The 1,153,433-nt window shown below is 47.3% G+C and overlaps 10 protein-coding genes, 4 long non-coding RNA genes and 1 pseudogene across 129 annotated transcripts in view; 9 read left to right on the plus strand and 6 right to left on the minus strand.

Moving 5' to 3' along the window:
* Positions 1-4,635: 4,635 nt before the first annotated feature.
* Positions 4,636-32,109, minus strand: C1H10orf71 (chromosome 1 C10orf71 homolog). Of its 12 annotated transcripts, XM_023648142.2 has the most exons (6): positions 31,960-32,096; positions 31,628-31,701; positions 29,706-29,810; positions 13,619-13,721; positions 10,031-10,148; positions 4,636-9,794 (listed from the first exon to the last, which is right to left on the minus strand). In XM_023648142.2, exon 6 carries the CDS (start codon positions 9,645-9,647, stop codon positions 5,364-5,366), a length of 4,284 nt encoding a protein of 1,427 aa, XP_023503910.2. In that variant the 5' UTR covers positions 9,648-9,794; positions 10,031-10,148; positions 13,619-13,721; positions 29,706-29,810; positions 31,628-31,701; positions 31,960-32,096; the 3' UTR covers positions 4,636-5,363. The 12 variants fall into 12 exon arrangements, with proteins under 12 accessions (XP_023503910.2, XP_070120980.1, XP_023503892.2 ...); XM_070264879.1 differs by lacking the exon at positions 29,706-29,810 and having other exon boundaries at positions 31,960-32,109; XM_023648124.2 differs by lacking the exon at positions 10,031-10,148.
* On the plus strand, positions 30,064-34,811 carry LOC138923813 (uncharacterized). The gene is made up of 2 exons (XR_011437948.1): positions 30,064-30,484; positions 31,976-34,811. It is a non-coding gene; the product is annotated as an uncharacterized lncRNA (long non-coding RNA).
* A 445-nt stretch (positions 34,812-35,256) lies between these two features.
* LOC111774823 (uncharacterized) lies at positions 35,257-38,033 on the plus strand. The gene is made up of 3 exons (XR_002810102.2): positions 35,257-35,582; positions 36,088-36,270; positions 37,680-38,033. It is a non-coding gene; the product is annotated as an uncharacterized lncRNA (long non-coding RNA).
* Positions 38,034-84,900: 46,867 nt separating this feature from the next.
* TMEM273 (transmembrane protein 273) lies at positions 84,901-160,089 on the plus strand. 8 transcript variants are annotated; one of them, XM_070264890.1, is made up of 7 exons: positions 84,901-85,239; positions 124,100-124,292; positions 147,459-147,512; positions 148,410-148,550; positions 149,791-149,821; positions 153,458-153,481; positions 158,891-160,089. In XM_070264890.1, exons 2-7 carry the CDS (start codon positions 124,172-124,174, stop codon positions 158,913-158,915), a joined length of 396 nt encoding a protein of 131 aa, XP_070120991.1. In that variant the 5' UTR covers positions 84,901-85,239; positions 124,100-124,171; the 3' UTR covers positions 158,916-160,089. The 8 variants fall into 8 exon arrangements, with proteins under 8 accessions (XP_070120991.1, XP_070120996.1, XP_070120998.1 ...); XM_070264895.1 differs by lacking the exon at positions 153,458-153,481 and having other exon boundaries at positions 84,911-85,239; XM_070264897.1 differs by lacking the exon at positions 149,791-149,821 and having other exon boundaries at positions 84,944-85,239.
* A 13,803-nt stretch (positions 160,090-173,892) lies between these two features.
* On the plus strand, positions 173,893-181,760 carry FAM170B (family with sequence similarity 170 member B). The gene is made up of 2 exons (XM_003363571.5): positions 173,893-179,229; positions 180,562-181,760. Exons 1-2 carry the CDS (start codon positions 178,887-178,889, stop codon positions 181,314-181,316), a joined length of 1,098 nt encoding a protein of 365 aa, XP_003363619.2. The 5' UTR covers positions 173,893-178,886; the 3' UTR covers positions 181,317-181,760.
* A 14,679-nt stretch (positions 181,761-196,439) lies between these two features.
* VSTM4 (V-set and transmembrane domain containing 4) lies at positions 196,440-293,151 on the plus strand. Of its 2 annotated transcripts, none has more exons than XM_023648231.2 (8): positions 196,440-196,574; positions 204,013-204,411; positions 228,061-228,129; positions 236,477-236,584; positions 247,809-247,842; positions 262,650-262,756; positions 264,234-264,295; positions 291,530-293,151. In XM_023648231.2, exons 1-8 carry the CDS (start codon positions 196,520-196,522, stop codon positions 291,653-291,655), a joined length of 960 nt encoding a protein of 319 aa, XP_023503999.1. In that variant the 5' UTR covers positions 196,440-196,519; the 3' UTR covers positions 291,656-293,151. The 2 variants fall into 2 exon arrangements, with proteins under 2 accessions (XP_023503999.1, XP_023504006.1); XM_023648238.2 differs by lacking the exon at positions 291,530-293,151 and adding an exon at positions 276,924-278,150 and having other exon boundaries at positions 196,441-196,574.
* Positions 293,152-317,077: 23,926 nt separating this feature from the next.
* On the minus strand, positions 317,078-617,000 carry WDFY4 (WDFY family member 4). Of its 6 annotated transcripts, none has more exons than XM_023648250.2 (62): positions 616,852-617,000; positions 587,571-587,821; positions 577,856-577,970; positions 576,836-576,942; positions 574,639-574,773; positions 572,280-572,469; positions 569,479-569,668; positions 567,797-567,954; positions 565,834-566,286; positions 563,358-563,462; positions 561,739-561,929; positions 554,507-555,087; positions 533,549-533,642; positions 518,400-518,614; positions 517,132-517,226; positions 516,543-516,780; positions 516,057-516,133; positions 514,897-515,118; positions 513,813-513,991; positions 508,353-508,584; positions 507,109-507,254; positions 505,961-506,072; positions 505,061-505,251; positions 498,816-498,968; positions 493,537-493,610; positions 491,108-491,269; positions 490,425-490,516; positions 488,515-488,614; positions 486,321-486,526; positions 485,425-485,594; positions 483,174-483,299; positions 478,064-478,228; positions 475,070-475,273; positions 474,237-474,351; positions 472,821-472,978; positions 469,773-470,011; positions 467,811-467,932; positions 466,097-466,282; positions 464,744-464,880; positions 430,659-430,736; positions 424,716-424,922; positions 423,271-423,322; positions 420,520-420,686; positions 407,817-407,965; positions 401,937-402,057; positions 398,983-399,068; positions 397,413-397,475; positions 359,082-359,124; positions 357,798-357,917; positions 355,751-355,868; positions 353,925-354,034; positions 346,237-346,390; positions 343,548-343,639; positions 335,729-335,941; positions 332,806-332,953; positions 331,598-331,761; positions 330,530-330,688; positions 326,531-326,710; positions 324,422-324,604; positions 322,298-322,382; positions 318,582-318,693; positions 317,078-317,558 (listed from the first exon to the last, which is right to left on the minus strand). In XM_023648250.2, exons 2-62 carry the CDS (start codon positions 587,802-587,804, stop codon positions 317,492-317,494), a joined length of 9,540 nt encoding a protein of 3,179 aa, XP_023504018.2. In that variant the 5' UTR covers positions 587,805-587,821; positions 616,852-617,000; the 3' UTR covers positions 317,078-317,491. The 6 variants fall into 6 exon arrangements, with proteins under 6 accessions (XP_023504018.2, XP_023504014.2, XP_014589201.3 ...); XM_023648246.2 differs by having other exon boundaries at positions 331,598-331,782; positions 616,852-616,991; XM_014733715.3 differs by having other exon boundaries at positions 331,598-331,782; positions 616,698-616,856.
* On the plus strand, positions 361,034-390,982 carry LRRC18 (leucine rich repeat containing 18). 8 transcript variants are annotated; one of them, XM_023648269.2, is made up of 5 exons: positions 361,047-361,198; positions 364,595-365,112; positions 367,680-367,794; positions 385,812-386,672; positions 389,795-390,072. In XM_023648269.2, exons 4-5 carry the CDS (start codon positions 385,909-385,911, stop codon positions 389,814-389,816), a joined length of 786 nt encoding a protein of 261 aa, XP_023504037.1. In that variant the 5' UTR covers positions 361,047-361,198; positions 364,595-365,112; positions 367,680-367,794; positions 385,812-385,908; the 3' UTR covers positions 389,817-390,072. The 8 variants fall into 8 exon arrangements, with proteins under 8 accessions (XP_070121132.1, XP_023504040.1, XP_023504037.1 ...); XM_023648264.2 differs by having other exon boundaries at positions 361,058-361,198; positions 365,015-365,112; XM_070265008.1 differs by lacking the exon at positions 367,680-367,794 and having other exon boundaries at positions 361,058-361,198; positions 389,795-390,982.
* Positions 617,001-637,136: 20,136 nt separating the features above from the next.
* On the plus strand, positions 637,137-825,303 carry ARHGAP22 (Rho GTPase activating protein 22). Of its 12 annotated transcripts, none has more exons than XM_023648277.2 (11): positions 637,137-637,421; positions 640,125-640,289; positions 699,784-699,983; positions 729,686-729,773; positions 795,603-795,779; positions 810,942-811,149; positions 816,573-816,705; positions 817,665-817,738; positions 818,270-818,391; positions 820,224-821,109; positions 824,766-825,303. In XM_023648277.2, the coding sequence occupies exons 2-11, from the start codon at positions 640,238-640,240 to the stop codon at positions 824,992-824,994; spliced, it is 2,169 nt and encodes a 722-aa protein (XP_023504045.2). In that variant the 5' UTR covers positions 637,137-637,421; positions 640,125-640,237; the 3' UTR covers positions 824,995-825,303. The 12 variants fall into 12 exon arrangements, with proteins under 12 accessions (XP_023504045.2, XP_023504048.2, XP_070121187.1 ...); XM_023648280.2 differs by having other exon boundaries at positions 795,603-795,731; XM_070265059.1 differs by lacking the exons at positions 637,137-637,421; positions 640,125-640,289 and adding an exon at positions 677,547-677,954 and having other exon boundaries at positions 795,603-795,731.
* Positions 749,663-755,673, minus strand: LOC111774878 (uncharacterized). Its single transcript, XR_011438000.1, has 4 exons — positions 755,263-755,673; positions 753,246-753,351; positions 752,678-752,873; positions 749,663-751,587 (listed from the first exon to the last, which is right to left on the minus strand). It is a non-coding gene; the product is annotated as an uncharacterized lncRNA (long non-coding RNA).
* On the minus strand, positions 801,287-804,409 carry LOC111774879 (uncharacterized). Its single transcript, XR_002810175.2, has 2 exons — positions 804,273-804,409; positions 801,287-802,189 (listed from the first exon to the last, which is right to left on the minus strand). It is a non-coding gene; the product is annotated as an uncharacterized lncRNA (long non-coding RNA).
* Positions 825,304-836,121: 10,818 nt separating the features above from the next.
* On the minus strand, positions 836,122-935,961 carry MAPK8 (mitogen-activated protein kinase 8). 38 transcript variants are annotated; one of them, XM_070265112.1, is made up of 16 exons: positions 935,821-935,961; positions 918,384-918,456; positions 913,523-913,614; positions 897,579-897,656; positions 875,309-875,467; positions 873,721-873,891; positions 869,788-869,917; positions 865,469-865,527; positions 865,244-865,382; positions 853,303-853,468; positions 849,694-849,765; positions 848,187-848,369; positions 847,767-847,891; positions 847,137-847,200; positions 844,152-844,229; positions 836,122-840,658 (listed from the first exon to the last, which is right to left on the minus strand). In XM_070265112.1, exons 6-16 carry the CDS (start codon positions 873,840-873,842, stop codon positions 840,513-840,515), a joined length of 1,284 nt encoding a protein of 427 aa, XP_070121213.1. In that variant the 5' UTR covers positions 873,843-873,891; positions 875,309-875,467; positions 897,579-897,656; positions 913,523-913,614; positions 918,384-918,456; positions 935,821-935,961; the 3' UTR covers positions 836,122-840,512. The 38 variants fall into 38 exon arrangements, with proteins under 38 accessions (XP_070121213.1, XP_070121281.1, XP_023504073.1 ...); XM_070265180.1 differs by having other exon boundaries at positions 836,122-840,663; XM_023648305.2 differs by lacking the exon at positions 897,579-897,656.
* A 6,808-nt stretch (positions 935,962-942,769) lies between these two features.
* LOC100051860 (small ribosomal subunit protein eS6-like) lies at positions 942,770-943,509 on the minus strand (annotated as a pseudogene).
* A 14,401-nt stretch (positions 943,510-957,910) lies between these two features.
* On the plus strand, positions 957,911-1,080,173 carry FRMPD2 (FERM and PDZ domain containing 2). Its single transcript, XM_070265282.1, has 30 exons — positions 957,911-958,204; positions 997,348-997,473; positions 999,076-999,233; positions 1,003,079-1,003,144; positions 1,005,216-1,005,407; positions 1,006,924-1,007,056; positions 1,008,020-1,008,107; positions 1,009,825-1,009,960; positions 1,011,753-1,011,824; positions 1,013,908-1,014,082; positions 1,017,040-1,017,190; positions 1,017,845-1,017,983; positions 1,026,296-1,026,451; positions 1,030,589-1,030,774; positions 1,036,058-1,036,205; positions 1,043,011-1,043,221; positions 1,048,139-1,048,239; positions 1,049,973-1,050,065; positions 1,050,758-1,050,865; positions 1,050,958-1,051,074; positions 1,053,988-1,054,193; positions 1,057,803-1,057,907; positions 1,058,968-1,059,061; positions 1,059,882-1,059,967; positions 1,061,791-1,061,938; positions 1,063,858-1,064,072; positions 1,064,992-1,065,090; positions 1,069,928-1,070,274; positions 1,076,656-1,077,854; positions 1,080,121-1,080,173. Exons 1-29 carry the CDS (start codon positions 958,180-958,182, stop codon positions 1,076,960-1,076,962), a joined length of 4,188 nt encoding a protein of 1,395 aa, XP_070121383.1. The 5' UTR covers positions 957,911-958,179; the 3' UTR covers positions 1,076,963-1,077,854; positions 1,080,121-1,080,173.
* Positions 1,080,174-1,092,658: 12,485 nt separating this feature from the next.
* Positions 1,092,659-1,153,433, plus strand: part of PTPN20 (protein tyrosine phosphatase non-receptor type 20) — a 112,931-nt gene continuing 52,156 nt past the window's right edge. For 3 of the 37 annotated variants that reach the window (XM_070265318.1, XM_070265351.1, XM_070265449.1), the window contains exons 1-7: positions 1,092,734-1,092,821; positions 1,093,140-1,093,220; positions 1,093,368-1,093,395; positions 1,113,044-1,113,197; positions 1,137,415-1,137,521; positions 1,143,202-1,143,299; positions 1,145,859-1,145,968. In XM_070265318.1, the coding sequence (XP_070121419.1) occupies positions 1,113,164-1,113,197; positions 1,137,415-1,137,521; positions 1,143,202-1,143,299; positions 1,145,859-1,145,968 (349 nt within the window). In that variant the 5' untranslated portion in view covers positions 1,092,734-1,092,821; positions 1,093,140-1,093,220; positions 1,093,368-1,093,395; positions 1,113,044-1,113,163. Of the gene's footprint in view, positions 1,092,872-1,093,139; positions 1,093,221-1,093,367; positions 1,093,396-1,111,608; positions 1,111,718-1,113,043; positions 1,113,198-1,137,414; positions 1,137,522-1,143,201; positions 1,143,300-1,145,858; positions 1,145,969-1,153,433 lie in introns of those variants that run through there. The other 34 variants (XM_070265315.1, XM_070265346.1, XM_005602729.4 and 31 more) reach the window with 29 other exon arrangements.

Here is a 1,153,433-nt window from a genome sequence, read left to right on the forward strand (position 1 = left end):
TTTTGTTTGTCTGGTCATCTGTGGATGGGTACTTGGGTTGCCTCCACCTTTTTGTGGCTATTGCGGATAATGCTGCTATGAACATGGGTGTGCAAATACCCGTTTGAGTTCCAGCTTTCAATTCTTTTGTGTATACACCTAGGAGTGGAATTTCTGGGTTACATAATAATTCTGTATTTAACTTTTGAGGAACCACCACACTGTTTTCCACAGCAGCTGTCCCATTTTCCATTCCCACCAACAGTGCACAAGCGTTCCAAATTCTCCACATTTTCCCCAACACATATTTTCTGTTTTTTTGATAGTAGCTGTCCTAATGAGTATGAGATGATATCTGCTTGTGGTTTTGATTTGCATTTCCCTAATGATCAGTGATGCTGAGCGCTGGTTGAAAGGTTTCCACCAGAACGTAGCTGCCTTTGGGGAAATCAGCAAACTGGGCAGCAGAGAAAGTGCGTGTGGGAAGGACAGACAGGGAGGCCCATGGAAACCACGCTGCCCCATGCACTGGATCGCCTGGCCAGAGGCAGGGCCCTTGGAGGGACTCCTAACACAGGGATGGGATAGGCGACTGGTGCAGGGAACCCCAGAGACGGGAGCTCTGCTTACGGCACCACTGGCTGGGAGTGTCGGCTAGAAGCAGACCATTTCAGTACTTCTTAACTTGGACTGCTGACACCTTCAGCCTTGATCAGTAGGGAAGAATGGGCTGATGTAAGTACAGAAATACCGAGTGAGATTGACCCTCTAGTCTGGAGTTTATAAACATAAAAGAAGAGTGCGGCAGCCAAAAAATTTCCAAATTCAAGGGAAAATAGAGGACTGACTATAGAAAACAGGAGGGCCGGCGCCGCTAATGTCACTCCAGAGATATCATTGGGGGCGGGGGTGGGAGGGCTCCAAAGAGAGCTAGGAGCACCTATGAGCTCGGAAAGATGGTAACAGGAGACGGGAGTCTGGGTTGGGATGCAGGAGAGGACTGATGACATGGAAGGACCTGGAAAAGTGGCGTCACTGTGGCAGTGCCCAGAATGAGGCTCGAGAAAAATGCTGGAACAGCAAAAAGACTTGAAAACTAAATGACGTTTGGATGAATGATGAACACAGAACGGTCGGCTCTGCTTGGGGGTGATGGTGGGCATAGCTCCTTAACCCTCCATTATCCAGTTGTCCTCTGCTCTGGAGTGGCGTTTGTGACTCTGGGTGTCTTGGAGTCTCCTGGGACTTTCCCTCCCCCTGGAGAGTCTGAGGAGGTGGACCGGAAGTGGGGCCTGAACTGTTCTGTTAACAAGTGCCCAGGTGACGGGAAAGCCCAGGCGGGCTTGGGCATCCTGTCTGGGAGCTGGCAGGTGAGGGCGAGAACCACCACCAACTTTGGCTCCAGTCCTGGATCCACCCAGAGTCCTGGTGCAAAGGAGGAGCCCTCTGCTCAGCTGGCTCCGTTGGGGTGAGACTGAGGACGTGTAAGCAGGACTCGGGGTGGTGACAGGCTCTGGTGACATGGCCCAGGGCTCTCTCTTCTTCCCTTAGACTTTATATCTGAATGATGGAAGGACCGTATGAGACAACTGTGTCCAAACTCATGGTGTTATCTAGGCCAGGATGCTTTTCACATGCGCAGACTTTGGGTTTTGACTAGAGTTCCTTTTCATATGCAAATGCTTCTCTCATGTGGCCACCCTCTGTTTAGACTTTGGATCTATGACATGGGCATACGGGAGCCTCACGCATAGCCTAGGGTCTCAAAAGATGTGGTTAGGGCCTCTTTTGATGTCGGAATCCACCACTCTCTTAGGAAGGGGGAGCTGGCTTCTCTTGCATGCTCCCAGTGGTGGGGAGCTCAGTTCTCCTCACGTGACTCTCGCCACGTGGAGGCAGCTCTGGTCCCTCGAGATGCCTTCCTTACAGCGAGTGTGAATCAGCCTCCCAGCTGCCCTCCCACCCAGGCGTGTTATTCACTCTTCCCTCACCGTGGAGATGCTGTGGGGACATGGAGACATCCACGCATCTCCCCTACATCTTCTCTTTTCCAGGCCAAACAGAGGCCAGGAGCACTTGTCAAAGTTTAATGTGCAAACGAGTCCCTGGGGAATCTTGTGAAAATGCAGACCGAGGTCTGGATTTCTAGCGAGCTCCCTGGTGATGCGGAAGCTGCTGGCCCGGGGACCACACTTGCAGAAGCCGAAGCTTGGGTTGGGGGTTGAAGCATGTCCACCTACAAGTGAGAGAGGCCCGACTTCCTGGCTCACTTAGTGGCTGTGTGACCGTGGGAAGTTGCTCCATGTCTCAGTGCCTTTGCTTCCTTCACAGTAACACGAGGCTAATGAGGGAAGCTCTCATAGGTTCATTATGAGGACAGAGGCCAGGCTGAAAGCTCCCCGCTCAGGGGCTGGCACGGGGCATGCGATCGACAACGTGAGCTCTTGGTCATTTTCAGCTGAACAGCCCCAGGGCCTTTGATCATCCCCTACAGGTGCTCTAGATTTATGTCCCCTCCCCAGGAGACACTCAGAGGGGCCATAACTTGCAGTAAAGAGCCAGTGCGCTAAACAGAAGGTGCAGGCGTGGCCTTTACCTACAATTTCCACAAACGACGCTTTCACAATTCTCACTACTATCCTTTCAAACACAATGCAGAAATAACTGTTTCTCTGGGCAACTCAGATGAGTTAAATATCAATTCAGAAGCCGAAGGACATATCAACAAAGGTCTATCCTATGAGGCTACCCGGGTTCCACTCTTCTACTGATTAGAAATGCTAATGATAATTAGCTAACTCATTACACTTTGATATGGCAGGACAAATCTATTAGTGTTTAATGACTGTCACTTTTGTTTATAGAGGGATGAAAGCTGAGGAAACTGTTTCTTCATAAGCTGATGCACCACTCTGTGTTTCTTGACTCAGCTCAGGTGCCATCTCCTTCAGAAGCCCCTTTTCCCTCCCCATGGGGCTGTAATCGTTTTCCTTCTCTGTTAGATTTTAATTCCTTAGGTGCAGGTCCTATGATCATGGTATCTTTAGTGTGCAGAGAAGTGCCTGGCACAGAGCAGGAACCCTGAAAATGTTTGTAAAAGGGAGACAGGGCAGGAGGAAGAAAACAAGGAAGAGAAGGAAGGCAAGAAGGAAGGAGGGGGAAAAAGGGGGGGAAAGAAGGAAGGAAGGAAGGAAGGGAGGGAGAGAGAGAGGAAAAGAGGGAGGGAAGAAGGAAGGAGGGGACAATGACCCCCCCTCCCTGCCCAGGGACAAACAGAGAGAGGAGAGCATCATTTGCAAATGAGTCGGTCCTCGCTGACTTTCGTCCCTGGAGGCGTGGTTGGCTTCTTAGGGACTTGGGCACTTGGCTGTAAGTGGCGAGGCCTTCCCTGCAGCTGACTTGCTGGGGAGCCTGGTGCCTGAGGAATGCCTGCTCTCTGACGGGAGTGGCTGCTGCCTTCTGCCAGATGCCGCTTCCTCGTTTGCATCCATGGAGCAAAGAGGCCGGGGGCCTTGACCTTGCTCTCCAGCTACCTTCCTTCCTGTTTTAGCTCCATCAGTAGCTCTGCTCACACTGGTTCTAAGATGGAAGGCGACTGCTGCCCCAAACAGAAGCTCCCCTTATGTAAAGGGCATTTTTCCTTGTGGGGACGTGGTTATTACAACTAGTTATTTTCTAACTGAGGGACTTTGTTAGCCATTCTTTGCCTGGGCCCCGAGGATTTTAAGAAGAGACATCACTTTTCCTATTTGAGTAGGACAACAGCAAGGTGAGAGGACGCTTGGCCATTTGGTGGCGGAGCCAGGATCCCAACTTTGTCCTCTTCGCTTGCACCCCACTGAGTGACTTGTGGGAACCGAATTTCTCCACCCATGGCCTGCCTGCATTCCTGGCTCCTCATCTGGTTGACTCACTCCGTGTAGACAAATTTAATGGCACTGGGCTGGGAGATTTGAGTAGTATTTTCACAATGAAATTAAGGTTGGGAAAGCAAATAGGTGTAAAATCCCAAATCCTGCATTTATGCGTGTCTGGGACTTGGTGAGCAGGCACCGCCCCATCCTCCCAGCCTAGAAACGGCATCTTTGCCAAAAGAACAGGGACGATGCATTTTGTGTGGTCCCCTGGGGCGTGGGCCGCCCAGACCCGACAGCTGCCTGGACAGCTGCCCTTTCTAAACAAGGAGGGAGGCGCTGGTTGCCCCTGTCTTTCCCACAGCACAGGAATTAAGAGGCTTAGCGGAAGCCCCGGGTGGCAGCCCCTGAGGACCGGCCCGGCGCGGTTGCCCTCAGCGGGCATCTGCTCACAGACCCTCAGTGCTTTCAGAGGTGCAGAGGCGGCTACTGCACTCCGATCCCCTGAGTGCGTTCAGATACTGCCCTCCAACTCCCCAAAGGGACTTGGGGAAAATACAGTCTCCTTTTGAGCACAGGGCGCAGGTACCGGTCACTAAATTGGGACAGTTGGGGTCTGATTCTGGTCCTGGGCCATCCTTGAGGGTGGGCTTGGGTCCTCTTTATCTTTCCCTGCCAAGGCTGTCCTGTTGGGATGTGCAGACCCCGCGTGGCTGCCGGTGATGGACGGCCTGGGGGCTCGCGGTCCTTCTCTATCCAGCTGACACCCGCCACTGCCCACAGAAGAAAGACAGGAGTCCAGTGACAGAACCACATCTGCAAACTTGTTTCACTTTTTCCAAGGTAGCCTTCTCTTTATCAGAAAATAGCCTTCGGAGGAAAATTTCCTCAGTGAAGAGAACCCATTCTATTCAAATAAACATTTCTGCGAGATTGCCTCGAGTCGGTCCTCAGCCCTCTCCGCCCGAGGTGAGCTGGAAGGCAGCTGTGTCTGAGTGAGGGTGAGGGTGGAGTCGCCACCCTCTGTGCCAGGCCCGACCTCGAGGGGCTGCGCTGGGCAGCCGCTTGCGGGGCAGGCCTCAGCAGGTGCAGCGTTTCTGGGGGCTCAGGGTCTGCTCACTGCCCGGTCCTGCCCTTGAGAAGGGGTGGGTGGGGGTGCTGGAGCAGAACAGCCCTTAGGAACAGGGTGGATGCACCCCAGCGGCAGGGCCAAAGGAGGACAGGGAGGCAGGGTGGGGAGGAGAAAAGAAGTGGAGCAGATCTGACATCTGGGATGGGCTTAGAAGGGACCGGGTCATGCAAGCAGCACCTTCCTGAAGTGGGAGCACTGGGGAGCCCTTCGGGGGGGTTGCTCAGGATCCCCACTTCCTTTGAGACTTTAGGGATCTCAAATGGCTAAGTATGTGTTGGGGCGTGTGTATGTGTGTGTGTGGGGCACGAGTGTGTGTGTGTAAGTGATTGATGTTCTTGGGGAGGGGGAGGGAAGCTCTTCTGGGTTTCTTTGGGGCGGGGGTGAGTGAGCTGTAGTTCTCAGGAAATGCCTTCTGTGGCAAAGTCCTCTAGGTCGTTGGTGGAGATGATGCCCAGGCTTGGAGCATTTCCTCCCTCCTCCCCTGGGCTCTGGGGAGGCCCGCTGGGGCGCTGGCCTGCAGAGTGCTGGGTGGGGTCGCCTGGAGGCCCAGGGGTCTGCTGCAGGCCAGCCTCGTGGGCGCTCTGGGGCCTGGCACTGGCTGGCTCCGTGGCGCGAGGGCCCTGCCTGAGGAAGGTGGGGGTGGAGAGCTGGGAGGAGCAGCGCAGTGGCATCAAGGCTGTCACGGGCAGGGGCTGGAAGCCGGGGTAGAGCACGTAGGGAGCAGCAGGCGTGTCCGGCAGGGGCTGCTCAGGGGAACCCCTCTCTGAGGTGGGGATGGAGACCCTGACGTATTTGCCTGTCTCTGGGTCATAGAAGGTCTTGATTTTCACCTGGAGTGGCAGATCGAAGACAAAATACTCTCCAGATTGAGGGTCTTGGAGAACCTTCTGGGTGGCAGGGTAAGGGGGCAGGGGCGTGAGGGACTGGGGCCCCCCTGGCCGCCTCCTGACTGGTTCTGAGAAGGCAGACACTGAGTGGCGGTGCATGGGGGGTGGCAGGGCTCGGACCGCTGGGAACCTGGCTCGGGGCCTCTCTCCGGGTGACGGCGGCCTGCGCTCCGCATCCTCTGGGAAGGGCTTCTCCTCCCGGGCTTCACCATGTTTTTCCTGAAGCTGGTCGGTCTTTCTCCTCTTGCTTGCCAGCTTCTTTGCCCGCCGCAGGGCCTTCTCTGTTTTGGGCGGGACGGCAGGTGGCTTGCCGGCCGCCCTCTCCAGCTGAGCAGGAGGCTCCGGTTTCTCTGGAAGGCCCGCCGAGCCGGGGGCCACGTCCAGCAGCGAGCCTCGTGGAGACAGTGTCCTGAGGTCTTCGGCGGACGGCTCAAGTTGGGGGTCGGAGCCGGCCTCCCACGTGAGGGCATGTGTCAGGTCCTCCCTCCGGGTGACCCTGGCATGGCCGGGGCTGGCCCAGGGGATGGCTCGGGGAGGGTCCCCTGGCAGCAGGCCTAGGTCGCTGGGGGCCTGGGGAGCATCGTCCCAAATGCTGTTGTTGGCAGGGGAGCACACACTGCTCTCCTCCAGGGAACTGGTATTGGGGGAAGTAGCCATCTCACCGGGGACCATTCTTCTCCCCAGGGGCCCTGCTCTGGGTGTAGACAAAAAGTGACTTTTGAAATCTTGCGCCTGCTCTTCCCAACAGGTCTCGAGCTGCTGAGGAGGTGGCTGGTCTTCTAAGTCGCCTTCAGGCAAAGCAATTGTGGGGATACACCTTGGAGCATCCAGCTTCCTCTGCTCTGGGGAACTGCTCTTGCCATCACTCGCCATGACCTTCCATGCGGCATCTGCGGGTGGCTTCAGCCCTTCACTCTCTCCCATGAGTGGAGGAGATGAGACATGTTCCTTTGGGGCTGGCTGGGAGGTCTCCATCCTGGCCGTGCTGGGCGCCCACCCGTGGTCCTCCACACCCTCATGGGCCATGTGCTTCAAGTATGTGCCCCGTGTGCTAGCGGGTGTCGGGGTGCTGGGTGTGTCCTGGCTCTCAGAGGCACACGCACCAGCATCCTCGCCCCAGCCTGGCCTTGGCAATTCCTCCCCTCTGTGGCCACTGCCCAGCGGGTCCTCTGAGGACAGGGCCCTCAGGAGAGGCAGCATGATGGGTTTTATCACGGGGGTGGCCCTGAGGGTGTTGTCCTTAATTGCAAACAGTATGTGCTTGTTTGAAGTGGAAGATGGTGAGGGGGTAAGGTCTTTGGCTTGTGAAAAGGCTGTGTCCCTACTTCCTCCTATCCGAGTGCCTCTGAAATTTGCTCCCTCTCTCGACGCCTTCCGGGGTCTACCTCCAGACAAACGGTCCCCTTCTCCTTGCAACGATTCCCCCCTCCCGTGCTCCTCTGCGCACGCAGGCCCATTGCTTAAGGCGCAGTACTGTAGCTCATCTTTCCCCATCACTTTCTCCTTCTCGTCCTTCTGACCGGCACCTGCACTCGCCTCATTCCTCCTGTCTTCCCACTGGCCCTCGCTGAACCACGTCTTCTGCGGATCCTCAAAGGAGGCAAAGGACTGATCTGAAGAGCTGGTGCTGACTTTGGCCTTGCTTTTGAGGGCTGGCATGAAATCTGACTGGCTGTCACTGTAAAACACATCTTCCTCCTCAGGAGAGAGGGGCCCCGGGGAGAATTTCGGGTTGAAGCTTGGGTTCGGAAGTCCTGCCTCTCTCTCAGGTTCTGTCTCTTGGGAGATGGATCTCAAGAACCCATTCTCCAGGCTGGGGGTCCTCGGTTTCTCCTCTGCCCTCCCCACCTCAGGCTCTCTGCTGCAAAGCTTCAGTGACAGGTGCTTCCTGGGGCACCTGGACACCACTTCCCTGGAGTCTGGACACCAGCTGGACCTGGCTGCACCCGCCTCCAATTCCCCGTCGGTGTCATGCTTCTCATAGCTGTTCCTGTCGGCAGCCTCCCCATTGACACAGAAGGGGGCGTTGGCGGTAGCTGGAGGTGAACTAGGAGTCAGATAGCTGTCTGCAGCGGCTGTGCTGGGGTCGGCTGTAGGGTCCTTCTGGGTACCGCTGTGCGATCCAGAAGGGGCATCGGTTGGTCTCTCCCTGGAAAGCTCATTTGGAGGACTGTCCTCAAGCCCATTGGGAAGGATGACACCATTGCTCACGGCTTCTTGCTTGCCTCTGGTCTTCTCATCCATGCCTTTCAAGAGAGGGGAGGGACTGTAGGTGCTCTTAACGTGCCTCCGCACATCTTTGAGGTTGAACAGGAGGCTGGGGGCTCTGGACTTGTAGCTGTCCCGAGACTGACTGTCACTGGGCTCCTTCTCCTGGTAGCCATTTAGCTGGCCTGGGGGTGAGGAGGTTGTCTCCCCCGGCTGGCCGTCAGATGAATCCAGGACATTCTTGGTGGGGATGACGGGGGTCAGAAGCTTACTGATGTTAAAAGGAGGATTGTAATGCTCATTGGGGTCCACGGGCATGTCAAGAGCATTGTTTTCTGGAAATTGCCCCTGGGGATTGTGCTTCGTATACAAGGCTGGGCCTCGTCGGCTGGCCTGCTTCTTCTCTTCTGAAGCATCCTGCAGACTTTCTTTCCCTCCTCTGCCAGTCTTTGGTTTCCTCCAGGGGGGCTGTGTTGGCTTCAGCTGAGGGTCAGGCTGGGAGCTGGGAGCTTTTCCCTCTACAGCGAATACCTGGGCTCCTGGATCCCTAGATCCCCAGGATGCAGATGTGGAGACGGCCCCTGCTCCCAGCCTGTTCTCTTCCTGACCACAGCTGGCCCGGACCGGGCAGGGAGAGACTTTGCGCTCAGGGGCCTGGGGCTCTCTTACCAAGGGCGTGTCCTCGTAACGCTGGGGAGCTTTGCTTTCCGGGACGGCGTTGGTGGCATCCTTTCTCTCGGGCAGCCTCGGTTGGTGGGCATTCCACGACTCAAAAGCACTGTTTTCACTGTGCAGAAAGGTCCCCTTGCGAGGCCACTCCTTGCCTATTCCAGGCTCACCCTTGGCTGACTTGTGGGGCGCAGAGGGGAACTTCGACTCGAAGGAGCTGGCTGCATTTTCGGGCGTGGGGAGGAAGCTGCTGGAGCCATGACAAGCCATCTCGGGATTCTCCGGGGTCTCCTGCTCTCCGGGCTTCCTGCTGGGCTGGTGGCTCCCCTGATGGCTGCTGGAGACCTCGGCCGGCACCCTCCTGACGGTCAGAAAGGCAGAATCGAAGCAGAAGTTGACACCACTTTCCGGAAGAGGGGCAAACTTGGGGGCATTTTTGAGAGCCGGAGGTGGCCTGCTGTCACAGCGCTGGCTCTCGGTCCTGTCGAAGGATTTAATTAGCGATGACACTTTAGAAATAGGCTTGTTGCTGCTCCTCAGGCCCGACACCGGCACCTCCAGTCTCCTCTGGGCTGGCGTCAGTGGGGGGCTGCCTTTGGGGTACCTTTCCTCCCCTTGGACATACTTGGGCTGCTGGTGGAACGTGGCCGCCCAGCCTGTGTGCTCGGTGCCTTGTGACGGTAACTGGCTCCAGAGGCCGCTCTTCCTGTGTGTGTGGTGAAAATTCCCAAACACCTGCCGGGTGGTATCCGGGGAGAGGCCCAGGTCGGCGTCGTTGAAGGACGTGTCCTCTGAGATGCACAGGCTCCGGAACGCCCGGTCTGTGAGGCTGCTCACCTCCCTGTCTGCATCGTCCAGCACACTGCCGATGCTCGAGGAGTCGCTGAACCCGTCCGTGCACTTCTTATTCCCCTGCATCGTCTCTGGGCTAGGAAGACTGTCTCCAGTGAGCCAGTGGGCGCCTCTGGGTGATGATTCTCAAAGGGTTAGGTGCTGCGCTCTTCCCACAAAATGAGAGCTTCCCGTTGATCAGGTGCAACTGCAAAGTAGGATTTCCTTTTTTCTCTGCAAAAGAAAGAAGTGCAGAGTGTGAACGGGACATCCAGCCTAGCGTCTCCATACAAGAACTACGTGCTCGTCCAGATGGGTAATGGAGCCCGGGATGGTTACTTTTATGTGTCAGCTTGGCTGGGCCCTGGTGCCCAGTTTTTGGTTAAATGCTGGTCTAGACGTTGCTATGAAGGTATTTTTTTGGATGTAATTGACGTTTAAATTAATAGACTTTGAGGAAAGCAGATTACCCTCCATAGTGTGGGTGGGCCGAATCCAAAAGACAGATCCCCAGGGGAAGAGGGGAATTGCCTCCGGTCTTCGGACTGGAGCTGCAACATCCACTCTTCCCCGGTCCTCCAGCCTGCCCTGCAGAGAAAGTTCAGCTGTGTCATTTTTGCAGAGACCTGCCCTGACCTTCCATGGGGTGTCCCCTCCTCTCTCTCTCTCACAGGGCCCGGTTTATTTTCTTTGTGGTACTGAGCACCATTTAAATGAAATTTACGTCTTTGTTGCCTATCCCCTCATTAGACTGTAAGGGCCAGGAGCTCAGGAGACACTAGGCTGTCTGTTTGCTGGTTGTCCTTGTCCTAGAGCCACCCCAAGAGGGCACAGTCCCCAAGACCCTGCATGGCCTGCAGTCCTTCACTCTCTGACTCGCCCGTGGGTGTGGCCAATGGGAGGTGCTGGTAGGAGCCTGGAGGGAGGGGCCGCCAGCATCCCTGGCCTTCCTCCCGCATCCCTGCTCCTGGTGGTGGATCCGGATCTGGCAATGCTGCAGTCCTCCTGCAGTACGGCCCCTCCCCTGGGCCCTGACTCGCTGAGCCCAGCAACACTGCTCCCCTGGGCCTGGGGCTGTGGGGAGGATGCCTCACACACTTCCTGATTAACTCCACATCCTGGGGTCTCCCTGATTCTGCCTACAGCTCTCTTATAGCTCCTTCATTATGTTCTCTTTTTCTTCTTTCTTTTTGAAAATCGTGATGAAATATACATGACATAAAATTAACCAACTTAACCATTTAAATGTGCAGTCCAGCAGTGTTAAGTACATTCATATTGTGGTGCAACCATCAACACCATCCATCTCCAGAACTTTTTCGTCATCCCAAACTGAATCTCTGTACCCATTAAACACTAACCCTCCATTTCCTCCCCTCCCACCAGCCCTTGGCAACCACCATTCTACTTTCTGTCCCTATGAATTTGCCTACTTTAGGTACCGCATATGAGTGGAATCATACAGTATTTGTCTTTTTATGACTGGCTTATTCACTTAGCATGATGTCCTCAAGGGTCATCCATTTTGTAACATGTGTCACAATTTCCTCCTTTTTTAAGGCTGAATAATATTCCATTGTATGTATGTACACCATTTTATTTATTCATTCATCTCTTGATAGACACTTGGCTTGCTTCCATGGCTTGGCTACTGTGCATAATGCTGCTACGAACACGGGTGTACAAATATCTGTTCAAGATCCTGCGTTCAATTCTTTTGGGCACACACCCAGAGGTGGAATTGCTGGATCATACAGCAGTTGTATTTTTAAGTTTTTGAGGAACTGCCATCCTGTTTTCCACCGTGGCTGCACCATTTTACACTCCCATCAACCGTGCACAAGTGTTCCGCTTTCTCCACATCCTTGCCAGCACTTGTGATTTCCTGGTTTTTGTTGGTTGGTTTGTTTTTGATGGGAGCCATCCTAATGGGTATGAGGTCATACATCGCATTCCTTTCTGGATCCCGTCTGAGGATGCTGCTTCCTGCTGGGACCCTGACCACCACCACTGGGATACACATGTCCAATGTCTAGAACAAGCCTGGCCTGGAGCAGTGGGTAAATAAATAAGTATGTTAAGAGTTAGATAAAATAGCAAGTATAGACCCTAAACCGGGCCCAAGAGGAGGGACTCCAGGAGGACGCTGGGAGTCCTCAGCTGACAGATGAAACCTGGCCCCGTTCACATCAGCAGCAGGAGCTGGCGAGGCTGCAATCTTCCCTTCCTGCCTGGCTGGCCACAGGAAGAACACTGTCAGGACTTTTAGGGGATGGAAGATGGAGGTGCTCCTGTCAGGGAGGTAGGGCCGCGCGTCAGGAGTTCCCGGTCCTACCTGGGCATCCCGTGCGGGACGGCGCATGCGCGAGGCCTCCCACGCCGGCCCGATGGTGCCGCACTAGCGGTGGTGGTGTTTGTCTTCCTGTCCTGGAGGCCAGACTCCTTGAGGTTTTTGTTTCCCCTCTCTTGACCACAGCACTCCGGTGAATTTCCAGTGCTGATTCATTGGCAGTCTAACTTGCTTTTATGAATGAAAGACCTGAGCTGGGTCTGCTGGAGGCGGGAAACGACCCTGAGTTGCAGCAAATGACTGACAGACTTGCTCTGAGGTTTACATCCTCGGTTTCCGTGTCTTCAGCCCTGCCTTGAAAAGCAGGTTGCTTGCTCCCCAGAAAGCACAGAACGTGCCTTTTAGATGGCCGCGGGAAAGGGGAGCGGCAGCCTCAGACCCTGCTGGCTGGCCAGCCTCGCTCCTTGACCCACTTCCTCTCTACAGGCTGTGGAAGCAAAATGCTCATGTTCTTGGACTCCCATGCAACTCGCGGGGCCACGCGACACGGTTCTGGTCACACAGATAGAAGCATTCGGGTGTCTGGGAAAAGTTCTCCCCTTTCTGCTGTCTCCACTCCGTTGGTTCCCTTTCTTCCTGTTTTGAATGCAGATGCAATGCCTGAAATGGAGTGTATTTGTTTGCTGGGGCTTCCGTGACAAAGTGACCACAAACTGATGGCTTCAGTAAGAGAAATTTACTATCTCGCAGTTCTGGAGGCTGGAAGTCCCAAATCGAGGTGTCAGCAGGAGGGCTGTGAGGGCGGCATCTGCTCCAGGCCTCTCTCCTTGGCTTGTCGATGGCTGTCTTCTCTCTGTGCCTTTTGCCTCTGCGTGTGTCTCTGTGTCCAGATTTCCCCTTCTGAGAAGGACACCAGCCCTATCAGATTAGAGCCCACCCTAATGACCTCATATTAAGTAATTACACCTACGAGGCCCTATTTCCAAATAAGATCTGAGGTCCTGGGGGGTTAGGACTTCAGCATGTGAATTTTGGGGGCATACAATGCAACTCGTGACACGGAGGCGTTCACCTTGCAACCCTGAGGGACAGGCAATGATGACTAAAGGCCAATTTGCTGAGGGTGGCATCCCCCTCTAAGTAAAAACACTTGAGACTTTTGGGGAATTTCCTCTCCCATGGTGTTCAGTCTTGGCGAGGCTGTAAGTCAAGGTGCCTGCCGAGACCTCCCTGGGCGCAGACATGAGACCCAGGCCAGCCCCGCTGGACCATTTCTCCTGGAGCGACGCAAGGATGGAAATGTGTTCAGACATCTTTGCAGAGGCGGAGCTCCCTGTGCGTCCTTTCCCAGCCTAGAACTTCAGCCTCATCTTGAGTCTACAGGGCTCCAATTTCTTGTTAATACTTATCCATTTCTGCTTCGTTTGTCCAATTTCTGTTTCCGTCATGTGTGGCCACAGAACCCTAAGTGATCTTGGGTGTCTGTCCTAATTCCTAACAGTGATGATATTTACTGATATTTAGAGTATTCAGAAAAGAACCACATTCCTTCTCCCTCAGGAAAAAGAGAGACTTCCCTTTTGCTAGCTTCGTTCAGGTAACTTCTTCAGCTCTGCTTTGATTTTCCTCGGTTCAGAGGGGACTGTCATAAATCTGGCCTCATCTTCCCACTCCTATCCCTGGTCCCGCCCTGCCCAGTGGAACCCTCAGCATCGTAGCTGACAGCCTGAGGTGTTTCCAGACGCCAGCTCTTGAGCTGGTTCCATACCTGTTACAGCAGTGGGGGCTGCGGGTGCCTGTCTTGCTGGGCTTTAGAATCTGTAGTTTTAAAACTTCTTCTCATGCTTATGTTTGTGGTCATCACTACCCATCTAGAAAGAAGAAGAAAAATAATTTCAGTGGAACCCAAAAGGCCAAGCATGTGTTCAGTGCAAAAGATGTCTTGAAACGTCAGTGAAACAACTGGCTTTCAAACTGTTTTTAGTCCACACTTAACAAAATTCCAAACATAGGCCTTTTTGGTGAAAACCAATATAGAGTCAATTTTTATCCCTTCCAACATTCGTTAATTTGTCTCTGGTCCAAGAAATCCTTAGGAACCTGTTTTAAGCCTTTGGGGTTTCGAATAGGATTGGCCCAGTTGCGAATTATTTTTTGCTATTAAATCTGACCATAGGTCCTTTTCCCGTATGAATTAATATCTCGGGTTTTGCAGTAAAGAGAACTGCAAAGAGAACGGGAGTGGCCGAACTTGAATCTCCTCAGCAAGCAGTAGCTCACCGTTCGATTTATTGTTGGCAGGAGGCTGGAGTATGTATTTTGACAGCTAAAAGAGCAAAAAAGCTGCCCAGGAGAATTTTAAGAGTGCTTCAGAATGAAGTGTAAACTAATTAAAATAAATCCACTCTGCAAATTTTAAATGCAGACCCTTGGGGCTTCCACGAGACCTTCCTCATCTCACAGCTCCTGGATTAATTTAGTTCATGGTAGTTTATTAATAATATTAATAATCCTAATAACTCAGATTTGTGGAGCACATTTCTTTGGAGACGCATGGAGTTGTTTTGTGTCTACTGCCATATGGTTGGCCCCGTCCTGTCCCTGATTCCCAGGCTCTCCTTCGAGTCCCCACGGCACGCTGGGTTTCCCTTTTCTTTAGATTATATATCATAATTATATATCATATGTTTTAGGCGCTGCTGATTGCTTCTTTCTCTCCTCAACTAGAAAGAAAATGCCTTGAACCCAGGAAGACAGCCTTATTTGCTTTTGTGTACTGTGCACACCAACCTGGAAGCCGAATGAACGTTTGTGGCAATGCTCTGAATTGGGTATCTTTATCCCGAATTTTTCTGGAGGGCAAACCGAGGCACAGAAAAGAAGGAGTAAGAAAGAAGGAGAAATGCTATTGAGGAGGACGCCTGCCCTGGGTCTTGAGGCCATCTGAAAAATTCACATGGACCATTTGTGCCTGCAGCTCCACCGATGTTCATCTTAGGGATGAGGATGAAATCAACCCGTGTGGCACGTGGAGGAGCCACAGGTGCAGAAGCACATGGCGGCCTTGATTTGGGAACATTTAGGGGACCTCTCCCTCCATGCTTGGGTGCATGGCTCAGTGGCACGGGCGCTGAATTGCACTGTTCCGAGGCCAGCCCAACACTGGCTTGCTCGCTGCTTTGGACCCGTTGAAGGAGGCAGCCTGCATCGGTGAGCAGTCTGGCTCACGGAGCACGTCTCAGGTAAAAGGGCGTGATTTATCCTCAGGTGGCGTGAGTGAGGAGAGACTGCATTTTGCTGAGCCATGTTGTAAATAAGGTCTTGGCATCTGCTCGAATGAATTAGTTGTTAGTGCTGTCCTGTCGATCGCAACTCCCAGCAGCTCCGTGTCCCGCAGAGCGGAACCCTGCCCCGTCTTTCTGCGCCATCCTCTCCCCTTCTGGTGCTGTATCAGACAGTGCCCTGCTGCTCTTCAGAGAGTTTCCATGGCCACTTTGTGCGGAGGTGGGTGGCCAGGTCCTTCTTCCTAGTCTGTCCTAGTCTGGGAGCTCCGCTGAAATACACCATGGGTGACACTGGTGTATTTGAAATACCGGTGGCATAGCTTTCAGCATCACAGCAACATGCAACCGCCACCGTATGACAACCGAGAGATCTGAACCCATGAACCCTGGGCTGTTGAAGCAGAGCACACAAACTTAACCACTGTGCCACCAGGCCAGCCCCTTCTCAGGGCTGTTTTAAGTTCTCCGTTACATGCTTCCATAGCCTGCCATGCACATCTCCTCTGCAGTGCTTACCATAATTGTAATTAAGTATTTAATGGGGTGGTTTTATTTAATGTTTGTCTATCCTCTAGCCTGGGTGCTTTGCTGTCGGGGCCGTGTCTGCCTGGCTCTCCAGGCCGTCCTCCTCATGGAGTATAGAGCACAGCTCCAGAAATATCTGTCAAACAGATGAGTGAATTCCTCCACCTCTGTCGTGGTATTATTCACACTATTGACCAGCCTGGCAGGACTTATTTTATTGAAAGTCAGTTATCACAAATTTCAATGAGTGAATTTGCATCCAAGTGGATTTAATTTACTTTTTGATTCCAAGCCCGAAAATATATGAGATCTGCGTGTGGTAAGAGGTGGAAGCAGGTGGAGGAGATTATCGTTAGGGACGGCTAACAGGCTGGCGTGGTGAAGGCGTTCGTCTGCACTGCGGCATCTACCGGTCACGTCAGGCTTGATTTTTTAGGTGGATATCGGCTCACGTTTTCATCAGGGAGACATGAGAAGTGCCTTCGTGACTTTGCCATTTCACCGTTTGTCTCTCTAATTGCACTCAGAGCTCCAAGTTGGGATATGGCTTTGAATCCCTCTGGAGGGCCAGTGTCCAGCAGATATTTCTTGAGTACGTTAACCGGAGTGTTGTTCACAGCCGCGTTTCCAATGGTCATTAACTGATACGTTATCTAAGTTCTGGGTGTCAGAGATGAAATATTGGCCTCTCCCTGTGTTGCACGGGCAACGCTTGAGAACTCAACAGCACCCCGTTATCTGGTCTTCCCACACTCCATCACCAGGCGCTGGGTGCTGGTCAAGCTTGTATCAGGTCAAGCAGCTTCTGCAAAGCCCCAGACTGTACGAGGGCGAGCAGGGTCCCTGGGCTTGAATTACTGGACTGAACTTCCCAGTTCAGCCATCGGGGAGGGCGTGAAGGGTCTGCCTGTGGGCTGGATGCTGGGAGAATTACCCTGAAGGATGCCTTATTGCCGGGGTCATCTTTTTGAATCAGAGTGTATCAAACACACCAAATCTAAGCGTGCATCCATGAATCAACTTTTTCTTGCAACGAACAGTGAAACATCCTTTGCCCAGTCGTCACCAAACCCCAGCTCCACAATGTTTTCTCACGTGAGGCTTTTCCCCATGTTGCGCTGCGCCATGCTGTCAAACCATCGTGGACTGGAATATGCTGCTTTGTGCAGATACAGTTCTCTCTCTCTCTCCTGGTCCCTTACAGATGTCTCGGCGGGACCCTCAAGGTGCTCTTGGTGGGAAAGCTGGAGCTCTCCCCAGCTCCCCCATCCCTCCAGGCTTGTGGTGCGCGAGGTGAAGGAGCTGCAGGTCCAGGGGTGTCCCCGCTTGGCTCCTTGGAGTGGTGGCTCCTCTGTTTGGAATGTCTCTCTCTGTCCCCTGGCCACCAACTGCTGACCACTTCCTCCTGTTCTCCTGTTCCTTGTAGAAGTTTTAAAAGATCACTTGCACTGCTTTATTCCACTTTATCTGCTGTGAATCTGTGTTTCCAGCAAACTCCTGGGAGCCAGGTCCCTGGCCTGCTTCGTCTTTGACTGACAGGATGCCTGGTGCCTGGTGGTCGCTCGTCGATGTCTTCAGCTGCTGTTGCTGAGTGCACGTCTTGGGCCACAAGGAGGTGATGACAGAGGTGGGCTGCGTGCGCAGCGTGCAAATGGAGAGCTGAAAGCCCTGTCTCCCCACGTTCTCCTTGTCTCCCAGGGCCTCCTGGCTGCCGGCCAGTCCAGGCCTGAGAGGCCACACAGCTCAGCCTCTGCTGGCCTGCCCCAGGCTCTGCGGACGGGAAGTGGCCGGGTCCGTGTCACCCTCTACAGGCCCGGCTCCAGATCTCCACACACAGCCACTCATCTGGGCCCCAAAGCTGAGGAAGTGTGACGGGCTCACAGGCCCAGAGCCTTGACTGGGGACCCCGGGGGATCCCCAGCTCCTGCACCGAATCGTCCATGTGACTGTGCACAATCATGGGCTTGGGACTCAGGCCTGTGTGGTCCTGGGGTTAGGATATAGAAAGGGAAGGAGCAGTGGGTCGTCTGGCATGGCTAGGTTGCCAGATTGAGCAAAGTAAAAATAGAGGACGCAGTGAAATTTGGATTTCAAATAACAGTGAACACTTTTTTTTTTTTTTTTTTTTGCTGATGAAGATTTGCCCTGAGCTAACATCCGTGCCAGTCTTTCTCTATTTTTTAGTATGTGGCTGCCAGCACAGCATGGCCACCAGCAGAGCAGTGTAGGTCTGAGCCCGGAAACTGAACCTGCGATGCTGAAGCAGAGTTCACCGAACTTAACCACTAGGCAGCCAGGGCGGGCCCTAACACATTTTTAGTATAGGTATGTCCCCAGAAATATTTGGGATATACTTTGTACTAGTCAGAGTTCTCTATAAAATTAATCATCACGTACTTATACTAAAAATAGGTATTCATTGTTTGTCTGAAATTTGGATTTCACTGGGCATCCTGTATTTTTTCTGACAACCTGAGGTCCTCACCAACTTTTAGGATCCAAAGTGGATCACAAGGAGAGGAAGCCAATCCAGTGAGTCAATCCTGGGATGACTCATGTCTGCCTGTCACCCTGCCATTCAAGACGCATTTTGGCACCCATTATCTTGTTTGATTCTCATGATCCCAGTGAGGTGGGGTGAACGGGCCTTATTATTACCATTTTCCAGGTGGAGAAATAAAGGCACAGAGAGGTGCAGAATATTGCTCAGTGTAACACAGCATGTAAAGAAGAGAATGGGGGCTGGGATTCAGCTTGAGTTCACCACTTGACCATGCTGTGCTTTCTCTGGGATGGAACCCTGACCCTCTGCTCTGTGGACTCAGGGGCAAATGGGTGTGTCCTTGGCTTGTGGCCTGGAGTTCAAGGGAGAATGGAAGACAGGTGGAGAAAAGAAGGGTTTTCATTTCTGTTCACGTCTCAAGAATCTTCTTGGCTTAGTTTTTTGAGACAACTGCAGAGTGGAACTGATGGTTCAGCCATGAGTACGGGGTCCCTCCTTTTTGGGGAGGTGGACTACGGGGCATGGGGTTCAGGTGGCTGGTCCTTGCACAGCTGGGAGGGACGCTCTGCAGGCCCAGGGCACCCTCCCGAGCTGCAGAGGCCACCGTTTCATTCTCCTCTCGTTCCGGCCGTCTTTGCACAGGAAGCCGTTGGGGTTTGCTCTGCTGCTGGCTTGACCACTTGCCTGTAGTGTGGTTTGGAGCCCCGGCTCTCTGGGTCTATTTAATTACCTTAATTGAATGGGGTTTTCACTTCTCAGTTCTGGGGAAGCAGGACGCTGGAGGAGATGACAGGGTTGGGTTTATCACACCCAGAAGGCCCTAACAGATTGGAATTGATTCCTCTCGCTCCTCTTTCTGGGTGGTTTTTGAGACGTTGATGCTGGCATGCCTTGAGGAGGAGTCTGGTGCAGTGAACCAGGACAGCCCCCTGTCTGTGCACTGATGGCCCGTTCCAGCCTGTGAACGCACAGACGTTGCACACACAGCCTCCACCATGCCGCCCTGCAGCTGACCAGTGCCTTGCTCTGGACCTTGCTGGTTAGTCTTGGGCCAAGCTCTTGACCTCTCTGTGCAATTGCCAATAGCCCTCCTGCTTGGCTGTTTCAGAGAGAATGTCCTTGTCTGTGTCCTGTATTTTACAAGGTGAAGAATGAAATGGCAAAATGGACTTCCTCGGTTGGGGTCCTTAGGGAGAGGGGAGCAGACGCGTGTCGAGTGTCCACGGAGTGGCTGGCCTCAGGCCTGCTGCCGCATGAACCTGCGCTCACTTGTTCTGCGCTGAAACTCCACAGGGTGGGCCCCTCTGCCCACCTTGCAGATGAGGAAACTGAGGCCACCTGGGTTACCTGCTTGTCCCTTGCAGAGTGCTGGAGCTGGGATCACACCTGCCTTTGGCCCCGGGGCCCTGCTTTCTGTCCCCATGAAGATTCCCCTCAGCTGTCCCCAGTGTGGCAATGGCTCTGCCCTTTGTAGCCCGTTTTGCCTTTTGGAAATCAGAAATTTCAAGTTTGTTTATATTTTCCTGGAAGAAAACATGGGCACTCCCAGCCCCACTTGAAGCTCTTTCACGCATTCATTCACCCAACAGCTGTTCCTCAGGCGTGACCGTGCGCCACCCCTGTTGCAGTGCTGGAGGTACAGCCGATCGGGGCTGACCCGGGCCCTTGCCTTGTGGAACGGGGATAACTGTGGGAGGATGCTGGGCCATGTTTCCCTCGATGGCTTTGGATGATTGGCTCCCATTGGGCAGTGCCTCTTATGCATGTAAAACGCAGCTTTGCTTTGCACACAGGTCGTCACACATCGGCTTTGGCCATTTTGGCTCCGCTGGTCTGGTACTCGGCACCCTAGGGCAGGACGGGGGGTCAGCCTGCATCCTGGCCTGGTCTGGCTTGAATGGTCCCAACTGAGGAGCCAGACTGGGAAAGCTGAGGGCGCTCAGACTGACCCTGAGGCTCCTGGGAGAGGACGAGGGTGGCTCCACCCAGCCTTGGGAACACCGTGTGGCTGGTACTGGGGGCCCCAATGGCAGCGCTGGCCTGGCACGGGTCTGAATCCTCCTTGAATCAGGTCATGTGTCGGGGGCCTCAAAGCCCAGGACGTCCCAGGGAATGTGGCTGCAGAAACGAGCTTGCCCGGGCTTGCTGGGCTGGCGGAGCGGCTGTGAGTGGGTGGTCACAGCTGCTGTGGGTGTTCTGCTGTCCTCAGGAGAGAGCCCGGGCGGGGAGAAGCTTTTTCCCCAGCGCTCGACCCAGCCTGACTCCCACTTCCGGCCTGGGTAGCCGATCTGCTGTGTCTGGACGGGACGTTTCCTCAGGAGCCACTGAGCAGTGCCCAGACCTGGGGCCGTGTCTGCAGGTGGAGGCCAGGGAGCCTGGCACTAGGAAGGCTGGGCCGGGTCCATCCAGAGCTCCCCAGGATGAGAGGGTGCGGGCACCTGGCATCATACATCTGGGGGGACCCAGTTGCAGGGGAAAAGAGGAGAAGCAAGGCAGGAAGGCACGGAGAGGGAGGAGAGAGACAGAGAGACCGGCTGGGCTCCAGGAGTCTCCCGGCAACCTGGCCTTCCTGGCCCCTGTTCCCGTTCCTTGGTTGTGTGGCCAGGGGGGCTGAGCCGTGGTGAACAGAGGGCTCTCTGGGGCAGAATTCCTGCTTTGCAGCGCTGGCCGATTTCCATGATGGAATTCCCACTGCTGACCTGGCATCATGGCAGAGCTGGGACGAGGCGCACGCGGTGGGCCCTCACGCGGTGCGGGGCCTCTGAATCCCGCAGGCTCCCACCGCCCTCGCAGCTGCTTCCATCAGGAGACCTGGGCAGGGGTCTCACTCCACAAAGGCCATCAGCAGCACTGTTTCTCGCCATTTCTGGTGGCCGGAATCACTCTGTGGAGCTCCTGGTGGCCAGATGGGCTGGACTGGGCCAGGGCTGTCCCTGGACGCTCCCCCCGACCAGGAGGAACCCTGGCCTGGCGATGCCCAGCTTCTCAATGCTGCTCCACTGGGACCTCTGTGCAGATGTGAGGGTCTCAGACTCAGTGGCCAGGTGGGGGCCCTCAGTCCTCCTTGTGGGCTCAGAGGGGCCCCGATTACCTTCATAGGAGCAATGACGCTGGCATCAAAGGTGAAAGTAGGAGAGAAAAGAGCTGAGCCCAAACAACCCCGCCCTGGCCTCCCTCGTGCCGCCCAGGAAGGGTCGCAGGGGAACTGCCTGAGAGGCGAGATGCTGGAAACCAGCGGGGGACAGACTGGCAGAAATGGTTCCACTGCTCAGCCCTTTGAACCTTTGACCTCCCTGATAGTCCCAACCCAAACTCCCGGGGCCATACCCACTGCCAGGCCAGGCCAGGGCCGGTAGCCACCGGAAGGGGGACATGCAGCTCTTTCAGAAACACGGGGCCACCAAAACGGTGGGTCCCACTGGGACCTGGGCCTTGCCCCATTGATACTCTGTATTCGCTAGGCACACCCCTGGCTGAGTTACAGCATCTCTGAGCCTCAGGCTTCGCATCTGTATAATGGAGCTAATGACACACACCTGTGTATCAATGACAGCATCTCTCACCCTTGACCCTGTGGACTTCGCCAAAGGCCCTGGGGGCAGAATCGCCCCTGGTTGAGGACGCTGTTATAGAATCGAGGAAAGAGCATAGCCAAGACTCTGGAACATTGTTTGTCCATTCATTCATTCATTCATTCCTTCATTCCTTCATTCCACATTTCCCAGGAACCTCTCGCCCTGGGTTCTGGATTCTGCAGGAGCTGACGTGAGACAGGAGTTAAACAGGCAGCTCTGGGCAGTGGGAAGCGCTGGAGACCCGGGCGGAGTCCTGGTTCCCAGCAGGGTCATCCTGGTCAAGTCACTTGACCTCTACCTACGTCTGCAAAACTGGGACAATGAGACTCAACCTGGCTCTGCACCCCTCCCCCTCCCCTGGGGCTGCTCCCCACGCTGGAGAGGGCCGAGGAGAGGCATTGTCATGAAATCGGTCCTCAGGTCTCCAGATGTTCACTCACCAGGTCCTGGGGCCGCCTCAGCCAGGGGACACCTCCACAGGACGAGGCCCAGTGAGCCCTGGCCACCGCAGCCCCATGCTTTCCCTGCAGGCTGCTGGGCAGCACAGGAACTACATGCACACCCTCTCTCTGCATGTCTCCCAGGAGAGGTGCCACACTTGTTTGTTCTCCCCTCAACACACAGTAAGAAATGCCTTTACATCGTGGTGCAGAACATGCTCAGAGACATATATATATGTCCCGCAGGCCGGGACCCCTCTGCTCGGAGGCCCCTCCCCTGGCTGCCCCCAGCCGCCACACTCCTGGTTCTCACCCTCAGGTCTCCTTGGAGCTCATCGTAAGACCCGCAGCCACAGGACGTCCTTCTACTCTCTGCACCCCATCCCACCCAGGGGTCTGCATCAGGGGCAAAAAGGCCTCGAACGCCTGCCCTGCCCCTTCCTGACAGGCACACGGCTCTCCAGGCAAGAACTGAGGACTCAGACAGACTTTGGACAAGTCACTCAATTTCTCTGAGCCTCAGGCTTGTTGTTGTAACCTGGGGCTGACAAGAAGGCAAACCCGGCAGCCTGGTCCTTGAGTCCCTGTGCAACCATCCTCTGTCCAGCCCCTGGGCGGGGAGCAGGGCAACATGGGGAGGGGCACCCCTTGGAAGCAGCCTTGGGGTGTCCCAGGCTTGGCAGAGAGAGGAGGTTCTAGGCAGGGCTCCCAGAACCATGGGAGGCAGGGGTGCTGCAGAGTTCACCTCACCATCTGTGGACCCAATTTCCCCACCTGTACACCAGTGCTGCAGGCCTGGGTGGCAAGAGCAGAGAAGCAGGAGAGCCCGCACTGAGCGTGGCGCCCTGCTGGGAGGTTCCAGGTGGCCATCCTATTTATCCAGCTCCTCCTACCTGCCATGTGCTTTATATCCATGATCTCACTCAGTGGTCACAGCCACTGGGCAAGTTAGGTAAAGCTGATGCCAAAGGAATCTGAGGTGGAGAAATTAAGGATCAGAGAGTTTAAGGAACTCACTCAAGGTCACACAGCCCGGGAGCAGATGACCCAGGATTCAGGCATGGGTCTCTGCTTTACATGGCTCTGCCCTCCCTGGGCAGCCAAGGCAAAGAGAGGCATCGCATGGGACGAGGGGAGGTGGGGCGTGGGTGTGTGGGTCTCTGTCTGCCATGTGTCCCTGCTGGGTAAGGAGGAGTGGCAGCCTCTCTCAGCACCTTCTCTTCTGTCTCTCACGGTCTTTCTCTTCCCACCAGGGAGCATTTGCTTTAGTCAAGCTGGAGGAGCCCCTTGGACATGCTGCCTAGGAGGGGCATCCCAGAGGGCGCCAATCATCCCTGTCCCTGGATGGCCAGGAAGCCTTTGTATCTGGGGTGTGAGGGAGCCACTGGGAATTCCTAAACCTCCCACATGTTGGAGCCTGGCTGTCCCCGGCCGTCCTTCTGGAGGCTGGGAAGTAGATGGCAGATGGCTGGATGGTAGATGACAACTGTCCTTTGTCCAACCAGCATGGCGGCGGTGAGCCGGGCTCTGCCAGGGAAGAAAGTGGGAGAAGCTTTCCCGGCGCGGGGGACACCGTCACGGTGCTGACAGCGTCCCGCCTTGGTCATGGACTTCCTCAGGGGACACTTACAGAGGTAAGAAGAAGGATTCAGACGTGGCCCCCAGGTTACCTTTCAAAGTTTGAAATGGAAGATGCTCCTGCAACAGGCAGGGCTATTGAAACTATGGCTTCAGTCGATGTGAAAAGATCAGCTCGTTGGAGCATCTCCTCCTGTTTGAGAACACCAGGGAAGCTTGCCCCCCTTCCTTCCACAGGGCGTGGTCCTCACTTCTCAGAAGGCCCTGGAGGGCTTGTTAGACAGAGTGCCGGCCCCCCAGAGATGCTCACCCGGGAGGTGGGGTGGGGCAGAGCACGGGGGATGCTGGTGCTGCCCGGCCTGGGGCCACACACAGAGCGCCTCTGCCCTGGGCCTTGAGCGATTGGAGGCTGTACCCCTTTCCAGAAGGTTCTATTGACAAGTCATAGGTTCTTGGGCCATTTGGGTCTCCTGGTTGTCAACGACTGTGGTTTGGGCCGTGTCTGCCTTGCTTTGGGCCTGCTGCAGGGCAGGCTATGCCTGGGTGGGGCACAGAGATGAATCAGAAATGCCCCCTCTCCAAGGGACAGTCACCTATGAGGAGAGGACATGGAGGGGACAGTGCAGGCTGCAGGGTCCAGGCGGTGGAAGCAGAGAGGGCTCCCCAGGCAGAGCTTTCTTGAAGGCAGCTGCCAATGCGCTCTGGCTGCTGGTCTATACACCAGCGCCCGGCCGGGTCCAGCCCGGGCACAGAGCAGAGGGAGGTGCGAAGAGCGCAAGGGTTAGTCGGATCAGTGCTCCCGTTTCCTCGCGCTGTGCCACCTCAGCAGGTTACCTCGCCTTCCGAGCCTCCATCCATTCATCAGCAGCAATACCCACCTCGCTGGGTGGCTGGGAAGGGCAGAGGCAGAAAGTGTCAGAAGCCCAGAAGAGACTTGCACAGAGCAAGGACTTGATAAATGGAAGCTTCCACGGCTAGAGACCTTGGGTATTTGAAGCAGACCATGCAGGGAAGGGCCACCAATCCACCACTGCAGTAATAACACCCGCCAGGACTGTGGTGTGTTCAATGAACTCACGTACGTCAAGCACACAGTAGGTGCTCAGTAAATGCTGGCTCGCATGATTTCTAGTCCCCAGACGGGGGCACCGTAACATGGCGGGAAGTGCATGGCCTGAAGCCAGGCCCCTGTGGGCATGAGTCCCAGCTGTGCTAGCCGTGAGTGGCCCTCGGCAAATTACGACACCTCTTTGTGCCTTGGTTTCCTCATCTGTAAGGCGAGACTAATAGTAGGACCTGCCTCATGGGGTCGTTGTGAGAACCTGATGAATTTGTGTCTGTGAGGGGGCTGACACCTTGTAGCTGTCAATAAATGACACTATCATCCCCACCGTGCAACCTGCTTAATCCAGGGCCTGGGGGCTTGAGGGTGTCTAGGATGACTCTGCCTTTCCTCAAGATGCGAGGGAGAGAGAAGCGAGGGGTCCACTGCCCAGAGCGCTCCCTTGTCCCCTTTACCCTCTGTCTGGTTTCTCTGCTTTGCCTACCACTCAGCTCCCTTGCTGGTAGAACAGAGTGGCTGTCCTCTTGCAGCATCCGTGCTTGTACAGCGCTCCCCCCAGACAACATGCCTGCATCTCCTAGGCAGTCACCGAACTAATCTGGGGGAGCCTCGCACGCTCAGTCACAATTTAGCCTCCTGCCCTTGCCCTGGAGATCTAAGATTAAAGTTAGGTAAGTGTGTCCCCTCAGTTTTAGCCTCCCTCTCTTCCTAGGGAGGGGCTGGCGGGGCAGAGCGGGCGTCCTGGCTGATGTGCTCGGGTGCTCTGTGGCGCCCAGATGCTGCCCAGGTGGCCGTAGTGGGGACATCACTTCCCCTTGCGGGCTGGGTCCTCCACCCCAAGCGCTAAAGGTGCACAGATCCATGACCCTCCTTGGTGCAAGAGGGGCGGTAGTAACGATGTGTGAGCGCCCAGCGGTCACTGTGAGGATGGGGTCGGTCCTCCGTGGCGCCAGCTTCTCTCCAGCGAGCAAAGAGCACGGATCGGCTGAACCGTGAAGCCCTGGCATTTCTCTCTAACAACCTCTGGAAGTCAAGACTCAAGCCGGAGTTTAAGCAGGAGAGAACAAACGACAGAGGAGAGCGTGGAGGGGAGGAAGCCATTCTCGTGTTTCCGTCACATGCCCAGTGCCTTTCACCTGTTGCTCACTTAGTGCTTGCTTGTAGGGCCCTCTGAGAGGGGATCCGCTGGTGTTCCCGTCAACCCAGGCCGGGTTCCATCAACCAACTGAGGCCGGGGGCCGGCGAGAAGGGCAGAGCTGACCTTGAATCCAGACCCCTCCCCTGCCGAGCGCCTCCAGCAGGCCTGAGCAGTGCCCAGACCCCGAAACTCTGGACCGGCCTGCCTAGGCACGCACAGCTTTTCTAAGGAACATTTCAACTCTTTGGTGAGTGGACCGACCTCCTGGGTGGACACTCTTTTGGATGCTGACGTGAGCTCTGGGTATGGGGGGAGTGAAGAAAAGATGCGGGCTTTGGATGCAGGTCTACGTTTACATTTCAGCCCCTCATTGGTTGTGCACGCTGGGACCAGTTACTTAACCTCTCTGAGCCATAGCGCCTGCCTCTGGGAAGGGAATCATAAGACCTACCGTGCTGGATGACTGGGAGAATAAACCAGACCACCTACGTAAGTGCTTTGCACATGGGAACGACACCGCTGGTGACTGCGGTGATGAAAATGGTGGGTGAACTGTGGGCGAGAAATAGCTCTGAGCTGGTGGGGTTGGCCCGGTGGGTCTGAGTTCCGACCCCTTCACCTCTGCGGCCTTTGGGCCTGACCTGCCTCAGAGAGGGAGAGCCAGGGCCAGGGGAGGGGATGAGCTGGTGGTGCTGCATATGGCCAGGCTGCCCCATGGCAAGGACAGCCGGGGGCGGCTCCATCGCAAGTGAGGTTGAGAGGCGCGAGGCCAGAAAACAGCCTCCAGACTTGGCAGGGAGTGGGGAAGCCCTGGGTCACGCGGGCGAATCTCAGAGTGTCCTCTCCCCCAGGCCCTCCTTAAGCTTCAGGGGAAGGCCTTAAGAAGGGAGGTGGCTGAGACCAAGTCCCTCCCTTAGCCTAGCCTTGCAGCCCCCTAGTAGCTCAAGTCCACCCTGGAAGGGGTCCCTCAGGGACAGAAAGGACCAACAGAAGCCAGGGAACAGCATCCAGCATGCAGAGGCGCCTAGGAGCCCCTGGGGTCCTGCTGAAGCCACATGAGGGCATCTCCATGGGTTTCAGAAGCCCTTCCGTGGTGCCCGGCCACCTGCGCTGTGCTCGCGTCCCCTCTGGGCTGGAGCCTTGAGGGTGGGCCAAGCAGAGATAGGAGGCCGTGAGGAGGCCCCTTCCCCACTGTCACGTGTGGTCCAGAAGGGTCCCTTTCCTCTTCCTACTAAGGAAAGGGGGTCTGTCAGGTCCGGGGAGGAAGCTGTTTGTGGTTGGTTGACTCCTCGGCCCCTGCAGCTGTCAGATTCCCAGATACCTGGACTCTGCTGCTCTCCAGCTCGCCCAAAGGAAATGCACTTTGCACCAAGCCGTCTTCTGTCGTCCACCTGAGAACCGAGCTCAGCCGAGTACCTGCCCTGCCTCCATCCTGACATAGGAGGCCCCGTATTACTCACGCACACAGCCCCCTCCAGGAAATGTTCCAGAATGATGACTTATCATCTCAGCAGTGCACCATATGCTCATTTTTGGGTCTTGATCCATGTGCCTCGACCTATCCTTTGTCCTCCCACGTCTGTCCGCCCCCGCCAGCTTGTGTCTTGCAACCCCTGGTTTGGAGCAGAAACTGAAAGGCGTTTTGGGTTTTCCCAACTAACAAAACGAAACCTAAGATTGAGTTATAGGGCTACGGATCGGCCGGATTTGGTGAAATGTGGTTTAAACCCTCAAATGGAAGTAAAACCAAGACCCCCGCAGCCTGTTGGGAAGTGTCAGCACTGAGTATCTTCATGAGGGCCACCTTCTCTTAGAGCTCTCTGCATCTCTCCAGTGACGCTGGGCCGATGGAGCGAAATCCTGAGACGCAGTGAGGAAGACAGCCCAGCCCTGGCTCTGCGGCCGGCAGGTTTCAGTTCCTGAGATTTCTGGCGTGGCCTGGAGGGGTGGGGCTATTTCCAGGGGTGGGGCTAGTTCCGGACCTGGGGCTTCCCCTTTTCTGTAAGGGCCTCTAGGGCTTCCGTAGGGTCGGGAGCAAATCAGAAAAGTTCAGACACTTCCTCGCATCCTGGTGAGAAACGTCAGAGTGCATGTTTCCTATGAGGACTCATGGCCCTCTGCGCCCGTCCCCGTCTCCTGCGCCCACCTCTGTCTCCCGGGTTTCCAGGGGATCCAAGCCGCTCTGTTTCCAGGACCCAGCAGGCCGCCAGCCCCCCTTCCTCCCGGCAGGCACAGTTGCTCCCATCCCAGCGAGCCTCTGGACACCAGAGAGCAGGCGCAATTGTTCTCCTTCCAAAGACCCAGGGGCAGACGCACGCTGGACTTGGTCACCCGGAGATGTCTATTTATAAACCATCCTGATAAGCACAATCGGCCCCACTCAGCCCAGCCCACACTCCACAGCAAAGCTAACCTCCCAGTGGCAAACTGAACATTTCCTGGACCAGCCAGACTGGAAAAACCGGCCTGGGGGAGGCACTGGGGGCTCCAGAGCCAGCCCCTGGTCCTGAAGGGTCCCACTCACAGCCTGTTTTCACAGCTAGAACTTCCAGTACTTTTTTTTGTGTGTGTGTGTATCAAATTGAGCCATCTCAAGGAATGTTCTCATATGGCAGAGGTTGGCAAAGTTTTTCTGCAAAGGTCATACAGTAAATGTTTTTGTTTTTGCCAGCCACATGGCCTTAGGCATCCTAGCCATAGACAATATGTAAATGAATGAGGGTGGCTGTGTGCCAATAAAACTTTATTTACAAAACCAGGCCGTAGCTTACTAACCACTATTAGTAAAGGGAAGTCAAGTGCTGGAAAATTGGACCTCATTTAGCACAAACATTTGTTTAATCTACTCTCCAGGATCCCTATACTTATAGGTTTTTAAAAACATTACTTCAAATAGAGTGTTTTATAATTGGGTTAGATGTGTTGACAGAAAGGGTCCGTAATTTAATTTTTTAAAAAATAGCCTTTATTTCCTAGAGCAGTTTTAGGTTCACAGCAAAACTGAACAATCCAGTGAAAGATACAGCGATTTCCCAGATAGTCCCTGCCCTACCATGTGCATGGCGTCCTCCATCACCAACATCCATGGGGGTGTTTTAAAGTCCTAAATAATAATTTTTTAAGGCTATCTAGCTTTCCACACATATTCATATTGCTCTTCTCGATGATCAATTCTTCTCCAGGAGAAAAAAAAGATACGATTTTAAGATTTGACCAAGCCCCCTCTGCGGAGTCTGGTTCGAGACCCCCAGGGGGTGGGAAAACATGCAGGCTGTGGGAGTCTCCATGTGGAGGACACCCATGCTCTCAGAGTCCAGGGGCCAGAATGTCCAAATGACCAATTGTCCTCTTTGTTACAGTTGGTAGGATCCTACCTGGCCCAGCACTGGGGGACACGAGATAGTCAGTCTCCTGCCACAGAACCTGTGATAGTGGGGTCGTCCCCATTTGGCAATGCAGAGCCCTGGGCACATCCACAGGCTTCTGCCTGCTCCACCATGTGGGAGCAGAGCGCCTGACAGATGCACGGAAGGACAAAGTCACGCATGTCTATACTGTATACTCGGTATGGCGGATCCCCACGGCCTATGCAGCAATCCAGCACCCACAGCACACCCAGCACACTGAGGACCTCAGCCCCCGACGCCAGCCTGCACAGTGCCCTGGCACACAACTGCATCCCCAGCAGCGCGGCCCGGAGCCACCTTCCCTGCCCATGCTGAGACACCAGACAAGGATCTGCACCCTACCTCCCGCTCTCCGTGTTCCGGCTGCTTGCTCTCCGGGCCTCCCCAGGAACGGGAGGGAGCTCCGACTCTGCCTGGCAGTCAAAACGTCTTCCCTCGTTAGCTGGGCTGCCCAAAGATGAGAGGGAAATGGATTCAAGACCCGGGCGTCTTATTTGTCACAAACCAGCCCACCTGAGGAAAAGCAGCGACCAGAAGCTGGGTAGACACTGGAAGTCCGTGAAACGCACCTAAATAGAGACCCAGCTGGGGGAAACCAAATGGTGTTCTTGGTGGGGAAGAGGCAAACAGTCCGCTGCAACACCCGCGTGGTGTCAAGTAACAGTCAGATTAAACAAACAGCCTCAGCAGCTATTTTTACATCCAGATCGGCCCCGGGTAATAGATAACTTGGGCAGTGAGAAATTGCTTGCCGCTTAGCTGACCCTAACCATGATTCCAACTTCCATCCAGAACGATTTCTAAAGCCAGCCCAGCACCTAGATTCACATAAAAATAGCCCAAGGTGCGAAGGAAAACACTTGTTTAGGGAAATCTTAAAAACACCAGCGTGTGTGCTCCGGAGCGGCGCCCGGAGGCCTGCTCATGTCCCCGGGGGGCAGAAATAGCCCGTTTCATCATCGGCTCGGAGGACCGCAGCCTGCATTCCTCGAGTAAGGAGTCGTACTCCGCTGTGCTTTTGGAGCGGAATAACATGCCCAGCTTCGGGCTGGGGGAAGGCCAGGCTGGGGTTTCAGGGTGAGAGTTGCAGAAGGATATGGAATGGTCAGGAAAGAGACCAGGTAAATGCTCCTTGCTGAGCTGGCCATGGCAGGCCCAGCTCTCTGCAAGGTCCCAGGGCCAGTCGACAGGTCTTGTTCTGCCAGGCGAGAGCTCCCCTCTCCGTCTCTGGAGGGGCTGGCCGAATGGCCGCTTTCTGTCTTGGTCTGGCGTCACCTTTTGCCCAAACTGCCTGCAGACCCCCAGACATCTTCCAACCCTCATGCCTTTGCTCACGCTGTGCCAGCTCCTGAGCGCCCTTCTTACCCTCCAAGGTTGGCCCTGGGAGAGTCCGTTCACTGCCAGGATTTAAAGAGAGTTTTCTTCTTTCTTTCCAAGAGCCCTTTCTCACACTCCTCTGCCCCGTGGCCGGGAAAAGCAGAGGTGCCGGGTCCCTACCTCATGCCCCGCTCTGTGTGGGGCTCAAAGTCTCCGGGCGTGTGCATTGCACCGTATCTCTGTGTCCATTTGCAAACTGTCCCCCTCACCCCTTTGGGCTCCTCAGGGCCAGCAACCTCTGTCCCAGGGGCCTGGCACCACCTGCAGCCTGGAACTCGCTGGTGGCCAGGGTCACAGGGACCTGGGTCTCTGCACTTCAGTCTGAACCAAGTCAGAAAGAACAGCTTCTCTTTGCCCCACAGAGGGGAGGGTCAGACCCCAACCAGCAGGAGTGTCCGGCCCCTCCTCCCAGAGCCTCAATGCTTGCCTTTTGCCCTGAGAACTTCAGACCCGGCTGTGGGGACACCTGCTCCCTGATGGGCACTCAGAGATGGTTGGAGGGAGGCCCAAAGGGACCTCCTGATTTTACCCTCCAGCCTCCTCTACTTGTCGAAACCAGCACTCGCCCACCAGGCAGAGGAAAAGAATCAACTTGAGATGTGAGCCAGCATTAAAAAAAACAAAACAAAACAAAACAGGATTTGGAGCCCTGGCCCCTTGCATTTCCTGGCCATTTGACCCTAGCCAAATCACTTAACCTCTCTCTGCCTCAGTTTACTCATCTCTAAGATGGACAGATTGCCTCTGCTCTGTGGGTTGAAGATCGAATGAGTTCGTGTACACGGATATACTTGCATATTTCAGAGCTTCTCAAATGTTAGTCATTTGTTATTTTTTTCCCATCATTTTTGCCACATCTTCAACCCTCAGTACCATCATTTACTTACCATTTTTCTGTAAAGAGAATTTAAATCGACTTTTTCTTTTTTCAGAAACAGAGCTCTATGGTCCACAACAATACCTGTGAAATCGTGGATTTGATATTCTAGTTAGTTTTTTTCCTGTTGCCCCTTGAAACAAATTTATAGCCAGTTCGTATGTTATCTGTGTTTGACCCCATAATTTTGTTCCCGGTTTTAGGAAAGGTGGCATCGCTAAATCTCATCTTACGGAGGCGTTTGCTCCAGGGCACAAGTAACATGAGCTGAAATGATTTAGCAGGCCCCGTCTCCCTAACTCTCTTTCCTCCCGCTCCTCAGTCCGGGTCTTCCCAGCTTACTTTTAATTCTTCACAGGTGGAGAACATGACCTCATGTCTGGTTTAGGATCCTAGAAGCAGTGTGGTTTGCTGGGTGGCAGGAGCTGATGGTGTTTGCTTGAAGTGGCTGACTGAGAAACGGAACCCACGAGGACGACCCAGGGAACATTCAGGGGGCGGGGCAGCGGCTGGCAGTTTTGTCAATGACGTCAGCAGGAGGGGTCAGGAGAGAACAATAAAACGCAGTTGACCCGGGCTGCCACAGCCCGTCCTGGGAGCGGGAGCCCGGAACCCCATCCAGCTAGCCTGAGCACAGCTGACCGCTGCAGAATCTGATGTCTCCCAGAATGTGGCTCCACCTGCCCTGTGCCAGGGACCCCCGTCTGGTTCAGTCGTGCTGGGTGCATCGGCATGGACCACCCCAGCACAGAGCACTGCCAGAGATCTCAGCCCAAGCTCAGAGCAGGAGCTCAGGGTTCGCATGAGTCAGAGCTGGCAACCCTCCGGAGGACGGGCCCAGGCAGAGTGACCACTCTCTCCCAGTCCAGGAACTGTGAGCTGCGTGGAAAGAATGTGAATGAAGACACAATTCTAAATGTAGAATCACGAACGCTATGTGAGCCGGCTCCCTAGTCGTCCAGAAAAACAAGGCCCGCTTGTGCATTCTGCAGGAGCATAAATAAAGCTGTCCTCAGCCGGCGTGCAATGGTGTCCCATCCTTGCAGTGACTTCACCAGCCCCAGCTCCCAGCGGAACCCCTGGCATGTTGTGGGAGCTGCCCATTTGCCTAATTGTGAGGGGAAAATGCTTTGTTCTTGTAGCTTAATTTTGCAGCAAATTTACTCTGTTCTGCATCTGTATTAATTAGAAACGTCCAAGAGCTGGTCATGCGGGCAATGTGGAATGGCTCCTTCAGGCCGTTTTCTGGTGCTGGGTGTTCAAAGCTCACATCCTTGCAAAGAACATAAGGCAACTCCCCCCACTCTTCTACCCTGGGACACGGCTGTGTCAGACTGCTGGGCAGGAGGCCACAGAGATGTTCTTCTCTAGGGCTCAGCCTTCTTAGGGAGTTGCTTGCAGAAACTTCTTCAGGAGGCTGGTGCATTTCCCAGGCTTAATAGTAATAATAACAATATAACAATGCTGACGCATATAAAACGCTTACTCTGTGCCCTGCACGGTTCTGAGTCCTTCCATAAGTTAAACTATGTGCTGTACACTCTTTATCTTCGTGCCTGCACCATTTTGTTCTATCCCCACCAATCGCTCCCCGTCAGGGAGCTGGGAGAAGATAAGCTAGGGGACCCATATTGCCTGAGCACCATTACATGCCGCACACTGTCTGTGCTTTCTCGCACCGAATGCCTGTGTGATGGCTTTTCATGCCCTCTCTTTACAGGTGGGGAAACTGAGGCTTGCGGAGGCCCTCAATGTCATGCAGCTAACGGTGGCACTGAGGATGCAAATGAAGGTTTGTCCACCTGCCTGTCCAGCTTAAACATCTCTGTTTCACGCCACCCCCTCCCCCGCCTCCCACCGCCAGTGAGCCAGTCTCCCAGCCCAAGTCCAGGGGACATGAACTCCCTGGTGAGGGAGCAGAGTCTGGCCTGGGCACCTCCTTAGCTGCTCATTTGTTATCAGAACGAGGGGATTCTGTACCTCAGTGTTGGCACAGTGAAAGTGTGTCCTCAGGGCTGATGGAGGATGGGGCGCCACTGGAGCAGGCGTTTCTGGAGCTCAGGCCCCACTGGGCCACGCCCCCGCGGAGGGGCCTGAGCAGTCGGACCCTCCTTCAGGTGGATTCCTTACCAGGAACTCTGGGTTGGTGTCCTTGTGAAGGCATGTCGCGTGATAATGCGCATCCTGGGCCTAGCTCAGGGGGACTGGATTTGGGGGGGGAGGGGGGCTGTGTGAAAACAGTCCCCCGACCCAGGTCACCGAGGCCCCTTCCCTCCACTGCTGCTCTCCCAGTCTGACCAGCCTGGTGCCAAGATGGCGGATGTCACAGTCAACTGAGGGTCACCTGGGCCTGGGGACTCTCCTTAAGGCCTTTCCCTCAAGATTCTTGGCTTAGAACTTTAGAAGGCAAGATTTAAATGAAAGAAATGGTACCTGTGCTGTTAAATGGAGTAAATCCAGTTTATTAAAATGCTACTAAATGCCCACAAAATCATGGCGACCAGCTGGGAGGTGGGCCCCCAGCGTGTCTGGAGTTGCATAACTCATTTCTCCACGCAGAGAGAGCTGGAAATCCAGAGTCAGGAGGAGCCGGGGAAGGTGTTCTACTCTCTAGAGCAGGGGTGGACAAATTTTTCTGTAAAAGGCTAGAGAGTCAATGTTTCCAGCTGTGCAGGGCAGATGGTCTTTGTCACAGCTGCTCAGCTCGGCCGTGGAAAACGGGCAGAGATGATCTGTTGACAAATGGGCGTGGCCGCCTTCCAACAGAGCTTGATTTATGGGCACATGTTTGTGTTTCATATAATTTTGACGTGTCACAAGATATTCTTGCTTTGATGTTCCCCCTAACTATTGAAATATGTCAAAACCATTCTTGGCTCACGAGACTGTACAAAAATGGGACAGGATGGACTGACTCATGGGCCGCACCATGCCGACCCTGAGTTGCTCTGTCCACTTCATCACCACCAACCAAATGTGGCTAATGAGCGCTCAAAACCTGGCTAGTCTGAGTCGAGATGTGCTGGGAGCGTCAAGTGTACCCTGGATTTCAAAGACTTAGTGTGAACAAAAAAAAAACCCCATAAAATAAAATATCTCCTTAGTAATGTTCTGTATTGAATATTGTATTGAAGTGATATTTGTGTTGAAGTGATAATTGGATATTTTGGCTTTAATAAAATATGTTATTGAGATTGTTTGCACATGTTTCTTTTTACTTTTTTAATGTGGCTACTGGAAAATTTAAATGACCCACGTGGCGCACGCTGTGTTTCTGTTAGATGGCACTGGGCCAGCTCTGCTCCTGGTCTCAGATCCAACTTCCCCATCATTAATTGCTCTGAGTTCAGATGTTAAGCAGGAACTCTGTTCCTAGGTCACTAGTATTGTTTCTATTGGCTTCTGCAGTTATCTGTAAAATATTGGACCTTAAGAAGTTAAACTTTGTGCTAATGAAATAAAAATGGGGCGAGTTCCCCTTTTCTAGGCACCTTACTGGGCGCCGGGTTAGCTGTCTTACAGACGGTGTGTATTTTGATCCTCACAACCATCCTGGGAGGGAGCTGTTCCTGTCTCTATTTCCAGATGCAGAACAAGGTCAAAGAGGTGAATTCCCTTGCCCACGATTATGTAATGGGCAGCAGAGCCGCTCTCAAAGTCAGGGCTCCCTGTCTCTCCAGGCTGCGTTTTTTTCCTGGCGCACATAATCACTAAAATGCCAGGAAGCAGAGGCTTCCTGGAAGAACTGCTGAAAGAACCGTGCAAGAGGAGGTGGGATCACGGGGACCTGGAGGAAGGGCTGGAGTGCAGAGCCCAGGGTCCCTCTTTGCTGCTCTGCGTGCCCAGGCATTGCCTGCTCTCTTCCCCAGAGCAGCTGCCACAGAGGAAGGCCGTTGTTGAACTGCACCAAGCCCACTTCTGACATAGGGATAGCAGGATTGTTTTGACCTCAGAGATGGACCAAGGTAAGAATCATGACTCTCGCACTGGCTCCAGCCGCCCTGGCCTCCTTGCTCCTCTTCATGTATCAGCTCTATCCTGCCTCAGGGCCTTTGCACCTGCTGACATTCTGTCCCTGATCTTTCCATGGCTGCTTTTTTCTCCCCATTCAAACATCAGCTCAAGTGTTACTTCCTCAGAAAGACCATTCCTGACCATCCAGCTAAAAAGCCTCACCCCTGGCCCTAGGGGGCCTCTTTCATGCCACCTTGTTTATAGCCCTCATGGCATTGATCACTCATAGAGCTATCACTTCTTTGGTCATGGGTCTGTCTATATCCGCCCCAGAATGCGAGCTCCAGGAAGAGTTTACTCTGTCTGCCTCATCCTGCCCTGCACTAACATGTGCTGGGGAATGAATGGGGGGCTCTGGAGGTAGGGAGCTCCGTACTGCCCTGCTTTTCTCAGAGCAGTGGTTCTCGGATCACCTGGAGGGCTGGTGAAAACACAGATTCCCGGGCCCTCCCTCAGGGTGCGCACTTCTGACGAATGCTTGGGCACTCCTTACGCTGCTGGTCCAAGGGCCACACTTGGAGAAGAAAGAGATGCTACGGGACAAGCTGGGCCAGCTCCGCCCTTCGCCTGTCGCTACAGATTATTATGCGCATGCTGCCTTTCCAGAGCGGTGGCCACGCAACTGGATTCGACAGACAGGTACGCAGTGCTCATCAGGTCTCAGGCAACACCAGGCGCCTTCTCATTGGCCTCCCTCCGTCCTCCCTGCATCTCTGAGGGGGATTTACAGGTGAGAGCTGAGGCATAAGGAGCTAAATAGATGGCCCAGGGTCACAGAACTAGGAGAAGGTGCGTGTGGGGCTTGCGTTCAGGGATCCTGGTGCTCACCCTAAGTAGGCTTCCACCTGCCCTGTCGATAGTCAGACGGATAAAGCAAATTCGTATGTTAATGTTGTTGGAAAGCGGGTTTTTTTTTTTTTTTAGTGTTAGAGAAAAGAGATGCAAATATAAAATCAAAATGGTAAGTAAAACCCAGTACTTGTATATTCGAATATCAACATCAAGAGATTATGTAAAATCAAATACTAAGAAATCAAAGATAAAATGAATGTAAAGCATATCAAGATATACTTTCTTTTTAAAAAAGAAAAGCATTTCCAACTGAAAAGGCCAAGAAACAATGACCAACACAGTAGCCACGAATCTGCTTTGTACCTCGATTTTTGTCCCTAAATACGGTTTCTCATTAAAAAGAACAGGCATTCCCTCATCTGGAGCAGAAAATGTGTGAGAAGAGTCTAGAACTCCTTGTCGCGTCAAAAGGCAGGCAGGCAGGCTAAGAAAACCTCCTGGGCTTGGGGCCGGCCTGGTGGCGCAGCTGTTAAGTGCACACGTTCCGCTTCGGTGGCCTGGGGTTTGCTGGTTCGGATGCCGGGTGTGGACAAGGCACTGCTTGGCAAGCCATGCTGTGGTAGGCGTCCCACGTATAAAGTGGAGGAGGATGGGCACGGATGTTAGCTCAGGGCCAGGGCCAGTCTTCCTCAGCAAAAGGAGGAGGATTGGCAACAGTTAGCTCAGGGCTAATCTTCCTCAAAAAAAAAAAAAAAAAGAAAGAAAACCTCTTGGGCTGCTGTCAAAGGAACTAAGGAACCTACTTGAGGAGGTCCCCACCAGCAAAAGATGGAGCAGTGTTTACATCAGTAACAATGAAAACCTTGAGGGTTTGTAAAACACTGCATACATTTAAACCCGTGAATTCCTAATGATGCTGAAAGAAATAAAAACTCCAGCTACCCACCATGGTCGCCTGGGAGGGTGTAGGGAGCAGCTTCATTCTTCGGAAAAGTGAGTGAGGGTCCAGTCCCGGCCTGCTTTTCCTGTACTGAACAGTATAGGGAACCACATGACAGACGAGGGGGACTTTCTCCAACAAGGAAGGAAGGGTGGAACTAGAATATTATCATTTTTCAAAACCCGGACAAAACAATGGATCAGGATGACAATTGCCAACAGGCCTCCTGTGAAAACACACATTGCCTGTGAAGTATTCTAGCCAAAAAATCAAACCGAAATCAGAACGAGCCTCTCACCCTGGATTTTGCTGCCAGCTTACAGGAACCAGAGGCCCAGAGGAAACTGTTAAATGACACCATGAGGAAGCACTTAGAAAAATCTGGGGTGTGGAAAACTCTACAGGACAAGCGACCAATTTCTTCAACAAATAAGCCATCGAACGCAAGACAGATGGGACCTATGGATTAGAAGACACTAAAGAACACATGGATCGAATGCCATGTATGGACCCTCTTTGGATCCTGATTCCAACCAACCATCCACAGCAAACATTTATAAGACAAGTTGGGGAATTTGAACGCTGCCTGGCATTTGATGCTATTTGGGAATCATTGCTGGTGTTTTAAGTGTGATAATAGTAGGTTAAAAAAAAGAAGTTTTGTCGGTTAGTAAGACCTACACTAATATTTATGGATGACATGAGATGAAATCTGGGCCTTGTGAATGCTGCAGGGGAGGCGGAAAAGGGTTGAGCACATGAAACAAGATTTTGGAAGTTGGGCGTTTGCTATACTATCTTCTGATCTTTTGTACTCATTTGAAAAGTTCCGTAATTAAAAAAAAAAAGCAAATTCTCTGGGTCAAAGAGGAGAGAAAGAGAGGGTCAGAGCCAGCTGAAGGGACGGTGGGAGCTTAAGGGAAGAAGAGAGACACAGGGAATCAGAGAACATGGGTGGTTGGGCAGGCTCTGCAGGAGCCAGGGCGAGATCTGAGACTGTCCCTCAGGCCACATGGCAGAGGCCGTGGCACCTGGGCCTGCCTGGCCCGTCCCGTAGACTCCAGTCTGTCTGGTAACCTCACTTAGGGTTATTTGATACAAAGCGGCTTCAAGGAGGCCAACATCTCTACAAATATTGGCAGGTACACAAAACATCAGAAAAAGGCGTCCGATTTTAGAATTTGGTAGACTAAGTCTATGCTTAAAAATTAAAAAATTAAAATAGAAGAAAGCATTTATGGTAGATTGTTAAGCCACCAAGTAAAAACGGACTTAATATATCAATATAAAAAGGCAGATATTTATGGACAGAAAGAAACCTGTAAAAATGTAGTTACGTAAAAAATGTCTTAAATAATACAGCAGCAAATACCTAAAATTTAGGCAAAAATACCTAAAACTCCCAGATATTGTTTTGTAAGCAGGATATGTGTGTGTTGATTTCTTTATTATGATTATTTTTAATGAGAACGCATTTTGCATCAGGACTATTTGCAAGCAAGGTGAAGAAAACCTGTTCCTACTTTTGACGAGAGATTAGTGTTGGACCAGCTCACAGGGAAACTTGAGTCCAGAGTTTAAGTGAGTTACTTTCCGTTCCCCACCCCACACACCCTGCCGGAGCCAGGCAGAGGTGAGTGGCTAATTTCACCGGTGATGTTAACACCCCTGGAATGGATGTATGGGGCGATGGGGCTAAAAATACCCCAGTGCAGGGCGAGCTTCTCTAGAAAGCCCAGAGCTGTCTACTTTCTCCCAAGGGCTGGGGAGCTCACTCCCCAATGGTCAGGGCTGTGACGTGGGGCCGTGTCCTGGCCAAAAGCTGCTTCTTGGACGCTTGCACGTCCCAAGGTCCCTTTAAAGGCATTGTCTTTGCTACAGAAGGTCACCTTGGGACCCAGACGGGAGTCGGGCGGTGCTCATAACCACGGATGGGCCACCCCACTCGAGTTACTTTAATCCCATCGAAGTTCTGGGCTTCCTGTTGGGAAATGGGGGATGTCAAGACCCCCTTCCCACAGCTCAGCTCACCAGAAGAGGCTCATTCACATCTTCCTGTCCAGTTTTAGAGTGCAGAGCAAGAAACAGATACCCACAGTGGGACCGGGACTGGCTGGGACGTCTTGCAAGGCTGGGACAGAGCCAGACGGCACACTCTCAGATGAGTGGCTTTGCAGGTCACCATCTCCCCTCCAGGTTTGCTGTCTGACATTCAGATCCCAACTCCCCAAGACTGGCCCTGCTTCCAGAAGCTTCCAGAGGATTCCAGAGGCTAGAATTCAGGGAGCTGTGAGGTTTTCACATGCACACGACTTCCTGGGCATCCACTAGTCACTGCTTTGTTGGCATGAACGGTGCCGTCTGGCCTGCAGAGGGCTTCTCGTCACTTTGTGGGGCACTGGTTCTCAGTGCTGCCCTTTGAGGAAAGCTCAGCAGCCTGTCGCCCTCCAGTTTCCGGCAGAGGGAGCAGGATCTTGGGGACTTATGGAAGTCACATGGCGAGTCCAGCAGATAACAGCTGTGCCAGACCCTGAGTGCAGAAGTCCCAGGCCATGGGCTCTTCCTGCTCTTTCCTGGCCTGTGTGGAGGGACCAGCACACACCTTTGCTTGTTATATTTCTGGCTTTCAGCTCCAGATGCTGAATTTGCCAGCGCAGCCCATGATCAGATGTGGCCCAAAGTCTGCATGAGGTTTTTGCTCTCCGATCATCTGGATTGACTAGCAGTGTTTAAAAAATCAGGAGGTTTTTGTGGAGAAGTGGCATTCTGACTCTTTTTAATGAAAGGTTGGGCACCACTGGGTGGCGTTCCTGCATGGGGCACGGGAGCTGGGGCCGAGTGGGGCTGCCCCTTTGAGCAGGGCATGCACCCTCCTGCTGGCCACCCGCTAACTTCACTCATTTCATTTACATAACCTGCCAGGACCGAAGACTTCGGTGTCTGAGAGCCCACTCTAAGCAGGGCATGGCTTAGGCTGTGTTGGAGAGGGATAGCTGATTGCAACAAAGCTAACTTGTCTCAATGACTCCCCTAAAGCCGGTTGGGGGGCCGGACCCCGAACACCAGCCCTGCCCCCTTCCTCGCCACCGGACACCCTTGAATACTTGGAGAAGCGGGTGCCACGTTGCGTCGAATTAAGCCTTAAAGAGGACATGAAACAGGAAGGCAGGAAATGTTCCGCCAGCTTTAATACTAAATAAGGCTTATCTTCAGAAACACTTACCTGCTGTGAGCAGATATGTCTTCATGAAATATGAAATCCACCCAAATTTATTAAAACCGCCTGCATAGTGTTGGGAACTCACACTGCGCAGCCCTCCGTTAGAGCCTCATTATTATTATGGCATTATTTATTTATATCCTAGCCTAAGACAGACATGATGTAATCCAGTAATTAAGATTGTTATGATCGAATATTTATTAAGCACCTCCAATAAGCCAGTCACTGATTCACATAAAATGAGCCTTTACCCTCTAGAGTTCCCATCTTGCGGCCATGGGGGAGCAAGTGGCTCTCATCGGGGAGCAGGGGGGAGTTTAATGGGTTTTGTCTTCCCTGAGCAAGTCTGAGAAATGATGCTGATCAGAAATTGGACCCAGTTTAGTCTTGCTGTTCAATCTGAGTGAAATGAAAATAATCCATCGCTGGTTTAGAAAAGGGATGGGTGTGCAGAGGGGCTGTCCCTCCAAAATGCTCCAGTGGGGGCCTCCCAGAACCCAGCAGTGGGCAGAGCCCTGGCCTCCTCTGGCTCTGCCAACCCCCTGGGCAGGGGAAGAGGCCTGGGCAGCTCGCTCTGCTTTTTAAACTCAACCCCGGGCCTGGATTGGGTTGCTCTTCTGTATTTCTTGCAAAATTCGCCCTGCTCTGACATATCACCAACCAATGTTTGCTGGATCCCTACTGTGGCAGGGGCTGGAGCTGCGGTGGGGAGCTATACACAGCCTCAGGCCTCCCAGAAACCAGTTCCCAATGCAAGGCCCCACGCGGAGCTCGCTCCATCTGCCCCCTCTCCAACTCTTCCGAAGCAGCTTGAAGGCTCTGCGACTTCTCCTTGCTCTGGTCCCCCTTTCTGTCTTCTTCCTTCTTCCCCCACCCTGGGCCACCTCTCCCTGGAAGGACATGCTGGGTGGTGAGCTTACAGGGTCGGGCCCTGACACTGGCTCCCTCTGCTTCTCCTTGCCCCAGGGCCTGGCACCTGTTTGTACAGTGAAAGAGTAAACAAATGAGTAACAGCTCGCAGGGGTCAATGGATGAAACACAATCGTAAACGTGTACCTGGCATCGATACATGGATTTCTGCGACCAGGTTTCTTCACTTACAGTTTTTCCCTAGCAGATTATTTCTGTGTTTGGGAAGAGACCGGAATGTCCCCTGGGCTCTCCTGTGCTGGGTAGGAGATGTTTTGAAAACTGACACGTGCACGTCACGCTTCCCTGAGCACTAGCCCTGACGCCTACATTTGGTTCAGAAAAAAATCCGCTTTATCATAGAGGAGACCCTCATCATTTCCACAAAATGTTAGGTTTTTTTTTTTTAACGTTGTGACTTTTATAAATTGTGGTGAAATAGATATGACATAAAATTTACCACCTTAACCGTTTAGAAGTGTACAATTCTGTGGTGTTAAGTACGTTCATGTGGTTGGGCAACCATCACCGCTGTCCATCTCCAGAATTTTCCATCTTCCCAAATTGAAACTGTACCTATTAAACATCAACTCCCCCTCCACTTCCCCCCAGCCCCTGGCAACCACCATTCTACTTTCTGTCTCTAAGAATTTGACTACGCTGGATGCCGCATATGAGTGGAATCCTACCGTATTTGTCTTTTTGTGATTGGCTTATTTCACTCAGCACAATGTCCTCAAGGTTCATCCAGGTTGAAGCAGGTGTCAGAATTTCTTTCCCTTTTTAAGGCTGAATAATATTCCATTGTATGTACGTACCACATTTTGTTCATCCAGTCTTCCGTTGATGAACGCTTGGGTTGCTCCCACATTTTGGCTGCTGTGAATAATGCTGCTGTGAACATGGGTGTACATATATCTGTTCAAGATCCTGCTTTCAATTCTTTTGGGTATATACCCAGAAATGGAATTGCTGGATCATATGGTAGTTCTCTTTTTAATTTTTTGAGGAGTCTGCATACTGTTTTCCATAGTGGCTGCACCATTTTACATTCCCACCAACAGTGCTTAAGGGTTCCAATTTCCCTACATCCTCACTGACACTTGTTCTTTTCTTTCTTTTTATTTATTTATTATTTTAATTTAATTTTATTTTTGAGGAAGATTAGCCCTGAGCTAACTTCTGCTGCCAATCCTCCCTCTTTTTGCTGAAGAAGACTGGCCCCGAACTAACGTCTGTGCCCATTTTCCTCCACTTTATATGTGGGACGCCTGCCACAGCATGGCTTGCCAAGTGGTGTGTAGGTCCGTGCCTGGGATCCGAACCAGTGAACCCCGCGCTGCCGAAGTGGAGCATGTGAACTTAACTGCTATGCCACTGGGCCTGCCCCTTCTTTCTTTCTTTTTTCAGTAGTAGCCATCCGAATGGGTGTGAGGTGTTCTCTCATTGTGGTTTTGATGTACCTTTCCCTAATAATTAGTTATGTTGAGCATCTTCTCAAAAATGTCGGTTTTGAAAGAAGCATCCAAACATGACTTAGTGAGGTACCATTTTAAACGAGTTGACATGCCGTGTGGTTTGTAACTAAGTCTTTGGATGGGCATGCAGGTGACCAAGGGCGAGATCCTGGGAAGGTGTGCAAGGCACAGGGGTGCCACCTGTGCCACCTCTTCCATTTAGTTCAGGGCCAGCTGCATGCTATGGTCCCTGTGGAGCATTAGACACTGGGATGCTGCGTCCCAGCCCTTACGCATCTCTGGTTTAATCGGTCTAGGGTGATGCTCAGTCATACATAGGGGAGGGTTACAAAGCTGCCACATAAATCTGATGGGCAGCCGGACTGGAACCCCTGCTGCAAGTTGTGCTGGGGCCAGAGTTGGGACCTGGCTGCCTGTGTGAAGCGGATGAGCGCCTTGCTTCGGCAGCTTTCTCCTGGTGCTGGTGATGAGGGCCACGCTGAAGTGCACTTCAGGTCTTCTTTGACTCTTGCCCCGATGCCATCAGAAACCCCGATATCTGGCTTCTAGGCCTTGTGAGGTATTCAGTACTAGGCTGGGGAACACCTCTTCCTTGCAGAAAAGATGCTGACCCTTATTATCCGTGTCCCCACTTGGAGGGGACATGGACCATTTGCTTTCACATAAAGTTTTTGCCATCTGGAACTAGCAGCGGAGCTGCAGTGTTTTCCAACCATCTCTGATGCTAAGACTGGCCTGGAGGCTCCGACGCGGGTTACCAGCCCTCTCCCTTGGAACTTCTGATTTGGTAAGTCTAGGCTGGGGCCAAAGAATCTGTTTTGTTTTGCTTTGAAACAAGCACCCCAGATGATACTTATCTGAAGTTGGGAAACTGTGTCCTGAAGGGTGTGGGATGGTGGTGAGGGGAGCAGCTTCCCTTGGCTGTAGACTCCTGCCCTGCCTTACAGTAACACCACTCCCTGAATGCCACTCACTCTTAACTAGACATTCCCTGTGTGGTCCTTGGACCAGCAGCATCAGCATCTTGGATCTTGTTAGAAATGCAGGTTCTCAAGCTCCACTGAATCAGAGACTAGGGGATGGGCTCAGAAGGCTCTGTTTTTACAAGCCCTTCAGGAGATTCTCCCGGAAACTCTTGTCTTAACAAAGCCGTTCACACATTACCTGGTTCAGCTCCATGTTTCACAGATGGGAAACCAAGGCCAGAGGGACAGATGACTTGTCCAAAGTCAGACAGTGAAAGCGGGGCAGAGCTGGAACTCAAGCCCGGGGTTCCAGACACAGACCCAGGAACCCCAAGATCCCCTTCCCCAGAGAGCACAGGGGTCTGTAAAGACAGAGCCTGGAGCCGTGGGCGTTCAGTAGGTTCGTATGCTTGATTCTACTTTGACTGTGAGGGGTGAGGAGAGCTGAGAATGGAAGGAATGAAATATATGCCTTACAGATACGCCTTTCATATAAATTAGAATATATTTGACCAATAAACACATAAACAGTCCCCCATCTAAATACAACCCTCTTCCCCAAACAAAAGCCCCACCAATTACAGTCTAGGGTTTAAATTACACTAAAGAGGAAGAACTCTTTAAAACCAAGGATTACACAACCAGACCAGTCAGACATGAATATGACATCCCCACCCAGGGCACAAGTGAGAACTCTAACCCAGAAGGCGGGACTGCCACTGACCGTAGTTTTAATTTGGAGCAAGATCAAGCCTCCAGACCCAGGCCACACCCTTCAGGCACTATTTTAAGAGTTTGCTGTTGAAATGCCTGGTCAACCCAGAGGGGAGACGAGACCTCCAAAGCGTCTCAAGGCAGAGCTGTCACTCAGGGCACATTTGCACCTCCTCTGAGGAACATTGGCTGCCCCTCCACAGCCCTCCCAACCCTTCCGGATCGAGAGGCGGTCAGAGAAGAGAAAAGAGCTTTGAGGTCCAACTCGGCCTCTTCCTAGCTATGTGGGTGTGGGCCTGCTACTGATGCCCCCTTGCCTCACTGGTCTTATCTATAAAGTGGGCATAATAAATACTCCACTTGGCAGTTTTTGTCTAGATTTGGTGAAACCATGTATATTCAGTCCTTAGTTCCATACTTAATCCGAGGTTGGCACTCAATGAGAAACAGCTCCGATTAAGAGAGTAATGTGTCCTTGGTGGTTCTTGAAAGGGGCCTCCTTGTGTAGACTGTGCCACTTTTGGTCGAGGCCACCAGTTAAGGCAAAGAGAGCAGCTCCAGGAGTCCTCTTTGCCTTTAGTAAGTGCCCTGGGCAAAAAGTCAGCCGTGTCACCCTTCGATGCTTCCCTCCCCAGAAAGACGAGAATAGCCCAGTCTTTGATCTATTTTCAGTCCCAAAGGAGAGCTCGTAGCCTCCGTTTCCCGGTGTCATTTCATCCTACTTCACACCCAAGTTTCACCTTTTCCTTTTTCAGTTCTTTTGGGGGGTCCTGTTCCTAGAAATTTTCCAGGTGCATTTACAATAGAGTCATTTGGGGGCTAGTGGTGATGATGGGAACTGTGTGTGCGTGTGTGTGAGTGTGCAAGGGTATGTGTGCATGTGTGAGAACATGTGTGTGGCTGTGTGTGTGTGTGTGTGGCGCAGAGAAAGGCTTGGGGGTCAGATCTTATCTATCTTGCCAAAAAGATAAGCTGATTTCTGTTTTGGGAGCTAATTTTCTAAGGATCTTACCCTGAATTCTTTGTAGACGACACTATGTACAACAACAAAAATAAAATGTATCTCCTAAAATGTCCCATATTTTGAGAGTGCTTCCATATTGAGAGTTTATCAGATATTCAAGTGATCCTTGACAGGGTCATAGACCAGCATCATGAACCTGGTCAGGGTTATTGGTGTGTGCACGGCAAACCCTGGTCCTGGCCTCTTTCCCCAGCAGCACAGTTGGGTGGAACTGGCGCTTAGAGTGCTCTCTCAGAGACCGAAGCAGGGTAGATATTGACCCGTCCTCCTGTGGGGAGATGTAATGCATGTAAACGCCACCATCACAGCCCTGAAAAACTCATTTTCCAATTTAAAGCCGCCAAGAGTGCCAAGCATAGACTCACGGACTCATCCACTATTTATTAAACGTGCCTGTGCACCCCTGGTGCTGAGTCCTGGGGACCCTGAGATGCCCACGTGGGCCTGGACCCCACGCAGGCTCAGCACTCTGCCCCCTGCTGGCGGGAGGCTGACATTGCAGGTCATGTTGTTCCCCGCGCCCCCAACCATGGAGGCCAAGTGCACCTGTGTGTGCCTGTGTGTGTGTGTGAGAGAGAGAGAGAGAGAGAGAGAGAGAGAGAGAGAGACGGGCTCAGCATCAAAAGGAAAACTTGCCTAAGGTGCAGGGAGTGGGAAGGTAAGCTCAGAGGCTCCCCTTGGTGGCCTGCTGGAATTTTGTGTTCTGGGAAGGGTTGCGGGGTGGAGAAAGCATTAATTCCCTGGCAGAAAGTATGTGGACCAGGGAAATGAGATCACAAACTTAAAACAGTGAGGAATTCCAACAGCTGGTGAAATAAAAAGGTGTGTGGAGAAGAGAAAGGGCCAAGAACCTGTCTGCGTCCTCCCTTTGTGATGAGGGGTTATCCTCTCTCCCTCCTTAATAAAGTGTATTTTTCTCCTTATAGACAATTTGGTAATGTTTTGGGGAAAAAAGAAGGTAGGAAAAAAAAGGCACCCCACCCAGGGATGCTGAAAAGAGGCAGACTATGTTTGCGTGGGGCGGGGGACACATGGGCTGTCTCTGTACCTTCTACTCAGTTTTGCTGTGAACCTAAAACCGCTCTAAAAGATAAAGGCTATTAACTAAAAAAACTACAAAAACCTCCACCCATACGTCCCATGTGCCATTCTTTCATTCACTCATTTTTTTTTTTTTACATAGTTGTGATCACACTGTTCAGACAATTTCATAACCTTCTTTTGTCATTAAACGTTCTAACAAAAGCATTTGCGTGTTATCATGAATTCTTCTGAAACATTATTTTGAATGGCTTACTATTCCCTACTGTGGGGTTTGACGTATTTGGCTCCTTAGAAAATGCCACAGTGAAGACGTTTATAGGTAAGACTTTTTCTTATTCGGACTTAGCGCCTTAAGATATATTTGCGGATGTGTGATTACTGGATGGAAGAGACGCGCGTTCTTAAGCTCAGTTTGAGTACCTCTTGCCAAATAGCTTCCCACGGCCCCCAGCACTGAGTCAGCCCGCCTGTTCAACCACATCTTTGGCTCCAGCGGGTGCTTCCTTTTTAAGGTTCCTTGTTACAGGAGCTGTAGGAGATGTCCTTGGTTAGGACCGAGAGCAGATGTGGCATGCTGCGCGGGGTGCTGCAAGTACAGGACCAGCAGAGGCAGCAGGAGTCTTTTTCAGCCACACTCAGGGCGGGGCACCCCTCCTGTTATCAACAGTGGGACAGAGGGAACATGCCCTGGTGAACGCAGGTCCAAGCTTCTCTCTCTCTCTCTTTTTATTTTTTTGGTAAGGAACATTGGCCCTGAGCTAGCATCTGTGCCAATCTTCCTCTATTTTGTATGTGGGATGCCTCCACAGCGTGGCTGATGAGTGGCAGCATATGTGATGCAGGGCGCCATTTAGGGCAGAGCCCCGGGTTTGATCCCTTCTCTGCAAAGCTCCTGGCTGGGCTGTGTGCTTTTGGGCAAGGGGGTCGTGTCCTGAGTCTCTGTTCCTTTAACACACAGTGAGGCTAGAATGCCCCCAGGCATAGCTGTTCTGGGAAAGAAAGGGATGACAGCCTTTGGGAGGAGGAATTCAAAGTCAGGCTTTGAATTCCTTTTTCCTTTTGCTTCATTCCCAAATCCCCCGGGGAGCCAGGTCACAGCCCACAGTTCGCTCACTGGTGGCTGATGCCAGTCAGATGCAGGGCCCCTGTCAGGGCTGGAAAGGGCACAGCTGACCCCCCGCCCCCCAGTGCACCCTGCTTGCTGCCTAGCGGCTCTGGCCGCCTCTGCCCAAGGCGTGCCCGGCACATGGGGGCACGGCCAGACCACTCAGCGTGTTTTCGGCTGAGCATCTGGAGATCAGCCTTCCATCACTCTTCTTTCTGTCTTTGGGATGAGATCATGAGATGCCAGCTGATAAGTGCTCAGGAAAATACGGTATCTTTTTAATCAGGTGCTAAGAGCGTTTTCCGCAGCCTCCAGAGGTGCTACTGACGGCCCGCATCTCCAGCCCATTTTGCGACCCTTCCAAGAGCAGAGGTAAGATCGCTTCTGGGAAGTTAGCACCCCCAACCCCGATTGTCTTGCACCATTTAACACAGGTCAGAAACAGAGATGGGAAAGACTGACGTGTCAGCAACACAAATACGGCTGAGACCCGGTTGAGAGCCTAGGCTGATCACCTTCTCTGAGTGCTGTGCTCAGTTCTTCATCTGAGGAATGGGGACAGATGGACGGAAGGGGAGAGAGAGAGAGGCACAGAGTTTATTGTGCCTTGAACTTTTCTCATTATCTTTCATTCGATCTCTTCAAATCTCCATGAGGCGGGGAGCATCATTATCTGGGATTTGGATCTGCCCGCCACGCAGCCCAGGTCCCCTTCCCAGTGCCCGTGCACGGCACAGAGACTCCCTTCTCCTGTGTGAGCACCCAGGGACATGGAAGTGAAACCTGGCCTTGTGACCCAGGGCCAACACGCTTCTTCACTCCCTTGTGCAGAAATTCCTCCTCCTGCAAATGGAACTGATGGGTTTCAGCCTCGACCTCCAGGCTGACGGCACTTGGCAAATGACAAACGCCCCCTAACCCTGGGAAGATGCGTTCAGAAAGCGGATACTTTCCCGAGCTGTTCGTCAAGGCTGCACAGCTGGCACGGGGTGGGGTTCCCTCTGCCACCTGCCTCCCTGTTCCCAACCTTGTGGTTCTGTTCCCGATAACATCTCAGGTCAAGTATGTGGCTAAATATAGCTGCTCCCCTAGCTGGGCTGTCATCGGGGCTGTCAGCAGTGCTGTCCCAGGTCTCCGGACTTCGTGTCAGGCTGCAAGTTGGCAGCCAGGCTCAGATATGGGGTAAGGATTCTGTTTTCAGGAGTACCACTCTCCTTTCTACTCCGGTTTTAGGCGCAGGAACAGACCCCACAGAGCTGAGCGGGAGGCAGGTGGGGAGTAGGGGCTGGAGAGAGCCTGGCCCTGCAGACCTGAGCAAGCCGCCCCTCAAGATCAAAGTCTCTGACGCCTATGCCTTATGGTCTTGGGAACATTGTGGCCTCACAGGAGCTGTAGGGCCCATCCGTAGGGCCGGGGTAAGTCACCATCTCACCACTAGCAGGCAGGGAACTTGAGCAGCCACTGAACCTCTTTAAGCCACTGTGGCCTCATGCGCAAGAAGGAGTAATGGTAATTTCACGCTCACTGTTACGACAGATAAAGGAAAGCAAGGATGTGCCCACGACTCTGTTAAGCAGAGCTCCAACCGCTGGTGGAACCGGTGTGTGTGGAATCTACCACCTCTCCATCAGCCCTGCCCTGCAGTGTCCCGTCCAGCCCAGCCAACATGTTCTGAGTGTCTCTGTGTGCTGGGAGCTGGAGGCTCAGAAAAATGGTGAGCGCAGGGGCAGGCAGACAGTAAGCAGCAGATACAGGACAGACAGCTGTGCCTGATGGTGCTGAAATTGCCACGGCCCTCGCCTGACCCGCCATGCTCCCTCCTTCCCAAGTGATGATCATTTCTACTGTTCTCTGGTTTGTTGGTCTGAGAATTCTGAAGGAGGAAATTGGAGGGCAGAGGGGCACAGCTGGGTCTGGGCAGAGCTAAGGGAGGGGCCTCACTCCTGATGGGGAGGTTGGGGTGTCTAGGACCGCTGCCCCACCCTGTCTGAAACTCTAGGAGCCCCGTCCTATATCAGTGGCACCCCTGGACTGCGCAGCCCACAGCCTGCACAGCTGAATGCAGTGGTCCCTCTAGGGCCATCTCCCTGAAAGGCCACCTTGGCCCCTTGGAGATACAGGCTGGGCGTGCACAAACCCTTTTCTCATCCGTCTGAGCCCCACAGGCTGCCAGGTTGGGAGGAAGGACTGGTATTAGCTTAGCTGAAGTGATTTATTTTTAATGGTGTCTGTTTCCCTGTCTGATGCTGTGACGGAGTACACAGTCACGTGCCTCATAACGACTTTTCGGTCAGTGACAGACCGGTCGCATGTATGATGTCAGTCCCATAAGATGAGTACCATATGGCCTAGGTGTGCAGCAGGCTGTACCATCTAGGTTTGTGTAAGTGCACTCTGTGATGTTCACACCACGACGAAACAGCTAATAATGCATTTCTCAGGACGCGTCCCTGACTTTAAGTGATGTGTGATGGTAGTTAGTTTGCGTCCATTTGAATTCTTCATTAGTCCTAGAAGCATTTGTTTTGTAACCACCGTAGGGCAGGCAGTGGGGTCACAGCAGTGAATGAACCAGAGGGGCTCTCCGCTTTCACGGAACTTACATTTGGGGCGTGCAGCGGGGGGTTCAAGGTGAGAGCAGAGAGTAGGCAGGGCCAGGCCTGGCGGAACCTTGAAGGCTGGGGGAATAGGATTTGCATTTTATTTGGTGTTATAGGAAGCCAGTGGTGGGTTTAATCAGGGGGCCAGGAGGATCTGATGAACATCTTAAAAAGACCTCTCGCTGCTGAATGAGAAACAGAATGTTGTAGGACGTGACGGGCAGGTGGCCAGTCAGAAGGACATTGTAGGGGTCCTGGTGAGAGGGATGGTGGCCCAGGGGCTCAGGGAGGGGAGGAAGGAGGTCGTCTGGGGTAGAATTTGGCTCTGAAGGTTTGGATGTGAGGGACGAGGAAGAGGAGGTCCCAGCAGGACTCCTAGCGTCCAACACTCGCTCACCGTGTGCACGTACGGTCTGCTTCAGTTTGGAGAAGCCCCTAGGCAATAGGCTCGTATCCACTGCTACACAGAGTGACCCTTTCCGTGTGACAGAGTGATGGCCACGGATCGACGCAGTTTAATAATCACGGCAATCCTCAAGAGAGGAGCTATCATTATCTAAATAATTTGCTCAAGTCACTCAACTAGTTGCCCAGGGATCCTGGCTCCTCCAGAAGACGAGTCTCCGCAGTGGCTGTGGCCCTTTCCTCCGGCCCCCAGCTCAGAAGGAGCTTTGCTCGTGCCCAGAGCTAAGGGATCAGGTCCACAGTGGAGAGTGTGACATGTGCCCTCCGCTCCAATATGGGTTTGCAATTCCTTTATGAGCTTGCTGAAAGCTAAAGGAACCACTCCAACTGCCTGTCTCTTAAGCAGGAGAGGAGACTTACCCCGCAGAGGGCTCAGGGTGGCAGGGCTGCCTGGGACCTCCCAGGGGTTGGGGCTCCCCTGCTGAAGGGCCCACTAAACGATCTGGATTCCCTGACCCTGGAGACCCCAGCAGTCTCTTTGAGTCTGGAAGTTTCTGCAGAACAGGAGGGTTCTCCTTCAAGTGGCCCCGTCCAGATGCACAGGTGCAGAGGCTGCTCCAATTTCTTTGCTACCCAGCAGGGAGGGCTCGCTGACGGGGTCAGCTCACAGTCACACACTGCCACACTGGTAGTGTCACACACAGGCAGCAGAGGAGAGAGGGGCACCAGGTGATGAACGCTGGCCTCCAAGCCCCCAGGCCCCCTCCTTTATCTTACATTGAAGCTTCGCCCCAGAATGTCTTTGCATGGATCATTGGGCCAGGTACCCGGTCACAAAGGCCTGCTCTTCAAAGTACAGAGGGACGTGCCCGCTCAGAGCCTCAGGATGAACTTCGCACGTGTGCGTGTGCCCACACACGCTAAGCATTGGTGCATGTGTGGAAGCACCCACGGCTCCCCTGGGGACGGTGAGAGTGGGAATAAAGAGGCTGGCATCTGGGGCATTCTTGGCAGAGAATCAGATGGTGGTGATGCTGAGATCCAGGTCAGGGAGCAAAAGGGTGTTTTCTCAGGGCGGAACGGGGCACCATGCACCTATGAGTTAGGTGCCATCATCTCCGCCTTCCAGAGGAAGAAACTGAGGCTCCGGCTGCCAGCAGCACCCACAGCAGGGCTAGCCGTGCACCCCGCTCCCCTGGCTTGCCTCTTGCCGTCACCCCTTGCCTCCCATGCAGCCATCCATTGTGTTAATTGAGTGTTTCAACAACGTTTGAAGGCTGGGTTTTGTGCTTGAATATATTGCCACATTAATAACTTCAGAACATTTCAGGCAGTGTCGATATAGTAAATTAGGACACGACGGGCCGTATATTCAGGGCAGAGAGCTGAAGTGCCATTTTATTACTTGTGCCACGGAATTAAAGGCTTAATTTTCTTTTAAAAGATGGCAATGCATCATTTCCTGCAGCCAGGTAAAAACAGTTAGCAGAAATGATTTATCCTTTGTTCCATTCAAAAATAGGGAACCGGAAACCCAGGATCTCGCTCTCTGTTATTTATCTCTGCCTGGAGGGCACTTGAAGTTGTAATCCGCCATTCTGGCTTGAAGGACACGGCCAAGCCCTGGGTGTGGTCAGGAAAGGGAGGTAGGATGGAGTGGTGGGTGGCTGTCTCTGTGGGTTGGGAGAGCGGGGCTTCAGAGAGAGGTTCAGGAGGCAGGCAGGTGCGTTCCTCCCAGGCTTGGCCACAGGCTGGCTGTGTGGTGGGGCAACCGCCTCTTGGAGCCTGGTTTTCTCATCTACAAAGTGGAATAATGGCAGTTGGGGCCGGCCCGGTGGCCTAGTGGTTAAGTTCACTCTCTCCTTGGGCAGACTGTTGTTCGCCGGACTGGATCCCGGGCGCCGACCGACACAACACTCATCAAGCCATGCTATGGCAGGCGTCTCACATACAAAGTGGAGGAAGATGGGCACAGATGTTAGCTCAGGGCCAATCTTCCTCAAAAAAAAAAAAAGGAATAACAACAGAGTTCCTCGTGGGGCTGTTGTCAGGATCTCATGAGATCACAGGAGGAAAGAAAGTGGGCCTCCAATGACTCTTGCACAATTATGTGACATTTGCAGGCAGAAATGTTTAGAACAGCTCTTTTACTCCCTGATCATAAAAGTAATACTCGCTGAGAAGAATTTGGAAAATACAGAAAATAACAAAGAAGAAAATAGAGAACCTATTATCTTATGGCCTGGAGATGGTCAATGTTATTCTTTCCTTTTTTTGCATACTTTTAAAAACAAAATGAGATTCATATACATTTACAATTTAATATTCTGGTACTCGGATTTCCGGCTCTATATTATAATGTGAACATCTCCCTCATCATTAACGATTGCCCACAAACTCCTTTTCCTGGCTGCATGCTATTCCTTTGGATAAATGCTCAGGACCTACCCTGATCCCATCTTGCTGAATCTTTACATTCTTTCCTTTATGAATGCTTCTTTTTTTAGTCTTCTGTAACTTATAACTGTCAAAGGTAGATATTATTAGCCTGTTTCATAGGCCACTGAACGGGTTTCCTGTGGCTGCTGGAACAAATTGCTTCTAAGTAAGGGGTTTAAACTGACAGAAGTTTTTTCTCTCACGTTCTGGAGGCCAGAAGTCCAAGTTCAAGGTGTCGACAGAGGTGAGCTGCCTTCAAAGGCTCTATTGGGGGAAGCTCTTTGCCTCTTCCAGCTTCTGGGGGCTCTAGGTGTTTCTTGAGTTGTGGCCAGATCACTCTACTCTCTGCTTCCATCTTCACGGCCTTCTCTTCTCTGCAGGCCTTCTCCTCGGAGTGCCCCTTGTAGGGACACTTTGTCAGCAGATTTAGGGCCCACCTGGATAATTAGGAGGAGCTCCTCGTCTCTAGATCCTTGACTTACTTATGTCTGCAGACACTCTCCAAATAAGGTCCCATTTACAAGTTCTGGGGGTGAGGATAGAAACGTATCTTCTTGGGGGCCACCATTCAGCCCACGGCAGCCAGGAAACCAAAGGGCTTAAAGAAGTCCAGCCCCTTGTGTAGGGTCACAAGGCCTTGGGTAGTGGAGCTGGCATTCTAACCCAGGCCTTTGGCCTAAGCCCCTTTACTTTGTCGGAACATCTTCTTATATACCTGAGAGTCATCTTTTACAATTTTCGCTTTAATGAACTCTCGTCGCCTGACACTTGGTCTCTCCTGTCTGTCCTTCCCAGGCCTGGTCACCCTTGAAGGCAGGCGCTGGAGACCTCAGCCTCAGATCTGTCCCCATCCCTGGGCGGGGCCTGCCTGGACACCTGGACACCCAGCTGCTGTCTCCCCACCCTCCTGTGGGTGCCTGGATTTTCGCATCGGTTCTATTGGGAGCCAACACTCATAGTATGGCTGGCATGAGCCTTCCTCGCCCCTCCCCACCCCCCGGGTGGGATTCCTGCTGTCCCCACCCACCATCCACCCCATCAGATGCCTCAGGTATTGGCAGCACCACCTGGATCCAGACCATGTTCCCCAGCCTTGTCCTGACTACTTGTGGGCTTCTCTCCCGTCCCAAGGAGACCCGTGAGAGGTCCACGCTGCCTTCTTGCTCAGGTCTATGGGGCACCGCCCCCGATAGCGCCCTCCCCAGGCACTTTGACCTCCCCACGTGGCCAGAGTTTCCTGAGTGGCGTTGCCCTTCCACTGCTTTGCAAACCTGACTAATACACGAGAAAAGTTTGTGGGGTTGCCTGGGGATGGATGTGGAATCAGGGGAGGTGCCTCTGAGAGGGCATGGCCAGCTGGCTCGTCCCCTTTCTCCTGTGGGCCTGAGGGTCCAGCTTCGTAATCCTCCAGGGCGTTCCCAGATCACGTTGCTTTATGGCTGTCCATGCCTGTGACCAGCTCTGGGTTCGAATCCCGCCTCTACCCTTCCTGACGGGGCCTGTGCTGTGGTCAGTAACAAGGGGTAGGTCACAAGGAAGACGGCTGGATCCCAGGAGCTGGCTGCCTGGGTTTCTGCTCCCCGGTGGTGGCCTGCGGGGGCCTAGCGCCCACAGAAGGTGGCCCAGCACACAGATGAGTGGTGCAGGGGAAGCTCTCAACCCTGAGCAGCATCAGAGTCGTGGGGATGGGGCTTCTTTCAATCCGATCTGGGGGGGGCCTGAGAAAGTGCCCCTCCAGCAAGGTGCCAGGTGCTGCCAGTCTGACGCCATGGGAACTGCTGGAGGGCATCAGGGCTGCTCAGAGTGGGTGCTCCAGAAGTGCATTCTCTTCCTTTCTTGAGTCCCTGGGGCTGGTGGGGTTCTGGAGCCTCCGTGGACATCAGGGGTGACCTGGTGCATATTCCCAGCCCAGGTTGACAAGCTCCTTCAGCATCCAGGGCCTGGGGGCTGGCTGGAGGATGGGCCAGGGTCTCTGGGCCAGAGGCTAGCTGCAGCATGCAGTATGCACCTTGCCTGGCTCGCTGCAGCCCCCGCCGCGCCCTCACAGTCAGGCCGGGCCTCCCGCAAGCTGTCATCCCACCTCTGCTCTGCCCGGCAGCCTGGCAGGGCCATGCCTGCGAAGGGCCTGGGAAGAGCATTTCCAAAGACCCCCCCCTGGGAGAGCGGATGCAGATGAAGCTGACAGACACCCACACGTGCGTGGGGAGCCCCGCGTCCAGCTGTTCGTGAAGGTGGAGGTTTGCAGATCCAGCTGGACACCTAGGGGCACAGCCCCGCCCTCCGCCTTCCTCTCGACCTGCTCTGGAGATGTACATGCATGCGTGTGTGTGCACGTGAGTGTGTGTGTGTGTGTCGGGGGGGTCCTGCTGTCGGCTCAGTGTTGGTGCAGGGCGGGTGAGGGGCCGGCTCCTGGGGCTTCGAGAGAGTGGGTGCTGGGATGGGCACCCAAGGGGGCGATGGAGCTCTTCTCTGGGGTGCTTGAACATGAGGACATGGCGTCTGTTTCTCCAGTCTCGAGGTTGTAAGAAAAATCCAGGCTCCAAATCTACCCATTTTTGGAGCCCCCTGCGCCCCCCGCAGGCTGAGGGCAGTGTCCACACACGCACAACTGCCCTGCCATGAGGTCACCAGCAGAAACTCTCCAGGCTGCCTGGCAAGGAGACTGAGTGCCCGCCCCATGGTAGCCTGGGAGGGGCAGGAGCCGGAGGGACCTCTAGGAGGCAGTGAAACAGCCTGGCAGGTGCACCGAGGGCCTGACCCAAAGCAGCGGCGGCGGGATGCGGGGGTCTTAGAGGGAAGCAGCCAGAGGTCCAGGAGTAGGTCCTGACAGCCAAGTGGACGTCGGGGTGGGAGATGACTGGCTGACCTCCCACCTGGGTGCTCTGGAGAGTCAGGGACATGGTGGGGACGGTGTATGTGGTGGGGGGTCAGGAGGAGGATTGAGTTTAGTTCTGCCTTGGTGGGATGGTGCTCCCTGGGCGGAGGAGTGATGGCATCTCCTCAGGCCCTGGAGAGACCGTGTCGGTATTCGCTGCCCTCTCTCCTCTCCCTTCTGGGAACATCAGCTTCCTCAGGTCTCCTGGGTCTTGGGTCCACCCTGAGCCACATCCCTGAACTCACGCAAGGTGGGGGCTCAGGGCAAGTGCAGAAGGGGGCCTCCTGCTAACCCAGCACCTACTATATGACGGGGGCCCGGACAGAGGATTAATGATCGATGCCCTGTCACTCTGAGTCTTAGAGATAATTACACCCATGTTAAAGATGAAGAAACCGAAAGGGGAAAACGACTTGTCCAAGGGCACATAAGCAGTGTGGTTCGTCATGGACATGCTGGGTCCTCTCCCACAGACAACGCCTGATAGATGCTATCCTGCGTCTACGTCTACGTGAGCTTGACCCTGAGAAGGTCACAGCCGGACCTCTGCAGAAAAGAGGGCCTGACGAGGGAGGGAGAAAGACACAGGTCTGGTTTCAGGCTTGGAGTCCAGGCCCCCGGCCACGACCAGCTGGGCCAGAGCCCAGAGTCAGGAGGAGAGGGTGGAGGGGCGTCTGTGGGCTGCAGGTGCCCCGGCCCTGGAAGTCCCACGTGGCTGCATGAGTGTCCCCATGAGCGTCCCCAGAAGACAGAGGCCAGCCCTGAGTGCCCAGCGCTGCGCTGAGCGTCCCACATCACCGGGCGCACAGCTGGGGTGGACTGGGCCCCAGCAGCTCCAGCAGACTTTCTCGAGGATAAGTTTCAACAGAAAAGAAGGTATCTGAAGAGCTGGAAAGGGAGCCCAGGTTCTGTGGATGGGGATTGGTGCTTCCGTCACACCTGCTGTCCCATCTAACCTCCTCAGCTGCTTGGTGAAGTGGGACTTATTATTTCCATTTTACAGAGGAGGAAATGAGGCTCAGAGAGGTTGAGTGACACACCCAGGGTCACACAGCAAGAAGGGGATGGAGCTGGGAATTGAGGCTTATTGAAATTCATGCCTTCTGAACCCAAGCAGGTGAAAGGGTGCCCCCATTCTTCTTCCTGCTACAGCTGCTCAGTCAGAAATTTACTCCTACAGGGATATGTGTGTAAAGAAGCACAAGGCTGGGGGCTGGCTTCATGGCTGAGTGGTTAAGTTCACATGCTCTGCTTTGGCAGCCCAGGGGTCGCTGGTTTGGATCCTTGGTACGGAACTACACACCACTCATCAAGCCATGCTGTGGTGGCGTCCCAGATAGAAGAACTAGAAAGACTTACAATTAGGATATACAACTATGTGCTAGGGCTTTGGGGAGAAGAAAAAAAAGAGGAAGGTTGGCAACAGATGTCAGCTAAGGGCCAATCTTCCTCACCAAAAAGCAAAAAAAAAAAAAAAAAAACCCCAAAAAACAAGTACAAGACTCAGTGATGTGGTCACACATGTGAATGAGGTAGACCTCCTAGGTGGGTCAGAGGCTTCCCCTGCAGGGGAGGAAACCCTGCTGCTAGCTCCTAGCACCCCTGGTGCGGGAGAGCAGGGCGCACCCAGACGCAGGCCTGTGGGAGGGGCTGGGTAAGGCAGCCTGTGTGCTGTGACTTCCTGTGGACAGCTGTGTGCAGCATCAGATGGGCTGAGAGTGGACCCTGTCCAGCTCAGCCACTCATCAGCAGAGTCTCTGTCCACCCACAGCCCTGGCACTGCTGCACAGCTTCCTGCCGTCCGTGGGACAGCCCAGGGCCGAGACACCTCCCAGTGCATCCCTCCAATGTGGCCCTGCCCAGAGAGTGGCCTTTACAGTGAGAAACACAGGGGAGCACAGAGGCCCACTCACCATGACAGTGTCCCCTTCGAGGTGGCTGCAGCATGGTGGGCACAGTGGCCACAGACAGGACGTGGGGTGCCCGCCCTGGGCCCTCACACTCCCTCTCTGGGAGCGGCAAGCAGGCAGTGGGAGACAATCCACTCCCACCCAGCCGGGCCTGCCCTTCACCCCAGACACCAGATATGACTTGGAAGCCAGCTGGACATTCCTGCCTTAGGCTGTTCAGGCCTGCACCACGGCCCCCTGCTCAGAGAGGCCCTGGGTGCCCCTTCTTCCTGGTGGAGCACAGCGCTCTTCTCCCAGATGCCCCCTGTCTCGACCTTGGCCAAGCCCTCGGCGGACCCTGCCCCCGTCCTCCGGCTCTGTTCATTTATAAATAGGCCCATTTCTCATCCTGCTCTGGCCCCACACCCCAGAGGCAGACGCAACCTCGGGATGCCCTGTCCAGCCAAGGGCAGAGCTGGAGCGCTGGACGCGTGGGCCTGAGCGATGAGGTCACACGTTCTCCTGTAAACTGCTGCTCGCTGTGGACAGTCAGAAACTCACGTCGGCTTGTGTGCTACTTTCTGCGGCCGCCCTGACAGAGGACACACGCTGGGCCGCTTAAAACGACAGAAGTTACCCTTCTCCCGGTCCGAACTCAAGGTGTTGGCAGGGCCCTCTCCTTCTGAAGGCTCTGGGGGAGAATCCTTCCTGCCTCTTCCAGCTTCTAGTGTCCCCATCCGTCCCCTGACTTGTGGACACGTCACTCCAATCTCTGCCTCTGTGGTCACATTGCCTCCTCTCTGTCTGTCTCAAATGTCCCTCCACCTTTCTCTTAGAAAAGGACACTTGTCATGGGATTTAGGGCCCCCCAGGATTCTCCAGGGTGATCTGCTCATCCCAAGTCCTTAATTCTATCTGTTGAGACCTTTTTGTCTAAATAAGGTCAATTCACAGGTTCCAGGGGCTAGAACGTGGACGTATCATTCGGCCCAGCTTGTGGCAGAGGAAATTTACAGAGATGGCCATTGACAGGTGGGGCAAAGGAGGAAGCCTGAGAAAAGGGGTTAGCAACAGAGCGATGCTAACACGCAGGGGGGCCTGCGGGGCCACCTAAATCCTGCTGATTCCGAAGGCGGCTCGGGACTAACACCGGCTAAGCCGAGGGCTCCGGAGCAGGCTGGGTGTTGTCTCGGGCTGGGCGGCGACGAGTTTGTGGGTCAGCCACCCCACGATCGGCTGGCTTAGGGCATCGTCAATAGATCCGGTGGCGTGGAGACAGCTGGAGCAAGCAGACCACACAGACGCTTGTTATTTTGGCTTTCGCGGTGACGTGATTTGTAGCTTGGCCCTCGGCCACGGCCAACTCGCGAAGCCCGGTCAGCTGTCGCCGTGTCACGCTCTTTGCTGAGGCAAATGACCTGAGTGTAATTTCACGGTGCATGGAAAGGATGGGACGCTGCAGTCACACAGACCCCCTGGGTCCGTCCCTCGCTTCACGCTGCCTGTGGGAACATCTCGAGCCTCCATGGTTTTCTCCTGGGTATAATGGGGAGGGGCAAACCCACTCTGAGGCATTGTAGTCACGAGGCCGGATTCTAACCGGAGGGCCTCATCCAGTGCCTGGCACGTAGTAGGCGCTCACTGAATGGTTGTTTTGATTTCAGGGTGGGGGCTCCACCATCCACAGAAGCCTGACCTGTCCACTCCCTTCTCCCTCTCTCCAAGTCCTGTCTTGACCTCTCCCTTGGGTCTCCTGGTTTGGGCCGTGTCTCCACTCCCCTGGGGCCCTGCAGCAGCTTCCTGATCGCTCTCTGCCTCAGGCTCCCGCTCTGGGTCCCCTTCACGCAGCGGTCGAGGCTGGTCACAGCTCTGGTTTGGTCATGTTCCCTGCCTAAGGGTGTTGATGATTTCTCACCCCTGCTGGATCTGAGTCCCTCAGAATCAGCCCTGCCCACGTGGCAGCCTCCGGTGTCACTGCTCCTCTTTCACACCACACATCCCAGAGAGGCTGTCTCCTCCCCACCGCTTCTCTCTCTCCCATCCCTCTTTTCTCTCTCCTCTCTCTTCTCTTTTTTTCTCCCTCCCCTCCTCTCTTCTTTAGTCCCCTATCTCCCCTTCCCCTTCTCCCCTCCCCTCTGCTCCCCTGCCCATTGTCCCCATTGCCGTGGGCACCTTGCATTTCCTATACCCACACTGTGCTGAGCCTCTTGACCGACTGAGTGCTGTGCTAGGTTCTGGGACTTTGCTGTGAACACAGCACTGCCAGCCTGCTCTCCTACGAGATGCTGAGGGTCCTGGTCCAGAGTGTCTGGGATTGAACTGCTGTGTGACCTTGGACAAATCACTTCACTTCTCTGGGCCTTGCTTGCTTTAGCTGTGAGTTTCTGCATCTTGGGGTTGCCGAGAGATGGTCCACACAGAGCGCCGAGGACAGTTGTGTGTGTGAGCCCGTGTAAGTGTGAGCTCTTTCCATTGTGGAGTTTACAGCTTGGGGGACATCGGACAAGTCGAGCAATCACGATGCTGTTTGATAAGGGGAGCGTGGGCACAATGAGAGGATGAGGAGGGGCGCCTCACTAGCCAGGGACACTGCGTGTGGCAACTGCCTTCCTGGAGGGGCCACACACTGCTCAAGGAAGAGGACTATGTCTCGGTCATTGATACCTTTCACGGCCTGGCGCCCCCTGCTTCTGTGCTGTTGGTCGCGTTTTGAGCACCATGCCTATCTGTCCGTCCACACCTTTGACTGTAGCCGTGGCTGCCTCGACCTGTGACAAACAAGCCCCAGGGGGGATGACCCGTCCCCTCCTGGACCCCACACCACTGCCTCTCACTTCCTGTCTCAGGCCCTTCCTGAGGCCAGGGCGTGTGGGGGCAGCTGTGGGAGCCCACTGAGCTTTCACACAGGTGCGGTCCCAAAGCACAGGGGTGTGTGTACCTGGGTCGCCATTGACCTATGGCAAGAGGACAGCCAAGAGACGAGCTGTTCCCCACCCACACCCCAGGAGGACGATTCTGAAGGCATTTCAAAAAGCTCTCAGGGAGGTTCCAGTCAGGTGGAGTAGCAGTCGTCCTCAGCAGCGGGTGACCCGTAACGCTTCCTTGAATTGCATCTCATGTTTTATCTGCCTACCCCGTGGTCCTACACGCCACATCCCTAGGGTCCTCCCCAAATACACTACCCGCATCAACCCTTTGACTTGCCCTCTGCTGGGACCACCCAAGACAAGATTCCCAACAAGGATTTAAAAAGGGCTGACTGGCTGCCACAGCCAGAGAAGGTGGCCACCTCCCCCAGTGCCTCTTAGTAAGTGGGTCTGAACATGCCATTGGTGCCAAAGTGAAGAAGTAAGGAGGGAGCAGTTCAGGCAAGGAGAGAGACACTGGGCACTGGGTCCAGCCACGGCGGATCTGGCTGAGACCAGAATCCAGGTCAACGACTGGAGACATCCAGTTTAGACACGGTGAAGTGTGAGAGACCACCTCCAAGGGGCCAGTCCAAGGCCAGAGCCAGCACGTGGGTGACAGGTAAGGGCTGGTATCGGACAGATCCCAGCATCTGGCATCCAGGAGCTCTCATGACCCGGGTAAGAAGTGAGGTCTTAAGAAAGCAGGTGGGATTTTCATCTTGCCGAAGGACCTGGCTTTGAAAGAAGGAGTGCCTTCTGGGAGGTGACCAGCTGGCCTCATAGATAAGGCTGTGAAGTGGCCTGAGTGTTCTGAGTTACCAGGGTCACTGTCACTGCAGGGTCAGTGGACCCCTCACGAGGTCAGGGCTGTGGGAGGGACAGCCCTCCTGATCCCAAGGGCTGGAAACTGACGTTGGATGAGGAAGGCGAGGAATTCTGAGGAAATGTGGACACAGACAAATACAAAGGGAAGACCATGTGAAAACAGAGGGAGAGGGCAGCCATCTACAAGCCAAGGAGAGAGGCCTCAGGGGAAACCAAACCTGGAGACACCTTTCTCTCAGACTTCCAGCCTCCAGAACTGTGAGATGATAAATTTCTGCTGTTTAAGCCACTCACTCTGCGGTATCTTGAATGGCAGCCTGAGCAAGTTAATACAGGTATATCTGTGTGGGGCCACTTCTGGGTTGTCCATTCTGTTCCACTGTTTTATGTGTCTGTTCCTCCACAAATGCCACTCTGACTGCATTACTGTAGCTCTGCAGTAAGCCTTCATATCAAGTAGAGTGATTGCTTTCATTTTATTCTTGCTTTTCTTTATTGTTTATTTGTGGGTTTGTGTCTTTCAACATAAATTTTAGAACAACCTTGTCTATGTCTACAAAAAAACGTTGCTGGAATTTTGATAGGCATTCCATTAAACCTGTAAATTAACTTGGGAAGGATTGACATCTTCAATATGTTGAGTCCTCCGATCCATGAGCATGGTATACCTCCCTTCCGTAGGTCTTTGATTTCTCGCCTCGGCATACACGTCCCACGCATGCGTCGTCAAGTCTAGAGCCAGTGTTTCATTTTCTTTGGAGCAATTGTCAATGGTGTTGTGTTTTAAATTTTGGTTTCAAAATCTTTATTTGTGAATGTAAAAATGCAACTTATTTTTGTGTGTTGGTCTTGTATTCGGCAGCCTTGCCAAACTCACTTATTAGTTCTAGAAGTTTCTTGTGTGTAAGTAACCATATCGTCTGCAAATGGGGACAGTTTTATTTCTTTGTTTCCGGTCTGTATGCTTTTTGTTTCTTTTTCTTGCCTTGTTGCAATGGCTGGAACTTCTGGTACTATTGAAGAGGAGTGCTGAGAATAGATATCCTTGCCTTTTTCTCAGCCTTAGGGGTAGGGAAATATTCGACTTTTGCTATTAAGTATGGTAATAACTGTTGAACTTTTGTAAATGCTCTTTGTCATGTTGAGGTGGTTCCCCTCTATTCCTAACTTATTGGGAGCTTTTTTCATTGTTGTTATTAATACTACCATCATGATAGAAGGGTGTTGGCATTTGACAAATGTTTTTCCTGTGTGAATTGATATGATCGTATGATTTTTCTTCTTTAGCCTGTTGATATGGTGGATTACATTGACTGACTTTTAAATGTTGAATAAGCCTTGCATACCTAGAATAAATCCTTCTTGGTCATGGTGTAATTCTTTTTATACATTATTGAAATAGATTTGCTAATGCTTTATTGAGGGTGTTTGCCTCTATGTACATGAAAAGTATTGGTCTGTAGTTCTCTTTTCTTGTGATATCTTTGCCGGTTTTGGTATCAAGGTAATACTGGTCTCACAAAATAAGTTGGGGATTGTTCTCTCTTTTACTTTTTTGCCAAGATTGCATAAAATTGAAGTAATTCTTTAAATATTTGGCAAAATTCTCTGCTGAAGCCATTGGGCCTGGAGATTTGTTTTTTTTTTGAATTTTTAATTGCAAATTTGACTTCTTTAATGGTTGTAGGACTATTCAGGTAATCTATCTTATCTTGGTTGACTTCTATAGTTGTGTTTTTTGAGAACTTGGTCCATTTCTTCCAAGTTGTTGAGTTCGTGAGTGTGAAGTTGTTCGTAGCCTTCCCTTATTATCTTTTTAGTGGCTGCAGAATCTGTAGTGGAATCTCCTGTTTCCTTCCTGCGTTGGTGATTTGTGTCTTGTCTCTTTTTATCTTTATTGGTCTACCAGAGGCTTATCAATTTTATTGATTTTTTTAAGAGGTAGATTTTTGGTTTCATTGACTTTCTTTATTGTTGTCCTGTTTCAGTTTCATTGATTTCTGCTCTTGTTTCTTTCTTTCTTTTTTTTTTTTTTGGTGAGGAAGATTGTCACTGAGCTAACGTCTGTGCCAGTCTTCCTCTATCTTGTATGTGGGACACTGCCACATCATGGCTTGATGAGCAGTGTGTAGGTCTGCACCCAGGATCCAAACCCATAAACCCTGGGCTGCTGAAGTGGAGCATGTGAACTTAACCACTACACCACTGGGCTGGCCCCTCTGCTCTTGGTTTTATCATTTCCTTCCTTCTACTAGCTTTGGGTTTATTTTGTTTTTCTTTTTCTAGCTTCTTGAGGTAAGACTTAGATTATTGATTTGAGACTTTTCCTCCTTTCCGATGTAATCCTTTAGTGCTATAAGTTTTTCTGTGGAATAGTTTCATTGGGTATAGGATTTTCTTTCTGCACCTGAAAAATGCTGTGCCACTTCCTCCTGGGCTCCATATTTTCACACGAGAACTCTGCTGTCATTCAAGTTGGTGTTTCCCTATAATAAAAGCATCATTCCTCTCTGGTTTTGTTACAGTTTTTCTATTTTTAATTTTCTGAAATTTACTTATAGTGTATCTTGGTGTGGATTTCTTTTGGTTTGTCCTATTTGGGATTTGCTCAGTTTTTGAGTCTGTCAGTTTATGTTTTTCACTAAGTCTGGGAAGTTTTCAGCCACTATTTCTTTGAAAACTTTTCAGCCCCACACTCTTTCTCTTCTTCTTCTGAGACTCCAATGATGCAAATGTGGGATCTTTTGTTATTGTCCAGCAGGTGCCTGAGATACATTGCTTGATTCCTTTGTTTGGCTGGAGTGCATTCTCAGGCAATACATAAAATAGAGTGTGAGGCAAGCACAATTTCTAAATCGTGGCATCCATAAAAAATGTCTTTATTCTTCTCTCATATTTCACTGTTCGTATGAGTAAGGAATTTCAGGTTGAAAATAAATTTTTCTATCAGGATTTTTAAGGCATTGCTTCATAATCTTTTAGCACCCAGTGTGGCTGATGTGTGGTCAAAAGCATGGATGGTTTTCCTTCCTTTGTCGGCGACTCAATTTTACTTCTCCTTTCTGAAAAGTTTAAGGTACCCTTGTTTATTGTTATGACCAAACCACACAGCATTGATTACTATAGCTTCATAGTAAGTCTTGAAATCTGATAGTGTAAGCCCTTAAACTCTGTTCTTTTTTTTTTTTCCAAGATTAACCAACTACTCTAGGTCTTTGCATTTCTATGTAAATTTAGAATCATTTGTCAATTCCCACAAAAATAAAACCTCCTGAGATTTTACTTGGGATCAAAGTAAATGTACGACTCAATTTGGAGAGAATTGATATGTTACAAAGATTGAGACTTTCCCTCCAGTAACAAGGCATATGCCTTTATTTCTCAGGTTGTCTTTTATTTCCTTCACTAATATTTAAGAGTTTTTAAAAAATATAGGTCTCATACATTTCACTTTGTTAATTGATAAATATCTTATAGTTGTGGTTTTGTGTGGAGCTCTTGACCTTTTTGCATTTTCTGACTGATTATTGAGATCTTGCCAGGGCCCTGGGAACTCTGGGCCCTTCTGAAGTCCTGGGCAGTGAAATAGACGTGTCTCATGAGGACCTCTCGACCCGGGCTCCCCTTCATCAGGGCAACTTGACTTGGCACTATGACTTTCAAGATGCTGCAAGCAGGAAAGGGGCATGGCCCAATCTAAGTTGAAGGAAGAGTCTTCTGACTAAAGTGTGTGTGTTCAGGGCTGTAGGGGAAGGGACCATGCCAGAGGCAAGGACATTAGTCTGGAGACCATTGTCAGAGCAGTGGCCCTGCCTAGATTACCTTGTAGTGGGAGGAGGGGCCTTTCCCTAAGGAGGTCAGTTCAGCGATCCTGACTATGGCTGCTCCCCGAGCTGTGGACCCTTTCTAAGTGCTGGAAGAACGGGCAGAGCTCCTTCCCCACTAGAAAACTCCATTCCCCACTGGGATGGTTTGCTCTCCATCCCCAGTGTGAACCTCCATGACTCTCTCCTTTCCTTGCCCCCTCTGTGTGGCACGTTTGCCTCCCTTGTCACATCGGACCCAGTCACATCGGCTGTATCTCTGAGCTTGGCCCTTCACCACCAGCTCGGCACTGCTGCCCCACATGGCATGGCTGGTGGCCGCTGATGCTGGCGGTGCCGAGCTTGAGGTCATCACCTGTCCTTGGACTCTGAGCTTGGGAGAGGCCCACTGGGGAACTTAACTCAGCGTCTGTCAGTCGTCACCCAGCAGTTCCACTCAAATCCAAGTCTCGGCCTGGAAGAACAATGTACCTAAGATACAGCAGATTCTCATATAAACCCAGATCACTTTCCATTGAAGCTGGGCTGGAGACTTTCCAGAAGCAGGCACGATGCAGTTTCATCGCATGACAGTTTTCTGTTGCTTCCCTTTTCCATTGGAGAAGCAGAGAAAATACAGAGCTGGTGGAATCCACTAGCAAGTGCCTAATTGGTCTGCCATGCAACCAAAGCTGCTCTCAACCCACCATACCCAAACAGGTAGCAATGTTTAATCATTTTTCATAGCCTCTAATGAAAATAGCGCTCCGTCTGGCCAGGCAGTGCAAAGTGCCCGACAAATGAATTTTGAGTCCCAGGCGAGAACCCTAGATCTGGAAGGTCTTGGATCAACTAATGACACACCTTGTGCAAATTTTAAACCTCCCAGTAATGTCCGTGCATGCGGCCTAATGGTACTATCGAGATTTTAGGATTGGTACATATATTAGTCACTGTAATTAAAATCCTGGAGTTATATTATATGTTATTTGTATGGCAGTTTGTGATGTGTTTAATGCTCCCAGTTTCGAAATTATTAAAGCTACTGTCCCTGGGCTGGCCAAAGTGATAAGCAAAGTAACAATGTGATCTTATTCCCTCTCGGTGGGGTGGGTGGGGAGGAGGACGCGTGTGGGATATTCTTATAAAGGGACCAAATGCCAAATAAAAGAATTCCAGCTGTGCAACAGGAAAGTTGAAATGGTTTGTTAGGATCATTAATATTGCAATGAAAACTAATTAAACCTGGAGCTAGAAGGAGTTCATTAGTGGTTTGGAGGCGAGGATTCTGCTTCTGCAGCGTGGGTTGCAGCACTGGGGAACTGGGGAGGCTGTCAGCTGGGCTGAGGGTCGCTCTCTCCTTTCTCTGGCCTCTGGAATTGGCGTGGCTCTAACCGTAGGCACCTGGCAGATGTGAGCCCAGAGATTTCCCTGAAGTACCCCAAGTACCCTCAGCTCCTGTCCCTGGAGGGGACCTGGGCAATGCCACACCTGTGTCTGGGTGGGCTGCCCCTTGCAGGCTACTAAAAATGGGCTTTTGAAGATTGGGGAAGGGTGGAATCGGCAGGTTTTCTTTGCAAGCAATGAGAGACGTTTTCACGTTGCATTGACTCCCTTTGAACCACCAGAAATAAAAGTAACCCAAAGCTTTGGCAGTAGATCTGTGCGACCAAAGTACTTACATACACGTCTCGGTGGCTCTTCTCGATGGTCCTCATAACATTGCTTTATCATTTTCCCCCTGAGGTGGTTGTCTGAGAGACAGAGGACTGTGTTGTTGTGGGTCGGGGTCCCCAGGCAGCAGATTCTGAGATGGGGCTTGGCGGGCAGGAGGTCTATGAAGGGGGGCCCTTGGGACCTACCCCTGTAGAAAGGAGTGTCCAGAAGCAGGTGTGAGTGGAGGGAGAAGTCAAGCTGTGATTCCACCCAACCTTGGGAAGCTTCAGAGCTGGAGTGGCCCTTCATTGGACCTCCGAGTTGGGTTGAGATGGCAGGTTTTACATACTTGAGTTTTGATGGGTCTGTAGATAGGGTTCGCCCTGGGAAAATGGGACCATGGACCAGGTGGCTCTGGGCTGATGTGACCCATGAAGGTGCCGACAGCTAGAGGCCCCCGCCCACAGCATCCCCAGCAGCTGGGGCAGCAAGTCCTTCCTTGAAGGGGGTTCTAGGCAGCACATGGCAACATCCTTTGCAGTTTTGTTCATCATGATCTCCCTTGACCCGAGCATAGTACCTGGCACATAGTAGGTTTTTACCAGATATTTGTTAATGTAGATAGAATATTTGCATTTCACACAGAGAAAACCAAGTCTTAGGAAAGCGAAGAAAAAGGGGGAACGAGAGTTAGAAGGAAGGTCCCTGACTCCAGAATCCCAGCCCCGGCCACTGTCTCTTACCCCTCTCATGAGTGATGAAGTACAGGAAGGGGGTGATGGTCATCTGGCCTCTGGTGAGAACAAAATCAAGTTCACCTTTCAATGCCCAAAGAAGATAGCTAGGTTTTCTCTCTTTCAAGGCTGTTCCCTGAGTCTCCAGCCTAGGCCAGCCTTTGTAGGTCTCAAGAGGAAGGACAGGGGCTTGTCCATCGGGTTGAACAAACTCGGCCTTGAGTTCGAGGACCCCCAGAATGAAGGGCAGGCCCTGCTGTCCACACTATGGCTCGGCAGCTTTGGCCAACCCAAGGGGCCGCCTGGGGCCAGGGTCTGGGAAAAGGGGCCAGAGCCTGTGGACACAAGGCCCAGGGTTGCAGGGAAGTTGCCCTGAGATGCCTGTGGATAGTCTGTCACCAGGTCTCAGCCCCCGTGCTTGCATTTTAGGAAAAACCAAAACAAGCAAGTCAATCTGATAACCAGACAAATAAGGCAAAAATGTTTACATTTCTTGATTTTGTGGTCGTTGAATTCGGCACCTCTCAGCGTGCCATGAGTGGGTTACAGAGGTGCCAATATGTTGTTCCCCTTGGCCCTGGGAACAGCAGGCAGGCACAGAGAGGGGCGGCTGGTCACCTCCAACCACTGGCAGCCTCTTCTGTCTATTCCCATGTGGTTCACGTGCCATAATCTAGAAAGGTTGGGATGACCCAAGTGAATCCCTTTGCTGGAGGGAGCGTATTTTGAACATTGGAAGCAAAAAGTGCTGGGCATCTCTGAGAAGGAGATAAAACCACTTTCACATTGTGGTAAAAATCTTTCTCAGTTTTCCAAGTCAAATCTCACGTCCCAAAGGAGATGGCCTTCTTCTCCCAGGGTCATGCTTCAGCTGCCAGATCCACAAGATCCAAAGGCTCCTGGGAGCATCTGGCTCAAGCCCGTCATCTTACAGATGAGGACGCCGAGGTCCAGGAAGACAAACCTCTGGGCAATGGTCATAGACGAGGGAGAATTAACTTGACATCATTATTAACCCTGCTCATTATCCTGGAGTGATCCCATAAGAGCTCATGAAAAATGGTAATTATTTCATTGCACACTTTACCTACACGGTATATTTTCCGCACTGTATAATTATGCCACCATAATTAATGGTGGTTAATTCTTCCGTAGCTGAAAGCGGTCTGCTGAAGGGGGTGTTTAAATATCTTTTCTTTTCCACTTCAGGGTTAAGCCTAGGCATCCTTTTGCTTTTAGTTTAACCACAGGAAGCAGAGAGAGGGCACAAAGAACACGTTTTCGGGACATCACTCGCAGACCCCAATTCTTGATGGTCAGCCATCATTTCCCGCCTTCGGGGGAGGAACACATCTCTGGGACACTTCAGGATGCTCCACAGCTCCTGGAGACTCAACCTGACTTCACTGTAGGCCCCCAAATGCCACCATGTCAGAGGAGCGGAGAATTCGACAATCAGTTCTGAAGCTTCCTTGTCCACCTTTCAGGATTATTGACATAATTTATAATGTTTTGGATTAAGTTCAATGGCAATAGAATAGAGAAATCTAAAATCTCAGTAGCTTACAGCGGCCCAGCAGCAGAAATGCAGTTCCACGATGTCATGCTGGTGCGGGCTCCCCTCTTTCTTCTTTGCACCCTGGTGTGTAGCTTTCATCCTCAGGGTCACCTCATGGTCCAAGTTGGTTGAAAAGTTCCAGCCATCATGTCAGCATTCCAGGCTGGCAGCAGGAAGGAAGGTGGGGGCCAGAGGGAGACTGAAGGTTGCTCTTCCCGGTTGAATAGATTTTCCAGCTTTCCCACGGAACAATTCGTTTCCATTTCATTGGCCAGAATCAGTCACAGACGACCTTTAACTGCAAGAGAGGGAGGTAGACAACGATTTAGCAGGTGTATTTTCCTCCAGGATTCTATAACTATGGAAGAAAGGAGGTTAATGGTTGGTGTAGATGATTACCGCCTCCCTCACGAGGTAACACATGTCAAGCCTTTAGCACAGTGCCCAGCATGAGTTTAGGTCCTTGTTTATTTAGCCGTTATTAACGGAGCGCCTCCACCTGGGAGGGCAGAGCCGCAGAGAGAAGGCCGTCCCTGTTCTCGGGGAATTCTTATCTAGCGCTCAGCCAGCACATGGAGGCACGGACATTCTCTAAGTGGACAAAGCCTCTGATGGATCTGCTTCCCGTCGATGGCACCTTTGTGATTTCCAAAGCAGGAGGCTGCAGAGCCAGTCAGCCAGTGTTTTGAGGGTCCCTGTGGTCTGCCAGGTCCTTTTGCCATAAGAAAGTTTTGGGAGCTGCTGACAGAGGCTGCTCGTGTCGGGCGGCATAGTTTGGTGGGAATGGTACAGGTTGCGAGCCAGAGAGTCCTTGTTCAAATCCTACAATGATGCTGATGCTGGCCCTCAGTGTGGCCAACCTCAGGTTCCTGGTCTGCCACATGGGGATAATGACCCTTACCTGGCAGGACCATCACGCAAATAGTGCCCAGCCCAGTTCTTCTTGTTAAGATTTTGCTGCTGTTATACCTGGCAGGGCCACTCTGAGAACCCCTGATTTAGGGAAAGTGCTTACCTTTATAACAGATTTCCTCTTCTGTCAAAGGGGAACACAATTCCTACATTTGAGGCTGTTTGCAGATCGAATGAGAAGATGTGTGAAGAGCACCCTCATACAACAGATGATCCATACATGGCCCCCTATTCGAAGCTCCTGCCTGATGCAAGGATGCTTTCTTTGACATTCCAAAGCGAGGGCTTGCATCCTCTGTTTAAAACCTTCTTAGGTCAGGGAATCCAGGGGCAGCCCCTGAGATGAGGTTTTGTTATGGAAGTGCTCCCAGGCGGAACTGGTAAGGGAGTTGGGAGAGGGCAGGGTAAGGGAGGAGGCCAGCCAGGGAGTGACTTCAGGCCAAGTCCTGCCAAGTCAGGTGGGGGTAATCTCAGCCTGATTCCAAGGGGCTCTGGAGGGTTCCATCTCAGAGTTGTTCCAGCCTAAGGCCAAGGGGCTGGGCTTCCAGTCTCTTGTACCCCATAGCTCCTGCTAAGGGGCACTTTGGGTGCTCCCTGTGCTGGCACAGGAGCTCCAGCAGCCTGAGGTCAGTCTTCCTTCAAAGGCGCAACTGAGTTGGGAGGTGGAGCAGAGATCCGAGGGGCTCTGGGCGGGGCACCGACCTGTCCACGGTGGGAAGTTAAACATGCTTTTCTGTCTGGGTCTCACCCAAAACCACAAAACCAAAAACAAAGGTGTGAAGTGCACACATATTCTACCGCGAGGGTCTAGACCTGTCCATACAGACTTGCCATGACCACTCACAATGGGTCCCGGTCCCTTTACCAAATCTCCAACCTCTAGTGCATGTTCAGGCTGGGAATGGCTCAGAGTAAGGATTCTTTGAATTCGGAGGTTGTGGGGTTGGCCCTCCCAGAGTAGGGTACTTTCCTGGCTCAAGACAACTGAAGGGTACTCGGGCATACTCCCTCATGTGGGGAGTGTGTGCAAGAAGGGAAATTAGGGGCCAGCCCGTGATGTAATGGTTAAATTTGGCATGCTCCTCTTTGGCGGCCTGGGTTCCAGGGTTTGGATCCTGGGCAGGGACCTACACCACTTGTCAACCATGCTGTGGTGGCATCCCAGATACAACATAGAGGAAGATTGGCACAGATGTTAGCTTAGGGCCAATCTTGCTCAGCAAAAAAAAAAAAAAAAAATTGACATCTCCCCTCTCCCACCTATCTGGGTGCTTCCTAAGCTTAGAAACTCCTAGGCCCCCTCCCTGCTATAGGAACAGACCAAAGGTGGGGAGAGAGAAGAGGTTTTAGGAGAGCTTGTCCTGAGCATCCTTGAGGGCCTGGGGATAAGGCACACAGAGAACAGCAAGAGGAGAGGGAGGGCGAGAGAGGGGAATAGGGAGGGAAAGGGAAGAGAGAGAGACAGAGACAGAGAGAGACAGAGAGTCCATGCATGCCCACAGCACAGCTGACAGGAGGGGAGGGCATCAAGAGACCGCATGGAACCCCACAGCAGTGGGAACGCTGTTCCTTCTTCCTACCCCCAGCCCTGGAGGATGCAGAAGAAGCAGAGCCTGAGCAAGAAAAGATGCACCAGGCCCCTCCTCCCACTGAGCAAAAGGGAGAAGATTTTAAACGGATGAGAGATGGAGTTTGATTTCCACTGGACAAAACTTTTTAATACCCAAAACACAGATGATGGAATGCCTGAAAGTGATTGAAATGCTAAGGGACGTGCTCACTGTTGTTTGGGGCAAGCAAGGGAAACCTGACCTTCCCTTCCTGAAGGCAGTGGTTGAAGGGAAAAAATCATTTTCTGTCTGTACCTTTGAGTCTAGCTCATTGAGTGTGCCAATTACATATGATTTTTAATGACATTGAAACGTTCAGTTAGCTAAAATTTATTTAATTATTTCCCTATTGTTGGACATTTGAATTGTAAGGTGTTTTAATTTTTTTTCCTTTTAGGAATAATACTGCAAAACCTGTACGTAAATGTTCATAGCAGCTAAAAACTGGAAACAACCCAAATGACCTTCAGCGGGTGAACAGTTAAACAAAATGGTGGTCCATCATACCGTGGAATCCTACTCAGCAATAAGAAGGAACGAAATACTAACACTTGCGGCAACTTGGATTATCTCAAGGGAATTATGGTGAGTGAAAAAAGCCAGTCCCAGAGGGTTACATACTGTCTGATTCCATTTACATAATGTTCTTGCAATGACAAAATGATAGAGATGGAGGACAGAGCCGTGAATGCCAGGGGTCAGGGCCGTGAGGGGAGGGAAGTGAACATGGTTCTAAAAACACAAGGGATCCTTGTGGTGATAGAACGGTGCACAACTTTTCACTGCTGGTGCCACTGGTCTATGTGTGATGACGTTGCATAGCCTTATACATCCATGCAAATAAGCAAGTAAAGCGGGGGAAATGCGGATAACAGTGGTGTTTCAGTGTCAATTTCCTGGTTGTGACATTGTACTACAGTTACACAAGATGTTGCTATTGCGGGAAACGAGGTGAAAGCAACACTGAATCTCTCTATTGTATCTTCTTATAACCGCATGTGAAGCTCCATTACCTCAAAATAGAAAGTTAAAAAAATAAAATCTTCTAACTGAAAAATGTAAATCGATGTAAAGAATGTATTAAGTAATTAAAAGTAAAAGTATTTGGAAAAAGGAAAACACTGTATTGATGGTTCCTGTACTTGTATCTTTTGGTGTTTCTCGGCTTGTTTTTTCTTAGGATAGATTTGTAGAAATGGAATTATCGAATCAAATGGTATAATTTCTTTAAAGCTCCTAAAATATATTATCAAATTCGTTTCCAGAAAATTTGCAGTTTATGGACCCACCAGAGTTTGTGCCCACAGCAGTGTTAATCATCTCTCTCAACATTAAAAACACGAACAAAAATAACTCCCTTCCTTGTTGCCAATTCCATATTCACTAGGAAGCATCTCATTGTTTTAATTCTCATCCCATTGATTATTAGTGAGGCTGTACCTTTTTTTCATCTTTTTATGGTTTATTGGCCATTTGCCTTCAGACTTAGCTCATATTTCTATTGGGATCTTGATAAGTTTTTACTTTCCGATTTGTAAGAGTTCTTTAAATTATGAGACTATTAACTCCTTTATCATATTCGTTGACAATATTCTCTTTTAGTTTGTCTTGGCCTTTTAATTTTTAAATGTGGCATTTTTGATATAACCTATATAGGATATTCATACATAGACTTTGCAGTTTAATCTACCAATATTTTCCTTTGTGGTATTTTTAAGAGCTCATCTCAGAAATGCCTCCACCATCCCCGTCTCAGTAATTATCGGCATGTATTTACTTCTTTTTTTCTAAAGTTTCATTATAAATAAAAATCCCATTTGTTGACTAATCCATTCTTTTCCCCTTGGGTGTGATGTTCCCTTTGTCTTCTCAATTCTATATATTTTTGAGATTTCTTTCTGTTCTTACTTCATCTGTTCCATTGATCCGTTTGAAATTCTTCTGCCAATAAAACACTTAATTGTTGGAACTTTCAAATACACTTTAAAATTTGGCACAACAGTTCCCCTTGCTTTTTAAAAACTCTTCCAACCTTTCTCACTTGTTTATTTTTTAGATAATGTTTAGAATTATTTTATAAATATTTCTTTCATTAAGAAATTCCTCTGGCATATCGATAGCAATTGTATTAACTATTTAATCGGAAAGCAGTTAACATTTATTTATTTATTTTTGGGCCTATTTATGGGACCCAACGGCAACTTTGCAATATCATTGCATTTTTTCCTCCATTTGTTAAATTATTACTTTACACATTTCAGTAAACTATCATGTTGACTACGCATGGATTATAATAGTTATTTGTGGTTATTTTACGCTTTAAAAATATCTTATGAAGAACTCATTTTCTTATTATTCCTTTTTAGTAGTCGTCACTGGTATTTAGCAATTTTCTTGATTTATGTCTATTTATCTTGCGCCTGACAATCTTATTGATTTAAACTATTTTTTTTTTTGGTCCATCCTCTTGAGTCTTCTTAGTTTATAATCATATTGTCTGTAAATAACATAAGACTGCACGTTTCTTTCCTGGAGTCCTTCCGCCTTTCATTCTTCATGCTTCTGGCACAGCCAGAATTTCCCAGCCTGAGTTCGCCAGTCCTGGTGGTCGCCAGCTTCGTTCCAAAGGTAATGAAGCTGCTTATTAGCGAATTAAGTATTATTTTGGCTTAAGGTTGGTTTTTACCGTTCAAGAACGGATCATTCCATTTTTAAAATCCTAAGAGTCATCTTTATGCTCAGTTTCATCAAATGTCTTTTCAGTATCTGTTGATACTGAAAATTCAGCATGAATATTGTCCCCCCAAGGTTTCCTAATTTTCTAAAGCCAATTTTAATCATTTGGTTTTTCTCCAGAAAATTGGTTAACTTTATCTGGATGGATCTTTGTACTTTTTGGAGTAAATTTCAATGTAAGATTTCATAATCATTTATAAGTGATTATGAAATTTCCTTGCTTTTGCTATATCTCATTTCACGTAACTAATTATATTTATTTGTCGCTCTCTTTCCTTGAGTAGATTTACCAGAAATTTCTCTATTTCACTGTGATTTTCACCCACCCCCACCCCTACACACAAAGAGCCCCCTTGAAGAGGATTTATTAATTAGTTCCTCTTAGGATGGGAGCCTTTTCTGCTTTTTTGTCTTATTTGCTGTATTGATTTCTGCTTTTATCTCTATTGTTTCCATCTACCTGTTCTCCTTGGGCTTTTGTTTTCTGCTAACTTCTCACTCTCTTGACTAATCTTCATTTTTACATATACATAATGAAAGAACTTAACATTATAAACTTGTTTCTGCTTCCACTTTGGGCTACATTCCATATCCTTTGAAATTCAGTGTCTCTGTTTTTGCTGTTTTTTTCCCCAAGATTCTGCAATTGCAAATGTTACCTCTATGATCCGAATTAATTAAGAGCCTCCTTCTCTTTCTTAAATTTTCACATTTTAAAAAACATTTCCATGGGCTAAATTTCGTTGGTTTGTTTAAACTTTGTTATCAGCTTCCAGGTTTGCTGTACTCTGTTTTTAAAGCAGACTTTTGCCTGCATAATTTCTGCTTTTTATGTTTTTTTGTCTTCATTTATAAATGTCCTAGGATGCTTGAAAAGTAGCAGTATTCACTGTAGGGCACAAAATCTAAACTCTACCTGTTAATCCAATCTTATTAAATACAATCCTTATTTCCATGTCCCTGATTTTTAACTGCTTGGTTTGTTGACGGTTAAAAGATGTTTGTTAAAATCCATTGCAATCATTTTCCCTTCCAGTCCCTATTTCCGTGTTCCTTCCAGCGCTTTATCTCCGCTGTGCTATGTTATCCTGCTGATGAAATTTCATGGGAGTTACGTATTTACCCGGAACAGTTTCTTTCGTCGGCTCCAGCGTTTTCTTCCAAAGCGGCTTTTTCTAAGCTGGCACTCTGTTTTCTTTAGAACGCTCTCCGCCATTCATGATCCATCCCTCACTGAGTTCCTCATTGGCCATCTCCCCCTTGATTCCTCACGGGTCCTGAGAGCAGAGCCTGCCTGCCGTTCACTTTCTCCCTGTGCCCACTTGGCCCTCGGCACGTTTGGTACCCCCGATAAACATATAGTTGAGCAATGGACAACAAATGACAGTCTTTGACACGTGAAATTGTTTTATGTTTTAACCTCACATTTAATCTTATCTGGAAATAACCTGATCACCCCTGCTCGTTCTTTCCTTTCCCTCCCGTGGTTCCCAGCAGGAGAGGGGGGTTCATCGGGCTGCCCCTTGCTTGGGGTACTGCAGCTGTCCCCTGTGAGGAGCCCCACTTTCTCCTCCCGTTTTCCTCCCCGCATGTCTGCCTGCCATCGCCTCTCTGTTCCCTGCAGGCAGAAGGCAGAACGGAAGGAGCACTGGCTTGCAGTAGGTGACCAGGTCACAAACCTGGCTGGGCCTGCTGAGTGACCTTGAGGACACTATTTAACCCCTCTGGACCTCAGGCCTCATTTGTGTGAGGATAAGCAAGATGCTGTGTGGAAGGCACGACGCTGCTCAAAGCGGACCCTCCGTGGTCCTTCCAATCCCACCCTTTAGGGGAAAATGGTAAACACCACCTGCCGGGAGGCTGCTTGCTGACCTGTGGGAGGGCCTGACATCTTGGGACTGTTGGCTGTTAGATGTGCCAGGTGCCACTCCTGGGCCTGGGAAGACAGACATAAGTGCTGTCACAGCATCAAGGAGTGACCCAATCCTGGAGTAACATGAGCCATGAGCCCATTAGCTTGTCGGGCATCTGCCTTCCACACGGTGGCAAAGTGACAGCGATGGTTATCCCCAGTTTATCGTTGGGAATGGGGTTAAGAGGTTCGTCCTGCATCACACAATGAGGTGGGGGGGAGCTGCCATTATTAACATTTTCAATTAACTCAGGGCCCTGCTTCGGAGAAGCTGAGTCCTCTCATCTGGGCTAAGGTTTCTTACTTGCATCTGCAGCATTGCGAATGCTGAAGGGACCTTGGGTCACGTCTGACACTCACGCTTCTTGGGAAGACGGTCTGTGGACAGGACTTTTGCCGCCCCTGCTCATGGTGAAGAAACCCAGGCAGGGGCCTTGACCTCTCTGGGCTCTCCGAGGAGCAGTGTCAGAACTGACGTCAAGAGACCCAGAGTCTCAGTGCCTGGGGTCCCCCAGTCAGGCCCCCTCCATTAGGAGTGTTCTAATGCCCAGCCTCTCCGGGCTGACCACCCCTGTCCTGGACACCCCGACCTCCGGCAGCTGCACCTGAGCCCCATGCAGCAGCCTCTCTGAAGGGTGGGTTCGTGCCCTGACACCTGGAAAGTTAGGCCTCTCCTGTTTCGCCAAGCTCTGCCTTCCTGGCCAAGGTCATGTTACCAGCCCTGTCTCAGGAGGGCCCCTGAGACAAGGTCCCGTGGACTCAGGAGCATCCATGAGGTGCGGGAGTCCCTGGGCCTACGTGGAGGTGGCTGAATTCAGTGTCCTCTCCCTCCAGCCACCCTGCACGGTACCTCGCTCCTTGGCCTCTCCCCCGTCAAGGCTCTGGAAGTGTCCACCGTACTCAAAGGCCACGTGCCTTGAGGACAAGAGGTCATTGTGTGTTTTCCACTGCCAGCTGTGTCTGTTCATTTTCCCATGCTTCTCACTCTTTGGAGCCATGGCCTTCAGCTCCAGAGCTGGACAGACAAACGCCTGGCCAGGGCCGTGGGCACAGGCTCACTCTCAGCCCCCAGCAGCTGGGCCAAGCCCGGCCCCCCGTGGAGGGCCACGGCCATCCCAACTTGGCTCCGCGAGGACTCCTGGCTGAGCATCCCCAGCAAATGTTGGCTCTCGATTCCTCTAAAGGAAGAGGAGTACTTTCTCGCTTCCCCGGGGTGCCCTGAGGATGAATTATTTACTATTTGCAAAGCACTCTGTAGGGTTCAGTGTCATTACACAGGGACCACAAGGCTCCGAGGCGGTCCTGGAAGCGTGACAGGGAGGTTGTTACTATTAAGCATTTATATAGCACTTTGCATTTGCAAGCGCTGCCCACTCATTTATTAGTTAATTCTCCCAGCACTCCGGGGCTGTCAGCGGCCGTCGGTCGCCATCTTCTTCCGCCTGGAAATGGGGTTGCTGAGGTCAAGAGAGGCCAGTGGCCTTGCCCAGGGTTACCCGACACGGGTGGCTCGGAGCTCAGGCCACACCCTGTGGGGGCTGGACTCGCTGGCTCTGCCTTTGAGCGCTGCGAGCTAGCCGCAGCTTTCATTTCTGACAATCTTGTCATCAACCCACCCCCATCCACCAGTCGGGAGCCCTGCAGGGGATTGCTGTAATTTGTGACCTCGGCGACACTCCCCGGAATGCTCTCAATTTACGACCTACTGTATCGTGAAGGAATGAGCACTGGCTTTGGAGTCAAAAATCTGGCTGTGCAACTTACAAGACGTGTGAGGGTGAGCACGTTTCTTAATGCTTCTGAAGCTCAGGGCCCTTGATTATCAGTGAGGGATAGAAAAGCCGGTGAGCCATTTCTGAGGATCTGAAGCATTAGTGGACTCGGCATGAGATGAAGCCTTAGTGCTTGTGAGCTCTAAGCCTCTGATCACTGTCACGGCACACACAGAATTCAGCCTCAAAGACGACTCAAGCAAGCCCGTGGGAAATAACATAGAGGAGAGCTTTGGGTCAAAGAGACTCACTGGAACTCTACGCGGTTCCTGCCTTTCGCTTGGGAGACTGGGTGGAGAAAGGAAAAAGCTGGAACTACTGCTATTCCTGTTACACCTTATCTACTGCTCTTCAATAAGTTTTTTCATTAATTAACAAATGTTTACTAAGCACCTACTATGAGCCAGGCATGATTTTAGGAGAGAAGGATTGGCAATGAACAAGAGAGACAAAGAAAGAAGGAACACCTATCAGGCAATGAGTAGGGGGGAGTGTGTATTAGAGGGATGGAATGGTATGTGCAAATGCCCTGGGGAAGAGCAGACTTCAGAATGCCTGAGGAACTGAGAGAAGACGACTGTGGCTGGAGTCCGGGAGAAAATGGTGAGGAGATGAGCTGGGTGAGGACAACAGGAGCAGCTCACACAGAGCCCTGAATCCCAGGTGAGAGGTTGGGATTTTATTCCCCATGTAACACCTCTGAGGGGCCGTGAGCAAGGGAGTGACGCGATCCTTCAGGTTGCCATGTGCATCATCACACCTTCAGCAGACAAGAATCTCAGGAACCAGCTCTGTTAGATCGTTAATTTCTCAGCTCCGAGAAGTCCAAAGTGTGTTTTCTTAGTGATATAGCCCAAATGTTTGTGCCCCCCCAAATTCACATCTGAAGCCTAATGCTCAATGTGATGGTATGGGGAGTGAGGCCGCTGGGAGGTGATGAGGTCACGAGGGTGGAGCTCTCGTGATGAGATCAGTGCCCTTAAGAAGGAGACCCCCGAGAGTTCCCTTGGCCCTCTGCCGTCTGTGGACAAAGCAAGAACACAACTGTCTATGAAGGAGGGAGTGGACCTGCCCAGATGCTGAGTCTGCTGGTGCCTTGATCTTGGACTTCGCAGCTCCAGAGTGTGAGAAATAAACATTGGTTGTTTATAAGCCGGGCCATGTGTGGTAGTTCGAACGCACTAGGCCCCTCGGAATGCGTCTGAAACACTGAGTCCAGGTTGGAAAGCCCTGCATCGGGCTGCTCCTCACCCAAGCCTTCGGCCACCGAGCTAAATCACCACTTTGGGGATGTCCCCTGCAAAGCCCTCATGTCCATGATCCCTGTGAATTCTCACAAATACCCAGCAGGCTCAGGGGAAGGAAGCAACTTCCGTGGGCCCCGCAGTTCCCGAGCGCTGGGCCAGGGCTGACCCTGCGTCCAAGACCTGTGGGCTCCACCTCGCCGCACGCGCCAGTCCCCTCCTGCCTCCCTCTGGGGGATTTGCCCACGGGCTGGTTGTGGAGGCCTAGTCCAGCTTCCTTCTCTTCCTGGGGTCTGGGGAAACCGTGCTACCTGCCAAGGTCCCCGCTCATCTCAGAGCTCAGACCAATGCCTGTGTGTCCCAGATCCCCTCCCTGGGGCGCTGGCAGACACCCTGCACATAGGGCAATCTGTGTGGGAGCCACAGAACTTTCTAAGAAGGGGATCCTGGCCAGCTAACATCTTGCGGTCTGGTTGGAGAAACAAGACTTCAATGCTTCAGAAATCGTATTTATGAAGCTGTAAAATACTGTGGCTGGAGAGAATCTTAACGTCTTCAGATTGCTCAAGATAACGATTGTAATCACCAGGTCATACTTAATTAATTACTGGATGCCTCATCCTGACCACTGGTGGCTGAGAATGGGTGCCCAGCCTGTGGGTGAGTTTCCTTGAAACCTCGGTAATAGGGGAAACCATTGTTGAGATGCTTTTGAGAAAAATAGGGCTGAGGCCTAAGCTCATGAGTGAACCCATGAGGCCCTTATACACATATATATATTTTTTTCCTTAAATACAATGAAACAAAGGCAGCATACTAAATAAAGACAAGATCGCTGGCCTCTTGCGCATCATAAATTTGTAATAGCAGGAAGTTTATAATTAATTTCCATTTACCATCCCTCCACTCCAGAAACTTTTGAAATCTCTTCCTCACAGTTTCAGCAAGATGCTTATAAGTTCACTTGGCTTGCGTTCAGAGAACACGTGTAAGGGGATAATATTTTTGAGATATTATCATATCCCGTGGCCCTTCATGCACTGGGCTCCCCACCTGTGTTGGACAGAGTTCTTACCGGCAGACAACAAAATCCATACTAGTCAGTTTCATCAGACGGGGAATTAAAAAATCCTATTAGTTTGCTTACAGGATCTCCCAGGAAACCAGGGAACGAACTCAACTGCCACACAGCCGGGAAAATTGCCCGGGCACACACAGGACGGTTCTCGCAAAATACCACCGCTGCCACCACCCACTGCTTGCCACCTATGACACCAGGCACTCAAAATCCCATTTCAGCAGTTGAGAAGAGCCAGCTGCTCTGCAATCAACCTTTCTGGAAGATACTATGTCCTGTTGTGTGGCCAGAGCTTTCAGTTGTTTGCTTCATTTCCCAAGTCTTGAGTGGGCGTGGCGGCTTGGCGGACGCTGGGTCGTACGTGGAGCTCTAGCTGGAAATGTGGTGTCTAGCCCTAGGTGTCTACGGAACGGGAAGTCCAGGGGGAAGGGAGCTGGCAGAGCGGCCAACTTACAGGATCCCCATTGCAGCAATAAGTTTCAATGCTTGAGGCAGGAGGCAGATAGTAGTTAGAACACCACGCCATCGCTCAGCTCTAACTTTTCAAATTAAATGCTTTTCTGAGCCTCTAACGGGACACTAGTCTTCAAGGCCAGGATTTCTACAGAGAGAAAGCTTCGTATAAATTCTGGAAGCTCCCATTGACGTGTTAGCAGCCAGGTCCAGCCAACAGGAAATGAACATGAAATCAAGGTGACAGTAACATATGGGGTAGAGAAACTCATGATGTAAGCTAGTCCTAGACCCTGCTACACAGGATGAGGAAGAAAGCTTGCCTCTCCCAATCCAGTGGGCTACAGAAGGAGAAGGGAGAAAAAGGATAGGACAAATCCATCAAAGGCAGGGTCTTCATCTTCCCTCTCTTGGGCCTGCAACTTGGCAGGGGTATCGGAGCTTCAAAACATTTCCCAACCTCCAAAATATTGGGAGTTCCCAGCTCACTTTCCTGCAGTGATCCTAGGAGGCTACGGGACTTGGGAGAAGATAGGTGTCAATTCATCACCATAGTTAACCTGCGGAGGGAGCAATCGTGTGCCACTGGCAGAAGAGGTAGCTGGGTGGGTGCGCCAGAGGCAGGACACCCTGCCAAAGGGTGCCACGCAGCCCTTCAGGGACCAAACTCTTTCCTCTAGTGGCTCTGGTGCCCACTCAGCTCTGAGTTCTCTGCTGTATCCTCTCTACCTGCAAGGAAAAAGAGGAAGGAAAGCCCCTGGAGGATGGCACAAGAGATTTCAAGGGTCTGGCCGGCCAGTGCTATGCACCACTTCCACCTGCATCTGGACCAGAACTTAATCACATGACTCCCCTAATTGCTGGGGAGGCTGGACCATGTCGTTTGGCTGTGTATCTTGGAGGAGAAGAATGCATAGCAGGGTCTCTGTCCCATGCTAGGGAGGCAGAAGTGTTGTGTGCCTTGGTGAGAAGACATAAGTTCTGAAGGTCCAGCAGGCAGCACAAGGTTGGAGGGGCTCTAAAAGATGTCATATGCAGGGCCTGCATGGCCAAGTGAAAACGGTGGAATCTGGAGCTCAGCACTGAGTGCCATAGGATGCCCCAGGGCCAAGTGGGGTGCGTGGCTGCCGTGTGGACCACAGGCCCAGGTACAGACCTGACCAGCCAGGCTGCAGCAGAGGTCAGTGAGGATTCAGCTGGGGTCCGACATCCCCTCTCCCCTGCTGCTGTGAGGTCACGTGAGCCCATCACAGGTCCAGATTCCATGTTGGTGTGAGGGCACGGTCTGCCATCTCTCACCTCTCTTTTTGCACCCCCTGTTGGGTCTGCTTCCTTTAGGATTGGAGCAAGGAGGATGGCTGAGGAAAATGGCAAAGCCTTTTAACCTAAGCGACAGGCAGTGTCTTTTCTGTTGGGCGTTGCTCTTGCTTCTCTGGTGGGTGTTGAATTGCTGTTGATGGATTTGGCATGATTGGTGTCCACACTCTGGTGAGTGTGAGCTCTTCGGGGACCTCTCTGCAGGACCTTTTCTGAGGTGGGACACCAGCCCTGGCACAACCTCCTTCACCTCTCTCCCCCAGTTCCCGCAACTTTGGTTTCCTCCACGGATCCCAACAGCCTCTTGCTGCTGGCATCCCATCTTGGGGTGGGCCAAGCTCTTGGGTGGAGCATCAGCAAGACAGCTCAAGCCTAGCCATCTTTTGGGGCATTGCTTGACCCACAGAAACTTATGCACTCTTGCTACTCAGACGACAGGGCTGCGGTCTGCTTGGCTGTCACCCTCTTCTTGGCCATCATATCTTCTTTCCATGCCATTTTCTCTAGGTAGGGTAGGTGTAGGGAAGATGAACAACCCCAAGCAGGATCCAACCGGAGGATGAAGGGCCAATATCTTTTTGTGGTCCCCCCTCACTTACTTGGCTTGTGGGGTGGAGGATGGAACCTTTCCCCAGGATGGGTTGGGGGTGGGGAGATTCTTCCTGAGGCCAAGGGCACATGTCTTCCTCCTCTCTAGTCCTGATCTTCTGCTTATATGGACTTTAATGGGGTTAAGGTAGGTTAGAATGAGGGTTAGTGTATTAGTCAGGGTTCTCCAGAGAAACAGAAGCAACAGAATGTGTGCGTGCATATATACATCAATATATATACACACTCATTTATTACAAGAGATTGGCTCATATGATTATGGAGGTTGGGAAGTCCAAAGTCTGCAAGGGAGAGCCTCCAGGCTAGACACCCAGGGAAGAGCTGAGGCTGCAGTTCAAGGCTGAAGGTTGTTTGTTGGAAGATGTCCCTCTTGCGGGTAGGAAGTCAGTCTTCTGTTCTATTCTGGCCTTCCACTGATTGGAGGAGGCCCACCCACATTATGGAGGGCAATCTTCTTTACTCACAGTCTGCTGATTTAAACATCCATCTTGCTGAGAAACATCCTCACAGGAGCATCCAGAATAGTGTTTGACCAAATATCTGGGCACTGTCCCGCAGCCAAGTTGACACACAAAATTAATCATCACAGTTTGGATAATGGAGTGATTTTTCTCACTTAATAACCTCTGAAGGAGCAGTCTGCTCCCAATTGCTGGCCGCTCCCTTGCAAGTCCTTGGTGATTCTTCAGAATGTTGGACCCTTAACACCTCTCATCCTTAGCTTTTGTCCACAGATACAAATTTGGGGGCAACGGAACAAGTTACAGTAAAAATGAAACACCCTCCCTGTATAATTTCCAGAGATGACAATTACAGATGACTTACAGACTTTTAAACTTGTAAATAACACATATTCCCTCTCTCTCTCCCTCTCGATTGCATCTATATGAGCATCAATCTCTATCTACTTTTCATTTAAACAGCTTTATTGGACATATTTCACATACAATAGCAATTGACCTATTTAAAGTGTATTTTCATGGATACGTGTAGCCGTCACCACAGTCAGTTTTAGAACGTTTTCTTCATCCAACAGAACCCCATACTCTTTAGCTCTCACTCCACTATCCCCCATCTCTATTCTCCACTCTAAGCAACCACTAATCTACCTTCTATCTTGATAAATTCCCCCATTCTGGACTTTATATGAATGGGATCATGTAATATGTGGTCTTTTGTGACTGGCTTCTTTCAGTCAACATAATGGTTCCGAGGTTCCTCCATGTTGTAACATATGGAAGTATTTCATTCATTTTTATGGCATATGGGTACATCATATTTACTATTCATTCATCGCTTCATGGATATTTAGGTTGTTTCTACTTCTTGGCTATTATGAGTAATGCTGCTATGAACATTCATGTACACGATTTTGTGTGGACAGACGTTTTCAGTTCTCTTGGGTGTGTAACAAGGAGGGGAGTTGTTGAGCCATGCGGCAACTCTATGTTTAACATTTGAGAAACAGCTTTGTCTGCATGGTGATGTGGCTGCATCATTTTACATTCCCACCAGCAGTGCATGAGGGTTCCAATTTCTCCACATCCTCAACAATTGCTATCATCCAACCTTTTGTTTCTGGCCATCCTGGTGGAAATGAAGTGGTCTCTCATTGTGGTTTTGATTTGCATTTCCACGATGACTAATGATGTCAAGCACAGTTTCATGTTTGTTGCTGCTAAAATCTGGGTTAGACTATTTGGCTGCAGCCAAATTCTCCTTAGCTTTGCTAGAAAAGTCCAGAGTACAGGTAACGCCTGGGGTTGAAGGGCAGGCTTAACTGTCAGATCAAACATTTCTCTCATTGTCCTTCCCATAGAGATAATTTTTCTAGAACCTCAACTCACCTGGCTGGGTAGAGCTGGAACCCCCTGAATTTGCAGTGGGCCTGTAGTCCAGCTCTCTGCTCTGGTCCTCTCCTCCACCTGCTTTAGACGTTTTCTTCTCCTGCACCGCAGCCTGGCCTCCCCAGACGTCCTTCTGTTATACCTCAGGACAGCCAGAGCCTGTTGGCTAATGCCAGAGGGCTGATCGAGTTCAGGGATCCGGTTCTGTTGCATTGGACCACGCAGGTTATTCCGGTAAGGGCTGAGCATGCCTGTGAACAGATTGCACGTGATAATGTGTTTTCCTTTGCTTATATGTTCCTTCTTGCCGCCTCCTGAGAAGCATGGGGGTGCTAATTGGAAGGTCTTTTGTGTGCTGTGTGTAAACAGTGATTGTGCTCTGTGTAATGGCTTCCATAGGCTTGAATACGATAATGATTTGGGTGTGTAGTTTACAGGCAGAAACCAGAAAATGGTAAATTGCTCTCCTTAATGAGAAAGGAGTGGCAAGTTGAGTGGTGCCGGGGACCATCTAGGAGCAGGAGGGAGTCATAGAGGAGATTTAGAGCAGAAGTTGGTACCCTTTCTCCTAAGGGCCAGACAGTAAATATTTTAGGTTTTGTGGCTCCTCTGGTCTGTCCTGGCTACTCAGTTCTGCCATTGTAGCGCAACAGTCCCAGATGAGATGCACTGGTTGTATTCCAATAAAGCAGATGGCTGTAGGTCACTGACCGCTGGGAGGATGGAAGGGATAGGATGGAGAGAGACAGAGACAGAGACAGAGGCGCAGGAGCTGCACCCGGGGCAGCCAACATACGGACTTCTAGCAAAGTGGTGCCCAGCCCAGCTCTTGGGGCCCAGGAAACTCTGACCGTACGTTCATCTGACTGTGACCGGATCAGCACTGTGATCCAGATGGCAGAAGTTGCCCTCCGTGTCTGGAAGGCCCTGTTGTTGGCAGACAAGCTTGACTTGTGAAGCCTGCCTCATCTGCCCATCTCAGAACTCCAGTGGAGACACCCGTTCAGATGAAAGCTTTGCTTCCCCATCAACACTAACTTTGTCGCACGTTGGTACACGGTTGCCTAGTAAGATTGGAGAGATGAGAAATGGAAGAAGAGGCAAGACTGAGGCAGGTGGGCCCTGGAGCAGGAGATCTTGGTTATCAGGGGAGGGAGGGCCACCCTGGTTGGTAGTGTGGCCCAAGCATACATCATCTACTTGACGAACATGGGCTGCTTACGGGACCTTATGGGTGTCAGACCCTGGTGCTCTTTCCTATCATACTTTCAGGTTGATTTATTTAGAAATCTGTTGCTAGAGAAATAGATCTATATTTTTTTTCCTGTAGAAATAGAAGACGTGTCACCTTTTTTCTATGGATAGCTTTATTTGGCTACCATGATGTCCTACTTTTACTAGTCATGGGACTGTTGACGTGGTTGTTAAGAAAACAGTACAAAGAGCACATCAGCCATTTTTAAAGCTAGTTATTTTGATCATGAAGACATAGCCAGGACCTTTGGTCTGTTTTGTCGTTTTTGGCAAATTATCTCAAGAGAAAGTGCTTTCATAATATTTTATGTTCTAGATAAATATAACTATTTTGTTTTCTAAACAAATGATTGCCTCACCAGGATATGGAGCTCTTCTCGGAGAGAATGTGAGAGGTGGCAGGCGTAATGGCTGTCGAGTTACTAAGACATAGTTACACATTCTCCCTCCATTTAAAGTGAGTTTTTCAGGAAAAACATTTGAAGCATACATGATATGAAAGCTAATATCTTTATTACTCAAAGGGTTCATGCAGTTTTTGAAGAACGTTAAGATCCCAACAGAGGCATCGAGACAGAATAACTCACAAAAGAGGAAGCAAGAAGATGTGAGTAACACAACGCCAGCACCAGTGAAGAAATTAATGCTAACTCTCAATCTCATATGGTGTAAATTGGTGCTACTTTTTGGAAAGGAATTTGGGAAAATGCTTCAAGATTCATAAACGTGATCATGTCTGTGATCCAGAAATCCCATTTCTGGAAATCTTTCCTAAGAAAAGATTCCAAATAGGGAAAAAGCACTATTTAGTTGAGTGCACTGTATTAGCAAGCTACAAGCTCAGCAATAGAGGAATGACCTAGTAAATTATCTGGCTAATGAATTAACACATAGCCATCAAAGAGCCAATGATGAAGACTTCAGTAACATGAAAACCAAAATGGGCAGGATTTAAACTGTGTGTACAACAAACTATATGCATCGCTCCAAGGACTAGAAAGGAATACACAAAAATAGTATTTTCAATAATTTTAAATTTCAAACATCCATGGAGGCAGAGAAGGTAATAAACTCTCATAAAGGCACCACCTAGATTTCACAATTACCAACTTTTTGCAATATTTGCTTCATATATACTTAAAAATCTCTAACAGACGATAAGTTTTTGAAAGCAGCATAACCAAACGCCATCATCACAACCAGCAAAGTAAATAATTTCTTTCATGGATGTGTCTTTTGAAAAATTTTGATGTAATTTTACACTTAGAGAAAAGTTGCAAGAATAATACAAGGAATTTCTGTATACCCTTGAGCTAGTGTCTTCAGATGTTAACGTTATGCCTCATTTGCTCTCTTCATCCTCCCTGCTATATACACACACATTATTTTTTTCTAAATCATTCTTTTGAGTCTGTCTAGGTTGCTGTGACAAAAAGACCATAGACTGAGTGGCTTAAACAATAATTATTTGTCACAGTTCTGGAAGCGGGGAAGTCCAAGATCAAGGCGCTGACACACTCAGCGTCTGGTGAGAGCCTGCTTCCTGGTTTATAGATGGTCGTGATCTTGCTGTGTCCTCATGGCAGAAGGGGAGAGGGAGCTTGCTGGGGTCTCTTTTGTAAGGACACTAATCCAATTCATGAGTACTCCACCCTCATAACCTAATCACTTCCCAAAGACCCCACTTCCAAACACGATCACATTGGGGGTTAGGTTCCAACATATGACTTTGGGGCACAAACATTCAGTCTATAGCATCCTTTGAGAATAAGGTGCAGACATGATGCCCCTTTATCCCTAAGTACAACAGTCTGTATTTCTAAAAACAAAGACATTCTCTTGCATAACTGTAGTCTAATGGTTACAACCAGAAAATTGACTTACAATCCTCTGCAATGATTGCCAATGATGACTTTTCTAATTTCAAAGTTCCTTCTACATTTATTAGTTGGCTTTCTACTAAGGAAGAGCTTTTTCTTCCTATTGATTCATTGATTGACATCAGCATAAACTCGCAGATTCTTAATTTATTCAATGGGTTATTTTCCATTATGCCATTAGTTTTTTTGATGTTCTAATTGTCCCAGATTTGGCCACTGAGAGCCCTTCATGCTGAATCCTGTGTCCTTTTGACATGTCCCTATAATATTTTGAGCCTTTCTAACTTTCTAACACAACAAGATGTCCCACTTTTATCTTGTACGCTCCACACTCCAGCCCTGGAATTAGCCATTAACCAAGGAAAATTGGCTCCTTTTATTAGAGATGGTGTTTAGACACCAAGATCTGGGTGCTAGGTGTGCTCATTGTTTTTGGGGTATCATTGCTTCCGGGGTCTCCCTGTGGGCCATGCTAGGAAATATATGTATGTACACACTCCCACATCTGCACATACACCCACATGCATGCATGTCTTTATATCTACCTAGCTATTATACACATGTACACATGCAAGTATGCATAAATTTACATAAGTTTATACCCATGCCTCTAATTCCAATCCAACACCACAGATTTCATTTATCTTCACTTTCCATATTTGCAATTCCTCTCTCTGATTATAATAATAATAGATTTAGCTCCTGTTAGCTACAATATATCTGTTTATTTGTTCAATCAAGTAATTTGAAGTTTGGACATTTTCTGTCTTTTAATTAAGTGGAGAAGTACCGGTTTTATGTAGTTTTATTTTCCCTCCCTCCCTCCCTCTCTCCTTTTCTTCCTTCCTTCCTTTTGGAGGTTACGCTGGGAGATTTCAATGTAGTCATTATTATCATCTTGGCCATTGACAATAATTTCTTAACATTTTCTAATATGCTGTCTGTGTTCAATTTTCCCTGATTTTCTGTAAAGCATCTTTTTACTGTTGACTTGTTCTAATCAGGACCCAAACAAATTTCATAATTTTTGTTTGGCGATAAGTCTCTTAAGGCTATTTCAATCATCCATAATTTATTATGGAAAGCACCCCTTGTTCATGCCATTTATTTGTGGAAGAACTGATCAGCTGTCCTGTGAATCTTCCACATTCTGGATTTGGCAGATTTTATCCTAAAGGTGTCATTTAACCTGTTTCTCAAACCCCCAGATTCCCTTGGATTAGCAGTTAGACCTAGATACTTGCTCATGTTCAGGTTCAGTTTTGTTTTGTTTTGGAAGGAACCGTTGCTAGATGGTGCTGTGTTTTTCCTATTGCGTCACGCCATAAGGAGCATGGTGTCTGGTGGAACCACTGTGAGTGATGACTGATCAGTCCTCGCTGACAAGTGATGTCAGCTTCTACACTTACGAAGTTCTCCAACAATCTTTCACCCAATGGACTCGCTGCCATTGATGAGTTATTGCCTAGATTCATGGTCTTGAAATGACAAAACGGTGACTTCTAAGTCTAATATGAATGGCACTTAATCTCCTCCCACACTTTATGTAATGTTATACTATACTTGTAATTAAAAATATAAATATCTAAGAATGAAAGTTTATATCAATATCAGTAGTAAGCCGAGGCCAAATGGCATTATCCACTTGAAAGATTTTTAATCTAGTTTCTCAGATCGTCTCTCCACTATTCCTCTTGAGCACGCACTGGAGTCTCCAAGGGCTGAGGGGTTTATTTTGGGAACGTATGTGGCCAGTTAAATCCCTTCACAGAAAAGAAGGAATTAAAATGCATGTACCCTATCACTCAGCAGTTTCTCTTTGGTATCAGCTCCAGTGAAATAATGATCTTCTCACGGTAACGGCTTCCAAAGCCTTGAAGACAGGAGTGATTTGGTGGGTCAGGTTAGAGGCAGGGACCAGGAGAGATGCACAAGGGTGTTCACTGATCGATGTTTGCAATGAAAGAGAACTGCAACAACCTGAAGGTCGTGTGACGGGGGAAGGACAAGTTAAACGTAACCACGCAAACATAAGAACACCATACAGCAGCCGAAAGGTGCAGATTTAAGCTCCCGGAATCAACGTGGGCAAATCTCAAAAAGCTAAAGTTGAGTGAAAAAACCCAAGGTACAGAAAAATCCATTTGCATGCCGAGTATGAAAATAGAAACGTGCCAAACAATATTATTTATTTTTTATGGATATATATGTAACAGTCTATGTAAAACTATAACACTGAGTTGAAGGCAACGGGAAACTCACGATAGAGGCAGCCACTGGGTTGAGGTGAGGGTAAAGAGTTTTCATTTTAGCTGATGTGTTCTAACACTGGCTAAAAAAAAGAGTTAATATAGTACTTGTGCAACTATCTAAAAAGTATTTAAGCACAGAAAAAGATGGAGAGGAAAAGACCTGTGCCGCAGTCTCTGGAGGGATGGTGGAGCGTGAAGGCTCTGTCTGGACCGGCAGCTCTCGCTGCGGGGGACACGGTGGGCACCAACCCTGGGAAGGTGGCGTCTCCGCGGGGGGCGGGGGGGGGGGCGCTCACAGGCACCTGCAGTCTGAGGCCATCTCGAGGCCACAGCCGGCTCCTCATACAAACCTGTCTGCCATTCTCCCTGGGGCAAAACCCCAGACGCTCTGGCCTCTTTCTTTCCTCCTCCCTCCCTCCCCACAGGCAGTTGCTCCCGGGTATAAAGATTCTCCATAGTCACTTATGGGGGGGGCGTGGGGGGGGGGGTTCAGCCTAACATCTTGGTCGTCTCTCTTGAATCAGAGCCTAGGCCCTCTTTCCCTCCTCATCCCTGTCCTTCCTTTTCTCGCACAGCCCCTGCTCCTCCCTCCGCCCCCCAACTCCATTCTCCTGAAAAAAACTTCTTGCCAGAGCCAAATAGTCCACACAGTGTTTCTCAAACCTAGGGCACACTGCCGGTCTCTTGGTCTTTGTTTGTGGCAATCCCTGGCCTGGAATGCCCTCCCCACCCTCTTGGCTCTCATCAGCTCCTCTGTGAGCCCCCTCTGGCTCTCAGTAATCTATCTCCTCTCTGAGTTCCTGCACCATGTATTACCCACGGCCTATGCATTTCTTCCATGCCCACTATAAAATAATAATAAAGTGATAGCTGCTGCTTACTGAGTCCCTTGATGTCAGGTGCACACGGAGTTATTAACCAAAGCCATTAGTTTGATGGAGGGCCAGAGAGATGAGAAGCCAGGAAAGGGTTGGCAGGGTCCCAGCCATTGGGTCATGGCTGGAGACGGGCTTCCTTGCCTGGAGAATTCTTTGGGCCCAAGAGAGCCAAACAGAAGAGGGTCTATTTGAGACCGTTTGGGGAGCCAAGGTGGGGAGCAGGAGAAGAGGTCATTTGCAGATGTTGGGGAGGAGATGTGCCCAGTGGCTGTAAAAATGGTCCTTTGAAAACCAGGATAGCAAAAAGGAGAAGGGAGCAGATGCCAGCCTCATGCCTGACTCTCTCCCTCTGGCCCCACTTCCCTGCTTGTGGGCGGCAGGCTCTGAAAAGCAACGAGCCCTGGAACCTGGCTGCTTTGCTCTGGCCCCCTCCTGCATCCAGCTTGGGTTCTGCCTGGCCCTGTAGCTTCCTAGCCTGTTGCTCCAAGCTTGTGTGGGTGAAGCCCCCATCAGCCCAGGTTCCACTGTTCTCCTTCTAAACAGTCTACAGAGACATCCTCTGTTTCCACCATCACGAGGGGATCTTGAGTCCTTTTCTCAAAATCTTCACTATGTTAGTTGTCTCCGGGCCCCAGATACTCAGCAGCTTGGTAGGGCAGGCGGGAGCTCAGGCCCTGGGCTAGAGGCCTGAACAAGCTCTTTTCTTTCGGGCTCTGCCTATCTGTCCAGGTGGCCCTCAAGGCTGGGCTCTGAGTTCTAATCACCAAACATCCTCACAGAATAAAGCAAGAACAGAATTCCCAGATAAAGCCAGAGGACATGCTCCCGGCTAGACCAGAGAGCCAAAGACGGACACCCAAGGAGGCTGCAGGAGCATCTCTAGGAGAGCAGAGGGCCACCTGGAGATCAGGCTCCTGGCCTCAGTGTGGATGTGGCTGTTTACAAGTGCCCAGCCTCCTGCCAGCAGCCGGTGGCATCAGCCACGCACCAGGAGCCTTGGGAGAGGCAGTGCAGTGGAGGGAGCATTCAGAATGCCGTCACCTTCTGGAATGGATGAGGTGGAGTTTGCACACGGGTGGTTTTATTTTTACTCCACGTTTCTGGAGAAAGCTTAATGGCTTCGAGTGCTCCTCTCTGTTCATGAAATTTAAAAGGGGGAAAAGGAACACGCGTAATTATAATCCCACAGCAGGGCAATTGGCGTGCCTCCGACTATTAGGTCCCATTAAAGATGTAATATTGTGATGTCTCAGGAGAAATTCCTACTTATTTATGCTCAGTATTAGGGCAAATATTAGTTAGCATCAGACCAGGAGGCAGTAACGTCTGATCTGATGTCACCAGCAGAGCTTGCCCTTATAAACAAAATAAGTGGCAATTACTTTTGAGCTGAACCAATAATTTTTTCAAGTGATTCCATTTCGTGTTGATCAGCAATGTCCAGCGAAGGTGCCTGCTTTTTAACCACACTTTCTTTAAATGTACAAAGGAAGGCCGGGGGGCTGGATTCTCCTCCTCCTTCTTGCTAGGTTTTCCTGTGGGACAGTAATTAGGAAATACAAGCCAATATAGGAAATGAGTATGGTTGCTTTTATGGGGATTTTAAACCACATGGCTTTGCTCCTGTGCCTGAGGAGCTGCTCCCTCAGGAGCCCAGCAGACCACTCCGTGCTACCTGGAAAATGGCTCCTCGGCCTCCTGGAGAGGTCCTTCCTGAGAGAGAAGAGGGGAGGCCCGCAGGGCGACTAGGGACGGGTCCCAGAGCTCAGCCCCCCTGCAGAGGACCTGGCTGGCTCTCCAGGTGGCAGTTTGCGGGCAAATGCCTTCCCTTCCTTTCCGCAGTGCGGTCTTCCCTGGCAGCTAGTGTCTTCACACACTCCTGCTTTACCTCAGACTTTAACAGCTGGGCTTCTAGAACATTCTCCCAAGGCAGAAGCTCCTTAGCCCAGGCTTGTTTGCCAAGAACTTTCTCAGATTGCTAAAGCTGCCCACACCCAGGACTCTCCCTGTGCCTTGTTGATATGCTCTTGTAGTCTGAGCACCCCAAGATGCCCACGTGAGAGCGTGTGGGGCTCCAGGAGGACTGCACCCTGTCCCTCGACCAGAGCTCTAGTCGTTCTGGACAGACAGCGCCATGTCCTTCTGGGAGGGGCAGCTGCTCTGACTCTGTGGTCCCACCCATGGGCTTTTTCTCTCCAACGGAGGCATGGCCCCAACCTCTGTGCTGGCAGGCACTTGGGGGCCACATGAAGAGCTGAGCATCCGAGTGCAAGCCGGGCTTTGCAGCATCTCCCGTGGGACCCTGGTTCCACGTCCTCGCCTCTGCCCAGCACAGGCCAGGGCTGGCCCAGGCCGTGAGAATGTCTATGAGAACTTCAGATTAATTTCCCCTCCCAGGTCCCATCCTCTCTCTGTGTTCTCCGTTCCATCGCACAAACACTGGGCATTCTCCATGGATCAGGCCTGGCAAGGCCCGGCGGCAGGTTCAGAGAAGAACGAGGCCCAAGTTCTGCCCACACAGAACCTGCAATTCTAGTTGAAAAAGCTGGTACAAGGGAATTCCCTGAGACCGCCAGGCTGAGTAAGGTGAGCACCGCATTGTAGGTAGAAGGCGGTCTGAGGAAGGCACCCAACGTGGGAGAAATCACATTGTCTCGGGAAGATCAGGAAAAGCTCCAGGAAGGAGGCAGAATCTGAGGCCTCGAAGGGTAGATCCAATCTCGCCATGGGGAGCTGGCTTCCAGGGCTGACATTCCAACCAGAGGGAGCTGTGGGCGGCAAGGGGAGAAGGTGGGAAGCGAGGGGTGCTTGGACAATGCTGGGTTTCGGCTAAATTAGTTAAGTTTCTTTCATTCAAGTAATAGAAGCTCGGTGGAGGCTGGTGACACAGATTAGCATGCCAGCTATCATGGGCCAAGTGTCGGGGTACAGCAATACAGATGTTGGGGTGAGGCGGACGCCAGACCCTCCGGGGCACTGCTGCGAGTGCCTCTGAGCTGTCAGGGGAACAGCCATGAGCACATTAGCATGTCCAGTCTCTCCCCTGCCAAAACCCACTATGGCTCCCTACTGCAAACAGGAAAAGCCCAAATGCCTTTGCTTAGCATGCCCCGAAAGTCCCTCCCTGAGCTACCTTCTTGCCTTCCACCTGCTGTTTCCCTTTAGAGATTATTTCCTCTGACTATTGCAGACGTTCTTGTGGGTGACCAAGCTCACTGCAATCCCCTTGCTCTAGGAACACAGGGCTGACACCCTGGGGCCGCCCTGCCTCCCTCACCTGACCAAGTGCACCTGATCACGTTCTTCCTAGGAAGTCAGAGAAGGGCAGAGCTGGCGCTGGTCCACAGCTGGGCTCTGGAGGGGGGGCCAGTGAGGTCCTGCCGGGGTCGCGGATGTGGTTACTGCCGAGTTTCCTGTCTTCTGAGTCGTGGCTGTTCATGTCTTTCTCAGATTCCGAGAGATATCAGTATGTGTATTTCCCCTGCTCTATGACTTGAAAATAAGTACTTAATTGCTAATCTCTTCACTCTAGACACTGCAAGGTTTCTTCTAGGAATAAGAGTCTGGGACGTTCTCACGTAGGAAAAGGATTGGGATTGGCCTGGAGGCCGGGTCTCAGGAGCTGGCCCACTGCTGCCCTGAGCCAGTCGCTGAGCCCCTGCTTAGCTACAGTAGAGGGGGCTCTGTGTATCTCCCCGACCCACAGAGCATCACGAGCTCTATTGTTAATCTAACCCATCCACAGGAGCAGGTCACACTGGGCCTGCTGGCTGCCACGTCCAACTTTCTTCTGCAGCCCAGGGGTGACAGGCAGAGAGCCACTAAGAGGGCAATGTCCAGTACTAACAGAGAACCAGCATGGCCTTGCGAGGTTAAGGAATATGCCCAGAAAAAAACCTTGTAAGACGTTCTGTATACGGTCACGCGTGTTTGGAAACATTTTGCGTGCCAGGTTGGGTTGGAAGAAATAGAATGTAACGAAACAGCAGAAATCCGTGGATTTCCGAAAACACGCAGTCAGCAGGAAGAACGTGTCTGGGTCAGCAACACAGCAGGAGATGCAGGGCTGATAAAGAGGGAGGGCCTCCACAGAGCCGATGCTCTCCCAACCCGGAGAGAGGTGGGCCTGGACGGGGTGGGTGAGAAGCTGTGTAGGAGAGGGAGACGGACTCTCCTGGGGTAGAAGGGGGCTCAGGCGGGCCCTGAGGTGACCCTGAGCCCCCCAGCTGGAGCTGGCCCTGAGTGGGGTACTGGCTGCATCTTGGCCACTGCGTGTGTCAGTCAACAAACACCATGAGCACACACTGCATTCGCTGCATAGAAGGAGCACTGGGCGGGAGCTGGCGGCACTGCTTTCCTTGGGGCTCCTGCAACCACAAGGCCATCTGCTGTCTTGCCTCCCCTCCCAGTGCTGATCCTTTCCCAAGGAGCCACCCAGGGTCCCATCCCGTCCCCCTCTTTACCCTTTGCTTTGACACGTTCGAGAGTCACAGCATCAACTTGACAGCTATTTTAAGAGCCAAGTGGTGTTATCAGAAAGCAACCATAACAAAGTGGGCTGCCTGGAATTCTTCCCCGCTGTCTGTCTGGGAGCTGACCTAGGGGGCATTCCAGCGAGCTGCCTCCCTGGGACGTCGTCGGTTGCAGCCCCTAGGCAGGAAGGATGACAAATAAGCAGGCAACGGCTTTTAGGTTTGAAGCTCAAAGCTCTTTGAGTAGAAGAATAGAAGTATTATGTTTTCAAGGTAATATTTCGTTGGTCACTTAGTCTTAAGAGGAAGGGCCTTCTTTTAGAAATCACCTAATGGCAATGGGGCTCAGAGAGGGAGACTGGCCCGCCTGGAGCCACTCAGCAGGCAGTGAGGATTCTGATCCGAGTCCCGGGTCCTGTGGCTCCAGTCCACTGCTCACCTAGCAGTTCACGTGTCTGGTGTTATTCCTTCTGTCCAAGAGGGAAGCGACACTGCTTTAGGAGCGGACATTTTGTCAGATGTGGCTGGAAGATCTGGAGAGGAGAGCTGGCCACCAGCCTCATTTTACAAACCAGGAAGCAGTTTCCAGGAGGGGCATACAGCATGTCAGGGAGTCATGGTATTGAGGCTGTGAGCAGAGGACATTCTTCTTGTGACAAATAGCACCCTGGGGGTGGGGCAGGTACCAAGGCTGGGGAGATGATGAAAGCCTGCCTGTCTGCACCGGGCTGGGCTGTCCTGAGTTGTCCCCTCTCATCTCCTCCACCTCTCCAAGTCTGCACTCCCCTGGGCCTCTGCTTGACCTTGACCATGCTGGGCTGACCCTCATGCTCCGCCCTCACTGTCCCCTCTGAGGCTCACACTCAGCCCCCCGGGCGTGGGTATCCTGTGAGAGAGCAGACAGACGTGCTGTCGAAAGGGCATGGAGCGCTGGATCCAAAAGAGATTTTGTATCATGATGCGGGCGTCATCAAAGGAAGTCACCTGCACCAAGTGACAGGAGGCTCCGCGCCAGCTCCACGAAGGCAGGCAGAGGTGAGAACAGATGACCGTCTACCTCGGGGGAGGGCTGAGAACGATGACCTAACGCTTCACCCCAGACAAGATGCTTCGGAAGACTCCCAGAGTCTAGAAGCCATGGGATGGGAAACCCTGATCCACCGGGGTTCCAGTCCTGCCTTCCCGCCTGGGTCTCCCTGTAGCCGCTCTCACGAGGGTGGGTGAGCCCGTGCGAGATGCACCCCATCATTGGGCTAGCTGCACCCCCTGTCATACTGGCCAGAGTCTGTCCCGGGCACCAGTCCCTCTGCCTGCCTGACACCCTCTCTTACTCCCAGGGAGCAAAGCTCGCTGCTTTTCAGGTCTCAGAGCTGTGTGTTAGGGGGCAGGACAGTGGCATGACTCTGAGTGTGTGTGATAGTGTCACACGGACCTGGGTTCAAATCCTGGCCTGACTGCGTACCGCTGTTTGACTCGGGCAGTCAATAAAAGCCCTAATCCGTGCTTCCCCTGAGTGCGCATGGTGATAATTACAGTCCATACCACATGGCGCTGTCACGGGGACTAAGTGGGATGATGAATGTGCAGCTCGTGGCACTGTGCCCGCTACAGAATACAGAGCTCCGTGGCTGCAGCGACTTCCGCTATCGGCTGCAGACGCTCATGGGCAGTCGTGCAGAGGAGGGCAAAGAAGCTTTGGAGTCCAGAAGATCTGAGGACATGTCCCAGCTCTGCCAACACGCAGTAGCTGTGTGTCCCTGGGCAAGCCACCTTCCCCCTCAGCCTCAGTTTCCCAACATATAGGTCAGCTGATGTAGTTGACCTATAAATACCTTGTCTACTTCAGGCATCCTGCTACTTAGGAGAAATTTTGAGGATTGATGTGAATACATAGTTTAAAACAATTTTTGTGAAACAATGCCGATGTTAATATTAGGTAAGGTTTGGCTGATTAAAATCAAATGCTAAATTAACCACATTTGCCACATGTATTTGGAAATATTCATTCAAGCTCATCCATGAAGCTTTTAAAATTCGAATTCATTATGAGTATGTTGAGATTTATTTATTTGTCTATTTTTGGTTCCTAAGTATGGAATAAAATAGGCACTTCAGGTTTGACTGTCATGGAAAAAGAAGGATCATAAAGATGATCTGGCACAGAGTTGTGGGAATCATTTCCCAACATACACAAATCATCATGTTGTGTGCCTTAAACTTAGATAATGTCGTATGTCAATTATATCTCAATAAAGCGGGGGAAAAATTGAGCTTGAACTTTATGCTGAGTGGACACTGTTAAAGGGTTTTATGTGGGAAGTAACATGAGATGTTTTGTGTTTTTGATGTGTTTATGCATCACTGTGGTTGCTGGGTAGAGAGGAGCAGGAGCCAGGAGACCAATTTAGGGTGTTGAAAGAGTCCCAGCAAGAGGTGGGGGTGACTTGGACCAGGTTGGTCGCAAGAGAGGAGAGCAGCGATGGCTCTGGGATTTGCTGTGGTGTGTCACGGTGTGTCAAAGGGAGGGAATCAACACATGCACAGCAGACAACAAGCTTGAGCAGGAGAGCTAACTGGGAGAGCAGGAAAGCAAGGATGGTGTGGTACACAGGAGAGAGGCACGTGTGGTGTGGAGGAGGTGTGGCCCACGGTGGTGGTGTTGCGAGATCAATAAGAACAGGAGGGAGACACGATCTTGGGATTCGACTCTGGACCGGTCTTTGGTAACCTTGACAAGAGTAATTTCAATAAAGCAATGAAGATGGATGCTCCCTCCTTGGCGTGAATCAAAGAGTCCAGGGCAGATGAGACAGAGTAGAGAGCCAGTGTAGAAGACCTTGATGAGAGGGTTTGCTAACAAGCGGAGTGGAGAAATAGGGCAGTAGCTGGAGAGTAAGAGGAAAGTCAGGGGAATTTGGGTTGGTTTTAAGGTGAGATACTAAAGCATCTGTGAGCTGTTGGATGGTCCACTAGAGAGGCAGAGGCTGATGCTCTAGGAGAGAAAAAGGATGGCAGAAGAAAGAAAACCTTCAGGGGGTGGGAGGGGATGAGACTGAGAACATAAGAGGAGGGACTGACTGTCCACCTGAGCCAGGACTCTTCTTCACTTGTGAGGAACCCATCATGAGATGCTCACCATCTTTTTCTTCTGCTCTGTAACTGTGAGACATGGGGCTGCCCTGAGCCCCAGTGGGGCTTGTCAAGTTGATGCCATAGGTCGTTGCTCTAGCTTGGACTGTAGGTTGGAAGTCTAGCTCTGAGTGTAAGCTAGAAAACCTTTGCAGGGAGATGTAATCCAGCCTCCTGCTCTCCCGGTTCCCTCCCCAAGACTATTCAAACACCCTCCGAACTGAGATGAAGAAGAGAGTTTGGAGTGGAAGGAAGCAGAGCATGCTGGGGATGCTCCACACTCTGCATCCCCCTGAGAAAGTTTGGGACCCGGGAGTAGCCATACTTGCTGCAGTGTAGCCCAGGAGCGAGCTGGTGAAATCACTTGTGATGTTCTGGGGCAACAGAGGAGAAGTGTGGGTATAACATATCTAGGTATGAGAGGGTCAAGCATAGTCCCCTTTTCCCAATATATCCCCCAGTTTCTCAAGGCTCGGTATAGCATCTCAACTTTTCAGTGGGTTCCTGGTGGAACGTGGGCGTTAAGCAGAGACCTAGACAGACTATGGTGGATCCATACAGAGTCCAGCAGCTGAGATGAGGGGATGCACCTGGGTCAATGTAGCTGGGACAATCTCTACTGTGTAGCAGCCTGCCATCTCCAGGGAGCTGCAAGGGCGTTGGGTCCATGCCCCCAGACCAGACGAGCCATGAGTGAGGGGAGCGCCATCCGCTGGCTGTGCCACGGACCCAGTGGGATGAGTCCTGTTGAAAGTAGCAGGCCACCTCGGACCTAATAGAGATCGACACCAAGAAGAGGGGAGCTTCCTCCTTTTTCTCCTTTGCCTTGTAAGTCACCAAGTTCAGCATCAACTTGTGAAGCAATGGGAAACTGTGAAAAAGGGGGGAAATCCTGGAGAGGGAAAGATCCTGATTTGAATGAATTTTAACCCTCAATGGATAAGAAATTACACATGTTCTGTGTTTATAGGAAAATACGATAGGTTAACTGACTGTAAAAGATAGAACAGGGGTAGGGAGTCAAAAATTAAGTTGAATTGTAGAAAGTAAAGTTTCATTTTTGCACATCTGTGCTGGATGTCTTTCTCTTGCCCCTACTCCCAGCTACCCTGCCCCCGCCCGTCTCCATCCAGCTTTCCACCCAGGGAGGCCACTCTGTAGGGACCGTATCAATGGCTTTCAGTTGCGCTTGGCCACTGGGGACCCTGGAAGGAGACTGAGGGGTCAGAGGGAAGAGAGTGAGGATGGGTGTTTATCGTTCTAGAACCTCCCTGTGCTTTGTGTCTGGCTGAAGGTCACAGCTCCTCTCTCAAGGTGACCTCTCCACATGACTCTCTCCTGGATTCTTGTAGCCACTCCCTTGTCTCCTCCCTTTAAGCCTGGGGTTGGTAACAGCCTTGAAATACTGGATGCTATACTCTATATGAGCCAACTGGGTCATATTTTTTATCCATCATTCAATCTTTCTTGTTGTTTACTGACTTTATTATCTGCTTTTGTCAGTTGCTCAGGGAGATGTATTAAAATCTCCCACTATGATTGTGGATTTGCCTATTTACATTTTAATTCTGTCCATTCTTCTCGTATATACTTAGAAGCTACGTTGTTAGACATAAAGTTTCAGGATTATCATATCTGCCTGGTGAAACTTTTCTTATTATAAAGTGTTCCTCTTTATTTCTAATAATACTTCTTGCCTCAAAATCTGATATTAATATAGCCAGTTCAGCTTTCTCTTGGTTAGTGTTTGCATGACACATCATTTTCCATTCTTTTACTTTTAACTGTTCTCTACCATATGAAGTGTGTATTTTATATGTAGTATAGTCTTTTTCTCCAGTCTGATGTTCTATGTCTTTTAATTGAAATATTTCTTATATTTATACTTACGGCATTCCCAAATGTATTTAGGTTTATAACTATCTTTTTTCCACTCGTTTCTTCTTGTTCTGCCTGTTCCATGTTCGTTTTTCCTCTCCTCGCTCACCTTCTTTTGAATTAAGTATTTTGTCATTATTCCGTTCTTTCTCTTTCATTAGAAAGTTTATTGCATAAAATGTTACTGATTTTGCTTGTTACCCTAGAGATTGCAACATGCACCGCTGACTTCTTAACGTCTGCTATGGATGAACACCTTCACCACTTCCCATACGATGTAAGGATATTATTCTTTAATTCCATATACTCTTCCCACCTTATGTGTCTGCATTTCAGTTCTATACCTCTTTAAATCCCACAAGGCATTATTATTATTGCTTTATGCAGTCAAGAGTCATTTATACTTATTCACGTATTTTCTCTTTCTGTTGCTCATCATTCTTTTTTGCACCTCTCTGCTTCTATCTGGATTCATTTTCCTCTGTCAAAAGAAAACCTTTCAGTATTTCCTTTAGTGGTCAGTCTCCTGGTGATAAATTCTCTGTCTTTGTTTGCCTGAAAACATCTTTACTTTGCTTCTATTTTTGAAGGATATTTTTGCTAGATATAGAATTCTAGGTTGGCAGCTGATTTTCCTTCAGAACTGGGAAGATATAATTCCGTTTTCCTCTGGCTTCCATCATTTCTCTGGAGAAGTCAATGTTTGGTCTTATTGTTGTACCCCTGAAGGTAACGTGTCTTTTTCTCCCCCTTCTGGTTTCTTTAAATATTTTCTATTTGTCTTTGATTTATTAGGTTTACTTTGATGTGTGTAGGTGTGGGTTTCTTGGTATTTATCTTGTTTGAATTAACTCCCCTTTTGAGTCCATCCTTATTGTTCCACTTTAGAGATTGGGAAATTGAGCCAAGACAAAGATGAAGGATGGCTGATGGTAACCTAGACCTCTGGATCCTTCAGATCAGTATTTACCAACCCCTACCTGGCAGCATCCGTCCCTTCTCCACGCCCCTTGATGAACCTCAACCTCACATGCCTCCACTATCTTCTCTGCTACTCCAAGGGTTTTTAGTAGAGAACGTAAACAGTTTATCAGATTGGCAATAATTTGGGCTGAGAAATATTCTTCTAGAACATCACTGTGCCCAGGCTGGCGCAATGGTACCAGCCATGTATTGATAGCCTTTCTAGAGAGAGTCTAGAATAGCAATTAAGATCCAGCTTCTAGATCAGACCGCCTGGTTTACAACCCAGCTCAGCCACTCTTTCCCCCACTAGCTGTGTGACCTTAGGAAAGTGACCTTTCTATCCCTCAGTTTCTCTTCTGTAAGAGAGAAGGCACTAATAGTGCCAGCTCACAAAGGTGCTACTTCAGAGTGGGTTTTTTTTTGCCCTTGAAGAAGCAAATTAGTTAATACCAAGAATGTACCAGAACAGTGTCTGGAACAAATGCTCTCACAGTTGTTACTTATTGTGTTTATTACGTGCAAGAATTTGTCCCTGCCATCAGGGTACACACTGCCATCGAGGCTGGTGAACACTTAGAGTGGCAGACAATGCCACAATCCAGGGACCCCAAAGTGACAAAGGGTCAAATGGGAATCTCCCTAGGGTCTCTGTGCCCTGAGTCCAGCAGAGCGGTCTGCACCCTCCAGACCACATCTGTGTGTAGCATGTGTGGAAAGCCAGGCCCGTAGGTCAGCTTGTCAGGCATGTTGGTGACACACTTCCAACAAGAGAGACTTCTGTTTTGTGCAAACAAGATCATGGGACCAGAAGTGTGAGCCACTCACCGTCTCAGCACTAATGGAGCCACAACAGCCATTTGGCTTCATTTCTGCATTCACCACATACTACGACTCTCATTTTCCCCTCGGCCAATTAATGGAGGAGACATCTAGAGCTATTTCAGGGAACGTCAAGAGCCACTCGAAGTGGCCAAATTGTTAGCAGCTGTGTTTGGAAAGACGACATAGAACTAATGCTTCATTCCAGGGCAGCCGCCCTTCCTGAGCCCTTAGGAAACAGATGCTATCCTCAGGCTAACCCTGGGACAGACTTTGTTGGTAATAGTTTTCCTTGGGAGCATCACAGTGTTGTGAAAGGCACAGGTTTTGGAGACAGACATGCCCAGATTTGGATTCCGGTTCCCCCTTGGGTTAGCTGGGACGCATCCCCCAGTCCTCCCCTGCCCACCCCCAACGTCTTCAGTTTGTGCCACCCAGGATGTTAGAAGGACCTCGGCTGGGCCGTGTGGGGAAGAGGGGCTCATTGCCCCCCAGGCTCTGAGCAGGGTGGCTCAGCCCCCAATCCCACCTGCCCAGAAAGCTTTACGCAGTTCCAGATGCCAGCTTCCCAGGGCCTTGCATTTTCTTGACCACTTTGCCTGGAGTCACTGACCTCCTTGGTGTGGGCATCTCTCCGTGCATAACACGGACGCGGGGTGAGACTCATGCTTGCACTGAGCTCCAGACAACCCACTGGCACAAACTCTGTGGAGACGGGTCAGGGAGGACCCACACAGAACACCATAGTGCAAACAGCGGACATCACTGATGGATTCCTCTTGGTCAGAATTTCCTTCTAGTCACTTCCCATCTCTCGGCCTGTCTCCCCATGGCCCCCACTGGCTCCTCACTCCTTTTGTGCTTCTATACCTTTCTCCTCCCTTTTGGCATAGATAACACAGGAACTCCAAACCCTCCTCCCTAGATTCATATCCAAGCCATTTTGGGGGCTCAACAGGCAAAATGGCCTTTCATTAAACAGCATTCACCTCCTGAGAAGGCAGCTAAGAATATAAATGGCAAAGTTCATTCTGTTGTTTGAGTTGCTTTGGTTTGTGTTTGCTCCAAGCGGAGCCTGAGACAAATCCTCCGGGCGTAAAGAACCCTCTTGAGAGGTGAGGCCAGGAAGCAGAGTGAGCGAGACAGGAGGGGGCCCAGTGAGTATGCAGTGGCAAGTGCTTTCTACAGACAGCGGAGACTGAGCTCTGCGGAGCCTCTGAGAAGCGTCGCCCAGAACTGTCTGTTTAAGACTCAGGAAGTTGCACTACGTTTGCTCTCGTCTCCCATTATTTGAGTTATCCAGAAAGTAGCGATTCCCCCATATTTCCAGGCTGCCTACAAGCTGCCTACAAGCTGAGTGGGATGCATATCTTCAAACAAAGCTCAGAAGCAGAGAAGCGAAGAGACCCGCGGCTCAGGCTGGAGTCGGGATGCGCGCTTGGAACTGTCCACTTGCTGTGGCTGAACGTGGTGGTGGCCAAGTCGATGTGGAGCAAGACACTTACGGCGTCTGTCACATCGTGGAGCATGTGAAGGTGCTAGCACAGTGCCTGGCGCTCGGCGAGAGCTCCACAGACCTTCCTCTCCTCTCTCCCTCGCATCCTCTGACCCTTCCTGCTGCTGGCTCGCCATGAGAGGGTGACGGGGCCAGGACTCCAGCCGGGGCTGTCTGACTTAATTTTAGCTCCCTCTTTCCATGACCTCAGCTCCTATTTGATCTATTTAAGAGCTGATGCAAAGTTCAGTTTCAGTTTTCAAATTGTTGGTTAGTGTCTCTGGGAATTAGATATTCGCCAACTTTGGTGCAAGGAGACAAGAGATCCCGGATCCGGCAAGCTCGTGTCTGTCTGTCTGTACGACAATACCAAATCAAATCTCTCCCTCTCTTTAAGCTTGTAGTGTTTCAGGAGAGAAAACAAACAGAAGCTAGGGGCAGGACTATGCATGCAAAGAGAGAAAGAAGAGAGAGCCCCTTACAATAAGGAGGATCCTGAGGGACAGGCAGGATGGTGAGGGGCGAAGCTGGGGACCATTTTGTGCTGATCGTTTCAGACACGTCAAAGCTTCTGAGCGTGGCCTCCATGGAATGAGGCGGAGGGGGGGACGGGCTGGTCATAAGGAGGTCATGGGAAAGATTCATTTAACCTCGTGGCCTTTTGCCAGTGACTGCTCATCTAGTATTCTAGACCTGACCCTGGCTGAACCTTAGCTCTCTTCCCAAATCAAATTCAGTTTTGGAATTTACCTCCTTTGAAGACAAGCGGGGGAAGTCACCTAGACATGGGCTAAGAGAAGGGAGACCTGAGCCAGGCCACCTGCCACCAGTGTGACGTGAGCAGGTCCTTTCGTGTGTCCAGGCCTTGCGTCTCCAGGCAGGTGGACTTGGGTATTCTCTACGGTTGCATCCCGCCTAATCAGTCTGTGCGTCCTCACCTGGGAGGGTTTTTATGAACATCAGTCGCCTGGGGGTTAGACGGCCCATGGGCGATATGACACAAAGAACGCAGTCAGTTAATGCGAGGTGACATGGTGGACACCAAATCATAGCGGGAAATGCTTTCACGGATGGAACACATTTGAACAATCAGAGCTTTCGCTTGCCCCACCCAGTCATGGAATCTTGTTGCCTCCACCAGAAAGGAGTGGGACCCCTCCATCGTCTTTTTTTTTCTTTTGTATAATTTTGTATATTCTGAAAAATAATACAATCAAATAAAATCATTCTAAGGAGAGTCCTGTATTAAGTCTGCCCTGGAACTGATATCAATTTCCTTCCTAATGGACCACTTGATTCTCAGGAAGGGCGTGAGCCTGCGCTCAACAGCTGCTCTCCGTGCAGAGAACTGAGCCTAGGTCTCTGGTTTTCTTGCTCAGACAACCCTCTACCTAGTCTGACACGACTGACTCCCACCCTCCCAGGCTGTCTCCTGCATTGAACTGGAAAGTGGTTTCTGCAGACCTGACTCAAAGGCCACTGGGTAAAGGGATAGCTCAGACAATGATAGGGCTAAATTAAGCTAGCAACCGCTCCCTCCCCAGTAGCAAATCAGGCTCATGGCCATTGCTTCTGTGCCACCCCCTCTTCCAGGAAGAAAGGCAAGGCAAAGTCCACACTGAAATGCCTGCCAAGACTCACGCTGCATGTGAATGGCTTCAGGCCCTGAGGGGCGCTTAAGTGATCAGAGGAAGTGCTGTAGGCATTATGGCCCCCAGGATGGCCCCCTCCAGGTGATTTCCATTGTTGAGGGCCTGCCATTGTGCTCAGGCCTTGAGGACCAGAAGAGACTTTTCTTCCATGAGAACTGTGTAGGGGACACGTGGATGTGCTCCCACGATGCTTCCTGTCACCAAAACAGCACCAGTTGGTGACAGTGGCCAGACAATGTCTTTTCTAGACTCCGCAGGTATTTCTAATGTCTCATTGCCCCATCAGGGGGCATTTACATCAAAGCTGCCTAGGAGAAAACAACCCCACAATGGCCAGTGGGTGACGTTTGCAATCTAGAACACCGGAAAGGACTATCGTTCCTAGGTTTTCTGCTGTGGAAGCAGGAAGGAGGGCAGGACTAGGGAAATCCAGGGTCTTCTCTGGGCAGAGGAGAGACCCCATTCATGGCTGTGGTTGCAAAGTTGGGAAGGGAACCACTTTGCTCTTCAGTTGTTCAGCTTAGGGGCGAGGCTGGCCATCCCTGCCTCAGCCAGGCAGAGTCTGAGGGCCACTCCTGGCCCAACAGCAGCCCCCAGATGCCATGCTTATTCCACGCTGGGCTGAAAGGCTCTTATGGTCCCTGGATCCAACATCATGACTGAGCTCCAAGCTTCCCGTGAGCAGCATGGGGAGTTTTCTAGCAAGAAGAGCATGGGCTTGGGAGTTAGCAGACCAAATTCCAGTCTTGTTGACCCTGAGTGAGCTGCTCAGCTCTCTGAGAGTCAGTTTCCTTATCTGGAAAAGGGGTAGCCACGCCAAGGTCTTTGCTGAATACGTTTATAACAGCTGCTATTGCAAATGGTAGTTTTGAGGAGCAGCAAAGACAACGGGAGTGTGGGGTCCCAGAGGGAAGGGCTCCTGCCACCCAGGCCCAGAGGGATGGAGAATTCTTTCTGTGCCTGTGAAAGCCTCGGGGAGAAGGCAGAGGCCCAAGAGGCAAAATTTTCTAGAGTGTTCGCTTCTGCCATGGTTGTTCTCACAGGAAGGGCCATGGCTTCGTTGTGGCTCCTTTTTGAAAGCAGGGTCTGCCATCATCCTGGAATTCCACCTCCCTAGCGGGCTCAGAGCCTGCATGTGCAGAACTTGGTGGAGTGTCCAAATGTGTGCCGGCTTCCCGCTGTGTGTCCTGTGCTGACACCAGGAGCAAAGGCAACAAGACCAGGGCCCTGCCTTTGGCTCTCCTGAGGGAGGTGGGAAGGGCCAGGAGGAAGTCTGCTCCTGTGCAGCCTGGGGGTGGGAGGTGGCCATGAAGAGCCAACGGTAAGCCTTGCGTGCTGCTGTGACTGCAGGCCCAGGGGGAGGCGAATTGAGGGAGGATGTGGAGGAGCCGGGACCCAGGGTGTCTTTGTCACCAGCATTTGGCTGTCTGGTTCTGGAGAGAAGGCTGTTGGTGTCGAGGCTGAGCCAGGCCTGGTGCAGGGTGTCCATAAACCTCCTGTTTCTGGCCATCGAGGGGTGTAGGGGGGTGGAGGTGAGGGCTAGGTCAGGCAGCTGCAGGTGGGCCCCATGGAGCTCGAACTGCTCAGCTTGGGAAGGTGGGAGTGCAAGAGTGGGCCAAACCGGGCACAGCTGGATTTGGGTCCAGAAAGGACCAGGGGACAGAAGCACAGAAGTGCTCTGCTTCTGAGATGGGAGGGGAGTCGGTGAAGACTGAGGTCCTGGAGCATCAGTGGGACGTGTTCATACCACGTGCCAGACACCGTCCTGGCTTAATGAGTGACCATCTGGCTGTGGCAGGAGTGGTCCTGATGGCCTTCGTGTGTCAGCTCACTCAACGCCAGGCAGGTCTTATGGTGATCATCACCTTGATCTTACAGATGAAGAAACTAAGGCGCAGGGAGATTATATGACTTGCCTTAGGTGACACTGTGTCTAAGTGGGGACGCAGAGACTGGGACTCAGGCAGCTTGGTTCCAGGCCAGAGCTCCTAGCCATGCACGGCCCTGCCTCCCTTCTTGAGCTGGCACTGTCTCACGACCACCCTGTGGGCTGACCATGATGTCTCCTTCTGCTTCTCTGTGAGCTCCGTTCCTAGGTACAGCTGGTAAGGACAGAACCAGAACTCAGAGCCAGCACTTTCTGGCTCCAAAGCCTGGGACCCTACTTTGGGCCTTAAGAATGGCCTGGACCCCTAAGGTCTCAGTAGCTCAGCTTCCTCTATTTTTTTTCAGAGAGCCGTTTCTCTAACCCAGCACCGCTCACTTCTTCCTGCCTGTCTATTTCTGATCATGGGCTCTACATCCTCCCCTAGTAGCTTCCCAACCCCCAATTTTAATTAGTGCTCATAAGCCATTCGCGATCTCGTTGCTTGCATCTGCTCCCCTGGCGCTGACAGCGCTTGTCTCTTGTCTCCTCACAGAGAGGGTGGCCGGAGGAGCGGGCCCATGGCTTCAAGCTCAGGTAATCGCTGAGATGAACCTCCAAGGAGAGCAAGGGATAAGCCTGCTCCCGGAACCACAAAAGGCACACTAGAAGATGATGTGTGATGCTGGAGAAAGCTCTCCCCAACTGCTCAGAAGCAGGCAAAGCTCAGAAGAGGATGTGATGAGAACACTAAATTCCAGTGGAAATGACAGAAGGATGCAGATCGGCAGTACATAATGGTCCCGACTGGGACCCAAGGCAGAAGTTTGACACGAATGGAGCCTTGGTGACTTGCATAGAATAAAATGGAACAAAATCTTGAAAACAAGCGGAAGATACACAAAGCTTTGTTCCGCTCCGTCGCTTAGAGTGGCTGTCTATTTTCAACAAGGTTGGAATTAGGTTTTTGTGAGCAGAAGTCATGGCGATGCTGAACACAGGAGACAGTTCTCCCGTGAAAACCCCACCAGAAAATCTCCCGGGAAGGTCTCACCACAAAGCCCGCTTGCTAGTCGGGTGACAGGGCCTGCAGGTTGGCTGGTGTTTGGTGGCAACTGAGATGAATGGGGTTAAAGACTCTTTTAGAAGTGGGACCACTGCTGTGGCATTAATAAAAGTTTGGAAAATGCAGAAAATCTGGGAGAAGCAGACATTGATTCTCCCACGGGCTTCTAGCCCAAACCCAGCTATTCTTGTCATTTTCTTGTTCCATTATAGTCTTTTTTTTAAATGTATTTTTGTGATCATGCTGTGTAAACAAATTTTCTATACTGTTGTCTCTTCAAATGGGCTTCCCTATGTTACTACTTTGTAAAAATCCTTCTTATTAATTGCACTATATCCCTTCAAGTGGGCGTGTCCTGATTTGGTGTGTTTCTCTGAATATTTGGGTTATTTCCAACTTTTTATGATTATACGCATATTTGTGCATAAGGCTATTTTCCATCTTTGAGGTTATTCTCTTAGAAGAGCAATACAGTTTACATGTCAAAGAGCATACCGATTTTGAAAGCTTTTGTTGAAAATTACCAACCTACCTTCTCAAGGAGGGAGCCCATTACAGCGTTACCATCCACCTGCGAATGCTGAGCCTCCATCAGATCCCAACTTAAGGCAGACGTTTGGGCTTCTCTTTGCTGTCTTCTGATCCTGTTCATTTGTTCATTCATTCATTCATTCATTCAACAGTCTTTGAACCTCTGCCGTATACCAGGAATTGTTCTGTGTGTAGTGGAAACAAAGATGAATCTTACACATCCTGCTGCTCCGAGAACTCAGTCTAGGAGAGGAGGCGGATGATAGACCAGCATGTTTGTGAGGGGTGAGGTGGAGCCTGGAGCCATGTTTTCCGGTGTCTGCCGCAGAACAGGGCAGCCCTTGTGGAGATTTCTGCAGCTCTGCTCCCACCAGGCCCAGGATCCCATTTCCTGATCCCAGTGTCCCCGGGCGCTCCTTCACACTTCTCCTTTCCCCAGAGTCCCTTTCTTCTCGCCTTCTTCGCAGTCTCCCTTGGACTTTTGTATCCGTGCCATGGAACTCTCAGCTCTCCTGAGTCCATAACTGTGTCTTTAGCTTCCTACCCAAGTCACCCATCTTCTTCAGATTGACCGTGTAGTCAGATTGTCTCATCCTTTTTATCTCCTAGTGCTTCTGCATTCCTCTCTCTGTATCCTGGGGACACCATCCAGAGCCTCTGGGTTATTTTCTCTATACTTCTCAATCCGCCCTGAGTTTCTCAGCCCCCAGCCTGAGATGAGAAAAGGATATTTGGGAAGAGGCAGTAGGAGCGTGACAGAACTGTCTGGAAGCCCCTTAGAGCATTTCTGCCATCCACCGTGCTTCTTGCATGGCCTTTGGGAAAAGACGCGGGTGATGGCCCTTCAGAGAATTAACAAACGTGGCTCTTTTGGGCAACAGCAGAGTGTCTCCTTGCAGCTTCGTTAGGTGCAAGCTGTTGGCCTGAAGTTTTAACGTTCTTTTCATTTTTGTCTGTGTCATCACCCGTTTTGAGGGACAAACTGTTCATTCAGTTGGATTCCTTTTTTCTTGGCCAACTCTTGCACAGAGGCAAAGTTGCTAAGAAGGAAGTAGTTTCTCCCCAGTCCCGGAGGACTACAACAGTAACACTTTAGCTTGCCTCTAATTACAGCCACCATGACAGTTCATATGTTGTAGCAATAAAAATAACCATAAACCTTACATAATCATTAAAGTTAAGCAAACAGCCCCTCACTGCATCATAATGTACAGGTAGTTGCTAATAATCCAGGAACAGCATTGGGGCATTGAAGGAACATCTTTCCTATCTCCACAGTTTCTTAAACAACTTTAGAGACATATTTTTATTAAGTATATGCAAGGCAGATGATCTTAAACCTCAAGAAGAGTGTGCATAATAATTGTGTACTCTTCTAATGCTCTCCAAAGACCTATTCAGAGTCCGTTCTGAAAGACAATAATATATCAAGAAGTTCTGCAAACTTCCTCCTAATGAAGACATGCCAATTGGAGACCAAGAATGTGGCCTCGAAGGACAAAATAACCACCACTCTCAGTCTCTTGGTGTTTTGCTACTTTATTTCAGAGTGATTCAAAATCTAATTAAATTTCTAAACTCTAATGAAATTACAGAAGAAAAATCATTTAGGATTATATTATGTACAATTACTCACAGCTGAAAATTACAGTTAGCCTCTTTCACCACGATGGAGTCTCCCGGGAAAACCCCTGTTATTTATCCACCATATAAATCTGACACTTCTCCCAAGATTTACACGTTGGAGGTAAAGCTGAATTAATTAAATGTATATATCCTGAGCTCCAGCAGATAGATGGGGAGGGAGTCAGGGACAGGGAGAAAGCGTGCGGGCTGAGAGTCCCTCATGCGAGAAGTCTGGGTTTGGATGAGTAAAGGCTGACGGTAGACTCCTTCTAACTGGGAAGATGCTCAGAGTCTGAGCTCTTCTGGGAGCAGAAGCATTGCACCTGGAAGAGGAGGGCAGAGCCTCAGATGGCGAGCTTAGGGTGTGAGATGCTCATTCCAAGCTCTGTTTGGCTTTGAGAATCTTAGCTTATTTTTCTGTAGGTAAGAGAAGACCTTGCCGCCGGAAGTTTGCTTAGGGATAGTGGCTTGAATTTCTATTTTAAGAGAATTGAATAACTTGATCAATCCATGCTAACAAAAATAATCAGGCTCTTTTGAGTCTTCAGCAGCTGGTTAGCAGTTTCATGAAATCCATCTGCTGGAAGTCTTTAATTTCTGTGAATAGAGAGCTTTGAAGGTGTCTCCATACTCACAACACAACACTTTTTGTTGTGGGAGCCTTGGACTTCCAGGAATATGGACTAAGTAATGTGGATCTTTCCTCTCATTGAGAATGAATAGAAAAGCTCAACAAAATATTTTAAACGTCTGTTTAAAGTTATCAGAGAGCTAACGAGACATTGAAGAAACATAAGAACAAGATCTGGGAGAAGAAACTCTGAATGAGCCTGGAATTTGAAAAGTTTTTCACCCAGAGTCATCTTTCAATCTCAAGAGAGGTGGCTGAGATGCTAAGAAGTGTGGATAGCTGACAATAGCTTTGAGAGGATAGAACTCAGAACCTGCTAAGGAAGAGAAACCCTGCTAACCCTCCCAACTTTGTGTCCAGTCTCTAGGAGAAATGATGAACCAGAAACAAAGCGGCCCTCCAAAGGACTGAAGTCCAGCTTTAGTTCATCTTAATCTCTGCATTGTATTTAAGCGATACAGTTTTTGCTAGTGAAACCTGGGTATCAAAAGCAATATAAATCCATTTGGAGGAAGATAATATCATTCTTGGCTTAAAATTATTTTATTTCTTTAAGTTTTCATATGTAATATCAAAGATTCAATGAAAAACAGGAATGTGAAAAGATGATAAAACACACTGGAAAGAAAAAAGCAAGAGGAGCGATAGACAATAGAAACAGACTCATAGTGTCCAGGAGATTGAACTATCGGAATATAGACTTTGAAAGAACTATACTTATTCTGTTCAAAGAGATAAAAGATAAGATTGTGAATTTTGGCAGAGAAGTGGAAAGTATAAACAAGATTCAAATGAAAAGTTTAGAACTGAGAATTACAATAACCAAAATTAACTCAACAGACGGTTAAAAATCAGATTACATGCAGCTGAAGAATTAGTGAACTGGAAGATAGGTTATAAGAAAACTATACTGAAGCATGGCATAGCAAAAGGATAAAGACACTAAAGATGTTATACCAGACACAGGGGGTACAGTGACGCAGTCTAACACATGTGTAATTGGTGTACCAGAAGGAGAGGATAGAGAGAATAAAACAGAAATATTTGAAGAGATGATGGCTGAGAATTTTCTAAAACTAATGAAAAACATCAAGCCACATATTTAAGAAGTCCTAACAACTCTAAGCAGGATAAATCAAAAGAAAACCACACTTAGACACATCAGAGTAAAACTGGTAGAAATGAAAGACAAAAGAAAAGCTATAAGCAGCAAGAAAAATTATCTCAAAAAAGCAACAGTAAGATAGACTGCCAGAGATGGAGTTCTGTGACACCAATGAAGCTTAAACTTCGGGGTTTCTTGCTTGAATGGAACTCTTGTGAGGCATCTGTTTACATGGTCATAGGTTTTTATAAACATGCTAGTAAGATATTTTAACGAATTAAGTAAGATTGCTCTTTATTTTTTTTTTTCACTTCAATTTCCTTCGACACACTAGCCACGATGATGGATCATGTTTGAGTAGTTCCAGGATTTGAGGGGATCAGACCAAAGGGAAGTTGAGTTAGAAACTCATCTAGCTTAGTTTAATAGGATATAATTATGTGGCTCTTGGTCACTTTCACATATATCGTTACGGTATAGGCACAGTTTTCAGCAACACCTTTTTACTCCCTATTATAATAACTTGCCATGCCGCAAAGGTGTAGGGTTAAAGGTTGCATCTTAGTGTGGGCATGCTTATGGCGACTGCCCTGGGAATATGTGGGGAGTAGAGAAAAGCAAGCAAGCAAAGAAACAAAACATTTGAAACATACAGAATCCAGAAGCCTGTCTATAAGAAATTCTTCCAAATCTTACAGCTCACATATGAAGGAAACTTGATATGGATTTTCCCAATTTTGACAACAAACAAACACTTTTTTTTTTTTTACTGAATTACTAATAAAGAATGATGCTAAAAACTTTTATAAACAATCAGTAACAAAAAATAAATTTCAAACGTGCTAGAGGAAACTCTCTCATTTTCTTTTTTTTTTTTTTGTGATTGGCCCTGAGCTAACATCTGTTGCCAATCTTCTCCTTCTTCTTTTTTTTCTTTTTCTTCTTCTCCCCAAAGCGCCCCCAGCACATAGTTGCATATTCTAGCTGTAGGTCCCTCCGGTTATGCTATGTGGGATGCCACCTCAGCATGGCCTGATGCGCAGTGCCATGTCCGTGCCCAGGATACAAATGGGCAAAACCCTGGGATGCCGAAGTGGGAGCACGTGAACTTAACCATTCAGCCATGGGGGAAACTTTCTCTTCTCTTAAAAAAAATAGTTGTCATATGAAAAGCCATGAAAGAATACATAGCAAAAAAAAACAGAGAAAAAAGTATTATGGAATTTTGTCAGGCAATTAATAAAAATATTATTCTGTTTTTCTAGATTTTTGATGTTTGTGGTATTTCTAGCTTTTTATAAATTTATAATTTTCTGTGATTTCTTCTCATTCTAAATAAATATCCACTATTGAAACTAATTTTGTATTCTCTTTTTAAATAAGCACTTCTGAATTTTGTAAGCTTCAGACTACACAGAATCTGGATATTCTGTTGCTTATAGTGGAATTTTAAACAAAAATAATAAAAGTCAATGAAATGATATTTTTTAAATGGTAAAAGAAAGTTATTACTTATCTTCAAATCCAGCAATATCCAGCAAAAATATCCTATCAAAATGAAAATGAAGTAAAGGCTTTTTCAGAAAGAACTGAGAGCATTTGTCACTAGTGGATCCACATTGAAAAGTACACAGAGGGTATTCTTCAAGAAGAAGGAAAATGATCCCAGCTGGAAGCTAAGAGATGCAGGAAGGAATGAAGGGCAGTGAAAAGGAGGTTTGGTTGTATAAGGAAACCACCGTCATCAGCAGCATCACCTCCACCATCATCATCATCGTCTTCTCATTACTATCACTGTTACTTCATAAGTACACATTAACATCTGTTGGGGCAAGTTCCCTCCCCCAGCAGCTCTCTTCTCTGTCCTGCCCTCATGCTCTCCTTTCTCAAAATCTTCTAGCTGTTCTTGGTCTTCTATTTTACCAGATAAGTTCTAACATCAGCGTGTGATGCTTCTGAAAATTCATCTGGAGTTTTTGTGATTACGCTGAATCTATACATTAATTTACAGACAATTGTCATCTTTATAACGTTAACTTGTTCCATATATAGACACGATGTTCTCTGCATTTATTCAGTCTAATGTCCTTTACCAGAAATTTATGTCTCCAAAAATGATTCGTGCGTTCTTCATTAAGTAGATTTCTAGCTAATCTATAATTTATGTTGCCATTGTGAAGAGTAGTTTAACATTTGAATATATTTTTGAATTTATTTTTGCTGCTGTAGAAGAAAGCTATTGTTTATACAGTTGCTTTGTATTCAAATATGTGGCTTAGCTGCTTTATTAATGTGCACAATTGTATATTCTGTGGAAGTTTCTATTCAGATAATCATTTCATTTGGAAGAAATAATAATTTCGTTTCTTCCTTTTTAACACCAACCGCTTTTTTAAAAAGCATACCAGATGTTGGACTTTATTAAATGCATTTTCTTTATCTATTCAGATGACTATGTAATTTTTCTCCTTTGATCCACAAATATAGTGAATTATATCGATAGAGTCTTCTGATTTTAAACCATTCTTGAATCCCCCTAAATAAACCCTATTTGGTCATAGTTTATCAGTTTTTTTTTTAAGTAAGCAGTTAAATTTGATCTGTTAATATTTTATGTAGGAATTTTATATGTATATTCACATGTGAATGTCTTTTTGCACTACCCTTATCCAGTTTGGGCTTCCAGGTAATATAAGCTTTCATTAAAGTCAGAAGGCCAGATTTTAGTTTATTTTTTTCTGTAAAAAATATATAAGAATTATTTATTCCTGTAAAATTTGGTAGAACTGACTTATTAGGCAATGTAAACATGGACTTTCAAAAGGAAGAATGTTTTTGATCACCTTTTTAATTTTTTTGATGGCTATTGGTGTCTTTAACGTGTCTATTTCTTCTTGTGCTAATTTCGGCTTTTTATACAGAAAAAATTGACTAAAATCTGTCCTTCTCATTTTATTTTATTTTACTTTTTTTTTTTTTTTTAAAGATTGGCACCTGAGAGGAGAGGAAATGATGTGTCACAAAATCTGTATTCTCTCTTTGTTGAGTATAAATATACTGGTATGAGCTTATTTATGATGTTATTCAAACTGTCTACTTCTTGCTTATTTTTGTCTACTTGATATCTCCGTTTCCAAAATAGATGTATGACATTCTCCAACTATAATGAACTATTGTTTTATTTCTCCCTGTAATTCTTTTAGTTGTTGCATTATGTATTTTGAAATTATATTTTTAGGTACCTACGTACATATGATCATTATATTTTTTCTTTCTTTTTTTTTGCCAGTATAATAATATCTACCTTTTCTCCCCACGGTATTTTGCACCCTTAAATTCTGTTTTATTCGATATTAAAATTGCTACCATTTTTGGTATTTGCTATATTTTTTCTTTCTTATTTTAAACTTTTATGAATTTCTTTTTAAAATATGTCTTGGACAACATATGGACAACATATGCAGAATTTTAAAAAGCCCAATACTAGTGTTTCTGTGTTATAATGAGTGAGTTATCCCTATTTACATATTTAAATTTTTTTTGCAGTTCAATATACATACAGAAAATTTGTATATCCAAATATAGAGCTAAAGGAATTTTCACTAAAAGAAAGAGCCTGGGTGAAGCCCCCAGTGCATTCCCAGCACCCTTGAAGTCCCCTGTGCCCCCTCTCTGTCACTACCCACCAGGGGAGGCCACCATCCTGACTTTTAAGAGTGTACATGAATTTGACCGATTTTTGTACTTTACATAAATGCATCTGACATCTTTTGCTACATCATGTTTGCGAGATCAGTCTATATTGTTGTGTGAAGATGTTGACTGTTCATGTTTATCACTGTATAGAATTCTGTTGTGGAAATATACAATTTATTTATCTACTTAGTTGTTGGCATTTTGGTGACTTCCTGATTTTTGCTATCACTAGTTGGGCTGCAAGGAACATTCTGGGGCAGTTCTCCCGGTGCACACACGCGTACGCACGTGTACATTTCTCCCGGGTCTATACCTAGAAGTGGAATTGCTGGTCATAGTGTATGCATGTTCAACCTTAGTAGAGACCGCCGGGCTTTTTACACCTGTACCAACGTACACTCCCACGAGCGCCAGAGGAGCCAGCCGGTGGCTCCACGTTTTCTCCAACTCGGCATTTTCCGTTTTGATCATTTTACCTACTCTATTCTGGTGGGTAGGTAGTGGAATCATGTTGAAATTTTAATTTGTATTTCTCTAACAAATGTAACTGCGCACCTTTCATATGTTCCTTGCCATTCGTATGTCCTTTTTGCAGGGAAGTACCTCCTCAAGTCTTTTGCCCATTCTTCTAGTGAATATTTGTCTTTTTTATTGATTTATGGAAACATGAAAGCCTAGAAATGGGGCCTGGGTCAAATACACGTATTATCAACATCTTCTCCCATTCCATGAGTTGCATTTTCATTCTGTTAATGACTTCTTTTGATGCATAGAAATTCTTAATTTTAAGGAAATACAACTTACCAATTTTTTCTGTTTCATGATTTGAGAAATCTTTGTTTACTCCAAAGTTAGAAAAATATTTTTCCATTTCCATTTATTTTACTTATTTTGTAATTACTTTTTATTTCAATTTTTTTCTGTCGTGTTCTTTTACCTTTTACCTTAGTCTACTTTTTGTTGTTCTTTTTCTCCTTTCTTACATTCCATTGGACTAGCTGATTTTTCTTCTGTTCTTTTCAAATTTAAAGTCTATTTTTAGTATTCTGATATTTATCCCTAACCTCTCATGATCCATCCCTATGGTTTTCTCCCCATCGATTTCTTGAGCTTATCAGTACCTATGTCTTCCTTGCAATAAGGCATTTGCTTTAGCATTTGCTTTCCTCCATCTGCTCTCCTCCCAGTCTTTATCTTCATCCCTCCCACCCCACCACTTATTAGTATCACCTAGAATTTTAATTCTGAAAGTATGTCTGTGTGTGTGAGTGTATCCATAATTATTTCAAAAATCAAAAGAAAGGGAAAATGAAGAATGGAGAAAAGAAGGATTTAAATGTAGAAATACGTTTCTCTCTATTCTTTTGACAATTCCATATTTAAGTAGCAGACTTTTATATTTTTCTTTTTTAATCTTAACTTTCAGTATCTTTCATTGGCTTCTTAATTTTTTTTCTTGCTGCAATATTTCTTGTGAGAGTTTTGAAAGAGATTCTGAAATTTTGCATGACTGAGAATATCTTTATTTCAACTTTGCATTTAAATGAGAGCTTAGCTGGATGTATAATGCTTGTTTTAAAGTCTTTTTCCTTCAACACTCCACCTTGTGGTTGCATCCATTGTTTCTGTTGAGATATTGAATATTATGATGCTTTTTCCTTTGCCATTTTCCTTTGATGTTCATTTTCTCTCTTGAAGCTCTTAGCATTTTTCCTTTTTTTGCGATGCTATTAAATGTCAATAAAATACACTTAGGCCTTTTTTCCCTCTCACATATCCTTTTCAACATTCCTTGAGTCATTTCAGTCTCATATCTTTAATCTTTGTTTCCGAGAAATTTAATTTGTTGTTTCTCCAAACAGTCCTTCTCTCATTTTTTCCTCTGCTGCCAATACTCCAATTATATTGATGTTGACACTTTCCCCTCTACCTTCTGAGTTTCTTAACCTTTATCTTATTAATCTGTTTCTCATTTCTGACGTTGTCAGAGAGAATTTCTAAACCTGAGCTTTCAAAGCCCACTAATTAATTTTTCTGCTGTATTTTCCTTCCATTCATCTCCTCTGTAGCGTTTCTTATTTACGTGCTTTCATACGCAGTGACTCCATTTTCAGTCTTTTTTCATAACCGCTTGTTCCTGCTTAATGTTTCCAACATTCTCTCTTACTTCTTTGGGTACATTTTTTTATGTTTATGTTAAACGATTGTGTCTTTTTCCGCTCCATTAACCGTAATTCCTCTGTCACCGTGTGTTTAGCTTTTCTCCTTTTCTTACTCAGCACGTGTGCTCCTCAGATATCTCATTATGTTCGCCTGTGAACTCCTGACTGTAGGACGATCAGCTGCCCTGGTTGGCGGTAAGGATGAGGAGGAGGAATATCCAGGATCTGTGTGTGCCTCACTGAGAGGCTGGGCCGCGACGGTGGCTGTTCCTCTGGCTTTGTGATCTGGGTTCAAGAACCTCTGTCTGCACGACTTCCTCTGCTCCAAAGCCATAAAGCTCAGCAGCCCTCGTAGGCTGCTTGATAATTTGGTCCTCCTCTTGGTTCTAAGTATCAAGTGTCCTCTGAGCTCTAGGGTGCGTGTACTGAGGGTGGGGAAGGGTGGAGGTAGCGAGCATTAGCATGTGCTCAGGGGCAGGCCAGTCCATACCCACCTGTCGTCATTGGTTCCCTCTCTTCTGGCGCTGCCCTGCTGATAATGCACCACCTGCAGCGGGCGCCGGACTGGCTCTGCTGTTCTTTTGCTTCATCCAGGCCATCTGGGTGAGGGTGAGTCAAGCAGAGAGCTCCCCGTGAGCCTAAACCTGGTCTGCGATGCTTGGGCCTTTCAGCTCCAGGCTGCCATTTCTACATGACCCCACCGCCTTCTCTCTCCACAGCGGTTTCTCGTAATTTTCAATTTAGATCCTAGGAGCTCTCTAGTCTTCTCACTCCTCTGCCAGAAGCCCTATGCTGGCCTACAAGGGACCTTGTGCTAGGCTGTGAGTGACCATGTGATGTCTCCATTTATTTAAGTCACCATTATATCTCCCAGTATAGATTTGTAGTATTCATTTTAAAAGACACTCACAAGTGGGCTCACTTTTTGTCAATCAGCATCACAAAAATTATATCAACCACTTACACTTACATTGACAGTGCACCAATCATTGGTTTAGTAGGCTCACGTGTATTAATTCACTTACTCCTCATAACAACCCTATGAGGACGTTTTAATTTCTCTTTCACAAATGAAGAAACTAAGACACAGAAAGGTTAAGTTTAGGGTCAAGACTCTGATCTCTGAGTCTATGCTCTTAATCATTGACTGTAAATAGACTCTAAATTTCTTTTTAAAAAGCCCGACTCAATCCTAACACTGTTTCTCTCTCCAGAAGTTTTGCTTTCTTCCCCATCCCGTCTCATTACTTTAGTAAGCGTTATCCCGGTGGGAATATTACCCGAGTAGGTAGGTCTGTGGGTTCGTGTAGGTAAGAAGAGATTTTTCACGGAGATCCACCTTCAGAATCTTTATTCATATGATGAGATTTGTTAATGCAAAGGAAATTGGTGTATGGACTAAACTCCTGTGATTCCAGGGCAGAAACCCATTTGCAAATTGAGAATTTGTAGATGCTCACTTCCCAGGTAGAGAAGCCAGGAAAGATTTTAATTCCTCCTGAGAAAATGAGGCAGAGTGTGAGGCCCCCAACATTTGCTAGTGTTCTCTAAGAAGCTTCCTGCATCCCCTGAGATGCCCCGACAGCAGACAATCCTTCCTCAAGGTTGAAGTCAAGAAACAAGTCATCTGGCTGGCTTGCGTTTTTGCACATTTTCGAATTTGATGCATGCTAACTTTGGCAACCTTCTAAAAGGTATGGCCTGAGAATGAAGTTCCCCTTTTCAGTAGTGAGGGAAATACTGCATACACCAGATTTCCTAGTTCTCACACAGCCTGCAGATGGCCAAGTATGGATGAAACTGGATGCCCAGCCTGAGAAACACGCCCTGTTCCCTGAGCTGCCTTTGCACTGGGCTCTTAGCAGACCAAGCCCAGGTTTCTTTGGCCAGGAGCCCCTGAGCCAAAGGGGTTTTGTGCTGCTGGACATGGCTTTGGTCCATGGCTTCCCCAAAGTCACATCAGTGGATGCCCAGTTCCTTAGCTCCTAGGGGGCACTGGAAAAACACTTGAGAGTGAAAATTGCTTTTGGGTTTTGGCGATTCATTATTTCAAGATTGATTACTTTAATAATGACATTTGCATCAGTACCTTAGATGGACTTTATACTTTTTATCATGACCTGGCTGTATTTGAGAAAATTGAGAATCACAATACTATTCTTGGGTCAGTAACAGAACTGTGTACAGCCATGCAGAGACAGGGAAAGAAATTAAGCCGTGTGTATGTAACAGCATAAATATAAGTTTTGTAATCAGGAAAAAATATTAAAACAACAACACATGTATACGTATTTCTGGTAAGGTTAGATCACATTTATAGATATGCTGTCCTGTGGCCCCCCCAAATGCACACATACACTTTCACGTTATTGCTTCTACATAGTCCAAGGTTGCACTTTCTTTAAACTTTAGTTGCAAAAGGTTTTGGACCAGTGGGCTGCACCACTGACCACATTGGCCTACAAACTGTATCTTTCTTCTTTCTCTGGAAAGGTATCTACAGTAATTTGCTTACTGAAATACAGGCGAGGCAACGAGGGTAAAATACGCACTTACTGGTGTACACTCTCCTGTCTGCTTGCTATTTCATTATAGACGTGTGCCAATTTAGATTGGTTCCTGTCTTTTACGTGTCGTTCTGATTTTTAATTTTCATTCATTGTCTGTCGAGCATCCTTATACATTTGTTCAATTATTTCCTTAAACTATGTTCCTTAAAGAGGAACTAATGGGTCAAAGCTTGTGTAAAGTTTTAAAGCTGTTGGTACTTATGACTAGAATGGTTGAAACAATTTAAATTGCTATCAACACAACTGTGCTGGTATTCATATTTGTTTTAATTACATGTTAATTCTGCAATCTTTAATCAATATCAAATTCACGGTAACGTATGTGGATCGTGAATAAGGAGACTATATAATTATCATCCGAACCTTTAGGCCTTCGACAAACCTGTGGGAGTGAAAGGGGATGCTATTATAATTGCACTGAGATAACGGACACAAACCAGGACTTACCTGGGGAAAACTCTGCATACGCTCTTCCTATTAATAAAGCATAGTAATAACACAAACACCCATGCACCCACCTTGCAATTAAAGAACTAGAACATGACCTCTGCATCCTACCTGCATATTCCTTTCCTTTCCCCTCCCTGTCCTCAATTTTGTGTTTTTCATTCTAATGATTTAAAAACATATTATTCAATGAAAAATATATACGTATTCCCCAGACTCTTTCTTGTTTACTTTCCCTTGTTTCTGCGTTTCCTGAAAATGGTATCATTCTGTTTGTAATCTTTTGCCATTTGATTTTTCACACAATATCCCAGCTCGAAGATTTATCCAAGTTGTCTGTGTTGCTGTAGTTTATTCATTTTTATAGCTATATAATATTCCATTGTAAAAATTTATCATCCATTATTTATCCTTTCTCTTGTTGATGAGTTTTGTTGTTCTTTCAAGGTCTTTTTTGCTCTTACAAATCATGCTCTAGAAATATCCTTTTCTGCATCTCTGAATGCACAGGCCTCAGAGTGCGCTGGTTATGTCTGCAGTGTAGAATTGCGGACCACACGGTAAACAAATCTTCAACTGTACCAGAGAATGGACGATTATTTTCAAAGATGTTACATCATATTTTCCCACATTTTTGACTTAACTTTAGCATTACCCAAGATTTTCCCCCCCATCCTTCTTGAGGTATAATTGACATAAAAATTTTATACATTTAAGATGTACAACTTGATGTTTTGATATGCGTATACATTGTGAAATAATTGCCACAATCAAGCTTATGAACGTATCCATCACCTCACATAGTTACATTTCTTTTCTTTTTTTTTTTATGATGAGAACCTTAAGATTTACCCTCTTAGCAAATTTTAAGTATACAATGCAGCATTGTTAACCACAGTCACACCGCCTTACGTTAAAACTTACTCATCTTGCATGACTGAAACTGTTTCTGAAAGCTCGGTCTCTGATCTTGATGTCAATCCAAATAATGAGAACAGAGTCTTGGGAGGAAAAGGAAAGGCTTTACTTAGCCAGGCAGAGGGAGCAAAGCAAGGGCTGGTGCCCCCTAAATTGCTAGCTCCCTGTTAAGAAATGGCTAGGGGTTTTTACTTGGGGTTTTAGGTAGGGGAGGGGGACCGCAGCCTTCTTGGTCAGCATTTTCCCATCGGCTTGTGTCTGGGGCTGCTTCCAGTGGAGGAGACAAAGGATTTCTCAGATGAGCGTCCTTGGCTGTGTATCTCCATGGTGGAAGGTAGACTCTGACGTCAGGAAGCCAAGGAGTGGGGCCTGGGAAGCTTCAGTTTCTTGATATTCTCTGGACATTAGTTTCTCTGTGAAAGAACTTCAAGGTCCCGTGATTAGCCACAGCTTTAGTGGGAGCCCAGCATGAGGCCATCCGGCTTTAATAATTTGTAACTTCTACTTGGCTCCATAGATCAGGGAGTCAGAGGTTAAAGAAATAAGCATTTACCTATGAGTGGAACCAAAGACCCAGGGAACTAGGAATGCAGGTTTTTACTTTTAACCCCATACATGCCAGGTTCACTGTGGGGGAACCAATATCAGGGCGGATGGTAACCAAGAGCTGGTAACAAAACTTTGTACCCCTTGACCATCCTCTCCGCATTTCCCCCTCTCTCCAGCCCGGGACAACCACCATTCCACTCTCTGCTTCTGTGAGTTCGACTGTTTTAGATTTTACGTTTAAGCGAGATTCCGTGGTATCTGTCTTTTTGTATCTGGCTTATTTCACTTAGCAGAGTGTCTTCCAGTTTCCTCCACATTGTCACAAACATATTACCCAAGATTTTTATTGTTACCAGTCCTTCCTTCATAATTAATTACACGTGGACGTTTACCCCTAATTATTACTTTACTCGTATTTCATAAAATCTGATATGAAACAGTTTCATTATCATTCAGTTCTAGCTATTTTTAATTTTCCCTGTAATTTTTTCTTTGACCTACGAGTTACTTAGAAGTGTTCTAAATATCCAACATATGGAAATGTCATCTATTTTTGTTGCTGTCTGACTCAGCTGCGCTGCGGTAAGAAATATGGTCTCTATGTCACCCATTCTTTGAAATTTTTGAGAGTTACTTCACGGCCCAGAGGTGGTCTTTTTTTTGGTAAATATCACGTTTGCTTGACAAGAATAGCTATTTTCTTGATTTTTTAATTCAAGAATAATTGACCTACAATATTACAGTGGTTTCAGGTGTACAACATCATGACTGGACATTTGTATACATTGCACAGTGATCGCCACAATGTTTAGCTACCCTCTGTCGCCACACAAAGTTATTACCGTATTATTGACTATGGTCGTAACCCCATGGCTTATTTATTTTATCACTAGAAGTTTGCGTCTCTGGGTCCTCTTCACCCATTTCGCTGGCTCCTCAACCCCCTCCCTTCTGGCAACCCCCAATCTGTTCTCTGAGTCTATGAATCTGGTCTTGTTTTGTTTTGTTTGTTCGTTCGTTTTGTTTTTTAGATTCCACACATAAGAGAAATCATATGGCGTTTGTCTTTCTCTGTCTGGCTTATTTCACTTAGCAGAATACCCTCAAGAACGGCTATTTTTTAATTGTTGGGTGCAGAGTTCTAGTTAAGTCTGATAAATCAAAGTGTGTTTCAGATCTTCCCTAGCTCTAATTTTTTAAAAAATCTCCTGTAATGGTGGTGGGTTTGATGGTTTCTCCTGACTTGGACTCCAGACACCTAAGACGTGAATCTGTGTGCTCTGTGGCTGGTGCTGAGGTGCTGGGAGAATCAGAAGCTTCTTCAGCATGACCTGCGTGACCAGCATGACTGCAATGGCTCTGGAGGAGGGACAGCACCCTGCAGAATATCAGAGCTACAGGGCTCATTGTCTTCCGCCTAGCAGAGCAGGTCATCTCCCAACCACAGGTAAGGTCCACAGCCTTCTCGCTCCCAGGCTAGGTGTAAGCTAAGTCAGTCAGTTGATTGCTTATTCAACAAACACTACTGAGAGCGTGTGCTGTGTCAGGAGCTGGACTAGATGGTCCAGTCCCTCCCTCGCAGGCTCCTGGTCTGGTGGGAGTCATCCCAATGCCTGTCACAGGAAGAGCCTCAGGTTAAGACCTGGGCATTCATTATAGGAGCATGGGGTGGGGCACCCTTTCTTGCTGGGTGTCTTCACACCACAGTGAGAGGACCGTTCGCACCCAGGTGCACTGGCTGGATGCCAGGTCATCCTTTCAGATTTTAGCTTCTGGGACAATTTTGAGCCTCCGTATTTCCCCCTTCTCCATTCAAGTCTGTAGCAGACGCATTCTTTTCCGGTCTCAGGAGGTTGTGGCAGGCTGAAAAGCAGAAGTTGCTGCATAAACTTCCCTTCCTGGGTTTACATACGAAAGGTCAAGGCCTGGAAGCGGTTTTGAGGGGTCTTCTAGAGCAGAAGTTACACACTGGTGTTTGGTTGGACCCACCGCATGTGAAGACATTTTAAAATCAGTTGCCAACATTTGAAGACGGTTGATTTCATGTAAACGCAGGACCTCTTTGCTCACCTTGGAGCACCCGGATGGCTTGCTCTGCCCTGGTGCACTTCCCCGCGGTCCCCAACCGCTGTCTACGGATTATCGCGTGTTTCCGGGCGTTTTCTCAGTTTGTTTGGGGAAAGTGAAATATTTCTCCTACAAACGTTGCTATTAAGTGGTATAAAAATTTTAGAAGTCCACATGTTTCAGGGGAAGCAAGAGAGAGTGTGTTTCCTGGTGCAGGCAAAGACTGACTCAAAGTGTTTAATACCAAATAAAGTGTATCTGGGTGGAAGAATGGAACCCTAAGGCACCAAAAGGAAGAAAACTGCTTTTCTCGTGAACACCCTGCTCAATGCATGTCCATCGTTTACATGAGACTCAGAAGGAGAAAAGTGGCCAGGCTGAAGGGGCCCAGTAAGTGTCGGTGGCCACCAGGCCAACCTCACCACCTCTGTCCGGACGGCTGGACCTCAGCAGTGGGTGGCGCCCACACATGGAGGTCACAGCACAGTGTGAGGGGCATGGGTGGCCAGCTGATGGCCTGGGTTCAAAGCCCAGCTGAGGGGATTTGGGGGTGCCACAAGTGACTTGGTTTCTTCCTCTGTCATGGGAAGGCCCGTGCTAATACCTAACTCATAGGGTTGTGATGGGGGTCAAATACATGCCATATTCTAAGAGAGTGCCGGGCCCAGGGGAAGTGCTCAGTGAGCTAGTGTCTTTGGGATTTGGCCAAAGGAGCCCAAGAATGAAGTTGCATTTCTGCCAACTCAGTTCAGTGGGGCTCAACAGTTGTCAGTAAGTTGATTACATTTTAAAAAGTGACATTTCTTGCACACTTGAGGTGGTGGCTTGATGGTCAAGCAGATGTCAAGGAGAAGTAAAGAAACCTGGCCCCATATCTGCTGGTCGACCCGGTGTTGACAACCAAGAGTCCTCCAGTGTAGGGTACTTGACCTGGGGTCTGTGAATGTGGCTGGGAAAAAATCACATCTCTGTCCTGTGATCTGTAATAGAAGCCTAGCATTTCCTTCTACCGCGAGTACGGCCGACAAACCACAGTGGTGTCACCACACAGGTGACTTTATTCCTAGTAGGAACTGACGATGTTTTCATCCACATTCCAGTTGTTACAGATCACACTCAATATCCTTCACATTTATCACCACGTCAAGACTGTGGCAGTCATGTCACCTGCCATTAGATCTTGCTCTTTACTGTGTGGATAAAGAAGCACATATATTCTATGTCATGTCTGTTTTCTAAATATTTTGATAACTGTATTTCAATATAACTGATTTACTTTATAATCCATATGTACTTTATTTTGGGTCTTTAGAAGCATAATTCTGGGGGCTGGCTCCATGGCCAAGTGGTTAAAATTCTGTGTGTTCTACTGTGGTGGCCTGGGTTCATGAGTTTGGATCCCAGCTGCAGACCTGCTCCCCTCGTCAGCCTTGCAGTGGAGGCATCCCACATACGGAATAGAGCAAGATTGGCATGGATGTTAGCTCAGGGCCAATTTTCCTCAAGCAAAAAAAAGAGGAGGATTGGCAATGGGTGTTAGCTCAGGGCAAATCTTCCTCACAAAGACCAAACAAAAAACCCCTCCCCCAAAATCATGTAATTCTGAAAAGAGAGTCATAAGCCTCCCACTCTTGAAGGATCCGGGGCTGAAAAGAGTGACTGAGCTGCTCTGTGGGCTGGGGAGGGGGCTTCCTGTCCCTGGTTAAAGGCCATGGGTGCTACAGCAGGAGCCGGATGGCCAGGCCAACCACGTTCCCCCCTGAGACTTATGAGCCTGGGTTTTTGGGCAAGAATTTGTCCCGTGCTGTGTGGGGAGGATTACAGGAGATATTGCTGGGTTGTAACTAGGACCGCAGCACACCACAGTGAGCCCTCATTGGGGGCCAGCTCCCTTCCACCGCCCGGCAGAGGCCAGGACCACAGAGACTTCCCTCAGCCCTGCCCTCTGACGGGGCTGAGAGGAAGGGAGTAGCCTCCTGGCCGTGACAGTGACTTCCTTCCCCGTCACGTGGAGCTTGGCTCCTGTCCCCTGAACCTTGGGTCGCACAGCCGTCCGTGCCTGCTCTGCAAGGAGCCAGGAGTGGAGAGCCAGCATGAGCTTGGGGGCCAGGATGCTGAGAGCCTTCCTCCTTCTCCTGGGTAAGTCAGGGATGCAGAAATGGGGCAGACGCTGCTGTTCCGTGGCAGGGGCGTCGCAGTCGGGGGAAACTGGGGGAGTGTGAGCCCATCGGGGCTTGATCCCTAAAGTGCAGATATGTCCCTTTGGACAGACGGCTTTTCCCACTTTGGCCGAACAGTGAGCAATGCTCTTGTCTGTTTCGTTCTGGCTGCAACTGACAAATGCTTGTGGGCCTGGGGAAAACAGGAGGGATCGTGTGGCAGAGGTATCTTTGTTTTTTAAAGCCGTCTTTAATCCTGTGCATCAAAAGAAGGGAGAGACACAGAGGCAGAGACTAATAAAGTAGAGCCAGATAGAGAGGGAGAAACCTAAGTCTAGAGAAGCAGACAGAGAGGAAGAAATGAAGAAAGAGAGAGACGGAGGCCCAGAATGAGGGTTAGAAATATGCGTAGATAGAGACAGAGAAGGAAAGAGCCATGGAACTTCACAAAATCTCCTTTGACATCAATTGCTATTTCTTAAAAAGGCAATGGACGTCCCTCATCTACGCAAAGATACTTGTTCCCAGGACTTGCGCTGGGTCAAGACTCAAAGGCACTCATTGTGTTTAATCTTCTGTTTCCGGAGCAAAAGCTTGCATCCCATACATGGGTAAAGTGATTCCCACGGGCAAGACTCTGTCTGAAGCCTGCACCAAACCCAGGAGAGAACAAAGACCTTGGCCTCTGGGAGTTAGCATGTCAGACAGACGGACAGCCTGAACACCTATCAGTTTGCACGTGGAAATGGGTGCCTGACTGTGACAATGAGGGGATGGTAAGAACAGGATGTGCAGGACAGATAATGCAAAGCGTGCCCAGCAAAGTGGCAGAAGGTGGCCGAAGTTCTGACCCTTGTTTCTGCTCTTGACCTGTCTAGGTATACAAACCAGTCTGTCCTGGGGGATAAAGGAAGTTACATTTAAGAAATCCAATGAAAAGCGTGCAGATTATACAAACACACAATTCATTGAAGAATTACAAACAACGAGCCTAGAAAATGCTCAGGTTCACAAGTAAAAGAAATAATCACACCGAACATTTTTGAGTGCTTCTGCTGTGCCGCCTACTCTGCTGAACACATCGCATTTGCTCCTCCAGTCCCCACGATAATTCCACGGCGTAGGTTCCATTATTATCTGCATCTTATGGATGAGATCTTAATTACTTGGCCAAGGTGTCACAGCTAGTTAGCACTTTCAGGTTTTAGTAGTACAGATAGTAGTGGTAGGAGTGGGTGTCTGGCTCTAAACCCTCTGAATGCTAATCTTACTCTGCTATTTACCAGCCCCGAGAGCGTGGGCAGGTCATTCATTCTGGCTGCGCTCAGTTTTCTCATCTGTAACTTGGGGATCATGGTGGCACCTACTACACAGGGCTGTTGAGAGAATTCAGTCTGTTATCACATTTACAGCATGGAGCCAGCATCTGAGATGAGGCGAGACTCACTTTGGATATTCAGGTGCTAATTGATCTGATCTTCTCAAAAAGCCATTTGGCAATAGGTAGTAAAATGTAAGCTGTTTGCAACCTTCTACCCAGAAATCCCACCTTCAGGAACTTATCCTAATGCAATAATAAGGTAAAAGCCCCCCCCCACCAAATATTTAAGAGGAAGTTATTGACCAATGCTGACCACAGTGGAAACCAGAAACAAGTGATGATCAGGTGGAATCTGGCTAAATCAGTTATGTTCTGTTCCAATGACATCCAATATGTTTAAATGAAAGACAAAACTTTCTCAGAACTGACATGGACAGAAGAGAAGTGACAAAGTGACGGTTATAATGTTACCGTTGTATAGTTATAGTTACATTTTGCATGTGTTCACTGACCTATCCAAAAATCGATGGAAGGCAATACAGCAAATGATGAATAGTATCCATTTACTCTTTTCAGAAAATGGGATGGTGAGGCATCTTTTAGTTTCTGTATATGGAAATTTTTCGTGGTAATCATACATATTGTTAATTCCAATAAATAAATTTCTATGAATGAAAATAACATGACAGCCTGTTAAAAGCTGTAGGAAAAAATTGGGCTTTTCCTTTATGGGCTGGTAAAAGGGACTGGGGACATATCTAGTATAACTTACTAATGGATGGCTTATGAGGGTGGGTGACCAGGTTAGCAGTCACCCCAGGGTGTATACGAGAACTGTGTGCGAAAGGGCTCTCGGGAAGACGGTGGGAGCAGATTGCCACCTTGTCCCCCAGGTGATGTCCAGGCTCACATGGGACCCCGGAAAGCAAGGCCAGGTCCACTATTTCCCATATACAGAGTAGTTGGAAAGTTTTTGAAAAACAAGATTTTGAATATTTTAAGAATACTTTTAAAAACTGAGATTAATGTAACAAACATTCATGGACTCAACACCCTGAATTAACACTTGAAAAATTTGTGGGTGTTTTTAGATATATTATTTCAAAGTAGATGGATAAATCGACATATCCATCGAAGAAACAGAACATGAGAGATGGAGACAGAGCTCTTTGGCGCCCCTCCTCTGTCCTGTGTTCCTCCCCTCCTCTCCAGAAGAAACAGCACTCCTGCTTTCACTGGGCTTCCTTCCTGTGTTGCTTTCTAGGTGTTAAAAACTTGACGTGCATGCCACCACAACGTACTTAAAATGCTCCATTATCTACCCATTCTGATCATATGAATCAGACCAATTCATCCCAACTACCTCTACGATTCTGTTGAAACGCTGTATCAGGATTTAGTTATCCATTCCTGTACTGATGGAATTTAGGTTGTTGCTAACTTTTTGCATGACCACCGATGCTGCAATGACCCTTCTCAGTCCTGTCTCCCGGCACCCACATGCAACTGTTTTGGTGGAGACACACCTGGAAGAGTTGCTGTGTCACAGGCATGCATGATTCTCCTCTTATTGGATATTGCCAAACTGTTCGCCATCAGCGAGGCCTGGACTTATGTCCCCCTACAGGTTCACTAATGCTCAATATTGTTAGGCTTCTCATTTTTTGCCAATCAGGGATGCAGAATACCATCTCCAAGTTTTTAGGTTCTGTGTTCCTGGTTACTAGTGAGAATAACCATTTTCCCTCTGTTTATCAGACAACCAGCTTTCTTTTGCTGTAAATTTCCTGTTATTTACTTTTTGTCCAAATTTTATTAGGTTATTGGTCTTTTATATATTTTTTCGGGGTATTCCTTATTCGCCTGTGTCAAGCGTTGCAAATATCTTCTCTCAGTATGTTGCTTATCTTTTATCTTTGTGGCCTCCTTTGTTCTGCAGAAGTCTCTAAATGCGATACAATCATATTTATCAGTCTTTTCCTTTTTGTGTGTTTGGTTTTTCTGTTTTGTGTAAGAAACTTAAAAAAATTGTTTTTTACTTTAAAGTGGCTGCATTTTTCATGATTAGGTCTTTTATTTGCAATTTATTTTTGTGTATGACCTAAAGAAAGGATCTAACTTTAGTTTTGTCCATATGGAACATCAATTGTCCTGATATCATTTATTTAATAATCTTTCCTTTCTCCCCTGCTTTGCAATGCTTCATCTATTCTGTATCCACTGCATCTATGTTCGAACTGTTAATGGGTTTCCTATTCTGTGCCATTTTTTGGAATCACCTATATTTGAGTCATATTGTACTGTTCTATTTATTATAGTTCACGCCTCTTCATAACTTGTAGGTAAGATTCCTTTTCCTTCACCTTCTTCTTCGGTCTTAGTCTCATCTTGGCTCCTTGAAAGCATCATAAAAGCCCGCTTCCCAAGAGCTGATTCTGGGCATGGTGCCGCTCTTTGCTCTTCCACGCGGACCTCATTCATTTCTCACAAACAGCCCACGAGGTAGATGCTCTTATCATCATGCCCATTTCACAGATGAGCAAACTGAGGCACAGAGTGATAAAGTAGCTACCAGAGGCCACGTAGCAGGTAAATAGGAATGCTGGGATTCAGATGGAAGCATTTGGATGCCCCGAAGCTACATTTTTAGCCCTAACACCAAAATGCCTCTCGGTCGAGAATACAAAGTGCTGGCATCATGGAAAATCTGCTAAGACTTTTTAAATTGTCCTCTCAAAATAATTTCAAACTTAAAGAAAAGTTGCAAGAGTAAGAACAGCACAAAGAAAACCCATGTGGGTTAGCGAATTCTTAAACAAATCACCTCATTTGTTTTATCATAAGCCATCTGTTTATTTATCTATCTATCCAGAGAGAGGTCTTTTTTCTGAGCCACTTGAGAGTAAGTTGTAGACATCATGTTTTTTTTTAAACCCCTAGATATGTTAGTTTGTATTTCTTAGAAACAGAGATAATCTCTTACACGACCACAGCACAGTTATCAACTTCAGGAAGTTTGTCACTGACACAATGATTTCACGTAGTCTACTGATTGTAGTCTGGTATTTTCAGGTAACCTGCCATTGCCCTTTGCAGTCCAGCAAAGGAGCCAGTGGAGGGTCAGGTATTGTATTTGGTAACCGTGTCTCTTTAGCTTTCTTTAATCTGGAACATCCCACAACCTCTGTTTGTCTTTTATGGCGTTGATACTGTAGAAACCTCCATCCCCTTTTTTTCACAGAACATTCCTCATTTGGGGGCTTGCCTGATATCCTAAGATTAGATTCTGGTTATTCATTCCCCACCAGAAAACTACATAACTCATTTCGTGTCCTTCCCTGGGTTCCGCATTTGGAGGTGCAGGATATCCATCTGAGAAAGGCTGATGTACATTTTTTGTTTTTTGTTTTTTTGAGGAAGATTGGCCCTGAGCTAACATCCTTGCCCATCTTCCTCTATTTTATATGCGGGACGCCTGCCACAGCATGGCGTGATAAGCGGTGCTGTGTCTGCGCCTGGGATCCGAACCTGTGAACTCCAGGCCGCTGAAGAGGAGGGCGCGAACTTAACCACTATGCCACTGGGCCAGCCCCAAGGCTGATGTACTTTTGACATAATGATAAAAGACTTTCAACCAGGCTTTGGATTACGGTTGTCACAATTCTAAATGTATTATTCGCCTCTTAACTACCAACTGATCAATATTTTTAAATTTTGCTAAAATATTGCTCTAAGAATAGCTATTGAAAACATCTGGTGAAATTTCTAGGCATTTTATTAGAGGCTTGCACATTCCTTTTTAAAAAGCTGCCATATAAAATATTCCTATGGACTCTAATTCCAACCAAAATGTCAGCCATCTGTCTCCATTTTAATTCTCTTGGAAAGCACTGCTGAAATCTATGTATTATTATAATCATGATAATAAAAAAATACAATATCACTTTAATTACATTCCAGTGCCTAAACCATTCTTCATTGGAGGAGCCAGAGCTATCGAAGACAGCAGAGGCTTCTTTTCTCCTTAATTTATAATGAAAAGATGGCAGAGGCCGGGGTAAAGAGAATTAAATTCGTTTTTATCTTACAAGTCAAACTCATCACTTTATTCCTTGGCTCTTGGTCCCTGAGATCTTTGTAAAAATCTTCCCTGACAGCTTTTCCCCTGTTCCGGATTGCTGCCAACACAATGGTTCAGAGTCACGTGGTGTGTGGATTCCAGTGAGAAAGAATTCTTGATGTATCCGTTTTCTTTTGCTGTGTAATAAATTACCACAAATGTAGCAAAAGAAAACAAACACACCAGGGTCTCTCAGAAAGTAAACAGAGGGTACAGGAAGAGGGTAAGACCCCAGGAAGGCTAGGAGAAATTTCCTGAGACAGCAAGAATTTGCTTTGCGACTTTCACCACTTTTCTAACTGGATTGTTTGCTTTTTTAAATTTTACTATTGAATTTCAAGAGTCTTTAAGATATTCTGGATATGAGTCCTTTGTCAAATACGTGATCTGTAAATATTTCCTCCCAGTCTCCAGCTTGTCCTTTCATGTTATTCACAGTGTCTTTCGTGGAACAAAAGTATTTATTTTTAATTGTCTAATTTACTGGGTTTTTTTTTCATTTATGGAGACTTCTTTTGATATCATGTCTGGGAAGTTTCACCAAGCCCCGAGTCTCCAAGATTTTGTCTTATGTTTTCTCCTAAAAGTTGCCTCTTTTTATATTTTACGTTTAAATCTATGATCCATTTTGAGTTCATTTACGAATTTAGATCAAGGTCCTTTTTTTTTTGTGCCTATGGGTGTTCAATTTTTCCAGCACAATTGGTTGAAAAAATTACCCTTCTTCTATTGAATTGATTTTGCTCCCTTGCCAAAAATCAGTTAGTCATATAATTTCTGGGTTATCTTTTCTTTTCCATTGATGTCAGTGTCTGTCCCTCTGCCGATACCACACAGTCATGACTTCTGTAGGCATATAAGTTTCATGATGGTAGAGTGATCCCCCTTACTTTAAAAAAAAAAAGTTTTTAGCAATTCTAGTTCCTTTACATTTCCACGTAAAATTTAGAATAATCTTATCTATATCTACAAAAAATCTTGCTGGGATTCTGATAAGAATTACGTTAAGTATAGAGATCAATTTGGGAAAATTTGACATCTTTATTACGTTGAGTTTTCCATGAACTGGGTATGTGTTTCCATTTATTAAGATCCTTCTTGATTTCTCTTATCGGTGGTGTAGAGTTTTTAACAAATGAGACCTGTTCCTGTATGATTAGATGTACAACTAAGTATTTTTTTGAGTGATTGTAAATTGTATTGTATTTAAACTTTCTCTTTCTGTGTGTAATTGTTAGTATATAGAAGTACGATTGGTTTGTGTATGCTGATCTCGTATGCTGCCACCTTGCTGAACTCACCTATTAGTTCTCAGAGTTATTTTTAAGATCCCTTCAGATTTTCTACACAGACCATCATATCATCTGCATATAGGGACCGTTTTATTTCTTCCTTTATGAACAGTATACTTTTAAATTCCTTTTCTTGCCCTATTGGACTGGCAGGAACTTCCAGTCCTGTGTTGAGCACGCATAGTGATGGCAGATATCTTTGCCTTGCTCTCCATCTTAATGAGAAACTATCTCATTTCTCACCATTAAGTGTGATGTGTGTTGTAGGGTTTTTGGTAGATAGTCTTTATCAAGTTGAAGAAGTTTCCTTCCGTTCCTAGGTTACTGAGAGATGTTGTCGGGAATTGGTATAGAATTTTGTCAAATGCTTTTTCTTCATCGGTTGATATGATCACATGGATTTTTTCTTCTTTAGCCTGTCAATATGGTGGATTACATTGATTGATTTTTGGATATCAAACCAGGCTTGCATCCCTGAATGGGGTCCACAGGGTCAGGATGTATAATTATTCTTTTGTCTTGCTGGATTCTTCTTGATAACACTAGGTCAGGGTTTTTGAATCTGTATTCATGAGGGACACTGGTCTGGAGTTTTCTTTTTTTGCATTATCTTTGTCTTGCTTTAATGTCAGGGTAATGCTGGATTCAAAAAATGAGTTAAGAAGTGCTCCCCTTCTATTTTCTGGAAGAGATTGTGTAGAATTGGTGTTAGTTTTTCTTTAAACATTTGCCAAATTCACCTGTGAAACTATCTGGGTGTGCAAGATTTGTTCTTTGGCAGTTTGTAGATTATGAATTAAATTTACTTAGTAGTTATAGGGCTATTCAAAGTATCTTTTTAATATTGGGTGAGTTGTGATAGTTTGTACTTTTGAGGAATTGCACCATTTTATCCAACTCATCAGGCTTTTAGGTGTAGAGTTGTTCACAGTATCCCCTTACCATCCTTCTGATGTCTGTAGGGTCTGTAGTAATATCCCATTTCATTTCTAATGTTGGTAATTGGTGTCTTCTCTCTTTTTTCCTTTGTCAGTCTTGCTAGACATTCATCAATTTGATGGATCTTTCCAAAGAACCAGTTTTTTGTTTCACTGAATTTCTCTATTTTTCTGTTTTCAATCTCATTAATTTCTGCTCTTATCTTTATTATTTATTCCATTCTACCTGTTCTGGCTTTATTTTTCTGTTCTTCTTCTGGTTTCTTCAAGCAGGATATTAGATTATTGATTTAAGACTTTCCTGTTTTCTAAAGTAAGCATCTAATGCTATAAATTTCCCTTTCAGCACCACTTTAGCTATGTCTCACAAATTTTGATATGGGTTTTCATTTTCATGAGGTTAATAGAGGTTTGATTTTCCTTGGGACTTCTTCTTTGACCCATGGATGATTTAGAAGTGGTGTTAATTTCCCTGTTATTTTTCTATTATTAATTTCATATGTTGATTTCATTGTGATCAGAGAGCACATTTTTTTATTTCAGTTCTTCTAAATTTGCTGAGATTTGAACCAGAGTATAGCCTACCTTGTTACATGTTTTACGAATGCTTGAAGACAATGTATATTCTGCTGGCGTTGAATGGAATGTGCTATAAATGTTGATTAGGTCTTGTTGCTTGATAGTGTGGTTAAATTTTTCTCTATCAGTCCTGAATTTCTGTCTAGTTGTCCTATCAGTTGTTGAGAGAGGCTTGTTGAAGCCTTCGACTATGATTGTGCATTTGTCTGTTGTTCCTTTCAGTTTTATCAGTTTTTACTTCACATATTTTGCAGCTATGTTGTTTTAGATGGAGACATTTAGGATTACTGTGTCTATTGGGTGGATTAACTCTTTTATCATCGTGTAATATAATATAATGTAATATAATGTCTCCAACCTGACAGTTTTCTTTGCTTTGAAATTTATCTGATATTAATATAGCCACTCCTTCTTTGTTTTTATTAATGTTTGCATGGCACATCTTTCTTTTAATCCTTTTACTTTCAACCGACCTATACAGTAGTCCTCCCTTATCTGTAGGGGATACTTTCCAAGACCCCCAGCGGATGCCTGAAACTGCAAATAGTGCTGAACCCTATATATACTATATTTTTTCCTGAACATACATACCTATGATAAAGTTTAAGTTATAAAGTAGGCACAGTAAGAGATTAATGACAATCACTAATAATCAAATAGAACAATTGTAAGAATATTATATTGCAATAAAAGTTATGTGAATGTGGTCTTGCTCTCTCTCAAAATCTTATTGTACTGTATTCATCCTTTTTCTTCATGTGATGATGTGAGATGCTACAATGCATACGTGATGAGACGAAGTGAGGTGAATGATGTGACACAGGCATTGTGATGTAGCGTTAGGTTACTGTTGACCTTCTGACGACAGAAGGAGGATCTTCAAGCCATGACAGTGTTGAAGGTTGGATGTCAGGAGCAGATGATGTCCGTGGGTAACTGAAATCATGGAAAGCAAAACTGGATAAGGGGGGGACTGCTGTATCATTCTTGGAGCGAGTTGTAGGCAGCATATAGCTCAGTCACTTTTTAAGTCGACTTTGCAAATCTCTTTTTTAATTGGCAAATTTAGGCAATTTATATTTAATGTAGTTATTGACATGTTAGAGCTTTCACTCTGCCATTTTATATTTTGTTTTCTGTTTTTCATTTCTCTTTTTCCTATCTTTCTGTGGGTTATTGAAACATGTTTTTAAAATTCCATTTTAATTTATCTGTAGTGGTTTTGAGTCTATTGCTTTTCATAGTTTTTTTTTGTGGTTGCTCTGGTATCATGCTATGTATACATAACATATCACAGTCTACTGATGTCAACATTTTAACAGTTTAAGTGAAATGTGGAAATTGTGCCTCTATATCCTTTTACTCTCTTAAATTTCTTCTAAATATATTGAGAGCTACATCAGACATGTTACCATGTTTTAGCTTCAACTGTCAAACATAACTTAGAAACCTTAAGAGGAGAATGAAAGTCTATTTCATCGATTCCTATTTTTCTGAGCTGTGACAGACACTGACCACTCAGCCACACCCCAACCTCAGGCCAGACGCTGCTTCTACTGGTGTTGCCAAGTCCTCAGCCAGTTTGCCTTCCTCTCTCCACCTTTCAGGATCTTCTTACATTTGTTTTTCACATAGTGGCTGTGGTTTTTAGCGATACTTATTGAGAGGAATAGGAAAAAGTAAGTCTATTCCATTTTTCCAGATATGGAGTCTGAGATGAGTTTTTAAAGGTCCGAGGAATGGATGATTTGGAGAAATGCTCTGTGGGGAGGGGTCTGGGCTACCTAACATCTCAGACACACCCGCCTCATCCTAGAGGCTCCTAAAGGAGAGAAGAGGCCCCTTGAGGTGAAGGCAGAGAGCCTGCCGGGAGATCCCCGTGGTGCCAGGACCCTGGGTGTGAGCTGACCTGGCTGACACACAGATCAGCAGACTTCCGCTCGCTCTCAAATTAAACGACTCGTGTTTCCTCTTTAAAGTCACCATAAGCATCTCTGTCACACCCAGACCCTCATTTATCCACCAGAATTGCTTGAACTGCTCCTTTTATTAGATTTGATTCCATTAAATAACCAGCTAATGGTTCTCAGTAAGACGAACTGGCTTACTCTCTCCTGCTCATCTGAAGGGAACAGATGAGAAGCTGGAGCCTTTCCGCCTGGAACCTGCTGCACCCACCTCAGAGACTTGTGCAAACCTGCGCAAACCCTCGGGCCACATTGTCAAGTTGTCACTGTCCAGGTGAAGAGGCAAATGGCCCATAACTGGTTCCATAGGCCCAGGGGACTGGGACAAATGAGCATCTGGGCTTTCTCTTTCATTAAGTAAATTTTGATTTTCACCAGGCTCTGCTGGGACACAAAGATAAGTAGCTTAGGCCCCCACCTGAAGGAGGTGACGATCTATGCGGAGGGCAGTTGCAATATGGTGTGTTAAGTGCCAAAATGCAGGAAACATGGAGGGAAGCAGAGGAGTGGCTGATCTGAACCAGGGTGTCCAGGAGGGCTTCCTGGAGGAAGAGTCGTTCAGTGCACTTGTTTGTGAGTTGATGAGTGCACGAAATGGAACCTCTGCTTCCAGGAGCCAGTCTGTGGGAACCATGTGCAGGAATGAACCTGGCTGGGACGGGAGGTATGGGAGCGAGGGCAGCAGGACCTGAGGGGCGAGCCAGATGCGGCTGAGAGGCGAGCTCAGGCCAGCCGGGGAGGCCTTGGTGAGCCATGCCGAGGAAGGGGGGCTTCATCCCGCAGGGCATCTTCTGCAGCCTTGGAGGAATCAGTCCCCAGCTGCGGTACAGCAGGTGGGCTGTCGGCAGGGAGACCTCCCAGGAGAGATGGGACAGGCTGGATGGTCTAGGGCCACACCGGCAGGGTCTATTCTGGCTTCTGAGGCCACACTGCACCCCTCGCATCTGTGTCCCCACTGGAAGCAGCATGTGGCATGGGGTCAGGGGTGCAGCTGTGGTGCTGTGTCTCTCATAGCTTGTGGTGGGCTCATGCTCAGCTCCATGGAAGATAATGTTGAACAGAGCAGCTAAGCTGACCCAAGGAAAGCTCTGGAGACACTCAGAGGGGTCCCTGAGCTGACCTTGGGGTACCAAGTACAGAGACGTCCCAAGCTGCAGACAAGCCCTGGTCATTGAACCACACACGACACATTATGCAACTGGGGTCAACTGGGAGCTACTGTCTACCCTGTGTGCTGGTGTGAGACCCTCCCTTGCAGCCAGGCCAACCCAGCTTCAAACCCCAGAATTCTCCTGTTCAGTGTGTGACCCTGAGAGGACACAACACCTGCTGGAACTTCCTTGTGAAATGTGGACCACGGTCCCTGGGGGAGAGGCCCCTGCGCCCACACATGACACACACGGATGCATCCAAACGCAAAGATGCCGTTTCGTTTTGGTCTTGCCAGGAAGTCTTCTGAAACTTCAGGGACTGGGTCAGCCCACAGATATAAGGGAGAGGGACTTATGCATGCACCTGGCAGCTAAAAGTGATGGCGGTGTGGCCAGGAGGGGAAACCACAGCGCCATGGGGGCCTGGGAACTAGACAGTGAGGGGGAGACTGTTTTTATTTCAATGACCAACAGGCATTCCTAGGCAGACCCAATTCCCAGATGACCACGCTTCCTCCCTCCACTTGGAGGTCTAGCTGGGGAGCTGTCCCCTAGTTTGGCCCAGAAGTCCAGTGGGGAAAGCGAGGTGTTGGGTAGGAGGACCCACAGGAGCTGACTGGCCAGGCCCCATCTGAATCTTGGAGGGTCTGGGTGCTCCAGGAGGCCCAGGCCATGCCCGGCTTCCTCCTGCTCTGCCCAGAAGACCTTGCCAGCCCTCCAGCATGGACGTCGGCTGGGCTGAGCTTTCGCAGGGGGAGGTGACCCCGGGGAGTGGACTGCAGGGCCCTGGGGGGAAGTGGGCCAGCCCTGTGTGTGGCTTGATCTCTAACTTTTAAATATTTAGCCGTGTGGCATTCCCTGGGCTCTGCAAATGTTAGGAGCTGCCTTAAAAGGGACATCTACGGTGGAAATGCCTGGCACAGACCCTGGCACATGGTAGGGCTCAGTGAGCCTCTCTCCTGGTAGATGGTGGCAGATGGCTCAGGGTTGCCACGGGCCGCGGGCTCTGGGGTTGGCTGGGTGTTGCCCTTTCCTCTGCGGCGTCACATCATGGCCCCCTCCCCACAGGCCAGGCCAGCTGTCATCCCACAGCCCCCCCCAGGCACATGCTTCCCTCGGCCAAGCCCCAGAGGAGTCCAGAGCGAAGCTTCCTAGAGACTGAAGAGCATCGTATGAATATTGCATGAATAATAATAACCCTACCACTTAGCGGTTACGGAGCGCTTTCCTCTTCCACAATCCTTTACCATCATTAATTAGTTATTCTGCTTCCCGCCTCCCCTGCTCTTTCTGCAAAGCCTTGCTCTTGAGCACAGGCCTTCTCTGGGCTGAAGCCCCAGTGTTGAGTGGGTGGGCTGTCCGTCACCTGGAATCAGGCAGCCTCCTGGGGGCCTCGGCGGGGCTCAGCGACTTCTTGTCACAGCAGAGACCTGAGCCTGTGATGGGGAGCACAGTTTCCTTTCTGATCTGAGTGCCACCCTAGAGCCACCTCCTGGTGTGCTCTGCTCCCCACATCTCCTGTGACCCCCAGGAAAGCTGAGGACCCGTCTCAAGCGGGTGATGGAGTGCTGGTGGAGGTCGGGTCCCTCCGATACCTCCATCAGTGCCCACGGCCCTTGAGGATCCTTCCAGCCATGGCCAGTCCCATTGAAAAGAGGCCACTGAGCTGGGAGCCATGTCACATCTGGCCTGAGGCCACTCGATGAGCAGTGGTAGAATGAGGACTCAGATGTTCTGGTTCCAAGTCTCATTCCTTCCACCACGGGGTCGTGGAAAGGTTTCCTGCCCCCACAGAGATGCTCGAAGATGGAGCAATCCCCCCACCAGTGAGTGTAGGTTGTCTGGGTGTACCGTCTATGAGTTGCCCACCAGGACCTCCCTGGACACCAGCATCCACCTCTCTAGGGCAGCCTCAAGCCCTTCCTGGCTTCCAGCACCTCTAGCTCCCTCGAGGCTGCAGCAACATCTCTGCCGGGTGACACATCAGCTCCCCTGCCAGGTATAAAAGTACTTGCATGTCACCCCTCCTGGCCAGCATGGACCTGGGACACCCTGTGGGGCCCCGCCCCATTGGGAGCGCTCTCGTGCCTGGAGCTCCCTCAGCTCCACCTCGGGCCAAAGCCGGCTCCCAGCCTCCAGCTCCTCCATTAGCGTGGAGGGTATTGATCAGCTTGGCTTCTGCAGCTGAGTGTTTTAATCCCAGTGTGTGAATCTTTAAGAATTAATTAGCAAAGATTGCTCGGGAAAAACAAAGCGGGCACATATTTCGATACCGTCTGGTCACCCACCATTATTGTTTTCCTCTTAATTACGATGCTATTTCTGGAAGCTAGAGGCCTTTTCCCTTGTGTTTCATAGCCTCGGGCCGCCCTCTCCATCTTGCTGGTGGCCTTCCATGGCCTCCTGCTTCTAGATCCTGCCCAGGGTGGCCGTGTCCTGGCCGGCTGTCCAGTCTCCATAATCTGGAAAACCCCAAGAGCCTCAGTTTACCTGTGTCCCCGCGCTGCTCTGACCTGCCGAGCTGCCTTCTTTATTCCCAAGCCCTCATGCCCCCTCAGGCCGCCTGGCCTCTCCTGGCACCTCTTCCTCTGCCTGCCCCTTCCTACCCCTGCCCACCACTGTCCCCATTAGCTCCCACTTGTCCTTTTGGTTTTAATTTAAATAACACTCGCTCCCGGGAACTTTCTCTGACTTCCCCAGGCTGGATTAGGTCCCCTTGGTGCCCTGGATGGCTAATGGCTGTGTACTTCTGCGTGTTCACAGGGACCCCATGCACGGAATTCCTGACTCACTGCCCATCTACCCGGCCTTAGGGCCACTGCTGGCCAGGGGCTGGGAGGTCCCCAGCTAGGTTTTTGGGGCGTCTCTGACCATATTCTCTTGCTGTGGAAGGGGATCCATGGAAACCAAGGAGGTGTCCCAAGGCCCCCACGCCCCCTTGGAGCCGTCTCTGCTTTGCTCTCCTTCTCCTGTTTCCCTTTTGCTTGTCATCTCTGGAGCCTGCGTGGCTCTGGCAGGTTTGGGTTCTGCCCTCAGTCTCGGTGCTGTCACGGCCCCAACAGCCGTGGGAGAGGGGTGGCGACATCCTGTTTACTCAAAGTTTGGCAGCTGCTGTCTCTTCTGTGAGTCTGGAAGAGGGGATGGAGGAAGAGCAGCTTCAGCCGGTTTCTAGGCTTGTGAGGAAAGAGGCTGAGGTTTCAGCAAGTCGCAGCCGTGTCGGAGGAAGCCTCGGGATCTGAGCTCGGCTCAACCCAGGCCAACTCAGTGGTGCTCCCATGTGTTGCTCAGAGACGACAGAACCCGGAGTCTGCCTTTGGGCTCCACGCCCTTAGTTCCCAGCACCTGGTGTGAGGCCCCACGGGATGGCCCCCTTTCTCTCTGCACCACCAGCTCCCTTTGCCATCCTCTCCCAGGGGGACCCCAGCTCGGCTTTACTCGGCCCCGGGCCTCAGGCAGGAAGCCAGAGACATCACAGCAGCGGCAGCCACGTGTGTTGTATGTGTGTTCCACGCGTGTCCCGGTCTCAGAGCTACAGGAGCTGTGCTGTCACTCGCTTGTTTCTCTGTGGCTGAGCTTTACTTCCCTCTCCAGACCCGGTTATCACTCAGTACTAGAAACTCGATCTTATCACTCTAGGCCACTTCTGGTTCAACGCTCAGTAGTTTTGGGGTAACTTCCCAGTTGGTTCAGGATTCCCCCCTTCCACCTTCTTGCCTCTCCCACGGGGTGAAATTAAGTTCCAAGGAGTCTCACATACCCTCCTGGTCCTGGAGAGAAACAGCTCACCCTGGGCTAGCTGAAGTGTGTCCTTCATGCCACAGAACAACATGCGAGCAGTGCCAACAGGACAGGCAGAAGCATGACAAGCGGCAGAGGTGGTCCTGGACCAGCAAAGAGGCAAGGGACTTCCAGAGGAGGTGGCTTTGTGCGAAGCCTTGAAGGATAACTAAGGGCTTCCCATAAAGACAAGGAAGGCATTACATCAAAGAGAGAAGCACGTGCAAAGGCCCAGAGGTGCACAGGTTGCTTAGCTTGCAGAGCCTAGCAGGGTTTATTTTGAGGCTGTGCTGTGAGCTCATTTGCAGGCAGCATTCTCTGCTCCCATCCCCACCTCGCCAACCTGATTTCCAGTGATGCTGTATGGAGGACCTGCCACCTGAGTCATCAGGACTCTCCAGACTGCAGATGACAGTTACTTAGCTAAGATTAAGATAAAGAAGGTATTTCCTTATCAAGGCAACTGAAAAATTGAGAAGAGGTGCTTCAGGTACAGCTGGATTCAGGGGCTCCAAAGCTATCTTTAGGACTTGGTGTGAGCTTGACCCTCTTCTGTGGGGTCTTCAGTCTCATCAAGTTCCCTCCACCCAGTGGGCCTCCCCCAGTGCCACAGTTACCAATTCCAGAAGACACTCCTGTTTCTCAATATTTTCTCCAAAGTCTCAGAGTTGAGTCTTACCAGCCTCAGGCGGATCACCTGCCCCATCCCTCAACCAATCACTGCTGACAGGAAGAAGGAATATGCTAATTAATCAGGTATGGTTCACACATCCATCCTAGAGTCAGCCCGAGGGAACCCAGTGGTGGTGGCTCCCCAAAGGAAAACCGAAGTGTTGCCAACAGCCAAGGGGTCTGGGGAGGTGGACAGGACACACAGTAGATGTCCAGGCCACACCCCCCAGGTCAGACTTCCTCCAGCTCGTGGAGACTGAGCTTTGCAGGAAGGTGCTGGACATCACCCATGACACCCTGATCTTTTCTTCAGTATAAACCTTGTCTCCTGTCTTTCATTGCTCTTGGACGCTCCTGGGTACCAGGGCCGTGGGAGCACACTGCAGGTACTTCATTCCGATGTGTGGGCTCTGTTAGGAGATGACGGAAACCTGTTCTAGACATACAAAACCCCCTCCTCTAGCTGAGAATGGAGGAATTCAAGAGATCTAAAGTTAGGAGCCATTCTGCAATATTTAAGTTCCAAGATGGAAATGGCCGGGCATCAGTTGACAAACACTTAGGGCGGCCTCTCCCTATTTTTAGTTCCGATACTTATAGAAAGACATCTGAATGCATGCACGCCCACTGCCCCACAACTGGAACCACACAGCCTGAATCTGCCCAAATAAGGGTGCTGAAGCCTGCCAGCCCCCGTTGAGGGTGGGCCCAACAGGTGTCGTGGACGGCACGGGGGTCTGGGGGTCTGAATGTCAGGGACCGGCTCTGGGCTGGCCAGATTCCAACTGAGATGGGGCAAGGCCTTCAGCTCCCTGTCTTAGACAGCGGGCTGCTGCTGCCTTCCTCTGAAGGCTGCCCTCTCATGTCCTGGGGGAGGGGACCCAGGGAGCCTTGAGGCCTCAGAGCCATTTACTCTTGCAGGGGGCTCCTTCCTGTTGGGACGCCACTTGCAGAGAGCAGGCTGTGCTCTGCAGGACTGCGGTGGGAGGGGCTGCAGAGAGAGGGGCTGGCAGGGAGGGGTGGAGCATCTGGTCCTCTGGCAGCAGCGGGTCCAGATGGGGCCGGGGGAGGGAGCAGAGACTCTAGACTCAGAGCTCGTAAGTGCCTTTGCACACCTTAGAAAAAGGCACCGTCTTCCAGTCTCCTAGGTGTAGGCTCCCGTGTGTGGCTTGGTGACAGCTCCTGGTGCACGCCACACGGAGACTGTGCGGTTGGAAGCCACCCTGGAACCTCGGCAGGCCCGTCTGGAGGCAGTCCACCTGCTCTGGGTTCCAGGGCTGTGCTCTGAGATCTTTGCTCCTGCCCTGTGCCCCCGTCCCAGTTCGGACAGTCTGAGGAGTGCCAGCCTTCCAGTCCGATTTGGCCAACCTTGTGCCTACCACTGCCCCAAAGACCGGCCGTGGGACAGCCAGCCCTGCTTGGCCGCCTTGGCCTCTCCTCTGGGTCTGAGAGCCTGTCCTCTGGATGCTGAGCCCCCTCCTCCTGTTTGCCAGCGAACCCAGAGAATTCCAGCAGAAGAAGGGCAAAGCAGCTCCCTCCTGGGTCTCTCACAGACCTGAACGCAGGAGCTGTCTGGAGGCCTCTGTGCTCACAGACCGGCCCTGCCAGGGCCATCCCTCCTCCAGCTACTTTGCAGAGCCAGGGGAAATCAGGCTGGGGGCTTGCGGGGGCTCTATGGCCCAGGAGGGCCGCCCCCAGCTTGTGACCCTCGCGGGAGGCCAGGATGGGGTCAGAGTGTCTGGTGTGCTCATGACCAATCCTTGCCCAGGGCCTCCTTAGAGCCACTACCCTCCCTGAGGAGGCGAAAGGCTGCCGCCAAGTGGCCCTGGGGCTGGCTGGCAGGAATTAGCGGCACCGGATGTGGCCTGCTGGAGTGCACAGCATGCTCCACCGCCCAGGCTCGTCTGCCTGTAGCTGTAACAGCAGCGGCCCCACGGAGGTCATTCACCCAGTCCCTGACCTGGGACCTGAGGCAGGACAGCCTGAGGCCCAGAAAGCCTGTTGGAGGCCAGGGACCGGGGGCAGCCTCAGGGCTTGGGGCAGACACAGGATGGGGCTTGGAGAGTGGTGTCTAAGGGCCAGACACTGTGGGGAGGGGGAGGTAAGGAGTCGGGACTGAGCTGAGCCCCAGCTCTGGGCTCCCTGCTGGGGAGGTGCAGAAAGAGCTGAGCTCTCAGGATGGCGCCTTTGGTGTGCGAGGTTGATGAAGGATGTTGGGCAGACTGGTAAGCACTGGGGTCTGGTTCTGTGGGGAGCGCAGGGCCAGGCTGCTCTGACCCTAGACATGCGTGCTTTCTCCTCTCCTTTTCGGCCCTCCTGCCAACAGTCTGATTCTGTGGCCTAGCCCCCGGGGGTGTCCCTGTGTGCACGTCTCCTCGTGTTCCTGTGTGTGTCTCTCTGTATCTCTTTCCATCCTCCTCTTTCTCCATTCAACTCTCATCTAGGGCTCTTATAAAGTTTCTATGCCACAGGCTCCACATGGAGAGGGATGGTCAGCAGGGGAGGCCCCCCGAGGTGGAAGCCGGGAAGGATGTCAGTGTACGAAGGGGCAGGGGGGAAGCTGTCCCTCAGTGGGCCTGGCCCACTCACTGATGGCCTGCCCTGTCCCCTGCCTTCTGCTCAGTAAAGGCAGAGAGAGGCCAGACTGGTGTCAGGAAAGGACCCCGGGTGAGCACGCAGCACATACAGCTCACAGACACATCCACTCCATTTGGCGGACCTAACAGCCCAGCCCCACCAAATGCACAATACAAGGCTTTGTCCATCCCTGGATCGGTTTGCAACAAAGCCGGAGCAGCAGGAGGAATGCAGACAATTGATATAAAGAAGCAATGTTGCTCAGTGGGGGCCACACGTGGGCACACGCATGAGAGAAGTCACCCAGTGTCCAAGAGGACCTGTGATTAGCCCAAGCCTGTGTACTTTGCTTAAGAATCTCCTGGCTTTATCCGTCTACCAAGTGAAGGCTCCAGAAAATCTTCCACCATGCTACGACGATGCCTTACCCACCAAACGACGATGACGTCCCCTGCAGAGCATCAAACCAGCGTGTCCCCGGGTGGCCCTGAGCATGGCCAGCAGACATGGCTGCGTGGAGAACGTCTTTGCTGCTTTGACAGCGAGTGAGTCCCTCAGCCGCTATTCAGCCTCCAGGAGGTCCGGACTCCCAAGGTGGACTTCTCTTGGAACAAAGCTGGGGAAGATCTGGTCCCTCCCAACAAAGTCACCTGCTCCTTTTAAGGGTTGTGGCACTTCCTGCTTCTGCCTTTGCCTGAAAGCTTGAACTTGAGAGTCAGACTTGGGCCTCACCACCCACCCACCTCCTGCCCGAGCCCCTCCAGCCTGTAGCCTTAATGGTTTTGGCATCATTCTGCTAGTTAGCTCTCTGGGGTCCAAGTTCGCAGGACTTTGTGGGGCTCTCAGTGTAGACAGTGGGGCTAAGCCCCTGGCCCTGCCACTTGCCACTCCTCTTGGTTCCTGGGCACATTATCAGGTCCTCCCTGCCTCCAATTCCTCCTTCATCGAGTGGTCGTGATGGCAGCGCCTGTCTCACCAAGATGTTGGAGTGAGTATTAAGTGTATTAACACAGACGCTGCACCCAACATCTGCCTCGAAGTAAGTGGTCAATTAATGTGTGCCTTCCTTTCCAAGGCCCACGGCTCTGCCTTGGCTCTCGCAGGGCCTGTCTGCTGGGCCCACGGCCCCGGCTTGTGAGCTACATTTCCTGTCTTGAGGTTTCAAGTCCTAGCTAGAAGAGTGAGACACCCCTGAAGCGTCCTCTATCACCATCTTTCACTCATTCATTCATTCAGCAAACATCTATTAATGCCTCCTATGTGCCAGGTGCCAGGTCAAACGCTGGGGTTAGAACACTCCACAAGGAATGGAACAGCCCAGTGGGGAGACCGGCAAGAAGACACATTCAATGGGATAATAGCCGAGAGGCTCTTAGGGGAGCGCCTGGGCACACGGCAGCACTGTGTGCTGTTAAATAAACAGGAGAGGTCAGTTATGATGGGTGAGTCCAGCCGCTGTGGAGCACACGGGGTGAGGAGGGGGCAGCCAAGCCAGGAGTAGGGAGTCAGCAGGAAGTCACATGGAATCAAGACTAGGGGAAGGAGGAGAGGGTAGAAGATGGGCCAGGCAGAGGGAATGGCCCAGAGGCAGCAGAGCCCCGGCCTGTGTGGGGAACTGGGAGCAGTGCGGTCTGGCTGAAATTGAGGGTCTGTGGGAGAGATGGAGGAGGCTAGAGAAGCAGGCAGCGGTCAGAGCCTGAGTCTTGGAAGTCGGGTTAAAGAGCTGGGGTACCTGACTCGACAGAACCTGGCTCCTGGTCTGGATGCCAATGAGGCTCTGAGTCCCACCCAGAAAGGCTCCGAGTCACTCCGTGGCAACCAGGAGCCCACCTCTGTGCTCCTGAAGGTGGCGGCCAAGCAGGAGTGGAGCCTGCGCCAGGCTTTCTCAGATGCGTGGGAGCGGGTGGCTGGGGACAGGGCTTTGGCCCTGGACCCCTGGCCAGATGGCAGCCAGCAGTTCTGTTCTAACCACGCTCTGGGTCTTTCTCCGCAGATGCTGGAGGAGCTCAAGTGCTGGCCACGGGCAAGTCCGCTGGGGCCGAAACTGGTAGGTCACTAGGCAACTTTTTCTGTGTGTGGGATGGAGCGGGTGGGGAGGGGACACTCAAAAGACGTGGGCAGGTCGGGGCGTGCAGGCATTGGCCTCCCACCACTCATCTCAGAACAAGGCAGCGCTCACCTCCAGGCCTGCCTGAGTGGCTGACACAGCTTCATCCCAGGGCGGGGTGGGGGTCCTGCGCGATGTGAGCCATCAGGGCGGCCTCTGTCCGCTCTCTGCGAGATGAGCAGTTCCAGCATGTATGGTGCCCTGTTCTGCAGGCATGAGGGCTGGAGAGCAGGGTCTGCCGTGCTCCTGCGCCTTCGCTGGTGCCTTCCCTCTGCTGCGCGGTCCAGCTCCTCTGCACCTCAGGGGCTCGGCTCGTGGGCAGGGTGCAGTTTGCATGTCACCTCCTTGGGAAGGCTCCCGCCTCCCACGCCAGCCCAGCCCACCCCTGTGACCTGGCATTAGAGTGAGCTCTACTCTTCCACCCCAACTGCGGGCTCCCCAGCACGGAGTCAGGTCTCATTCCTCTGCCTTCAATGCTCACCAACGTGCAGGCAGTCGACACAGACACAGTAAATGAATTAATGAAGGGCTAAATGAGGAAGGAGGGCTACAGGAGGCCAGAGAATGAGCCATCAGCCACTTTGAAGCGATCTCCACAGCAGAAGGGACCAGGGATGGAGTTGCAGGAGGAGGGGATGGGATATGGGCGGAGGGGCAGGGAGCGACGTGCTCCCAGGAGAGCGGAGAACTGGCTGGCTTCAGCGGGTCGGAGTGTGGAACTTTAAGGTCCACATGTGTGACTTTAGACTTCATCTCACATGTAAAGAGAGCTGTGGAAGACCTTTGCAGGGTGGTGATGCAGTGAAGACCGCTGTTCAATTCCTCCCTACCCTTCAGATATCAAATACGCCCTCATCGGGACGGCTCTGGGCGTCGCCATATCGGCCGGCTTCCTGGTGCTGAAGATCTGCCTGATCAAGAAGCACTTGTGGGATAATGAATCCACAGACCAGAGGAGCACAAACCCAGACCCCAATGGTAAGGGAAGGGCGACCCTCACTCTCAGTTCTACTTCTGCTTGGGACAAGGATGTGGTCTGGGCGGCCCCCCCGGTGCAAGGCGCTGAGGGCCACTCTGTAACCCGGGATGGAGAAAGAATACAAATCTGTGGGCCGAAAAAGATGCAGTGAGCTCTGTGTGTGTGTCTGTCTGTCTCTCTCCCTCCCCCCTTCTCTCTCTGTCTCTCTCTGTCTCTTTCTCTCTCTCTCTGTTTTTCTGTCTTGATGTTCCTAAGAATCAGTTTCCTGGAGAAACGTGTGGAAGGGAGCTGAGCTAAGATCAGACAGAAGTGTCTATTCTCTTATCCAAATAATGGGATCAGCTAAGATGGATCCCAGGAGGTGTGGAGGCTGGGCTGGTGGTGGGAGGTGCTGCTGCCGGCACTGGTTGTGTGGGCCAAGCTGCATTTTTTTGGTAAATTGGGCAAGTCCTCTTTGGAGCAGCGCTGGGTGTGTCCTCATGATCCGAGCGGAGCTGGGCTTCCGCGAACCCCGGGAGTTCTCCGTGTCCTGCACGTCACGCACAGATGCCCAGCAGTCCATTTGTGAGTTTTGACAGCAAAATGCAACATGGATTGGCACCCCCTTTCTCTCAAGGCGGGACTCACAAAACTGCTCCCCGGTCATGTAAGAATGCTCAAGGGGATAATGCTGTTTTCCATGAGATTTTCCAGAGGACGAGGAGGAGGTAGCCTCACTATATCTCTGGAAAACGCAGTTATTCTCTGGGATGACATGCAGAAGGGGGTCTGGGCCAGGGAGAGGAGGGGCCTCAGCGCTGGGGGCTTCCTGAAGCCAGTGTGTCCAATTACGCGAGAGGCTGGATTCATCACAGGAGTTTGCTTACCATTGATTTTGGATCCCTATGAATAAGGGGGGAGAGTAAACAGCCTCTTCATCACACAGCGGGAGAAATGCTGGATCTCCTGAGGACCGAGGGCCCAGAGTCTGCAAGTGGAGGGGGGAGGGGAGGAGGGATGGGGGTGTCTAGGAAAGACAGTCTGGCCTGTGTGCTGGGCTAGGGGGCTCAGGGGTGGGACCTGGAGAGAGAAGCTCCCACAGCACCAAAGGGGAGGGGGGCAGAGCACTCAGCCCAAGACCACCCCCAGTGGCCCCAACCGAGGCAGGTGGGCTCTGACCCCTGCCCGCTCGCCTGGCACTGAGCAAGCTTCACACCCGTCACTGTGCCTCCTTCCTAACACCCTGCTTTCTCTGTTTAGACACCACCGTGCGAAAGAAGAGAGCCCCAAGGTATGGTCGCAGCCAAGAAGGGACGGGTGTCATCCTCCCTCCTGTTTTATCCATCCTGCTCCTTGACCTGTTATCCCAGTCCTTTTCTCCACTCCAAAATGCTTCCTAGGGGACTAGAATGCACCCCACCACCCCCTCTCCCACAGGGTGCAGTAGCCAAAGGGGGCTTGGGTTTGCTTCTGTGCTCCCTGGGTTAGATTTTGCCTTACCCCTCTATTCAGAATAAGGCCCCCAGTCCCTGCCATGACCCACTTGGGAGGCCACACGTGGCCTGCTCCAGGTACCTGGCTTCCCTGCTGGCACCCAGCCACACTGCTCTTCTTTATAGAGCTCATGTCCTCCAAGGACAATCCTGCCTCAGGATCTTTGCACTTGCTGTTTTCTCTGATATGGACTCTTTGCCCAGGTAGCTGCAAGCTTTGCCCTTCATTTCCTTCACACTTCTGCTTCAGTGCCACCATTTCATTTTGGATGGTCTGTTTAAAAGAGAACCCCCCCCGACCCCCTGCCAATCATTCTCTTCCCCTTAGCTGGACTTATTTCTCTTCATAGTACTTTCCACTCACTGATCTTATATGATATCTTGATTTGTTAATTTTTCTTGATGGTTTTCCCCTTAAAATGTAGGGTCCTTGAGGGTGGGGTGTTCCTTTTCATCTCTGTAGCCCCCACACTTAGCACGGAGCCTGGGACAGAGTGGGTACTCATATATGTGTTGAATGAATGAATGAATGAATGGGCATTAGGCATGGCTAGATGCTGAGGATTAAGACAAGTAAGACAAGCTCCTTTAGAGTCCCCAGGGCAGAGAGGCACATCACAGGGGCTCGTGCATGGTGCTGCGGTCGGGGGCTGCTGTGACAGGGCTAAGCGTGTGCCCCCTAGTGCCTTGTGGTGCAGAGGGGTGCAAATTCCAGCCGGGAGGCAGGGTGTCCAGGAGGGCAGGGAAGCCTGGGTCTGTGTATGGAAGGACAAGGAGGAGTTCACTGGGGGCGGAGAGAAGTGCACCCAGGCAGAGGTCACCCTGACACGTGCAGGCGCTCATGGGATAACCGTGCGAACATTCGGGGAGCACCGTCCAGTGTGGCAGGAGCCGCTGTTCATGTGACGCTGTGGAGAGAAGAGGCTAGAGAGAGAGGGGTTTCTACTTGTGGAGGGTTGGAGGGGCTGGTATGCTGTGTGAACAGTCTGCACCCCAGCCTGAAACTTCTGGTCATCACTGAAGGACTGAAGTAGGAGAAGGATGGAGTATCTTTATGTTACAGTAGCGTCGGGGCGGGGGGGTGCCCAGCTGGAGATGGGAGACCTGTTGGGGAGCAAGGATCTGGGCGACACTAAGGAGGCAGCCGGCCAGGGCCTGGGGGCTGAGCGGAGGTGCAGCCACGGAGGACTCCGGAACAGTGTAGCGTTGGTGGTGGGTCGGAGGATCCTGGCTGCGTGGTGCCCTTTGAGAAGCAGATGGTTGGACAGGGTTGGGCAGTGGGCTGTGGGGTGAGATGCTGACTACTTTTTGGACACAGTGAGTCTGATGCTTCTGGAGAGTTCCAAGTAGAGAAGATGCCCAGTCAGCTGGTAATCCAGGCAGAGGTCTGGGCTGAGTTGGGTGGTGGCTTTTGGACGGGGCCGGTGGCACAATGTCCCCCCTCCAGTTCTTCCCTGGGACCTGGGGCCCGGTAAGTGCTACGTAGTGCCTATGGAAGGAATGAGTGGATTCGAGAATGAAGGAGAGGCGATGTATGGCGCCCCGTCCTCAGGGTGATGCCCTGGGGGCCAGCTGGTCTGGTTTCCGGCAATGGGTTCTGATTGATTTAGGCCCTAAAGCATAGGTCATCAACCCCATCTCTAGGCATTGCCTGTCTCTGTTTCTGACTCACTGTTGCTCTGTCCTGGCCCCTGGCTGCCCCTCCATCTCCTTTGTGGCCAGCTTACAAGAAACACCATGCTTTTTGGGGGGAGACAGGTGTGATTAGGGTGACCATTTACATTTTCTTCTAAATCAGGATTTCTGGAGAGTGGAGATGAGGCACCACTAATAATTGTGTCAGGCCAGTTGGCGTAAAGCTGGACTGTCCCAGGATAAACAGCTCTCAAGGGCCACCAAGTCCCTGAGGCCACTCGTGCAGGAAAGGAGAATTGCAAGTCAAGGCTCTGAAGGCCCCTCCCTTCCCCCACCCTAAGGGGCCATGCCCCTGGGTCAGCGCTGTCTTCTCCCAGCCCTGGGGATTGGCACCATGCCGGGCTCCCTGAGTGTGCATCTGTGGCCCCGGCCGGGAGGGGCAGCACAATGGCTGGGCTGGGCTGGGCGCTGACTCAGGCCCTCCTGAGGCCCTGCAGAATTAGGGCAGACTGAGCTTCATCAGGAGTTCAAGGAGGGCTTTGGGCAGACAGGGGCGCGGGAGGCCATGCATTGGGCCTGGAAGCGTGAGAAGGCTTAGGTCTTGATGGTGGGGGTGAGGGGACCAGCAAATGAGTAGACAACCCCCAGGCCCAGAACCCACATCGCCTTTGGGGGTTCAGCGGGCTTCTGTGGTGGGGCGTGCAGGATGCGAGTGGGTTTTGGAGGGATGGGCTGTCTGCAATGGCGAAGACTCTGCCCACAGCATGGCCTCAGGGGCCCTCTGCTGGGTGGCTGAGGCACCCAGACTTGTGGCTGCAGCTCCTGCGGCCAGCTCTGGCCCTGTGTCAGGACGACGGAGTGGTCAGGCGGAGATTCTAGCATAGTCATCTTCTCACCACCTCGAAGTGAGGGATGCTACCCCGGCCATCCAAACCGCCCGGATGTGTGGAGGGGCGCTTTGAGTGAAGGCACTTTTCTTGGAAACTGCAGCGCCCCTGGACTTCTCCAGAGCTTGTTGCAGACTCTAGGATGTCAGGGACATCTTAGTTATGGAATTCACAAAGCCCAATTCTTAATCCCAGTGTGTGCGTGTGTGCGCATGCATGTGCACCTGCTGGGGGATGAGGGGATGTGAGAGGCTGTGACGATTCATGATGACTGACTGACATACGTATGTGTGTGTGAAGATGCTGCTGTAAATAATACAACACAAGCCAATTTAAAAGCATTGCTGAACGAACGGTCACTGTGTATGTTCGTTTCAGAGGAGTTGCTCAGTTTTGTGGGTGTTTGGAAGTCCTGGATTATTTTGATACATCGAGGCTATAGGAGGCAATTTCCATAATCCAGGCGAGGTGGCTGCAATCGTCATTCAGCAATGAGCACTATGAAAGTGAAGGACAGGAAAAGGAACGTGAGGGGTGCAGGAGGAAGACAGGAGGGTGGAGGAAGGGAAGGAGGAAAAGAAGGGTGGGGTAGAGATGGGTGACTGGGAGTCACTGGCTGAATGAGAGTCCCCCGCCACAGCAGGGGTGCATTCCCACACCATGTGCGTGGAATTGCTTGTGGCACACGTCATGCCAGAGCTCCTCTACAAATAGAGGGATTTTCCAAGAGAAGGGAGTTACAATTCAAGTTTCCAAAACTAACACTAGATGGAGTCAGGCTGGGTCAGGAAGAAGTTAGACCGGAAAGAAAAAGCTGAGGATGAGCAAGCCACTCTCCTGGAGCAAAAGTCTGCATGTGCTTTCTGATATCTAGGAATGATTTCGAGAACATCTGGTTCTCCTGTTTTGCAGGTCGAACCTCCATTTTTCTGAAAGGTGAGTTGGAAGAGTCATCACTCCTACTGAAAGGAGGAAGGGCTGGTGGTCTCCCACGTTGGCTGGCACCTCCTCTGCGTGCCCCACACAGGACCGCAGGGGGACTGCTAGCCGTGGGCCAGAAGTCCCTGTGCCAGGATGGCCGTGAGACCAGCAATCAGCATCTCTTTGGGACAGCTGCAGGAAGTCCTCATGTGGTAGTACTTTGGCAAGATTGAAAATGAAGCTGTGGGGCATTTGTCCAATTAGAGCTGAGAAAATTGGGTTTTAACAGCAAGATAGTTCATTTATTTTTTCATTTACCAAGACCTTCAGTTTGACAGAGGCCAATCAAATCATCAGCCAATTTAGCTCATTTGATGAAAAAAAACCCTTTTCTTTGTGTCATCAAGCTATCAGTTTGGTGGAAGTGTCTGCTTTTCCAGGCTGCTTTGGGGTCTCAGAGCGGACAAGGCCAGAGTGTGCAGGACGGGGACAGGACCTGGGCCACCCGGCTGAAGGAGCCCTGCTCCCAGGAAAGGAGGCGCCTCCCCCCCCACCCTGGTTTATCCGAATCGTTCTATCACACCTCACCTTCCCGAGGCCCGCTTTGCCCCACCTTAAGCACTGCCCACAGGCTCTTACCTTCCTTCTTTAGAAAAGTCTTCAAATCCATAGAGAAGTTGAAAGAACAGTGCAATAAAAACATATACACCTTTCACCCAGATTCACAAATCAACATTTTATCCCATTTGCTTTCTCTCTGTATACATATATGTTTTGTGATCCACTTAAAAATTACTGGAGACATCATATTTCATCCCTAAATACAGGACAATTTGTCTCCCACATAATCATAATACAATGACCACCCCTAAGAAGATTAATCATATTTCAATAATATTACACAGCACATATTCAAATTTCTGCTGTTGCTTCAAAGTCATCTTTTATAGCTCTATTTTTCCAAGCCTGGATCCATTGTCCTTGATTTTGTCTCTTTCTTGTCTTTTTCACAGTTGGACAACCCCTTTGCCTGTTCATCCACAGCGTTGTCAATCTTGAAATACCTAAGCCAGTTGTCTTGTATGATGTCTCATTTCTGGATTTGTCTGATTGCTTCCTCCTTAGCAGATTCAGATTAAGAATTTTGTCAACAAGACCACAGAGGTGACAGTGCCTATGTGTTATTGTGTCCTCGGGAGCCACATGGCGCCAGGCTCTCTCTCTGTTGGTGATGCTGCTCTTGAACCCTTGGTTAAGAGACCAACGTCTAGGTCTCTGCCCTGTAGAGATAAAATTTCCCCTTTGCAATTAGTAAATCATCTGATGGGTGGCACTTTGAGACCACATGAGCATCCTCACTCCCAACAATTCTTCACCTAGTGACTTGACGTTTATTCATGATCCATTTTTGAATCAGTGATTGCACTGGGGTTTACGAAATACTGAGTTTCTAATTCCAGCATTCCCTCTACATTTAATAGCTGACATTCTTCTAGAAAAAAGACTTTTTCCTTCCTCCCCCTTTTCTCTTTCTCTTACTTGTTGGACATTGTTCCTATGGCCTTCAGTGCATTCTAATCCATCACCATCATGGAGCTTTTTGGCGCTCAGATTGTCTCAAGTTTGTCCAGTACAAGTCACTTCTTGGTGGTTTTGGACAAAAGCCTGTTAATCATTGAATGTTTCCTAGATTTCCGACACCACACAGTATCCCAGGCTCACCTTTTTCTGTCCCTGTTCAGACCTGGAATCGCCCATTTTCCCTAGGATCCCTGTTTTTCTTCTTCTCCTCCTTTTTCTCCTCCTCCTCCTCCTCCTCCTCCTTCTTTGATGTGGAATAGTTTTCAGAAGCCAAGATCTGAGCACACTGTATGCTCATGACTATTGAGGCCTCATTGCTTCCAGCCCCTCTCAATGGTCAGTCAGCAAATGTATATTTGGATCAAAAACTCAATACCATAGGTTCTTCTTAAGCTGTCTTTATTCCGTATTTCTCTCTTCCTCATCCAAAGTGAAAACACTGTTTCTCAACCATCTGGATATTTTACCCGTTTGCTCTATTCTGTAATACAGACAAAATACTTCCAGAATTACGACACTATACAACTGCAAACTTGCTTAGCAACTTGAAGATTTCTTTGCAGTTTTTTTTTGTTCTTAAAATTTACGCTCTATGTGTGCAGACTATATGTTCAGATTGAATTAGTTATTTTCTCTGTGTGGTTATGCTATCAATTTGACATAGCGTTAGAAACATTTGTTTCAGTGTATATGCTGTGTTAATCCTTCCTTTCTTAATCCTTTTAGTTTAATTTTATTTTTTGAGTTTATAAAACATGTATGTGGTTCAAAGCTGAAGATACATAAGTAAGGAAACTCAGAGAAGTCTTGTTCCCTCATCTGTCTGCTCCGCCCTGCGCCCCTACACTGACTTGAGCTGACTTTTTTAACAGCTCCTGCTTTATCCTTCCTGTGTTCCTTTTACAAAAATATATTTAATTAAAACATTTTTATATATATACTTTTTTAATTAAATTAAAGAAATGTTTATACATGTACATAAATATAAATTTTTAAAGAAGTCTTGTATGGGTTTATTTTTTTATTTGGATCTCTGATCCATTTGGTTTTTATTGTGGTGTGTAGTATGAGACAGAGATCCAGTTTTATCTTTTTCCCAAATGACAGTCCAGTTATTTCAACATCCTTTTTAAAAACCACCCTATTTTCCCCAGTGTTTTATTTGCCATCTTTATGATGTTCTAAATTTCCATATGTACTCGGACTATTTCTAGATTTTATATTATTCTTCAATGGTATCTGTGACCTTTGTCATGTCCTAAATTTCCATGTGAAGTCAGACTGTTTCTACGCTTTCTATCATTCCCTAGTGATATCTGTGGTTGGTCGTGTGCTAGTCCATATTCTTTCTTGTGGAAGCTTCATGGTACGCACTCTCATCTGGCACGGCTGGTCCCTCTGCACTCCCCATCAGGCTTCCTTTGCAGGGGCACACTCTTGCTATTCTATTCTAGAAATTCTTGCATGTTTGTTTTTCCATACAAACTTTAGAACAACTTCAGAACCTATCTCTGGAGACAGACATCTTGGTATTTTTATTGGGGCTGTGTTACGTTCATGTATTAAATTGAAGACGATTGACTTCTCTATGATGTTAAGCAGTCCTTCATGATTTTTTGTTAAATTTATTCCTAAATAGTTTATGTTTTTGTTGCTTCTGTAAATGGAGTTTCCTATTATGTCTCTTACTTGGCCATTGATCGCTTAAAGATTTTTTTGGGGGAAGTTAACATTATGGCAGCTGCCTTATTGAATTTTACTGTATATTATTTTATTGTTATTATTTATTGTTTCTGTTTGTTTTCTTTTTGGCCTCCTTGAGTTGTCATCATATTGTGTCATCTACCAAATTGTAGATTGTCTTTCCCAGTTCTTAAGCCTCTAATTATTTTCTCCTCTCTGATTGCATTGGCTAAAACCACCAACGTTAAATAATAGTGGAAGCAGTGAGTACGCTAGTCTTGTGCCTGACCTTGGTGGGGAAACCACCAGTGGTTTTCAATAAGTGAGTTGCCAACTTTGGGGCTAAAGTACATACCGTACCATGTTAAGGAAGTATCCATTCATTCCTATTTTATTGAGTTTTTAAAATATGAAATCTGTGTTGGACTTGGTCAAAAGACTTTTCAGCATTAGTGGGCATTAACTCATCCTCCGCAGATATACGCTGGGATAGGCCTAGGCAAACCAGGACATATAGGTACCCTGGTGATTACTTTAGCTCAGGTTTGCTTTTCCCTTCTCTCCTTGTTGGTCTGTGTGGTTTGGGGAGGATGTGGTGGAAGATTTGGGTTTAGGCAGCCACTGTAATCCTTGGGTCTCCAAAAGTCTCTTTCTCTTTCTCTTGATACCCAGCCCAAGTGTGCAGCCTGATTCACTTACTAGTCTAGCCAGCAGATGCTATCTCAGTCTCTGCCCAGCTTATCTTTTCCTGAAGGTTGTGTCTGGCTTTCCAGGGGCTGATAACACACCCACCTACAGAGGAATCGCTGCCCTGTCAGAGAACAGCTTTGTCCTTGGGGAATCACAGGTGCCCCTTTGCAACTCAGGGACATCAGGGGTGAGAAGCAGCTGCTCTCCTGGTCTGCCTGTCTTCTCTGGGCATCAGTGTCTCAAGTGCAAATCCTGGCGAGGTCCAGCCATTTTAGATCCTCTCCTTAAGAAGACCTGAAGGGGGCCTTTTAACTCAAGACTTGTTAGAGATAACAGGACGGATGCACTTTCTGTTGAGCTCCTGGACTCCCAGACCAACCAGCTCAAACTCTATGTTCTGCTGGACCCACCATCCTTTAAAGGAGAAGCACAAACACCTGACAGCATTTGAGGCCCTCTCTTGGAATCCCTTCCTCCACTTCTCTCTCTCTCGGCATCCTTGCTTGTTTCCAGCTTACTTGTCTTCCATGTTGGCTCTGCTGCCATCAAGCTCTGTACCCCTGACCTTGACCCATGCCCTTGGTCCTCCACACATGGCATAGGTAGGTACATGCTTTCCCTTTTATGGTTGTTAACTTGGCTTATCCCATTGATGCTTCACTCTGTCCTGTCTTTCTGCTGCCCCTTCTCCCGAGTGGAGATGTTAGTTAGAGATCAAGATATTAGGACTGAACATGCACGATGGAATGACATAAACAAGTACGCAATGCAAGCATAAATATGTCGTTCTGTTATAACCACAGATAATGTTGATATGAAACTACGGTGAAGTGTTGGTGGAGGTGTTGATGAGGCCCTTAGCTGAGAATGACCACAGCAGCATCTCTGTCCTACCTTCAGCTCAAGCTCTACTGTACCGGGGTCTGGTTCAGTGATCTCGTCCTTCCTGCTGTGTTCCTAGTCTTTAATATATGTCTATACTGCCCCTCCCTCCCATCAAGACTGATACGCTAAGTGACCCTCCATAACAGTGTGTAGTTCAGACTTGAGGATGTCAGTTTCCAGTTCCATTCCCATAGCTCTGTCATTCCTCATAGCATCTGCCCAGATCTGTGCAAACTTCTCCAGTATGGGAGGTGGCACTTTCCCCTAGATGAGCCTATTAACTTTGGGGAATGACTTCTTTCCTTTTTGTCACCACAGTGGATAGGGTTTTGTGGCCTCGGTTTGGCAGGCAGAAAACAACCTCAAGGTTGACTTCTATCTGGAAAACTCTCCCCTTTACTTAGAAGCCACTGGTCTTCAGGTGCCTCTCTGTGTTTCATGAGGAAATGCCCCGCCTTGCTAAGATTTGCCGATGAACTCTTTCATACCTGTTTAATCGTGTGTGTCCTGCAAGCATATGACGTGATTAGTTAGATCGTAGTCATTCTGTCAATAAGTCTTCCAGATGGTTCTCTTCCTTTCCAGAGATGCACAAGTGATTGAGCTGTAAGTGAGCGGCTTCTTCAGGAGGGGTTGGCAGTCTGGACAACTGTCCACATTTGCGGCCTTGGGGACGTCTTGAATTTGAGTGTCCAAAGCTGGCGATAGACCTTCATACGGAACTCAGTGTCCAGGGCAAGTAACAGAATGAACAGAAGCTACGGTACCTCTGTCCTGAAGGAAACTATTGCTTCTCTCTTCAAGAAGCTGAGTGTAGAGAGGAAGGCATGCGGACTTGATCCAGCAGTAAGAAAGGATGGAAGCCAGTAAATCCTCACTGCCTATCCCGGTCCCCCATGTTGGAGCTGTTCATGCTTCCGCGATGGCATTGTGTCCATGTCAATGGAACCTACACACAGCCAATGGCTCATGGAATGAGAACCAACTCAAGACATAGCCTCTTTAGCACCACCATCTTAGCAACGGTAAGCAGCATTTTCTAGAGCTGTTGGCCTCGCTTTCTTAGCTGCCAGAAGAATCCCCCTGTGAACATTCAGGGCCCTGAAACATGACGCCGTGAGACAGTCTCCATTCCTATAAATGAAAGACTGACTTTCCAAAGGAAGGAATAGCAGGCTGGGCTGGAGTGAGAGGAAAGGTCTGACAGCCATGGAATGAGCCTACAGCTCTTCGATTGATGGAGCCCACAAAGGATTAAATGAGACAGCAGATGCCATGCCTTGTAGAGAGCTATACAAATGTAAGCGACTCTTGTTGTGATTAAAGAATGATTTTGTGGTTATTATTACAACGTGCATGCCTTATCATGGAGGACACTACTGGTGGAAGCTTAGGAAACCCACGTCTTTTTATTATTGCCATAAACCTAAGGTTCTGTGGCATCAGGCCCATTAACATCTCTCTCTCCTGTAATATTAACCCTGGATTTCTGGCGCTGCATCAGACTGCTCTGTGCATTTCCATTCAACGGAAATCTGGGTGGTTGTATGGACTGCTTCTCCTCAGATTAGGTTATTCTGCTTGTGTGTGATGAAAGATGAGCTATATTTCAAAATAAAGTGCTGTGTTATAATAATTTGCCTGGATTCCCAGGACGTCTTTTATCTGGCTTGATAACAACGTAGTTCATTAGCAGCCTTTGCTAACTGATAACCTAAAGCAGTAACACAATACTCATAAGCGATTTTCTGTGTGTAAGATAGAATAAACCATCTTGTAAGGTATCTGTTAATTGATTTGCTTCTTTTAGCAGCATTTTAATTAAGACATCTGGGTTGTGAATGGCAGAGACACTTGTGAACTGAAGGTGAATGCTTCTGGAATCTCAGTCATCGTTTTATTTCCTATAGACTCAACGGAACCATGGGTCCTCTCCCCCATCCCATGTCACGACACTTTCTCCCAGCTCCGCTCCTGGGCACTGGTTTCGTGTGAGCCCCACACAAGGTCTCCTATGTGAAGAACCCAGAGAAGTACTCTGAAGCCTTGTGCTCTCTGTGGGTTATAAAGACTGACATGCCCTGTGAGGCAGAACAGGCTGGGGGGGCGCTATGCTACAGATCTCCTTGGCTTACACCCCAAATCCAAGCCCAGTGACTTCTCTCTGTGGAAGTCCTACTGGAAGCTCTCTGATGCCCCTTTTGACAGCCTGTCCCCTGGGAGTAGCTCCAAGGGGCAGGCTCTCTAAGACATGTTTAGAGGCAGTGACAAGAAGTCATTGTGTCTGTGGGTGCAGTCTTGAGTGAAGGCCATTGCGACTGGCTTGCCCTGTGGTTTGGAGTATGTTAGCAGAGGCCAGGGCCTGGGACAAACCCTGCCCTCCCAGCCCAGTAGGCCCTGGGGTTACCGGAATACATGCAGATCCCAGACAGCCCACCTTGGCAGGCAGACAGGCTGCAGACAGCAGCAGCCAGCCAGGGTCTGACAGTGTAGCTGGGGCTTACTGCCTCCAGGATTCAGTACCTGGAGAAGGAGAAGGCAAGATGGGGAGAGGGCTATCTCGCAAGATCAAGAAATTAAAAAGTACATATCAATCTCTATATGTACAAATTAAAAATATATTTACATTGAATCTATAAATTACAATCAATACATACAATTAAATAAATATACTTGTGTGTACTCTTCTATGTGTGTTAAAAGTATACATCTCATAGAATTCTGATAGATTCTACATATTCTATCACAGACTATATGGGGATTTGAGCAAGTAAATAAATGACACCCCTTTCGTCACCCAAGTTTGGCAATAGCTGAGAGGCAGACAATAAGTTAAGCAGTTGGAGACTAAAATATCAGAGTTATTGTGATTTTCAAATGAGTCACGACATGTCAATAGCCCTTTGCAGCCCCTAGCGTCCTGCTCGGCATCCTGGCGCCAGTCCAAGCCAGAGGCAAGCTTGGGTTGGAGGGCTGGCAGCCAGGGTGCAGAGGATGCATGGGTTCGGGGCGGGGTTTAGCGGTGGAGATGCTAGGATTTGCTGACAGATGGCTTTGGGGATGAGGGAAGGGGCCACTCAGCATCATTGCCCCTGGGGTTTGTTGCCGTTGACTGGGGTGCTGAAGACCCGGGAGCACCAGCCTGGGGAAGGGTCTGCAGCCGGCCTTGCTCTCTCGATTGACTGCTAGGGAGGCAAAGGATGGGCTGCACTTGGAGAGAGAGTGAACCCCACGTTTCTGCGGGTGTTCAAGCTGGAACTGGGGTGAAAAACACACATGTCAAAGGTTGCTCCAGAATGCGGTCCGGGATCCTCGAGAGAAAGCAGCGAGAGTCAGCCTGGAGGATTTGTAAGGCTCCTTTCCCGGAAGATGGAACGCGCAGAGACTTACTTAGACAGAGGGAGGCAAGCGGAGGAGAGCCTGAGACTCAAGCAGAGCAAGTGGGGCTGTGACATGTGTCTAAAAGGGGCAGGTCCAGGCTGTGCTCAGGGCCCATCCCGCTGACTATTCTTTCCCTTCCGAGTCATTTGTCATCATCTCAGACTTGTCAGATGAATTAATCATCTTTCAAAGAATGTGATTTTTCACATGTACGTTATCATCAGATGACAAATGAGTGGCACGTCTCCCAGGCTGTGTATGCAGAGGACAGGGAAGTCACTCAGGCCTCAAACATCCCAGCTCACTTATCAGCACATTTTGGGTCCAAGTGTTCAAAGTCCTGGAATTTCAACTGACTTGCAATTTTCTCTTCATTTACAATGCCCTCTCTGTGCAGAATAGGGCGGTGATGGAGTATGTTGGCTCTACAGCCGAACACTGCTTTCTGAGCTGGACAAGTTACTCAACCTTGCTGTGCCTCAGTTTCCTCATTTGTAAAATGGGCTCATAATTGTCCATACCCTGGAGGATCTATGTCAGCCTTAAGTGACGTAACGCACGTCAAGCTCTTCAAACACTGGCTGTAGCCGGCACTCAGCAAACTGATCTGGTACTTTTCTTTAGTTTTGGCCAACTTTTACCCCATACCCAAATTCAGAGAAGGTGAGATTCAGGAAGTTTTCGTTCCTGTAATTAATTTCTCTGTTACTTTTTAAATAAAGCTTTTATTTCGGAAGTTTTAGATTTTCCTAAAAGTTGTGAGAGGCGTTCAGAGAGTTCCCATATGCCCCACACTAATGTAACATCTGACATTGTGTCGTTCATTTGTCACAATTAATGAGCCAATATGCTCACATTATTATCAACTGAAGTCCACACTTTATCTGGATTTCCCTAGTTTTTACCCAATGTCCCTTTCCTGTCCTAGGACCAGGACACCACATGGCATTTAGCTGTTGGGTCTCCCTAGGTTGCTCTGGCTGTGATGGCTTCTCAGACTTTCCTTGTTTTTCATGACCTTGATAGCTTTAAGGAGCACCAGTCAGGCATTTTGCGGACTGTCCCTCAACTGGGATTTGTCTGATGTTTTTCTCATGAAGATAAATTTCTCTTAAGCTAAGTTTAACAGAAAATTGATTATAACCACACGACAAGCCAAGTGGTCAATGACCTTTACCATTGTCCATCTAGAGAAAATGAGCCAGATAGTTGACAAATGTCACTTAAGTTTGAACCGGGAAGGCTCAGTCAAAAGGAGGTGTTCTTTTTTAAATAAACCAAAGCAGGTGTTTCTAATTAATGAGAGCCCCCCCCCCCGCCCCCACCTCAGGTAAGCATCGTGCAGCCACTGTGTGTGTTAGATCAGCAGCCCAGACCAAGAGAGCTCTCGGGCCCCTGTTCAGGGCAAGTGTAGATTTGACACCGCCGTCCTCCCCTACCCAATGTCAGATGAGTCCGCCTCTGTCACTGGACATGCACAAGTGCTTGGCAGTGTGGCCTGAGCTCTCCAGGTGGCTCAGAGCTGTGCACTATTTTTCTTAGCAGAAGATGACCCATAAGGAAGCCTTACAATGTGGTCCTGATTTTTCATCCTTTCCTGAGTTTAAATCAGGAGGCGGTTCTTACATGCGGGCAGCAAACTGTAAGTCAAGCACAACTGCTGATGGGCCAAAAAGGCATGAAAACCATGTCCGAGAATTACCCCAAATGTGTTCTGATGGGGCATTTGCAGACAGCAGCAGGGGCTCTGTCAGCAGGGAGAGACGTTTGTGGTCTCTGCCCACATCGTCCAGAAGGTCTACCTGCCACTGTTGTAGGTGATGCTCTTCTCACCTCCATCAGGTTGGGCTGATGCCTCCTCCTCCCCATCAGGCCTTGATCTGGGTTCATTCAGGTTGGGCATCAGTGGGACTGCCATCCATCAGGAAATGGCTGGTCTCAGAGGGAAAATGAGACTCAACAGAACAGGAGAAAACTCTCTTGGGCACTTGCCACCTTCCTCCAGACCCTGTGGACACTTCGATCGTTGGAACTGCGTGTGCGCCTTCAAGCCCAGCGTCCTTAGGCACGGGTGCACTGGCCATCATAGCTGATGTGCTCCTTCACTGATGGAATCCTTCAGCCGTGTGGTTCAGCGTATGGGCTCTAACCCGGATGGCCGACCTCAAATGCCGCCTGCCTGCCGCTCACTCTCTGTGTGCGAATCTGACAAGTCCCATAACTTTGTCTTAGTTTCCTTTTCCAGAAACTGCGGATGATGACCACAGAGGGTTGCTACAATTTTCCAATGAGTTACTGCGTGTAACACACTTTGAACAGTGTCCAAAACTTGTAAATTTTCTCTAAATGTTATCTGTTATAAGATGTGGCTCTAGACTCTGTGGGAAAAACACAAGGAGACAGAGATGTGGTCCTTAAGTAGAGGAAATTGCAGACAAGCAGGGGAGGCAAGTACTATCAGGGATGTGAACAGAGTGCTGTTGGAGCCCAGAAGAAAGGAAAATCACAGCTGTTAGTAGAGAGTGATGGCTCAGCCTGGACGAGTCCGAGAAGAGGGCAGGGCACTCTGGAACCTGATAGGCCAATACCCAGGAGAATAAAAGAACACGGTGAAGCTAAGGAATGGCAAGAGAATCTCTGTGCCCGGGGCTCAGGCTGCATGAGGGAGCACAAGGAGGAGGGTCGGGAATTCTGTGATGCAAGCAAGGTGTTAACAGGTTCAGCCACTTGGTTGAACCCATAAGATGAGTACCGTGTAGCCTAGGTGTGTAGCAGGCTGTATCACGTAGGTTTGTGTAAGTGCACTCTGTGATGTTTACACAATGATGATATTGCCTAATGATGCATTTCTCAGAACATGTCCCCGTTGAAGTGACTGTATATGAAAAAGAAGTTTAGAGACACAGAGGAAAGATCCAGAAGTTCTAATACTCATTTAATAAGTGTCCTAGAAGGAGAGAGCAGACAGAACAAATAAGACATATCAAGAGTGAGAACGGGGCCAGCCCAGTGGCACAGCGGTTAGGTTTGCACATTCCACTTCTCAGAGGCCCGGGGTTCACCGGTTCAGATCCTGGGTACGGACATGGCACTGCTTGGCATGCCATGCTGTGGTAGGTGTCTCACATATAAAGCAGAGGAAGATGGGCACGGATGTTAGCTCAGGGCCAGCCTTCCTCAGCAAAAAGAGGAGGATTTGTAGCAGTCAGCTCAGGGCTAATCTTCCTCAAAAAAAAAAAAAAAAAAAAAGGAGAAAGAGAAGGAGAAGAAGAAGGAGGAGGAACAAATAAGAAAGCATCATAAACAGATAAATTAGTGTGGCAAAAATAAGTATAAATACATAAAAAATAAATGTGAATTGGTTAAATTCATTTAATTCACCCATTTAAAACAAGTATTTATTTTGATTTAAAAAAATTCAGCTACATGCTATTTATAAGGGATACAGCGAAAATAAAACTTAAAGTAAGATGGAAAATCAAGGGATGAAAAAATTATGCCAGGCAAATGCCAACAAAAAAATATGACAGATGTAGAAAGAGTAATATCAGGAAAAAAAAAATGAATTCAAGTAAAAAGCTTGACGAGAGCCAGAGAAGGATATTTGATATTGATAATAGAAGCATCATGAAGCTTTATACACCTGACAACATAGCTGTGAAATCAAGTGAAGCTTGATATACTCACAAGAGAATTATTAGAAGGTTTTAAAGCAGCCCTCCAAACATCCACATAGTAAGTTTGGAATGTCTATCAGGCCACAAAGAAACAAAAATGATCTCAACAAATTGCAAAGGATTGAAATGATGTACTCGACCTTTACTGACCCAGTGAAATAAAAATCTGAAAAATTTAAAAATGTTAGTACTAAACTATTTCTTAGTTTGGACATCTTCAAATACTTAAAAAAAAAAAAACTCGAGGTTTTCTGAAGCTGGATGTGACAGAGTAATGTATCCTTTTCATCCTTCTCCCAGTAACAGTTATAAATTCAGTACAAAATACAATATAACAACTGTTTAAAGGCACTGAAGAGCCACCTAAAGCAGGCAAAGGCCAGAGGGAAATTGATCCTCGAAAGAAGAGAAGTGGGTGAGCTCCGTGTTTATCTGCCTCTGTGCCCGGGGACACATCCAGTTTACACCACACACAGGGCAGCAGAGTTTAAGTGGAAAGTGGCGTCTTACCGGGCCGAGAAAACCAAGGTTGGGACTTGAAGGTGTCATGGTGGCTAGAAATGTAGGGGGGCAATTCCAGACAGGAAGCAGCCGTGGATGGGGAGACCCAAAGGCTGCTTAGAAATTTCCCTTAAATGCTTGGCTGACTTCTAAAGCAGGCGTGCACAGCGTGAAACTGCCAAGGGGCTCAATGGAAAACAACAGCTGGAAGGCAAAGGAGAGCTGAGCAGAGACCTCAGCAGCTGCCCTGCAACTGAGAGACGCTTTGTGGGTCATATCCTGCTAGGTTAGAGACATGGGGTGTGACGGTTAATTTTATGTGTTAAGGTGGCTGGGCCACAGGGTCTGGATATGTGGGCAAACGTTATTCTGGATGTTTCTGGGAGGGCGTTTTTGGATGTGATTAACACTGAAGTCAGTGGACTTTGAATGAAGCCGATGTGGGTGGGCCTCGTCCAAGCAGTTGAAGGCCCGAATAGAACGAAAGACACGTCTCCTCTAAACAAGAGGGGATTTTGCCGGCACACAGCCTTGGGACTTCAGCTGTGACATTGGATCCTCCCTGGTCTCCAGCCTGCTGGCCTGCTCTGCTCATCTGGACTTGCCAAGCTCCATTCTGTACAGTAAATCTGTTTCTCTATAAATACACCTCCTACTGGTTCTGTTCTCTGGAGAAGCTTGACTAACATACTTGGTAAACACGCCCAGCTTCCCACAGAAAACAGAACTAGGGGTTTTGCCCTAGGACTAGAGGCCAAACTGAGGCCCTCTCCGTAAGCCCTAGGACCAGGATTCTGTAGAGTCAAGGCGACTGGCTAGCAATTTAACTTGACAGACTAATGATTTGTGCCCAGGTCTTAATTTATAAAGGTGACTAAGTGATGACGCAGAGAGATCGGTGCCATTTAAAATGAATTTATTATTTACATTTCTCAAGAGAAGGGGGAATGTAAACCCCACACCGCACAGAGCCACAGCGAGGAGCATCAGTTCGATCCGGAAACAGGAGAGAGTCAAAAGCACGGCCCAGAGCCTTATAGAGTTTCCCACAGGAGCGGCAGGGCAGCACAGGGCAAACAGCTTGGGATTGGCTGGTTTAAATAACGTTGGCGACTCCAGACCATAGGGGTGGTCTCCAGTTACCTCCTATCTGGGTCCGGGTGACTTAGTGTTAGGGAAACCTTGGCTTGGTGTGAGAGTTTGATCAAGGAAGCGCTGGGGCTATGGGATCAGGATAGGTTGGAGGGTTTATAATGTGATTTTCGCTTGCCCACAAAAGCTGGATGATGGGGAGGCATAACAACTTCAGCTGTTTGGCCCTGTGAATAATGGGTGCTAAATAGACAAATACAGAACCTAAGGAAACACAGTTAGAACAACTAAAAATCAATGCTCTTCAACCGAAGGTAACGGAATCCAGAGTCTCCACAATGTGGCATCCACAGTGTCCATTATTCAGTGGGACAACACCGGTACCCAAGAAGCAGGAATATGTGACTCTTAGGACCAAAGAGACAATAGAAGTGGACCCAAGATACCCTCTTATCTATAGTTTTCCCCCACGGGAATACCAGCTTCTTCTTTTTTTTTTTTTTAAGAAAAAAGATTGGTACCTGAGCTACCATCTGTTGCCAATGCTTCTTCTTTTTTTCTTCCTCTTCTCCCCAAAGACCCGCAGTACATAGTTGTATATTTTAGTTGTGGGTCCTTCTAGTTGTGGCATGTGGGATGCTGCCTCAGCATGGCCTGATGAGCAGTGCTATGTCCGCGCCCAGGATTCGAACCAGTGAAACCCTGGGCTGCTGAAGTGGAGCACGTGAACTTAACCACTCGGCCACGGGGCCGGCCCCAAGTGCCAGCTTCTTGAGGAAAAGGATTTTGTCTGTCTCGTCCACTGCTGTATCCCCAGGGCCTAGAACAATGCCAGGCAGAAGGTAAGAGTATAATAAACATTTATTGTTATTGGCCTACAGACATTGAAAATATTAAAAGAGTATATAGCAAAGAATACTTTTTAAGGGAAGTAAATTTGAACATCTAGATGAAAAGGGTAATTCTCCCAGAAAAATTTAAATGACTATGCTTGTTCAAGAAGAAAATGAAAAATTGAACAAGCTAATTTCATGGGGAGGGAGAATTGAAAATTAAAGTTGTAGTTACAGGTTACATCTTCAACGCGTCTCTACCAATTCACTCTCCAGTAACAGGATATGGGCAGTATCATTTCTCCACACGCTCACCAATGCTTTTCGTTTTTTTAAACATTTTCCTTTGTTTTAATTGATTGAAATCATTTCCAGTGTTCTACTCAACTTTTTAATGTGTGCCATTTCTAATTTTTTGTTACTATAAAACACACCTAATGAAAATTCTTGTGTCTGTTCTTTTGACACAGACATGAGAATTTCTCTAGAGAAGATAGGAGTTTTTCTCCTAAAACCACAGTGTGCATGTGGCACGGCCAGCGTGAGAATGGTCTGAGTAATAATATTGTGGGTATTAGTACTATCCCTTAGTATTATGGCGAGCCTGGTCTCCGAGGCCACTGGCCCCTGATATTGGAACGGAAGCCCATCCCTCTCTGGCTTCTTTATCCCAGTTTGCAGCTCAGATTTGGCTCCAATGCCAGGCTGCCCTCGGAGACAGTGAGAGAGGAAAGAGCTGCTTCTGGGGGTGGCCTCGGGTCGTCTTGGCCAAGAGAGTCCCCAGGTAGGGAAGTAGACAGAGTGAATTATGATACCACTATGGCAGAAAGGGCAGCAACATGGTAGAAACAAGATTAGGGGACAAGGACAGCCCAGTGCCTGGGTGAGGCAGAGGGTGGGGATGCTGTGAGGAGAGCTGTAGGCACAGGCTGAGTCAGGGGACACGAGGGTGTCAGGAGAGGCGGGATGAGCAGGAGGAGGAGGAGTACGCTCATTTCTCTTCTCTGGGAGTAGCGAGCTCACAGGTGGCTGTTATTCCCGTTAGTTGGTGAACTGGTATGAGACTGGCCTTAAATCAGAATAGGAAGCTCTAGGTGTGATGGCGGCACGGAATCCAGACACTTAGCTCGTCATGGTGGCCGTGCGTCTACTACCAGCTCAACCCCGACAGAAGGATGGAAGGCGCAGGGGACCACCTGGAGGCTTGTACTCACCTGAATTGCTGGGGTGCCTTGCCTCCCAAGATGGTCCAGGTGGAGAGGGCCGACTCCTCTTCTCTGGGGGCGGGGGTGGGGGCAGAAGAGCAAGATGGCAGGACAGGAATTAGCCCTCAAAGAGAGAGTTTTTTTCATGTGAGTGAAACATTTTAGAAAGGAAATAACATCTAAAGAGGATTTTTTGGAAGTTTAGCCACGTAAAACCCTTGACGTCCCTGGAAGGCTGCCAGCCAGGATGGGCATGACTTGGCCTCAGTCAGGCTAACTTCATCTCCTTTGATGGGCTTCCTAAATGAGGATGCTAATGACTCACCCAGATGAAGGAAGAGAAGGTGGGAAGGGGTAGGAGGAACTGGGCACATCCTAGGAGGTGAGGACACCTGCAACCTGCCTGTGGGGGTGGTCACTCTCTTAGGCGCCATCTGGGTCCTAGAGGGAACCCTCCCACTGCCTCCCCCATTCTGAGTGGGGAGCCTGTGTCTGGGCTCCAAAAGCAGTGAGGGGAAGCAACAGAAGGTCGTCCTTAGGCCAAGGCCAAGAAAAAAACTTAAGTGGTGGTGTAACTTTTAAGCTCCAGCTATTGCTCATGAAATCAGCGAGGCGTTTTGTCTCCCAAAGGGAAACGTCTCTTCAAGTTAATGAGAATTTACAGTACATGCTTAGCGTTTGCCTGGCACGATTTTAAATAAACATTGTAAAGCTGCCTTTACAGGATGGAAATGGTGCCAAGCCTGGGGCTCGCACCAGCTCTTCCAGGCGCTCGGTTGCTCAGAAGGAGTGGTGGACGGCTGTGGGTGGAGGAGCTGTGGGTCGGGGCAGGAAGGGACGTGGGGAGGGCACCGGGAGGACTCTGGTGGGCACTGACGACAGTCTCACTTGCTGAGATGAGGAAGCCTGTGCTCTGTCGATGGACAGGGGCCCTGGTTCGGACGCCTGCTGCACAGCACAGCAGCTACCTGACCTTGATGAAGTTAGACTAGAAAACTGGGTCGGGGGAGGACGGTCTCCTCTAGGACCATCTTAAGGATTAAATGATGTAATGGAATGCCCTACTCTGTGCCCGGCACATGGTTGGCACTAGATAAATGCTGATTCTTTTCTGTTCTAACCTTGGGGCTGAGAAGACAGAATCAGAGTGGGTCTTCTTCCCATCGGGATGACCGGAACAGCTAATTCAGGTCCCAAAGTGCCCGAAGCCCAATCATCCCCAACTTCCCAGGGCTGTGTTTGTGTTCTGGGCCACACTCCCCAGGGCAGCCCCCAGAGCTGGAGAGGCCGCCCTGCCTGCCCCCAGGCCCACCCCATCCCGCGCTGGGCGCCTCCCTCCCTGTGTCTCCCTTCCCAGCTGGCTTTGATCAGACCCTCATTGAGCCAGTTCTCCCTCTCCGTTTGTCCTTGTTTATGTTTCCCTGCAAGCAAATGTCATGTCTTTCCCATAGGGCTTCTCTCTAGTCAGTTTCTTTTAACCCCGTGTGGACAGGAGCAGGTTTCTGCTCTTCCCCCCAGCGCCGTTTTCTGTACCCACTGAGCCACATGCCATCCGCTGACCCAGAAGCTGACACCAGTCCTGACGCCCTGGGCTGAGGGACGTGCCCACTGGACCTGCTGTGGAGCATCCTAGGGGTGAGTGGGCAGGAGGCATGTGGCTTTGCAAAATCTTGCTTGTGGGCCTGTATTTTATTTTAGTTTCATTAGTATTCGAATAAAACCAGAAGTAAATTAGTGCTTATTTTCTTCCATGTTTATTGTAAGGTTGAGGGAACCCCTGTTCTGAAGATAAATGTTGTTCACGTTTTGGTATGTATCTTCCCAGACCTGACGTGTGTGAGTGTGTATATATACATACACTAGGTTTACATAATTGGAATCGTACATTTGGTATATGTTTTTACTTACTATATTGTGAACACGTTTTTCCGCGTTCTTCATGAACTGCATTATATTCCTTTGTTTTAGTTGTCCCATGATTTATTTAACCCAGGGCTTCTCAAAGTCTAGCAGGCATCCAATCTATCATCGGGAGGACGTATTTCAACACAGATTGCTGTCTGCACTGGGGTGGGACCCAAGAATTCGCATTTCTGACAAATTCCCAGGTGAGCCTGGTGCAACCAGGTCAATTTAGCTCAACCCCTTGCCTGGGACACAACTTGCTTCTGAGTTCAGGAGTATAGATAATGCTGTCTTGAAAATGGGCCAGCGAAATCTTGGCACACCCTGAATTTCTTTCAGGATAAATCTGTAGAAGTGGGACTGCAAGAAAGTGTCACCTGTTTAAAGTTGTTGTGACATATTGCCAGAAAGTTTGCTTCCATTTAATTTTCCCACCAGAGTAGACCAGTTGTGGATCTTGTGTTTATTTAATTCTTCTTCTTTTTTAAAATAAAACGTGCCCACCTGACCTAGCTAATTTTGTCCAGAAAGCTGGATTCCCATCCTACAGGCTGTGTGACCCCAGAACACCGCCCTCACTGCTGAGGCTCAGTGTCCTTGTCTTTTAAAGGGGAAAGAATATCCCTTTGGCCACAGTTCTAGATTGCTGTGAGGATCATAAGTTGATGGATGGGGTGGGGGTGCCCTTTCTAAATTGCGACCCTCATGCAGGTGGGAGGGTCCTGAGCACGTCTCTGATGGATTAAAATACAGCCTGCATTGTGGAAACTTCTGGGAAGTTGGAGTTACGGGGGGGAACTTGCCTAAAGGGATTGTCTTCACAGCCGGAACTGTGGGCTCTGGTAATCGCCCATAGGAACCTGCGGTGGTGTGATGGTAAATATTTAACAATGGATCTGGCGTGGGGGCCATGGTGGGGGGTGTAGGAAAGGCGTGACTTTAGACTTTGATCATCACCATGGTGTAAATACTCCCTCCATGCCCTCTTAGAAGTTGCCAATGTTGTCATAAAACGTAGGAAAATAATTGGGAATTGATGAGTTCTAAGTATTTATTACTTTTGTGTCTAATATAATTGATTTAATTGTAAGTGTACATGATTTTAATTTTGATAATGACTGTGTTTAACCACTGACTTGCAAAAAATTATTGAAAGATTTAACAACGGGCTCTCATAGCCAGTACTAGCTGGCCCCAGCACACCGCTGGACGCCCCTCTGGGCCATGAACTCATTGAAAATGCAAGTTACTTTTCTATCCACATTGACTTCATTTTTTTTTTTTTCCCGAGGCCGATTAGCCCCAAGCTGCCAGTCCTCCTCTTTTTGCTGGGGACGATTGACTCTGAGCTAACATCTATGCCCATCTTCCTCTACTTTACATGTGGGATGTCTCCCACAGCATGGCTTGATAAGCGGTGTGTAGGTCTGCGCCTTGGATCCCAACTGGCGAACCCTGGGCCACCAAAGCAGAGCGTGCGAACTTAACCGCTGCGCCACTGGGCTGGCGCCTGACTTAATTTTTCACATTTGGCTGAGGGCTGCACACCATCAATCCGAATTATTTTGGTTCCAAATGTTTGGCATTTGTATATTAAAATAATCCAGTACTAGGCTTCGCCAGAACTGAAATTTGGGGTCCTGCTAAGACGCCTGGCTCTCATGCGTGTGGCCAGGCTCCCCCTGTGCGTCTCGTGCAGAAAGAAACCCGGTGATCTGGGGGAAGTGGGCTTTGTTTCCAGAACCTCATCAGGGAGATCTTGAGAGATCAGTTTTCAGTGGCTGCTGTTCCTGCCTTTTAACTATCTTAGTGTGGTTTTATTGTGATCAGTTTAATTTGTTGTGGGTTGTGTGGTAAATCCTACAGTGTGACCGCTCCTTATAGCATTACTAATGTCTGTGGCCTGTAATTTCCCAATAAGCCGACTTGAATTTGTGTCTATCTTGCGGTTCAAATAAGAGCCTTCATACCTCTTTCACTAGGCAGGTAAATAATATAAGCATTATTTTTTGGCCTGTTCAGTGGTATTTCACTGTCATGTACCACAGTCTTTGAATTTGTGCTATGTAAATAAGCTATCCTGTGTTGTATTCCATAAAGTAATAATAAATTCCCTGGGTCGTTTTCAAGTTCCAACCCCTAATTCTTGGCCTTGGGTTCCTTTCTTGGGAACTTTCCTGTGGGAATTTTGCACAACCTGATCCAGCCTGCCCAGAAGTCCCGCACCTTACCCCTACTTCATTCTCGGAGGTTCTGGGATCAGCCACAAGGCTTTGGGAGGTGTGCTGGAGGACGGACAGTGGCTGGCCTTCCCAGGGCCACCTCTGCCATCCGTTGAGCTACAGCATCATCTCACAAAAGAGAGACTTTCTCTGAGGGACTTGGAGGGGAAGGAGCTAATCTTAAGACAAGGCCCTGTAATAGCTCTTCTAGTTGTGGGGATGGAAGCAGGTCATCTTGTTTCTGCTTGCTCTGGTTATCTGTGAGCGCATGCGCGGCTTTCCAGCGGTTGTTGCAAATGCCCTGGATGTGAGCTGAAAGCTGCATGGGAGTACGGCCAGCACACTTAGAAACCGTGGGAACTCACTGTTGATCTTTGGGGTTCTGAGATCTCAACCTCCAAATTGGAGCTATGCTTCCAGAAGGTTCCCTCAGGATGAGTTAGCAACTAGTGGCCTGAGAGCTGTGTCCGGGGTGGCCTGTGGCCAGCACATTTTGGACACAGAAAAAGGGAACACCCAGCCTTTTCCCCAGGACTGCGAGCCTGGGTCTCTAAGAACGTGAGAGGGGAGTGACCAGCTGCTAGGATCTTGGAGCTCCTGGGTCACATTGTGTGGCCTCCAGCTGAGATGTCCTTCCTCCCAAGTGAGATCACCCTTCGGAGGAAGCATACGTTGGAAAAAGATTCTTTTGCATCCTGCAAATCTGGTTGAACATTCGTGGTCCCATGGAGCCAGAGCTGGGCAGGAGGGAGGCAGGCGCTGGGCCAGGCTGGGGCTCTGAGGCCTGGGGCGCAGCCACCGACATGCCCGAGGGCCCAGGCGGTTCCCCGATGACAGAGAAGGCCTAGGCTATTTGTGTGGGCGTCCTGAGGTTGAGGTCAAAACCCCGAGACAGCTCCAAGCAAACCACGGAGAAGCAGCAGCCTGTTATTAGCCTGAAGGAAAACAAAAGCACAGCTCCCTTCTCCATTCGTCTGGGGAGCCTGAGGAAGCTCTCTTCGTCTTACATTTCTCTGTGGCTGAGTTTTTCCTTCCGTGGTCCACTGACTCACGTCTTTTTAAATAGTCACATGAAGCAACAGAAAACGAGCCCAAAAGACAATACTTCCCTACTCTGATCCTCAACTTGTCTGACATCTTCTGGCACTTTCCCTTCAGAGTTAGCATAGGGCTGAGGCCATCGATGATTCCTGGGGGCTGACCTGCACTGGGGGAGACTCTGTACCCTGGAGCCCACTGGACACCAGGCCAGCAGCATCTGAGCAGGTCCCCACTTCTTCCCCTCCCTCGGATGCCAAGTCTAATGATAGGGGTTCTTTGGAGGGCAGTGGCAGGGTGATTGGCAGCCCCTGGAGGGGCCCTATTTTCTATTGTGAAGAAAGGAGTATTGCCCACTTGAAACTCTTCACACAGTGGCCGAGCCACAGAAAAGCCGTGACCAATGCACCACCCCAGGTGGCGTCAGGCTCCCGGGCCCAGTGGACGGGCTATTTCTGGATGCTCATCAGATCTGGATGAATGATCTGATTGCCTAGATGGTGGCACAAGCCAGGCTGTGGCGTTTGAAGGGAAGGGAAGCGAGAGGTGGCGTCTCTGCTTCCTGCCTGGCCTTTGGCTGGTTTGCTTCCTGTCAACCCTTCCCGGCTGAGAAAAACAGGGGCTGGGAAGAGCAGAGTTTGGAGGAAAAATTAAGACTGGAAAAGACTCCAGGCCTTCTTGATGAGGTTTAGGGCTCACATGCAACGTGTGAAACGAGTTGGCCAGCAGTCAGAAATCCAGGAAAGTGCTGCTCTGGTCCTTTGGGGGTTTTGCACACCGACCCTGCTGGCTGCAGCGATGGAGCACAGAAGTTCTTGGCAAGGCTGGAGAACCAGCTGGAAAACTGCGGGGGCTGGGGCGCAGGGGCCTGGGCGGGCCTGGGCCCTATCCATCCTCCCCTCCCTTCCTCTGGGAGGGCAGCAACCGTGTCTGGGTGGCCTTAGCTAAGTATCTGAACAGAGCCAGAGGAGGGGCTGGGTCAGAGGGCCTTCCCGTGGACAGAAGCAGTCCAGAGGCCACGTGAGCGTGAAGGAGAATTGCACATCTTGGCTGGAGCTTTCCTCTAAGCCGCTCCCTGGGAAGCAGCCCATGAGGGCAGCCCTGGGGCAGCCTGGCACAGCACCCCTGACTCCAGGCCCTCATCCCTCCCACCCATGCCTCACCCAACCCCTGGGAGCCTCACCTCCCTGCATAAAGTAGGGTTAACTGTGCCTACCTGGCGGGCTTGTCGAGACGATTAGAAAGAACATATGTAGATTCTGGGAGAATAAAGGCGCTGACCCAAGTAACTTTTGGAAAATGGTGTTTTGACTAGAAACTGTAAGGCTAAGGGCCAAAACAAGTGTAGATAAACCTTGTAACATAGTTGGTAAACTAGTTTCCCCTGGGGGTGCAGGTTAACAATTCTGAAACAGCTCTACAGGAATACTGGGACTGAACAAATAAGTACCTGGATGGTGGGTGGTGGGAGCCATCCTCCCAACTTGTCCTGGGGGAACCACAGTGCTCAACTGGACCAGGAAGGAGCACTATGGTGCTGACACTGGTCAGTGAGCTGTCTCATGGAACATCTTTAAACAGTAAAGGGAAAAGCAAGTCTGTTGAACTACTATGGCTGTGTAACAAAGTGCCCCCAAACCTAGTAAAAGATGGATGTTTTACTTATGTAGTTTCTGGGGGTCAGGAATTCAGGCAGGGCAGATGGTTGAATTCAGAGGGGATGGCTAGTCTCTGCTCGAAGACCTCTGTGGCCCCAGCTCCAAGACTCAGAGGCCAGAAGGCAGATCATCTGAAGGCTTGTTCACTTGCACATTTGACAGTTGGCTGGGACCCTTGCTGGGGCTGTCAGCTGGAACACCTCCGTGTGGCCTCTCCATGTGGCTTGGGCTTCCTCACATCATGGCTGCCAAGTTCACAGGAGAGTGGAGAGAGGGAGGCAGGAGGAAATCATATTGTCTTTTATGGTCTAGCATCAGAAGCCTCGGAGCATCACTCCTCTGCATTCTGTGGGAGGAGGCACTTCCCAAATCTGCCGAGAGAAACCACGTCTCTTGACGGAGGAGTGTCAGCTTCACGTCGTAAGAAGAGTGTGTGGGGTGAGGGACATACTGGTGTGGCCATCTTTGGAAAATACCATCTCCCAGAGCCCCACCCAGTCCTCCTCCTCTTCCCCGAGATCACCAGGACTCCCAGTCGGGGATTGTTGTCTTCAGACCTCTTCTGTGCCTTTACGGACATAGACACACAGAACTTGTGGGGCTTTTGTTGGGGGCGGTCAGCATGTTTAATTTTTATATCAGTGGGATTCCCTTGCATCTTTTTTTGCTTAACACGAGTTCATTTATTAGTTATGTAGAACTCTTTCTCTGTGTTGCAGTACAGTATTCCACAGTTTGCTTATGCTGTGATTTATTTAACCATTTCTTTGTTTTCGTGGACCTTTGAAATGTTTCCTCTTCTTTTTTCTATTGTAAACAATACTGCAATAAATATTTCTCTCTGTGCTATTTTGTGCACACAGCCTAAAGTATGAATGTTTCCCAGGGAAGAAATGATAAGTAAACTGCTGAGTGGAAGACCATACACCCACTTGGAACTTTAGTGGTTTCCATCAAATTTCCTTTGAGGAATGCGAGTCACATTGTTGCCCGTAGAGGGTAATAGGGCTCATTTCCTTGTGTCCTCATCAGCACTTAGTTCTGTCAATCTTTCTAACTCTCACTTACCTTATGAGTGAGAATGATATACTGTATATCATGTATTTTTAATTTGTAGTTTCCTTATTCCATTAAGTTGAACATCTTATATGTTTATCAGCCATCTGCATTTATTCTCCCAGGAATCGCTTGTTCATTTCCTTTACTGAACAGTTCATTTCAGTTTCACTAAAGAGTAGAGACATGCAAATCGAAACAGTGAGATTTTTCTAAGCAATGGAGTAAAAGAAAAGATGACAAAGCTTCTCAATGCTTGCCAAGATTGATATTATTTAAGTTTAGAAAAGCCACTCTATATTTACAAATATTAACTTCTATTTTCTTTCTAAAGATTTTTTGTTAAAACACAACCCTGGACCACAGGAAAATATTCCTAGTTGTTTTATATGAGGGGAGACCAAAGTTGATTTTTTTAAAGTGAATAAAATTTTCCAGCATCATTTAATAACTGAGTCTTTTCCTCTCAGCCTTTTGTTATTTACTTTATCCCTTAAAAATATGAATATATAATGTGATCTTTTTCTGGGCTAGCTTTTATCTTCCATTTTTCTACTTACTTTTTGCTGGTACCCCCTTGTTTTTATAAGGCAAGTCTCTGGATTTATTTGGTAAGAAAGGACACATTTACAGTATTTCCTCTTTCCCCCAGGGAACGCTGCCTCTTCATTGATGCAAGTGTGACTTTTCATCACCCTGTACAGCTCTGTGGTGTTTTCTTTCACGTAGGGGCCTCTCCTTCTGGAGAGGAATATGTTCTCGGGTGCTGGCTGGGTGGGTGGTGGTGAGGTTACTGCTGGAATATTGGGATTATTTTCAATCCATCACCTTTTGGAACTGTCTAGAATTTAGGATCTGGAGGAGTTGGTGAGGCTGAGCAAGTGTTGGAGGGAAAAGGTGAGAAGTGTGTTGGAGGAAGTGTGTTCAAAAGCCAGGACACCCCGGAGCAGAGACAGACGCAGGTAGGAAGCCATGCCAGAGGAATCGCGTCTAGAGGGAGGTTTGTGCTGGGGGAGAAGTGGGTGGGGATTCAGAGTCGTGGGGTGAGAACCAGCCCGTGTCGGGGCCACAGAGGCCGAGCTGCAGAGAGAAGGCGGCTCCACTAGGAAGGCAAGGAAGGCGCGCCCTTGTCAGCAGCTCCAGGTCTTCATCGTTTATTTATTCCTTAATTTGTCAATTATTTCTCGAGTGCTTGTTAAAGAGTCAAACATCATCCTAGGTACTAGGGAAAATGAACAAACTCTCCTCACGGAGCTTACACTGAAGGAGGAGGTGAACATGGAGAAGCCCATTATGTACACACACCTTATAGGGTCTGAGCGTGATAAACTCTACACTGAAAATAAAGCAGGGCAAGGCGACGGAGAGATGGAGGGCTGGAGCATGCTGTTTCTGTTAGGGAGTCGGGGCAGCTGCCCTGACAAGGTGCTATTTCAGCAAAGACTGAAGCGAGAGTGATGAGTGAGCACATGGGATGAAGAAAGGCGCTCCCAGCAGAAGGAAGGGCAGGTGCAAAATCCCTGGGGTGGAGCATCCTGGGGTATGTGAGTCTGAGCTGAGGAAGGGGCAGCTAGCGGGACAAGAGGTGAGAGAGGGCCTGGGGCTCCAGGCCGTGGAGGGCTGGAGGCCTAAGTGAGGCAGGAGAGGGGAACTGTGGACCAGTGGGAAGGAGGCAAGATTTTCGGTCACCCGCTATTTCCCCGGTACGAAGTGGGCTCATTTGCTGTCTAGCCGTGAAAGTGTGAATGTGGTATGTGTGGTTAAGTGAATATGGTGTGAATTTGTGTGTTGTATGTGTGAGTGTATATTGTGTAAGTGTGTGTGCATATGTATGTTTGAGTGTACGGGTGTCTGAGTGATTAGGTATGTGTATGTCTGTGTGAGTATAGCTGTGTTTATACGTTTGTAAGTGTCTATGTGGGTGTGTTTAGGTGTTTGTGTCTTTGTGTGTCCGTGTTTTGTGTTTGTGTGTGTCCCTGACAGTACACAAGGCAGAAAAGGTCCTGAGAGGAGATGAGATCCCAGTGGAAAGCCTCTCCTGGAGTCCTGGCTGAGTCTCTGTCCTTGCCATGGGTCATAGAACAGACCATTGTCACTGATGAGGTCACAGAATGCCAAGCTCCTAGTGACCCCCGGGCAGCCAGCGGCCGCTCGGGCCAGGCCAGTGGAGGGCTTCAGCACAGCCCGAGCCAACTCTCACCAAAGAGCTGGAGCACCGAGGCCCCTGGGCGCTGGTGTCGAAACATGAAACGCCACTTCACAGACTACAGGGGAGAACAGTCAGCGACGGATGGGACCACCCTCAGCTTGACCAGCCCAGGGTCCACGGAGGAGAGCACGGAAGTGTGCTGGCCAGGTAGGTCAGGAGAAAGAGTGCGGCCAGGTGTGTTTCCTGGGAGGAAGGCACGGGAGGTGGGGGAGCATCGGGTCACCCCTTGGTGCTTTTACCAAAGTGTTGTGCTGGCCACAAAAATGGATGGTGGGTGTGACGAAGGCCCTTGTGAGTACATGAGGTGCTCTCGGGAGGCATGAGGATGAAAGTGTAAAATGTATATCATAATATATTTTAATATGCATTGGAAAAAACAGCATTGATATGTCAACCCTGTGATTTCAGAATGACATAAAAAATTCCTTTATAGTAAATTGATTAAAGTTCATCTAGAACGCCAATTTGAAGACCACTATGAAGTCACTGTGGGCAGCACCTATGGTGACGCTGGCTCTTGGGGCCGAGTGCCTGGCATCATCTCTGGATCCATCAGTCATTTAAATGCTCTGTGCCTCTGTTTCCTAATCTGTCAAATGGGAATCATAGCAATGCAATTTCTTAGGGTTTTATTTGTTTGAATATTCAAGGAGTTAAAGCACGTGGAGTGCTTGTAGGGTGATGCGGATACAATGAGTGGGGTAAGACAGAGGCACAAGACAAACGCTGAAGGGGAAGGTGGGGCTGGAGGGCCTGGCCACAGCACTCTCCTTGCGTTGCTTTTTAAATTGTCTCTCTTGAGCTGTGATTTACATACACAAATGTCACCAATTTTAAGTGTACAATTTGAAGAATTTTGACACATGTGCTTTGTGTCCACCACCGTCATCCTGATGCAAAACATTTTCATCCTCCAAAAGTTCCCTTGTGACCCTTTGAACCTTGCCCACTGCCCCAGCTCCTGGTAACCCCTGATCTGTCCTCCCGCCCTATAGTTTTGCCTTTTCTAGAACGTCATCTAAATGGAATTACATACGATGTGGCCTTTTGTCTCTGGTTGCTTTCATTGAGTAGAATGCATTAAGGATTCACTGATATTTTGTGTGGATCAGCAGTTCATTCCTTTTTATCAATGGATAGGGTGGCATTGTATGGATGTACCACAATCTGTTTATTCACTAGCTGATGGCCTTTTGGGTTTAGTCAAGTTTTCAGATAGTACATTCATAAGCTATTTGATCCTTGTTTTCATATCCATAACTCATAGATGCATCTGCCTATCTACACATTATTTGATCTTTGTCACTGCCGCATGAGGTAGCCGTTATTGTCATCCCCGTTTTATGGGGAAACAGATACAGGGAGGTGATGGCACCTGCCCAAGGGCCCCAGGAGCCTGCCCCCTTTCAGAGCCCTGAAGGTGAGTTGTGGCACTGTCCCCTTGTGGGGCACTGATGAAAATGTCTCTCCTCCTCTCAGGGACCGTAAAGAGGGAGGAGGCATCTCCGAGGCCCAGGTCACCCTGTCTCCATGAGGAGGACATCTGCTTCGTCTCCAGGGCACGGAGGATGCTGAGCTGGAGCAGCTCCCCGTCGTCTCAGTCCTCCTCCGAGTACCAGTCCTACTCTCAGTACCAGTCCTGCTGTTCCTGCGCGTACCAGGAGGATGCTGCCCAGCAGAGCGTGTGTGCCTTCTACACCCATGTGCAGACGGTGCAGGGCGTGGCTGTGGCCTGGGAGACCGACACCGGCTTCGAACCGGTCAGCAGGAAGCCCCGCATCCACGAAGCCGAGTTCACCAAGAGGCAGAGAAGGAAAGGCTCCTCCTTTGAGATGGCTTCCAACACCGACCTGCACTGGGACCTGGAAGCCAGCAAAAACGGCTGCTGCCCGGAGCCGGAGGAGGCAGAGCTGCTGGTGCCCCTGGAGTGCTGCGTGCAGGAGCTGCGGGACACTCCCGACTGGCTGGTCACCACCAACTACGGGCTGCGCTGTGTGGCCTGCTGCCGGGTGTTCCCCACGCTGGAGGCGCTGCTGCAGCATGCCCAGTACGGCATCCAAGAGGGTTTCAGCTGCCAGATCTTTTTTGAGGAGATGCTGGAGAGAAGGCGGGCCCGGGACCAAGCGCAGGAGCAACAGCTGGAGGAGGAGGAACAGAGCCCTTCGGACAGCAGTGAATATCCGAGGTACCACGTCGAGGTCGAGTCCCTTCCGTCGCAGCAGCAGAAGCAGTGAGCTGCAGGTGATGAGCCCAGCCCTGCCCTCACTTCTGTCATCTCCGTTTCTCCTTCCCCAGCCAGCAGGACCAAAGCCACCAGGGCAGGGAGCGAGGACGAGGGCCGGGGGAAGGAAGCAGAGGAACGTAGAGCTGGGAGGGCCGTGAGAAGTGAAGGGGAAGGAACCCTTCCAAAGGGCACAGCACTTCAACCAGAGTCCATTTCAAACCTGAATCCGAGGAGGAGATCTTCGAGCGTTTCTGGCAGCGGCCGCGAGATCGGAAGGCCCCAAGCGTGTGGCCACAGGGATTTCTATTTTTGCTGGTGGATCGAGCAGGTCATGACTGGCAGGAGAGCCAACTGCAAACGAAGCTTCAGCCCTATTTTTTTCATTGTCAGGAACCCATCCTATGCCCTACTTCTATGTCTTATTTTAGTGGGATTAAACTTGAAAAACTCAAAATTTAAGACAACGACTCATTGCGTGAACCATGCCGCGGGTCCACAGTTGGACACACAGGAAATTCCCATCTCTGCAGGTTGCATACTAGCACAGACACCTGGGGACCGGCAGAGGCAGAGATGGGTGCTGGGTGAGTCTTGCTGACTTATGAGTTCACACATCCACTAAACCTTTAAAAATGTCGCTACAAAATTCATCTTCACCCTTCTATCCATTCCCAGCTCAGGGGGCTGCATTCACGCAGGAAAATCCATGGATGGGTCACTGTGTATTAGGTACGCTGATGAAACATACCCTAACCTGCCAGGGAGAGGCAGTTAGAGCAGGCAATTGCAAAGCAAGGGGACGAATCACACGAAGGAAGTTTGGGGAGCCCAGAGGAGGGCCCCAAACTCATGCCGGTTGATGGGGAAGGAAAACTTTCCAAAAGAGGTGATGCTCACAGAAACTCGGAAGACAGGTGGCATTAACTCGGCCAGGTTTACTTGGGCACTGTTGACATTTTAGGCTGAATGGTTGTTTGTCTTGGGGGTTGTCCTGTCCACTGTAGGGTGTCTAGCAGCATCTCTGGCCTTCATCCACCAGATGCCCGGAGCATCCACTCGGCCACAATTGTGACCATCAAAAATGTCTCCAGACATTAGCAAATGTCCCCTGGGAGAAAATCGCCCTTCAGTTGAGAATCACTGAATCAGACAAAAATGAGGATCTTAGAAGGGTGAATGACACAGTATGTTTGGGAAATTGCCAGCCACTTGCCCTGGATGGAATGCTGGAGACGTTTATCCTTTCATATCATCCAGAGGATTTAAGTGCCTATGTGCCAGGCTCTGTACTGGGCACGGGGAATAAACCATGAACAAAACAGGCATGGATGCTGCTCTGTAGAGCTTATGGCCAGTGGGCCTATATATATGTATGTATGTAAAATTAGAAATAATTATGAGAGTACCCATTTCATAACCTACAGGGCCCTCTGTGGCCCAGCCTTTGCTAGCTTCTCCATCACCATTTCTTAGTATTCACTGCTTCAGTCACTATGCTCCTGTCCTGTTGGCCTTCCTTCTTTCCTTAAAGACTCCAAGCTTTCATACCTCAGAGCCCTTGCACTTGCTCTCCCCTGTAAGTGGAACACAACCCTTCTCTGTCGCTCTTGTGACTGACCCTTTGCTCATCTTTGAGGGTTTGGCTTTGTCACTTTTTCGAAGGGGCTTTCCCCCATCACACTACCTTAGCGTATGCCTCCTTCTAACTGCAGATGGTTTTAAGAAGAGAAGAGACGTGATCAGATTCAGGTTTTAAAAAGCTCACTCTGGTCGTGTGTGGAATATGGACTTGCACAGTGGCAAAAGAAGAAATGGAGATCACTTAAGAAGCTGTTGCAGGAGTCCAGGCAAGGGATACTGTGGCCTGGATAAGGCTGATCACAAGCCAAGAGAGTATTTCCTGGGTGAATTCAGGACAAACTTGGGGAACACCCTGGAGGGTTTGGGGATGAGTGAATGTGGGGTGGGGGAAAGGGGCTCAACAAGGTGGACCCTCAGGATCCTAGCAGGAGCCAATGGTGGGTAGTTGCACAGGAACCAATATGGGGAACTTTGGAGGAAGATCAGTCATGTGTGTGTGTGCACATGTGTTGTTTGTGTGTGTGAACATGCATGTGTGAGTGCGTGCGCGCACATGTATATGTGTGCATGGGTCTGTGTTTGGACGTACAGGCCTAAGGGCTGGGAGTGGGGGTGACAGAAGTCAGTCAGGACATGTCTGACTCTAAATGCCAATGGTGGACTCCCAGATAGAGATGTTGCATAAGAAGTGGTTTAGGATTTAGAACTCAGAGGACAAGTCTGGACTGGAGACGGAAATGAGGAAGCTAACAGCACATGGATGGTGCCCTATTCAAAACCACAATAGTGGGTGGACAAGCCTCACCAGGGCCCTGGAGTTGAGTTAGACGAAAGAGTGTGGCAGTGAAGGAAGGAGAAACTAGGTGGAACGCATTTCTTAGGAGTTTTCTTCAAAGTCAACAAAACTAAGAGTGTTTCGAGGAGGGGTGAGCAGTGTCAAATGTGGGAGAGAGCGGGAGGGAGTGAGGACGAAACGTTTTTCGTTTCATTTGAGGCATGGAGGTTGCTGATGGCTCTGGGGAGAGCAGTCTCAGGGGCTGAAGGAGCCGATGGGCATGGATCAGTAGTGGGCACAAGATCATGCACATAAGACAAGCAGAGACAACTCTGCTGGTGGGTTTGGTTAAAGAGCAGAGCAACCATGGTTGTAGCTAGACAAAAGGAAACTAAAAAAACCCACAAAGATGGGGGGGAGAGCAAGTTTTTGTGCTAATGGCAATGATCCCTTAGGGAGGGGGAGACGAAGAATGCAAGAGAAAGCAGGGAGGTCTGAGGAGGAGGTCAAGCAGGCGAGAGAGGGCTGGATCCTGAACAGCTGTGGTCAGTATGTTGTGTGTGTGTCTGTTGGAGATGTCTGTGTGGGGTTCTAGAAAAGAGGAGCAGCAGCCAGCAGGTGGGCACTGCCTGGGCATGGGGCCCTGAAGGAGGAGGAGAACAGGGTCCCCACCTCCTTCCCTCTCAGGCAGCGTGTTTAAATGTGAAACTCTGACAGTCTAAGGGCCAAGCATTGTTCTAAACACTTAATGAATATTAAGTGTTTAATATTAATATTAATGCATATTAATATTAATGAATATTAAGTCTGCACAGTCCAGGGAGGTGGCTCCCCCAGTTAGCCCTGTTTTGTAAGCGAGGAAGCTAAGATCTTGCTGACTGAGTGAGCCGAGGTCCTACAGCTGGTGTGCAGTGGAGTTGGCCCTCACACCCAGGCAGCCTGGCTCCAGAGCCTGCACCCTCACCATCACGCCGAGAGGCCAAATTTGAACATAAGGACAGATGCGAGGTATTCAGAAAAGCGACCATGTCAAGTCCGCAGGCTGTGTTTTCTTTAGATTAAGTACAAGCAGCTGGAGATCAGGGGAAAGATGCTGGGCATTCGGGACAGATGAAAGATGAGAAGGACCTTGGGTAAGCAAACTTAATGTAGTGGATAACTTTGGCCCATGTAGATGAGGGAAGGAGAGGATGAAATTGTTCTTAAGATAGTGACTTGTTCTTAAAACATAACTTACGCTACGCTCAGCTGAGTTAAGTATGCATTTGTGGGTTAAACACACCACTTCGCAGAGACCTGGGACCTCCACCAAATAACACAAGTATCAGAGTGAGTAAGGAGAACTCTTCCAGAAGGTTCAAGGGACCTCAAGTGTTTTAAATATTGAACCACTGTAGACCTTTTATTTTCCCAAATCTTAGAAAAAGATGGAACTCATTTCATGAAACGTACAGAAACCTAATAACAAAGCTTGACAAAGATAGCACTAAAAAAGTAAGCAATATATAAATCTCACATAAACACAAAGTAATAGCTAATAAAATTTATAGAGTATGAGAAGAGCAATTTACCATGACTGAATTTGGGTCATTTTAAGACTGTAAAGACAGTTAAAAAATTTTAAATCTAGCAGTACTTCATAAGGAAAGATCTTATGATTATCTCAGTAGATAGTACAAAGACACACAATATTCAGAAATAAACCCATACATTTATGGTCAATTGTTCTTTCAACAATAGGCCAAGGTAATTCAAGGGAAGAAAGAATAATCTTTTTAGCAAATGATGCTGTGACAACTGGATATCTGTATGCAAAAGAGTGAAATTGGATCCCTACCTCACGTCATACGTGAAAATTAACTCAAAATGAAAAAGAGCTAAATGTAAGAATTAAAATTCTAAAATTCTTAGAGGAAATCATGGGTGTAAATCTTCATGACCTTGGATTAGGCAATGGTTTCTTAGATATGACATGAAAAGCACAAGCAAACAGAGAAAATATATAAATTGGACTTCATCAAGATTATAACTTTTGTGTTCAGAGGACATTATCAAGAAAGCGAAAAACAATTCACCAATAGGAGAAAATACTTGTTCATCACATATCTAATGAGAGTCTAGTATCTAGACTATACAAAGAACTCTTGTAACTCAACAGTAAAGAGATAAATATAAGCCAATTAAAAAATGGGCAAAAGATTTGAATAGACATTTCTTCAAAGAAGATATACAAATGACCAATATGCACATGAAAAGATGCTCAACATCATTGGTCCTTAGAGAAATGCAATGAGATATCACCTCACACCCAGGAGGATGGCTATAATAAAAAATACATATATAATATAAAAAATATAATAAAAAAGACAGACAATAACAAGAGCTGATGAAGATGAGGATAAAGAGAAATTAGAACCTTCCATACATTTCTGATAGGAATGTAAAATGGTGCGCCACTTTAGAAAATATTCTGGCGGTTCCTCAGAAAGTTAGAGGTAGAGTTACAACATGACCCAGCAATTCTGATAATTGAAAACATACGTCCACACAAAAACTTGTACATGAATATTCATGGCAACATTCTTCATAGCACAAAAAAGTCAAAACAGTCTACATACCCATCAAATGATGAATGGATAAATAAAATGTGATCTATCAATAGTATGGAATACTATTCAGCCAGAAAAAGGAATGAAGTATTGACACATGCTACAACATGGATGAACCTTGAAAACGTTATGGTAAGTGAAAGAGGCCAGACACAAAAGGCCACATAATGTATTATTCTATGTATGTGAAATATCCAAATAGTTATATTTATGGAGACAGAAAGCAGATGAGTGTTGCCAGGGGTTCAGGGGAAGGGGATAATGGGAAATGACTACTAGTGGATATGGGGTTTCCTCTTGGGATGATGAAAACACTCTGGAATTAGAAAGTAGTGAAGGTTACACAACTTTATGAATATACTATAAACCATTGAATTGTCTGCTTTACAAAAGCTCAACTTTATTGTAGGTAAGTTATGTCTCAATTAAAAAAACATGTAATAAATACAACCATCATTCCTATTATAAATATTTCAGAAACTAAGAATAGAAAATGTATTCAGATGATATGGAGCATTTATTGCAAACCATATAAGCAAAAAATCTACACATGTTCCCACTGAAATCAGGTAAAATACGTCGTCTATTATAATTTTTATTTAACATTGTTCTGGAAGTTACAACCAATTCAATAAAACATGAAACAGAAATGTTACAAATATTGGACAGAAAATTGTGATTTTTCAGAAAAAAAACAATATACTTACCTTGAAAGCTCAAAGGAATTAACTAAAAATTATGGTAAAAAGAGGTCTTCACAGGATTGAGATATAAGATGGATATCAAAAGCTTTCTTGAGTATTATATGTGACTAATTAGGAAATAACATGGAAAATCTTCCACTCACTAGATAAACAGATATTCATGGAAATACTGTAAGTGCAATGAAATGTCAAAGTGAATATCTCTGGTTGAGAATTGTTGATAAATTTTGGATTTTCTGTAATGTGCAATATTTTTAAAGTTTTCTATGTTGAGGAAGTATGGCTTTTATAATAAAAAGGCAATAGAATGTTTCTTCAAACATTACCTCAGGTTGGAGGTGACTTTGGGGGCCTTCCCTGTCCACATTTGTGGTCTACAGACCACACTTTGAAAACCCCAGCTCTTGTCATCTTAATCCTTGGTCCTTTGGAATGAAATTAGCTTTAATTTTAAGAGTGCTTGTGATAGATGAGGACCCAACCAACTCAAGATAGTCAAATTACAAAGCTCTTTTTGTGGAGTGTCCTCATTTAAGAAAGGAGGGTTGAAAGCTGTGAATGACAGGGAGATCTTGAGAGAGGACCATGGTGGGAACTCAGTTGAGAGAAAGGGTAAAGACAGTGAAACTGGGAAAGAAAATAAGATCATGCAAACAGGACTTTGTAGGGAGAAGATGAGGAAGGTGTGGCAGGATGAAGAAGGAAAGATGAGCAAGTTGGAGAAGGGAGACAGAAGGGGAAAGAGAAAAATGGCAGGTATGAAGGATAACACATTGAGTGGGGAATGTGATGTCCCAAAGGGGTCCAGGTAGGAGGCTGGTGGGGAAAGATGAGCGTCCTGTCAAAGATGGCCAAATCCTGACTGACCTTTCCTTGGGAGTCAGCAGTCTCTGAGGTGCTCAGTAATGGACGCTGTTATGGGCTGAATTGTATCCTCTCAAAATTCATTTGTTGAAGTACTAAGCCATACTACTTTAGGCTGTGACTATATTTGGAGATAGGGCCTTTAAAGAGGTGACTAAGGTGGGGCTGGCTCCGTGGCGTAGGGGTTAAGTTCACACACTCTGCTGTGGAGGCCAGGGGTTCATGGGTTCGGATCTGGGCGTGGACTTACACACCGCTCATCAAGCCATGCTGCGGCAGCGTCCCACATACAAAATAGAGGAAGGTTGGCACAGATGTTACCTCAGGGACAATCTTCCTCAGCAAAAGCACAAACAAACAGGTAATTAAGGTAAAATGAGGTCCTTAGGATGGGCTCCAATCAACTATGACTGGTGTCCTTATAAGAAGAGGAAATTAGGACACAGACACACACAGAGGGAAGACCATGTGAGGACACAGGAAGAAGACAGCTGTCTATAAGCCAAGGACAGAGGCCTCAGAAGACACCAACCCTGCTGACACCTTGATTTTGGACTTCCAGCCTCCAGAACCGTGAGATGGAGAATGTCTGTGGTTTAAGCCCCTCATTCTGCAGTATCTTGTTATGGTAGCCGTAGCAAATGAATACAGATGCTGAAGGGCAGCAGGCGACAAGGCTCAGGGAGGTCCCTGTTTCCAGTGTGAACCTTCCTGGCCCCAGGGCCTGAGGAGAGCAAGCAGGCAGTGAGAGCTCCATCAGTGTCTGTTCATTGAATTGCCCGGGATGGCATAAATACATTTGGGGACAAGCTGCTGACTTGGGTGAAGAGTGGCCTGCTGGCCCCCAGCACTCGGAGTGCCTTGGGACCTGTCAGAGGGTTTTGTAGAAGGAATTTGATGTGTGAGCATGTGGTGGCGTGGGGCTTGGTTAAGAGACCACTGTAGGTTCTCTTCAATTCTCTTCTAAGTCTCTAATGCTTCCCCTTCCGGTGGACTGACCTGAAGGCCCCACTGGGAAATGAGCTGGGCACAGGGAGGATGGGGACCTGGATGTGCTGAGCTTTAGGGAAGATGGAACAAGAAGTTCACGAAAATGCCTTGTCCAGCTCTCAAAGCCTGGCACCAGGAGCCAAACACCGTGTGTATATGCGTGTGTGTGAATATGTGAGTGTGTATGTGTGTGTGTTTGCACGTGTGGAACCTGCTGCTCTGCATTGGGCTGTGCTTGCTGTACCTGGCTCCGGGCAGAGAGAAAGCAGGGACCTGGAAAGAAGGTCCATGAATGATGCTCGAACCCCTGAGGGCTTGTTGGCGCTCTGCAGCCGGACTTCCTGCAGCCCTCCCAGGGCACACCCAGGAGCTGCCGAGCCCAGCCGAGGTACCGTCAGTCCTAGGAGAAGAGGGTGAGAACTCCCCATAGCGATGTTTTGCAAACTTGAATAGCATCCTTTCAAAGGCCAAGAACATTCTTACAGGGCCCGTGTTGACTTAAGTTATTGCTGCTTAAACAACGACTTAACACAAACACAAACATTCAAGTTTATAGTTGCTTTATAACTATAAAACAAAAACAAATGTGTAAATTAAATACAAACACAATTACAAAAGCAATAAAACTCAGATTGAGAACATTAATTTTATGTGACTGTTGAGCTCGGTGCTTGCAAAACCAAGTTGCCTCCTAAGTGAATATGAGACTGAACGTGAGGCAGATTCTCCTGGGGCTGACAGGTCCTCACTGCCATGTGCCCACAGGATGCAGATTCCCAGCACTGACAGCATGGATATGTATTAAAGCCATCGCGTCACCATGATTGCCAACCTAAATGCAAAGAGGGCACAGGAGCCAGGTGCCACCAGGTGTTTATAAGGTGCTTTTCCAGATAATCTATGTGCTTTAAAATTTTTTCTAGATCTTCCTAAAGTTTTAAGAATTCCATTAGGGAGCATGAAGAGCCTTGGGGTTGTTCGTGGGACCCCTGTTTGAAAAATGCAGCCTGGGAGTACTCACGTGGAACATCCATCATTCATTCCACAGACACTCACCCACTGCTTCCCCCACACCCAGGGCCTGGGCTCAAGCGGAGGGACACAGATGACTGACGGCCAGTGTTAAGGATCAAAGATGCTGTAGGTAGGGGTTTGTATAGGAAACTGTGGGGCTCTGAAAAGGGTACCTAATGCAGCCTTTGGGGGCTTGGAACGCTTCCCGGAAGAGGAGATGCCTCTTCAAGCTGAGTCTTGAAAGGATAGCAACCTTGCAGCCCTATGGAGGGGCAGTTAGTACACACATACCATGCTGAGTTATGACTGGGTGCTGTATTTTTAGGATAAGGCTATGCTTATGAACAGGGAAAAGAGGGTTTATTTTGCCCCGTAGAGAGCTAACCCCTTGTCCCCAAAATCTTCTCCTTGGGCAGTTAATAGTTCAGCAATTTCACCATCAGAGTGCCATTCATTGACTTAAAATTTGCCCTGTCTATGTCAATAATAATGTTTTTGGAAAGCTCACATAATCGGACAATACCAGCCTTTTACATGTTAGCATGAATTAGTTCATCGGTTAGCTATAGGTTCAGAAAAAGTCCCTGAAGGGATGGAAGTGGAGTTTGGGTGGGACTATGGAAGAGAAGTTGGACCAGATCTTGGAGTTTACCTGAGGAGGGGTGGGTGCCAGGAAGACGGAAACACCCTGAAGAGGTCTCATCTCTCATCCATCCGTGTGTGGAATGGGGTGCACGCACACGTGCGGGGGGGGGCGGGCGGTGAAAGGGTAGGTAGGATGGGCAGCCTCAGCTTTCTCTGCCTCAGAAAGAGGTTACACTGGAGGCTACACAAAGGGCTAGCTCCCTGCATCCTGCTCTCACCCGTCCAGGAAGGCTGGGAGGAGCAACCTGGCCTGCCTGTGATGGAGGCCTGCGCTTGGCCCAGCAGCTGCCCGGGGTCCTGCAGGCCAGCCCTGGCTCCATTCAGGCCAGTGTTTGGGAGGAGCCTGAGCATCCTGACTCTGACTTTCCTGTCCAGGTAGCTGAGAGCAGTGCTCAGCTGGCCCCAGCTAGGTCCAGAGGGCAACAGCGCTCCCCTGCAGAAACAGAGTAGATGCGAGAGGAAAGTCAGGCTGGCAGCGGGAGACTCGGCTTGAAGGTGCCTAATCCGAGAGCAGCATACAAGGTGGGTGCCAGCAGCATGCTGACCCGGAGCTGAGGTAAGACAATCAACAGCCAGTTTGCACTTGGGCATGACTCTGAGTCTCGTAAACCCTCTTCTCACAAAACCCCAGAAGCCCTCGGGTGCCCCAGAGCACGGCATCAGTGACTGCCACTCACCCTGTCTCTGTTTCTCGGTGGCGGCGTGATTGGCATTTCGTGTGGATGTTACTCCCTGGGCAGACTGCCCACTGCATGGTAGGGCACTCACGTCACAGCCTCTGTCCCTGAGTGCCAGTTGTGCACCCACCTCCAATATCGTTACAGCAGTCAAAAATGTCCCACACATTTCCAAAGACCCCTAGGGGACACTGCTAGGGGGCCACTGGCTGTCTCTCCAAAGATGGGCTCTGCCCAGCTCCATCACTGGCCCTTCCTTATGCATATAACCTAAAGCACGAAGCACCCACACTGCACAGGAGGGTGGGGCCGGGAGACGAGGATAGGCTGAGGGGTGTGATGGGGGCTGAGGGCTGGGCGGGGGGCCTCTTGGCAGGTTCCGGCGTGAAAGCTGCTGTCAGCTCACATCTCCCGGCTCAATAAGGGCTGTTATTCAGGAACGTCTGAAAAGCACCAGAGGGGAGAGGTGTCTCTTCCCAGACTCCTCTTCGTTTCTCAACCCCACGTTAGCATGAGAGGATTAGCAATTTTCTCGCTTCTCTGGTTGCCTGTTGTTTTAGCATCAGTTGCCCCTTTCTTTGGTAGCTGACCTGGGTGACTGGGCCTCCAGGCACAGCACAGTCTCCCACCTCCCCTCTCCTATCTCTATCTGTCCCCCTCCTTCATCAGCTCCCTCTTCAGCTGCTCTCTCAAATAATAACCCATCTTCCTCTTCCCTCCTCTCCCTCTCTTCGTCCCTTCTGTTCTGGGCTGAATTGTGTCTTCTCCAAAATCCGTATGTTGAAGTCCTAAACCCCAGTACTTCAGAAAGTGGCTGCATTTGGAGACAGGGCCCTTAAGGAGGTAATTAAATTAAAATGTGGTCCTCAGGGTGGGCCCTAATCCATTATGACCGGTGTCCTTATAAGAAGAGGGGATTAGGCCACAGACATGCACAGAGGGAAGACTATGTGAAGACGCAGAGAGAAGACAGCCATCCACCAGGCAAGGAGAGGACCCAGTAGAAACCAAGCCTACCGACATCTTGATCTCAGATTTCCAGGCTGCAGAACTGGGAGACAACCCATTCCTCTTGTTTAAGCCCCCTGTTTGTGGTACTCTGTTATGGCAGCCCCAGCTTCCTTTCTTTCTCGCTTACTAATTCATGGATGTACCCCTGAAACACTTATCGATGGCCCACCACGTGCAGGGCACTGTGTAGGAGTGGATTTTCTAGGGCTCAGTTCTCAGCCCTTCTCTCGTCTCAGAGGATGGATCCTGGACAATGGCATTCATTTCCAAGGCATCTCACACCCGCTTGAGGATGTCAGTTGTCTTTCTCTGGCTCTCCCCTCACTGTGAGCTGTAGAGTCTAAAATTCAACATTTCTCTTAGATCTTCTGTCAACCGTATTGGACATATTAGATTCAATGTAGTCCCTTTCTCCAAGCCTGCTCTTCTCCTGGCGGTCCTCCCTCTGTGATAACTGGGGGACCCTTGTGACGTCTCCCCTCCTTCACTGATGGCACCCATCATCATTGGCACGGAGTACAAACTCCTGGGCTTGGCAGTTGGGAGCCTCCAGGGCTTTTCTCCTGCTGTCCCTCTTTCCACATCTCACTCCCTAGGTACAACTGGTCTGCTAGGCCCCCAGAAGCCACCTATAGGACTTGAGAGTCCTGCGTCCTTTAGCCTCTGCGCTTTAACACAGGCTGTTCCCTCGCCTGGAACAAGCCTCTCACCCTCTGTCTGCAGACTCTCCCAGCATCCTTTAAGCTTCAGTTCAAGGGCAACTTTCACTGTAAATGTTTCCAGCACAGTGACTAGGAAGAGGAAGTGGGCTTGGCTTCCATTTTGGTCAGTGAGGTAGATAATCTGCACCCTCATTGCAATCCCTTCTATCTGGAGCCTTCTGGAATCTGGGGGTCATTTCTTTCTGTATGCAGCCAGCCTGCAGGGGCCCTGAAACCCCCCTCCCATTTCCTGCTAAGGTTGTGGGATGACCCAATTCACCAGGGTCCCTGGTGACATTGGTTTGGAGAAGCTATTTGTATCTAAATACACTGTCAGGCTTACAGCTTCACACTTCCTTACTTTTAGGAAAAACCCAGTGCACCCTACACCCCTTCCCCTGTCATGCAGGCGAAAGATGCTGCAGCTTCATGAAAGTTCGGCCGTGGGTGGCTCATGGCTTTCCCTTCTGACTGGATGGACGCATCCTCTGTAAGCACGATCTCTTCTTCCATATCCTCCCCCATCAGTCAGAGCTGGAACCCCTTTAACCCAGACTCTACTCCTTGTCCACTCCCTTTTAGTGGTATTCAGGTGTGCAACTAACTGCTTCTAGCAGGAAAATGCTTGTGAGCAGTGTGGAGGAGGAAATCTTAAAAATTACTTGTCTAAATCCAGATCGAACAAGCAACACAGATGTGCTCAGCACCTTACAAGGTGGGCAGTTTACTTTGCCTTGGTGTTTTCAGTTAGGAACATATTTGCTACACACGACATCAAGCTGATTACAAAACCACGCCATCCTCTTTCATCTCAGACTCAGGTTTTAGCAAACGACTGAATAATGAAAGCGAAAAGAGATCTCCCCTCCCCAGCCTGCCATGGGACAGCAGAATGCATTTATTTGGAGGGAATTCGGATTTCTAAGATGCTTCCTCTGATGACTGGAGGAATCAGGATTAGTTGAGTAGGGGCTGCATGTTGCTTAGTGTCCACAGGGACCTGGACCGACTTCAGAACCATCAGAATGCTTGTCCAGAGCCCCTAGATGGGGACATTTTTAGAAGAGGTAATTTAAAAAAAATAATTGGATTGCATTATTCTTCTAATTCTGCCCTCAGTCACACCTGATAGAGCCAGGGGTTGGACAGATAAAGTCAGTGGGAGATTTTCAAATGGTCCGAAGCTTGTGAGTGAATGGGCAGGCACCAGGGCGAAGGGAAATATCTGGAACACCTCTGCTGCTGTAGTCCAGAACAACTGACATACTGAGGCTCATCTGGGTCACTGGCTGGGTCCCCCTGGGGTCTGGGTGAATTTCCCTGTTCCTGTGTCACGCAGCCTAGCCCAGAGGTCTTCCCAAGATGGTCTGGAAGATGATTCCGGAAGCTGAAAAGCACTGAGAGAGCACACAGCTGAAAAGAGAACAATGTTGTGTATCACAGAACTGCAAGAAAAGCACTTTCCAGCCCCCAGTCCGCAATGCAGCACCGGTTTTGGCAAAGAGAAAGCCAGGGAAAGAAAGGGTGGGCGTTTCGGTCTAATGCTGGTTGAATGTCTGCTCAGTTCTGCAAGCAGAGACTGATATTTAGAAATGACACAAGGACCCAAGGGGGAAATAGGCCCTCCAAGTGTGGTCAACATGCGGAAGGGGCCCCTTCTACTTTCCACCGACTCATAGAGTAAATTGCAAGTGCAAAGGTTGAAGTGGGAGGTCATGGAGGACACCAAACCCTCTGCTTCCTCAGCTCCCAGCCCTCGTGGGGTCATGCTGATGTGCCATTTGCATATGTCACTTTCATCTGCAAAATGAGGTTCAGAGACATTACATTGCCCAAGGGCCCACAACTGGTACCCACGATGGGACGCTTTCAGAACCAACGTTCCTCTTCCAGGATCCTTTCCCCTATCCCGCCAAGCACTGTCTTCCCCAGTCAGAATTCGAGTTCCAGTTCAGACACTGGTGCCCACAGAACCCTGGACAGGTTTCTGGTCCTCTTTGAGCCTCAGCTTACTAATCTGTAAAACGGAGCCTGGGACCTCACAGGCATGGGGTGTGAGGCCCAGTTGCTCACTTGTGCAAAGTGGTTTCCAAGCTCTGGTCTGTAAGTCTCCCAGGAACGTCTGCATTCCTGGGTTGTAGGATCCGCTTTGACATCAGTTCTGTCTTCAAGATCAGACCCAGGGACCTTGCAGCCAGTTCACCATGAGCTCCTCAGGTCCTTTCCCCAGCCTAGTGAGGGCTGGGGCCACTCCCTCCAGTCCAGCTGCCTTGGTGGTCAGCCTAGTCCCTGCAGGGCCCTACTCTATATGAGCCTCCCAGCTAGAAGGGCCCTCTGGGGACCCTGGGCCCCCAGGAAGTGACTGGGATTTGGAGAGATCAAAAGGCTTGTACCCACTGGCCTGGGCTGTGAGGGTGGACGGTCCCTCTGGGACACGCCCTGGGGTGCACCACTGGTGGGCACCACCTCCCTCTCCAGGTCTTCCGCACCCCTCCTCCCTGCCCTTAGGGGAAGGAGATGGATCCTGTTCTCTCCCTCCTCCAGGGACCCACCCCCAAGCAGGGCCCGCCTTTTCTGGAACCCCACAAAGACCTCCCCTGACAAACACACACGAAACAGCCCTCACACACACTGTTCTTGCTCTAGAGATCCTGGACTAACACATCGATCACGCTCACACCCCAAGTTTAGAACCTTGGCGAAGAGACCAGGCATCGGCTGGGAGTGACCTGGGCTGAGCGGCCTTGTCATCACTCCCTGGCTGGGTGACCCGGGTCAGCTCCTTTATCTCCCTGCCTCTGCTTCCTTGTCTATAATAATAATGGTAATGATGGCTGATATTCCCTGTCAGGGGCAGCGCTTTAACAGAAACTGTCTCACTCCGTCTTAAATACTCCCTGAGGGTCACGCCCATTTCCCCATTGAACAGATGCAGGAAACTGAGGCACACGGAGATTAAGGAGCAGTGCCAGGGTCTCACAGTGGCAGGACTTAGTGACATGGTACAAAGTCCCTAGGCCAGGCCTGTGGCTGAGGGCGCTCGAAGTGATCACTATTGTCTGTTGTGTCCACACGCTCTGGACTTATCTGTGCGGACCCTGTCAATTTTCCAAGGGTCCCCATCCGCTCCCCTCCCCCCGCCCCCAAAGCTCAGCTGCTCCTTGGCTCTCAAAGGTCCCTGTGGCGAGAGCGACCCCCGGAGGTCCCCTATTCACCAGGTGAGCCTAAGGTCAAGGGCAGCCGCTGCCTTTGGTAGTTCCCCGCCCGCCCCCACAAGCACCCCGAGGCTCCAAGGCGCCCTCCCCTCAGCAACAACTGTGTCAGCGATGCAGAGGGACCGCCAGTCCCACTGCAGCTCTGTGCGTCCTGCGTCTGAGAGATCAGCTCTCAGAGCCTCAGTTTTCTCATCCGCAAAGTGGGGCCGGTGAACGTGGGACCCCCGGGCTCGCCGAGGGAGCGCAGGCGCGGGGCCGCGTTGTTGCCGGGCGGCCCGAGGCACCCAGCGCGCCGGCCCAGCGGGGCGGGCCGCCGAGGGGCGGGCCGGGGCCGGGGCCGGGGCGGGCGCGGGGCGGGCTGGCGGACGGCGAGGCCGGGCGGCGGCGCGCGGCTCCGGGTCCCAGCGCCGGCGGCGGCGGAGGGGAGATGCGGCTCGTGGCGCTGGCGGCGGCCGTGCTGCTGGCGCGGGCTCCGGCCCCGGGTAAGCGCGCGGGCCGGGCGGCTCCGGGGCCCCGCGGGCGGGCGGGGCCGCGGCGCGGGGCCGCCGGGGCTCGGGCTCGGGGATCGGGGCTCGGCCTGGCCGGGAGGCCCGCCGCCTTGGGCCGCCCCTCCCCGGCCGCAGCGGGCGCGGGGCTCGCGTCCCCGGGCGGAGCTGAGCGCAGCGCAGCGGCGGCCCCAGGCTTCCCGAGGGCGCGGGCGCGCTTCCCCGCTGCCGGGCTCCCGGCTCCGCGGGGGCGCGCACACAGCCCGCGTTCTTCCAGGCCGGGCCGCGGGGGTGAAGGTTTCAGCGGGAGCGCGCCGGCCCCCGGGGTCGCTTGCTTTTCTTTTTCCTCCCCAGCTGTCAGGACCGACGACTGTTGGCAGGTCTGCCTGGGCAGCACCATCTCTAGAACTCTCTTCGGAGAGCCCCTCGGAAGGGACTGGCCTTGCCCCTTGCTTGTGGGCGTTTGGGATGCCCAGGCCTCGTGAGATGGGGGTACCCACGGCTGGGGGAGCCGGGCCCTGACAGAGCGCCCCGCCTCCGGGGCAGCCCCTGCTCACGCTGCCGGCTTACATTTGGGGTTTCTGCTCTCCCTTCTTAGTTGCTGAAGAAGTTTCTCTCTTTATTCCCCAGGGGGCTACCTGCCTGCCTCGGGGCTGGAAGGGGCCATGCTGGCTAGAATAATAGTAATAAGTATAGCAGTGGTTCTCCCGTTTCCTGGGTGCCCGCTGGGTGCCAGGTGCGGTGCTCGGTGTTATCTCATTTAATCACAACAACGCTTCAAAATCATAATGACAGGAGCAAATATTTATCTGTCCAGGTGCTTTGCAAACATTAATGCAAACTTGCCAGTAACCTCTGAGGGAGGTGATGTTATTACCCCCATTTTATAGATGAGGAAACTGAGGCACAGGCTGGTGAATTGACTTGCCTTGAGTCACAAGGCTTGTGAGTGGTGGAGTGGGGATTTGAACCCCAGGAAGCCTGGCTCTGGACTCTGTGCTCCAACTGGCTAAATTGTGTTGCCATTGTTTTGTCAGTAAGGGAGCTGCTGCTCCAAGTTAAGTAATTTTCTGAGGGTGACCCAGCGACCGAGTGGTGGAGCTGGCATTTGAGCCAGCAGAGGGCCGAGTGTGAGGAGGAGTGACTTGAATCACAGTGGGAAGAAATTCACCCATTGTTCCCCGGCTACCAGTGTGGTGGGGCTTCCAGGGACCCTGAAATCGGTGTGGGACATGTTCCTTTCTCAGTTGTCACCGGCTTGGCTGACAACGACTGGAGGTTTAACTGGGATGGTTGGGCCAGGCCAGCTCTGGTGGCCTTCGTGGAGTAGCCAGCAGCCATCAGGATGCCTGGGGCACAGGGGTCTTCCTCCCCCAGGCTCCAGGACCACCTTCCTAATCGCAGGTGCTGCCAGAGAGGGCACCCCCCCCCCCACAAGAGTGGCTTCTTGGGGTTCGAGGACATTCTTGTATTTGCAGGAGAACTTAGAAGCCTCGAGAGCTGGAGTTCGGGGTCCTTTATTGTCTGGCCTGGCTGTGCCCAAGGTCACTCCTTGGATAATGATGACAGCTTCTGCTTGTGCAGGACTCACCATGTGCCACCCACTCTTCTAAGCGTTTCGCCCACGATTCCTTGTCATGATTCCCCAGGGGAGGGCCTGGGAGAGGCGCTTTATCCATAAACCTGGATTCAACCCCTACACTTTTCTACCCCTTTATTTTGGAGCCGAGCACAACCTTAGCAGTCACATGGTTCCACCTCTCATTTTACAGAAAGGGAAACTGAGGGTCAAAATAGTTCATAAAAGACAAGCTGTGGTCCCGAGTGGTGGTCGATGGTTGACTTTGAAGCCAGGTCGCCTCTAGGTTCCGATTCCAGCCTATAGGTTCTGAATGAGCCGGAAGAAGTGGCTTAGGCTCTCTGTCTCACTTCTCTGGTCTGTAAAATGGGGATAAACATAGTGTGAAGATAAACTGAGAAAATACATCTCAAGTATCTTGAGCAGTGCATGGCACAGGGCTCACGCCCAGCAAATGTTAGCCTTTATCGTTGGCCGAGCCTGCGTGTTTGTCCTGGATGCGTGATGGGCTTAACAGGAATGCATCACCCTACGGGCTAGGTCTGGGTTCACCTCTGCTTGGTGCTCAGAAAATGCTGGCTCCTGTGCCATTGGTTTTTAAGTAAGACAATTGTGTTTCTTTCAGAGATTTATTTGTCATGAATTCGGACTCTCCTTTTAATGAAATGAGATTGTCGCTGCAAAATGGCACAGACAATTTACATTTCTTATAAATGTAGAGGCTTCTGGCTCCCTGAAGTGAGTGGGGGCAGTTTCCTCGGGACAGAGAGGGAGTCTGGGGCACAGAGCCACTAGCACATCACCGGCCAGGGCGGGACAGAGGGAGCCCGGCCATGCCCACCTCTGCATCTCAGGCAAGGCAGGTGTCTTGTGTCTCTTAGACGTTCTGTACTCTCCTGCACCTGGAAGTTTCATCCTCGCCCTCACGAAGGGTACTCGAAGGAGAGGTCATGGATTAGATGAGTAGGATGTGTACTATCCAGCTACACGGATTTTAGGCTGTTTTCAGAGCTGTGTTAGTCCCTTTCATGACATTATCCAGATGGGAACAAGAGGGTTAGACCCCATAAATCTTACCCACAGGAATATAATGTTCACTCACAGGCCGAACCAGCTATCTAATTTGTGGAACCCAGTGCAAAATGAAACGTGGGGCCCCTTATTCAAAAATGATTAAAATTTCAAGGGAGTGGCAGCAGAAGTGAAACCAAGTGGGGGGCCTCTCCGAGTGTAGGGCCATGTGACTGCAGATCAGGCCCCCAAGAAGCCGCCCCCTGCTCACAGGTGGCATGTGTGTCACTTTCTGCTGCCCCACCTGCCCGGCTCTCAGGCATGCACACCTTTTTATGAGTATTTTAAGGGTGTTTTCTCATTGGAGGCTTACACTCACCACACAAGTCATCATCTTCCCATTTTTCAGATGAGGAAACTGAGGCTCTGAGCGCCTCACACCTAACAGAAGCAGGTTTCCAACCCAGTTTTGTCAAAGGCCAACCCCTGGCTCTCCGCCCAGCCCCCCCAAGCCACTGGAAGGCAGGGCGTCCTGGTGCCCAGCCCACACGGGACAGCTGGGGCTACCAAGTACCAGAGCATGTGCTGGTGCAAGAAATAAGGTTCCCAGAGCAGGGGTCCCGCCCCTCTGTTGGGTCCATCTCTTCCCTGCCCATGTTGTCATATTCCTCCTTTAAAAATTGGTCTTCGAGGTCCTGACTGAGGTGGAAGGTCCCCTCCTATGCTCCATCTGCAGACCCGGGTGGGTGGCTGCCTGGGCCACGGTGCATTGTTCTATTTCCAGCCTCCACCAGGTGCCTCCTGCCTCAGGCTCTTTGCATAGGTGGGACCCTCTCCCAGGAGCATCATTCCTCGCTTCTGCCCTGAATTTTATTTCATTAACTCTAGCTCAGCCTTCAGCTCATGGTGTTTCTTTCCTCCCTGACCCCGCAGACTAGATCAGGATCCTGCCCTGATTTTCATACACCCTGCACCTTTTCTCTGTAGCATGTGGCACTGTTTGTAGTCCCTTACTCCTGTGTCTTTTTCCTGATGACTGGCTGCCTTGTGCACTGGACTCAGAGCTCCACGAGGTTAGGAGTGCCATCTTCACACTGTGCCAGCACATGGCTGTTGCTCAGAAATTATCTGTTGAGTGATTAAGTGATCAAAGCTAAGCTGGACACAGACTGGAGGAAGCAGGAACTCTGGGTGGCAAGGCAAGAAATTAACTTCTTCTCTGGGCCAGGGTGACTTCAACAAGTCTCCCTTGTAGGCCAGGAGAGGGGCGACTCTGCCCTTCCTGGGGCTGCTCCTGGTGTAGGAGGGTCTCCTGACGCCCACCCTCCCCTGTCTTGTGTCTGGCTTGGCCCCTGGGTGCCCAGCTTGCCCCGCTGCCCTGCAGGGTGTGTGCTGGGTCGTTCAGACTGACTGAGATGCAGAAGGGAAGGCCTGGACTCCCACAGACACTGCCCTCAGGGCACCTGCCTCCAAATGCTGGTGTAGTCCTGGCTTCCGCCGTCCTGACCCCATTGCTATTTTCTCTACTGAGCCGTAGGGGGCCTGATGACTGCAGTGGGCAGAAGCAGAGTGATGGTCTCTCCCAGTGTGTAATTAAACATCCAGCTCAGCTAACATTGGCCAGGCTCTGGGTCCTCTCCCTGTGTTTTCTCTGCTCCCTCTGGCGATGCCACTTCTCACGGCTGCACCCATATGAGTTGCGTTTGCTAGGTCTAAGGTAGCCATCTTCAGTGTCAGGGGCAGGCATTACCGGGAAACCTGGCTTCCTGAGAAAGCCTATCGCAAGCACGAGGGGGACCCCCACGACCTGAGAGCCTGTGTCTGCTAGCAGAGCTTTAAGATTCTGAGGGGCCCTTGAGCATCGCCATTTCAAACCCTCGTGTTGAAAGTGGGTGTCAACATCTGGGTCGGTGGCAGATGTAGGGCCGAAATGAGCCTTCCTGTGAACAAGGTTGAATCGCTTTGCTAGAGTTGTCGTAACGAAGTGCCACAGACTGGATGGCTTAAAGAACAGAAATTTATTTCTCACAGTCCTGGAGGCCGGAAGTCTGAGATCAAGGTGTCAACCGGGTTGGTTTCTTCTGGGTCCTCTCCTTGGTTTGTAGATGGCCGTCTCCTCCCTGTGTCCTCACATGGTCATCCCTCTGTGTGTCTGTGTCCTGATCTCTTCTTATAAGGACACCAGTCATATTGGCTTAGGATCCATCCTTATGGCCTCATTTTAACTTAGTCACCTCTTTGAAGGCACTATCTCTAAATACAGTCACATTCTGAGTCCCAGGGGTCTGGGCTTCAACATATGGATTTGGGGGTGACAGAATTAAGCCCATCACAAGAGCCTTTGCACTTCAGTGGAAGAAACCTGCTGGAGCCCTTGGTAAGAGAATGTGGGGCTGAAGGAAGGCGGAGAGGCGCCCTAGTAAAAAGACAGGAGAGCTCATGTTGGGAAGACGGTTCAGTCCGTCCCCTTTCATGGGAGCTGCTGACTCCTGGCCTGAGCTGCAGAAGTGGAAGGGTTACTCGTTTGCCGCTCGGATGGAATCTGGCCTCCCATGGGGACCAGAGCACTTGGCAGGGTCTCCTGGTTTCAGTCACTATAAATAATCCGTCCTTCAAGCGGCGTTAATAGGAGGAGACTGGAGTGTGGGGTCCCGGCGCTGCGCTCTCATCCCACCCATATTGTTTCAATTTCCTGCCTTCCCCAGCTCTCCTTGACTCCAATGGGGAGCCCTTGGGGGTGGGTGGAGCTGGACTTCAATTCTGGAAGCCAGCTGCTGCCTCTCTGCTGCTCTCCGCCTGCTGAACCCCTGGGCAGCTGTCGGAGTGGGGTCAGCCTGGTGTTCCGGGCTGTGTCGCTGCTCACCAGGGAGGTCCCGCCATGGGGGCCCATGTGGACCTTAGACAGGGCCTTAGGGAAATGCTCTCGACTGATTTAATGTGGCGCACGGGCAAGGTGTGGGTCAGGTGGGCAAGATGCACAGGAGATGGGGGGTAGTTCCTCTTCCTTTGTCCCTCGTGAGTGACTTGTGTGGACAGGGAGATTGTTAGCAGAGAGCACGTGCTTCCTCGGTTACCTGTTGGTCTGCATTCTCGAGTATCTTCCTGGGCTGGCTTTGTCTCTTGTCACCGTGGACAGAGAAGACCATTCTCATTCTCATTCTTGTTCAAAAGCTGCTTAGAGACCAGCCAAGCATCAACCTTTTTCTTCTGCATTTACTTCCATTTTTTTAAGATGAGGAAAGACCCCCATGGTTGGCTGAATAATGGCCCCCAAGGATGTCTGTGTTCTATGCCCTGGAGCCTGTGAATGTCACCTTATATGGCAAAAGGCATTTTATGGATATGATTAAGTTAAAGGTCTGGAGTATCCTGGAGTCTCCTGGGGGGCCTGGCTTCTAAGAGATGAGAAAGAAACAAAGAAAATTGGTCCTGAAGTCATCTCTCTCCAGGTGTTCAGTTTATTGATCTATAATGGAAACCATACAACGGGATGAACTTATTGCCTGGATTTTTATAATGAAGACTATTTTATATGTGCTCCCCTTTTCCCCCGCGCCAGGGCCTTACCTTGTTGACTCACAGTCTCTTTACCGTGGGAAGTTCAAATCTTTGACCTCTTTTTCATCATTCCTCATTGCTTACCTGAAGCATTGACCAGGGTTCAAAGCTTTTGGTGACTCTGACCTCAGGGCCCAAGTCCCTTCATGTGACCAGAAGGTGACATTTGGGGACATTTGTGGTTCAGGATGACCCTGGGGACACCTGTTTATGCAGTGGGGTGGGCAGGGAATGGTGCCTACTGGAGTTGTGCCCTGGGCAGCGTCGGGGTGAGGATGTGGGACCTGATGAGAAGGTGGCCCTGCTTGGGCAGAAGGAGGCTCTGAGCATCCTACCTACAAAGTGTCCTTTCTGGACTCCACCTGCCAGGGGGTGGCTCCACAAGTGAGCTCCAGGGCAGCACAGCCACTCTGCACAGTCCCTGCAGACACCAGGCAGCGCGTCCCCTGGTGAAGGTAAAGCGCTCAGCCTCTGTGAAATCTGCTGGCCTGGTTGGTCTGCATGGGCATTGGGGTGGCTCCTTCCAAGGTCGGCTTGGGGCGGAATGGCACTTGGGGAGGGGCAGCCCTTGGGGTGGATCTAACTAAGAAACCAAAGGACAGGAAGTAGCGGACCGGGCCTGGAACCCTGGAGCATCTTTTGGGCTGCTGGTGGGTTCTTTCACCCCTCCCTTCCTGGGCTCATTCATTCTTTACTCCTGCTCTTTAACTCTGAGACCGTGGATCGTGAGTCCAAAGAGACTTAGAGCAAGAAACTGAGAAATGCCTGTGGTTTCAGCTCCCTGGCACTAGTTTAACACCTGCCTGACCAGTACCGGGCATCTGCCTTGGTTGCGGTTGAAATGGCTCAGACAGGGCGAGGGGCTCAGACAGGCAGCCCCCAGACCCACAGCGCTGCCCACTCAGGCAGGTGATGGAACTAATAGAAGGAGACCTGGGGAGGCAGGTGGGAGGGATAGATATGTGCTGGAAATTTTTAATAATAATTAAAATCCAAATCTTTATGTGAAATCTCCTGAATTTTAAACGTCAGCAACTAATTACAAAATTCTAAACAATATATCTGGGCCAGATGGTCCATGGCAACCCACATGGACAGGATAATCTCATAGAGGAGGTCATGGAGCCCACAGAGGCTCCCCCAAGAAGGAGCCGTCCTTCTGGCCATCCAGAAGGCAGACAGTGAGCACGGAGGGGGTGGGGCCCCTGCCTCCTTGGGGAAAACACGTGTCCACCTGGGGAAATGCAGTGGCCTTCCTCATTTTCCTCCTTCCTTTTTTCTCCGCAGAGGTCTGCGGGGCCCTCAATGTCACTGTGTCCCCAGGGCCTGTGGTTGACTACCTGGAGGGGGAAAATGCCACCCTTCTCTGCCACGTCTCCCAGAAGAGGCGGAAGGACAGCTTGCTGGCGGTGCGCTGGTTCTTCGCGCGCCCCGACTCGCAGGAGGCCCTGATGGTGAAGATGACCAAGCTCCGGGTGGTGCAGTACTACGGCAATTACAGCCGCAGCGCCTACCGGCGGAGGCTGCGCCTCCTGGAGGAGAGGCGCGGGGCCCTCTACACGCTCTCCGTCCTGACCCTCGGGCCAGCGGATCAAGGGCATTACGTCTGCAAAGTCCAGGAAATCAGCAAGCACAGGAATAAATGGACGGCCTGGTCCAACGGCTCCTCAGCAACGGAAATGAGAGGTAAGACTGCTTCTGTTCTCTGGGAGACATGTAGGGGGACAGGTCAGTGGTCCTCTCTCCAGTCTGCCAGGCAGGGGCCCCCAGCGTAGCTCTGCTGGGCTGGAGCGCATCTTCTTGGCCCCTGTGGGCCACCATCGTATCAACCAGGCTGTAGGCATGGGGATAGATCGTTACGTGGACGCTGGAGCTGACTTGTAGAAGCAGAAGCAGAGAGAGAAAGGAGCAAGTGCTGACCCCACGCCACCCGGCCCGCCCTCTGGGCAAAACCTCTGAATTCACGTCTGAAAGATTGCACTGGCTGTGTGCATCACCTCCATCTCAGGCCTGCCCAGCCTTGCTTACTTTGGCCGTGGGGCGCTGGGCACCCATGGGAGGAGGCACACCCTGGGAGGTCCTGATGGCAGCTGCCACACTTCGTGGCAGGCCAGGCTGGTGGCTCTGATCCATTGCCCAGAGGAGCTGATCCCAGCCTCAGGCAGCAGCTCACTGAGAAATTCATCCGAAAGTGGGCAAAGGATCAGAGGTAACCTTCCCTGCCTTCCTGGAGACAGACACGAGGTGTGGGCTGCGTTGTGGAACATCTTGGCTACCACGTGTCCTATGTGAGGCTTATTTTTTATCACAAAAGTTCTATTCGAGAAGATGCCTCTCACAATTTTAATGAGACTTTCTATTGTGCGCTAAAATTGCCCCTTTTTGCTTTGGACTTGAATTTGGTTAGGTACAAGATCAAGAGGATCACAAAGTTAAGCTGATGGTCCCAAGTATGAAAAAGAATCTAATTTTATCATATACATGTAATACAATATTAAAGGCATTATTGATGTTGTTTTGATAAGCTTTTTAAAAAATTTTATTTATTGAGGTCATTAAAATAGTTTATAATGTGAAATTTCTCTTGTACATTATTTGTCTATAACTGTATGTATACGTCCCTTTACCCCTTTTGGCCACTCTGCCAACCCCCTTCTCCCTCTGGTGATCACTAAACTGTTCTGTTTGTCCATGTTTATCTTCTGCATATGAGTGAAATGATACTGTTTGAGTTAAGTATTTGTCTTTCTCTGTCTGGCTTGTCTTGCTTAACATAATACCCTCAAGTTCCATCCATGTTGTTGCAAATGGGAAGATTTTGTCTTTTTTATGGCTGAGTAGTATTCCCTTGTATATATATACGATATCTTCTTTATCCAATCATCAGTCGATGGTCACTTGGGTTGCTTCCACATCTTGGCTATTGTGAATAATGCTGCGATGAACATAGGGGTACATGAATCTCTTTGAATTGTTGATTTCAAGTTCTTTGGATAAATACCCAGTAGTGGGATAGCTGGATTGTATGGTATTTCTATTTTTAATTTTTTGAGAAATCTCCATACTGTTTTCCATAGTGGCTGCACCAGTTTGCATTCCCACCAGCAGTGTATGAGGGTTCCCTTTTCTCCACACCCTCTCCAACATTTGTTATTTTTTGTCTTGGTGTTTGTAGCCATTCTAACAGGTGCAAGGTGATATCTCAGTGTAGTTTTGATTTGCGTTTCTCTGATGATTAGTGATGTTGAACAGCTTTTCATGTGCCTGTTGGCCATCTGTATATCTTCTTTGGAAAAATGTCTGTTCATCTCCTCTGCCCATTTTATGATTGGATTGTTTTTTTGTTGTTGAGTTGTGTGAGTTCTTTATATATTTTGGAGATTAACCCCTTGTCGGATATATGATTTGCAAATATTTTCTCCCAGTTGGTGGGATGTCTTTTTGTTTTGTTCTTGGTTTCCTTTGCCTTGCAGAAGCTCTTTAGTCTGATGAAGTCCCATTTGATTATTTTTTCTTTTGTTTCCCTTGCCCGAGTAGACCTGGTATTCAAAAAGATCCTTCTAAGACTGAGGTCAAAGAGTGTACTGCCTGTATTTTCTTCCAGGAGTTTTATGGTTTCACGTCTAACCTCCAAGTCTTTAGTCCATTTTGAGTTAATTTTTGTATAGGGCAAGAGATACTTTCATTCATTTGCATGTGGCTGTCCAGTTTTCCCAACACCATTTGCTGAAGAGACTTTCCTTTGTCCATTCTTAGCTCCTTCGTCAAAGATTAGCTGTCCATAGATGTGTGGTTTTATTTCTGGGCTTTAATTCTGTTCCATTGATCTGTGTGCCTGTTTTTGTACCAGTACCATGCTGTTTTGATCGCTGTGGCTTTGTAGTACATTTTGGAATCAGGGATTGTGATGCCTCCAGCTTTGTTCTTGTTTCTCAGAATTGCTTTAGCTATTTGGGGTCTTTTGCTGCCCCATATAAATTTTGGGATTCTTTGTTCTATTTCCGTGAAGAATGTCATTGGGATTCTGATTGGGATTGCATTGAATCTGTAGATTGCTTTGGGTAGTATGGCCATTTTAACTATGTTTGATAAACTTTTTGAGGGGATAAAACTCAGTTGTGAAAAGGTATTTTTAAAATCCTCTATGCATGGGGACATGTTAAAGTGAATCATTTACGTGAGCAGTCTTTAAACAGCCCAACTTTGTCTTTGGAGTTTGTTTATTGTAACGTTCTAAACACAGAATGATGTATGATCTGCAATGTTGTGCACTTTTTCTCCTTAAGCAAATTAATTCAAGAAAACAAATGACTGTTAGTATAAATATGTGTTTTGGCATGGAAAACAGAAAACTACATCAGATGGCCCAAGGCTGGGGAGGTAATCCACTCTGAATATCAGTTGGCTCTGAAGCCTAAGATCTTATATACGTCCTTTTAATTTTTATGTCACGGGGTATTCTGGAGTCATACACTAAATCTCTTGGCAGTAATGACTCTCTGCCAATGAGATAAAAGCTTCCTGCATTCAAGTGAGTGTGGTCATCTAGTTCATTATTTAATGTGAATCTGCTTTCCTTGGGTGAGGCTGGGTTCCTTCTAGAACATTTGTATGGGTACTTGTTCCAAAAGCCTGAGGTGGTTTGTAAGACTTCCCTGGGAATAAAAATCTCTTCCCCGCTTTTTCTCCTCCCCTCTACCTCCTGTCTCCTCTTTCTCTTCCTCCTTTCCTCCTGTCCCTGTCTCTTTTCAGAAATCCCTCTCTCTTCTCCTCTTCCATCTCCTGTTCCTCCCCTTTGCTCTTCCCTTCCCTCTCCCCTTCCTTGCACTCACGGTCTCTGTCCTTCTTCCTCCTTCCTCTCTGTCTCTGTGGCTCTGTCTGTCTTGTGCTCACTCCCGCACACCCTCTCTGATCTGTCACCTGGAAGTGGTTCTGACCTCACGGCCAAGCTGAGCCTCCCTTGCTGTGCTGTTCTGCCTCAGAGCTTCCTGGTCCTCATGCTTCCTCGGCCTCTGAGCAGGGCCACGGTATTCTGACAGGAAGATTCAAAACCTTAGGAAGCGGTGACCGTACCTTCTAGAATGCTCCACTCCGGCTTCCAGGGGAATACGCTGAGGGGGTTAAGGTGAGGTAACCCCACGTACATGACTTGAAAGCAGACTGGCTTGTTTGGGTTGGAGCATGTCCGCCCCAGGCTGGGGGACGCATGTGGAGGCTTGGCTCACTGTCCTTCCTGGGCAAGACCAGGGCCAGGCCTGTGGCTCCAGCCTCCTGGGGTGCCGTTCTCCAGGCCCTCCACCTCGCGGTAAAAGTTGTTACGTGGCAAACAAGGACAAAAACAACACAATGAACAATTGTGTGGGCAGATATGTTTGGGTTGGAATATTAAGTAGAAACTCTCAGAGGTGTTTCTGGAGTGAGTGCCTTGTGCCCTCACTGGGCCCCACAGCCCCTCGTTTCTGATGTGCTCACTTTTCTCTCCTCGTCCTACATGCTTCTCAAGCCATCCAACTGAGAGGGGAGCTTTCCTGGGAATTCTTTCTAACACTACCCCCACCCCCTGCCCTTGACCATGGACTGCCGGGTTCTCCTTCTTGCAGTGTTCTTCATGTGAGATAAGATTGCTTGGCCTTCACTGTAAACTTCCAGAAAGTCTGGTGCATGGTCTCTTCTTGTCTTGCTCTTGCAAATGGAGGTTAACTTTTGCCGATACATTTTTAAGGGATGGTTCTTGGCTCAGAGCAAGCGTAAAAGCACTGTTGGCTCTTATTATTTACCCTGATTTCCATATGTTGCTTGTTTTCTATTGCAAAAATAATATAGTTCGATTAGAGAAAACATGGAAAAATATTGAGAGTTTAAAGAAGAGAATAAAAATGACTCCCAATATCTCCACCCAGGCATAATTTAACATTTCAATGCAAATCCTTCCAGTCATTTTTATGCAAATAAAAATTAGAAACCTAATTCCACTTATACTGTAAATAAGGTTTTGTGACTGGCTTTTCTCTTGTTACTAAACAGTATGCACATTTCCCCATGTTGTTAAATATGCTTCCATAACATAATTTTAATGGCAGGAGAGTAGTCCATGATGTGCATGTACCACCATTTAGCTTCCTAGTTACTGTCGTTGGACATTCAAGTTGTTCTAAATCCTTGTCAATAAAGCTCCATGAATGTCCCTCTCCTTCAAATAAAGTCCTGGAAATAAAATTGCCTGGTCCAGAAAGAAGAACGAAGCTAGAGATATCACACTGCCTGATTTCCAACTATATTACAAAGCTATGGTAGTTAAAACAGTATGGTATTGGCATAAAAACAAACACAGATCAATGAAACAGAATAGAGACCCCAGAAATAAACCCATATGTATAAGGTCAATTAATTTATAACAAAGGAGCCAAGAATCTACAATGAGGAAAGGACAGTCTCTTCAATAAATGGTGTTGGGCAAATTGGACAGCCGCATGCAAAAGAATAAAACTTGACCACTATCTTATACCATACAGAAAAATTTACTCAAAATGGATTAAAGACTTGAATGTAAGACTTGAGACTATAAAATTCCTAGAAGAAAACATAGGCCGTCAGCTCCTTGATATAAGTGTTGGCGATGATCTTTTGAATGTGGCACCAAAAGGAAAAGCAACAAAAGCAAAAATAAACAAGCGGGACTTCATCAAACTAAAAAGCTTCTGCACAGCAAAGGAAACCATCAACAAATGAAAAGACAGCCTACTGAATGCGAGAAAATATTTTCAAATCATATATCTGATAAGGGGCTAATATCCAAAATACATAAAGAACTTGTACAACTCAATAGCAAAAAAAAAATCTGATTAAAATGTGGGTAGAATATCTGAGTACGTATTTTTCCAAAGAAGACATCCAGATGGCCAACAGACACATGAAAAGATGCTCAACATCATTAGTCATCAGGGAAGTGCAAATCAAAACCACAGTAAGATATCACCTCACACCTGTTAGAATGGCTGTTGTCAAAATATTAGAAATAACAAGTGCTGCTGAGAATGTGGTGAAAAGGCAACCCTTGTGCACTGCTGGTGGGAATGTAAACTGGTGCAGCCACTATGGAAAACAGTATGGAGATTCCTCAAAAAATTAAAAATAGAACTACCATACGATCCAGTAATTCTACTTCTGGTATTTATCTGAAGAAAACCAAAACACTAACTTGAAAAAATATATGCACCCCCATGTTCATTGCAGTATTATTACAATAACCAAGATATGGAAATGGAAACAGCCTAAGTCCACTGATGAATGAATGGATAAAGAAGATGTGGTATATACAATGGGTGATTATTCCGCCGTAAAGAAAGAATGGAATCTTGCCATTTGCGACTACATGGATGGACCTCAAGGGCATTATGCTAAGTGAAATAAGTCAGACAGACAAAGACAAAGACCGTATGATGTCTCTTATATGTGGAATCTGAAAAAAAAAAGAAACCAAGCTCATAGATATAGAGAACAGATTGGTGGTTGCCGGAGGAGTCGGGATATGGGGGGTGGGAGAAATGGGTGAGCTGGTTTTTTTCTTTTTATTAGGTGAAAGAAAGAAAGAAAGAAAAAGATTGCTGAGTCCAAAGGTATATTCAATTTAAAGATCAATGCAATTTAGACTGATAGTATTTAAAGAGGTGAGTTGACCTCTAGAGTAGTTGACTTATCTTCCTACCAGCACTGAAAATGCCTTTTCCCCATGGATTGGTCTACATAATATATACTTTTTGAGGAGGATGATGATGGTGGTGGTGGTGATGGTGACGGTGAAGTCCTGGAACAATACTGGTGCTCAGTGGACCCTCGGCAAGTACTTGCTGAATGAATGAAATGCTTTTTGGCAGCACCCTTGCTGTGGATGACTTTGGGGTCGGCATGACTTGGTGGATAACGCCACCCTCTGGGACAACTCACCTCTCTCTTGTTTGGCCTATTCCAATTGTACATCTTTTTCGAGTTTCCTGGTTCATCCTTCCTCTTCCGCCAGGCCTTCTCTGTGCGTGCCAGCCCACGGAGAGCTCTCCCACCTGTGGCATCCTGCTTTTAGCACTGTTCACACAACACTGTGTATTCAATCCACTGTTTCTGTAAGTTGCTGTGGCACAGGGATGGAGTCAAAAAATATTATATATGAAAGAGTCAAACAATGTAAAAACTGCAATGTGAAAGTCTGTCTTTCCCCTGCTCACACCTTATTATCCCCATTTTCACTGTCACCCCCAGCAGTGATCTTTATTGATGACTTGGTTTCATCTTTCAAGTCTCTCTCCTATTGACATTCACGCACACTCACACACATGGATTTTGACAGCACTACACTTAATGCTAAATATTGTTGATGATGATATTGTATTTTTTTGTAATAGATATTACAGTGATGCAGTACCAAACAGCATCTCTTCATTCCCCCAGTGATGAACCCTTAGGAAACTTCCAGTCTTTTCCTAACACAACCAGTGCTTCAGTGAACATCCTTGTACATATTTCCAAGTGTTTCTGTTGGTTAGATCCCTGGAAAGAGAATTGCTGACCCCAAAGCTATGCATATTTAAATTGTTAATAGACAATGCCAAAATGCTCTCCAAAAAGACTTGACAAATTTATACTCTGACCATCATTGCATGACAGTGTCTATTTCCCTGAAGCCTCATTAACAATGGATATTATTAATCTTTTCCATTATTTATCATGATGATGGGAAAAATAATATTTCATTGCTGTTTTAATTTCGATTATTCAATGCAATACAATTTAATTTCAATTATTAGTGAAGTGGAACATCTCTTCGTATGTTTATTGACTGCTTAAAAAATTTCTTCTGTCAATTGGCTGTCCATAATCTTTACCTGGTTTTCAGTTGGTTGCCGTGTTTTTCATGTATACATATATATATACATTTTTTTGATCATTAGTTCTTTTTTTTTTCTTTCTACTTTTTCTCCCAAAATCCCCCCAGTACATAGTTGTAGGTTTTTTAGTTGTGGGTCCTTCTAGTTCTGGTATGTGGGATGCCGCCTCAACATGGCCTGATGAGTGGTGCCATGTCTGTGCCCAGGATCGGAACCTGCAAAACCCTAGGCCGCTGAAGTGGAGTGTGCGAACTTAACTACTTGGCCACGAGGCCAACCCCTGATCATTAATTCTTTAGCTGTTACACGTGGTGCAGAATTTTCTTCCTGTTTTTTACTTGTCTTTACACTTTGTTTATGTTTTCTTTTACTGTGTAGATATTTTACATTTTCAGGATATTTATGTAGTCAAATTTGCCATTTTTTCCTTGATGGTATTCCTTTCTCCAGTAGTATTGTTTTATTGAGATGTAATTTATATTCAATAAATTGTCCATGGTACTTTGGTTTTGTATTTTATCTAGAAGATATTTCCCACCCCAAGCTTATAAAGATGTTTTCCATATTTTTCTTTAGTATTTTTAAAGGATTAAAAGAAAGTTTTACTCCTTTATCTCTTTGGAATCCATTTTTGTATAAGGTGTGGAGTGGCTAATTTACTTTTTGTTTCCAAATGGCTTTCTTGTTGTCCCTACATTATCTACTGAACAGAGGAAATTACCGTCTTGAAATGGCACATTTTTCATAAGCTAAATTCTGGCATTTAAATGGAGACTCTGTGTGCCTCACCAATATAGCACTATTTTAATTATTGTCGAATAGGGCAAGTCTGCTATTATTCTTGAATGAGATGTCTTGTCTGTTCTTATACACTTAGTTTTTCCTTCAGTTGATCTTACCTAGTTTTATAAAAATCACGTTGGGTTTGATTTTATTGGGATTTAATTGACTTTATAAATTACTCTGAAGTGTGTGCGTGCATCTTAGATGTCTTTATGGTTTTAAATGTTCCTATCCAGGGACCCATTGTGTTCCTTCGTGCGTTCACAGTGTTGTGTTTTGTTTTTATTAATATATTTCAGTAAAGATTTCTTCACGTGAGTCTTGATCGTTTCTTATTGTGTTTATTTCCAAGAATTTTATAGTTGTAATTAGGATCGATCTCTTCTTCCCGTATATGTGTGCGCACACACACACACACACACCTCTTTTAAATTGGTTGTTGCTGGTATATAGAAAAGTTGTTGACTTGTATTTGGCAATTTAATGAGTTATGTTATTATTTCGGTTATAGTCTTTTTAAGTTGCTTCTCAGCGATATCTGCAAGTTTATGTCTCATTGCTGTTTCTGACCCCGTAGCGTTGGCCAGTACTTTAGAAGTGGGAGTCATCTGCCTGTTCTCCTTTGTTGACAGTACTAGGAATTTTAACTTTACCATCTGGGTTTTTATCTTGACCATAGTTTTCCATCTAGCCCGTAGGGCTACTCTTAGAGAATGTCCGTTGCCTACTGAAAAGCCAGCCTTGAGGTCTCCATGACTTTCTCATGACCCCACTAGTAAACCTATTGGAAAAGCAATTGGGATTGACCTGACAATGTCTCTTAGTAATTTTAGTTTCTTAAGACTCTTATTTAAAAATCTGTTCTAAAGAAGTGAGCTATCAACCCACGGAAAGACATGGAGGAACCTTAAGGGCATGTTACTAAGTGAAAGAAGCCAACCTGAAAAGGCTACAGACTGGATGATTCCAACTCTGTGACATTCTGGAAAAGGCAAAACTATGGAGACAGCAAAAGGATCAGTGGTTGCCAGGGGCCGAGGAGGAGGGAGAGATGACGAGGTGGAGCCCAGAGGATTTTTGCAGTAGTGAAAATACTCTGTATGGTACTACGATGGTGGGTACATGTCATGCATTTGCCCAAACTCATAGAATGTACGACTCCAAGAGTGAACCCTAATGGAAGCTATGGGCTGTGGGTGACTATGATGTATCAGTGTAGATTCATCAGTTGCAACAAATGGACCACTCTGGTGGGGGATGCTGATAGTGGGGGAGGATAAGCATGAGTAGGAGCAAGGAGTATATGGGAAATCTGTGTACCTTCCCTTCAATTTTACTCGAAACCTAAAACTCCTCTAAAAAAAATAAATTCTTAATAAAAAAAAATCCACTCTAGAAACCTGTCAGAGATAGATGAAAAGTCCATCAGTCTATAGTTTTAAAACCTACTTTCCTGCTATTTTTGCTTTTAAATCAAGACACTTTCATGCCTCTAGCCATTTGGCCCCTTTCCTATTTTCCAGGACATCTCACTTTTCCTTGGCTGGAGTTCTTCTGACCTGTGAATGATCACCCCTTAAGAAAGGTCAGACATTCTTCTCTGAGGAAGGACGGGATGGAAAGGTGGTCAGTGAGCCCACCAATTGCAAAGGTCATTACTGGGAAAGCTCACTTTCTAGGTTGTCGAATAAAATAAACTCATGGACATTACTGGGGTGCCAGAATTAAATCGTCATGAACACTGACTAAAGTCTAGCATCTATAAATTGTTTATATCCATTACAGTGGAGTCAAGTCCATTATCATAACACCAGTCCATATCATTTGTACTTTGATTTGCTTTTCTGAGTGGGAGGGAAAGAGAGAGAGTTACAAGGGGCGTCCACGAAATTGTGCATAACACGCGGCCTGTGGCATCCATGCTGTGTCCCTAAGGTGGTGGCTCCTGACAAAGTCAGCTCATTAGTCACGTGCTTGTAAAATGCTTTACCAATGACATGCAAAAAAAAAAAAAAAGAACAAAAAACTTAAGTGCAAACGAAGTAACCAACCCACCTCAATAATTGCAGCACTATATGCTTCACTTTGTTCTATGTATTTTTGAGTTTCCCAAAAATCAGGGTAAACGGTTGAGCGTGTGTGTGTGTAGTGACAAAAAAAAAAGTAGTAAGTTATTGGGAAAAAAATCTATACTAATAAAAGAATTTGTCATGGCTTTTTCCCTGGAGATACCCCGGAACGTGTTTGGCTAAGAACTGTAGGCTGTACTAATTTGGGGCAAAACATAAGTTGCTAGTTTATGTTTTAACTTAGCAAATTGTTACAATATGATGGAGAACTGGGGATTATGAAGAATGAGGAAGGATTAAATTGGGTTTTATCTGCAAACCATGTATGTGTGAGATTGTGGCGGGAAGGGCTCCGGGCTACAGGGTTGTTGGGGCCATGTGGCACCAGAGGATATGATAAACAGTGAAGAATGAAATGCGTGACCCTCTAGATGACAGTGGAGTCATGCTTGCCTTATTTTAGAGAATCTGTCCTGCCAGATGAACTTGTTGGTGTCATTTTTATTACACAGAGGTAGAAGAAAAAGGAAAACATTACAGTTTCTTCCATTGCTTTTGCCGGGTGACCCTTTCAGTGAGCGGGAAGCCCTGCCTGCAGAGAAAATGGATCACAAGGTCCTAAGTGGCATGTGGCATGGGAACCCTCTGGGGAGATTTCCAGTAGAAACCAGGAGGGTCCATGCCAGGTTTGATTTCATTTAATTGTTTTATCAATGACATTGAAAAAAGAGCACACGTCACCCTGATGAACTTTACGGGAAATACAAAATTGGGAAATGTTGTTAACGTCAGCGAGGAGTAGAGCATCATAAAAATGAATCCAGAGAGGTAAGAAATACAGGCAGGAAATAACAGAACGAGATTCCATTTGGAAAACGGCAGAGTAATACATTTGGGGCAAACGGATCTCAGGCACTGTTGGTCGTCAGCGCGAGGCGAAGGGGCTGTCTCTGCAAAGGGGCTTTGGTGATCGTGGCGGTGAGGTAGGTGTGCGTCTGCAGTGTGATAGGGCAGCACACACAGCCCCGTGGCGTTTCCATCTGTGTACAAATCGGCCTAATGTCCCTGAGAAGGAAGGCGATTTTGTCATGTGGCCTGTGCTGGCGAGACTTTAATGTGGACTACATAGTCCGTTTGGGGAGCCTCAGTTGCAGAAAGATAGATTCGGACTAGAGAAGAGTGGCAAAAATGAGAAGGAAATGGGTGGCGGCCTTATGGAGAATGATCAGTTCAGCCGAGGAAGCTTTGCTGGGCTCGGTGAAAAAGCTGCATGGAAATAATACTGAGGACACTGTTCAGCAGTGCTGGGTGGATTTATTGATCCCTTCACTCGGGGGCATCTTGTCGAGCACCTGCTCTGCACCAGGCCCTCACTATGCTGGAAACTTGGGGACACATGAGTGGATCTGTCCATAGGGATGGCAGATACACAAAAAGATACGATGTTACAGTGTAAGCGCAGTGATACAGGTGCATACGGGGCATTGTGTGAACACATAGGAGGGCCCCTGAGGGTGAGGGAGGAGGCAGGGCTGGAGCTGACACTGGATGTTTGTGCAGAGCAGAGAATGGGAGAGAGTGCTGTCTCAGTGTGTGCGGGGCCCTCCAACAGAGGGTCAGGACTGTGGGAGCCTGAGCTGGGGGCATGGAGGTGGCTTTGGGTGATTGGGGGAGGCAGACAGGGCTGATGGTGAAGGTGCTTGCACGGAATATTAAGGAATTTATACTTGATTTTGTCAGCCAGTGTTCTCAGCCTTGTCTGTGGATAGGAATCCTCGCAGCCATTGGAGCTATTGTTCACATGCAGATTCCCAACCAGGAGCTTCTGGTCCATTAGAGTCTGGGATGGAAGCTGGTATGTAATATGCAGTGTAGGTGATTTTATCCTCAGGTGTTTTAGAGTCTTTGCTTTAGGCCTTGGAAAACCTGTGACACATTTAAAGTCTTTTGATAAGATCCCTCTGTCGGCTGCTTAAGATAGCGACTTGGGAGGACTGGATCAGAGGGTGAGGAGGCAGAGAATTTGCCCAGACTTGAAATGATGGAGGATTAAATTTGATGGTAGGAATGGAGAGACATTAAGAGGTCAAATGAAAAGTCTTTGATAATTGATTGGATGCAGGCAAGGCAGAGAGATGTGGCATGACCCCAGGGGTCTAACTCAGTAGGATGTGCAGGGTGGTCCCCACAGCTGAAAAAGGGACCAGAAGAGATGGCACTGGTCCAGTGGGGACGTTTAGGATTGAGGTTGAGATGACTGGAGGCTGCCCTGCACTGACGTCCAGTAGGTCCAATGACATTTGGAGCTGACGCTCCTGCCTGAGCCAGCAAGTGAGACTGATTTCTGAGTCAGGCAGCTGAGACCATGGGGATGGGTGAGACCCCCGAAGAGCAGGGGCCAAGGGTGGAGCCCTGGGAAACACCAATATTTGGGGCCGTGGATGGAGCTAGCTTGGCTTGGTGTCTGGTACGGGCTCCTCCGGGCCAGCCCATTGGCTGCCTGGAAAAGGCAGAGTGTTCTCAGTGCAAGGGCAGCACTGGAGGGTGAAGGTGCAGGAGCTCTTCCCCAGGAGCCCAGACGGTCAGTTTATGGGAAATCCAGAGAAGCACCGTGATCCAGTGGGAATGGGGTGCATTGACCTTGATCCCGGCAGCCTGGTGAGCCCCGTGTCCTCCTTTCCAATGACAACCATCTGTAGGTAACAGCCGCTTGGTCATTCATCATGAGCAGGTGAGATGCAGGTGTGGGCTTCACTGCATGTGCGACATGAGGAGGCAAACCGCACGCTAATGCCCCATCCGACCCTGGGGACAGCAGGAGGTCTCGTCCTGAGTGCCCTGTTCCTGGCACTGCGGAGGCCCAGCAAGGCTGGGTGGGTGGACCAAGGGAATCAGGATAGAAGTAAAGGGAGCATGAGCCAAGCTTCGGGGTGCTTTCCAAAGGGAGATGAAGCTGCTTGGCGAGGTCTCTCTCTCTCTCTAAAGGGCTGACTGATTTATGCTGGCGCGTCCTTCAGGGTTTTCTGATTCGGAGGTGTCGCAGATAGACCAGCGCAGAGATTTCCGAACGTTCTTGGTTCTCGGTGGCCTTGGGCCAAAAGACATAGCTTACAGTTTTGTTTTTTAGGTAGTTGGGTCCAACAACTTAATATCAGTATTTCTGTCCTGAAAACTGAGAGCGGAATATGTCCCTAGGGACTGAGACAAGCTGTTCTCTGTAGGGTGAATTCCAAGACCCCTTTTGCAATGAGGTGAAGATTTGCTATTTTAGGGGCCCCAAATCTCTCCTAAAACTGCAAAATAATGTATGGCTGGTTGTGGTAGATTTTTTTTGTTGTTGCAAATATTGGTACTTTGTGAAGTTCACTTTATTCTGTCCCTGGGGATACAGAAGGATACAGAGGAGTGTCTGGCCCTATGTCTCTTGTCCACGCTCAGGATTTTGGGTCACTTGCTGTGCTTCAGGCATGCCCTTTATAAATTAAGCCCTCTGCCTCCCCTTCCTGGGACGTCAGGGTCCCCGTTGTTCCTCCGCACATACTTCCTCGCCTCTACTCTGCGTCCCCATGTCCAGGCATTTGCTGGCTGTGTTTTGTCCCTGTTCCCTTTAGTAACCCTTTAACCTCCCTTTACTGCCTCTGTCCTGCCTTAGCTTTGAGAGTCTTCCTGCTTTTGTGCCTTTTCCATTCTGCTTGATGTCCCTGTGACCCCCACACTTGTCTTCTTGGGACACCTGTCTGGCCTGATCCTTCTCAGGACTCGCAGACCCTCTGGAGTCCTAAGCATGAGGGTGGCCCTGGGCGGGAAGGGGAGGCTGGACCAGCCCTGAAGCCTGGTCTTTCTTCAGCTGCCGCAAGAGAGTTTCCAAGATGAAGCCTGAGGTCCGTGGGGCTCCTGGACAAGGGCAGGCTCCAGGGCAGTCCTGGGGCCACATGTCCTTGAGGGTCACTGAGCTTTGAGAGGGACCAATTTTGGGGCTCAGCATGAGGACCCCGCATGTGCCCTTCACCCCTGGGAGTGTGGCCCCAGTGTCCTCAAGAGCGCTAATGTCATCCATTTCAGGCTCTGCTCTTAGGGGTACAATAGTTTTGATTCCTCAGGTCTCATAAAAATTGCCCTCAGTGACTTTTCAGTCCAGTTCTGCCACCCACAGACTCAGAAGCCTTTGGTATTCTGAGCCGAAATGAATTTCCGTACTTTCAGACGGAGATGTCTTTGTCAACAGTGAAAATGCTAATAATAGAGGTACTTTGTAAACACTGCCTCCTACAATTTAATCAGTTTCTCAGTCTGACTCCAAATAATATATTTTACTGAGCCAAACTGCTATTTGACTTAAGGTTGTATAAGTAAGTTTAGATGTGGGGAGTGGTCAAAACAAGCAGCAGACTCTGTTACGCTGGAAGCATTTAATGAGGGCAAAGATGAAATTATAACATAATTTCTTATCTGACTATTCAACCCCCAAATTTTAGAGGGAATTTAATAATTGAATCTGAAAGTACTACCACAGGAAACCAATATTTCAAGTTTCAGTGGAAGGAATTAAATAATTCCTTTTTCTCCCGAGACATGGAACAGATAATTAGGAATGAGATTTACTAAACATTTAGTGGGCTGCTTAATTAAGCAAGCACACACCATGGTGTTTAAAATGTCAACAGGTCCAGACCCTCCAAGGGAACAAATGGGCAACCGGAGTGTAATTCAAACACCATTTCCAACAATTCTTCGTTGTACCTGCCCTCATGCCGACTCCTGTGGGCATGGAAGAATTTTAAGAGGTTGAGAACTTAAACTGAGCCGATGCGTATGAAGCCCCGTTTATGAGCTGTCATCACTGTGCCTTGCCCAAGGAGAGGTTTGATGCTTGCCCTCCTGGGGCCCCAGCCTCACAGTCTGGAGGAGGGGACATATGTAGATATGGGTATAGATCTGATAGACGTTATTGAGATAGCTAATGAAAAGAGAGTGTGAAAGGGTCCTACAGGAGGGTGATGCTGGCTTGGGCATAAGGGAGAGACAAGGGTATATTCTCAGGGGAATATGAGAAGGTCACCTAGAGGACGGGATTCCACTGGGATGTGAAGAGGGTTTGACATGGACCACACCAAGGCAGGAGAGAAAGCAACCTGAGCAAAGGTGTGGACAAGGCAGAAGAGGAATTTGCATATCACCGGATGGAGATAGATGCGTGTTTGTGGTTGGGGAGGGGTGGAGTGGGCAGTGATAAGAGGAAAGGTGGCACGGTGGACCCAGCCAGGGACCTTGACTCCAGGGATCCTGCCAGATCCTTCTCAAATGCACCCTCACACCTGACAGTGTGTGGTGCACAGAAGGGCTCAATAACGGGTTTTTTGGGTGAAAAGTTGAATGAGTGATCCAAACTCTTTGATCAAATGCCATTTTAATTAATGGCGACAAGGAGAAAAAAGTGATAGCAAGTGTGTATATAGCTCGCCCTGGAGTCGTATCTGGAGAGGGCCAGTGACCAAGCCCTATGGGTCACTATTTCCTAACTGCTATTTGGGGACATACACATGGCCTTTGCATCTGTAGCTGATTCTGTCTCGGAATGTGACTTCTTTTCCTACTGCTTGGGCACAATGGGAAGTCTATTCAATGTGGTTTTCTGTGTGCTCTTTTGCTTTGTTTTCTAGAATTGGCCTTAGAGTGAATGCAGAAGGAAAGAGGGGCTTGAAACACACCAAGCTGGAGCTTTGCTGTGTCTCCTCAGCTGCCCTCTTAGCCCGGGTCACTCAGAGGTCCTAGTCACATGCTGGCTTTGTCTGAGCCCCAGGAGAGATTTCCTGTGGCCGGAGTCTTGGAGGACAAGGGGGCAGGGAGGCAACAGGCGAACTTCTGAGAGCGGAAACAGAGACGGTCTCTGTGTCTCTCTGGGGTTGGGTTGCCTTCCCTGAGAACGCTGACCCAGTTATAAATACTGGGGACGCAGCTACATTTAGCTTTTTCCTTGGGAAACCATCCCTTCATTGAATAGGAAGGGCCCGTGAACCGGGTATGTTAATTTTTGAATTTGGAGCAAAGGTGTTGACTCATCTTTATTGTACTTAAGGATCTTTTCCTGTGCATACTTCATATCACCAACCTCTTCCAGGTCCCTTAGATTTTTCTCTCCCGTTGATCTGTGCAGGATGCTGGCTGAGGAAACTGAAGCAGAGTGGTGTTTGTTCTCCAGATTTCTACACCCCACTGGGTGCAAATTAGCAAGGTCTGCATGCCAGGGATCAGGGCCTTAAACTTCTGCCCCTCTCCTTTCAGCTTGAAGGAGTTTAAGAATCATCTTCTCTGCAGGTCTTGGGACTTCTGCCTCCATTCTGTAAGAAACTTAAGAAGTCAGAGGCCATAAAGTAAATCATGACAGACCCCAAGCATGTGACTGTGAGGCCAGATCATTGCAGAGAAGTCAGCCTCCACTGCCTGGTGTGCTGGTGCATTCCTATGGCTTCTCAGGCACAGCTTCCAGGGGAAGGAAGGTGTCTGGATAGCACGGGGTCCCCTGCCCAGCCTCCCAGAATGTAACCATGTTGTGGTCCCAGCGCTAAGTTCCCTCTGGGTGACTTTGACCCACTGATATGGTATCATGTTCATTCCATTCATTTGTTCATTCAAAGTGACTATGACTTGCTGTAGGCCGAGAAGGATTCTAGGAAGAGAAGACAGCAGATGCAATCTCGGCCCTCACAGAGCTTCCCTTCAGCTGGGGGTGGTGGATCACGCACAAGAGACATGTGTCAAGCATAGAGAAGGCTCCTAAGGCAGCACGTTCTATGGGGAGGGAGGGCATGCAATATTAGATAAACGTTGGAGGAAGGCCTCTCTGACTCAGATTGTCACCGGTTTCCAACTTTGAATCAGCCACTTGGGGAGACACGTCAGTCCTTGTAGACGGTCTGCTCTTTTGAAAACAACTTTCTTGAAAGCTGTGTTTTTCCCCTCGTATTCCTCTGTGCTGAGACATGCTATTTAAAGGGGCCTGCTGGAGTCTTGTAAACAATACTCATGTGATCAGCTGACCCCTTAGGTCTTGCCGTTGCTCTTGTTTTCCCTGGATTATACTGAAGAGGCATTGGTCAGTTTCCAGTCCTGGACCCTTGCCCTGGACTAGACGGGAGATTGAGGCCCGGGGTCTGGCTCCTTGTGACTCTAATCCCCTCTTGCTGTCTCCTTGGACTTGGAGCCACTTCTCGACTAGGAGTGTGTGAGGCAGGGCTTCTCCAAGTGGAGTCCTGGGACCTCGAGCCTCAGAACTTCCTCAACAGTGTGCTTCCTAATTATGCAGATTCCTGAGCCCTCCCCAGCTTTCTGGGACCAGAAGCTCAGGGGCAATGCCTGGGAATCTCCATTTTAACAAGGATCCCAACGAATTCTCCTACACGCTGAAGTTTGAGTAACCCTGGTCTTTGGGCATTTAAGGCAACGCCCTCTACGATCAAGATCCCTAGAATCTGGGAGAATACTTTCCCCCAGCCTGACCAGCAGTAGAAATAGAAAGGCAAAGGCGTGTCTCCCAACCTCGGGCCACGCTCTCCTGTGTCCTTGCTGCTGCTCCCTGCAGCCTCCTCACGCCTCCGTCTGTGCCAGGGTCCCGTCTGCGCACCTCTCCTCCAACACCTGCACGCGGAAGGCTTTCCGTGTCAGAAATATGCTCCTTACTTGGGCTGTAACTGATGGCTGCAATTTAAGCTCCTTCAATTGTAGGATTCTTTGTTTAAGGAATTGGGGACGCAGGTGAGCAGGTGGGAAAGAATTTGGGGAGAAAGGGAGCCTTCCCAGAGCCTCTAAAATTCTGCTCCATGGATATCAGGGTCAGTCCTTCAAGGCCAGTCCAGATCAAGGTGTCAGTATCATTGGTGAACAGGAGACTGGGAAAGGAGCGGGAGGCCCCTTGGCCCACGGGGCATTGTCACAGGGTCTTGGCGTGAGCTCAGGGCACACAGTCTGCCTCAGCCTGTGAAAGGAGCCCTCCCCAGGGGAGTAGGCGGGATGTTTTGTCCAAGTTAGAAATCAAGGCTCTCGGTTTTCACACCTCTGTGCGTGGCGGTTTCCCCACAGGTCCCATCAAAGGGGACTTGACTGGGGTTCTTTCTTTCTAATCTGCATCCTCCAGACTCAAGGCTGATATGATCAGTTTGTCTGGGTACCTCTGGGCTGCATTCTTCCAGACTTTTGATCCTGCAGCCACTTTCAACCAGTTCTTTCCGGAGGGGCCATGACATGGTGGATCTCACAAGTTGTCCCCTATTAGATTTCGTCTGATTCTGCTCTCTTAGGGAGGGGCCCCAGGAGAGCCCACTGGGTGCTGGGGTCCCAAGGAAATTACAGAGCAGTTAATAGGTCAGTTGATGACTTAGCTTTCGTGGGCTCTTTGCTCTTCTTCACTGTGAACCTGAACCTATTGATAAATGGGCATAGGAGTCAGACAGAAATCAAGATGCCCGCTCTGTTTCTGATAAAGCTGCATTGAGAAAGGTGGTGTGGTGCTGAGGCCAAAGTGGTCTTCCTTCTGCTTCCTTGATCAGTTGCACCCCCCAACCCCGCTCCCCCCCACATCCTGTCCCAAGCTCAGCACTGGGACTAGAGGCCCCATATCCTCTGGAAAGAGGTGGTCCTTGCACTGCCGTCCCTCGTGGGCCCTTGGACACAGGAAGGATGGAAGAGGAGAGTGCACATGAGTGGGTGCAGCCGGGGTTCCCTTGGAAGCACAGCTGACATCTCTCCCAGAAGCTGGAGTAACGAGACCTTCCCACTGGGGTATACACTGCCCACCCCCAGTGTTAGCTATTTGCTGAGAGGCCAGTCTCAGAGCACGTGGCAAGACAGTGGTCACCTTGAGTAGGGCCTTGACCATGGACCTCTCACTCAGACAGTGGGCAGAGTGTCAGAAGCTCGCCTGCATCAGGAGCTCCTCTTCCCCTCCCAGTGGGGGGCCTAGGGACAATGAGTGGAGATGGGGTGGAGGGAGAGTCAGGCAGTGTTACTCCAGTCAAGCTCCCTCCTGGGAAGGGATGGAAGTCCCATTCTTCCTCCTCACCTTGGAAACCCAAGCACAGAGAAGTAGGGCCCCCACCCACCATCATGACCCTTCAGGACAACCCAGGCTGGCTGAATGCATGTAAACCTCTAATCTTGGGGGCTGAGAGGTGTCCCCATCTTAAGCAGCTGTCAGGGGTAAAGACTTTCAGTTCCCTCTGAGCTGATACTTAGGAAGAACCAACACTTTGGGTGTGAAAGGCTGCTTGGTCTTGTTCTTCTTTCCAGTTGTTTGCGAGTCCATCTGGACCACAAGGTGAGGCCAACACAGTTGAAAGTGATATGTTTATTGAATCTTGTTTAAAAGGCCGCAGCCTTCTGAGGGCTAAACCCATTGGAAACCATTACAAATGCTCCTCCATCAAGAGATTTGCATTTTATTTCGGAAAGTCTTCACCAAAATTAGGAATCTGTAGTTAGAAAATTTGCCACTCTTTCCTTGCTCAAACAAAATGTTTCTTTGAGGCGTTTCATTCTCTTCCATCCATCCTGTCTACCCCGCAGTGGCCTCTTCATCTCCAGTTGACCATGATTCATCTCCAACTCAGCATCTCCAGGTTGACCAGGGTAAATTTATATCTGCTGTGTGCTGCTGTGCTGTGAGGAGTGAGGTGTGCTGATAAAGTCGAGAGGGCCACTGCTTGTCACTACAAAGCCCTGCCTCCCTGGTCGCATATCACTGCTGTGTTTCCTTATGATCTGCACAAGATGCATGCTTTGATGGTGTATCAAATTCTCTTTGAGACAGCATGGAATTAGCAGATGAAACAAGAGAGTTATGGTGCACCCTTGGGGAAACTTCTGAAGCTCTGGCCGAGTCCATATAAAGGTTTTCCTTTTTTATAGGAACAAAGAAGATTATGACCAGTATTGCTCATCATCATATGCCTAACAAAGTTGTTGAGCTTTCCCATAAAATACTGCCCTAGGGAGAAATGAGGAATATCCATTAATTCCTTGCTTAGAGCCTTGTTAGCTTAAAATCTCAGTTTGTTGCTTCTTTCAACACCCATCTCCATAAGCTGATTAAGGAGACCTTGTTATCTTGTATCCCAAATAAGCCAAAGGGAATTGTAATTGGATTAAATCAAGGACCTGTAATTTCTGAAAAGAAAAAGTAAAAGATGAATAAAAAGCGACCCGTAGGCACATGTCTTTGCTAGCGGTAGCAGCCCATGTAAGCTGCAGCCATTAGCCACCAGGACAGGCGACCTTTCTTGTGGACCATTGGAATGATTACAAATTTATACTCTGAGGCAAAGGGCTGACAGCAAAGGACCATGCTGGAATTAGACATGGGAATTAGACCCCTGAGTGAAATAGGCAAAGATCCCTGCTCTTAGGGAGCTAACATCCTTGTGGATAAAAATGACTCACTAGATCTCAGGCGCTGTTCTGAGCATCTCCCATGTATGCATCCATTTGACCCTCACTCTTATCCTGAGAGTGGGCATTTATTATCATCCCCATTTTGCAAATGGGGAAACTAAGGCACTGGGAAGTTGGGTGACTTGCCCAAGGTCACACAACTAAAGGGGCAACTTAGTATTTCAACCTGGTGTACATCAGCGTGTACCGTTCATCCAGGGAATCTTGGTTTAAAAGGAGATTCTGATCCAGTAGATCCAGGTTGGGGCCCCTGTGATTCTGTACTTCTGACAAGTCCCCACGTGACACTGATGCTGCTGGTCCGTGGACCACTCTTGGAGTGGGAATGATCTGGGCCGTGATGGGCATCCCTGATGTCCTGAAAACGGAGCTCCTTAGAGATACAGTTACTTCTCATTTTGGTATCATCTTCATCGGGACTCTCTGTGGTTATCCTAGCCTGGGCTCAATTGGTTGAAGCTATGAAAACCCATCAAGCTAATTCAGAAGGGGGACGGGGATAGTTTAAGAATACAGAGCTCACAGAACGCAAGGACCGGGAAAATGCAATACATTAGCCCTCTTGGGATCCAGAACGCCATCAAGATAAAGTTTCTCAGCCCCACAGGTCCTCTCACCTCTGCCTTCCTCTTGCAGGTTCTGCCCTCGGCTCCATTCTGCTTGCTTGTTTTCCAAACATGGCTGCCTGCCCGGAAGTCCACAGGGTCTTTCAGCCCAGGGCCCACAACAACCATATGTACTCTGATCCTTAGTTTAAATTTCTAAAGGGGGGATCTGATTGGTTGCTTTGGCAGTATGCAGATTACAGGGGCTGTGGGTGGGGCAAACTAAGCAGGAAAGATGGTGGGTAAATGGTGTGACACGTCTAATATCACCTGCAAGACCAAATTTCCACTGAGGTCATTCCTGCACGTCCTGATTGCTCACTCTGTGGGGCTGTCAGAAAGAAAGAGATCATTCATTTATTTACCAAGCACCTACCAGCTGCCAGGCAGTGTGCCAAATGCTGGGGATACAGAGGTAGAAGCTACAGCTTCTGGTTTTCAGGAATTTAAGTTCTAATGGGAGAGGAGTTCTTCTCCAGTAATGGCAGACTAGCTTATAGCAGACCAAAGCCCGCCTTCTGAGAACAATTAGAAAAGCTGAAAAAAAATCTGCATTTCAGCTTTTCTAATTGCATATTTATATCCCGTAAATACATTTGTATTACATAATTGCATAATTATATATGTGCATATATATTTCCACTATCCTAATTGTTCTCTGAAGGGCTACATAGATAGATAGATAGAGTGCAGAGAAGAGCAATGAGCAAGCCCAACTGTCAGCGACATTTAACTCTGTAAGAAATTCAACCATACTTAAGCAGCACTGGTTGAGAGAAGCCATGCAGAAAGTGGCACTCAGGATGTTTAGGAGGCAGGCAGAGCTTTTGGCAATTCTAACAGTGAGATGAAAATTAGAAGGGCTGTGGTAAATACCCCAGGCTTTCCATGGGAGATCCTTAAAGGACTACTGTACCCTAAGAGTAAGGGCAAACCAGAAATAGACTAGACCATATAAAAACTGAAAGCCAGCCTCAAACAGTTCAAACCCCGGTGGGATTCCGTGATCATCCTCTTACCCTACCTCTTACCTACCAGGAAGCTACAATTTCATCTAAAGCTCCCTTGATTTTCCGTATACAATGTGTGGCATTCAATTAAAAAAAATATCAGGTTTATCAAGGGATAGGATCAAAAGCAAAAACAGATAACAGAGACAAGCCTGTGGGTGATGCTGATATGAAAGTTATCCAGCATGTACATTAAAATAATATGAATGATATGGTTGAGAAATTAGATGACAAGCTGGAGAAATTCATTAGAGAGCTGGGATGTATAAAAAAGAATTCAATGGGTAATCTAGAACTGAAAAATACCGTGAATGCCATTAAAACTTAACAGATGGGTTTAACAGCAGTTTAGACACAGATGAAGAGAAGATTAGGGGTCTGTGAGATAGGCCAACAGGAAATATCCAGTGCAAGGCCCAGAGAAATGGAAAGATGGAAAATTCAGAATTGAAATCCATCGCAGTATTAATACAGAAGTTTGTGGGAAGGGCAGTAAATGGAATTGAAGTTCCAGACCATCTTTGCTGTAGTCCTTGCCTCTCACATTGATTCGGTCTCCATTCCAACTACCTTTGTCTTTTTGTTGAGGTCCTAGATTCCCTTCTCTAGAGGTCAGTATGTAGCCACTGACCACTTGTGGCTGTTTAAATTTAAACTGATTAAAATGAAATAAACTACAAATTGAGTTCTTTAGTCCCATGTAGACTAGCCACATTCCACATGCTCAGTATCCACGTGTGGCTGTGGCTGCTGTGTGTACAGTGCAAACAGAATGTTCCCATCATCTCAGAGGGTTCTCTTATGCAATAACCTCATTCCTTGACATTTTGCATTTTCTGTCAGGTTAACTTTTAGATTTTTGCCTGTGAATATGATGCCCCTATGTATGGAACCTCTCCATGCTTCTAGACTCCTTAGTGTGATATTCGAGCTTTTATACAGTGTAGTTCAATTCTATTTCCCTGACTGTCGAGAGCAGGCACAGTAAATTCAGTGATCAATCACTGACTGAAAGAAGATGAAATAGTTCAGAATCAGATGCCTGCTGCTCTGTGTGACTGTCTTGCATGGAGAATGGTGCTCAGAGCACTTAGCCTGAGTCATCAGATGACCTCAGGCTCCCCTAGGGACATCTAGGCAAGGACACTACATCTTAGAAAGATGTCCACTATGAGGGTAAAACAAATAACATTTTGGTTCTTGAAATTCCCATGGGAGAACTCTTTATTTTGCAAATATATGGGGCAAGAGGGACTTCTCCTGAACTGAGTCCCAGCTTTGCCATCTATTGGCTTTTAACCATAGACAACGTAACTGCCCTCTCTGGTGTCTCAGGTCTCCCAGTTGTTGTGTGTAAGTCATTGCACCTCTTCCTGACATGAGAGTTGTGATAATTAAATGTGGTTTTGCACATGTGAAAATAACTTTATAAATGTAAGTGATGTATGTATCATATGGCATTACTTTGTATTACAGTGTGGGCATGGTCACTCGACTTCATAAGCCCCTTGACTTCGTGCTAAGCTGTTTCTTTTTTGTCTTCCAGTGATTTCCCTCAAAGCTTCTGAAGATTCATCCTTTGAGAAAAAGAAAAAGACCTGGGCAGTTTTTGAAGGTAAAGCTGGCGTATTTCTTTATTACAAGATGCTGCCTCACTTTTCGATAATAGGAAAGGGATAGAGTAGGAAGAAAGGACCCTAGATGCTTAGTGTTACCATAACATCAAGTTGTTTCCTTGCCTTAAACTTACTCAAGAGCAGGATGGAATCCCTGGCTGATGGAGTCAGCCCACAAGGTTTGAAAGACTAAAGATAAAATTTCCAGTCTGCGTTGTTTGGGGTTGTTTTGTTTTGCTCCAGAATTCCTACTCCTAGGTGATATTAGGGAGGGATCTTCAAGAGATACAAAAATGAAAAGTACTTCTACTGTGACTAATTTTATCTCAGTTTTCTTAAGGAGTTTGGGGTTCTGGAAACAGTTTGAAAACCTTAAGCAAGTGATTTTCAATCCGTGTTAGAATCAGCTGGGGAGCTTTGAAAACACCGATGCCTGGACCACATCTCTAGAGATGCTGATGGAGTTGGAACTTGTTAAATCTTTCCAGATGATTCCAGCATGCAGCCATGCCTCGAGTGGTCATTCCCAAAGCTGGTCCTAGACCAGCGGCATCAGCATCAGTGTCGCTGGGAGCCTGTTACAAATGCAATTTGTTGGGTGCTGCCCTTGCTTATGGAATCAGAAACTCTCGCGTTGGTGCCCAATAATCTGGGTTTTAATAAGACCTTCGGGTAATTCTGATGCACACTCAGACTTGAGCCTTAGAGCAGTGATTTTCAACAGGAGATGATTTTGCCCCTCTGGGAACATTTGCCAACGTCTGGTACATTTTTGGTTGGCGCAGTTAGCATTTTGGTGCTACTGGCATCTATTGGGTAGAGGCCAAGGATGCTGCTGAACATTCTACAATGCACAGGTCAGCCCCCCACAACAAAGGATGATCCGGCCCCCAACGTCAAGAGTGCTGAGGGTGAGAAACCTTGCCTTGAAGTAAGGAAAGTCCACAGAAATTATTCTCACAAAGTGGTTGAGGATTGTGACCATAAGCAATGAAAGAATGTACTTTGTGGGTTCTCAGGCAGAGCCTGTGGTCAGTGAAAAACTGATGAACGTTAAGAGGTGATGGGGAAATTGTGAAAGATGACATCTTGGGAAGGCACGGCATTTACTGATGATGAATGACCTTGCCAAAAGGACCTAAGGAGGTGGGTGTGCCTTGGGGCTTCACTGTCACCTTTTGTTAATTCACAAGGTATAATGGTTGGAGAGCGTGCCCTAGGGTGAGCGCGCCTGGAATCAGACCCACCTTTTCCAATAGTGAATTGAAAGCAGTGGACTGAGGGACTTTCTGTCTTAGAAAAATGTCACTATAATTGTGAACATGGTCTGCAAACTATAAGGTGTCATTCATGTAGGCTGTTAGGATTTATTGTTTTGTTTTGAAGTCATAAAGCAACAACATGGATGGACCTTGAGGTATTATGCTAAGTGAAATAAGTCAGATGGAGAAAGACAATTACCATATGACATCACTCATGTGGAAGATAAACAAACAAACGCACACAGAGATAGGGAGCACAGATTGGTGGTTACCAGAGGGGAAGGAGGTGGGGGGGGGGATGAAGGGGTAAAGGGGCACATGTGTGCCATGATAGATAGAAACTAGACTTTTGGTGGTGAGCACCATGCAGTTTATACAGAAACTGAAATATAACAATGTAAACCTGAAATTTACACGTTATAAACCAGTGTGACCTCAATAAAAAAAAAAAAATTCTTTCCCAGATTGCATTTGACTCCAAGAATAATTCTTTGTATTCCCTGCCTTTTCTTCTGCACATTTTGTAGCTGCCTTTTTCTTTATTTGATGGCTCTCTCCTACCAAAATAATCCCCAGTTCCCTCCCTCAGCCTTTCATTCAGGGAATGCCTATTCATTAGCAAAAACATGAAAGTGACTTTACTCCTCATGTGGTGAAGCAGTAGAAAAAGCAACTGATTTATCCCCTGTTTCTGGGGCTGCCCAATGACCAAGGCCCCATGATGGGTGGGATGGAGACATCTGGGGCATCCCTAAGGTAGGTGGCTGGCAACTGTGACAGCAGGAGCCCTGTTTACCGTCAGATGCATAAGGATCTCCTAGGAGGTGTGTTAGTAATCCAGACTTTGGGCTCCCCTCCAACCCTGAGAATCTGATTATTGCATTTAGGAAGGGATCAAAGAATTTGCACTTCATCGGGCTGTGGTGTTTCTGATGCAAGTGGTCTGAGAACCATATTTTGAAAATACTGCAATCCAAAAAAGCAAGACTTGATATGTTTGGAAGAACTGTAGCATTTAGTCCTGACATGCTTTCCAGCATAATCAGCGTCTCTAAAACACTTTGTATAATTAATAATGTTTTATAATTCACGTGTAGCTGCAGAATGTCAGAGTTACTCTCCACCTAACTCTCTACACAAAATCCTTAGCCCAACGTGGGCTCTCTTCTCAGCACGGAGAATTAGGTCCCTTCAGAAAAGCAGAATTGGAATTCTCACTATGTGTAAGGCCACAGAGCAGCTGTTTCAACCCAGGATGCTTTCCCTCTGATTTCGGCAGTGGCAGTGACAGCATCAGCATCCGTGTGCTTTGCTTTTTTAATGCAGCCACAGGTCAGGGGTGCAGTTGAAATTCCCTGGTGCCTGATCCCAGGCCTTTGCCCTTTTGTTCCTGGAGGGGCGAGCTGCAGGAGAGCCTGCGGAAGGATATCCATCCTCTTGGGGCTTAGCTGGCCTGGCTGTGTGCCCGCAGCACAAAAAAGGCATTGTCAGGCCTCTTGGTGTGATGCTGGAGTGAGTTAAATCCTTCCCCATGATTGCTCAGGTATTTGGCCCCGAGCAAGACGGTATTACAGGCTGGGTAAAAAAAAAAAATAGTAGAACCACGTGGTTTTCTTGACAGAACCGCCATCTCCTAGGCATCTGCGTTTGCCCTGGAAATGTACAGGACTGGATTGGCTTTCTAGATCCAGTGGTCCAGGGAGAGTTGGGCTCCTTCCCTGTGCTGAGGAATGCTGGCGTCACCGGGTTCAAAGCTGCGCTGAATCCCCCAGCCGTCCTCGGGGTTGCCCAGCAACAGGTGCTGTCTGCCTTTCATCGGGTGGCTGGGCCTGGCCTGGCCTGTGTGGCTTGGCTTTATGGGAGGGCGGGAGCTGGCACACGGACACCGTGCACCCCTGTCTCGGCCTCCCTGCCGTGTGCACATCCCTCCAGCCTGCCTGCTCCACCATCTGCTTCAGGGAGGCCTGGGCGGGGGGGTGGGGAGACATTTTCTGCATGGAGGCTTACAAATTGAGTCTAAAAATGACACTGGTGCCTTTGGAAGCCCAGTGGCAAAAGACAAAGCTGCAAATGAATTCAGGGAAGATACCAAGATTTTTAGGATTGTTTTGAGTCTGTAGGTGTAGGGGGTATTTTAAAAGTTAAGCCCAGATTTGGTTAAAAGCAGATGTTTTGTTAAATTTGGATCTGAAGGCTTAGTTTCAGGCCTTGGACAAGGGTCGTTTGGCCTGCTCTGAGTTTTAAAACCTTTTATAGTTAGAGGTTTTTACGTGAAAGTTAAAGGAAAAGTCGGAAGATACCGTAGCGCTGGGCCAGCATGCCAGCTTGAGGACAGCTGCCTGGAGCTGAGCTGCCTCTGTCGGGCAGGCCACAGCTTTGCTCTGGCTCTCCCGACGACAAGCTGGCCCCAACTTCTTAGGAGCTTGTGACCTTGGCTTAAAGGGCTCTGGGTTTATCCTTTGTTTGCAGAGAAGAGCGGGGGAGGTGGTTTCAGTGTTTTGAGTAGCTACAGCAACGTGATTGTCTTTATGCAGCAAAAAGAATGCTTGGATGGGAGGAAAACATCAGAACTTGGGGGTACTGGTTGCTTGCCCAATCCAGGAAAAGCTCAGGTGTTTTTTTGGGGGGCTTTTCTGCTTCTGCAAGGTGACACTTTTTCTGGTTCCTGTAGCTTCAAGAACACAACAGAGCAGGCGCAGTCGCTCCTGCGCCTGTGGGGACCCAAACGCAAGCGGCTGTGCCTGCTGGCCAGTGTCCACTGCCCGGAGGGCCTGCGTGCTTGGCGGTGCAGCTGAGCCTTCCAGATGGGCCAGATATTTTGCGATTCTGTAGCCATGGCTGCCTGCGGAAAGCCCCTTGGTGCCACGTTGAGGAGGCTGTGATCTGAAACCATAACGTGGGCCTCTTGGAGCCCCTCTCCTCCTGCCAGGGCACTGTGGCCCACAGATGTCTGCAGTATGCTTCTGGGGACGCTTGTGGGAGATTCTCGCTGTGACCTTGTCCCTCTTTGGTTCCCGCAGTCCCCAAATCAAGGAAAGAATTCTGATGAAGAGGTGAGCTCGTGGCTCACGTTGCTGTGCTCTGGTGGCACAGAAGCTTCAGTAGGACAATTTTTTCTCTCCATTCCAAGGATGAGACTGAAGCCGAATTGCTCTTGACTTTTTGGTCCAGGGGCCCGGGTCTCCGGAATCCCTTTGACGGATGTTACACCCACCTGCCCCACGTTCTCTCTGCCTGGCAACGTGACCCCATTGTTTACCATCCTCTTGTGCCAGGATCGGCTCTGCAGTCCTGTTCCCAGAGTGGTTTGCTCAGCGGTGTGTAAATCCAGGACTGGCCGTATGTCCTCCAAGTTCTCGCCCATCCTGTATCTTGTCGTGAGTCCCCGTCTGTGACTTCTGCTCTGTCCTCAGAGTGTCCTGTTGTTTCAGTGCAGGCCCACGCCTCTCTCCTAATTCTTACCACTTGCGGAGTTCTCTGTGAATCCACACGGCCCACCCAAGTGAGACATGGGCCTGTATATAGAAAGGCAGTTTTGTTTTTAGTTATAGGACAGGGTTTTCTCTATCTCTGTCTGAAGCTTTTCACCCCCATTGAACTCCTCGACCCCTCTCATGTGGCTCTGCTCCCGTCATCCCACGCAGTTGGCTCTGCCCAGCACTTTTCCGGTAGCTTCTTAGTGGGAAAACCCAATGGGTGTTTTCCAGCAGGACTCGGAGTCTTTCTTACAATGCCCTACTCGCTTGGCTTCTAGAACGTTCACTCCAGTCCTCCTCCGCTTCTGTGACTGGCTCCAGGTCGGTCCCTTTGTAGGAGACTCTTGCTCATTCCCCGCCCCCGACCCTGCTCCTTTTACTATCAATGCAGGAGCTCCGTTCACCTGCGACCTTGTCCTGCTGCACTTTCTACTTATTTCAGTCCAGGCTCCTAAGTTGCCAGTCAAACTAGCTTAGCCAAAAGTGCTGACTGAGCCAAAGAACACAGGAGGAGCTCGTGGACTCTGGGCAGAGGCTGCCCTGGGCCTCCCTGCAGCACCGGCCGGGGTCAGAGAGGCGGAAGGAACACGTGATGTCTGTTTCCAGCCCACTCTCCTTCCTTCTCTCTCCTTGACATAGCCTTCCCTGCTTCTCCAGGCTCACCATGGAAGCCAGCGCCCTGCCACCCCTAGCCCGCTGGCTCTTTCAGTTTGAGCACTTAACTGATCACTTCTCCAGGTCCCAAGGGCTTTATGAAGGTGCGTTCCTGTTGACACAGCAGTTCCACTTCCAGGAACTTAAGAGCATAAGGGGAGCGATGCATTAAGCTCTGCGCTTATGAATCCTCATCCTGAAATGATTTCTTCTAGGGAACAGTTGGAAACACCTGAGCAGCCAATGACTTTAAAGTCACTTATATTGACATGATAAACTTTTATCGTATTTTTCAAAACAGTTCTGAATTATTTTTTGGAGAGAGGTTAATGAGAAAATGAGATTAAATAAAAAGCAAGATATGAATTGTGTGATCTTAATTTAAAAATATATACATATATATTATGAAGAACACTGGATGCTGGCAATAGCTATTTCAGGGTGATGAGAAGGCTGGGGACGTTTTTCTCTCTCTCTATTTTCCCTCTCTCTCTTGTTTTAATCCGTCTCTCTATTTTCACATTTTCTGTGTTATTTTAAATACGACTCAGCACTTTGGGAAGCTCCCCTTGACTGCTCCAGGCTGGGTTGGGTCCCTTCTGCGTGCGTTTCCAGTACTGGGCACACATTCCTATTTTTGCAGGTACCACTCAGCCCTCTGATTTCTTGATGAGAAGACCTTTGCATGTTCATCACTATATTTCTTGCATCTAGGAGCGTGAGGAACATGGCCGATAAATGTCTGTTGGCTGAAGAAATTCAAGTCAGAGCAAGTTTTTTAAGTCAGAGAAACATTTTTGCTGAGTCCAAACCTTTGCCAAGTTCAAACATCTGCAGCCTTTTGCTGCCTAGGAGGTTAAAATAACGCTTTTGGCTTCTCTTTCACTTTCTGAGAGGCTTTGGCATTTTATCAATCAGATTGATGATAAAGTTGATCACTGGAGTTTAAGAAGTGGATGTGTATTGTTCTGGGCTGAATGTTTGTGCCCCCCAAATTCTTGTGTTCAAATCCTCACCCCTAATGTCCTGGTATGAGGAGGTGGGGCCTTTGGGACGTGATTAGGTTGTGAGAGTGGAGCCCTCACGAATGGGAGTGGTGTGCTAAGGAGAAGAGAGCCCCTGAGAGCTTGTTTGCTCTCTCTCTGTTCTCCGCCATGTGAAGACGCCAAGAGATGTCGCCAAACCGGGAAGAGGGACCAGACACCAGGCCTGCCAGCACCTTGATCTTGGACTTCTCAGTCTCTACAACTGTGAAAAATAAATGTTTGTTGTTTAAGCTGCCCGCTCTATGGTGTTTTGTTATAGCCACCTGTAACTAAGTAGTAACTAAGACACATAGGAACATGCTTTAACTACGGGACTTTTAAAAAAATTTTACGAGATCATTTTAGATTGACATGTATTTCTAAGAAATAATACAGAGAGATTCCTTGTACCACCTGGTACCCTTTACCCAATTTCTCCCAATGTAACATCTTGCAAAATTACAGTACAATATCACAGCCACGATGTTGGCATTGATACAGCCAAGACACAGAACGTTCCCATCACCACAAGGGTCCCTTATAGCCAAACTCATTTTCCTCCCATCCCTCACTTCCTCCTTAACCTCTGGCAACCACTAATCTGTTCTTAATTTCTATAATTTTGTCATGTCAAGAATGTTATATAAATAAAACCATAAAGTATATAACCTTTTGGGATTGTTTTTTCACTTAGCATAGTTCTCTGGGGAGTCATCCAGGTCGTTGTGTGTGTCAATAGTTTAGTCCTTTTTCATTGCTGAGTAGTATTCCACAGTGTGTCTGGCCCACAGTTGGTTTAACCATTCACCCCCTGGAGGACATCTGAGCTGTTTTCAGTTTTGGGTTACTATGAATAAAGCTCCTGTAAATACACATGTAGAGGTTTTTCTGTGAACTTAAATTTTCATTTCTCCAGGATAAACGCCCTGGAGTGCAATTGCTGGGTTGAATAGTAGGTGTAGGTCTATCTTTTAAGAAACTGCCAAACTCTTTTCCAGAGTGGCTGTATTATCTTACATTCTCACTGGCAATGTCTGAGTGACTCAGTTTATCCGTCCCGTTGCCAGCATTTGGTATCGTCACTGTTTTTTATTTTAGCTATTTTGATAGGTGTGTGGCATGTCTCATTGTGGTTTAAATTTGAATTTCTCTAATGACTAATGAAGAACTTGTGAACATTTTCTCATGCGCTTATTTTCCATCTATATATTCTCTTTGGTGAAGTGTCTGTGTGTTTCTGCCCATTTTCTAATAGGATTGTTTGTATTTTACTGTTGAGTATTTTTTGTTGGTTTTTTTTTGAGGAAGATTAGCCCTAAGCCAACATCTGCCACCAATCCTCCTCTTTTTCGCTGAGGAAGACTGGCCCTGAGCTAACACCCATGCCCTTCTTCCTCTGCTTTATATGTGGGATCCCGCCACAGCATGGCTTGATAAGCGGTGCGCATATCTGTGCCCAGGGTCCTAACCGGGGAAACCTGGGCTGCAGAAGTGGAGTGCGTGAACTTAACTGCTACACCATGAGGTGACCCCTACTGTTGAGTTTTGAGTTCTGTATATTCTGGATACTAGTCCTTTGTTGGATATGTAATTTGCAAATATTTTCTTCCAGTCTGTAACTTGACTTGTCATCTTCTTCATATGGGTGTTTACAGCGCAAAAGTTTTTAATTTTGATCAAATCCAATTTACCCGATTTTCCTTATGCAGATGCTACTTTTGGTGTTATCTAAAAACTGTCTCCTTTGTCCTAGATCCCAAAGATTTTCTCCTATGTTTTTTTCCTAAAAGTTTTCTAGTTTATATTTTACGTTAGGTTTGTGATTCATTTTGAGTGGGCTTTTGTATAACTCGTACGGTTTGCTTCATTCGGTGCGTCTCCTGTGGCGTGGCCCGTCCCCAGCGTCACCCGCATGTCCCTGCCTTTCAGATCTCTACGTGTACGCGGTGCTCGTGTGCTGTGCGGGGATTCTCAGCGTTCTGCTCTTCACCCTGGCCATCATCTGGCAGTCTGTGTTTAACAAGAGGAAATCCAGAGGTAAGAGAACGGATAAGGTCACATCTGGGAGGGGAGTGCCACCAGACCACAGACAGGCGGAAGGCGCTGAGCAAAGTATCACCTTGGTTGAAAAATGCATCTTGAGTCAGAGATTATTCACCTCTGACTGGTGGGCAGAGCGAGTGAGGAGATGTGTCTCCCTTAGACTCTGCTAAAATCAACGGTGACCACTCTCGGCATCATTTAAATTCCCCCTCTTCTCTGGTCCCTTCCTTCCTCAGTCTCTGAGCTCCCTCACCCATCTCGTTCTCCCATGCAGTCAGATGATTGGGTTCTGGCTCTCCCACTTCAGGCTGAGTTTCTAGACTCGTTCCTAACCGCTCTGAACTTTGGGTTCCTCATCTATGAGATGAAATGGGATTGACGCCACCTTCCTTAGGTTGGATGTTGGTGTGAGTGTTTGTAATTTAATTACAGTCCCCAGTGCTGGGCCTGGCAGGCAGGCAGGAGTAGAAATCCCTCCTCCTCTTCCTGCTCCGTTGGTGTTTGCTTCCTGCCATCCCCGTTCTTGTGGGCGTCCTGTGCCTCTGGACTCCGTCCTCAGCCCCTCCTCGCTTGACTCTTTCTTTTCAGTGATTACAGTTCCCGTGACTCTCATCTCCCTGGGAAGGCGGCCTGCTCCCTCTCTCTAGTCCCGCCTTTCACCAAGCCTTGACTTCACGTCTCTACCAGCTCCTGTACGTTTCCTCTGAGATATTCTGCCTGCCCTCCCTTCAGAGTTTCCGAAACAGACAAGGATGCTGTAGCTCCCAGAGCCGACCAGCATACGAGCTGGACCCTGGAAGCAGACCGACTCTGGTTCAAATGGCCACTTTTCTCGTAGCAGCTGATGGCTTACCTGCTGTGCCTTGCCTTCCCCATCTAAACGATGGGAAAAACAGTAGTGTACCAGTCTTATAGGGCTGTTGTGAGGATGAAGTTTAAAAAATACAAGAAAAATCCCCTTAATGCATTCTGGCTCCTTGTAAGTGTCCTGTGTTTATGGTGAGGTGGTTATAGTTATACAGGATAATTATTACTATTAGCCCAAGGTCATAAAGCTGGGAAGTGTTAGATTTGGTGGTCACAGTTTAAGGGGACGCTCAAACAGGGAAACTGAGCCGCGTTTCGAGAGGGGACTCTCCTCAGAGGTGTGGGTGGGGCTAAGGGAACCGAGGAGGGAGCGGGGATGCTCTCAGGGACCAGCTCCCACTGGGATGCTGCTTCAACCCTAAACCCTAGGGAACAAGGGTGGGAGAGGTGCCTGGAAGTGCTGAGAGCTGCAGCTGTGGGAGCGTTACCCTACAGGGGCCTTAGCAGAGGGACTCACATGGCGTTAAACCAGCAGGGAGGGAGCAGGAGCCTGTGTTCCTCAGCCCCTCCGCTCCCCTGCTCCTCCAGATGTCCTGCGGCCACCTCCCTCTGGTCCTGCCAACCAGAAGCCAGAGGACAGTGCATAGAGGTCAGCCTGCAGGGCCCTGGGCAGGGTGGAGAAGGGTGGACGGGGGTGGGGAGGGGTGCGTGGATACACCCAGCACACTCAGCCCCCGGAGATGCAGCGAGGGCTGCAGCCCCATCTTTCTCCTCCACGGCCCGTGCCCTCCTCACCATGCTGTGGGTGCGTCTCTGTGCTGTGTTTTGGAAACCTTCCTCCAAGGGGTCCGCCCACCTCATCAACAGTGCCCGAACTTTTCTCCCATTCCAAACCCTGGACCACTTTTATGAACTTGTGGCACATGTGGCACATGTGCACATGCATTGGCCTGCCTTCAAGAGGACAGTGTATAAGGCAGGGACTAGGCCTCTGAGTCATCCTTCTTGGAATTTGGCTCATGACAGCTGCTCCACAAATGGTGGACACATGGGCTTGTTTCCCGGCTGCTTTGCTCCCAGCTGTTGGGGTTTGGAAGCCACATAGGCAATTTCCAAGCCCGTTTTGCTCTAAAGACACCTCCGCCTGCGCTCGGGGGCATGATGGAGAAGTCTGCCTGTTAGGCCTTAGGTGGGATCCAGGAAACCAAGCAAGGTGGTAGGACGAGGAGACATCCTTCTGCTCCAAAGCCAAGAAGAACAGACTGGGACACGCACTCCAGGCTTTACACAGAGCTGCCGAGGATGCGGATCCCAGCTGCCCTTGTGCCCCCTGGAGTGGGCTCCAGATGGCCTCGTGTGCACTGTTCACGGCATCTGAGAGCTCTACTGAGCTGTCGAGAGCTCTGAGCACCTGTGGTGGGCCAGACCCCTCGCTGGTGCAGCTGCCGTTGGCAGGCTGGCATCCTGTACTCCTCACAGAGTGGGTCCTGCCCCGTGTAGCCCTTCCTGGGCACCTCCCAGCCACACTGTGGGTCCAGGGACAGAGAACTGTGGGTGGCGGGCCCAGTGCTGCCCCTCCCCTGGGCCCAGGAGCCTTGGGGCAGCACCACCCAAACCTTCCCGAGCAGGCCGTTCACCAGGAACCTCCTCAGATGCTGGTAATAGTTTAGTCCGCCTGGCCAGGCCTGAGAGTGCGTTTCTCATGGGATCCTGGGTGATGCTACTGCTGCTGGTGTGAGGCACGCGTTAATGAACAAGGCCTTCGAGCCACTTCTTCTTAACTCTCTCCCATGGGGCACCCTCTCATACCACAAATATTTTGAAACGATCCCGTTACTGTCTTGAAATGAAACTCAGAGATAAGACATGCTACCAGTTCCCACAAAAATCAACTCGATGGTCTAACTATAATGCAAAGGAGAAATGAATGAAAAGTGATTCATAACACAATGAAACAAACCAGTGATGCACCTCTTCTTTTGAATTTCAGAGAAGACACTATTCCTTTATATTTGACAGGATTTGAAGTATAGGTGTGTCTGTTTACATTTGAAATAAAGGCTAAACAAGTGCCTATATGTTTATATGAAGACTCAATATGCAAGAGACAGGGACAAGGATAGACTGACGAAGATGTGCCTTAAAATCCAGGAGTGGCACCACGCGTAGTGATGAAATTTCTAAAATCCCAACTGTTGGTAAAGTTTCAAATAAAAGTGTACATTCTGCCTGATTGTCACACTCCTTAAGCATTCCTCATTTATTAAAACTGGGCAAAAATATACCTGTGTTTATATGTAAAATGGACTTGGGTCCCAGGCTCTGACGAGCAGGATTTTTCTCTACACAAATGTCAGGAGGGTCATTCAAAGTCATGTGGGACAAAAATCTTCATTTGTGGGCTGTCTTATGGATTTCTGGATGTCCAACCCGCCTGCCCTCTGCCTACCCATTGTCAGGTACTGTCCTCAATCAGTGTGATAATCAGAAACACCCCCAGAGAGTTCTAACTTGCCTCTGATACCCGTGAACTTTGAGCAGGCTGTTCCCAGGTCTGGTGTTGAGTTGGAGAAAGCACGGCCTCCAGGAGCCCATGGGGCCAGGCTCGGTGGCGGGAGACATGGAGCGAGCAGGACACCGTCTGTACGTGGGCCTGCTTCCATCCTCACACTCTCTCTGGGCTGTAGCTTGTTGTATGAGGTCCCTGATTCCCAGCTGAGAAAGTAGAGGCATGCGGAGCACAGGGGAAGAGCTCACATATTTTAAAGGACCCCAAACCCACCCCCTCCAGTTCTAAACTCTGTGCCTGCCTCTGCAGAACCTCAACAGATGCCATCCTCGGAGAGCCCTGTCACTGCTCCAGGCAGACTGGGGAGGGTTCAGTCCCCTTCACGGTTCCAGGAAGGCCGCCTCTGGCTTAGAACCCGGTAGATTTGCAGGCAGAGCCCCAACTTCCATTGAGGCCTGGATTGTAGGGCCTTTCCCAGCTTGTTTTCTCAATGAAATTTAATAACAAAAATGACCAAAGGGGATCTGATAAGCATGGCCTTGTTTTAGGTCGGTTAAAGACCTTTCCAGCTCTGAGGACGTAGCTAAGAGCAGTTGCCTTTCCTGTCATTGAGTGAGCTCTTACCCAGAGGACATGCCCTGGTCACCCTGAAATGTTTCATGTGGCTATTGCTGTGTAACACACCCCCTCAGTCATAGTAGCTTCAAACAACATTTATTTGCTCAAGATTCTGCAGGCTAGGCAGGGCTCAGCCGGGCAATTCTGCTGGCAGTGTCACCTGGAGTCTCCATGTGGCCTCGTTGTCTGGAGTTGACTGGGGCCTGAGATCTAGGAATGGCACCACTCTTAGCCCTGGGGCTCACCTCTGAGACAGAAGGGACAGAAGGACTGGCAACCATGCCCTTCCCCTCTAGTCTCACTGGCAAGGTAGCCAGACCCTCCTACTTGGTGACCCAGGGCTCTAGCGTGTGCCTAGACAGGATGTTGGCATGGTTGTCACTCTGTCACGTTCTGCTGGTAAAGGAAGTCGTGAGGGCAGCCCAGACTCAGGGTGGGGAGGACAGTCCACCTATTGATGGGAAGAATAGCAGAGAATTTGTGGTCATCTTTAAGTCGCCACACAAGGAAAACTGGATTGCTGTCTTTCCACTGCCAGAACCAATGGGAAGCAGCGGGGGCCCAGCTCAGGGGTGAGTATGGGATACACCCAGTCACTCACGGTGGCTGGGGCTTAATGGTGACCATTGTGGGCCCTGAGAACTGGAGGTGCCAGGGCGTTACCCGGACAACCAGCTAGTTCTGGAGGAGCACTGCATCCTTGATGCCCAAGCTGGGATGGGAAGGGGTTGGCGGGGGTGCGTGGCAGCAATTCCAAAGGGGCAGGTTCCAGCAGTTGCCAGAGTGAGAGCAGCGACGGGGCACCTCCCCTTATGTCAGGCTGTGCCCCAGGGCGCTGCTCCTTTATGGGTTAGCTGCAGTTGGTCATAGCTCTCATTGGGAGCAGTCAAACATTTGTGGGCCAAGACACATGTCCACATAAAAACCAGTGACACTCTTATAATTGAAATATAGCATATTCTTACGTTCAATGCTTTGTACTGTTAACAAGTTTGCATCATTTTGATTAAAATGATTACTATATATGAAGTGCTTAGAATGGTGCTTGGTGCAAGGAGGGCCCAAGCTTTACTAGGGACCCACGGCAATAAAGACTCCCTCGTGACATGGACGGTTTCTAGATTTTCTGTGCAAGAGCGGATGTTTGTTGAGCCTTCTGCATCCTGATCACGTGTAGGAAAGCCAGCCCCTCCTTGAGTGGGGACCACAGAGCATGCGGGTTTGCAGGCTGCTCACACACACGTGGGAAGCAGAGCTGAGCCCAGGACCTGCTCTTCTGCCCCTCAGCAAGATCTATCTCAAAAGAGGACATCAGAGTAGCTGGCCCCACTCCTGCTTCTGACATAAACAAAGCCCATCCTGGAAGCCAGAGGGTCAGCCCCCTTCTGCCCCAGGCTTCCCGCTGCTCTGCCCTCGCCCCAGGCCTTGCACTGCTTTCTTTCTCTGGGGCGCTCACTGTTTATGTGAGCTGGAGTTAATTGCACCCTTGTGTTGCTTGCCAAGCACAAACACGCTTTCCACTCTTTTCCCAGTGAGCGAGCTGTGACTGTCCGTCCCTGGTCTTCATTAGCACCAGGGTGCCTGGAACTGCATCCTGGGGTGTCTGCAGCTCTGAGTCACCCTGGAAAACAGCCATCTTGGTTCCCAGAGCGGAGCCGGAGTTATTCTAGTGGTTCCTTGAGCAACTGGTTTCCAAAGGTCTTTTCTTCTTTGGAAAATAGTCTACACTCGCTGCTTTGGGGTAGCCCCAACCATCCCCCACGCTTCCACGTCTGAGCTTTTGAAAGGACAGCTTTGAAGGCACACCAAAACCAGACAGGAAGGGGAGGGGCCTAACCTCTTTATCGCCACTCCTCTGTGTTCTTAGCTTCCCCTACCCAGAACCTGCTGGCGCCTACACCCCTTGCCACAAGCCTGCTGTCCACTGCTCCCCTGTGCCGATGGCATCAGAGGGCCTGTGATCTTTTCTCCCAGAGGGACAAGAACGAGGGTGCTGGGGGCTGCGTCCCACTCACCATCACACTCGGTGGGGAGAGGCCATGAAGCTCAGAATGGGCTAGCTGTGGACAGACGAGGAGGGATGGATCAGCGACCCTGGGGCCGTGGGGAGGATGAAGCCTCCCCCACCTGGCTTCAGAGACACTTGGACAACCCTGAGTGTGAGCTGTTCTCTCGAAACACTTCTGAGACACAGGCTTGGTCTTGAGAGTGCGTGGGAAGCCTCAGCTGGCGCTCATGGGGCCCCTGCTGCCGTCAGAAGAAATCCCATCTTTGCGGAGGTGGGTAAGCCTCTCCAGTAGCTTATTCATGAAAGAGCACTGGACGTCGAGCCTGCATTCAGGCTCCTTTGCTTACAGAACTGATCTTTTCAGGCCCCAAAGGTCTCCTTACTATAAAATGGGGATAGAGTTCCTCTAGCCTCTCAAGGCTGTTGGGGACACTTTTCCCGGAGCTGTGTGGCAGCCAGTCCTGGGCACGGGCAGCTCTGGGGGGCACCTTCTCCTGTGTGCGGTTCACCTTCCTAGCTTGCACCCCGCTGTTGTATCACTGTGACTACAGCATCAGCCACCCAGGCCACTGGGGCAGACGAAACCCCTCTGTACATTGTCCCCAGTAAAGATACAATTCGGGCCACGCATGTAATTGGACATTGTTTAGAAGTCACAATAAAGAGGTAAAAATAAACAGGTGAAATTCATTTGAATCTATTTGATTTAACCCTATATATGTGAAACATCATTTGGACAAGTGTCAATGCAAAGATTCTTGAATGAGATCTTTTACATTCCTTCTTTCACACTAAGTCTTTGAAATCCAGCACGATTTCATCCTCTCGGAGCATATCATTTTGGACTAGTCACATTTCAAGTGCTTGCCAGCCACCCAGGGCTTGTGACCACCTTACCAGACAGCGTGACTCTGGGTAGACAATGTGCTGGTGCTTTTCATGGAATGGATGTGGCCATAAAATGGCTCTTTGTACCAAGAGAACAGGAGGTGGAACACTTAGTTCTCCTTCTCAGCTTTCCACATCGTGACCGAGAGAGACCGCTTGACCTGTCCTTGTAACAGTGCCAGTCAGGCAGGAAGGGGGCGCACCCCTGGGTCCTGTCTCTCCCCCCGGGGAAATGCAGGCAGTGCTTTTCCAGGCTGCAGGGCTGGCTCCCTGCCAGTGCTGGGGCCCAGGGAGGTTGGAGAGCACTGTGCTTGTTCATTCTGCAAATGCATTGGACCTTGGCACCTCGCTCGCTGCGAGTGTGGAATGCTTGGACAACAGAGCAGAAATATCCGCGGGTCCCATCTCAGAGTCTCTGCAAGGCCTGTGGGTTTGAAGAGGGTGCAGGCAGGTTGGAGGGGACTGGGGGAAAGGTCTGCCATACCTCAGAGGCCCTGACACTGCTGTAGGGTCTGATAGGATTGGGGGCATGGCTGCCTCCCCCCAGATCACCCATTTGGGAGAAGTAGTTGTGTCAGGCACAGGCCCAGGTGGGGATGGTAAAGCCTTCAGGCTGAACATGTCATCTTGGAGGTTTAGCTGTGAGGTGGGGCCTGGGAGCAGTGTAACCTCAGCTGAGGAGGCGGAGAAAGGGTGGCTCAGGGCCTGGCCCTCACAGGCTGCTTCCTATCAGGAAGGTGAGAAAAAGTCCTTTCTTTTGGAGTCTTCAAAGTCCTGAAGATGGTAAGATCACCTTAAACTGTGAACTGTGTCCTGAGATTTCCTTTCTGTGCGGGATGGCTGCCTTGCGTGGAGCCGGGGGCCTGTGGGTGGGGTGTGCTGGGTGCCGGGGTGCTGGGTGTCCTAGGATCGCCTCCCACATCAACTCTGCACTTGAATCCTTGTCTTACAGGCTCGGCTTCAGGGGGAGCCCCAGCGAAGACAGGTTAACACATTTATGTAATATGCACTGACTGTGCTGTGCATACTGAAAGGTGATCCTGGGCAAAGTCTATCCTGCAGATGCCCGTAAGTCCCACCTTTGGTGTCCAGGATCACTTTTAGGATGTCACTTCTGGTCCCCTCTTCATTAAAGGGACTAGATTCACGGCGCTGAGACCTCATAGGTGTCGGTCAGCAAGTGCCGCTGGCAGAGGTGCGTCGTCTGTGTCTGGCACTGACCGTCCTCAGTGGCTCCTGGTCCTTCTGAGTCAGCCCCCTGCCCCCATGGCCAACTATTCCAGGAGCCCTGCCCCCCAGCTGCTTTCCTGCTCCCTGATCTCCAGGATGTTCACCTCGCTGTCCCCGGACTGGACCTCCTGTGGGATTCTCTAGGGCTCAGGCCCAGCTCTGCCCGGCTCCCCAGGTTCTCTGAGAATGGTGTGGAGTAGAACAGGAGGGTTCTGGAGTCGGGCTGCCCAGTTTTGCCCTTTCTTGGCTGTGTTAGTTTGTTCCGGTTGCCATAGCAAAGCTGGTAGGTGGCCGTCTTCTCCTTGTGTCTACACATGGGCTTTCCTCTGTGCGTGTCTGTTTCCTAATTTCTTCTCCGTATGAGGACGTCAACCATATTGGATCAGAGCCCACCCTAAGGACTTCATTTAACTTAATCACCTCTTTAAAAGGCCATTTCCAAATACAGTTAGATTCTGAGGTTGGGTTTTGGGGCTTCAACATTTCAATTTTCGAGGGGGCATAGCTCAGTTCCTAATGCTATCTGTGCGACCTTGGGCAAAGTCATTAACCTCTCTGGGCCTTAGTGTCCTCCGCTGTAAAATAGGTGTAATAAGCAGGTTATTGTGAAAGTCAAATTAGAGGACAAAGTTGTGGTCTTCAAATGCTTTTGCTTGCATAGCCCCGAAAATCATTTAAAAAACTACACACCCTTGAAAATTTTTTGTTGACGTGAATTTTTTTTATCGTAAATGTAAATTGTTGCAAAAGATGTAATTTCCAGAGCATCACAAATGTTGAGATCTTAAAATGAAATGGTTAAACCTCTTTTACATCTAAATGTCATAGATTTAATAACTACCTCTGTTGATTTAAAAAAACTCCATGAATAAGTTAGCTGTTAGAAGTTTTATATTGTTCCTTTTTCTCCTGGAACTTTTGTCTTCAATCCACTTCCTTCACAAAATTGTATCCTTCTTTAATACAGTTTTTGATCTGAAAGTCCTGTATTGATCACCGTATCATACTTCTCTGAAATGTTTCTAAAAATTCAGATTAAGAATGTTTTTATTTCCTTCTTCCATAAATTTCTAGGTGTTAAATCTTTTTTTCTGGATTGAGTTATTAATATTGCACAATTAGGAAGATTTGGACTATGAGTATAAAATTAATCAAAACCACATAAATATGTTATAAATTGATAAATAATAGTCATAAGTAAAATTTTATTGGAAGTGTATTTTTATTGAAATGGATTTTTACTTCATATACTCTTGTAGGAATTTGTTTAGTGATAGAATTCGGTATCAATTCTATTCCTATTTTTTTAACAGAGGTTAGCTCTGAAATACCTCATTTGATATAAAAAGAGGCAGGAATGGCTGAAGTTTTCTTACACTGCTCAATACTTTATACTGCTTCCAAGTTATATGTCGAAAGTCATATAATGATCTATCATCAAAAATGATTTTTAATACCAGGCTAGCTGACAACTGGCTTAGGTCATTAGTCAGTCCTTGTTGAAAGCAAAATGTTGGAACCCTCCCCGCCCAGGGAAGGGTTTAGTTGCCTGGTCATTACTCATTTGCCTTCTCAACACTGGCACCAATACTTCCAATCATTTCTTGTTTGATACCCACTGGGTTTCACCCCCAGGACAGGTCTCCATGGTGCGAGTCAGGATCGGTGAGAGGTGTGTCGTGATCCGAAGTAGAAAGGTGAATGAATTCTTAGGAAGCAATATTATGGGAGGTGAGGATCTAGAAACTGATTTCCTTAAAACCCTCCTTCCTAAGAGGGCTTAGGGGTGTGCGAACCTCAGACTAAACACCCCTGATCTATAGCATAAGCTTAGAATAGTGCCAGGAATGTCTGAAGTAGTCAATATATACTAGCTAAATGCAACTTATTGTTGCATCTGTGAATTATCCAGCACAGAGTAGGCGTGTGGTAAATGGAATGCGGGAAGAGTTTTAAGTACTAATAGAGGTTGGACCAGATAAACCTAAAAAGCCCCCTCTAATGCTGAGATTCTGTCATCCTGGTCTGGAACTTGCATTGGTCACCTGCGTGACAGGTCATTCTAAGAAGAAGCTTAACACAACAGCTGTTTTATTTGCTCACATTCTGCAGGTCGGCAATCTGGGCTGGGCTCAGCTGAGCAGCTCTTCTGGTCTCAGCTGGAGTCTTTCATGCAGCTGCAGTCTGCTGGGGGATCCGCCGGGGCCTGGCTGCTGTGGGGCCTCAGCTGGCATGACTTGTGTCTGCTCCGTGTGGCCTCCTCTTCCAGCAGACCAGCCAGGCTTCTTCACATGGTAGCAGAAGAATTCCTGCAACGAGAGAGAGAGCAAGGCTCAGAGCACGAGGCCCTTTTATTCTGCTTGTGACTCATTGGCTAGTGTTTCATTGGCCGAAGCAAGTCATGTGGCCAAGCCCGGAGCCATTGTGGGACAGGGTTCCACAAGGCTGTGGGTAGGTACAGGGAGGCGTGCTTCCTTGGGGCCATCGATGTAACAACCTGCCACACAACCCCAGGGCCCTGTGGCTGTTTCGGCTTTCACTCTCTTCCAGGTGAACTCAGCTGAGAGCCTTAGCCTGGACTCTTGTCAGGACGAGTGCCCTGGTATTCTTATTTTTCCTCCATAGTTAGAAGCATTTGGTTTTTCTCAAGGAGGCTTACTGTAGGGGCTATCTTGCTCCGGATTGTTTTCCCAAGGGCCTCCTCTTAGTCCTGGAAGAGCATTAATCAGAGGAGGAAAACCTGTTTTACAGAGAGGAGCTTCTAAGTGGAGACACGTTGGCCCAGCTTTGCCCAAGAAGGATTTCTCATGGCTAAGGCAGAGCCGAGAAGTGGGGTGGCTCTGTTACTCCAGGACCCTTCAGCTTAGAGCCCAACTCACCCTGGCTTGGCTGGAAATGAATGAATGGGGTTATGTAAGCTGGAAGTCAGTGGTGTGTGGCTTCATGCCTGGCTAGATCCAGGGATGGAGCAATGTGAAGTCCCTGTGGGTGTCCACGCTATGACTCTGCTGTCCTCACCGAAAGAGAAGTGTGCAAGCCCCGAGAGGTGGCTTGTGTCTGGGCAATACCTTAGTACCTGCATTTCCTGGTAATTCCTGGAGCTTATAGATCTAAAGTGGCATTTATTTACCATGTTCTTTTTCTTTTTTCTTTCACAGTGAGACATTATTTGGTGAAATGCCCTCAGAACAGGTAGGGATATTTTCTTCCTTTCTTCAAATAAAACTCCTTATTATTTTGCTTTCTTTTGATGTTACTAAGAAATTGGTTAAATTTGTATCTTTACGTAAAAGTCTGCGTATTAGACCACAGATTAGCCTAAAGAATGTGTGTTCTGCATGCATTTGCATGTTTCCAGATGCCATACCCCAGCTGTCACCCCCAGAGGGTCCGGAGAATGTGTGGCTCATGCTGGCCCACCATGCATGCTGCAGGAGGCTTGGCACCTGCTGCTGGAGGGCTGCTGCCCCCGATTAGGATGGGGCTGGCAGCTGGACAGAACTACTCTGATGCCTTCGAGCATAACATTCCTAATCCCCTTCCACCAATGTCTGCTTGTCCCATGCCCCGTTCTTACAAAATGCAGCCGTTAGTAATATATGTGCTAAGATGCTAGCCTTTTAGCTGGTGAGACAGTCCTCAGAGCTAACATAAAAGTAACAGGAGATGTTGCAAACTCGTAGTGTTTAAAAATTTGAGACTTCTGGTCCAGACAAGATGGCATAGGTTGATTTCTCCCTACTCTTCCCTGCTAAACACATTTATAAACCCTGGAAATAATGTAAGAGCCCGCCAAAGGAGGCTCTGAAAGGTGGTAAGTAGAAAATTATGAAAGATAAAGACGAAGAAAAAAATCTTAAAAGCTACCAGAGAGAAAGAACGCATTCCCCATAGGGGAACACAAATTTGAATGATGGTGCGTTTTTCATCTGCATCTGTGAAGGGTAGAAAGAAGTGGCACATTTTTCAAGTCCTGAAAGAAAAGAACTGTCAACCACAAATTCTATATCCAGCAAAAGCTATCCTTTAGGAGTGAAGGGGAAATGGAGACATTCTCAGAAGAAGGGAAACTAAAAGAATTTGTCACTATCAGGCCTACCTTAAAAGAATGGCTAAAAGAAATTCTTGAAATAGAAGAAAAAAATCTTGGTGTTTTAGGAAGGAAGGAGGAACAATAGAAAGAACAGAAATATGGGTACCTACCTAGACTGTTTTTTCCTCATGAATTTTAAAAATAATGTTTGATGATTGAAACAAAAACTATAAAACATTTGGATACTCAAGAACATTGTGATATTTAAAAGTGGGGAAGATAAAGTGACCTAAATAGAAGTGAGGTTTCCACATTTCACTCAAAGTGACAGAATGTTGGTGCTAGTAGACTGTGGTAAGTCATATATGGATGTTATAATGCCCAAAGCAACCATTAAACTAACTATGAAAAAAATACACTCAAAACACTATAGAAAAGTAAAGAAGGGATCCTAAAGTATGTTCAAGCAACATAAAGAAATAGAGGAATGAGAATCATTGAAAACAAATAATAAGCTGGCAGACCTAATTGCTAACATACTTTTTATCTTAAGTGTAAATGGTTTAAATATATCAGTCAAATGACAGAGATTGACAGAGCAGATTAAAAAAACATGACCCAACTATATACTCTTTACGAGAAACTCATTTCAAACATAGTGATATAGGTAGATTGAAATAAAAAGCTAGAAAAGGATACAACATGCAAACAATGAAAAAAAATCAGGAGTGGGTATACTAATATATGATAAAATAGACTTCAGAACAACGAAACTTAATAGAGACAAAGAGGGACATTAGAGAATGATAAAAGGATCAATCCATCAGGAAGACAACTATCCTAAATGTGTGTACACATCGAACAGCAGAACCACAAAATACGTAAAGCAGAAACTGAAAGAATAAACTGGTAAATCTACAATTATAGTTGGCAACTTCAACACCCCCCTCTCAGCAATGGATAGACCTCCTAGATAGAAAATTTGCAATGATTCTGAAGATCTAAACAACGCAATCAACCAACAGGACCAAATTGATAACAGAGCAAACACTCCAGCCACCAACAGTGGAACATACATTTTTCTAGCCTCCGTGCAACATTTGCCATAAGATATGGTCTATCTTAGACAGTATCCTAGGCTTTAAAACAAAGCTCAACAAATTTAAAACAATTGAAACCATATAAAATGTGTTCTCTGACCACAGTGGAATCAAACTAGAAATAAAAGACAAAACAATGGCAGGAAAATCTCTAAACATGTGGAAATTAACACACTTTTAAATCATCCATGGATCAAAGAGAAGGTCTCAAAGGAAATAAAAGATAAGCAGAATTGACTAAAAATTAGAATAAACATAAAATATGTGGGATGCAGCTAAAGCAGTGCCGACAGGGAAATCTATAGCTAAAGATCAAAGCAGAAACTGATGAAATTGAAAATAGCAGAACAATAGAGAAAAATCAATGAAACAAAAAGCTGGTTCTTAGGAAGCCATTGGGAGAAAATGAGCAAAATGTACACAGGCTCTCTCTGCTTTATTTTATGACTGTATGTAAATCTGCAATTATCTTGGTAAAAGTTTCAATTAAAATTGAATTTGGATGTCTCTGGGGGATCCCGTTTACAGTCCCAACAGTCCCCATCCCTGACTGCTTTGTGTTACTGCTGTTCAGTTTGGGATCCTTAGAAACTCTGTTACTAGTATCAAAATGCAAATTTATTTTATTGAGAGTTTACACCCTACCAAGTACTGTTGTGGGAGCGTGGGACACAGCAGTGATGGAAAGAGGCAGAAATCCCTACCTTTGTGGAGTTTACCGTCCGTGAGTCCAAGTGCCTATGTTTCCAGGAGAGATGTCTGACTATGGCCAAGTGAGGAGATGAGCAAGTCCTCTCCCCTGAAAAACAACTATGAAACCAAACAAAATTGACAAGAATAACTATTTTAGCACTCTGGAAAGACCAAAAGTATAAACTAAACTGAAAGGCTTTTGTACTTGAAAGACTGCTGACTGCTGGTGAGAACAGTGGGAGTCTGTGGCCATTTGGCCGCAGGCTGCTCCGAGATGCTCCCTTCCTGCTTGGTTGATGCTGAGGTCCTTGCAGGGCAGGGAGTGCCATGGGCCACCAGCTCCTCTATTGTGGTGGAAGGGGCTTGTCTGACTTGGAGCAGTGTGCAGTGCCCACATTCAGCAGCACTGTCAGTGGAAGTGGCAGCATTAGAAGTATTGATCAGGGAAGCCAAATGACTCTACTCGCCGTGGGTTTTGGTCCCTGTTGGGCAAGCGTATTTCTGGCTGAGGCAACATGCATGTGCGATGGAGAATGGAGAACGTGTAAAGGTTGGCAAAAGATGTACCATAAAAACAGTAACAATAAGAGAGGTGGTAGCTAAATTAATATCAGATAAGATATAACCTAAAACAAGAAATATTACTAGAGGCAAAGAAGGAAATTTCATAATTATGAAGGATCAACACATCGGGAAGATATAACAATTATAAATGTATATGGGCCTAACAACAGAGCCTCAACAGACGTGAAGCAAAAACAGAAAATTGAAAGAGGAAGTCGATGATTCTAGCATAATAGCTGGAGATTTCAATGCTCCATTCTAATAAATGATAGTATACCTGGACAGAAAATCAACACAGGCACAGAAACTAAGCAGTCTGATCTGACGCATGAGAATGCTTTACCCAAATGAATGCATGATACATTCTCTTCAAGTGTGCTTGGAACATTCTTCAGGATAGACCATATTCTAGACCATAAAACAATCTATATAAACTTAAGAATTTTATGTGTGTAAGAAATCATGTAAAGTCTGTTCTCTGATCACGAAAGAATTAAATAGAAATTAATGACAGAAAGAAATCTGGGAAATTCCCCAAAGTGAGACTAGTTGGATGTTTGAGTGTGGCTTGGCCTGTGGGCCTCTCTGCTGTTGGGCTAGCCCACAGATTGGCCCCTGGAAAGACTGCCTTGACTCCTCTGCACCCCAGGACTCTGCAGGGACACGCCTGACCCACGAATCTGGTAGAAAGCACCTTGCCGATTTGCCTTTATCTTCCTCCTGAAAACCTCGTGCTGATTTGACTTAGCGCAGCTCAGGTTTCTTGCTGTGGGGCCTGGTTGGTGCACTGGTCAATCCTTGCCTTTAAGCTCTGGCTTTGGGCCTAAATGGCGCTGTGCCTCTGCAGCCCAGGCCGTTCCTTCTGTCGTGCCAGAGGGCTTCCAGATCCCGCTCCGTCATCGGGGCTGTAGCACGGGCGGCTGGACCTCTGCAACCTCAATCTGTGATGGAGTCTCGTGTCCTTCTCTGTCTTCTGACCACTTCCTCCTAAGGGAGAACGGGCAGAGAGCACAGGGCCAAGGCAAGATGCCGGGAACGGAAACACTCCGGCAGGAGAGAGACTCTGGGGAGGAGGCCTCCCGCTGGCGCTGAAGCTGCGGTCGCCCCGAGGGGCCTACCCCAGGGACGGGGCCAGACTCTCGGGAGTTCATGACTCGCTGAGAGAAGTTCTAACAGAAGCAAAGCAAGTCTCATCTTGAATGTGTGTTATTCCTGAAGTCGGAAGTTGCCATCTCCTGGGAGGAGTGGCCCTGACCTTTGGAGTTGGGAGACTGTTCCTTTCTGGGGACAAAGCGTTCTCCCAGAGCAGAGAGCCGGGCCGAGCGAGCATCTGAGGCTTCTGCGAGATTTGAAATGTGCCCTCTCTGGGGAAAAGAGCCATGACAGCGGCTCCACTCGTAAGTATGAAACTGCTCCAAAAGGTCCCGGAAAATCAGGTTTAAAAAGAAATGCCACCAGCTGCATGGACTTGTGACACATTCCCGCCCTGTGACACCTCTTCAGTGGGTTCACATCTTTCCTTCCTGTAGGTCAAGTTCAGGAATGTTGTTGAGAGGATGTACGGGGCGTTGAAAAGGTGGTTCGCAGCCAGTGCGTTTCCTGATATTTCGCTTGACCTCTTCTTCCGGATTTGAGATAATAAAGGACTTGCGAATGGGGGAAACTGAAGTGGACACTGTGTTACCTGCGCCCATGGCCGTTACCCCTGAAGTCCTCCGAGCTTTCTTCACGTTTCCGGTGCGTGCACTTTCTCAAGGTTCCATAGGGGCACAAACTATTTTGTGTGTTGGATAAATTACAGGCACAGTTTTACTGTGGTTTGTGAGCTTAGTTTCAAGTGTTTTTCAATCTTTTTGAGTCATCAGGTGTATTTAAACATACCCCGACAATCAAAGGATGGGATCGAATTAATAATGACTCGTTCAGGATCTTACAGTGACATGTAACTGTTTGCTTCATTTTTATAGTATTGAATAGTAGCAGTGTTACAACATGTTTATGCCTTCTGTGAAAGGCAACCTGCTGTGACGGTTAAAGGCTCTGGGGTCAGGCTGTCTCCATTCGAATCCAGGTTCTGCCACACGTTGCTGTGTGCCCTTTGCTAGATTTTCAACGTCACTGATAAAATGGGGACAATAATAGACCTAGCACATAGTGGTGTTGGCAGGTTGAAGTGAGTCAGTCTGTATAAAGGGTTTCCAACAGTACCTCCTAAATGGTGAGCTCTATGCAAATAGATCTCTTGTTCTTCAGTCAATACTTATTGAGTGATTCTTCTGTATTGGACAGACCGCAAGGCCTGTACAGCAAGGGTGAAATGGCACAAGTCTAGTGGGAGATCTAGAGAAGTCAAATTGTGGCGGTGGCCATGGCCTGCCCACAGAGATGGCCTGGACACCCGGTGGAGGTGGTTTAACCCTGTCCCAGGGGCCTGGGTGGTAGGCAACGCTTCCTGGAGGTGAAATTTGGGCCAAGTCTTGAAGGATGAGTGAGAGTGTTCCAGGAGGAGGGCTGGGGGAGGGGGAGGCAGAGCAGATGAAAGGCCTGGGGCCTAGAGGAGCGTGTCCATAAGGGAGGAGCCCTGTAGATTCAGGGCAGAGCAGCAGAGGGGAGCCTGGAGAGGGCGGCAGGGCCCGATGCCAAGGGACGGCAGTTGTCATGGTAATAACAACAGCCAAGCCCCGTTTCATTAGATGCCACATTCTGAGCCTGGTAGGACACACACCATCTTCTTCACCTCCCACAACACCCCCATGAATGGGTACCATGTTATCCCCGTTCTGCAGATGAGAAACCAATCCAAGAAAAGTGTGGATGATGGTGAGGTCTCCTCGCCAGGGAGAGGGGGAGCAGCGAGGGATGCCAGCCAAGGCCACCTGGCTGCCGGGCTAGTGCCCCATCCCAGGCGAGCTGAGAAGCTTGGATTTGATTGTGCACGCTTCAGTGTTGGCATTCACACGAATGAACAAGGAAGAGGCACTACCGAAAAGTCAGGGCAGTGGAGGGAGAGGTGGGAAGGTATAGCTACAGATGCTGGGGACGGCTGCAGCTGCCCTGCATCCCCGTGACTTTGAAGAGTCCACTGGGGTCTGATCATAGGCATCGATCGGTGAGTGCCCCGACCGTGTTTGTTGGTGTTTGGTTGGCTTTGAGCGCAGTGTCTGCTGAATGGCTTCCCCTCTGCCCGCATTCGCCTGAGCAAGCAGGCTGGCGAGGGCAGGGACGGCAGATGTGGGTGTGTGTCTCCTGGCCTCCCTCTGGCATTCCCAACATCACTTCCTTGCTGTCTTGTCCCCACCTCACCCCAGTGCTCAGGCTCAGCATCCTTCTTCCTCAGCCCAGGCAGGTGCAGGCCTGGGGAGGACGGGCCTGTGAGACGGGGCCGGGGGTGGTTCCTGGCAGAGTCTAAAGAACCTTCCACCTGGATTCAGACAGCGTTGGTGTCAGTTTGAGCCGTGCCACCTGGCAGCTTGGTGACCTTGGGCCAGTCACTCAGCTTCTCTGGGAGTGTTTCACCCTCCACAAAATGGGCGCAAACTTGCCTTTGTCCCCATCACTCAGGGTGGTTGCGAGCACTTAGCGAGGTAACCGCGGCTGTGGACTGATTCCTTGCAATTACTTGCCGTGTGCCTGTGCTCTGCCGCGGCTCAACACTGTGGGGTTATTTCTAATCCTCATAAAAACCCTGTGAGGCACCAGTTAACCTCCCTAGACTAAGAACATGAATAAAACCACCGACTCTTAGATAGTGGCCCTTTGGACTATTTACAGACCTTTCAATTCCAGGCAACAGAAAAGCCAGCTCAGATGGTCTTACCCAGCAAGGGACTTTGCTGACTCGCCTAACTGGGGACGCTGCAGGGGACGGGCCTCTGGGTGACCTGATCCAGGGGACGCAGGGTCGTCAGGGCAGTGGCTTCCATTCCTAGCCCTTCTCTGGGCAGTGTTGCCTCCAGGGGTTAACGCGTCCTCAGACTGGGTCGGCTCCCCTTGGGAAGGGAAAGATGGCAGCAGGTGATTCACCTGGCCTCATGAAGGAGTCCTCTCTCTTCCGAACCAGTAAACACAGCTGCACCTCCCTGTTCGCGGACCAGCCTGACCCAACCACTATGGCCAGAGAGTAAACTTGTGCTAAGCAGGGGCTGGGGTCGGTCCCACCAAACACGTACCCTCAACCCTGGGAGGCGAGGGTGGAAGCTGGGCAGGTGACCCCGGTGACCTCTCCCTGCCGTTATGATTATGACCCACTGCTAGGACACCACACGGAGCCCCTAAATGTGAACGAAGCACCTCCCCATCTTACCGGTTAGCCTTCAGAGATTTTTGAACTCACAAACAAAGCCGCCAGCCTGGCAAAGCCTCTGTGCAGACTTCACGGAGTGGGCGGAGACTGCGAAGGAAGAGCTCTATCAACGGCGCCCAGCAGAATCTCTCGGTGATGTAAACCATTTATGATAAAAGGCCAGGGAAAGGGAAATACCCTGGCACTTCGTCATAAAGGAGCAGCTTTTATGCTGATGCTGTTCAGAATGTGTCCGCAAAAAGCCATAGGATGGAAGCAACAGAAGACAATGCATCATGACCCGCGAGGGTCTGTCGGTCCTTTCTAGGTGTACCAGCTCCAGCTCCATTTGCAGAGAACTCTGCCTGCGTCTGGCTCCCTATTCAAGGACCCTGAGAGCAGATTCTGTAACAATAATAATACTGGTAAGGTAATAATTGTGTTCACTATGTACCTGACACAGTTCTATGTGCTTGACAATATTGCTCATTTGTAAGAAAGAGTCATTTCAAGGGAGTCACCGTGAGTGGGAGGCACCATTCGCCCACCTTGAAAGTGAGGTTCTGCAACTTTTTAGCAGCTCCTGGCGTGTGGTCCCAACTGACCTTGTGTATTCCAGTGGCAAGTGAAGCCCACGGAGCATGTGCAAAAGCCTAACGTGTAATGTCGGGAGATTTGCCCTATTGGAACAAGTCCTTGGCTTTTATCCGTGGCAGTTGACCTGGGGTGGGGGGTGGGTACTTGTAACTGTTTTTTTTCCAGCTTTATTGAAGTATAATGGACTGTAATTGTTAACGACAGTGAGTTGCCACCATAGTTGTTGAGGCCATGTTCCTCCTTCAAGGTTCCACACTGATGTCACAAGGTTCAGGTTATGGGGTGATGAGTGCGCTGTGTGACATCCTGGAAGAGGGACCCTAGAGCTCCTTGGAAAGGAACCGATGAGTTCCTCTGGGGATCCATGTCAGGCATGCTCGTTGTCAGAAGTGAGATGTGCAGGCAGGAGGAAAGGAAGCATGTGGATGTTGCTGAAGGTGAAACGGATCAACAGAAGCAACGACTTTCAAATACTGTGTGGAGCAAGAAGGGCCTGGGAGGAGGCAGCTCCAGGAAGCAGGCCTCGAAGGATGCTGGCAGGACCACAACTGACACACCTTCCTTGGCTGCGCTCACCAAGGGCTTTCTGGGTCGGGTTCTTGTCTGACAAACCACACTTGGCATCTGTAGCCAACCCAGTTCTGACCACAACAAATCCCTTTGCTGCACGTGACTGCTGGCTTTGTGCCCAGGGACTAGGAGCATCTACTCATTCAGAACCTAGTCATTCAACAGGAAGCGAGATGAAACAGGCCTCAAGGAAGGGTTTTAATTCATAGGTTGCATGTTGAGGTGCAAAGATTGTCCAGGACCAGAGGAAACACTTGGTGTCTGGGGGATGAAGGTCAGGTGTATGAAAGCCCCTTGGCCCGAATGGTCAGCTATGTCTCTAGCACATCCCATCCCAGAGAGAGGCAGGTATGGCTGTTGGTGGAGGGGTGAGGCCTCATATGCACAGGTGCTGTGGTTCAATGTGAGGGTGCTTTGATCTTGCATTTAGTTATGAAAGCAAAGTGTGGCTGGGTCTCTGATTCTTAGTTACAATTATGTTTTTTGCTGGGATCAGCTCAGTTTATGCTGTTTTGGTATTTCTTTTTCTACTCCCAATGTGCTCAGCTCTAGAGTCAGGCACAGGATTTCCACATGGCCGGCTCATCCATGCCCACCTCCATTTTGGCCCCTGACATTGCTTATTTCAGACAATTTCCAGGAACAGACTTAGGCTCCCCTCCTCCGCTGCCCACTCTCAGGCCACCATGGCCCTTGGTCTTGGGCCCTAGCCCCAGCTCCTGCTCCCAAGACCCCGGTCCTGGGGTTGGCCCCTCCTCCTCCCACCAGGGCAGGGGTTTGAGCAGTTGTAACAGCAGGAAGCTCCCCACCCTGCATTGAATGCAAATTTAAAATGCAGTGGAATGCTGATATTGCTTTCTGGTTCCTTCTCCTTAGGGAGCTGGTTTTAGCCTGGAGCAGCCATTGTGGATCTGGCTGGATGACCCTCTTCCTGTGCTAGTTTCCTTGTTCTCTGCTGTCAGGGCTGGGCCCAGAGTCCTTGCTTCAGGGCCAAGGAGGCAGGCCAACTTGGATCAGATCCCATATCTCCTGCCCAACTGGCGATCCTTGGGAAGGGCCTGGACCTCTCTGAGGCTCTGTTTTCCCATCTGGGAAGATCCGAGATTACGGATATCAAGCAAATTTCACAGCGCCTTGCACGGGATGGAGACAAACAGAGCTGATATTAACTTTAGTTTCTGCAAAACATGGTTGCTCTCAGTTTGTTCAGTGCCTGACAAAATCCAGGTTGCCTGCTTCCCCTGGTACCCTGGGGCAGCCAGCCATTGCTCAGGGTGTAGCCTCTCCCTCCTCCTTACCTGCCTGGTCTGTCATGCCTTGATGCTTGTACAGCACATATGCTGTGTCTCTGGCGATGGGAGGGTACACTGTACTGTCTTGAGCAGAAAGATTCCCTGATCAAGGCTGAAGTTGAAACTTGCAGCCTTCCCCTCAGGACTAAGACATGGCATCATGAGATACCCAAATGACAACGTTGTTCTCCCTGGGTAGCACTGTGAAATGTCCTAGACCGCACCCACATGAGGGAGATTAGAGTCAGTGCTGTTTCGACATTTTGTGCCCCACCTAAGTTAGGCCACGCTGTCTCAATCTGACCATCACAATCACCCTGTGAGGTAGGTAGCAAGGGTATGCCTCCCCGTTTTACAGGTTGTGGGATGAGGCCTAAGGAGGTGAGGGACTTGTCCAGGGTCACCTCTTTAGTCAGAGTGGGACCAGCTTTAGTGCAGGGCCCTGCCCCTTGTCCAGCCCCCATTCACTGGATCTGGCCACCGTGTACCACAGAGCAGAGGTGCCTAACCTTTGTGGGACAGAGATGCCTATGAGTGGCAGCCAGGCCAGAACCTTGTTCGTGTCACAACAAGGGCCCCACATGTGTGCCTCCTGCCCTGCCCTTGCTGGAGCCAGAAAGACAGCCCTTTTGCCCACAAATAACATTTCTCTCCAGTCGCTCAGCTCTCTAATTTAGACAGAAGTTCCGGCCTGTTTCCTCTCTTTCTTGGTTTGACTGGCTCCAGCCACGCTTGCTCCCTGGGGTCAGAGACAAAATGCAGTCCTGTTCCAACCCAAGGTGTAGAATAACTTTCTTGTACTTGAATCCTAGAGTGGATTTTCTCAGTCCAAAGTTCCTGCCAGCCCTTCTGACTCAATGGGAGCCGGAAGATTAGGAGAGAAAAATTGTCTATCGTATTTCATTGTGGTGACTCATTGTATACGAATTCTCATTGTTGAAGTATGAATTAGAACTAAATTTAGTTTAGTGCAGTTTTACTGTTTTGAAGGAAAATGGTGATGACAAAGCATATCTTTTTCAGCTTACTCAAAGCCCTGGGCCTGATGGCATAAATTCATATAAATGATGTCCCCAAACTTCCATTTTATATTAAAGAGCTAAACAATTAAATTCAAGAGAAGAGAAGAGGAATTATTCTTTGATTTTGTAGGGTGTGACGTGTACCTGGGGAGGATAATCCAAGCTCAGAGGCAACAGACAAAAAGAAAATAGTGAATGATTTTAGCAAAAAGAAACAAATGACTGTGCCTTTAACAAAAATCCCAACTTCAAAGGGAGTGCAGTAAATGATTGCAGTAAACATTTCAGACTGATGTGAAGGTGCACGCAAATCTAGAAGAAAAACTCAAGATGCTAATAACAGCAGAAGATGTCCATACGTCATTCAAAAATGAGGAAACACAACTAGACAGACACAGGAAATGTTCGTCCTCACTAGAAATCAGAGAAATGCAAGGAAAGGGGATCCCATTTTTCTTCATTAAATGAGTAATTTCTTAAACTGATAAACTTGGCCTTAAAGACAGTGAAAACATAAACGCCCTCACCCGTTGACGAGTGGCTATAAAGTAGTACTAACCTGTCGGAAATCATTTTGACAATGGGTATTAAGGAGCCTATAAATCGATCCTCGTCTGTGAACATAGTTCCAGCTCTAAGAATGCAACCTAGAAACAAAAGTCTGAGAATGGAAAACCATGGTGCAGAAATATATTTATAGCAATGGTATTTATGTATCAAACTGGGGAACAAATTAGATGTTTCGACTTCAGGATTGGCTAAGTAAACCGTGCCATATCTTCTCACTGGAATAATATGAGGATGTAACCATATGGAAAATGTTGATTAAGTGAAAAGAAGGGTGCAAAATTGTAATACAGTATGATAAAAAAAATAAAAACCAAGGAAGAATTGAAAACTTGTCTCCACACAGAAACTTGCCTATGGAGTTGTATGGCAGCTTTATTCATAATTGCCGAAACTTGGAAGCAACCAAGATGTCCATCAGTAGGGGAATGGATAAATAAACACTGCTACCTCCAGACAATGGAATATTATTCAGTGCTATGAAGAAATGAGCTATTAACCATGAGAAGACATGGAAGAACCTTAAATGCATTTTGCTGAGTGAAAGAAGCCAATCTGAAAAGGCTGCCTACTGTATGATTCCAACTATGTGACACTCTGGAAAAGGCAAAGCTATGGAGACAGAAACAAGGTCAGTGGTTGGCAGGGGGAGGGGGATGGGAGACATGAATAGGTGGAACACAGAGAATTTTTAGGGCAGTGAAGCTATTCTGTATGATACCATAATGATGGTTACATTATACATTTGTCCAAACCCATAAAATATATAACACCTAAAATGAACCCTAGTGTAAATTGTGGACTGTGGGTGATAATGATGTGTCAGTGCAATGTCATCAATTATAGCAAATGCACCAGTCTGGTGGGGGCTATTGATAATGGGGGAGGCTGTGGGGGCAGGGGTATATGGGCAATGTCTGTACCTTTTGTTCAATTTTTCTGTGAACCTAAAACTGCTCTAAAAAATAAAGTCTATTAAAAAAATAAAACAAAGAAGAGGAAAAAGACTAGAAATATTTACGAAGGTTGTGTTTTGGTTATGATAAACTTTTTTTTTTCATCCCCATGTCTGTAATGACCATTTTAAAACGTGGCAGGCATTAATTTGTAACGGAAAGGGAAAAATAAACATTTCAAGCGTTTAGAAAGTTACGAAATGAAGTTGTCCAAGTGGTTGTGTAATTTAAGTAATTCTGAAAGTGTCTTAGCCCTTGTTTTTTCTCCTAGTGGTCAGAGTTTTGTAAACGCACATTCCTTTTGGCTATTTGTGAATTTACACAACTGACCCTGTGCTCTAAAGCTCTGGCCAGTTAGGATTTCTCTTCCCAAGAAAAATAAGCCATCTTTGGGGAATCTCAGTGCGAACTGTATTCTTGGAATTTTTCCCACGATGTTTGATTCAGTCTTCGTTTATTTTTAAAACTCTAAGACTATGTTAGAATAGCCTATTTTCTTTTATTAAATACATGTAGGTATTTATTTGTGTTTACTGTTTTTCAAAGATTATACAATCATGTGGTTTAATAATTAAAGTAAAAAGTTAATTAATTTAAATATATATACATACAATTATAATTCTCCCTGTCTAGTCCCCGATCTGTTTAGTCCCTCAGCACCTCCATCCTAAGGAACCACTGTTTTCAAATTCTTGTGAAGATTTCCAGAGTGTCTTTATGCATGTGTATGGAAATACTAATATATATTTTTATTTTTTCCTATTTTTGTACAAAAAGTGGTGCATCTTACACATGGCCCAACATCTAGCTTTTTCATTTAACAATGAAATAGCTTCAGAAATAGCTTCTTCATTCCCCTTTATAGCTGCAGAGGCCCCTGTGTGTGGTTTGTGGATTTCCCATAGTTTACTTTGCCCGTCCCCTGCTGATGGACAGTCGGATGGTTTCTAATTGATTACTGTTGCCAACGGCATTGTAGTGACTCATTTCATTCGGTGCAAGGACATCCACCGAATAGGTTCCCGGAAGCGGAAGTAAAGCCCTTGTCATTCCCATCGCCCGAGTTACCCTGATCGCCAGGGTGTTCTCCACCAGCAAGGGCGGGCGCCGGTCCCAGCCATACTGTGAGTGCCCGAGTCCTCACACACCTGCCAGAAGAGCGCTCTGCCTCCAATCTGATTGAGTCCGTTCTGATATGTGGAGAAAGGAATGGCAGTGAGCTTCAATTTGGATTCCCCTTTCAGGAAGGAGTTTTAGCATGTTTGCATAAACGGTTCACTGTCTTCATTCATTTTAATTATTAGACAGTCAATCCTATTCTTATGGATTTCCAGAAATCCTTTGCGTATCAGGGAGTTAGCCTCTTTTGGTAACTGTGCCTGCTTGGCTGGAACCTGTGCCCGAGGAGGAGAGTCTGAAAGGAGTTTCCCTCTGGGTTGCTGGAACCAACAGGATGCATTTGAAATAAAACTGATGGCCACTCAAGAAAGTGTGTGGACTGCATCCCACCTGTAGCATCAAGAACAGATTTCACAGGCCAGCCTGTGTCTGCCCATTTCATGTTAGCAGCTTGCTAACAGTGTCACTTAGGGTAGGTCATTTAGCATCTTTGAGTCTTGATTTGCTTACCTGTAATGTAAAGCTTATCAGCCCCATCACTTTGGGTTATCATGGGGAATACAGAAAGAATCTGATACTACAGTGATTACGCGGGGCCGGATAATTCTCACAGCGCTCCTCAGGGGGAACTCATTCAGCCTTCACTAAAGGTAAAAATACCTCAGGAGAAGAAAGCGTGAACCGTCCTGGGGGTCCCTAGACACTCCCAGGTGAGCAACCCAGCATTTTTTCTCATTTGCACAGAAGGTGCTCTGTTTTTAGATTGTGAACCAGAAAGACATGTGCAAGGGAACTTGGTTTTAGGAGAGCTCAAGCAGAGGTTTCTTGTGGTGTCTTAATACCCTACTGGTGTTGTAGCCAAGGCAGACTGTGTCACCAATGAAACCAGGTGGAAACCATCAATCTATACATCCAGAAACAATGCAGACAGCCTGGCCCAGGGTCTCTCCAGGGATTTTTGAACTTTGAACAGCGCACTATAAAGCACTAACTAGCTGGTCTCTTCGTTCTTATCTTAGCCAAGGGTCAGTGCCAGACCTCCAGACAGCCCTGGAGATAAGCACAGAGCAGTCAGCTCCTGTCCAGCTGTAAGATGCCCTTCCTTTACACTATTGCACAGGGCGCATTCGGAAACTATTGCTTCCTTTCCTTTTCCCTGGAACAAACTTGCCTTTGCCTTCACGAGGACCTTTTCCCTCTACAGCTCAGGGGAGACCGTCACCAGCGTGACCAGCTTGGCCCCACTGCAGCCCAAGAAGGGCAAGAGGCGGAGGGAGAAGGCTGACGTGCCTCCTGCAGTCCCCGCCAAAGGTAGGGCTAGCCTTCCGTTTCCCACGTGGCAACTACCGTGATGGATCCAGAAGTGGGTCTGGGATTTGCTGCGGGATCAGGACAGGGGGAGTGGGCAGATGGAGGACATGACATGCAAGGATTACGTGGTCTAGAGAACCCCACCCAGATTCTGGTCATGACTGAGCCCCGCCCCTGGGGTGGGACTTTGGGTGGTGCCATTGACCCAGCATGGCTTTAACGGGGAGGTGGGGGGGTCAACATCCACGGACCGATTCCAGTGTATTTCGCTTTGAACTATTAACACGCTCTGCACATAGCGAGATGGGGCAAGGAGGTGTCAGCATCTTCTTGGTTCATTCCAGGAAAAGAAGGCTCTCTGATTTTTCTAGAGATGTAAACTAGGTATATAGTTTATTTTGGATTTGTTCTGGGGATAAAAGCGGGGTTATTCTTTGATTCCACTTATGACTTAGAGCAACATAAGTGTGGAAGGTGGGTGTTTCTGGAGGAGAGGATTGAACACGGCTCAGGAGAACTAAACTGTCACTAGATAGTTCCTAAAACCACTGTGGCCAATTTAGGAGAAGTCCATACCTCAAAGAAGTTGAAAGATAGTTGGGAATGCAAGGATTGTCCAGGTGAACGATTTAATAACAAGACAAGGCACAGTTTATCCTTCAGTTGGAGCTTCGCAGGATGTCCCCTAGGGACCCCGTAGGACACCCTGTGGTAGAAGCCAGTGGTGCCAAGACTCAACTTACATCCAGTGGACGGAAGGGGTGGGAAGGCATGGGCGTTCTAGGAGGCATGGCCAGTGTAGATCTGGGAGGCAAGGGCCGAGAGAAGCCCTGCTGGATTGTCTCACTTCAATCGGAGTAGATAGATAGCACCCGACCTTAGGAAAGCTGAAATGAGGTTTGCAGAGCTAAGTGGTAGAGCCTGGCTTTGAAATGAGGTCTGCCTGACTTTGAAGGCCAAGGTCAAGTCCCATGTCATCTAAATACTGGTTGTATGACATTGGGGAAGAGCCTTGCTTTCCTCCCCTGTTGAATGGGGATGTTAAGACCCTCCTTGATGACCTCACAGGGCTGCTGTGAGGGTCAAAGGTCACTGCTGTCAACGTTAGTGTGCAGTTAGGATGGAGCCCCAGGGACGGTCCAGCCTTGTTGGCCTTTACCAAGCGTCCCTGGTTCTCACCTGCACACCTGACCTCTTTGTAGCTGGCAGTGTTTTATGCAGTTGTTTTGTTGACCCCATCAAAGAGACGGGATGACACGTTCAAAGACTGGGGGAGGATCACCCTCCACCGAGGGGCACTAGCTGCTGCCTGGATCAGAAACTAGAGTTCTTCCGTGGGGCCAGGAAGTCTTCCAGGAAGCCCAGGACTTCCAGGGGGTCCACGAGTCTCTACAGAGTGTGACTGTGATGCTGATGACAAGTGGGCTTTAAGGGTCCTGGGAGGAACTGAAACTAAACCCGTGACGTCCTTCCACAGCTCCCATAGCTGCCACATTCCATAAACCGAAGCTGCTGAAGCCGCAAAGGAAAGTCACCCTGGTGAGTAACCAGATTCTGGGCTGTTGTCCCCTCAAGCCTTAAACGCCCTTCCGAGTCGAGTTGGTACCTTTCTTAATTCAAAACATGCCCCAGGTTCTTGGTGCTTTTGTTCCCAAGTGAAAGCATTCTCTCTTCTTGGGGACAGCTTTTGACTCCCATACCTAGTTCCTGGAATGGCATGGAATTATTTTTCGTTCTAAATGCTACTTTTCCAAAAGAAGAAAAAAGCCACATAGGAATGTATAAAATAGAAATGAACCTGCTTGTATAAATTTGCCTGATAATCACTTTGAAGAGACTGTTGAAGAACCTTCCAGAAAATGTGTTAAAGATTTTATTTTGAAATAAATTTGGGTTTACAGAGAGTGGTAAAGATAATCCAGAGAAGTCCCTTCTACCCTTCTCCTGGCTTCTCCTAATGTTACTATCTTATGTAGCCTTGGGGTATTGGTCAAAACTAAGAAATTACCATCAGCACATTGCCATCCAGACTTCCACCAGATTTCAGCAGTTTTTCCACTAGTGTTCTCTGTCTGTTCCAGAATCCATTCCAGGATCTCATGTTGCATTTATTTGTTGTGTCTCTTTAGTCTCCTCCAATCTGTGACAGTTCCTCAGTCTTTGTTTTTCTTTCATGGCCTTGACGCTTGTGAAGAGTGGTAGCAGTAATTTTTTAGAATCTCCCTTGGCTTGGGTTTCTCTGAGGTTTTTCTGATGAGTAGAAGTGAGGCAATGGATTTGGAGGAAGGACAACACAGAGGTGATATTTACGTCTCACTGCATCACATCGGCGGCACGTAATGTCAACATGTCTTATCATAGGTGGTGGTGGGCCTCTGCTCACTTGGTGGAGGTCGTGTCTGCTAGGCTTCTTCAGTCTAAAGTTGCTATTTTTTTCCCCGTTTATATTTCTGTTTGTTACAAGCCAGTCACTATGTCCAGTTCACACTCAAGGGGAGGAGAGTTAAGCTCCACCCCCTGAAGGGAGGCATGTCAAAGAATTTGTGGACGTACGTTGAAACCACCACAGTATTAATAAATATTTTCAGGGAAATACTCAAGGCTGTACAAATGTCTTGTTTTTCCTTGAACTTTTGCCCACTAATTTTAGCATTCCTCGGCAGATTTTTCTTACAGCAGGAATTACTTTGGTGCCCTAATGGTGGTTTTCTGTTTTCCTCAATCCGTCTCCATTTACTAGGTGAAATTCTTCTGTAGGGAAGAGAGGGAGCCCTTCCCTCATTTGTGTAGTCACTAATTTCTTTGTATCAATGTGGATATTTAATTTTTTTTTAGTTTCTAACCATATTGTTATCTCTTTTGTTACTAATATTGTTCAGCAGTTGTGTATTTGTGTGTGAGAGAGAGAGAGGGAGAGAAACTGGCAAGCCTATTCTAAGATGTGTATGTACAGCAAAGGGCCAAGATAATCTTGAAGGAAAGGAGCGAAGTGGGGAATTTATAGACCAATTCTCAAGATTTACATGAAAGCCACAGTAATTAATACAATATGATGTTAGCACAAAGATAGACAAATAAACCAAAGGAACAGAATAAAGAGCCACAAACAGATCTACGTATGTATTGTCACCTGATTTATGAGAAAAGTGACATTGTAATGCAGCGAAGAAGGGATTATCTTTCAATATATGGTAATGGGTCTATGGGGTATCCACATGAAAAGCAATGATCCCTAACTCCTGCTTCACACCACACACACAAATTAATTAGAGAAGGATCATTGACTGAAGTATAAAAGGTAAAAATAAAACTTCTTAAAGATAGTGTATCTCCCTAACTTCAGGGTAGGCAAAGATTTCTTAAACAAGACACATAAAGTACCAGCCATAAAGGAAAAGATTAAAAAATTTGGATTACCCTAAAATTTAGAGTATCTATTCTGATTAAAGATACCAATACAAGAATGAAAAGACAAGCCACAGATTGGGAGAATTTATCTGACAGAGGATTCTTACACAGAATCTATGAACACCTCCAAATCAGTAAGGAATGACAACACTCCAAAAAAATGTGCAGAAGTCTTAAAACATACACTTCACAAAAGAAAATATGCAAATACCCAGTAAGCTCCTGAAAAGTACTTAACCTCATCAGCATTATGGAAATGGATGTTAAAGGCATAAAACCAGTTCACATCTCCCAGCATGGCTAAAGTGAAATACTAGTATAGTTTCTTTCCCCCCCCCCACCAAGGAAGATTAGCCCTGAGCTAACATCTATGAATCCTCCTCTTTTTGCTGAAGAAGACTGGCCCTGAGCTCACATTGGTGCCCATGTTCTTCTACTTTGTATGTGGGATGCTTACCACAGCATGGCTTGCCAAGTGGTGCCATGTCCGCACCTGGGATCCGAACCTGTGAACCCCGGGCCGCCAAAGTGGAACATGCGCACTTAACTGCTGCACCACTGGGCCGGCCCCTAGTGTAGTTTTCTGTTGTTGCCTGTTTTTCTCTGATCTATTTGGAATTTAGGAATGGATTCAGTTTTGTGTTTGTCAGATTCTTTTTTATTTTACTTTGTGTTTCATATTTCAGCAATCATTCCTCGCCAGTTTCATTAAACTTTATCACTACAGTCTAAAAAATTATTTAAACTTAACTTTTACTGGCTTTGTTATTGCTCTTTCTTGAACCCAGTATTTTCCTCTTAGATATCTTTATTTGCCTTTATATCTGAACAGTTTGTCTGTGAGTGGAATTCTGGTTTCGTAAGCTTTTCATACTATATTCTTGGAAATATGCTAAGCACTTTATGTGCTTTTCTTATTACTTCTCATATTGCTCAACATAAATGCCAAACTCCTTACTGTGACCCTATAATGCCCTATATCATGTAAGCCTCTAAGCCATGTATGTAATTTCAATTTTCTTTTCTTTTCTTTCTTTCTTTTTTTTTTTTTTGGTGAGGAAGATTGGCCCTGAGCTAACATCTGTGCCAATCTTCCTCTATTTTGTATGTGAGACGCCACCACAGCATGGCTTGATGAGTGGTATGTAGGTCCACGCCCCGTATCCAAACCCACAAACCCTTGCAGAGTGCGCAAACTTAACCACTACACCACCAGATTGGCCCCTGTAATTTAAAATTTCTAGTAGCTATATTAAAGAAGTAAAAAGAAACAGGTGAAGCCAATTTTAATAATGTTTTATTTAACCCAATATATCAAAAATGTTATCACTTAAACATATAATCATTATAAAAATTATTAATGAAATATTTTACATGCTTTCTGTTCTACTAAGTCTTCACAATCCAGCGTATGTTACACTTGCTACACATCTCATTTCAGAAGCACATTCAAGTGCTCAGGAGCCACCTTTGGTTAGTGGTTACCACAGTCGGCCACACAGCCCTATATGCTCCAGTCCCCATTAGCTCTTTGACATCGTTTTTACCACCATCCCCCGTCCTTGTTGCGCTCTGCCCTCACTAGCTTCCTTGCTAGTCCTTAAACCAAGAGTGTTCTGGCAGATCTTTGCACCAGTTCTCTGCTCTGCCTGGACTGTCCTCCCCAGGATATGCCTGTGGCTTGGGTAGACACCCCTAGGGTCTCTATTCAAACATCCCGTCAACAGAGAAGGCTTTCTGAAATGCCGTATCGAGCACCACCCGCCTCAGATGGCGCTCCCCATCAGAAGCTGCCTCACATCCCTTGTATCTGTCTATTAATCGCCTTTCTTCTCCCGGAGGACAAGGGCTCCGAAGGCGAGGAGCTTGTCTGCTTGGGTCACTGCTGTATTCTCCGTGCCCAGAGCAGTGTCTAAGAGGATGGAGATCTGTTGGAGATTCTGCACGCCAGCTTTGTAGCACAGGTTCTTCATTCCGTTTCTACAGACGGCACAGTGAGGAAGGTGACAGATGGGTGACTAACCCAAGGTCATGTCACTTGTGGGTGGCAGTCAGGACTTGAACCTGGGTCTTTCCGAATCCAAAACATAAGGTTTTAACTAGCACATTCTAAGCCTCGCCTTGGAGTGGAGCCTGGGTCTCTGTGGACGGTTCTGACGTCCCACGTGACTCCACCTCATCCTGGCTCTTCCTGCTCTGCGCCCAGGTTTTCTGTGGTTCCACTGGAGCGACTGGTTCACCGGTTTTCCAAAGAGAGCCTTCTTCTGCCTGCAGTGAATTGGGGTTCCAATGGGTTTTTCATACAGTATGATTCCATCTGGTTCATAGCATCAAAACTTCCTCGTTGGTTCTGCTCTATTGACAATGCTCGTCTTGTCCTCAAATGCAGCAGCAGAGTTTTTGCTGATGCTGGTAGGTCTCTGGTTGTTCAGTGGGCTTTTGCAAACTCAACTGAACACAAAGACAAACTGTCAGCTTCCCTTGGCCTTGCAGCATCCTGCATCCCACTCATGAGATTCGGTCCCCGAGACAGATGAGCTGAGCTCACTTTCCTCTCAACTATGCATATCACTGCACATTTTTCCAGGTCTTTTCTTCTTAATTCTGATATTTATCAACCACTTCAAGAGGGACTACGCTTTGTAAGTTTCCCCACCTTACATTCTCTCTAAGTTGTTCAGGACCTGTTGTTTCTAACGCTCTCTCTTACCTCTGCTAATAGCAGAAATAACTACTTACCGAAGTTCCATTGACATGCCAGGGATATATCCAAAAAAAGTGCTTTTTGCATGTCATCATGTTTAATTCTCACAATCAGTCCTTCCCCCACCGCCAGATTTGCATGTGAGGACACACTCTGTTGAAGAAAAGTGAGTTCCTACAACCCACAGCGGGTACTATTCCATTTCCCATGAAGCCCGAGCTGCTGCCCCGTGGATGGCCCCTTTGCAGCATCGTCAGTCTTGAGTGGACAACTTTCTTTAGTCCACAGCCGGTGGGCCCACCTTTCATTTACCCATTAAATAAAAATCAGTATTCCTATTGAGTGCAAAATGCCGCCTTAAGCAGTTTGGGGCCACTTGAAACAGATTGGATCCACCAGCATTTTCAAAGATACCTCTGGTCCCAATCCCCAGTCTTCCTTGTTGACTTTGTTGTTTGTGTGCTTCTTTGAGTTGGCATGCTCCTCTGGGTGGAGATTCAACAAAGGAAATTCTTAATTTTAACAGAAAGCAAGTCGGGGGCAGTCATATGCATTTCAAGAGGATTCTTGGTTTTATGGGATTATCCCCAATAACAGCTCTTAAATACCAAATTACCCTTTGATCATTTAAGATGTGAAAAGACTAAAAATTTTTCATAGCAAATTTTCCAGAAACGAGTCCATTTGGAAACCAATTTACACCTAAAACCATGCACAATAAAGAAAAGAGCTGACTTTGAACGGGCCTCTGTCTGACCATCAGTTGAAAGTCAAAAATACCAGGCCTAGCGTCTGCAGGTTTTGGTTGATATTAAGATTTATTTTCCCGGGAGGCCAGCGCTGACCTCAGTCTCAATTTGGTCGATATTTCTCTCTCGGATCAATGAGTCTTGATGGTAGCTGAAACTACAGTCAGTTGCTACTTGTTGACTCACACAGGCCTTGCTGGGTAATTGAGGAAATCAGTTGGAGACGTCTTTTCTTTGGGGACTGGTGCCAGTTTAGGTGTTTGATTCTGTAATTGTTCCATTTTTGCCACGATCTCCATAAAACAGTGCTTCCTGGAGGGTCATAGGCCACAGAGCCCCCGCCGTCTTTCCAGAGGGATGTTGACACATGGTCACCTCAAGAAGCCAGCCTGCCTGCCACCTCCGCTGACTCACTGACGAGAAGGGAGGACTTCCTGTTACTGAGCGCCTACTGTGTGCCAGCCCTCTGCTGCCCCCGTCCCCACTGCATCCATCTCCCTCCTCTCAACTGGACGTGCCAACTCCGGGTGGACGCTCCACACTCCACCAGGCAAAAATGACAAACGTATGTCCCTAGCTTTCACCCTCAGAGCATTAAAAGTGGGCATCTTTTCTTATGGTTCCAAGACCATGTGGCCTCTTGCAAGAAGTCTATATACCAGAGACTAACACTGGTTGGAAGGTTTAAAAAAATGATAGGATTCAAGAAGAAAAAGGAGATGAGAGAGGCATTTAGACATTTTTGTAATCAAGATATCGAAACTGACCCCCTTGGGTTTTTTTTTTTAACAAAATAACCAAACACAGCCTGCCTTCACAGTTGGCTTTCTGGTAACGAGGCCATGCATTGTCGTGAGGGTCTTTCTGACTAACAGCGTGATCAGTTTGTCTAATAACCTTAAACACTGACAGGGAGTCATTATTCCGATGTACCAGTGGTTCTTCATCTTTTTGGGGGTGAGGGAGCACTGTCAAAAAACTCAAAATGTGTAGTTTCCCTTTAAATTGGGTGTGGGGCGTGGGCACTGCTCACTGACCCCCTGAAGCCTTCTGGGGACCCTGTTTTCTCCCCCTAGTTAAGTGGCCCTACAGCAGAGCTCCCAGAAGCCTTTGGGTAAATCCGCACACTTCCAGAAAAAGCTGGCCTCGCTCCCTTGTCTCAGAAGAAGCAGGGAAAGCCAGAAGCACGTTTGATTTCTTTATATTGCCTTAGGTCAGGTGTTGATTTAGAGGCCGATGGGAGGAAGAGAAAATAGTTTCTGTGATGTGGAGGCCAGACCTCAGTGTTTCGAGGAGAATGGCAGCAGGAAGCATGAGTGTGAGGGGAGGGGGTCAGCATTCCAAAACCAACCAAAAGAGAAGAGGAGGCAGTCCTTTGGGCTCCCCAAACTTTGGTATGCTCCTCCTGCCTCCGAGTCAGCGCCTTCCTCACTGAGCATCGCTCTGTACCGCACCCCTGAGTCCTCCCCCTCTGTCATTAAGTCACTCCTTCATGGCACATGGTAGCTGGAAGGGTCAGGCCATCCCTGTCCTGTAAGGATAAAATGCTGTCTTGTGAGCAAAAGACTGAAGACACAGAAAACTCAGGATCACTGTGGGCTTCATTACCGCAAGTTTTCCAGCGGGTCTCTTGTATCCTGTCTATCCTGCTCCGAGCCATCCTCCGCATCGCTGCCTAGGGAGTTTTCTAAACACAACTTCAACCACGTCATTTCCCTGCTTAAAATACTCTCATGGCTCCCCCTTGCCTCCAGGATGAAGCACGGCTTCCTGTGGGTTGTATGTGTGGGAGGGCTGTCATCATCCATCTCCCACTCCATCCCGCTACCCTGCGTGGCCTTGGTCCTCTTACCGGTGGCCCTGTGGGCTCTGTCCTGCGCCTGCTGCCCTGCCTCATCCTCTAGCAGAGCCGCTTCCAAGATGTGGCTCACTCCCCACCTTCTTCAGGCCTCCTGCCCCCTCAGCCCCACTTCTCTGCAAATCTAGGTTCTCTGGGGCATCAGAGTTATGCCTCTGCATGTCAGTGACCTGCCATCGCCGACTCTCATGGCACCTTTCAATTAATCTGCTTTTTCTGACCCCTCAAGGCGCTGATGCCCTTGTTCCTGGAGATGAATGTGGGTCACCTGCCATCACCCCAGCTGGCTGCTCTCACTCCTGGCTGTTGCCCCTCCCAAGATGGTAGGCCAGCTTCCCCTCCTCCACCTCTCCAGTGTTGGCTGTCCCTGGGCTTCTCTTCTCTTTGAACACGTTGCCTGGGAGAGTCAACACTCTCACAGGTGCAGCAGCTGCCTGTGCAGCCCATCGCTTCCCTAACCTGGATCTTCAAGTCAGTTCCAGACAGGAGCTTCTCACTGTTTACGGGACACTCCCGTGGAGGCCCATGTGTCCCCCAGATTCACCACGGCACACATGGAACTAATTCCCCCCCTTTAGACCTACTCCACCTGAGATATCCTCGCCTCAGCGAATGGCTGTCCCATGTGGAATCTAGGTGCCTTCCTCTCCCTCACCCCCATGTCCACTGGTGATTGAAGCCTGTCTCTTCCTTCTCAGTGTGCCTGGGCTTGTCCCTTTCCTCCTACTCACTGCCACAGCTGGCTCACACCCGGCCGCCTCCCCATCCATCTGACTTCAGAGCCTCTCCTTGGGGCTCCCATAGCACCTGGCCTTACCTGTATTTTAGCACGTCCCACTCCACCAGGAAGTCACGTTCACCTGTCTGCCTTGACTTTCTCCTCCACTAGAACCACGTGGTTCGTTTGTACAGAGTGACCTCTGCTTTCCGTATACTACAAAAGCTACACAGGGTAGACACCTTAGGTAGTGCAGACCGTGGGAACATTTTTTTAAAATCGTGCTAGAATAGACATACAATTTACCGTCTTAACCATTTTTAAGTGTACAATTCCAGAGTGTTAAGTACATTCGCATAGTTGTGCAGACAATCTCCAGAACTCTTTTCATCTTGCAAAACTCGGTCCTCATTACGCACCAACTCTCCCCTCTCCCTCCCCCAGCCCCTGAAAACCACTCTCTTACTTTCTATCTTTATAAATAGGTAGCTCGCATAAGTGGAATTGTATGGTATTTATCTTTTGGTGACTGGCTTATTTCACTTAGCATAACATTGTCAAGGATCATCCTTGTTGCAATGTGCGTCAGAATTTCCTTCCTTTTTAAGGCTGAATAGTATTTCATCGTATGTATATCCCACATTTTGCTTATCCATTCATCTGTCAATGGACACTTGGGTTGCTTCCACCTGCTAGTTATTGTGAATAATGCCACTGTGAACATGGATGTACAAGCATCTCTGAGTCCCTGCCTTCGGTTCTTTTGGGTATATACCTAGAAGTGGAATTCCTGAATCATATGGTAATTCTATTTTTTTTTTTTTTTGAGGAACTGCCATACTGTTTTCCTCAGCAACTATAGTATTTTACATTCTCACCAAGAGTGCCCAAGGGTTCCAGCATCTCTACATCCTTGTCAATACTTGTTTTTTGTTTTTTGGTCATAGGCAATTTTTTTCTGTTTTTTGATAGTAGCCATCTTAATGAGTGTGAGCTGGTATCTCATTGTGGTTTTGCTTTGCGTTTCCCTAATTATTAGTGATGCTGAGCATCTTTTCACATTCTTTTTGGCCATTTGTATATCTTCTTTGGAGAAATGTCTATTCTTTTCCCCCATTTTTTTTGTGGGGTGGATTGGCCCTGAGCTAACATCTGTACCAGGCTTCTTCTATTTTGTACGTGGGATGCTGCCGCAGCGTGGCTTGATGAGCATTGTGTAGGTCCCCACCCGGGATCCGAACCTGTGAACCCCTACCTGCCAAAGTGGAGCATGTGAACCAAGCTGGCCCTTTTTCCTCGTTTTTTAATTAGGTTGTTTGTTTTTTTTTTTTGTTTTTGTTTTTTTGTTTTTTTATTGAGTTATTGATAGGTTACAATCTTGTGAAATTTCAGTTGTACATTAATGTTTGTCAGGCATGTTGTAGGTGCACCACTTCACCCTTTGTGCCCACCCCCCACCCCACCTTTCCCCTGGTATCCACTAAACTGTTCTTGGTCCATAGTTTTAAATTCCTCATATGAGTGGAGTCATACACAGATTATCTTTCTCTTGCTGGCTTATTTCACTTAACATAATTCTCTCAAGGTTCATCCATGTTATTGCAAATGGAATGATTTTGTTCTGTTTTGCAGCTGAGTAGTATTCCATTGTATATATGTACCACATCTTCTTTATCCATTCGTCTGTTGATGGGCACTTAGGTTGCTTCCATGTCTTGGCTATTGTAAACAGTGCTGCAATAAACATTGGGGTGCACAGGACTTTTGGGATTGCTGACTTCAGGCTCTTTGGATAAATACCCAGTAGTGGGATGGCTGGATCGTATGGTAGTTCTATTTTTAGTTTTTTGAGGAATCTCCATACTGTTTTCCATAGTGGCTGCACCAGTTTGCATTCCCACCAGCAGTGTATGAGGGTTCCTTTTTCTCCACAACCTCTCCAACATTTGTTGCTATTAGTTTTAGATATTTTTGTCATTCTAACGGGTGTAAGGTGATATCTTAGTGTAGTTTTGATTTGCATTTCCCTGATGATCAGCGATGATGAGCATCTTTTCATGTGCCTATTGGCCATCAGTATATCTTCTTTGGAGAAATGTCTGTTCATGTCTCCAGCCCATTTTTTGATTGGGTTGTTTGATGTTTTGTGATTGAGTTGTGAGAGTTCTTTATATATTAAGGATATTAAGCCTTTGTCAGATATATGACTTGCAAATATTTTTTCCCAGTTAGTGGGTTGTTTTTTTGTTTCAATCCTGTTTTCATTTGCCTTGAAGAAGCTCTTTAATCTGATGAAGTCCCATTTGTTTATTCTTTCTATTGTTTCCCTTCTCTGAGAAGGCATGGTGTCCGAAAAGATCCTTTTAATACTGATGTCAAAGAGTGTACTACCTACGTTTTCTTCCAGAAGCCTTATGGTTTCAGGTCTCACCTTTAGGTCTTTAATCCATTTTGAGTTTATTTTGGTGAATGGTGAAAAAGAATGGTCAATTTTCATTCTTTTACATGTGGCTTTCCAGTTTTCCCAGCACCATTTGTTGAAAAGACTTTCTTTTCTCCATTGTATGCACTCAGCTCCTTTGTCAAAGATAAGCTGTCCATAGATGTGTGGTTTTATTTCTGGGCTTTCAATTCTTTTCCATTGATCTGTGCACCTGTTTTTGTACCAATACCATGCTGTTTTGATTACTGTAGCTTTGTAGTATGTTTTGAAGTCAGGGATTGTGATGCCTCCCGTTTTGTTCTTTTTTCTCAGGATTGCTTTAGCAATTCGGGGTCTTTTGTTGCCCCATATGAATTTTAGGATTCTTTGTTCTAATTCTGTAAAGAATGTCATTGGGATGCTGATTGGGATGGCGTTGAATCTGTAGATTGCTTTAGGTAGAATAGACATTTTAACTATGTTTATTCTTCCAATCCATGTACATGGAATGTCTTTCTATCTCCTTATGTCGTCATCCAATTCTCTCAGAAAGGCCTTGTAATTTTCATTATATAAGTCCTTCACTTCCTTAGTTAAATTTACCCCAAGGTAGGTTGTTTGTTTTTTGTTGTTGAGTTGTAGGAGTTCTTTATGTATTCTAGATATTACCCTCTTATCTGATAAATAATTTGCAAATATTTTCGCCCATTCTGTAAGTTGCCTTTTCAGTCTGTTGATTGTGTCCTTTGATGCCCAGAAGTTTTCCATTTTCATTAGCACTAGTTTTAAAGTCATCAGGGACCAGTCCTCCTCATCACTGTGTCCCCAGTAGGGGACCTGGAACTTGCAGAGTGTGTGGGGAGTGAAGGAACCATGGAGGGCAGGGATCTGGGATTGGAGCTCTGAGTCCTCATTGCTCAAAGTGTGGTGCATGGACCTGCCGCCTGCGCATCGCCTGAGAGCTTGTTGGAAAAGTGGAAATTCAGGCCCCACCCTAGACCTAGCGAATTAGAATCTGCAACTCAGCAAGATCCCGGATGAATCTGATGAGCGTTAAAGTTTGAGAAGTGTGGCTCTGAATAACTTATCAAACTCAGTAGCCAGCTCCAGTTCAGTCACTGTGGACAGGACAGTCACTGCTGCCTTAGTGAGAGAGTTCAGCCACCCGGGGAGAATGATGGGTTTTCTTATTTATCAACAAAGAGAAAATTAGGAGAATCTACTCCTAGGGGCATTGTGACTCTCCCCCATTCCCGAAGAACTTCCCTGGGCGAGCTCATCCCCATCCCAGCTGGGGGTAGCCCTGTCCTGTGCCCTCCTAGGGCCCCTCCCAGGAAGAGAATTCTGACCCCTAGGGAATGTGTGACCAAGGCCTGCTTGCCAGGGATTCCCTCAAGTTTAAAGTCAACAGTAAACTTGTCTCCTCTCTTGGAATCTGAAAGATCAGAGCACTCAAAACGGACCTAACGGGATGTGGTTCATGCCATCAGACTTGAGAGGCAACCTGTCTTAGGAACCGGCCTTCCACGGAGTGGTCCACCCAGGACCGGGATGCTGTGACCCGCTCCATGTCGGCCTAACATCAGGAATGCAGCTCCTTCTCCCAGCCCACTTTCGCTCTCGAGAACATACTGCAAGGACCAAAAAGAGTTTTTCTCTGATCAGTAGCAGAAAAGGGCTTTGAGGCACATTAAACACCAGTGATAGAATTCTGAGAGGATTTTAATAATAACCCGAATCCCAGCAAAATTATTTCCAGAGGACGTGCACTTCAGGTTTCTTGAAGGATGTTTATAATAAGCCAGAGAATTTCTCTTGTTGTCGTTAATGTGCTAGAACTGGTTTCAGTTAAATTTTACATGAAAAGGATATATTAACCTGCATAAAATATGTTCCTAATCTCGATTTAAAATTAAAAAGAAGAAAAAAACCCACAACCACATGTACAATATATTGCCCCAAGTAAAAGCCTTGGGAAAAAAACAAAAACTTTGCTTGTACCACGCTCGTACCATTTTTACAGAGATAAAAATTCTATGCTCCCCTCGGTACACATGCACATCCCATTATTGTCACGGGGAGTTATGCATGTCGGCTGGAGGGAAGAATAGTTGTCGAGGCTTCAGAAAGGATGAGAGTGGGGAAAACAGAAGTCATTTGATTTCACGGGCTTCCTCCGGTCCACGGAGAACGGGAGGCTGGGGCCTTTGAGAAGTGGGAGGCGAGATCAGACCTTCCAAAACAGGAAGTGGGGGCATCCTTTATTAGGGACTGTTAGCCCTGACCTGGGGCTGTCCTTTCCCCACAGGCCACGAGGTTAGAGACGAGGCCCCTCCATTGCCTCACGCTGTCCGCAAACAGCTACCGGGTTACGTGCTCCTCAGCTGCTTCAGAGGCCGCTGGAGGTTGGTTGAGCCTCTGATTTTACGAACGATGGGCCAGGTGAAGCTGCTACTTTGGAGGAGTCCTTTAAGATGGGTAGCACCTGAAGCACTCCGAAGGAACCCCCTTCTGGGAGCCAACGGGAATCCTGCTGCAGAGGGTCTGTCTCACTCTGTTCTAGAAGGAGAATGTGGCTTGTGCTTTGAGGAGGAAGGTGACTTTGGAATTGATCGCCTCAGGACTGTGTTTCTTCTGTTGGCTGCATCACTGATTCAGTCGATCATTTTCCGCTCTTCCACTTACTCATTCCCCAGCATATATAGGGCGCCGACAGGCTGTGTGGGAGGTGCTGTGGGGACAGGAGCGTGAGCCTTGGAGCCTCCTGACAAAAGGGAACAGGTGGCAGAGAGTTGCTGGGCCTGAGGTTGGCCTAGGCTGGAGGCGGGCCCGGAGGTCCAGCAGGTCCAGCCCGAGTGGCCTCACCTGGTTGCACAGGCCCATCCTGCCCCCAGGCGTCCCCAGGGCCCCACTCCGGGGCAGGCTTGTCCCTGTATGTCTGCAGGAAATGTCCCCGCCGAGGGGGAGCTTGTTTTCCATCTCAGCTCTGCTGATTTGCCGTCTTTATTGGGCACTTCATTGCTGGCATCATTGCACTGCTGGGAAATTTTTTTTAAACTTTTTCACTCTATTTTATTTTTGTAATCTCATGGAACAATATTATTTGTACTCACATTTGATTTTTTTTAAAAGCCTATTTCATTTAAAACCTCAGTTTTGAATGCAGAGCACTTCAGAGTTGTTATTAAAAGACTTTTTCAATCTCGAATAGAGAATACTAGAAATGAAGTGCCATTTTGGAAAAAAAAAAAGAAAAAAAATCATCAATGTATCTGTAACATCCAGCTAGGCATAAAAAGTATCAGGAAGAAAATCTTTGTGTGAAATTCTGAATTCTTGATAAACTAAGGGTACATTTAAGGGGATTTTGTTTCCCTTGCCAGATTCAATTCCAATTTATTATTATAACTTCCTAAAGCCAAACTTATAAATTCCAGCAAGCACATGTGATGTCCAAAAGGCAATAAGACACAGCGTTGTGAATTTATGATTAGAGTGTGCATAGAAAGATGAAAAATACAAACTAAGAATTTAATGATATGTGCCCATTGCCCACATTACATATGAATACAACAAATGAGCTAGCATACCTACAGCTATCTTATATTTGGTCTTCAAGCTTGGTTTGGGCCCTGTATGTTGTGTCCACAGCAATGCTAGTGATGACGATGGTGATGAATGTAATGATCATGATGATATTGATGGTGATGATGAGAGTGATGATGGTGGTGATGATGGTGGTGATGATGATGGTGGTGATGATGGTGGTGATGATGATGGTGATGATGATGGTTATGATGGTGGTGATGATGGTAATGAGGGTGATGAGACCCACACTTCACTTGGATGATACTTCGTGTGGGCACTATCCCAGTGTATATCAGTATGAACACTGGGACAACCCTGACCTGAGCATTGGTCTTGTCTCCGTCTCACAGAGGAGGCAGGGGAGGCACAGGGAGGTAAGTACCAGCCCAAGCTCCCACAGTGGGAAGTGGCAGAGCTGGGTCTGGCCAGGCACTTGGCCCTGGGTCCCTGTTCTTCCCCACTGGGCTCTGGGCTCTGCTGCCTCTCATCGAAAGCACTCAGTAAAGTCCTAGTCCACCGGGTCTCAGGGTGTTTTCTGTCCTAACCTCACTGGATGGGTTTTTACGTGATGAAAGCTACAAAGGGGCTTCTAGGTGGGGTGCCTGAGTGGGGCTGGCAGTTCAGAATAATGGGAAGTGAACTTCCTTCCATAGACTCTTATTCCTCTGCAGTGGCATCTGTTAGGGCTTGGCTTATCTTCTTCTAAATATTTTTCTATGTATATACAAACTTATATCCATATCTATGTATATATTCCCAAAATGTATACACAACTGACTCGCAATCACTGTAGGTCATGGCTACAGATTATAACAAATACATTTCCGTGTGATGAGTTCCCTGAAACTGAGAATGATCCTAAACGAACTGTTCATACAATGAAGTGTATTCTCATTAGCAATGTATCAGGCTCATATTTCTACATCAGTACATATAGACCCACCTCATTCTTTTGATGACTGCAAAATGTTACAATATCATCATTTCTTTTATTTATCTATCTACTATCTATCTATCTATCATCATCATCATCATATGTCTGTATTTTAACCTATTAAGTTGAAATCCACATGCAGATTTTCTATGATTCCAAGTAGTAGAACCCAGGGGTCCTACTTCTCCATAGACTGTCCTCATGGAAATCCTAGATAGGCTGGAAGGGAAAGCATCCCATGGTTCTTCTCATGATCTCCAAGAGCATCCCCTCCCTCATTCCTGAGGCCGAGGACATCCACAGGAGAGTTTTTTATTGTTAGTGTCCGACTTGTTGTTCTTTTTTCATTTTGTCTTGAACTCATTCGATCATTTATTTAAAAATGCCCTTCGAGTGTCTGTCTCCCTTGTACCAAGTAGTACCTGAGTCAGGTACCTTCCTAGGAGCTAAGGTAGAGCCAGTGATCTGCTCTAGCCCGGTTCTATCCACCAGAGAGAGCAAATCCCTTTGACATCTTGAAATCAGCCATGTGGGAGGATTTACACATGTAAACCATCAAATGCTACAAGTCAGAGCTTTTTTCTGGGAGGGCCAGTTGCTTAACAACTCCACAATGTCCCAGCACATCTCTGGATGCAGCAGTAAGTTTGACGGTCACTGCTTTCGCGGAGGTGAGGGTTGGTTAGAGGCCGGGTCAGGAAGCAGCTCTGCTGCTTACTAGCTGCTGACCTCAAGCTTCTGTGCTTTCGTTTCTGCACGAGTCACATGAGGATGATGAGAAGGATGCTTTCTGCAGAGAGTCGTTGGTGCACTAAGCAAACCTAATGTGCTCTTAGTATATTCTATTGGGAGAGGACAGCAGATGACCAAATGGACAGTGCTTTCTAACACCAAGGGGCCACAGGTGCTCTGCAGAGGAACAGAGCAGGGCGAGGCAGCCAGGGAGGGACTGGGGTTCCTGGGGAGGGCGCCTCCTTGGAGCAAGGGCCTGATAAAAAGAGGGAGAAAGCCACACTGCTATGTGGGGCAAGAAGTTCCCAAACAGAAAGTACAGCGCAGGAAAAAGCGCTGAGGTAGGCTCTGAACAAGGAGTGCTGTTCAGGCGAGTCCAGGAAACACAGGGTGACCAGTATGGCTGGAGTGCTGCTCAGCAAGGGGACATATGGTGTGGGCTGTGGTCTGGGGTGTCCCAGGGTGAGATCGTGAAGGATCGGGATACTGAGAGGGTCTCTGGATTTGCCTCGAAGCGTGATGAGAAGCCACTGGAGAATTTTGTGCAGAGCAGTACGTGGCATGGTTTGACTTACCTCTTTGGAAGGGTTATCTTTCCCACTATTAAAAACATATGACTGAATTTGTTTGGCATTGGCCTGAGGCCCAAAGGCACCCGTCAGGATCCGGCACATGATGTTTTCCAAATGATCTCTGAGTGTCTTTTTCTTTCTGTCTCTAAATATTTCAAAGGGACCAATTCTTAAAACAACACCTGTTCGTACTCTATAATAAAAATTATAGTAATAATAAAAATAATTGAACTCTTGTGAGGCATTTGCTATTTACCTACCAGGTAATGTTCTAAGTATATTATTTGTATTAATGCCTTTAGTCCTCGAAATAACCCTGTGGGATAAGTACTATTATGAGTCTCACTTTATACATGAGGAAATGGAGGCACAGTGAGGCTTAGTAACTTGCCCCAAGTCACACAGCTAGTAAATGGCAGTCTTTCTGTCTCTGAGAGTCCACGCTCTTAAGTACCAGTAGGCAGACCCTTGCACAATCTGCCGAATCTAGAAGAGTGTTAAAGATTGCAATTGGTTAGAAGGTTGAGAGTGTTCAAGACTGAAGATTCTCAGAGTGGACTTCTGCAAAAAAGTAGACAGCCAAACGCTCTCTTTTTCTGAGCATCAACCCTCTCTTGGATAATACTGCCAGTAAAAGTACTTTGGGGAGGCAGCTGGGAAAACATCCATCTATGGCCCATGGGGAGGAGAAAATGAGTGACTGTATTAGATCATGAAGCTATCACTGTGCCGCTGTGAAAAGTTTCATGTGTCAGGACCCTCCCCAAGAGCATTATCTATAATCCCATTTTTGCTTCCGAAACGTGCGTTGGTGAAATCTGGGGCATCCGTCTGTTTTATGACGTGTACAGCCTTGGGCCTTTCTGTGCGTGGCTTTGGCAGACTCTATAGCTGGTCGCCTCTGTCATTCCTCGGGGCAATTAGCCGGGGGCCACGTGACTTTGCGTCGTGTTGAATTCCTTCTGGGAATGCACTTCGCTAAGCATCCTTTGACTTCTCCAGATTCTAGGGTGTGATGTGCGTTTGCTCTGCCCAAGTGACTTCCTCCAACTCAAGGTGCCACCAAACCTGGAGAGGACTTTGAAACCTTCATCTCCCCCAAGACTTCTCTGCTGAGTTCCAGATCCTTTCTGATCCTCTCAAAGTCCTAGAGAACACTGGGTTATTGGCCATTAGTCAGTGAGTAGCCATGTGGAAGCCAGGAGTGGGGTAGAAATCGGGGCAGATATAATCCCAAGGCCTATAGATGTCTGAAGCAATGGAGGAAGTGGGCGTATTGTGCCTCAGAGAGCATCTGTGTCCCCATGTGTGATGACCGAACGTCTGGTCTCTAGCCCCTGGCTCACACTTTCAAGATGTGCCTAAGTCAGCAGTGACAGCTGCCTGCTGGATTTCGGGAGTGCAACTGAATTCCAGCCGTCACCTCTGAATGAGGATTCTGGTATCTGTTATGCTGCTACAGCCAGAGGTCCCAGTGTGCCAATGACCTCAGCTCCAAGGAGATGGTGAGAGTAGGCCTGGTGTGTGGCTCCAGCAGTTACCTCGGAAATCTCCCCTGGACTTCGCCAGGTCTACCCCTCAACACTCAGCTTCAAAATTCCACCTGTCCAGGGGGCATCTCTAATCAAGAGTCTGTTGCCACCTCCCACACAGCCTGGCCGAAGCAGAACATGTGCCCTTGTCACCTCCATCCTATGCCGGTCAGAGGTGATCTACTCCTTTCTCAGAGGCTAGGAATCTTGGGGACTGCGGAGAGAGACGAGGGGTCACCTATTGGCGTTCCAACGTGATTCTCTTCTCCTTTGTTGTCCGCTCCACTCAGTGTCAGCTCTGTGTGTCTGCCCTTGGAGGGTCTTGGGTTCTGAACCCTCAAGTCCTCTGTCCCTCCACACCCAGCCAGGCCCCCAGGCCTCTGATGAGGACAGGGTCAGCTCTCTTCTCCCCACTTCCCCTTTAGCTGGAGCTCGCTTTACCCGCTGAGCGGTGAGGGCCTGTTCTGAAAACTCGCTCTCCCACTATTCGTGCCGGTGAAGATTCCCCATTGTCTTCGGAAGGTCACTGTCTTCCTCTTTGGGACTTCAGGGACTGCTGTCTGCCTGCTCACTCACCTGGGTGCAAGGCGTTCCCATCAGAGCCTTAGTCACTGCTTCTGACCGTGCTTGTGAGTGCCGGGCACTGCTGATGAGCAGAGCGTGGATCTGGTGCAGGACGCCTGGCTCTGAGTCCAGACTCCACCCAGCAACGGCTGCATGACCTTGAGCAAGTTCCCTGCCTTTTAAAGCCTGTTTGCTCATCTGTGAAGTGGGCCTGGCCATCGGACCCACCTCACGGGGCTGGTATGAGGATTGAATGGGGTGGGGAAGACTTGCTAACATTTGCTGAGTTCTGATCTCAGAAGGACTGCTTCTCAACCACTACACTCTGCCACCTCCCAAAGTGGCTATTGGGTGGCGTCCTTTGTTCCATCATTGGACGTCTCGGTCTTGGAAAGATGTCTCCTTGGTTCGTTTTGATTCTTTATTGTCGTCAAACATGCACCACAGGGCTCCACTTCTTCTTTCCTAATATGCCTAAACATAAGTAAGTATGCCAGTTGGTGGACCTGTGGAACTCAAAATTAAGTCAGGTTCATATTCAAGGCATGCTGATTCTAACAGGACCGATAGGGACCATGCCATAGGTCCTGAGATACCCATTGGGGGCCCTCCGTCGAAGAGAGGTTCTTTGAGTGCCCCGCCTCCACCTCCTCGGTGGCTACGGTTCTGTGTGTGTGGACACTGTGAGGGGAAAGTTGGTTTTACCAGGTACCGCTCTGTTGAATAAAAAATGAGCACTTATCTCGAAGGGAGAAGGGGAAGTCTGCCCTCGATAATATGTAATTCTCTCTTGGGTAAATAGATTCCTGACAGTGCACCTCGATGGAACTGTGATCACATTTTTTAACTCTAGGGTGACGTTAGCATAAACATCCATGTCCTGGTTATTGATCTGTTGCTGTGATAATGGTATTACCCAATTGAACTTCTGACATCGGCCAACTTGCAGTGGCTACAATTGCATTTCTCTTTTATTCCTGCCGCTTAATTCAACTTGCACATCCAATTGTGATTGCTATGAAAAAATATTGGTTTGCAGGCGTCTGCATAGAATGTTAAATCTCTCTCTCTCTCTCCTGGTAGGAATATTAACTTTTGGCTTGAGTCTTGGAAACACACCTACAAAGTGAAATACTCAGGAACTACCAATTTGGAGTTTGAAGCGTGGTGTGTTCCCAAGAGGTGCACATCTTCTGAGTTCCTCAGGGTTGAGTTTTCTAGTGTTAGTCAGATCAAGTAAATCCTTCCCCATGGGCATACTTTCCATAATATCACTCTGAGACTAGGGGAAAGAAGGGCCTAAATTAGAAATGGGAGGTCCAGCCTGGAGGCTGTCACCTGCTGTCGCAGCATCTCACCCCTGGCAGGGCAGAAGGATGGGGATGGACGACGTGGCATTTCCAACTCTGAAACTTGCCTACTGACTTTGTTGCACATAGAGTCCAGAGGATTCCCTCACTGCAGAGAAATCTGGTGTGTGTAGTCATCTTTTCCTAATTCTTCTGAGGGAACACCATGCTGTGTGGGAATTTAGTCTGGCTCACCGGCCATTGGTGAGCACTTGAATTCAAGTCTAGGATTGGCGAGGTCCTGAAGGACAGTGAAAAGGTAATTTATTACCAGACCACTAGCACTTACTAGAATGGCCAAAATAAAAAATACTGACAATCCCAAGTGCCGAAAAGTACACAGAACAACTAAAACTCTCAGGTACTGCTGGTAGGAGGGCAGAATGAGGCAGACACTCTGGATAAATAGTTTGGCAGTTTCTTATAAAGTTAAACATACACGCTTTGCATATACCCCAGCAAACCCATTCCGGGGTGTTGACCCTTCAGTAATGCAAATGTCACACATGAACCTGCACATGAAGATTTATAGGAACTCTCTTCATAACTGCCCAAAACTTGAAACAACCCAAATGTCCTGCAGTAGATGAGTGGGCAAGCAAACTGGCGGTACGTGGCACACCATGGAATAATCCTTAGGAGTCAAAAGGAACAAATTATTGACACACGTGACAATTTGGATGGATCTTGAAGGAATTCTGCTGAGGGAAAAAAGCCACTCCTAAAAGGTTACATGCTGTGTGATTCCTTCCATATGACATTCTCTAGAAGACAAAACCATGGCGACGGGAAACAGACCAGAGGTAGCCCGGGGGTAGGGCTGGAAGGAAGAGGTGACTACAGAGGGTAGCATGAGGGAGTGTGATGGAACCATTCTGTGTCCTGTCATGGCCGTGGTCACAGAAATCCAGCCATGTGTTAAAATGCATGCAACTGTCCACCTAAGAAATAGCTCTTACTGCATATCATTTAAGAAAATGAAAAAGTTTTAAAAAATCTTCTTTGTGTCACTGGAAGGCACAGCAGGAGGCTCCAGTAGAGCTGTAATCCTGGGATGAGGGTGCACACGCGTGTGTGCACGAGTGCATGAACATGGGAACATCCCTGCAGGGTGGGGGCGTTGCCCACATTCGAGAACATAGCTCAGGAGCATGCTTGGAAAGTTCTTAAATTTCATTTATATAAATAAATTAATTTATTATAAAATCCCTTCCTTCTTTGGCCAGTGGGCGGTTCTGTGATCATGATTATTGGAGAGAGAGAGACTGAGGGCATTCCCAGAAGACTTCCCACAGTTGGGCAGTGCTGCGGAGGAGGATGTGGTGGGGAGGAAGATGTGGTGCGGCTGGAGTTGGGGAGCCCTCACAGAGGCAGGGTTGGGTTTGAAGGAATAGGGGTCCACACTAGGCAAGGGGGAGAGGGAATTCCATGCCGAGGGAAACAGCATAAATAGACACCGGAAGGCCCCTCGCCTTCGGGGGAAGTTTGGGAGGGGGGCCTGGGAGGGACACTAAAAGCAGATCCTATGGGACAGCTTGGTCTATAGCATAACCCTTGGTTGGCACTTTCAACAGTGGCAGGATGTCCAAATAAATAAATGTCTTCCCTTGGGGCTTTGCAACCTGCAACATTTATTGCTAGAGCACTTCTTTGATATTCCAAACATCAGATCAGAAAGATCCACCAGGCAGGTCTCGGTGAGTGTCTTTGCTGCGAAGGAAAAAATTCTCTAGCCCTGCTTCCGGCTCGTTTGACCCCCTACCCTGAGCCCCATCGTGTCCTGCTCCCCAGTGGGCTGGGCCCTCTTTTTCAGCATGCAGGGCAGCAGGCTGTGGGCTGCCGTGATTGCTAAGGGCCCCCAGAGATTACGTGCCCCCAGCCCCACCATTTGGCTGCTTCCGTGTCACCCTGGGAGTGGGAATTCCCAAAGCGTTGGTTTATTTTATGTATTTCACTTTATCTTAAAACAGATTGGCATTTATTTGTCTTTTACAAGAAGGTATCTGGGCACAGGCCAGGGCCACTTCAGTACAGATGGCACCTTTGTGTAGATTACAAAAAGTGTCCCTTCTGAATAGACAAATTACAGAAGAGCGCCCAGCCTGTTGGAACAGCCCGCACCCTAGAGGACGTCTTGGGAGAGCTGAGCGTGGGGTGAACGTCAACCCTTGGTCATTCCAACCTGGAGACCACAGAGACTAAGCCATCCATCTTTTCTCTCTGCTGTCTTGAGCGTGCTGGCCCTGGTTTCCATGCTTGTGGCCTTGAGGTCTCAAGATCCACTTCAGTTATTTTTCCTTGGGAAGAAACAAGACACCTTCGCCCAAGAAGGCCTGAGCCTCGGTTGCTGCCTGCAGTAGCTTCCCTCTTATGCTGGAGCCGAGTGCCCTTCTTACTAGTCAGGATATAAATGCCTAAAAGCTGGTGGGGGTATAGTTGGGGCTGTCCTGGGCATGGGCTGCCAGCGATGCAGCTAGATTGTTGCAGCCCACGGTGAAGCCAAGATGTGGGGGGGCAGGGCTACTGGGCGTGGGAGGCGTGTGTGTGTGTGATGGTTGGTTACTATCTGAGGGAGTCCTGGAGCATCTCTCCTCCAGCCTTGCCCCTCACTGAGTACGGGGGTAAATGCATCAGACCTTATGCCTCTCCATCCCTTGGGAGAGAATGGCTCTCCTCTCCTATTGACATGTAATGCATTGATCTCTTGCTGCCTTGATCAGGTGGTTCACCTCCTATCCTCTGAAGGCAGACGATTCCCTCTTCTTCCCCTCTCTTCCAATGTATTAGTGTCCTTGGGCCGCCATAACAAAGTACCACGGACGGGGGCGCTTACTCAACAGAAATTTGTTGTCTCACTGTCTGGCGGCTAGAATTCTGAGAACACACGGTCGGCAGGGTTGGTTTCTTCTGAGGCCTCTACTTGGCTTGCAGGTGCCGTCTTCTCCCTGCGTCTACACGTGGTCGTCCCTCTGTGATGTGTGTGTCCTTTCTTATAAGAACACACATCCTATTGCATTAGGGCCCACCCTAATGACCTCATTTTATCTTGATCACCTCTTTAAAAGCCCTGTCTCCAGATGCACTCATATTCTGTGGTACTTGGGGGTAGGGCTTGCACATTTTATAGGGACACAGTTCAGTTCATAACAACTGATTTTGTAGAATCTGTTATCTGTCAAAAGATGTCTAGTGTTATTAAGTTCACATAATTCTTGGCAACTTATGAAGAATTCAGAATGTATACAAATGGACAATATTTTGGCTGACCCTCTAGAGAGAAAGTAATGACACCAAAATATTTATTTATTCAGCACACAAGTGTTTGGCAACTTCTAAGTAGGCACCGTGGAGTCAGAATCTTTACATACATCATCTCGTTTAAATCTTCATTTGCATCAGCAAGGTAGGTCTTTGAGTGCCAGTGATGGGGCTGGCCCAAGGTCACACAGCTGATGTTTGAACTGAGGTCCGGATTCCTCTCGCACCCGTGCTCTGCAGTCAGCCACACGATGATGGCCTCCGGGCCACACTCCTCTCCTCCTCTCCATGAGCACTTTCACCGAGCAGAGGGAATTTTCTTTTATTCCAGCCCTCCTTGGATATGTCAACATGTGTCTATACCTGAACTTCCATCCCCTCTTGCTCGTAAATCCTCCTCCAGACTAAGGAGTGGATCCTCCATGGCTGCGAGGAAATGCAGGAAAAGTGAGATTAAAGGCACAAAAAACAAAGGGGTTGAGAACAGACGAGACACCAAGCAGTTGGACACACAAATGCGAGGCCTTGATGGGAGGCATAGGGAGAGAAACTGAGCAGGCGTCTCTGCAGCCTTGGTGAACGGGGAGAGTCAAACACGACAGTCCTGAAAAAGAGGAAGTGATGCAGTTGCTTCTCACGGGTCTAGCAAATTCTAGAGCTTTTCCTAAAGGGCCCAGCAGCACTTCCCAGCGGCTGATCCACTTCTGCTGTCTGTTCCTCCCCTCTCCTGCTTTCCAGTGAATTCAGCAACAGCAGATAAGAGTGTAAAGTTCGTATCTGAGGTCTGGAGATCCTACTTTCATCAATTTCCTTTATGTTTCAGTGGAACCTAAAGGAGTGTTTGTGAACCACAAGCTCCCGATTATTTAAGTCTGTACTCTTGAGTGTGAGTGCCTGTACCTCCTGCACCCCCAGGAGGAGGCTGGGGCCTTGCAGAGGGTCATTAGATGGTCAGCGACTGGCAGGGAACTAACTGAAGTGTGTCCCGATTCATCTTCAGAGCCCCACCTGCTGTACTCTATCCTTGAGTTGCTGGAGATGCTAGGAGTGATTCCTAAGCTTAAACTCAGGGTGGGTTTGTAGTGTCAAGATTGCAGACATCACCTGAAATACAGGTGGGGCTCCTCACCGGGTCCCTCCTCCTGGCTCTGCCCTGTTGCAGTCACCTGCTTTAACCCTCACATTCTGCTCCTGGCGCCTGGTTTACTTCCAGTTCTGTAGTCTTACCTAGTCTTACTGAGAAGCCAATAATTTTCTCTAAGCTACTTCTCAGTGCGCCTAACTCTTCCACGAAAGCATCGGTGCAAAGAAGGGTAGCTTGGTGACACTGGTGAGGAGCCCACGTTTTCCCCCCTTTCACTGACCGACAGGAATTTATTTCCAGTTAAACAAGCCGGGAAATGTAATTAAGCACATGGTTGATAGTGATAGCCAAGCGTGCCTGCCAGAAAAACGATAGGTTCTTTAAAGGTGCCAAGGACTGGTATTATGCATCGTCTGTTGGAAACCATACGCTTCACAATTCGGAGCCTCTTGCGTGCAGCCTCCTATCTTCAATCAAATTATGATATTCCAGAAATATGCATAAGGGAAATGATTCTACACATTTTATGGTGGGCTGTTGCTTGTAGCAGTAATTGAAGTACCTTTCCACTTATGAAAGTACTAATTTTATTTGTTTTTATTGCTTTTCTAGATGCAATTATTTATTTAGTGTGCTTTGGCTTTATTAAATTATGTTTACTATAGGAACATCATAAAAATGTATGAAAGCAACACATCAGCCAAGCCAGCCTGGTGACCTGTGTTGAGAAAGCTAGTGTTATTTTTCATATCCAAACATAATGGAATAACTTAAAAATAAACAGATGACCTGCGCTAGAAAACAATGCGATTTCCAGGTAATGTAAGAAAACACCTGGACAATGTGATTTCATAAATCTTGGTTCTAAAATTTACATGAGTTGGGTTTTGCGTGTTTATTTGAGGACACATGGCATTTCTAAATGGAATCATTATAATGTGAAATGTAATTAAACTGAAAGGCAAGACGTAAACGGGATTTTTGTTGGCTGGTAAGATATGGACGACTGAGATGCGAGGTAAAAGATTTTTGGTGTTAAAAGACAAGCGGGAGGCTGTCTTTTTAAGAAACTTAGATTGGATGTAAGTGGTTTATTTGTCCTGAATTTTGGCGAGATAACCAAGGTGTAAGCCCAAAAAAGCAAAAAATCAAAACAAAATGAGAACACAACCACACCCAGAAACAAAAGCAGGGCTCCTTGGGTGAGAGTCATGTGTCTTTGATGACTAGAAATTAGTGACTGACTTTTATTTTTCTAATTCTGAATTAAAATTAATTAATGTGTTGTTTAAATGCATACGCCTACTACAAAATTCAAATGAATACAAGAGAGGGTCTGTCTCCCTCCAGCCAATTGGTTTACTTCCCCAGAGGAAACCATGGACACGGCTCTTGATTTTCCAAGTAGGTTCCAAGGGTTTTCTAAGCACATGAAACATATACACACGTATTTACTCACATACACACACGTGTACACAGTGATGGTATAGAACATCCAGTGCACATGTAGCTCCATCATGCCTTCTGAAGACTGTACCGTGTGCTCCACTGTATGGATGCACCAGGCTCCGACTGATGTCTATTTTAAGTGTTTTTTGCTCATACCAAGAAACACTTCTACCAACACTATACAAGAAAACCTGTTTCTTTTGGAACCTATTTTTTTTCGTATTTGTCAACTTGAAAGACAAAAACTGATGTCCGAGTGTGATTTTAAACCATGATTCCCATTATGAGAGAGGCTGAGTCTCATTTCATACACGTAAGAGCCTTTGTATCTCATTTCCTATGAACTCCCTGGTCCTGTCTCTTCTTTACTTCATTTTCTAATGGATCGTTGGCCAACGTCTTTGTAGAGTTGTAAGTCCCTTTGATATGAGTGGCAAATATTTTCCCCATTTTTTCAATCATCCTTTGACTTTTTTTTTTTTTAAAGATTTTATTTTTTTCCTTTTTCTCCCCAAAGCCTCCCGGTACATAGTTGTATATTCTTCGTTGTGGGTTCTTCTAGTTGTGGCATGCCAGACGCTGCCTCAGCGTGGTTTTAATGAGCAGTGCCATGTCTGCACCCAGGATTCGAAGCAACGAAACACCGGGCCTCCTGCAGCGGAGCGCGCGAACTTAACCACTTGGCCATGGGGCCAGCCCCTCTTTTTTTTTTTTTTTTGATGGTAATTAGTACATTCACATTTTCTGGAGTTCATTTTTATAGTTTATATTTTTCAGGAGCATTACTTATTTTATCCTGTAGTTAAAATTTTTTTACAGTAAGTCGAGCAAGGTATTTTTAAAAATAATTTTGAAAATGACATTCAGGGGCTGGCCCGGTGGCGTAGTGGTTAAGTCCGAGCACTGCACTTCAGTGGCCTGGGGTTCAAGAGTTCGGATCCCAGGCACAGAGCTACACACTGCTCATCAAGCAATGCTGTGGCAGCATCCCACATACAAAATAGAGGAAGACTGGCAAAGATGTTAGCTCAGGGCAAGTCTTCCTCACCAAAAAAAAAAAGAATTATATCCCCTTTCTCATTTCGTATTTTATTCAATTATGCTTTTTTCTTTTGATTAATTTGTTTTTCAGTTTCTTTTATTGGTGTTTTCCAAGCATAAACTTTTGGATATTTTTATTCTTCTGTTTTTCTCTTTTCTGATTCATACAGTCTGGTTTTAATTTTATTGTTTCTTCTTTCCACTTTTCTTCCATTTATGTTTTCTTTTTCTAAGTTCTTCAGCTGGATGCTTGATTCATTTAATTCACATTGTTTAATATAAACATTTAGGCTATGATTTCTCTCTGAGTACTGTGTTCTTTGTGTTCTGGCAAGTAATATTTTTTATCATTATTTTCAAGCTACTCTTAAATTTTAGTTTTATGCAGGTTAAATCATTTAAGAAAATTTCTAGATGGTAGCATTCTAGTTTTTTTTATTATTTCTAGAATTTTTTTCTTTCTGTTTTTACCTGTATTTTTTCCTTTTAATCAGAGACTGTTAGTTACATTATTTTACTTTTCAGAATTAAAGTTTACTTTGTGGCCTAATGTTTAATCATTTTTTTTTGTTAGTGTTCTATGTCAACTTGAAAATGAACCGCAATCTCTCTTTGCAGGGCATAGTGTTCTATGTAAGACAGTGAGATCTATCTTATTTAGGTTATTTAGGTTTTATATATCCTTTTAAATGTTTCCCCGTCTGTTCCCCTTTGAGTCCCCACAGGCTATGGAAATGCATGCCTGATGAATGAATGCATGATGTGGAGCTCCCTGTGGTCAGCTAGCATTGTGCTGTGTCTTGTCTTACAGCCCAAGATTGCCGAGGAGAACTTAACCTATGCCGAGCTGGAGCTCATCAAACCCCACCAGGCTGCCAAAGGCATCCCCACCAGCACCGTCTACGCCCAGATCCTCTTCGAAGAGAACAAGCTGTAACTCTGCGTCCTCTTCCGTGGTCCTATTTAATACCTGCCGCCCCAGTTATTTATGAAACCTTGGAAACAAAGTCCTTATTTTTGTATTTTCACTCGTACCTTCTGTGGCGGGGATCCCCTTTCCGGTGGCATTCCCGGTGCCTTCAGAGATACGAAGCTCCTCTCCACAAACCGTGGGGGCCACACCTTTGGACCAATCTCCCAGGACAAGATGTTTCTGAGTCTGAGCCCTGAGCGGTGAGGACTCTGATTCTGAGAGCACCAAGGAGATTTTTCTGCTGAGCCAAACCCCTTCACATTCTTCTTTCTCTGGGTTTTTATATTTTTTAAATCTTTTTTAAGTCTTCATTTTAATCTTCGACTCCTCCCGTATCCATGGTATCGAACTCATAGTATATAGCTAGAGGAAATGCCATTATAGGCCAAGGTGTGAATGGTAGGTATGTAGGAATAAGTTTTCAGAGGATCAGGTAACATTGCTCGGGCACCTGGAGCAGAGCAATCTGCTTATTGCAAGCCTTCATTTAAGATAGCGTCTCTTGTTTTAAGTAGATGCACCGACCCTGGCGATTTGAGGGCAGAGAGTCCAGGTTGTGGGGAAGTCTGAGGTCTAGGCTGACAGTGGACTGACTGTCTTTGAGTCCCCCAGTGCCTGTTTCCCCACTCCTGACCACCTGGGGGCGCAAGACAAGTAGAACACCGTTCTAACAGGCTTCCACCCCTTTAGCAAGAGGACCTATTCTGGTATAGAAACTTATATTCTCCAAGGAGTTCTTAGTACCTTTTTCCCAGGGAGCAGGGGAATTTGCCAACAATTGACGCACTGGAGGAAGCTGACCTCTTGGAAGTGTGCCAAGAATGTCCACTCATGTGACAGCAAAGTCTCTTGCCTGGTTCCCCCAGGGCAGGAGAGTAGGAAGAGCAAGCTGAGCTGGAAAAGGGTGTCCTGAACACCCCAGTGTTACAGAGTGCCTCCCCAACTCAACTTTGCGTGTGAATTCTAATAGATTTGGGTGGGCGTCATGGCAGGGATGCGTGGTGTATAAATCCATGAGGAAGTTGCTGTCTGGACCTGTGTGCCGTCCAGCTTCTCACTGAAGACCGATCCATTCTGGAAGAGAGCCATCCTGTCAACTGTGTGGTTAAGGACACTTCCTGATGTGTGAGCGTGCTCTGGGTGGTTATTTGCTGCACACTGCAGAGTTTGTTTGGCTTTGTAATGGACCGTGTATATATGGTAAATTATCTATTTTAAACACAACCTTGAGTGTGAGTTGTGCCCCTCTGTGTATCCATGTGAACTTGGTCAAGTTTCTCATCCCCTAACTGTCTCAGCTCCGTGTTTGTATGAAGATGACATAACCTCTCATAGAATTCTTCTGATGGGATAATGAATATTGCAAGATTCTGGGCACTATTGCTACACCCATATACAGTGTTAACATTCATGCTAAAGCCAGTTCACATTTTCAAAATAAAAATGTCTTTACTACTTAAGGCTGTCATTGCAGTGACTTTAAAAAGTACATATTTGTCCATGACCTTAGGTCTACCCTCGCAAAGACCCACAATAGCTTCTGAGTGCCTCTCTGGGTTTACTCGGAATGGCCCAAATTGGGAGCAGGTAATGATTCTTCCAGAAGCAGAAAGGGCCTGCCTCCACAAAGAGGAAGTCCTTCTCTCCGGCCTTCACCTGAATCTCATTCCCTCCCTTTCTGCCACGTTTCAAAGATAGTGAGTAAACCACACGGCTTTTGAGGAAGAAGACCATCTGGAAGAACTCCCTGGAACTTTGTGGAGCATCTCTTTAAGAGAGGAGGCTGCCTGGTTAGCACACCATTCACATCCTGATCATCACAGGCATCATATCGTATTTCAGGAAGGAGCCGTAAATTTGCATAAAGGCTGGTGAGGCCCTGGCATGGGAGTGGAGAGTGGGGCATGAGAAGAGGAGATGATGGGAGAGGGTAATGGGCTGAGAGGCTCCCAGGCCTCTGGAGAACAGACTTGAACTTTAAACCCTCCCAAACCCACCCCCTTAAATTCAGTGGGAGCTTAGGGCCATCACATAAGGAAATGAATGCATCTCAAGAAAAGGGCACCAGCTTCTAAGAGCTGGTGGCTAACAAGTCATTGTTATAGATTCAATTGAGACTCTTTCTCCAAAACTCTGGTCATAGCTGCACAAATCAATGCTAAGGTGTGCGAGTGGGGGACCCACTGACATGGAGTACAAAGGGTGAAAGACCATCCTCTCCTACGGAAAATGCTTCCCAAGGGAATCGTGGAAGCTCCTGGCAACATCTAGGCAGAGCTTGTCCCACTCTTTTCTCCAGAAGCAGACCATGCAAGCTTTGCTCAGAACTGGGAGCAATGGATGCTTTGGACCTGGTGCTTCTTTGGGGTGATAAGTCTTGACATTATTGTCATAGCAAACCTGAAAAATGTGTCTACTCATTCATTTTCGATCAATACACCACTAACCGTGCATTGACATTTCTGAAGATAAGGAAGGGGAAACCTATCATTCCAACAGAAATTAGGAAAAATTCTTCGAGTTGTTTTTACTATCAAGCGTCTAGGGGAACAACTCTATATAAGCAGTTTTCAATATGGACAATTGCGTGTACATCTAAATGAAGTTAAAGCAAAGACAGACCGCTTGCTGGGAAGGCAGCGGCTCCCGCAGGCAGAGAGCAGACGCTGTCAGATTTGGTGGTGAATTCTAGCCTGGGCCATGTGTGGCGTGGAGCCATCACAGGAAGCAAGGAGGTGAAAGGGGGTCCCCACCTGAATGAAGCTGTCTTGAAAAGTCAAAGCCCCCAGGTCCTGAACTAAAGCAGCTGTGGTGGGAGGAAAGGGTTGGGGTTTCTTTAGGATCCCCTCTTCATTGAAACATTGTGACTTTGTTAGCTCATGTAGTAAATAAGAAAAAGCCTGGCCTACCCCTCCTGATACTTGCTGGGGTGAAAATGACACGGACACTTCATATTTTTTAGTGTATAGTCATCTGGGTCATCCCACATCTCAGTAAGCCCCAAGACTTGCTTGGAATAGGAACACTAGATGAATGGGCGCCCTTAGCGACTCTTCATGGCTTTGTTCATCACTCAGCCCCTCACGTGCATGACTACAACCTCAGCGGGGCCAATAATGGGGCTCATGCCTCAGTCACAAAAAAATGGGCCAAAGCATGCATGGGGCCCGATCTGGGCTAATCCAAATTCTTGGCAGACAGAAACCATCTCTCCCTTGGGCAGCCAGGCTGGGATGCCACATACCAGATCTGTCTACAGTGATGTCTCGTGCCAAGCGGAGAAGCCTTGGAGAATGAAGGAGTCGCTGAGAGAGAAGCAGGGAGGAGAATGTTCTGGAAACACAGAATCCTGTCTCCCAGCTCCGAAATCCCCCAGCCTCTTCTCTTTCCTTCAGATCTTCTTTTGATTCAATACACTACCCATTTCCGCACCATCTAAATCCTGGTATGGCTCAAGCTAGTCCCGTTGCAATAGAGAGAATTCCAACTAATACAGTATGCATCAAAGTTGCTTCCCAGCACAGGAAGCAAAACAATTACACTGAGTGTCAGTCCCCAGGGAGCCCACTGACATCACCTCCAACAACATGCTTACAGCCGCAAGCTCCCGCTCTGCTCTGCAGCTTCCCACTGAGCGGGCCCTCTCAGGGCTCTGAAGATGTGCTTCTCCAGGGAGAGGGCCTGGCGGGCTTCAGGACTGATGCTCTCCTAAGGGAGGGACCCTCAGGTTTGGAGGTGGAGCACCAGCAGGCCTGGGGCAGTACTGAGCGGCACTGGTGGCAGCAGGAGAAGGTCACAGGGCGGAGATTCAAATGAGCCGTGTCACATGATGTTGGAGGGAGCCTTTCTAGGCTGGCCATAAAGTTGTGGCTGGGCTTCCTCATAGAATGTGTTGTCTTTCCAGTAACCCTGTCCCAGGAGACCAGGTCGGGAGAGAACCCAGCTCTGTGTCATTTGTAGCCCATTATAAGATAAGGCAGCCACATGGTGGGGATGTTGACTCCCCAGCCCACCCCTACTCCTTACACTGGACAGAAGTTGTTCACTGGGATGGAAAACAAGAAATTCATGGTTTGGAGGAAGGGTCTGCCTTCACCGTGGACATGCTGTGCTAGAGCTCAGTGGCGTGTCCAGAAGAATTAGACTAATGCTGCGTAAACTTAAATGCATGCACAGATAACTGAATCTCATTAAACTGTGGATCCAGATTCGGGAAGTCTGGGTGGGCCCTGGAAGTCTGTGTCTAAGGAGCTCCCAGGGAATGCCTGTGCTTCTGGTCCCCGGACCACACTTTGAGAGGCAAGGATGTAAACTGTTGGGAAATGTGGATCTGGAGCCCCTGGGGCTTGGTGGTGTCCTCTTAATATAGGTCACAGCTGAATCCTGACAATGGGCAAAATGCCCAGGGAGAGGGGGCCCTAGGAGGAGGGACGATGCCCAGACCTGAGCGCTCCCTCACTGGCAGGTCCAGAAGCAGGCAAGGAGCCTGAAAGAGACCAGAGAAGAGCAAGCGATCAAAAGAGTGAGAGGGGAGCTGGAGAAGCTGTGTCTAGAAGTTTCCGGAAGGAGGACGAGCTCAGCCGCGTGAGCTCTGCAGAGGTCAGGTAGAACAGAGGCGGAGACTTTGCTCGTTCTGAATTAGTTGTACCTTTCACATTTTTAAAAATGGGTGGTTTTGCGGGGGAAAACGATTCTCCAAGTGCACGAGGCTGACAGACTGGCGCTGAGCGGCGTGTGCTGCACTCAGCGGACTTCCCCCAAAGCAATCCGCGTCTTCCATCGGGTGGCGATTTGGAGAAGACTTAATGAACGTGCAGGGTGGGGGGAGGGTGGCCTCGCGGTTCTCTGCTCCTTCTGTTGTCGTTGTTAAAGGATGACTTGGTGCCTGCTTTCTAATAAACACAGCTCGATTAGCTTCACCCCAATTTAGTGTCTGATTGTTAAATGTTAATGTACTGCACCCTACAGTTTTAAATAGAATTAAGGATGTTTACAGCTTTGGTTAAATGCACCTTGTTCTTCCACATTAAACTTTATTGCAAGTGGCCTCCATCAGCAAACAGGAGAAAAAGTCATTAGTCGCTGGTCTGTGTGGGGGCCGCGGCTGCCAGAGAAAGAACCGGCGTCCTGTTTTCCTTATTACAGCTGGTGGAGCAGTGCGAGGGGATGGCTTCCTGTTTATGACTCTGATTAGAAGCTCAGACGCCTGCGTCTGCGGGTGGATCTTAGGGAGTCCACAGACGCCCAGGGATTTTTATGTAGAAGTTTGTGTTGCGTCCATGAGAGTCTGATGCTCTCTTCAGTTTTCTAAAGGGGTCCGTGAGCCACAAAAGATGGAACCGTTAGAGACTCTACGCCAGAGTCCTGACCGCAAGGTCCCCTAGGAGCATCATGAGGAAGGCTGTCACTTTACAGTGGGGAAAACCAAGGAGATGGGAAGGGACCGTGTAGGAGTGGCAGAGCCAGGCTGGAACCAGGCTCTAGACTCCCAGCCTGGTGGCCCTGCGTGCATCCCAACCCTAACCTCCCTCCTTCCCTTTGACTCTGGCTCCCGGAAACCTGCCTGTCCCCATGCTTCTCCTCCTGCCTGGGGGCACACTGGCCTCTTGCACGATTGGGCTTTGGGCTGGGTGAGGATTGGGGCTGCCCAGCCTTCCCCCTTGCAGGATGCCCCCTGGCTCTGTCCTTCCCCAGCCCCCTGTCTCAGTGCCCTGAGACTGCTCCCAGCCTGTCTCTTGGTCAACTTGATGTGCTCTAAAATGTCTCGTTCTCTCCTCGTTCTTCCACCTCTTCTGGACTCTGTGTCCTGCATCTCTGGAGGTCTCCTTCTCTAGGTATCCCTTCTCTTTTTTCCTATCTTCAGCTTTTCCCTCAGTCTCTGAAGTGACAAGCGTTTCTCCACCTGGGAGGACCAGCTCTCAAGCTGTCTTCTCCTGCTCTTTCCTCCACAGCCTGGAGTCTACGCTCCCTGCACGATCCTTCATGCATCTTACCCTCTTCTGGCTGCCTTCCTCCCAACTCCGAACTCAGCCCTCCTCAAGGCCTTTGGGAATCGTTGCTGAGCGTGTGTCCTACTGCCAAGAATGTCTTATTCTTCTCTCCTCTGTTTGACACAAGTGTCCTTTCCCTTTCTGAAACCGACCCCCTGCCTTTGTGACACCACTCACCTAGGTGTGCTTCTTGGGCCATGACATCATCGTCCCCTTTCCTCCACTCGGCCCTTCATTGCTGCTTTTCTATAAGGTTCCATCCTTAGCTCGTTCTCTTTGCCTCCACACCTGTGTCTCTGACCACTCCCCAGCTGCGGCCTGAGACTCCACATCCACAGCTCCAGTTGGACCCCTCTCTTCAGCTCCATTTCTGCCCCCTGGCCGTTTCCCCCGAGCACCCCCACACCTCTCAGAAGCCAGCCTCCAATACCGACCACATCGTGCACACCCCTCAAGACCCAGCCATGCTGGTTAAGGACACCACCACTTGGCTGATAACTAAGGCCGGAAACCTGGTGTCCCTGGAGATGTAGGCCAGCACCGGCAGCTGCAGAAATGCTCTTGACTTTTAATGAAAAATACCAGGTGCCTGGCACCGTGCTGTGCCATTTTCTGTAATCTCCCATGAAGCCAATGCTGTTCTATCCAGTTTGCAGATAAAGGAGCAGAGGTTCAGAGGTCTCACCTGGCTTGCCCAAGACAACAGAGCCGGAGTCCTTGTACCTTCCCCGTGTGGCCGGCTCCTACCCTTCCTCTCCATTCACACGGCTCCTGCTTTCCATACTCTCTGAGCATCTCTCTCAAGGACCACCACACTCACCCCTGACCTGTCTTCCTGCCACCTGATCTGTCCTCCAAAATGCCACCAGAGGGATCCTTCTAAAGGGCAGACTGGCCAAGGCACTGCTCTGCCTAAAATCCAGCTCCCGCTGCCCTAAGGAGGAAGCCCAGCCTCCTGGAGAAGTCGAGGCCCTGGTGACCCAGCCCTGCCTGCCTTTTGGGCTTCATCTCCTGCGCTCCCACCCTTTCCACCATTTGCTCAGCCTCAGCGGCTGTGGGGCCTCAGGGCTGCAGGAGGAGGCCGCTCTCTGCTGGGCGTGGGCCTCTACCAGCAGTGCTCAGGGCCGTGGGGAGTTGAGACCACATCTCTGGGCATTGCCCAAGCCTCCATGGGCAGCCTCACAGCTCTCACTCCTGCAGCATCCAGAGCAAGAGCCCCAGGACCGGGGAGCCCAGGCAGGGTCGCTGTGCTCCCCGAGTGTCACAGACACAGCCGCTGGCTTTGGTAGCAGCCCCCTGGCAACACAATGATGGCAAGTTCTGGAGCAACCTGTGTCTAAGGCAGTAGAATAGAGAGTGCTCTAGCCCTCAAGAGCTGAGCAGGGTGAGCATAGCCAGGACTGAGCCCAGAAGTCCCCACAGGTAAAGCCCTCTGAACATTCTGTGACCTGTCAATGGAGGTGCAGCCAAAGGAAAGACAGGGCATGTCCCAGGCTGAGGTGCCACTCCAGTCGCACCTCACTGGGAATACAGGACTCCCCGGTCACCGGAAGACGATGCCTCTGCATCTAGGAACATGACCTGTTTATAGAACGTTGTGACTGAGACCTTAGAGGTTGTCCACTTAAACCGCCCTTCCATCCCCCGTCGTTTTACAAGTAAGACCAGGATTTATAGGCCACAAAACCTCTTTAGTGGTCATTAGGGTCAAAATGCAAGTCTCTTCTTCTCCTTTCCATCCTTCCTCTGGCCCTTCCCCTTGTCCACTGCTCCCCGTGCCACCGGACGGCAGCAACGTCTCAGCCTTCTGGAGGAAAGGCTGGATGGCGAGCATCCATTGGAAGGTGGCAGTTGGCCTCCAGCTGAAATCAGCAGGGTCGGGCTCGCAGAGGGGCAGAATCATCAGATGCGATAAGCTTGGCTCCCCCCGTGAGACTCTCCTTGCGAGCAGAACCTGGGAGGAGGGGCTAGAACATGCCAGGAGGCAGAGCGCAGGGGCTTCCCTGATAACTGTCCCCCTGAGGGCAGACCTCCTAGTGGGGAGATGCCCATCCAGAGAGCAGGGCGTCAGTCCCTCACCTGCCTCACCTGGGGCCTCCGTGTAAAGGGACCAGGGGTTGCCTGGGAAGTGAGAGGGGCCACTGGCCTTTCAAGTGGGATTTCAAACAGTGAACAAGCAGGAGAAATGCCAGCTCTCCGTGCTCCCTCCCAACCAGCACCTGGGATGGCCGAATTTTATCCTGGGGAAACTGAAGCCATTCGAAAGTTAGGAGAAAAGCTACAGTGAAAAGGATCATTTGGTATGCCCAAGGCAGTTCTTTGCCCTAATGTCCCTCAATTCTAGAATTCTTCCCACCGTCGTGCCCCATGAAGGGAGCTTGGTGGCTCACTTCTTTGCGGCTTTGATTTGTCCTCTTGATTTTGACAGATTGGGAATTTATGCAAAGAACTGTCCACATGGCTTATAGAAATGTGAGTAAGGAGGAGACACTTGCCAATTTACAAACTCCCTCTGTTTATGGCCGGCTTAACCATGGAGAGCATATGACACGCAAGAAGGGATGGGAGTGAGGGACCATCGGGGGTTGGGACTTCCTGAGGTGACAGAGGCAGGTGTGGGGGTGGCACACTCTTTCATTGCCCCCCACCCAACCTTCCTGAGGCTGCTGCTTCCACCTCCGTCCCTCCTTGGCCAACTCTGGAAGGCAGCCCGGCTCCTTGGGGTTGACAGCACCACCTGGTGGCCATCGAGGAGAACTTGAGGCCCTCCTTCACCCCTACCCATCCTTCACAGGGACCTCCCCTCCCCTCTCCTTCGCAGCTGGGTTCCTTCGGGCTCTCCTCCACGTTCCCACACGTTCTCTTCCCAGTCTAACCTTAGCCCAAATCTCTCTCCGTCTCTCCCTATCGTATTCTCTCCCTTCCCCTCTCTCCGTGTCCCTTCGTTCCATTTACAAGTAAAGCAATTCTTTACGTCCCGTCTGTAAGCAGGCTACGGACCCGGCATATGCATGCAGCTGCTCTCTCTGGCTTGAGTGCGAGTCAGGATCAGAGTCTGCGACTGGAGTCCCATGTCTGGAGTTATTTCTCCTCACGCATAGTTCGTTTCCTCTGGCTGGCATCCTGGCTTTTCTCACTCAGCAGCATGAGCAAAGGAGTTAGATTCAGAAGATCTGGTCCAAACCCCGGGTCTGCCTTTTAATTGCTGTGTGTCTCTGAGAAGCTTTTTGAACTCTCTGATCTGTAGTGTCCTCATGTGAAAAATGGCCAGGGCCAACAGGATTTAAAGAGTTACCTTCCCATGTGGAATAAGTCTGCCCCTGGGAGAGAGGATGGGGCCGGGCTCATAATCACCAACCCTCGAGGTGGGCCTCAGAGACAGCAGGGGAGGGACAGGCACGTGGAGGGCTCCCAGAGGGGGCAGCCCCGAGGGAGGAGCCGCCCCACAGGCCCTGCTGGGAGGTCTAGCCCCTGGGGCTGGGTCTCCCATCACCTTGTTCTCGGCTTGGCTGGGGTACAAGCATCTGCTGATATTTATACGGCCCCTGTGAACTCCTGGAGCCGCAGGCCTGGGGCAGAGAGAGCTCCCCAGGACCTGCCCTGAGGCCCAGCATCCGTTTCCAGCTCCTGGTTATGCTTCCCTAGCATGTGTTGATCTCTGTCAGACTGCTCTCCTTCAGTCTGCTCTCTTTTGGGGAGCAGGACAGTTAGATGATGGCTCTCTTCTCCCCAGGGGACAGTGAGCTCCACGGAGGGCAGGCCCCTGTCTGCTCTGTCACCACACTGTCCCTGCAGCCCGTCATAGAGCCTAGTACCCACCAGCTTCTCCATCCTTTGAAAGGGAATGAACGATGGAGAAGGATGGGGGAGGTGCTTTGAAGACTAAAAAACATAACCCTCATGGAAGGGTTTTTTTTTTTTTTCCTACGGATTTTGTTCCTCTCTGAAGGCCTCCAAATCCTGTGCCCCAAACCACATTATCCAGAACTTCCACCACTCAGCAAAAGTCACTGCTATATTTATCCTGTTGGCAGCCCCCTCTGCCAGTTTCCATCAGAGACCAGCCTGAAATAACACCCTTGTCTGGGGGTGACAAGGCCGCAGGGGCTGGCAGCACCCTTTGGCTGTGGTCAGGCCCGGTGGGGGGTTGATGGGAATCCTGGGGTGTCTACAGTCTCGGGACCCCACAGACTTCCCTCTTCTGTGGGGCAAGAAGGAGCTGGTTTATTTTCCCAAAGAAGCACGGGACCATGACAGAGCAGGAGGTCTGCGTGGGGCTGGCCCCCGTCTCAGAACTCTCCAGCAGCAATTGGAACACTGCAGTCAGAAGAGCGTGGCTGAGGTCTTGGATCTGGAGGAAAAGTCCTTGACTTCCTAGGAAGATACCTGGCTCAGCATCTAGACAGTTTCAGGCTGATGTGCACAGGCTCAGACATTATTTCATTTCCCAGGATGAAATCCGAACTCTGGAACAAGATAGTGAGAGAAGCTTATGCTTGCAAGCTGCTTACACGTCACAAACGGTGTTCCTAGTGTGTTGTATTTCTCCCCCATATTCCACACACCTTTTCTAGTACTCTCTCTGAGGAAGGGCCGGGGTTGGTCTAATTCCTGACCATTCTAGCCCTTCCCAGCTATGTAACCAGAGCAGAGGTGTGTCCTGCTGCCTTGTCACAGCCCCAGCCCTTTTCCTGCCTCTCTTGGTCCTCATCCCTGTAAAGTTGCCACTCCAGCGATGCTACAGCACCATCGAGCTCGCTGCTCGTGACGTTCAGCTGGCTGAGTTCTCCTCTGAGTAACTCAGTGTCACTCTGCAGCCCGCACACTAACGTCTTCCAACAGAGAGGAGTAGAACTTTTAACCGCAGATGAGCCCAAGTAAGAGGAAGGTAAAATGGATTACTCTGCGCGCCATCGTTTGAGCTGCATGTGTCATCTACAGTGTTGATCCTCCTCATTAGGATGCGTGTATCTTTGTTTTTATTTTTTTGTTGTGGTAAAATGTATATAACATTAAACTGGCCATTTTAACCATTTTTAGGGACACAGTTCAGTGGTTAGTGCATCCCCAGAGCTGTGCAACCCTCACCACCATCCATCTCTAGAACTTTTTCGTCTTCCCAAACTCCAGCTCTCACCCATTAGACAATAATGCCCCACACCCCTTCTCCAGCCCCTGGCAGCCCCCCTTCTACTTTCTGTCTCTGTTTGATGACACTAGGGACCTCGCACAGGTGGAATCATTCGTTACAGCCAAGTGTCGCTTAACAATGGAGACATTCTGAGAAATGCGCCATTAGGCGATTTTGTCATTGTGCGAACATAACAAAGTGCACTTACTTACACAAACTTATGTGGTACAGCCTGCTACATACCTAGGCTAACAGGTACGAATCTCATGGAACTACCATTCGTCATGGACCGAAACATCGTTATGCAGCACATAACTATTTGTCTTTTGTGACTGTCTTATTTTGGTCAGCATAATGTCCTCAAATTTCATCCACATTGTGGCATGTGTCAGAATTTCTTTCCTTTTTAAGGCTGAATAATATTCCATTGTATGTATATATTACTTTTTGCTCATTTGTTCATCCATTGATGGACACTGGGTTGTTTCCACCTTTTGGCTGCTGTGAATAGTGCTGTTTTGAAAGTGGGTGTACGAGACCATGAGTTCAATGGATGCAGATTTTTTTTTTTTGAGGAAGATTAGCCCTGAGCTAACTACTGCCAATCCTCCTCTTTTTGCTGAGGAAGACTGGCCCTGAGCTAACATCTGTGCCCATCTTCCTCTACTTTATATGTTGGACACCTACCACAGCATGGCTTTTGCCAAGCGGTGCCATGTCTGCACCTGGGATCCAAACCCGCGAACCTCAGGCCACTGAGAAACAGAACGTGCGAACTTAACCGCCGCGCCACCGGGCTGGCCCTGGATTCAGGTTTTTTAAGGGGCTTTTTATCATTGCCCAGCGTGGGCCTCACACAGATGATGTGCCTTCTGACTTATTGCCGTCTGTCCCCTCCCTGGAGCAAGGGGTCCCACACTGCTGAGATGGAGATGCCTTTCGAAGTCAGGGTTCTCTTTGAAAGACATTTAGTGATTGTGATATATTAAATCAACAATAACTAAGGATGTAATTTAGTACAAAGTTAGGTATCTAATTTGTGGTTAAGAACATTCTGTTTATTTAACTCAACTATGGGGGGGAGGAAGCATCTTGAATGGAGAATAGGAGAAAAGCTACCATGTTTGGTGTTTACGGTGGAACATTCTAGTAGGCATGTTGGCAGAGTGGAGTTTGAGATCTCTAACTGATTTGGGTCCCCACAGGAACGCCATATGACTGATGAGGATGAACAGGGTCAGGGGCCTCGTGAGGGTGACCGGCATCCCGTCAGGCCCCTGGCGCGCTAGCGTCTGGCTCTCCTGTAAGCCAGCACCCTCGTCCAGGGTCTCCATCCCGGGAACCACTGGTCTAAATCTGTCCATACCAGCAGCCTGGCTGAGGCCACTCTTCCTCTGTTCTTTGAGAGGAACCCTGAAGGCACGGGGACCCACCGGCTGGGGGAGGGTCAGGACGTGGCAGAACGAGCCACGAGGGGTGGAGTGTGGAGGGCTTAGGCACTGCGTGACATTCTTAAAATTCTTGAGTCTTAGAGCATTGTCCAGCCACTTCCTTGCTGTTTCCAGTTTCTTAACTTTTCTGATGATCAGTTTTCTCTTCTACGAGATGGAGATATTGCCTCTTAGGATGGTTACAAGGCTTCAAACAGCCAGTACAGGAAAGGGTAGCTGACTCCCGGTGCATGCTAAGTAAAGGGTGGTCAGTGCTGGCCACCCTTCGCAGCCCATGGGCCACACCCCTGCTCCTTCTCCTCAGACGGCCTCCCCTCTTCCTCCTCAGTCTTCTGACAGCAATGGCATCTCCAAAGACTCTTGTGAAGGTGCGCAAAATTGCACAGAAAGCACCGGGGCAGGGACCGTATACAGTAGGTGCCGAGTCTACGGTGACGGCTGTCCCAAGGCCGGTGGCCATTCTGGGTGATAGAGGCTTTCCTTGTGCACCAGGCTTCTTCACAGCTCCCCTGGGCCTCTGGCGGGGGCTGTGGCCGGGAGTCCCCCAGCAGGCCTCTGCTCAAGCGACACTAATTGTGCCAGGGAGAACGGCTCACTAGAGTGGAAAATAGTCCTCATATATCTGGCTGAAGACGATAATGACCTTTTAAATAACAGAAGCAATTTTATTTCCGTACCTCAATTACTCTGAACTCTGAAATGTCAAAGTGCTCGGCACTTTCAAAACAGCTTAATATAGACATTTATAGCACTTAGACACAGCTAGTTTCTTATCTAACCTAATTATGTGTTGTACAGGAAACGGCGAAGCTCACCATCTGCGCTGTTTTTCACAAGGATCCCCACGCACGGCCCTTGCGGAGGCTGGAGTCTGGCAGCTGCATCTGTGCTGTTCTGGGAGAAGGCACGAGTGGGTCCCTGCCGGGGGCCTAGCCTCAGCCAGACGTGGGAAGCTGATTTGCCAGGGCCATTCCAGTTTGGTTAATGTCCACAGCACTGTGCCCAGACTCAAGGGACAAAGCCGGGAGGTACCGGGATGGGGGTGGTGTGAGGCCAGGACGACCCTGCCAGCCCTGGCCAGACTGGTACCTCCTGTTGCCATTCTTTGGAAGCTGCCCTCCCTTCTCCACGTCTGCAGCCCAGAGGCCCCTGGCCACCATGGTGACCGGCTCCCTAAGATCCTCTCTCATGTTTACTCTGACCCTGCCCCTACTGCTCCACCATCACTTTGCCCCAAATCACAGTCGCCTGCCTGCTGTTGCTCTTGGCAGCATGCTCCTGCTTCAGGGCCTTGCGCTTGTGCATCCCTGTGCTGGAATGTTCTCCCCCTGACACCTGCATGGCGCACTCCCTCGCTGCTGCAGCTGTCAGATGTCACCTCGCTGGGAGACCATCCTGGGGGCTCCTCCCCATACTTCCTTGCCTCTCCCCAACTTGCTGTCTCGTTTCTCCTTAGAGCGGGGACCTCGCTCACTAGGTATTGTCCTTATGTTTCTATCTCTGTCTCCCAAAGTCGAGTGCAAGCTGGTTGCAGGCTGCGGTTTTTGTTTGTTAGTCGCGGCTCCATCTCCAACGCCTCGAGCAGCACTGGACACCCAGTAATCGCTTGCTGAATTGTGTTCTGTGCATGATGAATGGGTCAGTGGACGGAAGGCCAGGGAACAGGGCCAGCTCCAGGTTGGAATGTCCATGGAGGGCACAGGCAGCCCTTAGCTCTAATCTGGTTGACAAGCATGCTCTGAAAGGCCAGCTTCGCCACTTCCCAGCTGTGCCAGGAACCCGGCTAAGGGAGTGCGTGCGTTGCACATTATGTGTTTTAAACCTCTGACAGCATTGGGCATGACGGTTGACATCTTACAGATTTGGAAACTGAGGCTCAGAGAGGTTATGCAAGGTTCCTCAAGTTCCTCAGCTGGGCGTGGGCAGAGCTGAGACATGAGCCACAATCTGTCCTACTGCAATGCCACATCTTAGCCAGGATTTGGTGTTCTTGGCTGCTGCGCCGAGGCTGCCAATCTTGGGAAGGTCTAGCTCTGGTCAGCTGATGACCAGCCCTCTTGTCCCCTGCTCAGGCACTGTCGCAAGAGGGGGCCCTATCCTGGTGGTTTGTTGGCAGCCCCTGCTCCCACTCCATTGCCCACTCTCTCTCTGTGTCTCTCTCATTTCCCTTTTTCCAACTGTTTTTCAGTCTCCATCCTGGACTTTTTGGCCCTAAGCTGTGCATTTGCTGGCCACAGGCGAGGCAGCCGTGGGATAACATAGCAGGTGGCACTCCTGCCCGAGCTCACCCCCTGCCCCCAGCCACAGTGGTGCTCTCCACAGTGACCATTTATTAGGCTCTTGGCAAAATATTGAGAAAACGCCTTTGTAGAACTTCGGAGGAGTCCTTTCAGTTCATCATTGCCTCATTCATTCATTCACTCATTCACGTATCACAACTTTATGGAGTACCCATGTGGGACCAACACACAAACAGGACATTATCTCTGATCTTGAGGCCTCACAGATGCTTAGGGGGCTGGCTAGGAAACGGGAAATTTCAGTCCAGACTGTTGGGCAGGGAGGAGTCTGGCCATGGGCTGGTTGGTGCTTTGGCACAGACTTTCCTCTTCCCAGAATCCTCTTCTGCACCTCATGTGTGGTGAAGAGCCTTCCTTGGGGTCCTTATGGGAAGAGGAGGGGCAAATTCATAGGCTCCCCCACCTTCTGGAAAATGCTGCGTCACCCAGACCCGGGACACTGCTGAGTGAGCCTGACCCGGGAGGGCCTGTCTGGGTCCGTCTCACAGAAGCTCCTCCCCTGCTGGAGGCCCTGGGCGTGGCACTGGTTCTCAGAGAGGAAGCAGTCAGGGTCCCCTATCTTGGCGATCTGACAGTCCAGACAGAGGCGGACAGCACAAAGAAAAGTGGCTCCCTCACAGTGCCACGTGCTACCCAGGTGGCCTGTGCAAGGGCAGTGGGAGCACAGGTCAGAGAGAGCCATGATTCATCCTAGAAAGAAGGGCAGGGGAGGGACAGGGTGGGCCACGTCTTAGAGGCACGGAAAGGAGCCTGGAGGAGAGCCGGCCCGGCTCAGCGCAGTCCCCTTAGCTCTCCCTTGTAATGTAGCGTTGGCCTGAGACTCAGCCGAATCCAGGCCGCTTCAGCTAGGACTCGGCATCAGCCTCTCCGAGCCTCAGTTTCCCTAACTGAGACAGGGGGATTACAGGAGATAACACATAGCTGGATCCTTTTGCCCTTCAGCTTCCAGTTGTCTGATGGATGTCCCTCGCTGCTGTACCTTGAGTGTCCCCTGATCGTCTGGTCTCATAGGACGCACCCCTCCCCACTTGTGTTCTTCTCCTTTTCTCCTTATCTGCCTCCATGACTAGACTGTAAACTCCCTGGGGCCTGGGAGCTTGTCTGTCTCTCTCACTCTCACTGCTGTGTCCTGGCACAGAGCAGAGCAGGTGCTGGAGAAGTGAGTATGAACAACTGTGGAATGAATTGGAAGATGCCTGGCAGAGGGCGTCACCCCAGCCAATTGTTTAGAAATTCTTGCAAACCCTGGACTGGCTCTAAGGGGCCTGGGCTCCACAGGATGCTGTGGGGGTGCTCTTATGCACCAGCATGCTCTGAAATTGGGGCTCCTGCACATTCCCCAAGCCCTGAGTCTACCCAGAGGTGCTGGCCCAGTGGTTGCAAGTTAAAACGGGTTCTGGGGCCAGTCTAATTCGAACGCCTGAAGCAGCCAGCAGAAACAAAGCAACAGGAAATGGCGGGGTCTGTTGCAAACTGGAAATGCTCCCCAAATGTCTCCAAGGCATTCAAACCCCAAATAAAGATTAGTGCTGCATGGCCCAAACAGAAGCCACCTGTGGGCTCTGCCTGGGCCCCAAACCACCAGTTTGTGATCTTCCTCTAGTCCCAAGGCCCCGAAGGTCACTGGTATGGAGACTGGGGGGATGGGCATCCCCACCCCTAGGCTGCTGGGGGTCATCGCTGTTCACTCCTCTGAGCACTAAGGGGCCAGGTGCACCACTGGCCCATCCCTTGGTCATTGCCGGCTTCCAAGGAGCCGAGGCCCCTAACACAGGTGAGATGACCATGCTCACTGCACCATGGGGCCCCAAAGTCCCCAACTTCTCCAGCCTGTGGTCCAAGTGAGGAGTGGGAACGCTCTGCCTTCTTGGCTGTGTTCCCCATGCGCAATGGCGGGTCATCCAGATGTGAGCCATTGGTTATTTAAGGAAGTCGTCTTGGGTGTCATGTGGCCTCAGGATCTGACTCCAAGGAGTCTCCTGCTCCAGCTTCCGTGTGGGTGTCACCTCCAGCCCCTAAGGGGCCCTCCTTCCCCACTGGCCCTGCTGCCTGAGCCCCCTGTGCTTGTGCCCCTCAGCCTTGCTGAACCCCAATCAGGCTGAGTTTATTGCAGCAATGGGGAGCAGACGCCTCTCCCTCCTGGAGCCGGCTTTGCCACCTCGGTCTTCCAGCCCCGCATCGGCCTGAAGCTCTCTGTGCTCCTCGTGGAAATGGCCCCAGGCCCTCACCCAAGAGCTGGTCGGCAAACCGAAGTCCTGTTTTGACACGGCCTGCAAACTAAGAATGGATTTTACATTTCTAAACGTATGAAAAACAACAAAAGAAGAAGAATATTCTGCAAGGTGAAAATTATATGGAATTCCAATTTCTAGGTCCATAAATGAACTCGTACTGGAACATAGCCACACTCATTCATTTCCCTCCAAAGGAAGACTTGATCTTTCTAGTAACTGCCAAACTGTTTTCCAAAGTGGTGGTACCATTTTGTATTCCGGCCTGCTGTCCATGAGTTCCAGTTCCTCCACCTGCTTGCCAGTACTTGGTATGGTTGGTCTTTAGTTTTAGCCGTTTTTATAGTCTTGTGGCCTATCACTGGGTTTTCATTTGCATTCGCCTGATGAGAATGATATTGAGCATCTCATCATGTGCTTATTTACCGTTCATTACATCTTTGGTGAAGTGTCTGTTTAAATCTTTTGCATATTTTTTACTGGGTTGTTTGTTTTCTTATTATTAAATTTTAGGAGTTTTAAAGTAACATCTAGATACAAGTCCTTAGTCAGACATGTGATTTGCAAATATTTTATGTCAATTTGTAGGTTGTATTTTATTTTGTTAATAGTATCTTTCAAAGAACAGAAGATCTTAAATTTGACAAAGTCCGATTTATCCACTTTTTCCTTAATGGATCATACTTTGGGTGTTGTATCTAAGAGATCTTTGAGTAACCCGAGGTCACTAAGAATTTTTATTGTTTTTCTAGAAGTTCTACAATTTTAGATTTCAAATTTAGATCTATGATTCATTTTAAATTAATTTTTCTTTATGGTGTGAAGTGTAGCTCATAGTCTCTTTTTCTTTGCACATGGATATCCAGTGTTCCAGTGCCATTTGATGAAAAGACTGTCCTTTCTCCACTGAATTGCCTTGACACCTTTGTTGAAAGTCGGTTGGGCATACGTGGGTCTGTTTCTGGCTTTTATTCTGTCTCCTGGATCCATCTGTGTATCTCAATGTCCACAGCACACTGTCTTCATTACCGTAGCTCTTTAATAAGTTTTGAAATCAAGTCAGTCCTCCAACTTTGTTCTTTGTGCAAAGTTTTTAGGTTACTCTAGGTCCTTTGCATTTCTATATGAATTTTAGAGTCAGTTTGTCAATTTCTACCGACAAAAAATCCTGCTGTAACTTTGACTGAGATTGTGTTGAATTTGTAGATCAATTTTGGGAGAACCAACGTTAATGATATTGAGTCTTTTGCTCCGTGGCTGCAGTATATCTCTCCATTTATTTAGGTCTTTTAATTTCCCTCAGCAATGTTTTTGGAGTTTTCAGTGGGGTTTTCAGATATTACACATCTTTCATCATATCTATTCCTAAGTATTTCACATTTTTGATGAGATTCTAAATGGTATTGATGCTTAAGTTTCAATCTCTGGTTGTTTGGTAGGACTGAGAAGATTTCCCGAGACACTGGATGTGGGGTGTGAGGGAGGAGCATACTCGAAGATGTCCCAAAGGGTTTTGGCCCAAACAACTAGTAGGATGATGTCCCATCCCTGATGGTGGCTGAGCAGAGACTGGATGGAGGTGATTGTATTACTGAGAACGTCCCATGTTGCTGGTACTGTTTCCCAACTCCCATACATACTCTTACATATTTTCACCAACCCGATGTGGCATCTGCTCCCTGGACAGTGCCTGCCCCAGGACCTTGGGTAAGGACAGTGTCTCCTGGAGTGCGACTCGGGGACCCTAGGGCTGTGAGGTTGTTATAGGGGGTATACGGACAAAAGTTTTTTCCCATTTATTTTTATGTAATTAGAAAAAATAGAGACTGTACATCAGACCCCTGATTTCACAAACACTAGTGCTTAGATGAGCTTAAAGTTCAAAAACTGAGGGCAGTTAAAGACAATATTAAGATGATTGTAAGTGATGCAGGTGGAGCAGAAAACCCACGAAGGTGGTACGAGAATGAGAAAAATCGGGGAAACACTGAATAAGGGGCTAAGGCCTCAGAGAGGAGAGAGAAGGAAAGTCGTTATTCTCTTATCAGGCCCTGTGTGAGAAACCACATTATTAATATCCTAATACTCAGCATTTCCTGAGCTCCCTCTGTGGGCTTTACACACATTATCTCATCTAATCTTCACAACAGCTTGTGAGGTCAGGAATTATTACTCTGATTTTAAAAAACAGCAAGAAGGAGAAAAGACGACTGAGGCTGAGGCCACGAAGCCCGAGAGGAGAGAGCAGGGCTGGCTTGTGAAGTGGGGTCTCACGGCCTCTGCTCTGAGGGGCTCCAGGGCCGGCTGCCAATGCAGGGCCTCTCGTGACTCGTTCTCGAAGGAGGGAGGGCGACCTGGCAGGCCCGGGAGAGTTGCCCCCCGGGTGGCAGCAAGCTCCTTGTTGGGGAGGTGTCTAAGCTCGTCTCCTCTGACACAAAGATGCTGGCCCATTATTTTTTGATTCTTCCAAAAGCACCTGCACCCATTCTTCTTCCCTTGTGTTTGTTGTGGGGTGCGGAGGGGTGGCTGTTCTTGGAGAGTGGGGTAGGGCACTGAGGCTCCAGGCCTTGGAGGCAGGCCGCATAGACTTCCATCCGCCCAGAGTCCCTCCAGCAACCTTAGGCCGAGTGGTACTGCAGAGGGGTGCTCTGTCCTGGACCCCTGACGGGGGCTGCCCCTGACCTGGTACTCAACCTTACACAAGTCTCTTCCCTTCTCTGGGCCCCAGTTTCCCCATCTGTAAAATAGCAGACTTAGAGGGTCTATGAGACCCCCAGTGGCCCTAGGCTCTTAGGGTGACATTTCAGGCATCCGTGTCCAGACTCAGCCTCTCTCCATCGGGCCCAGCCTGGTCTGAAACAGACCCTCAGTGGATCCTCGGGCAATGCTAGGAATGAAAGAATGAATGAATGAGCCAATAAACAATTGCATGGATGGAGAGTTACCATAAGCTGTCACTCTGATGTCAATGAGAACCCAGCGGTGCCTAGTGCCCGAGTGTAGACGGCAGGGCTGCAAGTGTGTGTTGCACAGCCCTGGGGGTGCAGACCACTTCCGGGTCACTGCAGAGTGGTATATTTATAACGACGCATTTGTGGCAAATGGGAGTAGAGGTCTAGGACCAGGAGCGTCTCTGTATCAACCTGTTTTGGGGCAGACAGAGCTCTCAACCCAGGGCGACACAGGGTTCTCCGAGCCTTCAGGTAGGGGGAGTCGGGGGAGGAAATTAAGCAGAGAATCCTCTTGTTTACTAGGAAGGCTGGGAAGGTGCCGCAGGCAGCAGCCATAAGAGTGAAATGGAAACAATGTGTCATGTGTGAGCACGCGCGCGCGCGCACACACACACACACACACACACACATCCCGGATCTGGGCACGTGACATGTACCCAGAATTTACGAAAGCAAAACTGATTTTGGCTTAGAGAGATCTGATTTTACGCTCAACACATTTCACCAGGATTTTCATAGGCAGAGTCTTTTCCTTCCTGAACGGGCCCTGCCAGGCTGCCTGTTAATGTGGTCTGGTCCAATCTGGACGTCTCACCATCCCCGTGACTGGGTTCTCAGGACTCGGCTCCTGGCCGCAGGCCGAGCTCAGGGGAGGCAGTTGCTGTCACAAGTGGATTCATGGGCCTGGGCTTTTCTCCCTGGAGCCCAGAACACAAAGAAATGAAAGCAGAGGGCCAGCACAGGGACACAGCACAGTGTCCCCCAGGAGCGAGGGCCGGAGGGCCCCAGAAACTTGGTCAGCAGCACCAAGAGCCCCATGTGGGGCCTCCAGGAGCTTCCACTCTTGAATTTCAGTCTGTTCACTATAAGCCATTCACCCGTCACTCACTGAGTCCCTGCGGGGCATGTTGGGCAGGCCTCTATGAGGTCCAGGGAGCTAGGCACCCGGACTTAGCAAATAAAAACAAGATGCCCAGGTAAACTTGAACTTCCAATAAACAGCAAAGACTGTTTTAGTGTAAGGGTGTCCCAGGTGAGCCCAGGCCTGTCCGGATGGAGAGGTGGGCACAGCTTGAGCCCCCCTGGCATCCACGGTGGATAACGCCGTCTCCTACAGGGTTGACTCGAGTGCACGGCCTGATCCTGTTCTTCCGCTGTAGGCACCGGACGGCCCTCCTTTCCTCTCTGCCGTTAGAGAGATGTCGTTGTGCTGGGTCCTCTGCCCTGGCCCCTTAGAGAACATGGAAAACCGAGGGGGCTGGGGAAGCATTGCCCTGATGAAGGGTGGGCAAGCAGCATTTATTCAGAATAGTGAACGGAACTGAGACTTTCCCAGAGTGGGAGAGGTGGCCATGGCAATCCTGGAGGAGGCAGGTGTGTGGGCACTTGGTCATTGCAGGGATGGGGGGTGTTGGGAGTGGGGGATGGTCTCACAGTTATGAAGAAGTTGCCATGGGGAGGAGCTCAGCCGGGAGGGAGCTGAGCGTGGCTGTGGTCTCAGGCTGAGACGGAGAAAGTGAGTGGAACAGGAGGGTCTCTGATCTCAGAGGCCAGAGAAGCCCCTCACAAGCCACCTGCCCTGAGACTGCAGGGTGAGTGGCAGAGGGCAAATGCCTGCATCCTGTCACAGTCTACTCCACAGTGTCTCCAGTGGGGACTCTCAAGCCAGCATCAGCATCACCCTGGAGATGGTTGAACGTGCGGACTGTGGCTTCTGCTCTAGCTGGAATCAGGAGCCTGAGAGCTGGACCTGCATGTCAGGGTGCTCCTGAAGCCGTGCCACCGTGTGAGCAGCCTGCTCCAGCCTGATCAAGCACCGGGTGTGAGAGTGTGCCTCCCGTCCTGTTTTCTCTGGGCCTCTCCCCAGCCCAGGCCGGGGGCTTCTCCGGGCACGGGCAGGATAGTTTTCTGCCCCTGGGGCCCCAGCACAGGGCTTGGCACAGCAAGAAAGGACACTGGCCAGTGGATGAATGAGCAATGTGTTGAAAGATTGCATCACGTCGGGGACAGTCAGTCTGTCGTTTGCTTCATCCCTCCGTAAAATCAACAGGTATGATTTTAACCTCACAACAAGCCATCAGGTAGACCCTGGGATCCAATTTGATAGATATAGAAACTGAGGCTGACATTGGCAAGATGTGAGGATGCTGGGAATGGGGCTCAGTCTGCCTGGTCCCAGGGTGCTGCTGTTATCGTGACCCTCACTGTGAGCACCTGTCCTCAGATTCTGGTCTCCGGGTACCAAGCTGTGACTGGACAGCTTGGCACTGCTCCTGCACTGGGTTCCCCTTGTGCCTGTTGGATTTGGGGTGCTGGCAGCCCTGCATCCGTGTGGCCCTCACACCTCGGCCCAGTCTGTCAGTGCCCCTGGCCTCCGCCCTGACTGTCCCTCTGTTGGGTGCCTTGGTGCCCAGCCTCCTGTCTTCCTCCCCACCGCTCAGGCCTCTGCCCAGCCTTCCCTCCATCACTGACAACCCTCAGGGACCCCAGCCCCAGCTGGATGACTTCTGAAACACTGAGGCCAGCAAGCGCCTCCTGCTCCCCGAGTTGCCGAGAGCCTTTGGACTCTGGACTCCTGCTGTGCCTGGGGCTTTTCTGCCGCCATTCCTGTCCTTCTCTGTTTGTTCCCCCAGCAGATTCTGCTCTGACCCCTCTGGAGTCTGGACCAGGCCTTCAGTGAGGGCCCAGGGTGTCCCCGTTCCCCTCTGGATCTGTGTGTGCACGGCAGCTTCTGTCCTCCAGACACCAGAGAGCTGGCCTTGAAGGAGCGTGCTGGAGGCCCTGGGGAAATGCAGGGCTCTCGCTTGAGCAACCCTAGGAAAGAGGCTACTACCGGGCGGTCCCCTGAATATTCACTGACACAGATGCTAGAGACCCCGGTGAGCCTTCCCCCACACTCCTCCTCAGGGCTCGCTCCACCCACAGCCCTCTCCTGCTCCCACAGGTGCCTGCAAGGCTCCCAGCATCATGGATGGGGTCAACCATTTCACCCAGGCTGCTGGCGTCGTTTCCAGCCACATCCCGGGCCCACAACCAGCCCTTCTCCTCAAATCTCTTCCTGTCTTCTTCTCTCCACCTTGCTTCGCCCAACCCAGGGAGGGGCTGCTGCCTGGACCTGCCATCACTCAGAGCTGTTTTCACTTCCGGTGCCACCAACTCTGAAATGTCCCCACCATGGCTCATTCACTCATCCCCGCATACTTAAAACAACACTTGTGGAGCATCTCCTGTGAGCTGGGTACAGGGAATACTGCTCCATGGGGTGGATGGTCCATCTCTGCCCTTCACTCCCACTCACCCTGCCAGTCACCAGCCTCCAGCCCCTGCAGCACCAGAGCGACAGCCTCTCCTCCTCCCGGCCTCTAGCTTGCCTTCCGTCTTTGCCCATTTGTTCTTCCCACCTCCAGCCCAACAGCCTTTGCCGAGTCTGCCCCCCTTTCCTATAAGAGCTTGCTCCCCATCTCCATGGGGCCAAGTCATTTCTGTGCTCCCCGGTCTCGTTCTAGGGCAAGTGTTATGGGCTGAATTGTGCCCCCCCAAATTTCACATGTTAAAATGAGGCTGTTAGGGTGGGCCCTAATGCAGTAGGTCTGGTGTCCTTATAAGAAGAGGAGATTCGGACCCAGATACAACAGGAAGACCATGCAAGGGCACAGGGAGCAGACGGCCGTCCACAAGCCAAGCACGGAGGCCTCAGAAGGAACCCACCCTGCCGACACCTTGATCTCGGACTCCTACCCTCCAGAACTGGGAGAACACTTTCTGATGTTTAAGTCCCCCATCCTGTGGTCCTGTTATGGTGACCTTAGCAAGGGGATACCGCCAGAATGTCACCTGTGCCTTCCCCTGGGCGTGAGATGTCTCTCTGTTTAGCCCTTCCACCGCTCCTCACATTTGTTTGCGCAGACATCTTAACCCCAAGACCCCAGCAACAAGCCCCAACTCCACCCCCTCATTTTCCCTGTGATGTGGGGGAGCAAAAGGCAGTGGTTGGGAAGTGGTGGCTAAATGAATGAGCCCCAGGCAGCCTTCGGGCCTGCAGACCTCTCAGTCCTGGGTAGATTTTGTGTGTCGTCTTTTGAAACATGACAGCAGGCCCAGCCTTGATATTTATGACCCCACTTCTTGGCCTTCCTGGGGAGTAGCGCTCTCTGCTCTTCAATTTATGGGCCTCCAGTGCAGCCCCAGACTGACTAGGGGATTGCAAATGGGCTGTCTGCTAACAGCGCACGCAGACAGTGCAGGGGGCGGGGTGGTCCTTGGGTGGGGGTCAGACACGTGCCCTCCGCAGCCAGCTCAGAGGGGGGCCCTGGACCTGAGAAGCACCTCCTCCTCCATCTTCCCCTCTGCAAAGACCTCGGAGTTTCCAGTTAGACCCTAAGCATCCCTCACCCACTATTGTTGACGCAGCTCACACGCACCACCTTCACTTCCTTCATAGTTATCTTTAAATGGAGTCACTGCCCCCTGGAGGCCAGATGACCCAGGCTGGAAGACACAGAGTCCATTTTCTTGCCATCTCCAGGCCTGAGCTAAATTGAGAGGCAACACCCATCAGGACCTCTGCAGGGCTTGGAAAAATATGGGAAAGATTGGTCTTCCCCAGAGGAGAAATCTCGAGGAGGAGAGTTAAAGCCAGGGAGCTCCGTCACCCCAGATCCCTGTGGCCCACCTGAGCTTGATCTCGTTTCCGAGGCCGGTGAACTTCTCTTCAAGGAGCTCTGAAAGGCTGGGGTGGGGGCAGGATGTCAGCATGAGGCTGATGTCTTCTGTGCCCAAGGACTGAACCAAGAGCAACCCAGGCACTGGAAGGTACTAGAATTCCTCTGAGGGGCTAACTCCCCACGTGCCGTGCATTTTCAGATGGAGAACGAGTCACACAGCAGCCCAGATGTTCCCAGGATGAGCTCCAGCTCCACATCGGTGTGTGGACTTGGCCTCTCGACCTCCTTGTAAGGACAGGTCCCGGAGAGGAGCCTGCCACACTCGAGCTTGCCCGGGACCCACCGCCCACTGTGGGTGCAGAGATGCAAGCATGCACACCAGGCAGGTGTGTACCCCCAGGCTGACTTCCCTACACCCGCAATGAGTGGCCACCGTGTCCGCATCCTGGGCCTCAGCCACGGAAGCTGGGCCTCCTGAGTGTCGCCCCTGCTCCCCATGAGCCCCTGCACAGCGGGCGAGATGAGCAGGATTCTGCAGAGGGAGACAGGAGGGGCTGAGAAACACTCCTCAGTGGGCTGCGCTGCCCCAGGCTCCCTGCCTTTCTAAGTATGGAGAGGCAAATACCTGAGTGGAAAAGGGTGGCGATTTTAAACTCAAGAGCCTTGCCTTTTGAAAATGGTCATTTGAATAAAATAAAGACAATACAATATTTCCCATCAGTTTCCAGTAAGACATCCACTTTTTTTTTCAGTGCAATAAGCCCTTTGAAAAGGTGAGTCACGTGCAGGTTGGCATCAGGGAGTCACAGTTTCCAGCATGCTGCTGGCAGGCCCCCGACGTGCGCTCTTATCCGTCTTATAGAAGTGCATCCTTGTGCAATCCAAGGCCAGAGTCCCAAGGGCCATGGAGAGGGCTCAGGGTGTGGCTCTGATGGCCAGCAGCTTCTTCCTCAGGGACCTTGTGGAGGGGAGGCCTGGGGTTTTCTTTGCGCCCCAGGCCCTGTATCAGCTCACATTCTGCCGGTGCTCCCGGCCCTCAGGGGAAACACTGCTGCACCAGACCCTCCGCTGTCTCTTTCTTCCTACCCCTCTGCAGACCAGCAGAATATTCTCCCCTTCTCATCGCCGACCAGGAGTTTGGTCTGGTTTCTTGGGAAGAGAAAGAAGAGACAAGCATGTCAGAGGCGAGCGTGTGAGTCCTGCATATCCCAGCCGGTACTCAGAAAACTGAAACGCTGCAACACAAGGTTCAGTCCAGGACCCCAAGGAGCCAGCACCTGGCCTCCACCTGAAGCAGGGTGCGGGAGCGGGTGAACGGGGGACTGTTCTGACCTGGGGGGAGCTTTTGAACAATGAGGGTTGTGGCGCCCAAAGCACTGAGGGGAAGCTCCAAGATGCTCGGGCTCCAGGGAGCAGGGCAGGGCCCTGACTTTTTCTCTCCAGCATCTCCAGGTGCTGCTGTCCCATGAGCGATACAGCCAGGCCCCGAGGGCAGAAGGAATGACAAGCTCTCCAGCAAGGAGTTAGGGCTCGGCATGGCACTTTCTGCTCCTTTCCCCTGGCCCCACCCTACCTCAGCCTGGCATCTAGAACCCCGTGTGGTTCTCACCACCACGGACCCCGAGTGGCCCACTCCAGAGCAAGGAGGGAGGAAAGAAAGCAGGTCTTGAAGGGCCACAGGCTCTGAGACGGCACTTGTCAGTGTGTGGAGTGGGTTAATGATCGTCAGTGCCACCACTGGGGAACGTGAAGAATAAAATAACCCTATAGAGTGTAGTATCTGACACTCGTCTCGTCTCTGTTGGCTTGGAGCCCTCGAGAGGCATCTTCTGTGATGTAGGATAATCATCACACCAAATGTCACCATCGGCAGTGGACTTCAGGAAAAAAGTCCCTCTTTAGGATAAAATTACGAAGCAATATACCTTTTTTTACCTTTGGATTTCTTTATGAATTCATGGATATTCGAGAGAGAGCAAGAACATGTGTGTGTTAAAAAAAAAAACATTTCCTAGGGCCGTGCATGGCCACCTCGCCTGCATCCTGTGCATGGGGGGCCCTCCTAGGTCCCTGAGGAGTGAGGCCGCCTCCCAGGGCAAGAGCCGTGAACCTTCCTAGGGGGTGGCCACAGCGCCCTCTGCTGGAAGCCCGGAGAAGACAGGCCATGTTTACCTGGACACGGCCAGAGCTGTCACCGCAGGGCTGGTTTTGCTGAGCTTCCCTGTCAAAGCAACGCTGACATCCAGCTCTCTGCACAGGGCAAGATTCTTCTCCCACCTGGGGCCTGTGGGGAGCATACGGGAGAATAGTTAGAAAACCCGAGTGGCTTCACACACATGCGCATGTACGTCCACACACAGGACCGCAAACGCACACGCACATATTTATATTTGTGGTCAGCAACTTGTTAAATTGAGGGGGGAAATATATTTAATCTTGGCCTGTGCTGTTGCAAAAAAAGGGCCGTCCCAATTTAATTTGCAGGCTGCGATAGTTACATGTGCTGACGTGCTGCGGTATCCATTGTGTACCAAATTGGATTTGTGTATTATTGCTTTCTAAATTGCATGCCTAGTTCAGCAAAATTGTTCATCAGTGTTTACTGGCTTTATGCTTAATAAGATGCCCCACAATACCTTGCTGCCAGGATGTAATGCAGCCCATAATTGCCTAGTAAAAATAAATTACATAAAGTCGGCATTATCAACTTATCTGAATCCTCTCACGCCACAACCAATAATTAAATGCCGAGAATGTTTTTTTCCAAAAATATAACTCAATGATTGTTACTTCACTCATTTTAATGACTGCATTTGGGGACAGACAGCAATTCCTTCAGTGAGGAGGGTGAGAGGGAGAGACATCAGCTGGGTCTGTCCTTGCGAAGTTACTCGGTTGGAATCAGGGCAGAAATGATGGAGCTGCCTCAGCTGTCCTGGGGTGGCCACTTATGTGTCAGACAGGCCTGTGCACCAGGAAATGCACGCGCATTTTGTGTTTGTGGAAAATTCCCAACAAGCAGCTCTTCCCAGGCGCTGTTTATATACCAGATTGAGTCCAAATCTAGGGGGCGATGCCTAAAATGAATTGTACTCAGCTGGGTCCCAATGACAAAGAAATGAATTCCGGGCAGAATCTGGATGACCTGTGCACACAAATACAGTATCCTTTAGATCTTCAAAGATCTCCTTTCCTGCACCTGAAGACATTTGAGGGATTGAGCAATATACACACCAAGGGGACCCAGGCAAATATCCGTGTGTTGGCCCAATACTGGTCCCTTTCCAATGAAACAGTTTCGAGCAATATTAGGAGAGCAAGGCCTCCGGTGCTTAGGTTTGTAAATGTGCACGTGGATTTGCTAACTCTGCACAGTGGCCCGGCCTGATTTTTATGAATATAAAATCCGTGCCCTCGGGCCCTCTCATCCTAATCCTCCCATAAATTGTAACCATAACCCTGGCAGCTGATACTACAGGACAGTGGTGACCTCAGGTCCGGACAAGCAGCCGGGGAAGGATGTGGACCCGGGGCTCCTGTCGTCCTGAAACCATCTTGTAAGTTCCCTAATGTCATCAGCCGGCGTGTTAGGGGAGAGTCTCCTAGAAGTCTGAGGAAATGATAATAACGAGCCGCATTTTGTTGAGTACCTTCTCGTCTCTATCTATTAATTTTGTATCGTCAGCTCCCTACAAATTAGGATGTGCAAGAGGCGCCTTCATTTGACAGAGGGGGAAACTGAGGGCCAGAGAAGTTGCTGGAGACACAGCTGGGTCTAGTTTTCTTGTTTCTGGCTTTTCACCTCACTTTTCATCTCACTAGACCCCATGACCAGTGAACACAACCATTGATCGTGAGTGGACACCCGTGAATCCACTAGCACTTCCAGAACCAATGGGATGGCCCTGAGGGGTCCTTTGTGGTCCTCTGTCCCTCTGTCCATCCACCTGCCCACCCAGCCAGCATTCTTGGTCAGACATCCACTTGTCCGGCAAGGACTGAGCTAATGCATTTAGCTTTTTGGACCTCAACAGCTTCAGAAGTGGGCAGTGTTGCCCAGGACTGAAATAGTGTGCTGGCACCCGAACCCTGCGTGGGAACCTTGCGCCAGCCCCTCCTCCAGGTGGGGGGTGGGGGGGAAGAGGAGGGGGCTTGGCCCCTGCTCTCTGGAGAAGCGCTCTCAGTTCCTCACAATGCACAGGCCTCACACATCTTTCTTTTGACGCTGAGATGGGCTGCTAGATCCCATGGACCCTAGAGACACTAGGACCTGTGAACTGAGTGTGGCTGTAGATCCTTGTGGGGCCACCCTTCTGGGTCAGCCCAAATTGTTGACGAGGCTCCTGGATGGTGGTATCTGAAAGGCAGGGATTCCCACGCGGAGCCTAGGACCTAGAAGGGGCTGAGCAGATGTCTGTGGGTGCTGTGTGAATAAAGAATCACAAATCGGTGACTACGCGAATCAAGGAGGTGCGGGAGTACATTTTAGAAATGAACTAACTGAAAAGGGCTACTTGTTTCAGAAGGCAGCCCTCAGCAATCTGGAAAATTCCCTCCCATGGATGATCATGGGTCCTGGCCTACAGAGCAAACCAGAAGGGCTCAGATGATGGGAGAATTCTTGCTTCACGGTAACATGTCTCCTTGAATCATGGGCACCAAGAAAGATGTCTCAGTTCTGGGCCAGACTCTTTCGTTACGACAGAGCTGAGAAAGGTTGGCTGCATTGGAGAAGGTGATGGTGGAGACACTAGGAGGTGAGAAGAGAAGGAGGTGATAGCTTTGATGGTGAGGTTTATGCTCATCGTGGAGGGTGTTGTCTGGTGGTGGTGGTGATTATGTGGCAGTATCTGTGGCTGAGGTCGTGTCTACTCTGGTGCTGGAAGTGAGAATGATCATAGGAATATGCTTGGGCAACTTTGGGCAAGTTACTCAACCTCTCTGTGACTCAGTTTCCTCATCTCTCACACGGGGTCAAAGTAACATCAACCTCATAGGGGTGCTGTGAGAAGTAAGAGAATGCATGGAAAGTGCAAACGGAAACTGCTCATGGTCAGCTCTCTCCCTCATGGCTCCGTGACGGTGGCCATGGTGGGGGTGCCACTGGCCAAGATGGTAGAAGGTAGAACAGATTTTCCTACTTCAGTCCCATCTGCCACAACCCAAAGAGGGTTCTGCTCCAGAAGAGTGGTTCTCTGACTTTGCTGCACACCGAGACCTAGTGGGGGACTTGTTAGACATGAAATTCTAACAGCCTCCAATCTTTTCCCAGGGGTTGGGGTGAGAACAGAACCCAGATTCACATTTTTAATAAGCCTCCTGGGGGATGCTGATGTCAATGACCCTCAGACGCACTCAGGAACTTGCCGTGGGGTGTTGAGCCAGAATCAACAGGGCGGGCTGGGGCCTGTGGAACCGCCTCCCCTCCCTGGGGATCCAGCAAGGCCCTTCACTGCTCCTGTCTGCAGCCTGGCTCTCCAGGCGAGGAGCCAGCAGACCCGGGCCCTGGGCTGGGGAGTTTGGCATCCCAGAGACATCCAGGCAACGAAGAGCAACAGACCCAGCTCTGCGAGGTGTATCCCAGCTCCTGAACCACCTGACAACCACTGCCACCACTGTTCACACATCCAAGGACCGCCCCAAGGAGTCGGCTGATCCCTGCAGGATGAGGCCAGAACTCAACAGTGTTTCTCTACATGGCTTCAAATTCCACCAGCAGCTCACGGTCAACTGTGCTCCTGTCCCCCCAGACCTGGGAGCATCTCCGTGGCTTCCCTGGGCTCTGCAGGCCTGGGTGGAGCTGCAGCCCTTGGGCGGAGGCGGGGAGAGCGGAGGGAGGGCTGAGCAAGGCGAGGGCACCCCACGCGCAGCCCCAGCAGGGCAGTTACCTCTCAGGCTTGGAGGCTGAGCTGAGGGCCCCTCTGGCGCTGCCTGTCCAGGCACAGACATCTTCACTTCCTCAGTCTTCCAAATCTGTCCAGAAAAGAGAAAACGCCATGGGCTGGGGAAGTGATCCCGTCTGCAGGCTCGGTGCCCATCCCACTCCTTCAAACCTGGGGGAGCCTGAGGGGAGAGTTGGGGGCATGGCCCCCCTCACTCCTGGTCTTAATGTATCCTCGGAAGAAGGGTACTCAGGCTTCGCCTTCCTTTCGCTGAGGTCTAGCCAAGAGTGCCAGTGCAGCCTGGATGTGTCACTCCCACCCCCGCGTCCTTTCCATCTCCTCAGCCCCTTCCCTTCAGGGACAAGATTCAGCAGCCAGTTTATTATCATTTTATTTAGCTAAGACCTCCTGTCCGCCAGCCACCCTCCCTGGAGGCCTCCCTCACGCCCAGAAGCTGGGCCTCCCTGTCCTCCGTGTCTGGTCTTTGGTCCCAGAGCCTGCGGTGAATGCCCTCAAGCTGACCACACTTGGCTCCTCACCTGCTGAGTCTGGATTTTCTGTCGCTGAAGGACGAGGACCAGCCTACACTTACATGCTCTTGTGAGCTCCATGGCAGGCCTAGCAGGGCGCTGGGCCGTCCCAGGAGCTCAGTCACCGTGCTGAACGAATGAGCGCTGAGTGTAGGAGAGACCCCCCTCCCAGTGCTGTGGGCAGGCCCACGAAGGACATGCACCTGCTGCTCAGCCAGCTCAGGCTCCTCTGAGGGACACGCAGCGTGGACCACGACCTACCAAGCCCCAGCTATCATGACCTTACTTCCTGGCCACCCCAGGACACCCTGCTCTCTGCAGAGACCCTGTGCCCTCACAGCCCAGAGCTGCAGCCCTGTAAGGGGACTTCTCGGGGCCCTCCTCAGCCTTGTCTCTCCTGTCTATGCACGCTGGCCCCCAGCCTGCATGGTCCTCTCCATGTGCTCTGACTTCTCCTCGTCCTCAGGACTCAGCTGAAATGATGCCTCCTCTGACGCCTCTCTGTTGAAAATGAATCCATTCTCCTCATGGACCCCACCATGCTATTCATTCTCATTCTGAGAGCATCGTCTCCATGATTCTTCTGAGACTTTGAGCATGGAGGCCCCTGGAGGGCAAGGCTAAGTTTTAGCCATGTGGGCACACGGCAAGCTTTCATAACTGTTTGTAGAATTCAGTGGACATTTTCCTGAATACCTTGTGGCATTCTATTGACATTTCCTTTCATAAACTGTGGACGTCAAGTGACAGTTTCTTGAGTAAGCCTCTTAAGTATGCCTTATCTTTACCCATTGCTTCACCTTTCCTGTCAGTCTCTGAAAACTCGCCTGTATTTGTTCTTCCCACGCTCTTCCACCTCAGGGCTTCCCTTCCTTCTCTTCTTGGTTTCTTGATGTTCTCCCTTGTCATGGCCCAACTCGGAGGAGCCATGGCACTCTCTGATTATCCCCATCACAGCATGAACCACATACATATATTTTCTGTCTTTTCTTCTAGAATATGAGCATATTAAGGACAAGGGGTCTGTCTATCATTAATCTCTGTGTGCCCTGTGGCGTATATGATGTGCTTGGCACAGAGCCAAAGTTCAACAGATGGATGGATGGATGGATAGTTAACGGAACAAATAGTCAGGTGGATGGATGGATGGGTAGATGGAAGGAGAGGTGGATAGAAGGATGGATGGATGGATGGAGAGGTGGATAGAAGGTTGGAAGGATGGATGGATGGATGGCAGAGAGATAAATAGTTGGAGGACAGAATGGATGAGTGGGTGGATGGATGAATGGATGGCCCAAATATCTCTCTTCATCAGTGGGCTATGTTCTTATGCATTTGGCCATTCAGTTTTCATATCGTGTGACAATAAGTGTTTATTTCATTTTATGAGTGTAGATGTGTATAAAATTATATATAATTTTATTTACTTATTTACTTTTTGTCTGGAAAGAGCCTTGCTCTTGCCCTCACTTGCTGTGGGGACCTGATCTGGAATGGTCTCAAATGCAGCCCATAGATTTGGACCATTGGAGGAAGTGAACAGAATGGAGATGAACACATTTCTTGTACCATGCCCTCATTCTGCCCAAGACACACCTACCCGGACCATGCCGTCTTGACTCCCAGTGATGATGACATGACTTGTGTCCCATGCTTGCCCCTCCACCACGCAGCAGCAGGTTATGGCTCCTTCTGGGCCCCACGCTGTGGTGATGCTGGCCAGGGATTGTCCATTGACGTTCCATAGGGACAAGTGGGCTCCCGCACAGGAGACAATGGTGCCCTACAGCAGTGAAAGCTGGCTTCACTCCAAGCTGTGGACTGCGCCTGCCCATCTGCCACTTGCTCAGCCACTCAGTTTGTACACCCAAGCATCCTCAACCTGCCATCTTCTAAAGACTAACTGAGGTACTCCAAGACCTCCAGACACCCACCTCTTCCCAGCTGACTCACAGGTCTGCTGTGTTTTCACATAACTATAAACTTCTAGTTCTTTCCATACTGCAATCATGTGTTTGGACATTGCTTTCGCCAGCACAGGCTGACTGGCTCACCCTTTGGACTCCTCCCACAGCCCCCTCCCTGGAAGTATACTGACTGGCATAGGAGATATAGCCTGGAGACCACCCCTGGCTCTGGACACAGGGCCTGCACCTGGCTGGCCAGCCCTGTCCCCATGAAGAAGCTTTGGACATCACCTAGAGGAGGGCAGGGTACCAAGGTTCAAATGACTGCATGTGGCTCATAAAATTGAACAACGTCCCTCCAGAGGGAATTTCTGAGGAGACATGTCCTCATTGCATGTCCTGAAATGTTTCTGTCCAGGGTGTTTGCTTCTCAAGTCCGTTTATTTTGTGTCCAAAGGAGCAGTGGCCACTGTCACCAAGGACCCACAGAACCACCTGCGGCCATGTCTTTGAATCTTACTCTAATGACAGAAGGGATATAGGGAGCTCCATGCCCCTCCACAGCTCCATGGGCTGGGCTCCATCATGTCCCTTCCTGAACTGTTTGCTAGAGGATGCCTGAGGCCAGGGACTATGTCTGATACATCTCTGCCCAGCATCCAGCACTGGGCCCAGCAAGCACTTAGGGAACCCAAATGGCTTCAGGACAAGATGAGTTCAACAAGTTGTTATCCTATATCACTCTTCTCTGAGGTCTGGGGACATAATTCCTTATGCGTTTTATATTCTCCTAGACAGGGCTGGATGCCTTCCCCTGTCTACCACCCATTCATCCATTCACCCACCATCCATCCGTCTATCCTCCTTCTACCCACTCACCTATCCACCCACTAATTCACCCAAATATCCATCCACTCACATACCTAACTATTCATCCATCCATCTCTCCACCCACCTGCCATCTATCCACCCATTCATCCCTCCAGCTGCCCACCTATCCATCCATCCCTCCATCCCTCCTTCCATCCATCCCGCCATCCCTCCCTACACCCCTCCCTCCATCCGTCCATCCATTCCCCCATCCATCCATCCACCTATCTATCCACTCATCCATCCATCCTCCACCTGCCCATCTAAAATTCACCCTGGATTCAAGCCTACCAGGAGCACAGCTTTCAGCCAAAGTTGGCACCAGGGGGCACCTCTATCATGTCCTCTTCCTCCTCCTATGAAGCTCCATGCTCTATGATGGGGAAGCTGGGAAAAGCTCCACACTAATATCTCTTGAACTCTATCTATCTCTTACACACACACACACACACACACACACACACACACACGTTCCTAACAGGCTTATCTTTAACAGCCAGCATGAAAGGACAAGCAGAGGAAGTCCCCTTCCTGCCTTGGAGACCAGAGACACCTGCTGAGTCAACACCGATTTGCAGTCAACTAGCTGAATTAGTCAGTCAAACCTAGCACATCCCTCATCAAAGCCAACTTCTTGCCCCAACCCCCTGAAGCCCGTGCCAGAACACACTCCCACCACCCCACCACCCAGAGGGAGAAAAACACAGAAGCAAACATAGAATCTAGACCCAGGTGCTGCGCATGTTGATGGCTCCACCCTCCTGTGTAGAGAATGCTCCACACATTTGGGGCCCTCTCAGCATTCTGGGATAGCCAGCATCTCTCCGCCCCTGCGTTTTCTCTGGGGCACTGTCCACCATGCTACCACGCATGCTACCACACAGGCTCACAGACATGTTGAGGACACACACATTGAGAAAGAGGGGCCTCACCGAGACGTCGCTGATGGCAACGGCGGATATGCCCTCCCGGTGGGCAGGCAGGCGGGCCACATGGTTGAGGTTGTCCAGGTCCCACAGGATGCACGTGCAGTCTTGGGAGCCACTCACCAGGAGGCTGAAGGTGACTGATGCAGCCAGGCATGTAACAGCCTGGGTGTGTCCATACAAGGCCTAGGGACAGGAGACAGACCCACAGGCTATGAGAAGGACGCTTAATCCAGCTACTTGGAGGGACACTCTGCCCTCCCTTTTTCTGCTGGGTCCCAGGTGAGGAAACAGGAGTTCAGAGTGACTCAGTGATCCGAAAGCCTGTGGGGAGTGTGTGTGTGTGAGTGCATGCGTCCATGGTTGGCCTCTCAGTTCCAGGGGTTTCCAGGGTTGAGGCCCAGCTGGGGAGAACCAGTAGTCCTTTTGTCAGAACTCAACAGACCCCAGTAGGGCCCTTATGCTCTGCAGTCCTCCACATTAGCTTTGCATCCTGAAGCAGCACACACCACTATTAATATGCAAGAGAGCTGCTTCGCAAGGTGTGGTGCCCCAACCAGCAGCATTGCATCAACTGGGAACTCATTAGAAATGCAAATTCTTAGGCCCCTTCCCAGACCCCCTGCCTCAGAAACTCTTGCGGTGAGGCCTCGCAACCTGGCTTTTCCCGAGCCCTCACGCATGCTCAACTTTGCGCACCACACTAAGGGAGCCTCAGAAACATGCCTGAAAGCTAAACTGGGAAGAAGGCGGTGAGGTCAGGTCATAATTGAAAAGATGTGACTTTTCATGTCCGAGGGATCTGGGTTCATGTCCAGTCTGGCCACGTGGCAGCAGGTCATTCAGGGCCTTGGTCTTGGCCCTTAGGTTGGCCTGTGCAGGGCCTGGCCTGGCTCATGGACGGCTATGTGTCCAGATCTGGCCAGAAGCCTTGCTCCCTGGGAACATGTTCCTGAGGGGCTGGGGCAGTCTGCCAGGCACACTGGCACCCTCAGGCCCACGGTCGCCGGTAACAGCATGGTTTCCATTACAACCGTCCCAAAGGCTGCTGGGTAAGCCTCATCTGAGAGCTGTTGTGCACACCCGTGCCTGCCGCCCTCTGGAGTCAGCCAGAGAAGTGCGGAGGTGGTGCTCTGAAACGCGATTGTGCTGACCCATCTAGGGGTAAACCTGCACCCTCAGGACACTCCACTGTCACTCACTCAGGTCAATGAGGCTGAGCATCATTTTTCAATGACTTTGCCTGGTCACAGCAATTAAAAGTTTTGCCATGGATTCCCATTTGTCCTCGATGGATCCTAACACAGCACCCGTTAGATGGTGCTGGCAAGGTTCCGGGCGTGACCCTAGGAAGAAGATTTGGTCGTCCCAGGAGAAGGGAAACTGTCTACATGAGGAGAGGAAAGTGGAGGATTTGACAGGAGTATTCTGATGACTAAGTTCTGACCACTGGGAACACGGCGACTGCAAAGAGTGCAGGCCAGAGGACCCAGGGCTGAGGGCTAGGGGTCCAGAGAGAGAAGCTCTGAGCCTGAGCGCCCAAGATGGAGCCATCTGCCGCGCTCTGCAGGGGAGGTGCTGGAGAGCCAGGGACCAGCCTGCGGGCACACACTGCCCACCTGCGTGAGGTTTGTTGCCTCCCACCAGCCTGGAAACTAAAAGCATCACTGGCAACAGCACCCCCACCCCTTCTGGAAAGACCAGGGAAATCAGTGAAGGGGGAGAGCAGTTTTAAATGTGTTCTCCACCAGCTCTTTTGTTTTCTCAGACTAATACCTCTCTACGTGGCCAAGCAAAACTTCACTGTATCATCTTATACCTAATGAAAGTAGCAAAAAATAAAAATTTCTAAATTAAAAAAAAATTAATTAAAAAATTTAATTAAAATTCAGAGAAATCCAAACCTCTGAAAATAATTCCCCATGCTGGATACTTTGTGGTGAGATAGGGACCACATTTATGGTTGGTGGCATTGCAAAGCTATAGAACCATTATGGAAAGCATTATGTCACTGCTTGGTTATTCTGCTTCTTGAAATTCACTTTAAGGAAACATTTAATCAGAAGCAAACAGCGATCTATAGAAGATGTTTTCTGCGGCACTGTTTAAAATAGTTAAAACTTGGAAGCAAGGTAATTGTCTAGGTTTAGAAGGAATGGTTTATTCAAATGTGGGGCATCGACAATGAAACAATCGAAATATAATGTTATCACAATGGAATAATATGGAACAATTGAAATGCAAATGATGGAGATGGTAAAAAAGTGGAAACAACTTAATAGGCTGGGTGAAAATAGAATAAACATATTTTATTTGTTTCAATAAATTTGAAATTGGAATAAATTTCAAATTTGTCCATTTGAAATTTGTCTTTAATGTTGTAATAGCTCTTAAAATAAAATACTTGTAAAGACTGTTTATGAAGCTATTTAATGATGACTTCTCTGTCTACAAGGCAGGCATGGATTCCCTTTGCTGAGCAGCTGGTGGTCTGGGGGATCCCCAAGGCCGTGTCAGCCTCTGTGGGTGAATGATAAAGAGCTTTATTTCACCGAGGAATTAAGAGCATGTGGGATTCCCCGTCCGTCGCTTTTCTCTTGATTTAGAAGAAGGAGAGGATGATAAATTACACTTTTATGCTGTCAATACCGGGGCCTTCACAGTGCAGCTTCCCCACTGAACAGCAGCTGGGAGCAGCCGTGGGAGGTTGCTTTCCCGGCTCCCCAAGGCGGGCTTTGGGGTTGGGCTGAATCTCCCGCCATCCCACAGTGATGCCTGGGAGATTCCTCCACACGGGGAAGGCACAGCCTCTTCACTCAGCACAGGGATAAAAGCCCAGCCCCCTGACACAGCAGCCGAGGGAAGGAGTCAGGGAACCTCCAGGATGAAGATCATGAAAGGCAGGGAGCCCCAAGGCGGGCTTCGGAGGGTTTCCTTTGAGAGCAGGGGGAAGGCAGCCTGCACTTGACCTGCACCGCAGGGCTGCCTCTCAGCAGCTGCCACCGCCTCTGTAGGATTAAGGGGCCCTGCTCCATCATTCCTGCAGCTCACGTTTCCTGAGTGCCCACCACGCACCACGTGCACAGGGGGTGGCTTGAAACACGCACAGAGAAACTCAGTGTCTGTGCCAGCGAGACACGTTCAGTCTAGGAAATGTGGCCGGCGGTGAGTTTCATTTTTTGTTACTTTGGGGCTCTACGGCTAACGACAAAACAGACGTGGAAACGATCTGCATTTCAGAGTTGGCCGAGTCCCCTCGAGATATCCTGGGGCAAGTTCAAGCGTACACAGGGAGAAGGCGTGAGTTTAGAGTGAGACAAACCCAGGTGAAGATGCAAACTCGACCCTTCTGAGCCTCAGTTTCCGCATTTGAGAGCGGCAGTAACAGCACGAGCGTTACGAGGTTACAGTTGAAGCACGGAGTCACAGGTAAGTGGTGAGGGCCGCTCTGCTCATTATTATTATTACGAGCAGCCGGGGCCTGAGGGGCAGGATCAGAACGAGTTCTCTGCCTCGCGCTCTGCTGACGCTCTGCTCCTGCCACGACCACACCTGTTCTGAAAGCCTTTTATTTTCTGGCCCTGTGATCTTGGAGAGTCACTTAACTTCCTTGCACCTGTTCTTTTCACCTGTCAAGCAGAGATGACCTGATAGGGCTGTTGAGAAGGTGAGTTGATGCTGTGCAAGTACAAGTGCCCGCGGCAAATGCTCAGAAATGTTCTCGAGTTCAGGGAAACCAGTGTCCCTGGCCCTGATGGGTGCCCAGCGTCTCTCCCTGGGGTCAGCGTCTCCATGGAGGCACCTGCCCTGTGTGCTTGTCAATGGGCATGAAACAGTGCCCCCAGATGACACAGAGCCGTGTGCCCCCCTCAGCGCCTCACCACATTCTCTGCTGCCGAGGAAACTGGGCCATCAGTGCTCAGGGGGCTGGAGCAGCCAGGGCACCGTACCTGCCTGAGTCACCGTGCCTGTCCCCAAGCACCGTCCCTGCCGTAGGCACCATACCTGCTTGAGGTGCAGGCCTCTCGGGCGGCCTTTGGCCATGCTGAGCTCCCACACACACACCACGGCGCTGGCCCCAGAGGTGATGATCATCGTAGGGGACGGGCACACGGCGCAAAGACAGTGGCCCCAGGCGGCCAGGTTCTCGAACGTCATCAGGATCTGTGGGAGGCAAGTGGGATGAGCCCTGGTGCGAGGGCTGGCACGAAGCTGCGAGCCTGGGACAGAGTGACAGAGAGAGGAGGGCAGGTCTGGATGCTACTGGGCTGCCTGTGTGCCTTGGGAACAGGGGACGTGTCACTTGTTTGGAAGCCAGGCCCTGGTGACACAATCCAGGCCGTCCAGGCCTGTCCCTGGGGGTTCATACTCTAGCAAGTGGGGAGAGACAAGCAGGCAGGAGGTTCTGGGGATGCAGCAAGAGCTCTCCATGAGCACAACGAGTACCAGGAGGCTGGGGCCTCAGCCTGGGGAGGTCAGAGATCGCTACCAGGAGCGGTGACATCTGGGACCAGGTCCGGTGACATCTGGGACCAGGTCCACTGGCTGCCTCGTGAGGACGGTGGGGGAAGGCTAGGGAGGGGGAAGAGAGAGTCTGGTGGGCAGGAGTTCATGCTGTGTGATGGGGGAGCGAGAGGGGAGCAAGGCCAGGAAAGGAGGCTGGGAGGTGGCAGGGCCACATAAGAAGGCGAGATGACTGGATGGCCTGAAGCAGGGGTAGAGGATACACGACCAGACGGCTTGCTTCTGGCCCCAGCTAGATGCTCACTCTGACTCAGACTGAGGGACAGTCTGGTGGGGCTCAATGTAGCCACGTAACCAGCCAGCGGCCAAGACCGCTGTGGAGGTAGCAGAGGGCATCTCTAACTTTCAGGCTCCACTCCCCGCAACGTGGGCTGGAGGCTTGGCCCACAGGGGCCCTTGGCACTGTCACTTGAACCCTCTTGCTCCTAGGCTGGGGGCACAGCCACATGGAGGAAGTGGGGCACAGGCGGCTGGGCCTCCTTTGGGCTCTGCCCCAACCAGAATGAGGCCAAGGCCCCCAGGCCGCCCTGCTGCCTGGCGCCCACGCACCTTGTCAGAGCCATAGTTCCCGAGGCAGCAGCTGAGGTCGTCGAAGCCCCAGCTGAAGGTCCTGTTCCAGAGAGGAGGCAGCAGCACCTTGTTCTTCTCCACGGCCAGGATGGTTTTCTCGGTGGGGACGATGTGGCCGATGGCTCCTTTGGGGGATTCTGAGCCTAGAGAGAAAAGATACATATCTGCCCCCCAGTCAGTATGGTGGAGCTCACAGGTCAAAGGACAGCACCCACTTCAGCCAGGCCGGGAGAGGAGCCAGGGGCAGGCAACCCGGACCTGACAAAGCACACGGCCGGCTGCAGCTGCTCACCGAGGTGCCTCGCTCCCAAGCCTCACTCCAGTGGCCGAGCTAGACTCTGGCCCTGAGCCGGGTCCCCGGCCCTCGGCTGCTCCCCTGACTTAGCGCTTACATTCAGTGTGCGGCCCTGCAGTGTTTCTTAGGGCATGATGCCAGGGGAAGAGGAGCCAAGGGTACCAGGCCAGATGGCACAAAGCCACAGGGACCTGGGGCTCTGCACTTCCTGCCCCTCCCGGGGACCATATCTAGCAGGGCTGGGTGTGCCAAGGACCTCGTTCTTGGACCTCAAAGAAAAAAGTCCCAGCAGACCCGACCTTACACTCCTCATACAACTCCAGAATGCTATTCCCTGGAGAGGGGCATTCAAAGGCAGGGCAGGCCCCAGGGTGGCACAGCTGGCAGACCTCACACACACATGGCTTCTCCAGGAGGCGAGGGGCAGGGACCCACGCCAGGGCCAGCTGCCCCAGGCACATGCTCTTGGCTCGTGGCTGCAGGCCCACCTGCGTGCTTAGGAGCAACAGAGACTGCAGAGACCAAGGAGTGGAGGCTGCGACCCTCCCTCAGGAACCTGGGACTTCCTCCCTCGGCGCTGGAGGTGAGGAGGGGTGTGTTTGCATGAAAGAGAGAGAAGTGTGCATGTGTGTGTGTGCATGAGAGAGACACAGGAGTGTGTGGCAGACAGACAGAAGGACAGGCGGGCCTTCAGAAGTCAGGGTCTCCCAGAAGTGGTCCTGGACACTGCCAGAGCAGAGGCCTCCCAGATTCCTGCTGTGCCTGGAGACACGGCCAGCATGGCAGACCCCAGACCTGCCCAGCTCTGTGCCCCCAAACCTCCCAAGGAACGCCAGTCACTGAAGGGACGACTCTGGGTCAGGGCACCGACAAAGCAGGGCCAGGCATTTACCTTTGACTGTGACCTGGGAGGGCCTCAGTGACTGCAGGCTGGAGAAGAAGGGCTGCGGGTGGCCAGGCAGGCTGGCGGGTGTGGAGACATCCTTTCCAGGGGAAGCCTTCCCGGCGGCACTCCTGGCCGGGTGCGGTTTCGTAAAGAGCTGGAGAGGAGAGGGGACAGACGCACCATGCACAGGTCAGTAGGGAAGATGGTCAGAGAAGGAGCTGTCCCCGTGCAAGTCACGGCTGCAGCTTCGCTCTGGGCCTGCCTGGGCTGGGCTTGCTCCTGAGCGAGGGGAGCATGACCAGAACCATCTGGTTCAACCCTCGGATGCTGCAGATGAGGGGCCTGGGGCTCAGAGAGGGGCAGCTACTTTCTCGAGGTCACAGTGCGGGGCTGGCTGAGACAGCCCTCCTGGCTGCCAAATCTGTCTGCTTCTCCAAGCTGTTTGGGGAAAGGATGACCTCACGGAGGAGCCCCTGGTCCTCAGGAGAGCTGCTTCTCAAATCACGGGGTCAGAATGGCCTTCTTCCCTCCCTGGATCACATCTCTCTTCATGTGCTTCAGCTAGTCCCCATATTTTTTTCCTTTCCCTTACAGACTCTCTGCAGGCACATCCATCTGGCCATCCACGCAGAATTCTTTAATAGCAACCATTCAAATATTCCAATGAGTACAGGCAAACTCCATTAGTGGCTTATTTTCAGTTTTCTTAGATCTCTATTGTTAAACTGTCCCTATGCCAAACTTTTTGCATAACCGTGCAAAGCATGAAGTACGTGGCCATGCTGTCTGGCAGAATCCTTGCTGTTGGACCAGAGAGTGCAGCCGAGGCCAGTGCCAGCTCTCCACCCTCCCCTGCCTGACTGGGCTCAGGCTGGGCTGCTTTCTCCAGCCATGGGGCACATTTCTCAGCTCCCAGATGGAAACATCCACTGGGTGCCATGATGGGAGGGGAGCTGGCCTCCACTGGGCACACGGGCAGAGGCGGGGCTCGGCGGGCAGCCGGGGGGTCTCAGAGCATCCTTGGCTCAGTTACAGCCTTCGATCAGATGCTGGACGATCTAGCAAAGCTGGGTGGGTGATCAATACAGACAGAAATCAGAACGATGATTTTTAAATGAGCGTTCAATAAAGAACCTTTTTCTTTGCAGAGTGGAATGGCGAAAGCTTCCACGGGCTGGGTCCCCATAACAGCCTCGGCAGGGACAGCCCCTCAAGGGAACAGTGCTCAGTTCTGAAGCATTTTAATCCCATCTTTAGGCTGGGACACTTGAAGAATTCTAAGACTGAAGATTATTTAGGATTATTTTGTAAAAGCGCTTATGATATGTCATTAAGCAAACGCAGAATCGAAAATTGGGTGTACTCCATCATCACACTCACGTGGAAATATTTTCGCTTGTGAACAAAGACTGTGAGTATATAACACAGGACACTGCATGCTGGTGGCTATGACCTGGAATTATTTAATTGCTTTCTCTGTATTATTATTATTTTTTGAGGAAGATTAACCCTGAGCTAACATCTGCTGCCAATCCTCCTCTTTTTGCTGAGGAAGACTGGCCCCGAGCTAACATCCGTGCCCATCTTCCTCCACTTTATACGTGGGACGCCTGCCACAGTATGGCTTGTCGAGCGGTGCCATGTCCGCACCCGGGATCCGAACCCGTGAACTCCGGGCCGCCTAAGCTGAACATGTGAACTTAACCACTGCGCCACTGGGCCGGCCCCTGTATTATTATATTTTTTTATATTAAAGAAACAAACCATTAAGCTACCCAAGCTTCTTTCCGGAAATTCTCTCCTTTCTACCAAGCCCCTCTTGGCCAAACCCACACTTGGATGTGCCACCCATTCTCCAAGTCACCCTCAGACCCTCCCACATTCCCCATACATACCTGGGAGCTGAGCAAACCCCAGCATGTCACGGAAGGCCAGGCAGAAAAGATGTATTAGCTTTGCACTAACTGTGCGATGAGCCCGTCCCAGCCTCATGGCTACGTGCGGGGAAAGCTGTTGTCCAGGACAGTCCTGGAATTGGCTGGGTTTATGCACTCATTTGGCTCCTGACTGCCCAGGCTGGGACCCCAGCCCTAGTAGGGCTATGCTTCTGAACCCGGATGGCTGTGTTTGGGAAGAGAACGTGTCTACATTGAACTGAAGTTTGGGGATCAGCAGGGCTGGGATCAGTTAAATAAGCGCCGAGCTCTCTTGCACACTGTCCATCAGAATGTCAACATGATTGCATAGCCTTACATTGCTGCGTGACTGTCCTGATGGGGGATGGAGCCAGCAGAGCAAAAGGCCCACGTGTGACCCCTGCAATTCCACCAGGGGCGCAGGGGGCAGAACTTCAATGCCCTCACGCTGGTGGAAATATGGATGCGGCTTTGGAGCCAGCCAGGTGGGGCTGGAGCTCGACCCTGTCACCTGCCAACGGCGCAATGGTAGGCAAGTTATTTATTTAGCCCCTTTGAGCCTTAGGCTTCTGATCTGTACCCAGGGCTTATGCAAGGATTCAATGAGGTAATTACACTAATAACTAACATTTGTTGAATGCTAGTCATATTTCAGGCACTTTCAAGCACTCGATGTCTTAACTCATTGGCTCTTCACAACAACCGTGTAGGGTAGATACATACATAAAGAATTAAATCCAGTGGATTTCGTGGAGTATCCATCACATATGTCACAGATGAAGGCAGCCTTCATCATTATCATTAGTGATGCCATCCCCTTCATCACCCTCACGTGGTAACTGAGGGTTAAGCCCTGACGTTGAAGCGGTAGGAAGATGACTGGAGGCCGTCTTGCCTCTCCAGTCCCTCTTGCTCCTGTCCCAGGAGAAAACGTCCTCCCTTCCTCTCCCTCCCAAGCTCACGGTGCACACACTCTTTTGAGAAAGCAAGACAAAGGGCACGGCGTGATGTACCTGTTTGGGCACCTGTCCAAAGTTGCTGATGAACCCCAGGATGGTGTTCCTGATCAGGGGGTCACTGATGCCGCTGAGGTCCATTCTGTCGCCGTAGAAGTAGGGGTGGAAGGTATTGACAGCCTCCACCGCGGCTGACCCCTGCTGCTTGTACCCAAATATGAGGTCTATCCAGTGGTGGAGGTTGGCACTGACAAAGTCGCTTTCCAAAGCCTGGAACCAAAAGCACAGAGCATGAGAAATGCAGCCCCTCCTGGACTGCTGCACTCTCTGCACAAATCAGGAGGGGGCACATGCATCGGGATGCTGGCTCTGTCTCCTGGGCTTGAAGAGCACAAAGTGGGCAGACGCGCAGGCTACCCAAGGACCACCCAATTCCTGCCTCCAATGAGTGGCAGAGCAGATCTGACTGTTCCCACCACGCTACCTCATGCACTCCGTACAATAACCATGAGGTTCAGAATGTCTAGGCCATGCAGGTCTGGGAGCGATATCTAAATGGAAGAGACCAAACTGAAAATAAAGTCCAGGGGTCCTGCTGAGATCTGACATAGGGAAAGGAAGCACCAATTCTGACCAGACATCAGGAGGCCGACAATAAGCAGTTAGGAGGACATGCTCTGGAGCAGACTGGACCCTAGGACTGCCACTTATGTTCCTTACCATCTCTGTTCCTCAGTTTCTTCATCTGTAAATTGGGGACAATAAGTGCACCTTCTTTGTGCGTTTATATGAAAGTTAGTTTGTGCCCATGCCTGGTGTGTGGAGAGCTCACGTAGTGTTACACTGAGCCTACTGGGTGCCAGGCACTGGCCTGGGGTTTTATGTGTGTTGTCTCTACCCATTGACACCACCTTTTGCTGGCAGGTATAATTACCCCATTTCTGGGGCAGGCTCCTATGTGTTTCTGTAAATCCATCATGCCAACCCCCAACTTTCAGGCCTCAGAACCCCACAGGGGGACATCTATCCCCACTGAGCAGACCTCACTTCACTCAAGTACCTAGAAATTATTGACACCTGGGTGTGGAGCCCTTTCTAAGTCATGCCTGGAAGGGAAAGGATGGAATCTGCCTTTGAGGCGCAGCTCGGTCCCCAGGATGTGAGCTTCCCTGATTGGGGCACCTCTGTCCAGCCTGGAAGGCAGGAGGCAAGAGCATTTCACCCAGGCCCTAGGAGACAAGCGTGTGATGGCCTTGAGGAACATTCTGTCCACGTGCAGGCTTGCTGTCCCTGGGTGGGAGGACAGGAGATGTTCCAGACTCAGCCACGGAGACTTGCTCTGAGTTGACAGCCTCCGAGGGGGACCTAAACCTCACCCTGCTTAGGAACACAGCTCCCGCTGGAAGCCAGCAACACCTGCCTGTAACGGAAGGTGACATCTAACAGGAAACAAAAAAAATTAGCATAGCTTGCTCGACCCTTCATGGAGACAGCCCAGATGGATGGTGCTGGCTCAGAATAGGGTGCCCAGATTGGCAATATTTCTCAACAGTTGCCACACACGAGCAAAGGGAAATGCAGGCCAGTGTTTGGACGTCCCGGTTCACCTGAGAGATGGCACCTGTTTCTGCTGAGCAGAGCCCAACTCCAAAGCTGGGTCCCCAGGACCCAAAGACATTCATCTGGAATATGCCTGGGTTCCCCTTATCAACTCTCTGGGAGGACATGCAGCCCTACGCCTGGGCCTGGGAAGGCAGGTCACCTGGGCCAGGTTAGTTTCCTGAGGCAGATGGCCACAGTGACTTTAAGAAGGCCACATGTGGGTAATGCCATGGGAGGTGTGATGAAAGGCGTGGCTCCCCAGCCTACCGTCTAGCCTGGAGCACACCTAAGAGCCTTCTGCAGACGTTCGTATTAAAGCACTTGCTGGTGACCACAACGGCAGAAAGGTCACACCCCCAAGCGAAGATCACAGGCCAGCACATCTGACCCTTCCTCTGGGCCTCTTTTCCTCCCGCTTCATAACCAACATGTTTCCCATATCTTCAGGCTCTCTCTGAGCATCCCTTCCACCTCCTTTCCTTAGTCGAGGCCCGGCTCTCCCCTGAGCCTCCAGTGTGGCCACGTGCCAGGTTACATCCCACGTGTCTTGGGGCCAGTAGGTGGGATTGGTGTCCTTTTAATCCTCATTGTCACCTCCAGACCACTATTCCTCTACCCTCCTGTTAAAAGACCAAAAATCTGCTCCTCTGTGCTTCATGAGATGTAATTTTCCACCCCCCCCATCCTCACTGCTGTCATCTACCAGCTTCTCTTCCATTCTCCTCATTCATCAAAGATGGCGACTCCCGGCCATGCCTTCCTTCCTTCCCCAAGATCTGCCATCATCCTCAGGGATTTCAACCTCTCACCTCAGTTCCTTAAGCTCCACTTCTCCAGTGACTTCTGCCTCCACTCCACCTAAAGTCACTCACTCTCACAGACACAACACCACCCATGTCAGTATCCATAACTCCTCTATCTCCAAAATCACTCATCAAACATCCCAGCTGATGAAGTCACATCTTCACTTTGCTTGTTGTTTAACCACTTCTTAAGACTATTCTTCCACCTTGTCAGAACTTCCAGGCCCCTTGCCCTTTTAATTCTTTGCAGTCTATCAACACTTTCCTGTCTTCAGCCACTTCTTCTTCTTCTTTTTTTTTTGGCGAGGAAGATTAGTCCTGAGCTAACATCTGTGCCAATCTTCCTCTATTTTGTATGTGGGACACTGCCACAGCATGGCTTGATGAGCAGTGTGTAGGTCTGCACCTGGGATCCAAACCCGTGAACCCCGGGCCACTGAAGTGGAGGGTACAAACCTAACCACTATGCCACCGTGCTGGCCCGTCTTCAGCCACATTTTGATCTAGTTTAGATTTAGTGGCCCATCATTTCAATAACACCCTGGTCAATGCCTCTTGTTATGTTACTGAATCATGTGTACCTCTGTCTTTTCACAACACTGAGCAAACTCAAATATTTTCTGTCTTCATGACTATAATAGAGTATCTGGAGAACATCACACAAGGGGGCACACTGATTATCCTACAATTTTTGGTCACCAATCTCAAATGGACATTGAGCATCGCCAGAAAACCCAGATATGTTTTTCTGGTCAACTCATGCTTCATCTCTCCACATGACTATTTCACATTTCCTGCGCTCTCCTCAACTCTGACCCTCTCCCACTGCCCAGTCTCAGCAGGTGACCACATCTCCTACTTTACAGAGAAAAATAGAAGCCACCAATTAGGAATCCCATATCTTCCTGACAATATATATAAACCTACCTTCATCTGCAACCCCCTGACCTCCTTGCCTCCTGTGTAGGTGAAGGAGCTGGCCCACCTCTGACATAAAGCTAACCTTCTAATTGTGGTTTGGATTCCAAATCTTCCTGCTTTCTCAGGAATTTCTTTTTCCTTCTCTTGTGTATTTAACTTCTCTTTCCCAATGCCTTTTAAACAGGCTTATTAAAATTTTTAAATAAAACTTTAACATTCTCTCAACCTTCCATCTCTTCCAGGCACTATTCTCTCCTTCACAACCAAAATATTTTTTTTTTAAAGATTTTATTTTTTTTCCCCCAAACCTCCCCGGTACATAGCTGTATATTCTTCGTTGTGGGTCCTTCTAGTTGTGGCATGTGGGACGCTGCCTCAGCATGGTTTGATGAGCAGTGCCATGTCCGCGCCCAGGATTCGAACCAACGAAACACTGGGCTGCCTGCAGCGGAGCTCATAAACTTAACCACTCGGCCACGGGGCCAGCCCCGACAACCAAAATTTTTTTTACCCGTCCTCATCATCTCCATTTCCTTATCATCCTTCACTTCCTTTGTTTCTTCACGTGGATTTGCGTTACTGTCTACTGTCCTTTTATTTCTGGATGAAGAACTCCTTTTAGTAATCCTTATAGGTCAGGTCTGCTAGTGATTAATTCTCTCAGTTTCAATTATCAGGGAATGTCTTAATTAATTTCATCTTCATTTTTGAGTAATATTTTTGCTGGATATAGAATCCTTGGTTGATAGTCTTTCAGCACATTGAATACGTCATACCACTGGCCTTCTGGCCTCCAAGTTTTCTGATGAAATATTAACTGTTCTTATTGAAGATAACTTGTAGGTGAGGAGTTGCTTCTCTCTCATTGCTTTCAAGATTCTTCCTTTATCTTTTTTCTTCTTTTGGTAGGGAAGATTGGCCCTGAGCTAACATCTGTGCCAATCTTCCTCCACTTTCTATGTGGGACACCACCACAGCATGGCTTAATAGGTGGTGTGTGGGTCTGTGCCCAGGATCCAAACCCGTGAACCCCAGGCCACTGAAGTGGAGCATGTGAACTTAACCACTATGCAACCAGGCCCACCCCTTAACTTTATTTTTTGACAGTTTGATTATGATTTATCTGGGTGTAGATATCTTTGAGTTTATCCTACTTAGAAATAATTGAACGTCTTGTATGTATAAATTAATGCTGTGCATCAAATCTGAAATGTTTTTGGACATTATTTCTTCAAATATTCTTTCTGTAGCTTTCTCTCCTCTTCTTCTGGTATTTCCATTATACACATGCTGGTAGGCTTGAGGGTGTTCTAAGGTCTCTGGGCTCTCTTCATTTTTCTTTATGCTCCTCAGACTGGATAATCTCAACTGACCTATCTTCCAAGTTTGCTGATTCTTTCTTCTCCCTGCTCAAATTTACTATTAATCCCTTCTAGTGAATTTTTCATGTCAGTTACTGTCCTTTTCAGTCCACAATTTCTATTTCATGCCTTAATACAATTTCTGTTTATTGACATTCTTATTGGTGAGATATTATTATAATACTCTTCCATAGCTCTTCAGACATAGTTTTATTTAGTTCTTTGAACATAGTTACAGTTGCTGATTTAAATAAAGTCTTTGTCCAGTAAGTCCAAAATTTGGGCTTCCATAGGCAGTATCTATTGAATGCCTTTTTTCGTTTGTTATGTGCTATACTTTCTTTTTCTTTGCATGACTCATAATTTTCATGGAAAACTGGACATTTTAAATAATATGATGTGGCAATCCTGGAAATCAGATTCTTCTCTCTCCCGAGGATTTGTTTCTGTCATTGCTGTTTGTTTAGTGACTTTTCTGAACTGGTTCTATAAAGTCTGTGTGTTTTCTCTTATGTGGCCACTGAAGTGTCTTCTCTGTTAGCTTAATGGTCAGCTAATGATTTGATGAAGATTTCTTTAAATGCCTGGAACCAGTAGGTCTCCCAGTCTTTGCCAAGGGGCTTTCTGTGCATGTTAGGGCATGGTTTCAATGTTCAGCCAGGCAGTTTAAAACTCTGCTTTTGCCTTCACATTCTGCTTGCACAGAGCCTCAGTGTAAGCCAGAAGTTGGGGGGTGGGGGGCTGAGGGCCTTTTAAACTATATATTGAGCACAAGCACAGCCTTGTGCATAGAAACAGCCCTACAGATGTGTTTGTCCTTCTAGGTTCCCAGGGATATTTTGAAGTTTTCCAAGGCCTCCTAGAAACATCTCATTCCCTAGTTTTTCCTTTTAATCTCTTTGGTTAGCCTATTGTTTGTCCAATTATTATCCACTGCCTCTGCAGCCACAGTATTGAACAATTGTCTCTGATTGTTTTTGACAAATGCCACCGAAGAGAAGGCTGTTTGCACTGGGCAGGCTCTGAGTCACATAAAATAAAGACAGTCTTGCTGGGGGTCTTCCAGGGAACCACCAGGCAGGTCAAATAATGACAATTCTCTGGGCAAGGGGCTTTGAAAGACCTCCAGCCCAAGTCTGCTCCCTCCATTGACTACCAGGCTGTTATTTTTCACTGTGATTCTGAGCTGCTGGTTTTCAAGGCTCCTATGGAGCTAGAGAGGAGGAATGGGGATAGTGCAAGTTAAATCTCTACAAAGCTTGCTCTTCTTACCAGGATTCAGCCATTTTTCTTGAAGGAACATTCTCCTGATTGTTCCAAGCCTTTGGTTAATTTCCAGATTCTGAAAGTTTCTTATGACAAATTTTGCCATTATTCCTATTGCCTTTATGAAGTAGAGGATTTTCAGAAGTTTCTACTCTGACGTTTTCACTGATGTCAATCCTCAACATCCTAATCCACTCCAACCTAATCTTCACTCCACTAAAAGGGCTCTCCCCACTCATGCCATCACCACCCAGCCTCCCAGGATCACATCTCTAACCTCTATCTCATGGCACTGCATGCCTCTCCTTTGTAGCACTTTTTGAAGCTACAGTTTCCCTATTATTTGTGTGGTTATTTGATCAATCCCCCCACACACACACACCCTACCACAGACCACTGGCAACAGCAGTCATGCCTGCAGAATGAGCCTGCTCACTCACCCTAGGCCAAGAACTTTTCTGAGAACATCTAAGGAAAGGGCTGCTGCCACCTGAAGGTCAAGTTCACCTCTGGCCCAAGTACTCAAGACCCGTGGCCCACAGGAGGGGAGACTGCTGTTTCTGAATTTCCAGAGGTAAGGATAAACCAGGGAAGAATTTTCTCCTTGCCAAGGGAGAAGTCCAGAGGAGAAGGCACAGCTTTGTTGTTACTAGTCAGGTCTGTCCTAGATTTTTTTTCCTTTTAGGTACAATTTACATATAATGAAGTTCGACCTTTTTAAATGTATAGTTCAATGTGTTCTGAGAAATGCATGCAGTCATGTAACCACCATCATAATCAAGATATAGGTCATTTACATTAACTCGAAACATTCTCTTGTACTTCTTTCCCATCATCTCCTACTCCTGACCTTAATAACCACTAACCTGCCTTCTGTCCCTATAGTTGTACTTTTTCCAGAATGTCACATAAATAGAGTCCCATGGTATGTAGCTTTGGGTTTTGGCTTCTTTTGCTTAGGAAAATGCTTTTCAGATTCATCCATGTTGCTCCTTGTATCAGTAATCTGTCCCCTTTTATTGCTGAGTAATATTCCATCGGATGTATCACTTGTTTTTCCATTACCAGTTGATGGACATTTGAGTTGTTTTCAGTTTTTGACTAGTTTGAATAAAACTGATGAATATTTATGCACACACTTTTCTGTGGACACTTTTCATTTCTCTTGGGTAAATACCTTTGAGTGGAATTGCTGGATGACATGGCAAATGTATCTTCAACTTTATAAGAAACTACCAAGCTTTTTTCCAAAGTGGCTATACCATTTTGCTTTTTCCACCAGCAATGTGTGATGAATTCTGGTTGCTCCACATCTTTGCTTACTCTTGGTATTATCAGAATTTTAAATTCTAGCCATTCTTGTGAGTGTGAAGTCGCATGTCATTGTGGTTTTAATTTATGGTTCCCTACGACTAATGATGTTGAACACATTTTCATGTGTTTATGCTAACTCAGGTATTCGATCTAGGATAAGTATCCTAAAATGGCCTCTGGCCTCTACCTGCATCAGCCTTTCTGGTAATAAGCCAAGTCCTTCCCAGTCCTGGTATATCCTTTGGCCAGTGGGAGCCCCTCTCTGAGCTATACTGGGCAGTACGGTCCAGGGAGTGGACCTGCCTGCAGCGTAGGCTAAGGACACTGACTTGCCCCCATTCAATGAGAACCTGAAGTTGCTTCCCCCAGTGACTCCTACAACACACTGGCACAAGCCTTCTGGGGCTCTTAAAAGAGCCTAGAACCCAAGTCATTTCCTGCCAAGCTGGGGCATAGCCCAGCCCCTTCTCTGGACTCTCCAGATCTAAGAGCCTCAGAAGTGCCTGTTGCTAGCCCTCCATTGGACAGAAAGCCCCCCTGGAGGCTGAGGTGATGCTGAGGTCCTCCTTCAGGATACCAGGGCCTCTGGTGTGACCTTGCTCGACTCACCTGTCTGTGTAGGCTGACGAATTTCCGAGGGTCCCCATCAGCCCAGGGAGGGAGCTGCACGTCCCCCAGCACTGTCCCGTCCTGCATGCAGCCTGAATGGGGTGAGAAACAGCAGAGCTTTGGGTAAATGGGAGCCAAAGTGGGCTAGGAACCAGAGGGTGGAAACATGATGAAAATGATGTCCAGGACTGTCGATCCCGTGCCGCTCAGGCTGTGAGCTGTGTCCTGCCTCCTCTGTCTGGAGTGACCCCCACCCACACCTGCCTGGAATATTCCTACTTGGGCTCTAAGCCTTTGACCCCTCCACAAGGCCCTCCTTGCTTCCCAGGCAGTGTGTGCTTGGTTCACAGGCGTGTAAAATGATCAGAGTGCCGGCATTGTTGATACGTCTTCTTCCCCACCACTCTATGCCTTTTCACCTGGGCATTTTCATCCAACACTAAAACAATAGGAGATCATAACAATAACCATAAAAGCTGTCATATTTTGAGCACCTACCGCTCCGCCAGGGCACTATGCTAGGTATTTAGCACACACTGTCCTACTGACTCTTCAATCGATGCTATAATTTATACATTCCCTCTCCAGTTTTAAAGTGAGGGCAGCAAGGTTTTAAGAGGGAGCTTCTGCAGACGTTAAGAAAAGGAGGCTGGACTCCAGCCGGAGTCTCCATCCTCCCCATAGCTGCACAGCCCTGAGCGCACTGCTGACCCTCTTAGGGCTTCCCTTTCCTCCCTATTCCTCCCAGGGCTGGTATTAAAAGAGAAGACACACACGGTGTGCTTAGAATAATCCCAGGCAGGTGGGGGCTGCTCAGTAAACATTAGCTATGGTCTTGCTCACTCGTGGTGCCAGTGGAATAGATCCGTCACCCTCTCTCTGGCACACAGGGCTGCACCTGGCATGGCCCTTCTCATCATTTGGTCTCAGGTCACTTTCTCAGGTAGGGCCTTACAGGGGAGCAGAACAGCACAGGGCCCTCTGGGTCACTCTTGAACCATTTCCTACCTGCTTTCCTCCTAGGGCTTCTCAGCGTCTGACACTGTTTCACTTATTTATTTTTCTCTATTTTCTATCTCCTCTCCTCATCCCTGCACAGAATACAATTACTTTCAGGGTCATCTGTCCCAGGAGACCCAACTAAACCCTCAGTGCTTAAAAAAGTGCCTGCACACAGGAGATACTCAATAACCCTTGTCCTGACTTCCCTGAGGACACCTGGTCCCTGGTATGTGCGGCATTTCTGCAGCTGAGCCCCTTGCCGTCTGCAGAGCCCCACCTTCAGGTCCAAGGCAGAGTTGGTGCTCTCCGTCCAGCCCTCCCCCCACCCCAGGCTGGCTGGCCGCCCCTCCTCTTGGCTTCTAGCCCCTGACTTCTCCTTTCATGGCCTCACCACGCCCTGTGGGAACTGCCTTTTGTATTTGTGGAATTATCCTCCCTGGTGCATGTGAGGCATCTGAGAACCTGAACACTGCTGAGGCCACCCAGTTCCATGGGGTCAGACTTGCTGGGTCTGGGCCTGGGCATTTTCTTTCTTTCTTTTTTTTTTTTTTGGTGAGGAAGACTGACCCTGAGCTAACATCTGTTGCCAATCTTCTTCTTTCTTTTGTGCTGAGCTAACATCTGTGCCAGTCTTTCTCTATTTTGTATGTGGGATGCTGCCACAGCATGGCTTGACAAGCAGTGTGTAGGAACGCGATCAGGATCTAAACCCACGAACCCCAGGCTGCTGAAGCAGAGGACGCAAACTCAACCACTATGCCACCTGGCCGGCCCTCTGGGCATGCTTTAAATGCTCTCCAGGTATTCTGGCTGTGAACCACCATACAAGAGGTGAGTGCCTGGGGCAGAGGCTGGATCTCCTCGTCAGTGTCCCCTGGGCCCTTCCTGGCCTAGCTCCAGGTGTGTGCCCCTATATGCTGTTTGGAGAAAGAAGGGCCCTGAGGGAGGGGACCTCTGGGGCACCAGGTGTGCCCTCCACAGGGCAGGAGAAACCCTTCCCCTGCCTCTGGGTGGAGAGATGCTCACGTGCCACCCCAGGCTCTGACCATGAAAGTTCCCCTGACGTTTGCAGTGGGGGCTCCCGCAGTACATACGCATCACCAGGGGACCTGCCCGCTGGGGCCTCCTGAAACTTCTGTTCCTCCTGTCGAGTAGGAGGTGAGAAGGGGCCTGAAGTGCAGGGACGAGGAACCATCAAGGGTGCCTGCAAAATTGCCCCTGGACGCCACCCAGCAATCTCTCCCTGGAGACACAGCACCTCTAGGTTCTGCTCATCGAGGCCAGGTTAACCCATTTGTGGGACATGAAGGAAAATGGGTCAGAGAAGGGCAAGGGTTTGTCCAAGGTACACAGCAGGGCAGTGCCAGACTTGGCTATTAGCAAGAGCTCCTGCTCCCTGGCTGCCGCCTCTCTGCACACTGAGGCCTGGGGACCCTCAGAGGAAGGGTCATGGGTGGGACCCCGGCTCACAGCAGCCCTGGCAGCCTGGGTCCCAGCATCCTTCCTCAGCTCTCACCTTTGCACTGGGTGCTGCTGCCCAGGGGAGGCCTCCCGCCAACCGCACTGGTCTGGTGTGGGGCCTATTTAGCTGCTCAGCCAAGATACTGATATAGTCACAGCTGGGGCCCTGCAGGACAGAGAGCCCCCACTGCCCGGGCTGGCCAGCCTTGCCCAGGCCCCCACTCACCAAATTCCACCGAATTACAGTTGGTTAGGAACTCGGGCAGGTAGAAGAACTCCGGGGTCAGCTCCCTGACGTCACTCATGTTCTCTCTGGAGGCCGACTCCCACGCGTTCTTCATGCTGTGGAACATTCTATCTGCCACATCGAAGCTTCCGCCCTGTGAGGAAAAGGGGCCGACACGCTCAGCTGTGTGCAGTGAGAACTCAGGCTGCACAGGGAGCGCTGGTGTGGGCCCCCACTCGTCCGTTCTGTCACTTAGGCATGGGTTCTGACATTAGAACTTTTCAATCACAGCCACACACACACACACGTCCATTCATCAACCCACATGTGTCAGACAGTTTCTTCATGCATCTGTTTGCTCAAGCATTCTCTGGAACCTTCCACAGAGGATGCATGATCCACTATAACTGAAGAGATCAATGTTTCCCAGGTTTGGAATTCTGGGTTCAGATCAGAGACAGGAAAACCATTCCTTCATCTCCCCCACATTTGCAGAGAGCCGGTTCTGAACCAGGCACAAAGACCCAACCAGAGGACAGAGAGTGGATGAGACATTATACAAGGAGGTCAGGGCAAGTTTCCTGGAGAAGTTGACTCCTGCTGAGTCAGCAAGCCTGGTGGCAGAGAAGACGCAGAATGTTCTTAGCTGAGGGCAAGCCCTCGGCCAGGAACAGAGGTGGAGGAAAGCAGGTTAGGTCAGGGCCCTGGTGACATCTAACAGCAGCCTTGACAAGAGAGAATGAGCCTGAGGATGGAGAGCTGGAGGCACACCAGCCTTCGAGGGATGGGAGGCTGGTTCATGAAGTGAAGAAAGGGAAAGGGACACCAAGAGAGCCAAGGTCGCTTTGCCCTTGGTTGAAATTAGCGGTTGACGTCCACCGTCAAATTCAAATTCAAATGGCAACAAAATGGAGGGGAGTGTTTCTAAATAAATCTGCATCTAACAAGTAGCTCACTGAAACATATTAAGAGCTTTGCGTATTCAGTCTGCAGCCAAGCCTTCCATCCACGGGAGATTGATGTCTCCTCCTCGGCCTGTTTTCCTTTTGCAGCTTTTATGAATGCTGATGGTAATCTCCCGAGAAACAATGTGATTTGGTAATAAAAAGATTACCTGTATTAAATAAAAATAATATATACATAGGAAATATTGTTAGTGCTACAAATCTGGTTAAAGATATTACCACAAAGAAAAATGTTATTTTTTTCACAGCTGTCTAATGCATTTTAGCAAAAGTAATATCTTTAAAACTTAAGCCTGTATTATTTATAAAGGAAGCAATAACTGATTTTCCTATTTCCTATATTTATAAATGTATTTGCATACATTTGTTTCAAAATTAATGGGTTTTCTCGCTGCTGTGATATGGAACGAATGCCATATCTCCAGGAAGAAAAAGTGCAGCTGTTTTCTTACTTGGACTGGAAGTCTGCAGGTTGATGCAACTCTGGTGGCTGCCAGCAGTGAGTCGGGACTTGATTCTCAGGAAAGGGAAAAAGGAGAGAAGGAAGAGAGGCTAGAAGGAAGAAAGAGAGAGAAGGAGCGAGGCAGAGAGGCACAATTATGGTTGACTGAGCAGCTCCATAAGGAAAGTCCAAAACAAGATACAATAAAACAACAACAAAATTAAGTCTAGAGATTGGATGGGAACAAAGTGATCAGAGAGAATTACTGAGGCAAGATCTGCTCCTAAATCTATTCTGCAGATACTCTCGAATATAAAGAACAATGAATCCTATGTGTATCCAAACAGACAAAATAATAATAATAATAATAATAATAGCAAGGTTAGTATGATCAAGAAAGGAACAACCTCTTATTAGCATAAGACTTTTCCCAGGGACAAAGGAGCCAAGGCTGGAGGTTTCTGAGGCAAAAGGTCATAGTCTGTGGATTTTATGCCCAGCGAAGACATGGGTCCATGTTGCTGTGATGATGAAAGCTATGCCACAGGTATTTCAAATACCAGCAGGGTCACCCATGGTGGTGGTGTCTCAGTGGAGCTTCCAGACTAAGACAGACGAGGAAGAAGGACTTAGCCACCCACTTCCGAAGAAACTGGCCATGAAAACTCTACGAGCAGCAGTGGAGCGTTGTCAGATGTAGCACAGGAAGGTGCGAGGATGACACAAAAAGATCGAGCAGGGCTCCACTCTGCTGTACACGGGGTCACTAGGAGTCAGAATCAACTCAACGGCACTAACAACAAAGACATGGCTCATATGTAAAGACCCTAGAAAGACGTTTTGCGTATTTAAGGGCTCAGAAGCAATATAACCCTAGGCGTCCTTCTTCAAATGAAATACTTTAAGAGGTGCTCAATTTTGCTAAGAGATAATCAAAATTAAACGTAAAATAATGGGGGACGAACTGGGGGACCAGGACTGCCGCTGGACACTAACATGAGTCAAATCAGACCAAAGTCCATAATTATGGTACATCGATTAAAAACGGAAACATCCATGAAAGGCATGTTCTGCACTAAAGGCACCACTCCTTTCGTTGAGGACAAAGAGTGTGTGTGCACCCGTGTCCCCAGATGAACATTTCAATGGCAACATGCTAAAAACCCTCTCCAACATGGGTAGGGAAGCTATGTTGAAAAAACCATTTAATCTTGACCCGCAGCAACTTGAGTTCATGTTCAAGGACACTTAAAACACAGATATTTTTACAATATGTGCCAGAAAGTCTATTCTTCCTTCCAGGTGGGACTGACCCAAATCAGCCCACCACTGCAGCCAGACAGGGGGCCGGATCTAGGGCAGCTGACCTGTGCTCCCAGCAGATGTGCCTCCAGTGACGTGAAGGTGTCCCCTGAAGACAACTCGCCAACAGGCCCAGTGGGGCCTCAGCTGGCCTGAGCTGTGCCCAAGGCAGGGCAGCGCAGTCACTGTGCATCCAGGCCCACGGCCAGGACTTCTGCACCCACCTGCTACGTGAGCTCAAGGGGGTCTCGGAATCTCTGTGACCTCCCAGGCCCTCTGCCAACCTCGGATCGCTGTTGTGGGTGAGGAAGCAAGAATGTGTATGCGAGTACGTGAGAATGTGTGCGTGTGTGTGTGTGTGTATGAGAGTGTGGGTGAGTGGGAGTGTGTGTGTGAGCATATGGGTAAGTATGAGAGTGTGGGTGAGTGGGAGTGTGTGTGTGAGCATATGGGTAAGTATGACAGTGTGGGTGAGTGGGGGTGAGTGTAGGGGATGAGTGTGAGAGTGGGGGTGAGTGTGCCTGTGTGGGAGTGAACATGAGAGTGTGTGAGGTACCAGGCACACAGGAGGAGGGACGGACAAGCCTGCTTCCATGTCCCTCTCCCTTCATAGACTAGGACCCGGGAGCCATGGGGCTTGAGCCCCAGTCTCAGTGCGCGTGGGGAAGGTGACCAGGGGCTTGGAACAAGAAGGAGGATCTGGAGGTTATGGGGGCGGAAGGTGGCGTATGGGGGTGGGCGGGCTTTGGTCCTGGGGTAGGGCACCGTCCGGGCAGTCTGGAGGCAGCAACACCATCAACAAGCGCTGGGGTGATGTGCGCAGGCCGGTAGGGGGTGTGGTGCCGCCCGCAGCCCTGCTGAGAAAACGCCCGGCGCCCCCTGCTTAGAAGCCCAGAGCTGTGCTCAGCACGGATGTGGGAAGCCAGGCGGGTTCCGCTGCCTCGTCAGTCCTGCTCTCAACAAAGGATGGGCCAAGCCCAGATCGGCCATCAGCCTTCCTTCCTGTAGGGTGTGGCCTTTTACTCAAATAAAACCCACAAAGGCACTTTGAAGAGCTCACTGCCTGCTCTTAGGGTGGAGGAGCAGACGCGTGTGGAGCACTCGGGCTGCACGTGTCTGACTGAACCACCACCTCCGAGTCAGGGCTCATTGTGAAGGAGGAGGTCTGAGGCTCAGTTATTCAACACTACCACTTAGAAAGTCCCAGAGCCAAGACTTTGTCCCAGGTCTGCCTGACTCTGTTACATGTGCCTTTTCTAATATTCCTCATTGGGTCGGCATAAGAAGAATTATACTTTTATTTTGGACACGACTCCACCGGAACCCCAGGGCTGGCGCCCGCGGAGCCCCCAGGTGAACAGCCTGGCAGGCCAAGTGCTGCCCACGGGTCTCTCTGCAGCCGGCATGTGTCCTCTGCAAACCACAGCCTTCTCGCCTCAGCTGGTTCAGAATAACCTTCTCAGCTGCTGGTGACAGCTGACTTCACATGGGCTGTGACTTCATTAACCTAGCACTTAATTTCAGCGCCTTATTAGACGCAGCAGCAACACTGCCACTGTGTCCTTGCTGGGCACTGGCAGCCTTGCCCTGTCTTGCCCAGTCTGGGTCTGACAGCAACTGAGAGCAACTGGTGCTCTTACTGGGGCAGAAACAGGGGCCTGGGCCGGGGCCCCAGCAGTGGCATGAGCTCCCGGTGAGTCAACTTACGAAGGCTCATGGCTCTCAGCTCCTCCAGGCAGGTGAGATTCTCGAGAATGACAGCATCCTGGGAGAAAGCCCCCAGCTCCGGCAGACAGTAAGTAGTCTCACCCCTCCACGGGAGCACACAGCCCTACAGATGTGTTTGTCCCGTCTGCATGTATCACCTGCTCAGGTCACACTGTCTATATACCATATCTTCTGGACCGTAAGAGTCTATCATTGTAATCACAGATTTGGGGCAAACAAACAAGCACACATAGCAACAATCGAGGTAGGCATCAATTCTAAGATCAGCTCAAACTTAAGATTTAAACGTGAAGGGAGGAAAGCACACCTCACACCCAAAAATTGGAAGATGCTGCACTGCAATTCTCAGGGTGCCGTGAGAGCCCCTGGCACTGGCCGCATCTCTCTGCATGGTACCTACCCGGCAGGTACCAGTGTCCAAAGGATGCCATACCTGCCTCTTAACAGTGCATCAGCCCACAGCGGGTGCACCACACAGGCACACAGCTCTCCATGCCAAAGGTGCTACATGGCCAAGCGTTCGAGTGAGCATGTCACTCGGGCCTATTCATGCTAATAGACAGAAGGCTGGCTGCTCAGTGCAGGGTGGACAAGCGTACCCTTCCTCATGCTGACTCTTGTATATATGCCCGGCTCTGGAAAGACCCGACATCCTCGCTTTCCTGCTCTCTGGATAAAGGGAGAAGGCCTCACTGCCCTGATTCTGCACTACCCTTCTTACCCTTCCCCACGCCACAGTCCACGCTGGGGATGGCAGTCTCAGGCTGTTAAGAATATAGTGAGGGTCCTCTCCTTGTCACCACCCAGGGGAGAAGCAGAGGTCTCTGGAAAAGAAATGAGTCTGCATCCTAGGAGGCAGGGCAGGATGGACGGGAGAGCCTGACTTCAGGAGGATGCTGGAACATTCTTAAGGACTGTGAGGGCCCCAGGATTCCCAAAGGGAGTCAAGCATGTTGCCTCCAGATGTAGCCTTTACTCATTCCTTCAGAGTTAAAATTCATCTTTTATTCTAAGGAAAAAGCAGAAGACTGTCGGTTCTTCCACTGGTTCCCAAGGCTTGGACCACTTCTGACCCACTAGAAGAGTCAGTTAAAAGCAGGAAGGTGAAACCAGTTCAGAAGCACACACGTGGGGAGCTTGAAGGATTTCCACTCAGATGGGCCAACACACCACAGATAGATTTGAACCCCGAAAAACTGGAGGCATGGCAGACTTCCCTATGGGAGTCAAAGGCTCAGGCTGATATGACTGCATTTGTGTCCCTGAAAGCAAATAAATTGGTTCTGACCATCTCACCCTGGTTTAGACCATGTCACACCAGTTTAGTCTGGTCACCAAAGGACCAAACTGGCTAAAATCAGCTCAAACTAGTAGTGACTAGCTTCAAAGTGGCCTTAACCCTGTGTCCTAGGGGGTTTGGGATGACTGATCACCTGTGTGGTCTCAAGCCCTGAGTGAGGGCTTTACCCACATTTCCTCGTTCCATCTCAACAGCCCACTGAGAGGTGCATAATGAACCCTCATTTCCAGAGGTAAGGTAACTGGCAGACGATTTTGCATCTATTACGTGGCAGAGCTGGGATGTAAATCTCATAGCTGGTGCTGTTTCTATTTCACTCTGCCCCTCTGTGAAAGGACCCTTAGTAATAGGCAGAGATGGGGCTTCAATGCATTAGACTGGAGGGGCAAGGGGAAACTTCAAGCATCCAGATGTCCCTGGGAGGAATGCCATAGAGGAATGCATCACCGTCATCAACGGCCATCATCATTTCTTGTGGATTAACGAGCAACATCTGGATGGGATTCCTGGCATGGGGTACAGCTCTGGGACTGTTCGCTCTCCAAACCAAACTTACTTAAAATGCTTGTTGCCTGAGAAAGGCTCAGGGGAAGCACACTTATTATTTTTGAGCGAATTTCCAGAGAGAGGGGGTTATACAATGTCTAGACGATCCACGCCGCCAAGGAGAGCGAAGACTGTGCCAAGAAACAGAAGACGGCGGGTTTTTGCTCCTTATTGTAGAAAGCGCCTTGACCTTGGCTACCCGTTCCTGCCGAGGGCCCAGGAGTTGGCTTTCGTGCTAACCCAGGGTGGCCTTTGGTCTTTCAGGGTCAAGGGCATCTGAGTGACCGTAAAGAGTGACCTTGCTGGTGAGGTCAGACCAAAAACCACCATTCCTGGCACACTCATGCTTTCCTGCTGGTGAGGCTTAGCTGTCAGAGCAACTCATGCACATCCAGTGGCCGTGACCCACTGTGGTCTTGCCTCCCTCTCCATAGGACCTTTGCAAGACCTGAGTCAGGTCAGGCCCTACACTCGGGCCCTGTGGAATATTTGCTTTGGAGCTGGCTGAGCCCACTGGCTACAGGCAGGCTGCCCGAGGCCTCTCCCACAGCTCCATCATAGGCTGTGCTCCTGGGATAACCTGGATGCAGGAGCTCAGTGATGGGGTCAGAGGGGAGAGAGAAAAAGAACTTCTCAGTTGCCTAGGAGGGACTCTGTCTCAGCAACCCCAAGGGCCCTGGGCACCAGCACCCACTCAGAGTCAGATTGCTGACTTCCTTGTATAGGGCGGCAGGTAAAATACAGGAGGCTCAGCTAAATTTGAATTCTAAGTAAACAATGAATAACTTTTTAGTGTAAATCATTGTTTATCTGAAATGCAAATTCACTGGGCCTTCTGTATTTTTATTTGTAAAATCTGGCAATCCTAAGCTGGCATGACTGTCTGTTAGTTTGTGGGTGGGCGAGTTGGTTAGTTTCTTTCTCTGGTCTAGCTGTTCATTTCAGTATTCAAATATTGTGTTTGTCCTTTCAAGCCTTTTGGCTTGTACTTGGCATAGCTTTATGCTTTCCCGTGTCACAAGTGATATTCTTTTATTCTTCTTCCTTTGTGTTTATTTTTCTAATCTTTGACCCCCTACCTTCAAGGAAGTCTTCAAGCTTCCTGCTTGTCCTTTTCCACTAAAACTTATTTATGTTAAGTATTTTTTTTGCATCTCTCTCACTCATCCCTGATTTTTCAGGGTCTTCTTGCAAGATTGTTGGGCAGACGTGCAGGCGTAACTGATGAAGAGCAGCACGCCTCGGCTGGACAGCCGGGAATCCTGGAGGCAGTGTCAGGTGGGAACCAATGGCCAAAGACTGGATTTCTAGCAGGAAGGCCCCCCCATCAAAGCCCAGCTCTTAGTCTGTGAGAACAGCTGTGTGTGTGTGAACGCACGTGTGTGTAGGGGACGAGGGAGCTCACCTGCAGAGAGTAGAACGCCTGGGTGAAGGGTGGCATCCGGACCAGGTAGGAGGCGACAATGATGGCCGAGGAGTAGTGAGTGCAGTAGTGGCACTGGACGGTCATGTCTCCTGCAAAGAGAGGACTCCCTGGGGTGGCTTTCCCATCTGTGCTGGCGACACGCAGTTTACGCTATGCTCGGGAACAGCAAGCACGAGCCCTGATGAGAGAGCGCCTGCAGGCTTGGGGCGGCTGGGCGTTCTGCTCACACATGGCACTGTAATTGGGCCGACAGCCACCAGGGGCGAAAGCACGTTCATGACCCTCCGCCACACCTCCCGAGTCCTCAGCGGTCTGCCCTTAACACGGTGGGCAGAGCCAGGTTCCGGGAAGGCCGTCCTGAGGACTCGTGCGGAGGTAGCGCTCTGGCTTCTGACCCGAGGAGCACATAGGAAACGCCAAGATGCCAACAATCCTACCAGCAGCACTGTCTCTTCTGTTGTCTTTAGAACAGAAGTACCTATGTGAGGAGGGGGCCTGTTAACTCAGGGACACCCCAGTGCGTGTGAAGACACAGGTTTCCTCATTCCCAGGGGCCTGGACAGCAGTGGGCAGAGGCATAAACGTCTCCATTCTGCTCCATCTGGGGTTTGGTGGGGCCGGAACCCTGAGGCAGAAGCAATGCCATGGCCAGACCACTCCAGCAGAGGGTAACAGCGACGCTGTCCGTTGTGGAGCACTGTGCATGCTGTGCACCAGCCATCGCTCTCTCCCTGAGTCCACACAGTGACCCTGTGAGTCGGTGGTGTTCATTATCCCCATTTTGTAAATGAAGAAGCCAGAGTGAATCAGAGACTTGCTTTCATCAGCAGTGAGTGGCGGAGCTGGCAGGCGGCATGGTCAGCAGCGGCCTGAGCCGGCTACCCCAAGTCTCTGCTCAGCCCCCTCACTGCCAGTCCCACACCCAGCCTGAGGCCCACCCTCGTGCCGTGCACGAGTTCTCTAAAGCAGAGTTGTTTGGGAGGTTCTTGCAGGTACTTGTGCAAGGGCCCAAACTCAGTGTTTGACTCCAACGCACACCCAGGTTAAGATGGGAGAGAATGGAGCCCATTGGGTCCTGCCTGGGACACAGCTGGTGAGAGCTGATGCTCCTCTGGCCTGCCTCAGTGACAAGCACCCAGCAATGCCTGATGGCAGCCAGAGGAGCAGCACCTGGGGTGGGGGACTTCAGGCTCAGGAGGAGATGAGTAGATCAAGGAGGGCCTGCCCACCTCCTCCCACCTCCCCTGAGCAAGTCTGAGTGCCAGCCCCTTGCAGAGCGCAGAGCAGAGGTCCTGGGCAGAGGCCAGACAGCCTCAGGGGGCTGTGTGGGCTGGGTGGGATGCAGCAAGAACATCCTTATCCTGCCTAGAACCTGCTCACCCAAGGCAGGGCCTCAGGGCCAAGCAAGCCTTCCCAAAATGTGCTGCCTCTGGTTCTCGAGGGAACGGTTCATGGTTCGCGGACGGATATCTCTTGTTTTCATAGTTATATGTTTATTTCAAAGTGTTTGAGCAAAGCAAACACTTTGGCGGCACGTGAGAATCTCCCGGGCTGGACCTGACTGCAGACTTATTTAAATCAGAATTTCTAGAGGTGGGGCCTGGACATCGGTATATTTTCTGAGCTCCCCAGGTGATTCTCTCATGCAGCCATGCAGCCAGGTGCGGACCACTGAATGGAGAGCACTCTATTCAAATGGAATTGTCTGTAGTTGAGATGATCTCTTAACTAGCCATCAATTAGCATTTCAAAGCATTCGGATGAACAGTATTGCAGAAAAAACAGTCAAGCTGGGATCTACCCACCTTCAGTCTTCTCAACTTCTTTAAACCTCTGGATAAATTTCAGCTTCCTTTCCTTGGTCTGGGCCCCCATGGGCTTCGAAAGATCTCGGAAAGTCTTGGGATTCGTCAAGTTCAGCGTCTAGAAGGCAGATGGGCTGCTGGAGTGAACTCCCCTCAGACCCTCGTGTGCCCCAGCGAGACCTCGGGAGCCACGCTCTTTAGTTTTATGGTTCTCTTTATTGGTTTATGGTCGTTTGGGCTGACCCCCCTCTGGTGATTAGCAGGCAAGCTGAGGTTTTATGGCCCCAGAGCCAGTGATCCACAAAGACTTACTAGGGGAGAGTTGGAAATGAAGAGGAGGGAAAGATTGAGTTCACAGTGAACCTGTTCCGCCTTGACCCAAATCAGAACCTCGCCACCAGTTCCCAAAGAGACACTTTCAAAAGAATTCCTGTTGTCTCTGAGCCACTTGGCTCCGGCCCTCGCGGAGCAGTTTGCGTCGTAGTTCACGGTCCTTGCTTAGAATCAAACTGATTCTCTAAGAAGTTAGAAGTCATCTATCTGTCTGGGGAGGAAAAGGGAGGGACGGCCTCATTTTTCTGGAGGCCACTCCCTTCTGGGCAGTGGAAGCATGTGATGTCGCCCCTTCCCTGCCCTTAGGAACAGAGGACAGTGGACACCTGAAGACTTTTCAGGGCCAGGTGTCCTCAGGGACTTTGAGCAGAGATGTTCCCTGGGGTTGGCATGTCTTTATAGAAGGAGCTGTTTCTTCCCCCCACCACTGCCCTTCACCAGCAGGGAACTACCACAGTTGCCCTGGGGAGGCAGGAGCTGTCACCACCTCACACCTGCAGAAGCCAGGTGGGGCGAGAGTGAGGCAGACACTCAGAGACCCCAGTGGAGACAGCACAGGTGGAGACCCGCGCTCAGCTCCAGCTGGTTGTGCCAGGGCAGAACGGGCTTCACATTTGCCGAACTCCTGATTCCCCAAAAGATATTGGGAATCCAGACTTTTAGGAGAAATCTCCTGATTTTTAAACACTGAGAAGTAACCAAAATTTTAAATACATCATACGGGCTAAACAAAAGGAGCTGGTCAGCCACCGCTTTGCAACATGTGAGTTCAAGTTGGGATTTTCAAGTTCGGTTTCTGAAGCACAGCCCCAGATGATCATGGGGGCAATAAGAAGCAACACATGGCTGGTGAGAGAAGGCCTGCTGTGGTAAGTGTCCTCAGTGGGGACAGGAGGTCATGGAAGACCCAAACTCCCTCTCCCAAACCTGAGGGTCAGCCACTGGAGCAGCCCGAGGCAGGACTGGCCAGAGCTGGTCTGAACCGGAACCCAGCCACCTTCCGCCCTTTATACACACAGCCAACACACCTCCTGATGGCCAGAGCCCAGGTGGTGGGGACACTGCTTCACACCCTGGACATTCCCCCATGACGTCACCTTGGTCCAGCTGTGGTCCTTCTCCCTCCCCTGCCTGCTGAGGTCCAGGGGCAGAAGCCGAAAAAATCGAATACCCTGGTCTTGCCATCAGCTTCCCCTATGGCTACATGTCTCAGTACAGATCCTGGCTGAAGGCCACATACCATCATCTCAGTTACTGAAGTCAGGTTACAGGGGAGTAGTTCATTTTCTCTAGGTCTCTGTGTCTCTGTGTCTCTCTCCTGTCTCTCCCTTTCTCTCTCCATATTGACTTTAGGAACAAATTCCGTGTCCCACTTCCTTTGATGGACCAGTGTTGGTCCATGGCAGTCTCCCAGCAGATGGGTATCACTTACCTTCATTGTAGCGAGTCAGCCAGTGGCCCTCGGGGGCTCGTGTTGGCTATTGTCTTGGTCGTGTAGATGATCTCACAGGTGGAGATTCCCACAGGGGAGCCTGAGACAGCAGCCCAGGCAGCTAGACTGCAAAGGCCTTCTCCAGGGTGAGGGGCCGAGCAGGGAGCAGCCTTGGGGCGTGGGTGGACTGGGCCTCGTAGCAGAGGCCCTGTGTGCTGACTTAGGGTGCTCTGGTGGCCAGGGTCCGAAAGCTTAGGGCACCTGCCTATGGGAACACCGTACCTGTGAGGTATAGTCGGCCAGGACCCAGGGAAACACCGGATACTGCATGTAGTCATTGTAGGTCCTCCCGGCGAGCGTGTTGAGGTGCATGAGGTACTCAAAATTGCTAATGTCTCTTTTCTACCAGAAGAGACAAAGAGAGGATAAACCAAATGCATTTGGCATCTTCCCCAGGGCCACGGGGTCTACCTCTCAGCCCTCCGCAGGAGACCCTCCCTGTGTAGGTGAGAGCAGACAGCACACACCATGTGCCTCGTGCCTGAGCCGGGCCACCTCGGGGAGGCCACACCAATGCCAGTACGAACTGGAGCAAATATAATCAGGAAGCCAGGCCGGCCAGAAAAAACATACAGCTCAGCAGCCCAAAGCCCAGGGGAAAGCCTTCTTTTCTGTTAACTGTTGGGTGTGATACTCTAAAGTTGACCAAAGTAATAGCACAAATGTTGGGGGGGGGGGAACTTATTGCCAAGCCTTTTATGACTGGAAAAATAAGCTGAGGGAACTTTGCAGTCACAGAGAAAAAGGCCCTTACCAACGGGCTCAGTGAGCTGTCTTCCTCTGGGACTTTAGGAACTTTCTTTGCTCTGTCCCTGCCCGTTGGGATAACATGCGCTCTTAGGGTGCTCTGCCTTAATATGCACAGTCACAGATGGAGACAGGGACTGTATTGGGGAAAAATTCACCAAGCCCAACTGGTGAATGAGAGCTGCCATAGAGCTGTCATCTCTGATACGGGACCTGTGTGCTGTGGTCTCTCCTTTCTGTGGCCTGCTCCTTGGGAAAGGATTTTGCAAGTGAGTGATCAAGAGTTACTTTCTTGCTGCCATGTCATCTCTAGGACTGGTCTTCTTGGGGTCCCTTCCTTTCACTGAGAACCCTAGGCCGAATGTCAGCTCACCCAGGCTGGCAACCGCGTGTGTCTTCTTAGCACAAGAAGCGAACACTTGTGCCCCTCCTGAGTTGTGTTCGTTTATCCATATGTGTAGACCTTCATGGATGGAGTATGTGCGTGTATATGGGGCATGTGTACATGCACACCTGTACACGCACACACACACATTCACACTCCCTCCCCAGCTCTGACTCCAGTGCTCGAGAATCGCCTTCAATCACGGAGATCTTTTCAGGGAAATATTTGGGACATTTTGGTAAATTAAAAAAACAAGATTCCTCCTGATTCATTCGCAGGCTTTCTCTCTCCATCACTGGGGCCTGAGCTTTTTCTGGTCTGCGGTTCCCAGAGGGTTTCCTCAGACCCAGAGTCCTCTGAGGGTGTCATGTTACCTGCCATCTCTGCAGCACAGTCCTTTCGGACCCGGGATATCTCCTGTGGGACAGAAAATGATGGTGGTGACTAAATATATGAGGGCACAAACACAGGGAAAGGGGGTACTTTCTGGGGCTTTGTGGGGCCAGGGCATCCAGGATTGCCACAGAAGTCCCCAGGCACACGGCAGCTCTCCTGGCCAGGGCGACAAGATTATGATCCAAGCTCTTCTTGCCCCACCCTGCCCTATGGAAGGTTAGGTCCTTGGAGGCCCCGCTGCTCTCATGTGATGCCAGAAGATGCTGCTGCCTTAAGCGTGGCCAGTGGAGAAGTCCCAGGGTCATGCAGAAGCAGGCTGGGGACCTCACAGCCCCACTCTGGACTCTCACAGCCACATCTTAGCCATCTTTGCCCATGTGAATATACCACACATGAATAGATTATATGTGACTATACTATATTGACATGTGAACATAATATATGTATGTGGTTAAAAAAATGCAAACAACATGGAAGGCCATGAAATATAAAATAGTCTCCAAGCCACACTCCCACTCAAGAAGTATCTGCAGTTAATGGTTTCTGGAAAGACTTTACCCCCACATGCCTGCCTATAGGCTGACATGGTTTTTTTAAAAGAAAATGGTCATCCACGGGATCGTCTCAGTTGCACAGTTCTCCGCCCTGCTTCACGGGTGAGAGCTCTCTGGAGACCGCTCCCATCGCTCTGTGGCATTCTCTTCTACAGCAGTGGGACGCCCTCGTAGGATGGAGCCAAACTGTTTGAGCCTGCCCCTGCGGTGGGCTTTGTCCTCACAAATGATGTTTCCGTGACCACCTTTGGACAAAAATGTCTGGAGACTTTGCGAGGGTATCTAGGAGAGAAATTTCTGGCAGCACTACTCCTGGGCTAAAACGTATGAGCATTTTCAAGCTCGCTACGTATTGCCAAATTGCCCTCTTAAAAGGCTTACCGGTTTATGATTCTACCAATAAAGAAATACAAATCGAACTAAAGAAATACCGTTTTTGACTCATATGGTAAGGAAGAGTTTAGAAGTGTAGGAAGCTGCAGTGTTGTGGAGGGTGCGGGCAAGGGAAACACCCCTTCTGCTCAGCAGATTATTTGTAGAGCCCAGTTCCTTGGTCCCTTTTCCAGCTCTGTTTCCTTTCCCCCTCTGTCTCCTTGGGAAGCCCCCACTCCCAAGACCTGGTCAAACTAAATCATATCTCCTCTTTCCAGAATGCCCTCCGTCTCAGGCCTGTGCAGGTGCCCACGGACACCACCCCCATGTGCATTCAGTGTTCCACCCATGCGGACTGCCTCAGGATCCTTCGGGCCTCCCTCTGTGCAAGGTCCAGATGCCCAAGTGTCCCAGAAGAGACAGTGCCTCCTCATCTCCCGTTCCAACCCTGCCATCATATCCTCTGTCCCAGACTCCCCATCCTGCCTCATTCAATTTTTCCCTTGGCAGATTTTCTATAGCGAAACCCAGGTTGGGATTCACTGCTTCCCCCAGTAGAGAAATCACCTTTTTGGTCCATTTCATCCAGGCAGATAACAACAACAACAACATCAACAAACAGAGGCAAAACATAGTCGGGTTACTGCTTTAGCTTGCAAAGTCTCCAGTGAAGATTCAGTTCTCCTGCTCTGTTTCTGAGCTGCCGCCCATCCCAGTTCCAGAAGGCAGGCTTCTCGGAGCGGCTGTACACCAAGGTGGAGCCCAGGCTGGAGACAGTGAGGGTCACACCCTGAAAAGGATGCACCCTGAGCCTTCCTGAGGGTGTGAAGCTGAGCTACACACGTGGAGCTGGTATGGCAAAGCCTGCTGATCTTGCTACTTTATTTTAGAAGTTCGACAGTGGCCTGGGAGTAGGGGAGCCAAATGGGCCTGATAGGGTCCAGGAAATGAGAGACAGCCTCTGTCATTTTCCCTTTCAGAAAGGGTTCTAGAATTTTACCTGTGGTCTTTTGTGACATTGCCACCAGGTGGAATGGTGGGCAGAAGATAAAGGCATTTCACCATCCTATTCCCCATTTAATCAGCTATGAGCTCCAAAGAAGATCCATCATTTCGTTACCATCACAAAAGGACGCCATTACCAACAGTGCCAAGACACCTAAGCAAAGGTGAGTTCTATTTACAAAGAAATTTTTTAAAATCCTATTAATCTGAAGGCAATTACAGAACTCTTGGAATGGGCTATGTGAATTTTGTAAATATCTGGTCATTAAAGTATTTCTTTAAGAGTTGGTAAACTGCATTGTTCCATCAGTACCGTGTAAATTTTAGATTAAACAAGGTGTCAGAGATGGTTCTTAGCTTTCTAAAGCCCTCCTAAGGCCTGGGGGAGGCAGCGTGGGAAAGAACACTGTCTTTGGAGTCAATAGAACCTGGGTCCCAATCCTGCCCTGCCCCGCCCACTTGACTGCTCTGAACTGCTGTTTCCTCATCCTTCAAACATGGCCAACCCCATGTGTCACACAAGAGAGCTACAGGAGCGGTATGATCATGGGTTTAGAAAAGGCCAGCACACATGTGGGCACAGGGCTTCCTCAATGGGCATAATTCTAGTGAATGTTGGATGGAATGCTGTTCCAGAGCTGGGCCAATTCTTTTCTACTCTGAGAGGAGGAAAAGCATGGTGTAAGAGTGAGGACTTGCTTCCGGTCAAGACCTGCTTGGTCTGCCAGTACCTGTCGGTATGATCTTAGAATGACTGTGCCACCTGTGAATCAGGTCACCTGATTCACAGCAAGTGTGAGGAGCTCCTCAGGGTTTGCCGTGGAGTCTACACACGGCAAGAGTCAAGACCCTCGGGCAACCTGGAAGGAGTTGAGAAGAATGGAGCAACTCAAAGTCCGTCGGGACGAGGGAGGTTACTCTGCCTAACCCGAGGGTGGCCTAGCACGGTGGACCCACAGAGGACATCTTATCAGCCCCACTGCCATCCCAAGACATGTGTAAACTCCTCTGGATGACTTCCAAAGATGGGGACACTATCTTCAATCAGGACTTTGTGAGTAGTCAACAGGTAGACTGGGTTCAAGTTCTTCCCTATTTTGAGGGGTGATTTTTATCCATGTTGCTTCATTTTTAATCAAATCTGTGTCCTTCAACCCCCACAAGTGCTTTAGAAGCGCCAGTGCTGCTGTCCTGTGGCCTTGGGGCCTTCTCTACTCCAGAACATCAGTGCCCGTGCTTTGCCTCCTCACGCTGCCTTTGACTTCCGCCTGACTTGAGGCAGCCCCACCTGATTAACACACCCCCTCTACCCTGAGCCTGGCTCCCAGAGTCAGCCAGAGTCACAGCTCAGGAGCTCACATCTTCCCTAGAGAGGCTGGCAGAGCAGCCTGAGGGGGCCTTCCGAGGCGGGGCTAGCCCAGGCCACGGTGTCTCTGCCAAGAGACTCCTCGTCTGGCTGGAGGCTGCACCCTTTCAGCCCAGGAAGGGATGGCATCTGGGGAGAGTCTCTGTCCAGCCTCCTCCTCACCTCTGGGACTAGGGGGCCAGGGCTAGTCTTTAGGCACCCGGAAAATAACCTGGCAGACTGCCAAGGAGGCCCCACTGGACAACCGGGGCTTCTGAGCTCAAGTGGACACATTGCACAATCCTGCGGCCTCTCAGAGTCTCTTGTGTGTTTCCCATTTGCAAAACAGTATGAGAGCACAGTGAAATGGGCTGATGAAGGACTGAGAGGTGTTAAGAAAGCACAAACCACACTGAGAAGAAAACTCACTCATCTTGCCCACTGGGAGTGTGTGTCTGCTAATGGGTTTGGGCTATGTCTCAGGCCAGGGCGAGTGTTGGCCGGCGTCCTGCCCAGACCCTCACCCCGGCAGGCTCCAGGACAGGGAGCACGTGTGCTGAATGGTGTTGGGGAGGCAGTATGAGGCATGAGCAGAGTGTTTCATGAGGAGCCAAGAAACTGGTAATAGAAACACACTCTCTCCCCTTCTTGTTCTCTGCAGAAGCAAATTTCAGTTAGCCTAGTTTTCAGATCTAGGTTGTAGGTCAATAGAAATCCATGAAGAGATGGATGTTCTTGCAAACCAGAGAGTCCCTCTGTATTAGCAAGATATTCACGCTTTCTGTTATAACTTCCTGACTTTCTACCTTTCTCTAACATGTAGAAATCTCGCACGCAGTTCTAGACCTAATAATAACAATAATGTCAAATGCATTGCAGATTGCAAAGACTTTTTGCCTATTGTCTGATTTTCACAAAGACCCAGTAAGGCAGCCTTTATCTCCATTTACAGATGAGGAAATGGAAGTGTGGGGTGAAGGGGTGGCATGCAGACTAGGGAAGGTCATGATGGCTTGCTGGAGCCACCCCAAGGTACCCATGAACGCCCCCCACACCGGGCTGCGCCAAATACCTGCGGGACCAAATCTTGACCCAGGGCCCTGACTCCAAAGACAAGCTCTTGCCTCTGAAGGGGAAAAGAAAACAAAAGCAAACAGAAAGAGACAACAATCTCAGTTCTGGCTGGATTAGAAGGCAGTTACCTGACAAACTAGTAATTTGTGTATGTTTGGAGTTAAGAAATGAGCATTACCAAAGTTACTAAAATCTTATTGCATCTCTATGCCATAAACAGGACGCTGTACCTGTATTAAAATTCTGGATGGTTACGCAACAAGAAGTTACCTCCAGATGCTGAAATTGAGCAGCTTCAATTTTTATAATGTTTCATGTATCTGCATTTTAAAATGTATTTATATGCTTGTGTATTTTCTTCTTTAAAATACTGATTTAATTTTTGCTTATCTGTGTTTTATGGTTTTCATGTTATTTTCTAATTTAAATTATGTGCTTTTATGAATATTCTAATTAGAAATCCACTAGGTAGTAGGATTTCAGGTAATTTTTAATTTTCTACTTATCTTCATTTGCTAGTTGTTTTAAATCCATTCATTGTCTAAATTAAATGATCGATTTTATTTTAGTTTTGGATTAAGTGATGGTGTTCATGTATTTAAAATTTTTATAGTTATCTATATTTTCAATTTAATGATTTATTATATCTTTATTTTTTAATTTAAACTATTGCACTTTGCTTTTTGTACTTTCCAAAATTTTTACTGCTTGGACTAATTTTGCAATTCAAATTATTTATTTGTTAATTGCTTTATTTATTTCCTCATTCTATGTGGGTAGTGCAGTTTAGAATATTTGTATATTTTTATTTCTATACATACATTCTCTAATTTTTCTATGTTATTATTTGCATAATTTTAATATTTAGCTTTTTTGGCCAATTTTCACAATTTCTGGAAATTTAATTTAAAGGAAAAAACTGAGCAAAAAGACTATAATAAATGCACAAATATATTCACTGCTGCCTTATTCACGATAGCATCAAATTAGAAACAACGGGGAAAGTAAAAAAGTCCGTGAGATTCAGTATGACTCATTCAAAATGTAGATTTTAGAAACTACAGCATTTAAGGAAAATATTAATTAGGAAAAATGATTACAGAACTGATTTTTATGACCATTATAACCTCTCTGATTTAAGAGTGTAAAACGAATACAAAGAGAAAACTGCAAGAAAAAATTCAATCCAAATAAACAAACAGATAAAAGACAGCCCTCTCAAGATCCCAAAGCACAAAGAAATGTTTGGACAAATTACAAAGAAGTTGAATGATGTTTCTTGGGACTCAATGTTATGGACGTAAGATATTTGGCCCTTGAAAGAGGCAAGCGTGGCTTTTCCCCTTCTGTTGTCAGTGTCTGCTTCGGCGGTTGCCATGGAGATCGGCTCAGGGCTGGTACACAAGCCTCTGGCTGCACTGCTAGGGGAGCCCGGAGAAAAGTGATTGCGAGCATCCCGGGGGGCCAGGCCGGGCCCCCTCCCCAGGGAAGCAGACCAGGCCTGCTGGAAGTCTGGGTGTCCTGGAGACCCTTGCAGCCACTGTGTACTTTCACCTTGCAGGCTGGCGTCAAGATTATGCTAATTAAGTCCCCGTCTCAGTGTCTTGTTGCCTGGTGACAAAGTTTCACAGCTGAGGAGGAGGAACTGAGACGACCAGGGTGAGTGTTTCTCTGGTGGCAGCACTGCATTTATGGATTTACTTTAACTTTCCCAAACAAGCACTTCAAACTCTGCTTTTCTCTCTCCTCCTTTGAGTGAGCAACTCTGGAAATGCCAGTTTTCCTTGCGTGCCTTGATTACAAACCCCAGACTCGCGCTAATTTGTTATTTAGGCAAGGAGGCAGCTGGCCCTGAGCCCCGGGCAGGAGAGGCAGCTGGCTGGGTCCCAGCCGGGTGTCAGTGGGGGGCCTGGGCCACGGGTGAGCTTGTGAAGGTTGGTGTTCGAGTCCGGGGGCTCTGGGGCACACTCTATCCTCTTTCCAAAGTCTGGGTCTCCTTGAGCGTTTTGCTGCTCCACAAGCAGGTGGAGACTGCTGTTGGAACTGCTTCTTCACCCAACCGGTTCCCCCTCTACAGAAACTGCAAAGGGCACGCTCACTCACTCAGGAGGCTGGAGCCTGCCCTGTTCAGGCAACTTCAGCAGACCTCGCTGACGGCTGCGAACCGTAGTGGGGTTTGGGGCTCAGTCCGTCTTTTCAGAAGTCTGGAGGCACACCCCTCCCAGGGGTTATCCGGAACACTGGAACCCACTAACAAGTGGGTAAGTCCGGGCTGGGCGGGGCCTTGCAAGGAGAGACTCTTCATGGAACATACTAGAACACACACCTCATGTCCCTATTTCCATGACAGGTATAAGGGGAAAAGGTCAGCCTCCCTATTTTGAGTCTTTGTGGCTTTGAACAAGCTACTTGGCTTCTCTGAGCCTCCGTTGCTGTATCTGTTCAGTGGGGATGAAAATCAGGTGGCTGTAAGAATTACTTATAATGTCTGTAAAACGCCTGGCCTAGAGTAGGTGGTCAGCATGATCCAGACACACAGTCTAAAGGCAGGAACCTAATTTAAATGTGTTAAAAACTACGTAGTGTCCTTGCTTTGTGAAGGGTCTAGGTTCCTGGTACATTTGCAAACCATACGGCTGATATGCAAACTGAGTACTGAGGACCAGCTTCCATGCAATGAAAGATCAGGAAATGTGTACAAAGTTGCACATCTAAGGAAGGACTGAGCTGTGACTGGGCTTCAAGCTGGGTACGCTGCACGTCTTCTGGACTTGACCCTCAGTGTGGAGGGGAGAAAGGAGCTGCAGAGACAGCCGCTGTCCACTCTGCAGAGTGCCTGAGCCCCCTGGTCTAGAGACCGACTTTTAGGGCCTAGGGTTTGGTGGCTCCAGCTTCCTCTTGGGGCTCCATGGGTCTCCCCCTGCTGCCTGACACTCCTTGGCTGGCAATGCTACCAAGAGCTGAGGGTGACTTCATGCTCTTTCCCTCCACCCATCATCTGGGTGATGGGAGAGTCAAAGCTAGGTGATGCGTTCTGGTCCCTGGTACCCCTAGGACACAAGCTATACAACTGGGCCACATCCCCCTCCAAATGGGCATGATGGCTACCCTCTTGCACAACCCATTGCCACTTTTCAACTGTCAATCTCTCTACCAGTGTCACGTAATAGAAGTTATGTCAACCCCCAGGGCTGGGTCTCATAACACACGTTTGCTTTCTTTTTGGTGAAGGATGAGCCTTAAGGATGGGGCTGGACTGGACTAGGATATAAGTTCCCAGAGAATCTAGCTCAGTTTAAGCCATGTCTAGAAAACATGATGAGCCAGGAGCCTGTCAGCCCAGAGAGCCAAATTTATCACAGGGCCTTGTCAAGCCAAACTTTCAGGGAAAAACCAAATGGCAGTGAAACCCACAGACAAGGGAGCTGAGCAGAGGCTGGCTCTGCTTGACTATCATATGACTCTGACAGGGACACGATCTGGAGGCTCGGTGCTTTATGGGTAAAGCGGATGGATGGATTATTTATGCACTTATCTCATTTAATGCCCTTGGACATAAAGGTAGCACTCAATACAAAGAGGAAAAGTATATAGAAAACGCCCAGAAATGTCAGCCTGCTCTTGCCTTTACTCTTTGACCCACACATGCAATTCAGAAGACCGTCCATTGATTTTGCTCCCACCACATATCCTGAATATGTACACACTTGGTGCAGGCTCCCATCCTCTCCTGCCTGCAGCTGGCCTGTCTTTATCTACTCTCGCCTCCCCATCTCTGCTGGCTTCCCAGCAGCCAGGGTACTCCTTCTAAACTTCCGCATGGCCCCCCTCATGCAGCCCCTGCCCTGTCCTCCTCATCTACCCTCTCCTTGCCATCTCCGCACTAGCCACCCCAGCAGCTCCCTTTTCTTAAACACCCTCAGCTCCCTGCCATTGTTAGGATTTTGCACCTAGGACGCCCACTATCTGGGGTGTTCTTCCTCAAATCCTCCTGTGTGGCCTCTGCTTAAAGGCTCTGCACAAGGGTCACCTCAGAGAGGACGTCCCCAACCCTCTCAGTCTAAATTAGCACCCTCCTCCCCACACAATATTCTCTCCTGAGCCTGGGCATTCCCCTGCACACCGTCAGGTTTTATTTTTTGCAGGGCATTTACACCAACTGAAATGATTTTCGGTCTTTCTGTTTGTTTTGTTTTTATTGTTTGATTTGCTTTTTCCTAAAATAGGAGTTTTTTGAAAAACACAACGATGTCTGTCTCATTCACCGCGTATCTCCCGACCTGATCCTGACTTACAGAATGCCTCAAGCACAAATTGTTGAATGAATGAATGATTAAGCAAGTGAGTCGCTTGGGCTGTAGCAAGCTCTAGAGGTTAAAAATGGACAAAGGTATAGTCAACTCTACAAGTGGCCATTCTCTTTCTTTTTATTATTATTAATAATTGGTGTTTAAAAGGTTGCAAAGACTTTGTGCTGGGGAATCAGCAAAGATTATTCCACAAGTCCTACATCTGGGATTAATGACCAGTGGGTAGTGTCCTGAGGCTACTAATCGGAGGGAGGCGATTGATGTGGTGCTGTCTGGTGCACCTGTCAGCCTTTTTTTCTCTTGTGAAGGCACTGACTGCAGGAGCCAGATGACCAGTCACTGAGTACCCACTGCACGCTAGTCATCGCCTCATTTACTCTTCATAACCACCTGCCATTTTCTAACCCATATTGCAGATTGGTAAACTGAGCTAATGATTAAGACCAGGTTGGCCGTGAAGGTGGGATGGAGCCCCGTTCGATTGGTCTCAAAGCCCCCTCACTCCCCACTGCCCACGTGCCTGCCTTCTATTGAAACTTGTATACGCAACAGGAAAGGAACAGAGAAAATGGCTGATAGCTGGGCACTGCCCCTCTTTGGAAGATGCTGAAGAGCTGCCCATACTAAACCAAGTGCTGGCTGCCTTGCTTGCCATCGTCTGCACCGTTCCTACCAAGTTATATCCATTTGCCCAAAGTCATCAGAAAATGTCTCCCTCTCATTGGTGACAGTGTTGAATGCTTCACTAATAGCTCCAGGTAAGCCTGATAAAGGCTGGAGGAGGAAAGGGGAATCTGAACAGAGGAATTATTTCTACTGAAAATATTTAAGATTAGAAGACACAGCGTTTTTGAAAGACAGGTGCCTTACATACAAGCAATGAACCCCAAATTGCCCTTTTGCACCCTCTATCTTGAAGCATCCCTTAAAAATAAGACCGTGGTCCTTCTAATGCCCTTCGCCTCTGGATGGAGAAAGTTCAGCCACTGTTTAAATAGATATCCTCCCCCACATTGCACCATATTGCGGCCACCCACACAGGAAGGGCGATGTGGTTTGTATATCACAGTCATCTGTGCTTGACTGAGGGTTTTCAGTGCCGTGGAGGGTTGTTGGCTCTGAGAGAACATCTCTGGAGGGAAACAAGGATGGCTTCCTGAGGCTGCCTACCTCCTCCCCTTCCAAGCCCCCTCTCAGCAAGACCAGGCTCACAGATGATGGGGGACAGCGTGAGGCTGCCTCAGACGACCCGACTGTCCACCGCCAGCCCAATCCATGTGGCTGCAGTTGGCGGGGACGCCTCTTGGGTGCTCTTCAACATCCTCTGCAGCTGCCGCCAGGCAAATGAGGACTCTCAATGAACAACCATCACCACCAGCGCCATTACTAAGCACCTCCCACACCCCAAGCTGTTTCTCCTCGCATTGCCCCCTTTACCTGAGGGAACTGAGGCTCAGAGAGGGACCAGGGCTGGTCCAAGGTCACACGTCAGGAAGAAGTGGGAAGCCAGGATGTGAGCCAGGCTTGTCCACCACACACCTCTCGCCCTCGACATACGTGGACGTATGTGGTCCCTTCTTGTCTTTGTCCAGGGAATGTTTTCCCAGATTTCCCTCTTTGACCCAATGATGCCCAACATTTAAAAATCTCTCTCTTACACACACCTTATTTTAAACAGGCTGGCATGAGTGACTTCAAAGAATTCACGCAATTGGAAAGGAAGTGGAACTCGGTGTGTGTATGTATGGATGTGTGTTCGTAACTTTCTTTCCTGATTGGAAGTAGATTTCATATCTATTGCAGACAATTTGGAAACTACATAGACATGTAAGAAAGAAGTAAAAATAATCGGATACCATAATATCAGAGAGCATTCCTACTAATATCTGGGTATTCTTTCCTTCCATCCTTTTTCTGCAGGTGTGAGTATGTGCATGCCCATGAGAGCACTGGGGTCATATGTACATAGAATTTTTTTGATAGCATTATATCTTAAAAATGTTCCCTTTCAGCATTTTTGGAAAACAATGTTTTTGTTTTGTTTTAGTTACTGTTTAATATTTATTTCCCTCTGTGACTACACAGTAATTGTTTAATCTATTGTCCATTGTTAGATATTTGGGTTGAGTCCATTTGTTTTTATTATTTTAAATGGCATTGCCATAAACATATTGATGCAGAACGTTTTGTTCTCATTTCCTGAAGAGAGATGCTTAGAAGTGGAATCTATGCTTCCCCGCTGGCCAGGGTCCCCATGTCTCCCCAGGTCCTCAGCTCCATCTCCTCAGCCCCCTTGCTTGAGCCCATCCCTTGACCCTTGCACTGCTCCATTTCTAAAGCTTTTCTTTCCCTTTGGCCAATTAAATCCAAGTTAATCCAATTAAAATGACCTCATTGTGATATCACTAACCCTCTTCCCAGCCTCTTAGCACACTCATTCTCACAGCCGAGCAATTCTTCGCACTGTTATATGCATCCACCTGGGAAGAGTCCATGTCATCATGTCGTTCCCCTCTCCTCTCCACCCAGACCTCTCCCTTAAAACATATTCCACATGTTCTGGAAATCCTTTCGAAGGAGGCAGAAAAACAAAGGGTCAAGTTGATTCCAGAGCAGCTGATTACAACCTGTGAAATCTGGGACAAAGCTTTTGTCCCAGACCTTTCCTAGGGCACAGGAAGTGGGACTGACCTTGTTAAGCACCTAAAATTCGTTCATTCAAGCAAGATCGACTGAGAGCCTACTGTGTGCCAGGCACTGGGACGCCTCAGTGGACAAGACAGATGAAGAGCTCTGAGCTCAGATGCTGGTCAGGGAGGAGAGTGAGGGACGATAAAAATACACATAACAAGTAAGTTAGAAATATGACATTATAAAATACATTTAGGTGCTAAGTGCGATGGAAGAAAGTACAGCCTACCTGGAGGATCTGCAGGTGCTGGGGGCCGGTTTGCATCGTTAGCTGGGGGCTCAGGGTAGGCTGAGAAGGTAAAAACTTACCCAAAACTTTGAAGGAGGTGAACAGATCAGTCCAATAGATATCTGAGAGAAGAACCTTCCAGAAGAATGAAACAGTTGGAGCAAAGGCCATAAGGAGGAGCTTGCCGGGCATGTTAGAGGAACAGCCAGTGAGTCCCAGTGGCTGATGTGGCGTGAGCGTTGGGGCGAGTGGTGGGGAACCCCTCAGAGAGACTGGGGCAAGCCATGGGGGCCACCAGTAAGACTCCGGCCCTTCCTTGGGTGACACGGGAGTCACTGGAGGGCTGTGAGCCACAATGGGACGTGCTGTGATAGAAATTCTCTAGCTGCTGTGTTGAGAACAGACTGCAGAGGGACAAAGACACACACAGGAGAACAAGGCAGGGGGCTACTGGGAGCATTCCCATGAGGAAAGGGAGCACCCAGCCCAGGGTGGCACCTGGGGAACGGGCGGATTCTGGATATATTCCGAGTGCAGAGTCAGCAGAATTTCCTGACAGATTGAACATTGAGAGTAAGAGGAAAGGTGGTGTCGAGTGGGATGCCACAGATTGGGGTCTGAACACCCGTGAGATGCCGCTGTTGTCAGCCCGGCTGGAGGCGGCTGCGGGTGGAGCTGGCTGACAGGGAGCTCAGTTTTGGATGCGCTGAGCGAGGTGTCTTCATAGCACAAGCAGAAATGTTGAGTAGGCAGTAAGATACGGAAGTCCAGAACTGGGGGAGACATGCAGGCAAGAAACAAAAGTTGGGGAGTCATTCGTGTCTAGATGCATTTAAAGAAATGAGACGAGGGGAGATCACCAAGCGATCAAGTGTAGACCAGCAAGACGAGTGTAGACAGAGAGGAGGAGCAAGTAGCTTGGCCATGGCCCCCTCGGAGCACGTGGCAGAGGCAGCTTCTAACCCAGCCTGGTCAACTCCTTGCCATGTCTGGGCTATTTCCACTGGCCCCAGTGCCCCACTCAGTGGACTGGATGTATGGGGTCTGGCACACGGTAGCTTCCTGGTGGACCCCGGACCCCATCTGGGAGCACACACTTCACGGCAAGGTGCCAGCCCAGTACAGGCCTATGGCTGATGCCAGCCTCAGGGCTGGGATTCCTTCTGTCTCAGGCAGACGTTAGAGAGGCAAGGGCATGGCCATGTCTGTGATCCCCTTGGGGGAAGTGTAGGGGCTGGCCTTCTCTCCTTGGTTTGACATGTGCTGGGGACTTTTCTCACAACAGTTAGAGTATTATTTGAAAAATAAGCCAGATCATGTCTGTCCTCTTTTTTTTTTTTTAATTGTTCCTCTGGCCTTCCTTCTTCCCTCCCTTCCTCCTCCCTCCTTTCCTCTATCTTCTCCCCTCCTCTCCCCTTCCTTCCTTCTTTCCTTCCTCCCTTCTCTCCCTCCCTCTTCCCTCCTCCCTTCCATGTTCCTCCTTCCTTCTCCCCCTCCTCTTCCGGTCCCTCCCCTCAGCCACCGGGCCTTTCCACCTGCTGTTTCCCTAACTGAAACACCCTCCCTGACTCCCTGAGTCCTCATTTCCTTCAACCTCTGCTCAGATGTCTTCTTCTCAAAGAGGCACCTCCCCACCCCCCAAAGAGTGCATCCCCAACACCACTCTGACCTCTTTTGTCCTGCCTCTTTCTCTTCCCGGCACTCACGGCCACCCTGCGGTATATGTTTGTTTGCTCTTGTGCATCTCCTCTTCTAGAACGGGAGCAGGGCCTTCATTTTGTTTGCTGCACAAAACAGCACCTCGTCCATAGTCCTTATCCAACACGTATTCTTGATGAATGAATGAATTCCAAAGGGCCGTGGAAGGTTCTGCTGTTCCCTTAAAGTTGATCCTCAGGCATCTCCTTAAGGTATCTCATATGTCACAACCTCACAGGTGGGCAGACTTACAGCAAAGCCCCTTGGAGCTGGGGGCTGTCCTACAGCAGATGGGGGTCCCACACAGGGGTAGCCACCAGCGTACGCCACCTGGGTACACTGGGTTCTGCACGTTGTATCCACCCCTCAGCAAGTTCTCACTGGGCCAGATGGGGTCATGGTGCAAAAAGAATGCACACACCGCAGGGCACTTGAGGAGAAATGCCCCCAACTCTGCGACCCTGGGGGGGGCTGTGCCTCAAAGGAGCCATGTCTCCCTGTCCTCCAGGATAAAGTCACCTAAAACCTAAAGGGGAGGCAGGGATGCGGCAGTAAGGAAGCATGCTAGGCCATGGAGTCTAATCGGGTTTCTGTGCACTTGGAATCTGGAGTCCTGGCTCCACTGTTGATGGGTTATGCTCCCTTCCGTGTCACACTCCCGCCCTGGCCTCCACTCGACGCACAAAGTCACCCTGCCCCCGCCCTTCAGAAGCAGCACTTTATTACCCTAGTTACAGAAGTGGGAGCTGAAGCTCAGTGGGGCTCAGGAGACTGTCCAGGGTCACCCGGATGGTCACTGGGGAGCTGGGAGGCAACCCATGTGGGTCTAAAGGCCCTGTAACTTCCCGCTGCCAAGCCACTTCTCTGAGCTCCAGTTCCCTTCTCTGCAAGCGTGGCCGTGGCCGTGGGAGACGATGCGGTAGTGTCTGTCTGACAACAGCAGCGCTTAAACCATGTTGGTTGAGACAGAATTAACGCTCAGCTCTTGGGGGTTAAAGGTGCCAGCACTGACCCTGGTTCTTCCGTTTTGCCACGTGTTGAAGTTGGTTTGTATGCTTTGAACGTGTTGGTTCATGAACAAGGCCGTTTCTAGTCTGTTAAACTAATAATCTTAATATTTTACTTTAATTGTAAGGCAGCTATTCCCTTTTGTTCGTTTAACAAATCCAATTAAAACGGAGTGCATTCAGGATTACAAAATAGATGCTATTAAACCAATAGGAAATCATCATCTTTTGTTATTGGGCCCTGTGACCCCCTGGGAACTTTTGCTCCAAATAAAAGTTGAATTCTTATTATCCTCCAGGGGGCAGGGGCCGGTGTGACCGATCACGGCTTCCCAGGCAGCACAAGAGGAGGGCCACACTGTGCTAAGAGTGGAGAAGTAAATAATAGTAGGGGGAGACAAAGCAATCCACGCCTAACTTCCCAGTAAGCTCCTCAGAGCTGCATTGACCAGATATCCAGATGACAGCCAAATGAAGCCAGCCTGCTCATTCCCGCATAGACACTCTGTGTGCCGCAGCTCTGGCGTCATGGGAAGAGCGCGCCACCCAGAAGCTCTGGAATAAGGGGAGCTGTGTGACCTTGGATATACCACTTTACACCCGCCCCACCCCCCAGCATCCTTATCTTTGGGTGGGAGGGTACTCCCACCTCAAGAAAGAGTTGTGAGCACTGAATGAAACGGCAAATGGGAGGTCGGCTTGTGAAGGAGAAGGTGTGGTGTGCCTCTAAGGGCTGATGTCAAGCATGTGTGTGGGGGCGGGTGGACAGCATCATAGAGCCGACACACGGAGCCGCCCTGCGGTTTGGGAATAGCGGAGGTGCATCTTACAGGCGTTAGATTTTAAAGTGAGCCCACGTGGTGAAAATCAAACTTCAGTGGCCTGCAGACAGCCCCTCAGGGCCACTGCACAGCCAGTAGCCCCCAGGGCAGAAGAGAGCCCCGTCTCTGGTGAGCACCTGGGAATGCCGTGGGCTAATGTGCTGGGGCCACGCTGGATGAAAAACTCGTGTCTTCACACTGTTGTCACATTCATTGTGGCAAGAAGCTCACACCATGGGGACCCATGGGGATTGCAGGGACTAAGGGACAACAGATTTCCTGTCTCCATCACTGCCACAACTGGCTGGTGGCATTACACGTACTCTTGAAATTGTTTCTCTCTCTCATTGCCAATCTCCAAGCAGTTAGATGACTCCATTAATGCTATTAACATATCTTTAAAATTCATATTATCCAGATATATTTAGATATATACATACATATATGTGTCTGTGATAATGAGCAGCTACACGCTGGCCCCTGGGCAGTGGAGTAGACGGGCAATGGGCCGAGCTGAAATGGTTGTTCAGGGATCCTGATGTGCATGTGGTCCCTCCAAAAGGCCAGTGGAACATCTGTATTCCTGACCCCTGCAGGACTGTGACCAAAGATTGCATCTCCTCCCCCTCACTCTCCAAGTGGAGCAGCTGTTTCAGCCGGCGTGCTCACCATTCCCCTTTGAGCTGCCGGCGGGAGAGCGCCATTGCTGGTCCCTGGCTAACCCGTGCCAGATTAGAATGGACCTGAGCTAGTGTTGGTCACTCAGAGTCTGAGGACTCGGTGACACTCTGGTTCCAACGTCAGAGAGCCTGTGGGTGACCAAAACCGGCAACACACCTTTCTGGGGACGTACCAGGCAGGCAGCTTTAATTTTCTGTGACAGAGGTGGCTTGCGCCGAGGGAGCGCTAGGATTCCAGAATGCCTGCCCCTCCTTGGAGTCAGTGGGGACAGCAATGTGCCCCCAGGAGGAGGCATCTCCTCCTGCGAGAGCAAAGGCTACAGAAGGAAGAGAGACAAGGATCGTGGAAAGATCCTAACCTTTGGTAGCAGACACATCTAGGTTTGATTTTGGCTGTGCTGGGATGTCTGTGTGAACTTGGGGAAGTCGCTTGACCTCTCTGAGCCTCAATTTTCTTATGTGAGAATTAGGATTTAGCCTTACATAGTTGCCGTGGAGGTGAGAGACACAGGAAGGGCTCGGCAGCATGCCTGCCACAGTTACTTTGGTACACATCATCTGAGTGAATGACGGTGAGTGGCTCTTGACATTAGGCAGCATTTCTGAAATGATGTCGGAAACCCCCATAACCGTGAGGTCCCTGGAAGACACCACCCCTGCTGTCTCGTCTCTCTCCTGCCCATCATCCTTGTCTGTCCATCAGCTCTGCCAAGTGTCTGCTGGAGCTATTCCTGTGAGCTCACAGAAATCTTTCTTCCTCTAGTCTGTCCCCTTCCTGGCAATCTGTCCTTCTGCCTACAGGAAAGACGGGTTGACATACCACAGCTGGTGGCATTTGCGGAAAAAATAAAAGCACTTCATGTTTATACCCCCAGGGAGTCTCTACTCCGAAAACCGGCTAACACTGTACAGCAAGTAGGAGAGCACAAGGTTCCTGGCCCAGAAGGGGTGCTGGACAAATGCTGATTGTTCCCCCAGCACAGACCAAGCCTGAGGCAGACATTAGTTCCTATTTCAGGGGCCTGGCCAGAGGTTCCATTCCCGCCCACTCCACAGACCGCCCCACAGTGACTACCCACATCCCCACCTGCCACGTGGCTTCCAGGGAAGGCCCAGCAGCTCGTTCTGGGAATGGGTGGAGGGCACGGGGAAGGAATTGAAGCCACATGGAAGTCACAGCAGAGGGGAGGCTGGCCTATTGTTACACGTCTAGTGAATGGGTCTCATGAGAGTTGGGAGAGAGAATAAATGCCATGACTTTTGAATGAGTGACTTGACTGAGGGAAGTTTGCCTTATTTCCCCTTAGGAGATGGCCCATAAGCAAAAGCTATTTCCCATCTCTATGGCATGAAGTCTGCTATGAAGTTAGTCCCAGGTACTGGCTGTGAAATGGCAGTGACTTTTGGGGTTTCAGTTCTGCCGTGTGTCCATCCTGTGTCTCAATGCATCAGTCAAAAGAGTGAAATAATTCCTGTGAGGTCAAATTAGCTAGATGTTTAAAGATATCGGATATATGCAAAGTCAGTCTTACTTAAAGATACAAAGATACATGAGTGTGAAGCACCAGATAAATTCTGTTATCACTGATCATGATGCTCTTACAATTGAAGACGCTTGCAAAGACTCTGATGGCATTAAAATATAGGTTGCCGTTACATTTTTAATTTAGATATCCACGGGGTGCCCCACCATGCTGTTTGATTCACAATGACTAGATGGAAAAATTAATTAGAAATTAAAGTCAAACCAACTGGTCCAGTTTTTCCAAAGTATAAAAACCAATTGTACAAAAGAGTATATTTCGAAACTTCTCGTATTTGGGCTTCTAAGCTGTTCATATGAAGTGAAACCTGTTATTTGTCTATCCTTCCACCCATCCATCCATCATTCTATCCACCCATCCATCTATCCAGCCATCCATCCATTCATCTGTCTATCCATCTATCTATCCATCTGTTGGTTTATCTATTCATATCTCTTTGTCTCTATCACTGCCAGCTTCCTTATGGGTGCCGGTCCCACCCTGACTTGTGAGGAGTCTGTGAATTGATAGTAACAGGCCATCTACCCAGTTTTAGTTGTATCAAAAGACCGTCTCTTTCACATTTCCTTTGTGAACACCTACGCTCCTACTCAATGGGCAGACCTGGGCAGGATGCTGACCATTCAGGTTTGAATGAGAGAAGGGATGTTCTTGTCTCTGGGGGCTCCTGGCACTCATCTGCTTCTAGTAGCACTCAGCAGCTTTGGGGGTCCAGATGGACCCAGAGTAGCCCAACATAGCCTGCCCTCCAGAAGCAAGAGCAAGGGTCCCAGCCAGGGAAGGCGGCCCTGAGAAGAGGCATGAGGAGGTGGCACCTGATCCTGCTTCATCTGGCCTGGGGCTGTCTGGGGACCCAGACAGACTGGGGAGGAGGTGAAGGGCAATATCCCAGCCAGCCCCTACTCTGACTTGTGAGTGATTAATAAGGAGGCTCAGAGCCAAGGGGTCTGTCAGAGGGAAGCTCCTTAACGGAGACAATCTGCAGACAGCTCCCGGCTGCTTCCTCCCCATCGTTCATCAGCGCTGGGAGGGCTTCCTCTCACGGTGTGGGTGGGCTGTAGGGGGCAGGCTCAGCTGAGTCCTGCCGACTGAGCTCCAGTCGACTGGAAGCACCCTTCCCATCCAGCGCCCCTCTAACCCGTGCTTAGCATGTTTGGCCTCCCTGAGCTGAACTTCATCTTAAATATAAGAAATACAAAAGACAGCCCAGGCTTTGGGGTGCTCCCGGGAATCCGGTGGCCAGCATCAGTCACAATCTAGATTTAGGTCTCTGAGTTTGGGGCCTGGCCCTGGGTATTGCTCACCTGCGTGACACAGGGGTTTGGTACATAGAAGGCTCTTGATACACTTGCTGAGGGAGTGAACAAATGAAAGAATGCAGGGATAAGCACATGGACTCAGCTTAAATTAGTCCCAACAGACTAATAGGGATCAGGGTCAAAGGAAACTTTACTATTTGTCCAGGCCCATGGGATAGAGCGACCAAATAAAATACAGAACTAGGCGATGTTTGAGACATATGCATACTAGAAGCTATCTGGTGTTTATCTGAAGCTCAAATTTAACTTGGAATCTTGTAATTTTATTTGCTAATCTAGTAACCCGACCGTGAGGAGTAGTCATTGATAAACACGATCAGAACACAGGCTCCCCCAATCTCTGTCCATCTTCTTTTTAATTAAGATTTTAACTCAAGCCAGTAGGACACTTTTTCTGGCACATCACCTTATGCATAGCTGTCCCCTGCAGAGTGAACATGCGCACATACATGGTTCCACTGCAGTGCTCACATGGTACACACGTGGATGCCCTTTATGGAGCAGAACAGGGCTGAGTGGGAGCATCAAAAGTCACAGACTTCAAAGCCAGGCTGAGCAAGCAGCCATAGTAAGAGTGACAGAAATAGAATATGGGGCCCCAAATATGTTTAAGGTTTTATGAAATTTTTTAATTTACCTACAGTAAAATTGTCTTTTTTTGTATACAGCTCTCGAAGCTCTAACATATAAACAGCTTCATGTAACTACGACCACAATCAGGATACAAGCAGTTCCAGTACCCCAGAAAACTCGCCGGGAGTCCCCACGCTCAAACTGCTCCCTTATAATCAAACCTTTCCCACCCCTAATTCCTGGTGACCATCCACCTGTTTTCTGTACCTATCATTGTGCCTTTTCCAGAATGTCATAGAAAGCAATCATTCACTATGTAGACTTTTGAGATTGGCTTCTGTTACTCAGCAAAATGCCTTTGAGATTCATCCAAGTTGTTATTCGCATCAGAAATTCATCCTCTTTATGCTTAATAGTATTCCATCATAAGGATATGCCACAATTTATTTATCCGCCCACCCACTGAAAGACATTTGTTTTTTTTTCTTCCTATTTTTGGCAATTATGAATAGAGAAACTATAAACGCATTGAACAAGTTTTTGCTTGTTCAATTGAATCTGAGTTTTTGTTTTTCTAGGGTAAATACCTACTTGGGGAAATGACAGGTCACATAATAAGTCTATGCTTAATTTTATAAGAAATTGTCAAACTATTTCTCAGAGTGATGGCAGCATTTTGAATTTCCATCAGCAATATATGAGTGCTCTAGCTGTTCCACATTATCACCGAATCTTCCTACTATTGGTTTTTATATTTTATTTTTTATTTTAGACATTCTAATAACTGTGTAGCGGTATCTGATTGTGATTTTAATTTGCATTTCCCTAGTGACTAATAATGTTGAGCAACTTTTTATGGGCTTATTTGCCAACCACATTACTTCCATGGGGAAATGTCTTAAATCTCTTGGGCATTTTTTTCATTGCATTGTTTACTTTCTTACTGTTGACCTTGAGTTCCTTATAGATTCTGGATACTCGTGCTTTGTTGGATATGCGATTTGCAAATATTTTCTTCCAGTCTGAAGATTGTTTTTTCATTCTTAACAGTTCTGGGTTTTGGTTTCGTTTTTACAGAGCAAAAATTTTATAATTTGTTGAAGTCTAATTTGTCAACATTTTCTTTTATGGATTGTACTTTTGCCTAACTCAAGGTCATGAAGATTTTCTCCTATGTTTTCTTTTAAAAGTTTAATGGTTTTACATTTTACACTCATATCTATGATCCATTTTGAGTTAATCTGAGTTAATTTCATTAGGTTGAGATTCAATTATTTTCATGATGTAACGAATTGTTCCAACATCATTTGTTGAAAAGTTTGTTTTTCCATCGAATTTCCTTTGAGCTTTTGTCAAAAACTGACTGATCCTACTGGCCAGATTTATGTGGATCTATTTCCGGGCTCTGTTTTCTATTTCACTGAGCTACATATCCTACCCTTCACCAATACCACAAGTTGTAATTACATGGGAAGTTTTAAAATAGAGAAGCATGAATCCTCCAATTTTCTTTTTCTTTTTCAAAATTCTTTCAGATTTCTAGTTTCTTTTCCTTTCAATATAAATTTTAGAATCAGCTCATTCATATGTACATATAATCCTGCCATAATTTTTATTGGAATCACATTGATCTTTAGATCAATTTGGGAAGAAGTGGCATCAAGATATCAAGTCTTCCCATTCATTAACATGGTATGTTTCTCTATTTAGTTAGATTTTCTTTGCTTTCTTTCATCAGTGTTTTGTAATTTTTATCAGGGAAATCCTGCAGATTCTTGTTACTTATGTGAAATACATAAGTATTTTATTTTTTGAAGCACCATTATTTTCAAATTTCAGTTTCCGCTTGTTCATTGCTACTATATAGAAATTCAGAGGGGTTTTGTATATTACCCTTGTATCCTGCTTTTGTTGCATACTGTAAGTTTTGATATGTTCTACTTTTATTTTTGTTCAGTTCAAAATATTTTCTAATTTCCATTGAGACTTCTCGGATTGACTCATGGATTATTTATAAATATGTTTAATTACTATTTGGAGATTCTCCAGTTATCATTCTGATATTGATTTCTAATTGAATTCCATTATTTTCAGAGAACATTGTTTGTGTGGTTTCTATTCATTTATATTTGTTAAGGATTGTTTCATGTCCAAAAATACAGTCTGTATTTGTGAATGTCGCACGTGCACTTGAAAAGAATGTGTATTCTCTTACCGGATACAGGGGTTTATACACATCAATTAGATCCAGTTGGCTGATGGTAATGTTCAGTTCTTCTACACCAGTAGGTCTCATCTGAGGGCAATTTTGCCCCCAGTGGACAGCTGGCAATGCTTAGAAACATTATTGGTTGTTACAACTAGTAGAGCGCTACTGGCATTTAGCGGGTAGAATCTTCTGGTCTTCTGGTGCTAAACATCCTGCAATGCACAGGACAGTCCTTCCCCCATCACTGCCCCACCCCTGCCAACAACCGAGGATTAACCAGCCCCAAATGTCAAGAGAGCCAAGGTTGAGAAACCCTGTTCTTTGTTGATCTCCTCTCTACTTGTTTTACTGATTTTTAACAGAGAAGTGTTGATGTCTCCAACTCTAATTATAGATTTGTCCATTTCTTTTTTCCATTTTATCAGTTTTTGCTTCATTTATATCAAAGCTCTGTTGTTAAGCACATCCCCATTTAGGATTTTTGTATCTTTTGGTACAGTGTCCCTTTTATCATTATGTAGTGTTCTTTCTAATCTCAGGTAAATTTTCATGCTCTGAAATATACTTTGCCTGATATCAATAAAGTCACTCCAGTTTCCCTTTAGTTTTTGCATAGTAGGTCTTTTTCCATTCTTTTAGTTTAACTTTTATTTAAAGTAGATTTCTTATAGATAGCATATAATTGGGTCTTTTTCTTTTATTTTCCATTCTGATAATTATGCTTTTAATTGGTTTGTTTAAGTCATTTTCATTTAATGTGAGTCAAATTGATATGATTGAATTTAGGTCTACTGTTTTAATAGTTTTTTGATTGTCTCATTTCCCTTTCCTTGCTTTCTTTTAGATCATCTGAATTATTTTTACTGTTTCATTTTAATTTATATATTTAGTTTTTTACTGTGTCTCTTTAAATATTGTTTTGGTGATTGCTCTGGAGATCAAAGTATACATAATTTTCCACACCTACTTAAAATTAACATTTTACCACTTCAAAAGCATTGCGAAACCTTACCTGTACCATATAGGTCCCATTAACATCCCCCATTATGTTGTAGTCGTCATATGTATTCCATGTACATACACTGAAAACCCCATCAGACAGTGTCATAATTTTTACTTTCAACCACCACACATATTTTAAAGGTCTTAAAAGGAGAAAAATAGTCTACTGTATTTACCACATATTCCCAAAGTCCACGTTTCTCTCTAGTACAGTAGTCCCCCGTTCTCCGTGACTTTTCTTTCTGAGGTTTCAGTTATCTGCAGTCAACTACGGTCCAAAAATATCAAATGGATAATTCTACAAATAAACAATTCCTAAGTTTTAAATTGCGCACCATTCTAGGTACTACGATGAAACCTCACGCGGTCCTGCTCAGTCCTGCCTGGGACCTGAATCACCCCTTTGTCTGGTGTATCTGCATGGTTTATGCTACCCGCCCGGTAGTACTTAGCAGCCATCTCAGTTGTCAGATCACTGTCATGGTGGCACAGTGCTTGTCTTCTAGTAACCCTCGTTTTACTTAACAACGACCCCAAAGCGATGCTTGCAATTGGGACACACCAAAGAGAAGCCGTAAGGCGCTTCCTTTAAGTGAAAAGGTGAAAGTTCTCGACATAATATGAAAAAAAATTGGATGCCGAGTTTGCTAAGATCTATGGCAACTTTTACTACAGTATATTGCTATAACTGTTCTATTTTGATATTAGTTATTGTTGTTAATCTCTCACTATGCCTAATTTTTTAAACTTTATCACAGGTATGTATGCATAGGAAAAAACATAGTATATATAGGATTCGGTACCTTCTGCCATTTCAGGCAGCCATTGGGGGTCTTAGAACATACCCCAGTGGCTAAGGGGGGACCACTGCATTGTTTTCCTTTCATCTGAAGAACTTCCTTTAGCATTTATTTCACAACGGCTCAGCTAGTGGCAAATCCTTTTATTTTTCATTCATCTGAGACTGTCTTTATTTTGCCTTTGTTCATAAAGGATGCCTTTATCCACTGTTTGGTTGATAATTCTTTTCTTTCAGCACTTTAAAAAAGATTTTTCCAGTACCTTACGCTTCCACGGTTTCTAACAAGAAACATGTGGTCTTTCGTATTGCTGTTCCCCTGTAGGTTATGTGTCATTTTTCTCTGCAGCTTTTAAATATTTTTCTTAATTTTGATCAGTTTGATTATGTGTCAAAGTGTGGATTTCTTTGAGTTTATCCTATTTGAAGTTCACTGAGCTTCCTGCAGCTGTAATTTTTATGTCTTTCACCAACTTTTGGAAGTTTTTTATCCATTTTCCCTCAAATTTTCTGCACCACAACTCTTTTTTCCCGTCCTTCTTCTAGGATATATCCATATGTCGATATCAACATGGATCTATATATGTTTTAGCAGGCAACCACAGGCTACAAGTTCTGGCAAACCTTCTGTAGATACTACAGACTGTGGTTATAATGTCCTTTCAGTTTTCAAAGAACTGCCAGTGCCTTTTGAATCAGTCCCTCATGTTACCCCTCAGGCACGAGTCTGGCACCTGCACAGTGGTCTCGCTCTTAGCTCAAGTCTCAAAGCCTGGGTTCAGGGTACTAAAGACTCTGTTCAGGGTTTCGTCCAGCTCAGGGCACATGCAGAAGTTCATATACAACTTTATTAAACTCTCACCTCTTTGCAATCTTTCCAATACTTTGTGCCTCCCCAGGAGATGCAACCCCGCCCCCCCCACCCCCAACCGTGGTCTGCTGACTAGAAATCCAGGATTTTGTTTCTAAATCTGCTGTATACTTTCTGCCACTGTTTCTGCCTCCAGGGCCAAGTAGCAGTAGGACAGAGAGAAAAAAAACAACCTCCATGTTCTTGGGACCACAGTTTGTCAGTGACAACTGTTTTCCTCCCTCAGTTTTCAGTGCCTGCCTGGCCTGGCTGACTCCAGCGATACAGGAGTGCCCGGGGCTGAGGCGGGAGAGAAGGGAAAAAACAAACCAAGAAAAACCAGATCTGCTTCACTCTCGCTGACCCGAAAAGGCCCCCTTGCCTGTTCCTTGGCCAGGGAGAAAAGCTTTTCTTGGAAATCATTCTATCATCCCCAGTGCAAAGCTGGTCTTACTTTTGAGTTCCATCTCCAGTCTGTCTGTTTCTCTTCAGAGAACTGAGAGAGCAGCTGGCGCACACTGTCTAGAGTCTTCAGTTGCATTCAATGAGCGAGATGGGACGGAGGGCACTTACTCCATCCCAACTGTGACTGGAACCCCAGCTGTCATTTTTAAGCTGCTTTATCCCATCTGGTTCCTCAGAGCTGCATCATATAGAAACTTCAGTTCTGGTGAACACAGGCCCGCCTTTGGTGACCAGCCAACTATGCATGAATGTGGTTGGTCCATTGTTTTAAAGAACAGGTTCAGCTTACAAGTCCTGCTCAAAAGAACGCAATGCTGCTGGGAGCTGAGAGCACTCTCAATGCCTCACCATAGAGACCTCCATCCATCCCAAGAGGGTCTGACGCAGCAGCACTTGCCAGAGTGCGACCCTGTGACCTTCACCTGGGAGTGGCAATACAGTCATGGATCGCTTAAGGGTGGGGACACATTCTGAGAAATGCGTTACGTGATTTCGTGGTTGTGTGAACATCACAGAGTGCATTTATACAAACCTACATGGTATAGCCTACTACACACCTAGGCTGTATGGTACTCATCTTACGGGACCCCCGTCATACATGCAGTCTGTCGTTGACTGAAACATCGTTATATGGCCCATGACTGTAGTGGGATTCATCGTAAGCAATTATAGTAAGCGGAAGGCAATTTTTACCCACGTCCCCTTGACACTGAGGATTATTGTATGAGGAGAACGTGATAATGGGCTCACACAGCTGAGTGCTGGCGCTTCATGTGTCGTATGAACTTCGTTCCTGATAAAGGGCCTGAATGATGAAGTACAGAAACGCCAGGGCACCCCTCCCGCCCACCCCTGGGGGGACATGGAGGCAACACAAGCATTTGCCTCCTGACAGCACACTTCTGTCTGCCGTGGGAGCTTGGTCCGAAATAGAAAATCAGCAAGCAAGAGACACAAAGATTTAGAAAAGAAAAGAGCCTCTAGGCCAGGACAGAACAGTCTGCATCGTCTTCGAGCGGCAGACCTGCCTCACTCCCCAGCCCCAGTCCTCCTCCCTTTACAATGGGGATAATTCTATGGCTCTTGCTGGGTTGTTGAGGATTCAAATCAATATACCCAAAGCTCCTGACAATCATATTTAACAGTTAACATTAATCAAGCTTATACTGTGTGCTAGGGCCTGTTGTAAGCACTTTATGGTTTAGATCATTTACAATGCCTAAGAGCCCTGTAAGGGGACTGTTTTCACAAATGAGGAGACTGAGGCACTGATAATTTGAGAGAGTAGTTAGTGGCAGAGCTGGATTTCTACACCAAGCATCCTGAGGCCAGAATCTACCCCTCACGCTGTACCTCCTGCTTCTCCGTACAGTGCAGTCATAACTATCACACGCCCATCCACGCGGAGGGGTCTACGGGTGAATTTCAGTGTGAAGGATGTAAGAGGAGGAAGGGAGGGGGGCGGGAGGTGGGAAAAGGCAGCATTCTCTTTTATGTTCTGCCAGGCTCAACCCTGGCCCCCTCCATGCTCATGGGCATGGTATAGGCACATCCTCTTACTCGTGGGCTGAGCAAAAGACTTTTCTGTGCTGCTCCTGTTACCCTGCAGGTATAGTAGCCAAGGCCTGACTGGTTCCTCTGCGCTCAGAAGGTCAAGAAAGATGTAATGCTTAAGTCCGTCTTAACTCCCACCTTACTCCCTTATACCTAGACTATGCTGCTTCTGAGAACTCAGCAGACCCACCCCGGGAATTGGTGGGATAACTCAAAGGAAACCCTAGATTTATGTGAGGGTCTGGCAAGTGGTAATTTCCAAGAACACACATGCACACGTGGCCCCGGGCAAGGGGAGGAAGGAATATGTGAAAGTCCAGGACCATGGGGAGATTCCTAAGTTAGGGAATGGCACAGCCGGAGGGGCATCGAGCATCCTTCAGGCCAGCCCTGAGCCTCCCATTTTACATCTCAGAACACTGAGATCTGAAGAGGGCGTTGAGTTTGCTGAAGGTCTTTGCCTAGGTTACTTCTGTTGATGCCCTAACTTCTCTCCACTCTCCTCTTTCTCTCCTTTTAAACTATTAAGGAGCAAAACACTGTGATTCGGGGGGAATCCAGTACACTTATAGCACCTCCTAACTAGATATTTTTTTCTTCCCATCAGAGTATATCTTCTAGCAGTTTCATGTGACTTTTTCCTCAAACTAATCACCTCCCGATCAGAACAACATACTTCAGACATACTCCCTCACTAAAACAACATGGCCAAGGGCGGGAAAGTCCCCAAGGGCAAGAAGATCACCCTCAAGGTGGCCAAGAATTGTATCAAAGTCACATTTGATGGGAGAAAACGCCTTGACTTGAGCAAGATGGGACTTACCAACTTTCCCAAGTGTATTCTGCGACTGAATGATGTGGACGAGCTCGACCTCAGCCGGAATTTGATTCGGAAGATCCCTGACTCCATCTCCAAGTTCCAGAATCTACGATGGCTGGACCTGCACAGCAACTACATTGACAAGCTCCCCGAGTCCATTGGCCAGATGACTACTCTGCTCTACCTCAATGTCAGCAACAACAGGCTGACCACCAACGGGCTGCCAGTGGAGCTCAACCAGCTCAAGAACATCCGCACTGTGAATTTCGGCTTGAACCACCTGGACAGCGTGCCCACCACGCTGGGCGCTCTGAAGGAGCTCCATGAGGTGGGCCTCCACGACAACCTGCTGAACAGCATTCCCCACAGCATCGTCAAGCTCCCGAAGCTGAAAAAGCTGAACACGAAGCGAAACCCCTTTCCCAAACCAGAAGAGTCGGATACGTTCGTAGATTCCATCAAAAGGCTGGACAACTTACATCTAGTGGATGAGAAGGATCTGTGTGGGCCTTGCCTGAGAAAATGCCAGCTGGCCCGGGACAAGCTGAACAAAATAAAGAACATGGCCACAGCGACACCCAGAAAGGCCATCTTTTCCAGTTTGATCGCGCCCAACTCCATGGCCAAGGAGTCCCAGGAGGAGTGGAGGTGACCTGGGACCCTGATCCTGGGGCAGGAAGGGAAAAGGGAGGGAAGGAAGATGGCAGTGGGTGGCCTCCCCAGGAAACTGAGGGACTCCCCCATGACTGCAATAGCTCCTCCAGCCTAGCCCATAAAACACCTCTGCCGACTTCCTTGCCTTGTGATTTTGTTGACTGACGGGCTTTTCGTTCTTTGCCATTCCGCACGTTTCTCTCTTCTCTGCATGTGCACACCCACACATACAGGCACGATGAGTCAGAAAAGGGCCATCCATCTCTCTTCTGCCCCAGAACTCTCCTGCTTACAGCTGGTGGCTCGGGCACCTGATACTGCCAGCACACTCTTAGTCTCATGAGCACATACATTTCAGAACCAACCATCAGCTCCCGAATGTGGGCTTGTCCTGTGGGAAGGCTTTGGGTCAGGGCTTCAAAGGTCAGGAATCTCAGAGCATGGGTTGGTAGGAGGGCAGACAGACACTCAGTTTGGGAAGGGGATAAACCTGGGCCACAGAGCTGGACAGATATTATCATTGAGTATTGGCAGGTGACATCTTGGGCTCAAAGCAGTACCATCTTTTTCTCATCTGCGCTTGCATCATTTGCTCTGGGGGCTTTCTAGACTAAACTTGGAGCCTATGACTGGCTGTAAATGAATGAGGTTGCACGTCCATCTTATTATGTCCAACGCTTTTTCGGACCCTTGTGGGAGTCCGAAAGAGGAAGAATGGGTGCAGGTATGGGTTGATGCAGTCAATAAATAAATACGGTATTAAGCATGGTGCTAGGAGCAGGGACTATGTCCAGTGAGGGGAAGCTTGGCTCGCCCTATGCAACCTTTAGGAAAGATCAGTTGAAAGAAGACAGGGCAGAACGTCACTGTCTGAGGAAGTTACGAGATCAGGGCTGGATGATGTGCAGGGCTGGCCTGGTATAAAGAAGAGCCAAAGATTCTGGAGTTGGAAGATCTAAGTCCAGGGAAGCTCTGCTTCTTGCTTGCCATCTCTTGGGTATCTCATTTCGCTTTGGTTCCCTCATCTGTAAAGGGGCAGTGACATTGGCTCCAATCCCAAAGGTCACTGTGTATCGAAAGCAGGTGGCACACAGAGTAGGTACTCCAGAGAAGTCAGTGCTCAGTACCACCTTGGGCAGTGTCCCTGGTCACACTAGATCTTTTGGCAGAAGTGACAAGGGCAGAGTCACTCCTCACAGTAGCTGAGAGCTTTCTCTGTACCACTCACTCGCACCTTCACATGGCCTAAAAGAAAGAAATCCTTAGGAAAGCTTTTTTTTTTTTTCGAAAAATCAAGACTTTCCCGTGTTGGTGGCAAGTTCCAGAGAGGTCAATGGAAAGCCCTAAGGGATGTCCCTTTGTTCAGTGGGACCAGCTTATTGTTCACATTTTAACCACAGCAGACAGCAGAGTTCCTTTCTTCCTTCCTCACTGCTTATCTTCCCTTGCAATGCTTAGCTGTGACAACTTTACCATATTTCCAAAATCTCTGAGGATCGAGATTCAAAATCCCTTTTTCAGCTTTCCCCTTTACTAAATGTTTTCCATCATAAAAGTAACAAAGCCACAACACAGTTTTAAATATAACAGCTTAAACTATCCACAGTTCCACCACGTAAGCCAGCTACAATACTGACAGGTTTCTTTACTGGTTATTTTTCTGTGTCTATTTTTATATGTAGTTAAAATTATAGCAGTCACGTCATTTTTATCCTGCTTTGAAACCCATGCTGTTACGCAGTCTTAATAACCATAATTTAAAATATCTGCGAAATAGTTAAACATGGATATACATAACTATAAGCCACTGTTAGGCATTTAAGTTGTTTCTGGTTTTTCACTAATAGAAATAGTTCTGTGATGAATGCTTGCATAATTAAGATTTTTAACATATTTCGCACTATTTCCTTGGTATAGCTTCATCATTGCAAATATTGTGTTAAAGGGTGTGGTTTTTAAAATAATTTTTGATGCATACTATCAAGTAGTTGTAAAAAGTTTACACATACTTATATATCTGCCATCAAATGAACCCGCTTCACTGCACCCTTGCCAGCACTGAGTATCATCTTTACATTTTTCTCTGCATTTAATGTCTGAAGTAATTTATTAGAAGCCCTTTGGAAGATGAACAGAGTGGTTGCATGTGTGAAGTGCCTGATGAGATGTTGTGTCTTAGGCTCAGGAGCCACCACTAGGCTGTTGGGCCTTGAACAATTCCCTAAGGCAGCCATCCTGCTACTTTAGCTGCTTCATCTCTGACCCAGGAAGGACAGAATCCACGCAGGGGCACATGATCCAAACTGGGAGGGGTGGCTTGTTATTTTGGGTCCCGCCCATTTCCATTCCTCCCCCTTGAGACACTTTTTCTTTAGAATGAGTGTTCCCTTCTTAGTCATAAAAAAAGATGAGCAAAGAACAGGAGTTAAGATAAAAGATCTCCCCGTGCCCCTTGGAAGGCCGTGGGTTTGCCCCTCTACTCCGTCTCCTGCTCCATCACAGCCCACTTCTCCCACTGCACTTGGTCCTCAAAGTCCTTCTCCAGCCACCTCTCCTGGATTCACTGCCGACTGAGTGGTGGGCATGCAAGGTAACACTGATGTACCATTCTCCACCCCGCTGTTTGTTACGCTTTCATGCTTCTGGCCATGTCTCAGGAAGGGGTCGTAAGGGCACTGAACTTCACCAGGATTGAGAACTAAACGGGCGGGGGCTTTGACTTGCTGCAGGAAATGTTCACGTTAGACGCCTTGTCAGCCAGGAAACCCTGGCAGGCGGATGAAGCAAAGCCTGGCGATAGAGATCATCGGGAGTCGCCTTCTACATTTTAATTCTTTTTCTGTCAGGGAAAAGGTTTGATGTTGACATTCCTTCATGCTCTAAAATACCAGTCACTTTTATTTCCTGGAAATTGTATTAGGTCTCAAAACACTTGATAGGAAGACCATGGGATTTCTCTTTCCTCATAGAATGAAAACCCTATTCACGCTAACCCAGTCACCACCTCCTCCGAAAGCCGGGCATGACCTAGGTGACCCCCGTCTGACCTCTGCCCTTGCTGTGTTTTGCCCCCATGACCTGGAGTAACTGCCTCAGCCTTGTGTCTCCATCCGCAGGGTATGCTCAGCATCTCCCTAGAGTAGCTTATGGCCGAAACCTGAAGACTAGTCAGCCAACAAGAACAAACAGCTCTGCGGGAGAAGAGAGAGCGCGGCAGGGGAACGTTCTGGAAGCCAGGCTCTCTGGTGCTGGCCAAGCCACTGACTCGTGTCTTACGTTCACTTTGTCTCTCTTTGCTTTAGGACATCTGCGTGTGAAAATGACTTTGGGAAATATTTGGTATGGTTTTCTTAAGGTATTGAAAGGAAATATTTAATAAAATGATAGATAAGAATTATAGGCCAAGATTTAGAAGAAGACTTTAAGACTTAAAGACTTAGGGTTTCTACATTTCACTTGAACTGTTAAAACCTCAACACCAGTCGCCTGTGATCAATTATATATAATGCAACACCTCCAGCAACTAAAACTTATACAAAAAATTCATATAAAGAAATATACTCAAAAATGCTATAGACAAATCTAAGTAGAATTTTAACAAGTCTTTCAGTAATGCACAGATAGGCAGGAAAAAGAAAAAAGAGAAATGAACGACAGGGAAAAGAATAGGAAACAAAAAATAATATGGCAGATTTATCTGTTATCATTTTAATAATTACATTAAATGTAAACAGTCTTCTTTATTTGTAAAAGGCTCAAACTAGGAACAGCCAAATTTCCTCAATAGACAAATGGTTAAAAAAACTCTGGCATAGCCATATCATGGAATACTACTCAGAGATGAAAAGGATGATACCAATGATACAGCCAACAACGTGGATGGATCTCAATGGGATTATTATGAGTAAAAAAGGCCAATCTCCAAAGATCACATACTCTATGATTCCATTTATAGGACAATCTCTAAATGAAAAAGTAGAGATGGAAAACGGATGAGTGGGTACCAGACTTTAAGCCTGATGGGGGTGGCAGAGTGCGGGCATGACCATAAACTGGTAGCACAACAGATGTCTTTGTAGTGATAAAAATCATCATGTATGTTGATAGTGGTGGTGGTTACATGAGTTTACACGTATGATAAAATGACTCAGAACTATGCACACATATTGTACCAATGTCGATTTCCTGGTTTTGAAATTTACTATAGTTACATAAGATGTAACCATTGTGGGAAATTACGTGTATTATTTTTGCAACTTCCTGTGAACCCATAGTTATTTTCAAATAAAAAAAATTAAAAACCATCTTGCAGCCTAGATGCAGCAATAAACAGATCCTTGTACATCTGCCAAGTGCTAATTGATGACAACCTTAACGTTCCTCAACCATCCCAGAGTTAAGGCATTTCACGAGAAAGAGGACCACAACCTCAGTTCAGTGGACCAATCTAAAGTTATCCGTTGACTTTGTCCTTGAAGATTCCTAAGAAAGATGCTGAAATAATGAAAAGACAATGCATGGATTCTCTATCCATGTTCCAGGGGCTCTGGTGATGGCTGGGCACAAATAGCAAGTAGGGTGGGGGACCTGGAACCAGCAAGTTGCTCTCTTCACAGTTCTGAGTTTTCACACCCCTGCCCCTACCCTCATGGAAGCAACACGACTGGGTGTTACTGGAAGGACACCAGGCTTGGTGCAGAGAGTGGGGCTTAAGTCAGGCTTCTGCCTAGAAATGGGTCTAAGGTCATGGCTAAGGATGGAGCCAAGAGGAGACATGAGCAAGAAGGACAAAGAGTAATATGGAAGGTCTGAGCACCACCTACTGAAGGTCACCGAGCTCTGTTGCCTGTGCCCATTGAGCCAAGAATGTGAAAAGCTTCTAAACGCTGGGACGCTCATTACCCCACCAGGTTGTTTAGTTCACCTCTGGTTCTAGCAATTCTGCTCTAAACTTGGGGGTCTGAGTCTCTCCAATTGCCCTCCCTTGTGCTTTACCGAGAAGCCCAAGGAGCAGGGTTCTCTCCCCAGTGGTGGAGCTGAAGTTCTCTTTATGAAAGTGATCATGTACATTACAGATTCTTAGCCTGCCAGCCGATCAACAGTGCTGACCTCTGATGGGCAGGGCTGAAGGAGCAGAAGTGGTGGGGAGGAGGGGTACTTGAATTTTAGCCCCCATGTGGCCATCAGTGCTGCCTCTGCGGGTGTGACTGATCATCCCGGAAGATCATCTTTGGGGAATTTATAGCTTCTTATGGTTGGTTTTCTAAGTTCTCTGTCCTTCATTATCATTCAAAGATAAACTATAAAGGAAACTCTGACACTCAACTTCTCACCAAGAAATGAGTTTCACCCTACACATTATATTTAAGGAAGCTGTACAATAGAACATTTAAGAAATTACAAACACCCAGATGCAAGCAGGCCCCAAACACAAGCACTGCCTTACGCTCAACAGCTTCGTCTGGCCCAGGGACACTCTTGCCTTGGTGACACGGCAAGTGAGCATCCCAGACCTGTGTGCAACAGAGACTTGAGCAAGCAAGAGCCAGACAGGCATCCTAGAATTGCACATCTCTGAGTTTTCTCAGCTCTGGGCTCAACATGAACTGAGACCACTGGGAAGCAAGCTAACTGAGCCAGGTCAGGCTAGCGTCCCAGAGAAATGTCTGTCCAGAAATAAGTCCAGATGTCAGGGCCCTACTTTTTCAGAGAATCAATACAGAAAATTATTACACTCTGTAGTGGTCTCTTTTCATCTTTTATAAAAAGAGAAATTGCCTTCCTTGGGACCCACTACTCTTTAGACAAGGACAAATTTGATATTCAGCACCAAGAGAAAGAATGTTCCAGAAAAATAAAAAAAGGTCACAGAAACCCTCTGTTTCTTCTTATCTGTCCCTGGAAAATGATGTAAGCCAGCACAACTGTTTTGTTTTTCTTAGTTTCAGGACAATTTGAGTAACTCAATCACTCTAGGCACCTGACCATATCTATTTTTTTTTCTCCTTTAAAGGAGTTTTAAGGTAACTTTTAAAGGATCATTGTATTGTATATTTAATTTTGAAGCTGTTTTCAACCCTTTGTGGAAGGGTACCGATAACTTAAGTCTAAGGATGTGTGTTTGTTCACATGGACATTCTCAACTGGCCGCCCACTCCTGACTTCGGATATAGCCTTTCTGTTTTTCCACCTGGTCCCCCTCACATCTCAGCAGAGCCTGCCTGTGTCTAACATGGTGGAGCCATCTAGACACTCACCCAAGGGCTCCGGCTGGCTTTATATCAGAAGCCCCTACAGCCCTGCAGAGCCTGGCTCCCCACGGATGTCTGACTATGCCCCATGCTGCCTTCAGAATGGTCTAGTCTTGTACCAGGGGGACACACAGATGGATTATGGGTTCCAAGTTCATCCAGGGCTTTGCAAGTATTCTCCAGTTGGGATTTGGGCCCACAGATCCTCCTCAGAATTCAGTTACAGAAGCAGCCATTGCCACTGGAATTGTAGGCAAAACTCTGGTACCCAAAAGCTCTGGTTTCCTGGATGGCCTCCAGAGGGGCCACATCAGTCACCAAGAGCTGGAGGTTGAAGTTATGAAAACCTGTAGCCCAAGTCAAGCATCTTGGGCCAGTTGAAAACCTTCAGGATGGACCACGCACCTCCCTCAGAGATGAGAAGCTCATGTGCGCCAGCATCCGAATAGCAGCTAGGCGTTTATCAAGACTCACTGTGGGAACCAGGCATTGCCCTTGGTAATCCAACTGGAAAATGACCAAGTTCATTCCAGGCATGTGGCAACGGCCAGCCAAGCCCTCCTAAGGCTGGGGGCCACTGTTGCCCTCCCTCCCTGAAGCCCCTGAAGGCACAATGTGGCTGGTGGGAGAAGGGCTGGCAAGGAGAGATGCAAAAGAGCTGAGAGCACAACCACCCACCTGTTTTCAATCAACCGTTCCAGAAACATGCCTAAAATACATACCAGGTGATTCTGAAACTAAGCAAAGGGATGATAACATTTATCGAGCACCCACTCTGAGCCCAAGTCAGTTTGGTCTCAAAGCCCACAGCTGGCTGCTGTAGCAGTCTTGCCATGTGCTCTGGTGGCTTACATGGTCTCAGAGCCTGGGACCAGCACTCTCACTGGGGCTTCCTCATTCCGTTGAAGCTCATCTTCCGTGAGCTTTTCTCTGCATTTCTCTGGAGCACTGTGCACTGTTCCCAATTGACACTGGCAGCTTTCCCATTTTATATTTCCCAAGGGTCTCTGTGCTTGGAGCTGCGCTGGGGCTGTGCCAGGCAGGCAGAGAATGGCCCTGGAAGAGCCTGCTCCAATGGGCTCACTGGCCACGATGGAGAAGATAAACACAATTCGAGTAAAATGAGCACAGTGACCAGCTGTCCCACAGGTGTGAGGTGGTGCGTAAGCTGGTGTCCAGGGTCATCCTTATGATTGAGTTAGGAGTAATTTCCACCCATTTGACTCATCCCCAGATCGAGAATTATCTTCCTGCCACTTGACGGTCATTTTTATACAGACCCCCAGCTTAGTGGCCATAGCTACGATTTAGCTCCTCTTCTGCGTTCTTCCTCTGCTGCTCCCTCCCTATCTGGGACAGAAATTTAGAAGCTTACCTGTGTGGCTAAAGGTATGCATCGCTGGGGCAAAACATCCCTACAGACAATCTGAGAACAGCAGAACAGGGATGGACAGAGTCCACTCACAACTGTAGGGACAGCCACGTGACCACTGAGTGATATTACATATATAATTATAAGACAGTGATCTGCAGAGACAAATGGAGTCAGCCAAGTGGCTCGTGTCAAAGTTGATGCAAGGAGAGAGAAGTTCCGGGGAGAAAGAGAATGGACGTATAGCTCCTGAGTGCCGTGGTCCTGGGGGAGCTCTCTGCTTGGAGCAGTGGATGGCCAACTGCTTTCATTGACCCTTCAGTATTCTCCCCTCTTGTGATGACAGAGCCTTGATTCTTCTGGGGAACCACCCCCCTCTCAGTTTGGTCTATGTTGTTGGGTGGGACTGACCCCACTCCCAGAAGGTGGGTGGACATGTGACCCTGATCTGGCCTATGAAAGCACTTGACTGGATCTGGGATGGACCAACCTAACTTGGGCAAATGAAAAGCACTTTGGGGATTTTTGGTAAAATCACTGGGACAGAGCATCCCTCACGTAGAGGGATTCCTCGGTACCGGACTGTCAGCCTGGAGCTGTGGGGACGTTGATGCTGCTATGCTGGGACAGTCTGCTGAGAACAGAGCCAACCCAGGGGAAATCGTCACTGCTAGATGGAGAGCCACAGCACCCTGTGGACCTACTGAGCCCGGAGAGCCAGCCACACCTGGAGCAGGACCTTTGTGGGTCTGTAGGTATGTGAGGTGACGAACCCTCTTTCTTGCTTCAGTTAGTTTGAAATGGCTTTATATCACTTGCCCTGAAATGTTGCAGAGAAATCCAAGTGTGGACATGAAGGTTTATATGAAACATAAACAATACGAGGTCACCAGGGCTGGTACTCCCCTGATATGCACAATTCGGGCTGTACCACTGTTGAACTATTGGTCTATGTCCATACCAGCTGGTAAACAGCTACCCCACCTCCAGTGGCCCACCGCTCCCTGGGCCTCCTGGATCATTCGCTGGCAAGCCCTGGACTTCCTCACAGTCTACCAGCTGAAGGGTTACTATTTGGCACAACAGAGAGCTTCTGCCGGCAGCCACTCTAATTGGTCCTTTGAAGGTCATCAATGACCCCCATGCTGCAAAATTCAATGGTCATTTCTCAAGTCTTATCCTACTCAGCCTGCCAACATGTGATCAGAAACACAGTTGACCAACCCTTCCTTGAAACACTTTATCTGGCTTCCAGGATATCGTCCACACCTGCAGTTCCTCCTATCTTTCCGGATACAACCTCTCAGTCTTTTTGGCTGGCTGCCCCCATGTCCTTAACTTCTGAAGGCTGGCGTGCCCCAGGGCACAATTCTTAAACCTCTTTTCCACTTGCACTCATTCTCTTGGTGAGCCTGTCCGGGCTCACGCTGTAAATACTGTTCCAAGTAGACCTCTCACCTGGACCGCACCCTGGAACTCCAAATTCACACATCCAATGGCCTACACGACATCGCCACCCAGATGTCTGACAGTCATTTCAGAATCAACGTGGCCAAAGCTGAGCTCCTGATATCCACCACACTCCAAGTAGTTCTTCTGTGGTCTTCTGCGCTTCATTTTCCAATAGCTCAAACCTAAATCCTTGGTCTTATCCCTAAGTTCTCTCATTCACACACACATACCCCACACTTGATTGGTCAACAAACAAACCCATCAGGTGTAGCTTCAAAACTCATCCATCCTCCAAGCACCTCCCACCATCTTTGCTGCCACCCTGCTGGTCCAGGCCACCATCATCTGTTAGGTCTCCCAGCTTCTGCCTTTGACCTCCTGTGGTCTATTCTCAACACAGCAGCCAGAGTGAGTCTTTTAAAATCCAACTTAGGTCATATCATCCCTCCAGTACTTGCCGTTTATTCAGAGTGAAGCCAGTACCATTACCATGAGCCCCCAGACTCACCTGAACTAGCCCGTTAACCCTCTCCCCTCTCCTCCCCCAGACTCCTGCATCCCAACCACTCTGGCCCCAACGGAGCCCGCCACGCTCCCCTCGGAGCTTTGCTCTGCTCTTCCCTTGGCCTGAAATGCTCATTCCCCAGTTGTCTGCATCACTTATTTCCCTGCTTTGTTCAAGTCTAAATTCAAACACAGCCTTCTTGGTGAGGGCTTCCCTTACCATCCCGTCTCAGATTTCAACTCCCACCTCCATCTACTTTACTTTTTATACTTATACTCATCTTTATCTAATATGCTTTGTAGTTCACTCATTTACATTGTTTTCTGTCTTACTCATGAGAATGTAAACTCAACAAGGATGCGAAATTTTGAGTATTTTGCTTGTTACTCTGTCAAGCTGGAAACACCACACATAAGCAATTGATAAATAATTCTGAATGACTTGGTGGTACCCACAGTCATTAAAAATATTTTGAATAGCACTCCTGTGGACACCCGTCCCACCCTGTCTCCACAGACGCCTGGAGAACGCCAGCAACCACCTTCTTCTTCTATTCCCATTCCTAAGTGAAACAAAAGCACGTGCTGATCTGGAATTCACCTTCCGGAGAACTGGGTACCTGGAAAGCGCACCTGGGGAAGGAGCTGGAAGCAGTCCATTCAATGGGAAAGACGTTCCACATCACTGAGTCATCAATCCACATCACTGAGTCATCAATTCACATCTGATTTGTGCACCTCCATCCATTAATTTAGCGTCTGAGCTTTCGGAGGGTCTCACACAGGAAGGACAGACCCAGGATGGCTCACACCCCGACCCGAGGGCCTGACGCCAAGGCTGGGCCTGGGTTGACACCTCTACAGGCAACCTGCCCCCAGCCACCGCAGGCGGAGGACCCACTTCCTGCCATTTGGGTTTGAAAAAGCCACAGAGCACGTGGAACTTCAAGTCTATTTGTAGAGGTTTAATCGGCAGAAGGAACTGCAGGAGCAGGACGAGGGTCGTGTGGGGATGGGAGAGAGAAAAATCTACAGGAAGGCAGATTGATGTGCTCTTTGCATGACTTCTGTATAGCAGCATCAGGCAAAGGAAGAAAATCAGAGCGAGGCCAGCACCACACGCAGAGAGCGGCTGGGCTCCACCCTACCCGTTACCTGAGAGTGAGGGGTTCCTCCGTGACGCCCTTCGCCTTCAAGCCGGGTTGGAAACAGCAGAAGCTAAACAAGAAGGGAAAAAGCATCCTTCTATCAGCAGAGTCAAGACTCCTCCACCAACAGGGAGATATTTTCAGAGCCAAGCAAGATTTGGGTCCATTCTTGCCCCTCCAGGCCTCATCCTGCCCCCTGATGGTGAACACCAGGCCTGGGTGTACCTCTGAGGCACCCCCTCCTCGGCACCCTCTGGCATCGCACACCCTAGCCTCAGTAATAATAATGATAACCAGAGGACAACAGTTATAACAAAAACTGCGTGTTTTAGACGCCTCCCCTGGGCCAGGCACTGGACATTCCCGTTGCGGATTTCAGCAACCGCTGCTGTACACCGGGGACACATGTCATCTTAATTTAAGCCTCCTTGAGCAGAGTGGCGTGAAGTCAGGCAGCGTTCACTGCCTGAGCTGCGGATGGATACGATTTCCAGATTAACTGTGCAAAACTTTAACACACAGAAGTGACAGGAGACGATGAAGGTGAGGTTCAGCATTGCACGTCTCCTTCTTCAGTTTGGTCTGAAACGGAGCGTGGACGCAACTTGAGGAGGCCGTGTAACAGCGGTCCTTGGAAGACCCGCAGAGGAAGGCTCAGGGTCAGCGGAGACGCGCGCAGAGCTGGCGCAGACGGCCCCTCTGTGGGAGTTGTTTTGCTCCACTCTGGCCCTGCCCTTTGGACCAAGCAGCTGGTCCCAGGGCCAGTGAGGGGCCAGGACCAACAGTAAGGCAAGGCTAGACCCTCTGAGCACAAAATGACCCTGGACATTCAGGCCAGGGATGTCCATTCTCATCTCAGAGTTTCCAGCCCAAAGTGGAGCCGAACATAACCACCCTCACTGTTAACCTAACTTCTATGTGGTCTGTTTATGGCCCATTTAGATTCCCTACAAATATCTTTTATCTATAATTTTAATAATAAAAAATAAATAACCACCAGTATTAAAAATTTAGACACTAGCTTCAGTTTCTTAGATTGATCAATCCGTTGGGAGAAGAGAATGAAAACAGCAGGCTTCTCTCTTTAAGAAAAAAGATGTTCCGTGCAGAAATGGGGAAACAGTTGTTTGGAATTCTTTCCAATGAAGTATGAAGTTAGAACAACTGAAATTGGCAACTGGGATCAAAAAGAAAGATTAAGCCAAAAAAAAAAATCCCTTGGAAAATTAGAAAATAAAGCCAGAAAATTCTGGAAGGCTCATTAAACAGCCGCTTTCTTAAATATGTTGTGTCTGCACAATTTTTTTCTCCCTTCAGTCACAACTATGGTAACCACTTCAGTCCGGAAAGTGGAGCCTGTTTCCCAGGATTCAGAGAAGGCACTTCTAGAGACTTCTCTCTACTTTGTTCCGTAATTCAACAGCTCTCTGAGTCCGTAAGTTCTGCCTTGTGTCTAACCTAATTCCTGCTTGCTGTGGGTTGAGAGCAATTCTCCTGAGAACACAGCTGAGCAGTCTCTCTTCCTCTGCTCTCGGTTCCTGATCAGTTTCCTCAGAGGAGGCTTTTCAAACCCTTACCTTTTGAAGGCTTTACTCCGATCATTGTTGTGGAAGACAAGAAACTTGGAATATCCATTTCGGAAAAAGATCTCCAGGGCGATGCCCTATAAAGAAAAACCTCTTTTACTGCTCCTGAAGTTTCCTTGAACGGAGACGCCCCCCAGGCAACAGAGCCACTGGCAGCAAGAATGAACTTGCTGTTTGGACTCTGGCTAGACTCCCCTATTTGCACTCCTTGCCCATAAATACAGCCCCCCCAAACCCTCAATGGACTGCCACAGCATGAGTTTCCCCAATTGTTCTTCCTCTGCTATTCCTGAATAAACTCAATTTCTGGTAATTCGAGCTTGCCTCAGTTTACCTCTTTATCTAGGTTGATGCAGGCAACCCTTCCTGGTTTGTCCTCCCAACCTCCCACCAGGCTGGGGTGGGGAGCGGCGGGGAGTATGAACCCCTGGGTCAAAGTGATGTGCAGAGTCTCCGCAGCATGGGTAGGGGGGCAGGAGACCTCAGAGTTCCTTTGCCTAAGGCAGGAAGCAAGAGCCCCGCCCCAGGACAAGCCAGGGGCTGACAAAGGCAGGAAAGTGCCCAGTGACATCTTCAGACACTTTCACTTCCGGGTCAAGGGTTTGGTTTCTTGAACCAAACGGTCATCTTACCAAAAACACCAGGGGAGCAGGTTGGGTGGGTGCAGCTCCCAAGCTTGGCAGCATCGGATGCTGACTACAGCCTCGGAGGCACAGGGCGCTTTGCTAAGCCCATTCTCTGAGCCACTTGGATGTGGCCACACTGACAGCAAAGTCTTTTCTAGGGTATTTGGTTAATGCCTAAATGGACTCCACATGGTTTCCTTTCCCTCCTCCCTTCCAATCCATGCTTTGTAAATAACAGACTTGAAATAGCCAGAGAATGAGTCCACAGATAGGATGAGGCTTAGGGATGAGATGGGATCAGGGAGAGAATTCTCAGGGCTGGAGGGAGGGCCGGGGAGGGGTGAGGCCTGGGCACGGCGGGGCAGACGGGGTGGGTAAGGGTCGGACTCAGAGATGGAGCTCAGCATCCAACAACTGAGTCGGGTCCTGGCTGAAATGAGTTCTCAAAGTCCAGTTCATCACGCTCCGGGGCAGAAGGAAAGTGTTTGTGAGGACCATGTGAACCCCCTCTCCCCTGCAGGGGCACCTAAGAACCTTGGATTTTTTTTCTACAAATTAAATACAACTAATGTGCAAATAGATGATGAATATAGAATCTGTGGAGACTACAGCTTGCTCTGACAACCTTGAGTGCCAGGCTCTGACTGTCTTCCAGGGGAATGCAGGGCTGGACAAATGGTGGCTTTGCTCACAAACTGCTCCCACCCCGCCCCCAGACTTGGCCATATTCACATGCCCTCCCACTTCTGGCTTCCACCACTCTCAGGCTAACCAACATCTGGAAACAATCACCGTTTACTAGGGGGAAAGAAACTCGCTTGCTGATAACCATTTGTTACTATATACAACCTCTATGGTTGACATATAATCATAAAAAATAATTTCTGATACTTACTATGCACCAAAAAATGTGTTAAGTACCGTATATGTAATGTTGGAGAAGACATGACTTTCTTGCCTGTGCGCTGGAGGGAAATGGAAGCCCAGAGAGGTACCCAATTGTGCCAAAGTGGCAGAGCCAAGGTCAGACACTGCCCGGAACAACTGGGGTTGGAGGGAGCATGCTCCACTCATCCCTTTCTAGATGACCCTCCTTGAAAGAAGTGCATTAAGGTCAGGCCAAATGAGAGCCCACGCTTTGGGTATAAAATCACTGGACAGGAAGGAAGAGGGCTTGTCAGATTCCAGCAGCCTGCTGGACCCTTGTCAGCAGGGCAGTCGATCCTTTCTAGAAGAGTCCCCCTGAAAGCCCTCTCTAAGCTGCAGTTTCAGAGAGTAATATCGAGGCCTCTGCAGGAGGATCACATGATGAATTACAGACCCAAAGCAATTTACAAATGAAAGCCACTCTTAGTCCCTTCGTTAGGGCCACACACTGCCCCCTATCAGCCCCTGCAGAACAGAGACCCCGCAGAGAGGGTGGGGGACAGGGTGGGGGAGGGATCCCGCGCCTCTCCTCCTCGAAGGGTGGTCCCTCATCGCTTCCACTGCCAGCTGCCTGGGAGGTCCTGGGCTCTGCAGATGCAGCCTTGCTGTTGGCGAGGTTGGGCTGGTGGAGGCGAGATGTGTTTGAGGCCAGTGAGGGCCCCGCAGTTCTGCCAGCTCCCTCTGCCCCTGAGGCCGTGCTTCTAAACCTAGGGATTCATGCCTGAGCTGAGAAGCCTTAGGGTGTGACTTGCTGAAGGCACAACTCTGCCTCTGAAAGTAACCAGCTCTGTTTAGCAGCTGGGTGAGCCCTGGGAGGTGCTGGGCCAGGCCTGGGGCACTGTTTGGAGGGGACCATCAGGAGATCTGTAACCCACTTGGCCCAAGAAAGGACCAGGAGCTTGGGGATAGGTGAGGCAGTGGGGAGGGGAGCCACACCCACACATCCTCCTGTGTGGGACAGTGTCCAGCGGAGGGGGTCTGCGAGGTCATAACAGGACAGACTGGCACTGGACTCTCCATCACCAGCTCTGCCATGAGGCATTGGAGCTGCTCCATTTCCTGAATCTCCAAAGGCAGCTCTGGGGCACGTCAAGGAGAAAATAAAGCAACGAGGCTGGATCCTAAATGACGCAGTCAGAGAGGGAAGGGCCCAGTAGCCACATGGCAGGGACTAGAGAGAGTGGAGCAGAAGTCAGAGCTCCAAGCCAGGGGACCAGGCCCAACATAAGGCAGGAGAATTCACGGGTGTGTCCCAAAGGGCACTGGGCTGTGCACAGGCAGGAAGGGGGTCACAGGGGTGTGTCCCTCACATTCAGATGGGGCCTCGATGGCACTGGGACCGCCTGTCCCATGAAGAGATGGCCCCCCCCTTGCTTCCTCCCCGGGGCATACCTGGAGGAGGAAGCGGGCCTGCCGGAGCTCCCTGAGGTCATCGTAGCTGTGGCGTTCGCACGAGTAATGGTCGGAGGACCTGTCTTTGCTGCACATGTTGAAAATGAATGGGTCGCTGATGCTGGAAGGAAGCAAGGCACACAGTGAGAGGGTGGCTGGCGGGCCTGTTCCCCTTCCTGTCCCGCGGCCCCACCTGAGTTTCTGGGGACACATCAGAGAAGTGCTGTGGTCACTGCCGACCAGGGTGCCTGCACCCTTTGACGTGATACACCCTTTCTGAGCCACGTCCGTGTCAGGCCCGCCCTGAGGAGTAGGGTGGGGCATCGGCCTCCCCAGGCGAGGGGACAGCCTCCAGGACAGAAAGCACGTGGTGCAGAGCAGGAGTGTGAGAAGGCTTTGTGGGTACAAGGGTCAAAAATGGGTTGAGGGCATGGAAGAAAGGTAAAAGAGATACGTCAGTTATGTTTGGAGAAATTTCAGGCTCCTGGAACATAGGGCAGAAAGATGACAAGCCCCGTAAAAAAAAATCCTGGGCTCAGCATGGCCTCGGGCAGCATACAGCCTGGGAGTGGACCCACTATGTCTGGGTGGTGTCAGGTGTGGCATGGGAGAATGCAGCTGAGAACCCTCAAAGCCCCCAAAGAGGTGTGCAGCAGGGCTGAGAGTGCTGATGGGCTGGAAGACAAGGACCCCAGAGCACTGGGCCCAGAGCCAGGGACGAGCAACATTGTGGTAGAGGCCACCAGGAGTGGAGGATGGTCTGGTCAGGCCAGGCACCCTCTCCCAGAGGTCAGAATGACTCCCGTTGGGAAGAAAGGGAGGGGAGGGAAAGGGAGGGTTGTTAACTTGACTGTTTATTCCAAAGAGAACCATTTCCGCACTGAAGTCGCTGAAATATCTTTAAGCAGCCAGAACATCCGTACAAATGGGGACTTGAGAAATCAACTTGATTTCAGTTACAGACAGTTGCATTTGTGAACTTCTGAGCTACATAGCAAATTTAAGTTGTGTATGTGATCACAAAAGCTCTGATGAAATGCCCTTTTAGGACTTGAGAAACGAAGAGCCTATCAAGCTCCTCAGCCCTCAAGAACTGTATATGCCAATCCAGGACCCAAAGAGCCAAGAGCTGAAAGAGCCCCTGTGCCAGCGCCAGGTGGCAGGAATGGGTGAGAAGAGTGTGTTTCACCTCCGCCCCATCCCAGGTCCAAGTGCGGCCCTCACCACTCAGCCTACAGGGCAGGCCACGCACGGAGTCTCCATGCCACCCTTCTGGGGGAAACCACGAGAGAGATGAGGCCATCACACAGGCCAGCAGAACTTCTCCAAGCAATGGTCAGTGGTGGGTACAGCATCCACAGTGCTGTGAGCTTGGACTCGTGCACGATGCGGAATGGTCACTGCTGGCGGAAGGGAAGGCTGCCCATGTAGGACACAGCCTGAGCCCGTTGCTTAGACCCCTGCCCAGCCAGACCTCAAGGAGGTGGACTCAGGCCCCTTGCTGCTCCTCATCCTCCTGCCCCTTCTTAAAGCAATCCCATCAGGCCTCCTGCTCTGAGCCACGTTGCTGTAGAATTGATCAAATACACATACAGCTTTGGGTCTGAATGCTCCCGCCCGGATGCCTTAATTCAAGCCCGCTGCTGACCGAGGCCCTTTGTCCATTATTAATGCCATCATCTGCGGCTTAGCTGAGCTTCCCTTAAATTCCTCCTACTCCCAATGGGGCCATGGTAGCAATTCTAGTTCCTACTCTTGGCTTGGGTCACACAGCACCCCAGGTCAAGGCTCTGGTGAGAACGACAATGATGACTCCTCTGTGCTCCTGCAGCCCCATGCCTGTGGGAGCCACCACAGCAAACATCCTCTCTTCCTTAGCTGCACGTTTGTCTGGTTTCTCTCCCCAGCAGACATGAGTGAGTTCACCAGGGCACAGAGCCGTGCCCAGGGCTTTCCATGCGCGGCGTCTTCCCTGAAGCTCTGGGCATGTCTGCTGCGTGGACTGACAACTGTCAAGATCTAGAACCTGCTAACCACATCCGTTTGCGTTTAATCTGATCTCAAAAGAAGCCCTTACTGAGCATCTGTTAATATTATTCCCGTATCAGAAATGAGGAAACGGCCCTCCAAAGGAAGAATTGAGTTCTCCAAGGTCATGTGGAACTAGATTCAAGCTGGATTCAAAGCCAGGCCCTCTGCCTTTGAGACCCACCAAGCTCATACAACAATACCTTTGCTCCCCTGAGAAAAGCAGAAGGGCTCACTGGCTTTTACAGAGCTCTCACCACTGGCTCCCTCCTTTCAGTTTACCCTGTGCTCACTGATTCTCAACCCAGAACTCTAAACGCTGATGACATGAGGAAGAATGTGCTGGAAAACGCTTTGAGGAAGCAGCTTTTAGGAGGAAAGACGTCGTCTTTCTCCTGCGCGTAGGATTGCATAACCACACAGGGCAGGAGCGCTCAGATCCAGATTCTCTGGAAGTCTTAATTGTCAACAGTATTGAGTGCACTGACGTGAGTCCTAATTGGAGTTCTGCCTCACGCAAGATTACTCACACAGCCATAACTGGGTCTCTTTGCCAACACCATATTCTACATGTTTTGTGCATTAAATGGAGTTCAGATCCCCAAAGTCAATGAGTAGAAAGGAATAACTGATCCACGTTCTTCTTTAGGTGAGCTGTGGCCTGGGACATAGGATGCTGTTCACAGCTCTTTTGCATGACAGCTATCATGATATTTGCAAATTGTCTAGGGTGGTCAGAGTATAACTTTTAATATTCTTAACTAGGGAAATCACAGTAAACTAAACGATAATCACGGTATTGGTTGATCTGGTCTTTGGTAACAGAAGTGGATTTCAGACTAAAATATACTTTGAGCCCTCATCCGAAGTTTTCCAATTACTGTCATAACTTAGACCTGGAACTTATATGCAGAATCATTTGCTAGGTCACGAACTCTTTACCAGACTTGGCCCTCTCACACCTTTTTGTATCTGTGGAGTCTACCACAGTGCCTGGGATAAGAGAGAGCTTCAATAAGTATTTGTTGAATTAATTAAACAGAGAAATGATGCCTTGAAATGGCTGACAAAGGTGGCAGAAATATCTGAGTCAAAGCGCCCCTTCACAAAGAACCAGCTGGATGGTTTGGATTCCCACCAAGTGAATCAAGTGCTTGTGAGCTCGGCTGCCGCTGTTATGGGTTGACTTGTGTCGCCCGAAAGAGATATGCTGAAGTCCTAACACCCACGACCAGTAACTTTATTTAGAAATAGATAAACAAGAGACATAATAAAGTTAAAATGAGGTCATTAAGATAGGCTCTCATCCAGTATGACTAGTCTCCTTACATAAAGGGGAAATTTGGATGCAGAGACAGACACACACACACAGAAGAGAATGTGAAGACACACAGAGAGAAGATGCTCACGTGACTTAGTGATGTGTCTACAAGCCAAGGAACACCGCGATTGCCAAGCAACATCAGAGGCTGTAAGAGGCAAGGAAGGACGCTCCCTGGAGCTGGAGCGGGAGTGTGGCCTTCCAGCCTCCGGAATGGTGAGACAACACATTTCTGTTTGTCTAAGGCACCCAGTTTTGGGTACTTTATTACAGCAGCCCCTGGAAACTAATATAGTCGCTCTATTCAGCCAAAAAGTGATCCCACTGATAGCAAAACACAAACTTCTAGAAAGGTTCTTAGTTTCTAAGGCAAGTTCCAAAGTATATAGGGTTATGACTGCTGGAGGGCTTGCAGTGTTCTTGAGCTTTATTTGGGATATTTTTATGGTGTAGCAGAGTCTCTTGCAAGGTCTAATGCTCACCTGGACTCAATTCGAGAGCAGTCTTTTCGAGAAACATTTCAAGGTTGACTTAGCTTTATTTTTAACTGGCTTATTTATGTATCTTCCTTAGTCTCCATGGTCAAAATAAGACTTAGTCCCATTGATCTGACAGGATCTAATAGCCCGTCTCTGAGAACTGCTTCTCCATGGGTGCCAGCAGTTTCTTAGGGCAGTAGACAAGACCTCAGAGAGAAAGCACTGTCTGGTTAACAAATGCTGCTTTGAGAGATGGTGACTAAAATTACCTCTGTAATTCCCAAATGACATTCCAGGGTAGTAATTTGTTCTCACTACACTCCTGCGTGCATTCTAGAAAAGTACATTTCCAGACATTGGAAGTCTCCTTTGTCATTGCAAATCAAGCGAGAACGTACAACCTGACGACTGGGCTTCTATTAAAACTGCAGATACAGTCAATTCAGCCATGATTAGATGCACCTCATAAACACAATTTACCTAATCAATAAGATCTTAGCTAACACTAACTCGATTGAAACCAGAGGTGGAGAGTGAAGCCATGGATTATGCAAGTCATTACACGGCACGCCATGCACACAGGTAGAGTAGAAAGCTTTCATCAGCTCTCAGAAAGGCTAGTCTGCAGACCCATCGTCCATATTGATCGGTATCAATAAAACATGAGCAATAAGATGGGATGAGCGTGCCAAGTATTAATTATGCTCCTCCTGCCTTGGAAAAGCACAGAAGACTCACAGCGATCGGTCACCGTTTGGTATGAATAAAAGATGGAAATGAGCAGGGAGAAAAATGCCAAGCAGGTTAAAGCATATCTAAATCAAGGGAGGCTGGGCTGACATCTACTCTTCCACACTCTTTAAACTCTTGCTTCCTGACATAGGCTGGAAATGATATGACAACTGAGAGTTAAAATTCTGAGTTATTGGCGGGTAAGACTCTGGGTCCTCTGTCAATAGTCTGAGACAGTTGTTCTCAGTGTGGTCCGTGTGGTCCGTGACCAGTGCCATCAGCATCAGTTGAAAACTTGTTAAAATCTCAGGCCTCTCCTCAGATCTATCAGATTAGAAACTGGGGTGAAAGTGGGTCCCAGAAGTCTGTTTAACAAGCCCTCCAGGTGATTTGATGTATGTTAGTTTCAGAGCCATTGGGGTAAGAGGTTATCTTGTCATCATCTGAACCTGGGCTAACCGAAAATTCAAGGCCTCTATCTGGATAAAAAAATCTTCACCCAAATGTCTTCAAAAGCAATAGTCAAGGAAAATATACAACTTAATAACCAAACTTGTAGCCAAAGTGCAAACACAGTCCATTTGATTTTTGAATAGTTGTACTTTCTAGAGACAAGAGAATTCATCAGTAAGAGCTGAGTGAACCCATAGTCCAAACACGCTTGATCCTAAAGAAGAACCTTGGAATTTCCTGCCAAAGACCTCCAATATTAGTTAGTGTAAAAATGATTCTTCAAATTTTTACCCTAATCTCATGCATCATCCAAGACCCAGGTCTTAGCCCACTTCCTCAAGTAGCCCTCTCGCCCCACACCATCCGCATATCATCTCCAAGTGTGACCCCGGAAAAGTCCCCCCATAACATATTTTGTTCTCCCATGATGATAGTGTATTGCAAACTCTTGCCAAAAGAAACTGTTTCTGCTGCTGAGTGCACTGTGGGGCTTGCTCAGCATGAAGGAGAGTGCCTGGTATCTCTCAGAGAATGAGCAATCCACAAGTTGTTGAGTGAGTAAGCTGGGGGGACCGAACTCAACGACCCAAATATCCTAAGGAGAGATCCCCTGTGTCCTGCGGTGCATTCTATATTGGGGGGGGCAACAAGGAGCTGCCGCGCTGTTAGCCATTCCAGATGTTGGGTTTGGGGAACCACAGTCATGTTGCCTCTGTCTTCAGGTTCTTCTGGGTTATCACATGGCTCAGTTTCAGGCCCACACCTAAGCCCACAGTAAGAACAAGGTAGGAGGGGTAGGAGTGGGGTTGGCTGAGAAGGAAGACGGAGGCTCAGGGAAGAATCTGCTGGGACATGTTGGGGACTCACTTGGATAAGCAGTGGCGGGTGCAGTAGACGTCGCCCACGGGAGAGAGCGTGAAGTTCTCGCAGACATAGAAGTGCTGGAGGCCAAAGAGCAGGACCCCTTCAGAGACCAGGTGGCCCTGCACGATCACCAGGGAGAACTTCTGTGTCACCTGGAGGGAGAGAGCGCCAGAGTCAGATCATGCGCATGTGACACGTGCCCATCATTCTCATGGAAGGCAGAAAGGTAGTGACCAGTCATGCACTGGGCACTTGGAGGTGAGAGCAGCGCCCTGCAAGAAGGACAGCACTGCCGCCGCGGAGCTGCACTGCTCTTCACAGCTGAAGTGGCGCTTCCGCACCCAACACCCTGTTTGGTTATTTAATCTATCCAGTGCCACCCGCTTCCCAACCAAGGCGTGTGGATGAGTGTTTATTACCATATGGAGCATGTCGATGTCCTTTCTTTCACTTCGAACCCCTCCCCCACCACGCAAAACATTCCACAGTTAACAGTAAGGAAAGTTTTCAAGGTACGAGGCATCCCTCAGCTACGGAGGGGAAAGAGCTTGTCCAGGGGTCAGCCACTGAGTGGCTGAGCCAGGCCTGGAACTGGGTCTGCCTAGAACCAAAAGCACAAGGCTGATACTGCCGTCTCTGCAAGGCCCAGGCTAGACTCAGGTGTGTGCGGAGGAGGCATGAGCTCCACTCAGATCCCTCTTCTCAGACTCAAGTCACATTCCCCCAGCGGCCGGAAATGTTGGCAGCCTTCTGGAATCACCTCAGCTGAAGAAAGCAACTGGCCCAAGGTCACATCCCCTTCTCAGTGGCAATCCGTACCCAACAACTGATCAATGCAGAGTAGAAAGGACCAGACCCTTTGCGTCGATTCTGGCCAGCTCTGAAGAACCGCCCCAGACCTCTAGCTCCCGTGGAACCAGCTGAGGTCTTTTGCATCAGAGTTCCACTTCTCCCTCTGTCCAGTTCTGGGACCCTCTCTCTCGAGAAACTTCCTGCATGCACATCTCTGGCTCCTAGCTGGCTCCCCGAAGAAGCTGACCTGGGACAATGTCTTGGTACAACCCAGCATCCTGCATGAAGTAAGGACTAACGGGGTCCTTACTTGGAATAAACCCCTGAAGGAGCAAGAGATGGAAGAAATAAATTTAGATGATGGAAGCCCAGATGGACCAAGAATAAGGCCAAGGCCAACATCTTCTCAGGGTAACTCTGTGCTAATTCCATACAAAACAGGAACCAATACTTTTTTTTGACTGTCTACTCTATGACCAGCGTCACCATTTTGCACATATTAACCAAAACAATCCTTACAATTGGACATGGGAGGTTTTACTACTCTAATTTAGAGATGAAAGAAAAGAGGTCCCAGACATAAAAATCACACCAAAGATCAGTCTCTGAGTAAGTGGCAGAGCCTGGCACTGAAGCTAAGCTCCCCGCTCACCTTTGGGAGCAATGATGGGGCCACAGTGGTGAAACCTGGAAGAGGAGCCCAAATACCAGCCCAACTCCTGCATCAGATGGGATGAGTCAACATGAGGCCCAAGGCCAGAAGGTGAAGATTCACCAAGGATTTTGTTTCAAGATAAGTGTTAACCTCTATGGTCCAGGACAAGGCATCACTGAACTATTTTTCCTAAGTGAGGACCAGCCAGGAGTCTTGGCTCCTGTAACCCAAGCCTGCTGCAGGCAGCTGGCTCTCCCAGCCTCTCCGGCATCTTCTTTATCAGAGGAGGTGGCCTTCAACCACCTTCAGAGCCACAGTTCAACATGGACTTATTTCTAACTTCACTCATTCATCCACGTGGTCATCTATTCATCAGTTATGGATTCAGCAGCTACTATTTGCCAGGCCCTGAGCCAGGCTTTGGGGAGAGAAGGAAGGACAAGAGAAACAAGAACCCTACCCTCATGGGGCTTAAAATCCAGTGGGAGAAGATGGATGGTAGACATGCACATCGACCAATAAGCTATTACAAATTGTGACACATGCTGAGAGAGAAAAAACAAAGTGAGAATAATAAGGCAGAGAGAAACTTGGAGGGGACACTATCTTAGAAAAACCCTGAGACTTGAAGGATGGACTTGGGGCAGCCATGGAAAAGGTTGGAGGAGAACATTGCAGGGAAAAGGATCATCCAATCCAGAGCCTTGAGGCGGGAAGAGCAGCTCTAGGGAGCAGGAAAGAGGTCAAGGTGACTGAGATGAAGTGGGAAAGTGGGAGAGCTCAGATCACGAGAGCCTTAGATGCCATGGTGAGGCCACTGGGTTTTATTCTGGTTGCAATTGAAAGCCAGGGAGGGGTGGGGATCCTTTCTAAAAGAAGACACTGTCTGCTGGGCAGAGAATAGATTGGAAAGAGCCAAGAGTGGAAGGACGGTGATCATCATGTGGCTATTTCAGTGGCCCTGTGCAGGGATGATGGCTTGGGATGGGGAGGCAGAGAGAAGTGGGAAGAAGGGGAGAAGCGGGTGAATCTAAATAAGAAGAGGTAGAATTGACAGGAACTGCTATGGATAAACTGTGGAGAACCAAAAAATAGGAAGGATTGGGAATAAATGATAAATGACTACTTTGGGACTTAGGCAATTGAGTGGAGTCCCCCAGCTTCCCTGGAAGCGTTCCCTAGAGACGACCACCCTCATCAATTTATTGTATTGAAGGGGAGCAGATACGCCGCCCCAAATACGCCACTTCAGCATAAGGATCATTTTGAGTTAAAGACACTGGAAAAACATTGGTACCAGCCGGGTGCCCTGGCCTCCCTTTTCTTCCTGAACGCAGGAGCTAGAACTCGCAGGTGAAAGATGCCCTCCCCATACCTGGAAAAAAGAACATTCTTATCACCAGAGACGGGGAGTCCAGACGGAGAGAAAGCTGTACCAACAGACCGTGTCAAACCCACGCTGACCTTCCTGTGCCCACTAGATATTTTAGCTCCTTTTTCACCATCGCTCCTCCTTGTTCAGCCTGAGCACTCAAGTCTCATGACATTTTTGGGTCTTCATCTTCCTGGGAAGGCTGCTATGTCCGGATAAAAATAACATTTGTGTGCTTTCCTTCTGCTCATCCGTCTTCAGTCCACTTAATTCTCAGGCCTGGTGCAGACTCTAAGAGGGCAGGGGAAAAGTTTCACGTCTCCTAAAGGATCTTCTTTCAAGGAAATTAAATGACTATGTAAGCATGGTTTATACATGTTCATTTTTATAACACAATAGCTTATTCACATACTTACTGTTCTGCGTCTAGTTTTTTTCCCTTAACAGCTCATCTTGGAGAGTCTTCCCCATCACTCCTTACAGAGTTGGCTCACTCTCATGAATAGGGACAGACCATTCCCTCTCAACTTCTATGACCAATGCCCTATTGATCTGGGGATTGTTTTCAAATGTTTTGACATTACGAGTGATGCCACAGTGACCATCCTTGCACATACGTCACTTTGGACACACAAGTAAATCTGAAGGGTAAATTCCTAGAAGGAGAATTGCATGTCAAGGGTATGGGCATTTGAAATTCTAGCAGCTATGGCCAGATGGCCTCCTGCAAGGTGGCACCGATTTACACTCCCACCAGCACTGTGAGGAGGGTGTGCCAGGCTATTTAACCTTTTTCTCGTATCCCTTTGTACAGAGGAGACTCCATGCTCAAATTTACACGGTCAGATATGGAGCGATGGCACCAGCACCGGCCCGCAATCCTCCCAAACCTCTCTCCTCCCCGTGATGCCCCACCCTCGCCCAACTTCTGTGGTGCCAACAGCAGGGGCGAGAGCACATTCTCGTGGTCTCCTGGTGCTTTCCTTTGGCAAGAATTAGGAAGCAACCAGAATAAACCAAACCACAGAAAAATGTCTGGTGAGAGCTGGGGTAATAGCTTAAAAACTGATTCTGTTAGAAAAGAACGGCATTTTAAAAACTGGAAAATGAACCCAAGTGAACTATTACCTGCTCTTCCATTTAAATTAGCCCTGGGGGGGGCGGGGGGGCTCCATCCCCAAGTTTCCTTGTGATTAAGAAATCCCTCACGCCACGATTCTATCGATCACTTTAAAAAGAGTGGAACTTCTGCTTCGTAAGGAGAATTTTTTTAAGATCGGCTGGAAGATGGATTACCTCTCCTGATAGGTGGATAACTGAGTATGTGGCCATACCTGGCCCCGTGTGTGAGGAGGAAGAGGTTGTTGGGAAATCCAAAAAGGTCAGAGCTGAAGTTAGAGGGGCAATAATCTTCTGGAACATTCCATGGACACCCAGGCCAGCATGTTCAACTACAGTCAGGCTTCAGTGGGCACTTCTGCCAAAGGGGAAGGTCAACCAGAGGCTCACAGAAGTTCTTTGCAGCATCATGAGTCTGCAATTTGTTGCAATGCCCTAATTTTATAGGTGGAAAACCTGAGGTGCAGAGGTGTCGTATGAGGTACCCAGCAACAGCGCACATTCTCTTATATTTGCATGCCAAATCTACTGCCAAGAAAGGCTTAGCCCTCCTTATCTGAATCACACCTCTCTTTTCATATGTCTTCTGCCTGCCTACATCTTGCTAATAATACATTCTGTCACACCGGCATATGGAGTGAGCATGTTCAGTTTCCAAAAAAGCACAGACTGCTGAGAAAAAGTGAAGTGTCAAAAAGGAGAGCAACTACATAAATTACATTTATGTTGGCTACCTAGGCACTCTGGCTTCTGCTTTTTTCTACATTCCTCATTTTTAGACAGAGCTCTCAAAGACACTAGCGATCAAAGAAATGTATATTAAAACAATAAGGAGATACTATTTTTTATATATCAATTTGGCAAATGTGGGAAGAAATATAATGCCTGCATCTCTTTCTGGCAGCTCATCTTTTCCGCTGGAGACAAGGAGCAGGGCCGCCCTCTGCAGGCCTGTATGTGTCATTTCCTCCAGCAAGCCGGCAAACAGCCAAGCTGCCCAGCCTAGGAGCCAGATGGAAAAGGATGGAAATTACAACAGTGTAACGTGAAACATATTATAAGTCCTGAAGACTGTGGAAAGCACAGTTCCCAACCTGAGCCGCCTGGACCAAGGATCTGTTCGTTGACGAGTGTTTGCCATTGAAGCGAGTTTCTGGCCGGGACAGCTCCGAACATTGTAAAATCTGGACTGGTGATCTCAGCATTCATTTGAAGAGTTAGTATGTATGAGAATCACCCGGATGCTTTTAAAGTTCATGTTCTGGGCTCCATTCTCGGATGTTCTGGTTCAGCAGATACAGAGTGGGCCCTGGAATCTGCATTTACCAAGCAGCCCTGATGATTGTGACGCAGGATCTGAAGGGCACATGGAGAAACGGACCCATGGACACCAGTGAGGCCATGAAAGATGAGGTTTTGTCTCACACACACATCTTGCTCACGACACACTCATTCATTCGTTCATGCATTCCTTCACAGCTATGCACTGAACGTTCAGTGTGTGCCCCACACAGGCACGAAGGGAGATGGAGCTTCCTTCCTGGTGCTCACGCTCTAACAGGAGAGGGAGAAGAAGAGCAACCGGGCACTCGGGGGCACAGAGCGGGGTGGGAGGGGGGCAGAGGTGACGTCAGAGAAGTGGTTCCCAAGGAGGTGACCCCAAGGCTGGAGTTAGGACTTAAGAAGATGAAAACAGAGGAGGAGTGGTCTAAGCACAAAGTCTTGAACCAACTGGACATGTCTGGAGATCATAAATAGTTCCGTGTAATTAGAGTAAAAAGTCAGGGGTGTGTGTGTGCGTGCACCCGCGTGTAAGGTGAGGGAGGTGAGTCCAGGGAAGCTGGAGGGCCTGCTCAGGAGCGCCCTTGTGCACAAAGTGTGCCAAAAAGAGTCTCGGAAAGTGTAAGCAGGGATGACACGTGCAGCTCTGCAGTTTAGAGGGTCAGTCGTGGCGGTTCTCCCAGCCAGGAGGTTACTGCGTGGAACAGCTAACACACGTCTTCCCTTTCCACAAATGACCTCGGCCAAAGTCCCTGAGAGGAGCCGGCTGCTCTCTGCCATCCAGAGCAATGATGTCTCCCTTCTAGCCGATTCCTCTCCACCGAGGCCAAACTAATATTTTACATTGAGTTTGCACGAAAAAAAAAAAAATGTTTAGTTTTTCACGTGCTGAAAGAGAACAGCAACAAAACAAGTCCCACTTGGGTTCTGACTCCGCACTGGGTCTAGAAGCCCATTTTGTCAAGCGGAGCCTCACTTCTGAGAGCAGCTGCATGGAGGGGGGACAGGGACCGTCCCCAACCACTCAGCGGCTGGCAGAGCTCACAATAACATGCACGAAATAAACCACTCCTCATGTCGCAGAGAACCGCTTGCAGAGAAATGCATTTGCGGCTCTGGGAATCATTAACCAATGATGCAGAGGTGGCACAGAATAATTACTGTCCCAGGTATCGCTGGCGGCGACCAGACCGCCAGTGTTCACACAGAGAAACGAGTTAGGTGGCTGCTATCCTGGAGCTCAGGTCAGCCCGCTTCCCCACAGGCCTCCGGCTGGGATGGGCCGCCAGAAGCCTGGAAGGAGGTTATGTCCTGGAGGCTCCCGGCCTAGTCCAGCAGAGGCCATAAAACAGCACTTCTGAGACGGCTGGAGTGGAGGAACCAGGTACTCCTTGTGGGGCCGGCCGCCCAGCTTATGTGACGGCCATGTAAGGCAGGTGCTCTGGGTTTTCTGAGCGTGGGTGCACCCCTGCCACGCACCCCTGTGGTGGGTGTGCTTTCACTTGGAAATGTAGGGAAAGCACAAGGCTCCAAAGATCCTATGGAGACATCTGAATCAGGGGAATCCCCAGCTTACAGTCACGCTTGCTGCCAACGGTCTCGACACAGCAGAAAGTGCCAGCTCGGGAAATGCAGACAATACCCCCCGACACACACACGCACAGGTGCACATGCACACGCACACACACAAACTTTCTGTATCTTCTCTTGAATGCATTCTTGGTTCAAGGGCCAGTGCAATAATCCTTTCTTCCTTGAATTCCAGTTCCTATCCTTGACAATAAACAGAGCGGACGAGGATGAAGGCCACAGTGGACCGGGGTGCAGACTGGTACAGGCGGGCAGGTTCACGCATGCTCAGCGTGTCGTGTCCCAGGCAGAGACACTGTGTGTGGTGCGCGTCAACCAGAAAGTTGCAAAGGAAGCCCAGTGGGAGCCAAGAGCCCTAAGGCCCAAAGTGGAAAGGTGGCTGAAAGGGACAGCTGATGTCACTTGCCCAGGACAGAGGGAGAGAGTAGAAAGAGTGAAAAACCGCGTGAACGTAGAGGAAGACAGAGCTGAGATGAAATACCTGCAATTCCAGTTCATAGCCCCACCAGGCCCCGCTTCTGCCATCTTTAAAATGGAAATGATAAAGGCTCCCTCACAGGGCCTCAGGGAGACTAGATGAGATGTTGGATAAAATGCACACAAAGCAAGGGCTCCAGACATGCAACTGTGGACATTTTTGCCCATAACAGCGATAAACAAACAGCAGAATGGGGCTCTGAGTCCAGGCTGAGCACTTGCCCTGGGCCAGGCTGCCCTCCTGGGCACAGATTGCTGCCATCTGCCTCCCTGGTGCTGGTGGTGGATTCGCCATGGCGGCCAGTCCCTGCTCAGCCGTGCCTTACCGGTTCCCAGAGAGGCTCCCTCCCTGAGCCAGGTCCACGCAGGGCACGCCACCCCTCTGGCCAGTTCCTGAGATGCTCAAGAGAAGACCCAGGTCACAGCTGCAGGCAGGCTGCCCACTCCCTGAGCCCCGACCGACACTGCCCCTCAGCACACCCGGCTGGCTCCCCGTGGACAGCCTCCTGACACAGCTGCGCCCTCTGGTTCAGCAGATCTTTCCAGAGCACAAATGCTACGTGTCAGAGGAGGGAGAGACAAGGATGAATTCAAGCCTGTCCCCGCCTGTAAAGAAATATGGAGCCACTCAGAAATCATTACAGAGCCGTGCGGTGAGGAGGATGCTGGCAGCGGAGTGAGCAGAGTGCCGTGGGGGCCTGGGGCTGTGAGTGCTCTGGGGATGGGCGCCCCGGGATGGGCTCACCCAGAAGGAGGCCTCCAGGTGCAGGGGAGCAGTGAGCGGGTGGGCAGGAGGCTGCGAGGCTCTGGCTGGTGGAGGTGTGGGGAGTGGAGGGGGGCCAGGTCACAGAGGCCCCCTCTGCCCCACTGGCCAGCCAGGGCCCGCTCTGCCAAGAGCTCTTTAGTCCAGGCCTGACTCTGCTCTTCCAGCCTGTGGATGTTCCTGAGCTCCCAGGGTCTGCTTCCTTGCTCCTCCCAGCCTCATACTTCAAATTCGGGGGCCTCTTGTTTCACCACACATCAGTCCAGGCCCCAAACCCTGCAACTTCCTTCTTTCCCACAAAATGTTGCATTTTGTAGTGGTCACAGAACTCCTAGAGGAGGCCCAGCCCAGCAGGTCAGGTCTCTCGTGGGGTCTACTCTGACCCTCTGTCTCATCATCCTTCATCACGGCAGGACAAGAGGCCCAGTCAGACCCTTGAGTCTCCTGTGTTGTCCAAGCTCTCAACAAGCACAGCCCCGGCCCAGGGCCTGCAGCTCCTCGCCTCAGGCTCACAAGGCATCCTGGAGGCTGGCTGGGGCCAGGATTGAAGAGGAGGGCTTCTTCGTCTGCTCTGACAGGCCCTTTCCTGCTCCTCAGGGCCATGGCTTATGTACCAGGGTTCCCACCCCACTTGTCCTTCCTTCTTGAAGTGAGAGAACAAGTCCTAAGTTCTATTAAGTGAAGAGCAATGGCCACAGAGATGTTGGCAGATACAGCCCGTGAGAGCTCCCTGCACGGGCACAGTTTTGGGCAGGGACACGCTGTAAGTGGGGGTGGCGGGAATGGGAACAGGTGCCTGTACCCTCCACCCACCCCATCCCCAGGGAGCCTGACCCCCACAGCCCTGGCTGCTCTGCTCCTACACCTGCTTCCCCAGGGAGCAGGTGTGTCTGGTGGTTTGGTTCCACTGACCCTGGAGGAACTGAGGCTGAACGGGAAACAACCTCTCCCACAATTTCCTGTGAAACCCGAGGCAGCAAATACAACCCAAGGAAACGAATCAAACAATTCGTGCAAAGAGCAATTGTCTGGATAATGTCGCGGATCACCTTGCCCTTGCAGCTGCTCATCTCCCATCCGGGGGAGCTGACACTCATTTGGGCCCCCTGCCAAGCTCCTGTTCTCGGTCCCTGCTGGGCTTCGCATGCTCCTGTCTGCACAGCCCGGACATCCTTGCTACCACAACAAGGCTCATGTGGCACTTCTGACAGCTTCCCGCTGTGCGACACGGAGGCCAAGGAAGGCTGAAGTTTAAGTACAAGACAGGGGGAGATGGGAGAGCAGCCTCCTGCTGGTCCTGCCCTGCCTCTCAGGGGCCAGGAAAGTCAGTCACCTTTGGGCCTCAGGTTCTCACTCGCCAAAAAGACCCCTGAGGAAATGTTGCTGGGTGGGACAATCAGCAAAAACAAGACTCACAGAGACCAGGACAAATACCAAGGGCGTTCACCTGCTGCATGGGCCGGGGCTGGGGCCAGCTCTGGGCTGTGCCTGTAAACTCCAGACCTTGCCTGCAGCCCAGCCCCGGCAGGCTGGAACAACCGGGCCGGCCTTGGGAAGCACGTGGGAGTCGCCATCCGCGGAGGCTCTCCTTTGAAGTGAGGACAGTGGGTAGGTGGGGTATGGACCGTGAGTGATACCAAATACGGCAGGTTAAGATGTCCACTGATGTCCCCCAAGAGCCTCATCCCTGGTCATCCCATCAAACCCTAATCTAGGTGCTGCTTGATGGGACTTTCCAGATGAAGCTAAGGTCACAAATCAGCAGACCTCAAAATAGGGAGATTCTCTTGGATTATCTGGTGGGTCCAATGCAATCCCATGAGCCCTGAGCAACAGAAGAAGAAGGCAGTAGAGTTGGTGGGAGGGATGCGATGGAAGAGAGGAGACAGGGGGAAGGGGGTCAGAGAGATCCAAAGGGTGAGAAGGACTTGACCGGCTGGAGCCGGCTTAGAAGTCGCAGGGAGGGGACCACAAGGCAAGGGATGGGGGCAGCCTCTAGAAGCTGGGAATGACCCCTGGCTGACAGCCAGCAAAGAAACAGGGGCCTGAGTCCCACAGAAGCGTGGAACTGAATTCTGCCAACACCTGAACAAGCTTGCAAGCAGATTCAAAATAATAATATTTCATAATAATATTAATATATCATATTAATATTAAATAATAAATAAATAAGATAAATGTGTGTTGTTTTAAGCCACTAAGTTTGTGGTAATTCGTCATGGCAGCAATAGAAAATTAATATACCAAATGAAACCAAAGCATTGCCATTGCTCTCTTCTTATCGAACGACGGAAAGAACCAGCATGGAGACAACATATAATCCGCTAATTCCTTACCCCGTGAGGAGAGCAGGAAGGGGTGCTAGGACTTGATATCTGCTTAATATGCACCTTCGTATCAGGGTTTGTCACCTTGGCACTATAGACATCTGGGGCTGAATAATTATTTTCTGCTGTCCTGAGAAGTGTAGGACATGTAGCAGCATCCATGGCCTCTGCCCACCAAGTCATGACAAGTAAAAATGCCTCCAGACATTGGCAAACGTCCCCTGGGGGGCAGAGTTGGCCCCCTGCCGAGAATCACTGCTTTACACAATCCTTTAAGGGCATAAGACAGAGGAAAGAGTTTATAGTAAGAAAGCGTTGATCTCTTAGCTGTGTTTTTCAATTGACTAGGCATTTACTGAGTATCCACTTACCCATATGAACATGTTGATATACGATATGTGCAAACGGTTATCAGCTGTTAGTCCTCAGCAGCTGGATATTACGGATACACACACACGTGTGTCTGTATATGTTACATATATATTTTAATATCCATTTTGTAAAATTTCAGAAGTAGACATACATTACTTCCATAATCAAAATAAAGCGAACGTGAATTCAAGGTCTTGGTTCCCCAGTGTTTCCTGAATGGCTCCCAGGCCAGCCTGCGGCTAGGCCCCTGGGGGTCTCCATCAAGGTCCATGCGTGCAGTGAAAGAGGCAGACAGGTGAAGGGTGGAGGTGAGCCTGTGTGCCAGGAGCAAGGGCAGGAGGGGATGCAGGGGGAGGTGGAGAGGGAGGGACGAGTTCTCCAGGTCTCAGAGTGGGGAGCGGGGAGGATCGGCTTCAGCGAGTGGCTGCTGGAGTCTAGCGGGCGGCGGCGGGACACCGCCGGTAAACGAACCAGCAGGCGGGAGGGTATGGCGGTGAGGCATGCTGGGGACTTGCAAATTGGCTCCCTGTCCGGAGGCTTTGGGTTAAGCAGGTGTAAGGACAGAGTTGTTACAGGATAGTGTTGCTTAAACTGTTACCCAAATCCGAAAGAAGCTAAGCAACTAGTCAAAAGCTCTGTAGCAGTCCACTTGGCCAAGGCATGTCCAACCCACTCTGTCCAACCCCTGGAAGGAGCAAATCTCAAATTAACCCCCTCCAGGAGTCTCTGTGAGGATTTGCCCCTGGAAAGGACACACTTCCATTTCAGCACCTTGCTCATGCTCATCACAGGCTCTCTGAGCTTGTCCCCTGCTCCTGGAAGTCTAGGCTGCTTACCCAGTGGCCCTTAGTTCAGACCCACTCTCGTCCACCTGCGGCTGGACTAGCCCTGGGCGCTCACACACTCATCTCTGTGGAGTCCCTGCATGGCTTGCCTGCCAGGCCCTGCCTGCTCCTCTGTTTTGCTGGGGCATCTCCTTCACTTCCATCCCAAACAGAAGAGTTGACCCATGAGACCCTGAGGTCCACCCAGCCCTAAACCACTCAACCTTTGGAAAGAGCAGAGAATTCGTTTTTAATGAGAGCCCCACACATGCCTGGTTCTGAGCTAGTCTCTTTGTTTCCATCATCCCTTTTAAGCCTTACAAGAATTCTGTGAAATGATTGCAATACCTTTCATATGAAAGACAAGAAAAACTGAGGCTCATGTAGGTTAGACAACACGCCATTTAGTATGTGGCCACGTTGGGATTCGAACTCAGGCTTGTTTTACCCTAAGACTGTGCTTCACCTTCCACACCTTCCTTAGACTTGGGTAAGAGGGGCCCTCCGCTGGGCCCATACTTTAGGGAGACCCCTCTGACCCTCCTTGAGTCACACCAAGAGGACATGCACACTGAGAACCTTGGATCCCCCATCCCGGCTCCAGGCATGCCAGAGCGTGGACTTCCCCCCTAACCGCCCCCGCCCGCCTCCTCGCCCGTGCGCACTTCACCCCCAGGTCCATCCTTTTGAGGGCTACAGGGCCACGGGTGTGCTTACCCCAGGCCTGAGAGGTGAAGGATGTGGGGACAGCTGAGACATATGTGTCAGGCATCCAACCACATCCACCAGGGCCCCTCAAGGTGTGAGATGGATCCCTCAGGTGGTCAGGCTACCGGCAGGGGGCCTGGGTGTTGAACTACAAAATCTGAAACTCGCTTCCCACGTTATTATCAAGGTCAACACAGGAAGTTAAAGCATATTTCATTTAGCAGCTTAGTAGCTTGATTTATGTCTTTGAAGTATTTCGATGCAGAGCACGTGAGCTTCCACTAACACCCTCGCTGTGGGCCCACGGACTTAGGAGCACGCCTGCTCGTTTTGCTCACTGATTTTTCTACGGTGAAGAAAGATATCACCTCTTTTCTCCTGGCTGATCGTCTTTAAAGAATAATCGTGATGGGCCAGCCGTATTACCTTTTCGTGATCAAGAAGCTCCTGTAAGATAACTTGTCTTTCCCGACACAGCTCCAAGAAGTCTTCGGAGTGCAGACTTTCGTGCAAGGCAGGGAAGAACGTCAGCTGAGTGCAGTCTCCCGCCACCTCGTCTGTCTGCCTCTCGGCTTCCTTTGGTGTCAGTTCATCTGCAGTGGCATAAAGGGGCACACGGTTTTGGCATGAGCCGCCTGCCATCAGCAGGTTGGGGCGCAGCCTGGGCCTTGGTCGCTGGGAGGAGCTGCGTGGTTCCAGGGCAGATGTGAATGGTGTGGATCCCAGCACGTCCCTCACTGATTCTAAAGTGGACACCAGCCCTCTGATCCAGTAGCGTGGTGAACACATCTTTGGCTCTAGTTGCTCTGGAAGGCATGCCCGGGCCTGGCTGCTCTGCATCTCTAGGGTGACCACAGAGCCACACTGCCAAATTCACCCTCATTAACCGGCAAAGCAGTGTCCTGGGGGGTCAGCCAGCATTTGCTTTTCCTGAGCTCCATTTTGTTTACCCTTTTAAGAGAGTGGGCTTCTTTCTTCCAATTGCAGAAACACTATCTTCTTGTTGTAAACATCTTGGAAAATCCACGAAATTGTGAGAAATAAAATAAACCTCACCCTTGACCCCAGAGATGGTGCTCTTAATAACAGTTCCCATTTAGTGAGCACTTTCTCTGTGCTGGGCGCTTCACACGACATTTTTTTATCTAGTCCTACTTAGGCTGTGGATTCTATTTCATCCTCACATTACAAATGGGAAAACGGAAAGAGGCGAAGCACTTTGCTCAGGGTCATATGGCTGCTAAGAACTAGAAGCGGGAGCTGAACCATGTCACTGAGTCCAGAGTCTGAGCTTTTAATCTCTAGGCTGTTCGTCCTCACTGTTCACAATTTGGTTTATTCACTTCTGGTATCTTTTCTGTACACACGTGTATATGCATGCACACACATGTAATTTTTGACATGATAGGAATTATAGTGCACTTGTAGTTTTTCTTTTCTCTTATTTTTTTCACTCAAGATTACATCATGAGCACTTTCTGATTCCGTTAAAAGTTCTAGAAAACAGCTGAAACGGCCGTGTAATAATCTATGATGTGTCTATTTCATAGTCACCTAACTCATCTCCTATTTTTTAGAATTACAGATGCTTTCTATCTCTGGACTCCCACGAATGCTCTGTGCCACCATCATCTGCGAGCACATCAAGACTTATTTTCTATGGACGCGTTCCTGCACATGGACATGTGGGTGCCAGCTAAGCACACACCTGGGTGGATTTTTAGATCCTGCTCCCCCACCCTGTCCTGGGTGTTCACCTGCCCGGAGCAGGCACTTTGCACAGGACTGTGAAGTCAAGGGGCTACTGGTCACTTCCTTTGTGCCAAGAAGTTCATCTCTTTGACCCCCTCCCCAGCTGGGAGTCTCACGTCTGGATGAATGAAAGTGTCTGCTGCTCTTGGTGACAGAGTCACAGGCTTTCCCCCACCAAGGGAAAACACTGTGTAGACACAGGCCCCCAGGAAGGCATGGTGGACAACAGGGGACCGCTTCTCCCCTCACTGAGCTCCCTACTGGGGAGGGGGCTCCATGCTGGAAACACCGAGGAGGCCTGGGTCCTAGGCCCCCAGGGGCTCTCCATATTGGGCACCAGGAGACTAAGCAGCCATGGCCATAGTCCACAAAGCAGCACATACCCTCCACCACTGCACTCTCCACAGCCACCCCCTCTGTGAGGGAGAGCAGGCCATTGCTCTGAGCTTAGAGTTAGTGGGCTTGGGGTGGAGAGAAGAGAAGCAAATGGGCATTACAACAGTATCCCACATACTGTGCCGCAGCGGAAGTCCACATCAACCCGGGCGGGATCAAAGCCCAAGGTCCTCGTGTCTGGGTTGTGTTAGGGCAGGCCAGCAAGATAACAAGCTCAACGCAAGTTCCAGTACTAAGGCACCAAGTGAGACACGTTTGATTAGAGCTAACGAGCTGTCATTGGGTTAAGGAGATGACATAGCTGCAGCCTAGGATGCAATGAAACTCACAGATAGGGAGTGTCTGAAGCACAAGGCAGACACTGGCAGAACACATAAAATCTGAAATACAGTGTGTGTGTCTGTGTGTGTCTATGTGGGTATTTGTGTGTGTGTATTTGGATGTGTTGAAGCCAAAATAACCTCTGAAAATAAACCCTGGGTTTTCAGCAAATCAACTCAACCAAATTCTTCCATGAGAATTACACAAATAAAGAGTAAGCATACACATAAAAAAAAAAGATTCAAACTACTTTTTCTTAATTTGGGGAATAATAATGACTATTGTAGTTGTCACTTTCATAGTCAGAGAGCTCAGTATAAAATTATTAAATATCTATTGCATCCATTTTTACTCTGAAACACTTTATTTTCCTCCTGTGTGTTTTGGGTCCCTTACTGAACATGTATCTGCATTGTTTGGGGACACTTCTAAGGTTTCCCCGATGTAGCAAATTTACAAGATAGTTCCCCTGAAAAAATTCTTGTTGCAACCTTCATAGAGAATTCTCCCCCTAACGGAGAGTCTAGGTCTGGAATTGATTCCTCCTTGTTCCAAAGAGCACAGTGATGGAAAGAGTCTTCGCTCCGCCTACTCTAGGCTCGCAGCATTTCCTTCCTCAAAAATATTAATTTTATATCTTTAAGAAGATGTCCCAAAAAAACCGAGAATTGGTATAAATATTAAATAAAAGATAGATAAACGGAATACCTTGATTTTCAGCATTTGTCTGAGAACTATCACCATTTCTGTCTTGGCTGTCCTGAAATAAAACCAGCGAAAAGAGAAATTAAATCCTGGATATATATCCCTCCCCCCATTCCACAAATTCACAAACACACACACACATGTGACCCCTTCAAATTACTCACACACTCAAGGCCCAGATGAAAGGGGAGAGAAACGCTAAATCCTAAAGGACCAAGTATTAATGTTCCTGAGTCAAAGGGGAAAAAAGCCACAATCTTCCATTAAGGAAGATTTACAGTAACTACCAAAGATGATGCCAGCGTGGGATTAGATAGTACCCTGGATATCTGTGGTCTGAGCCACCCTGGAGAGGGGACCAGCGACAGGATCTGGGGCTGGACAGTCCGAGAGACCAGAGACCAGGTTTCGTAGCCAAGCTTCGGCTGTGTCCCCAGCACAGTGGGCAGGCTACTTTTTCTGCCTCCATTTCCTAAGAAATGTATTGAGGGAAAAACACTATGTACCACAAAATGTTTATTGACAATACATTAAAAATTCAAGTGTCTACTGAATAAATGAAATACAATTTTTTCATCAGGTTTTATAAAGGATTTAACATGGATAAAGATTCTGAGATCACAGGCTGGAGAAGAAACCCAACATTGCAACTCGGGATGAATGTGAAAGGAACTATTTAGTGTTCCGGTGTTTGGAAGGCTGCCTTCTAGAATACCTTAAATCAGGCTTGTGCAATGAGGACACAGAAACTATCAGCAGATTTCTACATCCACTACCAAATGAATCTAACTGGTCCCCATCCTTACAAAGGCAAAAATGCGAGTTTGACGACGCAGAGTTAAGCCTCATTAGCCCAGGGACAGCCCAGATTCCATCGCCCGGGGATCCAACACGGCCTCAGTGTTGTTGGGTCACCAGCTCAAGCCTGCAGAAATAGCTGAGTTCAGGATATTTGCACTGTAAAACTTGTCACAGGATTTGCTTGTGCAATAATGCCCACAGCAGTGCTGGTTTTCACTGCTCCATGACAAATAACCCTTGCAAGCAGACAATGGCCATCACATGGCTCTTTCCAAACCCTGACGTCCAGATTATTCCACTGGACTTCTGTAGATGTCAGTGTGGTACTGGGTCGGTGGTATAGAAATGAACCACACACCTACTCATTCACTCGCTCATTTATTCATTCATTCAGGCTGTAGCATAACGTCCCTTCTATGTCCCTGGGAGGGTTAGTGAGTCTTTTCTTCTATTAATCAGCATCAAAAATAAATTAAAGCCCTCTTACATTTAACTGTATACATCGTCTCCCACCTGCCCACGCCAAAGCACACAGCACACAGGGCAGAATCCTGGTGAAAACAACGTGAGATGGACAAGCTAAGGCGACGCTGCCCTACGCATTTCCTGCCTGGCGGCATCATTGACTTGCTGTGTCTAACTCTTACCTTGAGCTTGTCTGCACTCAGGGCCTCCAGCGGAGACAAGCGTCTGATGCGTTTCCTCATGCGACTGGGTCCTTCTCTCCAGTCCAGTTCCCACCGGGAGCAAGGTGCGCCTTCTGCCCTCTGGCCCCACAGGCCCAGCTCCCCAAACAGCTGCTCCTGGATCCTGGCCCAGGCGTTGGCTGCCTTGATGTCGCCACATCTCTGCCTCTGGGAAGCAGAAGTCCAGTGTCATTTTTGGACACATTTCCCCAAAGGCCTGGACCCAAACCTCCTGAGGTGAACAGATCAATAATTGCTTGAGAACAATAACCCCCTATAGGAGCCCGGAGCATCCTGAGAGTATGTAGTGTATTCTCTGGAGCCGGGATGAGGCCAGGAGAAGAAAGCAGTTTCAAGGATTATAGAATGTTCACAGAAGCTAAAATTCTGATATTAATGAAAATAATCCCCCCAATAGCTATGAAATCCTCAGAATTTGCATATGTGGCCCTTGACTGTTATACGTTCTGCTAGAGCATAACTGAAACCCTCTGTAAAATACATCGACGCCCCTAAATGACTTTGACATGCCACGTCGGTTTCATACATCACCTGTCAAGGAAATATTTCAACTCAGTTCGGACAATAGAATCAGCTTTGTCTGCAGCGTGCACTTTTGCAATTATTTGAATATTTGATGGTATTTGCTCTAAATTTCAATTTTTTAGAAAGCAGACATGTAAAAGTGTAAAGAAGCATAGGTCTGATAAACTTAACATAAAGGGAAAGAAAGTCGTCATCCTGGGTTAAGCTGAGCCCCTCACCTGCTCTGTCTCATTTCCTCCAGCCAGTAGCACCGTGAGTAAGTAATTTCTATTATCTTCATGAAGAAACCAAGCTTGGGCAGGGAGAGGTGGGTTCTCCAGGGACCGCCAGGTGACCGAGCTGAGATGTGAATCCAGCCTGTCTGATTCCAAAGCTTTTGCTTAAGCCTGCGTGCTAGATGCCTCTCCCAGGGGGCTTGTATCATTTTATGAACTCCTGATTTCAAAAACTGGCGGGCTGAGATCTAGGTGCTGCAAATCTGGGCCATTAGGAATGGATAAGCTGTTCTCGGAACGTGAAAACTCCCATGAACTGTGACGGATGGTGTAGTGCTCAGCACACGGTCTTTGGCATCAGATGGACCCAGGTGGTCATCACTCTCCTGCTGTTCGCCAGCAGCTTCCTCCGAAGGAGGCTTGGCTTCCTCATCAGTCAGATTTGGCTAATAACATTACCATAATAATAAACCCGTGAGCTTATGTAAGGATCAAATGAGACAATATTTTCAAGAGTTTTATGTGGTCCTTTCCCCAGCTGGAGCAATTAGTATTATTATTGTGAATAGAGCAAATCTTATTTCAAAACAAGATGGTCTTGTTTCTCCACAGTTCTTAAATTCAGATCCAAAAGAGTTACCGCATTTTACACAGTACTATGATTGGTCAATAGGAACTCCAGAACAACGACTGTCCACAGCCATTCACAGAGATTTGGTTATTGAAATGAAGGCTTATTCCGGGGAAATATTTCAGCTCCCTGGAGATTGTCTCTGCATTTGTCGTAACATACTGAGCTTCATAGAGAATGAACGATCCTGAGCTATCGGGTTGTCCGCCCTGGGTTTCAAATTAGTCATTTAAGAGCACCCCCTCCACCCAAGCCTCCCCCTAGGCAACCTGGACGTCCACGGCTGCCTGTCTTCATCACAGGGCACGTGTGTCGTCTGCAATATCTGCAGCCAGACAGACGTGCGTCAGTAGGGAGACCCCTCAGAGAGGAAGGATGGTTCAGTCCATGATAGAAAGCTGCCTGTGGTCCAAGGACAGAGGACCTGAGATGATGAAATGACAACAGCCCCGAGTTCTCACCCCTGCAAGGTGCTCTGTAGTGGCCGTGTTTCCACACAAGGAAAGGTCCTCTCTCAGTTCAAAGCTTGAGTGGGCCAAATGCCATGATGGGGACATAGAGGCTGGGATTCTGGTGTGTCAGAGGGAGCTGTGATTTTTGGCTGAATGGAAACCCTTGGGTAGCATCACTGAGATTTTCCTCTGGGCAAACGCCCTTCCCCGCTACTTCAGTGGGGCCAATGCTGGCCCTAGCTTCAAGGTTGAATGTGGCCTAAGTCTGGCTAATCCACATGGTGACAAATGGTCATAGGATGGGCTGGTGAGCATCATTCTCCAGGACTGGGAATGGTGCTCTCTGGAGCCCATACAGAGGAGACAGCACAGATGGGTGGATGTGTACACATTCTGGGCTGCCCCCGATCCCCCAGCCCCAGGGCACCTTTATGTGCATCAGGAGAAATGGTCCCCCAGGTTCAGATACAGCCTACAGGCATGTAGCTCAGCATGAGACAGCACCTTTGTGCAAGTCAGAAAATGGTTCCCCATCCTTCACACGATGCCTGTCTAGTGCCAGGATGTACAGCTGGGGGAGCAGAGGATGGCTTCACTTCAGACTCACATGCTCCCTCATCCACGTGCCCGGTGCCTCAAATGTATTAGTAATCTCACACATTTGTGTGTGCATGTTTGTGTGAACATGTGTTGTGTGTGTGTGTGTGTGTGTGTGTTTGTGTGAAAGAGAGAAAGAAAGAGAAGAAAGAGAGAAGAGACAGATTCCTTAGAGCAGAGTTCAAATACCTGGAACCAGCTCTTCCTGAAGCCTGCTCTTCCCCTGGATTTTTCAATAACACAAAACATTTCATTTCTTGCCTAAGCCAGTTTGAGTTGAGTTTCGGATACTTGCATCTGAAAGAGCTATGACAAAAACTTAGTGGATATATAGAGACTGAGCAAGAAATGGAATGAGGCTGTTGGTCCTTGGGGAGCTGAGAAGAGAGTGTGACGGAACACTGCCCCTCACACGCTAAAAGGAAGGCCATTTCTGGGGTGGCAGGCATCTTGCAAAGAGCTTTCACTAGTAAAGACTGGCTTTTCAAAAATAGCATAGTCAGAATGAGACATTTCTGTAAATTATGATGAGGACTCGATACAAGAACAGGATGGTCTGGGTACAGAACAGGGCAGACCCAGAGCAGCTGCACGGCAGAGAGGAGCACGAATAGAACTCGGAAAAGGCAAGGGGAATGTGGGCAGGGTCAGAGCAGAGGCGAATGATTTCCCCAGTACTTTTGGAGTGACAAGTAATTCGAGAGACTGAACATGAGAACGGCCCAATTTGCTGGCGATAGAATGATGGAACGTGGTGATCCCTAGGTTAAATTCCAGGGCACCGGCTAATGTTATCTGGTCCTGCTGTGGTGCCGTCTCCAGCCGCCTCTCTGTTGTGGGTGAAATGCCACTAGAGAAGTCTTTCCTGGCTGGTTATTGGGAACCCTGTTGGCTGGGGCCCCTGAACCTCGTCATCACCCCCGCTGTGGGAGGAGTTCACTGAGTGCACGTGGGACAAGCTGTCCCTGAAGAACGTGGCAGATTTCACAAGGCTGATTCCTGTCCAGAATTTGGACTTGTCTTTTCTGCAAGAGAAGCAGGGCCTGCACTGGGAAAGCATACTGCCCCTTAAAAAAAGCAGGTGAATGTGCCAGACCCCATTATCTCTGCAGACGGTGATTACCTCTGCATTCCTTTAAACATCAAAACAACCTTTCTTAAATATTTAAATACTTGGAAGGTATCTTTATGGATTAGCTTAAAAATGCTGATTTTCTCAAAAATACCTCAATCACCAGTAAAACCCTGTACAACTTTCTCTGAGACCCAGTCAGGCCCCGCTGCTGAAAATAAGCCAGGCCAATGCTCTAGAAGGCTGGATCCTTTCCTGCTGGCTCAGCGCCTCTGCCAAGGCTCTGTCCTTCCCATGTGAACTTTCCACCTCACAAATTTCAGCAGAAACTCATGAAGTACCTCAGGGCACATCTCTCCTGGCCAGGACCAAATTGGCCAGGCTCTTCCACAAGAAGAGAAATGGTCACGCCCTTGACTGGACGCTGATTTGGAACTATAGATAAACATCTTCTGCCTTGAAATGGAGCAAGTGTGATGAAGATGTCCGTAAATAAAGGATGTAATCCTAAACAACTCATCGTATTTTTCCCCCATTGGCAACTGAACTTATTAGCCACATTGCTAGTCCTGAAAGAATTCGGTGACTACAAGGGGTGGGGCACCGATGTGTCAGAGCCTGTCCCAGGGGCATGGATACCACCCAAATAAGCCAGCAAGGCACCAGCCCAGCTGTGAAGGGCAGTCAGCAAAATTGGGGTGGGGTAGATGCTTCTGGTGAAGCCATTCACCAAACTGACAGTCTGTGAAAGACCAGCTTGAGCAGTTGGAGAAAAAAGGTGTGCCCACTGATTGCTTTGACAGTGGCATGGCCTGGACACCCCCAAACCTCCTGTCCCACCCCTGCCATGTCTGAAAAACTGCCCCCTCCTTGCTCATAGGATAGCCTGGGAGGGGATGTTGCTAGACTGTGTGTTTCTGGAGTGCAGGCTGCACAGCTCATGGATCCCTATTGTCAGGGGCATGTTGTGGGCTCCCAAACGAACTGATATGGAGGGACTTAGACCAGCTTACTCGACTTAAGTTGATCAGAGCCTATGTCATCCCCCCCATACTTGGGCACAACTGTTTCACCATTCCTTGACCCCTCACGCCACCCCAGGCACACCTACTCGTGCCTTACACCACCCCGCTCCTCTCCTCGTAGCACAACATCCTAGCATTGGCCTCATCACCCTGTTTGTGGCTATTTCTTTACTTTTGGTCCCTCTACTGAGTTTTAAGAAGCTTCAAGGCAGAGCAGGGCCATTATAATCTCCACCTTTCCTATAGCCAGCACAGGCTTTGGAACAGAGAAGTTGTAAGTAAATAACATAAATGGTAAGCTTTTAATACAACACGTCGTGTTCTATTATCAGCAGTCATTTTCAAAAATTTTTGTTAACAACAGTAACACCAACTAAAAATTCGCTTCGCAGCCATTCCATAGCCACAAACAGGATATCTATGCTCTGCCAGCCACTGGCTAGGTGCTTCACAGTTGCTCTTAATCTTCACAGTTAGGGGTTATTATCCCATCTCAAAGACGGAACCCTGAGGCTTAGGTCGTAGGCAGACCTGAGCTTCCTCTCACGAGCATGACAGCCAGTGCTGTTTACTTAGACAGTACAGAAATCAGGCCTAGAGAGGTTTTTTAAATATCCAAACCTGCCCTCATTAGTGGCAACCCGTTGTCTTTAGGATAAAACGCAAAAACCCTAAGGTGGCAGCAACTCTGCCTGCCCCAGCCCCAGCTCAACTCTTGCTCCTTCCCGGCTGCTACTTCCTCTTCTTCCGGTTAATTGATGACATCCAGCTCTTTCCTGACTCAGGAGCTTCACATATATGCCCTCCACTTAGCCAAAAACCCTTCCTCGAAATACTTTAGCCAGTATTCCTCCTCCTCCTTCACATCTCAACTTAAAGGTCACTTCGTTAGAGAGGGCCTCAGGTCTGCCCAAATTAAATTCTTTCCCCATTATAATCTCTCATTGTCACCTGTATTTGTCATGTCTATTGCTCATCAAAAGATATAATGATCTATTTCTTTGTTCAGTTATTTAATATATGTCTGTTTTTTATAGTGAAGCTATCTGAGAGGGAGGCCCATATCTGCTGTGTTTACAATTGTACCCCTAGCTCCTAACAAAGGGTCTGAGGCACCTGGGGCTCTCAATACCTCTTTACTAGTGGATGAATGAGGAGATGAGCAGATGGACAGACTGTCTGTCTCATCAGCTGCTGGAAGAATAGGTCCAGCGCACAGGTCATGAAAGAAGGACTGAATTGTTGATGACCAACTATTGACTTAGGCAGTCTAGCACTTAAACCAAAGGGCCTTCTGATTCTTTATTTTAGGTTCAAGATAGATTCCAGTCTACTAAGTAGAGAAAGAAACTGTTGTGTTTCTTACCTGTACATGATCTTTGTATAAAGAGGCATATAGCTCCTGTCCTCTTCTTCTGTAGTTCTCAATACATGACACAAAATCCTGGAGAGGAAAGAAAACCAGTCACAGTTTAAAGACAGTTGTTATTTTAGATAAGGACTTCTCTACTCTGACCAATTACCAGAGGAAATAACACCAACAGGATTTGTTGGCCAAGTCAATCACAACCTCATGAATAAAGACTTCGCTTATGCTGATCCACTCACATACACATTCATACACTTCCACTTCCAGGTATGATGAACTAGCTTGTAGCAGATAAGCTTTCCTCCCAAGAACAACTCTAAAAGCTATATTTGAATAATCTGCTTTAAGATAGCAGAGGGCAACCAAGAGAGCCAAGACTTAAGGAGCCAAGATCCTGGAGAGAAAGAAACCTCACTGAGATGTGCATAATGCCCAATATCTGTGCATTTTCATTTTCCCTTGAGAAATCTGCAAGTTTGCAAATAGCACAAGAGGCTGAGAAGCTGAGCAGAAAGAGGCGGCTAAGAAGCAGGGAACCTTAACAGAGCTTTTGGAACTCTCAGGTGGCTAGGGAGACAAAAATTGGAGTTCAGGCCCACCAAGGCAACCAGAACATAAGGAAACAAGAGCCCCAAAGTAGTATAGTAAAGAGAAATAAGCCCAGCTTTATGCATTGATGTTCCCCTTTAAGTAGCTGCTGATTCATAAGCAGTGTGGGGCTGAGAGGCTGAGAAGGTAAGTCAAGCTTCCAGCAGCCTCAGTTTGTAGAAACTAACAGAACTTGGGTTTTGACGTGGGAGCTCTGAAGGGCTGCACCACAGGGATAAAGGAAGGCTAGAAATAGACCAGCCCTTACAAAGCTGAAGCCCAACTTCCAATGAGCTTAACGTCTGAGGACATTATGGTGATCGGTCCCTACTCCAAATACAAGCAGATGACAAAGAAATTCCTCTCTGGAGAAGGATCACATTATCCAAAGCCTCTACTCAAGAATTTTCATACAAAATGTTCAGCAGTCAAGCAGAAATTACTAGATGTGCCCATAAACAGGACCAATAGAAAAATAGACAATAGAAACATACCCACATGTAAAGATATTAGAGTCATCAGACATGGACCTTAAAATAATGTAAGTAATGCAGTCTAAAAAATCAAATATGGAGAATTTTATAAGAGACATGGACTCTATGAGAAATAACCAAATAAAAATTCTAAATCTGTAAAATGAATTAATTGAAATTAGAAACGCCATAGGTGAGTTTAGCATCAGAGTGGACACAACTGAACAGAAGATGAGTGAACTTGAAGAAATATCCTTGCTAAAATATGATGAGATGAAAGTACGGAAATATAAAAACAATAGAGAGTTAGATACAGATGTAATATGCAGAAAGCATCTAGCATATGTGTGATTGGAATCTCAAAGGGGAAGAAAGAAAGAATGGGTCAGAAGCAATAAATGAAAATTTAATGAGAACTTCCCCAAATGGATGAAAGGCATCAAACCATAGACGAGAAATTCTACAAGTCTGAAACAAGAAAAATACAAAGAAAATCATATGTAAGCCAATCATAGTAAAACTGCAAAACAGAAGACCAAGAAGAAAACATTCAAAAAGAGAGAGAAAAAGTCACATTGTCTTTAAAGGAAGAACAGTGAGGATGTAGAGATCAGAAGACAATGAAACAACATCTTCAAGACCTGAAGAAAATAACTGCCAAACTCAACTTCTCTACCCAGTGAAAATATCCTTCAGAAATAAAGACAAATTAAAACGTTTTCAGATGAATAACACTGAGAGAATGCAACACCAGCAGAACTGCACTAAATGAAACACTAAATGAGGTTTTTAGGTAGAATGAAAATGATTGTGTACTGAAGCATGAAACTTTGGAATGAATGAAAAACTGTGAAAATGGTACATACGTTACTATATCTAAATGAATATTTGCTGTTGGAAAATAGTGATAATAAATTATGGGAGTTTTAAAACATGAAGAATTAAAATACATAAAAATTCTTTTAAAGAGATGGATAGGGTAAATGAAACAAAGCATTCTAAGTTTCTTTAATTACAAATTTGGGAAAAAGGGCTAATTTACATTAGACTCTAATAAAGCAAATGGGCATGTTGTAATTTCTAGAGTAATCACTAAAAGCATAATAAAAGATAATAGAAGGGAAGGAGAATAATTTAAAATAATTGATAATATATTGAAATAGAAAAGAAAGAACAAATAACAGACATTTCAAACAAAAAATAGACATTAAGATGGATTTAAACTAAAAACATCATCAATTACATTAAATGTAAATAGACTCAATGTTCCAAATAAAAGATAAACAGCCTGAGTTACGTCATCATAACAAAGTGAGCTCTTCCCTTAGACTCTCCCCCATAATATACAACAAAAAGGACATTCATAAACCAACAGAGGACAGTCACACAACACAACAGACGTCTGAGAGACCCACACAGCCATACGTCTGAAGGTGGAGGTGCTGGACTCCCCCAGAGGAAGTAGAAGGAAGTCAGGGGATCTCTTCTCTCTGCCCAGCAGAACTTAGGGTGCGAGACTGTGCGCGACCCTGAGAGGAGAGGCAGGAGGGTGGCTCTCTGTGGGAATGCCTTCACTCTCTGAATTGCCTCCCAGCCATGGGAAAGCTCCACACAAAGGAAATCAAGCTATTGTGGGGGTGTCTTCATCAATCCAGCACTCCAGGAGGGCAGAGAGTGAGGGCAGAGCAAGAATGACCCCAGGATTGTGGACACCAAAGAAAGAGCCCCTTCCCCCACCTGCCACTCCAGCTTGGACGGTTGGCCAGAGCAAGGGATCTGTGCCAGAGCACCTGTACATACATAGCAAAGCAGCAGCTGCGAGTGGGCAATCGCAGATAGGCCCTGTCAGCATAGATTCCAAAAGACAGGCATAGACACCAGAGATCACAGCAGGCACAGAATACACAGCTCCTGCCCTACAACAGTGGTGGCAGGTGGAATCTGAGACCAGACACTACCAACATGCAAAGACACAAATCCACCCCACCAAATAATATGAGGAGGTATATTGATACTTGAGACCAGAAGGAAAATGACAGGCACCCAGAAATCCATCCTGAAGGCACAGAAATTATCAGTCTACATGACAGAGAATTCAAAATAGCTATCACAAAAAAACTCAATGAGTTACAAGAAAATTCAGGGAGACTGCTCAATGAAATCAGGAATAAAATTAATGAACAAAGGAAATTCTTCACAAAAGAGATGGAAACTATAAAGCAAAACCAATCAGAAATGTTGCAGATGAAAAACACAATGAATGAGAAAAACAAAAATCTGGAGTCTTTGAATAATAGAGCTGATATCATGGAGGACAGAATTAGCAATTTGAAGGACAGAAGTATAGAAATGCTTCCCAGTGGGAGGCAATTCAGAGAGTGAAGGCATTCCCACAGAGAGCCACCCTCCTGCCTCTCCTCTCAGGGTCGCGAACAGTCTCGCACCCTAAGTTGCTGCTGGGACAAGAGAGAACTAAGACTAAAAAGAAATAAAGAAATTCTCTGAGAAATATCCAGCTCAATTAGGAAACGTAACATAAGGATTACAGGTATTCTAAAGGGAGAAGAGAGGGAGAAAGGAGCAAAGTCTGTTCAAAGAAACAACAGATGAGAACTTCCCAAAACCTGGGAAAGGAGCTGGAATTACAAGTAAAAGAAGCTAATAGAGCTCCTATTTACATCAATGTAAAAAGACCTTCTCCAAGGTATATAGTAGTAAAACTGGCAAAAGAGAATGACAAATAAAATAGACTAAGGGCAGCAAGGCAGAAGAAAATAACTTACAAAGGAACCCAATCAGGCTTTCAGCAGATTTTTCAGCAGAAACCTTACAGGCTAGGAGAGAGTGGAATGATATATTCAAAATTCTGAAAGACATAAACTTTCAACCAAGAATACTCTATCCAATGAAAATATCCTTCAGATATGATGGAGAAATAAAATCTTTCCCAAATAAACAAAAGCTGAGGGAGTTCATTGCCACAAGACCAAATCAGAAAATCACAGCTTTCTATGAGAACAGCTTAGCAAACACTTAATTATAACATCAAAGATAAAAGGAAGGAAAACATCAAAAATAACTATAATCTCGTCATTTTAACCACAAACTCATAACACAAAATAGAATAAGTTGTGACAACAATAAGTTAGAAGGGGAAGAGAAAAGGGATGGAACCTGCTTAGACTAAGAAAATAAGAGGCTGCCAGAAAATAGACTATCTCATCCATGAGATTTTTTTATACAAATATCATGGTAACTACGAAACAAAAAACCATAACAGAGACACAAATGACAAATCTGAGAAAACTATCATAGAGAACTACCAAACTGAATTAGCAGTCCAAGATTCATGGGATGAGAAACAAGGAAAATACGAGACAACCAGAAGACAAGTGATAAAATGGCAGTGTTAAGCCCTCATATATCAATAATCACTTTAAACATAAATGGGTTGAATTCTCCAATCAAAAGACACAAAGAGGCTGGATGGATTAAAAAACAAGACCTAACAATATGCTGCCTCCAGGAAATACAGCTCAGCTCTAAAGATAAACACAGGCTTAGAGTGAAGGGATGGAAGATGATACTCCAAGCTAATGCCAAACAAAAGAAAGCAGGTGTTGCTATAATATATTAGACAAAGTAGACTTCAAGATGAAAAAGGCAATGAGAGACAAAGAGGGGCAGTATCCAATGATAAAAGGGACACTCCACCAAGAGTACATAACACTTATATATGCACCCAACACAGGAGCAACAATGTACATAAAGCAACAATTAACAAACCTAAAAGGAGATATCACCAACAACGGAATAATAGTAGGGGACCTCAACACTTCACTAGCGTTAATGGATAGATCATCCAGACAGAAAGTCAAAAAGGAAATAGTGGAATTAAATGAAAAACCGGACCAGATGGACTTTAATAGATAAATATAGAACACTCCATGCCAAAATGGCAGAATATACATGCTTCTCAAGTGCATGCGGAACATTCTCAGAGATAGACCATGTGTTGGGAAACAAGGCAAGCCTCAAAAACTTTAAGAAGATTGAAACCATATCAAGCATCTTTTCTGACCATAATGCTATGAAACTAGAAATCACCTACAAGAAAAAAGCTGGGAAAGTCACAAATATGCAGAGACTAAACAACATGCTACTGAACAACCAATAGATTATTAAAGAAAGTAAAGGAGAAATCAAAAAATATCTGGAGACAAACAAAAATGAAAATACACCATACCAACTCACATGGGAAAGCAGTCCTAAGAGGGAAATTCATAACAATACAGGCCAACTTTATCAAACAAGAAAAATCTCAAATAAGCATCTTAAACTACACCTAACAGAATTAGGTAAAGAAGAAAAAACAAAGCCCAAAGTAAGCAGAAGGAGAGAAAGAATAAAAATTAGAGCAGAAATAAATGAAATAGAAACCAAAAAAAAAAAAAAAACAGTTGAAAGGATCAATGAAACTAATTGACAAAGTTTAGCCTGACTCACTTAGAGAAAAAGAAAATCTGAATTGTGCAATGTTTATTACAGAAACTAAATCCATAAATAAAGCTCCTCCCACAAAGAAAATTTCACACCTGAGTATAAATGGGAGTTAGAGCATGGGGGAGAAACTTTGAGAAAAAAAGGAAATTGACTTCAGCAATATGTAAAAGCATAGTTTGTCACCACAAAATTGGGTTAATTCCAAGAATACAAACTGGTATTAACATCAAAACCATTCAATATGATTCACCAATCTATGAATAAAGGGAGAAACATTACATGATCTTAAAAGATGTAGAAAAAGCATTTCATAAAATGCAACAAGCATTAAGAATAAAAACTCTTAGAGCCAGCCCTGGTGGCCTAGTGGTTAAGTTCAGCGTGCTCTGCTTCTGTGGCCTGGGTTTGGTTCCTGGGCACAGACCTACATCACTTGTCTATCAGTGGCCATGCTGTGGTGGTGGTTCACATACAAAATAGAGGAAGATTGGTAACAGACGTTAGCTCAGGGCGAAACTTTCTCAACAAGTGTAGAGGAACCACTAAGGAAAAACTCAAAAGTAATAGAGAAAAAAGCATAAAAGAAATTTGAATGCTATGTTATAATATATTCAATTAATGCAAAAGAAAGCAGTAAAGGAGGAATAGAGAAACAAAAAAGACATGAGACACATAGAAAACAAAAAGTAAAATGAGTGACATAAACCAAACTATATCAATAGTAACATGAAATGTGAAGGGACTGAACAATCCAATCAAAAGGCAGAGATTGTCACAGTGGGTAAAAAATAAACAAGATCCAATTCCATGTTGTGTACAGGAGACACACTTTAGATCTGAACATACAAACACCAGTGTATTCCCTATCAAAATCTCAGTGGCATTCTTTATAGAAGTAGAAAAAACTAATCCTAACATTCATATGGAACCACAAAGACCTTGAATTGTCAAAGTAATCCTGAGTAAGAAGAACAAAGCTGGAGGCATCACACTTCCTGATTTCAAAGCCACATTAATAAAACAGCATGGTACTGGCATAAAAACAGACACCCAGACCAGTAGAACAGAATAGAGAGCCCAGAAATAAATCCACACATCTGTCAACGGGATCTTTGACAAGGGTGCCTAGAATACACAGAGGGGTGTTGTGTGTCAATAAACAGTGTTAGTAAAACTGGAAATCCACATGTAGAAGAGTGAAATTGGACCCCTATCTCACACCATATATAAAAATCAACTCAAAATGGATTAAAGACTTAAACATACTAACTAAAACCTTAAAACTACTAGAAGAAAACATAGGGAAGAGCTTCTTGATGTTAGCATGGGAAATAATTTTTTGGTTATAATGCCAAAAGCACAGGCAACAAAAGCAAAAAGAAAGTAGGGTTGCATAAAACTAAAAAGCTTCTGCACAGAAAATGAATAATCAACAGCGAAAAGCCAGCCTACAGAATGGGAGAAAATATTTGCAAGCCATATATCTGATAAGACGTTATATCCAAAATATATAAGGAATTCACACAACTCAACAGCAAAAAAACAAATAACCTGATTAAATAACGGGCAAAAGACCTGAATAGGTACTTTACCAAAGAAGACATATGACTGGCCAACAGACACATGAGAAGGTGCCCAGCATCACTAATCATCAGTGAAGTGTAAATCAAAACCACAAGGAGACACCACCTCACACCTGTTAGAATGGCTATTACTAGAAAGATAAAACATAATAAGTATTGCCGAGGACGTGGAGAAAAGGGAACTTTGTACACTGTGGTTGGACTGTATAAATTGGTACAGTCATTATGGAAAACAGTATGGAGATTCCTCAAAAAATCTAAAATAGAACTACATTATGATGCAGCAATCCCACCTCTGGGTATATAAGCAAAGGAAATAAAATCAGTATCTTGAAGAGACACCTGAACTCTCAGGTTTATTGCAGGATTATTCACAAAAGCCAAGATATGGAAACAAAACCTAAGTATCCACTGACAGATGAATGGATAAAGAAAATGTAAGATATATATGAATATAATGAAATTATTCTGTTATATACCTATGAATGTAATGAAACATTCTATTTTATATAATGGTACAATATATAAAGATATATAAAGATTTATATATGTACACATATATACACATACATATACTAGAATGTTATCTGGCCTTTAAAACGAAGGAAATCCTGCCATTTGCAACAACATGGATGAACCTGGAGGACATTGTGCTAAGAGAAATAATCCAGACACAGAATGACAAGTACTGCCTGATCTCCTTATATATGGAATCTAAAATAGTCAAATTCATGGAAGTAGAGAGCAGATTGCAGTTGCCAAGAGCTAAAGAGAGGTGAAAATGGGGAGCTGTTGGTCAAGGAGTACAAAGCTTCAGTCATGCAAAATGAGTAAGTTCTGGAAACCTAGTGTACAGCAACGTGACTATAGTTAACAAAACTGTTTTATATACTTGACATTTGCTAAGAAGATAGATCTCAGGTGGTCTCATCACACAAAAAAAGATAACCATGTGGAGTGATGGATATGTTAATTACCTCAATTGTGGCAATGATTTCACAAAGTATATGTGCGTTAACACATCAACTTGTGCATATTAAATATATACAATTTTACCTCAATAAAGATAAGAAATTTTTTTTTAATTTAATTAAAAATTTATACATCATGTAATTTTAAAATGTTTTTGTCATAGAGTCTCTCATGAGAAAAACGAGTAAAATTTTAAAATCAATAATCTAAGCTCCCACTCAAGAGTTAGAAAACAGAGAAAAATAAACCCAAAGCAAGAAAAAGGAAGGAAACAAAGATAAGAGTGGAAATGAATAAAATTAAAAACACAAAAACATGGAGAAAATCATTGAAACAAAAACTGGTTGTTTGAAATGATCAATAAAATTTACAAACCTGTAGAAACACTAACAGAGATAAAAAGACACAAATTGCTAATACCAAGAATGAGATAGAGGCCATCACTACAGACCCTACAGACATCAAAAAGATAACAAGGGCATATTACAAACAACTATACACACATAAAGGTGACAACTTAGATGAAATGGACATATTCTTTGCAAAACACAAACTACCACATGTCACTCAAGATGAAATAAATCATTGGAATAGCCCCTGTAACTGTTAAGGAAATTGAGTTCACAATCTAAATACTCCCCCAAAATAAATTTCCAGATGTGGATGGTTTTGCTTGAGAATTTTACAAAACATTTAAGCAAGAATTGACACAAGTTTTACAAACTATCTTTCAGAGAATAGAAAAAGTGGGTACACTTTTCAATTTGTTTTGTGAAGTTAGCAAATACCCTTATACCTTTATACAAAACTAGAAAATTCTAGTTTTCACACAGTACAAAAAAATAAAACTATCCTTCAGCAATAGAGATTAAAAATCCTTAACAAAATATTAGCAAATAGAATTTAGTAACACATAAAAAGAATTATATATGATGACTGAGTGGGGTTTATTCCAGGAATGCAAGGCTGGTAAATACTTGAAAAGCAATCAACATAATCCATCATATTAGTAACTTAAAGAAGAAAATTACATGATCATATCAAGTGATGCAGAATAGCATTTGACAAAATTCAATATTCATTCATGATAAAACTCTCAGAAAACTAGGAATAGAGGGGAACTACCTTAACTTGAGTAAGAGCATCTACAAAAACCCTACAGCTAACATTATATTCAACATGAAACAATGAATGTGTTCTCTCTAAGACTGGGAACAAAGCAAAGATGTCTGCTTTAACTGCTGTCATTCAACAAAGTGCTGCAAGGTCTTAGATTTTACACCAAAAGCATGACCCATAAAAGGAAAAATCAATGAACTGGATCTTATCAACATCAAAAACTTTTGCTCTGCAAAAGCCCATGTGAAGAGGGTATAATTACAATCTACAATCTGGGGAAAAGATGTTTGCAAGCCACATATCCATCAAAGGACTAGTATCTTGAATAGAGGAGAACTCTTAAAACTCAACAGTAAACAAAGTCCCATTAGAATGTGTGCACAAGATATGAAGAGACATTTCACTAAAGAGAATATACGAATGGCAACCAAGCATGTGCAAATATGTCCTACGTCACTATCCATCGGGAAAATGAAAATTAAAACCACAATGAGATATCATTACACACCTCTCTGAACGGCTAAAATTAAAAAGGGACAACACCAAATGCAGGTGAGAATACAGAGAAACTGGACCACTTATACATTGCTGGTGGGACTATGAGGTACAGCTACTCTGGAAAACAGGTCAGTAGTTTTTTAAAAGAACTGTGCAACTCTGACAGGATCCAGCTGTTGTAGCCCTGGGGATTTATCCCAGTGAAATGAAAACTTACGTTCACACAAAAACCTGTACATGAATGTTTGTGGACACTTTATTTACAATAGACAAAAACTGGAAACAACCCAGATGTTCTTCAACAGGTGAACGGTTAAACAAACTATGATACATCCATACCTTGGAATACTTCTCACCAATAAAAAGGAATGAGTGGTTGATACTTGCAACAACCTGGATGGGTCTGCGCAGAGTTATGCTGAGTAAGAAAAGCCAATCCTGAAAGGTCACGTACTTAAATGTCATTTTTCAAATGATTAAATTATAGAAATGAAAAACAGATTAGTAGTTATGAGGGGTGAAGTTGTGTGGGTGGGAGGGAAGTAGGAATGACTATAAAAGGGCAACATGGGGGATTCTTGTAGCGATGGAAATGTTCCTGGTTGTGATATTGTGCTATAGCTTTGCCAAATAATACCACTGGGGGAAACTGGGTAAAGGGTACATGAGATCTCTCTGTATGATTCCTTACAACTGCACATGAATCCACAATTCTCAAAAATTGAATTTTTTGAAAAAAATAATTGAGGGTTCTATCTTTACCATTCAGAAAAAAGGTAGTCATATCCAGAATATACAAATTACTACTATAGATCAATAAGGAAAAAATCCCCAGAAAATTTCAATAGAAATTTTTTAAAAATTGAACAAGTACTTCATAAAAAAGGATATCCCAGGGGCCAATAGACATATGAGAAGCTAGTCAACTTCATTTTTCCTCTGAAGAACGTAAAATAAAATCACAATAAGAATATATAAAGTTCAAATAGGCTAATAATATGTTTTATGATATGGAGCAACTGGAACTCTCTCACACCGCTGAATTGGTACAACCATTTTGGAACATTGTTTAGTAGCATCTTAAAAAGTGAATATATGCACACCCAATGACTCAGCCATGTCATTCCTAGATATATACTCAACAGAAATTCATACATATGTGTTTCAAAAGATGTATGAAAGGATGTTCATAACAATGGTGTTTGAAATCACCCCAAACTGGGAACAACACAAATGTCCATCAGTAATAGACTGGATCAGTAAATTATGACAGATTTATAAATTGAATACTCTATAGTAATGGTTCTGAAAGTGTGGTCCATGAATCCCTAGGGGTTCCTGAGACCACTTCAGGGGATCTGTGAAGTCAAAACTATTTTCAAAATACTAGAGCATCTTTGCCCTTTTTTGTTGTACTGACATTTGCATTGATGGCCCAAAAACAATGGTGAGTAAACCTCGTAGCCCAAATCAAGGTGTTGGCAACAACTGAACAATAATTATATGTATTTCTCGCCACTAGCAACTCATAAGAAAAAAATCCTCAGTACAAATGAGTAATTTTATTGAATCTCAATCTTTGAATACATCTTGTTAAATTGTCTGTGTGATAAAATGGTAAGTATGTATAAAGCACTTCTGAATACCAAAAAACATAATGGTCATTTTTAAGAAAAAGCATCTGTGTAATTTTTAGCGTTGTGAGCTGAACTAGCTGCTTGTGTCATAGTACATCATTTTTATTTGAAAGAATGACTGACAGACAAAATTACAGTTACTAAGACTTGAGTATTTGGCAGATATTTTCTGGAAAATCAACTAAGTACATCTGCGATCCCAAAGAAAACAAGTGATAGTATTTGCTGCCAATGATAAAATTGAGCTTTCAGATAGTAGAATGCTGAAAAACTCACGTCTTCCTCTGTGAGCTTGACAGTTTCCCAATAGCTAAAGATTTTTCTGATAATATTGGTGGGGACCTGAACATGATTTTTCCATATTGCATAATAAAATGCGCCAACATTTGGAAGATCTATGTAAGCCAGGGAACCAATATTCCCAATGCACGTTCCCAAGTATGTTCCAAAGTCATGTATGGATTAACATATCCATTCAAAATGCAAGATAGATCAATATATTTTAATGTAACAGAGTACAAAAATTTTATTGATAGAGATTTCAGTAACCTTTAATAAACTAACACCTGTTGAGTTTTGGTGTAGTATCAAAGAAGAGTATCTATAATTTTCTGAAAAGGCTATTAAAATATTCTTTTTTTTCTAACTACATATCTATGGGAGGTCAGATTTTCTTCATATATTTCAACCAAAAAATATTACAATTGATTGAATAAACAAGCAGATTTGAGAATACAGCTGTCTTCTACTAAGCCAGAAAGATATTAAAGAGATTTGGAAAAACGTAAAACAACACTACTCTTTTCACAAATTTTTGTTTTGAAGAATATAGTTACTCATTAAAAAGGCTATTTATGTTTACACACATTGGGTTTATTACCATCATTTTAAAATAAAGGAATAAATGCATTATTTTAAAAATTTCTTTTAATTTCTAATAAGGTCAATATCAATAGATACAATCCACATAAACAAAAGCTCTTTGGGGTCTTCAATAATTTTTAAGATGGTAAAGGGGTCCTGAGACCAAAAAGTTTGAGATCGTTCCTCTACTACTGTGAAAACGAATGAACTATTGCTTCATGCCATGACATGGATAAATTTCACAAACATAGTTTAGAGTGAAATAAGCTAGACAGAAGAGTATATACTATGTTATTTCATTTATATAAAGGTAAAAATATAGATGCCAGAAGAGTGGCAGCTTATGTGGAGAGGGGGCTAGTGACTAGAATGGGCATGGAGTTGGGGGTGCTTCTGGGGTGCTATTAATGATGTATTTTTTTAATCTGGGTAGCAGTCACACGTTTACTCTGTTAAAATTCTTAAATCTGCATACTCGTGATTTGAACGCTGTTTTCTATGTATGTTATGCTTCAATAAAATAAAAAAGTGTTTATCAACAAAGCCTCAAGGATATGAAAACAATATAGCTTTTAAAACCCCAGTTACTGTTTTGGAGTAGTGGGAATAGAGTGATTTCTTTCTTTTCCTTTTCTTTCCTTTTTTCTTTGGTTTGCAAAATTTTCTTTACTATTGCTGTTACATGTTTATATACATACACATTTATGAGTATGGCGATCATTATGAGCATCGTAATTGACATAAAATGCTGAAAAATTTGACTAATTTTACATCTAAGGCAAAAGCCCAGACTTCTTGTTAATATGATGCTCTGGAGACACACAGCAGGAGGAGAGAACTCTGGGGGGCCCTTGGACACAAAGCAGCTCCCAGCAAATAGCAAATGTGCTGTCTTGCCTGGAAGGCCCCAGGGGTTTAAGTGGGACCAGCGGAGGGAGTTTCAGGCATGTGGACTTCAGCAAGAAAGATGAAAAGATATTCAGACTTCCCTGTTGTTCTGAGTGTTGCTACATGAGAGAGTGGGAGGCAAAAAGAGTAGAAGTTCAGATACCTTGGCTCTTGGCCCTTATGAGCCATGCTCCATGGCAAATTACTTAACATTCCTGAAATTTGATTTATCATCTCTGAAATGAGGTTAATAGCACCTCCTCTGTCTATTCTGAAGAGATGTTACGGAGATAGGATGAAAGAGTAGAAAGGAAATAATTCAGAAACTGAAAAATATCACTCAAAGAGACTATATGGGTGGAAGTCACAGATAAGATCAGTTAAAAAATTTACTTAGAGGGATCTCTCCAAAATTAACTGTTACAGAAAATGCTATATGAGTTCAGTTATAAATCATCTTTAATCTTCAAATAAATACCTTGTAGGGCTGGCCTGGTGGCATAGTGGTCAAGTTTGCATGCTCTGCTTTGGTGGCCCAGGGTTCCCGAGTTCACATCCCAGGCACGGACCTACACACCACTCAACAAGCCATGCTGTGGCAGCATCCCACATACAAAATAGAAGAAGACTGGCACAGATGTTAGCTCAGGGCCAATCTTCCTCACCAAAAAAATACAGAAAGAAATACCCTATTTACAACAGCTGCAGCCCAGGGTTGTTTAAACCTTTACTTAGATACTGCATTTCCAGCTTCAAATTTACTCTCTTTTGTTAAGTTCACCCAAATTTAGTGTCCACCTACTATTTTCCAGGCACTAGAGTACAAAGATGTACCCCATATCCGGTTTTGTGGAGCAGAATGGAAGAGACTGGTTATGGGTATGAGCTGACATGGCCAATGTTGAGACAGAGCCATGCACGGGACAAGATGACACAGGACACAGTGACACAGGACACAGGAAGCACACAGAAGAGAGGACTTTGGTATGATATGTTCAAGGAAGTCTGCCTGGTTGAGATATTGCTTTAGCTGAATCCTGAATGAGATGTTTTAAACAGAAGTCTGATGTGATCCCATTAGGATTTTCGATAACTCACTCTGGTAGCAATTTAATGAAGGCAAGACTGAAAGTAGGGAGCCCCTGAGGACGCTATCATGATAGCACAAGTGAGAGTTCACACGGTGCAATGAGTGAAGTGGAAGAGCTAAATTCAAGAACTATATGGGAGTCAGCCCTGATTGTCTAGTGGTTAAAGTTCAGCCTGCAAACTGGGTTCAGTTCCCGGTTGCAGAACCACACCACTCATCTGTCAGTAGCCATGCTGTGGTGGTGGCTCACATAGAAGAACTAGAAGGGCTCACAACTAGAATATACACAACTATGTTCTCGGCCTTTAGGGAGGGAAAAAAACAGAGGAAGATTGGCAACAGATGTTAGCTCAGGGCGAATCTTTCCTGGAGGTTGGGGGACTCATTAAAAAAAGGAACTACAGGAAAAGTAAAATTGGTAGGAATTAGTGACAGTATAAGAGGGTAAGAATTACTCCAAAATTTATGGTTTGCCTAACTGACTAATTAAATTGGGTAAACTAAGAAAAATTAAGAGAAATCACAAAAACAAGAGAAAGAGAGGGTGATACAAGGACATGTGGAATTGGAAGTGTCCAAGGTGGACATTCCTAGAATAAAGCTCAGATTCAAGGTCCAAGATCGATATAGATTTGTGAGTCACACGCAATCAGATGATAGATAAACCCTGAGAGAGGATAAGATCCCTCATGGAGAGCAAGAACAGAGAGGAGATTGGTGAGACGAGGTGAGAAACCTGGAGAACTAGAGAAGTTTAGGCCAGGAAAAGAAGGGTTAGAGAGGGTTAAGAAAGATCAGAAAGAGAAAGGTCCCGGAAACCAAGGGCTGTTTAACCACAGCGACTGCATCAGAGAAGTCCTGTAAGATGAGGCCTGGAGATGTCCACTGGGTTTGTTTGTAGAAACAGGTCGTTGGTAACTTCTGCAAGGGTTACTTCAGAGGAATGATCAGACAGCAATGAGTCAACTAGAGGTTTGGAGATGAGGAGATGGAGACAATGAGTATGGACAACTCATTCAAGAAACATGACCCTGAAGATAGGAAAAAAAGAGGTGGGAGCAGGGCCACAAGCTATAATAGGAAGGATGGGACTCAAGTTTATTACTAGGCTGAAGAGAGCTTGGCAGTAGACAGGAGAAGGTTGAAGCAAAGGAAAGAGAAAGGTCACTGATGATGCAGTTTCCACGGGATAAGAGAAGAAAGGATGGGATCAGCAGCCCACGTAGAGGCTGACCGAGCAATGGGGAAGAGACAGGCTCCTCATGCTCAGAGGCTGGAGGGAAGGACTTAGGGATGGGTGCAGACGTGCATGAGTTCGTAAGTGGAACCCTGGAAAGTGAGGTGGGTCACACCTGTGGGCTTCCTGATCCAGGGTGGAGTAGGAGGCAAGTTGGTTCTGCCTCTCCTACGAGCTAAGTAGGGGTCATGAACAGAATGGTGAAGGTTTGGACCAGTGGATTAAGAAGATGGAAGGGGGAACTCACCAAAGGCACACTGATGGGTTTTCTAAGGATACTGATAATCCAAATGTTTGTTATCCCTTGGTCTGTACTCTCAACATTACGCCCAATTAACTAATGTGCACATAGCACTTTACAACTGACAGAGGAGTTTCCATATGCATCATCACATTTAATACTTAGCCTCCTTATGATTATTCCCATTTTACAGAAGAGTAAAGTGAGCATAAGTGACTCCATCAATACAGGAAGTGGCAGTGCTGGAAGATGAGTCCTTGGACCCTGCTACGGTGTTCCCCTCCCCGCCGTGCATTTCCACCCTGTGCATCTCCACAGTGCCAAGCAAACATGACTAGACCTTTCACGTCCTGGAAAATTGTCACACTCAGGATGTGGAGACAGGAAGGGGGTGATTTGGGTCGGTTCAAGGGCAGAGGCCTATCTGCCTGGGCAGCCGTGAACGTGGCACATGGATCAGGGACAAATTCAGAGCAGAGCTCTGCATCGCTTGTGGGAGCTAAATAGCCTTTGCTTAGCAACTGCCTGTGCAGCAAAGAGTTTGAGAACCCGTGAAGGAGAACAAAGGGCCTCCGAAGGCCATCTGGAGGTTTGAGAGAGAAAGCAGATCTGGACTAAAGAGCCTGTGCCCGCTGTCCCAGGGCCTCATCAGGGAGGGGTTTGGCTACAGTATACAGATCAGATCTTGGAACGAGGAAGAGAGAGCATCCCTCTTGGAGGGTCACCTTTAAATGAGCTGACCTTAGCTTGGGGGTGCCTACCTTTGCCAGGGGCACCCCTGGGCTGGCCAGCTGCTGGTGACCCCCCTCCCCAGACTGTCCCACAGGAAGCGCCTGCTGTCCACTGATGACAGTCATTACACTTGTTTGTTTAAAGCATCATTAGCCTTGTAATCACAGTTGTGTGGCCTTGTGAAAACGAGAAAGGCCAACATCTAAGGCATCCCCACAGATCCTGCTCAGAAACTTGGTGCCAAGACTACAGTTATAGCTTCTGGCCTCCCCGGCCTAGCACTGTACCTGCCTGGTCTGGACTAGATTCAAGAGTGAGGAACCCCAAGTCTTCATCCGCACCGTCTCTACCTTGTGCTGACATGCTATATCTCTCTCTTTAACCCTTCAGCTCACTATTTCCACTGCTAGTAATTTATCCCAAGGAAATCATAAGACAGATGCACAAATATTCACTGGAAAACATTTTCCACCATCCTCTTTATAGTAGCACAAAGTGAAACAATTTAAATATGAACACATGGAAGGATGGTTCATTCCTATGATCGAGTATTATGCAGTCACCACAAATCATGCTCTCGCAAAGGGCCACCACTGGCCCTCGGCACCTCTGTGTCCCCTTTGGGCAGACACCATCCTGGACAAGAATGGATGACTTGAATAATGGGACAAAGGCTACATTTCAACTTCCTTTTGCCACTCTGGCCAGATGGCTTCATGTACAATCTACGCCACCATTCACTGTAACCCCGGTGTCAAAAAAGATTTAATGATCTAAGACAAGGTACTTGATGTATTGAGATTTTTAAGAGGAGGTTAGAGAACAGCCTGCTAACAATAACAACAATTAAATCTGTGGAGATCTGTATAGAAAAGAAAATAGAGTGTGCTAGCCATTAGCGCTGTTTGCCAAACGTCTCCAGTTCTCTCCTTCTGTAGGAACATTGTGTTATCGTCCTTCTTGATACCTTTGAGCTGAGAGGTGCCAGGGAGAATGTGCGAAAGCTTTACGAGCTCATGGGCAATTTGCTAAGCTCTTTCTGAACTGCCATGGCAATGCTCAATGCTCTCGATGGTGGCTGCCCCATGAGCCACTGTCGCTGAGTGAGGATATGACACAACAGACTCGTGGCCAACTCACAACGTACTTGTAGCACAAGTGACAAATAAGCCTTTCCTATTTTAGGCCAGCTAGATTTAGGGGTGTTTGCTGCTGCAACATAACCTAATTTTTCCTGAATAATACACACACCAAAAATGTTAGGAAGGGTTATAGTGGATTTGCATTAAAACATAAAATTCATATGGATTCATATTTGTGATCAGTGGAAACACAATCAAGAGAGCTACACAGTGAAAACAAGGGTGAGATCAATTAAATACTATGAGCTATAAGCTGGAGCAATCTGAGCAACAAAATAAATAACAGGCTTAATGGATTATAGTCCAAATTATAAAAGAAGTATGAATGAGTCCCTACTGATATAAATAAAAGATTGAATAAATAAATTAATGGGAGAGAGGAGACAAACCTTCCGTACAGAAGAATTTCGAATAATATATGTAGATACTTCCCCCGCCAGGAGGCAGACTTTAATTACTCACTCCCCATAAGGGAGAGCTTGACTTAATGACTTGCTTCGGAAGAATCGAGTATGGAAAGGGAAAAACTAACTTTACAGTGGAGAGATCTGGCAGACACCCCCATGACCCTATGACGAAGGCTGACGTCACCAGTGATGATGTCACATGGGCGTCATGTGCCCCTGATCTGACATGACGCAGCGAGAAGGGCACTCCTCCTCTGTGGTCTGCCTTCCCCAAAATCCATAACCCCAGGCTTATTATAAGAAAAGTATTAAACAAACTCAAATTGAGTCACATTCTACAGAGATATCTGAACAGTATACTTCGAAATTGCCAAGGTCACGAAAAACAAGGAAAGTCTGAGAAATTGTCACAGAGTGGAGGAGGCTAAAGAGACCTGACAACTAAACATGATGTGGTGCCCTGGACTGGATCCTGGATTAGTGGGAAAACTGAGGGAAGCAAAATAAAGTCTGGAGTTTAGTTCCCAGGAATGTAGCGATGTCAGTTTCTCAGCTTTGACAAACGCACTATGGTAACGTGAGACATTAACAACACGGGGAACTGGGTGAAGGGCATATGGCAGTATTAAATATGAATATGAAAAGCGTTCAAAATAGAAAGTTTATTTAAAAATACTGTACAATGTAATTCTCACAACCTTTCCACCAAAGCCCCATCGTGAACCTGGGATGGACGTTATGAGTCACTGCTCTCTCGGTTGGACACAGACTCATGTTTCTCTTGCATGTAAACAACCCATTGCATTGAGTGAAATTCTCATGTTTAAAGACAATTTTTTGTAAATCTTGTCCCCTCCAGATTGAACAAGCTAACCACTTCATTGGACACTTAACAAAGAACTAGCAATCTGTTCCCCAAATGGTGGAAAAGCTGCCTGGTGGATGTATAGAAGGATGGTACAGAATTCACAAAACCACAATGGTATCTTTCCCGATGAATAAGGGAATTTTAAGAGTATTGTTGACAACTTGATTTCCATTCTATGAATGGATTTCAAACCTAACTCTACATAACACAACTCCACCGTAGGCAGTCTTCTTTGCAATTTTTTAAAGTTTCTAAATATTCACTAATTATTCCATAAAGGAAAAGCAATAACCATGCTGTTTGATTTCAGTGTCGAATCTAGATTTCTTTAGCATCTGACTTTCTATGGCCAAGGAAACAAGTGACATGTTCAAGTTACACTCAGGCGGTCTCCAGTTCATGGAGGCAGGAGTGAAAATGTGAGTGTAGAGGTGATTTCCACCCCCACGGATCACATTTTCTCATTGGTCACTCTCTCTGGTCATTCGTTGGTCACCTCTCCTCCACTGGCGCAGGCTGAGAGGATGAGGGATCTGATGACACTGCCATGTAGTTGGGTGGCAGTGAGCAACAGAGGGGATCACATCAGTGTGAGCCCTTTGTAGTTATCATGCAACCAGTAACTACTATTAATCCTCTTCCCTTCCCCAGTGCACCTGCTCAGGGCTACAGAGGCACCACCCACATTACAGCATCTGGGTTCCCCGCCAGCCCCCCAGAATAAGTTCCTTGAGGACATTGCCCCTCTCTGTCCCCAGGGCCTGGCAAATGGAGGCAATGATAAAAGTTTGAGAGCTCATAGACCCCTATCACTCCTCTGGGCCAAATTCTCTGCAGCTGGTCATTCCCTGCACGGAGTGAAACACCCAGTGTGGGCAGAATTAATGAGACCCCACAGGGCCACCTGCCAACACGTCTGGGTCTGTGAAAGGCGAGGGTCAGGAGCTGGCGGTGCTGGCCCTCACTCCCCCTGCCACATTTAAACCTGTCTGAAATTCAGTATCTTCCTGGTTGCAAAACATTCAATAAACAGATTACCTACAGAGTCATTCTATTGTGCCTTCTGCTTAGAAGGCTGACATTCCTGCCTTTAAATACAAGTCCTGAGTGGAGACCTCATTTTAGTGAGATGCTAGAAGCAGCTGATGAGAAAATTAAATGCTTTCCCTGTTTGTGGATAAATCACGTATAATGTCTACACGTGTGCCCATAAAATGTTAGCATGCAACGTGCGCCAAGTGACGGAACAGCCCGGGCTCTGCAACAAGCTGTGGGCGTGGTCCGGGGGTCTTTGGGGGTATCCATTTGGATGACTCAGGCCAGGAAACACTCTTTTCTCCAAGTGCCTGATAATTGTACTTTTCTCTGCTATGGAGACACAGCCCCTGGATTCTTAATAAATGTCAAGCAATAGCAGAGTAATAATCATATTTCCAGCAATAATGACAAACAACTGGTGTGCAGAGTGGGTGAAGAGAGACCACACCACCACAGTGCGATTCACCTCTCGTTGAATTCACGCGCAGATTAATTCCTATGGTGAACGGTAGTTTCTGATTTGTCTTTTTTGAACTGTGATGTTTTTATTAAATTCAATCGTCTTGAGTACACGGAGAATGACTACTTAAAAAAAAAATACTCTGGTGGAGCAAAGAACAAGAGCTTTGGGACCACAGGTCCCGGGACCTCCTCAAGAAAGACACCCTCGCTCCTCTTTGCCTCCTTTTGGGCATCAGGGCCTCCGTGAGGCTCAGACAAACGGAAAGTGTCACTATGTCGACCTTACCTGAATTCAGCCCCGTCTCCCCATGTTTCTGTCAGCCTCGTCCTCAGAAGGAAGGCTCTTGGAGATGCGCACCTCCTCAGGCGGGAGCAGGTGAGGAATTATGGGATGGGGTCTGGATGAGACATGAATAGGAGGATCTCCCCTGGGGGTTGCAACCCATGAAAACATCCTCCCCTAAGCAGGTATTCAGACTTGACGTTGCTGTTATGGAGTGAACTGTGTTCCCCAAATTCATTTGTTGAAGCTCTGCCTCCCAGAACCTTCGAATGTGACCATCTTTGGAAATAGGGCCTTTCAAGAGGTGATTAAGTCAAATGAGGCCGTTAAAGTGGGCCCTGATCCAATCTGGTCAGGGTCCTCCTAAGAAGAAGAAGAGACACCAGGGATGTTCTCAGTGAGAAGACAGCCATCGACAAGCCAAGGAGAGAGGCCTCAGGAGAAACCAAACCTGCCGACATCTTGATCTCGGCTGTCCAGCCTCCGGAACTGCGAGACAATAAGTGTCTGTTGGTGAAGCCCCCCAATCCGTGGTGCTTCGTTACAGCAGCCCTGGCAAAAGATCCCAGCTTCGTCCATGCCAAATAATGCCTCGCCCTGAGGCAGCCTAGACACTACAACTGACATTTGAAAGAGAGATAACAAGTGGGGACTAGAGTCTGTGGAGAGGATTCCTTCTTTAGACTTTAGGGGGAGAGACAAGGCTGCCTTGGTCAGGACTGCCCGTCACTGCCCACCACCAGAGCAGAACCTTAGGCCCGAGCTCTCGGGACAGTGCTGGCTGCAGTATAGGCCCATGCCAGGAGTTTCAGAGGGCAACCCTGACCACATCCTTGTCTCCCAGGGGGCTGCACACCCCTGCTCTCCTCGGCTCTCTTGGGGCCGTGTCATGCCATGGGGCAGAGTAAGCTGCTGGGCAGGGACCATCTGCTTTGCTCTCCGTATGTCCCTGTCCTCAAGCACTTCTGCCTCTTGGCAGAAGCACAATTGATGGGTGAGGAATAAATGGATGAGCTATCTTGCCTCCCATTCTGCAATGGCAGCCAGAAAGCTTGGGCACAGTGTAGGCACTTGAGTGTAAATCTTTATAGACTGCTTATTTATGATCTTAATTCCCCAGGAACTCACTTTCTTCTTTTATTATTTTTCCTGATCTCATTTCTTTATTTTATCACATGCATCCTCATCTAAAGGTACCATAAATCCTCTAGGGAGTGAGTCAGAATATAAATAAACACATGAAAATTAAGATAAGATAAACTGGATATAATACTCCAGTGATACCAAGCTGGCAGCCGACCCACAAGGCAGGTGGTTACAACTGTCCCTTTTCGTCTGGAAGGACTCCTCCCTCAGCACGAGTCTTCCCTTGCATCCTTCCTCCTCCTGTTCCTCTTTGAGTCTCAGCTCAAACTCCTCCAAGAAGCCCCACTTAGGGTACCACTTGAGCCTTCCACCTCTAGTTACATTGTATGTATTTCACCGCCTGGAAGGTGGGACTCCCAGGTAGGGAACTGTGCCTTTTATTGTCAGTATCTCCTGGCCTGAACCCAAGGGCCTGGGATAGGGTAGGAAATCAATGAACGTGCATGGAACATTGAAGGAGGAAATGTTCAGAGCAGAAATAGGTGTTTCGTAGACGAGAGAGAGATGGAGATGGAGATATAGCTGCAGATGGAGTCATAAACAGATCTATTTTCTGATCCCCTAGAGAGTCTGGAACAAGCACTTGACAGTTGGCTCCTGCCACCCTCCCCGTGGACCACTCCCTTCTTTGATCTCTGTGCTCCATTTATATGAACCTCTCTCTGTTCTCAAATATACAATCTCAGCCCCGCCCTCCAGCCTTAGCCCTAGCTGGGTCCCTTCCGGGAGTTCTCATTCCTCATGTTGGACGGCTACTCTTTCCTCCCAGCTTCACGATCACCTCCAAGCTGCAGCTATCACCAGCCAGCCTCCAGCATATCATCCATTTCCTTCAGACTATGTCACACTATCTAATGTTTTCTCATCTGTTCCCTTTTGCTTACAGTCTGTTTCCCCAAACCAAGAGCGGCCGCCTCATCTGTGGCCCCAGCCATGCAGCAGGTCCTCTACGGAGGGGTCCACGATTCGGGAACCATTTGCAAGAATCAATCCCACACATGCTCGTTCAATTGCGCTTTTGTTTTACTCAAGGACCTCAGCTCCTCCCTTTATCACTCCTAATTATCCTAGTAGATAAACTAGCACCCACGGACCCCTAAGCCTTCCTCCTGGGCCACCCAGGACTGGACCACCACCTCCTTCTGGTGTCTCCTTTCTCTCCTCCACCGTCAGCCTCTCTTCCCCTCTTTGCAGGCCAAAGAGCCAAGTTTTCATCAAGCCCCAGCGACGACAGCAAAGAGAAGAAAATTTCAGAACTTCCTGTTCTGAGACTTTGAAAGACTTTTTTAATTAACCAAAATGGTTTCTTGTAATAGATGGGTCCCAGGCGAGAGCGCGCCTGTAACTCACATGGCAGGCGCTTCATGGTAGAGCTGGGAGTGGGGGGCCTAGTGGGTTGTGAGTGGCAGCAGCGCCTCAGGAGGGTCCCAGCCTGACTCTCCACTCCACCACCATCTGCCGTTTCATCATTTATATAGTTTGGAACACTTCTGTCTTGTGAACGCTAAAGCATTTTTGCGTTGATGAATACGTTTAAGTTTTAAATATTCGAATTTAGAGAATTAACAAAAAAAAATGTGTTTCCTGCATCCATAGTTTCTAATATTTAAAAATTGAAAGCATTTCCTGGGATGATGGCATCTTGCCCCAAGCACAACACCAGTTTGGGGAATGCAGGATTGCCTCACACTAAGACATCCGATAGAGAAAAATCTGAACCTCAAAATAGATTCCTGGGTATAATTAGCCTTTAAAATAAAGGACTGAATTCAGTTTACAAAAGGATTCAACCCAAGATTCCTTTAAATGGCCAGGTTTCTAAATTAATTTCAAATCTGCTTTAATTTACAAAATCTTGATATATATATGTATAAATGTGTGTGTATGTGTGTATATATATATATACACATACACACACCGTTTTTTCAGAAACCCATCTACTGTGATTCCTCTGTCACGAACTAGGGAGATAAATAACCAGACGACAAGGATTCCTTAAATACAGGGACCATGTGTTATTCATCACTATACTCCTCACAAGGAATGCTCGTCGTTTCAATGAATTTATGTTGAATTATGTTGTTGAATTGCACATGACGAAGTATTTATATACACTGAAATATTGCGGGTTGATCTGCAGACTTGGACCTTAATTTACTTTGAAATACTCCTCAGCAACAGCCATCATATACAGCATATAAACACAGCCTGATGTCGTAATAAGATAAAATCCTATAGATGAGACAGGAAAGAAAACCAGTAAATCACTGGCAGAAGGAGGTGAGAAGATCTAGTACACTTTTCAGCCTAGAGAAGTCTCCGGAGGAGGAACCGAGCATCCGTCCCCAAGGACTTTTCAAAACCACATGATGTAGATTCCATGTGCCTTTCAATGGGCAGTGGGCGTGACCTCACGCTGAGAAGCTTCCATTGATTCGTGGAATGTGCATAACCTCAGTGCCTGCTCTTTGGAGAGATTTCAAGCTATCATCTTGCCACCAAAAGCAAAACAACTTTAACTCCACTTCTTGGGAGGCTGAACGGCCAAAAGGTGCTCACAGAGGTGACTGTGGGAGAGCCCATGGCAGCATGGCACTTTGTGGAGCACAGTGATGGAGCCATCCTAGTGCCAGTTAGAGACGAGGCAGTGTGTTACTAGCAGGAGGCAGGACCACAAGCCACCATGGACTGAAGTGAGTTACTATCAGTATAGATGATTCCATTTATTGTGTGGACTTCGCATTCTTAGGAAGTCTTGATATAGTAGACTATGCTTTAAGATACGTTTGAAAAATAAACAGTCAAAAGGAAAATTCTGGTAGAGAAAATTCTATGTATTAGGTGAGGCAGGTGCTCACGGGACATTAGGAGAAGGGCACCATCACTCGATTTCAGCAGTGGGATCTCTTGGTGAGGCCAGGGTCTCTGCTAGCCTAGGTCCTGTCCTTCGCAGGAATTAGAAAAAGGAGACCCCTCTAGATGAAAAAATGAGAAGGGGACACCCTTCTTTGGAGGGATGTAGACCACACCACAGCTCACAGCTTGCTAGCAGAGCTGGGACAGAACTCAGGGCCCACTCCCCAAACTGCCCAGCTCTGTGTGGAGCCCTGGTCCTGCCTGGTCAGCTTCCTCGCTGCCAACAGTCACTGTGCAATGACATCTGTCCCCTGCCCACCCCAAGAGACCAGCCTCTCTCTGCTTAGACTATGGGGATGTCTGCACCCACAGTGATGAGCAGTTAATGCTTCAGCTGGTTCTACTCATGGCCAAGCCCTGACATGGATCCTTGCAAGAGGACAAGGGACAGTCTCTCTTGGGCCACTGTATTCTTTCTGCCTTTATCTGAGATCTTCTTCACACAAAACTGAGGGGCCTGGATCCAGCACCACCTAAACCCGCCCCTGGAAAGATCATCTGAGAAGTGATGGAGGAGGTTCGACATCACCAGTGGAGCCTTTTCCTCCTCACTGAACAGGTGACATCACCTCGATGCTCAAACTGCCCCGTGTCTTCATGCGAGAAGGTGGTGGAGGTGGGGACCATGTCCACGGAGCTCTCACAGTAAATTGTAAGCTTTAGTCAAAAACAGGCATTCCAGGATTCCATCAGAATTGTTTAAAGAATGAAAACTGTGGGGCTTTGAGCCTGGGGGCTTCTGTCTTGGGGGCTTTTCCAGCAGATTTCTGGGGACTTTGTGACGTTTCAGGAAGGGTCCTAATCGGATGAGGTGTATTTAGCACCACAACATGCTCATTCCAATTATAATATTTCACCAGAAGCCAAGGGGCTGCCCTGAAAAAGCAGAAAAATGGGAACTCGCAACCAAGGATGGCTGGACCACCAGCTTGATCTGCGCATCTTCTCTCATTCCTATGTATGCAGGGGCATGCGTGTCACCTGCCCTCAGCAAGTCACTGGTTATAGTCCCCAAACCTCACCTGACAAGGATGCATTGAAAGATTTGAGCTAAAATGCCTATAAAGGGCAAACTCAACTAGAGAATTTAAGTTACAGAAAGTTTTCAGAAAAAAATCAGCTGTGATATTTTTAAACGCAAAGGACAGAGACATAAATAAACCTATTAAATAAAATGATTGAATAAGGACAAAATCACAAGGCACAGGAGCAACTCAATCACCAGACCCTGTGTCGTATAGTACTATAACCACACAATGACCCAAACACTGAACAACAGAACGGCACCTTTAATACGTACTATTAATAGCAAAATGTCTGCCTTTATTGAAGAAAAGAACAAAAGCTATGTTGCTCTAAGCAGTTTTGAAATGAATATCCGATTCAAAACTTCCCCTGTGCATACAATCGCATGCTAATTTACATTTTAATTACTTCCTAAGAAATCAAAAGCGTTTGTTGACAGTAGAACATAATGTCAACTTCATGGTGCACTGTTGGTGGACGCTTAATGAACTTAATTAGATGATTAGTGATGTTAATTATCCTTCTATTATGAAGATAAAGATGTCTCACACAGGAAGCACTTGGTAAAGAAACACCATTAAAGGTATCAGTGTTTACTTTCTTCATTTACTTCTATTTTTCAAACTCCTGTAACAAGGACTTGTGATAGACTAGTGACATTTACGATTTCCTTAAAATGGAAAAGGAAGAGCCACTGTCTCCATCAGCCCATCTTTGTTCTTCCCCCTCATTCTGGATACTGACACTGTGTTGGCGATGCTCTGCTTTTTCAAATCCTCTGCTGTCAGGACCTATTGACCGTGATGTGATGGGTGGGTTCTAACATCAATTGTTTGCAGAATGGGATGTGTGAGTGTGTGTGTGTGTGTGTGTGCATGCATGCGTGTGTGTGAGTCAAGAGAAGAGAGGAAATGAGAGAGAGGGCCCTGTTGAGTGCCCGGACCACTGGAAGAACACCTAAAGGGCTAATTTAACCCCTCCCCATTGCCCAGGCCTGGCTGCATTTCCATAACCCTATAATGCTACGTCCCCAGCTCTGTCACCAGGACGCTGTGCTGCAGTGGGAAGGTCCATTCTGGGTGCAGTGTTGGAATGAAGGTGCCCACAAGACCAAGTCTACAACACCTGCCACAGAGTCTTCACTTTCAGTTGCAGTGAGAAAGGAATCCTCAGAGGTTTAAGAAATAAGACACTGGACTTCATCATTTTTCTCTTTCTTGCCCCTGAATACCAACCACCATAACCAGAGGGTAAGGAAGTCCTTTCTGGAAATAATCTTAGTCCAGACACACCCTGAAGAGCTCTAAGTCCAGGCTGGGGAAAGTGGCATTATTTTTAGGGTCAGTATCTCTGGAAAAGCATCAAGGGAAAATAAGTCATTGGCAGCCTTTCTCACCACAATTAAGAAAACCAAGACTCCATTTAGCAGAAGGTCTTAGTCACAGTGCTCACATCAGTGGGGCAATTTATACTTTTCAAAGTCTTTTTTAAAAAAATCATTCTCTCATTTGTTTCTGAGTGGTTTTATTCCTCTAACAATAGTTTCATTTAATTACTTGCTCACAAGACTTTTCCCACCACCGAACACAACTGGGTTTTCCAACAACACAGCATTGTAATTTTTCGTGAAGTCCATGATGTGAGGTTTTCTGAATTGCTCTTCTCTTTTCTATGGTTTTCAATGGTTTTGTCCCTCCAGCCCCCTCTTTTCCTGATGTGCTGACACAGGCTGTCTTTCTGTCCTTCTGCCACACCAATGAGAAAGCATCGTCAAAATCTCAGCTCTCTCTAGTTCCTCTTGCCCCTTCAATTTTAGAAGCCTTCATGTGTCTTAATCTTCCCCCAAATTTAGGCCACCTGCTTCCAAACATCTCTTTTACAGGCATATTCATCTCCTGGAAAAGTCCTTTCTCTCTTGCCCACAAACATCATGTTGAATTTACAAGTTTAAGCAAAAATAGTTCATGTAACAATCTTCTGAATTTCAGATTTTTTAAATTTCCTGCAACCTCTTAAAGATCTTTGACTTTAACTCTTTTACATAGAACATCTCTGGGAATTCTAACTTCTGTTGTCAGAGTTGCATTTTGACTTCCTCAGCTGTCACGTCGACACTACCACTTACTTCCCCTCATTTCAAAGTTCATTTCTTTCCATTTTCAAAAATCTCTTCTCAGCCCTGGGGCTCTCCTGACACGAGCCTTTTTCTCGGCTGAGTGAAAACTGAGGCTCCCATCTCAAGGGCCCTTTGCCCCCTGAGCACGGAAGTGCCAAAGGCCCAAATGTGAAAGCGTGTCCTCGTCAGACCACGCCCTCCTTCCTCAAACAGGCAGGAGGGTCTCTGAGGCTCCCCGTGCCTTCAACCTCAGCAAGACTGAAATCTCTCAACAAACGCGCCAGAAAGTAGGACCAAGAGCTGCTTGATCTTTCCCACCGTGAACACTGACGCCTTTCAATTCTGCACACTGGCCTCCTCTTCTGCAGTTTTTATTTGGGCTTCCTGACTTCTTTAAAGGGAAAATAAGTATACAGAAACATTTATGCATGAAATGATATGATGTCTGGGGTGTTGCTTTCAAATTATTCCATGCAGGGAAGAAAGTGGGTAGTAATAGAGATGAGATGAGATTGGCCATGAGTTGAAAACTGTGCAAATTAAGTGATGGATAGATACATGGGGATTCATTTCATTATCTTCTCTACTTCTGTAGATGTTTGAAATTTTCCACAATGATTTCTAAAAGAGAGAATGGGTGAAGTGCTCAGAGTGGACGATCAAAAATGTCATTTCCCTTGCTGGGGACCTGAGCCAGGGCTGCCTTTAATGCAGCTGTCACCACATTGCTGGTCTCAGCCAGCATCTCATCCTCTGCCAAGGGCAGGACTGCTCTGTGGCTGGGAGTGGAAGCAGTGGGCCTGGGCACACATTTGGGGAAATAGCCGATGGCAGGTCCATAGTTACCCTGGTCACGCAAGTATCCTGTCTCTGAGATCTCAAGGCCCCCAGCTGTGGGCACTGCTGGTCTTACAGGAGGCCCTGGTGCGTCTGGGTGGACAGGGGGCTTGCCCACAGGGCAGCCTTGACAAGACCCCAGGGGCCTTGGAACAAATGTCCAGTGCTTTCATGTCCTTGCCAGGGCAGACACAGACTCCCTGCAAAAAGCTTGTCTTTGGCGTTGTAGCAACTGCAGTGTGCCACCCTCTGGCTCTTGGTACCTTCTCATCCCCTTCTGTTAAATTTCACAGCGCCCTCTATTCCCTTCACGGGCCGCTTCAACTTTCTAATATATGGCTTTGAAAACAGCAACTGGAAGCTTGCTCAGCAATCTCCAAAAGCCACGGAAATGTGGTGGACACAGCCCAGCCCTGCCCCACAGGGCCTTACTCCTCTCTAAATCCCCTAAACAGCGATCAGGTGAGGCCCACCTGGCCCCAGCATGGGACCGCTGTCCACACGTGTACAGTGGATCTCAGGAGGAAAGTGGGGTGAAATCCAGCTCACACTTTGCCAAAGGAGACACAGCTCAGGTGGCTGTGCCCATCCAGAGGGCTCCACCCCTTGATAGCCTAGAAGTGGCCCCGCTGTGCTCATCTCAGTCTCAGTGAAACAGAACTCTCCGATGTGCTCTTTGCTTTCCACCGCTCCCAGCACTGCCACTGCAGCCCCCAGCATCTGTCACCTGAACGACGCTGCCGCTCCCAGCCCGGCCCCTCCCTTAGGGCCTGACCTCCAGTCCAACCTGTACAAACAGGTGAGCAGTACAAGCTCCCTGCTTAACCCCGACCTGGCCTCCGTGCCCGTTCTGCCACCTGCAACGCCCCCTGTTGTCCTCTGCTCACGGCCTCCCAGACTCTCATCCTCCCGCCCCTTCCCATCCGGCCCCCAGCTCCCGTGTCTCGGTCACCCATTTTCAGTTTGTTAATGCTTTTAAAAAAATAAATAAATAAAAAGAGGATAACACACTACGTACTTTGGAATAATTCTGGATTTGCGGAAAAGTTATAAAGGTAGCACAGAGTTCCCATCACCCTGTCACCTGGTTTACTGTGATGTTAACATCCTACATTGTCATGCTGTGTCTGTCAAAACTAAGACACCAACCTTGGTTGTCGATGTTTTTTTTTCAACTTCTTTTTAAACAAGAAAGCCTGAAATTGAGCAGGTGAGCAAAGCCGTGCCCACTGCCATAAAGCCGAGCGGCCAGCCAGAGGATGCTCTCCGGATTTCTCCAAGCTGAGGGTGGACATGATCCAGAGGCTTCCAGGACATCCTCACTGGCCTTTGGTGGCCTCAAGGGAGCCCAAGGTCCCAGCCTCTGATGACAGGCTGACACCCACAGCCTTCACCCCAGTGGAACCCATGACTTTACAATTTGGTTCCAGAAGGGATTTGATGGGGATCAGGGGGAGAAAAAGAAGAAATAACTTCTATCATATCAGCCCTGCCTCAAAGTTCGGCTCACCTGCCAAGAAGAAAACATTTCTACGGAAAATAAAAATGGGTAAGAGGAATTAGGGCTCGTACATCGTATGTCTCACTCTTAGGAACAATTTACCAGTGCTGCAGAGCTGTCAGCCGCTGACGTGATAAGGAATAACACCACATGAATAATGTTCCCTCCACAACCAACTCCTTTAATTACAAGCCTCTTCTTTCCAGAAGAGAGACAGAAGATGCGAAAACACCAATTTCATGCACTTGTGCCTGAATAATGTCTCTGCGCTGCTTTTTCCAGATGGCGACCTTCTCACTGGAGGAACTAATGATGTGGGCATATTTAGGGAAAAACCAATAACGGAGTCTTTAACCTTCAACAACAAAAAGCGTGTTGTACAAAATGTTCCTTGGGATGCATTAGAAAATATCAATTACATTGCTCGCTGAGGTGTAATCAGCCGTAATAATCAAAATTAATTTTTAAAAATAATTAAACAGACCCCAGGGCAAATAGCTGATGCTCTTCTCCTATGACATCACAGCATACATATGTACCTGAGAAGTTGTGCCTTCTGTTAGCAACAAAGGCATCTCGTGAGGATGAGTAATGGATGCGGGGTCTGAAGGCTGGTGGGTTTCATCCTGGCAAAAGGATGGGGTGCTCCATGCAATTCCCTACACGTTCTTTAAGAGCCTTCTATGCACTGGGCACTATGCCCAGCCCAGACTGAGTTCCTGGTATAGGATCTCTGAAGCAAAGACTCAGTTAATTTTTAAAATAAAAACATAGTCCACTTTGTTTCAAAGATTATTTGTCTTAAAAAATTCCACAAGATATTATGAGCTGTAGAAAGGAGAAATAAATCAGGTTGAAGGTAAAATGGGGCTCAACAGGAGAGAAGCAGCCAGAGAGGTGTGTGTGCACGTATGTGTGTATGCGTGTTTTGCAGAAATTTATCCCACCGGGTCTGTGCAGTTACAAGAATTGGGCCACACTTATCTCTCTGGGCTTCTGAGTGCAAGATCAAAGAGGAAAGCAAAACAGTGACAGTCCTCCTGTGCGTGAGTTGCTGTGGAAAAGCACAGTTCTTCCTGGGGCCAACAGCTGAGGGAGATGGCCCCTGGGTAGCCCCTGGGGCTACCCTCTCTCTACTCAGTCCAGCCACACTGGCCTCTGCTGCCCTAGAACACTCCAGAACACGCCTGCCTCAGTGCCTCTGCGTGACTGTCCTCTCTGCCCGATCACTCTTTCCTGGAGGGTCACAAGGCTCATGTCCTTCCTTATTTCTCTGCTCCCATGCCCCCTGACCCCCTCCATCTAACAGCCCAGCACCTCTCTTGCCACCTCTCCCACTCACCCTGCTCAATGTTTCCTCGTTGCCTTTAGTACCCCTAACATTTATGAATTTATTTATATCTATCTTCACCTCCTAGAATTCAGTTTCCTTTGAAGCGAGAATATGTCGGTTTTTCTCTCTTCTGTAAACTCAGTGCTTGGAGCAGGGTACAGAGTAAGCACTTAGTAAATATTTTTGGAGTAAATGAATGAATGAATAATTGATATAGAAGACAACATCTGCAGCAGCCTGCCTTCGTCAAAGACAGAGCAAGTTTCAAATGTTCTTTCTTCCACATCTCTCCATGTGAGCCAAGAGCAAACTCTTACAAGCCATTTGTAAATCTACATAGCCCTACACATCGCAGTCTATTCAAGCTTCTTTCAAATCAGCTGGTTCTCAACCAATCTCTCCAGGACTCGGGGGCAACTGAGCTGTGATGACAACAGTGACCTGGCAGGGGGTGGGCACTGGCAAGAGGAGGCATCAATAGCCTGCAAGAGTTTCCATAAAATGCGTGTCCCTATGCAGCACCCCAACCGTCCCTTCCTTAGCTCTCCAGCCAGACTGACCTAATCCCAGGGGACAATGCTAACCAGGTTAAGGAGTAGAGGGGCTGGACCCCTCCTCTATAAATGGCATCGTCAGGAGCAAGTGCTCAGGCACCAGACGGGAAGCTCCAGCTTCCAGGTCTCCATGCAGCTACACCACATGCAGGATGGTCCCCTTTTTGGCAGCAAGAGCTATGGGGTAAAATGCAATTTTGCAAACTGCCTCCTATGTTGAAAGCACTTGCATTTTCCCAGCGCTCCACATGTTCTGCTGTAAACCAAGCATGCTCCCAGTTGTAAATGCAGAACGCGAGGCTCTGAGAGGTTAAGGAATTGCCTAAGGTCCTGCTCAGCATTAGAGATGGGCGAGCCCAGCTTCCCTTTGCCACTTCCCGGCTGCAGAGCCCTTGACTTTTTCTTAGATTCGGTTTCCACATCTATAAAGGGGGGTTAATAATAGCTGTGTGATGCGGCTGTTAGGACATCTACGGTAGTTAATCACTCAGTAAGCCAGGGAGTCTGTCGACAGACTTACTGAGCAGCGTCTTCCACAGCCAACGCGCTGAGGACACAGCCTGCCCTCAGTTCTGAATGCCAGGTGGCCAGCCAGCCCAGTCGAGCTCATTTCCTGTCTTCCCTTCTATGTTTGGGCTCTTTCTCCCTATATCCTGAAGCCCATTGTTCCCGAAGCTTGGGAAGAAGGAGGTCTCCTTCCCCCAGCTGGCTGGCAGCTGCAGGCAGCCTTTCCTTCTCTTCTCCCCAGCATCTGGTGACTGTGCCCTTCCCCAGTGGACAACAGACCCATGGGGACAGCAGAGCCTAGATTCTGAGCTGGTGGAATTTGGGGTCCACCTCACTTTCCAAAGTCACGTGGGCAGAGAACGCAAGTTGTATAATGTGTCTATCAACCATCTACTCCACGTCCCTGGGGAGCCCCTTCCCACAGTTTCCCACAGTTATTTGCCCCGCTGAGGAGGAGAAGAGATAAAGACTCAGGGACGTTAAGTAAATTGCCCGAGTTCTCCTAACCTTAAGACCATGTCCATTCAACGACCAGAGTCTGCCTCTGAAGATGTCAGTGATCCCAGCATTAGAATATGTGACATACTGTTTTTCCCAGAAAGATCCTCCCATATTTCCAGCCCCACATGCTCTCACAGAACATTGCAACTTCCCCAGCAGGTGGTAGAGTCTATTTCTCTCCCCTTGAACCTGGGCAGAACTTTGTGCCTGTCTCACCCAAAGGAAGGCAGCAGATATGATGCTGAGTGGCTTCTGAAGCTAGGTCACGGGGGGCCACATGGTTTCCTCCCGGCTCTCTCTGTCTCTGTCTCTCTCCTTCCTCCTCCCTATGGAAATCAGCCCTCGAAACCCAGCCATCAGCTTGTAAAGAAGCCCAAGACACAGGGAGAAGCCGTGTTTCAGCCAATTGTCTCAGCTAAGGTCTCAGATTAAAACCAGCAGCCAGCGCCAGATGTGTGAGTAAATGAGCCTGGCCAAGGCCCCGGGCAGGGGAGAGGAGAGACACCCCCGCCCACCCCTGCTGTGCTCCAGACTCCTTATCACAGCGCCCACAGTCACAAAAAATCACTGTTGGTGCCACTGGGTTGTAGGATGGTGGGTTACGCAGCTTTAGAGAAATGGACTGGGAAACCCCAAGGCTCAGCCCCACATAGTCAAGAGGACCCATCACCATGTCTCCTGGCAACAGGACCAACGTTTCTGTGCCCACTCCTGCTGGGCTGCGGGCTGGTGCTCTCTGAGCACAGCTGACACTAGAGAGAAGGGGAACGAGGATAGGTTTGGTTTTTAATGCCATAAGGAACCCCTGCTCTTGGCACTTAAGGGAAGCCCATCTTCAGTTCGAGTTAAACCAGACCAAGGCCTCGCTCCCCTAGGTGTCGCCTCAGCTGGGAGGCCACACGCATACTGCTACCCACTCAGAAAGCGGAAGTAGATGGCGTCCAGCGACAGCAGAGAGAGAACATGACTCACGGGTTTGAAGCAAATGGCTGATGCTAAGGAAAAGGGGTCGGGCCTCACCTCTGTCTTGCACTCAGGGTCCTTGGTCTGCCGCCCGGGCATCAGCCTCATGGCTGAGGACAAGCTTCCACTCCACGAAGTGACTTTGCTGTGGTGTCCGACATTGGAGCGACTGGCCAGCGACTTCTTCTCAGATGCTGGAGACGGGGAGGCAAAGATTGTCAGAGGTGAAGTCGAAAGGAGGACACTATTCCTACAGCTGGCTTGGCTTTCAGTCGGCCCGCCAGGGGCATGAGCCCAGTGTGCCTGCCTCCAATAAGGGAAAGAGCCCAGGCTATAAGCTTATACAGCCATATTCTAGCTAAGAAATACAATGTGGGCTTGGGGGACTCCAAGCTCCACAGCTCACTGACTCAAAGTGAGATGTTGGACAAGTTAGCTAACATTCCTGAGCCTCAGTGTTCTCATCCTGTAGAATGGGGCTAATGCTATCTACCCTCACTGTGGCGTCACGAAGAGTAAATGAGACTATGTGTTTAACACACTGGCCCTGGAATACAGAAAGTTTTCAATATGGTTGTTGGCAAAAAGAGAGCCATTTGTAAACTTTAACATTCATGTCACCACTTTATGGGTGAGTATATATACTCATGGATACATATGTCCCATTTTACTGCACTTTTCCCTGAAATGGAATCTGACATTTTGACTTCAAATTATACGTGTTTGCACATAGGTACATATATATTTGCCAGGGCTAATTTGGAAAGCCAGTGAAATAAAGGTTCTACACCACTGGGCGGTCTGGGATGATACACATGGAAATAACTAACTCAAATCATTGTGAATTTTGTTGTGCTGAAAGACTTAAAACAAGCATATGAGCCATAATTTGAGAGCAAGGTCCTCTTTAAAAACAAAATTGAAACCTCATTCCTACAACTGCATTGACTAATATGAGGGTGAAATTTTGAGTCTGGTAGAATGCAAGGGACGTTAATATCTTTGGGATGAAGACTTTCACCTGGAACATGAAGAACCTGAGGCTCCAGGGCACTGCACGACTTGGTGCAAGATTTGAAAGCAGGCAGGAACATATCAGGGCAGAACCTAGAACCCTGAGCTCCAGAGCCCAAGCTAGAGCTCTGACATGGTGGCCCTTCCCTTTAAAAGATGACCAGAATCTGCTTGCTTGGTTGGCACTTCTGGCCTTCCTTTCACCCAAGATGCAAAGCACCATTCATTCTTTGTGAGCAAAGATGCATGAGATTTCAGTCTCGTAAACCCCACCCACCAAAGGGACAAGAGAGAAGGTCCGGGTAGAAAAGGCTCTGGGCCCTGAGTGGAACCTTGGAGAAGTCTGGATCTATGAGACCCAGAAATTCCACTCCCTGGGGCCAAGTAGACAGAGACCTAAGTAATGTTGCCAGGCCTTGAGCATTGTCTCCTCCCAGAGTGGGGTGACCTCTTCGATCTTCACTTTGTTCTCTCCAGGTTTCACAGAGAGATCAATCTTGAAGGTGTCCTCTAGTTCCTGCCGCCTCTGTGCCACGAGCTGCTGCCAGAGAGTCCGCACCGTCTTTTGGATGTTGTGCTGGACTAACAGAGAGAGCATATCACACAATCAGATGGCCTTAGTGTCTCTCTCAGAGATGACCAGGAGATGGCATATCATGGTTGATCTTAATCGCATCCTTCTTGAACAGCATTCCAGCTTAGCAAGCTCCAGCCAGATAGCAGTCATTACAGAGAGCCACAGGACCGATGTCAATGCTAACAACATCCACATGAGCTGGGCTTTCTCCTGCTTCCACCACTGAGTCCTGCCTGCCTCACATGTCCAGAGCTGGGGAATTTGATTGATGGGCTCAGAAAGTCTCTGTCTCCCACCCTCCAGTACTCTTAGATATCAAATAGAGATACCTGTGTGAGCTCTAGGGAAGCAAATAGCTGCCCCAAAACAGCTCCTATCAACCTTACATTTTACATTATCCCCTCAGGGGAATGGACACCAAACCCAAGACTGTGCCTGGGGGCCCAGGACCCAAGCTGGTCCCCTTTCCTGGCACTGAATCATGCTTCCCCCGACCCACCCACCTCAGTATCCTGGATTTGCCCAGATGTAGAAATATCTACCAAGCCAATTCTTCCTGCTATGCCACACAACTATAATCCCCTGAACAGTGCCTAAATTCCCTCTGATCTTGGACCACTGGGTGCCCCCTCTGGCACTAGCCCCTTCAGTCTGTTCTTCTCAGTGTAGGGGGATGGATGTTGCTCAGTCCACTCTCCTAGCCAAGTTCCAAAATGCAACGGTTCATGTTGAAAGAACACTGTGTCAGAGGAAACTTTAAACTTGTAAGATGTTTGAGAATTGGCTCTGGGCACCTATCTAATCAGAAAACAGAGGCCCTTAGGTCTACCATCTGGTATCACAAGATACCATACGGTAAGTGGCATAGTTAGTAACCAATGTGGTGGAAGAAAGTCTGCTGAAGCTTCCTGGATCAAAAGGGAGGAATCTCTCAAACACATGGATCTGGCTGCTATTTTTTTTTTTTTACGAATTGCCAATCCCTTTAACTTGATTTGATATTAGTAAATCCAAGAATAAACTCCGTTAAGCCAAAATCTCATAGAAGTAATGAATTTGTTTTCTGGGAAAGAAAACTGAGAGACAGCGAGGTAATGGCTTGAACCAGGTGAGATACATGCCAGTTTCCATCTCTAGTGGTCTAAGGGAAAATTCAAGTGACCACCTGAGAATTGAAATTAACTTACAGTGAGGTCCTCTGGGATTTTAGTAAGGACACTAAGTTCTTAGTCTAATCAAGTCAAGTCCCACAAAGCTTTCTCTTCATCTTTCCATCCATCCATCCATCCATCCATCCATCATTCCATTCCATTTCTAATACACAAAGCCCATTCCAATTTTCTTCTCTATCAGGTTACCTTGCTGTGCTACTACATTGTCTGAGATTTCCAAGGACCTCTTCTGGCCTTTAAGAATCTCCTTAGTAGTATTTGGTTCCTTATCTAGGGAAGAATAAACTGAAAAATGCAACCCTAGCAGTTACCACTATCCTTCTATGCCCCGCCCCCAAAAGAAACAACAAATAAAATGTACCATCACTCAGACTTGGGAAGTCGTCCCCTCTTTTTTCTCCTCCGTCTTCATTTGGAGAAAGAAAGACTTGATGATAAGGAGTCATTCTAGGCTTCGGTTCCAAACCAAATCCTTCTGGATAACTAAGAGACAAGAGATTTTTCACTATAAACTCAGTTTCTTTGGGATTATTCCATTGTTCTTTATTACAAAGAATCATCCTTCAAACTCAGTACATATTGATATGGAAAAACTTGTCTAATCAAGTTAAAGCAAACATGTTATGATAACTTCCATGACAGATACTGTACAACAGCATTCTGGAAAATAGGAAGAACACCTTCTTTTTATTCCCATCTTATTAAATTCAATTCAGAATCCCCACAGGCCCCCTGAACCCTCTCCTGATTTCCCCACCATCAAAACTGGTCATTGCTTTTTGCAGACTCCCAAAGCATTGAAATCTGCCTGTGTTTGGCACTGATCTCATTCTGCTTGGAATGGGACCAAGGCTAGCTTCATGGGCCCATGATCTGTGCACTTGTATAGGGCCCAGACTCAGAAGGGCCCCAGGCTTGGGCTCTTTTGTTACCCTCTTGAAATTCTTGGTAATTTTTGAATGAGACCCTCATTCGTATTTTGTGGGGACCCCAAACATCATGTAGCTGGTTCTAAGTTGGGTGCAGTGGTTTACATATTAGGTCCCCCCAGAACCGTGCACTCCAGGGCCCCTAGTCATGTGAATGTCCATGTGCCCTCTTCGATGGACCCCTCAGCCAACCCAGCAGAATATACACTCAGTACACGTTTGTGGATTGAACCAAAAATGACAAACAAGGAAATGAAAAAATACCAGCCTATGAGAATGTCCATTCTTGAAATTTCTAGAACAAAGTCCCTTTGGATGTTGGAGCCCATTTTGCTAAATAGAGGAATCTGAGGAGGGTGGAACGTCAAGCGCACAAACCAGCTGGCATTTCGCTCTTCTTACCTATGCTTCCTGTATGGATAGGGTCTAATTCTTGAAGTACAGAAAAGGAAGAAGAACCTCCTTAATTTAATCCGTACACTGAAAATGGATTCTTTTATTTCAAACAAATAAAAAGGCAAGTACCTCCTCTGGGCTAGGAGAATTTTCCAGGGCTTCCCAGAGAGTTTTAAGACAAGTCAACTTCAGTGTTTTGTAATGTTCAATAGGCTACTCGACAGGATTTGGGGAATTTCTTTTTCAAGTAATCAAACATGGTTTGTACTAGGATAAATATGATCAAGAAAAAGGACAAGAGCAAAGTGTAATATCGCATAGTCCTCTCTTCCTCTACAATCAACATAGCTGCATTAATACGAGATAACAGTTGTAGGCAGTATGATGCCAAGGCCCTGGGGATGCACAATACACACACACTGCCACACAGAGAGAGAAAGTGCACATATGCAGAGAAATCTAACATATTTTCAAACCTTGGACTTTGAGAAAAGGATTTAAATAAGCTTAATTTAATTTCTTTTTACTACTGTTTCTTACACAAATGTGCTTACGGACATCATTTTATATCATAAATTTTGTGTGTATTTTTTTTTTCTGCAAGCAAAATGATTCCTCGCTTGCATGATACAATTTCTTATATATTTTTCAATTCTAAGATTGCATTTATCAAATGTTAATACTTCTGAAATCTGCCTACAATATAAAATCAATATGGATACATAATGTTGGAGTCTTCTGTCGCCAAAATTAAGTCAATGAGGTCTCTTACAACCTGAGAAGTGTGGAAATAAGGTCAATTATTATTTCATGATCATTCTAGATGTTCAGTCACATGGACAGGTTTGAGAACAATCTACTATGCTATCAAACATTGCATATAATTTGGATAGTCAGATAAACAACAAGATTATATCGACCTCAATCAAGGGTCCCTCTTCAGCTTTCTTTTCTGCATTGACCACTGCAGGGCACTGAAGCCAGCAAGCAGCTCTCACCTTCTCGTACTGAGCAGCAACAGACAGTGCATGAGACACAGCAGGAAGCTGGCGTTGGAATTGTAGGTGGCAAAGACAATGTCCCAGTGCTCCTGCAGAAAGCCCAGGATGCTGAGCAGGCTGAGGCATTCGGAGAGGGCCTGCTGAGGCTTGGACAGGCAGTAAAGAATGACTTTATTTAAGCTGCTGTATAACGCACTGATGACGGTGTCCCTCTGAGAAGAGGGGTTCTCGATGACCTGTGTCATAAAAGAAACACACACACACACTTGTGAACACTTTGCAATTTTAGATAATGACCCAGTTAGCAGTGGAAATGATACAATCAAAAAGTGACATCATCTAAGATTCAAATAGGACTAGTGTCACCTACCTTTGAGCTTCTATTTAAGTGAACGATCAGTAAAGACAATTCGGACATATGGATTTACCAAAAACTTTCATAAAATAAAAGTTTACCATGACCATATTATGGAAAATAGACGTGGGGACCAGAAATTTCTGAAATACTGGTGACACGGTTGACACTCAGTTTAGAAGAACAGGCTATCAATAATGTTGAATTTTTTAAATGTGCCATTATTAATAATAATCATCATGTATAGACTGTTTACAATATTCCAGGTATCGTGCTAAGCATTTTGGCATTGATTTGCATAGATTTACATATATTGCCTCATTGAAACATTGTAACAACATCATGAAATAGACACTAAGATTATTCCTTTTTAGAGATATGGAGGCTGAGGGTCAGAGAGATTAGACTTGAGCCATGCTCCTAACCACCCTGTCATCAAGAGGAAGAGGGAATCCTGTGGATTTTAGCATGTGAGAAACAGACGGGGAAGGCAGAAAGTCTTGATTTATAGCCTAAACACTGACTGCTCCATCCAGCTGTTTGGCTTCATCACTAGTAGATAAATAAGTCCTGGAGATCTAATGCACAGCACAGTGATCACAGAAAACAGTCCTGTGTTATAAACTTCAAAGTTGCTAAGAAGCTAGATCTTAGTTATTCCCACCACAAAAAAGAAATGATAATTAAGTGACGATAGTAGTGTTAGCAAGCACTATGGTGGCGATCATATTGCAACCTATAAATGTATCAAGTCAACACATCGTGCACCTTAAACTTACATGATATTATACGCCAATTGTAGCTCAACAAAAATAAATAAAAAATTTTAAAGAGAAAAGAATTTATCGAACAAAAATTATGTGCAAAATGTTTCAGTCTGTTAGAAAGCTTATTGTGACTTCTCAATTCCTTTCTTAAGAATTTTATAGATATGCAAGTATTTATACTAATGAAGTTAAGTTTTATTTAAATCTGCTGGAGTCTGGGGTTCATGTTTTTATCATCACCCTCTCTTGCTTGTCAGATGGGCTACATTTTTCAAACTGAGGTTAGGTGTTGTTGGAGTCACAGGCGGTGAGCAGGAGAGAAGGCAGGTGGATGTGGGCAGAACTGAGAGTCCATGGGGCCAGCACCCCCTGAAGACACCTCAGCTCCCAGAGCACCCATTCTCTTGTGTTAGCGCTGAGTGTTTGCTTTGACTCCTGGGGAGCTGCTATGAATGTTTCTGTCTCCCCACATTCACGTGAGGAAACCTTAAGCCCCTATGTGATGGTATTTGGAGAAGGGGTCTTGTGAGATAATTAGGTCCTGAGGATGGAGACTCCATGATGACAGCTCGCTTCCTGTCTCTCTCCGTCGTGTGAGGCTACAAAGAGAAGACGGCCATCGGCAACCCAGGAAGACAGCCCTCACTGAACACCAGATCTGCTGCACCTTGATCTTGAACTTCCCACCCTCTAGAGCTGTGAGAAATAAATGTCTGCTGTGAAGTGGCACCATCCAGGGTATTCTGATCTAGCAGCATGAACTGACTGAGACAGGAGACCAGCAGCTACTTCCCTTCTCAACACGACCTCCCAAGAACTTGATTTTAATGTCCTCAGAGCTGCCAAGGGACATTCCTCCCCTCTTGGAGTTATAATCACAGAAGCCTACGAATACATTCTTTTCAGCCTTGCCTAGAGCTGCACACAGCCAGACTGACTGTCACCCTAGGAATTGTGTTGAGGCCCAGTCCTGGGGTCTGCGGGTGACTCCACAGACAGAAGGTGCTGGGGCCCAGATGTCACTCTCCCTATGAGGCGTGACGAGCAAGGAGAGGGGCTTCCTGGAGTCCGCTGCAGAGGACACACCGACAGCTGCCGGCAGGCGTTGGCGGACGGAGACCTGAGCTTGGCAAGAGAAAATGCCTCCAGCAATCACAGTGTCCCCCTGGCTGAGGCCACCTCGGCCAGAGTGGGCTTCTCATACCGGGAGGGTCCGAGGAAAGAGTGAACGGCTGCTTGTTGGGAAAGGTTTCCAGAATGAAATGGGAGGCGAGGACCAAAAAAGTGTTCAGCTCCAGAATTTTGAGGTTGTGTGATTCTCTGTGTATGTACACGTGTACAACAAAGAATGTGGACACCTGTACACACACACACACTTGCATCTAAGGGTGCATCATAGGCATGCGTTTGTGTGTATGGGTATGTGTGTAGAGCTATCCGAAGAGAGAGCACGTGCAAGAATAATAGACTCTTGCCTCGATTTCAGGAACGCCCAGATATGATGGAGGTGGATACTGAAGAAGAAAATGAAATAGGCCTTTTGGAGATAAAGACCTTTGTGGCCCTTTGTTGATGAGGAATAACAATAACTAACATTAAACCAACAATCACAATAAAAATGCAAAGGGGATGTGTAGGGTCTAGGAGGGGACAGAGCTCAGGTGCCAGCGTGGGGAGCTGCAGCTCCCAACAGCTGAGATGCATCTCAGGTGGCCTGAGATGAGAGCCGGGCCGGGCACCCACAGCCGCCAGGTGTTGCCTGGGCTGTAAAGGTCCTCCCTCCTCCCACCCACCTCAGGTTCTATTTCAGGAAGGACAGCAGGTCAATCTGGGCCAACGGGACGGTAGCCAGCAGTGTGTCATCCGACACTTGGTGGGTCCGCAAGAGCACCCTTACCACCACAGCCAGCCTGGGGTTCTTACCACCATGATGTGCTCCGTGATGAAGAGAAGGATGTGTCTGGGGTCTGCTGAGAACATCCCACTATACAGCTTCTCCACCAGCTTCTGGGTGAAGTGGGAGATGTTGGTGAGTGAAGGAGCAGCAGCAGCTTCTGTGTTTGGCTGAAGCTCTTTACTGCCTGGTGGTGAGAAAACAGACAGAGTCTGAGAAATCATCAGAATCTGAATGGCCTTCTCCCCACAACAGTCTCCAAGACTCTCTTGGTAACCAAACACATCTTACTAACCTCTGTGGACCCCATTGTAACCCTCTGTATACCACATTGTTCCAAAGATGGGGTCTTATACACAGCAGGTGCCCATTGAACACACACATTCATTCAGAGTAAATTGATTTTGAACAATCTGGTCAGTGATATAAACCAAGTGGGGAGAAGGCAAGCGAGGGGCAGCATTTCTTCCAGTGGCCGTTTGGAAGGAGGGCAGAGGAGAACTTAAGGCATAGGGTAAATGGGAAGCCTGTCGTGGTGACCCTAGGATGGCTGCCACATGGGGCAGAGGATAAAGCTGTGATATCGATCGTCTGCTGTGCACACGGAGCCACTGTGCTCAGACGGGGATGCGATGACCTCAGCTAAGCCTTACAACAACCCTCCGAGTTAGCCACGGTTGTCGTCCTCACTCACAGCTCAGGCACCTGCCAGAGTCACACCGCTGTCCAGTGACAGAGCCAAGATCGGACGTGGGACCCCCGAGCTCACACTTTTCACTGCTCTACTGTCTCCCACACTTCAGACACTCCACAAGAAGGACCACAAGTCAGGGTTTCCGCATTGAGGGGCAAGGAGGAATCCAAATGACGAGTGACGTCACTGAGGATTCTGTGGCTCAGAAACCACAGAAAGGACTTTGTCTAATCTTGTTGGGAAGTACAGATGCCCTGGAACTAGAGATTCTGAAGGAAGCTGTAGTCTGAATTCTTAGGGGCAACCGCAGCATCGTCCTCCAAGGTCATCTGTTTAAGGAACATTTGCTGTGCCCAGGCACAGGGACAAAGAATGAGACGCCGAGCAGAAGAACGTGAAATTCCAGCTGGCGTCTTGACTTCCCCCATGGGAAGAGGACTCGATTCGACTAAAGCTGGAGGAGAACTGATCTGAGTTAAGGGGGCAGAGGGCCCTTCTGTCTCCAAATGGCCCGAGGATGACAGAGGCGTCATGGAAAGCAGCAGCATGCCTTCCCTGGGGTCAGTGAGCTCGTGTCATGGACTCGGAGGAACAGACGTGCAGATGGAAGGCTGCTTCTCTCGGCTCCTAATCCCAGCCCTAACACTCCTCTGGGGGGCTGGGGGCAGTGGCTGGTGGGCGTGCTGGGTTTCCTGCTCTGCCATCAGCAGCTTCGTGTCATAAACAACAAGGAGCAAGCCCCCCGACTCACCTCTGCACGCCTGTGTGTTGCCTCCACTCATCACGTGAAATATTTCCATGGTGGAAAGCAGGACCTCAGTCTGGAAGTCTCGCTTCTGCTGGCCGGTGGCGTTGTCCGGAGAAGCCTGGAAGCACACCCATGCCTAAGACGGCAGCCGCACGGCCGTCTTGTCCACCCAGTGCCCATTGGGTCCCCTTCCTGGCCCGTGTGCTAACACCACAGCTGCTGGGGGTGTGGGCTCCCAACTACCCACAGCTGCCCCTGGTCCAGGGCACTGCCCTCTGCTGCCCAAGCTGCCTCACTCAGGGAGGAATGCCTACTTCCCAGGGCGAGGAGACAAGTAGGGGGGCCCCTGGTGAATGACCTCCTGGCAGGTGCCCCAAGGTGGGGCCGACTCTGGGATGCAGATAGCGCACCAGTGCCCCCTTAGGGCCAGGCTATGGCTGAGACCATTTCCTGGCTGGCTTCCCCCTTGTCTTCCTCGCCATCCCTTCTCTGCTTCTCCCGAGAGCACTGCCCCCAAGAAATCACTTCCACAAAATCTGTGCCTCAGGCTCTTCTTCAGAGACCTGGCTAAGACCTGCCCTTGCTCATCTGTTCTCTGCTGCTTGGAGAGTTTCGGCTCTGCCAGGGCCTGCGGTCCCCAGGCCTCCCTCCCACCACCTCACTGCAGTCTCGGGAGACCTTCTCCAACACCGGACAGCTGGGAGACCTTCTCCACCACTGGCCAGCTGGCATCTGCAGGCCTCGGGTCTCCCTGGGCACAGCCCACCCTCGTGGTGCCCGCGCCCTCCCGGGCTGCTCCCACAGCACAAGGCCCAATGACTTCCTTTCCAACCCACCTCCAGGAGCACCTCTAGCGGCAGCCACTGCTTGGGGCTGGGAGCCGCTAGCAAAAGCTCCCTCAAGAGTCGCTGCGTGAACTCCCTCAGCTGCTTCCGGGTGGGATGAGACTCGGCAGGAGCCTGTAGACCCTCGGCAGCACTGTCGCCTTCGGCTGCAGCCCTGGGACCACTGTCGTCCTGGGAAGACTCAGGCACGGCCCCCTCAAAGACAAGAGAGCCCCAGCGTGAGTGGCCTTCCCTGCTCTTTCAGCCTCAGCGCTCTTTCGGGTCCACCTTTGAGGTGTGCACGGGCGGGATTCTCATCACACGCATTAACATGGAAGGAAACTGAGGCTCCCAGGAGGTGGGCGACTTGCCCAGAGTCCCATGGCTCATAAAGTGGGCTGCTATGGTCTGCAAACCTCAGAGGTGTGGGCAGATGTTGAGCACAGAGCAGACAGGCCTGCAGTGCTCAGCGATGAGGCCCAGGATGTGGCCTGGGCAAGTCACCTCCCTCCTTGGAGACCAGCTCACCCCAGTCAGATGGCGATGACAGAAGGATCTCACAAACGTGTATGAGGACCCACGGAGAGAAGAGTGCACGTGGCAATAACTGGCCCCGGGATAAGGTCAAGAAAGCCGGTCCCCACCTGCTGGTGTTGCCCTTGCCTTTCTGCCTGCCCCACTCTGCTGATGTTGGAAGACAGGACCCTCAGGTGAAAGGGGACAAGCAAGACTTCAGAGAACCCGGGCAGCCATGTCCTTGCAGCCTTGGCCCTCACTTCCTGTTTTCATATTGATAAAAACACTGGGGGACAAATGAGACCGGGGTCATTAGCCCAGAGACGTCCAGGAGGAGAGGGAGATGCTGGGAGGCCGAATGACACGCCCAAGGACACGCGGCCGGGGCCTCCGGACTCCAGGCCCGCAAACTGTTCATGTGCATTCATCTGTCGGCGCCTCCCTTTGCTCATTCATAAAATTAATGCAGCCGTTGTTAATTAAGCCATAAAATGAATTTAATGGCACCTAGGGAGGTGGTGACTGCATTAATTAGCTCCATGCGGCCTTGGCTGGAAAGATGCCATATAAATTCACAGCAAATAGAAGGCTTTTGGCCACCAGCCTTCGGTGTGAACACAGTCTATCACATTTTCTGGGAGCAAAGGCCTTTTGGAGCTGAGCTGACTGGCAGCCAGGAGGAGGCAAGCAGGTGTGGCGATAAGGGCTTTGGAACGGGAGCCAGGAGCCCCAAGAGAGGGCCTGGCCCACCCGCAGCTCATCAGCTGGGGAGGTGACTTTGGCCCAGCCTCTCCCCCAGGCGGGAGCTTTGAGCGTGGGGAGGAGGAGCCCTGGGTCAGAGTGTGCTCTGCAGCTGCTGGCGGGCAGCCGGCCGGAACCCGAGTTCAGCAGATGGCGAGGCTGGTCCCCAGCTGCAGGGGCTGAGGTGGCGATCTGGGCTGAGAATGTCAGGCCACGGACCTCAGGGCCCTGGTCCCCTCCAGAAAGCCCACTCGGAGGGATGCTGAGGGGCAGCCTATAGGATTGTCCTTCCCCCCTGCCTGGTCTGGGGCGCGCCTGGCCTCCGTGTGGGGTCCCAGCCCTGACCCCTCCAGCGCTGCCCGCACTGCCTGCCTCTGCTCTTTGCTATGTCTTTTTCTTTTCATCTTACTGTCCTAGTATGTTACTTTAGTTGTTTAACCCATCGAGCCATTTTCTCTTTTGGCAAATCTTCTACTCTTTGTATTTAGTCTTTTTATCAAAGCTAATTACTCTTAAATTTCATTTGGCCGTTCAATTTTATCTTAAACTGACTGTGATGAAAAGGACACGGGCTTTGGGGTGAGAGAGTGAGGTTCAAATCTCGGGTCTGTCACTCAGGAATCACGGAAACCGGTGCGTTGCATTCTCTCAACCATGCTGTGAGACAGGCCTCACCGTGCCCCAACCCGGGCACCAGGTCAGCCGCCCTTCCCTCTCCGAATCGCACTTCTGCCCTGCCTGCCCGCCGCCACCTGCCCCGGGGGGCCTGCAGGTTCGGGAAGTGGCAGGCGCAGGGCCGTTGTGGGTGTCCATACATGGAGGCCACCAGCATGAACACACTTCTAGAAAAGATGAGCTGAAAGGCACGTTCGCTCATTTATTTGGTTGTTTAGCACACGATGATGGAGCAAACAGCCTCTGAGCCTCGCCTCACCGTCGTGTGCCTTTCTGACACGCTCCTTTAGCTGCAGCTCTCGACTTGCAACAGATGTCACCCGCTCGTTCTCCCTGCCTGGCCTCAGCTTCCTACTCCACTAGGCTGGGGCGACAAGCGGACTTCCGCCCTGCCCTTTCTGCCCTCCTACACCTGCCCTTCACACGGCCCTCACCGCCTCCTCTCAGCTGCCAGATGCTCCCAGCCCACTGAGTCCCCTTGACCTGCTGGTTCTCCATCTCAAACTCACTCACGGCTCTTCCCACGGCCCCCTCCCCACCCCCACTCTCACACCTCGTCCTCAAGACCCGGAGGTCCCCCTGCCCTCACAGCCTCGGCTCGGCTGGCTCTAAGCCGCGCCTGGGTGAACCCTCTGATGAAGAGGAGTCCCAGATTATGACCTTGAGACCAGGATGAGGCCCTGAGACAAAAGACAGGACCGTCTTCCAGGCCCAGCCTCCCGTGCGGGCTGCACCGGCCACAGGCTTCCTGGCATGGAATTTGCTGTTTCCCGTGATCAGTGCGTGGATATTCCACATAGAATTGGACTAGATCTACCATCAAATTTCTCATTCCTGAGATGCCTAACAACTCAAAAAATGATGGAAATCTCAGAGCTGAAAACGACCTCAAGCTGCACCTAAGCCAAGAAAAGGAAAAATTACTCACGTTATTTACTTAATGTTTCAGCCAAATTGCCTTAAAACGTATTTTAATTTTGGGGAGTGGGGAGGAAGTTTGCCCTTCGTCCTTGGAGGAGGACAACATGACACTCACCCCTGCTCTCACGGAGGCAGGGCGGTGGCATGTCCTACCTTGTGGCTTCCCAGGGGGAAGGTGACTGCGGCCAAGGTCTGGAGGAACTCCGGGGCCCGCCAGGCTGGGTCCTGGGGGTAGGTGCTGTGCACGAGGCCCAGGAACTGTAGCACACTGGCCGGGAACGTCCGCTCCCAGGCGTCGTCTCCAGGACCTGTCACGGGCTGAGGGCACATTTCATGAGAGGCGGAGCAAGGGAGCACGACTGGGCTGCAAAGGAGCCAGAGGGTTTGAAATCTGGGGGGAAGACCTCATTTCTGAGACTCTCAACAAGACATCTTATTGCAAGACACCTAAGACAATGCATTAGCCCTCGACACTGGTCATCCTTTGGGGAAGGATTTAATGCACGCAGGCGTTGTTCGAAGGGCTTCACACATATTCCTCTTCTCATCTCACAAACCCTCTGAGGTGTGTTCTATGTTTACCCCTATGTTACAGATGGGAAGACAGAGGCACAGAGACGTTAAGTAGCTTACCAAAGGTCACCCAGCAGGTAAAGGGCAGAGCCAGAAATTGAACCCAGACAATCCGGCTGCAAAGTCTGGCTCTTCCCCATACCATCACCTAGGGATTAGACACAGCCTCTGTGCTCAAGGAACTTGCCAATCAGGGTCAAGTCCAGCCTTCCTCAGCCCAGTGCTAATGCTCCCAGCTGTGGCCTCTGCCCTGGCTGACACCTGGACAAAGCCTGTCTGAGGCTGGCAGGGCTGGAAGCCCCTACCCACCAGCCAGGGCTCTGGAAGGAATCATGTTGCACTAGGCTGACACCCAGTGCCCTGAGGAGACCTGGAGACCTGTTTGCCCCCTAACCTGGCCCTGGCCACATGGCTGAACCTCCACCCCGGCTGCACACTAGTGTCCCACTGAAGCCTGGCTCTCCGGACCAGCCGCACCCAGTCACTCTATCTGGAGACAGGCTCCAGCTGCTGCCTGACGTCCTGCTCTGTCCTGAATAAACAGCCTGGAACTTGAAAATTGACCAGCCTTAACATCAGGTTTCGTCCATGCACAGCCACACCCCTGCGGATGTTACAGGTGGACGTCAGGTGTTCCTCTGGCCAGTTACTCAGCCCCAGCCCCTCCCATCCATGGCTTTCTCATTTCCCCACCTGCCTGCCTCGAGTCCTGGCCCATGGGCATGAGTTAGGACATCCTGTTTACCAGGTACATAACTAGTGCCTGGAACAGAGCCTCGTACTAGAAAAGATAAAGCTAACTGTAGCAAGAAAGGTAATATGCACGGGGCAATCAGAGAGCAGGTCAAAATCTCATTCGCAGCGCCCCAGGAGGCTCCAGACGGGGCTGAGCAGGCAGGCAGGGAGAAGCTGCTTCTGAAGTCACCTGCTTCTGGTTTCTCCAGCAGGTTCTTACAGCACCATATGAGATTCACGGGCTAGGACCTCAGGGCGGAGTTCTGTGAGATTTTTCTGGGTTTTTTTCTGCCTGGTTCAAACCTTGCCTGTGCCACCTACTGACTGTGTTGCTTGGATCCCCCGTCACCTCAAGTCCCAACTCCATAAACCCAGGATCGTAACGTGACCTGCTTCATAAGGTTGTCACGAGGATTAAATGAGACCTCTTAGTGCTTCAGGCTTATTTTCACAGTGACTAGCACGGGGTGAACGCAGAAGAAGCAGGGAGGAAAGCTCAGACACAGAGGGCTCGCACCTTTTGGAAGAGGAGTTCGGATTTGACGCACTGAGCACCAGGAGCCCCTGCAGGCTCTTAGGCACGGCGGTGACCTAGAGGGTCACGTTAATGCCGCACACACAGGCCTCCACCAGGCCCTCTCTCTGTGACCTTGCCCAAGTGAGTTAACCTTCAGTGTCTACATTTGCACAATGGACATAATACTGTCTGTTCCAGAGGATAGTTGCACACAGCAGAACCGCTAACGCCTAAAAGACTGACAGTGCCAAACACTGGCCAGGACGTGGAGCAGCTAGAACCCTTCCAAAAGAAGAGTTGGTGAGCATAAACCGGCACTTCCACTTCGCAGCGTACTCGGCAATGTCTATTAAAGCAAGTCCTGTGTGTAGCTTGTGACCCACAATTTCACTCCTGGGTAGATTTCCAACAGAAACAAGTATGTATGTCCACCAAAAGATACACACATAGTGGCTTTATTCGTAATATTTCCAGATGGAAGCGAGCCAGAAGGGATAAATAAATAGTGATTATCACAATAAACTATTACTCAACAATAAAAAAGAATGAGCTACTGATATACACAACAATGGGAGTGAAACCCACAAGCAACGATGAGTGAAAGAAGCCCGATGCCACAGAATACAGACTGTGTGATTCCATTTATACCAAGTTCAACAACGGGCGAACTCAGCTATGGTGACCACCGGGCAAGGGGACAGTATCAGACAAAGCACAGTTCCAAGCAAAAAATAAAACAAACAAAATAAAATTAACTGAGAAAGATGTGTTAGAGTAATGCACCACAATTAAGTTTCTGGCCTTGTTCTCTATTCTCCCAGTTTGGGCCTTTTATATTTTGATGCTGGTCTGTTGTATTCGGTAAATGATGCTTTCATGACAGATCCTTTCATGGAACCAAAACAATGTCTTTGAATGACTTTTCTTGTGTTAGATCCCAGAAGATTGTGTCTTGTTTTCTGACTCAGTCTAAGAGTCATATCTGTAATCTACCAGTTAACCATTTGGTGTTTAATATTATAATGTACATGTTCAGACTTATGTTTTGACTTCTCTCAGCACACTATGTATTTTCTTTATTTTAAATGCTTTCATGTTATTCCTTCTGTTTGCTTTTTTAAAATAACATCAATTGATTAGAAAGCTAACAAACTCCTGATACCGCAACAGAAAATAGACATTTTTTCAGCACCCCAAAATTAATTGCACAATAGGCCTACAATGGAATCATGAATAAGTTTCGCAAAGATGGAAAGTGTACAGGTCAAGCGTTCTGACTGGATAAAACAGAACTGGAAACAGATAACAATGAAAAAACAAAAAGTTCAACCACATGGACGCTGAAAAACACGAGCCAAAAAGGTCTTTAAAATTGCAATCACAGAAACTCTGGAAAACAAGAAAAAACTGAAGATGCCAAATATCAAAATCTTAGAATTAGCCAGAAAAAAATACCAGGAGAATGAGAAATATACCCAAAGTTGGTTGTTTAAATAAATACACATCTTCAGCTCCTCAAGTAGTGGGAGGGGTGGGGTCAAGAGAGAGCATGAACTTACAAATTAAGAACAAAAGGAGGGAAATAATCACACAGAAAATTAAGTGAATTAAAAGAAACCATTTATGCAAACTAAATGGGAAGATTTTTAAAAATATCAATTGCCTAAACTAGATCAAAGAGACATTTAAAAGCCTAAATAGGCAATAATGGAAAAAATTCAGGCCGAAGAAATTTCATTGGAACAATTTAAATAATATAAGAATTATGGACCTAGCATCTTGAATATAAAGAAAGACGAGCAGGCTTTTTTTAATAAAGCTAGCAAAATACTGATATCAAAACCCAACAAAGACGCAACTACAGCCTAATATCACTTATAAATATTCAGGCAAAATCATAAATAAAATATGACAAACAGAATAAGAAAATATGCTAAAAGAATAAGAACGGTGACTGAGATCTTTGCAAGAATGTGAGAAAATTGACATAATTCAATAGGCGGTTAAAAGAAAAAAGTATAAAGGCATATGATCATCTCATTATATACTAAAAGAGTATTTAATAGAAATTAAATACATTCTTGCTTTAAAAAAGAGCAGGTGTAATCTGTACTTTCTTAGCATAATCACACACACACACACAAAGTTGGCAAAAGATTCAAACAGGCCATTCACAGTAAAATAAATAGAAATGGTTAATAAGCATGTAAAAAACGGCATCAACCTCAGTAGTGATAAATGCAAAAGGACTCACTAGGAAATCACCAGTTTGGCCGTGTTGTTGCGGCTGTGAGGACTTCTATACAAGATGGCGGATGCTCGGTAGATGGAGAAGTGCATCTGCTTAATGTCTAAGGCAACCTTCCTAAGAAACGCATCCATAGAAAATGCGTGCAGTGCACTTTGATCCGCTCTCCGACATCCCAGACTTGACACTAAGGAGGACACCGAACTGGAAACAAAAGTTGTCTCCGTCCTCAAGAAAGTGCATTACAGGCTTTCTATAACAAAAAACACTCCGAGAAGCAACATGGATTTCCATTTACAAATATGGATGTTTCCCACGTATTTTTAGTGATATGCAAATATATCCACAACATGTTGCGGAAAAAAAGGCAAAAGGAACTTAAGTGGTCTAGTCCTCCATAAGGATGTGGTATAATCTCAGAGAAGCATCTGGAAGGATATTCCACTAAGGTTCACAGTGCTTATCTCTGGATGGATATATTTCAGGTGATTTTTGCTTTCTACTTTTTCCTTTTGTTTACGTTTTACAGGCAATCATGCATCATTTTATAAAAGCAATAAAGACCCCCCCAACACACACACACTCAAGCCTCTGGTTGCCCTTGCCTACAGACGGAAGTTGGAATTTTTCAGCCTCTCATGCGTGTTCTTGTTGATCTGGCTCACAATTACTCCTGTCCACAGGCCCCTTGGCCTTCACCCCTCACACCTGCCTCCACGTCTGAATAACCTCTCCACCCACCTCTGGTGGGCCTCGAAGGCCTGGATTAAGGCTGCCCATGTCATGTATGTAGTTGGTGAACGTCTGTCTTCTCTAAGACAGGTCTCTATCTCACAGGTCCCCCACATGTGGGTCCCTGAAGTTCCCCACCTAAACCAGTTGTTCAAAAAAAGTGTTTCCTTTTACTGAAGGCATTAAACTTCCCAGTGAAGAAAGTCAAATGTTTAAACAAATGGAAAATGGATGTCTTTGGCAAGAGCGCATGAACCTCACTGGGGACATTTGGGCTGGGTTTCCCACTGTGCACCCAAGTTATCATGAGGAACCCACTCCGCCTCTTCTGTCAAGCATTGGGAGTAACAGTTGCAATGACCGGTATGACTGGAAAGCTGCTGGGCAAAGTCAAGGTGACCTTCCACCGTTGTTGTCCCCTGGGAACCTCCTCACGGCATGGGGGGAGGGGGGCTCACCTGGCTCATGGTGGCTTTCAGCATTTCCAAGAGCAGCAGGGCACCCTCAGTGCACAGCCCGGCCCGGACAACGTCTTCCCTGTGGTGCCTCTGCAGAAGCCACTGGAGCATGGCATCCAGGCTTTCCTGAAAGACAAGCAGGGGCTGTAAGGAGACCGGCGGCTCCACAGCTAGGGGACCAGCTTTCCAGCCAGTACATCGCATTTCCCAGGCGCCCCAGTAGGAAACAGCACAGGAGCAGACCCGGAGGCTGGCCCATGTGGTGAATTTCAGTCCCCTCGATGGTGCCCAAAGGAAATGCACAGCTCCGAGGAGGTGCTGAATACCCACTAGCAGCTTGCCTCAAGTTTAGGCCTTTTGGTCTGACATCACAAATACTCAATGTCCCAATCAACTTTAATGAATTTTTGTAAATAAGATGGAAGAAGACACATGATGAAGGCAAAGGCTTTGGGGAAAGTGCAGAGCATGGCAAAGAGAGCGTGCGCTTGACCAGCAGGGTGACCCGACTGTGCCTCTTCAAAAGCTGCGCTTATGCAGGCTATTCAGCTTCTTGGTATTTCAGTTTCCTTCTCAGTGAGATGGAAATTACATTATCTACCCCATGGGATTGTTAGAAATATCAAGTGAAATAAAATATGTAACACATCTATCACGGGTCCTGACACTCAGCAGACATATGTTTTCTGCGATACGTCTCAGCAAAATAAAAATACAGGGTGTTGCTGAACTTAGCACGCATATTAAGGACTGTATTTTGAAGCGTGATCTACAATAACATCAAGATTTAGATAGGTCAAATATAAGGATGGGGAAGAGCGGTGAGCATTTTAGCCTTCTATTTGCAAAGCCACGCCTCCCCACCCATCTCAATTCAGTTTAACTCAACTCAAGACCAAGAAACGATTTCAGAGTCTGCTCTTTGCCAGGGGCCTGGGAGGATGAGGAGGAGGTGGGGTCCGTTCTTGAGGTGCTCGGTGTCTAACAAGAGAGGCAAATGTGTGAATGTGTCTGTGCCACATACGGCGAGGGTAGGCTGAGGCACAAAGCGGGGAATGGTATCCACTGTCTAGGGGATCTCAGCAGGAGGTGACATCTGAGCTGAATACTGGGGAGGACACCTCACCAGGCAGGTGATGGTGGGAGAAAGGGCTCATTAAAGGCACAGGATGTGCAAGCGCAAAGCAGCTGGTCTCACCGGGGAGGTGACTGAGGGGGACTGCAGCGCCAAGAGTGGGCGAGGGAAGAAGCTGGGTGGGAGACACAAGCCAGGGGCCCCACTGAGAAGGGGCTTGATGCCAGCAGTGGAGTCTGAACCTGATCCTGCAGCAATGGGAGCCAATGAAGACTCGGATGCAATGCAAGTGAGTGAGTGAGTGAGTGAGGGGATGGTGAGAAGGTGTGTGCAAGGAGTGTAGACTCTTCTTTGGAGAAACTTGGCCAAGGAAAGAGAGAGAGTGATAAACAGGACAGCAGTTGGTCAAGAGTGTGAGTCAAGGAGGTAGCTTCTGGTTTTAGGGGGGGCCATCACTTAACAGACAGTGGTCTACGTGGAAAGAGTCAATAGAAAAGGAGATGCTGAAAATACAAAAGAAAGAAGGGGTACAATAGGGTGAGTCACTCAGGAAAGGAGTAGAAGGAATCCAGATCAGCCTTGAGAAGCTCCCCTTTGCCAGTGACAATGAGAGAAGGTCGTGAAGGGGGTCATGGCACAAACACGTGGTGGAGGGCCGGGTACAGCACCAATGTCCCCTCGTGGGCAGCCTCCACTCCCGCTATGAGGTAAGTCGTCTGAGCACAGGGCAGGTGGGGGCCAGAAGACTCAAGAGCCTGTAAAGTCTATATTAGAATGTAGGGAACAGCGGGCATTACTAAGGTGAAGGGGCATGTCTTTTCTGAAGGCACAAACCGAGGCTCCAAGTCTGTGGTGGCAGCAACTCGCCTCGTCCCACCACCCCACCATCATGTGACTTCTCCAGCTGTGGCCAGAAGGAAAAACATTTAAAAGTGGGACTGACGAAAACAGAGACCTGCTGGGAGGGGCGATGGCATACAGAGGCCAAGGGAGCCAAGCATATGTGAGGAGCTAGCCAAGGGGTGTGGGACTGCTAGGGAAAGAAGTGGGTCAGGACACCACAGGAGTAGGAGGTGGAGGGAGGAAGAGGTGGAGGGTCTTAGGCAACTGCCTGGGTCGCATGGAAGCAGAAAACCCAGCGTATCACTCCCTCCTGAGGGCGCCCCATGAACCTACCTTGGGCCCATCCCTCAGCTCTGTAAGTGGCGTCTGTAGGAAGAAGGTGGCCACGATGAGGTAGACTTCCGGAATATGCACATGGTGGGCCAGAAAGTCGTTCAAGACCCGTAACCCAGGGAGCAGGCAGGGGCTCTGGTCAGGCAGGGCGGGCTGGCTCTTGAGGTTGTCTATTGATCAGGTGGAAGAGGCACAAAACCCGACAGAGAACGACTGCTGTTACTTCTGGTCAAGGCGGGGATTGAGTACATGGGGGAATTCCCTGCCATGCACCCATCCCATAGAAATGCAGGATAGAAATGTGTGTCATACGCACATGAGCACCAGAAAGTACTCAGTGCGAATTCCTATTCCTGACGTGCCCATTCATCCATTCGAAACCAGTTACTGATTTAGCGTCTACCACCTTAGAGGCAACAAGGCAACAAGGACACAGTGTTTCAACAAAATATTCACAATCCCTGGCCCTCAGGAAGAACATACCATGTCGTGGGAGGGACATCAAGCAAGTAAATATCAAATAGATGCTTGTGAATTGCAATAAGCACTGTAAAGGAAAATAATAGGGGCGAAGAGAGAATAGCAGAGGTGCCGTGATTCAGGCAGGACCGTCCTCTCCTCGGGGAGGTGGCATTTGAACTGAGAGCTAAAGGATGAATCCCCACCAGCCAGGAGAGGTGTGCCGATGTTCTGAATTGGGGGAAACATCCAGGAAGAGGAAACGAGCCAAGGAGGCTTTTCAGGAAAAGGAAGTCAGGGGGCGATGGGGCTGATCAGGGTCAGGGGTCAAGGGGATCCTACAGCAAGGAGCTGTGAAGGTCGCGGGTGGGGAGGAGCCTGGCGGAGCCTCACTCATTGCCCATGATGAGGTGGCGCCCTTCCTTCTGGAGACTCACCCATCACGATGTCCACGCCCTCAGAGCTGCGTTCCACCCAGGAGCCTACAGACAGGCCATCTTTAAATCGCCCGCGGAGGGAGGAACTTGACAGAAAGTGCAGCAGCAGCTTCAACCCCAGCACCGTGGTGCTGGGGTGCAGGTGGCCCTGTACAAGTAGCAGGAACCAGTCCGGCCCCAGGGTCAGGAACATCTCTTCCTTCGTCCTGGGGAGTCAATACATGCAACAAATTATCTCCCAGTCCATGAGCAAATGACAGGTCCAGAAAATATGAATAATGGCTGGCCTCGCTAGTCACCTAGGAGAGGCAAGTTAAGGTTACCATCTGGATATTACTTAGGGAAGCACATGTTATATTTTAAAAGAATGATAAAATAAAACGCTGGTGAAATTGCTGCGAAATGGATGAATTTGTGTCTAACGGCTGAAGTACAAGTTGGTCAAAGCTTTTCAAAGCAACTGGAAACTGTGTCAATAGATGCAAAATGTGCAGCCTCCTGGATAGTCCTCCACTAATATTCATCCTTACACAGTGTCTGTCTAGTCACCCAGCTAATTACATCAATATAGTCATAGAAAACACATAACAGTGATTTACCTCCCTTTTTAAACACACTTGTCAAAACTAATCTAAATGGAATAGTCCGATATTTACGCATCTTTATCAGTTTAGGCAAAAAAAAAAAAAAAAGAAATACGTGATTTAAGTGTCATTTTCAAAACTGAATTTTAAAATGATGAGTCTGGAGGATACAGACTTGGTAGACAATGCAGAACTGGAGGGCAGGGAGGCTGGCAGCCAATCAGAGGCAATGGTTCAGCAAAGGACCCAGCCTCTTGGGAGCCAGAGAAGGATGCATCTGTATGGGGCAGTGTTCTCGGCACAGGATGCCAGACTAACCCCAGTGAGGGAGTGGCTGGTGTCCAGTGAAATGAGCACTGGACTAGGAGTCAAGAGACTGTCCTCTCTTCCAGCCCTGCCTCTGATGTGTTCTAACTGGATGACTTTGGCAGAGCTCTTGATGTCCTCTGGTCATTTTCCTTGATGGTGATGATGACGGTAATGAGGTTGATGGTGATGATGGTGCTGGTGGTGATGGTGATGATGATGATGATAGCATTTAGCTCATGGAGTATTTATAGTGTCTCAGGCACCATGCTCAGGGCTATCTATATATTAATTTCCATCTATGGCAGGTGCTATTTTTATCCTCGTATATATGAGTAGAAGACAGTCATAAAGGGCTTAAGTAACGTCCCTGAGGTCCCTGGAAGCAGAGCTGGAATCTGAATCCAGGAGGTCTAGACGTCAGAGCCCAGGTGCTTAAGTACTACACTGCCTTCCATTCCAAAAAGATGGAAAAGGAAGGGGTTAGACTAGCTCATCTCCAAGGCATCTTCCAGTTCTCTCATGCTTTGATTCTAGGAATGTAAAAACTTGTAGGCTGGTAAATTTTTAAACACTACTTGCAAGGCTGCTTTACCGAAGGGTGACTCCCCATCTCGATTTCTCCCTCCCCAAACACACATACACGCTGAAACGTCAACTCAGCGAGAGCAAGGATCTGGACCGCCTGCTCAGTACCGCATCCTTAGAGCGAGAAACAGTGTCTGGCACACAGTAGGGGCTCAACCAATAGTTGAATGAATGAACACCTTCAGGGTTGGAGGTGAAGCAGGCAGACCCGGAGAGAGCTAATGAAATTTACGATTCCACATTGTTTTGAAAGTTAATTGAAGGCAGAGTCTTCTTTTTCCAACTTGGAGAAATAACTAAATAACTAACAGCAAATAGCAGAAGAATTTGGCAAGCCTTTTCCTTGATAGATGTTATTTAGGGTAACCATTTCTCCATTCTATTGTCTGCCAAGTCCAGGACATCAAAATCAGTAATTGTCACAACTGCCAGAACAATAACAATTACACTATAGCAATGGTGACAAAAGGAGTTTATTGTAATTATACCAAATCTGTTTCGAGTTACTCACGGCCATTAAACATTTGCATCAGAATATCTTAGGGCAAGGTCTGCTTTATTGGGTGGAGAGAACATAATTTTCTTTCTGTCAGTGCAGGAAACACACTGCAGAACACTGACTCGGAGATGCTAAACTTTTCATTAAGAAAAGGTTTTAATACCTCACTCTGTATGAGGCGACCTTGTGCCAAATCGCTCTTCCTGGAGTTACTTACTCAGAGGACAGATGAAGCTGGGAGGAAGATATTACACTGAGCAGCATCTCCAGCAACTGGTTTCTGAGCCAGATTGTCTTTCCAGATGTTTGGCTTCCAGCTACAAAAAAGAAAATTCAGATTTGAGAGAAAACGGATGGAAAGAGACACCATATTTGCCCCAGTAAGCAATTGCATTCACCAAATGCTTAGTTCACCCAGGAACTGGGGCAGGAATGGGACTCAAAATTTTGGCATTCCAATTCTAGACTTCAACTTTTCACGCAACGCTTGAAAAGAATTTCAGGAAATGTTCCTAAAGTTCTCTTTAACTAGAGATGTTTTCGGTGTTCCCCATTCCTTCCCCTGAATCCTAAAGATGATAAAGTCAAATTTATCTCCCAATAGAAGAATTTTTTTCAATTATCATAAGCTGCAACATTTCTTGAGCACCGACTGCATGCTGGGTATCATGCATTGGGGGGGCAGTGGGAGCAGAGTGCTGAAGACTACGGTCCTCAGTCTCGACTCCGGCTCTCAATTTGCTCCCAGGCTAGGCCTTTGGCGCGTCTATGTTGCACTAAAAATAGAACTTGAATTGTAGCAAGAGGTATATAGATCCAGCGGAATAAGAAGCTTTACTTGATAGCCCTGCAGGATATTTATTAGCACTGTCTTAACAGAAGATGCTCAGTTAGATAAAAGTTTCAGAATGGAGTCCATATAAGAAAACGGGTTGACTAATAACTCCCATTGGCTCCTTGTCCGTTCATTCATTCCTTTGGTTGGCCAGTTATCTTATAACCAACTCAGAGCACACAAGCTACAGAAATAGGACTCATGAGGCAGCTTGGCTAATTCGAGTCATGTTGCCCTCTATTTGGATCCTGACCCCCATCTCTTATAGAGGTCCTAATCTCTCTGAGCCTCGGTTTCCTCATCTGCAAAATGGGAATAGTAATTCCCACTTCTCAGGCTTGATGTCATTTATCTACTTTGAGTAATGCTGTCCAAGAGAATCCTCTGTGATGAGAAGAATGATTTTTATCTGCCCTGTCCAGTGCGGTACCCGCTAGCCTCATGTGGTTATCGAGCACTTGGAATGTGGCTGAGGAGTTGAATTTTTAATTGCATTTAAAATTTTAAATAACTGGAATTTAAATTTAAATGGCCGCCTGTAGCTCGAGGGGCCAGACTTGGAGAGCGCAGAAATGGAGGGCCTAGGACAAAGTGGTTGGGAATTGCTCCCTTCACACCTGTCCTAGCAGGCAGAATGAGAAACATGATGCAGCCACTGTTCTGCACTTGGCTGGGGAGAGAGAGACTCAAAGAAACAAATCACAAAGCTGTGTGTGAAAGTAAGCCCAAGGGGGAGAGTAGCACAGAAGAGGTGACTTAGCCTGGCTTGGTGGCACTGGGAATGGCTAGTCTAGATGGGTGAGGTAGGGAGAGGGGTGCGGCAAGAGAGGCATTTCTACAGAGGGAGCAGCATGTGCAAAGAATGGACTGAGGGCAAACCACCACACATTAGGACCTGCAAGTGCTTCCGAGTGTTGAAGTTGGGGCTCAAAGGGGGAGCAAGGGTGGGGGAGATTCAACCAGGGAGGTAGGCAGGGGCTGGAGCACGAAGGCTCCCACTTGGTGGTCTACAGGAAACTGAGTTTTCTCCTGGAGGCCCTCCTTGGAAGCCATTCTGGTTTGTGTAGGAAGAATACACAATTTGACTTGATTTGCAACCTTAATCATAAAACTGTGACCTCACAAGCCACTACTGTGGAACGACTGCTCGGGGGGGCGGGGGGGGTGCCTTCCCCTTCTTTGCCTCCTCAGCCCTTCCCTCTGCAAAATGGCCCCACAAGGTGCGCCTCTCGGGGGCGCTGTAAGAGCCACCTCGCTGCCTTCAAATTGGAGTCTGCGGACGGTCTTCTCACCAGGCACGGAGGGGTCCGGGGCTCCATCCACACAGATGTGCTTCTCGCTCACCGACGAAGGCTTGAGGGTGTACACAACAAACAGCCCGATTCTTAATGCAGAGAGAGAAGGATACACTCAACCGTGGGCTCAACCCATGTCTGACGAACACACAGAGAGGCATCCTACACAGATCCACCCAAATGTGGCTTCACGGCAGGATTTGAGGGGAATTGTGTTATTCTATGATCAACGCAAAATTGGCAGGCTTCTAAAATCTGTCAGGACTCATAGAGCTCTTCCAGATCCATAGAAAGGATAGCGATGAGGACGGAAAAGGCCAAATGTCATACCAGCTAGAACGTCCTTTGGGAAGTCTACAAAAGGCAGACACGTTAGGTCATCGGCCAGTGGGGATGGTGTGCTTGTGGAAATTCTTGAATTCTTGGCACAGTAAGTGTGTCCAAGCTCCAGGGAGCAGTGAACATATAGCCCTGAGGGGGCAGCTAGCAGACCCACTCATTTCCTGAACTCTCAGCCCTGAACAGAAACCCCTAGAAGGTCCCAAGGAAGTAGAACCTGCCACTGCATTGAAAGGTGGTGATGCTGTGTTGAGTGTGTTGAGGAGAGACCTGGGACCTCTCTTCCCTCAGAAAATGGTCCCAATGCTCTGCCCTTCTCCCTGGGAAGCTTGTCACAGTACCTGAGCAAGTCTTGGATGCTGAAGTGGCCCCTCAGCTGACAGCCCAGGATGGCAATGATGGTGGGGATCTTGGAGGGAGTGAGGCCCGGCTCATTGAAGAGGAAGACGAGCTTGGGTATAAGCTTTGCCTGGTGAGCGACTTCAGCATTCCTGGGTCCTTCCCTGGTGAGCCCAGGAGAGAGGCAGTAAAAGCTTTTACTGGAATGAACCAAATTTGCTGTGTTTCTGCTGAAAAGGTTCCCAAGGCTGGGCTTGCTCTGTGGCCCTCTGACTCCAATGCCATCTTGGCAACTTGTCAAAATGCTGTCAGACACCCATCGAGTATAGGTCTGCCAAGTGCCCCAGTCGCTCCGGGATGAGCCTCCCGTACCCTTCCACCCCACGGAAGCTGCCTTCAAAGACAACCCCTAATTACTGACTTTTCAATTCAGGGAAAACTAATGCAGATCTCAGAAAACTCAGAACAAAGACAGCCAACTGGCGCGCGACCGCGGAGTGCTTCCCAACAGCTTGGGCGCGGGCCCAGGGACACCCTGTCTGGGTGCGCACTCTTCCTGCCCTCCCCAAACCACAAAGTGGATGAACACGCCACAGAGAGGCAAAGGGGAACGAGGGAGAATTCAAGCATCCACATCCCCTTCCTTAGAATAATCACAAATCCAATTTCCAGTAAATTCTACTCCCCCAAACAAAGCAGCTCCCAGGGTAAATGTCCATCTCTCAGGAAACAACAGGAAGAAAGTGGAAAGTGGGAAACAAAAAAAAAAAGGTGGAGGAGGGTGAATTGGGGCGGATTGCTCCTTCTTGAACTGTCTTTTCAGTATTAGTATGTTAAATTCTGCCACGCCCAACATCCCCGATACACAAGTGACAGAACCAGCCCAGGTCTGTGCGTGAGTTGCGTCCATCTGGCTCATCGGCTCAGCAGAGAGGATGCAGTTCACCTATAATCTCCCTCATCTTTGTGCTCTTTCTTATCACTGCACACGCAGCCTGTTTTTCTGTATTCCTTCTGCACAGGACTCTGCCCTGTTCTCTGAAATTTCAGTCCTAAGAACTGGGTGTGAAATGGAGTGGGTTTGTAATAGATGTTCAATAATGAGTGGTTGAATGAAAAGATGTTTGCAAACACAGTCAAACCACGCAAGGTGCTAATGATTGCCAGAACAGCCGACCCAAGAGGAGACAGGTGGGCGTGGCTGTGAATATCCTGATGCGTGGGAGGTGCCTTGTACATCAGCTTCCTTGCATAGAAGCGTCCAGTCTCACTTATTCTGATCACTGCCCCTGGTTTTCTTTGGGGGTCTACCTTTTCCTAACTCCCCTCCATGAAGTCATGCTCTGGGCCTGGCCACGTGACCCAAGTTGGCCCCCGCGCCCAAGACTCCATCCTATTGCTAGGACTATGGAGTAAAAAGGAGCCCTTTACCCTTGATGACTGTGCTGAGAGGAGGAGATGCTCCGAGGAGCCACCTTGCCGCCATGGGAGGCCTGCCCGAAATGAAGCCAGCGTGAAGAGAACAGAGACAAGATGGGTGACGGACTTCAGATAAAGCAGCGTGAGCGCCACCAGCCGCAGGTGAAGATGTGCTCCGTTCAGTTGTACCAGCCAATAAATTCCCTCCTTCTCCACCTTCCTTTCTCCCTCCCTCCTCCTCTCTTCCTTGTTTCCTCCCTTTCTTCCTTCCTTAAGTCGGCTTGAGTTGATTTCTGCCACTTGCCACCAAAAGATCCCTGATTAATTCAAAAAGTGACTGGAGGAGTCACTTAGAGGGAGAGTGGTGGGGAGGCAAATGGGACAGAGAAATATTTTCCCTCATTGGCCACCTTACTGAGCCCCTGAGAAGGTTCCAGCTGCCAGAGCTCCTCCAGAGGCCCCCAAAACCAGCAGAAATAGACCTGCCCCCGTATGTGAGCTGCTGGGGAGGCATTGCTATAGACTGAATGTCTGTGTCCCCAAAGCTCATCTGTTGAAAGCTAACCCTCAATGTGGAAGCATTTGGAGGTGGGGCCTTTGGAAGGTGCTTAGGTCATGAGGGTGGAGCCCTCCTGAGTGGGATTAGTGTGCGTATAAAAGACACTCCAGAGAGCTCCCTCGCCCCTTCTGGCTCTAGCAAGATGACAGCCGTCTATAAGCCAGGAAGGGGGCCCTCACCAGACACCCAATGTGTCATAGCCTTGTTCTTAGCCTTCTAGCCTCCAGAACTGTAGAAAATAAATTTCAGTTGTTGATAAGCCATCCAGTCTATGATATTTTGTTATAGCTGCACAAACGAACTGAGACAGACTTGCTGCCACCTGGGGACTCAGTGCTCTGGGAGTGGGAGAAGGCCATGGGTGCTAAGCCACTGACCCTTCTGCCTTCTCAGTCCCTGTTCTTGGCATGGGCTCTTTGGTTCTAACCCCCAGGCTGCCAGAGCCCAGCCTACCTTGGTGATCGAAGGATTTCCACGAGATGGGAAAAGAGGGAGAGCTCCAGGTTGTCCGCAGTATTCATCCAGAGCTGGAAGACAACAGACACAGGGTGAAACCAAGACGTGTGTTGGAGAAGCATTCCAGGCAGTGTGAGCAGAGAGGGTGTTGGACGTGGTCTCCTTTGGCTTGGAATCACTAACACAATTTACCAGCTCTGGAATCAGACCAGCTCCCCCGACACCTAGAACGTAGAGGATCCCTCTCGGGGGAAAGCTCAGACACCGTTCTCCTCCTTCCCATCTCTTCTGAAGCATAGCGCTTCATTTGGGTCAGAGTCCAACCAAGGACTGGTGGGGGTACTAACCATCCCCTATGTGTGCCCGTCCCTGGGCCCCACAGCCCATGTATTCACCCATCAAACACATCTCCTCCTCACTGGATCCCACAAGGCAAATACTAGTGTTCCCACTTTAGAGATGAGAAAATAAAGACTGAGACAGATCCATTGAGTGACAGGTCCCACGTGCCATCAGCAAGTGGTAGGTCTGGAATCAGAAGCTGTGTCTTGCCTTTCAGGTTTTATGCCATATCGACTACACACCCAACTTCTGCATGCAACACTTTCTTAGGTTCCTTTATCCATAAAACCTGCAGCACAGCCACATTCCCTATTCATAAAACAGGAACGTGAGGGACACACAGATGTGAAATACACTGTGATTCTGAGAGTGGAATTTATCACTTGGGCTGTTTTCATTCACAGTAAACAAAAGGCAGCTGCTAACCATCCTTCTGGGGCAAAGTTGATGGCCCCAGTTGATGGTCTTGTTTCTGCTCCCCCTTAGAGAGCTCTACTATTTCTGATCTCTAAATACTGACATTTCCTAAGGCCCAGAATCCAGAAGGTTCAGGCCCACAATTATAAGAGTGCCTTCATTTAGCAGCAAGAAGAGTTCACACTTAGAAATGATACTATTTGCTGGAGGCAAGAAGTGCCATCAAAGTCGTAAAATGATATCTTTATCTGTGTGTAGTAGATAAGGAGTGTGAGGCCGAGAGAGACCGAGTGACTGGCCTGGGGCCCCGTGGGTTTTAATTGGCAGACTGGCTCCAGTGACCATGGAGCCCACCTTCTTGCCTCCACACTGTGTTCCCTCACAGGCATTTTGCAGATGGTGACCCATAAGGTCAAGAATCAACCTCACTTTAACCAAGCAGGTGGCCATGGCTTCCATCTCTTACTTAAGAGGGAAAGTCAAAGAACCCCTGTGGACACAAGTTTACCAGGAGGCCCATGAAGGCAGCAGTAGCCAGGCATGGCGCCCAAGGTACGTGTCTGTAGGACCCCAAGAACCCTGCACATTTGGAACATTCCTGCATGAAGCCTGTCATTGAATAAATGATGTGCCAGACTCAATGCTGGGAGCTGGAAGAACTGAGAAATTAAAACATGCGCCTCCCAATCTAGCATGTTCCAGCACCCCTTACCCTCCCACAGAAGCATACCCCCACCTCCTTTCCAGAGCTTGGAACAGTGAGAAGTCCCCACAGCACATCTGAGGTGGCCTAGCTCTTTTAAACATTACTTTACGGAACACCAAATATCTGAATTTGGGGAAACGTGAATAATTGAAGCTTTTGGTTGTTACCCTGTGTCACATAAACCCCGTGCTAAGGACTGAGTTAAGAAGTCTGGATTAAATTTGTTTGAATATCACACGGATGATGTGTCAAATTCCACCCCTTCTCTCACTCTCAGTGAGCTGGCCTGTCCCTTTTTCAAGAAACCAAAGCCTAAGACTTGAATGCCCTCAACTTCCCGTCTCCCCCACCCCTTGCCCCTGTTTCACAACTTCCTGTCTCCCCCTCTGCTTCTCATCCTCCTGTCCCTCTCCTCCTTCACTCCAGCCATCATGAATCCTGGCCCTGTTCCTGTAACTGACTCTCTTGTCTCCAAACCCCTCCTCCCCTTCAAGGACTTGTCCCATCAAGAGGTGATTCTCCCACTGGCCCATTTTAACCACCCCTTTTTCACTTCTTTCTCCTCTTCAATCTACAGTCAAACTCATCTCCTGTCTTAAGTCCTGAAACTCCCTCCCCTCTATTTTCTTCTCTTCTTTTCTTCTTCAAAAGCCCACTGACTGTCCACCAGCCCTCTCCACTCTAGGCCTCACTTCTGATCCCACTATTTACTTGTCACCAGGCCTGTCAGTGACCTCCAAGTGACCTCCAAATACCAGGCACACACCCTTGCTCTTACTTGACTTGATGTGGACGGACATTTGGGAAACTTTTCTTCTGTTTGAAATCCTGTCCTCTTAATCTTTACATTGTACTTTATTTCATTTTGTTTTACTTTGTCTTTTAGCTTCTGGTTTTTATCGGTCGCTTGTTTTCTTAACCCCAGCTTTAAAAGCACCAGCTCCCCTGAAGGGTGGTTTACACTGCAAGGGCGTGGGCTGGTACCCATGGTCATTCCAGGAGCAGGCAGTTGGGGTACAGTGGGGTCCTGCCTGGGTAAGTCCGGGGCCATGCTGGTGGCAAGGCTGCCTTTGAGCCAAGCTGCCTGAGCACGGCCACAGCACTTCAGAAGGGGCGGCTGTGCAGCCAAGACACCCTGTCTCGTTCAGCAAGGTAGTCCGTCTATTTATGCCCATCTCCTTTCCCATGGTGCACAGGCAGCCCATCCTCCAGGCCTCACTGGCTTCCCCCACAATCCTTTCACCCGTCTTCAGATCTGGGTCCAGGGTGGTCATCCTGGCCTGGTTTCAATTAGCTCCTATTTTATTTAGGATTTTTGTAGCTGTATTTATCAATAAGATTGGCCTATACTTTTTCACTTCCCATAATGTCATTTTTGGGTTCCGGTATCAAGATTAGCTCATAAAATCAGCTGAGAGTGCCCCCTTTTCAGGTCCTGGAAGAGTTTTTAAGGCTGGATGGCCCATTTCTCAGCTGGTGGAACTTCCCTACAGACACCCAGAGCCTGGACTTCCCTTGTGGATGTTGTTTCCTTGTTTGTAAGATTTTAAACCCAGGATTCAATTTATTTGATAGTTATAGGACTGTTTGAGTATTTTATTTCTTTTTGAATGACCTTTGGAAACAAGTTTTCTTGGAGATTTTGCTCAAAGGAGCTAAGTGTTCACATTTCCCGGCACGAACTTGCTGACTCTGTTTTCTTGTTACCTTTTGAGTTGCTCGTCCCTCCCTGCGTATCCCCCGTCTTCCCTCCTAATTTAACCACGTTGTGCCTCCTGTGTCTTTTTTCTTGACCAGTCTCCACAGGTTTGTCTGTTTTGTGAGAACCGGTTATTGGCCTTGTTGATCCTTTCTATGTTTTTTTCTTTCCTATTTAATTTATGTTCTCGTCTTTGTTTTTCTTTCTTTCTTTCTCTGAATTTTGTTTCGTTTGTCTGTTTTGAGATTTTGGGGGGGGGGTGTTTGGGTTTTTTTGGCCCTTCTAACTTCTTGATCTGGAGGCTCCTTTCGTTAATTAAAAATGTTCTCTTTTTTTAACATACACATTGATGACCATAAATTGTCCTTTAAGTCCAGCTTTCAGCAGCTCCCCCTCCAAGTTTTGATGTACGGTCAGGCACCACATAAGAGCGTTTCAGTCAATGATGAACCACCTGTATGATGGTGGTCCCATAAGATTGGTACCATATAGCCCAGGTGTGTAGTAGGCTGTACCGTCTAGGTTTCTGTAAGTGCACGCTCCGATGTTCGCACAGCCACAAAATCGCCTAACACATTTCTCAGAACATACCCCCGCCACTAAATGACACCTGAGTCGATAGTGTCTTCCTTGTCATTCATTCTATGTCACTTCTAATTTGGATTATAATCTTCATTGATCCTCTTCTTTACCCCACTGCCTTTGCTGCAGTTGAGGTTCCAAAATCGTCTACTGGGATTTCTGCAACAACCTCACGACCTCTTTGCCTGGGGCTCTTGCCACCAGAGTTGTAGACCTAAAATAAAACTCTAACATATCGTTCTTTAGTTGACATTCTCAGTTATCAGCAGTTTAGCAAAACTTGTCAACAAACCAAAAATTGTTTATAAAGCCTGTATCCTAATAATTCAACTTTAATCATTATAAGGAAATATTTTCAAAAGTAGGGGAAACGTATGCACATAAATGCTGTGTATAACAGCATTCATTCATAAGAACAACATACAGAAATAATCTGAGAATCTGACAATAGGAGAGTGACAAAGAAACCCGGAACTCCCTACAGCACAGATTATTATTCTGACCTCAGAGCAATGCTTGTAAGAGTCCGTGATAAAAATTTTTAAATGCTTATATTATGTGAGAAAAGACAGGAGTCAAAATAATACCTACACTATGATGATGACTATGATAAAATATGTATATTATGCATAGAAAGTACAAAAAAGGATTGCATTCAAGGTTGACAACAGATGTCCGGGGCTCACTTTTTTTTCCCCCCTCACTTTTCTGTAATTTAAAATAATCTGTGATGAACATATATTATTTTTTAATTAAAAAAAAACAGTTTTGAAATACTTCCAGGGACCTCAGCATGTATTGGCTAAAGGGCATGTCCTGCGGCTGAGCATTTTCAGCCTGGCTTCTCCGTCTCCCCCTCCAGCCTCCCCTCTACCTGCAGCAAACGCTCCTGCAGGTGCCCTCCCAGCCACTTGCTCGCAAATCCCATGATTGCTGTCATCCCTACATGTGTGCAAATAGCATACCGTCCACCTGGAACGTTCTCCCACTGACTGCTTTCTGCCAGACTCAGCCCCAGAGTCCCTGATCCGTAAATCTGCTCTGCCTGCTCTCTCGCTCCCACTCTCTCAGAAGCCCTGCACCTGCGTCACTGGCACCCAGCACATTGCAGTGTCAACCTTGTCACGTCCGGGCCCAGGCGGCTGTGTAGAGAGGCTGGCTCCTTGTGCTCACAGTGTCTCTAGGACACTGCCAGTGCCCGACCCTGGGCCAGGGGACACTTGGTATGCTTCATGGATGGATGGATCCGCCCACCCAAAGAAGCTGCAATACTTGTCACTTAGCCTCAGTCATCCCTTTAAAGAAGACTTTGTAAACAGCAAAGCACCATCCAAATGGATTACTGGGATACGTTTTTTTAAACCCTCATATATATATAACCCTCCAGCTTTAAAACCCTTTTGGGTTTGACCCCCACACCAGCATGCGAGGGACAGACGATGGTCTCCATTTCACACACGAGAAGACTGAAGCCTTTCTTTATCATCGCGCGCACACTCCTGTAGGGCTGATGACCAGCCTGCAGTTTACCTCAAAGTTGCAGAGGATGTGCTGGAAGACGCCAACGTTGGTGATAGCAGACGACCCGAAGCCCAGTTCTGCAGTGCCAGCGATGGAGAGGATCAGCTGGAAAATGCGGTGGTTCAGGAGAGTCGTCTTCTTCCTCAGCAGAAACGCCATCATCTGGAACGGTTAAGACAAAGCGGTGTCCTCATGAATACGGCCTGAGGACTCTTTCCCCTTCCCCTCACTGTTCCTGCTGCACTTTGGGCGGCCCAGCCTGGAAAGCCTCTGCTCTCTGGCACCCCCTCCTTTGTTCCCCTGTTCTCAGAAGAAAAACATACCCAGCCTCTGTGGCAGCTTCCCCCTCAGCGTTCACCCTTCTGTACTTGCGTGACTTGACCTCTCACTGGGGACCCCCTGCTCCTTCCTGAATCTTCTGCGTTTCCAGACAGCCACCCTCTCCTGGTTTCCTCCTACATTTCTGAGTGCTATTTCTCATTTTCCTTTACTGGATTCTGCATTCATAACCATCCCATAAACGTCGCTGTATCACCAGGAAGCCACCACCTACCCAGGAACCCAGTTACACTCAGCATCACTGGAGGCTGCAGCCATGGACGTGCCATCCTCCTGTGCCAGAACACGGGAAACTAGCATCCTGCAGGCACCCATACCAGGATGGAGGCACTGGGATCCCAGTGGCACACACGTGTCTCAGAGGCTAAGAAAATGGATCCCACCAAGGCTCGTGTCTCTGTTGACCTCAGTCACACAAAAGTCAGGCTGCACAGCCATCCATGAGCATCTGCGTTCTCATCTACTCATCCAGATTCTCAGTTCCTCCATAGCTTAATTCCCTATGCCTGATCTCACACAGTCCACCCCTTCTCCCTATCTTCCCAGACATCCTCTTTCAACGTGCCTTTGGGAAGTCTTGCTTGTTGTTTTGGACTGAAAGTTTGTGTCTTCCCATAATTAGTATGTTGAAACACTGTTCCCCAATGTGATGGTATTTGGAGGTTGGTCCTTTGGGATATAATCAGGATTAGATGAGGTCATGAGGGTGGAGCTCTCATAAATGGGATTAATGCCCTTATAAGAATCACAAGAGAGCTTGCTTCCTCGCTCTGCTCCTTGCCATGTGAGGATACAATGAGAAGTCGGCCAACTGCCATCCAGAAGAGGGCCCTCACCCAACCTAACCATGCTGGCACCCTGACCTTGGATTTCCCAGTCTCCAGAACTGTGAGAAAATAAATTTCTGTTGTTTATAAGACACCCAGTCTATGTATTCTGTTATAGCAGCCCGAAGTGACGAAGACAACAGTGATCAGAAAATACTCAATATCTTTTCAGACTGTTCCAGTCACTTCTTTGACATATCTAAAACCTGACCACGCCCCCACACCCACCAGGACATAATTAGGATGGCTGAGAGTTGCCTGAGAGAAATCGCACACATAGGCCGACTGGCTTCACTTTACATTAATAATGTCAAATGTTAAATTAGAACTCATTTGACCTGGCAGTCCAACCGTTTTTCTAGGAAGCTGGTTTTCTCATCTTAAAGATGAGGATTTCATCTCTTCTTCTCTCTCCCCCAACTCCCTTCCCCTCCCTCACCGGACCTCGTACTCTGCTGAGAAGATAGACCCCATCAGACGTGCCCACTCTTGTCTTCCCATCACCAGATCCACGAATGCCTGTGTTGTGTTCTTTCCTGTCACAAGCAGGGTCTCCATCCACCTGGCCTCTGGAACCCACCTCTCACCTTCTCAAGGACACTGCTTCTCAGGATAGCTCTTCTCTTCCAGTTTCATCCATCTCTCTCTCTTCTCTCACCTCCCTCCACCAACAAATATGCTGTACTATTTCTTACCTTAAAAATAACACTCCCTTCAGCCCTAATCCCTCTAGTTTGGACCCCATTTCTCTACTCCTTTTCAGAGGGAAATTTCTGGAAAGCACCTTAGGCAAACTGTGACTCCATGTCCTCCCCTCACATTCTCCTTTCAACCCCCTTCAGCTGGCTGCTGCCTCCACCTGTCCACCGGCCTTGGAAAGGCCACCAATGACTTTCAGGCGCCAAATCCAACAGGGACACCTCTGTCCTTAGTTTGCTTCGTTATTCATCAGCATTTAGCCTTGTTTGACCACACTCGCCTTCTTGAAACACCGTCTTCTTTCAGTTTCTTTGACAACATTTTCTTTAGTTTCTCTTCCCTCTTTCTTCTCAATCTCCTTTGTTGGGTTTTAATCATATTTCCAACCTCTATGTGTTAGCTTTCATTGCTTCTTCCTCAGTCCTCCTCTCTCCCTACTCCTCTCTTTGCCTATTTCACCAGTTTCCGTGGATTAAATATCATCATGATTTATGCCTCCAGCCCCGTTGAGCCCCAGGGCCATCTATCCCACTTGATATCTACCTGTGACGTCTCACAGACATTTCAGACTTGCACGTCCCAAAAATGTCTTCCTTCCTGCGTGCAGCATGCTGGGTACACAGCACCGGCTGCTCTCCTGTGCTATCTGCCCAGACTCCTCACAAAGATCTTGAGTCTCCCCAGGTCAGAAAGGTAGTCTCAGAGCGAGCTGGTGTCATCTCAGTCTCCTGCTCCAATCTCACTGCTCTGACCACCTTCCACACTGGTGTCAAGGTCATCGTAAAGCATCAATCATTGCATTCCCCTGTTCCAAGGCTTCTCATGACTGCTCATCACCTCTGAGACAAGATCCAGAGCTGGTCCTCCCCCGTCGCCATCCACGCTTACTGTGCACTGGCCCGCAATCATCCTTCCTCCCAGCCGTGTGGAGAAACCCATACAGGATCCCACAAGTTAGTCTGGAACACCATCCTCCTTCTTTTGCCACGCTATGAAAATCCGTCTTATAAAAATTGGCTGGATGTTGCCTCGTTTGAGAAGAGGATGATAAATAAATTTGATAGAAATAACAGAGAGGAAGGTTTATGCTTTCATTATGCTCTCATATCCAATCAGCAAACCAGCAAATGGATACAACGTAAAAGTCTAAAAAATTGATTCCATCCGCTCCTGAGCAAACTGCTTCATGGAAGACCCTTGTTCTCTCACTGACTCATTCCACAAATCCTCACCGAGAACCTCCTGTCTGCCGTGTGCTCTTAGGGTGCAGCAAACAACGAGCAGCCCCAGTGCTTGCCCCCATGGAGCATGCGTCCACGGCATGAAAAGATCACAAACACGACAACAAGTAAATATACATCATGCCAATGAAGAAACAGAAAGCAAGGGAAAGCATCTAGAAAGGGATAAGGCAGGACGAGTTCTATTTTATAAAGAGCAGTCAAGGAAGGCCAATAATAATAGTAATAATAATAAATCTTCTTTCTTTATTCAAACCTGCCATTTCTTACCTCTCCTACCACCGCCCAGCCTCCCCTTCTGATTTTCCCTGAAGACATAGATCCCTGAAATGTTTCTTTTTTCAAGCTCTAAGAAGAGTTTTACAATTTCCTTCTTCTGCCTTCATGCGTACAGGGACAATAAATCTCTGAGTCTGATGGGTTTTTTAGTCAAAGTATTTGGGAATCTTCGCCTCATGACAATAATATTTTTCTGTCCACCCCACCAGACAGTGCTGAAGGCTGAGTGTTTGTGCCCTCCCAAAATTCATTGGTTGAAACCTAATCCGCAGTGTGATGATATTAGGCGCTGGGCCTTCGGGAGGTGATTCAGTCATGAGGATGAAGCCCTTGTAAGTGGCATTAGTGCCCTTAGAAACGAGACCCCAGAGGGCTCCCGTGCCTCTTCTGCATTGTGGGGACAGTGCAAAGATGGCTGGCTATGAACCAGGAAGCAGGCGCTCATCAGACATCGAATCTGCCGGCACTTTGATCTTGGACTTCCCAGCCTCCCTGTCGGTGGTTTATAAGCCACACGGTCTATGGTATTTTTGTTACAACAGCCCAAACGGTCTGAGGCAGACAGGAGGTTCCATGGAGGGAGAGGTGAAACCCATTTTGTTCATCCATATCCCTCATGCCCAGCACAGTGCCTCGCTCTTAGGAGGGGCTCAGTCAATACAAGTCGAGTCAAAAGATTCATGGGCCACTCCTTGCCTCCACCACTCCTTCCCCAAAAACTTGGCCAACCCAGTCCTCTGGGCCTCCTCTGATCGCCCTTGTTCTTAATGAAGCTCTCTTTGACTCCCCTGCCGACACGTGATGTTGGCCACCTTGGCAGCTCTGTAGCATGTTATCACTCTCAAGGCACAGCATCCGTGAAAGGAGCACGCATTGAGAACTCACCATGTGCCCAGCCCTGCACATGGCGGTGAGGAGACAACAGCGAGCCCAGGCTGGTCCCAGTCCTCTGGGGAGCTCAGAGTTTCTGGGAAGACGGCTGGGGAACCACTGAGTCACACAGAGTGTGGTAGTTCTGGGAGAGACTCTCAGACATGTATTGCATTTGATTTACACCAATATTATTTTGCTGTTTATCTTATTTTATCCTTCTAGATACACCTGTGGGAGCAGGAACCGCTCTGCACTTTTTTGGAAATGTTCACAATAAGTATGAAAATCCCTCACCACGGCAGATATTTATGTGCTGAGCTGGAACAAATCCCACTACTTCTGCCTTTAAGGATATAATCAAAGAAAACTTTTATATACCAAGAGCCCCAATTCGTGAGTTTTAAGGTAAACCCAGACACACCCATACACTTATTCCCAAAATATTTACTGAGTGTCTGTTTGGTCTCAGGGATGCACCGGCAAAGAACATGAAAGGGCTGGCCCTAATCAAGTGCAGTCTGATGGAGCTGAGCCGAGGGCATCATTGCAGCGTCACGTGAGAGTGCCCAGCACTGGGCATGCGCACAGCACCACGGTGGCCAGCAGGCGGCCACACACCCAGCTCAGGGGGCAGGGGACATAGCCCTCTAGCCATTTGAGCTTGGCCCGGGAAGGCAAGAAGGAGTGTCCCTGGAGAGGAGAGGGAGATGGCACTCCAAGCTGAGGCTGCAGGAACACAGAGTCACACGACGTGTTTAGCAACCCATGGCTGTGCAGGCTCTGGGGAGGTGGGAGCGTAGGGTGTGAAACGCTGGCTGGGTGGGAGGTGGGGCTGGAAGGACGGGTTGGGCCCAGTTTGAAAGGCCTTTAGAAGCCAGTCTGAGGACTTGGGGACGCTGTATCAGTGATGGAATGCCTCTGGATAGTTCACACGGGGAGAGCTATCATCGGGCCGTGACGTAGAACTATGACTGCCTTCAATGGGCTGTGAGGGAGGGGCAGGAGGAGCAGCTGTCCAGCTGTGGCTGCAGTCCAGGTGAGAGGGCGTGGCCTCAGGTGACACCATATGGCTTTCTTGTCCTCAGGCTCTGATTCGGGGGCCAAAGAGAGAGGAAGTCTCTCTCCCTGTGCCCGGAGGAGCCAGCCACCATCTTTGTGCCTGAGTGACTCTGTCTACGCTTCAACCCCAGCCCTGCCCCTCATGTTTCCTTTCTGCGCTGCCTCCCAGGCACACAGGAGGTTACTTGAGGGCAGTGACCCTATCGCATCTTGCTTGATGGACAGTCAGAGGCAATAACAATCCCAGTGAACGCGGCCGCCGCAGTTACTCTGAGCACACACCCTTCTGAGCAGTCAGCACAGATTAACTCACTTAATCGTCACAACCCCACATAATACGTGCTGTTGTTCTTCCCATTTTACACAGAGGAGAGCTGAGGCACAGAGAGATTAAGAGCTAAAGCTGGCTAATGTTTATAGAGCACGTATTCTAAGCCAGATATAATTCTGAGCCCATCACTCGTATTAAATGGTCAAGTCCTCACTGCAACCCCATGATACAGCAAGTAGGACAATCCATATCATACAGGTGGGCAAAGTGACACAGAGAGCGTGGGTAACTCATCCAAGGTTAACCAGCAAGTTCGAGGAAGAGGCAGAATTCAAACCCAGCAGTCAGACTCTGCGGCCTGGGCTCTTAGCCATCATGCTAGATGCAAAGTGGGGGGTCGCAAATGATTCTTGAACTCATCAGTGAAAGATGCCAGTAGTCACAGGCAAGTGAGCACCCCATCCTGATCAGAGGCCCTCTCTGGCTGGCTGTCACTTGGCCCTCTGCTGTGGCAACACTGGTCTCAGGCCCCGGGGGCTTTCAGCCTCCCTTCTCCAGAAGTCATGCTAGGGAGAATGTCCATGGGGGCCATCAAAGGTCCTCCCTGCTCCTTGGGGACGCCAGCCCCTCGGGGAGTCCCAGGCTCAGATGGGAGGGTGGGATTACCTGGTACCCACAGATGTGCTGCATCAGGCGGTCACTCATGACGTTGCTGGTCAGGACCGAGTGCAGGACTTTCACAGCCGCATACATGGTGTGGTCATCCGTCGCCAAGGAAATGAGACCCAGGAGGATGGCGGGCCCGCCGATGAAGTCCAGGCTGCTGGCAGCAGGGCTGGAGTGGAACACCCTTACCCCTGAGTGGGAGGAAAGGACAGTCCCTGAGCACGTCACAGCTTCACTGCGGTGGAAAGTGCCCGGCAGCATGCGAGGGCAGATGGGCTGCCACTGCCACTGACCACTCACAGCAGAGGGGCCTTTGGACGCGCCTCAGGCTGGGAGGAAGGGCAGGGGGCTTTGAAGGTCTCAGGTCACTGGGAGACCTGTGTTGAATTATTTCTGGGTCATCAGAAGGCTGAAACTGCCCAGGGGATTTCAGATTGCCACCCTCTGTCTCAGTCCAGAGTGCCGGATGAGCCGGACACCCTCTGAGCCTCGGTTTGCCGGCAGCTCTGACCCCCTCTGGCTGTTGTCTGCTCTTTAGATCCTTGCCCGATTGCAAGGCAACCCACCATCGCTGGCTATTGTTTTCACCCAAACAACCACAACCATTGCCTCCGCTCAAAGGTCCCACTGTGCCCACTAGATAGGCTCCATTGTGCCTAGATGCCAGCCTGGTTAGCAGCGGAGGTCACTCCCAATTGTCAGAGGCAGCAAGGTAAACTGACCCATAAGCAACGTGTGAGGCCAACTCTCCAGCAGGATGAACTCCCCAGCCCTCGCCCTCCCCTTCTTGCTTCCAACACACTCTGCCCTGCCTGCCGCTCCAGAACTCCAGGCTGCACAAGCAATGACAGCCATGAGCCCCTCTTCCCAAATGGCCGAAAAGTCCATGGCCTGACCTACCTAATTGGCCCACAGCCACGGCTCCAACGGTTCGAAGAGAACCAGAGAGGTGGCCAGCACAGTTTCTCAGCAAGAACACGGGCATGGCATTGTCACGGGATGAAATATTCATCTAGAGAAATCGGCAACAATTAGTCCCAAGAAACTTTCCTGGAGAGGAAGAGGTTTGTTCCTGAGCTCCCGGAGGGCAGGCACCCCAAGGCCTGGCCCAGGGCTGGCACTCAGCAAATGAATAATAATTGAACCAATGTCAGGGGGACCGAAGCCAAAATTCAGGGTCGCGGGTCCTGCGTCCCAGGCTGTGGCTTAATCATAAGGGAGCAGTTTCAGTTATGCTGTCGTGCCCCGATGTCCCACATGCTCACAGCGAGAAGCCAACGAGGGCGAGGAGGACCCCAGGACTTGGAGGTGACACAGTGCTACAAAGCCCAGGGCTCCCTCCTTCCGAGTCTAGGGTTGTCCGGCCTCTGTGAGCTCCAGGCTCACCGGTTTCGGAGGACCAGGAAACTGGACTCCTGGCCTCTGCCATCAGAACGTACTCTGCCGGTAAGGCACAGCTTTGATTCTCTGCAGGCCCTGTTCCCTGATCCTTCCTCCTCCGTAACAAGAAGTGGCCCTCTGTCAGTGAGGGTGCAGAGGCTGTAAACAAATCAGCCCAATTTCATCAGCAGTAAGCAAACGAGCCCTTTATGCGGGAATTAGGGGACAGTACATCTCATGGCAACTACATCTGCAAACATGTCTGCCTGCTGTTTTGCAAATTTGCTGTTTTAAAACAAACACAGCAACTCAAAGAACACATGGCCCTGTTGAGGGGTGAGTAGCACCTGGAAAACGGAAGCTCAACAGCGTTGTCAGGGTCACAAAGGGTTTCTAAATCTTCCATTTGTTCTTGCTCTACTGTGAAGAATGAAGAGCCCCCACTTTCCTCTCTGAGCAATTACAGGTAAAAGGTTTAGGCGTGGGGGGTGTTGATGGGTGGGGAGCCGTAGAGTATTTCAACGAATGAAGCGGGAAGCACTCCCGTGCGCATCCGTCTACGCGTGTGCAGCATGGCTTAGGGTTCACTCACTCATGGAAAGCTGAAGCGAGCCACAAGATCATGACTCCCAAAGGGCGCAGCAAGTGAATGTAGAAGGCATACCAACCTCTTTGGCAATCAGGCGGCTGTCCACCTCATTGTAAGCGTTCCTAATGTCCGCAACAGTGGTGGTGGAGGAGCTGGCTATGTGAAGGCTGAAGGAAACACTTTCCTCCGCAACCAGCGGCGTCGCCTCCATACCGGGGTCCTCTCCTAAAACAACAGGCTTCAGTCATTTCTACTCTCATTTTGCAGAGAAGGGAATTAATCCCCAGAAGGGTAAACACCTACTGCTACGTGCAAAGCAGCCTCTGAGAGAATGTTGGGATGTTGTTACATTGTTGCATTGTACGTTTATATGTTGTATGTTTGTATGTCACGTGCTTGGCTTCTCTGACATTTACAGAAAACTGTGACAGAATCTCACAAGACAGACCCTCCTCTACAACAGAGGCATCCCAGGTGTGAAATGACTATAGCTTGAGACTTCTATCAGGATGCAACCTCGCTTCCCCAAACCAAAAGGCCAAGCGATGGGAAAGCTGACATCTAAAAAATGAAACAGGCTGGGCTGAGAGCCCTGAGACTTTCAGTGAGCTGCATGTCCATGGTGAACATCCCGCTTGGAATTAGCACCCTTGTCCCCAAGTCAGGGAGAGCCACATGTGCTAGTAGAGAAACATGGCTAAAGAGTCGGTGACACTTTGGCTGCGGACCTGACTTCATTACACTCCTCTGGCCACTGCCATTTGCCCAAGGAAATGAAGTTCAAAGGAGACTTGAGGCCTGGAGACAGAAGCACTCAGCAGCGCTCAATCGCCCTTCACCGTGCACAAGGCTTCTGCATACAGATTCATTTATCATCCTTCCCAGATGGGAGCTGACCCCCTGGCTTGACGGAGCTCAGAGAGCAATGCTCCCAGCTTGAACAGCCAACAATCAATAACGAAAATGGGGATGTTTTGTCTGCCTGTTTAATAATTGAAGACAGCAGTATGCTTTAGTTAAAAAGCTTCTTCATTAAAAGGAATGTAACTTATTCATCTCATTCTCTTCTCTCTTTCTTTGCCGACGGTATTACCCACCCCTCTCCTCCATTATGTTCTTTAGAGTTGACATCCAAAGGATGTTGTCATTTCCTTTTCTGCGACATTTTCTGCTGGGTTGTAAATATGTAATGATCCAATTACAGAGGTCTTCCCTAATGACTGATCTGTGCTGAGTTTATTCTTTATAAATATGCTATAAATAACTGGATGTCCATTTAAAAATGATATCAGCAAGATCATTATAAATCAAAACACTCCATACCTTGGGCATGCACCGCTTGGAAGTTACCACAATATCTTGGGCCAAGTCTGTTAATGACTTCCAGCGTTTCCATTGAGATGGTTTCCTCTAAGAGGTACGCAGGGCCAAGACGCCATATTAATGACGACTTTTGTTTCCAAATTCGAGGGGTAGCAATATATCCATAAACATCCACAAATGAAGATGGATCCATTGAAAGAAAAGGTCCCGGCAAGGCCTGAATGTATAACATCTGTTAAAATACAAAGGATGGGGAGGGGTGAGGGAGCTGTTTAACCTCAGAATTAATCAAATAAATACATATGGATATAAAAAGATGTACCTTATTCTTCACTCAGAGTAAAAACTTATTTTACCTACAAACGTTAGAAAGACAATTCCCAAAGCTGAGAAGTATGCATTAAAACAGCCTACAAAATGGTGGTGGGTGTAAAAACTGACACTCTGCCTTTGGAAACAGATGAAAAAAATTAAGAGCCACTAAAATGTTCATCTCTTTTGTCCCAGTCATTCCACTACGAACCTGAATGTCTGGTATTGGCACGTTAATTAAGTTTTATGTACTAAAAATAATTAGAGACATACAGATTGGGAAGGAAGAAATAAAACTGTCTCTATTTGCAAATGTCATGTCCATGTGGAAAATTCTAATGAATCTCAAAACAAACAAACAAGTAAACAAACTCCTAGAACGAACAAGCAAATTTAGCAAGGTCGTAAGATACATGATCAACACACAAAAGTCAGTTGCACTTTAAAGACTAACAATGAACATGCAGAAACTAAAATGAAAAACCATGCCATTTACAATTTCTCAAAAGAAAATGAAATACCTAAAAAAAAATTATAGAATCTGTATACTGAAAATTCCAGAAGGATAATGAAAGCAATCCAAGAAAACCTATATAAACAGAGAGACGTACCATGTCTCTGCGTAGGAAGACTCAACACAGTAAAGATGTCATTTGTCCCCAAAATGATCTACAGGTTTAAGGCAATTCCTGTCAAAATCTCAGAAGCCTTCTTGTAGACACAGACAAGTTAATTGTAAAATTTATAAGGGAAGACACAAGCCCTAGAATAGCTTAAAGAAATAGTTTAACAAATAGCTTAATTCTTCTTTTTCAAAAAATAGAAGGACTTCTCTATCCAACATTAAGGCTTATTATATTGTTACAATAATTAAGATAGTGTGGTATTGGTGGGGGTATAGTCATATAGATCAAGGAAACAGAATATAGAATCTGGAAATAAACCCATACAAATATGCCCACCTGATTTTTGACAAAGATTCAAAAGCAATTCAGTGGAGGAAGGACGGCCTCTTCAACAAATGGTTCTGGAGCAACTGGACATCCCAGACAAAGAAATGAACTTCAACTAAACCTCATACCTTATACAAAAATTAACTCATAATTGATCACAAATGCAAACGTAAAATGTAAGACTAGAAAACTTTTAGAAAAAACGTAGGAGAAAATCTTCAGGATCCAGAACCAAGCAAAGAGTTCTCAGACTTAACACCAAACACACGAGCCACAAGATAATAATTTGATGAATTATACTTCATCAAAATAAAAACTTGTGCACTGCAAAATCCCATGTGAAAGAGGATGAAAAACAAGCTACAGACTAGGAGAAATTATTTGAAAATCACGCATCAGAGAAAGGACTAGAATATATAGAAAACCCTTAAAATTCAATAGTAAAAAACAAGCCAGTTGGAAAATGGGAAAAAGACATGAACAGACATCACTGAAGAGGATCTCGAGATGGCAAATAAGCACATGAGAAGATGCTCCATCTCATTAGCTGTTGAGGAAATGCAAGTTAAAAACACAGTGAGACATCACTGCACACCTATCAGAATGGCTTAATATGAAAAACAGTGACAAGACGGAATGCAGAGAAACTGGAGCACTCGTCCATTGCCGTTGGGAGTGTAAAATGGCACAGTCACACTGGAAAATAGTTTGGCAGTTTCTTATAAAACTAAACACGCAATTACCATAAGACCCAGCGATTGCACTCTTAGGCATTTATGCAGAGAAACGAAGACTTGAGTTCACACAAAAACCTGTACACAAATGTTGCTAGCAGCTTTATTTGTAACAGCCCAAAACTGGAGACAATCCAGATGTCCTTCATTAGGTGAACGCTTATACAGCTGTATCGTGAAATACTACTCAGCAATAAAAAAGGAATGGAATATTGACATGTGCAACAATTGGATGAATTTCCAGAGGATTATGCTGAAAGAAAACTTCAATCCTAAAAGACCATATACTGTGTGAGTCCATGTATATAACATCCTCGAAATGACAACATTTTAGATTACTGGTTGCCAAGCTTAGGGACAGGGATGCGGGAGGGTGTGGGTCGTGGGTCGGAGGTGGCTGTAGTCATAACTTCTATAAAAGGGCAACACGAGGGACCCCAGTGGCATTGGAAATGTTCTGTATCTCGGCTGTAGTGGTGGATGTGGGCACCTACACAGGGGATAAAATTGTATGGAACTAAATACACACACACGAGGACAAGTAAAACTGGGAAAATCTGAATAAATTAGCAGAGCGTATCAATGTCAACATTTTGATTGTGATATTGTTCTACAGTTTTGCACGATTTACCATTGCGGGAACTGGGCAAAAGGTACACAAGATTTCTCTCTGTTATTTTGTACAACTGCATTTTAGCCTACAATTATCTCAATAAAATCTTCAATAAAAGAAAAATAGTTAAAAGATTATCTAATCACAAATTAAAAAATAATAATTTCAAAGCCACATGGGTAAAAATTTTTTAAATAATAGTATGTTAGCTAAGTAGTATGCAAAGTTTTCTTTCCAATGAAGTCACAACTACTTTTTTTAAAGGGAAAAAACTGAAAGAAACTACAAACTATGGTAAAGTAGAAGGAGTATAGGTGATTTTTCTTCTTTTTTCTATTTTTCAGTTATTTCAAACTGCATTTGTATTATTTTTATGACTATAAAATCTCTAGATACATGAATATGCATATAATGAGAGCTTACATAATTTCAAAAATATTCTCTTTCTCCCTACCAATTAAATGAGACTTTCCAGTGCAAGCAAACCAAGTTGTCAGCCCCAGGCCTGCCCGTCGGAGGTCCACGGTGCTCTCTCATCCCTCCAGGCAGAGACTTCCGCTCGGCTCCCACAATGCTGCTCTGCCCCACCCCTCCACTCTAGCTTCCTCTCTCTTGCCAGATTCCTACATCATGTCTCACGGCATCATTCAGATTGATTTATAAACATAAGATGGCTCAGATCGCCCCCAAGCAATTTTGCTCAATTCAGGCTGTTAAAATACTCCCCGCCTTTCCAAATTTAACTTATTTTCCCTTGGAAATAAAAACAAAAGCTCTAACATTTGAGAATAGCTCTTTAGCTCTCCCATCTTGTTCTTGCCAGCAGACATCTGCATCTAAACACAGGCTCCATGTTTATTCCAGTCAAACCTCACTTGCTGGTCATGACTTGTAGAGATTCTCTTGGAAAGTCGGCTCTGGCGTGCTGGCCCTTGGCCATTGTCCATGGTGTGTTTGGTATATTCCCATGGCATCACGCTGCTCCCAACCTCCCTGTGACTGGCTTTGGTTTAGCTGGTCCCCTGGAGTCAGATGTTCACCCATGCACCAGTTCACTAAACAACACTATGAGCCAGTCCGCGTTACTCCTTGTAGCTGTAAATTCAATGCAACTCATCTAATGTTTACTGCGTGATCCTGTGTGCCAGCCCCTGTGCGAGGGGCCAGCAAGGTCCAAATATCGACAGGACACCCCATGGGATCCCTGCTCCATTCCTCCTACTGCCTGGATGAAAGTTCTGAACATACACAGACCCCAAAGTGCCTGCTTCTGACAGCACCCAATTCAGAATAGACTGACCTCCACTTCTTGGAGCTCACCCCAAAATCACGTAACATAAGCCCAAATCCTATATAAGCTCCTCCTACTTCCTTGCCAGGTAAGGAGTCTCTTGCTACAGCAGGTTTAATAAATCTAAATTTTGTTTGCTTATTATATGCACACCCCTGCGGTATTTGGCTGGTGGGCGGGGACAATTCTCAGCACCTCAAAAGTACCTAACATAGTATGTGCTCAATAAATATTTAATGAGGGAAGGAGGAGGAAGGGAGGGAGAGAGGAAGGAGGGAAGGAAAGAAGGAAGGAAGGGAGAAAAGGAAGGACTAGCATTGTTAATGATCGGAGGAAAACGTTAACTTTGTGTTTGGAGGACCTGCTTTTCTTACGCTCCTGCTGAATCTTTCTGGTCACCACTACTTTTTTTTGATAAGACGATTTTACCAGAAGATAGCGCCAAACTCGTCTTTAGCTGTTCTATAGAATTTCGGGTGTTCTAGCCTAATGATTCTCAACCTGAGGCAGTTTTGCCCCCCAGGAGACATCTGGAGATATTTTGGGGGGTCACAGCTCGGGAGCGGGGCACGCTATGGCCTCTGGGGCAGACTCAGATGCTGTTAAATGTCCTAATGTGCATGGAACAGGTCCCCACAAGAAAGAACTACCCAGCCTCAAATGTCAAACTATCGAAATGAGAAATCCCATCAATCTAAGCTTCTCCATTCCAGCTTCATATTAGAATCAGCCGGGAGACTGTGAAAACATTACCAAGTCACCCCACACACAGAGATTCTGCTGGAGTCGATCTGGGGTGTGGCCCATGCAAGAGAACTTTGGTGGTTCTAGAATGCAGCCCAGGTTGAGATGCTGTCTCTGGGAACCCGTAAAGATCCAGCCACACCTGCCCTCTGTGTCTTCCAGGCCCTTCCCTCTCTGACTTCTTCGGGGACCTCTGGCAGTGGCTGCTGGAGCACACCTGCCAGGTCCCCATCTCCCAGCTTCCTCTCCCTTAAACCTCAGGACCTCTGGTGTCTGTGAACGGCAGTGGGCAAGGCTTCCTCCAGCCTTGCATTCACATTGCATGGCCTTCGCTAAGCAAGGGACAATCCTTCCCTCATCGTTCTTGCCCTAAACTGGCAAGATGGGCAGCTTGCTCCTAAGCTCAGTGTGCACGGCAGCTGCGTTAGACTCAGCAGGAGCCTCATGGAAAAGTCGGACCTTAGGCCCCGCTCAGACCCCCCTGGGGCATCCGTGTCTTCCAACGTGAGAAGCCCTGCTCTGCTCACTCTGGAGATTTCTATTTTCTTATGACTATTCTTACAGCCCAAACTGTCACGACTATTCTTATTTCCACGCTTTACCTCCTACCCTGGTTGTGTGACCATCATTCCATTTTCTAAAGATGTCCTTTTTATGTCCCAACTCAGCCAAGTGTTCTGGGCAGTCGGGGGGTTTCAGCGGATACCAACCCTGCCACCAAAGGAAAACAAACAACTGAACGGAGGCCACTCCCGGGTGGCACGACCGGGAGGCATGGCTGTGGGGCGAGCGCAGCTGGGGGAGCCAGCTCACCTTGGCTGAGCCAACGGCCTGTCCATCCAGATAGGTGGAGACAGTACAATTCCTTTTCATTTCCTTGGTAACAACCACAGCCAGGTGATGCCACTGACCACAAGCCAGCAGCTGACCACATCGGACCCGAAGCTGGCGTCCCGCAGAAGGCTCAGGGTCATCCTCAGGTTCCATGATGTCTGGAAGAGAACAGGAACACCAGACCTCACATGCCATGTCATGCTGCAGCAACCCAGGAGACCTGGGCCTCATGCCCAAGGAGCTTCACCCTAGCCCTCTGTCACAGAATAGTGACAACAGTGGCAATCATTCCTTCAGCTCTTGCTTTGTGCCAGACACTATTTTTTCTTCTTTTTTCAGTGAGGAAGATTGTCCCTGAGCTAACATTCTGTGCCAGTCTTCCCCCACTTTGTATGTGGGATGCCACCACAGCATGGCTTGATGAGCGGTGTGTAGGTCTGCCCATGATCTGAACCCACAAACCCAGGCCACCAAAATGGAATGTACAAACTTGACCGCTAAGCCACCAGGCCAGCCCCGTCAGACAGACACTGTTTTAAGGACCATGATAAACATTAACTCATTTCATTCTCACGACCGATGACCTGAGAGGTAGATGCTATCATGATTCCATTTTACCATCCTGAAGCACAGAGAGGCTAGGTAACTGGCTCAAAGTTGTGCAGCCAGGATTCAAACTCAGGAGTCAGGCTCCAGGGTCCACCCCCACTCTAGACCACCTCCACGAGGATGCACATTTGACAGCAAAGTCCTGAGAGGGCGAGGGAAAACGCTATTGTGCTGTGTGTCAAGGATGCCAAGCCATCCTCCAGCCTTCCAGGTGTTTCACTGTGAAAGTGACATTCCCAGGGCACCTGAGAAGAACAGGCATGGCTGAGATACCTGGGCTGGGCCATCTCGGGTCAATTCAGGGCATCATGGGCGGGTAAGCTTAGAAAGCCAGGACCAGCCAGCATCACTACTGAAGGAGGGCTGAGCGCCCTGGCTCTCACGCTAAGAGCAGCTGACTTAGCCCCATTTCCCCCAAGTGTGGCCTAACCAGCTTTAGCTCCCAACACCTTACCCAGGGGTTGAAACTCTTTCTCTTCTGTAGACACGACCAAGGAGAGGTCGTCCGGGCAGAGGCTGACGGAGAAGCAGACGAAGGGCTGCTCGGTCCTGGCCAGGTGGCGCACCAGGGTCAGGAAGCGCAGCGGGTGGCCCTCAGTGACGGCGCCGTGACGGCCGATCAGGAACCAGCAGGAGAAGCTCAGGCCCCCGGGTGGAGGGAAGGGCCTGGCAGCGCCTGGGGGCAGAACACAAGCACGCCCTTAGGCTTTGCCCAGCCGTGGAAGCTTGTCTAGACTCACCGTGACTCTGATTCAGCCCAGGAGTGGCCCTACTGTGTGCCAGCACTGTGCCTCGCCTCACTCAGGCCCATTTTATGGCCACCCAGTGGGGTGGGATGCTCTCGTCTCCTTGTTCATACTCTTAGGAATAAGTCATATTCCCGCCAAGGCTTGAGCCTAGACCCTCGAAACCTCTCTCCAATTCTGCCTCATCTATTATTCCACACCTCCTCGCAAGGCAGCAAAGACAGAGGCACAAGCCTGAGATCTGTCACCATCTGGCCCGCTGGTCAGCTGAGCTACAGTCGGGCAGCGTGCTGCATGGGGCAGAGGACACCAGCCTAATTCGGCTGAACCTTGCAAGGCAAGGCTCCCCTCCAGGGAAACCCACGCTCTCCCGCCCAGTAACAGGTTTGCAATACAGGTGAGGCCCGCTGAACTCACAGAACGGGCAGAACCAGACGTGGTGGCCCGCACTGATGGGCTGGGAATGCCGTGGCCCCTCAGCACCCACCCTCCCATAGGAACCCAGACCCTGGTCCTCCTAAGGGACGATGCCTGGTTTTCAGCAGAGCACAGCGCTGTGCAAAGCGTGCCAAGCCTCAGGTGGATCCTCCAGTAGCCAAGAACAGGCTTGTTCCTGGCTGGCCGTCAACACAGAACTGATATTCCTCCCTAGGGAGAGCCGTAAGGTGAGGCGAGGCGTCTATTTCAGCCTTTGTCAGTCACCAAAGAAATGAATCAAAGCCAGGGCTGTGCCCTTGGGATGCACAGAGAACAGGATGCCCCTGCACTAACCAAGGTGTGACAACCTGCAAGCACAACTCATGCAAGGACCTATTCTCGGGGCAGAGTTAGAATACCTCGGCAAGCTAACTCCCTGGGAAACACTTACCTGTCCCGATCCCTCCGGAGACCGAGTACTCGGTGCTGGTTCCCATCACAGTAGACAGGGTCGGAATAAACAAACAGCTGGAAACAGGAAAGTGTCTCAGATCATCGAACAGCAAGCCAGTCTCTGGCCGTAACATCTCCCATCTGTCCCTCTGCAGGGGCCTCAATCTCTAAGGACAGAAAGCTGCTGATGCCCGTACCACGGCCCTAAGAAAGGGAGGCCCCGCTGGAGGCTGAGGGGGAGGGCATTCCAGAATGCAGACGCACCAGGGGAAGGAGAGGGTCCTGGCCCTACATGGCTGCGGACCTACATGGCTGCCCCCGAGAAGCCACTGAGTACACGGGATGTCCACGACTCTGACATAGTCCACTCCTGAGTGGTGAGCACTGATGGGAGCTACAAATCCCATTTGTAATTGACATCATAATTCATCCAAGACACTGGGAAGTTAACGAAGTATTTCAAATATATGAAAGCCTGTCATACCCATAACCTTCCACGGACATGTCAAATTCCACAAACGATGGAGCCAGGGTCGCCCTCTGCGGCTGAGGGTTGCGTGGGGAGGTCATGGAGATGAGGCTCAAGGCTGTCTGAAGGGCGGTGGTGGAGCCCTGGGCCGGCCCTGAGGACCTGGGAGCCTGTGTGACTGCCGGGCATGGGCTGGCCTCTGGTGTGGCTCCTGCAGGACCCTCAGCAGTCGCTGGTGCCACTGCCTGTGACCCTAAGGCAACAAGCAAGAGAAGGGATGGGACTTTGCTCAAAGCATCTCCACCCACTCTGACAAGAGCCCAGGCATTTCTGCCACAGCCCTGTTTCTGCGATCTGAGCCCAGAGGGGCCAAGGACGTACTCATCATCCGCCACCTTATACGGGGGTAGGGATCGCCCTTTTCCTTCCAGATCTGATCCTTCTCCAGAGACCATCTCTGCTCTTCCCCATCCGTTCCACTGAGCAGCGGGCAAAACCAGTTTTTAAATCCATCTGCTTCCCGCCTGCTGTAAACACCCCCTGACAAAGAAGGCATGTCCTCTTTTAACTCCCCTTAAGCTGCCCTGTTCGTTCCCCTCCTCACCTGAGCATCCTGAGTCGCCTCCGTGTGCACGAGGTGAACTGAGGATTTTCGTTGCAGCCGGCGGAGGGGGTGCGATTCCAAGACTGAGAAACTGTCTGAACATCGGACCGTACAAGAGAACCAAATGAAGACATCCTCTGGGCAGAAGTTTTCTCCAGCTTCATGCGAGCACGTTCCTGGATCCCGCCCCTCTCCCAGCTTTCCTCTCTCGGCCTAGAAACCCTGTTCTCAAGCCATGCGGAAACAGGGTGCCCCTGTCCTGGTACCCAGACCAGAGAGCTGGTGATTTGGGGTGCTTTTGGACTTAACCAGCTAGCAGCCTCAAATTAGACCTTGTGAGGAAAAGGCATTTGTTGGAAGATAACTTTGTCCTGCTTTGTTTATAAGTTTCTAATGGAATTTGCTAAACAGCTAGATTAAGCACGTGGCCGGGTCTGGCAGCCTGCACATCCAGAGGCTGAAAGAGGCTGGCCTGGCCCCCTAGGTCCCCTACCTGCTGACAGGAGGGGTTGCCTGCTGTCCCCTCTGTACTTCATCCTGGGTGTCAGGGCAGGAGACCGGGTCACGGGAGCCTCGACCCCCACTGCAGCCTGTCTTCCCTCTTCCATCTGTGTCTGCCCCACCCTGTGCATCTCCCTGGCTACCGCGGGGCTCCAGGAAACCACGGAGTCATGGAGGGGCTGCCAGGGGGAAGGCCCCCACAGGATACAAGAGCTCTGCTCTGTTACCTTCATTGTCTGGAGTCCCTGCTGCCCCTCACACAGCCCAGCTCACTGCAGTCTAGCCTCCCCGGCACAGCCAGGCCCTCACAGCCCCCGTGCCCCTCCACAGGCCATCTTTGCATCCCTGTTCCCTCCTCTCCTGGGCTGGTGAACGTCTCCACAGGCCTCAGGGCTCAGCGGCTTTGACTTCCTTGAAGCCTTGCCTTTTTACGCCCAGTCTCCCAACTGTGGTCCTCCCAGTTCCATGGAGCTGGAGCACTCTCCACAGAGCACCCCCGAGAGCGCTATTCTGTACTGTCAGCAGGATGCTTTGACTGTTGTCCCCTCTGCCCTGAGACCATCCGCTCCCTGGGAGGGGCTGTGTCTGCTTTGTGGGCTCACATGTGGCCTGCACAGCCCCAAGGCTCCTCCCTGGCCTTGCAATGCCCACAGCCTGCAGAGGGCAGAGGGGGTGTGGGGCACCCCCATCCTTGTGCGCCCCAACTGTCCACTGTGCATGACCACAGCTGCCAGGGGCTCAGCAGCGTTTAACGCGGCACACGGTACCTTAACACGTCCGGTTCGATGGCTTGAGAAGCAAGCTTTTCAAAAATCCTGATGAGGCCCGAGTGCAAGGGGCTGCTGCCGGTGGTCAGGGCCTTGTGGCAGGAGGCCATGAGGGTCCTCAGCATCCCCGCCTCACACAGGACCTGCCGATTCTTCTCCGATTTCACCAGGGACTGGATGTGACTGGCCAGGGAGCACTGGATCTCCTGGGACAGCTAAGAGGCACCACAGCAAGCAGTGAGCCGCTGAGGTCAGATGTTTTGTGGGCAACTTTGATAGACTCCTGACTAGGCCTTGAGCTGGTTGTGGGGCGAGGAGCCTGTGCCCACCACAGTCCATTCTCACTGCACTCATTCTGTCTCGGGTGTTCTCAAACCTGTAGGCCTGGAGGCCGGTCCGTAGGAGGCCACGAGCCGCTGGCATCGGCTGGCCAAGAGGCAGACGTCTTAAAACAGAGACTGCAAACTGGCCGGCGAGAGGCTGCCTCTGTTTCAGAGCCACGTGGCGTTTGATCCACACGATGTTTAAGCAGTTTCTGAACTAACTGCTAATACTTAGATGTCTGGAGATTTTACACCAAAGTCCAGACGTGCAGCCTCTCTCAAAAGATCGAAAGATCTGGTCCTGTGTCTGTCGAGAGGCAGTTGGGGCTGGGCAGGGGCTGGGCCCCTTAGTGGGTCCCACACCGCCCCCCAGCTGGCTCCACTCACTTAACGGTCCTGCGTTTGAGATTGCTCCCCCTGACGTAGAAGGTGACATTCACCAGGGAGTACAAGCCTCCAGGAGTACCCCTCACGCCACTGGCTGTGACAGATGCAGCCGTCTCCATCTTCACGCGTCCAACCACAGAGTGTACAAGCCAGCTGAGGTCAGGCTCCTGTGGGAAGCTGTCACTGACGCCTCCCCTTCACCCCCGGTGCTGTCTCCCTCCCACCCACCCTCCATCGTCCTCTGTTGATCTCTCCTTGTCCTCAGCACCTTCTGCTACCCGGACAGCCACACTCTTATCTTACTCCTACGAGATTTTAAGCTGGCCCTGGTGGTCTAGTGGTTAAGATTCGGTGCTCTCACCCCTGCAGCCTGGGTTCATTTCCCTGTCAGGGAACCAAGTGCACCATCCGTCTGTCACTTGTCATACTGTGGCTGCTGCATGTGGCTGTGATGCTGAAAGCTGTGCCACTGGTATTTCAAATACCAGCAGGGTCACCCCTGGTGGACAGGTTTCAGCGGACCTTCCAGACTAGACAGACGAGGAAGAAAGATCTGGCCACCCACTTCTGAAAACATTGGCCATGAAAACCCTACGAATAGCAACAGAGCATTGTCTGGTGGAGCTCCAGAAGGTGAGACGGTGGCACAGACCAAGCAGGGTTCTCTCTGCTGTCCACAGGGCCACTAGGACTCAAAATGGACTCAACAGTGCTAACAAGAAAAACTAGATTTCAAGTCACTTCATTATCTTTATGTTCTTGAAGCGCATAGAATAGAGTACATAGAGTCGGCTCAGTAAATATTTGAGCCAAATATGTTATTTTTACAATCTTCTTTTCTTCAAAAAATATAAACCCCTGGAATTTCCAGCCCTCCATGGACATATAAATGGTTTGGAGCAAGGGGATGGTTGGGGGTAGAAATTCCTTTACAAAAACTCTTAGGGCTGTCCACATTCTTTCCTGTTGTACACAATATTGTCTGATGTGACAGGGACACTGGTTAGATCTCAGTGGAATTTTCCTGCCGTGGATCTTATGGGGGCCCCACCCAGACCACCTTCTCCACGTGAGTGTACCCATCACAGCTTCCCCTTCTCTGGAGGACTGCCCTGCCCTAAACGGGAGCTGCCCTGCCCGGGGGCTCTGTGGCCCCCAACATGTGTTCATACATGCATGCACACACATGCACACACACATATAAATGTGTGTATACATGCACGCATACATATAAATGTGTGTATGCATACATACGTACACATGAATACACATATACACAAATGTATATATACAAGCATGCACACATACACACATGCTCACAGAGGCCTACGCACAAACGTGTGTGCACCCATGCACATATAGATGTGCACATGCATACATATATTGTCGTGCACCCTATAATAATGTTTTGGTCAATGACAGATCACACATGTGTCGGTGGTCCCATAAGATTAGTACCATATAGCCTGGTATAGGTTACACCATCTAGGTTTGTAAGAATACACTCTATGATGTTCGCACAATGATGAAATCGCCTAACAATGCATTTCTCAGAATGCAGCCCCATCGTTAAGCAACACATGACTATACACATACATGCATGCAAACATACATACATACATACACCACACACACACACACACACACACCTGGTTTAGCCAATGAGGTCAAGCCCTTCAGCCTCTGTGGTGCAATTCATGCTTGAGACCCCCACCCAGTGGGTCCAGGCTGAAGCTGGACTTCAGCCAACAGCAGACCCCCACTCAGCTCCTTCCCCTGCACCGTCCCACGTCCCTCACCTCCTTCTCCTGAGCCCCTCCCTCCACAGTCCAACACACCTATGCCCATGTCTTGGGCTCCACTTCCAAGGAACCCGCCTTGAGATGCTAGCATGCTGTTCGTTTTCCGGCCTTTGCCCTAGTTTTGGTTTCAAGAAGAGAGATCTATGACAATGTAGATTATGGCTAGGTTAGCCCACCAGGAGTAACGGTAAAGGCACTTACTCAATAATCTCTTTCTGATGAGGACTGGCTTCTAGTCCCATGGAGTCACAGACCTTCTGTCACCCACCGCCCCCTTGAAAGCTTTCTTGCAGTCTCCCCCGCTTCCCTTTCTTCTTCTTCTCCCTCCAACAAGCACTAACTGCCTCTTCAACGTCGTCAGGGTCTGGGTGAAGTTCTGGGCATCTCAAGATGAGTAAGACACCGTCCCCGCTCAAAGGCATCACAGGCTAAATGTGAGACAGGTGAGGGGACTGTCTCAGCACAGTGGGAGCCGGGCTGCTGTAGAAAATTTACAGCATCTAGGAGGAGAGGGGCTCCCCACGGCTCCTCATGCATTTCACAGAGCTCTTAAATTTAGAGCAGAATTCAGGCCCAGCATCGACTTTGGGGACCAAGTTTCACCCTGTGATGAGACTATTTCCTGGTAGTCAGGATGTCCCGGGCCCTACGCTAAGCATTTTGACATGTGTAGATTACAAAATCCTTGTAACGAGCCCTATGAGGAAGGGACTGCTACTTCCCCCATTCTACAGATGAGAAAACTGAGCCCAGAGAAGTGAATTGTCCAGCCACGTAGTAAGAGCAGAGCCTGGCTTTGACTCCAGACCCCATGCTCAGAATCACCTCACTCCACCATCCTCTCCCCACACAGGGTGCACTGATTTGGGGGTACCCTGCCCAGAGACTGTCAAGACTATGTATCACTAAGGGATGGAAATTAATAAGATGACATTCTTCCACAGGCTGCAAACACTGTGTTGTAGCATATATGTTTCAAGGGTTAAAATATATGGGGAACCATATCTATACTGTTTATCCTCAGTTTTTAGATTTTTTAAAAAACAGATTGGTCACAAGCTCACCCACCCATCCACCCTCCTGCCTTCCAGGAGCCCAGCACCTGTAGCTCCTGCCTCAAATGGATGGCATCCAGCGACATTCCCATCTTTATGATATCTTCAGTGACATTTCTGACTCAACATTTTAGACTATTTTAATTTGAGTTTAAAATTTAAACTCTATTAGGATGGTTTTTCAGGGAGATTGCTCCCAGGCAGGATTCTGTCATTCTGAAATGTTGTCATTTTGCCACTGTCACTGATGTCAGGGAGACATCTCACCACCTGGAGAAGATGGGCCTTGCGATGGACTGAATGTTTGTGTCCCTCCAAATTCAGACGTGGAAACCTCATTTCCAGTGTGACGGGATTTGGAGTGGGGGGGGCCTTTGGGAGAGGCTCCACCCTCATGAATGGGATTAGTGTCCTTGTGAAAGAGACCTCAGAGAGCTCCCCGTCCCCTTGCAGCATGTGAGAACACAGTCAGAAGAGGGCCATCGTGGAGGAAGTGAGCCCTCGCCAGACACCAAACATGCCAACATCGTGATCTTGGACTTCCCAGCCTCCAGACCCATGGCAAATAAATTTCTGTTATTTGTAAGTCACCCAGTCTAGGGCATTCTGTTTTGGCAGCCCAAAGGGACAGAGACGGCATCCTTCCCTGTCACTGTGGTATTAGCACGGCCAGCATGAACTGGTGGAGGGACATGGAGAGCCCAATGGGGGCCAGAAACAGAAGACAGAAATGCCAAAACGAATTTGCACTAAACAACGCCATTGCTTACTTCAAAGAGCTCTTCCATGTGGAAATCTACCCCACCTCCTGGACTCCCTTCCCAGATCTTTCTGCTGATGCTCTGTGCCCCTTCCTGCATCCAACAGAGCCTGCACCTCTGCCCTCCTCCTTCTCTGCCCTTCTCCAGACAGAGACGGAGCTTCCACCCTCTTGCCTGGAACTTTCCCTCTCCCAGAACTTGGATTGTTTAGTATCTGTAGTCTTTTAATTTGGGGTGAGACTTGGGGAGACAGTCGGCATGAAGCAAGATGCAAAAATAACATCACAATGTATTATTAATAAGAATTAGAAAGAAACATCTACAACTTCCAGTTTTTATTACCAGCACTTCACTTATTGCTTTGGGGACTTTTGGCTTTCTTTTTTTCTTGTTGTTTTTGCTTTTTTTTCTTTCACCAGAGTAGGAATACTTAATATCTAAATATGCAAAAAAGAAAAAAAAAGTTCTCAAAAGGAAGAAATGCTGGTCTTGCCTAACGATGCCACAAGTTTACTCCAAAATTGCTCAATGCCTCATAATGGAGGAGGGAGAAATTGATCGCCCTCATTATCACGGTAGCTCTGTCAATACCAATATTGCCTTGTTTTGAATAAAATGTGCTGTTTTTTCAATGCTGGTTCCAGTAAAATGGGGTTTTAGTGAAAATATGAGCAGTAGCAGGAAGCCAGTCTGGTTTCTCCCCCTACAAACGGATTGATTTTCCTAACGCGTATTACTTCCAAAGCAGGAGAGGGGGTGGTGGTTCAATTAGGACTCAGTGGTAAGCACGTGGGGTCACCAGGCTGGCCGGCAGGCTGGACCCACAAGGTAAATTATCACAGAGCGATTTGCAGAGTGGCTTCAGGAGTTTTCTGCTTTCCCCACTTAATAGTCAAGATTTCACGTCCATCCTTGTCCAGCTCTGGATGTTTATTCTTCTTTCTCTCTCTCTCCTCCACTTTCTCTCCCAGTTCAGATTAATATGGTCCCAGAGCCCAAGGAGGGCTGGGTCCCTGGGGCGGGTGCCTCCAAGGAGGCATGGGTTTCGGGTACGTCGGTCCACATGTGTCTTCTGGACGTTAACCACATTCTACTGACATAGATGTGAAAACCATCAGACAACCAGCATCTGCTTCCCCCAGACACTTAGAAAGGACTAGAGGCTTCTACCAACTGCTCAAATTTGTATTAGTCACTTGTTGCAATTTGGCTGAAATGTTCTTTATCTGAAGATTTTGGAAGAGAGATGGAACCATATAGGTGACCTCAGGTCTTCAGGGATGTCACAGATAAAGAGGACCCACAGATGCGTTTTATTTGATAAATTACAGTTTTTACCTTTGATTACTTAGAATTAGTTCTCTCTGTATGTGGGCGTGAACTTTCTTTTTGACCCCAGTCCCCACTAGCCGGATACACTCATTTGTGGTACCTATATGGCCTTGTAGGCACGGGAGGCTGTGATCTTGGTTTAGGCGTAAGAGGGTCCACATCCCACCCAATCAGTAGAAGCCACGTCTAAAGGCAGGTCTTCCTTGACGCACTTGTATAGATTTGCAACGAAGACCGAGAAACAAATCTTCTGCCTCTTCTTTGAATCATGTGCGTACGATGGCCAACACTTCCCGGTAACAGAAGTCCACGATCTTATATTTATGAAATATTTGTCTCTTTCCAACTTTACTCCCCATCCTCCCTTTTGGTTCAACCTGTAGCCCAGCCCTGGTAACAGTCCCACCTTTGCTGAGCATGCCACGCCCTTTCTGACTGATGCCGGGAGTTGGGAATGTCCTTTCCAAGCCGATCCCTTTGCTGAGCTCCTACTTATTATTCAAGATGCAATTCTCACGTCCTCTCATCTAAGAAACTCTCTGACTTTCCCAACCAGCACTGTGTCCATACTTCAGTCATTATAAATACTACACTATGACAGCTCACTTGCTCGCTCGCTTGCTCTCTCTCTTCCCACCGGCCCCGACCCCACTGCACTGTGAGCAGCTGCCTGAGACATGACTCTTCACCCTTGTTTCCCTAGCACTTATCTCTGCGCCTCAAATGCCACAGCTGCTGGGAAGTGCAAGAACAAAGGCACAAAGGTGTTCTAGAACATGGGAGGTACACTTAACCCAGAGGGCTGAGAGGGTGGTCAGAAAAGGTGATGTGCCAACTAAGTGTTGAAGGATAATGAAGACAGAGCCAGGCCAGCAGGCAAAAGGGTCTTTCTGGGAGAGGGAACAGCACGTGCAAAGGTCAAGGGGTGACGGGGAGCATCACCTTTCAGGGAAAGGCTGGAGATCACGGGCGGTTGTCAGCCAGGCTCGATCACCCCCTGTATCCAGACCTCTCCCCTCAAATGAGCCTGTGACCAGCCCAGAGATGGAGCATGAGAACATCCTCAGGGAAACCAGCTGGTAAACCCCTATCCAGCTTCCTTAGCTCTAGAATGAGAATATTGAAAACACCTACCTCCCTGGTATGTTTTCTGCGGGAAGCAACAGAAACAGCATCTACAAAAGCATTTTATCTTACAGGATGCAAGTGTTTTCAGGATATTAACCACTCTTAGATGTAGTCTTCTTTTCTCACCTAATATCGATAAGGGTCCTTCTAATCGAGCGGCCAGTTTAGACATCCGCTGTGTGCTGTGCCATCTCAGTACCAGAGCAGGAGCACACCTACCTTGTTCTCAGGCCCAGATGCCAGTGATGGGAGCTCACGTCACGGCGCAGTCACACTCTGCAGGCCCGCCTCTAAATGCTCTCCTGTACTCGCCCATTGAAACCTCAGACAAACACCGTGTGCTAGATGCGATCATCACCCCATTTTACAAACAAGAGAACTGAGTCCCAGAGATTACAGGGAACTGAGGTTACACGGTGAGTGCGGGGCAGGAGTTCAAACCAGGAGGCCCACTCCAGAGGCCACTTCATGGCTGCGATCTCTGCCTCTAAGGCCTCTGGGTGCTGGTTCTGGATTCAGGGCTGCCCCTTACCTTGCAGCACGTCCAGCCTCCCGTAGGTCGGGGATGCAGTGGGAGCTGACAGCCCGGAGCTGAGCCAAACTGCACTGTTGATACTATGGTTTGGGTACCAGGGGCCCAGCCCATCCTGTATTAGGCCAACCCTCTCAGAACTTACAGGAAAAGCTAAGTGCTCGTGGCTCTGTCCCACACAGGAGTCACCTGAAGCTAGTAACTGGCACACGGTATTTGCCATGAACCACGCCTGAATGGGTTTGGCGATTTCCGCCATCTTGAGAGGCCAGGTGGATGTCTCAGGTGCATGCAGCCTCACTCACCAATGGCCACATTCCCAAGCCACGGACTCTCGGAGCCGGTCAGCATCACAGGAGTCATTAAGTCGAACTCTGGTCCAGGTGCTGGGTACTCTCCATAGCGAACGTAACACCTCGCTTGGAACACTCACTACCTCCCCAGTTGCCCATTCAGTTTCAGCAAGTGTGACCTTATTTTGAGCCCCGGTCTTTCACTGTTGAACCGGTCCTTGTCTGTCTCCCGTTATTCTACCACCAGGCAACCAGCAAGTATTTGCCCAGCTCTCATTCTCCCAGCATCTTTTTCTCTCTGGGCTATACACTCTGAGATCTTGACTATTCCTCTCATGACCAAGGAGGTTTTTCAGTCCCCTTATCATCCTGGTTTCTCGCCTCTGAATAAACACAGGTGTAGAGTGTTAAGGGATTGGTGGGATCATCACCTCCCTTTAGCTAGGCACTATACTTCTATAAATATATCCCAAAGTAGAATTCACCATAGAGGTGACGTCACCCGACTTGGGACTATTACTGACCTTGCATTAAACCCCCTAGGACTCTTTTACACGTGCTCTTCTGGTTTTCCCCACCCAGTGTGTCTGTGTGTGTCTGTGTGTGTGCATCAAGACATGAGCACAGGCTTAATTATCTCTGCTGAATTTTGATTCAATGGATTCTGATCCACTTCTCAGGCTGGTAGGGACCTTCCATTTTATCATCCAACAGGTAATTCCTCCTTCTGGGTTCAGAATCAAATGCCATGTACGCAGGAAAGAGGACTCAGTCTTTTGATTCATAGTGGATATTAACACACAGTTCAATATCAACTCTCTATTATTAATTTATCAACAGTGTGACGCCAGTTGGGAATATACCTAAAATGTGTTACCTCCCCTTTAATATTTCTGGAATTTGCCATGCCATGACCCAGAGTCCTAGGAATACAGACGGCCAAAGCTAGAGGAGAGAGAAAGGGTCTGATGGAGCCAGTGTCTGATGAGCAACACTGCGTGCCACATACAGGACTCAGCGCTTCACAACTGTCCTCTCCACTTCTCTTCTCACGGGGAAAATATTATCACGAGGACCCTGAGCTTGAAGAGGTTACATCAGTTTCCTAAGGTCACAGAGCTAATGAGTGGCAGAACTGGCAGCCCACCCAGGGCTTCCTCCAAAGCCCATAATTTTAACTCTGCATCACGCACGCGTTGTAAGGAAGGGAACTTAGTGTCTCATAAGAGTCATCAACTGCTGGTCTCTAAGAGTGATTTATTTGGTAGGAACAGTTCAGCTTTGCTTCTGTTTTATTCCTCTTAGTTAAATGTGAGCACTTTAGGTAGGGCAAGTTCCCTTCCCTGTAGCCACAGGCCTCACCACTCCCTATTGTATACACCTGGCTTGATTTATGCATTTCCTTTACTTCTCTGGTCCCAAGACACTGAGTCTGCAACCCTGTGATCTAGGCCAAATCTGTGTAGCTGCAATCGAGGTGCAGAAATGGGAGTGGCCTACATAAGGCAGAAATAATGATGTTAAAGGGGCTAGGAGCAAGGTCACCTGATAATTGGGCCAGAACTCATCGTGTCAACTTTAACTTCCACTTCATCATTCTGTGTCCATTGTAGCTTGCTTTCGATCCTCTTATCTCCATGTGACACTATGTCTATTTGCTCTATTTAAGATGCAACCCTAAAAAGTCAACTGGATTTTGACCAGGATCTGAGATTTTTTTTCACTCAGGAACAATAGAAATATTCTGAGGATGGGGTTCAGTATGAAACAGCATAAGATACACAAAAATTCAACATACTTGAAGTTTCTGATGGATCATAATTTAACAAAGCAACATGCTACTTTACCAATTTCCTCATTGAAGGAAATGGCCCTCTTCTCAAACAGCCTGCCCTTACGTAATGCTATCCAGGGCTTTAATGCTGTCAATATTTTAGTTATTTGAAACCCACATGATTAGGTCAATGTGTTTGAAATACGGGCTAATTCCAGAAAATGACACCCTTTTCCAAATTAAGGCACAATGAGCTGATAGACAAATGCGGCCCCACATCCGATCTTGCTGTACCATAAGACTGTGCAGGATGTTTCCATGGCAGCAGACTCTGGAACACACCCGACAATGACTCGAGGTGCAGACTGCCTGTAGACAATGGTCTCTCTAATGCCCAGGTCTGACCGTGTCATTGCTTTCCAATAGCCTCCCACAGCCACCACATCCTCATAGGAAGGGCAACTTGGCATAGAGGCTGGAGGTCCTGGAGCCTTGCATCAAGGACATTTGCCAACCAGCATCCATGTTAACTCTGTCACTTAATAGCTAGAAGTTTCCAGTCCTCAACTGCAAAGTGGGCCTGTTGATATCCACCTTGCAGGGTCATTGCAAAGATTAAAAGATGAAATGCTTGTAGAGTATTTGGCAAGTAATAGCAGTCGCTACACCATGTGGTAAGGGCTTCTCCTGCTGCAGTATAAGTTCTGCTCGACATGCTAAGCGCTCATGCATCCTCCATTTACTCTTCACAGTAATGCCACGAGGAAGATGATCTTATTATCCCCATACAACAGCAAAGAAAGGACCAAAGAGGTTAGACAATTTCCCACGGCTCTGTGACTGTTAGGTGGCACATGATATTTAACCAAAATCTGCTTCTTCAGAGCCTGAACTTTGCCTTCATATAGTGGATGCTCATTAAACATAGTGGTGGTGATGATGGTGACGACGATGATGACAGTGGAAAGTAACTCTATAAAATCCAATCCTCTTAACATGGTATTCAAGGCCTTTCATCATGTGGCTCCCACTGAGCTTTCCAGCCCCACTTACTGCCTTTCTACCCACGTGGTCTACCCTAGCCCAGCTTCAAAGTCCCCCAATGGGCATCTTCATTTGTGCCTCTCTCTGACTTGGGAGCTTCTCATCCCTTCTTCCACCTGATCTGGCATGGATACTTCTTTTCTTTAAAGCCCGGCTCCAGTGTCCCCCTTTCTGAGACTTTCTCTCCCCTCTGTCCCAAGGCCTTGGGGACAAACCTTTGTTACAGCCATCAGAATGTCGTCTTACTATCTTCTACACTCCTCCATCAACCTGCCCTCAAACTCAGACTGTGAGCTCCTGTGACATTGGTCTCTGAACCCCCAGCGGCACCTGATAGGGGTTAAGCAATTATTCACAGAAGGAAACACATCACGTTGGCTGCTCCAACACAGGCTGAGTCCCACCTCTGCTAAACCGGATCTGTCTTCCTACCCTCTGAGCTATGGTTGTCATGCGCACAAGCAAACAGCCCCCTGTTAGGAACTGAATAAAGGCCACAGCCCTGGCGGAAGTAGAGGGCTGCTTAGGACCAGAAAGCCCTCCCGGAACTGGTCAGAGGTCTAACCCGCAGCCACGGCCCTACGGCAAGATGCTCATGGCTGCTGAGCACACTGGAAAGGCAAAATGTCTTTCTTCCCCATGAGTTGTTTCTTTGTGGGGCCGACTCAGCTCCAGAAGATCTGAGCTGGACTCCCTTTTGCCTTGTGCTTAGCACAGCAACATGCCCGGTAAAGTTCCCGCAGTCCAATTTTAATACTTGTGCTGACACGAGAGACAAAAACGCCCAGCTGGATCATCTGTTTCCAAGAGCAGCTCACAGCGTTAGCATTTTGGAGGGGGAGAAAACACCTCTCGATTGTGAACAGAACAAATTTAATGTGGTCACAATCAGAAACAAATCCGGGAACCCACAGAGGTAGTTAAGTTGTCGCTTCTAAAGTGACATCCGTACCTTGGAAAGCCAGCAATTTCTCATCCGTAAGGTAAGAAGCGCATCTGAGGAATCTAAGTGGCTAAGAGTGTAGCGAATGCCAGAACCATCAGGTTCCACAAAGGGAGGTGAGAGGGAACGCACGTCCATCTTTTTAGTAACACTGCCATCTACTGAAACTTCCATCTCCTTTTTCTGCACCAAAATCTGCAGTCCTGCAGTCAGTTTCATTTCAGCATTCTCTTGCATGGTCTCATTTGATTTACTATCCTATTTGTTGTTATGAGGTTTCCCACCCTTCCGTTGAAAAATTAATTACTGTAATTATCCAATTTTTAATAGCTGCTGGTTTGGCATCTGCAGAAAATATTTGAGAAAATGCACCACTACATTTCATCTGCGTATTTGAGAGACAGTGAGGGACAGTCAGACATTTCCTAAATTACTTAATGTGACCTGAACAGGGAAAAAGTATCCTACCAAATGGAATTCTCATTTGCATGCTTAGTTTGTCCAGTTACCATCCCAGGATGAGCGAAAGCTCTTCCCCGTGCCCTATTGTGACAACTCATGGAGTTTATCTAACACTCAGGATCATCACAGAGTTCCCATGCACTAGGAGATGCAAGGACAGGCTACAGTCTGCTCTGCATCACTCCATCAGTCATCACTGGGGTGGGGTTTTGCACAAGAAATCCATCAGCAACCATTTGACTGCTAAGACCACTTAAATCGCTGGTGTGGTTTTCTCATTGCAAGTACGTTGCACGGTACAAAATACAGCTAAGGAAGCCAAAAATCCTTCCAATGAGGAGATTGCACCTAGAAAAATGTACAGTGCTCAGACTCTATGACCCCCCATTCTGCGAGAGCTGCAAAGACGACAGACGCATTCATCAATCGCGTCTTGACCTTGGGCCTGGGAGCGAGTTCCAGATCTCCTCTCAGCAGCCATGGCCCTAGGAAGTTACACAACTTTCCTGAGCCTCAAGCATCTGCAAAATGGGGAGAGTCTCACGGACTTTAATGAGCTGTTGTGACTATTGATGAAATGACATTCCTGGTGTAGAGGTGACCTTCAATGTGTGTTAGTTTCCAACATGCTCCAGACGGGCCCTGTCTTGAATACCAATGTAAAGAAAGTAAGGTTCTAGACTTAAGATAACTAAATGACTAGAAGACATTTGATTTAGGAGTCAAATATTTTTATCCATCAGTTGGGTGCTTAAGGCAGTATGGTGGCTGGTCTTTAAAGATGGCCCCCAACAATTCGTCTCTCCTGTACACTCATGCACCCCTCACATCAGTAGGGGAGGCATATGTCCCTTCCCATTGAGTCTAAGCTGAACCTGTGACTCACTTTGACCAATCGAATGCTATGGAAGCAATGCTGGCTTATTCCAGGCCTAAGCACTTGGAAGGCCTGGTAGCTTCTGCTTTAGCGCCTTTGGGACCCCTGAGCTGCTATCTGGCCTATTGGAGAATCCACTTGGGGGGACACAGGTACAGGCCAGATGAAGACAGCTACATGGAAGAGAACCCAGGATCCTACCAATAGCTCGAATCAAGGCCCCGGGCATCTGACCCACTTGAGCCCCTTGCCATTTGAGCCAGCTTGTGAGGTGCCCGCTCTGTGAGTAAAGAAGCCATCTGGGATGGTCCAGCGAGGCCAGCACCATGTGGAGCAGAGACCAGCTGTCCCTGCTGTGCCTGCCTGGATTCCTGACCCACGGACCCATGAGGAAGAGTGACACACCTGTTGTTAACTTGGCAGCAGTCTGTTACACAGCAATAGATGACTAAGGGAGCCATCAAACCCATTTCATCCCGGTCTACTGCTCTTCCAGAAATGTGGAAAAACGCAAAGCGCATTCCATTTCACTATTAGATATATCCTCATTCATTGGATTCTTAATCACTTTATCATCACTTTCCAGCAGAGGAACAGGAACCGGAACAAGGATTCCAGTTCCAAAGGGCCATGTAGACACAGAACCGGGTTAGTTGGTTTTTTTCCTGCTGCACAGAATACTGCAGAATGTCCTTGATGAAAACGCTTCCCTTCTGGACACATCACAGCTTTCGCTCCTCCTCTCCACGTCTCTCACTGATCTCAGAGGACTTGCAATGTTTTTACTAGGTCATTGTCATTTTCAAGCTGTGATTAATAACGCCAACTGGTTGTTATGTCTTCCTAAAACATATTGCCTCCTTGTTTTACTCCCAAACAAAAAAGCTAGACTTGTGTGCCCCCTGCCCCTGTTCCTCCTATAGAAGCCACTGCTGTGCAGGGCAAGACCAGGAGGGCTGCCATCACATAGGACCAAATTTAACACCAGGTCCACCAACTGGGAATCTTTAAACGCCATTTAAATTACCTGAGACTCCGTTTCCCCAGTGGTTAAAATGGAGATGATACTACTCCTGATAAACCTGCTATGAGGATTAAACAAGCAGGGCTCAGCATCAGGCCTGGTACATAGTAGCTGCTCAAGTCAATTAATTCCCCTTCATCTGCTGCCAATTCATCTGAAGAGTACATTTTCCAGGTCTTCCTTGACTCTTTCGGTTTCTTCCTCAGAACTTCTAAAGCACTCACTCTTCAAACTGAGAGTCCTTACTCAGAACGTGCCTCGTCCTGTTACTCAACGCTTTCACCCACCCAAGTTTGCCTCCCTACAGTGGAGCCATTCATTCCGCCAGGGCAGGAGTCACCCGTGGCTCCTCCCTCTTCCCATTGCCTGTACCCCGTTTACCTCGGGGTCCTGAGATTCTCTCTCTGAGTAGGTCTCCTTTATTTTCACACTTTCTCACAGATACCACCTTCATCGAGCTACCACCATGTGTCACCTAGACTGTGGACATGGCTTCCTAACCACTGTCCCCTTCCTTCTGCACAGCCTCATTCCCAGGCCATCCTCCACGCCACAGCCAGAGATATCTGTAGCACACAAACCTGACAGTGCCACCCTCCACTCTGGCTTGAGTGCGTCTCTCATTGCAGCCCTCCTCTGCGTGCCCCCTCGCCCACCTCCTGCTCTTCCCCTTGGCTCCCACCCCAGCTGCACAGTGGGCTCCTTCTGGCCTGGTTAATCGCTACTCATCCTTCAGGGCTCTGCTTAAATGTCGCCATCTAAGAGATGGCTTCTCTGACCTCCCCTCCCTCATCTAAATTAGATTTAATTAGGTCTGTCCCCCTCCTCCATTCTCATTATTCTCTCTCAGAATCCTGTTTTATCCCCTTAATATCGCTTGTCACAATTCGTAATTGTATATTCATTTGTGAGCTTCTTTATTTAGTCTGTCTGCACTGTCACCCCCTCTGAGTCCCCAGCGTAGATGCAGGCTCCATGGACAGTGTCCATCATGTTAGCCCTGCATGTCCTGCTCGGAGCACTGAGCCAGGACCACACCCAGCACCCATGAGATGGATGAATAAATGGGGAGCAGAGGACCCCTGGTCCCACCAATGCCCAGCACTGTGCTCAGCACCCGGGACTTGCCTCGTGAAGGTTGTTAAATCATTTCAGTTGGTTTTTGTTTGGCTGTTGTTTTTAGAAGGTCACTTCGCCAACAGAAGGGACCCGTTTTGAATGGCCTTGGAAAGGTGGGCAGAACTCGGGCAAGGGTCTCAGACACACCAACCCTTCCTCGCAGGAGGTACTTTGAGATGCTGGCTCTGCTAATGCAGGGTACGGAGGGCAAAGGAAAAAGGAGTCCCCAGCCAGAAGGAGCTTAAATGTCAATCATGTGAAAAAGACAAACACATGCACTCATCAACAGGTACCTGGGGGTGATCTTCATGGTACAAGCAAGGCAACAGCCTCACCATGATGCACAGGACCCCAGGGTGCATGATCACAGCGTCACCTTCATCCGTCCTGCAGAGAGAGAGGAAGCAGGACATCAGACTTGAGGCTTCTAATCTCTTCTGTTTTTCACAGAACTTTCTGGATCTTTGTAAGACAGGCCATGAAATACATCCTCAGTCTCCCACTTGTGCAGCTCAGAATCGTCTACCACTTATTTTCTTTTTGACCTTTAACTAATTAATCTGAGCCTAATTTTCCCCAAATGTACAATGGAACTAACGATACCATACTTTCCTCATAGAGACATAGACTAATGTTTTTGTGCCTGACACACAATTGGTGCTTAGTGGAAGTTAGTTCCCTGGTCCTCTCCCCTTATCTCCAGATATGTGGGAGATGGACAAGCTCTCATGCTATATGAAATACATACACACAAGGGCTTCTGGATCCCTTCACAATCTAATCTGTCCTACCCATCGAATGTGACTAAGACAGAGCTGGAATGCATGAGCAGCTCTCTGGGACTCTGAAAAGCAAATGGTGGCAGAAATGGAAACCAAACCCAAAGCATCATACAAATGGCAATGAGTTTCCTGGGGCTTCCCTCCCCCCCCCCCCCCCAGCATTCCCTGATATGGGCTCACAGGGAGCCTAAAACTCAGATTTGTGTATCAGGTGTGCACAGGACAGACAGAGCTCCCTGAGAAGGCCTCTGTTTCTGGTCTGAGGAGCAGGAAAGGAGGCCCCTACAGGTCACAGAGCATGGGAGAGATCCTCTGGGATTTTCTTTGTTAGGTTTCTCCATTCTTTCTCACCCCAGCCTCCAGGCAACCCCACAGCAGCAGCAACAGCCAGGCAGGTGTCTAAAACTCATAGAGAGGAGAGCCCTTCTCTTTGACCAGGGGAACTGTGGTCCCAAGAGTGTAGGCGGAATCTGCATTGATTTTGTCTCTCTTTCCTCTACCTGCTTGGCTCCAGAGAAAGGTGCAGTTGTGGGAAGTACATGGCAGAGCAGGGAAATGAAAGCCATGACTTTCTAGAGAGTGCAGAAGGACGGGACCCCTGAGAGCCAGCAAGTGTTGGGGAGATGATGAAGAGGAGGCTTAAGAAAGTGAGACCATTAGGTTATGTATCAACCTCTGGGCTCCATTCTGAGCTGCACATGTGTGGATCTGATCCTAAACCACATTACAAAAGCTTTGAGACTGAACTCAGGGGTAGACCACCACCTAAGACTGGCTACTGCACAGGGCAAGAGAGGAGTAGATCAAAACACCATGCAAAGTCTTTGAAAACTGAACTGATACAGAAGGTGGGTAAGAACTCGCAACCTGAACCTAGCTGGGTTGATTGTCTGCTAAAACAAAATCAACATTCTCCAGAAGATGTCAATAAGAGTCAGAGTTCATAACATTCAAAATGTCCAGAATACTCTCTGAAATTACTCAACATAGGATGAATCAGGGAAATCTCAGTATCTCACATGGAAGAAGATAGTCAACAGATGCCAAGGTTGCCAAGATACAGATGTTGGAATTATCAGACAAAAACTTGAAAGCAGCTATTATTAACCAAACTCCAAGAAATAAGGGTGAATAGTTTTGAAATGAATAAAAACCTGGAAAATCTTCAAAAAGAAATGGCAGCAATAAAAAAGAATCAAATGGAAATTTAGGAACTGAAAAATACAATCACTGAAATTTTAAAATCTTACTGAAGGGGAACAATAGAAGAATAAGATGAGAGGAAAAAGAGTTCATGAGTTTGAAGACAGATCAATAGAAATTGCCCAAGCTGAACAACGAAAAAGAAAAAGATTTTTTAAAATGAAGAAAGTCTCAAGGTCATGTGTCACAATACCAAAGGATCTAACATTCCTACCATTGGAGTTCTAGAAAGAGTGTGGTGTAAAAAAAAATAATGTTCATAAAGTTTTTAGTGATTATTTCTTCAAATTTGGTGAAATACATAACCTTAAAGATTCAAGAAGTTTGACAGAACTCAAACAAAATCAAAAAGAAATCCATGCTCAGGCACATCATAATCAACTGTTTTACCCTAAAGACAATGAAAAATTCTTGAAAGCAGCCAGAGAAAAGCAATATATCACACACAGGGAAGCAACAATTTGAACGACTGTGGATTTTCTCCTAAGACATCAAAAGGCAAGGGAACAACATTCTTAAAATGCTGAAAAGAAATGCACAGAATTCCATATCCAGCAAAAATATCCTTCAGATATTTTTCAGCAAAAATATATTCTCTGACAAAGAGAAACAAAGAGAATTCCCTGCCATCAGACTTGCTCTGAAAATAATACTGAAAGAAGTTCTTTGGTTGGGAGGAAAATAATAACAGAAGAAAACTTGGTATTTCAGGAATTAATAAAGAACAAAAGAAATGGTAAATCTTTGGATGAATATATTAGACTATTTTTTTCCCTCATAAGTTCTTAAAATATGCATGGTGGTCAAAAGCAAAATTGTATTAGATGTAATAAGTATGACAACTACAACCAATTTCAAAAGGAAAAACTGACAGAAGTGAAAGGACAAGTGGGCAAATCCACAATTATAGTTGGAGATTTTGACACTCTTCTCCCAGTAATTGATAGAAAAAGTAGGCAGAAAGTCATCAAAGATAGAGAACTGAACAACGACTGATGTCACTGACATTTATAGAGCACTTCACCCAGCAAAGAATGGCCAGTACACATGCTTTTCGTGTCCCCAGGAAACATTTGTCAAAATAGGCTGTATTCTGGGTCAGAAAACAAACCTGAAAACATTTCAAACAAGTAAAACTATACAAAGTATTTTCTTTAATCATAACGGAATTAAATTAAAAGTGATGATAGATAACTGAAAAATCTCCAAATACTTAGGAATTAGACAATATTTCTTTTTAACTGTGGTAAAATACACATAAAACTTACTATCTTAACCATTTTTAAGTGTAGGATGCAGTGGTATTAAGTACACTCACATTGCAAACAATATATTTCTAAATAGCCTATGAGTCACAGAGAAAGTTTCAAGAAAAATTAAAAAATATTTTAAATTTAAATTAAAAGTACATATATCATAAAAAAATTTATGAGATGCTGCTAAAGCAGTACTTAGAGGAAAATTTATAGGAGTAAATGCTTACATTACAAAGGAAGAAAGGTCTCCAATTAAAAATCTAAGCTTCCACCTTAAGATATTATTTTTAAAAAGAGAAAAATAGGAGCTGGCCCCGTGGCCGAGTGGTTAAGTTCACGCGCTCCGCTGCAGGCGGCCCAGGGTTTCGTTGGTTCGAATCCTGGGCGCGGACATGGCACTGCTCATCAAACCACGCTGAGGCAGCGTCCCACATGCCACAACTAGAAGGACCCACAATGAAGAATATACAACTATGTACCAGGAGGCTTTGGGGAGAAAAAGGAAAAAAATAAAATCTTTAAAAAAAAAAAAAAGAGAAAAATAAACCCAAAGCAAGCAGAAAAAAGAAAATAAAGTCAGCACAAATCAAGGAACTTATAAACTGAAAAACAATAGAGAAAATGAATGAAGTAAAAATCCAGTTCTTTGAAAACTTTTAAAATTGAAAAACCACTGGCTAACCTAACCAAAAAGGAGAAAGACACAAATTATCAATATCGGGAATGAAAGAGACAATATCATCACATACCCCACAGACATTAAAAGGATAATAAGAAAATACTACAAATAACTCTGTGCACATAAATTTGACAACTTAGATGACGTGGGCCAATACCTTCAAAGCCACAAACTACCAAAAGGCAAGCAACAGGAAATAAATAACCAGAACAGTTTATAGCTATTTCAAAAACTGAATATATAGTTAAAAACCTTCCCACAAAGAAAACTCAGGGCTCAGATATTTCCACTGGTGAATTCTACCATACATTTAGAAGATAAATTACACCAATTCTATACAACTTCTTTCAAAAAGCACAAGAGAATACTTTCCAATGTATTTTGTGAGGCCAGATATATCCTGATACCAAAAGCAGGCAAAGCTAGTACAAGAAAAGAAATCATGTTTTAAAACCATAGGTGTGAAAATCCTCAACATATGATTAGGAAATCAAATACAACCATATATAAAATAAATAAGGCAATATGGCCAATTGGGCTTATCCCACAAACGCAAGGTTCGTTCAGTATTCAAAAATCAGTCACGTAAGCCATCATATTAATAAATTAAGGGGAAAAAAACATGACGACATGCAGAAAAAACATTTTAAAAATTCAGCTTCTGCTCATGATAAAAACTCTCAATAAACTAGAACTAGAAGGAATCAATCCATAACCTAATAACAGGCACCTACCAAAAAAAAAAAAATAATGAATATAATATTAGATGTCAAAAGACTAAGGACTTTCCAAGATTAAGAACAAGGCAAAGACGCCCACTCTCACCTTTCTTATTCCACATCATGCTGGAACAGCAGATTGGAAGGGAAGGTATAAAACTGTTACTATTCACAGACAAAATGATTGTCTATATAGAAAATCCTAAGTGGCCTATTTAAAAGCTCCTAGAACTAATAAGCAAATTTAGCAGGTCTCAGGATGCACTGTAACATATGAAAATTAATCATATTCCTATATACTAGAAGCAAACAATTGGAAAACAAAACTTTAAAAATATAATTTAAATAGTACTCCAAAAAAGATTAAACACTCAGGTACAAATCTCAGAAAAAAATATGCTGGCTCTGTATGCTAAATACTACAGAACTTGATTTTAAAAAATAATCAGACTTACATAAATGGGAAAACATACCATGTTTGTGGATTGGAAGATTCAATATAGTTAGGGTTTCAATTTTCCCCCAAATTCATCTATAGATTTAATGCAATTCCAACCAAATTCTCAGTAGGATTTTTTTTGTAGATATAGGCAAGTTGATCATTAAATTTATGTACACTCGAACAGCCAAAGACAAAGGAACTGAAATAACCAAAGTGATTTTGAAAAGCAAGAATAAATTTGGAGGACTCACATTAGCTGCTTTTAAGACTTATTACAAAGCTACAGTGGTCAAGGCAGTATTAGTGAAGGGTTAGGCATACAGATCAATGGACCTGAATAGAGAATCCAGAAAAAGACCTACATAAATACAGCCAACTGATTTTTTATAAAGGTACAAGGACAATTTAATGGAAAAAGGAAGATATTTTCAACAAATGGCATTGGAAGAATTGGGCATCCGAATGCAAAAAAGAAAAAGTGAATCTCAACTTAAACTTCATACTTTGTACAAGAAGTTACTCAAAATGGATCCTAGACCTATGAAACATTAAAAAGGAAACATAGGAGAAAATCTCCATGACCTTGGGTTAGACAAAGCGTTCTTAGATATAACACAAAAAGCTCTATAAAATAAAAAATTGGTAAACTGTACCTCATCAAAATTAAAGACTTTTGGGGCCGGCCTGGTGGCATAGTAGTTAAGTTTGCACACTCTGCTTTGGTAGCCCAGGGTTTGTGGGTTCAAATCCCAGGAATGGACATACACACTGCTCATCGAGCCATGCTGTGGTGACATCCCACGTACAAAATAGAGGGAGATGGGCACAGATGTTAGCTCAGGGACAGTCTTCCTCAAGCAAAAAGAGGAAGATTGGCAACAAATGTTAGCTCAGGGCCAATCTTCCTCGCCAAAAAATAAATAAATAAATAAAGACTTTTGATCTGTGAAAGACACTTTAAAGATACAAAGACAAACCACAGACTGGGAGCAAACATTTACATCCCTACAATGGAATATTACTCAGCAATGAAAATGTATAAACTACTGATACAACAAATTGGATGGATCTCTAAGGCCTTATGCTGAGTTTAAAGCTATCTTCAAAAGATTACATGCTGTAAGGCCAACCCCGGGGCTCTAGTGGTTAAGTTCAGCATGCTCCACTTCAGTGGCCCAAGTTTGGTTCCCAAGCATGGATCTACACCACTTGTCAGTGGCCATGCTGTAGCAGTGGCTCACATACAAAAAAAAGGAAGGTTGGCAACAGATGTTAGCCCAGAGCAAATCATCCTCAGGAAAAAAAAAAGATTATACATTGCATACTTGCATTTATATGGTATTCCAGAAAAGACAGAACTATAGGGATAGATCAGTGGGTGCCATGGGTTAGGGGTGGAGAAAGAGTTTCACTATGAAGGGGCAACATTTGGGAACTATTTGAGGTGGTGGGGCTGCTCTGTATTCTGGTTAAGGTGGTGGCCACATGACTCTTCACATGAATTAAAACCTGTGGAACTGTACACCATAAAAGGTACTTTGACTGTATGTAAGTTGAAAAGATCATAATAAAATAAAAACAAAGTAAAACCACAAGGCTAAGCCCAAATTACAAACACGTGATTTTGAGACATGCTGCCCGGGGTGCTGCTCTCCCAGCCGGTGCTGCGGTGGCTCTTGGCACCACCAGCCCTGAAGAACGGCTAAGGCGCTGGGAGGGTTTCCAGTATCTGGTGTTAACTTATTCAATTCAACTGGATGAATATTTATTGACCTAAATATTTTCCCGGCACTTCAGATACATCTATAAACTAAACAAACTACAATCCATACCAGGTGTGTGCGAGGATGGGTGCAAATAATAAAGACAAACATAATAAATAGGTAAGTTATAAATAAGAAAAATTATTATTGCAATGCAATATTGTATAATATATTAATATACTAATGAATAAGTAAATTATATAATATGAAGACAGATGATAAGTGTGAATGTAAGAAAAATATTGAGCAGAGAAAGACTCAAGAGCGCTGGGGAGGGAAGCAATTTGCATTTTAATTGGGGTGGCAGAGTTGGCCTCTTTGAGAAGGTGGCATCTGGGCAGACTTGACAGAGGGGATGCGGATGTCCAGGGGAAAGCATTTTAAGCAAATGGAACAGCCAATGCAGATGGCCCCAAGGTGGGACTATGTCTGGCATGGTCAGGGAACAGCAATGAAGCCTGTATGTATTATTACTCTGATACCAAAACCACACGAAGAAAATAACTACAGACCAATATTCCTTATGAATATACATGCAAAAAGCCTCAACAAAATACTAGCAAACCAAATCCAATAGCATATTTAAAGGATAATACACCATGATCAAGTGGGATTTCTCCCAGGAATGCGAGAGTGGTTCCTCATAAGACAATCAATCAATGTAGTACACACATTAATAGACAAAGGAAAAAAATTACCATCTCAATTGATGCAGAAAAAGCATTTGAGAATATCCAACACTCTTTCATGATAAAAACACTCAGCAAACTAGGGATAGACAGGAACTTCTTCAGCCTGATAAAGAGCATTTATGAGAAGCCCACAGCTAACACACTCAATAGTAAAAGCTGACCCTCAAATTCACATGGAATTGCAAGGGACTCCAAACAGCCCAAACAATATTTAAAAAGAAGGACAAAGTTGGACACTCACGCTTTCCGAGTTCAAACTTGCTACAGTAATCAAAACAGCGTGGTGCTGGCATAGGATAGATGTGTAGACAAATGGAATAGACTTGAAAGTCCAGAAGTAGCTCCATTCATCTATGGCTGATCGATTTTCAACAAGTGAGCTAAGACCACTCCATAGGGAAAGGATGACTCTTCAACACACGGCGCTGAGAGAAGTGAACAGCCACACGCAGAAGAATGAAATTGGACCCTCGCTTCACACCATATAGTGGATCGATGATCTAAAAACATGAGAGCTAAAACCATAAAACTTTTAGGAGAACACTTACAGGTAAATTTTCATGACCTTGAGTTTGGCAATGGATTCTTACATATGACACCAAAAGCATGAGCAACAAAAGAAAAAACAGATAAAATGGACTTCATCAAAATTAAAAACTTTTGTGCATCAAAGGACATTATTAAGAACATGAAAGAAAAACCTACAGAATGTGGGAAAATATTTGCAAATCATATCTCTGATAAGCGTCTAGTATCCACAATATATAAAGAACTTGTACAAGTCAACAACAAAAGAGAAAAAAATCCAATTTAAAAATGGGCAAAGGACTTGAACAGATATTTCTCCAAAGAAGACGTGCAAATGGGCAGCAAGCACAGGATATCAACATTATTAGCCATTAGAGAAATGTAAATTAAAATCACAATGAGATACCACTTATAGCCATCCACTAGGATGGCAATAATTTTTTTAAATGGAAAATAACAAGCGTTGGTAAGCATCTGGAGAAATTGAAACCCTCATCCATTGCTGATGGGAATGTAAAATTGGTTCAGCTGCTGCAGAAAACAGAAAGTTTGGTAGTTTCTCAGAAAATTAAACATTGAATTACATTTGACCCAGCAATGCCAAGGTATCTACCCAAAAGAATAGAAAGATACGCAAATAAATATCTGTACAAATAAGTTCGGCACAGTACTATTTACAATGACGAAAAGATGGGGACAACCCAGATCTCCATCAACAGATAAATGGATAAACAAATCGTGGTACACACATACAAGGGGATGATATTCACCCATAAAAAGGAATGGAGTACTGGTACATGTTACAAATGTGGGTGAACCTCAAAAATAGTATGCTAAGCGAGAGAAGCCAGACACAAAAGACTACATACTGCATGTATGCTACACATTCCATTTATAAAAATATTCAGAACAAGTAAATCTATGGAGATAGGAAGATTGGTGGCTGCACAGGGGTTGGCTGAAGGAGTGAGGATGTGTCGGGGTTTCCCTTTTAGGGTGATGAAAATAGTTTGGAACTAGATAGAGGTGGTGCGTGCACGACATTGTGACTGCACTAGATGCCACTGAGTTGTTCCCTTTAACAGCATTAGTTTCATGTTATGTGAATTTCACCTCAATAAAAACATAAGATGTTTAAAAAAAATTGAGAGGAAAAGATGCCTAGTATGTGGAGCAGAAATTCTCACACTTTAATGTGGGTGAAAAATCACAAGATGAGGAACTTTTCAAAAAACAGATCCTTACACTGCCCAGAGATTCTGAGTCAGGAAATCTCATTTATGAGGCCTTATTTTATGCCCCTGCAACTGATTCTGATGCAGACAGATTGTCTATAGGACTCACTTATTGCTCTAAGGGGTGGATCCCAAGAGCAGGAAGGAGGCAGGGGTTCTAGATCCCAAGGAGGGGGGACATTGGTACCCCACCTGACCCAGTGTGCCTGGATAGCTTGTCTTGAAAAAGACCTGTGGATGTAACTGAAAGCTATAATCCAGGAGTACATGATTATCTGTATCTCTGGGAGCCCAGAGGTGGGGATGGGGGAAGGCAGATGCTGGGCCAAATTTTGCGAAGTGAGAGTACTGTCATTTCATCTGAAGAACCCTAGAGGCCCGTGGGGGAATCTGAACCAGTGAGGCCTCGTCACCGCCCACAGTGCCTGGGCTTGGCTCTCAAAGCCGGTCCCCGCCTCCCCATCCTCACAGCAGCACATCACAGAGGCCGGTGGCTTAGCTCCCGGTACTTTTCCTGCTTAGCTATGGAAGTCAGACTATCCTTTACCTGGACTATATCCAAACTGGGGGGGGGGGGGGGCGGGGCCAGGATTGAGATGCTCTCTCTTCTCACTCAGACCTGTGGATTCTTGAGCGATTAATTAGAAAATAAAAAATAACGCACTCTCATTTTGGCAGTTCACACCGGTTACTCCAGGCAGCCACCCAACCAGATCTTCCTCCAGGGCTCCTGTCTCAGGGCCTGGGGCAGCCACTCCTTCACATGCTCTCATCCTATTGGGTACCGAGGCCTGGAAACATTCTGCCCTAAATATGTCTCAAAATCTCCTCCTACTGGCAGTGCCCCTGACTTAGTTGAAGCTATCGCCATCCCTGGAAGGAGAGCCCAACAGCAACTCCACCCCGCTCTCTCCCTTTCTCATTTCCACCCCTCCATCCCCACCCTCTACACTCCCCAGAGTGGCCTCTGTAACATGCCTGCCTGCTCTCCTGAGCTGATCCCCATGGAGTAACGTCTACCCTCCTTGCCAGCCCTTGAGGCCATTCATAGCTGAAGACCCACTGCCAGGCTCAGGTCCCAGTGCTCCGGCTCCAAGTCTCAGTAATCCTGAGCTTGCCTCACTCCACATGGTTGACTTCTTGGTCTCTCCTCCAGGCCTGGAATGGCCTCCCCAACCCATCTCAACTCAGGTCATTCCCTCTTTAATTATAGCTTAGCTCACAGGTCCCCTCATCCAGGAAGGCCTTGCTGAGCCCATCCCAGCCCGTGTTAGGGGCACTGCTCTCTTCTCCCTTAATTTCTGGGGCTGCCCCTATCCTGGCATACACCATCCGGGTGTAATGGTCAGTTCACACATCTGATTCTCTCACACAAGGTGGTGGGGCTGGGGCAGGGGTCGTTGGGCCCCTTCTCCCCAGTACTAACCAACGCCTGGCTTCGAGCTGGCTTTCCCTGAGTATTTACTGAAAATATGCGATTCGAGGTCTGAAGACTCGGGTGGCTCTGCCAGGAAGGAAGCCAAAGAGAGGGGCAGGCAGAAGCAGCAGGACCCCGCACCTCAGATGTCTTAGGGATGCCAGCCTGCAGCCCTTCTGCAGCTGTGAGGAGACTGGCTCTGCTTCAGGCTGCATGGCAGTTGAAACACTGTGAGCTCCGCCAGTCACAAGAGCCGTGACCAGATCCCTGCCGTCTGAGAGAAAGGGCCCCACAGGCCAGGGCTCTGCAGAGGGGACACAGGCTTTGGGTGGATGCTCCCTGCTCAACAGTGTTCTCACACCTGAGATGCACATGCAACACCTAATATACTCACACGTGCACACACGCACACACACACATCTCCATACATGTGCACACAGACATGCACACACGCACACCCATCCTGATACTCAATCCATGGCCATCCAGAGGAGCATGGAAAACCAAGCCCAGCCTCAGGGAGGATGTGACAGCACAAGTCCGCCTTGGGAGGTGACTGCTTGGGGGGTGTGACCTACTCAGCAGGGAGGGAGCCAGGCTACCCTCCCAGGGCACCTGAGGTCCAGGTCCAGGACTGCCCGTGAGCATAGATTCTTGGAGAACAGGGTGCTGATGTCAGGGAGGATGGAATGGGGATCTGGCATCAGAGGGATGCCCTCCAATCGGCCTCCATCCCAGGGCCCATGGGCCTCAGAGGGAGCTGCAAAAAGCCAGGCACTAACACGGCCTGGTCTGTGGAGCTTCTGAGTCCAACAAACCTTTAGACTACCCCAGAGGTGTGGCATGTGGCAGTGTTTGACCCTCAGCTACTGTGAAAAAGGGAAAAGGTCCAAGTACTTTACAGTTTACCAAGCACCCTCACTGGGTCTTTCCAACTGACAGCGTATCACATATGCATCCAGACCATCAAACCTCGCTGGGTTTTGGACCTGTGATATTTACTGAGTGATTCCTGGGTTCTAGTCCAGATGAAGAGCAGCAGAGGAAGACGAGAGACTGTTTGGGGCTCCAGTCCACACAGCATCCATTAAAACCTTATCTTTGCCTGGTGCATGATGCATTCCTGTTGAAACAACGTCCCCTTATGGACATGAGTTATAGCCACACTTAAGTTCAAGTTATAAGTCATTGGGATTGTGCTGACATAGAGGAGAAAAGTCAGCCCGTGAGGACCAGCAGGGCCTAGGAGAGGTCAGATGCTAAGGCAGGCAGCAGAGTTGGGGTACCCCCTGCTTTGGAAGGGGTGCCTCTCTGGGCCCAGTTGTGACATGACAGCCCCGTTAGGCCACAGTTTTGCCCAGAGACCTCCGTGGCACCACATCGCTGTCGGATGAAACCAAAATGGCCCAGCGTGGTGAGCGTGCAAGGCCTGCACTGTTCCCCTCGCCATCTTCACCTCCAGACCCCACTGGGGACTGGCTGGCCGAGGATGCCGTCCAGCCCACGTAACAGGATAAGGTAAATACCAGAGAACGTCAGCGTGTGATCAACTTCCACTGCAGCTGCCATTTATTGAACATCGTTGAATGATATCTTGGGGCTTTGGAGTATACATGTGGCATGTGGGGTGTCGGGGGGTGTGTGTGTGTGCTATGTGTGTGTGGAGGGATGTGTGCTTCATAGAGATTGTATATTCTGTATTTTGGACATCACATGTATATATTTTGGGAATTCCATAATACATAGCATCTGTTTTATGAACAAAGTTACTTAAATCACAGTTGTTACATGGATTAAACCAGCTAATGCTTGTGGAGAGCGGAGCACAGCATTGGGGCACGAGTACTCAGTACAGGGCAGCCATGATCACCATGACTGGAATTATTATCATCTCCAGTCCTCGCCTTGCAACTGTCCTCTAAGTGAATGATATTATTAGCCCTGTGTTTAATCAGTCTGAAATGGAAGCTCAGAGAGATAAGTAACAGGCCCAAGAGCACAGCTGCTGAGGCACGGAGCACGCCCGCCTGAGTGCAAGCCCTGAGCCTGGCCCCTCCTCCCTGGAGACGGGGGCCCGCTTTGCATAGACACAGCTGAGTCAAGTCGCTTGCCCAAGGGGATGCCGAATGTGAGCCGTGGGCAGGGATGAGCACCCTGCCACCATCCCCAGCCCACTGACCTGCGCTTTACCCCAAAGACTCTCTCAGGAGACACTGGGGTTTCACTTCCTCTTCTCTAGCCATTAGGGAAAGTCAAGGGTGATGGATTTCTTTTAATGAGGAAAAAACGGCCCTATTTACGAAATCTGACTCTTATACATTAAAAAATTACTCATTGTGAAACCAGGATGACATTTGACACAGGAGTTATCTGTAAAGAGTCGGGGCTGATGCCATCTATAGATTAGAGCCCAAACTTGAAACTGCAGGCTATTGTGTCAGAACGTTTAGCAAATCATCACCATTATTGTGGAAGTGTCCAGAAAAAGCAGGAAGACACACATAGACACACAAACACACATACACACATACACATATACACACACAGACACACAGGCTTTGAAAGAAGACCTGGCTTCAAAGTCTGGCTTTATCACTCACCAAACATGTAATCTTTTTATCCTTCCTCAGCCTCTGTTTCTTTATTGGTAAAATTTGGGAGGGAATTAAATAACAATGAGCGTTCAGTGCTTAGCCCGCGAGACAGTCAACAAATGACTATTGCTTTTATCACCCAATACCACTTACTAAATGTCTTCTGGAGCTGACAAATACGTCCGTCCCTGGCCTCGAAGAGCTGGTAGAAGGTGTACAAGGTCCAACCCTGAGACCCCAAGTTCACCTTCGTGCTGTCCAGGTGGTCGGGACAGAGGTCTCCTCAGAGAGTCCCCCAGAAGAGATCAAGGAGCCTCGGAAGGGAATTCTCCCAAGACAAAGCAAAGAGAGAGGACTGGAATCTGGCCAAGCCAGGCTCACAAAGGGCAAGCACAGCCTTGCTGAGGTGCTCTCGTGTTTGCAGAAAGGCAGAATGGCCGGCGCCAGGATGAGCTGCATGGCGCCTGGGGAAAGGGAAGTCTTGGAGCGAGACTCATAAGCCACGAAAGCAATAGGGAAACTTTGCTGACAGCCACCAAAACAGCAGATTATAGAATCAGACTCTCAAAAGACATAGAAAAAAAATAATTATGATTCGTATGTTTGGAGAAATAAAGGAGAGAGAAATACAAGCAAGGAGAAAGCTATAAAATCATCAAGTTTATTGATGACAGTATATCTAGAAATGCAAAACATGATCATTGAAATTAAAAATTTTAAACCTAAATAGCTGGATTAAACATCTTATTAGACCCAGCTAATAGGGATTCAAAGAATTGGAAGAGAAAGCAAAAGAAATGAACACAGCACAGAGATAGCAGAGACTGAAAATGTGAAAGAGAGGTCAAGAGACACAGAGGGTAGAATAAAAAAATAAAGCACACATCTCATTGGAGTTCAAAAAAAATCATAGAAAAAAAGATAGTGAAGAGGTCATAATTAAAGGAAATATCCTGAATTGATGAACGACACCAATTGTCAGATTCAGGGATCCTTAAGAATTTCAAGCAGAATAAATTTTTAAAATAATTCAAATCAAGAGACTTTATAATAAAACAGTCAAACAGGAATGATGAAAAATCTTAAAAGCAGCCAGAGAAAAAGGACAGTTTGGCTTCAAAGGAAGAGCAACTAAAATGTAGATAATTTCTCAAAGGCAACGAGGGAAGCCAAAAGCTGGGGAAGTGCTGACTCTACACACCGTGAGAAAACGACTGTGAACCCAGAACGCAGACCCAGAAAAACGATCTTTCAGTAAGTAGGGAAAAAATAAAGACACTTTCAGAAAAAAGCTAAGACGTTACCATAGACAGACCCTCGCTAAAGAAAAGTCTAACGGATGTATTGCTGACAGATGGAAAATAACCCCAGATGGAAGGGTAAAGATGCAAGAATGGTGAGCACAGATATGGAAAAATATGTAGGCAAATCTGAATAAACATTTTGTAAAACAATAATAATAGATGCCTTATTTACCCCGAATAGCCAAAGCAATCTTGAGACAGAAGAATAAAGACAGAGGCACCGCATCCCCTAATTTCAAACTATATTACAAAGCTATAGTAGTCAAAACAGTATGGTATTGGCATAAAAACAGACACATAGATCAATGGACCAGAATAGAGGGCCAAGAAAAAACCCCATGCATATATGCTCAATTAATTTATGACAAAGGAGCCAAGAAAATACGGTGGGGAGAGGACAGTCTCTTCAATAAATGGTGCGGGGAAAAGTGGACAGCCACATGCCAAATGAAACTGGACCACTATCTTACAACATACACAAAAAGTCACTCAAAATGGATTGAAGACTTGAACATAGGGTCTGAAAACATAAAACTCCTAGAAGAAAACACAAGCAGTAAGCTCCTTGATATTGGTGTTGGCAGTGAATTTTTTGATTTGACACCAAAGGCAAAGGCAACGAAAGCAAAAATAAACGAGAGACCACTTATCAAACTAAAAATTTCCGCACTGCAAAGGAAACCAGCAACAAAATGAAAAGACATGATATGAAAAGACAACACAATGAAAAGAATGAGAGAAAATATTTACAAATCATATATCTGATAAGGGGCTAATATCCAAAATATATAAAGAACTCATACAACTCAATATAAAAAACAAACAATTCAATGTAAAAATGGGGAGAGGATCTGAATAGACATTTTTCCAAAGAAGACATCCAGATGGCCAACAGGTACATGAAAAGATGCTCAACATCACTAATCACCAGAAATGCAAATCAAACCCATAATCAGATATCACCTCACACCTTTAGGAATGGCTATTATCAAAAATAACAAGTGTTGGCAAGGATGTGGAGAAAAGGGAACCCTTGTGCACTGTTGGTAGAAGTGTAAATGTGTGCAGCCACTATGGAAAACAGTATGGAGGTTCCTCAAAAAACTAAAAATAGAACTACCATATAATCCAGCAATTTCACTTCTGGGTATTTATCCAAAGAAAATGAAAATACCCACTCTAAAAGATATATGCACTCCCATGTTCATTGCAGCATTATTCATAATAGCCAAGATGTGGAAACAACCTAAGTGTCCATCAATGGACGAATGGACAAAGAAGATGCCATACACACACACACACACACACACACACACAATGAAATATTATTCAGCCATAAAAGAGGAGGAGATCCTGCCATTTGTAACAACGTGGATGGACTTTGAGGGCATTATGTTAAGTGAAATAAGTCAGACAGAGAAAGACAAATACTGGATGATCTCATTTATATATGGAATCTGAAAAAACGAAAAACAAATAAGAGTTCATAGATACAGAAAACAGATTGGTGGTTGCCAGAGGTGGGGGGAGGGAGGGAGCCAGCGGGCAAAATGGGCAAAGGGGGCCAAAAGGTGCAAACATCAAGTTATAAAATAAATAAGTCATGGGGATGTAATCTACAACACAGTGACTATAGTTAATAATACTCTATTGTATATTTGAAAGTTGCTAAGAGAGTAAATCTTAAACGTTCTCATTACAGGAAAATATTTTTGTAACTAAGTGTGGTGATGGGTGATGGATGGTAACTAGACTTACTGTGGTGATCATTTCACAATGTATACAAATATCGAATCATTATTTTATACCCCTGAAACTAATATAATGTTATATATCAATTATACCTCAATAAAAAAAATAAATGCCTTATTCGATGCATTAACTAGATTAGACAGAATTAAAATATTGGGCAACAGTGATCCATACATTAGGGAAGGATAAGGACATTTAAGAGTATAAAGTCTTCACATATTAATTGGAAGGAGGATAAAGATAAGAAGTAACAGTAAACAGTAACTAGTTAAACATTACGAGGATGTCTGCCAGTATTTTAGAGTAACTACTACAAAACTAATCACAGAGAATATAAGATCCAAACTAGTAGATGGAAAAACTAAATTAAAAAGGAAAAACTCTAATAATTCAAAAAAAGTCCAGCTAATCCAAAGAACTTGAAATCAGCAATTCCAAAAATTCTCATGCACCCCTATGTTCATTGCAGCATTATTCACAATAGCCAAGATGTGGAAGCAACCTAAGTGCCCGTCAACTGATGATTGGATAAAGAAGATATGGTATATATATACAATGGAATACTACTCGGCCATAAAAAAGGATAAAATCATCCTATTCACAACAACATGGATGGACCTTGAGGGTATTATGTTAAGTGAAATAAGCCAGACAGATAAAGACGAACTCTATATGACTCCACTCCTATGTGGAAGTTAAACAGGTAGACAAAGGGAACAGATTACTGGTTACCAGGGGAAAGGAGGGGTGGGGGGTGAGTACGAAGGGTGAAGGGGTGCACCTACAACACAACTGACAAACAATAATGTACAACTGAAATTTCACAAGGTTGTAAACTATTATAATCTCAACAAAAAGTTTAAGAAAAAAAAAGGGCCAGACAAAAAGGTCAAAAGAAACAGTGGGACAAATAGGAAATATAAAATAGGAATGTAGAAGTCATTCCAAATATATTAATAATGATAAAAAATGTAAATGAAGCTCAAGCTCCAGGAAAGTAACAAAAAATACCACATCGGTTAAAATACAAAAGAAAGCCAAACAAAAAATAGCTCTTTACAGTTTACAAGAGAAATACCTGAAATATAAGGACACAGAAAGCATAAAACAAAAGAATTTCAGGCACATATTAACCCAAAGAAAGCTGGTGCAGACCTATTACCATTAGACAAAATTGTACTCATGGCAAAATGTGCTACTCAAGATAAAGAATGTCACCATATAGTCAAATGTCACCATATAGTCACCCTATAGATAAAAATTTCTTTCCACAAGAGGACATAAAAATTGAAAATACGTGTGATTCTAAGAACCTCAGATATACGTAAGCCAAAAATTAACAGAAATTGACAAATCTGCCATCATAACGAAAGTTATTTAACACGTTAGTAACCGATACGTCAAGCAGATTAAAAAATCTTAAAATCTGAACAAGACGATTGACTAATTTGCTCTAAAAAACATAAATAAAACATTGAGCCTAACCGTTGGAAAATATGTCTTCTTCTCAAGCACACATGGAGCATTTATGAAAATTGATCACATTGGGAGCCGCAAAGCCAAGCTTGACCCATTTCAAAGGATTAGCATCATCTAGTTAACCTTCTCTGGTGATGATAAAACTAGAAGTCAATAACAAAAGGATGACCAAAAACACTCTGTAACATTAGAAATTTGTAATTCAAACAAGAGTCAAGAGTCAAACTCTAAGTCATAGGGAAATTCGGAAATATTTAATGCTAAATAATATTGGAAGTACAGCATAATAAAACTGTGTGATGCAGCTAAAGTAGTAGTTACAGGGAAATTTGTATTTAAAAAGAAGACTAAAAGTTAGTATTCTAATCAATTAAATTAAGAAAAGAATGCCAGAATAAACACAAAGGAAGTAGAAGGAAATAAGAGAAAAAAAAATAAAATTGATGTATGAGAGACAGGAAAAGCTGAAAGTTGGTTCATAGGATACACTAATAAATAAACTTCTGCCAAGGATGCTGGGGTGCTGTGGCACAAGGAGGAGAGAAGAGACAAATGATGATATTAAGAATAGAAAGTCATACCACAAAGCTACATCAATCAAAGCAGTGGAATAGAATAGAGAGCCCAGATATAAACCCTCACATATATATAGTCAAATAATTTTTGACAAGCGTGGCAAGACCATTCAATGAGGAAAGGATAGCCTCTTCAACAAATCGTGCTGGGGAAAATGGATATCCACATGCAGAAAAATGAAGTTGAACCCTTACCTAACACCATATACAAAAATTAACTCAAATGGATCAAAAACCTAAATGTAAGACCAAAAACTGTAAAACCTTTAGAAGAAAATGTAGGACAAAAGCTTCATGACATTGGGTTTGGCAATGACTTCTTGGATAAGACACCCAAAGGCACAGACAACAAAAGAAAAAATACACAAGTTGGACTTCATGAAAATTTAAAACTTTTGTGTATCAAAAGACATGATCAGCAGAGTAAAAAGGCAACTCATAGAACAGGAGAAAATATTTGCAAATCATCTATCTGATAAGGGGTTAATATCCAGAATGTACAGATAACTCCTAAAATTCAACAACAACAGAACAATCTGATTAAAAATGGGGCAAAGGACTTGAAAAGACATTTCTCCAAAGAAGATACGCAAATGGCCAAGAAGCACATGAAAAGATGCTCAACATCACTAATCTTTAGGAAAATGCAAATCAAAACCACAACGAGATGTCACCTCACACCCATTAGGATGACTACAATCAAAAAAACCAGAAAATAGCAAGTGTTGGCGTGGATGTGGAGACATTGGAATTCTCGTCCACTGTTAGTGGGGATGTAAAACGGTATAGCCATTCTGGAAAACAGCATGGAGTCTCCTCAAAAAATTAAAAATACAATTACCATACAATCCAGCAATTGCATGTCTGGGTATATACACAGAAGAATTGAAAGCAGGGTCTCAAAGAGACATTTACACTTCCACGTCCTAGCAGCATTATTCACAATAGCTAAAACATGGAAGCAACCCAGTGTCCATCAACAGAGGAATGGATAAGCAAAATGTAGTCTATACCTACAATGGAATATTAGTCAGCCTTCAAAAGGAAAGAAATTCTGACACTTGCTACAACATGGATGAACCTTGAGAACATTATGCTATTTGAAGCAAGCCAGTCACAAAAAGATAAATACTGCATGATTCTACTTATATGAGGAACCTAGAGGAGTCAAATAATAGAGACAGAAAGCAGAATGGCAGTCACCAGGGGCTAGGGGGAGGGAAAAATGGGGAGTTATTGTTTAATGAGCACAGAGTTTCAGTTTTACAAGACAAAAAGAGTTCTGGATGTGGATGGTGGCAATGATGGCACATTATGAATGTATTTAGCACCACTGAGCTGTACACTTAAAAATGATTAAGATAGTAAATTTTATGTCTGTGTATTTTACCATAATAAAAAAATTAGAGAAAAAAGTTGTGAAGAACTGTAAAAAAAGAGAATAAAAATTTAAAAGGTTATTGTGAACAGCTTTACGCCAATCAACTGAAACTTAGATGAAACAAGAAAATAAACCTGAAAAGTAACCTACTAAGAATGATTCAAGAATAAAACAAAATTTATTCTTACAGGAATAAATCTTCTCACAAGAAAATATCAGGATCGTGAAGTTTTACTGGAAAGTTCTATCACATTGCTAAGGAATAGAAATAGTAACCCTTACATAAACTTTCCTAGAGAATAGAAGAAGGGTGAACACTGCCCAACTTGTGTTACGAGGCTGGCAAAAAGTTGGTAGCAAAAATAGTCAAGAAAGAAGTACAAAAGGCCAAACTTTCTCTTGAACAAAAATCCTTTTAGAAAATGAGCAAATCAAAGTCAGCAATAAATACTTCGGGAGCAAGTCGGTGTATTTGCGAGTGCAAGATGAGAAAACCAGTTAATTTAGCAGATTAACCAACGAAACAAGAACAATCCTACAATTATCTCAGTAATTGGAGACTTGACATCCGTCCCACGCCCAACATTGATGCCTGGTCAGTGGGGGCTCTCTGGAGAAAAATGCACGTCTTTCAGAAGGTGCCCTGCGGTGTTAGGGGTAAGATGACATGGAGAGCTGGTAGGCAGGACAGTCTATTGCGATATTAATTTGTGTTTTGTCATTGTTGCTTTAGAAGAATAAAAATAGACAAGAAGCTACTGCCGCTTTGTTCTTTCATCGTTTCCCCTCCCACCCCAAAGGATGGAGGGGTGCTCTTTGCGCTCCCTTGCTTTAGTGGACTTCCGTGTTACAGGAATGAAAGTAAAAAGCTGTTTACAGAAGTCTGAGCTCGTTGAGGAGATTGGCCTGCAGAAGTAAGAGGAGCTATAGCCTTAGTTCGGGGAGTGGAAGCAGGAAGAAAAGAACAGGAAGCGTCACCAGGATCAGAAAGACACTGTGGCTTGTGTACTGTAGAGAGCCTCATCAACCACTCCCAGTGTGCAGGGTTGGGGGGAGGATGAGACCTAGGAAGGCAAAGGCTGCCCTCATACCAGGAGGCTGGGCACAGGCACCAAGGCTCCCAGGAGCAGCAAAGATACTGAAAGAGAAAGCGAGCCTATGGGCAGAGTCCTGCCCTCGGTTTCCAAGATGGGGTCAGCCTCCCCAGCTCTGCTATGACCCAACGGCATTCCTCAATCCCATATTGGCTCAGACTGGTTTTCCACCAGCTCCCAGGGTAGGGGAGCTTGGAGTCAGAGGTGACTTGATTTAAAGAAAAGACGTGACATTTTTGCAAATGCAGTTTCTAGTCCGGGTTCCCTACCCACTACACAGGCACAGGACATGTGGGGGACACGGGAGGCAAGGGACACAGACTACCCGATGGCGGAAGCAGGCAGCTGAGCTCTACCTTTCCTCCAGGTCCGGCCACTGCTTGAAGCTGCCTTGGGGGTCACCATCGGCTTCTCCCTTCTGGGCATCCACAACTGGGTCGTGCCTGGCCCTGGGGGACTCCTTCAGGTCCTTGCGCAGGTGGAGGGTGCCGCTGGCCATGCTGTCCAGAAAGCTGAGGATCTGGAGGCAGCTCTGAATCCTGGGTGGGAGTGGGCTGCTACAGGAGAAGGCCGCGCTCAGCAACTCAGCAAACGGCCTGGCCTTTGTGTCCGCCCAGGGCCGCACAGGGCCTTCCTCCTGCTCCAGGGCCCCGAAACAGCCCAGCAGGCAGAGGTCCTCGGCCAGCTTCTCGAAGAGCCCGTTCCTCCTGAAGAAGTCACAGTTGACAGGGTCCAGGTGCAGCGCCGCAGACAAGGCGCAGAGGGTGTGCAGGACCAGGTCCAGGGTCTGGCTGGGGGACACCGCCCCCCACGTCTGCAGCGGGGGCTCCTGGAGAGACCCCTCAAGGTCGGAGAGCAGAGACAGCAGCCCATTGAAGCCACTGGACACTCTGAAGGCAGCACGGCCTTTGGGGGTCTCCAGGATCCGGAGGAGAGACTGAAACACCAATGAGATAAAAATGAGCAAAGTCCGGGAGCAGATCTTGAACGCTGAGCGCCCCCCCATCCCTGCCAAAGTGTTACATGCTCTTTCCTGCTCCTCCAGAGGGACAGCGAGCTACCTGAAGCACGATTCTGAACCAGTGGGAGGTCACTCTTATTCCTCTTCAGTTTAGTTTTAGGTTGCCCCTCGGTGCTGTGTTTCAAACGTCTGCTCTTAAAGCCTATGTCAATTTACATGGTTGCTTTACTGTCCTGGGTCTTGACTTAAAGGCATGTCCCTCCAGAAAGCTTTCTCTGACCCCTAGCTCTTACTCACCCCGGGCAAGTGTTCACACTGCCCCCTTGGATTCCCCAAATAATACTCCTCACACTATATTGAAGTCACCAGGAAATCGTCTCAGCGCCCCCACTAGACAGAAGCCCCACACAGTCAGGCTTGCTCACTGCTGCAGAACACAGCGCACGCTTAATAAACATTTGCTAAACGGGTGCAATGAACCCTCTATCACATTGCAAAGGAGCCTCACGGTGAAATCTATATAAAGCAGCTTGATATTATTTACCTCCCTGTCTGTGCAAGTTCACGTGCCTTGATTAAATGAGGAAAGATGGTAAAAGGAATCTACTTAGAATCTGGTGTGAAAATATGAGGGAATCAAGGTAGTGAAAAGAAACGATGAATGGCAGGAAATGCGTAAATATAGCATCTAGAATAGACCACGCATGGAGGTTGGGCGACTCGTAACATACAGACTAGAAGCTCCCTTTTCCAGATCGCTCAGATTTTACTGGACAGACAAACTTCTATTTCCTTCTAAAATCAAACATTTATTGAGCACTTACAATGTGCCGTTCATTGAGTACAGTGTGTGGTATACACTAGGTATTTAATATATGTTTTAGAAGGAATGCGTTTAAATAGTTCTCATTCTATGCTGAAGCTTCGCACCTAAAAGTGAAGAATGTATGGATGATTTCAGATAAATGTTAAAAGCCTTTTGGTATTTACTTATTTATTAATCACAAAAATTGCATGAGACTCCATCTAGGACCCAGGCACCTGCGTGTTTCTGAGACGGCAGTCAGTCCTTTGGGTTCATTAGTAGGCTGTGGAGTGAGGTCTGAATTGATTCATCTTTTCGGATATTTAATGCCCTAGTGACACAGGAAAGGGGAATGCCTGGACAGGCACAATTTAGAGGTAATTCCAGGATCCTTGAAGTAAAGTTCAAAGAGAAAAAATAGAAAGAAGCTCCCAATTTTGGGGGGAGGCGTCATGCTGCATCTTAAGTGCACGGTTTCGAATGACAGTCTCCAGCACGATGCGTGACAGTTAATGGACAAAGAGGAAACGGCTAGTTCAGGACAAAGAAGGAGAGAAGGCACTAAGTTAAAAAACCGCCATGGAGAAAGGGAAATAGAAACTTTGTAAAGCTACAGGTAACTATTAAATACAAAGTCATGCACTTTTTGGAGGGAAAGGTAATTTTCCAGCTCTATCCTTAAAATGCTGGTAATCCTAGCCTAACACTAGTGCTTACGTGATACAATATAATGTGTGCCCCAACACCTTAATTTTGTTCTCTGATGTTATATTCTGGTACAAGAAACCTGAGCAGTTTGGTGGGCAGTCAGTCCCGTGTTTGGGGTAAAAGAACACAAAATGAGCGGGGCTGAGTGAATGCACACAAGCGGGACTCTCTCAGTGGTGGAGAGAAATGATGACCAAGCAGCTGCTCAAAGGGCCCCCTCGGCCCCATCTATGACATTCTGAGAAATTAAAAAGCAAAACAAAGATTGTAGTAACCAGGAGAATCTATGAAAGGCCAAAGTCCATGATGATGTTTAACGTGGACAAATAAAAATATAGAGTGAGGCAGAAAAATTCATGCGTACCCATGTGGTCAACAGATCCTTTCCCGGTTACAGAAAAAGAAGATGCGTGACTTACGGTGCTGAGATCAATGGCCACCCACTGCAGCTCAGGGGGCCAACTGTGGGGAAACTGAATTGTCATCTTGTTCTTTGAAAGAAGCCCAGCATCAGAGCCACCCACTGAGAAGAGAGCAAGTCAGAGTCAGGAAACAGACTTCAGGGAAATGGGCTTCCCAGACTGCCAGAAAGATGGAGGCAAAAATGGCACGTTAAGGAGTAGGCAAGGACAAGTGCTTTGTCCTCCTGGGTGAGAATATGGCCAACTCCTGAATTTGGCTCAAAAGCCAGGAAAGCTCCACATTGGGAGACAGGTCCTTAAAGAGAAGCATGTAGACAGTTACAGCAAGTTCTCTGAATGGCGATGCTCAGGGAATGAGAACGGTCATGGCATAGCGACCCTGAGCCTTCTAGACTGGGCAAGGCCTTTCCCTGGGTAGACGGCTTCACCGCACCGGCCTGCCTCTACCCCGACCCCTGGGACTCTGGGGCCACGAGGGGCTACCGGCAGATACACCAGGTCTGCGCCCGCCTTGTATGAGCAACTCACACCCGACAGAATATTCTCTCTTTGACCAAGTTGGAAACACACTCCAATCTTGAAGTGAGTGTGATGGTCGCGGACTCGTCCTGCCCACTGAACAGCCACATGAAAGGCTGAACTCTCGTGTGTGGGACAGCACACGCTGCCTTGCCTCAACCTGTTTGGGGCCTGGTCATGTGACTTGTGCCGTGAAAAATAAGTCAATCACCCAGCCATGGGGAAATCTTAAGCTCTGCGATGTTAAACCGTTTAAATTTATGTGAGTGCTTTTCCTGGCTCCTAAAACCACTAGGAGCTTGTTCACAGCAAATGACACCAAGGAAGCTCTTCTGTTTATCACATGACACACGACAAAACAAACACCAAAAAGGGAGAACGATTAAAAAACAAAACTGATCAGATTATAGGCAATCGTCTGAGTGCTGGATGACCACTAAAACCCCCTCTTCTCTCAAGAAACCACCTTCCAATTGTCCAATTTGATATGAGATGTTGCTAGAAAGGCTTCCATCATTGAGAGAGTGTTGAGAGCAGATATTTTAAAAAGAGAAGCAACCCAATAATGGTCCTCCTTAAGAGCTGTGCCTCTCAGAGGGTCTGTCTCCTGTAATTCCTTGATGGCCCTTTCCTCCTCCTGTGGGGAGGGGGAAGGAGGGAGGAATGGCTGTCCTTAATTGTTACTTTGTTTGATTGATTAAATTCAGAGTCATTATCTAAAATGGGGGTAATCTCATTAGAACTCCGATTGCTCTATTATTTCTTGGGATGGGGTTAATTTCATATTTGCAGAGTCATAAAGTAAAGAGTCCAAAATCCAATTACAAAGCCTTAATTTCATAGCAACTAAAGAGAAACATTTCTATCATAAAGGAAAATAAATACTGCACTACTTCGGGAAACGATCCGTCAGGAAGCGGGGGCCTGGGAGGAGGGTCTCCATTACTGTCACTCAACTTTGCCTGATAATGCATCACCGGGGCTGGCGAGTCTGCGGACGGGAGTAAATTTAATCAGCTGAAGTCAAAGTAATCAGGCTAGGGGTGACACATTTCAAGAAAGGTCAGCGTTAAACACATTTTCTCCTCCTTAACTCAGTTACCATGTCATCGTCTCTGACTTAGTATTTCTCCAGCTTGAATCTATAAAATGGATGTCTGCTGCAAAGCGCTAACTACGTTAGCGCTAACAGGATTTATTTCACATTCTATTATTTGTTATTCCTCATAATTTTCCATGTGTCATGCTGGAAGACCGGTGGGGTAATACGATTAAGCTCAGAGTTGAACAGCTAAATGTATATTAGCAGATCAATCTGAATTTGTGCATAACCCAATCACGGTCCCACCGGCCGTGGAGAGGAAATTCATTTGCTTACATTATTCTTTAACTTGGTTATCGTTGGCCAGAATTAGGTGGTGAAGTCACATGTGCTTCTGTATTGGTATGGAAGCGCCACTAGATTTTGGAAACGACTGCCCTAAATTGGGTGTTTCTGGAGGAATTTTCCCCTCTGGGCTGCTGGATGATTTGGCCTCAGGGCTGCCATGACGGAAATGTAATTTAGAGATGGCAAATCTGTATGGAGGAGAATGGGGGCCCAGCCTTTGAGGTCCCCCCATGGCAGCTCTTCCCTCACCATCCTACATCTAACCCATTTTGCAGACTCAGTGCTTTGGGGTGAGTCCACTCTCGGCTTCTAAAAAGAGAGATCCAGCCAGAAAAAGCTAATCTTACATCTTTGCTTCTAAAGTTCCAAGGGGTTCCCAAGATGTTTTAGAACAAACGCAGATCCCGCATCAGATTCCAGTAAATGTGCACTAGTTGCTGATGTGACTCAGAGGTGGGCAAGTGTGGAACAGCCTCTCAGGCCCATCCCTCCCCATCGCCCACTGGAGCAGCAACATGCTAACAGCCCTGGTCCTGGGAGAGCAGTGGCAGGTCCGGGCGCCCTCCTGATGACCCGCTGGTGACCTGGCACTGGGGAGGAGACAGCACACTGAGCACAGGGTAGACTTTGTTAAATAAACTTACACAGTGTTAATCCCTGACGTGCTCTCTTGATAGTGTGATTCTGAAATTATATTGAATCTGTAAAACACCATAATGGCTTTACATTGCTAATTCTAGAAACTCAGTCCTATTGCCCAAGGGCTGACACTCCAATAAGGTGCCTCTGGGCCATAGAGTAAATGAGAAGAAACTTCCATGAGCAAAGCAGAGCACTCTTTTCCATATCGGACCCAGAAACACGTGCTCTCCCAGCAAAGTGAAACCGAAACTTTCCTTTCTGTGGATCCGTTCGACTTTCAATGTGAAAATATCAGAAACAGATGGGGATTCTGATTATTCGCCCAATAGAAAACCAAAGTCCTGACTCCTTGATCACGCCTTCCCCGATCCCACCAAAACAAAGCTTATGCAAACCAAGCTGAACACAGACATATGAGAAAAAATGAAACAAACAGCGTGGCGAAGCGGAAAGATCTCTAGATTTTAAGTCACTAGTCTTAGATTCAAACTTAACTTCACCATTTCGCAACAGACACTCTCCGGACATGTCTCTGCTGGAACATTAAGACTGGACCCCATGAAGCTAAGGTCCTCCCCAGCTATAAATCGTCACTAATTCTTGATCTCTCCCCCTTACTCTCTCCTTTACATGCCCCCCTCAATTCGTTTACCTCACACAATCACGGGACTCTAGTGTCTCAAAGACATCGAACTGTCCTTTTTTGTTTCATATAAATTAGCTTCACTAATTTTTTTGGCTCTGTAATTAAATCACAGTTCTGTTTCTTGTCATCTGTGAAACACATGATAATTATGGTCATAATGTCACTTTGGCGTGGGCTTCCCATGACACCTCACCACATGTGGTGACAGGAACACAGCTCCATCAGGGTCTGACATTGGCTCCACAGAGAAACCAAGTAGGTAAGATAAACTAAACACCATTCTCTGAATGTTAAAATGGTTTTGTACAGAGATGGCCATGGGTAAATAAGGTTGATGGTTTCATTTTGGAAGTCAGAGCAACTTTGTATTTCTTTAAATTCACCAATGATGTTAACATAGCACGAGCGTGATTTATAGGGGCCTGTGTTGCACACATACGTGTGAAGTCCCTGAGTCAACTCCCTGGGGGATGTTTGTATGGACGTCTGCTCATCTCTTAAACGGCATATAACTAAGAAAGGAGGTTTTTTAAAAGGCAGAAGCCCACAGAGACAAAAGGAATAGAAATACAGGAACAGCAACAAAATTGTGAAAGCTGTAAGGCAGAGGGCAGGGAGGCGATGATATTTAGTATCATCTTTAACCGTTTGAAGATAACTTGATGATTATTAACAATATCACAAGTGCATACACTCCTCTTTCTTGCCCGAAGGTGACACCCCAGATTTCCTTCTCCCTTTGTACTGACTGCTCCTGTGCCTTTGATTGCCTTTTGCTTCGTTTTCCCAGCTCAGATATTCTCTCCTCCACGAGCCTTCCTCAAAATCTAAGGCAGCATTGGGCTCTCCTATTTCTCTGTCCCCGTGGCAGCCTGAGCTCAGCATCCACCTGGGCATCACCCCGTCACTTACTTATTATTAGCCCTGTCTAGAGCTCCCAGATGGCAAGGACTGTATCTCATTCGACTGTGTGTCCCAGGCACTCTGGTAGTTGCAAGATGCTCACTAAGCGTGAGTCAAGTAAACGAGGCAGCTTCCTGGCCACCACTGATTCGGGCTCCACTTCCACAGTTCACAGTGTTCCTGGGAAGCAGCTGCCCAACAGGGCCTCCACTTCCTGGTACCCCTTGCATCCAAATGAATCCTGCCCAAAGTTCTGCCCAAAGAAAGTCGGACAGAAGTTCTAGGCTCAAACAAGCATGCCTTGTGCAATTCTCCACGCTCTCCCTTCCTTTGTCTGCTGGTTGGATTTGATGCTCAGGTGACAGCTGTCCTTTGAATGACATCCCTCCCTGACCAGTGATTGGACTGTACCTAAGAAACTTCTAATGTGTCAGGCTACTGAGGTTGTAGGAATTATTCGTTGTAGCAGCTAGTGCCACCCAACCTGTATAATACGGTGAGCAACTGAGTGAGCGACTTCATGGGCAAATGTCGACCACCCACTCGCTACAGGTCCATGGGGAAGCCCATCACAGAGGAGACTTGACATCACCTTCAGGAGATCCAGTTTCAGCTGCAGCTCCCCTTGAGTGGACGAGCACAGAGCGCCCACGATGATGCTCATGTACTCCTCGGCGTTGATGACTGAGAGTTGCTCCAGGATGCTGAGTGAGGCTCCTCGGTACCACTCATCGTCCAGGAAGATCTTGATGAAGGGCACCATGCCGTGGTCTTTCAGGACAACTAGGGACCAGACAGACAGCATGGGGATAGAACAATGGTGGCTTTGGCACCTTAGTTTCAATTTCAGGGGAAGCTTTTCCTCACAATTTCCGGGGGGTTTTTGCTACATTTGTATGTGTCTTGTTTGCCCATTGGAAACTTTTTTTTCAAAATCCATACTCATGTTAAAACGAGAAGAGGAAAAGAGAAGTGTGGAGCTGAGAATTAAGAAGAAAAACTGCTTTCTTCTCCAGTGAGAATTCTGCTTTTGAAAAAAAATGTCCTTCTTTTTAGAAACCTAAGTAATACAAACTTTAGCCAGATAAACCTCCGCCCTGGATTTCCAAAGAATTCGCTAATCCAGGGCCAATAGCAATTCTCTCTCCTCTCTGCCAAAATTCTTACTGGAAGCAAACCAGAATCTAGGTCAAGAACACGTCCAATTCCTAGGCAGTTTCTTGGAGGGGGGCGGGGAGGATCAAAGAAATTTGGCTGGTGATGTGTTTTTGTTTAAAAGTAATCCTCAGAATTTCTTCCCCAGGATATATATTTAGAACAATCACGTGCAGAATAAGAACCAGGAAGTGACTGGGTCACTCAAATGCTGTGATATGGATGTGAGCCGGTCAACCCCAGAGGCAGGATTTCTCCCATCACGGGCCAGGTACCCCCGAGATGGAAATCACCTTGGAGGCCTGGTTAAAAGCAGATTCTGAGCTCTCCATGGAGCTGATGCTAATTAAATCTCTGGAAGTGATCCTGGAAATATGCACCCCCGTACTAACCAGCACCTCCAGGGAACTCTTACAGACTAACATCCGGGACCCTCTGCCATAATGAAATAATCATGCACCTTTGGTATAGTTAATCCATGAAGGCCTCAGACATAGATGCCCCAAATCATCAAACCCATTGATGTCACTATGCTGATACATCTGCTTCATGGTATAATACACGTGCACATATATTTTATGCACATCTTTTTTTAAAATGTGGAGGTCACATGATCTCAGGAACTTAAAAAATTTTTCGAATGGATGGAGGTACTAAATCCATCGTGGGCTGGAAGCACTTTGAATTACGTCTCTTAAAAGTGGCGAAATTTTTTGTCTATATTTTACAAATTAGATCTTTTTAAAAAGCATCTATAGTTGGTACAGCAGGATACGAACAGATTTTTACCTGGGGGGGGGCTGGCTCTGTGGTCTCACAAATTAGGATATCTCTTCAATTCTCAATCTTATTTAGCAGCCTTAAAAGTAGAACATGTCAACTGAGGCGTCGACCAATTTACCGTTGGTCCCTGAACATCAACCAGCAGATGGACCTTAGCTGCCGTGTTAGCGTTGGTTATTCCCTGGATACAACCTTTGAACACTGACATAAATCACCAGGCAATAGTTAGTGCTGCCCCAAGCGGTGACAAGGTGAATTTGGTACCATCCTTACCCGCATTCCGAACGGAGCCTTTCAGAAGCGCAACCACGGTTCTCAGCATCACGCAGGTCAGTTCTCTTTCTGGATCCTGGCCTCCAGGATTGGACTCTTTGTTTCCTGCCATATTTAAAAAGCAATGAATAAGATTTTAAGTACACTTGGTATCACCCCAAATCTCTGATTCACTTACTTTTCTATCCTCTTAAGGAAATGTGAAGATAATGCTTCCGTTATAAAGGAGTGTGGATCCCAATTCATAAAACGTAGCCCTACAACCCGTTACAGAAGAGGTTCTCCAACTTGAGTGCATCAAAATCCCCTGGAAGACTTCTCATAAAAATCCAGAAGCTAGGCCCAGAGTCTCTGGCTTAGGTCTTGGGTGGGGTCCTATCACGGCATTTGTAACAAGTTCCCAGGTGATGCTGATGAGGCTGGTCTGAGGACCACTCTCTGAGAACTGCTGCTCTACATGCAAAGCCGCTGCACCGCATGATGCCCAAAGCCCTCCTCCTTGACGTCCCTTTGGACGCTTTTATGGTCTTCCATTCATGCCAGGGAGGGAGAACTGCCTGCTCGTGCCTGAGGCATGGAGGTGCTTGAGAAATTCTAGAGTAGATGGATGTCCCCGTTAGATCCACAAGGACAAACGAGGTTGTGTGTTCACCAATGAGTCCCCAGTGCCGGGAAAGTGTCTGACACAAACGGGAAGCTCAAGACATATTTGGAGAATGAATGAATGAGTGAGTGAGTGAGTAAAAGTGGAGTTTATTAACCAGGAGACAGTTAGCAATAGAAAGCACAAAGTAAGACTGGATACATCAGGTCACAAAAAAGTTCAGATTCTCCTAGGAATGATCATAGGTCTGAGATTGGGTTTAGAAAGAAATTCAACGTTAGGCTGCTGAAGAGCTATACACTGCGAAGACAAGACAGGAACATTAAACGAAACACTGTTCAAAGGGAGATAGGAAGAAGCACATAACAAAATCCTTCCCAAAGCCTGGTCCAGAGGCCCCGACATGCAAGGATGGGAGCTCCTCCTCCTCAGTCCTGAGCCTATTTGCAAACACTCCCAGGGAGGCGTGGGTCCTTCCTGGACTCCTAAAGGCGCATGGGCTCCTCCTTGAGCATCTATCTCCATCTTTCATGCGGTAGCACAGAGCCCACAGGGATAAGATGAACTAACATTTCTTGAGTACCTGTTATGCACCAGGCATAGCAAGGGGTCGTTTTCAGATATTTCCTCATTTCATCCACATAACATCCCTATGATGTAAATATTATTACACCCACTTAACAGAGGAGGAAACAGGCTAAAAGAGGTTAAGGAACTTGCTCAGGACCACTCAGCTTGTAAGTAACAGAGCCAGGATTCCAGCCCAGGGCTGTCTGGCCCCAGTGCCCAAGCTCCCGCCCTTGGCTTCCTCCCCGCAGAGAGGCCCAGGAGGCGGACAGACTGATGACTTTAGCTTGAGTCTGAAGCAGAATTCCAAAAGCGGCCAACTGCTTAGGAGCCCCTGGCCTCTCCCAGCTAGTGCAGGAGAAGAAGAAGAGGTGAAAAGGTGGAAAGAGGCAAGTGGTGGGATTCACATATCTCGGTGTCCTTCCTCCAGGCTGAAATCCCAGAAGGGCAGGTATGGACAGACTGAGGGAAAGCCGGGAAGGACTGGAATAGAAATCTTCATGCCCTGCTTCCTGTTTGAAAGTTGGTAGAAGGGGGGTTGCTGACAACCACGTAGAGTGGCTCCAGCAGGGTACATGCATGGGGTGCGTCAGGCAGTGAGAGAGCCCAGGCCCGCACTCCTGAGTCACTGTGCACTCCCCTCTGGACGGAAGGGACCCTGAAGTCCCATGGCAGACCCTGAAGCCATGGGCGGTGCAGAGGCTGCTGAGGCTGGAAACCCAGAGTGTCGGGGCCGAGGTAGGGGTGAGGGGACAATGTCAAGGAGCCGGCGAAGCAGGGCACACAAAAGTGTGGTCACGACTCAGAGGGGCAAGCTGGGCCTGCAATGACCCCCAGCACCAAATGGGCCAGGCAGCCATATCCCAGCTGACCCCAGACGGGTCCCCCAGCCCTGCCCCCAGGGCCCCAGGCCTCTCTGAGCTCCCTTCCCTTCTGCGTTACTGAGGACCTGGCCTTGCTGTCTCCCCATCTACATGCTCTGACAATATCTAGTGCAGGAGGCATCTGAAAGTTGAGGATTCCTCGGGCCTGAGTTAGCCCCAGGCCCTGTTCAAAGTTACACCCATCCCTCTCTCCTCTTCACAGGGAAGATCAGGCCAGTTACAGAAAAGAGGGAGGCTGCCTGCTCTGTGAAGCCACGTGCCTCCGGGGCACCCTCTCTGACCTTCATGGCATGGGGTGACATGGGCACCCTCACTTTCTCTGTTATGTTTGATGGGTGGCGGGCCGGTATGCAGACCAGGCCCCTTTAACAGTGACCCCAAGCCCAGTCCCTTCCCCACTCCCAACACTCCCAGGTGGCACCTGACTTCCTCAGGATCTTGGCCCGCTTCCGCAGCTGGGCCAGCAGCAGGCCCAGGAGCCCCGAGTCCCGGAAGATGTCAGTGAATAGCAGGTCCCTGCCGGTGATTCTGAGGACACTCTGCAGGGCCACGAGGGTACAGGGTGACTCAGGGCTGTCCTTGATCAGGCACTGCACCTTCCGTAGGATCTCATGGGGCACGTAATGCAGCTCGAACACCAGGGCCTCCAGCAGCTGGAAGAAGTGCCTCTGTACCGGGGCCGGCTTCAGTGGTATGATCTCCACAAACTGCGAAATGGGCTGCAGGGTCCACTCCAGCAGGAAGAAGTTGCGAGCGTTCCAGGTCCACATGGTCCTGATAGCCGACAGGACTTTCACGCAGAGGATGCCGTCGCCAGCTTTGTGGAAAACATTCTGTAGGACTTGGAAGGCCTGAAGATTCTTAACGGTCACCCCTGAAGATGTAAAAAGGAACAATCCTGCAAGTCATTTCTCCCGCCAATGCCCAGAAATACATACTGGCATTGTCATTAGGAACTTTCCAGCTCCTGTGCGTAAATGTTTATCAGAAGTCCAGAAAAGCCAGCTGCCCAGGGTGTGGGTAAGGCTAGAGCTGCATTATCCACAATGTGGTGGCCAATTGAGAGCTCGAATTGTGTCTACTCTGACCTGAGATGTTCCACGAGTGTAAAAATACACACCAGATCCCCAAGACGTAGCACAAGGAAAAGAATGCCAAAAAATGTCATTGTAGGACCACATGTTGGGATGGTGCTGTTTTGGATATATTGGGTTAAATAAAATATATTATTAAAAATAATTTAACCTGTTTCTTCTTAATTTTTTAAATACAGTTACTAGGACATTTAAAATGATGCAGTGTGACCCGCATTATATTTCCACTTGGTAGCGCTGGGGTGGAGGATCGGTTTCAGTCAATTTAAATCAAATGATGTTAGAGATTACCAGGCAAAGCCAGTTTCATTTCTAGACAAGCTGTTAAATAAAGACACCTGCCGAAGCTGCCCACTCCTTGCTCTCTAGCTGGAAGGTCAAGCCTTACTCACTTCGTCAGAGAACTCCCTGCCTCCAGCCCTCTCTGCCCGGAACACCAGAGACGGCTGTGCAGCAACTCTGTCATCCACGCGTTCCCCTGTGTCTGCTCAAGTCACATCCAGTGGCTCCTCCTGCACGGGCCCCCGAGCTCTGCAGCCTCCGCCCTTTGGTCTGTGCAGGTCTCCTTGCCCATTTCGCCAGATGCACCCAGATGCTTCCGGTCACCATCTCTTTCCCCAGGCTGTACTTTCTAGCTTTACACTTCTCCCCTTTCCTTCCTACCTGGACAACCCACACTTCGTCTTGAAGCTCCCTTGACTGTGGCCCTCTGTGCAGGGTCTCCTGACAAAGCTGATCCTCTCTCCTGGTGTCGCTGCTGCACCTCTTTATCAGCCAATTATTGAGCAGATTATGGCTCAGTGTATGTGTGACGGTCTCTGCAGAGACTTTTCAGGGAGCAGATATCTGGCCTTTTCAAGCTGATGCCCAGCATGGGACAGAATGAGTGAGGCACAGAAAGCATCAGCACGTGTTGATTGAGTGGATCAATCAATCAATCAATATCTCAGAGAACTAAGGAGGCACTGACTCTGAGCCTGGGTGGCTGCTTCAGGGCCATCACACCCATTATATAAGCAAATGTTATGGAGGAAGTCACACCAGATGTGGGGGTGGAGGGCAGAGGCTCCCTCTTTATCAAGTAAATATTCTCTCCAAGTCCCACCCAAGACATGTGGAAAAGTCTGTAAGGAGAGATTTTAGATCCGTAGATTATCTCCCCAAAGACATGACAGAATCAGACCCTACTGTGTCACTGACAGGTGCCAAGTTTGTTTCTACACCAAGAATCAGGGACAGACCTGCACAGCGCTGACCGCTGCGGGGCACCTAGAGACACAGATGACCCACCAGAAGACTCTTGATGGAACTTGAAGCCTTCCAGCTGAGGGTAGGTGATGCTGTCAAACACCTTCAGCTCTGACCTCCCACAGGTCGTCAGCCACACCACCAGCCCGATGAGCTCCTCCAGGTGGGGGTCCACTTCGCTCTGGCTCAGCCCATCGTACCTGCGGGGACAGATGAGGCCAGCTCCCTGCACTTCTTGGATGGAGCAGCCTCGTTGGCTCATGGTGCCCCTCACAGGGACGCAGAGGCACACAGATCACAGTGCTGGGGAAGACCGGGGAGGTCTCCACCAATCCAGCCCCAAATGGGAAGAGGAGTATCCTGGATAAAAGTCCCTCTATGCGAATGTCAGCCTTAGAGCTAAGGATGTGCAATCAGAATACAGAGAAACCTGTGAGGAGCTGCAGCATCCGCTCACGGGAAGGCCGTTTTCCACAGCTGGACCCCCCAAAAACACATGCTGAGGTGGGTCCTTCCTGACACTCTCTGGAACAGTCTCATTTCCTCCTCCTGCCTTCCATAGGAAATCTGGGCAAAACCAACCAGTCATTTAACCAAAGGAACATTCAGGAACTGCTATGACACAGACCCCTAGGGTAGCAGTAGCCAGCTGATTCTGGTCCAGACTAATATCAAAGGTGGCATCCCCATAGGGACATTTATTCTTACTGTCCCTTTGGAGGAAGGCCCTCAGGGTGTTGTCATTTAATCACACTGTTTTGGAGACTCCAGACTGAGGGACTTCAGCCGCCTCATCCAAGTCACCCCCTCTAGACTGGAAGCCTGACTCTCAGTGAAGGCCGTGAAGCACAGTGGGAAGCTGCACCCCATACAGGAGAAGAGCATCTCGTATTCACAGAGCAAAGCCCGAGGAAAAAGATGGGCTTGCCCTGCAGCAGCCTCCCTAAGATCAGCCGGAGAGTTCCTACCATCAAGGAATTTCTTTGATTTCCTTCTCTTGGCTGATCCCATCCCTAGGCCCAACCCGAAAATGACATGGCGTTGGAGTGGAGAAAATTAGTCCAAAGCCAGCTGCACGGTGTCTTTGTTTGGGTTTCCCATGGGTCAAGGATTTGAGAGAGAGAGTAGACTATTTGGGAGTTGATCCCAAAAATACCAGTAGGGGAGAGGCCCGTGAGAGGCAAGGGAAGGCAGCCAGCATGGGCACATTACCTAGTGAGTGCCTCGTTGGGCAACTGGAGCTTAACCCTCCTGGGGACTCTGGGAGGCAGGGCAGAGCTATCCTGCCCAAGAGGCAACTTTGCTGGGTATTTATCCAACAGCTCCTGACAGTCATTGGTCGAGGGCTGCTCCAGAGGGTTGTTGATTCTCCAGCAATTCCAGCTCCCAAGCACAGGCAGAGCTGGTTACAGGAGACCCAGGAAGCCATCCAACACTGAGGTGGGGGTTCCGACAGGTGCCTGTCAGGCCAGCAGGCACGCACGTGGTACCTACCACCTGATGGACTTGGTGAAACTAGTATTACCCATTGGTTCTCAAAGGAGGTGGCTCCCAGCCCCCGCTGCATGTTGAATTACTTTTGCAATAAAACTCTCTCTCAAAGGCCGTGCTCTATCAGAAGACATTCTGAGAAGCCTCAGCACCTGTCTTTCTGCAAAGCATCCCACGTGACTGTGAGGACCTAGGCTTTGGCACTCTCTCCCCGACCAAGCACAGCCACTTACCGAAGCAACACTTTGAGCAGCAGAGGGTAGCCCTCCCCATTCTCAAACTCCAGGAACAGAGCTGAGGAGAGCGGGTAGGAGTCCTTCACGAAGCCCAAGACGAGGCTCACAGCCTCGCTCACCTCGGGAGCGGGGAGAGTGTCCGTGAGCCTGGAGAGGTTCTGGAGGGAGATCTTGATGCAATCCATGGCTGCAGGAGGAAGACACGCCCCTGCTGAGTTCTGAGGCCAGAGCTTTTCTGCCACAGTCGTTCCCACCCCACCCGCCTTAAACTGTGTGTTAAGATGCGAATGAGAATTAGTCCAGAACACTTTTCTGCTGGTTCCTGGACCAAGAAGAAGGCTCCTCCATGGGAAGTGCCATCCCAGTTGCCAAGATCTGCAGGCCCTGATAGAGAGCAGGCAAGACAGGAAGAGGAAGGAAGCCTGATTCTAATTCCCAGCATGCAGGAGGGCCCAGGTCCATTAGCGAATGCAAGACCCAAGACCCGAGACCTTCTTAAGGAAGCAGTGCTGGAGCTGAGCAGAAACTAGCCTGATAAAAAAGTGCAGAGGAGGGTATATGAGCATGTGAGAAGGGAGGGGCAAAACTGTGGTGTGTTTCAGCTACTGAAGAATCGGGGTTTGGAGCATGGAAGTGTGGGCCGCCAGGAAGGGGGAGAAAGGAAGGGCCAGCTCGCGTGGGGCCTGGTGTTGGAACTTGCTGGTGACCCCAGAGCTGTGAGAAGCCAGAGAAGCTTTGAGACAGACGAGAGAGGTTACTGGATTTGCATTTTGATGGATCTCTGTTTTGGGGCTCTTCCGTTGGGAGAAGCCTCTTTTGAGTGCCAGGAAGACCACATCAGTGGATCAGGACAAGTGCGCACCAGAACTTGAGATGACGCATGCTCAGTCCTCAGCTGCGAGGCCTCGGACGTGCCCCACAGCCTGCGTGCCAGGCAGGGCACCCCAAGAGTTGTGGCTTGGCAGGTAACCACCAGGCCAGCCCTTACTTCCCAACCTTCTCCTCAGCCCATACATACACAGAAACGACCCATTCCTCTATGGCGTCCTGGGCACAGTGCTCCAGGGGGCGGGCTCCCCACTGAGGTGGAATTTTTCTTTTGCAGCTGTTGTCTTGGGCAGCTGAGAATAATGACCACTGTGAGGGACCCCTGCCACTAAGGCATGCAGCCCTTTCTCAGGGGTCTCTGACTCTAGCCTGTCGGGGGTGCCTGGGCTGCTGAGCACCACAGACCCAGCTCAGCTCTGGGCCATTACTGCCCACCGGGCCCTGGCCTCCCTGGGAGCTTTGAATCCCCAAATGGGAGCTGTTTCATCCCAAGGCTCAGTTACAGTAAGACGGTGGGCTTCTGGAACTTTCCCAGTTCTCACCAACTGATGTCCTGTGTTACAGGAGACCCGAGAAAGAAGACAGACAACAGGGCAGGTCTTTGTAGACAAGCAGGTCACACTGGCAGGCTCAGACCCCTTCCTCACCCCCAAAGACCCCATACCTTGGGAGTTAACCCAAGGGATGGATGGCTGTGCACCCGAGAGGCCCTCCTGCTCGGGGAGCTGAGAAAATGTCATGTAGGGGGTGAGGAGGTCAGCGGAAGTGAACCTTCATCAGAATGTTCCCCTTGGAGGTAGCCTTAGAGAGCTGCCCCCCTGCCCTGTGATGGGCAAGCAGCTGAGAGGAGGCCAAGGGATGACCCGAGATCCTGTGAGCCACAGAGATGGCCACGCTTCCCAGCATGGTCTGGGTCCTCGGGAGGCAGACAGTGCTAAGGGAGGCCCCTGGTACTGCTAAGGGAAATGACTCCCTGGGTGTCCTGCCTTTGATCACACCCAAGTAATGATGCTGTGATGCTGACACCTATGGGGCATCCACTGTGGGCCAGGTTCTATCTGAGAGCTTCAAATATGTCAACTCATTGACACACCACAACAATCCAGTGAGATCCGCGGGATTTTTATCCCCATTTTACAGATGAAAGAGCTGAGGCACCCAGGCAGTTAAGTGCCCAAGGTCACTCAGCTATGAGGGCGGAGCTGGAGTCCACGCCCCAGCTATCTGGGTCCAGAGTCTATGGCCTTAACCCCCACACAAGCTGCCTGGAGCAGAACCTCAGGCTCTGGAATCAGGCATCTTCACATTTAAAATGCGATTCCCTTCTTCACCAGCTGGGGAGCCTTGGCAAATTCTTCCACCATTCTTAATTTCTGTTTTCTCTGTTGCAAACTGGAATTAATATCTATCTCAAAGAAACATGGAGATAACAAACAAATGGACCCAGTACAGTGTCTGTTTGATAGTATGCATGCGGTAAATGAGTTCCCCTTTCCCTCCCTCCTCCAGTGGAGCATCAAAATCAGCAATAGGGGCCAGCCCCGTGGCCGCGTGGTTAAGCTTGCGCTCTCCACTTCAGCAGCCCAGGGTTTCGCAGGTTCGGATCCTGGGCGCGGACATGGCACTGCTCATCAGGCCATGCAGAGGTGGCATCCCACTTAGCAGAGCCAGAAGGACGTACAACTAGAATATACAACTATGTACTGGGAGACTTTGGGAAGAAGAAGAAGAAGAAAAAAGAAGATCGGCAACAGATGTTAGCTCAGATCTTTAAAGAAAAAAAAAACAATAAAAGCATTTTCATGAATGGATCTAAGGATGTAACGTCATCTGGGCATAGCTGGGCAGCAGCAAAAATCCCACTTGTTGATCTCTGTTTCAGTCCCAGAAATCTATACTGATGCTACAAGAGCCTCCCAGGATCTTGTAGAAAGTGAGCCCGCAGCCCACCCCTGGTCCTGGGGTCATACCCTGCAGGTACTGGATGACGCTGAGGTTCTGGGCCTTGGAGACGGCCCTCAGCACACAGAAGGTGGGCTCTTTCCAAAAGTGGCAGCTGTGCTCCCGAAGACAGGTCGTGGCGATCATGAGAGACTGGAGCTCATTTCCCGAGAGAAGTCCCTCCAGCCCCCGGGACTCGCTGCAAATGTTGAGCAACATCTGGGGGGAAAAAAAAGCCAGAAGACTCTGGTTAGGAAGCCTCCTTCCTGTGATGGGTTTGTCCCCTACTTCTCCAGAGCACTCATCGGTGTGTCTCAGCATGAAGGATGGGGTTGTGTGTGGCTGCCCTCTGCCCCAGACCAGCACAGTCAAGGGGGCCACTTGGAAAAGGGTGACAGGGTTTGGGGCTAAAGTGTGAGCTCATAAGCCTATACAAGCAGCTGTCATCCTTTCCACATCAGAAAAACAAAGAAGTGATTGACTAAGACAGGTGTCTTTTCATATAGAAACACAGAAAAATTAACAGGACCCAGGGCTACTTAAAAAGAGAGATGTGCTCGTGGGTCCCTGGCACTCAAACTCTTCTTCTCCGTAAGATCGTGAGTGTTATCCCATAACATCCTAACTGGGTGTTGTCCCTGCCAATCCCATCTCCCTTTGGCCACCAGAGGGACTTCCAGTACCTTCCTATCCACTTCTGCATGGACTAGCCCTGCCTCATCTATCACGTGATCTCTTTGGCTGTCTTTGGCTCTCTGTGGTCTAACAGGACCTTCCTCCAGTGAGCAAATATGAAAAAGCCCTTCCATCTGAATCCATTAGCCCCTTCGATCACAGTGACGGAGCCCACGCTGGGCAGCCATGGAGCTGGGTTACAGATCCCATTCCCTGGCCTGCCCTGCAGGCAGGTGTGGCCATGTGACCCTCGGTTTGGACAACCATTTCTGCTCCGTCCCCTCTCTCCCCCTTCGCACCTCCACCCCCACCTTCAGCTCCCTGGTGCGATGCAATTTCCTCAGAACAGCCTTCCTTTATTCTCTCCTATAAATCAAGTCCCCTTGTCCTCGCTTCCCAGCACACCCTTGACTCTTGGTTCACAGCACTTGAAGAATAGGGCACTGCTCATTTATGCATGTGGTTGTTTCCCTCGTTTGGCTTTCCCACTTCTGTCATCTCTACAAGGGATGGTACTATGCGGGAACCATCAGATGGCATAGAGCCGCACATGGAACGAGCTCTGTATATTTTTGTAGAAGGAAAACCCTTGAGGAACGCAGACGTGGTCCATCACCATGGCTCACATTCTGTCCACACGTGGGAAGGACCGTGAAGACAGGGCTGCACTAGTTCCCAGCAGGGCACGTAAGAGCCACTCTGTAAAGCTTTGTTAAAGTGCTTACTGAATCCTGGCCACCGCCTAGAATATGACTTCTATATGGGCAAATGATGCCTAAGTTTGCAACAAATGCAGCCGAGGGGATGACCGACCATGAGTGGAATCTACCAGAATACGTGGGATACCCTCTGGTAACGATGCTTCTGGCCTGAGGATTAGTCTGGAATGGATGTTCAATGGGCAGCTGCATTTGGAAACTCCCAAGTGCTCCTAAGTGCCCGCTCCCTGTGAGGCACCTGCCCGAGGCAGTGGACACGCAAAGATGAGTAAAACACTCAGTCCTCCTCACCCCCCGCCCGCCCTCCAAGGTCAGAGAGAGGTGTTTTTTGAAGAATGCAGCATCCCAGAAGCTGAGAACGCAGAAATTGTCGAGAAGGGGACAATGGAGGAGGTGAGAAGTTACATGAAAAGCCTCTGCTGGTGGTCAGAGAGCAAAGGAAAGATGAGGAATGACAGGAGGAAATGGCATTTGATGGCTTCTGAGTGGAGAGAAGGAGGTGACATCACAGGCTGCTTAAAAGCCTGACTGTGAGTGGACTTGGGACCATGGGGTCCAAGCGCACGGCACAGGGGGGGTACACAGCAAGAACTCAGACAGTGTTGGCTACAATTATGCAAGTGAGTTAGCATGCTTGTTCTCAGAGGGGAAGGGGCCAAGACAGGAGGTTCCAGACGTGTGGGAGGGCCGGCAGGAGCCGGGAAGACAGACTGGAGGAGAAGGAGCCGGCGGGGCCAAACTGAGGAGGAGCACACCTTTCTGGGAGAGAACCAGGGGAATACTGATACAGGATACAATGAGCAGAGAGAGAAGAAGAAAATCCATTTTCCAAATGCACAGGAGTCCCGGCATTTGCAGAGCGTGGGGAAGCGGGGGAGCTGGGCCCTCGAGGGGAACAGAGGAGCTTGGGAACTTGGCCGGAGAAAGAGGGAAGCATCTCGAGGAGCCCAGGGTGGTCTTGGCCCGGGGGGGTCCAGCCCCTCCTCTCACTCACCTGCACGAACATCCTCTGAACTTGAACATCACTGTCAAAAAGCTCCTCCTTTTCCAGTGGAAAAACAAAGAAGAGGTAGAGACACTGGAGGAGCAGGGCTGGGAGCCCAGACTCGGCAACTCTGTCCAGGGTCTCCTGCAAGGAAGAGAAGAGTGACCAGGGCTGCAGAGCTGGCAGAGCGCAGCTCCAGACTGGCACGGTCAGCCCTGGCAGCCGCTGCAGCTGGGAACGTGGGTCAGTCACTCCCCATCTCTGGGCAACACATTCTCAAGCAAGAATGGAGACAATCACAGGACCCACCTAGGGAGGCTGGGAAAGCTAAATTTACATAAAGTGTGGACTACATGCCCAGTAAACGTTATAGCTTTTACAAGATAGATGATAAGAAGGAAGGAAGGCAGGGAGGGAGGGAGGGAGGGACTGGTGCAGAGCAGGAAACCAGGGCCGTCCCAGGCAATCCCACTGCTGATTTCGGTAGGTTGCCTCCTGATTAGGGAGCTGGAAACTCAGCCAGGAGGGGATGCTCGAGGACAAGTGCAAACAACCGAATTCAGGACCTGATCAGGGCCTTCCCATCCCCTCGTCCAGAGGCCAGACCTCAGCAAAACCAAAATGGCCCTATAGGCAAAGAGCCGTAACCAGGGCGGCCAAACAGAGGGAGAAGACAGGACATCGGCAGAGAAGGGACCGAGAGGACCGGCCTGAGCGTGGAGCTTCCTGGGGCCTTTCTTCCTCAGGCTCTGCCTGCAGCTCCACCCCAGGGTGACCGCAGCCGCAACCTCTACGCACACGTGCACACATGTGCACTTATGGGTTAATCTACAGTACGTGGCCCACGCAGTCCCCCACCTGACACACGAATCTGCCAGGCATGGGGGCAAACTAGAAAAAGAGAAAGGAGGAAAGTACAGTCTGGGCGAGAATCAGGAGTATCACGCCAGCCCTGGTCCTACCCTTCCCCGTCAAAGCTTCTGTTTCCTTGGCACCTGGTCTGCCGTGACCCCACTCCGGGCAGCTCTCCCTGTGCCCTGTGGTGCACTGGCTCCACTGAAAGCCAGCTGCCTATTTCTGTCCCTGCTTTGGTGGAGAACAAGGCTTCAGGTGAATGTTTTACTACACGGGCTAAAAGCAGCCCTTCGTGAGAGGCAGAAGGGCCCCTGCTGGGCTTCAGGTCACTGTGACAATGGTGGTCCAGCAGTTTACGCAGAGGAAAAGTCCTGCTTCCAGTTATCAAGTGCGTGCTGTTCTCCTCACGCACCTCCAAACCAAATGCCTGTCTGATGTCTGTGTTCACCGTGAGACTCAGGGCGGCAGTCGCCTCCATCTGGTCCCCTGGTACTCCCACTGCTGAGCGCCAGACCTGGCACACAGTGGGCCCTCTCGCTAGACGAATGCGTCTCTGGGCCTGCCCTGCACAGGGGCTCCGGCCATTTCTGCTAATGGCGACAGCGGCTGGGGACTGTTCCTGCCTGAGAGGACACCAGCCATCAGCTAACCACTCAGAGAGAAAGTACCAGGTCCCCAGCTTCACAGTGGGAGGACATGACTGCAACCTGGATGGGGCAGGGGTGGGAAGGGAAGAAGGAGGAGCTGGGCTCTCTCGAGCGTCGTCTCTGGACAGACAGGGGACAGGTGCCCACGGGCGTGGCTCCTTCAGTATGAGTTTGACAGGAGGTGATGGAGAGCAGCGGCTCAGAGCGCGGGCTCTGGGGTCAGACAGACTGCAGTTACACCGCGTGGGTGAGCCTGATTTCTCATCACTAACGGTGCACCACCGTAATCTGACTCTCGGGGTTTGGGGAGGATTAATTGACCCAGTGCGTGGGATGCAGCCAGCACCGCCCTGACGCACAGGAAGTAGTCCACACACATGAGCTGTTGTTAATCCCCACACTAACCCTAAAACTAAAGCGTTAGATCCCCAGTTCTAAAATTAGCAACACAAAGAGTCACAGAGAGGCGAAACGATTTGCCCACGGTTACATACAGCCCATCAAGTGAAAAGGCAGGATTCCAGCCTGAAATTCAGACTCTAAAGTCCAGGTTCTATTTCAGAGGGGCATCAGCAGAGGAAAACGAGAAATCAGTTTCATAGAAAGAAAGACACTCTTGAGACGTGCCACCACCCTGTGCTGGGACCTCCCTGTGGGCACAGATGAGGAGCACCTGGCCGGGGCTGACGGGGTTTGGAACTTACCGAGTCGGTCCCTGTGAGCACGTACACCGACTTCAGGAGCAGGTAGCCATCCTGATCCGCATCCCCCTTCCAACGCAGCAACTGCCCAGCTGCCACTCGTGCTTGCTCTGGCAACAGTGAGGAATGGCAGAAAGTGTCACCAGAGGGCCATTCGGTGATCTGTTCCCCCAGCTCCCCCTACTTGGGCTTGTCTCTCCATGAGATGCACCTTAACATCTTTAGGAGACTTCTGCCTCCTGCCTCCCCCACAATGCCACCTGAATCTGTAGCAAACATTTCACACTCTTCCACGTTAATCTCCTTGGAGGATAGCCTTTCTTATGCTACTATCCCTGTTCAACAACCATCAATGGCTCCCTATTACCAAATAATAAGAACGAGCTCCTCAGCTACTGGACTTCCACAATCCAGAGTCTTCACCCCCCTTCCTGTATCACACAGCCCCTTATCCTGCAACCTACACCAAGAGCTCAAGCTCTTCCTCCCACTGGAACTCCCTCCCGCCCCTCAGCCCCATAGGCACCACGAAATTCGGGCCAGCTCCAGGAGCGGAAGAATGCCCACAGCAGAAAACATGCTTGGCCTTGGCCTCTGTCTTACTCTGTCTTTCTGGATCAAGCTCTCCATTGAACACTCAGGTGTACCTTTTATGCTAGTGCGCCCTCCCAGAGACCCTGGTCCTGTGTGTGGGGGGCGGGGGTAGGCATGTGTGTGCATGTATGTTTGGGTGTGAGGTGTATGCGTCTGTGTGTTTGTATATATATTCATATGGGGAGGGTCTGTGTGTTTGTTTCTGTGCGTGTGTGTCCCTCCTGGGAGCAGCAGAGCCCCAGCTCCCCTTTCCCTCCTCTGCTAGCCTTTCCCTTTGTTCCCAAGGGAACAGTGGTGGAACTGGGTTCCCTGGAAGGCATTATTCTAACTCCACTAGAAAGCAGAGAGGGGCTGAGCAGGAGCCCTGGGAGGGGTCCACAGAGCTGTTTTACTCCCCGTAAACTGTCCTCTAAGACCCTCTTCTCTTACCTGCAGGCTTTCCCACAAGCGCCTCCTGTATTTCTTGGGCAAACTGGTTGGAAACATCTTCTGCCAGCCTTTGGAGACTAGGAAAGCAGATGATGCCCACGGAGTGTTCCCAGGCCTGGAGCGCAACCAACAGGATTCCATCAGAGGTGCCAAAGCTACAGAGCAAGGAGTGAGCATCCCCTTCCTCTGTCCTTGCCGGCCCAGACCAGAGAGTCCACTCGCATTCCCGGTGCATCCCAAAGGACACGGAACGACCTGCCTCACAGCTCCCACCGCACCCCTACCCCAATGCCTCCGAATTCGTCAACTTCCTGCTGAGCTCCAGGCCCACGCATCCAACTGGCCCCTGGACATCTCCCCTGAACTCGTGCTCCTGCAACGTCAAACACACGGAACGGAATCCATTGCCTTCCCCAGACCGGCTGCACCTTGTCTCGGTGAACGGCCCAGCAAGCACCAGTCGCCTTCTGGGAAATCCCAAAAGTGATTCTGCAGCCCTCCCTCTCCTTCGCCTTCCCGCCCCACCAGTTGCTGTGTCTCACTGCTTCTCCTCTTACTCACCTCCCACATCTTATGCAGATACCGTCCTTTTGTCAGGCCATTATTTCCTTCCAATTAATTCTAAAAAGTGGGATTGCAAGTTAAAAGGGTGTGCCTTTGTTTTTTTTAGTGCTTTGGTTCAGGTTACTAACTCATTCTACGGAAAAGTTTCACCAGATTAGCCTCAGGGGCTCACGGCAGAGGGTTGGTCTCTCTGCAGCCAGGCCAGCATTAGGCTTTGTCATGCTTTTTCATCTTAAATGGAAAACTTTATAGGAGAAAAAATATCGCATCTTGATTACGGTCTTTAGACTACTAGAGTGGAGGAACACTCCTCATGCTTCTTGAATTGCCTATTTTTGTTCTTAGCCTATTATTCTATGAGGGTTTTCATTATTTTTTATTTATTTTAAAAAGCTTTTTATATATAAAAAAAGTTAACCTTTGTCTGTAACACTATTGCAATTTTTTTTTGTATTTGTCATTTTATCTTTTAATTTGGTATTGTTTGGTTTTGCTGTACAGAAATCTGAAACTCATATGAAATGAAATTTCTCAATCTATTCCTTTGTTTTCCAGCCTTAGTTCCAGGCTTAGGAAAGTCTTCCCTGGTCCAGTCATTATTGGGCTTTTTTTTTTTTTTTTTTTTTGAGGAAGATTAGCCCTGAGCTAACTACTGCCAATCCTCTTCTTTCTGCTGAGGAAGACTGGCCCTGAGCTCACATCCGTGCCCATCTTCCTCTGCTTTATCTGTGGGACGCCTACCACAGCGTGGCTTTTGCCAAGCGGTGCCATGTCCGCACCCGGGATCTGAACCGGCGAACCCGGACCACCGAGAAGTGGAACGTGCACACTTAACCACTACGCCACCAGGCTGGCCCCCAGTCATTATTGTTTTTAATCTTCTATTTCTTTTTTAATTTCCTTAAAATTCTTTCTTAGATGTCCCTTCTCTATTTCTATCCTATCTGGTCATCTTTTTCCTCAGCCTTGTTTTCTTTATTGTTTAGGATATTATTTGATAGAAGTCATGACTTTAAAAATTCTGCTCGGGCTGCCAGACCCTTTCCAGAGTCTCCTCCTGGTTTCTGGAGTAGCCCTGTTCACAGGTCTGCTTCACACTGGAGTCCTTCCCTTTGTTTCGCTGCGTTGTCACAGGCTGAGTTTACTATGCCGCAAGGAGGAGAGCTTTCTCTAGACCAACAGTCAGAGTGGGGTGACAACCCTTCCCCCGGGACTTGAGTCCCAGGCAGTTCTGCATCCCGGGTTCCCACCAGGGAGGTCGGCTGCTGTGCACATTCCTGGCAACTGGTTTTTCCTCTATGACATGCAATTTTGCTGGACTGCCATCCACTCACCCCCACTCATCATCCACGTGCAATTATATTTCTGACCAAAGACCTGACTGAGTTTTCTTAAGCTGAGATCCTCCTTCTGGAAAAGGTGAGAAAGGCATCAAATTCCAAGAGGAAATCATTTCCATTTGTTTCCTTATTATAGATACTATGTTTGTTAAAAAGTAAAAACCTTTAAAAATCTTCTCTATATTAAAAGATGCGATATACGAAATGACGAGGCAAGGCACAGATTGGGAGAAAATATTGGCTAAGCATATAACTGACAAAAGAACCGTACCCAGACTCCTACAAATTAGTAAGAAAAAGACAGCCTGATTTTTAAAACACAGGCAAATGAAACAGCAGGTAATTCATAAAAGATAAAATCAATAACAAATTACTAATAATCAGGAAAATGCAAATTAAAGCCACAATGAGATAGCTTATACTTTTCAGGGAGGTAAAAATAGTAAGCCTAACAATGCCAAATGTGGGAGAAAGTGAGGGACCCAGAAACGCCCACATCTACTGAGGGAGTAGAACTTGGAAGAACCTCCTTGAAGAAGAATTTACCCCAAACCAATAAAGTCCAAGAGGCACACATCCTGCAACCCAGCACTTCCACTCCTTCCTTAGAGAAACGCTGGCACACGTGCGCCAGGAGACGCGAAGAAGAAATATTTACGCAGCATCGTTTGCAAGTGTGAAGAAGTGGAAAAAAACTTCCTGTTCATCAATAGGACAATGAATGAATAATTTGTGGCATATTTGTATAATAAGATACTATATAGAACTGAAAAAGAAACAGAGCAACATGTATCACTGTCCATAAACCCCAGAAATAGAGTGTTGAGTGGAAAAAGCAAGTTGCAAAAGTGTATTACAGTATATCTAAAAACTGTGAGACTATACATAAATTATGCAATAATGTTACTGATGGGTATACGTTATATATGTAAAAAATATATCCCCATAAGTAATCTCTCTCTCTCTCTCTCTCTCTCTCTATGTACATATATATATGGCATATAGATATATAGATATTCCCACACTGGGAATGATACTCTGGGACCGGGGTTACCACTGGCAGAGGACAGAAGGAGAAAGAATTCTTGAATGTGTACACAGGTGGCTTTGGTTTATCTGCATGTTTTATTTCTTTTATATGGGTGGTGAGTACTCAGGTATTTATTTTGTTTTGAGCAAAACTTTGTACGTATCTGAAATATTTGTTTTATTTTCTGCCCCAATTGCCCTTTTCCTTTGTAAATAAAAAAGCAGCACATCAGAGCTTTCAAAAACTACCAAAATGCTGGAGGAATGTTAAAAACCATTGCAGAAAGTAGACCTTCAACAAATGTTTGATGAGTGAACACGTGGTTATGAAACCCACAAAATGCAGAATGACGGCCAAATGTATTTTGCGCTGGTCTCGTGCCAAACTCTGGGCCAAGCACTTCTGTGCGTTGTTTACACTGATCCTCACAACACCCCTCGGAGATGGGTAGTATTATTCCTATTCCCACTTTACAGAAACTGAGGCTCAGCCAGAGGGTAAGCCCAGAGCACCAGTTAAGCAACAGATCGAAAAGCTGGATGATTTCGTGCATACACAAACATACCCACGTAGCATGTGCACATCTAAGAAATTTATGGCTACCACCTGGAAACCAGCTATCGCCTGGAAACTTTAATCCCTGGAAAGAAAAAGTCAGTCCTCTTGGCTGGGAATTTCCGCAGTAAGATGACTTCCGTCCCCAGGACAGAGAGCTCTGCTATGATGTCTGCCTAACAAATTCCTGTGCCTCTCCCCTGCGCCGGCAAACCCCTCAAAGAGCAATTTGAAGGCAGTTGACTCAGAAGCATCCAGATCGTCTTCGAGCAGTGGGACTCCAAGAGGCACTCTACAATAAAGCAAATTGGGCCGCTGCGAGTTGAACGGTAATTGTACCCTCAGCCAGATTCTCCCAAGGCTCAGCCTCCTTCCTGGGACCACAGTGGGCACTTCTGCAGGCCGCCTTCACTCTTCCAGGCCACCAGGGTGCTGTTTGACGCACAGAGGCAATCATTTACTTAATGGTACCATGGAGACCCCAAAGAGTTAAGGCAGCTTCCAAAAGGACCTAATTTTTTCCCAAACTGGGACTTGCATGCTGGGAGGATATTGCTCAATATTTTAAAAAACTTTTATTTACTCACATTATCCAAGCGGCACTATCGTGCCTGGTGCTGCCCCTCACATGAAGAAGAGAGAAAGAAAATGATGCTCTGGTCTCCCAAGGAAAATAAGAAAGGGCAAAAACTCTTGAAAAGATGAGAGGAAACCCCAGCTCTTGCATGACAAAGAGAATCCGGCTGGTTTTCAGGTATGACTGTAATATTACAATTTCTCCATTGCTACAGAGTTTGCTGGTTTGGTCTTTAAGTGAGCTCAAAATGTTTCAGAGACTATGAGTTTCCCCTGCTAGTGTGACACAGTTGATTCTTTTCTTTGTAACTTAAAAAAAAAATGATGCGCTAAAACAACAAAAATCTTGTTTCCCCAAGATGGGAATAAACCATGTTGCAGGTCCCACTCCAAGGTGGGGCAGAGTCAGGGATGGCAAGGGAGGGTGTTTATTCTCACCATGTCCTCTGGACAGACACCACACTTGGAAATAATTGTTGGTGATCCTTGTTATTATATTTAATGTTATGTGTCTCTCTTCTACCGTCAGTTGAGTCCACGCTTGGTTTTTATGAGAAAGATTGACCACACTCAATGGCGTAAACTCTGCACCACTGGCAGGGCAGTTAGCCTAAGAGGATCTGTGCACACCTGTGCACATGCACATGTGCATACACATGCATGTGCAAGCACACACACACAAAAAGCACACTCATCTCCAAGAACAACCAATAAGTGTTCGTTCCAATCCCTCCACACTCGGAATGAATGGATTCCTCACCGTTTTGCCCGCCGTTCTGGTTATCTATCACTCTATTACAAACCACTGCAAAATTGAGTGGCTTCAAATGACAGCAGTCGTTTATTTCTCTCATGGATCTGCAACTGGGACAGGGCTCAGCAGGGCCAGCTTTTCTCCACGTCCGTCGGCTGGGGCAGCTAACAGGGGATCTGAGGGCTCCACCTGCAAGCTGGTGCACTCACATGCGGGCAGCTTTGCTGCTGTCAGTAGCAAGCGCATTTGCACACTCAGGGGCTTCGTTTCCATTGCACACAGGCTTTTACTCAGGGCTGCTTGGGCCTCCTCACGACATCGCAGCAGGGTTCTAAACGTGAGTATCCCAAGTGACACGAAGAAGAAACTGCAAGTCTCTGGAGGCCCTGGACCTAGAAATGTCACTTCTGCCCTATTCTATCAGCCAAGCCATCCAGATTCGAGGTGGGGGTGGGGGGACATAGATGCCCATCTCAAAGAGGTCAGTGCGAACCCATTCACAGCATCTCTAATCTGTCACATCCACAGATCCTCCTTTTTTTCTCATGCTGCCCGCCACCCCAGGTTGTCTATCCCAGACAGTGAGGAATTTTACACTAATCTTTGGGGATTCCCTAGCTCATTGCCTGCTTTCTCTCAAAGCACGCATTCTAAGAACAATCTTCAACAACTACGTCTATGTCTCAAGCTGTCCCATGTCTGCTCTTGTCTCATATCTCTGTGAGCTGTGAGCACCTGAAGTGGTTCCGTTTCTGCCAAAGCAAACTGAGCGGGAACTACCCATGCTTGCTGGGAGAATGGCTTCCGCTCTTGGTGTGAGATCCTGTGACAGGACGGGTTCCAGAAGTACCAAGGCCCAAGGCTCTTGGCAGGAAAAGAACAACAGTCAACTGAATCCTTCCTGAAAACTCCACTCTGCACACGGAGAAGTCATTAGCTCTGTGCTGCTTCCTGTGTGATGCAATGAAACCTCAACCTTGTCTGCAACACCATGGAGTCAGCGATCCAAACATCACATGTGTCGGGGGTGACATGCCTCTGTACCCAAGGGGAATGTAGGTACCAGCCAGGCAAAGCCATTGTCCAGTGAGTCACGGGATAGGGAAAGAAACCAGAGGTGCTCTGTTCTACAAAGGCCAACACTGCCTGGGGAGCCCAGTGGTTAACAACAGGCCTGGGGCCGACTGCTTGGGTTAAGTTCTGCTCCCCAGTGACAACTGGACGGCCTTGGCCAAGTTATGCAACATCTCTAAACCTCTCTTTCCTCATTTCTAAAGCTGGGATAAAAATAGCACCCACTTCACAGGGTTATTATGAGGGGTGGTAAACACCAAACAGAATGCCTGGTTTAGTTAGTTAGAGCTTGGTGAATAGTACTAGCCATCATCAGTGAAAGTGGCCCAGGCGCTGGCTAAGAACTCCTTCTGGACCTGTGAAGAGGACTGATGGCCCCTGGGGGAAGAGGAGAGCCTGCAGTTTTGCAGGAGAACTTCGTTTCTGACTCATCCCCTCAGGGCAGGCAGCCCCCTATTGGGGGTCCAACACCCTGAGACTCCATGAAGCTCTTCCCCATTGCCAAGACGGAAGCCAAAATGTTGAGTGGGTTCACTCCTTAACAACTCTGCAGTTTTCCCTCAATTCAGCAGGCAATGGGTCTGGAATTTACTACAGAACCAACCAAGCCCATCTTTGTACCTGCCTAACAGTTAATGCAGATTTATGATTAAGCAATGACGGGGATGAGGGAACAGTTCATCCTCTGCTGTGGGTTTGAGGAGTCGGATATGTGAGAAAGCCAAAGAGGCTAGAGGGAAGTTCTTTAGGAAGGAGATGCCAAAGGAGCAGCTCTGAGGGAGTCTGCTACACAAGACAACACCTGTTGTCAAATCTCAAGACTCACAAGGTCGAGGAAGGTGATGGACACTGAGGCAGGGCACACACTGCTATCAACCTGCACCCAAGCCCTATCTATACGTGGACCACCCCTTCCATGCTGGCTCCGACTGATAAAGAGTCTGGGCCAGTTAGGCTAGATCCCACAATCCAGGGACATAGCCCTTTCCAAGGAGAGGTGACAATTCAAAATCTCTTGTGTGCATTGTCTTAGAACAAAGAATGTTCCAGATCATCTTAATTTTCCTTGGGTCTAAAGTGAAAAGAGCCAGGTATAGAGAGTTGGGTTCTACCACAGAAAGTGGTCCATGACTCTTAGATGCACTCAGTTGTCTCAGAGCCCAATGGGGGCATGGTTTCCATAACAAGCAGCATATGCATAAGGCTCTGATGTCAATGACCACATTCCACAGGAGATGGCATAACTTTCTAAGTCCTGATGTTTCCAGGAGGGTTCTTTATAGATGACCTTGAAGAATACTGTTTTATGGTTACAAAATTCAGAACAGAGTGGTTACAAGCTTGATTTCTTACACAAGGACCCGTATTCCAATGGATGTTTTCGGTCTTCATCGACAGCTCAGATTTTAACTACATTACACTCAAAGGAAAAATACCCACCCTCCCCATGTTCCTTTCCATCCCAACTCTTAATTAAGGAGCCTGGGGGCTGGCTCTCTCGGGGTTTTACTAGTCAGAACTTAATAGAAACAACAGGTTTGTAGACCGGTTGGACTTAATGAAAGAATATATATTTTCAGAAAGTGATAAAAAGCACGTAACATTCTGCCTCCACAAGTTTCATCAGAGGTGGGCCCCGGGGACCCAAAACATAGCAGATTGTGTCAGCAGTTTGGGAGAGTCTTGGCCACAGGATCTCAGACTACGCACGTGCAGTTAGTACCCTGGAGGCTGGGGGAAAGGGACCGGGGACCAGATCTGCCTTCCGTGTGCTGTGGACTTCGCAATCCTCATCTTCTCTCGCCCTCACAGTCTCCGCAAAGGGGTATTGATTCCAGTTCACAGATGAGTGAACTGAGGTTCAGCGATATTGACTAACTTGCTCAAGGATGCACAGCTGACAGGCAAGGGAGCCAGGACTTGCTCTGTCTGACTCGAAAAGCTGTGTGTTCAACAATAGGGCCATTTTGCCTCCAATCACCAGGAGAGGGTTGCGGAAACATGGACCAACACTGAGGTTCAATTTTTATAAGACCTGTTTGCTCTCCGTGCGTTCACAGGCTCCATCACCTCCAGGGTCAGTTAACATTTTATATGAGTTAGGTGGGGTGGGTGGAAGGTACAGGGAGTGGGGGGGGGGGGGGCGGTAAACTGAGGGACCAAGACCAGAATGTGTCTAAAAGGGGTGCCCCTAACCATCTCCATCCAATGGTCAGCATTACATCTACCAAAATTTTCAAGAGAAACTAGAAATCTTATTTTGCATGAAAACTTTCCATTTTCCACTAATTTGTTTACAACCCCTGGAAGCCAAAGAAATCACATGCCGGGTGCTATTCAAAATCATCTGCTCACAACTGGACTCTCCAGGAAGGTAAAACCTCTATCTGTCTTCTTTGCTCTCAAAGCCCAAGGCCCTAGAACAGAGTGTAGGAGTTTAATAAAGACGCGTACAACACTTGCATGACCCCTCAAACCAACCATCTGAAGAAGGACCTAGGCCTCCTTTCAGCCCTGCCAGAGCTGCCCAGGCGGGTGGGAAAGAAACAACCCAGGACCAGCCGCCCAGCAATGCCTGAGCCCAGACACAGTCCCAGTGAATTTTGGGGGGGGTGGGGTGGGGGGTGGCAGGGGCTGCGCATGTGTTTCCTTCCATAAGACAAAGTTGACCTGGGGCCCGAGTGAGACCCAGCTTCCTCTCAGAAGCTGGGCCTGTCAGAGCAGAGAGACTAGGAAGAGAAATCTGAGCCATGGCTCCAAGCCCAGTTCTTCTTTTCCAGCATCTAAGCCCCAGTCATCCAGTCTGTGAAAGGGAATGGATGGGTCCATTCAAGTCCAAAACATGTGAGAAAATAGTGAATCAATGGGCAGTAAGCTTCTTGGCAATTTTTTACAGAAAGACATACCTGAGTACTCATTGCCTCCTACAGATATGATCCCAAGAAGATTCTGAGTCATCTTTGGAAATCTTTAAATATTTCCGGTTAATAAGTTAGATGAAATATATTAACAAAGGGGCTCCCCTATAAAAACCTGCCGAAGCCACCATCTGTCCTACTCTACTTTAAAATGTAAAAAGTTTCTCATATTCTCTGTGCTTTGAATGTAGGTAAATGGTTTTTTTTTAAATAATAACCCAAAATCAATAATCAAGCAAAACTAAGAGCTCATAAAAAGATGCATTTCCAACTGTACAACTAGGCTTCAATACATCCAACTATAAAGCAGACCTCACTGGCAGAAGCTTTGTTCCAAGACAACAAAGGAAATCCCTTGTACCGAACTGTCACCAGTTGCCACTAACCAGAGTGCTGGCCCGGTGGACAGGCTGGGCTTCTCTCGTGTGCCTGTGACCGAGGAGAGAACACTGCTCTGGTGCTCCCCACTGATCGTACCTCGATTTACATCCTTGGCACAAGCTGATGTTCTGGCTGCCCCAGGTCCTCCCTTTGGAGTGAGTGGCGTTTGAGGTTACCAGCCAACCCTGCGACTCACGTCTCAGGATGCATCTTCCTTTCCTGGCTCCCTAAGGAGCTGGTCTCCTCTCTGGCTTCCCAGCTGGGATTGAGGTTGAACAATATAAGTTTTTTAACTAAAGAGACCATATTGCTCAAGAGCCAACCATCCATCCTTTCCAGGCCCTTCGTCATCCTGGAGGTGAGTCTTGCCATCTTTATTGAACAGCATAACACTCCCTCTAAGAACCCATCAGAGACCACCGGTGATGATATTAAAACCGCCAACTTCAGCTTCTGATCATCCCAGCAGTGTTCCCAGAACACTGTCTCATCTTCTTACAGTTTCAAAAACGAAAATACTGACCTTTAGGAACAGCGGGAGAAGACTCAACAGGCCCTTGTGACGTTCACCTGGGCTCCTGTGAGGCAACTGCTGATATTCCAGAAACTTCCTTTCTAGCATCTCCCAGAGAGCAGTGGGGCCGGGGGGCTGCCCTCCATGGGGGTAGTCAGGCTGAGCACCATCGGGCCGTCCTTCATTGTTGGAACCTGGATCCTCAGCTCTGTCTTCAGCCGTTGAAACATCTTCCGCCTCCATGCCGTAGCAAAGCAGATCTGAATTCAGAACAAAAAACAAAAATGGAAAGTTCTCTCACAGCACTTCTCGATGAAGCCGGCTGTGGGTCAAGGTACTGTACTCACTCAGCCAGTTCCTACTGAAGAGGGTTCCTCTAAGAATCTGAAACCTACTAAAATAGAGAAGCCTTTTTTGAAAAGAGATTCCAATTTAGATGTGACTCATATTGACAGCCTAATTTGTGCCAACCACTGTGCTGGGCTCTTTACACAGATGGTCACACGAGAGAGATGGGCATCCTATTTTCTCTGTGTTAGTCAGGAAACTGACGGGGCCGAGGCACACGGGCAGCTGGACGTTCAGTTGAAATCAAACCTATAACACCAAAGCCATTTTTTTTTATTATCTGATGCTGCCTCTCTTTTAAAAGGCTGGGTAAATAGACGTGTAAACATCTCACCAATATTTGTAGAGGCATGTAATTCTGCATCTTCAGTTGTAACTTCCTTCTCCCGCATGAGTCTAAAAGGATATAGATTCTTCATTCTCAGCGTTATTTGGTTCACACTCAATATTTTTAGAGGATGTCATTTGGCTCAAGATGACCCCATGCTAACTTAAAAGAGCTCCTCTGCTAGCGCACACGGGAGCAATTTGTGTGAGCCAGGGTCCTCGCGTCAGTAGGTATAAGGAAAAGAACTTACACGATGAAAATGCCAAAGACTCATCTGCCAGATAGGTAACGAGAAGGTCCCTTTATTTGTATCTTTGACTTTCCAATTGTCATCCTCTTCAGATGACTCATGACTGACTCGCAGCACAACAAACGTTTGTTTATTGTTTGTCTGTGAAGAATGCAGGAAACTCCAAGTAGGGACCAGAATGTCCAGGGTCCCTGCAGGATGCCCTCCTCAACCACAATGTCACCTTGCAGGAGACCATCCCGGAACCTGTCCAGCCACCAACAATCACCAATCACAGGGTAGCAACCGGGCAGACAGACACACAGACGTGGATCCACAGGTGTTTTGCTCTGGCATACAGCAGCTAGGGGGGCGGGGGGTGCATCATGCTTTATTTTTAGCCCAAATGCACCCCCCCTTGCAGGCTAGAATGGGAGATAGCTGAAGATCACACAGCAGATGGACCATCTCTCTTTGAAACCTTCCCACCCTTTACACACATGACTCCTTGAGGCCCTGGCCCTTCCTCTCTCACACAGCCTTATTACTCTCAGGCTTCATTTTCAGAAACTGTTTTCTGATTACAAAAGCCATGTAAGTTCAGTGTTGAAAACTGAGCAGGAACAAATTATCGGGAAGAATATCCAGCTTGCTCATAACCCAGAAAAATAACTGTTCATATTCCAGCTTTTATCCGTGAATATACGGTTTCATAAAAACACACTCATAATCTTGTTGAAGCAAACTTTTTATTTATACTTTTGTTTTTGTTGGTTGGCTGGCCAGGGCGTGGTGGGGTTGGGTTTCCTTTTTGAGCTTGGCCCTCTGGGACAGGGGGTAGGGTGCCTCACGTTGCTCAGTCCCCGCACAGTCTCTTCCCTGACCTGGACCAGGCTGCATTCCAGCTTTGATGGTTTATTCATTTATTTCTCAGCCTTCCGTTCCCCACTCCCACTCCTTTCTTCCCCACCCCACCCACCCCTCATGCTTGATAGCAGGCATCCTTATAACACACGGCACAGGTGCCTGGTGTCTGAACGCACGCATATGAAGTTCTTCGAATGATTTTCTGCATCTTTTCTGTACTTACTTTTGTGCTCAACATCATGCCCTCAGACCTAACCACGTGGCTCTGTGTTTGTCAACTTCATTTCCTCGAACTGCTGCCCTGGGTTACAAAGTGGGCATCACGTGCCTATCTGACTGTTTGCTCCGCAGTGACGGACAGCTAGATTGCCCATGACTTCCCGTTCCGCCGTCGGTCCCGTCCTGGACATTCCCACGCGGGTCCCTCGTGGGGCTGCATGTGACTGGCTCTGGGTGTGAACACAGGCGCAGGAGTGCTGAGTCAAGGGCATATGCTGCTCAATTCAACTAAGTACCACCAGCTCAGATACCTCCAGAAGGCTGGGGCCAGACGGTGCTGCCCCCAGGCTCCCCTACATCTCATCGCCACCCCCACCTGGCAACCCCCACATTTCCAATGTTTGCCAATCCAAGCGAAGAAAAGTGACCCCTCATTGTCATTTCAATTTTTGTTTCCCTAGCTTGCTGATGAGTCTGAGCATCTCTACATGCATCTTAGCCTTCTGGATTTCCTCTTCCACCAACTGACTGTTCACCGCCTTTGCTTATTTTTCCTTTCCTGTCTTTTACCTGTTGCTTGGCCAGAGCTCATTCTAGAAACTGATCCCCTGTTGGTTTTAAAAATCACCACTATCTTCTCTCGGTCCATTTTTCTCAGGAATTAGTTCATAACTTCCTTTTCTGCCACAAAAACGTATCATGAATATTCTCCACGTCGTCAAAGATCCTCTGTGTCTTCATTTTTAGTGGTGTTTGGTGACTATGGAGCTATGTTGCTCATTTGTTTAAGCAATCTTCTACACTTAGGCATTTCAGTGGTTTCCGATTATTCGCTACAATAAACAATACTGTAATTACAGGCCTGTGTCCAAGCTTTTCTACATATTCGTGATTAAAATAACAGATTGTAATACATTCTTAAATTCCTAAGAGAAAATAGATGGATCTAAAGATAGGTAAGTTTTTCAGGTTCTTGACACATATTTCCAAACACCGTCTCCCAAAACACCTTATCAATGTACCGTTCTCCAACCAAGAGTGTACAAGAGTTTACCCTTCCTTAGTTATCCTTTTTTTTTATTCTTGCCGATTTGAGAGGTAAAAAACCAAAGCATCGCCGTTGTTTGTCGCTGCGTCTCTGGTGGTAATGTGAGGAGCTGAGCATCTTTCTGTATCTGTTGCTCTGTCTCCTTCAGGGGTCCCTGCGGTGGCTTTCTGGGGTCAGACGCATCTGACTCCTTGAGTCCCCTGCAGGAGGTCTCAGCTACTGCCCATGGCTGTAATTGCCCCTCAGAGCCACGAAGCCGCTGCACGTCAGCTCGGTGCAGGAAGGCCATCGCGCCTATATCAGGATTTGGCACAGAGCAGAGGCTCAATGAAATGCTACTGAACAAGGGGATGAATTAACCTTTATGCTGATGGCACCTGAATCTCTCTCTATTGCCCAGACCCTCTTCTAAACGAGTTCTTTTTTCTCACTCCAAGATTTCTATTTGGATTTCCCCCCAGACTCTGAAAGTCACGACATCCAGTCAACCGCCATGCCCATCGCCAACAGAGCCAGCCCCAAGGCCAGCACGGAGCGCCAAGCTAAGTGTTGTCTCCATCTTCTAAAAGGCATCTTGTGGCCATGCCTGCAGGCACCACTAACCAATTCATTCAATAAAACGTGTCTGAAGCCCTGTCGACCCGCCACATTGGCAGCATAAGGAGGTGAGAAGATGAAGGGAGCATCCGGTCAGAATGGGGAAACGGGGCGCTGGGGAAGTGGCCGGACATCCAGGGGAGAGCTCAGAGCTGACCGCCTCAGAACGCCTGTGCAGTTAAGAAGCCATGTTTATTGCAGTGAAACGCTTGGCTCGAGTTCCCTTGAATAGACAGCGATTTTTGAGAAACAAGAATTTCTAGCAAATGGGGATCTGTGAAACCCTGTGGAGGCTGACTCAAACGTCAAGCTGTGGCCGCCCCCTCCTGTGAGTCTGCCCCTCCCCCTAGGCCTGGTGGGGTTTTGTTGTAAAAGGAAGGAAGAAGGAAGCAGCCTTAAATCATTCTAGCCCCCTTCATTATCCAAAGCGCCCTTTGTAATGACCGGCTGCTCCTTATCCAGAGTGAAAAGGGACAAGTTGAGGGTGAGGGTCCCTGGGGGTCCAGGTCAGGGCTGGCGTTGGGGTGAGGCAAGTGAGGCATTTACCTCAGGCACAAGATTGAAGGGGGCGCCATAAATTGCAGCAGCCAAGGTGAATGACATCTGAATGCAATATTTTTAAAAATCAAAACAAATGACCCCCAAAATCCGTGATAAACAAAATGTCAAAATTTTAAACAAAGACAGGATCTGACCTTGTAGTTGCCAGACCCCACCTCACTGACTTCCTGCTATGAGAATTCGAGCTGAGGGCATTTATCACAAGAATCAACAAGTTCGACCCCGGCCACTTCCAGGCCTGAGCTTCCGTGGCTTCGGCTCTTGTACACGTAGTGTTGTGGCCACAAGCACAGACTCTGGAGTCAGTCTGCTCCGGTTTGAATCTAATGATCGTAGACTAAGTGATGAAACTCATCCCCGCCTCAGTGTCCTCCATGTAAAATGGGGCAATAACAGGGCCCCTCATTGGGTACCGTTCGGAGGAAGTCAGTGCTCAACACCCATCAGTGTTAGCATCGGGGGGCGTCCCCCTGTACCACTTCCCTTCATCTTCCCACCATCCAACGATGTCAAAATCGTTGGCTTTTCCAAAAATGGTACCGAGGCTGGGAACAGAGAAGTCACCTGCCCCGGGGTCCCATTGTCCATCGGTGGCCAAAGCAGACTCCACCCTGTGTCTGTGAACAGCAATGCCCACCAGAGGCTGAGCTCCGATGAGGCCCAGGGTGAAGAGAGGGGCTTGGCGACCTGCTTTGCTGGTAACACAGGGAAAGCTCGCCACCCTAGAAAGGTTTCTTAGAGGGTGGAAGTTTTTTTTGGGGGGAGGGGGGAGGGAAATGTGGCCTTGGTAAGACCAAGAAGCAGAGGCTGCAGGGGGTCCCAGGGTCTCCAAAAGAGGACAAGGTCCCCCTTTGCTGGCGAGCTGTTTCCCAGTTTGGGTCAGGCTAGGGGCATGTGACACAGAGCCCAGTTTCATCACAGCTCGTCCGCATGGCCAGGTAGACTAGAAGCCCTGCTTTCCTGCAGCCTGCATGCGGCAAGTGAGAGGCAGCTGTGCAAGAACCTGCCCACTCGTGCAGCCCCGAGGCAGCGGATGCAGTGGGGCTGGGGTAGGAGTCAGAGTGCAGAGGCCTGGTCCCAGCTTGTCCTCTGTGGTGGCTTAATCAAGTTTATTCCCCTCTCTGAGACTAGGTCTCTCCTCATCGGAATGGCCATGGTGATCTCAGTTCCACCTTCTGGCCTCTGTGCATTGACCACAGAAGAGACACAGGACAGTGAGTCAGTGCAGAACAGCTGGAGAGGCCCCTGAGTGGGCTGAGAGCCTGGGGGCTGTGTGTGGTGAGGGGTCGCAGGGAGGCGCTCCCCTCTCTGTGCAGTGTGCAAGAAGGAGGCATTCCCTATGACCTCAGTGGCATCAGGGTTGGCAGTGACCATGCAAGCCCCCAGCCCACTGGTGTCACCATCCATCCTTACTCCCATCCCACTCACTCTGGACAGATCCGGGGCATCATGTAGAGTTTCAGAAGCAGGGCTCCCAGGGCATCCTGCTTGCAGCTGCCACACAGGAGGGTAACATCTGGAGCCTGAAGACTCAGCTGTATTGCTGATGTTTTGCTTGCTAACCAATATTCGATTGACTATTTCATCACTGACTCTTGTGTGGTGATTCACCGACAGGTGGGTCTCAGGGTACGAGATGTGATGGAGCAGCCCTTGGAGCTAAGAGGCCAGGAAGCTATTCTGGGGGAAATGGAGCAAGAAAGTGAGTGGAGCCACCCTCCAATGCGGTAGGGCAGAGGGAAGCCTGGAGCTCAGCACATTCTGCAGAGAAACTCAGATCTGGCGAGAGTCACTATGATATAGTTCAAGATTCAAGCTCCTGCCCCCTTTCTTGTCCGTCCCCTTTCTGGATGGTACGCCCCAGGGTGCAGGGGCATGCCTGTGTGCCGTCTACACCATGGGCAATGGCCCCCATGCCCCGGAGCTGGCAGAGCCTCTGTAACAGATGACACAGAACAGAACAGCGACTTCCCATGCGAGGCTGTCAACGATCTGTTTTCCTTTCCACTCCAAAGTCAGTTCCTCACTGCATGTCAGCAGATCCAAACCCTCTTGCTCCTGTGTCAGCAAGGACCTGGCCTCCACCGGAAGCCTTCAGAAAAACATAAACCCATTCTTGTTCCAAAAACTTGCGCAGAGCGGGGCTAGGCCCAGCTTCCTTCTTCCCCACCATCTCTCGTTAACAGGAGAGCTTACAAGTTAAAAGCAAATTGAAAATCAAAAAGGAGGAGTCCGGGGCTGGGACAGGGCGGGGGCGGTGGAGGGGGCAGGGGAGAGAAGGCGTAGTAATTTCGACACTCTGCTCACATCTCACTCCATAGCCCACTGTAGCTGATCAGAACTACTGAGAAGGGCGACAGCATTCTCATCGGAGAAATGTAGATTAAAGCCACACCCAATACCAGGACACACTTGTTAGGATGTCTTCAAAAAACAAACAAAAATTGATAAGTGCTGGCAAGGATGCACAGCAACCACAGCTCTCACCCTTGAGGTGGGAATGCAAATGCTACAGACACTTTGGAGGACAGTGTGACAGTTTCCGAGAAAGTAAAGCATATACCCACAAATACACTCCTAGGTATTTACCCTAGAGAAATGAAAACTTACGTTCATATGAAAACCTACGCATGAACGTTTATAGTAGGTCTATTCATAGCTGCCAAAATGTGGAAAGAACCCAGATGCCCCTCAAGGGGTGAATGAAGAGACATAAATTCAGCTACATCCCCACAATGGGATGCTTCTCTGCAGGGAAAGGGACACACCACTGATGCACACAGCGACCTGGACGGGTCTCAAAGGCCTTGAGCCGAGGCACAGGAGCCAGTCTCGGAAGCCTGCACATGCTGTCTTATTCTGTTTATATGATACTCCAGAAAAGGCAAAATTATAGGGACAGAAAATAGATGTGTGGTTGCAGGGGTTGGCGGTAGGAGGGTGGCTCCAACAGGCAGAAGGGAACTTTTGGGGGGATGGAAATGTTCTTTCCCTTAGCTGTGGTGGTGGTCACACAACTGTGTGTTTCTCCAAAGGGCACACTAGAAAGGGTAACACATTTTGTACGTGCATTAGGCCTCAGGAAACCTGACTTATAAAAACCAAACGTTCTGAGGTGGAAAGAGGACTCACAGAAAAGCTGGAGGCAGAGGTTTTAGCCCCATCACCATCTTTGTCCAGTACAACAGGGATACAATACAGGTTTAATCACGTAGTCACTCCACTCACTGAGAGCTGACTTTCTCCTAGCTCTGCATTCTTATCTCCGTGTCGTCTCACTTTGTCTTCACGACAACACCCCACAAGGGAGCCAACAGGAGCAGTACTTCACAGGGGCTGAAAGCCAGGCTCAGAGAGACTGAATGGCTTCCCCAGGAGGCCACCACGGAGTGCTGTGTGTCTGACTCCAAAGCCCAGTGGCTTCTCCTTAGCCACACCCCCTCCTTCCTCGGAATGTCACAAGGCAGGGACAAGATGAAAGCTCCTGGGAACATAAGACACACTCGGACGGGGCTCACGTGGGACCCTCCCAGGCCTCGGTCTCCGCGTCAGCCAAGGGTGGAGACTCCGCTCCAAGTTGCCATCCACTTGTCTGCCCATTTAAGAGAACTATATTTATAAGTGACCATTTTGTCAAATTGGCTAAACTAATAGACAAGGTGGGTCAATTATAAAAAGTAGATGGACACCCCCAAAAGAATTGAAACCAGGACATCAACAGATATTTGCATACCCAAGGTTATAGCCTGATTATTTACAATAACACAGAGGTGGGAAAAACCCAAATGTCCATCAATGGCTGAATGGATAAAGAAAATGTGGTCCATCCATATGATGAAATATTACTTGGCCTTAAAAAGAAAGGGAATTCTGACCCATGCTACAACATGGATAAACCTTGAGGACATTGTGCTCAGTGAATTAAGCCAGACACATATGGAAAATACTGTATGATTCCACTCATATGAGGCAAGGAAGTCGTCCAATTCATCCACACAGAAAGTAGGATGGTGGTTTCCAGGGGCCGAGGGGAGGGGAAAATGGGAGTTAATGTTTAATAGGTGCAGAGTTTCAGTTTGGCAAGATAAAAAGAGCTCTGGAGATGGATGGTGGTGATGGTTGCACAACAATGTGAGTGTATCTAATGCCACTGAACAGTACACTGAAATAGAGTCAAAGTGGTAAATTGTATGTTATACATATTTTACCTAAATAAATAAATATTAAAGGAAGAGAGTATAATTCATCCGGTTTGCTGACTATAATAACAATAATAGCATCTACTGAGCACTTGCTCCACGCTGGGCCCCGTGCCGAGGGCTTTGCACACATAGCTGCTGTAATTCGCCCCAGCCCACGGCACAGGGACTGCAGGCTATGTTCTGACCCCCCTTAGAGTTGCAGAGATGGAGTCCCCAAGAATTTTAGTAGCATCTTCAGGGTCACGGAGCTGGCGTTTTCAAGAGTGGGACACGAGTTCCCCTCTGGCACCAGGCTTCCGTGTACGCTTGCTGCACACCCAGCCTTGTGTTGGAAGGACTGTGGGGAAGTCAATTGTGGAGGCTCTGTGTCCACCCCTGGGTGAGCTCTGGGCAAAGAGGACAGACATAGTACAGAAGCAGAGGCACAATGAGACTCAGCGACAGGATCAGAGGGCATAGGAGACAGAAGTGGCTTGGACAGCATAAGTCCCCAAGAACTTGCCGAAAGTGGGCAAGAGCATTGGAATTCCCATAGGATGTGCTATAGGGCCGGTGGCACAGTCTATAGAACACACAAAGGGAAGGAGTAGAGGGTAGATGTGGAGACTAACATCAAGGGAATGACAGTCTTGGGGTTTCCACGTGAGTCCGTGAGGAAAGAGTTGGCAGGTGGTGAAAACACTCTGAGACTTCCCTTTGACATGACCTGCTTGGCTCAGCAGCCAGCCTGCGGATGGTGCTGAGGCCAGTAGTCAAGACCTTCAGCCTAAAACCTGCCCTCCAGGAGAAGGTGCTCCTGAAGGCAGTGGTCCTAAAACTTTGCCATGCATCAGCATTCCCCGAGGAGATAAGTAAAACCCAGATTTCCGGACCCCACCCCTTGAGGGCTGATTCAGTAGGTCTGGGGTCAGGCCCAAGAATTTGTATCGCTAGCAAGTTTCCAACAGAGGCAATTGGTTCAGGGGCCACACCTTGAGGACCACCAGGCGCCACATCTTGGGGACTACCAGGGGCCACACCCTGAGGACCACCAGGGGCCACATCCTGGGGACTACCAGGAGCCACAGCTTGAGCACCACCAGGGAGCACAGCTCAAGCACCACCAAAGGCCACCCTTTGAGGACCACTGCCCAAAGAGATGCCTTGGACAGGGCCTTTGGAAGCAGAAATGTCTTGTCATCTAGAGTTTATGTAGCGTTGCTGCAAGCCCTGACCACCCCTCCTGCTCCTACTGGCTTTGAGGGTCCCCACACTGCAGGCCCCCAAACCAGAGATCTCTGAACACGGAACAGGTGCCCTTCTTTCCTGCCTGCCGTACCCAGAGGCCATACAGCCTGCTCTCAGGATGGCGCAACCACGACCCACCCCGGCTTCCCCTTGGTCACCCAGAGAGCCCTGTCCACGGACACTCCCCCACCTCCCATGGCCTTGTCCTCATGCTGCCTCCTCTCACACCTCGCCCTGCTGCAAGGGTGAGCACTAGCCGTCCATGGAAGGATGAGTGGAGAAACAGCAGAGCTTTGTCTGAACTGCGGCAGGTGCTCTGCGGGGCCCGAGGGTGCCCGCTGGGTCTGCACCAAGCTCCTGAATAGCCGACATTCATGAGAGACCTCTGGTCTCACTCAGAGCTCAGTGATGCTGGACAAAGTCCTGCGGAACGTCCTCAGCCAGAGCTTTCCACCCACTCTGAATTCTACCAGCATCTGTTGAGCAGGTTCCATGCAGCAGCCACGGCCTTAGACTGCATCTTCTTAAGAGCATGCGGCCAAGGAGGAGCCCTACTTGGGTTGTGGACAAAAGAGCCTCCTATCCGTCTCTGCAGCAAAGAACAAACTGAAGGAAAACTGGACATAGGACTGCAGACCACGGGCCCCCGAGAGAGGGAGGTCATCAGCAACACGCTGAAACGAAGGGTCCTTCCACCTGGAGCTGCCTCACCTCCTACAAGGCTGCTGCTCACATCCCGACCTGATCTGAACAACCAGAACTGCTGGCCGGAGAGCTGGAACGGGACCATGTTCCCTGCACAGCCAGGAGCCCCCCATGGTGGCGCTCTCTGTTGTCCAAGGATGAAATCAGAGCATCTCAAAATGTCAGGAAATCTGTGCCATCTCTTAGGCTGGACCACAGACAAAAGGTGGGATTTGGCATCAACAGACCCAGGTTCTCGTGCCAGCTGCTCATGCTGTGAACTGTGGAGTGTCAGGAGTGACTCCCCAAAAGGCCAGCCCTCATCTGAAAAATGTGCCACTGGGAAATGCCATGAGATGGCAGAGTGAGACAGCACGGCAGGGGCTTAGTGAAGGGTGCGCGTCTCTCCTCAGAGGCCCTTTGGCAGCCGGGACCCAGGATTGTGGGAAAAGGAACCTGAGAGCAGCAGTGGCAGACACGGAGTGCCCCAGGGGAGATGAGCGGGCTTCTCAGAGGGGGCAAAGAGATGGGGCGGGGCAGGGAACAAGCTCAGTGCCAGCAGACAGACCCCAGTTGGCTGCAGGGAAACCATGGGCATTACCAGAAATAGTGCTGCAACCGAGTCACGAAGGACCTGGGAAGTCAGGCTGACATAGTTAAATGTGGTGCTCTAGGCAATGGGGAGACCTCGAAGGTTCTGAAAAAGAAAACACACAGCAAACACAGTTCTGGAAAGGTTATTCCTGGCCAGCAACCAGCCAGGCCTGGAACAGGGAGAGATAAGGAGAAAGAAGAGCAGGGAGGCTGAGGCAACCGCAGGTGCAGGCGATGAACACTCCAGTTAGAGGGATCACCTTGGAGACAGAGCAGCAAAGGGAGCTCCAAGATCATCCAGAGGGATGAAGAACCCGCTGGAAGAGCTTAGAAATAGAGCAAGCACCACCAGCCCAGGCAGCAACCAGTACCACCGAGGGGGCCTCGCTCCCCGGGGATTACCACTTAGCTGGATGGGAGGGCCCCAGGCACGAGTGTTTTCTACAAGGTCTCAGGTGATTCTGGTGTGTCCCCAGGAGAGGTGAGGGCCTCAGAAGATGTTGGAAGCCGCTGGAGGAGCGTCCTGCTAAAGCATCCCAGAGCTGGGCAATGCTTAGGGAACTGAGGCCCGGAGAGGCGAGTGGCTCGGCGAACATCCCAGAGCTGGTGGGGAGAGAGCTGGGACCTACCTGCTCCCCAGCAGGCCCTGCTGTCCCAAGGCCAGACAGCATCTCCTGGGTTAAGCACCAGACCCAGCGTCACGCCAGCTCTGTGTGTCTGGAGATGGGCCCTGTGAGTCTGGGCTGTGGGACGGCCTCCGGCATCGATTCCCTGGTAAGACAACACCCCTACTCTGAACCTAGACTTTTCGGCTGGGCCTGTCTCACCCCCTCCCCGCCCAGCTCCAGGGGCAGGCTGACCCAGAGCAGCGCCAGACAGATCTGATTCAAAACCTAGCTCTAATTCTTTCTAACCTGTGGCCTTAGTGACGCAGGCTCTCTGAGGCTCAGTGTCTGAAGCTGTAAAACGGGAATAATGTCTTCCTCACAGGTTGTGGAAAGAATTAAGCTAGAGAATGTACGTAAGAGCATGTACAGCACAGGCTGGGTGTCCATGAAGCACCTATTCTTCTTGTCCCCAGATGGCAGGTCTCACAGTAGAGCCTCAGCCCCACACAGGCCCCACCTCATCCCCACTGTGCACCTCGCTGCCTAGAAGCCCACTAAATCTCCCTGCGCTTCCCAAGGGAGCCTCAGCCCACAGGGCCCTCTGCTCTGGGGTCTCAGTCACTCTTTGGGGTCCAGCCTTGAGGCTGGGGTAAGATGCCCTGGTCCCACCCTCGCCCCAGCTTCTCTTCTGCATCACAACCCCACTGGCATGGCCACGGAGTCTGTCCAGTCTCAGGTTTGTCACCACGAGGAGTTGGTCTGAATGTACATCAGGACACAAAGTGGACCAAATTGAGACCTTAAAGGTGGGGGCCTGGGAGGGCACGGCAAGAGGGCTAGAAATGAGGATGCGGCCATCTCGAAGATAAAGGGTGGAAACAGGAGCAGAAGGGCTGTCCCCTAGAGTGAGGCCACAGGATAAAAACAAGAGCACGTGCAGGGGGCACCAGAGGAGGGGCAGGCCGGGCAACGGCAGCTCCACAGACAAAGGCTGGGGGGACAGAGGAGAGGGCAGCACCAGAGGTGTCCTGAGGCCCAGTGTCCAGCTCCAGGGCAAGGACTGGGGCACAGCCAGCAATCACCCTGGTGCTGACCCCAACCCACTCCGGTTGTCGAGAGTCAAGGCAGAGAGCCCAGGACCCCACATCCTGCCTCCAGTGACTCAGGAGGAGAAGGAGATAGCACAGGTTGTTTCCAGAAGGTCAAAAATTCCCCTAAAGACTAAGATGGGGACTCCACCTGGCAGGAACTGGGCAGGTTGGGCAACACCTCCCATGGCCCTCCACGCTTCCTTTTTCTGATTCCAGTCCGTGCACTCCTGGCCAGCTCACACCTCTGTGGTTTTTGCAACAGCAGCAGAATATAGGAACTCCTGCGTCCTGCCAAAGGGGCCTAGTTCTGTGTCTCGGTATGTGTACTGACTTCCACATTGCTGAAAATTGCCAGGGAGCAGTTCCCCTGGCCAGACCCCAGAGCTTAGCTGCAACCGAGCTATCGCTGTCAGCACAAGACCTCAGCTGGTGACAGCACAGTAACAAGAAGCCCAGCCCCCATCATCAGAGCCTCTCCAATGAGGGAGCTAAGCCGGGGCTGGGTCTCCACTGGAATGTAAGGAAATGCTATTTAAGTGAGAACGGCCATGATGAGCATCTACTCACAGAGCCATCAGTGTTCTGTAACCTTAGAAAACTCGTCAGGTAGATATTACCATTCCCATTAGACAGATGGGGAAAGCAAGACTGAGAGAAATTGAGATTCAGAGAAAACAGGTAACTTATTTGAAATCAAACTACTAATAAGCGTCAGAATTTAAGACCCAACCCAGCCTCTTCTGGCTTCAAAGCCCCTGCTCCCTTTCCCCACTCTGGGCTGGCTTGAAACAGTGGTCAGCAGTGTAAGGATATGCCTCAGGGACGTCTCAGGGACGAGCTGGAAATGCTTACTCCAGCAGCGCTGCAGGGGTTCCCCGGCTGGCCTTGCAAAGTTCTTGCTGACCCCTAGGCCATAGGAGGTTAAGCTCACACCGCAAGCAAGCAGGCCGGAGCAGGACCCTGTGGTCTTGCCATCCCCCAGGAAATAGTTCTTCTCTGGGAACCACAAGGCTAAGGCACTAGCCCAGCATGAGGTAGGCACCAGCCAGCCAGTCACTCCTGGGCTGACACCAGCAGCACACCCAGCGCTCATCACTGAGCCTCCCGGCTGAGCCACCAGATCTGTGGCTCTACTTGGCTTTCTCTGCGTGGAGGGTTGTCTGGTTATTAAACATGTAAGGAGCAGAATCACCCCTGGTCCACGCCCTGGACCTGAAAGCTCACGGTCAGGGCAGCAGCGAGGAAGCAGACACAGGGGGGGTCAGTGCTGGGCAGGGAGGTGCCTGTCTGTGGGGCACAGAGGAGGCTCATGGCCCAGCCTGGGAGGCGCCTGGGTCTGGAAGGGCGTCTCAGAAAAGATGGTGCCCATGATGGGCACTGAGGGCCAAGGAAGAGGTGCTCTCAAATCCAGATGGACAGACACTCCAGGCAGCATCCGTGTTCAGGGACGTGGATGGGGTTCAGAGAGGCCAGAGCACAGGGAGCAGAGATGGGGTGAGGGTGCGGGTAGTGAAAGGGTTGTGAATGCCAGGAATGGACATGGCCCTCGTTCCATGCAGTGGTCCTGGCAGTCACTGTGGGGCTCTCAGTAAGGAGCAACATGGACGGTGTACAGTGACCCTGTGCTAGATGCTGGGCCTGCCCAGAGAGCCAGCCCCTGCCTCTAGGTGCTCAATGGCAGCCAAGGAGAGAAGGCAGGAAAAGGGATGCTACAATATGATGCCTGAGATAAACCCTTTGGTGCAGAGATCCAGCACAAAGGGAGCAGAGGGAGGAAGCAGATTGTTGGGGAGGAGATGGGGTGGGATGAAGGTGGAAGACGGTAGGAGGGGCTTCACAGAGGCAGGGTCTTTGGAGAGGGAGCCTGAGGGGAGGAGAAATAAGGCTGTGGGCAGATTCAAGAGAATTGCTTCCAGTGGAAGGACACGTAAAGGGACGGGAGAGGGGAGGCTGAACCGTAGATGGTTTCGTACTGCTGGGAGACACACGGGGTAGGAGAAGGGTGCACAGTGTGGGAGGGGCTAGGGCAAGAAGGTCTCCAGACCCTGAGCTGCCCCGAGTCCACTCGTCAACCTCCAAACTCCAGGAGGAGTGAAACCACCAGGACTTTGCAGCATCCTTTATGCTTCTCAGGCTACTCGTGCGAGAGATGAAAAGATTTCCAGGATCAGTTGGCTCATGTCCTTATCCTATTTAGCTTATTAAATTGCAAGTATAATTTGGTCAGAAAATAAGCACAAAAACCACTAGTTAACCTATCAAAGGAATCTAGAAGTATGCATTCCTGTAAGGATTTAAGCATCTCTTAATTCTCGCAGAATTAATTACTAAATTAAAGAATTTAAGAATTCTTAATACTTGTGGATCATAAAATTCTCAATAAAGGAAGGGCACAGGCCACCTGCACTGCACATAAAGAGAGTTAGCAGTTTTCCCGGGCTCCCTGTCCTCTACCAAGCCAGGAAGATCTGGATCCAGAAAACTCTGCTTTTAGGTTAACGAGAGAAAGAGACAATTGCAGATGCAACCTTGCCGTGTGATGCTTTTTCAGCACAATGCAGAGAAAGGAAACACATTGTTGGCAGCTGGGAGGCAGATGTGTCGGCCACTGAGGTGAGTCTCTTCAGCCCTCTGTGACTCAGTTCCCCACCTGAAACACGAGGTGTCTGGAATAGATGCCCCTTACAGGTCTGTCCACTAATAGAGGTCTAGTTCTCAAATTAGCCTCATGTCCAGAGCCTTCAAATTTCTCCTCTGAAACCTGGATATGTGTGTAACCAGAACGAGTCTCCTGCAAGCTGTTGAACTTCTTGATGTGTTGGGAATATTTTCTTACCCAGTCCTAATTCCTCTTCGTGCCCAGGAAATGGGAGAATGGCACCCAAGGAGAATCGAAAGGAGCCAAGGCACCTCAGAATGCTACATGAGTGGGTGAGATGGGTTCTCTGGGTGCCTACCCTCTGTGGGCTTTCTCCTGGCAGCCCAGTGGGCCCATTGCTTATCCATCTTTCTCCCAGTCTTGCCATGGTAGGCCTCTCTGCCTCCAGTCTCTACAGCACCTCCACCCCACCCCATAATGGCAGACTTGAGAGCACAGCTTCATCACGTCACTCCCTTGCTCAGACGTCTTCAATGGCTTCCTGTGTCCTTTAGGAACATTCCCAAGCTCTTGGCCCTCAAGGATATGGCCCAACCCCCTTCCTTGCCTGATTTCCCACTGCACCCCCAGTGGGTGTAATCCAATGAACTGTCCACACATACTCTGACCCTTTGCTTTTACTGCAGAGTCTCTTCTCCCCTGGAGTGCTCCTCCCTCAGCTCCACACATCTCAACCCTGCTGCCTTCCACTCACAGTTCCCTGCTGCCTCATGGACACAGGTTTCCCTGATGCCCCAACCGAGAAATCACCCTCCTCTCTCCAACTTCCCAACTCCTGCCACCACCAGGCCATCCTGTGATTAGAAAGCAGCCTTCCTTGGAGGAGTGGGGGACCTGAGCAGGGGAGCATTACCGCTACGAGCATCCTTTGGACTCAGTGCAACTGAGACAAGTGCTGTAATATCTGCCTTTGCTGGCTATTAACTACAATGGGGAATACACCTAGAAAACCTATTGGATGTAAGCAGAAAAAAAGCCAGCTCTTAAAGGGCCCATGCACAAATTCACCCATCTCAGAAAGCAACCTAAAATCACCAGAAAGAAAGGTGCACAGTCCTTTGGTGAAAAGAGACTCTGGGTGCATCTCAGTGAGAGGAGAGACCTCTCTAGGGACTGAGACATTGGCGGCAGCCATTATTGTGACCTAGTGCAGGTGTGCTGACACACAGGCTGGCAGACACCATTGGAGTTCTTCCCCTGACCTGTTAGCCCAGGGTCTGTCCCACCCACTCAAGTGCTGATTTAATCCAGCTCAGCCAGGACAGGCAGCCCACCCTAGGCACTGGTCACACCCAACAGCAAGCCCTCAAGCAGCTTGTCAGCCTGCATAGGCTGAGTGCCTCAATCCTCTGCAGGCAGGAGAGTGGATCTGCCTCTGTGGGGCAGGGCATGTGTGAGGAGCAGGTGGAGGATGCAGCATGGGGGACTCTGCAGTGGGGCGACTGGGTCCACTTCAATGGATCAAGATGTGTGCACAGGCCAAGACTGTGCATGTGACAGTGTATGTGGACTGTGGGCCATGGGGCTTATCAGTGGCAAAAGACCTGTGCTTCTCAAACAACCACATAGGGGATCGGTCCACCTTCCAAAGCCTGAAACAACTGAGTGGCCCCATGCTTGGGGCCAGACCCACTCAGCTGCAATCCTGAGAGAGCTGACAATAGCCTTGCAAGCTGGAGGCCTACAGCAATTGTAAGCCCATGAGCCTAGGAACCAGCCATGCTGGGGACTTACTCACTTAACAAAAAAACTGCTACATGAATGTGCTATTAGACCTTGCAGCCAATTGTGCTGGGGATCCCCAAACCCGATAAAGTAACTGAAGGGTCCATAGCAGACACACACAGCTGAGCATTACAACCAGCCAGCCAGGGGGACTGCCTAACCTCCCCAGGAACCTGCAGCAAGAGCAACCCTGCCACAGCAGAAGAACACACATAGCCCACACAGGGGTCACTCCTGAAACATTTGGAACTGATGATGAGAGGGAAGAACACTGCTGGGCTTCATAAGGCATCTCTTAGATAAGGTCACTTCTCCAAGATCAGGAGACATAGCTGACCCACCTAATACATAGATATAAGCACAGAGAATCAGGCAAAATGAGGAGGCAAAGGAATACATTCCAAGCAAAGGAACAAGACAAAACCCCAGAAAAAGAACTAAATGAAATAGAAATAATCTACCTGACAAAGAGTTCAAACAAAAACTCATAAGGATGTTCACTGGTCTTGGAAGAAGACTGGATGACCTCAGTGAGAACATCAACAAAGAATTGGAAAATATAAAAAAGAACCAATCAGTCATGAAAAATACAACACCAGAAATGAAAAATTCACTAGAGGGACCCAACAGCAGAGTAGATGATACAGAAAAACAGATCAGTGAGCTGAACAAAAGACTAGGGGAAGTCACCCAAGCTGAATAGATAAAAGAATTAAAAAGAATGAGAACAGTGTAAGGGAACTCTGGGACAACATCAAGTACACTAACATTCATAATAGGTGAAGCAGAAAGAGAAGAGAGAGACAAAGGGGCAGAGAATCTATTTAAAGAAATAATAGCTGAAAAATTCCCTAACATAAGGAAGGAAACAGACATCCAGGTACAGGAAGCACAGAGAGCACCAAACAAGATAAAATCAAAGAGACTCACACCAAGACACATTATAATTAAAATGTCCAAAATTAAAGATAAAGGGAGAATCCTAAAAGTTGTCAGAGAAAGGCAACAAATGACATACAAAGGAAACCCCATAAGGCTATCAGCTGACTTCTCAGCAGAAACCTTACAAGTTAGAAGGGAGTGGTAACATATGTTTAAAGTGCTGAAAGGAAAAAATCTACAGCCAAGAATACTCTACCTGACATGGTTATCATTCATAATGGATGGAGAGGGGGCCAGCCCTGTGGCCTAGTGGTTAAGTTCATATGCTCAGATTCAGTGGCCCAGGATTTCACCGGTTTGGATCCTGGGCACACAGATGGCACCGCTCATCAACCCATGTTGGGGCAGTGTCCCACATAGGACAATTAGAATATACAACTATGTACTGGGGGGGCTTTGGGGAGAAGAAGAAGAAGAAAAGAAGATTGGCAATAAATGTTAGCTCAGGTGCCAACCTTTAAAAAAAACAAAGAAAGAAAAGAATGGAAGGAGAGATAGAGTTTCCCAGACAAGCAAATATTAAAGGAGTTTATCACTAAGAAACCAGTTTTACAGGAAATGCTAAAGGGAATTATCTAATTGGGAAAAAGAAGACCACAAATAGGAAGAAGAAAATTACTTTTTTAAAAAAAGGCAATAAAATCATTGGTAAAGGCAAATATACAGTAAAGGTAGCAGATCAACCACCTATGAAGATAATATGAAGGTCAAAAGACAAAAGTACTAAAACTACCTGTTTGAATGATAAAAGGGTAATGGATGCACAAAATAGTAGGTTAGATATGATATCAAAAACATAAAAGGTGGGAGGAGGGGAGTAAAAGAGTGGAGCTTTTAGAAAGAAGTCAAACTAAAGAGACCATCAACTCAATATAGATTGCTATATACATAGATTATTATATATGGACTTTATGGTAATCATATACCAGAAACCTATAATAAATATACAAATAATTAAGAGAAAGGAACCCAAACACATTACTAAACAAAGCCATCAAACCACAAAGGAAGAGAGTGAGAGAAGAAGAAAGGAACAGAGGAAAACTACTAAAACACCAAGAAAAAAAGTAACAAAATAGCAGTAAGTACATATTTATCTATAGCTATTTTAAATGTCAATGGACTAAATGCTCCAACCAAAGTAATAGAGGGGCTGATTGGATTTAAAAAAACAAGACCCATACATATGCTGCAGACAAGAGTCACACTTCAGACCTAAAGACTCTCACAAACTGAAAGTGAAGGGATGGAAAAAGATACTCCATGCAAACGACAAAGAAAAGAAAGTGAGAGTAGCAATACTTAGTCAAAACAGACTTTAAAACAATAACTGTAAGGGGGCTGGCCCCGTGGCCGAGTGGTTAGGTTCGCGCGCTCTGCTGCAGGTGGCCCAGTGTTTCGTCGGTTCGAATCCTGGGCGCGGACATGGCACTGCTCGTCAGACCACGCTGAGGCAGCGTCCCACATGCCACAATTAGAGAGGAACCCACAACGAAGAGTATACAACTATGTACCGGGGGGCTTTGGGGAGAAAAAGGAAAAAATAAAATCTTAAAAATAAATAAATAAATAACTGTAAGAAAGTGAAAAAGAAGGACACTACATAATGATAAAGGGAACAATCCAACAAGAGGATATAACGCTTGTAAATATCCATGCACCCAACATAGGATCACCTAAATATATAAAGGAATTACTAACAGACCAAAAGGAGAAATAGACAGTAACACAATAATAGTAGGGGACTTTAACACTCCACTTACACCAATGGATAGATCATCCAAACAGAAGTTCAAGAAGGAAACACTGGCCTTAAATGACAACATTAGACCAGATGGACTTGATAGATATACATAGAACATTCCACCCAAAAACCGCAGAATACCCATTCTTTTCAAATGCACATGGAACACTCTCCAGGATTGACCACATATTAGGCCATAAAACAAGTCTCAATAAATTTAAGAAAATTGAAATAATACCAAGCATCTTTTCTGACCACAATAGTATGAAACGAGAAATCAACTACAGTAAGAAAATCAGAAAAGACACAAATATGTGGAGATTAAACAAATGCTACTGAACAACAACTTGGTCAATGAAGAAATCAAAGGAGAAATCAAAAAATACCTGGAGATGAATGAAGATGAAAATACAACATGTGAAAATCTATGGGATACAGCAAAAGCAGTTCTAAGAGGGAAATTTATAGCAATACAAGCCTAGCTCAACAAACAAGAAAAATCTCAAATAAACAATCTAACAGTGCACCTAAAGGAACTGGAAAAAGAAGAACAAACAAAGCCCAAAATCAGTATAAGGAAGGAAATAATAAAAATCAGAGCAGAAAAAAATGTAATAGACTAAAAAACAATAGAAATAATCAATGAAACCAAGAGTTGGTTGTTGGAAAAGATAAACAAAATTGACAAACCTTTAGCTAGACTCACCAAGAAAAAATGAGAGAAGGCTCAAATGAATAAAATCAGAAATGAAAGAGGATAAATTACAACAGACACCTCAGAAACACAAAAGATTATAAGAGAATACTATGAAAAGCTATACACCAACAAATTGGATAACCTAGAAGAAATGGATAAATTCTTAGAATCATACAACCTTCTAAAACTGAATCAAGAAGAAATAGAGAATTTGAATAGACCAATCACCAGTAAAGAGATCGAAACAGTAACCAAAAACCTCCCCCAAAATAAAAGTCCAGGATCAGACGGCTTCCCTGGTGAATTCTACCAAATATTCAAAGAAGACTTAATGCCTATCCTTCTCAAACTCTTCCAAAAAATTGAAGAGGAGGGGAAGCTTCCTAACTCATTCTGCAAAGCCAACATTATCCTGATACCAAAACCAGACAAGGACAACACAAAAAAGGAAAATTACAGGTCAATATCACTGATGAACATCAATGCAAAAATCCTCAACAAAATACTAGCAAATTGAATACAACAATACATTAAACAGATCATGCATCATGATCAAGTGGGTTTCATTCCAGGGATGCAGGGATGGCTCAACATCTGCAATTTAATCAACGTGATACACCACATTAACAAAATGAAGACTAAAAATCACATGATCCTCTCAAGAGATGCAGAGAAGGCATTTGATAAGATACAGCACCCATTTATGATTTTAGAAAAAAACCTCTGAATAAAATGGGTATAGAAGGAAAGTACCTCAACATAATAAAGGCCATATATGGCAAATCCACAGCTAATGTCATTATCAACAGAGAAAAACTAAAAGCTATCCATCTAAGAACAGAAACTAGACAAGGATGCCCACTTTCGCCACTCTTGTTTAACACAGTACTGGAAGTCCCAGCCAGAGCAATCTGGCAAGAAAAAGAAAATAAAAGGGATCCAAACTGGAAAGGAAGAAGTGAAACTGTCACTATTTGCAGGTGACATGATTATATATATATATAACCCTAAAGAATCCACCAAAAAACTTTTAGAAATAATAAACGAATATGGTCAAGTTGCAGGAGACAAAAATCAACATACAAAAATCAGTTGCATTTCTATACACTAACAATGAAGTAGCAGAAAGAGAAATTAAGAATACAATCTCATTTATGATTGCAACAAAAAGAATAAAATGCCTATGAATAAACTTAACCAAAGAGGTGAGAGATCTGTACACTGAGAACTATAAAACTTTGTTGAAAGAAATTGAAGAAGACACAAAGAAATGGAAAGATATTCCATGCTCTTGGATTGGAAGAATTAACATAGTTAAAATGGCCATACTTCTTAAAGCAATGTACAGACTCAATGAAATCCCTATCAAAGGTCCAACAACATTTTTCACAGAAATAGAACAAAGAATCCTAAAATTTATATGGAACAACAAAAGACCCCAAATAGCCAAAGGAATCCTGAGAAAAAAGAACAAAGCTGGAGGTATCACACTCTCTGATTTCAAAATATACTACAAAGCTATAGTAATCAAAACAGCATGGTACTTGCACAAAAACAGACACACAGATCAACGGAACAGAATCGAGAGCCCAGAAATAAACCCACACATTTATGGACAACTAATTTTCAACAAGGGAGCCAAGAACATACACTGGAGAAAGGAAAGTCTGCTCAATAAATGGTGTTTGGAAAAGTGGACAGCCACATGCAAAAGAAAGAAAGTAGACCACTATCTTACACCATGCACAAAAATCAACTCAAAATGGTCTAAAGACTTGAATGTAAGACATGAAACTTCCAGAAGAAAACATAGGCAATACGCTCTCTGACACTGGCCTTTGCAGAATATTTTCAAGGATGATGTCTGACCAGGCAAGGGAAACAACAGAAAAAATAAACAAATGAGACTACATCAAGCAACCTTCTGCACAGCAAAGGAAACCATCAACAAAACAAAAAGACAACCTAGCAATTGGGAGAAGATATTTGCAAACTATATATCAGATAAGGAGTTAATATCCAAAATATACAAAGAACTGATACACCTCAACACAAAAAACCAACAACCCAATTTAAAAATGGGCAAAAGATCTGAACAGACATTTCTCCAAAGAAGATATGCAGATGGCCAACAGGCACATGAAAAGATGTTCAATATCATTAACTGTGAGGGAAATGCAAATCAAAACTACAATGAGGTATCACCTCACTCCGGTCAGAATGGCTGTAATTAACAAGACAGGAAACAATAAGTGTAGGAGAGGATGTGGAGAGAAGGGAACCCTCATACACTGCTGGTGGGAGTGCAAACTGGTGCAGCCACTATGGAAAACAGTATGGAGATTCCTCAAAAAATTAGGAATAGATCTACCATATGATCCAGCTATTCCAGTGCTGGGTATTCAGCCAAAGAACATGAAAACGCAAATGCATAAAGATACATGCACCCCTATCTTCATTGCAGCATTATTCACAATAGCCAAGACTTGGAAGCAACCTAGGTGCCCATCAAGGGAGGAATGGATAAAGAAGATGTGGTATACATGCACAATGGAATACTACTCAGCCACAAAAAAGGATGAAATCTTGCCATTTGTGACAACATAGATGATGGACCTTGAGGGTATTATTCGAAGTGAAATAAGTCAGAGGGAGAAAGTCAAATACCATATGATCCCACTCATAAGTAGAAGATAAAAACAACAACAAACAAACACATAGCAACAGAGATTGGATTAGTGGTTATCAGAGAGGAAGGGGGGAGGGAGGATGGTGAAAGGGGTGTTTAGGTATGTGTGTGGTGATGGATTGTAATTAGTCTTTGGGCGGTGAACATGATGCAATCTACATAGAAATCAAAATATAATGACATACACCTGAAATTTATATAATGTTAAAAACCAATGTTACTGCAATAAAAATAAATCAAGCAAGCAGCCACTACCAGCACGTGATGGCACTTGGCAGTTTTCAATACTGCCTCCACACTTGATCTCACTTAGTTATTACACCAGGTGTGCAGCATTAGGATCATCCCCACGTGCAGGTGAGGGGGAGCCTGGGAGGGACAGTCACTCACGCGTGGACACGGTTTGTGGAGTCAATGAGAACAAAAGTGTGCATTTTGTAATTCCCAAATCTGGCGATTTTCCTCAGTACCGACTGCCTTATGCATCTCTTTCTTCCTTGTGTTATCCTCACTCATGAATACGCTTCATCGTTCTCATTCCAGTATTTCCTCAATTCTAAGTTTCTATCAATAGTAAAAGGCCACAATTATCTAATTAATGTTTTGGGGGCGGGGATAGCATCACATAAAATACACACGTCAAAAACGAGACGATTCAGACTCTTTAAATTGTGTCAGAAAAGAAGAACTTCTGGGGAGGAAGGTGATATTTTAGCTGGTGATGGTGGGGGATCCCTTCCGCAAAGGGAAGCAGTAGGATCACTTTCTAGCGGGGTAGCCACCCCGCCCTCAGCCTTTCCCAAGCGGGAGCCAATATGGTAAACGCGTCATTTGCAGAATGAAATGCTTCCCGGAGACGGGTGTATGAAAGGAAAAACTAAAATAAAATAATAAGACTGTGTTCTGATCGCAGGGTAGTGCCCCTGGTTTGTCTGGGTTTTTTTCCTTTGACTACCTGGACATTTGTCCGCCCTGATTCTCCAGGCCTTTTCTCACCCCGCGCCGTCCTCAAAGACTGTGGCAACCGCCCTGCGCAGCTGCAGCGCATGCGCTGTATGAGCCGCACCCGCACGCGGGTGGGAGCCTCAGGACCCTGCGCAGGCGCGGGGCGCTGTGTTGCTCAGTGTTCCCATCCTGGACTGCAGGCCCTTCTGCATCGCTGCCCGCCTGCCGCTCCTAAAGGATGCCCATTCTCAGGGCAGAGCACGGGGCGGGTTGGGGGGCGCCGGTGGGAGCTGCAGGTCGCCAAGGCCTCTCTGTTATAGCATCTCCCAGCCCGCCGCCTTCTGCAGGTGGGGCCCCTCTCCTTGATCTGGTCCGCTCTCAAAGGGAGGACGGGAGAGCCCTGTGGGCTCCCAGTAGCGTGTTTCAGCATTATCAACTCCTGATACGCCCTCGCCCACCTCCATGACTCAGTTTCTTCAGGTGTGTGTATCTCTTTCTATTTAGTGCATATCCTTTAAAAAGCTGTTATTGGAGTGCTACTTGCCAATTTTATTATTATTGTATTGCAAACATAAAAATCAAGTATCTCCCCTTTCTTGAATACCACTTTTCACATCAAAGTGTATTTTACTTGTAATTGATGTATGTATAAGTAGTTTCCTTGCATTAATCATCCAGCCTCATATAATAAACGTATTTTTTTATGCTGCCCTTTTCCTTAAATTATCAGGTTTAATGACCAAGAAGCACTCTCTTCCTCGATGGTCCTTAATTGACTCTCTCACTCCCTAATAATGGGTGCTCTGCTGTTGTGCAGGATGCTGGAAGAAAGGATCCGGGTGCAACCATTTTGCTGGCTGTGAATCATCTGTGAAGATGAATTCTCAAAAGAAGGATTAACTATTTGCCAAAAGGGAAGAGCAGTTTTCACACTTCTCTCCAGCAGTGTCGCTTCCTCAGCTCCGTCACGGTCGAGTTGCCCAATGCAAAGTGCACAGGCTTTAACATCAAGTGAACTATGTTCAAATCTCAGCTGAGTCACTTACTGTCTGAGGGTGAAGGACCTTCATCCTCTGAGCCTCCATTTTCTTGTCTGTAGAATGGGAGTAATGAAACTGACCTCAGTGTGGGGATTAAGTGAGGTTACACATACCAGGACCCCGGCCAGTGTCTGGTTTATTCTAAGTACTAAATCCATTCTTCTTACTATTCCTACTTTCTTTCTCCTTGGAATTATTTGGGACAGGTAGCTTTTCACTTCTCGAATTTCCCATCCTTCTTGAACTGTGTTCTCCACAAAAGCCTCTGGCCGTGAAACAAGAGGTATCATCGCTCTGCAGGATGGCTGCCCAACAGAAATACGAAGCCAGCCACAAATTCAAGCCACATGTGTAATTTTAAAGTTTTTGGTAGCCCCGTTAAAACAGTAAAAAATGAATAAGCTAAGTTAATTAAACCTATTTATTTAGATATATTTTTAAATATATTTTGTTTAACCCAATATATCCAAAATATTATCACTTCGACATTGAATCAATATTTTTGAGTATTAATGAGATATTTTACTTTTTTTCTGTTGTAGTATCTTTGACATCTAATGTGCGTTTTACACTTAGAGCACGTCTCAGTTTAGACTGGCACATTTCAGGAGCGGCTATGGGCCACCATGTTAGCACAGGTCTAGACTTGGAGACAAGCTTTTAACAGGTGCTTCAAATGGCGCCATCAGCCAAGGCCTTGGTCGTGTTGCCTGGAGCCATCGTTTCAGATGCAAAATACAGGTGCATTTTGATGGTTATCAGCCCTTGGAGGGAGATAACAAATGCAGGGCCCTAGGTGTAGATAACTGGGTGGCAGCTCTATGAACATCGAGTTCATCATCCCCCTTTCCCCCTGCACAAGACATCTCCCCTCTCCCTAGGTGGTCAAGCTGTCGCGCTTTTCTACTATGAAGGTCACATGAGGGCAGGGGGTGTCACAACTTCGTTTCTCCACTTGATGTCTAATACTGTCTAACAGCATCTCCATCTTTATAGATTCAAATCTATATTCTGGAATAACCAGCACCTTGCAAATGTGCTCCCTCTGCCCTCGACCCAGCTCAGTAAATGTCCACTCCATTCTCCCTGTCCCTCTGGGGTCATTTTTAACTTCTCTCTCTCTGACTCTACACTTACGTCATCATCAAATCCACATTCAAACGGTATCTAGAATCTCACCAATCTGACGACCTCTCATTATCTCTACCACTATCACTGTGGGGCCGCCACCGTGCCCTCCAGCCGGGATTGTTACCACAGCCTCTTAACTGATAGTCTTGCTTCTTCTTTTGCCACCCATGGAAGAGCTAAAATAATTCTTCTTTAAAATACAAGCAGACGTCAGCAAGAGTAAAAAACCCCATATTTTAATGGTAATTGAAATGATATAAAAACACAAACCACCTAGGAATAAATCTCGGCAAAATATGCACTACTTTTATGAAGAAAAGTATAAAATTTTGTTTAAATACTTTCAAGAAGACCTAATAAATGAGGAGACAAGCCATGCTCATGATTTGGAGGAGTCGTTTTCCTAAAGATAGCACTTTTCTCCAAATTCAAAGCTGAATGCAGCTTTTTCGTTGAACCTGAGAAGCTGATCCCAACGTTCACATGAAGGGAAAAAGTACCAAGAACGTCAGGACAGAATGGAAGAAGAAGGAAAAGATGAGAAGACTCTGCCCAGATATCAGCGTTTACTATAAGCCTGTAGTTGATAAGATTATATAGTACTGACAAAGGGAAAAACAAGGTGACAGAATAGTGAGCCCAGAAGCAGACCACACATACAGAAGAACTCGATTTACAGCAGAGCTGTTGGACGTCCGTGGCTAAAGAACGGCCTTTTTAATTAATGGGGCTAAGACTCCTAGTTATTGGTATGGGAAAAACAAAATAAAATAAAATATTAGTGCCTATCTTGCATCATACAGAAAAAGCATTTCTAGGTGGCACTGAAGACCTAAATGAGAAAGGAAAATTATTTTTAATATTTTGAATAATGTAAGAGAATCATTTTATGACTTTATAGTGGAGGAGAATTTCTTAGACAACATGTGACAAGTGTGTGTCGTAAAGGAACGTACGGATAAATTAAGCTCATTGGAAATTAAGAAATTTAGTCATTAGTAGAAATCACAAAGAACATAAGGAGACAAGGCACAAACAAGAGAAAAAACATTTACAAAATATGCAAGTAACAAAGGATTAATATCCAAATATATATTAAATTACAGAAAATCAGTGGGATGAAAAACAGATGACCCCATAAAGAAATGGGCAAAAGATGTGAATAGGAAAAGGATTCCAGAATGGCCAATAAGCATCTAAAAAGATGCCCAACCTTAGTAATTCAGGAAATGCAAATTAAAAACATAGATAGCTTTTCATTTTCACTGGACTGAAAAAAATTAAAACTCCACCAATTTGAAATGTTAGTGGGGACGTGTAGCAAGGAATTCTTGCACGCACGCCCCAGGGTACACGTCCAGGGAGAGTCCTAGCCACATGCACAGGGGCTAGAGCCCCTGGCAGCTTGTAATAGAAAAAAACAAAAAACCGAGAAATATCACAAGCGCCCATCAGCAGCGAGCTGGAGAAGTATACTGAAATATATTCATATATAACAGAATACTATACAGCGGTCGACATGAATGACTTAGAGGCACACGCAACAATATCAGGGAATTTCAGAAACATAATTTTGAGCAAATTAAGCAAGTCTTAAAGAAATATTCAGTTCCTATTTGCAAAGTTCAAAAGCATGCGAAACTAAATAACACAAATTTAGCGATTAAAACATACGAGGTGAAACTGTAAGGGAAAGCTAAGGAACGGTCAGTCTCAGATGCAGCACAAGAGTTTTCCCTGACGAGAGGGAGAAGTGCAAGAAGACGGAGGGATTCAAAGATGCTGATGATCTCTAAAAAACCACTAAGACGGCGGCTCACAGCGTTTATGTTATTTTTATCCCTTATACCCTACACTTTTTCTAAATTTTCTTTTCCATCTATTCAACATTTAAAAGCTTCCAAGTCTGGAGGAGTACAGCCCAGGTCCTCTCGCTGGACAGGAAGGCCCTCCCTGACCTGACCCCAGCCCATCCTTGTCTGGCCGGGTCACCTGGTGCCCCCTCAGCCCTCTCTGCCACGCTGGCCTCTGCCAGGCCTCCTCCTCTGCACCCGGCCTTCTCCGTTCCCCCACCAAGAACGCTTCTCAGAAACCCACATGGCTCAGGCCCTCCCTCCCTTCCTTCGGTCTCCACCCAGAAGGTGCATTCATTCCCCAGCCTCCGGCCCCCCACCCTACCCCCTGCTTTCCATCTTACTTCAGCCCACAGCACCAAGTACCACCGACCCCTGCTCCCTGACCCTGTCACCTTCAGCCATGCCTGGCAGAACATGGCTCTTGATAAATATTTGTTGAATGATTAAATGGATGACTATGCAGAAAATCATATTAAAATCGAAGCATTCCACGGAAAGGACGATACATGAAATCCTTAGTTACCGGATGAACTTCTCATGCTTCGGGGAGGTTTGGACAAAGAATTGGTTCCGTGTTCTATAACGTGCCATTTCAGGGGGGAGAAGAGCAAATTCTCCATGAGCAAGGTGGTTCCTGCTTATGCAGAAAATGTCGGGGTTTCTAAGGTTCAATGTGGTAATTCACTGGCGGAAGGTGAGGCCCGAAGAGGCACCTACTTACCAGACCCCCAGGAGTGACCACAGGGCCAGGACAGACCAGCTCTCTTGGTGACCAGTCTGAGGCAGCCCCCACTGCTCGGCACCCTTCAGAGGCCTACACAGGGCCTGGGCAGGGGAGCCCACAGTCGGTCCCTCTCTCCATCCATGGAAATCGGCACAGACAGGCTGGTGTCCAGTCTCTCCCGGGTATAGCAGGCCACCTTTCTCAGGAAAATCGTGGGAAAGGGCTTGACCCGAGGTAGGAGGATGAGGAACAGAGGTGGAAACCGGCCTGGCTGGGCAAACCCCAACAGTGACAGACACCCCAGCAGACCCAGGCAGCAGAGTGGCCCTGACCACGCACGCACACCGCCCACCCTGCACACACTTCCTGCTCCTTGCTCACCTCCTCTCCCGCATCCACAAACCCAGATCAGGCACCGGTGGTCATGTGCTCCCAAGCTTAGCTGTCCAGGAAGCACCCCCCCATGTCCCAACAGATACGACTCCCATGTCCACCTCTGGCCTGGCCTGGCCTGGCCAAGAGCAAGATGACCTACCCGGAGGTGTGGCAGTCAGGGCCTGCAGACGTCAGACAGCGTGGGTGCCCCCATAGCTGGCCACAGCCCCCCAGGCTTGGAGGAGGAGAGCTCAGCCCAGCATCGTCAGTCTTCAACTGCGTTTCGCTATGAATCACTGGAGCTGGGGCTCTGCTCATTTCCTGGAGAAAGCAGAAGTGGAGACTTGGCAGATGCCTGATTCTGCCCACTCCCCAGCCATCAGCAGAACCCCCTGAGTTCTGGCGGGTGGTGGGTGACTCGGGCCCTGCAGCGAGGCCCCCTAGGGCAGGTCACTCAGGGGTCAAGCAGGGCTGGGTGGGGCTGAGGACAAAGAGGAAATAGTGGACAAAGAAGCTGGCCCTGTGCTATCAGGCTGGACTTTTCCTTTCTTCCTTGGTCGCACGTGTCCTCACTGAGCCTCCGAGAAATGAGGATGATAATGCCGTTTAGGTGAATTTGATTAGAGGTGTGTCTAAAGTGCCATCATGGACATTGCATGGGCTCATCAGCCCCTCCCCGCCAGGTCCAGAGAAAGCTTCTCATGTGGATTCCTTCCTCTTCCCTCTTCATCCCTAACTTGCACCACGGATCAAGGGAGTCCTTTAAGGTCAGATGGTCAAGACCGGGTCTTGATGAAAGGAAAGTTGAAGTCATAGAATGACGTTCTCGGAAACTCAGTATCAAAGTTTTCTTGCCCTTGAGTATATTAGATTGAATCATTTCATCTCATCTATCCATAACATCCTCGACGTAGGACCACCCAGGATAGCCATTCAAACACAACGCCTCCCTGTGCCACATGGGCAGGAGCAGTGGGTAGCACGAACGCCTGGTCCTTAAAGCTAGCTCACCTGTTCCTAGCTCACAGCCAGCTACTGTTTATGAGGAACTATAAGTGGGAGGCAACACCATTGGTCACGGGAGGCAGAAAGGCTCTGAAATTGGTTCAAAGATGAAATCAATGTTTGTAAGCAAAGCTCAGCTCTCGCCAATGCGAATCTGCTGGTAGACGGCAGCCAAAATAGAAGGCTGGTCCAGCTTAAGCACTGGTCCACATGCCCATGCTGAGCCCATGCCACTCCCCAGCAGGAGTCAGAGGTACCAACATCCCTGCTTGAGTTTTCACTTCTCATCCACTGTCCATGGGTAGAAAGGATGCTAGAGGAAGCTGGCAGGGTGTGGCACATCGGGGGTCACCCCAAGACAGGCAATGGGATGTGCAACAGCACAAGAATCACCTCGTTGAGCCAGAATGAGCTCCAATTTCTTTTTATTTTTTAAAGGTGTGCTTTTTGATGAGGCAGATTGGCCCTGAGCTAACATCTGTTGCCAATGTTTCCTTTTTTTTTCTCCCCAAAGCCCCAGTACATAGTTGTATATCATGGTTGTAAGTTATTCTAGTCCTTTTCTGTGGGACACTACCACAGCATGGCTTGATGAGCAGTGTGTAGGGCAGTGTCCAGGATCCAAACCCGTGAACCCCAGGCCACTGAAGCAGAGTGCGCGAACTCAATCACTATGCCCCATGGCCAGCTCCCTCCAATTTCTTTTAAAGCAATGATTTAAAATCCATGGTTGTACTATTTCTGAGATCCCTTGTGCTATAGAATGTGTCCCATTATGGGAGAAAATGTTAATTTTCTTGGCAGCTGGTACAAGACTCTTTCCTAGGAAGAGACCTGTTTTTGTTGACTAAGGACGATAGGTTAGTTGAGGCTGGATCCTAGGTTGAAAATCTGGGTTGAAATTCTCAGTACTGTACTAAGACAATTAACATCTTCAAACTTAAGAAAACCTGCCTCTTATGTGTGGAATGGAACTAATGCAACATTGTAAGGAACAAATAAAGTAATATTTGCAAGAGGGTTTTTAAACACTAAAAGGGGCTGGACAATGTGGGTTGTTGTTATTGAGAGAGTTGCCAGTGCTAAGAGACTGAAGCCACCAGGGCGGCTATGAACTGCTCACGTAAATGTGTATTTTTGTTTAGGGGAAATGTGAGATTCTGTGATTTTTTTTTAGATGTCCGAAAATAGCATTTATACTTCTGCTTCCAGTTATCACAGCATAACTAGTACACGACATACCTCTCCATTGAAAGTAACTCTAAAATAGGAGAAAAATATAAGACAACTGTTTTTAGGCATTGGATAGCAAGCAGCACGAGTCTGTGATCCTTGGGATGAGAAAAGTACATAGGATGAGCCCCACCATTGCCCTGGTTTTCTTCCTATAGGTACTTTCCCACTGTGCTGCAGGAAAGTGGAACCCCAGGGGCAATAATCTCTCTGAACTGAAAAGGTGTAAGTCAGAGAGTTCTAGGCTTCTGAAGGGACTGGAATTTCCAGGATGGGGTCCTAAGAAGAGTGCGTTTTGTGGGAATTTGTTGTGTGTGTTCTTGGCCTGTGCATCACAGGATGAGACTCCAAGAGACCTGCTCCACGGCTGAGAACGGAGTGGAGGTAACAGAGGTTGGGCAGTATTAAGGATGCTGGAGTTCCATCCCATCCAGAATGGAGAGCCCTCACTGAGCAGCCTGGGATTTTATCTTACACCTAGAAAGCTCCACCTGAGAAATAAGAACCACCCCCTAGAATGGGAGCCACGAACTAGGAACAAGTTCAAGATTGAAATAGAAAAGTCCTTAGAAAGAATAAAAGCAAGTCTGGCAGAACTGAAAGGATATTCCAGTAAATTAACTGCTAACCAGAACAAAACATCATCCTTTAAAGGAAGAAAACATAATGCAACATCCTTTCAGTGTAACATCCACCCTGTCCAGCATACAACTGAAAAGAGTAGAAATCTGAAGAAACAGAAAAATGTGACCCATAACAAGAAAAATAACTATCAATAGAAACAGACCCCGATGTGAACCAGACATTGAAATGATCACACAAGGACTTTGAAGCAACTGTTAGAAATATATATTCAAGGACTTATATATATATATATATATATAAGAAATATATATTCAAGGATTTTCTTTAAAGAAAAGATAGCCATAATAATTGAAAGGTGTAAAATTACAGTAAATAAATGGAAAACATAAGAAGATTTAAAAGTAAATTCTAGAACTGAAAAGTATATTTGAAATAAAAATTTTACTGATGGGTCAACAGCAGATTGGTGACTTCAAAAAAAAACAGTTTAATGAACATAAAGATCAATAGAAATTACTCAACATGAAGGAAGAAGAGAAAAAAGATTGAAGAAAAATAAGCATGCATTCAATTGTCTTTGGGACAATATCAAATGGTATAATATATGTGTGACGTGAGTCCCAGAGAAAAAAGAAGAGAGAGAAGAGAGCAGGAAAAAATACTTGAGGAAATAATGTTTGAAATTTGCAAAGTTTGTTGGAAAAACAGCAAATTGCAGATGCAATAGGTTTAATAAACCCCAAGCAGGAAAAAAATAGAAAGAAAACCACACTTAGGCGCATGACAGTCAAAGTCCTGAAAATTAAAAATAAAAAGATTTTCTTAAAAGCAGTCAGAGAAAAGAAATATTACATATAGGGGGACAAAAGCACAACCTCAGGCAGATGTTTTATCCGATTCAATGGAAGTTGTGAGACCATGGAAACACATCTCTAACAAAAACAAAACAAAAATTGCTAATCTATAATTCTTTCCCCAATGATATCCTTGAAGAAAGGAGGATAAAATAAAGTTATTTTCAGATCATGACAGCTGAAATTATTCCTCTCTGGGAGACTTGCACTACAAGAAATTCTAAAGAAAGTTTTTGAGACTGAAAGGAGATGACATCAGATGGAAACTTAGATCTACAGAAAGGAAAGAATAGTACTATTAATGGCTAACATGTGAGCAAATAGAACAAATTACGTACTTCTTCTAGTCTTAATTTCTTTAAAATTATGGCTATTTAAAGCAAAATTGTAACACTGTACTTTGGAGTCCATACCATATGTCGATGAGATATAGACAACAATTGCACGAAAGATGAGGGGGTAAACATAAGCACACTGTTGCAAGTTTCCTACGTTGTACATGACACTTAGAGAAGGGAGTAGGGATTGGAAAACTGTAAACAGGAAAATACTTTCCTAATTTTCAACAGTAATAGATGGAAGGTAGAATCTACAACTCCACTTTAGTAGTATTGACACAAAACTCAAAAGGAGCCCATTGAGAAGATACAGAAGAACCATAAGCTGCCATTCAGTTAAATGCTCATTTATCTGTGTGGATGAAACAATGCTGGCAACACTATGGATGTGAGCTTCAATAGGTCATTGGATAGGCCTCTCATGATTGACACTTCCATTTATTCCACTGCCATCTCCTCAGCACCATCATATGACTGACACGGCGTGAGATGCCTGGGGTGGTAAGATCCAGTCTGTCTTTGAGGAGTTCATGAACATCATTCACACCATGCAGATCTCAGCCACTGTACACAGCCACACATCTGTTGTGCCAAAACGGTTTTATTTTGGGGAAGTAGGAATAGACAGCTGAGACTTCAGTGTAACTCTGAGCTCCTGTTTACCCTCACACCATTTACATGGCATTGACAGAAATTAGGTCCCCCTAAAGACTCTTGACTTTGGGGGAGTTCTCATGGGAGCAGACTGAGGATATCAGTGAGGAGTAGGCTAGGAAGGGGAGAGGGGTGCAGGTCGTGGCAATAAGGAATGTGAGGGAATGTTTTGAAAAAAGATCCTTGGGAAACAAAAGCCTGTTCAAGAAATGGTGCTGGAACAACATGAATGTCCATGATGAAAATAAATCAATCTCGACCCCTACCTCACACCATATACCAAAAAAAAAAAAATCAAGATGTTTCTTAGACCAAAATGAAGATGCTAAAGCTATAATGCTCCTAGGAGAAAACATAGGAGAATATCTACGCAGCCTGGGGAGCTTTCTTGGAAAGGACACAGAAAGGAATAACCATAAAGAAAAAGACTAATAAATTAGACTTTATCAAAATTAAAAATCTCTTCTAATCAAAAGACACTGTTAGGGAATGAAAAGGCAAGTCACAATCGGGGATAAAATAGTCACAAAGCATATATCTGACCAAGGAAGTATCCAGAATGTATAAAGAACTCCAACAAATCAATAATCAAGAGATAAACAAGCCAATAAAAACCAGACAAAAGACTTAGACACCAAAAAAAATATTTGTATATATATTTAAATATAAATACAAATGGCCAAAAAGTAGATGAAAAGATGCTCAGTACTGTTAATTATGAGGTAAGTACAAATTAAAACCACATTGAGACACCTTAGCACACCCACCAGAATGGCTAAAAAATTAAAAAGATAATCAACACCAATTGATAAGGATGTGAAGCAACCGGAATGCTCCTGCATTGCTAATAAGAATGTATGATGATACAATTACTTTTGTAAGCAGCTTTGCTGTTTCTTATAAAGTTAAATATACGCTAACCACGTGACCTAGCAATTCCACTCCCGCGTACTTAGCCAGATAAATGAAAACACGTGTCCACACAAAGGTTGTGCATGAGTATTCATAATAGCTTCACAGTTCTTTTTTATTTTTTATTGTGGTAACATTGGTTTATAACATTATATAAATTTCAGGTATGTATTTTGATTCCTGCGTAGATTACATCATGTTCACCACCCAAAGACTAATCATAATCCATGACCACACACATGATCTTAATCACCTCTTTCACCCTCCTCCCTCCCCACTTCCCCTCTGGTACCCATTAATCCAATCTCTGTCTCTATGTGATTGTTTGCTGTTATTTTTATCTTCTATTTATGAGTGAGATTCTGTGGTATCTGACTTATTTCACTTAGCATAATACCCTCAAGGTCTGTCAATGTTGTCACAAATGGCCAGATTTCACCATTTCTTATGGCTGAGTAGTGTTCCATTGCGTATAAATACCACATCTTCTTTATCCATTCATCCCTTGATGGGCGCCTATGTTGCTTCCAAGTCTTGGCCATTGTGAATAATGCTGCGATGAACATAGGGGTGCATGTATCTTTATGCATTCATGTTTTCATGTTCTTTGGATAAATACCCAGCAGTGGCATAGCTGGATCATATGATATTTCTATTCTTAATTTTCTGAGGAATCTCCATATTGTTTTCCATAGTGGCTGCACCAGTTTGCACCCGATCATAATTTAGTATATGAAACTTAGTATACCAAATTTAGATTTAGTATATGAAATGCTCGAACAGGCAAAATTAATCTATAGTGAAAAAAACTCAGAACTTAGGTTGCCTCTGGGAAGGAGGCATTAACTGGAAAGAGGCCCAAAGGAATTTTTTGACAGGATGAAAATATTTTATGTCTTCATGGAGGTGTGGGTGACACAGGCGAAGCAATTTTTTTAAATCGTGCAGTTAAGATTTGTATATTTAAACATACATAAAATTTTACGTTAGAAAACTATAAAAGTAATTAAGTGGGGAATGAGTGGAGGTAAAAATGAAACAAAAATGGCAAAATGCTGATCACGGTTGAAGTCGGAGCATGAGTACATGCGTTCATTATACTATTATGTTTACTTTATATTTGTTCAAATTTTTTCTGTCATAAAACTTCCTTAAAAGAGAAAGAGCAAGAAAGGAAGGCTAGGTTTACCAGAAATTAAAATATACTCTAAATCTTCTGTCATGGAAACAGTGTTCACACGGACAAACAGAGAGAACAACGGAACAGAACAGAAGATCCAGAAATAGCCTCAATCGCATATGCAAATTGAGGATACTCAAAGGTGACACCTCAAATCCTTGGGGAAAGATGGACTGTCAATGAGTGGTGTTAGGATCATCAGATAGATAGATATATGAAAAATAAAATGATCATTTCCCACAACTCAGTAAAAGCCAAATTAACCCATTTTACCAGGTAAAAAACAAAATTAAACAAATGCTAAAGAAAAAAATAACGAGGATTTGCATAGCATCCAGTAGGTACCCGTGGGGACAGAGTTCTGGGAAGGTGACCACCAAGCAGGTCAGTCCCAGGGAGATGCCAGGCTCAAAGCCGGGAGCCAGACCTTGAGTGAGAGCCCCAGGACAGGCCGGCTTGGCGAGCGGAAGCCAGGTGGTTCCAGCAGGAGCAGACACAGCTGAGCAGTGGGGCATGCGGCCACAGAGGCTGCTCACGGACCTGGGGGAAACCAGGTGACACACGAGTTCATTTCACAAGTGCACGGGGCCACGCCGTGGAAGGAGTGGGATGCCTTCTGGTCGCCACCCGAGGTCAGCCACAGCTGCAGCAGCTGCCTGGTGAGGATGAGGAGGAAGAAAGGGGAGAGGGAGCAGGAGGAGACGAGCATACCGCATTTGTGAAAGACCCAGACAACCAGAGCAGGCCCAACACAGTCTTGGACAAAGATGGCAGCAAGGACGGCGTGGCAAGGCCACAGGGCAGAGGGGTCAAGACTTTCGGACAGTGACCCTTCTGAAATTCTTTCTAACCCAGGAGGGGCTGCTTTTTCACCTCCAAAGGCGGTATTCAACACTTCCTGGGTACAGAGAACTCCCCCACAGGGAGAGCCTGGGGGAGAAGAATTTACCTTCAGGTTGAAGAAAGGCAAGAGCAAAAGCATCAAGCACCGTGAAGACAGTTGGCAACACCTTCCCCCATGGCAGAGAGGCTGGAGAGTGCTGGGAGACCATGCTGGAGGGGCCACAGGAAGCAGAGGGGCAGGAAGACGGAGACTTCCTGAGGCAGGTGGGTTGGAGGCCAACTAGGAACGTGCGGGTGGCCTGGGTTCCAGGCTCAGGCAGGGCCTGGGAAGGGCTGGGTGGAGCTGAGCTCTGCTCTTCCGGCCTGTACGCAGGAAGATGGAGTAGGCAGAGTGGCACCCAGGGTCTGATATGCACCCTCAGAGCCTGGCTGAGACCCAGATCTGTTTCCTGGACGAGCACCGAATGAGGGCAGCCACATACTGGCAGGGGTGTCTGGGCAAGGTGGCTTCACCGACATCTTGGACGGAGCTTGGGCAGAGAATGGAGACCCAGTTTCTGGAGACAAGACTTTTCTGCACTGTCCTTAGGGAACCCTAAGGAAGGGTCTAGATGGGACTTCGTGCTTCTTCCTATGCCTCGCTGGGTTGGCTTTTGGTCAGGGACGCAGAAAAGGAGTGACTGGCTTCGTCAAAGCAAGCAGGACATGCTGTTTCTCTGGTCCCTGCTTCCCACTCTGCGTCATTGCACCTGTTGGTCTCTTCTGACTCCTCCCCGATCCACAACACCCGCGGCAGAACGCCGCCCTGCATGGCTCCTGAGTGTCCTCTCTCACACGAGGCCCAGCCTTCTAGAGAGAGACGCTGTCTACTCTTCTATCTCCCTTTGAATCACCTGGACCAACCAAATGTGGCCTGGATGGGACCTGGGAGGTGACTGTGATCGGGCCACTGTGAGTCACTGTGGCTGGGCCCCTCCAACCATAACCATTGCTGGTGGCGGGGCATGTGCCCTACCCACCTTGAGTGAACCTGGCTGTCCTGGCTGCAGCCCCATGGGGGGCTAGGGGAGGGGGACAGAGAAGGCTGTCTCATCTGCGCTCCTTACAGCCTCAGACCCAGCCAGATGCTCATGCCCCGCAGAGGTCACCTCGCAGCCAGCCTCTGCCAGACAGCGAAGCACATCCACTCCTTGAGGCGAAGGAGATGGAAAGCAACGAGGGTGTGTTGAAGGAGATGCTGCCATGTTTGACTCTGGAGGACGGGAGAAGGAAGCCAAGCCAAGGGCTGGGGTAGGAGGGTGGGTTCGGACGAGCTAAGCGAGGTTGGTAATGCTCCCCGGGGGACAGCACAGAGAGGCAGAGCTCTGGAGCAGAAACAGCGGAGGGCCTGGCTTCCGTTCCTGGATGTGTGAGCTTGGCCAAGTTTGGACGCCTCTCTGTGGAGGAGGCGCCCTCCCAGCTCCTGCCAAGATGGACTGAGATGATGCAGAGGAAGAGAAGCGTCTTCCTCCGTGTCGCAGGGCGGCGCTTCGGGCTCTGCATCTTTTGGCGCGGGGTGCAGGGCCCCCTCCTCTGCAGCCATCCTGGGGGCCTCTGCCCTTCTGTACACCCCTCTGGGGACAGCGGCTTTGGGTTACAGGGGAAGCAGCGGGGCGCGGCAGACCGCGCGGGCGCCACGCTCCAGGAGCCACCTCGCCAGCTGGCCCGCGGCCCCTCTGCGCCTCAGCTCAGGCGTGGCTCCCGGACACGCCCTGCGGAAAAAGACAGCGCCCGGGTCAACGTCAGCTCCGGACTTCACCGGGAGCAGGCCCGCCGCTGTTCCCACCAGTGGCACCGAGCCCATGCGGTGGGAGAGGATGCCTGCCCTCCTCCCTCCCGAGAGCACCATGCCCAGCAGGATGGGGCCCGGGGAGGAAGGGACAGCTCGAGGACCGGCCACCCCTTGCCGGGGAGGGGCAAGAGGCAAGGCTGGTCCCGGGCCCCGTCCTCACCTGCACCAAGACTCTTTCCTCCTCTGAAAATCAAGAAAATTACAGCCGTTTCCTACAGATTTTGTTCTTCCGAGAGTGAACTAGAATAAGCGCCTAAAGAGGGCGGATCAGGGCGTCCCCCTCTTCTCACCACAGCCATGCTTGGGGACACATCAGTGACTTTCTGCAAAGTACAGTTCAAGGAGCCTCAAGGGACAGACAAGGGAAATGCCTTCCCGCCTCCCGCCCTGCCCCTGAATTGCTGGGAAGGAAGCCCCCTCTGCAGCCCGCAGACCGCCTGCCCGCTCCCCCCACCCCACCCCCCCACCCCCACCACCCCCACCACCATTGAAGGGGCCTCTGAGACGTGAGGATCTCTGAGGTGGGAGCCTGAGGCAGTGACTGCTTAGTTGGGGACACCGCATCTCCTGGGGGCACGATGCCCTGGCCAATACTGGTTTAACTATCTCAATCCTTCACTGCAGAGAAAGGACCCGGCCAGGTAAAGCCGCTAACGCCAGGACGTCGAAGGCCCTGAGCCGTCCTTGTCATGTGCATAAACTTAGGGTGATGAGGCTTTAAAAATAGGAATGCACCGCATGGCAAAGTGCAATGTTTAGCACATTGTGAATATTTGGGGTGTAGACAAGCACAAAATGTGACCACTCCCCTGTGGACCAGAGAACCCCCCTGGCTGGCAGGAGGAAGGGGGAGGGCCGCCGGACCTGGAAACGGGGACCAAAGGCAGCTCAGTCCTTGCAGGATGTTTGTGGACATGGGAGAAAGCAAAACATACTGTAAACAGGATTACTACAAAGTATGCGTGTGGGCCAGGCTGGAGGAAGCAGAAGTCGTCTTTTAAATAGCAGTTATGTTCTTTTTTTCACTTATAAAAGTATACTTGCACACGGAAGCAAAGTGCAGTTTATAAGAACATAAAAAGTAGCTCCCCTTTTGCCCATGATCATTTTCCCCTTTGCCCGAATAATCACTAGATCTTCTGATGCTTACCATTACAACTTTAACTGATACTCCTCTTTTAGGAATAATTTTTTTTTTTTGGTGAGGACGATTGGCCCTGAGCTAACATCTGTGCCAGTCCTCCTCTATTTTGTATGTAGGACTCCGCCACAGCATGGCTTGACCAATGGTATATAGGTGCTGGCCGGTGATCTGAACCTGAGAACCCTGGGCCACCCAAGCAGAGCACACAAACTTAACCACTAGGCCACTGGGCAGGCCCCAGGAATAATTTTATACAGTAGCTTTACACTTTCAGACATGAAAAATAAGAAAATTAGCATGCTTACACTATTCTCTTCTTCCTCTCCCATACTCATTCTTGATTTTTAATTATGTCTTTATTTTATTCTTTTAAATGCTGTCTTTCCAATTCTATTCATTATATTTTTATATCTCCTCCTAGTAATTGCCTTCATGACTTTAAATAGTGTATTCTCTCTTCTGTGTACTGAGTTAAGACAGTATTTGCTGCCATGAAAGATAGGGACGCTATTATAGTTCTTCTTCCTTCCTCTCTCCTCCCCCTATTTTTGTTTCTTACTTTTTTCATATCACCATCGTTTAAAATATTCGTGCTAGCCCACTACAAGTCTCTTACTTGCTTTGTTGATAGGCTGACTCCAAAAACTAGAAAACTAATAAACGGCATTGACAATATTGTGGGTTCAAACAAAACATTATCTTTAGAACCAAGAAGCATGATTGACCTGGAGAGAAGGAAAATATTCTTGTGTCATTAAAATTTTAATGTTAAATTGCATAAATTATATAAATTCATCTTTAAATAAATTATACTAAAAACAAAGGTAGTAGATACTTCTCATTTTGTCAGATTTTACTCTTGTGCTATTGAGGTTGCCAGCATCTACCATATCCGTGTGGTGGAAACGCTTAATAATGATGCTCAACCGCACATCTCCCGTGTCTGTGTTTAGTGACGTCATGTTGGTGTTTTAAAATTGGCCTCAATGGAAGAATTTACACCACAGAAACTGGAATATGCTACAAACAAGGACTTTTCTTGTTTGTTGATTAGACTGAAGAAAGTGGTGGAGAAAATATTAATAATGTGGATTAAATTTATATTGTGTTGTGTCTATAGCCTTTACATTGGGAACAGCACAAAACATTGAGGAAATATTTTTCCAGTGATTGAAAACCATTAGCCAATTTGATAGAGTCCCTCATGCCATGGACGACTGAGTAAAGCTCTGACATACATAGTGCTCAAGCTGAAAGTGGCTTCAGTTTGGTGAATATGAGGATGAGAAATAGTTGAACGGTGACTAACAGATTTAATGACTATACATTATTGAGTAAAGCTTTGTAGATCAGGGTGCAATCCCATTTGTCACACCGTGGTTTAATTGAGACCATGGGTTGGCTACGGATTCAAAAGTTTGGCAAAAAGTTATGAAAGCATTCTGTAAGAATCAATTGGCCATGTGGAATTTGCAGTAGAGAATTGTATATTTTATTAATATTTGTAAATTATGTGCTCCATGTACTTTCTATCAGTAAAATTTATAATAAACTTGATAGATAGATGCATTTTTTGAGAGCTGGTTGTTAAGCGTTTACCAGCACACCACTGTCTCAGAAGCTTGCTGATCACATAAGAAATTAGGAGGAAAAGAAGAGAAACGCCTTCTCCGCCCATGCTCCAGGGCCAGCATGGTCCCGGGGCTATACGACTCATCAGAAGGATAATGAGAACATCTAGAATGGGGAAGCAAGAGCTGGGAAACAGTGGGGCCGAAGAGCAGGTCACTGCTCCAAGCCCTCCCCCACCCATCTCTAAAAAGGGGCTGCGGATCCCTCCTCTGCCCTCATGGGGCGGTTGCCAGACTGGAGACCACATCCTGGCTGTGAGGATGTGCAGGCCCAGGGGCATTACCTGCTCCTTCAGAGGGGGACTCCCAGCCCCCCACCAATCACCAGCAGAACCTGCGGCTCAAACAGCTCACGGTCACCCACCGCAGGGGCTTCCCCACACCCCCCGGGAAGCTGCCAGCACGGGAGCCGCTGCGGGGGCTGGCTTGATGCTGAAGGATGGGGAAAGGGCAGGCGGGCGAGGCCACTTCTGCTTTCTGCTCACACCTGCTGAGGTGCTAGCCCAGGGAGCACATTTGACTTCTCAAACCTCAGCCACAGGTTCACTTCAAGTTTTGAGGGAAAATTTACAGGCAGTTTCGTTATAACTCATTATGGCTGGGGCCTCTGCAGAAGTACCTCTCTGTGCTTCCGGAAAACTATGAAATGTGGGAATAATTGCTCTGCATATGGGTGGAGGTACCTATCACCCATGGAGATTGATTGCCTTTTTCTTCCAGACGTTTCTTGCAGGAAACCCCAAACTTCAAGTGTTTTGTTTACCCTCTTATGAATCGATCCTAAGGAAACAACCCGATATTCAGAAAAGGCTTTTTCTATATCTGCCTCCAATCCTTTTTTGAATGATGTGGGGCATGCATAAATCCCAAAGCAAACCTTTGTGCGGAAAGCTGCTCTCTGTGGGAAATCATCTGAAGGGTTTAATCTTACAAGCCTTTAAAGTAACATATTATACAGCTTGTGTAGACATCCAAATGTCATGGATTTGGTTTGGAGGCTCAGGTTTAGGTTTATAGGCTGTGCCATGGCCAACGCGGACACTGCTTCAGCGTATGGGGAGGAACTGAATACGAAAACAGAAAAAAATCAAATTAACTTTTCAAATCCTTCCTCTTAGATCACTTGAAAGTAGGACATTCTCCATAACAAAATCTCATTTCCCGATAGTGCCAAGCATCCATTTTCTCGCTTCTCTTAGAGTTCAAATTCACAGTCCCATAGGTACTTAGACATCAGGGCAATATTCACAATGGTTCTACACAGCAGCCTGGAAGTGTTTTACACCATTAAACCATTCACTTACTCCTAAGTGCATATATGTACTTCTAGACATAACATGCATAAAATCTGCCACTGATCCTTCACACTGGCCACTCGATGCAAAATGAACACCAGAATTGCCAACAGTTTAATTTTCACATTTATTTCATATTTTTTAAATCACAATAAAAATTTCATTTTGTTCAAATAGTTTTTATTCCAATTTTTTATATTCATTCATTATCATACACATTTCGCCTTTTGATCTTTTAAAGAAAGCTTTAAAAGTGTAATAATAAAATACATTAGCAAAGTTTTAACATCTTATGAAGATCTATGTGTTTACATAATAGGTTAGGAATGTAAATAGTTGCTATTAGTGACTGTTCACTATTTTGTATGCTACATTTTAAACTTTTTATTTTCAAATGACTATAGATTCCCAGAAAGTTGCAAAAATGGTACAAAGAGGTCTCATGTACCCTTTACCTAGTCTCCCCAACGGTGACATCTTAAGTAACTACAGCGCAACATCAAAAACAGGAAACGGACTCGGGTACGAAGTGTATCATCCTCTGACACTGGACGGCTATAGATGTCTGTAACCACAGGGATACGGAGTGCTCCATCACCACCACCACCTCCCCTGCCTCACCCCTTTCTGACCACACCCACCTCCTGCCCCGTGACCCCTAACCCTCGGCAACCACTAGTCTGCTGTCAGTGTACACACTCTTGTCAGTCATTTTGAGAAAGTTATATAAATAGAATCATACCGGACCTGACTTTTGAGACTGGCTTTTTTCTCTCAGCATAATACCCTTGAGATCCATCTACATTGTCCTGTGTATCAATCGTTTGTCCCTTTTTCTTGCTGAGTAGGAGTCCATGATGTGGATGTACCACGCTCTGTTTAACTATCTGCCATTTAACCACTTTGGATGTTTTCTGTTTGGGGCTGTTACAAAGATAGCTGCACTGGGGAACCTTGCCTCAGCCATTCTTACTCCACGTCTGGAGCTGGTCTCACCCCTTGACAGTGGGATGGACACAGGACCAAGGTCCCTCAGGTGAGATTATTTTCTGCCCTGGTCACAGTGATGTATGCGGGGCTGTGCATGTGGCCCACTATGATCCAGTCAGAGATTGTCTCAAGTGTTTTGCTGGAACCATTAGATTTATGTTCTCATAATGAAAAATGCCTTGAAAAATACACTCAATCCCTCTGGCTTCATGGTCCTCAGCTATGAAATAAAGATTTAAAAAAATCCCTATGTTAATGGGTTAGAATGTATTTGTTCATTCAACAAACTAAAAGTATTTATTGAGAGAGAATTTTAAGAAGCAGGGAAAGCAGGTGCAAAGGCCCTGGGGCAGGAAAGGAGTTAGGTGACCAGAATTTCCAGAGTGGGGACAAGAGGAAGTGGAGAAACAGGCAAGGACCCCTCAGGGAGGACCTTCCAAGATCTGGAGGAGAGTTCGGACTTGAGATTTGTATGATGGAAAGTCACAGGAGTGTTTTAAGCAAGGAAATGGCATGCTGCAATTTGCTTTTTACTGCTGTGTGGAGAATGGCCTGAGGAAAATGGAACATGTATGGAAGCCAATGAAGAAGTTCCTGTAGAAGGCCAGGCAAGAAATGTCAGTGGCCTGTCCAGGGTAACAATAGCGGAGATGGAGACAAAAAAGGATGGATTTGGGATATATCTTGGAAATAGAAGTAATTGTAAGACTTACTCATGGGATAGGTCAGAAGGTAAAATCAAAAATGACCTTTAGGTTTTTTACTTAAAGTTAGTGTGGGCAGTCATATTGACTGACGTGGAGAAGAGGAACAGGCTGGGGACGGGTTGGGGCACCAGTTTGGGACATGTTAGGTTTGAGACGCCAACCCGGAAGGGGCAGTGAGAAAGCGAAGCCCGTAGCTTAGGGGTAAGACCCAGTCTGAGGATGTCAATTTGGGACTCATCAGATGATACTTAAAAAGTGCAGAAATGGATAAGATGACCTGGGAGAGTGTGCAAGAAAGGGCCCAGGCCTGAGCCCCGGAGACCTCCAGCACTTAGAAATCTGAATAGAGCATGGAGAACCCATTTCTCTGAGCCCCTTCAAAGCTAAACTTGGAAATTAAAAACTGTCATCACACGCTACCTTTTCCTTAACTTCTTTAGTGGACGCTTAATTAATTTCGACCATTTTTGTTTCCTAATATGCACATGCAATGCCATGAATTTCTTTTGAGGAACCATGTTGGCTGCATTCGGTAAGTTTTGAAATGTGTTGTTTGCATGGCACGCAATTCTAACTATTTTGTCATTTCCATTCCAGTATCTCCTTTGAGACATAAATTTACAATATGGTGTTCAGTGTTTAGATGTCTGTCCTTTATTTTTAGCTGTCTTTTTTGTTATCGATATCTAATTTTATTGCATTGGAATTAGAGAACTTTGAATACCATTGATCCTTTGCTGCTTATTGGTGGAACCTTTCTTTCTGACATTTTATGCTCTTGACACACATGCTCAATTTCTAGAAACATTCCATGGGCAAAGCCTTCTGTGTCTATTACATCAAGCTTACTGATTGTGTTGTTTAAAAGCTTCATTTCTCCACTAATTTTTTTCTTGTAATTGTTTTGCTTGTTCTATCAGTTTCTGAGAGGGTCATAAAATTTTCACTAAAATTATGAATTAGTCAAATTCTCCTCGTTATGTCACAGGTTTGTGTTTGCTCATTTTCTTTGTTTCAAGCTTTGTTATTAGGTGTTTATAGGTTCAAGACTTTGGCATCTCTGAGAACTGTTCCTTTGATCATCTTGTAACAACAATCTTTGTCCTCATTAAAGCTTTGTCTTCAGTCTATCTTATCTCGTGTTAATATTACGATGCCACACCACTTTTCTTTTAGCTGATATTTGGCTGGTAGCTCTTTTTCAATTCATTTGTTTTCAATATTTCTGTCATCTTATGTTTTAGATATGTCTCTTGCCAAACAGTTATAGTTGTTTTTTTTTTAATTCAACCTAAGTGACTCTATCTGTTAATATGTGAGCTTAATCTGTTTATATTTACTATGATTACTAATATATTTGTACCTATTTTTACCTTCTTTTGTGTTTCTGTTTACCACGATTTCTCTTTTATGTTTTTTTCTTCCTGTCTTCCTTCTGTTGATTTTATTCAGTATTTTCTTCTTGTCTTTATCTCCCTCTGCTGGTTTGGAAGTTAAATATTCTACTTCTATTCTTTACTTGTTACTCTTAAATTTTTAACATGCATACTTGACTTTAAAAAGTCTAGCTCTGCACTGTGCAATAGAGTAGGGCCACTAGCCACATGTGGCCATTGAACATTTGAAATGGGATAAACTGAACAATTCAATTTTTTATTCTAATTAATTTTAATTTAAAAACTGATAAACAATACAATTATTGAAAAGCTTTTACTATGTTTTGAACAGTTCGGGTCAGTGAATCTTCTTTTTCAACTCTAAATTTTGTGAAATCTAAATATAGATTAAGTATTTCCAATGGAAATTTAGTGTACAAATTGGGATGTGCTATAAACATAAAATACACACTAGATTTGAAACATAAAAAGAATATAAAATGCTTCAATAATAATATTTATATTGATTGTATGTTGAAATGATAATATTTTGCATACATTGAGTTAAATAAAATATATTATTAAACTAATTTCACCTGCTTCTTTTCTAATGTGGCTACTGCAAAAAGTTTCATCACGTGTGGCTCATGTTGCATCTCTACTGGACAGTGCTCACCTAGAGTGAAAGCTCCAAATGCCCAGGAGTCTTGACGCTCTGATTCTCCCCACCCTGCTCTTCCAGGTTATTGTACTTGGTGTTAGTTACTGTATCGTCTGCAATATTGGTTCCACCTTGTTCTTCACACCCCCACCTTAATGCATCACTCTATTTCTTTTATACACAATGGTGATTTAGATTTACCAAAATGTTGGCCGATTTCTTCATCCCCCTCCACACCTGGCATCCCACACCTTCATAGTTCAGCTCTCTTCTTCCAACTTCCACGGCCACGATGCAGGCTGACTCTCTGTGTCACTAGTGACACTGAGGATCCAGGCCCTGGGGAGAGACCCACCCACGGCGGGTGCCAGGGCCTCAGTGCCTCTCCTGGGGACAGCTGCTCCTCCTCACCTCAGTGGGAGCTGCCACATGCAGGAGCCACAAAGGGCGAGGTGGGCGTGAGCTACAGGTAGGAGAGGGGCCTCCAGGGCCGCTCTGCTGTCGTCCACACCCTGCTGCCCTCTCTGTAGCTGGCTGCTATCTTCATGCCCACCTCTGATGCCAAGTAGGATTGGAGGTGGCGCCTTGTTGCTTCCTCTTAATCCCCTCCAGAAAGGACATCTAGTTATCCAGCCACCCCCTCTAGGGCAGGCTAAAGGCCCTAGTGCCCCTGCTATGGGGACCTTATCTGACCAGGGCTGTGATCAAAGCATCTTCCTCCCTTCTAAGGCCTTAGGGGGCCATTCCCAGTGCTCCTGCCGCTCCTCACAGACACATCCAGCTCAGAAGCCCAGGCCAGGCCGCAGGGGAGACAAGGGAGGCACTCACCACGTCTTTAAAATGTGCACCCTAGATGCCTCACTTGCCTCGCTCTCATCCCAGCCCTGAACCCCCCAGAATTATGTATTTCCCATGAGTGCCATGCAGCTGATTCCCCTGAGCCTCCTGAGACCAACAGAGCCCCTCCTCCTCTCCTTCCCCCTCCTCCTCCTCGACCCCCTCCTCCTCCTCCACCCCCTCCTACTCCTCCTCAGCGGCACCTGCTCAGCCTGGTGACAGCGGGGTTGGAAAAACCCATCGACGCCATAAGCAGTGTGCTGCGCGCGCCATCTTGTGGCCAGAATTGCCAATTACAGTCAGGATTGCTCAGTACCTATCTTAATTAGTTCCGTGTTTCTTCTTACCAAAAATGGGAAGCTCTTTTCCAAAGAAGGGGGAAACAGTCCCTGGGCTCCAGCATCGACCCAAGTGTTTACAGACATAAAACACTATATAGGCTTCCAATGCTTATAACCTATAACAACTAGGAAAAACAAAACACCTTTGCCAGGTAAAAACCAGACGTCCCCAAGAACTCTTGATTAACTGTGTCACAGTGGGGTCCTGGCTCCCGGGGTTCAATGGTTCCTAAGCAGAGGCCTCCAGAGGATCGTGTTAACCGCCCTGATTTCTGGGGGCTTCCAGGATCCCTGAGGGAGGGTCCCCTACACAGGACCCTAATTTCATGGAAGCCAGTCAGCCCACTGATGGTGACAGATTCTGGCTAAGGATGTGGGTCCCCACCCAGTCACATGGGAGGCCCCAAAAAGGCTTCCAAGAGGCAGCCACTATCTGCCCGCTGGCTCTCCTGGGGACCCACCTCACCAGGGCCCAACATCCCAACGTTCCACATAGACACGTCCTCTGCCACTTGCTGCCACCTCGATTTTAAACATAGATGCAAACTCAGGAGCTGAAATCACCTGAGAGAGTTTGATTCTAAGGTGGTAATCCTGTCTTATAAAAACGGGCTACTTTTCAATTTATCACGTAAATTAGAAGGCAGAATTCATTAAATTGTGCAGGAAACCCCGTTTGAGAACCAAACGCTGGCCTAGCGGACGCAGCAGCTGAGACGGAGGAAGGAGGAGGATGGGAAAGTGGCTGGGCGGCCTGGAGCCCCACGGCATCAGGGCCACGAGGGCAGGCACACGTTCTCTGCATGAGGCACTCACCTAGTCCTCACACAGACTGCGCACTGGGGTCAGCAGCTTTCTTATCTACACATGGGGAGCGGAGCTCAGAGACGCAACGAGACTTACCCAGCGGCCCAGCTAAGAAGGGTCCAGAGCAGGAGTCGAACTCGCCTCTGCCTGACTCCGACGCTCTCATTCCTTCCACAGAAGCGCCCCGGCCGCCCCCGGCAGGCCTGGACAGAGAGGTCGCCCTCCTTGCTGCATGCACGCGGTTTTCCAGTCAGGTCCCCACTGGGAGCGGGGATGACAGGGTCTGAGAGCAAGACACTCTGTCCGGCTCCTCAGAAGCCCCGAGCTCTGGCCTTGCAGCAGGACCTGCACCTCCTCACCTGTGCCAGCAACTCCTCTCCACCAGGGCCCGCCCCGCCCACTCCCAGACGCCTCCAAGGGCTGGCGAGGGTACCACAGTGCTTAGGGTGGGTGACCTGCCTCTGCCACCACCACCTCCCTCAGGCTGGACTGACTGAGCCTCCATCCCAGCCCTCGGCCAGCCACCCCTGGCCCGGTCAGGAAGGACAAGAGCAAGGGGCCACACCGAACCTCGGTGAGAGGGAGGCTGGCTCGCCCTCGGGGAACAGGCTTCTCTGCCCCCTGGAGCCCCACTGGAAGGCCAGGTAGGGAAGGGCCACCCGTCTGCTTCCCTCCTTGGCCCTGACTTTCAAGAACTCTTGAAGCAGCTGGTCTTGGTTTCGTATCTCAGCAGTACTATTTCTAATCTGTCCCCTTGAGAGATTCGCAGACCCTCTCTGACCTCAGTTTCCCAATCTGCTACGTGGGGAGACTTGGGCGATGCTGGATCCTTGGGAAGTGGCTCAGATCCCCCCTCTGCAACCTGAGGGCCCCTCCTCTGCTGTTGATTTCTCCAGCCCCAACTCCCTCCCTGGTGCCAAAGACACAGAACGGGCCCGCTGCCCGGAATCCCCTCTCCCAGGAAGACTCGGTGTCGAAAGCCCCACTCGCCCTGCCAGCCACCGGTGGCCCCAGGGAAGGTGACGCCTTCCAGGTGAGGGCGGGGCGACTCCGAGTTTGTGGGTCCAGAGATTGGGCGCGGGATGCGGAGATGGGGCAGCGAAGGATGCTGTGGTCCAGGGTCGCGGGAGGCGGCGCTGCGGGGGCCCGCCAGGGGGCGCTCTGCACCGAGCGCCGGCGGCCCCTCCAGCGCAGGCCAGTCTCACCCGGGAAACCGAGGCCGGGCTGGGGCGGCCGCTCAGCGGACCAGCGCGGACCCCACCCCGCCCCCGGGGCACCGAGCAGCCGGGGCCCCCGAATCTCACCGATGATGTTCAGCCGGGCGGCTTCCTCCGGGTCTTGCCCGCGTCCCCTGCCTGCCCGGTCACATGGGGCGGGGGCAGGGCCAAGGCCACGGCCGGGGCGCGGGGGGAGAAGGGGCGGGGACCCCGAGCGCTCCCTCCAGGCGGTGCCCGAAGGAAGCAGGCTCCGGGCTGCAAGACGGAGGCGTCGGATCCCGGGTACCAGGTGAGCAGCCCCTGCAGGGCCACCCCCAGAGGGACCCCCGGCGAGGGGGTGCTCGGTACCCTGAGCTCACGCACGCTCCCAGCAGGGCCCGTGGGAGATGGAGGAGGAGCCATCGGGGCAACACGGTGGCCAGGCCAGTCCAGGACGGGCGGGCCCGGCTGTCCACGCTTGAGGGATGGGGTGGCAGTGAGCGCTGGAGCACCCTGGGCCTGAATTCCCCCACCTCCGGCAGGTTACACTGTGTGACTTAGGGGTACTCACAGCTCCCCTGTGCTACCCCCCCACCCCAGGGTGCTACAGGGTGATGAGTTCTGTCCACAGTTGGTGACTACTAGGTGCTAGCTGTCATTATGAATAATGCCGGGGGCGGGGGGGGGGGGGAGCAGTGCAGAGCATACTGGCCTGAGTCCAGGAGGATCTGGTATTCCCAGCATCCTCCCTCCACAGTGAGCTGTGTGGCTGGTGCCAGAGCCGCTCCTGGCTGAGTCATCCCCAGCTGGCTCTCCCAGCCCAGGAGAGGGGCCAGCCTGGGGCCCGATCTTGAGCACCGATGCCAGGAGAGGTGGGTGAGGGGAAGGCAGGGCTGGCGGGTGACTGGAGAGCAGTTCTGCTGTGTCCTCTGCCCCGGAGGCAGAGCCCTGCCAGACCTGCCCCTCCACACGTGTTCTCCACAACACAGTGCCCACGCCCCAGGGCCTTGTCATCTCCACTGCAAGCCAAGGTCTGTGAAGGTCGCTCCTCCAACCAGAGCCCTCCTGGTCCAGGCGTGCCCCCTAGACACACACACATACACACCCATGATATAGATGGGGACCGGTGAGGGCAGGGCCCCACCCAGGGCACATCAGGACAGAGGCTCAGCTGGCTGTCTCCCACGGGGGCCTCTTTGCTTTGTGATAGCAGAGCTGAGATTGGGCTGTGACCTGCCAGGAGCAGGGGAGGGGCTGGGAGAGGCTGGGAAAGAAAGGGCCATCAACAAGTCCAGAGCAAAGGGCTAACCTCATCACACGCCCCCAGGGGTCAGGCTCCTTCTCTTGTCCATAGAGCACCGTTCAGTGGGCACTGGATTTCCGGAGCCTCTCCCCTCCCCTCGGTCACAGTGCCCTGGCATCTAGTCTGGCATCTGCCTCTTTCCTATCCCAGCCCAGGTGCCTTGTGGAGGCCAACTCCACCCAGCTCCCTGGATGAAACCAGGTTGCTTTAGCCAATCAGCACATCTCATTCCCCAGCTGCCAGGATTGGCTCAGGGTTGGATTGGGGGCCCAATCAAAAGGCCATCATGTGGCAAGAGGAGATATTTGGGAGAGTAGGGAGGAGAAGCTTCCCAGCACTTCTGAGAGAGATGCTAGAAGGTATGCTCTGTCTTTTCGTTAGACTTGGAAGAAATATTGGCTCCTGAAGCTGGTGCCCAGAATTTTTTAATAAGGTAACCTAGCTGAGGATGAAGCAGACACTTCAGGAAGCAAACAGGAGAACTCAGGGGAGAAGAAAAAAAAGGACTTGGTTAACATTGTCAAACTGCTGGATCCAGCCATGCCTGAAGTTCATATTATAAGGGTTTCCCCACAAAAGGAGACAATAAATGCCCCCCTTATATTTTAAACCAATTTTAATTGTTGTTTTGTTTCCAGCACCTGAAAGATCTTGCGTAATTATCCTCTTTTGACCAATGATAAAATGGATACTCAGAAGGTATAAGTATAAGGTCACCAGATAAAATACAGGACACTCAATTAAATCTGAATTTCGGATCAACGATGAATACCTTTTAAGTTGATGTTATGTCTCATGCAATTTTGGGGACACATTCATACTAAAAACCAATAACTGTTCATCCTGTATTTTTGTTTGCTAAATCAGGAAACCCTATTTCAGGAGCATGTCCAAATTCACACTAATAGAGAAAGGAGAAACCTGGATATGGACCCAGAGTTTTTAATTCTAAAGCCCCCACTACAGCAGGTGATGGGATAGGCTTCCTCCTGTCACTCCCCAGTGAACTCCCCGACATAGTGCAGGACCCGCCCCTGGAGCGGCCTTTCCCATAGGTTGCCCAGACCTCTACGTCAGTGACGTTGATGGCTGCAGGAGTGTCACTTGATTGCTTCATAATCGAGAGTTTTCGTTTCGATTTTCCACAACTTTAAATTATTCTCCAGGGATGCCAAATTTCCAGAAATGGCAGGGGAAGCCGCGCCATTAGCAGCAGGTGCGCCATGGGGAGGGTCTACCCCTGGGTGCCCCTGGGGCTTGTTCTCTCCATCCGGGTCTGGGGACCGCATCCCCAGTCTCTCCACTAATGGGACTGCTGCGGACGCCAGACGAGGGTCCTAAATAGCGTCCTGGGAGTCACGCTGCATGCTGGCATGTTCTTGTTTGTAGCTGTTTTTGAGGCTTTCCGGAAAATACAGCACCTTTCCAATCCAGGTCAGCTGATTGAAAGATCAGAGGCGCATCTGGAATGTGTGAAGGGCTCCCACCATCTCATCGACCTTCTGTTCCCCCCAGGGGTAGTTCTTTTCATGGTTCCCATTTTACAGACTTGAGGAACCGAGACCCAGAGGCCCCCAGACTTGCCCCAGGCCATTTGCAAGACCCTGGGGGAACATTTGAATTTCAGGGGCTAATTCCTCACAGGGAGCTTGTTGGAAATCCAAGAACACACCAGAGAAAGGGCATTCTAAATATATTTCTTTTCTATAGATGTGGATCTCCCATTACTGGAAAACAGGAATTAGCTTGTCTGCTTGAGGATGTGGCTGGTTCTTTATAAAAAGGATGCACAAGAAATTTGCGCATAGTCTGCCAGCTTCGTTATGCTGCCGACAGCTCCCAGCAAGAGAAGAACGCTTGCAGCCAGATATTTCGGTAGGAGTTTCATTTTATTCGATGGGGACTAGGATTGCCTTTGCACTTAGCTTCTTGCTGAAGGAAGGGGGCCACCCGAGGCCTCCAGAGGGGGCGTCTCGGTCTTGTGGGCTGAGAGCACCGAGGGGCGTCTATGTACTGGCCACAGCCCTCACCCCCAAACTTCAGAAGCCCCCAGTAAAGTGCCCGGGGGTAACTTGGACCAAGTGGGACAACCCTCTGGATGGGTCCCATGCAATTGCTATGTGGGTGGTTGTGCAGATGCTTGTGGGGGGTCACACAGGTGCTGGCTGAGTGATCACGTAGGTGGCTGCTGCGTGGGTCACACAGGTGCGAGCTGGGACGTTGTACAATGACGTTGCGTGTTCTATAGACCTGGGCACCTTCAGATGATGCCTGAGCTCCCAGACGCTAGTGGGAGAAACGAAGTCAGTGGTGCTCAACCTTTCTCTCTGTCTGAATCATGAGGAAGCTCTTAAAAATCCCCAGGTATTTTTAAACACTGGAGATTTGGTTTTAGTTGGTCTGAGGTGGGTCCCAGGCATCAGCCTGTTTTTTAATTCCCAGGTGAACCTAGCGTGCAGCTGGGGCCAGGAACCAGCAGACGGAGCCCAGGGGGCCTCAGACTGCACACAGCAGCCTTTGCTGTGGTCTGAGCGGGTATTTGTAGGGACGGGGGTGTCAAACTCAGTGTTTACAAAGCCAGGACTCCCGGACCCGACTCTGCGGTGGACATGGGCTGTGGGTTGCTTCTCACGCTGTTAACCTCTCTGGGTCTCGCTGCCTACAACAGGCTGGGGAGAGGCTGAGACTGGCCTTGAACTCTGGTCGGTCCTAACCTAACACCTTGGGGGTCTGTAAAATCTCTAGCTATTTTCCTCTGAGCTGGGTTTATAACATCATTTGGCTTGGAAGGAAAAGTCACTTGTCTTTGTGAAAGGTTCCAGCCACCAGATTTCCAAGTCCCCCGGCTTCAGAGCACAGATGCTAGTCCTTTGAGAAAAGGACAAATGAGATATTGCATGAGACGCCTGAGTTTGAAGAATTTGATTAGATTATCTTTTTATTGCAGTGAAATTCACGTAACAAAATTAACCATTTAGACGCGAATGATTAATTCAGTGGCGATTCGCACATTCACAATGCTGTGAGACCACCACCTCTTTCCGCTCCAGATGTTCTCGTCACCCCAAAAGAAAACCCCAAACCCAGTAAGCAGTTGCTCCCCGTTGCCCCCAGCCCTGGCATCGCTCATCTTTCTGTCCCCATGGACTTACCTGCTCTGGATGTTGCATGTGGACGGAAGCATACATGTGTCCTTCTGTGACTGGCTTCTTGGACTGAGTCATATCTTTGAGGTTCATCCACATTGCAGATGCATCTGCGCCTCATTACTTTAGGCTGAATTAATTCTTAAAGCCTTATCTGACCACAGACAGCTTGGCAGCTTTGTGAAAAAGGACCAGCCATGCCATTCTGTGGACGGCTTTGGAAAGCAAAGGAGAGGCCCCTGGCACTGGGGAAGCTGTCTCTCCTCTCCATCCTTGGTCTCTCGGGGTCAGCCCTTCGGTCTCTTCTCCCTCTCTCTCCCTCTCTCTGTCCCTCTCTCCCTCCCCTCCCCTCCCCTCCTCCCCCTCTTCTTCTTCTCCTTCTTCTCTCTCTGTCTCTCTGTTTCTCTCTCTGTCTCTCCATCTGTCTCTATCTGTCTGTCTCTTTCTCTCTGACCCTCCCTCTCTCTCTCCCCTCCCCACCCCTCCTCCCCCTCATCCCCCTCTTCTTTTTCTCCTTCTTCTCTCTCTGTCTCTCTCTCTCCCCATGGATTCTGGAGGAGACTACTGGGGGCCTGGAGCTTGCTTTTAACGGAAGTTTTCGGGGAATTGGGGCAGATGGAAGATTCTTTGGGGTTAAGTTGCGCCGCTGCACTTTACTTCTTCACTCCACCCACAATTTTGCCGAGCCGAGGCCCTGCTGTGCAGCAGGAAGCCAGAGGACAGCCCGGGTCAGGGTGTCTCATTCAGGGGGCCTCTGCTGAAGCTCTCACCCAGCCCTGGCACCGCCCTCGGCTCCACCCCTTGTAGGCTTTTCCTGTGGCACCATCCTGCCCGTTCAGACCAGCTTCAGCCTCCTGGCTCACCAGCTTCCCTAACTTCTGCTCACTGGCCTGCCAGGTTCTCTCCCAAGGACTGGTGGCCTCTCCCTGCAGCCAGCCCTCCTGGCACACCCCACCACGAGTAGCCACTGCACGTCTGAATCACAGTGGGAAGAAAGATGGTGGCCTCCGTCCACACTGGGCCAGAGAGTCTAGAAAGGAGAGAGCAGCTCTGAATCCAGCCCTCTGTCAGGCCCCCAGCTCCCTGACCCACAGCTAACCTTCAGGACCAAGGCCAGGGGGCAGCTTGGACTGGGCATCCTCTGTCACACCACCCCCCATGACCTCCCAACTCTGTGGCTTTGCTCACTTGGCCTTTCTCCAGGGCATCCCCTCTCCCTTCCTTGCCATGGATGGCAGGGATGCGAAGGGACCATGAGATGCCAGGTAGGAAGGCAAGAGTGTATCCTGGAAGAACAGGAGCCTCAGAGAGAGGGGAAGTGAAGTCATAGGAAGGAGAATGGTGGGTGATAAGAGAGGACAGGTAGGTTGATATCATGTTGAGAAACTTGGACTCTTTTCTCATGGGCAGTAGGGAGCTATTGAAAGCTGTAAGCATAGGATTGATTGGATCAGAACTGCTTGTAGGAAACATGATGTGGCAGCAGGGTATGAAGTCAGCCCTCTCCTAGATTCTTACAAAGACCTACCCACTGGTCTTCCTGATTCTACCGGTGGCCCTTCCATAGCTTCTCAAAATTGCACCTGGAGTAAGGCTGTTACCACGTAAATCTAATGAGATCTATCACTCGCTCAACATATCCCAGTGGATTCCCATGTCACTCCTCCATCAAGCCCACCGTTACCTACCACGTCATCTCCTTCTGCATCCTCCATGTCCTTAGTGCCAGCAGCACCACTTCCTTGCCATTCCTCAGATGTGCCAGGTCTTTGCAGGTGCTCTGCCCTCTCTCAGGAACACCCTTCCCCTCGGAATACCCATGGCTCACAACTCACCTCCTTCAGACTTTTACTCAAGCGCCACCTTCTTCTGAGGCCTTCACTGACTGCCTGTGTGTGTTACAGTGGGATAGGTTATGCAGTAGCTGGGTCATAGGTCACCTGCCCATCATAGTGACTCAAAGACCCAGCACGATGGAACAACCAATACCTCAAGTGGTGCTGCCGGCCAGACCAGAGCGCCAAGGGAGAGATGGAGCTCTAGAATGGTCTCATGCCAGCAATGAAATCCTCAGCCTGGGAGTCACGCTTGTCACACGTCACATGCAGTTCATTGCCCCAGCTACCCGCAAGGGCTCCAAGAAGTAGGATCCAACCACGTGCCTAGAAGGGGAGGACTGGAGGAATTTGGCAAAGCTCACTAATGACTGTGCCAGCTGGAGCACCTTGCCGATATCCTTCTCCTCTTCCCTCCTTCACTTTCCTCCATAGCATTTGCTCTTATCTCATATATTTATGTATTTTAACAGCTTTATCATATCATTTATTCTTATCTCATATATTTATATATTTTAACAGCTTTATCAAGTGTAGGTTCCACGTGATAAAACTCACCTGTTCTAAGTGTACAAGTCAACGACTTTTAGCAAATTTGTAGAGTTGTACAACCATCACCATAATCCAGTTTGAGGACATTTCTATCACCCGGAAAAGTTCCCCTGTGCCCATTTGCAATTCATCTCCCCTTCCGTCTTCCATCCCCACTGATCTGCTTTCTGTCTTTATAAATTTGCCTTTTCTAGATCTTTCATGTAAATAGAATCATATATTCTGTTGTCTTTTGTGTCAGGCTTCTTTCACGTAGCATAAGGTTTCTGAGGTTCATTCGAGTTCTTGTGTGTATCAGTAGTTTCTTCCTTTTTAGCCGAATAATACTCCATTGTGTGGATGTGCGTTTCGTTTATCCAGTCACCAGTTGATTTATTGTTTTATGGCTTAGCATATGGTCTGTCCTGAGGAATCTTCCATATGTACGTAAAAAAAAAAGTATATTCTGCAGTCACTGTAAGGAGTGTCAATTAGGTCAAGTTGGTTGATAGTGTTGTCCAAGCCTTCTATATCATTGCTGATATCCTGTCTAGTTATTCGATCAATTATTGAGATTGAGATACGGAAATCTCCAACCCTCGTTATTCAATTGTCTGCTGCCAGGTTTTGTTCCATGTGTTTTGAAGCTCTCTTGTTAAGTCTGTGTTTATTTATAATTGTTATAGCTTCCTGATGCATTCACCCTTCTGTCATTGTGAAATGTCCCCCTTTGTTGTAATGTTTCTTTTCTTCAAGTCTATTTTATCTTGTATCAACATAGCCAGTTCCAGCTGTTTTGTGGTTACTGTTACACCACATATCTTTTTCCAACTTTTTCCTTTCAACCACTTTGTGTCATTCAACCTACAGTGTGTCTCTGATAGACAGCACATAATTGGATCTTGCTATTTCATGAGGACAATCTTTGCCTTTTGGTTGGGATATTTAGACCATTCACATTTAACGTAATTATTGACATGGCTGGATTTACATTTGGCATTTTATAGTTTGTTTTTTATACGTCTCCTCTATCTTTGTTCCTCTGTTCCTCCTTTTCCACCTTCTTTGTATTAGACAGATATTTTCTAGTATGCCGTTTCATTTTTAATTGATTGCTTTTCCTATATTTTTGTGTTATTTTCATAGTGTTTGCTTTGGGATTACAATATGCATTTTATCTTAATCTACTTCAGATTAATACTTTATTCCATTCAAATATTAAAACTTTGCTCCAAGGTAGTTTCTTTTCCTTCCTCCTCCTTTGTGTTCTTATTGTCATGTACATATTACATCTATATATTATAAGCCCCAAAATACAGTTATAATTATTGTTTTACACACTCTTATGTCTTTAAAAGATGTGAAGAGAAGAAATGAGAAAAAATATATTTATAGTGTTTTTCCTGTTAACCCACATATTTGTCTTTTCCTGTGTGTTTCATTTCTTCCTGGAAACTTGGGTTAGTGCCTGCTGTCATTTCCTTTCAGCCTGAAGAACTTCCTTTAGTGTTTCTTATAAGACGGGTCTGCCAGCAAGGAATTCTCTCAGGCTTTGTTTATCTAGGAATGTCTTTATTTTGTCTTTGTTTTTGAAGCACAGCTATTGGATGTAGAACACTTGGTTAACTTTTTATTTTGTGTAATATATTGAATCTCTTTGTATTTACCCTGCTGAGGGTTTTTCAAGCTTGTTATATGTGACAACTAATATTTTTCATCAAATTTGGGAAGTTTTTAGCCACTATTTTTTTCAAATGATTTTTCTGTCCCTTTCTGTCTGTCTCCTTCTAAGACTTGCATTGCACATATATTGGCGTGCTTAATGTTGCTTTACAGGTCTCTGAGAGTCTGTTCTTTTTTCTTCAAGTGTTTTGTTCTGTGTTTCTCTATGTTCTTCAGATTGGATAATTTCTATAGCTCCATCTTCAAGTTCACACATTCTTTCTTCTACCATTTCAAATCTTCTGTTGAGCCCCTCTAGTGAATTTTTCATTTCAGTTATTAAACTTTCATCGCAAGAATTTCCATTTGTCATTTTGTATTTTCTATCTCATTGAGGTTCTCTATTGGTTTATTCTTTATTATCATGCATCCCTTTAATTCTTTAAACATGTTTCCTTTAATTCTTTAAACACATTTATGTAGTTTTTTTAAATTATTTTTTCTTTTTTTTAAAGATTGACACCTGAGCTAACATCTGTTGCCAATCTTTTTTTCTTCTTCTTCTTCTCCCCAAAGTCCCCCAGTACATAGTTGTATATTCTAGTTGCAGGTCCTTCTAGCTCTGCTATGTGGGACGCTGCCTCAGCGTGACCTGATGAGCAGTGGCAGGTCTGTGCCCAGGATCTGAACCAGCAAAACCCTGGGCCGCCCAAGCAGAGCTCACAAACTTAACCACTTGGCCACAGGGCTGGCCTCTTTACATAGTTTTTTAAAGTATTTGTCTGCTGAATACAAAATCTGGGAATACTCAGAGAGTTTCTATTGACTTTTCTCCTGAGAATGAGTCACACTTTCCTTTTCCTTTGTACATCTCATAACTTTTTTGCTAAAAACTGGACATTTTAGATAACATATTGTGGGAACACCAGGTTCTGATTTACCTGTCTAAATAATGTTGTTGCTGACTTGTTTGTTTGGTCACTTGCCTGGGATAAGTCTGTTAATTCTGTCCCCCCACCACCACCACACTACTCACTATGCAACCACTAATATCTCTGCTTATATTTGTTCTTTATTCTTCCTTTCATTTTTAAGCCTGGCTTCCTAGGGGTCACCCCTGTTTCTGTGTAATTCAGGGATCATCCAATAATTGGACAGATGTTGTGTTCAAACCTTGAGCCAGTACAGCTTCCATTCTCTGCTGATAGATCTGTGTGAGGCAGGGAAAGGCTCTCAAGTTCAGGCTGTTCTCAAGTTTACCCTGGATCTTACTTTCTGCTGGACCCTTTGCATTACCTCTGCACTTGCCCACAGTCTTAGGGTTGGCAGGAGTGTGTGGGTACCCTGAGCCCTCTCTGGGCTCCACTGTGCATGCTGTAGCCTAAGCCAGGAGCGTGTTTGCCCAACAATGACTGTAGCCTCACACAGAGCATTGATTCTCCCCATCCACCTGCTGCCAGGATTGTCTATGCCACTGACAATGCCTCTAGGTATGGGCATCGCCCACCACTCAAAATTGAATGAGCCACTTTGGACTTCATCAGCAAAGTTGCTGGTCCTGATGATGTGCCCACCCTGGCAGAACCTCTGTGAGGACTGAGCTGGGGGAAGTGGGATGGAAGTACCCCTGGGCAAGAACACCACAGACTCCTGCTGTTCTTACCTACAGTACAGCATTTTTTTCAAGCATAAGTGCTTTTCAGATTGTTGCATGCCTTTGGTCCCTTTCCAGAGTATGGAAATGGTTATTTGTGTCAATTTTGTCCAGATTTATAGTTACATTTGGGGACGAAGATTTGCTGACCTCATCTCTCACACGTAACTGGAAATCCTTCCTCCTACTTGTTCATTTCCACCTATTATCTGTCTCCCCTCTCCTATTAAGATATAGGTTCTATCCTTCATCATCCCTTGGTCACTTAGAATAAGGAGGGGAAGGGTGAAGGTTAAGAGCTGTTTTCACAGTACCTAGAATGATGCCTGACACATAGTATTTGCTTAATAACTGTTTGTTGAGAGAATGAATGAATGAATGAATTAATGAATAGCATGGAGAGCGGACTAATGGATGGCAAGTGGCCATGCTGAGTACCTGAGTCAGCAAGAATATAGAGAGGACGGCAGGTTCAAGAGATATTGGGGAGGAAAGATGGATAACACTTGGCAGTGCTGGACAAGGGAGGCATTAAGGATGGCTGGGGTTTCAAGCCGGGTAAGCCTCTAAGGAGATTTCATGGGAAGGGGGGCAGTGGCAGGCCCAGCCGCTGCTGCACCCTGATGAGGTGAACCAGCTGATCGACAACTATGTGTATGTGTCGCAAAGTGGCTGCTGCTGCCCTTCCATCTCCCAGATCTCCCAAGAATCTCCCTGTGGCCCAGCCTAATGGGAAACATACAAGAAAGGGAATCCTGGGAAGTTCCCTTCAGCCCAGCCAAGCTCTGTTACATAGCTGTCACCGGTCCTTGTTCTCTGGTTCTGGTTACAGGAAGCCAATGGGAGATGCGAGGCCATTCTAAGATTCCAGGAGAATGGCTCTAGGAGAGGGGAGAAGAGGCCAGGATAGGGATATCCACAGGTAGGAGCCCATTTCAATAGTCCAAGGAAGGGCTGATAAGAAGCTAGGCCAAGACAGTGGTGGTAGAGACAGAACAAAGAAAGTGGAATGCACAGAGCTTGGTGTCTGGCTGCCTGTGGAAGGGGAGGGAGAAAGGAGGAAAGTTGAGGCCCAGGCTTCTGATTTGGGCAGGTGGGAGAGTAGAGGTGCCGTTGTTGGAAGGGATTCAGGAGGAGAAACAGGTATTGGAAGGACTGCTTGGTGCACATCCTGAGCAACCCTTCCAGCTGGCTCTGTCCTCTCTCCATCCCATCTCACCAACCCCAACACCATCCATCCACCCATCCATCCACCATACATCCCCTGTGGGCTGCTCTGGGCAACAGCTCTGTGACTGAAGAGTGATGCCCACTGCCCAGCTTCACACAAGCCATTGTCCATGGCACCTGCCCCCAGCCCAACACTATAGATACCGCACCAGGGCCTGTCTCCATCTGCAGACTCAGCACTGCTGCTTCCCAGGGCAGGGGACTCTTGGCAGCATTCATCCAGAGACCTAGTCAGTTTCTGAGGGGATCAACTTCTTGGGGACTGATCTGGTAGGGCTGATGGCAAAGTGTGTGTAGGGGGCAGCTTCTCTGACTGTCCCACCCACCCACTCTGGCCCTTCACACTGGAGGAGCTCTCAGAATTATGTGAAAGACCCAGACAACAGGAGGAAGCCCTTTAGACTCCTACCCACTCTGACGCTCCATCCTGGCACGTTGCCTTTAACCCTCACATCTCAACTCTATGAGCAACTCCATCCCTGGACCCCTGCTCCGGCACTTTCTGACTTCCCTCCAAGCACTCTGGTCTTTGTGCGCCAGCCAGGGTTGGCCGTGCCTGCCCACTCCACTGGCCTCTTGGCGGTTACCTTGAGTGAGGACTCCCTGCGTGCCTCCCACTGTCCCACCAGGCATGACTCAGCCATAGGTCTACAAATGTTTATTGAGCCTGTACTGTTGGCTGACAGACACTCTTCTAGATGCTTGAATATAGAGATACAGCCCCTTCTCCCAAGGAGATGTTGGTCTACAGAAGGACAGGGCTCTGGTGGAAGGTGTACAAGGAGAGCATGAACCAGGAGGAGAGTCTTCATGCTGCCAAGGGGGTCGGAGCAGGGTCCTTGAGCAGGGAGCAGCCTAGTCAGCCCCTGGAGTGAGGGCAGGAGCAGCCACGTAGGCGGACCACAGCGGGCATTCCTGGAAGAGGTCCAGGGCTGCAAAGGTTCTCTGAGAGCTCCATCCTGCTCATCCCCAGGCTCCCTGCTCAAGCACCAAGCTCATCCTGTGACCCCCAGGCAGCACTGACGCAGGCTGGGCTGGAAAGACCCAGCCACTCCCGTGTCTCCTGCAGTGTTCTTTGTAGAAGCCCATTGATAAGCGCCATGCTGTTTGGGGAAGGCAGGGGTGGAGCAGGGGCAGCCCCTGAGTGCCCGTTCCTCCCCGGGAGTTCACCTGCCCCTGGCAGCACAGGTCCCCAGGTAAATGAGATGGCAGGTAGAGTGTTCTTCCATTTTATTAATGAAAAGAGCAATGGAAGATAGACCAAATGCTACCACCAAACTAACAATAATAAGGAATAGCCTTGAGATCACCCTGCAGTTTCCACTTCAACGTGGCCATCTAATTCAACTGCTCAGCCAGCCTGTGCGATTTTCGTGTTCCCTTTTTACAAAGGAGGAAAGTGAAGTCATTCCATCCTGCTCCCCCAGCCAGGAAGTGGTAACACTGTGTCTAAGTTTGGGTTCCCCAACAGCAGAGCCCAAGACAAGGGCTGGGGTACAGGTGTTTTATTTGGGAAGTGATGCCAGGAAGCGGAAATGGGGCGGGGGAGGGAGGAGAGGGAGACAGGGCAGGCCAGTGTAAGGGGCATTATCATATCAAGACTGCAGCTTTCAATAACATTGACTTCCGCAGGAACTGAGAAGATGGCGGAATGCCTCCCAGGATGGTCCTAGAAGGATGGAGGCTGGGGATTGTCCTGCTTTCTTTCTCCCTCAGCTGAAGGCTGCCCCCAGGCTGTGGATGCCCAGCACTTCCGGACTTCGTTCATTGGCACCAGGGCTACAGGGTCCCTGGGACTTTAGAGAAGGCCCCCCAAGGCTGAGAGCCTGGAGAGGGAGCCCATCGGGGGTGGGAACTCTTTATCACACCTGTGACTGGAATCAGAGCTGCCACAGGAATGGGACGTGGGCTCCCAAAGCCGGGCTACAAGCTGCGGCCAAGGCCCCAGTAATTCTCTCTTCCCAAGCTGGGGGGAGTGTGTGAGCTGCACAGCCCTGGGGAGACATGGCGTTGGGGTCCCCAGAGGCCCAGGGCAGAGGTGCAGGGGTGGGTGGCGGACGGACAATGAGAGACAGAGGGGACCAGGGACAAGATGAAGTGTCCATTTGTGGTGGTCCCTGCCTCCACGGGCCCCTGGGGACCTGGAATTCTCTCACTCACGGTGAGGAGGAAGGGCAGGTGTGAGTCGGCTCGGCTGCCCCCGTAACAGAGTTCCACAGCCTGGGCAGCTTAAACAACAGAAATTTATTTTCTCATAATTCTGGAGACTTGAAGTCTGAGATCAAGATGTCGGCAGGGTTGGAACCTTCTGGGTCCCCTCCTTGGCTGGTGGATGGCCATCTTCTCCCCGTGTCCTCACATGGTCTTCCATCTGTGTGTGTCTGAATCCCCTCTTCTTATAAGGACAACAGTCATATTGGATTAGAGCCCACCCTAAGGACCTCTTTTACCTTAATTACCTCTTTAAAGATGCTATGTCCAAATACAGTCACGTTCTGAGGTGCTGGGGGGTAGGTCTGCACCGTATGAATTTGGGGGGACACAGTCCAGCCATGGCAGCTCAGGAGAGCCCTCTTGCTTTCCTGGGCTCTGAGCTGTCTGCCCTGAGGACCAGCGAGGTGTCTGTGCCCCGAGAACAAGGAGGCTGAGAGAGGCTGGACAGAGCCCTCAGCAAGTGTCTACACAGAAGCTCTGCCAGACACACGGCCCCCCGGGGAGCCAAGCGGAAGCCCACTCTCACCCGCCCCAAGCAGCTGAGCCAATAGGAGCTGAGTCGGGGTTTTCCTCAGGGAACCATTTTCCTCCCATGACTTCTGTTCCTGCACATCTGGGAGAAATGACTTGACCCCGAGAATGATTGCGAAATGGCAGACCGCAGGGAGGGCTCCCGGCCCTTCTGTGCTCTGCAGCTCACCCTCCCATGCGATCTCATTTAATGCTGCCCCAGCTCTGTGGGGGTGGAGCTGCTCTCCCTGTTGACCAGATAAGGGAGCTGAGACTCAGAAAGTCTGTTGACTCCCAACTAGTGAGTGGCAGAGGCAGGACTCAACCCAGATCTGAGCTGACCCACTTCTACTGCTCATTCACAGCTGCTCCTCTGCCTTTAGGGACATCAGCTACACCCTTGGCCATAGCCATCAAATCCCCCACCCAAATCTGGAATGTGCACCCATCCAGCTCGCCATGGGATCACTGGGTGAGTGGTACAAATGGGATTCTCTCAACGTGTTAGATGGTTGGCAGGTAAGACCACCAGCCAGTTACCATAGAAACAAGGATGGAAGGCAGCAGCATCCAGGTGGCCTAGGAGGAAGGTGAGGATGAACTTGGAGACGTAGATGCCGTGGCATTGACTTTCAGATACTTGCCCTAAATGCCCTCTAACAGTCAGGGTATCCTGAAAACCATCTCAGCCCAGTGTTCAGTGAAGAAAGGATGCTCCTTCCTCTACCCAGCTCTCTGCTCCCTCCTCCTCTTGATCCAGTTCCTGTTAACTTTCCAGCGCACAGGGAAAGTCAGCCCTCCAAGCCTGCTGCTAACATCATTTTGCCAGTTCTGAAATGATAAAAAGAGTCTTTAGAGAAATGCAGGTATGGGTGGGGATCCTAGTTCCACCACGTGTTTACTCCGTGGTCTTATTCAGGTGATATGATCTTTCCACTCGGGTTCCTCACTGTAAAAGGGAGATCATGACAGGCCACATGTCATAGAACTGTTATAAGGATTATATATCTAATAAAAAACAGAGTTCAAGAAGGGGAACAGGGTAATTCCTGAGTGAATAGGAAGCCCCTTCCAGACAAACCATTGGATCCTACTCTTAATTTCTGGCTGTGAACTGTTGCCATTGGGAAATTTTGGAAAGAAAGTGTAATGATAGGTTTGTTTCTGATGGAGCCTCTGCATAGGGACACAGGGACCCTATACTTGGAGCCAGGCACCCAGTCTTACTTCTCCAGTGTTCAGAGAATGCAAACCCAAGACCAGTCAACGGAGGGTCCCTGAGTGAGGTGGACAGTCATAGCGATGAGAGCTTGCTGGGGCCATTAAAAGTGGCCAGGCCTGGGAAGTTGACTCAGTGGTTCCCTAATGAGGGATTAATAATTTCTTTGGTCACTCAACACACATTTGTTGTACCAGGCACTATTCAAGGCACTAGGGACACAGCAAGTAGCAAAACTGCTAAAAATCCCTGCTTCCTGGAGTTCCCCTTCATCACTCGTCATAATCTAATGGAGGGATCTGAAGGAAGCTGTTCTCTGAGGTCTTCCATGTGGGTTGTGGGCCTCTGGGAGGTGAATCAGGATCTTCTAAGGGTAGGTGGGGCGGGAGGTGCAGTAGGTGTTGTTCAAAAAAGAATAGTCATTATGCAGCAGCTATAAAAATTTAAAGACCCCACCTTCTAGTCTCGTCTTTGACATGTAAAAAGCTTAGAAATTGTCGCTCCCAACCATACAAAAAGAAGAAAACTAAACGAACTTAAAATCTATGACATTTCTTAGAGCCAACAGAGAACTGAGGTCACAGGGCAAGCCAACACCCCAAATCGAGAGAGACAGGAGAATTCGGAAAACAACAGCCAAGATCAGTTTACCTGAAGCAGAGGCACTGGTACCATCAACTGATAAAGACGCTTAAATGGTAAATTGGACTAACTGCTGGGGGCTGAGTGTGGATTAGCTTGAGAGTGAGAACTCCTGGGGCCCTGTATGACAGAGGAAGCCCCCACAACTTCATGGGTTTTCCTGCCAGGAGCTCTACCAGATTCTCAAGATGAAGCATCAAGAAAAATCCCCATGTGTTCTGAACAGAGGAAAGGGAGAAGTAACCATTTTGAACTATGAACAGTGTTCTCCATAACAAAGGCCTACTTTCCAAGTAGAACATCTTACCAGAGCCCTAACCACCTGGCAGAAGGGCAGTTAGCCAACTCCAGCTTCCTCTAGACTTCTCTCCTAAGAGTAGAAAGAAAAAGGCTACTTCTGAGGGTCATAGCCCAGGCACTCAGGCCCAGAAGAAGACTGATCACTGATTATGAGACTGTAGAATGCTTCCCCTCCTCACACCTTACCACCACATCAGCAGGGCTATAATAATGGATCGCAACTCAAAGAGCTGCAAGGCACAGACTCTATTTAAGAAGGAGTCCTTAGAGAAACCCAAAGACAACAGAGGAGAACAAAACAAAGATCCTAGAGAAAACTGAAACCTCTGGCACCTACAGACACAATAAACATTAACACAGCATAGCTCCTAGCTGGATCAACGTAAAAACTCAAACTAAGACCTATTTACCTCAGTTCCTGTTACCTGATACATTATGTATGGCTTCCAAAAAAAATTACAAAACATGCTAAAAGGCAAGAAAAAATACAGCCTGAAGAGCTAAACAGCTTTAGATAGTTCCACCCATAAGGAGCTTCAAAGTCACTACTCCATCCTAATGAAATGTACAGAGCTGAACAGACCGAAAAATCAGCAGCTCTTTTAGGATCTATAAGAGAGGGGAAGACGCAGGTAAACCACTGCATCTAAGATTGGAGACAGACACGCAAGTACAGGTGTCAGGACTTACTGGTGCAGACACTCATGAGTGGAAACCATTGTGGGAACCAGTACTGGGGTCAAGAAATCTGAATTGTAATTGAAAAATTGGTGAAGGCTCAATGTGGACAACCTGGTCATAAGGGAACCCCACAATATCATGAGATTTACCTCCAGGAGCTCAACCAGGTACCCACAGGAAATATCAGAGAAAAGCCCCCTCATGCTTCCTGCAGGGGGAGGGGAAAAGGAACCATTTTGAAGTAAATCAGAGCACTCTCTTCTTCTTAACAGAAGAACTGCCCTGAAGGGAAACTAGTTAACCAGAACCTAGCCTGCTCTGGAGTATTATCAGAGCCTAACTGAGCTGGGGGAAGGGAAACACCCAACTCCAGCCCACTCTAGCCAAGCATCAGAACCAGACTTAGATACGTCAGAGATTGTGGAATTATCGGATAGAGAACTTAAAATAGCTATGACTAGTATGTTAAGGATTGTAATAGAAGAAGTAAACAACGTGTAAGAACAGATGGCTAATGTAAGCAGAGGGATAGAAACTCTAATGAAGAACCAAAAAGAAATGCTAGAAATCAAAAACACTGCAATGCCTCTGATGGGCTTGTCAGTAGACCGGACACAGCTGAGGAAAGAGTCAGTGAGCTTGAAGATATGTCAATAGAAAATTCCAAACTGAAATGCAAAGAGAAAAAAGAACAAAAAAGCAGAACAGAATATCTAAGAATGTGAGACAGTGTCAAAAGGTATAATAAATGCATGATTGGAACACCAGAAGAGAAAAGAAAGAAAGGAACAGAAGAAATAGTTGAAGCAATAATGGCTGAGAATTTTCCGGAATTAATGACTGTGTAGCAGAGAATTTAAAAATGCCAAAAAAGAGGGCTGGCCTTTCACTCGGCTTCTGGGAGGTAATCTCCATCATATCTGTTAGGAGTGTCTTCACTTAGGGCAAGGGTTGGCTACACCAGATCATAGTGTTGCTAACCAAACCTGATAGTCTTAGAGTAGAGGCTTCCCATCCCCCAAAGACCATCCATATGATTTATGGTGGCAGCTTTGGGTCTTGTGGTATCAGTCAACCTGGGGGCTGAGATCAACTAAGAGGATAATCAATCATACCTATGTGATAGAGTCCAAATAAAAACTCTGGAAACTGAGGCTCTGGCAAGCTTCCTGGTTGGCAGTGCTCTGTGCATATCATCACACATTGATGCTGGGTGGGTGATATGCCCTGACTCTATAAGAGAGAACAACGGAAACTGCTCGTTTGGAACCTTCCCAGACTCTGCCCTATTCATCTCTTCCTTGCTTGCTTTTAATTTGTATTCTTTCCCTGGAAGAAACCGTAACCGTGAATTTAATAGCTTTCAGTGAGTTCTATGAGTCCCTCCAGCAAATCATTGAACCTGAGGGTGGTTTGGGGGGCACCTCCAAACTTGCACTTGGTTTCAGAAGTGAGCATGGTCTTATGGAGGACTGAGTGCCCTCAAACTTGATAGCTGACTCTAAACTTTGCAGTTTGGCCAATTCCGGGTAAACGAACCACAGATTCAGGAAGCTCAGAGAACAGCATGTAGTATAAAATTATATCTATATCTATATATGGCATATCATATTCAAACTGCAGAAAACAAAAGACAAAGAGAAAATCTTGAAAGAAGCCAAGAGTAGGAGGATCGCCTAACCTTTGAGGAACAAGGATAAGAATTACATCAGACTTCTCATTAGAAACCATGCAAGCAAGATGACAGTGGAGTGAAACCCTTAAGATGTTGAAAAATATTCCCAGCATTGTAGGGTTCTATATCTAGTGAAATTATCTTCAAAGTAAAGGCGAAATGAAGACTTTCTCAGACAAACATAAATTGAGGGTATTCATTGCTAGTGGATCTGTTCTGTAAGAAATGTTCAAAGAAGTTCTGCAGAGAGAAAGAAAATGGTCTAGGTCAGAAATTCAGATCTGCATAAAGAAAGAGTATCAGAAAATATAAATGAATGGAAAATAAAATCTTTTTCTTATTCTTAATTGATTTAATGGATAACTGTGCAAAGTAACAATAGTAACAATATATTGGGTATATAGTATGTGGATAGTTGAAACTAATTACAGCAACATCATAAGGAACAGGATGGAGGAATTGGGAATGCTCTGTTGTAAGGAACTTGCACTATTTGTGACAGTAATTTAGTGTTACTGAGTGGACTTAAATTAACTGTAAACATATATTGCAAACTCGAGGGCAGCCATAATTTTTTTAAAAGTTTAATTGATATGCCAAGGGGAAATAGATAATCTGAATAAGCCTATTACTATTAAATAAATTGAGTCAATAATTAACAATTATCCTTAAAAGAAAGCACCAGGCCAAAATGGTTCCACTGGTGTATTTTACCAAACCTTTAAGGAAGAAATGATACCAATTCTCTACAATCTCTTCTATAAAATAAAAGCAGAGGGAACACTTCCTAACTCATTCTATGGGGCTAGCATTACTAATTCCCAAACTGGGTAAAAACAAGAAAGGAAAGCTACAGACCAATATCTCCTATGAATATAGATGCAAAAGTCCTCAACAAAATATTAGCAAAATTAATCCAACAAAGTGAAAAAAGAATTATATACCACAACCAAGTGGGGCTTAGTCTAGGTGGGCAAGGCTTGTTGAACATTTGAAAAACTATTAATGTAACCCACCACGTCAACAGGCAAAAGAAGAAAAATCTTTTGATCAAATGAATTGATACAGAAAAAACACTTTACAAATCCAACACCTATTCATGATAAAAATTCTCAGCAAACTAGGAATAGAGGAGGACCTCCTCAACTTGACAAAGAATGTCTCAAAAAAACCTACAGCTAGCATCATTCTTAGTGATGAGAAACTGGATGTTTTCCTCCTATATTGGGAACAAGGTGAGGATCTTCCCTCTCACCATTCCCAATTCAACATTGTACTGGAAGTCCTAGCTAATGCGATAAGACAAGAAAAGGATATAAAAGTTATACAAGAACATACAATAGAGAAAGGACAGTCTCTTCAATAAATGGTGTTGGGAAAACTGGACAGCCTCATGAAAAAGAATGAAACTAGACCATTATCTTACACAAAAATTAATATACAAAAATTAATTCAAAGTAGATTAAAGACTTGAATATAAGACCTAAAACCAAAAAATTCCTAGAAGAAAACAAAGGGAGTAAACTCCTTGACATAGGTCTTAGCAATGTTTTTGTGGATCTGATTCCAAAAGTAAGGGGAACAAAAGCAAAAATACACAAATGGGTCTACCGTAAACTAAAAAACTTCTGCACAGTGAAGGAAACCATCAACAAAAACAAAAGGCAACCTACTGAATTGGAAAAGATATTTGCAAATCATATATCCAACAAGTTAACATCCAAAATATATAAAGAACTCGTACAACTCAACAACAAAAAAGCAAACAACCTAATTTAAAAATGGGCAGAGGAACTAAGCAGACATTTTTTCAAAGAAGACATAGTGATGTCCAACAGGCACATGAAAAGGTGTTCAACATCACTAATCACCAGGGAAATGCAAATCAAAACCACAATGAGATAGCACCTCACACCTGTTAGAATGGCTATTATCAAAAAAACAAGAACCATCAAGTGTTGTAGAGGATGTGAAGGAAACCCTTGTGCACTGTTGGTGGGAATGCAAATCGATACAACCACCATGTAAAACAGTATTGAGGTTCTTCAAAAAATTAAGAATAGAACTACCATACCATCTGACTATTCTACTTCTGGGTATTTATCCTAAGAATATGAAAACTCTAATTTGAAAAGATATATGCACCCCTATGTTCACTGCAGCATTATTCACAATAGCCAAGACATGGAAACAACGTAAGTGTCCATCAGTGGATGAATGGATAAAGAAGATGTGGTGCATGTGCATGCATGTACATGTATATATATATCACACAGTGGAATACTACTCAGCCATAAAAAAGTATGAAATCTTGAAATTTGCGACAACATGGATGGACCTTGAGGGTACTATGCTAAGTGAAATAAGTCAGACAAAGAAAGACGAATACCGTATGGTTTCACTCATATGTGGAAGATAAATAAATAAATAAATAAAACAAAAACAAACTCATAGTTACAGAGAACAGATTGGTGATAACCAGAGGGGAAGGGGACTGGGGTGTGGACGAAGGGGTTCAATTGTATGGTGATGGATTATAAGTAGACTTATGGTGGTGATCACTTTGTAGTGTATACAGATGTTGAACTATAATATACATCTGAAAATTATAGAATGTTATACGCCAATTTTACCTCAATAAAAAACCAGAAAGGTTAAAAAAAAGTTATCCAGATTGGGAAGTAAGGAATAAAACTGACTTTGTTTACAGATGACAGGATTATCTATGCAGAAAGTCACAAAGCATTTACAAAAAAAACCAACTCTAGAACTAATACGCAATTATAGCAAGGTCACAGGAGACAAGGTTAATATACAAAAGTCAGTTGCTCTCCTTTATACTTGTTTAAAATGAGCAAGTGGAACTGAAAGTAAAAAGACAATGCCATTTGTATTGGTGTAAAAAATTAAATTCATATAAATCTAACAAAATATGTACAAGATCTGTATGCAGAAAGCTGTAAGACTTTGATGAAAGAAATCAAAGAGGATCTACATAAAGGAAGAGATAGTCTGTGTTCATGGATTGGAAGACAATACTACTAAGGTGTCAGTTCTCAACTTGATCTATAGATATAACACAATTTCCATCAGAATCCTGGCAGGCTATTCTGTGGGTATCAGTACACTGATTCTGAAGTTTGTATGGAAAAGCAAATGACCCAGAGTAGCCAAAAGAACTCAGGGAGAATAACTAGTCAGAGGAACCACAATTCCAAATTCAAGATTTATTTTAAAGTTATAGGAACCAAGACAGAGTGGCATTGGCAAAAGGATAGACACATAGATGAATGGAATCAAATACAGAGCCCGGAAATGGACCCATACGAATACAGTCAACTGATCTTTGACCAAGAAGCACAAGTAATTCAATGGAGAAAGGATAGTGTTGTCATCAGCTGTGGCTGGAACTGTTGTATGTCCGTGTGCAAAAAAACGTGAGCCTTGACACAGACTTTATCCCTTCACCAAAAGCTAACTCAAAATGGATGCTAGACCTAAATGTAAAACACAAGATATAAAATTTATAGAAGAAAACATAGGAGAAAATCTAGCTGACTTTGGGTTAGCAATGAGTTTTTAGATACAACACCGAAAGGATGTTCCATGAGAAAAAAGAAAACTTCACTAAAATTTGAAACTTCTGCTTTGAGAAAGCCATTGTTAAGAGAATGAAAAGTCATGCCACAGACTGGGATAAAATATTTGCAAAGCACATTTTTATTTTTGAGTTGTGGCGTTCTTTGTATATCTAGATACAAGTCACTTATCAGATGCATGATTTGCACAAATTTTCTCCCGTTCAGTAGATTGTCTTTTCATTTTCTTGAAAGTGTCCTTTGAAGCATAAAAGTTTTTCATTTTGATTATATCCAGTTTATCTATTTTTTTCTTATACTGCTCATGCTTTTGTTTTCCTACCTAAGAAACCATTGCCTAATCGGGGGTTATAAAGATTTACACCTATGTTTTCTTCTAAGGGTTTTATAGTTTTAGCTCTTACATTTATGTGTTTGATACATTCCGAATTAATTTTTGTATATGGTGTGAGGGAAGGGGTCCAACTTCATTCTTTTGCAGATGGATATGAATTGTCCCAGCACGTTTTGTTGAAAGGACTCTTCTTGCCCCCATTGAATTGTCTTGGCACCCTGTTTAAGATCAGTTGATCATAAATATGGGTGTTTATTTCTGAACTCTTGACTCTATTCCAGTGCTGAAGGGTTCCTCAGGATGCAGGACTTTTTATGCTAACACCAGGATCATCTCGGGCAAACTAGGATTTTGGTCACCCTACAGCTAGACAGGGCTTGACCAAACACTGCTTGCCTTCCTCTCTCTAACTCCCCTAACTCTGCATTTCACTGCTTCCCAATCCCTCAACCACTGGATCCATCCTTCTTTTTGAATTATCACTATAGAAGTTATTGTATGCTCACGGAAAGAATTCAAACAACATAGAAAAGTGCCAAGCAGAACGCAAATGACTCCGAACTCCCATTCCTACTCTACAGAGATAACTACTGTTTCCACCAAAATATTTGACCCATACCTGCATCTTTCCTTTTGATAAGAACACAGGTGGAACTGGAACATGCATACAGTTTAACAACCGGCTCTTAAAGCTGGATGATGTCCGCTTTATGATTATACCATTAGTTATTTCGTAATACCCCACAGATCAGCCTTTAAGTGTGTTGGAGACCAGAAGCTGACTCTGAGATGGAGATCCGCATGGAGTACGTTTCCCAGGGAGAGACACCTGTGGGAAGCCAGGAAGCAGGACTGAACAAAGGGAGAGTTTGGACGGTGATGCAGTCACACCAATGGCCTCAGTCGGCTCCACACTCTGCTGAGGCTGGGGTGGGCCTTCAGGGCTGTGATAACTTGGCAAGAAGGCCAGGCCTCTGTGCCCCACAATGACCAGCCATCGCTGGCGGCTGCCCCCGAGAAGGGAGTGTACCTTAGGTGAGGGAATCTCCAGTGCAGGCAGAGGTGAGGGCTACGTGTCAGCAGCTGGGGGACTAGACCTTTCAGGCCTGGGGCGTCTGGGTGGCACAGCAGAGCCCACTGCAGACCGTCTCTAGGTTTTTACTGTTCCAAACAAGGCTGTGAACGTGCCTTTCTCTGCAAGATAACGTGTCTGCAAGACACAGCCCTGCCTGGCTGGGTCGGGGTGTGCACTGCATTCCTCCCTTCGTCCTGGCAGCAGCCACTCCATCACCCAGCCACGGCTGCCTCTGGAGGGTGGCATTCCTCTCTCTGCTCAGACCCCCTGGGCTGATGGATGGGAAGGCAAACTTTGTCCCTTCCCTGTGAACATGTCACTGTTGCCCCCACGTCCCACCTGCACCAAAGAAATTAACTCCGAGGGACCACATGGAGAATGGGAAAGGGTTTAGGCCCATTTTGTGATGAAATCCTGTGGGTTATGATTGTGCTTCAACATATATTACTGAGGCCAGGACTTGATGACTTTCAAAAAGTCTTCAGCCTTTAAGTTTGCTAACAAGAGTCACCAAGAGGAATCAAATGCCTTTAAAGCAAATTTCTAAGCCTATCAGTGGTTTGGGGGTCTCGGGGGTGGGGGGGGAGGTGACAGAACAGGTAGGTCAGCTCCATCATGCAGATACCATATGGTAGACACCTGTGCCCACATCCTTGCTATTGAAATGGACAGGGGCCACCTGGGGTAACACACCCCAGCAGGCTGAGGTTGAGATGCCAGCTTAGTCCCTGCTAGCTGGTGACCTGGCACATATCACTCACCTCACTGAGCCTCGCTCTCATCTTAAAACAGGAATTAAGGAAGCATCTTTGGGCAGCGATGTGTGCGAAACGTGACAACGGGGCCTGGCGCACGGTGTTTCTCAGCAGTGGGAACACTTAAAGTCATGGTTGTCACAACTACACTAGGGGAAGACACTGCCTCCAGGGCACAGGGTGTTCCCTGCCATGTTCTGAGACTGCCTGAGTGCGGGGCTGGGAAGGTAGGGCCACCCTGAATAGAGAGGGGCCACTCAGGCACCCTGGGGAACCCGAGGCCGGATTCACACGCCCCCTGCAAGGCTTAATATCAGTCCCATGCCGCCACTCCTGGTCATCACCCCACTTTCTTTGAATCGCAGAGGACTGTGTTCTGGCCTTTGCCTTGGGGGTCATTCTCCAGGCAATGCCAGGCCCTGATTCTAGACAGTGCCTCTCTGCAATGACAAAGGTGCCCCTTATTCCAGGCTGAGCTCCAGGCCCAGAGCCTACAGCTTGTTAACAGACCACGGTCTGAAGGAAGCTCCCCACCTCTCTTCAGCTGGGCATGCTGTCAGCAAGGCCCCCAATGCCCAGCGCCACCAAGGGTCCCTCCCAGTCTGTGCCCCAAATTATTGGGTTGAGATCTTTTGCAATATCCCATTTGGGGTATGGTGGAGACCAAAATTCAAAGCTGAAAATTTGGAAAGAGGAGCAAGATGCCATGGGCACAGAACTGAGCTGCCCCCGTGCCCTGCCCTGGGACAGACCAGGGAGCCTGTGCAGTCCCTTGTTACCTGCTCTCTCCCAAACCCGTCCTGGACGTGGGCCCAGAGGGAATACGACCGGCCCAACACTTGAGGGCTCACATCTAGAGGGAGACAGACAGTCTTGGACATCTGTCTTACCCTCTCTGGTCCCCCCATACCAACTGGGTGTCCAACAATTCAATTCAATTCAATTCAATTCAATTCAATTGGGACACTAGCCATCCAGAATTAGGGTAGACCCTGAGGGTTAAGGGCTCAGGCTCACAGGAGCTCAGGCTCACAGGACTACCCCCACTTCAGACACTAGTTCCAGCCCTGTAATCATGCCTTGGTCCTTCTCGATGCCAGCCCCAATCCTGAAGCTGTCTAGGGGCTGCCAAGAGTCACCTCAGTAGCATAGACTCAGCTACGGTTGAAAGGGTCTTGTTAGGAATAACTAAAGATGCTCCTATCACTCAGGAAATTCCAGGAGGTTTAGGAGCTGTGTGCCAGGAACCAGGCACAAAGGCCAAATGCGTATTTCCCATTACACACACTCTCATGCGAGTGTCCTAGAGCTGAGGACTGTGTTTCTCCTGCGTTGGGTCCTTCCACGGTGCTCAGTGCTGGGCTTTGTATAGCGCTGGTTATTAATAAACATGCACGGAGAGGAAGGGATGGAATACCTGCCACCTTCCACGAAGGCCCGGTGATGTGGCCATGGGTTTGGAACAGAGCTTCAATTCTGAAGGCAAAACCTCAGCAAGCGTCAATGTAGCCCTTCCCAGCAGCCACCACTTATTGAAAAGCTACTCGGTTTCAGTACCTCTTAGCAGCATCGTCTGTTTTTCACAAGTCTTTACAATGGCCCCAGGAGTAGCTCTCCTTAGTCCTGATGAGGCCCTGAGAGGCTAAGATTCTGAGGGCATCGGGATTCAGACCTAACCTGTTTCTTGCCAACACCCTGTTGGGTCTCCATGCTGGGCTCCCGGGCTGGAATCAGGACCTGAGAAAGACAGAACCAGCAAGGCCGGGCAGGGACAGTCTCTGTTATAACTGGATAGGATTTGGGGGTGGGGTGGGGCTGGCTCTGGCAGGATGAAAAACCACCTTATATCTCAGCGGCTTCACGTAGTAAGCAACGTTCTCTCCTGTGCTCACACAGTCTTCTGCGATCGGTTGGCATGATGCCGGGGGGCTGGTGAGGAGGTTCTCGCTCACATTTGTGATGGTTGCTAGCTGTCAGCTGGGGCAGAAACTGGGTTGAAGGAGCCATGTGTCTTTCATGAATGCAAAGAGGCATTTTTGCAATCAATCTACCATGGAGGGGACATGGCTGCTTTTAAGAATCCAGGCGCCTTTGCCCAGGTCTGTCTTGGGGCTGGATCTCCTGGTGGTAAGCTAAGCTTTTGGGGAAGCACTTTCTGTTCTAGGTGGCACGCTGTGCACATAGGAGTCCACTCCTTTGCTGGGACCCTGGGGTGGCTGAGTGTGGGTGGGTGTGGAGCCAGAGACTATCTCCCGGAACCTCGAGGCTGAGACACCATCAGAGCTTTCCTCCCCCTGGTTTTGCCTGAGCTAGAAGGAGAGCCCCGCAAAACAGGTGTCTATGTGGCCAGCCTGGTGGCGCAGTGGTTAAGTTCTCATGTTCCGCTTTGGTGGCCCGGGGTTCATCGTTTCGGATCCCAGGTGTGGACATGGCACCGCTTGGCAAGCCATGCTGTGGCAGGTGTCCCACATATAAAGTAGAGGAAGATGGGCATGGATGTGAGCTCAGGGCCAGTCTTCCTCAGCAAAAAGAGGAGGATTGGCAGCAGATGTTAGCTCAGGGCTAATTTTCTTCAAAAAAAACCAAAAACAGGTGTCCAAGTGTGAGTGTTGGGGGGAAGCCCCTCCTTTGCAGAAAGGGGCAATATGAGCACCATCTGGTCTAGTTCCTGCTAGAATCGGCCATCTTTAAGCTCTAGGAAAGCACATCACAGTGGAAATGCAAAATAACAGCACCGGAAGGAATGGCCCTTAACTTGAGCATATTGTAAATATCAAGAGTGTGTTTTTGAAGCCATTTCGTGTATTGCGATGTGTCCTGGAGCAGAGTCATGTTATGATTAGGATGGAAGTCCTGGAGACAGATGGGCCTGGATTCAATTCCCAGCCCCACCCTGATTCCCACGTGACTCGGTAAGGCTGCTCGCCAGCCCCTCAGCCACGGGATCTTAGGTCCCCATCACATCAAACTCAGAGTCCCTGCTCCACAGTGTGTGTTCAATAAATGTGATTTGATAACAACCTAAATCTCCACCCCTGCTGTTAGGAAGGTGTCACGGGAAAGCTCATTAGTGGGGACTTCCTCCATGACACTCATTTCCCAACAGCCCTGCGGGAATTGTTGTCCCTACTTTACATATGAGGATGCTGAGGCTCAGAGACAAGCCACTTCCCATGTTCTCTGAGCTACCCATAGGCTGGTGAAGGACTCGAACTCCAGTCTCGTGGGCCCCACAGTCTAAGTACCCTCCATGCCCCCAGGCCTCCCTGGTTTGACTCTTTCTAAAAGGCCCCCTGTCACCAGATACCACAGGAGCATATGTCACAAGGCATCCCCATGTGCTTTGATAGACATTTCATCTTCTCTTCACTCAACATTGGGCTTTGGTGTCATTATCCAGAGAATCAGCCTTATTTCCAGAGAATGACAACTGTTGTGAGGAACAGGGCCTCCTGTTAGGGTTAGAACGTGCTGGAATCCTTTCACCCTAAGCAAGCTACTCAACGTGCTTCCTTCTCGGTGACATGAAGACTCATCTTTCTCCGAGTTGGCTCAAAACAGCTCTCTTTCTGTTGATCCAGTCACACACTCTCAGATCTGAAAGATGCCATGGAAGTTATCTCATCCTATCGCCACATTTTCCGGAACAGGAGCTGATCTATGGAGGGGAAGCACCCTGGTTGAATGGGACTCAGAATGTTGGGATGGGGCCCAAATTTCAGGGCCCAAGTGTTTAACGCCTACATTTTCCTGGACTATCCAAGAGATGTCCATATACCCTCTCATTCAGTCCTCGCAACTGTCCTTGTCAGATGTCCACATTTTAAGGAAGAGGGAACAGAGGCGTGGAGAGATTGACAGATTTGTCCCAGGTCAAGCTCCTGGGCTGTGGCCAAGCTGACACTGGGAGCGAAGTGTGACTGCAGAGGCTGATTCAAGAAGAGTAACCGAAAAATGCACGCGCCAATCCCAATATGGAGGAATTTTATTTCGCATGGAGAAAAAAACATCCTAACCACTAGTAAATTCAGGAAGTGGTATTTTGCTATCAATTTGACTTCCTGTTGAGAAATGTGAGAGCAAATGAGTCACCATGACCCTCTGTGCCAGGTTCCTCTTTTTGGGATGTCCCCCCGAAACGTTCTTGCTGTGGCAGTTTCGGTGTCAACCCCCAGCCCTCCCTGGAGACTGGATTGGGCTCCCCTGAACCAGGAACTTGGTGATGGGTCCAGATTTCTTTAGCATCGGGGTCACTGCTTTGCTCCAAAGCATTCCGAAGGATAGAGGTGTCCCCTGACCTGGATGAATGAGGGGCCCGGTAAGCAGTCTGTCATTCGGTCACGGAAAGAAGCTATCACTTTACTGTGTTTGGGACAGAAGTGATACACCTTCTCTTCACAACCCCTCCCAATCCCAACATTCAACTGAGACACCATTGCAAATTTGCCCTAGATGGCTCAATCCTTCATGCCACGGATGGTTATTAAGGTCCTTCAAGACACAAAGCTGTACCAAGGATGATGCGCTTTCTGGAAGAACCAGTAGGAGAGTTAAGACATGCTCGCAGAGATAGAATCAACCTGCTACTGTGCAGGCAGCCTTCCCTCACATTGCCACGCAGAGAGCCCAGTCTGCTCTGGCCAGTGCTGGTGACCAGCTCGGGGCCGGAGGGAGCAGCAGGCACTTCTAAGGCCCCTGGGCACAGACGCGGCCAGGGCAGTCTGCCGCAGGCTGGTTGAAGGTGGGAAGGGAAGGCAGAGCACGTTGCAGGAGGACCAGATAGACGGGGCAGTTGCCACAGGTGGCCAGGCTAGGTCAGCGGTCTGGTGGTCCCTGGGAGGCCACAGAGGCACATTTTGTGAGTAGCCACCCTGGACCAGAGGCTTTTGCTCTTAAAGAGGGGGCTGGCATGTTGACTAGACTTTATTATTGACCAGAGAAAAAAATTATGAGAATAAACGTTGAGGATGGGGAAGGGCAGGGAGATGTGCCACTGGTGGTGACGAGGAGCCTACCCCGTGGGTGCAGCTCCCCACATCGGGCAGCAGCAGACTGTGGCAGGGGAGTGGGGCTCGTGGTCGGCAGGGCTAGAGTGATTTCCCGGGCCTCGTGGCCTGTGGCTGTGATGGTGGGCATGTGTGTGTGAGGGTCAGCCCATGGGCATGTCAAACTGCGCATCACACCACATGTGGGTGGGGCCAAGTTCATGGGGGAGTGTGAGCCCGTGTCTGAACCTGAGTGTGATCATGTGCCTGAGAAAGCGTGTGTGTGTGCACGTGTGTGTGTGCATGTGTGTTACCTTAGCAGTCTCCTACGTCTGCCTCCCCTGTCTCAGTGGACCATAGGCTCTTCAGAGCAGTAGACTTATCTGTTTTATCTGTTTAATAACGGGCATAAAGGAAGGCACAGCCTGCGTTTGGTGGAGGGTCAAAAATGTCCCAAGCATCCTGCCATACACTTTAAATTCCTGATCTCGTTTAATCGCCATAGCAACCCTGGGAGGTGGCTATGACTGTCCCCATTTTAATAGCCAAGGTGACTGAGGCATCAAGAGACGGAGTGGCTTGTCCAATCCTTTCAACCAGTGCCTGGTGGTGCCGGATTTTGATCCCAGGCCTGTCTGATTCTAAAGCCCAGGCCTGTTCGTGCTATCACACCCCTTCCCATAATATGGCAAACAGGAACCAAGAAAGACAAAAATTAACTAGATGGTAGAAGGTAATCAGAGTGTTTGGATCGGCAGAGGGTTGATGGGAGCTGTGCACCCTGGGCACTGGTCTTTGGTGTGTCCCGAACTGTAGCAGCTGCACATGGTGAGCAGCGGCCTCGGTGAGGCCATCTCACTTCCTCTGAAGTCACCTCCCACCTCTGCTCCCTATTGTATTCGCTCCAAGAGACTGACTGTCGAGTGAGTTAGGCAGAGCAGTAAACAGAGAAGCAGTGTTTGGAAAGGTGTGGAACCTTTGGCTAACACACAAGCGTCGTGTGCTGAGGAGGCCGGAGCAAGCTGCAAGCCCAGGAGGCAACTCTGCGGATGTGCGTGCAACTGAGTCTTACCTTCATCTGTAAGGACACAGATTGCTGTACAGCTCTTCCTGAGGATGTGAACTGTTGCAAGAATGTCTCTTTCCCTATCCGTATGACAATGCAGGCTTCTGCCCCCAAATCTTGGGAAAGAATGAACCAGCGGTGGTTCTTCCCAGGGTTGATTGGGTTGTCAGTGCACAGCTGGCTCCTGCTCATCGTGAGCCATGGAGTTGCCGTGCTTATGCTCACTCTTGTACGTGTCCTTATATAACGCTTGGCAGTTTGCAAGGAGCTTTCACAGGCACGGCCTTCCCACCTCTGCATTGCCCTTTGGGATAGGTAGGGCAGAAATTATCATCTCCGTTTGATGGGTGGAGGAACAGGCTCAGAGATGTTAAGGGACTTGCTCAAGGTAACTCATGATCCAGACTGGTAGAGCCAGGAGTCAGACTCAAGTCTCTTGCTCTTCATCCACTCAGCTTCCCACCATGCGATACTCAGGGCTGTTTTCACCTGGCTGGGGCGATCACTTCTATTTTCCTTCAGCTGGGGTCTTGATCCTCTCCTGCCTAGACCATCCCAACCCTTCTATTCAATTCTCAGCCTCCAATACCCTTGACAGAGCCACCTTGCGCTGCTCTGGGGCCACACTGGCCATAAGCTGGGCTCTGGTGTAGAAGATGGACAAACCCAGAGGCTGTGGGTGAAGAGAGGAAGTGTTGATTCTCCCACAGAAGTACAGAACCAAGTGGGTAAGGCGCAGAGTAAGGAGTCACCCCTCTGCCCCTAGACAGAGACATCTAGGACCAAGTTTCACATTGACGTCAACATCCATGACAAGGCGTCCCCCTGGGGCGCTGGCCGGAACCGCCACTGTGCTGGGGCTTGATGCCCAGGCTACATATTTTGGCTATTCTGGGGTCCTTTGCAATTCCATATAAATTTTAGAATCAGCTTGTCAGTTTCTACAAAGAAGTCATCTGGGATTCTGCTAGGGATTGTGTTAAATCTGTAGATCTTCGTGGGGAGTATTGACATCTTCACAATGTTAAATCTTCCAATTCATGATTGTAGGATGTTTTCCCATTTATTGAGATCTTTTTAAATTTCTCTCAACAACATTTTGTAGTTTTTAGAGCATAAGTTTTGCACTTGTTTTATTAAATTTATTCCTGTATATTTTATTCTATTTGGTGCTATTGTGCATGAAATTGCTTTCTTTTTTAATTTCGTTTTCAGATTATTCATAGCAAGTATGTAAAAATACAATTGATTTTTGTATATTGATCTTATACCCTGCAACGTTGCTGAACTCATTTATTAATTCTAAGTTTTTTTAGTGGATTCCTTAGAATGTTCCATATACAAGATCATGTCATCCGTGAATAGAGATCGTTTACTTCTTCCTTTCCAGTCTGGGTGCCTTTATTTCTCTTTCTTGCCTAGTTTCCCTGGCTAGAACCTCCAGCACAACGTTGACTAGAAGTGGTGAGAGCAAATATTCTTCTAAGTCTGTTGAGACGTGTTTGGTGCCCTAGCATTTGGTCTGTCCTGGAGTGTGTCCTATGTGCCCTTGAGAAGAATGTATATTCTGCTGTTGTTGGGCGAGGAGTACTACAGGTGTCTGTTAGGTCTACTTGGTTTATAGTATTGAGCAATTCCTCTATTTCCCTATTGATGTTCTATCCATTATTGAAAGCAGGATATTGGAGTTTCCAATTACTATTGTTGCACTGTCTATTTCTCTCTGAAGTCTACTTCTGTTTCATGGACTTTGGTGCTCTATTGTTAGGTTTAATCTGCCTATAATTGCTATACCTTCTTGATGTATTGACCCTCTTATTCGTGTATATTGTCCTTCTTTCTCTCTTGTAATAATTTTTGTCTTAAAGTCTATTTTGTCTGATTGTAGTGCAGCCATTCCAGCTCTCTTTTGATTTCTGTTTATATGGAATATCTTTTTCAATTGTTCCGCTTTCAGTCTATTTGTGTGTTGAATCTAAAGTGAATCTCTTTAGACAGCGTGTTGCTGTTTTTATCCATTCTGCCCACCTCTGCCTTTCAATTAGAGAGTTTAATCCATTTACATTTAATGTAATTACTGATAAGGAATGACTTCTGCTATTTTGCTTTTTTTTCTGTGTGTCATATATTCTTCTTTTTCCTCAAATCTTCAATCACTGACTGCTTTTGTGTTAAATAGATATTTTCTGGCATATTCTTTTCCTTGTTTCTTTTACTATAGAATTTTTGGGTTATTATTTTGGTGGTTGCCTTGGAGATTGCATCTCGATTTATAACAATCTAGCCTGGATTAATACCAAGATAATATCAATAGTATATAAAAACTTTTCTTAATATCTCCCCCTCCCACTTATGTTGTTATCATCACCCAGTACATCTTCATACATCGTGTGCTCGTCAATGTACATTTATCATTGTTGTTTTATGCAGTTATCTTTTAAATCATATAAAAAAAGGAGAAGTTGTAAAGAAAAATACATTAATACTATCTTAATTTACCTAGACCATTCCTTTTACTGGTGTTCTGTATTTCTTCGTGCACATTTGTGTTACTCTCTAGTGTCCTTTCATTTCAGCCTGAAGGACTCCCTTTAACATTTCATGTGGAGCAGAGCTGTAACAGTTGACCATCTTAATTTTTGTTTATCTGAGAATGTGTTAATTGCTGATTCATTTTGGAGGGTTAGTTTTGCCAGGTATTGAACTTTTGGTCGACAGTCTTTCTTTCGGCACTCGGAGTATGGCATCCCACCGCAGGCTGAAGTATGGCAGTAGGACTGCACCAGATACTCAAAGGGCAGCAGTGGACACCTGGACAGGAGTTGGATTTTGAAACAGATGAGGATGAAATAAAGGATGGAAGGAGAGAAGTGTCTGCCAGAGTGGGAGGGCCACATCCAGCAGCACCTTCTGCGTGTGCTGAGATTATCGGCCATCGTGACCAACAAGAACCTCACCCAGGACCTCAGGCTATGGAAGGCTGGAAGGCAGCCCAAACCAGCAGAAGCCGGACAAGGGAATCTAGTGGAAGTATATCAGAGATTTACAAAATCTTTTGGGAGCTGGAGAACCAGGCTTCAAAAATGGACAAGAAGGATGATAGTGCCAGAGGCCCTAAAAGGAAGAAGCACAACGATCATCTTTTCACAGGAATAGTGTAGTCTGGACACCCCTACAGGGCACCTCCACTGTGCTGGGAGGCATCATCGTCACCGCAGGACATTGTCACTGCCGCCAGTGCTGGGAAGCCCACTCTAACCATCTCTTAGTCTTTTCCTGACACACTTAACATTAGATCAAAGCCAGGCAGGGGTATCAGATGGGCCGAGCCTAGGTCCCATGGCCTCAGCCCACTGCCTGCAGGGCCAGAGCAGGTCTCTTCCTTCTGGCTTCCAAAGAGGACGATGAGGTTGGGTGGGGATCCCTCCAAAACAGGAAGGGGCTAGATGACATACAGCCCCAAACGAGCTCCATTCCGCTACAACAAATGAGGTGAAGGGAGGGTGTAATTCTGAGAGCAGGGGAGATGTGAGTGTGTTTGCCAACTTGGAGAAGAGAGCCCGTGAGGGAGGGAGGATTAAAGACACAAATGGAGGGGAAATGACTGGAAGAGCAGATGGAGGTTACTCTGTGCCCAGGGGGAGGGCTGGCGGAGCAGGGCAGGACTCCTGACCTTGGGGAGAGGGTGGAGTTAGAGAAGGCGCCTGGGAAGTTTCCGTTCTTTCCCTCCGCTCCCATCCCTGCCTTCCCACAGCAAGCAGGTGTTGGCACTAGGGAGCTCACTTATTTTGCAATAACGCAAAACCGGCCAAAGTGGAGATTCATCGTTTGCTAAAATCTGCCTCTTTCGGGCAGGGGAAATCAGTTCAGACCTGATTGCTTGTTGGAGCCATGTGAGGACAGCGGTTGCCATTCGAGCCTGGGCAGGCCGAGGCTGGCATCACCCCACCCCTGGGTCCCCTGCCCCTGCTTCAGAGGAAGGGTGACAGCTCCCTGGAACCTCAATGCATCCTGTTCCCAGAAACCCACTAGTGAGGTCACATTTCCCTCTTTCCTCTCAGCCTCTGACTGCCAGAGGCAGGAGCTCCGCAGGGGCCCCTGGTGGCCCCGGGCTGGGGTCTTCCTGTCACCTCCCACGGTGCCTGGAGGGAGCCCCACGCGCTCATGGCAGGGCCTGGACCACTGTCCCGTCCACCCACTCTCAGATAGAAGCTTTTCCTTCTGAGAAACCCACAGTGAGACCTTGCAGCCAAATAAAATCTTTATCCGCAAGCTGTCCAGTTAAATGGGCAGCCCAGACAGTTGACCAAGTGGGGCAGAGAATCTTAGTGAGTAGTATTTATCTGAACCCAGGGTTCACAGAGGCTTAAAAATGAGGCCAGTGAGCTCCATAGAAACCCCATGCGGTCGACACAGCTGAGCTGTTTAGGTTCCCCTTCGAGAAGGGACTCGCTGTCCAGCTGCGAGGAGTGGAGTCAGCTGACAGCCGCCAGCTGTTCCATCTTCCAGGGTCAGCCTCCGCTTTCGAGCCAACTTCACGCTGTTCTCGGGTGGCCCCCAGCCAATGACTGTGCAGCGGCGGCCCAGGTCACGCTCTTCTCCAGGAGACCCCCAGCCAATGACTGCGGAAGGCAAAGCACACAGGCCTGAGCACCGCCACCCAAAGCCAGACCCCTCCTCTGGGCCCTCACCTTGGGAGCTCCCCGGGGGGCTGGCAGAGACACCATCAGGTTTGCTCGCCCTCTCACACGCCTCGCCACCGCCCCCCCCAAGTCCTGCGTCCCCGTCTTTCCTCGAACAGGTGTTAATCCCTAGTAAAACTCTCAGCTCAGCATCTGCCACCAGAGAACCCAGCTGGTGCACCACTCATTCATCCACCCACACACACTATGCACCCTGGACATCAGCCGCCTGGACATTTGCTACTGCAGAGTTACAAGCGGGTGTGTGGCAAGTGCCACAGTGGAGGATGGAACAAAAAGTTAGGGAGTCTGAACTGGGTTCGTACCCCTAAGCCACCCCCGTGCCACAAGGGGTGCAAGACTCAAGAAAACACGCCCGAGGCTACAGGTCAGGACTGAGGGCCTTTCCAGGTGAAGCTTCCCTGTTGTGGTCGGGCCTGGTGTGGCTGGTGGTTTTCCAATGCCCAATCCTGGATTCTGCATCTCTGTCTTCTCACTCTCTGCCCGGGATCCTGGGACACCAAAGACCCAGAAGAGGAGGCGTCCAGAGCTCTAGACCCCTCCTGGGGGCCTGGACCACGGATGGAGGAGCATACAATGGACTGCAGTGCGTGGACAAGACCGAAATGAAAAGTCAAGCTAAGTGTCTGGAGGAGGCATTGGGCCACGGGGCAGTGACGGACTTAGGTCTCAGGCAACAGGACTGAAGCCAGGGACAGCGGCCCAGGAGGGAGGCCCTGCCCTCTGGGACAGAGCAGCTGGTGGCACTCAAGCGCCCCATGGTGAAACCAAGGATACGCTCGGAGTACCAGCAAAGTAGGGCCACCAAAGTGGCTGCAAAGTTCACCTGTGATGAATCCCGCACAACTTCATAATTAAAACATCTGAAAAGAATGTTTTAAATTCAGCATCCTGTAAGTCTTGTTTGTAGTTTATATTTAAATTGTGAGTTATAATATTTCGATTATGGGTTAATTTTTAAATGATGGGCTAATTGTGGGTAATAATTATGGACCATTTAAATTTTTCTATATTTAAATTACGAGTGAGGTCTTAATCGGGTCTGGCGGGAGGCATTTTAGAGAGTTCCTGTGGCCTCGTTTGTGAGTGATAAGGGAGCTATTAAAGGTGAGAGCTCTAACCTTGGGGCACTGAGCAGGGAGGTGACACTGGGACAGGGTCTAGAAGGATGCGTTAAAGTCTGGTAGGTGAGGGAGGGAAGGTCGCTGCAGTAACAGAGGACCGACTGTGTAATGACCCTTCCTGTCATGACCATCCGAGATGTTTCCAGGTTGACAGTGGGGGCTCCACTCCACTCAGCCGTGTGGGGAACCAGACGTGAGGGCCTCTGCCATCTTCTGCATGGGACTTCCAAGATGGCCCCAGAAAAGGGCAACAAGCGTGGAGGAGGGCCAGGGGGGTGGGGAGGAGTCCTCTGGGCCGGACCTGCAAGGGGCCATATGGCATTGGCTCATAACCAACAGCCAGGACACAGTCACACGGAACCGCAAGGAGGCTGGACCACGGAGAGCATCTGCGTGTCCCCAGGAAGCAAGGAAAACAGGTGTGAGTGGAGAGCTCACATCCTCTGCCCACAGCAGGCAGTCGCGTGACAGGGGCATGCAGAGTGGTACCAGCTAGTCCAGCACACCACTGGGATGGACAGAAGTGACCTGCTAGGGATCTGGAGCATCAGCTGCCTGGCGACAAGGATAGAGCGCACTGTAAGCGGGAAGTCAGGGGACACTGATTCTGGTGACCACTGCGCAGTCATCTCCAACTCAGGGTAGCAGTGTTTCCCTCCTCTGCTTCAGAAACAGCCCGCTCTGTCCGCCCTGCAGCTTCTGGAACAGGGAAGCAGGGCTCTGCTACCTATATGACATCTTAGCAAACATTAGAGAAAGGCTCACCTCCTGGTAGCAGATTCCGCTCACCCTGCCAGAACGCATGGCTTTGCCAGCCCAGCCCAAACCCAGCCCCACTGCCCCCTCTACTGGACACCTTTGTGCAGTGCACAGGCCGTACAAGGTACCTTGACTGCATGGAATGGAGCTGTCTCCTGTTGAGGCTTGGGGTGGAGGCCCCTTTCCACTTTCTGACTGGGAGACTGGCAAATGTGCCCCTCTCTGAGAAGGAGCCTCCCTCGGGGTGATAGCAGGCAAAGACGGCCTCCGGTGGCCCCAGGCTCGAGGACATGCAGTCATTTTCTAAAGCAGTGGTTGTCAGCCTGGCCGTACATTGGATCCCGGGAGCAACTTTTACATCTCTGATGACCGGCTGCATGCCAGACCAGCTAAATCGGAGCCGCTGGGGGTAGAACACAGAAATTAGTTTTCCAGGCTCTCCACTGTGCAGCCAAGGTTGAGAACCACTAATGTGAGGCCATTCTGGCTCTGGCCAATGACACTGGTGGGTGACCATTCCCACCAGGAGGCATGTGTTTCAGCAGACGCCTTCTGGAGAGTTCTGTCCTCTCCATCCTCTCTACCCACCCTTCAGTGCGTCACGGTGCCTGGCCCAGAGCAGCCCTTAAAAAAAAGGCTGAAATGACCCAAGGCAGGAGACCAGCGAGGGACACAGGACCACTGCGGGTAGGCGCAGTCAGTGGGAAAGGGGTCACTCTGCTGCAGTGTGAGACCTGGGTCTCCCCTCCTCGGTCTTGGTTTCCCACCGGTAAGTGAGGGGAGTGGGGCTCTTTTTTCAAACAAAAGCCAGCAAGCTCAAGAGATGGCCTTGCCCGGCGCTTGTCCCCACCCCCCGCTCCCTCCCTGCAGCGCCCAAGGTACCTAGAGGACTCCCCCGGTCCTGCACTGCAGGGTTTGTAAACTTCAGGAAGGAGGGGATGCTGAAGTCCCTTCCAACTGGACCCCATGGATCCCTTCATCCAGAGAAGCACTTGGAACGTGGTCTGCAGGCAGAGAGAAGGAAAGTGCTACTTTCCTCCGGCCCCCCCGATTCTCGGGTGCAGAGTTGGGACCAGCTCCTGCCCTCTTCCCAGCTTACTTCTGGGTTGGAGCCCAGAGCCTCTGTGGTTTTGTCCAGTTCCAACGCTGATCCCCCGAAAAGCAGGGGGTAAGCACAGTGACCTAATGTCATGGGGGGTAAACAGCTGCACAGGAAAAACGCCCCGGGCGTGGTTTCTTAACCAAAACAAGTGTGACTGGACCCAGACTAGGTCCTCAGGGCATTTTCCTGCCTCTGGCTGGGAGGAAGTGGTCCAGGCTACATTACTCAGAGGGCTTCACGATTGCTCAAGACATTGTCACTGGCCACAGGACCTGGCTCTGTGACCCGGATGTTGACATGAGATTTCCCAGCTCTGTATCCTCCACCTCCTGGGTGGCCGCTGTCCCAGCCTGACCCAGCCTCTACCTGGCCCGAAAGGAAAAGGAGAACGATTCTGTCTTTCGGTGCTGTTGCTTGGATCTGCCCATCAAGTCAATATGCCTCATGGGGTTCCCCGCCTGAGCCCAGCCTGAGGCTTGGGGCGAGGCGTGCAGGAGGGGCATTGGGCCCTCTAAGGGACACAGATGAGAGCCCTGGGGAAGTGCTTAGTGGCTCCTTCTGGTGGTAGAATCAGGACATTTCACAGGGGACTTGCTCAGAATGATCAGGCTCACGTGGCTGAAACACTTGTGGGAAAGGGCATTCCAGAGAGAGGGAACTGCTCGTGCAAAGGCACAGAGGCACACCGGAGCAGGGGCTGTGCGTGCAAAGGCAGAGAGGCACACAGGAGCAGGCGCTGTAGGTGCAAAGGCACAGCGGCGCACCAGAGCAGGGGCTGTGCATGCAAAGGCACAGAGGCACACAGGAGCAGGGGCTGTGCTTGCAAACTCACAGAGGTGCACCGGAGCAGGGGCTGTGCATGCAAAGGTACAGAGGCACACCAGAGCAGGGGCTGCACGGGCCTATGGTTGTGTGCAGCATAAGCAAGAGATAGGTCTCAGAGGAAGGCCTGCACAGTACTGTGAAAGGCCTTGAATGTTATATCAAAATACTTCTTCATCCCTTCTGAGGAGTGGCCAAGGGCCAGAATAAGTGACTTGATGCTAAGTAAGACAGCTTTGTCTCTAAGGACAATGCTCTCTCCCGCTTCCTCCTGGCCATTTGAGCGACCACATCCTGGTGACTCTTTTCCTCTCCCATCCTCCCCTACTCTCCAAGGTCCAGACCCTGCCATCTCTAACAGGGACTGCTGCAGTGGGCTCCCCGTGGACCCCAAGCCTCCAGACCCTCTTCCCTCCCAGCTGCTAGAGTTGATTACATATCAATACAATATTTGGGGATCCGTGGACATAGGGGCACCATGAGGATTAGGCAGGGAGCACGGCCATTTGAAGCAGAGAGGTCATTGTTCAACTCTCTCATCTTCCAACTACTGAGAGGATTGAGTGGTACCCAAGCCTGAAAAACCCGGCCCCAGGCGCAAATGCCTAACAAGGCACATGGGGCTATTCCAGGGGCACCAAGGCTAGTCCTCACCATCAGCAAGTTCACTGAGGGCGTTCACGCCAGGACCGGTTCACAGGAGGTGGTTGGGAATTTGGGTATTTAAAGAGACCGCTGCACAGAAAAGCATGAGCTGTAGAGACAGCCCCGGGTTCAGCTCCCGGCCCTGACAGGAGAGTTGGGCGACTCTGGGCAAGTTATTGAACATTTCTGTGCCTTGTTTTCTTCCTCGGAAAAGCCGTGATCCTAGTGCCTGCCTCAAGGAATTTGAGAATTCAATGAGATATTGAACAAAGCACCAACCTCAAGGACACATAGTGGGCGCCTAATCAATGATAGCTATTACTGTGATTGCATTTCTTGGGCAATTTTTAAGATCTTGAGGCTGAAACCCCAAAAGCGCCACTCTCCCCTCTTTAGAATGGTGCTGATGTTAAACAGAAACACGGCAATTAGCAGAGAGATTCACTTCTCAGTGTAGGTTTTGAGGTCCCACCGCTTGCGGCCCCCGGAACTGAGTGCTTCACAAGCATCCTTATTCCTGTCACCTTATTCCGGCGGCAGCAAAAGTGAACATCCCTAACAGGCATCTTCCTGCTGGTCGGGTCCTCCGAGGAGCTGAAGGCTGCAGGCTGCAGGCTCCTTCTAACACACACCTGTCTTTCCACGGTTGGAACGGTCCGCTCGGAAACCGTCCCCGGGGCCCTCCGGGCAGGAAGCATCAGGCAGAGCGGGTCCCATTGGACGGGCCTAGAGGGGTCCTCGGCCACCCTCCCGCCAAGAGCGCTCTCCCCCGGGCCTTGCGGGGCGTGCGTCTCCTGCGGGCTCTCGTGCTCTCGGGCTGGCGGCGCGCTCCCCGACCGAGGGCGGACCGGCTCCCGGGCCCGTGCGCGCGCCCCGCCCTCCGCCAGCCGCCGGATCGGGGATGGACAGTGCCGCGCGCTCCCGGGCGCGCTGGAGGGACCGCGGGGCCGCCCCGCCCGGGCCCAGGGATTGATCAGCAGCGGTTCCTGAGCCTCCTAATGGTTCGCTTGGATGGGAATTCGTTCTGGGATGGATAAATAATGCATCGAGGATTGCGTAGTCCAAGGCAAGCCGTCGGTCCGGAGCCAGGAGAGGGAGCCCACGGAGCCTTGCCAGCGACACCAGCGGCCATGGGGGCGCGAGCGGGGCGTGAGGGGCAGCGGAGCCAGAGGAAGAGAAAAGGGAAGTGGACGACAGCATGATCTGCCCAGCGACTCTGGCCGGGCGGCGGCTGGAACATGCTGAGCCCAAAGATCAGGCAGGCCAGGAGGGGTAAGTCCAACTCCCCGGGGCGGATCGTGTGCTTCTCCTGGCTACGGGACGTGTGGGGACACTTAGCCGGCTGCCACGCTGCGGGGCAGAGGGAGCCGGTGTTCTGGAGGCAGCCTGGTGAGCGACGTCCCTTTCGCTGAGGCTCCTCCGGAGTCGGTGGGGGTCAGACCTGAGACTGCAAAAGGGCGATGGCTGGCTTAGTGGCCCAGTGGGTTGGCAGGCTTCACCCTGTATTCCATGTTCTACAGAGTCCCTGGGTTGCTCAGAGTGACCCGATGACAACTTTGGGGAAACTTTGTTCTTTTAGTGAAAGAGAAACGCTCAAGATTTGCCCCAGCAGGCTAGACAAAGTGGCCGTCACTAGAAGGGCAATGCCCTGGCTTATCAGACAGCGGGGTCCGCGTGAGGATCCTGTTCCAGCCTCCCGGGAGGCTGCTCAGCAGAGCCTGCAGGAGCTGCCACAGCTGGGCTGCAGGAAGCATTTCCTCAGGTGGGCTGGAGGCAGCCAGGCGCTCCTGGGAAGCTGCGGGAGAGCAGATCCAGAGATAAGAGATGGGAGTTGGGAGAGCCTTAAAGGGGTGATCCTGCAGCACTGGGCTAGCACCCCAGCCACCCTGTGTCCCTGTAGACTGGCCCCGAGACTCAGGACATGCCCCGGGGCGAGGGACAGCATTCCCCTGGACAGCAACTTCTTGGCCAGGGCAAGTATCATTTTAGACAACATCTATCTTTTAAGAAAATAGAAGGGGTCTCTTCAGACAGCCGGTGTTTGTGGAGCTGAACTTCCCTTGTGAGCGCTGAGCCTGGGGACGCTGGTTTGGCGGTGGGTGGAGCATCTGCTGGAGAGCTTGGAAATAGTGTGAGTCTCGCCCAGTGTGTGTGGCAGGGACCCTCCAGCCTCCTGTGGACTCACAGGCAGCACATCCATCTCGTTAGTGCTCCTCAGGCACTTGGATCACTTTCCCAGGGGGCCAGCCCTCTGGAGTGTGGTCAGAGCCGTCAGGACCCCTCTGTGGGGTGCTCCGGATAGACTGAAAAGTGGGCAGAGGAAGGCTGTGCCTGGCTCTGCTGAGGGATGGGGTGCAATCTGGTGACCACTCAGGCCAGATCCTTAGAGAGAGCCTAGGTCTGCCCTCCCAGTCCTGTGTAACGTGCCAACCACTGGCCTCACGTGGCTATTGAGCACTTGACGTGTGGCTAGTCCAAACTGAGCAAAAGGCACACTAGATTTTGACCGGGCACACACACAGGTGATGACATGGCAGGAAAAAAAAAAGAATGTCAAATATCTCATTAATAATTATTTTATATTGATTACATGCTAAAATGACAATATTTTGGAGATATTGGGTTAAATAAAATATATTCTTAAAATTAATTTCACCTGTTTTTTTCTTTCACTCTCTTTTAATGCAGCTACTAGAACATTCATAATTACGTATGTGGCTCACATTATATTTCTCTTGGACGGTGCTGGCCTAGCATGACCAGTGCGTCAGCAAGGGGGATCTCAGGAAGGCTGCCTTTGAAATCCCAAACTTCTTGCAAACAGATGTTCTAGATCGGTGGTTCTCAAGCAGGAGCCGTTTTGCCCCCCAGGGGACATCTGGCATTGTCTGGAGACATTTTTGGTTGTTCCCGCCGAGGGGCGCTACTGGCATCTAGTGTGTAGAGGCCCAGGATGCTTCCAGACATCCCACAATTCAGAGGACAGCCCCACAACCAAGAATTATCTGGCCCCGGATGTCGGTAGTGCTGAGGTCCGGAAAGCCTCTAGTAGATGATATTATCTGGTAAGATGTGTTAAAAGTTGAGGTTTATGGTGCTATTCATCAGATATTAAAAAGATAATCACTTACCCACAAAAATGTATGATCATAAACCATGACAAGAAGCATTCTAAGAGCATACACTGCAAATGAAGGGTCCAGGGGAGTGAGTGGTGCTTGAGCTGTAAGCTGAAGAATGGCGGGAGCTATCTAGACAAAGGGATGGTCTTGGGGGGAGGCCGATTCCAGGCAGGGAACAGCCTGGGCAGGTGCCATGGGAGGGGAGGGTTGCGCAGGGCCAGGAGGCTGGAGCTGGGGGCAGCAAGGGGCAGCGGGCACGGCTGGAGACCCGGGCAGGAATTGGATCATGCAGGGTCAGGCTCTCAGCTGGTTAAGGAATAACTCTCCCTAGGGACAATTCTGCAGCAACACAGACCAAAATTATATACCCGTGCCTTAAAGAAATGGGGCTCTTGTCCAGACTGCTCCAGACTGGCCATATTCGGGAAACACTTCTAGACTACGCCACTATGTAAATGCACTGGGCCGCATGAAAAAAGCTGGGATCACTTTCTGGGATCGTTAATAAAATCAGCCTCAGTCAGCCGGCTCAGAAGCCTCTGGGGTCCAGCCAAAAGGCTGCTCTGCAGATCGGGGCTTCCCAGAGAACCTTCCCTGGTCATGTTGGCTGTTAGCTTCCTGGAAGGTCCCCATCCAGCCTGAGCGAGCGGCCAAAGGCTACTGTCACATCCTCATGTCTGCTTCCCAGGGAGGGGGAGGTGCCAGGATGGAGACCCTCCCAGGGAAAACCCAACTGTCACTTGCCTGCAGATAGAGCTAACTTTAGTCAACTGTCGTGTCCTGGCTGAGCTCAACTTCCAAGAAGTAGTTAGAGGCGGATGCTGTCAACACACATACACACACACACACACATAAACACACACATGCACACATGGACACACACGAACGCACATACACGCGTGCACACACACACACAGGAGGACGATAATACTTCAAAAGAGTAGAGAGGCATCCAAACCAGCTTGACACGGCTCAAAATGGGCCAATAAATTCAAACAGTGTGCTTGGTTTTAAGTGCATCACACACTTCCAACTGATTTCAGGAAAGTGGGCCACGTTGGTTCGAACCAGCACCTGTTAGTTCAGCCGGCTCAAACTGGTCACTAATTCTGTGATTCTAGCTTGCTCTTGCCTCCCTAGGACCAGTTCAGACCCATCCCAGCTCACAGCCTGTGGAAGCCGGGCCAGGCCATTTGGAACCAGGTGTGGCTGGCCCTGCCCTACTGAGCTCCCCAGGGCCCCCTCCAGGGAGCCTTTCCTGACGCCATGCCCCTGCGAGCTCTCCCCTCCCTGAGCCCCATGGCCATATTCCCAGAGCGGGAATGGATGAGACGGCTCACACCCCTGCTGGTTTTCCCAGAAGAAAAATAGGATAAATTCACTAAAACTCTGTGAATCTATTACATATACAGTGGAGCGAGGCACAAGCCTCTGTGCTCTGTGACGCTTTAAAAATTGCAATTGGTTTTTCGAGATAGTAAGTAAAAACATAAGATAGGTGTACTTTCTCCTGGGTGCGACCTGGATAGAGTTCCAGGGTGAGGACAGGCAGCGGAGCCCAGGGCCATACCCTGGTGCCGCCACCACGTTCTGCCGGTGCTGTGCCCTCCACGCCTCTTCTGCTCACGCCGCCCCTGGGGCATCTGGGTAGAACTGAGTGCGGTGCATCTCCGTCTCTCCAGGCCGTAGTTAGAACGGAGCCCCAAATACTTCACCCTGATGCGGTTCCAGCTGGTTGGGATTGCTCCCCTTTCTGAAATCCCGCTGTCACAGGGCTTGTTTCTTCAAAGATTTGTTTATTCCTCCAGTCTTACTGGAGGTCTCCTCTGTGCCGTTAGCACTGCCCGGCATGAAGGTTTATTGCCCTGGCCTTGTCCTGGTCCACAAGGGTGAGGTATTGGGGCCGCCCTTTTGTTTTACCTCCAAAGAGCTCTTGACTCTGCTGTTTTACTCAGCTTCGTGTCCTCATCCTCCTGCAGCCATTACCATCTCTAACCTAGACCATGGCAATAATGCTCTGTCCCCACCACCACTCCCATCCGCTCTCCACTCCAAAATCAGAGCCATCTTTTCAAATGTGAATCCAGCCGTTCACCCGCCTCCAGCCTCCTCCTCCAGCCCCAACTTGGAATCCTTCAGTGGCTTTCCCATTGCTCTTTGGGTTAAAAGCTAAAGCCCTTACCGTGGTCCACAAGGGCCCCCTCACCGTCCAGCCACTGCCAAGCCTCCAGCCTCCTCCCACTCTCCAAGCTCCCGGCACACTGGCCTTCTTCCTGTTCCTCAGCTGTCCCATGGGCTCCTACCACAGGGCCTTAGCACACCCGTTTCCCTGCCTGGAATGCCTCTTTCTCTCTCTCTCTCTCTGTCTCACACACACACACATACACACACACACATACACGCATACTCCTTAACTCCTACTCACCCTCCAGCTATCAGCTCAGGTGTCACCAGTGGGGAAGTCCTCCCACACACCCCAGGGTAAGCTGGGCCCTCTGCTGCAGGCTCTCCTTTTCTTAGCAGCATTTACCTTGGATTAACTATAGCTGTACCCTCCAGAGTGGGATTATCTGGTGAATATCTGTCACTCCACTGGATTGGGAGCTCCAGGAGGGCAGGGACCATTTCTGGTTTTTAATATCATTATACTTCAAGGACGGGCACCTGGTGGGCACTCAGTATGCATATGTTGAATGAATGAATGAATGAATGGATAGTGGGGAAAGTGTTGGCCTGGAAGGCTGAAGTACTGCCTCTGCCCTAACTGGTCAGGGTCCTTAGGAAAGTCGGCCCCTCCCTTGACTGACTTACATGTTGCACATATTTTCCCAATTGGTTACTTGCCTTTTGCTTTTATATTAGGGGTTTTTTCCCCAGATGTGCAATAAGTTTTTAATTTTTATGTTGTCAATCTATCAGTATTTTCCTTTAGAATTTCTGCCTCTGTTTAGAATACATATTTCAAAATAAAATGGCTATTGCCGTGAAGGAGGCTCCCTCTTTTCGAGGCGATCGTTAGCCCGATGGGCGAAGCTGCAGCAGCTTTGGCTGTCTCCCTCAGCGCGAGGATCGGTGTCTCGGGAGCCTTGATGAATGTGCAGAGCCTGCTCAGTACTTCGAGGATGGAGAGAGAAAGCTCTCCGAGTGAGATGAAGTGCTTTCAGTGGCTTTATCGCTCTTGATTTCCCCACGAGAAAGTAAGCCAACATTTCTTGTGCGCCCTCCGTGCTCAGGTATTCCCACTATGCTTATTTAATTCTCATAACTCCACTACGACAAGGCGTCAGCATTTGCGTTTTAACAGACGTGGGTGGAGAATCATGGGGGCCCTGCCAACAAGTGGTGGGATTCATATCCATGTCTGTCCGACGCTGAGGCCTCTAACCTCTCTCCCTCACCCAGCGCGGGGATTCAAACTATCCAAAGAGCACTGCCGGCGGCCGGCCGTGCAAGCCTCCAAGGCAGCTATTGATTCTTTGCTAATAAGATGCAGTGATGTTTTTAAGGAGACTAGATTCAGACAACTGTTGGAATATTTAAGGTTGAATTATTAACATGTAGTAGAAAACTAAGCAAATGAGAAAACGAGGCAATTATAAACTCCAAGGAAAGCAAAAAGTGATGCATAGCTCAACGGGAACCAGCAATGATACTAGCAATGCAAATTATGAATATTGATCAACCAAAGCTACAGTATAACTATATTGGGAGGATGGGGCAGGGGCTCATGTGTGGTAGGGACGGTGGAGTAAAAGAAAATACTCATCTTTCATAGTGAGAAATCAACAGACAAAAGGGAAAAATCAGGAAGTAATTTGGCATAAAAAACAGACACACAGATCAATGAAACAGAATAGAGACAAGCCCAGAAATTAACCCGTGCATATATGGTCACTTAAACGACAACAAAGGAACCAAGAATACACGATGGGTAAAGGACAGTCTCTTCAATAAATGAGGTTGGGAAACTGGACAACCACCTGCCGAAGAATGAAACGGGACCCGTATTTTATACCCTACACAAAAATTAACTCAAAATGGATTGAAGACTTGAATGTAAAACCTGAAACCATAAAACTTCTAGAAAAAAATGTAGAGTGTAAGCTCCTTGACTTTGGTCTTGATGATGACTTTTGGATCTGACACCAAAAGCAAAAGTAACCAAAGCAAAAATAAACAAGTGAAAGGACATCAAACTAAAAAGCTTCTGCGTGGCAAAGGAAACCATCAACAAAATGGAAAAGCAACCTACTGAATTGGAGAGAATAATTGCAAATCGTATATCTGATAAGGGGTTACTAATCAAAATATATAAAGAACTCACATAACTTAATAGCCAAAAAAAAAAATCTGATTTAAAAATGGGCAGAGGAACTGAATAGACGTTTTTCCAAGGAGGACATACGGATGGCCAACAGGTCCTTGAAAAGGTGCTCAACATCTCTCATCATCAAGAAATGTGAAACAAAATCACGATGAGATACTCCTCACACCTGTTAGAATGACTACGTCAAAAAGGCGAGAGATAACAGGCGTTGGCGAGGATGTGGAACAAAGGGAATCCTTGTACCCTGCTGGTTGGAATGTAAATTGGTGCAGCCACTATAGAAACCAGTATGGAGCTTCCACAAAAAATTAAAAACAGAACTACCATATGATTCAGCCATCTCATTTCTGGGTCTGTATCCAAAGGAGATGAAGATAAGAAATCCAAGAGATGCACCCCTGTGTTCATTGCAGCATTATTCACAATAGCCAAGATATGGAAACTACCTAGTGTCCATCAATGGGATGAATGGGTAAGGAAGATGTGAGATATATATATATATATAGTGGAATATTGTTCAGCCGTAAGGAAGAAGGGAATCCTGCCATTTTTGACAACGTGGATGGAACTTGAGGGCGTTATGCTAAGTGAAATAAGCCAGACAGAGAAAGATAAACATTGCATATTATCACTTATATGTGGAATCTGGAAAAAAAATTTGAATTGGTACGAGGGTACAAGATTTGAACTATAAGATGCGTAAGGTCTGAGGATGTAATGTAAAACATGGTGACCGTAGTTGATAACATTGTGTTGTATAATTGAAATTTGCTAAGAAAGTAGAAGTTAAGTGTTCTCATCAAAAAAAAAAAGGTAAATATGTGAGGTGATGGATGTGTTAATTAACTAGATGGGGGGAAACAAGGGTTCAAAAGAAGTGGTAATAAATAAATACTATTTAGAAATACAGAGGTAAATACCAAAGGAACCAACTGGAAAAGCTCACAGTGGCTGCCTCTGGGGGGTGGGGAATGGAGGGGCTGGAAGGACCTGAGACTGCTGGGTTTCACCCCAGGGTGCACAGGACCACCTGAGATGTGGTTGAGGAGTGACAGCCTGGAGGTCACCTGACCTCATACCAGGTCCAACCGGAGGATTGGTCAGAGGGAAGTTTCTGCTCTTCAGGGGTGACTGAGGGGGTCGCAGGCCTCTGACAGCTTGGTTCTGAACGGTGTGGCCTTGCAGGATATGCCCGTGGTGACTGCATGCTGCCTTCTGCGCAGGCTTCTCGGGTGCTCTGAGGGCTCCCTAAGACAGACCACCTCCAGGGCCTGAGAGTGGGGCAGCAAAGGGACAGTACCTCATCAGGTGATGGGGCATGTGTCTTGCCTGAGACTCAGGGAGAGGATGAAGCGCTAGCAGAGTGGTGAGTGAGGTGTGCCACGGAGGCGGTATATAACGGCAGTTCTTGGAAGGTGCAACTAGCATCTGGGCCGGAGCTCAGCCAGGCCCTGGAGACCTCCTAGACAGGAGCCTGCGGTGGAGAAGGAGGGTCACGGGAGACTCCCCTAGAGACCTCCTTATTCCGGGCCAGGCCCTGGCACCGCTGCTCAGACCTGATACCTTCCCGAGGGCTGCGGTGCCCAAGCCTGGACATCCTCCACCACTGGCCGGGCCTCTACCCCACACGGAGGATGGAGCTCGCTCCTATCTGTCCCTTCCAGAAGTTTGCTCAGAACCGAAATGGAGCTGCAGAGGCCCTTAGATCAACAAAAGTTCTAGGACAATTCCAGGGACCTGATTAGAGGGAATAAAAACCCCCGATTTGGGATCTTTGAGCAACAGTGACCTCAAAGTACATTGCGGCCTGATTTTTGGAATACTGTTTATTCTAGGATTTTCACTGTTCATTTCTAATATTTTTTTCCTCGTTTGTTTAATCGAGGCATAATGTGCATCCAGTAAAATGGACACATCGTAAGCGTCCAGCTCAACGTCCACGACCCAGATCAAGGTGTGGAGCATTTCCTTTACCCCCAGGAAGTTTTCTTCTGTCTCTCGCCAGTCCCTCCTCACAACCAGACTGACTCTCTTCTGATTTCTATCACCGTCGAGTGGTTTTCCCTGTTCTTAAATTTCATGTAAATGGAACATAGGGTATGGCTCTGGTTACTAACACATTGAAGGCACAGGTGGTCCTTCCACCGGCTTCTTTAGGGAAGGAAGGAAAGAGAGGAAGTACCTGCGGACTGCCTAGGATGTGTCTTATACTGACCCTATCAGTCAAGGGAGAAATGTAGGCAGAATCATTTAAGTGAAGTGCTCGAAATCGCACCACTAATAGGATCAGAAGCAGCTTAAACATAAGATTCTGAGAGCCAAGAAACTCTCCTCCCCAAATATAGCCCCCCGTCCAGAGCCTAGGGGAGGCCAGACGGTGTCACTGAGCAGCTGAGGCCCCAGCAATGCGAGGATGTCCGAGCCCCTGCGAGCACCTGTTCCCATGGGCAGGTGTTCACAATGCTATCGCCAGGGGCAGGGGTGAAAACAGACGGTGGGGTCATGCTGCCTGCTCTGTCCTGGCCCATCTCAGATTTGCTCAGCTGGAAGGCAGCCTGGCCAAGCAGCAGACTAGTGGGAGAGGCGTGGGAGGCGGGATTAGGCAGGACGAGGAGGATGGGCATGCTGCGGAGGTGCCCTCGCGAGTGGGTGCCAGCAGCGCTGGCCTTGGGCGCAGAGGAGTGTGGTGGGCTCAGGCAGGCCTGGCCCCAGCCACCTGGTGAGGCTGAGGAATTCCAGCTTTCCCTGGCATTTTATTTCAACTTGCCGTATTTCTGATAAAATTAGCCAGCTCAAATAGTGTAGACTCTGATACCCTCAGCTCCATGCTTGCATTAGGAATCAGGTACACGTGTAATCGCTCACACACAGACCAAATGGTTAATAACAACCAGAGTGCCTGTCTATTGGACTGATGTAACCGTGCTGCCGAACCAGCACAACTCATGAAGAAACAGCTTTATTCGTGCCCTCCACTGTCCCGCGGGGGCCAGGCCTTCCCCGCCCCTGCGTGGCCAGACCCCGTGACAACTCTGAGCACTCCTGGATAATGAAATGCCCTAGAGTCGCTTTCATTTGCAAATGCAAGACCAGTTCTGTATTTCCACGTCCATCCCAGGGCTGCATGACCGATTGTCACCCACCCCTTTGGGAGCACGCTTCTTGGTCTGGGCCTTGAATGAGAAAGTTGCATCTCTCATGTCTTGGTGCCCTGTCAGAGCTTGCATCTTAATGTCCTGTTAGACCTACCATGTGTGTAATCTCCTTTAATCCTCAGAAGACCCCTGCTGAGAAAGAGACCCCTGTTGCCCTATTTTTCAGATGAGGAAACTGAGTCCCAGAGAGATTAAAGAACTTGCCAGCCAGGAAGGGTACCCAGCCAGGAGCAGCAGCGCTGAGATTCGAAACCTGAAGGCCCTTGAACACCACGGTGTGCTCCCTTATTTACGCACCAGGCCCTATCCGGGCAGCAGGAGAGGAGAGCCGTGCCAGGTGGGGAAAGCCACATGTGTCAAGACCCAGAGGCACATGCGCTGGGCAGGCTGTGAGCCCCTGGGTGGGCCTGCGATGCAGGATGTCAGTGGGGGGACAAGGAGATGTGGCCAGGGGAATAGACCCATCCCACATGCAGGTAGGGCTTTAAACAGGGGAGTGACATGGCTGGACAGAGCATTAGACAATGACGCTGGCTGCAGTGGGGGCAGTGGCTCTGCGGGGAAGTGACCCTGAGGGCGGATGCCCAGTTAATGCTGTGGGAGGCATGGTGTTTCCCATCTGCTGTCTGCACGGTCATTGTCAGAGCCCATCTTCGGAGAGCACTCAGCTGCTGCAAGCCAGGTTCCTGGGCTTCTGGACCCCGCCCGGCCCCTAGACTGCCAGTGTGTCTGTTGCTGCGTGAGGCCCACATGCCAGAAGTTGATGGTGGCAGTTTGTGTCCTGGAGAGATGCTCTGTGAGCCCTCTGTCCTCCCTCCCGGAGGCTGTCTTGGGATCCCCCCACAGACAGCCGCAGACCTGCCTCTGCCTCTGCCGAAATCATCAACAGCCTCAATGATTACTTAGCCAAAGGTGAAGAAAGTATTGATCTAAGCTGATGGCTCGTGGGCAAGCAGAAAATGAAATTTAAATCGATATTGAATTGCATCGACTCCACCAATCCCAGGCTCCTGGCGAATGGCCCGCTGATCTGAACAAGAGTGGAGGCAGCTGGGGACAAGGTCCAGAGATGGGAGAGATGCTTCCAAGGGGCTCAGCCCGGGGCAAGAAGAAGCCGTATGCACCATGGACCACTCAGCGCTTCTCCGGTTCCAAAGCACAATCAAAACGCCATTCATTCCATCCTCACCACAATCTAGGAAGCGAGCAGGATTTATAGTTTGCTCCCATTTTATAGATGGAAACCTGGGGCTCCAAGAGGCTAAAGGGCCTCGGGCCTCCGGATGCTGTGCCCCTTCCGTGACCTCACGCAGCCTCTCTGCACCCACCACCAAACCAGGAAACGAAGGAGAACGTTGCTTCTGTGTTTCGATTCTCCTGCTCGACACTTCTCTGATCCCAGGACTGGAGTCAGTGATCTCCGGCCCTTTAATCTTGTCCTCTTGTAGAAACAGGCTGTGGGTAGGAGAAATCCTGTTGGCAGATTTCTTCCAAACCAAGAAGGTGGTCTACAGATGCACAAGGTCTCACGGGTTTGGTCTTTCCCGTCTTCCTTGAACTCGAGGCTTCCTGTCTCGTTTTCGTTCATTCATGCAGCAAGCATTCATTGACGGGGTCTGTACTACAGTCTAGGGACCCAGCACAAGGAGGGCACCTTCCCTCATCGTGAGAAGCTGGCAGATCAATACAGCCTAGAGGGGTATGTGTCCTGCCAGAGGTGCGTGCCAGCTACTGGGTGGTGTAACGGATGGAAAGGACCCCTCTGCTCGGCGGACCTCCTGGAGGAGGCTTCGCACAGCAGCAGACAGTGGCCCTGGAGCTTCAGGAGTGAGCCAGGGCTCCTCAGGCTGACCAGCCCGGAGGGTCAGGGTATGGCACAGAATGGCCCATGTGGGGACCGGTGGTTGGTTTGCAAGGAGTGAGGTATGTAGCATGAGCGGGAGGTGAAGCTGGAGCCCTGGCTGCACACTGGCTGGCAGAGGCCTCTTGTCATCTCGACTTCATACCCAAGTCAACAATGGCCAAAGCGGGTGCAGCAAGAGGGACCCCAGCGAGGGGTGATGGGTGGAGGTCCAGCCTGTGGATGGGGGTTAGAGGAGGTCCATCAGGCTTGTCTTTCTCAGAGGTAGCGGTTTTTCATTAGCCTTGTGGGGGAGGGGTGGGGATGGTCTATTTTAGGGCAGGGCCACAGATCTTGTGTGAGTCAGGGCTAAGAGCCTGGGAGCCAGACTTCCCCAATTTGACCCCTGCTCTCTCGCCCTGCACGTCTTCCTGTTCCCCCTGCTAAGCACACCTCTTCTCCCCCTAGCCTTCCATACTGTAGGAGAGGAAAAACTTTTCCTCTACCCTCTTAAGTTCTAGGCCTGGGGCATGCTAATTAAAGTGATAAAAGATAGATTAACAGGAGGAAAGGCATGTGAATTTTATGGAGAGTTTTACCTGTGTGTGAGAGGGGCCCTTCACAGAAAAGCGGTGAAAGCCCAAAGAGGCAGCTATATGGAGGGACAGTAAACTGTGGGAAGGTGGCTAGGAAATGTGTGGTAGATAAAGGTGGTGTGATAAGATTTGTTATGCAGACTCCAGTCGCCCTTCCTCTTCCTGGTCCAGGAGTGGGATGCCCTTCCCAGGGGAAATTGATGCCCTGCTTTCAGGCAGAAACGGGAAGGAAGAGAACTCCTCTGTGTTTGCTGTTTTCTCAATTGACTTCAGTTCAAAATGATCAATGTGCCAAAGTGTCATAGTGTGGGGTGGCAGAACCTGACCCTCTGATGGCTCACCCCATCCTTTCATCCAGTTTCAGCCTCGCCACTGGCCTCCCAGCCTCCCATCCTGACTCCCTCACCACTCACCACTGCCTCGCGCTCCCGTTTCCCCTCATCCGTGCCTCAGTGCAGTGAGACTTGCATGTGGGGGTCCCCGTCCCCTTTACCTCTGCCAAGGCAGGCACGGGCTTTCATCTGCACACCCCAGGGCCAGCAAAGGGTGGACATGCAGGAGGCCCCATCAACTCCATGAGCGGCTGAGTGAACCTAGATCCAGCTGAATCTGGGGTGTACATTGCATGGACGTTCAGGTCAGGCAGTTTGGGGGTCGGCCTGCCTCCTGCACCCCATCCTGAAGACCAGCACCGGCTGAGCCAGGAGGCAGACCCGGGAAGAGCCAATAAAAATAACTCTGAAGGATGTGATCCTTTATATTGATGTTTTTAAATCGCTAAAATAATCATTTGGGAAAAAAATCCCAACGGTCTAGACTCCCTCTGTGCTATTTTCAAATCAGTGCTTTTCACTGAGAGGGGAGAGGACCGTGTCTCCTGTTGTCTTTCGTCCTCCAGGCCCTGAAATGGGACCCATTAGGAAGGCCTGCCTGGTTCTGTAGAAAACCTCAGCTGGGGGACCTAGCAAAGAACAGAGGCCCAAATGGAGCCCAGGAAGAAGCTAAGTAACAAGTCAAAAAAAAATAAATAAACAAAGGTAGGGGCACTCAGGAAGCATCACGCAATAAATCATCCAAGGCCGGTGTGGTATTCCCAGGACAGCACGGGAACCTGCCGGGGCCCGCTCGCCCTTGGCTGCAAATCGCATTAACTTTATGAAACCATCTTGTCCAGCCCCTGCAGAGTGCCCCTTCCATTACCTCACCTCCCTCTTCCCCATCCATCTTTCGGCCTCAATCCTTTAAATCATTCAGCTCCAAGAGCCATCTTGCTATTTCCCCAGCCCGGCTTTAAGATCCCATTGACTTTTATAAATCAATTGGGTTTTAGTCATGCACAGCCAGACCTCCATGCTCTGGGGCTGCACTTACAGAGCTGCAGATGGAAGAAGACCCCTGGCCCGCTGCGGGGGGCCTAACCCCAGTGAGCGAGCGCCCTGGAGAGCCAGATGCCCCAGCAGCGGCCCCAGGCCAATGCTGCCACGAGCCTGGTCAAAAGGCCCTAAAAACCATCAGGTGCGTTAGGTGGGCTTCTCCTACACAGACCCCGACATGAGGATTTTCATGCAGCAATTTCTTAAAGCAGCGCCCCCCAGGGACAGTAAGGAGGTGCTAGAGGAACAGGAGGGGGAAGAGGAGAGCCAAGCTGGGGTGTGAAGCCCAAGAAAGGGAGGTCTCAGCCCGAGCCCCGGGGCAACTTAGAAATGTGAATTACACCTCTTTCCCCCTCTGAGTAGTTTCCAGCCAGATACAAGGCTTCAGGGTCCTTCAGGCTCCCAGCCCAGGAGTCTTTCGAAGGGCTAGTGGGGTAGAGAAGGATGTAAATTGCTACTTCTCCCAGTGCCCACTCTAAACGGGCTCCAAGGGCCCAAGGACAGTCTTCCAAAACAGCCGCAGTCCTGAAAAACCACCCCGGGGTGAGTTATTGGAAGTAAAGGGGGGCGGGAGCCAGGGCGCCCAGAGAGGGGCATAAAAACAGGGGAAAAGGATCCAAGAGAATATGGGCAGAGCTCGGACCTGATCCACTGTGTAAGGCATCTTTGATTTTGTTCTCAGCTATTTTGAAGCTTCAGCAGCTCCAGGTCCTCTTGGCGTCGCGCCGCTGGGTGCTGAATGACCTGCCCGCCCTCACGGAGCCCCTGCTTATGTGAGATGGGGTGGAGCAGGCAGCCTGGGGTGGACCCAGGCCCACCAGAGGGGCTCACCTACCGAGATGGGCCCCTGACCTGGTCCCCCGGAAGGGAACAGGGCCCTGCTTCCGTGAAGCACGGTCTGCTCAGCCTGGGAGCTCCGAGCAGGCAGAGGGAGGCGGGGCCTCGGGTGTTTGTGTCGTGGTCTGCAGCCCACCGTGGTGCTGGTCGAAGATAAATACTCATAAATGTTAGTCAAATTCCTGATATTTTAATTGCTATTATAGATCTCCCAAGGGGATCCAGCTCCATTCCAAAAGAGCTCTTTCCTTTTAAAGTTTTTATTTTAATTTATGTAAGCAGCATACACATTCCTTCCTCAAGTAAAATGCATGTCCAAAACCTCCGTCCGCCCTTCAGGAACATAATCACCAATACAGGCGCGCCGTCTTCCTTCTGCGCAAATATGCGTACCCACCGAAAATATGTGGTGATGTCTTTTGTTTGCAGGTTGTGTTTTCCTTCCCATTTTGTATTTTGTTTGTTTCATATTTTGTCTTGCTCTGCAACTTGCTTTTTTTCACTGCTATGATAGAATTTAAGTAAAAGTTAAAATGAAGCAGAAAAGGGGACATGGGAAGTTGAGATACATTTGTAAAAGGCGGTCAGGAAAGGCCGCGTGAAGAAAATCGCATTTGGGTAAAGAGCACGGGGGCCGAGAGGAGGCCCGGGGGACAGAGATGGCAGGTGCAGAGCCAGGCGGCAGGCGCAGGGCTGGCCTGTTTGAGGAACAGCAGAGGCCAGTGTGGCCAGGACTGGGTAAGCATGGGGTGGTCCGAGAGGTCCCCTGGCCAGTCCTGAGGACCCTTGTGGGCTGTAGTGATGGCTCCGACTTTTACTCTGAGTGAGAGGGGAGTCCTGCAGGGTTTTCATAGGAAGCAACATGATCTAACGCCCATCTTTAAAAACTCTGGCTGCTCTGATGGCCAAGTGGGAGACTGGAGAAGGGGCTATAGCAGTCATTCGGGTGAGAGATAATGGCGGCTGGGAACAGGCAGGCCTGAGGATGGTGTTTCCACTGATGGAGATCGGGGAGACTGTGGGAGGAGTAGGCTTCTGGGTAGGAAAAGACCCAGAGTTCACCTTTGGACACATGACGTTGGAGGTGTCAGGTGGACAGAGTGACATCCTGGGTCTCAGGTTCAGGAAGAGACCACCAAGGCAGTGAGTGTGGACTAGCCCTGGGCACTGGATGCCAAGAGGTGGGGAATATGAGGGGACAGGGGATGGCGACCAGTGAAGGAGGAGAGAGGCAGGAGAGGGCGGTCTTGGAACCCAAGGGGAGAAATGGCCCTGGAGGAGGGAGGGACCACCTGGGTCAAGGCTGCAAGGGGAATGGGTAGACTGACTTGACCCTTGGATTGAGCAACATGAGGGTCATTGGTGGCCTTGATAAGAGCAGTTTGGGTGGGACAGAGATAAAGGAAGCCTGACTGAGTGGGTTCAAAAGAGAACAGGAAACAGCTGGGGATGACGAAAAGATAGATGGATGGATGGATGGATGGATGGACAGATGGATGGATGGACGGATGGATGGGTGGATGGGTGGATGGATGGATGAATGGATGGATGGATGGATGGATGGATGGACAGACAGGTGGGTGGATGGGTGGATGGATGGATGAACAGGTGGGTGGATGGATGGATGGGTGGGTGGATGGATGGATGGGTGGATGGATGGATGGATGGACAGACAGGTGGGTGGATGGGTGGATGGATGGATGGGTGGGTGGGTGGACGGATGGATGGATGGACGCATGGATGGATGGACGGGTGGGTGGATGGGTGGGTGGGTGGATGGATGGATGAATGGATGGATGGGTGGATGCATGGATGGATGGATGGATGGAGATGAATGATGGTAATGGTTGCATAGCAATGTGAATATACTTAATGCCACTGAATTGTACACTTAAAATGGTTAAAATGTTAAATTTTATGTTAAGTATATTTTACTACAATAAATAAAAGAGAATAGGAGAGAAACTGGAGAAAGGGAATGAAGACACCTCTTCTGAGGTGTTTGTTAAGAAGGGGAGTAACCATGTTAGCTCATATACATTCATCCCATTCTTTTAACCCTGCAATGCATCCTACAATGTGAATATCGCCCAGTTTATTTGGCTGTTTTCCTATTGTTGGGCCTTTCTTTGGATTTATCTCATTTTTAGGGATCACAAAGAGTGCTCCAGGGCATCCTTGTGTCCCACTGCCTGTGCACTGGGGTCCCTTCTGCAGGGCGAGGCGAGAAGCAGAATTGCTGAGTTGTAGACTGGGCATTTTTTAACTTGAAGAAATACAGCCCAGTCGCTCTCTCTACACTGGCTTATATGTGCCCACAACCTCACCAACACATGATGTTACCAAACGTGACAAATGTACCCGCCCACAGGGTACACAGTGCTGTGTTGTGTTCTGGCTATGATTTGCATTTCCCCCATTACAGCTGAAGTTCAGCATCTCTACGCATCTTTCCTGGCCATCTGGATTTTCTCTTTTGTACATTATCTCTGCACTAATTTCTTCAATGAAAGACACCTCCCCCACCTTGATAGAACAGCATGAGTCAGGGCCTGCTCTGCTGGCCCCGCACCTCGTGTTGCCCCAGCAACGCCTGGATGCTGCCCAGCCTTCTGCCCTTCTGTCCTAATGAATGAGCCCGGGTACTTGAATTCCGTTTCCTCCACCCAGTGTTCTGACCTCTGAGGTTTGAGTTGCCTGGTGTTCTCACTCCCGCCAGCCCCTGGACAGACAGAAACCCAGCTGTCATTGTTCCAACACTTGAGCACTCTGCTGGTCGGGCTGCTTTTTCTCCTCGCTCTCTGGTAACTCTGATGTGGAGCACGTAGGGCCCACTCAGGCTCCATCCTGCTTGGGGAGGATTGGAGCATCCGTAGAGACCAGGGCCACCCGGGCTTTGAATCCCGGTTCTGGTCTGTAGCCACCTCTTTCCTGAACCCAGCTCTCTGTCTCACACTCTGGGGTCTACATCCAGCCTCCTCCTGGGCATATCCTCTTGGATGTCAAAGAGACGCAGAAACCCAGCATGTGCTAGTTGAACGCGTCATTGCCCTGCACCACCCTCCTTGACCACGGGCTTGTCCCCCGCTTCCCCCTTCCCCTATCTACCATTGATCATCAACCCCCCCCTCCTGACTGTCTCTCAAGGAGGCCCCTGCTTTCTGCCCAACCAGAGATGCGCCCCCACCCTCTACTCTCTCCTCTCCTCCCTGGGCTTGGTGCCCAGTTTCCCAAAAGCCTGGCTTCCATGTGAGTATCCCAGGCCTCCAGGGCTTCTGGATGGGTCTGCAGGCCCTGGGTGCAGGCTCTCCCTCCTCGGAGATTTTGTCCCCTCCTGAGACTGCTCTGATCGAAATCCAGCAGTCTGATTCTGGTTGACTGCCTGGAACAAGACCTCAGATTCCAAACCTAGCATTGCTCCAAACAGGTGCACGTGTGCAGGCTCACACACGTGCACTCATGCACACACTCACACACACTTGCAGACTTACATACAAACATATCCTTTCATACCTGTGCACTCACAATCACATGCTCACGCATGCACACACTTGCACACTCATGCATGCATACATACTCTCCCACACACATTCACAAACATACACATGCCTGCAAACACACACTGATGCATACACACACTCACAAATACACATTCTCACACACATGCACATACTCTCTCTTACTCACACGTGTACACACTCTCTTAAACATACACACACACTTGCAAACATATACACACTCATGCATGCATGCATGCACACACACAACACTCACACACGCATGCACAGAGTTCCCCAGGAGGGAGTGGGTCCCCTGGCTCTCCACGGTCGTCAATCTTAGGGAGAGGTAGACATACACACTGCAGACAACACTCTTCTATGCTAGGCTATTATTCATGCTATTTTAAAGGTGAAATTGAAGTGAAAAGAAAGACTGTTTCAGTGGCGTGACTCTGGGAGGGCGCATGGATGGAGCGGAACTGGAGCCACTTGACCAGAAGGTAGGCCTTTGCCAGTGAGGATGAGGGGAGGGCATTACGAAGGGAAGTGGTCTGGTGTGATCGGAGCACAGGGCGTGATCATCAGAACATGGGCGCTGCTCCACAGTCTGGGTTCCAGGTCCTTCCCGCAGAAGCTGTGATTCAGCACATCTGGAGATGGGTGTTGCTAAGCTTCCTAGGAAGGTGTCATAGGCACACATCTTCGGCAGCCACGAGCCTGGGAGGATGGGGAGGCGCATGATTAAGCCAGGATGGTGCTGTCCCAGGAACGGATGGTGACTGCCGGGCCGGGGGTGGGCTTTCCTGGGTCCGTGGTTGGTCAGTACCATGGCCGCTCGTGAGGAGAGCGGTGAAGTGATTGTACCGTGTTCAGAAGGATTCTCTTGGCAGCTGAATGTCTCTGTCAGAGACTCCTGTGGAGGGCAGGAGGTAAGAGGAAGGAGTCCAGGCAACGATGATAAGAACTTGAATGGAGGGGGCTGCCCCGTGGCGGAGTGGTTAAGTTTGCGCTCTCCGCTTCAGCGGCCCAGGGTTTCACTGGATAAGATCCAGGGCACGGACATCGCACCACTCATCAAGCTATGCTGAGGTGGCATTCCACATGCCACAGCTAGGAGGACCCACAACTAAAAATATGTAACTATGTACTGGGAGGATTTGGGGAGAAGAAGAATGAAAAAAGATTGGCAGATGTTAGCTCAGAGCCAATCTTTACCAAAAAAAAAAAAAGAACTTGAATGGATTCAGTAAAAGAGAAGTGAAAAGGAGAGAGAGTCTTCACAATGTGGAAACTGCCAGGAGGGCTTGACAGGGGAGGATTTGTCCAAACAACCAACTCCAAGCTGTTGAGTCTGGTTGGTCGTGAGCCCTCGGTGAGAAGGGGGAGGGGAAGCAGGTTCAAGAGAGACGAGCCATCAGTTTGGACGTGGGCTTGGGAGACCCTGAACCAGCCCTATGGAGATGTCCTGTGGAGGGTTTGACTCTTGAGCCTGAAGGTCTGGAGCAAGATGCAGACGGAAATAAACACCTGGGACTCAGGATGGGATGGAGGGTGGCTGGGCAGCCCGGGCCACCGCAGGACTTTCAGGGAGAACAGAGGAAGTGGAGGCCGGAACAGGCTGGGCAGGCAGGGAGGGACGAGCAGGAGGAGGGAAGAGCTTCGAGAAGACGAGGGTGAGCAACAGTCTCTGAGCACCAAGGGTCTTGGAGGCTGAGACCCAGAGCCAGACTGTTGGATTGGACCAGAGCTGCATCAGGAGAGAACAGAATCTCCAAATGCGAGGGGTTGGCAGGGCCTGGGGAGCGAGGAAGGAGAGGCTGGGAATGGGGACCACCTTCTCAAGAGATGCTTGTCAGCAAGAGGAGGTTGGTGTCCGCCTGGCCTGTGCACTGATTTGAGCCTAGAGGTAGTGACTGCCACGCTTGGCTGTTCCTCCCCAGTTGGAGCCCCGCCTCCCCGGAGGCAGGCCCAAATTCTAGTCCCCCTTCCAAGTTCAGCCCAGTGCTCCCTCCTGTGGGTGGCTCCCAGATGTCCACAGCGGAGAGGTCTGCACCTTCACGTGAGCATCTGCAGCACTTTCTGTCCACGTGGCGGTGGCTCTGTCATCTCTGTGTGGTTGCTCTTTGTGACTTATTTCCCCCGCCAGACTGGGGACCCCAGGGGACCACGAATGACTCAGGGTTATGCGCTGTACCCGGAGGAGTGCTGTAGATTTGGAATGCAGGAATGAGTGAGTGAGTGAATGAATGAATGATCGTGCTTGTGAGCAGAAGAGCCTGACTTTGAGGAGGGCGAAGGGCGCTCCCCTCTGACCTCCAGGTCACAGCTTGCCCTGGGTCCACTCCTGGGCCCTCTCGAGAAACTCCTGTCAGTTCCGGAGCTTAGAATGGCGGAGCTGTTTGACCTGAAACCTTGGCTTAAGTATTTCCAGAAGCGAATAAGTTGATTCAAGGAAGTGCTGAAGACAGCAACAGTGGTTATTAATAAATCATAACAATGATTATTTTCCTTTCAAGATGCTTAATTGGCCTTATAAGCAATATCTGTGTGATTGATCAGCTGGGGAAAACCTGGGCTGGTTTGGCAGCCTAAGTAGCATCTGCAGGCTGTGTGCCCCTGGGGACCTGAGGGGGACAGCAGCTGGCCTTTCCTCTCCTCCATGGAGCCGGGGCAGGACGGGTGGGACGCCCGCATCTGCTGAAACCAAGACCAGCCATAGCTCCCTGCCCCAGGACGGGCCCAGCCTCCTTGCCCTGGTGAACAGGGCTCCCACTTGCCTGCTCCCTCCATACCCACAGCCCTCAGGAGGGTGGTCCCAGGGCCTGGGGATCAGGGCAGAAAATGCCCCCCATTTCTTTGTCGTGCCACGTTGAGGGAACTATGGGCCAGTCATGACCAGCTCCTGCCAAGGCTCATGTTAGAAATCTCAAGTAATTAAAAACAAAAGCCTGGGCCCCAGTGACTTAATTTTACTATCGAGTCTTGAGCCATTAGAGGAATTTTAGAGATGAGAAAACTGAGACCCAGAGAAGAAAACTCCGTAACCAAAGGGACACACCTGTCCCCTTTCTCTCCTCAGTCCTCTGTCAGACGCCCCCCCCCCCACCCCCCCCAGAACACTGGGGTCGTGGTAACCCTCGTCTCCATGTCCCCAGGGCCCGACACAGCCCCAGACCCTGGAAGGGGATCAGTAAGTGTGTTGAATCCAGGCCTGCTCCAGCCCCTCGACAGCTCGACATGGGAGGAGGGACAGGGAGGCAGGTGTACCCCTAGAAGCCGAAGGGCCCTCCTGATGCCTTTCTGCCCCCTTGGGCACAGCCCTGACCTGCCTCCAGTGGCTCAGCCCAGCCTCCCCCAGGCAGGGCATTTCTCCCTTGATGGCAGGCTGCTGAGGTTGCACAGCAGAGGAGAGAGAGGGAGGGGAAAGATTGGCAGGGCGAGGAGGGGACAGGACCTCCGTCACCACAGTGAAGGGCAGTACTAACCCTGGCCAGCTCTGGTCGACGAGTCACTTGGGCAGAAGGAGAGGCCTGCAGGGTGGAAGGGCTCATGGGCGCTCAGAGGCTCTGAGGTAGGAGAGACGGCCCCTCTGCCCTGTCAAGGAGCCATCAACAGGTGACAACAAAGAGCTGCAGCAGAGGCCCAGCAGTCAGGCTCACCCTGCCAGGATGGTCCCAGGGAGGCGGCAAGGTGGCTTTGGGGGTCTGGGCATTACGCACAGGTCTGATGCCTCCAGAGGAGGGGTGCCATGCAGAAATCAGGGAGAGGCTCTGGAGGGGGCCAGCTCCCTCGGGGCCTGAATAACAGGATCCTGCTAGAATGTGAGCTCCAGCAGGATCCAGATTTTTACGATTTTTGTTTCACTGCTTTATTGCCAGCATCTAAAACAATGACTGGACTATAGTAGGTACCCAATAAATAGTTGCTGAACGAATAAATGAATGAACCATTGAACAAATGGAAGGGTGGGTGGATCCACGGATGTATGCATGGACAGATGCATGGATGGATGTGTGGGTGCGTGGGTGGATGCATGCATGGATGCACGGGTGCATGGATGGATGAACAAACCTGGGGAAATGAGAACCTAGGATCCCAGACACATAACAGAACTAACCAGGCAGGCAGGCTGTGTACCTACACCTGGTGGATAACTTTGGGCAGCTGCAGCTGAGTGGCTCCCATCCATGCCCCTTTGAACCCGAGGGGGCAATAGGCCAAGCATGATCGTGCCCTGCTGGACTGAGCTTCCATGGCCTGGTCGCAGGGCAGCTAGGATGCCAGGCTGGGGCAAGGACTGACAACAGGCATGCCGTCCTTCACACTCACTGTGTGTGTTCTTGGCTTCCAGCCCGCTCCAAAAGCCTGGTGATGGGCGAGCAGAGCCGGAGTCCTGGCCAGCTGCCTTGCGCCCACCGGCTGGGCCCCGTGCTGAAGGCGGGCTGGCTGAAGAAGCAGAGGAGCATCATGAAGAACTGGCAGCAGCGCTGGTTCGTGCTGCGTGGGGACCAGCTGCTCTACTACAAGGACAAGGATGAGACCAAGCCCCAGGTGAGAAGCCCGTGTCCTGCGTCCATCAGGCATGATGGGGGAGCTCCAAGGGAGGGTCACCTGTGCCCAGGAGAGAGGGGGACAGGCAGAGAGACCCTCTTGTCAAGCCCTCCACCCCTTGAGCACCCAAGGCACTGACTGCACTCAGTGTGACATTTCACCAGGATTTCAAAGCGATTTTTCTTCTCAGCCCCTATGTTCCTGGTGTCCCAGCTTGCTTTACTGAAACGCACCCACAGCCTCAGTACTGAAAATGTTTCCTTCCAATGTCGGTAGAGAGCATCTCCACACAGCTTAGGAAAACACTCTTCCCTGTGTTCTTTTCAGCCTCTTACTGCTTCCAAGGAGGACACAGGTGCACCCATTTCATCACTCCCACTGTCCAAGGAAGTGGTACTCAGAAAAATCTAACTTCAAACTGAAATCTGGCTCACTGTGAAACCCTTATGTTGGATGCCCTGCCTCTCGGTGGCTGCTTCTGTTTTCCACCAGCACTGCAAGACCCACCCCAGCTACTTACCACTTCTGCCTTTCCACCCACATTGCACCAAGTTCACTCACTCAGAGCAACTAGTAGCCTTGTCCCACCGTGGTGTAGCCTGGTCGCGGTTGGACCATGCAAACGTAATGACGAAGTGGTCTCTATGCTGCCCTGCCAGACAGCTGGTCACGCAGGACTTGGGCGATCTAATCCTTCTTACGGGATTCAGAGAGAGAAAGGACATCTGGGAGGTACCCTCCTTTCTCTCGGGAAAAATGGGGACAGGAACTTAAAGGACTTGTCCCAAAGGCTGTGCTCCTAGTCATTGCTCCAAGTCAGAAAAAAAAGGGAGATGCCCTTGTTGGGGCTCAGGAGCCACAGAGCCTTGGCAGGCGGGAGCCTGTGTGCATCTCAGCAGTTCCTGCAGGGTGCCCAGGGGCTGGGCCGCAGGGAGCGTGCTCAGTGATGGGTGGGCTGCAAGGAGGTACCAGGGCACAGCTCAGGATCGCGTCGACATCACAGCAAGGCAGGGAGGGTGCTCGGTGATGGGCAGGCTGCAAGGAGGTACAAGGGCACAGCTCGGGATCAGGTCAACATCACAGCGAGGCAGGGAGGGTGCTCAGTGATGGGCGGGCTGCAAAGAGGTACCAGGGCACAGCTCAGGATTGTGTCAGCATCACAGCAAGAAAATCGGTGGCAACAGTAACTAGCTGCGACTTAATCACTTTCTGTCTTCACTGCGTTTATTCTAAATGTTAACTTCTGTTTTTGGAAAGTAATACTGGTTTCCGTTCTTGATATTATGCTTTCCTTTCTAAAATATATTTAAGGTGGAAACAAGAAGTGTTGCGCGGCTATGTGAATGCACTTAGTGCCACTGAACTATACACTTAAAAGTGGTTGAAATGGTAAATTATATGTTATGTATATTTTACCACAATAAAATAAGAAATAATGCATGAGATCGCTTAAGGAGAACTTTTACATAAATAATAGTACAGATGAGAGGTGGATGCAACAAAAACCGTGGAAGTGGATCTAAACCCAAGTTTAGGAGACCCTGATCTCATCCGGCCTCCCTGGTTTTATAAGGAAGGAAAATAGCTCCCAGACATGCTAGCTGTATGACTTGGAACAAGTCACTTAAATTTTTTTTCCTTTCCGTTTTATCATTGCTAAAGTGGAGACATCATTACCAATGTCATGGAGATGCGCTAAGGATTAATGTAGAACTTGTATATAACTCAGCACAAATCCTAGCACGTGGGGTACTGAAGTCTGGGTACCCTCATGCTCCCTCCGCCCCATCTTTGCCTTGCTTCCCCCTCCCCAGCCCCTACCCCAGAGCCTACTCCCCAGATTGGGCACCACAGCTCTATCTTGCCTGCTGCTTTCCTGGCTGACCTCTTGGTGACATGTCACTCCGATGACTGTGACTAAGGTTGCCAGGGTCCTCAGCCACTCAGAGCCCTGCCTATTGCCCCTCCCATCGTCCCCCTCCTCGTCCAGCCCACGGCACCATCTCCTGAGAGAACTGCATCGTGATGCTGGGTGAGCCCAGCGGACTCAAGTAACATACCAAGGTCACCCAGGGTATGTGTGGACCCGTGCCACAGGCTTCCCCGCGTATTCCTCATGGCGAGCCCTAGATGGTTCTCAACCATGGGCTGCAACTCCATAAGGGACGTCCATCTCCCAGATTTCCTGAACCAGACATTCCTCTCCCTCATCTGCCACCGTTTCCAGACTTCAAAGGCTGCTGGTAGAAGCAGCTTATCAAAGGGAGGCATTGACATCCCCAATCACCAGCCTGGATGCAGGAGGAGCCCTCAGGCCCAACCCGAACTAAACCAGGGCATTCATCGCCAGGAGCCATTACATCCCCGAAAGGAGCATCTCTTAGCATCTCCTAAGAGATGCAGCATCACACCCAGGGCTCCCGTCTGGCCTCTCCGAGCCTGGCTGACACTTCCAAATCCTCTTGGGACATTATTCCTTTCCACAATGCCCCCTCCCCAATGAAGCCTGACTGCTGTGGCAACCCCATAGCACAGGCTCCCAGTCCCAAGAAGACGATTGGTCAAATTTGACTCAGTTATCTTACTACACAGTATGAGCTCAAACCTGCATGCCTGCTGGTAAAAAGCCCACAAATTTCCGCTTAATTGCATGAACTACATGTAATAGGCTAATTCCCAATGTCTGGTTCCTGCAAAAATGCACCCTGCTCCCTGTTTACCGTGACAGGAGTGCCCAGGTAGCAAGCGCCGTCCTGACAGGTGGCCTGTCACCCATCCAGCGGACGTCATTGTCGAGAGGAGGGATGGTCAGCTCCCCTTGGTGCTGCCCAGAGCATGTGACGCTTGGTGAGGCTCACCTCTGTTGTCCCTCCAGAGCCGTGTCTCTTCCCCCGTCCCCTTCTCATTGGTGGAGGGTCCACAGAGGGCGGAGAGCCTAGAGATGGGGAAACTGGAGGACGACGGAGGAAGAAGTGGTTTGCTCAAGCTCACATGGAAAGAATAGGCAAAGCCACTTTAAAACAGAACCTGCAGGGGTGGCCCTGTTCCTCCAGCCTGTCCCAATATTGTCCCTGACAGTTTCAGCAGACAGGCGTACACTGTCACTATAGAAGATTCCAGAGTTTTTCATGCAATGGTTTTAGCTTCTGCTTGAGGAGTTTCCTGAGCCATGAAAACTCCGGCCGCATCCTTTGTCGATCAGCCTGGTCATCTCCACTGTTTGAGGACTGACTCACTTTCAGTCTGGTTATCCCGATCGTTCGCTTGTGGGTTTCTTGGCTTTGAATAGAAATGGAAGGCATAACTTGCAAAACATAAGATGGAAAAAATGTAGCAAATTAAATGTAATCAGTTCAACAAATGGGCAGAAAATGGGGGGAAGGAAAAAAAAACAAGAAAGAAAGGTAAATAGAAAACAAAAAAGAAAGAAAGAAGATGGCAAGGAAGAGATGCAAACATTTCGGTTTTCATGATAAATGTGAGTAGGTCAGATTCATCCGTCTCTTAAAGGACGGAAAGTGGAAGATTGTCTTTAAAAAAGAGAGAGCAGGGCTGGCCCAATGGTGTAGTGGTTAAGTTTGAGCACTTTACTTCAGCAGCCCAGAGTTCGCAGGTTTGGATCCCAGGCACAGACCTAGCACCGTTTGTCAAGCTGTGCTGTGGTGGCATCCCACATAAAATAGAGGAAGACTGGCACAGATGTTAGCTCAGCGGTGATCTTTCTCAAGCACAAAAGGAAGATTGGCAACAGATGTTAGCTCAGGGCCAATCTTCCTCACAAAAAAAAAGAGAGAGAGAGAAAGAGAGAGAGAGCAATAAACGAAAAGATTGAAAAACAAAACAATAGAAAAAGATAAGCCAGCAGATGTGAGCAAAAAGAAAGCAGATTTAGCCACATCAAAATAAAATAAAATTCAAGTTGATAAGAGCAAAAGGGAACAAAGAGAAATATTTCATAATAATATAAATAACGTCCTACCAAGAAAATAGTGGAGCTATGAACTTTTATGCTCTTAATCATATAGCTTTGAAGGATACGTAAACAAAGAAAAATAATATTCATTGTTCTTCACTTTTTTCAAAAATTTGAATCATAAAAACACATTCACTGACAATAGCAGTGAAAAAAGACAGAAATTAAGGACAAAATGATAGTGAGTGAGGGTGTGTATGCAAGAGAGAGAGAGAAACCTACACACGTGGAAATTAAACACACACTTCATAATACCTCCCAAATTAATAAGAAAATCGAAACTTAAAGTGTAACTTCTAGTTAAGGATGGCATTTAAAAACACCCAAACTCCAGTAAAGAGCACTAAAGGCGTGGTTTTGAAGGTGTAAACACACGTAGATGGAAAGGACAGGAGAGAGACAGTATTCTGGATGCTGGAAAGCGGATGGGCAAGAGGCAGCTGATTTAGCAGACAGAGAGAGCTGAATTCCAAGCCAGCACAAGGGAGAGCACAAAAATCCATCAGATATGCAGAGAAGACCCCCGACCCCCACCAAAGACTCAGGAATTTGCAGGACCCAATATCACTGGAAATAAGGATAGAAGAGAAGCTGAAAACAGGAGAAGTGGTTGGAAGTCAGTTTAAAAAGCAGTGAGATCCCCGATCTCCCAAACAACATAATGCAAAGCTGTGACTGCCCTCCCCGCCTCGGGTGGAACACTGGAGTTTGTTCTCCGGGAAGGATCAGAGAGAGGCACTTGAGAGCGAGGGCGCTGGCCCACTCATTGGTGGGAGGGCCACACGGAGAACAGGAGAGTTAGACGGCAGCCGATGAGCAGACTGGTTACTTCATCCCACGTTTGGCTCCCAGACCCCCACAGCCAGGAATAGCCCCAAGGAAGGAAAGGAAGAATTTTCACTGGAGCATCTGACAGGCCAAGAAGAAAACCACAAAGTACACTGAGAGCAGGGGTTCCCCAGTGATACAGCCCAGGCCAATGGCTGTCTGTTGGCTGCCGTGTGAACAGTTCCCAGCCTCCCCTCATCCAGCTGCCAGTCAGCTGCTTAGAGCACCGTGCCTATGTCGGAGTAAGAAGCTCAGGTCACTGGACAGCAAGGAAAGAGTCTCACGCGAAGGACAACACAGTCACAGGAGAGAAAAGGAGGCAAGATGGAGGCAACCAAATCTATGTGAGAGAGGGAAAACTTTTACATAAAATGATCTTTAACCTCCTCAGAGAGAGACTATAAAAATGGATGGTCGGGAAACAAACCCGCTCCCAGGTTTCAGAAATAAGATATCAGAAACAAAACCTCCAAGGAAGGGCTGGAGGAAAAACTTGACACAATGTCTCAGAAAGAAGAGAAGAACAACCGAGTGTAAAAAAGGAGAGACAACCCAACGTCTAAATAGAAGGAGCTCTAGAAAGACACAAGTTCTAGAAAGAGAAAAGAAAAGAATCCTTCGAGTAATGCTTCAATTAAGTTAAATTTCCCGGAGTGGGAGGTACACACTGAGTCCTGACTGATGGAACCAGAGTTACCATGGAAACCAGGGAGGGTCAGGAAGTCACATGGGGGTGCTGGAGGGGCACACAGGCAACATCTCAACCTTCTGTGCCAGAAATTCCTTAGATAATGCCTCCAATTTCAAATCAACACGTGGTAATATAAGCATGATTATTTAGAAACAAACATAAGAACCAAAAAAAAAAAAAAACCCTCATCTAAAAGAGTTGAAAGTGGTGCCTGAGATCCGGGCAATGGTTGAAAAGGAAGACTCGTCGCCTTGCAGAACTATTTGATTCTGTAAACTATGTTGAGATATAACTTTAAAAAAATAAATGAAGAATAACAAATATTTCTCACTAAAAGTAAGTGAAATAAAACTGAGAGAATTTATTTTTGGAATTTTCGGAATACAACTACTATCGTTCAGAGCTGCAGGGTAGGGCTGTGGCGGGGGCCTGGAGAGCGAGGTGGTGATCAGGAAACTTGAGATTTATCTGAATCCTTTTCATTTCTCACGGTGAGACTATATTCGTTTAAGTGCATTATTTTAAAATATTTTTCATTTAAACAAGAAAAGGAAAACTAAAACTTAAAAAGGAAAGTGACAAGGGCACAGTTCTAGAGAGCTCTTCTTCAGGTAACCAGGAAGGGCATCAGGTGTGGGGTCAGACAGAGGTCTCCCTTTTCTCGACAGAGCCGCCCAGCCCAGCGGCCTCTGCAGTGCTCGCCCTGCCATGTTGGAGGTGCTCAGAAAATATGTTTAAAATCAACTTTGGGGAGGCCTCATGTCTGAGGAAGAGCCGAGTCTCTGAAGCTTAAGTGTGAGTCGCATCCATGAGGCAGGAATGCAAATTGGAACGTGGTCCCAAAAGCTGGACGGAGAGGGGCTTGGATGCTGCACCCGGGAGCTGGGTCCTTATTCTGTTGGCAGTGTTGGGGGGCTGTGAGTTTCGGGGGCTCAGACTTGGCCTTTAAAGCTCCATCCGAGAGGGAAATCATCCAGCAACAGCACAGGCAGGGGTTGGGAGGGGGCCAGGCTCAAAGCGGAAAGACCATTCAGAGGGGGCTGTTGTCCTAACATCCAGTGTGGCCTAGAAAACTGCTACGTGCTGGAGCAGGGAGTGGGAGCCTCAGAAGCAGCAAAGGAGATGGCAGGCCAGGCGACGCCTGCAACCCTGGGTGGCGGGGGCTCAGATCTACGCCCCTGGGGCTGGGGCAGCTGTAGGTTCTGGCAGAGGCCAGTCAAACATCACTTTGAGGGCAGGCTGGGTTCTGTTTTGTTTTTCTCCAGGAGGACAAGCTTGGCAGTGGGAAAGAAGATTGATTTCAAGTTTGATTTAATTTAGAGTAAAAGCTTGGAATTGGGAGGAGGCAAGACAAGATGGATGGGAAAGCAGAGGCCCTTCCAGGAGGGAGCGTTAATACTGGACAATCAGAAAGCAGAAATCTTTAAGAAAAGAGGAAACCTCAGGGGAAGAAAGAGTGACCAGCTGACCCTAGAGCTTGGAGGTCACCGGGAACGTTCCAGCCTGTAGCCAGTCATCCCTTTTCTTTGGCCGCTGTTTACCAAGCTTGTACATCAAAGAAAAAACGGTGCTGTCAGGAGCCGGTTCCTTGGGTCCTCGCCCCTGCTGGAGGTGCCTGGGTTGTCTGTGTTTTTCGAATGAGGGAAGTGGGGGGCTGGCATCAGGCGTAGGTTAATGGGTGCGCTGCAAGAGCACCTGAAGTCTGGCCGAGCACAGTAAGGCTGCTAGAAAGCAGTTGTTTGCTGTTCTGCTTAATGTCTGCCCGCAGAATCTCACAACTTTGGCTGTGTCAGATCCTCCCCACCGTGGCGCTTATCAGCACCATCTGGGGTGCACAATTAAGGCTGGTCAGAGCCCATCGCACGCTCACAGCAAGTCACAACGCAGCCTGTGCGTCAGACGCTCTTTCAGATCTAGACCCCGTAAGTTCCGCTCAGCTGGAGTTGGTTTAGCAAAGGCTGACTGAGCATCCTTCGTAGGTTGTCAGCTGTTCCTCAGACCAGCCAAGAGGTCAGCATCAGCATCAGCATCATCATCATTATTATTATTGCTGTGGTTGATATCGCTACTGTTATTTTCTAGCACTTCCTTGTTTGAAGGCCTGTTCTCCATTCTAGACTGTAGACTTCACTCAGGCAGGGCCTCAGTCTATCTTATCACTTCTCTTTTCTCACCACCCAGCCCAGTGCCTGACATATCATTAATGCTCAGTAACTTTTGATGCCTACATAAATAATTGAATGAATGAATGAAGAAATAGGTAAATTGAATGAATGAATGAACACTGACCCAGCCTTGCGTCAGATCTTCAGTGGGAAATATTTCGTTGTTTTTGTAAAGTGCCTGATGGTTGGCAAGGGGCTTATCAGACTGTCTTCCACTATTAGAATTGTGAGCTCACCAAGGTCGGGATTCTGTCTGTTTTGTTGCCCTCTGTGTCCTCAGCGTCCAGAGCATAGGAGAAACCCGATAAGTGCTTGTTGAATAAACATTCACAATTTCCTTTGAGCCTCACAGGAACCTTACAAGAGCAGAGACAATTAATTTCCACTGTACAGATGGAAAATGTCATGCTCAGAAAGGTGGGATGGAAGCTTGCATGCTATAATGGAAGGAAAAGAGTATTGGGAATTAGAGAAGCTGGGTGTGAATCCCGTTTATACCACCTACCAGCCCCTCCTGCTTCACTTTCAGTGTGGTGGTCTAGGGCTCCGGCTGCACCAGGGTTTGGACAAATGGAAGTTGGAGGTGGTGGTGTTGTCAATGCTGCCTTAACACTCAGAGACAAGATTCGTATAGTCCTTAGAATGGGATCTAAAACAGAAGACCTCCAAGAAGCATAAGAAGGCTTCTAAAATGAAATGTGAAAAGCAGGTGAAGATCCAGAAAGCAGGGATCACCTGAACCCACGAGGCTCGCTGGAGCACCCCCGAGCATCGTCAGCATCGCCTTTTTCAATTAGGAATCCAACAGTGGGTGTCAGGACTGCCGGGGACACCTGGTGTCTGGACCTCAGCAAGTCCTTTTAGGGAATCCCGTGTGATAGAGAAGGATGACAGATTTCTGCGTTTTGGCTTCACGGCTTGCCAGATAGTAACCAGAGAAGCTATGTCCCTCTCTGAGGCTCAGTTTCCTCTTTGTGAGATGGGAATGGCCACACCTACGTTACAGGGAGCCGTGAGAGTAGGATGAAATATATAAGGAATACCCTACTGGTGGTCTTCTCCCCGGGGTGGAACTGTACCCAGCGACGATTCAGCAAATCTTCCAGCTCAGTCAAGCAAGAGGAGTCCAGTGGCACGCAGCACGGCACTGATCTCGGCTCTGCCTTCCTTCCTGGGTGTGAAGCTAAATAAAGCTGACACACATGCATTGTGAACCAGGCGCGGTTCTAAGTGCTTGGCATGGATTAACTTGCTTTCATTCTCACGGCAACTCTACAAGGTATGTGGTAGACAGTCCCCAAGGATGGCCACCACCCATCCCTCCCCTCCCCACGTGTACGCCCCTCCTCCCAACAAGAAGTGGAGTCTATTTCCCTCCTCTACACCTGAGCTGCCCTTGTGACTGTTTGACCGATAGAATGAGACAAGTGATGCTCTCCAAGTTGTCGGTTCAGCCCTGGAGACACTAAGCGGTTTCATGGCGGGAAGCCATCACCATGCTGGGGATGCTCAAGTGGACAACAGAATGATGAGGAAACATGGAGGAGAGACCACATGGTCCAGCAGACAAGCGAGGCCTTCTTGAACCTTCCAGCCCATTCCAAACACCAGCTGAATACAACCAAGTAAGTGACGCTGGGCCATGCCAGGTGGAGCAGAAGAACTGACAGCTGAGCCCTGTGGGAATCCCTGGGCCACAGAGTCATGAGAAATAAGGAAAAACATCACTGTTTTTTAAGCCACTAAGTTTTGGAGTGGTTTGTTATGCAGCCATAGATGACTGAAATGATTTAGGAATGATTGTTTTCCCCACTGTCCAAATGAGGAAACTGAGGCACAGAGAGGTTAAGTGACTTGCTTGAGATCACATAAAGCTTGTAAGTGCATGCTTAGGGCCAAAACCCAAAACTCAACAATCTGACCCCAGAATCCACTCTCTTAATCATTATGCTACTGTGTGTTGTTTTTGATGACGTCAAAAATCCAAAAACACAGGTAGTGAATTTACAGAGTGGGAGGGACAGCAAAGGTGGAAAAGAGCACTGAGATTCAAATAATCAGGACAGGCTGGTTTCATGGGAAATCGTTAAGAAACAATATAAAGTCTTCCCTTTGGTTCAAAAAGTCACTTGATTTCACAGAGTGGAGAGACCTAGACTGAAGAATAGGTCAAATGAGGCACAAAGTTTTAACTAGTTGAAACCTTGATATAGACTAACAGTGAAATGTGGTTGCCCGAATTCTACAGAGGACCCTGGATTGTATTGAGATGCATAGAAATTAGAACGAGAGGGGAACCCCGCTGAGCTCGGCCATGGTCAGACCAGGTCACAAGTGGAGAAGGACAGTCCCCTGAAGGCACTGCATTTTCAGGAACAGGGCAGCCAGGATGGTGAGGGGTCTGAACCCCTCCCTATATGAGGGACAAACTGAATAAATCATCTAGAGAAGAGAAATCTTGGGAAGGGCACTGGATCAGCCCTGCATCCTCATGTGAACAAGGCTGTGTTTATTCTGTGACCCTCGAGAAGTCACGCCCAGGACAAATGGGATTGCACAGAGGCCACCATGCCCCCATATGTGAAGGACTCTCCATTCCAGTGGAGGGGTCTGCTGGACAGGGGTGAGCTCCCGTCTTGGCGCTGGGCAAGCCGAGGCCAGATCATCACCTGACTAAGCAACTTCGAGGAGAGTCGGCCATTGGGTGGGAAGTTGGCCGGAGATGATCTCTGGGTACCCTTTTAACTCTCAAAGCCAAGAGGTCAGTGGAGACCTTGTAAAGCAGAGAGGAATGGAGGAACACTGACTAGAGTTGGCCAAACCATCGCGGTTTTCAGAAGTTGCATTCTGGACGAGTGAAAAAAAGAGGTCAAAGAAGCATGCTGAGCTCCGGGGGTCTGGCCAGCGTAGGACAATTACCCAGAATTCCTACTGTTGGTGCCCTTTGCGGACTTTGGTGGCCATCTTGTGCAGAACTCAACTGTGGCACCTGGCAAAGGTAGTTGTGGGGACATCACTGGCAGCAAGAGAACTGATGGATACAGACCTCGGTGCCAGGAGGCCTTTGCAGCTGGTGTCTCCAACCAGTCCCATCTGGCTTAGTGAACTTGCCGCTGACTCCTGAGAAATCCTGAAGAGCCTGCTCTCACTTCCTCCTTCATTCTTTCCACTTGCAGATTTCTGTCCACAGAACAAGCAACTAATTACATCCCCAGCTGCTTCCGTAGATCTTGGCACAGCAATTTCCAGTCGGTCTAGATGCGCTTGGAAGGAACATGCGTGAGCATGCGGGAAGGTGCCACACCAGCCTGCTCGCCGTCTCAGGATGGCTCAGCAGCCCCGGAGCGGACGTCCTCCACAGCACAGCAGAAACCACTGTGAGCTAATTCACGTGGATGTTCGCATTGTCATTAGTGCTGCTGAAGAAAAATTACATCAATGTTCCCTTGTTTAAAATGCCCTGGGGGACAACTTCAAATGCTGTTTTTGTGAAGAATTACTCACTGGAGTCTTATAAAAAGAGAGAGAGTCATCACTTATTTAGGTTCAAATATCAAAATGTGTGGCTTATTTTAACAGATATTTTATATTTCTGCAACTATTTGAGAGTTGAGAAATACAACTCCCTACTATTAAATGGATGAAAATGAAAATGAAAATTCTAGTCAAATGATTTATTTCAAATCAAATAGAAATTCATTGACTAAATTCAAATTGGCCGTAGCAGCCAACTTGTTTTGAAACAATTTTTAAACAATATTTAGTTCAAACAATTTTTCTGCATGTGGCATGTCAAGGAAAAAAAATCTAAGACTGACGCCATCATCCCAAAACATGTGTTTTAAAGCTTGTCTTGGGGGCCGGCCTGGTGGTGCAGCGCTTAAGTCCGCATGTTCCACTTCTCGGGGGCCCAGGGTTCGCCGGTTCAGATCCCGGGTGCGGACATGGCTCCACTTGGCAAAAGCCATGCTGTGGTAGGCGTCCCACATATAAAGTAGAGGAAGATGGGCACGGATGTTAGCTCAGGGCCAGTCTTCCTCAGCAAAAAGAGGAGGATTGGCAGTAGTTAGCTCAGGACTAATCTTCCTCAAAAAAAAAAAGCTTGTCTTGCACCAGACAACAGTGGTTCTGAAAGTGGCCCTTGGAACAGCAACATCAGGAATACTGTACAAGTGCTTATGACTAAGAATTGTGTGGCAATATTTTGCCACTGTTGTAGAGAAAGAAAACCAAGTTGCTAAGACACCTGAGGACACACTCAAGAGAGTATAATTCACAAGTGACAGGCATCTCAGTTGCTCCGAATTCTTTTGCATCCAGAGTGACACTGGCGGTGAGATGGATCTTCACCTTCTAAAGCTGACTTCCAGGTTTCCTTCCATGTTGCTGGCTGTGTGAGTAAATGTAGTGACCTTCTCTCAGAGTCTGCTAATTTAAGTCAGCACGGATATGAGCTTACAGTATTTAAACCTCTTCCACTTAGAATAGATCACTTCTTTGGCTTTCAATTGAACCCAGTTAATTTACAGTAACAGCTGGAAGACTGAGGGCTAAATTACTAGTTTTGTCCATTACCAGGCAGAAAAATGAATCAAATGGCATTGAAGCAGCATGGAAAACGTATTTTATTCATTGTTTGGACGAGCATAACTTACTTTTAATTATATTTGGGGCATTCTAGCTCCTTAGTGCATGAAGAGAAGATTGAGTTACCGTTTATCAGCAAAATGGAGGTGACGTGGAGCGGCTGCCGTGGGACCGCTGCCTGTCCCGGTGGGCCGAGGACGCTGGTACGTTTCCTGAATGAATGGCAGCCTTTGCAGAGAATCTGGAGGAGGCGTGCTTCCCCACAGAACTCAGCACGTGCCCCTTAGCAGCAGTGGGCTCTGCAGTTCAGCCTGGTACAGGTCATCGCAAAACAATCTAGACGATGATTCTCAGACTAAGCTGTTCTCAGCGGAACGGTGTAGCGGCCCCTCTCCCCGAGGCACCATATACCCCAGAGAATGGCACCAGTTGAAGGCCCCGCAGCAATAAGACAGAACCAAACCATTTCCAGCCAAGGAAGGGCCCCTCCTATCCAAGGCCAGCCTCTGGACCCAGCATCAACACGTGCCAACAGGGTGTATTCCAAGTAGGACTAAACTTCCGAGGGAATGTGCTCCGAGGCTGGGACCCAGCTTAAGCAGACAGGGTCAGCCTCTGGGACAGCCTGTTCATCATCGGGGGAGAAGGCTGGAGGCTGTGCAGTGCCAGGAACATGGCAGGGACAGCTGCCTAGAAGAGTAGGCCTGCGGTTCAGTGCCACGGACCCCGGGCTATGGAGAGGGTGTCTCCCTGGGCTCCTCACGGTGTGGGGTGGGGGCCAGGCAGCGCCACCTCCCAAGGGCTCCGGTTCTGAAGGAACAGCAGAGGCTTTTCCAAACCTGCCAAGTGGGCTCTGAAGAGCGGAGGGCAGGGTGAGCCTCGAGAGGGGGCAGAAATTGACACCACATCTACCTGAGTCCTGGCTCTAAGAAAATACTGGAAAAAAGTGGATGGACAGTGAAGATCCCCTCCCCTCCAGGGAGCTCAGAGCACAGTGCCCTCTGATGGCTTCCGAATGCACCTGCCGTCAACTGCAGTGACTGACACGCTACTAAATGCCATGGGCGCCAGAGGGGCTGGCATATCTCAGTTTCTCCCTAACACCTCCGTCTGAAAGACCAGGTATTTTAAGGAGGCAAAGAGGCCCACCATCTGGTCCAGTGAGCCAAAGAGAAACAGGGGTCATTTTCTTGCTCTCAGGAACTCTCACTGCCCAGAGGAGAGCCTTCTTAGGCTGGGCATCTGGCCAGGGACAGTGAGGGAGTCATGACCCCTCCAGGAAGTGACCCGTGTCCTTCTGGGCTCCTTCCAGTGCTCCTTGTCCAAAGGGTCAGGCTTTTGCATCTCAAGGCCAGAACCCAGACCTTCCACCGTGCCCTGCTCAGCACTTCTGCCCATGAGAGCAAGGCGGCTCCCTCGTGCCCCCCAACACCGTATCACAATAACCCCTCATCGCTTCTCCCCGAACATCCAATCGGAGGAGCGAGACAATCAGCATTAGTAGTTCAACAGCTTTACCTGCATAGAAACACGATGTTTAAGTAGTCCTGTGATTTTTAAAACTTTTTATTTTTTTATAGGCGGGTGAGCAGTTCAGGAAAAAATTATCTACAGTTTATTTTCTCAAAATAACATCTAATTAGTTCAAATAAGCAATGCTAAACGTTCCTGGAATCCTAGTACCTAAAAACAATAAAAGGTCACCTCTTGCCGCAGCAAGGCTGCTGCAGACCCGGGGTCAGACAAGGCTGCCTCTCTTGGTCACCAAGGATGACCCGGCGAGGGAGGGAGGGGAGATGCCTGGGAGGTCACAGCAGTTTGTAAAGGACCAGGCCTGAAAGTGGATGATGTCGCTCTAGCCCAGTCCCCCTGGCCAGAGCCCTGTCCCCCCAGTGGATTCAGGAAAGCCCCCACGTAAGCATTCTAGTCCACTGGTCACAAACACTAATTCCCTTGTGCCCCCAGTAACCTACCCGGCAGCCCAGCATGGGGCCCCCCACGGTGACACAGCGAGGCCAGGACACGCAATCCAGTGAGTGCTGCCTCTGCACACTTTCCAATATGGCATCGCATCTCGTTGTCATGAACCTGATGGTGGGCATTAGAACTCCTGCATTGATGACAAGGGCCGGGGGGGGTGGGAGGCTGAGCCCTAGCAACGTGCTGGGACCCCTGGCCCGGGTGGAGCTGGGGTTTCACAGTGCTAGGACCACTAGCACCACCTCGATCCCACAGCCTTCCGTGAGGCCCAGGAATCCGGTGAGACAGGGCCGCCCAACGAAATAGCCCCCAGGAATGACTCGGGGTGAGGCAGGGGTACACGATTTGGGGCAGAGCGTAGATCAGGGTCCTGGAGTGGGACAGACTAACAGCAGGGAAAACCTCGGGAAGGGAACCCACCCACCCTGGAAAGAGAGGGCACTCCCTCAGGGGCTGGGAGAGGCTATTAGCTCTGAGGCCAGAGGGTTCCCGAGGGCTCCACCCAGACCCCAGGCTCAGTTGGTCCCAGGTCCCAGGTCCCAGGCCCACCCTCGGATCCAGCTGGACTTCCATGGGCTAAGGGTGGGGCTGGGCAGTCCCTGCAGTTGAGGACATCAGGGACTGTGGCCGGCTAGGCGGGATGGGAAGGTGCAGTGAGCTGACGCTTGGACTCCAAAGCCCCTGCATTCTGCAGAGCAAAGGACTGTCCCTCTGACACTCTGCCCGAAGGGCATGCCTCACGTGCTGACGGGTTCCCTAGGGAGACCAGGTGTAGCCAGACACGGTGGTGGAGCAGAGCGTGGGACGTGGGGGCACACACCAAGTGCATGTGGGTGCACAGAGGCGGGGTCACTCTGGAACCTGTTGGGAGAAGCTTCAGGACAAAGTCCTGAGAAAAGAATGAGGCTGGACAAGTGACTCATCTCACCTCCTTAGGGAAGGGCAGTGGCTCAGCCAAGGAGCAATTTGTCTCCGACTTTTAGATTGCCTTTTTTCACTCTCTGCCTTTTGGACAGTAATGGACCGTGGTTTCAGGCTCGTGTGATAAGAAAGAGGGAGGATCTTTCCCTACTTGGCACAGAACTTCGTTCTGATCTGTGTTATTTAAAATTTGGAGTGTGTCAGTTCCTGGTTAAGTGTCGGAGGCTAAACCTTTTTAAGATTGATCTGAGGCGGCAATCAGAATTACAGGAGATAAGGAACCCTGAGCGATGGCTTTTGAAAATGTGTCTGCGATTTTCCGAGAGGCTGCCGGCGGAAAATCTTATCAGGCAACTTGCTAAGCAGCATTTCAGAAGTTGCTTCTCCAGACAGGTCTCCCTCTAGACAAGGTGAAAAATGAAGGCTTCCCAGAGGCCAGCCCTTCATCAGGTTGGAGAGAGAGCTGAATTCAGCGTGAAGATCTTGAACCCCAAAACTCAAACCAGTGGGAGAAGGGCAGACATCCAGGCCCTGCGGGAGGTCCCCACAGGACTGTCACTGCAAACTATGAAGGAGGAACCCTGCCCACCACCCCCCTGGGACTCCCGGATCTACATCATCCCTTATTTTGAGGCTCAAGCAATGGTCTTATTGGGGGAGGGGGTTGTTCCTGGAAACAAACCAAATAAACCGATATAGTGGCCCAAATCAGTTTTAAAATGATAATCATGACAAGTACTCCCATTCTTTCAGCCGTCAGTGCTTACAAAACACCAGCTCTGGCAGCCTCGTCAGGAGCGGAGGACAGAGGTTAATATCCTCATTTTTACAGATAAGAAGACCAAGCCTCAGCCCTGGACCTGCTTGAGTCCCACCTAAGTGGCAATGTCACAATAATTACAAACCCCTATAATTATTTCCAAATGTTTATGTATATTCCGCCTCCCGTAAAATGGTTGTAAGTGGACTCTACTCCCTGGCTATGGAATAGTTCATGAATCACCATAACAGCACTTATTCTAGCCAGGCCCTGAAACTAGCTCATGAAATCCTCAAAACACCCCACATTGAGGAGAAGGAAACTGAGGCTCACCCAGTTGCACAGACATTAGCTATGGAGGCCCAGTCTGAGCCCAAGCCCTCGTCATAAGCTGTCACTAATGACGCCTCCACCGTGCAGCCTTCCTGGGTGCCTGCTACAGCCCAGCCCCATTCCAGGTCCTCTGCTCACTCCATCCCATTTGCTTCCCAGAGAACCCACTGAACAGAGAGGGAAACTGCAGCTGGGCGAGGCAAACTTGTCCAAGCTCACTGTCAAAAAGCAGTGGTGTCAGGGGCTGGCCTGGTGCCTTACAGGTTAAGTTCACACACACCACTTTGGCGGCCCAGGGTTCGTCAGTTCAAATCCTGGGTATGGACCTAGCACTGCTTATCAAGCCATGCTGTGGCAGGCATCCCACATATACAATAGAGGAAGATGGGCACAGATGTTCGCTCAGGGCCAGTCTTCCTCAGCAAAAAGAGGGGGATTGGCAGCAGATGTTAGCTCAGGGCTAATCTTCCTCAACAACAACAAAAAAAAGGCAGTGGTGTCAGGACGAAACCAGATCTGTCTGGAGCTAGCACCTGTGCGGTCTCCATGACTGTCCCACACCATCTCAGATTGAAAATGTAATTGTTGCTTATCTTTTCACTACTTGGGTATGTTCTGGGCATGAGACATCTGAACAGAGACGGGTGAACAGAAATCTGTGACGTCGTTGCTGTTGTCGCTCTCATTCATTCCCGTGGACGGAGCTGAGGCCTTGGGACCATCAGGTGCCCTGCGAGCTGTTCCCAAGAGGGACCGTTCTCTGCCACACAAGCTTTGGCGGCCTCCAGGTGGGCCGGGGCTTGTGCAGACTCTGGCTGGAAGACGTGGAGAGTAATTGTCACTAGATTTTAGTCCTAGGCAGGTGGAGAGCCCTGCCACTCCAAATGTTCTCAGCGGGGGGAGAGAGGGACAGTCTCGCTCCTCTGCCGGGGATGACAGATGGACCTGCCAGGCTGCACAAGTGCTGGACGGGCTGGCCTGGCCCTCGGCTTGTGAAGTGGGGGAGCATTCAGGCAGGGAGTGACGGTGGAAGGGTGGCCCATTGCTCAGGCGCGGGCCGCACCCCCTGAATTATCTGGTGGCTCTTTTTTGTTCTTAAGTTTTCCTATTTTGATGCAAACATTACAGGGCCAAACATAAAAGCTGTCTCACCACTCCCACCACTTGCTCTCAGAGTGTAAGCATCTGTGTCATTTCTGTATCTTTACATGTAACTTGTGGGTTCTTGAGAAGGGGCAGTAGCGGAAATTGGGATAGGATCCTACTAAATTATTTTCCTTCCACTCGTTTTTTTGAATTGAGCAATTCAGCTTAGCAGTCTTCTGTATTTACCTCGTTCTGATATGGCCGTACCAGAAATTACTTAACCGATCTCCTATTGATGGATGAGTAAGTTGTTTCCCATTTTTTCTGGTAGAGAAAATGCTACAGTGAGCATTATTATACATATGTCTCTGTGCATTTGTCTTTCCTTGGAACAAATTCTCAAAATTTAACACTAGATTAAAAGAGATTTCATTTTCAAATTATTTTAAAGATTTTTTTATTTTTCCTTTTTCTCTCCAAAGCCCCCCAGTACATAGTTGTATACTTTTAGATGTGGGTCCTTATAGTTGTGGCATGTGGGACGCCGCCTCAGCGTGGCCTGACGAGCAGTGCTATGTCCGTGCCCAGGATCCGAACCCACGAAACCCTGGGCCACGGAAGCAGAGCGCGCGAACCTAACCACTCGGCCATGAGGCCAGCCCGTCAAATTATTTTAGACACTGCAAATTGCTTTCAAAAAGGCTTTATCTCATTACCATCCCATCACATGTGTGAGAATGCTCTCATGCTCTCCCCAATATTAGATCCAGCACTCCTTTTAAATTATGAATCTTGTGACACGTTTACTGACCATTTGTTTTCTTTCTTCTATTAATTTCTTGTTAACAAACTTTGCCCATTTTTCTATTGGGCTTTTTGTCTTTTAATAATACATTTTACTTAACCCAACGTAGCCAAACATTATCGTTTCAATGTGTAATCAATATGAAATTATTAATGAAATATTTTGCATTTTTATTGTATGCGATGTCTTTGGAATCCACTTACAGCATGTCTCAATTTGGACACTAAGTTTTCATCAAAAATACTTGGTCTGTATTTAGATTCACAAAACTTACCTTTGAAGAAGTAGGTTCACATTCTCAAATTGCCCCGAATATACTGTGGTAGGACCCAAAAGATGTCCGTGTCCTGGGGACCTGTGTCAAGGAGGAATTAAGGTTGCTGATGGGACCAAGACTGGTAATCAGCTGACCTTACCCTGAAAAAGTCCTTATTCTGGGTTATCTGGAGGACCCAATATAATCACAAGGGTGCTCTATAGTGGAAAAGCGAGACAGGAGAGGAGGTCAGAGCCAGAAGGCAATTTCAGGATGCAAGCCTGCTGGCTCTGAGGATGGAGGAAGGGGCCAGGATCCAAAGAATGCAGGCAGCCTCCAGAAGCTGGAAAGAGCAGAGAAACCCATTTTCCCTGAGGCGCCAGAAGGAACACAGCCCTGCCAACCCAGGAAGCCCCACTTTAGACTTCTGACCTCGAGAACTGTAAGAAAATAAGTTTCTGTTGTTTTAAGCCGCTAAATTTGCAGTAATCTGTTAGGAAACTAATGCATATACAAACTTAAAACTTTTCCAATAGCTGAATCATGTGTCAGTTCTCCTTAACAGCTTTATTGAGGTATAATTGTCATGCAATAAACAGTACATATTTAACATGTACACTTTGATAAATTTTAATATCTGTATACACCTGTGAAATCATCCCCACAATCAAGACAACGAGCTTATCTGTTACTCCCAAGAGTTTCCTTGTAGCCTTTTGTAATTTCTCCTTCCCCCGCTCCCTTCTGCCACTTCTGACTCCTGACCCCAGGTAACCACTGGTCAGCTTGGTATGCGTTTTCTAGAATTTTACATAAATGGAATAATACAGTGCACACTCTGGCTTCTTTCACTCAGTATAATTATTTAGAGATTCATCCGTGCATTTTTATTGCTGAGTAGTATTCCATTGCATGGCTGTACTACAGTTTGTTTATCCATTCACCTGTTGATGGCCAGTTTTTGGATATTAAAAATAAAGCCGCTATGAACATTCACGTATAAATCTCTGTATGGAAAGATGCTTTCATTTCTTTGGGTAAATATGTAGGAGGGGAATGGCTGGATCATATCCTAGGTCGATGTTTAGCTTTTTAAGAAACTGCTGGACTGTTTTCTGAATTCATTGTACCATTTTACATTCCCACCGGCAGGTACGAGAGTCCTAGGTCCTCCACACTCGCACCAACACTCGGTGTGGTCAGTCTCTTAAATTTTATCTATTCTGATAGATCTGTAGTGGTATCACATTGTGCTTTTAATTTTCCCTTCCCCAGTGACTAATGGTGTGGAGGATCTTTCTATGAGCTTATTTGCCATCCCGATATCTTCTCTAGTGAAGTATCTGTTCAAATCTTTTGCCTGTTTTTTTAATTGAGTTGGTTTGTTTCCTTATTATTAAATTTAGAGAGTGCTTTGGGTACAAGTCTTTTACAAGATGTGTGATTTTCAGTTATCTTCTCCCAGTATGTAACTTGTATTTTCATTCTCTTAAATCCTATCTTTAGGAGAATAGGGTTTTTAAACATAAATAAGTCAAATTAGCAATTAGTTCTTTTATGAATTGTGCTTCTGATGTTGTATCTAAGAAGTCTTAGCCTAAGCCAAAGTCAGAAAGGTTTTCTACCAGAAGTTTTAGTCTTCAGATATGATTCATTTTGAGTATACTTTTGTATTAGATGGGAGGCACGGATCAAAGTTCATTTTTTTGCACATGAATATAGAGTTGTTCCACCACCATTTGCTGAAAATACTATCCTTCCTCATTGACTTGCCATTGTACTTTTGTCAAAAATCAATTATCCATATATATGGATATATATATGTCTTGAAACCTGGTGGTATTAGATCTCCAACTTTGTTATTCTGTTTCAAAGTCATCTGGCCATTGTAGGCCCTTTACGTTTCTATATGAATTTTAGAATCAGCTGGTCAATTTCTACAAAACATCTGCTGGGGTTTTGGTCGGGGTTGCATTGATTCTACATCCCAATTTGGGGAGACTTGACACCTTAACAATAGCGAGTCTTCTGACCAATGAACACAGTATATTGCTCCGTTTATTTAGATCACTTTCATTTCTCCCAGCAATAATTTATAGTTTTTAGTACACAAATCTTGAGCATCTTTTGTCATGGCTATCCCTAAGTATTTCCTACTTTTGATGCAATTAACAATGGTCTTGATTTTCCATTTCCGATTGTTCATTCTTAGTACATAGAGATATGACTTTGTTTTGTGCATTTATCTTGTACCCTGCAACCTTACCCAACTCATTGATTAGTTCTAGTAGCTGTTTTTTCCGTAGGGTTTCACCAGATTTTCTACATAGATAATTATGTCATCTGTGGAAAGACTTTTACTTCTTCCTTTCCAATCTGAATAACTTTTATTTCTTTTTCTTGCCTTATTACAGCATTTAGGCCTCCAGTACAACGTTTAATAGAAGTGGTGAGAATAAACATCAGCGTCTTGATCCTGGTCTTAGTGGTAAAGTTTTTAGTATGATATTAGCTTTTAGTCTTACAAGTGTAGCAGGTTCTCTTCTACGTCTCTTTTGCTGAGAATTTTTGCATCTGTGTTCCTCAGAGATGTTGGTCTATAGTGTCTTTTTCTTGTAGTGTCTTTGCCTGGGTGGTTTTGTATCCAGATAATGCTGGTCTCATAAAAAGCACTGGAAAGTATGCCCTCTTTTTCAGTTTAAAGAAGAGTTTGTGGATTATTGGTATTATTTCTTCCTTGAATATTTGGTAGAATTAACAGTGAAACCATCTGAGCCTGGAGTTTTCTTTGTGGGAAGGTTTTTAGCCACAAATTCCGTTTCTTTACTAGATGTAGGGCTATTTAGTTATTTCTTCTTGCATGAGCTTCAGGAATTTGTGTCTTTTCGTCCATTTCATCTAAGTTGCCGAATTTACCAGCATAATGTTCTTCTTATTCTTTTAATGTCTGAAGACTCAGTAGTGATGTCACCTGTCTCATTTCTGCTATTGCTAATTTATCATCTCCCTTTTTTCCCTGATTCGCCTGCCTAGAGGCTTATCAATTTTATTGATCTTCTCAAAGAAGCAGCTTTTGGTTTCATTGATCTTTCTCTATTATTTTTTAATTTTCCATTCTATTTATAGCTGCTCTGGTCTTTATTTTTTCTTTCTTTTTCTTTGAGTTTTACTTGCTCTTCTTTGTGTAGTTTCTTAAGGTGGAAGCTGAGGTCCCTGATTCGAGGCCTTTCTTGTTTTCTTTTCTCTTTTTTTTTTTTTTTTTTTTGAGGAAGATTAGCCCTGAGCTAACTGCTGCCAATCCTCCTCTTTTTGCTGAGGAAGACTGGCCCTGAGCTAACATCCATGCCCATCTTCCTCTACTTTATATGTGGGACGCCTACCACAGCATGGCTTGCCAAGCAGTGCTGTGTCCACACATGGGATCCAAACTGGTGAACCCCGGGCCACCAAGAAGCAGAATGTGCACATTTAACTGCTGTGCCACCAGGCTGGCCCCTCTTGTTTTCTTTTTTTTTTTATGAGGTCATATAGTTTATAACATTGTGAAGTTTCCATTGTATATTATTATTTGTCAGTCACCATATAAGTGCTCCCTTTCACCCCTTATGCCCATCCCCCAACCCCCACCCCCTGGTAACTACTAAACAGTTCTCTCTGTGTATTTGTTTATCTTCCATATATGAGTGAAATCATACAGTGTTTGTCTTTCTCTGTCTGGCTTATTTTGCTTAATATAATACCCTCAAGGTCCATCCATGTTGTTGCAAATGGGATGATTTTGTCTTTTTTATGGCTGAATAGTATCCCGTTATATATGTACACCACATCTTCTTTATCCACTCATCAGTTCATGGGCACTTGGGTTACTTCCACGTCTTGGCTATTGTGAATAATGCTGCAATGAACATAGGGGTGCATGAGTCTCTTTGAATTGCTGATTTCAAGTTCTTTGGATAAATACCCAGTAGTAAGAAGCTGGGTCGTGTGGCATTTCTATTTTTAATTTTTTGAGGAATCTCCATACTGTTTTCCATAGTGTCTGCACCAGTTTGCCTTCCCACCAGCAGTATATGAGGGTTCCCTTTTTTCCACATCTTCTCCAACATTAGTTCTTTTTTGTCTTGAGGATTGTAGCCATGCTAACAGGTGTAAGGTGATATCTTAGCATAGTTTTGATTTGCATTTCCCTGATGATCAGTGATGTTGAATGTCTTTTCATGTGCCTATTGGCCATCTGTATATCTTCTTTGGAAAAATGTCAGTTCACGTCCTCTGCTTTCTTCTTTTCTAATGTCAGCACTGCGTCTATAATTTACCCCCACACTACTCCTTTAGAAGCATCTCACATAATTTTACATGTTGTGTTTTCATTTTTATCCAGTTCAAAGAACTTTTTAATTTTTTCTTTTTGATGTCTTCTTTGATCTATGGATTATTTACAAGGGTGTTGATTGGTTTCCAAATATTTGGGGATTTTCCGGAAATCTTTGTTCTTGATTTCCAGCTTAATTCCATTGTGGTCAGAGAACGAATGTTGTATCTGAATTCTTTTCCATTTATTGAGCCTTGTTTCTGGCCCTCTTAGTAAAGGTTTCGTGCACATTTGGAGAGAGTGTATATTCTGCGGTTGCAGGGGGGAGCAGTAGGTCAAGTCAGTTGATAGTACTTTTTCAGGTCATCTGTATCCTTGCTGATTTTTTTATCTACTTGTTCTATCAGTTATTGATGAAGAGATATTGAAATTTTTCTTACTGTAATTGTTTATCTTCTATCTCTCCTTGAAGTTCTATCAGTTTTTGACTCACGTATTTTGGAGCTCTGTTGTTAGGTGCATAAACTTTTAAGAACACTGTGTTCTTTTAATTAATTGACCCTTTATTGTTATGAAATGGTCTTCTGTATCACTGGTGATATTCTTTGGCCTAAAATCTCTTTTTTCTGATATTAATATAACCACTTCAGCTTTAGTTTTTTTGTTCAGTATGGCAATCTCTGCCTTTTAATTGGGGATATTTAGATCATTTTCATTTAATGTAATTGTTAATATGGTTAAGTTTATATCATCTTGCTATTTGTTTCCTATTTGTCTTATCTTTTTTCCTCTCTTTTTCTGCCTTCTTTTGTATTAATCAAAATTTTTTTATTCCATTTTATCTTCTTTGCTGGCTTATCAGCTTTAACATTTTATTTCATGATTTTAGGGGTTGCTTTGGGGTTTTAGTATACAGCTTCAAGTTTTCATGGTCTGCCTTCAAAAGAGATCATGTCATCTTGTGTGTGGTGTAAGAAAGTTACAACAGTATACTTCCATTTGTCCCCTCCTATCTTTTGTGCTATCATTGATACACATGTCAATGGCATAAGCCGTACACTATACTACTATTCTTTTCACTTAAATAGTCAATTATTTTTGAAAGACACTTAGTAATTTAAAATCTTATCTATTTATTCATAAGTTACAACTTTGAGTAATCATCATTCCTTTGGGTAAATCCTTATTTCAATCTAATATCATTTGCCTTCTGCCTGATTATCTTTAACGGTTCTTGTAGTGTGTGTCTGCTGCTGACGCATTATGTTAGCTTTTGTATATCTTGAAAGGACTCTCCTTAGCCCTCATTCTTGAGGAATATTTTCACTGGATTCAGAATACTGGGTTGACAGATTTTTCTTCCTATACTTTAGAGATGCTGCTCCACCATCTTCTCCCTAGCATTGTTTCTAACAAGAAATCTGCTGTCATCCTCACCTTTGCTCCTCTATATATGGTGTATCATTTTCCCTGGGCTACTTTTAAGGGTTTCTTTCCATAATTGGGTTTGAGTCATTTGATTCTGATATGGCTTCATGTACGTTTCTTCATGTTTCTTGGTGCTTGGGGCTCATTAGGCTTCTTGGTTCTGTGGGTTTATTTATGTTCATAAATTTGGAAAACTTTCAGCCATTACTTCTCCAAGTATTTTTCAGTCCCTCTTACCTTTTACAGGGACTCCAACATATATTAGGCTACTTGAAGTTGCCCCACATCTCACTGATGCTCCATTCATTTTTTTTAATTCTCTTTTCTCTGTGTGCTTCATTTTGAGTCATTTCTCTCACTATGTTTTCAAGCTCTCTAATCTTTTCATCTGCAGTGTCGAACCTGCTGTTAATACTGTCCACTGTATTTTTCATTCACACATTGTACTTTTCATCTCTAGAAATTTGGTTTGGGTCTTTTTTTCCATCCTCCATTGAGGGAGCCATCTAGGAGGCCATTGAGGGAGCATATCCTGTGGCCTCACTCAAGCTGTTGGATATCTGTAGCCCCCTCAACGTTTTAACTGTCACTTCCTAAAAGACCCCAAGATAGAAACACCTCACTAAGCTACTCCAGAATTCCTGACCTACAGAAACCCTGTAAGAGAAGGAATGTTTATTGTTGTCTTAAGCCGCTAAATTTGGGGGTAATTCATTATGTAGCCGTAGGTAACTAATGCATACAGAATCTGACCTCAGGAGCTCTCTGGATTCTGAGCATCTTCCCCAGCCTCTGAGGGTTGCACTGCATCCTTGGTTCCCTGTTGCTGGACTTAGACAAGCCAGACGGAGCAAGGCTCACCAAGAGGCTGCTTCCACTCTGCCTGCAGCATTCCTAGAGCCTGCATTTTTAATATGCTTTAGAAATTATCCTTTTTGAATAAACCTCCTAATTTGACACTAATATAAGAAATATACTCTCTCCCAAGAGAGAGCTGGGCATGCCTTACTCATCTCCCAGAGGTTTGCTCTCTGAGCAAAGGAGTTTCTGGAGCTTGGGGCTGGGGGCTCTACCTGCTGCCCTTGGACCCCCACTGGCTGGCACATTCACAATGGTCAGGCGGGGAGCTATGGTGAGATGGCAGCAGGCCCAGGAATGGAGCCCATGCTACATGCAGAAATAATGGCACGTCCCTTACCCACCAATGGACAGCACTGGTGTGGAGCTAGCGAGGAATTAAGTCAGCTGCAGCCTCTCAGGACAAACTTAGATGTGCAGCCTGAGTAAATAGCAAAACAGAGCAAATGCACATGAGCTCAGACCTACAGGGAGGAGGGAGGGGACCAACCTTTGTAAGAACCTGTTGGGTGCCTGGGGTTGGCACACTCTCTGCATGCAGGTGCCCATCTCTGCAATTCTAGGTGCAAATGGTGTGCCTGGTCCCTCCCCAGGCACTGCAGCCAGGAGGCCAGCCGGCCCCGTCTAGAGTGCTAACACTCACTTTGGGCTCCCCCAGGAAATCCCAGACTCCCTAGTCTAGGACACTGTCTGAGGGGCTGGAGGCAAGTACTCCTCGTCCTTCTGACCTGTGTGCATCCAAGGCACGGCAGCTCAGCCAAGACCGGGCTCTCCAAGGCCAGTAGGCAGATACAGAATCGTTTAATGCTCACATCAGCCTCGTGATATAGATACGATTTTTATCCTCATTTTACACTTGATGGAACGGAGATGCTGAGTAAGCTCATGGAAAAGGCTCTCGCCTTTGTCCACTTTCTCTAAGTACCCCTAGACCAGTGGTTCTCAAAGTGTATTCCCCAGGGCCAGCAGCATCAGAAAACTGGGCAGAATTGCAAATTCTCCTACTCTCTCCAGACCAATAGAATCATGGGTGGGTCCGGTGCTATGCTGGCCGGCCAGTTATTAAACACTTCCATTATGAGAAATTAAATCATACAAACCTACAATTAAATAAATTATATTAAAAACAAAGGTAATGAGTACTCAGAAGGTATCATTCCCTGACTGTCTTCCTTTACCCGTGTTCTTGAGGTTATTGACCTCCGTCGGATCTGTGTGGTGGAAGCACGATGGTGTGTTTCTTCCCAGCTCCAAGTTCGATGGCTTTGTGAAATCAGCAATGGCGGGTGTTTATATCACAGAAGTTGGCAAACACTACAAACCAGACAGCCTTATTGTTTTCACAGAGCCTGTTGTTAACCTTTACCCACCACACCCCTGGACCAGTGCTCCATGTGTGAACAGCCCTGGGATGAAGCTGAAGCCCACTCGAGGTTGAGCCGAGCGCTTCAGCCGGACGCTTCATGCGTGTTTTTTCATCACAGCCTTAGCAAATGTCCTATGGGGAATGGGAGAGCAGACTCTCTCTGCTCCCCTGCCCTTCTCTCCCCTCTCCCGCTCCCCCAGCCCCCAAACACCCTCCCCTGCAACCTCCCCACCGCTCTGCCTGAGCAAAAGGCTGAGATCAAAGCTGTGCTCTTGAGCTGTGGGAGGCAGGACAGATCTGGGCAGCTGAAAGCCAGTTCGGAGGGCCCCCTGCAGTGGTGGGGGCCACACTGGATTCCCCTGAGTGAGAGGTGGGCCATGGGTCCCAGAGTCCCAGCCTGGCTATTTGCAGCGGCTTCTGGCACACAAATTCAGCTGACAGCTGCTGTCACACACATGGCGGGACAAAGTGCTCTGGCATCAGGCACACCCGGGTGCACATCCCAGATCCCCTGGCTAGCAGTGGGCCAACAGGCTGGTGGCTTCACCTCTCTGACCTCCATCTGCTCATCCAGGAAGATGGGAATAGTAGTTGCTACTCCCATGGGGCCTCTAGAAAGATTAAATCCAACGATTTAGACAAAGAGCCAGGAATATGGTACAAGCTCCATAAACAGTAACTGTTTTGCCATTTAGCTGGAGTAGAAAGTAATGACGGTGTCACTTTTGTTACTCCCATTTTATGGATGACAGATATTGAGGCACAGAGGAAAAAAGCAAAGTACCCAGAATTATGCAGAGAAGTTACCCAAATAGCAAACACCAGGGACCCATCCCATTAGCCAGTGAAGGATCTCGTCCACGCCTTCCAGCGAGCATGGTCCCCATCCCACGGCTGTTTTCCTGATTTATTCCCCGAAACTCCATCTTCCCTGGGAGGAAGTAACTGTTAATTCAGTTACGATTACCAGCTGGTTCTGGTTTATTGCTGTAATTTCTCTAAAGCAAGCATCTGTGGGTAAAGACATCGCTCTGCCTTTACGTTGCTTAAATGAGAAAAGGCATTTCCAGGGTCCTTGCACCACAGGACCCCAGCAGCCAGGTGGAGGCTTCCGTCACCCTGTCAAAGCTAGGAATTGCCTGGAAAAGATGGGGGTGGGGAGAGGAGCGCTCGTGAGCATGCATGGATGGGGGGCTGGAGGCCATGTGGATAAAGCAGATGACCACACCCCTCACCTGGGCAAGGGCAGATGCAGGGATGCTGTTCCCCCACCCAGCGTGGCAAACACACAGGTTTCGTTGTGTGCAAGGCATGCTCTAAGGACTTCCCAAGTACTAATTCATTTACTGCTCGCGAGAGCCCCACCAAGTACTATTAATTTTCCTATTTCACCGGTAGGGAACTCAGGAGTTTGTACAGAGAGGTTAAGCAATTTGCCTAAGGTCACACAGCCAGTAAGGAGCTGAGCTAGGATTCGAACCCAAGCAGTTAGGCAGTAAGGATGGAGTTTAAAATGGGTTTCCCATGATAAGAACCAAAAATGTGTAGTCAGAGCCACAAACAGTCCAAGTTGAGCAAATCTGAGCATGAACAAAATGAAGAAGGGATCAGCAGAGATCAGTCACTAACACTGAAGGGGGACAAAGGAGCCTCTGCCTAGCCTGATGGGTGGGGAAAGGGTGAGTCAAGGTGGTTACGACAGCACCTCACCTAGAGCAGGAATCTGGCATCTCAGTGGCCCTGAGAAGTGGGATTTTCTGCCCCATTGTACAGATGTGGAAACTGAGGTTCAGAGACGTTAAGTGGTTTGCCTGAGGTCACACAGCGTGGAAGTGCAAGGCTGGGACTCAAAGCCAGTCTGTCCATCCTTACATTCCATCCTCTTTTGCTGCACTTTACACTCCAGGCCAGATTTCAGCATTAGAGAGCAGGTAGGGCCCACCTTCTGTCATGTACGCTCACGTGCCACATAACAACGTTTGCATCAAGGTCAGACGACATACACAACGGTGGTCCCATATCAGTACCACAGAGCCTAGGTGTGTAGTGGGCTATACCGTCTCGGTTTGTGTAAGTGCACTCTATGTTTGCACCATGATGAAATCACCTGACAATGTTTCTCGGAACGTGATCAGGTCGTTAAGCGACACATAGTTACCGCACAGATAGCTTTCTCCTGCCCAATGCACATAAGAAAAGCCAGTTATTATGGCATCAGCTTTTGGGAGAAGAAATGTAGCTTTATTTTGTGAGATCCATCTGCTAGAAGACAGGGGCATACCCGCTCAGATCTGCCTCCCTGATTCAGGATTTGGGGCAAAATGTAAGAGGGTAGGGAGAACAGGCTGGCACACGGAAAGGCTGGCAGGCCCGGTTGTGATTGGTGAGCTCCAAGCATGTCTGGTGAGGCTCTGAACGTTTAGGATGGGGTTCTAAACACTTATGGCAAGGTGGGGAAGGACTCTGAACACAGATCTTCCTGAATGGCGGGCCCCTCGCTGCCGATACGAGCCTGACTTTTAAGTCCCGGTCCTGTCCTGGTCCTTTGGTTCCGTGGGGAGGACACCCTGTGGTTCCGCCATCATTTCAGTTCACGATTTCTTCCTCTGTGCACGCTCTGGCTGCGTGACTTTGCAAATTTTCTGAAAGACAATTCTTAATCATTCTGTTGATAAGGGATGGGGCCTTTTCGAACTGTCTCTAATGGGCCTGTGGTTACAACACGGCTGTACACACGCAGCTATACAAGGCACATGGCGCTATCCGTGCTGGGTACCTCCTGTGTGGGAGGTGACTCCCATTTAACAGGTAAAGAGATGAAATCCCACCCAGCCAGGAGGGGGCAGAACTGGACTCACACAGATCTTTTGATCGTTTCCCCTGGGTGGCCTCAGGGACAGTTATACCTGGGAAACCAGCCCCGGAGTGCCAGCCATCCTCTCCCTGACAGTCTACAGCCAAAACTTGTGCCCCAGAAAGGCTGCAGATGGGCGCGTTGGAACGGGGTGGGGGTGGGGCCCTGAATGATGACAACCTTTCCGTCTGCTCCAGACTTGCATTTCCACACCTTAACTCCGGGCATCTTGGCATCGCCCGTAGGCAGAGCTCCTCCAGCCATGTGCACAGACCACAGTGCTGCCCCCTCCACCAGGGACCCCATGCAGGGCCTCGTCTGCACCTGGCCCCTGCTGTGGACAGGAGGCCTGCCCTGCTCCTGGGCACCCACCCTGCCCAGCCAGGGCCTGGGGGGCTGGGCCGCTGACCCCACCACCCCACCCTCTGCTCTGCAGGAGCCTGATCCCAAGAGCCCTTTCTCAGCCATCTCATGCCCCTGTGTTTGTTTCTCCACTTAGGGATTTATTTCTCTACAAGGGACCCAGGTGACCGAACTCCTTCCGGGCCCCGAGGACCCAGGAAAGCACCGCTTCGAGATCAGCCCAGGTAGGCTGAGCACCTGTCAGCTCTGGGGTTGGCCTGGGGTCCCTGCCGGAGGCATCACTGTACCTCTGGCCTGGGAAGGGCAAGGCTCCTTCAGGACACTCCTCCCTGCAGGGCCGCCAGCACTATCTCAAAGCGCAATTCTAGAATTTGGTCCAAATCTAGAGGATATTTCAAATTTGGGGGGAGATTAGAAAATGCAATCAATTATCCACATAGTTAGCTTTTTGGTGAGAGGCAAATGTGGATTTTTAAATTCACAATAACACCGCGGAAGAAACCGATCAATGGGGACGCCTCAGGGTGAAGGTCCAAACGCAGCATCTGGGTCACGTGCCAGCATTTCCAGAGGAAACCGCTAGCGCAGATTGACAGCATCAAAATCAGCTTCATCACGAAGCCCCAAACAGAGAACTGCAATGTGGCGGGAGGAAGGGAAATCATTTAAGCCAAAGAACCACTATCATGTTAGCAGTTACAAAAAACTTTGGTACGGTTCCCAGTTTTCAAATGTGATCGTCATTGAATTAAGTGACTGTGTCTTATGCAGGTGAGCCAGTCTGCGTAGAGAAGGGCCAGCTTCTGCAGTCAAGGGGTGTTTTATAAGCTTGACCTGCCCCCAAAGCAGAGCCTGAGACAAGGATCTGAGCAGTTTACACATACGGAGGTGATTCCCGAAAATCGAAGCAGGGGGAAGGGAAGAGAGCTGGTCAGGGTGAGCTCCTGAGCTGGCTGCTGCTGTGGCCCTAGGGCTCATTTCCAGTGGGGACTTCTGGAGAATGTGAGGAACAGGCTTCAGGGGTGTCTCACCAAGGATCGAGGAGGCTGGAGGTACCTACCCACTTCTGCCAGCCATTACTTGAGATCTGCTCCCTGGGGCGCTGACTCGCATCTCCCGCCTGCCCTGCCATGGCCAAGCACCCTGCAGACAGAGATGGTCTCCGGGGAGATGTGCAGGTGCTGGAGGAAAGAGGCCGTGGTGGGCGTGAGTGAGAACAGGGAGTGCCCACGGGGTCTGGGCAGGGCCCCAAGAGTGTCGGCTACAGGCAGCTGGTCGTGCGTCCTACCAGTGTGCTGGCCACATTTAGAGTTCCATAGGGAAGGTGGTGGCTGTGAACTGAGCGTGCTCGGGTGTCCCTGGGGTCTGGGAGCCAGTAGGTGCAGCCTCAGATGATGTGATGACCAGGTGACCTGGTTATCGGCTGTACCCTGAGGCGTGGAGCAGTCCAGGCTCAGGTCAGCAAGCAGCCGCCCATTGGGAGTGGGAGCGAGCAAATGCCCTGGGGCAGGGCTGTGTTCGCTTTTGCTCTGTCCATACTGGCAATTCCAGGAAGCACAGGCGGAAGACTAATGCAGGGAGACCCTCCCAACTCCGTGCCCCACATGCTAAAGTCAGTCCCCATGGCTTCATTTGGGTGTTTCCTACTTAGCTACTTTATCGATGCAAGAATCTTGGTACTCAAAGTACGCAGAAGGTGGCAGCAGAGGGCTCCCAGGGTATAGAGGGGAAATGGAGGCCTGGTTGACTATGGAGCAGGAGTAAAGGCTTCTGCGAGGAAGGTAGGGAAGAAATGAAGAAGGGCAGTGAGGGAGACAGGCCCTGCATCTGCGGGAAGGTGAGCTGGGCAGTGGAAGGAAGCGCTGGGGGAGAGGCCAGGGTCCCCGGGCCCAGGAGTTGGGGAGGCGTGAGGCGAGGCCAGAACTGAAAGGTGAAGGTCAACACGCCCTAGCCATCAACCCAGAAAGGCTCTGAGCACCTGCCTCGAGGACCAGACAGGGAGAATCACCAGTGTGCATTCTCTTTGTGTGGGTCAGGGCTATTTGCAAGGATTTCCTGACTCTGGGGGAAAGAAGACCCATGTTGGGTAGCATATTCGCAGGTTCGGAGATTAGGACCAAGACGTCTTTGTGGGGCCATTACTCTGCCTACAGCCATACTCAAAACATCCCTCTAAGGTAGGGGGTACTTTTACGCCTGTTTTATAAAAAAAAGTTCACTGGGGGTTAGAAAGGAGAGGACTTGTCCAAGGACACCTAGCTAGACAGCAGTAGGGTCAGGCCTGTACCCAGGCGGTCTGACTTCCACAGCAACACACTCCAGCGGCCCTCCCACACAGGCACTGCGTGCAGGTTTTAGCATCTTCCCCACTGGGCCCTGGAGGGTTAGGGACACAGTTACAAGAAGGAAAGCTCCCTGTACCCCTTTACCCCAAGCGCAGCAGAGGTCTGAGCACCAGATCCGCACAGGCCCCCAGAACTGCCATCCCTGTCCTCTTGCTTTTGCACGTGTAGCCGCTCCTGAAGGTCGTGGGGGGCAGGGGGCGGGGGGCCGGCAGGTGTGAGGCTGCTCAGGGAAAGCGGGTCTGGGGCAGGCAGTGACGGGTTCAGTCAGCCTGTGGAGACTCACTCGCCTCTCCTGGACGCATCTTTCTGACCCAGGAGGCCAGGTGGGGGCGCGTGTCTGCCACACCAGTACCCAGAGAGGGGAAACTTGACAACGCCTGGAAACGTGATAGAAACCCACATATGATAATGCATAAGGTCAGCTGCATGAATTTGGAGTCATTGCTCTGGTTGTGCTCTTCAACAGTGGAAAAAATCACAATTTCTAATCAGGATAGAATTAAACCTATGAGGAAGAATTATACTGTGAGTGCCACCTTGTGGGGAGCCCTGCCAGTCCCTCGACAGGCCATGCTGCACTCCTGCCATCGCAGTCCCGCCACACCTCTGATTCTTGCTGGGCTCCCACAGCCCCCAAGTCAGGCAGCTGCAGCTTGAGCCAGCTCTGACCCTGGAGCGGCGCTCTCCACCAGCAGGCTGAGGCTGGCTCCCAACAGGCCGGAGGCAGCCAGGCCTCAGGAAGGGGCTGGGACTCAAGGACACTGGGCCTGCTTCCTACCTGGACCTCTTCTCCTGTCGGGGCAGTTTGCTGCCTGGTGCGATATTGTGATTTATAAGAAGAAATAGATATTTGGTCTTTGTCCCTATTTCCTGCGCAGAGCTTCTAAAACCCTTGGAATTTCCTAAACGATGAGAGCGATCAAGGTGTCTTTTGTCATGTTAATGAGGTGGCTTTTGGACCACACCTAAGAATGGGGCTGGTTGCCAGTGGAGCTAAGCGTGTGATTAGAGGGTCGAAACTTTCAGTCCCACCCCCCAGACCTCCGGGGAGGGGAGAGGGGCTGGAGGTCGATTCATTCGCCAATGGCCAATGATTTCATCGATTGATCCACTGATAAGGGTTCAGAGAGCTTCTGAGCCGGTGAGCTTGTGGAGGTTCAGGCAGAGTGTCGTGCTCGAAGAGGACATGGGGGTTTTGAGTCCCTCCCCACGTACCTTGCCTTGTGCATCTCTTCCATCTGGCTGTTCCTGAGTTATAGCCTTTTATAATAAATTGGTTATCTGGAAAGCAAAATATTTCCCTGAGTTCTGTGACTTGCTCTAGCAAAGTCATCAAACCCAGGGAGGGGGCGGTTGTTGGACCCTCTGATCTATAGCTGCTTGGTCAGAAGCACAGATGACAACCTGGACTTGCCGTTGACATCTGGTGGGGGGCCGTCTTGGAGGACTGAGCATTTAACCTGTGGGGTCTGATGCTATCTCCCAGTAGATGGTGTCAAAATCGAGTCAAATTGTAGGACCCCAGCTATTGTCCGAGAATTGCTTGGTGGTGTGGGAAAGCCCCACACGCATTGTAATGGTGACCAGAATTTTCCCTGGCAAACCCGCCCCCTCCCAGCTCTTTGCAACTGCCCCTCGAAGACTTGATTCTTTTGGCCTCTGAGACCCTCACTCCTTGGCAATGCAGGCATCTGGCCCCAGGCTGTGCTGAGGCCTCCCTCTAAAGCCAAAGGGGTGGGCAAGGAGTGGAGGGGCCTGCGCTGGCGCTCTGGACAAAAATAGCTGCTAAACCCATGAGATGCTGGTGTTTGGTGGGACAAGCATCCCATCCTACCTTTATTGATTAGTAACCAATAAAGCAGCATAACTCATTGCCAACATCCTTCTTCCTGTTTTAGCATCATGCTACCAAAGGGAGGCAGGTCAGTTGACTAGAGGAATTGAGACGGGAGCCCTAGTCTTTCTGGCCAGTAACCACAGGACTATGACGTCTTGTCCGTTGCTGGGAGTGTCTTTCCAGAGTCTCGATTGCAGGTAGCAGAAGCCAGCTCTGGCCAGCTCAGGTGAAGGTGGAATTGGCCAGAGGCTATGGGGGCACACAGAATCATCCAGAAGCTGGAGACCTGCGTGGAAGGGGCAGGCAGTAGGGCTGCTTGGGGGTCCCAGAGGCAGGAACGGACAGTGGGTCATTGCTCTGTGCTGGGAAAGCTGAATCCCAGCAGACTTCTCCATCCTGGTGTCGCTTGCTCAAGGCTGAAGTCTCAGTGGCTGTGTTTAGGGCTGGCAACGCTGGCGGGGGAGGTGAGGAAAGGCCATCCACTCCAGTGCTGGACAGACAGCTCAGCAAGGCTTCAGACAGTGGGAGCAAGGAGCCCCCAAAGGACTCAGGAACCTTCTGGGAGGGAGGGAGGTGACGGGTGGCCATCTCAAATGTGCACCACACCAGACACAGTCCGTGGTTCTGTTTTTGTGGGGCTGTCACATCGCTGTCCTTGGCCCTTTCCGCAGAGCCGCCCCGGGCCCAGGATGGGGTGCCCTTCGAGGCGCATTTCTTCCTGGGACTGCCAGCTTTCAGGGCTTTCAGCACGAGTGGGAGGGAGGAGAGGAGCCGGGGAGTGCTGTCTTGGTGAGCAGCAGGAAGACCTGAAGCCTATAAACGGCTGGCCCCGTTCCCATCTCAGAAGCCCGTCTGCTTCAGGCCCGCAGACCATATTTCTCAAGAGAAAATGCTGGAGGCTCTGGTGGAAGCCGCTGGTTCCAAGGCCTGCCGGCACTCTCTCTCCCACAGGCTCCTGGGCCACTCCCTCCCCTCCAAACACTGGGTGGGCACCTGTGGGCAGTAGAACCTCAGGCAGATGGCTTTGAGTTCAGGTTTGTGGCTCCAACCGGGAGATGGGGGCTGAGGTAGGAGCAATAGCTCCCCATGGAACTCAGGGAGGCGGGGGCAGTTGTACCCAAGCGTGCCAGGGGCACAGATGCTCCCCAGGGGTGGACCGGCATCCACAGACAGAAAGGAAGCTTCCAGGGGAGAGGTGGGAGGCCCAGCCCAGGCACCATCTCCCTTTGGCACCTGTCTTCTGCACTCGCCCAGCGGGCCCCCACCCCCCACCCCCCCCCCCGCCCCGTCCAGAAGCATCTGGCGCTAGCTGGTGTCCAACTGCCTGTCTCTCCAGGAGTCAGGGAGACCCCGCACAGAAGCCCGGCCCTGCCACCCAGGCCCTTTGTGGGTTTGGACAAGTCACTGAGTGTCCCCGTGCCTCTGTTGCATCACTTATAAGACAATAATGCAGCCCAGCGACTGGGGTTCAGTGAGGATGCAGTGTCTGGCTCGCAGTCGGGGCCTGATGCTTTTATACTCTCCCCTCCTCCCTACAATCTCTGTTTATCCTTATTAATAATAACAACACCGTTACTGCTGAGCTGGTACCTGTAAGTAAACAATCCCAGTGCTGGGTGATAAGTGCTCTGATAGAGGCGTCCCCATGGCCGAGAGCCCGGAGTAGGGAGGGGGCGTTGGCTGGGTGGTTAGGGAAGGTTTCACTCAAGCTAAGGCTCAACGGTAAAGTAAAAATTATCCAGATGGGCAAACAGGAGAAGGACATCCCCAGAGACGTCCAAGAGGAAGGGTAGAGCTCCCAAAGGCACAGCGACCTGGAGAAGTACAGTGTATTGAGACCCATGGGGTGGAGGACCAAGCTGGAAAGCCAGGTCCGGGAGGGCCTCCGATGCTGGACAGACTTTCAGTCGTTGAAAGTCTTCTGCTGGCAGGAGGGATGCTGAAAAGCAACACCGTACGTTAGAAAGAGCACTGGGGTTAATGATGGCGGGTGGCAAAGACCGGGCGGGAGGTGAGGGGGCACTGCCGCTCATCTTCACCACCCCACCCTCGCCCCCGCCAGTGTCCACACACAAGAGCCCTCTGCCACGGGAGGAACCAGACAAGAGGCCCTGCTCACAGGGACCCCTGGCCAAGGCGACTCAGAAGCCTGGCCACTCAAAGCCGAGCCCTGATTCTGTGCAGCTACCAGCTCATGTGCCAAGTTCTGAAGCAAGGGGCTCTGATCATGCACAACTTCTGCGCCTTTGGGGCCTATTCAAGTGGGTTCCAGACCCAGCTCAGCCCCTAACCAGGGGGAACTAGATGAGATTTCCTCCCTTCTCCGGGTCTCAGTTTCCCCATCTGTAAGATAAAAGGGCGGGCCCTGGTCACCCAGAAAGAGCGGGTTCCAGCAGTTTTCTTGTGGCTGCGCTGGGTCCTTGCAGCCACGCTTGGGCACTAAGCTTGCAGCTCCCTCTCCTTGTCCGCCTACAGCTTGGAGCAGATGGAAGTGCTGCCTGCTGTCTCCGAGGCCTGACCTTGAAGCACAGCCAGCACACACAGATTCCTAGGTGGAAGGAGACTGATGCGGCGCCCCTGACATCCACAGAGCATCGCTCATCTCATTAGCCGCCTCCTGAGCGGATGCCGATCTCGGCCTGTCTCGGCACCTGGTACCAGCCAGCCTGCCTATCAGCCTGACCTCAGGCGGCCCCACCGAGTTTGCCTGCAGAGCGCCAGATGATGGGAATGAGTAGAAATGAAGTTAGATGAGAAGCTCACCAGAGCTCCCCACCCCCCAGAGGAGGGGAGTCTGCAGGCACTAGAGCGGCGGCTTGGAAGTCGCTGCTTTGCGGTCTGGCTCACCCTAACCTCCCCTTTCTCAACCAAACACGGGACCAGAGGCTGGAACGTCCCACTCATGTCCCTGGAAATAGACGCCCCTGAGGAGGAGCATGCAGCTCATTCCTTTGGCCAGAATCACGTTCTGGAGCAGCTCTGTTCAATAGGGATGGAACGGAAGCCACATCTGTGATGAAGTGAACAATTCCACTGCTCACTTACGCCCACCACACTTCGAGGGCTCAGCAGCCGCCTGTGTCTGGAGGGACAGGACTGCCCAGCACAGGCCTCAATGCAGGGGCTGGCTCGGTGCACGGCCTGACATAGAGCAAGTGCTCAGCAAGTCCCCTTAATATGGGGCCAGGGGGCAAGTGAGGGAAAGCCTAGACTTTGGGGTCAGACAGACCTAGATTCACACTTCAGCTCTGCCACTCACTCATCGCAAGAACTTGGACCAATAACTTAATTTTTCTGAGTCTCCTTTTCATCATCTGATAATAGAAAGAAAACTACTTCCTTGGCCAGACAGCTGTGACCGTCGTGTGAACTAAGATGTGTGGAAGCACAGAGTTCTTTTCCTCCCTCCCTCCCTCTCCCCTTCCTTCCTCCTCTCTCTCTCTTTCGACTCCCTTTTTATCTGCCATGTCTAGCGAGCTTCAAATCAGACTTCAAATTTCTTTAGTCTGTTGCTTTAAAAACAAAAACGAATCCTAGCTCCACAGCAGTGGTTCTCAAACTTTCCTGTGTATCAGGATCCCCCGGAGGGCTTGTTAAAACCCAGACTGCTGGGCTCATCCCCAAAGTTACTGAACCCAGCGCTCTGGGGCAAGGCCTGAGAATCTGCATTTCTGACGCGCTCCCAGGTGATGCCGACCTGGCTGGTCCAGGAGCCACACTTTGATAGGTTGAAAGAGTGCTCGCAGAAGAAAGGAAAAAGCTTTATATTTAATACCTTCGATGACACTTTTTTCCTGCTTTTTGAAAACGGAGCCCTGCATTTTTATTTTGCACTGGGCCCCACAAATGGTGTAGCTGGTCCAGAGCACAGCAGAGGAGCAACTATGGAAGTAAGGAGCTCAAAGGCTGTGTTCACGGACACCTGAGTCTGGAACGAAGGTGGCGATCCTGGGCCGTGATAAGTTCTGACACTGTGCTGGGAGGGACCGACGCAGACGCAGACGGGGCTGTCTCCAGCACCAGCAGGGTGAGGAGGCTGGAGCCACTTCCCTGCGGCTCTGAGCTGCTCCCCTGTGTTGGGAAGAGGGCACCGAGGGGCTTGGGGGCCGCACGAATGGATGTGAAGTGCTGTGATGCGGGAGCAGGTGTAGCCGTACTTTGTGTGGGTCTCCGGGGAGGAGCAGGCATGGTGGTTTTTGTTTGCTATTTAAATGGTGCCCTCTCCCTCATGGGACAAGAGGAGACCCTCTCAGGCACTCGGGCCCCCAAGTTGCTGTGCACACCCCCACCAGCTGCCAGGTCTCCCTCCTGCCAGCCACTGGACCAAGATGCTGTGCCCCATCCTGGGTGAGGGAGTCCAGCCAGGCAACTCCCTTTCCTACAGCCTGCTGCCCCACCCTTGCCACTGGTGCTGCCAACCCAGGGCACGGACCATCACCTCCCTGCTCCATCCTGAGACTCTTTCATGTACGTGCCCCCAGCTCCTGCCTGCCGAGGCCTCCACCAGGCACCAGAAAGTGGGGGACAGGAGTCACCGGGCGGAGCTGGGGAGAGGGTTAACAGCCGTGCGGGGCACCAGAAGGCAGGAGGTGGCGGAGCATCCCTAGTGACAGGTGGCTGCAGGATGCAGCACCACAGGAGAGCTGAGGTTCCAAACCCCAGCACATGTGCCACTGACCCTTCAGACTTCTCTACAAAACACAGACTGAAAGACAAAATTATCCAGAATTTCAGGACAGCAGTCATGGCGCATTTGGGTCCTCATGTAGGCTCTCCTGAGTGGGGGCCCTGTGCACCTGCCCCCATCACGGGCCCGTGCAGCCAGCGCTGGCTGTGGGCTTCTGGTTGTGAACGCAGGACTTGACCCTGTTCTCTTGTCCTAGGCTGCAGCGTGTGAATGGAGCCGGCTAGCACCCCTCATTGATCTCTCCTTGCAAATTCACTGGCTCTCGGAGCTTCAAGTCATGAATGAATTCGGTCCACATCTTATCAGTGTTCTTATCCCGTTCACAAATCTGGCACCCAGACAGGGGATGTGGCTTCTCCAAGGGCTGAGCATGCTCGACCCATCACACCCTCGGCTGTCCAGCACCAGGCCCTGGGCCCGAAGTCACCCCTGCCCTCTGTCCTCTCCGTCGGTCCTGTTGTTAGAAACACTCCTGCATCTGCTGCCGAGACCGCTTGCCCGGAGTCTCCGCGTCTCCCACATCCTAAGCCACTAAGGCAGAGGAGCCATTAGGTGGAACTCCCCCCACCCACAGACGGTGACTAGAATCTTTCCTGGGGTGCGTGGCCTGCCCTGCATCCTTGCAGACAGAGCCCGTGGTCCATTAGGTGATCTAACTGAAGCCATCCTTCTTGAATGAGGCCCATCAGAAAGAGCCTTTACTGGGCCACCCGGGGCTGCCCACGGGGCCAGTATAACATGGTCCTTAGCCCAGTGAGCTGGCTCAGTCTCCCCTCGGCAGGTATGACACTCTGCCTGACTCCCTGACCCCACAGCCTTCTGCTGCACGGTGGGGGCCACCTCTGTGGCTGTGGGGGCTCCAGGAGGTGTCCTACCTGCACGGGGGCGGGCACATGGATCCAGACTTGCTGCTGCTCATCCTCATCCCGCCTTCTCCCACCTCAGGCGTTCTCATTCGAACCTGCACTTGCTTCTGTGGCCACCCCTTTCACACACTGTTGAAAGGACCTCGTGGTTTTTCACCTTCTTTTCTTTGCTGGGGCAGTTAACATTTCTCTCATTAGACTTAGGGCTTCTTGAGGGAAGGGTCCATGACTGATTCATAGCTACAGCTTCAGCCCAGTGCTCAGTGCCTGGCTCAGAGGAGGAGCACAGGAAGAGATGCACACAGTTGTGCAAATGTCCTGGGGCATGAGGCAGCTTGACTGCCCTCATTCAGTGTGGCGCTGCACGTGCAGTGTCAGGTGGGAGAGCAATGTGGCTGGATTAGCAGGAGAGCCAGCCTGAGTCAGAGCCCCAAAAGCCTTGTGTCTCAGGCTCAGGAATCTGGACAATCTTACAGGCAATGAGGAGCCACCAAAGGCTCGTAAGTAAGGGGCCAGGAGGATAGGGGGATGGCTGAGAGGCAGAACAGCCTGACCCAGTGAGGGACCGGATGCTGGAGGTGGAGCCCAGGATCCCTGCCAGGTTGCTGGGCAACTAAGAAAGGATGCGGAGGAAGAGAGGCACTTTGGGGATAAAGATGACTGGGTCACTGTGAGAGCACAGAAGCCCAGGCTGGCAGCAGGGAAACCTGGCTTGACGCATTCTGATGATGGTGCCGTTAAGTATCTTGACTGTGGTGATGGTTTCGTGACATGTGATAAAATTGCATAGAGCCCCCCCTCATGCACACACACAGGAGACCGTGTGGAACTGGCGAAACCTGAGTCAGCTCTGTGGATCGTACCAAGGTCAGCTTCCTGGTCGCGATACCGTGCAACAGTTGTGCAAGATGTGAACGCTGGGGGAGGCTGGGGGAGGGGTGCATGGGACCTCCCTGTACATTTCCTTGCAACTTCCTGTGAATCTAGAATTATTTCAAAATCAAAACTTTTTTAAAAGTACCTGCCCCATAGTGTTGTTGTGACATTATGCACCTATCTTAGGACAACACCTGGCCTGTGTTAAGTACTCAATAACGTGAGCAAGTAGTATAACAGGTTGTCTGCAAAATCGAGAAACAGGACCATTTTTAAAAAGTGTGTTAGTAACCTTGTCAAATAATCTGCTTGGTGTGCTTTTCTTCAACCTCCAGACACCTTTTCAGATAAAATGCCTCTAAATTTAAAGCACTGGGTCCAGTTATTTTACCGTTTTTTTTGGGGGGGGGGGGGAGGAAGATTCGCCCTGAACTAAATCCATTGCCAAGCTTCCTCTTTTTCTTTTTTTTTTTTTTGAGGAAGATTAGCCCTGAGCTAACCTCTGTGCCCATCTTTCTCCATTTTGTGTGTGGGATGCCTCCACAGCATGGCTGATGAGTGGTGTAGGTCCGCGTTCAGGAGCCGAACCCACAAACCCAGGCTGCTGAAGCAGAGTGCACAGAACTCTAACCACTCAGCCATGGGGCTGGCCCTCAGTTGTTTATCTTTTAAAAAGTAAAACAAATATAGTACTTTATCTAAATCTTGTGACTTTTTGGACACTGCGTGGTGTATTTATTGATTGACAACTGGGTCCATTGTTTCTTAGAGGTGTTTCGCCTGAAAACACGTTGAGAATATTATTGAAAAATTTGGCAAACCTGCTATATAATGTTTTTACATTTCCTGACTTTGCAGACACGCGTGTGTGGCACTCACCCACCTATGGTGACTGTCATCTGTCTGCCGCCTTCTGTATGGCTTGCCCCTCTTACCTCACACGTCCACCCCAGGCACCTGTTTGCTGACTGACAGAATGAGGGGCCACTCACCAAAGGAAAGCTGCTCATTCCTCCGAGAGCAGTTGGCCACGTGCCTGGGACAGCAATAGAAATGAGTTCCCTATATTAACATTTTCTGCAGGACACAAGCAACAGGAGATTCTTAAAGTCGTTTGTTGAGTTTCTTTTTAGAAAAGGAAATGGGAAGGGTGCTCTAAACTGTATTGGCTCAATCTTCCTGACACCCCGGTGAGTGGACATTACACCCTGTTTGACAGATGTGGAAACCGAGGCACAGAGGGGTAACTTGTCTGAAGTCGCATGATTAGTTCAAGGTGGAGTCCACCGTCCATCCACGTGAGTCCCACTCCGGGGTCTCACTCTTAGCAGGAGCCCAGGCGGGTGCTGGGCACCTCGGCTCTGAGACACAGAAAGGCATAGACAGAAATTCCTCAGATAGAGACATGAGCACCAGATAGGGAAGAGGTGATGTGCTGGAGGAGGCACGCTCAGGGCCAGCTCAGAACAAAGATGTAGATAAAATTCTTTATGAGTGATCTCAGCTAGACTAAATCTCTAGATAAATTAGGATGTGGGGAGGAATGTGGCAGGGGATTAACGGGTGGGGGGTTGGACGACCCAGGTCACTTCTGGGAAGCCCAGGTATAGAGGAGAGCTGTCAGCTCAGGGACCTTCTTAGACACAAGGCTGTTCGTTAGTCCAGGTCTTTCCTACTCAGGTTTTGGTCCATGGACCACCTGCATCCTCATCCCCTGGGAGCTTGATGGGAATACAGACTCTAGTGCCCACTTGGAACTACTGCAACAGGACCTGTGTTATAGCAAGTCCCGCGTGATTTGTGTGCATATTCAAATGTGAGAAGTGCTGCTCTGGAGCAAAACATCCATGCTACCCAACGCTGGACTCTGAGCTCCGGAAGGAGGGGACTACATCTGTGCCCTCGGAGCGTGGTGCTTGACTCTTAAAGGGGCTTGATAAACTAAATCAATGAAGGAGCAATAACTCAAAATCAGGAAGAGAGCTGAAAGTGATGGAAGAGGGAGGCAAACAATGACAAGAACTAGACAATGACAAGAACAATGACATGAGTCTAGTCCTCATGCGGCAAACCAGGGCTGATGACCCTTGGGCTGATTCTGGCCCTTCGACATATTTTGTTTGGCTCATGAAATATTTTTAAAAGGAAAAGATTTTACCCATAAAGAATAGAGATTTCTATAGGGTAAATTTGGGCCTGCTTTCTCCATATAAACAATTGGCAGGAGCTCAATAACAGCTGCCCCTTTTAGACAAAGTATTCATGAGTTGACCAGAATCCCCACCACTCCCTATTGCCCTCCACACCTGTTTTTTCAGTTCGTCTTGTCTGCCTGATCTCTCTAAGGGTTTAAGTCTGTGAACCCTAGTGTAGATAATAAACACTCAAAATTAAAGATAGCTAGGAAATGATAGTTATTATGTATTGGCTGACTAATTTGACACCCCCAGTTATTTGCCATGTGGGGCTGTGGTTAAGGCCAGGTGTTCAGTCACACTGTCTGATTTTCAATTCTGGCCCAGCCTCTCCCCAGGTCTGGGGTCCTGAGCGAGTCACATAACCCCTTAAACTTCAGGCTCTTTATCTGTCAAATGGCCTCAAATAACAAAAGCAGCTCCGTATAGAGCATTAAGCGCCACGTCTGGCACATGGTTAGCGGTGGCTAATTAGTAAAACAACTAATTGCAGTCGCCGCAGCAAAATGACACACAGGAAGGCAGGTATTTATTCCCTCTATTTCTAACATATCAACGTTAATTATCAATATCTTCCATAAAGTGGTATACAGAATACATAAAATTTTAAAATTCAGTGAAGCTAAATATTTTATCCATTTCAAATTAAAAACATTTACATATTAAAACATTAGGTGAAAACATAAACCTACGAAATATGAACATGAAAAATATTACCCTTCTAATAAAATTGTTAGCGGATGAAATTAATAAAATACTATTCAAAAATAACAAACCAAGGGGCTGGCCCTGTGGCCAAGTGGTTAGGTTCGCGCGCTCCGCTGCAGGCGGCCCAGTGTTTCGTTGGTTCGAATCCTGGGCGCGGACATCGCACTGCTCATCAAACCACGCTGAGGCGGCGTCCCACATGCCACAACTGGAAGGACCCACCCACAGTGAAGAATATACAACTATGTACCGGGGGGCTTTAGGGAGAAAAAGGAAAAAAATAAAATCTTTAAAAAAAAATTAAAAATTAAAAAAAAAAGAAAGTGAGGAGGAACTACTTAGCTTTAAAAGAAAATTACAAACCAAGCCATACAAAATAAAGAAAATTTTAATAATAACGAACACTTGAAATCATACTGTTTGATGTTATTTTTGAATCATGAGTGTATTATTGTGCCCATTTTTGCCAGCTGCTAAAAAACCTTTTAGTCTGCACTGGTGAGAAGATTGTTCTAAGCTAAATTTCAAGCAAACTACAAATCTTTTTTTTTTTTTTTCCGAGGAAGACTAGCCCTGAGCTATCTACTGCCAATCCTCCTCTTTTTGCTGAGGAAGACTGGCCCTGAGCTAACACCTGGCCCATCTTCCTCTACTTTACATGTTGGACGCCTGCCACAGCATGGCTTTTGCCAAGTGGTGCCATGTCCGTACTTGGGATCTGAACCGGCGAACCCCTGGCCGCTGGGAAGCAGAACGTGCGAACTCAACCGATGTGCCACCAGGCCGGCCCCTACAAATCTTATTTTTTGAGCTCTTCATCTTCGAATAATCCTATTTCTTAGTCGATACTTTAGAGATTTTTTTTTTCACTTCTTTTTGTTGTTGGCAGGAACTCCATTTTTGAATTGATCACGAGCTCTAGTTTTAACTCAAAGGAAGAGTTCCCAGTTTGTCTCTGTGTTCCCCAGCGTTCCCCTGGAGAGGTGGAGGTGTGGACGGTCGCTGGAGCAATTTCCAGGCCGTTGTGTTTGAATGCCACTGGTCTGGGAAGCCTTTGAACCAGAATAAGGACTTAGTGGTTCTCTTCCTCCTCCGTGGATTTTGGAGGAAGAGAAGACGACTTTCTAGACAAGTTTGCCTTTACTGGATCCAAACTTCCACTGCAGCATATCTGGGAGCATAAACGTTTCCGATTTTTAAAAAATATATCACTAAAACACCTGTAGCTCAGCATTTTTTAAAGTCACATTCTTCTGGAGTACCAGAATGTTAAAAACTGGGGTTACAGTCACTAGAAAACACCTGAATTGGAAGTCCTTCTGAAGGTCAGAGATGCCCCCTGGGTTCTGAGCTCACAGCTGTCCCCAACACTGTCCTGCAGACTGGACTAGCGGGAAACAGCTGGGGAGGCCACGCCTGGGAAAGCGCGAGGTCATTGTTACCCCTAAAAAATTCATGTCCACCCAAAACCTCAGAATGTGGCCTTATTTGTAAATAGCTTCTTCGCTGATGCAATTTGTTAAGATGAGGTCATACCGGAGTAGGGTGGGCCCCAAATTCAATACCCGTGTCCTTATAAGAAGAGGGAAATTTGTCAGCTATAAGGTGAATGAGTTCTGAGGATCTCACGGGAAGCGTGGTGACTACAGGTGACAACTGTAATTGGATCGTATAATTGAAATGGGATGAGAGTAGAATGTAAATGTTCTCACCAAAAAATAAGATACCTGTGAGGCGATGAGTGCGTTAACTGACTAGATGGGGCGAATCCTTTCCTAATGTACACGTATAGACACTTTAAATATCTTAGAATTTTATTTGCCAATTATACCTCAATAAAGCTGGGAAAAGAAAGGAGAGGGAGATGTGAACACACAGACACGCGAGGAAGAGGTCATGCGAAGATGGAGACGGAGACTGGAGTGATGGGGCTACCAGCCAAGGAATGCCAGGGATTGCCTGGGAACACCTAGAAGCTACTAGAAAGGCACAGAAAAGATCCTTCCCTCAGCCTTCGGAGGGAACGCGGCCCTGCCAACACCATGATTTTGGACTTGTAGCTTCCAGAACTCTGAGAGAACAAATTCCTGTTGTTGTAGGCCACCCGTCCGTGGCAATTTGTCACAGCAGCCCTGGGCAACTAATACAGCCGTGAAGCTGCCAGAGCCACTGGCCCTTCTCGGTAGGACCCTGCTTCCACTGACCTCAGCAATCCAGCCCACGCTCTTGGGGCCCGAACCCACAAGACCTGGCTTGCCTTCCTCCGCTCCGCCCCTGTGGGTTTCCCCTCTTCCTGCAGCCCCTCTGGGAAAAGCAGAGAGGCGAGAGTCCGAGAGATCCGGGAAAGAACTGGCTTTTCCGGGCTGTGAGCACCGCGTAGGAAAGCCCCCTCACCTCCCTGAGCCTCGTGGGATGGTGGTAATAATGACCTTGATGGGCCTTGGCGGGGATGGCGGGATACAGCAGTGCCTAGTACACAGCAGGTGCTCAATACCCTTGAGGACCTCCCCTCCCCGCAGTGTAAGACTGGTCGAGGATCCCAGCATCCTGGAGAACCAGGCCTCTCCTGGCAGGCTTGGGGTGGAGCTGGAGCACGTGGGGCCGGCCGGAACATACCCACAGCGGGCAGCACCTTCCTCTGGGAGGAAGAGGCCTGGAGAGGCAGGCGGGAGCCGTGGGTCCTCATCACACCTACTCGGGCCTGGGCTGAGAAGGGGCATCGGGGGCAGGGCTTCTGGTTTGGTTTCCTGTGTCTGGCACAGAGTGGCGCGACACAAATAACTGTCAAAGGAATATGTTGGAGAAAGTGCTGTCCGCCCAGCCCACTGTGCAGGAGCCAGCACGGAAGGAATGTCCAGGGCCGAGGGTTCTCTCTGTTCTGTTCTGTTCTTTAAATTGGGAGAAGCTGATCTTCTTTGTCCCATGAAGCATCACTTAAGTGGCCCTGTTGGGTGTGCAAATGACAGACAAATAAGCAGCCGGAGTCCTGGGGTGGGCTCATAACAGGACCTTTAGTGCCTGTTGGTGGTGGGTCCAGTTTTTTGTTTTTGAGTGGCTTGGCCAAGACTGTGCCCATCTTTGGCATGCAGCAGACGGGGAGCTGGCAGTAGAGATAAAGGAGGAGGAGAAATTTGTGGACTAATTTGCACAAAGAGCCCCAGTTTTCTGGAAGAAATGAGATGGACATGCCAACACAGTGTTTTGACACTTTTTTTGATAATGAGAAATAAACATGATATGGCACCGCAGGGCCCAGCGCACGCTGAGACAAGGGTGTCACGAAGCAGGGCCGTTCCTACATGCAGTGCCCACTGGCACTGTCTGTTCTATAGGAGTCTATCTCACTTTTAAAAATACTGGTTAAGACCCACTGCTTTGATTTCATGACCCTCAAATGGTTGGAGTCCATCGTGTGAAAAATGCTTCCGGGGTTCGGTGTTCAGGAAATCTGTTGGGTGGACCCAGACCTGGGTGCAGGAAGGGTGTGGAGGCCACAGAAGGAGAGGCTTTGAGGGTGACTGAGCCCCAGCTGGTACTGAGTAAATAGGAGGTGAGGCGCAGTGGTCCTGGGGAGTTATCAGACACTAGAACTGGGTCTGACCCAGCCATCGGAAACCAACAGGCCCCTGGAAATTGTGTATGTCTGTGTGTGTGTGTGTGTGTGCGCGCCTGTGTGTGACCTGGCAGAGGATGGCACTAGGAGCTTGTGGACCCTGTCCCTCAGCAGCCGGTCCTGTGCCAGAGGTCCTATGTGTCTCTGGAGAGACTGCCAGGCCTCTCCCTCCCAAGGGGGCACTTCTGTCGAGCTCAGCAGCACATCCCCGTCCAGCTGGAATCTCATTGCCACCACCAAGGCCAGCTAGAGGGGGCCCACCCCATGCCCATCGTCCCGGGCATCCCAGCGTCCTGTGGGAGTAACTAGGTACAGGAATCCACAGTGTACCCAGAGGCTCTGCCTTACGTGGCAGGGAGCCCTCCGGACTGAGCAGGATGTCAAGGCCTGGGCAGAACATCCTGGAGGAGTTGCTGCTTCCACAGCAAAACCCTGGGGGACAGGAGCTTCACCCATCCCTGTGTCCATGCTTTAGACACATGGTCACGGCCAGCTTCTGCTCAGCTGCCTGTTGGGCATCGAGACGGACAGAAGTGGCCTGGACACTTCTCCCCAGAACCAGCCATGGGAAGCGGGTGGTCCTGCGCCTTCTCCTTCCCACCCAGCTGGCAGCAGCAAGCACACGTGCTGGAACTCCTTCCTGTGGACTCGGCCGCCCCCACCTCTCTCCTCGGGGCTGAAATCCTCTCAGTCCAGCCCTCCCCATGCCCAGCACTGCTGGCTGCAGCAGCGCTAGGAGGGACAGCCTGTGGGGCATTTACCGGGTCAAGCTCTTCGTGTCCCAGCTCATCCTCACAGCCCTCGGGACCTTCAGCCCCATCCCCAGCCCCGTGGAAGGACCGAGGGTCTTTCAAGATGCTGGAAGCTGGAATTCACTGCAGACAGCTCAGCATCCGTTCCAGTCAAGGCAGCCTGGTGGCAAAACACAAGCTTGGGCATCAAACGTCTCCACAGCCCCTCACGGCACCTCACTGCTCTGAAGCCCAGGGTGGCAGCCAAACCCCCTGCCTTTTCCTAGGGCCCTGCAGACAGACTCTGCGTCCCAGCCTCCCCCGCAGGAAGACAGCCACGTGACTGCCCTCTGGAAAGTGGAATGTGAGTGGGACGGCGACACAGGCCACTCGCAGCCCCGCAAACCCCCTGACCTCTCCCGCTCCCATTGCCCTCCTCTGACAAGCAGACGGGAGGGATCCAGGGGAGGACGCTGCGATCCTAGAAGTAGCCTGAGTCCCCGAGTGAGCACATGGAGCAGAGCCCCCTCCCTCCTCCCTTTCGTGCTGGCCCACAAGAGGTGGTGACCTGAGCAAGAAAGTGTTTATAGGGTTAATCCACTGAGATTTGCCCTGCGTCACAGCAGCGAGCATCCATCAGCCCGTTAATGTGCTGGTTTCCTTACCTGTGACACAGGCTTGTCAACACTCCCTCCCAGGGTTGTCATGTCAGTGACATATAGTGCACGTAAGTCGCCAAGCCGAGGGGCTGGCACTTTGCAAACTCTCAAAGGCTCCCCGGTAATGAGGTCCCCCCCTTGCACCGTCCGCAGCTGCGGCAGCAATGGCGACAACAGCAAGGGGGACTGGTTACCCCCAGCTCACAGTGCTGTGCTCCCAGCTAAGCGGGCCTAGCTCCTGGTGGAGGGGCTGGGCTTCTGTGGCACTCGGGGGTGCTGGGAGCCTCCAGAGGGCGCAGGGCCTATCTGTGCAAATGCTTTGTCCCCTGAATTGTTGCTGGAACTGAACTGCGGTGACACGCCCTTAGGGCTTTATCTGTAAATGGGATACTGAGCTGAGGGGTCACACACCGAGAGTGACAGGTAAGGGTCGCGCTGGAGCCAGACACCTCAATCCAAATCCTGTCTCTTCCACTTACTAGCTGCGGGGCCCCAGGTAAGTCACTGAGCAGCTCTGTGCCTCAGTTTCCCCAGCAGGAAAATGGGGATTGTAATAGGGTTCTGGCCTCGGTCTGGGGCAGGGAGCAGAAGCCCATGCTGGGGCCGCCTGCTCTTTCCCATGCTGCACTTCTCCTGGCGGTGGGAGAGGAAAGAAAGGAAGACAGAAAGAGCAGGTGGGAGCAGGGGCGGGGGTGAGGCTCAGCAAAGGACAATGGGCTTTGTAAACTCCCTCTCTGGGCAGTCTGGCCAAGTTCAATGGCTTCAGGCCACATGAGCAGCAAGAAAAATGTGGCCCAGGAATTTCTCCCCAACGGTCCCCCTTGTCTTTCTCTGTGGGAATTTGGAACTGCAGACACATTCCTTCCATGAACCACGTCCGCGGCAGCCCGAGGCCCATTGGCCCGAGCAAGGGAACCGGCCGGCCGTGCACCTCCAGGGTCCTGCCCCCAGCACCCCCTCCCCCCCAGGGAGCACGCACCGCGAGTGGGCAGGACAGGAGGCTCGCGCTGGCAGTCTTCAGAGCCCGCGCCATCGGGGCCTGACCCCTCCCGGGCACCGCCAGCCCCTCTCGAGAGCCCACTGTCCAGACAGCGTGTGCGGCTGCTCTTCCCCCATCCATCACCCAGAAGTGGAAACCAGACATCTTGGACAGGATTCCCACCTCCCGGGGATGGAAATTCACTTCTTTTCTAAGCCAAGTTCTTCCCAGCTGCAGAGGGAACAACTTCCCAATGCTCTGAAATTCTTTTAAAACAGAGGGCTGCAAACTACAGAAAGGCCCCAGGCCTAATCTGTCTTACACCTGCTTCTGTAAATAAAGTTTTATTGAAACACAGCCACACCCATTCATTTACGTATTGTCTATAGCTGATTTCATGCTGCAAGGGCAGAGTTGAGTAGTTGCTGTGGAGACCATGTGGCATGCAAAGCTTAAATACGTTTATGATCTGCTCCTTAGAAAAGGTTTACCGACTCCTGGTTTAAAATAGAATGTGTTACATTCACTTATTCACTTATACTCCTGTGTTATTCCACAAAGGATTGGAAGTAGCTTCTAAGGAGATCACTTAGAATAAAATAAAGATAACACAATGGTAATAATTTTTTAAAATTTTAATTGTTTAAAATCAAGGACCTGAGAAAATGCAAATAAAAGTAGAAAAGCCAAATTAGGAAACAAAAGCAGAAATGGGAAGGCCTGCTTTAGGGCCTTCGTACTTGCCAAAGCCAAACTTTAAATTTTCCCTGAGCTCCCTGGCAGCCAAAGGAAAAAGAGAAATAAAACTTAAGTCTCATTAAGAGAAAAGAAAAAGCATAGCAGTCCTTATAGAATCCATAGCCTTTTCTAGTACAAAACAGTGTAGGCTTGCTTCAAGCAGAATCTACCTTCCCCAGAGTCACACACTTTATTTAAAAAAAAAAAAAGAAACCAGAACAATGAGTCTGTAAAGTGAATAACAATAGCGGTGCTATTGATGAGGGATAATATGGGGAGAAGGGTGCTAGTTAACATGTTTAACCAGACATCTAAATCCAAATTAGTTGGCTTCCATGCACTGTGGGGAAAGCGCACAGGACATATTTTGAGAGACGGGGCTTGAGAGGCCCCATTTCTGCTTCTCGTTTCAGAAACTGAAACAGAGCAGAAGCTGAAGTTGATGGTGGGTAGCCCAAACTTGTCACTGACTCACCTTTCAGTGCCTGGCACATAGTAGGCCCTCAAGAAACGCTTGATGTGAAGTGGATCCAGCCTTGCTGGACCTCTGATCTCCCATGAACGACAAGGAGGCCGTGTTAACATGTGAGGTCCCTTCCAACTCCAGGATGTCCATGAGCCGATGGCGGTGTTCATATGGCGTGGGCACGCTGGATTTCGGCCCAACCCCTGACACAGATGAGAACAATGATGGAGGAGAGGATGAGAGAAGGGGAGGCAGGCCCAGGTGGAGACCCTCAGCTGTAGGGGGCAGGGGGCTGGTCAGACAGCCCAGATTCCAGTCCAGGCTCCCATGAACCGTGTGACCCTGAGAGCTTGCATACCCAGGGCAGGTGTCCACATTCTCACTTGTAAATGAGTGTGATAACGTATGGCCATCACGGGGCCGCTGTGAAAAGTAAGCGAGACCCTGTCTATGAGCTCCTAGCACCAGTGGTGTCGGGGGGTTTTGTAATAAGCGGCCTACGAAGTGCTTTCATCTTCAAGAAACTCCCTGTGCCACGTGCCCAGGCCGCCAGGAAGCAGACATCATTCTGAAAAGCTAACAGAGCAGTGAGCTGAGCTCACGTGCCCTTCCCGCCAGACCCCGTCCAGCACACTACTGACACTGTCTCTTTTACTGCAAGTCTCACCTGCAGATGGGCCTTAGAGCCCTGGGGTACTGAATTCATCGCCAAGTGCAGTCCCTTCCTCCAAAACATCCGCCAGAGAGTCATAAAGAGCACAGGCTCCGAAACAAGCCGGGTTGAGTTCCAGTCTGAGCTCAGCCAGTGATGAGCTGTGTGAGCTTGTGAAAATTCTTCACCTCTCTGTGCCTCAGTGTCGCCCTCTTTAAAGTGGAAATGATGCCAATACGGAATATATAGGATTGCTCGAATTCTAATGGAAGGTCACGCCCTTAGCCCGGCCTGCCATCGGGGCCAGGCAGTGGTAGCTGTTAGGGTTAGGTCTTAGTCCCAGTGTTTCAGTTGTGACTGCGGAAATGCTACCCCAAAGCTTAGTGACTTGACCCTTTTATTTGCTCACGGCTGTGCAGTGGGTGGGGTTCAGCAGGGACAGCTTGTCTGCTGTCCTGTATCCGCCGGAGGACCCACTTCCAGGGCGCCTCGGTCCTGTGGCTGGAAGCCGCGGTTGCTGGTCCTGACCACAGTGCTTTGTGCAGCCTCTCCGTACGGCTGGGTTGGGCTTCCTGGACCATGGCGGCTTCAGGACAGTCCCACTGCTCACAAGGACACCAGCAGAAGCCGCCCAGCCTCCTTAGGACTTAGGCCCAGAACTGGTCCAGAGTCACTGCTGTCACCTCCTGTTGGTTAAAGCAGGTCACAGGGCAGCCCAGATTCAAGGGGACAGGAGCAGAGAGGGCGCGAGAACAGGGAGGCGGGGTCGCAGGCCACCTGCCAGCACGCAGCCCGCCTGGCCTCCGTCCCTCCGACCTCTCCCACCAGGTCCATGCCTTTAGCTTCTCAGCTTTCTGCCTGCTCCCCGTCGCCCCTTCTGGGCCCGAATTCACTCCAGCGCCAGGCGGACGCTCAGAATCACAGGCTGCATCCTGTTCCCCTGCCCTCCGTGCCCTGCCCCGCTCTAGCCGACGCAGAACCCAGCTCCTTCACCTGGTGACACTGCCCACCGGAGGACCCTCACACCCTCCTCTGAGCTGCTGGACTCCCCCTCGTGGCTCAGCTCTCACCTCAAAGACCTCTCTTCTGCAGAGCCTTTCCTGACCCCCAGCAGCAGACTGGGTCACTGTCCCCCCAGAGCTCCCGGCCTCCCCAGAGCTCAGGCCCTGGGCTGTCTTTCTCGGGTGTTGAGTTGTGTTCAGTCACCGTTTGGTACATGGATGAATAAATGAATGAGAGAATGAACGAATGATGATCATAGCCCCCCAGAGCTACACCTGTGACTAAGATGCCCCGTCCCCATTGCTACCTTTTCCTGAGCTGCCCAGGGCTGAGCTCACACCTTGAGATAGTACCAGGATGGGGGATGTCAGGAGGAGCCACCAGACTCCTGTAGAAGGGTACGAAGGCCAGGTCTGAGTCCCCAGACCAATCCCTGGATGGCCTGGGGCACATGGGGAACCAGGGGCTCAGGCTGCATATGGTCAGGATCCCAGCAGCAGCAGCGGCCTCCCTGGAGACAACCTCATGTCCTTAGTACCGAGCTCTGGGTCTCGCAGAGAATGGAATAAAGCAGCAGGAGGTGGGGCCCTGGGTGGATGGGGGAGCCCAGCCCCCCAGAGCCTTTGTCCTCCCAAACCAGCTCCATCTCTCCTCCCAGGGTCCATTGCCCTCGCTGGATACTCAGCCCTGTTCTGGCTCCGCCTCCTGTGACGTGCAGGATGTCGGCTTCCCAGCCTGGGAAGATGGCTCAGAGGCCCCCACCTGCCTGCTCACCCTTCTGGAGTGGGGCGGCTTGCGCTGAGCTCGAGCCTCGCGGCACTGAGTGATCCTGCCATTGGGCTCAGTTCAAGATGGTTTGGGGTCATGAGCAATCCAAGGGGCAGAGCTGGGTTCAAGAAGTTAGGTTTTTCAGGCAAACTCCATGCTTAGTATGTGCTTTCCCAGTTGCAGCCCACGACTCGACACCTAACTGGGGAAATGCCATATATCCATCTATCAATCCATCCACCCGTCCACCCACCCATCCACCCACCCATCCACCCACCATCCATCCACCCATCCACCTATCCATCCACCCACGCACACATCCATCCACCCACCCACCCATCCATCCATCCACCCATCCACCCACCCATCCATCTATCCATCCACCCATCCACCCACCCACATATCCATCCATTCGTCCATCCATCCATCCATCCATCCACCCACCCACCCACCCATCCATCCATCCACCCATCCACCCACCCACACATCCATCCATCCATCCATCCACACATCCATCCATCCACACATCCATCCATCCATCCATCCATCCATCCGTCTTGGCTCTGCCACTTACCACTTCACTGGTCTCGCGCAAGTCTCTTCACCTCCCTCAATTTTAGCTTCTTCCTCTCTAAACTGCATCTAATGGCATCTGTCTCGTGGGGATGACCTGTGGTTAACTGAGATAATAGCACTTGTGAATTGCCTGGCTCATGGTGGGAAGCACAGAGTGACTGTTATTCTCCTTCCCTTTTGAGGTATAGACACACAACTAGAAAACTATAAAAAGACAACGTATAATCAGGAATTTAAAAAGTGTGTGGACCCAAAGGCAATCACACTAGAAGCTCTTGCCTTGTTCTGTCTCCTAAGCTGCCCTGGGAGTTGATATTTAAAGCCACTTTGAAAAGTCGAGTATCCCAAAATATATTTGAACTGTTCAATGGGGATGCTGACCCTCTATAATAGGCTCGTTTGAAATGATCCTGCTTTGCTACTTCCTCTTAGAAAGATAAACAAGCAGCCCACAATGGCCGCTGTGATGTTTTCTTTTAAATCCTGCTTTCCAAATGTAGGACTTGGCCGTTGGACAATCACCCGGGGGCTCGCTCCCCACACATGCTCTCCCTGAATGCAGGGAGCTCCAGCTTGGAATTCCTGGGGCCTCATTAAGCCCGCTGTGACTAAGTGATCTTGCTTGGTGCTAAAACTGTTTAAAATGACTTGGCAGCAACCAGAAGTCAGGTCTCTCTGCTTTTTCTCAGTTACTCCCGCTTTGTAACCCCCGCCTACATGTCACGAAGTGAAAACATCTTTCTTTCCAGATCGAGTGCAGGGCACCCCTCCTCCCTCCCCGAAGAAGCCTCACCCTGGTGTCTCCGGAGAGTTAAAGGAGAGGGAGGCCGAGATGTGCCCACTGTTGTTAATCTCTCCTTTGAATAAGACTTAACTCCTGGGAAAACCTCTTGCCTGCTCCAAGTCTTTCTTTCCTCCTTTCCTCCCACCACTGCATTTAACTCTTCTGCTCCAGGCCTCAGGCAGCTCAGCCTCCGGCCAGGCCTGGCCTCTCCTCTCCGCCTGGACCACCTCCGTTTTCCCAAGATGGGAGGGGGGTGGGGTGGAAGGCAGAAAATGCCAGTGAGGCCAAAGCCATCAGAGGTTTCAGAGGCAGGAAGAGATCCCAGGAACTGGAGGGGGGCAAAAGAGGCTGGTATTAAGAACCCTACTCTGTGCCAGACACTTGAAATAATGTCTCTCATTTTATAGTTTAATTACACAATATGTAAATATGCCTTCCTTTTTAGAAAAACCCTAAATTCTCTTGACACCGACTTTCAGTCTATTCCCGTCACTCGCCCTTTCCCCAGAGGGAACCACTCTCGGTTTTCTCCCTCCGGTGTCTTTTTCCAGGCCCGCACAGACCAGTGCCCTCCCAGAGCGAGCACTACAGTAAGGACCTGTGGTGTGTGTTTTACGTAAGTGCCATGAATCCATCCTTCGGTCCCAGTTCTGTCCTTTGATACACCGTTCCATTTTATGAAAATGCCAGTGTACCTGATAATCCCTTTACCAACAAACATATTGTTGGCTCCAATTTTTTGCAATTACAACCAAAGCTGCAGTGCCCAGCCCTGTGTGGGTTTTCCCAGGTGTGTGGGCAAGCTTTTCTGGGGGGTGCACACGGAGAAATGGAATTGCATCCTCCCCGGGTATTAGTATATTTAGTTTAATAAGCAGCTCGCATGTTGCTTTCCAAAGTGATTGCACCAAAAGGCACCCTCACGGCAAGAGTACCCGTTTGCCCAAATCCACACCAACACTTATGGCGATGATAGCTCCCACTTACGGAGCGCCGAGGAACACACCAGTGTGTTCTAAGTTATGTGTATATATCTCCACGCGTTAATCCTCGGAAGAATCCAGTGAAGCTCTTCTCTCATTCTCTCCATCTTATAGATGGGAAAACTGAGCACAAAGTGTTTAAATAACTTGACGCTATCAAACCTTTCACTCGTGCGCAAAGAGGTCTGCAATGATGTCATTTCCTTCACTTTCCAGATAAAGAAAGTCTCAGAGGGGAAGTGACTTACCCAAAGTCACACAGTCCATAGGCAGCCCAGCCAGGTTTGGGGGTGGCCCGGGCGAACACTGTTTTCCCTCTGTTGCCCAGTTGTATCGTTCAGGCTAGCTGGGAAGATGGGAGGGGGGGTGGCCCCAGTACGCACGCGCCCCCCAAGTGGCTCACGAGGGGACTGCTTAGAGGATGCTGGGGGAGGGGACGCGCCACCCTTGCACAGCGAGGGCACCTTTCCTTCCTGTCTGCGCCGCCCAGAGGTCAGGCCAGGGTCGCCCCCACCCCTCCTCAGCTCCCCAGGGGAGCAGGAGGGAGCCCGAGGCCGCGCCGCCCGCACAGCGCCCCCTGGCGGCCCCCGGCGAGCGCGCCGCTGGCGCCCGGAGCGAGTAACGGGCCGCGGGGAGGGCGCCCGCGAGGGCAGGGAGCCGGCGCGGGGCCGCCCCGGCGCGGAGATAAAAGCGGCCCGGCCGCGCGATCTGCGCGTTCTCCTATTGATTAGCAGGGTCTGCCCGGAGGCCGGGATGCCCGCGGCGCGGGGCCGGGGCTGGGGCCGGGCGTGAGGCCGAGGAGGCAGCCGGGCCGGCGGCCCCGCGCGCAGCCCCGCGCACGGCTGGGCGCTCCCCGCCCGCGGGTGCCAGCAGCAGGCGGCGCGGCGGGCAGCGGAGCCGAGCGGCTGCCATGGGGCTGTGCTGCTGCAAGGACTGGAGGGGACACCTGCCAGCGCCCAAAGGTAACTCTCGGGCGCGCACGTGCGCCGCGGGCTCGGGACCTCCGCGCTCCGGACTGGGCGCGCGCCGCCGCTGCCTTCGGCTGCTGCGGGGGGTCGCCCTCCCCGCCTCGGGGACTTGGGCGCCCGCCCCCATCCTCAGCCTTGGAAAGGGCTCAGGTGTGGCTGCAACTCCCCCAGCGCCTCGGGAAGTTTGGAGCGCGCGTCCAGGGCTCCTCCTGCTCCTCCGAGCGCGGCTGGGGGCTGGGCTCGGGCCCCAGGGCGGGAGGGGAGCAGAGCGGCGAGGGGCGCCCGCTGCGGGGCCCCGAGCGGCCGGTCGGTGCGGCGCGGGGCGGCCAAGTGCACGGCGGGCGGAGGAGCGCCCGCGCCGCCCGCGGCTCCCGGGAGGAGGGACCCGCCCGCGCCGCGCCCGCCGCTGCGGCTTAACCGCCGGGAGCTAGGGGGCCATTCATTCTCCCGGTGCGCCGCTGGCACAAACTTGGATCCGAGGGCCCTGACTCAGGGTTTTCCAGAAGTCGCGGCGGGACTTGCGAGGGGGGCTGCTTGTGGAATGCGGCGGGCTTGGAGAGGGCTCCCAGCCGAGACCCGGGCTGGGGACGTCGGCGGCCGCCCGGGGTCAGGCCTCCCTCGGGCACTGGCCCTTCCGACTTAACTCTTGACGGGCTGAGACGAGAGCCCCGTGGATCGTCGGCAACGTGGTGGGGCGCCCCTTTAGGGCAGAGCTTCCCGATCTCCCCTGCCCTCGCTTATTAAACGTGCAGATGCCCGGGCCCCACCCTGACCTGCCGGATGGGAGTGGTCTGCGAAGCTGTGTGTTTAAGGACTTCCCCAGGCGACTGCCATGACTGGGGGAGGTGGGTAGCCCAGGTTTCACCAGAATGCGCGCCAGGTCCCGGTTCCTTGAAAAGTATGTTGTGGATCCAGATAAAGCAAAGGTATGAGTGTGTCACGCAGCTTGAAGGACTCTTGTCCAGGTGATGATAATGATGCCACAGATGTACAGGTTTGTTTCACCAAGGGTTTGAGGTGGATTATAACGTGTAGAACGAATAAATACAAGAGAACTACACAGGACTGTACGTTTAAACAGGACGTAGAGAAGAGCCCGGTTACTCCGGCCGCCAGATACCGTCTGTGTTGGAGCCTTTTTGCAGCCCAGACCAAAAAGGAAATGGGAATCGTTGCATGGTTCTCATTGCCGCAGAGCAACAGTTTTAAAAAAGAAAAAAAGAGTTTTGCATGTGGGGCTTGTGTTCGGAGGAGGGGACTGAAAGGGGGCGGGTCTTGGCGGTCCCAGTAGCCAGGGCAGCAGAAGGACTCAGGGCAGGTGGGAGCCCAGAGCAGGAAGGGTTTCACTGGGGCTGGCCGGGCTGGAGCAGCTTTTCGTGACCCTTTCCTCAGTAAACTTGGCAGGGAGCCTGCGTCCCAGAAGCAAGGGTGGATTTGCAAGGCGTCGGTTAGGGAGGGTGTGCGCTCAACTAGGAGCCCCAGAAGGGAGCCGGGTACATCTCCTGCTAGCTTTGTCCTCCGGGGCTGTGGACACCTGGGCTACAGCGATCCAGGTGAGGAAGGGGCCTGGCGTAGGAGTGTTTCCTCACTTGCCCCCACCTTCCCATCCACCCCAAGACACAGCTGGCCACAGCAGCCTGGGAGCAGGGACCCTGTCTGAAGGGCCTGTAAAGTCCTGCAGCCCATGTAAATTGCAAAGCTGGCCAAGTCTGGGGCGAGAGGAGGTGGGGAGCATTGTGACGCTAGAGTGTGCCTGCCCTGTCTAGAGTGGGTGCCCACTGCCAGGCAGGAAGGATGGTCTATGGTTCAAGGAAGGCAGACATTTGGCTTGTGTGTGTGTGTGTGTGTGAGGAAGATTGGCCCTGCGCTAACATCTGTTGCCAATCTTCCTCTTTTTGCTTGGGGAAGATTGTCACTAAGCTAACATCTGTGCTAATCTTCCTCTGTTCTATACATGCAACACCACCACCGCACGGCGTGACGAGTGGTGCATAGGTCTGCACCCCAGATCCAAAACCACGAACCCCAGGCCGCCGGAGCAGAGCGCGCGAACTTAACCACTATACCACTGGGCCGGCCCCTAGCTTTTTCATGTCATATCTCCAAATGTTTAAATATTCTTGCCTCATTTAACAAATTTGAACCCTTGTGGCCATTCTAGCTAGGTGATGGACAGTTTGGACCACTGTTCAAAATGAGTTCTACCATAAACAGGGTGGAAGGGGTTCCTTGGTCAAATAACCTTAGAAATCGTGAGTTAGCAAAGTTTGGAATGTTTGGCACAGCAGGACTTCTCAGAGCCTTTAATGCATTGGTGCAGCTGTGCGTCTCCAAGTCACGTGACTTGTAGGTACAGTTTCCAAACCTCTGCCCAGGGAACCTGCATTTCACGTGGCACCGGTATCTTTGGACACACTTTGGGAAATGCTGCTTAACTCACGAAACTGAGTTCAGTTGTCACGGCAATGACACAGTCCATCTCTTCCCAGGGTGCATGTGTGTGTGTATGTTGAGCAGTTGCAAACTACCTGTGGAACGAGCTTTCTGACTTTCCAGACTAGAAATGTGTGTGTGTATGTGTGTTTTATTTAGGAAGTGATCGAAAGAGAGTCCGTTAGTCACTGATGTCACTTAAATTTTTTCAAGACAACAGCTGTTGTTACGGATTTCATTCTTGGGTATTTCTGAATCCAAACTTCAGAGTATTTGACCATATGATCCCCGTGCAAAAGTGTACTTGATAAAGCAGAAAAGCTCAAACGATAAATCCCGTGAAGAGAGCAGCGAATATACATCACGCGCCAGGGTCACCATAGTGGATCCCGTCATCCTGCCTTTAGGGTGCAAAGCCTGGCGCTCTCTCCAGGGGACGCCTGCTCCCCCACTAGCTGCACGGAGCTGCAGGTGGGCCTCGTGGACCAGGCCAGGGATCACTGCAGGCGCTTTTCGAGGCCCCATGTGCGGGGATGTCAATCGCACTTCCCATCGTAGACGAGACAGATGGCTGAAACGGCGCATCCCGGGTCCCAGTGCTCGTGAAGAGGCGGGAAGGTCAGTGAGCGGGATCTGATGTGTAGAGAAGGGTTACACCCTCCCAGAAGCAGAGGGCAGACGGGCTTGCTCTGAACTCTGGGGACGCTGTCTCACTGCATTGTTTCTAGGTGGTGTTTCCAGATGCTTCTGCTATGGAGAGCTCTGTGGTGCGTCTGTTCGGGGGCAAATGTCGTTTTCTTCAGCTTGAGGAAGAAGCAGTACAGGAGTGCCGCATTGAGGCGGCTTTGGTTCCAGCCCAGGGAGGGGGCAAGGGCAGACTGGTGGGCCCCGGAGACCTCTGACCTCTGGTGCCCTGGGCCTGCTGCTGCTTCATCACAGACGATGCTTCTGGGGCTCCTAGCCCCTCACGCTTCCTTCTGGTCTCAGCACCGGGATCCCCCATCTGTCTTCCAGAATCCTGTCCCGTCATGTCCCCTCTCTCCCCAACACCCTCGTCCTCCCTTCTGCGGGCTCCTTGTCAGCCTGCACACCTGCCTGAGTTGCTCATCAGAAGGTTTTTCAAAGCCAGTCTCTCGCCTCCAGGCGCGCAGTCTGCCGGCCCCGCCTCCCGCTTCTCCTGCTCCTGCATTTACCCCTGTCGCCTTGCTGGACCTGGCAAACAGGCGAACAGGCCTGATGCTCCGAGCACCTGACGGCCCGCCCCACCCCTGCCCAGCCCTTCTCCTCCCTTCTCCCCCTCTTGCCCCCTTTAATACACCAAGTGGTCTGTGAATTCTCTGTCTGACCTTTTGAGCTCTGTCTGTAAGTCTCCCCTGGGCCCTGATCATTGCGATCGCCTCTAAGCAAGCAGTCCCCCAAATCCTCTGCCCCCCACCTCTGCAATGCTCATCTCCGGTCCTGCGCCCCACCTGCCCTTTCCCCCGGTGTCCTGGCTCTCAGCCCTGCCCATGGCTTCATTTCCCAAGACCAAAGGCTGGCAGCTCCTGTCATCCTGCCCAGGGCAGTGTCCCCATTCCTGCCTCCAAGGCCACTGCGCTGCCTGTGCAGACCATCATCTTGACTGCTCTGGTCATCCCAGCTTCACCTTTGCCTCTTCTAGTCCAGTGCCCAAGCCAGTGTCCCATGCACGGCTCCCAGCACATTATGTCTCTCCTCAGGCTCTGCCTGGGCCCAGAGTGCCTCCAGGAGAAGGCCCAGCTTCTTAGCCTTGCCGGCATTGCACGTTCCTCCGCCAGCCCCTCCCAACGCCCCCGCACCATACAGCCTGGCCCTCTTTGGTCCCTGCACACCCCACGCCCTCTCACGGTGCCACCTTGAGTGGGGCCTGAGAGGGGTCCAGCCCCGGGGAAAGTGGCCTGTACCTGGAACCATCTCTGAACCCCTGCCCCAGGCCTGGTTCATTTCATTCTCTCCAGGGCCTGGTTGGTCTGAGTCACCTCTGTGAGGTGGCCCCATGCTCGGTAGAGAGTCCGTGCTCAGGGGACGTTGGCGAGAGAGCGGTGCATGGAGCAGAGACGAGGGAGATGGTTGTGCTCATCTTCGCCGTTCATGTCACCCGTTGCCCAGGGAATCCCAGTGCCAGGCCAGCTGGGAGGGTCCAGCCCCACTGGGCGCATGATCACTCCACTGTGATAGACTGGGACACTCGGCGTGGACTCCATGCCCCTGTCCTCATGGACAAAGAGCTTGCGGGGTGCCCGGCAGCCAGTGTGCAGAGGCTGGTGGGACGGGCAGCAACAATGCTCCTGGTGCTGGGCACAGGGTAAGCTGGGCCGACAGAGGACCCCCGCTCCGTCCTGGAGAGAGATGGAGGGAGGTGTGGCCGTCACTGGTTGGAGGTGAAAGAACTGATTCTGCCGTGTGAACTCCTGGACAGCCTCTGAGCCCACCTTCTGAAGAAGGTTCCATTTTTCAAAGTCTTCCAAGATTGCCAACAGGCAGCTGCCACCCAGGATTATGTGTGTTCCTTTAATAACCACTTGTTGGCACCCACTCCACGCCAGGCCTCATCCCCAGCTCGAGGGTGGAAGGTTGGGCATGATGCAGTGTTTGCTCCCGACTTGTCAACGTGCTCATAGCCTGGCCCCGTGGAGACCCAGGAAAGAGACGGCGATGCTGCAGGCTGAGAAGAGATGTAGGGGGAGCAGCCAGCCTGGGTGCTCTGGGGTCCCACCCAGCCTGGAGGTTCAGCAAATGCCCTGACCAGGTGGTGCCCGAGCTGGGTCTAGTAGGAGGAGCCGCCAGCCCAGCGGAGAGCACAGAGAAGGGCCTGCCAGGCCCGTGGAGGTGTGCTAGGACCAAGGTGATGGGGAATGGCAGCCTTTGGCCAGCACAGGGCTCCTCGGTCCCTGCGGTGCCCTCTGTGCCACCTGCTTCCAGGGCCCTGCCCCAGCAAATGCTCCTTGGGCTGGCCTCTGCCCCCACACTTGGCACACTCTTGAGAGTCGGCAGCCTTTGCCCCAGCCCAGGCCCTGCCCTGAGCTCCAGACCCCCTTGGCACCTCCTTTGGGTGTCTTCTGGACCAGAGAGTCGCCAAAGCTAAGCAAGCACAACCCAAACTCTTGATCCTGTCCTGCTGCTCCCATGTGCCATCACCAACTCCCGCCAGGTGTCTTTCCAAATTGCATTTGAATCCCTCTGCTCGTCTGCATCCCAGGCCAGCACGCTGGGCCCAGCCACCGGCATGGTGCCCAGACCACTGCAGTAGCCCCATGTCTTGGACCCTCCCCACTCCAGTCCAGTCTCCAGCGGTGGCCAGGGACCAGTCAGGGTGCCTGCAGGATCTCATCGCTCCCTGCTCACAGATGTGAGTGCCTCCAGTGGCATTCACAGTGAACTCAGTGCCCTTCACAGGGGCCCGCGTGGTCGCCAGCCTCCCCACTCACCCCGGCCTGCTTTCACACCCTCGTGCCCCCAGGTGCTGTCCCACCTCTGCGTCACCCATGCTCTTCTCTCGGCTGGGAGTCACCTTGCCCTGCTCTTGACCTGGTGACCCTCAGGTTTGTCTGGGCCCAAGTGTCAGTCTCTCCTGACAGGCCATCCCTGACGAGTTAGTTGCCCACTTGGTATCCTGTACTTTTCCTTTAAAACATATCGCAATGCATAACTATAAAAGTGTCAGTTTGCAAACTGTCCCCTCGCCAAGGGAGCCACAAGCTCCCTGAAGGCAGGCCAGGCTCTGCCGTTTGCTTGTCGCTGGGAAGGCTGGCAGCAGCCAGGCCGTGTGGGAGCGCTCCTGTCTGACTCGACCTTGAAGACAGAGGAGCGCTGACAAGGACGGACGTGAGACAGAAGGACAGGTCGCGATGGTAGAGTCTTGTGCTCCAGAGACTGTGCTCGTGGGCCAGAGCCCCGAGGCGTCCGGCCGGTAGCTCAGAGTTTGCATGGGTCCCACTCTGTTTCTGAGAAGTGTCTCTTTTTGTTACCTCTTCCTTATTCAGTTGTCTTGGACAGCAGCCCTGTGGGTTTTTCAAAAAGGGAACCAGCCTCACGCGGCGGGTTTGGTTCCATTTCCTCCCCAGGCCACCGCAGGCCACCCTTCACCTCTGAGCCTCTGCATCCTGGCCTGTAAACAGGGACAGGCTGCTGACCTCACGGGTTATCAGAAGGCCCGGTGACAGTCCTAGCTCTGCCCCTTTCTGGCTGGGTTACCACTTAGAACCTCAGTTTCCTCATCTCTCAAAAGGGAAGCAGGCAAGACTGAATGATCTCTGAGGCCCCCGTCAGATTGAACCTCTCACGATTCTCTGAGGAAACTCAGAACAGCTCTGTGCTCCTAGCAGCATGGCATTGGCAGGCCAGATATCTTTGCCCACCTGCTCAGAGAGAGGCTCCGCCAGCTGTCACCTGGCTGAGGGGATGTGAGACAGCGGGGAGAGGCCAGCGGCCCCCCTTGGACAAAGTTCAAGGGCAGGTCTGTTTAACCAGCACATAGCCACGGCCAACACTGCTGGCCCTGGGGTTTGAGGGGAGTGGACTTAAGGCCCTAGAGAGGACCAGTCCTGGGGAGGCCTGAAGCCCCTGACCTCGGCCTTTAGGGCAGCTGGCCTCCCAGAGAGCTCGAGAGTCCTGGGGTCCTGAAGAGGGGGAAGGAAATGCCTGGCGGCCTGTTTGCGCATCTTGTTGGTCTGGGGGCCTTGTAAGGGACTCCCCTTAAGGAATCCTGGGGCCTAAATGAGGAGCATCTAAATGAAGTGAAACCCTAAAACAGTTCTTCTTATCTGACCTGCCCCAACTCGGCTTTGTAGCTAACACATATCCTGCCTGACCTGCAGCTTTTGCTGGGCACCTCCCCAAAACACCCCCTCACCAGACTCTTAAACAGCTTTATTGAGATACATTTCCCATATCACAGAATTCATCCACTTAGACTGTACCACTCGGTAGTTTTTGGTGTATTCGCAGAGTTATGCAACTACCGCTGTAATCTAAGTTTAGGATATTTTCATTACCTCATAAAGAAACCTCATGCCCCTTAGCAGTCACTTTGCTTTCCCAAGACCGCCTCTCCCCTTGCATCCACTAAACTACTTTCATACAATGTGTGGGCTTTTGCGAATGGCTTCTTCGCGTAATGTTTTCAAGGTTTGCCCATGGTGTAGCGTGCGTCAGTCCTACGTTGCTTTTTATGGCTGAATAGCATGGCTTCAGAGGATGGGTCTGCCACATTTGGTGTATCCATTTGTCAGTCGATGAGCATTTTGTGGAAGATTTTTGTGTGTATTCGTAAGGGACATTGGTCTGTCGTTTTCTTGCAATGTCGTTTTCTTGTGGTGTCTTAGTTTTGTCATTAGGGGAATACTAGCTGCTCAGGTGTTGGGAACACTTCTATCCTCTTCTGTTTTTTGGAAGAGTTTCTGAACAATTGGTATTAATTGGGAGAATTCACCAGTGAAACTGTCTGGTATTAATTCTTCTTTAAATGATTCAGTGATGACATAAATGATTCAGTCACCAGTGAAACATTTTGGGGAATGTTTAAGCTCTGAATTCGGTCTCTTGTTATAGGCTTATTTATTTAGGTTTTCTGTTTCTTCTTGAGTTTGAATTTGGTAATTCGTCTTGTGAGGAATTTATCTATTTCATCTAAGTGATCTAATTTGTTGGCATGCAGTTTTTCATATGATTCCCTTCTAGTTCTTTTTATTTCCATAAGGATGGCAGCGATGTCCCCTCTTTCATTCCTGATTTTAATAATTTGACTCTTTTTATTTTTTGGTCAGTCTAGCTAAAGTTTGTCAAATGTGGTGAACTTTTCAAAGAATGAGCTTTTGTTTTTATTGATCTTCTCTATTGTTTTTATAGTCTTTATTTATTTCCACTCTGATCTTAATTATTTCCTTCCATCAGTTGATTTGTTCTTTTTCTAGTTTCTTAAGGTGTAGGGTTAGGTAATTGATTTGAGATCTTTCCTCTTTGATAATGTGGGCGTTTACAGCTATAAGTTTCCCTCTAAGCATGCTGCATCCCTTAAGTTTTGATATGTTGTGTTTTCGTTTTCATTCATCTCAAAGTGTTTTTTAAATTTCTGTTTTGATTTCTTCTTTGGTTATTTAGGACTGAGTTAATTTTCCCATGTTTATGAATTCTCCCAATTTCCTTTTCTAATTTCATTCCTCTGTAGTCAGTGACCATCCTTTTGTGTTTTGTTTTATTCGGTCCTTTTAAATGTTTAAGGCTTGCTTTATGATCTCGTATGAGGTTCATCCTGGAAAACGTGCCACGTGCACTTGGGAAGAATGTGTAATCTTCTGTTATTGGGTGGAGTGTACTGTAGATGTCTGTCAGGCCTACCTGGTTCCTTGTGTTGTTCATCTTCTGTTTCCTTGTTGATTTTCTGCCTCATTGTTCCATCCGTTATGGCAAGTGGAATACTGAAGTCTCCAACTATTGTCATTGAATCTCACTTCAATTCTGCCCGTTTTTATTCCATGAATTACAGAGTTCTGTTGTTAGAGGCCTATATGTTTATCATCGTTATATCTTCCTGTTGTTTGACTCTATTATCATTATAAAATGTTCCTCTTTGTCTCCAGTAGCATTTCTGTTTTAAAGTCTATTTTGTGTGATATTTGTTTAGCCGCTCTGGCTCTCTTTTGGGTATTGTTTGTGCAGTATATCTTTTTCCATCCTTTCACTTTCACCCTATTTGTTTTTAAATCTGAATGTGTCTCTTGTAGACAGGATTCAGTTTGTTTTTTAAATCCACTCTGTCAGTCTTTGCCTTTTGTTGGAGTATTTAATTCACTTATGTTTAATGTGATTGCTGATGAGGTAGATTTATGTCAGCCATTTTGCTAATTGTTTTCTATTCGTCTCTTGTCCTTTTTCATTCCTCCCTACTGCCTCCTTTTTGTGTTAAATAGATATCTTCTATCATAGCATTTGATTTCCTTATTACTTATTTATAGTATTTGTTTAGTTACTTTCTTAGTGGTTGTCCTGGGGATTATAATTAGCCTCTTAATTTAAAGTAATCTAGTTCATATTAATACTGTCTTAACTTCAATAGTGTACAGAAACTTCTTTCCAATATAACTGTTCCCTCCCCTTCCTTTGTGCCATTTTTGCCTTACTAATTATGTCTTTATGCATTATAAGCCCATCAACACAGTTTTGTAAGTATTGCTTCATGCAGTATTCTTTTAAATCAGATAGAAGAAAAGAGCTACAAATAATGCATTTATACCGTCTTTTATATTTAACTGTATAGGTACCTTTATCAGTAGATTTGAGTGACCATCTAATGTCTTTTCATTTCTCCCAAAGGACTCTCTTTAGAATTTCTTGTGGTATAGATCGGCTAGGACAAAGAACTGAATTCTCTCAGTATGTGTTTATCTGAGAATGTCTTAATTTCTCCTTTGTTTTTTGAAGGATAGTTTTGCTGGATATAGAATTCTTGGTTGACAGTCTTTTTCTTTCAGCATTTTGAAAATGTCATCCCACTGCCTGTGGCTGCCATGGTTTCTGAGGAAAGTTACCCATTCATTATTTGAGAACCCCTCGTATATGATGAGTCATTTTTCTTTTGCTTCTTTCAAGATTCTCTGTCTTTGGACGGTTTGACTAGGATGTGTCTAGGTGTGAATCTCTGAGTTTATCCTATTTGGAGTTCATTGAGATTCTTGAATTTATAATATTTTCAACAAATTTTGCAAGTTTTCAATCATTATTCCCTCTGATATTCTTTCCACCCCTTTTTCCCCTCTCTCCTCTCCTAGGGCTGCCCTTATGTATATGTGGGCACACTTGATGGTGTCTCACTCAGGTGGCCTCTGAGGCTCTGTTCATTTTTCTTCATTCTTTTTTCCTTTCTGCTCCTCAGACTGGATAATCGCAGTTGACCTATCTTCAAGTTTATTGATTCTTTCTTCTGTCCACTTAGATCTGCTGGTGAGTCCCTATAGTGAATTTTTCATTTCAGTTGTTGCACTTTTAAACTCCAAAATTTCAATTTGGTTCTTTTTACAGTTTCTGTTCCTTTATTTATATTTTCTATTTGTTGAGACATGGTTGTTGTACTTACCTTTAACTCTTTAGACATGGTTTTCTTTGGTTCTTTGAACATATTTATCATAGCTGATCTGAAGCCCTTGCCTAGTAAGTCTAATTCTAGATTAAGACAGTTTCCATTGACTGCTTTTTTCCTGTGTATGGGCCATACGTTGTTTCTCTTTTTGTGTCTTGTCATTTTTTTCTTGAAAAGTGGCCATTGTAGATAATATAATGTGGTGAGTCTGCAAATCAGATTCTCCTTCCCTTTCCAGGTTTTGTTGTTGTTGTTTTTGTTGGAGCTGTTTAGTGACTTTCCTTGACTAAATATGTAAAATCTGTAGTATGCAGTCATTCAAGTCTCCCCTTGGTTAGTTTGGTGGTCAGCTAATGATTTGCCAGAGCTATGATTAGATGCCTTGAACCAATAAGTCTTCTACCCTTTGCTGTGTGTGTGTGTGTGTGTGTGTGTGTGTGTGTGTGTGTGTGAGCACACCTTTAATGCTTAGATAGTTTATAACTCTGCCTTAGTCTTCACTTCCTGCTTGCACAGGGACTCAAAGTCAGCTAGAGGTGAGAGACTGGGGACCTCTTAGGTCCTCCCTGCTCATAGGCACAGATCTACACATGCGCATGCCCTTCTAGATCTCCAGAAATATGTCAGAGCTTTTCAAAGCCCCCAGTGGATTTCTCCCTCCCCAGATCTTCCTTTTGGCCCGCTGTCATTTGCCCCAATTAGGATCACAGCTTTAGGCAGCCGTAATGTTAAAGAATTACCACTGATAGTTTTTGACAAATGCCGTGGAGATTGGGCTTTTCCACAGAATGAGTCAGGTCAAGTGATGACAATGCTCTGTGAATGGGGCTTTTTCAGGAAGCTACAAGACAGGTCACATAGCGACAGTCCTCTGGGGATGGGACTTACTGAGATGCTAATTCATACCAAGGTATGTGAGTGGGTACTAGGTCATCTCTGGTCGAGGTCTTGTCCTTCTTACCTAAACTTTACCTAGACGCTATGTGGTGACTTGGAGGTGAGTTAAGGTGCCTAAGGGCTTGGTCTCAAGGAGGCAGTGTGCAATGTTGGAAGGTCATGAAGCTTGGAGTTGGGCAGACCTGGTTCTGAATTCTGGCTCTGCCACCTACTGTCTGTGCAGCCTTGGGGGCAAGTTACCTCTCTAAGCCGAAGAGGCATACCTTTGTCTGTACACTGGGATACCAACAACCTCACCAGGTTGTGTCAAGAGAAGAATTAAATTGGCCTCTGTAATAAGGTTGCTGGCACACCGAAAAATGCCTAATAATGGAAATGATTATTATTTGGCTTGAAGCTTAGGGTAAGACTCCAAAAAATAATGAGGCCAGTGTTGTTTTGTTGAAATAAAAGCACTTATAACACTCACTATGTGCCAAGCCCTGTCCTAAGCACTTTCTGTATGGGAATTCGTTTAATCCTCACAATAACCCTAAAGTGGATTCTATTTGTCTCATCTTAGAGATGAGGGGACTGAGGCCTAGAGTTTCCACCCAAGGCCACTCAGCACTGGCACTCCCCCCTGGGCTCTTTTGTGCCAGAATGCACACTCCCAACCTACACTCCATGTTTCTTTCGTTTTAATACAACACAACTTAACACCGGGCGTTGTCTTTTCCAACCAGCCATGGAGAACACAACTAAAACCAAAAGCGGCGTATGCCCTTTACTAGTGAAACTTGGGACGGACAGACTGGACTCTCCCTAGTCACATCCAATTTGGAAAGAGTCGAAGGTCAGTCACAAACCAAACTGGCAGCTTCTCCTTTGTGGCTTCGGCCGGGCCAGGTTCCTCTCTGGGGATCAGTCACACACAGGACCTGTCCCCGGTCGGAGTTCCTCTTGGGGTGCGGGGAAGCAGATGCGGCCCCCTGGAGCTGGTGCTGTGCTGAGCGCAGCCCCTCCTTGAACCGGCTCAGAGGGGCTCACAGCCTGAGGGCCAGGAGGGGGCGCTGCGGGTCAGCCACTCCCGCCAGCTCCCCAGGGGCCACCAGGAGCCCGCAGCGCCAGCACAGGAGGGATGTTTAATCGCTTGGCACCCACCTTAACTCACCAGGGCCGTGTAGGAGGAGCCAGCACCCCCATGGGTTCCGTTCCGTCTTCTATGACTCAGTTGGGCCCTGTCACCATCAGTGATGTCACAGTGGCCGCTGCCCACCATGTGACTGTCTCTGCAAGTGCAGAGCATGAGGTGTGGATGGAGAGCTGGGGCGGCGCGCCCAGCGCCTGCTCTCCAGCCTCCCCAAAGGAGGGCCCTAAGTGGCCAGCACTCACCGACCCTCCTGCCCAGGAGGTCTGCAGCCATGGCAGGTATTCAGGTGGCGCTCACCAGAACAGCCAGGATGTTTGTAAAACGCTCAAATATCTCTGTACCAGTTAGCAGATCGTCGCTGCCAGCAGCCTCCCAGGGCCCCGTGGCCTCCTCACTGTCTGGTGCCTGAAGCTCCATGCCTGCCCAGCACAGCCACCTGCGGCTGGGGACGGGCTTATGACCCGCTGCTGTGCTCATGGTCTGGCCGAGCTGTGCTGAGCTTTGCATACCAGCCAGTCTGCATCAGCAACTTCTGGAGGCACAGAGCCCTGAACTGGGGAGTGAGGAGGGAGCTTCGAGACTGGATTGTGTCCACGTCCTCGGTTTTCTCATGAGGCGAGGCGGACGGAGAGAGGCCTGTCCTCTGGTAGGTGGAGGATGCAGATGGGCAGCAGCGTGAATGGCCTTGGAGTCCGGCTGCCCTGGGCTCAAGTCCTGACTCCACTTTGACCTCCTGAGCCCCTGGGCGTGCGCCTGGGCTCTGGCCTCGGTCACACGGTCAGGAAAATGATGTGTCACCGGGCTGCCGCGAGACAGTGTGGGTATGGAGCAGGACGACTTGTGTGGGGTGAGTGCCCCCCAGCCCCAAATGCTGTCCTCCCCTGACAGCCGGGGCTGCGGAGACGCCGACACCTTCTAACTTAGCGGGGCCCCAGCGGCCATGTCCAGGGCCACCTGCCTGCAGATGGGCCACTACCTACCTCGTCCTAGTCCAACCTCGGGAATGAGCAAGCTCTTTCCCAGTGAAGGCCTCTCGGGAGGGTGAAGGAGACCATCCGCCATTCACACTCTGAAGCCCACCTTGCTAATGATCAGTGGTCTGGACCTACAGATGTCACACACGGGCTCGGAGGGGGTGAGCTGAGGGGTCCTCGGAGGCCACCCAGCCCGGCCTTCACATTTTCCAGAAGAGTTTATTTTAAAAGCCCAGAAGAGAGGAGGTGACTTGCCTAAGGCCACACAGCACGGTCTGTGGCCCAGCTGGAACTCCACCCATGGTCCCTTGTCCGGGACCTCCTGTCTCTTGACTCTGGAAGGCTACCTCACTTTGTTCTAGTTTAGTCCACATGAATCGAGGGCAGGTTCTGTGCACAGAGCTGTGCCCGCCACTTACAGAGCTGGTGTCGCCTTCCTTACCCAACCGGTTAATGGGTGGAAGGTTACTCAAGGCATGCGTGAGGGTTCGGGGCTCCATTCTCTCATGCCACCTCTGACAGCTGGATGCCATGCATGAGCCCTGCTCCGAATGTGCTGGAGAAGGTCAGGCCAACTCTATCAAAAATAATCCTTCCTCTGTTGTCCTGAGACATCTCCAAGTACCAGAAGGGACAAAATGGGCTTAGACTTGAGCCTGTCTGCTTTGCCACAGGCCCCAGCCCTCCCTGTCGTCCTGCCTTGTGCGTTTGCATTGACTCCACAGCCCTGATATCTTGGTGGATTCCCAGGGTTGAGAGGGGCTCTTGGTGCCTGACGTGTTTCTCAGCCATAGTCAAGGAACCTTTTATACAGAGAATGCTCTCCTGCCTTAAATAAACGGTCTTTCATTTGGGAAGGAAGAGGAGCTCACATGTGCTGGGCATTTACTGTGCCAAGGGCAGCGCCAGCTGGGCCTCCGATTTCTCCAGCCTCCCCTCGGGGTGGGTACGATAGTGTCAGTTTTAGAGATGAAGACATTGAGTCTCTGAGAGGTAGACCACTCTCCCCCGGCCACCCAGATGTCACCGGTCAAGCGAAGTTTGAACCGAGCTCGGAATGCCTCCCGAATCTGTGTTCTCTTCTCCCGGCTGTCTTTCAAGTCTCAAGAATGGACTCTTCTGGGAAGATCCCAGTTGATAGTCCTTGGCTGCTAGGACTACGGGGCTTTGACGTTTCTCTGGCTACCTAATAAAGTGATTTCTGATGGAAACCTAAGGACGTACTTCCTTCCTGTGCCCCACTCCTCTGGGACCCACAGGACATCATCAGAGCTTGGAAATCCCTGGAAACCGGGGAGGAGCAGGCACCCAAAGGATGTCGCAGCCCCTTCCCTTTATTCAGAGAAACCGGGGACCTGCTCCTTCCCCATAAACTCCTGGGAAGCCACTGACTAGGGCTGGGCGAAGGGAGGGGGGTGAGTCTGGGGGAAATGAGGCCACGGAGCCCCGGAAAAGGCTTGGGTCACCCAGCATCCTGCCCTGTCTCCCCTGTGAGGCCCCATTGTCCTGGCTCCAGCTCCCGGCTGGCCCGCCCTCACCACTGCAGCATTCACAAGCTGGCTCTAAGGCCCATTCTGAGTGAGTTCGCGCTATTTGTAGAATCTTCTTAAAATACCACAACAGTGCCATTCACGGAGCGTCTGCCTGGCAGTCGATGGTGGAGGTCGGAACAAAGCTTCCCTGTGCTCGGCATCCCGTTCTGGCCTCTGCCGGAGGGCGCCCCTCCGCCCCACCGATGGGGGTGCTGGCGCTCGCCCTGTCCTGGGTACTCCAGAGCGAGGCCCCGTGGGGTCCAGCCCAGACTCTGGTCCCCCCACACTGGCCCGGAGCATGCCCTGGGTCAGGCTGGCCAGCAGAGGGAGTGCAGGATGGCGCCCAGCTCTGTAAACGAGATGGTGGCCTCCATGTGGCCGTCCCCATTAGGCACAGGTCTCCATACCCCCACCCTCAGCCCCCCATCAGCAGGCCACACGCAGACTTGCTCAGTCACAGCTGGATGGAAGGACGAGAACAACAAATCAGTAAGGGCTCATCAGGGAGGGACCCGGGAGGATAACACCCATCGTGTCCAGAATCAGAAACTCTGGCATTCTCGTTTCCAGGGACACGGTGTCATCACAGTGGTGTCCTCGCCAAGTGCATTGCTCCGCCCCACTTCAGCAGTCCCCACAGTGCCTTCTCAGGAGCACTTCCTCTTGGGATGTTGATAAGAGTCACATCAGCAAGGTGTTTTGTGGTACCCGGAGGAGCTGAGGGTTTTCTGCTGTTGGACCTTTATCATGCTGATGGCGGGGCTTCCGCCTGGAGCTGCTGGCTGGACAGCGATGCTCTAGCTGGACCTTCCTGTGTCCCCTCCAGGATGAGGGTGTGGCTGGAGCCCCAGGCGATGTGCTCATCTGTTCAAAGGTTTGATGACTTCCCAATTTTTGTCGTCCCCCATTGGCACCTAACCATTGCAGAGAAAATCAGGCGTTCCTCCAAAAGGAGGGAGCTGAGCTGTCCTGCAGCTAAGAGCCTGCGGTGGGCCCTGCTGTGTGACTGGGAATGGCCCTTGGTGCCCCTTGCTGCCTGGGAAGGCTTGGCAGCCAGGGCCCAGCAGCTCCGTCATTGAGCCGCTGTGCCAGCCAGCACTGACGTCCGGTCCCCTAAGGTGGGTTTGTAAACTCCGGCAGGCCCCCGATAAGCCCCTGCTAACAGCTGGTCAGGAAGCACCCTGGGCCACGCCCTGAGCAGTGGCAGGTTGTCATATACAGCCACAGCACGAAGTGTGATCTCTGATGAGGGCCCTGCCCCACAGTGTGGATCTGTCTGGGGCAAGGGCGGGGTGTCCACACCAAGGATGGATCTGGGATTCGCAAAGCACCACCATGTAAAGAGCAACAGCCGCCTCAGCGTGGACAGTGGCCGTCCCAACGTGTGAGCCCTGACAGCTGAACTGGAATCTGAGCATCCTGGGGGAAGGCAGGCCGCCCCAGGGAGTGGGCCCTCTCTGAGACGAGGAGGCCCACATCACTCACCGGCTGCAGGACTTCCGGCAGGGGACTTTGGATTTCTGCGCCTCAGTTTCCCCATCAGTGAAACAGGATCCACGAGGCCTAGGCTGGGGTTCGCTGTGAGGATTAGAGGAGCTGGCCCAGGTCGGCCTTGTTCCTGGCAGCATCCTATCCATAAGTGAGTTACCAGGGAAATGGGAGATTTTGCGGTTTCCATAGCCTGGGGCTCTGAGCTCCCTGAGGACAGCAGTGGCCTGCGTGTCATCCTCCTGTCCTCGGCTCACCCACACATGTGTGGCTGTCCTACAAGGAGGTGGAGGAAGCTGGTGAGAGGTGCTGCTGTACAGAGAGGGTCCTGCACACCAAGGACTCAGAGGAGAGGGAGGCTGACGTCATTGTGGGAATGTCTGAAGGTTGAGTTTGTTGATGCTGTTCGCCCTTTGCCCAAGACACTAATCTTTCAGAATTCTGAGTTTTCGTATCCTCTGTTTCTTCCGTTGCCGTCACCTGTAACTTCATGATGTTGTCACTATGGCTGCCTATATCCACTCTCCCAGTCCTTTTTAACCACCATCCGGGGACCATGGAGCCAGCAAGGCATGCATGTTAGAAATGTGTGTAAAACAAGAGTAAGCGAGCCCTGAGTAAGGTCCTGGGGGGCCAGCTGTGCAGCTCTTAGTGTTTTGAAGCCTGTTTGAGCCTCCCTTTCATTCTTTCACTTGTCCCCAGACTCCGGATGGGTGAGGTTGCCAGTAGGTGATTTCTGGATAAACGAGGTGTTTCTGTAATACCCTAGGCCTGGAGGGACAGGCAGTTACCCTGGGCGTGGTGGTTTTCTGTCCATGCAAGTTGACTCTTCAAGTGAGGAAGGCTAAGGTGATGAAGACCCCAGCAAACAAAGTATTTTCCCAGGTCCACCTTGCAGGCAGGACTGAGGGGCAGGAGGAACAGAGAGGCTGGAGGAGCTGGGGTTTTGCTCCCCAGCCCTACCAGCTCTGTTGAGGGGGAGATCTCTGGACGTCAGAGGGATGAGGCATAAAATCTTGGCTCTGGCCGTCTGGCTGGGAGGGCTTAGGCAGTTTTCTTCTGTAGAAAGTGGAAAGACAGACCTTCCTCAAGGTCTTGATCTAGGCAGCCAGGTTGCATAACTCCAGGAGGGGGTTCACATAAGCTACAATGCGAGTCGGTGCCTCCAGAGGGTGCTATTCATTTAGACTACAGTGAGATTGACTGCCCTGGGATGGGGCAGGCACTTAGACTGCAATGTGAATATCAGCCTCCAGAGGTGCCATTTATTAAAGCTGTAAGGTGAATGGCTGCCTCCAGAGGGTTCCATGCACTTAGATTGTGAAAGTGAATGGCTGCGTCCTGGAGTTGTGCTGGGAAGTGGTGCTGGTTAACAGTGAACATGGTATGCTTCAATCCTGGCACTAGCAAGACTTCTTATTTGTCTGCTTGGCCTCCAGGAGGGAGCCAGCTTGTAAACTAGTGTGTTGTTTTGTTAAGAACCTGAAGAATTTGGGTGAAAAAGAGCATGGGGAGGACGTTAGCTACAGCTCTGAGGTCCCAGCACCTGCTGGGGGTGGGCCACGTTCTTTCGGCTTGACCTCCCTGGAACCCTTGCAAAGAGGAACAGAGCATCAGCGAGAGATCCATGGCATCCCTATGGAATCAAGGAAATTTCTTGTGCCCAACATAGATTTTGTGGCTCAACAAGTGTCCGTGTGACCAGCTAGAGGAGGCAGAAAGGCCCTGGGGCGAGGGGTGAGTGTGTGGCACTGGCTGGGCAGACAGGGGGCGTGGACCCCCACAGGCGCCTGGCGCTGCTCTGCCATGTGGCAAGTCACCTGCCTCAGCCTCTGCACTCAGAGCCCTTCTCTGCAGTCAGCTGAACTCCTTACAGGCCTTTGGCCCTGTCTGCTGCCTTCCGCCTCCATGAAGCCCTCCAGATGCCTCTCTTCACCGTGGCCTGGTGAGGAGGCCGAACTTGCTTCTGGGGGAGGTGAAAACCCTTTACACCTAGGAATTCTGCCTCCTCGACTCCTCCAAGCTGCTGGACCAACCAGGAGCTGCCGGCCAGGGTTCCTCCTCCCCAGCACGGAGAGATCCTGTGGTGCTGAGGTTTTGTGGTGCAGAACTGGGGAGGGGCTCCGCCATCTCCATAACAAAGAGCAGGGAGGCAGACGGGGAGCCTCGGGCCTCCAACCTGCATCCTCCCCAACTCAGTCCAGAGCAGACGTCTTTGTTGTTGCTAATTTGGCTTCTTGGGTTGCTTCCCAGCCTGCGGCTGACCCCGCTCGCCCTTGGCTCCCTGAGGACCGGGGCAGCGTCTGCTTCGCCTTTGTGTCCCCGTTTCCTAGCATGGTTTCTGGCAGCACTTTGAGGTCCTGAGATGGTAGGAGCAGAGAGTGTCCTCCGGGGCAGCGGTTCTGAAACGGCCACGTGGGGCAAACAAGGACTTCCTCCTGGTCAAGGGAGAACAGAGATGGGGGCCACGGGCTTGCTGGCTGTCGCCTCGTGGTGTCAGGAAGAATCTAGTCAGGTCCTTGGGTGATGGTCAGCCCCTGCCCCAGCCCTGGGCCTTCCCCTGTGATGCCAGGCTGGGAGGGCCAGGCACAGGGAGCTGACAGCCAGGAAGAGGGACTCCGGGCCAGGGATCCCTGGTCCGTGCGTGCGTGTCAACCAGCTGGGCTTGAGCCCGAGGTGGGAATCAGTTGGGAGGAGGTAAGAGGGGATGCCACCAGCATTTGTTGAATTAATGCTTTTTGAATAAATTCATTACAAAATGACTTTTATTTCTTATGTTTAGTCTCAAAGGAGCAGTTTCTGGAGACAGTGAGCAGAGCGTGGTGGGACTTGGGATACGCCCCCCCTCCCACCAGCACTGGGCCTCAGTGCCTGTCCCAGCTCTGCTCATGCCCCCGCGTGGGAGGGGGCTTGGAGCCTCAGAGGCTGGTCCTTGTTCTTGCACTTCCCCTGGGTCACCACCTGGACCCTTCCTGTCCCAGCTCCACCCACCCCCTAATGTATGAGCAAGCTCTGAGACCCAGACAGATGCTGAACCCAGGCCTCGTCACCCTCTCCACGCCTCCTTGCCTGGCCCTTGCGTGTCCACCTCCTCCTGGACACCTGCCGGAACTTCCTGTCGACCTCCGACCCACTCACGCCCTCCCAGCTGCGCCGAGCCACACAGAGGGCCTCGGGACTTCTCCCACCTTTGCAACTGCGGCCCCTTCTCCCCCAGCCCGGATCTGTGCAAGACAGCCAGCCCCTCTGGTCACAGATCTCAGCTCAGGGGCCCCTCTGCAGACTTCCTGACGCCCTGCCCAAGGAGCACCCCACCCCATCCTTGCCCCAGTCGCCCATCTCAGCTCACCTCCTTCCTTCTTTTGCTCCCTCGTCCTGTGTCCGTTCCCCCCCAGGAGTCAGCGCCCGGGGGGCAGGGCTGGCCTGTGCTGTTCCTCCTGCCCCCGCCTCCAGCCCGCTGATGTGCCAAGCCCCAGAGCAGGTGGGGGAACGCGGGGGGTGAAAGCTCCAGGCCCACCATGGATGTTTCATTCCCTGGCCTGCTTGCCTCCCTGGGAGAGCTTCCAAAACCCACGGCCCGCACACGAGCCTGTCTCGGGCTTTGACTGGGGGGAACCCAAGCTAAGATGCATGGTAGTAGTGGCTGCAGTGTCAGTGGGGAGAAATATTCACCTTAGCATCGTGACGTGAAGCAGCAAAAGGCACGAGGTACTGCCAGTTAGTGAGGGGTGTGTACTCAGCCACCGTCCATTAGTCATTCATCTAGCAGGAGATGATGGAGCTGCCACCTGGAGCAGTGCACTCTGTTAGTGCTCTAGGAGAGGCACCAGGGTGCATCACACCCCAGGAGGCCCAGAAGGCTGACCAGGGTGGCAAGGACCTGGGGTGGGGAGGGGTCAGGGGCTGGGTGTGGACCAAGGAGGGGTCTTGGATGCAAACCAAGGTTCCCTCCCCACTAGATCATGGGGCTTGGGGAACTTACCCCCTGGCTGCAGCTCCTCCTGCTCATAGTAGGGATGGTGATGTGGTCATAGCACTTTCTTGCTAGAGTTGCTGGGAGGAGCGCCAGACTCTGCCAGCATTGGCGGGGGAGGGGGCAGCAGGACAGTAAAGACAGCAGCCACCGCCTTGGGACCTCTGCAGCCCACACTGTAACATTGTAGAAATAAATGCCAGCATGGTATTTCTACATGGACGCTCAGCATAAATCACATTTGTTTCGATTCTAATTGCAAGACCCCCGCCCCATCCCCCCAACAGCCCCCTGCCCTTGAACAGTCCAGACCTGCTCTCCATCTGACAGTGGCATATTCTATGTTAATATGTTGCTATTTTCAACTTATTTTTTTCTGCACAAAAGTTACTTTTAACCCCGGGGGGCTCTGGCCTTACAGTCAGTGGTGTTTTCCAGTCTCGGCCGGCCATGCGGTGTCTATGGGAGGTCAGGAGACAAGTGACCCGACGCCAGGCCCAGAGCCCAAGCTGTTGGGGGAGGTGGCCCTGCGGATGCCGTTCTCACAGTGTGGGCTCAGCCCCACGCCCAGACCTCTGGACCCCTTCCTATCTCTCAAACACTAGTTTTGCGTTCGTTTGTGATCGTAGGTCAGGCCTGTCTCCCCAGCCAGGCTGCCTTCTCCAACAGGCGTTTGTCACTGCTGTGTCCCAGCACACGGCACCATGCCTGGCACCGGGTAGACCTTCAGTAGGTATTGGTGGGAGGGAGAATGGGATAAGGAAAGCTGGGAGTGGGTGGGGCACAGTTAGGGGAGCTGAAGGAGAAGTGGATTTATTTGAGCTGGGGCTGGATGAATGAGGAGGAGTTTACCAGGTTGACACGGTGGGAAAGGCATCCAAAGAAGAGGGAACAGCATGTGCAAAGACAGTGAGGCCTGAGTACATGGTTTATCCCAGGTACAGGAAGTAGGGCAGAGAGCCTGGAGTATCCGGTGAGATAGGGGAGTAGCTGGCCCGGCTGAAAGGGACCCTGGGCTGATCACACAGAGGAGCCCCAGTGGGAAGCAGTGAACTGGGACGTGTCCTGAAGGCAGAGGGGAGAGGCTGTGGTATGGAATTCTCACCGGGAAGGAAGACACCTGACTTGCCTTTCAGAGAGGACCCTCAGGCCGAGCTCAGGCATTTCCAGCTGGCCCCACATTCCTCCTTCACTTCTGCAATTGTCCCCGTGAGAAAAATCACGGCCCACGTTCTCCCACGGGCGCTGCCCAGGGCAAGGTCTACCCAAACGTCCCCAGAACCACAGAAGATTTTCCATGGAGGTGCTGGTTTTGAGAAATGAAACTCTGCTAGAGGGACAGACTGGTGAAAGGGGAAGTTGGAGCTCAAACCATTTTGGGGACAGTGGGTGCATTTTCCTAAATTAAAAGTACTCAAGGGGGCTGCCCCATGGCACAGCTGTTAAGTTTGTGCACTCTGCTTCTGCAGCCCGGGGTTTGCTGGTTGGGATCCTGGGCGTGGACCTATGCACCGCTGATCAAGCCGTGCTATGGCAGGCGTCCCACATATAAAAAAATGGAGGAAGATGGGCACAGATGTTAGCTCAGGGCCAATCTTCCTCAGGGGAAAAAAAAAAGTACTCAAAAGTGCAGGGCACGTCTAACTTCTCCGGGGCCAAACCTGGGAGCTGACACCTCTCTCAAGTGAAGAGAAACGATTGTTATTCAGGACAGTAATCTGTGTCCCTGATAACACACTCACACACACTTCAGGAGTCTACAGTGAGAAGTAATTCTTGTTCTTGAGCCTGTTGCCTCCTCTCTGAAGCAAGCCCAGGTCCCTGCGTCCTGCTTGTCCTTTCAGAAATAGGCATGCACGACCATGCCCCTGTGTGTACACGCCACTCTTACACAGATGCCAGTGTATCCTTTGTGCTGTATCTTGCTTTTTCCACACAATAATGTATTATCCCATGTCACATAGTTCCACCACCTTCTCTTTCTGGATGTACATAATTTATTTAGCCAGCACATCATTTATTTAACTTGATGGACGGTTCGCTTTTTGCCGTTTATTCTTACTGCCTCCTTGTGCACACGTGTAAATGTCTCTGCAGAGTAAATTCCCAAGGAAGAGATTGCTGGCTCAGTTGAAATTTTGACAGATTTTGTCACATAATTCCCCAAAGAGGTTTGCAAAAACCTACTTCTACCAACATGGTGAGGGTCTGCCCACTTTCCTCACTGCCCTCCTCTCAGGTTGGGGTCCAGCTTCGAGCCCCTCCCACCCCCTGGTGAGCCGGTCCCTGGGCTCAGCTTGGCTCTGAGTGGCTCCCAGGTGCCAATAAGCCCACATGGTTGGTCACCCCGGAAGGCACAGCCTGCAGCCCGCCATTCACTGTCCCCACCACCCCCATGTGATGTGAGGACGTTTCACTTGTCACTTTATAGTAAATTCTGCTTTCGTTTCATTTTTAAAATAGGTAACATGGTTCAAATATGAGAAGGGACAAAGCCAGTCTCCCTGCACCCTTTTCCTCCAGCCACCCGCTGCCCTCCTCAGGAGAAGAGCCATGGCCAGTGTCTTCTGTCTCTTTCCAGAAATATTTTGCACATATTCAAACAAACAAGTGCATCTTTTGTTCTTCCTCCCTCCTTCCCTTCCTTTGCAAACGTGATAACATGTCATTGCTTTTTCCACGTAACAGCATCTAGCAGAGAACATTTCAAATCTGGGCAGAAATTGCATCTTCCTTCTTTCTAGTACCTACAAAGCATCATATTTTATGAATATGAATCCCTCTGCTTCCTTCTCGTCATTGTCATTTCAGTTTCTTTTCTTTGCCATGCAAATATTTTTAACTTTTGCGTGGTGACATTTTCTTTCTGTGGTCTCTGGTTTTGGTGTCATATTTAGAAAGGCCTTTCCCACTTTGAGGTAATGAGAAATTTCTCCCATGATTGATTCGGGGACTTTCGTGGGTTTCGTTTTTCATCTTTAACTCTGATCCATCATGAATTTTTATTCTGTTATATGGTATGACATAAGGATCCACCTTGATAATTTTCATCTAGTTGTCCCTATTCCATTTATAAAATAATCCATTTTGTCCTCACCCATTTGAAATAACTCCTTAATTTAATCAGACTCCCAAAATGTGTTTGCGTCTCTCTGTTCGTGCTATGCAGTATGTACTGTTTTCGTATTGTAGCTGTATGCTCTGCTATTTTAATAATTGGTGGGGCTGGTCTGCCTTCATTATTCTTTTTTCAAAAATGCATTTGCTGTCTTTGCATATGAACTTGAGAATCCACTTGTCTAATGTAAAAAGAAATGCTATTAGCGTTTTATGGTATTAAATTTACAGACTAAATTAGGTGAAATTGGCATCTCTGTTAGCTTGAGTTTTCCTTCTTATATGATGCTATGCATTTCTGTTTCTCCTAATTTATAAACAGATTGTGATTTCTGTGTGTTATTGTGATTTCTGTGTGTTAATTCTGTGTCTGGCTACCTTACGGAATTCCCTTATTGCTTGCAATGGTTTTTCAGTTTGTTGACTTAGGTTTTCCGCATATATAAATAATAACAGCAATAATAATAACAGCAGGCCTCCAGCCCCCTCCAGCTTTCATAGTGTTGTGTTCTCTCTCTAATCTAATTGTACCGGCGAATAGTTCCAGGAGAATGCACAGTCGCAGTGGTGCTGGTGGACGTGCTTGTATTGTCCCCGGCTTTGATGGGAATGTCACTACTGTCTGTCTACTAAATAGATTTGGCTTTTGTGTATTCATGTTGAGGAAGGATCTGTCTATTCCTGTCTAACGTAGAATTTTTATCAAAATGGATGTTAAATGTTGTCAAGTGCCTTCCAGGGTTTCTCCCCAGACCCAGGCTGTGGGTCCACAGTGTGCCCCGCTAGCCCTGAAACCTCCTGCAGTTGCCGATGAAGCAATGAGGGACTGCCTGGTGGCGCCCAGGGTCTCTGTCCCAGATGCTTTCAGCTGCAGGAAGCAGAAAAGCTCCCCTAACTGGGTTAAATTAAAGGAGGTGTTATTCCTACAGACCGAGAAACCCAGAGGTGGCCAGTAACTGGGTTGGTGACTTGGGGGTTCAAGAGAGTCAGCGAGGACCTGGACGCCCGCCTCCCCTCTGCCCTCCTTGGCCTGTTGGCTTTACCCGCTGCTCAGCGTGGTCATAAGATGACCACCACGCGTCCCACAGGCACGACACGTCCCTTTGATGGAGAGGGGTCTCTTGGTGGGGTCCTTCTTTGAAGTCAGGAAGCCTGTCTCAGAAGCCCCTCCGAGGAGCCCCTGTGTCCCTGAGGCTGTGTCTCCGGTCTTAGGACGGCCTGTAAAGTGTAACTCGTTTTCATTTCTTTAAAAATCGTACTTCGTGTCCCACAAGCGCTCATGCGTAATGGCTACATGTGATCCCATCACAGTTGTGCGCCCCACCCCACCTAGCCTTTCCCATTTGGGGCGTCACAGTGCTCACGACATCTCACCGGGTGTGTCGCTGCTTCTTTGACTGGGCCTTCTGAGATCTGAAACAGGGTGGGCTCTGTGGCCACTGCCTTTCTCGGGCAAACAAGAACTTCACTTTTGGTTCCAGCCCATCAGAGATGTGATTGAAAGCCCAGAGCGAGTACGAGGACCCACAAAGGATGGGGCGCAAGGCCATGGGGAGACCCCGGGGGGCCCACTGCGCACTATTTGGGGCATTGGGGGCTCTAACTGTCTGCCCGAGACCTGGGGGGTGTTGGGACTTGCTTTCTCAATGTGTCTGTGATTTCCTTGACTGTCCCGGCCCCAGGGGAAGGGGGCCAGTAAGGGCCTGGATGTGGAATGTCTAGAGGCCCTGAGGACAGATGGGCGGGCGCCTGACACACCCTGTTCACTGTTGGAGATCAAAGAAGTCTTCTCAGCTAGCACATCCCAAGGGGGAGAGAGGCCCACATAAGGTTTCCATGTGCCCCAGTGTAGTGACATTGGGTGGAGTCTGTGCAGGGACTGGGGACTCCGCCCATCCCTGTCCTGCTCAGTGGCTGCCTCCCTTCTTCACAGGATCTTGTCTTCCTTCTCAGAAAACAGAGCATGTGGTCCTAGGCAGATGGTCCCTGCATGGTGAGGCTGTGCACCTGCCCTGGGGGCCGCATCCTCTTCCCTCGGTGCACATACAGCAACCCTAAGCGACAGATTCAAGACAGCCCTGAAGGAACCTTGGGGACCTGAAGTTTCTGCTTCTCACAGCCCCAGCACCTCCTCTCCTGACCCTCTGCCCTCCATCCCCTCCCCTAGGAGGGCCCCTGGGAGGGCGTGTGACAGAGGGTGACAGCTGGGGCACCCTGGGCCCTCTGCAGTGCTGCCCTGGGGATGGAGCAGGGTGGTGGCAGGGGAGCGTTCGGGAAACCCTGGGCCCTGCAGTTGCCTGAGTGGTCAGTGGGGAGGGTCTGTCTGGTGGTGGACCCCAGGTTGCCTTCACTTCCTTCCCGGGGCTCCAGCAGTTCTCTGCGCCTCACTTCCGTATCCAGTTTTCCCTGGGGTTCCTTTTCTCCCTATCTGTTCAGACTTATGTTGGGCACATATTTAGGCCACGAGACCACCTTTCACGACTGGCTTCCAGTCCCCAAAGTCAGATGACAGCCCAGCACTATCTCCTGCTTTCTGTGTCCTCTTTCCTCCTTCCCCTCCACCTTCCCCTGTCTCTTTTCTCTCTCTGCATTTGTGACAATAAAAAGGCTTTCTAGAAATGCAGAGGTGGGTTGTCCCTGGCTGAGGGCTGCTGCTCACAGGAGCCCCGAGAAGGGAAGCAGGGAGCAGAAGGCCCAGCGCCCCCTAAGGACCCCACCCCACTGTTGATGCATCCAAAGGAGGCCAAGAGGTGACCTGGGAGCCAGCCCCTGTTCGTGGCCCTGAGGCTTGCCCAAGGTGGACCAGGTCGGCCTCTTGCTGCCCTCCTGCAGGGGGGGGGGGGCCTCAGATTTTCAGCTGAGAGAGCACACCTTGCCTTTTGCTGATTTCTCTGTGGGAGGCCCCAGGCCTGTCTATGCACGCAGCTCGGGTCCCCAGATCACGCCCCCTCGAAGGTTGGGTCTAAGGTGGCCAACACCCTAGGAGACTGGGTGGCATGTAGTTTGTCTCGCCCACCCAGGGCCCACTGGAGAGGTCACCCAGCCTCATGTGATAAGATACAGCCAGCTCGCTCTGAGCAGGGGTCTGGGCAAAGCTAAGTGGGAGCAGCTTTACAGTCCAGTGTATATGAGTCACCTTGATTCTCCCAGCCCCCATCCCCAGAGGGGCACTACACAACTACAGCCCCCCCCATCTTTGTAAAAGCCTTAGGGCAGGGCACAGGTAGACCCCCCCCCACCCCCCGCAATTATTGCTCTGACCTAGAGAGGGGATCCATAAAGTAGCAACCCCTGATGCTTCCGCATAGGTTACATCATCTAGTGATCTTAGTTGTCTTCTTGCAAAGATTCTGGCAGGCACCAGGTGAGAGTTTAGGGGTCAAGTACAGAGATGGAGAAGGAGGTCAGGTCCCAGCAGCAGAGGTGGAAAGAGTGGCCAGAACAGGCAGGCCTGGAGACAGCAGCTCTAGGCTTGGAATTCTGGCCTTCCCGGTTCTGCCCTGTGTCACGTGGGCAAACGATTCCATCTGCCTGAGCCTCAGTTTCTTTACCTGTATAGCACGGATCCTAACACCTACCTAACAAGTCATAAGAAGATAAAATGCCATAGTGTATGTAATTACCTGGCACATAGTAGGCAGCTGCTGCTTCTGTTATTATATTTATTATCATCCATATCATCATCATTATTAAAAGAGATGTAAGGATAGGTAACATCAGATTCCAACTGTCTAGGCCCACTGAGGCAGCAGGCCACGTGGGGGGGGGTCGTGCTTCACACTGTATTTTGACAAGATGGGGGTTGTGTTTTTTATCTGTTGCTGTATGACAAAGTACCCCAAAACTTAGTGGCCTGAAACACAAACATGTCACCTCACTGTGTCTGACAATCAGGAATCTGGAGTGGCTTAGCGGGGTCCTCTGGCTCAGGGTCTCTCACAGGCTGCATGCAGGTGTTGACGAGGGCTGTGGTCTCATCTGAAGGCCTGACTGAGGGAGGCACTGCTTCAGGCTCACTCATGTGGATATTGGTAAGGAAGGCTCCTTGAGTGCTGTTGGACTGAGGGCCACGGCGCCTTGCTGGTTCTTGGCCAGAGGCTTCTCTTAGTTCCTTGCCACATGGGCCTCCCCACAGGGCAGCTTACGGCACGGCAGCAGGCTTCCAGCAGGACAAGTAAGGAAGAGAGCGGTGGAGGGCATGCAGGATGCAAGCCACAGTCTCTTTGTAACCTAATTCAGAAGTCACATCCTGTCACTTTTTGCCATCTTGCATTCATTAAAATCAAGTCACTAGGTCCAGCCCACATCCAAGGGGATGATTATACGAGAGTGTGAATAGCAGCGAGCAGGGTTCATTGGGAGCCATCTTAGAGGCCGCCTGCCACAGAGATGGAGCCAGGAGCCCAAATTCTGCAGCCAGACTGCCTGAGTTCAGATCTTCAGCCCTCAAGAGTGGGTCGTGAGTGGCCAATACTTCAAGAGACCAGTTGACAAATAATTCCCCCTTGCTGACCGGGGCCAGTTGGGAAACTCCATTCTAACTAGTCATGTGACCTCAGACCAATTCCTGAACCTCCCTCAGTCTCTGTTTTCTCATCTGTAAAATGGGTGTCATCGTTGTACCACCTTATACAGTTGTTCTGAGGATAGTGAGCCAAAAGATGCAAAGCTCTTAGAATGGTGCCCAGCACGTGGTAAACACCCAACGAAAGTTGCAAAAGATTTTTGTTACAAGAGATTGCTTGTGACTTCCACAGAGCTCTCCATGGGTCCCCACAACAACCACCGCCACTCATAGAACTCCCACCCTTTTCCAGGCGCTGGCCCAGTCTCTGGGCGTACCAGGGAGACCAAGGGAGGCAAGGTCTGCTTTCGTGAAACTTACATGCCTACAGCAGAGGCACAGTAAGCAAGCATGTGGATACATAAGCTGATTTCCCAATGTGATAAGTTCTGGAGAGAAAGGAGTGTGAGAGCATGAAAGGAGTGGGAGAGAGGAGGGACAGCTACTTGACCAAGGTTCTCACCAGGGAAAGTTTCTTGAGTTGACGTTTGAGCTGAGGTCTGAAGGTGAGAGGGAGCTGCCGTGCGAGGAGCTACAAGAATGACCTTTGGAGCACCTGAAAGCACCAGGCTTCTAGTTGGAAGAGGTTGAGCTTGACGAAGAGCAAGGGGACCAAGATGGCCACTGGCAGGAAGCGTGGGCACGTGGAAGGAGATGTGGTCAGGGATCTGGAAGCCCAAGGTCACATCAAGGTTGCATTTTATTCTAAGAACAGGGGGCTCTCCAAAGAATTTTAAGCAGATGTGTGTTGTTCTTAATTGGCTGCTTCTCTTTGTGGAAGGGATGGATGGATGGATGGATGGATGGATGGATGGACAGATGGACAGACACATGGGGAGATGGGCAGTAAATGAGTGGCATCACCACCAGCACAGCCTCTTGTCCCGTACGCTCTCACCAGAGTTTGGTGCCCACTTCCAGCTCCAGCCCTTTCGGAAATGCCTTCAGAGCTGCCTGTGGTCCATGCTCCCGACACCGACACCGACACCGACACCGTGTCCTGGGAGGAGGGAGTGACGCTGGAGGACAGGCAGCCAGGCTGGGCAAGGGGGCTGGCCTGGGCTCTCTTTGCCACCATGAGGGTGGCAGCTGATTTCATGGACAGAATCCCAAACAGCTAAGTTCACGCCCTGGCTGTGCCATTTCCCAGCCGGGCGGCCCTGGGCTACTGGAAGCTCAGGAGCTCCTGCCTCTGCCTGGAACAAAGGGATGACAATGACTAGAGGGGGTGTGATGGCACTGATGAGGCTTGTGCATGCAGTGCCCAGCCCATGTCTTCCTTGTCTCTCTCAGTCCTCACCAGAGCCTCAGAGGCGGGTCCAGTTATTGGCCTCATTTTGCTCATGAAGAAATGGAAACAGAGAAAGATTATGTGGCCAGTAAGCACTTAATTTATCAGGCTTCTCCCAGACATCCATTTACTCTCCCCCACCCCTGAGGCTGCTCTTGGAGAGGAGGACCCCGGGGGGGGGGGGGGGGGTCACGCCCTGTTCTCAGCTCTCCCGTGCCGGGGTAATCAGGTGGACCCCGCGGCCCCCAGGCTGTCCTGTTTGCGCTCTCGCTGTGAGAGCGCAGGGGAGGGAGTGCCCGAGGTGGCAGGCGGGAACAGCCATGGGATTTCCCTTGTAGGAACAGGGGGCCGAGCGTGCAGCAGCGGGAGGGCCCCGCGGGGATCCCGGCTCGTTCCTCCCTCCCTGCCCGGGCAGTCCCGGCCCTAAGGCGCTGAGAAGGGCAGAAGTTCCCCAGGAGACACAAAGGGGGCCTGGCCCAGCGCGCAGGGGCAGAGCGCACCGCACAGCGTCCGCCGCGAGCGAGCAGGCGAGGGAGCGAGCGCCCCGAGCCAGCCGCGCCTGGGGTCGCTCCTCACACCCAGCCCCGCTTCGCACCATGCCCTTCTGCCTCGCCAGGCAGCTGAAGAGGAGCAGGCGTCTGCCCAGGGGTGAGTGGGCAGCCGGGACACCAGATCGGGGGATGATTAACCCTTGAAGGGCAAGTGGCATTTGGAGGCTGGAAGCGGGTCAAGGGAAATGAGTGATGGCAGAGCGCAGGGACGCACGGGCGGCTTGACGCTTGCTGGGGTTCAGCCCGGGGTCGTCTGACCGGGATGGGCAGCGAGAGATGCAGCCTCTGTAGACTGCAGAAAAGCTCAGCTGGCCCCTAGGCATGCTCAGAGCTGGCCACACGCGCGTGCGCACACATGTGCACACACACGTGCACACACCAAACACACACACACTCAGTCTCAGGAAGTCTGAGGGTAGCAGGTCCTTCGGCTCACCTCCAGCCCTAGTCTAGGCATCTACAAGCTGTCCGGTCCTGTAGCCACCAGCTCCCTGAGCGCTTGAAATGTGCCTAGTCGGGAATGTGCCCTTAGTACAAAATACACACTAGACTTTGAAGACTTAGTACAAAAAGTTTATATATAATATCTCAGTATTTTCTGATTATGTGTTGAAATGCATGATACTATTTTGGATGTATTGGGATAAATATATGATTCAAAATAATTTTACGTTTTCTTTTTACTTTTTTTAATATAACTACAAAAACATTTAAAATTGTACATGTGGCTCGCCTTATGTTTCCGTTGGACCACATTGCCCCAAATAGCTGTGTCCCCACACTTGGCCTTTGCCCCTGGGAATCCAGCCGTTGGGGCCCCTGGGGCTCCCTGCTCCCCTGGACAGCCAGGAGAATGATGACAGGCCCTGTGACAAGTATACACTGCAGCTGCTGTCACCTTTAAATAGTGACTTCTTTTAGTTTTTAAATATCTGCCATAATTCCTGGGCTAATTCAGAAATCATTTGATTAATTACATCAGAAGGACAGCTTTTTCACCTAGGCGTAATAGAATAAATCCCATGGCTACTTGGTTTACAAAATGCTTTCACAAATATCACTTACTCTTTTTTCTTTTTATTATGAAAATTTTATCTGAAAAAGTTGAAAGATAGGAGTTCTTGTCCTGGACCCCCTGCCAGGATCTGCTGCATTTTGGAGTCACACCTTCTCCCCCATAGCCCCTTGGGTGGGTGGAAAGAGAGATGCAAGAACAAAAGGAAGTCCTTAAATTCAGGAGTTCAGAGGGAAAGAAAGCCCAGCTGGGAACAAGAAACGCTGGGCTAGGGTCCCAGCTCATCACTTTGGGGCTGGTCCCCTTGAACAAGCTATAGGCTGAAGTAGTGAGCAGAGTGAGGTCAGAGTGTCTGGGGTCATAGTTCACTGATTCTACAGCTTGCACATGTCTCTAAACATCCCTGAGGCTCAGTTTCCTTTCATTTAAGATGGGGATAAGGACACCATTTCCCTTGTGAGTGTTCAGACATCATCAGTTCCCCGCCATCGCGCCTGCCTTAGAGTGAGTGCTTTGTGTGTGCCGCCATCTTGGTTCTGCTGCTGTCATTAATCTTCCATTCCTCACAGAGTCTGTGCCTGCCCTCCCCACACCAGGCACTGCTTGGTGTGCTGGAGTTGCTGATGAAACAGACAAAGTGGGAGCGGGCTGAGAATAAACAGTATAAATAAGCATGTCATGGAAACACATAAAATATATGTGTACTGGTGGTGATAAGTTCTATGGAAAAATTAAGACCGGGAAGGAGCATGGGTCACGGTTTGTGATGCAAGGTGAAGTTTAAATAGAGTGGTCAGGAAAGATTCCCCAAGAAGGCAACATTTGAGGAAAGACCAAAAGGAGCTGAGGGAGAAAGTCATGCCTGTGTCTGGAAGAACAGCTTTCCAGGCAAAAGGACTGTAGGTGCAAAGACCCGAATGCCCACATGCCTGGTTGTTGGAGGAATGACAAAGAGCAAAGTAGAGAACAGCAGCGAGGTCAAGAGAGGAGCGGGCAAGGGGCCTGGAAGACCATTGCAAGGACTTGGCCGAGAGGGGGCTGCTGAAGAATTTTAAGCAGAGGCATGTGACTTGATTTGGGTCTTAACTGGGTCACTGTGGCTGCCATATTGAGGATAGCCTGTAGGGGGCGAGAGAGGGAACCCCGAGGCCTTGCCGGTGATCCAGATGAGAAATCGTGGTGGCTTGGACAGGTGGAACGCTGAAAAGTGGTCAGATTCTGAATGTATTTGGAAGAGGAGCCCTTCCTATTGCTGATAGGGGTGGATATGAGCTGTGAGACAGTGGAGCTGAGGATGTGTCTGGTTTCCACGGAGTAACTAGAAGATGGAGGTGTCCCCACCTGAGAAGGGAAAGGAGTGGCGGATCTGGAGATGGATTCTGTATTTGGTGAGTGTGAAATGCCTGGAGACCTCTCACTGAAGCTGTTGGGTGGGCAGTGAATAGACGGGTCTGGAGGACCAGGGGCAGTGAATTTGGAAACCATCGGCATGTGGGTGGCAGTTAAAGCCTGGAGACTGGCTGAGCTCACCCGAGAAGAGTGTGGATCAATGTGGGGCCGAGGGGAGGGAAGGCCAGGTGGCTCCCAGCTGTCTGTCTTGGGCCCCTGGCTGCCCAGCACCCGGACGGGAACCCAGGAGGACGCTGGTGTGGTAGACAAGGTGGTGATGATTTTCAGATAAGCCGTGTTGTGCCTGTGGGATGTCACACAACTATGGGATTCTGAAGGTCATTGAGACCCATGGGCAGTATAGATGTGGTGGTTCTGTATCAATGGTTCTCAGCTGGGGGCAGTTTTACCCCCCCCCCCCCCCCCCCCCCCCCGCCCAGGGACACTTGGCAATGTATGGAGACATTTTTGGTTGTCAAAACCTGGGAGGGAGGGAGAGGCTGCTGCTGACACCTAGTGAGGAGAGGCCAGGGATGCTGCTGAAGATCCTTCTATGTGCAAGACAGCCCCCTACCCCACCGCAATGAAGAATTATCTGGCCCCAAATGTCAATAGTACTGAGGTTGGGAAACTCTGCTCTATGCTTTGTTTAACTGAGTGTGATAATAAAAGTGAACATGGAGAGAGTGCTGGCTAGATGCCGGGTGCTGAGCTGAGGGAATATCTCATTTCATTCTCCCAGGAAGGTGGGTTCCTTCATTTTCTTCACGCTAAGGGGTGTGACTCTGACATTTGGGGAAGTTAAGTCACTGTGCTCCCCCTGGTGGAGCTGAGGGTTGACCCCAGGTTGGGCTGTAAGCACTGTTCAAGAGGGCCTCCAATGCTGTGATATGTGGCGGGATGGGACAGAAACCCAGTGGCCACACAGACTGGTTAAAAAAAGAAGAGGGAAAAAACCAGAAAGAGTAGCAAGAGACCTTCATGTTTCATGATGAATTTCATTCTGAAATAGTTGCTGTTATGATTTTTTCTTTAACTGAAGCTAATACTCGTCCTTCGTAAGTAACAGAGAAAAAGGCAAGCATAAACAATTGAAGGCTGCAGAAATCCCAAAACTTGTCTTAATGACCCATTTTGTCTTCCTTGCATTCCCCTCCTCTGCCGCAGAAGAGGTTTCATATTGCAAAAAGAGAACCAGTTTAGAGGTGAGCAAACCTGGGTTTGAATCCTGGCCCCTCCACTTGTTGGTTTGTGAGCTAAATTTTTAACTTCTCCAAGCCTCAGTTTCTTCATCTGTAAAATGGGGTCGGTGACATCCGTTCCTGGAGTGTTTATGAGGACACAATGTGACTGTGCGTGTTAAGCATCTTGCACCGTGTTTCCCACACAGTAGGCTCTTAGAATTGGTAGTAGGACTTTTACTTCTGAACAAGATGGAGCAATAGAGACCAATTTACTTTCCTACCTGAAACAGCCAAAAAAAAAAGACAAATAATATGAAACAGTGTTTTTCAAGGTCCTAGGCATTAGGCAATGAAGAAGTGTGACCCTCAAGAGATGGGAAATAAATGAGGTGAACCCTACACAGGCCCCAGCTTACTGCTTTGAGAAAGTTTCCAGGCTGTGATGCAGGAAGGGGAAAGCCAGGCGGAGCCCATTGGACTCCATGAGTTAAGGAGACAAAGCTGAGAGACAGGGAGACCAGAGCATCTAGAGTTTTCAGGATAGAATACCAAGGAGAAAAGAGCAGCTCAGAAAGGAAACTCCCTGGAGAACTCATCATCACATGCATGTGAGGAAATTCCCTGAGGCTGACGAAGAAATCACTAGAAAGGAATAGAGGCAGCAGTGCCCACTGTGACACAGGCCTGGGAACCGTGCCTTTTCTCACTTGCCGTAAGGAAAACCTCATGACTCATAGGGCATTGCAAAGAATACACAGCAGGGGAATAATTAGCTCTATACTGAGCACTCTGGACCACCTAATAAATCTTAGGAGCAAAATCTGTAAGGATCGAACTTTTTCCAAGTAACCCAACTTCATCCCAGAAAATGGCTCAAGAATACTTACAGGATTACAAAAATATCCAGCACCCAACCATTTAAAAATCACAATGTCTGGCGCCTAATCAAAAATATCAGGAATGCAAAGAAGCAGGAAAATATGACCCATAATGTGGAGAAAAATCAGTCAACTGAAACCAACCCAGAAATGACACAGATGTTAGAATTAGCAGAAAGAGACATGAAAAGTTTTATAACTGTATTCCATATGTTCAAAAAATTAAGTAGAGACATGAAAGATTAAAGAAAAGGACCCAAATCAAACTTCTAGAGATCAAATCTATAATGGATGAGGTGAAAAATACACTGGATAGGATTAATGGCGGGTTAGACAGAGAAAATGAAAAGATCAGTAAACTTGAAAATGTGGCAACAAAAATCATGTATTAGTTTTCTATTGCTGCTGTAACAAACTACCACACACTTAGTGGCTTGAACAACACAATTTATTATCTCATTGTTCTGTAGGTTAGAATCTGACATAGGTCTCAGTGAGCTCACATCAAGGTGTCAGCAGGGCTAAGTTCCTTTCTGGAGGGGGGAATCCATTCTCTTGACTTTTCCAGCATCTAGCAGCTACCTGCCTTCCTCAGCTCCTGGCCCCCTTCATCCATCTTCAAGGCCAAAAGTGGTAGATCAAGGCCTTCTCCCACCACATCAGTCCTACCGTTATTGTTACATTTCTCTCTGACTCTCCTTCCTCTGTTTTAATAACTCTCGTGATTACATTGGGCCCATCCAGACAAGCCAGGATAATCTCCCTATGTTCAGAGCAAAGAATATTACTAGTGATAAAGAGGTCATATCATAGTAAAGGGGTCCATTCATCAAGAAGACATAATCCTCAATATTTGCTCTCCTAATAACAGGGCTTTAGATTAGGTGAAGCAAAAACTGATAGAAATGCAAGGAGAAATAGACAAATCTACACTTATCATTGGAGATTTCAATAATCTCTCAATAGCTGATAGAACAAGTAGACAGAAAATCAGTAAGACTGTAGAAAATTTGAACAACTCTATCACCCACTAGACCTACTTTAGAAAACACTCCGTGTAACCAAAGCAGAATAATTTTTCTCAGTGCACACAGAACACTTACCAAGATAGACCATATCCTAGGCCAAAAGCAAGTCTTAATAAATTTAAAAGGCTTCAAATCATACCACATATGTTTTCTGGCCACAGTGGAATTAAATTAGAAATCAAAAACAGAAAGACTTTTGGAAAATTTTGGAAAATTCCCCCAAGTTTAGAAACTAACACAATTCTGAATATCCTATAGGTCAAAGAAGAAATCCAGAGTGAAATTAGAACAGCTTTTGAGCTGAATTAAAATGAAAATACAACATACCAAAATATGGGGGAATGCCCTAAAGCCGGACTTTTAGGGGACAATTCTAGACTAAACACTTTAAGAAACTAGAAAAAGACCAAATTAAATCCTAGTTAAGCATATGAAAAGAAATCATAAAGATCAGAGTGGAAATCAATGAAATAGAACACAAGCTGGCAAACCGTGACCTGTGGCTGGCCCCCTCTGTTTGTAAATGAAGTTTTACACAAACACAGCCTTGCTCTTTCATTTGCATATCGCCTGTGGCTGCTTTCCGGCTGCAACAGCAGAGTGGGTAGTTGTGGCAGAGACCATATGGCCTGAAAACCTAACATATTCACTCTCTAGCCCTTTAAAAAATTTTTGCTAACCAGAAAAACAATAAAAAGCTGGTTTTTTGTGATTATTAAAGTTGGTAAGCCTCTAGCAAGGACAGATCAGGGAAAGAAGAGAGAAGACATAAATTACCAAAATCAGAAATGAGAGAGGTGACATCACTATAGATTCTTCATCTATTAAAAGGATGATAAGAAAATATTACGAACAACTTTACGCCAATAAATTTGACAAGTAGGTGAAAGAGACAAATTCTTTGAAAGACACAAACTACCAAAGCTCACTAAAGAAGAAATAGACATATATATTAAAGAAATTTGAATTTGTTATTCAAAACCTTCCTACAAAGAAAACTCCAGGCCTAGGTGGGTTCACTGGTGAATTCTACCAAATATTTAAGGAAGGAATAATAGCAATTCCACACAAACTCTTCTAAAAATATTGAAAAGGAGGGAATACTTACCAACTTATTCTGTGAGGCCAGCATTACCCTGATTCGAAGACCAGACAAAGACATTATAGGAGGAGAAAACTGTAGACCAGTATCCTTCATGAATAGAGATGAAAAATTCTCAACAAAATTTTAGCAAGTTGAATCCAACAATACATAAGAAGGATACTACGTCATAGCCAAGTGGAATTTATCCCAGAAATGCAAGGTTGGTTTAGTATTTGAAAATCCATCAACATAGTTCATCATATTAACAAACCAAAAAAAAAAAAAAAAAAAAAGTCAGGTGATAATCTCGACAGATACAGAAAAAGCATTTGACAAAATCCATTTCTGATAAAAACCCTCAGCAAACTGGGAATAGAAGAGAACGTCCTCAGCCCGAGAACGGACATCTACAAAAAACCTACAGCAGGTATACTTAACAGTGAAAAACTGAATTCTTTTGCCCCAAGATCAAGAACAAGACGAAGATGTCCGCTCTCACCACTTCTGTTCAACCTTGTATTTGAGGCTCTAGTCAGTGCAACTGATGAGAAAAGAAAGAACAGTCACCCAGATTGGAACAGAAGAAGTAAAACGGTGTTTATTTGCAGACGGCATGATTGCCTATGTAAACGCACCAGCAAGTCAGTGGAGAAAGGATAGTCTGTCCAACAAATGGTGCTGGAACAACTGGGCATCCATATGCAAAAGGAGGAACTTCTATCTACACCTTGCATCATATCCAAAAGCTCACTCATAGACCTAAATGTAAATCCTGAAACTATGAAACTTCTAAAAGAAAAGCTAGGAGAAAACTTTTATGACTTTGGGGTAAGCAGAGATTTCTTAGATAGAACACCAGAAGCACGCTCAATAAAAGAAAAAAATCGATAAATTGGGCTTCAGCAAGATTAAAGACTTCTGGAAATTAAAAACAGTGGAAATATGCTGTTAAGAGAATGAAGAGCAAAGGCACAGACTTGCAAAGCATATATCTGATACAGGGCTTGTATCCAGAATAAGTAAAAAACTCTCAAACTCAATATGAAAAAAATGAACACCCCATTTCAGAGATGAACACAAGGTTTCAACAGATATTTCACCGAGAAGATACGCAGATGGCAATTAAGTACGTAAAAAGATGTCCAACGTCGTTAGTCGTTTGGGAAATGCAAAGTGAAACACAGTGCTGTCCCCTTGCCCACCCACTGGAATGGCTAAGGTAAAAAGACTGACCCCACCAAGTGTTGGCGAGGAAGAGGAGGAGCTGGAACCCTCAGACGCTCCCGCTGGGGATGCAACGTGGTGCAAACACCTTGGAAAACAGTTTGAGGCAGTTTCTTAAGGAGTTAAACATAATATATAAAAGTATACGTACATGAAAATACTAAAAAGCTCAACGTACAGGCTCAGAGCCCCAGGAGGGCAGGACTAGGCAGGGGCACAGCTGGACGTGAGGGCGTCCGCCAGCCTCTGGGCATGGCGGATCCAAGTTTGGTGGGAAACTTATATGCAGCTTATATGACTTGAGGGGCCCCTCTTTAGAAAAAAGAATTCAAAAATGAGAAATTCATACTAGGTACAGAAGTGAGTATTTAGGACAAACGAGTATCTATGACAAATTCTTGGAGCCAGGGGTCGCCAGGTCTCTTCTGAGTCATCTTGAGATTCAAGAAAGCTTACCCAGAGAAGCTTCTTGGTGGCATCTGGCTTCCTCTGCCCACCTGTAGCACTCAGGGATCCCAGCCTGAGAGCCCTTGTGGTCTGGGGCCCTAAGGATGCAGAGCCACTGTCCTGCTTGGTGGCAGTGCCCACACCCCGTGAATGATCACGGCAGCCGAGCCAGCCTTTGCTGTCAGCAGCCCCATGCCCCCTTTCTCCCAGTAGCCACGTGGGCCCAAAGGAGCAGGGCTGTGTGTGTAGCGAGGGACTCCACAAGGGCCTGCAGTCTTGTCTCCTTGCTCTCCATGCGCCAGCCTGCCGAGCCTCCTCAGTTTCAGTGGCCTTGCTGTGACCACTGTCAGATGGACCAGCCTCGTTTGTGGGGGTGATGGGAGTGTGGAATGGTCAGAGCCCAGATGAAAGACTTCTAAGAGGGCAGGTGTGTCTGTCAGCTTTGTTCATTTAAGCATCACCAGCTTCTAGAAGAGTCCCAGGCAGGTACCAGGCACTCAGTAAGCACTTGTTCCTGTCGGGTCTCCATGGCTGGGCTGCGGGTCTGGGTCCCACAGTTGTCCCTCACTGCCGTCCCACCCCCCTGGGAACACGGGTCCCTGGGCCCACAGCCCACCAGCAGATGGCCCTGGTTAGGGTCTGAAGCTATGGGACCTTAGGCAAGGACGTAGGTGAATTACATATTAAGGGATGTTGGGAGGGGGGAGTAAAGACAAGATCATTCTTGAAAATCCCTTAAGTTGCCTATAAAGTTCAGTATAAATGGTTTTATGTACATCCCAAAGATTAATTCAGCGTCTAGCTGTGAACGGGGACAGGTGGAGAATTCTGGAGCATTTGCTCCATCCTGGTTTAATATCAAGCCTCTGTAACATGAATACCTATGGAGAATGGGCTCTCGTCTCTAGGCTGGGGAGGGCAGGCTGCAAGGTCAGATCCTGAGTTAAAAACCCGGTGACATTGAACTGTACCCTCAAGATGTATCGATTGAAAACAAAACACACAGCGGGGCTACCCTGGGTACCAAACTTCTCCGAGCTGGCCTCAGATCTGCATGCCATGGTTCTCCTAGTGCCCCAGGATGCTTTTAATGATTTCTGTTTTGATACAGAAAAAAGAAAGCAAGACTAAGGGAGAAAAGAGAAAACCAGGAAGGGCCCAAAGACAGACGTGCGTGGTGTGAGGGGTGGGCTGCAAAGATAGAACCAAACAGCAGGCTGTGGCCTCTCACTGGGCAGGGGCGCGGCGGGGAGCCCCTGGGGTGGGGTGGGCCTGGCCGGAGGCCGACCGGGAACCCACAGTAAGCCTGTGTCTCCCTGTCTTGCAGGTGGTACCGGGGAGCGGGAGAAGGTGCCGGCCAGCCCCGAGGCGCTGCTGCTCATGGCCAGCTCCCAGCGTGACATGGAGGACTGGGTGCAGGCCATCCGCCGGGTCATCTGGGCCCCGTTTGGCGGAGGTACTGCCCGTAGCTCGCATGCTCACCCTCTAGAACCCTTGCCTTCAGGTAATCATGCCCTCTGCCCCCCACTGAGCCGCACGACCCCTCTCCCTCGAGACTCACTGGCCGTGTCCCCTGCTGCTTCCCGCAGGCTGGCAGTATCATCCTCGTCACCTGCCAGCCCTCCAGGTCCCCAAGCAGACCCTGGCAGAGGCATCGGGGCTTTTCAAAAATATGCCCTCCTCCCACCAGAGTCCTGTCGTCTCTGTGTACTTGCCTCCCTGCGTCCAGACCCCTGCTGGACACTGGGTGTGTGCGAGGTGGTCTGCACAGTGGCCACACATGGGCCACATGCTCTAGGGGGTCATATCAGTCCTCTGGAGACCATGTCCCACCCTCTGCTGTGCCTTGCCACAGCCCTGCCTGCAGAACCCACGCCCGGTCCCTGATCAGAAAGAACGGTTGCTGTTTACTCACTTCTGCTTTATTCGAAGCACTTACTGGGCGCCTAAAGTGTACCAGCTTGTATCCCAGGTGCGAGGAATTCAGTGGTAAACAAAAGAGGATGCCTAGGCCTCCCCTCCATTGTCCTGTGGGAGACAAGAGAGGCAAGTAAAGGTGTCACGTGATGTCCAGTAGTGAGAAACCAGTCATGGGAGCCAGGGGAATGCTGGGAAGAGCAGCAGGCAAAGGGACCAGCAGGTGCAAAGGCTCTGAGGTGGGGATGAGTGATGGGAACATGAGGAATCTCAGGAAGGCCAGTGTCTCTAAGGGATTGAGGACAGGAGAGTGGAGGAGCTGAGGTGAGAGCAGTCGCCGACATGGGGGCATTTCAGACTTTTTTCTAAATTTGTGGAGCACCAGGGAAGACCAAACAGGAGACAGACACAGTCTGACTTAGATTTATAAAAAGATCCTCTAGCCACCACGTGAGGGGTGGACCGTGGAGAGACAGGAGTGGACGCAGCAGGCTGGGGCAGTCGTGCAACAAGAGGTGAGGGGGTGGAAGCTGGCGTGGGGGTGGAGGAGGTGGTGGTGCAGAGTGGTCAGCTGCAGGCGTGTTCTGAAGGCAGAGCTGCTGGGCTTTGCTGACAGTGTAGACACGGGCGCCAGAGAAAGGAACGATGACTCGCAGCAGCGTGCGCGATTGCCATCTCTGTAGGTTGGTGTCCATGAGAAGTCATCATGAAAAGAGCTTTCAGGAGGGATCGCCATGCTGGTTGGGCCGGGGCCACCAAGTCCCTGTGGATAGTGGACACCAGGGACCTTCAGACTGGCCAAGTTCTGTCCACATGGCCGTGATGTCCTCCCTCTCCCCATGCAGTGTTGGACTGGCGTGTCTTCTAGGCAGGGGCAGGCCCTCAGCTCTGGGGGCTCAGAGCCCATTTCTGGATCCTGCCTGCCCCACAGGCTGCGTCCCTTCCGCCACCCCTCCCCTCGCCGGCTCTCCTGTCCCATTGCTGGCTGTGGCCCGCCTGACCACCCTTCGTAGAACCATAAATCCCTCATGTCCAAGGTCAATGTAACTTTGAAAGTCGGAATTTTCTCCTGGGCTTCATAAATGGCCTCACACTGTTAACCGTGGCCTCTCTACCCCTTGATGGTTGCAGCAGCTTTGACACACGGCCCCAACTTAATGGCCTTGGAAGACCCGAGCCCACCCAGGGATTTCTGCAGCCTCCAAGGGCTTCCTTTGGTGCAAGGTGTTGGCAGGTGAAGCGACGGAACAGAACAGAGCCCGGAGCAGGCTCCCATGCAGCTGGACTCTAGTTTATGACAGGTGGCACCTTGAGCACCGGGGAATGGAGAACATCATCGACATCTTGGGGTGGAGAAAGATGCCTTAAATGAGTTGCAAAAAGCACTCATCTTTTAGGAAAAGATTGATACAGTTGTACTACAGAAAATGAAGAGCATCTGTTCTTTAAAGGGTAGATTAAGAAAATGAAAAGACAAGCTATAGATTGGAGAAAGTCTTTGGATCATGTAGAACCATTAAAAGACTGCCTCCTCAAACTCCCACAGATCAGGAAGGCAAAGACAGACAGACCAGGAGAAACATGGGCCAGAGCCTTCAACAGGCACTTTGCCAAAGAAGAAATGCTCAGCGAACATGGGCAGTGGTGTTCAATATGATTAGGAATCAGGGGAATGCAAATTAAATCACAACGCAATACTTCTATTCACCCACCAGCATGACTAAATGAAACGACCGATAGTTCCAAGTGGTGACAAGGATAGAGGGCTACAGACACGTGCATATATGGCCGGGGAAGTTGTTTGACGGTATCTGCAAAAGTCGATGCTGTGTCCCAGCTGTCTCCAGATAGAAACGTGCGCACAGGTACGCCAGAGGACTCATTCCTGTTGGATGTTCACAGCAGCCTTATTTACGATGGCCTGACACTAACCAAGCATTTAGCAATGGATAAATAAATACGATTCATTCGTGCAACAGAAAACTCTACGACAGTGAGAATGAATTAACCACAGCTCACCCAACAGCATGCACGATTCCTAAAAACATATTGTGGGACTAGGGTAGCCCAATAAAATGCTAGATGATTTCATTTATATAAAGTTGAGGAACGGGGCAGAAGGAAACTATATTCCTTATGGATGGATAATTAGGCAGCAGAAATATAAAGACAAGCGAAGAAATGAAGGCCATGAAAATCAGGGCTGTAGTCACAGTTACACGGGTGTTTGTTTTACAGTAAGGAGTTCATCTGTACGTATGGGCCTTAAGTACTTTTCTGGATGTGTGCATATGTCACTATATAAAAGATAAAAAATAAATAAAAGAAAGAAGAGAAACTAAAGGTCAAAGAAGCTAAGTACTTTGCCCAAACTGGCACAGCTAGTCAGGGAGCCAAGCTGAGAAACACAGGCGGTTGTTCTGATCCCAAAGGCCGCGCTTTGTCCCAGCCCCTGCAGGGCACTGTCGCACGCAGTCTGTCTGCACTCAGTAAGCTGGCCCACACATCCATCTGTGTCTCCCTCCCACCCTCCCTCCAGCATCCCAGGTAGAACTTAGCTTCGCCCCTCCCCCGGGCCCCCCCAGCATTTATCGAACTTCTCAGGCTGTGTGCTGAGGAACTTGCAGGAATTAACACAGGAACCATCATCAAAGGCAAAAGGCTCTTATCTCCCTCCCACCAGAGGTGCAGAGGAAACACAGCCATTTGGGGTTAGCGGGGCAGGCGTGTCGGGGCAAGCCCAGGCACTCGCAGGTGGCTCTGCTGGCCGCTGCAGGGCTCCTGGCAACGCTGGTATTATCCGGGGTCCCCTGGAAAGGAGCCTTGGAGAATCCGTCCTTCTCTCACTGCTGAATAACGAGCCTGCCAGCACTTTCAGCCTTGTTTGTTCTGGCAGAGAGTAGGCCACCTCCGACAGACACGGCCGGGCAGCGTGCCCACTGCAGTCCCGGGGGAGCCCGCCATCCCCACAAAGAAAAAGGGCCAGGCCGGCCGTCAGGGAGCCTGCTGCTGATGGCCTGCCCAGGGATGGCCTGGCCAGAGGGCCTCTTGTCTGGGCATTCATTCATTCATTCATTGAGCCAGGCAGTCGTTCACTCAAGAATGTGTCCTAGGGCCTGGGTTGCAGCCGTGAGCAGGATGGACGAGGTCTCTGCCCTCATGGGGCGCACTTTCTAGTGGAGGAGATGAATCACAAACAAGATCGGTAAGCCCATCGTAGGGTAGGTGGTGATGAGCTCACTGGAGAAAGACAAGGGGGGCAGGGCAGCGGGAGTGATGGGGGTCCAAGGTAGTGACATTGGAGTCAAGGAGACGAAAGGGTGGATTACACAGATATCTGGGCCGGAGCAGAGCTGTCTGTGAAGGGGGAGGGCAAGCAGGTCAGAGAGGGAACCGGTGGTAGAGGGAGAGGGCCTTGTCTCCGTGATGACCGGCTTTTCCTCCCAGTGAGGTGTTCTCTTGGCGGGTTTTGAATAAAGCAGCAGAGCCTGACTCTGGTTCTAACAGGATCCCTCCGGCTGCAACGTTGAGAATAGATGAAAGAGGGCAAGGACGGAAACAGGAAGCCAGTTAGGAGCTCAGCAGACAGCAATGCAGGTGAGAGCTGAGGGCGGCTTGGCCCAGGCTGGGGTTGAGGATGAGAAGTAATTGAATTCTTGGTGTATTTTGAAGATAGAGCCAGTAGTGTTTCCCCACTGGAGTGGAAGGAAGGTGTATGAGGATGAGGGAAGTCATGGGTAATTCCAAGAGGTTTGATCTCAGCCCCTGGAAGGATGGGTTAGCCGTTAACGAACATGAGAAAGACTAGAGCAAGTGCACTTGCTTGGAAGGAAGACAGAGTTCCCTCTGGGGCTTGGTCTGAGATACCTGTTGGAGGCTCAAGCTTAGATGTCAAGCAGCCAGTCAGACATTTCAGTCCAGAGATTAGGGAGGAGACTGGGTTGGAGAGAGAATTTGGGGGCCATCGACATATAGATGGGGTTGAAGCCACGAGGCTGGATGGGGCACCACAGAGCACGTGCAGGGACAGCAGAGGACCAGGGCGAAGCTCCAAGCTGCTCCCCAGCAAGTGTCAGGGTGCAGAGGAGGAGCCAGCGCAGGGGGCTGAGAGGGAGAGCCAGTGAGGGAGGGGAGCAGGACAAGTGGGGCCTCTGAGCCGAGCGGAGAGAGCGTGTAAGGAAGAAGGGTAGTGATGAGCTGTGCGTGCACTGCCGAGGGGCCAACCAGAGGAGAATGGATGCTGAGTGCGGTTCACTGGTGACTTGCACTGGCTGGTTTTGAAGTGCTGGGGAGAAAGCCTGAAAATAGTGTGTAAGAGGAGGGAAACTGGAGTATGGGGATGGCCAACCCTTTCAGGAAGTTTGCTGTCGAGAGAGAGAGAAATGGGACAGTAGCTGGATGGGGAGGTGGGGTAAGAGAGGGATTTGTTTATTTTTTTTTTAAGTTGGGAGACAAAACAGCAATGCAAAAGATTGAGAGAAAGAGAGTTGCTGGAGCACCAATATCTCTTGTGGATATAGATGCAAAAATTCCCCACAGAATACTAACAAATTGAATCCCGCAATGTATAAAAGGATTATAGACCGTGACCAAATGAGATTTATCCCAGGAATGCAAGGGTGGTTTAACATCTGAAATCACTTAATGTAACATCTCAGTAGAATAGAGGACAAGAACCACATGACCATCTCCATAGACTCAGAAAAGGCATTTGATAAAATCTGCACCTTTTCCTGATAAAAACACTCAGCAGTCTAGGGATAGAAAGAAACTTCCTTAACCTGCTAAAGGGCATCTACACACAACCGAGAGACGACATCACACTGGTAGAGAAAGACTGGATGCTTTTCCTCCAGGATGGGAAGAAGACAAGGATGCTTACTTTCACTGGCTCTATTCAACATTGTACTGGAGGTTCTAGCCAGAGCAATTAGACAAGAAAATGAAATAAACACATCCAGACTGGGAAGGAAGAAAGAAGTGATAGGATCTCTATTTGCAGATGACATGATCTCACATATAGAAAACCTTAAGAAATCCACTAGAAAACTACTAGAACTAGTAAAAAATTCAACAAGATTGCAGGAGACAAGGTCAGTATTCACAGCCAGTTGTATTTCCGTACAGTCTTTCAGTTGGCAACTTGCAAATGGAAGATGAAATTAGGCAGACTTCATCTAGCACAGCACCCAAAAGAATAAAAGGCTTAGGAATGAATTTAGCAAAGGAAGAACAAAACTTAATACTCTGAAAATTGACAAAACATTGTGGAAAGAAATTTAAAAAGACATAAGTAAATGGAAAGACATCCCATGTTCATGGACCAGAAGACTTGATATTCTGAAAAGCCTGCAAGCCCTGGAAGGTGGGTTTCATGTGCACGAGAAGGTGCATAACAAAGCCAGTTGCGTTGAAGTGTGAGAGGATTTTGAATAGAGTGAGCACAGGTTTCGCCACCAGCCTGTGGTCTGGGTGTGATATGGCTCTGCCCCTTGCTTGCTGTGTGATGCTGGGCACCCTACGTACCCATTCTGTGTCCTTGTTTGCAAAATAGGAATATGAATATCTTCTTTGCAGGACTGTCATGAGAATTAAGAGAGAAAATGGGTGCAGAGGGCTCAGTCCTCTCTCAGTACTAAACAGTCCTCATTCATTCAACAAACACTATGGAGCATGGGCCACGTGCAGGCAGGGCACACGGCAGGGCAGAAAAGAGAACAGCCAGAGCTGCCATCCTATTCCCCAAGACAGACAACAGCACGGAAAGTCAATCGCGAGGCGTGGAGCAGTGTTCTCAGACGTCCGCTGGCATCGGCATCCTGCAGAGGAAGGGTTGTAAGAGAGCCCGCTGGCTCCACGCATGGGGTGTCCAGCTCCCTCCGATGGGACCCTGGAATGTGTATTTCTCACCGTGAGTTCCCAGGTGCTGCTGCTGCCGCCACTGGGCTAGGCCTCACGTTTTGAGAACCACTGTGCTTTAGAAGGTGGTGAGCGTTCCTGGAAGAAAAACAGTAGAGCAGTTTGCAATATAGTAGTGAGGGCAGGCCCGATGAGAGAGGGACCTCCAGACCAAGGCTTGAAGAAGGAGAGAGGGAGCCAGGAGGAGGTCCGGTGGAGGCGTGCCGGGCCAGCAAAGGCAGAGAGCCTCTGATGTGGTCCTGAGCCAGCACAGAGGCAGGGGGTCTGGGGGGAGTGAGGGACCAGGTGAGGCAGGAAGGAGCCGATGGAAGAGGCCTCGTGGGCCCTGTCGGGACTTGGGACTTTACTCCTTGGTGAAGGGGGAGGGGCACTGGAGGGCTTTGTTAAAAGGACCCTCTGACTGCTGACCAGAGAGGGACAGGAGGCGTGTCTACAGCGATCCAGGAGGAGACAGGGCGCTTTCACTGTTGGGTGGGGAGTCGAAAGTGGTCAGATTCCAAATGTGTTGTGAGAGGAGGACCCACAAGGTTGCTGGATGTGGGGGTGAGAGGGAGGGAGCAGTGAAGGGACTCCAGTGGGTCTGGCTGAGCAACCGAAGGACGGACTTGTCATTCACCAGGAGGGGAAGACTCAGCGCGGGGTGGGATGGGGGGTTGGAGACTATGGCCACACCGTAGCTCGGTCTGAACCCGAGTGGGTTGAGATGCCTGTTAGTCCGTGAACCAGCCCAGCTGCTGAGTGGGCAGCTGTGCAGGAGTCCAGGGGGCTGCGGGGCTGGGGTTCGCGCTCAGTAACTACCCTCCCTGCCAGCCCCGGCGCAGGCTGTTCGTCCCAGCCTGACACGCAGCAGCACGGAGCAGCCATCCCCGGCAAGGAGCCAGGCCTGGGAATGGTGTCCCAGAGTGACCGCCCTGTGCTGGGAGGGATGTGAAGGGCCAGGCCGCTGGCCTGCTGTTGTCCTCAGCGCCTTGCTGCCCCAGTCTGGGGGTGTGGCTCTCACAGGCTTCTGGACTTTCCTCTGACCCCCTGGAGTCAGCTCTCCTGCCCTCACGTTCCTAAGAAATCATTGGGGGAAGGAGGGCGGGGGGACGAATGCAGCTTCCAGAGGCCACAGGGCAGGACACTTGACATGGAGAAAACCCTAGCCTCGGGACAACTTGCAGGAACACAAAGCAACCTTGTCAGGCCAGCTGGGCGCTGTCATTGTTCACTGGCATGACATCTCCAAGCCCTCAAGCGACAGTCAGTTTCAGAAGGAAAGGTCCCTGGCCCCAGCCCGGGCTGCAGTGATGGAGCCCGGGGTCCTAGGGGACCACTTCTCCCCAGTGCTGCTTGCTCCATATCCCAGCTCTTCTGGGAGATTCAAGAAGAGAGGGTCTTATTTCTAGATCCCCTGAAAGTTGACCTGCCAGGCTGGCAGGCCCAGGCCTTTCCCAGTGGCCCTTTCAAAAGAGGAGAGAAAGGGCTGTTGCTGACCTGGGCTGGGCTCTGGTCCCTATGCCAGCAGAAGGAGCCCTTGAGCCTGATTCTGGTGCCTTGGTGCATTCTCATGGGCCCTGAGGGTCCACATGCGGGTGGTGGAGGAGATGCCCCCAGGGGCCTTGGACCCTGTCCAGGCCCCAGGCTCACAGAGGGCACATCTGGCCTCTTTGGGACATCTGGGTCAGTTCACAGCACCCCTGGCGGGCCCCAAGGCTTCTCCCTGCAGTGCCCCATGAGCCTGTGAGCTTGGATCCCCAAGGCAAGGGAAATAGCTGCAGCCACAGACCCCAGGGACAGGGTGGCCAGCGAGCCTGGGGCCCCTGGCCAGGCGAACAGAGGGGAGGGGCAGCTGCCTTCTCTTAGGGAGCCAGGCAGCCAGCGAGGGGGCCGCTCCCCACTGCTTCCTGCAAAACTCAGGCCACTAGCTATTCAGCGGTCTTTGACCACCTCGCTGGACCCTTCAGTCCTCCTTCCCTCCCAGCAGCTGTGACGAGAAATGCACCATCAGCGTGGCGGCCTGGCTTCAGTCTTTGCTGAGTAGAGCTCAGATCCCAGGGCCGGAAGAGCTTGTCGTGTTCGTTGTACAGACGCGGCCAGTGGAGGGTGTATGCCAGCAACGCTGTGCGCTGCCCCGTGACCCCGGCCACAAGGGGAGAGTTGGGCAGAGGTAGCGACTCACCAGAACAGCTCACGTTTGCTCAGCGTGTCCCTGTGCCGTGCTCCATGTACCGACTGACCCTCACCGGATGAGAACAGTCCCACCACAGCCCCTTTCGGGCAGGAGACTGGGCAGCAGTGGGCCCACGTGATCTGTTCAGGGCACAGAGGAGGATGCAGGAAACCCGCGTTCTCCCATGTCTGCTGCAGCTCTGAGCCCCCGTGCTGGAGGCCAGTGGCCTGCCGGGCTCCTACGGTCAGGTTCTCTGGCTCTCTGCTTCTTCCAGGCAGCCTTGGTCCTCCACATCGGTCTGAGGAAAGAGGGAGGGATCACATGCTTGCCATGTGCTACTCTTGCCAGGGGTTTGTTGTATCCAAATTATATTGTAGAGGGGGACAGAGGGGCCCAGAGAGGTTCAGCAGCTTGCCTAATAGCACACAGCAGGGCTGGGAGCAGAGGCAGCCCACCTTCATGGTGAGCCCATCCGAGGATGCTGTTGCCAGGCGAGCTTCAGAGCATCAGAGCCTCTGGACCTGAGTTATCTTAATGGGGTTCAAGGGAGCCCAGACTGGGGACAGAGGCAGTCCCTGAGGTCCTGGACCCAGCCCCCGCCCAGGGCCTGTAGGACACAGAGCTCAGGGACAAGGGCCATGCCAGCTGAAGAGCTCCCTTGTCACCAGGTGCTCATGTGAGAGGACAGGCCCTCAGCCTCTCAGCAAACTGGCCCTGCCCCAGGAGGGCAGTTTCGTGACGACTTCTGCACACCCACTCCAAGGTGGGGTGGGTGTCGGCCTGACCAGGGCTTAACCTAGAGCTCGTGGTAGCAGTGCCACCAGAGTCCAGAGCCTGCAAAATGGGGGCAGCTGCAGACTTCCATGTCAGCGGAATCTGGCTGGAGGTGGAAGGGTAGAGACTAGCAGGTCTAATGTGATGACTGCACAGGCGGGGAAACTGAGGCTCGGAGAGGAGAAAGCAAGTCAGCACCAGAGCCCACCTACCTGGGAGGGTCCCACCTGCCCCCAGAGTAGGTGCCTCGACTGAGCCCTCGGATCCCTCTCTTTAACGTGGACAGAGTTGCTTGGACCCAGGAGCCCCAGGCCTTTTTTTTTTTTTTGAGGAAGATTAGCCCTGAGCTAACTGCTGCCAAGCCTCTTTTTGCTGAGGAAGCCTGGCCCTGAGCTAACATCCGTGCCCACCTTCCTCTACTTTATACGTGGAACGCCTGCCATAGCATGGCTTGCCAAGCGGTACCATGTCCGCACCCAGAATCCGAACCTGCGAACCCCGGGCTGCTGAAGCGGAACATGTGAACTTAACTGCTGCACCACCAGGCCAGCCCAGCCCCAGGCCTATTGTGCTGGGTTTAGGGCAAGGCATTGCTTGCCTGTGGCCCCCAGCACCATGAAGTGCCCTTCCCACCCGCATGTCGGCCTGAACTCTGGGAAGGGGGCACACCGAGCCCCCTCACACACACCCCCACCCACCCGGGCTGGGGAGGGCTCCAGCCCTACCCCCACACTAGTCTAGGGCCCTCGCTGGCTCGCTTGCTCATTCATGGGGACACCAAAAAACTCGGTAACCAGGATACATATTTTATTGTAATATTTTTTAATGAAAAAACCCACGGTGTTAGTTTTCTATGGCTGCTCTAACAAATGGCCACAAATTTAGTGACTTAAAACAACACAAATCTATTCACTGCCAGTCTGGAGGTCGGAGGTCAGCACTGCGCCTTATGAGGCTGAACTTGGGGTGTCGGTGGGCCGGTTCCTGCTGCGGGCTCCAGGGGACCCCCTGTTCTCTCCTCTCCCACCGTCCGGAGGCTGCCCACGTTCTTGGGTGTGGCCTCCGCATGCCACACTCTGCTTCCTTACATCTGTAGTCACACTGCCCCCTGCCTCTCTCCTACAAAGCCGGCCAGGATGGTCCAGCGCAATCTCTCCATCCTTCATGTCATCACATCTACAGAGTCCCTGTTACTAGGCAAGGGGACATCGTCACAGGTTCCAGGCATCGGGACGGGGACATCCTTGGGGAGCCATTATTCAGTCTCTCACATCCATGATGAGCAAAATATCAAACTTGTAAAGAAAGACGGGGGCCCCGGGCGGCATTAGGGTGAGGCCCTTGCACTCAGGGCCGTGCAAGGAGAGGGTTGGACCCTATCTTTATTTAAAATTGTGATAGTTTGTTCATCATGGATTTTTGGCATTAATTTGTATTTTTTTTAACTATTGCCATAAAATATTTATCTTAGTTACCGAAGTTACCCCCTTAAATTTTGCCCATGTGGCAAGTGCTTAGGAAGAGCAAGAAGAGGACCCCACTGTACACTCAGCTGTCAGATGACACTCCCCCAAGCCCCTCCCTTACAGGATTCTCCCCCCAGGCCCCTGTGGACCACCCTCCCTCCTGTCTGCTATTGCACAGCCCCAGCTGTGCTACTCTGTCCACCTGCCCTCCTGGTGTGTGCCTGAGGCTGTGTGCCCACCCCCATCCCCCACCCCGCCCAGGCCTTCACACTTTGGAAGCATGGGATTGTGGGTTATTTTCCCTGGGACAGAGTCCTACCCTGGGAAGGACATAGACTTTGCAGAAATATCATTTAGGTTTGAACTGGAGACTTGTCACTTACCTGCTGTGTGACCTTAGGCAAACTGCATCACCTCTCTGAGCCTCAGCTGCTTTGTCTGTAAAATGGGGACATTAATACTTACCTCTCAGGGCTGCACAAGACACCCTATAAGTCCTAACCACATTCCCTGGCATGGCCTGTCCATGGCCCGTGTCAGGGCAGAGGGCTGGAGCCCTGAGCGCCGGCTCTGAAGCTGGCAGGCCAGCTCTAGATCTGGGCTTGGCGCTCTGCTGGCTGGGTGACCCAGACCGAGACACCTGACCTTCCTGGGCCTCCATCGCCTCACCTGGAACACCTGCCTCCCAGTGTGTGGACTGGACGGGAACCCCTAAAGCGAGTCCCCCGCAAGGCGGGAGGGACCCATCCCCGGGAGCGGCCCGTACTTCTGCGGCGCTTAATAACAGCGAGCATCAGGAAAAGGGTCTCAGATGCTGGAGACGGGAGTGCCTCCACGGGGCTCGCTTCAGGCGCGGGGTTTCGGGGACTCGCCAGGCCGGGCCCTCCCCGCATCCCCGCATCCCTGCATCCCTCTCTCCTCCCTCCTCCAGGCCCGGGGCGGGCGGCGGGCAAGACGCTACCTGCGCGCGTGCCGGGCATTCCTGCCGCCGCCTGGGCGCGCCATGGGCCTGATGCCGGCCGCGCGGGCCTCCGCCGGCTGCCGCGCCTGCCCGCCGCCGCCCTGCCGCCTGCCCGCCTGCTGCGCGCCCGCCGCCCCAGGTACGCTCGGCCCGGGCCCGGGGGAGGGTAGGGCCGGGGCGCGGGGCGCGCGCGGCGGGCGGAGAGCAGTCTCCAGCCCCGGGGGTGGGCGGCCCGCTCGCACAGAGGAGGAAACTGAGTCTGGCAGGGCGCGCGGTCTTGCAAAGAATCGGCCCGCCGGCTCCGCTGCAGAGGGGACCGAGCGGGATGCGAGCCCCGGGCTGTGAACTCCAAGCCCAGTGCTTGCCCCACGTTTGCCTCCCTGGGCCTCAGGAAGGCCACCGGACACCCGGAGGCGGGGCACTGCTTCCCTGGGGCCCGGCTCGCCCTAGGCACACCCCCCCCCCGCCCCCGCCCATGATGGATGCCTCTCTGTGCCTCCCGCGCCGAGTTCAGTCTGTTGGGGGAGGGCAGCTCTGAGCACCCCCCCCCCCCCCCCCCCAGTACCTAGAGCAGGACCGAGTACACGGGCACGAGCGCGGAGTGATGGCAGGGTAGGTTTACCCCCGTGGGTGCGTGCAAGGAGGATGCGCGGGCCGTGGTGAGGGGGAGCCGGAATGCGCGGGGCGGGGCGGGGGGGTGCTGTTACCCCTACCCCAAGCTTGTGATTCTCTGGAGAGACTTTAGGAATTCTTTTCCTCATCGCGTTTCTTCCATGATAGTGGCTTCCCTCCTCCCGAACTGGGCAGACTCCGAGTGTGGCCAGAGCAGGCCCAGAGGTCTCCTCTCAGGGATCAGCCCAAGAGGGAGTCCCAGTGGTCTCTCTTTCTTGTTGGGGCCCTGGGGGCAGCAGAGCCCACCCCCTGGGGCAGGAAGGGCCACATTTGTCAAGCACCTGTTTCCATGTGCCTGGTGTGCAAGGCTCTCCCACGGCTGCTCACAGCCCGGTAAAGTGACAGAGACACAGGCTCAGAGGTTGAGCACTGTGCCCAAGGTCACTCAGGACAGGGATCTGAGCCAGCTGACCCCCGGACCGGTGGCTTTCTGCTACTGCAGGGGATTCTGGGGAGAGGAGAGTGAGGGCCCGCTTTGTCAGGGAGCAGCTGGCAGGAGAGCAGGCCCGGCCCAGCTCTGAGCCAGCTCTGAGCCATCAGCAGGTTCATCCAGAGGCAAGCAGCCTCTGCCAGCTTCCTCTCTGGTGGCAGAGCCGGTACTTTGTGGAGTGCGTGGGCTGGGACCTCGAGGAACCCGCACGCTGGCTGGGTTTCCAGGGATCTGACAAACCTGCTGGAACTGGTTCTTGGCAAGGCTCCCCCTCCGAGTCGTGCCAGGAGGGCTGAGGGAGTTCAGCGTGGATGTTCCAGGCCCTGCCAGGCTCTGGCGGAGAGACCTGGGCAAGGGGAGTGGGCAGGGGCCCCTGGGCATGGAGGCCAGGCCCTGTAGCCTGGGTGCAGGGGGCTCCAGCAGGAGGACGGCTGGGAAGGAGGCCCTGGGCAGCAGAGCTGGAAGAATGCTTTCCCCTGGGGCTCCCCAGGGCGGCTTTCTGCAGACGGTGGGAGGGCAGCCCCCCCTGCAGCCTGCACAGGATCCCGGGCCAGGCTCCGTGCAGCCCTGCTGGGGATGTGGGGTCAGCCCGGGGCCTGGGGGACCTGGGGGCAGGGCCCCGGGGCAGCCCCTAGAGACAAGTGTGATTATCCCCGTTTTCTAGATGGAGAAACTGAGGTCCTGGAAAGGGGACCACTCCTCTCCTTAATGGCGTAGCCAGGATGCTCACCCAGACCGGTGCAGGCGCAGGCTCAAAATCTCTGTCTTTATGGCCTTTGGACTTGACCATCGCCTACTGACTGTGTCCTGACCCCGACCACCCTCCTTCTTGCCCAGCCCACAAGTCCACACACACGTGCATGCAAGCACACATGCATAAGCCCACACGCATGCACACCCGCACATGCTCACACTCATGAATCCACACGCATCTGTACGCACCCATCCTGCCCCGGCACGCGGGCAGTCTCAGCCCAGCGTCCATGCAGTGCTCACAGGGTTTCTCAGTGGGCAGTTCCTCTGCCTTCTTCCTCTCTCCCTCTCCCTCATCGCTTTCTTGTCCTTTATTAAATGTTTTGGATCTTTTGCTTTCTGATTTTTTTTTTGCAAGTGTTATTGAAATGTAGCATACAGAAAAGTGTACAAACCACAAGTGTACAGTTCAGTGAATTTTCTCAGGGTGAACACGGCTGGGAAAGCAGTGCCCAGGTCCAGAAACGGCATTACCAGCACCCCAGACACCCCGCAGTCCCCTTCCGGTCACTGACCCACCAGCTCAACGTGTCCTGACCTGGTTTTGTAGTTCACATAGATGGAGTTGTGCAGTGCGTTCTCTGGGTCTGGCTTCTGCTCACAACATTTATTTTTTAATTTTAAAAAATTTTGGTAAAGTAGACCTAACATAAAATTTAACGTCTTAACCATTTTTAAGCACACAGTTGAGCAGCATTAAGTACATTCATAATGTGCAACCTTGCCACCATCCATCGCCAGAACTCTGGCTGTCTCTGTACCGAGTAAACACTAACTCTCCATCCGCCATCCTCCAGCCCCTGCCAACCACCTTTCTGCTTCCTGTCGCTATGATTTTGACCAGTAGTAGTCAAAACTTAGGTACCTCATAGGAGTGGACTCCTACAGTATTTTTTTTGTGACTGGCTTATTTCACTGAGCATAATGACCTCAAGCTTCATCCATACAGTAGCATCTGTCAGAATTTCCTTCCTTTTTAAGACGGAATAATATTCCATTGTATGGATGAGCCACATTTTGTGTATGGTTGCTTCTACCTTTTGACTATTGTGAATGTGAGTGTACACACATCTCTTTGACGCCCTGCTTTCAGTTCCTTTGGGAATAGACGCAGAAGTGGAATTGCTGGATGGCATGGTGATTCTGTTTTAAATTTTTTTGAGAAGTCTCCATACTGTGTTCCACTGTGGCTGCACCGTTTTGCATTCCGACCAACAGCACACAAGCCTTCCGGTTTCTCCACGTCCTCGCCAGCACCTGCTGTTTTTGCTTTTGGTCGTGGCCCTCCTGGTGGGCGTGGGTGGGATCTCACTGTGCTTTTGGTTTGTGTTTCCCTGATGACTGGCGATGTCGTCATGATTACGTTTTCACATCAGTGTGTCGTCTGTCCTGTTGCGTGAGCTGTGCCTCCTCAGCTCTCCTTGCTGTCGGGGGCTCCACGGCCCGAGAGGGTGTCTAGCCCCCTGGTGTGCGCCCGCCCAGTTTCTAATTTGCTTCTTCAGGAGGAGCCGCTTTTGGCCCTGGCAGCGCCCCTGCCCTCCGTTGCCCCAAGTGCCCGCCCCCCCCCCCCCCCCCCCGTTGCTGGGGTGACCGAGGGGGTGACGGCTCCTCTCTGTGCCCAGGCATCTTCGGGCAGCGCCTGGAGGACACGGTCCACCATGAGCGCAAGTACGGCCCGCGCCTGGCGCCCCTGCTGGTGGAGCAGTGCGTGGACTTCATCCGCGAGCGCGGCCTCACCGAGGAGGGCCTCTTCCGCCTGCCCGGCCAGGCCAACCTGGTGCGGGACCTGCAGGACTCCTTCGACTGCGGGGAGAAGCCGCTGTTTGACAGGTGAGCTCCGGGGTGCAGCCGGGGCCTGCCCATTCCTCCTGCAGGGGCTCCTCCGGGACGCCGGCTCCACGGGCAAGGGAGTCTGGAAGCAGGACGCTGGGCAACGTGGTCCCCACGTCCGCACCTGGGGTTCCACCTGCCCTTCCTGTGGGCAAGGCGCAGGGCACCAGATCACCCAGCAGCCCTGGGTCCCCTCTTGGGACGTATCCGGCCCTCATCCACGTGGGCCCTTTCCACGGAGGATGCTCAGAAACCCCGCCCAGGCAGGAGAGAAGGGCTCCCACAGGTCCCTTCCGGACCCCTGACCTTCTGCGGGATCTGCCTCTGGGCTCTCTTCCTCAGGTGCCCCTGCCCAGGCTCCTTCTGGGCCCAGATGGAGCGGCAGCTCTGCCCGCATCCTCTCGGGTTCCAGGGTCCTGGAGCAAGTCTCCTTCACGTGTCGCCAGGCAGCGCCCACCCTCCCCAGCACTGGGCCTGAGCAGGTCTGTGCTGCATCTCAGGGTGGGGGTCGGGGGAGCCAGCCTCACTTGGGGCTCCGGGGCTGAGGTAAGCCCTGGGAGGTGGGCTGTTCAGGGGCCTCTTCTCTCGACATTATGGTGCATTTTTCATAGAAAGTTCTGCATCAAGCCAACCCTGGCTTCACGGAGCTTCTGCCCTTTCTTCTCGGATCTGCCCTCCTAGACGAGGCCCCCCTGAGCCCCAGGAGATGCCCAACCTGGCCTTCCCAAGTCTTCTGGTCTCAGGGCAGAACACTGTCAGCCCCCCAGCTTCTGCCCACACCCATCACAGCAGCCAGGAGAGTCGTCAGTTCCTTCCTTTAGATGTGGAGCCTAGGAGGGACCACCATTCCCCAGAAGAGGTCTGCCCAGGGGGACACAGGGGACCCTTCGCCTAGAGCCTTGTGAAACTCCGTCCCAATACTCTGAGCTTGTGGTCCAGCATTTACAATCTCACTGAGCTTGTGGTCCATTCTGAACCTCTGTCAGCCAGGCCTCCTCCATCCTGTGTGTATGTGGCCCAGGGTTGGAGATTGCTTGAAATAATGCCCCTTCTGTGGTTCCTGGAAACTTACTTTTGACCTTGGGGCTTTTCAGAGAAGGGGCCAGGGCCCTGCTTGCCACTGACCCCCTCCCTGAGTGTTCCTCTGGCTGTGGATGACCACAGCCTCCCCTTTCTCTACCTTCCTTTCACCAGAAAGGTGCTGAGGAGCCGAATATGGTGTGCTGGTGGGACATCTGAAGGAGGTGATCAGTAGCCACAAAGACCCTCAGATCCAGAACCTAGGAGAGGATTCTGGGGGTAGATGTGGGGCTGGGCGTCATCTGTTCAGCAGGGCGACAATAGGGCGTGGGGGCATGTGAACGCACCTGGGGAAATGTGAGGGGAAGCGGGGCACGTCCTCGGAGGATGGGCCCAGGTGACCCCAGGAAGAGCTGTACAAGTGGCCAGAGAGGGAGCCGGGAGCCAGGAGAGAGGGCATCCAGGACCCCGGGGAAGGCCCGCCCCACACTGCTGAGTCAGGTCTGTGAGGTGCTGCATCTGCTGGGCTCTGGGATGGTCAGCTGCTGGTCCTGGGGGTGTTCTGCAGGCGGCCCGGAGGGAAAGATCCAGGCCTAGGACTTGAGGAGCCGCAGCTTGGGATGGTATCTGTGCCGCCCTGGACACAAGGCAGAGAGAGGCATGGGCTGCCCTGGCCACTCCAGGGAGCTGGGTCAGTCCCGAGGCCAGGGAGCCTGGCAGAGTTTGGGTGGGGCCGTGGTGAGATCTGATCTGTGTTTGCAGAAATCCCCTGGGTGGCAGCAGGCACCAGGGCAGTGCAGCTCAGGCCTGGGGAGCTTCTAAAAGTCCAGGTTGCCGGGCCCTGCCCTCCCCTTCCCGTGGAAGCAGACTCCAGGGGCGAGGGGCTGAAAGCTGTGAGTTTGAAAGCCCCCAGTGAGTCAGTGGCTGAGGGGGAGCCCCTCCTCCCTGGGGTGGGGGCCTGAGCCAGGTGAGTGGGATGGGTGGGGGCAGGTACAGGCTCCCTCTGTCCTCCCCTCCCTTCGCCCCCTCCCCCTCCCCCTCCCCTCATGCCCTGACCCCCTGCTCCTGTCCGGAGCACCCCACACTTGACCTGGCCTCTGTGTGTTTACAGGTGTTTCCTTAAATGGTTACATGTCCATTTTATGGATTAGGACCCAAGGCTGGGAGACCCTGTGTAACTCGCCCAAGATGCCCAGAGGTGGGCGTTGCCCAGCTGGAATCCTGGCCTCTCCTGGAGCCCCTTCCTCTCCACCTGCATCCCTCCACTTCCAGAAAAGTCTCTCCCTCACCCGCTCTGCCCTCTGGAACCGGCCATCCTGTTTCTCCCTCCCGTCACCGCATGGCCCCTCCCGCAGGCCTGCCCTCCCACACCCACCCTTGCCCACATCCTGGCCTCAGCCCTGAGATCTGGGCTCCTGCACTCGCCTTAACAGGGCCCTCCTCACCATTGCTCCCCTCACCCCACGGCTGCCCCAGGCTATGGGTGCTTTCCCCTCCGGAAATTCCTCCCTGGGGCAGCTGACCCCATCCTTTCCCATGTGCCACCATCTCCATCTCCGTGACACTCCTCTGGCCCTGCAGCTGTGTCCACCTGCTGACTCAGGGGTCCCCGGGCTCCTCCCCTCGCCCACCTGCCAACAGAGGCGTTTCAGGGTAGAGCTCGCTCACTCCCTAGACCACGCTCTGCACCACCAGGAGCCTGGCCCCAGGCCCTGGGCCTCTCCTCCATAAAGAGCCCCACCAGGCCTGGAAGCCAGTCACCAGGGCTGTCCCGTACCCATCCTTCCCACAACCCTGGCCCCGGCCCCTGGGCCTGGAGCAGCCCTCCCAGCCCTGTCCACGTGGTTGCCAAGCATCCAGGAGGGTCTCCTCTGGGCCAGACTCTGGTGACTCTGGCTGCAGCCCTCTCTTCCTTCCCTCAGCACCCCTCCATCAACTGAGAGCACTCGGTAGGCGTGGGTGTACAAACGTGAACAGGACAGAGAAGGTCCTGCAGGCACACGGCCGCCGGGGCAGGTGACAAACGAGTCACCGCACTCAGGGAACCAGCGCTGGCTCCCATCCACCTCCCCCCACCTCCACTGGAACATGTGCTCCTGGCTCCAGAGGAGGCCAGGGAGGCAGGTCACCTGGGCGCCGGGCCACCCCCACCCCTGGGAGGTGGGCTTGGGGTGGAAGCCCTCAGAGGGTCTGGAGTGAGAACTGGGGTCAGCCGCCGCGAGGAGCATGCATTGCAGGGGAGAGAGGTGCAAGGGGATGGGTGGGAGACACAGCCGTGTTCTGGGCTGGATGGCGCTGGTGCTGGGGGGGCCAGAGGGGGAGGAAGAGATGCGAAGGAGCGGAGGCACAGCCCATCCATCCTGCAGATGGAGAACCTGAGGCTCTTGGGTTATCAGCACACCGCTCCGTCGCCCTGACACAGCAGAAGCTGGTTTGGGCCCCAGGCAGATCCCCTTGTTTCCGGCTTTTGCCCTCCCTGCCCTGCGCCCAGCCCCCCCACCACTTGCTGTGAGCCTGGTCTGGGGCCAGGGAGAAGGACAAGTGACAGCACCAGCCCTGGAGGGGCTCACAGGCTGGGGGACCCCATGGTGTGGGGCCTGTGGACCGCTCTCCTTAGGTGCTGGGGGGGCGCGGGATTCAGGGCTGGTGTTCTGTGTGTGGGGGGGAGGGTAATTAGGAAAAAGTGGCAGGAAACAGCCTTGAGCCCACCTGTTGAAGGAGAAGGCTCAGTGGTGAGTGGGGAGGGTGGGGTGAGGGGTGGGGAAGTCCATTTCCAGGGAGCCAGGAAGGAAGGGGGGGGTGGGATCCCAGGCTGGGGCTTCAGGCAGGGACGCAGCTGGGGGCGTCTGCAGAGTGGAAGGGCCACTTGCCGAGGACAGAAATGCTTCCACCTCCCCGACCCGGGGGGACATCATGGCTGGCCCTTGTCCCTACTGCTTTGCTTTCGCTGCCCATGTCCTTCCAAAGGGCAAGGCTGCTAGTCCTTCCTGCTTCCTGTACCCTCCTTCCCATCCTCCTGGGACTCCAGTCGGGGAGAGGCCACTGGGCTCAAGCCTGGGTTCCTGCTGGGGCTCTAAATCCCCAGGAAGTGGAGGGTGTGGGCAGAGGGGCTGGCCGGGGGAAGGCAGTGGAGGGCGTGGGCAGCAGCCTGCCTGGCTGGAGAGGGGAGGGAGGGCAGGGACAGAGGCTGCTCAGTTGGCAGCCCAGGACTCACCAGGCCTGAGGCAGGGAGGGGCCCCGGGTATGTGGGTTTTAGGTGCATGTTGGCATATGGCACCCCAGAATCCCAAATGTCAGGGCCAGAGGGGACCCCAGGGCCTATCTCAGTGAGACCAGCCCTGGACAGCCAGGGCCAGGTGGCACCTCAGTGGCACAGCCCCGTTCTCCTGGCCCCTGGCCCATCTTTCCTCAGTGCCTCCCACGAAGGAAACGCAGTCCGGGGTTGAAATCCGGGGCCCTAGAAAAGCAGACGGAGTGCCCGGGGCTCGGGCCCGGCCTGGAAGGCGAGCTTGGAGGAGGTGCTGGGGCTGCAGTCCAGCACCTGAACCCAGAGCCCAAACAGGCCTCGGGCCTCTGCCCCCCACAGGGGCCCGCTTCCGCCCGGGCAGCTCGGAGCTGAGTGCAGGAGACTGAGGACTGAGAGTGGACAGACGGGGTGCTGGGGAGCCTGAACTGGGGTGATGAGCCTAGACGCTCAGGCGGCAGTAGTGTACTAGGAGCCAGAGGCCAGGGGCAAGGCCTGACCTCTGACCTGCCTGGCCCCTGGGTGACGTGGGGCTGGGGGAGCAAGTGCAGGCTGTGCCCCTGGCTCCCCCCACCCCCCCTGGGGGCAGTGTGGCTCCCAGTCACCCTGGTGCAGCCCTAGGCCCGCAGAAGGGGAACTTGCCCTCCTTCTGGTTGCCTGGCAGGCTGTCACAGGCACCCCTCCAGCCCGGTGTGAGCTGGCCTGGTCACCTGTGCTTCCTCCCACCCACAGCAGCCTCTGTGGGGCAGCAGTTGTGCCCTGCAGGGCCCTGTGGCTTTTGCAGCCGTGGAGTGGACATTCGCCCCTTCAGCCCCACTCTATCTGTGAGGGAGACACTGCCGGCCAAGGACTGACCCCACCATGAGGCGTGGGGCTTCTGAGCAGGTGCAGGCTGCTAGGTTGTCGCTGAGCTGGCACTCCGGCCCCCACCCGCCTCCAGCCCCTGTGTACTGCTGCTGGAGCAGCCGGGGCCCTTCCTTGACCAGGAGCAGTGGGTGCCCCTGCAGCATTCCTCTCTCGCCCCTGCCTTACACACACACGTGCATGCACACACACTGCAAGATGCGAGAGCAGAGGCTGCCCCTGGGGGCGGAGGGCGAGTACTGGTCACTGCCGCAGTGCCCTGGCACCAGGCCTCATGCGTGTCCCTGGCCGGCAGCACGACGGATGTGCACACGGTGGCCTCGCTGCTGAAGCTCTACCTGCGCGAGCTGCCTGAGCCCGTGGTCCCCTTCGCCAGGTACGAGGACTTTCTCAGCTGTGCCCAGCTGCTCACCAAGGACGAGCGGGAGGTGAGTGGCTCGCAGGGACCCATCCTGGGAGGACGGCCTGTTAGGTGGTGGGAGGGGTGTGTGGAGTCAGGGCACAAAATTTCCATGACTATTCATGGCACAGAGATCCTGGCCTGCAGCCTGCTCTGTGTGTGGAGGGGCGCGTCCTGGAGCAGCCTGCTCTATTGAGGGGGCAGGCCTGGAACCTTCCTCTCTGGGGGGGTTGGGGTCATCCTGATGTGTGTGGGGGACGGTACTCTTGTGAGGCTCTGGAGCGTCCCCCCTGTGGAGGGTCCACCCTATGTGCAGGGCTTGGTCTCAGGGCGGGACAGGTCCGTCCCACAGCAGGCCGTGTTGCAGTCACTGCCCAGCTCTGGGCCCCCACACAGTAGGCCCTCCTGCTCCACTACTGGCTCCCACACCCCTCTCAGGCCACCCAGGCTGGCTGTGGGGCTCAGGGACAACCAGCCCTCTCATCTATTTATAGCCTGCCTCCTCCCGAAAGAATTTGAGACCGCTCGGGGGACAGAGGGTCCCCCCTCACCCCACAGGTGCCCGCCTGCAGCCCTGGGCTGGCTCCCGGCTGCGGAAGGACTATTTGCCCTCCCTGTGGCCCTGTGGGAGATGAGGGGTCTTTATCTGGCAAATATTTGTGTCTCGATAAGTGAGCTGAGCGCTGGCCCTGACATTCCTCTGTGGCCCTGGAGAGGCGCATCCCTCACACCAGCTCCCCACAGTAAATGCGCTTCCCCAGCCGGCCTCAGGCCTGGCCCGGCCGCTCCTGGAAGGGAGATGGAGGTGGCAGTGCCCTCTGGTCCCCTGGGGCCTGGCCGCATGGGTCGTGGCTGGAGGTCTGGCCTCTGGTTGCTTCCAGCCCCCCAGCCCACCTCCCTCCGCCTGTCCCACCCTCCCTCAGTAAGGGAAGGGCCCCCACCTCATTGCTGCTCTATGACACGTTGTTTTCCTCTTTCAATCCCAAGGGGACTCTCGAGTTGGCTAAACAAGTACGCAGCCTTCCCCTTGCCAATTACAACCTGCTCCGATATATCTGCAAGTAAGTGGCTGGGGATGCTGGTCCCCTCCCACCCCATACTCCTCCCCGAGCGGAGGCTGAGCTGCTGGGGGCTAGGAGAGAACACAGTCCCCGCGCTCACGCAGCTGACTGTGCCCCTGGGAGTGGGCGATGCTAAAAAGCCCCGTGTGGATCATTCCTGAAGGAAAGGGACACACCCTCTGTCCCTTCTGCCTCCTTGGGGTACCTTTCCCCGTCCCCTACCCCAGGGCTCTGCCTCCTGACCGTGACCAAGGCTCAGGCCTTGCCCAGCCCCGTGCCTGGGGGCCTGGGCATTTGTCCCGACTGCCGACAGGAGTCGTGTGTCTTTGCACACCGATGATGGGCCCATGTCCGCTGACCTCTGCTTCTGCTGGCCCTCGCAGACCCCAGGGGGAAGCTCCGCCCTCTTCTGAGCCTGGCGGGAGCAGCCGCGGAGACCTGGGGGCATGGCTGGGCCTGGGGGCCTGGCAGCTCCCAGCAGACCTGGCAGCAGGATTTCCTCCTCCTCCACCCACCTCCGTTCCCTGGCAGGTTTCTGGATGAAGTTCAGTCCCACTCAAATGTCAACAAGATGAGTGTCCAGAACCTGGCAACTGTTTTTGGACCTAACATACTTCGGCCACAGATCGAAGACCCAGTGACCATCATGGAGGGTAACGGGGGAGGCTCGCGGTGGAGCTGGGCGGCTGGGGGCTGGGCTCGCCGTGGTCCTGGGCAGGTCCTCCGAACCATCATGCCGGGCCAGCGGGAGGGGTGGCCCCATCCCTGGGGATGAGGCAGAGCCTCTCAGGACCTCCCCCCTTCCCTCTCTCCCCTGGGGTCCGGCTGTAAAAGGAGCAGGACCTTTGCCCGCTGGAAGTCATCGGGTGCAGTTAGAATGGTAGGAGAGGCGGAGGATGGAAGGGTCAGCGTCCCGGCCATGCACACACACGTTTTTGCCTTACTTAAGTAATTTTCTAATAACAAATTGTCACAGCCCTCTGGGTGTGTCACACCTTTGCAAACCGTAGGGAATTTTGTTCTATAGCAAATAATAACCATAAAATGATAAAAATAGCAGCTGCTTTCAATACACCACGGCCTCTCCAAAGTGCTTACCGTGTCCCCTCACTGTAATCCACACAAGCGGCCCTTGCTTGGTTACTGCCCCCACTCTACAGATGAGGAAACTGAGGCCGGGGGGGCGAGGGGACTCGCCGTCATACAGAAGGGCACAGGTGCAGGCTGGCGTGGCAGAGAGCCCACGTGCGGAGACCCCTGGACGACTGTCTGGAGGGGTCAGTGTGAGAGTCCTACTGCTCACAGACAGGAGCCTGCAGCCTGTCCGGCGGAGGAGGACAGGGGCCGAGCAGGATGCACGCAGTCACAAGGCCAGCAGGAGCCGCGGCCCTGGCACCCGGCGAGCTGAGAGCAGAGTTGCCATTCCTTGCTCTGTGTGACCTGGGGCAGGGTGGGGTGTGGCCCTTGGGGGTGGCTCTCTTGCTCAGGTCCCCCCGGCCTGCCCGGCTGGGTGTGGGAGGCCCCAGGCTCGCGCCCGCCAGGTTCCATGAATGCCTGAAGGTGACCTCGCTGAGTTCCTGCTGCCCCCAGATTTCTGGGCTAAGGATTCTTTCCTTTTTCCCAGGACTCTAAGTTACCTCTAGCGGGAGGGGGCCACTCAGGCACTGCACCTTCCTTATCACCCGGGGGCCTCCCCAGTCTCTGCTCTGTGTTGGGCTGAGGGTAACAGGAGGGAACGAGGCAGGCAGATAGACACCCCGATCCTCCCCCAGCCACTGCTCCCAGCCCCCACCCCACAGCCTCAGGAACCGAGTCCCCCACAGATGCCACAGTCTGCATCTCAGGGGCTGTGGCTGGAGAAGGGGGATTGTGTGTGTGTGTGTATGGAGTTGTGCCTGTTGGGGGGGCTGTATGCATTCGTGTGTGTATGACTGTGTGTGTGTGTGCCTGCGTGCCCCTGTAAGATATCTCTATTCCCCGTCCAGAGCCCTGGGCCCCCCCAGAGCGTGGACAGTCAGGCACTCCGTCATTGGCACTCCGTCATTGGCAGCACAGGGGAGTGACACGGGGCAGCCAAGAGGACGCTGATGTCCAGGGCCTGGTTTCCAGTCCCAGCCTGCCACTCGCTCACCCCGCAACCTCAGTGGGCATCATGCCTGCCCTCTCCCCCATGCCGCTGGATGGGGGGCGCTCGGGGGCACAGTGCCTCCCCTGGGCTCCAGGCCCTATGTCTATCCAAGGAGGGGGTTCTTGGGCAGGATTCTGCTGTCCGTGCCTAGGTTTGGAGGCTGTGGTGACCGTCCTTTCCTTCGGGGCAGCTGATAGCCAGCTGCTGTTGAGTCCTCTCTTGTGGGGCAGCCTGGTCCTCGGCTGCAGGCAGGGCCAGGTGCCCTGGGTCCGAGCCGCAGCACCCCGCCACCAGTCTGGAGAGCCTGGACTGGGCATGATGCACAGCCAGGCCTTTCTCGTCCCATCTTCTTGGCAGGCACGTCCCTGGTGCAGCACCTGATGACCGTCCTGATCCGCAAACACAGCCAGCTCTTCACAGCGAGGGCTGCCGAAGGGCCAGCCTCCCCACGCGGGGGCCCCCCGTGCACCGTGGGATGGGGCTCCGAGGAGGTCACGAAGGACAGCCAAGCAGAGCCCAGCAGCCCCACCACCCCCGGCCTGCCCTCACACAGGACCTCATCTCTGGACGGGGCCACTGTGGCGGCGCTTTCTAGAACCTCTCCCAAGGGCCTGGGCAGCCACTGCAGCCCGGCTGCCACCAGCCCTGGGAAGAGGGTACAGACTCTGCCCAACTGGAAGTCCTCCTTCCGGCAGCCAGGGTCGCGATCAGGGAGCCCAAAAGCGGGCAGCTCGGCCCTGGAGGTGCCCGACACCTCCTCCAGCGGGAACTGGCTCATGAATGGGCTGTCCTCCCTGCGTGGCCACCGCCGGGCCTCGTCGGGGGACCGGCTCAAGGACCCGGGCTCTGCACAGAGACTCTCCACATATGACAACGTGCCCCCGGCTGGCCCGGGTGCCAGCACGCCCAGCGGGGCCAGCACGGCAGGGTCCGGAGCCTCCTCTGGCGACGCCTCCGTCAGGGCCTCACTCAGCAGCTGCACTGCCTGCAGGGCCAGCGACTCGTCTGCCTGCAGCTCCCTCGAGCCCTCCCCGTTCCCCAGCAGCAGTGAGGACCACAGATGTGCAGACCTGGGCCGTGGCCTGGACGGGGCAGGGCCCTGCATCAGCAGCAGCGAGCCCAGTGACGCAGGCAGCCCCGTGCGGGACCGTGCCCACCGCTCTGAGGCTCTGCAGGGCCTGGTCACGGAGCTGCGGGCTGAGCTGTGCCGGCAGCGGACTGAGTACCAGACGAGTCTGAGAAGGTAAAGGCTGCAGCCGCTGGGCAAGCACAGGCCGGCCCCCCGACTGGCAGAGCCCTCGTGGCCAGCTGCTCACCGGGCACCAGCCCGGATGGTCCGCCTCTGGCCTCTGGCTCCAAGAGAAAGCCACCTGGAGGCTGAGCTCAGAGCAGCCAGCCCCTAGAAGCTGCCTTTCTGCAAGAATGCCCCCAGGACAGGGGTGGGAATGGAGGGCTTGGGTCCTGTGTCTGGGAAAGCTCAGGAATTGTGGGGCCCAGCATGCAGTTGGAGCTCCATAAATACCTGCTGAACGGATGAGTGAGTCAGAATCTCAGCCCGTGCTGCTCAGAGATGCCTTTGATGGAGGTGCTCAGAGTGGGGGTCCCTATCTGGCCCTCAGCCAGGGAGGGGGCAGGCCCCGAAGGTGTGCGTGAGCACGGGGCAGTGCCCACGTGCAGGGAAGTCCCCAGGCCAGCCTGGTTGGCTGACTGTGGTCAGGCCTGACATGGAGGGAGGACTTCCAGGATCAGAATCTGCTTTCCTCTGGGAGGGTGCTGGCTCCCGCCTGCTCTAGTCACAGGAGGATGTCACAGGCTGCGTTCTGAGCCTTGCGAGCCTGCTCACAAATGGGCCCCAGCTCGACCCTCCCAGGCTCCCTGTGGGGACAGTGTTTTCCAGCATGAGAGGCTGAGTGCTCCCATTAAGGTCATCAGCTGAGCCTGCAGCGGACAGCACGGTGCTGCCATCAGCATCTCAGGCCCCTGAGCCCTGCTCTCCCCAGGCCCTGGGTCAGCTGTCTGACCCACAAACCGGGTCCCATCCACCAGCAGAGGGCGTCAGCAGATTCCTAGGGCCTCCTTTGTCCATCAGAGGCAGTGGAGGTGGAAGGGGTTCCTCCTCCTAATTCTGAGCCTGGCATTGCCTCAGGGAGCCGGAATGGCAGCATTGGGCCCTTTTGCCCTGCTGGCAGAGTCTCCCTGGCCACCAGGGGGTGGCAGGTGTGTGCAGGCGCTGTGTTCTCAGTGGGAAGAGGCCCTGCCGTGGGGGAGGTCAGGGAGGGTCACAGCAGGTAGGCAGTGTCTGAGCTGGGACTTGATGACCAACAGGATCGAGCTGAGCAAGGAGGAGAAAGGACCCAGCAGCAGTAGAGCTCCGAGGTGTAGACAGTGGGGAAAACTCCACCAGTGGGAGTCTGGGTAATTTACCAGGCAGAGGTGACAGAGGAAGCCCCCTACAGAGACAGAAGAAGATGCTTCCCGCTGAAGATGAGCTCACAGACAAGACTGTAGAATCTAGGGAAGGAGTACCATGTAGAGAGGAGGGCAGAGTCACACTGTCACCTCCCCGGCTGCTGGTGGAGCCAACTTGAGCTTCTAGTGCTCCCACCTTCTCAGACACGTGGTTTCTCAGGGGAAAGCGCAGTGTTGTTCTGTGATGGGTTCTGGGTCTGGGTCAGACTGCCCTGCTGTGTGTTGGCTGAGTGTCCCAGGCAGGCTCTCGGACCGGACCCGTGTGTATTGGCTGAGTGTCCATCTGGGCTTGGGTGACCTCCCTCGTTTGTCATGAGGATGAAGTGACATGAGGGATGGGATGCTCAGCACAGAGCCTGCGTATCCAGGATGCTCAGGAAGCCTTTATGGTTTGTATCACCTCCTCCTGGGTGGGTTGGAGGTAAGATAAGGCTCCCAGAGGCAGAGGGACAGCAGCCTTGTGGTACTCCCACCAGCAGAGCGGTCCAGGCTGTCGTCCTGGCTGGAGGGGTGGCCTAGGGTGAGGAAGGTCTCTGAGCACAGGAAGGGATGGGCGCCCCGCCCAGCAGGCCTTTGGGGAGCATGTCTGCGCATGTGGAGCATGCACTGGCTCTGGGCTGGGGGTGCAGAGGAGACTAGCTTCCTGTGATGCAGAACCCCTCGCCTGCGCCCTGATTCCTGCATTCCCCGAAGAGAATACCTCGAGTGTCTGTGATGTGCCCGACACCGTGCCAGGGTTGGCGACACAGCTATGACCAAACTGATCAAAATCTCTGCCTTCATTTGGTGAGAGTGGGAGGGGACAGAGAGACCATAAACAAGATAGACTTTTAAAAATATATGGTACGTTAGAAGGGTAGATAAAGGAGGAGAACAATAAAACAGGGTGGAAGGAAGGGGAACTTGGGGACAGAGGGTTGGAAGGCACTGCTGGGAGGAGGGGAAGAGCTCAGAGTCAGTATTGCAGGCCGAGGAAAGGGCCATGTGGAGAAGCCAAAAGCTCGGGGGGCTGGAGAAGCAGGCGCTGTATCGGGGCAGAGGAAGGAGTGGGGTTGGGGCGGGGCAAAGCATGAGAAAGTGGGCGGGGCAAAGTGTGGGAAAGGAGGCGGGGCGGGGCCTTTGAGCCAGAGGTTGCTGTGGATTTTACGTCCAGGAAACTAAGTGGCCGGAGGCCGCGAGTGCTTGGATGGCTTTGATGGCGACCCAGGCTGCTGTGCGGAGGAGAGCTCACCAGGGAGGCCCGGGGTTCCAGGCCAGACTTGCGGGCAGCATGGACCTCATGGGCAGCAGTGAGGTGGGAGAAGCAGCCGAATTCTGAACATGTTTATGGAAGGGTTTTGCTGGTTGATCAGATGTGGGCGTGAGAAGAAGAACTGACGAAAGGGACGTTTTTGTTTGGGCCGAGCAGCTGGAAGAGGTGTTCGCGGAGAGGGAAACAGGCTACAGGTGGAGCGGTTTGGGGACAGAGGGTCAGGAGCTCAGCCGCGAAGTTTCTGCGGGGAGTCGAGGGGGTCGTCGGCACGTAGAGGATGCTTTGAGCCTGGTGGCTGGAGGAGGTCCCTCAGGGTGCGGCGAAGAGCGGAGGGATCCCAGGCCTGAGCTTGGGAGCACCAGAGGGCGAGGAGGAACCCTCAAAGAGGGACCCAGGCCCCGAGGAGAGGCAGTGAGGGGCGTGGGGGCCCCGCCGTCACCCACCTTGGGGGAGGTCTCCTTGCCAGGCCAGGGTGTCCGTGCTCCTCAACTGGGGGGCCGGGTTGAGGGGGGTTTCCCCCTTCTCCGAGCTGTGGGTCCAGCGGTTGGGGTGAAGGTGGCCGTCCTGGGGTGGGCGGGGGACTGCATTCGCTCCATGTCCCGTGCACCAGGCGCTGTGCCGCACACGCGGGGTCTTCTCTGCCCCTTGTAGCTGCAGTGCTGGGGGAAGGTTGTGCCCTGCAGTTTTCAGAAGGTGACATCAGGGCTCAGCGCAGCTGGCGTCCTGCCTGCGTTCAGGGACCTCATAGGTCGCCACACCGGGCCTCAAACTCGAGCATGTCGGTTCCCAGGGGCCGGCCCCAGCGCGTTTCTCAGGCTGTCCAGGAGCTGGTGATCTGGTCGAGAACAGGGATGTGCCGACCTGTGTACTGCGCGGGGTCAGCATCCACAGGAGCCCGTGGGTTAGCTCTGTGGGACGAATCAATGTGACCTGCTGGGGACGATCACGTCCTCTGGGGCTGTACCCGTTGGCCCCCGGAGAAGTGCCAGGATCTGGGCGGAGCCGGTGAGGTCGGGGGGTGGGGGGGTGGGGACTGCTCTGAGCCAGGTCTGAGCCTCCGGGGGCCCGGCCACCCTGTCCCCCATGCTGAGTGCACCAGGCCTCATCCGCCCCAAATGGAGCACACTGGGCACCCCCAGAGCACCGAGGTCTAACACAGTGTCTTCCTGATTTTTCAGACTCGAAGAAGGTAGTGCTGACCTGAGGAAACAGATGTCACGGCTAGAAGAAGAGCTGGACCAGGAGAAGAAAAAGTACACGATGCTAGAAATCAAGCTGAGGAACTCGGAGCGGGCGCGGGAGGACGCGGAGAGGAGGAACCAGCTGCTGCAGAAGGAGATGGAGGAGTTCTTCTCAACCCTGGGGAGCCTGACCGTGGGGACCAGAGCCACCCGAGCCCCCAAGTAAACGGGTGGGAAGCACTCCCTTCCACCGCGTTGCTCGCTGGCCCTCAGTGGGGATGGCCGCCGGCCTCGGAGGAGTCAGCCGCCCCTGCAGCCTGGACCGGGGCCCCGGAGCTCCAGAGCCAGCTGGAGAGATGTCCTGACACCCCAGGGTCCTGCTGGAGGCCTGAGCCCCACACAGGATCCGGGTGTTCCTCTGACAGTGCAGGGCCTGGTGGGGACAGTCCCATGGCCACCAAAACATGGCACCTTGGATCCAAGTAGCCCTCAGGAACATTTTGCATTCTTTATTAAATTTGCTCTGAAAGCCTGATGCCTGGATGCCTGGCTCCTTTATGGTCATGTGAAATGGGGGTGACCGAGTGACCTCTACTGGTTCTGTCAGGGCTCGGAGTCTGCAAGGTATCCCATGGGTGGAATGGCCTGGGGCCCTCAGAAGTGGGGTATATAGCTCCCCAGCTATGGTCACGGTCACTGGAGCTGGATATATGCAAATCTGTGTGTTCAGCGCTATCATCCCTGTACCCAAGGCAGGACAGTTTTCCTTTCTCCTTCCTTCCCCCCTGAGCCACCCTGGCCTGTGGGGCAGGCCACCTGTTCCGCCATAACCTGTTTTCCTTTACTTGGCCCCAGCTCTGCCCCAGGGCCCAGCAGGATGCTGCCCTCCCTGTCTCTGGGCCCTGCGCGTGTGTCTGAGGGAGAGGTGGTGGGCAGTGCCCACTCTCTGTCCTCCAGCTGTGCCCTTCCCCTTCCAGCCCCCTCGAGCTGGCTGACCCCTCTCCCTTCCAGGCCTGTTCCCCTTCCTCCTCCAGCTCATCCATCGGGGCAGATCCCTCAGGGAAAGGCTTTCCCCGGCCACCACCACACACAGCCCAGGCCTGGGCCAGAGCTCCTCCGGATGGGCCTTAAGGGGCACCAGAGAAGCCACTTCTGAGCAGTGAGGACTGGCCTCTGGGGCACAGGCAATGCCAGCACCAGTGTCCCTTCACTTACTCCTGCTCATAGTGTCCTTCTACCCCGAGTGGTAACCTGCAATAGGTTTTTAGGGAGTGGGGGTCACCAAAGTGCCCCAATTTCTGGCCACTATCTCCGGAGAAGTCATTCAGGCCCAAACACCCATCTCCCTAGAGTCAGGTATAAACTCTTGTGCCAATGCTCTAAGTGCCAGGGTCTCGGTGCTCCCAGGAAGCGCGGGCCCACACACCCCAGCGGACAGGGTCACTCCCACGGTGGCGAGGCAGGCTGACCGATGGCTGGTTGCAGGACGCTGCCAGCCTCACCGGCGAGGAGGCTGGGTGCTTGCCAGGGCCCTCCACAGCCTCAGCAGTCAGACTTCTGCTGAGGGGCTCAGAGGAGGCCGTCAGGGGAGAGCAGCCCCTGAACCTGCTCTCAGGCCCTCTGCCATCACAGTGGGCTGTCTGGGTGACCCGCTTTCCCAGAAGGTAAAATAGTGCCCTCCTGTCTATTCAAGGAGAAAGAGAAAAGAATATGAAGTGACCGATTCCTGACAACAACCCAGTAAGATCGGAATTGGCCCCACACTCCCCATTCAGAGGAGAAACTGAGGCTAGGAGAGGCCAGGTGGGAACATCAGTGTATTCTATGTCCTGAGCTCCCTCCCCACAGCCCTGGAATTCTGCCGATTTTGACCTGGAGAGAAGATGCCACCAGGCTAGGAAAGGAGCAAAAGAGACCAAAGTGGTTTCGAGTGATGGAAGTGAGGTCGTCCGTCCTCTCTCAGCCAGGAATATGGGCTCAGCTTCCAGCGACGTCTTTGGCCAAAGCCCGCTCATGGGCCTCCTCTGCCACCTGCTGGCAAAACCAGGATCTGCAAGTGCCCTTTTTCTCTGAAAATGAGTCGGCGACGTTCAGCATAAGTCCTGTCAGATTTCGGTTTAAGCCGCGCCCTCCATCCGCCTGTGAGGCAGCTGAGCACCGAGGCTGGCGGCTCCGGCCCCGCACCCGTCCCGTCCGCTTGGGGTCTCTCCCGCTGAGTCGCATTCACGGAACCAGTTCCCGAACCCGAGGATTCAAGTTGTACCTCTTATTGTAATGAACTCATTTAATGGGAAATAAACCAATGAATTGTGAATGTGAAAAGTCAGGGAATGAGTTTTTCAAAAACCTAACCAAATGCTCTAGAAAGACTCAGGAAAGGCAAGTTGCTAAAAATATCTGTCAAGCGATGGATGAAAGAACCGTGCAGTAGTGGGAAATGGGTAAAAATCTAAGATTCTGCTCTCAGAGTACTTCCGAAGTGTTTTCTGTGTTCCCCGGCCCGTGGGTCACAAATGGAGACGGTAACGACCACGTGTTTCACAGACTCCCACTCCTTTTGACGCAGGGCCCCAGGCCCTGGGGCGTCCCCGCAGGGTCCTCCGTAGTTGTGTCACGAAGGGGCGGGGTCCTGGCTGTACAAGCTCACAGCTGAGCAGCTCGGCCCCCCACCGCTGCTGCCGCCTTTCCAGACTCCGGGATCCACCAAGAGCCACCGCCTCCCCCAGGACCCGCTGACCCGCCTGCCGGGCACATAGCTGCTGCCTCCGCGCCGGCCACGCCCTGCGACAGCTGGGCCCACGAGGTGCCGGAATTGCATTGTCTGTGGGAACGCAGTGGGAGAAAGCCGCGGAGAGCTTTGTGCATAGAGCCAGGAGCTTGGGCTCGCTCCGCCCTGGTTGTCAGACCCTGGGGTGTGCAGCTCTGTGGGCCCCAGGTCCCCCGCGTCTGGAGTGGGGACAGCCTCACAGACGGTGGTGGTACCCGCGGGTCTCAGCGCCCCGCGTGTTTGTCTCACGTAGCCCTCAGGGTGCAGGGCGCCTTGTTCTGCACTTTGCAGCCGAGCACTTGGAATTGCAGAGAAGTTAAGGACCTGGTCACAGCATACACAAGTCAGGGGAGGCGTCAGGCTGCCATCACTGAATATTACTTAGGGCATCTTAATTTCGGAGCCTGTATTCTTAACTATTAGTCCTCGTTGGAAAGACGCTGGTTTGCTACTTTTGAAACATTGCCCCAGTCATGCTTTAATGGAGGTTATGCACAGGGTGCAAAATGAGTGTAAAAGGGAACTCGAAGTCAGCAGAGGGCAGGGCTCCGGGAAGGCTCCTGGCTAGATGGTAACACCTAAACTCAGTTTCATATGCTGATGTGTGTAGCTACAGCAAGAGGGGTGTGTGTGTGTGTGTGAGAGAGAGAGAGAGAGAGAGAGGAGATGGAGGCCAGAGGAGGCAAGGACCCAGTCGTGGAGGGCGGAATATGCTCTTAACCTTTATGCTTTTGGACAGGGTTTCCCCACCTCATGTTATGTCCACTGTCCACATTCACAGCTCTCCATTCATATGACGATAGAGGAAACAGGACCATAGTCATGGCTTGTACAGAATGCACATTCTAGTGGAGTGAAAGAGACCATAAAGAAGTGTTAAGACAACAGGCCCAAAACAGAGTTGCTTATGCTAAACCCCATGTCACCAAACTGAGGCTTCATTACGGTTTCTGCTCTAATTCTCCCAGAAATGGAATCTTGCACCAGTCAGTGAGGAGTCACCTCACTGGAGGAGTCAGCATGAGTCAAGTGCAGGCCCGCCTCGGAGAAACTGCATTCGGTTCCAGACCACAGCAATAAAGAGCACATCGCAAGAAAGCAAACCACCCCAAATTTTTGATTTCCCAGTGTGTATAAAAGCTATGTTTAGACTATATTGTAGTCTATTAAGTAGGCAATAGCATTCTGTCTAAAAAAACAATGTCCATACCTTAATTAAAAAATACATTATTGCTAAAACATGCTAACCATCATCTGGGCCTGCAGCAAGTCATCATCTTTTGCTGGTGGAGGGTCTTGCCTCGATGTTGGTGGCTGCTGACTGATCAGGGTGTGGTTGCTGAAGGCTGGGGTGGCTGTGGCAATATCTTAAAATAAGACAACAATGAAGTTGACAGCATCAAATGACTCTTCCTTTCATGAACGATTTCTCTGTAACATGCGATGCTGTTTGATGGCATTTCACCCACAGTAGAATTTCCTTCAAAATTGGAGTCAGTCCTCTCACACCCTGCTGCTGCTTTATCAACTAAGTTTATGTCATATTCTAAATCCTGTGTTGTCATTTCAACAATCGTCACAGCATCTTCACCAGTAAAGTCCATCCCAAGAAACCCCTTTCTTTGCTCCTCCATAAGAAGCAACTCCTCATTCATTCAAGTTTTATCATGAGCTTGCAGCAACTCAGTCACATCTTCAGGCTCCACTTCTAAATCTAGTTCTCTTGCTGTTTCCACCACATCTGCAGTTTCCCTCCACTGAAGTCTTGAACCCCTTCAAGTCATCCATGAGGGATGGAATCAACTTCTTCCAAACTCCTGTCAATGTTGGTATTTTGACCTCTTCCCATGAATCACGAATATTCTTAATGGCATCTAGAATGGTGAATCCTTTCTAGAGGTTTTCAATTGACTTTGCCCAGATCCATCAGAGGAATCACTATCTATGGCAGCTATAGCCTTACAAAACATATTTCTTAAATCATAAGACTTGAAAGTTGAAATTACTCCTTGATCCATGGGCTGCGGAGTGGATGTTGTGTTAGCGGGCATGAAAACAACGTTAACCTCGTACATCTCCATCAGAGTTCCTCGGTGACCAGGTGGTATGTTGATGAGCAGTAATATTTGGAAAGCAATCTTTTCTCTGAGCAGTAGGTCTCAACAGTGGGCTTCAAATATTCAGTAAACCATGTAGACAGATGTGCTGTCATCCAGGCTTTGTGGTTCCATTTATGAAGGACAGGCAGAGGAGATTTAGCGTAATTCTTAAGGGCCCTAGGATTTTCAGAATGGTAAGTGAGCGCTGGCTTCAACTGAAAGTCACCAGCTGCATTAGCCCCTAACCAGAGAGTCAGCCTGTCCTTTGAAGTTTGAAGCCAGGCACCGACTTCTCTCTAGCTATGAAAGTCCTAGATGGCATCTTCCGATAGAACGCTGTTTCATCTGCGTTGGAAGTCTGTTGTTCAGTGCAGCCCCTTCATTACCATCTCAGCTGGAGCTTCTGGAGAACTTGCCGCAGCCTCTGCATCAGCACCTGCTGCTTCACCTGCACTTTTATGCTGTGGAGACGCTTCTTTCCTTAAACCACGTGAGCCGACCTCTGCTGGCTTCAGGCTTCTCTTCTGCAGCTTCCTCCCCTCTCTCAGCCTTCACAGAATTTAGGAGAGTGAGGGCCTGGCTCGGGATTAGGCTTTGGCTTAAGGGAATGTGGTTGCTGGTTTGATCGTCAGTCCAGACCACTACAACTGTCTCCCTATCACCAATGAGGCTGTTTTGTTTTCTTCTCATTCGTATGTTCACTGGAGCGGCACTTTTAATTTCCTTCAAGAACTTCTCCCTTGCATTCACAACTTGGCTAACTGTTTGGCATAAGAGGCCCAGCTTTCAGCCTGTCTCGGCTCTCGACATGCCTCCCTCACTGAGCTCCATCGCTTCTAGCTTTTGATTTAAGGTGAGAGATGTTGACTCTTCCATTCTCTTGAATACTTAGAGGCCATTGGAGGGTTATGCACTGGCCTAGTTTCAATATCGGTGTGTCTCAGGGAATAGAGAGGCCCGAGGAGAGGGAGAGAGACGGGGAATGGCCAAACAGTGGAGCAGTCAGAACACACACATTTATTAAGTCTGCCATCTTATATGGGCACAATTTGCGGTGCCCTAAAACAATCAGAATAGTAACATCAAAGACCACTGATCACAGGTCACCATCACAAAGATAGTAATAATGAAAAAGTTTGAAATATTGCAAGAATTACCAAAATGTGACACAGAGACACGAAGTGAGCAGATGCTAATGGAAAAATGGTGCTGATAGACTTGCTCAGTGCAGGGGTACCACAAACCTTCAATTTGTAAAACACACAGTATCTGCAACACGCAATAAAGTCAAGTGCAATGGAAGGAGGTAGGCCTGTAATGTGTTTGTAAAACCCCTGCCACGCCCTACAGGAACGTAACCTCGCAGTAACCGACCTGCTTTTTGCCTAGTATAACTTCCTTGTTCTGCTCCCTTTGGCCTATAAAAGTTTTTCATTTTGTACAACTCCTTGGAGCTCCTTTCTATCTGCTAGATTGGAGGATGCCCAATTCATGAATCATTGAATGAAGCCAATAAGATCGTAAAAATTTACTCAGTTGAATTTTTTTTGAGGACGATTGGCCCTGAGCTAACATCCACTGCCAATCCTCCTCTTTTTGCTGAGGAAGACTGGCCCTGAGCTAACAACGTGGGCCCATCTTCCTTTACTTTATATGTAGGACGCCTGCCACAGCATGGCTTGATAAGCGGTACAAAGGTCTTTGCCAGGGATCCCCGAACAGGCGAACCCCGGGCCGCAGAAGCGGGGCATACTAACTTAACCGGTATGCCACTGGGCTGGCCCCTGAATTGTGTTTTTTAACAGAAGTAAACATAAACAAGATACATTCAGACTGTTAGTAAGTGCTCTGAAAGAGGTGATCCTGGGGGTATGTTTTAGACAAGTTGGTGAGGAAGTCCTCTCCGTGAGGTGCCATTTAAACTGAGACTGACGGACAGGACGGGGCAGCCATGCAACCAGCCAGCTGCAGGCAGAAAGGGGAGAGCTATGGAAGTACGTGAGTGCCAGCACCCTTATGGGCATGGTGGCAGACGGACATGGGCGGGGCCAGGCAGGGGCCGGGCACTCTGGGGCCCTGTCACGCATGGTAAGGAGTTAGTTTTACTCTAAGGGAGACAGGAAAGCATTCGAGAGCTTCAAAACAGACATGAATTGGCTTGCATTTCAACAAGGCTCCTGTGGCCACTGGTGGAGAGCAGATGAACTGTCGGGGGAGGACAGGGCGACAAAGCGGCCGTAGGGAAACTAGTGAGGGAGCTATCCCTGTGGTCCGAGCCACGTGTAGGAGAGCGACAGGCCAGAAGCCAGACAGGAATAGGCTGAAGACTTGGGGCCGAAGAAGGGAAGACACTGTGCCCAGATCAAGCTCTCCCAATGTGGGTGGGAGCGGAGAAATAGGATGATAGAGCGGAAGGGGCAAGGGAGAGCTTTTTACAAAGACGGGAATTACTAGAGAATGTTTGTATGCTGCTAAGAATGATCCAGTAGAAAGGGAGAGACGGTGATGAAGAAAAGAGGGCAACTCTGAAAAAAGACAAGACAAAGTGGAAGGCTTGGCTTCAGAGAGAAGAGCAGACAGGGACAGAGCTGCAGCAGGTCTATGGAAATGCCCACCAACATCTTAGAGATGTCCTGAGAAATGATGGGCAAGCTTACTTTAAGGAGCCCCAACCTTAGCTGAACACAAAACCCTTTATTCACATCAACCTTCTCAGGCAGTAGAGCACTGGTTACAAAGTGAGGACTGGAGCGAGACCTCCCGGATTCAGAGCCTGGCCCCACCCCGTGTCGGTCACGTAGCCCTGAGCAAGTCACTCAGCTTCTCTGTGCCTCAGTTTGATGACCTGATAAGAGGGGAGAGTACCAGTCCTTCCTTGTCAAGTCGTCATTAAGGCTCTGTGAGCTCATATAGGCAGAACACTTAGTGCCCGGCATAGGGAGCGCTCAATGAATGCTGTCACTAATTCAACTCAGAACTAGCGTTCTGTGCGATGAACTTGGGGAAATGTTACCAGATACTCAGTCTTAGAAGGGTTTCAGGAAGCGTGGGGGCCAGGGCTGCACCATGTGCCCCTCTTCTACTTCCTCATCCCTTGCTGGCCTCCACTAGCCATCTCCTGTGGTCTACCTGGTTCTCTTCTTAGTAACAAGTGGAGCTCAGCCTACCTCATTCTTTGTTGCACCCAGCTCCCTATTCATCACTGCTTGCAGTTGGGTACTTAGCTCTCTAAGGCAGCTGATAACGAACGGAGGAGGCATAGCAAGAAAACCAGCCTCCTCATGGCTCTAATTCTGTGTCAGAATCACTTTCTCCCTCTAACCCCTTCTGAGAAGACAGAGCCACGCAGAGTTTGGGCATCTTGCTGCAGGCGAGGGACCACGTGTGAAGCCAGGATTCTGCTGTAGGTCTCTGGTGTCAGAGCTTGCGCTCCTGGACTCCAACCATTCAGAGCGCGGCATGCAGTGCCCTCGTACCACACTGAGGGCCGCGAACACTGCACTTGAGAGGACAGTCACAGTGGAGAAGATCGGTCTAGCTCACCCAGCCCAATACGCATGGAAGGCCTCCTTCCCGGCACTGTTAACTGGGAGTAAGCCAGTTCTCCCATCCCAGGCATTCCGGAGCAAAGGCGTAGTAGGGGAAGCATACGGATGCGCTCACAGAGCACGAAGAGGAACACCACACGCTGCTGCGCAACGCCCGCCGTGGAAGGAAGTGCAGAGGGAGCGAACAAAGGAACACAGGGAGTGAGCAACCGTGCAGCGCACACAGGAAGGACAAAGGCCCTGGAGGGAAGGCTGATCAGAGGAAGAGCTATCTGAGCTGGGCCTTGAGCAATGGACTTCAAACAGGCAAAGGCGGGAGTAATCAACCCAAGCTGTGCACAAACATGTGAAGTATGTGCCATGGGGGAGGCTCAGCTACAACGGGCTGAACGGCAGGATGATCCACGAAACAGAATGCTTCACTGCTCTCATTCCCAAAAGAAATTCAGTACTGGCTTTGAGGCATTTCTCTCAAATGGAGAATTCTTCTTACTTACCAACTACATGAAGATCGGGACTACTGGGAATGGAGGAGATGACTCGGGGGTCAGAGGGTACCCAAGTTCTCAGACGTGAGACCACACAGAATTCCTCCCCATCTTAAATCATTTCTATTCTTTTCCAAGGCTAAAGTTAGCAATTACATTAGCTTTACACTGATTATTTCTATAAAAGTTCATGACGTCAACCATGACAGCAGCCCTGCGAGAGCCGATCTCCCATCCCTGTGTGACAGATGAAGCAGCTCCAGGCTCAGCAAAGTGGACACTTGCCCAAGATGACCCAAACTCCCATCCTGAGCTCAGGCCAACTCATGTCCAGAGGAGTCAGCAGATGGCACCCTCCCTGGGACCTGGTCTTGCCAAGGCACGTGTGCTTTCAGTTTCTCCCTTCTAACCTGTTCTGACCCCTTGGCCTCCCCCTTTTCTCCCAAGACATCATCATGATTTCCTGCCAACTTTTCAAGAGTACTTTTTACTACCGCTCCACCACTCACTCAGTCCTTAGCAGTCAGAACTACGCCCTCACCTGCCCAGGTAATTCTCTCTGAAAGTCTTACATACGTTACATCCAACTGGAATCCCGTCTCTTTCCTCTGTCCACAAAATGACACTAAGGGAAACGGTGCAAGGGCCACACAAGCGGATGACACAGACCTCGTGAGGGAGGAGCCTACGCCAGAGAGGGCCACAGGCAGTCAGGGAGCAATCAAGCCTTTCCCCCAACGCCTGCAACGCTAAGCGGCAAGCTGATGCCATACCTGACATGTTCTGTCACAGACTCATCACACTGGAATGGACAAAGGGGAACACACATGGGATGCACTTCCCCTGCACAACTTCTTGTGTGCTGCCCAATCATTGGGGCTGAAACCTTCTCGCAGCCCCAAATGGCAACGTGGCCTCTGTGATGGCAACCTGAGTCCCGTTTCCCATTCTCTCCGTGCAAAAAGGACCTCAGCTCTCTCATCTCTCTCATGAGTATCTTTAGCTTCCCAGTCACCGATGTCCACTCCTCCAGTCTAACCAGACTTGCTCCCACTGTCAGTGACCCTCCTAAACACAGGTCTGGTCATATTACGCCTCTTCCTCACAGATGAGCTCCCACTGCCTTTAAAACGAAGACAATCCCTCCATGTTTAGTTCCCATCCTCCTCTTTCTGGTAGTCCCACACCCACGCCAGGCCATTCCTTGTCCCTTGCCCAGGCACACACTTTTGAACCTCCTTGCCTTCCCCCTATCCTGGGAACACCCTTCCTCTCCAAAGCTTCTTATTCCAAGGCTCAAAAAAGGCCTCCTCTGCAAAATCTTCCTCCTTTCCTCTCTCATCCCTCCTGCCCGTGTCCCTTCAGCGTGGTCCTTGCTCTTCCACACTACACTTATTTCCATTGGGCTGACTTGACCACGCCATACACTTTTCTCTCACTCCCAGCTTCCAACACAGCATCTTAGACATAGATACACTCATTAACTGATGAAATTAAATGAAAGATGTTAGAAGCCTAACATTTAGAAAGCATATTTGAAGTATCTTTCAGTTTCAAATGAAGTCCAGAGACATACTGGTGTATTAACTAAAAAAGCTAAAAAGAATTTTTTAAACCACAAAATCCATACAAATCAATATTCATTTATATAGAGTAATAAAGGACCTTTTAACAAACAATACTGAAATAAGTGCACTATCTAGACAAGACCAAATTACTCCGTTTTATTTGGTATCACTGGGGTATTACGACTGGGTGGAGACTAACTCCACACTGTCTGCTCTGGCCACGCCGTCTCTGCCTGGTGGCCTCTCCCACACCACGATGCAGCAGGACGCCGTGGGCCGGCAAGCACCTCGGCTGATGGCGCAGTGGTCAGGTGAAGACCTGGCTGGGTCCCGTCCGCACCTCAGAGCACGGAAGGATGAGTGCAGGTAAGGGTGGGGACGGTGGGCACGTAAGCTTACCTGGAGCAAGAGTTGAGCAAAACAGAGGAATGTCATCACACGAAGGCTGGACACACGCAGCGAGTGACCCTGACACCCGGCGGGCAGCCTGCCCACTACGGGCAAAGAGAATATACGCAGGGCAAAAGCCGGGAACACGCTCAAAGCCGAAATGCCCGCTTTGTTTTGAAACAGATCTTTTCTAAATATTTATTTTTGCCAAGTGGCCGTGACAGCTGCTCATATGGCTACCAAGAACTAGGTTAAGGCCATTGAAGAAAACTTCCTTTTTAGAAAAAAGTTTCTCTAGTGACTTCAAACACCAGAGGAGCGAGACGAGATAAACCAGAAAACCGGGGCGACAGTTTACGCTCTTCACAATTAGTGTAAAACCCAAACCTAAGAAACCTGCCTAGTTCTACTCCCAATCCGTGGGAAATCTTAGAAACGCCTGCAGAAAAGTTCACCACAAATTTACGTTTTGTTTTCAATAAGAAACTCTTAATTTCATACCACTTTTTTCTTTTTTATTTAAAATATTATAACCATGAACATACTAGATAACATCGTTTACATTCCAGTGGTGTGTGTTTAATGACTAGGGCATGAATGATTGAAAACCACAGTAATGATCTCAGCATTCCCTACGAAGTGCCCCATTTCGTTTTGTCTAGAGGAGAGAAGAGGGGGACAAAACACAGGACGGGGACAGGGACGGAGGAGGAACGGCGTCACAAGGAGAAAAGCAAACGTCAACTCTCATCCTGAGGGTTTCAGGGTTTAAAACCTATTGAACTGCAATGAGAAAGGAGATGTCACAGTCCAGGAAGACAGCTAGTTCAGTTTAACTTCATCATTCGGCTAAAAGATTAAGAGCTTCTCAAAAATATACCAAATATCGGGCCTACAAAAGTAATTTATTTCTTCGTAAAATTTACTAAGATTTATTCCTTTTGCAAAATGTAAAGAATGGACTGATATCATGAGCAGGTTCCTACTTACAAAAACAGACAGTAATAATGTGCAACGAGCACAGCTAACACAATTTTCCCAGATATACAGTGACAGAGTTTCCATGTGAGTCTCTCTTACCGAGGCAAGGGGTTTCTTTTACATACTTTCCGGTATTGTGTCGACAGTGGCTATAAAGTATTGAACACACATTTATAATTCACACTCAGTAAAGATCTAACAGGAAGGGCAACAGCTCACTTGGGAAAGCATAGAAAATTAGTGTGAGGTAGTTCAATAAAAACCTAGTTTAATTTGTCAGTTACTGTGAGAACAGAACATTGTGCAAAACTAATCCACAGGTAACAGTTCTCAAAAGTTTCAGTAACGAAGAGAATCTAAACCAGAAACAGCCAGAAAGTGTGACTCTTACTAGACTCTCCTTAAGAGCACTTCACTAAGAGCAGTTAGTTTGAAATTCATCAGGACGTTTGTTTTCCTTAAGTTTTCTAATCATACCCCAAACTACACATTTCTGCTTCAATGCCCTTTACCTCTTCATCTTTCTTGCTACTAAGGAAAAATGAGTTTCCTCTGACTCAGGAAAAACCTAAGCGAGATCAGGAGAAGGACAACACATACTAACATGTAAAGGACACGGAGGCCACATTTGGGAGGGCCGCTAATGACAGAACCGTGGTGTCTGGTTTTTCTACCGGTAAGAGAAGTTTACTGGGGTCATGGGGCTTCATGCATTCACTCTACAGCTAATGAGTGGCTAATGGACAACACCCACAAACAAACTACAACAGTACTTTTGAAAATAGACTATGTCTTTACCTCAAAGTGTTGTGCAGGCTTGTGCCTAGGCAACACTGAGTAGTTAGGTCTTCACATGTGTAGCACACACTGGCCGATAGTGTAGACCAAACCTTCTCTGCAACCCCAAAACAGCTGCAGTGCCTGCTGCTCACCTCACTACATCACTATCAGACACGGATGGCCTCTTCACCTTTATCTTTTTAGAAAACACAGCAGGACTGGCATGGAGAGAATAACAAAAGGGCGTACAGGAAAGCGTGCTGCACTACATACAATCACGCTTCTCCGTCTTGTTAAGGGGGCTGTGTGGCAGCCTTCTCATTTAAGAGGCTGGCATTTCTCTCAGGAAGTCTGGCGTGAATGCACCGTGTCTTTATCAACTTGCAAGAGTGCATACCCGGAACAACCAGCAGCCGCGGGTGTGTGACAAAATGAGAAATGTTCAGCAAACAGTATGCAAGAGTTGAGATGCTCCATTTATGTATATTATAATTAAGCAATCCCAACAACACGATCATTTCACAAATGGTCAGTACACACTAGAGGGTAACAGAATAGTAACCAGGAAGAAATATGTATAAGGAATTAGTGTCTCTTTCCTAATCTATTAAGTTGAATAATAAATCTTGGTCAAAATAATTTTCTAACAGTAAGACAATGGGTATATTAAGCATAGAAAGTTGAAAAACCAAAGTTCTCAGATAAGCAGATGGCTTTACATAAGTACTGCTTGACAGAAATCTTACTTGTAATTTCTCTTTAAAAAAGAAAACACAAATGTTTAAGATGTCTTAAAGGTTCAAAAAGCTTCTAAAATAACAAGAACTAGTATATCTTTAGCTTAACAGATTTAAGAGAAGAGAGAAAGTTGTACTTAGATACTGCATTTTAAAAGCCAAGGGCACGCGACATTTAACAAACAGACTTTGTTTTCAGGATATAATTTGTTAAGTATTTTAGTCTACATTAATAAGAGTTTGTTTTATCTGAATCAACTGAAACATGCTGGTTGGCAAGTGGGAGCTGGCATTTACAACAAACCATACAGTAAGAACATCTGCTTTTCCTTGCTTAACCGAAATCTGTATCAATAGAGACGGCTTATCTGCAATCAAACATAAAATATGGGAATCTCCTGAAAGCACGTCAGTTGTTAAAGTGCAATGGTGAAATAATCTATCCTGGGGAAAATAAAGCTAATTAACTGTCAAACTAATATAAACTAGGAACACGCTCATGCTCAAATTTCTGCTGAAATCATAAACCCAATCTTGTTTCTATAATTCAAGAGGTGTGACCGTCTCAAAACTCTAATTTGCCCAAAATTAACACATCATGTTGTACGAGTAGAAAAGGGCTTGGTAAAAAGGCCGACAACTTTCAAAGAGGCTAGAAATCGTGACTTTAAACCATCAAAAACAAACCTGCAATTTCAAAGCATATAAAAAGGTTAATGTATTCTAATCCTAAATATTGCACATTAACAATGACCTAAAGTATCTTACTCAAAAGGAACTTCGCACTAAATATACAAACAACATGCCAAGCAAACTTTCAGACACTGCATGTCGAGCTGCGCCAGCTCTTGCTCCTGTTGGTCGTTAGTTCCAGCGGGCTCTCTGCCTGGAACCTTGTCGCTTATTATTTAAGTATGCATTTCCCAGTTCATTACATGGAATCCCTCTTGTTCCAAAAATAACAAAAGGTGCCTGGGGCATTACAGACAATATATTTCAGAGATAAGGAGACTTCAATGACATTTTACTTAAGAAAGATTCAGTTATAGAGAAATAATTCTGCAGATATAAAATGTAAACAGTTAACATACACTTGTCAGGAGCAGCACCATTCTTACCCTACTCAACATCCACAGTGCATGTTTTATCGAAAATCAGATATAAAAAACAAAAGACTCCGACTAAATAACCATCACTTATGCCTGCTCTGCTCAATGTGAAGAAACAGTCCTTAGAAAATGATATCCTATATATGGCTGTGTGCTACTATTTTCAGATGAACGGTATATTGCTCATTTGATAATCACCTACAGAAATCGAAGTAGGCTTTGAAACCTCCCGACAGCTAGTGTGAATAGGACTATGCTACAGGTAAGACAAAATGGCCAGAAACACCTTGAGAACTGGTGCTCAGCTGACACTCTAATAGGAAACCAGAAAGGTTTGAGGGCCGGAGGCTGCAGGAAAGGGAAAGACCAGACTCTAGACCACTGCTGGGACCTGCAGCCTAGATTAACTCAGTGTGTACAAAAACAGGCTCATGGCTAGTAGAAGTGAACCATCTGTTTATTTGCATTGAAATGTATTATTCATGAAGAATCCTCTTGACCTTATGTGATCGTAAGCTTTGAGCATGCCACAAACTGCAGAAAACACCAGATTGTTTTTACTTTACTTTTTTTGTGGGGGGGGATGGGAGGGTGGTGGTAGACAACCAGCATCCTCAAAGACATGCTCTGAGTTATTCTGCCATTTAGATGATGGGGCTTTGCCAAAATTCAGGTAGGATTACCTACTAATTGTTATAACTAAATTAGGATTGGCAAGTAGCAAATATTGGAGGTTTTTTAACACGTTCATCATTTACAGTAGTTATTCCTGAATATAACTGGCTATAGGTTATTTTCCCTCACTCCTCTGGGGTTATTTCATTGATAAGCACATAACCCTGAAGGATAGCATCATGAACAAAACATCTGAAATAAATTCTAATAAAAAAACTATAAAAATCTTAAATAATTCATGATATAGGCAAGTCACCACATAATAGTTGCTTTGATAAACAAAATCTTACAAATTCAGTAAAAAAAAAAAATCAGCAGCATAAGATAAAGCAAATATGCAAAAATTTTAAACCATGATAAAATAATTAGGTTTACATTATACAGTTAATTACAGCAAAAATACAATACAGTTTTGTTTTAAAACACAACTTAAGTTTTAAATTACATCACTTGAAATTAAAAAAAAATAAACTATTTACTACAAAATGAATTCTACATTTTTGAAAAATCACTCAAAAATAAGACCACTGAATTGTTTTCAAAGAAGTTCTATCAATGACTAAACGACTCCCCACCCCTCCCACCCCCCAAGGCCCAAGTAGTCATCTACAGCAGCCCAGAGGTCCAGCAGATGCTTCAAGACTGCTGTCTGTATCCGAGGCCAAAGTTGGATCTGTCGACATTGAAGACACATCATTGACAGACGATGATGACGATGGATGCTGAGAGCCATTGATCACTGCTGCACCTGTGCTATGAGAAACAAAACAGCAAATCAGTTGCAGACAGAGTTGCAGACCGAGCTACTGGTACTGTACTGACTACCCTCAGTGGTCAATAATTTTTCTCTTGGCTTTGAAAGCCTCACCAATAATAATCACAAGTGATAGGCAACACTAATTCACAAACACTTTTCATTGCAAGTTATGATAAAGAGAATTCAGAAAACGTCTGGAAACCTGGAGTGCTACCCTTCCACGAATTTGTTTTTCAGTTCAAGACAAGAACTGTTAAGTTCAAGACACACTTAGAAATGGTCCTACCGCAAGATTCATGAATTGAGTTCAGGTTGTGTGTGAATAATACTGATAAAACATGCAAAACTACCTGTATTGCATCTTGTTGGAGAGAGAATCTCAAAAGGGATGTATAATTCAAAAAGTTAAAAACTACTGCCCTAATAAAAACAGATTTGTGATATCTTCTCAAGGTAAAGTCCAAACAATACTTCTGGTACACTTGCTTTAAAGTAAAAGCCAAAACAAAGACCAAGTCATTTTAATTGGAAGAGCCTTCAGTTCAAGGGCCCCAGTTTACATAGGTTACAGGACTTGCCACAGTCACACAAGTGTCCTAGTTAGGTAAACAGAGGTCTTGTTATTTCTATTCTAATAAATACTTGATAAGGTAAGTATGGATTTATTAAACAGATAAAGTAGGGGAAGACTGTATCCCTTACTCGAAGTACAGCCTAACAAACATTTCCTGGATTTTAAAAAGTAACAGGACTCCTTAACCTACAGAGAAATCCTCTCACGGGGTCGGACCAGGAAGGGGGAGGGAATGACATGGGGAGTGGGAGAGGCGGAGATGTTACAGGTGATTCAGGCACGAGGTGATTCATGAACTACTTAATCACTACATTAAGGGTGAATCCAAATTTGAGTATGTTAAATAACGCAAGTTATACAAAAGTTCTTAAGAACACATTTACAAAACAATGGTTTCCAAAGTGAGCAAAAAGAATGTCTGGGGTGAGTTTCAGGTATCCATCAGAGCGAAAACTAAGCAGGCTGAAAGCCACTGCTCCAGAACCCAGCATCTCAGCATCTGAAACTCCCCCTCCCTTCTGTCCCATGACGAGCAATAAAAACACTACAGAATAAAAGGTCCTCTGAGAGCCTGCCTTCAGAGGCAACAAGGAAAACAGCCGGGGCAGTGGGAACAGGCAAATCTTCAGGGCACTGGGGAGGGCCCTGGGAGACAGAAAGGAAAGAAACCACCAGAAATAGAGCAGGCGATGGGAGGTGAAATGGGAAAGGAAAGCAGACTGAGCCCTTCAAGACTGACAGGAGGGAGGACAAGGAGAAAGGAAATCGACCTTCTAGACCCAGGAAAGGTCCTGCAGGCTCCCAGACGAAGGGAAACGAAGATACTACACTTTCTTAAGTTCAACCCATATAGAATATGCCTGTCTTGATCGTATGATACCATGGCTAGACTCAAAGACCTGCAGTGAAACATTCAAATCATGAAAGGGTTCCGCCATATATACTTTCTCATGCGTCTAGTTTTTAATCCAAATTTCATTTTCTCCAGATTTCTTAATCTGATAGAAATTAGCTTTTAAATGTACCATAATTACATAGTTAACTTTTTAATCTGAAAATCAAATACCTAAGAAAACACTTGATTTTTCTGAACTTGAAAGCAATATGGCAAATTCGCAAATATCTGAATGACAATAATATAATAAAAAAATCCTTAATTTCAGGTATACGGGTCACCTCCATCTCAGGTGAGTCTCTACACACTCAAAGGCATGCAAAGTCATTTTGATACTAGCCAAACCAAAATAAAGATAGGAAGGCAATTCGTAGGAAAAATAATATATTTTATTTTTTAAAATCAAGTCAAAATGGTATTGCGATGATCTGATATTTTGATTTGTCAAAGACTGCTCCTTTGTTTTTGCATATAATCAAGAACTGAGTATTTCTTTAACAGCTTAATTTACTAATACTCTTCTTTGTAAGCTATAAGTGAGAACCCAGAAAATGTCTAGAAATCTGCAGTCCTATCCTTTCCACTGAATTATTTTGTAACCATAGTCAAATGTTGTTTGGGATCCAAATTTTTCACTTATAAATTAAGAACAAATCCTGCTGCTCTATCTATCTCAGGAGCTTATTAAGTTTACTCAAACACTGAACACTCAGAAGGTGCCACTCCCTAGACAGTATGCTCAAGTATGAAACTCTCCCAAATAAGGGACTTCTCAAATGCCACTCCAGCCTCTATCATGAACAATTCAGCTATCCTACTGCTGTACAGCAACACAAAGCTCATGAATTATTCAGTTATTAACGCATTTATAATACAGCTTTTTTCCCAACTAAATTGTAGGTAAAAGCTGTTGAGATCAATTTATATTTTCAACAGGATCTATATAATTTGGAAGACTGCATTCCTAATCAAAAATTTAAAAAACAAAAAAATTTAAATTTCTAAAATATAACCCAAAAAGTCACAGGAAGCTACAAAAATTATCTAAACAAATATATGATTATAGTACAACAAAATGGGCATCTGAAACTACAGTTAAAATCTTACCCATGAACAAGATGTTAGATATATCCAATTTTTTTCTTAGACTATAGAAAAGTTTTAAAGAAATAATTAAAATGACACAGTTTTACTCAAATTTCAAGACCTATTTGTTGAAACACTACTCAGCCTTCAAGGCTCAGTTCCTATTTCACCTCTGCCATCCAAGTGTCTTAAGCTCTGAAGCCACAAGTCTGCGCCAGCCAGAGGCCTCCACGAGATGCTGGGAAACCACGCCCTCTGAAGTGACTACAAGTGCCTAAACCACCAGTGTCTGTCATGCAGCGTCTACTTCATATGTACATGTACCTGCCATTCAACTTTGCCCCTCAATTCTTTATGCTTTTACAAGTACTAAAATTAAACATAACATGAGCTTATCATATAAGAAAACGTTTATCTCCCGCAAACCAGTTTTCTTCTTAGAGACAGAACACTTTCTAATGGCAGTTTTAATGTTACTGCCTTAGTTCAACAAATCAAAAAATACCAAAGTGAGAGAGATGGTAACCTGGTATTACATGTACCAGATTTTGCAATGAAACTTTATTTATTCAAAGTAAAGACTATTAAAATCATAGAAGGTAAGTATATTAAACTGTGAGAAATTTCTTCTTTAAACACAACAACGCCAACAGAAAAAGGTTTTAAATTTCTGTTCTTCAATGGCATGTGAGCATCATAAGAAAAGATGTGTGTTTTATGATGTCAGTTCCTGAAATATTAGCATGACGTACGGGTACAACAGTGTACCAGTGCTTTCAAACTTAACCACCCAAATTGTATTCCTTATACTCAGTAAACTTTGAATAATAATGGTAATAAACATGGCAAGAACTGCAGGTTTCAGGCCACTGAAGATTATAACACAAGAAGTCAACTGCAACCTTAACCAAGCTTATATTGTAACCAACCTAAAGGAGAGGGCTGCCCCCGTATAACTCCATTCTTGGTTCTCTCCTCCAAGTCCATAACTTCCTTGTATATCAATTCTGAAAAAGAGGTGCACAAAACAAACTTTTCAAAGTCTGAAAGCCAATCTCACGAGATACAGATGTTTTAAGTAAAACATTTTTACACACATTACTTTGAATAGTGTCCTTACAATGGCAGAGGGTCCTTAAGTGTCAGCCTAAGATTCAAGGTGCTAATAATAATTCCTTGATCCTCAACCATGAATGATACATTGAACGAAACAAAATCTCTGCTGTAACCAATGTTCCTAAAGTCGGACTAAGGACAGAGCTGGTAACAGTTAGCTTTACCTTCTGACTTCACCAGCACTTTGTACTACGCCCTATCACACCACACATCATTCTGTACCACAAACGCTTGCTTAATTTTGTCTCAGTGAGGGCATGAGTCACATCTGTCTTATTAACTCCTATTTCCTAAGCCCTAACATAGTACCTGGTACATCGCAGGTGCTTATTACTTAGATACCTGTTAAAAGATTTAAGTGCAAGAGTGTGTGGAAGCTTCTTTAATCAGAATGGAATACAAATACATTTTTATTAAAGGAAGCTTCAACTCCTTATAAATTGAAGCATGACATGCTGTCACTGTCAAGCTTTCTCCATGGGAACCCTGCTCTTTGACTAGGCTTCTGGACAGTGGGGGGCCTGCTGTGAGGACTGTTCCAACTGAAGAGACAGCCCAGGGGCTGCCCCGCTGGAGCATGCGCTCCTGCCTCATATTCTTCTAAGTGATCTAACGTAAAGTGTGATGCACCTTGTGAGTCTGAATGTCTACTCGAGAAGAACCTTCTAGTGGATACTACATCGTCATTATTCATCTTCTTTCAGTCATGGAATTCTCTGAGAATTGCATAAAAGCAACGAACCCTCCTCTGAGAAAAAAGGTACGAGAAAAAAATGTTGTGCAGAATGTCAAGAAGTCTGCGTATTCTTCAAACTTCTGATAGAGTCTCTGATTACAGGGGATGACAACATCGACGAAGACAATAAGGTAGACAAGTGGATATGTTGGAATGAACAGGAACTAGAGACACCTAAGTTTGCTTGCTATGGTAACCTCCTTGGGCTTGGAAGGAGAAACAGGAAGTCTTGATGGAGGAGAGAATGGGAGATGTTTTTCTTCAAAGAAACAAAACGGAATGATAGGCATTGCAGATAGGAGGACTAAAAAAAAGAGAAGAGAGAAAACAGCACCCCTTTGTGAAAAGGGATTAAGGCAGAAGAACCAAAGCTAATTAGGAGAACTAACTAGACAAAGTAATCTGTAGCTAATGGCTTTGGCAATGGATTTTTCTTTCTGTTATGATAAAACTCTTAAGCAGATCTTGTAAAAGGCAGTTTGTGGGTGATTACTGAACTGCACTTGGGGCTAGGAGAAAAAGATACAGAATAAAGGTAAACATGTTCAGAGTAACCAAAAATCTCAGATCTATCTATCCTTATACAAAGGAAAATACTATGTTTCACTGACTTTAAGATGTGCTTTTTTCACAGTTTAGTATCTCTGAAATTGGGCTGCATCTTATCAATCACGCAGTGTAACTGGCAGTGTTTTCTCTTAGTGGTACATAATGATGTGTTTTACAATTGGTGGCCTTTTAAGAGTTCATGAAACACCATAACTGTCTATTGTAAACGTAATGATATATAAAAATATCAGGTTAGATATGTTAATACATACTCTGGTTCTCAGTAATAATACCCTTGTATGTTACTTATTACATATACAGATGCACTAGGTTCTTGCCAGTCCTATCATTCCGGTGGGCTCCACAGAATCTAACTATATGTCTTCCAAAGTCAACTCAGAGAAAACTGATCTCAGGTTACCCCTCAGAAGAAAGAATCAAATTCACTCCTCCCATTAAATTTACAGATGGATTATCTGTTCAGGTTTATAGCTCACCAGCCTTCCAAGTATTTAGGCACCTAGCTCTTAATAACATGTCTTCTCTCCATTTTAAGATTAGGTGAAAAAGGGGGTCAAGTGACTTGCCCAAAGTCACATAGCTACAAAAGTGGTCAAAACACTAAATGACAATACCACAAATGGAGGTAAACAGAACCTAAAAATTACCTGGCCCAAATGTCCCAGGGAATCTTCTAAAGAAAGAGAGATTTTAACATTTCCATGACTATCCAAGCATTATTAATGTTCAACCACATTCTCAAAATAAAATAAAACTACTATATTAGATTTGCAAAGATTAAAACTTAACTCACTCTGTTGGTGAGGGTAGGGGTAACGGAGACATTCCTACACAATGCTGATGGGCAGTGTAAACTGCTACAATTTCTTTTAAGAGTAGTTAGGAAATAATTTAAAAATATCCTTCGGCCTGGCAAATCTTCTTGTAGGGTTGTTCTTACAGGCATGTTCTCACACATGCACAAGAACATTATAGAGTTGCTTGTAACAATAAGAGACTGGACACAACTTAAACGCTCTTCAAGAGGGAACTGGATATAGATCCTGTGACACAGCCACACAACAGAACACTAACCAGCTATTAAACAAATGAGCCAGATACGTGGAGAGAGAGAGAAGAATCTCTAAGACGTGATTATACCAACAGAGCAAGTGTGCACAGTATAAAACCATTTGTGATTAAAACAGGGTGGGAGGGGACAAGGGAGAGACACTAAACACACTTGTATACTTGTAGACTATGGAAGAACATAAAAATTCCAGAAAGCGCTAAATGTGTCTGTGTCTGGGGTGGGGAACATGAGAGATCAGGATTAAGTCAGGGAGGGAAGGAGACTCAATTTCTACTTTTGTAAAAATATTAACAATCACATGACCAAATATCACTTACGAATAATAGGAAATATCTATAATTTCCCTAAAATGATGAATAAATCCACATAAAAACCCAGAAGCTCTTTCAGCTTCCCCTCTAAGAAGCTGGTAAGTGTTACCTTTCCACTCTTCTATCGTGTGTTCCCTTTCATCTAACTGCTTGTCAGGTATCTTTGGTGGTGGCTGAAAAACATAAGGCAACAAGAATTAAGTCAGTGTACTGGCAGTCTATAAACTCTCATAATTATCTGAAATATTAGCCAGACAGAAGGCTTGTAAAAATACAGCGTAGACCAAGACTGATCCATCATCAACCATCTTCTTACGTAGAGAGATGAGTTTTGAAAGATTCCTTCATGACAGAAAAAAGACTTTAAGTTTGTCTTTCTTTTCTTCCAGTTTTTGAAATTGCCACATTTTGTTTGTATCACAGAATTGTGCTATGCATTGGACACACTAATTTGTTTTATAGCTAAATTAGGATGTTTTCTGAAAGCACTCCACACTGTAGCTCATCAGATCAGCTATCAAGGAAAGAAGGCAAGAAACAGTGGGAGGTAATTTTATTTTGTATCAAAGGTGCTTAGATGTGCTCATGAACTTAAGGTACTTTTCATGTAAAAACAGCAAAAGGCCATCATCATTTATCTATATTTTAATTTAAAATTAAAAAGCTGCCTCCAAAACCTAACTTTGATTCTAACTCTGAGAGTACAGTACATTCTTCAAACACTAAGGAAAGAACTTACAGCTTCTGCTTCCGAAGGGTCATACCAGACATTGATGTACGGGTGCTGGAGCGCTTCATCCACAGAGATCCTTTTAGACGCGTCAATCACCAGCATTTTGGATAATAAATCCCTTGCCTGACTGGCTGCAAAAATAATGACGTTAATGTGCACACATTTCACGAAGGTTTTCAAATTATTAACAAATTTTAGAAACTTGAAATTATCATTTACTAAAAAGTATATGTTTCAAGAAAAACAGATTTTGCTATAAAATCAGGTCATATATATGATTAAAAAACATAAAATTACAGAAAAAAATAACTAAAACCTCACTTCGTTCCGCCACCCAGAGATAACTTTGGGTTATGTTTCATAAGAACATGGACACATATGCACACACACCAAATGGAGTTAAATATATATATTTATAAAAAGTACCTTTAAGTTTGTTGTGTTCTGAGTCAGCTGGGAAAAGTACATCAGGGAAGAGTTTCTCAAAGCTATATCCAGCATATTTAGGTCTGTTTTCGACATAAGTCCTTACTGTTGGCTGTAGTTTCTTCATGAATTCAGGACATGGTGTTCCAAGCTGTTCGATAACTTTATTCCACTGATCAATATCTAATAGCAAGTAGCTAAGAAAAATACTCTGTATCTAATGTTCAACACATTAGTCACATTCATATTAAAATAATAAGAAAATGGCAATTTAAAAAATCCTAAGAAGGAATGTGGCAGCTATAAATCTTGTACCTTACAGGCACCTTGCAAAAGGCAATGACTGTAGGTGGACAGAAAGGATCAATAAACAAACTTTGTTAATCTTGCTTATTGTGTGTGTGTGTCTGCTAATACTGATTTTATCATAAAAATAGAAGCTTAAAGTCACAAATTGTAAATACAAATGATAAGTGACTCAAACAATAATGACAATTACTACCCATAGGGACTCTAAACGTAAACTGTACACAATTCTAGAATACAAACTTAACCTTTTTTCCCAGCTTATCAGAAAATGTAAATGCATTTCCTAGAGGCTAAGAAATATCTCTTAGAATCTGCCCTGCTTTTTTGAGCTTTCTATACTAACGGAAAATAAGTAGTAGCAATAAAAATGATGGCTTTTCTTTCGCTATTCTTTGTTTAGCTTAGGTTAATAAGATTTTTTTAAGGTTCTGAACCTTTTAGGAAAATGATCCCGTATTGCTGTAAGTTGTAAGGTTAGGATTCCCTGGTCTCCTTCCTCCTGGACTTTACGCTCCAAGTCTTCCCTGCAGATTGAGATCTGAAACTTCCTTACGGCCACCCAGTGAACATGGCTTCCCCACTCCTCCTCCAACACTTCTCAGCGTTACTGACTGATACACACATGACAGGTCACACTAATGTAAATATTAAAAACAGTCAGATGAACAAAAAGCATGAACCCAAATCTATTCATCACCATATAAAACTATCAACTGCTGAAATTCTCAGATGAGTATGTTATGTCGAGTAATGAGACAACAACCAAAAGACAGAAAATACACAGAACATTAACAAAAAAGGAGGTGGGGGGACAAAACAAAAGGATGACCAGAAGCAACAAACAATTCCAAAATTCATATTAAGTCCTAAGTACTTCTAGACTTACTCAAGTGAATAATTATTAGAAATTTTTAATGCAAGCCATGATGTTTGATTTAGGTTAAATAAATCAACTCAAAGCCAGCAAGTAATTGCAGATAATGAGCTTCAGCAACTGTCAGAATTAACATACGAAACAATCAATAAATGAGGGAAAGGCAAGTCTATGTCAAATAGCAGGTGGTATTTTGAAAGAGTAATTTAACAATAATACATATTATTAGGGAGAGACAAAATACATTATACCTGACCAAGCTGAAGTGCTTTCATACATTTTTTGACCTTCAGAAACTACATTTTAGGCCAAAGATAAGGATACGATCTGTACCTGGGAACAAAACACCACCTTTGATCATTTCTCCCATGATGCACCCAACTGACCAAATGTCAACTGAAAACAAAATGCAATGACATTAACATAAAGATTTTGGTTAAAATAAAAAAAATATATAAACATCAAAAAAAAAAAAACGCACACCATGTATGCTTTAAAATTATAGAAAGCAGTATAAAATAAAGATGAGTGACAGTGAATGTGCTCTAACTACCAGCAGAGACTGTATGTCCTACTGCCAGATGCAGCCTACGGATAGTTCAGCTTCTTATCTCAGCAATTTTGGACTCTAACAGCCACAAAGAAACCCGCATGTGTGAACGCAGCACACTCGTTTCCTTAGAGGGCACGCGGAAGCGCAGCAGCTGGCTGTCAAACCGCTGCAGCAGCACAAGGATACAGTCCCTTCCTGGAAAGAGGATTTTGTGGCAAACCATTTCTCCCATAATGCACCCCACAGACCATAAATCCACTATATGTTTGCAGCACAAAAGGAAAAGCAAAGCAAAAGGTCGTTAAAATCAAAGAAGCATAATATGACTGCATTATATACACAAAAAGAAAAAAGTGATTTGAACTTTAGCTAATGGAATAATTTAAAACAAAATATTTTTCAAAAGGCTTGATTCACAAAAGCAAACGTGAAGTGTGGCCTTTTAACTACATATCTAATTTTAAAGTGAGAGCTATGCACAGAAATCACATAATTTAAAAACCTATACATTTTGTCACTGAAAATTTGTTTATAAAACATGAAATAGAATCAAACACAAACTTTGTAAATAAGAGGGAAAATGTATACGAGGTAGCACAATTTAAGAAATAAAATCTTGATACTATTTTGAGGTTCAACTGTGCATTATACCCTCTCTTTAAGTCAAATAAAAGAAAAAAGCATGAGCAGAAACAATTTAGTATATTAAAATATTTAACAGAATATGTTTCTATGAATAATTACAGTTAAAAAGCTAATCTGAAGCTCTTCAGAAATTTTCAAACTGGATTTCATAAACTGATTCGAGAAGTGTTGTTTCTTCTGAATTGAAAGCCCGTTATTTTCTTGGCAACGTCACGCTACATTTACCCAACTAATCCAAAATGAACAAACGCATACAGAGCAAACCAACACTCAATGAAGAAAACTTACTGAAAGATCTATTTTCAGATGTTTTCCACCTAAAGTTTATTAAGCCCATAAAACCAAGTGCTTTTGGTTTAAGAAGTTAGTTTTGGCTGGAGACAGGATGAAAACGCCCACAGATTTCTTATCTACAAAGAGTCTTACTTACTGACTTCATCAACTTTAAATGGGAGCTCTAATCAATGCTGAAAAGAATCTGCTAGACACAGAACCAGGCGATTTGGGGATCCCCACCTGTTTCATTAAAACTAACACACACCCTAACGTTTTGTATCTTTGGGTTTGAAAATCAGATAAGAGGAGGCTTGCAGTTTCATGGACGAGGGGAAGGATGAGCAATTCGAAAGGAAAGCCTTAGAAACTTAATTTGTTTTTGAAGTTTGAAGGCCCTAATTCTTTAAGAGCAAAAGAGGAAAACGGCAGGAATGGATGCTGGAGAGAGAGATACACCCTTTATCCATGCTGGAGGACTTAGGAAATTAAAGCCTGTACTTTCTAATACGCTCACAAGGAGACTGCCAGTTCATTAGAGAATCTTAGGAGCTAAATTGGGAATATATTTTTGGAAATCCTTTGGAACTAAATTTTCTCTAAAATGTCATATTAAAATACATACAAATCTTTTTATATTATGGTATGACAATTTTCAAAGACAAAATTTTAGAGGAAAAGTTAATATTCATAAATCGATTCAGAGAAAAGTTTTTTCCAGGGTTTTCATTTTTGGCAAAACTCTAATACAATAATTTTCCCTAGAGATGTTATAGAGAGCTTTAGTTAAATCCAGGACACAACTTACGCAGGTAACCTTACAAAAAACCTATTTTTAAACAGATTTTGAAAGCTGCAAGCACAAGAGAAGATCCTGTCTGGGTCAGTGAAGACTTTCTCGGAACACAATGAGCCTGATTCATACACGAAACTAGCTTCAGAAGGTCTAACTGTTCAGTCTATGCACTTTAAATATATTCTGTTACATCACACTTTCCAAAAAGCATTGAGGGAGCTTGCAATAAAAGATAGATAAAACAAAGTGTTAAAGCAGGTGGGGGTGGGGAGGAGCTGGGGGTGTGGGGTGTGTCACTAAAAGTTCTTATGTTTAACCTCACTGGCTAATGGAGTTATCATGACGAAGTAGGACATTTGACTCAGTTTCCTGGGGCAAAGAAAAAAGGCACTAAGGTGATCTACGTAATTCTTACCTAAGACAGGAAAGCATGTCAATTCTTTATATATGACAGTTTTTCTTTGTGCTAATTTCTGGTAGAGAGCTATCTCCCAAGATCACATTTATGGGACACTGAGTGACACTATACAGTATCTGTGACAATAAGTGGTTTCACAGCAAATGCAAAAGTAACCTTCCTGCTGGTCACCTGAAGTATCAATTCTCAAAGAAAAAGAATGCGTCTAATACTAAATCCAACCTACTGGATTCTACAGGGTATAAGACGTTTTTAGGTAGAGTAAGAAAAAAGAACAGCATGTTTATTTAAGAAGAATGATAGTAAATATTTAAAGCATTTTTTTAAATTAGCTCAGAAAAGGAAATTAAGCTAAAATCCTCAATGCTATATTTTATTAAAAAATCCTGCAAGTTGACTTAATACAGTTTCCTGACTCAGAGTGAAGTGCTGCTCCACATTCCTTGTGGAAAAAAACGTCTAGGTCTTTTTTCAGGGAGTATTTTGAATAAAGTTACTACACTTAAAAAGTTATAGTTTAAGTCAACAAAATCCTATGCAGACTTATTCACTTCCTAAATGTCTGAGATTGAACAAAATTTCTTAAATTAAGTATAAACATATGTAAGTATAAACGTTTTTTAAATTCATGAAATGCATGCCTGGTAATTTTCTTCAAGCTTAACTCTAAAGCTGATATATGTAAATATACTCACACATAATATCGTTTCTTTAAGGCTGGACACAATGCTTTGATGAAACACTGTTTCCTCCAAAAGGGCACCTTAATTAACTATCCATCAGCTTTGCAGAGGGGCCTTATAGTAGCTCTTAGAGTTTACACTAAGTGCTACTGCTATTAACTTTAGTTTCATGAGTTTGGAAATATGTGCAAATACCACTAAGGCAAACTAGGATTACTACTAAAGATCAACTGTCAGTCCAGTATAAACTTCCTTGAACCCATGCTAGAAATGCTCATTTTCAAGTTACAGGCAAGCAAATGGCATATATTTTGGCTCAGGGGCCATGGCAACAAATTCTTTATCCAAAGGTAGTACTGATGGTTACGTATCTGTACTTAAACAAACAGGGGCCTCAAGCTTTTCCAAAGATTTATGACAAAATTCATACTTTCAACCTCTTGATAAACATTTCAAACAGTGATACACGTTTAACTCTACGCAATTCAGCTTAAATATTTACATAAGAAATCTGATAAAAGCAAATAAATCAGAACAGTATTTCAAGTAAATAGTGTTTGCTGACCGTTTTCTTTGTAGCCCATGCCTAGGATGACCTCAGGTGCTCTGTAGTAGCGAGTCACTACGTAAGGTGTCATCATAAAACTAGTTCCTGCAGTCCTGGCCAGTCCAAAGTCAAGAATCTTCAAAGTGCAGTCTGATTTTACTACTATATTACTGGGCTTTAAGTCCTTCAAAAAAGTAAAAATAAAAAATCACTGCTATGATACATATAAGTATTTTGCAGTTCACAAGTTATCAGATCACCAGCAAAACAATTCATGCTAAGTGTTCATTTCCCTCACTAGAACTGGTATCACTACACAGAAACATCATAATAGGCAAAACTGACAAATTAGCTTATGGCATTTTAAATTTATGAATATACACAGTTATCAGACAAGTTAGTAATGTTTTACCTGCTAGAAATTATGATTAGCTAGAAATTTTTGGTAATAACTATTATGGCAAAAGAAAGAGAATCCTAAGTTAGCATTTATATTCACTTGTATACTGAATTATCAGCATTTAAAAAATCTCATTTTAAAGTCACAATGAGCTTTATATAGCTATTACAAATCAACAATGGGCCATTCTATGTCCATCCAAGCAAATGGCATTTGACCTTTGAAATGGGCAGACATTCAATTCTAAAAGACCGAAATAGTCACCATCAATCTTTCCATCACTGATCTCCCACACAAAATCACGCAAATTTGTTCATAAAATTTTTGTCTGCAGTAGAGATAGGACACCCTAGTCTTGTCGCCACAAATCCACACGATTACTTACTTTTGATGCTACTAAATAATGTCTTTGTGAAGAATTTTCCACTTAACCCTGACCTTAAGGATCTCTGCTATTGGATCATTAAAAGGAAGACAGCAGCATATGGTTGCACGTTCAACATACTTTGCCTGTTAGCTCTGCCGAATCCTACTATGAACCAAGAGACCAAGGAAAGCAAGCATATGTCCACAACACACATACAGTCCATTACTGGTACTGATGTGCAGTACATACACTGAATACCAGTGATTAATACAAAAGAAAAAAAGGCTGGCCTGAAACAATGATTACTTTTGTAACATCTATATTCAGAATGCATGTATATTGTCTTTAGCGTATTTTGATAGGCAATCATGGGTGGCTTTAGAAGATACGTAATCTAAGGGCTTTATCAAATTAAAAATAGATATCAAGAGGCTTAGTGAGGGGTCGGCTCGGTGGCTCAGCGGTTAAGTTTGCATGTTCTGCTTCTTGGCAGCCCGGGGTTCACCAGTTCAGATCCCAGGTGCGGACATGGACATGGACAAGGTAGGCATCCCATGTATAAAGTAGAGGAAGATGGGCACGGATGTTAGCTCTGGGCCAGGCTTCCTCAGCAAAAAGAGGAGGATTGGCAGTAGTTAGCTGAGGGGTAATCTTCCTCAAAAAAAAAAAAGAAAAAGGCTTAGTGAAAGAGAAGATGAAAATTTTCATTATTGCCATTCTGCAAATACAACGTCGCCACCATTTCTAAAATACAAAGTAACTCTTCATGTTCAAGAATAACCATCAAAAGCTCTGACACTACTTCAATGTCTACAGTGATGGTTAAAGATTAAGGACTCTTCATACTACTGCATTCTAGTCTAGAAATAAAGATTTCAAGTTTAAACATGTTATTTTGGAAAAATCAAGAGCAAAAGCAATTTTTTTTAGGAGTAGGTATTTTTTGCTAAGAAAAAACAAATTGTCAAAAACTGCCTCAAAGAATATTACCTGACATTCATCCTTATATATCAAGATGCACCTTTCTACAGATGTTAGTAACACTGCTAACTATATAAGAGGCGAAAAATCGAATTTGTATGAATTTGTGGCAGAGGCAGTGGAACTTACCTAATAGGCCATCCTCTCTCCCCCATTTTTCCAGCCTTAGTTCTAGTCAATGGGGTATGAGTGGGCCCTGCTGTCTCCTCTCCTGCTTTGGGGATTAGTAACATTCTAGACACTGGACTCTCTGTCAGCCTGGGCTGCTGAGCATCCTTGTCAAGCAGAGTCCTCAACCAACCATGACCTGCACTGGACATGCAGTGTGGGAAATAAACCTTAGTTGTGTTAAGCCACTGAGAATTTAGGGTTTATCTGTTACCTTGGCATGGCCTAGCTGTGATATTGTGATTTATAATAAGAAATATATACTTGGTCTTTGTCCAAGTACTGCCACAGAGCTCCTAGAACCCTTGGAATTTCCTAATAAGAGCAATATAGGTGATAGGAGAGCCTTTTGTTATTCATAAGAAGTCCCTTTCAACTACAACTGAGTTTACGTTAATAAGTTGACTTTTGGAGAGCCCCAAAGGATGGGGGGCTGGTTGCCAGAGGAACCAACAGAGTAATTAGAGGGTTAGAACTTTTCCGTGCCACTGCTGAGCCCAGACTTCCTCCCTTGGTGGGGAGAGGCGCTAGAGATTAAGTTCAATCATCAATGGCCAACGATTTAATCAATCATGCCTACGTGATGAAGCCTCCATAAAAACCTGGAAGGACTGGTCTGGAGAGCCTCCAGGTTGGTGAACACATGGAGGTGCTGGGAGAGTGGCACGTCCAGAGAGGGAGGGCATGGAAGCTCCGTGCCCCTTCCCTTCCCACATACCTTGCCCTACGCATCTCTCCATCTGGCTGTTCCTGAGTTAAGTCCTTTGTAATAAAACCAGTACTCTAGTAAGTAAAATGTTTTCCTGAGTTCTATGAGCCACTATAGCAAATTAATTAAACCTGAGAAGAGGGTCATGGGACCTGAATTATAGCCAGTAGGTCAGAAACACAGGTAACAACCTGCTCTTGTGATTGGCATCTGAAGTGGGGGCAGTCTTGTGGGACTGAGCCCTTCCCGTGTGGGATCTGATGCTATCTCAAGGGAGACAGTGTCAGAATTGAGTTAAATTGTAGGACACCCAGTTGGTGCCCAGAGAATCTGAGAATTGTTCAGTATGTGAAAAACTATCACACACCTGGTGTCAGAAGTAATACGGTAGTAGTGTGACAGTAAAGAAGACACATAGGAATGTTTTTCCTTTACACTAGTCTATCCTGACCACCAAAATTGGTGCCAAGAGTGGGGTGTTACTATTATAAACACAGGATCACAGAAGAGACTGTAAAGCAAAACTTTAGTAGTGTGTTGGTGGCTACTGGCTGCATTTGAAAGAACTGGCCACTTTAAAAGAAGAAATGAAAGGGAACAGAGAGTCTAGAATTTCGGGGCCTTGCCATTCTGGGAAAGCTAAATGCTACTAGACCCTTCAAAAAAACCAGATGGATTGTTCAGCAATATCTCCCCCTCCCAGCGCAGTACACTCCTTCACCGTATTGATGGGCCTATGATGGGCCTGGTCAGATGACTTGTTTCGGCCAATGAAATGTGAGGGAACGCGAGTTCACCGAACCTGAAGAGAAGTTTTAAAGGTGCTGCTTGATTTGGCCTGGCTCTTGCTCTTCTCTTTCACCGTGAGGAAAGGATGTACCCCAGGCAGGTACTCCTTCAGCCTGGATGCCAAATCCTGAACACGGAGCAAACCCTGAACCGGACTCCATGATCTGCAGCAGTACCACAGAGCCAAGCTGCAGACCCCGAGTGAGCAATAAATGCTGTTTTAAGCCACTGATACCTTGGACTTGTTTCTTATGCATCATTTTCACATCATAATTCTGAAAGCCTTTGAGGGAAAAAAACCTGCAGACTCTTTCAATTAATGACAATGCCTCAGACTTGCCACTAGAAGCCTGAAAGCTTAAAGGCAGACATTGAGTCCAAGAATATATAGCCAGTGGGCTAACAAATGTGTTTGGAAAAGAACTGTGATTAAAAAGATAAGAAGCCTCCATAGTTTCTAAGAGCGCTGTACTATCTTAATTCTGCGACTGTTCTAGCCTTAAACCAGTGGTTCTCAATTCAGGGCAATTTTGCCCCTGGGAGATATTTGGTAATGTCTGGAGCCATTTTTGGTTGTCGCAACTGGGGAAGCCTGCTGGCATCCAGTGGGTAGAGGCCAAGAATACTGCTAAACATTCTACGATGCACAGGACAGCCCCTCAAAAGAAAGAATTATTCATCCAAAATGTCAATAGTGTCCAGGTTGAGAAGGACTGCCTTGAAATGACACTTGGGCCCCCAGTCTTTTTCAGATAGGAAGCTGAGAAAGCTGAGCAGCCCCCAAGGAGAACACATTTTCTACTACCTACTTCAGACATATTCAAGGAGGAGAGTGGGAAAGAAAGGCTCTCCACAGGGGCGGCCGGTCCCACAGAGAACAGTGGACAGAGTGCTCCTGCAGAGATCAGATTCGGGGCCTCACCAAGGAATATTCTCCAGCCCCAGGGCAGGGGATGCTCACAACATCTGCCCAATAAAAGTGCAAATCATAAATAACCAGTGACTGTATTTTTCAATTTCCCAAATAGGATTGCTTGTTGCGATTACCCTGGCCCTATCTGATCACCACATCTGGGGGATGGGTGCAAGGGAAAGAGATGGGTGGCGGGGGGCAGATAATTTGGTCACTGTAGTTCCAATGTTTTGGGATGAAAAGGAACAACGTCTGGATTTGATGTAGAGATTACTATGTATTACTTGGAGCTCAATACCTTGACGGACAAGGACTTGGAGTTATCCCCCCTAAGGAGGGGGTGACTATGTAGTAGGTGTGGAATAAAAGGAGTGCAGGAATGGCTAATAACCAAAAAGGGAGACCGTGGCAGAGCCTGGTGCTCACCACCATTCTGAAGTCAACCTCCTCTTGTTTCCCAGTTCCCCTGCAATGAGGCAGGTCCTTGACTAGCTCTGCCAATGGGCTTAGAGCAGAAGTGATGCATGTCCCCTCCAGGCCAAAGCTCAGAGGAGCCAGTCCACACCACCCAGCTTTCTCTTCCTCTGACACCGTGGCCAGCAATGATCTAGACAGTGGAGCCTCACTCAGCTGGGTCACTGAGTAACTATGTAGAACTCCACCCCCCACCAGGACTTGCAGTGACCCCCTAAGGGAGGAAAGTTGCAGGTATTTTACCAAGCGGCCATCTCAGACCAACAGAGAGATTAGCTTAGAAGGAGCAGCAGAGCTGAATAACAATTGTGGCCTCAAGACCAGCTGCAGAAGTGGGTGCTATAGTTTATCCCATTAAACTTCTTCTAAGTTAACTCGTGGAACAGACATCAAATAAAATCCTGGAGGAAGAGTCTCCAGAACTTACTGTATCCAGGAAGCAGGAACAAGGAGCACCAGGGATGCTCCAGTGGGGGCTGTGAGGCCTGCTCTAATTCCTTGTTGGGGACTGAGGCACTCATTCTTCCAGCTGCTGGCAGTGTTGGTTGCTGACAAATCTCTCTCTAGGAACTGCCCTCAGCTACAGCGAGCCACCTTCTCCAAGGTCATGCTGCTCCCCAGGGCAAAAGTCTGGTGGAGTCACCAGCTGATGCCTCTGGAGTGACTGCACCTAATTCAGTTTCTTCCTCTGTCCATTTTTACTTCCTTTACTCCCCCCCAGATGGTGATCCTGAGGAGACTCCCCAGTAAACTTCTAACACGTATATCTGCATCCGAGTTTGTTTCCCAGATAGGCTGACCTAAGATAAAGCCATATTATTCATCATAGGTAACAGACCCTAGTATGTCTCTTATTAGCTCAAACTTACCATGTAAACTTTCCATAGTTACACTGTATTTTTACCACTTTATCTATCTACACTAAGGGAGTATGTTAGACTATCCCAGTATTATTGTGTTTGTGAAATTCTTCTGTAGAAAACAGAAGAGCAAAGAGATGTGCACTGACACTCCTTATAATCAAACTGTCAAAAGCCAAAGACAAAAAGAGAATCGAGAGCATTAAGGGAGAAGCAGCTTGTTCACAAGAGATCCTCAATGATATTAACTGCTGACTTCTCAAAAGAAATCATGGAGGCCAAAAGGCAGTGAAATGACACATTTTAAGTGCTGAAAGAAAAAAAACACCAAGCAAAAATTCTATATCCAGCAAAACCACCCTTCAAAAATAAAGAAGAAATTAAGACATTTTAAGATAAATAACAGTTACAGGAGTTTGTTGCTAGTAGACCTGCCCTATAAGAAATGCTAAAGGGAGTCCTTTAGGTGAAAATAAAAGGACACTAGACAGTAACTTGAAGCCATATAAAAAATAATAAAGAATACTGGTAAAGGTAATTACTTAAGTAAATACAAAGGTCAGTATTATTGTATTTTGGGTTTCTAACTCCTATTTTTTTCCAATATGATTTAAAACACAAATACATTAAACAGTAATTACAAATCTATCTAAATGGGCACACAGCATATAAATATGTAATTTGCGACAACAAGATAAAGGGGGAAGGACAGATTGTATATGAGCAGAGTTTTTGTTTACTATTAAAGCTAAGGTGGTAATAACTCAAAACATACTGTTATAAATTTAAGAGGTTACTTGTAATCCCCAAGGTAACCTTTAAGAAAATGATTGAAAACTATACAGAAAAGGAAAGGAGAAAAGAATCAAATAGCACAGCACAAAAAAAGCAATTAAACACAAAAAAAGGCAGTAGTGGAGGAACTGAGGGACAAGAAGATACGACACAGAAAACAAACAGCACTACAGTAGAAGTTACTTCTTCCTTATCTGTAGTCACTTTACACATAATGGATTAAACTCTTAACTAAAAGTCAGAGAATGACAGAAGGGTTAAAGGAAACATGATCCTGGGGCTGGCCCTGTGGTGCAGTGGTTAAAGTTTGGCATGCCTGGCTTTGGCAGCCCAGGTTCACAGGTTCGGATCCTGGGCAGGGACCTACACCACTCATCAGCCATGCTGTGGCGGCAACCCACATACAAAATAGAGGAAGACTGGCACAGATGTTAGCTCAGGGACAATTTTTCTCAAGCAAACAAAGAGGAAGATTGGCAACAGATGTTAACTCAGGGCTAGTCTTCCTCAGCAAAAAAAAGAAAGAAAGAAAAAAACATGATCCTACTATAGCCTATCTATAAGAGACTCTCTTTAAATTCAAAGGCACAACAGGTTGAAAGTGAAAGAATGGAAAAAGGTATTTTGTGCAAATAGAAACAAAAAGAGGTGGATCAGCTATACTAATATCAGACAAAACAGATTATAAGTCAAAAATTGTTATAAGGGGCAAAGGAAGACAATAAATACTGATAAAAGGGTCACTCCATCAGGAAGATATAGCAATTATAAACATATACATTCCTAACAATAAAGACACAAAATACAGGAAGCACAAACTGACATAATTGAAGGGAGAAACAGACAGTTATACAATAATAGTTGAAGACTTCTATACCTTACTTTCATTAATGGACAAAATAACCAAATAGACAATCAGTAAGAAAAGACAGAATGTCAATACCACCATCAGTCAACTAGGCTTAATAGATATATGTGGAATACTCCCTCCAAAACAGCAGAATACATACTCTCCCGAAGTGTACATGGAACATTCTCCAGGACAGACTATATGTTAGGCCACAGACCAAGTCTCAATAAATTTTAAAAGAGTGAAATCATAGAAAATATCTTCTCTGATAACGATGCAATGAAGCTAGAAATCAAGAAAAAGGAAAACTGGAAAATCCAGAAATTTGTGGAAATTAAACAACATACTCTTAAACAAGCAATAAATCAGAGAACAATTGACAAGGGAAATTAGAAAATACTTTGAGATAAATGAAAATGAAAATACAACACACCAAAATTTAGGGAATGCAGAAAAAGCAGAGCTCAGAGGGCAGTCTTATAGCTATTAACACCTACATTAAAAAAGAAGATATCAAATCAATAACCTAACATTCGGCCTTAAGAAACTAGAAAGAGAAGAGCAAACTAATTCCAAAGCAAGATGTCAGGAAATAAGAAAGATTAAAGTAGAGATTAACAAAATAGAGAAGAGGAAAACAATAGAGAAAATCAACAAAACCAAAAGTTGGTTCTTTGAAAGATCAACAATATTGACAAACCTTTACCTAGACTAAGAAAAAGAAGAGAGAAGATGCAAATAACTAAAATCAGAAATGAAAGTGAGGACATCACCATGGAGTTTATACAAACAAAAAGGATTAATAAGAGAATACTATGAAAAATTATATGCCAACAAATTAGATAACCTAGATGAAACAGACAAGTTCCTAGAAACAAACTATATTACCAAAACTGACTCAAGAAACAGAAAACCTGAACATATCTACAATAATAGAATGAATCATAATCAAAATCTTCCAAAAAAAGAAAAGCTCATGGCTTCAGTGGCAAATTCTACCAATCATTTAAATAAGATTAACTCCAACCCTTCTCAAACTCTTCCTAAAAACAGGAGAGGACTACTTCCTAACTCATTCTGAGGCCAGCATTACCTTGATGCCAAATCCAGACAAAGACATCACAAGAAAATAAACTACAGATCGATATCACTTATAAACAGAGATGCAAAAATTCTCAACAAAGTACTAGCAAAGCAATTCCAATAGTATATTAAAAGGATTATACAATATGACCAAGTAGGACTTATCCCAGAAATGCAAAGATGCTTCAACATACAAAAATCAATCAGTGTAATATACCACATTAACTGAATCAAGGAAAAACAAACATGATCATCTCAATTGATGCAGAAATGTGTTTAACAAAATCCAACACCTTTTCATGATAAAAACAATTAACTAGGAATAGAAGGTATGTGGTGAAAAATTAATCTTATGTAAAGAGAAGTGTGGCTTTTGCCCTCAGCTACAGGTGACCTCTGGGCCCCTGGAACGTCCTGACTGACAGCAGTGTCTTTGTTTGCTGGGGGTTTTGGCCACAGTCCAGCCTAACAATGTGATTTATGACTGGGGCTTAGAGACACATGTCAGTTTCAACTTCTGGAGAAACTAGAGACTAAAGGTACTAGTGTGAACCTTAAGAGCTGGAGACTAAAGGTTAGCCAGGCAAGCAGTACGTGATTGAGCAGAAAGAAAAACTGTGGACACCAAAGGCCTGGGTGAGCTGTCTTGGTTGGTAATACTCTGTGCATTTTCATACTTTGTGGCTGAGAGAGGACGACTGATTGAAATCGCCATGTTGGGTCTCTCTGAGATTTTGCCCTACGTATCTCTTCCTTTGGTTGGTTCTAATTTGTATCCTTTTGCTGTAATAAAACTATAATTTTAAGCATAGTGCTTTTCGAAGTTCTGTGAGTCATTCAAGTGAATTATTGATCCTGAGGGTGGCTGTGGGGAACCCAAATTTGTAGCCAGCTGGTCTGAAGTGAGGGTAGTCTTGGGCACCTTGCGGTTGGTATCTGAAGTGAGGGCAGTCTTGCCGGGTCTGTGCCCCCTGCCTGTACAAAGTGACTCACTCCAACGCAGAAGGGACTTCCTCAAGCAGACAAAGAACATTCATGAAAAACCTCACAGGAAGGATCATACTCAATGGTGAAAGACTGAAAACCTCTTCTGTCCACCTATGCCACTTCTATTCAACATTCTACTGCAAGTTATAGCCAGAGCAACTGGGCCAAAAAAAAACAAAAAAAGAAATAAAAGACACCCAAGGGAAAGGAAGAAATAAAACTATCGTGCAGATGGTATGATCTTATATACAGAAAATGGCAAAAAAACCCAAAACAAAACAAAAACCTATTAGAATAAACTGAGAGAAGTTGGAAGATATAAGATTAACACACAAAAATCAGTTGTGTTTCTATATCCTAGCAGTGAACAATCTGAAAGGGATACTAAGAAAACAATTCCATTTATAATAGTTTCCAAAAAAATAAAATACCTAGGGAAAAATTTTATCTAAGGAAGTGAAAGATTTGCACACTGAAAACTATGAAACATCACTGAAAGAAATTCAAGAAGATCTATATTCTAGACTGCCGTGAGTCCCTCCCACCCAAATCCATATGTGGAAGCCCTGACCCTCAATGTGACTGTTTGGAGACAGGGCCCTGATGGAGGTAATTAAGGTTAAATGAGCTCCTAAGGTGAGGTCCTAATGCAAAAGAACTAGCGTTCTTGGAAGACAAAGAGACACCAGACCTCTCTCTCTCTCTCTCTCCCCGCTCATGCACAGAGGAAAGGACACATGAGGACACAGAGAGAAGGTGGCTTCCCGCAGACAGGAAGAGAGGTCTCACCCAAAAAGGAACTTGCTGTCACCTTGATGCTGGACTTCTAGACTCCAAAACTCTGAAAAAATAAATTTCTGTTGCGTTAAGTCACCCAAGTCTATTTATTATAGTGGCCAAGCAGACTAACACAACCTAAGGAAGTAGAAAGACATCCTGTGCTCATGCATAGGAATACTACATATGGTTACGATGGCAAAACTACCCAAGCAATCCACAGATTCAATGAAATCCTTATTAAAATCCCAATGGCCTTTTCCATAGAAATGGAAAAGCTGATACTCAAATTCATACAGAATCACAAGGGACCCTAAAGAGTCAAAACGATATTGAAAAAAGAAGAATCAAGTTGGAAGACTCAGACTTCCCTACTTCAAAACTTACCAAAAGCTAGAGTGATCAAAATAACGTGGTACCGGTATAAGGACAGACCAATGGAATAGAACTAATAAGAGTCCAGAAATAAAACCATATATCTATGGCCAACTGATTTTCAATAAGGGTGCCTTGACATTCAATTGGGAAATAAGAGTCTCTCTAATAAATGGTTCTGGGACAAGTGAATTTCCACAAGCAAAACAATGAAGTTGGAACTTTATCTCACACTATATACAAAAATTAACTCAAAATGGGTCAAATACCTAAATGTAAGAGCTAAAACTATAAAACTCTGAGAAGAAAACATAAGGGTAAATCTTAATGCCCTTGGATTTAACAGTAGATTCTTACACATGACAACAAATGCACAAGCAACCAAAGAAAAAATAAACTGAATTTCATGATAATTAAAAACTTTTGTGCACCCAAGGATATCAAGAAAGACAACATACAAAATGGGAGAAAATATTTACAAATTATCTATCTGATAAGGGTCTAGTATCCAGAATATATAAAGAACTCCTACAACTCAACAAGAAAAAGAAAAAAAAACCTAATTAAAGAATGGGCAAAGGGCTTGAATAGACATTTCTCCCAAGAAGATATATAAATGGCCAATAAGCACATGAAAAGATGCTCAATATCATTAGTCATTAGGGAAATGAGAATCAAAACCACATGGAGATATCTCTTCATACTCACTAGGATGACTAGAATGAGAAAGTCACTAACTATTGGCAAAGATTCAGAGAAACTGGCATCTTCGTACACTGCTGCTGGGAATGTAAAATGGTGTAGCCACTGTGGAAAACAGTTTGGTGGTTCCTCAAAAAGTTAAATACAGAATTACCACATGACCCAGCAATTCCACTCCTAGGTTGACCCCCAAAAGAACTGAAAATAGGAACTCAAACAAACACTTGAATATGAATGTTAATAGCAGCAGTATCCAAAAAGCTAAAAGGTGGAAATAACCCAAATGTCTATTGACGAATGGATAAACAAAATGTGGTAAATATATATAACAGAATATTATTCAGTCACAAAAAAGAAATGAATTATTGATACATGCTACAACATGAAGGAACTTGAAAACACTATGCTAAGTTAAAGCAGCCAGACACAAAAGATTACATACTATTTGATTTCATTTATATGAAATATCCAGAAGAGAGAAACCCACAGACACAGAAAGCAGACTGGTATGATGCCAGAGGCTCGGAAGGGAGGTGAATGGGGAGTGACTGCTTAATGGGTATGAGGTTTCTTTCAGGGCAATGAAAATATTTTGAAATTTGATATCAGTGGTGGTTGTACAATGTTGTGAATGCACTAAATGTCATTGAATTATACGCTTTAAGATGGTTAATTTTATGTTACATGAATTATTAAAAAAAGAATATGATCATAGTTCTTTTTACTAACCCGATGAATAATTCCAGCAGAGTGAAGGTGCTTGATTCCACACAGCATCTGATAGAGAAGGTAGGACATTCTTTCATGATCTAGTTCCATCTGAATCACTTGGCAAAGATTTGCATCCATGAGCTCCATGACTATGTAACTTCATGGGTGAAAAAAGATGACAGCTAAAGTGTACAGCAACAATCTCAGAATAATGTAGAATAACATTTTAATTGTCACACTTACACATCCTGAAATTCTTCTAGGGACTTCTGTGGTGTGAAAACATTCAAAAGGCCAATTATCTATGGCAAAAGCAGAGAGAGAGAAAAATTAAAAACTGCTCAATAATACTTTCATTTGGGAACTGCAAATACATGGGTTTACAAAGAATCCACAATGAGTGTAAAATTTTTCAAATTTTATGTTCTAAGCTCAAGTAGTCACTTTTATTTCATATATTAAAACTTTACAGCCAAGGGTTGGGGGGAGGGAGGAAAGCAGAGCACAGAGGATCTTCAGGGCAGTGAAAATAGCCTGTATACTATAATGATAGCTATATGTAATTATATACCTGTCCAAACCCATAGAATGTACACCACCAAGAAGGAACCCTGATGTAAACTACGGACTTTGGGTGGCAAGAATGTGTCAATATAGGTCCACTGATTGTCACAAACGTACCACTCTGGTGGAGGATGTTGATAACGGAGGAGACTATGCATGTATAGGGGCAGAGGGCATATGAACCATCTCTGTAACTTCCTCTCAATTTTGCTGTGACCCTAAAACTCCTCTAAAAAAATAAAACCTTAAAACAAACCACACTATCAACAGAAGAGCTCTACACAATCCATTCCATTTATGAATACTCAATTATCAAGGACCTATATCAAACAATCCTCTACATAACTTGTAAGCAAATCTTACATAGCTTCTGCCGGTTCTTATCCAACTCAACAGGCCTGTATAATCTCAGCTCTTCCCCCCCGGTTTGTCACAACACTGCCCTTTCCCAGTTTTCCTCATTTCCAGCATATCACTGGCTCGTCCCCAGGCATGCCCTCTTTCCACCACTCTGTCTTTAATCCTCTGCTTTTCTCCATCTGCACCCTTTCCATGGATGATATTATGTACGTCTTTTTCTTCAAATATCTCTATGTGGGTAATTTCCAAATATGCATTAAAAGTCCTTGCTTAGCCTATGAGTCTCAGACATACACTGTCACTTCACATGGAAGTCTCACAAATATAAAACGGAACTCATTATCATTGCCACTCAAACCCCTTACTTTTCTAGAGTGCCTTCTCTTTTACAATAGCAGGCTCAGAGTGATTTCTGACTCCTTTTTCAGCATTTGCAGCATAACAGCCATTTAAAAGAATGCTATCCCATTCTATCGTCAGTCTGAACTTCAACCTCTTCTTTCCTTTCCCTGTGCTACTATATGTGTTGAGGATTCGAACATCTCATCTGGACTGTTCGTGCTATAATTACTTCTAACATTAGGTTCCCTAACAATGGTTTTCTGCAAATCTAGCTACCATTTTACTGCCTATAATATGGTACAACAAAGACTTGATCGTATTACTCACTTCCTCAAAAACTTAATGCCAACGAAAAGATTCCCAAACTTCTTTGCAGAACATCAACCCACTTCAGCTCCTGCTAAGCCCTCTATTAAACTTGATACTTCAGCCATACTAAATCAGTTTAAAGAATGTTTTTAAAGACTCTCAATGCCTTTAAACATACTATTCCCTATGCTTGTCATTTACCTAATGAATTCAGTTACCTTCAAAATAGACCTCTTTTGTAGAGGCTGACAACCCCTAGTCCTTGACAGAGCTGAATGTTCTCTCTACTTTGTCCCCACTGTATCTTACATGTGATTATGGCATTTAACACACTGTAGTATAGTCTCATTTTCATAACAGCCTTGTCCCAACCACACCAGAATCCTTATTAGAAAGAAGTGTGATGTCTTACTTCCTTTTACAGCACTGGCATATAGGAAGATACTGACATACATTTTTAAAATGTTTGTTAACAATTATACTTATGGATGGGAATGTTTTTTAGACTTAAAATTCATGAGGCAGAATGTATGTTATTAATTTAAGCATAAAACTTTGCTTATCGGAGACATTCAAATATTTATTCAGTGAATAAATTCAGAAAAATAATTTACAGACCTGAAAGAGTAAAACAAGTTTGTTTAAGATAGAGGAAGTGATAATAAAACAATCACCCAGCTGCTCTAAATGGATTCATATCTCCTAACCAGACGAACTGTACACTTAGAGATTTGGAGAAACAGTAAAACTGTTCTCTCTACTATCTGGGGAATCCTAGTGTAGAAGAGTGGTATTAAAGATGAAAGACAGACAGAGACAGAAAGGAGATTAGTGGTTGCTTAGAGTTGAGAATAATGGAAGATGATGGAATGAGAGCTAAAGGATATAGTTTCTTTCTGAAGTTATGAAAATATTCTAGAACTGACTGTGATGACAGTCACACATATCAGCGAATACACTAACAACCATTGAATTGTACACATTAAATGGGTGAATTGTATGGTACATGACTTGTATCTCAATAAAGCTGTTATAAAAAGAGACTAAAACAGACATCCGTCTTATTTCCCAAAAAGGGAAATAAAGGAAATTATATCATTCATAGACTGGACAACCAAAAAAAATGTCAAGGACTGAATAAGAGGGTGGTGTATGACTACTCTGAAAGAAGAAACAATTACTAGGAACAGGTGAAAATTCATTGGGAACTTTACTTCCTTTGGTGAAGAAAATTATAACAATGAACAGCAGCAGCAGATCAGAGAAATGCAACCAGATATAATAGTATATGAAGATTTCAAAAAGTAGTAATATCCACATGAAGAAGAACTGGGGAGAGCTGGATAATTTTTCTAGTTAGACATGTAATTTCTGCAGTATACTCAAAGGTTGCTAACGAACTAATCCCGGTATTATGAAGGTATCCTGAGGAAAACGAGAAGAGAAGCCCACAAGGGAAAAATCAGAACAAAGAAGAAAAAAGCAATCCCCAACAGCTCAGGAAGGGGAACAAAATTTCAAATGTGAAATTTAACAGGGAGAAATACAAAGTACTGTACTTATTCTCCAAAACGTAAAGAAAAAGAAAAACTAAAGGATGGGAAACACGTGACCTGTGAGTAGGCCTGTGACAAGGAAAAACTTGCTTAGACAATGTGAGTCAAATGGTGACCTGATTTCCAAATAGGATTATAATGTCCACAGTTAAGAAGACATGACATGTCTCAGTTCCTCTCACAGGATTCAGTGAGACACGCAGCACTGTGTGCTAGGTGACAGATCTAAGTGCATTCAGAGATAAGGGACCGAGGTGAAAAAGAAACTCAAAACTATCTAGGAAAAGAGTGGGAACCACAAAACAATATAAACGTACTTTAGTACCACTGAACCGTGCACTTAAAAATAGTTAAGATACTAAGTTTTATGTTACGTATGTTTTACTACAATAAAAAAAAAAGACAGTGAGAAAAAACAAAGATATTTAAGACCAATGAACAGATGATCTGTGCAGAACACAAAACCTGAAAAGGTGAGAAATTACAAAAACATCCATCCGTCAGGGAGCGGAAAATTTCCATTACCAATCCTGGTTTCCCTATACGTTACATTCATTCACTGAACAAATACGTTTTGAGCACCTACTCTGTGCCAGCACTCTTCTACATGCCAAGCATAGTCCTTCGATGGATCTGTGCCCACCCTGACTAGAGGATTAAAAGCACGTTAAACAAGCTTTCCACGCCCTCCAATTAGTCAATGAAACCATCTATCCTTGCAGTTACCCAGGCTCAGGAGGTAGGAGTCACTGGCCATCTTCTCAATGCAAAATTCCCACCATCGTCATGAAACAGGCTACAAAGGGCATGAGCAGCTTTACGTGGGGGCAGGAGGCCACCAGCAAAACCAGCATAAGCAACATGCCTGGCTCCTATCTAGAACAAGAACGGCTGAGCCGACTTCTTCCCCTCACTGACTGACTTTAATCCTTATCTCCATGCCTTTTATTACGCTATCCTCAACAGAAAGTGACCAGTGAATATTGGCATCACTCAAAGAGGAGGGAGTGGGGTAGGAGGAAATGATTTGAATCTTACATCCAATATTATCAAATAAAGTTCCAGTGTCAAAGTATAATGGGAACAATTTCATCTCTGTGAGCCTGACAGAAAACAAAAAGTAGAAGATGAGATCAAGCCTAAATAAAGTTCTTAAGTCTTTAAAACTTCTTTAGCAAATTAAGTGTCAGAAAATTACACAATCTAAATTTCAGAAGCCATTTTTCTTTTAATATAATTTAATAAAGCTGAAAAAAAACTCACACTGTAGGTATACATCCCATTTTAACAATATTTTAATCCAGAAGAACAATCTAAGTATTTTAATTGTATAAAACAATTTTAATATTTTAAAAGGTTTTGATATTCATATATCATGAACAAATCTTGATTTCATCTATACTTAAGAAATTTTCTGAAATGTTGACTTACATTTTTGTGATTAACACATTTCATAAGAACTAGCTCTCTGTAAGCCCGCTTAGCATGAGTCTGATTCTGAAATGGCCGGCTTAGCTTCTTGATTGCAACATTTCTTTCAAGAATGGCATCATAAGCTGCACTGCAATAAGAAATTCAAAAACAACAAAAAAAACCTTAAAAACCTGCAAAACTAAATTTATGAACATTCATGCAGATGCCTCAGTTTCTCCAAAGATAAATGCAATTGGATCACCTTCAGTCTTTGATGTTCAACATGTTTCTTCCATACCCATTACAGCATATTCCAACAATGTTAACTGTTTCTTAAAATGCTAATGGATCCAAGCGACTACGGACTGTGAGGACACAGACTCTGCTTGTTCACTGGGTGCCTCCAAGATTCACCTAGCACTCAACGGGCACTCAATGCAGACGTTTAATGAGTATCCGGAGCCAACAGATAGCTTAAAGCTTAAAGGAGTCCTTCACCCTGCACCTATACCAATGAAGACAAGATAAAGAATACAGGTGGTCGTACATTCTACTCAAAATATTTGCTGAAGAATTCTACGTAAGTACGTCACTTCCACCCTCTTTGGATACGACAAAATCAATACAGAAAGAGGAAGGTACATACAGAGGTATCAACATGAAAGATTACTTTATAATATGAAAAGTAAGCACTTAAAAATTTGTTGTGGAGGAGGAATTAAAAATCGAGGTGTTTATAAACATGAATGCTAGATTTCAGGACATCAAAAGCTGCTTCATAACTGTGAATGAAACACCTATAATTCCGGGAAATAGGTCATTATACTCATCACTCTTCATATCTTCCTCTACTGTACGATGTTGACCAAATGGCACCTTTTGCAAATGACAGGTCAGAGAAAGTAAAGCACGAATAAGGTAAAATGTCTTAAAATTATAGAGTATTATGACTGAAAGAGATTTTAAAAATCACTTGGACTCACCACTGACTGATACAGAGCCAGAGGTTGGGTAATCTGCCCAAGGTGAACCAGACAAAGCACAGCTGAGACTAGAAGACTAAGACATGAGGCCATGCTTTTCATACTGGACCACCTAACATACTATAAAAGATTATTTCTGTTCATGTAATATTTGGACAGTTAGCATATTGATTAAAATGATTCTCTCACCAAACTAGACGCTTAAGTTTGTTTTGTAGCTATCTCACTATATCAAATGTAGCGAAGAAATATATGTACTAAGAAACTGGTACTGAATCGGCACAAATGGACACATCTACATATTCTATATATACTACTAACTACTCCCTATATACACACATATACATACTGAAATATATATATATTTATATACTATAACCTTTACTTAGAAAATGCCATATTTACAGATATATCCTTCCCAAATTAAAAAAAAAAAAAAACCAAAGCCCAAAAACATTAGGAGTCATGCAAAATGATTAGAAGTTTTGACTGTTTCAGATGAGTTATGTTTATTTTATTTTATTTTTGTTTTGTTTTGCTTGTTTTTTTGGTGAGGAAGACTGGCCCTGAGGTAAAAGCTGTGCCAATCTTTCTCTATTTCATACGTGGGTTGCTGCCACAGCATGGCTGACAAGTGGTGTAGGTCTGTGCCCAGGATCCGAACCGGCAAATCCCAGGCCGCCGAAGCAGGACACACAAATTTAACCACCACACCACCAAGCCAGCCCCAATTACGTTTAATTTTTAACCATTAAATTCATTCCTTTTAAATTTTTATATGCTAAATCAAAGTAATATTTCAACTAAAAGTTCAAAAGTATCTGAGTAGGTTACAGTAGTTTGTATCCAAGTTATTTAGACTTCTAATTATTGATTCTTAAATGTACATATATTAGAAATACGTGTTTTGTTTTTGGATTCGGAGACCACAATCCAGACTCAATGAAGCTAACATCCATGCCAATCTTCCTCTCTTTTTCAGCATGTGGGCCGCCAGCACAGCATGACAGCTAAAAGAGTGGTGGAGGTCCATGCCCAGGAACTGAACCTGGGCTGCTGAAGCAGAGCACGCTGAACTTAACCACTAGGCCACCAGGGCTGGCCCCCAGACCCAGTGAATCTTATTAACTATGATTGGGGCCCAAAATAATGCCTTTCTTAAAAAAATTAAGTTCTTCAGTTGATACGGATAGTAACACAATGCTGAGTTTAAAAATTTTTTTGTTTAATATTTGTCTATTTCATAGTAGTCATTTCATAGTAGTCGATTATGAAAGAAAAGCCAAAAATTTGAAGATATTTATTCCTTAATCCTGGGGCTGGTTAAGATGGCTTAAGGTCCCTTGCAAAGTAGTTTTTTTTTAAATTCTGTTATACACACTTCAAAATGCACTTACCTGAGAATAAGTGAAGGTACAGGAACATTAACATATTTTTAAACACTATTAAGTATTTTATAAACAACATATCCCTCAAAACCACCAGGTAAATTAAGTGAAAAAACAGGCTTAGAAGTGTTAATTTGCCATGAGTCACAAAGTTAGTCAATCAAAGAGCTGGACTCTGAACCAAACGCTGGCTTTCGGAATCTTTTCCATATTGACTTTGCCACATTATTTTCTCTAAATTTAATCTGTCGTTGGTTAAAATGACAACCAGCCAGCCAATAATGCTTATAAAACAATGCAACTTCTGTAATTTTTAATATTGTAAATCACTTCAAGAATACAGAAGCAAACAAATGCTATTGTTCCCATTAGATAAATCTGTTAGATTTTTAATATTTTACCATAATTGCTCTGAGTTTTTTTTAAAAGAAATTTATTGTCAGAGGTAAAGCCCCCTTCCTTCTCTATATTCTCAAAGGTAAGCACTATCTTGAGTTTGGTGTTTATGAATGTTTTTATACTTTTCTACATACGTATGAATCTATAAATATAGAGTATTGTTTTCATATTTTAAACTATATATAAATGGTAATGTTTGTATATTCTGCATCTTGCTTTTAAAACTCAACACTACATTTCTGAGATTATCCTTGTTGATACATTTGGCTCCACTTCATTTTAAATGTTGTATATTGTATTTTATCATATGAATATATGACAATTTTTTATTCTCCTACTGATAGATTTGATGCTGTTACCAATTTTGCTATTACAGATAGTGCTGCAAAGAATAGCCCTATGTATAGTCTCTTTGCATACATGTGCAATATTTTTTTCTAGAACCTGGGAGAATTGTAGAATGGTAAACACTTACAATCTTTTAATAGATTCCGAAACAAATCTGGTTCAAGAAGAGGTAACAAAGATATAATCATGCTTGAATGAGGCTTAGAATTTCCTAAAACACTAGCTTATTATGCTAACTTAGTAATCTAAAATCATTAGTATAACTGTCCCAAAGAATGTTTTGCATTTCGGTGTATGAGGAATTATGCTGATCTATAAAAGCCTAGGTCTTTTGTAGAAATTAGCTTGTAAATCAATTTTAAAGATATAGTTGAGTTTTGAAACATACATAGTGAAATGATATTAGCTGACTTCAATCCCCAGTGTAAAATGAGATTTCTGAACTTCCCGAGTTTCATCATAGTATGAAAGTGATGACTAAGTGGAGCTTCTTATTAAACAATTAGCTATGGGAATAGATATATACGAGGAATTAACAAGCAAGCCACTTATTCTTTCCTGATATAGGTATTTATCTTATATGGCTTAAGACCAAGTATTTAATCATAATTTATACTTAAAGATGGCAGGGCTGATTTATAGTTATGTTTTATAAATAATAATAAAGACCATTAATCCTAGAACAAAACAATTTACTGTTATAGCTTTAAATTTTATAGTTTTATTTTAATGTTTTGAGGCAAGTTAACTATTTACCAAGGTATCTATACCATGAAAGGAGAAAAGACAGCGGTTAGTGATTCTATGCTTAATATTTGGAAGTAAACACTTACCATACTATTCCTTGAGCTCCTGAGCCTATAGGCTTTAAATTCTGATATCGTTTCAGGACTGTGAATGTAGAATCTCCAATCTCTACACTATAAAAATTGCTGTCACGTTTGCTTCTGCTCATGATGGCAAGCAATTAATTTAATGGCTTCATCCAAAAATTCACCACGAAGCTGCAAAATGGAAAATGTGATGTTAACAAAATGAATTGGTTCAATCTTAAAATTTGCATCCTCACTCTGTTCACTGATAGTAACACAAATTGCTAGATCATGTTAAAAGAGCTGCTTCATTAAAAACACAATTAGAAAGAAAAATACCACAGAGCCTGGGTAGCATCTTCCATACTTAAGGAAACGACCGACAGTTTAAAAACAAAATTTTTACTAGGGTAAACAGTTTCTCCAAAGTAAGAACAGAACTGATATTAACACATACATGTCTAAACTTACTGGAAGACAGTGAAGAAAAAAAAAAGCAAATAATGATAACTAAACATGTTTTCAAGGTCACTTCCATAGTTTAAAATTAAAACCAGTCCTTTTTATATGTTTATTATAGAGTATAGAAACCTTAATTCTTGTAAGAAACTGATAAACTTTCACTCAAAAATAATTCACAATCTCAGATAGTGTCACACGGAAGGAACAAAAAACTGACAGGCCAGTAAGCTGCTTAGCACACACCACCCCTACCTAACAAACAGAGCGCAGCACAGGACTGTCACTCAGACCCCCAGCAGCAACTTGATCTGGGTGGAATGCTTATGTTGAGGTTGTAAAGGTTGAAAGAATGAGAAGCAGGGTAGAAAATATAAGATAAAATAAGAAGATATAAGATAAAGTTATTTAAAAAAAATAAGGAAATATAAGAGAGAGGCATTTAGTATTTCAGGATAGGAAACAAAACAATATTGTTGTGAAGTGTTTGGGGCCTCAACGCCTGACCTAAGTTCTGACCACAGCTCTTTACCACCCATCTGATTGAAAGCCAAGGCAGTCGTCTTCTGCTCATCTGAGAATTGGTTATTAACAAATCTATTATCCATCCTTACTAGATGAAAGTGGCCTATTTGAAATGCATGCAAGACAGCTCCAATCTGCTCCCCACATTCTGCAATTAACCGAGAAATCAGTTAGGTTTAAAGAATTACTGATTTTCGTGTGTCTGGCTGTAACACAGCACTAACAAAAACAAAAACAAAAACAAGGGGTTGGCCCTGTGGCTGAGTGGTTAAGTCTGCATGCTCTGCTTCGGCAGCCCAGGGTCCACCAGTTCAGATCCTGGGTGTAGACCTATACACCGCTCATCAGGTCATGCTGTGGCGGCATCCCACATAGAAGAACCAGAATGACCTACAACTAGGATATACAACTATGCCCTGGGGCTTTGGGGAGGAAAAAAAAAGAGGAAGATTGGCAACAGATGTTAGCTCAGGGCCAATCTTCCTCATCAAAAAACAAAACAAAACAAAAAAAAACCCAGCACAGGCACACACAAAGAAATGTTAAGTTTTTAAAAAAATAAAAAACAAAATCTTGATAAGACTGAAAACACAAAGAATTAATTCAACAAATATTAAGTGCCTACCATGTGCCAGGTACTGTGCTGTGCCCCGGGGCCAGATCATACAGAGGCTCACGAACTGGATTCTGAGAGCTGAATTCTTAGAGGAGGATGGAAGCCAGTGGACAATGGAGAGCAAGAGAGTGCCTTGACCAGGTCCCTGGTTGCTACTTAGAGATTATACTGCAAGAGGAGGGGAGCAAGAGTTAGAACAGAAAAAGTAGTGAGCTATTCTAGTAATTCAGATGACAGCGACAAAATTAAAATTAATGAGAATTCTTAGGTGTGATGGAGTTAAAAACTAGACAAAAACTCCAAATAGTATAGGCTTTAAAAGAGAAGACAAATAAACTGGAAGCAACTGAAGAGTTACAGAAATGATTTGGATAAATTGAAGAAAGGCCCAGGGAAACATTTCCAAAATAGTAACTAAACTAGTCACGTAATACTCCAAAGAGGACTGTCTGAATGACAAGTCTCATTGATTTTGCCTAAGTGGACAGACCACAGTAAGTTAACGAAAAGAGTGGGGCCGGGTGGGTGGTGTAATGGTTAAGTCTGTATGCTCCGCTTTGGCGGCCTGGGGTTCACGGCTTTGGATCCCAGGTGTGGACCTATGCATCACTCATCAAATCATGCTGTGGCGGCGTCCCATATACAAAACAGAGGAAGACTGGCAGAGATGTTAGCTCAGGGACAATCTTCCTCACAAAAAAAAAGAAAGAAAGAAAGAAAAGAGTTTGGTAATGATTTAAACACTCAGCTACACTCAAAGGATGATCAAATACACATCCAGACCAATGTCCTACCTTAACTTGAACTTCCTCTTGCCTACCAGACTACGGAAATAGGGAAGAGGAGAAGTGGGAAAAGGAAGAAAGGGAAGTGTTAGGTGTCAGGTCCTCATCAAATATTCTACACATTTATCCTAGAAACTGAGTCTGCACAGGGCCTGCAGACAATAATGGTCTCTGGTAACCTGCACATGTCCTCAGAGGCTGAGCACAGAGGCGACAGTGTTTGCACCTCAGGTAGTCAAACTGCGTCTGCAGATGCAACTTCCTAAGCTTACTGAGAGGGCTGATATTCCACTCCTTAGGAAGACGCAGGATCAGGAGAGAAAGGGGTACTCTGTGATGCTTCACAGGAGTTTACTTACTGCTACCAAACCAGGTGACAAAAAAGCTGTGTTTCAGTTTCCCAACTTGTTGCAAATCAAAGAAAAAGCCGAACAGATCCAGGAACATACAAAGGACAGGTTTCCCTTTCTGCTAAAACAAAAACAGCAAGGAAAGGCTTCTCTCTATTTCGGAACAGAGTGGCCCAGCAGCAGGAGTAGGGTCCCACTGTACCCACAGGGAAGTCTGGATGAAGCTGTGGTAGCAGCTGAGCAGCAACAGCCATCACAACTGCCCAGGAACAGTGCAGGGGCAGCAGACAGAGGACCCAAGGTTAAGTAGGCAGCCCGAGCCAGTGGCACCCTCTGCAGAAGCCACAGCTACCACTCCTACAAAGAGCAAACGGAGCACTCGACTCACGCTCAGTGGTGCACTATTTACTGATGCTCAGTGGTGCGCTATTTACTGGAGTACCTGGGTTAAGTTCTATGCTAGGCACTATGAAAGCAATAGTAACCAGCATCTGGCCCCTCATGGAGTCTGCAGTTAAGACAGAAAAAGAAACCTTACATTGTGTAGTACCCACCTGACCATAACTACGGCTGTGCTAAGAGCAAGGAAGGAAGAGGGCAGGATGCTACTGAACACTGAGAGTTAACTATGCAGGGAGAGAAGGGAGCTTTCTAGGAAGAAGAAAACAGTACATGCAAAAGTCCTAAAAAATTCACCAACTTAAACTGTACAATTTGATGAGTTCTGATAAATGTATACGACCCTGTAACCACCACCAAAATCATAATATAGAATATTTCCATCACCACAAAATGTTTCCTGTACAGTTAATCCCTGCCCTCTACCCTCGGCCTGCCCTTGGCAACCAATGAACCGCTTAGTTGTGCCTTTTCTAGATCTTCACATAAATGAAATCATACAGGATATAATTTTTGTGTTTGGCTTCTTGCATTTGCCCTAATGCTTTTAAGATTTATCTAAGCTGCATTCTTTTTTATTACTGAGTGGTATTCCATTGTGTGGATCTATCATTTGGACATTTGGATTCTTTCCAGTTTTGGGGTTATTATAAATGATGCTACTATAAATAGTCACACACATTTTTCTTTCATTCATCTTGGGTAAATACGTAGGAGGGGGATCTCTGAGTTCTATGTTTAACTTTATAAGAAATTGCCAAACTGTTTCCCAAAGTGGCAGTACCATTTTTCATTCCTACCAGCAATGTAGGAGAGTTCCACTTGCCCCACATTCTTGTGCTTTTAATTTTACATATACTAGTAGGAGTACAGTGGTATTTCATTGTGGTTTACATTTGCATTTCCTAATAACTAATGATGCTGAACATCTTTCATGGGATTATATGCTACTCATATATCTTTTTTTGGTGAAGTAAATAATTATTTTGCTCATTTAAAAAGTATGACTGTAAAAAAGCAAAACTTTTTACTTTGAAATAATTTTAGACTCACATTGAAGATGCAAAAATAGTATCAGTTTTTACACACACCAATTTTGTGTGTGTATGTATAGTTCTATGTAAATTTATTATATACATATATGAGTGCAATCTCCACCACAATCAGGATACAGAACTGTTTCATCTTACCGGAGAAAAACCTCTCGTGCTATCCCCTTATATAATCACACCCTCCCACCAAGCCTACCCGACAACTATGATCTTTTCCCATCACTATAATTTTTTTCATTTATAAAATGCTATATAAATCAATAGCTCATTCTTTTTCTTGCCAATTATTATTCCATTGTATGAATGTACAGCAGTTTCTTTATCCATTCACATGTTGTTTTGGCTATTACAAATAAAACTATTATGATCCTTTGTGTATAGATTTTTTGTGTGAAAATAAGTTTTCATTTCTTTAGGGTAAATCTCCAGGATGGGATATGATGAAGGCATGTCTAACTTTCTAAGAAGCTGGTAAACTGTTTCGTAGAGTGGCTGTTATCAGTTTGCATTCCCACCAGCACTGTAGGAAAGAGCCAGTTCCTCCTCATCCTTATCAACACCTGTTCAGGCCAGTATCTTTGGCTTGGCCATTCTAGCAGGTGCGCAGTACCTGAGCATGGCTTTAAACTTGTACTCCTCTAATAGCTGATGGTGCTGAACCCATCTTTTCATGTGCTTTTCTGCCATGTGGAGATGCTCTTAGATGATTTGTCTGTTCATGTGTTTTGCCTGTTTTCTGATCCATGTACATGATGTTCATTTCCATTTACTTGGTTCTCCTTTAAGTTCTCTCAGCAATGTTTTACAGTTTCGAATATACAGGCAAAATCTGTTCAACTTCTCTGGATGCAGTGATATTCTGGATGCTATTGTAAATTTTTTTATGTTAATTTATTTTTATTTATATTTTCAATTGTTTATTGCTAGTATACACAGAAGTATAATTTTTTTTTTGTTAAATAACTTTGTACTAAGCTCATTTATTAGTCTCATAGCTTCTTTTGTGGATTCTTTGAGATTCTACTCACACAGCAATTTCATTTCTTCATTTCCAATTTGGATGCCTTTGAATTCCTTTTCTTGCCCCATTGCACTAGCTATAATTTCATACAATCCTGAATAGAAGTGGTAAGAACAAACATCATTCTCTTGTTCATGATCTTAGTGGAAAGGCATTCAGTCTTTCACTACTAAGTATGTTGTAAATTAAAGGATTTTACTAGATGCCCTTCAACAGGTTGAGAATGTCCTCTTCAAGTCCTAGTTTACTGGGAGTTTTTATCATTAACGAGTATTGAATTTTGTCAAGTGATTTTTCTGAGTCTAGTGAGGAGACAGTATAGTTTTGCTTTCTTAGTTCATATGATAAAGTACACTGATCTTCCAATGTTAAACCAACCTTGAATTCCTGTAATGAATCCCACTTGGTCAAAAGTACTATCCTTTTTATATACTATTATTGACTCAGTTGGCTAAAATTTCACTAAAAGTTTTTTCATCTATTTTTATATGAGGGATGTTGGTCTGTCGTTTTCTCTCATGGTGGGGTAATAGTGACTTCATAAAATGAGTTGGGAAGTGTTCCCTCCTCTTTTATTTTCTGAAAGACTTTGTGCAGAACTGATAAAACTTTATTTTGAATGTTTGACAGAACGCCTCTGTGAAGCGTCCTAGGACAAGTTCGTTTGAGGAAAGGTTTCAATCGCAAATTAAAAAGTTTTTTTTTTATATATATGTATAAGGCTCTTCAGGTTAACTATTTCTTCTTAAATTAGCTTTGGTAGTTTGTGTTTTTAAGGAATTTGTTCACTTTATCTAAGGTGTCCAATGTAATGTCTACAGGAACTGCAGTCATGTGTCCTCTTTCATTCCTGTTATTGTAACCTGTGCCATCTTTCTTTTTTTCCTGATCAGTCTAGTCAGAATTTTATCACTGTTATTGAACATTCAGAAAACTGGATTTCAATTTTTGATTTTTTCAACTGTTTTGTAGTTTTCTCTTTCACTGGTTTGTACTCTTGTCTTTATTTCCTTCCTTTTGCTCATCTTGGGACTGCTCTTCTCTTCTAGTTTCTTTCTTTTCTTTTTTTTTTTTTAAGATTGGCAACTGAGCTAACAGCTGTTGCCAATCTTCTTTGTTTTTTTTCCCCTTCCTCTTCTTCTCCCCAAAGCTCCCCAGTACATAGTTGTACATTCTAGTTGCACTATGTGGGGACACCACCTCAGCATGGCTTGGTGAGCAGTGCCATGTCAGTGCCATGTTCGTGCCCAGGATCTGAACTGGAGGAAACCTGGGCCGCTAAAGCAGAGTGCATGAACTTAATGACTCAGCCACAGGGCTGGCCCCTCTTGTAGTTTCTTAAAACAGAAGCTTAGGAGTACTGATCTGAGAACTGCTTTTTATAATATAAGCACTTAATAGTGTAATTTACTCTTTAAGTACCACTTAAGTTTCATCCCACAATTTTTTATCATAACCATATTTAATAATAATAAAAGTAAACACTTATATAGAGCTTACTTTCTGCTAAGTCTTGTTTCAAGTGCTTTGTAAACACTCTTTCAATCCTCACAGTAGTCTTATAAGGGTTTTTTAGTTGTTTTAGGCTAGAGAGTAAATTCAGTACCTGTTACTACACCTTGGCTGAAGTATAAGTCCCATATATATCATTTTGTCTGATGTTTCCCTATGTTAAGATACGAACTATTGTTTTCCCATCTTAGAGATGATGCAATTAAGTCTTAGAAAAGGACTGCCTATGGTTACAAAGTTAGTAAGAGGTAGAGTGAAGATTTGAGTCTTTCATTCGTACACTATATTGAGTCCAAAATAAAGCAAATCTTAGTGTTAAAGAGGATATGGAGGAAGAGGAAAAGTTATAAACATGCTGAGTCTGAGATATCTCCAAGACACTCAAATGGAAATATCAAATTGGTAGCTAGATACGGAACTGGACCTCAGAGGAGAAGTTTGGGAGAAAGATACAAATTTAAGAGTTGTTAATTGAAGCAACAAGAGAGAATGACATGACTCGAGGAGTGTAGTAGTAAGGAAAGACAGACCTAAGATTCAGCTTTGTGAAGACCCACATACAATGAGCAATTAGAGAAAGATAAGCCAACAAAGAAGTCAGAGAAGATACAGCCAGAGACACATAAAATGAAGAGAACAGATTGAAGAAACCAAAAGAAGAGTTTTAAAGAGAGTGGTCAATAGTATCGGATGGTAAAGAACTATCAAATAAGTCATTTGAGTAAAGTGATAGGGGACAGAAACTAGACTGGAATGGGCTGAGGTGTGAGTAGGACAGGATTTTAGAAACAGGATAAGAGGGTGTAGCTACCTCTTTTGAGAAGTTTAGCAAAGAAGATGAGAGGAAATTGATGGAGTAAGGTAAATGGTCATGAGAGGATAATTACATTACACATGATATATAATATGGTATAGCATAGCATAGCATAGATAACATAGAGACAACCTGAACATACTTACCTACTAAGAGAAGGATCCAATAAAGAGGAAAAGCGTGAAAATAGGGGAGTGAAAAAGAAAAGAGAGGTTTCAGATAGTATAATATCTCTGAAAAGGTAGAAAGCAATGGGATCCAGAGCATGTGTGGCCATACAGATGGAGGTATTGGTGTAGCATTGCCATCAGAAAATACCAGCAAGAGACTGAGACAGAAGGAGCAATTTCCAAGACAAGGGCAGGAAGGACACTGATACGATGTATGGAGGATGCACTTGCTGTTCTGTTCTCTCAGTGAAGAAGCTGGAACAGCAAGAGTGTGAGAAGAAAATGGTATGGACCTGATGATTCATTTCCCTACTGAGAAAGGCCTCTTCTTGGATTAAAAACAAATCAACTACAGCTATAGAATTTAGATGTAACTGGTTACGGGACCCACAGGAATAAGAGAAAAGACAGGCATTTTTAATAGAGGAGCAAACTGAGGCTCAAAGGAGTTAATATGCAACTGAATGTCGTGGAAATATTGTGGTTTAGCTCTAGCTTTCAAATTTCACCTCTCAACTTTCCTCTGGCAAGAAAACTACACTCATATCAACATGGCTAACTTATCACCCCCCAAAACTCACGCACCTGATTTGCCCATTTCTCTTTCTTTTTTGTGACATATTTTCACCTCTTTTATTAAACATGATCTTCATGAAGCCTTTTCCACTCAAGCCAGCTTGAACCTAATTTCTCAACTAAACTACCTTGCTGTGTACCTAAACACGCAGACTTTACTACCACACTGTGGTCTGTTTGAGGGCAAGAGCTGTGTCTCCTACATCTCCAGATTCCCAACACGTCAGCTCTTCAGAGTTATCATTTAATAAATAACTGCTAAAAAGGTTAACCAAGAATGTAAATCTTCGTAAAGTCACAAATTACCTAATAAATTGTTCTATTTATATTCACCAGTGTTTTCCTTCATTAGCAGGAAAAAAAAGTGACTGAATTGGGTTTTTATAACTCAGGGCTTATTTCTGTGACGTCTATACAAGGAACAAGACTACTGCTATCAGGCTGGCCCCCATAAAATGGTTGGTCTGGTGAACCTGAGGATGGAGACAAACAAGTTAAACCAAATAATTATATAAAACGTACTTAGGGAAAAAAAGAGTGAGCTCAATGCAGCCAGACAACCAAGCCTGACAGACAAAAGATAATAACTCAGGCTCTACAACAAGACTCAGAATTCGAGACAGCTCTAATCATCAAGTGATCTTGGCAATAAGTCACTGGCACGATCTGTAGCCCATCTATCTTTACTCATCCTGTTTTTGTGGCTACCAACACACCCCATCTCGGATAGTTAATTTTATGTGTCAATTTGACCGGGCCACGGGGTACCCAGAGATTTGGTCAAACATTATCCTGGGTATTTCGGTAAGGGTGTTTTTGGATGACTAACATTTTAAATCAATATACTGAGTAGAGCAGATTGCTGCCCCTAATGTGGGTGGGGCTCCTCCAATCAACAGAAAGCCTGAATAAAACAAAAAGGCTGACAACTCACCTGCAAGTAGAAAGGAGCTCCTCCTGCCTGAGCGCCTTCAGACTGGGATATTGGCTTTTTCCTGCCTTCAGACCAAAACTGAAATATTGACTTTTCCCGGGTCTCGAGTCTGGCGGCCTTTAGACTTGGACTGGAACTATATCATCAGCTGTCCTGGGTCTCCAGCACGCCAGCTGCAGATCTGGGACTTAGTCTCCATAATCATGGGAGCCAATTCCCCATAACAAATCTAGCTATCCATCCATTGTGTTGGTTCTGTTTTTCTATAGAACCCTGACTAATAAACCATCTCACTCTTTGCTCTAAATATTTCTTCTGTCTAACTCTTGGCCTCTACTACCTCATGGTGGCTCCATGCTGCCTTTTCCCTCTTTATCTTTTACTTAGGACAATATAATTGTGTATAAGAACTAATGTTCAGGAGCATGTGTGAGCACACAAAAGATTTATTTATGTTGTCTTTTTACAAGTTAAGGAACTTGAAAGAGTGATTTTGAGTTTGGCTCTACACACTGACTTTAGACTCTAACTCCAGTGAGCACAAGATTCCATTCTTCTAAATGATCCATAAAACTTGCAGTCAAAATCATTCCGGAAAATTCCTTAAATCATAAAATAGAATAACATTTAGTATAGTAACACATAGTGCCCCACTAAATATGAGATGCTCACCCTATGGGAGACATATAAGAACCAATAAGATTGAGAGAACAGCAGATTCCTGTCTCCAAGGGCATAAGCTCACTGGGATAGGCAGAATTGTCTATACTATTTAAATGGTCATTCTCTCATTTTATTTGTCTGCAAGACAAGCATAGCTGAATATTCAAAAGTTAAAGTCATGTAAGACAAAATGTTACTACCATAAGCATTAAAATAATGAAGCTTCTAGGAAGAAGTTAGAATCTTATAAAAATTAATTCATCTGAATTACACTTTATTAAAGAGCCTAAATGAGCCGAGATGGGGGCTGAAATAATGCCTCTCTAAATTTGACTCTTCTTTCTCTTCCTTCTCTGTACTACTCTCTTATAAAGAAGAGGTTAGAATCTACTCCCACAGATTCTCTGTAAAAAAAGTAGAGGGCAAATCCTTTAAACCTAAGTATAATCAGCATGTTTCTTTAGTACCCATCAGTGCAGAAAGGAATTATTCCAGCCTAGAGATAACCGCGGTGCCTGGGCCATCATCGATTCTTCCTACTACGTACACCAATCACGCCCAGTATTCCCTCTTTTCTAGGAAAATCTGACCCCCACCACAAAGGGGATGGGAGGAAGAAGGCCTGGTTTGTACTTGTGCAATTGGGTTTTGTAGGATCTATTCATAAAACCAATTTAATTCTTTTTTTTTTTTTTTGAGTAAGATTAGCCCTGAGCTAACTGCTGCCAATCATCCTTTTTTTGCTGAGGAAGACTGGCCCTGAGCTAACATCCGTGCCCATCCTCCTCTACTTTATACATGGGATGCCTGCCACAGCATGGCATGCCAAGTGGTGCCACGTCTGCACCCGGGATCTGAACTGGCGAACCCCAGGCCGCAGAGAAGCAGAACGTGTGAACTTAACCACCGCGCCGGGCCCCCGATTTAATTCTTAGTTGAGCTTGGTTGAGGTTTATTACATTTCAACCACAAAACAATGATAAGACAGGTGTCCCTTTACACTTTCTCTATTTTGAGGATGCTGCCTTTAACTAAAACAGTGGCAGCCACACGAACACCGTAAGCCTCAGAACTAGTTTCCAAGACTTCAGACATTCCAGTTATTTATTCAAAGATCTCAGGACTTTATAGCAGGGTCCTCAGGAATAAAGTAATGTGCTTCTGGCTACTTTTTAAAGAACAAAGATGACAAACTTTAAGCAACGGAACCCAATATGAGCATGCTATTATCATTAACATTTTAGTTGGTATCCAAGATCTTAAAATACTTTGCAGTTGAAATAGCAAAAATCACAAAATATTAAAAAGCTGCTTCCGGGTTGCTCAACAGTACCTAGATTATTAATGTTAGTGGCTAAAATGCAATGCCAATTTTCTCAGTGACATTCAATTCAATAAAAATAAGTAATCTAATTTGTAAGAATATACTATTTCCAAGGCACCCAAAGGATATTTTCATTATAAAGCTAAGAAAAATTCATACTTGTAAATTCCTATAAAATTTTAATGAGTTCTTATGTGAGAAGGAACACCTCACTTTAAGGGCACCTTCGTACAATGCAGCACTTTGGGTTAACTCTTCTCCTATCCAAAAAATTGATGATACAAAATATCTCATTCCTTGAGGAAGATTTAAATGCCAAACATTTTCTAATAATAACTTTTGTCAAGTCATTTAGCAATAAGATTCTCAGGCTCACAAGAGAAGAAAATGCTGATGACATTCAATCACTACCAGAGACACTTCCTAAAACCACAAATTGGGAATAGCAAATGGGAAGCGTCCCAGATGCATCTTACAGGGAATTGTATTCATATTAGTTAATTCCACATATAATTACCACTAGTTTATCTCGCCAGCAACATAATTATGAGAATTTTTAAAAAGTGCTAGGTAGATATTAGAAGAAAATTATTCCATGACAAACAGCTTTCTGTAATTAAACGTGCCCACTCCCAAAAGAAATAAAATAATCACTGAATTTCAGAGTAAATTACACCATGTTTCAGAATCTGAAAGCTCAGCAATATGGAGAGAAAAAGAGCATTTCAATTTGATTGCAATAACTAGATATGACAAATCTAAGTTGAAGACTTGAAAGACTAGGAAAAAGGTTTAATTGTCCAGTTGCAAACCAATAATCAATCACTCAGAAACAGCTCCAATATGAAGCTCTATCTCATCTTCATGTTGCCTTCACTTGATAAGACCTATAGCTTGTGGCATAAAAATTTCTTTTTTTACTACCAACATACCAATAGCAACAAAGACCAGAGACTAAAGACACAGACTTTTTTTCCTGTAAAAATATATAGCAGATATATTAAGTGTTTCTCCACTAATCCTCTCCCTCCTCACACCCTCAAAAAAGATTTATGGCTTTCTGGAGTAGTTCAATAACCTATATATAGAAAAAGCTCATGAAATCACTTAAAAGACAATTTAAACATAACACGGGCATCCAACACTCCAAGTGGCAGAAGTGTTAAAATGGCGTGTTTTTTCTTCTTTGGATTTTTTGTCTCACAAATGTCAACAGTGCTAACTTAAATGTATTTATTTGTTCCTAAAGGGGCCTCTAACAATTTTAAACCATAACATAGTGAAGTTCTTTGAAGGAAAAAGATCCTTGAATAATAATGTCAAATGATTTAATGCAACAAATGACACAGAGGAAGGCTAGAAAAACACAGCTTGCGGGAACCACTCAGTACAAGAACGAATGATCCCAACAGTGCTCAAAAGGCCCCAGCAGCATGACAGCCCTGAGTAATAAATCAATTGTTATGATAGTCCCGAGGCATTAAGAAATGAAATGCCTAGTGTATTCCATTTCGGAAAGCCAGAACCTGGCTAATACATTTTTATAAAGAAGCTAATCAAAGTTACATTTTTTGAATGTTGGTATATTGGGGAGATAAAAAAAATCACATATAATATACATCATTCATCGGCAATAAACATGTTGCAAAAAAGTCACTCAAATCCTTACACTCTACTTGCATGCAACACTCCTTCTTGAATTCTCTGGAGAGCCACTCACAAGTTCCCAGATCCAGTGGCCTGCTCAGTCAAGTCCTCTTTAACCTCTCTTGAATTTCTTTGCAAATTGCTCAAACCTTGCAAGCAACTTTTCTCTACTGCTACTTCCCACTCCTTAAATGTACACAGTACCTAAGAAGACCTTATAACTCTAGATATTTCCCTTTCTTGGTAAATTCATGGCTTCAATTATGATCTCCCTATTTGGTTTCCAGCTCTGACCTCTCTTCTGTATTTTCAACTGCTTCTTGGTCATCTGAGTCTGGGTGTTCCTTAGGTATTCAAACTCTACATAGTGAAAACAGAACTTTTCTTCCTTCCCAGATTCACTCCTTCCTTCCATATCTATTTCTTTTATCAGCACTACCATTCTGCAAAAAACTAGTGGTTCGTTTTCCTTTAGCGTCACCTTCATCATAAGATCAATCTCTCACACTGAATTGTTCTCCCTTATTCTGTGCACATGAGGACCCCCAGGCATTTAACAACCTTATTTTCCCATTAGTCTTCTCACACTTTTACTTCTTTCTGCCCTCAGCTTACAATCCATGGTCCATTAGTTAACCATCACTAAGCCGATATCCCTGCTCTGCTCTGTCCTGATGCACAGTACGGACCAAACCAGCTGTCTCCTCCTTTGGAGCCTATATCTAGGCTGCTGAACAAAAAAGCACAATGGTGCATGTTGGTGCTGCTTTTAAATTCAAGGCCTCCAATCTAAGCCAGGAAGAAAATCCTAGGTTTCCCTACTTAGGTATCTTCTCTGACTTCTACACTATCTATTTCAAATAGTCCCCCGGCTCCTTAAATCTTCAACCCTACCTTACCTGTAGATAATACCAATCCCTCTAGAGAAAATAAAAGTCAGGAAATACCTCAATTTCCTTTTACTAAACCAGTGTTCACATATTTATTTTTGCTTCATTCTTCACCATGACAATGTAACAGCTCTCTGAATAACTCTCCTGACCTTGTTCAAATAATTATCACTCTTTCTCCTAGCACTCAAACATGATTAAGACCCTGCAATTTTAAAAAGACACACACACACACACACACACACACACTTAAAAACCCTATTTCACTGTCAATAACAATCTCCAGCCATAAGCTCCTCTTTCTCTGTCATCTCACAGCCAAATTTCTCAAGCATTGTTTATATTTGCTCTTTCAATCTCTTCACCTCCCAGAGTCCTCAACCCTGCTTCCATTTTGACCATTTCCATTAAACTCATTCACCAAGGTCATCAACAAGCTCCTTGCTCTGAAACCCAACAAAATTTGACTCACTCTTATGCTGCTGAGCAGCATCTAGCACCGTTCACCACTCTCCTGTGAAGCACTCTCTTTCCTTGTGTTCCTAAAACACTGCATACTCCTGATTTTTCTCACCTTCTGTTCCTTCTCAGTCTACCCTTGTAGGCTCCTTTTCCCTCACCAGCCCTCAGATATGATTCTTTTCAGGGCTGTCCTGGCTCTCCTCTCTTGTTATACTTTCCCAGGGCAATCTCATCCACTCTCATGGCTTCAATTAATACTTACAACCAGCTTTCAAACATTTATCTACCACTGAGCTTTTTCCTCTGCTGTAGATGCAGATATTCAATGGTCTTTGAGACATCTCCAATTAGATATCTTAAAGCTACCTCAAACTCTGCACGTACAAAACTGAAGAATTCATTCCATCTCCTTCAATCACCACCAAATCTGCTTCTCCTATGTTCTCCCATCTCAGGGACTGCTATCACCATCCACTCAGTTATTTCTGCCAGAAACACAGACATTATCCTTGATTCTTCATCCTCCCATACCCAACTTACCATGCAATTCTGGAGATTCAATCTTTAATCTACCATAAATTCATTCTCTTCTTACTCACCACGCTAACTCAGGCTAACTATTGCCTGGATTACTGTATTCTCCTAAAGGGAGCCACTAGTCCCCCTGCCCCAATTCTTCCGTCTGATGCCAGAGTGATCTCCTGAAGTTGGTTCCTTCTGAGAAATCTGCCCAGCCCAGCACTCACTGCATCCCCTTAATTATGAGAGGGGTGGGCTTTGAAGCAGTCATGCTTAGGCTATATGCTCTCCTGGCCATAGCTGATTAGACCAAGGGGAGACAACTGACTTAATGAGCCAACCAGATTCTCTCCAGGGGATTTGGAATTGGGAGCAAAACTAAGAGGCTGTGGGTTAGCTTTGTAATTAGAGAAGCAGAGAGGCCAGTATACAAAGAAAGAACAATGAAGGAGAAGCTAGATACAAGACATCTTGTGGTGAGGCAGAGGGAGAGCAAGAGGGCCTCACAGTAACTGATGACCACGTCTGGTTCCCGGCCTTTGTGAGGCCCAGCTGCACTTCCTACCCCTGGATGTGCCAAACTTCCTTGGATCACTTTCTTTCTCTTTTGCTTAAGTTTCTTACTTATAACTAAAACATCTTCCACTAAAATCCTCCTACAATGCCCATTTGATCCTGAATCTTCTTTGCTCCCTTCTGCTCAGATGATAAAGCCCAAACCTTTCATTAGGTGTAGTGGGGCTCTGGACGATTTGGCCCTGGCCTCCTCTCCCATCACAGGATACAGCCACAAGGAACTTCTTGTAGTTCCCCCATGGACCACAACCCCTCTGACCTCTGAGCTGACACACGGTTTCCCTTTACTTGCAACATACTTCTCCCTACTCACTTCCCTGGTCAAGACCTACTCATCTATAAGGCTTCAAGTTTAGCGCTCAGGGCACTCGCTCCCAAGGCATACTAGCTTTCTTCTATGGCAGCATATGGATTACCCTGAATTGTAAATGTCTAAATTTCCCATTGGACTAAAAATTCTGTAAGGGCAAAGGGAAATGTGTTTTGTTCACAGCTGCGTTCCCAGAACTGCACAACAGAGACCCAAATATTTCTGAACAAATTATCTAATCAGTTTCCGAATCATGTTGATTTTACTGGTATCTTGATAAAATTTTCTATTTCCGTTGATAGTATCCTACTCAATCTCATTTCTTTTTCTCTAAACTATTTCAACAATATTTATCTCATCTCTCTGCCTAACTTCACCCCATTCAAATTCATCCTACTATCTCTTGTAGCAAGTAGGTATTGCAAGAGATGTTAGTTTTCTCCTCTGCTTAAAAACTGCCCTTAGAACTAAATCTATCCAAATGGACTTTTTATTGCTTGAAGATATCAAACTTTTCTGTCTTTATGCCTGTTTCCTCTTGTGAAGTGCCCTTCTCCACCATTTCTAAGTGTTCAAATACAAGCCATCGTATAAGGCCAGGAAACGGTACTATTCATCTGAATTTTATCTATACTTCTCATGACACAATATTTCTTATATTGTACTAAAAGTTACCTAAGTATAAACTTTTATGTCAACCAAGAAATGTGAAATTTCTTGGTTATGCAAAGATAAAACATGTAAAGCAATTCCACATAAATGATGTGACTTGAGTTATTGTTTCCAAACATAATAATAATTATGGTTACTTATAATTAATAAAATTGCATTTTTCTACAATATAGACTTTTCACATTTAGAATATTCTTATTACTGGATGCTCTGTCCTGGTTAATGATATCCCTTTAAACAATTAACTTGAAACTTATTTTCTATTAAGTAAAATGTCCTGCTTGTAAAGGTGCACAAATAACCAAGGTATCTCAATCAATGTTAAACTTTCCTTTGTGGCCCATGGTACTTCAGGTGGTTCTTGGTCTAACATGTTCTAATCATTCAGTTAAATAAAAGTCCGGAAAACAAAAGTAAAATAACATTTGGTGATCATGCAGCAGAGAAGATTTAAAGAAGATTTTTTTTTTGAAGCCAGCTATTACACTGCAATAATAAAGCTTTCCAAATATCCAAGCTGCTCCAGAACAAGTCAGCTGCTAATGCTTAGGGTAAGCAATTTACTTTTCAATCCTATGAATCCCAACCCACTGATGGATCATGAAATCAATTTAGTGGATTAGAACTTTTTTTAAAATGAAATAGAATAGAGAATATCAGAATGCAGCTCATGGGTTAATAAGTATTTGTGGAACTTTTGTCTATTTTCACACACAAACACAGAGTGTGTACCGCATACTATAAAAGTTATTCTTTCCTATGGACTGGTCAAAATAGCAAACCAATGATATTTACAAGACACAGGGAATTAAAATACACACTGAAAAATATTCTTTTTTAAAAAACCTGCTTCATTTCCAACTAACAGTAAGTTATAGTGGGTTAAATATTTAAATATCCCTAGGGTTCTATTATTACATAAAGACATTCATTCACAGTCACTTCAAGTTACAGGAAACAGACTAGATAAGTTGTATTCTAAAAGAATGCTCATTTGTTTTTTATTTCTTGTGGACTTTTCTTTATTTGCCAAGGACATTCTGCAAACTATGAAACAGAATATGCTAGCTATTAGATTATTACATATTGTGACTTCTCATTGAATCAGGAAGTGACTAAACAATACAATATGCAATTAAGGTTTAGATGAAGTTGATTCAGCAAGATATAATTGTTATCCAATTGTCATACCACATTTGTAACTCACTGAACATGCTTATTCCTTGACACGGAGAGTTCCTTCCCCATTCTCCCATGTAAAATATTCAGATACGTAAAATATCATTCAGATACATAATTATCAATAATAAAATGACTAGGAATTTAACACTTAAAAAAGACCTTTACAGACAGATGAATAATTTTACATTTCCCTCAAAAGATGGAATAACAGTCTCCTTAGTTTATCATTATCTTGGTTATCAAGAATTGACAAAGCTTTGGAATTTCCATACAAAGCAACATTTTGTAAATATGGTAATAACACTGTCAATATCCAATAATACATTAAAAAGAATAAAGATCTCAGTATATCTAGGCAATGTGTGGGATAATTAATAAGGTGACATGAGAGCTATAAATTTACTCATGGTCATGGGAGGATGACATTGTTTAACTGAAATCTGATGACAGAAAATGACATCAGTGAGTTTAAGTCAGCAGTACTGATTATTTTTGTTGTGAAGGTACAATATCAACTTTCAAAACTCTGAAGGATAAGTACCTAATGACTGTTTACTAACATGGTGAAAAAGGACAAAGACTACAGAGCCAAGACAAATTATACCACAGCCACAGAGAAGTTAAGCACCCCTTTTAAATGTTTTTTTCAATTGTTTGTTTCACCTTATTTCAGTCTTGCTTCCTTAAGATCCTTGGATAGCAACTATATTTCCTATATATACAGTTTAGCTACAGGACCCTTAAACAATAGAGAACACAAGGGAGTTTTATGAAAAGAAACAAATTATCTACTTACAATACTGTTAATATCTTGTGTATTTTTAATCAATAACTTGTCATTTTCCTTTAAATCAAATATTTTCAAACTGATGGAATTCAGAGTTATTACCATGGGTACTAAATACATACATACACATACACAATGCCTGAAGAATAAGGTTGGGTGCAAACAACTTCTCTGAATAAACCAGTTCTTACCTAAGTTTACTATCATGCTAAGTATCTGACTGTTCTAGTTTGCCAAGAACACTGGTTTATAATATCAAAGGGCTTTAAAAAAAAAAATCAATTGTCAAAGGCAATCCAACCACTGTTTGGAGTTTAGTGTCTTTAGAATACGGAAATGTCCAACCAGTTAAAATAATTATTAAGAATTCTTCTGAGACTTAATGGAAATAATGGTTCTCTCTTGGTCAAAGAATAAAAGCAACCCTTGATATCCCAAAGAGGCCCACATTACCCTTTTGGATACACAAGCACCATCTTCCCAAGAGACTAACCACAGGGATGCCTAGAGCAAATGAGAGCTTTGAAGGAGGTCTCTCCACTTTTGCCTCTTCACTTACTAATTGTTTGATCCTGGACAACTGACTTATTAACCCATTTGATTCCTCAGTTTCTTCATCTGTAAAATGGAGATATTTGTATTTGCCTTTCAGGTTATTGGGAGAATCAATTAAATAATGTATATTAAGTAAGAAACTGGCATATGATAGAAGAAACCGGCATTCAAGCAATCTCAGCTCCCTTTCCTTTCTACTTATGAACACAACAACCAACCATGAGTGTAAAATATTTCTAAAGAATACAATTTTTAAAACTTATTATTTTCATAAGGGACAATGTTAAAAAGAGATAAAATTCTCCTCATGCTGTCCACATCACTGATTACAAACATAACCTCCATTGGCCATTTCATTCTTCCTATTACTTGTCCTCACAAACTCAAAGAAAAAACTTAACGCAGTCGGCTCCCTACAGATACACATGTCCTGCTTATTCATCTGCTGTTCTCCCCCACTGGTTAGTACAGTGCCAAACACACAAACACTCAATACATATTGCTACTGAACTGAAGCAAACAGTCCCAACGTGCCTCAAAAACTCCTAAAATACCACCACATTCTGCAAAGTGACTCAAAATGACCATGAGTCGGAAAGAAAAGGATGATCTGTCCAGTTTGAGGGAATCTTTATATAGCTTATTGGCAAGTGAACTCAAGTCCAAAACAGCTCTTGAAAGCAAAGAATAAAAATTTTCTAAGCATTGTAACACATCTTTACTTTTTAGGCAGAAGACTTCAGCTGCTTTTCAGACGTTTGTAAACAATCAGAAAATGTGGGGAAACTTGCCATCACACATAGATAAAGCACCGGAATAACTGGTCCTGATAAGAGTTCATCTAGACAACTTAAAAGTAAGCAGTATTCAGAACACAGAAATCACAGGCAAAGTAGGCAAATGTCGACATCAGCTGCTGAAGTGGTGTACTTGAGCCATCTAGTGGGTAAGCGAAAAAAGTTTAATTCTGTAAAAAAAAAAATGTCCTATTGTTCCAATTCTCCTCTCTGAAAATAATAATAAGGTGTATGTTTTTCAGAATAGTAAATTACAATCTATAAAGATAGTAGAGAACTAAGAAGTAGGTACTGAGGAAAGATGAAGAATAAAGTGGTGACAAATTTGGATGGAATTCAGATTTTATGGATAATTAAAGATGAATAACAAACACGAACACTCCTCCTGATATTCTTCTTAAAATCATATAAGGATCGGACTACATGTAAGTTTGTAAATGACATTACAGAAAATAAGAAAGGTTTCCTACCAGCAAAGGTCTGAGGAAGGTCTAGAGGCAGTGAAACAAGGTGGCAGCCTCTGGTCAGAAAGAAGGGAACTGGGGACGCAGTGAACTTCTACTGGACTAAAGAAAGTGATGACGCCACCCTTCTACCTGGGGATTCCCATCCAGTGAGGGTTATGACAACCCAGCTCACTTAGGATCTCCTCTCACTCGCCACCACCCCCACTCCTAGCAGAGCAGGAGGGCCTGGGAGAATGCAGAAGACAAATTCCAGCCTGAGGAAGGAGAAGAAGATGTAACTCTTCAAAGCCCTCAAATCAACAGCATTGCTTCTGAAAGTCAGAATGTGCAATTTAAAAATTTCAGAAGCCACAAATTACTTGAGTAGTGTGATACTGGACAATTCACTTAAATTTTAGAAGTACATTTTTCTCAACCATAAAATTATGCTCTTGGAAGAAATTAGTGGAAAGACCACTTTTAACTCTAAAATTTAATGGTTTTTTAGGTGTCCCTCCCCAAATAAAGAGGTTAACAAAAAAAAACACGTGGTTTTAGGGTTGGTATCTTTTTCCCGTTAATTCACGTAAACAATAGATACCATGCTGGAAGCTCCAAAGAAGAAATAAAGATGACTCCCTGACCCCAAGAAGCAGAGACACTAGCCAGCAGAATAAGACACTCGCTCAAGTTCATTTTAACCAAGGCAGAAACAAGGGTCACAAAAGATACAAATGCGATGCTACAGAAATCTTTGAGGCTAAGAATTTAGCCTGAAAAAAGACTTGCTTACCTATCAGTATGTGCCATTCTTTCTGAGATTCACTACGTAGGGAGGGAGAGGAGGGGGAGGGGATGGGAATGTGGGTGAAGAGAAGGCACAGTAGGAAGCAAGGGAAAAAACAAACACAAAACAAAAGACAAAACTAGCAACCGCCAAGAAAGAGTAAACAACGGCTCATTTTGCTGGGCATCCAGCCTCACGAAGGACCTGTTGCTGGAAATAAGGCTAGAAAAGGCAGGATGAACGTATTTTTGCACCACAGACCATGAGGAATCATCTGAGGACTGCAAGCAAGACAAAGGAACCTGGGTGGGTTCAGTGAAGTGAGGGAGGACGTGACAAGTACTAAAAAGAGAATCAACAGGATTTGTGAACCAGCTGGGTATACAGGTGATGAACAAGAAGCTAGACCTGAAGACATTCTAGTCTATGTGCCAGGATGGAGAGTGATATTATTAACCCAAGTAGAAAACATAATTATTACGTCATGTAAGTTATTGTTTTACATATGAATTCATAAGACCAAAGATGCAGGCTAAGGAGAGCATCTTAGGGAAGATCTAAATTTAAGTTTTCTTTTTTTTTTTAAAAGAGAAACTTAAGGAAGAAAGGAAAGGAGGGAGGGAGAGAGAGAAGGAGGAAGGAAGAAATGACAACAGCAATCAAGGTAAGAAGGAAAACTTGGAGAAGTATAATACCACAAGAGAGTAATGTTCGTGTGCAGTGAGTTGAAAACGGAAAGGGACATAAAAGGGAAAGTGGTGATATCTATAATATGCATCCTTTTCGAAAAGTATAAGCATTATTCTATAAGCAATATGGAAGCATTTAAGCCTAGGAAAGGTAGGTTAAGAGGACTTATGCTCAGTGGCTTCTGTTTTGGCATTGAAAAACGACATGAGGCTCTGTCGTGACTTCATTGAGGTGAAAACTTCCTTTCATTTATAAAAAGGCATTTTTTATAAATGAAAGCATTATAAAAATAAGTGCAGTAGTGATCCAAAGGCAACTAAGGGGAGTCAACCAGAATAAACAGAGACTTACAACACCGGAAAAGAAGAGAGATGAAAAGATTGTTTTAGACATGACACTTTTGAGATCTTAGTAATGTGATCAGGTGGTGTCATCTAACAGAGCTGCAGAAATACAGAAGTGGAACTCTAAAAAGTGGGTCAGGTTCCCATTTCACATATAAAAGCAGCTAGCCTGATACCATTTCCATAATATTGATCAATTCAGGTCTTTCACTTCTTTTGTCCCCATTTTGGTTATTGATATTTTCCTTAAAAAAAAAAAATCAACTTACAACTAGGATATACTGGGGCTTTGGGGAGAAAAAAGAAAAGAGGAAGATTGGCAACATATGTTAGCTCAGGGCCAATCTTCCTAACCAAAAAAGTTAAAAAAGAAGCTGGGAAGGGTTAACCTTTGACCAATTAAAAAAAAAAAAATCAAACATTTCATCAAGATTATAGATTTACTGGTGTAGAAGTGTACAAAGAATTCATCTTGTGAAATTTATAATATATCAAAAAATGCATTAATGGAGCCAGCCCAGTGGTGTAGTGGTTAAATTCACGTGCTCCACTTTGGTGGCCTGGGGTTCCCCGGTTCGGATCCTGGGTGCAGACCTAGCACCACTTATCAAGCCATGCTGTGGCAGGCATCCCATCTATAACACAGTAACATAGAAGAAGATGGGCACAGACGTTAGCTCAGGGCCAACCTTCCTCAGCAAAAAGAGGAGGATTGGTGGCAGACGTTAGCTCAGCGCTAATCTTTTAGAAAGAAAGAAAGAAAGAGAGAGAGAGGGAGGGGAGGAAAGAGGAAAGGAGGGAGGGAGGGAGGAAGGAAGGAAGGAAAGAAAGAAGAAAAAAATGTATTAAGTATATAAATACGCTTTAAGAAAGAATAAAGTGAACTTCAGTGTAAAACCCCCCAGTATCCTGAAACCACCCGCCAGTACCTTGAAATTCCTCCCCAACACCGTCTCCCTCTCTCCCCGACAAGAGGTAACCATTTATCTTAAAGTTTCTGACAATGATTCACTTATTTTTCTTTATAGCTTCACAATCTAGGCATTTATCCTAGTCGTATTTTTTAGTTTTGCCTCTTACTAAACTTCATAGAAAAGAAATCATGGTGCGTATATTCTTCTGAGGATTGCTTCTTCCATTTGCTATTGTAACTATGACATGAGAGAGCAAGCGTGTGCAGCTGTAGTCCATTAACTGTCCCTGTGGAAAGGTATTCCACTGTATGAATTCCACCGTTTATTTATCCAATCTACTGCTGATGGATATTTAGATTGTTTCCACTTCTGACCTATGATGAAAAGTGTTGCCGTCACCCAGAGAAGTCCCTGAAAACATTTCCCACGTCTAATGTTGTTTTTAAGTGGTGCTTGCTTACAGGAATCAAGGCAGAACACTGCCAGATGGCGAAACCGCAGAACTGGCCCAAACCAGAAAGGCGCAAGATGGCAATGGGGTGCCGTGCACAAAAGGAACGTGTGCAAAAGATGCCATGCACAAGAAGGGAAGATCTGCACATGCCCTGAGCGTCCCCGGCCCCACGTGATGATGCGGAGACCTCTCCCGACTTCACATCCCATGAGAACCCTGCTCACCTTCCCTTCAGGGAGAAGGTGTTTTAGAGCACGAGCTCTCCCTTCTCCATTCCTTGACCAGTGATTAGAGTTTCTGCTCTCCTGTTCCAAACCCAGTCTCGTTCTATTGGCGTGAGCAACCTCAGGCAACAAGACCCATTGCAGTCACCAGTCTCTTAGGGCTTGGTAACACTGCTATGAACATTCTTGTAGATCTCACCCACACACGTGTGCTTATGCCTTTCGAGGGTATCTACCTAGGCGCTGAACTGCTGGGTCATAGGATAAGCACATGTTCAGCTTTACTACGGGACACCAAATTATTTTCCAAAGTGCTAACACCAACTCTCGAAATAGAATTTTCAACATAAACTAAGAATATTTCACTTAGTTTGTACTTCTTTAAATACTAATGAGACTGCGCATCTTTTCATGTTTACTTACCTTTTAGTTTTCCTCTTTTTGAAGCCTTTTCCCAGTTGATTTGTGGTTGTGATGTCAAAATGACAAAACTGAAAATATCTGCATGGAACAGTAGACTATAAACAGAAAACTACTAAAGTGACAGTTGGAACTGAATTAATAACAAAAAATTGTGAGATAAATTAATACAGTATATTGATAGAAAGGCATACTTTTAAAAAAGCGAAAATAAGCCAATGTCAATCCAGGAAAGCTAGAAAAAGAACAACAAAATAAACTCAAGGAATACAGTAAAGGGGAAGAAATAATGAAGATGAGAGCACAAATTAATGAAACAAAACAAACAGTACAGGGATCAGCAAAAACCAGAAGTCAGATTTTTCAAAAGATAAAGTTAGAGGACTCACACTTCCTGATTTCAAAACTTATCACAAAATTGCAGTAATCGAAACAGTATAGTACTGTACATACAGATCAGAGTACGGAAATAAACCCATACATCAAGGGTCAACTGATTTTCAACAAAAGTGCAAAGAGAAATTCAATAGGTGAAGAAGAGTCTCTTCAACAAACGGTGCTAGACAACTAGATAACCACATGGAAAAGAATAAATTGGATTCCTACCTATACTATATTAAAAAAATTAACACAAAATGTATCAAAGATCTAAATTTAAAAGCCAAAATTCTTAGAAGAAGAAATAGGGGAGTAAATCTTCATGACCCTGAATTTGGCAATAGCTTTTTTAGATATGACATCAAAACCACAAGAAACAAAAGAACAGACGAAGTGGACTTCACCAAAATTAAAAACTTTGTACATCAAAGGACACTATCAAAAAAGTAAAAAGACAATCCACAGAACAGGAGAAAATATTTGTAACTCACATATCTGACAAAGGTCTAGAATTCAGAATATACAAAAAAAACTCTTACAATTCAAAAACAAAAAGACAAACAACCTAATTAAAAAATGGGCAAAAACAATTCTCCAAAGAAGATATACAAACAAATGGTCAGTAAGCAAATGAAAAGATATTTAACATCATTAACCACCAGGCAAATGCAAATCAAAACCAGGAGACACCACTTCATATCCACTAGGATGGCTTATCAGAAAGACAGACAATAACAAGCACTGGCGAGGATATGGAGAAATTAGAACCCTTGCATATTGCTGGTAGGGATGTAAAGTGGTGCAAGTGCTGTGGAAAGCAGGTGGTGGGGGTCTCAATAAGTTAAACACAGAATTAACATATGACCCAGCAATGTCAGCCCTGGGCATATATCCAAAAGAACTGAAAATAGGTACTCAAACAAAAACTTGTACGTGAATGTTCATAACAGCATTACTCACAACAGCCAAAAAGTGGACACAAGCCAAATGTCCACCAAGTGATGAACAAATAAACAAAATGCGGTACATACACACAATGGAACATTATTCTGACATTAAAAGGAATGAAGTACTGATATGTGCTACAACATGAACGGCCTGAATTGAAAACACACTGGTAAGCGAAAAGAAACCAGGCATAAAAGGCCACATACTGTATGATTCCATTTATGTGAAATATCCAGAACAGAAATCCATAGAGACAAAAAGTAGTTTCTGGTTGCCAGGGGCTGGAATAGGGGAAATGAGGAGTGACTACTTAACAGGTTCAAGGTTTCCTTCTGGAGTGACGAAAATGTTCTGGAACTATACAGTGGTGATGGTTGCACAACACGGTAAATATACTTAATGTGACTAGTGGCAAATTTTATGTTATGCATATTTTAAAAATTAAAAAAAATGGAAATAAAAAAGGACAGAAGATTGATGAACTTCTGGAGAGACCAAGCAAAAAGTAAAAAGCAGCACAAACTCCCCATTATGAGTGGTGAAAAAAGGGATGTGACTACGGATGCTAGAGTTATGAAACAGATAAAAGGATATTATAAACAAGTTTTACGTCAACGTTTTGTCTGCTTGTTCTATAAGTTAATAAGAGAAAGGTGAAAAGTCTTGAACTATGCTTATGGATGTGTTTTATCCTTGTATTTATTTTTCTTTACATATTTTGGGGTCACAGTATTAGGCATGTAAAATTTAGTACTGTTTTACTTTCCTATTAAATTATATCTTTTATCACTGTGAAACAACCCAATTTATCTCTAGAGTGAAGCTTTGTGCCTTACAAATCTATATTAGTATTTGCATGATGTATCTTTTTCTAGCCTCTTAACTTATAAATTTTTAAGCTTTTCTTGGTAAACTGCATAGTTGAATTTTTAAAAATCCAGTCTGACACTCAAATTATTTGGGGCTTAGTCTATTTTATATTTAACAGTTACTAATATATTTAGATCTATGTCCACCATTTTAGGTTTTCTACTTATTCTGTGAACTATATCTTTGCCTGTTTTTTCTTCTTTTGGATTTCATACTTTTCCTTATTCCCTTCCTTCTATTTCTTTTAATTGCTATTCTTTATTATAACATACATGCTGACCAGATTCTGAAACGTCACATCTTTACTCTCTTCATCAACAAGTACCTTAGAACACTAACTCCGTTTATCCCTGTTTGACTTACATGCTATTACTGGCATATGTATTAACATTTTTAAAAGCCCACGAGACAATTACTGTTTATACAAAGCATGGCTGGTTTCGATTTGCCAAGCTGTTCACTACTTGTCGTGCTTCCACTTATTCTTCCATTTCAGGCCTTCCATCTGGAATCACTTTCCTCCTGCCTAGAGTACATTCTTCAAAATCTCCTTTAGCAAAGACTTCCTAACTGCAAACATTCTGTCTGTGTAAAGTGTCTGAATTTCCCCTCACTTTTTTTCTTTGGTGAAGAACTCTAGATTGTTTTTTCTTTTTACTTAAGATTATGTTCCAATGTCTTCTGGGTGTGACACCATTGAAGGTATCTCTCTCTTCGTTCTCTATTGTCTATTCCCCAGCCCCTCTTACGAAAGGCCGCTCAAGTCAACGTTTAGACATTCTTAGGTCTCAACTTTTCTTTCATAATTTTCATCTGCTTCCCTTGAATATATGCTGGATAATTTCTTCAGATGTATCTTTCAGTTCATTATTCCCTTCTTCAAACTTACATAATCTGCAGTTAAATCTATCCATTGAAGATTTTTTTTAAAGTTTTAATTAGTACAATTTTCAATTCTATAAGTTCTAGCTGGTTTTTAAAAAAATCGTTTCGGATGTTCTTTATAATTTCTTAACCTTGGAATACATTTTCAACATGTCTTTTGTTTAAACTTAGTAAGCAGTTATTTTATATTCTATGTCTGATCATTCCCGTTTTCTATCAGGTCTGCTGCAGACTCCTGCTCACGGTTCCTGGTTTCCTTATGTTTTTATTTTTGACTGTCCGTTGCTCTACTTACTTGGAATTTTATTCTGGGAAAACTTTCAGCCCTGGGATAGAGATGCATTTCTCCAATGAGAACTAGTACTTGCTTCTACCAAAAGCCTGGAGATACTCATTGCCATTATGGGAATAAATCCAAATTAAATTATCTTAGGGTAATTTTTTTAGACCATCTAGGTGGTGTTAAATTTAAACTGCAAATCACATGAGCATCAGCTGGTTGCTCAAAATTCTCAGCAATGATCTTGTCCCCACATACCCAGATTAATGGTTCTCAAAGTGTAGTCCCCAATCAGCAAAATCAGCATCACTTGGGAACTTGCTAGAAATGTAAAATGTCAGACTTCACCCCCTATGCACTGAATCATAAACTCTGGGGAGTCACCTAGCACTCTGTGCTTGAAAAAGCCCTGCAGGTGATTCTGCTGCATATAAAACTGTGAAGCATAGAGAAAATCAATTTCCCTTGCAGTCTTGAAGGACGGTGGGTTTGATAAGGCTTTCTAGTTTAGCCCTCTGAGACTCAGCTTTAAGGGGAAGAGGATGACTTATCAGACTCGTCACCTCAACAAAACCTTATTATCTCCTCAAGTTCCTCAATGCTGCCTGAGGCTGAGGAAAGGAAAACTCAAGTTAAACAGGTTTCACAAATGCCTTCTGGATGAAAGTCAGTTTAAACGTCACACACAACTTCTCAGAGATCCTGTGCCTTCACTTTGTTTTTTTTCTCTGAGAAGTTTTTACTTGATGCTTTAGCAAGGATTTCCTTTTAACTTATTTTGGAATTATTATAGATTCTTAGGAAGTTGTAAAGGTAGTAGAAAGAGGTCTCATGTACCCTGCACCCAGTTTCCCCAAAAGTTACATCTTACTGAACTATAAAATCAAAACTAGGAAAGTGACATTGATACAATGTGTGTGTATAGTTCTACATCATGTTATCACGTGTGTAGATTTGTGCAACTACCGCCACCACAATCAGGACACAAAGCTATTCCATCATCACAAAGACTAGCCCCCTTTATAGCCACATCCACCTCCTTCTCCACCCCCATCCCTGACTCCTAATCTCTGGCAACAACTTGTTATCTGTTCTATATTTCTATAATTTTGTCCTTTCAAGAATGTAATATGAATGGAATCACACAATTACTTTTTGAGGCAGGCGTTTCCCACTCAGCATAAATGCCTTTAAGTTCTATCCAAGTTGTTGCATATATCACATTCCTTTTTGATTGCTGAGTAGGATTCCAAGGTATGGATGCACCATAAATTAATCGTTCACCTACTGTAGGACATTTTAGTTAACAGTTTCTGGCTGTTACAAATAAAGCTGCTGTGAAAAATCATGTACAGGTTTTTGTGTGGACAGTTTTCCTTAGTCTAGGATAAATGCCCAGGAGTGTGAGGCTGTGTCATAAGATAAACTTTTTAAGAAAATGCCAAACTGCTTTCTAGAGTGGCTGTATATATTTTACATTCCTACCAGCAATATATGAGAGATCCAGGTTCTCTGCATTCTTGCTAGCATTTGGTACTGTCAGTTTTTCACTTTAATGGTTCTGATAGGTGTATAGAGATATCTCATTATAATCTTAATTTGCATTCCCCTGATGGCTGGTGATGTTGAACATCATTTCATGTGCCTATGTGTGTGCCATTCATACATCCTCTTCAGTAAAATGTGTCTTCCTGTCTTTGCCCATTTTCTAACTGGATTGCTTTTTTACTGTTGAGTTTTAAGAATTCTTTATTTATGAATCCTTTGTCAGATAGGCAGTTTGCTAATATTTTCTCCCAGGATGTAGCTTGTCTTTTCATCCTTTTAACAGGATCTTTCACAAAGTAACTACTTTTAACTTTAGTGAAGGACAATTCATTGATTTTTTCTTCTTACAGAAGTTGTACTTTCGGGGTCATTTCCAAGAACTCTTCACCAAGCCCTAGGTCCCAGAGATTTTTCCCCTATGTTTTCGTTTAAAAGTCTTATGGTTGTAGAGTTATAGTTAAATCTATGATCCATTTTGAGTTAATTTTTGTATAAGGTGTGAGATTTAGGTTGAAGTTCATTTGGTTGCCCGTGGATATCCAATTGTGCCAACATCATTTGTTGTAAAGATCATTCTTCTCCATTCTCTTTTGTACCTCTATCACAAATCAATTGGACTTACTTGTATGGAGCTGTTTCTGGGTTTCCAATCTGTTCCACTGACCTACAGATCTGTCTGCCAGCCAATACTACACTGTCTTGATTATTCTAGCTATATAATAAGTATTGAAATCGAGTACAGTGATACTTTCCACTTTTCTTTTTTGAAAACTGTTTTTAGCTACTGTAGTTCCTTTGCTCTCCCATATAAATTTTAGGATAATTTTGTCTATACCTAGAAAATATCTTGCTGAGACTTTGAGAGGGATTTTGTTAAACTTGTATACCCATTTTGGGAAAATAGACTTCTACAGTATGTTGAGTCTTCCAAACTGTTAGCAAAGCATGTCTCTCCATTTATTCAGGTCTTAAGATTTCCTTCATCAGCATCTTATAGTTTTCAGTACACAAGTCCTATACAGGTTTTGTTAGATTCATAACTGTTTCATTTTTTTGAGCAACTACAAATGGTACTGTATTTTTAATTTGTGTTTCCACATGTTCATTGCTAGAGTATAGAAACTGATTTTTTATATTGGTCTTGTATCCTGTGATCCTGCCAAACTCACTTATTAGTTCTACAGGTTTTTTTGCAAATTACTTGGGATTTTCTACACATACGATCATACTATAGGCAAATATAAACAGTTTCATTTCTCCTTCTCCAGTCTGTATGCCTTCTTTTTCCTTGCCTTATTGTGCTGACTGTAACTTCCAATACCATGCTGAGTAAGAGTAGTGAGAATGGGCATCCTTGCCATGTCGCTCCCAATCATAGAGGGAACACATTCATTCTTTCATCAAGTACAACGTTAACTCTATGTTTTCTGTACATGTTCTTTATCAAGTTGAGGAAGTTCTCCCCTATTTCTAGTTTTCTGAGAGTTTTAGTCATGAATGGTTCAACTTTGTCAAATGCCTTTTTGCCACAACTGATATGATCTTGTGTTTTCCTCATTATCCTGTTAATGTGTGTGATTACACTGACTGATTTCCAAATACTGAGCCAAACCTGCATCCCTGGAATGAAGTCCCCTTGGTCACAACGTATAATTTTTCATATATTGCTGAATTGTATTTACTTATATTTTGCTAAGGAATTTTTGCATCTATACTTATAACGGATATTGGTGTATAGTTGTCTTTTTTTCATACTGTCTTTGTCTCAGTTCGGTAGCAAGGTTAATACCAGTTTCACAAAACAAATTTGGAAGGGTTCCTTCATCTCGTTATTTCCTGGTAGAGATTGTGTAGAAAAAGTGTGAATTCCTCTTCAAGCATTTGGTAGAATCCTCCAGTGAAACCACCTCAGTATGGTTTTCATTTTAAAATTACAAATTTAATTTCCTTAATAGTTACAGGGTTGTTCAAATTAGATCATACCGTGTGAGCTGTGGTAGCTTGTGCTTTCTGAGCAACTGATTCATTTCATCGAAGTTCCTGAGATTTACTCTATCTTTGTTGAGAATTTCTATTTTTCATTTGTTCCAAGTGTGTTTGTAATTGCTTGGTGAAACATTTTCCTGATGCTGCTTTAAAATCCTTGTCAGTTAATTCTGACATCTGTGTATCTTGGTGTGGTATGTATTAATTGTCTTTTCTAATTCAAGTTGAGACATTTCTGGTTCTTGATAGAAGGTATTTTCAATTGAAACCTGGATATTTGGAGTATTATGTTATGAGACTCTGGATTTTAAATATTCTGTTGTAGCAGACACTGCTCTGGTGGCGGAAGCACATAGCATATTGTCTGGCAGGGGGAGAAGTGCAGGTTCCTCCCTAGGTTTGTGTTGACCACAGGTGGTGGAGAAGGGAAGGTGGCACTCCTCGTTATACTGGGTGAAGCTGAGAGTTTAGGATCCTCACTAACACGGCTCCGGCTGGAAGGAGTATGCTTTTATTGCTCCCCGCATCACCTCCACTAACACCACTGGGGGAAGGATTGCCTTGTTATGCCTGAAGAGGGTGAAAATCCAGGTCCCCATTTGGCTTTTGCTAATCAGGGTTATTTTTTCTGTGTATTTGGCTGGAGTGGAGTGGTTACTGTCTAAAAGTTTCTAGGCTATCCCCTTCTTGGTCCTTGACTAAAGATGACAGACTTTTCTTGGGGCTTTTGTTTGTACCCAACATTTCTGGGTTGCCAGCTTCTCCACACCCATTCTAGAATATATAAAGCAATAAGAATTGCAGGATTTCTACCATCATGCTATTTGGATCCTGAGGTCCTAAGCCAACCCACCTTCTCTCCACTTTTCAGAGTCTTGTATTTGTTGTACACATAATGTTCAGGGCTTTTAGCTGTACTCAGCAAGAGGAAAAGGGAAAAGTATATCTATTCAACTTTTTCAGAAACGGAAGTCTATGCTGCATCATTCAAGTTTACATTTAGATTTTCCTCAGGGTTAGGCTTGGTAGGGAGAGGTGTGTGTCTATGTGTTGGAATGTGGGGTGTCTAGGTGTGTGTGTTAAAAAAATCAGATCTTGGACTCAAAGAAATGTTTCTAATTCATTTCATTCATATGACTCTACAAACACTTGGTAATTTTACTCATTTCACAAAATATTTAGGATTGGTTTTCTAGCAGAAAATAATAAAGAACCCAAGGCTTGTATCCCGGCTGACTCAAAGCCAAACTGAGAAAAAACCCAGCAGTTAAGAGAGAGAGTCAACCATAAGGACATAAATTCACAGAAATATTGGATCAAGCCCTGAAACTGGACATTCTGAACAAGTTTATCTAAATCTCTAATATTTCCTATGGTCTTGTTTATTCTCTGCACACTTTACCCTCAGAGATAAGTATGGCAAAGTCTCCCACTATGATCTATCCATTAAAAAAAAGACCCTTTCTGTTCTGTTTAATGTTTTATGCCTAGAATTCTACCACATCTGATACATTATTCTTGATTTCCTTTATAATTTCATAAGCTTTAAAAAAAAATTCATGAATTGTTTTTAACCTTTCTGCATCACTTTGTTTTAGATGATTTTCCTTAAGAAAGTATCTACCTAGATTTTGTTTTCAGACTCTATCTGGATTTCAGTGGGCACAGCGGAAAACAGACAGACATGCATGATCATATCACAATCTTGCCTAGAATTCCTGAACTCCTACTGCATTTTAACTTTACTTGTCTCAGAGCAATTATAACTACATCATTTTGGCATATTTACATACACGCTCTCTCTCCATGGACTGGAGGCATTTGGAGGGCAGAAAATTTTTTAAAAGTTTCCCAAAGTACTTAGCACACTGTCTGGTTTATAGAAGATATTTCACAAATATATTTTGCACTTAAATTAACCTGGAAGATTCTTCTTGCAGCAGTGTGAGGCTGGAGAATATATCAACAATGAGATCCTAGCAATAAGCAAACAGTCTGCCAGCTGAGAAATGGATGCTGGAGAATGGTCACTAACAAGATATTAATCAGCTTCTGCACAGTGACCTGCCGTGAAACTCCCCAAAGCAGTAATGAACAGAGGGATTGCTTTGGTTAAGTACATGATGAAAAACTAATGACTAGTGGGAAAAACAGCAGATGGTCAATCTGGCAACAATCTTAAACAGGGGTAGCTCTTTAGGAATAAAGACAACAGGGTGTTATAAATAGTACCAGAATCTGTAAACTCAAAAGTAGCTCAGAAAATCTGTGCAGTTTTAAAAATGTATACAGAGAAGCAAATCTGTTACCCTAAACTTTCTAAGCTTCATCTGAACCATATCTACTCATAATTATAAGTTTCAAAGGTGACCAACTATAGCTGCTTCTTAATTATCTTTGGTCACTGAGAGAACCCACAATTAGGAGCTTGATCTTTATCTACTCTGATATTGCTCTATTTTACTAATGATTTAATTTGCATTTCTTAAATGTATGCTAGCTAAATGGAAGAGACTGGGGGTATACCAGAAATGTGCCATGTTCAGAGGGTAATCAGTCTTGGATTCAAATACTACAAACCACAAATCAAACAGTCTAGGTTTGTAACTGATAAATTTATAGCAAACATTTCCATATATTTTTATGCATGGTACTATCATCTTTTCTCTGTTTCCTTCACTTCTGGCTCCCTGACCTCTACTGTCTTCTCTTGAAAACAGCAGAAACAAAAACCTACAAAAGCTGCAGTGCCTGCCTTGTGAGGCAAGTCAAGACTGCAATCAACTGAAGCTTTCATGTCAGGTCAACTCAGTCCATTATTTTGGGAACTTGGGCTAGTGCCCACCATCTCAAAGAAAAGAGACAGAATTTATCATGGCTCTCATTCTTCATTTTATCAAAAAAACAAACATCTTAATGCCCAACTAAAGGCCCACCATCAGCCCCCCCAGAGTTTTACACCTCCCTGACCTTAACCAAGGCCTCAACACTCCCAAACCTTTCCAGAGCCTCTAGAAACTGCAGCTCTAAATTCCCCTATAACCTCAATCTTTCTTCAAAGCATTTGATTTGCTTCTTTGCCTTGAATGAAATCTTGTCTCAGAACACCACTTCTCAAACTGCTCTCTCAAATGGTGGCATAGATATATGGCTTGTTCCTCTCTGCTAACATCATAAGACACACACACAAAAACTTGCTCCTTTGAAGCTCATGTTACTCGGCTATAACACCAAGTGCCCTCTTTGTTGCTATGATCTATCAGCCTCCCAGTCACCCCCTACATGCACTGAGGACTTTCACATCTAGTTGGAGTCTTCCCCTTACCCTAAGCCCTGCTATTATTATCCTGGGTGACATCAACATCCCTGAGACCAAACTCTCCAGAACTATGACAGTTCAATTCTTTGACATCCTCATCTACAGTAACCTACCTTTCCACCTAACCCTAGCCACCTATTCCCACAGTCACTACCTGGATCTAGTCATCAATTGAAACCGACTCACTTGTAGAAAACATAGTTCAGGTACCCCACTCTAACCACAATCTCTTCTCCTGGTAGCTTGCTTATAAACCACCCTCACTATGAACATTCTTTGATGCCAGACAGCCTTCTAGTACCTTAACTTTCTACCTTCTCCCCATCTATCTTCCTTTTACCATATTCATTTATTATCTTAGGCAACTTAAATTCCATACTCCATCCTATTAAAAATACTCTTATGAATACCCTAAGCTCCTTACAGTCCTGTCTTACAAATCCCAAGCCCAGATGAATCCTGCCATCTGATTTTTCCATACTTATGCTCAAGGGCAAACAGAAAAAGTTTAACACAACAGAACAGATAGATACAACTATCATGTCACGATCAACTTCAATGAGTGTACAATAACACTTTTTTCTCTGTTAAAATTACTTTCCATTCTCTACATTTATTTCAAATTTTCTCCATTCTCTTCCAACTTCTAATCCACAACATATCCTTCTTTTCACACAAGAGAAGATATCAAACAAGAATACTTGCAACTTCTGGCTATCAAACACCCTATACACTTAACACTCTTCAATCTGGCTTCTGCCTCCATCAGCAGGTCTCTGAGACTACCAATGGCACATTTTTTCAATCCACATTTAAGTTAATCTTTCAGAAGTACCTGACATAGTTGATTACTTGAATCCTTGAAGCATTCTCTTCCCTTGTGTGATAGATTGAAAAATGCTCTCCTAAAGATATCAGGTTCTAGTTCTGGGAACCTGTGAATGTCATATGTTGAATGCAACCCAATAAGAAATACATATTTGATTTAGTCCCTGGTTCCTGGCACACAGCTCCTAAAACTCTTGGGATCTCTGGAGTGGTAAGAGTGTCTTTCACGTGCTAATGAGATGACTTGTGGCTGGGGGGCCCATAGGTAGCTTGAGGACGGGTGCTGGCTGCCAGAAAGAACAAAGCGTGATTAGAGGGTTGGAACTTTCAGCCCCACCCTCCAACCTCCAGGGAGACTGAGTTAATCACCAATGGCCAACGATTTAATCAACCAGACCTTCAGAATGAAACCTCCACAAAAACCCTAAAATGGAGTTCAGAGAGCTTCTGGGTTGGTGAACACACTGAGGAGCTGGGAGGGTAATGCACCTGGAGAGGGCATGGGAGTTCTGCACACCCCTCCTCCCCATGCCTTGTCCTCTGCATCTCTTCCATCTGGCTGTTCCTGAGCTGCACCCTTTACAATAAACCAGTATAGGTAAAGTGCTTTTCTGAGTTCTGTGAGCCTTTTCTAGCAAATTATCAAAGCTGAAGGAAGGGGCTCTGAAACCACCCCCACCCCAACTTCACAGCCATTTGGTCAGAAGTATCGGTGGCCCAGACTTGCAATTGGCATCTGAAGTAGGGGCAATCTCATGGGACTGAGCCCTTATCTTGTGAGGCTGCACTAACTCCAGTAGTTAGCGTCAGCATTAAATTGTAGGACACCCAGTTGCTGTCTGGAGAGTTGGAGAACTGGTTGGTACGAGGGGAAAACCACATATTTGGGGTGAGAAGTGCTGTGTGGCTAAACAGGACAGTGTAAAGTTTTGGTAGATGTAATGGATCTCGAGGTGAGATTTATACAGGTGGACCCTAAATGCCATCACAAATGTCCTTATAAGGCAGAAGGAGATGAGACACACAGAAAAGGAGGCAGCAGTGTGACCACAGAGGTAGTGACTGAGTGGTGTGGCCACAAGTTGAGGAATGCTGGCAGCCACCAGAAGCTGGAAGAGCCTTTACAGGGAGCATGGGCCTGCCAACACCTTGATTTCAGTCCAATAATACTGATTTCAGATTTCTGACCTCCAGAACTATGAGAGAATACAAATTTCTGTTGGTTCAGGCCACTAAGTTTGTGGTAATTTGTTAAAGCAGCCATAGAATACTAATACCTTGTAGCTTCTTTAATAACTCACTGTCCTGGTTTGCTGAAATCAATTCTTCGCCTTCTTTAATGATTCATCATCTTCTCTTTGTTGTTAGTACCACTGAGTCAACTGCAACTCCCAGCAACCCCGTGTACAGCAGAGCAGAACTCCGCCTGGTCTTTTTGTACCATCCTCTCACCTTCCTGCACTATATCAGACAATGCTCCACTGCTATTCATAGAGTTTTCACGACCATTTTTCTGGAAATGGGTGGCCAGGCCCTTCTTCCTAGTCTGTTTTGGTCTAGAAGCTCTGCTGAAACCTGTGTACCACGGGTGACCCTGCTGGTATTCGAGATACTGGTGGCACAGCTTTCAGCATCATAGCAACACGCAGCTGCCCCCGTATGACAACCAACAGATGTGTGGTGTGGTTTCCTGATCAGGAAATGAACCCAGGTTGCAGGAGTGAGAGAGCTGAATTTTAAACACTAGACCACCAGGGCCGGGTATCATCTTCCCTACCTGGACATTTAAAAAAGGGAATTCTTCAAAGGCTAGGATTTCTCTTCTTTTTCTATATTCCTTTGCTCTGGTTAATTTTATTCACAGCCACAGCAATTACCACATTGATACAACAGATCCAAATCTGTACTTTCTATTTTCAACTCTGATCTCTCCTCTGATTTCAAACCCAATCGCCTCCATGGTATTTCCATTTGGATGTTCCAAAGGCACCTCCAATTCAACATCTCCAAAAACTAAACCTGGTCCTCTTCCAGCGTTCCTTGTCTCAGCAAATGGTACTCTGCTCTCCAAACTCCATATTAGCCTTCCCTCAGTTCTTTGGACTATGCAAGACTCTCTCCTGATAGCTTCTGCATATACATTCTCTCAGTCTAGATTTCTCTGCACAACTTCTGCTCAGCCTACTTCCTCTCCTTACCATTGAGCTCCTGCTCATCTCTCAAATCTCAAATTTCAGCTCAGCTGCCACCTTCTCAGATCTTTCCCTGACTCTCCAATCTAAACTGGGTGTCCTGAAACACTTTCATGACATCACGTTCTTCTCCTTCACTGTTTTTATCAGAGTTCTAACTGTTCACTTATTTTTGTGATTAATTCTCTTCTCCACTATACTATAAACTCCAAGAAGGCAGAGGATGCTTGTTTTATTCACTCTCTAGCCTGAAAGCCTAAGCATAGTGCCTGGCATACAGAAAATACAAAATAATATTTGTCCAATAACAACTGAAAAATGGGATCTATTACTAAAATTAAGAATGTCCTGGAAGCTGCCTAAGCTTTCTTTCTTTACTTTTTCCATTTGGTGCTGAGGCTGTTAACAGGTTTTAACCCAGATCCACAGGTTTTTGATTTTTCTAAAGAAAAACATACCCCATTGTCAAGCATCACCCATTATATATTAAATATAGTTCAGTTCTTTTAAAACAATAGTTCTTGAAGCAACTCTAAAAATAAAAATTAATAAAGCCAACTTCTGCTTCTGGCATGGTGGAGTAGTGGAAACAGACTGACCCTCTTTCAGTAACTAGAAAGTGGAGAAAATATGATACTGTTATCAGACACTGGACAACAGAGAGACGAGGTCTGCAACCCCTGAAAAGAGGAAAACAAATTAGGTAAGCCCTGTAACTGCCCTGCCATCCTGCCTGGGGGCCTTTTCCAGACCACAGTGCAGCAAGGCCCACAGCAAACCCAGCATGGCAGCTTCACTGAGTTGAGGAGCCAGATCAGGAAGGCAAAGGTGTCTGGAATCTTGAAGGTGGGGTAGAGAGAAGAGAGCCACTCAGAGGAGAAAGAGGTCCAGCAATCACCAGCGAGTCCTCGTGAGTCTTCGGTTGAACACCAGTCTACACATGTATGAGGAAAACTCCACAAGTCCAAAGCAAAGGACAACTGCCAGGGAGCTGAAAGACGAACGATTCCCAGAACTCATTCAGAAACGGGGAGAAAAATGACCACAGGCTTCTGTTCTGAAACCGTGCAAGTCAGAGACAAGGAAAACTACAACTTCAAAGTGTTGAAAGACAAAACTGTCAATCCAGAAATGCACATCATTAGCCTTTTTCTCTTTCATTCTCTCAAAAATGTACAGGAGTTTCCCAGAGGTTCAGAGACCTGTGATATCACAACAGACTATATTATTTTTCTTATGGAAAATAGTTATTTTTCATAAAAAAGTTATGTTAACTTGTAATTGGTTTATTTTGTAAATAAACTGATAAATATTTTTTAAAAGTTAATTTTAACTTCTTATAAGGTAAATTTCAACAGCTATTGCCTACATAAAGAAAACCTCTTTGAGATCCTCAATAATTAGTAGGAGTGTAAAGACATCCTAAGACCAAAGACTTTGAGAATCACCACTTAAGCAATAGTGACCCCCGTGAATTAGTGTTCCCCGGTGATGCCACAGAGCCTGAGGGAAAGTTTTTCATTACAAATTCAATTTCCCTAATAAATACACAGCTTTCTTGTTACGTCAGTCTGGGTGATACACATCTTTAAAAAGAACCTGTCTGTTTCATCTAAGTTGTTTAACTATTAGTATATACTTGTTTATTTCATTTCCTTAGTCTGTAGGATACGTTGTCATGTCCCTCTTTCACTCTAGAAATTGACAATTTCTCACTTCTCTTTTTTCGTATTGATCAGTCTGGCTAGAGATAAGAATTTTACTGCTTTTTTTCCCCAAAAACTATTAGTTGTATAAATTTCGACTCTCAAATACTTGACACAGATGGGCTTTTGGTGATGGCCCTCTGAGTCCTCATAACACACTATTATAATGTCGGTATAATAAAATAAATCAACATTTAAAAGATCTGCACACCTCACTGAATCAGTATTTTGCGTGGGCAAAAGATTCATTTAAATGTTAAGATAGACCAATGGATTTTAATATAACAAGGCATGAAAAACTTATTTATACAGTTTCAGATCTCACATTGCATTTAAATTGTTGAATTCTGATGTAGTATAAAAGAGGACTATTCCAAATTATCTGTATGATGAAATGGGAAGGACACAGTAAGCACTTCTGCTGCATACTGAAAACTAACTGTTGTCTCAAAGAAAAGCACTCTAACTATTTGAGTTGTGAGCCACTTTTTCACGGAACATCATTTACTATTATTTGGACTAGGGTAGTATTTGGAAGACATTTTCTTGAAAATTAACAAAGTAAGCTTATTACTTCAAGGAAAATAAATGACAATATTTACTGCCAATAATAAAATTCAAATTTTCAAGTGAAAATTAAAATTCTGGTAAATGTATACCTGTCCCTGTGAACCTTGGAAGCTTCCCAAGATTTTTCTGATAAGATAGATAGTGACATTAACTAATGATTTTTTGATATCGTATAATGCAACAGCTCTTAAACTTTTTGGTCTCAGGATCCCTTTATACTCTAAAATTATTGAGGATCCCAAAGTACTTTTATTTATGTGGATTATGCCTATCAATATTTACTATATTAGATATTAAAAACCGAGCATTTAAAAAATTTTAAGCTTATTTTAAAATAACAAACTTATAACTAGCATTTTGATGGAAAATAACTATTTTTTTAAAACTTTAGTGAGAAGAGTGCCACTGCTCTATATTTTTATCAATCCCTTTCCTACCTGGCTTAATTCCAGACAGATGGGTTCTCTTAGATGCTTCTGCATTCACTCTTGCCACATCACAGGTCAGGTCACATGGCCTCTGGAAAACTCTTGAGAACAAGCATGAAAAAGGCAAATAACATCTTAGTATTACTATGAAAACAGTTTTGACTTCATAGAACCCTTGAAACCCCTTCTATATTTTCCACTGCTAAGGTACAATCAATGCTACAAATCTTCTCTTATTTTATAAAAATTCTTACTTTAAGGACACGTTTCTTTTAAGCAAAATCCATTTTTTTAGGCTTCATCCCTAATCAAATCAAAGCAGTCATCACTACTCTAGTCCCCAATTAATATCTGCTAATACTACTTTTGGATCCCTTATAAACGTCACACGTATGTATGAGCCTGTGTGTATAAACACATGTAATCTCTCTCACACATGCACAAAATACATGGAAAAAATATGTCAAAATATTATTAGCAAGATTAAGGGTAGTTTTTATCTTTTTATCTTTATTTTATTTTCCCCATATTATATAGCTATTTGCACTTAATTTTTTAAAAATAAATAAAAAAATGTTTTCCACTATTCTCTTCCTCTCATTAAGACTGGATAACATTCTTTTCAAAAAGAGTATGCCCTGACTTTAGGGAACCCGCAGGGCTTAGTAAGGACAAGGAGGCAGAGAATAAGAAAACTACACCAGGAAATAGGATGCAGTGGACCCCGTGTTAACATATCAAAGAACTGAAACTTAGAATTCTGATCCAAGAATCTAAGATTTCCCATAAAGTATATTCTTCTCATAAAATAATGATCCTTCTTATACAGTGCCAGCAGGAACTACGTACACTAATAAACTTGCTACAAATATTTAGCTCTCTGTACTTTCTGAAGTATTTTCACTTATTCTCCTCTGCTCTTATATCATCACAGAATACAGTACTTTAAAATTCATATGCATTTAATAAACTTTTTTTTCAAAGGAGACCTCAATCTTTTTGGAGATTATCACTATTCATGAAAATGTCTTCTGGCCAAAAAGAACTGCAGCAAGGGGCCAATAACTCAAAAGCAATGAAATATGAGGCTCTGAATTCTCCCAATTTGGGATCTCAAAACTCTACGGCTTAAATAACCAGTGCCTGCAATGCCACAGCAAGCCATTATGGTAGCACAAGTGCCACCCATTACACCGTAATTAACATGAAGAGAAGGGAAGAACACGATGCTGACTCACAAACCACCCTTCCCCTTAACCAGCAGAGGACAGGTGGCACAAAGCAGCAGTGAAAACTCAAACTCGGGGGCAGATTATCTGGATTCAGATTCAGCCCTACCACCTTGAGTAACTAATACTTCATCTGCCTCAGTTTCCACATCTATAAAATGGAAGAGAGGGTAGAATAATAAATAATATCTACCTACAAGGTTGACAGAAGGATTAAATGTGTTAATATTTATAAAGTTCTGGCACATAATAAATATTTGTTAAAGAAAAAGAAACAAAAACCCTAAAGTTCAAATACTTAAATGATGAAATAATTGCAGAGATGCAGAAAAACCAAATCAGATAATCCAGAATACTGCAAACTCAATTTTCTAGCTTTTAAAAAAGGTATAGAGAGCCACGAGGGGTTCGATTCTCTCTTAACACAGCAGAAGTCCAAACTGCCCAAGTACAAATCACTTTCAGGGACTTCACAGAAGTGCGGCTATATGTAATTTCACATGTCTTTATGCCCACGTAAACTGAACAAGAAAATGTTCTGTTTTTATAACAAGGAAGGATACATTAAATTCTAGCATGGACAGGAGGCCTCAGTTGCTCTGTAGACTACCAAAGAAAAGCAAAAAGGCTGATCCTGTGTGGCAAACCTGTTCAAACTTTGAATGAAAGAAATGAACTATCATGTAAAATTAAGACTGAAATCAACTTCCTAAAGAAATGGAACATTCCAGGATGAAGCAGGGTAAGTAAAATTTGAAACGCAGACATCTTGTTCTGCCACAAAACAAGGAAGTACTCAACAACCAACCAGGTCAGATCAAAATGACAGAGCAGTCACCTTGAGAAAGCCCCAATGGCCAAATATGGGACAATCTGAGCATCAAAGAGAATAATGACACCTAACGCAAGCAGAAGGAAAAAAATAATAGGAATTAGAGCAGAAATCAATAAAATTGAAAACAGGAAAACAGAAAAAAATCAAAAAGGAAAGCTGTTTTTCTGAAAATAAAAAATTGATAAACCTCTAGCCAGACTAAGCAAGGAAAAAAAGAGAGAAGACACAAATTCCTAATAAAAGAAGGGGGGGTCATCACTACTGATGGTAAGTATATAATAAAGGAATATTATGGGAAATCCTATACTCACAAATTTGGTAACTAAGATGAAACGGACCAATTCTGTCAAAGACACAATCTACCAAAATTCAGACAAAGAGAAACAGATAATCTGAATAGGCCTATATCTATTAAAGAAACTGAATCAATAGTTATTAACCTTCCAAAACTGAAAGCACCGAGTCCAAATGGTTTCACTGGTGAATTCTACCAAAGATTTAAGGGAAAAAAAAATGACAGCAATTCTCTACAATCTCTTCCAGAAGCACTCCCTAACTCATTCTCTGAGGGCAGCATTATCTAATACCAAAATCAGATAAAGATACCACGAGAAAGGAAAGCTACAGAACAGTATCTCTCATGAACACAGATGCAAAAATCCTCAACAAAATATTAGCAATCAAATCCAACAACGTATAAAAAGATTTCTAAACCACAACCAAGGGCGATTTATTCTGGGTATGCAAGGCTGGTTCTAAAATCTATTAATGTAAGCCACCACCAACAAGCTAAAGAAGAAAAATCACACGATCATATCAATGGAAAAAGAAAAAGCATTCAACAACATCTAACGCCCATTCATGATAAAAATTCTCAGCAAACCGGAAACGGGAGAATTTCCTCAATTTGATAAAGAAAATTTACCCAAAAAAACCCCATAAAACACCCCACAGTTAACATTATACCTAATGGTGAGAAACCGGATACTTTTCCTCTAAGCTCAGGAACAAGGCAAGGACGTCTGCTCTCACCACTCCTATGCGATACCATACTGGAAGCTCTAGCTATTGCAGTAAGACGACAAAAGAAAATAAAATTTGAAAGAAGAAACACAACTTTTTGTTTGCAGATGACATGATTATGTATGTTGAAATTTCCAAGGAATCAACAAAACCAACCTCTTAGTTGATACAGTTGTTTCCATTTGGGTATGGGTTAGCAATTCTGATACTGCTAGATGTCATGTATACATACTGGAATTGAACAATTAAGTAAATGGATCACATATGGTGGGAGGCAGGTTTCTCACTGTTGGAGGAAATTTACTTTCAGTAGGGGGAGAACGCCAGAATGATCCACGTGGTTAACGGGTTAGAGCTGAAGACTAAAAACTCATACTTAGCTTAATATAGACACAGATGGTTACACAGAAAAATAATTATGGACATGTCTATTAATACGGACACATTCCTTTCTTTGCTTTGTCTGCTGAGGGTGCCTAAAAGAAACCACATCCCAGTAGCAACAAGCACACCTAGCACCCAGATCTTGGTTTCTAACACCATTCTCCAATAAAAGGAAAAAGGGTTCCTTGGAGAAGTGGCTGATTCTGGACTGAGGCAGAAAATACACAAGATGAGCTAGGAGCAACCTGTAGTGCCAGAAAGTAGTAAGGAAGTCCTCAAAAACAAAAACACCCACTTTGACGGAGGTATGTCAAAGGGGCACAGGAGCCAAGTGAAAGATCTCTCAGTGGCCAAAGTGCGAACAATTGAGCAACAAAGTAAAGTAGTATTGAATTATAACCCAAAGAATAAAATAAATATCCATGAAGCTATAGTGATATAAACGATTAGATAAATTAGTAAGTGGGAGAAGAGACAAATCTCTTACACAGAAGGACTCCAAATAATTTATGTACGCCACTCTCAAGGACGGGGAGCATAACTCCTCACTCTTTAAGTCTGGGCTGCATATAGTGACTTCTTCCAAATACCACACTAGGGAAAGGGGTGTGGAGCAAGACTAACTTTATAGTGGAGAAATCTGACAAGCACTACCTCAGCCAGGTCACCAAGCTCAACATCAACAGTCATAAATTATGTTAACACCATGTACCCTTGATAGGATGTGATGAAAACGACACTTTACCTCTGGGATCTTCCTCCCCAAAACCCGTAACCCCAGTCTAAAAATGAGAAAAACATCAGGCAAATTCCAATAAAGGGAAATCTTACAAAATACCTCACCAGTGCGCCTCAAAACTGTCAAGGTCATCAAAAACATTTAAGGAACATCTGAGAAACTCAAAGCCAAGAAGATCCTAAGGAGACATGACAACTAAATGTAATGTAGTATCCCAGATGGGATACCTGGAACAGAAAAAGGACATTAGGTAAAAACTAAGGCAAGCTGGATAAACTATGGACTTTAGTTAATAATAACGTATCAATATTACATTAGTTCACTAATTGTAATAAATGTACCATACTAAGTAGGATGTTGATAATAGGAGAAACTGGGTGCAGGATATATGGTAACACTGTAACACGTTCTCATTTTTTCTGCACATGTAAAATTTATAAAAAGTAAAATCGACTAAAAAAAGGAATAGTGACTAAACTGACTATAAAAACACTGAAAAAACAAAAATCTCTGTGATACCAAAAGAGAGAGAGAGAAATAAAGTTATTTGCCACCACTGAAGAAGACTAGTAACGAACTTTTGGAGTTGAAGTCATTTTCAGAGTTTAAAGAGTTTTCAGAGTTAAAGAGTAGATATATCAAAGGAAAATAAGCAGTTACCTCATCTTTTTTGGAAGAACTGTAGTTCATCCCAGTTGACAAAGGAAAGGTCTTTTTAACGGAGAACAGTTGGCTAGAATAGATCCAAAGGGATGACAGGGTTAGAAAAAGTACTATTTTGTGAGCCCAAATGAAATAACTGATTTACACAAGGCTCACCAACAGATGCTAGAAACATCAGGCAAAAGGCTGCTGGGAAACAGAACACTTGCAGGAAACCAAAATATCATTTCAGTGATCAACTGCTAATTGCACAGGAGGAAAAAAACCCCATCTTTATAATGAATAGATCTGTTAAATACCACCTTAACCAAACGACCACACTTGAGGCAGACAACCTGATTTTATATGCTGTGTGTTATGAATCAACATAATGTACACAGGAGCATCTAAGCCAAAACACCTAAATATAATCCAGCCTTTAGATCCATGCTTCTGTTTTTAGGGAACACAGTGGCTGGAGATACAAGTTAAATACCGTAAGGACACAATCAGACAAATCCAGAACGTGGGAACATTCTACAAGACAACCAGCCTCATCTCGTCAAAAAGTCAACAGCATGGGGGAAAAAGTGGAGGTGGGGACAACTGCAGTACATTAGAAGAGTCTAAACCAACAACAAGCAAATGTAATACTTGAACTTTGACTGAACCATGGTTTGAGAAAACCAGCTACAAGTGGAGAAACTTCAATACAGACTAAATATTAAATTTTTTAAAATGTTTACATTTTTTGGAAGTATGACACTTCTAGGAGAATGTATTTTAGCAGACGCTTGCTGCAGCATTTAGGAGTCAAGTGCAGGAAAAAAAAGGAGTATTAAGAGAGATATAAACAAATATAACAAAATGTTAACAATTGTTGTACCCAAGCAGTAGAGGTATATAGGTGTTCACTGTACTATTCTTTCAATTTGCCTGTAGGTTTGAACATTCTCAATAAAAAGTTGGGGGTGGTGTGGAAGAATGACATCATTAAAAAAAAAAAAAAAAGCCAGTCAAATGATGAGTTGTAAAGCACCAGAAAACAGTAATAGAAGATTGTATGGAGAGATGTGACAAAGAAACATGCGGATTTTAAACTGGTCTCCCATAACACATACACTGCATAAACATCAAGAAGGTAGGGACATGAAAGAGAGGGAATCAGTTTAAGCAACAATTCCTATCTTCCAAAAGTTTAAAATATGAACCAAAACTCTGCTGGTAAAATCACCCGAGACAGAACATCTCTAATATCTCTCATTTTTTCAGGAGAAGAAACAAGGGGCTACAAAAGAGAGGTCATTTTTGCTTTTCATTGCATTGGTTGAAGACTGACAGAAACTTTTGCAATTTTGAAATTTCAGAAATATAGGAATTAGTTGGAGGGTCAAGAACATAAATGAACTCAAGAAGATCATAAATTAATTCACATACACATATGAAGATAGCACACTAAATCAACGTCAGTCACATTTCTTCTATCTTATATTAACATTGGGTTTCACCGCACTCAGCTCCCTGCAATCCCTTACTATACTAGCGGCTGTGCTGTAGACATATACTGCTCTAAGACACAACCCTAAGGCCAGCCCCAAAGTCAACCCCTCCATTTAATGACTTAGAAAGCTATCCTGGAGTTTCTCAACATAACTCAGTAGATAATTCTCGATGCCTCTTCCACAATATCTAGGATTCTACAGCCTTATAACTATGACAATTATCATGCCAACAAATACATCAGTTCTTTTCATATATGACTGCCCTTTCTAAGACTCCTGATAGACATGAAAATGTTACCGTATCTTTCCCCTAAACTCTGCAAAAATATTGTTTTCTCTGCCATTTGTTTCCTCCCTTGTCTACTCGTAATCCTGTTTCCTTTTTTCTAATAATTGCTATTATGCATATAAAATGAACGTATATTGTATACGATGATCCTGGTACTCAAAATCTCACCCTAAGGAAACACTAAAACTATGTACACTAAAATTTCAAATTGGGGACTCTTACGAGATAAGCCTTCATCAAGTTAAACTACTTTCCCTTATAATGGTGAACTAGGTAATTCAGACCAACACTGACAGTAACCAGAAAACTGGACCCGCCCCCCCCCCCCCCCCCCCCCCGCCCGCCCAGGCAAAATTAGAAAGAAACAAACAAACAAAAAACACCTCCTTGAGGGCATCAGAGTGCTAACAAGGCAGTAAAAAGGTATGGAGGCTAACATCTGGGAGGGTAAGGAAATCCTCAGAAGTGAGCTGGGCCTCTGGGGCCATTTTTCCCAGGGGGCATGTGCCAATTCCATAAAGGTGGCTGAGAAGCTGGGCTGAACTTTTCAAAGATCCACAAGGCTGTGAGGTTTAAATACTGGAGATAAGGGACCAACACAATACCGGGGTAGGGAAATGGGGGTCTGATACCCCTGGTTTTATGTTGGGACCCCAAACACTCATATCGTAGGAGTAAAGAAAACGTACACTAGACCAGCCTCTGCAGACTCTGGAGCCCAGTTCTGAAACATGTTAGTCTCTGACTGGATTAAGGTGATCCAGGATTGCTAGTGTCACTAGCTAGCCTGCTACCAAAAGCACAGCCATGTGTCCCTTGAGGATGGGATACATTCTGAGAAATCAGTCCTTAGGCAACTTCATCATTGTGCGAACATCACAGAGTGCACTTACACAAACTTAAATGGTATAGCCTACTACACACCTAGGCTATCTGGTACTAATTTTATGGGACCACTGTCATATATGCTGTCCACTGTTGACGGAAACGTCATTATGCGGCACACGACTGTAAAGAAAAATCCTTTCGGGAAGGAGATATCATTTCTAAACTTTAAATTCTATCTATAATTTTTCATATATAACGTCTTAATAAAAAATATCCAGGTAGGGCCAGCCCTGTGGCCAAGTGGTTAAGTGCACGAGCTCCGCTTGGGCAGCCCAGGGTCTCGTTGGTTCGGATCCTGAGCGTGGACATGGTACCGCTCGTCAGGCCACGCTGAGGTAACATCCCACATGTCACAACTAGAAGGACCCACAACTAAAATATACAACTATGTACTGGGAGGACTTGGGGAGAAAAAGCAGGGGGAAAAAACAGGAAAAAAGTAGATTGGCAACACTTGTTAGCTCAGGTGCCAATCTTTAAAAAAAAAAAATCCAGGTATACGAGACTAAGACAACATGAGAAAAAAAAAATTAAGTGACTCAAAACCTACAAGAAAATAGCTACAGTGGATCAAGATAATGAAATGAAGTTATCCAATACAGACATGCTTAATATATTCAAAGAAATTTGTTTTAAAAATTGACAGTCATGAAAGACTGGTCCCATACCAAACCTTACTAACTTTAAAATTCCAAATCATACTTCACTTCCTAATCTTTAAATCAATCTCTGACTGATTCCTTAGGAATTCCTACAGCTAGTCTAAAACCTCCTTACTCCCTTTCGGTCCACGTACACCCAAAGAGAACACTTCACCTACTAAAGTAAGAAAAACCAGTCACTCAATCTAAAAGGATTCACACACTAAGAGACATGCCCTCTGATAGCCTTACTGGTCCATTCCCTGAGAGGAAACACACTCCATGAAGCTGCCACCAGAGTGAACTGTTGCAGGGAGCCACCAGAACTCAAATCAAAGGTTTTCAAGCATTTTACATCATAACCCATTACATACACTACATCTATATAGTGTATGTATACAGCATACATACACTGTGTCTATCTATACATAAGCACACTCAATTTAATTGAAACACAAATTTCAAAAAACAAGTCTTAGCTATAGTAATCAAGACAGGGTGGCTGGCATAAGGATAGACATATAGATTAATGGAATAAGAGTCCAGAAAAAAAACATTCTTTTTTTCTTTTTTTAACAAGAATGACAAGACAGTTTGATAAGAAAGCACAGTATTTTCAACAGTGTTAGAACAACTGCATATCCATATGCAAAAGACTAAAGTCAGATCCCTTCCCTATCATACACAAAAAAATTAACTCAAAATGGATCACAGACCTAACTGTAAGAGCTAAAACTATAAAACTCTTAGAAGAAAACAGAGTGATCTTCATGACCTTGAGTCAGGCAATGGTTTCTTACATACAACACCAAAAGCACAAGCAACAAAGAAAAAAACAGATAAATTCTATTTCATTAAAATCAAAATCTTCTGTGCTGCCACAATACTATCAAGATTGAAGGGGCCAGCCTGGTGGTGTAGTGGTTAGGTTTGCATGCTCTGCTTCAGTGGCCCAGGGTTTACAGGTCTGAATCCTGGACACGGACCTACACACTGCTCATCAAGCCATGCTGTGGCAGCATCTCATATACAAAACAAGGAAGAATGGCCCAGATGTTAGCTCAGAGTGAATCTTCCTCAAGCAAAAGGAGGAAGATTGGCAACAGATGTTGGCAAACATGGCAACAGGGCCAATCTTCCTCACCAAAAAAAAAGAAAGAAAGAAATTGAAAAGACAACCTGCAAAATAGAAAATACTTCTAAATCACATCTGATGAGAGACTTGTATCTAGACTACATAAAAAACACAACTTAATAATAAAAAGATAAATAACCCATTTTTTTCTTTTTTCTTTGTTTTTTTGCCAAGCAAGATTCACAATCTTCCTCTTTTCGGAGGTGAGCCGCCAAATCACGGCCACTAACAAGTGGTGTAGGTCCTCGCCCAGTAACCAAACCCAGGCTGCTGAAGCAGAGTGCGCTAAACTTCACCACTAGGCCACAGGGGCTAGCCCTAATAACCCATTTTTTTAATGGGCAAAGGTTCTGAATAAACATTTCTCCTAAGATATACGAATGCTCAATAAGCACATGAAACAATGATCAACATCATCAGCCATCAGAGAAATGCAAATCAAAACCACAATGAGATACTACTTCACACCCACTAAGATGGCTATATCAAAAGAAAGACAATAACAAGAGTTGACGGCATGTAGAGAAACCAGAACCTTCATATCTTGTTGGTGGGACTGTAAAATGGTGCAGTTACTTTGAAAAACAGTTTGGCAGTTCCTCAAAATGTTAAACATGGGGAATTACCCATATGACCAGCAATTCCAATCCTGGCTATACACCCAAGAAAACTGAATACCTATGTCATACAGAAACTTGTGCAGGAATGTTCATGACAGCATTACTTATTATAGCCAAAGGCCCATCAACTGAAGAGTAGATAAACAAAATGTGGTATATCTGTACAATGGAATATTATTAGACCATAAAAAGAAATGAAGTATTGGCAAATGCTACAAGATGAATGAACCTTAAAAACACTATGCTAAGTGAAATAAGCCAGTCACAAAAAACTATACACTGCATGATTCCATTTACACAAAATGCCCAGAACAGCAAATCTACAAAGACAGAAAGGAGAAGATAAGTAGTTGTTTGGGGCAGGACTGGAAGAATATACAGGAATGGGGAGAGACTACTAATGAGTATGGAGTTTCTCTCTACAGTAACAAAAATGTTCTAAAATTAGATTGTGGTGCTCGTTGCATTACTCTATGAATATACTAAAAAAACCCTCTGAATTGTATACTTCAAATAGGAGAACTGCAACGGCATGTGAATTAAATCTCAACAAAACTGTTAAAAAATTCTTAGCCCCTTATTACTTGTGATATACTCTGATATTTTCTATTTCATTTCATTTAAACATACAACACTAGTCATGATGTCCTAAATTCATTCCACAACCCACTAATGGGTCATGACTGGCAATTTGAAAAACACTGCCATGAAGTCCTCTAACAGGAGAACTGATACCCACGTTCTCCTATTCTCAGGATTAGTTCCATCACACCTCACATCCCAGAAAAAGTCCAACTCCTCCTGGCCATCTATTATTCCCTGAGTTCTCACGGCCACACTCTGTGTACATCCTCCCTTTTACTCAATTCCTGAGCCCTCCTAAGTCCTTCACTGGGCCTTCTGAAATTCTGACTTGGTGACAAGCACACTTGGCCACTTATACTACCTTTACTGTTCCTCCTCATCATCTACCGTCCCTATCGTTCTCCCTCATTGAGTAAGGACGTTAGCAACTGGTTCACAGTATGTACCCTTACTCCCCTCACGATTTGCTCACTTCACCATTCATGCAGACACACTGACCCTTTTAATACCTCAGCCTCTTTAATTCATTGGCATCCTCATCTACACACTTTTCCCTCAATTCTATGTCAGCTGCCCACTCCCAAGGCCAAGCCTGGGTGGTATCATTGCCAGAAACTATTACACCTGTCAAATCTATTTCAAGCATCGCACTCTGACCACCACATTCAACCCTTCTAGTTCACTTACTTCATCCCACTCCACCTCCCCTGCAACAATTCTGACTGAAATTTCCAATACACTGATGTTACCACTTCCTTACTATTCATCCTGACTTCAGCTCCTTTCTTGTTCATGTCAGATTTCACAATTCATCACCACTCCTCTAACCACTCCCTTTAAAAAGCCCTCATTTCCCTTGTCCTTCTTCCTTCTATTATACTGACCTAGTTTAATGTGTCAACTTGGCTGGGCTACAGTCCTGTTACTCAATTAAATACTAGTCTAAGTGTTGCTGTGAAGGTATTTTCTACATGTGGTTAACACTCACAGTCGACTTTAAGTAAGATTATCCTCAATAATGTGGAAGGGCCTCATCCAATCAGTTAAAAGGCCTTAAGAGCAAAACAGCCTTCCCTGAGGAAGAAATAGTGCTTCAAGACTGCAGCATCAGCTCCTGCCATTTAGATTTGTCAGCCCCCATAACTGTGTAAGCAAATTCCTTGAAATGTCTTTATATACACATACCTACATATATATCTCCTACTGATTCTGTCTCTCTGGAGAACTCTCACACATCTGGCAAAACCTCACCCCAGAGGAATCCAACCATGGGCCTTATCTGTGCTTGTATCTAACCAGTTAAATAACGCTGGAGGAAAAAGAATCACAAAACCAGGCTGACTGATAGCACTTTAAATTCAAGATTTCAAACTGTAAAAGAACAATCAATACTTCTTGGCAAACTGCTTCCAACTTCCCCCATTCCAGTCCCCCTCTGCCCATACCAATCTCGTACTTGAGGAAGAAAAGAGAAACCACGAGACGAAAGCCAGGAGAACAGGCCTTCATCTCCCAGCCACCACACTTCCTCCCAAGAGCCACAGCTCTCTGCATTCCCTCCTGCTTGACCGAGGCCGGATCTCTAACAAAGGCCAATCTCTCCACTTGTGCCCCCCATCCCCTTTCCCACAGTCTCCTTTTCACTCGCTGGATCCCCCATTTTCCTTTACCTACCAACCCACTTCTCTGTTCTACTTCACAGCTAGTCTTTAAAAAGTTGTCTTCATACACTGTGTCTGCATTGGCTCATTTCTCATTCACTCTTTTCAAAAATTTTTCATTCAGTGTTTTCTAACCAACTTCAATCTGGCTTCTTTCTCTTCACTTTAATAAAACTCATCAAGGTCACAAACAATTTCCCACATAATCTATCTGTGCCTGCTTCTTCATCTATAAAATGCAGATAACAGTGTAACAGTGCCAACCTTGTAGGGTTGCTGTGTGATGCTTAAACAATTTAATATATGGAAAGCACTAGAACAGTGCCTGGTATATGATAAGCACTTAATAAGTTAGCTATTAAATTATTAAGATATTCTGGATCTTCTTTGCCCTTGGTTCTGATTTTTTATTTCTAGTTTATTCAGCAATGTGTGTGTGAGTTCTGTAGTAGTAAACTGCCTCAAATTTTGGGGGGCACGGAGATGTGGCTGAAAATAAAAAATAAACTAGAAAATCTCCACTAAACAATGAGATCCCTACTGAACTTCAGCCAAGTCTCTTCAATCAATTACCACATAATTTCATAAGGATGAACTACCTTAAACCCAACAGCCAAACCAAACTCACTCCCCTACTCCCTCACCTAGCCCCATGCTTTCTTGACCTGAAGATTTTTGCCAATATCATTCTTCTAAGCATAAGTCCTTCCTGTCCAGATTCATTCACTTCTCACTTCTATATAGCTTAACCCTCTACCTTGATTATATGCTTCCAGGGAGCAGACTAAGTTATATTTCTGGGAATTGCCTCTGGATACTAAACACACAGACAGCAATCTATATGTATTATCAAATCAGAGACAAGGAAGTTAATTACTAATTCTGCATTCACTGTCAAATGATCACTAACTTGTCTATTCCACATTTTGAAAACAACAATTCAAGTTTATTTACATTAACATTAGAGATAAAACTTCACACTACTCTCACTACTCCCATTATATCTCCCCAATTTCACCTATTATTCGTATCTTTTAAATACTCAGCAGATATACAGATATTTTGGGTCCTGTTTTACACATTGTGGAGGAAAACCATAATGTTTTAAACATCACTACTATCAATGCAATAAGAGAAAAAACTAGAGGTGTAAAAGCTGAGAGAGGGGAGGTAAAAATGGGAGGCAGTAAAAAAAGGATGGCATCATTTATATGTGAAAAATAAAAAATTCAACTACAGAATGATTACAAGTAATCAGAAAATTTTAAGAGGTTTATTTACATACAAATATTAACTAATATGCAAAATAAACAGTTTTTTATATACCAGGTAGAACATAAAATGGAAGAAAAGATGCTATTTCTAACAGAAAGAAAAATAAGTAATAGAAAAACAAATATATAAAATTAATGCAAAAACTTAAAAATTCTATTAGGAACCCAAAAGAAGAGTTGAAGAAATGAAAAGGTTCAGTTTTCCATATTCTTGACTAGAAAGACACAACACCATAAAGCTGTCAATTACCCCATAAATAAAAAGAAAATCCTAACGGCAAATTGAATCTTTGTGATAATCAAGGTGGGGGTGGGGAGAAGGAGATATTAACTTGAAAACGGCATGAAGAAACTTTCTGGGCGACGGTAATGTTCTACAGTTTGATCTGGGGTTACACAAGTGTATACAGAGGTAAACATTCATTGGCTGTACACTTAAGGTCTGTGCATCTCACTGTATGTGAATTTTACCTCAATAAAATAAAAAATTAATTCACCCCAACAGAAATGGGAACTAGACTACAAGGGTTGATTCTAAAAGTTCATATAAAACTAACAAGATAAAAGCCAGAGAAGATTCTGAAAAAGAAATGAGGGGGCTGGTCTGGCAGTGAAGTGGTTAGGTTTAGCACGCTCTGTTTCAGTGGCCTGGGGTCTGCGGGTTAGGATCCTGGGTGCAGACCTGCACACTGCTCATCAAGCCATGTCATGGAGGCATCCCACATACAAAAGAGAAGACAAGTAACACAGATGTTAGCCCAGCAATAATCTACCTCAAGCAAAAAGAGGAGGACTGGCAACAGATGTTAGCTCAGGGTCATCTTTCTCGCCAAAAAACAAAAAAAAAAAACAGAAGAGAAATGAAAGGGAATTAGCCCTAACAGAAAACACAGTATAAAATACAATAATTAAAACAGGATGGTTTGGTTTCCAAATAGGCAGAAGGATCAGTGGACCAGGAATGGCCCCAAATACACACAAATTCAATAAATTACAAAAGTGGCATTTCAGCTCTGTAAAACAAAAATGGATTTAAGAAATGATGTCGGGACAACTGGATGGTCATCCAGTGAAAAAAATAAGGTTGGACCCATACATCATACCTTATCTCAGAAATGGGTAAATAAGTTCTAAACAAGTAAAAGAATTAAAAACACAGAGAGAGAGAAGAACAAAGAAGGCATCAAAGTATTAGTGAAACAACATTTGAGAATTCTGGTATAATCTTGAATTAGTGAAAGACTTCCTAACTGTGACATACAACTTAGAAGTCAGGAAAAATTGGTAAGCTTAACTACTGAAAACAAACTCAGCATGACAAAACCACTATGAACAAACATAAAGGGCAAACAGCAAATTGGGGAAAATATTTCCAAAAAACAGCAGAGCTTTTTTCCATAATATAAAAATAAATCCTACAAATCTAAGAAAATAAGTAACAAAGCCATAGAAAAACAAGCAAGGATATCAAGAGTTCGGAATAAAAAAAGTATAAACAGTCCTTCAAAGATGAAAGATGTTTAATCTCACTCCTGATGGTGCTGAGGACAGAAGCAGGTATCCTCACACAGTGCTGATAGAGTGTAAGTTGGAACAACCTCTACATATGGCACTTTGGCAATACCTTATTAAAAATAAATGCACAGAGACTCTGACCTAGCAATTCCACTTCTGGGAATGTACCCTATACACTTCTATACAAGTATGAAACAATGTATGTACAAGGTAATACATTGCACCATGGCTTTTGATAGCAAAAGACTGAAAATAACCTAAATGTACATCAAAAAGGGGCTTAGTGAATGTTACATCTGTTATAATGATGGACTGAATTTCTGTGTCCCCCCAAAATTCATATGCTGAAACCCTAACCCCTGGTATTTGGAGTTAGGACTGTGGGAAGTAATTAGGTTTACAAGAGGTAATGAGGATGGGGCCCCCACGATGGGACAAAGAGGAAGAGAGAGCAGAGCCCTCTCTCTTTCCACTGAGGACACAGAGACGTCTGCAAGGGAGGGAGAGGAGGACCAAATCTCTCAGCACCTTAGTCATGCGCTTCCCAGCCTCTAGAACTGAGAGAAATAAATGTTGGTAAAGCCGCCCAGTCTATGGTATTTTGTTACAGCAGCCCAAGTTGACTAAGACAAATGGTATACCAGGAAGGTGCTAAAAAGAAAAAAAACGTATGCTATTTCTGTACTGACATGACTAATAGGAAATCATCTCCAAACTACAGTGTGAAGTTGAACCAAAAGGTAAAGGGTAATGTGCACGGTATGCAATAACTTAAATAAAAAAGGGGGTAGGGCAGAGGACACACATTATATACGCAAAACACACAATCCCTCATTGGCAATTCTGAAATCCATAAAGCTCTGAAAAATAAAAAGCTTTTATAAGTTTAGCACAAACCTATCTGATGTCAAAATCTGACAAAAATTTCCATAAGGCTTTTTATAATTTGTGTTTATTCTTACTGTACTATTTAGGCCTTTGATACAGAAATATTAATGTTTGATTATGGGATGCTACCACACCTCCTGCTAGGGATTTGGGATAATACAGCAGATGTACTGTATTGCCTTTCTACACTCTCCCACAAAAAAATCAAGCCTTGATTCTGAAATACATCTGGATCAAGGGGTCTGGACAAGGAATTATAAGTCTGTATTTACTTGCACATACGTAAACTATCTTTGGAAGGATTCAAAGCAAACTAACACTGTTTCCAATGTAGAGGAACTAGGTGGGGGCACCAAGTGAAAAGGAGACTTTCTACTGTACATCTTTTTCTATCTTTGGAATTTTGAATCAAAGTGAATACAGTACTTAGTCAAAATATAAACAAAATGTAAATAAAATTACTAAAACTTTTTAATTCTCAATAGTAACAGACAAAGCCAGATGTTTTGGTTTTGTTTTGACTGAAAAGTGACCTTTTCTTAAGTCACAGGGGAATCCATACAGCGGTGGCTTTCCTTTATCTCACTTTTAGTTGACTCAAATGGCATCTGACAGTCAGAGCTTCACCCTCTCAGAAGCAAGTCAGGGAATAGAGTATATCCACTGCCCTTGACAGCTTTTAGGAAACAGCAACTTCGCGATGTTTGCCATGCCTCGTGCCAAGCATAGCAGGTATACGTGGCTGCTTTCTTCTGGTATCCCCAGAAACACGCTGGGGCCGGGGCCTCTCTCCAACAGGAAGCAGTGAAGCCCACACTTCTCAGTATTAGAAAAGACTTAAGAAAGTGCTCCTAGCACAGATCTAGCCTTAAGTCTTCACAGCTCAATACAGAAGAGTTTGAGGATTCTGGTTACCATTTGAGTAGCATCTTTTTTACTATCTGCTTTTCATATTTTCCTTATACTTATTTTGATACCCTCTTGTGTTCCAAAATGGATTCGAGGTGACTATGGTTTGCCTTCTATTCACTGAAAGAAGAGACTGATTTCTACTTCCTGTGGCTCCCACATCACTTAATACCTGGACTGGAACAGAGCGGCTTCTCAAGAAATGCAAACCTATGCAAAACCAGCGTCATCTCAGAGTTGCTGTCCTCAAGAAGGAGGAAGAAATTTGACGTACCAATATAACCACAGAAACACTACATAGAAAACTTAGAAAAGACAGTATTTCCAGATGCTACTAATATTAAATAACCTCCCTCATTTTGCTAGAGACCGTTAAAAATGTTTAATGAACATTGTGGTTACCCGGTCTCTGACAAATTTGCCATCATCACATAGAGTCAAAGATCTCAATAACATTAAAGATTTGACAGCATTCCATTTTCTTCAATTATGGGTATATGATAAAGCTATTCCCAGCTACTGAATTCCTACTCTTTTAGATATCTGTCAAAATAAAAGCTTAGGCAATTCTCTACAGTGGGAAACGTGACCGTGGCAAAACAACTTTGTATCAGAGAATGTGGAAAATGACTTCCCTTTAATATTTGCTTCTGGAATATTTCCAAATTTTAAGGCAGAGGAGATTACTAGTCCAAATGTTAAATCATTTCAGTCAATCAACTTTAGATGAGACAATCGAATTTTAAATAAACCCCCCAGAGATGCAGAGGGAAACAACAGGCGTATTTTGGAGAATTTGAATGTACACTGTATATCAAATTGGTTTTAAATTAACTTGGTGTTTTGCATTTGCTCCAAGTTAAAAATAATAAGTGACAACAATAGCTAAAATTTCCTGAATATTTACATCCGGTGTCCCAGGCACTGTACTAGAGCGCCAGGCACTTTATATGCTGTATATTACTTAAACCTCACAGCCCTAGGAGATTATGTGCTATTATGAGATTATTCTCATTTGACAGATAATAAAACAGGCCCAAAGCTATTACTAACCTGAACTAGCCCATGCCATATAGTCAGATTTGGAGCATGGATTAGAACTCAGGGTTGACCCTAAAGCCCATGCTAGCAACCACTAGTAAGTTTGGGCTCCTTAACTTTCTAAAGAGTCGGCAGATTTTAATCAAACCTGATGTACTACTACTGGGTAACAGGAGACACAAACGTGTATTTGTGATATAACCTATCACCTTGAAAAAGAATGGCAGCTAATAAGTTTTCTAAAAGGCATTATACACATACACTCTCACATATAACTTTAAAAACTGGATTTCAATGAAATTTGGCCTGCCCAGAGATCTGGGATAGGCTTTTGCTTCTTTGGGGGAAGCCCTCTCATAAATCTTTCAAAAGAATGTAAATTCACAGTTTAGATATCCCATCCCCGATCATAAGCTTCTTGAAGCTAACAAACTTCATTTTCACATCTTCCACTGTCTCTGAGAGCACAGAACCTCCTTAGTAATCACAGTGCTGGGGAATAAATAAAATCTACCATTCAGAGAACTCCTAGCTTACGTGAAGCTTTTTGTTTTATAAGTATGGGTATTACAGAAAATATGTGACTCCCAACAATTTTCTCTGCTTCTGAAAATTACAAGTCTAACTTTCATTGCTGTTCTTGACAGAGGATTCTGATTATCACCCAAGAAGGACTCTTTTTGTCCCACTAAGTTTTCTGAAGAAGCACCTGCCTAGGGAACAAGCTTTCTATAAAAAGGGTTCCAACAGCCTCAGTTTACAGTTCTAAATCCAAAACGGTTAAGCAACTGGTCCAAGGCTCTAGAGCTTGCTGATGACAAAGCCCAGATGACAGAAGTGAGAAGTGAACCTAGGTCTGACTGCTGGACAGTCTAGTTCCACCTGCAGCCCCAAAGGATATGACAGCTCTTATTTCAATATTCCTGTCACCTTCCAGGTAGTAAAGTCTGCTGACTCAAAACTCATTTCTGAAATCAAAGTTCAAGTTAATCTGCATTAGAGTAAGAAGGCAAAGCTTCTAAATGTTCATGTAAAGAGCTCATGACTAAGACAGTAAGCATCACAGCTCACTGAAATAGGCAAACGACTCATATCTAAAGTTATGCGGTTACAATGACTTCCTTGCACTACATGAATCAGAAAAGCTACTACTTGACCAGAGACTTCGAGAGAGCTGGCATCTCAATGTCAGACATTTTATACTTCTACACGTGCAACAAAGCATCTCAACTATCTAGATGACTCAAATGTGTCAAACAACTCACTGGCAAAGCAGACTAACAAAAGTCAGGCTTCTATTCAACCACCTCTTAAGAACCACCAGGATAGGTGTGTCTAGTCACTTAACAACAAATTACTTCAAGTTGTTTCACTGAGCAGTGAATATCTTCCCAAGGTCATTTCCATAATATTAAGCATTGAGCAAATAGTTAAGATTCTAACCTCATGAATTTTGGTAGATTTATTCTTAAGCTAATTTCCTTTCCAAGTGACCTTTCTCCTAGGATCTGAAGTAGTATGAAGGGGACAGTTTCCTACTCTGCCAGGACACTTAAAGGGAGCCCTTTTCAAACTCAATAATGGAATAATATAGTTCTTACTAACAGACTCAGTGCTCTCTCTTCCTTTAAACATAATTTAGAGTGGAATGTGGAGTGACTGCTAATGGGTATGGGGCATCTTCTTGGGCTGATGAAAATGTTCTGGAATTAGACAGTGCTGATCAACGCACAAATTTGTGAATAAATTAAAAACCCACTGATGCACATCTAACGGTAAATTTTATGGTATATCAATTACATCTCGATAAAGCTGTTATTTTTAAAAACCAACATAATCTAGAAAACAAAACAAAAAAACTCTGGTTTGACAGGTAGCCTGACAGTGAGCTACGATCCAAGGATTTTTTGTGTCAGGAACCCTTCCTAGAATCTGACAGACCTTAATTAACTGGGTAAAGCAATAAAAGTTTGGTATCTCAAGATTTTCATCCCTCATTTCAATAAAATATCACGCTTTTATTTATTTGTACTCTAGGTCAGATAATACTGAGCTCACCTCAAAGCCTTTCACATCTAAAACAAAAGCCAAAATTCGTCAAGCAGTGAGTGGAAAAGAGATGTAACTTGGATAAATCAATATTATTTTGAGTTTTAGGCCCATATGCTTCATCAGTAGTATTAGTACAATGAAGATTTAAAATTAAACATTTCCAAACATTTCTAAAATGTTATTAGAAATCAAACATTTCCAATAAAACTTTTTTTTTTTTTAAAGATTGGCACCTGAGCTAACAACTTGCCAATCTCTTTTTCCTTTTTTCTCCCCAAATCCCCCTCAGTAGATAGCTGTATACTTTTAGTTGTGGGTCCTTCTAGTTGTGGCATGTGGGACACCACCTCAACATGGCCTGATGCGTGGTGCCATGTCGGTGCCCAGGATTCGAACCCGCGAAACCCTGGGCTGCTGAAGGGGAGCACATGAACTTTACGCTCGGCCACGGGGCTGGCCCCAAACTTTTTTTTTTTTTTGAGGAAGACTGTCGCTGAGCTAACATCTGTGCCAATCTTCCTCTATTATGTGTGTGGGACGCCGCCACAGCATGGTTTGAGGAGCGGTGTGAAGGGCTGCGGAAGTGGAATGAACGACCTTAACCACTACGCCATCGGCCGGCCGCACTAACTTTTATGCAACTTGTTTTCTTTGTTCTAGCCTTTCCACTTAAAATGAAGGAGTCGTCAGAAACTTTTCAATTAATATTCACAAAAGGATAAATGCAATCATTTTAGACCCCTAATGAATTATCATTCTGTGTCTGTGTGCAATACATATATGTATACATATGATATACATACATCGCACACAGATACACACATACATTAAAAAGACATTTTAGGCAAGGTTTTATTTTAGGATAGTGATAAGCATAGAAGTGATTTAAAAAAAAAAACTGATACTGAAGTGATTCAAAAGCTCCTACTGTTGTGACAGATAATACATATGAAGTGATCATTTAGCCATCTGGAAGTGACAGTTTGCATGAGGCTTTCGAAACTTTACAGAGAACATTAAACTTTTTTTTACGGCTTGATTTTAAATACTATCAATTGTAAAGAGCTTTTCATCAATCTGACTTTCACTGAACACCTGCCATATCCCAGGCTAGGTGCCAGAGACGCAGATGCAACACAGGTCTGGCCTCAAGGAAGTCCCATTTTGACCGCTTGCTTTTGTCAGGCCCAGCACTAAACACGTCCCTTCCAGCATCTGACCTCCTGGGCTTAACCCACCGCAGGCGAAGAGGAGGTAAACACTACAAAGGACTATAAGGCCGTAAGACCGAAAAACTAAAGGTGGAAACAAATAAAAGCTGTTGTACATTTAGACCAATTCTAAGTCTACTTCCTAACCTAACATTACACTCTAAGTTCCAGATGTACCGCTAAAAAACATTAAAATGACCCAGAGAATACCTACACCTCCTTTAACACACATCACTTATATAATCTTCTCATTTAAAGACATATCTACCATATTTCACTCAAAGCATCCTCTTCCATTAAAGGATATTCCTCTTTACGTTCCAACTCTCCATCTGAGTACAACACGCACGGAACAGCTGCTGAACGAATGAATGAATGAACAAATGAATGAAATAAACAGATGCCCTAACTGCCGAGGAGGTACTTGCGGACGCTTATCTCAAAACACAATGGACTGACACACCAGAACACTACTGTAACGATTACTGAATTTCGGAGGTAAAAATAGTAACCACCCAACACTGTCCGATACCACGCAGGCAACATGTTATCAAGTCCACAGCAAACGTCTGATGGGGAACTTCCAGAAATCAAAACAAAAAGTGCTCATCGCAGTACTTTAAAATGGACTCGGTTCTACCACCCAAGGACTAGGAACACAAGTGCAAGACAAAGAGATGGGAGGGTGCGGGGAGAGAGTCCAAAGGTCACCGCCTAAGGACCCTCCAGAGACGCGCCCGCGGACCCCCACGCTCGCGCCGAGCCCGACGGCCCCCGTCACCCGAGCCCCGGGCCCGGCGGTCGGTCGCAGCCCGGAGCCGCAGGCCGCCCCGGCCCCGGTGCTGGCGCCGCCGCCGCGCTCGCCCAGAACGTCAGCACAAAGAAGCCGGCGAGAGAGAAAAGGCGGCCCCCGCAGGCGCGGGACGGGCCCGGGCGCTCGCCGCGGGTACACCGCCGGGGAGGCAGCAGGGCGCGGCGGGCGGCCCGGGCCCCGCGCGACCTCCGCCGAAGCGCCTCCCAACTCGCCCCCCGCCGCGCTCCCCGCCGACCCGGACGCGGGACCCGCGCGAGCAGGGGGCCCGGCCGCCCGCAGCCCCGCGCCCCCGCCGCCCGGGCCGCTATTGTTCCCGCGCCCCCGCCCCCACGGGAGGGGGCACGGCTGAGGCGGCGGCGGCGGCGGCGGCACAATAACATAAACACGGCGGCGCGCCGGCCGCCCGCCCCGCGGCGACCGCCGCACTCACCCAGCCGCGCGGCGAACGGCGACGGGAGAGCCCGCCGGCGGGGACCGGCGCCGTCCGGGCGGTCGCCGCGGCCGTTACCCAGCGTCGCCGGCGGCTCCGCGATCCGGGCCGCGTCGTCCGGCCTCGGCCGCTCCGCTGAGTAACAGGGACGCGGGCCGTCACGGCGCACGCCCGCTCACGTCATCGCGCAGGGCCCCGCCCCCACGCCTCGCCGGCGGCCCGAGGGGCGGGGCAGCCCCGGGGCCCGGATTGCGGGGGCGGGGCCCGCCGTCCGGGAGCGGGGCTACTTATGGACCCGGAGGACTGGCGGAGGTCGCCTGGAGGCGGACCTGCGGCGCGAGCGCAGAGGGCGGCGTGCGAGGGGCGTGGCCGGGAGCCGGAGGGGGCGGGGCCCTGGCCCTGGCACGTGGCGGCGCGTGGCCTGAGCGCCCGGCGTCTGGCCCGGAGCGGTCCGCTAGTACTAGCCAAAAGTCGGGGGCTCCTCGACCCGGAGTTGGAAGGAGATCTGCGCTTAGACCCAACTCGCCCGGGGACCAGGCGTCCCGGCCCGGGGACACGCCTCACAGACGAACAACTCAATACCTTGACCGACAATACGTTCCATTCCGAGGACACCTGCCGTGGGCCCAGCAACCCACAACAAACAAATGTTCTCTTAGGCCACCTGGAAAAAGCTGCCTCTTGTTTTCCCAAAATCCACCCCCTACCAGATTCCAGGTATTATGCTGTTTATTTCTGGACCCCACAAAGCGTGAATGTTATGGAATTGAGAAGCCCTTAAATATCCAACAATGGGTGGAAGGGTGTCTAAGTTAAATACGTCTTTTCGATGGAATACTTTTTAGCAATTTAAATGCCATATGTTGAAGGAATTCTTAACGACACGGGAAAATATTCATAATACGTTATTAAGAAAAAGAAGTCTATATATAGAGAATGATCCTACTTGTATACTATATATACATAGAAAAAACCTGGAAAGAAATATGCCAAATTATTTTAACGGTAGTTCATCATTAGACTGTGGAATGAAGGGTGAACTGGTTCTCTTTTATACTTTGGGTATTTTTCTGTTGTTTCCAAATGGAACAGTTATGTTCATATCAGAAAAAAATACATTACTTTAATAATGAATGCATAAATATTTGTTGAATAAATGAGTGAATTCAGGTAGGCTATCTTCCCATGTCATGTTGGGAACAGCGTGGGTTGGCCTGTTTCCAGTGGTTCTGAAATGGAACATAAGTGTGAGTATTCATTCATTCTTTCATTCTCTCCTGGTTCCCTCCCTCCCTCACAGGCTTCTTTATTTCCTTCCTTCATTTCTCTAATAAATATTTATTGCATGCCCATTCTGTGCCAGGCACTGTGCTAGCACTGGCAATAGTACAATGGAGCTTACAGACTTAATCACTGTAATATGGAAATAGTAACAGTAAACAAATGCAAAATGATCACCGCATTATAATACAGGTTGATGTGGCCACACAGTATTATGAAACCAATTGATAGAATTAGTAAAGCCAGGAAAGGCTTCCTTGAGGAACTGCCTCTTGAACTGAGAATAGATTTAAAAGTATTTTGGACAGAAGCAACTCAGAATGTAAGGGTCCTGTAGTGAGAGGGAGCAGGCGGAGTTGGACAAACTGAGGAAAAGCCAGTGCCACTGGAAGAACAAGGAAGAAGGAGCTATGAGATGAGGTTGGGAAGACTGGAAAGGGACCAAACCTAGTGCAGTCATACTACCCATGTTGAAAATCTTGTCTTTATCCTAAGGGCAATGGGAAGCCCCTGACGTGTTTCAGCAAAGGTGGGGGGCATGGTCAGAATGGCATCTTGAAGATTCCTTATTGGAAGGAGGCCAAGTAGACTATTCCTACATCTAGAATGGTCTAGGAATAGTCTAGATAGCAGACGGCGGAGGCTTGATCTATGGTGATGGTCACGAAAACAGTAAGGGGAAAGATCTGAGGACCCTTTAGGAGATCCAAAGCACAGAAGTTGATGATGGATTATGTGGGCAGTGGAGGAAAGGGAGATATCAAGGAAAACTCATAGGTTTCTGGCTTGTGGCCAAGGATAGATGTTGGTGTTGGTTCACCGAAATGAGAATCTTGGAAGACGACAAAGCTTGAGTGGAAAGATTATGAGAGCTGGTAGTTTGAAGGCTTTTGATCTGCCCAAAAGAGATGCCAAGTTGGCATTTGGATATACAGAGCTGGGCTCAGGGAGTTAAGAGGTGAATCATTGACAGATAATGGTGACTTGAAGTCTTGGGTACAGATGAGCCTAGGCCTGAGAGAGAGAGGGTAGTGAGTGAGAAGAGAAGAGGGCCGGGAACCAGCCTTGAGGAACTTCAGCACTGAATGGCCATGAAGAGGATGAGCCTGAAAATGACACGCCAGGGAGATAGAAGGAAAGAGGGATTCGAGAAGAAAGGAGTGATCAATAATATCAAATATAAGAAGAGGCTTGAAATCCTGGAATAAAGCCAAAAGTGGATTACAGTGGGCTGAGGAATGAATAGGAGATGAGAAAATGGAGGTGGTAGCTAACGATGGCTCAGGCAGTGAAGAAGGACACAAGAATGATTTATATATGGTAGGAATACCGTTGAGAGGAAGAGGTGGAATCAAGGGAATAAACATGAGTGTAAGTTTTCTAAGAGAGCGGGGTGAGGGGAGGGTTCATTGGACACACAGGTGGAAGCACTGGCAGGTACCCCCTACTCCTCACCAGACAAGTTAAAGACCTAGAGGTAACAAAAGACAATATAATCAGAGTAGTTGTCAAGTGAAGGATGTTGCCGGAACAGAGCTCCAGAGTTTTGTGCCCTATTCTCTTTAATACTTTAACAGTCTCTCTTTCATTCCACAGGGAAAACTTGTGATTTATTAGCACAGCCTGCCACTGTCAGCTTCCAATTATCTCTACCTAGAAAGGACGCCCTGTGTGTTATATATGTGAGCATGTGTGACTTCATTACTTGTATTGAATGTAGTCATCTCTGATATTCTGCAAATTCAAAATGCTTTTTGTAAGCCAGATGTGGCTCTGGGGCCTCCTTCTTCTCAATGCATTTTTCCTTGTTAATCTATTATGGTTCCTTGTGAACCTATTGGGGGCTGACTCAGAAAAAGACAAAGAGCGAAGGAACTCAGGTTTATTGCCTCTTGTCCCAGGGGAGTTGTCTTGGAGACAGCGGGTCCTTGGGTCTCTCTGGGACTGGGATGGGAGAAGGAAGGAAGGGGAGGCTGCAGGCCCCTTAAATCCAGCCTCCGTGGGAGCCCTGAGAAATGGTTAGGAGGAAGTTGCAGCCTGTCCAGACAACCTCTTTCTTTGTCATTCTCCCTGGCCCACGCACACATGCTGGATTGTGATGGAGTTGGGCCTTTGGCTAAGGTGTCGGGTGAACCTCACCAAGCTATTCAAGGACACAGAAACTGAAAGTTGAGCCTTGATGTCACTTCCTAGTCCCCTGACCTCACTGCAGGTGTGAGGAGTTGGGGGGAGGGGGCTTATTGACTAAGGCCTGCAGAAGGGCATCTCTAGGGACACCCCCTCACTCGTGACCCCATCTCCACAGCCCTTCTCCTTTAGCTTCGCTTTCCAGCCCCCCAGTTTGGTTTCCCAACCATGCCCTTAGTCAAGTCAACCCCTCCCCTCCACAGGGGGAAGAGGTTCAGCACCTCCGTCAGTCACCCCCTGACTCTAGGATGCTCTTTGAAGCTCTGTCAAAGGAGAGCCTGCTGGCTGCAGAGGGGGCGGCTCAGGCTCTGGTAGGACGAGTAAAGGAGAGATGAGTGTTCATATTGCAAATTGATGTCTCCAACTGCAAGAACTGTGGCTTATTTTCTCGGGGGTAGGACGGGACCAAAAATGAGCAGAGTTGCTCAGTCACGACTTGAACACAACAAAGTGGAGAGACAAGTGGGTGGTACTCTAATTTGAACTTATAAGTAGTACCCGCCTCTTCTCCTGGGTTTCCTCCTTCCCTCTGCTCCCTTGTGTACACATGGCTTCTCGGTACATGCAAGAGAGACAACCCAGCTATTCAAGCCTTTAGATTGAGTACACACGCATGTTCTCATGAAAAAAATGGTCAGCATTTATTCTTCTAAAATGATGGTTCTCAAATTGTGGTCCCCAGAACAACAACATCAGCATCACCTGGGAACTGATGGGAAATGCAAATTCTCAAAATCACTTCAGACATGCTGAATTAAAAGCCCTGAGGGAAGGCCCCGACAATCTGTGTTTTAATGCGCCCTCCAAGTATTTCTGATGCTCACTCAAGTTTGAGAACCGCTGCCCGAAGACACTAGTTCGCAAGGCCACCTGCTTATCCGAATCACCTGGGGAGCTTTCAAAACTATCCGTGCCTGGGCTCCTCTTCTGGTAATCCTTCTTCAGAGGGCTGGGGTGGAGCCAGGCTTCTGTAGTGTTTTAAAAACTCCTCAGGTGATTTTGGTGTGCAGCCCAGATGAAGAGCAGTGTCCTAAGAAATTCAGCATATTGTCTGTTCTTTAAAGTCTCAGAGCAAACTGTACAGGACAACCTGCCCCCCACTTTTGTGTTTCAAGTTCTCTCTTAATCTTTCCTTTCGTTACTGGCTTTTTATTCTAATATTCTGCCCCCACCCTCCCACAGCTTAGAGATACCTCGGCTAAATTGTCCTCTTTCCATCCACACCCAGATATTGAAGATATTCAATATTTATCCTCTGGAGGAAAAGATGCAGGGAATTGAATGAGAGGTAAAGAATAAGTTGTTGAAGTCCTGAAAGCAATAAATAAAATCCTTATTGTTGTTTTAAATAAATGTGTATTTAGGAAGAAGACTTTCCACCAGACATCTCAGCATGGACGCTCTGCCCCGTTTACAATTCCTTTGCCTAGAATTCTTTCCAGCCCAGTGGAATTTTCCATTTACAACTCCTGTACTACAGAACACTTTTCCAGGCCCTGTGGTGGAAGAAGACAGCTCCTCATTACTGGTTCCTCGCCCTTAGTAGCTTTAGGGAGGATCCTTCTCCATCTCATCTCCACCTCCATGTCTACCTCCACCTCCATCTCCATCTCTACCTCCACCACCATCTCTACCTCCATCTCCATCTCCACCTCCAGCTTCATCTCCATCTCTCTCTCTACCTCCACCTCCATCTCCACCTCCACCTCCATCTCCACCTCCATCTTCATCTCCGCCTCCACCTCCATCTCCACCTCCATCTTCATCTCCACCTCCATCTCCATCTCTACCTCCATCTTCATCTCCACCTCCATCTCCATCTCCACCTCCATCTCCATTTCCACCTCCATCTCCATCTCCACCTCCATCTCTACCTCCAACAGTCTCTCTGTCCTGTTCCTGAAGCAGATTTCCAGACAAAGACAGCATTGCTTCTGAGGGTAAGTTGCATTGCCCCTATTGCCAAAACCCAGCAGGATTGATTCTCAGCTGAGAGTTGACACAGCTGCATCAGCCTGGCCAGCTGGGGGCTTGTTGTGGGACTGCGAATGAGGGCAGAGGAGAGTAGGGTTTCAATACTTGGGAAAAGGCAGAAGGAAGTGCCATAACTCTACAAGGTGTGGTCCTCCTATGTGAAGGACAACTACACAGGGAAGAAAGTGAGCATTCCTTCCTGAACCCAAGGCAGTCCACACTCCAAGTGATGCTTGAGGGATAACAAATCCAGGGGAAAGAGAGGAGAAATTCATTTCCAGGGGTGAAGACTGGGTAAGGTCTCAAACCCAGACCCCAGTCCACCCCTTCCCATGCCCCTTGCCGCATTCTATTTCCTTGGAAAGCCAAAGTGTGGTTGGTAACTGTCAGCATATGCAGAGCAGAGAGCAAGACTTCCCTTGGAGTCAGCAGTAATAACAGGGATGTCACAAATATCGTCTTCTCAAAGGCAGGGCCTTGGCATGAGGTTCCTCTATCACCAAGCAATCAAGCAAGATCTATCGAGCAGGGGAGTGCCCATGTAGAAATGTGGACCGTCTCGTTGGGATCCCCTTTTGAGGGCACATACACACGCATGTACTTAGAGAAGATGGTACCACACCAGCGGGCATGGATTCAAATACTTGGCTCATTCTGCCCTCACAGCAGGGTGGGGCGTCAGGACCTGTGGTCAGTGTTGGAAGGACATAGCCCTCAACAAATAGGCAGGGAGGGAGTAAATACCCTGACCTCCCATCCTTCTGTCTCCTGCCGTTGCTCATTGCCTCCCATTGGCCAAACACAGCTACAAGCAGAAGGCCAGGGAGCCCAATGATGCAGTCCATACGGACGATTGTCCCTCACCCCAACTACAGGGCAGGCGACAGGGTGCAGAGTGGAAAGCTTCCTTTGGAGGTAGATGAAGTCATGGGCCTCGTACCAGGCTCCATTAGGGTAACTACGTTACACAGCTGTGTTAGGGACACTGTTCACATTCGAACTCCAGCATATGTGCTCAATTATTGCATTATTAAAATTTTTAGACCTTTTGTTTGTTTCTTTTTCAAATTTAAGAAGAAATTTAAATAGTTTACTCTTCCCTGTGGATACTTTTAAGTTGTCTTTAATTTCCTTAAATCAAATAAAAAGATAATTTTAGGGCCTGGCCCGGTAGCCAAGTGGTTGAAGTTCCATGTGCTCTGCTTCGGCGGCCCGGGTTCAGGGGTTTGGATCCTAGGCACAGACCTACTCCACTCATCAGCCATGCTGTGGAGGTATCCCACATACCAAAAAAAAAAAAAAAATACAGGAAGAGTGGCACAGATGTTGGCTCAGGGCCATCTTCCTCAGCAAAAAAAAAAAAAAAAAAGAATTTTATAATCAATACCTGAAAATTCCAATATCTGAAATCTTTATGAGGCATGCTCTCTCCTTCTCTCTCTCTGTCCCTCTCTCTCTCTCTCTTTTTTGACATCTAATCTTATTTATTGATTACTCTTAGAAAATCTTATTTTTGACCGGACTCAGACTCAGAGGCGGAAGCTCTCAGAGACGACAGCCTCCATCTCTTGGCAATCTGCTCCTGGCATTTTTCTTTGGCCTCCTTCATTCTCTTGGCCTAAAGTTGAGCATATTTTGTGTGCCCTTCTTTATTTTTCTGAGTATGCTGTTTCTTCAGGGCAATATGCTGACATGTATGTTGCAGGACAGGTGGAGTAACAGGACGCTGAATCTTGGGCGCTTTGGTTCTGGGTTTCTTACCTTCTTTGTTCAGGGGCTTTCTCACAACACACTGGTGGGCATCATCTTCTTTAGGAGATTGAAAGTTTGCAGATTCTTCCAGCTCTTTTGGGCCTCAGGCCACAGGCATGGCAGTATCAATCCATCCAGAAATCTCCCCCTGCCCCTAACATTTTTTTCACAATAACCAAGTTGAGAATACTCAGGTTGACATGCACAATGCAACCCCACACAGACCTGTGCTTTCTTTCTCCCGTCTTCCTTGGTCTGTAACAGGAAGGAGCATCCCCTGCTCAGGAGCAAGCAGACCTGGCCGTCCATCATGAGGAAAGCTTGTTCGTCATTCCCATTGTTGGTTTGGACCCCATATCCCTTCCGCTCTTCACTCAGACCACCAGCGCCAACTTCTGTGGCCATGCGCTTCTCATAAAAGGTCTGGAGTTGGCATTCATCGTCCACTTCGATGAGTTTCTGGCAGCCAGTGGTTTGCAAGGTGTTGAGCTTCATCTGAAGCAGTTGATTGCCTCTGAGTCACCACAAAAAACAGCTGTGTGTGTCTTCTTCTTCGTCTGTTGTTTCTACTGGTGACTTTGTGTTCTGAGGTCCCTGTTTTGAATGGAAGGAAGGCAGAGGTATTGATTAGTTTTATGCTTTGATAACGTCAGTATTTATGTCATAATTCATAGGTTAACCAGGAAAAGAATAAAACTAGGGTATATAAGGGTATATACTTTTCAAACTACAAGAATAAAAAAATAAAATGATAAACAATAACAAATAAAAACTAAGGCCAAAAAGGATAGAAAAAGGAATGTTAACTAGGCTGGATGAATAGAAAGCACAAACTAAGGTGGTAGATTTAATATATCTGTGTATGTCAATATTTTTTTAAATGTAAGAAAACAAAAGCTCCAGTTATAACCAAGAATTATCAAATTTAATTGAAACAGAAAAACAGCTACAAACCATTTATAATTGACAAACTTATCTTAAAAAGGTTGAAAAGAAAAAAAATTCTGGTAGGAGATTTTAATACTATCCTCAGCAATTCATAGAGTAATAACACCAAAAATTCCAGTAGTATATAAAATATAAATAACTTGACCAAATGGCCATATTTGGAACACCGCTCGCCATTCCTGCAGAGGTCACATTCTTTTCATATGCAGAGAAACATTTATAAAAATGATCCATAAAGCAAATCTTAAAAACTTTCAAATGACTAAGTAATACAGAGCATGTTCTCTGACACACTGCTATTAAATAAGAAATCAATAACAGAAAGACAACTAGAAGATTTTCTTATATTTGGAAATTAAGAAACACATTTGTAAATAATCTACTGAGTCAGATAATCATAACAGAAATAAGAAAACATTATAAACTGAATAAGAATAAAAATAAACACATAACACTTGTGAGACAAAATCAAAGCAGAATTTAGAGAAAAAATGTTATAGCCTCAAATGCCTTAAATTCGAAAGGAGGAAGTGACAAAACTTGTTTGAGAGACATTAAAGAAGTTCCCACAAATACAGGGTAAGATATGCTATGTTCATGGATTGGAAGACTTATTATTGCAACAAACAAGTTAAGCATCCTCCCCAAGATGTTAGAAAAAGAACAGCAAGATAATTCCAAGGGAAGTAGAAGGACAGGAATAAATATAGAAACAAAAGTTAAATAATGAAAGAAAAAACAGAGATAGAGATGGAGGCAGATTGGGAGGATGAATAATAAATGTCAGGATTTTTTTTTGAAAGTTACACAATTTCAGATACAATGCTATTAAAAATAAATAAGTAAAAGAGACAAATTCCTAAAAATATATAACATCAAAATTAATTCAAGAAAGATGAAATCTAAATAATCTTAAACCTAAAGAAATTGAATAAATCAAAAAATAATATTTCCGTAAACCCTTAGCAGACCCAGAAAGCTTTATCAGAAAGTTCTATCTAAAATTCAGGAAACCAATAGTTCTTACATTACATTACTAACTCATTTTATGAGGCTAGTGTAACCTTTATAATTTAGAAGGTTAATAAAGAAAATTATAAGCTAACCTCACATAAATATAAACACAAAATTTCTAAAATATTGGCAAACAGAATCCAGTAATATATAAAAAGGATAATTCATCAGGACCACGTTGAGCATTTTCAGGAATGCTGGCTTAACATTAGAAAATCAAAAAAATTAACTACAGTAACAGATGAAAGGAAAAAAATCATATGATCATCTCAATGGATTCTGTAAAAGTGCTTGATTTTTCAAAACCCATTCATGGTAAAAACTCTGAGGTAATTTTGAATAGAAGAGAATTCCCTTAAGTATTATGATGTATCTAGTCAAAACAATAAATATCACCCTTAACTGCAAAATGTTGAAAACTTTCTCCCTTGAATTTAGAAACCAAATGAGGAAGCCTACCTCCATTTCTAATCAATATTATATCAAACTTCCTAACCAATCAATAAGGCAGGATAAGAAATAAAACGTATAAGAATTGGAAATGAATCAGAAGCTATAAGATGATGTATGTAGATAATCCACAAGATTCTACAGATAAATTATTGTAACTAATAAGCAAATTTAGCAAAGTAATGAATACACAAAAATTAATTACATTTCTATATATGCCAGCAACAGATAATAGATACTAAATGAGTTAAAAGATATTTAAAAGTAGTAGAAAAATATGAAGATTCAGGTATAAATTTAACAAATTATGAAAAGGACTCTATGGAAAAAATTACAAAATTGACTGAGAGACAGTAAAGAAGACTTAAAAACATAGAGATATACCACGTTTGTGAATTGGGAGACTCAGTATTACAAAGATGTCACTTCCCCCTGGATTTATCTAAAGACTTAATGTAATCACTATCAAATTGTTCAATAGGACTAGAACCCCATATTCTGCCTTGGCCTTAGGTTCTTCCCATCTTTCTTTTACCTTCTGTCCAACAGTCTTTTCAGATAAGGTGTCTTAAACACCTTTGAAAGACTCCCTCCCTCGCACAAACAGGATTCCTCTCCTTTCTGTTGTCTCCCACATCTGTTATCTCTTTGCCATCACTCGGCCGCCATGGCACGTCCAGTCCCTGGTCCTGTCAAATTGATTCTTGGCCCCTGGAGAGATGGAGGGAGGTTCTCAGAGAGATGGAGACAGTGCCTTTGGCTTAGAAATGATTGTCCTTATGGCTAAGAGGAGAAAGAAGGGTCTAAGAAGCACACGCTTGCAGGAAATGGGGCAGAAATAGGACAAGGTCAAGCAATGAGGAGGGCAAAAGAAGTCGAAAGGTGGTTTTGGTGCTAAAGTCCTTCCCCTCCTCCGCCCCTGAGTGTTAACTTGTATCTACTGATTTCCACAAAGGATGAGGGGCCAACTGCTGTAGGAGTGAAAGCAAACAAACCTGCAACTGCGTGGTAGGCTGTTTGCAAAGATGGCTGCAAACATCCCCCATCCCTGTGTGCATGCTTCTTTGAGATGTAACTTTGCTCTTAGCCCAGGAGTTTATTTCCTTTGAATCTGAGCTGTTCGTGTGACTTGCCTTGACCAATAAGAATGCAGAAGAGACATTGTATGACTTCTGACTCTAGGCTTCAAGAGGCCTTGAAACTCCCATGCCTACCCTCCTGAAAAGCGGCACCCTCCAGCTGTGATGGTACTGGGGAGTCATGTCAGGACTGATTTGTGGGCACACGGAGACTGTCTTCGGCAGTCCCAGAAATGTGTGGGAGACATCAACTTTCAAGGACCCAAGCAAGGAGGGGGCTTGTGTTTGAGTGGGCTGTTTATTAATGATGCTGAATCCAGTGGCCAGAGGGCCTGGGGATGTGCTGGTGACAGGTACCAACAGTTCCAGAGAGGTGGCCATGTGTTGCTCAGCTAGCAATCCTCACGGCCACGCTGACAAGGAACTCTGGCATTTCACCATCTGGGAGGTTGGGTGTAAGTCCAGTGGTGGCCACCAGGTGTCATGGTCACAGCCTGCTGGGTCAACGTTGTTGCAATGGGACTGCCCTGCCATTGTTCTTGGAGAGTCTGGCTTTGCAGCAACTTGACAAGGGCAAAGAAAACATCCCAGACAATGCACACCATTTCTTCTTTCCTTATGGCTTCCTCCCACCTATGTATGAACCCTTTAGGCCAGGGCAAGTATTAATATTGACGTAGAGCTCATAACTCAAGAGAGTATAAATAATTCCTAGATTTCTAAAAAACAAAATGCTTTATTTAAAAAGATGTTTTACAAGTCATGGACCATAGAGGTAGATACAGAGGGTTGGTGTTGCAGACCCCTCCAGCGCTAAGCTGTTTAAACACGGGTCTCGTTTAGCATTCTTCCTGCCACAGAGTTGATTTCAGTAAATATTAGAATAAATGGTCATAAAGTTGATAATGTAAACAATAATAACAATAATGATTTACGTTATTGAGCACATAAAACATACACCGGGGATTTCCATGTATTTGCTCATTTAATTTTCACAATCGTTCCATTCCAAGTGCCCATGGCCTTTGAGTGGTGGGAGAGACGGATGAATGAGTGAGCGAGCGATGGAGACAAGCTTCGTCGTTGTCATGTGCTTTCAGGCCAGGCCTCAGTCGGAATGGAAAACTCAGGCAGAATGGAGGCCAAAGCAGGAGCTGAGGGAAGACTTGGAGAGGCCGAATTTCTCTTCCCCAGGTGGGCAGGCTATGGAAGGCAGAGGAAGGAGTGTCAGGGTGGGGGTGTGGCTGTGTGTGGCTGAGAGCACCGGAGCAAGGCAAGGTGACAAAGCACCACCTTCCTATCTAAAGACCCGAGAGCAGCACTCCCAGCGCGGGATGAGTGTGAGCCCAAGCCATCGTGGGGCGTTAATGGGTTAAAGCCGTCGTGCTCATCAGGGAAAATGCTCGAGGGAGAAATGGTGGGAAGGTAGCGTGTCCGGCCCCTGTATTAATGGGCAGACCATCAAAGAGTGGGTCCCTTTCCTGGATTTCACGCTTCCTTTCTCAGTTGAGCACTTAAGAGGGTGTTTGTCTCTTCCCAGCACCTTGCCAGGAACTGGAATATGTTGCCACGATAAGAACAGACACAAGAGCTCCGTGTCTTCAAGCTTCCCCCTGGTGGTCCCGACCTGTATTCAACTTCCTTCTCCTCATCCTGAGGGCCTTGTTTGTTCCTCCTCTGTCTGCAGACCTGGCTTCCGTGGCTTCTGGCCCCAACGCCCTGCTGCTTTGTCTCTGCGTACCAGACTTGTCTTCTTTTCCACCTGGGCTAGAGTGTTCCAGTGAGTTCTTGCACCTAAAAAGAGAGCCACGCAAGCCGACATGAGCGGGGAATGGTGTCTGCATGCACAGCATCTGATCTTGACTTGGGTGGTCCTGCTCGGGCCCTGAGGACCCTCCCTCTGCCTCCTCTTCAGGACTCTCAGGGTTGGACCAGAGGACCTTGCCGTGGGAATCTTAGTAAAGTGTGTGCCTTCCTTTCAGTTATGGCCCAGATTTTATCTAAGCCGTGGTAGCCACACTAACCAAGGTGGGTCGTTCCAAATCACTCACATCTGTCACATGCCCATGCACCTGACAGGGAAGCTTGGTGAAGTGGAAACTGCAGCCCTGAGGCAGGTCCCAGGCCCTGCCCTGACATGTCTGGCTGATCTGCCAGCCTCAGCCGGCTCTGTCCCCCTCCTCCAGCGTCCTGCCCTCCCTGTCCTTTCTGGTCACATCCAGATCCAGTCCAGCCTGGCCCTGCCCTGCTCAGCACCACCAGGCTCTGGAACAGCCCCTCCCTTGATATTTCCCAGGACCCTCCTTCCTTTGTCTACAAAGCCCCCTTTCTGCTCAATCTTCAAAAACTACCCAGGCACCATCTGCTCCAGATTAGAAACCTGGGTGTCTGGTCTTTGAAAATCCCTGCCCTCGCCATCAACAGGACACGCAGGATCAGGCACGGAGCCAGCCTTCGGCATTTGTCCCTGCCTCATCCCTATTACCCTCTCCCGCACTGGGCCTCCCTCTGGCCTTCCTGATTCTCTGACCCTCTGCGCTGCCCCCGCCCCTTGAGCCCACGTGCTGCTCATCCTCTTCACTGTTCCCCTCAAACCGATCACCGTCTCAGTCTTCGCGGTGTTCCCTCCAGATCGTTTCCTTTTTTAAGCCTGAACCTCATCATGCAGATAATTTTGAGTGCCACTTTCCTGAAAAGGTTGAGGCCACCTGACATGAGGTTTTTCAAATTCTCCCCATTGGCTTCAAAATTTCTACACCCTTTCTCTCATCCTTTCTCTCTCTCTCCCACCCCAAAGAAAGAACCACCTCTCTAAGGCTTTCCCTTGTGTTAGTTCTTCTAGTGGAAGGAACACAGGTTTTCAAGTCTGCCTGTTTTGGATTCAGATCCTAACTCTACTCTGTTATAGCTGTGTATCCTTGGGCAAATTATTTGGCTTCTCTGAGCCTCAGTTTCCTAATCTGTAAAATGAGGATAACACTCCCCACTTCCTAGTGTGTGCACATATGGGATCATATACTATGTGTGAAAAGCCTTGACACACAGTAGGCCCTCATTAGAGCAAGTGGTGCCTGGTGCTGCTCCCTGTGGGACCTCTCAGTGTCAATCATTCCTTTGCTCCTGAATGCAATTTCTGCCACTTTCAGAACTTCTCCTCGGGTTTGATCACCTTATACGCTTCCTGGCTGGGTGACCTTGACTAATTCAGTCAACCTCTCTGAGCTCTAATCTTCTTCTTTGAAAAATAGGAAAAAGGCATTGACTTCACAGGGCCGCTGTGAGAGAGAAGCGAGACTAGGCCAGAGAAAGTACATGTCCACAGTGTCCTCGTGGGTGCTGTCTGGGTCCTGGGTCTGTGTTGCTTTTAGTCTATAAAGGCACAAATACTCCATCATTCAATCAGCCTGTGTTTATTGAGCCTCTGCTCTGAACTGGCCCCCTTCTAGGTTCCGGGGGTGCAGCATCGTGGCAGACATTATTCATTGTTCATCCAATAGACACACACCTCTTTCTTCCTTGATGTCAGGGCCCCAGTTTGTGCATACATCAGGGAGCAGGTACTCCAGAAAGATGGGCTGATGCTCCTCTCCAGGGAGAAATCATGACTGATCAGAGCCAATTACTGTCATCCTATTCTACTTCGATTTAGGGGTGGGCCCATGATCTCATCTGGACAACGATATAAAAGGGGAAGCTAGCTAGGATTCTGAAGAAGATTCCAAAGAGACATGAAAGGATAAAGCCCTTTTTCTCCCTTCTGACATGACTGGGTCAGGACATGAGGGCTGGAGCTGCAGCAGCCACCCTTCAACGTGAGAAGAATAGAAATGTCACCCCAGGGCTCTGAAGTTATTGAACTGCTGAATGCACATTTCTGTGGGAACACAGGTGTCCTTGGTTGTCTGAGTCACTTTTCATTGTTTCCTTTGTCACAGGCACTTGAAAACATCCTGCAAGTAGTAGGAAAGACAGATACAGTCCCTGCCCACCTATAGCTTATATCTATCACTGGGGAGATAGAAAGTAAACATGTCAACAAATAAATCCAGAATATTAAAGAAAAAAATGATAATTGCTGTAAAGAGAACTAAAGAAGGCAAGGAGATCCAGAATGATGAAGGCATGCTATTTAAGAGACAGCCTTTCCCAGAAGGCGACCCTTGAACAGACACCTGAATGAAGTAAGTATCTGAAGATCTGGGGGAAGAACATTCCAGGCAGAGGAATCAGCATGTGAAAGACCTTGGCTCGGGAACAAGCTGGACCAGTTTGAAAAATGGCAAAAACAGCCAATGTCTGACCAGAGTACAAGAAATCGAGAGGAGAGTGAGGTGCCAGCGTTAGACGGCGCGTTGTGGCCACGGAAAGATGCTCAGATTTTATGGGATTGGTGTGATGGGAATACATAGGAAGATGTTGAACCATCACGACATGCTCTGTCTTTGGCTTAAAAGGACAACTGTGACTGCGAATGGGAGACCATGGTGGGAGGGCCAGGTGTTGGAGCAGGACTAGCCAGGGAGCTAGTCAGTGGTCCAGGTGAGAGAGGATGGTAGTTCCAGTGGAGGGTGGGGCGGAGGTGGTGAGGAGCTCTCAGATCCTGCATTTGTTTTAAACAAGGCCTGCTGATTGATGACATACAGGATGTGAAGGACCCGGGGAATGGAAGGTAACTCAGTTTTTTGGCCTGGGCAATTGGGTGCATGGTGGCGGCATTTACTGACATACTTCTACTGAGGAGGGAGGAAGGGTCTATTGTGGGGCAGAAGGGCACGTAGGAATCAGCAATCCTCTTTCAGATCAGCTTAAATCTGAGTTACCTGTTAGACCTCAAAGTGGAGATGTGTGGGTAGTTGGATAAAAGAATCTAGTTTATTGGTGAGGTCCGGGCTCTTCAGAAATAGGAATTAGGGATTCATCAGCCTATAGAAGGTAGGTGAAGCCATGGCAGTTGAGTTTTATGTGAGGAATGAGTGTAGAAGGAGAGCAGGGGCCTGAGGAGGAAATCCCAAGGCATTCCAGCATCTGGAGGTCAGTAGAAGGGGGAGAAGCGGGCACGGAGACTGAGGAAGAAGTGGCCAGCAAGATTTAAGGGGAGTCAGCAGGGTTCGTTCTGGAATCCAAGGGAATTAAGCATCTCAAGGGAGAGGGGCTGTTCCAGGTCCAATGCTGCTGCGGGTCAAGTAAGATGAGCGTTGAGACCTGACCCTTGGATTTGGCCTTTGAAAAACAGCCTTTCAGGGCTCTTGGGGGCAAAGCTTGACTTGAGAAGGTTGAGGAAAGAGATCGCAGAGAGCAGAGGCGGGCAGGTTGGACGCTGGGCCCCCAGAGCGCTTCTGCCTGGATGCCTTTTCCCCGCTTGGTGGAGATTGACGTTATCAGCTGAGCGTGGGGAGAGTCGGGGTCGACTTGACCAGGGTAATGTAGAGGGATTGCTGGGCTCTGTGAAAGCTGCTTGAGATGTGTGGCCACGAATGTAGAGCGGGATCAGTGCAGGTTTGTGCTGTTCTCCAGTCTGGCTCGGTTGCTTGGCTGTAAGGGGACAGTGGGTGGGAAATTGAATTTACCCAGGATGGGGGTTTCTCAGGTAATTATGAGGCGGAGGGGTATATGCAATGGCAGCAGATGCGAAGTGCTCACGGCATCAGGCAGTGGTCTCGTTGTCCTCCACCCTTTATGTGTGTTAACTTCCTTCACTCTCAAACAGCCTGTGAGTAGGTGTTATTAACTGCATTTCACGGATGTGGAGACACGACACGGAGAGGGGAAGTAACTTGCTCAGGTAGCAAAGTCAGTATGTGGCAGAGCCAGGATTTGAAGCTACGTGGTCTTGGCTCAATAATCCTGCTCTTGACCACTATGCTATGCTGTAGCTCGCACTCCCACTTATGTGCAGGTGAGCGATTTTAGTGATCAGCTGTACCAGTGTAACTGACGTGACAAAATGCAATGGCTCAGACAACATAGATTGCTTTTTTCTTTCTTACTTAACAGTCCAGAGAAAATGTTCTAGGTAAGTGGAAGCTGTGGTCCCAGGCTGAAGGGAGCTCTGCTATCTATATGTGACTTCCAAGGTCCCTGCGAGGTCATCTTCACTGTCATTCTTCACCCCTTCCTGTGGGGTGCACACGTCCTGTCCGCTCGCGTTCCATTGGCTATAACTCTGTCACATGGCTCCACCCAGCCACAAAGGAGGCTGGGAAGTGTAGTCTGGATGGATACCAAGTAGGAAGAGGAGAAGAGATTTTGGTGGATGGCTTGCAGCAGTTTCTGCCACATGGCCCACAGACTCTAAGCTAGATAATGAGGGAAAGAAGTATAGGGGGTGGATGATGAACAGTGAAAAACTGGTAGGGTCCATGAATAGGAGGTCTTGATGGGCACAAAAAGTTGAGTTGGGTCACTTGAAGGAATAAGCTGGAAAAAGAGGAGTTGGTGTGTTGTCTGAGCCTAGGATGTTTGAAATGTAAATTTTGGAGGTGAGGCAGTTACTTGTTATGACAAAGGCTAAGGTGTGAATGCAGGGGTAGCTGGCTGAGGTGGGGTGAGGAAGGTGAAGTGAGGTGGTCAAGGATGTATTGAGGTCATAGAGAAGATGGCGGGAGAGACCCCAGGGAGCCCAGAATTGACACGGGCTATGAATAGGAGCAGGCCTGCCTCCTGTAGGGCCCAGGGCAAGAAGACAAATGGAGACCCCACTCCTTAATAGTATTTAACGTTATTTAAAAGTTCTAAATATTTAAAACTAAATATTTTCAATAACTATTTAAAAGTTAATTTTTAATTAACTTTATTTAAATAAAGTCTAAGTATTTAAAAGTTATAGGTCAAGGGGCCAGCCCGGTGGTGCGGTGGTTAAGTTCACACATTCCGCTTCAGCGGCCCGGGGTTCACCAGTTTGGATCCCAGGTGTGGACATGGTACCACTTGGCAAGCCATGCTGGGCAGGCATCCCACATATAAAGTAGAGGAAGATGGGCACGGATGTTAGCTCAGGGCCAGTATTCCTCAGCAAAAAGAGGAGGATTGGCAGCAGATGTTAGCTCAGGGCTAATCTTCCTCAAAAATTATGTCTATCTTCTTATCTGGACAGAGGTTCCTTTATAACTTTCTACAAGACTAAATCTGAAATGAAACTTCTGAGTCAGGATTTTATGAACAACTGCCCTGGACTTCCAGCCCCAGGCTGTGGCCGCTCTTCTTCCGGCTCTGCCCCACACTGTGGTCCTCACGTCTAAGTTCCAGCCACACCCACACTGGGAGGACCGACCCAGGGGAGAGCCCTGTGCAGGCCCTGGAGCAGGCTCAGCTCTGGTTGGGCAGGGCACCTGGAACAATGCCCAGAAGAGGGACACAGGGGCTGGGTCAGCATGAATCCTTGGCCCGTGGACTTCTCACCCACTGGGAGAGGTGCCTTTGGAAGAGGGCAGAGAGGGCCTTGTTGCCTGGGTCTGAGGGGGGCACTTCTAAGGGGTCAGTAGGTGATGGCGGAAAGAATGGGATGGCATCTTGTCATGTGTCTCAAGGAGGCCCAGGTTTGGAGGGAGAATGTCAGAGAAATGGTTAGAAGAGCACGAAAGAGAGGCTGGCCCCGTGGTGTAGTGGTTAAAGTTCCTGTGCTCTGCTTTTGCGGCCCTGGCTTTATGGGTTTGTATCCCGAGCATGGACCTACACACCGCTCATCAAGCCATGTTGTGGCGGTGTCCCGTATACAAATAGAGGAAGACTGGCACAGATGTTGGCTCAGGGATAATCTTCCTCACCAAAAAAAAGAAGAGCAAGAAAGAAGCCTCCTGGACTGTGTGGAGGCAGCCAGGTGAGCCGAGGCCATGGGAGATAGCCTCAGATGAGGGGTTTGGGTATGGACAGAGCTGCACATCCATGTTCTGTGCCAGAATCCAGCACGCTTATACTTCCTCCTCTGGCGTCGGCCCTGCCTGGCATATTTCCCAGGTCTTACCTTTCTTCCTGGGTAGTTTGGAATCAGACCCTGCTGATTTGTCAGAGGGCTTATATCTGTGCGAGACACCACAGAAGCAGAGTCAACACCCCAGGTCATCGGGATCTGCCCTGGAGGCCCCTTGAGGGCTGTGACCTGTGCCTCATTCATCTTTGCACTCCTGCAGGGCCAGGCACATTTCGTGACTGTTGGGCCAGCGCCCAGGCTGCTGCCATTCAGTCCTGCAGGCAGGTAGTCAGAGCAGGAAGTCACCCGCTCTCCCGTGGAGTCTATGTATTGTGTAACTTTTTATTTCAAAATAAGTCCCAATTATGCCAAAGTAGTGCAGAAAGGGGTTTCCCCCAAGGGTTGCATCTTACCCAAGTACAATACAATAGCAAAACAAGAAACTTCACGTTGGTACAACGTGTGCATGTAGGTCTATGCCATTGTGTCACTTGTGTCATATCACTTGATTCATATAAACACCACCTCAAGCCAGAGAAGGAACTATTGCATCACCACAAAGATCTGCCTTCATAGTCACCCCACCCCACCCCTGGCATCCCTGACCTCTGGCAGCCACTAATCTGCTTTCCCTCTCTATAATTTTGTCATTTCAAGAATGCCATATAAATAGCGTCACACTATATGTGACCATTTGAAACTGGCTTCTTCCACTCACCGTAGTGTCCTTGATCCATCCAAGTGGTATGTGTGCCACCAGCTCATTCATTTTTATCGCTGGGTAGGATTCCATGGTGTGGATGTGCCACGGTTGGTTGAACCACTCACCTACCGGAGGACGATTTGGTTGTTAACAGTTTTGAACTGCTGTAAATAAGGCTGACAAAGAACCGTGGACAAGTTTTTGTGTGGACAGACGTTTTCGTTCCTCTGGGATAAATGCCCAGGAGTTCAATTCCTGGCAAAGATACGTTTAGTTTTTAAAGGAACTGTCAAACTTTCCCAGGGTGGCTGTGTGCACCATTTTTATATTCTCCCCAGCCAAGTCTGAGAAGTCCTGGCTTCTGTTTAGAATAATAAAACTTTGTTGTTTTAGATTTAATTCCTTTGCAATTTATGACAGTTTAAACATTAGACACATCCTTGGTATAAAGCACGAAATAAGGGGCGTGACTGGGATTGGTTTTTGTGTTGCGTTCTACTTGATTATATATCCTCCTTTCAAGAGCTGTATGTAAATATGAATAAACGTGGTTCTTGAAAGAGAAACAATTACGATTACTTAAAAGATTCAAATTGGAAAATTTCAATGCTAAATTAGGATTTTTCCTTGCTTTCGTTTGAATGAATGAAATCTTAGCAGAGATGACTACAGAAGGGGCTTTGCTGCTGTGTGCTGACGTTTGTGACAAACAAGGTGAGGGCAGTGATGACTTCAAGGGGACCCGCACGGCCCTGGGCATCAGAGACTCAGGCGTTGCTCTCTGTTCTCCTATGAACCAGCCACACATCCCGACGAGTTCACTTTCTCCCTCGTGGCCTCAGTTTCTTTAGTTGTACATGCTTAGCCTGAACAAATTACTAAGTAAAAATGACCTGGGCCCTTGCTAAGAGGCAGATGCCCTTGGCTCTCTCCCCAGAGATTCAGCCTCAGCGGGGCTGGGGTGGAGCTGGGAACCTACGTCTTATGGAGGTCCAGTTTGAATCTGATGAGTACAAATTTGGGAGAAACAGCACAAGATGGTTGCAATTATTGTAAAATGCTTTACCGGCTAGTGTGGAATGCTAGTAGCTTTAGGCAGGAAAAAGATAGATGTAAAATATTATATGATGTTTATTAGTTTTTTTAAAGCAATATAACACAAGGGTATAAGAGGACAAAAAACCCAAAAATCGACAATAATTTCCTTGACTAAATAATAACAGCTAATTAATGATTAAAGAATAATAATAAATATCAAGTTTCTAGTGATTCCTTGTAGATAATATATATGTAAGAATATATAACATATATAATACAAATACTTATAACATAAAAATAGATATATATTCTTTACACATCTGTTTAGACTAAGAGGGGTGATACAGGGTGATTCTATGCCTTTTATTTAAGATCTTTGGGCCAGCCCGGTGGCGCAGTGGTTAAGTTCACACGTTTGGCTTCTCCGCGGCCCGGGGTTCGCCGGTTTGGATCCCGGGTGCGGACATGGCACCGCTGGGCAAAAGCCATGCTGTGGTAGGCGTCCCACGTATAAAGTAGAGGAAGATGGGCATGGATGTTAGCTCAGAGCCAGTCTTCCTCAGCAAAAAGAGGAGGATGGGCAGTAGTTAGCTCAGGGCTAATCTTCCGCCAAAAAAAAAAAAATCTTCTTGGCAGTTTTTGAACACCAGCCCACAGGGTTCGACCTCCCTCCTGTGCACAGCTGTGTAGTTGGTTTTCCACTGTGTGGGAACCTGAATTTATTTCTCTGTCCACTACTGATAGACACGGGTGCCTTTCAGTTTTTCACTATTACAAAAACAAATGCTGCAACGAGCATCCTTTTTCATATGCTTGTGCAAACTTTTGCAAGAATGTCCGTGAGGTCAGTTCCCCGCAGTTGGGTTCGCAGAGGATATGTGCATTTAAAATTTTAATGAATGTTACCAAACGCCCCACAGAGAGGCTGCGCGATCCCACAGTCCCACTACTGACGTGTGGGACTGCTCATTCCCCACGCCCTCTCCAGCACTGGGTTTCATCAAATGTCATTTTATTAAATGGTCAATATATGAAGTAAGATACATGTTTCCTTTCATAAGTCTCTCAGTTTTGAAACTGCTGCTGATTTAAAGGGCACCAAAGTTCTGTCCTTCCACCCCCCGCCCTAGAGAGCTATGATCTGATTCTTGCTGTTCCCTTCTCCGCTGGCTCCTCTCTGAACCCGAGAACCAGAGAGTGTGAGAATTCCTTTTCCGCTTTCTCCAACCACATTCCTCTTCTATTAACAAAAAGAAAAACAACACATTTTATTGAGGTATAATTGACATACAAGAGCTGGATATATTTAATGTCTACAACCTGATGAGCTTGGCAATGACTATACGCCTGTGAGACCATCACCACAGTCTACGCCACGAACATATCCATCACCTCCAAACGTTTCTCCCTGCCCTCTTCATTATTATTCTGAATTTTGTGTGTGTGTGTGGCTCACAGCCACGCTCCTCTTGCCTTCCCACTGGCAGCTCCAGGTCATCGTTCCTCACTACAATCTTGCATGTTTCTCTGTTCTGTCGGGTGCAGGCACAAAGCCTGACTCCATTAAAGGGCGTGGAGGCCATTGAGTTACTGAAAAGAAGGCTCGACTCGTGGCCAGCCCCGGTCCCTTGCAGGACTCTTCTTTTGATTGGACCAGGAGATGAAGTGACATCAGTGTCAAAGCCCTGGCTGAGCTGCAATCCCATTGCCTTCGGTGGCCCCTAATCCACTGAGCTCTTACGGGCTCTCTCACGGGTCACCGGCTTTGAGGACGCAAGCTGCGGAGGGGGCTCTGCCTCTGAAAGGTCAGAGACTGCGCAGGGCTCAGGGCCTGTGAGCAAGCCACAGGACAGGGAAGGGCCCTTGCTGGCTCCCTCCTGGGCGGCCAAGTGCTTAGTAACAAACTGTAAACAAAGGCAGCGGCACTGGCGACAGTGGCAGCTCAGGAGAGAGACGAGCAAGAGGTCCCTGCTCGTGGTTGGAAAGTCCTTCATGATGAAGCCCTAGACCAGGTCCGGGAGACTCGGATGCGGCCTTTGACACAGGACACAGGTACTCCTTGGCATCATTCCCTTTCCTCCTGTCAATCTGGACCAGGGAATGGCAAACCCATTCAGGGGTCTGGGTATCGGGAACAAGGATACCACGGCTGGGCTAGGACCTGTGTGAATGAGTCTTTGCAGTATTTTTCAGACTTTTATTTGTCCCAGGCTACTGGTAGGGCCTGGTTCAGACGGTGCATTTGTTTTTCAGCAGTAAAACACAGGTTCAGCGGAGAAAACATGGGGTTTAGGGTCAGGCCAACACTTGTTTGAATCATTGCTTTGCTATTCGGCATCTGTTCAAATTCAAACAAACGTTTTAACTTTCTTGAGATTCAGTTTTCTCATCTGTAAAATGGGGATAATAGGACCCACATTACGGCATTGCTGAGGATGCATGGGGTGCCATATGTAAGGCACTTAGCACGTGCTTGGAGCATAAGACTAGCCCGAAAAGTGATAGCTGTCACCATCTTTCAGACATGAAAGTTGTTGCTTAAAGAAGGTCAGTGGCTTAAGATAGAGTCTCAGGCCATGTCTAGTTGACTTCCAGAAAACAATGGAAAAAAAAAAAAGTGTCAGTGATTCACCTGGCTTTATATGTATCTTTAAAGGAAAGAAAAAACTCACCTGAGCTTTTCGATACTTTAAACAACTTTTTTTTAAGCAGCAATTGAATTCAGAGATGAGATATGTCTATTTCTCTGGGCTACATCCTGTGGTTCGCTATAGGCTGTAGCTGAAACTAATCAGTTAGTTTCTCAGTTCAACAAGCACCTGCTGGGTATCTCCTGGGTGCCAAGTGAGGTGCTAGGTGCTGGGAACATCTCTCTCTGCTCAGAGGATCTTCCAGGTGAGTGAGGGAGCCAGAGAGGCAGACCTGCATGACAAATTGTGGTGGGAGCAAGTGCTGAAATGGCACAGGCTCCTGGAAGGGATGATATCTGAGCACAGTTTGAATGCTAGGTAGGCACTAGCAGGAGGTGGGAGGGGAGGAGTTGGAGAAAGGCATCCCAGGCAGAAAAAAGCACATGCAAAGGCCCAGTGGCATGAATAAATAAGGCACACTCTGGGAACAGCAGGAAGTTTGGCATAACTTCAGTGAAACGTGAGTGTGGGCGTCTGATAAGAAAGGAGGCTGCAGAGGTGAACAGGGCAGAGCAAGGATGGCCTTCTACAGCTTGCGTTTCGTTCAGAAGGTCCCGGAGAGCCACTGATAATTTTAATGAGGGGGGTGTTACGATTGCATTTAAATATTAGGAAGATTATTTTGGTAGGAGTATGGGTATGGGATTGGAGGGGATGAAGCCTGGAACGGTGATGGATGGCCCAACCTAAGGAAACGACAGTGGGGACGTAGAGGGCCTCCAAGCACGTGCTCCCAAGGCTGTGAAATAAACCAAACCTGTATATATACGTACATAAGTTCATTATGAATATTTTTGATACGAAGGATGTGTATTCACAGTCTACAAGTAATAAAATATATAATAGTCTTTACTGCAAATTCCGTATAACCGATTGACTCACAGAGAATGCATTAGTTGATTTTTGCTGAACTGCTGTATCCTTAGTCTGCCCATGTTTGCAATTGATCAAGGAATGTGGTTCCAACATGAGTGCTGGCTGATATTTTTGCTTACGCTGACAAGTAAGAAGAAAGTTAAGCCATGAATGTGGATGTCTTAGCTTCATTTGTCTGTCAATGACATGAGTGACTTCTTTGCTGAACTGGATAACAGCTTTTGAACTCTGGAAGGATATTTCCTCAATTTTTGTGCTATTCTCAGTGTAACAGCTACAGACATGATACACTTTTAGGTTTAATCTGCATTATTAACCTTTTTTCCATCACTTTAAGTGTAGACAGTCAACGGAAAGCAAACCAAGCCCTTATTTTAACTCTTTTGCCAATTTCTATGGTGTAAATGCTCCCACAGTGGCCAATTCTGAGCCCTCAGTGTGATATCGCTGAGCACAAAGTTGGAAGAGATACGCACCAGCACACCATTGGATGGCATTTCCATTGCACTCATGTGATTGCTTTAAAAAAGCCCAAGGTCACAGACAACAGTAAAACGTAGTGAAATAATTAGGAAATAGTGAGTCTTGAATATTCTGTTAATACAATTTCTTTAACTGGAAATTCCTATAACAATTTTTGCCATGGCTATGTTTAACAACCAGTTTGGGAAATTCCTGGAGATTTAATGATTGGCTCTCGCTGGTCCGTAGGAGCCTTCTTCAGCACATCACAGGATCCGAGAGAGTTTAAAGAGGCACAATCCACGGGGATGGGAGTATGATTAGTGGGGATGAGAGAAAGGGGGACAAAGAAAGGAATTAAGAAGAATACTCGCTTTTCTCTGTGGACAAATATATCCCTCACCAAAACAGAAAATACAGGGTTGGACTCCGGGGTGCATGTCAGTGCTGGGCTCTTTGAAAATCAATGTGAGAAGAGAATTATGAATTTAAATACAGAACAGAGAAGGCTGAATGCTATTTGCAGGCTTCAAGAGAAGTCGCTGGATTTCTTCAGATGCCTGCAGACACGGTGCTCGCTCCTGGCAGTAAGCCCCTATGGGGTCGAGGCGGGATCCTATTCTTTGAATTCCCAGCGTCAAAATCCCCAGGCCCAGCACATCGGTGCTCAATGGAATTTATTTTAGTTAAATTATTCTGTATTAATCCTTTCATTTTTAAAGTACTGTTTGCTTTGCCTTTCTATGAAATGAATGTAATGCTACTTTCTACAAAGTGTGCTTTAAGCCTTAGGGAATAACTGGAAAGCAATGTCAACCTTCCTGGAGAGACTCTTGGGTGCTGTCCGCTACCATGCTGTCTCTCCGTCGGTCACGCTCATTGGACTTGAGGTTATGGAGGAAGGAGGAGGCCTGCTCAGAGGGGCCATGAACCAAGGGAGTGTTCAAGGTGGGCCAGGCACACAGCCTGAATGAGAGCATGTGTGAAAGCAGCACTGCTGACCATTTCTCCCCCTTTCCATCTTCCTAGTCTCTGGCCCCAGTGCTGACTCCTCCCCACCACCTCATCCCCTTCCGCAGGTCCCTTCCACTCACAGCCTCTGTATTCAGGCCACACGTGCCGACAGCAGACATCTGGTCCTGGGTTATGGCCTCAGTTCATCTTCTGATGAGTCCTCCACCAAATTCCTCCCCTCTGATCTCAGAGAGTAGTTACCCAAGTCTCTGGAGCATTGATGAGCCCTAGTTAGGGGTCTCCCTAGTTACCTAACACAGCAATTCTACCTCCAAATTCTAATTGGCTGTGGCAATTGCCTGCCTGTAACTGGTTCTCCCAAAGGAGCCAATGGGGTCTAGGGCAGCACCATCTGTAGCTCATAATGTGCAGGTGGACCCCCAGCGATCCTGTTAAAATGCAGATTCTGACTCAGGAGGCCTGGGGAGGGCCTGAGTCTCCATTTCTAACAAGCTCCCAGGTGATGCCAATGTGGCTTATCCAGGGGACCACCCTCTGAGTGGAAAGGACTGGAGGGTACAGAGTAGGCCAATGCCACCCGCAGCCCCATCCGTGAAGCCATGTTTTGTGGGTTTGTCCCTACCCTATCTCCTGCCCTCAAGAAACGCTCAGCATCAATCGTATGACTAGCTGGCATTTATTGAGACGCTACTGTGAGTCAGACACAATGACTCATGTCACAGATGAGTAAAGAGAAAAAAACAACTTGCCCATGGTGGGTAGGGTCAGTCCAACTCTGACCTCAGGACCTGCCCTCTCAACCACTATGCTTTGCTATTCACATTTTCCTTCTGAGTTTTATTGGCCCCAAGCTCAGTGTTTTTAGCTGCGCTCCCCACAGACCTCTCCTCCCTGAGCCTGTCTGGCTAACTCCCTTCCCCTAGACTTGGTCTTCATTTTGTTCTTGGTCACTGGCAGCTCTATTGTGAATTGCCTTTTTTATTTTTCTTGCCTTGGCTGTACAGCTCTTTTCCCCTATATTTCCAAGAGTTAAAATGGTTGTAATAGCCCATTGTCACTGGAAATTAGGTGGTGAAGCAAAGTGAGTAGGTAGTGAAGGAAGGCAGGAAGGAAACCTGCAGAACGGTGGGTAAGGACCAGTTCAGAGTGGGCTCGTGCCAGTCAAGGGGTAGATTCTGAGACTAAGCTGTCAGAACTTACTCTTCCATAGATCAAAGAGGTGTAAGAAAGTGTCTGGCTGGTAGGAAATGTGTTGGGCATTAAAGTGTCATCCGAGTATTTTATTTCTTGTGTCAGTATCATTTCTGCATGATGCGCCACTGACGACAGGTAGCTTCCAACTTATTCACTGATTTACTCAGTCATTCAGCCCATGGAGAAGAAGGAGCTCCAGGTGGGAGTGTCCCCACACAGCCTGTGGGAAGGACTAGGGGTGAGGGGTGTGGTGCATCTGAAGCACGGAGAAAGGCTATGAGGGCAAGTGGAAGTGGCTGGAGATCAGTCTGGAGGGGTGGACTGAAGGTCTCATTAGCTATGTTCAGGAGTTTGGAGCCTGAGATGATCCTATGGACAATAGAAAGTCACTGAAGGTTTAAATGTGAAGGGGTAACACAGGCAGATTTGTGTTTTAGGAAGAGGCCTCTGTAGGACGGAGGATGGATTGGGGTGGTGGTAAGACTGGAGTGAGGAAACTATTGGGGAGAATAAGTGGTCATTCAGGTGGAGGGGGACGCTGGTAGCTCAGACCAGGCCAGTGTCGGGGGGGCTGGAAAGAAATGCATGGATTTCAGAGAGATTTGGGTGTGGTGATTAAGAGGATGGGGAGTTGAAGGACAGGAGACGAGCATGGCGCCTGGAGGTCTGGCCCGAGCAGTTGGGTGGGTGGTAGTATGATTTATCTGGATAGGGAGTTGGAGGAGGAGGAGTTGGAGAGACGGTTTCAGTGTTGAGCACCCAAGTGGCATTGTCTAGTAGGCAGCTGGGAACACCAAGCTCAGGAGAGAAGTCTGAGCTGGAGACACTGCTGGAGGTGATGTGTTGAGAGCTGGTACTTGTGCAGAGTGATTCAAGGAGAGAGGCCAGAGCAGAAAGCACCTCGAAGACCACTACCATTTGGCATTTCCTTTGTTCATTGTTCTGTATAATGCCGTGGCAAATCTCTTTGAGTCTGCAGCTTTCCCAGTGATATCCTACTGTAAATTCCCAGAAGAGGAATAGCTTGATGGCAGGGGTGGACATCCCTTGGCTCCTGATAAGTCTTGCTAAACTGCTTTACGGATCAGCTGTCTCAAACTGGCCACACCCTAAGTAAGGTCTCTGAGAAGAACAGTGTCATTGCAACCTCCCAAGCACCGAGCATGCTCAGCGTTGAAGCCAACTTGATGGATGAAAAACGGGCCTCCTGATGGTTTCCATTTGAATCTCTTTGGCTACATGGATGGTTGGACAGCTTTCCATACACTTTAATAATGAGTTGCAGTTTCTTTTATGATTTTTCTCAGTCTCACTTTCCATGTATCTACCAGTGCTGGGAACCACAGGATTTTTTTTTCTCTCTCTTTAGACAGAAATAGTCGCTTTCAGCTTGATCTTCATCCCTTATCCCAGCTCATTGTATTGCACTTTCTAAATGTCACAGTGGGAAGCAATTTCTAAACTGAGGAACCTTGAAGGGGAATCTGGTCAGTGAAGCCCAGGCAAGGAGCTTGAGACTAGTTCTCTCCCTAAAACCACTGGGCTCGTCTTGTGAGGAAATGCCTTCACTTCTCCAACCCTGTTTCTTTGTTGTGCTAATGCGAGGTCTCTTGGATCAGTTAAGCTTGACACAGATGGTTGAGGACCGTCTCTTCTCTGGCCATTATTTTAAATGACCTGCTCCAGATGGATAAATTTGACTGGATGACACTGCTTCACCTCTAGAGGAAATTTTTAAACAGAGTATTCGATCTGTGGGGTTGGTGACAGAGTTGAGCCGCTTCTCACCCTTCATTAGGCTGGGGACCCTCTAAGGCCTTGCCCTGCCCGGTCCCCTCTAGCAGAGGATTATCCCCTAGCTGTTGCTGCAGGATAAGAGTGGATTAAGCTCTCTGTAAAGAGGGGCCCTCCCAGGCCCGTGTGGCTCCTGGACCCCTCTGGAGGCAGCAGACCTCTTCTCGGTAACTGGCCTTCACAGACCATTTTACCCAATACACCCACCTGTCTCTGTTTCACATTTCCTCTCTCCCACTGGGCGATGCAACCAGCAGGAGGCATGAATGCTTCATCTTGGGTTGTCAGGCAGAAACGGTTGAGTTTAGATGCAAGGTCCTATGCAATCTTTCCAACCAAAGCAAATGTCTGGAGGAACCAAGACCGGAAACCTAGCTTGCTAATGCCCATTCCAGGAACTTTTAGTATCAATTTTTATCTTATTTTATGTTTTATTTTCATAGACTTTCTTTTTAGAGCACTCAGCATAAGGCCCTTGAGATCCAGCCAAGCTGTTGCAGGTATCAGTAGCTTGTTTTTCATTGCTGAGTATTATTCCACGGTATAGATATACCATAATTTGTTTAACCATTCACCAGATTAAGAACATTTTGATTGTTAACAGTTTTTGGTTACTACAAATCAAGCATGAACATTTGTGTACAGCTTTTCGCGTGGACATAAGTCTTCATTTCTCTGGGATAAGTGCCCAGGAGTGTAACTGCTGGGTCTTATAGTAAGAGTGTGTTTAGTTTTCTAAGAAACTGACAAACTATTTTCCAGGATGACGGTACCATTTACTTTCCCAGCAGCAATGTGTGAGAGATCCAGTTTCTCTGCATCCTTACCAGCATTTGGTATTACTACTTTTTTTTCTGTTGTGATTGGTGGGCAGTGATATCCATTGTAACCTTAATTTCCCTTCCTCTTAATGGATGGTGATGTTGAACACCTTTTCATGTGCTTATTTGCATGCATATATCTACTTCAGTGAAATGAAATGTCTCTTCATGTCTTTTGCCCACTAAATTTTTTTTAAATGCACCGTATTTTTAGAGCAGTGTTATATTCACAGCAAAACTGAGTGGAAGCTACAGAGATTTCCCATGTACCCCCTGCCCCTACTCATGCATAGTCTCACCCATTATCAACATCCTCCACCAGACTGGTATATTTGTTACAATCAATGAACCTACGTTGACACATCATTATCACCCAGAGTCCAAGGTTATATTAGGATTCACTCAGTGTTGTATATTCTAAAGATTTGGACAAATGTGTGATGATGTGTATCCTCCATGACAGTGTCATACAGAATAGTTTCACTGCCCTAAAAATCCCCTGTGTTCGGCCTGTTCATCCCTCAACCCTTCATCCCACAACCCTTGCCAACCACTGATCTCGTTACTGTCTTCACAGTTTTGCCTTTTCGAGAATGTCCTATAGTTGGAATCTTACAGTACATAGCCTTTTTAGATTTTTTTTTTTTCACTTAGTAAATGCATTTAAGTATCTTCCATGTCTTTTCATGGCTTAGTAGCTCATTTCTTTTCAGCACTGAGTAATATTCCACTCTCTGGATGTCCCACTGCTTATTTATCCATTCACCTTCTAAAGGACATCTTAGTTGCTTCCAGGTTTTGGCAATTATGAACAAAACGACCATAAACATCCATGTGCAGGTTTTTGTGTGGACGTAGGGTTTCAACTCCTTTGGGTAAGTACTAGGGAGCATGATTGCTGGATCTCATGGTAAGAGTATGTTTATTTTGGAGGTAACTGCCAATCTGTCTTCCAAAGTGGCTGTGCCATTTTGCATTCCCACCAGCAGTGATTTTGAGCTCCTGTTGTTCCCCATCTCTGTCAGCACTTGGTGTTGTCAGTGTTCTGGATTTTGGTGATTTTAATAAATATATAGTGGTATCTCGTTGCTTTAATTTGTATTCCCCTCAGGACATATGATGTCCTCTTTTCACGTGCTTATTTGCCATTGTATATCTTCTTTGGTGAAGTGTCTGTTAAGGTCCTTGGCTGTTTTTCAATTGGGTTGTTTGTTTTCTTATTGTTGAATTTTATGGGTTCTTTGTATATTTTGCATCAGTTTTTAATTAGATGTGTCTTTTGCAAATATCTTCTCCCAGTCTGTGGCTTGCCTTCTCATTCTCTTGACATTGTTTTTGGCAGAGCAGAAGTTTTTCATTTTAATGAGCTCTAGCTCATCCATGATTTCTTTCATGGGTCATGTCTTTGGTGTTGTTTCTAAAAAGTCATCACCATACCCAAGGTCCTCTAGGTTTTCTTCTGTGTTATCTCCTATGAGTTTTACATTTGGGTCTGTGATCCATTTTACATTAATTTTTAGGAAAGGTGTAAGGTCTGTGTCTAGAATCATTTTTTTGCATGTGGATGTCCACTTGTTTCATCACAATTTGTTGAAAAGACTATCTTTGCTCCATTGTATCGCCTTTGTTCCTTTGTCAAAGATCAGTTGACTACATTTGTAAGGGTCTATTTTAGGGCTCTCTATTCTGTTCCACTAATTTATTTGTCTGTTCTTTCACCAATACCACACTCTTTTGACTAATGTAGCTTTATAATCACTTTTGAAGCCTGATAGTGTCAGTCTTCCAACTTTATTTTCTTTTTCAGTATTGTGTTGTGTATTCTTGTTTTTTCATATAACTTTTAGAATTAATTGTGGATACTCACAAAATAAATTGCTGGGATTTCAATTGGGATTGCATTAAATCTTTAGATCAATTTGGGGAAAATTAACATCTTAACACTATTGAGTCTTCTTATCTATAAACATGGAATACTTCTCCCTTTATTTAGATTAAAAAAATTTCTTTCATCAGAATTTAGTGTTTTTCCTTGTAAGGATCTTATACATATTTTCCTAGATTTATTCCTAAGTATTCCATAATTTTTGGTGCTAATGCAGTTGATATTGTATTTATAACTTCAAATTCCAGTTGTCAAAGATCAGTTGACTATATTTGAATTGAATTTGCCTCCTTTTAGCTTCCACCCATGGGTGTCAGCTATTCCCTGGGCACACGGGACATGCACTCCTGAGTCTTCTCTTTCTCAGGGAAAATGTCCCCCACTCCTTCAACCTTGTGACAGCTCTATCGTCCTCCACTAACTTGGAGAATCTTTGAGGAAAGTTGAATGACCTTGGACAATTTTCTTGGCCTTATTTTGTGGCTCAGAATGTGGTACATCTTTGTGAGTGTTCCATGTGAGCCTGAGGGGAATGTGTATTCTGTTGTTGGATAAAGTAGTCTGTAGATGTGATTTAGATCCGGTCGATTGATGGTGTGCTCAGTTTGACTACGTTCTTACTGATTTTGTGCCTGCTGGATTTGTTAATCACTGACAGAGGTGTGTTGAAATTGCTAACTTTAAAAGCGAATTTGTTTATTTCTCCTTACAGGTCTACCAGTTGTGGCCTCAGGTATTTTGATGTTTTGTTGTTAAGTGGATACACATTAAGGATTGCTATGTCTTCTTGGATGTTGACTCCTTTATCATTATGTAATGCCCCTCTTTATCCCTGGTAGTTTTCCTTGTTCAGAAGCCTGCTTTGTCTGAAATTAAGATAACCACTCTGACTTTCTTCTGATTTGTGTTAGTATGGTCCATCATTCTCCACCCCTTTACTCTTAGTCAATCTGTGCCTTTATATTTAAAGTGGATTTCTTGTAGACAACACAGTTAAGTTTTGTTTTTTAATCCGCTCTCTCAGTTTCTGTCTTTTAGTTGGTATCTTTAAAATGTTTACATTTAAAGTGATTATTGATATAGTTGAATGAATGGCTACCATATCTATCACTATTTTCTATTTGTTCTATTTGTTCTTTGTTTCCTTTTTTTTAAAATGTTTTTCTGGTCAGGTTTCTTTTTGTATGTGTGTGTATGTGTCTGTGTGTTTGAGGAAGATTTTCCCCGCGCTAACATCTGTGCCAGTCTTCCTCTACTTTGTAGGTGGCATGCCTCCATGGCATGGCTGATGAGCAGAGTAGGTCTGTACCCGGGATCCGAACCTGCGAACCCCAGGCTGCCAAAGTGGAGCACATGGAACTTTAACCACCAGGCCATGGGGCCGGCCCCTGTTCTTTGTTTCTTTTTTAAATCTTCCCTCAATTTTTCTGCCCTCTCAAGTTTTCATCAACCATTTTATATGATTCTATTTTCTTTTCTATCTCAGCGTATCAGTTATACTTCTTTTTTAAAAAAATATTTTTAGTGGTTACCATAGAGTTTGCAGAATACATTTACGACTAACCCAAGTCTGCTTTCAAATAACACAATCCCACTTCATGTGTAGTGTAGGTACCTACAGTGGGGTAATTCCAATTTGTCCCTCCCATCCTCTATGACTAGCTGTCATTCATTTCATTTATTCATAAGACATAATCACCCAATGCATTGTTGCTATTATCATTTGAGCAAACTGTTACCTATTAGATCAATTAAGAATAAGGGAAATAAAAGATTTAACTTTTCCTTCATTTATTTCTTCTCAGATGCTCTTCTTTTCTTTATGTCTATCTGAGTTTCTGATCTATATAATTTTCCTTCTCTCTGAAGAACTTTTTAAACATTTCTTGCAAGGGAGACCTATTGACAACCAATTTCCTCAGTTTTTGTTTGTCTGAGAAAGTTTTTATTTCTCCTTATTTTTAAAAGATAATTTTGCTGAATACAGAATTCTAGATAAGTGTTTTTTTATTTCAACACTTTAAATATTTCACCCCACTATCTTCTTGCTTGAAGAGTTTGTGAAGAGAAGTCTAATGTAATTCTTAGCTTTTTTCCTCTATAGGTAAGTTATCTTTTTTCTCTGGCTTCTTCCAAGATTTTCTCTTCATGCTTGGTTTTCTGGAGTTTGAATATGATAAGCTTAGGTGTTGGTTTTTTAGTATTTATCCTGCTTAGTGTTTTCTGAGCTTCCTGGATTTGTGGTTTGATGTCTGATATCAATTTTGGAAAATCCTCAGCCATTATTACTTCAAATATTTTTTTTCTGTTCCTTTCTCTCTTTCTTCTCCTTCTGGTGTTGCCATTACTCATGTGTTACACTTTTTGTGATCGTCCCACAGTTCTCGGATAGTCTGTTCCATTTTTTTCATTCTTTTTCTCTTTGCATTTCAGTTTTAGAAATGTCTATTGATATATCTTCAAGCTCACTGATTTTTTTTTTTCTCAAATGTGTACAGTCTACTAATGAGCCCACCAAAGGCATTCTCATTTCTCTTACAATAGTTTTGCTTTCTAACATTTCCTTTTCTTTTTTTTTTCAAAGATTGGTGCCTGAGCTAACATCTGTTGCCCATCTTCTTTTATTTTTTCTTTCCTTCTTCTTCTCCCCAAAGCCCCCCAGTACATAGTGTATATTCTAGTTGTAGGTCCTTCTGGTTGTGCCATGTGGGACACCGCCTCAGCCTGGCCTAATGAGCGGTGCCATGTCCGCACCCAGGATCTGAACTGGTGAAACTCTGGGCCACAGAAGCAGAACACGTGAACTTAACCGCTTGGCCACGGGGCTGGTCCCTCTAACATTTCTTTTTGATTATTTTTTTTAGAATTTCCATCTTTCTGCTTACATTACCAATCTATTTTTGCATGTTGTCCACTTTTTAAAATTAGAGCAATTTGCATATTAATCATAGTTATTTTAAATTCCCGGTATAATAATTACAAAATTTCTGCCACGTCTGAATCTGGTTCTGTCACTGGCTTTGTCTCTTCAGACTGTTTTTCTTGCCTTTATATGTGACTTGTAATTTTTTGTTGAAAGCCAGACATCATGTGTTGGGTACTAGGAACTGAGATAAATAGGCCTTTGGTGGGAACCTCTGTGATTATATGGCTGGGATTTACTGTTTCCTGTAGCTGTAGGTGTCTGAGGCTTCAATTTCCTCTAGTGTCCTTGTTTTTGTCTTTGGATTTCTCTAGGAACTCCTTCTTCCACAGACCCCTTGCCATTCTTTGAGCTGTCGTCCTCTCTTATTACACAGAGTCCTGTCAGTGTGGTGGTCAGGTGTCGGGAGAGAAGCTGTGTTCTGTAATCCCACGGTAACGTCTCTGCCTCTTAGTGAGGCCGCTCCCTTGGGCTGTGACCTTCACATGTGCTTCTCAGCTTCCTTCTCCCCTGAAGTGAGACAGGAAGGCTAGAAGCCCTGGATTTGGGCATTTTGCTTTCCTCACATTGGTTAGACTTCTGGAAAGTAGCGTCCCTTGAGGGCGGGGGGAGAACAGAATACTCTTGGCTTACTTCAAGATGGTTACTTGTTTTTCTTCCCCTGATGGAAATCATGAGGGGATTTTCTCAGATCTTCCCCATGAGAACGTGGTGGGACTGCTGGAAGTAAAACTCACAGAAGTGTGGGATCCCCCTAAGACTAGGCCCCCAGGAAGTTTTACCTGTTAAGCTAGTCCACACCCAACCTCTGCAGTTAGTCAATTGCAGTCTAAGTTTTCCTCCCTGGAACGGACTCTAGCCACTTCTCCTCATGGTAGACTGTGGCTCTGTATTTGCCTATCTCTCCGGTTTGCAGGCGTCAATTTTTCCTGTGATCTCAGTTCTCTGATAGAGCTAAGAACGGTACTGGATTTGCAGTTTATTTTACATTTTATCTTTTTGTGAGGAAGGGAGTGACGATGCCCAAACTCTTTACAAGTTGGAGCGGAAACTGGAAGTCTGCCTGTGACATATTTTTAAACTTTATTCATGATGAATGTCATACGGCACTTTAATTTTTTTTAATGTGGTCCAAAATATCACTTTTCTTTTGTGGATTTTGAATCTTTTAGCTTGCTGAAGAAGGCTTTCACCATTTCAGTTATAAATAAATTCAATATTATTATATGCGAAGTTTTTCTCCCTCTCACTCTTGCTTTCTTTGCCTGCTCTCTCCCTCTCCTATATAGATATATAATATTTAGCACTTTAATCAATCTTAAATTTTCTGTGGTGTTAAGTAGGAACCCAAATTTATTTTTTGCCGAATGGAGAACTGTTGTCCCAATGCCATGCATTAATCAATGCACTTTCCCCACTGATTTAAATTACTACATATCCTATTCAATTTAATCTACTTCTGCATTTTCTATTCTGTTTCATTAGTCTGTTCATACGCCAATAGCACACTGTTTTATTCATAGGGGTTTTATAATACAATTATTTTTTGTTTTAACACCACATCAAAAGTCTTTACAGCTTCTCCATTTGTGCTTTTGGCTTCAACAGAGAGTTAAACGTTGCAGAAAACATACCACGTCTCGAAGCCACTGAACCAGCCACTGTGAACATCAAAGAATGACATACGTGAAGAATTTTAGCTTTTAAAAAAGGTCTCTATAGATTGGCAAGGCTTTTTCTTAAATTGTGGAAAAGTTTTCCCCTGATGATGTCTGTGTTCGGTCTTCAGTCTTTCCATTGCCTTTATTTTCTTGTTTCCCGCCTTCATTCAGATTCTGTTTTGAACTGGCAGTCAGCTGTTCCAGCTGGATAACTCTCTTTTATTTTTAGCACTGTCTCTAATTGTGCAAATAATGGTGATGCCCTTGATTCCTTTGCTCAAGGGATGGCCCACGTTCTTTTATTTTTTCTAAATGCTTTATAATTTAATGCTTGTCTTTCATTGTTAAAACGTGTCTTCTTTTACACTTGCTGGATGAAATTTTTCATGGCTTGCTTCTGTGGCGCTTTCAAGTCAATTTGCATTCATTTATTTGGAATCTAATGTTTGGCTAAATGCACAAAGATCAGAGAAAACTTTAAGACAGAATATTTCCAAAGGAGAGTAAAAGAACTTTCTGGATGAAGATGAAGCACGGGGAGTGAATGGGGAAAGCTCAGTCCCCATGCCTCTGTGGCTTGCTGAATTCAGTTCAACTTGGTGTTCATTTCCTGTTACTTGGTAGTGCAAAACGTCTCTGTTCTAAGAAAAACACTCATTAAATGGTAATCCATGTGACTTCCATCTTGTATTGACTTCACTCCCCTATTTACCAATCATGTAAGAAATATTTCATGTAACAAAAACATACATTTCTTGATCTTAGATTTATTAGAAAAAATATGTTAATGTTATTGTTCAAGTCTTCAATATTCTTATTATGTTATCTGGCAAATCAATTTCTAAGAAAAGTGTGCTATCATCTCTTACTATGATTGCCAGTTGGTCAATTTCTCCTGGTAATACTGTCAATTTTTCTTTATAGAGTTTGTGGCTCTATTTTTGGTGTATTTAAATTCATGCTGGTGATTTTCTTGAGGGTTTTCTTTGTCATTATTATTTTGACAGAAAAGTTGATTTTGTCTTTTGTTAATATTGCTATGCAGCTTTCTTTTGGTTGGTGCTTCCATGGTGCTCCTATCCTCAATTTCTTCTTCTCAATCCTTTTATATCTTTTTGTTTAGATGGTTTCTTTTAAGCAGACTCAGTAGGATTTGGGTTTTCCTCTAATCTGATGAACTCCATTTATAAAAAGCTTTTTATTGACATAAAGTATACACAAAGAAAATCGCAAAAATCATAAGTGTGCGTCTTGATGAATTTTCACACACACACAAAAGGGTAACCATTGGGGCTGGCCCCGTGGCCGAGTGGTTAAGTTCGCGCGCTCCGCTGCAGGCGACCCAGTGTTTCGTCAGTTCGAATCCTGGGCGCGGACATGGCACTGCTCGTCAGACCACGCTGAGGCAGCGTCCCACATGCCACAACTAGAGGAACCCACAACGAAGAATACACAACTATGTACCGGGGGGCTTTGGGGAGAAAAAGGAAAAAATAAAATCTTTAAAAAAAAAAAAAAAAAAAGGGTAACCATTATCCTGACTTCTAACAGGAAAGTTTAGTTTCACCTATTTTTTTTGACTTTAAATAAATGGAATCAGACTGAATATAGTCTTGCGCATGGCTTATTTTGCTCCGCATTCTATTTATCAGATGCGTTTAGTCATAGTTTGTTCAGTCTCATTGCTGTATAGTCTTTTATTGGGTCGTGTATATACTATATTGATCTGTCCCACTGTTTATGGGCATTTGAGCAGTTTCCAATTCGGTGACACTGTGAATAATGCTGCTATGACCGTTTTGTACATGCCCTTTGCGGACATGTGGAGGGATTTCTGTGGGGTATAGAGCAAAGTGTAGAACTGTTGGCTCACGGAGCAGGGCAATGCTTAGCGTTAGCTGACGCTGCCAGACAGCTTTCTAAAGCGGTTGTGCCGATTTACACTTCTACCAGCGAGGTATGAGAGTTCCAGTTGTTCTGTATCTTCACCAACACTTGGTATTTTCTATCTTTTTCACGTTAGTCCTTCCGGTGGGTGTGTAGTGGTATCTCATTGTGATTTCAATTCAAATTCTCTGATAACTGATAAACTTGAGCACCTTTTTCTATGTTTATTGGCTATTTAGATATTCTCTTTGTGATGTGATGTTCCAGTTTTTGCCCAGTTTTTCTATTGGGTCTGTTCTTTTAAAATTGATTAGTTATTTTAAAAATATATTCTGGATAGAAGTCCTTTTTTGGCTATATGTATTCTCCTCTTCTGGGTTGTCATTTTGCTTTTAATGATGTCTTTTGCTAAACAGAGTAAATTCAGTCTTTTAATAGGAGCATTTAATTGATTGCGTTGATTATTCCTCATGTGTTAATGTCGTACTTGGTCTTAGTTATACCACCTTATTTTTTGTGTTTTGGTTACCACTATTTTTCTTATTCGTCCCCTTTTCCTGCCTTCTGTTGAATTGAGAAAGTTTTAATATTCTTTTTATAATCCCCTACTGATTTGGAAACTTTAGATTGGATTTCTACTTTTGAAATGATTGTCCTAATTTTTTTTAGCTATGTGCTGCTAAGATATCATTTGTCAGATGTTTGTCATCGCTTTCTATGTAATCTGTCTTTGTATCCGGTAATGTGAAGACGTTCTCTTCATGTCTGATGTCCTTCAGTGTTGCTGCAATGTGTCTAGGTGTGAATTTATTTTCATTTCTCCTGCTCAGTACTTGAATGTACTTTGGATCTAAAGACTCATGTTCCTTTAGTCTCGGAAAACCCTCAGTAATTATTTATTTCTTCAAATATTCCTTCCCTCTTATCCCTCCACCCACTTATCCCTCCACCCTCTTCTGGAACTTCCACTAGAAGAATGTTGGAGCCTTTCAGTTCTACCATGCACCCTGCAGCCAGAGTGGCCTTTCGAAAATATGAATCCCATCGTGTTGGTCATGTGCCTGCAGCCCTCTGTGCTGCACAGTTTCCTTACCACCTTCTGTCTGGGCTTCCCTGCTCTTCCATAACCTGTACAATCAATTTCCTGTATTAAGTTTCTTCCTTTTGAGAAACTGAAAGTAGTTCCTATTTCCTGGTTAAACCCTGACAGATGCACTCTTCATTGATTTATGACTTTATCCGGAACAAATTCCAAATGCCTCACCGTGGCCTCCACACTCCCCTGTGATCTGACCTCTGTTTACCTCCTCAGTCTCATCTTGTTCCATCTTCCTCTCCCTCACCATGCACCAGCTATGTTAACTTTCTGTGCAGAAAAGACAACACAGCAGGCCCGACTGCCATCCTTTGAAAGGTCTACTTAAAAGTACGGCCTTTGGCTGGTGCCTGGGAATTTGGTTTTTGGAGGGTTCCACCACCCTAATTGATACAAGTGGCTCTCTGTGCCTACACTGTTTGTGCAAACAATATGGTTTATGCTGAATACATGTTTTCCTTCTGGGAGTCTGGAATTTTGGTACAGACTATGCAGAGGGTGACCAGCCCCCAGTAGAAACCCTGGATGCTGAATCTAATGAGCTTTCCCGGTGGGCAATATTTCATTCATGTTGTCACAACCCATTGTTGGGTGAATTAAGCCCATCCTGTGTAACTCAACTGGAAGAGAACTCTGGAAAGCTCATGCCTGGTTTTCCCCGAATTTGCCCTGTATACCTTTTCTTTTAGCCGATTTTGCTTTGTATCTTTTCTCTGTCGTAAGTAATAACCATGAATATAACTATATGCTGAGTCTTTTGAGTCCTCCTATGAATCATTGAACCTGGGATGGTCTTGGGAACCCAACCACACCTTAGAGATCTGTGGAGGAATGAGAGCTTGGATAGTGTTTTAAAGGAATTTGTTAGCATCACTTATATTATTTCCGAAAGCAAATTTCATAAAGACAAAACCTTTAGTTTACATTTTTACCTTTCAAAGAATCTATGTGAATATGTTTTTAATAGATACACAGGCATCACAAAGTACAAAGAAGCAGTCCAGTCACAGTGAATGAGTCATTACAGGATTGGACAGACCAAACTTACTACAGCAAACCTTGTTGACTGCTTTAGGTGAAATAAACATGCTTCTGTACGGTAAGTTTTTTTTTTTTTTTTTTGAGGAAGATTAGCCCTGAGCTAACTGCTGCCAATCCTCCTCTTTTTGCTGAGGAAGCCTGGCCTTGAGCTCACATCCGTACCCATCTTCCTTTACTTTATATGTGGGATGCCTACCACAGCATGGCTTGCCCAGCGGTGCCATGTCCACACCAGGGATCTGAACTGGCGAACCCCAGGCTGCCAAGAAGCGGAACGTGTGCATTTAACCGCTGCACCACCGGGCAGTAGTAAGTTTCTAACAACTGTGGTTTACAGTCCCAAATACACATAGTTTCAAGGCTGCAAGTCACAGAGATTGTAAACTATTAAAGCAAATAAACAAATACTTAGTTGGAACCTCAATTACAATAAGATACAGCATAGATAGATTTAACTTAAATTTTACAATACCTCATAAGTAAATTTTCACCCATCTTCTCCCTTATCTTTTTAACCCTGAGCTTTCAAACACTTGTGTTAACAATTTCTTTAACCAAAGTCTTTCATTAAGTACCATTGATATTGTCATGATTTCAATTGCAATTTTTAATAAGGCTGAATCAAGATATTATAATCTCTTCCTCGCCCCCAATGCCTCAAATACCAACTCAAATCATGACCATGAAGCTTTACCTCAGTAATTCTCTTCCTCCATCTTTGCAAGGCCAATTCTTCCTTGTTCAGATCTCAGCTTGGACATCATCTCCTTAGAGAAGTTTCTCTGTAAAGTAATTAGCTTTTCTCTGTCATGTGTTGATCTTAATTCTTTGCAGAGCGCTTCCCTGTCTCCATTTTTGTAGCTTGTTGTTTATTTGCTCATTTATTTAGTGTCTTCCCTGCTAGAACATAAACTTCACGAGGAACAGGATTTGTTATATCCTCAGTAAGTCATGTTCAACCAATGTTCACGAGCTGAATGAACGACATAATTAAGCTGGATTTGGTATTCTCTTGGTATTTTAATAAACTTTTAGTTGAAGTATAACATACAGTGAGCACAGTCATGTAACCACCAAGCCAATCAACCAATAGAAGATTAACAGTATCCAAGAATTACCTCCTTAAGAGCTAGACAGACTAGATTTTTATGTTCCCTCTATTATTTTATTCTAAGAATTTTCAAACATTCAGAAAATTTGAAAGAATTATACAGTGAACACCCATAACCTACCACTTAGATTCTACAAATAATAGTTCTTATATTTGCTTGATTGCAAATTGATCCTTTAGTCATCCCTATATCATGCATCAATCCAGCATATTTTTCAATGCTTTTCAAAGAAAGTTGCAGACGTTATCCCTAAACACTTCAACATTCATATCATTAACTAGAATTCAATAACTTTATCTATAAAGTTGGGCACGCACAGGAAGTGGTAGCTATGAGATCAGGCTCCAGCAGCTCCTGAAGGCACGAGTAATTTACACGAGGAAGTGGCCCATAATGCCATGGCCCCCACTCCTGCTACACTACCGTCTCTCTCACTCTCTGCATCTATGGCCTCATGAGGAGTTCCCTACAAGTAGTTGACTGAAGAAGAGAAAATTTGAGGGTGATTTATAGATGATTCTGCATGATATGCAGGCACCCCATGAAAGGGAACAGCCGCAAACACTACAGCTCCTCCCCGGGACATCCCTGCACAGTGGGCAGGGGAAATCCACCGCGTGGTCTGAACGTCAAGCAGTGCACCTGGTTGTTCATTTTGTTTGGAAGGAGAAATGGCCAGAGGTCAAATATGTACTGATTCCTGGGCTGTGGCCAGTGGTTTAGCTGGATGGTCAGGGACTTAGAAGAAATATGATTGGATACTTGGTCACCAGTTGGTCTGGGCAAGTGGTATGTAGACAGACCTCTCTGAATGGGGAAAATTTGTGTCTCATGTGAACGCTCACCACATGGTGACATAAGCAGAGGAGAGTTTTAATAATCAAGTGGATAGATGACCCATTCTGTGGATATCAGTCAGCCTCTTTCCCTAGCCTTGACAGGAGTGTCGTTGCCCAGTTGTCTCATGGACAAAGTGGCCATGGTGGCAGCGATGGAGGTCATTCACAGGCTTCCACTCAACAAGGTTGACTTGGCTGCAGTCACTGCTGAGTGTCCCACCTGCCAGCACCACAGACTAACACTGAGTCCCTGATATGGCACCGTTCCCTGGGGTGATCAGCCTGGTGGCACGTCGGTTACATTGGACCACTTCCACTATGGAAGGGGAAGCACTGTGTTCTTACTGAAATTGTTACTTACTCTGGAAATGGATTTGCCTCCCCTGCATGCCATGCTTCTGCCAAATCTACCATTTGTGGACCTATAGAATGCCTTATCCACTGTCATGGTGGCCCATACAGCATCGCTTCTCATCAAGAAACTTGCTTTGGTATAAATGATTTGAGGCAATGGGCCAATGCTCATGAAATTCACTGGTCTTAACATATTTCTCACCATCCTGAAGCAGCTGGCTTGATAGAATTGTTGAAAGACCTTTCAAAGACTCAGTACAGTGCTAGCTCGTTGGCAGTACCTCACAGGGATCCTGCATGTTCTCTAGAAAGTTGTGTATGCTCCAAATCAGTGTCCAATGTATGGTGCTCTTTCTCCCGTAGCCAGGATTCATGAGTCCAGGAATCAAGGACTGGAAATGGGAGCATGATCACTCATTGTTACCTGCAGTGATCCATTTGCAAAATTTTTGCTTCCTATCTCTGTGACCTTACTCTCTGCTGGTCCAGAGGTCTCAGTTCCAGAGGGAGGAATGCTTCCACCAGGAGACACAACAGGATTCTGTTGAACTGGAAGTTAAGACTGCTTCCAGGCCACTCGGGCCTCTAACTCAACAGGCAAAGTAGAGAGTTACTGAGCCTGATTACCAAGGCGAAATTGGGCTGCTCCCGCACAATGGAGGGAAGGAATAGTATGTCTGGAATACAGGAGATCCCTCAGGGTGTCTCTTAGTACTAGCAGGACCTGTGATCGAATTCAATGGGAAACTACAACAACCCAAGTCAGGCAGGACTACTAACAGCCCAGACTCTTCAGCAAGGAAGATTTCTGTGACCCCACCAGGCAAAGAACCACCACCAGCCAGGCACTTGCTGAGGGCAAAAGAAATAGGAAATGGGTAGTTGAAGAAGGGAGTTACAAATACCACCCATGACCACATGACCAGCTGCAGAAATGAGGACTGTAATTGAGATGAGTGTTTCTTCTTTAGTTTATTATGGAGATGCTTGAATCAAGCAAGTATCTTTTTTCTTGCCTCTCTCATCCCCGAAGATATGATGTGTTAATACTAGTTAACTTGACATGATGGGATTTCAGTTTGACGCTGTCAAGGAGCGTGAACATCACGCGAGAACTCGGCCTCCTCCTCCGAGGATAGGGAGCGTGTTGTCAGGTGTATGCAGGACAGCAGTGTCATGTTAGGCAGAGGGATGACTTAGTCATTGTCTTTATCTGGACATTAAGTATGGTTTAAGGAGATAGGTATGAGGGCCAAGTTAACAAGGGCTGGGCTGTCATGGGTAGCTGCATGTGTCAACTTGGATAGGCTCTAGAACCCAGTTCTTCCATAAAACATGAATCTGAGTGTTGCCATGAAGGTGTTTTGTAGATGGGGTTGACATCTACAATCAGTTGGCATTAAGTAAGGGGATGATCCTTAATAATGTGGATGGGCCTCATCTAATCAGTAGAAAGACCTTAAGAGCAAAGCAGCCTTCCCTGAGGAAGAAGAAATTGTGCTTCAAGACTGCAGCATCAGCTCCTGCTCCAGAGTTTCCAGCTCGCTAGTCTGTCCCGTGAAATCCAGACTTGCCAGCCCCGACAGTCACACAAGCCAATTCTTGGCTTATATATATATTATATATATATATATTTCCCCCCCTCTCCCCGCACCGGTTCTGTTTCTCTGGAGAAGTCCCTGTCAGATATATCATGAATTACTCGAACATTAATCAAATATCACGCGAAATGGTTCTTTTTGTATAGAAATCACTAGATTGATGGAGCATAATACTTTAGGGATGAATATAAAAGGTCAAGACAAAGCAGCTTTTTAAAGTCACAATTTTAATAAGTCAAATACTCTACACGGGTAGAGTTAATTGGTCTTGTTAGCTTACAATCTTGTCCTGCCCCCATTTAGAGACTTAAATGACACTTACTAGCCATGTGGCTTTTGTGACCTTAAGTCAGTTAAATTCTCAGCTTCTTCATCTAGAAATGGGGGTCATTTTTGTCTTGCCTGCTTTGAAAGATCTTTGTGGGAATCACAAAAATTTATGAAGACTCTGGACACTGTAAGGGGCTAGTCTCCTTAGAAGACGTTACCTTAGCGCGTAGCTGGCGAGGATTCCGTCAATCTGCTCTGAGTGCGCATTAAATTATAACTGGCCCCAGGGCCTTAATAAAGGACGGAACCGTGCTTTCCAAAGGACAGGCAGGACCACGGAACAAAGGTGGATCACGAAGAATTGCGTTAATAACATTGAATTATGTTTTCGACCTTTTACTTCAATTCTTCAGCTGATGTCAAGAAGTCTGCTCAGAACCATGGCCTTTGCACATTTCTCAAACCAGCCGCTCCTTTCGCAAGGACAGATCCGGACTCGGGCTCAGGGCTCTTGGAAGGCAATATTATCCGGCAAGAATTCAATGATTGAAAAAAATGAGTTATAGTTACCTTCTATTTGCATCCAATACTACTAATATTCCCTTTACTATGACGACATACAGTTTCCTTTTAAAATGAATGCACTTAAATAAAAAGACTTGCCTTATTAGTGTGGGTAATATAGGAATGTGACCGATATTGGGAAAATGGTACGTAAAAGATTGAAGATGGGAGGAATCCTCCTCTGAAATACTCCGAATATTTCCCTGTACATTAGTATCCATTTTCTCATCCAGAAATGCACGACTCCCCCTTTGGAGGACTGAAGAAGGGCAGGCCTTCTGCTAGTCGCCTTTCTTCCAGTAGCTTATTCTGCTTCTCACAGCCCCTCCATGTTATAGACGGAGAGAACGAGGTTTTGACAGTTTACTTGTTTAAGGACATACCATGTCAGTGCTCCAGCCAGGATTTCAATCGGGCGGTGGGGTGGGGTCTGTGTGGAGAATTCGGCAGTGGTGCAATTTCGTCCGCTACCCATCTGAGGTCATTCGGGGCAGGTCTCACTGGGGGAGAGTTCTGGAAGGTAAGAGCTCTGACATCTTTACCTCTTTAATCAAGGCCAAGATAAGGAAGAAGCTGTCGTTTCCTCCTGAGGAGAAGGATGCTGTCTGCCTTCTGGAAAGTCTTGACCAGAGTTTTGTCTGAGTGTAGGCAGATGGTGGGTTTTTTTTTTTTTTTTTTGAGGAAGATTAGCCCTGAGCTAACTGCTGCCAATCCTCCTCTTTTTGCTGAGGAAGACTGGCCCTGAGCTAACGTCCATGCCCATCTTCCTCTACTTTATACATGGGACGCCTACCACAGCATGGCTTGTCAAGTGGTGCCATGTCTGCACCCAGGATCTGAACCAGCGAACCCCAGGCCACCGAAGCGGAACGTGCGAACTTGACCGCTGTGCCACCGGGCCGGCCCCCAGATGGTTTTTAATGGATGTCCAAATGGAGAGGAAGTGAAGGCAGACAGAAGGAACCAAAGGAGGAGGCAAAAAGGACCATTCTGAGAGCTCTGATTCCTTGGGAGCTCCTCCTTCCCCGGTTGCTCCCCAGGGTGCCTATTTTTGGGATATTGAGATATTCTAGGCATTTTGCTAAGGTTGAAAGTGGGAAGTTTATAGCATCTCAGTCCTGACAGACAGATGGAAACAATTAACACCATGTCTTAAAAATCTCGATGTGGGAAGCTGCTCAGCAGGCCTGATGCTTAAAACCCCTCTCTGGGTGGTTGGAGCAGAGAAAGAGAAGGGAGGCAAGATATGCTTGGTACCTTTTACATACCGAGTGCTTTAATATAATCTGCCAACAGTTCTGTGAGGCAGCCGCTGTGACGAACCCTACTTCCCAGATGACAAAACTGAGGCTGAGAGAGGTTACGTATGTGCCCTGTACCCATGCTCACACAGTCAGGAAGGTAAGGATTGGGGATTCAACTTCCCAAAGCTCTTGTCTTTTTTTATCCAACAGATAGAGACTGTGGTAGGCTGAATGGTGTCCCCCGCCCCCAAAAAGATACCCACATCCTGATCTGAATATTATCTCCTATGGCAAAAAAGACTCTGCTGATGCGATTAAGTCTTGAATAGCAAGATGCAATCATCAGAGGCAGGCAGAGGGAGATTAAAACAGACAGAGGAAGACACGGTGATGTGACGACAGACGCAGAGATTGGAGTGACGTGGCCACAATCCAAGGAATGCTGTCAGCCACTAGAAACTGGAAGAGACAAGGCATGGAGTCTCCCCAGAGCCTCTGGAGGGAGTGCGGCCCCCCACACCCTGATTTCAGCCCAGCGAGACTGTTTTCTCCGAGAGAACACATTGTAAGCCACCAAGTTTGTGGTATTTGTTACAGCAGCTGCAGGAAACTCATACAAGGCCTGAGATAGAAGCCTGGGGGATAACATTTCAAGGACAGTGAGAGGGAGAGAGAATACCGAGGAAGTTGTGGGGACCGGGAGTCTAAAGTAACAAGGAGTGTTTCAAGGAGGAAGCAGTTGCACGCTGGCCTGTCCGAGGGACCAGGGTCTGTGTGCGTTGTCCCCACCACAGGCCTCCTCCGCGTCCCTGGATCCCATGTTCACGCCTTCTATTCCTGGGCAGCAGCACCTTGAACTCCCGAGCCAAGGAGAGCCTGGGAGGCCCCAGAGACCTTGGTCCAAATTCTGTCCCAATGCAGGGGCGTTTCGTAGGGCGTTCCAAAGGGATATAAACCACGCTAACCACCCACAGTTTAAGGCCAAAGACCATCAACGGTGCCTTGGTGGAGGGAGAGAAAGGGGAGGTAAATGAGGGCAAAATACTGGAACGTGACCAAAACCTCACAGTTCAAAAGCCATCAGATAGTCAGTCAAGAGACGGTCAGCCCAGCAGAGACACTCGCTTCTCTAGAAGCCAGCACCTGACAAAGCCTGTAAAGTATCAGGGCGACAAATGCACGTGGCGTGCCCTCCGGGAGGCAGCCTGATCCACCAGTGGGCGCTTGGTGACTGTCACTCAGCAGCTGACCGGGGGACATGACACGGTTCTTCCCGAGGGGGCGGGGGTAGACGTGAGCCTGGTCCTTGATAAAGACCATCTCCCCGTACAGGACTGGTGAGGGGTTCAGTGAGAGAAGGGTTAGCCCGCCGGCCCTCCAGCACCATTGCTCCCTCTTGGCTCCATCTCAGCAGAGGGACTGTCAAAAAGCCTTTTGCCCGCTGTGCACGGTGTGGGCGCATTTCTTCTGCATCTGGCAGGTAGGCTAAGTTTCCTATTGCTCCTAGGCAAAAATGCGAACTCCGTTCCTCTGCAAGAGGCATGGCAGATGGTCCCCTGCTGGGCTGTGGGACTCCGCCCAGCACCTCTATGCCCCTTTTCTCGTCTCCCTCACCATGCTCCTGCCCCCTCCGGCTCCTCTCTATTCTTGGAATCAGCCAACCCCAGGGAGTTGTGCCTGCTGTTCCCTCTTCCTGGAAAGCTTTTCGCACGGCTGACACCTTCTGAACCTTCAAGTCTCAACTCAAGTGTCACCTCCTGGAGGCACCTTCCCTGACCTCCCCAGCTCAAGTGGCCCCCACTCCAAAGGCGTGTTGTAGTGCATCGCGGTGTCTCCTTGGTCTTCATAGTCTTTCTCTCTGTCGGATTATTGTGTTTATCTGTTTAGCTGTTCGTTGTCTGTCCCCCTCTGCCTGTCCCCACTGGAATGTAAGCCTCACAAGCGTAGCATGTTACATTGTTCTCCGTTCTATTTGTAGCCCAGAGCTTAACATATACTAAGTCCTTGATAAGTATCGTAAATAAAGGGAAGGTTGAGGAAAGCGTGTGGGGACAACCTCAGGGATGAAGCTCAGGGCAGCTGCCATGTGGCCCACTGAGAGGGCGGTTCAAGCAGAAGCATTAAGGAGCAAGAGTGTGGGCGGAGCTTGTAGGCGGAGCCAGACCTGGGTGAGTGGCTGCCGGATGCCAGAGGTCAATAGGTGAGGGTCCCTGGCAGACAGGATGCACCACAGCCTGGGGGCTTATGGAAGGGAGCCTGAGGAAACCCCTGAGTGTGCAAGGGGGCCTCAGATGGAAAAGGAGACTCTTAGGTTATTAGATGACCACAGAAGCCTTCAGAGAAGGGAGTCAATACGGAGGATTCGGGCCATGGAGGTGAGACCCGGAAAGGTGCATGAGAGATCTTCAAGGGTGTGTCAACGAGCTGCCCCCAAAAGGCGTGTCCACTGGCTGCACGCTTTCCCTAAGCATCCTCAGTAGCGGGAGGACCAGGTTTATCTGTGCAGTGGGATCCCTCCATCCTTTAGATAGTTAACGATTCCCTTTTTAGTCCAGGGTACAGCAGTACCTCGCCCACTGCTTGGAGAGAAGCCCAGAGGCATCACGGCATGCTAGTGAAGGGCTGATGATGGCTGCTTCATAGTCTGAGTTAATGCACGTGAGGCCCTGGAACAGTGCCTGGCACACAGTAAGCGCCATGGAGCTTGTGTTGTTATCGGAGAAACTACCACTCCGCTGTGAAATGGAATTCGCAGTATTACACAGAGAGAACAATGTTAATGCCGAGCCCACTTGCTTCTTGAGGGCTAGTGGGCTGGAGAGAAGTCCCCGGAGCGATCCAAGTAGGCTATTCCCCATCTGAGTGGAGGGGTGTGCCTAGGGCCGCCAGGGAAATTCAGAACCCCTCATGCTTGGTTCCCAGGCACCAACTCAACCCTGTTGGCAGATCATGACATTCAGCTTTGACACTGGGGCCAGTCAGGAAGGGAGTTTGTACAAAAAAGTGGAAGGTACACCTTTCTTTCTGCAGTAGGATCATGCGTGTGCACTGGGACAAGTGTGACAATTGTTTATTTGTTTATTGTTTTGTTTGTTAATGGAAAGGGTGATGAAGAGTTTGCTGCCACACGCTCATGAGTTCAGGTTGCATTCCATGTGGAAGCTGTGATCCTGACACTTTGAACAATGAGAATGTCAACTTTAGGTCTTAGGGAGCTCTTGGCTCTGACAGCCAAGGGGTCCTTGATGGCCATCCTGGTCAGTTACATCGTTTTCTAGATGTTGGATGCTCCCTTATCTACCCTGGGAAGAAGGAAAGGATGCTTGGGACTTTCAACTGTTAGCATTTGTGGGCAGGATTTCTGCATAACTCTCTTCAGACGAGTCTAACAACCCATGAAAGTTGTTGGCATCATATTTCAAGAAAGGAGGTAGAAATGGAATACGTTCTTTTTGGATTTGCTTAAAAATATTTCTAACGGAGCAATGCTTGAAATTGCTTAAAACTTTTTATTGTGAAAGAACAGACACAGAGAACCGTTACGGCCAATGTGTAGCTTGATGAGTCATTATGAAGCTCATACCTTTGTGACCATCACTGAGGCCAAGAAATGGAACTTTTCCCCTGGTTCCAGAACCCCCTCAATCTGTTCTCACAGTCCCCTTACTTCCCCAGAGGTAACCATTATCCTGACTTTTAGAGTCACTCCTTCCTTTTGTTTCATTATAGTTTTATCCCTCAGATATACATCTCTAGACACTATATCTAGTTTTGCTCATTTTAAAGAAATTGATATGTCTTTTAATTACAAGTTCCCTTCATCTCTTTCTTTCTTTAAAAAAATTACTGAGATACAATTCACATACCGTAAATTTCATCTTTTTAAAGTCTACAGTTCAGAAGTTTTTAGTACGTTCATAATGTTGCATAATCATCACCACTAATTCCAGAATATTGTCGTCACCCCAAAGAAATCCTATTCCCATTAGTAGTCATTCCCCACTCCACTCTCCCCTAAACCCCTGCCAACTATTAATCTACTTTCTGTCTCTATTGATTTTCCTATTCTGGAAATTTCATATAAATGAAATCATACAATGTGTGTTCTTTAGTGACTGGCTTCTTTCACTTAGCATAACATTTTCAAGACTCATCAATCTTGTATGGCATAGATTGTGGTGATGGTTTCACAGGTATATACTTATCTGCACCCTCATCCAGTTGTATGCATTAAATATGTACAGATTTTTTTTTTTGCCAAGGAAGATTTACCCTGAATTAACATCTGTGCCAATCTTCCTCTATTTTGTATGTGGATTGCTGCTATAGCATGGCTGCTGGTGAGTGGTGGAGGTCCATGCCAGGAACTGAACCTGGGCCACTCAAGTGAAGCATGCTGAACTTAACCACTAGGCCACAGGGCCGGCCCTAACTATGTACAGATTTTTGTATGTCAATCATACCTTAATAAAGTGGTTAAAAAAAAGATTCAATCTCCTTGCAGTAAGTAGCAGTACTTTATTCTTTTTCATAGCCAAATAATATTCTGTGACATGCGTATACCACATTTTTATATCCATTCATCAGTTAATGAACATTTGTGTTGTTTCCACTTTTTGGATATTATCAATAATGCTGCTATGAATATTTGTGCACAAGTTTTTGTGTGGACATTTGTTTTCATTTCTCTTGGGTATATACCTAGGACTGAAATTGCCTGTCACATGATAACTGTGATTAATTCTGAGGAACTACTGAACTGTTTTCCAGAATGGCTACGTTATTTTACATTCCTCCAAGCAATATATGAGGGTTCCAATTTCTCCACATTTTTCCAACACTTACTATTGTCCATCTTTTTGGTTGTAGCCATCCTTATACATGTGAAATGGTATCTCATCGTGGTTTTGATTTGCATTTCCCTAGTGGCTAATTTTGTTGAGCATCTTTTCATGTATTTATTAGACACTCCTGCATCTTCTTTGGAGAAATGTCTATTCATATCCTTTGCCCATTTTTAAGTTGGGTTATTTGTCTTTTTATTGTTGAATTGTGAGAGTTCTTTATAGATTCTGGATACTACTCCTTATCAGCTATATGATGGGCAAATATTTTTCTCCCGGTTTGTGGGTTTTCTTTTTATTTTCTTGATACTATCCTCAAAGAATAGAAGGTTTTAATTTTGATGAGATCCAATTTGTCTACTTTTTCCTTTGTTGTTTGTGTTTTTGGTGTCATATTTAAGAATCCATTGCCAAACTAGGTAGATTTATCCCTATGTTTTCTTCTGAGATTTTTACAGCTTTTGCTCTGATATTTAGGTCTTTGATTCATTGTGAGTTAATTTTTATATATAGTATGAGGTACGAGTCCAACTTCCTTCTTTTATATTTAGATATCCACTTGTTCCAGCACCATTTGTTGAAAAGACAATTCTTTATTCATTGATTTGTCTCCTCACACTTGTTGGAAATCGATTGGCCATCAAAGTGCGGGCTTATTTTTGGACTCCTCACGGTGTTCCATTGATCTATATGGCTATCCTTATGTCAATATCACGCTGTCTGGATTTCTATAGTCTTATAGTAAGTTTTGAAATTGGAAAGTGTGATTTCAGTCTTGTTTGCCTATTATGGGTCCCTCTCATTTACCATATGAGCTTTAGGATCAGCTCACCAGTTTCTGTAAAATAGACAGCTATTTTGATAAGGATTGTGGTAAATGTGTGGATAAATTTGGAGAATATTTCCATCTTAACCATATTAAGCCATGTCTTTCTGTTTATTTGTCTTTAATATCTTTCAATGATGTTTTGTAGTTTTCAGTGTATAAGTCTTGTACTTATTTTGTTAAATTTATTCCAAGTATTTTGTTCTTTTTGATGTTTTCATAAATGGGATTTTCTTTGTTCATTTTCATTTTGTTAGTGTATAGAAATACAACTGAATTTTGCTTAATGATCTTATATCCTGCAAACGTGTGGAACTCATTTATTAGCTCTAATAGCGTATTTGTGGCTTCCTCAGAATTTTATGTATGGTATTATGTTATCAGTGAATAGAGAGTGTTTTCTTTTTTCTTTTCCAATTTGCATGTTTTAAAATTACTTTTCTTGACTAACTGTGCTGGCTAGAACCTCCATTACAATGTTGAATATAAGTGGTGAAAGGGGACATACGAGTCTTGTTCCTGATCTTAAGGAGGAAAGTTTATGTTGTTAGCTGTGGGCTTTTTTATAGGTGCCCTTTAGCAGGTAGAGAAAGTTCCCTTTGTTGAGTGTTTTTCTCATAAAAGAGTGTTGAATTTTTCAAATTCTTTTTCTGTATCTATTGAGATTATCATGTGATTTTGCTCTTTATTCTATTAATATCACATTGATTCATTTTCATATGGTGAGCCAACCTTGCGTTCCTGGGATCTACCTCACTTGGTCATGGTGTATAGTCCTTTTCCATATGTTGCTGAATTTGATTTGCTAGTGTTTTGTTCAGAATTTTTTGGTCTATATTCAAAGGGTTATTGGTCTGTAGTTTTTAAATGATTTTTTGCTGTCATTTTGGTATTAGGGTAATGCTGGCCTCATAGAAGGAGGTGAGAAATGTCCCCTCTTCATCTATTTTTGGAAAACTTTGTGACGTTTGGTGTTAATTGTTCATTCAATGTTTGGTAAAATTCACCAGTGAAGCCATGTGGTCCTGAATTTTTCTTTGCGGAAAGTTTCTTGATTGATAACTCAATCTCTGCTTGTTAAATATCTATTCAGATTTTCAATTTCTTCTTGAGTCAGTTTCAGTAGTTTCTATCTTTCTAGGAACTTTTCATTTCACCTCAATATCCTAATTTGTTAGCAATAATTGTCCATAGTATTCTCCTATAATTATTTTATTTCTGTAATATTGGTAATAATGTCCACTCTTTCATTCTTGATTTTAGTAATTTGAGTTTTCTCTCTTCTTGTCTTGGTCAATCTAGTGAAGATTTTTCAATTTTATTGATTTTCCCAAATAACCAACTTTTATTTTTGTCCCTTGTTGCTATTGTTTTTCTATTCTTTACTTCATGCACTTCCACTCTAGTCCTTGCTGTTTACTTTTAGCTTGATTGGGATTTACTTTGCTCTTTTATGTCTTGTTTCTTAAGATGGAAGGTTAGGCTATTGATTTGAGATCTTTAATTTTTGTTAATATGGGTATGCAGATGTAATTTTCCCTCGAAGCACTACGTTGGTTGCAACCCACAAATTTTGGTATGTTGTGTTTTTGTTTTATTAGTCTCAAAGCATTTTCTAGTTTTCCCTGTCATTTCTCTTTTGGCCCATAGGGTCTTTAGTACAGTCATGTGCCGCATAATGACGTTTTGGTTAATGATGGACCACATATACAATGGTGTCCCATAAGATTAGTACCATATAACCTAGGTGTGCAGTACACTAAACCATCTAGGTTTGTGGAAGTACATTCTGTGATGTTTGCACAATGACAAAATCACCTAATGATGCATTTCTCAGAATATATTCCCAGTGTTAAGTGGTGTATGACTGTATGTTGTTTAATTTCCATATTTGTCAATTCTCCAAATGTCCTTCTCTGATTGATTTATAATTTCATTCCATTGTTGGCTGAGTACATAATTTGTATAATTTCAATCCTTTTAAATTTATCAAGACTTGTTTTATGGTCTCACATATTGTCTTTCCTGGAGGATGTTTTATGTGTGCTTGAGAAGAATGTGTATTCTGCCATTGTTGGATGACAGGTTTTATTAAGTCTCTTAGGGTTAGTTGATTTATACTGTTGGTAAAGTCCTTATTGATCTTTGTTATAGTTTTTCTATCCATTAATGAAAATGTGGTATTGAAGTCTCTATCATTGTTGAACTGTCTATTTCTCCCTTCATTCTGTCAGTTTTTGCCTCATGTATTTTGAGGCTCTGGTGTTGATTCAAATATATTTATAGTTGTTATATCTTCGTGGTGGGTTGACCCTTTTATCATTACAAGATGTCCGTCATTGTTTTTGGTAACAATATTTGCCTTGAATTTTTTGTCTGCTATTGGAATAGTCAGTCTGGCTCTCTTTTGGTTGTTGTTTGCACGGTACATCTTTTTCTAAACTTTTACGTTCAACTCATTTGTGACTTTGAATCTAAAGTGTGTCTCTTATAGATAGAACATAGTTGGATCAACTTTTTAAAAAATACACTCCAAAAATCTCTGCCTTTTGATTGGTGTATTTAGTTCTGTTTACTTTTAATGTAATTACTGATAAGGTAGGGCTTACTTCTGCCATTTTGATATTTATTTTCTATAGGTCTTATGCCTTTTTTCCTCTCTATTCCTCCATTGTTGCTTGCATTTCCATTAAGTAGATACTTTCCCATCTACCATTTTAATTTCATCCTCATTTCTCTTACTATATTTTTTTGAGTTATTTTCTTAGTCGCCTCCCTGGGGATTACAATTAACAAGTTATAACAATCTACTTTGCATTAATATCAACTTAATTTCAATAGTTTATAAAACTTTACTCCTATATGACTCCATTCCTTACCCCCTCCTCTGTGCTGTTATTATCATACAAATCACATCTTCATGCAGTGGATGCCAATCAACACAGAGTTATAATTATTGCTTGATGAGGTTGTCTTTGAAATCAAAGAGGAGAAAAATGGGTTCCAATTAAAATACATTTTCACTGTCTTTTATATTTACCTATGTAATTACCTGTACCAGTACTCTTATTTTGTCATGTGGATTTGAGTTATTATCTAATATCTTTTCAGTTCAGTCTGAAGGACTCCCTTTAGTATTTCTTGGAGGGACGGTCTCTGCTAGTGAAAAATACACTCAGTTTTTGTTTGTATGAATATCTCTTAATTTCTCATTCAATTTTTAAGGATTGTTTTGTTGAATACAGAATTCTTCATTGGCAGCCTCCCCCATTCCCCCCCCCCCCCGCCCCCACCGCCCCTGCCAGTACTTTGAATATGTCATACAACTGCCTTGTGGCCTCCATGGTTTTTGATGAGAAAACAGCTCTTAATCATATTGAGGATTCCTGGTATATGGTGCTGTTTTCAATATTCTCTTTTTATCTGTTTTTGATAGTTTGATAAAATGTATCTGTCTGTGGATTTCTTTGAGTTTATTTTACTTGGAGTTTATTGAGCTTCTTAAATGTGTATGTTAATGTTTTCATCAAATTTGGGATATTTTTGGCCATTAGTTCTTGAAATATTCTTTTTGCCCTTTTCTCTTTCTCCTTTCCTTCTGACACGTCTATTTTGTATATTTTTATAAACTTGATGGTGTCCCACGGGTCTCTGATACTCTGTTTATTTTTCTTCATTAGTTTTTCTTTCTTCCTCAGACTGGATAATCTCAATCAACTGTCTTCAAGTTCACTAATTTTTTTTTCAGCCTGATAAAATCATCTGTTGATCTCCTCTAGTGAATTTTTCATTTTAATTATCATACTTTCCTTTTTGTTATTTTTCTTATAATTTCTCTTTATTGATATTCTCAGATAATTTAGAGATATTATTCTTATGTTTTCCTTTAGTTCCTTAGACATGATTTTCTTTAGTAATTTGAAATTTTTTTCTTTTGAGGAAGATTAGCCCTGAGCTAACATCTGCCACCACCCAATCCTCCTCTTTTTGCTGAGGAAGACTGGCCTTGAGCTAACATCTGTGCCCATCTTCCTCTATTTTATATGTGGGACACCTGCCACAGCATGGCTTGACAAGTGGTGCCATCTGCACCCAGGATCCGAACCAGTGAATCCCGGGCTGCTGAAGTGAAATGTGCAAACTTAACCACTGTTCCACTGGGCCGGCCCTGAAAATATTTTAAACAGCTAATATAAAGTCTTTGTCTAGTAAGTCCAATATCTGATCTTCCTTAGAAACAATGACTATTTGATTGCCTTTTCCCTCTGTTTATGGGCTACACTTTCTTGTCTCTTTGTATGTCTCATAATTTTTTTTTAAGTATAATTTTTTTTTAAGATTTTATTTTTTCCTTTTTCTCCCCAGAGCCCCCAGTACATAGTTGTATATTCTTTGTTGTGGGTCCTTCTAGTTGTGGTATGTAGGACGCTGCCTCAGCGTGGTTTGATGAGCAGTGCCATGTCCACGCCCAGGATTAGAACCAACGAAACACTGGGCTGCCTGCAGCGGAGTGCGCGAACTTAACCACTCGGCCACGGGGCCAGCCCCTCATAATTTTTTGTTGAAAACTGGACCTTTAAAGTAATATAACGTGGTACATCTGGAAATCAGATTCTCCCCATTCCCCAGGGTTTGTTGTTGTTGCTATTTGTTGTTTTTGTTGTTGTTGTTTGTTTGTTTAGTTACTTTCCCGAACTAATTTTGTAGTCTGTTGTCTTTGTCTTGTGTAGCCACTGAAGTTTCTGCTCAGTTAATTTAGTGGTCATTTAATGGTTGGGATTTCTTTAAGTACTTGGAACTAATAATTTTTACAGTCTTTGCTGAGGGGCTTTGTGTGGTGTGGGGACATGCCTTTAACACTCAGACAGTTGACACCCTGTCTTAGCCTTCATTTCATGCTAGCTCAGTCTCATGGTCAGCCAGAGGTGAGTGGTCAGGGCCTTTTCATGTCTTTCCTGGGTATATACACAGCCCTACACATGCGTGTGATCTTCTAGATTCTTGAACATCTCATTTCCCAGTTTCTTCTTTTAAGTTTTTGATTAGCTTACTATTTGCCCAACTGTTATTGCTGCCTCAGGCAGCTGCAGAGTTGAACAATTGCTGTTGATTGTTTTTGAGAAATGCCCCCAGGGAAAATATTGTTTGCACCGGGCAAGTTCTGAATCAGATCAAATAAAAACATACATTATGAGAGCAGATTTCCAGGGAACTGCCAGACAGGTCAAATAATGACAATTCTCTGAGAATGGGGTTTTGAAACATCTGCAACTACATTTTGACCCTTACAGTGTCTGCTAGGCTGCTTGTTTCACCACTGCTTTTATGGAGGGGAAGCTTTTTGGAGGTTCTTACTCTCGCATTCCATTACCTCATTCCCTCCTTTCCTTCTCTTTCATTTTTCTTTTTTTAAAGTAATTTATTTATTGAAAAACCTAGGCTTTTTGACTCGTGGAGTTTCCAAACTTTGGATTTTGCAATGGCATACTCTCTATGCAGTTCAATATGTCCTTTGTCTTCTGAAGGTCATAAAATGGCAGCTGGATCCAGACACCTTATCTGACTCAACTTTGGTCTCTGTGGTAAGACTATAGATGGTGTTGTGTTCCTTCCAAGGGAGACACAATGTTTGAATTTTTAGGGCAAATCTATAATGCAGTCAAAGTTATTTTCAAGCATGGTGGTAAGTTCATTTATACAGTAGTCTCCCCTTATCTGTGGGGTATACATTCTAAGACCCCTAGTGGATGCCTGAAACCATAGGTAGTACTGAACCCTATATATACCTTGCTTTTTCCTATACATATGTACCTATGATAAACTTTAATTTATAAATTAGGCACAATAAGTGATTAACAATAACTAACAATAAAATGGAACAATTATAACAATATACTGTAATTAAAGTTACTGTAGATCTTAGCAACCTCAGCATATGATTTTTTTTCTTTCCTTATTAAGTTGAGAACTTTCACCTTTTCCTAAAGGAAGCACTTTATGGCTTCTCTTTGGCATATCCAAATTGCCAGCATCACCACTCTTGCATTTTGGGACCATGATGAAGTAAAATAAGGTTACTTGAACACAGACACTGTGATACTGTGATAATCGATCTGATAACCAAGACAGCTACTAAGTAACTAATGGGTGGGTAGCGTATACAGTGTGGACCACTGAACAAAGGGATGATTCATGTCCCAGGAGGGATGGAGTGGGACGGTATGAGATTTCATCACACTACTCAGAACAGTGTGCAATTTAAATCTTATGAATTGTTTGTTTCTGGAATTTTCCATTTAATATTTTTCCACTGTGGTTGACCACAGGTAACTAAAACCATGGAAAGTGAAACTGCGGATAAGGGGGAGATACTGTATTCTAAAATTTAAAATAGGGGCAGAAATCTCACTCAACCAAGCGTAGGCCCATTTAACTGGCTGTTAGATAAGAAAAATTCAATGTGTTGGTTTGTGGATTCTGGAGCTTTTAGGATCCAAGACCACCTATAACTATAATAATTTTAGTAATATTTCAGTACTGTCTATTAATTACCTATGACTATTGGGTTAGAGTTGCCCAGTAATAATCATAAAAGTTAGTACTAATTTATACTAATTTAGTGCTATGCACTATTTTTACCCCTTTTACATACTGTGCATATTTTTCATTTGCCTCTGTTTGGTCTGTAGTAAATTGCAAATATAAATACATACAGTAAATACATTTTTCCCCTCCTATTCATGTGTTGGAAAGTGTTGACTATATCATTACGTTCAATGATTTCTAAATCCCCAATTTCAATCTCCTCATTTTGAAGGCTGGCACAAAATTCTGTGATGGGCAAAATATTGTTCTTTTGCTGGGTTGTAGCTATTCAAGAGGTGAGGTTAGAGTATTGCCACAGGGTGTATCTCCTGGCGAAGCAGCATGGCATCCTTAACCACTTCACACATATGTCTGTATTCATGTGCACACTCACTGTGATGTGTCCACGTAGGTGCTATTCTTGGTTACCTAGCCTGAGAGGCCTTGAACAGAACAACCACACTTAGGGCGGTACCTGACTTGTGGGGTTTTTTTTACACGCATGTTCAAATTTATTAATTCATGCTAATTTATCCTCCAAGGTGGTTGGTTGAACCAATTCACAGTGTCACCTGCAGTATATGAGAGTCTCACTCAGTTCCAGATATTCGCCAACAAGGGGTGACATTGGGTCTCTTATTCTTCTCCATTTAATTGGTGTGAAATTGTATCTCATTGTGTGTGTTTTTTTTAAAGTTAAACTTTTAATATGAGATAATGGTAGATTCACATGCATCGTAAGGAATAATACAGAGAGATCCTGTGCACCCTTTACTGAGTTTCCCTCAATGATAACATCTAGCAAAACTACAGTAAAATATCACAACCAGCATAATGGCATGGATGCAATGTCAGATCTGATTGTCATTTTCCGTTGCTTGTACTCATCCGTACGTGTGTATATGTGTGTGTGTGTGTGTGTGTGTGTGTGTGCATGAGTATTTAATTTCATGTAATTTCATTGCATGGGTAGGTCTGTGCGTACATCACCACAGTTGAGATCCGGAACAATTCTATCACCACAAGGATCTCATCTGTTGCCCTTTTCTAAGCACACCCACTTTTCTTCCTCTCATCTATAAGCTCTGGCAGCCACCAGTTTGTTCTCCATTTCTATAATTTTGTCATTTCAAGAATGTTATATAAATGCAGTCATACAGCATAGAAACTTTGGGATTGGGTTTTTTTTTCCCTCAGCATAATTCTCTGAAGATTCATCAAAGTTGCATGTGTCAATAGTTCTTTTTAATGGCTGGATAGTGTGCCACGGTACCACATTTTGCTTGATCATTCATCCGTTGAAGGACATCTGGGTTGTTTCCAGTTGGGCTATTACAAATAAAGCAGCTACTAACCTTCATGTATAGGTTTTTGTGTTAACATAAATTTCTATTTCTTTTGGATAAATTCGCAAGAGTGCCATTGCTGGGTGAATGGTAATTGCAAGTGTAGTTTTATAAGAAACTGCCAAACTACTTACAGAGTATTTGTCCTATTGTACATTCTCATCACCAATGGGTGAGTGATCCAGTTTCTCTGCGTTCCCACCTGCGTTTAGAGTCATCACAATTTTTTATTTTAGTCATTCTGGTAGGTGTGTAGTGACATCTTATGATGATGTTAATTCACATTTTTCTAGTGGCTGGTGATGTTAAACATCTTTTCCTGTATTTCTCTGTCATTTGTATATTCTCTTTGGTGAAATGTCTGTTTGCATCATTCGCCCATTTTCAAATTTCATTGTTTTCTTATTGATGAGTTTTGAGATTTCTTTATAAATACTCTATATAAGTGTACTTTGTCAGATATGTGGTTTTCCAATATCTTCTCCCAGTCTTTAGCTTGTCTTTTCATCTTTTTAACAGCATCTTTCTCAGAGCAAAGTCTTTAATTTTGATGAGGTCCAATTTGTTGAGTTTTTCTTTTATAGCTTGTGCTTTTGGGGTCAGGTCCAACAGCGCTTTACCTAGTCCTGGATCCCAGATCCCAAATATTTTCTCCCACTTTTTTCCAAAAAACTTATAGTTTTATGTTCTACATTAAATCTAGGATCCATTTTGAGTTAATTTTTGAATAAGGTGTGAGGTTTTTTTCATAATGGATACAGCACTATTTGTTGAAAAGGGTGTCCCTCCTTCATCGAATTATTATACAGAAATGATGGCCTCAGCCAGCCACACCAGCCTAGAAGATTTTAGTGCCACTTTTTTCTGGTCATAAAGTGACTGGAAAAACCCTTACCTTTCACTTTTTTGGTGAGATATTTTACTTTGAAATTCAGAGATTTCCTACTCGAGAATCATAATCTCGTCCCTTTGTTTTTGCTTTAATAAGCAGCCTTTTATTGTGGTCATAGAGATTTAGAAAAATGTGGCAGAAGGAGAATGCCTCATTCAGAAACCTCAAGCAGAGTTTGAAAAAAGAAGCAGGAGGGAAAAAAAAGAAAAGAAAAACAAGAGAGGGCCTGGACTTCCGCTTGTATTTGGTCACTTTTTACCTGCGTTGCCTCCGTCTGCTTCCCTGTCTGTAAATGGGAACCACAGTCCCTTCTCCACAGACGCCTTGCTATAGTAACATCCCACGCATACAGCTTCCGGTCCAGGTCCGGCCGGCTGCAGCACGCTTCTGGTCCCCAGGGGATGGATGGAAGAGCAAAGGTCTTTCTCCGGGGGGTCTGTCTCTCCTTCTGAGGCCGGAGGAGGCTGGTCTTAGAGGCGTGGTAGGGAGCTGAGCAGTTGGTGAGTGGACAGCTTAGATTAATATGTAGGATGCAGGGATGGGGGTGCCATAATGTGCTCCCCACCCCGCCCCCCACACAGCGCATCCGCCTCTGGGAGCCCTGGCTGTAGAGGAGATCAGTGACGTAGGGGATTAGGAAAAGTCTGCCTGGCCTCTTCCTGCTGCCCCCGCACCTGGGGCTCTCCGCCTTGGAGATTAGTGGATGACAGCTTTGCCAGGGGACAGACATTTAAATGTCAGCTTTCGTTTAAAGGAGCGGGTCTAAGATGAGAGGGAAGAGAAGATAAGCCTTCCTCCCCGCCTCCTCCAGCAAATCAGTCCCGTGCTTTCCCGTGCGTCCGAACCCTCTCCAAACTGGCGCCTTAACTCTTCCTTCTAAGGAGCCTCGCTCTGCAGGCAGGTGTGGTGGCCCTGAGAGATGGGGCAGGTGCTGGCCCCAAATGCAGAGCTGGAGGCAGCAGTCAGAGAGGGAAAGACGCGAATCATGTCTTGGAAGCATAGAAGGTTCTTAATCTACTTTCCCAGACATAGGAGGAGGGCAGTCAAGGGACCCCAGCAGGTGTAGGCAGCTCTTCGCAACAGCGCATGCCCAGCACTGAGGGCAGTGCCATTCTCGCGGTTCATTTGTTCGTTTCTTCATTGATTCCCTTAACCCTACATTTGGGAGTTTATTTACTTATTTGCACCTTCACTGGGGACCAACCAGCTGGCCCAGCCAGCCCCCCAGTGAATATTTCTGTAGCTTCTCTTGTGTACCTGGCCCGGTGCCCAGCCCTGGGGACACAAGTGATAAAAACACGGTGCCGCTGTGCTGCGGAGGAGGCTGGACCGGTTGTGGGCCAGAGCGGCGAGTGCTGGCCCTGGCACGCTCCTGGACATAGCAGGGGCTCTGCCACACGCGTGTCTTTGCAGGCATGAGCCCGACCTCTGTGACTCTGGCCAGTGCCCTGCAGGTCAGGGGCGAAGCTCTGTCTGAGGAGGAGATCTGGGCCCTCTTGTCCCTGGCTGCTGAGAGGCTCCTGGAGGACCTCCGTGATGGTAAGAGAGTGTTTGCGGCCGTTGAGTCACGGGGGATGATGTGAAGCTTCTCAAACAAGCACATTTCTGGCTGCTGCTTCTCCATCTGTTATCAGTCCAAAGTGTTAGGGCAAGTAGGCAAATGACACCCACCATGGAGCTGTGCTGGGAGGGCGGGCCCGTCTCGTGGACCCAGAGTTGAAAGAGTGGCCTCGTTCTGCCTTGAGATTGTATGTCTAGGCCTGGTCACTAGGGAGAGAGTGGGGGCAGCTCCGTGGGCCTCTCCCACCACCTGGACAGTCTGCGCATAACCAGAGATGGGAGGCAGCAGGTAGCCACGGGATCAGCGGACACCCCATACTGTCCTCCGTGAGATGCTGCGCCAGCTTGAGTCTCATCAGGAGAGAACGTGCACACTCAGTGGTCTAAACGAGATGAGCGTGTGTTAATATAAAGAATTCTTAAACTCCGACCGAAGAATAACTGTAAGATATAAGAAAAGTCCACATAGTCCCCCAGGGCTGAGGGCTGTACCCAATGAGCGACAAACTTTGAAGGGAAGCTCCCTCCCCAGGTTGGGGTTCAGATGTGCCGGAGTTGCTGTGTTTGCAGCCCGTGATGACAGCTGCTCTGCCTGGCCATGGTGGTCTGCAGGCACTGGACAAGCCGGGCGCAGGCGATCGCCAATAGGGGCGGGGTGACTCTGGGTGGAGCCGGGCGCAGGCGGGCACAGGCCAACACAGGTGAGCCCCAGCTCCGGAGCCGGGGCGCGCGGGAGGCCTGGAGCCCGCAGCGTCTGTGTAGACGGGGTCGCAAGAAGGCGATCGCTTGGCTGAGGGATCACGCGTCCTGGACGTGTGTCGGGGCGGAGCGTCACCCGGTGTCCCCAGCACACACCGCTGATCCCCCCAGAAACGGCAGGAGAGCCCGCCCCCGCGCTGTCTCTCCGGCGCCCCCTACTGAGAAAGCTGAGCATCGCGCTCGCTGAGAAGGAGAGATGCTGAGGGGGGAGCAGGTACTGAAAGATGGAGCTGCGAGGCATTAAATCTATAACTGGAACAAACACTGGATGCTCATACTCAGAGTTCAGCTCAGAAGTCACGCGTGCTCCCCCCATGTGAGACCACACATGCGCAGTCAGGGTGAGTGTCTAGCTGGGGAGACAAGGGAGGCTGCGCACCCGTACCTACAGCTCCATCTCCTCCCAGAGCCTTCACGCCCTCTTCCCCGCCCTGGAGGTTCCGATGAACAGCTACAGTGTGCCCAGAAGACCAGCTGCCTTGGTCCCTGGCTTGGCCCCAGGCCACTCAGAATTGTGCTAATTTCCAGGTGGATCTGACCTCTTTACATTTTACTTTGGGACTCTTGGCCCCTGATGAACACTGATGCAGGTGCTGTTATCCCGGCCACCTCTGCACCCACCTTCTGTAACACCTGCTCCTGGCACACACGCATCAGGGCTGAGTTTGTTCCGCTCCGTGGTTCCCCGGGTCTTGTTCGCTATCCCTCCCAGAGGAGGATCCTGCAGGGCACCCCCCCCCCCCCCCCGCCCCAGGCATGGTTCCATGCTGGCCCTCCAGACAGCCGCCTGTCTCTACCCCCCCATCACTGCCTTGGTTTCAGATTCCTCGGACTATGTGGTCTGCCCCTGGTCGACCCTGCTTTCTGAGGCCGGAAGTCTTTCTTTCCAAGACCATAGTTCCCATGGAGAGGCTGCTCCTTTCAAGGCCCCTGAACTGCTTCAGGGACAGAGTGACGAGGAGCGGCCGGATGCGTCTCGGGTAAGGCGTGTGGCGTCTCTGCAGCGGCCTCCGGCCCCACCTCCAGGAAAGCCTGCGTCTAGGACCTCGGACCTGTCCTGGGGGTGGCATCCCCTGCTCCCAGCTCAGCCCAGAGGAACACCGGACAGAATGAGTTTTAAAGAATTTTATTCCCAGACTGTCTTGCCAGTAACTTATTAGCTCTTAGATGAGGACAAGTCAACTTCTCTGAGCCCTAATTTCTGCATCTTTTAAGTGGGGTTAATATGACCTAATCCACGAGCTTGTTGTTAACATTCAAGAAGAGGTGTTGGGAAAGCTGTGGGTAGATGGTCTGGCACATTGGTTCCATTGGCAACATGTAGCAAAACCCCTCAAAAGGACCCAAAAAGCCCTCAACTAGGAATTTATCCAAAGGCATGAGTAAAGATTGATTTAGCTGCAGCAATGTTTATTGTTGAATTGTTGACATTGGTGATAAATTGGAAACCAACTACATGTTCAATGAGAGTGGATGTGAAACAAGATAGTGTTAAAATGAGGCTGTAGAAGCTTGTTGAATGACCTGAAAAGAAATTAAATATATGCATTTACGATGTGATCCTAGTTGTGTAAACACACACAGAGGGGGAGAGAGAGCGGAAGTTCTAAAAATATACGCACCAAGGTGTCTGAGTGATTATTTCTGGATGGCAACATCAGTGGCGAATTTTGTTTTTTCCATGGACATGTTTTGCTTCTGAATAGCAGAAAGTTCTAGTAAACATTATTTTCAATTTGATAGAGAAGGAACTCCAAGGAGAGAAGGGTGGAGGACAGGCGCACGGTAGGCATTTCCTCGGTGCATTCTGTTCCTTTTTTCCTTGTCATTTCATGGGAGAATAGGGCCCCAGGGGCTTCCAGGTTTGGTCGGTCTGGGCCCACGTGTCTCCAAGTCGGATGACAATAGAGAAAGCATTGGAGTCCCAGTTGCAGTGGCCCCGGCTCCATCACCCCCCCTCCCCCCCCGCCCCGGGACTCCTGGCCCCTGCACCCTTTCCTCACGGCCAGGATCCCAGGGCTCCTGTGTTGGGTGCAGACTGGGTGCCTCTCAGATACCCTCTGTTCAGGCCTCTCTGGTGAAGTTCCACTCACACCAAGTTGCCTCCTACTCTCTGGACTCAGTTAAGATGCCACATCCTGAGCCATGGGATCTGACTTTCTGAGCCACCACCTGAGGGGCCTGCTGGTGCAGCGTGAAAGGGCAGGGGACCTAGTTTCCCAGGGGGTGAGCCTTAACCAATGGCAAATGAGAGTTGGGAGGGAACTGAGAAGATTAATTCTCCCCTATATCTTTCCTCCTGAACTGCTTCGAGATGGGCGAGTCTCAAAAGCTTCCAGAGGAGTTCTGAGTGCTAGGAAGCTAGGTCTGCTGTCCTTCCTGCTGCGCTCTGTGGCTTGTTGCAAGGAGATGGCCAGCATGGTGACCCCAGCCATCACATCTGCTTTGCTTCCCTTCCCCTTTTCTCTTCACCCTCATTGCCCTGAGTTTATAGCCCCTGAATGAAGTATCAGTACTTAATCCTTGCCTCAGGCTCTGCTTTCTACAGGACTTGAGCTAAGACAGATCTTGAGTGCCCCTGGGGTCCTTCCCCATCCCTCCCAGCATCCCTGGTGAGGAACAGACATCACCCTCCTGGCTTCAGCCTGGCCTCCACTGAGTGTCTTGTGAAGGCCTAGTGGCTCCTCTCCTCAGAGCATCCTTGAGCTGAGCTGAGCTGGAGGAAAACATCCTCCTGCACATGTTCCTCCATGCAGAGGAATGAGGGCTCCAGGAGTTCTTAGGGTGAAGGAATAGGCTGAGCTAACAACTGGGGAGGTGTGTTGTGGGGGTGTGGCTTAAGGGCCGCAGCCGCCAGCCTTGGGCCCTGTTCCTGCAGCCGGAGGGCAGGGTTACCTGGCCGTTCTCTCTCTTACAGCCTCCCTGCCCCTCAGTTCCATTAATTATCGTTCCCTTCTGTTCATCGCAGGCTCCTCTCTTTGTCTCACTTGGCTCAGGTCCCGTGGTGGGGGGAGTGGGGGTTGGAGGCTCAGGAAGGTGGTCCCAGGAGAGGCGGTGCTCAGGAGCCTCCCCGGCCCTGGGCCCCATTCTGAGGTTTGAAGGGTGCACCTTGACACCTCTCCTCGGGCCAACACGGGGGAAATTAAGACATTTCCCCGACTCCTCGGGATGTTAGGCCCAGGTGCAGGGGAAGGTGTGGGCAGGTCTCTAACTACAAGTCATTCATTCCACTGTCACCCACCCCATGCTCATGGCAGACATCACCAATCGATCATGGCTTCTTTCCCACTGAGCCGGGAGTGGCCTTCAAAATCCTTCTGACCACCCTTCTCCGGGCGGTGTCCACCAATGGGCTGGATTTGGGATTTGGGGTGAAGCCTGCTGTCTTGTGGCCCTGGGCTTTGCTCTGGGACACTTTTAGAGCCCTGGGAACCCAGGTAGGTGCCTAGGTGTGGACGATGCCTCTGGTGGGGCTCAGGACGTCCACTTGCGGGGTCATTTCTCCGGATGAGGGTGCAGCTTGCGAGCCTTCCTGCAGGTGTCACCCAGATGGGGGACTGACTGGTTCAGGGGCACAGACTCAGACGAAGAAGAGGCCTAACGGGCGCATGGGGCTCGGGACGCGAGCCCCTGATCTAGAGATGTGAACTCCGGAACCAAGCCCGCTTGTGTTGAACTCCACAGGTAGCCCAAGTGACCGCGTGGTTTACGTACCGTGCTTGTTAATCCAGCCTCTTCCTTCCAGAGCCCCACAAGCCTTAAGGTCTGGAGAGAGACCTCAGGGGGCTGTGCCTGGTCGGTTATAATAGAAACCTCACGATAATACACACTGACATTTAGTGAGGACGGCGTGTAACCCAGGGGCGACACAGCCCAGTGGCTCAGGGCAGGGGCTCTGGCTCCGTGTTCAAGTCTAGGCTTTATGTCTTCTTTGGGCCAGTTCCCTAACTTGCCTTTGCTTTAGTTTCCTTCTTTGTAAATTGGGGACGATTAAAATACTTGCCTCCCAGGACTGTGGTGAGGAAAATAAGTTAATATTAGTGAAAGACGTAGGGCAAGCCTGGGTATATTATAAGAGCTCCATGTCCAATAATAATGATAACACTTATTATTATTAATACCATCTTTAGGTACTTTTTACTCAATCGTCCTAAGTTTTCAGGCAGAATACTCACTTCAAAGATGAGGAAACTGAAGCTCAGAGAAGTCAGTGCTCTTCTATGACACCATGTTGCTTTGTGACAACATAGGATGCTTTTCAATCAGGTTGAATAACAGTGTGTCAAGAAGAAGAAAGCCTAGAACATGGTGGCTGGAACCACAGATATAATTATTATTTACTTAATGAGAGGTTTAAGGATTGGTCAGCAGCTTAGTAAATGTCATCAAGGTTCCAGGTGTATATTTCCATTCTACTCTCATTAGCTGCTGCCTTTTTGTCCTTAGACTTGTTGCCGCCTGGTCACAAGATGGCTGCCATGATTCCAGGTATCACATCAGTGTTCAAGGCAGGAACAAGGGGGAAAGCATGGACCAGTCCCATGTGCTCCTATTGCCAGTGAAGCAAAAGCTTTCTCAGAAGTCCCCTAACAGACTTCTCAGATGTCTTTCGCCAAAATTGGGTGTCATGGTGACCCGGGTCTTCAGCCTCTAGAGTCAGAGGCAGCAAAGTTTCAGGGAGCTGCAGATGGCTGTTGGGCTAGCCAGCCAGCAGTGGGAATTGCATGGGAATTATCCCACGTGGGAATTGCGTCATATGTCGTCTGCGGGATGGTGGAGCAGCAGAGGTGACTGGAGTCTAATCACATGCTTTTCTCTCGGGCAGATGCACGTCTATTCTCTAGGAATGACCCTCTACTGGTCAGCGGGCTTCCATGTTCCTCCAGACCAGGTCTGTACCCACGATCCTCGCCGCCTCGCCAGGTGGTGCCTGTGGCTTGGTTTAGCGGTTTTGGCCGGGGCAGGGGAACTCTGGGCCTCCGCTCCATGCTCCCGGGTTCTGGGAAAGCACTGCCAACCGATGCCAGACCTGCTCCTGCCCAGTCCAGGAGGAACCTCCAAATCCATCCACGTGGCACCCTAGGCAGCCATGATCTGGGATTGGCAAGCGAGAGATGACGTATCTGCCACTCCCACTCAGAGACTAGCGAGCAGGAGAGTTTTACAGATGCTGACGACGCAGAGTCAGACAGCGGGTGAAGCCCCCTCCTGCAGTGGGAAGCCTCCCGGAAGAGGGTCTGGTGCCCCATCGATTCGGGACAGTGCTCCCCGGATATCTTCCTCTCTGAGATCTTTCAGAGTGTTTTCTTAGAGACGCTGGGAAGGCTTGAAGCACAGAAAGGTTTAAACTTTATCATGGTATTTTACAAAATTTTTGACGACAGAATATGTGTGCAAAATTTTCATCTGACGCTGTAAGAATTCCTTAGAAACCAGTGAAACAGGAGCACACGCTGGAGACCTGCCTGGCCTGCCCATCTTCCTCCCTGCCTCCCTTCCTCCCTCTCTCCCTTCCTTCCTCCCTCCCTGTCTTCCTCTTTTCCTTCCTTCCCACCCTTGCTCTCCAATGTAACATCCCAATGCTTCTCTGTGCTCCTTCTAACACAGACACCTGCTCACATTCCTCCTCCTGTGACTTCTTCCTCGGCTCCCCTCGACCCACGAGGTTACTTCCCACTCCTCAGCAGGACACACCTGGAGCCCAGAGCTGGGCTCCTCCCTGTGGGGCTGGTCCCTCTCTGGCCCTCTGCTGTATCAGGCCTGGTTTCATGGGCATGTGGCCTGTGTAACAGCACGGGGCCTGCGCTTACAAGGGCCCCATGCTTGATTTAATGCTCTGCTGTCAGCGTCTTGAAATCCTTCTCAATCTTGAACAAGGGGCCCCACTCCTGCCCATGGGCCACGTCCTTTCAGGCATACGCCCACCTTTGCACGTTTCTCCCTCCACCTGAGGCCCGCTCCTCCACCTTTCTCCTTGTTAATTAACCCCAGCATACTTTTTGAAATACAGTCCAAGCTCCTCCCTCCCTCCCCAGCCTGGGTTAGGCTCCTTCCTCTGTGTTATTTCCATGTCTTGTGCTTCCCGAGACCAGAGCACTTATCACCCTGTCCTGTCCTTGTCTCTTTAAGTGACCGCCTTTCCCAGCAGACTGTGAACTTCCCGAAGGTGGGCCTGTCTCCCACCCCTGTCCCAGGAGCTGGGCAGTCCCCGGCACGTAAGGGCACTGCTGTTCAGGGCAGGACTCAGTGGCCTGGTCACATGCCAAGAGAGGAATTCACAGCTGATGCTCCATGGCAGACATGGTAGTGCGGCCTTGACCTGGAAAAGGGCCTTCAGTATGGGTGGGTGTGAGAAAAAGCCGGACTTTGAGTCTGACTTTGAGCTCTTCCCCATATAGATGGTGGCCACTTAAACACATGAGAGTCATGCTCAAGAAAACATCGATTTTCTCTTTTGCTCGATGTGCACACATTACGTCAAGTTCAGCCAAGATTACTGAGCACTTGGGCTGACAAAAGCCACAGTTGGTGTGTTTCTGGAGCTCACAGTCCAGGGAAAAAGGGCCCATGCGACCCACCTAAATAATTTGGCAAAATGACAGGCCGCCCAGGTGAATGTGAGTGACAGGCTAACCCCTGGGTTGATCTGGGGCGCTCGGCGTAGGTGGAAATCCGTGGTGCGGAGGATGTATTTTTTGGGAGTATCCCAAGCACATGTTGGGGCTCTCTGTGCACAAAGGATGCTCCAGCTTAGACAGCAGCAAACGACACAGCAGGTGCAGATAATTGCTCTGCATCTTGAGGCCCCGGTGACCTATCTTCCGCCTGTCCCTAACTCTCGGGGAGGAGCAGGCATCCGTCTAGTGGGGACGAGAACGCCCATTTCGGTCAGCCCACTGCGCTCTGCCGAGGCACCGGCCCAGGGGCTGAGCCCTGTGCCTCCCGCCCTCCCCTGTCCCCAGCCTCTGCAGCTCCGGGAGCCGCTGCACTCGCTGCTGCTGACCATGTGTGAGGACCAGCCCAGCAGGCGGCTGCCGCTGCCGGCCGTTCTGGAAGCTTGCCGGCTGCACCAGGACGACGCGGCCATCTACCCAGCCTCTGCCAATCTGCATGTGAGACAGCTGGTCAGCGTGGTTCTGGGCTCCGGCTCTGAGGTCAGTGTGGATCCGTGCTGTCCAACCCAGGAGCCGTGGGAAACTGTTGACTTAGCTAAATTATAGTTAGTGACAATGAAATCAAATGAAAAATTCAATTCTTCAGTCCCACCTGCCTCTATTCAAGTGCTCAGTCGCCACAGGGAGCTGGTAATGACCGTATCAGACACGTCAGATCTAGAACATTCCTGTCAGTGCAGTTCTCTTGGGCAGGGCTGGCGAAGACCTTCGGGCAAGCCCCGATTTCTAATGTGGCTAAGACCCCTGGGATCTTGGAAGAGCCTCTCTACATAAAAGCAGTCGTGTCTACAACCCGTGCGTCAGTTCCCCTCTCAAAATTCAGCTCCGTGCCTGCACAGTGCCTGGCCGCCCCCTCCCCTCTGCCACCTTGTGCCTGCAGAGGGTCCGCTTGTTGCGCTTGTCACACTATCTGCTTGCTGCCCTGTGCCCTCCCTGGCGCCTAGTGAGGGGCCTGGCACGTGGTGGGCATTGACTTAGGCTGGGTTCCCTTGAAGCAAAGCCAGGGACGAGGGTGCTTATGCAAGTCACATACTGGGGAAGCACTCCTGGGAGAGAGGGCGTGATGGAAGGAGGACAGGATGGGGCACAAGGTGGATACAGCCTTAGCCTGATCCCACGGTGAGCTCGGTGCCCGTGGTCCAAAGGCGAGGAGGTCTGCATTTCAGAGGAACCAGAGGGGGGCCAGCTGGAGGCTGGTGGGCGGCTGCTGCCCTTGTCCAGGGGCAGGTTGGAGAACTGAGACCACGATTAACTCAGGGTCCGTGTGGATGGAGAGGAGGGGACAGCTGTGGGATGCTGCCAACGGTCAATCAGAAAATGCCTCTCCCGTTCTGTCCCCTTTCTCTCTTGGTGTGTGAGCATGTTGCTCCTGTTCATTGATCCAGAGGATTCTACTTGTTTGAAAGACATTAGCGCCTACGATCCAGTGGTGTGTCGTCGTCCCCTGATGGACATGGCATTGACCCGTTGTGTTCCATTAGGAGCCCATAACGTAGATTTGGATCCCTCATTGGACATTCACCCAGGCCCTGAGCTGGGGGAGCTGCAATGGGGCATGACACGCACAGTGGGGTCCGGGAGACAGACAAGGAAGCAGACTCATGTTCTGTGGTGTCACCGAGGGAGGTGCGAGAGGAACTGCGAGAGGGGCATTGGCGTCTGCCTTGAGCGCAGAGGCTGAGAGGACTGGAAGTGAGGAGGATGTGTCTCTGGGGCTTGGGGCCCAGAGGAGCTGACAGGGAGAACCTGGCCGGTGGAGGGAGCGCACGAGCCAACACAGATGGGCAGGAGAGGCAGGCATCTCGGGGGCATGGAGGACCCCAGGGTGCATGGGCACAATGGGCACAGAGCACCCCCTGGCTTCTAGAGAACATGGTGTGAGCTCTTCCTGTGTGGGACACACGGTCCACACTGACTGGAAGGGACAGTCTGTGTGTGTCTGTTCGAATGCCCCTCCCGACACGGGGATGTGCTGTGTGCTGCACCTGACCCTCAGGTGGGGAGGAAGGCGGTGGAGGAAAGCTCCTCTGTGCAGCAAGACAGAAGCTGCCAGCTCAGGAACAGGCTGCATCAGGCGAGCTGCGAGGGCTCGGTGGCCCCGGCCTCGGATGGTCTGCACCCCTCCAAAGGTAAGTACGGCCCCAGGGGTCTGTGTCCGGCAGAGGGAGGCCCAGTCCCTGGGGGGTCCACATCCCCACAGAGGGAGGTGCTTTCCCGGGGGGTCCGCGTCCCCGCAGAGGGAGGCGCTGTCCCGGGGGGTCCTCCTCCCCGCAGAGGGAGGCCCTGTCCCGGGGGGTCCTCCTCCCCGCAGAGGGAGGCGCTGTCCCGGGGGGTCCTCCTCCCCGCAGAGGGAGGCGCTGTCCTGGGGGTCCGCGTCCCTGCAGAGGGAGGCATGGGCCCCGGCATTGTTCCCGGGTCTGCGGAGGGTGCTGTCTACTGTTTCCCACCCCCCGTGTGCCCGAGGTCCGTGCTGCAGTGGCAGAGAAGCCCGCGTAGAGTCCGCTCTTCCAGACGCCCCGCAGAGAGCCGAGTTTAGGGCTCTTCTGCGTTCTGAGGAAAGCTTTAAGCTAACAGTTACTCCTATCCAAGGAGAACTCTTTCTTGTTGAGTTCTAACTTGGACAGTTCATTGTCCATGCTGATAAAACAAAATAAAGCAAACAGCAGCAAAGAAAAATCTCTCTTGATGGGGTTCTGGGTGGAGCAAAAGGAAAAATAATTGTAAAAGATGGTTTTTGTTGTTGTTCCAGGTGAGTTAACAGAATGACTTTTAAAATAATCTTCAGATCTTCTGTGCTCTACTTTTCAACTGAATCTGAGATTAAAAAAAATTAACGTTGGTTTGTTGTCCCTGAAACAAGTTACTCCTTGCTGTTAATCTTAATCTTCCCCCCAAGACCTCCCTCAACCTCTGTAACCGTCATTTTGTTTCCATTTCTCATATGAGGAAACAGACTCAGAGAGGTTAAGTAATTTTGCCAAGGTCACACAGCTAGTAAGTCGTGATGCTGAAATCCTCCTTCCAGGCTGCCTGATTCAAGAACGCCATGCCCTTTGCCTCTGCCCATGCCCTCCACCCTACTGTTTGGTTAGTTTCAGAGAGAAGCACAGAGACTCAGAGCTCCCTGGAGCCTGGTCTGAGCGCCTCAGCACACAGTCGCGGCAGCAGCTCTGTTAACAGGTAACCAGCAAGGGGCATGGGGCTGTGAACTTGATGTGGGACATTGGTGTGGGGGCTGCTGTATCCTGCTGCTTTACTATTGCCGAGGAGGAGTAGCCTCTTGCTTCTGCAGAAGAAGCTGACCCTATTCCGTTGGCAGATGAAAAAGCCACATTTAAGGACATACGAAGCCAAGATGACGAGGGGCCCGATGGCAGCTGTGCGGTCAGGGCGTCCTGTCTCCTCTGGGAACCAGGTCCAGGCTCAGCTATGGAATGACAACATGCTTCCGTGTTGTCGTGGGCATCTGTTGCCACACGAGCCTGCGTAACAATCGCCCACAAGACCCAGCGGCTGGAAACGGTGTTTGATTTAGCTCTCGATTCTGCGTGTTGGAAATTTAGCTGTGCTCAGCTGCGGGGCTCTTCTGGACTCTGCTGGGTGCCCTTACACGTCTGTGATCAGTTCAGCTTGCCTGGGCGCCCTCGCTTCTAGGGGGAGGCTGCTGTTGTCTGGGGGAGCCCTGGCTCTTCTCCACCGGCAGGCTAGCCTGGGATTGTGCCCCTGACAGTGGCAGAGAGGGAGACAGAGAGCGAGACAGAGATGGAGAGAGAGAGAGAGAGACAGAGAGAGAGGGAGAGACGTGCACAGAACCTCCAGAACTAGCCCTCCACCACTTGGACCTCATTCCACTGGCCACATCAAGCCTGGAGGCCAGCTCAGCTTCCAGGGGTAGGGGAATAGACTCCATCTCCTGAAGGCAGCTGGGGCAAAGTCAACTGCAAAGGGCACGGGTCAGCGAGCAGAACTGTGGCTATTTTTGCAATCAGTCTAACTAGATGCTTAAATCTGCTCAAAACCCACATGGGCTCATATCTTCCTGGTCCTGGAATCTTGGACGTTGTGAAGCTCAGATATTTATTTATTTACATGTTGACTTGTTAAGGGCTGTGCCTCCACAGTTCAGCCCAGGGCTGCGGCCAGACTTGAGGTCAAATACACAGCTGAGGCCTCTGCTGGCTGCTGGCCAGTCCACCTCACAATGATTTTCCTGCCATTTAAAACTCTTATTTTCTGTTTTCCATTTTCCCAATGAATATAGCTTTAATTTTTTTTCTGATTCCATAAACAATGTAGGTTTATTGTCAAGACATTTCGAACAAGGGGCCGGCCAGGTGGCATAGCGGTTGAGTTTGGCGCACTCCGCTTTGGCGACCCCGGTTCGTGGGTTCCGATCCCGAGCTGGACCTACACCACTCACCAGCCACGCTGTGGCAGCCACCCACATATAAAATAAAGGAAAACTGGCAACAGATGTTAGCTCAGGGTGAAACTTCCTCAGCAAAAATCACCCCAAAACCCCAAAAAACCATTTTGAACACTATGTAAAATTCTAAGGAAGAAAATCAGAACCCTCTGTGACCTCATCAGCTGCTCTGGGGTGTTGGGGACCTGGGGTCACAGGACCTGCCTGTCCCGAGCACGGTGAGCAGAGGGTCCTGGTGGAGCAGAGGCCGCTGTGGCCTTGCCTCAACCATCCCCTCACCGCCCCCCAGTGGCCATGAGGCCTTAGTTGCCTCCTTCGGAAAGTGGGTATGATAGCACCCTCGTAGGCACGGGGTGAAGATGCCGTGGTGGGTACACTCCATCCAGCTGAGCCCCTGCAGGCGGTGGCTTCTCCTGGACGGGAGCCCCTTCCCTGGTTAACACTTTCTCTGCTCCTCTGACCGCTGGCCAGCACTCTCCCGGCGGAAGCTCCCCAGAACCTTCAGGAGGGCTGGCGGCTCAGCTCCGGGTCAGCTCCCTCTGTGGCAGCAGAGAACTCGCAGCCGGCAACTCCTTCTCAAAGGGCTTTCGTGCAGAGAAAGGGAAAGGTGAGCAAAACAGGACCGAAGGACACCCCCAGGAGAGGTTTGAGCGGGGAGCTGGGGTGGCCGACATGGTGCTGAAATGGGCAGCACCCATTGGAGGTCTAGGCTCCCTGGGCTGAGGTTTGTAGAATTGGGTTAATATAAATCTGGAAATTGCAATTCAGTGCAGCGGGTGTTTATCGAGTGGCCTTGTATGCTGTGCAGGATAGAAGATCGAAGAGACCTGGTTGGTGTGCGGTGATGGGAGAGCTGATGAGGCTGCATGTCCTCGGAAGGGGCCTTCAGAGCAGACAGAATGCAGAGAAAATGTGTGGGTGGGACAGGCGGGGAGGAGAGGGTCCATCCCTGCTGGTACTCAGGGTCATCGGGTTTGGGGTGTGAGGAGTGAGTTATGGAGGAGCCAGGCCAGTCTGCCTGGCTGTGAAGTCTGGCTAACAGGAGGAGTGATGTCTGGTGGCCCCTGCAGTGTGCACATGCCTCTGGGGACCCCCGGCTCCTGGCAGGCAGGCTGGTCTCTGCCGAGGGGCCAGCTTGCTAAGCTGTGCTGGAGGGTGAGATTGGGGTGGTCCTGGCATCAGCCGTCAGGTCAGAGCCACTTCTGGTGTTTAGAAACACTCCCCTGCTTCCTCAACACAATACTACCATTAGCTGAAAATCTGTTTTAATAACTACATGAGCCCGCAGTGGCCGCAGGGCATTAGCACCCCCTGGAGCTGTGACAAGCCCTCCTGGGCAGGCTACTCACTGGGGATGCTGCCTCTGAGTATCCGGACCCTTTGGGAATGTCAGACCCAGATGCCTCCAGAAGGCCTTTGTCTGTCTGTCTGCCCGTCACAGACAGATTTGCTTAAAGCTCTTCCATAAGTTAGAGATGAGTGAAGCCTGGACGAGCCTCAGGACATCCTGCTGCTGTGTGGCCCTGGGCCCCCACACTCCCTGCCGGCCCCTGCTGCTCCCCAAGCTGACTCTCAGGTCCCCGTGAGCTTGGGGGATGGAGACGGGGTCCTGGAGGCCTGACTCACCTTCTCTGCCTTTTCTTCTTGACCATTCACTAAAGATGCTTCTATTTTGGACTCTCTCAGGACACAAGTCACCCCCAGGCTGGGCTTTTGGCCTCTTGAGACAGCAGTCCTACTGGGTACCTCTGGGGGAGCATTAGAAGCCCCCCCCCCATCCTGTTGCTCATGGGTGTTGAATTTGGGCGAGTTTCTTAGTCTCTTGGAGCCTCCATTTCCTACAAAATGGGCTGAGAACATGCACCCCTCAGGATGATGGCTGGGTCTAATAACGATGGGCATTAGAGTATTCCTGGTCACAAGTGTGACTCAAACGTGGGCATCGTGAAATTGACACTAGCTGCCCATGCACGCTATTGGTTCAACATCCAGAGCTAGAAAAACGGTTCATCTGATCTGAATCTAACGGTAGTTTTATTTTTAAAAAATCTTATTGCATAAAATATGTATTTGTACTATATAATGTGTTTTATAATTTTGAGGCATACAAAAGATGTGTGAATTATGAAACTCGTCATGAAGTAGACACCCAACTTAAAAGCTAGAACATCGCCAAAACCGCCACACCCCTTGTAAGGCTTCTGCTTTGCGATGACCCCCTAGCTGGGCCCAGTTTGTCCCGTTCGCTGAAACTTGTCTCCTGCTGGCTCTGGGGACAGAGTGCTGGTCGGGGATGAGGGAGGTGAGCCCGTGGGGGAAGCCCAGTCCCAAAGCTGGGGGTGTAGCCCCGTGGAACGTGACTTCCCTTCTCTACTGAGTGACTCTGAGTGTTTCCCCAGTTCTCCAGGCCGGAGTTCGTCCTGCTGGCTAGAGAGGCCCCTGTGACTTTGCATCTGCCTGGATCCATTGTGGTAACTGCTGGGCTACACTGGGCAGGGGTGGAGGGTGGCGAGGGAACCGCCCAGCTAAGCAGGCCCAGAGGCCGCCTGAGCTCTGACTGGGTTCTCAGGCTGGGAGGGCCCTGGGGACGCTCATTCTCCCCCCTGCAGACCCCTGCCAGAGCCCTCTGCTGGGTCACGTGCCGCTCACATCCTTCAGCCCTTCCCTGTGCCTTTAAGAGGAACCCTCTGTGACCTCTGCCTAAATCCTGCTTGTCTTTCCAGACTCAGCTCAGCCTCCATCCCCTCATTCAGTCAGGAAGTCTTGTTCAAGCATCAAGTAGGCACCAGGCACTGCTCCAGACCCCAGATCCGCCATGTGAACAAAGCAGAGCCCCCTTCCCCTGGAGCGTGCATTCTAGCCTTTGTGTAGTTGTCTGATTTCAGGGGTGGAAAAGTCACTCTCCTTTCCCTTAGCCCTGCTGCCCCAGCCCAGGAAGGCTGCGGACCCCCGCGGGGTGCAACCCGTCTATGGAGAGGCACTTGCTACCTGGGTTGGGAGTGAGTGACAGGCTTGTCCCTTCTGAGCCGTTCACCGAAAGAGCTTTGGTGCTGCTGGCCCAGCGTGGGGGCAGCCACTGCAGGCCCTGCTCTGGGATGTCTGTGTGCCTCACTGGGGCCCTCCTGAGCCAGTGCCCTGCAGAGGAGGGGAATGACCGTGGACTGGGAGCGGGTGGCCGCCCTGGGTAGAGGGAGGCAGAGGTCCGAGGGTAGGGAGGGGGAGAGGGAGGCGGGGAAGGGCGGGGAGCACCTGGGAGCGGAGGAGTTGGCAGCCAGAACCCATGGCCAGAGACGGGGAGGCAGGACCACTGTGAGCTGAAGCCCCATGTGCATTTTCCATTATCCCACTGGACCTCTCTTAGAAAACACACATTCAAAGATGCAATTCCTGTATTAAGAATTTTAAGAGGGCAGCTGCAGAGCATTACACCCAAGCACAGGGCCCTTCAAAGCCCGTGGGGTGGCCCCTGCACTAGTCTCTCTCTCAGGAGTGGCCCTACACTGCATGTGAGACAGCCCCTTGGGGGGGCAGGCACACAGCGGGGGTGGAGCCAGGGGGCTTGGAGCAGGCCACATGATCAGCTCCGCCAGGGACCCTGCGGGAACCCCTCCCACAGGGTCCTCAGACCTGCACGGGCCCCTGCAAGGCTGCCCCTTGGTGTCCAACGTATGGCTGCAGGCATGGTCTCGATGGCAGTAAAACCATACACACTGGTGACCGGTGTCCATCCATGGCTGTCATCTAAGGAGGAGTTCCCTGGGGAGGTCTGGGCCAGCCCCCAGGCTGGGCTTCGAGGCACAAGGTGCTGTGGCCGCAGACAAGGGTCCTGAGCCCACCTGGAAGGCTCTCAGGATTTTGCCGTGCGGAGAAGGAGGGTAAGAGCCTTCCAGGCAGTGGGCGCCGTGCAGAGACACAGGCAGACGAACCCGTGAGGGGGTGGAATGGTGAGCCGGTCTGGGCTGCCGAGTGGAGGTGGTGGTGGTCGGGGTGGGATTGGGGTGGAGATGAATCTGGAATGAATCTGAGCAGGAGGAAGAGGCAGAGGCAGGATGCCATGGGTCTGTTTCTGGACGAGTTAATCCCCTTGGCTGCAGCCCTCTCTGTCACCTGTGCCAGCCCAAATTCTCTCCGCTGTGCTCTGCGGGGGCCTGGCGGGACAGCATCAGCTTGACCAACACCCCCCGGAGTGGAGGATTCACTGACGAAGCCCCTGATTAGTCCTCTTGGGAAACAGAGCCAGAATTTCTGCAGGGGAAAGACGTCCGTTCCACCTGCCTCTCAGCCCTCCTGGCCCCCCAGAGCCGGGCAGAGGGTGAGGATTTGAGTCCGGTTCCACCGCTTACTAACTTGGCAACTGAGGGCAAGTCCCTTACCATCTCGGAGCCTTGTTTCTCCTCTGCCGAACAGGAATCAGAAACGTTCTTATCTTTGAGGGTTGGTTGTCAGTTAAATGAGACAATGCATGTAAAATGTTTAGCATAGCAGCCAGCCCGGGGTAAAGATGCCATGTCTCGTAGTTATTGTTATAATTGATACTCTTATTGTTGTTTTCAGACCAAGAAAGGGAAATCCTATCTGGCTCTCAGGGACCTCTGTGTGGTGCTGCTGAGCGGGCAGAGTCTGGAGGTGAAGTGTGACGTCACGTCGACAGCGGGCGCCATCTTCAACGCTGTCGTGTCCTTCGCCAACCTTGGGGAGCTCGCCTACTTTGGTTTGGCTTACATGAAAGGTAAGTGTCTCTGGGGAGGCGACGGCTGGCCTGGTACCTCAGGTAACCCAGGTCTCCAGGTACCTGAGTGCTATTCCTTCTACGAAAACTGCTCGAGACTAGGACACCTCACCCTCCACTCTTGGAAACTGGCGTGGTGAAGCCTTCATGGTCATGTGCACAGTGTCAAGTCGGCGCAGGAGACTGTCATGAAGTAGTGCGGGGAAGATGTGGGCTTCTGTGACTTGCTGGGTCTGGTTGATCAACCTCAGTGCATTCAAGTGAGACAGGCAAATGTTTAAAACAGTTCCATCTAGGTGGGACTGTAAAATGGTACAGCCACTGTGGACGGTATGGCAGTCCCTCAAAGAACTAAAAGTGGATTTGCCATATGATCCAGCAACTGCACTTTTGCATGCATACCCCAAATAATTGAAAGCAGGATCTTGGTTATATACCCCTGTTTGTAGCAGCATTATTCGTAGGAGCTAAAATGTGGAAGCAACCCAAATGTCCATTGATGGATGAATGGATAAGCAAAATGTGGAATATACATACAATGGAATATTATTCAGCCTTAAAAGGAAGGAAATTCTGACATAGGCTGTAACATGGATGAACCTTGAGGACATTGTGCTAAGTGAAATAAACCTGTTGCAAAAAGACAAATACCGTAGGATTCTGCTATGTAAGGTACCTGGGTTGTCAAATTTATAGAGACAGAAAGTAGAATGGTGGTTGCCAGGGGCTGGGGAGAGGAAGAAGGGGAGAGACTGTCGAATGGGTACAGAGTTACAATTTTGCAAGATGAAAAGAGCTCTGGAGATGGATGGTGGTGATGGTTGCACAACAACGTGAATGTACTTAACACGACTGAACTATACACTTAACAATGGTTAAGATGGTAAATTTTATGTTATGTGTATTTTACCGCAATAAAAAAAAAAATTACATCTAATCACATAGGACTAATGGGAAATCAGCACCCCCACCCCCAGGAGCCTAAGTTAACAATCCCTTCCCAATATCCTGAAGGAAAGGGGGTCTACAACTTCTTTCCATCTTTGCCCTTCCGTTAAGGCTCTGTATTTCCATCTACTGTGAATCTCTTTGCTGTGGTCTTTAGCCACTGTGAGGAGTAATGGGAAGGAGGCCGTGGTGGGATCACGGGCCTTCAGGTTGAATCCTGGATCTCGCAGCCCACCTTGCTTAGGTGTCATAATCTCGCTTTTCCTCTATTCTTCCATCTCCAATGGGAGAAGCTCACAAGCCTATTGTGGGATCATTCCGTGTGCCATGGGGTTGGGGGTGTCCTTGTCTCCCCATAGTTCTCAGCAGACCTCGGAAAGAGCTCTCTCCCAAGTAGAAAGAACAAGCATTATCTGCTTGGATGTGGTCAGTGGATGTTGGCTCCATCTTTTGTAAAATTGAATAGAAGAATCCTTAGGAAACATTGTATTTTTATTGATCTAAAACATGCAATCTAAATAAAACCAGTATGCCGACTCTAGGAGTACAGCCTTAAGGCTTATCTCCTGCTGCCTCCTCCGGGTCAGGTCCCATCCCGGACCCCTCCCGGGTGGACATTCTAGAGCCACTTAGCTGGGGCCTCCTGGGTAAATCATTCAAAAGCGACCAGTCTTGGGTTTAAATATAGGCCCATGTGGGAGGGTTTGCCAGTCACACTGTCATGGGGACCTGCCTATGCCCTGGGGAGAAGTGACCTTAAGCAAAAGGTGAGTCAGTGTGAGGAGTCAGATTCAGCAGCAAGGGCTTAGGGCACAGGGGGCAGAGGTCCAGGCACCATGTGGTGACTCCCATTTGAACCACTCTGGACACCTCCTTCCCTCGCCCCAGCTTGCATATGCCTCTGGGAGAAAAGGCTGGTTCCCCATGTAAAACCTCTGCCTTCCAAAACTTGGCATGACTCCTGTGCCCAGGCAGCCTGCTATGGAGCGCCTCTGGGCTGCGAGGGTGGAGCATGGTGAGGGGTGTGGGGAGAGCAAGGCTGGGGCAGAGTGCAGGGGTCCCAGGAGAGGGCCAAGGGCGGCCACACAGGATGGGGAGGGGGTCAAGCCCTACCTTGAAGAGAGCAGGGCGTGAAGGTGGTGCCTTCAGGGGCTGGGCTCGTTCAGCCTCTCTCCCAGAGGTGCTTGAAGACAAATTCAACAGGAGTTCAAGTCCTGAGCTTGGGTTGTTGGAGTTTTCAAGCGGGCAACGTGCAGGTGCAAAGACAAAGGTGAATGCATTTGTGCCCTTTCTCAGTCTGCTCAGGCTGCTCTAACCATATGCCATAGACTGAGTGGTTTAAACAACAGACATTTCTTTCTCACAGTTCTGGAGGCTGGGAAGTCCAAGGTCAAGGGTGAGCATGGGCAGGTTCTCGGTGAGGGCTCTCCTCCCGGCTTGCAGACAGCCACCTTCTCACTGAGTCCTCACACGGCAGAGCGAGCAAGCTCTGGTCTCTCCTTTTTCTCATCACATTAACCTCATCTAAACTTGCTTACCTCCCAAAGCTCCCGCCTCCAAATACCATCCAATGGCGGGGGGAGGGTTAGGGCGTCAATGCATGAATTCAGTCCCTGACACGCCCGTGCCTGGGGAGGCTTGGGATGGTCCAGGTGATGCAGAACGCTTGGCCCATGGCAAGATCGACGTTCTCATCCCTTTGTTTCTCATTTCATCTCCATAAGATGGGAGCTGGAAGGCAGATACTAAGTAATATCTTCTCTAAGATAAATAACCACACTTTCTCCTTCTGGTGCTGAGTTTCTCTTCCTCCGCCTTCTCCTCTTTGCCTCCTGCTCTTGGCCCCTCAGACGCTGTGGTGGCAGGTATGCAGGTGGCTTGCTTCCTGCTCCCTCCGGTACTCCCAGGGCTGCTGTCTGACCCTCTGGACAGGGCTCAGGGCTGTGGGGCTGAGGGGTGCCGCCTGCCCCGCTGCTTTTCCCTCCCAACGCTCTCTATTTCCATTTCAGGCAAAGAGTTCTTTTTCCTGGACCCTGAAACCCGGCTGTGCAAGATAGCCCCCGAAGGCTGGAGCGAGCAGCCCCGGAAGAAGACATCTTCGGACGCCTTCACACTCTTCTTGAGGATCAAGTTCTTTGCGGGCCACTGCGGGCTGCTCCAGTGAGTGCTGCAAATGCCTTTGTTCCTTCGGCCTTTGTCTGTGTGCAGGTTGAAGTTAGCGACAACAGATAGGCCAGTGCTTGGAGAACTGCAAATTATGTGTAAATAACAACAGTTATTGTGGTTGATCTTGTTGATTGGATTCCAATATGACAGAAAAGGGGGGAAAAATCAGTGTTTGGGGGCATGCCCGGGTCAAAATGAGAGCTTGCCCTTTTGTTTGGTACATACTCCACTTGAGGTCAAAGTTCTCTTCCCGCTGACCCCAATGTGCCCCTCCCCCGGCAGCCCAGTGAGGAGTCTGGAGGAGAGAGGGGGTCATGACTTCAGAGTGGGGTCCCTGCCTCTTCAATCCTTTGCTCACTAAAAGGACCGTCTAACTGCATCTCAGTTTTCTCCCTTGAACCACAGCAGCAAACATCTCCGTGGGCGTTGGGTGAAGTGCGTGGCACAGAGCAGCCCTCCACTAGGGGTGGGAGGCATGGTGTGATAAAGACCACCCTTGTCTTATTGGCATTGCCGTCTGGGTTCTTTTGGGTCGTATCCCGTCTCCTCTCCTTTCCCTGCTTCCCAGACTGAGAAAACCCTCTGGCTTCGGCGTCCTCCCTTCCCCTCAGCATTCCAGTGGCCTTTATTCCTGCATTTCTTTCCCAGGCAGAGCCGGACAAGACACCAATTTTACTTACAGCTTCGGAAGGACATCCTGGAGGAGAAGCTGCACTGCAACGATGAGATGCTGCTGCAGCTGGGGGTCCTCGCCTTGCAGGCCGAGTTTGGCAATTACCCTGAGGAGGTAGGGTGGAAACCTGGGGCCCTTGGTGGGGTCACTGGAGAAGCAGTCATGAGACAAGGGGGATCTGTCAGAAATGTGGAGAGTGAGCCTTTGAGAAGTGCTGTTAACATCTGCCACTGAGATGGGGTGAACTGCACCCATCCATCCATCCATCCATCCATCCATCCGTCCGTCCATCCATCCGTCCATCCATCCATCCATCCATCCACCCATCCATCCATCTATCCATCCATCCTTCCATCCATTCATTCATCCATCCATCCATCCATCCATCCATCTGTCTATCCATCCATCCATCCAACAAGCATTCATTGAGTGCTCTTTGCTAGGCTCTGGGGGTACAAAGATGAACCAATCAAGTTTATACGTTGTAAGGTAGTTCTAGTCTAAGATCCCTCCTAAAAACAGTAATTTACTAATATGTTGAGTTCCTATCATTATCATCATCATCATCAATAGTAATAGCCAATCTTTATTAAAAGACCACTCTGTACCTGTCATTGACCTAGACATTTTCCACAGTGCTAACTCCTTTGACCCTCACAGCAACATTGCAAGGCTGATACTATTGCTCACATTTTCTAGAAAAGCGATCTGAGACCCATGTAGCTAGAAAATGGTAAGTCCAAATTTGAGTCCAGGTGTGTCTGACTCCAAGGCCAGTGCTGATTCTGCTGGACACACTGCCTCTCAGATGGCAGCTCTAAGCTTGTTGACCAAGCCCTTGTCCCTGCCCCAGAATCACATGTAAGTTTCTTTAATTTGGTTTGCCTGGGATGGTCCTTTGTTATAGTCCCCGGGGAGTTAGTTGAGGCTACTGGTTATTTAATTTGCAGATGCATCAAAGTAGGGAGAGATGATGCTAATATATTTATTTACTTAATTAGGATTCAAAATGAGGAGGCCAGGCAGGAAGGCGGGACCAACCAGTTGAGCTGTGACAGAGAGCAGTGCCGCTTTGCTCTCAGGTTCATGAGCCCCTCCAGTGACACATGTTCAAGATGAGGGGGCAGGGGCTTAGCAACAGACCTCAACAGAGACTGAGCAATGTGACCCAGCAGTGTGACATGGCATCCAAGTGCGGAGTTCGTCTCTGGCTGCATCAGTAGAAGCAGAGAGGGAAGAGCCAGGGAGGTGAGGGTGCCACGATTTCTTCCCAGGTGACCTCCCAGACAGTGCACTGGCTTTTATCTTGGAGAGCATCGCCACCGTCATATGACAAAAACTTGGGTGCCTCTAGGGAGTGCTGAACTTGGAGAAGAGATGCTCTAGAGAGGACGTGAGAGCTGTGTGAAGGAGTCTACTGCTCAAAGGAAAAATGGAAAGGCTTAACCCATATGTCCTTGGGCCTTTGAATGCTTTCCCAGCAGTGTCTGCACGTCCATCACAATCTCACCCACCCTCCAAGACCAACCCCAACCACACAGCTTTCCTGGTCTCCCCGCAAATGGAAGGAAACCCTCCCTCCACCCTCTGAACCCTTTGAACGTCTCCCCCACATCCCTTGGCCAAAATACGTGATTACTCAGCACTCTCCTAATAGCAAGTGACAGAAAAGCGGGCTCAGATTGGCTTGGATAAAACATGTCATTTATTGGCTTGCAAAACTGAAGTGTCTAGGCGCTCCCTGCCCCTTTGACAAGTCTCTGTGCCTGTCATTGCTTTCTTTGTGGCTTCTCCCTGTCTCCTCGGCCCCCAGGGCTGGGATCCTAACCGTGCCTAAGGCTTGCTGGGTGCAGGGGCTCAAAGACACCAGCAGGACTTATGCTTCTTGCGTCTCCAGGCTGTGTGCTCTCCTCAGTCAGGTTTGCCTTCAGCAGCTTCTGGATTCCACCCTCCTAGTTGCACCCCAGCACCAAAGGGAGAGACCCTCTCAGTAATGCCATGGAAATCCTGAGGTCCTGTCTCCTTGGTTCTGATAGGGTCGTGTGCCCACGCTAAGCCAATCACTGTGCAGGGAAATGCCATGTTCTGATTGGTTGGACTTGACTCACATGTCCATCCTGGGAGCCACAGGTAGAACTTACACTATACAAAATGCTGACTGAGGGGGGACTGAGGGGGAGTGGGGATGGTTCCCATTTCCAGAAAGAAAGGGAACAGTTGCACATGGCCAAAAATATATGTCCCCCACCAGTGGGCACTTATTGGTCAGTAAAGCTACATCCTTGGTGAGATGTATTAGGAGAAGATGTATTAGGCTGAAGTTCTGAGTCTGCTGGGGTCATCTGGGTCTGGCCTTGTGTTGTGAGTTGAAGTGTGTCCTCCAAAATCCATGTGTTGGAGCCCTGACCCCCAGTACCTCAGAATGTGACTGTATTTGGAGATAGAGTCTTTAAGGAGGTGATGAAATTAAAATGAGGCAGGCTGGGGGGGGCCCTGATCCAATATGACTGCAGTGCTTATAAGAAGAGGGGGTTGGGGCACCCAGACAGACACTGGGATGCAGGAGCACAGGGGAAAGACCGCATGAGGACACGGCGAGAAGGTGGCCACCCACAAGCCAAGGAGAGCGGCCTCAGAAGAAACCAACCCTGTTGACACCTTGATCTTGGACTTCCAGGCGCCAGAATTGTGAGAAAATAAATTTCTGTTGTTTAAAGCACGTTGTCTGTGCTCCTTTGTTATGGCGGCCCCAGGAAACTAATGTCCCTTGAGTCTGAGAAGGAGAAGCTGTGGTCCCCACTGAGTGTGGACGTCTGGAGGGGGCTGTGTTCTTCATCCTCAGTGTAGGGTGGAGAGGGCAAAGGTGTGGCCTCAGTCACAGTGCCTGTGTTGTCCCCCCATCTGAGTTTAAGAGCAAGGACAGGCTCGAGAGTTAGAATGGTTCTTGAGAAGAGTGGCTTTCAAATGTTTTGTCCCATGACTCATGATAAAAAGTGACAGACATTATAACCAGCACACACACACGCACATATTACAGAACTGAAGAGAAGTTTCTGGAGGTGAGATGCACTCTTTCTATATTTGACGTACACTGGTATTTCCTGTTCTATTCTAGTCAATTTAAAAATACTGCCCGTGAACCACAGAATTGATTTCATAGTCACTCATGGGTTGCAGGCCTCAGTTTGGAAAATGCTTTTCAGACTATACCAATATCGTCTCGCTTTCTTCCCATGAGATCTTCAGAAGGTGCCACCATGTCTGGAGTCTTCAAAGTCCCTCTTTATCCCCACACACTGCTGTGTTTTTCTTCACAGCATTTTTCACCACCTGGCACAGCATATCCATTTATTTATCAATCTTATTGTCCTCTCTGTGAGAATGGAATCTCCCTGAGGAGAAAAGGTTTGTCTGTTTTGTTCTGTCATTTCCCCAGCACCAAAGTGGTGCCTGAAACACAGGGAGTTTGCTCAAGAGCTGTTGGTCTCAGGAGTGGATGGATGAATGAATGGAGTGCTGGCTTCTGGACCGGATGACACTGTGGATAAAAGTCACCCATCAGGAAGCCAGCAGCTTGCTTGTCACGGAACAGTGGGTTAAATCCCAACGCCCCCATCCCCACTCCCCTGCACCTCCCTCAGTCCCTGGGGCCTGGGACTTTACCACCTCCTCCTGGCAGCAACCCAGCTTGGGAGGGCAGTCTCCTAGAGCTGGTCTGGCCCCATAACCTCCTCCTTGCCCCTTTGACAGGCCTCCAGCCCAGTCACTGCTGCTGCTTCTGGGAGCTCCTTCCTGTCTCCTCAGGCCCCAGGGCTGGGGGCCTTACCTGGCCTGGGCCAGCTCCCTCTTGCTCTCGTGCTGCTCCTTCTGAAGGTCTTGGAGGAGAAGACATTGGAGGGTGTTCTAAGGTGCCCCGGCGCATCAGTTGACATCCTTGCTACAGTTTCTAGTCCAATCCTGTGTGTGGCTCACGTGGACAGGGTAGGGGGGCTTCTGGGGGCAGTGTTAGTTTGTCCTTGGCAGGCTCCATGGAGCAGAGGAGTGAGCCTGAGTTTTGGAGTCAGACAGAACTGGGTCCAAACCCTGCCTCTTTCAGTGGCTCTGTGCTTGACCTTGGGCACATTATCTCTCTAAGCCTTGGCTTTTTGTCCTCAAAATGGAGACAATAGTAGGCTCCTTGCAAAGCTGCCATGAGGGTGGAAGGTGGTAACATATGTACATATGTATGGCACCCACGTGATAACTGCTCTCTGCAGGCTTCCCTCCCCCTCCCCCATTCTGATTAGAAGTGTGCTCTATTATAAAACGACCCAAAGACTAACTTTCAGTCTACGGATTCGCACACACGATCTTACACCTGAGACCCTAACTAGGGCTTAGAGTAGGGGAAACTGCAGGCCAGGTCCACTGAAGGCAGCTGGGGAGCCTGAGTAAGACCCCTTACTGATTCCAACTCCTTCCTGTGGGATCATTTGCCCCAAAGCCCCAGGGGCCCAGAGGTGTGTCTGGGCGCCCCATTCTGGCAACCCGCTGCCTGTCCAGTTTCTGACCCACTTTACCCAGCTCCGGCCTCATCCACCACCTCCAGCTCCTCCCCCAGGTCCTGCCCAGCCTCAACCTCTCCCACTGCCCTGGGGACCAGCGCGGTTTCCAGATGCTCTCCGCTGCTCCCATAGGCCGACCTTTCCTCTACCCGGTGTGCGCGTAAAGGCAGATTACGCAAACGGATTCCTCTGCGCATGCGCACACTCAGCCCTACTTCCTGGAGGGCCTGCTCCAGGCTCGGCCTCGTCTGAGCCTTGCCTCAACTCTGCAGGGCCGGGATTATTTCCATTTGAGAAAAATGGTGCCTCTGGGAGGTTAGATGAGCTGATGAGAGCACTGCCAGGACTCACATCTAAGGCTTTGCTTCGCTATGTGCCAGGCGCGGTGGTGGGCACGTCAAAGGGCGATGGGGGAGGCTCCGAGAGGAGAGCCCCTCCTGCGTCTGCGTCGGTGAGTGGCAGGAAGCGGGACGGCCGGTCCGGGGAGCTGCAGGTGTGTCCTTGCAGCCCTGGCTAAAGCGGCTGTCGGCCTGGGCGGGCACGCTGGTGGGATGCGGGAGGCACTTCGTGTGCCCTCCTCAGGGGCTAACATATGGTGTGATAAATGGTTCTGGAACTGGACAGAAAAAGAATCTGGAAACCACTGTAGTGAAAGATTGGAAGCCACTGAAGAATTCTAAGCAGGGAAGTGACATGAATACATTTGCAGTTTAACAAGGGAGACAAAGATATTTTGGTATAAAGTAAGTATCCTTAATCACATCATTGCAACAGACGACTTTCTTCTGGGCGCATTCTCTTCCAGCCTTTGCCCACCCCCGCGGACTTACCCCGCTGTAAAGGTGACCACCTTCGGTTCGCATTCTGCTTCTCACTGATGGTCTGTGTCTTCCCACGGCCTTCCTAACCATCTTTTGGGATGGCTAGGCGTTTTGCTGGAGCAGGGCTGGAGCTTCCCTCACTTGTCTGTTCTCTCAGCATCCGGGATCTCCCAGAAGGGCCATGGACGTGGTAACTACTATTATTATCGTTCCGGTTGCTTCTGATCTTTCCTTTTCATAAATGACATGGAAATAAATGTTTGTGCTGGAGCTTTTTTAGGCCGACATTGACTTCTTCTCTTGGCTACACTCCTAGTAATGAGATGCTGGCTCAAAGGTCCTAAATACTTTTTAAAAATGTTTAAATAGACTTTTTTGTTAGAGTAATTTTAGGTCCACAGCAAAATTGAAGGGAAGGTACAGAGATTTCCCATATAACCCCTGCCCCACACATGCATAGCCTCCCCATTATCAACACCCCCACCAGAGGGCTACTTTGTTCCAACTGAAGAACCTGCATTGACACATCATTACCCCCCAGAGTCTACAGCTTACATTAGGGTTCAGTCTTGGTGTTGTACAGGCTATGGGTTTGGACAAATGTACAATGATGTGTACCCGCCGTTATGGAATCATACAGAGTGGTTTCACTGCCGTCCTGACCCTCTGTGCTCCACCTCTTCACCCCTCCGCCTCCCTACCCCCTGGCAAGCACTGATCTTTTTTACTGTCTTCATAGCTTTGCCCTTTTCAGAATGTCATAGAGTTGGACTCTTACAGTTTATAGCTTTTTCAGATTGGCTTCTTTCACTTAGTAATGTGCGTTTAGGCTTCCTCCATGTCTTTTCATGGCTCATTTCTTTTTAGCGCCGAGTAACATTCTGTTGTCTGGATGTACCACAGTTTATTTACCCACTCACCTACTGAAGGATATCTTTCATTTCCAAGTTTTTGCAATTAGGAATAAAGCTGCTGTAAATATCCGTGTGCAGGTTTTCGTGTGGACATAAGTTTTCAGCTCCTTTGGGTAGATACCAAGAAGTGTGATTGCTGGATTGTATGGTAAGAGTACGTTTAGTTCTGTAAGAAACTGACACACTGCCTTCCAAACTGGCTGTACCACTTTGCAGTCCCACCAGTGTTACCGCGCCAGGTTCATTTTTGCCCACTGCCCGGAAAGCCAAACACCCAGACGACGAGATTGCAGCAGAGAGAGAGTTTACTCACAAGGCAGCCATGCAGGAAAGTGACAGCATGAGCCTCAAATCCACTTCCCCAAAAATAGGCACTCAGGGATATTTACGGGATGAGGGGCAAGGTGGTCAGAAATGTGGAGGGAGGGGATTGGAGGTGAGGTCATTGATGATCTGTGCAAGCATAGTCAGACTTCACGCCTCTTCATAGGACGTATGCTCACAAAATGGCGGCATGAGTATGATCTGAAGGTGAAATTTTTAGCCTCTCAACGTCAAAAGGTTGCCTATTGGACGTCTGCACGGGCCCGGTTGATGAGTTGGTGGACTCAGCCAGCCTGGAGTGGACAAAGGGGTTCTATTTCCTGAAAAACAGCTCACACACCCATTACCATGGTGACCCAGGCTCCAGGAAGATGTTCTCTGTAGGAGCCTCGTGGGAGTCAGATAGCATTTTGCCTAAGCAGCACAGTTAACAATGGGTGAGTTAAACAGCTAAAAGCTGTAATCAGTAATTGCAAAAAGGAAAAAAAACCTTCAGTTCCTAGCTACTTAATCATCAATGGCTAATTTGTTGCTGGTTTCACCAGCAATGAATGAGAGTTCCAGTTGCTCCGCATCCCCATCAGCACTTGGTGTTGTCAGTGTTCTGGATTTTGGTCATACTAAATGCAGTTTTGTGTACTAGCTTGCTGAGCAATTTCTTTCCCTCTGCGTCTCTGAGCTGAGCTCAGAACTGGCACCGGCCAGCCTTAGGCTGGAGGAGTTCAGTCCACAGCCACATGGGGACAGGCCTGTGCCACACCAGGAGCGTGGGTATATAGTGGATGCTGTGCTGTCCCCTTGAGATCCCTTCCTCAGGCCAAGTGACCCACCCCAAGCCTTGAGAAGTTCAGATGCTCCGGGCTCCCTGCTGCTTTTCTCGTGGCCAGCTGTCCTCAGCTGTGGGGAAATGTCTTGCCTGAGATTAGGCCAAGAGGGGCTGCCTGAGCCCGGGATGGGCTGATTCAGGAATACGGGGCAGGGTCAGCTACTCGCTCTGCCAAGTGCTGCCTTTCTCATTCTTTACAGGTGACCCTGACGCCACTCCTCCAAGATGTCTGCATTCCTCTCTCTGCCCCAGAGCCTGCATCCGGGAACCCGGCATCAGGCTGCGAGCGATGCTGATCTGCCAGCCGCTCCCGGTGGGGCTACAGCCTCCGGTTCCCTGAAGAGCAGACCTGGTGAAGGTTCAGGCCTGGGGCGGGGTGGGGGTGTCAGATCTTCTCTCATTCAGGGGGCTACTTCTTGATCACCTTCTCATGGAGAAATGGTCCCGCAGCCAAGACCTCCCTGGTCAGAGGGGACAGTGTGCCAGGAGCACAAGCAGACAGGAAAGCTAAAGGAATAAAAAGAAACAAAAGTTTTAGGGCCAGGGCTTTCCGTACCTTTTGGGAAGTGGCGTGGCACCATAGAATGTGTGAGGGCTTTGGGTGACCAAATCTTGTGTCTGTCACTTACAAGCATTGTGACCTTGGCTCTGTTGAATGCCGTCCTTCCTTATTTGTCTTGTTCTCTTGGTAATGGCAATAATAATGCTGTCCTTGTAGGATTACTGTGAGGATCAAAAGAGTATCCTGATGACCAGTGGGCATACAGAAGGGTCTCACAAATGGGTGGCTCCTTTCTTCTCTCCCTCCTATTCATGTCATGTGGTTTGGCCCAACTTCTAATTTAGTGGAAAAAGATATCCCGGGTGGGCTCTTCAGAGGAGCATCTTTGCCCTGGGGCCGCAGCCTGAGTTTTGACAGCACACAGACTTCTGTTCTGCTCAGAGCTCTCCAGAAGGCATCTTGGTCGTCACCTTCTCTTCTGCATCTTATTTCCAGCAGGGAGAGAGTAAAGCCTACTTTCGAGTTGAAGATTACGTCCCAGCAAGTCTGATTGAGAGGATGACCGCTTTCCGGGTCCAGGTCGAAGTCTCAGAGATGCACCGTCTGAGCCCCATGCTCTGGGGAGAGGATGCTGAGCTGGAGTTCTTGAGGGTGAGGGCTCCGTACCTTTGAGAGGGATGTTGGTGTTCAAGGCGATGTAGTCAGCAATGCCCTCCAGAGCCTTCTCTCTGGGTCGGATGTGCTCAGACCGGTGAGGAGGTACGAGCGAGGGACTTGAGGCTCTGGGAGGAACGAAGCTCCATTGCCCTGAGGGGCAAGGAGAGGCTTCTGGAAGCAGGTGGCATTGGAAACGATCCCTAAAGACGGGTAGGGGTTAGTGGTCTAGCATTGGTATGGCCGGCCTTTCTCCCACCCTAGAGCTCACAGTCACTTTTCTGTGAGTAGAGAGACCACATTTCTCACAGACGACATATGGGACAACTGAAGTACAAAACTGGGGCGTGAGCCAAGGGCAAAGCCACTGAGAGACCCCAAGTTTGCAGCTTCCGGGCAGCTATCCAGGCACAGCACAGATGGTGTGGTCCCTGCGGGTGGGTCCAGCTCTGGTCCACTCTTTCTTCAACCCTCGAGCAAAGCAGCGGCATTTCAGTCCCCCATGTTGGTGGGCACACACAGAGCCCCCATGGATAGACTTTGCTCACTCCACAGCTTACGCCAGATGTGGGCCAGGCACTGTGGGGATCAGAGACAGAAAGGACGAATTCCCTGCCCCCAGGGAGGACAGACAGGTGTGTAAGACAGTGATAACTGCCTGATGAGAATGATAACAACACCAGGATGGTGCTGTTACTCTATATCAGGATGGGAGGGAATGGCCGCTCTGCCCGTGCAGATGGAGCTGGGGGCACATGGCTGGAGGCGTCTCCTGCACCCCCAGGGCAGGATACCCGCTGGCCTTTAGAGTTGGGGAGCAGTTTGAAAAGGAAGCTTGGGGATTTATACATTTCTCTGTACAAAAGTCTCCCAAGACAGACAGAAATATTCTGTCCATGTTTTCTTGTCTTTATTAGAGGCGGGTATTTGAAATCAGAACTGCCAAGGCGAGGTCTGCCTTGCCTTTCGGTCGGTAGCTTAGAACTGTCTGCAACACCTAGCATGCTATAAACCTGCAAGCGTGTCATTTGAGAATCCCCAGCAGAACTGTGCGCACTGCATCCCACAGTGCAGCCACCACGTGTGTTCCTTGTCAAGAGGATGCAGCATGCCCTTGACAAGGGACAAGTGGGAACTTCAAAGCCATCAGCACACATCTGATGGAGAGTGGCCACAGAACCACAGAGCCAGTGGAGGGGCCCACTGGCCCTCCTGGAAGCTCCGGCAGGGCTGATGGTGCCTGCCCACCTCTCCCCAGGGCCCTGCTTTGTGTGCCAGGCTCACAGTGTCCCTCCCTCCCATGGTGATTGCAAAGGAAGTCACCATCTCATAAGCAAAAATGCAGGAGACGTTTTTTCAGTCTTTGACAGAGAACACTGAATAGATTTGATTTCATTTGCATGCAATTTTATCAGTTTCCTCTTTTGGTTCCTCTTGGTGGCTGGTCAGGCTTGCCAATGCTGTGTACCGCCTGGGGTACAGACACAGGAACTGGAGGGGGCTTGGAAACCCCCAGAGCACATTGTGACCCTTCTCGTTAGGGTGAGCGTTCCTTAAACAGAGTCCTTTCTTCCGTGATTAGAAAGTAACCGTTTGCTCATGATTCTGCCTCCTAGAAATAGCCCAATTACATTTTGGTGTATTTATCCTCCTCTCTTTGTTCTGTGCATTCACATGTGTATATGCATAGGGATTTAAAACTGGCTTTACATTATATATGCAGTTTTGTGTATTTTTATAATCCCATCTCACTAAAGTTTTGAAAGTTTATTTTAAATCAACACATGGTGTGCCCTAAATTTTTTCTCAGTACGCTGGTGTTTGGCACATAAATTATTTTAAGTGTGGGACTATTTTAAACAATCCCGAGATTAGCGCTTTTTCTACACAAATCTTGAGCTGCGTTTCTACTGAATTCCTAGGGGATGGAATCTCATGAGTGGATTTACCGGGAGAAGAGGTGGCAATATTTCAAGCGTTGTTGACACAGATTGCTAAAACACTCTGTTATAGTCATTTCTGTACATTCCTTGTCCCCTCTACTAGGTTGTAAATGTCGGGAGGGCCCTGAATCCTTGGACCCCATCACAGACCCCAGTTACTCCGCAGACAGTCCCTGGATCATTTGATTATAGCTCCTCCTGGCTCCTCTTTGTCGTTATCAGATGGTGCCCATTGGCCTGCGGTTCACTGATGACTAATTTTGCTAGTTCATCATCTCACACTAGACGGAGGCTTGGCAGAAACCCAGTTTGGGTAACGCTGAATAACATACTCTGTCTGGAAGATTCATAACTACATTAGCATATTAATCCCAGAACAGCATGTTCAGGTTAACTCAGTGTTTTCCAAACTTCTCAACCGTGGAACCATTTTTTCCACATAACTAGGAGGTGAGCTATTCTATCAAAACATTTTCTTTTCTTTTTTTTGTGGTCGAAATCATACTGGTTGTATCTGGTATTTTTCCCCACTTAGCATTATAACATATGCATTCCCCAGATGAGTACAAATGCTTTGAAAATACCCTTTGTAAAGGCTGCCTGATAATCCCCTTTAAGACGGTATTGACTTTAGGAAATCATTTACCTCCTGGGGCTAGTCGCTCAACCCAACACTGTGAGTCTGCTCTGAACGTCACTATGAGAAGGGTCTGTCTTGATTATTCAGTGTATTTTTGTAGGACAGATTCCCTGGAGAGGAATTTTAGGGTCAAAGGATATGAATTGTTGTGACCCTCTTGATGAATATCTAGAAACGAGCCATTTGTTCCAACTGTTTTCAGTCCAGGGAGGGTGCTGCATGGGCTGGAAGATGGCAAAGCCTGGGTCCCGTCTAAACCTTGCTGCTCAATGCAGGGGGAAGGGAAAATGGGGAGATGGCCCTAAGAGCCTGGAGAGGAAGTGACCCTCCAAGAGGAAAACCAGCAACAGCTACAGAGAATGGAGGAGGAGGGGGACACAGGAGGCCCCCCAGCAGAGCATGGAGACGTGGACGGGTAGAGATGGGACACCTGGTCTCACCAGTGAAACCCTTCTGAGAGGGTTTCAGATGCCTAGAGCAAGATGTTCCTGCTGTGAGTCCAAGGGCCTCAATCTTCTGATGAGGACTGGCATCTTCCAGGTAAAGATGAGGATGGTAGAGACCAAGATAGAGATGCGACTACCATCCAGACATAACAGCATTTGCGTTAGGTTTATACAATATTCTCTTACGAATTTGGTTGGCCTGATGCAGTCCTCAACTCTGATTGACCCTCAGGCCCCTGAAAAAATTCAGTCTCCTAAACTGATAAGCTGAGGACAGCCCTTGGGCTGTGGGGACCACTGAGGCCCCGCCACATGGTAGGAAATGCCAGTGATTGGTCATCTTCTGTGCAAGATGTTCACGGCTCATCTCACTTAGCAGTGACGCTAACCATCTGAAAGGTTGCCTTCTGTGCCTGGGCCTTTTCCATCTGTAAAATGAAGGGGTGGACCTGACAATATTGGAGTAGACTTTGATTGACATGATTGGGAAAAGGAAGCCTTTACACTGAGATGACCCAGAAGAGTCTGAACTCTAAAAACTTGTTCACAATATTATTATGCTGTTGCATCATATTCATAATAACTGTATTCTGGATGTTGTTTTAGGCACTTCATGAAAAGAGGATTCCTTGGGTTAAAAAAATAGGAAAATGGGGTCTGCCTGGTGGTGCAGCGGTTAAGCTCACATGTTCTGCTTTGGTGGCCCAAGGTTTGCCGGTTTGGATCCCTGGTGTGGAACCTACACACTGCTTATCAAGCCACGCTGTGGCAGGTGTCCCACATATAAAGTAGATGAAGATGGGCACAGATGTTCACTCAGGGCCAGTCTTCCTCAGCAAAAAAGAGGAGGATTGATGGTAGATGTTAGCTCAGGGCTAATCTTCCTCAAAAACAGAAAAAAGAAAAATGCTCTTGTATTAGAGATTCCAAGAATTTCTGTAGTAAGGCGATCTGTGTAGCTCAGTGTTTCTTAAACTTATTTAGCAATTATACTCTTTTTTTCTTTTTTAGAACAGCTGAAGATATTTTTCATGGAATAGTTTGAAGCCCTTTATTTCAGACCAGTGTGCCAGTCTTTTCTAAACTGGCCTTTTTCTTGCTCCAGGTCACTCAGCAGCTCCCGGAGTACGGTGTGCTGGTTCATCGAGTGCTCCCAGAGAAGACAAGGCCAGAAGGGGAGACGGCCCTGGGGATCTGTGCCAAGGGTGTCATAGTGTACGAGGTGAAAAACAACAGCAGAATTACAACTTTGCGGTTTCAGTGGAGAGAAATCTGGAAGATTTCGACTTGCGTGAGTGGAGCTCATTGATCAGTGACCGTGTTTCATTGTCCTTTGATCTGTTGCCCCTATAAAGAGCAATGAGTCAGGAGAGCTCCTCCTAACCAGACAGGCTCACAGCCCGTCAGCTAGCCTACTCTGATGCACTGTGGCGTATTTGGAAGAAGTCTACCAGGGGACTTGAGAGTCCCCAGGAGGCCATTTCTTCTCAACCATCCCTCGCGCAGTCCCCCAACACTCCCACGGACAGCCATCACTCTAGAGAGCTACACTTCTCTCTGGGTAAAATTCTCTTAATTTGGAGAAGCCACAGAAGTTGAGAGCGAGGTGAGAGTGGGAAATGGGGGAGGAGAGCGTACTGTAGGTGCTGTGGAGTCTGCATGGTTTGGAAACATTTTCCTGATATTTTTTCATTTTCCCTTTGTGCACAGTGTGCCAAGGCATCTGGCCTGTCTCCCATGGGCCTCAGGTGAGCCACGGGCCACTGGGGACCGCCAACCTTTGACAGCTGTTGAAAGTTTAAAAGCCTTTTAAAAACAACAAAAAAAATCCCTATTAAAGTACAGTGTTTGAAATTGTATTGGAACATTATTTCCTGGAGTATTTATACTTCCTGAATTTAGTTACAATAAATTTGGCATCAAAAATATTGTGTGCAGGGGCTGGCCGGGTGGTGTAGCAGTTAAGTGCTCACATTCTGCTTCTTGGCAGCCCGGGGTTCGCCAGTTGGGATCCCGGGTGCAGACATGGCACTGCTTGGCAAGCCATGCTGTGGTAGGTGTCCTGCATATAAAGTAGAGGAAGATGGGCACAGATGTTAGCTCAGGGCCAGTCTTCCTCAGCAAAAAAAAAAAAAAAACCCAAAAAAACCAAAACAACAACCCAAAACAAAATGTTGTGTGTGTCCCCACTGCAGAGAGTGGTAACTAGGAGCTCCATTGCCTGCCTGTCCTGTGGACCATCGCAGGCACGAAGCTATCACTCCAGCAACGAGTTCATTATAAAACATGCAGTTCTTCAGCTTGTGGCCCAGGAAAAAACTTAGTTTTTCTTTCTATTTAATTTTCTCTTATGGTTTTAAAATGTTTCCTACTGACTAGATGGCTGTTTTTGTTATCACTATCTGATATTAGAATTTCTGAAGTTGAACATAATTGGTTTTATTCATTTTCTCAATGTTTTTGTTTCTTCCATCTGTGCTGTTGAAGTTATATTATTAAAGTATGATTCTTGATAGAATTTCATATTAAAGTGTTTTTTGTATTTAGAAAAAAAAGCTTGCATCTAAAAATAAGTGAGTATAATTTAATTGAGTTCATTAAAATAGGCTTTATAATATTAGCAAACTGACGTTTTCCCAAATATTTTTGACCATAGCTTAAAGTAAGTGATATTGATATTTGTGAATTTTTCAGAATTTTAATGGCTCAAATTACTTGAATTCAATTTGAGATTACTTGAAGAATTTTAGTTATTGAATTTATTCAATACTATTGCATTGCTTCCTATTTTCTTTATCTCATGTTTAATTGTTCACAATTTCCAAAGTAATTTGTTTCAAAATGTTTGTAAAAATGCAGGTAACCTAAAAAGTAATTTTGAAAAAGAGAATTCTTTGAAGCCATAAAGTTTAACAGTCCCCTTAAGTAAGTACTTTACGTTTAAGTTGGTTTAATTTTTACAGATATTTTTTAACCCACGACCGCAGACAATTTCTTGATTAAAGCTGGAAAGTCATCATGTTCATAAGACAAACTTAAAAAGACCCTTGTCACTAATTAGGATTGCCATGCCCTCATGACCATCCTCTTCCTCAGCATGAATGTCTCTTTTTATGGAAAAGTCATCATGTGAAGTAATGTCACCAGCTTCTTGCCACAAAACAAGCCAGGCATCTTACACAGAAAATGACTTGAATTCGTCATGCTTCTGCAAACACAAAACGGGGAACTCGGTGAATGATACAAGAGCAAGCTCGGAAAGCTGGGTTCAATTTGCCTAATTAGTAGCGGAAACCAAAATGCTTCGAACAATTGCAGACATTCATCTTGCCAGCCTGGAGAGAACCAGCAAAGGAAATGAAGAAGAATGCTACCTTCAAAGAATGTGATTTGTAGATGCGTCGGCAGCCTGTCTGCAACAGAGACGACATCAATTCAGATTAGTTAATCGAGAAAGCGTTCGTTGTCGAAAGATGAACCCCCCCACGTTAGTAACTGTTCTCGGTTATTAGCAGTAGTAAAAATGTCTGGGGAGCATAGGGGGAAAGCAGGGCTCTGCATGGCTTTCTTTAAGGAAAAGAATACAAAGTTCCAATTATGAACGGCAGCCTGCAAGTGAATATTCACTCAGGATGAGAAAGGAAATCACCACAACTTGTGAATTTTAAAAAGCTGAGTAAATACTGTGAAATCACAAATACCCGCAAAAGTATTTTTATTAATTAACTCCCTGATAAACTCTATGATTCCTTTTTTCCTTTCAAATTTTTGGTGGCGTATGCTCTGATTACTTTTTCATGTGATGACACTTTTGTAATATCATTTTCTCTAGAGAGGATAGAAATATGATTTAGTCTTTCTTCTACCCTAACTGATTGAAAGTTGTTTTTATTACTGATGAGATGCATAAAACATACAGCTTTGCACAGACATCCTTGCTCTTCGTGGCACCCTATAGGTTTCCGTGCTGCTAACACAGGAAACCTAATAAATTCTATTTCGTGTGATTCCCATAAGAAAAAGACAGGTATTGCATCGTGCATTGATAACGCAGTATGTGCAATTACAAAGTATATCTGTGTTAGAACAGAACTTCCATTTGTCTGGGTGTTTTTGAGAATTAAATTACAGTTTTTCATTTTTGATGATTGAAGAAATTTCCCACAGACTGGCCTCTGGCTCTGTACGTTTCAAACCTTGTTTCCCTCCAGCGCTGACCCCACGTACTCCTGGTGCCAGGTATTGTAGGCATGGTCAATTTCCTATGGCCACTGGCCCTATACCTTTATGCTGAGACTTTGATGAATTGGCCCAATGGACGGAGTATTCTGGGATGGCTGGCGAGGAACTAATACAGAAGAGACTTCAAACCCCGTAAATAAACCCTACTGAATCTACACTAAATGTATCCCCATTTCAACTTCTCCTTAGCGAGATCTGCTTCCACATCATGCAACACTGTCTATGGTGAGAAGAAGTGGGAAGGAGTTGGAGTGGAAAGAAGAGTCAGTGGTCTTAAGTGATTAAGCATCTTACTTTCCACATTTTACAAAAACATGTGAAGACATTTCCAGAGTCCCTTCAGCTTCATTAGCTTTACAGCAAATCTGCCTGTAGAAGAATATTATCGTTCTGCAAAAAGATGTTTCAAACCAAACCAACAAATTAGCATGTGAACAAACAACAACAACGATAAAACCACTGGGGATGAAATATTTGAGGTGGGAAACCAATGCTTTGAAACAAACATGATGTTCCAGAAGCACTGAGTGTGTTGGTACTATAACATCAGAGATGTAAATAAATTCTTCATGTTTGTGCTGAAAACCCTGATATTCAGGTTATGCATTGTCTTATTCACAGAGTGACTTGCCTATGGGAAAGTTTGCCTGCGGATACGAATTTCCCATTAAATGATGTTATCAAAGTGGAAAAAAATCGAAACCACTGCAGTCAACACTGTTTTCAGCTTCATGGCAAGAAATGGGATCAGAATTCCATTCTCTGTGGCCTTTAATACCTTAGAGCATTGGTGTCCAAAAGGAGAGTTTTGTCAAGAGTTTATGAGCTGGAAGAAAGATTGGGATGTGCGTGTGTATGTGAATGATTCTCTCTTTTAAGATTTGTTAAAAAATAGTTATCAGGTTTTTAAAAACTTCCTTATCTAAAATTTTTTAATACCTGAGTGAACTTAGAACGAAATTGTCAAGACTGTATGAAGGCGTATCAGTGTGTACTGACAAAGTGGATGGATTCCAAGCAAATATTCAACTTTAGAAATGGGTGGATATAATGATCTATAGTGGAGTTCAGGCATTATTATACTTTGAATACTAAAGAAGAATTATTAACGCTAGTAAGGTAGCTTCTATGAATGTTTGAAAAAATACATTATTTTAAAAAATGCTGGATATAGTATAGTTCAATTGGATCCACGATCTGTTTAGGTTAGTGTAAGGAAGTTCAACATTACATTTGTCAATAAAAGAAAAGAATATTTAGAGAATGCTCAAATTATCTAAAATTAGGTTAATGGTAAAAAGGTGTTTTTCAGAGGAAAAGCAGTGAATGGTTAGCTGCCTTTTGTTAATATCTGACTGTGTGAATGGAGTTTCTTAGAAATGGTGATGTTCACGAATTAAAAGGGATCAGCATTAAAGAAAATCAGGCGTTTCAGGCATATAAAGTGATCTTCATAGGAGCAAGCTCAAGTTTCTTATTGAAATATCTAGAATATCTAGAATAGAGATTTGATGTGAAAGTTATAAATAAATTCATATTTAATATCATCTCTATTACTTTATATTTGATTGTTCTTATTAGAATTACATATGGCAAAAAGTTATGGACTTTTTCCATGAAGCTCCATATAGATAACCCCATAGAGACAGTAATTTCTGGCTCATCCTGGTGAGCTGTACAGATATTATCACTGTGTATGTGGGAGGTATAAATGTGGGAAGCATTTCTTGGTGATGTGACCTCAGTTCCTGCTGTATTCTGAGAGCTCTTGGTCTGTTTCCTCATCTGCAGAATGAGGATGATGACAGGACATGCCTCATTCTGTAGCTTTGAAGATGAAATGAATTAATACCCAGAAAGCTCTTATGTGCTGGCACATATAGCAAGAAATGGGAGAATACATGCAGTGCTTCTGTCTGTCCTACAACCCTGCCAGCTGAGGGTTTGTCTGCAACTTCTGGGAATTTGTACACTGAAAACTATAGGTATATTTAAGAGCCTTTCAAAATGACACAGGATTCTGGTCACTGCTTGCTGAGGGCCGAGTGTGCACCTGACTCAGTTTATATTCTTTTCACCCAGCACACTCCTTCCCAGATAGCAGTTGCCCCGTAAACAAACATTCGATTTATGAATGAAGGAAAAAATAAAAAGAGGGATCTTCTTTAAGAAAAAATATTGGTCCAGAGTCAGACAACATCTGTCATACACTGCTGGATGCCTGGTAATTGATATGGAACTGGGGCTCCTGCACTCGCTTTCTCTCTGGAGTGTGTGCTGCAGCGGATGGATATGGACGTTCAACAGGAAAGTCTGTGTTTGTTTCTTTCAGCGAAAGAAGTTCACCATCACAAGCAGCATCACGGGGAAAAAGCACACGTTTGTCACTGACTCGGGCAAGACCTGTAAATATTTGCTGGGCCTCTGCTCTGCCCAGCACGGGTTCAATGCTAAGATGAGCTCGCCCCGTGTTGTAGCTGGTAAGTAGACATTATTCTCAACCTCCAGTGTGGCAAGTTGGTTATTTCATGAAATAGTTTGTATAAATCGATATGATTGATCCAGACACATTTAAAGAGTTTTAAATCTCCCTAATGACTAAAGAAATACAATTAAAATGAAATATATATTTTTTCTTAGATTGGTAAATGCTAAACTAAATAATATTGAGAGGGCAAATTGATACAATCTTTCTAGAGGGCAATTGGGCATATATCTCAAAAGCCTTAAAAAATCTATGTCCTTTGGGTCTCTAATTTTACTTGTAGAGAGAGATTTATCCAAAGGTCATAAATAGAGAAGTACACAAAAGTTTATGCTCACGAGTGTTCACTAGAACATTATTTATAACAGTGACCATTTGAAACAACATAAATATCCAAAAGGAGGACTAGTGAAATAAATCACAGTGCGTCTATATAGTTGAGACATGCAAATCAGTTTTTGGAGAATGATGACATGAAGGAGTGCTAAGTGAGGAAAAGCATGAGATGAAACCATATCTAGCACTGTCTGACAGAACTGGCTTTGATGATGGAAATATCTACCCCACTCAGGGTGGGGTCCCTACCGGTCTGTAGCTACTGAGCCCTTGAAAGGTGGTAAGTGCCGATGAGGAACAAAATTTGTAATTTTGATTAACATATTTAAATACAAATGGCCACATGTACCTCCTGCATTGGATAGCACGAGTATGGACACCATTATAGCAATCTGGTTAATTTTAACGTTATAAAACAGGAAAGAAAGAATATGCAAATAAGCTACACCGGGTCCAGGACCGGGCATCACAAGGAGACAAAACACCTTTGTGGGTCTGTTCCCACCTTTGTGAGTTAGGGGTACCAGGGTGATTGTGTGTTCTTCTGTGTATTTTTTCAGTATTTATCAAACTTTCAACAGTGAACATCTATTACTGATATAATTAGGAAAGACACTATTAGTTACAATGAGGCTATGCATTACATAAGAGAGTTAAGATTTGAGTATTTAGGAAGTGCTATGGAACTATTTGTAATTGTTGTTGGTACTCTTTCCAGGCATTACGCCAAGTCCTTATGCAAATTATCTCATTTATGTTCGTGATATACTGATTTCTCAAACGGCAGTTGTCCTGCGGCCCAAGGAGGCAGGGACCCTTATTAGTGGGCGGAGCAAACTGAAGTTTGGAGAAGTAACGCGCTGGCGGGTTGGTGCGGGGCTGAGATTTGAACCTGCAGCTCTGTGGGCGGGGCGTCTGCGCCCTTCACCCGTGCGGACCGCCTTCCGAAACTTGCCAGAACGTGCGCTTTAGGACCAGAGAGATTTGGCGTTGAGTGCTAGGTTTCTCACACGGGCTGTTGATCTCTCAGCAGTCTATCTTCTTTGGTTATAAAAGGGAAGAATATAACACAACGGTTTCAGTCTTCGTGTTCACAGAGCGGTCTCTGCATGCACGTTACCTGGGGCTTGCTAGAGATGCAGAATCTCAGACCTACTGAACCAGAGGCTGCATTTGAAAAAGAACGCAGGTGATTTGGTCGCACATAAAAGTTTGAGAACCCCTGGCTTGGAATGTGGCCCCTGGAGTCCAATAGACTTGGGACAGTGCCACTTACCTGCTGCGTGACTTTGAGCAACTCACTTGCCCTTTCTGAGCTTGGTGTCCTCCGTTGAGAACCCTGGCCATACACTGCGCTCCAGTGGGACGGCGTGTGTGATGTTTCTAGCTCCCTGCCTGGCGTTCGATGCTCGGTGTGAGTAGTCACGGCAGCTCCTGCTCGTGGGGGTTTTGTTTGATGGCAGCCAATTCACATGGGGTCCCCGGATGGGGCCTCAACCAGGAAGCAAGATCTCTGAGCGTTCGGATGCAGAACCAAACACAGAAAATAAAGGTGACGTATTATTTGCAGTAAGACCAAATTAGTATCTAAATATTTCATTGAACCTCAGGGTGGCGGTTCCAGGATGTCTCCAGGGAGCTGGAGATGATAAATGTAAATCAACTATATCTTACCTGCTACGGGCGAGATAGTGTGAAACATCATCACTATTGCTTTTATCGCCTGCTATCAGCGATCATAAAATATTTATAAAGACTCCACAGGCCCACTTGTGAAATTAGTCCTTCTCAGCCTATTTTGCTCATAATATACTGTTTTCTCACACTGCAAATTCCACCATTATAGGAATTTTCAGGCATCTAACATTGCCAGTAAAAGGATTCTTTCAGACAATTTTTCTTTGGCTGGGTTGATGCTATTTTATTTTTTCCAGCTTTATTAAAATATTATTGACATACAAAATATGTCAGTTTAAGGTGTCCAATGTGATGATTTGATACACTTATATATTGTAAAGTGATTACCAATAAGGTATTTGACACCTCCATCCCCTCACATCATTACCGTATTTTTTTTGTGCTGAGAACATTTAAGAGCTACTCTCTTAGCAACTTTCAAGTATATTATACAGTACTGTTAACTAGGATGAGTATGCTGTACGTTAGATCCCCAGAACTCATTCATCTTACAGCTGGGAGTCGGTGCCCTTTGACCCACATCTCCCCATTTCCCCCTCCCCGAGCCCCTGCCAACCACCACTCTACTCTCTCTTTCTATGAGGTCAGCTTTTTTAGATTCCACATATAAGTGAGAACATTCAGTATTTGTCTTCCCGGTCTGACTTATTCCACTTAGCATAATACCCTCAGGGGCCAACCATGTTGTCGTGAATGGTAGGGTTTCCTTCTTTTTTGTGGCTGAATAGTATTCCATTGTATATATATATGTATTTTCTGTTTATCTGTTGATAGATGCTTAGATCGTTTCCATGTCTTGGCTGTTGTGAATAATGTTGCAAAGAACATGGGGGTACAGATATCTCTTTGGGGTGGTGTTTTCATTTCCTTTGGATAAATACCCAAAAGTGGAATAGCTGGATCATATGGAAGTTCCATTTTTAACTTTGTGAGGAACCTCCAAACTGTTTTCCATGGTGGCTGCACCAATTTACATTCCTACCAATAGTGTACAAAGGTTCACTTTCCTCCACATCCTCACCAACGCTTGTTACTCGTCTTCTTGATGACAGCCATTCTAACAGTTGTGAGGTATCTTGTTGTGGTTTTGATTTGCATTTGACTAGTGACGTTGTGCACCTTTTCATGTACTTGTTGGCCATTTGTATGTCTTCTTTGGAAAAATTAGAGAATTTTTCTTTGCCTCTTAAAAAATTTCTTCATATTGCAAACTCTCTTTCCAGATGCCATTTTCAGTAATTGCATCCAGCTGAGAACTGGCTACCTCCATCTGATGGCCCTATACATCCTCAAACTCAGCATGTCCACGATTGCTCTCATCCTCTCTTATAACTCCCTCCTCCATGATCTTTGGCCTGTTCAACTGAGACCACCCCCCCACCCCCGCAAGAACCTGGGACAGTGTGAACCTACACCCTCTTTGCCCACCTCAGCTGTCACCAAATGCTCTCCAGTGGGCTTGCTGCTGGGAGTCACGTGCCCTCTAACTCACCCTGCTCTCAGCCTTCACGGTGACCTTTCAGAAGCACCGATACACTCATGTTCGTCCACACTGAAGATGTGTTAGTGGCTCTCTGCTGTCTGCAGGGACAGGCCCAGACTTCTTAGGATGGCGCGTCTGGCCCAACCCTGGCTTACTTCTTGCTATGACTCCTCCACTCTGCCTTCCAGCTACACTGCCTGCTGGCTTGCAGGCTGCTGAACACATGAGGACAGCTCAGGTTCTGGGACCCCTGTGCTTAGTGTGGCCTCTGCCTGCAATGCTATTCCTGTCCCTTTCCAGGCTCAGACCACGAAGATAAGCCTGATTCTGCGAGAATGAGAGGTGATCGATACATGGCTTTTGAATGAATGAATGGATGACTAGTGTGGAAATACAGTCATTTACTTCATCTTTCCCCTATTTTGGTTTTAAGTTTGCTTTTCATTTTTTAACATTGTAAATAATTTTGCAGTAAACCTCACTGGAAGAAAAATGTTTCGGTATTCTGTATTATTTTTTTACGCTGGATCTCAGAAATGTCATTGTTGGGACACAGGCTGGGGTTTTTTAAGCCCCTTGTATTTCCCTGAGCGTCGTTCACGTGCCAGGATCTCCTGCTAGCTCGGTGCTTCCTTGCTGGGATAGATAATATCATGTTTATCTCTGTTCATTGGATAGATAAAAATGATTTTGCACTATTGTTTCATTTTGCATTTCTTTGATCATTGAGAAGGTGAACATTTTCCAAATGTTTCTTAGTCATTCTGTGAATTGCCTCAACAAACATATTACTTTATGGTTATATTTGGTTCCCAGGGGAGAGAGAAAAATCACCGAGCTTTTACCAGTGCGTAATTTCAGGACTAAACCAGGCAGGATCCGTCAGCATTGGGGAGGGGCCCAGGGGCCAGTGCTCGGCTCTTTCAGATGGCGGCCCAGGGCTATAGGAACACTTTCAGCCCTTCCACGAGCTGTAAGACTCTGCAGCTTTGCAGTGGGCTGCCCCGCTCTCCCCCTGGTTCCCTTTTCCTTTTCCTCACGGCCCTTGGCTCTGGATGCTCCTGTGCCCTTGAAACGCTGTAACTAACTTAGATTTCAGCCCTGGCCATCCAGACCGATTCGGACATTTGTCAGCTACCTCCCCAGAGCCGCAGCTACGCTGTGAGTCACCATGGCTGGTGGACAGAAACCATCCACTGCCCTCAGTGCGTCAGTGGCTTTGGGATATTCTTGGCAGCTCTTCCTTCCCTTCCTGAAAGCTTATCAACTCTTGGCTCTCCTACATGCTGATTGATCCTTCCATCACTGTTTGTCCCCCCAGCTGAGGCCCACTAAGCTGAGGCCTAATGAGGATGATGGCGCTCCCTACCAGGCTGGCCAGCCCCCTGCTGAGTGCCTGACATAAGTGCTTGACATCTGTGCCCTCATAAGCTGACCTCGCTGGGTGGCCCCTGTCCTGTTAACACGGCTTCCTCCTCACAGCCCTGATGCCCTCCAGCTTCTTGCTGGGCACAGTGTCCTGCCTGGAACCCAGGCCCTTGGGGCTCTCCATCCCCTGCCACCTTCCATGAGCCCCCCTCCCCTGGGGACAGCCCCTTCTTTCTGTTCCCCCAACCTCTGAACAAAGGCTTCCTTCGAACCCACTAAACCTCTCTGAGCTGAGACCCTGCCACTGCCATCTCTCCCCAGAATGTCCCCCTGTGGGTATTAATATCCACCTAATTAAGCGCAAGGTCACTGTCCCTTTGGGTCCTGGCAATCAGAAGGCTGAGCCTGCCTCAGGTGAATCTCCTGTGCTGCTGTCTTTGTCTCTGTGTCCTTGGCACCTCGATTTTCGAGTGTGGACTGTGGAGTCAGCCGGCTTGAGTGTGAGTCCTGCTGGACCACTCACTAGCCCTCGGACACTGAGAAAATTGTTAACTATCTCTTAGCCTCACATTTTCTCATCTATAAAGGGGGTATAATAATATCTCCTCCACAGCGTTATTGTGAGAATGAAATGAGACAATGCAGAAAATGTGCCTACCATGGCCTGGCACCTAATGAGTATCAGTCCATATGAGCTATCGGTGTCGATGTTACCGTTGCTGCTGCTCTGCGTCTGAACGGGTCCAAGCTCTGGAGTAAGATGCTGTGGAATTTGTGCAAAAGCTGTGGGTTGTGTTCAAATTCCTTAGATGCTCTTTACTTCCTTGCCCACCATATGTGAGTGATGGTACCAAATGCTTCATAGACGCAGAAAGATCTCAGAAGTATTTTAAAGCCTACCTTTTTCAGTGGGCATAGCCTTGGCAATGAACCAGCCACCATGGTAGGAGAGGGGGCGTCTGCTTGAGGAAATAAATGCCCACAGGCATGCTCACAGTGGAGACGCTCCTCGCGCTTTGGATGTATGCTCATGCACACACACACACACACACACACACACACACAAATCTGCAGCCGCACAGGCACCATTGCCTGAGCATTCTTTCCTTCTCACTTTTAGCAGGGAACAGATGGTCACAAGATAGTCATCATTTTCCTTCTTCAAAATGCAAACTGGGCTTTGTATAAAGCTAGTTAATTTATAGACTCCATCAGATCCCAAGTTCTTATGAACAACATGGGTAGTAAGTGGTGAGAGTCACTCACGTCCATGGTCTGGAGTTAGGGACTCGGTTAGAGTCATTTATTACGTCTCCTGCACGAAGGGAGAAAGGGAAGCATCAACGCTGGAGGACTCCAGGCATCTGATACATTTTGATATGTCAGAACACTGGACCTTAACTTAAGTATTATTACCAGGGAAACTAAGCTGTGTGGAGAGGAAAGATTGTGTTCCACGGGGCAGAGCATGACCTGGAAATTTCAGACCCGTGTGTTACAGCGGATTTGCGAGGACCGTTTTGTGAAGGCAGCGAGCAGAGCCGATGGTGGCAGTTAATTTTATACAAGGCTGTGCTGGCGCTGTGACATTCCCGGGAATTATCTTGGGTTAGCACCATCACAACCTTGCCTCCAAGTGCTGTCAGCTCCAGGCGGAGAGAGAGCATCTCGTCTCTTCCTTCGTGTATTTGTGAGGTTTCTTTCATTAGCGAGTGCTAATTAGGAAGACTTGTGTTCTCAGGCTAATCACAGGAATGCCATGAGGTAGCAGGAGGAAAAATAGCAGGCCTCTCAGGGCAGAGAAAGGAAAGCGAGAACAGAGCCTGGGAGCCTGTGATGTGTTGCTGCCATGAGAGTGAGGGAGCCAGCATCATTCGGCTGTGTATTTATGTTTGTCTCATCTCCCAAATTTCAGACCATGATAAGCATGTGCAAATGGCCAACTTGAGTCTTGCACACCTGGCCCAGCCTAAGCCTCTTTCTTGGATTCAGAGATTGTCGCGCTCTGAGAACACACTCTTCACACCCAGGCTGGAGGATGCCACAGGAGGCCTGTTGCGTGCGTCCCTGGATGACTTCACCGTGGAAACCAGCAAGGAGACAGGGGTGCGAGGAATTGGCACCAGGTGAGTTTGACACATCTGCTCTCTGGGCCCAAACCGCCAGGGACTTGGTGCTCTGGAGCCATCTGTACCTGAAGAAATGGTTTAGAGGATGTCAGGTCTTTAAGGGAAGTATACATTCATTGGATAACTATCAGCTATTTCCAGAGATTTCCTGAAGGCAAGCTAGGGGTGAAATCTCTGCTAAGTGCTATAGGGCAGACTTCCCATCTCGCTCCTACGTGGCTTCTATGTTTTGGTGGAGAAAGAACTAGGTGATAACACGAAACTGAGGAGGACAAAATACACAAGTTGCAATAGGCCTGTTTGGTCTTATCGCAGCCCAGTTACTGTCCTAAGCACCTGCACACATCAACTAATTTAACTCTCACATCCCTGGGAAGTGCTTCTACTGTTCTCCCAGTTCTGCACGGGAAGAAATGGAAGGTTTGGGATTCAAACGTGTGCTGCTGGCCCTGGAGCCCCTGCTCTTAACCTCCACACTGTGCTACTTTCTCTCTTGATGGGGTGCTTGTAATTTAATTTGCAAGTGAAAATAACGAGCTTATAAATACAACTTTGCATTATCACACGATGATCCATAGATTTCAAAATAGCCTAGAAGTGGGATTACACTTCCACTGCAAGTTCTATAAATAGCACAGGTTCACAGACGACACGTGACCAGTGAGGGCTGCTGAAGGAGCTGTTTTTTGGGTGAGTTATACGTCTGCTTTGATGAGAGGGTACGATGACTCATTTGAACTGTGATATCTATGTATCTTAAAGCAATTCTTAGAAGATCGTTGCCTCAAGTTCTTTTGATGTAAATATGTATCAGCACACACTGCAGACTCAGTCAATAGTGATGAAGCAAAATTGTCTCTTGCTGTGTAACTGCCCCAAAGCACGGTGGCTTGGAACAACAACCATTCTGTTTTTCTCTTTCACAATTTTCTGGGTGAGAAATTCAGCCAGGGCTTATCTGGGTGATTCTTCTGCTTCATGTAGTATGGAGTGGGGTCGTGTGGTGGCACTCAGCAAGTCTGGTCTGGAGGCCCCAAGACAGCATTATTCACATGCCTGGGCCCTTGGTGGGGACGGCTGGGCCGGGAGCTCAGCTGGGCTCCTCCACTCCCTGTGTAGTCTCTGGCCTTCTCCACATGGTGCCTCCAGGCAGGTAGCTAGGCTTCTGTATGGCAGCTCAGGGCTCTAGGGGCACGAGGGGAGGCTGCCAGTCTTCTTAAAGGCTGGGCCTGGAGCTGGCACACCGTCAACATCTGCCATACTCTTAGTCAAAGTCGTCCCAGGTCAGCACAGATTCCATGGCAGCAGAAACAGACTCCACCTCCCAATGTAGGAGGGTCAGAGGATTGGTGACCATCTTTGATCTGTCACTCAAACTTAGAGTACTTTATGATTTAAAAGCCGTGACTGACTCAAGGCCACCTTGAGAATATGTTGACTACAGAATATCCCTCCTGAGGATGGTGGGGCTCCCGTGACCTGCCACTGGGCGTGCACAGTGGGGGCTTTGCGGCACTGCTTGGCGGCCAGCCTTCTCCATAGAAAGCTGAATTGGAGAGCTCAGTAAGCTCTGCTCTAATTTTACTTTACGGTTGCCCAATTTTCACAACCTCACTAACTCACTTCAGGGGTTACTAGTAACCCTCATATAGAAAGGGGAGTCTGGGGTCTCTAGTCGTCTGGAAGGCCCCCAGAAGCACAGCCTGGGACAACGACTCGGGTGCAGGTGGTTTTTGCTGAGGCGATGCCAGGAAGCGTAGTGAGCAGGGAGATGAGACGGGGAAGGAGGGAAAGTCAAAGAAACGGGGGATGCTGTCCTCAAGGTAAGGGTTTTGGGAAATCAGTGCTCAGTTCCAATGAGAGGTGTGTAGAAGGACTTCCAGAGTCGTCCGTCTGAAGGACAGGAGGGTGGACACTCGGGCACCAGCTCCCATCCCCCTGGAGGAAGGTTGTTGGTGGGAGATACTAATTCTCCTATACTTTTGGGGGAGGTGAGGTTAGTGGGGTTGCAGGGCACCCCACATGGACAGGAAGCTCTAGGGCAGAAAGAGGACTGAATTTGAGGCAGGATGTTGTCAGCGTGAGCTGAATCTGGGCTCACATGGAACCACCCACCATCGCGGTGGCCAAGTCTGGGGTGGGCCACGGCCTAACGTCCGCTGGGCTCCATTGATCTCTGTGACGTGGATACGATGTTTGACCTTTCTGCTGGGGCTGGGGCAAAGATGATGCAGCCCAGGATCCCCTTCAGACAGCGTTCTGGAGTGAGCCCGGGTCTTGAAGTCCATGACCAATACCTGCTCAGCTGTCTAGTGCTGTGTGATCTTGAGCAAGCTGTGTAACAGGCCTGTCCCTCAGTTTCCTCATCTGTCCAGTGGTGATAACAGTAATACCCACCCCAATCGGGCTGAGTCTGTGATGGGTGTCCCAATGTTGGTGCCCCCACCCCTAGTCTCTAGGGCAGGAGTATCAACCTTTGTTAGGGGGCTAGAGTGGGTTCAATGTTGAAGGCAGGCACAGACACAGTGTTGCGGCTCCCTTGAGGGTGAGGTTATTATTTCCAGTAAGGGATGGGGGAGGGCTGCCTGGGGGAGGTGACACCAGCAGGCTGTGGGCATGGTGAGAGGGAGGCAGACAGGCAGGAACTCCATGGAAAGGCCCAGTTCATCTTTCTAAAGCAATCAGTTCAGCAGCTGCCGTGTCCCAGCCTTGAACTGGGTGCTGAGGAGTCAGCGGTGAGCAGGACAGGCAAACCCTGCCTCCTGGTGCTCACAGAGGTGACAAGCACAGGGCCTGTGAGGGCAGGAGCACGTTGTGCTGTTGGCCTGGAGCCCAGGGCATGTGACTGGATGGTTGAGAGCCAGGGCAGGAAGGGTGGGAGCGCACGCAGACATTGACACTGAGGAAATGGGGCTGCACCCCCAGTGTCACTCCTGGGCGGTTCTTTACTCAGCACCTCTCAGGACAGGAGTGCCAGTAGGGTGCTAGGCCTGATAGAAATCCCTGCCTCTCCCTCCTCCACTGAGCAGTTGGCCACCGACTGCCCCAGCAAAGGGCTGGCTCCTTGATGCCATTGACTCCATTTACAGCAGCGCCCCCCGCGTCCCCTCCTCCCCTACGTCCCCATGCGTTTATCTGTCTGTCCTGTTAAACAGCGAACTTCCAAAGGACAACTACACGCCCGAGGCCAGCATGTGGCAGCTTTCAGCATATGCCATTTTCTTTTTTAGCTTTTCAAAAGCTTATGTTAATTGTGGTAAAATACATACAACATAAAATTTGCCATTGTAACCATTTTTGGGTGTACAGTTCTGCCGTGTTGAGTGTATTCATGTTGCTGTGCAACCCGTCTCCAGAACTTTTCATCTTGCAAAACTGAAACTATACCCATCAAACAGCTGCTCCCCGTTCCTGGTCCCCGAGTCCCTGATGACCACGCTCCTGTGTCCTGTCTCTGAATCTGCCTACTTTAGGAACCTCATACGAGTGGAATCCTTCAGTGTCTGTCCTTTTGTGACTGCAGTAAATGCCAGTCCTTATCCTCTTTAAACAATAAAGGGTTGCATATGTAGCCCAGATCACGTGGACCGTAGGAACCTGAGACGGAAGGCCTACCTTCTCTCCAAAGGCCCACTCAAATGCCACTTGTCTCCGTCACCTTTCTTGGCCCCTCCCGGACTGCTGGGGTACCTCCTTCCTTGAACCCTGGAGCGCTCTGCCTACGCCTCTCCTTTGGTCAGCTGTGCATGGCACAAATGGCACCCTCCCACCCCTCAAAATCCCACAGTGGGCTGGAAGCTCCCAGAAGGCGGGGCCCACCTCTGCCCCACCTTCACCCTCAGAGCCTTGCCAGCCCGGGACCTGACACTTAGTGGGTTCTCAGTCAACTTGGGTTGAACTTCTGAAGTGCTCAGTATAAAGTGGAGCCAAGTCAGAGTGCGGCTGCTTCCCCAGTCTCCAAAGAATGGCTCTGTGCTCGCGCCTCGCCTCTGCACCCGCCTTCCCTCCGCCATTGCTCCTGTTCTTCCCTTTCTAGCTCTGGACCCTCGAACAGTGCCAGGCTCCGTACCCAGAGCAACTGGCATCACCGATCCAGGGATACAGCGAGAGTCTCCGTGGGAAGGGGCACGTGCCAGCATCCCCTGCCGTGGTCCTGATGCCTGAAGCAATGGGGTGGATGTGGGCACACTGAGGTTGGGGACAGCCTGGGTAACGAAGGGCAGCTGAACCTGTCGCAATGGTTGGCCACCCTGGAGACCTGGTGCCCACTTTTTCCAGGGCTCTGAGCACCCATGGCTTTGCATCACTTCTTGCTTCTCACTCCCTATTTTGCTCATCCCTAATGTAGCTTATCTTGTGCAGAGCTGACCCTGGGGGTGGGACAGAGTTCTTGCTTAATTGATTATTATCCTAGGGCCTAGAACATTCTTTGTTTATTAGATGACCATTTGAATGCCTGCATGAAAGGTTCTTGTTCTCAGCTTAGGTGGGGGTTCTGGGGCATACCCAGCCCAGCTAAATCAAAAGCAAACAATGAAAAACCAGGACCCACTAAAGGTGTCGATGTTTACACTTTCTGCCTCCTTTTGGTACCGTCACAAGCCTGGGAAATAGGAATATTATTCCTATTTTATGGTTAAGGAAATTGAGGTTTTGAATGGCTACATATTCAGCCCGAAGGAAAGAGAGTGGGAGGTTCCTAGGAGGCCCAGCTGACTCCGGGGTCCCTGTGAAGGCAGAAAGACCCCAAAGCCATTCTTCCTGATCCACTCCTGATGACCAGATCAGCCCTTCATGGGATCTGTCTGCTGGCTGATCAGGCCTGGGGCTGCCTTCTACAGGCCACCATCCATACTCAGAAATGCCAGGACATTTAGGGGACGTCTTATCTCATCTTGTCGCCTTTCCCTGCAGCCCCTGCACTGGCCGGGAGCGGCTGGAGAGCATCTGTTTGATCCAGAAGCCAACGACTTGTGACCCTCTCTCTGGGCCATCTGTTCAGAGCACGTGCACAGGTGGGGCCAGGCTGTGGGCCGGATGTCGGGTAAAGGAAACCTTACATGTGATGCTGCTTTAAATCTTTTGCCACCACTTCATTTTGTTTCCCTGATAGTGTTCACAATCCTTTGGGTTTTAAAGTTATTTTCAAAACTCCTTATGGTCAGGAAGAGTGCATACAGTGCACCCTCAGCTTGGGCTGGGCATGTGGATCTGAAATATTTCAGCGCTGGTGGGGGTTCCCAGTGCTCTGGTCCAGCATGAGGAATGCCTGCTGTGCAGAAGTGTGATTATGTTACCGGACCAGACGTGGGTCCCTTCTTGGGAGTTAAATCAAACTGCACCAGAAGTAGTTGTTTCCCAAAGCAGATTTTTTCTTTGCAGCATGCAGCAAAGAAAAATGGAGATGGTAGGGAATAATTTCACAAAGCTATGGCCCCCCAAGCACAGGGAGGTGGGTATCTTTATTCGGGGTAAAGGATGAATATTCAAAGGGGAGGTTTCATTGTCGCATGTAGAGGCAGGCGTAAGCTTGCACATGCGTGGTTGGAAATCATGCTTCTACATATATCGCATGATCTAAAAATGGCTGCTTACCCCGTCCCAGAGGAGGGGAAGTTATGATGTTAATGAGCACAGGTTACTTTAGTCCAACTCCCCACCTGTCTGTGCAGGTGTCAGTCTCGTGGTTGCGATCTGGGCCAGTCTGGTCAGTTTCAGAGCATCTGGGTGCTAGGCAGTTGTCGCTTAGAGCGTCTTCCTGGAATAGAGCTGAAACTGCATAAACTCAAGGCCCCAAGGTGTTAAGTAAAGGAACGCCTGCACCTTGCAAGAAGACAAGAGAATTAGGTCAAACACAGAGGTTAGAGTTTAGGCAGGACAGGAGAAGTGGCTTAGGGTCCATGTCTGGTGACAGTTAAAAAAATGCATCACCTACTTTAGTTACAACTCTTCATGCATGCCCAGATATCATCTCCCAGTAACCACCAGAAAACACGGTGGCAGCATTTCCCTCTCCTAATCCTCCAGGCAAGCCCCCAATGGAACAGAAAGACAAAGAGATTCCAGAACTGGAGAAAATATTTACACTTGAGGAGCATTAAGCCTGGGCATTGGGTCTGGAATACCACTGGGTGGCTCTTTACCATCCACTGTCTGCCAGTTCCACCGTGGTCCTGGGGAAAGGAGAAATGTGGAAAGTGTTGGGTAGTGGGTCACCATTTTGGGTTTTCCCATGAGCTCCATGAGCAGCATTGAAGTGCCCCACCCCAGGGCTCCAGCTGACCTGGAACAGCCTCAGGGCTCTGCTGTGGGTCTCCGCCACGACCCAAGCTGGGAGAAGCCCTTCCGGGCATCGGTGCTGGGCTGTGGGGCCAAATCACTCTCTGGTTATTGGAGACCCTAGAGGAGAAGGCTTTGCTGTCTCATCTCTGTGCTCTAATTGTGGTTTTAGTTTTCACTGCCAGCAAGTACCTCTCCGCCCAAATTCTGTCTTGTCCCAAGACCAATGCAGAAAAAAATGGCTATAGCAAGTTGTCAGAAAACAAGCATTGTCGCCTGCACTTGCTGCTGCTCTCATAGCCCGAACGTGACCAGCTCTGACCAGTGAGGCTCATGAGAAGCATGTGTGCATGATCCACCCCCAGGATTGTGCATGCGTGTGTGTGTGTGACATAGTGTTCACCCCTTTTGTATCAGGTCTCAGACAATTTGGGGGAGAAGCACAATGCAGGATGTTGTTTCCCTCCAGGGCCACAGAATAACAGGAGAAAGAGCTTCCCAGCAGAGCCGGACGGAGAAATCGTGCATGTGACCCTGACCCGGGATCCGCGGCGTGGTTTTGGTAAGAGGGCCCGGCAGGTGAGCCCCAGCCTCTCCCTCCGGCGGGGGGGAGGCAGGTGTATGTGTGCTGTCTTCCCGCCGACTTTTCTACTCCCCTTTCCTGCCTCACTTCTCCCAACTTGTCTTTCTCAGTGATCACTTCTGCTTTTTCCTCCCTTTACATGTCCACAAAGAGCAATGGGACTTTGGGGTCCACGTTTTCCTTTTAGACCTGATAAAAGGGGTGCATATCTTGAGAGTGTAAGTACAAGATAGAAAAAGATGTTTTTCCCCTAGTATCATGTAATACCCTTTCCTTAGTATTTTTAGATTCTTGGTGATGGGGAGGAGGAGTCGATATTTTCACTTCTTACTCTTTACTGCATTTGAAGACTTTTAAAAACACATAAAAAAAAGACACTGAGACAAGATACTTGACTAAAAATTAACCCTTTCCTATCTCTGATTATCTGCTAGAGAAAATTCCAGTGCCCATTGATGGGCTGCGTTCCTGGCCTTAACTGTCCTGACTAATGGGGGGCAATCCATTTTTGTCTGTGTGTCATGGAGGAGTAGAAAGAGCTGTTAGAGGATCAGAGGGCCTAGTACAAACATCAGCTCTGCCACATCGTAGCTGTGTGATCTCAAGCAAATAACCTAACCTCTCTGAGCTGTGAAATCATTCCCATCTTATGAAACATCATTGGATTACAGGTTTTGTCATTAATGAGGGAGAAGATGCAGACGAAGTTGACCCTGGCATCTTTATATCTTCTATTATACCTGGGGGACCAGCTGAAAAAGCTAAAAAGATCAAACCAGGTACATCTTTTTGAATTGCCAGAGACACTGCTTTGAGGAACGGCTCTTTCTTATTTCCCTGATGGCATTGTTGAGATGTTTTCTTTTTCCAGGAGGGCAGATACTAGCCTTGAATCGCATCAGCCTGGAGGGCTTCACGTTCGACATGGTTGTTAGAATGATTCAGAATTCTCCTGACAACATAGAGTTAATCATTTCCCAGTCAAAAGGTATGTCCTAACCTGGTTTCAGAAGCTGGAGAGTCTCCCTTATCTTCAGGGGTGCATTTTCACCCCTGGATTAAGTGGTAAGATGGGTAGTGGATTTTTAAGTCCGTGAAGGGCTTTGCATTGCTTTCCTCGTGGTGGTGGCTTCCCGAGAAGCAGTATCGTGGCAAAGATCAGAAAGCTCAGCAATTTCAGGGGCCGGTGGGCTCTCCCGTTGCTTGTCCTGCCGAATGGGTGCAGCCTGCTCTGGTTCTTGATTAGACGTGGCCAATGCAACCGTTGTATTGTTTCTTGTCCACATGTCTTGCATGACACTCTTTGTCATCCAAGTCCTTTTGAAAGTGACCGCTCCAGCATTTCTAATAGCTAGGGCTTAGGTGTGGCAATCAGGTGGGAAGGAGACAAGGCAAGTGTTCTTGAGCTGAACTCGCATAGCAAGCATGCTCTTCTTACTTAAGACAGGGCATGAAAGGTCAACTAAGAGTAAAGCTGTGTTTTTTTTTTAAGAAGCTTTTTTCATCCTTTAGATAAGAGCAACAATCGCCTATATCAGAACATAATATTATTATGCTTATTTGGGGCAGGATTGGGGGGTTGATGGAGATGATGGGGCATGTTAACCTCCCCTTCCCTCCCAGTTACTGGGCACTGCCACTGCTTTTTGACTGGATGATCCTGTGTTTAACAGCAGACTACTGCAATCCAGGCTTGTGGATTTCCTCTTCACGCTCCAGGGTCATTGTACAGTTTCCCCTTATGTATAGAAATGCTTCACGTCACACTAGCTAGCATTTTCTAGATCCTAAATGTGGGCACCCCATTTGCCTTGCCTGCTGAAAACCATGCACTCTTTCACATGTGCACTCCATCGCCAGATGGCTTTCCCATGTGTTGTAGTTGCCCCTGGTCCAGAAGCCGTGGGGAGATGGGAGGTGGCAAAGCCGGGGCCTCAGCCACACACCTTTCATCCTGTGGTTGGAGCTGATTTGGGGGCCTGCCCTAGCACTTTGCAACACCAACCCCTGTGCACTGTCTCTGTTGAGTTTGCCAGCATTGTCACTGTTCTTCCCACAATATTTTAGCTCTTATTGCATTTTCCTCCACACATGGCTCAGGTAGGACAGAAAGGAGCATCCATTTTCATCAGGAAACACAATACAGCTGAGCTGGGATCAATTCAGTGTTGTTCAAGGATGGCCTGTGTGATGGCGGATGTCAAAAATTGGCACCCAAGCTCTGCAAAACTCAAACCACGGTCTCACTTTGGAATTTTAGATGATGGATTTCCCACAATGCCTGTGAATCAGGTGTCCTCTCACAATGCTGCCTCATCACAGTTGGGGTTCCTTACACAGCTGCTCCCGTTGCTGGAGGAAGTCATTTCCACAGTGACGCTGGCTGGATCACAGTGGGCAGAGGCTTGACTGCCATGAATTTCTATCTGGTTAGGCTGCTGTTGGGGCAGGCGATCTGGATTGGAGGTCGGGGACAAGACAGATAACATTCTCATCATGAGCAGCCATCACTGTCTATGATAGGTGGAGTTTTAAGTACCCACGGAAGGTCTCCTAGGTTGCATTTCCATTAGGCAGGACACAAGTTGCACAGCTTGACTTTTTAATTCAATCGTAAGCCAGCCCCATCCTCATCTCTCGTGGAGGCTGTGGGAGAGAAAATGAACAGATACTTACAACATTGCCGGAAGGACAGTGGCAGTAGAATCTGTGAGTGAAATGAATAAGGTCTTACGGAACAGTGGCCTCAACACTCTCTGCTAAATACCTTTAGGTTTGAATAATTCCAAATCTAATTCATTAAATTAAGTTCACACAACATGTGAGTTGGGCACTTACCTGGGTGCTAATGAATCTGTATCAAAAGTAGTAAACCTACTCGTGTGTTTATATTCCCAGATCTAAAGAAAATCTAACTATTATGCCTTCTTCCCATGTACACTTGTCGAGCAGCTAATATTAACACATTAACAGTAAATATATTTATTGAGGCTCTACTCTCTACTAAACTGTAATCTCTTTATCTTTCTCTCTCTCTACCTATATAAAAAATCTCTCTCTGTATGATCTCTAATCCTTACCAACCCTACAAGGTAGTTGATACTATCTCTTTTTTAGATATAAGGAAATTGAGGTCCAGAAATATTAACTACCTTTCCCAAGGCTTTCCCTATTGATCCCTGACCTCATGTTCTTTCCTCTGATCTGTGCCAGCTCAAGGGTCAGACATAGGGTTGATGGGGATCAGTGGCCCAGCCTTCACCCACAGGGAGTCCACAGTCTGGTTAGTGACAGGTACCCCAGAAGGACCTGACATGTTAGTCTTTGGAGCTGTGGTGTTTACAGGCATGCTCAGCAGGGTTTCTGGAAGAGGCTGAGTTTAAGAGCAACACCACGTGCTGGTTGTGGGATTTGGGCAAGATCTCCATCCTTTTGACTCTGCTTTCTCATGTTTGAACTGGGATAAGACCTTCCTGGTGGGTATGTTGAAAAGATGGAAAGATACATATATGTGTGTTTATGTGCATTTGTGTCGCTGTGTGTGTGTGAGAATATGTGTGTTTCTGAGTGTGTGAGTGTATGTGTATCTGAGCATGTGTGTGGTGCCCATCACACGGCAAGAACTTAATAAAGGGGAACTGGCATTATTAACTCATGTAATTGCTCCTGTGTTTTCATAATTGGGTTGTGCAAACTCAATTTCAGTTTCAAAATCACATCCAGAATCTTCCGTTCTTCTGTTCTAAATACGTCATCCTTCAGGAGGGGCTAAGTTCACATCGTCGCCAGCAGCTATAAAAGATCACTGCAACACTGGAGGAAAACAGTGCGCCCCACCGAGAGATGCCACCGAGATGTGAGCCTCTCTGAGCTGTTGACTTCTTCTTGGTGGTTTTTATAGGTGTTTGTGGAAATACCCCAAGCAAGGAGAAGAATAGCACAGCCCGCTCTGGGGGCTTCTCTACAGACAGCCTGACCAATGGGCACCAGGGAGGCTGTTCATCACGCACACCAGACCAGGAGAGAAATACTGAAGAACTAGAAACAGCTCTGGCTCAGAGCTCGATGCCCGGGCGGAGCCCTCAGCTCTCCCCTCTGCCATTAAAGGTAATCCTCCCCTTGGTTCACTTTCTAGAATCTGCAGGAGAGAGAACAGTCCATGGTGCCCAAGAACCCTGGCATCAAAGTCCCTCTTTGCTCTCTCTTTGCCAAGTCAGGTGGATAGAGGGGACTAAACCCCTCTGGCCCTCAGTTTTCTCGTCTGAAACACGGATGTAAAGGCCTGCACTGCAAGGTTGTTGAGAAGAACATCAAGGGGAAAAGGGCAGGCTCCCAGCCACAGGCCTCCGTGTTTGAGCCTCCAGCCTCCTTACCAGCTGATTACAATTATTACTGGTAATAACTGTGGTTGCAGGGCAATGCAGGGACAATCAGGCATCTCATATTCTTGGCGTCTAGTTGGTCCTTGACTGCGACTCAATGGCTTTGCTGTTGACCGAGGAGGAAGAAGACAGAGGCTGGCTTTGGTGTGCAGAGAGCTGTGTGCTTCAGTCCCGGGCTGTCCCCCTCCAGCTGTGTCTCCTTAGACACAGGGTGGAATGGTCTCCTTTTGCTCCTTCAGACCTTTCTTTTTTCTGCCCGGGGACCCTGAAGGCTGATGTTCGTGGACTGTGTCAGCTCTCTGTCTTCTGATTGGCTCTGCCCCCCAGAAGCCCTGTGCCTAGAAAAAACTCCTTGTTTTCCTTTCCTCTCACACGACTACCCCACACACAGCACTTCTGACACCAGATGTGTGGGCTTTCCTCGCCAAGCAATTCTGACACTAGCTGACTCGAGTCGGCGCCAGATCCCACGGGGCAAGGGCTCAGTCCCTCAAGACTGCCCCCACTTCAGATGTCAACTGCAGGTGGTAGGTCCCCAGGTGACACACACTTCTGACTTGGCTACAAATTGAGGTTCCCACACCCCTTCCTTGGGTTTGGTGATTTCCTGGGTCAGCTCACAGACTCCGGAAAACTTGTTATTGCTGGTTCATTACAAAGGATGTTTTAGAGGGTACAAGTGAACAGCCAGATGAAGAGAGCTGTAGGGCGAGGTCTGGAAGGGTCCTGAGCACAGGAGCCTCTGTCCCCGTGGAGCTGGGGTGCACCACCCTCCTGGCACGTAGATGTGTCCACCAACCAGGAAGCTCTCTGAACCTTCTGCTTTTGGGATTTCGTGGAGATTTCATCATGTAGGCAGGAGCGATCGTTAACTCCATCCCCAGAGGACGGGGAAGAGGGCTGAAGTTCCAAGCTTCTAATCATGGCTTCATCTTCCTGGAGACTGGCCCCCATCCCGAAGCTGTCCAGGAGCCCAGCAAAAGTTGTCTCCTTAGAACAAAGAACACTCCTGTTATCCAAGAAATTCCCAGAGATTGAGGAGCTCTGTGTAAGATGCTCCTGGCATTGCTATCACTCAGGAAATTCCAAAAGATTTGGGAGCTCTGTGTCACGCACCATGGTCAAAGACCAAATACTAGAAAAAAATATGCTCCCAGTGCTCTTAGTTCTGAGGAAATGACAAGGGTTTAAGGAGCCGTGTGCCAGGACTGGGGGCAGAGGCCAATATATATATTTTCTATCATTTCACACCTTGGTGGGAGCCTGAAGTTGGGGGACGAGCAGGGACAGACTTGTCGCTCTCTCCCCGTGCTCAGGTTGGCGGTGTCCCTCTCTCGAAGAGCAGAGCCCCTATCAGCTGCTCTTTGCTGTAGGACTGCTCTCTGGGTTGCATCGGCCCCTCCCTCCGCTCACTCCTTAGGCTCAGAGGAGGCAGCCACCCACTGTTCTAGACCTAGGGTACTTGGCTCTCCTCCTTGGTTTCTCTAAATGCTGCCAGCACCCTTGAGATCAGGCCTCGCACGAGCTCTCCTCCACCCCCCAGGTTGATTGTGTGCGCTTTCTCTTTCTTGCTGGGACTCTGGTTCACACAGGCAAGTTACCCAACCTCGCTCGACTTCATTTTTATCTTTTATAATAGAGGTGACCATGCCTGTCCACAGACCTGTGGAGATGCAAGTGCCCAGCACCTGGCTGGCAGTAAGGCTCCATGAATGCTAGTTTCTTTCTAACTGGCCACGGGGCTCAGCTGGATGGTGCATCCCAGGAAGAGCCGGATGAGGGATCAGCAAGAGCATAACGCTAAAAGCAGACATTGATAGAGTAATTAACTGGGTGTCAGGCAGGGTCCTGAGCGCTTGTATGCGTTACATCATGTAAGCTTCATTACGATCCTCTGAGATAATTACTGTCATCAAGCCTTTTCATAGGTGGGGTCCTGAGGCACAGAGAGGAGAAGAACATACCCATGGTCTCTCGGGGAGTAAGTGGCAGAGCTGGGATTCCAACCCAAGGAGTGGGACTCCGCGCAGCAACCTCCACCCCAGGGTGGCCCTTCAGAAGGCCCCCTTTGCAGGAATCAGGGCCCAGATGGCTTTGCGTGGGGGCCTCTGGGGCAGCGCACCTGTGAGCTGGTCTTTGATGGGTAGTTGAGGGGAACAATGGTACTCTAAGGTCACAGCTGACCACGGCACAGGCTGCGGAACCTGTCCAATCCAGGCTCTGCTGGGGCACGTGGCCGCTTTGCGGGCAGGTCACCTTTGGTGGCATAGCCCAGTGTACACTCACACTTGGGACCTCACCCTCAGTGGTTGCTTTACTCTTTGAAATTTAAAATTTGGACAAGACACCTTGCCCGGCCGGTGGGTGCGGAGTGTCTCTGGATAATCGGGGACTTGTCTGTTACTACACCGGTCTCTTTGGAACCTCTTCTGTGGGGTTGATAATTTTTTGGCTCCCTCTAGCCTGTTCATTTTCCTGTGTGTTATTGTATTTTCCAACATGGTGGACCAGGAAGCAGCTAAGCAAAGGCAGATAGGGCCCAACGCTGGGAGTATGGGTGGCCGCATCTTCCGGGCACAGCTCGTTAAAAGTCTCTCCCCCACTAGACAGTGGGTCAGTCTGGGCAGGTCTGTCTTACCACTGCCATCCCCCGCACATGCACTGCGCCTGCCACAGAATAGGTGTTCAACTAACGTTGTCACGTGATTGGATGGATGAATAAACAGATCCTACACGGTTATTGTCATAGTTCACAGCAAAATGCCTGGCACGTGGTAGATAATTCTTCTCTTCTGTCCTGCCCTCAAGCCTTGAACCACTGAAAGTGGAAACCCAGTGCAGCTACTCTTGCTAGGGGTGGTTGAAGGTCTTCCTGAGGTTTTCTTCTTATTAAGAAGCTGCTGTGTGTCTGGTGTCCAGCATGCTATCACTTGGCTGGTGTCATGTATGAAGCTACCGGGAAGTGCCTGGATGACTTCACGTCTCATGATGATATTTGCATCTTGAGTGGAAACAGGAGGGGACCTCCATTTATTGAGCCCTGTTGTGTGCTGGGCATCATTCACAGCCACGGTTAGAAGGAGATCTCTCATTCTAGTTCTGTGGATTGGGAAACTGAGGCTGGAGAGACCAGAAGACTGGTCCAGGGTCACACAGGGAGGAGCTGATAAAGCTGGGAATGAATCTGCTGTTGGCCCAGCCCTCAAAGTAATGTGCCTTGTGGTGTGCAATGCTCCCAGCTCCTGAGAGCAGCTGAGAGCTATGAGGAGCCGTCTGCTAAGGCATAGTGGGTACCTTTATGCCTTCCTTACTTTTGTTTGTTTGTTTGGGGCAGGGTGCTGGTTCTTCTTGTCCTCCATCACCTTCAGAAACCAATGCCAGTGAAATCTACTTTGTGGAACTGATTAAAGAAGACGGGACTCTTGGATTCAGCGTGACTGTAAGAGTTGTTAGGAGAGCTTGGAAAGTAAACAGTTGAAAAGACGTTCACTGGAGCCTTGGTGGGCATGCCACTCATATGGTGACAGCCTCTTGATAATGTGCTCCCTGGGTGCAAGCAGCACGTGGGAAGTGGGTGAACCAGGAAAAGCAGTGGGGGCCTGCATGGGAGATGGGAGTCCAAAGACAAATTGGGAGACACAGGGCAAATGTGGGACGAGCAGGAAGTGCAAGCAGTGGGGGTTGGGGATTGGGTGATGGGTCCTGACTCTGCGGTTCCCAGGGACAACAGGGAGAGGGCAGCAGGGCTGCAGGGACAGAGGCTGAAGGGGAGTGGAGCAGTCCATGGTCATCTCGAGCACGGTCACCATGGAATCTGGTGCTCATGCCTCCAAGGCCAGGACAAGGTCAGGCTGGCAAGACCTCCGTTCAGGATGAACACTTTGCATTTGGTTTTGAGCTCTATCTGGCAGACCCTGGAGGAAGGAGGAAAAACCCTGTACAAGAACGATATAATCCTACCGATGTAAAAAATCTGTAGTTTTGTGTGTATACATGCATGAAGAAATTAGAAGTCAGAAGATAGAGATCTTTATCTAGTGACCTGTAGGGATGTTCACAATCTATTATTAAGAGGAAAAAAAAAAAATAGGAAGGAAGTGGCAGAATATTGTGTAGTTTAATTCTACTTTTGTAGCCACAAATCAACACATGAGCATACAGGACATGCCAGGCAGCAGCCTTTGGGCCTGTGGCCGGATCCACCAATGCTGGTCACTGCTTGTGGAGAGACGGTGTGGTGCGTTGCTGTGACTCTGCCTTCTGAGCACCTGCCACGGGCACATGCTGGGGTTTGAGAAGGCACAGCTCCCCTGCCCAGCTCGTTTTGTTAATACTTCTCCTGAGCACCGAACCTTCCTGCTCAGGGGATAATATGGCCCAAACAGAGAAGTGGATATATGAGATGGTGTCACATGGAGATGGATGGAGTGGCAGGCGGGTGGGAGTGGCCTTCCCAGGACGGGGCAGACGGGCGGTGACTTTTTCACTGTGTTTTCCAGGGCGGCGTTAACACAAGCGTGCTCTATGGAGGTATCTACGTGAAATCCATCGTTCCTGGAGGCCCGGCTGCCAAGGAAGGGCAGATCCTGCGGGGTGAGGCATGGCGTCCCCCTGGGGACTCTGTGCTCTGTGGTGTGACGAGCCCTGGCCTGGGAGGTGCAGCCTGAGACCTCGGACAAATGCTTGTTCTCCAGGTCCTGGTTTCCTCACCTGGAGAAGGGTGATTTGACCCGGCCCGCCCCCTTGATAGGTTAACATGGGGATCACAGGTTTGTCGTGGCGCACTGGGAAGCATAAGGTGATTTAGAAATATGAGAGTTTCAGTAAGCTTGTTGCTGTTTGGCCTTTGTGGGAGAAAGTCGTGCTTCCCGTGGAGGACAGAGCACACGTCGGTGGCCGCCACTAGTATGTGGGGGCGACACCGCCAGCCTCCTCTCTGCCCTTCCTCATGTCTACTGCTCAGAAGGAAGGGGGTTATTTTTACTCTTTTCCAGAACAGCCAGAATGGAGCTACAAAGGGCACCTAAGATCTTATCTCCGTTTCTCCTAGTATTCCAGTGTCCCTGGCATCAACCAGGTCTCCTGGACCTTTGTGAAATAACGAAATCCTGGAGATATAAATATTATTCCTGAGCGACTTGAAAAAACGGTTTCACAGGCAAACAGGAGAAAGGATGAGGTTGTACAGAGCTGGCTCGACCGCTCTGTGAGCCAGGAATAGAGGGACTTCTAGATAGCTGACATGTGAAGGGGTTCCGAGAGGCCCTGGCCCTCAGGCCCAGGCAGGGCTCCTGGCAGCTCTGCTTCCTGCCCCTCCTCGGGGCTGCACGGAGGGGTGCTGGGCAGGGGCCTCCCGAGAGAGTCCTTCCTGCAGCCCAGGAGCCCGGGGACATGACGTCTGTCCCCCTCCCAGGTGACCGGCTCTTGCAGGTGGACGGAGTGAGTCTGTGCGGCCTCACCCACAGGCAGGCCGTGCAGCGCCTCAAGGGTTCTGGGCAGGTGAGTGCACCGTTCCCGGGAGCTGCTCTTCCTTCTAGAGATTTCCCAACAACTTCAGAACTGCAGTTGCCTCTGGCGGGGAGAAGGGGAGGTAGGTGGGAAACAAAACAAAATTTTTCTTGGTTTTCTTCTCTTTCCCTTCTTCCTTTTACTAACACTTTTCTATGGGGCTGTTGAACGCGGGAGGAAGCAGATATTCCCAAGCAGAAAGCCTCACCCTCTATAAATAGCCTTGAAGAGCTTACTTGTCACTTGCCTGCATTCTGGAATCAGACAGCTGCACAGGGCTGAGGGAGGGAAGCGACCTCTCCGGCCTGGCTCTGGCCGCCCGCTCATGCTCTCTGCTGCAGCCCCATCTGACCAGTGCTGCCTTCTGCTCCCAGGCCCCGTCACCCAGCTGCCTTTGCACGTGCTGCCACCCCTCCCCCAGTTCATGCCGTTCCCAGCACCCTGTGTGATTAAGGCCTCACTGTCCTGGGATTCACATCCCAGTGAGGTAGAAATTCAAACGCCAAGAGCCAGTGGCGTTCACCCATCCTGTTCTCCCTGTTCTGTGCAGCTCAGGCAGCCTCTGGATGTTATCACGCTGTTTTCCGACCTCTGCCCGGGGGTGGGAGCCTTTACTTGCCCCAGTGTCCTAAGCCACAGGCCTAGCATCACCCTCTTGGTAACAGGGAAGTCGGCAGAGACAGAAAGGACTCCTGGAGGCCTTCTGGCAAACCAAGGGGCGGAAGGGCCCCTTTTTGCTTCCTTTCCCAAAGCGGTCTTCTGGTTTGTGGTGGGAGTTACTTAACGCTGGTGACCTTCACTGACGTATCTTGAGAACAGAGTCACAATTTATTAGTCCTCTCTGTTCTTTAGACCTTTGCTAATGAACATGGTTAGAGAAGGTCCTTGGCCAGCCCACTGGCAGTGATGACAGGTAGGAATTGTCACTCTGGGGTGGTGGCTTGGTGCTGAATGACAGTTGCAGCAGAAGGATGTTGACAAGGCCAAGTCCCCTGAATGAAAGCTGAGCATTCCTAAAAAGCTTCCAGTTGATGTCTAGCCACTGGTTGTTGAACCATGCTTTGGGTAACAAGAGCGTACAGTGTGTGGGGAAGAAGGATGGGAAATCAAAGCAAAAAGAAAGGGCGAGGTCAGCTTGGCACAGGCCTGGGGTACCATGCTAGGGCGGTGGGCTTTAGGTGGTGGGAAATATTGGAGACTTTTAATCAAGAGTGTTGCATGTTCAATGTGTATCCGAGATCAGTCCACGGGTACCCAGGAGGGGAGTGGACCAAAGGAGGAGAAGATAAAGTCCAAGAAGCAAAGTTAGCTGCAGCTTGCCACAGTCCAGCTGGGCACTGGCAGAAGACGAGGGAACGGAGGAGGGGGAGCCCTGGGGAGACGTTCCTGATGGAGAACATGCAAACCTTAGAAACCAGATGGTATTTGGAGGGCAGAAGGGGGAGAGCTGGACCACTGCAAGTGTGGCCCCTGGGAGGATAGTTGAGGGGTGGTTCCATATTCTATGAGAGCAAATGCAAGGTAGGAGTGTTTTAGGCAGGATGGGGAGAAGATGGGGAAGTGAGGGCGAGAGAGAGGAAGAAGATGAATTTGAAGTGGAGGTACATGTGTTACTTCCAGGAGCCTTTCTCCAACAGGCTGTTGGAAATATAGCTCTGGATCCCCCAAAATAGGCTAGATTGGAGATTTTGATTTGACATTCAAAGGAAGCAGCTGCTGGAAGTATCAGAAAATTAAGAAGCATTTACTGGGTGAAGGGAGAGCCTCCACGTTGCCATGAAGTGTAAATTGAGTCTGTCTACTCATCCTTCTAGGTGGTAAGACTGGTCTTAGAGAGAAGAGGCCCCAGGACCGCACAGCAGTGTCCTTCTGCTAGTGACAGGATGGGAGACGACTGCACGGCTGTTTCCTTGGCAACAGCCTTGCCTGGCAGGCCCGCAAGCTGTGTCTTGGCAACAGATGGTGAGAGAAGAGAGAATTGAGTGTTACTATTGTCGTGTCATCCTGCGCGCCTTTTGAATTGTCAAGTCAAACGGGAAGCAGGAAGGCTTCCTCTGGGTTCTCAAAGGATAGTGAGCAGCGGTGGTCGTGACGTGGCCGCCTTTCTGACACGGTCAAAGTCAATCTAATGGAATATGTTTCTGGAAAAAGAAAATGCATTGTCCTAAAATGATCACCAGGCATCATTCTGCCCCCAAGCCTTCTGAAGTTTTCTGCTCAGCTGCCAGAATGTTTCTGTTTAAGTATTTAGGGATGAAATCAGAGTGAAAGTGTCATGCGGTTTTTGAGCAAAGCTCCACATTCCAGTCAAGACACTCCTAACAAAAGATCCGAGGACCGATGAGGCTGGTTTGGGAGAGGAAGGTGCTCAGAAATCAGGCTTATTATTAGCATCATTCAAAAAAGCAAACTACTACAGTCTGTTTATGGGGGGTCATTGTGCATCTCCTGATGGGGTGCTTCTCTGCACCTCCCTGAGATTTTGCTTCCTGCTAGGAAAACCTTTCTTCCCTTAGCATATCATGATTTGGAGCTTAGCCATTTTTCTGTGCCTTTATAGAGATTTTCCTGAAGGTGTAAATCAGGTAGAATGCCAGTGACATGCCACGGCAAGTGACGGAGTTGGGTGGAGGAGGGACACGTGCATAAAGCAAATCTGTTTCCTATTTCATTGCTCCTCTGCTCACTGCAGTGAGGGCCTTTGGGCAACTGACTATAAAATAAGCCTAGATGACAGCAATGGGGAAACTGGTCATACGACACAGCGGGACCTAAAAGCTTCTGACACTTTTGTTCTTGTCCCGAATCAAAGTGTACATCAGGGCTCTGTCCCTCTATTGACTGATTGCCAACTGAATTGGTGAAGGCAGACTAGCGGGGGCCCTGGAGGCCTCCTGGGCTGTCAGATGAGCGAGGTTCCTGAGGCTGTGCCCATCTCTGGTGCCCGGAGGCAGCCGCTTTGTCTTATGGTCAGTTCATGCGGCTGAACAAACAGCAGCTAAAATGTTTCCACAGAGTTGACCATAATTGTCTCCATGGTCTAATCAAACAAAACTTTGTTTCAAGTATGCTAAAAAAATGATTGAGTTGCAAAGGAGTAATAGGAATATATGTGATACAAGTTTTTCTAAATGATGCTGGCATAACGTATATGTCTATAAACTGTATCTTTACATGTAAACTTTGTCCACTTACCAATAATATGGTAGCTACTTGCCACACATGGCTACTGAGTATTTGAAATGTGGCCAGTCCAAATCGATAAAACACATACTCGATGTTTGAAGACTTAGTTCATAAGAAGAGTGTAAAATATCTCAATAATTTTTTTCATATTGATTACATGTTGACATGGTAATATTTTAGATATATGGGGTTAAATAAAATATAAGATTCAGTTTACTTTGCCTGTTTGCTCTGACTTTTTATTTTATTTTTATTTATTTATATTTTTTGAGGAAGACTGGCCCTGAGCTAACATCTGTGTCCACCTTCCTCTACTTTATATGTGGGATGCCTACCACAGCATGGCTTGCCACGGGCTGCCATGTCCGCACCCAGGATCCGGGCCAGTGAAGCCCGGGCCGCCGAAGCCGAACGTGCGAACTTAACCACTGAGCCACCGGGCCGGGCCCTGCTCTGACTTTTTAAAGCGTGGCTATTTAAAACGTGTGGTTTGCCTTTGTAGCTCACAGTCTATTTCTACTGGACGGCACTGATCTAGAGCATGCATAACGGACTCTGTCATAAAAATTAGCAGCATGAAATCTCTTTATGTAAAACAGAAATAATTCAGCTACTCGACAGTTTTCGTTTGGAGGCTGATCCGTTTCATTTGTAATCGACTGAAGGATTTATCTTGTTCACGCCGCACGATACAGGTCCTACGTTTGAAGTCACGCTGAGAAAGAACGCCAGTGGTCTGGGCTTCAGCTTCACGCAGATGGAGAGAGCCCGCTGCAGCCATCTCAAGAATGATCTCGTGAGGATTAACAGGCTCTTCCCGGGGCAGCCAGCTGAGGAGAACGGGGCCATCGCGGCTGGCGACATCATCCTGGCCGTGAACGGGAGGCCCACGGAAGGCCTCGTCTTCCAGGTGGGGTGCGAGGAGGGAGGCAGCCCCGTGTGCAAGCTGAGGTCAACCATGCTGCACCCAGGCTCTCGCCCCGCAGGGAATGCTCCAGGTTCTTGAAAATTGTACTTGGAGCCTAGACTTTGATTGCCACTGGCAGAACATTCTCACATTTAATTTTCCATTCCACTTCCTAAATGTCTGACCTTGAGTGGGCTTTTCTTTTAATTCGGTTCATAGTGAAACTGCAGCTGAGGCCCTGGCTTCTGTGCCGGCTGAGGGTCTCCTCACACACATTCCGAGGGGGCTGACAGGGTGAAGGGACTGCAGTGGGTCCCTCTCTGCCCTTTGTCCCACGTCTCTGTTTAAGTTTACAGCTTTTGATGTATAGTATTGCACTGGTTATCCTGTGTGTGATAAAAAATATAATTAAAAAAAGAGAGTGAAAAGGGCGCTTTTCAATGTTTATAGCACAAAATCGCAATGAAATATTATATGTTATCAGTCAGGGTCCTGGCAGAAAGTGGAGTCATTTGAGGAGAGTTTAAGATAGGTGTGGGACAGTAGTTGGGAAGCTCCGGGAGAGAGCAGAGCCCTGGGGCTGGGAACAGTGGCTGCAGTTCTGCACGTCCCTCAAGTCCAAAGGGGTATGGGAAGGGGAAATTAGCCAACCCCAGCAACTGAGAGCTGGGCAGAGCAGACCCTGCCATTTCCAGCCAAGCACTGTGCATCGCCTTTGTGGGTGCTGCACGCCGGCAGCCTTGGCTCCTTGCACGTTGGGAGGTCAGGCCCACAGTGGTGTTCTCCAAAGTTCTCTGGAGCAGAGAAACAGATCAAGGTGGGGGGTGGAGGGGCCAGTGCCAACGAGATAGCTGGGAGCACGGAGGAGGAGCCCAGCTCTGGGCCAGCCCCACCTCTAACCGCAGAGTGTGGTTTCTCCTAGGAGGTGCTCCATTTACTGCGAGGGCCCTCGAAGGAAGTCACACTCCTGCTGTGCCGCCCGCCCCCAGGTGCGCTGCCTGAGATGGACCAGGGATGGCAGGTAAGGGTGGCGCCCTCCGCTCTCTCGGCACGCCTCGTGCTCAGGCACCCTGCTCTTGTCTGCTGGGTCCTGAGGAGCCCAGCTCGGCGTTAGCTCGGGCTCAGCACGACCTTTGCCTGCTGGGGCGGGGGAAATAGCTGGTCCCCAGCCTCCATCAGTCTGTGGCCGTTCCTGAGGCCCTGTCTCTGTCTTCTCCTTCCCCTCTTGCTCCTGCCTCTTTCCAGCTTGGGGTCTTCTGAAAATGGTTACATGTTTAGAACGTGGCTGTGAAACTTCTAGAGCCAGGCTCCCTGGCAGCCCAAGGATCAGAGAGGGGAAACCCAGAGCAAGGGGAGTAGGTGTGAAACCAGAGGGAGGGAAAGTAGGAATTTCCATTGAGAGGAGTGAAGTGGAGAACAGGCTGCATGGCCACCCTCCCAAAGCATGAATTAGACACGCATGGTCTGGTGCAAAGAAAAGAGGCTTTAGAATCAGGAAAATTCAGGATGTTTACCTTGATGCCTGTGTTAGTCAGGTTATCCAGAGCAATGTGTATGTGTATCTACAGGCTCTCTAGCTCTGTATCTCTATCTCTATCTACATAGAGAGAACGATTTTAAGTGATTGGCTCATGTGGTTGTGGGATTGTGGGGGCTGGCTGATGTAAATTCTGCAGGCTAGGCTGGCAGGCTGGAAACCCAGAGAGGTGTGTATGGTGCAGTGTGAGTCCTAAGACAGTCTGAAGGCAGAATTTGTTCTTTTTTGGGAGATCTCAGTCTTTTTCTCTTAAGGCCTTCAACTGATTAGATGTGGCCCACCCACATTTTGGAGGATGATGTGCTTTACTCCAAGTCTCATTTCAATGTTAATCTCATCTAAAAGATACCTATGCAGAAACGTCTAGACTAGTGTTTGACAAAATATCTGGGTACTGTGGCCTAGCCCAGGTTAACACATAAAATTAACCATCACAGTACCACCTGTTGGGTGCCCGGGACACAGACTCTGTTGCAGAGATTCAAGCACAGGAAGTTTGTGGAGCCAGATGTTGGGAACACCTGGGGAGGGTGAGGGGAGCAGGGAGCAGGGCTGGGTGGAAGGGAGTTGAATGAGGCACAGCTGCACAGATGCTGTGGCTGACACAGGGAGCTCTGGAGCTTGGATGGCCCCTGGGAGCTGTCCTGACCTGGGGCAAGAAAGCCCATGCCTTTGGTCCCCGTGTCAGTCAGCACCGGGATGTGCGCTGCCCCCAGGGGGTGGCCTAACTTGACTGAGGCAGCTCCTGTGAGCTGAGCCCAAGTCCCGGGGAGGGGCTAGCTGTGAGCTGTCCTGGCAACTGGCGGATGAAAGCCTCAGTCCTGGAGAGGGGTCTTTGTGGGCACCCCAGAATCACCCGCACCTGCTCTGCCACTCGCTTGCTGGGCCCTGGGCACATGTCTACCGTCTCTAGGCCTCATGATTCCTTAGGTATAAGACGCGGATAAAATCAATCACTTATCATCACTGAGGGTGACAGTCACTGGAGACGGCATAGGGGATTTGGTGACCTAGATCCTCTGAATTCTTGGACTTGAAAAGTTCATTTGATACAGACTTAGGTGAGGAAAGAGCTATAGGAAGGAAATCCAGAAGCTGCCACTTTGGAAAAGAAGGTAGATGATGTGTTAAGTAACTGAACAGGGTGGGCGCAGGTCAAGTTTCACACACCCGAAGATCGGGCCAACGGGAAAGGCCAGGGACGCTGTCCTTCTGGTCTAGAGAATAGCTCCTCCCAGAAGAGCCCAGAAGAGCCCGCTGGACAGGGCTTGGGTTGAGGTACTATGAGCTTGCTTTCTCTCTCCTCCTACCTGACAACCACATGGAATAGGAATTGCCATTCATTCATGCGGCTCCAGAGGTCAGATTGAAGACCGAGGAAAGAGGCATTTAGCTCATAAGTAGAAAAGCAGTTATGAGAACGAGGCAGCCATGCAAACGCCTGGAGTAAGGTCATTCCAGGCAGAAGGAATCGCAAGTGCAAAGACTCTTGAGACAGGAATGAGCCTGGACGTTGAGAGACAGAAGATAACAGATGTGCCTGGACTGCAGTTACTGAAGGGGAGCGCGGAAGGGGAGGAAGTTGTAGCGAGAGTCAGGGGCCATATCATGCAGGGCCTTGTAGGCCTTGGTAATATGCTGATTCTATCCTGGCTGCAACGGGAAGCCATTGGGCTGGGAAGGGTGGGAGGGTGAGGGGTTAGCAGGAACGTGCCCTCGTCTGGTCTAGACTTTAGAAAGATCACTCCGGTTGCTGGTGGAGATGGACGGGAGCCAGTTAGCCAGCAGCCATTTGGGCAAGATATTATTGTGGCATGGACTCAGGTTGTAACAAATAGTTGGTAAGAAGTAGTTGGATCTTGGAAGCAGAGCCCATAGGATGACTTTTGGATTAGATGTGGGTATGAGGAAAGAGAGCAATCCAAGTTTGGCTCGAGCAACTGGAGGAATGGCGGTACTACTTACCAAGACAGGGTATGCTTGGAGGGCAAAGTTTAGAGCAGTCCACGAAGAAGCAGGAGTTCCTGACAGCACGCCAACCCAGAAAGTTTATGCAACAGCCAATGGCGATGTCCATCAGGCTGTTGTCTGCAGAGAATTGGCATGAAGTCAGGGCTGGAAAAAGTGGATTTGGGAATTGCCAGCAAGTAACGTCATTTAAAGCCATGCAATGGAGGAGATCATTTTGGGGAAGAGTACAGATAAAGTCAAGAGGAGGGCTGAGACATGAACCACGGGACACCCCAATGTGGGGAGGTCTGGTTCAAAGAGCCAGAAAATGAGACTGAGAACAAGGGGCCTGGGAAGTGGTAGGAAAACCAGGCAAGGGCAGAGTCCGGAGTAAACTCCATGCTTAAGTGAGTTAGTGAGTAAAGGATGCTCTCGAGACAGAGGGAGGGACCAACTATGCTGAATGAGATGAGGACGGATGACTGTCCTTTGGCTTTAGAAAGATGCAGGTCATTGGAGACCCTGATTAGAGCTTTTGCAGTTGAATGATGGGGATAGAAGCCTGGTTGGGGTGGGCACGAGGGAGAAAGGGGGAGATGAAGAGCAGAGAAATTGGGTGGCTGGCAGTTGGAGGAGGATGTTGGGGTGGGCATGCAGGCTGGTCAGTAGAAATGCTATGGGGAGGTGAAGGCTTCTATCTGAATGTGTCCACTCTCACTGTAAAGTAAGAGGCAAGGCTGGGGTGGGGCGATTGTTGGAGACTTGAGGAGAGAGAAGAGGGCAGAGAGAACAGGAAGCCGAATTTACTAAGGAAGTAGAGAAAGATTATGTGGCAGTCTTGAGTGCCCACTCGACATCTGCGCTCACACAGTTGACATTAGTCTGTGGCTCAGAAGCGGGCCACTGTGAAGTCCACATCTACTGTCACTAGGAGTTGGAGTTAAAATACAGCGCCTGGGAGTAACAAATGATGGAGGCAGACAGGGACAAGAGGCGGGAGCTCAGAGTTTCCAGTGTTTTTATGAGAGCGTTGGTGGGGCAGAAGCATGGAATCTCAGCAGAGTGAAAGGAAAGGGAGGACGTTGGTGGTGGGGGAGGGGGAGGCATGGTGAAAACATGGTGGGTCCATCGACGGGAACCTTGGAGAGGTCCAGGATTGCTGGAGAGTGTGTACTGGGGATGATGAGCCAGAAGGAGAGGAATAATTAAAGGTGAGATTTTGGAGGTCTCCCAAGGAGCATAAGAGAAAACATAACTGTGCTTACTGTTGAGTTTTTACCTGATCCATTTTGAATTTTGATTTTTGGCATGCCCTTTATAAAGTACACTGTGTATCAGTAGCGTTGTAAGTGTTTATGGTTTATAATTAAGTAAAAGTTCCTATTTGGTGTGCATCCCCTCTCATTTCAGGGAGTAGCAATCAGAAAGGCGAGGAGACCTGTGTGCTGGGTGGCAGAGAAAGGTTCCCCTCTTAGAGGAGAGGGCTGGGGTGGGAGCCCAGCCCTGACGGCTTGAAAGTCCACACGCTCCCTTACACAGGGATGTAGGTCATGGAGTGGAAGTGCTAAAAGATAACTCTCAGGAAAAGATAAGATCCTGACTCTCACACAGATGTAAAAATGAACTCACGTTGATGATTTGATACAAGTCATTCAGCGAGGAAACCAGGCAGACGTTAAAACAGGTTCAAAAGGGATTTCAAAGAATGACCTGTTTATTTTTACAGAGTTAAGAAATAGGAATGAATGCAGCTAGAAGCAGATAACCAGAAGGTTGTGCTGTAGACAGTGCACAGTTTCCTACAGAAGCACAGATTTTTTTTTTCCTGTAAAAAGTTGAGCATTATTAGCACGTCATAGCGGGCCATCAGTCATAACCTAAAAGGCCCAACAGGGATGGCAGCAGTTGAGGAGAATCAAGTCCTGTCCGGAGAAGTGAGGAGGAGAGCCAGGACCGGGCATCGTGATGGGAGGGGCGACGGGGCTCTGGAAATGGGCCATCTTGGATGGGGACTGATGGAGACAATGAGACTAAAAAGAATTCCCTACTGGAAAGTGGCATAAAGAGACATTGTTACTTCCGTTTTCATATTTTCTAAGTTTTCCAAATTTTTTTATTAAAAAAAATAATGTTCATGTTTATTGAGAGCTTCTAATGTCCCCAAGCTAAGGGGCTTGGCGATGGTTAAGTGTGTTGCTTAGGGCCCAGTGGGAGCTGGGGTCCTGCCGAGAGGGGACTGACCCCAGAGCCCATCTCTTAACTGCTCTGCTCTATAATCATATTAAAAAAATTACTTTTTTAAACTAGCAATTTTTAGATCTTGTTCGGTGTGCGTCATGGATCCAGTAATCCTTGGCGTTTCTTCGAATAGATACCCGTGCTCTCAGCAGACAAAGAATTCACCAGGGCAGCAGGCACTGACTCAGAGCAGAGCCCCAGCCTGGATCAAGAGGACAGCCAGAGGGACAGTGCCTCCCTGGACACAGGGGAAGGCCTGGGTCTCAAGCCAGAGTCTTTCCAAAAGGCCACCAGAGAGGCCCAATGGGACCAAGATGTAGAGAGACCCTTGGCCACTTCCTTGCCGCGTCGTCCTCAGGACTCCCACCCTCACTTATGCAGACTCCACCAAGAACTGGAGGCAGCGGCTCTGCCTACCTCTCTGGAAAAGGACGTGAGGCAAAATTGCTATTCCGTTTGTGATATCAGGAAACTTGAAAGGTAAGAATCACCATGCTTGCAGACATTTTGTAAACTGTATGCATTTTATTGCCGGAAATTACAATCGAGCAATCAGTAACGGTGCTCACTGCTTCCTGGGCCCAGCACTGTTCTCGCCATTGGGAGGGGAGGCGGAGACAAGAGGAGTGTAATACAGGTCTGGGGCTGCTGTAACCACAGCTTGTGAGCCTGTGGGAAAGCAGACCCCACCCTGTGGTCTTTGGATGCCCCTCGAGCCTACAGGCAGGCCTCGGGGTTTTCCCAGCGCACAAACCTTTGTCCTGCACCCCGCATGGCCCCTCAAAGCATTGTGGTGAGACAGAAGTCCCCTTGTATGCATCCTCATTTCTACTGCTAATACAATGCTTTACAATCAGCATCAGCTTTAGAGAAAAAACACATCTGCATCTTCAAAACCAGACTGAAACATTCAGTCTAATAGCTATTTTTAACTTGGCCTCATTTTTGTGCCCCCTCTCCCCACCCAAGTATTTTCAGTTCTCAGTCTTCTTCTGATGGAAAACATACTCTTCGATTCCATTTGGCAGTATTTATTACACACACCCAAGGTGCGTGGACACCCGTGAGGAGCAGAGAGCAGGGGACCGATACTGAGAGGGTAAGATACTGCTCCTAGGTGTGTGCTGCCTGGATGCCCGGGCGCAAAGCAGCCAATAACCAAGAACACTGGTTTGTGTTTGGCTCTATATAAACCCGTTGAGATTAGATGGCCCTTTTTTGTTGGTCATCTAGGAGACCGACAAGGGCAGATCTATAGGGACTGGCATGTGACATGAAGGAGGAAGCAGCCAGTGAAATGCAATTAGGCAGGATGAGATGTGTGACACCTGGGAGCCGGGCATACGTTCCTGAAAAGTGTTCAGATAGAATTTGGAAAAGAATACTGCACAGCCAAACAAAACCCAGCAAGGCTGCAAAGTAGAAGAGAATGGGCAAGCATGTTCATGGGTGCTATTCATTTTCATTGTCTGAAAATGCATAATCACAGTGTATTTATAGTTCCTTACAATGCATTCGAGGCAATAATCGATATACTTGATCAGACGATAAAGGAAATAGCCCTCCGAGATTTATCCAAGGACAACTGTTACTGCGATCTTGTAGGGAATATAAGAGGGGCGGTGCTTCCCTGTAGGCATGGGGCCACTCTTTCAGATTTGTAAAGGTTTTACTGCCAGATAGTTTGGGGTGACGGACAGAGACCCGGAATACTGGGTTGTAAAGTGACTCTGGGTTTAGGTACAAGCCCGGAGTTTGACTTGTCATGTGCCTTTAATCTAATTTGGTGATCAATAGTTAATATTATTATTATTATTATTTTATTAATCATTAGTATAGATAGTCACTGTTTCATTCATGGACTCACAGAATCTCAGGGTTATCCAATAAGAAAAGAGATCTAATCCAACTCATACCCCACGTGGAATCTCCTTTGTAACATCCCCGAAGAAGGGGCTGCTTTTGCTTGAGTACCTTCATGGGTGCAGAACTTGCTGCTTCTGACGGTGGCCCGTTTTATCCTCACAGAGTTCTTGAAAAAAAGTACTTCCTTATATGAAGGTCAAATGTGCCTTTCTCTGTCTTCTACTTGTAAATAGACCCCTGTTTCCTCTGACGTTTTTGTCATTCCCTTATTTTTTGCAAGAAACATCACATTATTTTACTTTTCTGAATCAAACTAAATTTGGCTTAATAGCTCTACTCTCAAGGGTAGACCAGTTGTCCCAAATCTGCCATCCTTGGAGGCTGTTGCCCCCTCCTAGAATTACACAAGAGTCCTCAGGGCTACGTTTTTGCTGTATTTTCTCTCCCCTACTCAGGAACCTTTTTTTCCTCTGAAGGAAGGACTCAAACCATGTTAGCATCTTCTCCAACGGGACGTTAGCTTGCCCTTAATCACACATAGTTGGTGACTGCCCCCTACAGGAAGAAACGCGTAGCACGTGCCCAGCGATCTCTGAACACAGTTCCCCCTATTCCTGGTGGGCTTGCGGCTCTTTGCAGACCCTCTCTTAGAAGTGTCTGCAACTCCCTTCTGAGGTGGCTGTCCCAGGCAATTGCCTCTTTGCTTCTCGCATCCGGGAGTCAAGCTCTCTTTCTGCACTTTGGAACAAAAAGAACACGGACTTCTTGATCCTACAACCTTGGTTTCAGCTTTCCCATTTACTAGTGTCCCTGGAGAGTAGACTTCCCTGAGCTGGAGGCTTCGCAAATGTAAACGAAGACCCCAACAATTCCACGGGGCACCGTGCAGGTCAACAGCGATGACACGTGCAGAGCGCTGTCACAGAGCCTGGCACACAGCAGGAATGCAACACAAGTCAGGTTTCTTTCCCTTTCCTGAGCTATTTCCAGCTAAAGGACAGATCCCATGAATTGCAATTCCCAGCAAATTGCCAGAATTTGCCATCTGCCAGGTGGCTACCTCCCAAAGCCGGGTGGCTGCCAGCACCCCAGCAAACCCGGAGTGTTCACGGAGAAGATGAGTGCCACTTTTCCTTCCTTGGTCTCTTCTCTTACCACACTGCATATCTAGAGACTGTACCATATAATAGTAGCTCTTTATGAAGTGTGTTATGATGAAGTGGTACAGTACTTTCTCATGGAGGGATGCTGGGATTGTGTGCCTGCCAAAGGGAGGACTTGGCACTTGGCTTGAGTGATATCTTATGCAGGGTTAGTTTCTAAAGTTAGGGCATAGAGCAGAAATCACATCAAGTCGCATGACCCTCAGACATCCCTTTGGAAGGTGTGATGTTCTCTGACCCCTGGTTTGGAGCAGGTCGCATTTTCTTTGGCTGAGCCTCAGATGAAGTCTGGTGGTTTGCGTTTATGGGCCATGCTGTCTGCAAAACGCTTATGTTTAAATACTGGCCTCATTGGAATGAGGGGATGGCAGAGTCAAGTCTCCCACTTACACTCATGGAGTGGAAAGTCGGTCATTGCAGAAGTTTTAAGGTTATTTCTCTCTCTCTCTTTGACTAGCACATGCAGTTAAATTTGTGTTATTAAATTACGTGTAGTTTCAGCAAGTAGCATTTGGTGAAAGTGACGATAGAAGTCTTTGTGGTTATTTAGAATGCAAAACCAAGGTGGAGTCCTGGAAAGGAAACTGAAGTCACTACAGACCTTCTGGGAGGCGCTGCTCCTGGAATAGCAAAGGATGATTAGGAGGCTAAGGGTCTAACTCAGCTGCAGCTGCCCACCAGCTGTGACATCAGAGTAGCTGGGCGAGGCATGAGGCTGCCAGGTGAGTGGCGCTGTCACTCAGGTGGGAGGTCACCTGAAGTCAGAGCGTGACTGAGGGGAGTGTGTGAGGCAGATGCCCGCGAGGCACTATGGTCGTCTAGTGTGGCAGAGCAGAGCCCGCAGCAGGCTAGGGCCTGGGCGCCAACTTTAGCATGGTTCTCTCCGCACGCCTGTGGGCTCCTTGGGAAACCTCTCCCCCAATACACACCTAGCCAGGCACACCACTCTGACCTCTCCTAAATATTGATCTCCAGCTCAGGACTATCATTTGAGCTTCAAACCCAACAGTCCACTGGAGCTCTCTACTTGATGTCTTAGAGAGACGGCAGACTCGACCTGCCAGATGTTCAACTCGGCACTGGCAGGAGCACAGCCCCCCAGCTCCTGGTTGCACTGGCCGGGGCTGACAGGGACGTCGGGTGGGGCCTGATGCTGGGAAACTGGAGAAGGCTGAGCCTCACGTGAAGGGAGACAAAACCTGAACTTTGCTGTGAGTTTACCCACAGTCAATAGGGCAGTTACAATACCTAGCAGCTCAGGCCTGAAAGGCTATCTACTCTTTTGCCTTGTCTTCCTTGGAGGTGGACATGATTTTGGTGGCCCAAGTCCTAAAGGACAGATGTCCAGGAAAGTTTGGCACAGGGTCTTCCATTCTCAGTTAATATCCTGGAGCAAGCAGAGGCTTCACAAGGATTTCACTGACCTCAGAGCTGACCTGGCTCCTTCCTTGAAAGCGGTTGCTGCAGAGTTGCAGGATTTGGGGGGCCTGGTTCTGGGGCCCTGCCAGCTTGTGTTGGGGAGGCGGCTGTGCAGGGAGCCCGAGTAGGGTCTCCAGGGTCTCCTCGGGGTACCACCTGTCTGTACAAGGCTCCTTTTGTCAGATAGCTTGGGAGGGAGGGAATGAGGGCAGGGAGCAGCTGAGGTGATTGAGTGTTCTTGGGGGCGAGCAGAGAGCTCCCAGCAGCCTGACCCCTTCTGGCTTTAGATGGCAGCCCTGCTGCCTTATTCCCAGAAGCCCTGAGCTGGCCTTGAGCCCTGGGTGAAGGACTCTTCCTCTCTACCTGGCATGTCCACCTGCCACAACATCTGGCCTTGCTCTAAAGCCATGCCACTGTCCTCATCAAATTCCCCAAATCTGCAAGTCTTGCCCGTTCCATGAAGCGGGTTCTGCCTGGGGATTCCCAGGGGCTTTCTGGTACCTCTTCTTTCCTTGCTCACTTTTCCTCACGCCCACAAACTCCAGGTCAGATCTCCAAGAGCAGCTGGGGGCATGTGTGGAAGGAATGCCTAGGGCCGTTCTCCCTGACTTGTGGTGAGACGATGGCCAGGATTTCACTGTGGGGACCACTGAGCCCTCTCCAGACCATCTGAGCCCCTTGTCTCTTGCCTCTCAGGCTGATGGGTCTCTGTGTGGGCAGGGCGGGTAGCCGGAGCCCCAAATCAAACCCGGAGAGCAAGGAGCTCGTTGGAAAGGTCGGAGGAGTTTGGTGGTGGGAGCTGAGGCGTGGACCATCAGGGGCTGCCCTGGCGGACTGCACGTGATGCCTCCTGCTTCTCCCTGGCAGGGAGGGAGGGAGAGGCTCCTGCTGGGGGTCGGGGGTGGGGGCAGGTGGGCCTGGGCGACAGGCTGGATTTCTGGTTCTTTGACAAAACTTCCACGGTGTTCCCCTCTCTATAAGAAAACGCACTTTCTACATGATTCGGTCAAGGGCTCTAAGGTTTTAAACCAATTTTCCTTCAAAGTGCTTAGCAATTTTTAAATATTTTTTCTTAAAGTGAGTGTCCCTGGAGCGTACAGTCTCCTTTTCACTGGCACGAGTGTTGGTATATTTACATGAAATGCACATTTACTTGTACCCTGCGGCTCTCATGAGCAGAAATAATGTTTCTTCTGCAGCAAAATTCAGTTGGGACAGGTGCTTCAGCTTTACTGAGGAAGAGGGCCGGCTGTGTGGGGGTTTGGGAGGTGCCAGAGTTGGTTTTAAGGGAAAGAGGCATTTCAGGAAAGGGGGTGGGGGGCAGGGGCCACGTAACAAAGCCAGCCCATTGATCTGGGGGTGGGGAAGAGGCTAATAATCAAGGATCTGGGTGTTTGGTAAAAAGCTTCGTCTATGTGCACTTTTTTTAGTTTTTCCTGCTCATCCTCTCTAATCAGACTCTCAACAGATATTTTCTGAGCACCTTCTCTGCATGTTTGAAGCTCTGTGCAAAATGCTCTGCCGTCTGCATGGACTGCTCTTTCCAATCAACGCGTGCGTGGCGACCTCCAGGCAGCCCCTGGAAGGCTTGATCTTGTCGCTGTGGCATCTGCTTCTTCATCGCCAGACGAGGAACCTTGCTGTTCATCTGCTTCCTGTGCCACACAGGGAGTAAATGTCACTCCAGCTGGCTGTCTCTCCGAACAGGCACTTTTTCAGCGCTCAGAAAAGGACCTGATATTTGCACCAAGTGCTGTGAAGGTCACCTGCTTGAGTTGCTCCCAACCTCCTGCTCTAGCCCTTTCCATGTAATTCTTCTGTTGAAATGCTAATCATGATCATGGCGGTAATGATGGCGTCTCCTACTTACTGAGAACTTACCCTGCACCAGGAACCGTGGATGGCTGTGTCAGAATGATTTAATTTAAGCATCCCAGTAATCTTGTTAGTTTCTTGACCCTCCCATTTTTCAGATGAGAAAACTGAGCTCCCAGAGAAGTTAAGAAACTTGCCCGAAGTCTGACCGACTCCCCACATGAAGGGGAGTCCTAGAACTGGCTCATATCTCTGGTTCGATGCTGTGCCCTCTGACGGGTCCCCCACGGTCTCCTGGGCTTGGTAAGGATCTCGCGCTGCTTCTATAACGCTGTGCTGCCTCAACCATAGCACTTACTACCTGGATTGTTGCATTTGTTCCCTGCTGGCTCTTCCCATTGAATCGGGCCTCCTCAAGGACAGGGGCCATGCCTTATCCACTGTTCATTTCCAGATCCCAGAGATGTCTCTGGCAAGAACTGTTTGAACCCTAGCTGGCTCTCATCGTGTGTCATGATGAGCATCCTCAAAGGCAAGGGAAGGCGGGGAGAGGAATTTCTGATCGATGCTGGAAGATGCACGGGTTTCTGTTTTCTAGTCCTGAAGTGGACGTGGATGATGAAGGTGACGTGTGCCATCCACCTGAAGCCTCTTCTCCCACCACGGAGGATGAAGCGTATCCTACCATCAACTCTGCGTCCGAAGGCCGGCTACCCTGTGGAGAATGCTTGGAGGCAGATTCAGAGACCATCCCCTTGCCACAGTTCTGTTCTTGGGGTGCTCTCTGGGAGTCTTTGCCTCTGGAAGCGTCCATTGATAGTGAGAGCGAATGGCAAGATCTAGAGGAGGTCGTGGACCCAGATGATGGTGCCTCGGGTGGGTATCACTCTGTCTGGGTGGAATGAGGCTGGGCTGAGTTCTTCTAGTGGGACTCACAAGAGGCCACTTTGGCTAGGTTATGGTTCATGGGCATCATGCGTTTCCCCCTAGGGGTCACACATCATCACACCCGGCATTTTCGCTGAGTACTTACCATGGTCCATGTTCCATGATAACAACCCTATAAGATAGAGTTATCACCATCCCCCTTTTACAGATGACACATTTGGGACTTTCTGGGGGTCCTACAGTGAGTAAGCGACAGAATTGGCATTCAACCCCAGGTCTCCCACTCCACAGACCACGTGTTCACTGCTCTCCTCTGCTGCCTCCAGCACTTGGCTGGACACCATCTCTCCTCAGGCCTCTCTCTTTCGGCAGGCTGCTTGTGAAGTGCTGATTCCTGTTTTGCCTGCCCCTGCCCACCCCTGGGCTAGATCTGATATTTCAGAGACGACTCATGGCATCATGTAACTGCGCCCTTCTTGAGCCACTGTGGCTCCACACAGTAAGCTCTTTCTTGTTCAAGAAAGTCAAACTGTTGACACAAGATGCCACAGAAGTTGGGACTGGGTCGCCAGGCTCGGGTCGGGCCCTACTGAAGAAGACGTGAGAGGAGTAGGGAAAACAAAAACCGTCAGACTGGAAATAGAGTGGGTGAAACTCTTGACGGGTTGGTGAGCCACCCAACTTTCTGTTAAAGTGCCTACAACATGCATAGTTGCAGTATTTAAAAAGGGCTGAATGTTCAAGAAACGTTCACATAAACGCATTTTCAGGGAGAATTGAAACTGACCACGGCATCGGCTCGTGAAGACTTAGTAATAACTGAAACACACTCATTCACTTTCATTCTGTCGCGTCTCAGCTACGTTTCCCCACAAATAATTGAACTGGATTCTTAGAGGAGAGTGGCAGGTGAGCTGATGAGGTGGGTGGATATTTTAAATTCAAATATAAAAAAAACGGGCTGGTTCTTATCTGAAATAGGAAGCAACAAGTTACTAGAGGGGATGACATGGAAGCTTTGGGGACCGTGCGAGTCGTTTCAGGGGAAGTCGGACACGCTGACAGCTTTGGGAAAGATGCATTATGGATTCGCAAAAGTGTGGAGCAAGCAGGCAGCGGCTTATATGTGGAGGGCGATCTTCCCAGAGGGGGCTCCTCAGGGCTGGGGAGCTAAGAGAAGATAGGCTCAGCAATGCTTCAGGGACCCACAGGGAAGCAACTAAGGACCATGAGTGTCAGTCCTTATGAAATGTCCCAGGAGATCTGCAGTGTCGTGGAGTGGGGCTGCAGAGAACAGAGTAATGAAACAAGGTTTTACAGTAGGAGGGGCTCAGGCTTCAAGCCTGCCTCTGCCACTTACTAGCTGGGTGACCTGCAGCAAATAGCTTTTCAACCGTCTGACTCAGCTAACTGACTGCCAAATGGCAGTGATGAAACCCACCCATGCTGTTATCGCAAGAATTAGAGGACAATGTGTGTCGAGTGTTTAGCAGACTGCCTGGCACATAGTAAGGACTCAAGAGGCGTTAGCTATTTTTATCATAAATCATAAAGGACGAAATGACTTCAGTGAGATGATGCAGCCTTTTTAAAGCATTTAATCCTGTTGGGTTTTTCCATGTAGACAAAGGAGCTGAGCAACTTTGTCAGACCTGGGCTCTAACATGAGGGGTGGGTGGGGTGGGGGGAACTACTGGTTTATGGCAAGAGTGTCGGGTCTGGGGTGGACCAAATGGCCCTCAGCTATGGAGGATGGCTTCGGATGCAGTTAGACAGAGACCTGTCACAGTCGCTTATCCTCCCTGATGGTAGAAGGCGGGTGGCAGGTGTGAGCACTCAGGAGGGAGTTCTTAGCCTGGCTCCACGGAGCAGCCCGCAGCTGTGCTTTGAGGCATTGTGGACCTCCACAACTAGAGCGTTGACTTGCATGCTTCTTTTGGAAAAAGCAGCTCTTGACTTTCTTTAAATTCTCTGAGAGTTCCACAAGCCCCCCCAAAGCTAAGGATCTCTGTTGTGTATTTGCCCTCTTTCATCCTGGGAGCGGGGAGAAGTCTCGGAGGGTATGCAGAGGACTTTGCTTATGGATGGAGTGGTGCATCCTTTAAATCTATATAACAAATTATTTTATTTGGTCATTTTAAACATTAAGACAGTAATAGTATGCAAGTAGTTTCTATAAATGATTTAATTTAATCCTCACATCAACTTTGAATGGTATTCTTATTCCTCTTTTAGAGGGTTTTTTAAATTTGTCCAAGATCATACAGCTAGGAGGGGTGGATTCACACGGCATCTGTCTGATTCTACTTTTGGTGCATTTTTACATTTCCTCTACAGTGTGTCTTTCCACGTGGACTTGTGTAACATACAGGTCCTTCCATCACGTGTCATGAGTCCTACTTTTTTCCCCTCACAAAATATTTCTCTCTAATGAGGCTAAAACAACTCTCACTGTCCACTGAGATTAAGAAGGCCATCCAACTGGTCTGTTTAGGGATGGCTGCTGGCCAAGTGGTGAGGTGACCCAATAAAAGCCATTTATTGTTTTAGGTGGACACATTCTCCAGAGGCAGAACCCAAGGGTTTCTGCACGGATGTCCTTTAGACTGTGATCACGTGGGAGCGCCTTTAGATGCCCCTGGTCCAGAGAATGCACCCACAGGCTCTGCCTCCAGGAAAAAAGCCTGTGGGTCCCTGAAAAGGTGACCTGGGATGGAGGGTCTGGCCCACTTGTTAAGAACTAACTTCAAAAAGATCATGCCTGTCACTTCTGAGACTCATTTTGAACAGTAGCCATGACCTCTCTTCAGTTCTGGGGTGTATGTCAGTAAAGCTTGTGTGGGTGTGTGCGTACCCTTGCACTCACGGCTGGGGGGTGAGGGGCTTCCTCTGGTGAAGGAATTTGAGAACCAACCTCCTACATCAGGGTAAACCAGACAGAGTGGGGTCTCGCTGCTGCACTGGGGCACAATTTCTGGGACAGATGCACTGTTCCAGTTTGCGCTTTTTAGATCTCCGTTTGTTGAAGGAGTTTCCATGGTTTTCAAAGTACCCCCCAGATCCCTCGAAGGAATCTGCTGAGGGTCTTGGCTCAAAGGCTATGGGAGTAATGTATTTTGACATCTTTTTGTGTTCTTCTTATGCAACTCCATTTGACTATACATTCTTTTAAAAGGATTTTCCTTTAGGACTCAACAAGCTGATTGTAAAGATTATATTAAGGAAAAATAAGATGGAAACAGCTAAAAAAAAAGGAAGAGTGAAGTGGTAGATCCACCATTGCCAGATCTTAGGACACATAGCCACCGCCATGACAAAAAACTACAACCTTGTGGGATCAGCAAATGTGCAAAGGAAATAGACTGGATGGACCACAGTGTGAGCCAAGGAACCCACTCGGCGCTGTTTAATGGGGGTCACATGGCAGTGAGTGTCTCAACATGGGGGAGAGGGGACAACTTCATAGCCAGAGCTGGGGTAGTTGGAAAAGATGATATAGAGTCAAAGCTCACTTCACTTACTAAACTCACACACAGATTGATTAAATACAAAAAAAAACACATCCGAGAAAAGCTGGTAAAAAAGAGATTCTAGTTTTATCATATCTATAGAGGAAAAATAAGCTTCCTCTGGCTCATAGCAATAGATAAAAAGCACAGCAAAGAAGAATTACGAAGTTGACAATATTGAAAAAGTTAAAACTTCCATACAATAACAAAATTAATGTAAAAAGAGGAGCAATGGTTTGGGAAAAATTTATATAATTGTGAGTAAAGTTTAATATCTATAATATTTAGAAAGCCCCTTGTAATTTATAATAGATTAATAAAGGATTTCAGTGGACATTGTGTACAATAAAAATACAAATGGTGGACAAAAACTTCATCAAATCAAAATAACGTCAATGTACTAATTTGTGTTCACCAGATTTGCAAAATTTTGAAAAATACTATCCAACTTTGGCAAAATTTTGTTGAAGTTAGTATACACAGAAATATCAAAAGCCACAAAAATGCTTATGCCCAATGACCTAACAATGCTATTCCTGAGAATTTATCCCAAAGAAAGAATTCAGAGTAAGAAAAAAATTTGTATATTTTAAGATGTTCATTGCAGTGTTCTTGATAAAAACAATAAATTGAAAATGGCTAAAACACCTTAGAATATGGTAATATTAAAGACAATTATGTCAACATGGTGAAAAAATTAATAGAGTAGAATAGAAATAGTAATAAAATAAATATGGTAATATTAAAGACAGCATGGTGTGAAAAAAAGACAATTATGATGCAGTAGCGTAATGGAATATTATTCAGACAAGAAAACAATAAAATAAATACAAAAAAATCACAACTTAGAAAAGTGTTTGATATAATAGCTCAAAGTCGTACACTGATCACAGCAACAGAACAGCGTGTGTGCACAGAGATGTGCAATGAATACAGGGGGATGCTCAGCAGTGGGATAGAAATCACCTAGGGTTTGGTGATAGGATTAGGAGAATAGACTTTATTTTGTTAAAAATTCTTTATAAATTTGTTACTTAAATAATGAATTTTATATTGAAAATAAAGAGACTGAAACAGCAAAAAAAAAGTAAGAAAGAAAGAAAGCAACAATAAAGAAAGGAAAACAAAGGCAAAGCTTTCAACAAGCCTGTGCTCTAAAACCTACTTTGTGAGCTCTTCTCTGTGTGCTTGTATTTCTAATTTCCTGGTCTCTTTACGCTAGAAAAGTCTTCCAGGTCATTTGGCTTGTTCTGCTGGTAATGAAAAAGAAGTTTTCAGGCATCTAGCCGTCTTGTTCCAAATGCTGTCAGGGCTGGAGCCAGCTCCCCTGGCGTGCCCTTACACCGTTTCCTGGGCCTCAAGGTTAGGGAATTAATCACGTAGGCAATGAAGTGAATAAAGAACAGTGTTTACAATTCCGGAACTGCTTGTCCTCTGCTGAACTCTGGTTGCTTATTTGCTCTTTGGCAGAAAAATGGGTGGCTGCAGGTTCAAAATGAATCTAGTCCTCCTCCTTATAGGAGAGGACCCCCACCCTCCTCCAGGCTTGCTTACTCATTTTGAGCCATATGTCATCTGGAGCATGTTAATTTGTCTTAGATGGCCTTGATTGCAGCTGCCACTTGCTTTGTTCCAGGGCAAATATCAGAAAGAACTGTGCAGTCCTCAGGGACTCGGCTCATCGCCTGCAAACTGCTTCCGTGTCTGGCTTCCACATCGTACATTCTCAAATCTGGCTGTACCTGAGAATCAACTATGGAGGGTGTTAAAAATACAGTTTCCTTGACATCACCCTTGGAGGCCCTGAATCAGCAGGGCTGGGGGGAAGCCCAGAAATCTGTGCTTTTACCAAACTCAGCAGAGAATTGTACATGAGGCCAGATTTGAGAATAACTGATCCAGACTCTTCAAGACTTTGCTTGGCCTTCCTGTCTTCCCTCTCTGCCATAAATATTTATGAAGCTCCTACTATGTGCCAGCACACTATTTTTTTGTATGGGGTTGCCCAAACACAATCATGTTCACCACTAAATTGTAGAGCAAAAGTGGGCTCCCCAACTCAATGAAGTAAAGATGTCAGTTCTCCCCAAATTAATTTACTATTCTAATGCAATTAGAATAATTGGTCTAATAACAATTAGGTCTAATGCAATTCCCATCAGATTCCCAGCGAGATCTTTTGTAGACATAGACAAGATTATTCTAAAATTCAGTTTATAGTTTTTATTTAATATTTAAATATAATTTACCTTATATAAATAAAAATATTCCTGAAATTTATAGGAAAATGCACAAGCCCTAGAATAGCTAAAAAATCTTGAAAAGTAGAATAAAGTGTGAGGAATCACTGTACCTAATATTAAATCTTACTATGTAGCTACTGTAATGAAGACCGGGTAATATGGCAGAGGGATAGACACACAGATCAATGAAGTAGAATAAAGAACCCAGAACAAGACCCACACAGATATTCCCTACTGATCTTTTGACAAGGTGCAGAAAAAATTTTATGGAGAAAGAACAGCCTTTTAACAAATGGTCTGGCACAGCTGGACATCCGTAGGCAAAAAAAAAATGAAAATGGACCTAAACTTCACACCCTTTACAAAAATGAACTCAAAATGGATCGTGGAGTTGAATGCAAATGTAAAATTGCAAGACTTGTAGGGAAAAAAAGGAAAGAAAATCTTTGGAATCTAGGGCTAAGAAAAGAGCCTTAGACTTGACAGCAAAAACATAATCCATAAAAGTGAAAATTGATACATTGGTCTTTTGGTCTGTGAAAGATGCTATTAAGAGGATGGAAAGACAGACCTCAAACTGAGAGAAAGTTTTTGTAAACTACGTGCCCTACGAAGGAGTAATATCTAGATATATAAAGAACTCTTAAAACTCAACAGTAGGAAACCTAAAATCCAATTAGAAAGCAGGCAAAAGACACGAACAGACATTTCATGGAGGATGATACACAGATGCCAAGTAAGCACATGAAAAGAGGTTCAATTTTGTTAGTTTTAGGGAAATGCAAACTCAAACCACAATAAGCTATCTCTACACATGTATCAGAATGGTAAAATAAAAAACAGTGACAAGAGCAAATGCAGGTGAGGATGTGGATGAAGTGGACCACTCAAACGTTGCTGGCAGGAAGGTAAAATGGCACAGTCACTCTGGAAAAACAAGTTTGGCAGTTTCTTATGAAAAAGTAAATGTGCAGTTACCACAGGACTCAGCAGTTGCATAGCAGGCATTCATCTCAGAGAAATGGGAACATGTTCACACAAAAACCTGTACTTGAATGTTCATCGCAGCTTTACTTGTAATAGCCAAAAACCGGAAACAGTCCAGGTGCCCTTCAACAAGGTAACTGTGAACCTTTAATACCCCTGTGGATGGATCTCTAGAGAGTTATGCTGAGAAAAAGTCAGTCACGTAAGTGTGAACAGTATGGTTCCATTTATACAACATTCTTTTTTTTTTTTTCAGTGGAGGAAAGGATAGTCCTTTCAACAAATTATGATGGAACAACTAGATATCCACAGAGGGGGAAAATGAATTTCAGTGCTTCCTCATACCATATATAAAAATGAACTCAAATGGATCACAAACACAAATGTAAAAACTAAAATATAATACTTCTAGAAGAAAAGAAAATATCTTCATGACTGTGACAAATACAAAGATTTCTTACACAGGATACTGCCTAGATTTTAAAATTCAAAGGGCTTTGGAGTCGGGTAGACTCGAGTTCTGGCACTGATAATATTTAAGCCTTTAGTCTACTTATTTTATTACACTAAATTCAAGTTTCCTCTTCAGTAAGTCTTTTCATAAGGATTAAATGAAATACCGCACAGTCATGCACTGTGTAACATTTCAGTCAATTACAGACTGAATATACGATGGTGGTCCCATAAGATTACTACCATATAGCCAAGGTGTGTAGTAGGCTATCCCATCTAGGTTTGTGTAAGCGCACTCTATGATTTTTGCACAATGTTGAGATCGCCTAATGATGCATTTCTCAGAATATGTCCCCATCGTTATATACATGACTGTATATAAAGTATTTATCACCTTGCTTATTGCATAGTATACCCACAAAATTATAGCTATTAATATAAACAAAAGTGGCTGTCACATTCATGGACTTCTGTAAGATTTGCCTAGATTCTAGCCCGATTCTGCAATTTTCAAGCATCTCAAGTGAATAACAGACAGGTAGAACATTGAAGCTGAGGCTTGCATTTTCTTAAGCTGGAGTTCCTAAAGTTCTGGTCATTAAAAAATGTGATACATTGAATGTCATTAAAACAAAAATTTCTGCTTTTTGAAAATCACCTTTAATAAAATGAAAAAGCAAACCACAGACTGGGAGAAAATATTCACAATACATATATCTGATAAAGAACTTATATCTCAAATGCTTATCATTCAATAAGAAGAAGACAAACAACCCAATTTAAAAATGGACAAATTATTTGAACAGACACTTCTCAAAAGATCTACAAATGGCCAATAAACACATGACAGTACACGCAAGATCACTGGTTATTAGAGCCATGCAAATTAAAACACAATGCAGTACTACTACACAGCTACTAGAAGGGCTAACATTCCAAAAGATGGGCATACCAAGTGTTTGCAAGGATTTTGAGCAGCCAAGACTCTCATACATGGTGGGAATATAAAATGGCACACCCACTTTGGACAACAATTTGGTAGTTTCTTATAAAGTTAATCATACACTTAGCATATAATCTAGCAATTCTACATCTAGGTATTTGCCCAAGAGAAATGAAACATATATGCATACAAAGAGTTAAATATGAGTGTTAATAACAACTCTATTCATAATGGGCAAAAATTGGAAATAGAATCTATCAGCAGGTAAATGTATAAACAAATTTTAGTAAAATTGGAATTACTCAGTAATAATAAGGAAGGAGCTACTTATGCACATCAATCTAAGAGGCGTTTCAAAACTTTAATTTTTTAGTTAAAAAGCTAGACACAAAAGAGTGCATGCTACATGATTTCATTTATATGAAATTTCAAAACAGGAGAAATTCATACATAGTGACAGCTGAATAACATTTGCCTTTGATGGAGGGTGGAGAGAGAATGACAGCAAAGGGACATAGGTGAATGTTTCGGGGTGATGAAAATTTTCTTTATTTTGATTGGGTTACTAGTTGCACGGGTACCCCTTTGTCAAAACTTACCTAACAATACACTTAAGTGAATGTATTTTATTACATGTAAATCATATATGAATAAAATTGATTTAAACTGTAAAAACCCAAACTATATAGTATATGTTTCTTTGATCATAAAACTAATTTCCAATTGATACTCCCTCCCCATTGGCTATGAAAGAAGGAGATACCTAATAGACTTGTGTTGCTCACATATTGGTGACTTGTCTGAAATGCTAAAGGGGAAATCAAAGGAAGTCAAAGTGACAAAGGTATAGAAATGGAGAATAGGTTCATGGTTACTGTAGGTTTAAGGAGCGAGCAGGGTAGCGGGGGGGGGGGGGGGGGGGGCCGGTGGGCCGGAAGTGGGTGTGGTTATAAAAGGGCGTCAGGAGGGATCCTGATGGTGATGGAGCTGTTCTGTATCTTGACTGTGGTGGTTAATACATGAATACCCATGTGATAAAATTGTGTAGAACTTAATACACACACACGAGTACAAGTAAAACAGAAAATCTGCACAAGAGGCTGGGATTGCATCAATGTCAGTATCCCAGTTGTGGTATTGTACTAGTTTTGTAAGATGTTACATTGGGAGAAACTGGGTAAAGGGGACAGGGAGTCATCTGTATTATTTCTTATAACTGCATGTGAATCTATAATTATCTCAAAATAAAAAGTTTATTTAAAAAAAATGGTCCTCCGTACTCTGCTTCCACCATCATGGCTGCTCCACACATTGGCAGGGCGGGGTCTACAGAAAGGGACCCAACCATTGACCGAGAGTGAGCGTGCTCAGCCTCCGCTGCCCACTGTGTCTGAACGGCAGCCCATCTACATAGTCACTGCCACGACCGTGGCACTTGTAGTATTTTTTCATAAATTACAGCTCTGTCCTTCAGCTACACAGGTCTCTGCTGCAGAATAAAGAACTCAGCTTCAGAGTCCATCATGGAGAAAACGAGAAGACTACTGGAACAGCTCTACATGCCTCTGCCCTGTTTTCAGTTTGACACCCATTCACCGAGCACTTACTGCACAGCAGGCTCTGGGTGGGGCTCAGGGGATAGGATGGGTGTGGATGGTGATTGCCCCCAGCAGCCTGCAACCTGTGAAGGAGGAAAACTGCAAACACATCGCTATACTCAATGGGAATAATGCTGTAATGATGGTATAGAGGTAGTGGTGTAGAGAAAATAGGGGTTTTTCCCAGGAGGAAACATTAATCCTGCCTGAGGGGAGGGATGGGGATGGGGTATCAAGGCCTTTCTCTCAGAGGAGTCGTGTAAGCACTGAGGGGCACGGGGAGGAGGCAACGAAGATGGCCCCGTGTGACAGAGTGAGCAGGCGGCAGAGAGGCAGTAAGGAGCCAAGAGATGGGATGGGCACAGAGTGTGAACTAAACTTGGCTTTTCAGCAGGTATTTGTTGTAATCAGAACTCTCATCAGAAAGATTAGTCTGGTCTAGGGGCTGGGAGAGCCAAGAAGTAATCAGGTCACCTTGGAGACCACAGCCGATTCCCAGATCAGAAGGAATGGTGGGCCCGTCGACTGAAATGGGGACTATCGAGGAATATCACATTTGATGATCACTTTGGTTTTGTATATTTTGAATTTGAGACATCTCTGGATATGAGGTACTCCAGAGGGATATTTTCAGTAAGGCAGGGTCATCTTGAATTCCGTTGCAAGGGGTACAGTTACGGGGACTCAAAATAATGCTAAGGTGTGGCTCTCTATATGAGAGATTCTGCAAAACGGACCCTAAAGACAGCTATGCTATGAAACTCTTAACACATAAAGGGAGCAGCAGGTGGGGGGCAGTTTAAAGGTAAGTGTAAATGGACACATCTCATGGGTGTGGATGGATGAGGGAAGGAGAGAGAAGGATGTGGTGTCTCCTCTGTCCTTCTTCATCAGACTCCTCATTGATTGACAGACACGCCCTACCACCACGCCCCATCTCTTTGATAAGAAATTGCTGAGATCAACAGTCAAAGTTTTCTATCTCCGAATCAGTTCCTAAAACCAAACCTCCTTATTCTCGATGCATACAGAGTAGACCATTAGTTGTTTATTCAGCATCCTTTCCTTTCTGCCAGGGTAAGACCCAGTTGGATTAAAGGCAATTCTTTTTGCTAGTGATAGAACTGATGATTAAATTTAAGCCAGTGAAATATAAGCAGATATTTCGCAGGAACTTTCAAGTAGTTCCCCATGCATCTTTGGGAAAGTTTCCAGAAAGCGGTTATTTATCTACTCCACTGGATAGCTTCTGAAAGCCTTACCTTGACTGCAAGAGGAACCAGTCTTAAGATGAAGCCAAATGAAATCAACATTGTGGATAACAGGGCAAAAATATGGAACGAGTCTCGGTCCTGGTTGACATAATTGAGTTGCTGAATGGATCCACCTGGAACCCTACCCTACAGTGGGACTTGGCGTTCTCACGCCATCAATCTACTCATGTTTAAGCCGGTTTGACTTGCAGCCAAAACCTCCTAACTTATATAAATTAACTGCCTTTCTCCCAGTTCTATTCTTGGGGGCCCTCTAAGTCTATGACTCAAAGACAGAGACGTTCGCCAAACCCGATCTTTTTGCATTTCTGTTTCCCTACCAGGCTTGCCTTTACTGGAATTTTTGAAATTTCCTTTTATCATTTTGAACCAGAAGCCTGACTGTCCACCTGTGTTAGTGAGGATACAATCCTTTTCCTAAAGTGCTCAGTGAGAAGCAGGGAGTCTTAACTATACCTGTGGGTAGAGACTACTCTTGATGGAAGAGCTTTGTCAGAACCTGCTACGTTTCAAGCTCTGTGCCAGGAAGTTTGTGTTTGTAAACCACGTTTACCCTCTACCGTAGCCCCGTGGGTTGGGTATCTGTGGTGGTCACACAGGGCTCCTTGGTGGTAGAGCGGGGCTATGTGACTTGTTCTGACCAAACAGCTGTGAGCAGAAGTAATGTGAGCCACTTCCAGACTGGGGCATTTAACTGTGGAGCCCTCCCAGCTCCCTTTCCATCAGCCACAGTGATCACAATGTGGGAGAATCTGGGTGCCCCACGAGCCTGCGAGTTGAAGTCAGGGGGCGCGAGCAGAGCTTCTAGCCGACTAGCACCGGATATGTCCTGAGAGCAAGAATCAAACCTTTACTGCTCTAAGTGACTAAGATTTGAGGTTCATTTATCCTAGCAGCGCAATCCGGTTTATTCTGACTCACATATTATTAGGTTCATTTTTATATATGAGGAAACTGAGACTCAGAGAGGATTCAGTAATTTGTCTGAGGTCACAATAGTGGTACTGAAACTCGGGTCACTCTGGAATCAAGCCCATGCCCTTCTCTCTCAGTCACGATGCCTCCTTAAGGACTTGGCAGAATGGGGAGAATGAGTGGCTTTCCAGACTGTATTAGAAAGACTTTGAGAGACGAGAAAAAGTGAGAAATTCTTTTACTCTGGAAGATTCTCTAAACATTGCATATCAACGTTCTTAGCTCTCACCAAAAAAGTCTCCTCTTTCATCGTGCCTCTCCACACCACTCCCGAAGACAGCATGCTAAGAGACAAAAACATGGACTCCCTTGTTTATATCCTTTGATGGCTAATCCTATAAGACAGCATTCAAATTCCACAGCATAGTACACAAAACACCCCAGGATCTGGCTACAGCCCGGTTCTCCAATTCCAATTCCATCTCTTGACTATCCCTCAAACTCTATCTCATGCCATCTTTTGGAGCCGCATATAGGACCCCAGAACATGCCATGCTCTCTCACGTTCCCTCCTATGCTTCTCTGTGCCAGTCATATCCATGTAGCACACTCTCCCGTCTTCATTCAATTGACATCTACTCATGCTTTAAGAGTCACCTCCTCTGGCAAGCCAGCAGCACTGGTGATCGCCCACCCACGGTCTTATAAGGATTTAGAGGGTAAGGAAGCCAGGAATGGAGAATTCCTCTGAAAAGAGTTGTTGGAATGCCACGGTATTTCCCTTCCACACCTGTTTCCCCTCGTTGGTGGGGGAAGGGGAGAGAGAGGGTAATGCTTCTCCTTCACTTCTGCCCACAGGAGAGGAACTTTAAGAGAAGAATTCATAAGGCTTGACATATGTCTCCTGCAATTCGGTGGTGGTGGGGAACACAAGGGCTTGGTGTCTGACCCGTAGCTGAGCAATCTAAAGGTGAGAGGTGATGGCTGAAACAACATGCCTGGTGGGAGAGCAGAGAGAACGAGGACTGCCCCAGGGGTGAACTGCTGACACCCTTGGTAGAGTAAGGACGTGTAAGCCTTTCTTATAGCCGGGTGGACCTATGGGCAGGGCACAGCCTGGAGCCGCCCAAAAACAAGCAGGGATGGTGTGGACCCACAGAGAGAGAGATCCAGAGCCTCAGCACACACAGAGGATGCATTGGCGAGAATCACACATAGGCACCTTCCCGTGGCTAATGAATTACACGAAGGTAATTGTTCCTTGTTGAGTTGGGAGGTAGAAGGTAAAAGGCTCTTCTTCCCTTTGAGAAGCCCCTCATTGGGGCACAAAACCAAGTCTGCATTTTGGCCTCCACTTACCCATTTGCCTAGAACCTTTATTCATGACCCAAACTACATAAACACATTGGTACCCTGGGGTGGGCCCATGGAAGGTAGGAGCGGAGGAGGGCGTTGTAAACAGCTGGCCAGAGGCAACATCACCCAGGCAATGGGGTTGCACTTGGAGACCTCTCCCAGGAGAATTCTTGGGGAAACCACAAGATCCTTTCTCAGGACAAACAGCCAGCTGTAAATACTCGCCGAGCACAGAGGGCCCAGTGCTGGATTCCCATTGCAGAGGTGTCAGATGCTGAGTCTGGAGGGTAGGATGTGAGGGTGATGCTCAGTGAGAAAGGGGAAACTGACATGCCCATTTCCTGTGCCTGTTTCCAGCTCAAAGGAGTCCTGGCCTCCAGGCCGAGAGAACCTAACAGATAAGAAGTCAGAGGGAGTCTTACACTGAAATGAGACTGTTCCAGGTGCTCAAAGTTATGGACCTGTCCAAGATTTTACATGCAAGGGCCCAGGAAAAAAATGCACCTGGGCATTGCGTTTGAAGGGCATTGGAAAGAAACAAAGAAGTCATCTCCCGCATGCAGACGCAATAAGATGGCCACATCTGTATTCTTGCTGCAAAGCCCAGGGCTTCACAGAGACCAACTGGTAATACAGGAGGATTGAAAGGCAAGAATCCAGCTCCTCTCTTAGAATTTGGCAGTGTTTGCAGTTCGCTTTCTGCCACTTCATGATTTTACTGTTAATAAGCAGAGCTGGGAGTGGAAGGCAGGACATTCACACACAAGAGTTTGTGGCAGGCTCTCCTGCTGACTTAGCAGCACTCTCCCATGGAAGGCTAAGGAGTCTCCTCCTTGTGGTGTGCCCATGCAGAGCGATGGGCTGGTTGAAGCTCTGTGAGTGGACCAATCAATTCATATTTATTGGGCATCTACCATGTACCAGGCCGAGGGACTAGAGAGCCAGGAATTCACAACGAGGTAATTGCATGTCCTTCTGCTCTTTAAATAAAATAGTTTTCGGCCTCCACTGGGATTTTTATTGGCCTTCGACTTTCCACATTTTATTTTTATAGAGTCTTTTATGTGAAGTGTTTCAAAGCTGAGCAGAGAGAAAGTAACACACAGAAAAGGCCCCACAGCTGCTTCTAAGCTCACGGTCCTTATCCACTTGCACTTGGTGGTGCCAGGCGTGAAGAACACCAACCAAAAATAAACCGGGCTGCAAAACAGAGGCCCATACCATGGTGGATCCTGTGGAAGGGTGCTGTCACTGACGGGGTTCTTTTCTTTCTGTCAGTGTTTCTTGTTCTTAGTTATCTGTTCTTCCCTGGCCCAAAGCCAGGTTTAGAAAACCCTGAACTGATCATGGGCCTTGAGGATTGTGAAGAAGTGACTTTGGTCCTGAGATCCTGGGTGTGAGCTGTCCACTGGGGTCTGGGAGGCCCTCACGAGTCCTCTCTGATTGTGTCTAAGACCCGTGGCTTGGGATGAGGGGCCATTTTGGCAGTAAATTCCCGCACTTGAAAAGGGGCAGATGGGCCCCACCTCAGCAGAGAGCAGGCATTTGCCTGGCCCTCAGGGTCCATCCCAGAGGGAGTCCAGGGATGAGAGCACAGAACAGGGCAGGGATGCAGACCGTGAGATTCCAGAATCAGCTTGACTTCTCTGTGTTGGTCACTCTGCTTCCCCATTTGAGCTTCCCCAGGGATCTTCAGAGAGGGAAGGGCCAGACAGGACACCAGGAGGTGGTGTCTGGGGTCAGCAAGGAGGGGACCACTGAGCGACTCCTCAGCTGGGCTAGAAAGGGGCCCTGGAGAATGGACAAGGAGAGGCAGAGCTGAAGCCTGGGCTGGAGGACCAGAGTGAGACCAGGCCTGCACTGAGGAGCAAGGGCCTGGGGTTGCGTGGTGCTCAGCTCCAGTTCAGCTCAAGAATATGGTTTCTCCTTGGAGCAACACGGAAGGCTGTGGGCTGAGTGAGGCAGGTCTCATTATGCCTTCAAGGGAACTGGACCCACCAGGGTAGTTCCGGTAGGACCAGATGAAGAGAGGCGTGCTGGTCGAGATAAAAAGATTCTGGCTTCAGGTACTGAGGCAATTTCTACCCCCTGGATTCCCCCTACACTGACCACCCTAGCTGAAACTGTCTCAACGGACCTGGTAGCCAACGGACCTCACAGTCTGGCACAGGCAAGTGACTCCTTCTGCAAAAGTCTATCCTGTCCAAAGTGCCTACTCTACCTGGCCGGGCACACTCGGACACTGCAAACCCATCTCCTACCTCGGCACCTCTGGGACTCGGGAGGGGGCTTAGCGACACGTGTGAACCAGGTGATCACCCCCAGAGGACACAGTCCTCAGGGGTTCAGGATTAGGCATGACTCAGAGAGTGGGGGGCACTATGAGCCTGGCCTGGGAGAGGGCCACGGACAGGGCGGGGAACCAGCGGCCACCTGTGCTCCACCTCTGGGTCCGCGGTGGGCGGGGCGGTGCCTCGGAGGACAAGCAGAGCTGCAGTGCGCAGGCTCTCGGGCCCCGCGGGGATTGGACGGCGCCGGCCGGCCGGGCCTGCGGGCTCCCTGGACGACCCAACTGGCCAGCTGGGCTGCGGCGGGCGGGTATGGGCGGTTGGGGCTGGCGGGCCGGCAGGTGGCGGGGGAGCGGCCAGGTGAGACGGAGGAGGGGAGCGCTGCGGGGTGACAAGGCTGACTTGACCCCAGCCCGGGCGGTGGTCCCGAGAGGAAGATGCCACTGATGCCCAGGGGACGAAGGAGTGGCCCGGGGCCCGGGACATCAGGAGGCCTGCCTGGGCTGGGGTCGGGCGAGCCCTGGGCGGAGTGAGGCCAGAGTCCGCTGAAGCCTGGGGGCAGACTCGGCCTGGGCAGTGTGATGCCCGGCCGTACTGTGACATATGTTGTGGTCCCTGTGTGTGACAGGTCTGGGACGGGAAACACCTTGGCTCTGTGGTAAAGAAAGGCCTTGAACTCTGGTTGAGGAGCATGGACCTGATATGATTGGTAAGAAGCCGTAAGCAGGTCCTAAGACGTGGGCTCCCCTCGCCTGGGCTGGGGAGGCTTGGAGGCCAAGAAGTCCGTTCTCAGGACCGGTGAGGATTGAGAGGCCTAGAGAGAAACAGAGCATTAATTCCTCATTTAATTCAACAGCTGTTTTTGAACACCTCCTGCGTGCCAGGTACTGTTCTAGAAGTTGGAAATATCGATGAACAAGATAGGCAAGGTCCTGGCCTTCATGGACTTATATTCCACGTGGGAGATGGCCATTCAGGGCTGAGTCCTGGACTTTTGCCTTGCCCTTTAACGAGAAGGGGGAAACCGGAGGTGGGGGGTAGGTTTCATTTTTGGAAGGGGTGGAATCTGGAATTATGTTTTGAATATGTCAGGTTTGAGATGCCTAATGGGTTTTTTTCCAGCACACAACTCACGAACAGTAGAGTTGGAAAGAATTTTACAGTTAACTCTATGCTCACCACCTGGATCCTTCCATTAACACTTACTTACACTTTTGTTTTCATATATCTGTTCCTCCCTCCATCCCTGTCTCCATCTGTCAATCATCTGGTAGATTTGTTTTTTGACTGTGGTAAAATATACGTGACAGAAATCACCTAGTGGATTTTTAAGTCGAGATGTCAAGTAGGCCTTCGGAAATTTGAGTGTGAAAATCTGGGCAATGTGAGGGCTACAGCTGGTTTTTAAAATCATCACCACAGAGATGGTATTTTAACTAAGGGTCTGGATGAAACCACCTCGGTTGAGAGTGTACACAAGAGGAGGGGAAGCCAAAAAAGGCGGAAGTCGTGGGCCACCGTGGTGAGTGCTACTGTGTAAGATGGATCTGGCAATTAGGAGGATTTTAATAATTTTAACAACTTTAATGGAGTAGCGGGGCATTAAGGTCAAGTGGAATTTTTTTTTTTTTTTATGATAGAGGAAACTAGAATATGTTTATATGCCAGGGGGATTGAACTCATAGAAAGGGAGAAATGCAGATGAGAGGAGGAAGCATTGTAGGTGTAGGGCCTTGAACAACTGAGAGGGGAGGAGACCCCAGAACGGGAGGGTAGCTGGCTTTGAAATGAGCAGGAATACCTATTGTGTTGTCAGTAGAGGGGAAGCTGAGTCACTGGGTGCAGAGGCAGACAGGGATAGAGGCACCGTCTGTCTGTGAAGGCAGTCACTGGCTGAGAGGAAGGACAGTGGGGGAGAGGACAAGAGCTGTGAGAACTGGGAGGAGAGACATGTGACAGAGTCCTTCTGGAGAGTGGGAAAGCCCACTCACTAGGGAAAGGGGTGGCATTGCCAGGCAGTGTGGACTACCCATGTGGGATGTGTCATCATGAGTTTAAAGCGTGATCAACCAGGGGGTTGTGTGGTTTTCTGTGGGAATGTTCAAGCTTGGAAGGGTGTCCTGAGGATTAAGTGAGATCATGCATGGAAAGCATTTAAGACGGTGGCAAGCACGTGATGGATGTTACCATTTTTGTTTGAATTCTCTCTCTCTTTTTTTTTTTTGTATAAATGTCAGTGCGGAGGGCTGACATTTACTGCTAGACAGGATCTCCTGTGACGTGTTCTCCAGTCAAACCAGCGGCCGCTGCCGTTTGCAGCTACTGGGAAGTCTGGCTCCTGTGCGGTTACATTCATACAGCTTGATAATCGAGGATGTTTGCTAAAAGAGCCAAACTATAGCAAATAGAACTCTCCATTGTCAGACATCCTAGTCTTGGACTGGATGGCCTTGGGGCAGGGGGAGGGGGGTTTGTCATAGTGGCAGTTCTTGAGTTTCTGTGAAAATCTTTTATTACCGCATTTCATATTGCACCCGATGTACTGGGAATCTACAGATCTAAGATCACTAGGGGAAATCTTCAGTTTAAAAGGTTATTAGTTCTTCCTGACCAGTTGGGCTGTGTCATGATTCAAATAATAATAATGGCTCCCAGTGACACCTCTTAAAAGTGCCCCACATGCACAATTGTGTCTAACCCTCACCTCCACTCTGTGAGGCAGGCACTATTATTATCCTTGTTTTTCAGATGCAAAAAGAGGCTCAGAGAGGTTAAATAACTTGCCCAGGGTACGCATAGCCTGATCTCCAGTTTCTGCTGCTGACTTTAAGTTTTTTTTAAAGACTGCTTGGCTGTCACTCGTCTGCACTCTACTGGAGTAGATAAGGCAACAAATGGAAGCAGAGTGCCTGCGTTCAAAAACTGCCGCTTACTAGCTATGTGACTTTGGGCAAATCGTATAACCTCTGTGTGCCTTTGTTTCTTTATCTGTGAGATGGGAATAGTAACAGTCCTGCCTGCTAGGGTTCTTGTGAAGATCCCATGAGTTAATAGACTCAGTAAGCCTGAACTAGAGCCTGCTTGTTTCAGTGCTGCTGTTGTCCGCTGTCTGGTAGTGCAGCCGTGGTGGTATGGTGTACTGATTGACTCCCCTAAAATCGTTCCCTGAGGGTCCTGCCATGGTGTCTGGGCAGAGTTTGAGAATTGCATGGCGCTCTGTGGATGCTCCTAACTCAGGGGTCACTTTTGTTTCCTTCAATTCTATTCTCTCTCTGTGGGAAGCAAACATAACAATTTGTTTCTCGGTGCGGAAAACAACTCGGACTTCATTCAGAGTCACTGGACCAGTGGGGTTCATTTCATTAGCCCTGGCATTGCCTACCACTTAAAGGGAAATAAGGCTTGGGGAGCAGTGTGATGCCATTTTGCCAACCCCAAATCGGCAGCCCTTTGGAGGAATTTGGAGAAAGGCTGATGAACTACACAGCAGGGGCTGGGCACAGCGTATGGTAAATGATGTGGGTCAGTGGGCTGCACGTGAAAATGCTCTGAAAAGATCTGTAAAACTTAGATGTACTGTGATGTGTGGCCTCAGTTACTGATTAAAAGCCACTGGACAGACTTGGCACAGGAGGCCGGTGGAAGTTCTAATGATCCAGGACAGGGAGAGTAAACGCATGGTATAAAGGAGTGGTTCCCACTGGGTTTGCAGCTGAATCACCAGGAGGGAGTTTTATGAGTTTTATGAAGCTTTGCAAAATGACCGGCTCCAATTCCACAGATTCTGGATCAATAAGTCATGGCAGGGTTCTGGAATCAATCTATTTTTTAGGAGCTCCCAGAGTGGCTTGGATGAGCAGCTAGCGTGGGTTATCATTAGTGCAAATCAGTGCTTTTCAGCCCTGACTGTTCAGTTAGCTTTTAAAAAAGTACTGATGCTCTGGACCCACCCCGGGGACTCTCATTTAATTGGCCTGGGCATGGTCTGGATATTTGGTATTGGTATTTTTTAAAAAGCTTCTTGGGTGAGTCTACCCTGCAGCCAGGCGTGAGAGTCACTGGTATGAATAATCAGAAAGATTTCCCTCCCTCCCATGCAGCAACTCTGGGAGATGTATATCATGCCCACTTGGTAGGTGAGAATTTTCAGGCTGAGGGACGTCAGTCGCTTGCCCAAGATTTGCACACAGGTGTGTACAGCTTCGAGGCCCAGTTTCCATTCCTCAGTGGCTCTCAGCCTTGGCTGCACAGCTGGATCACCTGGGGGACCTTAAGGACCACTGCTTGGGCCCCATTCTCAGAGATTCTGACTTCATTGGTGTGGTATGGCTTGGAATCAGGACTTTGCGAAGCTCTCCAGGTAATTCTGATGTGCACCTGAAATGGGCACTCCCTGCGTTACCCCATGCAGCCTCCTGGTGGTCGAAATTCATTTTCTTTTACAACAGCAGGTTGTCCCTCTGTAGAGGGCGGTGACTGGGTTCCTTGCCTCCATATACTCACTTATCTTAGTGTCCTTTCTGCTCCTTCCTGCCTTCAAATTTAACTATAAATATGTGTTGAGTGCCTACTTTGTGCCATTCTTCTTGGTGCTGAGATGACAGATGGTGACAAGACGGACCAAGTCACCAGCCTCATGGCACTTATGTTGAGGGAGACTGACAGTAAGGGTACATATGGAGCAGTGGAGCAGATACATATGAACTTACATACATAAGCAAACTTGAAGGTAGTGAAAAGTGCTTTTAAGAAAAATAAAGCAGGGTAATGAGTAGAGTGACCCTAACAGCTATGCCTGAGAGTTGTAGTTGCTCCACAGCCTCGCCAGAACCGCTTTGTATTGTGTGTGTGTGTGTGTGTGTGTTTCATTTTTGCCATTCTAATAGGTCTGTGATGCTGAAAGCTCTGCCACCAGTATTTCAAGTAGCAGGGTCACCCCTGGTGGACAGGTTTCAGCAGACCTCCTAGACTAAGACAGACTAGGAAGAAGGACCTGGCCACCCACTTCCAAAATCAATGGCCGTGAAAACCCTGTGAACAGCAGTGGAGCATTATCTGATGCAGCACCAGAAGGTGAGAGGATGGTGCGGAAAGACCGAGCAGGGCTCTGCTCTCCTGGGCACAGGGTCGCTAGGAGTCGGTGTCAACACAAGGGCACTAACAACAGTAGGTATGTAGTGGTATCTCATTATTGTTTTCTTCTGCATTTTCTGTTGACCAGTGGTGGTGAGCATCTTTTCATATATTTATTTACTATTTGTGTTTCTTCTTTGGTCTAGTGTCTTTCAAGTCTTTTTGCCCATTAAAAAAATTGGGTTGTTTTTCTTCTGTCTGAGTTATAAGGGTCCTTATATGTTTGGGATACAAGTCCTTTTTCCGATACGTGTTTTCTCCCATTCTGTGGCCTGTCTTTGTATTTTTTTAATGCTATCTTTTGAAGAGCAGAAGTTTTTAATTTTTATGAGTCCAGTTACCAGTTTTTCTTTTGTGGTTTGAGCACCTAGTGTGCTAAGGTATGTCTTCTTCCATACTTTTGGAAGCTAGAGTCTGAAATCTGGGTGTCAGCAGGGCCGTGCTCTCTCTGAAAGCTATGGGGAGGGTCCTTCCTCGCCTCGTCCCATCTTTCGGTGGTTGCTGGCAGTCCTTGGCGTCACAATTCAGTTGGTTGACACAATTCAAACCAAAACAGCCTTCCCTCCACCCCCCAAAGTCACGTTCTTGCTGTGTGCAGAGTACATGTACTCCATCTCAACATCCTCCAGAGTCTTGACCCTTCCAGCATCAACTCTGAGTCCAAAATCTCATCAAAATATCAACTCAAAATGTCCCAAAGCTCATCTTCTAAATCATCTAAATTAGATGATGAGAACTGGATATGGTGTCTACTGGGGCAAAATTCATAGCCATCTGTTTTTCTTGAAACCTAGGAAACATTTTATCTCCGTCTTTAATACAATGGTATGGGATAGGATAGACATTCCTCTTCCAAAAGGGGAAATTGGAAAGATAAAGGGGGTCACGGTTCCCAAGAAAGTCCTAAACACAGCAATACCAAAACTCTGATGGCCTTCCTTCATTTCGTCCTGGCTCTGTCCCCTTCAGTCCAAGCTGGCAGTGTTTCTCCTGAGGGCTGACTGGATCCATGAGTCACACACACAATCTCTTTGGTTGAAGTTTGTCCAGCCACACCCTTAGTCCTTTTCCAGAGCACGTCCTGGGTAGGTTGAGAATTTTCCAGATCAAGTGTTGGTTGCTTTTTGCTCAACAGTTCCTCCCTCAGTTTATCTCTTTCATCTTGCATTTTCCTATAAGCAGCAGGGAGAAACCATGGCTGCATCTTTTGCACCTTGCTTCGAAATCTCTTCCCCTAAATATCTGAGTTCATTACTTACAAGTTTGACTTTCTACCCAATAAGAGAAAATAATTCAGCCAAGTTAGTGCACTGATCGCTTTTCTTCCAGTGTTCAATGAGATAGTGATTGTTTCCTTTTAAAGCCTCACCAGACGAGTCTTTAACATTCATGTTTCTGACAGCAGTCTGTTCTTGATGGTATAGGTATTCTCTGAGACCATAGATGCTTTTCCCACCATTTCCCTCTTTTCTTTCTGACCCCTCACCAGAAACGCCTTTAACGTCCATATTTCTGCCAACAGTCTTTTCAAGGCAATCTAGGCTTTTTCTATCATGTGCCTAAAGACTCTTCCAGCCTCACCCATTACCTAATTCCAAAGACACTTCCACACTTTTTTTGGTATTTATTACGGCAGCACTATACTTTCTTGCACCAAAAATTGTATTAGTTTCCTAGGGTTGCCATAGCCAAGAGGTACAAGCTGGGTGGCTTAAAAAACAGAGGTGGGTCCAGGAAGGACCCTTCCTTGCCTCTTCCTAACTTCCTGTGGTTGCCAGCTGTCCTTGGTGTTCCTTGGCTTGGAGGCATGTCACTCCAGTTTTTGCCTCTGTTATCACATGGATTTCTTCCTCTGTCCCAATTTCCCTTGTCTTCTAAGGACAACAGTCATTGGATTAGGACCTCATCTGAACTTGGCTCCATCTGCAAAGAACTTGTTTCCAAATAAGGTCACATCCACAGGTACTGGGGTTAGGACTTCAAAATATCTTTTTCGGTACAGAATTGACCCACAATAATCACACAGGAGAAAATCTAGGTGACCTTGGTTTTGGCAGTGAGTTTTAGATACGACACCAAAAGGATGATCTATGAAAGAAAAAATTTATGTTGGTCTTTATTAAAATTAAAAATTTATGTTCTGTGAAAGATGCTGTTAAGAGAGTAAAGACAAGCTGCACACCAGAAGAAAATGTTTGCAGAACATGTATCTGATAAGAGACTTGTCATAAAGTTGGACTCATACAGGTCAATTCTTAGACTGACTCCTTTCACTTAAGGTTTCTCCACATCTATTTATGGCTTGATAGCTCTTTTCTTTTTATCACTGAGTAATATTCCATTGTGTGGATACTGCAATTTGTTTATCTGTTCAACTGTTGAAGTAGATCTTGGTTGCTTCCAGTTTTTTTCCCCCAAGTTTTTGATGATTGTGGATAAAGCAGCTGTACACATTTGAATGCAGGTTTTTGTGTGGACATCAGTTTCACATCTATTGGGTGCATACCCAGCAGTACAGATGCTGGAGCTGTGCTGTGTTTAACTTGTAAGAATCTGCTGCTCTGTCTTCCAGAGTGGCTGTCCCATTTTGTGTTCCCAGCAATGAATCCACATCCGTACCTGCATTTGGTATTGTCAGTGTTTTTGAGTTTAGCTATTCTGATAGGTATTTAGTAACATCTCATTGTTTTAATTTGCTGTTCTCTAATGACATATGATGTTGAGCATCTTTTCATATGCTTGTTTGCCATTTCTTTGGTGAGGTGTCAGTTTAGATCTTTGCTCCATTTTTAAATCAGGTTTTTTTTTTTTTTTTTCTAACTGTTGAGCTTTAAGAGTTCTTTTCTTTTACGCCATGAAGTTTGTGATACTTTGTTATGGTAGCTGTTGGGCACTGCTACAGTTATCTTCTAAAAGTTTTATAGTTTTGTGTTTTATATTTAGGCCTGCGATCCAATTTTGAGTTAATTTTTGTGAAAGCATAAGGTTTATGTGTGTGTGTATATATATATATATATATATTTTTTTTTTTGCATATGGATGTTGAATTGTTTCAATACCATTTGTCAAAAAGAATATTCTTTCTCCATTGAATTGCATTTGCTCCTTTGTCAAAGCTCAGTTGACTGTACACGTGTGGGTCTGTTTCTGGGCTCTCTATTCTGTTCCCTTGATCTGTTCTTTCACCAGAACCATGCTGTCTTGATTACTGTAGCTTTGTAGTAAATCTTGAAATCTTATAGTGTCAGTGTTCCAAGTTTGTTCTTCTTCAGTGTTGTGCTGGCTATTCTGGATCTTTTGCCCTTCTACATACAGTTTAGAATGAATTTATTGATAACTGCAAAACAACTTGCTGAGATTTTGATTGGGATTGCATTGACTTTATAAATCACATTGAGAAGAATTGAGATCTTAGTAATATTGAGTCTGTCTCTCCAGGAATATGGAATCTCTCTCCATTTATTTAGATCTTTGCTGTCTTTCATCAGTTTTGTAGAGTTCCTCATATATATCCTGTACGTATTTTGTTAGATTTATATCTATGTACGTTATTTTAGAGGAAGCTAATGTAATAGTACTGTGTTTTTTTATTTCTAGTTTCAGTTGTTCATTGCTGGTATATAGGAAAGGAATTGAGATTTGTATATTGACTTTGTATCCTGCAACCTTGCTGTGGTTGCTTATTAGTTCCAGGAGTCTTTGTTGTTGTACTTTGTCTTTGTTGTTGTTGTTGATTCTTTGGGATTTTCTTCATAGACAATCATGTCATCTGAGAATAAAGACAGTTTTGTTTCTTCCCCATCTATATGCCTTTTATTTCCTTTTCCTGTCTTACTACATTAGCTAGGACTTCTAATAGGATCTTGAATAGGAGTGGTGAGACAGGACATCCTTGCCTTGTTCCCCATCTTAGAGGAAAGCATCCAGTTTATCACCATTAAGTTACCTGTAGATTTTTTGTAGATATTCTGTATCAAGTTGAAGAAATTCCTCTCCTCTAGTCTAGTTTTCTGAGAGTTTTTTTTATCATGAATGGAATTTGGATTTTGTCAAATGCTTTTTCTGCATATGTCAATATGATAATATGATTTTTCGTTTTTATTTTGTTTTGTTGCATTACCTTTATTGATTTTCAAATGTTGAACCAACCTCGCATCCCTGTAATAAAGTCTGTGGGTCATGGTGTGTAATTCTTTTTATACATTGCTGGATTCAATTTGTTAATCTTTTTCTTGAAGACTTTTGTATCTCTGTTCATGAGTGATGTTGGCCAGTAGTTTTTCTTTCTTCTAATGTCTTTTTCTGGTTTTGGTGGTAGGGCAATGCTGGCTTCATAGAATTGTTAGAAAGATTTCTCTATGGTTCTATTTTACAGAAGAGATTTGAGAGGAGTGGTATGTTTTTTTTCCCTTAAATGGTGGTAAAATTCACTAGTGAAACTGTCTGGATCTGGTGCTTTCATATTAGAAGGTTATTAGTTATTGATTCAACTTCTTTAATAGACATAGGCCTATTCAGATGATTTGCTTTTTCTTTTGTGAGTATTAGTAGTTTCTGTCTTAGGAGGAATTGGTCTCTTTAATCTAAGTTGCTAAATGTTGGGGCGTCATAATATTCCTTAATTATCCTTTTAATGTCCATGAAATCAGTACTGATGACCTCTCTTTCATTTCTGATATTAGTAATTTGTGTTGTCTTACTTTTTTTCTTGGTTACCCTGGTTTATTGATTATATTTATCTTTACAAAGAACCAGACTTGGGTTTCATTGATTTTCTCTATTGATTTTCTATTATCAATTTCATTTATTTCTGCTCTAATTTTTATTATTTCTTTTCTTTGCTTTCTTTATGCTTACATTGCTCTTTAATTTTCTGAGGTGGAAGCTTAGTTGTTGATTTTATGTTTCTTTTTTCTAATATATGCATTCAGTGCTATAAATTTCTTTGTAAGCCCTGTTTCTGCTGCACCTCACAAATTTTGATAAGTTGTATTTCCATTTTCATTTAGTTCAAAATATTTTTCAGTTTCTCTTGGGACTTCTTTGACCTGTGTATTATTTAGTCACACATTGTTTAATCCCCAGCTATCCTTCTGTTTTTATTTTTAGTTTAATTTCACTCTGGTCTAAGATCATATTTTGTATGATTTTTGTTTTTTAAAAATTTGTTAGAGTGTGCTTTAAGGCCTGAGATGTGGCCTGTCTTGGTGGATGTCCCATGTAAGCTTGAGAAGAGTGTGTATTCTGCTGTTGTGGGATGAAGTATTTGATAAACATCAACTGGATACAGTTGATTGCTGGTGTTGATCACTTCAACTGTGTCATTACTGACTTTCCACCTGCTAAATCTGTCCACTACTGATAGATGGGCGCTGAAGTCTACAGCTGTAATAATGGGTTTGTTCATTTCTCTTTGTAGTTCTCTTGCTTTTGACCTCACAAGTTTTGATGCTCTGTTCTTGGGTGCATACATGTGAAGGATTGTTATGTCATCTTGGAGAACGGACCACTTAGCATTATGTAATGCCACTTGTTGCCCCTGGTAATTTTCCTGGTTCTACAATCTGCTTTGCCTGAGGTTAATATAGACATGCTAGCTTTCCTTTGATTAGTGTTACCATGCTGCATCTGTTTCTTTACCTTTTAATCTATATTTGTATTTATATTTAAAGTGGGCTTCTTGTAGACAACTATATTTTGGTCTTTTTAAAAAATCTACTCTGACATGAATATATTTAGAGTATTCACATTTAAAGTGATATTAGCATAGTTGGGTTAATGTCTACTGTATTTATAACTGTTTTCTACTTCTTGTACTTGTTCTTTGTTTCTTTATATTCCCCCATTTTTCTGCCTTCACTGATTTTAATTGATTATTTTTACAATCAATTAAATCATTTTCTCTCCTCTTAATTAAAAAAATTATTAATGTTTTTATTGGTTACCCTAGTTTTTGCAGTATATATTTACAATTAGTGTAAGTACGCTTTCAAATAGTGCTGTGCTGTTTCATGGGTACTGCAGTTACCTTATACCGCAGTGGTTCCACTTTTTCCCTCCTGTCCCGTACAACATTGCTGTCATTCATTTCACTCATCCATATGCTATAATCACCCAATACATTGTTTCTACTATTACTTTGAAAAGTTATTTATTAGATCAGTTAAGAATAAGAAAAATAAAAGATTCTATTTCACCTTCATTTATTCCTTCTATGATATTCTTCATTTATGTAGATCTTGGTTTCTGACCATGATTTTCTGAATTTTCCTTTTCTCTGAAGAACTTCTGATGACATTTCCTTCAAGGCAGGTCTGCCAGTGACAAAGTCCCCCAATTTTTGTTAGTCTGAAAAAGTCTTTATTTCTCCTTCACATTGGAAGGATAATTTCACTGGGTACAGAATCCTAAGTTGGTAGTTTTTTCTTTCAACATGTGAAATATGCCAGTCTGTAGTCTACTCGCCTGCATGGTTTCTGATGAGAAATCTGACGGAATTCTTATCCTTGTTTCTCTATAGGTAAGGTATTTTACCTTCTGACTTCTTTCAGGAATTTCTCTGTCTTTGGTTTTCTACAGTTTGAATATGATATGCGTCAGATACTTATCCTGTTTGCTGTTCTATGAGCATCTTGGATCTGTGCTCTAGTGTCTGTTATTAATTTTGGAAAATTCTCCACCATTTTTACTTCACATATTTCTGTCCTGTCCCTCCCTCCCTCCCTCTCTCCTTTTCTTCCTTCCTTTCTTCTCCATCTGGTATTCCCATTATGGTATATTACAGCTTTTAAAATTGTCCAGTAGTTCTTGTATATCCTGTTCTGGGTTTTCTTCCACTTCGTTTTATCTTTCTCTTTAGTTTGAGAAGTTTCTGTTGACGTATCTTCAGGCTCGCTGGTTCTTTCCTCAGCCACGTCCGTCTACTGATGAGCCCATCAAAGGTGTTCTTCTTTTATGTTACAGTGTTTTTGGTTTCCAGCATTTCCTTTTTCTTCTTTCTTAGAGTTTCTTCTCTTTGTGTGTGTTACCCATCTGTTCTTGCACATTATCTACTTTTTGCATTAGAACCTTTAGTTATTTTAAATCTCTATGTGGTAATCCCAGTATGTTCACCATATTTGAGTCTGGTTCTGATGCTTCTTCTGCCTCTTCAGATGGTAAGGTGTTTTTTGGTTTTTGTTTGCTGTTTACATTGCTTTATAATTTTTGTTGAAAGCTAAACATGGTGTACTGGGTAATAGGAACTGAGATATTTAGCCCCTTAGAGTGAGGTTTTATGTTCCTCTGGCTAGAAGCTGGGCTCTGTTTAATATTTTCTGTAGCTGCAGGTGCTAGGGGCTGCAGTTTCTTTTAGTGTCCTTGTTTCATTTTTTCTTTCCCCACCTCTGTTGTCTTTGGGTTTCCCTAAGAACTCCTTCTTAAATAGAGTTTGTGACTTGCAACTTGTTCACTTATAATCCATCGCCAATATACTGAAGCCCAGTTGTTGTGGTAGGTTTTGAGGAAGAGAAGCATTGTATAATCTTATGATTAAATCTTAATTTGTTAGTGGGCCTGAGTCTTTGGAATGTGACATTCAGAGGTGTTTCTTAGTCTCTTTATTTCCCCTTACATAAGACAGGATGGCTAGAGATGACCAGTTACCCTTCCTCCAGGTCAGATAAGGCTCCAGTCAAGAACTTTTCCTTGGAGAGCAGGTCTTTCTTATGGACAATGCTCTAGGTGTGTTGCAAAATGGTTACTTTTCCCTCCCCCTGTCTGGAACAAAGGGTAATTTTCTCCATTTTTTCCCATGAGAACCTGGTAGAGTTTCTGGAGGTAAAATCCATGTGAGTGTGGGAGCCCCTTTAAGTCGAGACCCGTAGGGTTGTTTTTTTTTTTTTCCCACTTCACTTCTTTTTATTTTGGAAGAGTATTTCGTTCAACAATATGATTATGCGTTCACCCAATGAGGGGCGTGCAGGCTGTTTGAAGGCTGGCGTGATTATGAGCAGAGCTGCTGTGAACATTGATGGACAAGCCTTTATGCATCTGAGATTTCGTTTCTCTTGGTTGAGTATCTAAGAGTGAACACGTTGCTTCTGTGGTAAGTACATGTTTCCTGTAAGGAAAAACTGCCAAACTCTGCTTACAAGTATTTGTACCATTTTACATTCCTCAGCTGAGAATGAGAATACATAGTTTCTCCAAACCATATCCAACATGTAATTTCTCCAAATTATTGCCAACTCTTGTAATTTTTAGCCTTTCTAATTTTGAGCTTTCTAGCTGGGGAGTAGTGCTATCTCACTGCAATTTTATTTTGTGTTTTTCTGTTATTTAATGGTGTTGCGATATTGTGACATGCTTATTGACACTTTCTTTACCTCCTTTGGTGAGTGTCTTTTTGCCTGTTTTAAAAAAGTTGGGTATAATTGACATATAACATTATATTAGTTTCAGGTGTACAACATAATGATTCTTATATGTAGATATATAGCAAAATGACTACCACAATAAGTCTAATTAATATTATGAATATTAATAAATTCATAACATAGTTACAATATTTTTGTGTGTGATGAGAACTTTTAAGATCTACTCTCTTAGCAGCTTTCAAATACACAGTAGAGTCTTATTAACTATAGTCATCATACTGGAAGTCACGCCCCCAGGACTTACTCATTTTATACCTGGAAGTTAGTAACTTTTGACCACCTTCACCTCGGAGGTTTTTTTTTTTTTTTTTAAAGATTTTATTTTTTCCTTTTTCTCCCCAAAGCCCCCTGGTACATAGTTGTATATTCTTTGTTGTGGGTTCTTCTAGTTGTGGCATGTGGGACGCTGCCTCAGCATGGTTCGAGGAGCAGTGTCATGTCCGCGCCCAGGATTCGAACCAACGAAACACTGGGCCGCCTGCAGCGGAGCGCGTGAACTTAACCGCTCGGCCACGGGGCCAGCCCCCACCTCGGAGGTTTTTAACTCTCAAAATAGTCCACACTGAGCCTGCAGCACTTTGTCAATGTTACTGTTTAATTGTTGCGACTTCTTCCTGGCTCTGGTACCTTCTGCAGCCTTTGCTCTGCAACCTCAGTTTTCCGATGGATCTAAGAAAAGTCATTGGTTTTTAGTTTCTTCAGCTTTTTTCTTCTGAGGATGGGAGTGATGGCTTCCTAGCTCTTTGCATGTTGGAGCTGAACCAGAAGTCACAATTATCTTTTAACGAGATTAGAAATAAGAAAAAGTCTTTTATATTTTTACCATTTCTGGTGTTTTCCACATTTTTTGTGTAGATTCAAATTTCCGTGTGTATCATGCTGCTTCTTCTTGAAGAACTTCCTTTAACATTTCTTTCATTCAGTGCAGGTATGCTGACAGTGAATTCTTTCAGGGTTTTTTTTTTCTATTTTTCTGAAAAATTCTGTTTAGACCTCATATTTGAAAGATGTTTTTGCTGGAAATCAAATTCTAGGATGACAGTTGTTATCTTTCAGCATTTTAAAGATGTCACTCTGTTTTCTTCTGGCTTGAATCATTTCTGCTAAGAAGTCTCCTATAATTTTTCTTTGTTCCTCTGTATATAATTTTTTTTTCTCTAGTTCCCTCCAAGATTTTCCTTATATCTTTGTTTTTTAGCATTTGGACTATGATGTATGTAGGATTTTTGGGGGTTTTTTTGGCCCTGCTTGGGGTTCTGTATGTTTCTTAGATTTGTGATTTTTTATCATAGATTAATTTTGGAAATTTCTCAGTTATCTCTTTGTATTATTTATTATCTCTTTGATTTATTATTTATTATACATAAATTAGGCCAATTGGTATTGTTCCATAACTTTTGAATGATCTTCTGATTTTCACCCATCTTCTGCTTGTTTCATTTTGGATAATTTCTATTGACCTGTCTTCGAGTTTGCAGTCTCTTTCCTCAGCTGTGTTCAGTCTTCAGATAGGCCCATCTAGGAAATTCTTCATCTCTGATATTATTGTTTATTCCTAGCATTTCCATTTGACATTTTAAAGTAGTTTCTGTCACTCTTCTTAAATGCTCCACGTGTTTGCATATGTCCACTTTTTGTACTTGATCCTTTCCCGTGTCCAGTGATATGTTCTTCATTTCAGTCTGAAACCTCATCAGCATCACCTTTACCGTCCATATTTCTACCAACGTTCTGTTCATGGTTACTTACACGTTCTCTAAGAAACGGGAGGTTTCTCCAAAGCTCTCCTTGTTTCTTTCTGAGCTCTCACCAGAATTGCCTTTAAATGTGTTCACAGCAATCTAGGCCTTTCCAGCATGCACCCAACACTCTTCCAGCCTCCTGGCACCCAGCTCCATGCTGCTTCTGCATCATGTATTTGTTACAGCGGCACCCCCACTGCTCAGGACGAAGTTTTTTCCAGCAAAGGTTCACCCTGAGTTAACATCTATTGCCAATCTTCCTCTTTTTTTTTGCTCCCCAAAGCCCCAGTATGTAGTTACATATTCTAGTTGGAAGTCATTCTAGTTCTTCTGTGTGAGCTGCCACTGCAGCATGGCTACTAACAGACAGGTAGCCTGGTTCTGTGACTGGGAAATGAACCTGGGCCGCTGAAGTGGTGAGAGTGCCGAACTTTAACCACTAGGCCATCAGCCTCGCTCCTCAGTACCAACTTTTGTCTTAGTCACTTTGGGCTGCTGTAACAAAATATCATAAACTGAGTAGCTTAAACAATAGTCATTTATTTCTCACAGTTCTGGAGGCTAGAAGTCCAAGATCAGGTGCCAGCATGGCCAGGTTTTGGTGAGATCTCTCTTCCAGGTTGCACACTACTACTGTCATCTTGTCGTGTCCTCACATGGCAGAAAGAGAGCTGGCGAGCTCTCTGGCCTCTTAGAAGGGCGCTAATCCCATTTTTGAGAGCTCCATCCTCATGACCTAATTACCTCCCAAAGGCCCCACCTCCAAATGCCATCACACTGGGATTAGAGTTTCAACATATGGACTTTGGAGTGACGCAGCATTCAGTCCTTTGCAGAAGGAAACCAGTGCAAGCTTCCCAGAGCCCTCTCTTAGTGGGGTCACACAGGATGCATTTAATCACGCCAGCAACAAGTTGTGACAACCTGTCTGAAGTGTTGTCTACCAGGGAACTCATCCGAGGCTAAGAGTCCAGGGTCTTTCTCGGGAGTCAGTCATGGAGGCCCACAGAGCCTGCGTGACTGCTGGCAGTCCCTGAAGTTCTAGACGCCCAGAAGAAAGCAGGCGTTCAGCATGCGCCACGTTGTTTCACAATCTAGGCACAGTGAGCCACTCACATCATTTAGGAAAGGTTTTACTGGGCATGTTCCCAGGTGTCAGCCAAAGGCCAGCCTTGCAACTGGGCCTTTCTGAGCGTGGCAAGCTCATAGGCCTGCTATGTCTACTCGTGTCTGCACACATATGTAATGTGCGTTTGTTCCTGAGCGACGTGATCTCAGTTATGGGAAAGATTCAGCTGTTTGCCCTATGGATAAGTAATTCTTCAGGTTATGCAAGCGAAGGCCTACTGAGTAGAGGTACAGAACTGTATATTTTGAAATAAGACTCTCATGCCTTTACTGGCATACTTCCAAAAGAGAGAGAGGGAGGTAGGAGGGAAGGAGAAAGGAAGAAGACAGATGGACAGACAGATGGACCTGACGTTCAGGAGGTTTGAGGGAACATGCCAAAGCAATTTATGTCATGAATGAAACAAACAGTAGACAGTTGTTTATCTTGGCACCAAAATAGCAGAAGCATCCAGAAAATGGAAGCCTTTTAAGACGATATTTTTAGCGAGTAGTTATTTTTACTAATGCCGTTCTACTAACTGAAAAAACGTTTGCTCAGAGTGTGGCTCATGGTAACTATGTTGGCCCCTGGGCTTCGGGTGACAAGCATTGTTGATCTAGGTTCCAAGGCTTTTAACACCAGCAGCATGATGTGGACCCGTGAGGGGTGACAGCTCTCTCTTGTTTCTGTGGTTGGTAGGTAGCAACTATTTTTTTAATGTTTAAACTTTCATTAATAACTTGATTGTTTTTACATTTTACTTTTATTAAGGTAGATTATTTATCTTTTTATGGCTTTTTAAAAATCAGCTTTATTGAAGTATAATTATGTACAAAAATTTTAATCTCATGAATAAAAACAGTTTCATTCTTTTCTTCCCAAGCTGAATACCTTTCTTCCTTTTTTCTTGCCTGATTGTGTGGGCCAGGACTGCCAGTGGCTCTTAAAGCAGCCCTTTAGCACTTCACTGCTCCTGCCTCACACCCTCCAGCCCTCACACACACATATTACAGAGCATGATCAATAAACCACTGATCAAAATGTAATTTCTCAATGGTAACTTTACTTTCTACATGAATATTGGTTATCTTTATAATCAGAAAAGGCAATGACGCTATTCCTTTAAAAAACAAGTAAACGAACAACAATTTTTTTTTTTAATGGAAGAACATTTAGGATGAAGAGAAACTCTTTTTGTTATCTTTTTTGCAGGGAAAGATTTGCCCCAAGCTAACATTTGTTGCCGATCTTCCTCCTTGTTTCTTCTTTCCTCCCCCAAAACCCCAGTACACAGTTGCGTATAGTTGTAAGTTCTTCTCGTTCTTCTGTGTGAGCCACTGCGACACCATGGCTACTGACAAGACAGTGGTGTGGTTCTGCACCCGGGAACTGAACCCCGGCTACCTAAGCAGAGCATGCTGAGTTTTAACCACTCAGCCATCAGGGCTGGCTTGAAACTGACAACAATTCTTAAAAGGTGTAAAACATGCTAAATAATTAATAATAGTCTAAGGAGCTTGTACTGGGAGCCACAGGAAATACTGATGTCACAGGAGGGAGCCCTTCTCCTTGAGGTGGATTCAGGTAGGGCAGGATTGCTCACTGTCGGGCATTTGGGGTTTCTTTCACTCCCTTCTCTCCTGTCCAGCATGGGTCTCAGAGAGTGAGGCATGAGAGAACTTGCAAAAGAGTTGCAAACAGCCTCAGGCCTAGAGGTCAGAATTTCTAGGGAAGGTCCTGAGCTTGTCATTTCAAATTCTCTATTTTGGCATCTTGCATCCTACATAAAGTCCAAGAAATGGTCTTTGTTAGCATCTGCTTTGATTTTGAGAGAGTTTGAGAGAGACTGAAAATACCACCCCAACTGAGAATTTGAGACTGTGTGCAGTATTAATTGGCTCTTCTTTATGTCACTGTAACCCCTGAAGAGAAGTGTCCTGCCTTTGTGGCCTGGGCAAACCAAGTCCTTGTGTTTTCTTCCTCCTGTGATCAGATGGGACCGCTTTGTGCTGTATTGGAGCTTTTTTCTGTCCTCAGCACTGTATCCCAAAACAAGTAATGCTTTTTTTCAGTTTCCCCCCCTCAGAGTTAATTCCCTGATTTTCTACTATGCAGCCCCTTCCCCGGGAGTCAGAGGGAAGCCTTTAATTTAGAGTTCTGACCTCCACGACTTCCTAGAGGTCTTGCCATGGTTGTGCAGATTCTCTGGCGATGCACGCACATCTTTCGTGGAATTAACTACCTAGTTAATCCATCGAACATTTCTTGAGTGTCTAGATTGTGCTAGTCACTGAAGATGCACGAATGAAAAAGTTACAATTCCTGCCCTCAAGATGCTTATGGTCCAACTATGGGAGACAAGTCCAGAAATCATTATAAAAACAGGAAATTATAGGGGAAGCAGTGACGGGGCTTCCTCAGCCAGGCATGGGTGGAGGTGGGTGACACAGCGGGAGCTTTTGCTGTATTTCCTGAAGAGTTTTCTTTTGCTTTATAGTGAGTGAAGATTCTGTTTTTATTATATAATTTACCTTTGTCACTATTACTGATTTACTACAGTGGCTACAACTCAGAAACTGAATTCAACGTTAATCAGCTTAATATTGATATTCTTTTTTCTGTTTGTTCTATGATAACACTAGATAAAATGTAAGAGAAGAGAAATTCACCCAGTTCGATTTTGTGTTTCTGTAGGGTTATCTCAAGCTCACTGTACTGACAAAGACCAGAAATAGGCACGTGTTTTTGATCCAAGCTCTTTGCTCTGGAAGCACTGCTGAGCTTTATGGAAGATTTGAGACTGGTGACTGTTGGTGGGGATTAATATGGATTTCAGTCTACTCATCTGTGTGCTGGGGAGAGCTTACTGATGTGTGTGTGTGTGTGTGTGTGTGTTTATATAAAGAGAATAGGTCATTTGGGTGCAGGGCCATTCACATGTTTACCTGGTGGAATGCAGTGATAGCATATTTAAATAAATAAGAGTGTCTTCAGTTATTGAGGGGTATCTCAGAATTATCTGACAACATTTCTAAAGGAAATTCATTTAAATTGTCCTTAGTTAGGATTGTATCACTTTAAACGTTTTCAAGCATGCGTTTGGGAGGCAGAAGCTTGGGCGTCATTCTTAGCGGTTCTCAGTAAACAGTGAGGCCTTCAGCTTCTCAAGTCTACTTCCATCACTGACGTCCGTCACCTCAGTACCAGTCACAAGGCCACTGCTGTCCTTCTCTTAAAAAAGAGATGTTTTTCCCTTTGTCAAAGTAGAATTTTCAAAACATGAAACCATGTCAAAGATTTTATTCAACTTATTAATTAATGAAGGAACCAGGAAGGTGGCAAAGGTCATTCAGAGAACATTTTGGGGGTCTAGATTTTTATGGGCATCTTGAACCAATAGAGTAAGAATCCTAGGTTGGGTTGAACGAGCCTGATTAGTGTCCGACAGGCAATAACAAGGATCTTTGGTGTTACCTTTTCTATCAGACAGAAATTATTTGTATCATGACTGGAAATGTAAATTAACATGTAATTTACTAAGTCGAAGACTTTTAATCAACATTAAACAACGATTTGAACAAAGTACAGTTTCTCTACATAAATAATCCTTGGGAGGGCCTGTTAAATATCATCCTCAGATAACATTGAAAGGATGTGCCACATACCTTTCTGCCTTACTTCTGTGTTTCAAATAATCTTTCCTAACATCCTATATCTCAAAGCTTTAAAATATATAAAACATTAACTTTTAGATTCAGATTATGGTAAGCCCATTTCTTTTGCAGGTAGCTAATGGAAAGACCAGATAAAAAATACTCTAGGTTTTAACCAGTGAGAGGAATGTTACATGACCTTACAGGCCTATTATGGCAAAGATTAGAAAAGAAAAAACTGCTTATCCTATGGGAGGACTTTCTGTAGATTGAACATGAACTCTTTGAAGACAGGCTCTGTAGTTAATTCTTACCCATTTGATATTGAAGCCCCCGTACCTAAGCCAGCAGAAGTGTAGCATTAACAGAATTGAGTGACTGGGTGACAGTGAGTGAATAAATGAGTCATGATATGTCAGAGCTGTGAAGACTCCGTTTGTCTAATAGAAATCCCTTTGCGTTGTGTGTTTGACCAGGTGAACAGCAGTTGTGTGCTGGCCCCAAGATACTAATCAGACCTTCTACCTGACTCCCAGGACACAAGGCTCAGTACCTGCGGAAGCCTTCTAGCCATCCCTTCCGGGCATGGGGACAACATGTCTGCACCCAGGAAAGCTGCAGCAGACTCTAGTAAGTTCTCAAGCATCGCACCCTGGCGGGGGTTGTGGGGACAGAAGGAGCCGGAGCAGTGCTCCTCAGACTGAGAGACTGCATGGGAACTGCCTGTGGATCTGCTGACCTGTAGATTTGGGGTCACGGGGTCCGTGGCGGGGCCCAAGACCCTGCATTTCCAACAAACCATCACACTTAGAGAAGCAAGCATCAGCCTCATGTTTTATTTTGCTCTTTTCAAATAGCATTATTTTCCAATTATAAACGTCATATATATTTATTGAGGCGAGTTTAGAAATCACAAAATACAGAGAAGAAGGTTTTTGGTACTTAATGCTAATGGGGTGTTTTAATTAGATGCCAGCTGTCTCCCAGCTGACTCATGTTGTCACTGTCTTGCCTCAAGCATTAACAGCTTGCCGTCATTCTTCAACATTTCTTTTATACCGTTGTGCTCACATCCTGGTCCCTTGTCCCCCTGCCCTCCTTGTAATCAGTGTTGCTCCCTCCTCTGGAGGTTTCAGCCAGGCTCCTTCGCTGGCCTGTACTGCGACTCCAGAAGTCCTGGTCCTGTGTTCGCTCTGCAAGGCCTGGAGGCAGCTTGCTTTCTCATTCTGATGCTACTTATCTACAGCACGTGTGTTGCTTCCAGGTTTTTTTCCTTCTATTATAGACGTTACTCTTGACAAGATGTTACTATTTGTAGATCTTATGCTTTGGTTGAATTCTTTCTTTGGGACAAATTCTCAGGATTGGGATCCTAGAGCTAACGGGTTTGAGTTTTGTGTTACTTTTACTCTCTGTTACCGTATTATTTTCCAGAAGAGGCTAAGCACGCTAGGCAGTGCACCAGTTATACTGTAACCTCCCCGGCATCTGGTATCATCGTGGCAGGAAGAAATGATGCTGACTTAGTCGTTATGAAATGGTGCCTTGAGCTTTCTTTAGTTTTTATTTCTCTGGTTACTATCCAGGATTATTTATTTCAGTTTGTGTAACTTGATTTTTAAAGAAATCTGCTTGACGCTTTTTCCTTTTTGAGCTAACTGTGCACTAACAATTCTGTCAATTAATTATTGTCTGACTTTCTACTCAAGAATCTGATGAAATTGTAAATTTTACTGGAGTCTTCTAAAATATAATTTTGACTCAGCTTCTTTCTTATTTTATGCCCTAAACACTCCATGCCTTTATTTTAGCTTCCATGAAAAGGACCAAAACAGCACACAAAAAGATAGTTGAGGCACTCATTTTCTTTAGACACTCGCAAATTAATATGCAAGTGGCCAAACTGGATGGGTTTCCTTATAAGACATTGCAATGAAAGTAGCAATTTTCGTATTTTATTGGAAGAACTTTTTAGACCCTAAATATATTTTTCTGTATTCAAAAAGTACTACATTGTATTACGGCAGTTTATAGTTTTGTTCTTTATTGCCACTTAGTGAATGGTCTCTTTTCTCAAGGAAAGAGAATGCTTTGCAAAATTGAAAAGTTAGCTATATGGATGAATTTAAAATCTAAAATAAGAGAGAAACAGACAGAGCAAGCCCCAGATTACTTTAAATGAATTAAAATTCTTAGCCATGCAGTTCCAAAATCACTTATTAAAAGCATTTATAGTTTTCATGCACTTCCAGCTGGAATTGTATTCTCTTGTCTGTGCTCCCACAACACTTTATTTATGTCTTTATTAGAGTGCTTGTCTATTGTCTCATATTACAGTTATTTTTCTATTTCTTTTTTTTCTGTTTTTTTGAGGAAGATTAGCCCTCAGCTAACTACTGCCAGTCCTCCTCTTTTTGCTGAGGAAGCCTGGCCCTGAGCTAACATCCATGCCCATCTTCCTCTAGTTTATACGTGGGACGCCTGCCACAGCATGGCTTGCCAAGCAGTGCCATGTCCACATCCGGGATCCGAACCAGCGAACTCCGGGCCACCAAGAAACGGAACGTGCGAACTTAACCGCTGTGCCACCGGGCTGGCCCCTATTTTTCTATTTCTTGCAGACTCCGTGAAGATAAAAGTTGTGCCTTCTGCCTCTTTGCTTGAGCAAGCTCAGTACTTGTAGTTGCAGATGTTTAGTAACTGTTGAGTTGAACATTATCTCAGAGCTGCTCTTAGTGGTGGGGGAGAACAGAAGAGGTGCTACTCATCTGTAGTTTTTACAATATGTTGACCTTTAAGAATAGACAGATTAGCAATTTTGCCTAACGGAAAATTTCTATTACCAAACAGATGGTTTGTGAGCCCTTAGGAAGGAACGAAGTGATCTTTAAGAACTGACAGTTTCACTAAGAACAAGACAGGTTAAACCAGCCTCTAACTGGAGCTGGCTAGAGCAGCCCCGGATTGTGAGGAAGCCCTCCTCATCCTGATGGGGTAGGCACTCTTCTTCCTGGCCACCCTAAGGTTAGGATGACCCAAACCACCAGAGCGCAGGGAATTCTTTGCTTGGAACACTTGGTGGCCCCAAAGCCTCCCCTGGAACCTTATTGCAAGACCAGAAAAATAAGTGCTGGAGCCTAGCAATGGTTGCTGAAATCAGAAATCATCCTTTTACGATTCTGAAATGGTGGAATGCACAGAGGACTCATTTACTAGTTTACCTAGTTTACTAGTCACCTAGATGTGCCTTTGGCAACATCCGTGTATATGAACATCCTCAGCCTTCTTCATGTTTCAGGCTCCTTTGAAACTTAACCATGATGACTTGAAATTTCTGGTGATCTTACAGCATCAGGACCAGTATTCTGAATTACACAGAACCATTAGGACCTGAGCTAGCTAGCCCAGGGTTTGTGCTACTCTCTGTCAATTCCTGAGTGTCCTGGAAGAGAACACAATGCTCATAGAAATGTCCACGACAGGACAGGCCACTAGGTTCTTTGTGCTGGTTCATCTCTAGTTCTTCCAGTAAACCCCACTTTTTCCTGAGGGATGTTTCTTTCTGACCTTCCCACTCATGTGTTGGAAAGAGGGCCACATTTGCATCTTGTACTTTTTAAGGCCCTCTAAGTTCATGTCTGCCTATCACTAAACTGGATGGGGTATTTAAAGGACTCACTGGCAAATACTTTTGGTACTGTGCCTTGTGTGGACAAAGTGACAGGCCACCTAGCTCCCAAATACTGTATTAACGTACAACAGGTACACAATCAGCCCACGCATCTTTCATGGCAGTCATGTCCTTCACTCCTAGTTCTGTGCTCTATCTAGAGCCATCCTGACTCTGGCCATTGGCCAAGGAGTCCCAATCCACAAGAAAGACTTATTGGATACCACACCAGGGGCTGCTACTAGGCTCAACTGGTACAGCATTGCTCACCAGTAGGAAGCATCCTGTAGGCAACCCAGACTCACTCAACTCCAGTGAAATCTCTTTCACCAGACCCTTCAGGACACTTGAAGACTGCTTTCTGGGTTCTTCCAAAATCACTGAAGTTATGAAGTTTGCTACCTTCCTACTACCAGTACTTCATCTGTTAACATTCTCCTTATCTTTCACTGTTCTTTACTGTCCCCTGATGACCATACCCAGCCCATGGGGCATTGCCATGCAGCCAGGACCTTTGGGATATGCTCCAAAAGAGCCTGCGCCAAGGCTGCTCCAGTGCCTGAGCCAAGGAGAAAGGCTAGACACCAGAGGAGTTCATAGGAACTTGAGGCTCAAGGAGACTTTCTTGGAGGCAGGATCTCAGATTGGGCAAAAATGGAACACCCTTGCCTTCTCCCAAGGCTAAGGGATCTAGGAATGAGTAGGATGGGAGAAGGGACTGTTCTGTCCACACCGGTTCTTAAACTTTCGTGTCTGCCTCTAAGCCACACATGTGGACACATAAACACGAGTCTTGGATGTCTTTTCATTTTTCATGGATCCCATTAATTTATGGCCTTATACACCTTTATGACTTAGTCCTGCTCTCCTAGCTTTCCACTTCATATTTCATTCCTTGAATTGATGCTTAGCACCCCATCTCCAGCTTTGACCTGTTACTTTCCTTCTTTGATCCTGATTTGGACTCTTCTTCTGGCCAAGTGATTGTCATGATTTTGGGAAAATGCCTTGTTCATTCTAGTCTATTAATCTAGAATCCATAATGGAAGGGTACTCCCCATCCACATAACAGAAAAGCTTTCCCCGTTGTCCAGCAGCTTTGCATTTGTCCAAACCTGGGAAAAGTACTCTGACTGCTAGAGAAACAAATAATACGATGGATCACACAGCGACAGTTGATGACAAAATTCATTATTTCATAGACATTTATCTAGTGCATGTTCTGGTCTGGGCACTGTATTCTGGGTTGGGAATAGGGAAGTAGATAAAGCATAGTCTCTCCAAGGAGATTACAATATACTGTGGAAGTTTGTATGTAGGTAAATTGTAATACAAATGGTAATCCTTTAATAGTCCTATGGGGAAAGTGCCATAGTAAAGTAATCTCAGCAGATCTGGAAAGGGAACTAAACAAGGTGAAATATAGTAGGAATAAAATTAAAGCTTTTTGTTTGTATATTAAAAATTCAGCTCTAGAGGGATATGACCAGGTAAACTGTGCTTAAAATATATTCAGGAGACAAGGACCTAAGAGATCCTTGCACTAAAATGTGGCAGATCGAGCATGTGCTTTAGTGTGCGCTGCCTCTCCAGATCTAATGAAGGAATGAAGAGATGTAAACCCAGCAGAACATCCTAGTAGGAGAAGAGACAGCAGCCAATGAAAAAGGCTCACCATTTCGGGAAATGGAAAGCAGATGGACAATGACTTTTGCAGAGTGGAGGAGAAGAAACCTGGAGCTTTTTATTTTTTGAGGAGCTAATTATTAAAGAGAAATTCCCAGACTGAAGGAAATGAGTTTTTAGATTGAGACTAAGTTGAAGTATCCAACAAAGTGAAAGGAAAAAGAGACACCACACATTATTTTGAAAGTTCCAAACAAGGGAAAAGATCTTAAAGCTTCCAGTGAGGGAGAATAAAACAGGTCACATGTTTTCTAGAATCAGAATAGCATCAAATTATCAGTTTATCAAACTATGTCACTGGAAGCTGGAATAAAGCATTTCCCAGACATGAAGTGAATCCGTCACGTTGATTTTCAGTGTAGAACAAGTAAGGACTCTAAGGGAGTGGGATGAGGAACGAGGGATGGTTACCCTGGAGAAGAGAAGCTAACAGCGGATGTTGTAGTTGTGTACAAATGTGCCAAGAGCTCTGGTGAAAGGACCCGTTCTGTGGTGCTCCAGAGTGCGGAGGTGGGATCCGGCATGCAGAGTGAGACCGTCTGAGCTTGTTAGTGGCCTGTGCTCTTCCCTGATGGTCATTATTGTCCGATACAAACCTGTCAGCTTTGAATTTAATTATCTAAGAAAATCTCTTGAGGGATTGTTAGACTATTTAATGCAAAATCTAACAGGATAATATGATGCCATTATGATAATAAATAACATTTTGTTGTATAAATTACTAGAGAGGAAGCTGTCTGGCATAAGCAAAAAAAAAAACAAAATGGGTCAGTAAGTCTAGCAAGTTTTTGTTTTAGTAAAAAATGCTCTAAACAGAGCCCTGCCTTCCTTTAGAGAAGGTAGGTTATTTAAAAAGTGCAACGTCTAGTAAACTTGAGGGTTCTTCATTTACTCGGATCAAATTTTGAAAGCTTAAAATTTGACACAATTCTCAAAAGCATCATAGACAAGTAGACGCAATCCCTTTTTTCTAAAGGTTAAAATCGTATACGCTTGAAAAATCACTCTGCATTATAGTGTCAGTTCACTTAGCTACATTATATTAGAGAAGACCCATACAAATGTAGAAAGGACCTGTCTCAAATAGTTTATTCAAGTCATTAAATAATCAGGGAACAGTGAGAGGATAAAGCTGGTTGAAAGAACATTTTGAGGAACAGAGTATGTATTGCCCACTAGCAAAGGCATTCTGAAATAAGTTTGCTCAATTAGAAATAAAACTGATGAATGTTCTACAGGGCATTGAAGCGGTGACCTTTTCTGTCACACAGACATCCTAACAAAATGATATTATTAAATTAATAACTTTACTTCTGATAGAACTTAACAAACGTATGACCCACCACTTTGGTTCTTTAAAGATTGTTTATACCTAATTGTGTTGTTCCTCACCAACTGTTTTGACTGGGTACAGCTTCTTCAAGTTTGAAAGCCTTGGAAAGGGCATCAGGATAGAAATTAGGGGATATAGGGTAGCCCCTGAAAATCTAGGACAGGAGTCAGTGGTGAACACAGGCAGAGATGGACTGCTGGAATGAGAGAATTATTGGGAGGCTGCTTAGAATTCCATTTTATGGATGTTCCCTAATTAATTAATTTTAATCTTTTTATTGAGGTATATTGGCTTATTATATGAATTTCAGGTGTACATCATATTTTGACATCTGTATAGACTGTGTAGTGTTCACCACCAAAAGTCTAGTTTCCATCCGTCACCATACCCCTTCTTCCTCCCTCCGCCCCCTTCCCCTCTGGTAACCAGCAGTCAGTTCTCCACATCTATGTGTTTGTCTATCTTCCACATATGAGTGAAATCATAATGGTATTTGTCTTTTTCCGTCTGACTTATTTCACTTAACATAATACCCTCAAGGTCCATCCATGTTATTGCAAATGGCAAGATTTCATCTTTTTTTTTTTTATAGCTGAGTAGTATTCCATTGTGTGTGTCTATATATACATCTATCTACCTGTCTATCTATCTGTCTGTCTGTCTATCTCATATCTTCTTTATCTATTCATCAGTTGATGGACACTTAGGTTGCTTCCTAGTCTTGGCTATTGTGAATAATGCTGCAGTGAACATAAGGGTACATATGTCTTTTTGAATTAGTATTTTCATGTTTTTGGATAAATACCCAGAAGTGGAATAGCTGGATCATACGGTAGTTCTATTTTTATTTTTTTGAGGACTCTCCCTACTGTTTTCCATAGTGGCTGCACTGGTTTATATTCCCACCAGCAGTGTTTGAGGGTTCCCTTTTCTCTGCATCTTCTTTAGCACTTTTTATTTCTTATCTTTTTAATAATAGCCATTCTGATGGGCATGAGGTGATATCTCATTTTTGATTTGCATTTCCCTAATAATTAGTGATGTTGAACACTTTTTCATGTGCCTGTTGGCCATCTGTATATCTTTGGAAAAAATGTCTGTTTCTATCCTCTGCCCATTTTTTGATTGGGTTGTTTTTTTGTTGTTGAGTTGTGTGAGTTCTTGATATATTTTGGATATTAACCTCTTATCAGATATATGGTTAGCAAATATCTTCTCCCAATTCGTAGGTTGTCATTTCATTTTGTTGATGGTTTCCTTTGCTGTACAGAAACTTTTTAGTTTGATGTAGTCCCATTTGTTTATTCTTTCTTTTGTTTCCCTTGCTGGAGGTGCCTTAATTTATTCACTGTTTGATAATTGAAGGACATTTTGATTTTTTCCTCCATTTTTATTGTCCCAAACAGTACTACAATAAACATCCTTGTTCTTTGATCAGTTTTTACATGTGTATTTCTGTATGAGAGATATCGAGAAGAGAAATTTCTGGTTACAGTTTATGCACGTTTAAAAGGGATTGAAACTATTTCAGTTTATAATCTTTAGCCTATTTCCCTAAACCCTCATTAACAGTGAATTTTATCCATTTTAATGGTTTTTTCCACCTGATGAGTTAAAGTGATATCCTATTGTTTTAATGTACATTTTCCTGAATGTCAGCAAGGTTGTCTGCTTTTTTGTTTATTGGCCATTCCATTTCATCTGAATTTTCTGTTCATATCTTCTGCTTTATTTTTTATTGAATTGTTTGCTTTTTTTTTTAATTTGTAGGTTCTATATATTATAGCTAATAATCTTATCTTTGATAAATCTAAGGTCTTCTCCCAGGCTCTAGCTTGTCTTTTTGTTTTTTGTATTTTTATTGAAATACTGTCCCAATATGGTTTATTTTATATGCATCTAATAAAGTACTCACAAGTTTATAAGCTCAAGAGATTTTTGTAAAGTGACTGCGCCTTGTGTAACCAGCACCCAGATCAAGAAGCGGGACATTACCAGAATCCCAGTATACTGTTCATGTCCCCTTTCAATCATATCCCTTTCTTGAAGGATAACTCCTGTCCTCAGTTCTAATACAATAGTTTAGTTTTCTATACTTTTGGACTTTATATAAATTGGATCATATTTATTGTACTCTTTTGAGTCTGACTTCTTTTGCTTAAGGTTATGTTTGTGAGATTCAAACATGTTGCTGTATCTAGTTGCGATTTGTTCATTCTTATTGCTGAGTAATATTCTATTCAATGAATATACTACAGGTTATTCATCCATTCTATTTTAGGTGGACACAGAGTGTTACTAGTCTTTGGCTATTATAAATGGTACTGCCATGAACATTCCTGTAAGTGTCTTGGTGAATATATGCACTTATTTAGGTTGGGGATATGCATAGGAGTGGAATTGCTAGGTCATAAAGTATGCATCTGGTAAGCTTTAGTAAATGTTGCCTGGTAATTTTCCAAAGTGATTAACCAACCAGCGGTGTTTGAAAGTTTCCTTTGCTCCACATCCTCGTCAAAACTTGGTATTATTTGTATTTTTCATTTTAGTCAATCTACTGGTTGTGTAGTGGTATTACATTGTGGTTTTAATTTCTATTTCCCTGTTGACTGGTGAAGTTGAGCACTTTTTCATGTGAGTGTTGGCCACTTGGATATCCTTCTTTATCTGTTCTTTTCTCTGTTTTGTCTGTTCAAATACTTTTTCTATTGAGTAGTCTGATTTTTTTTCTTACTCGTGTGTAAGTTCTTTATATATCCTCTGCATGAGTCTGCTATAGGATATATGTGTTGTAAATATCTTTTACCACTCTATGGTTTGGCTTTTTACTTTCTTAATGGTGTCTTTTGGTGAACAGAAATTCTTAATTTTAAGGGAGTCCAGTTTTTCAATATTTCCTTTATGGCTAGCGTTTATCTAAGAAATATTCACTTTCTCGAAGGTCATGAAGATATTTTCCTGTATTTTCTCCTAAAAGCTTTCTCGTTTAACCTTTGAAATTTACATCTATGATCTTTCTGGAATTGAGTTTTGATTATGGATATCCAATTGAACCAGCACCAGGTATTGAAAGACCAGTTTTTGTATATTCATGAGGCATATTGATATCATTTCTTCCAATATTTTTGTCTGTTCTTGATAGCAGAATAATTCTGGTGTCATAAAATATTTTGAGAAGTATTCTTTATCCTTTATTTTCTGAAATAGTTTGTGTAGAATTGGCGTTATTCCTGAAATGTTTAGTATAAGTGTGAAATCATACAGGTCTGGAGGTTATTTGTATGTCTCTTGCAAGATTTTCAATCCAAATTCAATTGCTTTATTTGGATTTTCTATTTCTTGTTGTGTCTGTGTTTAAAATTTGTGTGTTTGCATTGATGAAAGAAATCAAAGGGACCCAAATAAGTGGAAAGTTATGCCATGTTCATGGATTGGAAGGATTAATATTGTTAAAATGTCTCTATTACCCAAAGTCATCTATAAATTCAATGCAATCCCTATCAATGTTCCCATGGAACTTTTTACAGAAGTAGAAAATACAATCCTAAAATTTATATGGAACCACAAAAGTCCCTAAATAGCCAAAGCAATCCTGAAAAAGAAGAACAAAGCAGGAGACATCACACTTCCTTATTTCAAGCTCTAGTATAAAGCCATGGTAATCAAAACAGTATGATACTGACATAAAAACACACACGTAGATCAATGGAATGGAATTGAGAGCCTAGAAATAAACTCACACATAAATGATCAACTAATATTTGACAAGGGAGCCAAGAATACTCAATGGAGAAAAGACAGTTCCTTCAATAAAGGCTGCTGAGAAAATTGGATATTCAGATGTAAAAGAATGAAACAAGACCCATATCTTACACCACTCACAAAAATTAACTCGAAATGGATTAAAGACTTAAATGTAAGACTGGAAACCTTAAAACTCCTAGAAGAAAACATAGTATAAAATCTCCCTGATGTGGATCTTCGCAATGATTTTTTTTGGATATGACACCTAAAGCACAAGCAACAGAATAAAAAATAAACAAGTAGGACCACATCAAACTAAAGAGCTTCTGCACAGCAAAAGAAATAATCAACAAAATGAAAAGATAACCTTTGCAATGAGAAAAATTCTTTGCAAACCATATATCTGCTAAGGGGTTAATATGCAAAATGTATAAAGAACTCATGGAAAAATAGCAAAAAACCCAAATAATCCAATTAAAAAATGGGCAAAAGACCTGAGTAGACATTTTTCCAAAGAAGAGATACAAATGGCCAACAGGCACCTGAAAAGATGCTTAACATCACTAATCATTAGGGAAATGCAGAGCAAAACTACAGTGAGATAGCACCTCACGCCTCGCAGAATCGCTAGCATCAAAAAAACATTCACAGAGCTGTGTGTCAATTACTTCTCAATAAAACTTGGAGAAAATGTGATCAACGGATGAATGGATAAACAAAATGTGGCATACCATGCCATGGAATATTGCTCAACCTTAAAAGGAAGGAAATCCTGCCACTTGCTACAGCATGGATGCACCTGGAGGACATTGTGCTCAGTGAAATAAGCCAGTCACAAAGGACAAATACTGTCGGATTCCACTGGTATGAGGCATCTAATGTAGTTAATTTCATAAAAGCAGAAAGTAGAATGGTAGCTCCCAGGGGCTAGGGGGAGGGGAAAAGGGAAGTTAGGTACAAAGTATCAGATTTGAAGATGAAAAAGTTCTGGAGATCTGTTTCACGACAATGTGCATATACTTAACACGACTGAACTGTACTCTTAAAAATGGTTCAGGTGGTAAGTTTTATGTTATATGTTTTCTACTTGCTTTGTGCTGGTCTCAGCCTATCGATAACCCATGTTGTAGTTGTACTGGCCCTTGTGGTCTTATTATGACTGCAAGACGTCCTTTAACAATAGCCTTCAGGAAACTTTGGCAAAGTAAAGGTTTGTTACTTACAGGACCTGGAAATTACACAGCGCTCCTGGGACCACCCAGTGAGGTCGCATGCAGAGAGAGAGTACACAGGCCTGGGCCTCTGCTTGTGTCAGGGTTGAGGGTGGGGGCCTATGGTTTTTCGAACTCACTCTTTATTGCTGAATTTAAAACAAAGCAGCGGGAGTTTAAAGTGCAAGAAGAGAAAAAAGTGTCTCAAATAGTCAGTTATCAAAATCAACCAAGGTCTCTAAAGCAAAGGAGCCTCTGTGGGGGAGGTGCTCTGGCTCTTCAATCCATTTTAAGTTAATTTTTGTGTATAGTGTAAGATAGTGGTCTACTTCCAGTCTTTTGCATGTGGCTGTCCAGTTTTCCCAACACCGCTTATCGAAGAGACTCTCCTTTCTCTGTTGTATGTTCTTGGTTCCTTTGTCATAGATTAGCTGTCACAGATTAGTGTGGGTTTATTTCTGTTCCATTGATCTGTGTGTCTGTTTTTCTGCCAATACCATACTATTTTCATTACTATAGTTTTGTAGTATAGTTTGAAATCAGAGAGTGTGGTACCTCCAGCTTTGTTCTTTTCTATCAGGATCGCTTTGGCTATTTGGGGTCTTTTGTGGTTCTATACAAATTTGAGGATTTTTTTGTTCTATTTCTGTGAAAAGTGCCATTGGGATTTTGATAGGGATTGCATTGAATCTGTAGATTGCTTTAAGTAATAATGGACATTTTAGCAATGTTGATTCTGGTAACCCATGAGCATGGAATATCTTTCCATTTCTTTGTGTCTTCTTCAATTTCTTCCAGTATAATCTTAGAGTTTTCAGTGTACAGGTCCTTGACCTCAGTGGTTAAATTTATTCCGAGCTATTTTATTCTCTTTGTTACGATTGTAAATGGCATTGTGTCTTAAGTTACTCTTTCTGCTATTTTGTTGTTAGTGTATAGGAATGCCACAGATTTCTGTATATTGGTCTTGTACCCTGCAACTATACTGTATTCATTTATTATTTGTAACAGTTTTTGGTGGGGTGTTTAGGGTTTTCTGTATATAAAACCATATTGCTCACAAATAGTGACAGTTGTCCTCCTTCCTTTCTGGTTTGGATGCTGTGTATTTCTTTTTCTTGCCTGATTGCTCTGGCTGGGACTCCTGGTGTGCTCTGCGGAGGAACCTTTATTGTTCTATGGATGTCTTACTTGTTGTAGCTTACAGGGGAGAGACAAAGGGAACAGCTCATGCTGCTGTGATGCTGACGTCACTCTGAAATGGATGCCTCTTTGAAGTGGATGCCTGGACAGTCGAAGCTTAAGTCAGGCACTTGCATTAGAAAGAACAAAATAATCTGTCAGGGCTTCCACTCCACTACCACAATAAAGAAAAACTGTGGAGCAAATACTGTTGTTGGAAAATCATCATTTTGCATCCATGGTAAAAGACTGACTCAGGCTAAAAGCAACCATAGATGCTAAATCTAGGTGGAAATTTTGATGAAGAGCAGGAAGTGTGTATGGTTGAATGTCTCTCCCCACAGTTACTTGTTAATTGTGAGAGAGGATAAAATGAAACAAAACAGTGATTGTATAGGAGAAAAGTTGGACAGCACCTTCCATTAGTGGTTCAAATTCATGTCACCAGTGAGGTAGAGATGGACAGTGAAATCTTTCAGACGTGAAACCCTGAGAAAGGAATATCGCCTGTGTGGTACTCCAATTGAGAATGACTAACCTGAATTTACTCGTGAGAAGACCTCAGATAAAACTAAAATAAGGAGCATTCTGTTAAAAACAAAAAACAGTAGGGCAGAAGGACTGTATTTTATTAAAATGCCTATATCAAAAAAAAAAATTGTCTTTGAAGAAATTTGTTTATTTCCTTAAATTGTTGATTTTGTTAGCATAGTCTTCGATAGTATTTCTTCACTGTCCATTTAATGTCTGTAGGATCTGTATGAAGTCTCCTCTTTTACCTTCCTCCCAGGCAGTGCACACCTTGGTAACTTTTAACTCTGTTTTCTTCACCAAATTCCTCTGACTTTCATGCCCTGTATATGTGCTGTCTTAATTCCACATGTATATTGTTATTATCATTCTTTCAGACTATCAGCATTTAATTGACTTGACCTACATATTTACCGTTTTTGTTTTTCTGTATGCCTTTGACCTTTCATGTGAGTTTTTTTTTCCTTTTGCTTGAAAATACCCTTTACTATTTCCTTTAGGGCAGGCCTGCTTCTTATGAAGTCTCTCAGTTTTGCTGTGTCTTCAAATATATATATTTCCACCTTTGTACTTGTAGGATATTTCCCCTGGGTGTAGAATTCTAGTTTGGCAGTTATTTTATTTCAACAGTGTCTTCTGGTTTCCATTGTTGCTATTGAGAGGTCAACTTCAGTCTGATTGTTGCTTCTTTAAAGGTAATTTGTCCTCTTTTGGGGGAAAAAAATCTCAGTCTTTATCTTCTCACATATTATTTCTGTCTTGTCTCTGTCCTCTCCTTCTCAGATTCCAATTTTACCCATATAGACCTTCTTACTCTATCCTCTATTTCTTCCCTTCTATTCTGTATTTTCCATGTTTTGTCACTCCATGTTTCTTCTGACTTTTTTTCAGGTAACTAATTTTCTGTTTAGCTCTATGCAATGTGCTGTTAAACTCACCACTGATATCTTAGTTTCAGTAGTTATATTTTTTTAGTATTAATCTTTCTATTGGGTTCCTTTTTAATCACAGAAGTCTTTCATTCAGTTCCTTTCCAAAATTTTCAATTTGTCTTTTATGCTTTAAACATAGAACTTGTAAAGTCTCTATCTGTTAATGCCAATATCTGGAACTCCTATCTGTCTGTTTGTGTTACATGTCGTTTCTCTGGCTTGAGTGTTGAGAATATATTGGATGGATAATAAGAGTGGAAATAGAGAGGCTTGTGAAAAGGCTGTGGCAGTAATTAAGACACATGGTGGACAGTGGTAGAAAAGGAAACTGGTATCAGGAGGTCAAAACAGTGAGGTTGCTGATGAGTCACACATCAGGGATAAGTGAGAGCCATATGTAAAAGAAGATTAGTTAGTTCTCAAGTTGCATAACTGCATATTGGTGTCATGACCTTTCACTGAGGAAAGAACAGTGGGAGAGGATCAGTTGTTGTTGGAGGTGATGGTTATCTTGTGGGGGATATCATGGGAATTATGAGTTAAAATTTAGTTATAATAAAGTCGGGATGATTGTGAGATAGCCAAGTGGAGCTGTAGGGTAAGAAGTTTTCTCTGCAGGAGATAGTTGACATGTCTGTGCCAGAGATATACATTTGTGGTTCATTTGTGTATGAATATAGTTGAAGACTTGGGTATGGATGAGATCACCCAGGGAGAAATTGTCCATCTTGAGGAGAGAACAGTTCTTAGAATTGCAGCATTTAATATCTAGGTGGAGGAAGATGATCTGGCAAAGGTGATAGAGAATGAGCTATGGGATGATTGGAGAAACTCCAGGAGTGGCGTCCCATGGAAACCAAGATGGGACTATTTTAATAGGGAGGTGTTGGTCAACAGCGTGATCTGCTTGCTTCTGAGGGATAAGAAAAAAAGGAATTTTTAAAAAACTAGTTGGATTTAGTGGCACTGAGGTCATTGGTAACTTTGGGGAGGACCATTTTATTTCTGTGTTGGGGCCAGAATCTCGATTGGAGTGGGATGAAGAGTAAGTGGGAGGTGATGAAATGAAGACAGTAAACAGTTGAGACAGCTCTTTCAAGAAATGCTTCTATGAAGAGAAAGGAAAATGGGCTGCCATCTCGAGGAGATTGTGAGGATGAAGGATTACTTTCTAAAACATGAGTGAGATCTATGTGAGAGGGAGAAGTTGAATAGGCTAGAAAGAGAAAGGACAGGGTCGGGATATGGATCCAAAGCCTAAAGGTGATAGCGAACCTGAAGTGAGTTTGCTCACCCGTTACGCAGCAAGCCAATCTCTGACACTGGGTGTAGTGGAAGAAAGTAGGAATTTTGTTATTGCACAGTGCTGAGCAAGGAGAAAGGGCAGCTAACACTGAAACCCGAACTCCCCGAAAAGCTAAAAGTAAGGGTTTTTATTTGGGGTTTTAGGTAGGGAGGGGGAGCATATGGCCTTGCTGGTCAGAGCTGTCCCACCAGCCTGTCTTTGACCTTGAGACACTTGCAGAGAGGAGGGAGCCCGTGACCTTGCTGGTCAGCAGCTTTCCCACCAGCCTCTATCACTTTGCGAGGAGGAGATAATGAATCCAGGTGCTTGTCCTTGGCGGTGTCTGCCTCCATGGAGGATAATGGATTCTGGAGCCAGGAAACCAGGGAGTAAACAGGGAATGAGTGCTTTGGTTTTAACCCCATATATGCTGGGTTTAATGTAGGGAAGCTGATATCAGGGCCGGTATCAAATGGAAGGAATGGTTCCTGTGTTATCACACTAGGAAAAGAAGATCAGATGTGCTGAGGTGGTGGATTGGTCTGTTCTGTAGCAGGAATACAAGAGAATTCTACCTGATGGCTTTATTTTGTCTGTGAAGGGCAGGCTGGTCATCTGCGGAGAGGGAGGGGGAGGTATGGAAATGTTGGAGGCTTAGGAGGATCGGAATGATGTGAAATGAACTTTGGGAGGAGTGGGAGAGTAAGTCAATCCCCACATCTACTAGACCGCGTGGAAAGCCCATTAGCAGTTGATGTGTATTGGTCAGGATTAGGTACAGCTGTGAATAGCACAAAAACTAAAATACCAATGGCTTTAAAAAGTTGTAAGTTTATTTATCTCCCATGTAAAAGTCTGCAGTAGACAGTCCAGGCCTAGAATGTTGGCTCTGCTTTAAGAAGTTTTTTTTTTTTTATTGAATATATTTGACATATAACATTGTAAAATTAACATGTAGGCATGTTAATTTGATATGTTTATATATTGTAGTATGATTGCCATTGTAGCGATATTTAGCACTCTTATCCCATTACATAATTGTCCCCTCTTTTTAATGGTTGGAATAATTAAGTTCTAGTCTCTTAGCAAGTTTGATGATTATAGTACAATATTGTCTATATTCATTACACTGTATGTTAAATCTCTCCAGCTTATTTACTTCTTCTTGCAAGTTTGTACCCTTAAACAACATCTATCTAATCCTCTGAAGATGTATGAGGACCAAGGCTGCTTCCAGCTTGCCTCTTAATCACCCTTAGGATGTTGTCCACATCCTCGTGGTCCCAATGAGGCTGTAGCCAGCACATCTGTAATTCCCAGCAGCATAATAGAAGCAGAAGATCAGAAGGGTAAAGGGCAAGTACAAGCTGTCTTTTAAGGAAGCTTCCTGGAAGCTGCTAGGATACTTCTCTTTCCATCCCACTGGCCAGAGCTTGGTCATAAAACCATTCTTAAGTGCAAGGAAAGCTGGGAATATGCTCTTTATTCTAGGCAGCCATGTGCCCAGCTAAAACTCTGGAGAGAATGCTATCCTGGGATAATTAGTTGTGTCTGCCAAAGTGATCATGAATTTTTAATGAATTGAAGCTGCCCTGTGGATTCATGCTTGGGTCCAAGGCACAGGGGAAGTGGGTTGATGAGTTCATTCAGTGTTGAGGTTTGGCCAGGTGGGTAATGAAGAGAAGTAATGAGCTTGTTTCAGGTTTTAAGACAACCACCCCAAACCAAAAAAACAAAAACTGACCACTTAGAAGTAAAAATAAATAAATAAAAATAAAATTCATTCATGTAACAATTAGATGGGTAAAGTACGTTAACAGACAATTTTGGAGATAATGAAAATAAGAATCCCACATATGTGATATAGTTTAAGGTATATTCAGAGGTAAATCTGTATCCTTAAATGCTTTTACTAATAAATAAGAAAGAAAATAAATTAACTATTTATCTCAAGATTTAGGAAAAGCATGAAGAATTTGAAGGTATTAATATCATATAAATGAGTTTAAAGACAGAAAACTAGAGAAATTAGCCAATAGCTATTTCTTTGAAAGAACAGAAAAAATCTAATGTAAATTGGTACAGCCACTATGGAAAACAGTATGGAGGTTCCTCAAAAAACTAAGAATAGAAATACCATATGATCCAGCTATTCCACTACTGGGTATTTATCCAAAGAATACAAACACACTAATTTAAAAACATATACGCACCCCCACATTCGTTGCAGAGTTATTCACAATAGCCAAGACTTGGAAGCAACCTAAGTGTCCATCAGTGGATGTACGGATAAAGAAGATGTGGTATATATACACAGTGGAGTACTACTCAGCCATAAAAAAGAGGAAATCTTGCCATTTGTGACAATATGGATGTACCTTGAGGGTATTATGATAAGTATAATAAGTCAGATGGAGAACGACAAATACTGTATGGTTTCACTCATATGTGGAAGATAAAAACAACAACAACAAACAAATACAGAGAACAGATTAGTGGTTACCAGAGGGGAAAGGGGTAAGGGGAGGGCAAAACAGCACATGTGTACAGTGACAGACGGAAACTAGATTTTTAGTGGTGAACACGATGTAGTATATAGAGAAGTCTAATTATAGTGATGTGCACCTGAAATCTATATAATGTTGTAAACCAATGTTATCTCAATAAAAAAACTAGCAAACTACTAAACCAAAGGCAAATAATTACACAAATTATACTTTAGAAGATGGCAGGGCAAACGTATGAAGGAAATTTAAGTTTTTTCTTCTTTTGTTTAAAAAAACTTTGGAATAATTTTGTATTTATAGACAAGTTGTAAAGATAGTACAGAGCATCTCCAGTCCCCTCGTCCAGTTTCCCTGTTGTGAGCATCTTATATTACAATGAGATGTCTGTCAACACTGACCTTTAAGAAACTGACCTTTGTCTATAAGTACTAACTAGATTCCAGGCTTTATTTGACTTTTACCATTTTTCCCCTTAATGTTCTCTTTCTGTTCCAGGATCCCATTCACGATATCACATTGTATTTAGGTGGTCTGTCTCCCCAGTCTCTTCTGGTCTGTGACAGTTTCTTGATCTTTCCTTGTTTTTTGTGACCTCAGCAGGCTGAGGAGTAGTGGCCAGATGTGGAGTGGACCCCAAACTAGGTTAGTCTGATGTTTTTCTTTTGATTAGACTGGAGTTAGCAGTTTGGGGAGGAATACCACAAAGTGAAGTGCCCTTCTTGTCACATCATGTCAGGGGGCACATGACATCTCTGATAATGTTAGCCCTCCTCATCCTTTGGTTGAGGTGGTGTTTCCTCTGCTGTGAAGGTGCTGTGTTTCTCTTTCCTTAGTCCTGTCTTTGGAAGTGAGTCACTAAGTGTAGCCCGCTCTCCTAGGTGGGGAAGGGAGCAAGGACTGAGCTCTCCCTCCTGGAGGGGTAAGTATGTACACGTTGTTTGGGATTATTCTATAAAGAAGATTTATCTCTTCTCCCCTACTTATTTATTTATTCAGTCGCTTGTTTATATCAGTGTGGACTCATGTGTATTTATTTATACTTGGTATTGTACTCCAGTTGTGTTATTTACTTTATTGTTCAGATTATTCTATCCTTATTCCAGTGTCATAGTATCTTGATTATTATAGCTGCATCATAAATCTAGCAACCAGATGGTGGATGTCCGCCAACGTTTGAGATGTTTTCTAGATTAACCTTGTAACTTCTTTGATTCATTGGTTAAATTGAAATTTGTTGTTTGGTTTCCAGATATTTAGAGATTTCTCATATATCTTATTATTATTGATTTCTAATTTATTTCCATTGTGATCTGAGGGCGTTTATATATTTTTATATTATTTGTATGATAAAATCTCTAGAATTTCATGCTTATAAATTTATTGAGATTTATTGTATGGCCCAGTGTATGCGAATGTTCCATGGACACTTGAATGTGTGTTCTGTTGTTTTCGAGTGAAGTGTTCTAAACTTTTAAATTAGGACAATGTGAATTACAGTGTTTCGAGTCTTCTGTATCTTTACTGATTTTTTTTCTGTTTGTATGTCAATTTCTGAAAGAGTTTTGTGGATATGTGTCTTTCTCCTTTCAATTCTTGTTTTTTACTTACTGTAATTTGAGGTTTTGCCATGAGTTGTATATATATTTTGAGTTGTTTCTAATGTTACCCTCTTTGTCGTTGTGTAATGTCTTTATTCCTGGTAACATTCTTCCTTCTGAAGTCTACTTTGTCTGATACTCATCTAGCTATTCCAACTTCTTTTGACTAGTGTTACCCTGGTGTCTCATTTCCTTCCTTTTACTTTTAAAGTTTGCCCAATCTCTGTCCAGTCTCTTTTCCCTCCCTCTGTGCTTCATTTTGGATAGTTCTTTTTGCTATGTGTTGACATACACTGATCTTTTCTTTTCTACTATCTTATCTGCCATTAATTCCATCCAGTTCACATATTGCGTACAATCATGCATTGCTTAGCGATAGGGACATGTTCTGAGAAATGCATTTTAGGTGATTTTGTCACTGTGTGGACGTGATTGAATGTATTCTCACAAACCTAGATAGTAAGCCCGCTGCATCCCCAGGCTGTGTGTGCCAATCTTCCGGGGCCCCTGTTGTACATATGCGGTTCCTCGTTGTCCGAAACATCTATGTGGTGTGTGACGGTATTTCATCTCTAGACGTTCCGTTTGGGCCTCACTTTTACATTTTTAATTTCTCTTCTCATTATATTGTGTTTTCTTTTATTTCTTTGAACACCCTTATAAAATTTATAATAGCTTGTTAAAGGTTCTTGTTTACGAATTTCATCATCTGTTGTTTCTAAGTGTATTTGCATTGATTGACTTATCTGGTTATGGGCTATATTTTCCTGTTTCTTTGCATGCCTGTTAATTATTTCCTGGATGCTGGCTATTGTGAATGACATGGTTTTGGGTGCTGGATTTTTTTGGTATTCCTTTAAAAAATGTTGGGTACTTTCTGCCTTGCAGTTATGTTACTTGAAGTTCAAGTAACTTAATCCTTTTTGAGACTTTGCCTCAGCCTCTCTGAACTTTGATCTCTTTCTCCTCAGCTCAGTGGGGTCACGGACTCTGTTTGGCTCCCCTCCCTGAGCTTAGCCTGGAAACTCCTTGAGGCCTTCCTCTGGGGCCATGATAGGCCTCCCCTCGTTTGTCTTCCCTCACTCAGGGATCACAGTCTGTTGTGCAGCATCTGAAAATTGTCATTTCATGTGTTTTGTCCTATTTTCTGGTGTGATTAAGTCCTGCCACAGTAAATCACTCATGGGCAGAAGCAAAAGCCAGTGGTAGGTTATTTTAATTTTTGTTTTTTTGTTAGGTGACACTGGACTTTTTAAAATATATTAGTGGCAAGTAAGTTTCCTTCTTCTGTGAGTTGCTTGTTGCCTGTGTATAATTCTAATGGTCTATTTTTTTCTTTTAATTTGCCTCCCTAGCATTGGAACTTCCTTCTTAGGTTTGCAGAGTTCCCTGTCTTTTGTGTCCTTGCACGAGGCAACAGTCCGTGATGCTCAGTGTCAAGTGCTGTGGAGGACATGGCGCCGGGTCCACATTCAATGTCAGGAGTGTTAGGTCTGCACCCTGCAGCATCCAGGGCCGGGCCTCACTGTGTAGGTTTTCTCACAGTAAAGGGGTTGCCCAGAGGATATGTGGTCAATTTTCTTTGTTCTCAAATCAGCAATAGTTGGTGGCTGTTATTTGCAACTAAGCATATCAGCTGGTTTAAGATGGTTTACTCATTTGTTTCTGTTGACTTGTCTTCTTATTGAATTTTAAGCATTCTTTATATATCCTGGATAGATTTTGTTGTCTGTTATGTCACTTTTCTCTGGTGAATGCTTATTTTTTTTAACTTTGTTGATAGTATCTTTTTAAAGATTTTATTTTTTTCCTTTTTCTCCCCAAAGCCCTCCAGTACATAGCTGTATATTCTTTGTTGTGGGTCCTTCTAGTTGTGGCATGTGGGATGCTGCCTCAGCGTGGCTTGATGAGCAGTGCCATGTTGGTGCCCAGGATTTGAACTAACGAAACACTGGGCCGCCTGCAGCGGAGCGCGCAAACTTAACCACTGGGCCACGGGGCCAGCCCCAGATAGTATCTTTTAATTGAATACTCAGATTTATCAATGTTTTCTTCTAGAAGTTGTACTTTTGTAATTGAAAAATCCGTTTCTTCCCTGAGATAATAATAATAGCCTCTTTTATTTTGCTTTGCATATTTTGACCTTTTACCTTACCATGCTGCAAGGTAGGGATATAATCCTTTTTTCTTCTGGTAGGAAAAGCAATTGTCCCAACCCCATGTGTCTTAGAACTTTCTTCATTGTTCTGCAGTGCCACCGCTGTCAAATGGCAAATGCTCTTACGTGCTTGAGTCTGTTTTATTGATCTATTTTCCTATCCCTACACCAATTCACACTCTTTGGATTACTTTGACTTATAGTAAGTATTGATATCGGTAGGGCAGATGCCCCAATCAGTTCACCTTTTCTAGAGTTGTCTTGGCTGTTCTTAGACTTGTACTGTCTAGTTTGTCTACACACTTACATACATACACACACATCCACCCACACATCCTGCTCCAGTTTTGATTGGATTTGCATTGAATCTGTGGATTAATTTAGAGGATACTTGCCGTTATTGGGTTATTGAATTTTCTCCCCTATGAGTGTGGGATCTTTATTTTTGTAAGCTTCAGTAAAATTTTGCAATTTTCCACTATATATTTTTGGTTCAATTTATTTCTAGTTACCTTATATTTTTGTTTCTATTGTGAATGACATGTTTTTGTTGTTGTTGCAATGTCTGGTTAGTTATTGTTGGTATATGGAATGTTTCTAATTTATTGATGTTGTATTAGCTCTCTTGTCAAACTTTCTTATTATTTCTAATAGTTTGACCATAGAGTCTCTTTGATTTTCTATGTAGACAGTTACAATATTTGCAAACAACAGTTTTCTTGCATTGTTTCCAGTCCTTAGAGGTTCTTTTTTCTTTTTTCTTTCTTTTCATTGCTTGGGCCCTGTATCTCATGTAATGGTCAGTAAGGGTAGGGATAGCAGGCATTCTTTTTTTTTTATTTTCTGAGGAAGATTAGCCCTGAGCTAACATCTGCCAATCCTCCACTTTTTGCTGAGGAAGACTGGCCCTGAGCTAACATCCGTGCCCATCTTCCTCTGGTTTATATGTGGGACGCCTACCACAGCATGGCCTGCCAAGTGGTGCCATGTCCGCACCCGGGATCCGAACCAACAAACTCAGGGCTGCAGAAGCAGAGCATGCACACTTAACCACTGTGCCACCAGGCCAGCCCCGAAGGCGTTCTTAGGTTTTCCTTAAATTCCTGAGAATATGTCTTAAATGTTACCGTTAGGTATAATGTCGGCTTAATATTCTGAATAGGTAAGCTTTTCTCTAAGTTAAAGCAATTCCCTTCTGGTTCTTCCTTGAAAAACTATTGAATTTTTCAAATGATTTTTCTTTATATGTTCGAATGATAATGGGATTTCTCTCTTTTATTTTGTTGACATTTTTTAATATGCCAATTTACATTGATAGATTTTTCTGATACTGAGCATATTGATATTTCAATTCCTGCGATAAATCTTAGTCTCTGCATTTTTTCTTTGTACCATTTAGTAATATTTTATGTAGGACTTTTGCATCTATGTTCATTTTTGAGTTTGGCTTATAATTTTTCCTACTTGTATTTTACTTGTTTTGTTTTCATGTCAAGAGTTTACTAACCTTTTTATATAAATTAGGTGACTGTACTTTTTTAAAAAGTTCTCTAAAACAATTTGCATAAGAAAGAGATTTTTGCTGATTGAAAGTTTAATAGAATCTCCTCTGGAAACCTGTTGGGGCGCAGATGCCTTTTTCCTCCTGAGGGTGAGATTTTCGATTATTGGCTTAAGTTTTTAAAGGTTATTATACTGTTCAGTCTTTCTACGTATTCTTGAGTAGATTTTGATAATTTATAATTCTCTATAAAAGTTTCCATTTCATCAGATTTGTCTAAAGGTGCTCATATTTGCTTATTATTTCTAAAAATGATAGTAGGATCTGTGGCTGTGCCCTTTTTTATTTTTAATGTTGCTAATTGAGTGGTGAAAGTGGTTTGTATATTTTTACGTCTTTTTCAAAGAGCCAGTCTTTGATTTTGTTGATTATTCTAATGTTTTAGTTTATTTTCTATTTGCTATTTTTCTTTCTCGTATCTTCCTTTCTACTTTTTTGGTGCTGCCTCAGTTATTCTTGGCCTTTATGATTGAATACAGAATTCATCTTTGTCATTTTTTTGTGATTAATGTATTTAATACCATACATTTCCCCCTTAAACACTGCTTTAGGCACTTCACATTAGTTTTGATATGTTGTCCTTTCATTGATATTTCTTAATATGTACTTATAAAATTAATTCATATGTATAGTTCATAATTTCTACTTGATTTCATTTTTAACACATTCAATAATGCACTTTTTAGTTTCCAAAGTGCTTGTTCACTATATTTTTTATTGTTGATTTTGTAATATGCCATGTCACAAAATTTCTAAATTATAATATTCAAGGCTGCCATGATGCAGGAAACAGTACTGATGCTCAGTTCTAAAATTAGAGAAAAATATCTCCCTTGGCTTCTGCCTGAAAGCTTTTGTGCAGTGAAATTAACAGAGTAGTTAGCATCAATTCTATAATAAAGCCAGCAGTGCGTTTCCTAGGAATGATTCATGTTACATTCTTCAATAGAGCCGAAAACAACTTTCTACATTTGTTAACATTTTGCTGATTTGTTTATTATTAATGCAAGGAGTTAAAGTGAGACTGATGTAACACTATGGTTTATCCAAGAAGTAGACTCTGAAAAACAGAAGAATTGTATTCTGTAGATCCCAGTGTACAGGTTCTATATGCATTTAAATATATCTCTATATTTAAATATATAGGTAGTATATATTTAGGATTTGCCTGAAGAGTACTTTCTTGAATAACATGTAAGTAGGAACAAAGAGATTGCTTAAAAATCAACTTCCTGAGGCTAGTCCTGGAAGAAAGATCATGTGTGCTATGTTATTTTTTCCAAGCAGGGAGAACAGTGATTAATATAGGAAATAAAGATGAAGTGACTCTAAAACAGGGAAAGTGAGTGCAAATTTCCCTCCTGTAGCTTTGCTTGTCTCAGGAAGGCTCAGCCCTTCCTTCTGTGTATCCCTTTGCCTTTGATGCGTTCTTTCCTTCTCTTTGTTCAGGAAAAGCTCAGAATCAGCGAGATGAGCGTGACAAGGACGACCTGAGCTTCTGGGTGTCTTCGTCTTCATCAAATCAGGAAAGGACGCGGAGCCCAGTACCTCAGCAGGTAAAACTGGAAGAAGAGGGACCTCTGCTGGTTGACTAATCCCCGATTTGGCTGATACCTGGATCCCTGACCAAGCTCTCCGAGGAACAGGCGTCTGTTTTGCTCTCCTTACCACGAGGAATTCTCAGTTCTGGGTTACTCTGATGTTGAAGATGACCAAAATAGGGATTTGAAAGAGTGGAACAGTTTGTAACTCTAAAGAAAACCCCTTTTGATGCTATTTGGGAAATTTTACTTATTTTGGCACCTATTTCATTTTGTGCTACTAACAGAGATAAAAAATAAATTTCACATAAAATTTGAAGGACCTTTAGATATACTGATGGTGGAATTTTTATTGGGTAGAGACAGCATGGGGCAGTGTCTCCAAACCGTGGGAAAGGAGAGGGTTGCAAAAAATCCAGAGCAAAAACTCTCACCTTGACACTACCCCTGGCACTGTCTCCACAAGGAGAGTAGAGCACAAAAAGGGAAATGCATTTTCATCTGGTGGGTGCCTTCCATTCTTTTCTCTTATCTAATCTACTGGAGCTTTGGGACTTCCATCATGTTCCTGTCCTCATCCTCACTTCCTGTAAGTTCCAGCATTAGTAAGATGGAATCAGTGCCCAGAACAAGCACTGCTTCCCCCACCGTCCCAGTTCACTTGCCACCCCGCCCCTGCCCCCACCCCCAGGGCTGACAGTCACGCTGCTGCTTTGAAAAATGACATTGTAGTTTGTTGTCTCTCATACAGGAGGCTGTCCGTTCCTCTGTGACACAGCAGTCTCTAATTCTTAGCATCCTGCTGGGCTCGCAGCCCCACTGTTGATACTCTTCTCTGAACAGAATGATTTTCTACTTGAAGGAGAGACGTTTTAGAAGTGAGCAACTTGATCGCATGTCCTGAGTAGATCCTTTATGTAACCTTACTTGAGTACCTTCTAGAACTGAGTACATTTTATGGTTTGGGGTGGGATTTTTCCCCCCTATATTTTGTGGCTTGACCTATCTAGGGTGAGTTTTGGTGTGCTTTAAAGTTTCCTTTTAGAAAAGAGTATCTTGGAACATTTCTGGATGATTTTTAGTGTATGTTGGGAAAATCAGCTGATTTTATCAGAATTTACTTTTCTTATGTTTCCTGGCTCAATTAATTTGATGTTATGGCCACTGATGCCCTTTCATTTATGATGCTGTCCCTAGGAATTGTCTAGACTCATAGCCTTGTGAATGGTTAGATTTGGAAGACAGATCAAGAAATTTTTATTCCAGCACTCATTTGAGAGGTGAAGAAACTAAGTCCCAGAGAGCCGAGATGATTTGTCTGCAGTCATACAGCTCTTTAGTCACAGAGAAAAGTCTGGGAACCAGTCTCATATCTCCTAGTATTACTGTTTTCACTTTGTCCTCAAAAATCCTTGGCATATGCAGGGCAGAAAAGCTAACTGAGGCTTCTCGGAAAAATTTATCCAGCCTTTTCTTTAATTTGACATTAGTTTGATTCAGTGAACAATCTCCAAAAAGACCTGGCATCTTGATAATTTAGTATATTTCTCCTGTGCCTTCTTGACATTGTTAGCCGAAACACATTTCATTTAATCACAGACATATTCGAGTCCCAAGGGAGCCTTTCACTTGAATTGCAGCCGTCTAGAATGGTTTGCTTCTTTGAGAAATGTAATCAAGTGGATTTTGAAGCGTGACTTAAAATATACCTCGGGTTTAATTACGCTCAGACTTCTCACTCAGCTGAGGGTACTTTTTCTTGGTAAATGAGTTATGTGCAAATGGCGCTGTAGACCCATCTCATTGGAGATGGGAGGGGTTGTGGGTTTGATAGCACTACCCAAATTCTTTTCCTCCATCCCATCTCAGTCGCAATCTCCACATTCCTATTTTAATTCTGCTGAAATTAACTTTTAGGATTTGTTTTACCAATAAGTGTTGATAAACTAATATTCAGGACTAGATCAACTCTGTGGAACACATTTCATTTAATTTATTGGTTATCCATGTAGTTTAATGAGAAGGAATCTTTGGGGGACATTTCCCCTTGATATTTTAAAGTTAAATAATTAAAATACGCAGAGCAGCATTAACAAACGAGAGCTAGTGTAACTATAGTTATATCAGACAAAAGAGACTTAAAAGCAAAAAGCATGGACCAGTAAGAGGTCACCAAATAATACTGAAAGGTTTAATTCACAAGAAAGATATAAAATTCTAAGTTTATAAGTACCTAATAACAGCTTCTGAATATATAAAGCAGTATTTGACAGAATTGATAAATTCACTATGATAGTGAGCCATTTTAAAATATCTCTTTGATTAATAGATTAATAGATTAGATGGTTGAGTATAGAAATTACCAAAAAAAACCCCCACTATTAGCAAGCTAGATATAACAAACATATATAGAACTTGTATCCCAAAATTAGAGAACACACATTTTTTTTTCAAGCATACATGGACCATTTATAAAAATTTACTGTGTACCAAATCAAAATATACCTCAACCAATGTCAAATAATCTTTCTAGTACTGCCTGTGGTCTCTGACAAAGAAATTCAGTTAGAAGTCACAAAAAGATGAAACATACATTTGGAATTTAAAGACAAAAGGTGAAACATACAAAAAGATGAAACATACATTTGAAATTTAAAGGCACATACTTCTAAACTCATGGATCAAAGAAGAAACGATAAGGGACAGTCAAAGGATTTAGAATAGATTAAATACTAAGTTACTATGTATAAAAACCCGTGGTTTGTTCATTATGCAGTGGTTAGCAAATATAATGGTATAATCTATACTGTCACATTTACAAGGATACTGATATATAAGCACACATGGGAGTGAATCTAAGAAAAGGTGTGAATTGCATTTATTGAGAATATCACAAAATGTTTTGATGGATAACTGTTCATATTAATGGATAATAAGACAGTATAACAGAGATAACAGTTATCCCTAATTTAAACTACAAAATTAATTTAATTTCAATTAAAATTTTAAAGTTTGTGTGTGTGTGTATATTTGTGAGATTTGATCAGCTGATTCAAAAACTTACTTGGGAAAACAAGGCCAAGAATAGGCAAGACAGTATTAGGAAATGAAGGAAAAGTGTGTGTGTGGAGGAGGGAGCAGCTGGCACTGCAGATGATCAAGACTTATCTTAGGGGCCGGCCCGTGGCCGAGTGGTTAAGTTCACCAGCTCTGCTTGGGCAGCCTGGAGTTTTGCTGGTTCGGATCCTGGGCGTGGACATGGCACCACTCTTTAGGGCACGCTGAGGCAGCGACCCACATAGCACAACCACAAGGACCTACAACTAGAATATACAACTATGTACTGGGGACTTCGGGGAGAAGAAGAAAAATAGAAGATTGGCAACAGATGTTAGCTCGAGTGCCAATCTTTAAAACAAAAATGTCTTATCCTAAAGCTGTGGGAATTAAGGAAATGTGGTGATAGTATGGGAAGTGGCGGATAAGACCAATGAAACTGCATGGAGAGTCCAGAAAAAGACTCGTGCATTATGGGAACTCTTTGTGTGATGGGTGGTACTGTGGATGGAGTAGTCTGTTCACTTAATGGTGCTGCTACAATCGGTTGTTCTAATAGGAAAAATACGCTGCATTGCTACCTGTGAGGAAAGGTCAACACAGCCTTTTTTCCTTCACAATGAGAAAATAATCTTGCTTTGGCCTAGCACCCTCTTTCTCTGGAAACCTGATAAAAGTGGAATGTTGGCTGTGTTACTGGGCAGCATTGGTTGTGGTAAAAATGACTCCTGGACCAGAAGCGTTATGACAAGGGCGATAAATGTCCGATCAAATGTACAGATGGTGTGAATTTGGGAAGTCCTTGCTGTGATCCCCAGAGGTTAGGTTCATGGGTTGTTACAAGACATACTGGTTCCTGTGTAGCTTGAGCTTCTGAGCCAGGGAGCCTTAGGTACCTGCCCACGTAGCTGACCGCCTTACCCCTGAGCTGACCCTCGAATGCTGTTGGGGCCCAGAGGAGGGCAAGGCTAAGACTGTCCTGGTGACATGTTGTGGCCCCTGCTTATATCCTTCTGCAAAGCTCATCTGGCGCCAGGCGTGGCCTTTTGGATCTTGTGAGTGTCCAGGTGAAAGCAGGAGCGTTGGTGGTGGTTGGACAGAGTGAGCAAGTTACGCTATACACTCAGATTGATTCTAGGTGAGTTAAATCCCCAAATAGTAAAAGCAAAGCTTAACAAATTTTAGAAAAATATGTGAGAATTGTTATTTTTCTTACTCTCTTGGGAAAGAATTTTTTAAATGTATGTTTTATATATTATTCAAAATTGCAGCTAGCTAATCCATTAGAATTCAGTGTATTCTAAAATTCATACTGCTAAAATATAAGTTAACCTTATATTTCAGACAGTGCTTACTCATGTTAGGCTAAAGATATAGTAAATTATATGTTTTGCCTTGTTCAGCAAAATGAATATGCTTGATAGGAGTACTGGGTGGTTGTTTACATCTTTCCATTAACGTGCTTGTTTTTAAAATTGTGTTCGGGTCTTTGTTCTGGAATGACAGCTGTATATATACCCACACGAGGTATTCCAGTTCTCGGAAGTTTCATGGAATTAAGCAAAACACATACACACACACATTAGCCAGAGGGGAAAAGATTAAGTTTTACAAGATCAAGGTCATCAAAAGATGCTTTTAAAAGATGAAAAGACAGGACGTAGGCTGTGTCTGGAGATGCTGCCTGAGAAACAGAGAGGCATGAGATGGGGGCCAGACCGCGGAAGGCTGCCTGGCCTGGTGACCTGCTGTTCCTTTTGCTCAGGATGCTTCCCTGTCTCCTTGCTCAGCCGTCCTTTTCTCTCTCAAGTCCTGGCAGCTGTGTCTCAGCATACTCTGTCACTGCATTCATGCTTCTTGCCGGCTGTAATTCCCATGTGCTTGCTGCATATTTTCTCTCTTCTCATGAGAAATGTGTGCTCCACAAGGCTAAGACACACGCCTCTCTTGTTCAGTGTTTCATCTGTAGCACTTAGAACTGTATCTGTACATACTAGGTCCCCAGGAAAGAATTGTCAAATGAATGGATTAATTGAAGCAGAATTGAGGGCTAAGATATCGCTTACTAAATCTTTATTCGACTGTGATTTTTTCCCCTCTAATTGTGTTCAGTTTTGCTTACCAGTGGGCCAAGTGCTGTGGACAAGGCTGCACGTGCAACACAGTGGACGGAAGGTCCTCGGGCAGGACAAAACCTCACGGTCGAGACAGACTAGAATCACTGCATCAGTTATACACGTATTAAAATAACGAATAAATAGCGTGCTAGGAAATTGCTATTCATGGCTCCCTAAAAGTGATAAGCTTTCCTCTGGGTTGCAGTAATAATGTGGTGTTGTTTTTAAAGAAAACTGAAGGTTATTTTTACCAACTTTTGGAAAATAACTTGGGTGATTCAATAAAAATCACTTGTATATGTATCATCCTCTATACTCTGTTTTGACAGATTGGAAAATACTTAATAGGGAGTTACACATTTTGAGTGAGTTTCCAGGAATAGAAATCACACTGTGATTGTGGTTTTAATTCTATTATTAAGACCTGATTGCTCTTCGTAAGCTAGAGAAATCGTATTTCCTTTAAACTCTTATGTTCCTAAAATCATGGCCATAATTTTGTTTTTTTCTTATGCATGTAGGTTTTTGAAAATGAAGCTCGCCCAGAGAAAGTAGGAGTCTCTCTTCAGAATTTCCACCACAGAGATTATGAGGATCTTTTTGAAGACGCTGAAGACAGGTATGACTCCCGTGCTGCTTGAGGGAGTGTTGCGTGCGCTCACGTTCAGAGCCAGCCCTCTGAGCGGAGACGGCCAATAACGGCCCTCAAATGTTCAATGAACTGTTCAAGATGCAGCCCTTTGTAGTAAGTACAGCCTGATTTGGCTAGAATTAGGATGTATTTATGATCTCATAAGTATGGTATTAACACAAGAAAAAGATTTTCCTAAAGAATTCAACTTCTCTGTCATGTCAACCATTACCCAGTTCTGTAGCCTTCTGCACGTGTTGGAGCTCTTGGAGAGGGCAGGGTACCTAGATGTGGTAGAGCTCAGTACACAGCGAAATGGTATTAGAAATTATATCTGTTTCCAGAGAGAAACTAATGCCCTAGAAACAGTAGGACTGTTAGCATGGTGAATTCTTGGTTCTATATATGGAAAAATTTAAAGGATCAGGAGAAAAGTAAATTTCCGTTCGAATAATAATAGATCAGCAACTTACATGCTTATGAAATGTTCAAATTTATGATTTACATGAAAAACATATCGAATAAGGAAACATTTTATTGAGCCATATTTCCTTAGATATTTATAAGTAATATTAACCACAGTCCTGGAATAGCACTGAATTATAATGTGTATAGTATAAAACTTGTCTGTACAACTTTCAGAAGTGCATTAAATGAACAAATAATAGTGGCTCAGAGGGCATTTTGAGGTCCTATTCTATGCTAATAGTATAAACTATAGTATAATCAGTAGATACTAATTATATACTAAGCATTGTATACAAATACAAAATATTACATAGTTCTTGCCTTTTAGTTTACAGTTTAATTAAGGAAAGAGACGTTGAAAAACAAATTTAAATACAGTGTAGTAAATATTGTTATAGAGTCAAAGTCCACAGACTGTGCCTGGTACAGAAGGCAGAGAGCTGCACGGGGGGAGCTCCTCACCAGCTTCTTTGAAGAAAAGATACTTTGGTTGAATTTCGGGTCTTACATAAATAGAAATCTAGCAGGTGAAAAGGGAGGAAAGAAAATTTCAAGATGCGAGGAGCAGTTTGAGCAAAAGTAAGGAGTTGTGAAAATCCTTATTAATGCTGAGAGGTGTTATGTGTCGGGAGTTGTAGGGTATGTGTGAATTGGAAGGTCAGGGAGCTTGAGAAGATGAGAGGGAACGCTGAAACTATAATGTGGGCCAGGGTGTGAAGGGTCTCAATATATGTGAAACCGAGGAGTATACGTTTTATTGTCTGTGAGGAGGCACAGACGGAGTCTTTTTGTTTTATTCGTGCGTGTCTAGTGACTATCTATCATTATCCATTATCTAGAAGGGAGATTGCTGGTAGCAAGGTAGAAGTTAGCTGGTAGGAAATGGAGAACAACAACATTTATAGTAAGTCAAGAAAAGATGAAAAGGAGAAAGAGTTAAGAAACCTGAAATTACCCACAGAGACCAAAAAAGGGCATTTATTTTGTTAAGGTTGAAGCATAACGTGCATGAAGGAAATTAGTAGAGAGACGAAGAAAAAGTAGGCAGGAGCCAGGTTGCTAACGTCCAAAACGTAAGTGTCCAGTAAGGAGCCTTGTTTCATCCTGAAGTTGGTGGGCAGGTGTAATTAAATTTGAAGTTTAGGGCGAATTTTCTCCAGACATTGGAGATTAGACCCAGAAATCAAATGAGGAGGCTTTGTTAAGTGGGGTTGCAATTGAAAGTGCGACAGGAGCTGAGCAGATCACATCAATGAGGGCGTGGAGTACTGAGAGGTTGCAAAAGAAACAAAGCAAGTGTGGGCCACTATTTTAAAAATCTGTTGGAGTTAGAACAGTAGTTAGATGAAGACAGAAAGTTTAAAGTGTTTTCTGTTTTGAAGAGGAGAGAGAATCGAGTCTTCTTGTAAAGTGGAAGAGTTTGTAGATAGGAGGAGATTAATTCTACATATGTAAGAAAAGAGCACTTTAGAAAAATGTCTCAGAGGAGACAGGAGGCGTGGCGTTGAGAATGTAGAGGGAACCGGGAGAAAGCTAGGAGTAGTGAAGAAGGCTGATGCATCTAAGAATACACTGTAAAAGAGGAAGCTGAAGTTCCTGCTTTCTGGCTGCATTTTTCCAGAAGGGCCTATGTTGTTACCAGGGCAGAGAGTTAAGGTGGGGACTGCGTGAGGGTGCTGGTTCAGAACTGGCTGCAGTGGAGGAATGGGTTTAGGCAAAGCCAACAGGTACCTGCCCGTGTTTTCCAAATGCCTCTCTGCTGTTGCCAGAAACCCCAGTGCCCCCTGTGCCTTTCTCCCACAGCCGAGGCAAAGGAGGGAAGAGGAGGGTAGGTGGATTCATTCAAGGTGGCCAGTTTGCAGGGCAGGTGAAAGTGGGAGGCAGTTGTGAGCAGACATTGGGACTTTGGAATTCTCTCTTTGGAAGTGGACCAGTTCCAGGTGTTGACAATGGAAGTGGGTGGCTGAACTGAAATGGAGGTGAATGTCAATTGAATAATTAGTCTAGATTCTCAGGGATCCTTTCTTGAATGTATACATGCTCTGAAACCAGGAACCAATGTAGCCATTTCTTTTCTAGTGAGAGTGAACGCATCATGTGGTCAACCAGTAGCTCTTTCCTGCGGGACAGGTTGAGCAGTGAGGAAGAGCTGGCGGGCCCGTCCCAGCCTGCCTCCACTCGGCTTCACGGTAGGGCTTGGCTCTGGGCTACGAGCACACTCTGGGAAAGGCCATCCTTCAGAGGGAGCAGAAGGGAATTTCTAACACAGATGCAGGCGAGAGCTTGGAGGAACTTTGTAAAGTGGGGAAAACATGGTTTCCTAGGATTTTCTTTTGAAAATGAAGAATATGCTCCACACCCCACTTGCATAAGGGCAAATTTCTACCCTTTCTTTAAATATTTTACTATATCAAACATGCCAATTTAATAAAATGGCATGTTTATTTTTTTAAACTAGGGATTATAGGTTTGTATAGACTTAAATATGACCTGCTTCCTCATTTCCTTAATTTTAATTTGTTGCGCAGTATATTCTTTCTAAGTTAAAGAATAACTTTTTTGGGGTTACACGTAATCACAGGTTGTGGGAAAAAGGAAAATACAAATATGTATAATAAAATAAATAATACTGAAGAATGTTCTAAATTTTTTCTATGTATATGTATTTACATTTGTATATAATGTAAATATAACCATGAATATGTATGTATATGTATAATTTGGGTGTGTGAGTTTGGGGGATCACATACCTCAAGACCTTGGAGCTAGAGAGGACCTTAGAGATCCCCCATTTCAACCTCCTGTCACGTGCCAGAATCATCTTCTCTAGGGACTTTTTTTAATTTGAAAAATGTCAAATCTAATTAAGGCAATATCACCCTGTGAAATATTAAAATACAGGTCTCACACAGAAAGAGTTTACAAGAAAATTACTCTTAAAATATTGAAGTATATCTTACATATGGTAAAGTTCACCCTTTCTAGCTACAGTTCTGTGAGGTTAGACCAAGGACTTCCAGTGCCATCCGGATGCACTGCGTCTCCTTCACCCCTCCGCTATCTCTGTGCTCTTTTGCAGTCAACTTCTAACCCCTCCACCAGCACCTGCCAACCCATACCATTTCTGTTCTCTCTACTTTTGTCTTTTCCAAGGTGTCTTATAATGGGAGCGTAAATTTGTTCCCTTTTGAGTCCAGCTTCTTTCACTTAGTGTAGTGCTGTTGGCATTCATCCACACCATTCTGTTTATCAGTATTTAATCTTGTTTGCCAAACAGTATTCCATTGTGTGGCTACACCAGTTTATTTCTCCATTCACCAGCTGAGGGACATTCAGACTGTTTCCAGATTTGGGCAGTTATGGATAAAAGCACTGCAAACATTCACATCCTGGTTTTGTATAAACCTAAGTTTCCATTTCTTTAAGGTGAATATGTAGGAGTGGGAGTCATAAGTCGTAAGTGTATTTCTGACTCATAAGTATGTCACTGTCAAACCGTTATCCAAACACGCTGTAACAATAGGCTTTTTACTTTTTTCCCTCATAGCCCCTTTTTCCTCTTTGTGTTTCAGTTAAGGTAATTTTTATCAACCCGTCTTCACTGATTGACTCTTCCCTGGGCTGTGTTGCGTCTACTAATAGACCATTGAAAGCATTCTGTAGCTCTTTACAGTGTTTTTATTGTTAACGCATCCATTTGACGTTATCTTATGGTTTCTGTCTCCGTTCAAATTCCTCAGCTGTTCATGCATTTTTGTTCACCTTTTACACAAGAGCTTGAACATATTAATCATAGTTATTTAAAATTCCCTCTCTGATAAATCTAACAGATGGGTAATTTCTGAGTTTTTTCTGTTGATTGCTTTGTTTTTTGACAGTGATTTTTGTTGTCGCTGCTGCTGCTTCTTTGTGTGTCTTGTAAGTTTTGATAGAGTGTTGGTGTCGGGCATAGAAAAGTAGAGATTGAGGTAAATAGAATTTATGCCTGGAAATAGTCATACCTGTTCCTCTGCTAGGCCATTGGTATTGGTTCTTGATTTAGCATGATTAGGACGTGAGTTGGATTTTGGTTTTGTGTCACTGTCATTACCTACGGTGACCCATTGACTTATAATCCCTCAAGATTTAGCTTGTGCTTAGGGTGGCAGCTGGAGCGCTAGAGAGTTTCTCTTAACATCCCAGTTCTGTCCTTGGCTTTAGCCTTCCCCCTGTGCCCATGCTTTAGAAGGGGTCTTCTCCACACTCGTGCCTTCTCCAGCAGGAGACTGGAGCTTGCCAGCCTGGAGAGGAGAGCAGGGCAGCTCTCTGTTGTCCTGACCCAGTCTCAGCCTCAGGCAGGTCCTCTGTCCCTGGTTCCTGTGATGCTGCCCTCCTCTCTGGCCTCCTCACTCTGCCTTCTATTTGCAGCAGGTCTACTGTGGGAGAGGGTTCCTGTCCCTCACCTAGAGGTAGGAGACTCAGAATAGGATTGGTAAGGATCCTGAGCTCACTGTTTCCTGCCCCTCCTCCAGGAGTAGAGGATTTTTCTGTTGCCCTTTTCCTGACTGACGTGGGTCTTCACCTGTGCACAGCAAGCTCGGCTGCTATTCCCCTGCAGTTAGACTTCTGTTCCATGCCAGAGGTGGGTCCAAGTGGGGCTTCGTGCACTCACCACAGGGGCAGTGGCTCTCTGCTCCGCGCCCACACCACTGAAGGGAGGATTCCTTCCATTTCCCACCCTGTCTCCAGTCCTCCTTCTGAGCACTTGCTCCAGGTCTGTTGAGTCTGCGAGGGGTGTATACTCTCTTTGCATCTGTGGCTTCCTGAGGAGCTATACTTTCACACTAGCCCCCCTTCAGCCTTCAGCAATATATTCAGCTTTTCATCGGAATACTGCTTTCTCACTTGTATAGTGTCTGACATCTTTCTCCCACCAGCTGCCATGAGTGAGCCAGTGTTCGTGACCTGTCTCTCCTTAGAGGAGCCTGTCTTTCCTTAGTTTTCAGACTGCTTGCTTGCCCTGCAACCAGAGCTCTCTGATGGGTTTGAAAATTTTATTTTGTTTTTTTTTTTACTTCTATATGCTGTTAGTGTATGAGTAGTGCTCATACAAACTTTCTACATTTTAGGCAGAAGTGGAATTTTGAATGTAAATGTATTTTTAGAATAAAAACAAGAGCATATTCATTTGTAAATATATCTTTTTAGTAAGCATATATTTACACTACAGTTTTTAGAAGCCAAATAATATTCCATGGTATGACTGCACAATTATCTATATAGTCAGTCTCTTCTTGTTGTTCACCTTGGGTAGTTCTTGTTAAAATATTATTATATTGTACGCTGATGTGATAAACGTCCGTGGAACTAAGTCTTTGGGCGTGTTCTTAGATTGAGTTGAAAGAAAGAAGGAAAGCTTTATTGAAGCTGCTACTGCTGTAGCAGCAGCAGGAAGCCCGTGGTCTCAGATCAGTGCCAGCCAAGCAAGTGGTTTTGAGGGGTTTTAAAGGAAAAGCGGTGACATTCTGAGTGACAGAAGAACAAGAAACTTGCAGTTGGTATATCTAGGGTTATTCTTTTGAGTTCTATCTGTGTTTAGGTATGAGAACTAGATGGTTTTGTGTGGCTTTGTATGGTCCCCTAGTGACAACTAGTGTTGGTGGCAAATGACATTTGCTTCTGTACATCAGGAGCACGCAGTGGCCCAGCTCTTAGAAGCAAGGCCTGGTCTCGGGGGAAGCAGACAGCAGCTGCTCTTCTTTCGCAGCTCCCTGCTTTTCATTTTCCTTTAGGGTGATGGTTGGGCTCCTCTGGGGTCTGTTACTGAGATCTGCATTAACAGAGGATTAATGACCAGAAAATAGAAAGAACTGCAAATTAATAAGTAAAAGACAAACAACTCAAGAGAAAACTGGGCAGAAATGTTGCTGTGGACTGTGCTTTTCTGCCACCCCAAAATCCGTACACGGAAATCCTAATCCCCAAAGTGGTGGCATTTGGAGACAGGGCCTTTGGGAGGTGACTGAGTTTGAATGAGGTCATGGGGGTGGAGCCTTCCTAACGCAAGTAAGTGGTGCCCTTATGAGAGGGCGAGGGGAGCAGAGCTTGCTCCCTCCACCATGTGGGGATGTAGCAAGAAAGCGGCCATCTATAGATCAGGGAGAGGCTTCTCACCAGGAGCCCGGCCGTACTGATACCCTGATCTCTGACTTCTAGGCTCCAGAGCTGTGAGAAATGTGTCTGTTCGTGAAGCCCCCAGTCTGTGGTGTCTGTTACAGCAGCGTGACTAAGACAGAAATTAGTGCTGAGAAGTGGGTGCGGCGGCGACAGACGCCTGAGCCTGTGGGAGCAGCGGTGGAGCTGGGTGATGGGGAGAGGCTGGGAGAGTTTTGAGGCGCATGCTGGAAAAAGCTGATATTGTCGTGCAGAGACTTTTAAGGTGATTCTGGTGAGAGCTCAAAAAGAGAAAGAGGAAAGCTGTGGAGAAAGCGTCCATCTTCTTAGAGAAGAGGTGAGTAATCATGTTAAGAATGTTGACAGAAATAGGGCTGATGAAGTCTCAGATGGAAGTGGGGAACGTGTTATACGGCAGTGGAGAAAGCTGGTCCTTACTATAAGGTGACAGAGGTCTTGGCTGAATCGTGCTTGTCTTCTAGTGTCTGTGGAAGACAGAACTTGTGAGGGAATTTCTGGCAAATTGAATCAGTGGCTTGGTTCCCCCAGCTGTTTATAGTAAAATGTGAAAAGAGAGAAATGAATTGAAGATGGAATTGTTAAGCAAAAAGGAACCAGAACTTAAAGATTTGGAAAATTCTCAGCTGATCCATATTGCAAGAAAAGAGAACTTGAGAAGTGTGGCCTGTTTGATAGGGGTATTAGTATGGGTATGAGCCAGGGACCTGATCAGCCATCTCAACAGGAAGCCAGGCGCTATTCTTCAAGGGCCAGAAAGAATGACTGCCAGGGTGAATCAGAGACCATTGGGGCTGCCACTCCCACCTCAGGCCCAGAGTGTACTGTTGTGGGGTGTGGGTGCAGCGGGGCTGCCCAGAGCCATGGTGGCAGGACCAACACCACTGCCCAGCAGAGCTACGGAGGTGGGACTGCTGCCCCAGGGAGTCCTAGGGACGGGCCTCTGCCCTAGTGAGACTGGAGGGCAGAGAATCGAGTCAAAGAGGGGTGTTCTTGAGTCCTAAGGTTTGATGGAGTTTGCCCTGCTGGGCTTTGGACTTACTCGGGATCAGTCACCTTCTCTTCCCATTTCCCCTTTTGAAATTGGAATGTTTATCCTTGCCTGTCCTACTGTTGTATCTTTGGAACCCCATGAGTTATCTGGTTCCACAGCTGGAGAGGACTTTTGCCCCAGGACGAGGCATCCCTCCAGTCTCACCCGCATCCGCCTTAGGTGATAGTTAGATGAGACTTTGGGTTCTAGACTTGAGAGCTGATGCTGAACAAGTTAAGACTTCTGGGGCTGTTGAGGTGGAATGAAGGTATTTTGCATGTGAGAAAGACATAAACTTTGGGGGCCCAGGGGGAGTGCTATGGACTGAATGTGTCCCCCTCAAATTCGTGTGAAGGCATTTGGAGGTGGCGCCTTTGGGAGGTGATTGAGTGTGAATGAGGTCATGAAGGTGGAGCCCTTGTGCCGGGATTGGTGCCCTTATAAGGGACGAGGGAACGAGAGCTCTCTCTTTCCACCATGTGAAGGTACAGCAAGGAAGCAGCCATCTGTAAACCAGGAAGAGGCCATTCACCAAGAACCCGACCATGTTGGCGTCCTGACCTTAGACTTCAAGCCTCCAGAACTGTGAGAAATAAATGTTTGCTGTCTGACCTGCCTAGTCTGCGGCCATTTGTTATAGCAGCCGGAGCTGACCAAGACAGACATCAACAGGCACTTCACCGAAGAGGAAATATGAAAAGACGTGCAACCTAACTTTGAATCAGGGAAGTGAAAATTGAACCACAGTGGAAAAACAATTTACACTGACTAGATTGTGAAAAATTTAAAAACGTGATGGTAGTCAACATTGGTGAGTACGGGGCACAATGGAAGACAGCTTGGCATTTTCTAATACGCGTGCACCCTGTGCCTTAGCAGTTCCTTTCCTAGTTGTTAGCTTAGAGAAAGCTTTCCCTTTTGCTCCAGAAGATGTATGCAAAGGTCTTCATCCTGCCCTTGTTTGTAATGGCCTTAAAGTATAAACAACTCAGATGTCCTTCACGCAGGAATAGATGCATTTGTTGTAGTATATTCATTTAATTTGAAAATGAAGAAACTCATCTAGATGTAATCTCAGCATAAAAGCCAAGATTTGAAAGAAAATATGATTCTATCTACATAAATTTGCAAAATATGCAAAAGAGCATATGTGGTCAACAAAACAAGACAAGATCAAGGGAATGATAACACAACCCAGAAGAGTGGTTATTCCCGAGGGAGCGAGTGGGTGGGGGGCAAGTGGGGACATCAGAGGCAATGGTAATGCTCTCTTATATTTTATTTTTATTTTTTTAATTGAGATTCATAACAGTGTACATCATTGTGAAATTCCAGTTGTACATTATTTCTTGTCTGTCACCACGTAGGTGCTCCCCTTCACCCCCTGTGCTCGCCCTCCAGTAATGTTCTCTTTTAATTTGGATTGTTGTTATTTTTATACCTTAAAGATATTTAACTATTACTTTTCACCTACTCAATCCTTGATAAAATATTTTAAAAGTCCCAATTAAAAAAAATTTAAACTACATACTTAATATATGCTTATTATATTATTAAAAATCAATGCAAGGAAATATAAAGAAAAAGTTAGTAATTTCTTCCCATCATCAGAAATCTTGACTCAGAGGTAACCAATATTGATAGTTTCTCTCTGAACACATAAGGATATAAAAACATAGATTTTCTGTTTAAAGTTTAAATAAAAATTGTGCTATACGTTACTCTGCAAGCTTATTTTTTTAAACTATATCATGTATATAGGTTAACACATACTCTAACATGACATTAATGGCTGCCTAATATTCTATTTTGTAGAAATCCTGTAATAAACTGAGCCATTCTCCATGTGGCTTTTCCCCATTGCTCACCTGTACTGTATGTTCTTCCACACATCATTTCCTAGGTACTGGTGCTTTTATTTGGGTTAGATTCCCTGAAGTAGCATGACTAAGTCAAAGTATATGTTCAACTTATATTTTAATAGGTAACATCAGATTTCTTTCCAGAAGGTTAGAGCAATTTATTCTTGCTGTAGCTGTTTGGAAGTGTCCAATTTCACACATTCTTTTTTTTTTTTTTTTTTGAGGAAGATTAACCCTGAGCTAACATCTGCTGCCCACCCTCCTCTTTTTTGCTGAGGAAGCCAGGCCTTGAGCTAACATCCGTGCCCATCTTCCTCTACTTTATATGTGGGACGCCTACCACAGCATGGCAAGCCAAGCAGTGCCATGTCCACACCCAGGATTCGAGCTGGTGAACCCCCAGGCTGCTGAGAAGCGGAACGTGCGAACTTAACCACTGTGCCACCAGGCCAGCCCCAATTTCCCACATTCTTATCGTCACTAGATAACTCTCTAATGTCTGCCAATTTGATGTATGAAAGTAACACTTCCTTATTACTCTAATTCACCTTGTCCTGATTGCTACTGAGAGCAAGTATCTTGTTTTAT

The sequence above is a fragment of the Equus caballus genome, chromosome 1, assembly GCF_041296265.1.
Source record: "Equus caballus isolate H_3958 breed thoroughbred chromosome 1, TB-T2T, whole genome shotgun sequence".
NCBI classification, from domain to species: domain Eukaryota; kingdom Metazoa; phylum Chordata; class Mammalia; order Perissodactyla; family Equidae; genus Equus; species Equus caballus.

Excerpts from the sequence above, each read along its gene's own strand:
- ARHGAP22 (XM_023648277.2), top strand. The coding sequence starts at position 640,238 with ATGCTGCCGACAGCTCCCAGCAAGAGAAGAACGCTTGCAGCCAGATAT. Across the intron at positions 816,706-817,664 it reads TCACCAAGGACGAGCGGGAG|GGGACTCTCGAGTTGGCTAA; the intron begins GTGAGTGGCTCG and ends TTCAATCCCAAG. Across the intron at positions 818,392-820,223 it reads CCCAGTGACCATCATGGAGG|GCACGTCCCTGGTGCAGCAC; the intron begins GTAACGGGGGAG and ends TCTTCTTGGCAG.
- FRMPD2 (XM_070265282.1), top strand. The coding sequence starts at position 958,180 with ATGCGGCCTTTGACACAGGACACAG. Across the intron at positions 1,014,083-1,017,039 it reads TGGTTTGGCTTACATGAAAG|GCAAAGAGTTCTTTTTCCTG; the intron begins GTAAGTGTCTCT and ends TTTCCATTTCAG. Across the intron at positions 1,030,775-1,036,057 it reads TCTGGAAGATTTCGACTTGC|CGAAAGAAGTTCACCATCAC; the intron begins GTGAGTGGAGCT and ends TGTTTCTTTCAG.
- LRRC18 (XM_023648272.2), top strand. The coding sequence starts at position 385,909 with ATGGCCAAGGGCGGGAAAGTCCCCAAGGGCAAGAAGATCACCCTCAAG. Across the intron at positions 386,673-389,794 it reads GAGTCCCAGGAGGAGTGGAG|GGTATGCTCAGCATCTCCCT; the intron begins GTGACCTGGGAC and ends CTCCATCCGCAG.
- TMEM273 (XM_070264890.1), top strand. The coding sequence starts at position 124,172 with ATGACCTGCGTGACCAGCATGACTGCAATGGCTCTGGAGGAGGGACAG. Across the intron at positions 124,293-147,458 it reads AGGTCATCTCCCAACCACAG|ATGCTGGAGGAGCTCAAGTG; the intron begins GTAAGGTCCACA and ends CTTTCTCCGCAG. Across the intron at positions 148,551-149,790 it reads CACAAACCCAGACCCCAATG|ACACCACCGTGCGAAAGAAG; the intron begins GTAAGGGAAGGG and ends TTCTCTGTTTAG.
- WDFY4 (XM_023648246.2), bottom strand. The coding sequence starts at position 587,804 with ATGGAGGCGGAAGATGTTTCAACGGCTGAAGACAGAGCTGAGGATCCA. Across the intron at positions 488,615-490,424 it reads CCCGGACCCCTCCGTGCCTG|CTGGAAGCCAAACATCTGGA; the intron begins GTGAGAAGACCG and ends TCTTTTTTGTAG. Across the intron at positions 355,869-357,797 it reads TGGCCGACTATACCTCACAG|ACGCTGAACTTGACGAATCC; the intron begins GTACGGTGTTCC and ends TCTGCCTTCTAG.
- MAPK8 (XM_023648335.2), bottom strand. The coding sequence starts at position 873,842 with ATGAGCAGAAGCAAACGTGACAGCAATTTTTATAGTGTAGAGATTGGA. Across the intron at positions 869,918-873,720 it reads GGAGCTCAAGGAATAGTATG|TGCAGCTTATGATGCCATTC; the intron begins GTAAGTGTTTAC and ends TTCTTATTGCAG. Across the intron at positions 865,528-869,787 it reads AATGTGTTAATCACAAAAAT|ATAATTGGCCTTTTGAATGT; the intron begins GTAAGTCAACAT and ends CTTTTGCCATAG.
- VSTM4 (XM_023648231.2), top strand. The coding sequence starts at position 196,520 with ATGCGGCTCGTGGCGCTGGCGGCGGCCGTGCTGCTGGCGCGGGCTCCG. Across the intron at positions 228,130-236,476 it reads GACCTGGGCAGTTTTTGAAG|ATCTCTACGTGTACGCGGTG; the intron begins GTAAAGCTGGCG and ends CCTGCCTTTCAG. Across the intron at positions 264,296-291,529 it reads CGCAAAGGAAAGTCACCCTG|CCCAAGATTGCCGAGGAGAA; the intron begins GTGAGTAACCAG and ends CTTGTCTTACAG.
- FAM170B (XM_003363571.5), top strand. The coding sequence starts at position 178,887 with ATGAGATCCCAGTGGAAAGCCTCTCCTGGAGTCCTGGCTGAGTCTCTG. Across the intron at positions 179,230-180,561 it reads CACGGAAGTGTGCTGGCCAG|GGACCGTAAAGAGGGAGGAG; the intron begins GTAGGTCAGGAG and ends TCCTCCTCTCAG.
- C1H10orf71 (XM_023648154.2), bottom strand. The coding sequence starts at position 9,647 with ATGCAGGGGAATAAGAAGTGCACGGACGGGTTCAGCGACTCCTCGAGC.